At 37.6% G+C, this 1,153,433-nt stretch overlaps 3 protein-coding genes, 1 long non-coding RNA gene, 1 other non-coding gene and 4 pseudogenes across 21 annotated transcripts; 5 read left to right on the top strand and 4 right to left on the bottom strand.

Annotated features, from left to right (window-relative positions):
- The first annotated feature begins 126,469 nt into the window (after nt 1-126,469).
- LOC119510594 lies at nt 126,470-126,600 on the top strand. The gene has a single exon (XR_005211977.1). It is a non-coding gene; the product is annotated as a small nucleolar RNA SNORA72 (small nucleolar RNA).
- Nucleotides 126,601-195,143: 68,543 nt separating this feature from the next.
- Nucleotides 195,144-507,676, bottom strand: BBX (BBX high mobility group box domain containing). Of its 17 annotated transcripts, XM_037835086.1 has the most exons (20): nt 507,540-507,665; nt 507,005-507,136; nt 504,277-504,348; nt 492,056-492,139; nt 395,142-395,215; nt 319,594-319,764; nt 293,682-293,924; nt 281,189-281,384; nt 277,496-277,563; nt 265,021-265,101; nt 260,672-260,746; nt 243,827-243,907; nt 228,748-229,756; nt 227,651-227,789; nt 224,437-224,585; nt 210,264-210,353; nt 208,824-208,883; nt 203,893-204,090; nt 201,617-201,803; nt 195,144-197,419 (listed from the first exon to the last, which is right to left on the bottom strand). In XM_037835086.1, the coding sequence occupies exons 6-20, from the start codon at nt 319,753-319,755 to the stop codon at nt 197,332-197,334; spliced, it is 2,826 nt and encodes a 941-aa protein (XP_037691014.1). In that variant the 5' UTR covers nt 319,756-319,764; nt 395,142-395,215; nt 492,056-492,139; nt 504,277-504,348; nt 507,005-507,136; nt 507,540-507,665; the 3' UTR covers nt 195,144-197,331. The 17 variants fall into 17 exon arrangements, with proteins under 17 accessions (XP_037691014.1, XP_037691003.1, XP_037691009.1 ...); XM_037835075.1 differs by lacking the exon at nt 507,005-507,136 and having other exon boundaries at nt 507,540-507,676; XM_037835081.1 differs by lacking the exons at nt 492,056-492,139; nt 507,005-507,136 and adding an exon at nt 369,123-369,240 and having other exon boundaries at nt 507,540-507,676.
- On the bottom strand, nt 215,303-216,374 carry LOC119532850 (annotated as a pseudogene).
- LOC119515697 lies at nt 428,093-428,695 on the top strand (annotated as a pseudogene).
- Nucleotides 506,048-1,081,257, top strand: LOC119515629 (basic proline-rich protein-like). The gene is made up of 7 exons (XM_037811751.1): nt 506,048-506,123; nt 506,919-507,474; nt 527,810-527,852; nt 1,024,129-1,024,192; nt 1,060,351-1,060,489; nt 1,079,533-1,079,582; nt 1,081,218-1,081,257. The coding sequence occupies exons 1-5, from the start codon at nt 506,048-506,050 to the stop codon at nt 1,060,395-1,060,397; spliced, it is 786 nt and encodes a 261-aa protein (XP_037667679.1). The 3' UTR covers nt 1,060,398-1,060,489; nt 1,079,533-1,079,582; nt 1,081,218-1,081,257.
- On the top strand, nt 622,045-790,364 carry LOC119532828 (annotated as a pseudogene).
- Nucleotides 655,852-656,838, bottom strand: CCDC54 (coiled-coil domain containing 54). Its single transcript, XM_037835110.1, has one exon. It carries the CDS (start codon nt 656,836-656,838, stop codon nt 655,852-655,854), a length of 987 nt encoding a protein of 328 aa, XP_037691038.1.
- LOC119532872 lies at nt 800,479-827,559 on the top strand. Its single transcript, XR_005216573.1, has 3 exons — nt 800,479-800,521; nt 825,616-825,686; nt 827,523-827,559. It is a non-coding gene; the product is annotated as an uncharacterized LOC119532872 (long non-coding RNA).
- Nucleotides 936,143-936,590, bottom strand: LOC119532861 (annotated as a pseudogene).
- Nucleotides 1,081,258-1,153,433: the final 72,176 nt, after the last annotated feature.

The following is a 1,153,433-nucleotide window of genomic DNA, read 5'->3' as shown; positions in this document are numbered from 1 at the left end:
TGAGGAAGGGAGAAGAATGTCGTGTCTAACAACAGTGGAAACAGGCTTGAAGGGGTGGGGAGGGAACGATTAACTAAATCTGCAGGAGCCGTAGCAGCGGTATCGGGTCACCCCCTGGAGGGAGAGGCCTTTGTAGAGGAACACAGCAACTGCATAACTGCAGCCTGGCAGAAGGGAGATCGCTCTTTGTCTGCCCTCTAGCTTCTTGCCGGTGCCTTTCATTGGTCAAACCCAATGAGAAGCCAGAGGGCCAGTTCTAGGGGTCAAACTTCAGGACACACAGCATGGTGGAGAAGTGTGGAGAGTGGATCGGGGGGTCAAATTGAGAACATCCAGACACAAGGTACATAGAAAACAGCAGGGTTTGTTTTTGGATTCTATTAAGGGCTGACTTATGTGGTCACATAGGGCCCGCACTTGGTGGGGTCCTGGATTGGTTTAATGCTTAGCTATTGTCGTCTTGAAATTCTTAATAATTTTGAACAAGAGGCTCCACATTTTCATTTTGTATTAAGCCCTGCAAATTATGCAGACAGTCCTGACTCTATTCTTATGACTGTGACCTCAGCAGGTAATTTTATCTCCTCTGCCTTTCAGTTTTCTCATCTGTAAAATGAACTTAATAGTCTTTTCCTCTCAGGGTTGAAGAGTAAATGAGATATGTTTGTAGCTCAGTGACAGCAGTTCCCACAGTAATATCTGACCTACAGAAAAGGGTGACTACAGAGCTCTTCAGGGATGATGGAGCTAGTCTCACAAATTTATTCCTCAGTCCTGGTAAAAAGTGTGTCCTCTGGACATTCCAGGGGTGTGTGAGCAGGTCTTCCATGATAAATGCACTCGTTTCAATCTCTCTAAACCTTTAGATCCTCTCCTCTACATTATACCAGGGCAGTTCTGGCATTTCGACCTCAGGTAATGTCAGCCACCTTTTGCTTTGTGTTTCAGCAACCACCCAAAAAACTGTTAACGCCCTTTCTAGCCCCTCAAGCTACAACACTGAATGCAGAGTCTCTGCTTAGTGGGCCCAGATCAATAAATTCAGCCTGATCCAACTTTATATTCCTTCCACCATTATCCCACACCCTTAACATCAATTCCCACAAATATTCCCCTGATTTCTGTCTATATAAATTGGAAAACTCATGCAGTTCTTTTGGAGTATAACGTACTTCCTCATGGGTCACACTTTGTACCTCACCCTTCGAGGTCTGTTGGGACATCAGTCTAGTTATAGGTCTTGAAGCAAAGACTGGTGGGTCATGAAAAGAATTAGAAGTATTCCTCAAGCCGTTTACCTCAGGACCTTCTGTTGCAGTTTCATCTAGTAAAACAGGATTAATCTCTCCAGACAAAGAAGTGAGGGCTTCCTCCTCAGGGGAGGTGATTATAGGATTAGCAGGCACTAAAGGGTTAATCTCTTTAGGTGGAGGTTGGATGGCAGGCTCCTCAGGGCAGACCGGAGGGAAGTCTGGAGGAGGTCCGGAAGCTGCTTCCTCAAAGCAGGTTGGAGGTTCCCTAGTGTCTCCTCAGGGCAGACTCGAGGTGGGGGGTGGGAGGGGATGTTTCCTCAGGGCAAAACATTACAGGTATATGCAGCAAAGATTCAGCAGAATCCAAGGTTCCACTGTCCTCTTTGCCATTATTATGAATCCATATGTCCCCATCCCAAGTTTCAGGATCCCATTCCTTTCCAATCAATGCCTTTACTTTAACCGCAGACACCCTGTGAGGTTGAGATTTTAGGTTATGTTGTAAATCTGCTACTCACACAATGAGACTCTGGGTCTGGTTTTCAGAAATCTCAAGTGCATGGCCACAGGAAATAAGATTTTCATTCAAGACATACATAGAAACCTTTACATCTGTCATACAGTGCTTAAGTTTCAAATTTGAAGACTTTATCTCATCCCTTTCTCTTACGACTTTATCCAGCATATCTAAGAACAACCAGCCAACATCATTATATCTCTCAATTCCACAAAACTCTGTTAAGGTGTTAAAAACACTGTCATCCAGAGCCTTGCTTTGTACAAGAGTATGATTAGGAAAATCAAATGGTCATATTTTGCATATCTCCATTGCCAACTCATGCTGTGGACTGTCAGTGCCATCTTGATTATTGGAAATGGAGTCATTAGGGCCTTTGAGTATAATCAAAGTAGAAAATCAACTGTAAAAGCCCATTTTAAGATTCTGTTTCTCAAGAACCACTCCCAGTACCAAGCTGTATTAGTTAGGGTTCTCTAGGGAAACAGAACCAACAAGAGAAATCTGTAAATATAAGATTTTATAAAAGTGTCCTACAGAATTCTGGGGATGCATGAGTCCAAATTCCATAGGGCAAGATGCACAAGTCCAAATTCCATAGGGCAGGCAGTGAACTGGCAACTCCGAAGAAGGTATTTGATGAACTCCTCAGGAAATGCTTTGCTGGCTAGCCAAAGAAAAAGTGAAGATCCTCTCTCTTTTTCCCTTAAATGTCTTCAACTAATTGGATTAAATCCAGCTGATTGAATTCCCTCATTGTAGAAGACTCACCCTTTGTTGACATAATCAGTAACAGGTGCAGTCAATTGACTGACGATTTAATAAACCAGCCTTCTGGTTTATTAACCAGCAACAAATGTCTTTGCAGTAATGGTTAGGCCAGTGTTTGCTTGACCAGACAACTGGACACCATCACCTTGCCAAGTTGACACACGAACCTAATCATCACAGACCTGCTCCCCCAGGGTGGGCGCTCAACAAGGACAGTTTCCTTCCTCTTCCCCTGATCCAGATTGCTAATGCTGCCATTATGCAAAACTCCAGAAAAGGATTGGCTTTTATAAAGGGGGTTTATTTAGTTATGAAGTTACAGTCTGAAGGCCGTGAAAATGTCCAAATTAAGGCATCAACAGATGACATCTTCACCAAAGGATGGCCAATGGCATCTGAAAACTTTTGTTAGCTCAGAAGGCATGTGGCTGGTGTCTGCTTGCTCCCAGGTTGCATTTCAAAATGGCTTTCTCCCAGGATGTTTCTCTCTAGGTGTCTGGGAGTATTCTCTTATTTTCTCTGGAGCAAACTCGAGTAGCGAAAGTCTACTTTCAATGGCTATCTTCAAAATGTCTCTCTTGACTGCAGCTCTAAAATGTCACTGTTAGCAGGCTCAGAGGTCCTTCTGTTTGTGAACTTTTGATACGACTCCAGTGATTTAACTGACACCCACCCTGAATGGGCAGTGTAACACCTCCATGGAAATTATCCAATCAAACATTTCACTCACAGTTGATTGAGACACATCTCCATGGAATCACTCAAGCAAAGGGTTCCAACCTAATCAACACTAATATGCCTGCCCCCAGAAGACTGCATTCAAGAACATGGTGTTTGGGGGGACATAATACATCCAAACTGGCACATTCTACCCCCTGGACCCCAAAATGACATGATCTTTCCATATACCAAATACACTCATCCCATCACAATATCACAAAAATTAAAATCATTTCAGTAATGAAAGGTAAGTACAAGATCTTATCAAAATCAGTTACAGGTGTGGTCTTGTCCTAAAGCAGAATTCCCCTCTGGCTGTGGACCTGTGAAACCTAGAACAAGTTATCTGCTTCCAATATACAAAAGAGGGACAGTCATAGTATAAACATTCCCATTGCCATAAGGAGAAACTAAAAGGGAACAGGATTAACAGGACCACAGTTTCTAAAACCTGCAGGGCAAACTTCATTGCATTTCAAAGTCTGAGAGTCATTCAGACTTTGAAATGTATCCTTGGGGTTTAAGAGAGCAGGAGTCCAACCCTTCTTAAGGGCCTCTGTAGCAGCCCTTTTCTCTCCAAATGATGGGGTGAGTACTCCAACATACCCACACATTGGGGAGACCATCTTCTGCTCACCCCCACCCTCCTGAAACATTGGGGTGCCACCCGGACTCTGCCTCTCCAGGGCAAAGGCTCTCCCCTCTCCAAGCAGTGGGGTGGTGGCCAGGCTCTCCCCAATCCCTAGGGAATGTGCTCCACCCTCTCTGAGGCCTGGGGTGGCAACACTCTTCCTGAGCATTGAGGCAGAAGGCCTGCCCTCTGCCTCCAGGGCAAACTCACCCTTTCCATATGTGTGGGCCACTCCGCTCTCCCTGACCAAGACATCTTGACTCCAGACTTCAATCTCCATGGCTCTGACTTTGAAGAATTTTTTCCTTCAATTTGTTGCTTCTTCATCTTCTCCAGTCCAGACCAGCAGTGGTTCTGTTTATAGAGATCTTGCAAAAATTCTGTAGGTTTGACATGCAGTTCACAGGTGTCAAACCCATCAGACAATAGGACTTTCCACAAATCCTTTCTCAATAACTCCATCTCCAATCCTGGCTTGTATTGAAATGGCAGTCAGATTCCATGTTTGGTTAAATTCTCAAATGGGGCTGTAGCTTCTGGGGTCTCACTTTTTGGAAGCCCAGAATTTTCCAAACTATCAGTTTCTGGTTTCTTTGTACCCAAAAGTTCATTTCTTAGCTTATCTCTGTCCTGTCACATTTTACTACAAGCTGCAAGGAGAAGCCAGGGTACATCCTCTATACATAATCTGGAGATCTCCTCAGCTAAGTATCCCAGCTTGTTGCTTTCAAATTCTGCCTTCCATCTGACACCAGGACACAATTTTGCCAAATCCTCTGCCACTTTAAAACAAGGATCTCCTTCCTTCCAGTTGGCAATGACAAATTCATCATTTCAGCTCAAGGCCTAAGTGCTCTTTCTCCCTCTTCCCTAGGAGATGGACCTTAACAGCTTTAGGCAGCCAACTCAGGAAAGACGAGCATGCCCTACAAATGCCAAGAAATGAAATGGCTAAATAACCCAACTGCTATGGAGTGAATTGTGTCCCCCAAAAGACATGCTCAAGTCCTAACCCCAGGTCCTGTGGATGTGAGCTCATTTGTAAATAGGATCTTCAAAGATATTATTAGTTAAGATGAAGCCAAACTGGATTAGGGTGGGTCCTGATCTAATACGCCTGGTGTCCTTCTAAGGAGAGGACATACGGACACAGACAGAGAGTCGGAGACAGAGATGGCCACGTCACAGAGGCAGAGATTGAGCTATGAGGCCACAAGCCAAGGATATCATGGACTGTTGGCCATCTACAGACATCACAGGAAATTTGGCCCTGAGGACATCTGATTTGACTTCTAGCCTCCAGAACTAAGACAATAAATTTGTTGTTAAAGCCAGCTATTCTGTGGCACTTTGTTCCGGCAGCCTTGTTGAACCAAGACACCAACTGAAAAGAATCCTGGTCTTGTCAAACAGGCCACAGCTGATCAGAAGTGAACAGTGAAAGAGGAGTTTTAACTACTATCAGAGGCCATTAGAGTTCGAAAGAACTTTAAAAACCCCCTAGTTCTCTTGCTTTATTTATGTGGAAACTGAGGCCTATAAATATCAAAAACTCACCCAGGGTCACAGACATAGTGAGAACTTCAGCCTCAACCCAGAACCACTGGGGCCAAGTCCAGTGCTCTTTGCGCTAACTACATATTCACTCTCACAATAGAAACTGAAAGTGGTTTGAATTAAACATAAGACTTGGGAGTTATTATCAATATATTGTGGTACAAATTGTCCTTTGTCAACTTGCCTTTCTCTTCCCCTCTCCCCTCCAAAAAAGTCCCCTCACTCTTTCTTCCTCTGTTCTTCCAATTCAAAGAAACTCAGGTGTGTATTAGGGGGTGTGCTAGCATCCTGGGAGCTGTCTGCTTTGAACCAAAGGGCCCCAGCACTCTGTGACTGATGTCAATGGCCATCCCAAGGGCAGGGTGCCCAGAACACACAGCAGTGCATGATGGAACCTGGATAAAAATTTCATTTTCTCAGCATAATGACTGGGCTCTAAAATGTTCATTGTTTTGTGAGTCTCATAAAGGTAAAATAAGTCTATTCTTGTCAACTCATAGATTTTCTGCCTGCCTATTTACCTAAAGGCTTTTTGCAATTATCAGGAGGGTATTTTTTTAAGAGGCAAAAGGGTTTTATGTCCCACGGCAAATTTTAATCTGGTGAGGACAGTCTGTTTCTCCTGGCAACACTGAGGATACTAGACGAACAGGGGTCAGCTGGGTAGTTTGAAGAGAAGCCTTGGTAATCCATTAAACAAAGCTGGGAATTCTCCGAAGAATGTTTAGCAAAGATACATGGTTTGAAGTGAATAGGAAGGGTTTTGTTCAGCAGGCTCTCCCTTGCTGTTGAATTCAAAGAGTGTTCAGTCCCAGAAAAGAACATCAATGTCTTTCTTGAAAATTAAACACACACACAAAAGTCTTTCTCTTCTGCCCACATTGAGCATTGCTTAACTGTGGAAAAGTACATCGTGCCTGAAAATAGGCATCCTTGCCTTTGATCCAAATCAAATGCTATATAGGAATGAAGACATCATATCTTCTCTCGCTGGTAAAATCAGTTGTCAAGGATTTTGCTATAGAAAGATCAACAAAAGACCCAAAGTGTTCTGCAGGGTGAGATCTCAGAGTTCGAGCTGCGGATTTGGAGTCAAGGGTCCTATGCCCCACTGGAGCCATCAGCTCTGTCACTTGTCTATGTTTGAGACCTCAAGCAAGGCTCTTAAGCTCTTCATACCTTTTTTCCTGCATTTGAAAGTCAGGAATAAGTCTTGCCGCTTACTTAAACCTCAAAGGGATGTGTGAGGATTAGCCAATTAAAGTTTGCCAAATGAATGCCTGGAAATCAATGGAGGGAAAAATCTATATGAATATAAAGTATTATCATTCCCCTCTAACTTCCTTTTTTCTCTCTCTCCCCATGCTCTCCCCTCCCTCTCTTTCAGAGGATTGCTATCCTGGAAGCCTCACTGAGCATGACTTGTGGTTTTACTTTCAGTCGCTATTGTGCAGAACGGTCCTTTCCTATGATTAAATGATTTGTTTGAATTTAGTCCTTTCTATATCATCCAGAAAGGTTTCCAAACCTAGACCGATTGCCGATGAATCACATGTGGCAAAGTTTCCTTTGGGTTTTTCTTTAGCATTCTGTAGAGAGGAGAAAACAGCCAGTTTAAGGTAAAATAGTAAGTATAATTTGGGAAAATCTGTCTGTTAGTGATTCAAAGCTAATGAAGTATGAAAATAAAGCCAATTTAGAGCCCTTGTATGATCCTTAAAGAAATTCCCCTCTTAACCAAAACAGTAATAATACATTAAATTTTACAACATTGCCTCTCTGGTTGTTACAACCACATGCAAAGTGAGTATAACACAACCTGGACATAATATGCTCATTTTACAGTCAAGGAAATTGAGATGCAGGGAGATTGAGTGTTTTGCCCCAAGTAATTTAGCTAATTAGCAGCAAAGCCAGGGCTTGATTCCAAATTTCTGTATCTTCTTGTTCCAAGGGCAGTAGATTTTGCCACTACACCTTGCTGCTATTCTATGGCCATGGCCCAGGTGATGTTAAAAAAGTCAAAACATTTTTCCTTCCATACCTTTCCTTTGTTTCACAAACCATGTGGCTTGGTGCAACATACCTAATCTGATGTGAGAACTTCGTGGAAAGCCTGGAAAGGAAAGACCTTTCCAACGCCACTTTCCGTGTGCTATTGGGTCCTGCAATGGCCAAATGCATAGAAATGTCTAAAGGAAGTTGGGAAATCAGAGCCAGGAATTCTTATTTGAACAGCATTTGTCTCTTAGTATTGCCACTCTCTAATTCTACACATGCTGTTGTCCTGCTTTGTCTGGAGTGGGCTGAGCAGTTGATGTAGCAGGAATATTTGATGGGCCACAATGACAGATCGTTTTCATCTTGTGGGCTATAATGGATGTGTGGTGTGCCAACCACGTCCCTCTTTCAGGACCAAAGCTCTCATTCCTCCAGTTCCTGAGGTATCCTTGGGGACCGAGTTTCTCTCTAGGAATTGCCCACAGCCAAGGAGAGCTGCCTCCACCGAAGTCATACCTCATCCCTGGTGGCAGCCTGCATCCAATGACTGTTTGGTGAAAAAGGGGAGTATATAAAGACCTAAACCCCACCCCCCACATTCCACCCCCACCCCCACACCCCCTGCCCCCACTTCAGGGCAGAACAATTCTGAAGGATCTCCAGAACTCCTCATAAGATTGGTTGAGGCCTTTGTTCAGTTGCATTACAGTTGGATTTCCTCCTAGGACCAATATGTTTTCCCTCACCTCTTATGGTTATTGGTCCTGAGAGTACTCTCCTAATAAACCTCCTACATGCAAATATAAGAATCTCAAAGTCTTTTTCCTAGGGAACCGGACATGCCACAACTGGTAGCAGAAGTTGTTCTAGAAAGCAGACTTTGGCCAACTGGCAATGATGACACTGTCATTGGTGGTAGACAAAGCATTAATAACCCTTGGCATGTACTTGTAGTACAATTATTAAAACTTACCAGTGGTGAACTGGGATGGGATACTGGTAGACACAAATGCCCTAGTGAGTACAATATTTCTGGCATTTGAGATTTTGTGGTAAATAGTAACTATAAGGAATTTTGGAGTTGGATGAGTGTTGCTGGAGGCCATCCATGTATTAGAGAAAGTCAATGAAAGGCTGGGGGCAATTAACCACCAATAGAAGCCAAGTGTGAAAAACAGAGGGCCTCTTTAGCAGTATATAAAAAGATTCTCATCTGTAGCAAGAAGGTGGAAAAAGCTGAGGATCAGGCCATGTATGAGAGTAGCAGAGATCTGGAGGAGACTGATATCTCAATTTGAAAAGTCGGCTCCACCAAGGTCTGAACCATGTTTGGGAAGGAGTGGGACCCTGAGACTTAGGATGGGGCACCCTAAATCCCCAGATTCCACTGGACTCTCTGTGCCTAGCAGAGAAGATCATCCCTTCCTGTTAAGGGTTAATGCTTCCTCCTTACTTGAAGATAATGCAAATGCCGGCATCTTGCAAGACAACATGCACTTCTTGGAATCTACCCTCACCTTCCCTGCTAATTACCTAACCAAAAATTTAGGGTCAAATCACAACATAACCCAGTTGGGGAAGGGCTGGGATTACAACCCAAGGAAAGGTATCGTATGCCTGAGGATCTAAAGGACCTAGCCAACATTTACTGGCAAAAGCCAGGAGACTATAAATGGACTAAATTCTTGGAGATACTAGCTTAGAGAGAGTGACCATAAAGTTGGACAAAGGAAAGTTTATAGATTCTAGAGTACTATCTCTTGAGATCCTAACAAGAACCTCAGGAGACATAACATTGTTGGGGCAAATGAGGGAAGAAAGAATCAAAACACTCAGGAAAGTGGGCATATTGAAGTGGATATATTACACATTGCTAGAAAACCCATTAGCTGACTATGTTCTGTGAGAGAGTTTAGGGGACATTCCATTTAACAAAGCAATAGGGGATGTGTGGGGGACATCGGCATTATTAAGAAACACAGTGCTGGCTGTCCTCTGTAGACCAGAACTGATTTTGGAAGACGCTGTTGCAGAACTACTTCTCTGATAGAAAACATCATTGGGTTCTTGAAAAAATATATAGACCAGGTGGTAGACCTTAACTATCAAAAGCAAGGTGAGCTTCATTATTTTAAAGACTGGCAAGGTTGGGGGAGGGTAGCACTGACAAGTAATACAATTAATAGAATGAAGCATTTCCAGGATCAAGATTAAATGGGCAAGCAACTAGGGTAATTCTCAGCACATACAATCCAAAGAAACAAAGGCTGAGGGCAGCCACCCCAGTAAAATGTCACTGAATTTCTGGACCTGGTCCAGTGTTTGACCCAGAGCCCATTGACTGAAGGGAAGTCTGGGTATCATGAGGAAAAAACCCTGCAATATCATGGCAAGTATTTACTGTATTGATTCTCCTAGTCTTTCTCCAAAGAGGCCCATAATCATCTACCTAGATAACCATGTACTGGGGAAAAGGGAACACTAAAACATTTTGGGACTGTGTATTGACATTTGTGCCTGGGGACCGAAAGCAATGCCATGTTTTCCAACTCTATCGGGTAGTAGAAACAGAAGCAGTTCATACTCATAGACAATGAACAGCAGTATATATTTATGCTCTTGCCCCAGGACTACGTTAACTCTTCTCCCTCTATTATAATATAGTCCAAAGTGATCTGGACTGTTTGGGCATTCCAGAGAACCATAAATTGATCCACTTTATCAATAACATCAGGTTAAGCAAATCAGATAAGCAAGAAATGTCAAACATTTTGGAGACCTTAGTTAGATATGAACTACAGAAGGTGGAAGACATATCCAATGAAGATTCAGGAACCTATCGTATCATCAAAGGTCAAGTGGTCCAAGGCTTTCTGGGATATTACCTTCAAGGAAAAAAATGAAGTATTGTACATTTCCCCTTTCACCACTAAGAAGGAAGCACAGTAACTTATAGGTCTCTTTGGGTTCTAGATGCAGCATATGGAGTTATGCATCCTCAGAAAACATGTTCTCAGACTTAATCCATTCCTGTGGGTGTGAACCCATTGTAAATAAGACCTTTGGATGAGGTTACTTCAGTTAAGGTGTAGCCCAACTCAATCAGGATGAGTCTTAATCCTATTACTAGTGTCCTTTATCAATGGAATGATATTCAGAGAGAGAGAGAGAGGGAGAGAGAGACAGAGAGAGAGGGAAAGCCAGAATGAGCAGCCAGAAGCTGAAAATCACGGAACCTAGAAGAGAAGAGAGAGGCCAGGAGAAGCTGCTGTGTGCTCTGCCATGTGACAGAGCTGCCCAGGGCCAAGGATCACTGGCAGCCAGCCCCAGAACACCAGTCTTCAGCAAGAAAGCATCACCTTGATGATGCCTTAATTTGGACTTTTCCTGGCCTCAAAACTATGACCTAATAAATTCCCGTTGTTTAAGTCAACACATTACTTGTATATGCTTGAGCAGCCAAGGAAACTAAAACAGCATAGTACACATTTGGAATAGTGTCTGACTAATTTTCCTCATGACAAGGAAAGATGCCAGCTATAGTTGAATTCAGAGCCGAAAAGACCCACAGCAGGTCCAGGCTGCTGTGCAAGCAGTCCTTCAACTTGGGCTATACAAACTGGCATGCCTTATTGGTATTAAAGTTATCTATGTTAGAAAAAACTGTTGTATGTAATTATGGCATGTCCCAACAAGAGAATCACAATTCTCTAGGAGAGACCTCTAGAATTCTGGAACAAAGCCATACCATCTGCAGCAGAGATCTACTGTGTAAACATCATTGGGAAAACAATTCCTGGTGTGCATCTTGGTCCTAGTAGAGAGAGCACACTTGATCCTTGGCATCAAATGACCATGCAGCCAGAACTGCCCATCATAAGCTGGGTTCATAACCTACAAAGTCATGGTCCAGCAGATCCAGCATCAATTTGTTGTATGACTGAAGTAGTAATCCAGGATTGGGCATGAGCAAGATTCAAGAATACAGGCAAGCCACATAAGCAGGAGAGTTGGACCCCCAGTTCATCTGCCACTGTTGCACAAATTCCCCTCTCCTACAGATCAGACTTAAGGTCACATGGAATTCCATTAAGACAAGATGATGAAGGAGGAAAAATCCAGGCTGTTTCATGAATATGTCTATATCTGGCCTTATATAGACCCAAGGGTAGTGCTAATGGTTTGGGTAACTGGATAGGATTCTGGAAGCACAAATATTGAAAAGTTGAGAATAAGGAGGTTTGGGGTACAGGTATATGGATGGACGTACAGAAGTGGGCTCAAAGTGTGAAAATCTTTTTATCACAAGTTAATGCTCACTAGAGAGCATTCACCATGGAAGAAGCACTAAATGAGCATATAGACAAAATGATCTAGCCAGTTGCTACATATCAGCTTTGGTCATCACCCTCCCCTCATAGTACTGGCACAATGGGCTTATGAATAGAGTAGCCATGATGGCAGAGATGGAGGCTATACATGAGCCCAATAGCATGGGTGTCCATTTGCCAAGACTGATTTGCCACAACTGCTGCAGAAGGTCCAACTTGCCAGCAACAGATGCCAATACAGAGATCCTGATAAGACACTATTCTTCAAGGAAACCAACTAGCTATCTGGTGGTAAGTGGATTTCTCTGGAGCCCTATCATTCTCAATGAGATGGTATTTCATCTTCATTGGAACTGATAAACTTTCTCAATATGGGCTTGTCTTTCCTGCAAGTATTAACACCTCTGTCCAAAGGCTATCCATAGAGTGATCTACAACATGGAAACTCACATGACATCACATCAGAGCAAGAGATTTGCCTTATAGAAAATGTGACCATGGGCACATGACAGCAGAATCCACTTGTCCTGTCACATTTTACATCACCTAGAAGCTGCTAACCTGAGAGCAACAGAATGGCCTTTTAAAAGTGCAGTTGAGGTTCTAGTTTAGAGATGAAACCCTGCAAGGATGGGGTCCCATCCTTTAGGAGATAGCGTATGCCATAAATCAATGACCATGTACTTTATTCCCAACATGTATGTCTGGGAACAAATGGGCCCTCTTACCATCACTCCCAGTGACCTATGTGTGTCTTCTGTCTCTTACAACTCCAGGCTCTGCAGTTCTAGAGGTCCTCATTTTTTATGAAAGTACACTCCATCAGGAGACACAGCAAGAGTCCTATTAAACTTTAATCTATAGTTGTCTCTTTGTACCAAGAGATGAGCAGGTAAGTTACCATCCTGGCAGGAATACCTGACCCTGATCATCAAGAGTATAGGGCTACTGTTACACAATAGGGTCAGGAAAGTATATGTTTGGTACCTGGTACCCAGGTAATCCACTGAGGCATCTCTTGATTCTCCCCTGCTCAATATTAACAGTAAATGACAAGTGTAACAGCTGTGGCCTGAGAAGGGCCTTGTAGCCAGGGGCTCAGACTCCTTAGGGATCAATATCTGGGCCACCAGTTAATCCACCTAGATCAGTGGAGATGCTAGTTGAGAGGAATGTATAATGGGTAGCAGAGGAGGGAGACAAATACAGCTGTGGCTTAAGACCAGACCTAGTGGCAGAAGTTCTAGTTTACTCTACTAAGTTTCCACTTGTAAGTTTCCCTGGAGGAAAAAAATCTGATAACATAAAGGAAGCAAGAGAATCTGAAGGGTGCAAGAGGTGGGCAGCAGTGGTTGCTGCCCATGGTTGAGTCTCTTAATTCTGCAGCTGCTGGGGCTGACGGAAACTGCCAGTTCTCAGCTAAGTATCTCTCTAGGAATCAGCCTCTACCAAAGAAAGATGTCTTACCCTGAGGCAGCCCACACCCAATTGGGAATTATAAAGGCCTGGCCTCCTTACCTCAAGCTCTGAAAGGTCATTTGGTTTGTGGTGATACTTGTAGAAGGATCTGAGGCCTCTGTTGTAACTGCAAAACAGTTTAACTTCTCTTTTGGCCCTATCCTGCTTCCTTCACCCCTCATAGGTAGTTATTCCTAAGGATAGGCACCAATAAATGTCTTGTATGCCCATCTCAATGTCTGAGAGTTTCTTCCTGATATGGGACAACTTTGATTGATTGGTAGTGATTGCTGAAAAGTGTTGAGAATGATGGTGTGAGCACATCTGTGCTCAGCAGGAAAAGTCCATGATCATTTAGAAGGGTCTGCATGGACATAGTAGAGAGGAAGTTGTAGTGCATGTACCAGATAAATTCCTGGCCTTTTTTGTTCTATTGCATGCAGAACATTGTTCTGGATCGTGATGAAAAGGAAATGCATAAGCCAGAAAATGTTTCCAGTGGCCACAGGGGCTTAACAGGATACTAATAATATATTTTATTCAAATAGCAATCTTAAAGTAGTAAACAGTAGAGCTGTAATTCAATACAAGTCTTCTGACTCTTCCTTATGATATACATCATTCCTGGAGAGATATTGGAGAAACTGTTTTCACTCTCTTCTCCTCTTCTCTTCTAAAAGGAGTCGTAATTTTTGCCTTCCCATTTGCAGAGAGGATGCTGACTCTGCATATTATCTTTGGAGGAAAATCGTATTAGTTGAGTTGGTTAAAGACAGTGTGTGTTGCAACTGTTTTTCCTATGTTCAAAAATTAGTTTAAAACAACCATCATTTTTATTTGTCATTTCTGTGGGTCAGGAAATTGGGGCGTTCTCAGCTGGGTGGTTGTAGCTTGAGTTTTTCAGGTACAGGCAGGCAGGCAGTAGTTGGACTTGGAATAGATGGGGGTGGGGTGGGTGGAGAGAGGGAAGAGATGAGCAGAGCGGATTGGAGCAGCTGGGGCTGGCCAGACATCTCTCCATCTCTCCACATCTCTCTCTCTCTCTCTCTCTCTCTCACACACACACACACACACTCCCTCCCTCCCTCCCTCTCTCCTTGTAGTCTCAGAATCTTTCCAGTCTCTGTCACATGGATTTAGTTTGGGCTTGTTCACAGCATGGTGGCTGGGTTCCAAAATCAAACATTCAAACATTCCAAAAGGGCAGGTAGGGCTGAATGATCTTTACTAACGTAGGTTCAGAAATCAGGCAGTGTTACTTCTGCCACTGTCTATTGGTTGGAGCTACCACAAGCCCCCAACTGGAGTCAAGGAGAGGAGACATAGATGCTACCTCTTGATGGAAGGGGTGTCAAAGGATTTGGAGGCCATGGTTTTGGTTTTAAGTTGCCATGGTGAGGTAAAGTAGAATTAACTCCAGTTCTAGAAAACTCTGGGTATGCATCTTGGTCCCACCACCTTATACCTGTGTGACTATGAACTATAATCTCATTTTGCTGCCGTTTTCTCCATAGCAAAGTGGAGAATAGCAATGCTTTTTACTTAAACTGCTTTGAATGCAAGGAATAGAGACTCACTCATGTTACCAAGGGTTTCCAAGAAAAACAAAACCATCAGTCCGGAAGAACAGGAACTGCAGCTGCCCCAGAACGGGAGGTGGGTCCTGAGGACCTTATCAGTCTCACTCCAGCGTTCTCATATTCTCTGACTTGCTCATTCTCACCTTTCAGGTCCTCCTTCCTACGCTGCTCAACTGCTCATCCGCGCTCTCTACATCCTTTCATCTTCACTTCTGCTAGCTGGTGGTTTTTGCTCTCTTAAAACTTGAGTTAGCATCATGACCTCTGCAGGTTTTCTCCATATCAAGACATTTCAGTGTCGGAGCCCACCATTGTCTTATTCTTTAGGAACTTCCTGGTTCAAATTCCCAGGGATAATTTGCTGGGCTCAAAGTGGATCGTCTGTGCTTGGGTCACATCCTTTTCTTAAACACTTAGTGACCATTCTTGTGTAAAGGAAAGCTGAGCTGTTAGCAATTTATGCTGGAAGGAAAAGGCATCACGCTCAACATAGCTGTGTGTTCATCAGCATAGTCCGTACAGATGTGTGCTTCCAAAGGATTCTAATGCACATCAACTAAAATGAGAAAAATGACAAGTATCATAAAGTATAGTGTTTTAAGGTGTGATAGTATGTTTTAAACACATGCAATGTATCCACAGGTTCATTTTTCAGGAATCAATACAAAATCAAGTTAACACCCCAGTAATTAATCTAGCAATGTAATATTTAAAGATTAATGTTTTGTTCTCATAAACAATTATTGCAACTGATCTTCCTTAACATCCAACTACATGCTACCTATGTCAGGACCTCTAAGAATTGGGACTGAATCTTTCAAGTTTCAAGCAGTTGAGAATTCAAATGAACTGCTGTGCTAAAATATAGATTTCAGCATTATTTCTCTTGGATTCTTATTTAAAACGGGAAAATTCAGAAACTATTCTTTGTTCAATAATAAAGTCTTGAAAATGCATCTATTTCTAACAGCATGTGGTATCTACTCAAATCTGTATTGGAAAATTACACTGTAAATGCTTTGTAAGCTTTTTTTTTTTCACTCTCCGTCTCTCACAGTCTCTCACTTCTTAATCAATTCCTATTTTCTCAACATAGATTGTCTTGCCACCAAGCTATCAATAGTAAATTTTTTAGAACTCCAAATGAAAAGAAAACACCCAACCAACAACAACAAAAAATTAAAGTTCAGAAAATTTTGTACCTGTACCAGTAGACTGTGTACCTGTACTCTGCCACTGTGTATTGAATTTAGATAGGCACCTGATATGGTGATTGAAATTTTTTACTTCAAAAATAATTTTTTTAATCTAAAACAAATTTCTTTTCCTTTGTTGTCAGGAAATCCTCCAAATACCAAATCCAATTATGAGAGAGATTTAATTTCCCTTTTGGTCTAGGATACAACACAACAATTATCTGTGGATGTTTAAAGAAATTTCATCAAGTCGGATTCTCTTGGCTCACACCACATAAAGTCCCCATGAAATGGTACCATAGTCAGCGTCATCTGCTGACATTCATGCCTGTTTCAGTGCACAATGACTTGGGAGAATCTGCTTTTTTATTACAAAACAGACTCTTGACTTTTTGTTAGAAACTGAAAGGTTCAGAGTTCCCAGCTTTTAAGGCTGGCTGCCTCCTGTGACATCCAGCACCCAGAAGCAATTCAGAGATTCTTGCAGATATTTCTCAGCGTGCTGTACAGAGACATCATAGAGGTGAGGCATCCAGGTGACCGAGAGATTTCTCGCTTGTCTTCTGGCTGCTTTTGCATCTGTTGATACAGCCACTGTGTTTATGCATGTGATTAGGCTGAGAAACCCTGGGTCAACCACCCACAGATTGTATCAAAAATAATCAATCTTATTTGACTGTCTTAACATTGGGCTATTTTTGTTGTTAAGGTGACCAGATCAGATGAAGTATTCACTCATCAACTTGATATTCAGCAATTGTCTGTCATGGTTCTGAAGTTGGAGGGGGGGAGATTAAAATCACCTGTCAAAACAGTCAATCCCAAACAGTCAATCCGCTCATGAATTCCTTGACACCAGAGAACTATGCTTCTCTTTCCCCATTTTTTCCCTCCTCCTCCTCTTCTCTTGAGATCTGTTCCTCCCACAAACACTTTCTCCCAGTAATGTTGCTGAACAGAGGAGAAGGGAGATATTTTAGGCTTGCAAAGGCTTACATTTCCCTAAAAGGCTTCCTTTGTTTTGATATCAATTTTTTTTTCTGTTGATTAGTTATTAAAGGATGGGTACATTAATGACCTATCTTAACAGAGAATTTAGGCAGAAATGTCCTTACTTTGTCTTTCAAAATGAGTTTCACTTTTCCAGGCACACAGCTTCAAAGCAGCCCGAGAGGGGCGGCTGGCTCCCACAGCCCTTCCCTGCTGCTGAGCCTGCTCCAATCGCCTTGGAACGGAACAGCTCTGAGTCTGGCCCTGGTGTGGGATGTGGCTGGCTTTCCAAGCTGGGAAATGTGTTAGTAATTACTTTTTACTGCTATCTCCGTTTGAGTTTCCAGACTTTTTTCACCCCAGCCTGTGTTTCTCCACCCAGCTTCCTACCTCATTCTGCCTGCTAATCTAACTCCAGCTCCCTTCCTCCAGACACATTTGACCTTGTGCAAGAACTTGGCATCAATTTCTCTCCTCCTACTTCCCTAGTGCTGGGCTAGGATAATTAGCATCAGCAGGCAGCACTGCCAAGCTGCCTGCCTGTGTCCACTGGGCTCTGGCTTCTACAACAGTAACCTCCTGTTTCCAGGCAAAAGGGTGGTGGCCACCATATACCAGTTGCCAGGAGATCTTGCTCAACATTTTTGCTTCAAGATGGTGTTACTAGGGATGTGGACGAAGCCAATTAGCTCCTTTAATTGAAATAACCTATAGGAAAAAATAACATAGAAAGACTGAAAGCTCCTCAGTTCACATTTCCCTGCTTTTGTGATTTGAAATCATTTGGAATGGAACTTTGTTAACATTTCTTATGAAAAAAGGGAATACTGTGTTGATTGAGAACCTAGAAAGGGTTATAAGGAAAGTAGGAGCTGTTTCACCTGCTTAAGAGAATAAACTTTGCAATCACTTAAGAAATGCCCATTTTTTCCTTGTGTTGATAAGATGATTACATACCACATTTATCAGCCCGTTAATTAAATCCCCAAAGAGAAATACTGGGCATAGTTTCATAACTGAAGTACCAGCATATATGTACTTGAAAATAATGCTACTTCAGTTCTTTAAAAATAGTTCACAGTTCCATATTTTCATTAATTCAGTCCCACCTTCTCTTATTAGACTGGGTGAGTGGGGTTTTATGGTAGATGCTTTTGAGTGAATGTTCTTGGAGTTTATAGAACTATTTTTTAAAATACCTTGGGTTATAGGGTTTGGGGGTAGAGCTAGAAATTTGCCAGGTAGAGATGGTAATAAAGACTGTGTACAGGAGTGTTGACTCTACTCATTTACAGTACATATTTGATATAACCCAGACTATGAAGGTGGATATATAATATACAATTTTGCCTAATCTGTTCTATCCCTCTATTAAGCAGTGGTTGGGAAGACACATGGGAGGTAGAAACTGCATGGGTCCAAGAGTTGGAGCCTCTGGGTATGAGGAGAGAAACATCCAGAGGTGGGGCTTCTCCATATTAAGTTTCCACTTCTCGGAGAAATGAAAACTGAGACTGTGTTCCTAACCTGAGTTTTTCACTTCCCCCACTTGGAGGACTAGCTCCTTAATTAAGCACAGATTTTCAACAATGAAGTGCTCTGCAGATGGCCAAAATGACTGGGTGTCGGGGAAAGGCATGGGCTTTTGGAGTTAAAGGTTGGTCTTCAATACTGGCTCCACCATTTATTAGCGGAGGGAATGTCAAAGTATAATTTTTAATACGTTAAAAATGGACTCTCATACAACTATACAATGAACACATGTCAAAATAAATTTAACCCATTAATGAAGACACAATTAGGATGGTAAAACTGGTTCAAGAATGGGAGATATGGAACATGTATCTATCAATAGATAGATACATGAGCATTGCAATGTCCTTTGAAGCTGTATTTTCTACTGGACAGAAATCATTTGCCTTATTATCACTCAAAAATCTACAAGTTAACATAAATTCACAGATTCTGAAGTGCAGTGTCTTAATGTGAATGTGGCCCTAAACAATAGTAAATAGTAAGACAAACAAAGGTAATCCTCCTAGAGAATTAATAATTCTTGGGCTCTGTTGGGAATTGAATCATGTACCCAACAAAAGACATGTACAAGTCTTATGCTGTGTTCCTGTGGGTGTGAACTCATTTGTAAATGGAATTTTCGAGTGCTAACTCCCAGTTCTGTGGGTGCGGATTTATTTGGGAATAGAATCTCCAAAGATCCTAGTCAGATAAGGCCAAATTGTGTCAGGGTGGGCTTAATCCAATAGGGCTGAAGTCCTTATAAGCAAAGGAAATTGGACATAGTAGTAGAAGCCAGAAGTCAGCAGAAAACACAAGGAAAGAGAGATCGCCACATGAAAGAAGATTGCTGGAATGCTAAAGACTCAGGAAGAAAGTAAGCCCTGCCAAATACCTTGATGTTGAACTTCTAACCCCCAAAATCATGAGATAATAGATTCCTCTTGTTTAAACCAACCAGTTCATGGTATTTGTCATAGCAGTCCTGGCAAATTAAGGCAGTGTTCTAGTTTGCTAATGCTGAGGAATGCAAAACACCAGAGATGGATTGGCTTTTATAAAAAGGGGGGTTATTTGGCTATACAGTTACAGTCTTAAGGCCATAAAGTGTCCAAGGTAACACATCAGTAATCAGGTACCTTCACTGGAGGATGGCCAATGGCGTCCGGAAAACCTCTGTTAGCTGGGAAGGCAAGTGGCTGGCGTCTGCTCCAAAGTTCTGGTTTCAAAATGGCTTTCTCCCAGGACGTTCCTCTCTAGCAAGCTTGCTCCTCTTCAAAACGTCACTCACAGCTGCACTCTCTTTCCTCTCCTTGAGCCAGCTCATTTATATGGCTCCACTGATCAAGGCCCACCCCGAATGGGTGGGGCCACGCCTCCACAGAAATATCCCATCAGTTATCGTCCACAGTTGGGTGGGGCGCATCTCCATGCAAACAACCTAATTCAAACGTTCCAACTTAATCCCCACTATTATGTCTGCCCCACAAGATTGCATCAAAGATAATGGCATTTGGGGGACACAATACATTCAAACCGGCACAGGCAGGCTCCAGTTAGAAACATCTTCAGTATGATACAGAACAGACATATGGTCATTTTTTTGCCTTATTTTTAAGTTTTGGATAATTTTTCTTAACAGAACTTTGGTCAATTACCTTATGTCTTTGAACCTCAATCAATACCTTTAACTGAAAAATGGGAATAATAATATGTACCTTATAGAGTTGCTGCAAGAATTAATTGAACTTAAGTATCTAAAGCATCTGCCACAATACCACAATAAATGTTGTCACTTCTCTCCCTGTATTCCCTTCATTCTATATTATCCGACATTTTGTCAATCAGGTGTCTTTCAATTAGAGATTCTATATGTTGCCAAAATAATTGATGGTTATGATGATGACCCTGAGACTTTTCAGAGCCCTTTGTGTCATTGCAGATAAAACTATGTGTTCTGCTTGTTATTCATGTTAAGGGCAAATCATTATGTTCTATCTTTTTGGTAAATTCATTATATCCATATCCATGACTCAGTTAAAACAAAATGCACACTTAACCAAGACTGTATTTTCCAGATTATTAAGCATAAAAGAAAATTCTAGCAAGGGTTTGTACCTGGAACACCAATTTGAATTCAGAAGTGCCTGTAAATGGCAGATTTGAACAAACAGATTTGAACAAACAAATTTGCCTCCAATTCTAAGATTTTTGTAAGTAAAAAAGGACACCATGCAGAAAAGAGAAAGCCCATTAATTTTAGTCCTCAGTTAGAAAAAAGAATTATAGTTGTATGTTAAAAATAACAAGTGTGGAGTAGTAATTTTTATTTCTTTAAAAACATGTAACTATGGACAATTTCAACATATAGAAAATAATAAAACACTTAGGTACCTACCACCCAGATTTAACACAAATATTTTGTCATGTCTCCTTGAGTTGTGCTTTTATTTTTGAAAGAAAATTATGTAAATAAAGCTAAGTCCCTCTTCCCATCCTCTTCTCACCTGTTCACCCCATCAGGGTAACCATTATTCTGAAACTGAATATATATCCTGCTGGTAAAGTTATATACCCATCACAAAATATAGCATTATTTTGTCAGATTTTAGGCATTGATAAAGCAATATCATATGCTATATATCCTTTTTTTAACTTGTCATTTTTTTCATTCAACATTTAGTTTTTTAACTTTATCTGTTAGATACATCTAGATCTACTTTATCTCATATGGTAAATTCAGTTATGAACCCCAGAAAAAAATGTTCTTAATCTTACTGTTAGCCACCTTGTATTTGTAGCTGCTACTTTTATTTGGATTTTTTAAAATGATATTTCTAGTTATTTGTTGTTGGTGTATATGAATACAGTGATTTTTTTTTTTTTTTGCAAGTTGATCTGGATTCCAAAAATCTTATTTTTCTTATTGATTTTATTAGATTTTCCATGTAGGCAATCACAGCATAAGTAAATAACAATGTGTTTTAGTTTGCTAAAGCTGACAAAATGAAATATACCAGTAATGGGTTGCCTTTTTTGTTTTGTTTTTGCTTTGTTTTTTGTTGTTTTTTTTAATTAAATTCAGTTTTATTGAAATATATTCACATACCATATAATCATCCATGGTGTATAATCTAACTGTTCACAGTACCATCATATAGTTATGCATTCATCTCCCCGATCTATTTTTGAACATTTTTCTTATATCAGACAAAATCAGAATAAAAATAAATAAAAGTAAAAAAGAACATCCAAATCATCCCCCCACATCCCGACCCTATTTTTCATTTAATTTTTGTCCCCATTTTTCTATTCATCCATCCATATACTAGATAAAGGGAGTGTGATCCACAAGGTTTTCACAGTCACACTGTCACCCCTTGTAAGCTATTGTTATACAATCGTCTTCAAGGGTCCAGGCTACTGGGCTGGAGTTTGATAATTTCAGGCATTAAATTCTAGCTATTTCAATACATTAAAACCTAAAAAGTGTTATCTATATAGTGCATAAGAATGCCCACCAGAGTGACCTCTCGACTCCATTTGGAATCTCTCAGCCACTGAAACTTTATTTCATTTCATTTCGCATCCCACTTTTGGTCAAGAAGACGTTCTCAATCTCACAATGCCAGTTCCACATTCATCCCCGGGGAGTCATATCCTGCACTGCCAGGGAGATTTACACCCCTAGGAGTCAGGTCCCAGGTAGGGGGGAGGGCAGTGAGATCACTTGCCGAGGTGGCTTAGCTAGGGAGAGAGAGGGCCACATTCAGCAACAAAGAGGTACTCAGGGGGAGACTCTAAGGCACAATTATAAGCAGATTTAGCCTCTCCTTTGTAATAACGAGTTTCATAAGGGCAGGCCCCAAGATAGAGGGCTCGGCACATCAAACCGCCAGTCCTTGATGTTTGTGAGAACATCGGCAACAATACAGGTGAGGAAGTCCAAAACTTCCACGTTTCCCCCCAGCTCCTCAGGGGTCCTATATATATTTTTATTCTCTGCCCAAATTACTTTAGGATGTGTCACTATTTCACTCTAACCTATACAAACCTACCACATCTCACTTCCTATTCAAAATTCCTTGTAATTGTGGTGTTTGAACAAACTGACTGTAGAAGTTATACTGTTTAGAAAATATAGATCCTGCACCAAATAAACTTCTTTTCCCTTGGTCTCACATTGAAGTTGAAGTTTTAACACACAGTCAGTTTCAACCATCACCCTTTGGCCTGATTTGCCCTAGTCTTAGCCAGATCTGCTTCATTCATATCACTAATTAAAGTCTGGACTATTTTTCAGCTTTTTATTTTTATATATAACAATTGCTGTTTGTGCTAATACTGACATTCATATCTGCCGAGCTCTAGCTCTGAGTTTCAGGTGTCACACAGATACCCAACGTTCCAGAGACCAATCAGGTTATACACAAGGGATCAGCATCTCAGAGTTTGGAGATAGCCATTACAATTCAGGAATAGATGTGACAGCTGTAAGAGCTTACAATCTAGGGACCAATGGGTTGGCTTTTACATGATGATTTATTAACTTCTAAGCTCACAGTTCTGAGGCCCTGAAAATGTCCAAATCAAGGCATCAACAGGCAATACTTTCTCCCTGAAGAAAGTCTGCTGGCGATTTGGGACTCCTCTGTCACATGGAAACATACATGGCTGGCATCTGCAGTTCCTTCTCTCCCAGGGCTCATCACTTTCAGCTTCTGGCCACTCTCAGCTTCTCTGTGTCCTTTCTCTGTCTTCGGTCTCTAACAGCTTCTCTGGCTTTTCTCTTTGAGCGTCTATTGGTTTGTTTGTTTTTCCTGTGTGTTCTCTCTGTCTTTTATCCTCTTACAAAAGGCTCCAGTAAGAGGGTTAAGATCCACCTGGAGCATGCCTCAACTGAAACAACCTAATCAAAAGTCCCCCCCCCCCCACAATAGTTCTGCACCCACAGGAATGGATTAGCTTTAAGAACATGATCTTTCCTGGGGTACATACAGCTTGAAACTATCACATGATGTTTCTTCCATTCCAACTTATACTTCTTATTTTCTTCTCTTATCTTATTATATTGGACGGGACCTTTTGTATAACATTGAATAAAAGCAGGGAAAGTGGGCATCTTTGTCTCATTCTCACTTTGAGGAAAATAACAGTCCAAGCGCTGCATGGGAAGACACGAAGTGAAATGGTTACACTTTAAAGAGCTGGGGTTGGTTGTTTATTTGTTTTTAATGCATTCACATTGGTTTTGAAGATACTTCATTAAAAGCCTCGATTTCCTGCTAACAAAGTTATTTTGCACCACACGTGAGGCAGCATGTTATATGGAAAGAGCCTTGGATGAAAATTTGGGTTTTACTGTCTGACTATTTGAGCTCCCTAGGGCAATTCTATTCATGACTCAGGGCCTCAGTTTCCTCATTTTTAGAAAAGAGGCTGGACCATGTCAGAGAATAATAGACCTAGAACAAGCCTACTCAAAGAGACATCCATGGAAGGGCTGCATCACCTGGGAGGTCATTAGAGTTGCAAATTAGAGTCAGACTCTCCAAGCATGGAGCCCAGGAGAATGTTTAACAAACTCCCCAGGAATTTCTTATACATAGTAAAGTTTGAGAAGCTCCACCATAGTCAAACTTCATCCTTTTAGGTATGACTTGCCAAATTCACCCGTTAAGCTCTATGGCTTCATTCATTTGAGCCCAGAAACCACTTAGTGGTGGAAATTAACCACCCAGGTCCTGGTGATATGCGGGATAATGTGTATTTGCAGCTCTAGACTTCATTCACTTCCCAACAATATGCCTTGGATATGGGGAGAACGCTTATCACAAGAGAATCTAGAGTTAGACCATAAGAAAAAATTCCATAGTGTGAGCATTTTTGAGATAGAGGAATATACTTTGCATGACCTAGATCTAAATTTCTACCTTTCACTTGTGCATCCATCCAAGTTAAATGACCTGTTTAGTCCTTACTAGGGCTGATCCTTTATGTTTCTACATGTATGAACCTGTTACTATAAGAGCTATTTTACGGACTTGGGCTCAGTAATGGATCAGGCCTTAGTGAGTAACCAAAGGATTTAGAAAAAATAAAATTAAAAAGAGCATCTTTCCAAATGGCAGATCCATTTTCTCACTGTAAGAAGCATAAAAACACACAAAAACCAGGACTACTTATAACAACGGGAGCATGTGCAGAGAGTGAAAGCTAATCGTCTCATGTGGAATATAAACTTGGACACATAAACATTTATAACCCTTTATCGTGACTGAAGTCTTTGGTGTTTTCAAATGGCTCTGGGTTGTCTGAGGTTGAACTGGGGCCTTATTAGAAATTTAACATCTCCTCCGGCACTGACTTGCCAGGGTGGGGAGTCTGCACCGAGTCAGTGGGGGAGGCCCTGGGAACACAGCATGAATATTTATAAGTGAAAATGTATTAGAAGGGCTTAAAGAACCTCTATCCCCAACCCTCCAAGAGACAAAAGAAATGTCCAAGGGAGACTGCTGACTAGAATTTTTTAAGCTACTGATATTTTCAAATCTATTATTTTTAAATGGCACCTCTCCTCTCAGCATCTGAATGGGGAATTTCAAATATACACTGGTCCATTCCCTGCCTTTATCAGTTGTCCTCTTAGGGGATCCTATGGGGAAACTTTCCTTTGAATTTATCTGACCTGACTGGCAACAAAGCAGGGGTGTTTCAGAAATGCATATGCTGTCATTAAAATATCTGTCCATTCTCCCAGAGTGCCTCCCATAAAAGCATTTTAATTCTCTGACCAAAATGTAGTTCAGCCTTTAGTCCACAAAGCCAATTTGTTTATGTTTCCAAGTTCAATCACAATCTATTTGTAAATCCTATTTAGAAGCAGAGTCACATAGCCAGAAATGACCATGTTCTAATTTCCTTATTAGAGAGACTCTTGCAGCTGGCAGCTTGATTTGACTACTCACAGGGTTTGAAGCGACATGTTCTTAACCTTGTTTCTAGATTTCATTCTTCTTTCCTTTTGATTTTCCCCTCCAGCATATAAATATCAAGCCAGAGAGGAACAATTCCCCCATGTTGTTGCTTAGATGGAGGTGAAACAAGAGACTGTCACCTTTTTAATGAATAAAATTGGGTGACTCATAAAATCTGCAGGAGCAAAAGGAGAGAAATGTTCACAACACACACCATGACAAGAAAGATGCTTTGGGATTCAGATAAAAGGTCGATTATTTCAAAGGACTGGAGGGAATAATGTATCCTGGATAATTGAATCCGAATTAAAGCAGAAAGCCAATGCAACATCCAAGAAAACCCTATTTCATCCACTTTTTCTTACAAATTTTTCTTTATGAAACAGGTCAGTCAATCTTTCTGATCTAGCATGACATATATATTCAAGATAAATGTTCTCTAAGGATGCGGGGTCTTACAGTGCCCCTGTGTCTGCCTCACTTGGTGAAATCTTATACTGTAAGGTCTGGTTCCAAGGTTATTTTCTTTATGAAGCTTTCCCCAATGTCTCACTGCCTTCCTGATGTAACACAGTCATTTGTTTTATATAGTAGTATAGATTTCAATAGGCCAATCAGAGAATGCTATTAAAACTGCAAAGATGCTCCCAGTTTGTTTGGAATGGCTGTTAAAGGAATATCATATTGTAAGATTCACTCCTTTAATGGATTATCAATTGCCCAGAGACCTTGCTTACCAACTCTCTCAAACCAGATTGAGAATGGCACGGTCTCCTTATGAGTAAGTGTCAAATAAATACGTAACACATGTCACTCAGCACTAAACTTGTTTTCCAAGAGTCTGCGTACAGAGGAAATGGCATATTCCAGATCTCAAAAAATGGAACTTAAAATGTAATTCTACGCCTCCTTAAACTGATGCAATTGTTTCCCATTAACATCCAATCTAGTATCATCTTTTCACTTCTGCTTCCAAACCTCTCTGGGATTCCTCCATTATTCACTCATACTTTCTCTTTTTCTTTCATCCTCCTGTTGAAATGCCACCTAATCCTTGAATACCTTTATGACACGCAGTGCTAAATGCCCACCCAATAGTCACTCATTCTTCCCTTTTTTTTCTTAGCATCTGAGCCTTGAATTTATTCAGGGTACATGAATCCAGTTTAAAATAACTTTCTAGTCTCCCTGCAATCAGGAATAGCTATTTGACCCAGTTCTGGACAGTGAGATGAAAAACGAAGTTACTGGGTAGAACTTAAAGAACTTTCTTTAAAGAGATCATTTCAGCTGCTGGGTTCTTTGGCCCTTGATCCTTGGTGTTTGCCTTTCCTGTTTCCTGGTCTGGGTCCTAGACTTTGTGCCTGGCAGTACTGCAGCCATTTGCCAATGTTAAGACCACGTGGGATAAAGGATGAAATAGTAAGATTAAAGATTTCTGGACCCTTGATGACTTGGCTGAGTCACCTCACCACACTACTTCTGGACCTCCTCTCTGGCCTTCTTGTGGCTTGAGACCAGTGTTCTAGTTTGCTACTGCTGCCGGAATGCAAAGCACCAGAAATGGATTGGCTTTTATAAAAGGGGGTTTATTTGGTTACACAGTTACAGTCTTAAGGCCATAAAGTGTCCAAGGTAACACGTCAGCAATCGGGTACGTTCACTGGGGGATGGCCAATGGTGTCCGGAAAACCTCTGTTAGCTGGGAAGGCACATGGCTGGTGTCTGCTCCAAAGTTCTGGTTTCAAAATAGCTTTCTCCCAGGACGTTCCTCTCTAGGCCACAGTTCCTCAAAAATGTCACTCTTAATTGCACTTGGGATATTTGTCCTCTCTCAGCTTCTCCGGAGCAAGAGTCTGCTTCCAATGGCTGTCATCAAACCGCAGTTCCTCTCTCAGCTTCTGGGCATTCTTCAGCGTCCTTCTTGGCTGTAGCTCCTCTTCAAAATGTCACTCACAGCTGTACTGAGTTCCTTCTGTTATGTCAGCTCATTTATATGGCTCCACTGATCAACTTAGACCCACCCCGAATGGGCGGAGCAACACCTCCATGGAAATTATCCAATCAGAGTCAACACCCACAGCTGGGTGGGGCATATCTCCAAAGAAATACTCAAAGAAATCTAATCAACACTGATAACGTCTGCCCACACAAGACTAAATCAAAGATAATGGCATCTGGGGGACATGATACATTCAAACTGGCACAACCAGTAAGTAAACTCCTTTCCTGTTTAAGCCACGCCTTATTGCATTGTTTTTTGCAGCTAAAAACAATCCTCACCTATCCTCCTTTCTTAATTAATTGAGAGGCCCATAATAAATCTGCCTGGGATCTTCCCTGGCAGATATACAACTCCAACAACTCTTCCACTCACCACCCTACAACCTCCCCTTACATTAATGTTTCACCAGCATTGTCAGAGAAACTGGCAATCCTCATAGATGAAATTTCTAGAGATTATCAAAGCCCTCTATTTTTATGCATTTTTAGGATTGCCAGAAAAAAATATTTTTTATTTGCCAAGTCTGGCAGCTCTACCATTTTGTTTGGAAAACTCTCTACAATGTTTTAGTGCCTTTCTGGTATCTTGACTATTTTGTAATTTTAATATTTTCTGGTTGTTTCCATGATCACTACAATATGCTTTCTATACAATGCTCTTTTTTGATGCTTACTGATGTGTTACCCCTATATTAAGTGGTCATACTCTACTAAATTTTTGGAATATATATAATATATACATATATCACATATATAATATATATTTTCCCCTTTTGCCAGCTGGCATTATTCTTAACTGTCAGAATGCCCATCTGTAGTATCCTTCCTCCTCTATCCAATTTACTCTTTTAATGTGACTTAGAATTTTGCCTGAAATAAAATTAAATGGCCCTAAATAATGATTTGGAAGACTAAACTATCAGCAAAGATCTGATACTTATTTTGTGGTACTTATTTTGACTGCTCAGAGAACTGCTTTTGGTCTCCTGGCTCTTGGTTATGTTCAGCTTCAACACCTGTCTATACAAGGGATCTCTAATAATAGAGGTGTTGCTATGTAATGTCGCCTCTAAATATTTGCCCATTCTGTTTGTATGTGTGTGCACGTGCCTGCCTTCATGCACACACACATATTCGTAGTTACTTGATAGCATTTATGTCCTTAAAGTCTATCTGAGCACTCTCCATGTGAGTGTTTAAGCTCCTAGACAGTGGGGAACAGTTTTATTGAATTCACTGGAGACCACAGCGTTACTCATCAGCTGGGCTTAGCCAGGGCTCTCTGTTGTTGTTAATTCTCCACATAGTCTTACTACTCAGGCAAGGACCAGCAGCATGGGGCACAGCCAAGGAGCTTTTTCGAATCACAGAAGGAAAAGCCCCTCTCAGACCCAGGGAATCAAAGTCTGCATTTTAACAGGATCCTCAGGTGACTCCTATGCACACTGAAGTTTGAGAAGCACTGAACAAGAGAAGTGGATTTCAAACTTCACCTGAAAGGCTTGTTAAAACACAGATTGCTGGGCCCCACCTCTCGAGTTTCTGATCCAGCAGCTCTGGAGTGGGATATGAGAATTTGCTTTTCTAACCAGTTCCCAGGTGATGCTGATAATGCTGATCTTTGGGCCAACTTTTGAGAACCATTGTTCTAAAGGAAACAGAATGATGGAGTCAGCAAAACTCCAGTGGTTTAATAACCAGAAAGTCTGGATTTTAGGTTTCCTTCTTCAACTAACTAGCCATGTGACCTTGAGATGGTCTTTTTTGCTCTCTACCTCTCTTTTTTATCATCAGTAAATAAGAAAATTTGAGGATCAACTGGGGCCACAGCCCTTGTCTTGCTGGCATCTGTTTACATGTCTACTCTCCCTTCTGCATTGTCAGCTCATTCAAACAAGAAACCAAATTTAATTATCAGTGTATCCCCAATGAGACTGAAGAAATCTCTCAGCTGAGTGAGGGAATAAATGAGCAAATTAAAAAATGAATCTAAGACATGAGATAATAGTTATGGAAGCATTTTTAAAATGAAAGGTATTTTTATTATTTTTGGATATGGTGTCTAGTTCCTTAAGATTGCTGATAAACTACTATAGTTACAAGGACAGAGATATAATAATAATAATAATAATAATAATAATAATAATAATAATAATGTTAGTGCTGATACGGTGATTATATTGTGCTAGATGTAAAAAAGAGAGAGAGAGAGAGATCACCAAGATATTGAATCCAATATGCACTAACATTCCAAGGGACAAGTAGGCATGATTTGATGTGTCTAGAAAAATAAGGATTGGTGCAATAATAACAGACTCAAGGCCACGCACGAATTCTAGCAAACTGGTAGCCAAAAATTCTGCTTTAATTGTGACGATGATACATGGGGGACAGTCAGAGGACTTCTGGAGGAAGGACTCTGTAGTTTCAAGCTTAGCAATTTAGCTTTCTTTTGGGGTTGGGGTAGCAGGCAGGCACCTGCAGAGCATGTGTTTGCCTGCATCCCAGCCCCTATCTGTACCATGTCCTCTCTGTTCCTTGCTTGATTTCAAGGTGCAATTCAAGACTCCCAGTCATATGCAGGCTCTCAAATTCTCATTCCACAGGTCCTGCAACTCCAAGGATTCACTCCAAGGGCTTAGAATCATTCCCTTCCCAGTAGACCAGATATATGAGGGTACAATCCTGGGAAGGCTTCCAACTTCTTTGTCACCTTGGAAATTGTTAAAAATTTCCCTGTGGACTATAGCCTTAGCACCACTGATCGCAATAAAAGCAAGAAGCAACTGTTTCTGGCTGTTTCAAGAGAATAGGCTTTGTAGAAAGGAAGATTTGATCAACAGCTATGTAGGTAAGAATATGAGTAAGAGAATGTGATCAGAGACTAGCACTATCATTTTATTAAGAGGGAGTAGATGCCCTTGGTACTTGAGAACTCAAATCTGTTTCCTTAAGAAATTTTCATTTTCCACTGCCATGCACATCTATCACCTATTTGCTTGCACTGATTTTTTCTAAAAAAAGAAAAAAATGCAGTGTATGACTAGGCTACAATGTGGTCGGGCTTAATTAATGTTTATGAAGTATTTTGAGTTTCTTTGATGAAAGGGTGTTGGCTGCTTTTCAGGGTCTTACAGCACAATTTTCCTGGTGGCTGTTAAGGTTTTAAAGTGAAATAAAAATTCAACTGGATCTGAAACTGCTGATGGCTGAGTTTTTATTTAATGAGTTAAAGAAAAAAGCACATTAGAATCACCTAAGCACATGAGTGTATCTGCAACATTGCTAAGCTGTAACTCAACACATCTGCAGAAGAAAGAAAAGAAAGAAAGGTTACAAAGCCCAGGAAAGTGGGTATCAACTTCCTGCCAACAGATAATTGTGATACCAACTGTGGGTTCCTGAGAGATAAGCTAGTAAAATTACCCAGAGTCAGTATCTGGTGTTTTAGGCAATTTATGTGGGAAAGTTGAATGTACCTACTATTGACTTTGCATTTCAGATCAGCACATCTAAGAACACAGCATTTAAGCAGAGCCAAAAGTGGGTGTAACAGATATAAACATCTATGTGCTTATGTATGCAAATTAGTATAAACATTTGATAGGCTTCAAATTATTTTGAATGGTTTTTCCTTCTCTCTGATGACACTGAACTGTCACAATCTCCAAGCACTAACGCTTCTCTGAGAGCTACTCAAGCACTTCCTCAGCGCATATTTATTCTGTTTTGCGCCATTCTAACGTTTTACTCGGCTGGTTTCTAAGCCCATATTAGAGGCAAGAAATTAGTTAAGGGAGTAGGGCCACTATAGCAGATATCACCAAAGAGTGACAAAGACATGCTTGCCCGATATTTTGTTGGATAGTCAATTCAGTTAAGATATTCACCCATATCCAACGCTTGTTTGCCTAGGTTTCTCAGGGGTCAGAGATCAATCTAGCCATCAATCATCAAGTCAGTAAGTCCTTGGAGTCTACTGGTCTCCTGTATGGCACGTACAGGACACATTCCCTGTCACTGCAGGGAAATTCTTATCTTCCCTGCATATGCGTTCCTGTTAGGAAACCTGTTGTGCAAGGACAACCTGCCATCATCTCAGCCCAGGTGGTGCATATTATGAGTGCTCGAGAGCATTGAGGGCGATTGCTGAACAGCCAGGGTATGAAGGACTTGTTGGGCTGGCTCAGAGTCCTGCAGTTTAGCACACTGATGAGGTTGGCAGTTTCTGGAATCCAGTCGCCTGGGTTCCAAACCTTACTCCCCAGCCCACTGCTAGTTAGATGTCCCTGAGCCAGTTACTCATTAGTCTTCTGCCTCAGTTTTCTCATCTAGAAAGTATAGATAATGGTAGGATCTAACTCAAAGAGTTAAGAGGATCACATGAGATAGCACAAGGAAAATACTTAGGATTTTACTAAGATTGATATGGTGGCACTTGGGACTAGATGAGACCTTGGCAGCAGACTTATACTAAGCTTTCATTTTGAAAATGAGGAAGAGGTGTTCCAGAGAGATTAGGGGACAAAAACCGGCAGAACAGGAAATTTGATGAAAGAAAAGAAAAACAATTGCATAACTAGGCTATATCAGGAACTTTACATCCTCAAAAAGTTCTTTCAGATACCATTATCTCTATTTTATGGATGAAGAAAGCTCAGAGAGTTCCCATAAGTTGTCTAAGTCCACACAGTCAGTAAGTGGTAGAATTGGGATGTGCACTGGGTTTGTTTGAATCCAAAGTCCGTATCCGTTCCTCTTTACCACTCTTGACTCCAAATAGAAGTCAGAACTACTGTTTCTTATGGAACGGACTTGATATTAGGGATGAAATGGTTAAACCAGCATACAGTACTGCTAAGCTAATGGGAGGGGAGGGGAAGGTTTAATCGCATCATAGAGGTCCACGATGGGGCATTCCAGTTTTTAGTTGAAATTTCAATATTAAAATATTTCCTCCTAGCAAAGGCAGGGAAACATGGCTCTTTTCACTGCCTGCATGTGACAGGGAATGCTAATAGAGGAGAGGAGCACACACAGAGCAGAGAGGGCACAGTTCTGAGCAGACAGAGTCACTGGGTCATGTAAACAAACCCAGATAGAGGCAATTCTTGGCAATTACAAGCAGGTATTTTGCAGAAAGTATTGGGGAAGCCAAACTCCATAGAAAGCAACAGACAAATTTAAAGGGAAATCTGAGAAATTACATTAGCAGAGGTGGAGGATGAGCTCAGATAGTAGCAGGGCTCTACAAGGAGCCACCACCATTGTGAGCTGCCCATGGCGAAACATTGTAGGATCCACAACAAAGATGAGCAGAATCTGGGAGCAGAGGAGTCTTGATCAGAAGCCATCGAAAGAACTAGAATTTTTCACTTGTCCACATCCACCATGTATCCTTTATGGAGATGGTTGTAGTTTAATACTTGGAATTTGAAATCAGAGTGCTGGGTTTGAATCCCAGCTTCACTACGTACCAGCTGAATGACCTTGGCAAGTTACCTAACCTCTCTCTGTACCTCAGTTTCCTCATTTATAAAATTGGTAGAAAAATGGTACCCACACCATAGGGTTATTGGGAGGACTAAGTAAGTTAGTGTATGGATGGCAACTGGAATAGTTCCTGGCACATGGTAAGAGCTCAGTAAATCTTAGTTGTTATCATTACCTCATAGCTCATAGCTCAGAAGATAAGATAAGATAGGATTCATGCCTGGTATACACTAAGTGCTTGATAAATGTTTACTATTCTTTAGCCCTTTATGTATCCATCATTTATAGGCTTGGTGGACTTTTACTTTGAATTCATAAAGTCCTAAATTAACCCATCTGGTTATGGTTATAAATAGCTATCTGGTCTGGGTAGACCCTACCCGAACTTTGTCACCAAGATTCTAGCACACAGAGGGGGCAACTGGACAAGAGTCCATCCTCCACCCCCCAACCCCCACCCACCCACCCCCCATCTTGGAGAAGACGATTCTCAAAAGAAATTTCTGGCTGGGTCTCTACAATGTAATCCACTGATATGAGATGATGATGCAGTTTTTTCCTCTGATCACATCAGTTATTAAAGGACACCAAAGCACAAATCAGGATTCAGTGTTCTCTTTTGAGAAACCGTAAGGATTAAAAGTTACCACAGTATCCATAGGGCACCAGATCCTCTCACATAAACGTCTTACAAAATTCTTCTAGAGAGAAAAGGAACTGACCTGCTCCTTTATGGCAAAAAAACAAGCCCTCAATAATAGCAAAAGGTACTTTGTTTTAAAGAATCATAACTAATCCTAATGGGCAAAAGCAGGAAACAAGTGAGAGTCGTGAAAATAGAGAAAAAATAGAATGACTGTCTTTACACCAGTCGGTTGAGATTCAGAATGCAGTTCATCCAAAGGCCACCCTCCGACTGCTGATTTACATGGTCTGTTAAATAACACAAAAGCCATGGGAAAAAACCACACTAACAAAAAGAGTGCTTCCTCAGTTGCCAGCCTGGTGGTGGAGAGTGAAAGCAGTGTCATCCCTCGAGAAAAAGGGAGAATGTGAGATACATGTGGAGGGGTGTGGGGAGGAGAACTAGGTTAAGATAGATCTACCTTAATCCTAGAGGTATTGAAAAGATCAAGAAAACAAGGTAGATCTTGGCACTCTGAGGTCCAAAATAAATAAAGCAATACGTAACTGTGTAGCAGATAAGATGCCAGCAGAAAGTGTATGTTTCTGGCCATCTCTTCAAACCTGCTGAATCATCTGCCCAAAGGCAAAGCATACATGATACTAAATAACCCAGTATTAAAATGCCCAGTGTGAATTTTATTTCTCAAAAGAAAACTCCTTGTATTCTCAGGCTGTGTTTCTATGCCTATGTAGAGAAATTTTTTGGCCATTTTGAGTGATGTGACGGGTTGATGCAATTGAACCAAATCAAATAAGAAGTCTCCTTGGTCAAACAGCTTGTTGGACTTGAATTATGCACTTCTCTAAGAACCTTCACGGAGGTAGAGAAAGCATAGACAGCCAGCCAACCAGTCATCTCTGAATCTGGAAGAGTCTGGCTCCAGTGGAAAACCAATGATTACCAGATGAGCTGTCTGGAGCCACTCTGTCCCAGATAGAGAACCTGAGGGTTGTGCATCTTTAGTTTGACACAACTATCAGCCACTTTGATTGCTCCTGGCAAAAAAAGTAAAAGTGAAATTTGTGCATATCCTCTTTTTGACAGTGATACATTCTATAAACAGCAAAATCCCAAGACCTAATTATGAAGGCCGAATTGCTATTTTACTCACTAAGACAAATGGCTGTGGTCTCATCGATTTTGCTCTTTGTAATTTACCTTATCTCATGGATTCCTCACAATAGCACTATGAGGAAAGTATTTGTTCTAGTCAGGATCTGTTGGTTGCCGGAAATAGAAGCTCAATTCAGCCCAATAAAATGGGAGGAATGGAGGTTGGAGAAATTACTACAAAGTTGCAGCAACGTCCCTAGGAATCCAGGAAAAGCTGATCAAGCCTCAGTATAGACAAAAATGAGGTAGCTCTGGGACCTGTCAATCTCTCCCACCCTCCTCCCTCCCTCTCTCCCTTGAGTCAGGTGCCCACCCCTGATCTAAGCAGCCTCCACGTAAAGGCAGATCATGTGGTTAAGATAGAGATGCACAATTATCAGGAGCTAAGGAGAGCAGCAGATTGCAGAAAAAGAGGGTATAGGCAAAGCATTATCCCCAAATAATTCTAGTACAGCAATATTATCCCCATTCATCATATAAGGAAATTGGGGCACAAAAAAGTTAGGAGGGTTCAGTCACACAGCTAGCAAATGGCTCTAGGTTTCCTGAGAGCATGGGTGTTTTATTTAGACATATCTAAGTTTTACTCTAAAAATTCACTTGTTGTTGGATCCCGGACAGGTTATTTAATCTCTTTATGTTCCAATTTCCTCATCTTCAAAATGGGTCAGTAATGCTCATGTCAAAGGTTTGGTTTTAGGATTAAATTAAATGAGACAACCTATGTAACCTCTCTAGTACGTGGAATATAGCAGCACTCAAAAATGGTAATAGCCTTTTTTCACCTATGAAACCATGTTGTAAGCTGCACTGCAGTTTACCACGGAATGGTACATGGTCTTTTACTGTCCTTACTCCGTGTCTATCCACTGCCTCTCCCAAAGACAGCCAGCTCTTGGGAACCATGTCTCCTTTCTCTTGCATCCCACCCTGAGCTAGCTGAGCACAGTGGCAGTCTTCAAATTCTTGTGGAATTAAACTGGCTGAATCAGTTCACATGTCACTTCTATCCCCACCAAATCCCCTAAAAACCACATACCATCTTTGCATCTCTTGTCTTTCTCAGGCTATCTGCTTCTCTAGGGATGTTAACCTACTTTTTTTCCATTTCCCTTCTCTCTCTCTTTCATACAGCTCCACCTGGAGGCCACTAGCTTGGGTTTGTCATGATGACAAATTTATCATAGCAGAAAAGGGGCCCCCATTCAAAGAGAGCTGTTCAACTCCGGATGGCTCCATGTGAAGAAAAGAAATCTTGAATTCGACTTTTAGGGTATTATAGACAATGTTATTATGGGATTTCTGGGGACTTGGGGGGAGGGGAAGGCAGGTAATTCTTACGCCAAATGGGGAAATTGCAGCATTTAAAGTGGAGGACTACTTCAAAAGCAAGTGTTAGAATTATGAGGGCATGTAAAGTAGCTAGCTGGAAAACTGCCTGTCTAAAGATGCCCTAACATAAGTCATCTCCCAATCCTCCCTCAGTTAGATGTGAAATCTCGATATCAACAAGGTGCTCAAAAACTTCCCTAGGTTCTAAATTAGAAGAGAAATATCCCTTAAGAATGCATTAATGACAGAAACAGGAAGGGGAAGGGAACTCATATTGGACAAATACTGTATCATTTGCCTTCACTGAGCTAGAAGCTCTGCTTGCAGTATTTCATTTCCCCAGCAACCTTGCAAGGTTGGTAATATTATTCCAGTTTTACAGATGAGGTCTGCAGAGGTTAACAGCCTTAGGATACGCAATTAGTAAGAGGATGTGCCAGAACCCAGTAAGAGGACTACTGCAGACTACCAGGTCAGTCTTGCTTTCAAGAACTGCTCATTTCTTTGTCATCTTCAGGCAAAGCAGGCTGACCACCACTGACTGACAGAGAAGACTTGCAGCCAAGGTGATGACTGGCTGAGTAGAGAAAAGAAAAGGAAAGGTGTTGTTTTTAGGACCCAAGCCACCTGGCTGACCAAAGGAAAGATTTGCACTACAGGTTTGGAGTCACTGAAAGACTATTTTGATAAGTGCAGTCATTACTAGCACATGAGCTTTTGGATCAGACAGAACTGGACTCTACCTTTAATTATGTTTCCTTTGGCAAGTTACTTAACCTTGCCAAGTCTCATTTTCTTCCCATACTAAAAAGGAGGATAATATTAGTTCCTCTCTCATGGAATTATTGTAAAGATTAAATGTGATAGCTTTTGAAGTGTTCCTTGATTAGGAGAGCGCCTACACATAGTAAGTACTCAAAAAGTTAGCTATTGTCAGTAGTGAGTAATTTTAAAGAAATTATGTCCTTCCTTAATGAAGGGACGTGATTCATTTACAAATAGTAGCATACATTTGCATGTAGACAATAATGTGATAATACCCTTAAATACAGTTTGTTCTTCTAAGAAGGGTGAATATGCTGCTTCTAATACATCCTAAATACCCCCTTGCTTGTCTGCATGGTTAAATTGCTTAGCAACCTCTTTTGTGGTTTTGAGTGGAGATAGAAAATTTCAATGAGGAACAGGACAAAATACAACAAAACTTAAGTAAGTATACTACTACCATATTAAAGATAAAGCATTAAAAATAAAATTTAAGTATCTTCTCATGATTTTGACATTCTATCACTCTTCCTATGGACCCATTTTTGAGGTGAGGGCTGACCACAGGGGCTCCAATGTGTTGGTGGAAGGGTGAGGGGCATCTTGGGAGGAGATGGGCATCTCTGCTCTCTGTTCCTGATTCCCATCACATCATGTGTCCCAAATGGTGGGAACCTGTTGTTGTTTTTTTAACAGAACAGTAATCCATGCAGTAGCACTGGAAAAGGATTATCCTTCCTTTCATACCATGGACCAGCTCAACAATGATTAGAGGAAGAAAAAAATAACAATGATAAAGCCACCCTGTGGCAAAGGATAGAAACATTTATTTTTTATGTTATCAAAGGACATGGACCCATGGATTCAGCTGATCTGTTGGAGAGGCAGAGTAATTCACGGGCCTACCACACCCAGCCCCAAAATTCCGTCAGTTGCCAATTTCTCCTGCCAATGGAAACATTCCCAAATTTCTGATAGCAGCCTTTCATAACCTTCTCCAGAAGAGTTCCTTTCATTAGCAATGTATTTCAAATCCTTTTTTTTTTTCAAACAAGACATGGAAAAAAGAAATAATCAAGTGTTAGATTTAATGAATGACTCAAAAGTCACCTGCACCTGGGCCTTGGTTTCATAATATGAATTTCTGACAGCAGGGCTCTAGGGCTGCTATAGCAAGGACTCCTAAATTGCTTTATGTTTTAGGTGATGTTCTTTACACAAAATATTCTTTCTCTTTCTGTCTCTTTCTCACCTCCTTGTTCTCTTAGAATCAGAAGACCCATCTCAAGTCTTACTTGAGTTCTAGTTTCTAGCCTTAGTTTCTAGCCTTCAATAAGTAACTTCACCATTCTGAGCATCTAATTTTCTATGATACAGTGGTACTAGGTAAATGTCAAACTCCTTTCCACTCCAAAAATTTCTGACCCTGTATATATCTGAGAGGGACTTCCACTTCTGGATGGAATGTGGAAGGTCGCAGCAGGCTAACATCAACACTACAGCAATGAGAAAAAAGCAGGCAAATTGCAAACATCATATGTTTAAAGACTTCAATGAACTGTGGAAGCAAAGAGAATTAGATTAACTAAAATTCTTAAGTAAGCTTATAATCACTGGCTGTTTGTTTCCCTAGGAGCATTTGCCCATTGCAGTACAGGCTGAATATTGGATTTGGGCCATGCAGAAGTACTATACTGGTTGAAAGAGAAAGCAACAGAACTTTTGGTGAATGTAGGGGGCTGGCATAATGGCTCGGAAAATAGAGGAGTGCAAAATGCAAGACTAATTCCCATATGGGACAATTTCTGAGTTCTGAGGTAGTGAGGAAGGTTTAAGGGGACTGAACCAGAAAGGGAGAGTAAAATTTCCTATGGCCCCTCACAGTGCTTAGGAGACAAAGTTCCAAACTGGAAGTTTGTGTTTGCAATGAGTGTACAGCAGTTCTTCCCCTTAAACCATTTGTCAGATTTTAAACCTGTGTGGAGTGGAAGCCTAAGATGCAAATTCAAAATGTCTTAAAAGCAGAACTTTCAGAGTTGAGGAACTAGGGATCTGCTAGGCTCTCAATCAAAATCCCTAAAATGCCCTCTCTCAAGAACAGGGACAAACCAGATGTAAACTGAGACTTACTAAAAACTTCAGCCCAGCCTCATACCCAGCTCAATGTCTGCCTATCTGCTCATCAGAGGAAAAGAGGAACCCATGCTGATGGAAGATTTCATCTGAACAATTTTTTTTTTTTCTTTTCTTGTGTTTGGGTTGTTTTTAATAGCCAATGTTTATGCCACAATACAAAATTACTCTGAGAAGAGAATGAAAGATATGACTGATGATCAAGAGAAAGATCAAACAATAGCCAATTCACAAATAATTTAAAGGTGCTTTCCATAGTGTTGTAGTTATCATGCTCACCCCACTGATAATTCAAAAATGAGTTAGCAGAAAAGGACTTTGAAATAATTAAGATTATTAAGTTAAAGAAAATAGAGGAAATAGAGGAGAAATGGATTAAAAGACAAGGAATTTAAATCAAAGAGACATTCTAGGATTGAAAAATAAAATATCTAAATTTAAGAATTTATTGGGTGAGTTTAACACCAGCTGGATGGAGCAGATTTAGCTTAAAGATGAGTTCAATTTTAAAAATGCCCAAATTGAAGCACAAAGGGGAGAAAAGAGTGAAAAGAAACAGAATAAAACATAAGAGAGACATGGTACATAGTCAAAAGGTCTAATTTATGTATAATTGAAGTATCAGAAGGAGAGGAAAGAGGGATTGGAGAAGAAGCAAATGTAGAGGTAACAACTGAGAATTTTCCAAAATGGATAAAAGATATCAACCCATAGATTCAAGAAGCTCAGGGAACACCAAGAAGAGTAAAAATAAAAACAACCACATCTGAGCATATCTTAGTCTGCTAAACATTAAAGACAAAAGAAAAAAATTTGGAAAAAAAAAAAACAGGGCAAAAAAAGACACATTATCTCCAAAGTAATAATAAGACTGTTAACTAACTTCTCAATAGACACTGTGGAAGCTAGAAGACAATGCTAAAACTTCTCTAAAGAGCTGAAAAGTACTGCCAACCTAAAGAATATACTTCAAAAGTTAAGTAAAAAAAAGCGTTTTCAGACAAATAAATCTTCAGAGAGTTTGTTTAGGGTATAGCACTAGAAGATTTACTAAAGCAAAATTTTCAGCCTGAAGGAAACACTCCCTTGGGAAGGAATGAGGACCTTTCCGAAGGGTAAACATGTGTGTACATATTAAAGAATATTGACTTTTCCAAACAAAAATAAAAAAGACTTTTGGGAATAGAACAATGTAGAAGTAAGATTATAAATAATATTTAAAAAAACTGGAGGGTCTAAATGAGGTTGAACTGATGTAAGGTTCTTGCATTACTTGTGAAGTGGTAAAAATACTGGCAAGATATAGCTTGAGAAGCTAGGAAGACACATTGACTCTCTAGGGTAAAAGTTAGAAAACCAGGAAAGTATAACAAAAAGCTAATAGAATAGGAAAAAATAGAATAAAAATACTGAATCCAAAAGCAGGCAGGAGCGGATGAATAAAGGAATAAATAACAGTTGAGATAAATAGAAAACAAATAGCTAGTAGATAGAACCACCCAATTATTTCAATAATTACATAAATAAATGGACTATGCACACTAATCAAAAAAGAAAGATAGAATATATTATTCTAGTTTGCTAATGCTGCCAGAATGCAAAACACCAGAAATGGAGTGGCTTTTATAAAGGGGGTTTATTTGGTTACACAGTTACAGTCTTAAGGCCATCAGGTGTCCAAGATAACATATCAGCAGTCGGGTACCTTCACTGGAGGATGGCCAATGGTGTCCGAAAAACCTCTGTTAGCTGGGAAGGCACGTGGCTGGCATCTGCTCCAAAATTCTGGTTTCAAAATGGCTTTCTTCCAGGACGTTCCTCTCTAGGCTGCAGTTCCTCAAAGATGTCACTCTTAGTTGCACTTGGGGTATTTGTCCTCTCTTAGCTTCTCCAGAGCAATAGTCTGCTTTCAATGGCTATCTTCAAACTATCTCTCATCTGCAGCTCCTGTGCTTTCTTCAAAGTGTCCCTCTTGGCTGTAGCTCCTCTTCAAAATGTCACTCTCAGCTGCACCAAGTTCCTTCTGTTTGTCAGCTCATTTATATGGCTCCAGTGATTTAATTTAGACCCACCCTAAATGGATGGGGTAACACCTCCATGGAAATTATCCAATAAGAGTCATCACCCACAGTTGGGTGGGGTGCATCTCCAGGGAAATACTCAAAGAATTACAATCTAATCAACACTGATTCATCTGCCCACAGAACATTACATCAAAGATAATGGCATTTTGGGGGACATAATGCATTCAAACCTGCACATATATATTTTAAAAATCATGAGATTCAACTCTAAGTTCTCTATAATTTTATATTTTAAAGTTTAAAATAGTTATCTGGGAGGCAGTAAGGCATGGGCTTTGGAAATGAAGCTTCTGGGTTTGAATTCTTATTTGTAATTATTAACTGTTTGAACTCATCTACTTGTCTCCCTCCTCCTTACTCCACTTACTTTAGGCACACTGACTTCCTTGCACTTCCTTTGACAAGTTAGTTGGCTTCCCTACTCAGGGTCATTGCATTCAGAGAGTCCCCTTCCTGGAGAGTTCTTACCTCCCCACTAATCCACCACGACCCTCACATCAGCATGAGTTGCTCCTTTAGCACTGCTGGGTCTTGCTCAAAAGTATTATTAAGTGAGGGAGACAGGACCCCCCAAGGAAAATTGTCTCCCACCACCCCACCCAACCACCACTTCCCTATCTTCCTTCTTCAGTCAGTGTATTTTTTCTCCTTAGCAATAATCAACATTTAACATTCTTTTCTATTACACTGTAAGTGCACGAGGACAGGGATTTTGGGTTTTGATCACTGTTATATCCCCAGTACCTAGACAACCACCTGGCACATTGTAGGCACTCGATAAATATTTATTAAATGAAAGAATTTAAAAGTTAGTCCCCATTATTATTATTTACTTATTTGATCATTCCTTCTTCCTCTTCCTTCTTCAGTAGCCATTGGAGGTATTGATTCATACCTAAACTCAAGACCACAGCTCAGGTCAGTTGTCTCTACCTCAAGGAATTCTCTCCTGAATTCCCTATGTCAATTCCTCCTGTTTTACCATCTTATAACACTGATCTCTGTTGTGTGATCTTTGACTTAACTCTGCCTCCCTCTCTAGAACTTCATCTACTTTTGCATGCCTGTGTATTCCCAGCACTTAGTATTTGGGACATAAAATGCACTCAATAGAATGACTGAATGACTGAATGAATAATCAGAATGAAATATTGATTTATTTTACCTATTGTGAAACTAACTTTGCCCCTCTAGCTGTGCTTTGTTTAGCATTTGTTTATGATTGATAACTTTTGGCATTTTGGTTGCCATTTCCTTGTTGTCACTAAATGGTATGACTTAAGCTAAGATGTGTTCTGGTAGGTATTCACCAGTGTTTCTCATTATTGTGTATTCAGAGTAAAGGATGAAAGAGTGATAGGTTGCCAGCGAGAAAACATCCATTTAATATTGTTCAGATCGATGAAAGTATCCAATTAACACTATGCATTAAAATTTCACAATAAGGATCTCAGACATTTGCATAGTAAGAAAAAGAACAAAGTGAAGCAAAAAGCATTCTTTTTTATAGGAAAGGGGTGATCTTGGCAACTGTAGTGTAGGCAAGAGGAAGGAATGGTCATCTGTTCAGAGCCTGTCAAATGCGAGACTCCATTCAAGGTACTTTGCATTTATGATCCCATTTGGTCCAAACTACAGATGTGATTGAGGCGAATGTATATATGTGTACCTCTACGTGTGCATATCGTGGGTGTTTGAAATTAGCAGACTGGAAATCTCTCTGTTTCATTCTAACTATACAAGCTTGAGGAGGTCAATTAGCGTCCCTGAGCTTCAGTTCCTACATGTGTAAAGTGTGGATCATAAAGCCCATTTCACAGAGCTGGTATGAGGATCAAACAAAATAATGGAGGTGAATATTCTTTGAAAATATTGAGAACAAATATGTGTGTGTCAGTGCCAGAGGGCTAGTATAAAAGGATCAAAGCATAAATCTCTCCCTTTGGATATCATAAGGTTTTTGCATTTTCCCAGGTGAAAGCCAGACACAGGGTAAAATCATATGGCATCATCATATTAGCATTCACTTATTGCAAGCTGATCCAACAACTATGTTGAGCACCTTTAATATATCAGTCTTCACAAGACCATGGAGCATAAAATGGTGAACTAAACATGATCCTGCCTCACAGAGCTAACACTTGAGAGGAGGAAGCATATGGGTAAAAGCAGAACAATAAAAATCAAGGCAGACTGTGCAGAAAGCTATGATAATGGTGTTAAGAACACAACAAGATCTTAGGAACTCACACTCAATAATTCTTTTTTTTTTTTTTTTTTTTTTTAATTGAATGCTTCTTATGCACCAGGCACCGTTCTGGAATCCAAAGAGATGGTAATGAACAAGAAAGACAGAGAACCTGCTCTCGTGGATTCATATTCTCATATGTGAAGAGAGCCAGTAAGCTTGTAATCCAACAAACAAATGATTTCAGCAAACTGATGTAATGAAAATAGAGTAACATGAGAATGGTTTCTGGAGGGGTAGGGGAAGGCCAGCAAAGGCCTCTGATATCTGAGCTGAGACCTGAATGCTGAGAAGATCTTCTGAAGGTATTTCTGAACAGACTGAATAGCAAGTGCCAAGATTAGGAGACAGAAACAAGCTTGTGAGTTTGAGGATCAGAAAGAAGGCAATATGTGAAAGCATGCAATGACAAAAAGTAAGAGAATAAAAAAAGAGACGAGATGAGCAAGAAGTGGACAGGGGCCAGATGACACACCACGTTTTGGTTATGGTGAGGAATCTGGGGTCTAATTTGTGTGAAATAGGAAACCAGGAATATTTTTAAGAGAGAAGAGACATAATCTGATTTACATTTTAAAAGCTCAATCTGGTTGCTATGTGGAGAGTGGACTGTAATAGGAGAAAGTAGATCCAGGGAGACCAGACAAGATACTATTTTTGTAATCCAGGTGAAGGATAATGAATGGTGATTTGTAACTAAGTTAGTGGCATCTAGATAGTGAGAAAGGGACAGATGCAGGGCATGTTTTGGAGACAAGCCAAAAAGAATTGGAAGAGGAGGAGAAAGGTTATTTCCAAATGAAGAACTTCTATCTTTAGTTCAAAATCCTTTTATGTCAAACACTATAGCAGCCAGATATAAATATGTCTAACGTACATTTAAGCTAATATTAAAATCTTTGGGTCTTTAAACATTTTCTATTATAAAAATAGTACATGCTTATTGAAGAAAGTTGTAAAGTACAGAAAAGCAAAAACTAAAAAGAAAAATGAACTGAAGCAATATAAACTATCTATCGAGCCACACAACCCAAAACCAGAAAGGCATTTTTCCCCCAGAAATTTGACTTTATCTTGTGTTTTTAAGAGGGGTGTGCTGTCTCAGGCTTTGCTTCTTTTTCTATATTGTCTTTCAAAAAAACAGAAAACAATTTAACAATGTGAATGCAAAAGGTAGGTTTGGACATTTCTTCACTTATTAGAGTGGTGCGGTGACTTCCACCTGGTGCCAAGAGGCCTGGAAATGCCAGATGTCCCCCTATGCCAGAGCCGGGCTAGAGCACAGGTCAGTCTCAACCAGAGCTCCTCCCGTATATCTTTTCCCATCATTGGTTTAACAGGGGAGGGGGAGGATTGTGCTATTTACAGCAAGAATTGTCTGAGCAAGGACTGAGTAATGTAGTGCAATGGGGAAGCTAGGGTGGAAACCCTTTGTCAAAAAGCAGTTGAGCCCTCTATGATTAAAACCTGCCAGTGTATACCCTGGATTTCCCAGAAGGCCCTGTTCCATTTTGAATTCTGATGATCTTTTGCCTTTTTGACCCTTTCTGTTTAAAAACTAAGGATTTTATCATGATAAGGAATGGGCTGGAGTTAGCCCTTCGGGGCAAGCCTGAGGGCTGAGTCCTTTGGAGAACAGAGGGGCAGCAGACTGCTGGAGTACATCCTCCCACTCCACCCCCACCCCCACCCCGGCCCCCAGCGCCAGTAGGTGGCTAGATGGAGAGGTCCCAGGGCAAGCCAGCGAGGCTTTGTAATGTGGCACACATCTGCAGCATTCTCTCCCCTGCCGCGAGCAGTAATGGATCTTTGCGTCCTAAAAGAGGAAGATAATGCCGGGTTTAGCTTATAAATAGATGGTTGTAAGCTCTCCCTGCGAAGCATTGATTGAGAGAGCCAAGCTGAGTATTGATCTAATTTTAACTTACATTTTAGCACGCATACCCTCTCCGCCTCCCTGTCGCTGCTCGGCGGAGCACTGGGCACGCTGTCTCAAGCGCCGCCAGGGGGCGCGCCACCGGTGTTCCTGCCACCCTGCCCGCCTGGCCTCTGTTTACGCAGACGTACAATGCTGGTCTTTATTGGGTTTGAAAAATAGGAGTTTGATTTTCCTGCGCCGGGGTGACCTCATCAGTCATGAAAGTCAGAGGAGAGCGGGGAATTGGATGACAGGCAGTCGGGAAAATAAAGCTTGCATTTCACCTCCTCCCACTCCACCACCTACACAGAGCACTCAGGATGTGCTTCTCATTTAAAAATCATGTTCTTGAAGCCGGGAAGTGGGGGAGGGAGGTAGGAGTGGAATGTTAAATTCTTCTTGGGACCCTGGCACTTGGTGGGCTGCGGCTTCTGTTCAGAAGGCTAACATCACATACTCTGCTTGCAAGGCTGCATCACTGAGCTGACACCAACATCTTCTAGGAAACAGCGACTTTACTTGAAAATATTATTGGTTACTGTGTAATTCATCTCGGCAAAGTTTTAAAACGGGCATTGGCAATTTTATATTACTGGCTTGTAACTTGCAGATCTACTAATAGCTTAAAATGAATAGGGTTGGGGGCTTGAGCACCTGGCAAGGGCCAGAGATCACTCAAATCCCTTGGTGCAAGGAAAGAAAAAAAAAATGTCATTTAGAACAGCAGTGACTACAGAAGCTTCTACATTCTAGAGTGGCACAAATCATCTCAGGTCCTGCCTTCTTGATCTCTACTATCCTAAAACTTGTATCGCACATAATAAAATATCTGCCCCCCCCCAACAAGAAGGTGGAATGAAATGCTTCAGGGTACCCCCAAAGAAGCTTTGAACAACCAGCAAGAACTGATGGAAACATCTTTTTTAAAGCCCCAGAAAACAGTTAAAGGATTTCAGTAACACTGAGAGCACTGAATCAAGAAAAAGGCCACTTAAAATTTGTAGGATATCCTGGCAGTCTGACTGGTTCCTCCCTGTTTTAGTTTGCTAAAGCCGATGAAATGCAATATACCAGAATGTGCTGGCTTTTAACAAAAGGGATTTATTAGCTTACAAGTTTACAGTCTAAGGCCCTGAAAATGTCCAAATTAAGGCATCTATTGATACCTTCTCCTGGAAGAAAGGCTGCTGGCAATCCAGGACACCTCTGTCACATGGGAAGGCACGTGGTGACATCTGCTGGTCTCCCCTTCTCTACCAGATTTTTTTGCTTCCAGCTTCTGGCTTCAGTGGCCTTCTCTCTGAGCCTCTGCATCTATCCTTATCTCTCAGCTTCTCTGGGGCCTTTTCCTGGAAGCGTCTCTCTGTGTCTCTTAGCTTCTCTGTGTGGCTTTCTGTTTTCCAGGGGTCCTCTCTTAGCTTCTATGGGGCTTTTTCCTGTAAACTTCTCTGTGTGTTTTATCATCTTGTAAAGGACTCCAGTAAGAGGATTAAGACCCACTTTGAATGACACGGGTCACATCTCAATTGAAGTGACTTAATCAAAAGGTCAACCTATAATAGGTCTACATGCACAGGAATATATAACTTAAGAACACACTTTTCTGGGGTCCGTAAAGCCTCCAAACCATCACACTCATCCATCCCCTACTGGCTTTATTGGAGCTACCCCACATCCTGATCTTGGTTCCAGAGGGAGCAGAGCAACCCTTATGCACATACTGGGAGCATGTATGTCTGGCCCAATCGGTCTGATGGTGGCTTGGGGGACTCACTGTCCCAAAACTTGCCCTGCACATAGAAGGCGGCTCACAGACCTCTCCTGTAAAAAGCTGTGGGAGAAAAGTTAAGTCCTGCTGCTTGGGCCATGGGGCTTCTGGCTGTAGGATATACAGAGCAGTGTCTGGGACCATGAGGTAACAGTTTCCTAGGGAAGAAGGGATTGTGAATGTAAATGGGGGAATTCCCTGGACTACATGTTCATGCCCAAGACAAGAGGTATGAGCAGAAAGGAGGAAGAAGGCCCCTATGCTTTGGCCTGGAGCTGTTTTCCAAACCCATTATATGGCTAAGCCCTGAAGGAGAGCACTGGCATAGGTCAATCTGCAAGGACTGTGAAAGATGTTTTCTTCTTTTTTTTTTTTTTTTTTTTGTTAGCTCCTGGCCTTCAAAGCAAGTTCTGGCATAATATTAGCTGGATACGAGCTTAAGGAACAGACACCTCATAGTCTAAATTCCAGTGGTAGCACCTTAAAACATTGAAATGTCCAGGTTTCAACAAAAGATTACAAAACATATAAAGAAACAGGAAATGATGACCCAGGCAAAGGAGAAGATGAAAGCATTAGAAGCCACAGTAAGGAGGACAAGACCACAGACCTGACAGGCAGTCTTTAAAAAACTAGTCCTAAATATGCTCAAAGAACTAAAGGGAAACATGACAAAGAACTAAAAGAAATCAGGAAAATGATAGATGAACAGAAAGAGAATATCAATACAGAGATGGAAATTATGAAAAGGAACCAAACAGAGCTGAAGAACACAGTAACAGAAAATAAAAATTCCCTAGAGGGCTCGACAGCAGATTGGAGCTGGCAGAAGAATGAATCAGTAAACTGGAAAAGACTATTGAAATCATCCAATCTGAGTAGCAGAGAAAGGAAAGAAGGCAAAAAAGTGAACAGACTCTGAGAAACCTGTGGGTCAACATGGAGCGTACCAATATATGTATGATGGGAGTCCCAGAAAGCGAAGAAAGAAAGAAAGGTGCTAGAGAATAGCCAAAGAAATAATGGCTGAAAACTTCCCAAATTTAATGAAAGATATGAATATACACATCCAAGATGCCCAATGAGCTCCAAACAGGACAAATCCAGATAGACTCACCACACCATGTTAAAATCAAACTGTCAGATGCAAAAGATCAAGAGAGAATTCTGAAAGCTGCAAGAGAGAAGTGACATATCACATACAAGGTAGCCGCGGTAAGATTAAGCGCCAGTTTCGCAACAGAAACCAGAGGCAAGAAGGCAAAAGAAAGACTTATTAAAGTGCTGAAAGCAAAAATTTACCAACAATGAATTCTGTATCCAGTGAAATTGTCTTTCAAATGTAATGAAGGATTAAGACATTCCCAGATAAACAAAAGGGACTTCATCACCACTAGACCAGCCTTACAAGAAATGGTAGGAGTTCTGCAGGTAGAAAGGAAAGAACACTTGACAATTGACCAAACCACAAGAAGAAATAAAGATCTCTGGTAAAGATAATTACATGGATAGATATTAACACCAGTACTAGTATATTTTTGATTTGTGCTGTACTTTTTACTTCCAACAGAATCTAAAAGCCCATTGCGTAAGATGTAATGATAAATCAATGGTTTTGGACTCATAATGTATAAATGTGTAATTTGTGACAAGAACTACATAAAGGTAGGGGAACGGAAGAGTATAGGAACATGGTTTGGGTGTGTTTTTGAAGTTGTTAAATTGGTATGAAAGAAAATCATATTGTTATAGATTTAGGACATTAAATTTAAGCTCCATGGCAAACAGAAAGAAAATATCAGAGCATATGCAAATGTGTAGAGACAGAAAATTGAGTATAAGTCATGGTGGCAGGGAGGGGACAGGGAGAATGGGGAGTTAAAGCGAAATGAGTGTCAATTTCTGTCTGGGTTGAAGGGAAAGTTCTAGTAATGGATGTTATAGAGGATACTGCAACCTTGTGAATGATTAATTCCACTGAATGGTATGCTTGCAGTGGGCTGGAATGGGAAGATTTGTGTTGTATATATGTTTCCGCAGTTAAAAAAAGAAAGAAAGAGAAACTAAAGAGATAATTACATCTAAATACAATACATGATACTGGATGGGAACTAATAATGGAGAAGAAAAAGCTCAAAAGAACATTACTGGGACATAAGAAAAAATTGGAATACGAAACATAAGCTTTATATCAATGTTAAATTTTTCGAACTTGATAACTGCACTTAAGGTGATTACATAAGTGAATATCCTTGTTTGTAGGAAATGCACATGGAAGAATTATGTGTTCAAAGAGTATGACGTTTTCCACCTATTCTCAAATGTTCAGAAGATGAGAGAGAGCAAGAGGGAGAGAGAACACAAAGATGGCAAAATGTTAAAATTGGTGGATTCGGATAGCTGGGAAAGTGGGGGTAAATTGAAGTTCTCTGTAAAAGATTTGTGTTATCTTTGCAACTCTCCTGTAAGTTTGAAATTATTTCAAAATAAAAAGTTAAAAAATTAGTAGGATTGGGAACTGAAGTCTATTGCCTTTTTGCTTGCCACCTGTGGGGACCATGAGAGTATAGGGTAAACACATGTGATGGGAAGGGGCACCAAACACAATGAAAAATGCCTTCCCAGAAATTCCAAAATCCTAGTCCCGTTTGGACTTTCCTGCCAGGGTTCAGTGAGACATGTTCATAGAATCTAACATTTAATAGGCACTTGCTATATGTCAGATATTGAACTAACCATGTGACATTCATTATTTCATTAAGTCTTCAAAACAACCCATCAGTTAGGTTCTATTATTATCCCATGTTAGAGTTGAAGAACCTGAGACTAGGTTACTTACCAAAAGTCAGGTGGCAAGTAAGAGGCAGAGCCAAGATTCAAGCCTCAGCAGAGAGTGATCCCAGAGCTCTTGCTCTTGATCACCATGACATGTATCTTGAAAGCATGCCTACCCTTGGCAAAGTGTTAGAATCTCTGCATCTCTAGCAAAAGTAGGTGCCTGTGAAGAAAAGATGGAGAATTTTAAATAAGGCCTACCTAGATCAAAACAGAGAGGCTCTTCAAAGCAAAAACTATTGAAAAACGGAAAAACAGTACAAAGGAATTATCATCCATAAATGTTTCACCTGATATCAGCTTATAGGATAGAAATAAAGGGACCAGAAGAAGGGAGCTTCACTAAAGCCTTCTCACTTGTCCGTTCATTCAACAATATTTGCTTACAGTGTACATTGCAGCGGCCACTGGGATAGAGTGATGGGGAGAGACACGGTCCATCTGCTCATGGAAACTAATGAGGGAAAGGAGTATTAAGTAAGTGATCAATCAAACTCATAACTACAATTTGTGATGATTGTAAAAGGGACCTGATTTATTTGCAGGGAGGGAGACAAGAGAAGCCTGTCTGAGGAAATGACATTTAAGCAGAAAGCTAGAGTATGAGTAGGCTTTAGCCAGCCCAAGAATGGGAATGACTCTATTTAGTAAGATATAGGAAAGTCTTAAGGAGGTATATGTACCTGCTTTTGTTATAAAACTTGGAGCATGTGGGAGCCCAGTGTAACCTGAAGAAGCCAACAAGTGATTCTACTTGTATTGGATTTGCAGGGCTTAGTCACCAGCACTGTAGTTTATACTCCTACATATGAGGAGTGTTGGAGTTAGAAGGGATCTCGTTACAACTATTAGGAAACCACAGACTCCGAGAGGTGAAGTAATTTGTCCAAGGTCACACAGCAAGTTTGTAACTTAACAGGGAATAAAAACAGGTCTTCTTGTTCTTTCCCATGCAAGTCAGCGTCTCAAGGGCTAAGGCTTTCTCTCTTAGGCACCCAATCCTCCTTATGAAGATAAGGAGAGGTTGCTAGACTGCTGTTAATCCTGGGAATGCACTTTCATCCCAACTCCTTGAAAAATTGGAGAAATCAGTCTCCCCAGAATGCTGAAAATCTGCAGAACAAAAACCTCAACTTTCCTTAGCATGCCTTGGCATTGAGCCAGGCAGTGCTGCCTGAGGTCACGCAGTTCCTGGCGACAGAGAGTTGTTTCTGTCTTCAGAGTGTGTGGAAGGACAAAATGCTACCCCTCAGGGCCGGTAGGATGCCCTCTCGCCCTTGTAGGAGGCTCCCAGTTACAGAGGGAGAATTGATCACCTGCTAAGCAGCAGACCTTTTACCAACAGAGCTCTTTTATGTTAATGAAGTAAACACTATTTTCTTGTCTTCTTTTCTTTGAAAAATTTAGAATTGAACCAGAACTGAAAATGATTACTCCTTGCTAAAGAAGCACTCTACTTTAGAGTCATGAAAATGTCTGATCCTTCTTCCTAAATGTATGCAGGAACTTGAGATGCAATCAATTTTCCCACCACACTGACTTATTAAGATTGGAAGCATGATTATAGTTTGCCTCTACAGAGGCAAAGTTGAAAATGGTATAAGTCTATATCTCACACCATTTTGAATTAAGGTTTTCTACAACTATGCTTCATGGGAATATTTAATATTTATGTGTCTTAGGTTTTAAGTAGAAAGTCTTTTCTTCTGAAATTCATTAATTCCCTTTTTATCTCTTCAAGCAGTAAATACTGCTATCCTTATTCACATACAGTTCTTCTGAAATATTTAATTGCCACAATTATCACCATTTCTTTTTATGCTGCAGGGACAATAATATTTAATGGCAGTAGTTTTCTAAAGGATGCATTCTACACTATGACTTATAGAAAGCCTCTGATGGCATTTCTCAGCAGAAATTAGCATTTACCCACAGAAAACAGTTTTAATGATTTTTTTAAAATAAAAAACTAGGTAAAAACAATGACATAGGGAGATAGTTATAAATCATTCTTGTAGTGCTGAATTCAATCATTAAGTACTGTCCATAATTGAATGAAATCAAGTAAATGCTAAAGCTGACTTATCATTCAGCCATAGTTCCTTTAAAAAATTCTTCCCATGTTTACTAAGGGGGGTTTAATTTTTTTATTTATACTTCTATGCATTTTTGAAGGTTTCTACAATACACATGTATGACTTTTATAAAGGGAAAAAGGCAAAACATAAAAGAAAATTTTATCTCACTTGGAAAAAAACGCCTCAAAATTCAGAGGATTATTGAGTAGACATTGGGGCAAGATACAGATAAAAGCAGGGAGGGACAGCCATGTAAACAACAAGAAGAGCTTAAGAGTCAGGGATACTGTTGATCAGGCTGCCCTTAAATAGGAACATGTTTATCTTTGATACTGTAGAATAATAACAGTGGTTTGCCATTTGTGCACCAAGATATATACACTGAAATGATATTGCTTTGAGTTGTTTCTCCAATAGAGTCTGGGCTAAGGCTGGTCCCTAAACACAGGCATTAAGTTGAAGGATGTGTATCTGGACTAAGAGTCTAGTTTGTAACTGTGAAATACAATGAGTTAAGTCCTCCGCTTAGGTTTATAGTCCATGCCCTTGATCTCATTAGCAGACAGTGACCTAAAGGCTCACAAGCAAGTAAGAGCATTCATAACCAAAGCTGCAAAGGTTAACAAAGGAAAAAGACAACACTGTGAGAGATGGCAGACCTTTCCCAATGGATGAAGGATGGCAATTTCCTCCTGGAGATTGTAAGCAGATAAATTATTAAGAACCACTCACTGAATAAACAAATAGAAGCATTTTCCCTCTTTCTTTCATGCTGCTTATCTGGCCTTGGCAAGCTATTTGTTGATAAGAAAACATTTCTTTAACAACAAAGTTTTGAGTCGGTTCCATTCTTTTCATGGCCATCGTGATAGCCTTTGACATAAACATGGTGCTGTCACCATCGCTCTCTGCCCTGCACACATCTCTGTCTTTTCTTTCTTTCTTTCTTTTTTTTTTTTTTTTTCTTTAGGGAACTGAATTTGGCTTCTTGGTGCTAATTAAAGAAGACTGGGAATGAAATGTTAATTTTTTTTTTCTGTTGTGGTCAGGCAAAATCACTCTTCCCCATTATTCCGTCATTTTAATTGTCCCCTTCCCCATTTTATTCCATCAGTTTGGAGCCGTGCTTCCCAGTGCTTTCCTGCAGATACCCACGTGTATACATGTTCCACCCATTCCCCGACTTTAGAGAGAAGATGGGGTGCAGAGTTTTTGCTTTCCTCTGTAACCTTGCTGAGGCTTTACACATTTCTGTCCCACTCTGGATAGCATATTGGAAAGGGTGGGGGTGAGCTTGCCCTTAGCAGAGAGATAACCTCAAATCCTCTCCAATCAACATGAAAATTACCCCCCATTTGCCAACTTCAAAACGATTACTATAACAAATTGCTTGTGGCAAACTCCACAACCGGCTGGGACATAAGTCACAACGCTGGCCTTGAGAATGAGCACTCTAATATATATTTCCATGTTAAAGAGGATGTAGGCTTTTGCCATTGAGAGTCCTGAGACCCACCAAGCACAATATTAATATTCAGAGCAAAAGCTTCTCCATCAGTCAGTATATAATCTGGATGAGAGAAAATTAAGTTGTTAAGAGCCGATACAAATCAAAAGAAATACCATGGGCAGAAATACTGAAACAATCCAGGTTCTGATGATACATATTAATATGGAGAAACTACATGGATCAGGGCACTTAGCTACTTTGTGACTCTTTGTGACTCAGTTTCATCTTTAAAATGGAGAAGATAATAGTACTTACCTCAAAGTACTGATAATACACGTAACGCATGTGAATGCTGACTGCCACATAATAAGCACTCTGCAAACTATTATTACTATTATTATATGGACACAGACATTTATGTGGTTAAACTGAGGATTAAGGCCAACACGACCATGTTGCTGCTAGTGGTGTTGATTTTATTGGCACTAAATTCACCTGAACTATAACATAATAATGAAAGGGAGATGTTTTATGGCCATCCTTTCAGCAGTTCAGTTCATTGTTGAGCACGAATAGAGGCACAGATAAATGGTAAATTAACCTTTAAAAAATTGTTGACTTCTAGTGGCAGTATAAATCACTACAAACCTTCTAAAGGATGTTAAAAACCTTAAAGCATGAATACCCTATGCCCCAGTAATTCCTCAATTTTATCAAACTTCTTTATAAGAGTGAAAAATTGGTATAGACTTAATGTCTAACAATAAGCTAGTAGGTAAGTAAAATATGTACATTTACTTGGTGGAATTCTGCACTGACATAAAAAATTGTGTTGTAGAATACTTTATATTGATATAGACAGATGTTCATGATATACAGCTCAGGGGGAAAAATCAGGTCACAAGACAGTATTTTATAGAAATATTATTCATATCTAAGTGTAACAGTTGGATTGAGGTACACAATGCAAAAATACTTATTTGTTTTAAATGAAGCTTCCTATATTCTTTAAACTTCTTTGAATTTTTTAACTTACCCAGAACATACATCTTATTTTTGGTCCTATTCTTATTTAAATATTAGTCTAGTCCAGTGATTTTTGTAATCCATCCAATCTGATTATTAAAAGTCTTAGGCTCTCTCTGTTGAAAGCAAAAATTCAAATATTAGCTGTCACTGTTGGTAGTCCCAAGCTTTCTCTCTTGAAGGCACAGGGTCTACCCCACCCTCACCCACTCCAGTCACACTAGGGAGGGAAGAGAAAAGCCCTTTTTGTGCCTGGGGCATCAGCAATGAGGAGGTGAGCAGGCCCTGAGCTAGGCCCAGTTTATTCCCGAGGCGTCTGCACTGTGGTGACTAGTGTAAGCCGCAGGCCTGGTTATCTGAGGCCACGTTTAGCTTCACAGTAGCCCTGTCACAAAGAACTCCACCAGCAGAGGTCAGCTAAATGTCCCTTTGGCTTCCACCTCTGACATCTCTGCACAAACTTTCGGCTCTGGTCAGCCACTGGGATCCTCTTCTGAGTCCTCTGAGAGACCTGGAGAACTGGGAAAGTGTGTCCCCATCCTCTTCTCTTTTTGAGGCCCATGACACCCTGGTCCCTTTGACTTCACTGGCTTAGACTATTCCATCAAGGCTTCTGCTTTCAGAAATCTCCTGAAGAGCAGAAACCCTTAATCCTAAAGAAGTATATGTCAAAAAGCCTGCTCATTCCCTGGGGGGTGGTAGAGTTGCAAGTGGTGGTGATGGGATAGGATGATAGAAGGTCCTGGCCATGCGGGAAGACAATTTGCCACGCCTGAAAGTACTCAGAGAGCCTTCCTCAGAGCCTCTGCCAGGACTCCCTCTTTGTAAAAAATGAATTTTATTAAAGTGTATTTACATGAGACAAAATGTGCCATTTTAAATGTACAGTTTGACGAGTTTTAATAAAGTCATATACCCACATAATCACCATCATCAAGATATAGAACTTTTCATCCACCAAAAAGTTTCCTTCTTGCTCCTTTGAAGTCAATTCCTGCTCCCCTGCCCTAGGAAACTGCTGATCTGCTTTCTGTCCCTTTAGATTTAATGTACATTTGCTAGAATTTCAGGTAAGTGATATAATACTGCTTTCTTGTATCTGGCTGACCATAATGTGCTTTCTTGTATCTGGCTGACTGTAATGATTTTGAGAGTCATTCATGGTTGTTGTTGTAGTTTGTTTCCTTTCATTGTTAAGTAGTATTCCATTATATGGATATACCATAATTTATTTATCTGTTCACCTGTTGATGTGCATTTGGGTTCACAGTTTGGGGCTTGAAATGGTTTGAAGTTGTATGGACCCCAGAAAAGACCATGTTCTTAAAGCTAATCCATTCCTGTGGGTTTAGACCTATTGTGGGTGGGATCTTTTGATTAGGTTATTTCAGTTGAGGCATGCCCCAGGTGGGTCTTAGCCCTCTTCCTAGAGCCCTTAAGAGGATGAAATACAGAGAGACACATAGAGAGGACAGAGGAAAAAAGACATAGAAGCTGAGAGAGGACACATGCAGAACTGAATGAGAAAACCACAGAAACAGAGAGGTAGACACTGAAGCCAGAAGCTGGAAGCATTGAAAGCTGGAAGAGGAGGGAGAGACCAACAGAAGCCATGTGCCTTGCCATCTGACAGGAGTCCAGGTATCATCTGATGATGCCTCGATTTGGACATTTTCATGGTCTCAGAACTGTAAACTTGTAAGCTAATAAATCTCCGTCTTTAAAAGCTGGTACATTTCTGGTATACTGCATTTTGGCAACTTTAGCAAACTGAAACAGGGCTACTACAAATTAAGGTGCTATAAGTGCCTGTGTATGGGTCTTTGTGTGATATATGTTCTAATTTCTCTTGTGTAAATATGTAGGAGAAGAATGGCTGGGGCATATGATAGTATACATGTAACTTTAAAAGATACTGCTGCATTGTTTTCCAAAGTAATTGTACCAATTTTTATACCCCCTGGCAGTGTATAAAAATTCCAGCTCCTCCACATCCCTGCCTGCGGTCGGGGTTACTGCTTCTAGGGGGAGTGGCGGCCGGTAGCCGAGCCCTCAGCTCTCGGGGCTGCTTAAAGGGTACCGGCGGCGGGGGCTCTTTCCCGGAGGCGAGGGCGAGGCGGAGGACGTGGCCAGGGTCCTCGGCGAGAGGCGTGCAAGGTGTGGAGGGCGGCGATAAGGACAAAAACACTCTTCATCCAGTAGGAGTATGCGCCAAAGAGATTTATTCAGGGGTGATTACAGGTTATATAGGCTGGTAAGAGGGGCAGGGCTGGAAAGGAGGTGAAGTAGCCTAAAATGGCAATATTGAAGGGAGAGGGGCTAGGATTGGTTCTGAGAGGACGCAGGAGCCATTGCAGCGGGCGGGGGTTGTTCTGGCCACGGTGCATGCGCGCTGGCGGTGGCAGGAGTGGCCTTGGCACCAGGGAGTGTGTGGGCAAGATAGGGAAGTGAGGAAAGGGCGGTTGGGAGAAAGGCGGTTTCCTCCGGCAAGCCTCCCCTGCCAGTGGCATTTTGGGTGAGGAAAAGGGAGCTGCCCTGACCTCGCTCCTCAGGCTCGGGGGGGCTGCAGAGGGCACTCACGCCCGTACCTACTACCCTCCCCAGGGGGTGATCAGGTCCCCTGGCCCAGGCCTGGCAAGCCGAGGTACAAGCTCAGCTACCCGCAATTCCCCTTTCTTTTCTAATTAGAGGAAGAGGCTTTACCGGAGAGGCCCGCTAAGGGTGAGGGAAGGGGGAGGTCAGGGAAGGGAAAAAGGGGTTGACGGTGGCTCGGCGAGGCTGGAGCTCAGTGTTGGTGTGGTGCCCGGGCGCTTGACAATGGCTTCGCTGCAGCGGGCTGGGCGAAGGTGAGGGGTTTAAAGTTCAGGGGTTCAGAGAAGCTGGAACTCGAGGCGAGAGCGATGTTCAGGTGATTGGGAAGGGCCTCGCGGTCGGCGGGTTGACCGGTGGCGTTGAGGTCGCGGAGGGTTGGCTGTTATCTTGGAGTGGGGGGCGTCAGAGGTGGCGAGTTGCTGATACTGGATTTGCACGAACGAGGAAAAAATGGCATCCGTTTGTTTCCTTACAAGCTGGACAATTTTGCGGATGAGGCAGGGTCCTAAGATGAGAGCTAGAATAATTATTAATAGGGGGCCAAGAAAAGGAAGGATGTATGGGAGGATGGGAGTGAAAAAACTGGACCAATAACTGGTGGCTTCACGATCTCTTTTACGCTTTTCCAGTCCTTCTCGGACCCTTTTCAGACTGTCCTCGACGAGACCTGTGGAATTGGCATATACACAGCACTCTTCTCCTAGGGCGGCGCAGAGGCCTCCTTCTTTGAGGAGGAGAAGGTCAAGACCTCGGCGGTTTTGGAGCACGACCTCAGAGAGGGAATTGACAGAATTTTTTAGATGGTAAATAGCGTTTTGTAAGTGACGAATGTCCTCGTCAACAGCCGCCCTGAGGTGAGTTAGGGCGGAGCCTTGACTGGCTAGTGCAGCGATTCCGGTGCCAGCGCCGGCAAGACCTAGGAGGGAGGCAATTGTGAGGACGGTGATGGGCTCTCGCTTTTGCAGAAGGGCAGGAGCTGCAGTTTTTTCCAGACGGAGGAAGAAGTCTTCTTCGCTGTGGTATAAGACCCTAGGGATAAGGACAATTAGGAGGCAAGTTTCTTTATATTCGCTGATGATATTTGTGCTGAGACAGGGGGTAAGTCCTGTAGAGGAGCAGAGCCATTGGGAGGAGTTATGAGGAATGAGAAATTTTGCCGAGCTACTGGGAGATGAGTAGCTGGCACAGGCAGTGAGGTCGGGAGAGTTATTGGAGCGAGGGCGGACGCACTTTCCCGTATAGGAGACTGAATGAAAGGTCAGGGGGACGGCAGAGGTATTCCAATTGCATTCCGAGGGGCTGTCTTCTGTGCTTTCTGAAAAGGAGAGGTTGGAGGCAACGGGCTCGTACAGTGAGGAAGAGGTGGAGAGGCAGAGCCAGCAGGAGGAGGTAAAATTGGGGTTGGAGGAGTTCACTGAGGCAAAGGCGGCTTGGATGAGGCTGAGGAGGGGAGAGGAATAACGAGAAGGGGGCAGAGGAAGCTGGGGTGGTGGGGTTGGCGATGCGTTGTTTGTAGCTGAGGTACGGCTGGGGGGCTGTGGAAAAAGGGGGTTAATGACTTTATTGGGATCTATGCCAGAGGGTGTTTTTAAAGCAGTATTTTGGTATGGTTGGCTTACAGCCTTCTTTTTTATTAGAATAAGTGATCCTCGGTCGGCTCCTTTCTCATAGATTTTGAAGCCTCAAGTTTGACCGAGTAACCAGGAGGGATCAGTGGGGAGCTGCACTGTAAGATTAAGATGTGTGCAGGATCCCTTACTTTCTTGGCCGAGCCAGTTAACAGTAGGGAGTTTGCACCCTGTAGGGGCCCACTTTAAGGTAAGGTAATGATTAGGAACAGGAGGCTTCCAATTAGTGGCTAATGTTTCACACCCCCAGTATGCACAGTAGTACTTGTTGGGGGAATTACAGCACGATTTTTCAGGCTTTGAGGATGGGCACATGTAATATTGGGTCTGGGGATCACTTACCTTTCGAGCGCAGGTTTCTTCGACTCTGGAGACAAAGGTGGCGAAAGGCTTACTCGGCTCCTGGAAGAGCTTGGTGAATTTATTAGGCCGACAGGCAGAGCAATTGGCAAATGCTCGTAAGGCGATTCCCCAAAGGATAGGCTAAAAGGTGGCAGGTGCATTAATATAGGCAGATGCATTTATAAACGCTCCCGTGCCCAAATAGGCTTCGGGGGGATGATAGACTCCAATGGCTGCATCTTGCTCACTTTGCTTAGCTGCTTCTGCCTGGAAGTGAGCACGCCAGTCAACAAACTGACCGGGGTTAAAAATTGAACGGGCAAGCGAGGCCCAGTCTTGGGGGAGGCAATAGTTCATGGCGAGATCCTGTAGTATTTGGGAAGCATATGGACTACCTAACCCGTCCTCCCTGACGGCCTTGCGAAGCTGCTTGATAGTATCTAAGTCAATGGGATACCAGTCATGCGGCCTCTGTGGGGTGGGGGCAAGGTTAAGAGGAAAACAGCGAAAAGCACGAGAGAAAGGAGGACACGCTTGCAGAGGACTTGGCGCGGGAGTGGGGGTAGGGGGAGCGTTGCCCCAAGGGTTGCCTTGAGGTGTAGAAGGCAGCCAGGGGTTGTTAGTCGGCAGGGTGGGAGGAACGGCGGCAGCTGCCGGTAGCGGCTCCGAGGGGGAGCTCGCCGAAGGGAGAGGCGGGAGTGGGAGGCCCCAAGCGTCGCAAGATGGCGGCGCGGTAGGCGTGGCTAAGACACAAGATGGTGGATCAGCCCCGCCCTGTGAAAGGGCGGGGCCCAAGGCATAAGATGGCGGACTAGCTCCGCCCTGTGGAAGGGCGGGGTAAAGCGTATGCGGTTTCCGGCCCAGCTTAGGGCTGACGTCATCGCCGGAGCATTTCCTCCCCTCGATGGAAGAAGAAGGAGGAAGTTCGCCATCTTGGCGTGGCGCAGTGTTATTTTGCTTTTTGGGAGTCACCTCGAGCGCGTTGTTAATCTGCTCGACTAAGGACTCCGTGTCCGAGTCATGATTTGAATTAATATTGCTATCTGAATCTGTTGGCTGGGTTGATAGGGCCTCTTTGGATTTAACGGGGCCTCCATCAGGGGGGAGGGAGCCTTGAAGGCAGGAGCGGATGGTTATTAAGGTGGGGAGCAAGCCGGGAGGGAAACGCTTGCTCTCATGTTCCATGGCGTTGGTGACTCGATCAATAAGGCGATCATAAGTAACAGGGTCCCAAAGATGGCAAGTGGTGAGCCATGGGTTAAAGGGCAGCAGGAGATCCCAGTATATCTGCAGCTGCCGGACAGACACTTTACAGCGATGCGTGTCTAGGAGACCCGCTAGAGCACGAACTTGAGGTGCCTGACATGTAGATATACGATTACCCATAGCTGAGGGGAGAGGAGGGGGAGTTGTTCCCGAGCCGGGCCGGCCCGGCTGGCGGGGAGGAGCAGGAGGAGTTGTTTACCGAGCAGAGAGAATGAGATAAACTGTGGCCGCAAGGCCGAAGGAGACGGCGAGAGCAGAAAGCAGTGCCCTTTGGCAACGGGAGCAGTCAGGGGGGGCGGTTGCAAAGAGGCACACGGTGCCAAATGAGGAAAGAAAGATACAAAGAACTACAGCAAAGTAATGGAGGGGAAGAGGGAGAGTGTTAGGAAGAACGGGGGTCATAGAAGTGCGCATACAAGAGGACGAAGAGAGCGTGGGGGAAGGGAGGAGTTCCTACTGGATGAAGAGAGCGTGGGGGAAGGGAGGAGCGGCTTCGGAGCAAGGAACCTCCCACGGCTCCGGAAGCGGCGAAGGAGAGGCGGCCCTTTACCTTGCAGGCGAGGAAACGGGAAGCTGGAGAGGCGTCCGGGCGAGCGGGTGACCTGCCAAACTGTTGTGCGGAGACGTTCCTCACACGGGGCACCAGTTGCGGTCGGGGTTACTGCTTCTAGGGGGAGTGGCGGCCGGTAGCCGAGCCCTCAGCTCTCGGGGCTGCTTAAAGGGTACCGGCGGCGGGGGCTCTTTCCCGGAGGCGAGGGCGAGGCGGAGGACGTGGCCAGGGTCCTCGGCGAGAGGCGTGCAAGGTGTGGAGGGCGGCGATAAGGACAAAAACACTCTTCATCCAGTAGGAGTATGCGCCAAAGAGATTTATTCAGGGGTGATTACAGGTTATATAGGCTGGTAAGAGGGGCAGGGCTGGAAAGGAGGTGAAGTAGCCTAAAATGGCAATATTGAAGGGAGAGGGGCTAGGATTGGTTCTGAGAGGACGCAGGAGCCATTGCAGCGGGCGGGGGTTGTTCTGGCCACGGTGCATGCGCGCTGGCGGTGGCAGGAGTGGCCTTGGCACCAGGGAGTGTGTGGGCAAGATAGGGAAGTGAGGAAAGGGCGGTTGGGAGAAAGGCGGTTTCCTCCGGCAAGCCTCCCCTGCCAGTGGCATTTTGGGTGAGGAAAAGGGAGCTGCCCTGACCTCGCTCCTCAGGCTCGGGGGGGCTGCAGAGGGCACTCATGCCCGTACCTACTACCCTCCCCAGGGGGTGATCAGGTCCCCTGGCCCAGGCCTGGCAAGCCGAGGTACAAGCTCAGCTACCCGCACCTGCCAATTCTTGTTATAGTCAGTCTTTATCCTGTTAGCTTTTCTAGTGAGTGGGTAATGATATCCATTATGGTTTTAATTTGCATTTCCCTGATGACTAATGATGTTGAGCATCTTTTCATGTGCTTATTAGCCGTTAGTATGTTTTTTTTAGTGAAGTATCTGTTCATATCTGTTGTCCATTTTTCTAAATGAACTTTTAATTTTAGAATAGTTTTAAATTTACAGAAAAGTTGCAAAAATAGCACAGAGAGTTCCTATATACCCCTCTCAGTTTCCCAACTCTTTATATCTTACATTAGTATGGTACATTTGGTACAACTAAGAAGCTGATATTATTAACTACTTTATTAGATTTCCTTAGTTTTTACCTAAGGTCCTTTTATTGTTCCAGGATCCCATCCAGGATTCCATGTTACATATAGTAGTCAAGACCCCTTAGGTACCTCTAGACCTTGACGGTTTTGGAAGGAGACCACAGAGGTAAAGTACTATTGTCATCACATCCTATCAAGGGTACTTGCTAAGAACATGACATCACTATTGGTGTTAACCTTGATCACCTCGCTGAGGTAGTATTTGACAGATTTCTCCACTACAAAATACTCTTCTTTTTCTCTCTTTCTATACTGTACTTTTTGGAAGGAAGTCACTATTCATAGCCCACACTTAAAGCATGGGGAGTAATACTCTACTTCCTCAAGGTTGGAAAATCTGAAAAAATTATTTGGAATACTTCTGAATGGGAGATTTGTCTATTCTCCCCACTTATTTATTTATTCAACTATATATTTATATCAGTATGAACTCATGAATATTCTATGCTTTGGGTTATAATTCAATACTACATTATTTTATTGCTCAAATTGCTCCAGCTTTGGCCACTGGGAGCTCTCTCAGTTTGCTCCTGTGTTCTTTTGACATACCCCCATCATTGTGGGTTTGTTTTTGTTATGTTTGTTTTAGCATTCACTTACTTTCTGATACTCCAAGATGCCCCAGGCTCATCTGGTATGTTCCTTGCCCCAGCCCTAGAATTAGTCATTTCTCTAAGGAACCCAGTTCCTTTTATTGGAGAAGGTTATTAGAAACCAAGATCTAGGTGCCAAATGTGCTTGTTGCCACTGGGGTGCTGCTGTCCATTTTTAAATTGAGTTGTCTTCTAATGATTGAATCACAAGAGACTTTTTATTCTGGATAAAAGTCCTGTCTCTAATATGTGCATTTTCAAATATTTCTCCTTGTCTGTGGCTAGGAGAAAGAGAAAGAGATGAGAAAGAGAGAGGAGGGAGGGGCAGAAAGAAAAGTGCTGTAAGAATATTTAGAGAATCATTTTGGTTACTTGGGAGATGTCCATCAGAAAAAGCATGGAAATCTTTTTTTAAAAATGCTTTATATTGAATTCCTGGTGCTTAAACTGTTATTTGGTGTGTTGTTTTACCTTGATGTTCTCTAGTCTTAGAGGAGGAGCATACTCCCAAGTTTGCTGCTTCACCTCAAATGAGCAACATTGGGACAGAAATGGCTCTGAGACCTGGAGAAGGGTGGAATTCAAAAGTGATTCATATAAAAAAGTTTTGGTAATGGATGGTCATGATGGTGGCACAATATTACAAATTAATTCTTGTCACTGAATTGTACACATGAAAGTGTTGTTAAAATAGGAAATTTTACATTGTATATATTTTATTTTTACCACAACAAAAACTTAGAAAAAAAAGTGAGTTCATAAATGATTTAAGCATATAATGGCTTTAATAAAATGTGAAACAAAAAGAGCATTGTGGTGGTTTGCAGCTAGAAAAACATGTTCTTAAATTTAATCCATTCCTCTGGGTGTGAACCCACTGTAGGTAGTATCTTTTGATGAGGTTACTCCAGTTAAGAAGGTGTGACCCATCTCAGTGAGGATGGGTCTTAATCCTATTACCGAAGTACTTTATGAGGGGAGGGAAATTCAGACAGAGAGTGAGAAAGAGGCAAGAAGCTGAACCTGGAAGAGAAGGGAGAGACCAGGAGATGCCACCATGTGCTTTGCCATGTGACAAGCTAAGGACTCCAGGATCACTGACAGCCAGCCCCAGAATGTCCCAGTCTTCAGGGAGAAAGTGTCCCCTTGATGATGTCTTGATTTGGACTTTCTTTTAGCCTCAAAACCATAAGCAAATAAATTTTCATTGTTTAAGCTGAACCATTGCATTGCTATCTGCTTGAGCAGCCCAGGAAATTAAAACAAGCATGATTATGTTAAATATGTTAGAAACAAACATTATACCTTAAAAACACTCCCCCAGTTGTGGAGGAGAAAAGAATTTATTCATGATCTTGCAAGAATGGATGCATAGCCAGAAACATGGCAGGCACACCGAACAATAGAACACAGCAAAAATTTATATCCTAGGCCTAAACGCAAGTCCCTCCCCTGTTTCTCCATTGGCTGGATACTCCAGAGGGTACAGCCTATCCGAGAGAGCTCATCCAGTTTAAATTTCCCACCGAGAGTTCCCGCCTTTGACTATACCCCACATTCTTTTACATACCAGTAACCCTGGTTATCTTTCCCACATAAGGACCTGGCGCTGATTCTAGACTTAGGTCACAGCGCTTTCTCTCTTTTTCCTTATCCTCACTACGGGGCTACTTTAAGCCAGCTCTTCCACACAATCTCCATTTTCTCTATTCCATGTGGTCTTTATGTGAAAGCTAAACTTAACCCTTTCTTACATATAACATGAAAAAACTCGATGTTAAATATGCCCGCTGGTTTTAGCCTTAAAGCAGAAGAGAAATTGGTATTTGGAGATAGTATGTGGCTACCCACAATCCAAAGGAGGAAGAATGCTGATGCTAAAGTTTTGACAGTTTTATCTCTTCTAATGACTGAAATTTCAGTGACCTCGTCTCAAAATATAGTAGAAAGACAATAGATTCATTTCCACATCAACTGAATGCCTACTATGGGTAGGCAAGTCATTATGAAAAAGTAGTTCTCTTTCAGCTCATGGTTTGGTACAGTGATCTCTGGAATTTTTTTCATTGCACACCCATATTAGTGATTCTTTTTGTGACAACATGTCTAATATATGTATACTTAATCATTTATAAATTATGTATATGCACTTTATTTTATTATGTCATCAAATACACATGAAAAAAGAAATTTTAACAGGGAAAGAATGACAATAAATAGGAATTCTAATATTTTCTACCCTGCAGTCCAGTGGATCATCTTGCTTACTTCATGGGATGTTTGCATTCTTCTGAGGTCTATTGTTCTATGGGGGAAAACAAACAACCATTTATGTGCTGCGGAAGGGTTAAAAATGGTGAGTGATGTTACTTCAAAATAAAAAGGAAACCATTAAAAAGACAAAAAGCAGGCTATGATACTGATCAAAAGCAATGGGTTCTCTGCCCAATGCACTCAAAGGACTAATTCCCAAGAAACAGGGGATTCAAAGAGAAAGAGTTTATTGCTAAGTGCAAAGAAGGAGATCAGACAGCCTTTCAGCCTAAAAATCTGCTCCCCAACTACAGTAACTCTGTTAGTTTTATAGTATCAAAAAACGGGAAGGTTAAAGATGATCTAATTATTGAGCATGCGCAGATTGGTTACACACTAAGTCACAGAACATATGTAAGAAAATGGTGGCCTTAATACGATGATGGGTGTGATTTTTAGTATTATGATGAGGATAAGGTCACTTACAGGTTAAAGATTAAACTACCATGCATGTCACATGGGCAGATTCTGGTTAGATTCAGTTCTGTCTAGCAAGTTAGTTTTGGAATTAGTGTGGGTTATTTCTGGGCTGACTCAAGGCCCTTCATTAATAAACATTAGGGGCTGTCTTTACTGTCTTTAGTGATTATAAGACTCTAAAATTGAAAAACAGGATAAGGGATTATAAGGGGGGGTAGTCACAAGATTTTTACAATCACAAGATAAAGGCCATAATGATACAATCATTATCAGAGATCAAGGCAGCAGGATTACAGTTCAGAAATTTCAGGTATTTCCCTCTGGCTGTTCTAATATACTAGAAGGTAAAAAGTCATAGCTATATAATGATTCAGTAATCATAATCATTTGTTAAATCCTAACTTCTTGATTATAGCTGTTTTAGACCCTGCATCTTAGGAAAACCCTGAGGTCAGAATTCTTTCAATCATTTTCATCATTTCATGGGCTTGTATTTCTGCCATGATATTTCAGGGTGAGAAAAGAACCTCCAAATTTGCAGGTCATGCTCATGCTACTAGTTTAGGAAACATACTTTGAGAACCACTGATCTAGAGCAATGAGTAGAGGTCCTAACTTTCACATTAGAAACCCTGGGATACTCTTAAACTATCCTCTTAAGGAAGTCCCTCCTCTGAGATTCTGATGCAATTGGTCTGGGGTAGGGCATGAGCACTTGGGTTTATTGAAGTCTCCCCAGGAGACTCCAATATGCTGCCAGAGTTGAAAATTACCATTCTGTGGTAATGCTCCTAAAGTTGTAACTCCAAGCGTGGAGGTCATAGACTTCAGTCCTGGCTGGGTGGCAGTTGTGACTTCCTGCAAAATTGCCAAACCTTTATCAATTCAATTTAGACTCTACCCAGAGTTAGACCAGCCTCCACAGGTTAAGGGCAATCCTCTAAAGATTACCCTTCAGACACCAGTCTCAAGGAGGAGGGGGGAATGCCCAGGCCACCCACACTTCTGACTAACTGGTTCCAAATTTGGGGGTTCCCACTGCCCCCTTGGGTTTGATAACTCACTAGAATGACTCACAGAACTCACTGACAGTGCTATACTTATGATTACAGTTTTATTATAGTAAAAGTATGAAAACAAGAAGGCAAAAGAAGAGATGCATACGGCAAGGTCTGGTAGGATCTCAAATGCAAGCTTCTATGTCTTCTCTTCGGAGAGTGGAATGCATCACCCTCCTTAATCCTGGAGGCTCCCCAGGGTTTTGAGTGTCCCAACTTTATATGGGCTTTCATTTGTAGGCATGATCAGTGGATAAATGCCACAAGGTTGAGCTCAATCCCCAGCCCCCCTCACCTCCCAGAGGTTGGGGAGGTTGGGTTGACATGATGTGGCTCAAAAGCCTGAACCCCCTAATCCCATGGTTGGTCTCTCTGGTGTGGCCAGCCTTCATCCTAAAATCACAAGTGTGGCTGGCCCTATTGTGTCATTTTGTTAGCAAATGAAGTATCAGGTGTGATCCTGGACCTACCATGAATAACAAAGACACTCCTATCACAGACAATTCCAAAGAGTCAAAAGTTACCTCTCCAAGAATTGGGGACAAGGATGAGTTGAGTTTTTATGATGCTACACTTGCCAAATGATGGAGCCACTTACACAACTGGGTCCTTCTCTCCCCTTACTATAAATTCCACCTGGTTATTCACAAAGAAACTTTGAAAGCATCCTATGGCCCAAAAGTTTATACAATAATGCACTACAAAAGATGCTGTCATTGCCATCTTTCTACCTGTAAAGCAATCTATGAAACTAAGACATCGACAAGTCCCTGACTCAGGCCATTAGCCAAGAATAACAACAGAGTGAACAAGGATATGACCCAATCCTAGAAAATAAATTCAATATAATGAAAATCAGAGTGAATCAGAATCATCTAATTAAAAGTTTCAATTGACTATAACTGTTTGGTAAGCTCAGCTTCTACAAGAAAAGTCAAGTGAGACGAAAAATTGACTCAGGACTAATGTTTTTTAAAAAACATCCATTACCATGGTTGTCGGTACACCTTCAGTGAAAGTCCTCTGCCATCTATATCAACAGTTTGTTCAGTAAGAATACTGTTCCCAATGTGCCTCTGTTCTAAGGTAATCACTGAATCTTCAAAGAAATGCAATTTTTTTTTTCAATTTATTCTTTTTACTAAGGTAAGTTTCTTTGTTTGTCAGGGCTACTGTAACAAATACCACAGATTGGTTGGCTTAAACGACAGGAATTTATTGCTTCCTAATTTTGGAGGCTACAAGTCCATAATCAAGGTGTTGATGGGATCATGCTTTCTCTGAAGTCTGCAGCATTCTGGTGCTGGCATAAGTCAATCTCTAATTCTGTCACATGGCCATCTGTCTCCTCTGTTTCCTACTGCTGTGTCTAAATTTCCTCTGCTTAGGAGGACCCAGTCATACTGGATTAAAGCCCACCTGGATTCAGCATGGCCTCATCTAAACTAACAGGATCTTTGAAGAGCTCATTTACAAATGAGTTCACATCCATAGGACCAGGGGTTCAATCTTGAACATGTCTTTTGGGGAACATGATTCAATTTATACTAGCAGGGAAATCTTTGGACCAGATGGGTTTCAAATTCAGACTTTTTGGATTTTCAAATAATATAACATGCCTAAAGTACATCACATAACTTGCCAAGCAGGGACTGGGAGAGACCCCATAGTCCAATTCATAAATATTTCTAAGGAACATTTGAAGATAGATGGTACACATGAAGTCTATTAATAGCCTCATGTTAAACCTGTTAGGTTTTGCTACCAAATGAGTTTGGCACAATATGTATTAAAGATAATAATAATAAAGGAACTTTCGTTTCCAGAGATTTGGGGATTTTGACATTGTAGGTAAAAGATTGCAGACCCAAGTTATGCTACAAATAAGTTTTCAACAAGAGTCAAAACCAAAATAAATTTGAGTCATCCATCAATTAACCAAAAGAATTAGTCAATCAAATTGTCTTTATTTCCATGCATGCTAGTGATTTGAGGCAGGTCCTCCACTAACATTTGTAGGGACCATGGCAAAAGTACAGATGGAGATCACATACCATAGGCTAACAAACTGTTAAATAAATACGTACCCGCTATCCTCCTACCTTTTTAAGTGTACTTTCATTATGGGGAAAAAATGACTGCATTTATTTATTTTTATGTATGACTAGGTTCATGGATGGATGAGTAATAAAATAAATATATAATTCATAAATTACTGTTTACTTATTCCATGATATTTATTTCTCTCCTCTTTATTGGAGAAAAAAACAAACTATGTTGTTACAAGCAAGTTTGCATGTAATTGACAAAGAGCTACAGGATTAAAAAATTGAATATACATTAGTAAAAATATAAATAAAAGTTAATGTAAAATAGTAAAGACTTAAAATTATTTTTCATGTTTTCTAAAAAAGATATTTTTCCTCTAAAATGTCGAAAATCATCTATTAAAATTAAAAGAAAGAATATGAATTATATGGATGAACCTCAAGTTTAAAAAAATAATAGAAAACTAAAATTTTTATTTGATTTTTAAAAATTTAATTATTTTACTAAATGCATTTACAATTAAATATTCATGATTCTAATGTTCAAGGTCTATCTAGTTAACAATGAAAAGAGTCATGCATGTTATGTCTAGAACTATATGTATACAAATTTAAGAGTAATTAGAATTATTTAAATTGCCACCTCATGCAATTGCTGTGAGCATCACATTAATTTGTGAATCATTCTAGACTATGAATTAGATACAACACAAAGAGAAGCAGGAAAGTGGACCTTCAGCCCTAATGGCGGAGGATTCTTTGTGCAGGAATCTATGGCATTTTTGCTATCTGAGAGGGGAGATTTGATGAGTTAATTAATGTTCTTTTTCTCCTACTCAAGTGCTTCCATAGCTCCGATCCCCCAGTATTCAGATAGCCCAATGTCCTTAGCAGCATTCATATGCAGTCTTTTGTTTAGAGGATATAGGGCAAGAACTTAGCAAAATATTTCCCTGAGGCTTAAATGGTGTTACTCAGGAAAGAGGAGGTTGAGGGTGAGAGGGTGAGGATAAGATATAGAATTGCAGAGGCACCAGTGTGTCTTGAAATACACAAGTACTATTTGTGGAAGGCAGAGGTCTCTAAAGCAAAAACCTAATGGTGGTACCAAGTGGAGGAATTAGCATGTAAGTCAACCTAAGCAAGTGACTGCCCCTTCTGTTTTTGTTGTTGTTGTTGTTGTTAAGGAAATTTTATTGAGATACAATCACATAATATACAATCATTCAAAGTGTACAATCAGTTGTTCACAGTATCATCATATAGTTGTGCTTTCATCACCACAATCAAACTTTGAACATTTTCATTACTCCAAAAAATAAAATTAAAATTAAAATAAAAAAGAATATCCAAAACATCCCATTCCCCTCCTCCCCCATTATTCATTTACTTTTTTTAATACAGTTTAATTAAGATATATTCACACACCCTACAGTCATCCACAGTGTACAATCAGTTATTCACAGCACCATCATACAGTTTTGCGTTAATCACCGAATCAATTTTTGAACCATTTCCTTACTCCAAATTAAAAATAAAAGCAAAAAAGAACACCTAAATCTTTCCATCCCTTCCATTCCACTCTATTCTTCATCTAATTTCTGTCCCCATTTTTCCACTCATCTGTCTATAGATTGGATAAAGGGAGCACGAGCCACATGTGTTTTCACAGTCACACAGTCACACTGTGCAAGCTACATAGTTATACAATCATCTTCAAGAATCAAGGTCACTGGGTTGCAGTTTGACACCTTCAGGTACTTCCCTCTAGCCATTACAACACACTGAAAACTAAAAGATGATATCCATATAGTGAGTAAGAATACCCTCCAGAGTGACCTCTCAACTCCATTTGAAATCTCTCAGCCACTGGAACCTTATTTTGTTTCATCTCTCTTCCCCCTTTTGGTCCAGAAGATCCTCTCAATCCCACAGTGCTGGGTCCAGGCTCATCTCCAGGAGACTTTTCCTGCATTGCCAGGGGGATTCACACCCACTCGGAGTCATGTCCCACGTAGTGGGGAGGGTAGTGAGTTCACATGCTACCGAGTGCTGCCCCTTCCGTTTTGCAAAACCTCCAGCAATGGAGCATCTCAGCCAACTCTTTCAATGCTTAAATAACTTTCTACTCTGGATTCCCTATACCAGGGATCTGCAAACTATAGCCCAGGAGCCAAATCCAGTTCAGTGATGGTTTTGTAAATAAAGTTTTATTGGAACACGGCCACTGACTTGTTTACATATTGGGTATGGCTACTTGGATGCTGGGATGGCAGAGTAGAGAAGCTGCAAAAGCTAAAATATTTACTATCTGGCTTTTTACAGAAAAAGTTTGCTGATCTCTGCTTGAGTAGCCTTAATCTTACATAACAGTGGAGGGTGACATTTTTTAGTTACAGCCTCTGGGGAGACAGAGGACCATGGTCAGAGTCATCTCTGTAAGTAACCTTCTTATGAGCCTTAAAATTAAATAACCCTGGCTATTTATCTAATCCCCTTTGTTTAACCTCTTGTCTCTTATCTAGATCCAAAATGTACAATTCCCACACATGCTTAATTGCTAAACAGGCTCACAGGTTAGGAATACATACGCAAAAGCCTAAAATGCTGATCATCTATTATTCAGAACTTTAGGAGCAAGAAAAATTTTCTCCTTAACCCAAGACCCTTAAACATTTAAAGAAATGATGTGCATCTAGATACCTCGTGGGGTTCGAATCATTCCCACTTTTCTGCTCCCCTCACCTCAGGACACTGTGTTTATTTGTGGGAATCCTTTGGCCATGTATGGAGAGGACACCACACATCTGTAACGAGGGCCTGCAAAATAAAATGCAAAATGAGGTTTTAATGAAGTACAACTATCGCAAAACCATGGAGTGATTAGGGGACTTTTATATTCTTTCTGCTTGGCCTGGGCTAGCTTTAATGCAATTTTATTGAATGTACACATTTCTCAACAAAATAGCAGAGACAACTGAGAATGGAGGATATGAGCACTATGAAGAAATGGCTAAGTCTCCAGATAGCTATCCTAACTCAAACAAAATGTGACTACCGGAAACTTCTTAGGCCCAAGGACAGCAGAAGTGGTGTTTGTCTTGGGCGTGGGGTGGGGTGGGGAGAACTAGTGAAAAACTGTCCTGCCTGCCCTTGAATACTGTGTTCAGCCATTCACAGCTCTGTGAATCTGAGCAAATTCCATCCTGTCCCTGATCTTAACCTGTAAAATAAGGATTATGGGTGCCTTGCAGGGTTACTGTGAGGACTTGAATAATAGACCAAGGTGTATGGCACTTGGTAAATGATAGTGTTCATGCTTTATGATTATTTCCAGAACACCACGCAGGACGTTCTCTAAGAGTAACAGTGTCAGAGAGCACCGTGAGATGAGACAGACAACAGTTTGCTTGGCCCTGGAGAAGCCCTGACCCAGTCTCGATTCCACTCTCTTTCCTTTATTCCTTCCTTTATTTTCCTTTATTCCAAAGTCAAAGGACCTCTCTGACAGATTGCAGACACCACTGGAGGAAAGGCAGACCAGACGACAGGGAGTTCTCAAGAATGCAGCCCCCTGGCTAGGCCCTGCCTCGAGTCAGAAATTCAATTTTCTCTAGCTCCAGAGAAAACAGACAATTTAGGATTGAAGTCAAAGCTTTATTTAGTTTCTCTTCTGATTCCTCTCATGGCTGATGGGCCTCTGGTTTAATCCTGAAGATGCCCAGTAAGTCTACATTCTGTTTCTCTCCATCTTGCTGTGAAAGGTCAGGAAGCAGCCCAAGGCCTTAGACTCCAGTCACTGTGGGAAGCCAGACTAGGAAATGAGACAGCAACGAAGGAAAACTGCAGCAATGAATCACTGGCAAGGCTGGCATCAGGCAGGAGTGGACGAGGTGACTGCCTGTACCTTGTGATTCAGGGGCAGGAGTGGGGGCAGGGAGGAGGGAGGAGACAGCAGACCCTGAGGGGCCCAACTCCCTTAGGTCCTCCCAGTTGCTTATGCTTGCTTCTCCCTGCAGTAATACCTTTAGTGCTTTGTACCTTAAACCTTCAACAGTTTTTCGCAAGTATGGACCACCAGCATTAGAATCACCTGGGCTCCTGCTGACAATGCAGATTCTAGGGACTGAGGGAATCAGAAGATCTGCAACCTCAGAATCTGCATTTTTTTGCTCATCAGAGAGAACCACAGCCTTCAGTAAAAAAACCAGGAGGTTTGCTCTATTACCAGCTGTTTTCACCAGGTGGAATCTTTTTGGATTCAGACATGGTTAAGGTGAGGAAAAAGAGAAAACTTGGGGAACTTGGTGTGGGACAAAGAGAAAAGAGATTAAAAGAGGGATAGATGTTGGGGAATGTTAGTAGGAAAAAAAAACTTCCAATGGATAAACAAAATAGGGTTTTTCCATACAGCGGAATATCATGCAGCCGTAAAAAGGAATGATGTTCTGATATATGCTACAACATAGATGAACCTTGAAGACATCACGCTGAGTGAAATAAACCAGACATAAAAAGACAAATACTGTATGATCTCACTTATATGAAATACCTAAAATAAACAAGTTCATAGGACAGAAAATAGATTACAGGTTACCAGGGGTGGGCAGTGGGGTTGAGGGTGGGCAGGGGCAGGGTGGGGAGGGAATGGGGAGTTATTATCTAATGGGTACAGTGTTTTTTTTGGGGGGGTAATGACAAAGTTTGGGTAATGGATGTTGGTGATGGTGGCAAAACATTGTGAATGTAATTAATACCACTGAATTATGCACTTGACAGTGGTTAAAATGGGAAATTATATGCATATATATATTTATGTTATCCCAATTAAAAGTTTAAAAAAAACCCACCCACTATTCTATTTGCCAGTATTTTGTCCTGGATGCCAGACTTTGCATGTGGAAGCCAAGAGAAACATCCGATTGCATAATTTCAAGTCAGAACTGCAGTGTTGCCTTTACCCCTAAACCTATCAGCAAATTGGGGCAGTTGGTCCAGCAGGCAGGAACCCATTCTCAAATTGGTCCCCTAGATCATAGTGCCACTAGCTTAGGGGTCTTTGAACATTTCTTGCTGAAGTGGAAATGTGAAAGTGGCAAAGAATGAGAAACAGGACCTGTGTTACCCTACCTTGTATTGGACAGGGTAAGCAATATGATACATGGACATTAACTGGAAATAGCCTCCAAGGAAAGGGGTAGGGGGGCTGCTGATCTTCTCAGCACACTCTGTGCACCAGAATATTGGCTGCAAACAAGAGCTGGCAGGGGGTATGGTGGTGATGGTGGTGGAGGGGTCTATCTAGTTTAGATACTTCTCCTCTGTAATATCTGAAGACACTGTTTTCCCGATACAAACAATAAAAAGGGAAACTGATACTGATTGACCAAACCAAGGAAATGAATGATCCACAATTCACTAAATTCACAATAATCTATAAATAATATAAATGTATCATCTTGGTGTACTGGACTTTCAAATATTTGAAGGAAATCCAAGATCCCTCTTCTTCAGCCTCTTTTCAATATTACATTAGGAGTCAGCTTTCCGGAAGGCTAGAAGCTATTTTATGGAGGAGAAATATATAGGAATGTATTCATGAAAGCAGTCACTAGTCTTGAGCAAAGTAGAGAAAGGAGGATGTCCCAGGAAGGGGTGAAGAAAGGACAGAATAGACTCTGCATTCCCAGGAGGAATAAGTAATCTTACAGTTTCAAGTAAATGGACAAAGACACATCTCGAGGAAATAGGACAAGGAAGGGATACCACAAGCCCTCCCAGGAGGGCTTGGTCCAGGAGTTAAGATGCTTATGTCCATCAAAGAAGGAGACTTCTAGGAAGAAGGGGAAAGAATCTATAATTAGCATTTTACTTAAAAGTGTTGGGCCTAGCATGCTGGGTTGTGGTTTTGTTTCCCACTGTTAGTAAATTGATACAGAATAGACCATTGTACGTGATTTAGGAATTGAACATGAACAAGTGGAGTTATGAAGCGTTGGGCTGCCTTTTTGCCTCCGGGCTGGCCCATGATGGTGGGCCTTCTCCAGGGGGAAGTGTGCTAACATCACACATCAGTGTAGCATTGACTCTGCATCTAAGTCTCCGTGGGTTTGAATCCTGGCTGTGTCACTGACCAGCTCCATGACCATGATGGTTTGAAGCTGTTATGTACCCCAGAAAAGATCATGTTCTTTTAATCCATTCCTGTGGGTGTAGACCTATTGTGGGTGGGACCCTGTGATTAGGTTATTTCTGTTGAGGGGTGCTCCAGGGTGAGTCTTAATCCTTTTACTGGAGTTCTTCTTAAGAGGATAAAAGTCAGAGAGAAGACACAGAAAAAAAAAGCCCCAGAGAAGCTGAGAGAGGACACACGGAAAAGAGAGAGGAAGCCACTGAAGTCAGATGCTGGAAGCAATGAAACTTGGGAGAAAGAGATCAGCAGATGTCACCACGTGCCTGGCGATGTGACAGAGGATTCGGGGACAGCCGGTAGCCACTCTTCAGGGAGAAAGCATTGCCTACTGATGCCTTAATTTGGACATTTTTCACATCCTCAGAACTAAACTTGTAAGATAATAAGTCCTGATTATAAAACCAACCCATTTCTGCTATATAGCATTTTGTCAGCTTGGCAAACCAAAATAATGACTTTGGTCAAATTTAATGATCTTGTCTGTTTCTTAGTTCCATAAGTTAATAATAGTACCTACCTCACAGTGTTGTTGTAAATTTAACTGGATTAATCTATATAAACACGATTGTACTTGAGAATCTAGTAACGGCTCAATAAGTGTAAGTTACAAGAAAAATACCTAGCTAAAATTGCCTCAAGGGTGTGACTTGATACAGTTTTAGTTTGAGGCCTGATTTTACACTGTCTTCTGACCCTTTTATAAAATTTATAGTCATCCATATTTTCCAAAGTTCCCCCACAAGTCACGCTGAATAAATCAGGTCCTTATAACAGGGATGTGTCAAATTCCAGAGAATGTATCTGCATTTGTTCAAGTCTTTTTTTGTATTGTTTTGTTTTCAAATGTGTTCCCCTACCTCCAACTATTTCTGTTGCTATATGCTGCCATATATATTTGGGCAAATTTTATAGCTTCAGGAGGGGATATTTCTTCTCTAGTTCTTCAGAATGTCTGCTATTTGCCTGTAGTTTCCTGGGAAGCCTTTTCCCACTTACCCTGTTATGGTGTGATAAGTGTGTGGACTTTCCTAGTTTTTAGTGGGAAGAGAAAAACTTCTAGGATGAATTCTACCTAAAAGCCCCCCACTACTTACAAGTCATTTGCTCTATGTTTACTTTCCATATTGCACTGTTAAAGACCCCCCTTCTTTCCCACTTTACCCCACTGCCCTCTCTATTTCTCAGCTCTTTCAATTCAATGATGATGTCCACAGATAGTAGTGCCCCCAAACTATTACGTTTCATGAGTTCATGTCTACTTGCCTGTGCTTCATATCTGCAGTGAGATTTGATGAGTGCATACAGCTAAATCTACTCTCAAACACAAACTTTTCAAGCTTCTTCAAAAGTCTGAAATATCCACAGTTAACCCCTCTCCTCTGGTTTAAGGCGTATTTTTCCAAAGGCTGGTGTAACAATGCAATTATGTTCTCTAGGGAAGGTAATTCACTGCAGCAACACCCTCCAGGTTTTGTTAGAGTCCCACTTCGTGTACTGTAGCTAGCAGGACCCCATGGGCACTGAACTGGTCTGTAAAGCAGGAAAAGGATGACGCAGTTAGGAGAAAAGTCCTTCCACCCAACAGCCTCCATCCATCCAAGAAAAGGGGCTGCAGATGGGTTGACCAGTATGGTACTATAGTGCTGGGATTGTGGCACCATTCAGCCATCGACAGAGGGGGACTGTACTAAAGGGGAAAGGGAAAGCACCAAAGATAAACTTCTCAATTTGTTGGCAGAGGGCCCTCAATGAGAAATATTGCTTAGTTTTGGTTTTAATTTCTAATGTGTTTTATGTTTTAGGGATGTTCCATTCTTTAAAACTTGGAAGAGCATATTTTCATTAAAGACCATTATGCCAAAGATGATGTGACTTAGGATGTTAAAGTTGGTGTGCAGACACTCCCTTGAAAAGGATGTATTTAGTTCCTCTGTTGCATTCAGAACTCCTAAGATCTGCACAGCCCCCAGGCTCGAGGGTTTCCTTCCTTGCTGAGGTTTAACTCTCCTGTCTTCTTTCCTCCTTGTTGATGCTCCATCTGGCCCTGGGGCTGTTCTCCCTTCTGCACAGAGCAATCCTAGATGGTTGGTTCTTTGTATCCTTCCTAATGAGACTTTGTTTAATTCCAAATTTTATTACTCTGAATTTTGTATTCCACTTTTATAAGAATGAAGCCAATGTCACAAAAGCGAGTTTAGAAGATTAATGTGAAATATACACATCAGAGCAATGAAACAAATTCAATACAGTTCCTTTTTAAATGATAATTAAACAAACACATCACAGTCCCTTTTTAAATCATGTATAAGGCTTTGTATATCTCCAGTTTGGGGTATTTTGGGGCTTCTTATAAAAAAGGCAGCAGGGCACAGTGGGCAAACATGTGAGCTTTGGACCTAGATAGACATGAATTTGAACCAACTCTGCCTCTTATTTGATGTGCAGCTGGACAAGTTGCATAAGCTCTCTCTGAATTGCACTAGACAGTGTGGGTAGAAATCTCTGTGTTGCAGAAATTATTCTTAAATCTTAAGTCTGTTTTGAGGACAAAGTAAGTTAATGTATGGAAAGTCATTAGCAAAATGCCTGGCCCTTAGCAAAACTCTAAAACTAGAAATGGAAAAAAATTAAGCCAGACAAGGAGCAGAGAAGAAACATTCAAGTGGAGGAGTGAAGTTGTATTCTTTCCCACTTTGACTTAAAGACCTGACTTTAACACAACACTGGGCGTGTGGCAGTGGAAGACAGATGAGGGCTAGCCCTGGCAGGGAAGCTGCTGCGGGGAGGAAAAGGACCTATTGGGAGAGGTGAGCACACAGGCTTTCCGGCAGCCACCCTGCAGCAGTGTTTGGTAACAGTTTTTAAATGGGAGATGCCATTATCATAAAAGCACACAAACAAGGAAGAGACAAATTATTCATTGTTTTAAAGTCACTTATCCAATAATATTTATCTTTGAATTATGTAGTGTGAACAGTGTCCAATGTCATTAGATATTCTTCTAGAGCATTGCTTTAAGGTATCATTAAAAATTTCAAGCATATAAAAATGCAGAGAGACTAGAATAATGGACTCATGTTGCCCATTACCTGGATTCAACAGTTCCAAATTACGGCCAATTTCCTTTCATTTATACACTATGTACTTCTTCTACCCTGCCCCTTTGATTATCTCAAATCTAATCCCAGATACCACGGAATTTCATCCATAAATATTTCAGTATGCATGTATCTCTAAAAGACATGGTATTCTTCTAGGAATATAATTGCAATAAAATTATTACATCTAAAAATTAATAATTCCTTAATACCATGAAATGTCCTGGTGTCTTTTCCTTGGTTGTCATATTATTTTTTTTTTTAGCTGTTTGAACCAGGATTAGATTTTCAGTATATGAGAGATTAAGTAAGAACCCTGAGTTTAAATAGAAAGTATCAATAAAAACTTAAGATTTATTTTATCTAAAACAAAACCACATTTTTAAAAACTCTATACATTGAAAAGGACTAGAAATAATAAAGAACCTAGTAACAAGAACAACTTCGGTACCTACATTATAGATTCTAAATACCATTTTCCACTAAAGAAATCTAGGACTTCCTGAAGAAATATCAGATTACAGGACTGAGGCAAGAAATGAATAAGCCTAGGACATCACATACTAGAATGCACAGAAGGTATACGAGACCCTAGGTCATGTCCGAGGGACTCAGGAACTTGAATAGGCCAAAGATGGGATAAATTGTACATCAATAAAGGTAGTAACTTCAATGGATTAAAATATATCAAATATATGTATATCCATGGGTTCACAAGGATACTCTATTTGTCAGGATTCTCTAAGGAAAGAGAACTGACAGGAAATATATATTTGTGTGTGTGTGTGTGTGTATATACACACACATACATATATAAATATTATGAGATTTTTTGTAGGAATCGGCTCCCATGACTGTGGGCAAGTCCAAATTTCATAGGGCAGACCACAAGCTGGGAACTGCAATGAAAGTTTACAATGAATTCCCCAGGAGAAGCTGGCTGACTGAAGTAGAGATGGAAATTCCCCCTTCTGACTGCTGAAACCATCACTTCTCCTTTTAAGGCCGTAAAGTGATTGGATGTGACTTCTCTCTTTGTTGAAAGCAATGTTTCAGTTGATTGTAGATGTAATCAGCTATCAATCAACTTACTGATGATTTTAATCTACAAAATATCCTCATAGTAACAATCAGGCCAGTGTTTGCTTGACCAAACAACTGGACACCGTAACCTGCCCAAGTTGACACATAAACTAAACCATCACAGATACCCTTCCAAAGTACTTATCATCCAATTTGAAAGATATTGGAGAATAAATTTATTATTCTGATAGCAAGCAATTGAAGACAAAGTATCAAGTAGTCACTTTGCCTTTCCTTTACAAACTGTAGTTTAGGATAAACAAATAATTAATGAGGGAGGGGAAAGTTTTCTAGCTCCTAAAGGTAAAAAATTGGTACAATTAGAACACCACTAGTTTGTAGCCCTAATAATTTAATGACATCACCAAAGAATAAACAAGTAAACAAAACAAAACAAACAATATCTAATTGTTGTAACTATTCACACCTCTCCACTCTCACTGTGCTTTCCTGGCATGTCCCATTGACTTTTGGCTTGACCATGAGGCCACCTTTGAATAAGGGAATGTGAACAAACCTGACACAGGCCACCTCCAAACAGAGCTTCAATGCGTCTGTGCGGCTTGGCTCTGCCCTCCTTCAGCTTCCGTCCTCAACCATGGAAACCCCAAGCCTCGAGGAGTGGCCGCTTCCTCACCCTGAGTCCCAGAACAAGAACACATGTAGAGAAGTCCTGAGCACATCACACAATTTGGAGCAGAGCCAGAACTGACCTGCAAATCCTGGGAGCAAGAAATAATTGTAGTCGTAGTAAGCCACTGAAATTGAGGAGTTCGCTAATGAAATAGTCGTGCCAAAAATATCAAACCTGACATTGAGCAAGTCTCCATAACCAACAATTACAGGAAATACAAGGAACAGAGAAACATGCTAAGTGGCAGCATGGCGGTCCACTCAGCAAAACCAGATTGTGAAAAATCCTACAAAACAGACAACCCCGTTTCTTTAGGGAAAAAAAAAAAATAGCCAGGAATAAAAAAAGAGGTAGAGCAGGAAACTATAGTTGATAAGGAACTTAAGAGACATTCAACATTGCATTATATATCATTTTAATTTAATCACGCACCTTTGATGAACACTTAAGTGGGTTCCAGCTCTTCAGTTTAACAAGTAATATTGTGTGAACATCCTGATCCATACATCTTTGCACACATCTATGATTATTTCCCTAGGAGAAATTTCTAGAAATTGAATTATTTGGCCTAAAGTATACACCATTTTAAAGCTTTGGTACAATGCTGTTTTTATTGATTCTCGATTTAATAAGCATTTATTTGTTATTGAGCATCTAATGTGGCTTGCACTCTCTAGGCCCAGTGGAAAGACAAAAGGAGCTGGGTAATCTGATGAGAGGATTCCAAATGGTGCCAAATGAGGGGGAGGTCGCTAATAGGCCCCAGAACAGTTCAGAGAAAGCAAAAAGCTCTAGCGATTAAGGTGATCCAAAAAAGGTTTAATGGAGGAGGGGGAGTCAGAGCCAGTGCTAGAAGAAAGGAAAGATACACAGAGTTGGAGAGGAGGACATAGACCATTCCAGGTTGTAGAAAAAAACAGAGGCTACAAACTGGTTGCCCTTAGGCCAAATTGGAGCCACAAAGCAGTTTGATTTGGACAGCAGAGTACTTAAAAAAATTAATTGGTTGACAATGTTTAATTGTCAGGAATTTTCATATGAAAAAAATCTGTATTTCTGACTTATCTCAACAAGGGGAAAACCACAATACTGGGTGCATAGTCTTTCGTGCCAACAGTGGGTTAGAGTTGGAAATTATCTGCTCCCAGTTCGATGTGGCTTGCTCTCTCCAATATGTGCTTGACTCCCCACTGGCCCACCTCTTTCACTTACTTGCTTGGTCCTTGGGAAGTTGGGTCCTTGGTATTCAGCATAAGGAAAGTCACGCGAGTAGAAATGAGGAAGGTCACACCCCAAAGGCATGTAAGTGGACCACATGAGTCACTGTAGAGTGATCACACTTGGAAGTAATATAAGATGAGGTCAAAAATGTCAGCTGGGAATGGGTCATGGAAAGCTTTCCACATCAGACTCAGAATTGTCCTTGGATCCATGCAAGGGTGACTTTCCCTGGGCCCTCCACCATCATGCCCCTCTTCACAGGGTGGGCTGTGCGCAGGGCTAAGGGGCATGCCCACTGGGTCCCAGCACTCACCTTCCCTTCCAGACCGCCTCCTGATAGGACCCTGGAATTTGCTGACCCGGTGACCCAAAGCCCACTTCCAGGGCCTGAACAGGCCTCATCCCCCTTTCCATCCCCTTGAGGGTAGACCACGCTGATAGTGTGTGCACATCTTTCCCAGGGTGGCCAAGAGTTGACTGTATGCAGGTGTGGCTGCAGTGTTCTGGACAGGGTTTGCACACAGGCTGGAGTGGGCCCACACATGCTACTCAGCCCCAGGTGGTGCTGGGTGGAGTTGAGGGTGAGAAGAGGGGTGAGCCAGAGGCCTTCATCTGTACTCTTGCCCCAGAGTACAAATGTTAGGGGTTGGTCTGATCAGACTAAAGAGATCTTAAGACAGTGTTCCATATGCCTTGGGGAGCCAGGGAGGGCGTTTTTGAACATGGAAGATTACTTTGGTGGCCTGATAGGGGTGGGAAGGAAGGCAGGCAACACAGTTCGGAGGCTTTGGCAATAATATAAACAAAAAATGAGAAGAGTCGGCTAAGATGGAGATGGAAACAGAAATACGGGAAACTGAGAACACCATTAAATTGCATGGTGACATAATCTCCACTTCTGTACAGTTACAGTATTGCCCAAATATTTCCAAATTGGCCAAACTCAGAAATTCAGGGTCATAAAATGATCATTTTAACTATATTCAAAAAAAAAATCAATTTTAAAAATTAGGATTTTATACCTACTATAGACAGTTTCAAAGGAGAAGAGTTGAGACAGAAGCATTGCATCAGAAGAGAGGACACTGTGAGATGGCTATAACAGCGAGCACTTTAATAGCTCTATGTAACAGAAGTTGGTAGGAGAAAGTTAACCGTGAAATTATGGTGATGGAGAAAAGGAAATTCTCAGCAAGGGAGACGGAAGGCAGATGGGGGTACTGTGAAATTAAAGAAGGAGGCAGGGTAGTTATTCATAGCCATTCTTCTGTTACAACTCTGAAAATGTGTTTAAAGAATGAATAGAAAGTGATTGATTTGAAATAAAAAAGTCTTAAAGCTTAGATATATGGAAACATGAGAAAGGACCACAAATTAAATGTGTTTGAAATGCTTGTCAGGGCATTCTTTGGTCCACATAAGACACCTTAACAAAACATTTTAATAAAACATTATGAAAAAATAGTCGCTGGACTTCTTGGAAGAAAATATCCCTGCTGATTCAAGGACAACCGTATGATTAAACATTATAAAAATTGTTGTAGGATTCCAAAAGGCAGCCCACGCCTCAGGGTGTATGTGCTGGTTTTTGTTACCCAGAGGGTGCCCATACTGCCAGCCCAGAGCTCCCTACCTGTCCTATGTCAGGTTTCCTAGACACAGGCTCTGAGACAGGTGGGGCGGCTGGTTGGCCAAAGGCCATCCTCGGGAGAAGAGGACGGCTAGGTGTGATGTATTAGTTAGGGTTCTCTAGGGAAACAGAATCAACAAGATATATCTATAAATATAAGATTTATATAAGTGTCTCACCCAACTGTGTGTGTGCATGAGTCCAAATTCCGGAGGGCAGGCAGCAGACTAGCAACTCCAATGAAGGTATTCAATGAACTCCTCAGACAACGAACCAGCAACTTCGATGAACATGTTCGATGAACAGCTCAGGAAACGAACTGGCAACTTCAACAAGCTCCTCGGGAAACGCTTCTTTGGTCAGCCGAAGAAGAAGTAAAGGTCCTCTAGCTGTCTCGCTTAAAAGTCTTCAACTAATTGGATTAAATCCAGCTGATTGCATTCTCTCATTGTGGAAGACACGCCCTTTGTTGACATCATCAGTCACAGATGCAGCCAATTGACTGATGATTTAATAAAACAGCCTGTTGGTTTATTGACCAGCCCCAAATGTCCTCACAGCAATGGTTAGGCCAGTGCTTTGTTGACCAGACACCTGGGTACCATCACCTGGCCAAGTTGACACATGAGCCTTTCCATCACACGTGGTTTTTAGCCAGTGCTGCAGCAGCCAGGGGACAGGTGCACCAGCTGGTGAAGTGGATCTTGAAGGGGCACCAAGAGCATCGACCACACACCACCTACTCACCTTCAAACCTGAGACAGACCATACGACAACAAAATAATGTGGTTTCCTCCAAATCAAGATTGAGAGACAGCTGGGTGGCTTGGAAGCACAACAGAGGGGTAAAGAGCATAGGCTTTAGAGCCAGACTGTTTTTGGACTGTTCCGCCTCTCTGTGCCTCAGTTTCCTTATCTGCAAAACAAGAATATCGTATTACATACTCCATAAGGTTGCTCTGAGAATTAGACGAGTTAATATGGGAAATCACTTATGACAGGACCTGGCATGTACCGAGGGAAATATAAGTGGTAGCTGTTTGCATTGTTTTATTTTCCTTATTCCTGCTCTCGAATTTTTCTAGTTTTTACTCATCATTTGTATAATAAGAAAAATGTAGAAAACCTAAGAAAAAGCTCTTTGTAACATACAAAGTGTTTATCACTGGTAGGCATTTTAATTAATTTCAATTCTAAATGGAAATGAAATAATTAAAACTGTTAAAGCAATACAACAAACAGAGAACAATGGCCACAAGCTTTCTACTGCTCTACTCAGAAAAATCAAAGTTCTTAGAACTGTGGTACAGACATTTGCCTGGGTTTGTGCCGTGACTCCCTTTGTCTCTACATTTGCCCAGAAGTGGGAAACTGAAGTCGTGCCTCGTGCAGGGCTTTGTTCACAACCAACTTTCTGCGTAAATGCAACATTAGTTTTTTATCTATCGGATAGGGAGGTGGAAGGGGGTAAACTTGCATGGTTGTTCAAGCTGTGCAGAGTGGGTTTTTCTTTCCCCTTTTTAAATAAAGGATATAAAAAGGCAACAGTTACTACCCCACTCACCACAGATGAATGGATGCAAAATGGTTGAGTCACCAGCGGCTCCTGTCAGACTCGGAGCCTGTGGACGATAAGCCTCTCCTGAGACTGGACACCTCTGTCACAGCCTTAGGAGGCCGTGGTCACAAGCAGACTCAGCACATTCTCCACACGCTGGACCTTTCTAGCCTAAGGTGTGGGGTCCAGGACAGCCAATTGCGGGTTGATCAAGAATATTCAGCTGACCGAGCAAGGCCAATATGAAGAAATTTATTATTTGAATTGTTCAATTCCCTGGGACATTTCCTCTCACTGCTCAGGAAGAATGAGGAAATGGCAGTGCACCATACACACACACACAAACACACACACACACAACCACACACTCACTGCTTTAGGCCAAATTATCATCTAAGAGCCAGTAGGATACCTCTTATAATAGGCTGCTGCAATCACCCTTTCAATCCAGCCACTACACTTTGCAGGTAATTGCAAGCCAGGGGCAAGCCACAAATACCATTAAACACAGACATTATCGAGCCCAATGCCCACAAGCGCCATCATAATAATGAACTACCAATCTGCTCAGATTCACCAATCACATGGACTATACATTTCAAAAGAACTTTTAAAGTCCAGAAAAATGGAAGCATTCTCCAGGCTGTAAGATTCGTCTGGAGACTAGATGAATTCAGAGAGATAAATTTAATTAATGTAAAACAAAAACAGTGATGGATGTATTCTAAATTTAGAGAATAGAAAGCATTTTTCTTTTTTTGGTTCGGCTCTTTCTCTCGAAGATTTCTTTCTGCCTTTTTCCAGCGTAACTATTACCATGGCTTTCTAGAACCTAACTGGCAAACAGAAATAAATAAATCATGGGCACCCAGCCAAGCATTTTGAGGGAATTTATAGCTGGAATTGTATGCATATTGATCAAAATGGACATCCTGCAACTGTGAGTGAGGCCCCTGGCAGACAGACCTCAGAAAACTGAGCAAAATTATAGTGCCGTAAACTGTAGAACCACTAAACATTTCAGCACATATTGCAAATAAAGCAGTAGGATTTCAATAAGAGGAAATTATTCCTGATAAAGCCATAAGACTGCATTGAGGTGTTGACAATATGAGATGCCAGGGAACTTGCTTTATTTCCATTTTGAAAAACTTTCAACAAGATTTTATTTCAAGGGTCATTTAAAACATTGTCAGCCTAAGTTGGGGTGGGGATCCATTGAGGAAACATTTTGGTAAGAAATAGTGATTTTGAGACAGGAATCAAAGTGTAGGAGCAAACAAGTGCTTCTCTGGATAAGGAAATATAAGTAGCAGAAACTCCAGGAAAAAGTGCCATTTAACATGTTTTATACATGATTGGGAAGAGGAGGTACAAAAGAGGGAATACTTTTAGTGTTGCAAAGATAGTAAACATTTCCAGGTAGTTTAATGGTATTCTGATGGAAATGCTAGATTCTGTGGCAATTTGTGTTTCGGATAGAAAACTCAAAGAAAATACATTTAAGAAAAAAGAGGGAACACAAATTAATTATAAAATCATAGAATCTCACATGGTTGTCCAAAATATAAATATTCCATGTCTTTTATGCTCAAAGTACATGTATGCAAATTGTGGAGAGGGACAAAGTTACATTATGAAGATGGGGGCCAATGTGTTGCTAAAGTCAAAAAGGAAAATCAGTTCTGTTCATCATTGCAAAGAGAAATAGGAACAAACTGGAAGTATTCTTCAACCTTTGCACAAAATCATGTTGTGTGTACATCTGGAAAACTGCTTCAATTCTGGATATCAAGGAATGCAGTGAAGCAGCTGAGTAGGGAAAGTGTATTTGAGAGGACAGCAGACCTGATTCACACATAAGGAGAGACAGGAATCTGGAACACTAGACTAAAAGAAAATGGATCCTCATTCAACGACATTCTAAGGAGTATTGACGGGGTCCTTATGAACTTAATCTCTAGCCTTCCCTTCTTCGGCAAGCTTAATAATGTATGCATTTTACATTTCCAGTTTTGATTTTCGCACCTCTATCCTCACTCTTCAATCATTTAATCAAGTATCTGTGCTCACTATGCCACAGAAACAACCCTTTCCAAATTTCAAATCCAAAGGAGAATTTTCACTTCTACATCTACTTGAACTTTTTCCACACACCAATCCCTTCTTGAAATTCTCCTCATCTATATAGCTCCTATGCCACCTTCCCTGGCTTTCTTTCTGCCTGTCTGGTTATTCCTTGTCACTTAGCTGGCTCCTGCCCTTTCGACTGGGTTATCTGTGCCTCTTCTCACCTCTATGCCTACCCACGATCATACCCATGCCACCGACTTCAATTACTACCTAATCTCTGATTATTCCAAAAATCCTCCACTATTCCCACTACCCTGAGCTCCATATCTATATTTTCAATTGTCAGCTGGACGTGCCTGCTGAATGTCCCTTACAAATACACTCTCTGCACCCCATATGCACTTCTCCTCAATCTCTGTCCCAATGACTGGAGACACCGCCTGCCAGAGCCCTTACTGGTATACACCGCACCCTGGGTGAATTACAAATAAGGTACCACTTCCCTAGGCTGGTTCAAACCTGCAGTGGTGCTCAGGGAAGACTTCAACCTCCTACCCTTCTGCTGTGTATCTTTGTAGAGTGCACAAATTGCACAACTGTTTGTGATAGTCCTGCCATCTATTTATTTCTCAACAAAGTTGTACAACTTAGAGTTATCAGCTCCATAACCACTCAGGCATCAAGTCCATTTTATCTTATAAATATCTGTACTGATGAGAAATGTTTTGTCTAATATACTGACTCTCAATTCATATAGTTCATATTAGCAAAGCATAATTTCTTATTTGATGAAAAAAATAAGCAACAATAGAAATTCTTATTTTTTTTCTTCAGCCCTTTAGATCACTCTTTAGGGTAGACTTATCCCATTTTGGAGACTACTGATACTCAAGTCCAAACTCCACAGGATATTGTGCATGACCTTTTACAACTGGCCACAAAATACTTTTCCAGAGCCATATTACATTCTCCATGCTTGCTCCAAGCAGAGCATGGTGCTAGGTGTTTCTTGAATGGATCCACACAATTTCATGCCTCTGTACATTTGCACCTGCTATGGCCCTGTCTGGAATTGCCTTTATCTGATGCACTCTTCCTCATCTGTCAAGGCTTAGCTCAAAGGTTACATATGTTGTCAAGCTTCCTCCAACCCTTCTCCCACCCTCTCCTGTATCAGCCTCCACTCAGGGGGGATCGCTCTGCCATGACCCCATAGCTCCTTCTACACAAATTATGTACAACAACCCTCTCACACTAGGAAGGTTGGTTAATTATTTTTTACACAACATTCTTCCCATTAGATTTTACTTTCTCTAAAGTAGAAATCATGTTTTATTCATCTTTGTATACAAAGGCTTAGTATTAATCATTTGTTTCATTGTAGGTGCTTTGTGAAGGTTAATGGATGGATAAGGGAAAGAATGAATATGAATAGGCTCAATTAAAGTTATCTTCAAATGTACTGGGCTTTCCCAGGGAGCAGAAAGTTCCCTTTCACTGTGTCCAAAGCTTAGGCTGATAGAAGGAAAGTCTTAATTATGCCCTCGTATCCAACATTTTTGAGTCAACCATTCACTGACTTCTAAATGGTAAACCTATCAAGAATTTTTTTTATCTCTGCAGCATCAAGTGAAGCTCTTTTCATTTTCAGAGTATGTGTGACCTCCCCACAGTGTGCTGCAGACATGAAAAGGAAAGGTGCATGCCTCAGAGTGTCAGTACACGCCAAATCCTAGTCTCTTCATGCTCTTTCCATCAAGAAATTTTTAGACACTTTAACAGGAAACTGGTGGCACAGATGGAAAATGAATTTCAGCTAAGTTAAGCAGAGTAAATTAGGAAAAAAAAACTTCAAAGATCAAAAAGCTGTGTAAGAGATACTCTAAGGACCCAGATTATATAAAGCCATGAGTGTTTTCATACAGGGCTATTTAGCAACCTGCAATTAAGGTGTTGGAGGTTTTTCTTAAACACACACACACACATACACACACTCACAGAGAAATCAATCCTCTCATAAAAGAACAGTGGGAGGTGTTTTGAACGGTTTTTGTGCCCCAGGAAGGCATAGTACTTCTGGAAGGAATGCAATCCCCCACCTCAAGTCAAGTCAATCTAACCTGGGGAAAGATACAATTTGCTGCACCAATGAGAGCTCCCTGACAGCAACACCTCCCTGGGTGCCTGCCACTTCTCTTACAAACCCCAAACAAAGATGTATAAGAAATCCCTGCTACTGAGCAGGAGAAACATGTTTTCCCATCTAGAGCCAAGGAGGTATTTAGGTGATACTCCTGTTATCACTTAATTACATGCACACTGCACACCTGTAGCTTCTCCAGAATCAAGCCATCGTGTCCTCGCTTAGCAGGGTTTAGTACAGGATGCAAATGGAGCCCTCACATTTTATTACAGCCAAAGCCATTGTTGATGCTCTCTTCCCAATGCTGACTCACAGTTAAAGGGTTTGGGTAATCTAAACCCACTGTCACCTGAAAAAGTAGTCCACACAATGTTAAACTTTAGTAAATGGGACTCAACCAAAAATAGTGTGATATGGCTAGAGCCAGAGTTGCATATCATTTCCTTCGGGGAGAGGTTCTCTGATATGGTCTGTGGAGCAGTGGCGTCAGCATCACCTGGGAACCTGGTAGAACTGAAAACTCTAGGATCTCACTCCATACCTCCTGAATCAGAAACCCTGGGGGTGGAGCCCAGCAATCTGTTTTAACAAGCCCTTCAGGTGATTCTCAGGTACCGTAAAGTTTGAGAACCACTGCCTTAGAGATTTGAATCACTATCCTAGTTGTAGAATAGTATGAATAGTATGGGTGAACTTACTTGGTTGTTTCCAAAGGATATAAAGTAGTTATATTTCTGCACTTTCAGATGAGGGCTTCTGGCTTCTCTTCTCACCTACTTTTTTTTCAGACACCATAAATAAAATCCCGGTGAATATCGCCCCCTACTTTGTTAGGTGGTTTGCGGCTCTAGGATTTGTGAGGCCTATAGCTAATAACCTCAAACTTTCTAGAGATGAATTATAATTGGGTATCATTTGTAAAATTTCATATTGGATTCATGCTTTTTTCTAGGTGACTGGCAAACAGGCAGTGATGCTCACATGTTGATAATTGGTAACTGTGTCTGGCTGTGTGAGTACACAGAGGCCCACACAGAAGAAAACGGTGGTTGGTCGATGAACAGTCATATCCAGGCACCACAGGAGAGCACTAATTTCATGGCAGAGACAGGTAGAAGACCGCAATAGTATGGCACCATCCCTTCCTGTCACTCATACTTCTCAGAAAAGCTGAGCGCCCTTCAGAATTAAAAAGAGGAGACCTGGGGCTTCCACTCAAATAAAATAGCTTCTTAATTTAAGGTTCTCACGTCTATTACACTAATGTTAATGCAGAGCTTCGGGACTTACAAAAGCAAAGATTTAAATAACTGCCCATGTTGTATTATAAATAATAGGAAGCAAAAATGCCAGGGTGGAAGAAAATCAGAAATCAAAAATCTTCTTTTTCCTCCTTGACACACTTACTCTGTTGCATAGTGTCATTGATCCCAGGAAGCTGACCTGTAATTTCCTTAATCATAACCAAACAGCATTATAGTTCTGAAGATGAGATTTTTTTTTCTCCTAACATTTAGTCAAAGAGATTTCTACACCCTGGCCAAAAAACAAACCAAAAAAAAGTGATCCTGAGAACTTTTGTGATGCCATTTAATGTAACAGATAACTGTCATTAGGTTTTCACCAGGTTATACTTATAAGAGAAGATCCCAGAATTTCTTGTAGTGTAATTATTGTGACCATATAGTAATATCTATTGAGAAGCTCTGTAAGGGTGTGCAAATAAGAGAGGAAGCCAGACTAGAAAGGAAGCTCCCAGGGACAGTTTCCAGCCCTGGTTCCACAAAAGGTTCTTAACCTTATCAAAGATATCACTATTTTTCTATTCTTGGAAGAGACCTGGAAAGCAAAACAATACCTAAAACTCCTGGACTGCCTGCCCCATCAATATTATGATTTCTATAAATCTCCAAAACCTAAATCCTCTATTTTATGCCCCAGGTCTATAATGGTAGGCTAGAAATGATCTAGCCTAGCCCATCAATTCTAAAATATCTCAATTTTTGTCCTATTCTCATATAGTAGGTAACATTATTATTTGACTAATCCAAAGGTTATTCTTCCATCACTCACCTTTCACTACAGAGGCTGAAAAGGTGAGAATATTTGCTTTCCCAGATTCCCATTCAGCCAGGGAGTCATGTGATCACTTATAGCTAACAGCCTGTAACAGGGGTTTAGGGGAAAGTTTTATCCCCGGGGGTGTAAAGGATATAGCCCAGGATACAAAATCTTTATGCCCCTTCCCCTCCCTTCTTCCCTAAGGTGCCGGTGTGAGGACATCAGGCACAGATCATGGTGGCAATCCAGTGACCACAGGAGGACAAACTTGGGGATAAAAAGAGAATATGCTGAGGTTAGTGAAGTGAAAGGATGGAAAGAACCTGGGTCCCTGGGGGTGTCACTGAGTCACAAGATCAACCCTGGAACTGTGTAGCTTCAACTCCTTGATATGTAAAATAATCAAATGCCTTTATTGATTAAGATATCACTGAATGGGTTATCTATTATTGCACTCCAAATCATTCCTAACTGAAACATATACCATAGGTCAGAAATTGTGTTTCAATGTTTGTTTTAGAAGAAATTCTGCTTCACGGCTGACGCCTCAGCTCCTGCCTGAGAGCCTGTTGGCCTCCCTATGGATTGCAACCTTGCCAGCCCCCACAGTCACATAAGCAACTTCTTGAAATAAATCTCTTAAAATATATTATATATTAAATAATTATATAATATTAGAATGTAACAGAATATGTTACAGGCTATCGCTCTTCATGATAGCGGCATGGTCACAAGCAACAACTGTGGTTAATTGCTTCCTCATTTGCAACCAGCAGAAGAAGAGAGCATCTTTTTGGAGTGTTCTTGGAAGGCAGGGTTAATTTTCTTCTCCAGATGCTCCCCATCAAACATCAACTTTCCTTCCCTTTGGCACTCTTTGGGTCATATTCCTGCCTCAACCACAAGGGCCCATCGCTGGAGCTACTGTTGAGCTCAAGTCCAACCAATCTGCCCAGCTGGGAGGCTCTGGGTCCAGGAGGAAGGGGGCAGAGGGAATGAACGCTGAGAGGGCAACCAGTACATTTCCCCATGAGGCTTATTTTAATACAGCTTCTCTGAAGAGGATGAGACAATTCATATTACCTTACCCAGGACAGTGTATTTTTGAAGTAGAATCACTGTAGTCCACTGCTCCATGTAACTGACCTATATGAGACCACAGTCAAGGCTGGCCACACAAAATACTTATTTCTGTGGACATGACCCATACAGGACCCTTTACAATTGCAAGAGGAACAACCATGTTGCACTATTAACAAACTCTTTCTGTTTTCTTTTTCTGATTTTGAGCCCCAATCACTGCCTAGTTATCATGCTTCCCTCTGTAGTAACCAGTATGCCTCAAGTTAATTATTCCTCAAGAATATTTTATGTGTTTCGGGTATTTGCAGTTACTTTTTATTAAAATAGTCACATATCATTTAAGGTTCTTAGCTCCAGATTACAAGGCTGAGCATCCTTGAACATCTAAATCACACCACAGCATTAGTTGCACAAAGGCACCGCTGCCACCACGGTGGGCATAGACACTGCGGCATAGACTGCCAATAATGTGTGCAGCAGCAGTCAGAAGCTGCCACTGGAACTATGGCCACTGCCACTTCTGGAAGCTGGATGACCTGTTCCCTCTGCCCCAGACTTGCCACACTAGATTCTGTAGTCACAGGGGCATCTGATTGGCAGATCCTATGTCCTGAGCCAGTGTCCTTGCTGCAAGAGAAGAAGGGGAAGTGTCTGCTTGTCAGTTTCAGCTTCTAGAGTGGGAAGTGAGACTTCAAAAGGTGGAAAATTCCAGATGCTGATTTTTTTTACATTTGCTTTTTTTCTACCAGACTCTCCTAGGTATGATCCTTAGAGAACTTTATAGGGGTTTTCCTTAGCACTAAATTCTAGGGGAAAGAATATGCTAGTGCTCAAATGTCTTGGGCAAGGCTGAGTGTCAATCATAACTGTCAACAGTTCCTCTCAGTTGGGATTTCTCTGGGGAAGCTGGTTTACCACACTGATAATAACATTCATATTCCTTTTGTTTTCGTTAATAAGATAAAAATGGATTGCCTTTATTAACGCTAAATCCATAGACATATGTAGAATATTTGCCACAATCGTCTCACTATTGCTATAAACATTCAGCGTGGAAAGATTAAATTCAACTCAGCAAATGTTTATTCAGCTCATAATAAATGCAAGACCTTGTGCTAGGCACTGGGGGATGACATATTTGTCTTGAACTGTCACTGCGGTGACTCATTGCTTTTTTAATTCTTTCATCATGAAAGAATTGGATATTAAAAATTCATGCTCTACTTTTATAGTTCATTGTCAATTTGCTGTGATTTCCAATTCCACAGAAGAGCTCCAAAATCTCCACAATACATTTTTAGAGGTTAATCTTCACTCTTCACTACAATCTCTCACTCACATTATGAACAGCATTTTGGAATCCAAGGCATTATATATATGAATATAAAATGCAACTGTGAAAAATGTTAATTATTCACATATTAAAGCCACTACTAGTATTATTGTGACAAAGGAATCTTTGTATTCACAAATCTAAGTATGTTGTTGAGGGCACTGTTTATGCTTATTTTAGTGCTAACATATTTAGTAGGTGTGACAGCAGCATCGCCTTATGAGAAAACACTAATCGGGGCTCTATCTGAATTCTGGAGTTTGGCACAATCCTATACTATTTGAACTAGATAGAAAGATAAAGGTCATGACCCCTCTTTGAATTGAGTTTTGAATTGAATCTCATTGCCATCTTCATATATTTGCCACTTTGCGATCTACTCCAAATTCCACCAAATCCATTCTATAAAGGTTTTTCATGCTGTGCTCTCTAATCCTTTAATTTCTCCATCTGAAATCAACTCTTTGCCCCATTTGATCACAGAGTGATGAGGTCACACTTTAAAATTTTATTTCCAAGGTAGGCTAGACATTAGCTAGGAATAAGTTAGTAGTGGCTAGAGAAGATGTAATAGTGGAGAAGTCAGACTGCCTGAATTTAGCCCCACTGGCCATGTAATTTTAGTCGATTACATAACCTCTCTAAATCTTAGATTTTCATGTCTAAAGCAGGATTAACAATAATTCTTTCAGCAAACGGTTGCTGGTAAGGATTAAATGGCAAACTATATTTAAAACTCTTTGTCATATGATACAGCAATCCCACTCCTTCATTTCCAAAAGAAATGAAGACATATGCTACCCCAAAATCTAAACACAAATGTTTTTTTAGCAGCTTTATTCATTATTGTCAAAAAACTGAAAGCAACACAAATATCCATCAACAGCTAAAGGGGTTGTACTGGATTGAAGCTGTAATATAACCCAGAAAAGACCATGTTCTTTTAATCCATTCTTGTGGGTGTGGACCTGTTGTAGGTGGGAACTTTTGATTAGGTTGTTCCAATTGAGATGTGACCCACCCAACTCAAGGTGGCTTAATCCTTTACTGGAGTCCTTTATGAGGATAAAAGACAGAAAAGCCCAAAAAGTGCAGAGAGAAACACCTGGAGAGAGCTTAGAGAGTAAAGGTCCCACAGAAGCTCAGAGAGAAAGCCACTGAAGCCAGAAACTAAACCCAGGAGAGAAGGACAAGCAGACATTGCCGTGTGCCTTCTCATGTGACAGAGGAGTCCCAGATGCTGGCAGCTTTTCTTCAGAGAAAGTATCGGTCCTGTTGATGCCTTAATTTGGACATTTCCATGGCCTTAGGACTGTAAATTTGTAAGCTAATAAATTCCCACTGTAAAAGCCAACACATTTCTGGTTTATTGCATTCCAGTAGCTTTAGCAAACTGAAACAGAGGTAAACAAATTGTGGTGTATCTATACAATGGAATATTATTCAGCAATAAAAATAAATGAACAACTGGTTCATGCAACAACAGGAATGAACCTCAAAAGCATTATGCTGAGTGAAAGAAACCAGGCTCAAAGGCTACCTATTGTAGGATTCCACTTACATGCCATTCTGGAAAAAGCAAAACTATAGGGACCAAAATCAGTTCAGTGGTTGCCAGGAGCTAGGGGAAGGGGGAGGAAATTGACTATGAAGGAGAACAGGTTAAACTTTTACAGTTATGAAAATATTCTATATTTTGATTGGTTGGTGGTTACATGACTGTACATGTTTGTTAATTCTCATTAAAGTGTACACTTAAAGGGCGAATTTCGCTTTGTATATATCATACCTCAATAACCTGACTTTTAAAAAACCCCCAATGGTACCATAAAAACCTCTTTGAACAATGTGCCTAGCACTAAGCACAGACTATTACTTGTTATCGTTATAATTTAAGTTGAAAACTACATGGAAAAAACAAATAAATTAGAGACAGTTCCATTTATTCTGGGACATAGGTTAGGATTTAATCTATTCAAGAGTCTAGAATTTTTGTTGTTTCCAAAGACACAATATTTTAAAAGTGTTAGGTGGACAATTACATGGAACTTTGAATAGGAAGTGAGATACGGCAGGTCTGTATAGGTTAGAGTGAAATAACGACATATCCCAAAGTAATTTGGGTGGAGAATAGAAATATATATGCAGGGCCCCCCTGAGGAGCTGGGGGAGGATGCGGAGGTGTTGGACTTCCTCACCTGGATTGTTGCTGATGTTCTCACAAACCCTGGGGACTGATGGCTTGACATACTGAGTCCTCTGTCTTGGGGCTGGTCCCTATGAAGCGCCTTAACTGCAAAGGAGAGGCTAAACCTGCTTATAATTGTGCCCAAGTCTCCCCTGAGTGCCTCTTTGTTGCTCAAATGTGGCCCGCCCTCTCTCTCTAGCTAAGCCAGCTTGGCAGGTGATCTCACTGCCCTCCCCACTACATGGAATCTGACTCCCAGGGGTGTAAATCTCCCTGGCAACGCAGGATATGACTCCCAGGGATGAATCTGGACCTGGCATCATGGGATTGAGAACATCTTCTTGAGCCAAAGGGGGATGCGAAATAAAGCTTCAGTGGCTGAGAGACTTCAAATGGAGTCGAGATGTCATTCTGGTGGACATTCATATGCACTATATAGGTAACACCTTTTAGTTTCAATGGATTGGAATAGCTAGAAGTAAATACCTGAAACCACCAAATTCCAGCCCAGTAGTTTTGTTTTTTTTTAAATATTCATTTTATTGAGATATATTCACATACCACGCAGACATACAAAACAAATCATACATTCGATTGTTCACAGTACCATTACATAGTTGTACAATCATCACCAAAATCAATCCCTGACACCCTCATTACCACACACACAAAAATAACAAGAATAATAATTAAAGTGAAAAAGAGCAACTAAAGTAAAAAAGAACACTGGGCGCCCTTGTCTGTTTGTTTGTTTGTTTCCTTCCCCCACCTTTCCACTCATCCATCCACAAACTAGACAAAGGGGAGTGTGATCCCCATGGCCCCCCAATCCCACTGTCCCCCCTCATAAGCCACATTTTTATACAATTGTCTTCAAGATTCATGGGTTCTGGGTTGTAGCTTGATAGTTTCAGGTATCTACCACCAGCTACCCCAATTCATTAGAACCTAAAAAGGGTTGTCTATATTGTGCATAAGAGTGCCCACCAGAGTGACCTCTCGGGTCCTTCTGGAATCTCTCTGCCACTGAAGCTTATTTCATTTCCTTTCACATCCCCCTTTTGGTCAAGAAGATGTTCTCCATCCCATGATGCCAGGTCTACATTCCTCCCTGGGAGTCATATTCCACATTGCCAGGGAGATTCACTACCCTGGGTGTATGAGCCCACGAAGAGGGGAGGGCAGTGATTTCACCTTTCAAGTTGGCTTAGGTAGAGAGAGAGGGCCACATCTGAGCAACAAAGAGGCACTTGGGAGGAGGCTCTTAGGCACAATTATAGGGAGGCCTAGCCTCTCCTTTGCAGCAACAGTCTTCCCAAGGGCAAATCCCGTCCAACCCAGTAGTTTTGACTCTTGAAGACAATTGTATAACAATGTAAATGACAAGGGGTGACTGTGATTGTGAAAACCTTGTGGATCACACTCCCTTTATTCAGTGTATGGATGAATGAGTAGATAAATGGGGACAAAAACTAAATGAAAAATAGGGTGGGATGGGGGGGAATGATTTGGGTGTTCTTTTTTATTTTTATTTTTTTATTCTTATTCTGATTATTTCTTGTATAAGGAAAATGTTCAAAAATAGATTGGGGTGATGAATGCACAACTATATGATGGTACTGTGAACAGCTGATTGTACACCATGGATGATTGTATAGTATGTGAATATATCTCAATAAAACTGAATTTAAAAAAAGTGTTAGGTGGAAAGTCACTAAATAGTGGCGATTATTATGAATGGCAATTTTGTTTGCCAGATATGCTCTGGATACTTAAAGTGTTATTTGTAATGCCAACTCTGAGTGAGGCTGGAGTGGCAAAGCCTTGGAAAAATTATCAGAGTCTTTTCCTGATTGTCAAATTTGTACATTTGGGAGATCAATTTTTATCAGTATACTCTGAGGTAACAAGCTCATAGGAGTCTGATTTACATTAACTAAGCTCAGAAGGCGTTTACATATTGTATGCCAGTTCCCAGATTCATATTTTGGGGGTTTCTCATCTACTGTACAGACCCCAGTATATGTAGGATGACATTGCCTTTCATCATAACACCCCAAGGGAAAGATATGGGGCAAAGAGGAATTGATGCAGTTAGTGCTAGTAATTATTAAGTACTAATAATCTTTCTGTGCCCCAGAAATCATGTTTACTTTCAGAATAATATCAACATACAAATTAATAATCATCACTGTGAAAACAGTACAAAATACAATATACTGGGACCTACGTAATGACATGATTTCTTAATTCCCTTTTTCTTGTTAGGAAATTTAGCGTTACATTGGTCACAGAGAGAGTTAGAAGTAATCATTGTTGTTATTTTTAAAATGTACAAATCAATGGCTTTTAGGATATTCAGAGTTGTGCAGTCATTACCACAATCAATTTTAGAACATTTTCATTACCCCAGAAATAAATCTGTAACCATTAGCAGTCACTCCCCATTTCCCCCTCATCCTTCCTAGCCCTAGGCAATTACTAATCGACTTTGTCTCAATAAATTTGTCTATTCTAGACAATTTCATTTAAATGGAATCATACAATATGTGATCTTTTGTGAATGACTTCTTTCATTTAGCATAGTGTTTTCAAGAGTCATCCATGTTGTATCATGTACTTTTTATTTCCAAATAATATTCCATTGCTATTCCATCAATTGATAAACATTTGGGTTGTTTCCTTTCTGGCTATTATGAAAATGCTGCTATGAACATTTATATACAAGTTTTTGCATGGACATATGTTTTCATTTTTCTTAGGTTTATACCTAGGAGTGGAATTCCTGGATCATATGGCAATTTTATGTTTAACCCTTTGAGGAATTGCCAAACTGCTTTCCAAAGGAGTTGTAGCATTTACATTCCCATCAGCATTACATTCCAGTTTCTCCATATCCTTACTAATACTTGCTATCGTCTATGTTTTTATCATAGCCATCTTACGTTTTTTTTTTTAATTCAAATTGTTCATATAAGGATATCTTAGTTTTATTTGTATGCTTTTGCAACTTTTGCACAAAGCATGTTCCCATCAATTTTTTCAATAGCTTTATGGCATAATTGTTTTCTGTAAAGGTCAGATGGGTTGTAGGAGTAGTTCAGGCTTGTCATGCTAATACATGATACACTAGGACAGTCTTCGGTCCAGATTTTTTTATTCAAACTCCATTTGAATCAAATCTTATCCTACACAAACAGCCTCATCACTTTGATCAACTATTTGGATTTTAGAAATGTGAGAAGAGGTTAGGAAAAAAAAACATAAAAGCATATAAAGACTCCTCATGACCAATAATAACTATGACTATTCTCTAAATCTATCTTTACATATTACCTTCTGAGAATCAGCTCCACATTTTCACTATCTCCTTCCATTCTCTTCCACATCGGGAGGAACTTGCTTATCAAAGACCTTTCCTTCACATCTGCATTGTCTCAGTTAAAGGTACGATTTATTTCGCTTTCCAAATACCCAATGGAAGGAAGCTGAGATACTATGTCAGGTCATATCATTTTAATCTGTCCTACTTTCTAAGGAGCTACCTGCTAGTATAAATAGAAGATTGGATTCTGCTTCATACACTATTTGGTTTCCATCCTCACTCAGCCTTCCTAGGGTTTCAAATTTATCAGATGTTCCTTCTCCTCGTGCTGAAGCAATGTTTCCATGTGAGAAAACTTCCAACCTCCCACTCTCCCAGTGCTGGGAATTTTAAAGGGCTGGTCCAGCAGAATGTCTTTCAGTCACTGTCCAGCCCACCCTAGGGATCTATCTGGTGCTTCTGGTGACTCTGTCTCTGGCACTTTCCTTGAGCCAGTCCACAACTGTTCCTGCTCCTGCCTCCTGTTGCTGTAGCCACTCCTTCCTGCTGCTTCTACTGGGTGCTGAAGGACCTTCTCCCACGGCTCCCAGGAGGTTTGCCTGTGGTTGGAAGGTGTGTGCTTCCCAGTGTGTTCCGATTTGCTGATGCTGCCATTATGCAAAATACCAGAAATGGATTGGCTTTTATAAAGAGGATTTATTAAGTTACAAATTTATAGTTCTACAGCCATAGAAGTGTCCAAATCAAGGCATAAATATGAGTATACTTTTACTGGAGAAAGGCCATTGGCATCCGGAAAACCTCTGTTAGCTCAGAAGGCTCTTGGCTGGTGTCTGCTTGCTCCCAGGTTGCGTTTCAAAATGGCGTTCTCCAAAATGTCTCTAGGCTTAGCGTCTTGGGGCAAACTCTGGCCTATTATCTCCAAAGCATCAGCAAAAGTCTGCTTTCAACGGCTGTCTCCAAAATGTCTCTCTAAGCTGCAGAAGCAAGTTCCTTCTTTCTGAGCTCTTATAGGGCTCCAGTGATTTAATTAATATGCTGAATGGGCAGGGCCATACCTCTATGGAAATAATCTAATCAAAGATATTACCCACAGTTGGGTGGGTCACAACTCCATGGGAACAACCTAATCCAAAGATTCCAACTTAATTGACACTAATACATGTGCCCCGACAAGACTGCATTAAAGAACATGGTGTTTTGGGGGACATAATACATCGACACTGGCACACGGTGCTTTGAGTTGCTTATATTGCTGCCATCAGTTAAGATCTAAGGCAAGGTGTTCCAGAGATAGACGAGGAAGCTATTCAACATAGTTCCAAACATGGCAACCATCACTGTTGCCAACTTTGCGTGCTGAAAGGGAAAAATACCTTTTAAACTTCCCCACATCAGAGTTGAGTTCCTGGGATACTGAAAAAAGTCTTGGTTGCCTCCCATTATCAGAAGGTCTTAGTCCTGGGAGGCATGACTCTGACTGTGGGTCCCTCCCATGGAGTATAGAAGCCTTAGATCACAGAGAAGGCAGATACCAACTCAGTGGGCTCTATCGGTAAGTGAAAATAAACAAAGAGCATCCAAACAGGAACAAAGGCCATTTTTTCAGATGTTGCTATAGCAGGACTGTCAGCCACCATCACTTGTGTTTAGCTGAGACTCAAGGCAGGCAGAGGAGTGGGAAAGCTTTACAGTGAATAAAAAGGGAAGCCTCTGAGTATGCTTTGATTGGAGGCTGTTGGCAAGGGGATGTGGGAGGCAGGCTCATTGGAAAGGGAGCATTCTAGATGACATTTTAGGGGAGCATATTTGGATTTCTCAGGTTAGTCCTAAATTGGAAGTGCAAAAAATTAGGGAAGGTGTAAGTTATTGATCAAGCCCTGGCTACTGTTACAGGGATTGTGGTTTAGCTTCCCAGGCTGGTTTTTGTAGATTGTGGTCAGCCTCCTAGACAGATTGTCACAGGGAGTGGCCCAGAGTTTCCGGATCTAGTTACTGCTGATAGTGGGTCAGTTCCCTGGTCATTGTCTGGTCAGTCTCTTGGGTCACTACTTTAGGTCAATGTAGTTATTGAGATTAACTAGAGTTGAGATAGTCAATGAGATTAAAAGTTTGAGGAAGACAGAAATTTTGTACTTGTTTTTCTAAGTGTTTTAACAAGTGTCAGTTGAATTAAACTCTTTTAATCCCCAAAGATCCCATTTTAAAACAGTGCCCCTCTCTGGCCTGTTTAATTCAGTCAGCATTCCACCATTTACAGGGACTATTTGAACTGGGACCACATTTCAGAAATGGAGTTTACTATGCTGAGGTCAGTAGGCAGTAGCCGTCCATTTGGCCTCCATGACAGGCCTTCACTTTGGAGTGTGATTTGGAGTGCAGCAGAAAGCCCAAAGAGTCAAAATTAGTTTCAAAAATTAGAGGGTGAATCCAGCTTTTCCTTTTGTCCAAGATGTCTGTTAGTAAGGGACTAGCAACAACTGCTTGACAAGTCCCACCCAGGCCTGCACAAGAGGCTGCTCAATTCTTTCCCTAGAAAAACGTCACAGAGGAGATACCGAGTAACTTAAGGTGAATTAAATTGACAAGGTCTATCTGTTGAATTCCATGCTAAAATGCAAGCTGCCCTCTAGCAATTTCCATAGGAATTCAGGGGGCGGAAGCCAGTTAAGGAGCAATTCCCAGAGAACAGCGCTGATTCCTGAATAAATTATGTTACCTCTTAGCAACGCTTAGTTTTTTCCTCTTAACTCAATTCTTGTCACCTGCTGAGATTTAATGATGCTCATATCAGATAATGTAATATGGCCGCTAGATTAAAGGAGGGGGTCTCATCACAGAGGGGCTGATCGTCCTGGTAAACTCATACAGCGAATGGTAACTGCGCTTTAATTGGTCTCCCTTGTTTAAATTCACATTTACTTTTGATTAGGATACGTTGACAGCAAGAGGAGAGCCTAAAGTAACCCCACAAAGGAAGATATATATTATTCACACATGACTGAACAATTAAATATACTCTCAGAATTATTCACAACCCGATATTCCAGCAAAACTAGCTACTCCCAGAATGGTAATCAACAGTTACAGTATAAAGACAGGAAAGGAAACATCCAAATTATAGCTTTATTTCAATGACTTAGAAATTTTCTCACAGGTAACATTTATATACAATCCAATTTAGCCCCAGTTTAAGTCATTCAACAGATAGAAGGAAATTAAGAAGCAGGAAAGAAGGAAAATCTTTTTTCACCCCCAGGGGAGCTAGAGAGACTTTGTCCCACTTAGGAGCCAAAGCTTAAGGGGGAAACTCTTAATTCTTTTACTTTTATATTAATTCATTCAAAACACAGTAGCTGCTCTCTCATAGACTGCTGAGAGGAGTGCAAATTGGTACAGCCAATTCTGGAAAACTGCTTGCTAATCTCCACGAAAGGGGAATCAGCCAAACCTATGATCCGTCAATTTTCTTTTTTATAAATGCAAATATATGTGCACTAAAAAACATGTGTAAGAATGTTTTTATCAGCATTATTCATAATAGACCCAAAACAGAAACCCAAATGCCCGACAACAGTGGACTGGATAAATAAACTGTGATAGATTTACACAATAGAATACTTCCAAGCTAGAAGAACCAACTAACTTCAGTTACATACAAAAAAACAAACAACAACAAAAAAAAACTGGGATAAATCTTAAAAAAAATAATATTTTGTGAAAGAAACAAACACAAAAATATGCATGCTGATTATTCCATTTATATCAAAGTAAAAAAAAAAAAATAGGCATAGCCAATCTATTGTGTTAGAAGTCAAGATAGCTGTTAACTTTGAGGGAGTAGTAGCGATTGGGAGAGAGCACAAGGGGAGCTTGTGGGGTTCTGGAAATGATCCATTCTTTGATCTGGGTGCTGGTTAAAGAAAATTAATTGAAATGTACATTTAGGATTCATGTAATTTTCTGCATTGTGTTACACTTAATAAAGTGTCCATTTAAAAAAGTGGTTTTGTTCTGTGTGCCAGGTACTGGGCAACAGAAAAAATACTGTACTAAAACAGAGTTTTTGCCCTCTAGGCGATCACAGGCTTCCAGGGAGATAACCATTCCAGGAGATGATTTTAAGTAGTATTGAACAACTGTTCCGGTTTGCTACTGCTGCCATTATGCAAAATACCAGAAATGAGCTGGCTTTTATAAAGGAGGTTACAGTCTTAAGGCCATAAAGTGTCCAAGGTAAGGCAACAACAATCGGGTACCTTCACTGGAGAAAGGCCGTTGGCATCCAGAAAACCTGTGTTAGCTCGGAAGACACATGGCTGGCGTCTGCTGATCCTGGGTTGTGTTCCAGCTCTTCTCTCAGCTCCTGTGAGTTCTTCAAAATGTGGTTCTTGGGGCATTTTGTCCTCTCTTAGCTGCAGCTCCTCTTCAAAATGTCACTCTCAGTTGCTTTCTCTTGGCTGAAGCTCTGAGCTCCTGTCTGAGCTCTTATATAGGGCTCTAGTGAACCAGTTAAGGCCCATGCTGAAAGGGTGGGGCCACACCTCCATGGAAATTATCTAATCAGAGTTATCACCTACAGTTGGGTGGGTAACATTTCCATGGGAACAACCTAATCCAAAGGCTCCAACTTAACACTAATATGAGTGCCCCCACAAGATTGCATTAAAGAATATGGCTTTTTCTAGGGGACATAATATATACAAACCAGCACAATAACTAAGAGCTAATGTGCAAGCTCCAGATATTGAAATGAGCAATAGGAATGGGGAAAGGAGTCAGGATGAAAATACCATGCCAATGGTAAAATGGGAATTTTAGCTGGTCTCATAACAAGGGTGGGATGAGGGAAGCAGGCAACATGCTCAGGGCCCCACTGAAAGCAAGGCATACAAAGAAGACTAGTCCCAAAAAGTCCTTTGCAAGTTCTTTGATGGCTTCTGAGTTAAAAGTGGAAGAAACCTTAAAAGCTTCTGCTTGAGAATTGACACCACCTATGTCAAATGATTTAATTGTTTGTTTTAGGAAATTATTTTTCCCAGGATTATAAGACTGTAAGCCAATAAAACACTTTGCTTTTTTTTTTTTTTTTATGTGACCACAACTTTTAATTTTGCCCACAACAAAAACAGTTGTGGTTATTATGTTTTCCCCTAGGTTTTTTTTTTAATGCAATTTTATTGCGATATATTCATATACCATACAATCATCCAAGGTATACAATCATTTGTTCACAGTATCATCATAAAGTTGTGCATTCATCACCACATTCAATTTTTGAACATTTTCGTTACTATAAAAAAAAGATAAGAATAAAAATAAAAATAAAAGTAAAAAAGAACACCCAAAACATCCTATGCTCCTCCTTCCCTATTAGTCACTTACTTTTTGTCCCCATTTTTCTACTCATCTGTCCATGTACTGGATAAAGGCAGTGTGAGCCACAAGGTTTTCACAATCACAGTCACACTGTATAAGCTGTATAGTTATACAATCATCTTCAAGAATCAAGGCTACTGGATTTCAGGTATTTCCTTCTAGCTACTCTAATATACTAAAAACTAAGAAGGGATATCTATGTAATGCATAAGAAAAACCTCCAGAATGACCTCTCAACCTCATTTGTAATTTCTTAGCCACTGAATCTTTATTTTGTTTCATTTTTCTTCCCCTTCTTGGTCAAGAAGGCTTTCTCAATCTCTTGATGCTGGGTCCAGGTTCATCCCCAGGAGTCATGTCCCATGTTGCCAGGGAGATTTACACCCCTGGGAGTTGTGTCCCACATGGCGAGGAGGGCAGTGAGTTTACATGCCAAGTGGGCTTAGATAGAGAGACCACATCTCAGCAACAAAAGAGGTTCTCTGGAGGTGACTCTTAGGCTCAATTATAAGTAGGCTTAGCCTCTATTTTGCAGTAACAAGCTACATAAGAGCAAGTCTCAAGATCAAAGGCTCAGCCTTCTAAATTGGTAGTCCCCAGTGCTTGCAAGAATTCCCCAGGTGAGGAAGTTTAATATTTCCACATTTTCCCTCTGTTCCTCAGGGGGGCTTTGCCAATACACTTTTATTCTCTTCCCAAATTACTCTGGGATGTATCAGGGCTTCATGCTAACCAATACAAACCAACCACATCTCACTCCCTATTCAAAGTTCCATGTAAATATGGTGTTTGAATAAATGGCCATACAAGTTAGATTATATAATGTGCTACAGAAAAATATAGATTTTGCACCAAATAAACATCTCTTCCTTTGGTCTCACATAGAAGTTGAAGTTTTAAAACACCATCAATATTATCCTTTACCCTTTATTCTGATTTACCTTAGTCCTAACCAGATTGGCTTCATCCATATCTCTAATTGAAGTCTGATCTCTTTTTCAGTTTTTTTAGCAGTTGCAGTATGGGGTAAAACTGACATTCATAGCTTCCAAACTCTAGCTCTGAGTCTCAGGTGTCACACAGATACCTGAAGTTCCAGAGATTTCCAGGTTATATACAAAGAGTTCAGCATCTCAGAATTTAGATAAATTCAGGAATAGATGTGACTGCTGTAAGAGCTTACAATCTACAGACCTTTACAATAAGCCTTCCTCTTTAACCTGTGCTTTAAGATTCATTCTTAGAGTTTGCACATTATAGTTACCCCATATTAGTGAGGCATTATAATGTTTGTCTTTTCGTTTCTGGATTATTTCACTGAAAGTGTTGTCCTCAAGGTCCATTCACCTAGTTTCATGCTTCCCAACTTCATTCCTTCTTGCAGCCATCCTTCTTGCAAGCATACACCACAGTTCACCATTCTTTTCATCAATGTACCCTTAGGCCACCTCCATCCATTGCAAATCATACACCATGAACACCAGTGTACAAATGTCTAGTCATATCCCTGCTCTCAGTTCTTCCAAGAATATACACAATAATGGGGTTGCAGGCCCTTATGGACACCCCAAACTTAGCTTCTCGTGGAACCACCACACTGCCTTCCAGATGGGCTGCACCATTCTACTTCCCCACCAACAGTGATTAGGTACATCCCTCTCTCCACATTTTCTCTAGCATTTATATCCTTCTGTTTATTTTTCTCCTGTAATTTTATAGAGATATATTCACATAACATACAATCATCCATGGTATACAATCAATTGTTCACAGTATCATCTTATAGTTGTGCATCCTTCACCACAATCAGCCCTTGAACACATTCATTACTCCAAAAAACAATTAAAATAAGAATAATAAAAAACAGAAAAAAGATAAAATGAAATAAAATACAATAAAAAGGCCAGACAACAATGCCACCACCAAGATTGCCATACCCTTCCCTTAAATCCCCCTTTTACAGACATTTAGCTTGGGGTATATTGCCTTTGTTACAATTAATGGAAGCATATTGCAATGCTACTATTAAATATAGACACTAGTTTGCATTTATTATATTTTTCCCCAATACCATCCCATTTTCAACACCTTGCAAAGTTGACATTCATTTGTTCTCCCACATGTAAAAAATTTTTATAACTGTACGTTTAATCACCATTGTTGACCACTGTAAGTTTCACTAAGTTATACAGTCTCAGTCTCTATCTTCTATCTTTCCTTATGGTGTCATACAAGCCCCTAGCCTTTCACTTTCAATCGTACTCACACTTATCTTTTTTCAGTGTACTTAAAATACTATGCTACCATCACACAGTATCATGCTATATATTTCTGGATCTATACAATCAATCCTGTTGAACATTCTGTACTCCTTCAGCATCAAATGCCTTATCTCTATCCTCTTTCTACCTCCTGATAACCTGTGTTCTCAGCTTTAATTCTCAAAGTTTACTCATTAATATTAGCTCATTTTAGTGAGACCATACAGTATTTGTCCTTTTGTTTCTGGCTAATTTCGCTCAATATAATATCCTCAAGTTTCATCCATGTGAACAACTGGGTTTTTAAAAAATATTTTCAAAGTTTATGTCATATATATATATATATATATCAGATAAAAAGAATGAGACAACTGACCGTGTTAAAAACACAGACCAAAGACTTAAATACCTCACCAAAGAAGACACACAGAGATCAAACAAGCACATGAAAAGATGGTGACAAAATGCAAAGCAAAAACAAAATGACGAAGTATTACACACAGCTTCAATGGCAAAAATGAAAAGGAATGATTGCATCAAGAGCTGGAAAAGTTGTGCAGGAACCAAAGTTCTCATACATTGCTGGGGAGAATCCAAAATAGTACACCCACTTGGAAAAACACCTTGGCAGATTCTTTTTATTATTATTTTTTATTAGAGAAGTTGTGGGTTTACAGAACAATCAGTCATAAAATACAGGATTCCCATATACCATCCTATTATTAATACCTTGCATTGGTGTGGGATATTTGTTAAATTTGATTAACATTGAGCAGTTCCATGGATGTTTTCAAAATTTTTATTCTAGTCACATGCATACAACCTAAAATTTTCCCTTTTAACCACATTAAAATACATAATTCAGTGCTGTTAATCACATTTGCAATGTTGTGCTACCATCACCACCATTCATTGCCAAAACTTTTCCATTTTTCTTACTAGAATCTTTGGAGATGGGAAGTTCCAACAACATTCCTAACAGCACTCCTGAGTATAGCCTGCTAGGTTGCCTTCTACAAAAACAGGAAAGGCTTGATTATAAACTCATAAAGAAACATAATTTTTTTTGTGTGTAAACTGTTTAGCCTCAATATAATTTAAAATCAGGAGAAAATATCCTGAAAATGGATCTATAGATACAAATACCGTATTAACGATTAGATTTGTATTATAAAAGGGAAGAAAACTGGGATGAAATCCCATACACACAATCTTTTATGTCTTTGTATCAGAATAAGAATTTACAGAAAAGGGTGCAAAATTGTGGTTCAAACTAGTGAGTTTTGTATTTCTGTGTTTCTGTTTTTGTGTGTGCTTAACTTTCTACTTGTCTGTTTGTTTGATGTATATTTTCCTTCCTCTGGATGGTAACACCAAATTAACAAATAAAAATTCTTTGGAGAGCTCTATTCAAATTTCTTAGAGATAAATAAATACTTATATATAAATCAGTACTCCTGGAGTCCCAGAAATTGGGGAAGCTGAGCTTCTAGAGCTCTTTGACCTCCTTCTGTCTTCCCCTCTGTGTCCTGGCTTAGTCAGCTCCCCATCTATAATGATAGGATTTCCCAAATCCTACTGAAGACTCAGTGGGTTTAGCAAAGAATTCAGTCTTGTCATTCAGACTTATGAGCCTGGTTACTCAAACTTTTGCCAATTAATTTATAGGACTGCTGGTGAAAGTCATATAAAAATGTGGATAGACAAAACTATTTGAAAGAAGAAAAAAAAAAAAACTGAAGAAAAAACCCTCCTAAGCTAAAACAATAGCAAAATAAGACCCAAACAACCTTCTGGCACCAGGATTCAGGGCATCAGTACTTGTAATTACTGTAAACAACCAAAACCATCAATTAAAGAGTTTTTTAGCCTTGCAAAATATTATAAAAATTAGATTCCTAGTTTTTCCTTAATGGCTCAAACTTTATATGCCTTGTTTACAGGTGGGTGGATTGAGCCCCTGTCTGGAATGCAATTGGTCAAGCTCCCTTTAAGGAGATGGAGCATATTTTGCTCAACACTCCTGCTCTGGGACACCCAGTCAGGGCATCTATGGGGGCAGGAGAGGGTGCAGAAAACATGGGGGAGGTGGGGGTTTGGCTTAGAATTTTTTCTACTGGGCCTAGAGATTAGGAGTGACAGGGACAGGGAGAACATTATGGAATGGGCCTTGTTTAGTACAGTTAACCCTGTAATTCCCCAATTTGGAATTATTTTTCTCCTAATAATATCTTTTCAATGGCAGTTGCAGAAGACAAATCATTATTAAAACATATTTATAGACTTGGGGTGAGAGCAATTGAAAACCATCCCCTATGAACTATCAATGTTAAGTGCAATACAAGCATACAATTTTATTCTACTTGAGTATGTTCTCCCTAGGATTATACAGGTACTGATAAAATAAGCTAGCATTATATCTATTAGATCTTTAAGAGGATGGAAGACATAAATTTGTATTTAATGAAATTATTATTTTGATAAACTTGATTTTAAAAATAATCATGCTTTGTAGGATGTGTGAAGGCAGTTCAAAGATCTTTTTTGGTAACTTCAAATATGCAGTTATATAAAGTATGCAGGATATGTTTTGTTAAAGAAACAAGTATAGTTTTGTCCTAAAGTAAAACAGCTAGTTTTTACAGAATGAGAAGCAAGATATGTAAAAAAGACTTTAATAGATATAAAAAAGTTTTAGAGGGTTTATGGAAGTGAATTTTGTTTGTCATAGTCAATACTAAATAAAATTTAATAAGCTTATTAATAGGGAATGTAGTTTTATCCTATGGCAAAATGACTGGTTTTTGCGGAATATAAAGCAGAAATGTATATGACAAAGCCTAAATATATAAAAGGTTAGAGAAAGTTCGTGGAAATGAATTTTACCTATTGTGGTCAATGCTAAGATTCGATAAGCTTATTTATCAAACAGTATACTGATGCAAAACTAGAATTTGGTTTTCCCTCTGTAAAAGTGACAAAGTTTGCCTCAATTATTGATGCATTCTTAGTAAAAGTTTGTAAAGGTTTTTTTTTCCCCCTGAATAATTAATATAAAAGGCAAAGACTGTTTTATCAGAATGATTTCTTGTTACTTTATGTTAACTTACCATATCCTTGGTGGTTTAAGAAAAAACAAAGACTCTATATGTTATATCAAAATAATGTCCTTGCTGATGTTATCATCCTTTATTGTTTCAGAAGACAAGACTTCTCATTTTTAAAGGAATTAAGTCTTTTCCTTACTCCTATTTTACTTTTTTATTGTCACTTTGGTTAATAGGGAACCAAATATTGTTTCACAGTGACCCATTTTCCTGTTTAAACATAATGTTCAAACCTGACAACTTTTGACATTTTAAATCAAACCCTAAAGGATATCATTTTATTTCAAACTGTTGCAAAAGATTTGTTCTTTCATCTTGTAAAAAAAGAGGTGCTAGGAACAAATAAGCTCATTTAATATGTTATGAATTGCATGGGAAATGTCAAAGTAAAAGAGATTTTCTAGCCTTCTGCTAGCTGATTCCTACTGATGAAAAAATGTCCATATAAATATATATTGAAAAGATTATATAAAATACTTAAAACTTAACCTCATATTAGACAACAGTATAATGCTATGAGTCATAGTTTTAGTTATTTTTAAAATGTTATATTACAGAAATGACCAAATTTTCTTCTCAGTTACATTATTTTGCTCTGCTTCTCTAAAAGTGCATGCAGTCAGCTGCAGGTCAGAGCTTCATCTTCAACAAAAAGAGACTATAAAAGAGAAGCAAGGCTATTATATAAATCTTGTTCTTCCTGTTAATTAACATTACCCTGGTTAAACAAAAAATATAAAGGTGAGACAGGGAAAACTCTCTGCTATGGTTTGTAGTTGACAACCACAATATAAGTTAATTGTCAAATATTCTTTTATTTCTGAAAATAACTTAAGAAAATGCTCATAAGAGAATTAAAGCCTGAATTGTAAGCCCTTGCAGCAGGCACATTTGTTCCTGGGTTTAGTTGTTAGTTCTAAATTCTGAGATGCTTTGCTCTTTGTGTAACCTGGTAACTCCCTGGAACTTTGAGTCTCTGTGACATCTGAGACTCAGAGTTCTCCAGCTCTGAAGGTGCTGACGAAGCAGCATTAATTCTAAAAAGACAACTCCATATAGCAACTGTGGAAGAAACTGACGAAGGGATCAGACTTCAATTAAAGATGTGAATGGGGCTGATCTGGTTAGAATGAAGGTGAATCAGAATACAAGGTAAAGAGTAATATTGTCTGTATTTTAGAATTTTAATTTCTGTGTGAGACCAAAAAGGAGGAAAAATTAATTTTTTCCAAAAATTTAAACTTTCTGTGACACACTGTCTAATTTAACCTGTCTAGTCAGTTGATTTAAACAACCTCACTCAACCTTGTTTGACATGAAACCTAGGAGAAGGAATGAGATCTTAGTTCTGTACATGTTAATATAACACCGTGATACTTTTCAGATTGTTTTGTGCATGAAATGAAAAATATAAAGTTCCTCAAGGGACAGAGGAAGGAAAGCACAGAACTGTAAACTTCCCCACCTGGGGAAATTCCTACTATTTTCTCAAGCAATAGGGACTCCCAATTTACTGAAATTGTAATCAAAGAACTTTGCAAAGTCTAAATCTTAAATCCAGTCCTTTTAGAAAATAAATTATCCCCATTTAAACTTCAGGGCTCTGTCTGGGAATCCATGAAAAGTTATTTCCCCAATGTGACATAGTTATATTCACTTGTAAATATCCTTCTACTCCTTTTATTTAAACCAGATTTTCAATTTACATGTTAACTTTGTTTCTCAGAGACTTAAAGCCTCCAAATTATTCCTATGCCAGCTAAACCCTGAAACCCAGGGGTACCAGTCTCTCCAAGAACAACAATCAGGAACTCATGAATATCTTCAATTGCAAACAAAACAATTCTATTCCCCTGCCCCATAATGTCTATGCCGCCTTCAGCAGGAAGCAGAATGATGAGCACCAAAATCCCGTAAGATTGAGGAATAAACAAGAAAATGGGGGAGTGTAACCCTGTAGCCACTGTTGTCACCAATTAGCCCATTTCCCTTTACAAGAGTTTAATTGTAAACGTAATTTTTAGTTTACTTTCACTCCCTTGTTATCTTATGTTTTCACAACACTGCTGTAACCAGTTACAATCTATTTGACCCACCCAGTCTTTTTCTCAGTCACTTGTCAGCTTACTCTCTTTGCTTGTTATGTTAATTAAACTATTTACAACACTACTGTAAACTGTAACCTTATGCTTACCCTGGCTCTTCAAAGAACTTATTAGACATATGTTACTTCTGTAAACTGTTAACTAACACTTACCTCAGCTCTTATCAGTCTTCAGGCCCATGCTTACACACTTTCAATTAACTATAACCAATCAATTGATTTCTGTCAATGTCACTATCTTTGTCTAAATCCCACAAAAGCCCTAAACGTTTTCATGTCAGGGAGACAGATTTGAGGCCTTTTTGCCTGGTAACTTATATGCCAGATTTTAACTCGATGAGTTTGCTTATTATATTTAGTTCATATCAGTGAGATCATACAATGTTTGTCCTTTTGTGTCTGGTTATTTTCACTCAACATAATATCCTCAAGGTTTATCCATGTTGTCATATGCATCAGGACTTTATTCCTTCTTTCAGCTGAATAATATTCCGTCATATGTCTATACCATATTTTGTTTATTCATTCATTGGTTGATGGATACCTGGAGTTGCTTCTGTCTTTTGGCAATTATGAATAATGCTGCTATGAACATAGTAGTGGGATTGCTGAGTCATATGGCAATTCTATATTTAGCTCCCTGAGGAACTGCTAAACTGTCTTCCACAGTGGCTGCACCATTTTACATTCCTACCAGCAATGAATAAGTGTTCCTATTTCTCCACATCCTCTCCAACACATGTCATTTTCTGTTTTTTAAAAATAATAGCCATTCTGGTGGGTGCGAAATGGTATCTCACTATGGTTTTTAAAATTTCTTTTAAAAAATTACTTTATTCATCAAATGAAAAAGCATTTCCAAACAAAATAAAGCAAAGCAATGGGAAAAACAGATATCCTGAAACAACCTCATTCCTTCCAATACACTCCTATCACGCCAAAAGAAAATTAATGAACCATAGTCACACCTGAGCATTCCCATATCATTAAGGTCACCCTCAATATCTTGTCTGTTCTTACTAGATTATTGCTCCCCCTTCCCTAGCTGCTGTCTATCTCTAGGTCCCTTATATTCTACAATATACAACACTTATTTTACATTTTTCACAGAGTTCTCATGAGTGGTAACACAATATCTCTCCTTTTGTGTCTGACTTATTTCACTCGGCATTATGTCTTCAAGGTTCAACCATGTTGTCATATGTTTCACAACTTTGTCCTTCTTACTGCTGTGTAGTATTCCATCATGTGTATATACATTTTGTTTATCCACTTTTCTAATGAAGGACATTTAGGTTTTTCCATCTCTTGGCAATTGTGAACAATAACTTTATGAATGGTGTACAAAATATCTGTTCGTGTCACTGCTTTCAGATCCTCTGGGTAAATATCAAGAAGTGAAATTACTGGATCATAGGGTAACTCAATATTGAGTTTTCTGAGGAAATGCCAAACTGTCTTCCAGAGTGGCTGAACCATTATACAGTCCCACCAGCAATGAATGAGAGTTCCAATTTCTCCACATCCTCTCCAGCATTTGTAGTTTCCTGTTTGTTTAATGATAGCCATTCTTGTTGGTATGAAATGATATCTCATTATGGTCTTGATTTACAACTCCCTAATAGCTAGTGAAGATCAACATTTTTTCATGTGTTTTTCAGCCATTTGTATTTCTTTAGAGAAATGTCTTTTTACATTCTTTGCCCATTTTTATAATTGGGCTGTTTGTACTATTGTCATTGAGCTGAAAGATTTCTTTCTATATACAAGATACCAGTCTCTCATAGGATACATGGTTTCCAAATATTTTCTCCCATTGAGTTGGCTGCCTCTTCACCTTTTTGACAAATTCCTTTGAGGTACAGAAGCTTTTAATTCTGAGGAGTTGCCATTTATCTATTTTTTATTTCATTGCTTGTGCTTTAGGTGTAAGAGTGAAGAAGTGACCTCCTAATCCTAGGTCTTAAAGATGTTTCCCTGCATTATTTTCTAGGAGTTTTACGGTACTGTCTCTTATATTGAGGTTTTTAACCCATGTTGAGTTAATTTTTGTATGGGGTGTAAGGTGGGGGTCCTCTTTCATTATTTTGGATATAGATATCCAGTTCTCCCAGCCCCATTTGTTGAAGAGGCTGTTATGCCCCAGTTCAGTGGATTTGGGGGCCTTATCAAAAATCAGCTAACCATAGATCTGGGGGTCTGTTTCCAAATTCTCAATGCTATTCCATTGGTCAATATGTCTATCTTTGTGCCAATACCATGCTGCTTTGACTACTGTGGCGTTATAATAGACTTCAAAGTCAGGCAGTGTAAATCCTCCCACTTCGTTTTTCTTTTTTAGAATGGTTATAGCAATTCAAGGCATCTTTTCCTTCCAAATAAATTTGATGACTAGCTTTTCCAAGTCTGCAAAGTAGATTGTTGGAATTTTCATGGGAATTGCATTGAATCTGTATATCAGTTTGGGGAGAATTGACATCTGTGATGGTTTGAATGTATTATGTCCCCCAAAAAAGCCATATTCTTTGATGCAATCTTGTGGGGCAGACATTTTAGTGGGGATTAAGTTGGAACGTTTGGATTAGGTTGTTTGCATGGAAATGCACCCTACCCAACTGTAGGTGATAACTCTGATGAGATATTTCCATGGAGGCATGGCCCCACCCATTCAGAGTAGGCTTTGATCAGTGGAGCCATATAAGCCTCCCCACCCATTCAGAGTGGGCCTTGATCAGTGGAGCCATATAAACAGGCTGACAAACAAGGAACTCAGTGCAGCTGTGAGTGATATTTTGAAGAGGAGCTACAGCCAAGAGGGACACTTTGAAGAAAGCACAGGAGCTGCAGATGAGAGACAGTTTGAAAATGGCCGTTGAAAGCAGACTCTTGCTCCAGAGAAGCTAAGAGAGGACAAATACCCCAAGTGCAACTAAGAGTGACATTTTTGAGGAACTGCAGCCTAGAGAGAAACTTCCGGGAGAAAGCCATTTTGAAACCAGAATTTTGGAGCAGACGCCAGCCATGTGCCTTCCCAGCTAACAGAGGTTTTCCGGACACCATTGGCCATCCTCCAGTGAAGGTACCCGATTGCTGATGTGTTACCTTGGACACTTTATGGCCTTAAGACTGTAACTGTGTAACCAAACAAACCCCCTTTTATAAAAGCCAATCCATCTCTGGTGTTTTGCATTCTGGCAGCATTAGCAAACTAGAACAACATCTTTATGACATTTAGCCTTCCTATCCATGAACATGGAATAACTCTCCATGTCTTTAGGTCCCCTTTTATTTCTTTTAGTAGAGTTATGTAATTTTCTGTGTAGAGGTCTTTTATATCTTTTGCTAAGTTTATTCCTAGGTAATTAATTTTTTTAGTTGCTACTGAGAATGGAATCTTTTCCTTGAGTGTCTCTTCAGTTATGTCATTTCTACTGTATAGGAACATTACTGACTTATGTGCATTAATCTTATATCCTGCCACTTTGCTGAATTTATTAGCTCAAGTGGGTGTGTCATTGATTTCTCAGGGTTTTCCAAGTATACGATCATATACTTGAAGAAGCAAAACTCTAGTTATTTGCAGATGATATGATCTCATTATGGTTTTGATTTGCATTTCCCTAGTAGCTAATGATGTTGAGCATCTTTTCATGTGTTTTTCACCATTTGTATATCCTCTCTGGAGAAATGTCTATTCACTTCTTTTGCCCATTTCTTTTTTCTTGTGCCTTTGTCCATTTATTTATTTATTTTTTATTTTGAAATAAATTCAAAGTTACAGGAACAGTTGCAAAAACAATACAAACCCCATACACAGAATACCCCGACTCCCCTCCCCCAATACCCTGATCCGTCAACTTTAACATGCTGTGACACCAACATTTCTTTCTTTCCCTCCTTCCTTCCCTTCCTCCCTATCATCCATCATCTATTGTTCTGTCTTCTGAACATATGAGAGCAAGCTGCACACATCCTTGAACAAACACTATAATTCCCATATACAATTCCCATGAACAAGAACATTCTTTTATGCAATCCCATTAAACACAGCTAAGAAGTTCAAGAAATTCAACATTGATACAAAGCTTACATTCTGTATTTCCTTTTCTTTTTAGCTTATGTCCCAACTGTGTCCCTTTAAGCCTCCTGTCCTCCATCCTCAGATCCCATCCAGGATCATCCTTGGCATTTAATTGTCATCTATTTAGACTTTTTTTTTTTTTTTTCAATTGTGGAAACATATATATGGCCTAAATCTTCCCATTCCACCCCCTCCCTAGCATTCCATTAGTGGGATTAATAACATTTAGAATGTTGTAATGCTATCACCTTTCCACCATCCATTACTAGAAATTTCCCTTCACCCAAAACGCAACCCTACACTCATTTCCTAACTCCCCTTTGCCCCTTCCCCCACTTCTCATAACCCATACTCTACTTTTCATCTCTATGGTCATATTCTCTGACAATTTTTTTGTGTTTACTGTAGGGCTTAAATTTAACCTCTTAAATCCATAACAATCTTGTTTTTCTTTGATACCAACTGAACTTCAATAGGACCTGTAAACTATGTTCCTATACTCCTCCATTCCCCCACCTTTATATAGTTCTTGTCAAAAATTACATATTTTACATTGAGTCCAAAACCACTGATTTGTCATTAGAGTTTATGTATTTTATATCCTGTAGGAAGTAAATAGTGGAGTTACAAATCAAAAATTATTGACTTCTGTTTGTATTCCATTGTGGTCGGAGAATGTGCTTTGAATATATTCAATTGTTTTTTGGGTTTTGTTTTTTTTTTTTTTTTAATTTATTGAGGCTTGTTTTATGTACCAGCATATTGTCTATTCTGGAGAAAGATCCATGATCACTAGAGAAAAATGTGTGTCCTGATGATTTGGGATGTAAGGTTCTATATATGTCTGTTAAAATTCTCTATATCTCTCTCTCATTTCTTTGTTTCTCTGTTGGGAGGGCTCCCTTTAGTATCTCAAGTAGGGCAGGTCTTTTATTAGTAAAATCTCTCAGCATTTGTTTGTCTGTGAAGAATTTAAGCTCTCCCTCAAATATGAAGGAAAATTTTGCTGGATAAAGTATTCTTGGTTGGAAATTTTTCTCTCTCAGAATTTTAAATATGTCATGCCACTGCCTTCTTGCCTCCGTGGTGGCCGCTGAGTAGTCATTACTTAGTCTTATGTTGTTTCCTTTGTATGTGGTGAATTGCTTTTCTCTTGCTGCTTTCAGAACTTGCTCCTTCTCTTCAGCATTTGACAGTCTGATCAGAATATGTCTTGGAGTGGGTTTATTTGGATTTATTCTATTGGAGTTCACTGGGCATTTATGCTTTGTGTATTTATATTGTGTATAATGTTGGGGATGTTTTCCCCAACAATTTCTTTGAATACTCTTTCTAGACCTTAACCCTTCTCTTCCCCTTCTGGGACACTAATGAGTCTTAAATTTGGATGCTTTATTTTATCTATTGTATCCCTGAGATCCATTTCGATGTTTTCAATTTTTTTCTCCATTCTTTCTTTTGTTCTTTCATTTTCTGTTCTGTGGTCTTCTAGGACAATGAGCTGTTGTTCAACTTCCTCTAATCTTGTATTATGAGTATCCAGAGTCTTTTTAATTTGGTCAATGGTTTCTTTTATTTCCATAAGATCTTCTATTTTTTAATTCACTCTTGCAATTTCTTCTTTATGCTCTTCTAGGGTCTTCTTTATGTCCTTTATATCCTGTGCCATGTTCTTCTTTGTGGTCCTTTATATCCTGTGCCATGTTCTCATTCTTTGACTATAGTCCTTTGATTAATTGTGCCAAGTACTGTGTCTCCTCCGATCATTTGATTTGGGTGTTTGGGATTGGGTTCTCCATATCGTCTGGTTTTAGCAAATGCTTTAAGATTTTCTGTTGTTTTTGGCCTCTTGGCATTTGCTTTGCTTGATGGCTGTGATCTTCCAGGACCTCTGCTGAGGGAAGGCTGTGCTACGTCACAAGTGTGCACCTTCCCTCAAGGGAAGCCCTGGGCTGCCAGGCTGCGCAGGGGTGCTCCCAGCCTGATGCAAAAATGGCTGAATGGGGCATCTCACCCCCCATTTTCACACAGCTCCACCTTCCCAGCTCTGGGACAACTAGCTGTGGTTGCACCCAAGGCCACTGTCCACAACCAATATTGTGGCATGTGCGGGGTGCCGTGGGAAGCTGGCTGCAAGAGTTGTGGTTTCTTTCTCCTTTTGGCTCTCCCCTCTGTCCCCTGGCCTGGGACAATCAGCAGCAGGTGTGGGAGGGCTATCCTCCATGCCAGATACCAAGGCATTGGCTACAGCCCGCTCCTGTAGTGCTTCACTGCGTGGTTCTCACTGCCATATCTGCAGCCGCCCCTGGGTTTGTTTGGTTTTTTTAAAAAGAACTAGTCCATCTTCAAACACCAACCCATGGTTTCCCCACACTGCACCGTGGCCATGGGACTTTCAGCTGGCTTACTCACTCGTTTCAGAATGCAGACTCCCGGTTTCACCAAGTGCATGGTCCCTGTGGTTTTAGCAGACCTTGTCTAGCTGGTGCATTGCTGGAAGTGGCATTCTGGGTCACTTTCTGGTTTTTATCCAGTATTTTTCACGGAGGTGTTTTTTTGCCCTGTCTCACCTAGCCGCCATCTTAGGTTTTCTTTTGCCCATTTTTAAATGGGGTTATTTGTCTTTTTATTTTTGAGTTGTAGGATTTCTTGATATATTCTGGATATGAAACAACTATCAGATATGTGGTTTCCAAATATTTTCTCCCATTGAATAGGCTGCCTACTAAACATTGCTTAATTCCACATATTTGTGAATTTTTCATTTCTCTTTCTTATTGATTTATAGCTTCATTCCACTGCGGTCACAGAATATACATTGTGATTTCAATATGTTTTAACTTACTGAGACTCCAGATATGGTCAATACTGGAGAATGATCCATATGCACTAGAGGAGAATGTGTACTTTGTTTTCATTGGGTGAGGTGTTCTCTATATATCTGCTAGATCTAGTTGGTTCAGAGTATCATTCAAGTCTTGTATTTCCTTGATCTTCTGTTCAGATTTCTATACATTATTGAAAGTGGTGTATTAAAGTCTAACATTAATGTAGAACTATCTGTTTCTCCCATCAAGCCTGTAAATATTTTCTTCATATAGTTTGGGGCTCTTATATCTTCTTGTTGAATTGCCCCTTTATTAGGATATAATGACTATCTTTGTCCCTTGTAACTTTTTTGACTTAAAGTCTATTTTATCTGATACTAGTATAGCTACCCCAGCTCTCTTCTGGATACTACTTGCAGGGTATGTTTGGATTCTATCCTTTCACTTTCAACATACTTATGTCTTTTAATTTAAGATGAGTCTCTTTAAACAGCACATAGTTGGGTCATGCTTTTTTAACCATTCTGCCAATTTCTGACTTTTTTCTGGAGAGTTTAACCCATTTACATTTAAAGTCATCTGATAATGCAGGACTTTCTTCTGCCATTTTAGTAGTTAATAAATTGTAATTGGTATACCTTTTTGGTCTCTCAATTTTCCATTAGTGCCACTGTCATATTTATTTGATTTTTTGAATTGTACCATCTTGAATCCTTTCTCATTTCTATCTGGATATATTTTTCATATATCTTCATTGTGGTTACCATAGGGGTAAAATTTAACATCCTTCAATAGCATACACATACACTGCTCCTATACTGCTCTGTCTCCCACTTTTTGTAGTTATTACAAATTACATCTTTGTACATTATATGTCCAGAATCATAGATTTATCATTATTTGTTATGCATTTGCATTTTAGCACCTGTAAGAAGTAAAAAGTGTACTTAGATACTAGAAATACAATACAATAGGACCAGCATTTATAATTACCCAAACGGTTATCTTTACTGAAGGTCTTTATTTCTTTGAACCACTGTGTGGTATTTTTTCCTTTCAGTCTTGTAGGGTAGGTCTAGTGGTTATGAAGTCCCTCAGCATTTGTGTATCTGGGAATGTCTTAATCTTTCCCTCATTTTGGTGTGTGTGTGCCATTTTTGCAGTTCTGTCTCTAACCTGGCCACACAGAAGCCTCAACCAGTACTTGCCATCACGCTTTTTTCCCTTTTTCTAAAAATTGTGGAATATAACATATTTACACAGAACCCCTTTATTTTTTGAAAGAATATCTCACTGGACATAAAATTCTTTATTGGAAGTTGTTTTCTTTTAGCACTTTAAATATTTCAACCCATGGCCTTCTTGCTTGGTTTCTCATGAGAAATTGGAACTTAATCTATTTGGTACTGCTTGTACGTAACATGTTGTTTTCTTCTTGCAGCTTTCTGAACTCTCTCCTTGTCTTTTGTATTTGACAATTTGATCAGTATGTTTGGGGGCATATTTTTGTTCAAGTTTATCCTCTTTGATATTCTCTGGGCTTCTTGGATGTGTATATTCATGCCTTTCCTTAATTTGAGGAAGTTTTCTGCTTTTATTTCTTTGAATATTCCTTCTGCCCCTTTTTCTCTTTCTTCTCCTCTGGGACTCCTATAACGTATACATTGGCACACTTGATGGTGCCCAGAGGTCTCTTTGGCTATTTTTGTGTTTATAATTCTTTTTTCTTTCTGCTTCTTAGCCTGACTCATTGCAATCATCTTGTCTTCCAGTTGACTGATTATTTCTTCTGCCAGCTCCAATCTGTTGTTGAAACTCTACTGGGAATTTTTCTTTTCAGTTATTGTTGTCTTCAACTCCAGTAGTTATATTTAGTTCCTTTTTAAAATTTCTGTCTCTTCATTGAAATTCTCATATTGTTAACAGCTTAATTGATGAGGCTGGGCTCCTACCAGAGCAGTCTTACTTCAGATTTGTTGTCCCACTGAGAAGGAATTCACAGACGAGACAGGCCAGTGGCAAGGTGACAGTAAGGCTTTATTTGAGATGTATGGAGGACACCATCAGGCTGGAGCCTCTGAGGAAAAGAGACTGCTCCTGGTGGGCTACAGCTCAGGATAGTACATGCTGAAGAATGACAGCATGGGCAAACTCAAGAGAGAGTTGCCCCAAGTGAGTTTGGTCTTGGTCTTTTATTGGTTAGAGGGGGAGGGCTTAGATACTTGGTGTTTTAGGATTGGCTAATTTTTATGCAAATAAGAGACTGCACTGTGGTTGAATAGGGACTAGCTAAGGGCAACTTGTGATTGGTTCAATTGAAGTCCATTTTGATTGTTGCTTGCATTCCAGGCTATCTTGATTGGTCCATCAAGGATTCAGGATTGGTTATTTGCAATCCTAGTCCCATGCTCCCCTTTCTGCTGACCGAAGTTTCCTTATTCTAGCCTGCTTTGACTTTGTTCCTTCATTGTTTTCCTGATATATTTTAGTTCTTTCTATTTTCATTCATCTCCTTGAGCATATTAAAGATCTTTAAAAAAAGAAAAAAGAAAAAAAAAAAAAACCTCTGTGCAATATGTCCACAGTCTGGTCTTCTTTGTGATGTTTTTTTTGTATTTTTATCCTTTTTTTGTGGGGGGGGGGGGTGGAGGGGTATTATTTCTTGTTTCTTTGTCTTACAGTCTTTTCTTGTACATTGTACATTTTGATATTTTAAAATGTTAACTCTGGGATTTATTCCCTGGATATCTATTCCTTGAATTCTTGACTTTGTAACCAGCTGGTGATATGACACAGAGTTTCTTGATTGTCAGCCTTCCTATCAGGAAGGTCTTCCTTTTGAAGGCAAATGCTAAGTGCCGGGTCCTCCCTGTCTTTTTGGGGCCCATGTCTTGTCCTGGGATTGTGCTTTCTAGTGGCCTAAGAAGTTGCCGTGTTTACAGGAGTTTGAATGTCCCCCTCTATTTTCCAGGAGACTGAACTTCTCCCTCTGCTGGGTGTTCTACTGCTGGACTTAAGGCAGGTAAATCTTTGCCCTGGTTCATCTGCCTCAATTGTTTCTTATACTGCCTTTGTTGTTTCAAGCTGCTTTTCCTTGGAGGGGATATTCTGAGAGGAAGGGCATGCCAGAGAGCAGTTTCTCAAATTAGTCTTTCCCAGTCAGAACAAGGCCAGGGATTCACAATGGAAGTGCCAGGCAGCTCCAAATTTCCCTGAAGAGTAGATGAGGGAGGGACCAGGGACCACACCAGGAGCTTCTTCCAAAGTTTCCCAAAGCTGCACTTTTTTTGACCTCCCCAGGAAATGCAGGCTTTCAACTGGGTTTTGCAGCTCTGAGGAAGTCTCTTCTGCTGCCTTTGTCTAGGGTGGATTGGAACAATGGCCACCCTCAGGACCAAGCCCCCAGTGATCCAAAGTAGGTAATCAAAAGCCATGATCAGCAACTGGCCCTTGCCCACCCTGGATCTTGGGGAAATGGATTTTTTTTAATTAAATTCAGTTTTATTGAGATATATTCATATACCATACAGTCACCCATGGTGTACATTCAGCTGTTCATAGTACCATCATATAGTTATGCATTCATCACCCCAGTCTATTTTTGAACATTTTCCTTACACAAGGGGAAATGGATTTTTATGTCTCTTTCTGGCACCAGCACGCTAAGCCAGGGTTTGGATCTCACTGCTGCCTGCCAGGAGAGTGGGGGATGGGGGACAGTAGAGCAATTTACTGTTATTTACCATAATTTAACAAGTCTCTTCCTCCCAGTCTTCCCTGGATGCTGTACAGTGTTCTACTGTTCTCCAGAGTTTTGAAATAGTTGATTCAGACAGTTCCTGCCTGCTTAGTAGTTGTTCTGGTGGAGGGACTGATTCCTGGAGCTTCCTACTCTCCCATCTTCCCACAATCCCCTCAACAAATGTAACTTTAAAGTTTAAAAACATACCAATTACAATAGTTCCATAAAAGTGACACACAAGTATAAATCTAACAAAATACATATAGAATCCTCATTTGAGAAACTATACAATGCTGATGAAAGATATCAAAGGAGATCTAAATAAATGGAGAGATGTTCATGGATTGGAAGATGCACTGCTGTTAAGATGTCATTTTTCCCCACCTTTATTTATAGATATAATGCAATCCCAATAAAAGCTCAGCAAGCTATTTTGCAGATACAGGTATTGACAAATTGATTCTAAAGTTTATATGCAAAGACAAATTACCTAGAATAGATAATACAATACTGAACAAGAAGAAGGAGGAAGAGAGGGGAGGGGCGTGGAAATGCAGGAGGAGGAGGAGAAGAAGAAAAAGAAGGAGGAGGAAGAGGAAGTAAAGGAGACGGTCAGAGGACTAGCACTACTTTTTCTAAGACTTACTATAAAGCTACAGTAATCAAGACAGCATGATATTGGCAAAAGAGTAGACAAATAGATCAATGGAAAAGAATAGAGATACTGGAAAAGACATACAGAAATACAGTCAATTGAAATTTGAGAAAGGACCAGAGCCAATTCAACAGAGAAATGAAAGTCTTTAAAACAAATGGTGCTGGAATTATTGGAAGTCCATATACAAAAAATCAACCTAGTAACAGACCTTATACCTTTCACAAAATTTAACTCAAATTGGGTCATAGACTTAAATGTAAAATGCAAAACTGCACATCTTCTATGAGATAATGTTCCAGTTTACTAATGCTGCCATTAGGCAAAATACCAGAAATGGATTGGCTTTTTAAAGGGGTTTGTTTGGTTATAAGTTTACAATCTGAAGGCCATAAAAGTGTCCAAACTAAGGCTTCAACAACAGGGTACCTTCACTAAAGGATGACCAATGGTGCCCAGAAAACCTCTGTCATCTGTGAGAGCACAGGCACATGACTGGTGTCTGCTCCAGGCTTCTGGTCTCAAAATGGCTTTCTCCCAGGATGTTTCTCTTGAGGCATCTGGGGATGTTCTCTTAGTTTCTCCCAGGCAAACTCTGGACTAGCAAAAGTCTACTTTCAATGGCCATCTCCAAAATGTCTCTCTTGGCTGCAGTGCCTTCTGTTTGAGCTCTTACAGGATGCCAGTAAATTAATCAAGACCCATGCTGAATGGGTATTACCCACAGTTGGGTGGGATCACATCTCCATAGAAACAATTTAATCCAAAGATTCCAACCTAATCAACACTAATACATCTGCCCCCACAAGATTGCATTAAAGAACATGGTATTTTGGGGGATGTAATACATCCAAACTGGCACAGGTAACAAGATAAAATCTAGATGATCTTGGGTTTGGCATGACCCATTGAAAAAATGATAAGTTTGACTTCATTAAAATAAAAACCTCTGCTCTATGAAAGCCATAGTTAATAGAATTAAGCCAAGCCACAGACTGGAAGACTGATAAAGGACTTGTATCCAAAATCTACAATGAACTTGTAAAGCTCAACAAAGTAAGAACACAAACAATCCAATTTAAAAATAGGCAAAAGATCTGAATAGACACATCCCAAAAGAAGATACCCAGCTGGCAAATAAGCACAGAAAAGATGTTCAACATAATTTTTCATTAGAAGATTACAAATTAAAACAACAATGAGATACCACTACATATCTATCAGAAAGGCTAAATTACAAAAACTGACAATACCAATTGTTGGCAAGAATGTATTTGATAGTACAAAAATATTATCTTTCTCACTGTGGATACAAGTGGAAAAGTTCTCCCCTAATATTTTGTAACCACGAGTTTAAACCAGTGTACTTGGAGTTTAAATTTTATCTACAAGAATTGTCCAGAAATCCTCAGGATGATAAACTAAGATATAAAACAAATCTCAAGACAGTGATACAGTGATATGTGCCTGACAAAAGCAAATGACTAGCCACTCAGTATGTAAATGTCATCAGCTGAGGTCATACAGGATTCTCACAAATAAAGTCTTAATGCAGATGAGCTTACTATCCATAGTAGTAAAACACATAAGGGAACAACATTCTATGAGCAAGAAACATTAGACAAAATAGGATAATAACTTCCCCCCAACAGTTTCAGCTAAAGGGACTGTCAAATACAGACTGTAAGTTTAAAATAGCAAACAGAATGGATAAAATAGCAAACAGAATGGATAAAATCCTGAGAAAATGGTTGTTCTAGTTTGCTAATGCTGCTGGAATGCAAAACACAAGAGATGGATTGGCTTTTATAAAAAAGGGGTTTATTTGGTTACATAGTTACAGTCTTAAGGCCATAAAGTGTCCAAGGTAACACATCAGCAATTGGGTACCTTCACTGGAGGATGGCCAATGGTGTCCGGAAAACCTCTGTTAGCTGGGAAAGCATGTGGCTGGCATCTGCTCCAAAGTTCTGGTTTCAAAATGGCTTTCTCCCAGGACATTCCTCTCTAGGCTGCAGTTCCTCAAAAATGTCACTCTTAGTTGCACTTGGGGTATCTGTCCTCTCTTAGCTTCTTTGGAGCAAGAGTCTGCTTTCAATGGCTGTCTTCAAACTGTCTTTCATCTGCAGCTCCTGTGCTTTCTTCAAAGTGTCCCTCTTGGCTGTAGCTCCTCTTCAAAATGTCACTCTCAGCTGCACTGAGTTCCTTCTGTTTGTCAGCTCATTTATATGGCTCCACTGATCAAGGCCCACCCTGAATGGGTGGGGCCACACCTCCATGGAAATATCTCATCAGAGTTATCACCGACAGTTGAGTGGGGCACATTTCCATGCAAACAACCTAATCCAAATGTTCCAACTTAATCCCCACTAATATGTCTGCCCCACAAGACTGCATCAAAGAATATGGCTTTTTCTGGGGGACATAATACATTCAAACAGGCACAATGGTAAAAGATTATTTTTAAAAGGCATATTTGAAAGAAACAAAATAAACTTCTAAATATTCAAAAATATAGTCATTCAAATAAAAACACAATATATAAGACTAATGAGTAGAAACATAACAGTAGGGAGAATCAGGTCCTAGAAAATTACCCACAAGGCAGCACAGATATGGAAAATATGAAAGAGAGAATTAATTAAAAATAAAAAAAGAAGGGACAATACATGTATAATAGGAGTTCCAGAAACGAAAAAAAATAGAGAAAATGGGAAATTTAAAATATCTCCCCAGCTGATTCTAATGTGTAGCAAAGTTTGGGAATGCGTGTTGTAGGATATGGGTTAAGGGTGGAGTAATTATACAGATATCTTCAATAATATTTGTGTATTTCTATTCTTACAGTAAGTACTGCATTAAATATAAACAAAACAATGCTAGACAATAGGTATATTGGGTTTTTATTATATTATTTTTTTATATTTTTCTGATTTGTTGAAATATTTCAGAAAGAGGAGAAAATAAAAAAAAGAGTGAGCAAGAGAGTATGAAAGAGAGAAAAAAAATGGCAGGAAAGAGGGAAGGAGGGAAGGAAATGAATGAGCAGATTCTATTCTGACTCAGGCACCCATGCCAATGATACATCTAGCTGTTCAGAACAGAAGAGTGACCCGGTTTTCCTTATTCACTTGGAGGCTATTTCCCAAATTGGTAGCCACTTAACTGGAGTATGAAAGTGGTAAGAAAAGGCTGGGCAATGCTAGCCTTGTTAACCTACAAGGTCCTACAGTAATATAAACGCCCAGCTCAGAGTGCACGGGAGCAGTTGAATGTTTACACCTTTTTATCTGGATCCTACTATGACACTGATCATTCAGGGTGACCCTACTGTGTGTGAGGCACTATAATGGGCTCTGTTTTGACATACAAAGAGTAACACATGTAAGGCAAAACACACTCTAACTTTGTTGTAGCAATCTCAACACTAACATTTATATGTGGGCACTTACTAAATATAGATCCCCTTAATTAAATGAAGCACAACCTCCTTGATAACAGATACAAATCAGTAGACTTTAGAGATGATGTGAAATCGTTGGAGAGTCATAGCAGTTGTTACCTGGTGTCAAGGTGGGAATGTTGATTTATGTAGGAACATGGGAAGGGAGAAGAAAATAAACTCCATAATCATTAATTCTACAGGGCAAAACTCTATTTTCTAGCAGAAATGAAGAGACACTGCCTCTACTCATTTCTACTTAAAAAGAGATCAATGTGGTTGGACTAAACAGTGGATCTCAACCCTGGCAGCAAGTTAAAATCATCTGGGGAGATTTCTTAAAATTTCAGGGTCCCCCACAGTTTCACTAAATTAGAGTATGTGGGGGAGAAACCTGGCAGCTAGGGTTGAGAGCTGAGGAACTAAAGGGAACAGAGGATTTAGAATTTAGATCTAATTCAGTAATTTTCAAAATGATTATTTTTAAAATGTTGGAGCCTTTTGTTCAAACCAAATTAAAGCACACCAATGAAATTTATAACATTTGAGCTTTAGTGGCTAAATCAGGTTTGGGAAGGGAGTATTGGGGTCAGAAAGAGGGTGTTGCAGATGGCTGTCTGCACACATATCTATTCTTCTTGTTCTCCAACAAGACTGAGTGGTTCTGGAATCTGTGGAGACAAGTATAAAAACTTCTCGTCTGAAAGTCTCATTTGTCAGAGGAGGAAATGGAGACCCAGATGAACTCTTTACAACCATGCCGCTCAGTAGTGCCTAGGAGTAGCATAATAGTCTTTGTAGATGTCTATAAAGAAAAAAATCACAGTGAATGCGGGCCTCAGATAGATTGTAAAATGTCTTATAAACTGAAAATATCCTCGCTGTTCTGATTTTGTGATAATCAGGGCAGGCTAAACATTCACTTTATTAGGATCATGCATGTGTCCCCAGACCTAGGTTTTCCCTAGGTCTGGTTTTTAAAATGCTGGTGATAAACCAAGTCTGATTTATAATATGACCATCCTGTATGGGAAATGGCTGTAACTCTAGGTATCTTTAGTCAACCTTAAGTAATAGAGCAACTATAATAACTTTTTGAAAATAACCAGTGCTAATATTATAGTTATGTCTTAAGGCATAACTAAAGAAGGGAAATTTTGTGATTACCAATTGCCATTAAATGAAGTGTAAAATTGCTGTGTTTTATTTTATTTTCTAGAAAAAAAAAAGTCTTACAAAAAGCTTTACAATGAGGCAGGGAGAAGCTTTACACTGTGGTTTAAATATGAAGGCAGTGAAATGGACTGGAAGAACTCATGGGATTCTATTTTCAAATCCAGTATCCTACCAATTATCTCCTCTTTTAACCCAGTTTTCCCGGTAGAGGAGCACTAAGGCTACTGTTTAAAAAAAAAGGTATTAGTTTAAGTTGCTAATTACTGTTGCTATTTCATGATTTATTAATGATAATTAATGCATTCATTCTTTGTACTTGTGCCCTCAAGCAGTTCTGCAAAGGGCACAATTTTAAAAATTCAACAAATATAAACAACAAGCAGTAACTGTCCAAGCAGTACCATTTAAGTGCTCTTTCGTGAATTATAATATTTCAGTTCCATTAACTTAAAAGGATTAGCTTCCTAGGCATTGCTGTCTTTTGAGCCTATTTCATGTTAATTACTCTTCCAATACCAATAACATCAGAGTTTACATAGCATCTTTCATTCACAGGATCTTTATTCATAGTGAAAAAGAGAAGCAGGGAATATTCCAGTTTAATTTAATCCAACAACTATTTGTGGAACACCTACTATGTGTGGACACTGAGACAATATAAGGATGTTTGTGTGTCATTGTCAGTGCCCCAAGGCAGGTTAAAGGACTTTATGATATCTTAGTCCACATTTTTGAGCACCTATAATGTACCAGATATTCGTTAATCCTCGTGACAATGTGCAAGCTAGGAATTAAAATCAATGGTTTATAGGAGAGGAAATATTAAGGAGGGTTAAATGACTTGCCCACAGTCACACAGCTAGTGGTTGCCAGATCCAGAATTTGAACCCAGGGATAATTAGCTGGAAAATTATGCTTTTCCACAGCAGAATATGCAGGTAAGAGAATCCAAGCAAAATTGTGAAATAGGTGATGTTTGTCTTTATTCTCCCTGACACCCCTGCTTTATGCAATCCCATTTCTTTATTGGAGCCATTTCCCCTCCCCACACCTTCTTTCCAGTACTTTCTTTGTTGCTCTCTGGATTCCAAATACAACCCAGGAATATAATGTATACACTCTACATGAAGTGCCTTATGTTCTAGGTCAGCCCTGTCCAATAAAATTTTCAGTGACAATAGAAATGTTCTGTATCTGGCCTGTCCAATATGGTAGCCACTAACCACATGTGGCTACTGAGCACTTGAAAAGTGGCTAGCTTGACTGAAGAACCGAATTATCCATTTAATTTAACATTGAATTTAAGTTTAAATAGCCACACATGGTTATTTCTACCACATTGGACAGCACAACTCTAAAACATTCTCAACTCACTTTTATCTTTAAAATGTGCTTTTTCCATACATTATTTGTTCAGAGACTGCTCTGCTATACACAGAATCATTTACTGCATTTACTACGTGGATGGTGATTAATTTGTAGGTGTACTTCCCAGAAAAGATGGTTGCATTTGAACAGAGGCCTTCTGAAGACAAAAATGTGAATTTTTGGATGCAATGGCAGGCCCCGGGGGGAATGTTTTTTTTTTTTTTTTTCATTTTGTGATCAAAAGAGCCTTTAAATCTCATTAATTATATAACACAGGAACAGATAGGTATCAGTCCTTGTTTTACCAGCTAGGAAATGCTATACAGAGGATTGGCTTAACAACAGGAATTTATTGGCTCACAGTTTTGAGGCTAGAAGAAGTCCAAAATCCAGGCATCAGGGAAGGTGATACTTTCTCCCTGAATACTGTGGTGTTCTGGGGCTGGCTGCCAGAGATCCTTGGGTCCTTGGCCCTTCCATCACATGGCAATATACATAGCAGAATTTTCTTCTTTCTCTTCCGGGTTCTGTTGATTTCTAGCTTAATTCCCTGTGGTTTTCTCCCTGTAGATTTCTCTATAAGGCCTCCAGTAATAGGATAAGACCCATGCTAATTCAGCTGGCCACTCCTTACTTAAAAATAACATCTTCAAAAGGTTCTCTTACAATGGGTTCACACCCATAGGAATGGATTAAGATTAAGAACATGTCTTTTGGGGCCCATAACTCCAAGCTACCACAGTCCCACAGTATGCGTATGTATGTATATGTATATATGTGTGTGTATGTATATGTATATATATAGTCACATTCACCCTTTATGATATTCAAGCAATTTGTATCACCTACCTTGACACAGAACTCAGAACTCAGGGGATGTTTTCAAAGTATTTTTTCAAAATACTTTTCCGAGAGTACATTTTATTCTGCTTTCTCCTTTCTTTAGATACTGAAACCCAAAAAATTAACACCAAGTGGAGTGCCAGGTGGAAACTCCTGCTGCCACGAGCCCAAAGGCATCAATCCCAACTTGTTCAATACCTGTACGAGGTGTCTGGGAGGTGCTAAAGAGGCTAGAACAGGCTCTCCATCTTAGAATACTGTTTTTTTCCCAAAGTGACAAAATTAAGGGCTTTCAGAGTTAGAAAATCGAAGAAGAGCAAAGTGTGTTGCAAAGACACAAAAGCAGACAATAAGGGCTGACCTCATCCAATCATGAGACTTTGGGAAACAGAAGAGGAGAGAGAAAGATGGATAGGGCTTTGGAGAAGGTGAATCAGGGATCAAGAGGCAGCTGAAATCCAGGACCAAATAAGACCCCTCCAAACAGGCCCCAGATGGGAGGACACCAGCTCCAAGGGGACTGTAACATATTGCAAGATCTGGACAATCATTCTGAGAGTGTTTTGGTCTAAGAGCACCTTTGAATTCTGGAAAGTTTTCTTCCAGAATGACCTGTGGTCATTGCCTGGACTCACCTACTTTCTTTTTTTAATGAAATTTTATTGAGATATATTCACATACCATACAATCATACAAAGTGTACCATACAATCATACAAACTGATTCATATAAAGAATCAGTAGTTCATAGTATCATCATATAGTTTTATATTCATCACCACAATTTTTGAGCATTTTCATTACTCCAAAAAATAAAAATAAAATAAAAGAAAAAAGAACACCCAAAACATCTTTTAGTCCTCCTCCCCCCTATTATTCATTTACTTTTTGTCCCCATTTTTCTACTCATCTGTCCATACACTGGATAAAGGGAGTGGGAGCCACAAGGTTTTCACAATTACTGTTCATACCATATAAGCTGTATAGTTATACAGTCATCTTTAAGAATCAAGGCTACTGAGTTGCAGTTCAACAGTTTCAGGTATTTCCTTCTAGCTATTCTAATATACTAGAAATTAAAAAGGGATATCTATATAATGCATAAGAAAAACCTCCAGAATGACCTCTCAACTCTATTTGGAATCTCTCAGCCACTGAAACTTTATTTTGTTTCCTTTCTCTTTCCCTTTTTGGTCCAGAAGGCTTTCTCAATCCCCCAATGCTGGGTCCAGGCTCATGCCCAGGAGTCATGACCCATGTTGCCAGGGAGATTTACACTCCTGGGAGTCGTTGGACTTACCTATTTTTAAAGGAGCCTTTAAAGGGGACAGGAGATGAGTAAGGATTGTCTTATTCTAAGACCTTCCTTCTTTAGTGCATACAGATTTAGTGCAGAGACCTAACTCGCCTGTGCTGTTGACCTTTGACATCAGGAAGCTGTCATGGATAGATGAGAAAGGCAAACAGAACAACCGAGCAGAACACTCAAACGCTGTAGATATCTTCAATATTTATGCTCAGACACATTTTAATTCTTTCATTCACAATGAAGCCAAACCCTCACTCCAGGTTACTCACATAAAAGTACCATGTAACTCAATTCTTACCCTTAGCTAGAAGGAAATACCTGAAACTGTTGAACATTGCCCTCAGAGAAAACATTAAAGTTTCTGTTTCTATCCAACAAATACAACCATTTAGGTCCAGTGCCTGAAGCCTTTTCTTTTTGGGACACAAAGCATAAAATAAAACATCTTTTCAGAGCATGCACAACTATTAATTTGCATATTTTTAAGATTACATTCTTCAGTGTTTTGGATGAATGAAGCAGGCTTTGAATTTGAGATAGGAGAGTAGGAGAACTGCACAGTCTCCATCATGTGGCTCTTTCTTCTATGGGCCCTTATGAAGCCTTTGGAAAAGTGACTTGTGTTGTGCTCACCGCACTAAGTCTTCTGGTTTCTTTCCGCCTACATATTAAAAGGAGATTATTCTCCCTGACAGAGCCTTCTGATTAGACAGAATGGTGTCAGATATATTCACTCAAGTGAGAAAAAAGGAAATTGAGGTCTGTTTGTATCTCCTTTAGGCCATAAGCTCCTTAAGCAGAGACTGTCACATTTTTACTCCTTAGTGGACTGTAACGATAGCATAATATTCTCCATCTAATTAGTCATTTCATTAATTTTATTGGAGCTGCGATGGTGACCACTGGCTTAATTCGATGGAATTGCCCTTGGCTTCTTGGGGTAAAGATAAGCCCTGGTAGCATGGCCGGAGAGATACATTTTACAAAAGACATTGCTTCGCATTTCTCATTTCCTTCAGTGTCGGTCCTTCCGAGCCTCTCCATGGGGACTGTTAGCAAGATTCCAAAGGGTTGTTATTTGTGACTTCAGGATGCTGGTGATCAGTCTCATCAAAGGATTCCTGTTTTTAAAATTATGAAACAATGTGAATGCACATGTGTGTGGATAGCTAGTCAGCTAGCTAGCTAGATGACAGATAGATAGATAGCCAGGTAGATTTTTTAAATCAAAATATATTATTCTCAAGAAATGTCAGTCTATTTAAGAACCTTTACCAAATTTATAATCTATATAACTGTGAATATTCAAATTAACTTCCCCACTTTTTAAGTAATTTTAAGTTTTTTCAAGGGCGTTCATGACAAATTTCTGCCAAAACCCAGCGGGGAGTGCTCCCATTGTGCCTAGGTCTACCCAGTTCCAAGGCTAAGGTAGAAAGAGATTTAATTTTCACACCTCAGAGAGTTCATTTTGCTGTTTTCAGAAGCCCGTTCCTGCCCCCAGTTTTCTCATAACAATTCATTCAAATAGGAACAAACGGTAAAGATTTAGTTGTCCTCATGTTTGCATGAGGTTTTATAATCACTGTTTAATTTTTTCCAGTGCAAAGTACAATAAACATTCGAGTCTGTCTAGCCATGACGAAATAGAGATTACTGAAAATAATTTGGTTGTGTCTTCTCACATACCAGCAGCCTAATCCTTCCAAGTACATCCAAGGCTCCCCCCCTCCATGACAACCTCATCTAACATGGATTTCTTCCTGTCCTGGTGTTTTATTACATGTAAGTGAAGACTCACTTATGTCCTGCTTTGTGTATTTTTGCCTAAAGGGAAAAAAAAAAGAAAAGAAAAAACATGTTGAGGATAGGAACTGAATTATATGCAGTATTTCTTTGGAAGCCCATTCAGTTTCTAAAACAGTGTTGGATACATAGGGGACCCTCCATTAATATTTGCTAAGTTGAAGCTAGACGTGAACTTTAACTTAAGTCAAGCTCAAACCCACAAATCACTGTGGCTATTAATCATCTTTTCCCAAGAATTCGAATAATTTCACAAGTATCACCTTAAATCACTGAGACTTCATTTATCTGACTTTTGCACTTGCCATTCGACCACATATTGCTCAAATAGACTTTTACCCAAACCAAAATGTTCAAGCTTTGAAAGAAAATCACAAGGTATTTCTAGACTAGTTGAGTAGTAGATTTTTTTTCCTTGAAAATTTCTAAACCGTATCCATTTAGAAACAATGAGGTGCTTTGCCAGCTCTCAAATCTATTTATGGGGACAAAAACTAAAATGAATGGCTGCTGGCTGATCATTCTGGAAGAGCTGTCATTTTTCAGTGCTATTTTTAGTGACAGGTTCCTGGCCATCAAGGCAGTAACTTACACCTGGTACTATGTTGTGCCTTCTGTCCTGTGACTGAGAATAAGTACATTTCTCTTGGATGGAAAAGGAACATCTTCGTTTAAACCCCAAACACACTGAGCCATATGAGCCTCATTGAAGGCAAGCAATATATCTTTCTCATCCTTGCATTTAAAGTCCCTATTATATGTTTTATCTCAGTTCTCATAAAAACTTAACTCCTTTTTTATACCCTCTTCAGAGATGAGATATCTTTTGAATGGATAATTTAGCCTCTTTATTAAAAAATGTAAAAGTAGATATACATGAAGATGAAAAACTTTTCCCTTCCCAATCTCCCATCTCCCCAGTTCTCACTCCCCATCCCCCATACCATTGTTGAAGGTTTCTTGTATGTTCTTTATGGATTAAAAAGCAAAAAATAAATGTATCTTCTTATTCTTCCCTATTCAATTTTTTTTTTTTTAAGTTAGATAGGAGTAATTTGAATCCAGTTCTATCAGACTTCAAAGTTCAAGCTTTCTCCACCCTGCAAACCTGCTTTCTTAACTAGGGAGAATCCAGGAAAAAAAAGTCCTGCTCGACAGATCTCCCCATCCTTGCTACACTAAAGTATGTAAGGTTCTAGGATTGATGATGATCTTGGGAGTGCTGAGAGAATCTATGAAATTAAACCTTTCACTCTCTGGTATTATAGCTGAGCTTTGGGTGTGGTAAAGGAGAAGAGAAAGAAGAGATCTAAAATCCAGAATATTTTCTGACCATAATCTCTTCTAGCCAGGTTGCATTCCAATTCCTTGCTTCTCTTCATTACACAGGATCAAACTCTGTTTCTTTAAGTCAATAGTAACACGTTTGACTTGTGGCTGGATGTCTGTGGCGAGTATTCTGGACCCAGCCCAGGTTGTACCTGGGAGCCCGGGTTTAAGGAGGAAGAAAGAAAGGGACTCAACTCTAATCCACACCTACTGGACAGGAAGCCTAAAGGGAACTATTGAAAATGCAAATGGGATCAAATCACTCTCTTTCTTACAATCAATAAATGACTTCCCATTCCTTGAGAAGAAAAGCACAAACTCCTCCTCGAGTTGGCACCCAAGGCCCTTCTGGATCCAGCCCCTGATTTCTTTCAGGCCTCATGTCTCACGGTTCCTCCACACCACCACAGGCTGCAGACACGCAGTGAAAGTTGCCCTCTGTGGTGCCCTTCCATCCCCTGTACCTGGTTAACTTCCATTTATTCCCCGAGACCCAGATCAGGCCTCAACTCCTCCAGGACGCCTTTCCAGACGGCCCTACTCTGGATGAATTTCCTTTCCTGTGTGCACCAACTAAAGCTTTGCTTACCTAAATAAGCCACCTGTCATGTTATATCATCATGATCTTTGACACTGGCCTGGGAGATCAGTCCTGGCATTTAGTAGGCAGTCAAAGTTTTATAGCATAGTGGTTGAGAATATCACTTTGGAACAGACTTCCTGGGTTGGAGTTTCATCTCTGCCCCTCATGGACTTTTAGACCTTGGGTAGAGCTGTTTACCCCCCCTGTTTCTCATTTTACTCCTTTGTAAATTCATAGTAGTACCCACATGGATTATTCTGATAACAAAATGACATCACACATTAAAGTGCTTAGCACAAGTAGTCAGCTTCTTTACTTATTTACTTACTTTTAATTGTTTTTTTTCTCTCCCCTCTAGATTGTAACCCGAGGAAAGCAAAGAGCTTGTCTGGTTTGTTCACTGCCATATCTCCGGTACATAGGACAATGCCTGGCATACACTAGGGCCCAGTGCATAATTGCAGACTGAGTATTTGTTGGTGGATCTATCAATGAATGACATGTGAATTAGGGATAGTGTGTTCAAGCCACTGCAGTCCAGCAGTGGAAGCACCATCCTCCTGGCACGGTCCCCAAACATAGTAAATGCTTAACAAATATTGGTGCCTTTTGCCTCCCATTGTCAGCCACAATCTCTTACATGAGAAAGATACTCTTTGCAATATCCGCTTTGGAGTTTGGTGACATCGAAAAAATATGACTACAAATATCAGTGATTGCAATCTCTCTTTCAGACATGAACATATACAGCCTTGCTACAATGACAGTCATAACAATTTCAAAACAACTCAAAGTAAGTTCCCAGTTATCACTCAGATATCACTTGGATATTGGAATCCAAGTCTTTGTAGAGTTTATATCCTCAGACAGAAATTCATATTTTTTAGTCACTGACATCATCGTTTAACAAACAGGAAACTTGACATTTTCAATATGAGAAATTTATTGTGACTATATTTTTTCTGCAGAAGAAATGTTGAAAGCATCTCAAGTTAAAGAGATGTGCTAAAACGGATGTTGGTTGAGGGCTATTTTTTATAAATGTGATTTGGAGAACATTGTTAAGTTAATCAGTTTGAATTTATTTCTGCTCAAGCTAATTAGTAATGCAGTGCATAGGAAAAAGTATTGGACAGGGAATAAGGAGACCAGGTTTTATTAGCACTCCATTTTCACCTGTCTGGTTATGTGACCTTGAACAATCATTACATTTCTCTGGGTCGCAGAGGGGTTTGGACCAGGGGATCTCCAAACCCTTCCTATCCCTATCATTCTGGGTATGTTCATCTGATTTTGCCATAACCACTCTGACGCTAAGGGATGAACCAATTGGGTATGATGCCTTGATTTGACTCCATGGAAAGCATAGTAAAGGATGAAAAAGAGGTGGCCTTTACCCTCAGAAACTTACTAATGCAGTAATTTTTAAGAAAGATGAGGTTGGTGGGACAGACTTTGAGAACCAAGCAGTTCACTGTCCCATTGCTTTGATTTTCTTTTAAGAACATTATTTACTTTCTTTTAAAAGATTGTAAAAAAAATTATGCTAAAGAGGACATGAATTTTTAAAATATTTATCATAAGGAAGGGGCACAGAAGTGGTAGGATGGTGGTAAGAAGGGTTGAAAAGGGTTGATAATCACTGGTCTAGTGAAACTAGACATGGGTGATAGTTGCATGACATTAACCAAATCCTAAGTCTCTCTCACCCTGTTTCTAGGTATCCTCATCTATGATATGAGGATAATACCCTTCCTGCCTATCTCAAAATCTTTTGGGGAGAATCAAATGAAAAAACAGTTCATGGAAATGCTTTGAAAATAGTAAAATGTACATCCGTAGGTTTAATAATTGCTAACATCTATACAATAGGGGAAGGATAAATAACACTACAGGTGACATGAATTGATTCACGATTCAGATGTACAAAAGTGAAGCTAATTTTCTATCACTAAAATTAATGCCTGTTTCAAACCCAGAAGCTCAGTCTTAGTCACTATTGGGCTTCCTTTCTGCAGAGATGACTGTAGGTTCTAGAGGTTCATGTGGTGCCAAGGCTCGGATGCCATAGAGTTGGGGGTACCTGGGTAATAAAGTCATCTCTCCACTCAGATGTCAGCTGGGGTGTCTGCTTGCTCCCCAACCCTGAGTTGTCCCACACTGGCTGCCAGTGAGATACCCCTTCTTTCTGTACAAATGGCACCGTTAGGCCCCATGGCTTTCCTCGCTGTCTGTGCCTCGTTGGAGGTATTGGGATTTTTCTGTGGGGCTGGCTAAGGCCCCTCTTCCTACATTCACTATGAAATCCTTCTCTGGGGTCTTCACGTCCCTGGGCTCAATCAGCTCATCTCAGCTCATCTCTAGGGCTAGTAGGTACTAACAGGAAAGAAACATCTTCTTCTGCCTTCTGGTCTCTTCATCCAGTCAAGGGAAATCTCTTACAGTCCCCAGAGCAGCCTTACTTCACTGATGATGTTGTCCCCAAATAGTCTGTGTTTCCTCAAAGCCTTCGTCATTCCCCCTGAAGTCTTAGAATTAGGTCTCTCTCTCTCTCTCTCCCCCTTCCTCCCCTGCTCTCCACAGATTCACACCCTCCCTTGAAATAAGTTAATGAGCACAGAATGGCCTAGATAATAGAAGCAATGGAGATAGTAGTAGCATATACAAGGGAAAGTTGGAAAATCAGTTAATATTTTTTAAAAATGAATACTCTGAAATTCCACTACCACTACCAATGATAACAATGGATGTAGAAATAGATTTGGATGAGCTGACAGTGGGATAGTCCCCCTGCATAAAAAAAAACATGATTTCAGGTAGTGCAAAAAGGAAAAGAATAATACATAGATATTACAGGATCAAGGAGCAGAGTAAAAACTTCAGGGCTCTGTCCCCCAACGAAGTTTTGATCAATCAGCAAGAACTAGCAGAAGCACCTTTCTCAAAGCTCCAGAAAATAGTTAAATGACTGCAGTAACAGGGTGAGCACTGAATCAAGAAAAAGGCTACTTAAAAGCAGTAGGATCTTGCGTCACCTTAGCTGTATGGAGCATCTTGGATGTATATATTCGTTTTTTTTTTTAATATGGGAAATTTTTAGACATTGCTTCTTTGAATATTCTCTCTGCCCCTTTCTATCTTTCTTCCCCTCTGGGACTCCCATCATCCACATATTGGTATACTTGGTTTCCCATAGGTTCCTCAGGGTCTGTTCACTTGTCTTCCTTCTTTCCTCTTTCTGCTACTCAGACTGGATGGTTTAAATTGTCTTATCTACAAGTTCACTGATTCTACCCTCCACCAGCTTGGCGCAGAGCCAGCCTGTACCCTCAGTGCTGATCCTTGATCCCAGTTCCAGAGGAGCAGAGTAACCCTCATGTACATAGTGGGAGCCTGTATGCCTGGCACAATCTGTCTGGTGATGGCCTGAGGGACTTGCTGTTGCAGAACTTGCCCTGCACACAGAAGGCACAGAGCTCTCCTACAGAACTCTGTGGCAGAGCAGTCAAGTCCTGCTCCCTGGGGCAAGGGATTGCTGGTTGTAGGACAAACAGTGCAGGGCTTGGACCATGGGTAAGCTGTTTCCTAGGGAAAAGGGGACATTATATCCACATGAACAGGTGAATTACTAGGATCTCTGCATATGCCCAAGACGGAATAGGGAAGGGTCTATGCTTTGGCTTGGAGCTATTCTTTAAACTCTTTGTATGGATAAGCTCTGGAGGAGAGAACCTGCACAGGTCAATCAGCAAGGACTGGAAAATGTGTTTTCTCTTTTTTCCTACTTTTTTTCTTTTGTTAGCCCCCAGCATTCAAGGAAAGCTCTGTCATAACACTAGCTGGATATGAACTTACAGAAAAGTTGCCTCAGTCTAAATTCCAGTGATTACACATTAAAATATTAAAATGTCCAGGTTTCAACAAAAGATTACAAAAGCATACAAAGAAAGGAAGTAATGGCCCAGGCACAGGAGAAGATTCAAATGTTAGAAAACATTAATATGTAGGAGCAGATATGGGACATTCCAGACAAAAACTTCAAAAAACTCATCCTAAATATGCTCAAAGAGCTAAAGGAAAACATGGGCAAAGAACTAAAGGAAATCAGGAAAATGATAGACGAACACAAAGAGAATATCAATACAGAGATGGAAATTATGAAAAGAAACCAAACAGAGCTGAAGACCATGGTAATAGAAATTAAAAATTCCCTAGAGGGGCCAGCCAGTAGACTGGAGCTGGAAGAAGAAAGAATCAGTGAACTTGTAGATAAGACAATTTAAACCATCCAGTCTGAGTAGCAGAAAGAGGAAAGAAGGAAGACAAGTGAACAGACCCTGAGGAACCTATGGGAAACCAAGTGTACCAATATATGGATGATGGGAGTCCCAGAGGGGAAGAAAGATAGAAAGGGGCAGAGAGAATATTCAAAGAAACAATGTCTAAAAATTTCCCATATTAAAAAAAAACAAAAAACAAATATATACATCCAAAATGCTCAATGAGCTCCAAACAGTAAAACCTAAATAGACCCACACCATACCTTGTTATAATCAAACTACTGAATGCCACAGATAAAGAGAGAATTCTAAAAGCCACAAGATAGAAGCAATGTGTCACATACAGGGAAGCCTCAATAGGATTAAGTGCTGATTTCTCATCAGAAACCATGGAGGCATGAAGGCAGTGGGAAGACTTATTATGTGCTGAAAGCAAATAATTGCCAACCAAGAACTCTATATCTGGCAAAACTGTCTTTCAGAAATGAGGGAGGGATTAATACATTCCCAGATAAACTAAAGCTTAGAGACTTCATCACCACTAGACCGGCCCTACAAGAAATGCTAAAGGGAGTTCTGCAGGTTGAGAGGAAAGAACACTAGACAATTGACTGAAACCACATGAAGAAATAAAGTCCTCTGGTAAGGATATGACACGGGTAAAAATAAATACCAGTACTATTGTATGTTTGGTTTGTAACTCCACTTTTTACTTCCTATAGGATCTAAAAGGCAAATGCACAAAATATAATGGTAAATCAGTGTTTTGGACACATGATGTATGAATGTATAATTTGTGACAAGAACTACAAAAGGTGGGGTTCAAAGGGGAAGAGGAACATTATGTATGCTACTGAAGTTAAGTTGTTATCAAAGCAAAGAGATTGTTACGGATTTAGGATGTTAAATTCAAACCCCCATAATAACCACAAAGAAAATATCAGAGCATATGCAAATTCATAGAGACAGAAAATAGAATACAGTTTACCAGGGGTGGGAGCAGGGGGCAAAGGGGAGTTAATGTAAAATGAGTGTAGGATTTCTGTTTGGGATCAAGGCAAAGTTACGGGACTACTGCAACCTTGTGAACGTGATTAATCCCCCTGAACGGCATGCTTGCCAGGGATTTATGCTGTATACATGTTTCCACAGCTAAAAAAGAAAGAAAGAGAAACTAAAGAGATAATGACAATTAAATGCAATACATGGTACTGGATGGGCTCTAAGAATGGAGGAGAGAAGGCTCAAATGGATATTATTGGAACATAAGAAAAAATTAGAATATAGAATGTCAGCTTTATTTCAATATTAAATTTCTTTAACTTGATAACTGCATTACATAAGTGAACATTCTTGTTCATAGTAAATGTACATGGAACTATTACGTGTTCAAGGAATATAAAGTGTGCAACCTGCTGTCAAATGTTCAGAAACTAGCTAACTAGCTAGATAGATAGAATGATAAGGTGAAGGTGGCAAAATGTTAAAATTGGTGGATCTGGTTATCTGTGGGTGGGGGTAGATTTGCAGGAGTTTTGGGTAAAGGGTTTGTATTATTTTTCAACTGTCCAGTAAGTTTGAAATTATTTTTAAACAAAAACTTTTTAAAAAATTGCCAGATTTCTGTAACATGGTTGCTTTATAACCTTATTGGCTTTGTGGCAAACAGCATAGTTTTGTTATGTGACTGTCCTGCCTCTCACCTGGCTGCAAGCCCTTCTCTGAGGCTGGTCACTAACAGGAAGGAAGCACTTGCCTTCTGCACTGTGGTTTTCAGGTAGCCCCTGGCTCAGCCTCCTCTGTCCCCGGCATCCAGCGTGCCCTGCCAGAGTGGCTGATTAGCAGGCAGCCCCTCCTCTGCTCTACCACTGCCTCCCAGGCCCGACTCTCATCCGCCACCTCTGCTCCCATGTCAGGCTGCATTTTCAATTACTCCCTTTGAGAAATGTCCACGTGAACCTATTAAATCAACGAATGTGATGAGCTGAATACAAGGCAAAGGCAATTCTGTGGCCTCCCGTGGGGTAATTGGTGAGCCCACAAGGTGTTGAATATCCAAGCCTGAAAATCATTGCTTTGAAGGAAGGCAGGACAACAACTGAACCATTTCTTCCATTAAAATGCATGAAATTTAAGTAATGTCCCTGTTCTTCTCAGTGCCCATCAACCTTCATTTTTTTTTTTTAATGCACTGACAAGTCTGAATTTTATTGACTTCAACTTACAGAATTTATTATAGCTGCATTCAACAAGGGCACACTCACATTCTAAAAATAAAAGGCACTTCAAAAACAGCATTAATTTTAAAGTAATTAAGAAATAATTTTGTTTTGTTTTTTAAGATGCAAAGTCTACCTAACTTAAGTAATCATAAAAAGTGGTTCTTGCATGGGGATCTATACTCAAGGTTCACACTTGTCAAATCAACTAGATACAGGCGGCATTATTTCACATTGAAAAACAGAGTCATTCACATTTGGGGGAATAACCTGCCAGATCAATCCAAGGACCAGTGTTGTCAGGAGCAAAGAAAGGCCATTTGGAAAGTCTGCTTCCAACCATGTTCCATGCCGCCCACCCTTGCACTACTATGAGGTAGGAGAGTTGGTTTAATCCCCTATGTTATGGAAATGGGTGAGATCCCAGCCCAGAATCTTCCCTTTGGAGGATCTCCTGGGACCACCTCTCAAGGTGGCTAGAGGAGATGGCCAGGATTGGTGGAAGTGGGTTGCAGAAAATTGGGCCATAAAATCTATAAACTACTCTGCCTCATTTTCTATATATAACCAATTGGATTTGGTATTGTTTCTATCTCTTCTACAGCTCTTTGGGCTTCTTTTCAACAGATTCCTAGGTAGATGTTCTGGAACTGCTCCTTTATGTAGCTGTATTTGTGGCCATCACCCACAAAAACTATAAGATACTAAGATGCTCTGTCTTCCTTTCTGCCCCCTTCATCATTCTTTGTTATTCACCTAGCATAATTTTTGGAAAAATCAACAAAGAAATATAATTTGAAATTCTGCCATCCAGAGAAAACCACTTTTCCTAGGAAATAAAGGCCTCTTCCAATTTACACAGTCATCTAGTTTCACAGGTCTTGAGCAAACCCCATTTCATATGCATTGGGATGCTTTAGATTAGCTCCCACTGCTCTTGTATCAGCACTAGTCATGTTACTGCTCCCTTTTTAAATGATTAAAAAAATGAGATCTTTAAAAGCATTGAACCACTGGTGACTAACCCCAAAATTTTATGAGAGACACTGTATTTTTCCTTTTATGCCTTCAGATAGACTGCTAGCCTCTGTCCTTATCACTGCTTTCCAGTCGCGATTAGGAAGGGGAATGACACAAAAAACGAGTTAGCGTGGCTGACGCCCTGAGATCACACCAGGCAACGGAAACAGATGGAGACAGAGCAAGCCCATTGGGAAAGCAGCTGGGAGGCTCTGACTTTGCACTGTGCAGCACTTATCCTTGCACTGGGCCACTTTGTGCTCCATACCTGATGTAAAACTGTCCACATCCCTTAAAATTAAATAATGTACCTTATGGAGCAATTTGCATATAACTGCATAAATTGTGTGTTCCATTACCTGGGGAATATCTGTACTTTTTTTTTTAACCTTTTATTTTTAAATAATTTCAAACTTACAAAAGAGTTGCAAAACTAATACAAAACCCATACAGAGAACTCCAACATAACCCCACCCAGTTACCCAGATCCACCAGTTTTAGCATTTTGCTACATTCGCTGTATCATTCTTTTCTATCTGCTGGTCAGGAGAGACACCGAGAGAGATGTCAATCCACTTTAATACATTGTTAGGGTTGCCAGCAAAATCACAACCCATATAGACTCTGATGGAAAGATGTTTTATTCACATAGAGAAGAGACAGCACAAGGTCAGTTTCACTAGTGAGCATCGGTTCCCCACAGCCAGTGGGTCACAATTCATGGCCAACCCATGGAGACGTTCTAGGCACAGCAACCCTCTCTTGTGTTTGTGTGTTGTAATGGAGGAATCTCGTTCCCTCCCCACCAGGGCAGATATACCTGCTGGGTGTGAGCTGGATGTTGTAAGACATGACTACCAGAATCAGACCATCTCCAGTGAATACTTACATCTGCTCAGGACACTAGAGGAAGGAATGTATTGACAGTCCCTTTATCTACTAGGGTATTGTGTTTTATTCTGCCAGCTGGCCCTGAGCACAGGATATTTGTGGGTCCTAGGGAAAGGTGGGAGGCCACACGAGGACTGCCCTACTACCACTCTATTACCTCTCTCTCTCTCTCTCTGTCTTCATCATCATCATCTATCATTTATCTATATATTTTATAAACATCTGAGTGTAAGTTGTATACATCATGTTCCTTGGATATCTAATACTTCCATGTACATTTCCTAAGAACAAAGATATTCACTTATATAACCACCTTAAGTACAGTTATCAAGTTCAAGCAATTTAACATTGATATAAAGCTTACGGTCTATATTCCAGCTTTTTCACTTGTCTCTGTAATATCCTTTGGGAATTTTTCTCCTCCATGATAAGTTTCAGTCCAGGATCATGGATTGCATTTAATTGTCATTGTATCTTTAGTAGCTCTTTTTTTTTTTAATTGTGCAAACATATATAACATAAACTATCCCATCTCAGCCCCTCCCTAGCATACCATGCAGTAGGATCAGTCACATTCACAAGGCTGCACTACCCTCACCACCACCCATTTCCGGAACTTCCCCATCACCTCAGACAGTAACCATCATCAAAGTTCATCCATGTTGTAGCATGTAGCAGAACTTCATTCCTTTTTATAGCTGAATAATATTCCATTGTGTTGTTTGTCTTTTTGTTGGTGACTTGCAGGAGTTCTTTATATATTCTGGATATTAAACCCTTATCAGATATATGTTTTCCAAATATTTTTTCCCATTCTGTCTTTTGTCTTTTCATTTTGTTGATAATGTTCTTAGATAAATAAAAATTTCTAATCTTGATGAAGTCCAGCTTATCTATTTTTTTCTTTTGTTGGTCATACTTTTAGTGTAATGTTTAAGAATCCATTGGCCTAATACAAGTCCTAAAGAATTTCCCTGTTTTATTCTAAGCTTTTTATATTTTTAGCCTTTATATTTAGGTTGTTGATCCATTTTGAGTTAATTTTGTATATGGTGCGAGATAGGGGTCCAACTTCATTCTTTTTATTTATGTGAATATCCAGTTTTCCCAGCGCCATATTCTTTCCCCCATTGCATGATGCTCCCTTGTCAAAAATCAATTGGCCATTGTGATGGTTAAGTTCATCCATCAACTAGGCTAGGTTGTGGTGTCCAGTTGTTTAGTCAAGCAAGCACTGGCGTGATTGTTACTGTGAGGCTATTTCATGGATTTAAATCATTGGTTAGTTGATTACATCTATGGTTGATGACATACAATCAAGTGAGGGGATTGTCTTCAGCAATGAGAGAAGTCTCATCCAACCAGTTGAAGGCCTGAAAGGGAGAAGTGATGATTCTAGGAATTCCCAGCTTGTGGCCCATCCTATAGAATCTAGACTTGCCTATCCCCATAGTCATGTTCCTATAATAAATCCCATTATGTGTGTGTATATGTGTGTGTGTCTGTATATATATACACATTTCTGTCAGTTCTGTTTCCCTGGATAACCCTAATATGGAGTCCATAGATGAACTGGTTTATTTCTGTGCTCTCAATTCTATTTTATTAGCCTATATGTCTATCCTTGTGCCAGTACCATACTGTTTTTATTCCCATAGCTTTGTAATAAGTTTTGAAATCAAGAAGTCTGAGTTCTCCAACTTTATTCTTTTTCAAGATGGTTTTGGTTATTTGGGGTCTCTTGCCCTTTCATGTGAATTTGATGATTAGTTTTTCCATTCCTATAAAGAAGGCTGTTGGAATTTTGATTGGAATTGTGTTAAAGTTGTAAATTACTTTGGATAGTATTCACATCTTAATGCTATTGAGAGCATGGAATATCTCTCCATCTATTTAGGTCTTCTTTAATTTCTTTCAGTAATGCTTCTGTCTTTTATATGTATTTATTTAACAAAAATTAACTTGTAGTATCTATACTGATTTGTAACTTGCTTTTTCTTTTTGCAAACACCTTTTTATGTCAATAAATAATTACATATATCATCATTGTTGGTGACTGGATAATATTCCATTTTATAGACCTATAACAACTTATTTAAATAATCTCCAAATGCTAGATGGCTTATTATTATTTTTTTTAATTTGGGCTATAGTTTACGCCTTCATTCCCAGGGTCACATTCCATGGTCTACCTATGATTTCAGCAACAGTTGCAAAGGACAGTCCTGTGAGACCTCAGATTTCCCGAAGCTGACAGCTCCTAGCTCAAGCCAGCACTTTCTGCAACATGGTCATTTCAATGCTAAAGAAGCCTGGAAATTAAGGAGTGACAGTTATTGTCCTACCCTCAGGCAACCCTCAACCAATGAAGGATGGACTGCTGACAAAAAATGCCTCAGCTTCCTGCCCTTTCAGTATAAAACTGTGGGAGGTCTTTTGAGTGATACTCAAAAGCATGCAGTAGAATTGAACTCCTGTAGCCCAAAGCTGCAGCCTCATGAATGCACTTATATTTTCTTTCCCTTCTTCCCTATTCCCTCCTGTTTTTTCCAGGATCGTCTTGGAGACAAGGTACCTATATCCAGGCAAGTCCTGGTCTCTTAGGCTGTGAGAATAAATAGGTACTATGATAAACAATGATGCAACAAACATCCTTCAGTGCACATCTCTGCCATTTATGTGATTATTTCCTTAGGATAAATTCCTAGAAATGTTCACTGCTGAGGCAAAGAGGATGGGCTTTTAAAAACAAGCTCAATGTAGGATATTGATTTGATTTGATTTTCCTTTGCTTATCCAATCCCAGTGCTATCACAAAGCAAAGCATTTATACTAACTTCCCATAGTGTCTTAAGCCACTGTCTCCAGAGGCTCCGGAAATCCAAACCCTTCACCATCCCAGATCATCATGAAAGGAATAATTGGAATGCACACTCACTATCTCCCAAGTAGATAGTTCATTTTATTTCCCGGTAGTTATTAAGGACAAGTAGTCATTTTACTGCTGAAAACTCCACTATGGGGCAAGTAGGAAATAGAAAAACATTTACTCATAATTTAAGTCACAGGAAAATAAAACCAATGAGATAAAATGTCTGTTTCTCAGACAACTAAATTTTTATATCACTAGTATCATTGGTGCTCTTTAATTATTGGTAGTAAAGTTTCTGGATTGTATTTTTCATCTGGCATCAGTGGTAAGAAATATATAAGTAACTGCCTATAGTAGTATAAAGGAACTCTATATACAAGCGCATTGGGGAGCAGCAGTGTGACCTCACAATAGGGGTGACCATGGAAAGACAGTGTCACGCCAGCTTTGAATCAGCCGCAATCTTTCTACCAGGGAGAGTGATGAGCATAAGGGCACATGCATAATTTATATAAACAGAAATATTATTTTTTAAAAAGATAAGTGAACCATTCATAAATCTGAGTCATTTACAGAAACAAAGGACCTTTCTGACACCTCCTTTCAGGAAGTCTATTTTAAAATGGTGTATAGGAGGAACCTAAGATGGAGGCTAGGCAAGACAGGGCAAAAAAACACCTCCATGAAAAATACCAGATAAAAACCAGAAAGTGACGCAGAATACCACTTCCAGCAATGCACCAGCCGGACAAGGTCTGCTAAATCCAAAGGAAATGTGCATTTGGTGAAACCAGGAGCCTGCATTCTGAAACAAGTGAGTAAGCCAGTTGAAAGTCTGGCGGGAAATGGTGGGCTGGCATTTGGAGACAGACTAGTTCTTTAAAAAAAATAATCCCAGGAGTGGCTGCAGATACGACGGGGAGAGCCACACATTGAAGCACAACGGGAATGGGCTGGGCTAATGCCTCGGTGTCTGGCGTGGAGGATACCCCTTCCCACACCTGCTGCTGATTGTCTCTAGACCAGGGGAGCAGAGGGGAGCCAACAGGAGAAAAAAAACACATTCCATGCAGGCATCTCCCCAGCGGGCAAGGGACGCTCATGCCTGGGGCCGGACCCACAGCCCAGAGCCGCGCCAAGAAACCCAGTGTGACGAGGAATCTTTCCTGCAGCACTACACACAAGCCATAATATCTGCCATGAACAGTGGCCTTTAGTGCACCCACAGCTGATTGTCCCGGAGCTGGGAGGGTGGAGATGTGCAAAAAAGGGGGAAGTTAATGCATCCCATTCAATCATCTTTGAAGTGGGCTGGGAACGCCCCTGCACGGCCCGGTGACCCAGGGCTTCCCTGGCGGGCTGGTGTGTACTTGTGACATAGTGTGGCCCTCCCTCAGCAGAGGTCCTAGAAGAGCACAGCTGGGAAGGGGACCCACTCGGAAATCCCAGGGACCCTATGCGAATATCAAGGACTTGTGGGTCAGCAGCAGAGACAATCTGTGGAAAGACTGAAATGAAGGCTTAGGCTCCTGCAACAGCCTTAAATCTCCAGGAACACCAGGGAGGTTAGATTATTAAAGTTGCCCTGTCTCCTTAATCACCCAGCCACACACCCCCCATTCAGGGCAGACAGCACTGGCAACGCACCCAAACTTGGTGCACCAATTGGACCCCACAAGAATCAGACCCCCACACACCACAAAGACAAAGTTGGGGAGAACTGACCTGAGGGGAATAGTTGACTCATTGGTGCCATCTGCTGGTTAGTTAGAGAAAGTGTATGCCACCAAACTGCAGTTCTGACAAATTAGGGATCAAGTAAAGCAAATGCCAAGAGGCCAAAAACAACAGAAAATCTTAAAGCATATGATAAAACCAGACGATATGGAGAACCCAAACCCAAACACCCAAATCAAAAGATCAGAAGACACACAGTATTTTGCACAATTAATCAAACTACGGACAGGCAACAAGAGCATGGAACAGGATATAAAGGACATAAAGAAGACCCTAGAAGAGCATAAAGAAGAAATTGCAAGAGTAAATAAAAAATAGAAGATCTTATGGAAATAAAAGAAACTGTAGGCCAAATTAAAAAGACTCTGACTACTCATAATACAAGATTAGAGGAAGCTGAACAACAACTCAGCCTCCTCGAGGACCACAGAACAGAAAATGAAAGAACAAAAGAAAGAATGGGGAAAGAAATCGAAAAAATCAAAATGAATCTCAGAGATATGACAGATAAAATAAAATGTCCAAATTAAAGACTCATTGGTGTCCCAGAAGGGGAAGAGAAGGGTAAAGGTCTAGAAAGAGTATTCAAAGAAATTGGTGGGGAAAACTTCCCAAACCTTCTACATAATAAAAATACACAAAGCATAAATGCCTAGCCAACTCCAAATAGAATAAATCCAAATAAACCCACTCCAAGACATATTCTGATCAGACTGTCAAATACTGAAGAGAAGGAACAAGTTCTAAAGCAGCAAGAGAAAAGCAATTCACCACATACAAAGGAAACAACATAGGACTAAGTAGTGACTACTCAGTGGCCACCATGGAGGCGAGAAGGCAGTGGCATGACATATTTAAAATTCTGAGAGAGAAAAATTTCCAACCAAGAATACTTTATCCAGCAAAACTTTCCTTCATATTTGAGGGAGAGCTTAAATTCTCCACAGACAAACAAATGCTGAGAGATTTTGCCAATAAAAGACCTGCCCTACTTGAGATACTAAAGGGAGCCCTACCGACAGAGAAACAAAGAAAGGATAGAGAGATATAGAGAATTCTAACAGACATATATAGAACATTACATCCAAGGTCACTGGGACACATATTCTTCTCTAGTGATCACGGATCTTTCTCCAGAATGGACCATATGCTGGGACATAAAAGCAAGCCTCAATAAATTAAAAAAGAAAATGAATTTGTTCAAAGCACATTCTCTGACCACAGTGAAATACAAATAGAAGTCAATAACCATCAGAGACTTGGAGAAATCACAAACACCTGGAGGGTAAAAATGAGGAGGAGATGAAAACATTCACAGATAATCAAAAACTGAGGGACTTCACCACCAGTAGATCAGTCCTATAAGAGAAGCTAAAGGGAGTTGAGCAGGCTGAAAGGAAGGGACACTAAACAATTGACTGAAACTACATGAAGAAATAAAGATTACCAGTAAAGATCACATGGTAAATATAAATAGCAATACTACTGTATTTCTGATTTGTAACTCCACTATTTACTTCCTACAGGATATAAAATACATAAACTGTAATGATTAATCAGTGGTTTTGGACTCAATGTAAAATATGTAATTTTTGACAAGAACTATATAAAGGTGGGGAAATGAGGGAGCAAAGGAACATAGTTTATGTGTCACATTGAAGTTAAGTTGGTATCAAAGAAAAACAAGATTGTTACAGATTTAAGATGTTAAATTTAAGCCCCACGGTAAACACAAAGAAAGTATCAGAGCATATGACCATAGAGATGAAAAGTAGAATAGAGGTTCTGAGAAGTGGGGGAAGGGGCAATGGGGAGTTAAGAAATGAGTGTAGGGTTTCTGTTTGGGGTGAAGGGAAACTTCTAGAAATGGATGGTGGGAATGTGATAGCACTGCAACATTCTAAATGTGATTAATCCCACTAATGGAATGCTAGGGAGGGGGTGGAATGGGAAGATTTAGGCTGTGTATATGTTTCCATAATTGAAAAAAAAAAAAAGACAGTCTAAATAGATGACAATTAAATGCCAAGGATGATCCTGGATGGGATCTGAGGATGGAAGAGAGGAGGCTGAAAGGGACACAGACAGGACATAAGGAAAAAAAAAAGGAAATATAGAATGTAAGATTTGTATCAAGGTTGAATTTCTTGAACTTCTTAGCTGTGTTTAATGGGATTGCATTAAAGAATGTTCTTGTTCATGGGAAGTGTATATGTGAATTATAGTGTATGTTCAAGGATGTGTGCAGCTAGCTCTCATATGTTCAGAAGACAGAGCAATAGATGATGGATGATAGGGAGGGAGAGAGGGAGGGAGGGAGGGAGGGAACGAAAGAAAGAAATGGTGGTTTGACAGGATGTTAAAGGTGGTGGATCAGGGTATCAGGGGAGGGGGGTCAGGGTATGCTGGAGTTCTATGTATGGGGTTTGTACTGTTCTTGCAACTGTTCCTGTAAGTTTGTATTTATTTCAAAATAAAACTTCTTAGAAAAAAATGGTATATAAAATCATTCTCTTAGCATACACTTGCAGGTTCTGCCCTCTCCGATGACTTCCCTTAAAAGAAAAGAAAAACAAAACAAAACAAAACACAAAAACAACCTTCCTTGGCTGTGTTTGCCATCAACATTAATAACTGCAGCCAGGCATTCTGACTGCTATTTATTCTGTCATAATTACTAGCACCAAACTTCCATGATTACAGCGTTCGTAATTCTGTTGATTATAAATTGCACGAATGCTGTTAATACATTAACAAAGACTGGCAGCATTAGGGAGACAGGGTCCATATACACATGGATAGTCATACCTTGGAGGGTTAAAAGGAAACTTTTCCTGGAAAGTATTATGGCCCCATCACCTCTCTTTCCAATCCCTCCAATAAAGGCTTCCTTTAAACATTACTACCATTCTCCCTGTTCAGTGTTTCTGCGGCTTCTCAAATGTCCTTCATGCAGTCCAGACTGTGTTTTGTATTCAGAAGCTAACCCCTTGGTAGCTTCTGGTAATGTCCTGGTTTCTTGAATTTGCTACAAAGCAGGGGCACTGGATTGTGAAAGCCCACTAGTGCCACTTCTGTTTCTATTTTAACAGTGATATATCTTCCTTTTGGCAAGTGTCCTATTGAGTGAGTTCTTGTAGGGTTGGACTCCTCTCTAGATCTGGGGGTTTATTATTGTTTGTGTGGGGTGGGGTGGGGAATTAAGAAAGAGTACAATTAGGGTTTTATTCTAAACATTCACATATCATTGAGAAAGTCTGCGTTAACTGTGTAATTTTAGTTTTGAGAATTCATTGCAAAGGGTCACCTTGGGAAAGAGACTTCCCCTACAGAATGATGTATTTCTGTCTTCCCCAGAGTAAAATGGTGCATAAGAAATAAAATTGTTTTTCAACTGTCTGGCTGATTCCTGGGAGCACTTTTTTTTAAAGGCATAAACCTTTCTTTATTGATTCAGAACTAGAAAAATGTTTAATGCAGTGGCAACATTTAGTAATAAAAGGAAGTGTGTTTTTGACAATTCTGTGATTCATGGCATGAATGTGTATGCATCTCTGTGTGTGTATAAAATCCATGCGATTCTTCTTAAGCTAGGTTTTTTTTAAAAAATTGAATTATGTGAATTATTATGCTGATAATTGAGACTACAGTTTGATATTTTATGATGTCATTTTCTGTACACATTCAGTTATGGTTGCCCCACATTCTGACGTTTTTCAGGATAATCAAAATTTCAAATATTTTGTTCTGTTAGATCATTTGTCCTGATTTGAGGATACAGAAAAGATGCCATCTTTATGTAAGGGCTGAAGAGAGGATAATGGCAGAACATAATAATAAAATACACAGACTGTAAGGAAGCTTTATCCTAACCATTATTTCAATATATTTCTTTTTGTTTTATTAGGAAGAGTTTTGGAGCAAATAAATCTTTTGATTGCTCACTAAATTAACTTCAAGTTAAATTTGTGTTGTGCCTTATCTTCTAACCATTCTGTAGACACAAAATGGATGCAAATTATGAAACATATTCTGTAACTAGCTGCCTTGTTAGACACAATTTAAAAGAAATAAAAATGGTTTGCTTTAGGTATTATAATTTTATTTTAAAAAGATAAAGGAAATTCAGCCCAATTGTGGAGCTTATTTGTAGCATGAATTAATCTTCTTAAATAAAATAAATCCTCCTACTTTACTTAACCCTGCCCCCCAAAAATATAGAATCTCCAAGGTTGACTGAATAGCACTAACTGGTATAAATGTCAGGTAGACAGATTCTGGTTTTATCTTCTTATAACTGCTATAACTATAAGAATACTTCTTATGAGGCCCAGAAATTGGGATGTAAAATAAAACCTATGCAGTGTCTCACATGGCTTGGGTCCCCTGCAGAGGTAAATGGGGCCACTCCAGTGAGTTGGTTTCAATTTCAGATTTACTCTGACTGAAGACCTCATGTCTTGAAACAGGAATGAATTAAATTGATTCAAATACTTCCGGAATACTTATTTGTCCCCAAAGAGAAGAGACAGAACGTGGGCAAAACACCTTCAGCGAGAGTCACATATTGCTCATTTTCTTAAATTTATCTTTTATTTAATTTGAAGAGTGCTTGCTCTGAGTCGGGCTGTCTTCAAACTGAATGACTGTGAGATCTGATTACACATAAACCCCCAGGAGGCACAGCCTGCACAGAAAGCAGGCAGGTCAGGCTGCTTTCTCTTTACTGGTTTTATTCAATCCATTGATGGAACAGATACTTCAGCGTGATTAAACTTTAGAACAAGCTGCCAGGAGCACTGTGAAATCTTCATGCCTAAAGATCCCTAAAATTAGGAGTGACAACCACTTGGCTCAGAAGGTTTATGAAGGCACAGGGTTGGGCTGGATTAGTGATTTCTAAACGCCAGTACATGTATCCTTGCCAGACGCAGTGCGGTTTCCACAAGTCCTTAAACAAAACAAGAAAAATAGGAGCGATGCAGCATGTTTTTCCATAAGTTAAATTTATTCCATTTTAATTGCATATATTTTATCTGTAAAATAGCTCACTTTATTTGTAACATGATATTGTTCACAGAAGCTAGAAGTTATTTTTTAATGCCTTAGTTTAGAAAATGAAAAAGTAAGCAGCCCATATCATTCTCCAATTGCTTTTAAAAAAATTTTAGTGGGCCTTGGAATCCAAAAGTTGGGAGCCACTGGTCTAGATATCTTCATTCAACCAATGGTCATTCACCAGCCTGCTAACTTTTTTCACAGGATAGTGAAAATAATAAAATCAACTAACATTTGTTGTACTCGGCATTGTGCTTTGTGCTTTGCATACTTTATATTATTTGTTACAACAACCCTAAGAGTTGGGTATGATTATTATTAAATCCACTTTTCAGATGAGGGAACTAGCCTGCTTAAGGTCACACAACTAAAATTGGGTCAGCCCTGGGTCACTTGCATCCGTCGTAGGATTCCATAACTGGCTTGTTTTGTTTTGTTGTTGCTTTGTTTTGCTTTGTTTTTATCCTTTAAGACAACAAACCATTAATGGTATTTCTAGAGAGGTGGCATGAACCAGAGAGACACTTTAAACTTTTACTTATTGCTCTTTCATTAAACCAAAGCTTGAGTAGCAGGGTAGGTGACAGATGGCCATGAAAGCCAAAAAAAAAGGAGAAAAAAAATTTATATTTATATATGGTGAATGTTAGAAGCATCTGTGGAATTTTTTTGATGTCTGATCACCTGCAATCAGTAAGTCTTCAGAGGTTCATCAGAGACCACTTTCCAGATGACCTAATCTTCCTGGCTCAGCAATCCAATCACAATCCCCTTCTTTCATATGATATCTGTGGCAGGCACCCTGATTCCTGGGAGCAATTCTGCATATGCAGAAGAACTAAACAGGGTATGAACAGGAATTAACATCTAGCTAATAGTGTTGGCTAATTGTAGCATGGAAAAAAACAATACACATTTTGCTTTTGATTGAGCCACTTTAACCTTAATCCTGAATTCAAAATTGTGGGTAGGAATGTGGGTATATGCCAAGACCACTAGTAACTCCAGTCCTTAAATCACTAAGCCCTGAAATGGATGAGTTAGGTAATCCTTCTGATGCTCTTTTTCATACACAGGGTAAGATATACCCCTGGAGATCGAAAATGTTTTTCATTCTTTTTCTGCAGAAACAAGAGAGGGTCAGAAAGTCACCTTGGCTTGGGCACAGTAAGGGGAGTATGACACTTTTAAGTTATCATAGTTAGTTCTGCCCATCTGGGGGTGTGTAAGGTCTTCAGAAGACAAACAGTTACCTGTCTTTAGAACTGTGAGCAGACATCTCAACTGCAATGGAAAAGGACTATAACTAGTGCTTTTTGTTTGAGATTTGAAAAAGGAAAAGTGACCTGACCCCAAGATATATGACTCTTTACGGAGGAAAGGGACAAAGGTCAGGGTCTGCCAGGGTGTGGATGGTTTCCTGATACAATTCTAACCTGGTACTTAGCGAGCTGCAGCTCCAGGCAGTCAAGCAATGGGTATGATCCCTGGCTGTGCTTGTCCCTGAGACACTGCCTGGTCCATCTCAGGATGACTGAGGCCTGGCCATGATGGGTCAGCCTGGGGTGAGTGGGTCAGCCTGGGGTGGGGACAGCTTTCAGCAGTCAACAGGCAGTAGCAGAAAGCAGGGGCAGTAAAGGCAGTGGAGGACTTCCCCGGGCTTTCTCCAATTACCTGTGGAAGTTTGGCTGAGTCATCTAGCCATCTGTGTAGATGGGAAGCCTGGGAAAATTCAATGGGCGAGGAGAACCCAAAGTTTGCTGCCAACCTGGCATAGAGAGTCCTAAACTGGTTTGTATTTTTAACTGGAATAAAATACGTAAGTGTCTGTATTTGTACCCTAAGTTTGATTTGTCATACTAGTTACATGGAAATGAAGAGAAAACGGCTACTTCATACTAGACAAAAACCTTTGACTCTGACTGCTGGAAGGTCTCTTAGAGAGGTGGTATTGCAACGGGACAAGAGCACTGACCTAGTGCCAGGTTCCCTGGGTGGAACCCCAGTCCTGCCACTTACCAGCTGTGTAACCTTAAGCGAATTACTTTATCTGTATGTGTTCATCTGTTAAAAGGAGGTAATGATAATGTTTTCCTTTGGAAGTTATGATGAGCATTAAGCAAAAAGCATTTAGAACTATGCCTTGTGGTTTCTTATCATCATCATTTCAAACCACAATATTTTATAGGTTACCAAGACTCAGAAGTAAATGCTCCAAGGTCACAAAGCTATTTATGACATAACAATTAAGTAGCATGTTAGGGTAATCAACCCCTTTTTCTCAGGATAATTCTGGTTTTAGTTTTGAAAATCCTGCATCTCTGGGCAAACCCAGATGGTTGGGTACCCTACAATGAGGAGGATAAGGTTAAATGGCATGGAATCAGTTGAATGCTGACATAACCTTGGAAGAGATTTCTTTTGGATGGGAGCAATATTATCACTGAAAGATATGACTCCAAATACAAGTGTCTGGTGCAAGACTTTGATAACAGTTAAGAAAGCAGCTGTCAAGTTTTGTGTGACTATATGAAGCAAAATTTCTCCAGTAATGTGTTAGTTTGATGGTTAGGAGTTTTCCAGACATGCTTTCTGTCCTCTGGGGGATTTCCAGCAGTGCAGATGTGGTCTTTGTGAACCTTTCTCATAAGCTGAAGGTCTGTCCTGATATTTACAAAAGGAAGTTCTGAATAATAATCTCAGATTGCATTTTGTAGAGTGTTTGTCTCACAGGAGTTCAGTGTTCTTGGCAGTCATTATTTAATTAATCATTGCATTGTCTCTGTGAGACATGGAGCAGGCAGGTGTAATTATCTGTTTTGCAGATTACATGACTTGGAGTTATGCCTGGTTATAAGGGGCCTTGGAAAGGAGATGTTCCGCTCGGATAATGAGTTTGATTTGGTTCCCATTCTTCTTGGTGAATCTTAGACTTGATGTGACTCTAGGGAATCAAGAATTATGCATTCCATATTAATAGTCCATCTCTCTTTGCTGGTGATACGACATGTTTAGTCACCACATTGGACAGTCTGTACTCCACAGGCTGGACATCAGCCATGATACGCTCATCAGGGCAGGCCTCTGGAGGTCAGAGTCAACGTTCATTCCATTCTCTGCACTGCAAATGTTCATGCTATGCCTTTTTGTAAACCGCAGAGATCTTAAATGATTGACTAAATAGTGGATTAACCAATTAGGAAATGTCATAGAACTCAGCAGTGGTGAATGCAGACAGGGAGGGAGAAGAGGAAATGATTTCCCCATCAGAAGAGATGAGCTGACAAAGGTGGTAATAAGAATTACAAACGACAACAACAGCCAACATCATTGAATTCTTATGGCATACCAAGCCCCATTCTAAGCATTTTACACGCATCAGCTCATTTTAATGCTCACCAGTAAGTGGCAGATCTGAGATTTGAACCCAGGCACCCTAGCTTCACAGAATGTGGATTTAATCACCATGTAATAGAAAGACACAAATAAAACACTTAAAAAATTACTTCCTCCCCATTAAGTGAAACTCAAATCCTGCCAAAATGACAACCCAATGGCCTCTTGTCCTGTGGCCAGTCCTCACCTCCTCTGCTTGGTGGGGTGTGTCTGGTGATGCCAGAGGTGCAGCTGTCTAACCTGAGACCAGGAGTGACAATATTGGGACACCAGCAGACTTGCCAGTATTGAAGCCTTTCTTGGTTTACCTAGTTTCCCAAACACTAAGCAATTGGACACTAAGATTAATAGGAAATTGATATAATTATTCTATACCCATTAGCCTCCAAATTTACCATAGTTTGCTCACAGAGACACAAGCTAATCATTTATTGAGATCACAGCTATAGCACCTCAATTTATCCATCTTCCTAGGCAGGAAGAGCTGAGTGGGGGCCAGGAAAAATCCAAGGATGAGGAAAGACTTTGGAGGTACTCAGGTAGGAGGCAGAAAGACTTTCATTTTGGGACATTTTCACTGGTTCCAAAGGCTGGAGCTAGAAACTGTGGGTCCGAGGCACAGGTAGCTTTTAAAAGCACTTGTGACTAGTGGGTACAAGGCCTCCTCAGCATATCACATTTATAGATAATGAGAAATGCATCGTACAAAGCTAGGAATTTTATGACAATCCCTTACAGGGAGGCCTCAACCTTGGGATGTAAATCAAGCCCCATAGGCAGTTCCCATAGGGTGAAGGGCACACAACTGTTTTCCATTTCAGTTTTACCTTTTGAACACAGGCCAATGTAAACTGGCATATCATTGGCCAATTTGGACATTTCCTTTGGCAGTCAAAAAATATGAGTGCCAGCAAACCCAAATGTTAAACTGCCTGCCTGCCCCAGGTTCCCCAGTGCTTCTCCCACCGGCATGTTCAGTTCTCTCTCCGGGTTCCCAGGCAGCATGAGGCAGGAAGTACTTAAGCAGCCTTGATCTTGCCTTTACCACAGATCTATCTCTGGACCCAGGCTTTCCCCATCCCTGAGACAGGCTCCTGAATTCCTTCCAAGTTCTGCCCTGTCGGCTCCAGCAATCCCACTGGGGTCCTAGGGACCTTACCTTGTTCTTGATAGTGGGCTTCCCCAAGGACTGGAGTTCAACTATTCATTCAGCACATGTGCCAGGCACTGCTGTAAGAATTGGGATACTTCAGTGCACAAGATGTATTGTCCTTATCCTTATGAGCAAAAGGCAGATAGGTAATAAACGACAAACAATAAATCGTTTAATTCTAGGAATTGAAGATTGTTGTGAAGAAACATTGAGCAGGGTAAAGAGTCAATAGTGATGAAGGTTATGGAGTCGGGTGGAGTTATGACCAAAGCAGGGTGGGGCACTGCCACCTGAGAAGCAACTTCCCCCTCCCCTCTCTGCCCCCGGCCCCCACATCACCACGTGGGACCCACCCAGTGAAAAGTGAAAATGCCAGAACCCTTGTTAAAAAATTCTTAAGAATTTCAAGGAAGCAACAGCAGGACGTTAAACAAGCTCAAGGCCTTGTGCCACTGCACAGGTCGCACGCCCACGAAGCTGAGCCTGCCACACCTCCTTGCGTTTGAAGGAGACTGATTCAGTTCGGAGGGGTGGGCTCAGCTCATCCAGCTGAGCTTCATTTGCAAGTCAAGGTGCTGCCTGTTTGCCTCTGTTGTGACTGAGGCTTCTTAGCCTTTTGAGCCCTGAACCTTCTGCTCCCTACTCCCAGTGCCAGCCTCCCAGCACCTCAACTGGCAGCCAGGTCCACTCCACAGCACTTGTTCTACAGAAGGGGACAGGTCCATTCTCAGGTCCTGAATTACTCTTTCGTTGTAACACACACCTGCCTCTTCTCACTACTCACGCTTCTGCGCCCACTCCATTCCCACCTGCTACTTCTTAGTCTTGCTATCAGCAGCAGGATTATGTCAGTGGGCAAAACTGATGTTGATATCTGACGTTGCTTTCAGAACCCTTGGTCTTCTGAGAATGCCCAGAGGATTGCCCACCCAGAGGATTACCTGCCCAGAGAATATGGATGCAAGGAAACAGCAAGCCTGCCCATTCAACAAGTACCAACTGTTTACCAAAATGCAGCTGTTGAGAAGACGGTGGTTCTGGAATGCTCTGCAGGCTCTTTAAACTGCAGGCAAAGGCATTTCAGTGCCCAGATTTAATTGCCACGTTCGTACTGTCTCCCTCCTGCGCCTATGTGAGATGAAGGGGAGGGTAGAACTGGATATGTGTTTGTTGAATCAGCTTCTGTGACGAGAGATAACAACGGTGAGTCAGAAGGTGGAAGGAATAGGGCTTACACACAGGAAGCAGCATCATACTTTTTTTCCGTGGATGGAACACCGAGCTGATTCACGTGGAAAGGATCGAGCTTGGTAAGCTTCTTTAGTGTGTGCATAAAAACAAGGACGATAACGGACTCATGCCTGGGACTCATTATTGTATGAGTAGGAAGAAGAGCATTGATACCCTTTCTAGTTTAGTAATGAAGGGGATTCTAAGTGCGCTTTCCCAACTGTGTGGGCTCTTTATTACTTTCTCTTGAAGCAGAAAAAGCCTATAGATTAACTTGGTTCCATCTTCCCACACATAAAAACTAAGGGGGAAAAAAACCTGATGCCTTAATTTTATGAGTTGATATGACTTCAGAATGTTATGATGATCTCAGATGATGACCTATTGTTTTGATAAACAGCATTAAGTCACACAATATATTCCTACTTAAACTGTTATTCAAGGCTTGGCTTTAGTCTTAATATCAAGACAGAAGGCAGTGGGAAAGTTTAAGCCTGAAGCCGTGGGGTTGATTCCTCCAAACTGAGGATAACGTTAAGCTTGATGTCAGAAGTGCGGGAGGAAGCCCACCCTCTGCCCCCGCCCACTCCTCCCTTTTCCCTCTCCCTCCCCCGTCCCCCGCCTGGGCTCTCAATGCGCATGCCCACCGCGCCCTTCCTCTGCTATGTCCCTTCTCTCAGTGCTCCTGGTTTGTTTTGTTTTCTGGCTCTTGACCTGCTTCTGGCGATGGTATCTTTGATCTTGAAACTCTCTCTTTCATCTTTCTGGCTTTAAACTTCCTCCCTGTCCTGGTTCTGTATCCACTTGGGCCTGGTCTGCTGCAGCTTCTGGAGCCGGGCATCCTGGACTGCCGCGCCCGGGACGTGGGCTTCCACCCCTACCTTGCTCCAAGCGGCCGCATCTTACCCCCTCCTCTCCTCTGTTAGTCCTTAGATATGGGCCCTGCCCATGCTGGTGGCTTTTCCTCCACCTCAGGCTCAGCTGTATCAACCATACAGAGTTCATAGTCAAAGGTCATTCAAAAAGCAGACAAACCATTTTCTCCTTTCCTATCTCAGGATAATTTTTCTAAAAGGTAATATTTTTATTAAGCTCTGGGTTCTATGAAATATATGTAGAAATACATTGAACACTCCAAAGTAATGTGCAAATATTAGTTATGTTCCATCTGAAGGAGCCATTCTACTGGAATGGTGAGTAGAAATAAAGCCTTCACAAGGGGCATATCGACTCACTTTAGGTTTTTGTTTTTCTAAAACATCCTTAAAATTCAAAGACCACTTAATATTTGAAATTTCCCCTTGTCGGTATTTCTAATCATACCTCAATTAAAGAATTCAATTCGGAGTACATGCCTAGTGTATGAAATCATAAATTAGTCACCCTGGAGTCCTGCTTGTCCCTGACAGGCAATGCTATGTACTATGTAGAACTTTCCAGACCTCTGGGGTAAAAACTTGTATACATAGATATAATTATGCTAGAGTAATTTCTACAGGAGATCTTTGTTACACCCAAAGCAAGCTATGTTGTAGGGTTCCAAGGCATGTGCTTAGAGAGATACACCAATGGACCTTTAAAGATACCTACCCAACACTGTTTCAATGATTTATCAAGAAGAAATATTTTCCCCCAAATCTTTCTGCTTATTCTATATGTATTGATCCAGTGTGACACATGATAACAAGACTGAATTCTAAATCAAGGTTTTATAAGTTCTTTAGTGGTTAGCTTGAAATGAGCCTATTTCATCTAGAATGTCTCATCTAAAATGACTCGGATGTTACTGTCAATAATAGGTTTTCTCAGCTTGTCTAAATTTGTTCAGCACTCTGTTAGCTTCCCATAAGTACATTGGTGAGGTCTGAGTAGAACAAATTGAAAAATATTTAGTTCAATTTAGTGGACCTGTTTTCTTTTTAAGTATGCAGGAAGAATTATTTTAAGAAGATATTCATAGTCTTACAAGTACTATATGTGCTAATAGCTAGAGCTATTGTTGGTGTAATAGTTGAGTCAATAAGTGCATTTAAAATTAGTTCACACTCAACATTCATCAGTTGGTGTTATGCTACCTTTGTATTTGGCATAAGTTTTTCCATGTCATACTTAACCTTGATATATAAATAAAAAGGAACATGTTTCTAAGAAAAAAGTCACCAGATTTAATCGCAATTCTCAACCCTAATTGCACATTAGAATCACCTGGGGAGATTTTAAAACTATAAATGGCCAGACCCCTTCTAGAAGACTAATTAATTCCAAATCTCAAAAATGTGTTCCCTAGACCAGCAGCTGCACCTATTAGTAATGCAAATTCTTGGACCCACCCCTGACCTAACAAATCATAACTCTGGGTATGGGAGTAGGGTGGTGGTGGATGAGGCCCAGCCATTTGTGTTTGACAAACTCTCCAGTTGATTCTGATGCTTAATGTAGAGAACCACTGCCCTAAGTACCAGCATTTGTATTTTTTAAAAACTGCCAGGGATTAAAATATGCACTGAGGGTTGAGAATCACTGGGATAATTGGGCCAACTTCAGAGGCTTTATTCTTCTGAAAGGAAGAAAAACATGTAAACTTCCGTGTATACACAGCAGCTCCCCCTGCCCCAAATGCATCTCTGTGAAGCAAACCATCAGTGTTGCTTGCTGAGGTCGTGTGGCCCCTAGTTCACAAGAACAGATCCTCCCCAGGAGGCAGGTGATGGGGATAAGAAAGACTGGACCGGGGGCTCGGGACTTAACTGCAGGGTTAGATGTATCGAAACACTGCATGCGGATGTTAGAACAGATAGCTGAATTTGGGATTTTATGTACATAATATTTTATATGACCCTCTACCTAACAGGTTTCATTAAAATAAATATTCCAAGTAATTACTCTAAGCACATTCAGCTAAACACATAACTATGATAAAGCAATAAATGCTTCCACTCCATCAAGCATTCAGATTAAATACAAAAGTCACTGTCCAACAATTATTTCAAAACTCATCACCTCAGGAGTGGCCCTTTAAAAGGGTGATAATAGGCATGTGGAAAAATACTGATCTGAGTCAGTTTTATAACTTAAAATGTCTACATTTAATTCTTCTTACTAAATTCTTAATAATTAAATGTATTAAAAAATAAGACATTTAATTTTCCCTATTGTTCAGTCCTTTCTTTTTTTTAGTAAGTGATAGTTAAAAGTTTGAGCATCCTACAAATATATATACTATGTATACACACACACATACATATTTCTCAGGGTTCTCTAGAGTAACAGAACTGACAGGATATCAGGATATGTGTATATATATATATATATATATATATAATATATATATATGTATGTAATTACTCATGCAACCTTGGATTCTGGCAAATCTGAATTCCATAAGGCAGGTCACAAATTGGGAACTCAATTGTGACATTCCCCAGGAGAAATTGGTTGCCTGAAGTAGAGATAGAAATTCTTCTTTCTGACAGCTGAAGTAATCAGTTCTCCTTTTAAGGCCTTCAACTGACCAGAGATGGCTTCTCTCATTGCTAAAGGCAATCTCCATTGTTGATTGTAGATGCAGTCAGCCATAGATGCAATCAACTGACTAATGAGTTAAATCCACAAAATACCCTCACAGTTACAACTAGGTTAGTGTTTGCTTGACCAAACAACTGGACACCATAATCTAGCCAAGTGGACACATGAAATTAACCATTACACATATGCATATCATAGTATTTTTAACGGGAAGCATTAAAAATTATCTCAGAATGTACAAAACATGTTTTAAAAGAGTTACCTTTGGCACTTTAGAGTGCCTTTGCACTAAAATTACTTCCTTCAGAAAGAAAGGACGCCTTATGGTAACACCCAGTGAAATAAATATATTTTAAGAATTATTTAAATAACAATTCTTTCAGAAAAGAGTAAGGAAATAATGTAAGAGATGTGAAGTTACCTCACTGCAGTAAAAGCCTCCTTAATTAAAACCTTCATCTCCACCTATGTGCACTCACTGCATGTTGATGAGCTTCTATTTAGTACATTTATTGTACTTTGTGTCTGGAAAAGACATCACCTGATGCTTGAATCCTCTTTACTACGTCCCTCTCCAGTGATCTCCAACCTCTGACTTAACGCCTCTAGTGATATGATCCTCTCACCCCTGACAGGGATGACCCATCTTATTTTCTTTCTGAATATTAGAAAATTACTTTTTCATACTGACCCTTTATCTCTCTTTCTGTTGTCTATATCCATCTTGGTTCTAGGACCACAAAGACTGTGTCTAATCCCTCCACAAATACACTAACACTTTGCATACTTGAAAATGGCTATGAGATAAAATTTTACACCAATAAATGTAAAGTTATCTATTGGGGCCCAAGGACAAGTTGTATAAAGACAAAATAAGAACTATGATTAAACAGCTCACATATTTTAGCTCCAATTTACAGGTGAGGAAGTTGAGGCTTAGAAACACAAATTAGCTGGAGCTCAAATGGCTAGTGGTTAGTGGCACTAAGGCTTGAGCCCAGGTCAATCTATACCAAATTGTATTCTTTTTCCACCTCTCCATGCTGCCACAGTCTAGTCTGTTAAGATCTTTTAGAATTTCCAATTTACTGTCAGTTTATTGGCTTCCAATTGATTAACCACTATGTGTTGTTTCCTATTTGTCTTCCCTAGTAGAATGTGTCTTTTTTTAATGGCAGGGATCATATCTTTAATTTATTCTAATATTTCTCATAGTGGCATATATATTGCGATGTGCCAAAAAGTTTTTATTGAAATGAAATGAAAGGGCAGATGTCTTTCTTTTGAAATTTTCTGCCTACAACAGCAATATCCCTATTTTTTAAAATGTGGTCTCACGTTGCATATAGTTGCTGGTGCCAAGGGTATGTCTTAGTTATAAACTTCTATTATTTATAGTTTTTCCCTAAAGATATAAATACTTTAAGTTTAATACTAACAAGTACCTAAATAGTTTGCATTTTCCCATATCTCTGATTAAGCCTGTTTCCTGACCAGTTTCTCAGCTTCTGATCTTTCCTCAAAATCTGTCTATAAACTCTTTCCTCACTACACCTCTACATAACCACAAGTCTCACTGCCTCCAGAGTAAATTGCATGCTCCTCGGCATGGCTCAAGGCTGCACAACAGCTTTGGTGAACTCTGCTCTCCTCGCATGCGCCATGTACACTGTAGACAAATGAAAGTGTGCACTGTTACCCAAGTCTGAACCATGTTCCTGCCCTGTGCTTGCCATGCTTTTCCCACCATCCTGTCAAACTATGAAATATTAGCAGTTTAAAGACAAAGCATGGTTCAACTAGGACCAAGAAAAAGTGGAAAATGTGCACTGAGCTGAGAGGACCATTATGTAGATTTGCTTTTGGAATTCAACATTTTGAATAGATTTGCTTTGTTTGTTTTTGGTTCTCTTCTAAACTATTTAAAAATGTCCTAAACACAATCTTTAAACAATATAATAAAATGATTGTTAATAGGACCACAAACATCAAAAGGAACACACTTCAATTTCTAAATATTTCTACATAGGGAGAGGACTGGCAAAGGAATGCTTGACAGTCATTGATTTGTTTCAGGTGAAGCCAAGTTAGCTGTCACCGGGAAAAGTCTCCTGATTTGGCTTCTTATGACATTTGATTCTATCCTTGAGCCTAAAGGTAATGCTGAGGAAAATAAGGAGGAAAGTAATGATAGCTAACTTTTATTGAGAGCTTACTATATGCCAGGCATTGTTCCAAGCTCTTGTATAATCTTACTGACCTCCCTCTACAATCCTATGAAGTGGTTAGTCTTTATTAGAAGACTGAGACTCAGAGAGGTTAGGTAACTTACCCAAGGTCATAGAGTGAGTAAATGATGGAACAGCCTTTAAATCCACGTGGTTTGATCCAAAGCCCTGGTTTTTTGCCACCATGATACATTACCTCCCCATATTCAAGGGTTTGTAAACATCCACTCTGGGTAGATCTTTAGTCCCAGATCTGCCCATATCAGTGCCAAAGGACTCTGGGGCTGACCCCTCACATTTATGTGCACGAGAGAGAACCATCTTCTATTGCTCAGATTTTGCTGTGGTCATCAATCTGGTTGTATGTTAGAATCACCTGTGGACTCTTTCAGGTGCTTTTTAAATAGCGCTGCCCCATCCAGGAGATTCTGATTAAAGTGGTCAGGGGGTGGGGCTCCAGTATCAGTAGCAATTCTAATGAACGCAACTGTGGTGTCTAGGTTGTGGAAAATAAGTGGACTGAATAAGAATTTAATTTCATCAAGGATCCATATCCACTACTCAGAGTCCAGAGTAACACTAGAAGGGAGAAACAGGGCACCAGGACTCACTGCTCTCGAACTCCAGCCACATTTCACAACCATGTGTTAACCATTTTGGAGCTTGCTTTGCTGGTGCAGAGGAGTGAAGAGAGGCCGGGTAGGGCTGGTATTTGGGTTTCAGCCAGTGTCCGAGTCCCCGATGCACCCATGGCCCAGGCAAAGACCCGACAAACAGGTGTAATCAGAATTTCCCAGGGGATATTCAGAGCAGATTCCTCAGCAAGCACAGCTTCTAAATTTGTCCTCAAGAATGATTAATCTGTTTAAGCAAATTCCTGGAGCATAATTAAGATGCTTTAATCAAGGAAGAAGATTGTCATGCAGCCGCCCCAGGCACTGATTTGGTGAAAGGAGCTTGAGACCAAAAGGCCTCAGTAACCTCTTGGAAGTGCTGAAGGTGACAGAGTGGGATTGGCCAGGGAGGTAGAAGGTAGGCCCTGGAAGGTCACAAAAGTCAAAGGAGAGGAAGGCCAAGGGGTCAACCGATGGAATGCTGCTGAGGTTTGGGTACTGAGCTATGAGGTCACACCTCCAGATTTGGAGGTTCGGGTTTTTACGGGCCTTAGTAATGGCAGGAGTGTTTGAGGAAGTGGAATCTCTTAGACCAGAAGAAACCGTTCAGGGGAGATGGGAACTGGGTACTTTGGCCCCTGGGGGTTTCAGAGGCTAAGAAACAGAATGTCAGGGTCCCTCGGGGGTCTTAAAGGAAAGGGCGGCACTTCCAGAGAAGACTTTCTCCTGAGATTGACTGAGGAGAGTATGTGTCTCCCACTCTGGTCTGGCCTTGCAGTCCCCTTTTCTGGGCATATAGAGTTAGACAACGATGGCCTGGATCAGGTCTCTGAGCCCTCATAAATGACAGTAATTTATTCTCTCCCAAATAACTCCCAAGTCCTAGCACCAGAATAGCATTTGCCTCATCTCCGTTTGGCTGTGCACATGCCATTCTTGAAGGGGCATTCCGACCTCCCCACTGTTCCCAGACCTCAAATTGCTCTGACGTGGATTCTCCCCCGTCCTCTCTCCTCTCCTTCACAATATACTGGGGTCTGGAGAACAGGGCTGCTCCCCTTCCCCAAGGTGAGAGAGGATGTGGGATGGGCAGCAGGGGAAGGAGGAGAGAAGGAGAGAAAGCTCAGGGAGAGCAGAAAGTGGGTGTGTTTAATATTGCAAATCATGTCTCTGCCTCTGGTTCAGTCTGTCCTCTCCACACTAGATCCTCTCTTCCCTTCTTTCCATCTTGTCCTGACACTCTAAGCTTCTTGAGAACAAAGATCTGATATTGCTAGTCTCCTCTAGCCACTGATGAAAATGTACAGCTCTCAGTTGGTTTTCTAATTTCCTTCCTAACCCTCACAAGGCTGATTAAATTAAGCACTCTTGAAACCCAGGCTCTTAAAACAGAAACGAGCCATAGTGCTGCGTGGTCAGAATAGGAAAGATGGTGGAGTTCTTCCTTGGTCCTGGGGCCTGGGGGTCCTCTACTATGGGCACGGACCTTAGCTGGCATACAGAGCCCCTGTGGTGCCAAAAGGGAAAGTGAGATGGGGACGTTCCAGATCTAGAGGCATGTGTGAGGCATAGAGGCTTGTGTCAACACAGGTGCATTTGCCATGTCTTTCACCTGCTCAATGACCCAAATTCCAGCTGGTGACTGACCTTCCTCCCAAAGCTTTAGGATCTACAGCTTCTGAGTATAAGGGCCTGATTGAGCAGAGGAAAAGTGGAGTCAGTTATTTGAAACCAGTGTCAGCAAGCTAGAGATGAGTTTTCCAGGAAATCAAGGGAGGTATTCCTCTGGGAGGGAGAAGGAGCACTTCAGTCTGGAGAAGAGCCACGTCTCCATGCAGATATGGAGTCTCTCTCTGTACAGAGGACACATGCACACCTCTAAAGGGAAATTAGCATCAACAAGACAGCAGCCAGTATCTCGCTAAGAACCTTGCGTTTATCACCATCCCTGTTGGAGCTAATCTCCATTCTCCAGTTCAAGGGCCCCTCTGAGTAGCTTACACTGTCCTGATTCCTATTAAAATGTTTTCTAAGGTTTGTTGACTAGTACAGAAGACAGATTCCAACTCCCTAAAGAATAGAGCTATGGAACAATGTCAACAGCATTAATGCTCTACAAACACAAGATGTGTTTAACTCAAATATTTAAATACAAATGCTCTGTTTTGGTACTGAGCACAAGAGGAAAATGCTCTGCTGCTTTTAACTGCTGATAGCTACCAAGAGATATCAACGGTATTAAATAAGCACAAACATTTTCCTGGATAAATCCAGTGGGGTGCTGTGTACTGACCCGGACTGTTTCTGAATTGTCTGAGTATTGACTGTGTTTTCTTCCCTCCGGTGGTACAGCTTGCCTCCTGGAGTTAGGCACATCCCTAATCCTGACAGGCCTGGAGTTTCCCACGGTGACAGGACAGATAAGGGGGCTCGTGGCAGGGTCTGTATGGTCTGATGAGCCAGTGAAAGCTCTGCCCTATCCTTCTGGCTGACAGCAGATCTCCTTTCAATGCCACAGCCCGGTGTGCTCAGGCTGAGCAAAAGATATGGTCCTGCGTCTGGAGCCACTGATATTCTGGGTTGGAGATGACTGAAAGGCACTAAATTATAACATCCTTACTCCTCCAGTTCAGATACCTGAAATGAGGAGGGCCCAATTAAAACTTATAGAGGTCTGAGAAAAAAAAAAATTATTATGGTCTCTCCCCACTCTGCATATTTCAAAATAAAACACTAAAATGTAAAATAAGAAATTTTGGTGCCATAAATGAATCAGTAAATAAATAATCTGAACAGGTATCTTCCATTTGCCTTCCGAGTCTGTTTTCCACCCTTCTCCACCCTTCTGCATCCTGTTCTGTGTCCGGGAGGCTGATTGAACAGATGACTTCAACAAGCTCCCTTGCTCTCTGGCTTGTAGTTGGGTTGGCCAATAGGGAACAGAGCAGGAGATCAGAGGGAGGGAAGAGAAGTTGTCACCATGCTGTGGTTCTCTCTCACTCACTGTCTTGACCCCGTTTTCTCTGTCTCCAGGTTCAGGTCACCCTTTCAGGATGGAGACTCTTCAGGTCTGGGAGCAAGGGAGAGAGGACCCACTGTTATTTGCCCTAGGACCCTGCACTATCTTTTGTGGTTCCCCTTTGTAAATAGTTGCTTTATTAAACTCAAATCTGACCAATTTGATTGTGTCATCTATTATCTTCTGGGCCTTGACTAATACAATATTAAACATCAAATGATTTAAAAACTGTTTCTTTTGGTGCCCGTGCTTTGTTGATGCCTTTAGGACATGCTGAATTTTCCTCTTGGATAATCCAATGCTCAAATGAGGGCCATTTTTTAGTGCAAAGTAATAGGTCTTGCATCTACCAGGCAAAAGCATCTACTCCTAAATCATTAAACTACTGCCAGTGCACTTAGGTTTGGCCATTGGCATCCAATGTAGGAGAACAGGATGGGAATATTAAAAAGAAAAAAAAATCAGTATTTTTTTTTACAAAAACTCAGATTAATGGTTTATCTAGTGTTACATAAAATCATAATTTATTATGAAAATCTAATTAAATAAAAAATGTTGGATTTGGATTTCAGCATTGCCAGCTGAAATACTGTAAAGACCCTGAGACATTATAAAGCAAATATGATTAAATATGCACGTTCTAGAACTCTTGTGCCTGCTTGGAAATCCCCATGCTTTCTCTCTTTTTTAATACTATGGTCTTTCTGCTTCCTAGAGAAAAGAAACACAGACTACCCCCACCCCTATTAGTGAAAGATGTTCTGGTTTGCTAATGCTGCCATTTTGTAAAATACCAGAATGGACAGACTCAAAGCAGTAGTCAAAATAATCTGACTTGCAGAGACTTATTGCATTGGCTAGTAGATCATGGAGTACTTAGTAGTAAAATAGATGGGCAATCGACTAAATTCTTGTTGGAAATATATAAGCAGAAGAATTTTAGGTCAAGTGAACAAAAGTCTCCCTTGAATTACAAAAACAGAGAATCACGGCCTGTTAATCAATTCCATACTTGAGACAGTTTACAGATCCAGAGCCCCTTGAATGACAGGAAGGCCGGGTACCCTTGGGGAAGGACCCTGTTACACTGCCAAAAATTTATACTGTTAATCTTCCTCCCGGCCTTCCCCAGGGAGACTTACGGCCTTTTACCAGGGTAACTGTGCATTGGAGAAATGGAAATGATCAGATATTTCAGGGATTATTAGATACTGGTTCAAAAGTGACATAATTCCAGAGGATCCAAAACATCACTCTGGTCCACCAGTCAAAGTTGGGGCTTATGGAGGTCAGGTGATTGATGGAGTTTTAGCTCAGGTCCACCTCACAGTGGGTCCAGTGGGTCCCCAGACTCATTCTGTGGTTATTTCCCCAGTGCCAGAATGCATAATTGGAATAGACATACTCAGCAACTGGCAGAATCCTCACATTGGTTCCCTGACTCCTGGAGTGAGGGTTATTGCGGTGGGAAAGGCCAAGTGGAAGCCACTAGAACTGCCCCTGCCTAGCAAAATAGTGAACCAGAAGCAATACTGGATTCCTGGAGGGATTGCAGAGATTAATGCCACTCTTAAGGACTTGAAGGATGCAGGAGTGGTAATTCCCACCCCATCCCCATTCAACTCTCCTATTTGGCCTGTGCAGAAAACAGATGGGTCTTGGAGGATGACAGTGGGTTGTCATAAGCTTAACCAGGTGATGACTCCAATTGCACTTGCTGTTCCAGATGTGATATAATTGCTTGAGCAAATCAACACATCTCCTGGTACCTAGTATGCAGCTATTGATCTGGCAAATGCTTTTTTTCTCAATAGCTGTTAGTAAGGACCACAATAAACAGTTTGCATTCAGCTGGTAAGGCCAGCAGTTTACATTCACTGTGCTACCTCAGGGTTATATCAACTCTCCAGCCCTATGTCATAATATTGTCTGCAGGGATCTTGATCATTTCTCCCTTCCACAAGACATCACACTGGCCCATTATATTGATGATATCAAGTTGATTGGACCTAGTAAGTAAGAAGTAGCAACTACTTTAGATTTGTTGGTAAGGTATAAGATAAATCCAACAAAAATACAGGAGGCTTCCACCTCAACAAAATTTCTAGGTGTCCAGTGGTATGGGGCATGTCAAGATATCCCTTCTAAGGTGAAGGATAAGCTGTTGCATCTGGCCCCTCCTACAACCAAAAAAGAGGCACAATGCTTAGTTGGCCTCTTTGGATTTTGGAGACAACATGTTCTTCATTTGGGTGTGTCACTCTGGCCCATTTACTGAGTGACCAGAAAAGCTTCTAGTTTTGATTGGGGACCAGAAAAAGATGAGGCTCTGCAACAGGTCCAGGCTGCTGTGCAAGTTGCTCTGCCACTTGGACCATATGATCCAGCTGATCCAGTGGTGCTGGAAGTATCAGTGGCAAATAGAGATTCTGTTTGGAGCCTTTAGCAGGTTCCTATAGGAGAATCACAACACAGGCTCTTAGGATTTTGGAGTAAAGCTTTACCATCCTCTGCAGATAACTACTCTCCATTTGAGAAACAGCTGTTGGCCTGCTACTGGGCCTTAGTAGAGACAGAATGCTTAATCATGGGCCACCAAGTTACCATGAGACCTGAGTTACCTACCATGAGCTGGGTGTTGTCTGACCTGCCAAGCCATAAAGTTGGGCATGCACAGCAGCACTCCATCATAAAATGGAAATGGTATATATGAGATAGAGCTCAAGTGGGTCCTGAAGGCACAAGTTACACGAGGAAGTGGCCTAAATGCCCGTGGCCCCCATTCTTGCCACCTTACCTTCTATTTCCCAGCCCATAGCTATGGAATCTTGGGGAGTTCCTTACAATCAGTTGACTGAGGAAGAGAAGACTCGGGCCTGGTTTACAGATGGTTCTGTATGATATGCAGGCACCACCTAAAAGTGCACAGCTGCAGCACTGCAGCCCCTTTCTGGGATGTCCCTGAAGGACAGTGGTGAGGGGAAATCCTTCCAGTGGGCAGAACTTCAAGCAGTGCATCTGGTTGTTCACTTTGCTTGGAAGGAGAACTGGCCAGAAGTGCATTTGTATACTGATTCATGGGCTGTAACTAATGGTTTGGCTGGATGGTCAGGGACTTGAAAGGAACATGATTGGAAGATTGGTGACAAAGAAGTCTGGGGAAGGGGTATGTGGATAGACCTTTCTGAGTGGGCAAAAAATATGAAGATATTTGTGTCCCATGTGAATGCTCACCAGAGGGTGACTTCAGTAGAAGATTTTAATAACCAAGTGGATAAAATGACCTATTTGGTGGGTACCAATCAGCCTCTTTCCCCAGCCACTCCTGTCATTGCCCAGTGGGCTCATGAACAAAGTGGTCATGGTGATAGGGATGGAGGTTATGCATGGGCTCAGCAACATGGACTTCCACTCACCAAGGCTGACCTGGCCACAGCCACTGCTAAGTGCCCAATCTGCCAGCAGCAGAGACCCACACTCAGTCCCTGATATGGCACCGTTCCCCAAGGTGATCAGCCTGCTACCTGGTGGTAGGTTGATTACATTGAACCACTTCCATCATGGAAGGGGCAGCAATTTGTTCTCAATGGAATATACATGTACTCTGGATATGGGTTTGCCTTCTCTGCATGAAATGCTTCTGCCAAAACTACCATCTGTGGACTTACAGAATACCTTATCCACCATCATGCTATTCCACACAGCATTTGCTTCTGACCAAGGAACCCACTTCACAACAAATGAAGTGAGGGAATGGGCACATGCTCATGGAATTCTCTGGTCTTACCATGTTCCCCATCATCGAGAGGCAGCTATGTTGATAGAATGGTGGAATGGCCTGTTGAAGACTCAGTTACGGTGCCAACTAGGTGGCAATACCTTGCAAGGCTGGGGCAGTGTTCTCCAAGAGGCTGTGTATGCTCTGAACCAGCATCCACTCTATGGTGCAGTTTCTCCCATAGCCAGGATTCATGGGTCCAGGAATCAAGGGGTGGAAATAGGAGTGGCACTACTCATTATCACTCCTAGTGATCCACTAGATAAATTTTTGTTTCCTGTCCCTACAAGCTTAAGCTCTGCTGGACTACAAGTCTTTGTTCCAAAAGGAGGAGTGCTTCCACCAGGAAACACAACAATAATCCAATTGAACTGGAAGTTAAGATTGCCACCTGGCCACTTTGGGCTTCTTATGCCTCTGAATCAACAGGCAAGGAAGAGAATTACTGTACTGGCTGGGGTGATTGATCCTATCTTGGGGAAACAGGATTGCAACTACACAATGGAGGTAAAGAAGAGTTTTCCTTGAATCCAGAGATCCCCTAGGGTGTCTCTTTTTTCCTTAAATGCAATTTTATTGAGATACATTCACACACCATACAAACATCCAAAGTATAAAATCACCAGCTCACAATATCATTACATAGTTGTGCATACATCTCAGTGATCAAGTTAAAACATTTTCATTACTCCAGAAAAGAAATAAAAAAGAAAACCCCAAACCTCCTATACCCTTTATCCACCCCCCATTATTGATCCACAGTATTGGTGTAGTACATTTGCTACTGTTGAAAAAATATTAAGCTATTACTGTTAGTTATAGTCCATAGTTTGCAATAGGTACATTTTCCCCCATATACCTCACTATTATTTTTTAAATTCAATTTTATTGAGATATATTCACATACCATGCAGTCAAAGTGTGCATTCAATTGTTCACAGTACCATTATATAGTTGCACATTCATAACCAAAATTAATTTTTGAACATTTTCATTACCACACACACAAAAATAATAAGAATAAAAATTAAAGTGAAAAAGAACAATTAAAGAAAAAAGAACATTGGGTGCCTTTTTTTTTTGACCCCATTTTTCTACTCCTCCATCTATACACTGGACAAAGGGGAGTGTGGTCCATATGGCTTTCCCAGTCACATTATCACCCCTCATAAGCTACATTTTTATACAATTGTCTTCAAGAATCAAGGGTTCTGGGTTGCAGTTTGATAGTTTCAGGTATTTACTGCTAGCTATTCCAATTCATTAGAACCTAAAAAGGGTTGTCTATATTGTGCATAAGAGTGCCCACCAGAGTGACCTCTTGGTTCCTTTTGGAATCTCTCAGTCACTGAAGCTTATTTCATTTCCTTTCCTATTCCTCTTTTGGTCAAGAAGATATTCTCCATCTCACGATGCTGGGTCTAGATTCTTCCCTGGGAGTCATATTCCACATTGTCTAGGGCGTCTCTTAGTACTACCATGCCCTGTGATTAAAGTCAATGGAAAACTGCAACAACCCAATCCAGGCAGGACTACCAATGGCCAAGAAACTTCAAGAATGAAGGTTTGGTTCTCCCCACAAGGGGGGGAACCATGGCCAGCTGAAGTGCTTGCTGAGGGTAAAGGGAACATGGAATGGGTAGTGAAAGAAGGTAGTGATAAACATGAACTATGGCCACATGACCGTTATAGAAATGAGGACTATGATGGCATGAATATTTCCTCCTTGTTTTGTTATGAGTATGTTTGTATTTGTCTGTAAAGCAAATATTTTTGCTTTCTTCTCTGTCTTATCCCCTTATCATAAGACATAAGCTGTATTGTTCATTTTGCAGTATTTAAGTTAAAGGAAATCAATTTTAAGAGTTAATGTCAGCTAAGGACTTGCACCCTATTCTAGAGAGATTTAGTGCATCTCCGGTTGAATGCTGGACAACGGAGTATTGTTGTGTGAAATATATGTCTGTTATTGTTCTCTACTTAAAGTATGGTTTTAGGTGATGTGTATAACTGCCAAGTTGACAATGGGTGGACTGTGATGGTTAGGTTCATGTGTCAGCTTGGCTAGGTGATGGTACACAAGTGTCTGGTCAAGCAAGAACTGGACTAACCGTTGCTGCAAGGATGTTTGTGGCTGCTTGATAAACCAAAAGGCTGGTTTGTTAAATCACGTCAATTAGCTGCAGCTGTGACTGATGACATCAACAAAGAGCATGTCTTCCATAATGAGAGAATGCAGTCAGTTGGATTTAATCCAATCAGTTGAAGACTTTAAAGCAAGACAGATAGAGGACTTTCACTTCTTCAGTTGAGCAGCAAAGCATTTCCTGAGGAGTTTGTCAAAGTTGCCAGTTCATTTCCTGAGGAGTTCATCAAACGTGTTCATCGAAGTTGCCAGCTTGCTGCCTGAGGAGTTCATTGAACATCTTCATTGGAGTTGCGAGTTTGCTGCCTGTCCTACAGAATTTGGACTCGTGCAAACCCACAGTTGTGTGAGACACTTATATAAATCTTATATTTATAGACATCTCTTGTTGATTCTGTTTCCCTAGAAAGCTCTAACTAATATAGATGTATTGGTCTGTGATATACCCTTTGAGTCACTGGGCTAGTGATGGATTTCAGATGGCTCATCCTCATTAGAGGCTTAAATAGTCTCCTTCCTTCTCTGGGAAGTCTCCTGGCCTCCTCCACTGTGCCCCTAAAGCATTTAGCATTATTATTTTATACTGTAATTATCAGATATCCTGTCTTCTCCACATCACAAAAGATTGTGATTTCATTGACGGCAGAAATAAAGCCTTACCGTTCACATCTACCCAAATCTCATACCCGTTTCCAGTAGGCTGAGTAAATATTTGCTGAATAAGTGATAAACAAATCAGTGGGAGAATCTAGGTCTGTTACCTCTCATGACAGACTCATGCCTCTCAGATTTTTTTCCCAGGCCCTAATAAATATTATATTATTACCAAACTGGATATGAAACAGGTGTCACAATAGTAGTTAAGTTTGTAAGTCATTTTTCCCAAATCTAAAACAGTGAAGTGGTTTAGTCAAACATGACAAGGCACAACCATTTCTGCTTTGAGCTGCATCAGGATTTTCTGATGGCCCTGATTTTTAAATATTGTTTTAGTTCTGAAACAAAGCTAGAGCATCTGCCTAAAAGTTGGTAGCTGTTCTCCACAGAGGATGACTTCCTTTTTCTTTTCATTTAGATACAATGTTTGCCAATCCTTTTTTTTCTATGTGGACCTATTTAGGAAAAGTTTAAAGTTTACCAATGATTTATTTTTCCCTTCAAGATTAAAATAATCTTTATTGAGTCCCAAATAGGAAGACTGTTTTTTTTTTCCACTTAGTTTACATACTTTACTGAACATAAGAATGCTAATGAGATAGTTTTTTTTTTTTTTTTAAATCCACTTTGGTGATATTTGAGAAGTAGATACATGGATGTGGCTTTCCATTATATATTTAAAAAACTTTTATTTACAAACATTCTATACCTGCAAAGTGAAAACTCCCTCTCCCTCCTCCCACCATTCCCTCTTAACCTCTATTCTACTTTCTGTCCCTGATTATTTGCTATTTTTAGATATCGCATGTAAGTGACATCATGTAATATTTTATGCTTATGTATTTTGCTTATTTCACTGAGTATAATGTTTTCAAGTTTCATCCATGTTGCAGAGAATGTCATTCCTTCTTATTACCAAATAATATTTCATTGGGTGCATGTACCATATTTTGTTTAGCCATCCATTTGTTAATGGACACTTGGGTTGTTTCAGCCTTTGGCTATTGTGAGTAATGCTGCCATGAACACTGGTGTACAAATGTCTGTTTGAGACCCTGCTTTTACTTTCTTTCAGTGTACCAGGAGTGGAATTGCCAGCTGTTGGTTGTGGATTGGACCATGTTCCCCATCATGACATGCTCAAGTCCTAATCCCTGGTCTTGTGGGTACAAATTCATTTGTAAATGGCATCTTTGAAGATCCTATTAGGATGATGCTAAACAGAATCAGGGTAGGCCTTCATCCAATATGACTATAGTCCTTATAAGGAAATTTGGGTGTGGTAGGAGGAGTCAGCAGGAGACAGAAGGAGACAGATGGCCATGTGACAGAGGCAGGGATTCAGTATGGATCACTGGTAAGCTACCACCAGAATGCTACAGACTTTGGAAAAGCATGATCCTGCCAATACCTTAATTCTGGACTTCCAGCCTCCAAAATTGTGAGAAAATAAATTCCTGATGTTTAAGCAATCAACTTGTGGTGTATATATATATTATATATATATATATCTCAACACTGAGAAAATAATTCTGGGTCACATGGTCATTCTATATTTAAGTTTTTGAGGAATTGCCATACTGCTTTCCACAGTGGTTGCACCATTTTACATTCCCATGAATAATGCACTAGAGTTCCAATTTCTCCACATCCTACCAAATTTGTGTTATTTTCCATTTTAATAATAGCTATTTCTGTGAGTATGACATGGTATCTCATTGTAGTTTTGATTTTAATTTCCCTAATGGCTAATGATGGACATCTTTTTTATGCTTATTGGCAATTTGTATATCCTCTTTTTAAAATGTCTGAGTCCTTTGCCATTAAATTTTTTTTGTCTGTATTGTTGTGATATAAAAGTTCTTTATAAATTCTGGATTTTAAGCCCTTATCAGATAGATGGCTTGTAACTGTTTCCTCCCATTGTGTAGGTTATCTTTTTCACTTTCTTGATAATGTCCTTTGATGCATAAAATTTTTTAATTTTGATGAAGTCAAATTTATCTTTTATTTTGTTGCTTGTGCTTTTGGTGTCATATCTAAGAATCCACTGCTGAATACCAGGTTATGAAGATTTGTCCCTATGCTATCTTCTAAGATTGCTTTATGTCTTATATTTAGAACCTTGATCCATTTTGAGTTAATTTTTGTATATGGTTTAAGTTAGAGGTCCACCTTCATTCTTTTGCATGTGGCTACCCAGTTTTCCCAACGTAATTTGTTGAAAAGACTATTCTTTCCCCATAGCATGTACCTGGTACTCTTGTTTAAAATCAATTGGCCACGATGTTGTCACAAACATTAGGACTGATGATTTGATGTGCTGAGCCCTCTATCATGGGACTTGCCCTTATGAAGCTCATTACTGCAAAGGAGAGGCTAAACTTGCATATAACTGTGCCTAAGAGTCTCCTCCTGAGTGCCTCTTTGTTGCTCAGATGTGGCCCTCTCTCTCTAGGTAAGCCACCTTGGCAGGTGAACTCACTGCCCTCTCCCCTATGTGGGACCCAACTCTCAGGGGTGTAAATCTCCTTGGCAATACAGGATACATTCCTGGGGATGAGTCTGGACCTGGCATCATGGGATTGAGAATATCTTCTTGATGAAAAGGGGGATGCAAAATGAAACAAAATAAAGTTTCAGTGGCTGAGAGATTTCAAATGGAGTCAAGAGGTCACTCTGGTGGACATTCTTATGCATTATATAGATTACACGTCTTAGGTTTTAGTGCACTGGAATAGCTAGAAGTAAATACCTGAAACTAACACACTTCAACCCAGTTGCCTTGACTCTCAAAGATGATTGTCTAATAATGTAGCTTACAAGGGGTGACAGTGTGATTGTGAAAACCTTGTGGATTATACTCCCTTTATCTAGTGTATGGATCGATGAGTAGAAAATGGGACAAAAACTAAATGAAAAATATGGTGGGACGGGGGGATGATTTCGGTGTTCTTTTTTACTTTTATTTTTTATTCTTATTCTGATTCTTTCTGATGTAAGGAAAGTGTTAAAAAATAGATTGGGGTGATGAATGCACAGCTATAGGATGGTACTGTGAACAGTGATTGTACACCATGGATGATTGTATGGTATGTGAATATATTTCAATAAAACTGAATTTAATTAAAAAAATCAATTGGCCATAGATGTATGGTTATATTTCTGGACTTTCAATCCTATTCCATCGGTCTATTTGCCTATCCTTATACCAGTACTAAACTGTTTTGATTACTGTAGCTTCGTAGTACATTTTGAAATCAAGAAGTGTGAGGCCTCCAATTTTGTTCTTTTTCAAAATGGTTTTGGCTATTCAGGGCCCCTTGAAGTTACATATGAATTGGAAGATTGGCTTTTCCATGTCTGTGAAAAGGCTTCTGGAATTTTGATAGGCATTGTGTTGAATCTGTAGATTAGTTAGTATTGACATCTCAACAATACTAAGTCTACCAATCCATGAAAATGGGATGTCTTGCCACTTATTTTGTTGGTCTTTAATTTCTTTCAGCAGTATTTTGTAGTTTTCAGTGGACAAGACTTTCACATCCATAGTTAAATTTATTCCCAGATACTTTATTTTTAGATGCTTTGTAACTGGAATTGTTTTCTAAATTTCCTCTTTGGATTGTTCCTGATCCTAGAGGAAATGTTTTCATTCTTTCACCATTAAGTATGATGTTAACTGTGGGTCTTTCATAAATGACTTTTATCATGTTGACATTCAAGTTGCCTTCCAGTCCTAGTTTTCTAATAGTTTTATCAAGAAAGGGTGCAAGACAATCTAAGATGACAGCATAGAGAGGAGTGGAAGCTAGTTAGTCCCCCTGGAACAACTAACAAACAACCGGGAACAAGTAGTAAATAATCTGGAATAACTGTGGGGGGACAAACGTGACTGTCCACTCATCATACACCAGCCGGAATTGGGAGGAATGCCCAAGATTACAGCACAAAATCTGTAAGTAAAAACTGTGAATCCAAGCCGGGAGCCTCTCCCCCCATGGCCTGAGCTGCAAAGCCTCTTGAAACAACAGAGCAGCTCTCTTGGAGCAAGCAAATACAGCCTAGCTGAGCTCCAACTGGGGTTTTAATTAACAAGCATGGACTGCCTGATACAAATCCCCAACAAACAGACAGAGGCTTTGGGTGATGACTGACCTTGGAGAGCCAGAGGGTGGCTGCAGACTGGCCCTGTAGGGGGCTTTCTGTTCCTGTTTAAGCTCAGTGGAGAAAGCGTCAGCCATTATCAGTTCCCAGTGCTCTGACCAAGAAAAGGGTGGAGATAGCACAGGCAAGAGAGAGACCATTGAAATGCTAATGACCTCCCCCTAGGCAGTCTATCTTCTCTAAGAGGAAAGAGGTGGGGACAAGCTCTACTACCTGCCTTCCATTCAGAACCAGACCCCAGAGCCTGGGTGTGCCAGTTTGATGTATTATGTCCCCCAAAATGCCATTATCTTTGATCCAATCTTGTGTGAGCAGACATATTAGTGTTGATTAGATTTTGGAATCCTTTGGGTGTTTCCATGGAGATGTGATTCAATCAACTGTGGACAAGACTTTTAGTTGGATAATTTCCATGGAGGTGTTGCTCCACCCCTTCACGGGGGTCTGAATTAAATTACTGGAGCACTATATAAGCTCAGTCAGAAGGAGCAATGTTGCTACAGCCAAGAGGGACACTTTGAAGAATGCACAGGAGCAGAGAGAGGAGCTTCAGCTTACAGTGACATTTGAGATGGCCTTTGAAAGCAGACTTTTGCTTCAGAAAAGCTAAGAGAGGACAAACATCCCAAGAGCAACTGTGAGTGACATTTTGAAGAGAAGCTGAAGCTTAGGGAGGAAGGTCCTGGGAGAAAGCCATTTTGAAACCAGAACTTGGAGCAGACACCAGCAATGTGCCTCCCCAGCTGACAGAGGTTTTCCGGATGCCATTGGCCATCCTCCAGTGAAGGTACCTAATTGTTAATGCATTACCTTGGACACTTTATGGCCTTAAGACTGTAACTGTGTAACCAAATAAACCCCCTTTAAAAAAGCCAATGCATTTCTTGTGCTTTGCATCCCAGCAGCACTAGCAAACTAGAACACTGGGGGAAAACAGCCATGGGCCACACCTCCTTACACAAGTCTGGAGTTACAGGCTGACAGGCACCACCTGCTGGGCAGAAAAGCACAGTGACCTGAGGCCTCATAGTGTGTACCAATTTTCTAAGACACACCCTCAGGGAAACCGGATACTGAATAGATCTTCCTTCTGAGACCAGAGCCTGTTTTGGTCTGGGAAAACCTGATGGGGTAACCAAGAAAACTATGCCTAGACAACGGAAAACTACAACCTACACTAAGATAAACAAAGTTATGGTCCAGTCAAAGGAACAAATTTACACTTCAACTGAGATACAGGAATTTAAACAACTAATAATAAGTCAATTCAAAAAGTTTAGGGAAGATATGGCAAAATAGCTGAACCATATAATGAAAACACTGGGTGTACATAAGGTAGAAATTGAAAGTTTGAAAAACCAACTGGCAGAATCTATGGAAATGAAAGGCACAACACAAGAGATGAAAGACACAATGGAAACATACAATAGCAGATCTCAAGAGACAGAAGAAAACACTTAGGAACTGGAGAACAAGAAACCTGAAAGCCTACACACAAAAGAACAGATAGAGAAAAGAATGGAAAAATATGAGCAATGTCTCCAGGAACTTAAGGACAAAATGAAAATCAGGAAAGTATGTGTCATTGGTGTTCCAGAAGAAGAGAAGGAAAAAGGGGCAGAAGCAATAATAGAGGAAATAATCAATGAAAATTTCCCATCTCTTATGAAAGACATAAAATTATGGATCCAAGAAGCACAGCATACCCCAAACAGAATAAATCTGAATAGGCCTACACCAAGATACTTAATAATCAGATTATCAAATGTCAAAGATAAAGAGAGAATCCTAAAAGCAGCAAGAGAAAAGTGATCCATCACATACAAAGGAAGCTTTGATAAGACTATGTGCAGATTTCTCAATAGAAACCATGGAGACAAGAAGGAAGTGGGGTAATATATTTAAGATACTGAAAGAGAAAAACCACCAACCAAGAATCCTATATCCAGCAAAACTGTCCTTCAAATATGGGGGAGGGCTTAAAATATTCTCAAACAGACAATGACAGAGTTTGTGAACAAGATACCTGATCTACAAGAAACACTAAAGGAAGCACTGAAGACAGGAAAAGACAGGACTGAGAGGTATGGGAAACAATTTTGGGAGATAGTAGCACAGCTATGTATGTACACTGAACAAAGATGACTGTGAGTATGGTTGAAAGAGGAAGTTTGGGTCCATGTGGGACACGAGAACAAAAGACGAAGGATGAAGACTGGGACCGTGTAACTCAGGGAAACCTAGGTGCTCAATGATTGTAATAAAAGGTACAAATATGTTTTTACATGAGGTAGAACAAATGAATGTCAACATTTCAAGTTGTTAAAAATAGGGTGGGATTGGGGGGGAAATACAATCAATGCAAACTGAGACTATAATTAACAGAAACATTGTATTATGCTTCCTTTAATGCAACAAAGGCAATATACCAAAGCTAAATGCATGTGGTGGGGGAGGGGAGCACAGGGGAAGGATATGGGACTCCTGGAATTGGTGATGTTGTCTGACTCTTTATTCTACTTTAGGTTAATACTATCTTTCCTTTTGTTGCTTTGTAGCTGTCATTTTTTTGTTGTTGCTTTTTTTCTGTCTTTCTCTTTTCTTTTTCTCTTGTCTCTATGCCTTCTTTGACTCTTCCTCCTCCTTTTTGGAAGAAATGGAGATGTCCTTATATAGATAGTGGTGATGGTGCTGAACACATAAATATGTGACTATACAGGGAACCAAAGATTGTTTACTCAGGGTGGAATGTATGGTGTGTTAACAAAACCATTTTAAAACAAAGGGGTTGATGAAGAAAGCTTGAGGGCACTATATTGACTGAAATAAGACAGACACATAAAGGCATATATTGCAGGGCCTCACTGATATGAACTAATTATAATATGTAAACTCATAGACATGAAATATAAGTTACTGGGATATAGAATAAAGCTAAAGAATGGGGAGCTGTCACTTATTATGAGCATAATGTTCAACTAGGGTGAACTTAAACATCTGGAAATGGAGAAGGGTGATGGTAGCATGTTGTGAGAATAAGTAACAGTGCTGAAAGGTGTGTGAAGGTGGTGGAAAGGGTAAGCTCAGAGTCACGCATGTCACCAGAAGGAAAGTTGGAGGTTAAAAGACGGGAATGTATAAAACAGTGAATCTTGTGGTGGACAATGTCCACAATTAACTGCACAAATATTAGAAATGTCTCTCTTGAACCAGAACAAATGTACGACACTATAATAGAAGTTAATAATAGAGTGGCAAATAGGAAAAAATATATGCCTACTGCAAACTATATACTACAGTTAGTAGTATTTTAACATTCTTTCATCAACAGTAACAAATATACTATACCAAAACTATGAATAAGTAATGGAGGGGGGCATAGTTAGGGGTATGGGGGGATTTTCTTTTTTTGTCTTTCCTTTCTGGATTAATGAAAATGTTCTAAAAATAAAAAAATTGTTATGATGGATGCACAGCTGTATAATGGTATCATGGGCAACTGATTGTACACTTTGGATCTTTGGATAGTTGTATGGTATGTGAACTATCTCACTTTAAAAAAAATCTATATATAAATTAAATGCATAAGAAACCAAAAAAAAAATGTTATTAGTTAAGATGTGCCCCATGTGTATGAAGGTAGGAATTAATTAAAATTGCCTGAAGGCTCTAGATACAAAGGAAATTGGACATAGCGAGGGAGCCATGGGGAAAAGATAGAAGTGGAAGTCAACAGAACTTGGAGGAAGAAGGATGATTGTATGCATTGTCAGGTGACAGAAATGCCAGAAAACCCAAAGACCATCAGACAGTAAGAAGATAGTGATCCCAGGAGAAAGCAAATCTTCCAGCCTCTGAAAACATGAGCCAATAAACTCTCTGTTAAGGAAAAAAAAAAAAAAAAGAAAAAAAAGAAAGAAAGAAAAAAAGAAAGGGCACAGAATACTGTTGAATGCCTTTTCTGCATCTGTTGAGATAATCGTGATTTTTTTTTTTTTGTATAACCTTTTTAATATGTGACTGGACTCAGTGCTAGTATTTTGTTATAGATTTTTACATCTATATTCATAAGAAAAATTGGCGGTAATTTTCTTTTCTCATGATCTCTTTATCAGGCTTTGGTGTCAGGATAATCCTGGCCTCACAGAATGAATTAGGAAGTGTTCTCTCTTCTTGAAATTTTTGGAATTGTTTGAGAAGGAATGGTGTTGATTCTTTAAATATTTGGTAGAATTCAGCAGTGTTGCCATCTGGTCCTGGACTTTCATTTGGTGGAAGGCTTTTTTTTTAATTAAATTCAGTTTTATTGAGATATATTCACATACCACACAGTCATCCATGGTGTATAATCAACTGTTCACAGTACCATCATATAGTTGTGCATCCACCACTCCAATCTATTTTTGAACATTTTCCTTACACCAGAAAGAATTGGAATAAGAATAAAAGTAAAAAAGAACACCCAAATCACCCCCACCATCCCACACTATTTTTCATTTAGTTCTTGTCCCCTTTTTTCTATTCATCCATCCATACACTGGGTAAAGGGAGTGTGATCTACAAGGTTTTCACCATCACACTGTCACCCCTTGTAAGCTACATTGTTATACAGTAGTCTTCAAGAATCAGGGCTACTGGGTTGGAGTTTTGATAGTTTCAGGTATTTACTTCTAGCTATTCCAATGCATTAAAACCTAAAAGTTGTTGTCTATATAGTGTATAAGAATGTTCACTACAGTGACCTCTCAACTCCATTTGAAATCTCTCAGCCACTGAAACTTTGTTTTGTTTCATTTCGCATCCCCCTTTTGGTCAAGAAGATGTTCTCAATCCCACAATGTTGGATCCAGATTCATCCCCGCGAGTCATATCCCACATTGCCAGGGAGATTTACACCCCTGGGAGTCAGGTCCCATGTAGGCAGGAGGGCAGTGAGTTCACCTGCCAAGGTGGCTTATTTAGAGAGGGACACATCTGAGCAACAAAGAGGAACTGAGGGGGAGACTCTTAGGCACAGTTATAAGCAGGTTTAGCCTCTCCTTTGCAGTAATGAGATTTATAAGGGCAAGCCCGATAGAGGGCACACCAAGCTGTCAGTCCTCAATGTTTGTGAGAACATCAGCAACAATCCAGGTGAGGAAGTCCAACACTTCCACATTTCCCCCCAGCTCCTCAGAGGGGCCCTGGATATATATTTTTATTATTTGGTGAAATATTTTTGTTTATTGGTTCAATCTCTGTGTTGATACAGGTCTACGAGGTTTTCTATTTCTTCTTGAGTCAGTTTAGGTATTTTGTATGTTTCTAGGAATTTTTCCATTTCATACAGATTATGTAATTTATTGGCATAAAATACCCATAGTATTCTCTTCAAGTCCTTTCTGTTTCTGTAGGGTCAGTTGAGATAGCACCATTTTTATTTCTGATTTTAGTTGTGCCTTTTCTTTTGTCTGTGTAGTTAAAGGCTTGTCAACTTTGAGATATTTCTGAAGAAAAAACTTCTAGTTTTGTTGAGTCCTTCAATTGTTTTTCTACTTTCTGTTCCATTTATCTCCACTCTAATCTTATTTTCTCCCTTCTGCTAAATTTGGTTTATTTTGTTTTCTCTAGTTCCTCAAGATGTGAAACTAGATTACTGATTTGAGATCTTTCTTTTTAATGTAGGTATTCAAAGCTATACATTTCCTTTTGTGCACTGCCTTGGCTGCATCACAGAAGTTTTGGTATTTTGTGTTTTAATTTTCATTCATCTGTAAGTATTTTCTACTTTCCCTTGTAATTTCTTCTTTAACCATTGGTTATTTAAGAGTGTGCTGTTTAATTTCCACATATTTGTTAAATTTCCATTTTTCCTTCTGTTATTTCTATTTAAATTCATTTACATTTAAGGTAATTCCTGATAAGGCAAGATTTGTCTTTACCATTTTTGCTAATTGTTTTTTGTATTTCGTACACTGTGTCTCTCCTTTTCTCTATTACTGCCTTCCATTTTGCTTAGATGATCTTTTGTAATGAGCCATTTGAATCACTTCTCATTTCCTATTGTGTAGTTTTCAAAATACTTGCTTTGTGATTAGCATGGGGATTACATTTAATATCCTAAATCTATTACAATTTAGTTTGTATTGATAACAACTTAACTCAGTAGCATACACATGCTTCATTTCTATATCCCTCCATCTCTCTCTGTTTTAACAATTAATTACATTAGTATATAGCATTTTAGAGTTTACAAAATTTACTGAAATATAGTATCTCATTGCATCCCAAAATAACACCTCAAGGTAGATGTTATCATGCCAGTTTAGAAATCTGGAAATAAAGAAATGAAGTGATTTGCTTCTGGTCACACAGGGGTTCATGGTGGAGGTGTGGCAAAGATTTGTTTCCTTCAATGACTTTTCTTTTTGTGTGTTGCTTCTTGTGTCAGGCACCATGACAGGTGCTACAGAGCAGTAAAAAAAAGTGGCTCATTCTTCCCCCAACTTGGACCTCTGACTGCTGTGGGTGTCTGTTTTCTGTTTGCACTGGGATGAGGATCTGTCCTAAGACGGATCCTGGTTCTTACAGACCTCACATCTGGCAGGCCTCAACCTATGTCCTTCACATGGGGTGACCCTGCCCACAATTCTCAGCCTCCACCTGGGTGCCAGTGGTCCGGGTCTCAGTAGGGAGTAGATAATTGAGACAAGAAGTTTCAAAATACTTTTTTTCAGAGTCCAAAGTGATTGTCCCAGGGACTCCCTCTTCTCTGGAAAACACACACACACACACACACACACACACACACACACCACAAAACAACAAATATACTAAAATGAAATTAAGAGGAAAAGGAGTAAATAAACCTTCTTTATGAACTGACACACTGTATTTTCACCAAATTGTGAACACATTTACTAGGGGTTGCAGATCACCATCTTACCTCAGATTGTTGGAAGGGGATGTCACACCTTGAGACTCAGGCACATTTGAAAATCTGCACAAACTCTTGTATTGCTTGTGCAGGCAACTCTGCACCATGGATAATCCTAGATGTAATCTGTGCATGGATGTCCACATACACAACTTCTACCCACCTGTGATGTGCAGGTCCAGCCAAATGCAGTGTTGGGGTCTCTGAGTGTTGCATCTTCCCTTAGCCTTGAAATGTAAAGACCCCATTCTTCCAGTTCCTGCTGAATCAGATTAAATAGAGACACTAACAGTACAAAAAATTTAATGGAGTGGTTAATGATGTGGATGATGTCATTAGAATCTGGCAGCATCTGCTGAGGATAATCTGAGAGGAATAATCAAAAAGCAAAATTGCCTGGTTCTGGCTGTACCAGTTAACAGCTTTCCTGCTAGGAAAAATGTCACACTGATTCCAATGGAGTTGTTTACACAAGTGGAAAAAATCTGACTCCTTGATAACATTCCAGTTGCAAAGCCCTTTAATGGCATGCAAAGGCCTTCCAATAAGAGAAATTTCCTCCAAACTAAGGGAGAAGTTATCTGGGAACAGTGTCCTCCTTCAGTAAGGTTATTTATGTTCATTGGGCTAATGGTTTTTGTCCAGTAATACATTTAAATTGCTTTCCACTTTACAGTTATGCTTCACTATCACATTTCAGAATGTCATTCTCTTCCTCCATACAGCCAGCAATTTCCTCAAGTATGTCATCAGAGCATTGTCCTTTCGAAGTCATTTGAAGCCCTAATCTCAGCCATCTCAGAAGAATATTCTCTGGATGATAATCATAGCCAAGTGGAAAGTACAACTGAACATGGGCCATTTAATAGTTCCTCTCCCTCTCTCTTGTTCCCTGGAGGCCTTGCAGCAGGGCAATGGGGCACCTATTGATCTGGGACAGAGCCAGACATTCAACCTCTGATGGTATTTGGGAAATAGGACCCCTAACACTGGTATAAGAAGCACAAGGAGGTTGCAGGGAGCCAAGGAGACAGTTTCTTCAAATCATTTATAAACTGAGTCATACTCATCTGGTACAGATGTCAAAAAAAAGAAGGCACTGTAAAAGTGAACATAATTAGGCTGATATAACCTTGTAGTGGAGATTATTCAGTGACACCTGTAGCTCATGGGCCGACAAGGAAAAACGTATTATTTTAAAACTGGCAAAGATGAATTAGGCTGTTGATTCAATCTGAAGCACATATAATTCTTTTTAAACATCTTGTGTAATAAAGTGCAACACAAGTACTCTAAAACATTAGATTTCAAAAACAGAGGTAAAATGGGTGGGGGAGAAGCGCCCATTTCTTAGCTTTAATTTTGTATACTGGGGACCTGCAGGTGTCATTGTTTACATGAAAATGGATCACCCTTCTGCCTGATTTTCATACTCAGAACTGTGCGTGTATAAGTTTAGAAGGTAATTAACATCCACGTTAAAAAGTTTAAGTTGTGTTGCTCATCTGTAGCAGTTTAATCTTGGAAACCCTGCTCTGTTTCAGGACTTGGAAGATTGTGATGGCAGCCAGCCCTCCTCAGTAAGGAAAGGTGAACCTTTGGGGAAAAAACCTTCTCTGCTGGGGGACTGGTGCGTCTTTTGCAGCCCTGCTTGCTGGAGAACCTTGCCAAATGGTTGGTTCTGTCTTGCCTTTGAATGCAGGCAAACCCCTGCTATTCCCCAGGGAATATTATTCATCAGCTAATTTATGATTCAGTTCTTCCTGCCACCCCCAATTACTGATGCTGCTCTTTGCAGTAGGCTTAAAAGCTGGGACAAATTCTATCTAAAATAGATCTTTGGCTGAGGAGCAGGCGGTGGTGGCGGGAGGCTAGAACGTCACACAAAAGCAACTCGGAAAAGCAAGAGAAAAGTGCAGACCCGGACCAGAAAACCATTTGTTGTTTTAAAAAAAGGCATATGGAATATTGGATGTGTGGGTAGGAGTGAAAGAGGAACCCAAAAAAAGTAATTCAGATGGATAAATGCCCATATATAGAGTAAATCATCTTGGTCTGATTCCAATTTCAAGTGTCCTGAGGATGACTATAGCGTACTTAGTAGCCAACCTCCATGCATCCTGGTCAGAATTTCAGACCCCGTATCAGGGTGGCCTTGTGGAGGCATTTGAAGTCAGTCGTCTTACCTGCTACTTCTGCCACAGTACTATGCACATCCTAGGGTCTCAGTAAATGTGGCTCCATGTGACCCACTCATTTAAAACCACATTTTTAGGGAGTAGGGAGGAGAAGACAAAACGAAGCCTTTTCGCAAAACATAGAGATTTAAATAACTAAGTCTCTGGGGGCCTGAGTAACTTCAAATTAAATGCTTTACATTTCTAAAACTTTTCTGAATTCACACATAAGTTACAGTGCCGTTCACATAACTAGGAGGGATGGCCTTGGCTCTTAAAGCCTGTGCTTCTGGAACTAAGAGAAGTAACTCCTTAAACTATTAATCCCTCAAAGGGAGATATTGATTTGGCCACACTGAGGCGAAATGTTTAGTTTAAAAAATAGCTATAAAACCTTCAAGACTCCCACAGGGTAAGTAATCCCAGTACAGTCCTAGATAGGAGTAGGTACTTTCTGTGGTAAAGACTTCTAACAGTTGAGGATTGGCAAAGGCTGGAGCTCGATGAGTGAAGTGTCCAATTTAGACCCAAACAGAAATGGCGGCAGCATTACATCAAAAACAAGAAACCATTCACAGCAGTTCCTTTTTGTTCCAGGAATCTTCCTGGAGAGAAGGATTTCTTCAGTCATTCACCCAGTTGTAAAAACCTTTTTCCTCAGTGGAGAAAAATCATTTGGCAGAAAGAAAGGCACATCTAAACTAGCGTGTGTGTGGATGGGGAGGGTAGGGGAGGGGAATGTGCCATTATAAGAAAAATTCAAGGACAAACTGAAAAAATTAAATTTCATCAGTCTGTAAGCGTTAGGACTAAGGTGAGGAAAGAAGGGTACAGTGACGGGAAGAGGAAAAAAGCCAGGTAATCACATTCTCTGTTTATCAGAATTATCTCTAACTCCAGTGCCAAATGCTTAAGTTATACTCCGTAACCCTACATTTTCAAATATTCCGAGACCGTGCGAAGGCTGTAGCTGATGTGCTATCTAACCATACGATGGCATCAGTCCAGTAATCAACATAGCCAGAACGCTCCTTAACCCAGAGGGTACACATAAAGGAAAAGGATACATCAGGGACCTTTCCCGAAGACTATTACCTTTTTGTCGGACTAGGCTATCTGTGACCTTGTCTTAGCAGCTCCTTTTCTTGTGCTAAAATCTCTTCTGCAAGAAATAGATTTACAATAATAAAATTCTTTTAAAGTAGTACAGTAGCACATTCCTGTTTTTTTCTTAGAGCCTTCAAAATACATTTATCGTTTCACATTTCAGCTTGTATCCCTTCTTCCTGAAACCTCATCCCAAAGATCATCTGTATTGTATTTCAACAGCCTGACTAACCCCCACTAGACTCTACACCCCCAGAAGACTGCGTCTTGTTGGTCTTTACACATAGCAGGCACCCAGTGCAGATTTGCTGAATGAATGGATTATTGCTATGGGAGTATGATATAAGCTACTTAATTGACATGAGCTTTGGATAACAGAGGATTCTTCTGGGGCCAAAGCAAGTGAGTTTAAGTAATTTTCATGGTTTTCAAACAGCACTGAATGAAGCAGTGTTTGCAAGCAATTTTATTCTAACATTACAGTTTTCATTTAACGGCTTTTAACACAGATGAGGCTGATGTCAGTGAGTTAAAGACCTCATATTCTATTTATAAAAAGGTTTGGATATCCTAGAATTCATCTGTATAATCTTTTAAATATTTTTACAAATATGTGGTTATATACCTGAGCCAAGATACAGTATGGGAGAAGTGAAATTATTTTATGAAACATCTAAATTTTCCCAGAATTTATCTGAAGGACTATGTATTATTCAAATTGGAGGAAAATGCTTTTTAAATTTTATCAATACTGTTTTCCTAATAAATATTTCAATCATTGCTTTAAAATATATGGCAAATCATTACCTATTTTTTTATATCTACCCAGTATTATATATTCCTATTGTCTGTATGCATATTTTTAGTGCTTTTGTATGTTTATTTCTGGAAGATATGAATTGTACACGTTTAATTTGTCTTTTATAATCACCACAGATATTGATGCTCAAGAGTAGAAAAGAGCAGGAGAAAGCACTGTATTATGCTTTAGCATATGTTTTGGGAATATTTTCATGGTGGCTTTAAAACTAGTTTGACTTCTAAACATAATACATCTATCTTGAAAGACTTATTTGTATGAACTTTCCCTTTTTTCCTTTCATCATCTATCTTCTCCAAGTAACTTCCAATCCTCATTTTTTCTTTCTGACTCTCCAAAACACTGTGACAAAATGACCTTTTCTAAAATTCCCTAGGGTAAGGATCTCCAAATGTGGTGAATATTAAATTAAGAATCATTATTTCTCTCCTTCTAAAAGGGGTTTCATTTTATGCTTCAAGTCCTGGCCTGCTGACCAAGGATTTCGGATTATTTTACCTTGGGCAACCTGCCCCCAGAGCTCATCTAAAATTTTGTCCCTATCCCCCTTTTCTGCAATAGGTTTCACTTTCGCAGGTCTGGGAGAGGAAAGCAAGAGTGCAGTGGGATAAGGGTTGGAGGGAAAAAGATTAAGGACACAGTGATGCCATAATAAGAATAAAAATTGTAAAAGTAAGATTTAGCCTTTGGGTCTTTTTAGTTATTAAGTCTATACAACAAAATAGAAAAGATCAGTGAAAACAAGACCAAAAAAGAAGAAACAGTAATAAGGGTTCTTTGATTAAGTAGTTTAAAATCTCTCTAGAAAGCTGTGGATCAAAAAATGATAAATAGAGAGCTATCCAATCTGAACAGTGTTTTCTAATTCAAATGACCTTCACTCCAGGACTGCTGTTATTCTGGCTCATGGGTTCATTTTCGTTTGAATAGAAGACATTTTTGTAATCCTGAGGTGATACACAAAAAATGAAACCTGTACCTAAGAATTTACAGGTGACATCATGGGTCTGGAATATGCTTAAAGAAATCTGGTGGTGGAGGGGAAATAAAGTGGAGGAAAATGGGTGAGGTGCTGATCAGGAATTGGGAAAAAGTTGGTGACTGCTGAATGAAGCTGGGTGATAAGTACAAGGGTTCAATATACCAATCTTCACTTATGCATGTATTTAAAATTTTCCACAATTACAAAAGGAGGTTTCTGATAAATTATGATGAATAATTTTATCTTCTTTGGGATTCAGTCTACAGAAGCCTTTTACCATGCATGGAAAGGAGTCAACAGTTATTACTTTTAGCTTACTTCCTGTGGATAAGAGCCATTTTATTTTCCATTAGAGATTTTTTTATGTTTTGCCCGAAAAAACAGATTTAGTTGTACAAAACGTGTAGAACCATAAAACCAACATATATGCGTATTGTTACCTTTATACAGTATTGCTTTCTGTGGTTTCTAACAGAATTTATATTATTAGGCATGGTCCTCTTCTCTCCCTACATTATTCTCATTATTTGAAAAGAAGTGTGCTCGATTAAAGGAAAGCCTAATTCATTGGGCAGACCAATTCTATAGAAATATCTTATAGTGTTACACAAAGAAGGATGTGAATTTAACCTATTTTGAGTTTTCTATACCATCAAGTCTCCTGAAACAGTTTACCCTAAAAAAAGTATCAGGCCCTTACAGGTTCACTTTGAAGAGGAAAGAGAGTTATATTCACATCTCTTTTGAACAAACTTAAAGAAACATGCCAGCCAACTTTAGAGTTGGAATAAAAATAATAAAATCAATAATTACCATTTAATGAGCACTTATAACATTCAGGTCCCATGCCAACATTTTCATTTACATTCTCTTTTCATCCCCACAATAGTGTGGAGGAGGTATTATCACCACCATCTTTTAGTTAAGTGAAAGGAAGCTTAAAAACAAAACAAGACAAAACAAAAACTTCAATAGTAAATGGTGGCGCCAGAATTTGAAGCCAAGGCTGTCCGATTGCAAAGCCTTGTTTGAGAATAATTACATTTTATATTTGACTGTTTCCAAGGAGTAAAAAAAACAAAAAACAACAAAAAAAAAACACCACACAACATTATCTAAAATTCAGGAATATTGCATTCAGGAAATTTGAGATCTGAGTTTATACTTTATGTTGCAGTTTTAAAGCTTATCAATACCATTGATAAGTATGGTATGTCTTAAGTCACACATTTTCCAGGGAGGTACCTCAAGGATTTCCTCTTGAAGGACAGAGTGAAGCATATCTTCTCTGGACAGGCTGATGATCTCTGCTCCATACATTAGGGAAAAGAAGTTTATTAAATTATGAGGGAAAACCAACCAAGGCTCCTCAGACAATGGCAAATCTCAGGCAAACACAGTTTAGGGGAGACCACCATGTGATGTTCTGAAACGGATGACATAGCTTTATTAAAGTATTTTTTCTGCTGTTTTAGCAGATATGGTATGTTGAAGGCACATATTCTATGGCTGGTTTTGTCAACATAAAGAAATATATTTGAATAATATCTTTAAAATATTTCAAATTTTTATTAAATATTTTTATTCAGTTTTAAGATCACAGTTAAAGTACTTTAGCATGTTATACACATGACTTACATGTGCAATTTTTAGAAATATCAAATTAAGTATAAGATTTTGAAGAAAGAAATTATATAAATGTGTATATTGACTTTTACTATACATACATCTAAGAAAGCAATAATTCTGTTGTACCATTAAGTGGAAATCATTTATTACATGGCATGTTTACATCAACTCTAAAGAGAACCAAGCCAATTTCTGGAAAAAAAAAAAAAAAAAAGTGAGCGGTTCAATCATGCTGAAACTGTCAACAGACTTGAGATCTGGTGGTCAAATGCAGCTATGGTTAGTTTTTGACATGTAAAGTAAGCTAAAATTCAAACCTATGAGAAAAGTTCATAATCTGGCATGGGGAATCTCAGGTGGATTTTATTCTGTTTTTTGACAAATTCCTGAGACTTCTTTAGTGCTAATGAAATGAGAAAAACATTGCTTAGCATTTGCTGAGCTCCAGATTGCAAACATTTCCTACCCCTAGTTCTGCTGCTCTTAGAGCCCGAGGCACTAATGTGAGTGTCAGTGGACATGAGCCTGTCCCCTCTGGTGGGCTGCAAAGCGGTATCAGTTATGAAACAAGAGTGTTTAAATGATTTAGGTTAGAGCTTGTGAGGTAAGATTTGCATTGTGGGTGGGAGGGTTTTGGAGGCATTGAATTAAGTACTTGATACTCAGTAACCAGTGCTGACACAAGTTTATAAGAAGTCTTTGGAAGGAGTAATAATGCTTACAATAACTTGTTCTGTGCATAAAAATCAATTTGAGGGCAGGATCAGTTTTGACCACTGACACCAAAAAGAAAACAGTGGTCATAGAACTTTTAAATACAAGGTTCTTCTCTCATTTTACTACAAATCAGACCACCATGAACACAATTAGGCAAGAAAAGGAAAGTTTTTTTTTTTTTTTAAAGAAATGTTACGTTCATTTTACATTTTTGAAGGAAAGAGTAGCACAGACAGATGGGAGAGTAAGAGAGGAGTCAAATATATTTCTGTCTGGTTATTCACTCTTCTGTTGATTTAAATGTGAGGAAGATAAAAGACAAAGTCATTTAATATGGAGTATAATAACACAGCTATCACTTCCAAACTAAAGCAAAGCTGAACCCTGAATACTTCACCAGACACATCTGGTAAGATGAACTGAACAACTGTTCTTTTTAAATAATTATGATGTTAATCAATTAAGATAATCTAACAAAATGTTCTAAAATTCAGATAAAAACAAAATCCAAATCCAATTCTTTGAGAAAGCTTGTATAATGAAAGTGATGTTGAACTAATATTTAGTACACTTTTTATAAGGTGCAAAACAAGATTGTATGGGGGAGCAGCTAAATTTTAATTTCCACCTAGCAGTCACTCTGAATACTTTATAGGTCAAATGTAATAATAGCATTTGCTTCTACTGCCCATTTTCAGCAATACATTGTTCTCTCTGGAGAAGGCGATTTGTAAGTCAAAACACTGCAGCGGAAGATAGTGGCACTGAAGGTAGAAGCAAAAAAAGACAAACCTTTGAGCCAGGACTTAATGAAATGAACTTTTAAAGCCGAGGTAGCCCATTAGGATTGGCCTTATATGACGGCTCTGTGGAGCAGTGCAATGAAAGGTGAACCCTCCTCAACAGCATCACATACACCCCAACTTTCCCTAAAAATGACGACTCTGGGCCAACCATGTTTTCCTTCCTCTTTCCCCAATGAAGCAGCAGTGCTTCTCCTTTGCTGTACTGATGCTGGCCTCTAGCTGCTGGTCTTCAGAACACTTATGACTCATACAGTAGTTTAACAGGCAACATGGTCCCACTGCTTCACAAGAATGCCAAATCAGGAACAGAGCTATCTGGTATTCCCCATCCCCATCCCTACCTTATCAACAAAAAACATGTCATTCAATTTTCAGTGTATTCCTGTTCTGTGGCAATATGTAATTTGCTTGAGATTTTACATAGGTGCAAACATTTCCCTACGTTGAGCCGAAGACTGCAGAGTACAAACAAAATTTTATATTACATAGGCAGAGTAGCATCTGACTTAAGAAAATGGTGGGAATTAAACATGGTGTTGGATTCTAAACACCAAATCAGTCCAGAAGCTCTTTTTTGTTCATAGTGTTCCATTGCTGTTTTTTTTTCCTTTTCTCTTTTTGACCAATTTTAATGGCAGGAACTAGAATAACAGTGATAATTTGGGAATTATTTCAGCCTGGCTTTGGAACGTGACAGTGGTAGAAAGCTCATCTGAAAGAATTAAATCAAAATATTTCTCAAGTCAGAGCACATTTGTAGGAAAAAGAATGTCAGGATTACGACAGTAAGATTTATCATTTAAAAAGGGTTTTATGGGGTAACACTTCTGATATAAAACCTGGGAAATAACCTAATTTGGGGATAAGAACCTGTATCTTCATTGTGGCTGTGGGACATTTTTTCTTTTCCCAATCTCATATACAGTACCCAAATAAAAACGTAAAGGATGTCTTACAGTATTTTTTTCACTCAGCTTCTTAGAGCTGCAGCTTCAGTTACTATAATATACTCTACACATTTCAAAGTTACATAGGAAATACCCAGAATAACTAAATAAATAAAAAGCTAAAGAAAACTGGAATAGTACTGTGTCTCCATCTGAGACTAAATCATACACTTCCAGCATCACAAAGAAGGGCTAGGACAATTTTTTTCAAAAGATTTATATACAGGTTTGAATCCAGAAATTAAGGTTAAAAGCATAAATATTGATAATTTCAACTAAATTCAGAATGGTTTCAAAAAGATATGATACAACAATTTAGAATAAAACAAAGCAGAAGAGCATCTTATTTTGGTTTGCTTGAGATATACATAAGGTGCAACAATTTTTCTTCTCTTGAGGATGCTTGTGGGACAAATGTTAGTGTTTGCTGGCTGATTAAAAGTACACACCATAGCAATATGATTTTCCAAATTAAAAAAGAGAAATGACATGAAAATGATAACTTGGGGGGAAAAAGAGCATTATATATTGGTCTGGAATATTTGTGCTAACACATTTTGTTACCTGAAAATACCAACACCCCTCTCCAGCAGATTCAGGGCATGAGAAGCACTATTAAAATCAAGACTTCACTCAGAGAAACAAGGCGAGTGTCTAAAGAACTATAAAGCTTTGCAGGATTTCTGCTACTCTCAGTGCCTAACTGCTTAAAAATTAAGCATTTCTACAAAAAAGTTTTTTTTAAGTATCTGAAAACAGTCATATCCAGTAGGTTGCCCTCCTGCCCCCACCCCTGCCTAAGGGAAAAGCCACTGAGGTTTAGGAAAAGCAGATCAAGTAAGACATTAATCACATAGAAAAAAGTAATCTTTTGTTTTGTTTCTTTTTTAAAAAAGGTCCCACGAATATACAGCAGTCTCTTAAGGAACTCTTGTGAAATATAACTGGAGGACTGAAGGAGGGTGCTCTGGCAAAAATAGATCTATTCTAACATGTCCTATAGAATAACAAGTTAGTACCATTGTCAAAGTGCATGTTCTGCACCATACAATTTTTGTTGTTGGTTCTGTTTTGGGTTTTTTCTTTTTTTTTTTGGATTTTAGCTAATTATTATTTTTAAATCACTGTTAGCAAGTGGTCCAAAAACTCCAACAGCCAACACTGGGACCCAGCAATTTTCAAACATTCACTTTTTGTTCTGAAATTTAGAAAATATTAATAAAACAGCATCATAGTAAAAATATTATGCTAAAAATCTATGATGGGGCACTGCTCACCTGATTTATTTCTATGTGAGTGGGGTTAAGCTTTAATCTCTGATTACCCTTTTACTAATTCCTTCTTCCTCCATCCCCACAATGAATATGCAGTTTTGAGGACACCATTTTAACACTCTACTGCCCTCTTTACCTGCTTTGGAAAACAAAACAAAACAAAACAAAACAAAACCAAACCAAACCTCTATTTTTTTTCTTTCAGTCTTGTTAATATGTTGTACATATTTTTCCAGCACTGAAACTGAAGTAATATCTAGAACCTTGAAAAGCTTAACCTAATCAGTATTAATAGAGTCATTTTTTGTATGGCTATTAGGTCAAATTATGATTAGGAAAAAAAAAAGTCATTACAATTCAGTCAAGTATAAATAAAGCTAGATAAAACCATGTAAACTGTCACTGTTACCATTTAGAGATCTAATTCAAAAGCTTCCAACTTGAACTAATACTATCAAAATTCTGCCATTTTGAAAACCAGTAAAAATTATTGCTGGAATCCAATAATTAAAATTTGGTAGTTTGTGCTATGATGTAAGAGTGGGGAAATACTTTGTGCTATGGAACAAATACCCTGTAAAATCTGTAGCCTCAGACTAATTTTGATTTATCATTTTCTATCTGTTGCTAGGAAACAAGACTGTGAACATCAGGTGGTTAAGTCAATACGTTGAACGTTCTAAGCCAGTTAATCCACTTGGCACTGGCATATGTATGGTTGGTTTTATGTTCAAAAGCTTTTAAAACACAAAAAGGAAACAGAAACTTGCAGGTGGATCTTATGAGTGAGAGTCCCACTCTGGTCAAGCATTTCTCCCTAATCATTTACTCAATACCTCCAAAACAACACAAACTTGAAATGGCTCTAAAAACCTGCAGTGCCAATTAGGCCGTGCATAGCAATTACAACCCATCCAGTCTGTCTACGATGGATGTAAAAGGTCTGTATCTCCAAGTCCACATGAAGTGAATGTCTTCAATGTGTTTAGAATAGTGAAGTAATACTAAGGTCACTTCTGAATAATATTTTTGTCTTTTTTGTTTGTTTGTAGGAACGATCCATTGGTCACTTAGAACCCCGTGTAAAAATAAAAGAATCCTCAAGGCATGAAAACATCAGTAATCTGTAATCTGCAGGACTCTTCCCTGTCTGGGAAAATATTTGCCACAATTTGCCCCAAGCAAATTCTTCTTGGTCACTCGAGGCTAAGAAAAAAATTCAGCTTGTAAGAATTGTACTTTTTCTCTCTTTTTTTTTGTTTTTTTTTTGCCAGCAAACTACCACTCTAGTGGCAAATATAAAAGTGCAGAATATATGGACCACAAGGCCGAGCATACACCACTAACAATGGTACATCTATCTGCCTGCCCATGCTGCTTGGGAGTAGTCTCTGGACAAGGCTTTTTAATATTTATTCTACAATATAAATGTAGGTATAACCTATTATATAAACCATCTTAGAACTTAAATCTCCATGTACAAAAAAGACTAAGAATATCTAATAATAACTAGTGCAGTGCGTCAGGTTTTTTTTTTTTTTTTTTTTTTTTTTGTGTGTGTGTTTTGAAAGAATAACTAGGTAATATACGAAACTAGTTTCACACTCTCTGGTTGGTAAAAGAGATGCTGGATGAGCTACAGTAAAGGCAGCCTTTTACCAAGTTATCACCTATTACTGTTAAAAGCCTTCAATAGAAAGCAAAGCTCCAGGATCATTCTGTTTCTGCTCATTATCAGACAAATAACATCACCCTCAAAGATTCTGGGGTTCCCAAAGAACAAACTGGACCAGGATGCTAACTTCTGCTTCAGGTGAATCTGGGCTGTGTAGGGCAACAAACACTTGTTTGCAGTCTATATTTTCCACCACATGGACACACTAGCATCCCTCGGTAAAAACAAGGCTAGGGTAGTAGGTAAAGCACAATGTTTTACAATTAAAGGGCGCTTCACTGGTCAGCGCAGGAAATAAGTACAGGAGCCTGCGGCATTTCTTTTGGCTGTCCATCATGGGTGAGCGGAGTTGCCCTCTGACCTCTGTAAAACAGGAGGAAGACAAAAAAAGAAAAAAAAAAAAAGAAAGAAATCACTTATTCAGGATAGGTTATTGCAGATAGGAGAGGACGATGAATAGCAAATTTAAGCTTTTCAATATCTTGTTTAACAGCTACTATGGTTTTGTCATCACTAATGCTTTTAAAGTTAAAACTCTAGAGGTTTCCTCCCTACCTATTTCTCATCTTACTTAGATACATTCAACACAACAGGATATTCTCTGACCCCAACTGACCTGCCATTTTATAGAGATGAAACCTGAAGCAACTACAGATTCGGGGCAACTCCCTAAGAAGTGGGAAACTTCCAGTCAAGGGCTGTGACTCCTGGCCCACAATCTGCCTCTTGACCCACTGACGTTAAAAATGACCCTTTCCTTTCCTTGACTTGAGCAAGGGGAAAACTCTCCTACAACAATTGATTACTCTGACACTCTTATTCTTAAGATATATAATAATAAACTCAACTTAAAACTTTAAGGCCATCAAAGTCATGGCCCCTGAAGAGAAAAAGAGGACTGTAAGTCTAAAAAAAGAAGAAAATAATGGAGGAAGAAACAATGAAACCCTTCTAACTAAAGAAACTTCTTGGGCATATGGAGACAAGAGTAAATAGGGGAAGAAGGTGAGTACTGACTATGAATATTAGAAGGTAAGAAAATTAAGTCTACTAGGGCCAAAATTAACACATAGAGAGGGAGAATTCTGCCAAACTAGAAAATTCATGGAAATTTCCATCATTTGGATTGGAAATATGCTGAACATAGCTGATTTTTCAATTAGCTTTTATATAATTGGAAGGGAAACTATGAAGAAAACTGCTCAATATCATAAGTCTTGGTAATTTCTACAGAGCTTTTCATTCTCAAAAGTCAGGAATGGACATTTCCTTGACATTTGCCAGCAGGTCTACCAAGACTAAACAATTCTCACTCTCTGCTCTGTCCTAAAATTGTCTGAATGGTCCTATAATTATACTTAAAATATGTGTAATAGCAGCACTGTTTTCATTGGTTTGACCTTTCAATATATTATCTTTTTCAGATTAGGGAGAACAAAAGGAGGTATTTCAAAGTCCAAATCATATTGCTCTATAATTACATACAAGCTTCTCTTAGTGCCCCCAAAAGGAAAAAATAATGTAAATTAAAACATCTGGGGATTTCAGAATCTGATGATCATTTATTACCAACCTAAGATAGCAGGATTTTAGAAAAACAAAACGTGTTAGAATCAAACTTCTGGATTAATCTGTTTATTCACGTGTGGATGCTGCAAGTGCCAATTTTTCAACATGTTCAGCTCTTTAAGAAAGATGAAATTAATTTGCTATTTTCACCTTGAATATCTAATGATATTGCAAAAACCGAAAGAATTTTAGTAAATATTGGAAAAGGGAACATACAAAGGAAAAAAAAAAAGGTGGAAGATGGAAAGTACAAAGTAACACGCAAAGAGTGAGAAAGACAGAAAGAGAAATTGGGGTGAAAGCCCAGGTTAATCAATGGGAAAATGAAAAGGAGACAGGAGCCAAGGTAGGAGAGAACTATGTGGCTATGACTGATGGTTCCAGTACCCAGTGGAAGACAGGACATGCCAGGTACTTGTTTAGGCGGCATGCTTGAGCAAAGAGCAAAGACTGCAGAAACAGACCTGAGTTCAAACCTTGACTCTGTCATGAATTAGCTGTGTGTTCCTGGCAAGTTAATTAACCCTCCGAGCCTCAGTTTCTTCATCATTTAAATGGGACTAAAAAAATTCCATTTGGCAGGGCTAATTTTCAGATTAAATTTAATGAGCTTTCCCATTTAAAAACTCCTAGTAAATAAATTGCAGGCTCTCAACATGTCCCAGTTCCTTATTTCCAGTATTTTGTCAAACTGATTTTTTCATTGGGTTTCTGAACCTAATGTAAGATTTTTAGTGGCAAGAGGTAAGATGCTTACGTCCATCCCCAATCCTTTTGGCCACCCTCTAAATTATGAACCTAAGTGATGCCTATGTGATACTTACTAATTCACTGGTGTGCAACCTAGATACAATTAGATTAGAGGGGCTTGGCTGACAGGTCTGCTTTAACAAATAAGAAGTAAAGTTAAAACTAAGAATTCTCCAGGGAGATCTTTCTAGATTTTAAGAACACCTATCATTTGCTAAGTTGATAATAAATTCTAGCAATAATATTGTTTTTGTTAATGGGAAGTCAAAAAAGAACCTTAACTCATATCATTTTTCCTGTGTTTGCTACCTATCTTAGTTGTATTTCAAGCACTACCCTCATTTATTCCTTCACCTATTCACTCATTTACTCATCCAAGAACTGTCTAAGGGAGCTGAGGACACAAAGAATAAAATCAGCACTTTGCTTTCAAGGCATTCATAATATACAGGGAAGGAAATAGAAGCATCACAAAATAATTACAACCCAGTGTAGCAGCTGGTCTAATAGAGGTATGTACACAGAGTGCAGGAGCAGCATGGGAAAGGGAGCCTGGGGAATCAGAAGGAGGCATGGGGAAAAGGACATAGAACCAAGACTGGAAAGAGGACCAAGAGTTCACGAGGGAGGAGGCTGTACAAAGGCAAGAACTTGTTTTATCTAGAAGGGAGCAAGTGATTTTATGTGACTGCAGGATAGGGAGTGCTAGAGGGGTGGAGAGAGATGAAGTGTTATGCTGCTGGAAACAAAGTCACAGAATGCTGGTTAACAGAACAATGGCGTGACCACAGTTGTGTTTCGAAGGTAACTTCTGGCAGCAGAGAGAGGGGCCATATGAAAGACTTTTCTGAGCCCTTAATTATGATATTCCACCTGAACTCTTGTATTATCTGTTATTTCCACAATTCATGGAGTGGCACTAGTAACATTCAGGCACATATTTTAAGTCTCTTTGTATGTGTACATGTTTGCCCTCTGTACTAATCATAAAAACTCCATGAGTGCTGGAGAAGTGTCTTGTGCGTTATCTCCCTCAGAGCCGTTAGCAGATTTTAAGTTATCTGTCAGCATTCACTTGCTATTGGGAACTTGCAGTGTACACACGAACAGGAATGTGACTTCTAGGAAATATTTGTGAGGAAGTACTAGAACTATGAAAGGTGAAGAGCAAGAAGCACACAAAGCTTATGTCATGGCCTCCTAAACTTGGATGTCAAGGAAGGAGAATGGAGTCTGATGAGTGGGTCTACAAGTTGTGCTAAGTTTCAAGGTCTTTTGTACTAAAGATTGAAAGTCTAAGAAAGAAGCTCACCTGTGGGCAATCCACCTTGATTAAAAATATGAAATACATGAATTTACAAAAGGATTTTCTTCCTTTTCCAAAGACTCATTAAGTAGCAGAATGCCCAATAACACTTAGAAATTAATATACCTCCTGTGGGGCTTTACCAAAGAGCTTTCACGTCTATATCTCACCTCATCCTCACAACTTTGTCATTCTTTGGGGAAATCATTATGCTTAATATGAGATGAGAAAACTGAGGTCCAGAGAAATAGATTATTTTGTGTGGCAAATCAGAAAGATGAAGAAAATTCCAGGCCTTCTGCCTTCCATTTGTCAGATCTTTCTGCTGAACCACACTGTCTTCTCATGGCTACTATCACCACTGCCACCGACACCAACCTCAGTGCGGTTGTTTACCATGAGCTAGCACTGCGCAGAGCACTTCCTATTCATTGTGTATAGTAGCTCTATGTGATGAGTACCACTTATCTCCATTTTACACAGGACAGCACTGAGTTGAGAGAGGTTAATAATCTTGCTCAAGATCTCGTAGTTTGCAGGTGGCAGAGTTAGGACTCAAACCCAGGTCTGAGGTCTGACCCAGAGTCCATACCTAATGCTTAGATCATACCGCTTTCCTGTTTCTCAGGCTTTTCTATGGAAATGAAGCTTAGCCACAGCATGATACATTAAAAAACCCCACTCAGCTGGCTGTATTTTCTTATATTTTCCCATACTGTTAATTAGCAAATATACTTTTGTAACTCCTCACATGAAGAAAACTGCTCATGAACCAAATTCACAAGCTCCAATGCACTGTCAAAACCGTCACAAATTGTGTCAGATAGGATGATTTGGGCTTTTATGTTGCCTTCTCCATCCATGATCCTTGGAAGAGGGTGAAGTTAAGCAGGATCCCCTAAAACCCTAGTAAAACAAGGTGTTCCACCACCAACCTGTGCACATTTTCCATGGCTGCCACTTCAGCCAGTGCCGCAAGGCTAAAGAAGGCAGATACTGCAGGCATGTCTGGAGTACTGCTCCGCATCTCCTCAGCCTCGGTGCTGTGTGAGCATTCGTCGGCGCAGTCTGTCTCGGTTGTTTTAGGGAGACTCCTCTGCAGTTGTTCCCTTGGTTTGTCATCTGTAACAAAAGAGAAATCCATCACAAGAGGAAGAGGACCACTGTGTTCTCTCCAGAGAAGAGACACAGGGAAATCTCTGTGCCATTCAATGTGAAATGAGCTATCATTCTTTATGGTTCACTTTATCATCAGTTGAATATGAAGACTCTTCCTGAATTTCTTCTCTCAAGGACAAAGTTCTTTTATTACGTCCAATTCCAACTATGGGCAGTGCTGCGCCCTGAAGCTGAACCAAAGAGAAGCTGTGCTTTATCTAAGGTCAAATAATGTGGTCAGTCTTGGAGTAAGAGGGAAAATCGGGCCTTGGCCAAAATAAAGTCCAAGGGACTCTTCAGAGAGAACTGTAGACAATGTAAATGGGCCCTCAGAAACCCCACTAACTACACATTCCTGATGAAGCCTTACCCTATACCCTACTGTGGCAACTTGGACAACTGCTTGGCTGTGACACCAACATTTATTGCCTAAACATGGGATTAATCGGTCCTGACATCCCTTGTTTTTATTTTTGTTCTGAAGACTCAATGGAACAAAGGTAAAGGGCCCTTTGGTATTTATAAACAGACGGTTAAAAAGTTATGTTATGCAAATATACCCGTTAGAAATATGCACAATTTTTTTTGTTCTATTATGTGGCCATTGTAGAGGAGAAGAAATTTTTATTATGATGTTTAAAACATTTTAAATAGAGAAAGCAAGTGATAATGGCTGTAAATGTCTTTTATTAAGACATGAAAGTGCTATGATGTTTTCTTCCATAGAAGGGATTTTCTTTTCTTAAATGTCTTTTAAGCCTTCCGACAAATAAAAATGTGTCTATGACAGTCTACAAAATAAAAATCAAAGAACAGAACCCAGAGTGGAAAGGGAAGGAGAGACGGGCCTCCTGGACTAAAAGCCAGGAAAACTGAATTCTAAGCCTCATCCTACATTGACTCAGTTCAATGTAGTAACCAGACACAAAATTCCATCTCTTTGAACTTCATCTCTTATATGACAGGGTAAACTCAGGGGACTTTAAGATGCTTGATTCTAACAAGCTATATATGCAAAAAACAAGAAAAATTAAACAATTCACCAGCTGTCTTCTAATTTTAAACTCAGCAAAAAAAAATTCACCTCTATTAACACCTAGATTTACCCAAATCAGATATTTATAAATGATACCTTCAAAACACCCTCATTTAAACATTTTTTTCTTCCCTATTTACAAAAGGTAATTGTATACTTTGCTCTTCTTGAAACTGGTTGGGGTAGGAAGAAGGATGCTTACTTCAGGGCTGATAGAAATGCTAGAGTGCTGAAAAGGCAGAAAGGCTATGGCTGACACCACCACTGCCTGGCTGGTGCTAGGCCCCAGGACGGGGTTGCGGCTGCTACTCAGTCTCACTCAGTGACCCCACCTGTTATCTAGGCCCCTCAGTCAGTTTTACTGGTGCAGAGGCCACCAGCAGCAAAAAGGCCACAGGTCACAAATGAAAATGGGGAACAGCAAACAGACCACAGGTCACAGTTGAAAATGGGAAATTCACTAAAAGATACTTGTTTAAGGATTGGCCCCCAAAGTCAAGAAATCCAGGGGCATTTTCAGGCTCCCATATGGTATCAATAGCTTTTAAGAAGTGCTGGATGCTTTTTAATGTTCCTTAATCCACTGGTTAAAATACCTGATATTCTGGCTTGTAGTGGCTTGAATAGTGGACCATGGAAACACACTGAATCATCCAGTATTTTTAAAATTCTAGGCTTTTCAGGGATTTAATCAGGACTGTTTTTGTGCATGCTAGAAAAGGGAAGAAGGTAACAGGCCTAAATATTACCATTTTTCCTAGGAATTCCAGATATCCTCTTAGAAAAAGAGTTATAATTTTAAAACATGGGATAAAACATGCATTTAGGAGTCTGAAGAGAATTAGTTCTCAAGGAGATCCACAGGCAGAAAATTTCACTGTAACCAAACCAACAGAACAGACCCATTTTTCAGTGTGGACCCACAGTTGGCTGGCTTATAGTCATTTTCTGGCCCCTGTGGCCATGATGCTCATCTGCTTGTTCTTGTTAGCTCTGTCAAAGGCTTCCTCTTCTTACCCAAAGTACCTCCTGCTGGTGATACCCGGCCATCTGCTGTCCTGACAAGGTGTGTGATCTTGGTTTTCCTTGCTTTTCTCTTTTGGCTGCCCACCAAGGGTTCTTGAGTTGTTGTTGGCTCTGGAGTGTTAGGAATGGATGGGGTATTTTTAACCTTATGAGCAGGCTCTGTGGTGTTTTTGTCTTCTGAAAATATGGCTGAAATAGGACAAACCATATGTAGTTACACACAAAAACACAAGGCACCAACATTGCTTTTGGAAGAAAACATTTCTAAATATCTGACCCATCTGAATGAAGAATTTACAATCAGAATTTTCAAAGTATTGATGGAAAAAAGAAAAAAAAACAATTTTTTCACTACTTATTTACACTTGCATCCATAAGAAGATTAAGGTACCCCCCTCCCCCCCTTAACAGACTACTGAACCAAGAGGCCATTGGACTAATATTTTCTAAGTATTTAGATTTTGCAGATTGGTAGGGAGCACAGTATCTGCAAATCTGAGTAAATTATGTCCTTATCTGAAACACCTTTTGCCAGTTGGTCTTGAGAGAATGGTAAAAGAAGTTTCTTTTCTTCTGAAAACAATGAGATTATGTTTTCCTTAATTTTTACAGTTATGGATGGAACATTTATGTACCTTCAATCACCAGATTAGACTGATCAGAAAAGAAGCTGTGTTTGTGAGGCTTTTCTTTTATGCATAATGACCAATTCAATAAGGGTAGGGAAAACATTGGTGGAGTCATGATGTAAATGAAACTCCCATTCACTGAAATCTAGGAAAAGATGAATGTGCTTACTGAGCGAGTTTTTAAAGTACCACATTTCAGCAGGACACAGGGAAAGGCTAGTTTTAGGTACTCTAACTGTAATATTGATATATCATTTAATAACATACTCTTGTACCCTGACAGTCCTGGTGCCAAAGGTGAAGAAGGCACTTTTCACTAAAGACTTTACTCCCAGTTCAAAGAACAAATCGGGAATGCTCCTGTCTTCATATTTACGTATTTCCTTAGGAGCTTTCTTTTCCCTAACCTCCACTTTAATTTAAAAATAAGAAAATATGTAGTTATGAGTATATTAAGCATTTAGGAGTTATATGGTATATGTGTACAGTAAAGATTCATGACTGGGACCTTTTCTTATTCCAGTGGCCTAAGGGCTCTGGGGCAAGGACAAGAGACATCTTTCCATTTTAACTATCCAAATGCTTAAGAAAGGTATAAAAATCATTTTTAACAAAGAAGAGGGGAGGATAGGTCAGGAAATCAAGGTCCGACATGATAAAACTTTATGCATACGAAGATGCAAGGCTGATCTGAAGGTGGACATTAAAAATAAAACAATATATATAACAAAGGAAGACAAAAAAATTAAAATAATAAGAAAAAAAACAGAATAAGTCAGGATATGAAAGAATGTACTTGTTGGTATAAACACTTGCATAGGCCTCAGTTTTAGTTTCTAACCTAATTCTCTAATGGGTTTAAGTACATCCATGAGAAAGGAGCTCTATGAATTCATACGATCTTCGCCCTGGAAACCATAGCACATTGTCCTTGAACGACATCTGAAAAGAAGAGGTGGATTCCAGGTTTCCCATTCCAAAACAAGTGGGAATTAATATGCATCAAAAGAAAGGATGTGTAGCAGAATTTACACCATGATTTGTGGCTTGACTTTACCTCAGTACTGCATAATAGACAGCAATGTGGGGACAATCTTAATATAATAGCTCTGTTCTTAAAAAAGCTATTTGCTAATACTCCCAAACACGGTTTTTCAAGCAAGTAATAAAAAATCAGGTAAAAGACACCTTTAAAATTGCAGATACCCAAAGACATCAGTCCATTTCCCTTTTTTCCTCCTGCCAAACTAATAGAAAAGAAAGGCTTTATCCTCCAAAAACTTTCAGCTTTTAATTTAACACATGAAACTACCAGAGCACTGCAGAACAAGTCCACAGGGCTAGTTTTTACACTCAATCATGATCATTTGAGAGGCATAATGTGAGCTCACTCCTGGAGCCAAATTAGGATTATGGCAATTAAGAAACTGTCTTGTTTTCCAAACTCTACACCCAAAATGTGGAGTAACTTGCTAGGAGTAAGGTTTTTGGGAAAGCAACACTGGTACTTGTATTATACCCCAAGAGGCCACTACAGCGTCGCAGAATCACGAATTTACACTACAACTAGGGGATTCAAACATGCATGGAAATTATTATAGCCAAATCTTGAATCTCATTGCCTTTGGTTGGTCTCCCATGAGTTTAAACAGTAGTCAGATGCTGAATGGAATGCAGGAAAAAAATCAAATCAGTGAACCTTATCTAATATCCTGGGAGACTTTGTTGAAGTTATATAGCAACTATTTCAAAAGTGAGTAAAGAGATCAAGTGAGCCTGTGGATCACATTTGAGAATTTAGCTGTAACTCATATTTTTCACCTTCTAATTAAATTTATACATTGCAAAGAAAGTAATCTCACAGAGATTTCTAGTCAGAAGTTTTCTTCTTTTTTCCTTTCTTGTAATATACAATTTATATTTACAACATTTGAACCAAATGAAGATTAAAAGTTTACAGATAAGCTTGAGAAACAGAAAATGTAGTGGCCAGTGTGCTGTAGTGGCAAGGCTTCTTCCCCTCCTGTTTTTGTTGGTTGGGTTTCAATTCCTTACAGTGTACTTGGGGCTAATAAGTCCTCCTTAATTCACTGGGCTGCTGTCAAGATTAATTTTTTGAAATATACGTGAAATGTAAAAGCCCTCTGTAAACTGTACAGTGATGTTAAGTATTAATTATCATCATCACAATTAGTACAATTAGAAACCTCTAGCTTAAGCATAAATGTATTACACAATAACTTGGCAGAGTAGTTCTCAGGTTATATGAAACTTTTACCTTTAATTCTAGGTTGTGGGCAATCTTTTTACATGATTTGCAAAAGTTTCAGAAAATGGGTTAGCCACTTTGAATTTAAAATCATGGAGAAAAATGCTTAAAACAGATTTTAAGCTTATCAATTAAACCTCAGATGTATTCCTAAGCTCCTAAAGATTTCCAATATTTTGAAAACAACAACAACAACAACAAAACAAATTGTAAGCCAATTATACTTCAGCATCATTACCTCAGTCCAATCATCATTTCTTTTATAAACATCAGTTTCCAACAATTCTAACCTTTGCCCAGAATGGCTTACAAATTTTAAAATTATCCTGGCTATGGTTTCATTTCCTGTCTTTCTATATTTTGACCCTCCAGGTAAAAAGTTTTAATAAGCAGTGATATGGCCACAGGTGAGAGAGGATAAAGCAAAGGGCCTAGATAATTCACAAAGTGTACAGTCATCACCTGAACAAGTAAATGCTGAGGATGGTATGAAAATAAACAACCAAAAAAGGTCACTTAATTCACTGGTAATTGATGCTCAAATTACATCTGATTCCTTTCTTCCTGTTCACGTAAAATGAGCATATATTTCACGCTAAAGAACATGCATTTTTCTGTGCCTGTTTTCCCCAATTTTGTTCCATATACATTAATATCAACAATAACTCTACTTCCACCAAACTCTTAGGACTGCTTAAAAAACAAATCAAAACATTTAGAACAGTGCTATTTCAAGCAAAGAGTAATGCAGTATTAAACGCCTGTTTTACATTGCTCTGATGGTTCATCACTGCTTTATTTTATTGCATCTGTGTGGAATACATTTTAAAAATACACAAGTGCTAATATATCAAGCCTGGAGTACAATTCAGCATGACAATTCATATTTTGTTTTGCCAGCACTTAAGCAGAAATGATATTCCAGAGGTTATGAATGAGAAATGACAGATCAGGAAATAGACATACTGTTGACATTTTCTGTAAGAGAAGAACAACACAAAGGTAGGCATGTGGTTCGTATCAACAATGCCAACCAAACGAAAGTTCATGTTTAATATATCAAAGAGTAAACTTGAATATTTTCAATACACATTTTAAAAATCATGAGTACTTTGATAAATGACTTAGGCCAAATGTGAATTTTAATTTTTTCTCTTTTTCAGTATAGATATGACAGTATATAATAATAGAGCAATGGATGGGAAGTCCAGAGACGTGGACTGGGTCATTAAGTTCCCCTCTCTGGACATATGTAAATCAAAGGAGTTAGACTGGATGATTTCTAGGCTATCTTCTACTTCTTAAATGAAGTAACTCCTAATTAAGCACCACAAAAATGGTCAGCTCTTTTAAAATATCTATAACAGAAAAAAGGGAATCAGTTGGAAAATGGAATGGGTGGCCCTTTACCATAGAAATTAGCCTCCACCTAAGGGTTCAAAATCTGACAGAAATTAGATAAAGTCCCAAATAAATATGCTGTGGGAATTTTTTTTGAATGAAGTCTCTACCAAGGATCTACAACATTACTAATTAATATTGGATTTTTCTTTGAACACACATATGCCTCAGAGGTACTCTACTTTAAAAGAATTAGGTATACCAGGGGTTGGGCTATGGGAAAGATTCAGGTTGGGAATCACTTATGTAGGCCTGCTTGTGCCCAGCCAATGTGGAGCACCCAATAATGCCCTAATCTGACTGCCATAAGCATTTGTTTACAACGTGAATTGCAATACCATATATTTTTAGTTACAAAAAAACCTCTACTTTCTGGTTAATGTGGTTCCAAGGTTACAAAGCCCTCTTTAACAAATTAAATTCCACATGACACACTGCCTGACCCTCAGTGGACGTTAGATAAATATTAATTTTTATTTGAAGATTACAAATAACATAATTATGGACAAAACCGTCTAATGCTATGTCGATGTAAAGTATGCTTTTTAAAACCTGTAAAAATTATGTCATTTCCAGCACAGTTAGACTACCTGAAATTATACAATGAATATTGCTTCTTTTACCTTCTGTAGGGTGAATGGCATCCAAGAAGAGCTGCTTGTTTGACCATTTATCCCCACTTCCTAAAAGGAATGACAAAAAAAAGAGAAAGCAAAGTAAAACTCTACTTTTAGAATAGACACATACACTATAAAAACAAAATACAAAGCAACTTAAATATGAAACATTATCACACAAATAAAGCAGAACTTTGTTTCAATTATTTAATTCTAAAAACTGCACCTGCCACCTAAAATAACAAGGCTAGGCAGAAAATGGATTAGAAATAAACACATTTGTCTTTTATGATATATATTGTAGGATAATTTATGTGACTTTAATTTGAGGATCAGTTAAAAGGGAATGATGCCAGCTGACAGTCTATCTAAAGAGTGCTCTTTCTCCACTGGAAGCAGAAAAAGAATATCATAACTATATAAACAAAAATAGTAGGCTGAAGCGGAGGGGAAAAGAAAACCAAAATAAAGTAAAAGGTTACATATAGGAACACATGGGTACATATGTCTACACATGGAAGGGAGCTGCATTTAAAGTCTCATTCAAGAAACAGGAAATGCTTCACATCTGGCCATGCAAGTAGGATGGATGCAAATGGGCACTGGATGGATAGGTTTCATGGTACTCACAATACTAACACATGCAGGGAAACACAAAAGAAAGTCCAACTTCTGGGACATTGGCTGCCCTGAGCCAGATGGGTAGATTTATCTTTTACATGAAAGAAGAACAGGAGTCCTAAACTACGAGGAGAAAAAGATCTTAAGATGAGCCCTTGAAGAGGTTCAAGGGCCCATCAAAATCCTAATGATGAGGTAGATGTTCAGAGTAAAAGGGGGTTGAAGTGCAATAAGTCTCTAGGACTCTCTGGAAATAAAAGCTTTGAGACTGAAGGGGCGAGAATAAGAGTCTGGCAAATGTTGAGTATTTAGATGGAAAAAAAGAGGGAGGTTATGATTCAGGGGTGGAGAAAAAGGTCCACAAGAATCCTTACGTGTCAGAGATCATACAGAAACTGTGGGACTTTCAGGTGAATATGAAACAGGTGAGGTTTCAGAAGATGGGAAAATGTGGTCCTGATATGAAGACTGCCAAAACATGAGAAAATGAGAAGAGTCAAAGAAAATAGGTAGATAAGAGCTCAAGAAGACTAAATTACAAAATGAACCAAATATAGATGAGTTGACGCAATTTTAGATTTCATAAGGATCTCTGAAATGAGACAAATATAGGATTTGACTAGCATTCCAAGTGAAGGAGATCTCTCTTTGCGAATAGCTGTGGAGTCCAGAAATAATCAATATGCTCACGCCAGGAGCTGACGATGTTGTTGAAGCAAGCAAAGGGAGGAAAGGGCAAGGGCGGTGCACAGAAGCATTACTCAAAGATGAATTCACAATGGAGGTGGCCAAGAAACCTTAATGGAGGATGGAAGGCATGAATACCTTTTTCCGGAACATTAGGCTTCTCCTTTTTGTGCTTATATTTGCTGACAATTTTGTGGAATAAGTTCTTTTTCTGAGACTGGAATGGACCTACAGACAATATTAATATAAATATATTTTTAATTCACAATGTTTTATAAAACAATACTGTGTGTTTCTAAATAATTACACCCTTCTCCCACCCATGGAATAAGTAAATTGAGTCGCAAGAAATATCATCTTGCATTTTCATTTCTCTAATTAAATAGTGCCCAGTGTCCTCCTTTAGGCTTATTTAAAGCCCAGTGAAATTAGCTTTAGAAGTGCTGTGTGGAAGTCTCCGTTAGGGATAGGACTACCTAAGCAGAAACTGCAGATTTAGTGAGTAAAATGGTAGCTTGATGGCTTTTAAGAGATAGACTATATAGCTAACAACAGCAAAATAGCTGTAGCCTGTAATCAAGAAAAGATTTTACTTTAAAGACTTAAAGGTGCATTTCATCACCTCTAAGAAACTGATTTTCACAAGAAACACAGCACTTTCAGGACAAAAGCATTAGATAGCATTAGATAGCTTTCTGGCCTTTTCTGAGGATATTCTAGGAAGAAAAAAGTGATTTCAAAATAGAAAAATATTTGCCCCCATTTTTTTTTCTGGGGGAAGAAATCTCAGATTCAACCTTAGTTTTCTCAGTTAAAGAAAGCAGAGTTGAGATTGTTTTTTCAGTTACCAATCAGAAATATCAACAACAGTACTGAGCTCTTAAAAGCAAGTTGCTTCTTACATTTCGTTGATAATCCTAGGTGAAGCTGACTTAATCGTTTTACATAACTTCTCTGTTTCCTCATCTTCAAATGGGGATAATAATAGTGCTTAACACACAGCATTGACGAATTAAAAATCAAAGACCTTTTAAAAGCTGCCACTGCTGCCTCTTCCCACCCACCAGTATCTGTACCCACATGTTCTGCCTCCCTGCCAGGGGTGAGCCACCTATGCTCCCGGTAAAGTCAGGCTTCTGCCACGCACTAAGCTCCATCCCCCATCTCCTGCTCAGCACCATCATTTCTCCCTCTCTGGTGCATCATTCCATCCATATACAAACAGGTTATTTCTCCCAAGTTAAAGACATTTTCATCTGACCAGATTTCCCCCATATCAAAATGCCCCAATTCTTTGTTTTCCCAAGTAGCAAAGCTTCTTCTTAAAAGAGTTGGCTATACTCACTGTCTCCAATTTCTCTTCTTCCTTTCTGTCTTATACCCACTCCAACCAGACTTCTACCCAGCTACTCCAGAAAAACTGCTCTTTTCAGGGTCATCAACAATGCATACACCTGTGATGCCGATAGTCAGTTCTCAGTTTTCATGGTATTGGGCTGTGGTTGGTAGCATCTGACTCAGGCAACCAATCTGTCCATGCCATCCACCCTGAAACTTCCATTACTCGGCTTGTAGGGTTATAAGATACTACACCCCTTGTTTTTTCTCCTCCTTCACTGATCTTTCCCCCTCCATCTCCCTCGCTTCCTCTTCCTCTACCTGACCTCTTAATGTTGGAATGTCCAGGGCTCAGTTCTTGTCCATGTCTCTTACTTATTCTCAGTCTGGTGATTTCCTCTAGTCTCAGGGCTTTAATACCCAGCAATAGTTGATGACTTACAAATTTATCACTCTGGCCAAGCATCTTTCTATTCCACACATTCCAAAAGCCAGTGATCTTGCACTATCCTACAAGGAGCTATGTGATTCAGAGAAAACTTGAGGGCACTATGTTGAGTGAAATAAGACAGACATATAAAGGCAAATATTGCAGGGTCTCACTGATATGAACTAAGTATAATGTGTAAACTCATAGACATGAAATACAAGTTACCAGAATATAGAAATGAGGCTAAAGAACGGGGAGTGGATACTTATTATGAGCTGAATGTTCAACTAGGGTGAACTTAAATGTTTGGAAATGGACAGCGGTGATGGTAGTATGTTATGAGAATAACTAACAGTGCTGAAAGGTGTGTGAAGGTGGTGGAAAGGGTAAGCTCAGAGTCACACATGTCACCAGAAGGAAAGTTGGAGGTTAAAAGATGGGAATGTATAAAACAGTGAATCTTGTGGTGGACAATGTCCGTGATTAACTATACAAATATTAGAAATCTCTCTCATGAACTAGAACAAATGTATGTCACTATAACGAGAAGTTAGTAATAGAGAGGCATATAGGAAAAAAATATGTATCTATTGCAAACTATATACTACAGTTAGTATTTTAACAGTCTTTCATCAACAGTAACAAATGTACTATACCAAAACTATGAATTAATAATGGAGGGGGGCATGGTTAGGGGTATGGGAGGATCTGAGTTTCCTTTTTTTTGTCTTTATTTCTTTTCTGGAGTAATGAAAATGTTCTAAAAATTGAAAAAAAAATTGTGTTGATGGATGCACAGCTGTATGGTGGTGCCATGGGCAACTGATTGTACACTTTGGATCTTTGGATAGTTGTATGGTATCTGAACAATGTCAATAAAAAAATATTAAAAAAAAATCAGTTGACCATAGACAGATGGGTTTATTGCTAGACTCTCAATTCTATACCACTGATTACTTATCTATTCTTATGCCAGTACCATATTGTCTTGATTACTGCTGTTTTGTACTAAGTTTTGAAATCAGGCAATGTGAGTCCACCTACTTTTGTTTTTTTTCACAGTTGTTTTGATTATTCATGGTCTCTTGCAAAAGTGTATGAATTTTAGGACCACAATATCAATTTCTACAAAGAAGTCCGCTAGCACCCTGAAAGGGAATATACTGCATGTATAGATAGATTTGGAGACTGTTGCCATTTTAACAATATTACATTTTCTGATTATGCTGGTTTGATACTGTTATGTACCCCAGGAAAGACTATGTTCTTTAATGCAATCTTGTGGGGGCAGATTTATTATGGCTGGGATCTTTTGATTAGGTTGTTTCCATGGAGATGTGACCCACCCAACTGTGGGCGAGACATTTTGATTAGAAGACTTCCATGGAGGTGTGACCCCACCCATTCAGAGCAGGTCTTAAGTAGATCACTGGAGTCCTTAAGAGAGTTGAGAGCTGACACAGACACAGAGGCTAGGAGATGCAGACAGAAAGATGTTTGGAAATACTAAACTAAGAGAGTAAGTCCAGAGTTTGCCCCAGAGAGCTGAGAAGACCCTCAGATGCTTAGAGAGAAATACCCTGGGAGAACAAGCAAGGATGCACAGTAAGAAGCTGAGATAGAGAGTGAGAGAGACAGTGAGACGGAGAGCGAGAGAGAGTAGGAGCAAGAGAGTGAGCGAGAGAGACAGAGAAGCTGAGACAGAAGCCCAGAGACATTTTGGAGAAAACCATTTTGAAGCCAGAATCTGTGAGCAAAGGACCAGCAGACTCCAGCCATGTGCCTTCCCAGCTGACAGAGCTGTTCCAGATGCCACTGACCTTTCTTCAGTGAAGGTATCCTCTTTTTGATGCCTTAGTTTGGACATTTTAATGGACTTAGAACTGTAAATTTGTAACCTAATAAATCCTCTTTATAAAAGTCAATCCATTTCCGGTATTTTGTATAATGGCAGCTTTAGCAAACCGGAACACTGATCCATGAACATGGGATGTTTTTCCATTAATTTAGATCTTAGTAAAATTTACTCCTAAGTATTTTGTTCTTTTGGATGCTATTGTAAATGGAATTGTTTTCTTAATTTAATTTTCAGATTGTTCACTGCAAATGTATAGAAATACAATTGATTTTTGTATACTGATCCTTTATCTTGGAGTCTTGCTGAATTCATTCTAATATTTTTATATGTGTAGATTCCCTAGGATTTTATATATGCAAAATCATATAGAATTTGATTTCTTCCTTCCTTTCCAATCTGGATGCTTCATTTCTTTTACTTGCCTAATTGTGCCCTGGCTAGAACCTACAGTACAATGTGAATTGAAGTGGAGAAAGAAGACATCCTTGTGTTAGGGAAAAAGTATCCATCCAGTCTTTCACTATTAAGTAGTTGTAGAATTTTTGTAGATGCTTTTTATCAGGTTGAGGAAAGTTCCCTTCTAATCCTATTTATTGAGCATTTTTATCATGAAAGGATGCTGGATTGTATCCACTGCTTTTTCTGCATCTACGGAAATGACCATGTGGTTTTTGTTTTTTATTCTATTTATATGGTATATTACATTAATTGATTTTTAGGTGTTCAAACAATCTCACATTCCTGGGATAAATCCCACTTGATCATCATTGCATAATTCTTTTTATATGCTGTTGGTTTGCTACTATTTTTTTTTAAAGACACATTTATTCAGTGTCATGATCAGACTATTACATTTAGTGATTGACAGCATAGGTACAAAAAAACAGTGTACATTAAAACCCTTTGTTGGAATGGTTGACACTTTCCACAGAACAGAAGCTAAAATAACCCATTATACAGTTAGTCGCCAATACAGTCCTTGTGTTTCTTTGCCCATAAACATGAGTCATTGTCTAAAACATGTCTTCTTTGCAGCAGGTAGGCCCTGCCACCACTGTGCTTGGCCAAGTTCAAAATCTGTTGTAACTTACAGCTTCCCTGTCATTTTCTGGTTCTCCTCTCCTGCTAAGCTTTGTTTCATGATAGTAATTAAAACCTTCTGCCACTGCTACTGCTGCTGCTGCTGAAACTGCCATTGCCACCTTTGTTTGGCAAAGTATTGGCCACCACCATAATAGGGGCCAGAGGTTCTGCCTCCAAAGTTTCCTCCCTTCATGGGTCAAATATTTGAAGATTTTTGTAACTGCTCAAATCACTGTAGCTTCTGCCACCTCCCATTATTACCAAATCCATTACAGCCATCCCCACTTCCACCATATCCACCACCAACTTGGCTACCACCAAAGCCCACCATGACCACTAAAGTTCCCTCCAGAACCAGAGTTGTCATTCCCACCAAAATCATCTCCACGACCACTACTCAAGTTTCCAAAACCATTCTGACCTCTTTGGCTGGATAAAGCACTGACCATCTCTTACTTAGACAGGACTTTCCTTACTTCACATTGTGGCCACTCACAGTATGGTATTTCTGAATGACAATCTGATCTGCAGAGTTGTAGTCACCAAGGATTACAAAAGCAAAGCCTCTCTTCTTGCTACTACCTTGATCAGTCAAGATTTCAATCACTTCAATTTTCCTATACTGCTCAAAATAATCTTTTAGGTGATGCTCTTCTGTGTCTTCTTTAATGCCACTAACAAAGATCTTTTTCACAGTTAAGTGGGCACCTGGTCTTTCAGAGTCTTCTCCTGAGGCAGCCCTCGGGTTCTATAATTCTTTCATTCACCTTGTATGGCCTTGCATTCATGGCTGCATCCACCTCCTCCACTGTGGCATACATGACAAACCTGAAGCCTCTGGAGCACTTGGTGTTTGGATCTCTCATTACCACACAGTCTGTGAGTGTTCCCCATTCCTCAAAATGGCTCCTCAGACTCTCATCAGTTGTTTCAAAGCTTAACCCTCTGATGAAGAGTTTCTGCAGCTGTTCAGGCTCTTCAGAAGTCTCTGACTTAGACATGACCGCAGTGGGAGGAAAAATTTTATTGATGCTTCCTCAGTGGCAACCATGGGCAGAAAAGCTTGCTCCTATTTTGTTAGGGATTTGTGTGTCCATATTCATAAAAGATATTGTTCTTAAGTATTCCTTTCTTGTGATGTCTCTAGTTTTGACATTAGGGTAATAGAATGAGTTGAGAAGTGTTGTCTCCTCTTCTAGTTTTTGGAACAGTTTGTGAAGAGCTGATATTCTTCTTTAAATGTTTGGTAGAGTTCAGCAGTGAAGTCATCTGACCTTGGCTTTTTTTGTGTGTATGGGTAGTTTTTAATTACTAATCCAATCTCTTTACTTGTTATAAGCCTATTCAGATTGCCCATTTCACCTTGAGTCAGTTTCAGTAGAGCTTGTCTTTCTAGGAATTTTTCAATTTCATCTAGGTTATCTGATTTATTGGCATATGATTGTTCATGGTATTCCTTTATCATCCTTTTCATATCTGTAAGGTCAGTAAGTAATATCCCCTCTGACTCATTTCTGATTGTAGTAATTTGAACCTTCTTTCTTTTTCTTGGTCGAGCAGCTGAAAAGTCTTTCTTCTTTTTCTTGGTTAATATAGCTATTAGTTTGTCAATTTCATTGATCTTTGCAAAGAACTGGCTTTTCATCAATTTTCTCTATTTTTTTTATTCTCTATTTCATTATTTTCTGCCATAATCTTAATTAATAATTTCCTTCTTTCTGCTTGCTTTAGGTTTAGTTTGCTCTTCTTTTTCTAGTGTCTTAAGGTAGGAAGCTAGGTTATTAATCTCAGATTTTTCTTTCATAATATAGGCACTTAAAGCTGTAAGTTTCCCTCTAAGTACCACTTTAGCTGCATTTTGGTATGTTGTGTCTTCAGTTTCATTAATCTTACAGTATCTTCTAATTTCCCTCTTAATTTCTTCTTTGACCCATTAGTTATTTAGAAGTATGCTGTTTAATTTCTACATATTTGTGAGTTTTCACATTTCTTTCCGTTATTCATTTCTAATTTTTTTCCATTATGGTCAGGGAACATACTTTGTTGTATTTCAATCCTTTTAAATTTATCAAGGTTGGTTTTATGGTTTAGCACTTAGTCTATTCTGGAGGATGTTCCATGTGCATTTGAGAAGAATGTATATTCTCCTGCTGTTGGGTGGAGTGCCCTATAGATCTGTTAAGTATAACTGATTTATAGTATTGTTTGAATCTTGTATTGCTTTGTTGATTTCTGCTGAATTGTTCTATCAAACTTGTTTTTTTTTTTTCACAGCACTTCTTACCTCCTAAGACACTATGAACTTTGCTTATTGTTTAAGCTTGTCTAGTGTCTGGTTCCCCACCATAATGTAACCTCCATGGTGGCTGATTTATTTACAGATATAGTCTACATGCATAGAATGGTGCTTACACATGACAAGCTCTCATGAATAAATAAAGCAAGCTCTTAAAATGGTGCCTGGTACAAAAAATGAGTTTGTTGCTATTATTACTGATATATAGTTGTACAAGTGTTTTGTGATGACTGTACAAAGCTATCCTTCCAAACAACCAATAGCAAACACTTCTGAATTGGCTGGTGGTGGTTTGAAATGGAAAGAGAAAATGCCTTCTTATTTGCTACTTTGGGAAAAGGTTAGTAACAAGAGAAAATAAATTTTACAAGTACTAAGAAAATGTGTTCAAACTGCACTAATTACAGGCTTTCTATAATCTGTTTGCAATCACTGCCTTATACATATTTTATACAACCCAGAAAATTGTAGGCTGGTACACCTGCATGATACATGGGGAATCATGGAAAACGGAGGTAGAAGAAAGCAGAAAAAGAATTTTGAGACTTCTCAGGATCATAGGATTGTGGTGATTTAACTGTAGGAAAATAATTTAGTATTAGTAAAGTATTGGCTCATTGGGAAAATGATTTCTACATTCATCACTTTGTATGAGGAAAATGGGATAAAGAAGTAGCTGTAGTTCATAGAAGCAAACTGATTTGACATATGGAATGGATTAAAAGAAAAGGATATACCTTTTCAGACTTAACCACACTAAAAGAAATCTAAAAGGTGTAAGTTAACTAAGGATAAAGCTAAAAATAGAGCTTGTCAATTTTAACATGAAAAAAGAACATCCAGAGTGATTTTGTAAACTTACTCTCCATTAACCAACAACATTTTTAAACTTCCTTGCTCTTATGCCTGCAAACTTGTAACTATAAAATAAAACTAAATAAATGACAACTTCAGATAAAAAAGTGACAAACTTTAAAAGAAAGTGTAATTGGTAAGATCTAACTGCAGTCACTGAAAAGCAGCAATTTTAAAGTCAAGAAGTGAACAATTTGACTTGTGTCCAATGGGTATAGCATTATGTTTGATATTTTGTCTAAAGAAAATAAAATCAAAAGAATGGGCAACTGACCTTCCCTCTCCTATCACCTCATACTTCTCTCTCTCTCTTTTTTTTTTCCTGCCAAAGTTCTTCAAAGAGGCTTTGCATCTGCTTCTTCTTCCTTAGGACAAAATCACTGATTGCTGACCTATACAGGATGGCCTGTATTTCAAAGGTAGCTACTATCTTTGCACACCAATTTCATAGCTGGGTAAGAAGTAGGAGAGAAAAAAAACACAAGCTGAGAGGATAAGGGGGTGCCATATGAACAACAACAATAACCTTTACAAAACACTAATGTTCATGGTTTGCTGAAAAATGGCATCTTTTGTGCGAAAAGCTATAGTGACCCATGAATCACTGTCAGTGTTAACCTGACTTGATAATTTTCTAAGATCAGTAGGTAAGCTGACGTAAGTGAACCATGCTCTTTAGAAATGTTATAGAAAACAAATGGCAGGGATAGTACTAATGGTGGTGGCTAATGCCCAGGTTCTATAGTTTCATGTTTTGAAGCTAGAAAATGATCATGGGTTTTGTTCTATGACTAGGCTGTCATTTTTTTTTTAATTTAAAAATATATATCGTAAGTATTTGAATTGCAACAAAAAATTAATGGCAGCTTAGAAAGCATAAGGTGTTTCTCCCAACTTAAAGTTTTTTTTTTTTTCCAGAGAATTTGTGAGTTTACAGAACAATCGTGCACAAAATACAGGATTCCCATATACCACCCCATCACCAACACCTTGCGTTGGTGTAGCACATATGTTATAATTGATGATAGTACAGTTTTATAATTGTACTATTAATTAAAGTCCATGGTTTGACTTTGGGTTCACAGTTTGTGTAGTACAGTTCCACGGATTGTTTTTAAAAAAATTATTCTGTTACCATATACATAATCTAAGCTTTCCCCTTTACATATATTCAGATATATATATTTCAGTGCTGTTTAAATAGTGTTCACAATGTTGGGCTACCATCAGCACCATCCATTGTCAAAACATTTCCATCACTCCAAATAGGAACCCTGTATATTTTAAGTCTTAATTTCTCACTCCCTAGCCCTACGCTGTTCTCTGGTAACCAATATTCTGGTTTCTGACTCTATGAGTTTGCTTATTCTAATTGTTTCAAATTAGTGAGATCATATAATATTTGCCCTTTTGTGACTGGCTTATTTCACTCAACATGATGCCTTCAAGTTTCATCCATGTTGTCACATACATCAGAACTTCATTCCTTTTTATAGCTAAACAGTATGCCAAGGACAGAGATACAGACCAAAGGAATAGAATTGAGAGCTTAGAAATCAACCCTCACATTTATGACCAGCAGATTTCTGACAATGTGGCAAAGACTATTCAATTGGGAAAGAATAGTCTGGGAAAACTGGATCTCTGTTTGCAAAAAAAAAAAAAAAAAAAAAAAAAAAATGAAGGAGGACCCCTAGACCTCACACCATATAAAAAAATCAATTCAAAATGGATCAAAGACCTTAAAATAGGAGTTAGAACTATCTCACTCCTAGAAAAAAATGTAGGGAACCATCTTCAGGACTTTGTGTCAAGCAATGATTTCTTAGACTTTACACCCAAAGCACAAGCAACCGACAAATGGGACCTCATCAAAATGGAAAACTTTTGCATCTCAAAGGACTTTATCATGAAAGTACAATGACAAACTACACATTGAGAGAAAAGATTCAGAAACCACATACCTGATAAGGGTTTAATATCCAGAATATATAAAGAAATCCTTCAATTTAACAACAAAAAAAGATAAACAACCCAATTTAAAGATGGGCAAAAGACTTGAACAGACATCTCTCCAAAGAAGATACACAAATGGCCAGGAAGCATATGAAAATATGCCTACTATCATTAGCCATTAGGGAAATGCAAGTCAAAACCACAGTGAGATACCATTTCATATCCATTAGAATGGCTATTAAAAATAAAAATGGAAAATAAACAAGTGTTGGAGAGGATGTGGAGAAACAGAAATAATCATTCATTGCTAGTAGCAACCTAAAAATGGTGCAGCTGCTGTGCAAGACAGTTTAGCGGTTCCTCAGAAAGCTAAGTACAGAACTACTATATGACCCAGAAATCCCACTATTAGGTATATACCCAAAAGAACTGAAAGCAGGGACTTGGACAGATATTTGCACACCAATGTTCAAAGTGACGTTATTCACAATTACCAAAAGATGGTAGCAACCCAAGTGCCCATCAATGAATGAACAGATACATAAAATGTTGTATATACATAAAATAGGCTATCATTTTTATAATGGACACACAAGTAATGAGTAACCACTGAAACAATGATATCTACAGCAAAGTGCTGCTGGCTACCTGTGGACCAAGTCAGCAGGTGAATCTGCTGACCTGGATACGTTCTCCAAGTAACCCACTCACAATCAAGTTAAGGTTCATCGAGGGGAAAGAACTACCTCCTTATGCTGGAAACGCAGGCCTTGTTAAGAAACTCAGAATTGTATTACGTAAACCTTTTATATCTGCAAATGTGCTGTCACCACATTCCTAAAAAAAGTTTGGTGGCAATGAACACTCTCAATTAAACGGTCATAGGTCAGGTTCTGCCCAACCTGGGAGCCATAACTTCCTGAAAACAAAGGCTGCTTAAGTATGGTTAGAGCTCAGTTCTCTAGGACTAAAATCACCCCCAGGTTAGCTCAATATCAAACTGGGAATTTTGTTTTCAACTTTTAATTTTATAAACCTGCTTCTTTTATTATCATTGATTTTAAAAAAATTCTTAGTCCATTTGAAATTGCAACCTTAAAATAGGAATGTGGACTGGAAAAAAAAATGAGATACACCAAGAAGAGTTTGTTTGACAGATAATGGGCCAAGAACAATGTGAGAAGATAGAAGAGATAAAGGAAAAAGGAAGTTAAGGGTCAAGATGAGGTATAATTTAAATATTCTAAATCAAACCCAGTTTGTTTTCCTCCATAACCCTACTTCATTTGAAAATGACTATTTTTCAGAGAACTGATTCAGATTCTTTTGTAAACAGTGCTTCATACATTAACAGTTTATTTAAGATAATGTATCAAACAAATCTTTTAAATTGTTACAATTAAATTTAGAAATATGATTTAAAGCTTTCATTGTAAATATAAAGTAACTGTGAGAGATAACACCTACGAACACCTTATGAATGGGGTGTGGTAACTAAACTGCATTATGATTTAAACAGATTTACTAGCTAATACGCTTTAGATGCAAACGGAAATTCTATTCCTAAATTGTTATGCTGTGGCCCTACTATAACATAGTCCAAGTCCAGTTGGAAGAAGGTGGTATTTAAAGTAATTTTCATTCCTTTTCATTGTAGAGTTTCTGACAAGACCTATCACACTGACATAAACTACTGGGCAGAGACATTTGGGAGACAAGGGGAAGGGAAAAAAGATGACTTGGAAATACAGATACAAACCAAGGAGACCACTGAGAAAATAAGAGTAAACCAAAGCAGGTACTAAGGATTCTGAGATACATAACTGTGTAAATATATAGATATATATAATCCTTTCTTTTAAAAATGATGTTTCAGAAAAATTCAATATATTTTACATAACTTGAAGTATCTAAAAATCCATCAAGTATGAGACGGGAAAAAAAACAGAATGCTGAATGATAATTAAAAATAGAAGAAAACATATAGACAAATGGTAAACTGTTAGAGGAAAAATGTGGTTTCCTATGAACACAAGCTCTTTAACAAATGAGCTAATGATCTGGTATGCAGTATTTGCTTCAAATGATTCATTATGCCAAGGTGCAAAGGGTCTAGAGTCTAAGAAAACAATCTGCTCTATCCCCGAAAGATCAGGCAATTATAGCACAGTTGGTATGATAATTTCATTAATAACTTGTAGGCTAGTACACTGGTACAGCTAATGGCAAATTACAATCAGCCACAAATACTATTTCTTTAGTTTGCTAAATATGGAATATATTAATATTATTTAATTCCTGCTTATTTTAATTGCATCTTGCTCTATGAGTCAGAATGCAGAGCAAAATCTCGAGTCTGGGAATACTTCCCACATGCATAAATATTGATACATTGTATAAGAACCAAGGACTTTGTGGCTCCAGAGGCAAAATGGGGGAATTAAGATGATAACGTACAAAGTATAATCCAAAGCTCCCCAAAGCTATTTCACATCAAAAGAAATACTGTTAATCTCATCTGGGAGAGAAAAATGATATAAAAGACAACTAAAATCCAAGACGTGGTGTCATGAAAACAGATCCTAACTTTAGGGCTTTATAGCTTTACAAAAATAAATCTATTGCTACATTCTTTGAAAGATAATTTTGGCCAACGTTAGAGATCTAAATTAAATGTCTCAAACTACAAGGAGGAGAAGAGAATACATCCTGAACATAATCAATTATGCTCCTTTTATTGGCTTGTCAAGTATTTATCAGCAACTTTAAATCTAAGAATTACAGGAGCTCAAGATGCCTGGCATCTTTGGGTTCATGGACTATTTTGCCTATTCCTAAATATCTCTAGGGCATGAAGACTGTCATTTCATTTGGCAATCCATTACTGTGCTCAGTTACCTACTTGTCAACAAGTCTACTTTCTTTCCTACCTATCTTGACAGAATTTGATACAACCGTTATTTTCCCAGATGACCAAACTCAGTGATACAACACATTTCTTTTTCAGTTCTTTATTCACTAGACTTTGCTTTCACTAAACACAGAGGAAAACCTAGCTAATTCTAAAATGACTATGTATCTCTCTCTACGTTTAATTCATGAAAGGGTTTTTTTTTTCTCAGCTTTCCAATACTGACATGAGATACAGATCTCAAAATGACTTCCCCGTGTCAATTCCAGTGTGCAAAGGAGTTTTTAGGTCTCGAAAGAGAAAGATTTAGAAAGGTTATACCTTAAATATTCCCTCAAAATCCATGAAATTGTATCTCTTCATATTTACCTTTGATCAAAATTATCTATGGCTTGCTTTTTTTTAAATTAAGGAGTAAAGAAATATTATACATCTATATATCTTGATAGATATCTCTCTTTTCCATCATCCACCCATCCATCCACATCCATCCATCCATCCATCCATCCACCAACACACAAAAGGGAATTTGATTTGGTGTAAAGCAGGCAACAGAAAGACACTTTTGCAAGATCTTATAAGAATTCGTCTATCAAATCCTGCTCAGAATTTGATCCTGAAAACAACAAAAGCTCTGTAACACTAGTTCTTCATCTTCTCTTCTCCGTCCCTAAAGGAGAGCTGGATGAATGAGGCCTTTGACACCTGCATGGAAAACTAGAGGTACATTTCCCCCACCAACCTTTAGACCTAAAGTAAAATCAGAAGACAATTTTTCTCAATAGGAGCAATATTTTCAGTTTGAGTAGGAAAATCCATCATTGTACCTGACTGTCAGGGAGCAGGGGAGGGTGTTTAGCATCCCAGGCCCTGCTCCACAAATGTCACCAGTGGCCCCAGTCATCGAGAGTACTGAAAACATTCATGCTCTTTGAAATCCCAATTAGGATCGCAGTATTGTACCTGATGAATGCTGAGATACACCCAAGGAATGCTGATAATTTTAAAAGCTTCCCGAATATACACAGGAGAGAAACTGATATTCTTGAAGATGAATATAACGAATCATTACTCCAAGTTCAGCACGACCAATAAAAAATCATTGCTGGAGTAGTATGAAGAGTTTCATTTTCATTTGGTCTATACTGCTAGTAAAGAATAGAGCCTTTCATCAGACTGTTTCACACTCCCAGAATCCAATCTGTTGCTGACACTGAGAACAGAAGAACTGAACTCAGCAGTGAGTTTCTGCTCAAGAGAAGCACAGTGCTAGAAATTAGAATTCTGGAAGGCAAAAGGCTGAAGACCACATGTAACACTTTAGAAAAAGCTTGACCACACCTTGGCCAATTACATAGGCTGAGATGCTAAAAGACAGAGGCTTGGGAGAATTAGGAAGGAAAGAAGGGAGAGAGAAAAGGGAGGCAAGGACCAAGATAATCTTGGACAGCAATGCAGAATTTTAACTTACTACTACATCAATTCTAAATCCAATTACATATATTAAAGAGAGACACAGGAGATCAGCAGAGGGTGCAGTTGAGATTCTGACCACACTGCAGGAAGGTGTAGCACACATCTAACCTTTGCTGGTTTTAGTTGGTTCTGAAGACACATTTCCAGTCTTCTTCTTTTTTCTTGGGACAGGTATACATTTGCGGTCAAATGTAACAGGACTATACTGAGGGAGGCTGTTGAATTTTTTTTCAAATTCTTCATCCAGCTTTGCTGAGCTAATAAAAAGAGGATAAATCAATCAGCACATGATATAAATATTTGAACAGATATAACAGATACAAGATACATTTTAATGTATTCAATTTGAGAACAGTGTCCCTAAGAATTAGGACATAGTAAATTCCACGTTCTGAAAGAAGTGTCTTTACAGAAATGCTTGAGAGGGTTTATTAACACAGTATTTTTAGCAAGCCCACAAGATAAGCTATATTATTACCTTAAAAAAAGTTGAAACACCATTTAAAATATTAGAATATTTTCTAAGTGGGGAATTTTCCATTCTCTCCTTTGGTATGGGAATTTTTTATAAAGTTCAGTACAAAGCATACTCTATTTAGACATTTTCTCATTCTAGAGAGTCAAATATAGATGTATATATTGGCAAGCTTAAATCAATGCAATCTGGTAATTTTGTAAGGTTAGGTTTTTAAAAGATATTTATTGACTAGCGCTTGGTTAAAAAACACACACACAAATTTTGAATATTAGAAAATAATTCTGGAGTGCTGTCTACGATGAGGATAAAGCACTCAAATGAGCAAAGTAAAGCCAATTTCAACGAACACACTAGCAGAGAGGCAACACAGCTATAACTCAAACCAGAAATGACTTCAGAAATGCCACCATCAAAGCTGGGAAATCCCTGGGCTGGCTGCTGGCTTTCAGTTAGTGAGCTTATTAGCTAAGATGCAACCCACGCAGATGGAGTAGCTGTGGGAGTATCACTGTGCTTGGTAGATGGAAAATGGAGGGTATAATAGGGAGTGAGGAGCAGCTATTCCTACCAACTTACAAGAAATTAATGTGTTAGGTTGCCAGCAAAGGGATATGTACTTGTGATATTTCTTCCTAAAATTGGTCTCAATTTTGGAGGAAAGTGCAAGAATTGGGGAGCAGAGATAAGACCGTCAGGACCATCAGAATGGTCAACAGAAAAGGGCTATTACTAAGTTATATTAAAGCAGCAAGAGGTAGGGGGTGTTTCTCAGTTAAAAAAGCCATCTTTTGTATTCAGTTAAAGAAAATACTTACAGCACCAGAAAATCAAATACTATCTGATACTAATCAGATATCAGAAAGCTACCTATAAGTCTTGAACTTTTCAAATACTCTGAATGTACAAAAGAAAAACATGAAAATGTGAGATGTGATTGGTATGGTACGCTGGGATTTATTTTTTTTTGAAAGGGGAATAATGAGAAGAAGAATATTTATGTTTCTCTTGAAGAAGTCTGTAAAAATGTTTCTCTTAAAGAAGCCAATACCGAGTGAATTTTTCTTGGCTACAGTTAACTCAACAAGTAGCACATTTGAGAAAAGTGGTTAAAATGCTCACTTAGAAATCTCAGAGCAACTTGCATTTCTCACTGTTCAGGTACTATGTTGGCAATTCTAAACAAGGTAAAGCCAAAGTCTGATCCTGACAGGCCAATATTTAAAGAAGGAAAAAAACGAAAACCCCTAAGGTTTACTGTTGATTTAAGCCTGTAAAAAAACCACTCTCTCATTTACATGTATGCGGCTTCCTTAGAAATGACTAAAAACAAAAAAGCCAACCCAAACCAAACCAAAACAAAAGCCCACATATCAATCTCTTTTCAGGGACATCTTTTCAAAAGATTGTTTCACTTTTCTTGGTCCTCAAAGAAGGTTAGTGAAAAAGTCTCTCTTATAGCTTCAGTAGCTCTTAATGGAAGTGGCAGAGAACCTTCTATTGGGGAGCCTTAATGCCTGCTGTTTTCCCCCTAGGAACCCATATTGCCTCCAATGAGACCTGCCGTTCTCTTTACATGGACACCCACATGGCATTAGCAGTTCTTCTAAAAGACACATGGCATTTGCAGGGATGCTCAATAGTCACTTTTTTGGAAATTCTGCATTTGAGGGTATTGACAACGACAAATGTGAGGATTTTCATGACATTGAATATAATGTTAAATAAAACTAATTAGCAGTACTTAGGACTTCTTAAAATATTAGGAAAAAGGAAATATGTACAACTATAAAAAATAAATCTGGATATAAATAATCTCAAAGAAACATGATCATGGGAAATAATTTCTACCTTCCTGCTTTGTAAGGACTTAGATAGAGCTTTAGAATTAAACAGACTTTAAAGCACTATAACTTCAAGGAAAAAATATTCCGCAAACAGAAATGCAAATATTTATGAACAAATACTACACGCACTCAATGCATAAAATTTGCATACTTTTAAACACTTATGAAAAAATAAGGAGAATATAAAAATGTACTTATTTCTATTCAATGAATTCTTTTCAAATTGGGATAATAAGAACTCTCAGAGGCTTTTCTAAACAGTACAACTGAATTTGCAGATACTTGCCTCACCAACCTAAAGTATTGGATTTCTTAACTTACTAACAAAATGCTTATGTTAAGATTGTTATTCAGAGTCATTTGGCATAACATTAAAAATTAAATAATCTTTTAATGATTTTATCTCAATGTATGCTTAATGCTTAATACATTTCACTACATTAATTAATACATTAATTCAACTTGTTGTTAGAATATTCAACCTAATATTTTTATCTTAGAGCAATAGAACCAGATTTAAACACAAGAGGCTCAGAAGTATAGGTATAATTTCATTTACCCTCACACTTTTCAGTTGGCATTTTGTAAACACAAGTACATATATTTAGAAATACTGAACGAAGAATATATGGTATACAAATGGGGCAAAATGTAAACATACTTAATATAATATCCATTCTAAGCTTTAGAAGGGAAAACGAATCCTGAAGACATTAAATGATATACACAATGTCATACCACTAATACATGGTGGACCTTGATTCAACCTCAGTCCTAAGTCTGAAAGCCACTTATTTTCCACTCCAGATAAAATGTGAATGACACTATCCCATATACAACTATGTTAATGACAGGAATTAAGTGATACACTGGTTTTGTATTCCAGTACTTAGTAAGGATGTAGTAAATGCTGAACCAATACTCAGAAAACTTTTACCTTGAAAATCCTACCACATTTGGGGTCTGTGCAGTGCAGCTGACCAGGCACATAGGCACTTACCCAAGGAGAATGTCTTCCTTTGGCTTTGTCTTCTTGAACTTCTTGCTCCCACTGGTCCCACTCTGGTTAAATGCCCAGCTTTCTTCATTCCAACACCCTTCATGATCAGAAGAGTTTCCTTTACCTGAGCTTCGTTTCCCTAAGGAAATTCAAGAGAAAGGATGTGTTTAATATATTTGTGGGGTGGGGGAAATCATCTTAGTTGTTTCCCTAGTGACCTCTTGACCCATTAAGTTTCTTTTGCCAGATGCTAGTTGTAACTACTTCAGAATCCCCTAGGAGTGATTTATATTGGATCACCTTTAATAATGGAAATGCAAAAAATTCACCTACAATCTCTGAGATTAGGTATTGTGCGACTCCAGAAACAGGCTGGTTATTGCTATTGGAGAATCAGCCTAAGGTGTGGGAGCCCTTTGCTGGTGGGCACAATTCTGATTTCCCAGACTCACTAGAATGACATCCCTGGAGAACTATGTACTCCTAAGTATCTTCACTGAAGGACTGTTAAACCTATGACTCACTCATCTCGTTGTAATTTAGCTAGGCAAGTGGTAGTCCTGTAGTCAGAGAATATATTTTAAAATAGATGAGTTTATATGAAGCACTCTACGGAACAACTGGTTTTTGGATGCTGTCGTGTTTTAAAGATCCATTCACTTTCATTACAGCTTTGATTACCCAATAGAGAAGGCCAGATCACTTACTTCTAGGAACTAGAGGTCAACATTCTGCCAAGCATACCTCCTTCATGTAGGAAATTCTTTCTATCAGATTTAAAACCACACTAGAATCTCCAACCATTCAATATTGATCCTTCTAAAAAGCCCATGCCAGTAAAAAATCACTTGAATTATTTTGAATACCTGTTTCCCAAGAACTGCCTACAAGATGAATATTCTTAACGATGCTAGAAAACATGTAAGTAAAATGACAAATGTATATTTATATGATCCATAAATCATAAAGAACTATAGAAATGTAATAAATTATTTCGATATCATATTGTTCTTTATGACTTTTCTTTACAGTGGGTCTACAGGAGAAATTAGACTTGGTTTTTGTATTTCCTTTTTAGATTTGTAGAAATCACTTACCTCTGTCAACATTCGCTCGCAGAGAGGTGAGCATGCCCTCGGACACCAGGGTTTTATAAAGAGCACCTTTGCAAGACCTCTCAGATTTCCTGGAGCCACAAGTCTCTACTTTTCTGTGACAGTTACTGTCCTCGGGCTTGGCCTGTCCTGACAGGCTAGGTGGTAATGCATCCTCCGTGGGGGTCAATGGTTCTGCTTTTATACCCTCTGGCACCTCACCAGAAATGTTCTTGCTGGCAGAAACACTGATGAAATCTGGAGGTCTTAACTCTTTGGTGGTGTCTGAGGATTTCTCCTTTGACATTTTCTTCTCTCTTGATTTCACCTTTTTCTTTGGAGGCTTGGCATCCAAAATGCTTCCCTTGCTACTTGAGGACGTGCGGACCTTCTTGCGAGGAGTTTCTCCAAGTTTCTCAATGCCCCAGTCTCCCTTTGCAACAGCTTCAATGGTGTATATGACACTCTCAATGTCAGACTCTGAAGACTGCCTCTTTTTACAAGTCTTCTTCGGTGTGGATTTATCATTTCCATGTCGGTCCACTTTGCTTTTCTTCTTTTTCTTTTTTAGCTTTTCTGGTTTGTTTAATGATGTGGGATCATCAATGATCATAATTCCATGAGGATGGCACATGTGATCCTTTCTGCTAGGAACATCACTTATTATTATCTTACTACTGGCAGAGTAAGAAAAATCTGGGAAGTGACTACATTTTTGATCTTCCTCTAATTCTTCCTTTTTTATTTCTTTGGGATCTTCTACTTTTATAGCCATTATATCATCCACTTGCAGCTCTTCAAAATTTCTTAATTCCTTAGAATCTCTTACATTTTCTTTAGCTGCTGTTTCAAATTCTGCTTCCTTAGGTAATCTGGCTTCATTTGTTTTTTCCACTTCTATATCCCTTTCTTTCTTTCCCTTCTCTAATTCTTTAATTCTTCCACCATCTGATTCATTTGCCTTTATTAGCTTTGATTCTTCTATTTTCACCCCCTCGGATGCCAGGCACATCTAAATAGTTAAAACAAAAATGGGAGGACACCAAAAAATATCTCTATTAGTCCATACTCAAAATTAGTTTAAACTTTTAAATAATATTCCCTTTCAAAAATGATCAAAATAAACTTCAAACTTCAGAATAATCAGTATCCTTCTGCCAAAAGAACTTAAATGCTTCAAATTAACAAAAGGCTTTAGGCATTAAGATATATTCATTAACACTAGATAAGCATATACTTGAATTCTCATTTTCCAACTTAAGCAGAAGCTTTTCACACGAAAATACAATTTGATGGAATGAATATGGGATCCAGAGTTAAAAGATCTGAGTTGGCTGGAATCTTAGTTTTGCTACTTATTAGCTTTTGACCTAGAATGAGTCATTTTACTCCGCTGAGTCCTCTGTCTCCTTTGTAAAATGGAAATGATAACGTGAAAGCCTATCTCAGGATTTTGTGAGGTCTAAATGAGATGACACACATATGGTAGTGTTTAGTAAATCATCCGAAAACTGTTTTGATGACTCCTGGGAAAATGAGAAAAAGAATAATTTCTACCTATATACTTGAAATTAGAAACATCATCATAATTCATATCTATAGAATGTTTCAGTTCTTTTTTTAAAAAAAACAACATTGTATGTCCACATATGCTTATCTACAGCTAAAAAACCACAAAAGCCATGAAAATGGAAAGGTTTTTCACAACTCATTTGGGGGCACACTCAATCTTATCTGAATTCATTTGGCTACAAATCCTGACCTTAGCTGATGTTTAAACAGTCTTAATCTGTATCTCACTGAATGTGAACATTCATATGTTTTTGCTATTGGAATATTCATATATTTTAATAAGCATTGGGGGATTACATACTTTAAAGTACATATACAGTATCATTTTTCCAAAATCTGAAAAATCCTGAATACCAAAATACATCTAGTCCCCAGGGAGTTCGTTAAGTGACTAACGCAGTTTTTAATCTTCATTAAAACTCAGTAAACACTCATTACACGACTCGTAAGTGCCAGGTCCCACGGAGCTCACTAAAGATACAAAGATCAATAAGGCTGGGTTCTCTGCCTTTGAGGAATTTATCAAGAAGTCAAGCTAGTAATGTCTATTGGGCCAAGGGCAGCACAGGAATCCTTAGCAAAATTTATTTTATCTACATTGCATTAGCAACTTAGAGGAGAAAGATTATTGGAGCTTGCTGAACCAACACAAAATCAAGCACATGAACAGCACATGATCCATTTAAAAAAAATCACCATCTTGTCAAATGGCAAGTTGTCAGAGATCATTAACATCTGCAAAATTCATTTTTAAAATGGATAATATATTGAATAAAATATCAGATGCTCTGTTACATCATTTTTCTCCTATTCCTTTCAATGCATTACAAATCTTTCTGTAAGAATTATGTTATGATTAGTAAGTCTGGGAAGAAATTGGTGAATTATAGGAGACAGACAATCCAAGTTTTAAAGAAATGAATATGACAAGAGTACCCAGTTCTTCAGATCATTCACGGAAAAGATATAAAATATTAAGGATTCACGATGCAGCTGTCTTTTTCAAGAACTCATGGAAGTTAACATTTACTGGCTATAGGGAACTGAGAACTTTCCTCTATTAAACCTAGCCAGAAATAAGATCAAAGCAAAGTTTTATCTTCAGTTAACTCTGAAACATTGACACATTTAATCTTCCCTGCATATTTTATTTTCATGGCAGAATGTGAAGTTGTTGGATTGTTTTTTTTTAAACAATTTAAAAATAATTTCTCTTTTCCTTTCTCAATTATCCTTGTCCTTCATAAATAACTATCCCATGTGGGGAGAGGAACTATATTAGTTCTGGAAAGAGGGTGAGAAAGGCACCCTAAAAAAAACTTTGTGGTTTTTTCAATCACTATCACTCTTCCCATCTTTAATAACTCATTTCAAGGACCTTTTATCATATAGGTGTTGGTTTTAACAATGGTATGCTGACTGTGCATTTGCACAGGTTTATCTTAGCAAACATAATAATACTTTGCAAACTCTATTCTCTGTTCAAATATATTTCAAAATGATTTTCATCACCCCTGATACGATTCTAGACTAGGGCTGAAATGGAACAAATGCAGACATTCACTCTGGGGATGTATTCTGGGAAATAGTATAATATTTCTTATATAGGTAATTACATTGAGCACTAGTCACACTTTACTTCCTTGTTTCAGGCTCTTAAAAGCATTTCACAAATAGATTATTATAATTATAGTAGATTATAATCCTAAATTATTTAAAAGAAACAATTATATCATTCAAAGTGAAATTAAAAACAAATAATTTAATAAAAAATTATGTCACAAATATACTTCTTAATCAAATCTAAAACAAAAAACAAACAAATCAGACTCTTAGAGTGTGGTGTTACTTTAGAGGTCATCTACTCTAACCCTTCCAATGCAGGAATTTATTTTACTACAATATCCCTGAAAATCAATTACACAAAGGTAGCTGGCATATTATTCCATTGTAGAGGGCAGTACAGTTGGAAAAAAATTAAAATATTGAGCAAAAATCTATCACTTTATAAATTCTACCCACTGGTCCTAGTTTTTTTCTCTGAAGACACACAAATTAATCTATTTTTCTCTCATGTGAAAGAATTTCAAATACTTGAAGACAGAGTTTCTATTCCCATAAGTCTCTTTGCCTGATACAATGTTCCCAGTTCCCTGAATAGCTTGTCATAGCCTTTAATTACGCTTCCTAACGTTTCAAAAGTTGGGTCTCTCTTATCTAGATGCAGTATGGTGTCCTGAAGGGAGAATGGATTTTTTTGAAAAGAACTGGGTTCATGATCAAGCACCACAGCTTGCCTAAGGCTACACAGTAAACTGTGCAACTTGGACTTGAACCCATCTAAGGAAACAGAGAAGGTGAAATGGAGAAACAGTATCTCTTGCACTGCGTTGATCGAGAAGTAAAAATGAACAAATGTGTATGAACATGATTTGTCAATGACAAAGCTTTTCAAGGATTGGGAGAAATGGATACTTTAATTTGGAAATATCATTCTTAGATTATGTTCCTAGCCTTGCTGTAATATTCTAGATGAGAAGTGGAACTACTGTCAGTTTGATAGGGACACTACATACCTTTTAGCAGGGCCCAGGGATGAATTACTATTACCACTTTTTTTTTTAACAGGCAGGTCACAGTTTTGGCTTGTATTGGATTCACAGTCTATATTCGTAGAATATATATATATTTTGTACCTAGATGCAAGATATTCCACTTATCCTTACAAAAGTCTGTTCTTTTGAAATCTAAATGAAGCCATTCCAGCTTTGTGGAATGTACATTAGTAAGTCTGCTATTTGTGTCTTCATCCAATTCTTTGATAAAATGTTGAGTAGTACATAACTAAGGACAGAGCCTTCTGGCAAACTTCTAGACATCTTTAATCAGGTTGATTTGAATGTTAATAAACATCAACAACTGGAGAGTTTTTAAAATCGGTCTAAATTCCTATTTTGTTCACAAGGACATTGTAAGATTATCTTTCAAAAGTCTCTCTGAAAACTGGATACAGCATGCCAATAACATTCTCTTTGCCTATTTTGTAACCACACCAAAATAGAAAATGATGATTGTTTGTCTATCAGTCAGGGTTTCACTAAGCAGACGGAAACCACTTCCAGCATCTCTAGCAGAGAAATCTAATGCAAAGAATAGGTTGGTTACACAGCTGATGAAAAACAGAGACACCGAAACGGGAGGTGGTAAGGCAACCTGGGAATTAGCACCACAGGAAGCACAGTAGGCACAAATGAGGGAAAGAGTGTTACTGAAGCCCCGGGGCCAGGTGTCTAATGGGAATTGTAACCATTCTGGGTCTATCTGGAGGGAGGTGGATCCACAAGGAAATGCTGCCTCTGTTTTGCCCTCCACCCTACCCACATACTCCCTACTTCTTATCCCCTAGTATCATCCCATTGGCTGAACTCAGGCTGAAAACCAGGGGACATGTGGGCCAAGGAAATGCAGTCTGCAGTCCCCTGGGATGTAAGGCAGCGTGCAGGGTGAACAGACTCGGGTCCAGCACATTTAACAATGACTTATTCTGGGAAACCTCGAAATCCCCAAATTCCACTTTCTTTTCTATGAGTTCAAACATATTATTAGAAATAATTTTCTGAAGTTTCCAGGAATTAAGCACATTTTGAAAAAAGTTCATTTGTTCTTTTACTGAGATCGTGGTGTGTGTGTGTAAAGGAAGACGGAGACAGATCATCATCCCTTTGGGCCTTATTACATTTTAGTATCTATTTCCATGTATCATTCTGGAATTTTTTTGAAAGTCACTTCTCCTTAAGTCTGGGGCATATGTTTGGAACATTTGGAGCATTCTTAGCTGTAACTATGTTAAACATGTGGTGAGTAAAATGCCCAATGGTTTTTGTCTTTACATTTTTCTATGGCTATGTTGGCCACCTTCTTCTAAGCACTTTAGTTTCTTGTCTCAGAATACAAAATTCACTAAAGATAAATTCTAGGGTTCTTGTTTTTGTAGTTTATCCCCCTGTCATTTAGGCAATTCCACATGAAATGAACAGAACTTGGGAGCAGTTGTGGGTGTGATAACTCTTATAAGATGCCACCACTCTTAAATGTGAGCAAATTCTATACTGAGAGACAATTTCAAAAGGAAGGGGTTCTAGAATAAAATTGTCTAGCACTGCAAACTGGCTCTGCCAGTGATTAAGCTCGTTTTTACTAAACAACTCTGTGCCTTACATTCCCAATGTAGAAAATACAGATGTTAATATCATTTACCTTAGGAGTACTGTGAGGTTCAATGAGATGTACATGAACAGCACTTAGAATAGTGCCCCGTACAGCATAAGAAAAATATATTGTGATAGCCAATCCGTATGGGACCTTATTCCATATAGAATCATTATTAATAGTAATATTTATATTATGTCATAAATAGCATGCCGTGGCCTTGGCAGTCTAAGTGCTTTACTCTAATTTTTCATTCTAGGGTTGAATGATTCCACAATTGGAAATATAAATAGACACAACAATATTAGATTCAGGAAGACCTCAAGTCAGTTTTCTGTCAATAACAAACTCTGAACCATATAATTAACCTCAGTTCTACTTTTGGGTTCAAGTGTATTTAACTTACCTTTGGTACATATATCAACATTTTGGTGGGAATTATAAATGTGCACAGAAACTCTATTAAGCACATATGCAAGGACATACACAGATAAGCATACAAAAGACATGTAAGAACATAAATCACTGTGAACTCAAGTGAATACAACTTCATTGTGGCAAATAAACAATTCATGTCTGTTAATAATTTTGTCAAGTTACCCTCAAAAGAGGGTTGGTTGCTAGTTAAGCCTTGAAACAGTACATGCCTTGGTAAATGATAATTTATTCTTCTATTATATTTTAAGTTGAACAATAACCTTATTTGAAAAGGAGAACGCAAAATCGTATGCAGGACACCTTCTGGATAGAATGAATCCCCATGCCTATGTTCAAAGAAGTTAAAATGTTAATGTTTTAAATCAAATGCTGGGATAAATAACTTGATATTTATTGTCTATTCCCTCAGGTACAACTCCATTTTGTACATAACTGTTAAGTTTATCTTAATTTTAAAACCCATATGTTCAACTACAAACTCAAGGGGTGCAAAGAGTATCTTGTTCACCTTTGTATTCTCCTCCGTGAATCTCAGAGTACCTTTCAAAAAGAAGGTATTCAACAGATAGTCATGTTAAATTGAATGATTCATTAGTTCTGAGGTAATATGATGAGTGGAAAATGCATTCTGATTCATACAAGGAGAGAGTTACTTTAGGAGTCTATAAAATAATGCTAATTATGACCAGGCCACTTTTTGCAAGGTCAGTAGTCACACTGTCCTTAGCTAGGCTCCCAAGAACACCAGTGATAATTACTCACCAATATTTTAACTTAACTCTGTCAAATGAAATCATGCTGAGGTTCCTTGCTGTTTTGTGTAATCAGGAAGGTCTGACAGTGATGTGCTGAAAAGAATGTAACTAACTCCCAAAAGGAAACCGAAAGTCAGTATTTGATAACGAGAGCCAAAGGATGTATGTGTTGGACAGATGTATAACAAGTTATTCTCTTCAAAACGAATATAAAGAAAACACTTGGGAGCATGGTGGAAACATGGTGAAGAGGTGAAATGGGCTATTTTTTTTATGTTCCTGGATTCAGGAATGTTGCCATTTTCAGTTCAGGCAAGGCTGCAACTTAGTCTCAGGGTTTGTTATTGGGGACTCACTTTAAAAGTGCTACCAAGCTTTTATCTTTTTGAATCAAAGACATTTTTAAATATATTCCTTTTGACAAATGTTCAGATATTGATTCATTTCTTTAATATGTTTTGCTTTAAACGACTAATGAGCAAAAAATAATAAATCATGTGTACCAGGTAAGGACACTATAGAAGTAGAAACCATTCAAATGGTACTAAGAAATAGGTAAGTAGTTCCAAAATGTGCCGCATGTTATTTCACTCTTAACTATATGTTGTCTTTCATTGCCTATTATAAAGGAGGCAGCTAAATTAAAAACAAGCAGCTGTGAAAACAGACCCATTAACACTAATCAAGAAGTTTCAATTTTAAAATCTCTTCTTTTTAGAACAAAACAAATGTTTTGCAGCCAAGGTATATTTACAATAATTTTGTACTGGCTTATCATCTGCCAAAACAGTGCAGACATAACCTTAGGATGGCATTTAGCAGTATTTTCCAAGATGCACATTTTCCCCATAATTAAATAAAACCAGAATGTTTTTGCCATAAAAAAACACACTGGCTGACAGTTTCTGAGAATAAAGAGTGTTAAGAAAATTTGTTTCTCTTTATCGTAAAATATAACTGGTCACAGAACAGTGGTTTAAGCTTTTCTCCACACTAAAATCTTGCATATTAAAAAGTTTTCTATTTGGTTTGCTGAAACAATAGTGCCAGGTGAAATGGTGGTTTAAATGTTTCTCTTTACTCGCTATTGCTGTTATGGAAGACTTAGGATGAAGTGGGGGTGTCCTTTGCTCCATAAGGCCATCTGCTAATGTCTCCCCAAAAGATGTTAAAGGCAGTCTTATGTTACACTCTTACAGTTTAGTTCCTCCAAAACTAAGATGGTTCAACCGGGAATGAGATGAAAGTTTTAGAATTGGAGTTCTCTAAAAATGGTACACAACATGAAATAAGAAAGGTAGGGAAAGAAACATACCACTTTCAAAAAAAAGTCCTCTTAAATGTACTTTAAGTATCAAAAATTTGTTTATATAATACCTTAGGAGGAGGAACTGAGGTGAGATCTGCAGGTTGATGTTCTGGCTTGAGGGGGTTACACCAGGATGGAGGAGACAATGCACATGAGGACAGGAAACAAATGGAGTCAAAAAACAATCAAATACCATTGCTAACTGGGAGTGGTAGGGGAAGCTAACGTGACTGGAAGGATCACAACCAAGTAAAATTATTTATGGGATTCCTCTCTTCAATTTGGGTATATAATTTCTACAATTTTATCATAATTCAGCTTTTCTTAAAGCCAGCCATTACTTTCCATAAGATTAAATTTGTACAGATACCAGAATAAATTCATCCTTACCTATTATTTCATTTTAATTATAAGTGGCTTTCGCACATAAGAGTGTGAGAAAAACTATACAGTTGAGGCTCTGAAAATGTCTTCTTCCTTTTAGGGTAATAACTTTTCAGTTTCCTTAGACTCACCAGACCTATAATCCTGCTCTTTTATATATAAGTGTATCTGGAGAAATCCAGCATCCTCTTCCTTCAACTCCACCTTAACAAGTAACTAGTTCCACAATTTGAGATTAAGAAGAAAAGTATAACACAGACAAGGGATACCACAGTCCAAAGCCAGCAACTGTACAGTGACTGTCTTACTTTTATCTGTGCTCCGAGGAATGGGTCTCTGCCTTCCAAACTAAACTGTCTAATTAGCTAGCAATTTCTGCCCTTAGAATTAAGATTTCCTCAATTATTCCTTCTCCTTAAGTATCTTTTATCTCTTCTTTTCTACTGGCAAGGCCTCCCCTTTGTTCACAAACGTCCAGGCTCCCTGAAGCAGGGCTCCAAGGTCAGGGAGCCTTGGAGTCATCTCTGACTCTTCCTTTTCTTTGCCTCTCACATTGATTCAATCGCCAAATCCTACCGAATCCCCAATAACCTCCCGGCTATCTGTTTCTGCCTCCATTCCCATGGCCAGGCCCCAATTCTTGTTCTCATCTTTGTGTACCTGTCTGCCAAGTGAATCTCTCCAAGTGCTCCTTTCATCGCTGCATATACCTACCCCAATGGCTCCTCATTACTTCCAAGCACAAATTTCTTCGCTCTGCACTAATCATCTTCCAAATTTTGACCAGCAGCTACATTCCACCTTCATCTTCCATAAATTTCATAGCGCAGTCCTCTACACCTGCCAGTCTGATTTACTTGTTGCCATTTACATATCTCACATTTGGTTGCCTTCATCCTTCCATCTCTCTGTTTAATTATGCAGAAGTGATAACCTATACTGCATATGGGTGGTCAGGTGTATAAGAGAAGAAGAGGGCCAAGTGTAAGTGGATGACGTTAGTGACTGTTGGCTTCGGGGTTAGGGCTTATTAGGGAAAATAGAGGGCTGAGGCTTTTGGAGAACAAATGCCTCTTTAAGGAGGTAGCCACTAATCAGCTCTGGCCAATTATTCTCATGCAGAAAGGCTGATCTAACCCAGTATCTCCAAATCCTCTAAATTTTCATGAGAAGTCAGAAATCTGTGTTTTTTTTTTTAAGTGTGGTTTTAAAATATTAGTCACTAATTCAAATTTAAAATATGGTACAGATCAACAAAATGTGGGCCAAAGTAAGCATCTATGCAAGTTGAGTACAGCTAAAATGCTGCCAGTTTCAACCTCTGTTCCTAAACAACTCTTCAACAAGAACCATATCTGAGCTCTTTCTTAGTGCTTGGTCCCTAGAACACTCCTGTTAATATTATTTCTCTCTTCCCTGGCTTAATACACTCATTTTCTGTGTCACTCATCACTCAAGTAGAAATTCATTATCTCATCACATACTTTCCCATGAAATTGTTTGTATTACTTATTTCTTATTCATTAGCTTTTCATATCTTATCTCTCTACAGCTAGAGAATAAGCTCCTTGAGGGCAAATTATGGTTGTATATCATAATTTCCTGTAACTCTTAAAAATATCTTCCAAAGTACATTCACAAATAGGCATTTATTTAAGGATATAAGATGTATCTAAGCAATTTCAAAAGAACAGGCATCTTTAAAAAAGAAAATATCAGCCCCATTACTCTGACAGTAGCCTTAAATAATATGTAATCTTATTCAGCCATACAAATGTGTAAAGTATCTTCCATGGATACTTCTATAACAAGTAGAATAACTCCTATATATAATAACTCCTATAAGAAGCAATTTACACAGTATTTTATTAATCTAAAACAAGGCAAAAGAATAGTCCAGTGTTTAACAGCACAGGCTCTGGAGACAGACTGCCTGCATTCCCACCTTGGCTCACTTAGTGTCCACATGACTTTAGGCAAGTCAGGCAACCTCTATGTGCTTCAGTTTCCTAGCCTATAGAAGAGTGATGATAAAGTCTGCCTCTGAGGACAGCTGTGAGGATTAAATGGTTGCTTACATATAAAGTACTTGAAACAGTATACAACACATGGTAGGTACTCAATAAATGTTAGTCATTATTATCTTAAGTTAGATAATAAAACTTACTTGCAGGTAAAATCCGCTATTAAAGTTTTTAAAGAATAATAAGATTCTTTCAGAAAAATAAGCAGTAAAACAAAGAATATTTTGAGGATTATGTTCCAGCCTAGTAACACTCCAAAACACCAAAACTGTATTCAGAGGTGAAAAGTTTCTATATCAGGATCTTACAAGAAATCTTAAAGGTTATTTTTTCGTACTAAAAGTATGTGTACATACACAAAGAGGTAGCTTTGGCAGCATCATTGTTATTGACATGTAGCAGGCTCTCGATAATTATTGTTAGCATAAATGAATAAACTGCACTGCTCCAGAGATCCTAAAGGGAGTAATTTTCTTTGCAGAAACATGCAGATAAAGGTGTCTCTGATTTTCTTCAGAACGTCCTGCAACTGTAGCAACTATAGTACACAATATGATCTCTGGGGAAACGTTTTGCTGTTCTTTTTATGATGCGTCCTAATTTACTTCAAAACGAGAGGAACAATATAGTACCTGTGTGTAACTTAACCGATTAACTGAATAGTTCATACTTCATGAAGGTAACATAAAGCATAATTTTTTCAATTTCCTCACCCAGCAGTACTATGCCAAATCTCCCTTCCTGACTGAGTAGCAGTTTCCTTAACAATACCTGGAACAGATCCCTGAATTTTCAGGTCACTTTCAGCTATTAAAAGACCACCATTTAAAATGCCAATCAAATGCCTGAATCAGGACCTTCTCTTCTTTCCCCAGGGCAGATCCTGGCTCCAGGGACCGGGAAGCGGGGCAGGGTCCCTACATTGACAAAAATTAAGAGTACAGGATGATCTGAGTTTCTCACCCTCTGATGCCAACTTCTTCCAACTTGCTTTATATCTGCTTAAGTGGGTACACTGCACAGCAATAAATACATGCCTAAAATATTTCTTGCTTCTTGCCAAGCAGAAGACATTTCTTGCAACCAACTCCTCCTATTTTGGGGAGATCTGCTCATTAACTCTTCTTCCCACTCCAGTCTCCTGGTGATGTTGAGTTTAGGTCCTTCCGAAGACCTAAAGCCTCTGGTATTAGGAAGGGGGAATGGTGGAAATAAAACTAACTGTCCATGGATATGCCTTTATTTGTTCATTTGTTGCTGTTAACTCTGCATAAGATTGAATGACTTTCTCAGGGGATGCCAAGAGCAGAGGAAATATTCAAAATATTTAACAGGCAGGAGTGCCAACCAAACAGAAGAGACGTGGCCTGAGGGCTGGAACACAGTCCTGCAGGCCATGTACTGTGCCCTCCAGTTGCTGGAATGGTCAGGGAAGCCTAAGGATGCTGGCAGACGAGCTGCTTCTTGCACTTAGAGGTTTTGGGTCATACATAGGCTTTTTACTAATACTAGGAAGTATTTTTGTATTTTAGTACCAAGACAGTTGTATTGGTACAAACCAATTGAATATCACTCCTGCATATGGCAGGTCATCAAAGAGCCCTGAGTGAAGGCCTCTCTGTTGCCGACTTCCCTGACTGTGCCACACCTCTCTCTGCCAACCCCTCCCCATCCCAGCTCCCCTTACTGCCTTATTCCATGGTTTCTTGCTCTTGATTGCTTTTGGCTGATCAAGCTGAACTACTTTTTATTTGTCCACTTGACCCCTGGGAAACCTACATGTCCTTACTATGCCAAAACTGCAACTGCAGGGACACTGCAAGTTTCTCCCTGTTGTCAACTTCTTGCAGTTATCTTTTAGCTTGGTTAGATAGGTGTAGGGTACAACAATAAACCTATTTCTGGAAAAACATTTGCTTTTCACCAAAGAATGAGAAGACACTTCTTGCATGTACCACCCCAATCTTGAACAGCGGTTCCCTAGAGCCACCTTCACTTAGCTTGACAGGGCACAGGAATGAAAAATGGAAAGCATTTCCCTCCTTTCCTCCATAAGACAAAAGGAAAAGCCAAATTATTTTGGATAATTTGGGGGTGGTGGTGAGGGAAGGGACTTTATAAATCCCCAAAGAAGGGTCTGGTCCAAATTGAAGGTGGATTCTTGGTGGCTCTCCCTTTGAAATGTGTGAATGTAAAGCTGCTTCAGCTGTTTCTTCACATCTGATATAACAGCACTGATTCTGGGCAAAAGGAAAAATCCCCCTCAATATCCTGTTATATTTACTTAAAGAGGTATCAGAAATAATTGAATACTGTATTTTGTTAAAGAAAAATGAATATCAAATATACATGAAATAAATCGTGAAGCTCATTTCTAGTGGTGATTATTTGGACTTGTTGACTAAACCATTGTGCACATATTTACGTTTAATTAAAAACTAGGAAGGTTTCAAGATGCTACTTTAAACATACTATACTAGTATTATGGTATTATTTCATGTGGTAGAAATAAGAATGTAGGAATACATTTTTTGTAAATTATTTTTTAGCGACCCTGTTTCATCAAAAGCATGCATTTTTACTTGAATATTATAAGAAACTAAGTTTGAGAATAAGCTGATTTACTATAATTGGAATAGGTTTATTTCAGTCATTTTACCCCTTTAAATTATGATACCAGCACTCAAACATCTGTTAAACTATAGCATCTGTTTCATATTTGGGATGCATCCCTACAAATTAGAAGAAAGTTCTTTTTAATGAGCTCTGATTTAATAGGGAATAGTTTTCATGACTGTTACATCAAAGAAAGAAAATGAGAAGACAAATTCATCTCTTTAGCACCACCCACAGCACAAAGTACCTCAAAGGTTCATAAGTTTTTAACACAAAACTGTTTCATGAAGACATAGTATAATAATGAAAGCGTGTGTGTGTGTGTGTGTGTGTGTGTGTGTGTGTGTGTGTATAGAATTATATAACAAAGGAAAAGCAGAAGGCCCTATATTCCTATTATTCAAGAAAAATAACCACTTCTTTCAAATAAATAGTTCTGACAATCTATATAGTCTTTAAAATTCTAGACAAATTCATGACCTTAGTCTGGCTACTAGGACTTGTTTACAACTTTCACTCCAAAGGCATTCCTTTTGCCAGATCATTTTACTGTTGCAGTTATATCTCAACTAGTACTTTGCCACTGATTCACTCAGTTCCTTTCAGAACTGCTATCTTCATAGGTTTTTCTTAGAGTTTTCCACCATTTGTAGCCCTCTATTTGGGACTATATTAGTCTTATGCAAGAGCATGTCAGCTTAATCATAAGACAAAAATGGGCCAACTTGTTTCACTCATTATATACTTCTTTACTATATCAGAACTTTTTATTTTTAGATTTATGATTTGGATCTGGCTAGACTTTAAAAGCCTAATTTAAAGATATCAGTATTTAAAACTCCTGTATTTTATGATTTAAGGTATCATAAAATTTAGAAAATGATATGCCTACCTAATAAGTTTCAATAAACTACAACAATTTTAAAGGAACCTTATCACTCATAAAAGAAGTCAGAGGAATCTCACTGGAAGGAAGCCAGAAAAATGAGAGAAAAATTAAAAGTTTAATGTAAGAGATTTGATTATCCATTTGGTACTTCCTAATTTGTTGAACCAAAAGAGAAAAACTGCTACTAAAATGTCCTGGTGCTAAAGACATTTCTTCCACATGTTCCTGGAGGCAGGAGTGGTCACAGCTTAGATGTGAAAGCCGTAGACTGTGCCCACCCTAGGAACAGTATCTTCCAGCATCCTCCTCCTCCAACCCATCCTCCCACCAAAGGAGAGCTCAGTTCCTCACAAGCTTTATGAAAGCACATTTTCTGTGTTGCAAAAAGAATGGTAACATTTTATACTCATGTCATATCAAATGCATAACCCATAGGTATTATAAAAATAGATTTTAGAACATGTCATAAGGGCTGTTTACTAAAAAAACAAAAATTAAAACATCAACCACCTGATTTAAAAGTAGAGCCTTCTAGGGATTTACAGATGCTATAAAAGAATCAGAAGAGAAGAAAATGACCTACTTCATTCTTCTGTGTATGGGCTGGATTTAATTAACCAATATGAGGGACAAAAACTGATTTTAAATACTATCTATGAGACAGATACTGCAATCTTCATAGGTAACTTTTTTTCAATGCTCAATGACTTGAGGTAGCAAAAATCCATCTTCCTAAATTAAAGGTTAACTCTCTATAATGTTGAAAAATGGACAGAACATGCTTTATGGTCAAGGTGAGATGGTTCAAATTAAGGAACACTTATGGATTAACTTTTTGTGATTTCTTTTCCCCAAATCTTGTTTCAATATATTTGTAGAAACTTGCCTCTGCCAGTTGAAAGAGTGCAGACTTCCCACAGCGTTTTATGGGCTCAGCACCACCCAACTGCGAAGTGTTTGAAGAAATCTATATTGAAAACAATCCACAAAAAGAATATTAACTGTGATACCAGAATCTTTGCTTCCTATTAATACACATTCAAGAATGTTCCTTAGTTTACTGGAATATCATTGCTCCCAGGTACCAAATAACTTCGTATTTATGTCTCATGCTTGGGATGATCATTTTGAGAACCACTTTTAGTAACTAACAATAAAAAAAATAAAAAACCAAAAAACAAACCAGGTGACTGTTTAAAGAATGCTATCTTGCATACTCCAGGTTTCAAATTTAACTTTATAACTTTAAAATGAGATATGTGTTTCCATTTCTATTTATCAAGTAATCAATTGGCCAAATATAAAAGATATATTGAATAATTTTGCAGTAAACAAAACAATTATTTAATTGTTTTTAAAGAAATATATTCAGGATCTCTGTGGAAGAGATCAAGTCAGTCAACAAAATTTTTTTGAGAATCCAATATATATGTGGCTAGGCAACATGATAGGTATTTGGAAACCTGAGAGTTTTATATAAAACACTGACTCTGGCTTTAAGAGTATTGCTCTAAAGTACACAGAAAGATTAAAAACCACAACCATGAATTGAAGTAAGTGGCACAATTAAGGACCTATGTTGTAGTAGCACATTAACATGTACACAACACTACATTGAACAGATACCCTTCTTTTGACAAACTGGCCTAAACAGTGGGTGGGCACTGACAATGAGCAGCAGTGCCCTTTCTCATTTTTTTATATGAAAACATCATTTTCAATTTCTAGCCACAGAGCTGAGAAGAACATACACTCTTAAGGATCATTATAAAGTATTCCTTTCCAGAAGTTTTGTCATCATCACAGTAGCTAGCTATGGTCTAAGCATTTTACATTCTTTGTGATTCTTAATTCTTTCTTGTTTTAAGACAGAGCTGTTTTTCAGTTCAGTTTAGGAGGCTATCCTGCCTTGTGGCTACATTTTTACAGGTGTCCCAAGTCCCACAGGGGATTCTGTAGAATTGTCAGCTCCACCAGAGACTGCTGCTGGTCGCTAGAGGGACTTCTTGTTAAGCAGAGTACCTGAAGGCTAAGGTCCCTTGGTGGAGAGTGGGTCTCCCAAGGCATGTGATATTTAACAAGTTACCAAGACCTTTACGAAGGTTCCAGTTAAGAAAATTAGGGGGACTCCTTCCTTCTAGGTAGTGTCAGTTTTAATATAGTACTTTTCTTTTCATCCCATTCTTTTCTTTAGACAGTAAACTTATGGGGATCACTCTTCTGAAGCTTGGGACATTTTCCTCCAGCTGAATTTTCACTGATAAATGCCACTTCTACCTCTTCTAGGCAAGAAGAATACAATTGCTCACCTTATCTCTAGACTAAGAGAAAACAAACACATTAATATCACTGACTCTCAGCAACTAAAGGGAATGAAGTCCTGAACATAAATGCCAGCTCCTCTGAACCAAGATTTATAATAGAAAGGACGTGACCTTTGATGCCAGACCTGGCTTCATTATTTTTTTTGCTGTGTGAACTTAGACAAATAATTAAGACTTTTAGCCTCATTTATCAAGTTTTCCAAAGAGAAACAATACCTGCCTTGTATTAATATTATGAAGATTAGATTTGATGTTTGTGAAGGGTTTAGCACAGTGCTGATGCCACATTAAGATCTTAATAAATGGTGCAGTTAATGGTACAATTACTAGTAATAATTTATCATCAACACGAATAAACACAAAGCCTTTTAATACAATTCCAAAAATTACACACTAAAATAGAATGGAATTAAAACTGCAATGTCTGAGGATCAGAATTACTAAATTTAATAATGTATAGAATATTAAATTTGTCCGATGACAGTGTGATACCTTCAAAAATTAATTAAAGACAACAAGCTTGGTAGCCCTGCATTACATAAACCCACAAGACTGTATTTTTCTACTTCTTCCACTGGCTCCCTCTGCTGTCACATTTGTTGTTATAGGTTTGGGCTCCCTGATAGGGTATAGATGGTACAAGGCTGATTTCTTGTACTACTATTCATTTCCCCTCTTCTTTTTTCTCCCTGATAGTGTTTGCCTGTTCACTATCATACATCCTGAGCCTAATGCGGTGCATGGCACATTTGAGAGGCTCAGTGAACTACTGATCAATAAATGCATAATCTCTCATCTGAGTCAATGAACAAACAGCCAAAATCAAGCTTGAGAATTGTTCCTCGCCTCTCAAAAGGAACTGCCTATGTTTAGTAAGAACGATTTCTTCATCTCTGGGAGGACTTTCACCTATTAATAGGTATAGAGCAATATTCTACACGCTCAGGTTGTAGGAAGCCTGATTTCCAAAGGTGTGTGTTGGGGAGCGGGGTAGGGGTGGAGAGAAAGAGGCACAACATATTTTAATAGTCAAGTGCTTCCAGAATTAACTAACAATAAATTAACATGAAATGGCTGAGTGGTGAGACATGCTTTCTAAAAATGCCTCTTGGCTCCTTAAAAATTGGGGGGTAAGGGTGAGGAACTGAACACATGTTCACTTCTATGGCTTGATCATTAAATTTGACTTCTCTGCAGCATTTGACATGCTGATCTTCCTTTTGGAAAACTCTTCCTGGGCTTCCATTCCTACAGGGTCCTTGTTTTCCTCCTACTTCTCTGGCTATTCCTTGTCACATTCCTTTGCTGGCTCTTTCTCCAGTGATCCCTTAAATGTTGTTTTACCTCAGGGTTTTGTCTTAGGCTTCTTTCTCTTTTCATGTTACACATTTTCTCTCAGTAGTATCATCTACATGGATGGCTTCAATTACAAGTATAGATGGTACAAGGCTGATTTGTTGTATTACTATTCATTTCCCCCATTCTTTTTTCTGTTTAAGAAACATATACATACATTCAAGTAATGACAATATAGTCATGTTTTCCAAGCAGTGGTCAGTAGCGGAAGTGAGTGTTACATTACATTCGCAGGTAGGAGGCACTAGTGGGCCACACTGCAGAGTTTATCTGTGGCTATGCTTCCACTCACCCCCCACCCCCACCCCCCAAACTGGATGGTGCCTGTCAATCTGTTAACTCCACTGTAGAACTGTTTTGGCTATTATGCCTTGTTTTGATGAACACTATTCATCCATAAAGGTTAGCAAAAGGGTGGGTATAATAGTACTTGAGGTAGAGCAAAAATTTTCAATTTGGATATTAAACTGCTAAATTTATGGCTACCTGAGGTGGGAGAGAACACCAAGGAAACAGAAGTAAAGATCAGAAGCCAGTTAGGAATGGTGGATTCAATTATGAGGGGTATCTTAAACACTGTTGCCTGCGAAGAAATGACCAATATTTGATGAATGAATAAATGAATCAAAGAACAAATAAATAACAGGAGGATGATTGTGCTTCTTTACCTTAAAAGATATAGTAATGCTTCTAATAAAACACATATTACTTTCACTGATTAGCTGCAGTGTGAGGATACGATGTTTCTAGCGAGTGTCATATTCTGTAACATATTGAGCATTCCATCATAAAAATGAATGCTCTGAATCTGGACCTGTTGCTCATATCCAACTGGGACAATACCTCAACTTTGGTGAGATATGGTTGTATTCATTATTGACAAAGCAAATATTTTACTAAGCAGCTTTACATAGTATATATATATTTTTTTCAATGCAAAGATATACTCTAGGCCTGAGAGAATATATGAACTGGTCATGGCTTTTAGACCTGTTAATGCAAGGCAACAGCTCCTTTCTGACATTATATTTGGCCATTAGTCTTCAGTAAATGAGATCTAAAAAGTGACTGATGTGGAGACAGGCGGGGCAAGATGGCAGACTGGTGAGCTGTATGTTTTAGTTACTCCTCCAGGAAAGTAGGTAAAAAGCCAGGAACTGCGTGGACTGGACACCACAGAGCAATCTGTCTTTGGGCATACTTCATACAACACTCATGAAAACGTGGAACTGCTGAGATCAGCGAAATCTGTAAGTTTTTGCGGCCAGGGGACCCGCGCCCCTCCCTGCCAGGCTCAGTCCTGGGGGAGGAGGGGCTGTCAGCTCCGGGAAGGAGAAGGGAGAACTGCAGTGGCTGCTCTTATCGGAAACTCATTCTACTGATTCAAACTCCAACCATAGATAGACTGAGACCAGACACCAGAGACTCTGAGAGCAGCCAGCCCAGCAGAGAGGAGACAAGCATAGAAAAAAAACAACACGAAAAACTCCAAAATAAAAGCAGAGGATTTTTGGAGTTCTGGTGAACACAGAAAGGGGAAGGGCGGAGCTCAGGCCTTGAGGCGCATATGCAAATCCTGAAGCAAAGCTGATCTCTCTGCCCTGTGGACCTTTCCTTAATGGCCCTGGGTGCTTTGTCTATTAGCATTTCAATAACCCATTAGATCTCTGAGGAGGGCGGTTTTTTTTTTTTTTTTTTTTAAATCCTTTTTTCTTTTTCTAAAACAATTACTTTAAGAAGCCCAATACAGAAAGCTTCAAAGAATTGCAATTTGGGCACGTCAAGTCAAGAGCAGAACTAAGAGAGCTCTGAGACAAAAGGCAATAATCCAGTGGCTGAGAAAATTCACTAAACAACACAACTTCCCAAGAAAAGGGGGGTGTCCGCTCACAGCCACCATCCTGGTGGACAGGAAACACTCCTGCCCATCGCCAGCCCCATAGCCCAGAGCTGCCCCAGACAACCCAGTGTGACGGAAGTGCTTCAAATAACAGGCACACACCACAAAACTGGGCGTGGACATTAGCCTTCCCTGCAACCTCAGCTGAATGTCCCAGAGCTGGGAAGGTGGAGCAGTGTGAATTAACAAAGCCCCATTCAGCCATCATTTGAGCAGACTGGGAGCCTCCCTACACAGCCTAGCAGCCCAGAACTGCCCTGGGGGGACGGCACTCACCTGTGACATAGCACAGTCATCCCTCAACAGAGGACCCGGGGTGCACAGCCTGGAAGAGGGGCCCACTTGCAAGTCTCAGGAGCCATACGCCAATACCAAAGACTTGTGGGTCAGTGGCAGAGACAAACTGTGGCAGGACTGAACTGAAGGATTAGACTATTGCAGCAGCTTTAAAACTGTAGGATCATCAGGGAGATTTGATTGTTAGGGCCACCCCCCCTCCCCGACTGCCCAGAAACACGCCCCACATACAGGGCAGGCAACACCAACTACACATGCAAGCTTGGTACACCAATTGGGCCCCACAAGACTCACTCCCCCACTCACCAAAAAGGCTAAGCAGGGGAGAACTGGCTTGTGGAGAACAGGTGGCTCGTGGACGCCACCTGCTGGTTAGTTAGAGAAAGTGTACTCCACGAAGCTGTAGATCTGATAAATTAGAGATAAGGACTTCAATAGGTCTACAAACCCTAAAAGAACCCTATCAAGTTCAGCAAATGCCACGAGGCCAAAAACAACAGAAAATTATAAAGCATATGAAAAAACCAGACGATATGGATAATCCAAGCCCAAGCACCCAAATCAAAAGACCAGAAGAGACACAGCACCTAGAGCAGCTACTCAAAGAACTAAAGATGAACAATGAGACCATAGTACGGGATATGAAGGAAATCAAGAAGACCCTAGAAGAGCATAAAGAAGACATTGCAAGACTAAATAAAAAAATGGATGATCTTATGGAAATTAAAGAAACTGTTGACCAAATTAAAAAGATTCTGGACACTCATAGTACAAGACTAGAGGAAGTTGAACAACGAATCAGTGACCTGGAAGATGACAGAATGGAAAATGAAAGCATAAAAGAAAGAATGGGGAAAAAAATTGAAAAACTCGAAATGGACCTCAGGGATATGATAGATAATATGAAACGTCCGAATATAAGACTCATTGGTGTCCCAGAAGGGGAAGAAAAGGGTAAAGGTCTAGGAAGAGTATTCAAAGAAATTGTTGGGGAAAACTTCCCAAATCTTCTAAACAACATAAATACACAAATCATAAATGCTCAGCGAACTCCAAATAGAATAAATCCAAAAAAAAACCCACTCCGAGACATATACTGATCACACTGTCAAACACAGAAGAGAAGGAGCAAGTTCTGAAAGCAGCAAGAGAAAAGCAATTCACCACATACAAAGGAAACAGCATAAGACTAAGTAGTGACTACTCAGCAGCCACCATGGAGGCAAGAAGGCAGTGGCACGATATATTTAAAATTCTGAGAGAGAGGAATTTCCAGCCAAGAATACTTTATCCAGCAAAGCTCTCCTTCAAATTTGAGGGAGAGCTTAAATTTTTCACAGACAAAGAAATGCTGAGAGAATTTGCTAACAAGAGACCTGCCCTACTGGAGATACTAAAGGGAGCCCTACAGACAGAGAAACAAAGACAGGACAGAGAGACTTGGAGAAAGGTTCAGTACTAAAGAGATTCGGTATGGGTACAATAAACGATATTAATAGAGAGAGGGAAAAATATGGCAAACATAAACCAAAGGATAAGATGGCCGATTCAAGAAATGCCTTCACGGTTTTAACGTTGAATGTAAATGGATTAAACTCCCCAATTAAAAGATATAGATTCGCAGAATGGATCAAAAAAAATGAACCATCAATATGTTGCATACAAGAGACTCATCTTAGACACAGGGACACAAAGAAACTGAAAGTGAAAGGATGGAAAAAAATATTTCATGCAAGCTACAGCCAAAAGAAAGCAGGTGTAGCAATATTAATCTCAGATAAAATAGACTTCAAATGCAGGGATGTTTTGAGAGACAAAGAAGGCCACTACATACTAATAAAAGGGGCAATTCAGCAAGAAGAAATAACAATCGTAAATGTCTATGCACCCAATCAAGGTGCCACAAAATACATGAGAGAAACACTGGCAAAACTAAAGGAAGCAATTGATGTTTCCACAATAATTGTGGGAGACTTCAACACATCACTCTCTCCTATAGATAGATCAATCAGACAGAAGACCAATAAGGAAATTGAAAACCTAAACAATCTGATAAATGAATTAGATTTAACAGACATCTACAGGACATTACATCCCAAATCACCAGGATACACATACTTTTCTAGTGCTCACGGAACTTTCTCCAGAATAGATCATATGCTGGGACATAAAACAAGCCTCAATAAATTTAAAAAGATTGAAATTATTCAAAGCACATTCTCTGACCACAATGGAATACAATTAGAAGTCAATAACCATCAGAGACTTAGAAAATTCACAAATACCTGGAGGTTAAACAACACACTCCTAAACAATCAGTGGGTTAAAGAAGAAATAGCAAGAGAAATTGCTAAATATATAGAGACGAATGAAAATGAGAACACAACATACCAAAACCTATGGGATGCAGCAAAAGCAGTGCTAAGGGGGAAATTTATAGCACTAAACGCATATATTAAAAAGGAAGAAAGAGCCAAAATCAAAGAACTAATGGATCAACTGAAGAAGCTAGAAAATGAACAGCAAACCAATCCTAAACCAAGTACAAGAAAAGAAATAACAAGGATTAAAGCAGAAATAAATGACATAGAGAACAAAAAAACAATAGAGAGGATAAATATCACCAAAAGTTGGTTCTTTGAGAAGATCAACAAGATTGACAAGCCCCTAGCTAGACTGACAAAATCAAAAAGAGAGAAGACCCATATAAACAAAATAATGAATGAAAAAGGTGACATAACTGCAGATCCTGAAGAAATTAAAAAAATTATAAGAGGATATTATGAACAACCGTATGGCAACAAACTGGATAATGTAGAAGAAATGGACAATTTCCTGGAAACATATGAACAACCTAGACTGACCAGAGAAGAAATAGAAGACCTCAACCAACCCATCACAAGCAAAGATCCAATCAGTCATCAAAAATCTTCCCACAAATAAATGCCCAGGGCCAGATGGCTTCACAGGGGAATTCTACCAAACTTTCCAGAAAGAACTGACACCAATCTTACTCAAACTCTTTCAAAACATTGAAAAAAATGGAATACTACCTAACTCATTTTATGAAGCTAACATCAATCTAATACCAAAACCAGGCAAAGATGCTACAAAAAAGGAAAACTACCGGCCAATCTCCCTAATGAATATAGATGCAAAAATCCTCAACAAAATACTTGCAAATCGAATCCAAAGACACATTAAAAAAATCATACACCATGACCAAGTGGGGTTCATTCCAGGCATGCAAGGATGGTTCAACATAAGAAAAACAATCAATGTATTACAACACATTAAAAACTCGAAAGGGAAAAATCAATTGATCATCTCAATAGATGCTGAAAAAGCATTTGACAAAATCCAACATCCCTTTTTGATAAAAACACTTCAAAAGGTAGGAATTGAAGGAAACTTCCTCAACATGATAAAGAGCATATATGAAAAAGCCACAGCCAGCATAGTAGTCAATGGTGAGAGACTGAAAGCCTTCCCTCTAAGATCAGGAACAAGACAAGGATGCCCGCTGTCACCACTGTTATTCAACATTGTGCTGGAAGTGCTAGCCAGGGCAATCCGGCAAGACAAAGAAATAAAAGGCATCCAAATTGGAAAAGAAGAAGTAAAACTGTCATTGTTTGCAGATGATATGATCTTATATCTAGAAAACCCTGAGAAATCAACGATACACCTACTAGAGCTAATAAACAAACTTAGCAAAGTAGCGGGATACAAGGTTAATGCACATAAGTCAGTAATGTTTCTATATGCTAGAAATGAACAAACTGAAGAGACACTCAAGAAAAAGATACCATTTTCAATAGCAACTAAAAAAATCAAGTACCTAGGAATAAACTTAACCAAAGATGTAAAAGACCTATACAAAGAAAACTACATAACTCTACTAAAAGAAATAGAAGGGGACCTTAAAAGATGGAAAAATATTCCATGTTCATGGATAGGAAGGCTAAATGTCATTAAGATGTCAATTCTACCCAAACTCATCTACAGATTCAATGCAATCCCAATCAAAATTCCAACAACCTACTTTGCAGACTTGGAAAAGCTAGTTATCAAATTTATTTGGAAAGGGAAGATGCCTTGAATTGCTAAAGACACTCTAAAAAAGAAAAACGAAGTGGGAGGACTTACACTCCCTGACTTTGAAGCTTATTATAAAGCCACAGTTGCCAAAACAGCATGGTACTGGCACAAAGATAGACATATAGATCAATGGAATCGAATTGAGAATTCAGAGATAGACCCTCAGATCTATGGCCGACTGATCTTTGATAAGGCCCCCAAAGTCACCGAACTGAGCCATAACGGTCTTTTCAACAAATGGGGCTGGGAGAGTTGCATATCCATATCCAAAAGAATGAAAGAGGACCCCTACCTCACCCCCTACACAAAAATTAACTCAAAATGGACCAAAGATCTCAATATAAAAGAAAGTACCATAAAACTCCTAGAAGATAATGTAGGAAAACATCTTCAAGACCTTGTATTAGGAGGCCACTTCCTAGACTTTACACCCAAAGCACAAGCAACAAAAGAGAAAATAGATAAATGGGAACTCCTCAAGCTTAGAAGTTTCTGCACCTCAAAGGAATTTCTCAAAAAGGTAAAGAGGCAGCCAACTCAATGGGAAAAAATTTTTGGAAACCATGTATCTGACAAAAGACTGATATCTTGCATATACAAAGAAATCCTACAACTCAATGACAACAGTACAGACAGCCCAATTATGAAATGGGCAAAAGATATGAAAAGACAGTTCTCTGAAGAGGAAATACAAATGGCCAAGAAACACATGAAAAAATGTTCAGCTTCACTAGCTATTAGAGAGATGCAAATTAAGACCACAATGAGATACCATTTAACACCGGTTAGAATGGCTGCCATTAAACAAACAGGAAACTACAAATGCTGGAGGGGATGTGGAGAAATTGGAACTCTTATTCATTGTTGGTGGGACTGTATAATGGTTCAGCCACTCTGGAAGTCAGTCTGGCAGTTCCTTAGAAAACTAGATATAGAGCTACCATTCGATCCAGCGATTGCACTTCTCGGTATATACCCGGAAGATAGGAAAGCAGTGACACGAACAGATATCTGCACGCCAATGTTCATAGCAGCATTATTCACAATTGCCAAGAGATGGAAACAACCCAAATGTCCTTCAACAGATGAGTGGATAAATAAAATGTGGTATATACACACGATGGAATACTACGCGGCAGTAAGAAGGAACGATCTGGTGAAACATATGACAACATGGATGAACCTTGAAGACATAATGCTGAGCGAAATAAGCCAGGCACAAAAAGAGAAATATTATATGCTACCACTAATGTGAACTTTGAAAAATGTAAAACAAATGGTTTATAATGTAGAATGTAGGGGAACTAGCAGTAGAGAGCAATTAAGGAAGGGGGAACAATAATCCAAGAAGAACAGATAAGCTATTTAACGTTCTGGGGATGCCCAGAAATGACTATGGTCTGTTAATTTCTGATGGATGTAGTAGGAACAAGTTCACTGAAATGTTGCTATATTATGTAACTTTCTTGGGGTAAAGTAGGAACATGTTGGAAGTTAAGCAGTTATCTTAGGTTAGTTGTCTTTTTCTTACTCCCTTGCTATGGTCTCTTTGAAATGCTCTTTTATTGTATGTTTGTTTTCTTTTAACTTTTTTTTTCATACAGGTGATTTGAAAAAAGAAGGGAAAGTTAAAAAAAAAAAAAAAAAAAAAAAAAAAAAAAAGAAAAAAGACAAACAAGGGAAAAAAAAAAAAAAAAAAAAAAAAAGATGTAGTGCCCCCTTGAGGAGCCTGTGGAGAATGCAGGGGTATTCGCCTACCCCACCTCCATGGTTGCTAACATGACCACAGACATAGGGGACTGGTGGTTTGATGGGTTGAGCCCTCTACCATAAGTTTTACCCTTGGGAAGACGGTTGCTGCAAAGGAGAGGCTAGGCCTCCCTGTATTTGTGCCTAAGAGTCTCCTCCTGAATGCCTCTTTGTTGCTCAGATGTGGCCCTCTCTCTCTGGCTAAGCCAACTTGAAAGGTGAAATCACTGCCCTCCCCCCTACGTGGGATCAGACACCCAGGGAAGTGAATCTCCCTGGCAACGTGGAATATGACTCCCAGGGAGGAATGTAGACCTGGCACCGTGGGACGGAGAACATCTTCTTGACCAAAAGGGGGATGTGAAAGGAAATGAAATAAGCTTCAGTGGCAGAGAGATTCCAAAAGGAGCCGAGAGGTCACTCTGGTGGGCACTCTTATGCACACTTTAGACAACCCTTTTTAGGTTCTAAAGAATTGGGGTAGCTGGTGGTGGATACCTGAAACTATCAAACTACAACCCAGAACCCATGAATCTCGAAGACAGTTGTATAAAAATGTAGCTTATGAGGGGTGACAATGGGATTGGGAAAGCCATAAGGACCAAACACCACTTTGTCTAGTTTATGGATGGATGTGTAGAAAAGTAGGGGAAGGAAACAAACAGACAAAGGTACCCAGTGTTCTTTTTTACTTCAATTGCTCTTTTTCACTCTAATTATTATTCTTGTTATTTTTGTGTGTGTGCTAATGAAGGTGTCAGGGATTGATTTAGGTGATGAATGTACAACTATGTAATGGTACTGTAAACAATCGAAAGTACAATTTGTTTTGTATGACTGCGTGGTATGTGAATATATCTCAATAAAATGATGATTAAAAAAAAAAATAATAATTAAAAAAAAAAAAAAAAAAAAAAAAAAAAATGCAGACCTCAAAACCAATTTTTATAGCAGGTGTTAAAATCACTAATCTGTTGATCTTGACTTTTACATTTCTTCAAACTCAAGAAACACCTCTCATCTGGTGCCTGACTTCAGAGCTATTCACATGCATGTAAAATAAGGAAATTTGCATAACTGTAGACATAGAAAACAGCCTTTTATATTCCAAATAATTTCTAGAAATTTGGCTCTTGCCAAGATTATGCTTAGATCAAGTAGGAAACTTATGATTCACAATCAGCAGCCTCCTTCCCCAGGAACTGATAATGGCCCCTAAGTGCATTCAGTGCCACCCAGAAACTGTCAACTAAGGCCCCCTGAAAAGCTGCAACTGTATCTGAGTATGCATAGCAGAAGTCAGGCATTTTGCCTGCTCAGAATCATGGCACTACACTCTGTTAGGAGACCAAGTCTTCTATTCCCGCTCCATGCTATCCCCCCACACAAGGAAAAAAAAAAAAAAAAAAAAAAAAAAAAAAAAAGAAGGGAAAGTTAAAAAAAAAAAAAGAAAGAAAAAAGACAAACAAGGAAAAAAAAAAAAAAGATGTAGTGCCCCCTTGAGGAGCCTGTGGAGAAGGCAGGGGTATTCGCCTACCCCACCTCCATGGTTGCTAACATGACCACAGACATAGGGGACTGGTGGTTTGATGGGTTGAGCCCTCTACCATAAGTTTTACCCTTGGGAAGACGGTTGCTGCAAAGGAGAGGCTAGGCCTCCCTGTATTTGTGCCTAAGAGTCTCCTCCTGAATGCCTCTTTGTTGCTCAGATGTGGCCCTCTCTCTCTGGCTAAGCCAACTTGAAAGGTGAAATCACTGCCCTCCCCCCTACATGGGATCAGACACCCAGGGAAGTGAATCTCCCTGGCAACGTGGAATATGACTCCCGGGTAGGAATGTAGACCTGGCATCGTGGGACGGAGAACATCTTCTTGACCAAAAGGGGGATGTGAAAGGAAATGAAATAAGCTTTAGTAGCAGAGACATTCCAAAAGGAGCCGAGAGGTCACTCTGGTGGGCACTCTTATGCACACTTTAGACAACCCTTTTTAGGTTCTAAAGAATTGGGGTAGCTGTTGGTGGATACCTGAAAGTATCAAACTACAACCCAGAACCCATGAATCTCGAAGACAGTTGCATAAAAATGTAGCTTATGAGGGGTGACAATGGGATTGGGAAAGCCATAAGGACCACACTCCACTTTGTCTAGTTTATGGATGGATGAGTAGAAAAATAGGGGAAGGAAACAAACAGACAAAGGTACCCAGTGTTCTTTTTTACTTCAATTGCTCTTTTTCACTCTAATTATTATTCTTGTTATTTTTGTGTGTGTGCTAATGAAGGTGTCAGGGATGGATTTAGGTGATGAATGTACAACTATGTAATGGTACTGTAAACAATCGAAAGTACAATTTGTTTTGTATGACTGCGTGGTATGTGAATATATCTCAATAAAATGATGATTAAAAAAATAAAAAATAAACAAACAAACAAAAAAAAAGTGACTGATGTGTCACTCTACCTGTAACAAAAAAGCAGATAGGAAACTCATTTTTATAGCTTAATGGATCAGAGCTTGGAAGAGTGGAGCAAAGGCTCTTCAGACAGCAAGGCTGAATCTGGATGAATTGTGGATGACAAAATGGAATGAAAGACAGGCTGAAATGGGTGGAAAGAGTCACTGTACTCTATTTTTTTCTAGATCTCGTAAAACAGACATTTTTCTCCTTTAAATGTAAACATTCACGAGGAACCTATAAACAAAATGTGCCTTATTCAGTTTCATGGTTCCATAGGTTAACTTCAAAAGGCTTTAAAACAATCAAATTTGGTTAAGAAGAAAAATATTGTTTCCTGCTAGCAAAGCAGAGACCTAGGACTCGATGGGAAAGAAAAACCATTTCTGGCTTAAAGAATTGCCCAGGGCTTCGTGTTTTTAAAAAAGCATGTTTCTAGGATAATATTGCATGATAAATGACCCATTTCCAAGAGAAGATCTATGTAATTTCTTCCTAGAGTTACTTGAGTTTGTAAGTTAAATTAGTAGGAATGGTCTCTTAAGAATTTTGTATTCCTGATCTTAACAAGGTTAAACACTCTTAGAGTAAATTGTTTTTTAAATTACATAAACACCCAATTTTCTCTAAGTGTATACACAATATGAACCAAGGGATCCTTCTGAAAAGGGATGGGAGTATAAAGTAGTCCACTGGGTAATTTTCTATTAAATACCCATCCCATCTCCTACTTTCATCCTTCCCTTAAGAGGTTCTAGAAATATTAGCAATTGATTTAATGATACATTTTTTTCATAATTTGTGGTCAGATATATAAACTACATAGCAATGGTTCTCAAAGTGTAATTCTCTAACAGGAAACTTTTTGTAAATGCAAATTCTCAACCCTACCCCAGACTTAATGAATCAGAAGCTCTCAGGGATGGGGCCTAGCACTCTGTGTTTGAACAAGCCCTACAGGTGACTTACACGTATTTTAAAGTTTGAGAAGTTCTGCTATAGGCTAAGAAGAATAATTTCAAGAATTTTCGTGTTTTTTTTAAAAGGTGATGGATGTATGCTGAAATAAATAAAGAGGGCTTTAGGGATATGATAACAGCAACCATAGTCAATTCTAAGCCAATTCTATTTGTACTGCAATATATATGCTCACAGATTTTAGCAGATAATTTTACTAGTTCATTTAGTTAACTCTTGTTTAGCCTTGAATAAACTAGATCAGTATTGAGCAATTTAGTCAGATCATAAGATGTTAGAGATTGAACCTTACGGTTCTTTTCGGTCAGATGAAGAAAGTGAACAAAAGGCTATATATTTTTAGAGAACCATTTATAACACAAATAATCAAATATATAATAGTATGCTTAATTTCCTTGGGAATTAAAAGAGCTATATTATCAATCTATGCAAAATATAACTAGGAAAAATATACAGTTGGGAGGGGAACTGCATTGATTCCAGGGTAAAAGAGAAATTATATTTCTGACATTATTCATTTTATTGTGGTTTTTCCATCATGTATGCCTTCCTCTGTTACAATAAGTTACAATGCCTTTAAATATACTGGCAATGTCCTCAAATTAACACCCCTCTAGCCCCACTCCAGCTTCCTCAAATCTTACATATGCTCCAGGGTAAGACCAAAAGCCCCCAGGAGATGAGTGCCACTGAACAGAGGAGGTGACATCTGAAATGTTTCCCTGTGCAATTCTCTCCTAAGTAAGAAGAGTTCTTTTCTTCTTAGAAAAAAGCTCAGTAAAATTGAGAGGCAAAGATCAAGTCTTTTTGTGTTTTGAGGTGGCTGTGTAATGAGTGACACGGACAAATTAGTTTAAGAGAGGCATGGGAGCTCATTCTTCAGAATCACAGGACAGTGGCTATTTCAACACCAAACTGTCCTCTCAGAGCCGCCACAGGGCTTTGGGAGCAACTAATAAATCTAATGACGGAATCTCTTAAATAACATTTAATCACACTCTGAGTGGGGATACTGTTAGAAATGCACCAGCACCAGATGAGGTATCCAACACTGACATTTTAAATTAAGTTAAATATTCTTGGCAGTTGATGCATATGTAAATATCAGGTGTGTCAAAGACAAGCCACTACTTTTCTGACTTTCATGCTACAGAGAGCAGAATTTAATCAAACAGAATACATAGCAAATAAACTGTTTTGAAGGAGATGTTTCTGAACAGTTGGATGGGATTAGTTCAGTTTAATCACCATGCCAATTTTTTTTTAAATTCTTGAAAAAAAAGTATTAGTATCAAATGGGCATCAACAAATGGAGGAAAGCAAGGAAGCATAAAACAAAACTACTTCCCCCAGACAGTGAAAATAACAGACTGTTTATCATAATGGAAAATTATAATAACACCTTAATTATTCAGATTCATCAAGCAAATTGTTTTTTGAAATGATAACATGATATGATATTTTTGTTACCAGTTTTATAGAATAGCCTCAATGGCTAAAGCAAATACTGTGGCACAGAAGTCTAGACAAACAGGTCAACTAAGGGTATAAAGCCATCGTGGTTGATAACAAGTGTCCCAAGAGGAAGCAGCATTTCTTTTTTTAAATCTAAGAGTTGAAAATAATTTTTTTTTCTTATTTTCAAAATAAGATGCTGGGTTTTCTTCTGCCAAAAGGATATCATTTTACATTTAATTTTTGCAGCACTTTTTATTCAAATGAATCAAAGTGATTCAATATATCAATATTAAACAGAACAATCCTGCTTATCATTTTCTCTCACCCCGCAAAAATTGCTTAGTTTATCATGTATGTTTTTTAATTAATAAAGAAGAAAAGAAAGAGGAAAGGCACCTTATTTTTATCAACTATACACATTTTATTATTTGTCATATAGCGTTTATTAGAAATGAACATACGATTAAGGCCACGGTTTTTGTGGCAAAATCAAATATCCGATTTGCCTCCTCACCATACCAACCAAGAAAATGCTTTCTGGTGCATTTTTTCTATCTGGTTGACAAACCAAAGAAATCTAAGATTACAAGAGTTTACCTGATCTAAGTAAGCCTAGGATTAAAAACTAATACAAGTACTAGCCGAAGCCACATCACATCAAAAACTAGGCACTGATGATTTAACAGGACGCATTCATCAACGCATTTGCTGTTAAGAGAATTACATAGATTACAACATCTAATTTCACTATTGGAAAAATTTAATAAATCAGAATCCTTTGGCCTTCATGTTGACAGCATTTCAAGCTGTTAAAATAAATTAAAAACAAGGTAAAATGATACAAATGAATTACTGGTACTGGTCTATTCTGAATGAACTCTTTAATGAATGCTTATAAAATGGTTATAAAATCTGGACCTGATTTGACTATGATTATACCAAAGGCAGCAAACAACAATAAATATCCTGTTAACGTGTATCATGTTAAGAGACAGCAGGCAAGCCTAAAGTTCAACATACATTATTAAAACTCTATTTCAATATTTCCTGAGCCCAACAAGTTTTCTGAGCCCAATAAACATTAAAAAATAAAATAAAATAAAAGGTCATACCTCTGCAAACTGAAACAAGGCTGATGACTGACACTGTTTTGTAGGAGCATCGGGGTGGGACGTACTTGAAGATATCTGAAAGAGAACAAGTAATTCTTAACACACAAGGACATTTTCCCGTATCAGATTATTAGATCCTGACATATATTTCCACTGTAGACACTGACAAAGATTAAGACATGAGTCATCACCCTCAATTCCTTTTAGAAGAACAATATAAAGGGTAAAGGAAGACAAAGCCATGTTTCTAAAAACAGATGATTAGAAAGAACAAAAAGACTGAGTCTGGCTCTTTTGTCATGATCCTTGAAAGGGTTATCAGGTATGTATCAAACAATGGGTTGAGGAGAACTGTTGAGATGAAATTCCTTATTTCAATTAATTACAAAAAATGTATTATCAAAAGCTGGAAGCTGCAAGTAAAATCAGTCATTTTTCCTCTTTCTTAAATCATTCCCCATAAGCTGTTCTCTACATAGAGGCATCTGTGAAAAAGCATTGGAAAAGCATATCCAGATATGGGTCAGAGCATCTGGGATTGAATCTTAGCTCTGCAATGTACCAGCTAAATGACCTTGGGCAGCTCACTTAACCTTTCTGAGACTTATTTTTCACAAATGTAAATTGATGATAATGATGATAATCCCCATTTCACAGGATTGTGGTGAGAAGAAAATAAGCCATTATATACAAAGTTTGGCATGGAATCAGAACTTAATAATTGTTCTCTGAATGTGAATAGCATTTTTCTCTTTTATAACACCATGTCTCCCTTTATTGAACACACACGCACACACTTTAGTTGCCCTGACGGTGGATACAGGATTCTGTCACATCACACTTACTCAACTAGGAGATCTTGTGTTTCCACTTCATAATTATGGTGCCCTTATCAAAAGTTTGCACTGAGGGACATATGAAATGCTTTTCAAGAACTTTTTGAGAGCAAGGTCAATTATTTATTTTGGTTCCAAAATGAGCAAAGCTTCTATCCATCTAAAAAACTGGGTGAAAGTTGAGTCAAGAGAGCAGAAAGTCCAGGCAGTATCACTTCACCACATTCTTATTCCCAGTCTTTCTCTTTTAACTGCTCACCAGCTGAATCAAAAGGTCCTTACTAAGCAATGAATGCAACTTAATCCTAACTCTTTAATCACAGAAATCATTTTTTCATCTTAACTAAAGTTAGTCAGAAAAACTACTGGACCAGTGGTGATACAATATCAAAATGACATTTTGGGATGAGAAACAATTAGTAGAGATACTGACTGAATTACTGATTTTATTCATTGCTGAAGCTATTAGGAGAAGTTTTATTCCGCTATATATATGAATAAACAGATTACAACTTATACATAGTAGCAAAAAAATGAAAGGAAGAAAAAATCCCTTGAAGATCTTAGTGAACAAACTAAATATAAGCAAACTTTGAATGAATAAGATTTAATCAAGCGTTTTGAAGACACTCGAGTATGAAACTGTGTAACTCTTCTCAGTCAATCCATGAAATCTGCCATTTCAAATGACCACCATTTGCAAGCCTGACAGATGGCCAATGAGTCTACAAGGATTTCCTGAAGTCCTGGGAATTATAAACTGGGTAGGTCTTACTTCATATATTACTTTTCATTCCTATCAAGCCTCTATAAAAGTTAGAGAAAATAAACAGTTTATATGTAAGGGGAAATGCCTAGCCTAGAATATATTTCTTCAAGGATTGTATTAGAAAATGAATGAAATAGAACCAGTGGCATAATTATCTACATTTTTGAAAAGCATTTCACAAGTCCTAATGAAAAGATTTTTTAAATAAATTAAGAATAAATTCAAGTAAATGACAGGAATAGGGAGATGCTAGAAAAGTATTACATTTAGGGACCCCTTAAAAAAGTAGTAGTGTCAGGGATCTCTTTGGAATCTTAGATATATTGGAGAACCCACAAAAATGCACAAATGCCAAAACATCCAAAATTTCATCTGAAATTTTAGATATTTCATTAGATTTTTATGGGTTCAAGGATCACTGGGTAAGTATCTCTGCATTCAAAGCTGGAAGCAGAATAATTTATGTCTATAACTGCTGTCAAAAAGGGAGTGCAGAATAAATTGTCTATTACATTAAATTCTTGAGAAAGCAATATACAAAACAACTGGAATTCACGGCAGATCTTAAATGGAGGCAAAAGAGAAGTGGAAGTAAAGAGCATCATGGGAGCAAATATATATTACAATATTTTGGTGATATGAGCAAGCACTTAAGCATATTATAAGCAATGTCTAAAAGGAATAGCCAAATGTGCCAGCGGGCAAAGTAGCTTTGCAAAACATTCAGAACCACTGGGAAGGACACAAGAAGGGAAAAAAATCTGAAACTAAAAATAGACTTCTGTACCAAACCATAATATTATGGGCAAACATGAGGAAGGTCTGATGAAAGTCAATTCAAATGATTAAAAGAAGAGCAGGCAGTTTAAAGCTTAGAAAATATTAATCAATGATGGCTTCATATTTAGTTCTAGGGAAAAGGAAGATATTTTGGGAAGCAGTTCTAACCTTTAGACTTGATATCAAGGATAATATGCTTTTGTGCTGCATCATTTCTTTGAACCTATGTCAGAGATATAGTGAGCCGAACAAATCTGACATAAGACATTGAAATCAAAAGGAATACATAGCCAACAACTATGAGCTGATTCTGTCTTCCGACTTACCAAATCACACCTGATAAATGACTAAAGTTCTAACAATAATTCAGTTATATTCTTAACCTCACTATCCACAAATAAAAATTAGTGAAGCTTAAGTGTAATAATACTTAGTATGACTAAATAATTTCTATAAACATATAGTTCTTCGTTAATGAAGAGACTCTGAAGTTCCAAAGTATCTGTGCCAGTTTGAATGTATTATGTCCCCCAGAAAAAGCCATATTCTTTGATGCAATCTTGTGGGGCAGACATATAAATGGGGATTAAGTTGGAACCTTTGGATTAGGTTGTTTGCATGGAAATGTGCCCCACCCAACTGTAGGTGATAACTCTGATGAGATATTTCCATGCAGGCATGGCCCCACCCATTCAGGGTGGGCCTGGATCAGTGGAGCCATATTAATGAGCTGACAAACAGAAGGAACTCAGTGCACCTGAGGGTGACATTTTGAAGAGGAGCTACAGCCAAGGGGGACACTTTGAAGAAAGCACAGGAGCTGCAGATGAGAGACAGTCTGGAGACGGCCGTTGAGAGCAGACTCTTGCTCTGGAGAAGCTGAGAGAGGACGGATATCCCAAGTGCAACTAGGAGTGGCATTATTTGAGGAACTGCAGCCTAGAGAGGAACGTCCTGGGAAAAAGCCATTTTGGACACCAGCCACGTGCCTTCCCAGCTAACAGTGGTTTTCCGGACCCCATTGGCCATCCTCCAGTGAAGGTACCTGATTGCTGCTGTGTTACCTTGGACACTTTATGGCCTTGAGACTGTAACTCTTTAACCAAGTAAACCCCCTTTTATAAAAGTGAATCCATCTCTGGTGTTTTGCATTCTGGCAGCATTGGCAAACTAAAACAATATCTTTTCCAAATTTGGTTCTATTTTCTCATTTATGGTTAACTGAGCTAAGTAGAGCTTTTCATTGCTTTCAGTTACTGTCATTGACTCAAATTTTTTTTTTTTTTTTTTTTTTTTAAAATCATCATTTTATTGAGATATATTCACATACCACGCAGTCATACAAAACAAATTGTACTTTCGATTGTTTACAGTACCATTACATAGTTGTACATTCATCACCTAAATCAATCCCTGACACCTTCATTAGCACACACACAAAAATAACAAGAATAATAATTAGAGTGAAAAAGAGCAATTGAAGTAAAAAAGAACACTGGGTACCTTTGTCTGTCTGTTTCCCTCCCCTACTTTTCTACACATCCATCCATAAACTAGACAAAGTGGTGTTTGGTCCTTATGGCTTTCCCAATCCCATTGTCACCCCTCATAAGCTACATTTTTATACAACTGTCTTCGAGATTCATGGGTTCTGGGTTGTAGTTTGATAGTTTCAGGTATCCACCACCAGCTACCCCAATTCTTTAGAACCTAAACAGGGTTGTCTAAAGTGTGCATAAGAGTGCCCACCAGAGTGACCTCTCGGCTCCTTTTGGAATCTCTCTGCCACTGAAGCTTATTTCATTTCCTTTCACATCCCCCTTTTGGTCAAGAAGATGTTCTCCGTCCCACGGTGCCAGGTCTACATTCCTCCCTGGGAGTCATATTCCACGTTGCCAGGGAGATTCACTTCCCTGGGTGCATTGACTCAAATTTAAGCTCATTAAGTTATAATATATTATTACCTCAGCAAACTGAAACAATGGCGACTTTTGACGTGATTCAGGTGATTCTGAAACATCAGGCCTGCAAGTGCCCGAGGATACCTGAAAAAAGAAAGATTGCATAAGGCATCAAGGGAGTCGTTTTTGGAAGCCAACAGAAGACAAATGCCCCCTAAAACTTCCTATTTTGAGAAAAGAATGGCTGTAATTCTCCCAATTTGAGGTCAAATGGCTGTTCAACTGCTAAATAATGCCATAAAAAAGAAGAGGTGGACAGTATGATGCTGTCCTTAGAAAGGTTATTATTTATTTAATGATACTTGATCTCTTGTATACTTGTATACATACCAAAATGGGCTATCGGCCACTAAATCCAAAGAGTATCTACTTCTTTCAAGTTCTGTTTCCCCAATATTCCTTTTTACCTTGAGTACGTGAAAACACAAATGAGCCATTTGGGAAAACAAAACTAGTTTTTCAGGGTTTCCATATGTTTATATACACTCTCAGTCTTAGAAAGGTTAGTATTTACCGAAGAGAAATTTGTTTTGTAATATATATTTTCTTCTATACTATTCACTATGTTGAGTAAACATTTAATGCTTTGCTATCTTCATTACTAACAACAATAGTTACAAAAACACCATGGATTCTTTTTTAACCTAAGCTGCTACTAATCAAGTTCTTTCCCCAGGATATACATTTCCCTTATCTCAATGCTAGAAGTCACTCATATCTGCATTTGGGAGACATAATCACTTAAGAAGCCAGTTGTAATTCAAAAGTCATAGGAATCACAGAATGTTAGAAAGCGAAAGATTTCATTATTGCTCTGCTCTAACCCTCTAATAGACGAAGACACCTTCCCTTCCCTAAATCCATTAATCCCCTTATCCCTTTTCTTCATGACACCTGGCACTTATCACCACAAGACATATATTTTTGTTTACTGTCTGTCTTTTCCCAGCGACTTTGCTCAATGCGGTATCCTGCCAACAATGCCTAAGCACAATGCAGATGGATGCCTGAGAAGGATTTGTTGAATGAACTAATGAAAACTGACCAAAGGTCTTCTAAATCCCCAAAAGAGTGTGTCCCCTCTTTTTCCTAAATGAGGTTAGCGGGTCTTAGAAAAAAATGTTACCTTTCACTTCAGAAGAAATAGAAAAATAGAAAGAAGTTCAATATACTTTTTGATAACTTTTCTGACTACAAAATAAACCAAATTCACTGCTGAAAATGTGAAAAATAAGAAAAACAAAAAAAAAAGAAGAAATTATCACCTACAATATTACTTTGTAAAGGTAGCAAAGGTATTATCCTTGTTAACATTCTGTATCTATTCTTCCAGTTGTGCATGTAGATAATTTTTTAAACAAAAATGTTGATACCATATGTTATAATACAAAAATGTATTATACCATAGTTATAGAATGTTCTTTTTTTATACCTACGAATACACTAATTTTCCTGCTTTGTTAAAGAATCTTCTCCAATGTCAATTTTTTTTTTTTTTTAAATTAGAGAAGTGGGTTCACAAAACAATCATGCAGAACATAGGGGATTCCCAAACACCACCCAACCCCCAACACCTTGTATTGGTGTGGATCATTTGTTACAATTGATGATTTTTAAAATAATTGTACGTTTTTTTAACAGTAGTTATCTTTGTTACAATTGATGAAAGATTAAAATTGTACTATTACCTATCATCCATAATTTACATTAACTGTATTTTTCCCCATATACTATCCTATTATTAATACCTTGCAGCAGTATCATACATTTGTTATAATTCATGAAAGAACATTCTTATACTTGTACTAGTAACTACAGCTGCATGTGATTTTATTAGCTGTTGAATACTACAGAAAGAACGGATAGGTCACCCAGATTATACTCCCATAAACAGAGCTTCTCACTAAACTTCATTAGACACTGAGGACGTGTTTATTTTTTAGAAGAGTCACAAGCCACTGGGCAGGAGTAAGCACTTTAAATTTTAATTGTGACTTCTGGATTTGAAAGAATAATAGCCACCTTTTCCCAGTGATAAGCTCCACAGAGAAGATGCAGAAGCTTTAATTAATTTGCCACCTGTGGTTTGGCTGCCAAAGCTTGACTCCCTTATTGTCCCTTGAATATTTGACCATTTCTGCCAAATGTCCCCAACAGTGGTTTCATTTGCTTCCCAAGAATTTGAAACCAATGAGACACAAAAAAACAGTAAAAAGAAGGAAAGAAGGCCAACAAATGCTGAACTTAGTAGCCACAAGGGATTGGCTATTTCTTTATTTGAAATTATACTTGAACAAAATGTACTTTTGTATTTTCATTTAGGAATCACACTAAAAAACACACTTCTCTGGCTTATACATAAATCCTATGTGTTGGCTCTTAGATGTCTTGGCAAATAAAAATTTAATTTAATATCAAGCTTAGGACTAATTTAAAAATTTAAAGTGCCTTTACAGAACTCTAATAACATAAGTTGTGCACATGACAGAAATTCTAAATGATATTTGGAATTAAATATATTATCATTTAGGGTAACTACACTGTACAAAGCCTATAGAACACATTCTTATTTCAGACCCCATGACACATGAGAAATAGTTGCCATTTATAAGAAGTCTTCATTAAGGTCTGTATTAACTGTAGGAAGAAAAATTCAACTTTCTTTTAAAATGACATTTATATATTATCTGACCATAACTACACACCAAATCATAAAGTTTGAAAGTTAAATGAGACCTTCTGCAAATTTTAGAAAGCATGGTCTTAAAAACAATTTTCTTTCTGAATGGAGAATTCAAATGAAAATAAATATCAAGGCATTTGTAATCCTGCATGTTACGCTAACTGAAGTATGCAAATCAAAGGGGTCCATGTGTGCTTGTGTTCACCATACACCTAACACATAGTAAATGTATAACAAGTATCTACTGATTGACTTGATTGTCTCCATTTACGTGTGAATACAAAGAATCTCAATGACCTGGCCAGGGAGGTATACACCAAAGGCTAAATGAAATAACAGAATTGCCAAAGCAGGAGTAATAGCAAGAATATGGCCTGTGCATTTTACTCACAGGCTGGAGGACTATGTCCTCTCTCAAAATAGTTATTTGCATTTAAAATTTATCTTCAGTGTAAGTATAATGGAAACCACACAATATCAGGAGCAAGTTACTACTAAATGATATGATTACCTCCTTGGTTACCTGACTCTCCAGTCCACAGTAAACTAGAAGCATCAAATCAGAAGGGGCCAAGAGCAGGAATAAGAAAAAGGAAGAAAGGAACAATGCAAGCAGTAGGAAGAGACAGGCAGAGTAAGAAGACAGAACTGTAAAGAATACATGCAAATGTTACACAAAGCTTTGTAGTCTATCTGAAGCAAATTAAAGTAGGGTAAATAGCCCCCCAATTCCTCCTGAAGGCACCATTTCAATGCAGTAATTAATATTGTTAACTATGGTTCTAAATTGTCAAGATAAGGCTAATTATATAATATATCCTTTATTAGGAAGGCACAAATGTGTGAGATACACATCAGATGTTTCCATCTAAAATTTCAAAATGTAAAAAAAGGTTAAATGATGTGGAAAATGTATATATGTAAAACTCATTCCTGAGTGCTTGATCAATAAGGAATCTAATGCAGGTGTGTATTTGTGCATACACTGACACATACACACAAGTTTGGCAAAGAAATCTGGGTTTTCATCCACACGAAAGGAAAGGGGTATTTCCCATGAAAGCCTATTGTTTCAGTAATCCACCAGTACGAGAGTCCCAGACCTTGTGAAACATTTATTACTGCTCTGTTGTCTTATTTAAAATATTTTAGATTACCTATTTTTATTAGGCAGGACACATTTTTTATGGGTAAACATCAATTCTGTCAACATTCATTCCTATGCTAGAGTCCATTTACTTTCTAAACATAAAAAAGAATATAAAGAGTCAAAGGTATTTGTTCATTAATTAAGAGGAAGGACAAGAAAACACACAAGCAGAAGTTAATAAAAGGGTGAAAAAAAAAACCAAGATTATGTTTCTAGAAAGTCTCTGAAATAATCCATAAAGCCACTAGGTGTTGCTATATACCCAAGAAATAACTAAAGGGATTTTAAAAGCAAACTTTTATTAACCATATATTCAATTTCCCTTAAATCCAACCTTCCCTTTGATTTGGATGCTATTCTGAATAACCAAGGAAAGGGAATGATTGGCATAGTTAAGCGTTACTACAAAGTAATGTATTTTTTCACAGAAGAATTCAGATAGTGAAAATTGCAGACACAGAAATGTGATCCAACCTACTGCTATGAAACAAGATTAAGCCAGTTATGTACACTGTCAGTTGTTTGGAAAGCTAGGCATTGTAAGAGCCCATTCCTTCTTAGCAAGGCACAAAACCCACAGCCACACCCTGCTAGGATGAACATAAGGTCAAGACAAGAGATAGTAAACTGGTTGAATCTGAGCAAGAACACATTCCTGCCCTTGCTAATTCAAACATTTCCTGATTACTCACCTGTTCAACAAACATTCTATCATGTGCCAGGCACAATGACCGCTGCTTCCAAGAAGCTTACATTCCACTAGTATCCACCATGTGGAAGAAAATGAATGATGACTAGGGGAATGCGCCTGACTCTTCAGTTGCTAAAATTTCTAGTGCTGGGGTCAGTTACACATATGCGAATGTAACTGTGTAACAGCAGAATATTACAAGGCCTTTGGGAGGACATCCCATCTAGGGACAGGCGGAAAGAAGGAAAACAGGTTAACATCCAGGATATGCCTAGAAAGAACACTAGAATTTCTCTTCCAGAGAAGGGTGGAAATGAAGTGGTAATAGCAGGAGGGAAAGCATGGAGGCAAGTAAATTCCTTGTGTGTTTGAGAAAGTGATTTTCCCAGTGTGGCTGAAGAAAAAGATGCATAGGAGTGCGATGAGAGACAATCAGACAGAGAAATTTGGATTTTATGATAAGAAGTTTGAAATTTTGGCTGCAGGCAATGGGGAGCCAGCTAAGGTTTTTAGTCAGAGGAGTGGTTTGAGAAGACAGTGTGTAGTTAGGTAAATTTTGTTAGTGGAGTGCAGGGTGACCTTGGCTGAGGTGTGACTGGAGGTAAGAGACCAACTAGAAGATTAAGGAAATAAACCAGCTGAGATATGGGGCCCCTATTAAATCAGAGATGGCAATTCCTAGGTTTCAGTAATTGTCTGGAAGCATGTCAGGGGCCAAGGGAGACAAGCCAGACAAAACTGGTGTTTCTTTTTTCTTGTTTTTTGACTTAAATAGTGGGAATTTATTGCCTTATGGTTCTGAGGCTAGAAGAAGTCCAAAACTGACGCATCAGCAAGGTGATGCTTTCTTCCCAAAGAATATGGTGTTCTGGAGCCACTGGCACTGATGCTAGGTCCTTGACTTTTCCATGCACATGGAGGCCTCTCCTGAATGCCGTTTCCTAAGGTAGGTTAATGCCTTTAAATGATAGAAGGAATTCAAGAGAAGATCGCTTGGTTTGGGGAAGGGGGGAATCTCTAATGTGAGGGGGATATTTGGGAGTAGAAGATTCAGTTTCAGATGTTCCATATGTAAAGATCATATGTGAATCCAGGAGCAAATGATCTGATTCTCATCCTCATTCAGCTTTACCCAGTTTTTTCAAAAACTTTGCTTTTGCTAGGTATTATTCTATAATAGATTACCCAAGCCATCATTTTATTTGCATGTCATATGTGATGTTAAACGAAGTTCTGAAACGGACTTGAGCTTGAAACTAAGCATATTATATCTACGTTAATTCTCCAAAATGTTTTTAAAGGCTAAAATAAAGCCTCTCTTATTTAAACTTGAATTAGGTTAAAGGAGAATCTGAGTCCCAAAGCATTGCTCTCGGCCATGTGACCCAAGTACCATGTTATAGCTGAGAAAAGCACTGAGGGAAGAAAATCATGACCACGTAGACTTTAGTGCACCCAGGGATGAGTACATGTTAAGTCATCTGGCTGAAAGGAAGGAAAAGACGCTAGTTCTTTATTGGAAGCATCAAGCCTGCTTGAGTGTTGATTTTACTCTATGAATAAAGTTCTGCTATCATTATAAGATCATAAGCTGTGTGGTAGAGCATTAGCATAGCAGTTCAGAATTGGACTCCAAGTTCAGTTCTACAAGTAACTGCTGTAGGAGTCAAGACAAATCACATCATCTTTCTTCCCTCCATTTCCTCATTTGATAAAGTATGTAACAACGCTACACTGCTTTCTTCACATGACACTTCGGGAAAACTATCACCACCATCACCCTTCTCTTGGGGAGAAGCCTCTTTTTACCCTCCTGTACTCCGTCCTCCCCTCTGTATCCCAGCTACAAATGCCCACTGTTCAAGTTGCCCACTTTCCACACTACCCCTTCCCACCCATCTCTGAGAGATTCAGGAGTTCATGTAAGTCCATCACAGTCTTGAGCAATTTAGCTTGGGACCTATCAAGGATATAAGGTTGTCAGTCAAATTGGGTAAAGGGGCCCTCCTTCTCTAGGCTTTGAACCCTACTGCTGATAGATGGAAAAGGCTGGACAGATAGTGAGCAATGATGTAAAGGGAGAGGTCTCTACCCAGGAAGACAGGAAGAGTTCATTTGCTACTTGATGTAGAATTTAAACAGTATTTTTTTTTTTTTAAACAAAATGTGTTTAAATGATATAAAACTGTGAGAAGGGAATAAAAGCTTTGATGGGCTGAGGGTAGTTGTTCAGGAGAAGATGCGTGGTTGGAATTCAATGGATTTAAGCATCCTGGAATAGCCAAATACAGTAATCTAAGGGAGGCATCTATAAAACTAATTAAAATGTACCAATGGGAAGGAAAATAATTTTCCACATCTTACTGATGTCAGAAATTATAATAAAGAATGGAAAAATTTTTATTTTCAATTTTATGTGAATCCATATTTGTTTAAAATTTAAACAAATCTTTAAAACTGGGATATAATCATTTGTTCATTCAACAAATATTAGTAGAACCAGTGTTTCTCTATCTTGGATTATGTTTGTCTCATTTAATGGGAAATACGTGGGATTAAATCCTAGTATGATCACTTCCTTGTGTGACCTTGAGAAGTTCTTCAATCTCTCTAAATCTAGTTTCCTCATTTTTGAAATGTAGAGAATAATAAACTGACCTTACAGGGCCCTAAGAAGGATGAAATGAGATAATGAATGTAAAGTGTTTAGTATAGTACCTACCACCAGAAGGAATTCACAAAACGACCCTGCTCTGGATGCTTTTAGCATCAGGAAGGAAGCAGCACAGATGCCACAGAAGTGACCAGACTTGAGAACAGGTGGGTGGAGGCTGAATTATAAAGGCCCCTGTATGCTCAACGAAGACTGAAGCTCATCCTCCTGGGTCTAAACCCAGCTCTGCCACTTCCTAGCTGTGTAATCTTGGGCAAGTTATTTAACCCTTCTGTGTTCTCATTTAACTTTTCAATATTTACTTATGAGGTAAATAAGACTTATCTCATTAGGTTGTTAAGAGGATTAAGAGAGTTATTCTTACATAGTGCACTTAAGAACAGGGCCCAGAATGGAGGAAGGAGTCAATAAATGTTAGTTGCTGTAATAACTACTCCATGAGCAGTGGGGAACTAGCAACGTTCAGTTTTAATCTTAAGTCATTGTTCTTGATCCCAAGTTGGTTTAAGTCTTCTGGAGAGGATAAGACTTATACACAGTATACAATGAGAAACAAACTATACAAGACCTCTTATTAAAGGGCAAAACTAAATATAATCAAATGCTTTAATGTGGAGGAAACTAATTTGGTTGAAGACATCAGGTTGGGTTTTGTGGAGGATGTAAGATATTGATATAACAAACTTATGAAACAAAATAGATTTTTATTTTCAAATGGGCAGATGGTGATCAACAATGGAAAATCCACGTGATTCCCCTTGAAGCCAGAAGCAGCATGTGAAGCATACGATATTTCTAAAGACTTGCTCCATGAGGGCAAGACACTTTTGTCTGCTTTTGGTTTGTTCCCTAATGTGCCTGGTGCATAGAAGGCATTCAGTAAACACTTTTCAAATGACCGAATGCTTGAAAAGATGATACATAGTTCCTACACAGTTCAATTTTTATACAACATGACCTTTATAGTCCCTCAATGGAGATGTGTCAAAATCTACTAGCATCTTGCCCACTAACTTTGATGTTAACTCTGTTTAGGTTTTACTTTATATATTGGTTTCTCCCAAGTATTAAAAAGTTGTATCCTTCTTGATCACCTGGTAAACACATTAAATTATAACTAATTTCTTAAAAGTAGTCAAAGGACAAGGAACTTTTCTGTGTGTGATACACTGGTGAACATATTACAGCCTGTAGAGGTAATGGCTGTTATAATTTAAGTTTACAGGTTGAGTACTAAACGGCTAGAATAACTGATGGTAGTAATAAGACTATGTACCTACAAGAATGCTTTACAGGAGAGTTAAAAAGGTCTTACAGGTTTTATTTAATTAATCTTCATACTAGTCTTGGGAATGAGAAGTAAGCAGTAATTATTAGCACCATTTTACAAGATGGAAAGCAAAGAAAAAAAGTGGCTTAACCAAAACTTTACTGTCCTATCTATTGGTTCCAACAAAAGAACTAGGCAAATCACAGATCCATATTCTAAGGCATTTCCCATATATTTGAAAGTTTGTCTTCAAAGAGGTAACTCATCAACTAAAGAGATAATGAAGCCTTCAAAGCTTTTCTTCAGCCACAATTATTTCACCTAACTTCTCTCATTTTTCATTATACTTCAAACTACCCTTTCAGTTCTAGCCAAGACAATTTTTTCTGGTGCTCACTTAGGACCAATACTGAATGCTGACCTTTCCAAGACTAAATTCAAGCGGTTCCATATATTTTATGTTGAATAACTGTTTCTTCTACACCCACTAAACTGTATCACTCCCTGCCGTTATTTTTTTTTTAATTTAGTTTAGCTTTACATTTTTATATTAAAGTAGGTAACAAATATAACAGGATATAACAGTATAGAACATTTTTAATTCTGAAGATTACTTCTAGTAATTCTAGATCAAATATTTTTACTTAATTTATTATATTTTCATCTTTAGATAATACTTCACTCCCTGATATGAGAAAAAGCTTAACTCTCTTAATATAACGTCCTTCCCTCCACTTCCTTTGCAAAGTTTGATGTGAACATTATTAACTTTTATTTCTTCTTTTTTTTTGGGGGGGGGGGTGTTGCTGATTCCTTTAAAGCAAAAAAATGTATATGTTCACTCAAATCTCTTAGGAATTTGTTGAACAGACAGGCTCCCACTTCCTCTGTAACCCACTGCTAGCCTATTCTTGGCTGGCACTTACTAAATAATGTCTACTGATTTTTTTTTTTTTTTTTACTTAAAGAAGTTTGGTGAAATCTTATATTCATTGAAAATACTCTTTTCCATTTCCTTCACTATTATGAGTCTATTTCCCTAATGTGACTTCTATGCTTATATTTCACAGGGTCTCAGGAGAGAGAAACAGTTTGCCATTTTGAGCTAGGAGTTGCTCCTTTATATCTGTCTTGCTTAATACATCAATTTGCTTACTCAACTAGTAAATTGTTTAATGACAAACATTCTTTTTAAAATTTATCCACAAATTTTAATACATTTCAAAGTACTCTGTGTATAAAGAAAATATAGAGATGACATGTAAAAAAACAAAAGAACCAAAAACAAACTGTAAATGCAGACTTCATTGCTTTTATTTATCAGAGACAAAAGTTATCAAAATTGAACTTACAGAACAAAGGCTGGCTCAGAAGCAGTTGTATATAAAAATGTTCAACTAATAATGCCACAAATATATATATATTAGATATGGAATTAATATGAAGATGAAAGAAAAAGAGAAAACCTAAACATTTTGTTTGTTATTATATGACCACTGATGTCTCAAGAACCTGTAATTTTCTCTCAAGACTCTAAAGAGTACATACACTTCAGGGAGATCTGGGAAATAGTATAGGCCAAGTAAGATTTTAATCTGGGGCTTTATTATTTCAGTTACAGTAAACTGCTCTATATTTGAGATTTGTTTTTTTAAAACAACCTATTACTCATCTATAAATTTTCATATTAAAAAAGTCTTTTGAGGGCTTTTTCTATGCAGTTAGGTTTCAAGTCAAGAAACAAAGGAAAATCTCCTCCCTTAAGAATGATACTTCTGAATGAGAATTTTAAACAACGCCATTATGATTAAACATTTTCTGCGGAAGAATTTTTGTAAAATGTCACTTTATTTGACTGGTCCTACCTAAAAGTATCAACAGACTTCACAGTAATTGTACCAAATGACTGAAGTATGAAATTTCTGCCTCTCATTTCTTATGTCATCATCCTGCCAATTTTCTTAGGAATATATAAGATACATGTTTACTGTATCTGTCTTATGGTCATCTTCTGCCTATTTGTATAAGCCCCTAGAGTTCTATGGCTATCTTAACTTTGCATAAAATAGCACTTTGCATAAAAATGTACTAAAATGTATTATAATGCTGAATGAATCCACTGAAATCTTTGATATAAAAGCTCAAATTATAATTATATAATTATATTATATATAAGTATATATAGAGGAGGCATTATTTTACACAACTTTCACAGATTTACTGTTTCAGTATCTCCAGATTATTCTCAATAATGGCCTAAGTATCTTTGTTATAAGAGACAGGGAACATGAAGAAAAAGTATATGTACTTAGCAGTGGTTCTTAAAAGAACCACTGCTGCCAACTTCTTTCTTAGCATAATTCTCCTTTCCTATACGGCCGAGTCATTTACCTTATTTGTTTATTTGGTCTGAGAATTCTCAAAATGTTTCCCCCTCATTAGAGCAAAAACCTCCAACACTGCACTGTTTAAATGGCTTGTATCAAAACTCTGCTGTTCTTATAAGGAGGTAGCATTAATAATGCCCAAGAGACAAAACTGTAAGCAAAGGAGAAAAATGTATCTTTTTCTTTAGCTAGTAGTTTCATCTATCCATAAGTTCTATAAGTATTTATTTGTTTATGTTTATTTTTGAAAAGATAAAAATAATACTAAAAGACATTTGGCATAAAATGCCACATTAATTAACTTGTTAGGAAAGATGATGCCAACTTTCACAATGTAGTACCTTCTAGGAAATCAGATGAGTCAGATGGTGTTGATAGGTCAACACCTTTTGGAACATGTTCAACTATTTATACCCAAGTGAAAGTTAGTGATTTGCCATTAAGATAGCAGCCACGTGTTAAAAAGTGAAATATTCACTGACAATGCTTTAGTATCAGGGGATACAAATCCGTTGAATAATGAGTATGTGAAGACGCAAAGTGACACATATACTTTTCAGTTAAAGACTAGTACAATGCAACTAAAAAAAGAGTACAGACTACCACCACACCAATTTGCACAGTTTTTGCTCCACTGAATTGAATGGAACCAAAATAATTAAATTAAATTAAAAATATGACTAATAACTATGGATCCCAAATGTAAACTAAAATAAAAGCTTTATATAATACTAAAAGCTTATATGGTGTCTCCTAAAACTACTATTTGCATAGGCTTCATGCTTACAACCAAACAAAAAACAAAAGTAAAAAATACAGATCTGCAATAAAATTGAGCTGACTGATATTTTGCCTTAATGAGGGACTTTGGTTAGGGACTTAAAAATTTCTATCTCCAGTACTTGAATGTGGTAAAAGAACATGGCCTGAAGGTTAATTTGACTGATCTCTGTTAAACAGGTCTAGAAAATAAAGGCATTCCACAAATGCAAACTATGCATTGTTAACTGCTACAAACTGCCCATCAGTCATACCTAAAAATACTTAGCAAAAGCAGTCCAGTAATTGTGCAAGGGTATAAGAGATCACGAAACCAAGTTCATGAGGGCCCATATTCTTTCCTGTTCTATTTTAGAGAACAAAACAATCCTAGAATACTATGTTTTCTATTTTTCAAAACAGGATTCTGGAATTATTCAGGTAACATAGAGACCAACAGTCACATGTTTTTAACTCTCTTGTCTTTCCACTAGCCTATCTTAACGAGAACATGACAAAAACAGGGAATGTTTTAAACATACTGAATGAAATATAAAACCCAGCCAACAGACCTGTGACACAGTTGTGCAAATGTCAATGATCTGTACACTGTATTTCTTATTTCTAGATTCATGGAACCCCAAAAGCTACACCTTTCTTGGGTTTGTGTCCTCCTCAGCTTATTTAAGCCACTTCTGTTACCTCAGTGCACACAGAGATCTTCATGAGAACAGTTATAAGTAATGTTTGTTCTTTAGCTGTAAACATTGAAACTGCAGAACTAACAGTGTGCACAGAATACAAATGTCTGTGTTCTTAACCCTCAGTGTGAGCAGAGTAGAGAGGGGTGTGGGACCTGCTTACCTCTGGGGTGCTGAGAGCATGTTCTCCAGCTAAAAGCAGCATGCTCAGGCCTCCCATTTGAGTGGGATCTAAATAAATAAAAATAAATCATCAATTTACAAGCATGAAAGTATGTATAATACACACAGTCAAAAAGAATACAAAGACTAACAATCAGAAATTCAACAGAATTACAAATAACTTTTTATGGAAACCTTTCAAAACTCTTTATGTAGCAATAATCTAGCAAATGTGTGTTTAGTGCTCACACTTTTGTTAGACTTTTAAACAACCTGTAGTCCCACCATTCCAACATTTTCTTCTAAATCACAGCTTTTATGAGAGGAACCACCTCCTAATCTGATGCTTCTTTCCTTGCTGCATGGGGGAGAGTAGATGGAATTTTTTAAACAAATGAGTGCTTATGCTTGTGTTCTAAGAAGTTTGAGATTTGAGATGTTATTCTCCAGTTGTTACTTTGCCGTGTGAAAGTAGGGCTGATAAAAAGAACCTGGTTATTAGAGAACTATTGAACAAAGAGAAATTTTCTAAACGGGCCTCCAAAATCTAGAGGGCTTTGAGTTCAAACAATTTTTCTCTAAAACTTTCAAAAGTAAATTTAAATTAATCATGAAGTGTTTTTTTTTGACATTTTATATCTTAGGGATAAGTCAAGTTCCTTAAAGATTTGAAATGAATCCTTTTTCATGTTTCCCAAAATCTTTGTTTTCTTTCTCTCAATAATCAACAGAAAAGACAAAATAAAAAGAGCAAAGTGGTGGATCTATTACCCAGGGTTATATCTAAACAAAGAAAGTATTACAGATAATAAGACATCTATATTCTTTGGAATTGTCTTAAATGAATTAAATTTCAGAATTACAATGAAATAAAATTTGTGAAAATGCCTATAACTCAGTGTATATAGATCCTCAATAAATAAATATTTAATTTCAGAACCACTCTACAATTGAAAATGTGGATCAAGGTTGCCAGAAGGCATTTCATTGTTTCTCTCCTTTGTTCTTTTTTGATTAAAGGTATGACCCTAAATATGTTTTTACATGTATATGTCTTGTATGTGTTCTGTCTTGAAAACTCATGGAGCAACTCTAATCACATCTTATATATAGTGAAGTTAAAAATAAATTGGAAAAAAAATCCGTAGTATTAAAAAAAAAAAAAGGAGGAGGAGGAGGAGGAGGTTATTAGAAGGAAAAGTATGTTGCCAAATGATCAGGTGGTAAGGAGATAAATAGCTCAGTGCTGGAAGGTAACCACATAGGAAGACATACACAGAACACACAGGCAAATACTGGCATGGTTGATTTGATAAAACAAAGTTCTCAGATGTTGGTTTAAGATTCCATCCTTCATTAAATGTAAAGTCACTGCTCTAAGAACTATCTTGGCTGTTAAAATATATATTTAACCTATTTTAAAAACAAAAGTCAGGACTGGGAAATGAATTTAGTAGAAAGAAAACGTTTAATTTTGTTCTTTGGCAGTTAAAAACTTTCACAGCTGTCATCCTAAAGTTCAGGAGGATTGATGCTTGCTTTTTAATAAAGACAAAAATGTGTTCACTCAAGTGACACAGTAAAATAGGAACATGCTTATAGGATAATTTATTTTTTTATATACCAATGTGACTTTGCAAGAAGTTTGCTGTAAAGATACTAAAACCCAGACCAAGAAATGACCATCAACTTTACATTAATTTATACTTATATAATGTTATTTAGAAATATCAAAACTGTATTTATATAAATAACATGCTTTCCCTTAACAGAAAGGGCTTGTACTAAATTAAATTCTACGCAGCTTTACTACCTTGGAAGTCTTGTATTTCATTGCTTTGGATATTCAAAATAGCTTAATGTCATGTACAAGGACTACTGGGTAAAAAAAAATCAAAACAGAAGATCCCATGCTTAGGAGAAGCGTAAACTGGTCTTTACAGTCTCTCAGAATATACCCTAGATTTAAATAGCTAAACCCCATGTTCAAAGGCAAATTACTCAATTCACTTTCATCTTGCTGAAAACGGACATAACTGAAAATATCAGATCAATGTTATCCACTATTACTAGTTTAACAAAGACTCTGATTATAGCTTTCCAACATGACTCAGGTCACTATATAATGCTATAAATGCAAGGAAGGGTTTTCCTTTTTCCTGTATTTTGCTTTAAAGAAAAGAATACTGTTTTAAAAAGAGAACTTGTAAATATCTTGGTTGAAGTCAAGGTCCCACTTTCAACTTGTAGGTAAAAGGCAGATTGTTAAACTTTAAGAAACGGTGACTATAAACAGACATCTTTCAGAGCATTCTGTATTTTACTTACAGTTAATATTTGGTTCACAAAGAGCAGTAGTATTCAAAAAGGACTACATAGATTGGTCTAGATTTAGAATCGGGAGAAAAACCAATGAATGCCAAATGAGATCAAAGGAATTCAATTAGAGGCCAATCATCCATGTACCCTTTTTTGGTCCTGATAATAAACTGTTTTATAAAGTACTCCAATTGATACAAATGAGGGAAGTATGGAGAGCTGACCCAGACTGTTAGTAAGCAAGTGGGTGAAAGATAAAACTGTAAACAGTCACAGCTAAACTAAGGACAGATCTCTATGTTTTGATCTTTCTGGGTTTATGCAGGAGCATTGTTTTGGGAGCTCACCTAGAATTATAATACAGACACCTACATAACAATCATCTGAAGACTTTATTTCCCCAAAACACTGCCAGTATGCTAATTGCATTTCTTAGAGCTTAAATAGGATACCACCACATACTTTGTAAACTATGAATCCTGTACTGAACTATGATGTCTAGTCTATTGGCTATAACAAATTATTTGCTATCAAAATGATGCTCAACTTAGGTTTCTAAGCTTACCATATTGTGAATGGTCTGGTACTCTGATGTAGAAAATTCATTTGTAATAATAAAACAGAAACCCAGTATCTCAACACCAACTTCACTGTTTCCACCCTGCCCTATCTCTATTTAAGTTCATGCTCTTTTGAGTATTGCATTACAATAGCCAGGAATGACAGAACCATTTGTAGGGTGAATGCATACTTTTTCCATAGTAATAAATGCATAGGCATTCCTTACCACCCAAAGAGTATTAATGGTTCCATAACAGATGGGACCATCTGGAAGTTTAAATTTGCCTGGCCAGTACAGGAATGGGAGTGGGATGAGGGGGAAGGATGGGTTTGAGGGGAAGTGGAATTCCCTTAAAGCACAGCTGTTGAGTGCATCTCAGATTTGTGATGGTAGTTGTTCACACTCCTACCTCAATGTTTCTGATACTCAGATGATAAACAAAACTGTGGCTTTTCAAACATTCATGTTAACTTAGCCGCTTACTGAGATAGCTTAATATCTGTGCATGTGTAAACTATTTTGTTAGATTTTATAAAATTCCCTGAGGTCCTGGCAGTCTATCGAGTAACCCCACAGTACTGTCTACTTTTCCACATTGTCAATGGCAGGAATTCACATATATTTATAATGATCCTACCACTTGGTCTATAACTCTTTTCTTTAATTATACAGACATTCTATGTATGTGATACTCTAATGCTCTAAGATATGTTATAAATTTGTCATCCTCTCTCTCTGTATGATGTGTTTGAAAATATTGCCTAAATGTGTTATTTTGTACTTAAAAAGAGAAAAAATAGTGTACAAACTCACCAGCCATTCCAAAGTTAAGCTGAGGCATTTCTTCGGTCTTTGCTTTCTTGGGGCTTGGCAAGTCTCTTGAAGAGTCAGATGGGAAGGCCCATAGTTTCTTTCGTGGATTGACAGTGGGTGTTGGGGATTTCACAGGCTTGTTTGTTGCCGGACACCATTTGTAGCCAGGATTGGCTTTCATAAACGCATCTTTATACTACATATAAAAGAATAGATAACAGATTTTAATTAATATATAGATGAAAAAGCTCTGATAGCCTCCTCCCTCCCCTCCCCTATTTGGATTATGAATGAGAAAAACACTTTTAGTGACTTCTGAGGCTTTCCTCATAGAAGAATGGCAATCTCTGCACAGGACTCTGGAGTTAGGACGTGGAGTTATCTATTAGAGTCCATTTGTGGGATGAAGGTACAGAGGTGGCATATTTTGTTTCTTTTAACCCTCAATTCTTCTTAGTATCCAAAAAGCTGTCTGACTTTGATAGGGAGAGGGAGTTATTTTGTAATGTAAAGAGCAAGGGCTTTGGAGACATAAAAACCAGGGTTCAAAGCCTTGCACTTCACCTAGGACTCTAGTGACCAAGGATACAGATCATAACTGTTAGGTTCAGGCCCTTGGGCCCTCTCTCCTCACCCCCCCCACCTTAGGAATTTTGCCATAGAGTCACCGCCTCTCATCCCACCCTAGGAACCCTGAGGGTCTGTAATAAGCTACCACTCCCATCCTTAGGAATCCTGAATGTTAAAATTTTAAACTCTCCCGCTCCCAAGCCCCCAGGACAATAAAATTCCTTTTGATGGAGTTTTCATCTCTTCTCTTCTGGACTGAAAAACTTAACAATAACCTCTCTGGGTCTCAGCCTCCATAAACTGAGAATAATACCACCAATACCATAGGATTATAGTGAACACTGAACATGGCATCTTATTTCAAAGAAGGCTTTGGATAAACATTACTCTTCTTTCCTTACTTTGTGAAGGACAAAGTGAGCCAACACCAGGGTGAGTAATTGGATTCTGCCACTGCTTAATTTAATTTGGTTAAGTACGGTAAAAAAAAAATCATCTGTTTGATGTACTTGTAAGACAAATGCAGGTAAACTTAACAGAGCAACATGCTCAGTTTATGGAGCATATTGGGATAAAGGAGCAAAGATTAAGAGTGGTGGGAGAACAAGATAGGCCAATGTGTCACATAACTTCAGCTATTTAAAGACACAAGTGCATGTGGAGGAAAGAACACTGTGTAAGAAAGGGTTAAGTTTAGCTTTTTCACATAAAGGCAACATGGAATAGGGAAAATGCAGACTCGGCGGCAGAACTGGCTTAAACTGGCCCCTGGTAAAGGGAAGGAGAGAGAGCCATGACGTAAGCCTAGAACCAGTGCCAGCTCCTTATATGGGAAAAATAACCAGGGTTACTGGAATGTAAAGGGATGTGGGGGTATAATCAAAGATGGGAACTCTTGGCGAGAAATTTAAACTAGTTAGCTCTCTTGGATGGACTATACCCTCTGGAGTATCTAGCTAATGGAGAAACAGGGGAGGGACTTGCATGTTAGGCCTAGGATATAAAATTTTGCTGTGTTCTATTGTTCAGCGCGCCTGCCCGTTTCTGGCTGTGCATCCGTTCTTTCAAGATCATGAACAAATTCTTTCCTTCTCCACAATCGGGTGAGCGTTTGTTCCTTTTTGCTTGTTTCTAACACACTGGATGCAGAGTCAGTTGACTTGGGTTCGAAACACACTTTCTGAGGCCATTTAGAAAGTCATTAAACTTTTCTCGGCCTCAAATCCTGTCTGTGAAGTGTAACAGCATCTACCAACACCTAGAGTTCTATAATTAGCAGAGGTGTTTGATCACATATGTGAATGAGCACTGGGAGCTGTGAGGTATGATGACACAATTAATCCACCACATACTCCCTTCTTTACTTTCAGATTTCAATCTTCACTTGACAACGTAACTTCCTTTCTCCCTTATTTTTCTGTAGCTTTCTCCTTTTACACCTTTTATTCTCAATTCTGCTGCCTCTTTCCCCTTTGTAGCAATAACATTAAATTAAAAATATTTACTACTATTCACTATGTATTGTGAAAAGTTATCTGATAGAAATTTATTTACACGTATTCATCAACGATTATATGTTATTACTGCTGGTTAGTTATTAAATTAAAAGGATTCTTTCAATCTCATAGCTTGTTTTTAAAAATGGTTATTCCATGTGTGAAATTAATTTAGTGTAAGTTGCAAATCACTTTTTTTTTTTTAACTCAAAAGGAAAAAAAAGGTCCTGTGTCCTTGGTGTAAGTAAAGTACATGTAATCCAACTAACAGGTTTTTCACCATTTCACTTTAAATCATACAGATGAAAACAATGTAAATAATATAATGCAATGTTAATTGTCAATGATGTAGAATTATCCCAAAGTTATCTTAACTCAAATGTTACGAATTAAAAATCTTTTTTTAATCTATAAGCTATAAATATGGCTATCAATACATGTGTGTACATAGAAGGAAAGTAAGCACAAAAAACATGACACAGTCCCACTTTTCTTACAAAAATAATTAAAATGGGATGCAAGGCCAGAACCAAATCAGAATTTACCATCACACAGCAGAATGTATTTGGAGGTATCATATGTGATATGAGATACCATACCATAATGCATTCATGTGCACAGGGGATTTACATATTGAGCGGAGCCAGACAAATAGCCTTGCCTGCTGTCTAGAAGTGGAAAGTGACAAATGGTAGGGTAAGGTGAAAATGGAAGCAGCAGACACATGCATCATGATTGTGTCCCAGAAAAAGGCACACAGGCTGGGTTTGTCAGATGAACAGTCAGTAGGACAAAGGTCACCACTCCATAAAGTGACAAAAGTCATTTGAAGAAATTGATTAATGTATTTGTCATGACAAATAAAATTACTTCATATTTTGGGCAATTTAAATTTTTTAAGATGAAAGTCACAGTTGTGAAAGATGCTAGATAAAATGTCACTTGCACTCAGATTTCTTCTGTTTCTCAGGCGTCCTTACCACTCCCTGCCATGTTGAGCCACTAGATAAGCTCTTTCACAGTAAAATGTCACATCCTTTGCTAAGAGTTATTGAAGAATTTACTTTGGCGAAAATCAGTGTAGTGGAAATGATAATACTATCATCCTTATGAATAAATTATTGCCAACATCAACTATTTTTAAAAGATTGATGATACCAATACAGGCTAGCCATAAATAACTTCTGATAGGAAGCTGTGCTAAAGACAACATAAAGCAGAGACAATCACCGTATCATAATCATTTCTCTTGCACATATTCCATGCCTTCCCCGACCCTGCCTTCTCTTTCTCTCAAATACTTTGTGAGCATCTACTAGATGACAGACACTAGTAGGACACTAGAGACAGAAAAGAACACAATTTAGACAGAGTCCCTGCTTTCATAATGCTTACAATCCACAGTCACACAAACATATTATTTCCTTTCACGAATATAGTCCATAAGCCTCTCCTGGCTCAGGTATGAACAATGGTTTTGTAAATGGTCTGTAAGACAGGAAGCTACTAAGGGTTGAAGAACAGAGGGCAAAAGGAAGGCCTGGAGTACATGGGTTATTCAGAAAATCGTTAATTGAGAGTTCACTATGAGGGTCAATACTCAAGTGTATAATAGTGTCAGCCTTGCAGACTCTGGAACTTGATGTAAATGTTAATACCAAGACACCAGTCATTAGTTCAGTCAAGTACATATTAAACACCCTCTCTGTGTAAAAGGGTTAAGAATGTGGGAAACAGAGAAGAGTAACAACATTCAGTTCTTGTCCTTAGGAGTATAAAGCTTAGATGGAAATGCCAGAAATACATATTAAAAAACCACACAGATAGCCTGTGGGCACCAAGGAAGCAGCAGAGACAGGAAGAGCCTCAGGGTGTGAGGATGTCTACCTGTCCTTGGATCTTGGCACCTCATCAATCACTTACTCCGATTCAGCTACGAAAGCCAACAGAAAGGCATAATCAATTGTTGTGATGAAGTTAGTAGGGAAAGGTTTACGGACGAGGCTGGATAGGAAAGAAACATGGGAAAACATTTTATATATAGTCCAAAGCATATGGATACGTGAAACTATTAGCATTCACGTTAACTGTGTGGGCAAAATCCATCATCACAAACTGAAAGGGTCAAAGACACAGGCCCCGACCACCAGATCCCTAGGGTGGGGGTTCAGTCATTTTCCAAGAACATCAATCACCATCCACACATCCTAAGATTTCAATGAAAGAGTCTCTCTCTCATAGATAACTAAGTTCTTGCTAAAATACTAAATTTCAAAAATCTAGCATTAAAACAAAAATTCACCTTCTCATGACTTCCAATTTTTTTCTGCAAATTTCCAGCTGATTAGATAACACACGTGAGACCTACTTTACAGAAACAGTTCCTAAAATTACAAGGTGCTCAGTAAATGCTGGCTCCCTTCTGTTGACCCCTGACACCACATTTCATTAGCAACAATAATAAATCACGGTTATTCTGCAACAGCATTAAATATATTCCCTTAGTCACAGTATTTTGCCTACTACATATTTGACAATGGCATTACTATGTAAAAATAGACAATACTCTATTATAATGTTAACCTTATTTTTTAAAAGATGTCTTCGCATTAAATACTTTTCCAGATCATTTATGAAAACAAAAATTTGCTCTAAAAAAGTACCCTAATATTAAAAGCATGATATATATACTTGCCATCTGTTCAACTGTACTGGGAGGGAGGTGGAGAAGGGGGGAGAAAAATGCTATCTAAAAGTCCAGACTATTTCTAGCCATTATTACAGTCTAAATCTTTTCAGCAGATTGGAAAAGAATGGTAACCCTAGTGAGGTACTATAATAACAGACTTGGGAATATGTGATCTGTACAAATAAAGACAGCTGACTCTGGTGCAAATGTGTGAAATATCATGATGAAATGAATGGAGGGGGCATTACATTATTTTCACAGGAAATTACCTGATTTTTAAAAAGAGATATAAGACATATTTTACTTTATAACCAGTACGTTCTGTAGGGGGCTAGGTGAACTAGCAGAATAAATTCTGAGACAGCTGTACCTCTTGCCACCGACAGAAGTCACATTTTACAAGAGTGCAAGAGAACGATATTTGAGAAGTAGCACTAGTCTATACTTTTTTAGTTCTAGGAACTTCCTTGACAATAATTTAAATTACCTTATAGATAAAAAGGCTTAACAATATACTCTGCTTGGAATCATTTTTGCTAGATATTTTAACAAGAAGAGGACTAGACTGTTTTATGTGACAAAACATTAAATTCAGTTTATGGTTTTGACAGAACAAAAATACATCAAGTTATAGAGTAAGCTGCAAAACATTTTATACAAAACCACTCCAAAAGAAAAAAATCACATCTGAATAAGCAGCTTGAATAAGTGACCAGGGAACTGGTTAGCTATTCTATGTGAAAAAAAATCATAAGGAAAAATTTAACGCAAGGAAGTGGGTGAAAGATACAGTTACTTAGATGGTTGTAAAGGGTGAAGATTATTGAGGCAATAGCAGTTTGTCACTTTCATATACAAAATATAAAAATAAAAGTATATTAGCCAAATAGAGTAAGATTAGCTTTATAAATCCAATGTTAAAATGTATAATGAGTATTTGTGTATAATGAGAATTAGATTTGTGGTTTTAAGATAAAATTGTGCTAAATTCATAAACAGTATTAGAAAATTTAAGACAGCCTGGCTTTGTTATATTTACATGTTGTGTTATTTGATTTAAAAGGTTTATTTAGCGATTTGTTTATCAGCCACGGAATTGACGTACTTTAAAAGAAAATTTAAAATGTTAAATGTATAAATGCATTAACTGTCTTGCAGTGTTGTGGATAATTTCTAAAAATTGGAAGCAATATAGTCAGTCAATAAATAAAAGGTAGCACATGCATGAAATAAAAAATTGTGGTCTAAATATGATATAAAAGATATTTAATACCCTATTAGAAGGAAAAAATTATCACATGATCACTAAGGTCCATTTCCAAAGCCTATATATACATAAAGAAAAGCTTCCATGTATGGTCCAAAAATATTAATTATTTTATTTAAAATTTTTCTATTTAAAAATATTGTTTACTTTTTTACCATGATGTCTGAGTGGTAGAATTATGCTCACTATTATTTCCTCCTTTTTTGTTTTTCATGTTTTCTAACATCTTACAAGGAGCAAATATTGCTAATATATTAAGGAAAAACAATAAAATCTTGCATATGGGCTGTAAAAAAAAAAAAAAAAAAAAAGAAAAGTATAATTTCACTCCTTAATTTGAACAAGTAGGAGAAAAGTAAGTTTAATCAGTTTGAAGTAATAAAAATTTAAATTTTAGAATTTGTATAAAAATTTAAGTTAGTTACTTTTTAAAAAGTAGATAAGGATCTGGAAGAGAAAACATCATGTAGTAAAGGTCCTTTCTGAAAATGTATTAATAGATAAGAAAGATGAATAATTCACAAGTTAACTAATTTGAATTGCAGAATGCTGAAAATTTCTTAAGAAATATATTCACTTAGGTTTTATAATTTCCTTAAATACTTGAAACTTTCTACTTACCAAACAGTTTACAGCATGGACATGCAAATTTTACAACTGGTGCAAAGGTTAACTTTTACCCACATCCTTTTAAATGATGACAAATTGCAAAGTAATCAGGATTTACAGTAGTAACATCTTATCTGCTCTTTGAGTACTGGGTCTCTCAATCAACCTAAAAATTAACATCTGAAACCAAATATCAAAATTAGTTTTGAGAGACAATTAGAGACAGTTTCAATTCTTGATTTATCACTCATTAACTGTGGGATAAAGTCCTTACAATTTTATCTGATTTGAATACTTGAATGCTAGTGTTTTACTAACTAGCAAATAGACTGATATTTCTTTTATCAAGTAACATCTATTTTATTAGGGGATGGTGATCACAACGGACGGTATCTGCCAAATAGTATAAAGTGATAACATTTACTTTTGTTGACTCTTGTGTTTCAAAGACAAATTTTGCATTTTAGTTAGCCCTTCACTGTTTCTATTACAAATAGTAAATAATCATTAGATAGAGAAGTATCAAATAGAAACAACTTAAAGGTGGTTTTACAAATGTGGAAACTCATAAAGGTCTGAGAAGGGAAAAGTCTAAGTATAAACATTCCAGCTCTACTACTACTAACTTTGCCCGCTTGCATAAAGTCATTTACTTTTTCTGGACCACAGTGTATTCACCTATAGTGTTTGGAAAATGGTATCTACCTCATGGTATTACTCTGAGGAGTAAATGAATTTAATGTTTATGAAAGCAACCTGGATACCAAAAAAGCAATATACAATCATTTTAAGCAGTATAATCATTTCCAAAATAAATACGCGAATAAAATACAGTAAAGTCTTATCTGGAAGACAGGCATGGAGGTCTCAGAAACAAGAAATATTTGTGGAACATGGAGCCCAAATCTATGGCTTTACTACATAAATTCCCAAGAGCTGGTAGGGCCTCTAATTAAGCCACACTCAGAAAACCCCATATAGAATTAGTCATCTGATTAGAGATAGCCAATAGTGGCTGCCAAAGGAATGCCAACTGACACCTGAGAGTGAACCCAAAAGAAAAGACCCATGGAAAACCAAGGCAAAAGAACAAAAAAATGGAGACTCATTTTTATGTACAGACAAAAATTCAAACATAGCTCAATTGTTCGCAAAGGTTCACTAAATTACAGATTCTAAATTCTTTTTTGGAAATAATGGCTTAGAGTTTTCAAAAGAATTTTTAAAATGCATATTTTAAGAAAGTAAGGAAGTATACAAACAAAATTTTAAATAAAATTTGCAGCATAAATATATAAAACTAAAAGTGTTTAAAGTAACAGTAAAGTTTCATCTGAAAATCACTTATGTGTGATATGTTTCTCAAGAATATTGGATAAATGAAGTGCTGCTCCAGTTTAATTGTATACAAGGTGCTACCACATGCTTTCAAGAATACAAATTCTGTTAAGCACGGCATGCCAACAGTTCACAAGATTCTCCAGAGTCACAATATATGAGAAAATGAGAGTCTCTTCGGAGAAGAATCCATTTCTGATAAGACCAAAAGGGAACAAATGGACTTTACAAAAATTATCCCAGTTGCAAATAATCAAAATAGATAAATTTTATCTTGAATAAAATATAGGGGAAGCACTAATCACTCAAATCTCAACAGAGTTTTGATACCAACATTTATAAAGGGCTTTATGTTTTACAAAAACACCTCTGAATTACATTTCACTGCATTTGATGCCACAGCTGTTTTACTGGCATACAACGGAACCTCCAAACTCTTCAGTGTGGTCTCACATGATTCTGCCTTTAATTACCTTACAACATCATTTCCTGGTACTTTCCTAAACATACCCTAGGCTCTAGGTAAACAAACTTTCTGGTTTCTGAAATTTTTCTCATTTTCTTACATCTGATTATTCTTGCCTTTCTCACTGAATCCTTATCTACTTCAGCAAACCACTTGGGCATAATAAGTCCTCTCCTACCCCTTCAGGCCTTGAGCATCCTTCAACTTCTCCCATACTGGAGGGGAATGGGATGCTACTGAAGCTCACTGTTTCCCATTTTCATCCTTCTTGTATACTCAGAGCCCAGGGGAGAAGTAAAGCCAGATATCCTTGGTACCTGGCTGAATCCTAGTCCCAGACCCTTGCATCACACACTCCCCTAGGTGGAGCAGTAGGATATGTGTGCTGTGCTGTAGAGTAGAGCTGGGGATGCCCACCAATGTTGCAGGGAAACCACGGACACCAACATGGGGTATCAGGTGGCAATGGAGCACAAGAACTCTCCTTTCTCCCCAACATAGAAGGCACGGGAGAAGAACTTGGATCCTCGAGTCAGACAGACCTGAGTACAAACCCCAGATCTACTACATCCTAGCTCTGGGATCTCAGACAGGTCATTTTAGGCTTCTGAGCTGCAGTTTCTTCATCTGTAAATTGGGTTAATATTGTTACCTACCCTCCCAGGGCCTTTGTGAGTATTCTGTGAGAGAAGATAGGTAAAGTGTTTAACAAGCGGCATTCAATAAATGGAATCTAAAAATGTTAAAAAAAAAAAAAAAAATCTACCTACTTTAGAAAGCCTTTCCTGAGATATCTCCATACCAGCACAAGCAGAATTTACCTATAAGAGCCATGACATTTTAATGTTACCATTCCTTCCATACCTGACTTTACTTATCTCTCAGTCATGTCAAGTGGATATCATGATATATTAAACGAGCATTCTGAGTCTAATAGGCAAGAGTATCCCAGCTCCACAACTCACTAAATGCATAAATGATCAATATACTAACTTCTCAAAACCTCAGAGTCCTGTTATGGAAAAGGGATAAATGATTTTATTACATATTTGTGTTTACATAAGACACCAAGCACAGAATGAACCAATTAATCAATAAGCGAATACTTTCTGCCTCATGCCTCTGATCCTCAGAAAAACCTGTATTGTAAAGGTCATTCAAAACTGTGTTAGATCCTCCTTTCCTCTTTGCATTCACTCTGTTCTAGTTGGAGATCAAGATGTGTGATCCTCAAATTTGCTGTCAATTAATGATGATCATTAGTTTAACTGACACGTGGAAGGTTCCAGCAATATTCTAGGCAGAAATATATTTCTATATTCACAAAAGGACATAAAGATGTTGAAAGAAAAAGTACGACTGCTTTTGTGCCTAACAGGCAGCCACACATTCAGAATCAGAACCTGTGAACATCACCACAGTGCACCACTGCTGAATTTAAGAAAGTAAGCCAGGTTATAACCTTACATTAATATTTTAAAATCACTTATACCCAATCATTGCTTTAATGAGAGTCAAAGTTCATCAGAGAAAGACGGAACCCTCATTCAACATTCCCCCCCCCAAAAAAAATGCAAATCAGTACTGGGCAACAATTCAAGAAACTGAAAACAAACCCAGAATGGGTGTTTCATCTCTCTAGTTGCACTAATACAAAATAATCAGGAGCAGGGGAAAGGTCAGGAAATTTCATGACCTGTCAGGTAGAAAAGAAAAAAAAAAAAGTTGTAAAAATAATTACAATTGTCACATATATTCCTGTTTTTAAAAATATGCTTCATTAGTTATCCTTACATAAAAACAAGAAAAATATTTTTTTGCTTAACTGATAATGGAAGTATAGATATTGGTGAATATGTAAGCATTCATATTCACAAGCCTACTATGCTGAAAGACTATGTCTGGTGTCTAATTAAGTACATTTAAAACGTGAGGTTTAAAAATTAAAAAGTTGCACATGTAAAACAGTTTTAAAAATAACTGCCTAGGAATGGCTTGAGGAACAAAGACCATACCTATCACTGGCATTGTATCACTAGCATCCACCCCAAAACCTGGAACAATGAATCCACTTAATAAGTATTTGTTGACTGAAATGACATCCCATTAAGGCAGCAGTATCAATACAAAAAACACCACCTCAAATATCTACACATTAAAATATTCTAGAACCATCTACTAAATAAAGAGAAACAAGTATCACTTACTACTAACAACCAACTGTGTAATAATTTTCAAAGAAGCTAAACATTCCACAACCTGCACTAGAAATGAGGTGACATTTCATAAGAACAACTATAAACAAGGCCAGTTTTGAAGAGAAACATCCAGTTATGATCTGCATTTTTAGCAGCTTGCAGGGGGCCACCTTAACAGATTTCATTAAAGCATCACAATGGCAAATACTGTGAACCTAATTAAATAATTAATAAGGGTTTTCCTGTGTGAAAACAATATTTCCTCCTCTTAAAAGTGGCCACCTATTGGGTATGTTAATTAACAGTATTTACAAAAAGGCAGACAATATACTTGGGGCAGGCTGCATATTAACCAAAAATATCAGTTCAAAAACAAACTCAAGTGTTTAATTACAGAAAGCTAATGCAGTTTTCTATGAAGTTTCAGACAATTATTTATTACATAAGCATAACTATGAAAGGATGTAAGGCTATTTAATGGGAAAGGTCTGTTTATTATTATACTAGTGGAAATCTACTGAAATATTTAAAATTATGTAGTTTACAGGAGATAATTTTAAACTTTCCAGATGCCTTACATAGTTAAAATCCTGTCTTCAACAAGAATCAATTCCTGAAGCCTTATGTGAACATTAATTACATAACAATTAAGGTAATCATTTACTCTGGATTCAAATTTCCCTGAACATTTCATATTTTTTTATGTTCCATGTTAGCTTGTTATACAAGCAGTAAAACAACAGCAACTGAAAGTATTATTTTTCTGCATACTGACATATCTAATTAAAATGTGTCAAGTGAAACTCAATATTTTGTCCCCTGCAGGTTCATTTTTCTTCACAGAACTTATTTATTAGCCAAATGTTTGGGTGCCAGGAGTTTTCATGAATCACAAGAGACTCTTCATAAGTTTCAACACTGAAGATATAATATTAGAATTATTTTGTGCAAGTTTAAATAAAATAAAATTCCTTTGTCTTTTCCCTTACTCAGGGCTAAATCCATTATACAATACACTCACTTAAACGTACACTGATCTCACATTAATTACAAATTAACTTAGAAACAAAACCAGTATACTTTGTTGGAAGAAATTTAGTAACTTATATCATTTGAAATTTATTAATGTCCCATTTCGCTGACTCCTCTTCTTGTAGGGAATGTGTCTTACCAACTACTTCCTACACAGTGTTTGTATGCATATACACAATTGAGTACATCCTATTCTACTGCCATTCATTCATTGGTTTTAAATATTCATGCTGCAGTACCTGCAAAACAGAAACAAGCATAACTCTTGATGGAAGAGATACAAATCCTTGTCCAACTTCCTCATTCTACTAATGTAAAAAAATAAATAAAATAAGCTTAGAACCAGATTGACTTATACATGGTCACAACACTATTTAGTATCAAACCTCCTTCCCATGAGGCAACCAGAGTAACCTAAAATTAGGTCATCTTTTCCATGGGTATTTTCTGACAGCAGAAGTAGGATCCCCAGAGAAATTTTTAAAAAAGAAATTCACTAGTAATTTTCTGAGGGCAGTGGCAAAGGGGCACAAATGCTTATTATTATTCATAATAAACCAATCTATCCCTTACAACAATCAGAGGAATTCTGTACAATGAGAAAAAACTTCTTTGTAATAAATCATGCTTGGCACTTCCACTGGCATTTGCAAGGTGGACCTGAAAAAGAGACAGGGACAAAGAAGGTTCTTATGTTTTCACTTAACCCCTGACTTGGGATTCACCTTTGTGTTGCTAGACATTTGGCAGGTGCTCCATTATATTCTGACCAGGGGTTACAGAGTTGGTTGCTCATAGCCACTTTAACACCTCATCAATGGAACCTACCTCCTTGGCCATATCTGTGTATTTCTGCTTTTCCTTTGGATCGAGAACAGCCCACCAATCAGCTAGAATCTTGGTAGCACCTCGGTTATCAAGCCTGGGGTGTTCCTGACGTACAAGGGAGCGATGGCGTTTGCAAAACAAGAGAAATGCATTCATTGGTCTCCGAGCTCGCTGTTCTGGTGACTCATCATCTTCAGTCTCACCAACATCTTGCTCTAGGCCATCGGCCCCAAGAAGTTGAACCTATTGCCAACCAAAATAACAGCCAGATGTTTAACATATTTTGGACAATTTTGTTTCAATAATTAGTCTTGGTTTGCAAATTACATGTCTCTTAGCTCCACTGAACAACTTACAAATCAAAAAAAAAAAAAAAAGGTTTTTTTTTTTAAACCACTAACCACAGTTAGTGGTTGGTAATTAATTTATGATGTATCTTTCTGCATAGTTTCTACAGCAACCTCTGAATGTCTTTATTACAGCATACATGACATTGTCTTACAGTTTTTCAGATTTTTTTCCCTATCAGTAAACAGTGAGCTCTTTGAGGGCAAAAGCTGTCTTAGTTACCTTTATTATCAGTGACTACCTAGCTCAATGTCTGAAAAAACTTAACTGTTGAGTGAATGAATAGACCCATTTTGTGGTATATAGGTCTCAATATGAACAATATCCAAACAAAACACACAATATTAGTTGTCTTTCTCTTCTTCAGAAAGTGCTTTGCTACAACTCATAACATGAAAGTGTTTAACATGAAAATAGATGGTAAAAAGCCAATATAGACTGCTCAATGCTTCTGAACACATCAAGAAAGCCTTCTACTGTAAAAATAAAAATACCCATTTAACAGGATTATTTGAAAGAAGACTCTTCAAGCTTGTAAATATCATGCTTTCTTCTCTAGGGAAATGCTATGGTGATAGGAATAAACTCACCCAGGCTTAAACTTTCAAAATCAGTTTTGAATCCTCCCTTTTCCTCAACATTTCATTCATTCAGTCTTCAAGGTCTTCAAGGACTTCTGCATAGTCTTGCTTCTTTCCACCCCATCTGTTTAATCCTCAGTGTATCTGTCCACCCCATCTGTTTAATTCTCACTGCCACTGTTCCAGTACCACTCTGGCTTGTGGCTAGTCTTCCTGCTTTTTATCATCTCTATAATACTTCCTGCTAATGGCAGCCAGATTAAATTTCTTAAAGCACATCTCTGATCACAGAATTTCAGAACATTTAAGGATTGTTTAATATCTTACAAACGTAAAATGTGATTCTATGTTGTTTCCCAGGAACAAAGCAACATTAGTAGAAGTCTAGAATGCTTACTATAACCATTTCTTTTTTTCTTGTTTCATGGTTCAAATCAAGAAGGTTCAAGGTAGTTGTTAGTCTGTAATACACAGCAGGGGGGTGGTTCTCAACCTTTAGTGTCCATCAGAATCCCTGTCAAAACACAGATTGTTTGGTCCATTCCCCAGAGTTTCTGATTCTGTAGGTCTAGAGTGAGCACTGAAAATCTGTATTTCTAACAAGTTCCCAGGTGATGCTGAAGTTGCTGGTCCAACGACTGCACTGTGAGAACTACTGCTATAAGGCAATCGTGAACTTTCACACAATATTTATTGGGAAACTGTTAAAGAGAGAAACTCTGGTTCAAATCACCAACTTAATCCAATTTTTAAAGTCTTTTAAGTTTAAATAAGTATTTGCAAATGCATTTAATTAACCACCAATAATATCTTCAAACACAAATAGTACAGAAAAATCTTGAAGTGATAGCCATCTGCTTTGGAAATACATTAGGGATTATTATTGGGGGTGAAGGCTATAGATTTATCTTCATTACATATACAATCATTAACAGTGATTTGCATTTTCAAGGGATAATTATTTAGCGTTCTAAAACTGACTCAGAGCTAAAAAGGCAAAATCAGAAATAAAAAATCTATTATGTAGGTTGAGGAAGTAATTATATTTTCCCTTCTGAAAAGAATAACTTTTGATTTAGTTATTAAATTATAAAGCTCAAGTAAAGAGCTAAGATAAAGTAATAAAGAAGATAAGATCCTGGCCTAAGAAGCTCACTGTTTAGGGAAGGAAGAAATACAAGAGCAAATAAATTAAAAATAGTGTGATGGCTGCAGCAAGGAACCAGTGAGATAAACTAGTGGAAGAGTAGAAACACATGAAGTCTCCCTAGAGGAGGTATTGTCTGTGTTAAATTTTGAAAGATGAATGAATCAGAATGTGTCAGGTAGTCAATGGGGAGACATGGGGAACAAGCAGGAATTAGGGCTCAATGGTTTATTTGAACAACTATGGGCAGTTCTATAGCACTGGTATATAAATGGTGAGGAGTGGGATCCTGGAGATGAGGTTGTAAAAAAGTAAGGACTACCTCATGAAGAATGTGCTCTGCATGTTAAAAAATGTGCAGTTTATTCTGTAAACCAGGGATCTCAGACTTTATGGACCAATAAAAAAAGTTGGGGGGCCTAACAAAGATTGCCAACTTTTAATTTTGCCAAGTATGGACTCTTAAAAAAACTTTTAAACCACCATCTAATATTACAATTATCTCATTAAATTAATTAACCACAAAGCAAACACATAAATAAATACATTAACAAATAACAAATAAGGTGAAGATGAAAAGCCCTCTACCTGGACTTATTTTTCTCTTTCACGAGGGGCCCATCAATACTTGTAACAAATCAACACTAGTAAATACACCACGGTTTGAGAAGTTGATGCAATAGAGTACCAGGAATGCTTTTAAGCAGGGTAAGACATGCCTAGATTTGTATTTAAAAGAGGTAACTCTCGTCAGTAGTGTGAACATGAATTATACGAGCAAAAGTAGGAGTAACAGAAACTAGAGAAACCAGTTAAAAGTTTACCTCAACTGTCCAGGCAAGAAAGGGTCAAGGCTAATTATGGCAGTAGTAATGGGAATGAAGAAATGGGAACAGAGACAATATTTATAGACAAAATTTATTTATGAGGTAGAACCAAGAGTGGTAGGTATCTATTTGGACTTAATAAACCATTTGTTCTACATTTTTCAATGTTCACATTAGTGGTAGCACATAATATTTCTCTTTTTGTGCCTGGCTTATTTCGCTCAGCATTAGGTCTTCAAGGTTCATCCACGTTGTCATATGTTTCACAACATCATTCCTTCTTACAGCTGCATAGGAATCCATTGTGTGTACATACCACATTTTATTTAACCACTCATCTGTTGAAGGACATCTGGGTTGTTTCCATCTCTTGGCAATTGTGAATAATGTTGCTATGAACAGTGGCGTGCAGGTATCTGCTCGTGTCACTGCTTTCAGATCTTCTGGGTATATACCAAGAAGTGCAATTGCTGGATCAAAGGATAACTCCGTATCTAGTGTTCGAAGGAACTGCCAGACTGACTTCCAGAGTGGCTGAACCATTATACAGTCCCACCAATAATGAATAAGAGCTCCAATTTCTCTACATTCTCTCCAGCATTTGTAGTTTCCTGTTTGTTTAATGGCAGCCATTCTAATTGGTGTGAGATGGTATCTCATCGTGGTCTTAATTGGCATCTTTCTAATAGCTAGTGAAGCTGAACATTTTTTCATGCGTTTCCTGGCCATTTGTGTTTCCTCTTCATAAAACTGTCTTTTCATAGCTTTTGCCCATTTTACAATTGGGCTGTCTGTAGCACTGTCATTGACTTACAGGATTTCTTTATATATGCAAGGTATCAGTCTTCTGGAATGCCAATGAGTCTTATATTTAGACGTTTTATATTATCTATCATATCCCTGAGGTCCATTTTGATTTTTTTTTATTTTTAACCCATTCTTTCTTTTGTACTTTCATTTTCCGTTCTGCCATCCTCCAGATCACTGATTCGCTGTTCAGCTTCCTCTAGTCTTGTATTATAAGTATCCAGAATCTTTTTAATTTGGTCAAAAGTCTCTTTTATTTCCAAAATATCGTGACTATTTTTATTTACTCTTGCAACTTCTTCTTTATGCTCTTCTAGGCTCTTCTTCATGTCTTTTATATCCTGTGCCATGTTCTCATTGTTCATCTTTAGTTCTTTGATTAACTGCTCCAAGTACTGTGCCTCCTCTGATCTTCTGATTTGGGTGTTTGGGCTTGGGTTATCCATATCATGTGCTTTTTTCATACGCTTTAAAATTTTCTGTTGTTTCTGGCTTTGTATTAGTTAGGGTTCTCTAGGGAAACATAATCAATGAGAGGTGTCTATGACTATAAAATTTAGTAAAGTGACTCACACAACTGTGGGTATGTATGAGTCCAAATTCTGTAGAGCAGTCAGCAAACTATCAACTCCAAGGAAGATGTCCAATGAACTCCTCAGGAAACGAACCGGCAACTATGATGAACTCCTCAGGAAATGAACTGGGATCTTCAACGAACGTGTTCGATGAACTCCTCAGGAAATGAACCAGCAACTCTGACGAACTCCTCAGGAAACGCTTTGCTGGGCAGTCGAAGAAGAAGTGAAGGTCCTCTATCTGTCTCGCTTATAGGTCTTCAACTGATTAATTGGATTAAATCCAGCCAATTGCATTCTCTCATTGTGGGAGACACCCTTTAGTGAGTCATCAGTTACAGCTGCAGTCAATTGACTGATGATTTAATAAACCAACCTGTTGGTTTATTAACCAGCCACTAAATGTCCTCGCAGCAATTGTTAGGCCAGTGTTTGCCTGACCAGACAGCTGGGTACTATCACCTGGCCAAGTTGACACATGAACCTAATCATCACAATCCACCCCTTGTCAATTTGGCAGTTATACACATCACCTAAAACCATACTTTATCTCTAAGTAGATAACAATAACAGACAAATATTTTGCCTAACAATACTCTGCTGTGCAGCATACAACTGGAAACACGCCAAATCTCTCCAGAATAGGGTGCAATTAGTTCTTAAAATTGATTTCCTTTAGCTTAAATACAGCAAAATGAACAGTACGAGTTATGCCACATGATAAGGGGATAAGACAGAGAAGAAAGCAAAGATATTTGCTTTACAGACAAATACAAACATACTCATAACAAAACAAGGAGGAAATATTCATGCCATCATAGTCCTCGTTTGTGTAACTGGTCACCTGGCCATAGTTCGTATTTATCACTACCTTCTTCCACTACCCATTCCATGTTCCCTTTACCCTCAGCAAGCACTTCAGCTAGCCGTGGTTCTTTGCCTGGTGGGGTGACCCAAACCTTCATTCCTGAAGTTTCTTGGCCATCGGTAGTCCTGCCTGGATTGGGTTGTTGCACTTTTCCATTGACTTTAATCACAGGGCATGGTAGTACTAAGAGATGTCCTAGGGGATCTCCTGTATTCCAAGAAAACTCTTCTTTACTTCCATTGTGTAGTTGCAGTGCTATTTTCCCTTGATAGTCAGGATCAGTCACCCCAGTCAGTACAGTAATCCCCTTCCTTGCCTGCTGATTCAGAGGCATAAGAAGACCAAAGTGGCCAGGTGGCAGCCTTAAGTTCCAGTTCAATGGGATTATTGTTGTGTTTCCTGGTGGAAGCACTCCTCCTTTTGGAACCAAAACCTAAGCTTGCAGGGACAAGAAGCAAAAATTTACCTAGTGGATCAATAGGAGTGATAGTGAGTGGTGCTACTCCTGTTTCCACCCCTTGATTCCTGGACCCATAAATCCTGGCTATGGGAGAAACTGCACCATAGAATGGATGCTGATTCAGAGCATACACAGTCTCCTGGAGAACACTGCCCCAACCCTGCAAGGTATTGCCACCTAGTTGGCGCCGTAATTGAGTCTTCAACAGGCCATTCCACCATTCTATCAACCTAGCTGCCTCTGGATGATGGGGAACATGGTAAGACTAGAGAATTCCATAAGCATGTGTCCATTCCCTCACTTCATTTGCTGTGAATGGGTTCCTTGGTCTGAAGAAATGCTGTGTGGAGTACCGTGATGGTGGATAAGGCATTCTGTAAGTCCACAGATGGTAGTTTTGGCACAAGCATGTCATGCAGGGAAGGCAAACCCATCTCTGGAGTATGTGTCTATTCCAGTAAGAACAAATTGCTGCCCCTTCCATGATGGAAGTGGTCCAATGTTAACAACCTGCCACTAGGTAGCAGGCTGATCACCTCGGGGAATGGTGCCATATCGGGTACTGAGTGTGGGTCTCTGCTGCTGGCAGTTTGGACACTCAGCAGTGGCTGTGGCCAGGTCAGCCTTGGTGAGTGGAAGTCCATGTGGCTGAGCCCATGCATAACCTCCATCCCTATCACCATGACCACTTTGTTCACGAGCCCATTGGGCAATGACACGAGTTGCTGGGGAAACAGGCTGATTGGTATCCACCAAACGGGCAATTTTATCCACTTGGTTACTAAAATCTTCTGCTGAAGTCACCCTCTGGTGAGCATTCACATGGGACACAAATATCTTCATATTTTTTGCCCACTCAGAAAGGTCTATCCACATACCCCTTCCCCAGACTTCTCTGTCATCAATCTTCCAATCATGTTCCTTTCAAGTCCCTGACCATCCAGCCAAATCATTAACAACAGTCCAGGAATCAGTATACAAAAGTACCTCTGGCCAGTTCTCCTCCCAAGCAAAGTGAACAAGCAGGTGCACTGCTCAAAGTTCTGCCCACTGGGAAGATTTCCTCTCACCACTGTCCTTCAGGGACATCCCAGAAAGGGGCTACAGTGCTGCAGCTGTCCACTTTTGGGTGGTGCCTGCATATCGTGCAGAACCATCTGTAAACCAGGCCTGAGTTTTCTCTTCCTCAGTCAACTGATTGTAAGGAACTCCCCAAGATGCCATAGCTGTGGGCTGGGAAAGAGAAGGTAAGGTGGAAGGAGTGGGGGCCATGGGCATTTAGGCCACTTCCTCATGTAACCTACTTATACCTTCAAGACCTGCTTGAGCTCTATCTCATATATACCATTTCCATTTTGATGGAGTACTGCTGTGCATGCCCAACGTTATGGCTTGGTGGGTGTGCCGGTTTGAATGTATTGTGTCCCCCAAATGCCATTATCTTTGATGTAGTCTTGTGGGACAGACTTTTGGTGCTGATTAGATTTGCTTGGAATGTGCCCCACCCAGCTGTGGGTGGTGACTCTGGTGGGATAGTCCCATGGAGGCACGGCCCTGCCCATTCAGGGTGGGCCTTGATCAGGGGAGCCATATAAACATGCTGACTCAGAGAGACTGAACGCAGTGCAGCTGTGAGTGACGTTTTGAAGAGGAGCAAGCTTGCTAGAGAGGAACGTCCTGGGAGAAAGCCATTTTGAAACCTGAACTTTGGAGCAGATGCCAGCCACGTGCCTTCGTAGCTAGCAGAGGTTTTCCGGATGCCATTGGCCATCCTCCGGTGAAGGTACCCGATTACTGATGTGTTACCTTGGATGCTTTATGGCCTTAAGACTGTAACTGTATAGCCAAATAAACCCCCTTTTTATAAAAGCCAATCCATCTCTGGCGTTTTGCATTCCGGCAGCATTAGCAAACTAGAACAGATTTTAGTACCAGAGAAGTGGGGTGCTTTTGCTGCTGAGTTTGCAAATACCAAACATGTTGGAACAGCTTTTTAAATGGATAAGGGGAAGATTCTGGAAGAATTGGGACGAGCTTGATAGAAAAGGCCAAAACTGCTTTAAAGAGACTGTTTATGGAAATATGGACTCTAAAGATACTTCTGATGAGGACTTGAGCAGAAATGTTGAATGTGTTGTTGCAAACTGGAAGAAAGGCGATCCTTGTTTTAAAGTGGCAGAGAATTTGGCAAAATTGAGTCCTGGTGTTAGATGGAAGGAAGAATTTAAAAGTGACAACCTGGAATACTTAGCTGAGGAGATCTCCAGACTACATGTGGAGGATACACCCTGGCTTCTCCTTGCAGCTTATAGTAAAATGCGAGCAGAGAGAGATAAACTTACAACTGAACTCTTGGGTTCAAAGAAACCAGAAGCTGATGGTTTGGGAAACTATGAGCTTCCAGGGGTTGGATTCCCAGAAGCTACAGCCCAACGTGAGGATGTAACCAAACATGGAACCCAGCCACCATTTCAGTACAAGCCAAGATTGGAGATGGAATTATCCAGAAAGGATTTGTGGAAACTCCTATTGTCTGATGGCTTTGACCCCTGTGTGCTTCATGCAAAGCGAACAGACTTTTTGCAAGATCTTTACAGACAGAGCCGCTGCCAGTCAGGACTGGAGGAGAAAGACAAGGAACAAATTGAAGGAAAAATTTCTTCAAAGACAGAGCCATGGAGGTTGAGGTCTGGAGTCAAGAGGCCTTGGGTTGTGAGAGTGGAGCAGGCCACACGCATGGAAAGGGTGAGTTTGCCCCGGAGGTCGAGGGTGGGCATTCCACCTCGATGCTCTGGAAGAGTTTTGCCACCCAAGGTCCCAAAAAGGGTGGAACACATTCCCAGAGAATTGGGGAGAGCCTGGCTGCCACCACACTGTGCTGAAGGGGTTGAGCGTGTGCCCCGGAGATGGAAGGGAATCCGGGAGCTGCCCCGATGTTTTAGGAGGGTGGGGCCAAGAAGGTGGTCTCCCCAATGTGTGGGTATGTTGGAGTACTCACCTAAGCATTTGGAGAGGAAAGGGCTGCCGAAAAGGCCCTTAGGAAGGGTTAGACTCCCGCTCTCTCAAGCCCCAAGGATGCAACGTTGTTCTGTAAATGACTCTCAGAATTTGAAATCTAATGGAGTTTGTCCTGCAGGTTTTAGGAACTGTTTTGGTCCTGTTAACCCTGTTTTTCTTACTCTTTCTCCTTATGGCAATGGGAATGTTTATCCTATGAATGTCCCTCCTTTGTATATTGGAAGCATATAACTTGTTCTAAGTCCACAGATCCAAAGCTAAAGGAAAAGTATGCCTTAGGACTGACCACGCCTATATCTGATTTTGATGGGATTTTGTACTTAACTTTTGTTACTGAAATGATTCAAGTTTTTGTGATACTGTGATGAAATGAATGTATTTTGTATTTGGAAAGATAATGTCATTTTGGGGTCCAGGGGGTGGAATGTGCCAGTTTGAATGTATTGTGTCCCCCAAATGCCATTATCTTTGATGTAGTCTTGTGGGACAGACTTTTGGTGCTGATTAGATTTGCTTGGAATGTGCCCCACCCAGCTGTGGGTGATGACTCTGGTGGGATAGTCCCATGGAGGCGCGGCCCTGCCCATTCAGGGTGGGCCTTGATCAGGGGAGCCATATAAACGTGCTGACTCAGAGAGACTGAACGCAGTGCAGCTGTGAGTGACGTTTTGAAGAGGAGCAAGCTTGCTAGAGAGGAATGTCCTGGGAGAAAGCCATTTTGAAACCTGAACTTTGGAGCAGATGCCAGCCACATGCCTTCATAGCTAGCAGAGGTTTTCCGGACGCCATTGGCCATCCTCCGGTGAAGGTACCCGATTGCTGGTGTGTTACTTTGGATGCTTTGTGGCCTTAAGATTGTAACTGTGTAGCAAAATAAACCCCTGTTTTATAAAAGCCTATCCATCCCTTGTGTTTTGCATTCTGCAGCATTAGCAAACTAAAACAGTGGGTCAGACAATACCCAGCTCATGATAGGTAATTCAGGTCTCATGGTAACTTGGTGGCCCATGGTTAAGCATTCTGTCTTTACTAAGGCCCAGTAGCAGACCAACAGCTATTTCTCAAATGGAGAGTAGCTGTCTGCAGAGGATGGTAAAGCTTTACTCCAAAATCCTAAGGGCCTGTGTTGTGATTCTCCTATAGGAGCCTGCCAAAGGCTCCAAACAGCATCTCTATTTGCCACTGACACTTCCAGCACCATTGGAGAGCAGCTTGCACAGCAGCCTGGACCTGTCACAGAGCCTCACCTTCTTCCGGTCCCCACTCAAAACTAGAAGCTTTTCTGGTCCCTCGGTAAATGGGCCGGAGTAGCATACCTAAATGAGGAAAATGTTGTCTCCAAAATCCAAAGAGGCCAACTAAGCATTGTGCCTCTTTTTTGGTCATAGGAGGGGACAGATGCAACAGCTTATCCTTCACCTTAGAAGGAATATCTCAACAGGCCCCATACCACTGGACACCTAGAAATTTTACTGAGGTGGAAGGCCCTGTATTTTTGTTGGATTTATCTCCCATCCTCTGCCATGCAAATACCTCACCAACAAATCTATAGTAGTTGCTACTTCTTGCTCACTAGGTCCAATCAACATGATATCATCAATATAATGGACCAGTATGATGTCTTGTGGGAGGGAGAAACGATCAAGATCCCTGCGGACAATATTATGACATAGGGCTGGAGAGCTAATATAACCCTGAGGTAGCACAGTGAATGTAAACTGCTGGCCTTGCCAGCTGAATGCAAACTGTTTCTGGTGGTCCTTACTAACAGCTATTGAGAAAAAAGCATTTGCCACATCAATAGCTGCATACCAGGTACCAGGGGATGTGCTGATTTGCTCAAGCAATGATACCACATCTGGAACAGCAGCTGCAATTGGAGTCACCACCTGGTTAAGCTTACCATAATCCACTGTCATCCTCCAAGACCCATCTGTTTTCTGCACAGGCCAAACAGGAGAGTTGAATGGGGGATGTCGTGGGAATCACCACTCCTGCATCCTTCAAGTCCTTAAGGGTGGCATTATCAATGCAATCCCTCTAGGAATCCGGTATTGCTTCTGGTTCACTATTTTGCTAGGCAGGGGCAGTTCTAGTGGCTTCCACTTGGCCCTTCCCACCGTAACAGTCCTCACTCCAGGAGTCAGGGAACCAATGTGAGGATTCTGCCAGTTGCTGAGTATGTCTATTACAATTATGCATTCTGGCACTGGAGAAATAACCACAGAATGGGTCTGGAGACCCACTAGACCCACTGTGAGATGGACCTGATCTAAAACTCCATCAATCACCTGACCTCCATAAGCCCCAACTCTGACTGGTGGAGCAAAGTGACGTTTTGGGTCTCCGGGAATTAATGTCACTTCTGAACCAGTGTCTGATAATCCACAAAATATCTGATCATTTCCTTTTCCCCAATGCACATTTACCCTGGTAAAAGGCTGTAGGTCCCCCTGGGGAAGGCTGGGAGGAAGATTAACAGTACGAATTTTTGGCAGTGTAACAGGGTCCTTCCCCAAGTGTACCGGGCCTTCCCTTCATTCAAGGGGCTCTGGATCTGTAAACTGTCTCAAGTCTGGGAATTGATTAAGGGGCCGTGACTCTCTGTTTTTGTAATGCAAGGGAGACTTTTGTTCACGTGACCTAGAATTCTTCTGCCTATATAATTCAAACAAGAATTTAGTCAATTGCCCATCTATTTTACTACTTGGTACTCCATGATCCACTAGCCAACACTGTAAGTCTTTGCAAGTCATATTATTTTGATTGCTGCTTTGAGCCTGTTTTCCATTATGGTAGCCCTGTCCACCTTGTCTGTGGCGATTAACTGCAGCCACTTGGCTTCTGCCAACTTGCGACCCGATTATCCCCATTGTGTTTAAGGATTCCAGCTCAGTGACAGCAGTTCCTACAGTAATATCTGACCTACAGAGAAGGGCGACTACAGAGCTCTTCAGGGATGATGGAGCTAGTCTCACAAATTTTTATTTCTCACAGTCCTGGTAAAAGATGTGTCCTCTGGACATTCCAGGCGTGTGTGAGCAGGTCTTCCATGATAAATCCACTCTAACATTCCAATCTCTCTAAGCCTTTGAATCCCCTCCTCCACATTGTACCAGGGCAGTTCTGGCATTTCAACCTATGGTAATGCCGGCCACCTTTTGATCCATGTTTCAGCCAACCACCCAAACAAACTTAATACCCTTTCTAACCCCTCGAGCTACAACACTGAATGCAGAATCTCTGCTTAGTGGGCCCATATCAGTAAATTCAGCCTGATCCAACCTTATATTCCTTCCACCATTATCTCCCACCATTAATATCCATTCCCACACATTCCCCTGGTTCCTGTCTGTATAAGTTGGAAAACTCATACAGTTCTTTTGGAGTATAGCGTACTTCCTCATGGGACACACTTTGTACCTCACCCTTCGGGGCCTGTTGGGACTTTAGCCGAGTTATAGGTCTTGAAGCAAAGACTGGTGGTGGGGGTGGGTCATGAAAAGAGTTAGAGTTATCCCTCAAGCCATTTACCTCAGGATATTCTGTTGCATTTTCATCTCTTAAAACAGGATTAGTCTCTCCAGACAGAGGAGTGAGGGCTGCTTCCTCAGGGGAGGTGATTACAGGATTAGCAGGCACTGAAGGGTTAATCTCTTTAGGTGGGGGTTGGATGGGAGGCTCTTTAGGGCAGACTGGAGGTGGGGAAACTGTTTCCTCAGGACAGCCTTCCACAGGTAAATCTAATAATGACTCAGCAGAATTCAGGGTTCCAATGTCCTCACTGCCATTATCATCAATCCATATGTCCCCATCCCAAGTTTCCGGATCCCATTCTTTTCCAATCAATGCCTTTACTTTAACAGCAGATATCCTGAGAGGTTGAGATTTTAGTTTATGTTGTAAATCTGCTACTTACACAATGAGAGTCTGCATCTGGTTTTCAGAAACCTCAAGTCTGCAGGCACAGGAAATAAGATTTTCTTTCAGGGCACATATAGAAACCTTTACATCTGTCATATGGCGTTCAAGTTTTGAATTTAAGCTTTTAGCTCATCCCTTTCTCTTACAACTTTATTCAAAGTATAAGAGCAGCCAGCCAACATCATTATACCTCTTAATTCTGCAAAACTCTGTGAAGGTGTTGAAAACACTGTCACCCAGAGCCTTGCGTTGTACTAGAATATGATTAGGATAATCAAACGGTGCTGTTTTGCGTATCTCCTTTGCCAGCTCATGTCATGCACTGTCAGTGCCCCCTTGATCACTGGAAACAGAGTCATTAGTGCCTTTGAATCTAATCAGAGTAGAAAACAAATTGTAAAAGCCCATTTTAAGATTCTGTTTCTCAAGAACCACTCCCGGTACCAAGTTGTATTAGTTAGGGTTCTCTAGGGAAACAATCAATGAGAGGTGCCTATGACTATAAAATTTATGAAAGTGACTCACACAACTGTGGGTATGCATGAGTCCACATTCTGTAGAGCAGTCAGCAAACTGTCAACTCCAATGAAGATGTCCGATGAACTCCTCAGGAAACGAACTGGCAACTCTGACGAACTCCTCAGGAAACGCTTCGCTGGGCAGCCGAACAAGAAGTGAAGGTCCTCTATCTGTCTCGCTTATAAGTCTTCAACTGATTAATTGGATTAAAACCAGCCAATTGCATTCTCTCATTGTGGAAGACATGCCCTTTGGTGAGTTATCAGTCACAGCTACAGTCAATTGACTGATGATTTAATAAACTAGCCTGTTGGTTTATTAACCAGCCACTAAATGTCCTCGCAGCAATTGTTAGGCCAGTGTTTGCTTGACCAGACAGGTGGGTACTATCACCTGGGCAAGTTGACACATGAACCTAACCACAGGTCTCTTGACATTTGCTTAACTTGATAGGGTTCTTTTAGGATAAGTAGACCGATTCAAACCCTTATTTTTCATTTGTCAGATTTACAGCTTCATGGAGTACCCTTTTTCTAACTAACCAGCAGGTGGTGTCCACGAGCCACCTATTCACCTCAAGCCAGTTGTCCCCCACTTTGTCTTTGTGGTGAGTGGGGGTGTGAGTCTTGTGGGGTCCAATTGGTATACCAAGCTTGCATGTGTAGTTGATATTGCCTGCCCTGCATATGGGGCATGTGTCTGAGCGGTTAGGGAGGGTGGATGGCTTTAATCAAATCTCCCAGGTGTTCCTGAAGATTTAAAGGTGTTGCAATAGTCTAAGCCTTCAGTTCAGTCTTGCCACAGTTTGTCTCTGCTGCTGACCCACAAATGCTTGGTATTGGTGTATGGCCCCTGAGACTTGCGAGTGTGTCCCTCTTCCAAGCCGTGCACTCCTAGGTCCTCTGCTGAAGGACAACTGTGCTATGTCACAGGTGAGCGCTGTCCTCCAAGGAAGGTTCTGGGTTCCAGAGCTGTGTATGGGCGTTCCCAGTCTGCTGAAAGGATGGCTGAATGGGGCGTGTTAATTTCCCCCTTTTCACACAGCTCTGCCTTCCCAGCTCTGGGACAATTAGGTGAGGGTGCAGGAAAGGCTATTGTCCATGCCTGATATTGTGGTGTGTGCCTGTGTTGTTTGAAACACTTCCCCTCACACTGGGTTGTTTGGAGCAGCTCTGGGCTGTGGTGGTGGTGCCAGGCAGGAGCATTCCCTGCCCACTGGGAAGATGGCTGTAAGGGGACGCCCCCTTTCTTGGGAAGCTGAGGTGTTCACTGAATTTTCTCAGCCACTAAACTTATTGCCTTGTGTTTCAGAGCTCTCTTATCTCTGCTCTTGTCTGGGCTCAAATTGCAAGTCTTTGAGGCTTTCTGTAATGGGCTTCCTAGGGTAATTATTTTAGAAAAAGAGAAAAAGATAAAAAAAAAAAAAAGGGCCCTCCTTGCAGATCTAATGGGCTATTGAAATGATAAGAGACAAGGAGATTAGAGCTATTAAGGAGCAATCAAGAAAGCAGAGAAACCAACTCTTCAGACAAGGAAACTTGCCTTCTGGATTTGCATATGAGCCTGACTCTGCTTGAGCCCTGCCCTTCCCTTTTCTATGTTCACCAGAACTCCAGAAAGTCTCTCTGCTTTCATTTTTGAGTTTTCTTTGCTATTTTTGCTAGCCCTATCTCCTCTCCGCTGGGCTGACTGCTCCCGAATTCTCCAGTGTCTCATCTCAGTCTATCTATGTCTGGAGTTTGGATCAGCTATCTGAGGTTTCAATGAGAGCCACAACTGCAGTTCTCCCTCTTCATTCCTAGCACCGACGGCCCCTCCTCTCATGGGACTGAGCCTGGCAGGGAGGGGCACGGGTCCCCTGGCCGCAAGAACTTATAGGTTTCACTGATCTCAGCTTTTCCACACGTTCGTGAGTGTTGTACGAAGCGTGCCCAAAGTCAAATTGCTCTCCGGTGTCTGGTCCACGCAGTTCCTGGCTTTCTACCTACTGCCCTGGAGGAGTAACTAAAACCTACAGCTCACCACTCTGCCATCTTGCCCTGCCCTCCATGTATTTGGACTTGAAAGTTGAAAAGGAGTGTTTTTAGATTGGGAAACATGATTTCAAATTATGTCTGTGCAATAAGAAGAGCAAAAAAATAGAAATTAAAAACCTCACAGGTAATTTTTTTTTAACACTCCATTCCTCTGAGTAGCACATGGGGTTTCAATGGTGGTTCCCAATATCTACTCCTTGATATTTTACCTACAGATACAGAAAGAAAGAAGGTATACTATCAACATATGAGAATCAAAAGGTATGAGGGTATAATAATAAGCTCTTTTGTTATATACTTGTCACCTCTGTAGGTGAGACCTGAAACTGAATGCCTGATTTTTTTTCTCCCTGCAAACTTCAGTGTCTCTTTTTTTAGTAAGATGGCAGACTATGTGAAAATGCTTAAACCTTGTACTTATTTCTCTTATTTTGTTAAAGAGCATAGAAGCTTGTGGATTTTTAATTTCTCATGAGTCCAGACTGAAACATAACTACAATTAATGGGGTCTATTCAACATATTAATTCCAAGTTTGATGACCTTCAGCAAACTGTCACCCACAACTAAGCCTGTAGGAATAAATTTCCCAGAGTGGTAGAATATCATTCCCACAACGTCAGTGAAGGGCTCTGATGCAGCTAGGGAAACCCCAATTTTCCTTGGACCCTGAGTTAGCTGACAAGCACCCGGGCCTGTTAAACCACTGAAGAGGAATATAAAACAGAAAACTTTTTCTCAAATGAGAAAAATTGGATCTGGTGGGAGGCAGAGATCAGTATTGGGCAGGCTGAATTCGAAGTGACTATGGATACCCAGGTCTGGCTCTAGCAAATAGGTCTCAGTCAGGCTAACAGTATACAGAAGATACTAAAACTAAGGGTGTGGATGAGATCACAGAGTACGGAGTGAAAAAACCATGAAGAGTCAATGACTTCATTTATTCATGAATGTTTACTGGGCACCTACTATGGACCAGGCATTATTACAAACAGAACAATGAGCACACAAAGTCCTTGCTCTTACGAAGCAGCGGAAGGGCATAAAATGACATTAAGGGGTGAAATGATCCCTCTGGCTACTTTATTGAAAATAGACAATAGTGGAAAACAGTAGAGGCAGGGTGTCATGTAGTATACAATAATCCATGCTAGAAATGGTGGTAGCTAGGATCACAGTGGCAATGGTGGAGGGTCAAATTGAGAACATATTTTCAAGGTACAGCTGACAAGATTTGCTGATGGATGAATGAATGTGAGGCTTGGCTAAACCAAGGCAATTAAGTATGACTATACTGTTTCAGGTCTCACTGACCTGAATGTTGGAGTTTCTATTTACTGAGAAAGGGAAAATATAGGAGGATGATGTTTGGAGGAGAAAATCAAAAGCTAGATTTTGAACGCATTAAAAAAGATTCCTATCAGATATCTAAGTGGGTACGTCAAGTAGGTAATCAGAAATGCAAATTCAGAGTTCAGGAGAAAGGTTTAGGATGAAGACAGAAATTAAGATTAGAGGCCCAGAGAACATCAACATTTGAGGGCAGAATGGTGGAAGGGTGAAATTAGAAAGGGACACTTTGGAAGGTATGAATAGAAGCAGGAATGAGTGCTTTCATGCAAACAGAGGACACAGCTTTAGGGACCAAGGGATCAAAAGGTGTAAATGTGTCAGAAAGATCAAATTAGTATAAAACTGGCACTTTCCTTGAAAAGGAGGAGGAACACCTATTCCTCTGAGACAGGAAAAGAGGAGGAAAAGATGAGTAAGGAGTAAGGTAAGTGTATAGGTAAGTAAAGGAAACTGAAGGAGTTCAGTTCTGGGGGCTTCTATTTTTTTCTGTCAAAGAGGAGAAAAAGTTACCAGCAAGAGAGACAAGTATCCAGAGAGGATGTCTGAGTAACAGAAAAAATGTTTATAATTAATGATGAGACAAGGAGGAGAGAAAGTTGACCAAAATCAAAGAAAAAGACTGACATGGATATAGAAGGCTTGGAGAATGTTTAGAACATACAGTTTCAAAATTTGTAGTGATACAAAATATGTATCCACTTATTTCATTCAGAAATTGTCTAACTAATGCCTACTACATACCAGGCACCATTCTAGGTTCTGAAGAAAGAGAAGAGGATAAGAGAGGCAAGGCTCCTGCTCTTGTCAAATTTCTGTTCTAGTGTTGGAAAACAGATCTAAAAAGTATACAACTAAATATGTGGCAAGCAGTAAATGCTGTGAAGGAAATCTGCTGATATGGAATGGTTCAGGTATAGAGGACAGTTCAGAGATAATTAGGTCTATCTGCGCTCTTTGGGATGTAGCCCTTGTGCAGAGACCCAAATGATGATGGGAAGGAGGCAGTTACATCAAGACCTGGAAGAATGTGTGACTTTCTGGTCACCTGCATGGTTGTGAGACTTTCTAAACAGGCCAGCTACTCAGGTGTGAGGACAGAGAAGGAGACTTGGAGGCCAGACCAACCAGTGAGGCTTGGTGGGCAAGTGTAGCCAGATGCTATGAAGGCCACAAAGATGGAGACAGCAGTTCTGAGACTACTTTTGGTGGCAGACTAGACTGGAAGCAAAGAAAGAGGTCAGAGGAACAAAGGGGTGCATGTCAGGTGTGCACGTCAAATTTTACAAATACCTCATATCTCTACTGGATTGGAATATTACCTGCAAATCATTACTTAACTGACAGAATTCATATTTGAGAAGGATCTATTTCAATCTAAACTACTAGGAGGTACAGATAGTTAATAGTAATCAGGAGGATTGCAGGAAGATGGCAGAACAGGAAGTTCCAGGAATCAGTCCCTCTACCAAAACGACTATTGAACTGGAAGGAACTATCCGAATCAATTATTTTGAAACTCTGGAGTCTAATGAAATATTGTGCAGAATCCATGGAGAAGTGGGAGGAGGAGGCTGGTAAATTATGGTAAATATGTGAGTGGCACCCTCCTTGCAGCAGCTATGATCCCCCATATTCCAGCTTCAGAGAGGGCAGCACTGGGGACTACAGCTTGGGCACCTTGTGCAGCTTGCTAGTGACAGGGTGGCAAATAAAGACGTAGCCCTCCAAACTCCAGGGGTATGTGATCTGATTGCTGATCACTACTGTTGATAAGCTACTCATATATCTGGGGGCTGGCTATGAAAGGGGCCATTGTTTCAATGCCCCTTGGGCAAATGTGGCAGAAGAATCTTAAAGACAGTAACCTTCCTCAAAACTAGGGAAACCAGTTAAAGGGCTGCATCAACTGGACAAATGTAGAATCAAGAACACACAGCTTCAAAAGCCACAGAAGAAGCCTTCAGTGCCCATGCTGGCCCCTTCCACAAACCCTCCACAACACTGGATGGAGCCAGCTTGCACCCCCTATGAGAGTCCCTGGCCCCGTTCCAGAGGGAGGAGAGTGGTCACTGTATGCATATTGAGGTGTACATATGTCAGTGCCAATCTATCAGGTGGAAGTCTGAGGGACTGAGCCAGGGAATCTGTCTCATGTTCACCCTCCAATAGCCTGTCCTGAATGCAGAGAAGGGGCTTGCAAACACCTGGGACAATGTGAGAAACAATTAAGTCAAAGTGGCCTGGGGATAGGACTGCCTGCATTAAGTCACAGGAGAGGGTACCCAGGAGGGGATGAAAGTCTACTTCAGAGGAAATACAGGGGTATTCACTCAAAGTCCTGTAAACTGTAAATAGGGGAAATCCAGTTTGTTTGGGTGGCTGGCCGGAACATGGATCAAAAGGTGGCTGACATTACCTGAAATTGAAATGCCAGAACTGCCCTGGTATTATGTAGATGAGGGGATCTAAAGGCTTAGAGATTGGTATGTTAGAGGATTTATCATGGAAGACCTGCTCACTCACTCCAGGAATATCCAGAGGTCACACCTTTCACTAGGACTGTGAGGAATAAATTTTGGACATAGAATGTATAAAGAGAAAATCTGTAAGAAGTACAAAAAAATAGGTGGGGTGCTGAGGGATATAGGAGCAGTGTGTATGTATGCTACTGAAGTTAAGTTGATAATAAATCAAATATGATTTTATATATTTAGGATGTCAAATTTTAACCCCATTTCAGATTTAATATCATTTCAGATTTAATATCAGATATAATATCTGAGAAATATATTCAGAAAGAAACAAGAAGGGATTCAAAATAGTACAATATAAAAAATCAAAATATGAAAGTGATATTAATGGATTAAAGGATCAAAAGATATAACAATTACAATGTATTAAATAGCAAAATGGCAGAAGAAATGCTGCATTATCAATAGTTACCTTAAATGTAAATGGATTAAATTCTCCAGTCAAAAGGCAGAGATTCTCAAAATAGGTAAAAAGCATGATCCATCTATATGCTATTTATAAAAGACTCACCTTAAATTCAAAGAAACAAGCAGGTTAAAAGTGAAAGGATGGGAACCAATATACCATGTAAGTGGTAATCAAAAGAGAGCTGAGACAGGTTATACCAACATCAGATAAAAGAGACCTTAAGTCAAAAACTCTTATTTGGGACAAAGAAGGTCACTATATACTAATAGGGCACCACAATTCAACAAGAAATTTTAACAATTATAAAATATATATGCATCTAACAGTAGAGCCCCAAAATATACGAAGCAAATGTTGACAAATTTGAAGGGAGAAATAACTGTTACTACATTAATAACAGCAGATCTCAATATACCATTTTCAATAATGGACAGACATCTAGATGGAAGATCAATAAGGAAACAGAAGACTTAAATGATAGTGTAGACCAACTAGACCTAGCACACACATATAAAACCCTTTACCCAACAACAGAATCACATTTTTCTCAAGTGTACATGGATCATTCTCCAGGATAGACCATATATTAGGTTACAAAACAAGTCTCAATAAATAAATTAAAAATACTAAAATCATACAATGTATCCTCTCTGACCACAAAGGAATAAGACAGAAACCAGTAAGAGAGGGAAAAATAGAAAATTCACAAAAGTGGAAATTAAACATTGTACTCTTAAACAAACTATGGGTCAAAAAGAGATCACAAGGAAAATTATGAAATATCTTGAAGTGAATGAAAATGAATACACAATATACCAAAATATATGGATGCAGCAAAGGCAATGAACAGAGAGAAATTTATAGCTCTAAATGCCTAAATTAAAAGAAGAAATGCCTCAAATCAGAGACCTAACCTCAAAACTGGGACACCTAGAAAAAGAACAGCCAACTAAACCCACAGTGAGCAGAAGGAAGGAAACACCAAAGATTAGAGCAGAGATAAATGAAATAGAGAATAGAAAAACAACAGAGAGAATGAAGATGACCCCAAAGTTTGTTCTTTGAAATGATCAATAAAATCAAGAAATCTTTAACTTGACTAACAGAAAAAAAGAGGGGGGATGCAAATAACTAACATCAGAAATAAAACAGAAAGCATTACCACGGACCCTATAGATATCAAAAAGGATTTTAAGTGGATACTATGGGCAACCCTATGCCAACCAATTAGATAACGTAGATTAAATGGCAAATTCCTAGAAACACACGAACTACTTGTAGTGGCTCAAGAAGAAATAAGGAGAAACTAAGATGGCGGCTAGGTGAGACAGGGCAAAAAAAACACCTCCGTGAAAAACACTAGATAAAAACCAGAAAGTGACCCAGAATACAGGTTACAGCAATGCGCCAGCTGGACGAGGTCTCCTAGTATCACAGGGGCCATATACTTGGTGAAACTGGGAGTCTGCATTCTGAAACGAGTGATTAAGCTGGCTGGAAGACCTGCAGCTGTGCGGAGGGTCTGAGAAAGCCAGGGTTTGGCATTTGGAGACTGACGGGCTCTCTAAAAAAAGGGAAAAACCCAGGAGCAGCTGCAGCTAGAATAGTGGGAACCATGCAGTAAAACACAGCAAGAGGGGGCTGGGCCGGCCTCTCGGTGTCTGGCCTGGAAGATAGCCCGCTGCAGATACCCTCGGGGCTGGGGGAACGGAGGGGAGAGCCGGAAGCAGAAAGAAACCCTGCGGCTAGCAGCTGGCTCCCCGGAGGGCTGGATAAACTCCTGCCCGGGGCTGTGCCCACAGCCCAGAGCCCCGCCAGTTGTCCCGGAGCTGGGAAGGAGGAACTGTGCGAGGAGTGGGGTGTAGATACGCCCCGTTCGGCCATCTTTACATCAGGCTGAAAGCGCCCCGGCACGGCCCGGCGGCCCGGAGCTTCCTTTGAGGGATGGCACGCGCTGGTAACGTAGCATGGCATTCCCTTGGCAGAAGTCCTGGAGGATCGTGGCGGGGCAGGGGGACCCGCTCAGAGAACCCAAGGACAATACGCCAAGTCCAGTGGTTTATGGGACAGCAAGAGAGAGGGTCTGGGGCTGAAATGAAATGAAGGCTTAGACTCTTGAGGCAGCCTTGAATCTCCGGGAACCTGGGGTATTTGAATATTAAAGCTGTCCCTCCTCCTTGGCCACCCGTACACACGCCCCACATTCAGGGCAGACAGCTCCAGCAACACACCCAAACTGAGTTCTCCAACTGAACCCCACAAGAATCATTTCCCCACACTCCGCAGGAACAAGGTCGAGAACTGACTTGAGGGGTACAGGTGACTCACAGACGCCATTTGCTGGTTAGTTAGAGAAAGTGTACACCACCAAACTGTGTTTCCGAAAAATCAGATAGGTATTTTTTTTTTACAACTTGAAAGAACCCTATCAAGCAAAGCAAATACCAAGAAGCCAAAAACAACAGAAAATCTTAATGCATATGATAAAACCAGATGATATGGAGAATCCAACTCCAAACACACAAATCAAGATATCAGAAAAGACACAGTACCTCGCACAATTAATCAAAGACCTACAATCGAGGAATGAAAACATGGCAAAGGATTTAAAGGACATCAAGAAGACCATGGCCCAGGATATAAGCGACATAAAGAAGACCCTAGAAGAGCATAAAGAAGACATTGCAAGAGTAAATAAAAAAATAGAAGATCTTATGGAAATAAAAGAAACTGTTGGCCAAATTAAAAAGACTCTGGATATTCATAATACAAGACTAGAGGAAGCTGAACAGAGTCTCAGTGTCGTAGAAGTCCACAGAACAGAAAATGAAAGAAGGAAAGAAAGAATGGAGAAAAAAATCACAATGGATCTCAGGGATACGATAGATAAAATAAAACATCCAAACTTAAGACAAACTTAGATAAAATAAAACATCCAAACTTAAGACCCACAAGGGGAAGAGAAGCGTGAAGGTCTAGAAAGAGTATTCAAAGAAATTGTTGGGGAAAACTTCCCCAACATTATACACAATATAAATACACAAAGCATAAACACCCAGAGAACTCCAAATAGAATAAATCCAAATAAACCCAATCTGAGACATATTCTTATCAGACTCTCAAATACTGAAAAGAAGGAGCAAGTTCAGAAAGCAGCAAGAGAAAAGCAATTCACCACATACAAAGGAAACAACATAAGACTAAGTTGTGACTACTCAGCAGCCACCATGGAGGCGAGAAGGCAGTGGCACGACATATTTAAAATTCTGAGAAAGAAAAATTTCCAACCAAGAATACTTTATCCAGCAAAACTCTCCTTCAAATTTGAGGGAGAGATTAAATTTTTCACAGACAAACAAATGCTGAGAGGCTCTGCCAATAAAAGACATCCCCTACTTCAGATACTAAAGGGAGCCCTACCAACAGAGACACAAAGAAAGGTGAAAGAGATACAGAGAATTTTAACAGACATATATAGGACCTTACATCCCAAATCACCAGGACACTCATTTTTCTCCAGTGATCACAGACCTTTCTCCAGAAGGGACCATAAGCTGGGACATAAAACAAGCCTCAAGAAATTAAAAAAAAAAAAAAATTCAATGTACTCAAAGCACATTCTCCAACCACAATGGAATACAAATACAAGTCAATAATTTTTGAACTGTAACTCCACTATTTACTTCCTACATAATATAAAATACACAAACTCTAATGACAAATCAGTGGTTTTGAACTCAATGTAAAACATGTAATTTTAGACAACTATATAAAGGTGGAGGAATGGAGGAGTATAGGAACATTGTTTATGTGTCCTATTGAAGTGAAGGTGGTATCAAACAAAAATAAGATTGATATGGATTTAAGAGGTTAATTTTAAGCCCCACAGTAAACACAAAGAAATTATCAGAGAATATAATCATAGAGATGAAAAGTAGGATTTGGGTTAAGAGAAATGGGGGAAGGGGCAATGGGGAGTTAAGAAATGAGTGTAGGGTTGCTGTTTGAGGTGAAGGGAAATTTCTAGTAATGGATGGTGAGAAAGAGCATTACAACATTCTAAATGTGATTAATCCCACTAATGGAAGGCTAGGGAGGGGGTGGAATGGGAAGATTTAGGCTGTATATATGTTTCGACAATTGAAAAAAAAAAATAAAAATAAAAAAAAATAGAGATTGGCCTATAATTAAAAAAAAAAAAAAAGTCTAAATAGATGACAATTAAATACCAAGGATGAACTTGGATGGGATTGGAGGATAGAGGACAGGTGGCTCAAAGGGACACAGTTAAGACATAAGGAAAAGGAAATATAGAATGTAAGCTTTGTATCATTGTTGAACCTCTTGTACTTCTTAGCTGCGCTTAATGGGATTGCATAAAATAATGTTCTTGTTCATGGGAAGTGTATACGTGAATTACAGTGTATGCTCAAGGATGTGTGCATCTAGTCTCATATGTTCAGAAGACAGAGCAATAGATGATGGATGACAGATACGGAGGGAGGGAAAGAAATAGCGACGTGACAGCATGTTAAAGTTGGTGGATTGAGCTATTAGGGGAGGGGGGTCAGGGTATGATGGAATTCTGTGTATGGGGTTAGTATTGTTTTTGCAACTGTTCCTATAACTTTGAATTTATTTCAAAATAAAAAAAAATAAAGAGAGTGGCTTATAATTTAAAAAAAAAAAAAGATCAACAAACCAGTAACAAGTAGAGATTGAATCAGTAATCAAAAACCTTCCAACACAGAAAAGCCCACAAAGAGATGGTGAATTTTACCAAACATTCTAAGAAGAATTAACATCAATCCTCCTCAAACTCTTACAAACCTTGAAGAGGAGTCAACAGTCAATGCTCCCTAACTCATTCTTTAAGGCCAACATCACCCTCATACCAAAGCCAGATAAAGATACCACAAGAAAATTACAGAATAATATCCCTTATGAATATAGACAGAAAAAATCTTCAATAGAAATACTAGCAAGCTGAATCTGACAGCACATGAAAAGATTTATACACTGTGATAAAGTGGAATTTATCCCAGGTAGGTAAGTGTGGTTCAATATAAGAAAATCAATTGATTTAATACACTGTTTTAACAGAACGAAGGGATAAAACATGATCATCTCAATTAATGCAGAACTGGCATTTGACAGGAAAATAAAAAGATGACCTATACAATGGGAGAAATACTAGGAAACCACATATTCAATAATGGTTTAATATTTAGAATACTTCGAAATCCTACAACTCAACACCAAAAAGACACCTCAATTAAAAAATGGGCAAATGACTTGAATAGACATTTCTCTAGAGAAGATATACAAACAGCCAAAAAGCACATGAAAACACTGCCAACATTATTAATAGGGGAAATGCAAATGAAAACTACAATGAGAAACCACATTTCATAGCCATGAAAATGTCTATTTGTAATTTAAAAATTACAAGTTTTAGGAGCCATGTGGAGAAATTTTATGAACACTCATTCGTTGTTGGCGGGAATGTAAAATGGTGCAGCCACTCTGGAAGAGGTTGGTGGTTCCTCAGGAAGTTAAATATAGTTATCATATGACCTGGCAAACCCATTTCTAGGTATGTACCCAAAATAATTGAAAGCAGGGACTTGGACAGATATTTGCACAGGAATGTTAATGATGGCATCATTCACAATTGCCAAAAGATGGAAGCTACCCAAATGTCCATCAGTTGATGAATGGATAAACAGAATGTGGTGTTATGCATAGATTGAAATACATTTAGACATAAAAAAGAATGAAGTTCTAGTACATGCAATAACATGGAAGAATCTTTAAGATATCAGGTTGAGTGAAATAAGCCAGACACAAAAGGATAAATATTGTATGATCTCACTGTTAGGAAATAATTAGAATACACAAACTCTAAGCAACCTAGAATACAGGTTACCAGGGGCTAGGTTGGGAGTAGGAAATTGGGAGTTTCTGCTTAAATTTTATAGTGTTTCTATGTGGGTCGACAGAAAAGTTTTGGTAATGGATGCTGGTAATAGCAGCATAACATTGTGAATGTATGAACAACACTGAATTATGTATTTGAATGTAGCTAAAAGGGGAAATTTGGGGTTGTATATGTTACTAGAACAAAAATTAAAAAACAAAACAAAACAAAACACTACAACACTACAAACATTACAACCGTAATGTAAAATCATGGATTATACTTAATAGTACAATTATAAAAATATGCTTTCATTAATTGTAACAAATGTACCACATTAATACAAGGTGTTAATAATAGGGTGGTCTATGGGAACTCTGTATTTTATGTACGATTTTTCTATAAACCTACAACTTCTCTAATTAAAAAAACTAATCAATAATGGGAATTACAATGCAAGTTAAGTATAGGATACAAATTATACAGTCTTTTAGAAATGTATCCCTCCTACCATTTACATTCACTTCAGCTTTTCAGTATATGTGAGTGTTCAAATAAACATTAAAATTCTAAAATAAATGAAAGACTTACCTTATCAAGATCTTCCTCTTCGTCGTCCTCTTCTTCCTCTTCTGAAAAGTCAAGAAGTTTCTTTGCTAGCAATGGATGCCACTGAAGACACTTTCTTTTGGGTCGTTTTCCAGCCCCTTCTCCTTCTGCTGAATGATCTTTATTTCTATTACTGCCTTTCATTACTGTGACCTGTGGTGGAAAAAAAGAAACAGAAATCAAAGCAAATTTGATTAAAATTAGTTTATTTATCTCCCTTAGCTTTAACTGGATTATAGTTTTAATGACTCAACTGTCTACCAGCTCAGGCATTTACTGGATTCATTGAGACTCCTAAGTACATAATCAAACATTCATTTTAGTGGGCTAAACTGAGCTACTAAAATTTGCCTTTTTAAAAATCTACTTCTGTCCACTTGGTGACTTCAGAACTTAAAACCCAATAAAGCTTTAGGATGAGTACAAGTTACCTTCATCTGTTCATATTTACTCAGGGAACTGTTTCTCAAGGTTTTCTATTAGAGGAACATGAAAGAAATCTACAGAATTTTGCATTCTATAATAAATATTTGTGCTTCTAATATTAAAATGAATAATGAGCAAGAATCAATGTTTGGGATTTTAAATAAAACTATTTCCTAAGAAAATATATGGTTTTCAAAACTTAGCTGTGCACAGACACCAAGAATTCAATGTGAGAACACCCTGTTACTTATGGGGCTGAGCATCCTCTGTGCTCATCTTGTCTTCCCATTGCATATTTCACAGCAAGCTGATAGAAGTTTTACTCATTAGGCACCCCGCCCCTCACCTCAATGGGTGGTTGACTGAAATAGCCAAGCAACAGCCAGGGCATGCATGTGATAAAACCTTTTAGAGGTCCAAAATTCTAAATTACTTTTCAATAATTTAAAAATAAAAGAGTTCTTCTCCACGATAAAAGCAACACGTACTCTATTATAAAGGTGAGAAGAGTATAGCAGGTGATAAACTAAAAAAGAGGCCTGTCCTCTCTATCATGCCCAACTCCACAAACCAGAGATAACCACAAATGTTAGTTTCTTATATGCTTTCTCGCAACTTTCTTCTGATTTGTTATTTCTCGTTCATTCATTAGGCAAAACATTAATACTATATTGCTATTTATGCATACTCATGTAAAACTTCAAACAATACAGTTTAATGCCATCAATTTAAATGGTTTGTGAATGCTGATGCAATTACAAATACAAAAGCAGTTGATTAAACCACCGGGTACTGGCCTTTTGGTCAGTATATCCTTACATTGTTCCAAATGCTTGCAAGATGATACCATTAAATTTCTAACACTATGTTTTTGAAACTGAGGTCCATGAACATACATTTTCAATAATCACTCAGTTATCAAGCCTTTGAAATATGGCATGGTCAAATTAATCAATCTTCCTTAACTGCTTCTGGACTTTAGGTCATGCTTGTATCTTCTTCACTTCAAAATAAAATATATACATACATTTTATTTTTTCCTAGAACTAGTATGATTTCATGTTTTCAAAATTAAATATTTGATCTGGAATTTATTCTGATAAAAGGAGTGAGGTGGAGATCTAGCCTATCCTTGTTGTTCAAATAGCTAGTTGATTTGTCCCAAGACCATATATTAAATAACCCAGCTTTCTCTCATTGTTTTAAAATACCATTTTTATCCTATACTAAACAGCCATGTGTATATGAGTCTCTTGATTCTGTTCTGTTAATAATCTTCCCCCTTTAAAGGCCTGCCTATCTCTTGACCAATTTTCAATGTCCTTAGGGACTATATCATTCTATACGTTTTTTAAAATATACAGTCACCAGTAAACATACTTATTAAATATATCATGCTCTTCTCTCTAGGTCAATATACCTTTATGTTTCTCATCTCATAATAACTATGTAATATTCCAAAATATGAATGTATCAAAATTTACTCAATCATTTCACTATTGATGGACATCAGGATTATTTTTACACTGCAATAAAAATCCTCATTATAGTAAAATTATATTTTAATAAACCTTCATTTTGATAAAAATCATTGATTTATAAAAAGCCATGTCTATTTTCCTTAAAAAAAAAAAAAAAGGGAAAGAAAGGGGAACAAAAGGAGGAAAAGAAAAATACATTCCTGGAGTTTTCTGAGCAAGAAACTTCTGTTGATTCTCTGAAACAATTACATGATTTATGTAACTGCCTCAAAAGTACAAGAAGTTACTGAAAACTCTAAATGGAATTAGTTAGCTGGTGTGCCGTTAATAAAGGTAAAAAGATTTCTTGTGAACTGACAGGCCATTTAACAACTCCCGTTTTATCTACAAATAAAAGTTGGCACCAGCAAACCAATTTTCAAAATACCAATCCTATACACAGGAGAAGAGGAAACAGTTATTTTCATGGCTTATTAATCACTTCCGGATGAGTTGCTTGAGTGGTAATTAAATCCATATTTGGGGCCCAATATTTTGAGATAACACTTTTTTTTTTTTTTTTTCAAACAGTAAAATAAATCAGTAGGAAACTATAGGTCAGGCAGCTGCTATCAACTGGAGGAGGGCAAGTGATTGCCAGTGCCCAGAGCAAAATACATCATTTAGCCCTAAGGATTGCGTTATGCTGTTTAATTATGTACCAATATGTTTATGTGCCTTTGTGTATATATGTATAATTTCAATATTCAAACAGAACACAGAATATCAAGACTCAAATTAATGGGATGTTTGGCTTTTGGGTTCAAAATAATCACATTTACCTCTCACTGCCCTAATTCTTTCCATATAGCCCTCATGACACTTCAGATATTATGTCTTTTCTGATACTTTCAAAGTTAAGCTCTCTTTCCCCCGAAATACACTATAAACTTGAAATCCTACTGAAGCTTGCCACATTTTCCCTTGTACTTAAGTTATCTGTGTACGCCCCACCTCCCTCAACTAGGCCATTTCTTTAATGGTGTAAGACTTTATTTATCTTCATATGCTCAGAAGCATTCTGGAACATCAGAATAGCAAGGTCAGTTGTGAGGGAACCTTATGAACCCCCACATGACAATTCACTACTTGAATAAACTAAAATGGCTTCAAAATTAGCCATAATATCTTTCTTACTCTCATAAATTCACATATTCTTTCCTGAATGGGAAAGAAGGTGGGTGGGGTGCTAAAAACAGTGTATAGCTCTAATATGCAGGCCAAGGCCACCAGCCACCTGGACTAAGGGAGAAATAAGGTTGACAATTCCTAGCACGGTGCCTGGAACAAAGGAGGAGGAAAAAAAATATTTTTTTAGCATGAATGAAAGATAAATAAATAAGTGAATTGGAGGATAGTATACCACAGACAAAACAGTTAAGTAGAATTGATCATAACAACTATGAAATACCTCTGACTACAAAGAAGATACTTCAATAATTTATACTGATATAATAATCTAATCACTTTTTAATTCTCTATGGATATATTTCCAATCTGTTGAAAGAAGACAAAACGGCATGGAAAATGATGTTCCTGATTATCATTCAGAGGTAGTGAGAAAGCAAGAGAGAAGGAGGAAAGAAAAGATGAAGCAAAAGTAGCAAAGACAAGGGTAAAGAAAGTAGAATTTTGAGACTTTATCACCGATCTTATTTCAACAATGAAGAAGAGGGTAAATTGTTATTTTTTGACAGTAACAGAAGACTAAGCTTGTAATTATTTTGCTACTACTCTCCCCCCACCCCCTGCACACACATTTAAAGGTTGCCCTTCTAGATCCTGAACAAGAGCAAATTAGGCTAACAATCTACATGCAATAAATTAAGCAAATGGTGGACTTTATTTCAAAAGGGGTCATTCTTCCATTGTACACTGTAACTCTAGAACAGCTGAAACCAAGTTATTCAAATAAAAGTGGGCTCTGGAATTGAAAGCCTCAATATCATCAAATTATGCTGTTGAGATTGTGAAATAATGGAAGCTGAAGATCCTCTTGTAAAATGCTGAATATTCATTTATGTTGTAAAAACAAGCCAACCCATTTATACCCCTTTTTAAAGTGCCAGGATGAATGACCCAAATTGGATATTCATTATTCAAAATTTAATGTGAATCAATTTTGTGATAAATTAGGGAAACATCATTTAACTGTACTCTACAAATGTAGCAAGCCCATTCATGAATATGTTTATTGAGGTCAAACTCTGAGAAATTTACTAAAGATCACAGATAAAACAAGTAGAAATCAAACACAGTGTTTAATAATAATGATGATGATAATAATAATAATAATAATAATAATAATAATAATAATAATAATAATAAAAAGGCATTGGAGTCTGATAGACCTCATTTAAAATCGGTCTTACAACTAACTTCTTTTTGGAAAGTTACTTATTAATCTTGCTAAGCACCTCCAGAGCTTTCACACAAACTGGACTAAGACACTCCCTGCTTTCAATCTTTCAAAGAGTTCTACTTCCACAAAAGTCAGAAAATACCCCAACTTTGAAATTTTGCTCCTTCTCCCTGAACTCCACCAAAGGACCACTCAATTTTACTTTGCTTATATGGAGTCCTTTGCCTACAATTTATTCCTCCCCATTTCCTACATTCTTCTCATCCTCCAAGGTCCATGTCAAATATCTCCTCCTCTCTAAAGCTCTCTGTGGAAACCCTAAATCAAAATCCACCCCTCTTTGCTTTCAACTTTAACAGTACCTGATCTTATGTATTGTCAACCACTTATCACAATATTTTACAGTTAGTTTTATTTATGTCTTCTCATAATAGGTTATGAACCTCTAAAACGAGGTTCCATGGTTTCATCCTTTTCTGTCCCAATGCCTAGCACTGAGTCTGGCACACAGCAGTCTCTTCAAACTGTATTTGTGGTTGGTTTATAATTTCTTCGTCTAACACTCAATTACACATAACTTAGCAGAATGACATTTTTCTAATAATTTTAACAACAAAACTAATACAAGAGCCAACATTTATTAAATAATTAAATGCTATGTGCTCATCTATCATTCATCATCTAATTTAATTTAATCTCTACAAGAACACTCTGAGGCAGGTACTACAAGCTCTAGTTTAAGAAACTTAAGGTTGTGTAACTTGTCCACAATCACACAGCAAGCGGAGGAACTTTCTCTGGAATTGGGAAGCCTAAATCAAGAGTCCAAACTCTTACCTAGGAAAAGAGCTCTCAGATATTAATATCCCTACAATCTGTCAGCTCTCTATGCCTTTTTCATAGACAAATAGCTGATGGGTCATGGAAATACCAAAACACTGAGCACTTAGAGGCTAGAAAATGACACAGGAGAAGTACAAGTCTCCCATGACTCTAAGCTATCATTAAATTAGATTAGCTATAAAGTCCTTAAGATAAAAGACATACAAGTGCTAATCATTATTATTTATTGCAATTCTAATGACAATTTTAAACTGAAAACAGATTAAATGAAAAATGTCTCATTCAATGAAGTAATACTTTCATTTTAGAAGCATTCAGTCACTCTATTCATGCAAAGAAAGGTCTTTAAATGTTCTCTATATTGAAAAGCAGTTGCTCTTCAAGTTGAAACTAACTTTGTCAAGATGTTATCTATTTTTAAAAAAGATGTTATTGATATGCTCTTCATGAATACCTCACTAATAAGGCACCCACTATTCAAAGAAGGGCTTAGCTGTACTGAAAAGTTCTATCTCTCTGCCCTTACCTTATGGAAATACATGTATTTTTAAAAGACACTTAGCCTTGGGAGAATGTAACAGGGTTCTCAAAATAGAATGCTGCTTTAAGCTATATAGACAGACAACCCAATAGATACCTTGACAGAGATATGGCATCAAAAGGTGTGGCTATGGGAAGAAAAGTTACTTACATACAGAATTCACAGCAACAGTGTAGGACATGTTCTTCACCCCACCCCCCAAAGCCCAACTCTGTGTTTTCCTGTAATTTTATAGTGGTGTTTGCATTAATAGAAAGTCATCAAATTCTTATTCTTCAAAAACAGCAATGTTTTGCCTCTTTTAGTTTATAAATTAAAGATTTTTATTATACCTATTTAATACATGGCTAAACATAATTATCACATTGACAAGAAACTGAAGCACAGCACAAGAAGAGAACTCATGGGAGTCTCCTCATTATTGCCAATGCAGTTGAACACATATTCATTTACTGATCACCTGGTGTCAACCTTATCTCCCACATTCAACTTACCTCTCCTTCCATGCTTTCTCCACTCTTCTAACCAGGCGGGTGTGCACCCTGTTCGGGCTTCTACAATATCCTTTCTCTGCTCTCCCAGACCTATACTCTGTACCATGCACCCACATTCTCACTTTCTCTGCAAGGCCTCTCTGAACTCCCATGTGCTCCAGCTCTTGTTGGTCTCTTTCCTTCCTGATCATCTTTTTCTGAATACCTACAATACTTAATGGCTGTGCCCTATTTTTTGACACGTGGTTGTTTAAGTATTGTCATTTTCCTGCACAATGTATATATAATGATTTGATGTGAACATCAATGTGAAAAAGAGACCCTTGAAGGTAATGAACATGACAGATGCGTTTTTGATCTGTCAGAGCAAACATCTCTGTACTAGACAGGAAGTAGATGCTCAATGAATACATGAAGAATTAAACACAGAAACAATACTTCTCTGAATTATTATTATATTTTTCTTTTATGTTGCTTTGTGAAAAGGCAGATGAGACATAAGACTGGAAAAGAATACAAGGAGGAAGGAAAAATTATAAGAAAACAGAAAGGGCTGTTGTTGAGGGGGGGAGCGGCAAGGAAAAAGGAACAGGAAAATCGACAAGGTGATGTAATAAATGCAACAATAATATCTAAATCACTTCCAAACAGATGTCAGTACTAGTCTAAAAACATGCTCCAGTAGTTTTATGTCCTTCCCTGGCTATGTGTCAATTACTTTCATTATTTTCTCAAAGAAGAATATCATAGTACCTTCAGTTCACTGGCTCTCTTTTTCTTTCATAATTGATTCTGCTAATAAGCCATAACTCTGAACCCATCCATTTTTTTCCTCTAGTGTACCCCAGATGGTTGGCTGCTCCCATGGCCTGGCACTACTATACAAGAGTTTCTAATCTCAAATTGGTTTTCAGTGCTCAGCAACAATCCTTATTTGTCTTACTTAGTTTTACTCAATCCCCACAGTGTCCATTCCAAATTTTCAGTTTCTCCACAATCTCTACTGATGATGATGATAGTGATAATAATAACAATGACAGCTAGCACATACGTAATGTTTCCAACGTGTCAGAAGCAAAGTGCTTTATATTTATTAACTGTCAACTCACAACAAGCCTATCAGGTAGGTACTATTATTATCCCCTTTGGCCTAATGAGAAGAAGCACAGATTACACAATGTCCAAGGTCATACCTCTAGCATATAATAGGTGGAACCAGTATTTGAACTCAGGAGGTCTGGCTTCAGAGTCTGATTCTTAACCATTATACAATATTGCATCATAATAATAAACAATATTGAAGACTTGCTACATGCCAAACACTTTCATCAATTTCTTTAATCCTCAACACAATTCTCAGAGAAAGGTACTCTAACCACATTTTATACAAAAAACAAATTGAAGAATCAGAAACCTTAAGTAACAGGCAAAAAGGCCACTTTTTTCAGCAGGTGGTAGGACCAGAATATGAATCCAGGTTTTCTGTCCCCAGAACCTGGGCTTTTAATCACTTCTCCATCTTGTATCTCCCATTAGAACCCTAGGCATTCTAAGAAAATGCCTTTGCCTTGAGGTTAACAGGAAGGTCTTCATATGTGAACTCTCCCAACTTTCCAATCTGCAGTTTCAAAATTTGTTTCTTTTCTTCCCTTTTCTCCCAAAGGTAGAGATCCAAAGTCAACTCCCTCCCCTCCCTCTAATCTCTGCATTTATTTTCATTCCTTCCTGCTACCTTGGGCTTTTAGTCTATCAGTGTCTTTCTCTCTTGAATGAATTGTCAACAGTTCTTTCTACATACCAATACCTTCTCCTTTGGTCTCCTTTCTGAATCTTCCTCCTCCTTTAGCTAGTCCTCTTTCTTTATACAAACTGGCCTCTAACCATCAATTCAGGAGACGGCCTAACCCCAAGCCATGCAGCTAGCACCCAAGAACTAGTGGACAGCCTGGTACTATCCTTTGTTCAAAGCCCCCACCTTGCACTTTACTTACTGACTCATTCTAATATTTTTGGTTTTAAATTCCAGGATTAATTTCCTAGAAAGCACTCATAATTGTGATGCTGGCCGCAGGTTCTGGCATCTCTATCTTGCTATAATTCATACTTATATCTTTGATTTCTAGCCTCTTAGAGAAAATAACCTTGTCTGGACCAAGCCTCTGCATCCAACATATTCCTGGGGAACACGCGAGAGCCTGGTGAACAGGAACTGGACCGACATTCCTTCCCTTTATAAACACAGAGGAAACATATGCAACATATTCTTTCTACTTTCTCACCACAAACTCAACTGACTGTAATTGGCTTCTTGCCTCAACATCTAATCTCTCACCAAGTTTTGTCCCTTCTGCCTCTACATACGATCTACTTTTCTCTATCCCCACCACCCTGGTTCAGCATGCACTTCCCTTGTCGGAACCTCTTTAATAATTAGCTCCTCAATGTACTCAGGAAAAGTTCAACCTCCTCTTCACGTGATATACAAGATTCTTCCTGCTCACTTTTACAGCCAGTCTTTCCAATCTCATTCTCAAAACTCTACCCACACGGAGCCACATACCAGCACCTGGAACTTTCCACACAATACCACCTCCCTGCCTCTGCACATGCTGCCTCCTCTCAGTGAAACACCCGTCTCTGCTTCAGAGATAGTTCAGACCTTGCTTCAAGTCTCTGCTGACCCTTTCTGGTCTGAGATTACTACTTCCTATTTGCTTCCACAATACTACACATAATAGACCACACTGAAATGGCTTGTTCCCTTATTTATAGCCTCTTCATCTGCGATGTAGGGCACGGACTGTGTCGCATTTGCCATAGCTGGACACAGAACTTGATACATTGCAGGCAAACATCTGTTGAATGAATGAGCTCCAGGTCTCCAGGTCTCATTCCTATCTATTCCTACCTTCCTTATTCATCCTCCTCATTTGCTACTACTGCTTCTTTTCTACTACATCCTCACCATGTCCTCCCTCTTTCTTCCCGCACTTTAAATCCTTCATCTCAGATATTCCCAGCTCCTACTCAAACAGTATATTCAACCTTTCAAACTAAAACACATGGCAATTTTATTTGGAAATAGTTTTTTTATGTAGCAGATGTGTTAAAAGAAAGAACTACTAATAATGAATAATTTTGATCTCCCAGGAGAAATTATTATGCATTCTTTTTTTACTGTTCCCATCACCAAACACTGTGTAATCTTCCACATATCACTTTATTTACAAGCCTTTGAATTTTGGGAGTGATCACAAATATTAAAAAAAGAAAGCAGATATAATTGATTTCATCTAGCTGGTCAAAGTTTAAAGGAATAATTTTTATTTTATAGGACAATTATTTAAAGTTCAAAATAATAAAAATGTCTGGAAGTTTCTCATCAGCCTGATCTCTAGTTATAAATTAAAAAAACCCAAAAAACCCAGAAACAATGATTCAACAATCAATCAATAATCTTTGATACTTCTGCCAGTTGGACTTGCTTTTTCCTAAGCTACTGTTTTTCACTCTAAAAAGAAGGTAGGAATAAAATGTGTATTGCAGTTAAATTTAGTTCACTCTATAAAGCATATCCTCCCAGTCTCACTGATTGCAAAAAAAAAAAAAAATCTTTTTTTTTTCCTCAAAAGTAACAAAGGATCAATATTCCTTATTTTAGCAGTCTTAATATTTATTGAAGAGGCTTTTCCTAGCTTCTACAATGCCCACTTGCTTTATTTTGGTACAATGGAATTGAGCTGATTCACCATTTACTAGATTACAGATTATTTTAAGGTAGGGTGTTGCTTATCTTTACATTTGCAAATACTTAGAATACTGCCTTGTATATAATATATATTTAATAGTGCTTGAAAATACATGAATTTAATGATTTTATATCAGATTGCACATTTACAAAGGAAATTAAATAGAATGCATAGAGTGTATTGATTATGTTTCCAGTGTAACTAGAGTTAAGCAGAAAACCATTTGCTTTAAACTTGCTGTTGGTAAAATAAACTTCTAAAATACATTCTAGTTTCCTGACTTCAATCCATATGATACAAAAGGTAAGTGCTTATTTGATTCAGGGTCCTAACAGTGCTCCAGAAGTTGTGGTTAAGAACATTAACAAACATTTTGATATATTCCTTTTAGGTATTTGGGCTGAATGTGTTCTAACCCCAGGGCCAGGTACCAAAAGCTTGTTTTTATTTACTAGATTTATTAATTTATTTCATTATGATTTTCTTTTTACCTCGAAATTTAATGAGTACCAAAAAGTTTCTTCACTTCATAGAATTAACAAAAATACAAGTTCCTATTTCTATTAATATTTTCTTGCCCTTTTCCTTTTTAAAAACTACCAAAGTGAGACTATAAATAGGTAGAAGTTTTAGTATGACCCTAAAATCCTATATGCCTTCTTTCTGTTACTATCTAGAGAGAGTTTTAAAGCTATATAAGTTGTAAACTTGTAAAAATACAAGTTTACAGAGGCGTCTTGGAATATTTTTCTTACAACTCTATTTATATGAATCTACTCCCTCTGGTGGTTGAATTTTTATATTCTGCCACCTGATTTAAATACAAAGACAATCCTTTATAGTATAAGGAAAAGAAAAGTTCCTCTATTAAAGCTCCTCTGTTAAAAAATTATAAACCTTACCTGGGAAATCACTTAAGAAGTTCTTCTACATCTTTCAAACATGGGGTTAGCTGATTTCAAGGAAAGGCAATATCCAAGTATTGAGTTAAACTTGGGGATTTTTACATACGGTATCATTCTTCCCCAAAGCAAGAGCTTCAACTCTACTAAGACCATTTCTCATTAATTCCATTCCTTTTTACTTGGCATCTCCACAATACTTTGACCAGCATTTAACCAAATCTTCCATATTTCCACAGTGGCATTATGTAGAGGGAACCTGTGGGAGGGAGTCCACTCAGACAATTTGTTAAGGCCAGGAAAAGTTAGCAGCAGAATGTATAATAGTGCATCCACAAGCCAACACTGATTTTTCTTCCACAATCTTTTTTTTTTCAAAAACATATTACTTGGATTATAATATTCTAATATTGAAGTCATTCTGCTGTGATATATAAAAATTCCATGTTTTGATTTTTATAAGAAAGCATTTTATAATATAAAATTTGAGTATATTTCATTAATAAGTTCCACATATATTTTCTAATAAGAAAAAGTAAGTACTGCTATTAAAACCTCCTGGGCTACAAACTATGTATCACATTGCTGTAGCTTACAAAGCTTTTATTGCATACATCAATTTATTTAACATTCCACAATCCTGTGACATCATATAATTATGCCCATGTCACAGGTGAGTAAGTAGAGTCCCAGAAAGATTTATATAATTTTTTGAATGCCATTAAGTGGCAAATTGGGGGTGCAGTCTAAAGCCGTTGGGTTTAAAGCCCAAATCACTGATGCACTTAAACTGTATTGCTGATTAAGAAGCAATACATTTATTTTGAGAGGAAAAGTAATACCGTTTTACAAGCCTTTTTAGCATTCAATAAATACTTTTTCTCTCTCAGTATTTACTTTAGCTAGGGGCTTCCCAAATTTCCATTCATATTTCAAAACAGTCCTTCATATATATAGCTTTTGTCAAACTAAACTCCCTGGGAAGAGGGCATCAGGGAATAAGAAAGCACATGTTATCGGTGACTCAATGTACTTTTCTCCACTTCACATTTTGTAAATATTGATGTTACGGCTCTTAAAGTGCTCTCAGAAGTCATTATGACTGACAGCCCACGAGAGCTGTGTTTTTCAGAACAAATGTGCTTTATTGATGAAGAGCACATACATCTCCATCTAATTATTCTGACAGGCGGATCGACGTGGAACAAACACTGATTTCTCAACATTTTTACCAAATTCTGCACTCTGTATTAAATACAACAGGCAGATTATACTTTAACAGATACCATGAAAGCTTGTCATTTCTTAAGCAACACAATATGAAAGGGAAGGGCACTCTCTGATTCTGCCATATAATTCTAGAGCAGCATACCACCTCCTACACAACATTTGCTACAAACATTTTAAAGTACAAACAAAAACTCAGAACATACTCAGTAAAAAAAAAAAAAATGTCTTCAGTTGCTCATGTATTTGCTGGACTTGAGAATTTGAAATAATATACAGTTTAAGAATAAAATTAAGTTTAGATAGGAAGCTGAAACAGGCATAACTAGAGTAAATAAAGCATACTTGACCACCCCGATTTTAGGGAAAAAAAAGTAAAACATGTCATTGCTGTGTATCAAAAATCACAATTTAGCAGCCAATGTCAGACATTATTATATCATATTGCAGCATTTCTCAAATTGAGAGGTAAGGCTCTTCGAGGAGTCAAAGGAGAAATCTGCTTGCTGAGTCCAGCTGTTTGGCTTTGATGACTGCCAAATCTGTACTTGAGAGGTAGACACTTTCCTTCCACAGCTATTACAAAGGTCCTCTGTGGAGATCTCCTGATCCCATATTAGCCTTCTGAGGTCCTAGCATTAAAAGACGACACTGATTAAAAAGGATGATTTGGACCAATAAAGGGCTTACAATCTAGTTGGTGTGATAAGACCTATTACAATTTGGGAACTACAGCACGTAATAGGGTGCAACAAATATGGCCTGAATGATTAGGGAATATAGTATATGATAGTAAGGCAACTGGGTATGTGGCAATTATATAAGTTACTGGGGAATTCAGATAATTCTCTTTTTTTCCCTTGGTGCCCCAGTTCTTCCCATTGTTAACCCTTTAACCAATGGCTAATATTATCCACATCACTGAGGGCACACCTAGGGTGATCCCCAGGTTTCAAGAACTCCCTACCACTGAAAGCCTTGTCAATTCTGACCTGGCTTCCTTTACTCTGGGCATTAGTCAAAACGTCCCTTTGAAAAGAGTCTGAAAAGAACTGATCAGAAGCTTTGCTGCACTATTTATGACTGGGATGGGATCTGCAACTTTCCAAGGGATGGGATGGCTGGAAGGAAGTCCGATGGCTGGCCATTTCTGAACTTCAGTCTTAACCTAAAAAGAACTGGTTGGGCTTTTAGGGGGAAGAACAGAACAGAGATTTTGTTAGCATTCACAAAGAAATGGTCAAAGATGACCAAAGAACAAGTATAAAGTGTAATGACATTTTAGTGTTTCTAGTTTTCTCTTGCTTGTAGGAACAGGGAACTCTGGGACCAACAAAAGCATCAGACTGCGAACAAGGACTCACAGTGTCTAGTTCTGGCTTTCTTCTCACACAGAAAGATCTAACACCAGGCCTGTTCAAGGGCAAAGACAGCTACTGCTGTAGCAGAAAAACTGTGGACAGTCTTCAAGCATCAGACAGTTGGTCTACGTGACCTTGAAGAACCACTGTTACTACTCCATGTTGTGATTTTACCTCATCCCCGCTAGGACAGGCTGTTCTGCAGTCCCCTTCCCTGTATACAGGCCTTCATTCCTCTCTTTCTACCCTACACATGGGGAAGATAAAGAAATAATGAATCTGCTTCCTAGAATGATACAAGTTGCTTACATAACCTTTACACTGATGAAAACTTTTTACCTATAGAGATGGGTCTTTAAAAATTGCAACAACTGTTTTGTGTATAGACCCCAAAGGTATTTGTGTCTCTCTCACAGTTTATGCCAACATTCCCCTACCTCCACCAATTAACACTGGATTCTAGAATTTGGAAATTGGATACAGTATTGATTTTTGTATATCATTTACTAAGTTGTTTTGTTTGTTATTGACATTTTAAATACTTTTCATGTGCTTTCTTATATTTCTGTATTAATGGAAAAAAACCGAACAACTTTCCCAACATTTTAGTAAGACATCCCCAAATCTAGAAAGTATACTGGAAAGGACTGTTTTTTTTAACCCCCCCCCCCCCCCCCATAAAAGAAAACGTCAAACCATTTCTATAAGCTTAAAAGCAAAGTCAGGGAGGCCCTTATTAATATATCTGATTTATTTTTTTAACTTGTGGATAACCTAGCCTAAAATTATGGAGATACAAAACTTGCAGACAGTAGGAGATTCAGAAATCTAATAGGTTGGTTAGGATTAAATAACCTCAGCCATACTCCTGCATTTATTAAGAATCACAAGAGCCCCACATCTGAAGCAAAACTCTGCCTATCACACTGGAAAATCTGGACACCACAATATGCAGTTCAGATAATAAATGTGCTCGAATCTTTAAATTTGGACCTCTTCACGTAAATCCAAAACATCCAACTGCCAAGAGGAAACAAGCTGGAACACTGAAGAGCCCCTTCATGTTGAGAAGATTAATGGGAGATCACAAATATTCCCATACATGAATAGTAGACAAAGGAGTCTGTCTTTGACCACTGAAAAGTATTACATTATTAACACTACCAAGTCAAGACAACTACTGTCACTACTCTTTCAACACTTACCTTTCAGATAAGTTTTAAAAAAACTGTTCTACCTAAAAATTACCATGGATTTATAGTATTAGAAATTCAGTTAGATGATATTGATTTGAATGTTATACCAAATATTCAGGATTTACAAAATCAAAAAGAATGCTATGAAATAAAAATCAATAATAACAAGCAGTTCCTGTTCAAAAACACTACACTCTCAATCTAGTAAACTAAGTTTTTATAGTAAATAAGACTTCTACTTTAAAACTGAAATTAGTTTTCATGTATAACAAACCACAGAGTTTCTTTCTGGACTTACCATCATATATCAAGCACTGTCTATGTGCTTTGCAATCACTAATTCACTTATCCTCAAAACAACCCTATGAAGTAAGAACCATAAATTATTATCCACATTTACAGATAAGGCAACTGAGCCACAGAGAACTTGCCCAGAGTCATGCAGTTAGGAAAGCATTCGACAACCAGGGTTTGGATGTGGCAGGTGGTCCAGCTACCATGCTATGCCACTGTGTAATACCTTCTTGTCCACATATGGGGGGTTTTAAGAAACATTTGGCAGAATTTTCAACTCTGCAATCACAGTGGAATTTCTTTTAAAAATGTATTAAATAAAGTTGGTTTCCATTAAATCCTCCTAATAATCAGAGATCTCTAAGGTAAAACACATGGTAACAACTTTTCTCAGTTTTAATCTGTAACTTTTTCAAATGACACGTACTGCTAAAGTGACTCAGTATATTTTAACTTCACTTTAATTGCATTATGAGCCTGAGCTATAATTAAATCACTGCCTTAACCTATTAGTTTAGGGTTATATTACTAAATCCTTGAGTCCACAGTGATTTTTATATAACAAGTAGATATTAGCCAATGGAATCAAGATGAATATTCTGTTGGGTCTTCCCCCCACCACCACTACCCCCTTCCTCTTTTGCTTCTTAATTAAGTATTTCACTACTAAGACTTGTTTCATTTAAGGTGTCCTGGAATCCATGTTATACCAATTTTCAAAAATTCTGAGATTCATCTAAGTAGGTCTCAATGCTACCAAACAGCTTTTCCGGAACCCTAAATTCCAATTTCTCCTTTTACCACTGCAAATCTCACTGGGTGGAACACAAGTGAGTGTGGAGGGGGGACATGAAGGGAAAGATGGGCGGAAAGGTTGGACAGAGGGAGGTATAAGACTGTCACCACCATATTCATACACATAACTGGAACTGGGCCACTAGCTATTTGTAATTCTATAACTCTAGTATTCAAGGCCTGCTTAGAAAAAGAGAAAACCATGGATAGCTAATCTTATATTTAAATTGGAGTCTACTACTGCTGACACAGAGAGGAAAACCAGAAGATTTCTCCCAGGGTTATTTCTAGATTTAGGATTTTATGAACATACTATTATATTTGGGTTCACTGACAAAACTGCACAATGTTAGAAATGGAAGGGACTTTAGAAATAAGAGTCCAACTCTGTCAATTTAAAGATCTGTAAAACTAAGGCCATAAGAGGTTAAGTTTAAAATTAAATGCTTTTATTATCTCAACTGGCATAAAGTTTGGATCTCTATTGAGGTTGTTATTATATTTTCCTTTCTTTTTTAAAATAATTTACAAACCTGAGATTATTCTGAATTTGTACTATTAGTAAAATGCAAATGAGTAAACAGCTGTTTTAAAAGTCAAAATAGGCAGGTTTATTTACAATAAGATATTAGAAAGAACTCTTGGTTTCTTTCTTCTACTGTGCTTCAGCCTCCGAAATGAACTGGATCAATACAGGAAAAGCTTCTAAAGGTCAATTTTATCCTATTATCCTAATGAGAGAAGTCACTGCAGAATGGACTAGTCAGAAACTATTCTGAGGGCAATTTACAATTCTCAAGGTGTCCTATTTGAAAGAAAATATCTTAAAGAAAAAAAACATATAATCAAAAAACCTTGTGGTCACAAACCATAGAAGGAAAAAACTGCAATGTGAGTTTTAACTAGAAATCAATAAAGACAGAAATCAGAGAAGCTGAATGAAGATTCTGTGGTTATTGGGACTTTTGTCCAAACAGAACATTAGTCACCATGCTCTAGGGCATGGGAGAATTTCTGGTAGCCATTACTTAACAGCAGATAGTAAACAATAAGAAAAGTGGAAATCAGGTTTCATTACTCATGGAAGTAAAGCTTGCATTATCCTCATACAGATGCATCACTGGCAAGAGCTGAGGAAATTTAAGGCTGAGAAAGAAAGTGAACGGCCTTTTACATGTAATTTTCAGCAAACTTTGATAGAAGGTTATATCCTATTTCAATCCTGGATGAATTTCCCCCCCCCTTTAATTCCTTTGATTTCATTTGGAAAAATCATCTTGGTTGGATTGTTCAAATGTGACTTGCAACTAGCCTAATATGGCTCCTCCTCCACCAACATTCCTTACAGTAAGCACCTGATTAAATACCCTCTGATTAAGCTAATCAAGGTAGCTTTATGCTGATTCCAAGAACAAGAACCTGTCAAACTGACAAATCAGTGTCTCTACCCTGTTGGATATTATCTGTCAGATGGGTTTCCTATTTCCTTAAAAGTTGTCTCTTGACTCTGGCAGCCTCCTGTCAGTTCATATAACATCCCGGCTCCTAAACCTTATAAATTCTTATTTTCCATTCTCCAATTTCTCTGCAGATTACACTGATGACCTCTGCTACTGATTTGGCAGAAAGTCATTTGGAAGCCATCTGTAGTGACCAGGCCACAAAATCAGAACTGTCTTTCCACAAGAGCCAACTTTACTTTCTCCAATACCTAATTCAGCTGTCTTGTTTCAAAACAACGCATTAAAAAAAGATTGCCACTACTATGCTGCTGCTTTTTTTAACTGTTGACAACCAGAAGAAAAAGATGAAAGGCAGGAAGTGACCTATCAACAAGCAGTTTTCCTTTGAAGACAGATAACAAAATATTGCAGTTGAAAAGTATATTTGTAATTGCAAAGTTACTTTTCTTGAATTAATTTCAAATACAGTATCTGTCTTTGATCTCAGAAAAGCATTTTTCTCACTGTTCATAGCTGACATTGATGGTTCAGTTAGGCACTCCCCGACTCTGGGAAAAATATTCCCTGAAATTCAATCATGTGAGTTATTAGCTTTTAATTGTCAGGCTAGAAGTAGCTGCTTACGCCTGGGATATTCCTGCCTGTTATGGTGATAAACTTGCCCTAGTAGCATAATCCATTTGACCACCTGGGAGACCCTCTCAATTTCTTCTGTGTAGTGTCAGACCGTCCAGAAGAATCACTCAGCATCTCCATGGGCAGGGACTATTATCTCAGTAGAAAATGAACTGCAACTAGGAGAAAGATTTTGAAGACCTTAAGGCTAAAAAGGTTAAGTTCCATATTTAAAAATGGAATCTACTCTTACCTTTTCCACAATTTCTGTTACAGCAAAAGTCTAGTCTAATGATGTTATGTAGTCTGAATAATGAAACAAACCTTTGAAAACAATAAAAATATCCCTAGCAATTTAGAATGGCCAAATTTAACAACTGATACCCATATTATATCATTTATTCAAAAATTTTTCTTAAATCTAATAGCTATTCCTTGCAGAAATTTAGTAGGACAGTATCTGGGGTTTTTTACTACAAGGAAAACACAAGAGATAGTGACATAGGAAAATAATGGGGGAAGTTCTTATTTTTGATAACTAATAGTCCTTAAAGCTTAGTTACTGGAGAGAAACAGAATCTAATTGAAATAAAAGGAAGATTTTCAATCCTAAATTAAAAAGTCTCCATTATCACAAGATAATGTGATAAGAAGGAATGAGTAAGAAGGTAAGAAGGAAAAGAGTATTTTCCATGGAAAAGAACTATACTTTTAACGTTAAAACACATAAACCCACTCCTTGTGTGGTGCTGATAGTCTGGTCAATACTGGAGAACTGTTAACTGCATTTGAACAGTAAAGCATTCTTTGCTCTCATGAAATATGATTTTGTTTGAACATTACCCAAAGAGCCAAATCTTACTTTTGGGACTCATCCATAAAATCAGCACTCAGTATATTCTTGACTGATAGGCTGATAGCTAAGATTCCAAAAGGAGCATTAAACTCCTAAGCAGGTGAACAGACAGTGATCCAGAACATCTGTTTCAAAATCCAAAGAAGCAGAATTTAAGAATGATAATCAAAACAAACAATGGGATGTGTGATTCACTATCTGTTAGCATCAGTAAATGTTGTCATAAATAACTTCTTATATATCCCTATATATTCTTTTATGTATTTCTTCTCTGGTGTAATAGCTATTTTCTTTTCCTTGATAAAGAAAATTCTGCTTCCCATTCTTATCAAATGTCAGTGATTTTACAGATAAATAGGGAATACAAGCCTATTAAATGTATAAGCCCATATCACATCACACCCTGACCCTTACCATCTTTGTGAAATGCCAATAAAATACTAAAATAAGGAGAAAATCTAGCAAGAAAGGACATAGGAATCAGACAGTAAAATAAAAAATTGAAAAAATACATGTACTATTTCAGTAAATAAGTTGAAATTAACATTAATACACCATGATTTCAATTTTTTAAAAAAGCTGTAGAAGTGTATTTCTGCCTAGAAAAAATACCAGGATACAGACCAGTGTTAACAATGGATATGATAGTGTGGCACATGCAATAAGGGTGATTTCTATTTCTATCTACATGCTTCAGTGTTATCCTCAGTTGGCATGTATACTTTTAAAAGGAGAAAAGAAAGCCAACATGTTATTTTAAAATCAAATATTTTAAATGTAACTTAATGGAGGACAAAGTATCAGGCTTCTGAGATACCAAATCAATATACTGCTGTGAAAATTCACTTTTTTTCTTGATCCTTTCTGTGACTATATGATGTTCTTCCACATGTGCTCAGAATTAACTGCTTCATTACATAATTACTGTACTACAGCAAACAGGCCTTTTTGTCTGTAATCCAATTACTGTGGGACGTTTTATAGTTAGAGTATTATGAAGCATTTAACTTGACGGTATGCATAGAAATAAAGCAGACCCTCAAGATATCATATCCTAAATAATAAACTAAAAAATTATGTTGTCTATATCAGAGTCATCCTAGCTTATTAGCCAATGTTCTGGAGTCTAGTGGGAGAGTAGAGACATTGTTCTGTCTCATTTACAGGTAACTTAAATGATTTTCACAGTTCTCAGACAAGAGGCCGCCAGAGTTCATTTGCCAGAGTGAGTCATTTGGGCTCCACAGTATTTATTTGCACAGCTACTGTGATACTTATCACCTTGGATGAAAATTTTGTTTGCACATTTGTCTTCCAAACTTAGTTAAAGCATATGTACCACAAAAGCATGGATTTGTAATAAATGAACTGTCTTAGAAATTACTGAATAAACTTGGGACAAAGATCAGAAGTGGCTCAAGAACTCATAATGAATCCTCTATAATTCGCTAACGTAAAACACTGACAGGAAACTAGTAAACATTCCTTTGTTAAGAAAGTTTTCCAACAACTCAAGTCTTTTCTTCCTCCAACCCCATTGTACCACCAGTGTTCCTAACATCTTCATGAATTTATTCAATATTTGCTTAACAAAAAGGAACAAAATTAGTTTTACCTGTGGTACATTTACAACACTTCTTTCTTTCCTCATTAACTATGAATTTATCCTTTGGATTTCATTACATTGCACTGTTGGCTCATGAAGAATGTTTAATGTGTGTCATTTTATTTTGTGCTTGATTACAGTGCTAGAATTATCAGTAGCTGCTGAAAACATGTTTCAAGAACTGCAGCTGTAGATGCAACCTCCTCCATGATCTAGATTGACTTTTATGGCCAGCAGGTGTTACATTCCAGGAATTTATATCTACAGCCCCCCCCCCCCCCCCCCCCCCGCCATTACTAGGTTTATTCTGAGATTGGGAAATAAAATTTACTCTCAGTTAAGGAACTGAGTAAAACTATCCACAAGATAATTCACCTTAATAAAAGAGTAAATTTAGAAATCTCCAGAATTTCTAAAGGACAACAACACTATCTACATAATTTTTTTATGTATGTGGCATGCATCCTCAGAATCTAAAGGTGGACATTTCAATTACTTACCTGGTTCTGCCTAAGTTACAGGAATACCATCCTCTAAATCAGCATTTGGGTGATACTTTTGGCATTTTGGTGGGGTAATTCTTTATGGGGCAGGACTATTTCACTCACCGCAGAATTAACATATACCTCTGCTCGCCCCATGCCCTCCTAAGCCAGGCCATAGCATTACTTTAAACATTGTGTTAAAAAAAAAAAAAAAATTCACACATTTCCAAAGACTCCTTAGGGGGTGGTTTTAGGGGAATGATGCAACCCCTCATTGAGAATCACTGCTCTAAATAAACCCAATATATAGGATTTTTGATTTTAAAAATAGTTCAAACTCTTAAAAACAAACAAAAACAAAACCTCATAGGGCTTGTCCCTCAGTGACTGCATTAACTTGTTCTTCCTGTTTTCAGGAAATGCAGAGGCTCACCTACGCTATTTCCTAAGGTGTCACTGGTCAGCTTGAATATTTTCAACATGACTTCTGTTTGTAAATCCTGAAGTGATAAGCTTCTTATGGAAATTTATATATCCATACGTATTTGTGGTGATAATATATGAGCTATCAAAACTGCTTTAATCTTGTGAAACACGTTTCTAAAAGCATTATTTAACAGGAAGACCATCATGACTTCCACTCTTCAGGTATCATTTTATTATTACTATTATTATTATTTTAATTTTATTCTGAGATTGTTCACATACCATACAATTATCCAATGAACCAAAGTGTACAATTGCCCACAGGACCATCATACAGCTGTGCATCCATCACCACAATTTTTAGAACATTTTCATTACTTCAGAAAAGAAATAAAGACAAAATAAGAAAACTCAAATCTTTCCATACCCATAACCACCCCCCCATTATTGACTCAGTATTAGTATAGCACATTTGTTATTGTTGATGAAAAGAACATTAAAATACTACTAACTGTAGTATGCAGTTTGTAATAGATATATATTTTTCCTATATGTCCCTCTATTATGATTCTGGTTATAGTGTCATACATTTGTTTTAGTTCATGAAAGAGACTTCTAATATTTGCACAGTTAATGATGGACATTTCCCATCATAAGATTCACTGTTTTATATATTCCCATCTTTTAACTTCCAACTTTCATTCTGGTGACATATGTGACTCTGAGCTTACCCTTTCCACTACATTCACACCATTCAGTACTGTTATTTATTCTCATAATGTACTACCATCACCTCTGTCCATTTCCAAACACTTAAGTTCAACCTAGTTGAACATTCTGCTCATAATACGCAACTGTTCCCCATTCTTAAGACTCATTCTATATTCTGGTAATTTATATTTCATTTCTGTATGTTTACACATTATCATTAGTTTATATCAGTGAGACCCAGCAATATTTGTCCTTATGTGTCTGACTTATTTCACTCAATATAGTGCCCTCAAGGTTTCTTCATCAACCCTTTTTTTTTAAAGGCAGTTTTGTTCATACACCATACATCCTGTCCTAAGTAAACAATCAATGGTTCCCTGTAAAGTCACGTATTTATGTATTCATCATCATCACCACTCTCTATATAAGGACATCTCTATTTCTTCCACAAAAGACGAGGAAGAGTCAAAGAAGGTAGAGAGACAAAAGAAAAAGAAAAAGGAGAAAAAAAAAAACACACACACAAAAAAAACATCAGTGAGGAAGCAACAAAAGAAAAGATAGAATTAAGCTAAAGTAGAATAAAGAGTCAGACAACATCACCAATGCCAAGAGTCCCATACTCCTCCCTTATGTCCCCCTCTTATATGCATTTAGCTTTGGTATATTGTCTCTGTTACATTAAAGGAAGCATAATACAATGTATCTGTTAACTATAGTCTCTAGTTTGCAATGATTTTATTTTTTCCCCCAATACCACCCTATTTTTAACACCTTGCAGGGTTGACATTCATTTGTTCCCCTCATGTAAAACATATTTGTACATTTTATAACAATTGTTGAGCACTCTAGGTTTCACTGAGTTATACAATCCCAGTCTTTAGCTTCCCTCTTTCCTTCTGCTGTCCCACATGCTCCTAACCTTCCTCTTTTGACCATACTCGCAGTCATCTTTGTTCAGTGTACTTATATTGCTGTGCTACCATCACCCAAAATTGTGTTCTAAACCTTTCACTTCTGTCTTTTCCTATCTGTCTGTAGTGCTCCCTTTAGTATTTCCTGCAGAGCAAGTATCTTGTTCACAAATTCTGTCATTGTCTGTTTGTCAGAGAATATTTTAAACTCTCCCTCATATTTGAAGGACAGTTTTGCTGGATATAGGATTTTTGGTTGGCCATTTTTCTCTTTCAATATCTTAAATATATCACACCACTTCCTTTTTGTCTCCATGGTTTCTACTGAGGAATCCGCACAGTCTTATCGAACTTCCTTTGTATGTAATGGATAACTTTTCTCTTGCAGCTTTCAGGATTCTCTCTTTGTCTTTGACATTTGAAAATCTGATTAAGTGTCTTGGTATAGGCCTATTCAGATCTATTCTGTTTTGAGTATGCTGCGCTTTTTGGATCTGTAATTTTATGTCTTTCATAAGAAATGGGAAATTTTCATTGATTATTTCCTCTATTATTGCTTTTGCCCCTTTTCCCTTCTCTTCTTATTCAGGGACACCCATGACACGTACATTCATGTGTTTCATGTTGTCATTCAATTCCCTGAGATGTTGCTCATATTTTTCCACTCTTTTCTCTATTATTCTTTTGTGTGTAAGATTTCAGGTGTCTTGTTCTTCAGTTGCTGAGTGTTTTCTTCTGCCTCTTGAGATCTGCTGGTTTATGTCTCCATTGTGTTTTTCAGCTCTAGTGCCTTTCATTTCCATAGATTCTGCCAGATGTTTTTTTCAAACTTTCAATTTCTACCTTATGTTCACCAAGTGCTTTCATCATATCCTTCATCTCTTTTGCCGTATCTTCCCTAAACTTGTTTAATTCATTTAGCATTAGTTGTTTCAATTCCTGTATCTCAGTTGAACTGTAAGTTGGTTCCTTTGACTGGGCCATATCTCCGTTTTTCTTAGTGTAGGTTGTAGTTTTCTGTTTTCTAGGCATCTGGTTTCCTTTGTTACCCCAATAAGGTTTTCCCAGACCAGAAAGGCTCAGGTCTCAGAAAGTGGCAATATTCAGTATGAGGTCTCACTAAGAGTATGTCTTGGAAGACTGACACACCCTGTGAGGCCTCTTGTCACTGAGCTTTTCCTAACCTGCCCAGCATGTGGTGCCTGTCAGCCTGTTGCTCCTGACTGGTATAAGGAGGTGTGACCCCCTTCGTTTCTGTTTTGGCTGTTTTCCCCTAGACTCCGGGGTCTGATTCTGAGTGGAAGGCCAGTAGTAGAGCTGGGCACCACCTCCTTCCTTTTAGGGAAGATACAACCCCTAGGGAGTTATCATCAGCATTTAAATAGTTTCTTTATCTCTTTGACTCTGTTACCTCCACCCTTGTCTGGGTCAGAGTGCTGCAAACTGAAAATGGCTGAGGTTTTCTCCCCTGAGCCGCTCAGGTTGAGAGAGAGAAAAAGGGAAAAAAAGCCCCCTTTCAGAGCCAGTCCACAGGCCCCCAATTTCACTTTTCAGCCAGAGGTAACACCTGGTTGTCTGGGCTCCCTGTCCCGAGACAGCAGAATCTTCTGGTTCTTTAAGGTCAGTCATCACTAAAAGTCTCTGTCTGCTTGTTGGGGATTTATAGCTTGTATTCAGCAGTCCACATTTATTAATTAGAGCTGGACTGAGGTATATTTGCTTGTTCAGAGGGTGCTGCTTTCCACCATAGCAATGTTTTGCCGTTCGGCCTGCCATGAGGGGAGGGGGTCCCAGCATGTTTCTGCAGCTTTTACTTACAGGTTTCATGCTGCGATCTCAGGTATTCCTCCCAATCCAGGTTGATGTATGATGTGTGGACAGTCATGGTTGTCCCCCAGCAGTTATTCCAGATTATTTACTAGTTGTTCCTGGTTGTTTATTAGTTGTTCCAGGGGGACTAACTAACTTCCACTCCTCTCTATGCAACCATCTTGCTGCTTCCTTCAGGTATCATTTTAAAAGCTGTGCAACAAGGGAGAGAATTGCCATCCACCCTGTGCTAGTCCAACACGTACAACACACAGAAAGGCACACACCAAGACCCAATGGAAATGTCTTTTTGAGTGCAAGTTTCAGATCTTCTGGTCAATGCCAAGCAGATGAGTCATTTAAATGTGAAGAACAATTCTAAAACATTCAGAAAAGCAATTATGATCCAACTTGCTGAATTAATGAAAGGCTATGTGTAATTGTAGAACCGCATTTTTTAAAATTGTAAGAACTTAATAATCACTTAGTGTAGAAGCTGGAATTCAAGTGCTTCCCTTATCTAAAAGAGTGGCACATCCAAGGACCTGTCAACAACTGACGAGACCTTTTAAAAACTGGGACAGCAGGCCTAGTAATTCAACAAAATCACAAATGGTCTCCTATAAATACTATATAAATAACGACTTTAGTGGCTTCTAACTGAAAACATAGTCATTTTCTGCTCCTTCTTCCAACAGTACTATTACACTGTCAAGTATGGCAGGTCTAAGTTTCATAATTTGGTTTTGCTACCAGTTTCAAGCCAGTAAACATTCTCATTTTACTTGAGGAAACCACTTTACTCCTGTCTTTTTTGCATTTCTACTACCACATGCATGCCTTAACCTCTTTTTAGAAAACCTAGGCATGTAAAATCTTTAGATTTGTGGAAATTTTGCCTGGGAAGAAATGATCCACAGAGATGGTAAATGAGTCTGACTCAGTGGTAGCTACTAGTTAAAACAGGGAAGCCAGAATTGGTCATTTATGCCACCCTTCAATGCTGTTCTGCCAGTAAGCTTTTCTAAGCATTCCTAAGGACTGAATAGCTCCATGTAGCCAATGATCAGTCTTAATTTGGAGTAAGGAAGGTTTGGCCTTTTGTCATATCAACATCTAAAAATAGGACTCACTTGTCAGTGTCTGTTGGGGATTGAGTCATGTCCCCCACAAAATGCATGTTCAGGTTCCAACTCCTGGTCCTTTGGGTGTGAACCCATTTGTAAATAGGATCTTTGAAGATGTTATTAAAATGTGCCCAAACTGAATGAGGGTGGGCCTTAATCCAATATGGCTGAAGTCCTTATGAACAAGGGAAATCAAACATGAAAAAAGAAGCCACAAGGAGCAGCCAAAAGCTGGAAGTCAACAGAACCCGGAAGGGAAAGAAGATGCAACCATGTGCACTGCCCTGTGATGCAAAACCCAAGGAACTCAAAGGTTGCTAGCCAGCCAGAATATACTGACCCCAGGAGGAAGCAAGCCTTCTTAGCCTCTGAAATCATGAACCAATAAATTCCTGTTGTTAAGCCAACTCACTGTATGGTGTCTGTTTTTAAGAGCCAGGAAACTAAGACAGTGTCTGACTGCCTTCTGGCCACAGTAATACTTCTGGCCTCAGCAGGGAGCATCTGAGATCTTGAATTATGTTCTTTCTATATACTTGTTCTTTCAGTCTTCCTTGATCCCTGGGACTCAGCTGCTAATTGCTACCAGACCTTCTGTTCTACAGAGAATGATAGTCCTGATTCTTCCCAGGTTGTCATACACTGGGCTGCCCCAAAGAGACAAGGGGCATCAAGTAACATAATAAATTAAAGCTCATTTTAAAAATTTGCCTTGGGGAAGAGTAATTTTTAATGAACAACTCTTTGTGGAGGAATTTTATGCAATCTGGAACCAAGGTGAGAGAGGTTTTTATAGAGCCTCCCAGCACAAGTTCAGAAGAAAAGAGAAAGCCTGTACTAACATCTTCAGGTTTATTTATTAATTTATTTTATTTTTTCTATTTTAAAAAGAAACAATCAGATTGGATCTAAGATGGCAGCATAGAGAGGAGTAGAAGCCAAGTAGTCCCTGGAACAACTAAAAAAAACCAGCAACAACTAGTAAATAAGCCGGAATAACCGCGGGAGGACAAACATGACCGTCTACTCATCATATACCAATCTGAATTGGGAGGAATGCCTGAGATCACAGCATAAAATACGTAAGTAAAAACTGTGGATCCGGACCTCTGGAAGATGGAGGTTAGGAGAGACAGGGCAAAAAATACCTCCATGAAAAATACTAGATAAAAGCCAGAAAGTCACACAGAACACCAGTTCCAGCGATGCACCAGCTGGACAAGGTCTGCTAAATCCACAGGGACTGTGCACTTGGTGAAATGGGGAGTCTGCATTCTGAAGTGAGTGAGTAAGTCTGCTGAATATCCGGCAGCCACACTGTGGTGTGGGGAAACCGTGGGTTGGCGTTTGGTGTCGGACTAGTTCCTTCTAAAAACCCAAAAGTGGCTGCGAATATGGCAGCTAGAACCGCACAGGGAAGTGTGGCAGGAAGGGCATCTCCACAACCTGTGCGTACACCTCAGTATCTGGCGTGGACAATAGCTTTTCGTGCACCCGCTGCTAACTGTCTTGGAGCGAGGCAGGCAGAGGTTAGCCAAAAGGGGAAAAAAACCATGCCCTTTATAGCCACCTTCCTGGTGGGCTGGGAATGCTCCTGCCTGGTGCCGGTGTCAAAGTCCAGAGCTGTGCCAAAAGACCCAGTGTGAAGGGAAGTGTTTCCAGCAACGCATGCACATGCTACAACATCTGGTGTGGACAATAGCCTTTCGTGCACCTGCAGCTAACTGTCCTGGAGCTAGGAAGGCAGAGCGGTGTGGAAAGGGGGAAATTAACATGCCCCATTCAGCCGTCCTTTCAGCAGGCTGGGAACGCCCCTACACGGCCCGGCGGCCTAGAACTTCCCTTGAGGGTAGGCGTGCACTTGTGGCATAGCACAACCTTCCCTCAGCAGAGGGAGGGCACAGCTTGGAAGAGGGACCCACTCGGAAACCGCAAGGACCGTATGCCAATACCAAGGACTTGTGGGTCGGCGGCAGAGACAATCTGTGGTGAGACCGAACTGAAGGTTTAGACTCCTGGAACAGCCTTAAATCCCCAGGAAAACCTGGGAGGTTTGATTGTTAAAGCCACCCTTGCTCTGTAACTGCTCAGACACACACCCCACATTCAGGGCAGACAGCACCAACTACACATGCAAAAGTGGTGCACCAGTTGGATCCCACAAGAATCAGACCCCCAAACACCACAAAAACAAAGTTGGGGAGAACTGGCCTGAGGGGAATAGGTAGCTCGCAGACACCACCTGCTGGTTAGTTAGAGAAAGTGTACACCACCAAGCTGTAGATCTGACCAATTAGAGAGAAGTATTTGAATTAGCATACATTTCCTAAAAGAATCCTATCAAGTAAAGCAAATGCCAAGAGGCCAAAAACAACATAAAATTTTAAAGCATATGAAAAAAATCAGACAATATGGATAACCCAAACCCAAACACCCAAATCAAAAGATTGGAGGAGATGTAGTACTTGGAGCAATTAATCAAAGAACTAAAGACAAACAATGAGACCATGACACAGGATATAAAGGACATGAAGAAGAGCATGGCACAGGATATAAAAGACATGAAGAAGAGCCTAGAAGAGCATAAAGAAGAAACTGCAAGAGTAAATAAAAAAATAGAAGATCTTATGAAACTAAAAGAAACTGTCAACCAAATTAAAAAGATTCTGGATACTCATAGTACAAGACTAGAGGAAGCTGAACAACGAATCAGTGACCTGGAGGACAACACAACAAAAAAATGAAAGAACAAAAGAAAGAATGGGGAAAAAAATTGAAAAAATCGCAATGGACCTCAGGGATATGATAGATAAAATAAAACGTCCAAATTTAAGACTCATTGGTGTCCCAGAAGGGGAAGAGAAGGGTAAAGGTCTAGAAAGAGTATTCAAAGAAATTGTTGGGGAAAATTTCCCAAACCTTCTACACAACACAAATACACAAAGCATAAATGCCCAGTAAACTCCAAATAGAATAAATCCAAATAAACCCACTCAAATACATATTCTGATCAGACTGTCAAATACTGAAGAGAAGGGGCAAGTTTTGAAAGCAGCAAGAGAAAAGTGATTCACCACATACAAAGAAAACAACATAAGACTAAGTAGTGACTACTCAGTGGCCACCATGGAGGCGAGAAGGCAGTGGCATGACATATTTAAAATTCTGAGAGAGAAAAACTGCCAACCAAGAATTCTTTATCCAGCAAAGTTCTCCTTCAAATTTGAGGGACAGCTTAAATTTTTCACAAACAAATACTGAGAGATTTTGCTAATAAAATACCTGCCCTACTTCAGATACTAAAGGGAGCCCTACCGACAGAGAAACAAAGAAAGGAGAGAGAGAGATGGAGAAAGGTTCCATAATATTAGATGAAGATGAATTTTTTAAGCCATATAGTGACCACTGAATGTAAGTTTGGCTTTATTATTATCATAGTCATCATAAGACAGAACCCTGTATTAAATTATTTTTAATTCCGTGTTTCAGAGAGGAATAAACAGACATTGCAGAATGGTGACATTATAAAGGAGAAAACATACTTGGTATCACATCCTATTCCATGCTACCATTTCTTTCACTCTATTTCAAATGGATCATTAGGGTTTATGGTATGGCATTCTTTCTGAAACACTAGAAGTCAGAAGATGAAGATACTTGCCTCACTTTTCTGACTTGCTGATTGTAAATGTGGTCATCTCACTTAACTTGCAAGATGACTCATAGTTTCCTAATTGATAAAACAGGAATTAGAATAAGAATAATCAAAAACTATTAAATTTAAGTCTGAAAATATAGACTTCTTTTGAAAATCCAAAGGAATACTCTCATACTTTTTGAGACCATTGAAAAATGTGTATTCTCAGTTATGTTTTATTGGTTGGTGTAGATTAGATGCCATTGTCTAGAGACAGGCATGGGATATATAGAGCAAAGGCATATAGGGAGCAGTATTGGCGAAAATGTCTATTTATATATGGAGAGACATCTGTTATTATAGTCATTGAACCACTAAATTCAAGTGGCAATTATTAACTCCTATTTCATATACTGAAACAACAGAACATTAATTGTGCACCCAAGATTTGCTATTTATTGCATAGTTAATGGAAAATACTGAACCATTTTAGCTTCTGAGTTCAGATAGAGGGTTTGGCCAAAAAAAAAAAAAAAAAAAAAAAATCTATTTACTCTGTGATCCCTAAGCTTGTATAGTTTACAGTGAGAATTCCTATAAATAAAACAAAATTATATTAATGCATTTAGTTCCTTGGTTCAGATAAAAATAATCTGAATAGCAAGTGTTATGTGTAGGCATGTTTGTAAATATACAAAGGAGGAAGAAGGGGAAGTATTGATCTGTGTTCATATTTATTCTGCAACCTATGTATGGTGAGAATAGTGCAACAATATCCTCCTCTGTAAAATTTATAACATGGCCGCTATTTTGTGATATCTAGTAAGATGACTATAAGTATCTAAAAATTAAATGCTATTCTGAAACTAAAAAAAATCATATAGGGGCATACAGGGAAAAAAATATACCTATTGCATATTAATTACAGTTAGTAGTATTTTAACGTTCTTTCATCAACAGTAACAAATGCACTATACCAATACTATGAGTCAACAATGGAGGGGGGTTAGTCAGGGGTATGGGAGGATTTGAGTTTCCCTTTTTTGTCTGTATTTCTTTTCTGGAGTAATGAAAATGTTCTAAAAATTGAAAAAAAAAATTAATTGTGGTGATGGATGCACAGCTGTATGATGGTACCAGGGCAAATGATTGTTTGATTGTACACTTTGGATCTCTGGATCATTGTATGGTATGTGAACAATCTCAATTAAAAAAAAAAAGAATCATAATGCATGTAACTAAGCACCGTAACAGTAACCTGTTGCTTCTGAGATTTTTCAACTCTGCTGGCCACATACCATGTCCTCTTTAAGAGGATACATCATCTTATTTATTTTTGTATGTTCAGTGCCATTAATATGCCTGACACATATTAGGTGCTCAATAAATGCCTCGGCAGGTGCGGAACCATTTAGCTTCTACTTTCACAGCATATTTCCCTGGACAAGCAGAGAAAAGATGGAACCCAAGACCAGAAAACAATATGAATCTGAATTTTGGGTAACGTACATCAAATTATTAGCATGGTTTATAAATTCTACACAAGTTTAAATTACAAACTGTTTGTCATCTTCATATAGGCTATGTCAAGCATAAATGTAATCCATTATGAATTTTACAAATTGCAATGTTGTTTTCATTAATAAAATCCGATTGCAATAGGGTCATTTTCAAAGGACCCATATAAATCCGAAGTATTTTTTTTTAAATGAAGCTCTTAATTATGACTTTGAAAGAAATACCAGCCTATCCCACCTAACTACACTTTGCCTACACCTAGTGTTTCACGCAGTTTGATAAAAAGGTTAACAGCATTGACTATTATTTTTTTCTTGGATTCATAAATTGGATGTACAGATTTTTAGCAGTGTGACCTTGGGCAATCAGTCTCTCTGTGCTTTGGAATTTTCATCTATAAAAGGGGCTAATATCTTCCTCATTGTAAGGATTAAGCCAACTTTTATATATGTATGTATGTACATATACATGTATATATAATATACACACATGCATATATATACACACACACACAAATGTATACACACATATATACTCCTTAGAATAGTGTCTTGCATATAGTAAGCACATTTTAAGGGTTTGCTATTATTATCATTAGTATTACTCATGGAATACAAACATTCGAATCAACCTGAAATAAACCACAATTATCAACTACTAATCATTAACCTCACCTAATCAAATAGTAAATTCATTCAACGTTATTAATTGGGAACTTACCATACCTAGCGACTGTGCAAGGTTGACCTATGACGCTTTATCTAGTGCTCTCACCAGAAAATATTACAATTAAAATATTGTACAATTAAAGATAATCTTTGCATTTCAAAAATCTGGATAGAAAAAAATGGGGTGGGATGAGTAAATATAAAGAGCAGGAGTCTGGCTAAAATGAAGCAACTTACAGTTACTGCAAATTATATGAAAATACATTTACCAACATGAAAAGATGTGCAAGAGAAACTGTCAATAAAGAAAAAATGGACAGTTACAATAAGAATTTTTTTTTGTAAAAATACATAATAAATATGTGCCTATAATGCACAGACACAAACCTGGGAGAATGAACACTAAATTATTTACAAGGTTATCACTACATGGTAGGATCATGGGTAAGCGTTTCTTCTTTTTGGTAAATTTTACTAATTTTTCTTTAACTTAAAATACAAATAATTTAAAAAACAAAAAGAATAAAAAACCCCAGGTATGCAGTAACCAAAACAATAGTTTTTAAAAATACTAATAGGCTAGCCAGAGATAAACCAAATCATTCATAAACTTGTGTACACTATTAAGAATAAGATTAAAACGCTAATAATTAACTATTGGGAAACTCAAATACTAAGAAATCTTCCATAGGATGAGACCAATGGTTCTAAAAATTTTAATTTAAAAAGAACTTTGGAAGCACAATGAAAATATAATCTCTACCTCTGCTTCAAGCACCACACCCTCTACCTGGCAGAAACACAGATTATTTTGTAATTAATGACTATTCTAATACAGAACAATTCTTGCTGTACTTTTCATGTTTATAAAATTAATAATTTAAAATGGCTTGGAAAACAGACTCCCAGATTTACTAATACAGTTTGTCAATGTCATGCTACATTCAAGAACATGTCAGGGATGCTGCAGAAATGTTCCTTATGATGAACAATACAAGAAAAAGACACAAAAAATCCTTTTACCCTAAAAGATTTAAAAGTTCGTGTGTCCAGACATTCATAACAACATTCAGGGAAAGAAATTTTCTCTTTCAATTACACCCTTTTGTCAAGAATGTTGCAGGCTGATTCAAACACAATTATAAGGTGCCATCTAGTGGATATTTTTTTATAAACTTTCTTTGCTTTCACTTAAATCCTGATGAAATAAACTCTAAAAAGCTACTCTGTATGAGAAAAAAGCTATCCCTTCCAGAATTTCCTCAACAATCCTGACTTAAGTTGACAACAATATTTTGTTTAAAAAAACACAGCTCTAACTGGTAAAATTGATTTTAAATCTCAAATTAGACCTCTAACACCACCAAGGAGAATAAGGAACTGCCCAGTTAGTCTAAGTGGTCCAGGACCAATAAAGGCAGCATATACAAGTTGGAAAGGAGATCCAATTTAACAAACATACTTTTATCATTCATTTCAGATGATTATAATAAAAGATTAGCTACTGCCTCCCCCCCAACCATATGAAAACAAATTCACTTATTCTAAATAAGCCACATCTGCTATTTAGAAATTAGTACACTTTTAGGCAAAGCCTTTAAAGTGGCTCCATGACCCTGCATGGGCACAGCTGCAGAGGCCCTCTTCTGCAACAGGAGCAGTGATAACACATTATGATCAATTAAAATAAAATTAATGGAAAGAATAAATGTGGTATAAATACACAGCTAAGGCAAATGGAAGGTTGAGCTAAGCATCCAGATAATTATAGCATTATTAGTCCAGGATAATTAGAAAAACTTTAGGGCCAGACTGAATTAGATGAAATTCACATTCCCTAAATTATCCTAGTTATAGACTCAATCTTTTCTCTGCCTTTGGAAGCAGATTCTATAAATACCTTCAAAGCATCTAATTATTTAGATATCTGCATATTTCCACATTATAAAAGAGAAATTATCAATTTATTTGGAAAGCACCCTACTCACCAGATGAAATGCAAAGTCATTAATTTTTTTTTATTTTGAAATAAATTCAAAGTTACATGAATAGTTGCAAAAACAATACTAGCCCCATCCACAGAATTCCATCATACCTTAAACCCCCTCCCCCGATAGCTCAATCCACCAACTTTAACATGCTGTCACACTGCTATTTCTTTCCCTCCCTCCCTCCCTATCATCCACCATATATTTCTCTGTCTTCTGAACACATGAGAGTTAGCTGCACACATCCTTGAACATACACTATAATTCACATATGTACTTCCCATGAACAAGAACATTGTTTTATGTAATTCCATTAAGCACAGCTAAGAAGTATAAGAGATTCAACGATACAATGCTTACATTCTATATTTCCTTTTCCTTATGTCTCAACTGTGTCCCTTTGAGCCACCTGTCCTCCACCCTCCAATCCCATTCAAGTTCATCCTTAGCATTCAATTGTCATCTAGTTAGGTTTTTTTTTTTTTTTTTTTTTTTTCCTTTTTTCAATTGTGGAAACATATATACAGCCTAAATCTTCCCATTGCACCCCCTCCCTAGCCTTCCATTAGTGGGATTAATCACATTTAGAATGATTTTATGCTCTTTCCCACCATCCATTACTAGAAATTTCCCTTCACCTCAAACAGCAACCCTACACTCCTTTCTTAACTTCTTATTGCCCCCTCCCCCATTTCTCTTAACCCAAACTCTAATTTCATCTCTATGGTTATATTCTCTGATAATTTCTTTGTGTTTACTGTGGGGCTTAAAATTAACCTCTTAAATCCCTATCAATCTTGTTTTTCTTTGATACCACCTTCACTTCAATAGGGCACATAAACTATGTTCCTATACTCCTTCGTTCCCCCACCTTTATATAGTTGTCTAAAATTACATATTTTACACTGAGTTCAAAACCACTGATTTGTCCTTAGTTTGTGTATTTTTTATCATGTAGGAAGTAAACAGTGGAGTTATAGTTCAAAAATTATTGACTTCTATTTGTATTCCATTGTGTTTGGAGAATGTTCTTTGAGTATATTCAAATTTTTCTTTTTTTTTTTTTTTTTTTAATTTCTTGAGGCTTGATTTATGTCCCAGCTATGGTCCCTTCTGGAGAAAGATCTGTGATCACTAGAGAAAAATGAGTGTCCTGGTGATTTGGGATGTAAGGTACTATATATGTCTGTTAAAATTCTCTGTATCTCTTTCTCCTTTCTTTGTCTCTCTGTTGGTAGGGCTTCCTTTAGAATCTGAAGTAGGGCAGGTCTTTTATTGGCAAAGCCTCTCAGCATTTGTTTGTCTGTGAAAAATTTAATCTCTCCCTCAAATTTGAAGGAGAGTTTTGCTGGATAAAGTATTCTTGGCTGGAAATTTTTCTCTCTCAGAATTTTAAATATGTCATGCCACTGACTTCTCGCCTCCATGGTGGCCACTGAGTAGTCACTACTTAGTCTTACATTGTTTCCTTTCTATGTGGTGAATTGCTTTTCTCTTGCTGCTTTCAGAACTTGCTCCTTCTCTTCAGTATCTGACAGTCTGATCAGAATATGTCTTGGGGTGGATTTATTTGGATTTATTCTATTTGGAGTTCTCTGGGCATTTATGCTTTGTGTGTTTATATTGTGTAGAAGGTTGGGGAAGTCTTTGCCAACAATTTCTTTGAATACTCTTTCTAGACCTTTACCCTTCTCTTCCCCTTCTGGGACACCAATGAGTCTTAAGTTTGGATGTTTTATTTTATCTATCATATCCCTGAGATCCAATGCGATTTTTTCAATTTTTTTCTCCATTCTTTCTTTTGTTCTTTCATTTTCTGTTCTGTGGATTTCTAGAACACTGAGATGTTCAGCTTCCTCTAGTCTTGTATTGTGAATATCCAGAGTCTTTTTAATTTGGCCAACAGTTTCTTTTATTTCCATAAGATCTTCTATTTTTTTATTTACTCTTACAATGTCTTCTTTATGCTCTTCTAGGGTCTTTTTTATGGTGCTTATATCCTGGGCCATGGTTCTCTTGATGTCCTTTAAATCCTTTGCCATGTTTTCGTTCTTTGACTGTAGTTCTTTAATTAAATTTGCAAGGTATAACGTTTCTTCCGAAATCTTGATTTGTGTGTTTGGAGCTGGATTCTCCATATCATCTGGTTTTATCATATGCATTAAGATTTTCTGTTGTTTTTGGCCTCTTGGCATTTGTTTTGCTTGATAGGGTTCTTTCACGTTGTATCAAAAAAAAAAGGGATATCGATCTAATTTTTTAGAGACAGTCTGGTGACATACACTTTCTCTAAGTAACCAGCAGATGGCGTCTGTGAGCCACCTATATCCCTCCAGTCAGTTCTTGCGTAGTGAGGGGAAATGATTCTTGTGTGTTCAGTTGGAGAGCTCAGCCTGGGCGCACCGCTGGAGTCGCCCACCCTGAATCTGGGGCGCACGCACGGGTGGCCAGGGAGGAAAGGCAGCTCTCTCTTGGTGTCCCATAAACCACCAGACTTGGCGTAGTGCCCCTGGGTTCTCCGAGCGGATCCCCCCTCCCAGCCGTGATCCTCCCTCAGCCGAGGGGAATGCTTGGCTGTGCCGCGGGGCTCTCAGCTTGTTTCAGAATACAGAATGTGTGAGGCTGTCTTTACTGCAACGCCCTGTGGGCTGAGAGCAACTGAGGTTTTCTCCACAGAGAGCGAGAGCAAGAGATAGAATATTTCCGATTCTCCCAAGGTCAGTTGTCACCAAAAGACTCTGTCTGCTTGTTGAGGATTGGCTGTCTGTATTGAGCAGTTATTATTAAAACCTCACTTGGAGCTGGGCTGAGAAAGTGCACGGCGCAGCTTCCATGAGGGAGGGGCTCCTGGCTCTAGGTTCTCGGCTCTCAGCGCAGGTCTGCAATTTTACTTACAGATTTTATGCTGTGATCTCGGGCATTCCTCCCAATTCATGTCGGTGGATGTTGAGTGTACTGTCACGTTTGTCTCCCCGCTACCATTCCAGGTTATTTACTGTTTTTTTGTTCATTTATGAATTGTTCTGGGGGAGACTAAGTCTTCCACGTCTTTCTATGCTGCCATCTTCCCAGAATCCCGCCAGTCAATTTTTAAAGAGTTGTCTGCAACCTGTCGAAACATTCCTTAAAAAACTTTGCATGTTTTACCACTGTTCCTGATGTCATATTTAATTTATAGGATGATTTCTCTTTAAAGAGCTACTCTTCTAAAAACAAAACCTCTCATTTCATAGAAAAAACAGTACAGCCCTCAGAGATCACCCAATTCCTGGGTGAGAAAATCAAGGCCCAGAGGGGTCAAAGTACTTGAGTAGTAAAGTCATGATACAGGTCTTCACTCCAAAACTAGAACTCTTTCCACTATACCACACTGCTTTTTTATTCTCCAAATAGAAATGGAACATTTCTGTCACATTCTTCTTAGGGTACTGCAGCCTCATTTTTAATCTTAAAGATGTGTTAACAATTGCCCAACTTGCAGGAGGGGAAAGAGAGGTGTTAAAATGACAAGCTTCTCCATAATCATCAAAAGAAATACAGTGGCAAGGGGGCAAAGTAGCTTCTGTGGAGCAATCCAGATCAGTGGTTTTGATGAGGGGAATTAGGAGGTCAGGAAAGAGACCCATCAGTTACTAAAGTGGGAAGCAGGAGACAGAAGGGGCTGTTTATGTTTTCTACCAGTACTGTCCTTAAAGTTTAGCTGAGGGAACACCATGTCCTCAACAGATGCTAAAAAAGTGATGGCCGATAAACAGAAGTTCACATGATGAAAGAAAAAAAGGGATCCGATCTCCCTCAAAAGCACTTTCATAAATTTATCTTCTATCACCACACAGAGTAAGCATGCACACACCACACATTCTTTCAGCACTGAACCAATTCCAATTTCCAGGGTCTTCCTGCTAGATATGGGGCAGTTAATATTTCTATTAACTTTTAAGCTATGGCTTAAATTCCCTTTTTGTTTTTATTTTGCTGTTTATTATTTTACTGTTCATGAGACTGTATTCTGACATGGCAAAAGTCTGAAAACTTGATTTTAAATACTGACTTGGAGCAGGAGCATGTTTTGTATAAACTACCTATCCCCTGAATCTCAGATTCCCTCCATCTGCTCTTGAGAAGGCCCCTCCAGCTCTAAATTTTTCTAAGGCTGTATTTTTTTAAAGCACTCTACAATACATTTTAACACGGCACAACTTATGAGGTCTGCTCCAACACTACTTCTTCAGCAGAGGCTTTAACAGAAGTGTAATGATAGGATCAAATCCTTTTAAAAGGGGTTCTTTGTAAGTTATAAGTGAATTGCTTTTGAGAAAGTCTCTGTAGACATCTTACTTTGGCTCCTCCTCTATACAAACTGCTGTAAGAGAATAAGAAAAGCAGCTTTCAAATGTGCAAGTCCACAAATTTGGTACTGCTGCTGCCAGGCTTCAACTGCTGCCAGAGGAGGGGGGTGAGTCAAAGCAATTCTACACATCACAGTCTTCAATGTCCTCCCATTACTTGGCAGCTATACACTGGGATCAAAGTCATCCAGCTAAATGTCAAGAGTACCAAAGCCATTACCAGCACAAGTTTCCAGTCTATAACTTTCAAAATGACACGAAAGTTTAAAATCAATACAGAAGATTTTTTGTAACTTGTATAAACTTGGAATATCTGTGAAAAATTAAAAGGGTAGTGAAAGGCAGAAAGACAATGATTTAGAAGTTACATGAAGTGTGTTTCAGAAGGGGAACATTCACATACACCTTTCAGGATCAAAAGCATTATGGGTACTCATTAAAAGGATCAAATAAAATCAACAGACACAGTTTTTAATATTAGTTACATAGTCTGAGAATGTTCAAAGATATTTACATGTGAATGCCTCATTTTCTGGCCCCTTTAACACTTATTTCCAAATCTTAAGGCAAAACAGAGGATTTACTTACAGGCTTTTTCCCTTGAAAAATTTATCTTCATGAGTATTATTAATGGTTTGGGTTAAATTATATCCTATGTAAGTTAGAATGCATTTTTTTTTTCAAAAGGAGAGCAATTAACTTTATATGTTGTGGTCATACCACTCTGTAAAAAGCAGTTCATTTCTGTCCTACACAACATAAATGAAGTACTTGAAGACTGTCATTGAAGACAGCCATTTTTTTACACAAACTGATCTATGAGATTTTTGGATAAAAAGAATCTTTGCAATGTAGAAAGGTACATGTTTAAACATTAGGAAATTTATTTCTAACAAGTAGAGGTCTTAACTTTTAAAAATTATTCTGCATGTGGTTGATATGCTAATTTTCAGAGTTTGTAATAGACAAACATTATCCTTAATAAGATAAATTTCTAAGGAGAAATTTGAAATGGGTCAGATAATAATCTGTTGCCTTTTATCCAAGGTAATTTGTAAAAAAAAAAAAAAAAAAAAGAGGTCACCAATCAGTATTACTTTTATTCTCCAACAGCCTACAAAAATTTAACTTTTGGCTATGCTATGAATTAGGTGAGGAAACTATACAACTCAGTTAAACGGGAAATGAATAATATGATTGCTGTGGTTTCGAGGGGATGGGCTGCTGAAGTAAAAGTGCTGGAGTCTTAAAAAAAATAGAATAAACCTAATTAAAAACACATTTTAAAGGGTCATTTTTTTTTTTTCCCAGAAAATTGTTGAGCCTGTAGATACAATATATGAAAATTCATTGTCATACCTCAGGAAAAACTCTTTGCCCTAATCAAGCAAATCTCATTGTCATTACATGGACATATCCAATACAAGGTTTTGCTATTGTGCAACTCCTCAGACCATTTCTACTATAAGGAATACTCTCTACTACTTGTTCTGCTTCCTTTCTCTCTTGAAAACTCTGCCAAAAACTCAATGAATCTGGAACTCCTCTTCTAATTAACCTCATCTGACTTGATTTGGGGATTCTTACACTTATTTTGAACTCCCACTTCGTTCTTCATTGAATTACAAAATCACAGAATTTTAGATTTGGAACAAACTTTAGAGATTAACCAATTTAACTCCCTCATTGAGAAGAGGAAATTCAGGTCCAAATTAAGAGCTCTGCTCAAGGTCTCAGAGCTTGTTCAAGGAGAACAAGTTGGAACTACTACAAAAACATCCTTGGGGCTGATTTGTTTTCCATTTATCATGGAGAAAGTATAAAAGGTAACATTTCTGAAGGCAACTGAAGTTTATGAATTTCATATTCTTTTAGAAAACACAAAGTTTAAAAAATTCACTTCATTGAAAACCAATTTTCAACATTCAAAATAAAGTCACAAGTAGAGAATCACAGAGATATGGTTTTCAAGAAAAGGATCTCAAAAAAATAGAATAGTAAAATTAACCTGAGTTTCTAAGTGTGGTGAGATTTATTTTTTTAACATACTCTTCCATTGTAAATAGTTATGCCAGAATCTCAACATTCTTTTTTCCCTAAATATTGCTATTTGTCAAGGAGATAATCAATTTGCAGTCCTATGAGGATGTAATGAAATGTGTGAATAGTTTTATACTACTGCACTCTACTTTCTAACTCCTAAAAGTCTTCTGGGACATCATTCTCAATATGCTTCTGGCCTTGTCCAATTCATTCTTTGAACTGATTTTCTTGAGTAAACTAAAGCATTCATTTCTTTCATCAAACAACACATACACATGCACAAAACTACAATTTTTTTTTGGTCTTGTGAACAATACTGAGATGCATCCCTTGTCAGGTCAATCTTGAGATCAAGATTCTATCTCTTTGAGAATTAAAAAAAAAAAAAATCCAGAAGAAATATTGAGCTCTGCCAATATAAGCTTTCTTATTAACGTTTCAATGGTGATTAGACTCAAATCTCTCCAAATTTCAACATAAGAATACGCTATGTGTGGATTTCAAGACTTCACGTTACAGACAGAAGTTCTTATTACAGCAGCCAAAATCTAATTTGAATGCTTATTTTTATATCGTTATACTATCCAAATCAAATAACTTTTGTTGGGCAACTGCAGACACCAAGCTGAGTCAATGAACATATTTCAGACAGTTGCTTCTTGTTGTGAACCTAAAGCTGTTCTTTTGTTGAAGGAAATGCAAGATGTACAGACAAAAAATTAGCATCCAGAAAAAAAATTCAAAAAGTGTGTTCATATAAAAAGACCTCCATTTAGCAAAAGATGAAATGAATGATGAAATGATGATGAAACAGCAATCTGAACTTATAGATACAACCTTGAGCAGCATACAGTAACATATTTCTCAAGTAACCACTATTGGGGATTGACTCATGTACCCCACAAAAGACATATTCAAAGTCTTAATCCACATTCCTGTGACTGTGAATCCATTTATAAATAGGACCTTCGAAGATAGTATTACTTAAGGTGTGGGCTTATTTCTGAACAATGTCTTGAAAGATCCTATTTAGACGAATCAAATCAGGGTGGTCCTTAATCCATATGGCTGGAGTCCCTACCAGCAAAGGAAATTTGCACACAGAAGTCAGTGGAAGTCAGAAGTTAGAGAGGAGAGAGAGATCACCATGTGACGGAGACAGAGCTGCAAGCCAAGGAATCCCAGGGACTGAACAAGCCAGCAACAGAATGCTGTGGACTCTGAGAGAAAGCATTGCCTGTATGGACCTTGATTTTGGACTTCTAGTGTACAAAACTGAAAGCCAATAAATTCCTGTTGTTAAGCCAACCAGCGTGTGGTATTTGTCAGAGCAGCACTGGCAAACTAAGTCAACCACATTTTAGGGGACACTATGCTTTCAGAAAAAAGTGGCATATTACAAAAACAAGCTTAACATCAATTAAACAAAAATACCTCCGAGAATGTCTTGGGCAGGGTGTGCAGAGTGGTATTGTTGGTGTTGGTAGTGGGCAATTCATTGGATATCAGCACACACTTGGTCAAATCTCTGTCCCCTTCAATAAAGTATATGTTTTAAATATTGTGAAAGAGTTACTAATCATTAGAGCGATGACACCAAGATGATCCTCCCATTAAGAAATAAAGTTCCATCTACAATTTCCTAATTCAGACAAGTGCTCTAAGTATCTCTCTGCAGGTACAAACAAGTATTGAAATCAAAAGATTTCCAGCTAAGTTTCAACGAATAAGAAAATCAAATTAACTAAAACTCTTCTTTCCTAAACATTACAGTTTATCCCAATGTTTTTATTTTTGGAAACTGGGAAATTGTTTTCATTTTTTATATACTATTTCTACTACTCAGGAGAATATAAAATTTCATACTATCCTTTTTAAATTGATATAAAATATATTAATGACCCAAATTTTGTTAACTGACATTTTCTCTAAATTGTCAGAAAAGAATTATTTTCTCAAGTGCTGTGATTGAAAAATAGCTAAGTCTAATCCACAGTATCCGAAAACTCTTCCAAGTGTACTGTAATATACATAAATACATATAATTTGGATCCTTAAATTTAATAATCATTAAGAAAGCATATATGACAAATCAAATAAGGGATAAAAAAAATTCATGTCCTTCTCTATCTCCATGCTTCATGAGTCTGAGCAAGGGAATAAAAAGGTCTGATTGGACTTGGCAGTCAGACAAGCCTGGCTATGAATTTTGACTAATACTAGTTGTCCAATGTGAAGGTTTCAGTTTACTCATCTGTTAAAACAGATTAGTACCTACTTCATAAAATGGTGAGAATGGAAAAAGATAATGAATGTGAAAGTGCCTTTTAGAGAGCCTTATATATACAGCCTTAAATATTTACCGGAAAAAATGCATGAATTAATGTATTTATGGTCTTCTTCAAACCCTTCTGCCCACCTCAGTCCAAGAAATGAATACAATAGCTTCTAACTGAACAGGTCCATTTCCAAACTAATCTGTCAGTAGATTATTCACAATCAGGCTTTGATCTTTTCACTTTCCTGAATTCAGACTGTTCAATGGCTCTCCACAATCTACTTCAAGAATTTAATTCCTTAGATTGGTATTCCATATCTTGTTGAGTCCTCCTTGCCTCACACCCCACCAGTACATACAAAACCTGGTCCCAAACTCCCTTTGACCTTCAGTATATCTCAGAAGATGTAAGGCCCAGCTCTCTGCACTTGGGTGCTTTTCTTTCCAATTAGCTTTTGCCTATGGATACGCTACATAAAAATGTTTCTTCCTTCTTCCTAGGCAAAATAACATGTCCTTCCTCCAAATTTCTTAATTCCCTATAGCATGAGCCATAAACTGCCTTGTGAACCTCTGCTTATTATTGTCTCAAATGATTATTTTAAATTTGTGACTCAGCCTCCTTTTTGCACCTCCACAACACCATCATTAGTACCTTCTTACAGATAGTGAGTCTCAAATGTGAAGTCCCCATTGAGAATGATCGATTCAAATCCTGTAAATCAAACTTTTCTACCATTCATCCTTGCCACAAATGTGAACTCTGAAAAAGTGGGAAATTGGTGTATCTTACTGCCTTTGAAGTCTCCACAAAAATGTAAAGGAAGAAAAAGGAGAAAACAATGCCATCAATCATTTCACCAACCTTAGTAAGTATAAAGAACAAAAGAGCCAGAGCAGCTTGATGAAAACGAACAGGCTTTGAAGCCATTTAAATGCAAGTAATTTCAAACAAATCAACAAAAATCTCTGGCACATTTTTAAAAGTTTGAAAGAAAACATACTCATATCAATCCTTGAGTAAGCTCTAATAAAAGCAGTAAAGAGACTGTTTTGATGAGCTTTAATCCAGAAAGAACAGCTGACTGGAAAACTCTCTCTGTTCAGTGAAAATCAGATCCAGTCACGCCCTGGCCCTGGGATCTAGATGTTCTCCACCTCAGAATTCTGGAGCACTGACTTTTCTAGGTCCAGGGAGATTCTTAGTAGCTGGGAGGCTACTAAGTGATGAAAAGACAAACCCTATGGTAACTGGGCAGCTTGAGACTCTCAGAAATAACACTGCCATCTACCCAGTTATAACAAAAACACATCTGTAGATGTTATGTAACAGACTATGGTCTGTTAATTTCTGATGGATATAGTAGGAACAAGTTCACAGAAATGTTGCTATATTAGGTAACTTTCTTGGGGTAAAGTAGGAACATGTTGGAAGTAAAGCAGTTATCTTAGGTTAGTTGTCTTTTTCTTACTCCCTTGTTATGGTCTCTTTGAAATGTTCTTTTATTGTTTTTTTTTTTTTAATTTAAAAAAAAATTTTTTTTTTCATACAGTTGATTTAAAAAAAAAAAAGTTAAATAAATAATGACAATTAAATGCCATAGATGATCTTGGATGAGATCTAAGAATAGAGGAGAAAAGGCTCAAAAGGACACAATTGGGTCATAAGAAAAAAATGAAATATAGAATGTAAGATTTATATCAATGTTAAATTTCTTGAACTTCTTAACTACATTTAATGTGATTACATAAATGAATATTCTTGTTCATAAAAAAAAAAAAGAAACAGCACATAACTATAAATGGATGAAAACAGCAGCTAAAATTCCTCTAATTCATTCAAATGAGACACTGCAGCTGGCCACCACTGGGAAAAGGAGTGAAGAGTATTGGCAGAAGTAACATACAGACTCGGAGAAAGATGTGGTGAGAGAAAACAGTTTGAACTGTAGACAGAAGAAAACCGTATTTAGTGATTTTTAATATTATATTGTTGTAATGTTGTTAAAAATCCTTCCTAGAGGAATACCAATTAAAGTATAGCAGTGCTACTTTCTGTTCTATTGTTTTTATTAAACAGACTCAGTAATTTATTTTCCAGATTTAATAAAACCTAGTTAGTCTTACAGAAATGTAGATTTAAGCTATGATAATGAATGGTAATATACTAGGAAGTTAACGTCCAGAAAACAAATTCACTGCTCACTTCTTTTTCTCAAATATTAGAGATCCATTTGTATATTTTACTATTTTCCTATCCAATTATGAACTCCTAGACTAAATGAATACTGTTATTTGAGCAATACTTAAATTTGAATGAAACTATTCAAGAACTATTTCAATAAAACGCTTTTTAATTACAAAGATAAATTTTTGTATAATTACATGCTCAACTTCAAACATTTAATTCTACTACCAACTTTGCTGTGTAACAGATGCAAAGAGTAAAAATTAAATATGCAGTTAAAAATTTCTTAATTTAGCATTTTAAAAACCCTTTTTCAAGTTAAGCCCATTCAATGGAGAATCTTTAATAAATGCATTTCCTAGCTTCTTCAGAAGGAAAATTTTATCATGTTTATATATTTGTAAATTTTCCTGCTGTACTTAAGGATGGTCCAACTTATTTCATTAGTAGTCTAATTTCTGTGTTTTCAAATATTCGCTGGGCACCTTAATATACTCTGAAAAGAGTATATGGCTCTCTATTCAGAAGACATTAAATTAAAATAAGAATAATAAATGAGAGCTGTAGGTTTTCTGAAACACTTTCAAGCCAGTCTAAATTAATAAAATACTAAGTGAATTAATACTACAAAAGAAACATTAATCTGATAATTTAAAATATGAATGTGAATACTTAACAGGTCAAGCCTTTTACATTAATCAAAGACACAATATAAGAGTGGTTACAGCAAGTCTTCTCCTCTCAAAGTTTTCATGTCAGATAATTTTCCCTTCTAAGCATAAAAGGATGTTTTTTCCTTTGCATTCCTAAGGAACAAAAAGTAATCCGTTCTTCCGGGGATAAGATGGCATGAAGTGCCTCTCTCTAAAATAGATGTTTGGCATAATGTATTTTGTGTAAATATATTTATAATGGCATCTCTTGGAGTTATGTTGAGTAAGCAGTTAGTTACAAGGGGTTGAATCATCAGAGAGAGTCTGGTTTCTTATTCCAGGAGAATACAGGAAGACTGGCTGTATTGCCTAGCCTGGCGGATATCTTGGGTGTTTTATGTGTGTAGGTGGGGGAGGGGGAGAAGTTAAAAATAAGGCTTATGATAGTTTATAAATTAAGATTTCAAAAAAAATTACAAAGATACTAAAAATTCCAAATGTGATTCACAATTGTTAATGTTATTAAAAAATAAACCCTTCATTAAAGTTTCCCCCTTTTTTCATTTTCTTTTTAGTTATAAAATTCTTCTCTTGCTTTACTCTCTTTTCAGCCTAAAATTTCAAGACTTACAAGAGATATTCACAAAGCAGATCCATAACATCATGTTGAGATTAGATTATTTCATGTCCTTTAATAAAAGTCAGAAAGAACCTGATTAATTTTGGTTAATGGTCAAATAAAAAGATCTCTGGACAAGACCAGCAGGAGTGATTGGGCCATACTTAAAATCACCAGGGAGTAAAGAGGGAGCTTGTGTTCCTGGCTTTGCCTGCCTGTTCTCTGCTGCCTTTTGTCTTTGATGCACAGAGTTCAGAGGCACTAACAAAATGAATCCTAGAAAAATAACAGGTTTCAGGAAATATCAGCCATTGTGAGAGACTGTAAGATAGCTCCTTGAAGGTGGTAGTAGCTCTGATACATCTTAGAGTTGGAGTCCCTTGAATAGCAATAGGAAGACCGAATAAGGGTAGCAAGGGAAGGAGTGTAGCCCTTTCCTTACCATTTACCTGGAATTGAATTGCCTCTAGCAGAGGAACTACAGGAGAAAGAAGGAGGTAACTTACCTCCAGCACCAGATGAAGAAAGACCCACTGACTTCAAAGAAAGGCCCAATAGTAAAGAACAATACTGAATCATAGATGGTAACCAAAGTGAGAGAAAAGACATAGGGTTAAGTCGTATAGCAAATAATAAATGGTAGGACAAGCTGCCTTGGTCACAGTTGTGGGATTAGGGGAAGAGAAGGAGGAGCAAGAAGACAAGACTCAAGATTTTGCAATGAAGAATGCCTGGGCTGCCCGGTGGATGAAGTCAGAAAGCCAAAAGCATTCATTGCTTTCTCAAAGGAAGATAAATGTATTCTTTCTCTAGAACAAATCAACCCTAAATAACAAAGAGAGGAAAAGAAGTTCAATGTATGCCCCACTTGCTGGGTTTATGAAGGACAATAACTGGCAGGTCACTGTGACATAGTTGTAAGTCTAAAGCACACTAAAATAGGTTCCGACTTTGGTAGTGGTGCCCAGGCATTCAGTGTAAAAGTATTTTCATTTCACTAGAAGTCAGGATATAAAATGTTAGCGCCAAAAGGAATCTTATAAATCACTGGCCTACTACTCCCACTTTTCAAAAATATAGAGTGAAGCTCAGGAAGAATGACTTGCTTGTGGTTTACAAAGTTAACTTACTGGCAGTATGGATTATAGTTCTCTTGGTTTCTGCCCAGAGCTTTTAGGGAAATTATTGTTCTTGAGCAGGAAAAAGGTACTTCAGTGGTTATGCATTTACATCTTTCCTTTCCACATTCAGCAAACATCTACTGAATAATAAGTACCAGGCACTAGGCTAGATCCTGGTACCCTTGCCTGGAAAAACTTAGAAAATAAATGTGGCAATATGCTTGACAATATAACAAGCAAAATATTGAGATCAATCACTAAAATTATGGACCACCAACTACAGATTATGAGGTTAGAAGGAACCTCTATATGAAAATTGCAATGGGGTGTAAAAGTATAATCAGATACCAAAAGAAATCATTGGCTAAGAAATACAAAAGTGGGTGAGGACAGAAAAGGGGAAGGAGCAGCAAACACAACTTGAGTCATTTGACTTGTGTAATAGAGAACTAATCCTGGTCCATCAAGTCAGAACAGCTTGCAAACCGTCCTCTGTGGGTCACTATCTCAACCTGAACTAAGGGAAAAAGAAAAGAATCAGTAAAAGAGGTATATGTATATATATATTTTTTCTGCAACTGTCTTTAGAAGTTAGGTCAACATAATTAACATTACATTATTATGATGTGGTTTCTGGAAGAAACTTAGCTAGCAAACATACCGAGATATTTCAGGATGTCTAGACTTAACTGGGTTTGAGAAAAGGTGTGAATGACATTTAGAAAAATGATAGAAATATAGGCAGCTGCTGCAAAGGATAAAACCAACATGAGAGGATCATTAGGTTTACTGATATTATCAGCAACTTAAAAAATATTTTCCATTTTTGAAATTCTGCCTAGATATAGTAATAATCACAAAAGACCATTCATAAAGATGTGATTACTATGTCAATAGAAATCTAGTAATTTTTGAGGAGATAGGAAATACGGACTAAGGGAGGGAACACATTCTGCTAGCAGGAGTTTAAAATGGAACAAGTTCTGGGGTAGTTCAGCATTATCTTGTGGTGTTTCAAGCACATTTATGCCCTGATCCAGCAGTTCCACTCCTGAGCATATACCCTAGAGAAACAATAAGCACATAAAGAGGAATGTATAGTACTCTCACAAATTGTTCCTTTGCAGCTTTTTTTGTAATAACACAAAAACTGTAAACAATCTAAATATCCATGAAAAGAAAGCAGACACATAAATTGTTGAATTTTTATACAGTGAAATATCATGCAACTGTGATCACAAATGAATTACACGCATAAACAGGGATGACTCTCATGCACATATACTGAGGAGAAAAAAACAGGTGTTAAGAAGAAAACAGTATTAAATTATTTATATAAAATTCACAACAAGCAAAATAGCATATAACTGTTTGGGGATAAATAAATATGTAAAAAAAAAGAAACCTATAAAGATAATTAAGGAATAGTTAACTCAGCATTCAAGATTGTGGCAAGGTAAAAGAAGGTGATGGAATCTGAGCTGGGCACACGGTGGGTTACACAAATACTGCTAATGTTTTATTTCCTAAGCAAGGTGGTAAATACTCAGTTATTCATGTTAATGCTATTCTTTATACCTTATTCATGTTATAAAAATTCTTTTGTTCATTTGTAATTTTCTAAATACCATGGGGTTACTCTTATTTTTAAATAGCTCTCAGAAATAACACTATATATAACCAATTATTTTAAAGGTATACTTTAAGTATCTGCAAGTAACAAGGAACTAGAATACCTAGCATGTACTCAGGACCTTATAAACACTATGTCTTTTAATTCATATGACAACTCTTAAAGGTAAGTATTTTCAAATTTAGTTTACATATGAGAAAACTGAGATTCAGTGTTGTTAACTAGACTGCCTAACGTTACAGTTAGTGGAGATGGGACTCAAACCAACTCTGAAAATCATGGCATGTCCACTTAGGTAGGACTGCCTAAAATACAATACCAAAAATAAATATCCAATAGAAAAATAAAACTTGCTATATTTGTTACATAAACTTCTAAGGTGGTTTATATACTTGTGACACTGCAGTTTACTATTGTAATTCATCTAGCATTTAAAATGCAGCTCTGGGTCAAGTTCTAACAGTCTGTATTAATTTTATGTCATAGTACTTCTTTATTACTTTATAATCAAAATTTACCCTTAAACTCTAAAAATTATAAAACTGGCAACAGATACCAATAATGTTTACGGAATGTTTCAACTTGACTACAATTCTTTTTGTAACCTGAATTTCTCTAACACTGTAGAAGTTTAAGGAAAGTTAGTCGTGTTAGTAGGCAGAAACTTAGCACTCTCATTTCACTACCTCCATCCAATCAGGGATTCACTCATAGGCAAGTAAACAGGCTTGCCAAGACCCACAGAAATTACTCACTTCCACTCTCTCTTTCCTCATCTCTCTCCAGCCATACTTCAAAACCTAATTTTAAACTCTTGCAGGAAACCTGATTAATACCACCTGGCTTTCTCTACTCCATTAACTCTGTGCCTCTGCAACACATATAAAACACAAGTCATTTATATGATTATTGGTTAGCTTTTTAATTTGTTGCTTTTCTTATTTGCTTGTGCATCCAGCTGGCTAGAATCACTGACAAGAGGAGAGCTTACAAATTTCTTCTCTGCTATGCCCTAACTCATTCCTCTTCCACCAAAGCACCACTAACTGTGCTCTGTAAACAGCAGTCATTTAATAAATGCTGATTTGACTTACTACAGTGGAACAATTCGCCTCTGGTATTTCTCAATATCCCAGTGAATCCTCCACATCTATAAACATGCTGGAGATGATATCAGGTACTGTTAGAGGCTTGGGGTCTTCCCGAGGGTCCCTGGGACAAGAAAAACACAGAGAAAGACCAGAGACAGTCAGGAGAAACACAGAGAGGGGAAACATGGAAATAAACAGAAGACAGAAATAAAGAGGTGAGAGGAGCAAGACAGTCAGGAGTTATAGACAGATTAAGAAGCTGGAAAAACTCAAGAGACAGGGAGGAAGTCGGCAGTCTGAATTTGGGTTTTGGTTTTGAAACCACATTTTTGGTACCATTTACTCATTTAATAGTTGTTCTCAAGTTACTAAATTTATGATATAATCAACCATTTCAAAGTTATTTCTAATGTCTTTTATAAGTTTGTACTTTTATGAAAATTCATCTTCACAAAGTCTCAACTTTGGGAGTATATACATACACAGACATACACAATGCTCAAAACAATCTAGTATAGATAAGGAAGTATTTTTCCAATTTTTCAACTTTAGAAAATCGGAGGTTCGGGGAGGTAATATGACCTATCCATGTTCATAAGCCAGTAAACGATAATTGGGGCTCCAAACCTTCTGATAACAAAACCTAGGGCTTTTTCAGGTATCCTATGTTGTCTCTATTAAAAATGAATCATGTATGAATCCAAATTTTTTATAAAATAAAGTTCAAACTACACATAATTCAGGATACCACTATTCTGTCTTTTGGGATACTGAATGACTCAGGTTACTCACTAGAATACCTCAGTGACTTTATTTTAAAAATATATCACAAAAATCCAATGGTAATAAAATAATACAAAATTTAGAACAGAAATTCTGCGAAGAGCCACTTGCCAAAATTTTAATATCTTAAAAAGGAATTGGAGTAAAAAGTTCGGTTAATTTGCTTTTACAACTTCATAACTTCAAAGTCTTAATGATTCTACACATCTCAGCTAGCCAGAAAGATGCATGAATAAGTAATAGTAAATGACTGGTCTCTCAAATTTACTTGTTTTCTCACAACATCTCACCTAAAGTCTGTACTACAATCCAGTTTCAGGGATTGCAATAAATACTGCAGAAATGATTTAACGCACCACTCTTCATAAGCATTAGTATTTTCTCATGAGGAATATTTTTTATATTCTTCTAATGCTCTTTTGGAAGCAACAGATGTAATTACTGGAAAAGCTCCTTCAATAAAAGTGTAAGCATGTTACTGTATTTCACAGTAAGGATAGATAACAAGAATAAAAAGGAATTTCTTTTCAGTTGTGCATGAATACATTTTCCACTGTGCTGAGCAAATTTAAAACCACAAATTTCCTAAAAGGCCTAAAGTACAGTACTGCTCTGCCCTCTAGTGACTAGTAGGTTTTGCTAAGTACATGCATTTTTATTGCTTTATGGCGAATACTTTGGATGTTTTTAAAAGTAACATATGATGACTGCTTTTCCATCAACTGCTTAGTTCACAAAGTGCTGGTCAAATTTTAGGATATGGTTTGTGGTATGAACACAATGCAGGAAAGAGACTTTAGAGTTCATCAAGTTCTTTTCAGAGGGATAGTCTACCTAAATACTGCCAACCAAAAAATATTAATATAATCTGTTCCAATCCTTACTTATAATGTTATGCAATTTATTTGGAAGGGAAAATGATTTTTATTCATTTTTTTGTTGACAATTTTGCAAAATTCAGAACTTTTTAAATTCCAAATTGGTCAATTCTATTTATTTTGGAGACTGAGACAGGAAGGTAAGTGGTACTATATAAACCACTTAGAGTCTAATTCTACTAATTAGAGTACAGCAAAAATATGCTTAATACAGAATTATACTAACATAATTTACTTTTTTTTTTTTTAATTTTTATTGGGATTGTTCAGATACAATACAATTATCCAAAGATCCAAAGTGTACAATCAGTTGCCCCTGGTAACCTCATACAGCTGTGCATCCATCACCACACTTAATTTCTGTTCAATTTTTAGAACATTTTCATTACTCCAGACAACAAATAAAGTGAAAGAGGAAAAAAGGAAAAAAAAAAGAAAAAGAAAAGGAAACTCGAATCCTCCCATATCCCTAACCAACCCCCTCAATTGTTGACTCGTAGTGTTGATATAGTACATTTGTTACTGTTTATGAAAGAATGTTGAAATACTACTAACTGTAGTATATAGTTTGTAATAGGTAGATATTTCTTCCCTATATGCCCCTCTATTATTAACTTCTAGTTGTATTGTCATACATTTGTTCTGGTTCATGGAAGAGTTTTCTAATATTTGTACAGTTAATCATGAACATTGCCCACCATAGGATTCAGTTTCATACATTCCCATCTTTTGACCTCCAACTTTCCTTCTAGTGACATATATGACTCTGAGCTTCCCCTTTCCACCTCATTCACGTTCCATTCAGCACTGTTAGTTATTCTCACATCTTGCTACCGACACCTCTGTTCATTTCCAAACATTTAAGTTCATCCTAGTTGAACATTCTGCTCATACTAAGCAACCGCTCCCCATTCTGAAGCCTTGTCCTATAACTTGGTACCTTATATTTCATGTCTATGAGTTTACATATTATAATTAGTTCTTATCAGTGAGACCCTGCAATATTTGTCCTTATGTGTCTGGCTTATTTCACTCATTATATTGCCCTTGAGGTTTAGTCATCCACCCTTTTTTTTTTTTTTTTTTAAGATGGTTTTGTTCACACACCATACATTCCATCCTAAGTAAACAATTGATGGTTCTCTGTATGGTCATATATTTATGTGTTCACCACCTTCACCACTATCTATATAAGGGCATCTATATTTCTTCCACAAGGCAGGAGGGAGAGTCAAAGAAGGTAGAGAGGCAAAAGAAAGAGGAAAAAAAAATGACAGCTAGGAAGTGGCAAAAGAAAAAGTAACCTTAAATCAAAGCAGAGTCAGACACCACCACCAATGTCAAGCATCTGACATGCCTCCCCTATCCCCCACTCTTATCTGCATTTACCTTGGTATATCGCCTTTGTTACATTAAAGGAAGCATAATACAATGATTCTGTTAGTTACAGTTTCTAGTTTACATTGATTGCATCCCTTCCCCAATGCCTCCCCATTTTTAACACCTTGCAAGGTTGACATCTGCTTGTTCTCCCTTGTAAAAGAACATACTTGAACATTTTATCACAATTGTTGAACACTAGATTTCACCAAGTTACACAGTCCCATTCTTTATCTTTCCTCCTTTCTTCTGGTGTCTCACATGCTCCCAACCTTCCTCTCTCAACCATATTCATAGTTATCTTTGTTCAGTGTACTGACATTGCTGTGTGTCCATCTCCCAAAATTGTGTTCCAAACCACGCACTCCTGTCTTCTCCTATCACTCTGTAGTGCTCCCTTTAGTATTTCCTGTAGGGCAGGTGTCTTGTTCACAAAGTCTCTCATTGTCTGTCTGTCGGAAAATATTTTGAGCTCTCTCTCATATTTGAAGGACAGCTTTGCTGGATATAGGATTCTTGGTTGGCGATTTTTCTCTTTCAGTATCTTAAATATATCACACCACTTCCTTCTTGCCTCCATGGTTTCTGCTGAGAGATCCGCACATAGTCTTATTAAGCTTCCTTTTTATGTGATGGATTGTTTTTCTCCTACTGCTTTCAGGATTCTCTCTTTGTCTTTGACATTTGATAATCTGATTATTAAGTTTCTTGGCGTAGGCCTATTCATATCTATTCTGTTTGGAGTACGCTGCACTTCTTGGATCTGTAATTTTATGTCTTTCATAAGAGATGGGAAATTTTCATTGATTATTTCCTCTATTATTGCCTCTGCTTCTTTTCCCTTCTCTTCTCCTTCTGGGACACCAATGATTCTTGTATTTTGTTTCATCTTAAGTTCCCAGAGCTGTTGCTCATATTTTTTCATTCTTTTCTCCATCTGCTCCTTTGCGTGTAGGCTTTCAGGTGTTTCGTTCTCCAGTTCTTCAGTGTTTTTTTCTGCCTCTTGAGATCTGCTGTTGTATGTTTCCATTGTGTCTTTCGTCTCTTGTGCTGTGCCTTTCATTTCCATAGATTCTACTAGTTGTTTTTTTTGAACTTTCGATTTCTGCCTTATGTATGCCCTGTGTTTTCTTTACAGCCTCTATCTCTTCTGCGAAATATTCTCTAAACTTTTTGAACTGATTTAGCATTAGTTGTTTAAATTCCTGTATCTCAGTTGAAGTTTATGTTTGTTCCTTTGACTGGGCTATAGCTTCGTTTTTCTTAGTGTAGGTTGTAGTTTTCTGTTGTCTAGGCATCTGACCTCCTAGGCCACCCCAATCCGGTTTTCTCAGATAAGAACAGGCTCAGGTCACAGAAGGAGGAAATATTCAGTATCTGGTTTCCCTGATGGTTTTTATTAGAGGATTGATACACCTGTGCTTTTCTGACTGGCAGGTGCACCTGTCAGCATGTCACCTGTGGCCTGTGGCTCTCCTCCCCCAGGCTTTGGGGTCTGGTTCCAGAAAGGCAGGCAGTAGAGCTGGGCCCCTCCCTTCCCTCTTGGGAAGCTATGCCCCCTCCAGAGAGGTCATCTGTATATCAAGAAGTTCTTTGTTTCTCTGACTCTGCTGATCGAAGTGTTTTGATTTTAAAATGGCTGAGGCTGTCTTTACTGCAAAGTGCTGCGGGCTGAAAAACTGCTGAGGTTTTCTCCACAGATAAAGGGACAGAAAAGCTCCCAGGTTCACCCATCAGCCAGAGATAGCACCCGATCCTCTGGGCTCCCCATCCTGTGACAGATATGTCCCCTGACTCTCCCAAGGTCAGTCGTCACCAAAAGCCTCTGTCTGCTTGTTGAGGATTCACTGTCTGTATTGAGCAGTTAACATTAAAACCCCAGTTGGAGCTGGGCTGGGAGAGTGCTGCTCTCTAGCACTGCCAGGCTTCTGTGAGGTAGGGCTCTCGGCTCTCAGCTCCCAGTGCGGGTCCGCAGTTTTACTTACAGATTTCATGCTGCAATCTCAGGCATTCCTCCCAATTCAGGTTGGTGGATGATGAGGGGACAGTCACGTTTGTCTCCCCACAGTTATTCCAGGTTATTTACTAGTTTTTAGGTCATTTATGAATTGTTCCGGGTGGTACTAACATTCTTCCACTCCTCTCTATGCCACCATCTTAGCTCCTCACATAATTTACTCTTAATTGCTCAAATGGTATTTGAGGATTTTCCTGAACCTCAGTATCATCATTAGGAAATCCACTGTCATTTCACCATTTACATGTGGAAACAATCAAGGATGCCAGTCAAGATTCAGTTATTGCACAGAGATTCAGCCTAGTACTTCAATAAAGGGACTTATTTTATCATGCTACACACCCTTTTTATTTCCTCAGATGTGAACCATCATGGAACCGATGCATTTCCAGAAGAGCCTTTATACTCCCAACTAATCTTAACAGTACCACTTCTGTGTCGACACAATTATGTTAAAATAAACATTTCTTTTGCAAGCATGAATGCTTTTGTAAAGGATATCTGAACATGGGAAGATCATCCACAGATAGCAGTACGGTGTGGTGGTTAAAAGCACAAATCCTGCAGCCAGATTGCCTGCGTTGGAATTCCAGCTCTGCCACTTATTAGCAGATTACTTAACCTCTGTGCTTCAGTTTCCTCATCTACAGAATGGGAATAAAAATAGCACCTACCAATAGTAATGTGTTATATCTCAATAGGTATTTAGTTACGCAGGTGCATACATCTGTCAGAACTCAGAGAATGTACTTTTAAGATTTGTGAATTTTACTGAACGTAAATTTTACATCAAAAGAAAAAAACCATACACAAATATCACTATACCGCCCCTAAATACTTCAGCATGTATATCATTAACTAGAGTCCAATGTCTACAATTTACTTGGAAATGCATCAAAAAATAAGTTGGATTGACAGATGAATAAAAGACATTTTATGTGATAGAATCAATATAGAATTTTAACGGGAGACTCTAAGTGGTGGCTATATGAGTGTTTAATGCTATCTGTTTGGAAGTTTCATAACAAAACATTGGAGGAAAAGGAAAACAGCACTGACCTGATAGGACTCATGTGAAGATTAAGTATAACAGTGTTAAATAAATGGAACAGTGCCTGGTTTTGTTCAAGAAGGACCTATGACAATATGTTTATTTTGTTTTGTGCTATATTGGAAAACAAAATGTTATACTAGCAAACAAAAGATCTATTCTTCCCTGAGTTGGAGGAAAAGGGGAAGAAAGTAATGAGATACTGAGTCCCCCAGAGGTAAGTAGTTGCCATCAAAGGTGTTAAAGTTCAAACTTGAAATACATCATAAAACTGCATGGATCATTAGTTTTTGAAAGTCAGAAAGAGTTGGATTTGAACCCTGCCTATATTTTTAGACTAGAAGTTTAGACTATTTGATGTTCTGAGCCTCAATTCCCTCATGTACAAACTGAGAATAATGATACCTACATCTACGGGTTGTTGTAAAGATCAGAAGAAAAGAAAAAATACACACACACACATATATATATATGAACATATAAAGAGAGAAATTAGCACAGAATATGCAAATAACGAACAGCTGCAACTTTTTTCATGGTAATCATTATTAACTAGTGTGAATTTTGTATACCCTTATAACCATTTTCTGCAAATGGAAATACAATTAGCTATGTAGATTGTTCTTAGCCCAAGAACTGCATATTCAGGCAGCCTAGTTCTCTGAAGAGCTTTCTAAAGGATTTTTGTTAGAAGAGGAGGCCTTAATTGAAGTATCACTGTACTTATTGCAAAAGAAGAGCTTGCAATGATAGGAAATTCATTAATCATCCCTCTGTAATGTCAATTATAATAAATATATGTCCTATAGGTGAGCCATTTAAGAAGTATGTTTACTGATATTTTAAAGAAAGGAATGCATATGGGAAATGATAGAAGCACATAGGTAAGCTTTGATTTGAGACAGTGTACGGTAACATATTTAAAGAAAAGAATGTTAAAGCTACATTTAAAGAGTACGTCCATGCTCACAGTAATGGATTAATAAATCATTATAGACCACTCTATAACAACAATAGGTCAATATGTAATTTCAGCCAAAAAGGGAACCAAGAACATGGCACTGAAAGGGGGAATTTTGGAAACATTATAAAATGTGAGTTCTACCTTGATCCAACTACCAAAAACGCTTTCTCCAAAGGTGTAGTTATCCGTTAATTGCGAACCCCAAGGCCTTTTACAGAAAAAACTTTTGGATGTCTCTAAATTTTTTTTTTAACATTGTTGTCTTGATTGAAAATTCTTCCCCATCTTCCATGTCACTATACTCTGTTGCCTGACCCCTTCCACCAACAGATCTGGATTGTTCTTCCCTCTAAATTTCTGTTAATAAAAGAATAGGTAGATTCCAGGCGCTGAACAGGTGCCTTTACTAAAGTGTTCTTAGTCTCCTTCTTCCTCTCCCCTGGCCTTTACAGGATCAAGGTGGCCTAATCACAGCAAAGGAAAACATTCTGAACAAAAATAGTCCTAACTGCAACTCTTTGTCTCAGGATTTTCAGCTGCATAATGCTCACCCATTCCCGTGCTTCTACTCCTAGCCCACCCAAACCCTTAAAAACCCTGCTATTCTTTGTTTAACAGAGTTGAGGTCAGACTTGGATTCTGTTCTCTTTCCCCTACTATAGTAGCCCTTGAATAAAGTCATTCTTGTCATTTAAAAAAAAAAAGGTGTTTGCAAAAGATCTGTCCTTAGTTATATTCTCTAGTTTTACCGATTTTAAAAGCTCAGCTCTATGCCTCTCGCAAGGTATAGCTATCTTTGGCCTTAATCTCTTCTAAATGCATCTCAAATTTCTAACTATAATCTAAACAATTTGCATGCATGTCCTCTCTGCATTTCAAATGCAACCCATCACAAACGTAACCTCCCTAATTTTGGTAGTGCTATTAGTACTCTTTTGAAAAACCACATTTAACCTTATCTTTGATTTCCTTTTCAAATCCCCCCACTTTTGTCCCTCTTACTATCCTCTATTTCTCCCTCCAACAGAAGTTTAATCCATCACCAAGTTCTGTAGATAAAGTAATTTTTAAAACTGGTTCATGTAACAGATACTCGGAAGTCATATTCTTTAAGGAACACAGTGAAAGCTAAATTTACAATCACAAATATCCACACACACATACATACACATACACACACAATGCCTGCATATGGATGTTTATAAGCAGCTTATATTCATAACTGCCCAAAATTGGAAGCAGTCAAGATGCCCTTCAATAACTGAATGGATAAACTGTGGTACATCCACTCAATGGAATATATTCAGTGATCAAAAGAAATGAGCTATCAAGTCACCAAAAGACATGGAGAACCTTAAATCTATGTTAAAGAAGTCAGTCTGAAAAGGTTACATACTATATAATTCCCACATTATGACACTCTGAAAACGCAAAACTACAGAGACAGTAAAAAAAAATTCAGTGTTGCTTGGGATTTGGATGAAGAGAAGGAAAGAAGCATAGGTGGTGCACAGGGGACATTTAGGGCAGTGGAACTATTCTGTATGATATTTAACAGCAGATACATGACATTATACATGTCAAAACCCATATAATTCAAAAACAAAAAGTGAACACTAATGTAAACTATGGACTTTAGTCATAATGTATGTATCAACATTAGTTTATCAATTGTACTAAATGTACCACACTGACATAAGATGTTAATAATAGGGGAAATGGGATGGAGGGGAGGAAGAAAGTATATGTGTATTATATACTTTCTGCTCAATTTTTCCTGTAAACCTAAAAACTGCTCTAAAAAAAATAAGATCTATTTAAAAAAGACAAAAACCTTTCAGAGTTCATCTGTCTTTTGAAAAAATGCAAATTCAACCTGACATTCAAGGTCTCCTTATATTTGTCTTTCCACCAAAGTTCCCCATTTTATCCTTACATATGCTGTACCTACCTGGCAAAAAGGTTCTATCTATACACCTTCCCCAGATTTCTGTATTTTCCCTTGTGTGTAGTCTTCCTTGATATCCCTAACAGGGAATTAAGATCTTCTATGGTACTCTTAATAAATTTTATCTGTATCTCTCTCTAACTTCTTAGAATTTGCCTTAAATTATCATATTACGACCCTAAAAGTATCTAACACACTGCCTTGAACACAGTAGTCCCAGTAAATATTTATTAGGTAAACAAATAGAGAAAAACAGAAAACATTGCTTGATCTTTAAACAAAACATTTTTTCCAGCGAAATAATCACCCACAGTTCAGGTTCTAAAAAGACAAGTATTGGAATAGAGCTGGAGAAGGACCCCAGAGGGATAGTGATCCAGGGTGCACCCACTCTTATAAGCAGGCCAGAAAGATTTGGACTTTGCATATACCATAATTTAAAAAGTAAATAAAGTATATAAATTCATAGAGGTTATGGTCAGGATGTGTACACATTCAACTTGGAAAAGGCAAAATTGCGATAAACAGAAATACCCAACACAATACATGCTAATTTGTAGAGCAGGTTTTAGAAGGAACCAAGGTATTTATTTCATAGATGGTCCTTCATCGTCTTCAAAACAGGTATTCATATTTTAATTGTTATGAGATATTTAAAAGTACTAAACAAAATAGTTACTGATATTAGGGACAGGAGACCAAATTATATTGGTTTATGCTCATGTACATGAAAATTATTAGAAAGTAAATACTTTCATGGAGGCAGCATTTTTCATCAGCTGTAGAAAACCTTTCTTTTTCTGATTGTGAAACTGAATTGCTAAATCACTGATGTAAAATAGAAGGGAACATTTGCTTTCCTTTTCTATTTTATGAACGAACTAGAAGAGTAAGGTCATAACTGAATTAACTGTTTAATTCAAAATTTAAAAATTTCATAGGTATCAGGCTGAGATAATTTATCAAAATAGAGATCATACTTTAAGAAGTCATAAGAATTCACAGTAAATATTCTTGTTTTGTTATGTATAATTATAGTCTTTGAAGAAAATTATCCAAATTATAAAAATCTGTTGCTATGTTTAAATAACTTACATGTTGTTTGGGGTGATAATCTTATTAATACTGAGAGCAAGTAGCAATAACATAATTCTAAAATGACTATAATAAATCTACACAATGATAGATTATCTCCCAACATTGCTGTATGTTTAAGCTTTTATTAGGCTTTGATAAAATTGCAAAAATCAATTGGAGAGAAGTATATATCATATATAATTAAAATAAAACAAACCTTATCACTTAAGATTATATAGAAAATGTTAAGATATCTAACAATATAAGGAGTAACTACTATTTACTGTTTTCTAATGATTCAAGTAAAGTACATCCTGTATTTAATAAAGACTTTTCCAATATTATACAGATGTGCAATATGAAGCTGGACATTGCCCTTGCTGTGAAAAGAGAATAATATACTGAAATTCAGTTTCAAGAAACAAATGTCATTTTCCACACTCTGTCAATTTTGAGAAAAAACACATCTTCTTAGCAGGCCCTGCCCTGTCTGGGTTGGAACTGCACTCTCCAGCATTTTCAATCTTCATAACAACCTTACACAATCAATATTCACCCCATTTTACAGATGACACTAGGCAAATTTTCCATGGTTCCATAAATAGTAACCAGCTGAATCAGACTTAATCTGGGGTCCATCTAACTCCACAGGCCATGCTTCTCTAAGAGATCATGCTACAGCTCAAAAAAAAGTTCAGCCATCCAACTTTGTCTTCTATAAGGAAACCTTTTTTAAATTTAAAGATTCTGCTTATATTAATCTCTGGGAAGCAGTAGTGAGGCATTATACAGCTGAAAATTTGGAGGCAAGAGTAAAGATATTTATAGAAAGAAATAAAAGTGCTAAAATAATTTTTTAGAGGTACATTATAAATTACAAAGTATGAAATATTTTACAAAAATGCAAATAATCAGTGAAAAATTATGATTCTGATGATTAAGTATAACTCAAATATAACAGACATTTGTGGGACACCATTTACTATTAATAATTTATCATGGCCTTATCAGAAAGATTTATCTGAAATTCTATAAAAAGAGAAACTTCAAGTGAATAATAAAAGCAGCACTCATTACTTTAAGAGGAACAACTAAACTTTCAAATCTGAAAACTTTATCATTCAAGTGTTCACTTGACCAAATCAACTGAAAGGTAGGCTGTATGCGTCAGTCCTTCAAATAGTAGAACAAAGTGATTGCTATAGCAAGGGGTTTCATATTTAAGGGTATTGACATTGACAGGTGATTTCAAATTTTTCTCCACTGACTCTCTTTATAATACACTTATTTGATTACTCGGCTACTCTAACAATGCTGAAAACACAGTAGGTATGCAAATACTACACTGAAGACATGGAAGAGGATCACGTACGTGTCCATCCTGGGAGTGCCTGGATGAACAGATGGATCTGTATTACTCTGCACACGGATACACGTCACATTTTGTGGGTTTTACTGCCCTTTTTACATGGCAATTCTTCATTTTAATAGCGTGGTATAGCTGAAAATGCTTAGGACAGTAGTCTCACCACACAGAACTCCCCAATAAATTATAGCTATTTATTATTTAAACCCTGTTCAGAAACTAAGTTCCTCCACATCATTAACTGGCTCTCTCAAGAAACCTGTCCACTCTAAGTGCCTATGGTAAAGTTTAGTAACTTAAAATATTACCATAAGACAAATACTTCTAGTAAATATTAAGGCACACTGAAATAATTACATAATTCATCTTCTTTTTTTTTAGGAATAGCAATATAACCACCATAGAGATGGAAAAACTGCAAACTAAATTAACAAGTTATAAAAGTCAATATAAAACAAAAAATTTTCTTACCTTCATAGATCAATTTGAAGTTATACAGAAATATCTTAAAAATACCCCTATAATAAAACACCTAAAAATGGACTGTCTACCCTTAAAAATAGTTAAAATAGCAAATTTTATGTTAAATAGATATATATTAACCACAATTTTTTTTTTAATGGACTTGGTCAACCTTTCTAATATACATTAATTGAATCCAGGTGTCTTAGAGCATTTCTTGAAGCCCAGAAGGAACCAATGTGCCTACCTTACATCATACAAGTGCTCCACGCACAGAGTTGCTTACAGGTGTTAGAGAAGCAGTTGGTAGAAGACTAACATAACAAGTCTTAATATACCCTTAATATATCCTTGCTAATTCACTGTATACTACAAAATGAGCCATCAGGTACCCAAAAATTTTCTGCTGCTCATTTTAAGTTCTCAGGCTCACTAATATGTACTGATTATATACAAGACTAAATGCAAACTTTAAAAGCATAGAGACACTTTTGTTTTCAAAGACCACTTCTCTCCCTGACTTCAGTCTAGGAAAAATAATTATCATCAGGGGATGCTTATTAAACACCAAGTTCCATGGAATATTCAATTAAGGAAACATGAACTTCTGTAATACTAATTCACCAAATGTTTACTGAGGAACTTCCACATGCCAGATGCAGGTGTTGGGGATACAACACTGAACAAAACAGACAACCAAGCATAAATTTGCATCCTTTAGCTTCTTGAAGAGATAATATGGAAGAATTACATGTATACATTTATATAAACATAGATTTATATGTGTATACACAGAATATCCAGTAAACACAGTATACATTTTACACTGAAATATACAAAGTTCTATCAGAGAAATGTTTTGGGCAATCCATCTCCCATTAGGTCCACTTATTTCCCTGGGAAAACACACTTCTTTATAAAAGAGATTAACGGAAATATAGACTTCAGGATAAAAGTATTTTACATATCCACCACTTTTCAAGAGTAGCATATATAGAATGAAGTCAAGCTTGAATATATTTATACCATTCTTAACTAGCGAATTTCACAATCAGTAGACTGATCCTACTATTGAGAAGAAACACACTGCTAAAACTCATCATATATAACGTTATCGAGTTTGAGTCATTCCATCAGTAGCTGTTGGGGGAGACTGAAATCAAAAGTGGATAGTATCTTTCAATGAAGCTGATATCCACAAAATTGGTTCACTATTTCCAAGCTTATCCTTTAGTCTATGAACAAACAAGGTGAGCTAACAAATTTTAAAATTAATTTACAATTATTTTTACACCAAAATATTTTTGGCTTGAAGATGCTTTTCTTTTTTTTTTTTTTTAATCATCATTTTATTGAGATTTATTCACATACCACGCAGTCATACAAAACAAATTGTACTTTCGATTGTTTACAGTACCATTACATAGTTGTACATTCATCACCTAAATCAATCCCTGACACCTTCATTAGCACACACACAAAAATAACAAGAATAATAATTAGAGTGAAAAAGAGCAATTGAAGTAAAAAAGAACACTAGGTACCTTTGTCTGTTTGTTTGCTTCCCCTACTTTTCTACACATCCATCCATAAACTAGACAAAGTGGAGTTTGGTCCTTATGGCATTCCCAATCCCACTGTCACCCCTCATAAGCTACATTTTTATACAACTGTCTTCGAGATTCATGGGTTCTGGGTTGTAGTTTAATAGTTTCAGGTATCCACCACCAGCTACCCCAATTCTTTAGAACCTAAAAAAGGTTGTCTAAAGTGTGCGTAAGAGTGCCCACCAGAGTGATCTCTCGGCTCGTTTTGGAATCTCTCTGCCACTGAAGCTTATTTCATTTCCTTTCACATCCCCCTTTTGGTCAAGAAGATGTTCTCCATCCCACGATGCCGGGTCTACATTCCTCCCCGGGAGTCATATTCCACGTTGCCAGGGAGATTCACTTCCCTGGGTGTCTGATCCCACGTAGGGGGGAGGGCAGTGATTTCACCTTTCAAGTTGGCTTAGCCAGAGAGAGAGGGCCACATCTGAGCAACAAAGAGGCATTCAGGAGGAGACTCTTAGGCACAAATACAGGGAGGCCTAGCCTCTCCTTTGCAGCAACCGTCTTCCCAAGGGTAAAACTTATGGTAGAGGGCTCAACCCATCAAACCACCAGTCCCCTATGTCTGTGGGCATGTTAGCAACCATGGAGGTGGGGTAGGCGAATACCCCTGCATTCTCCACAGGCTCCTCAAGGGGGCACTACATCTTTTTTTTTTTTTTTTTCCTTGTTTTTCTTTTTTCTTTTTTTTAACTTTCCCTTCTTTTTTCAAATCAACTGTATGAAAAAAAAAGTTAAAAAGAAAACAAACATACAATAAAAGAACATTTCAAAGAGACCATAGCAAGGGAGTAAGAAAAAGACAACTAACCTAAGATAACTGCTTAACTTCCAACATGTTCCTACTTTACTCCAAGAAAGTTACATAATATAGCAACATTTCAGTGAACTTGTTCCTACTACATCCATCAGAAATTAACAGACCATAGTCATTTCTGGGCATCCCCAGAACGTTAAATAGCTTATCCGTTCTTCTTGGATTATTGTTCCCCCTTCCTTAATTGCTCTCTACTGCTAGTTCCCCTACATTCTACATTATAAACCATTTGTTTTACATTTTTCAAAGTTCACATTAGTGGTAGCATGTAATATTTCTCTTTTTGTGCCTGGCTTATTTCGCTCAGCATTATGTCTTCAAGGTTCATCCATGTTGTCATATGTTTCACCAGATCGTTCCTTCTTACTGACGCGTAGTATTCCATCGTGTGTATATACCACATTTTATTTATCCACTCATCTGTTGAAGGACATTTGGGTTGTTTCCATCTCTTGGCAATTGTGAATAATGCTGCTATGAACATTGGCGTGCAGATATCTGTTCGTGTCACTGCTTTCCGATCTTCCGGGTATATACCGAGAAGTGCAATCGCTGGATCGAATGGTAGCTCTATATCTAGTTTTCTAAGGAACTGCCAGACTGACTTCCAGAGTGGCTGAACCATTATACAGTCCCACCAACAATGAATAAGAGTTCCAATTTCTCCACATCCCCTCCAGCATTTGTAGTTTCCTGTTTGTTTAATGGCAGCCATTCTAACCGGTGTTAGATGGTATCTCATTGTGGTCTTAATTTGCATCTCTCTAATACCTAGTGAAGCTGAACATTTTTTCATGTGTTTCTTGGCCATTTGTATTTCCTCTTCAGAGAACTGTCTTTTCATATCTTTTGCCCATTTTATAATTGGGCTGTCTGTACTATTGTCATTGAGTTGTAGGATTTCTTTGTATATGCAAGATATCAGTCTTTTGTCAGATACATGGTTTCCAAAAATTTTTTCCCATTGAGTTGGCTGCCTCTTTACCTTTTTGAGAAATTCCTTTGAGGTGCAGAAACTTCTAAGCTTGAGGAGTTCCCATTTATCTATTTTCTCTTTTGTTGCTTGTGCTTTGGGTGTAAAGTCTAGGAAGTGGCCTCCTAATACAAGGTCTTGAAGATGTTTTCCTACATTATCTTCTAGGAGTTTTATGGTACTTTCTTTTATATTGAGATCTTTGGTCCATTTTGAGTTAATTTTTGTGTAGGGGGTGAGGTAGGGGTTCTCTTTCATTCTTTTGGATATGGATATTCAACTCTCCCAGCCCCATTTGTTGAAAAGACCATTATGGCTCAGTTCGGTGACTTTGGGGGCCTTATCAAAGATCAGTCGGCCATAGATCTGAGGGTCTATCTCTGAATTCTCAATTCGATTCCATTGATCTATATGTCTATCTTTGTGCCAGTACCATGCTGTTTTGGCAACTGTGGCTTTATAATAAGCTTCAAAGTCAGGGAGTGTAAGTCCTCCCACTTCGTTTTTCTTTTTTAGAGTGTCTTTAGCAATTCGAGGCATCTTCCCTTTCCAAATAAATTTGATAACTAGCTTTTCCAAGTCTGCAAAGTAGGTTGTTGGAATTTTGATTGGGATTGCATTGAATCTGTAGATGAGTTTGGGTAGAATTGACATCTTAATGACATTTAGCCTTCCTATCTATGAACATGGAATATTTTTCCATCTTTTAAGGTCCCCTTCTATTTCTTTTAGTAGAGTTATGTAGTTTTCTTTGTATAGGTCTTTTACATCTTTGGTTAAGTTTATTCCTAGGTACTTGATTTTTTTAGTTGCTATTGAAAATGGTATCTTTTTCTTGAGTGTCTCTTCAGTTTGTTCATTTCTAGCATATAGAAACATTACTGACTTATGTGCATTAATCTTGTATCCCGCTACTTTGCTAAATTTGTTTATTAGCTCTAGTAGGTGTATCGTTGATTTCTCAGGGTTTTCTAGATATAAGATCATATCATCTGCAAACAATGACAGTTTTACTTCTTCTTTTCCAATTTGGATGCCTTTTATTTCTTTGTCTTGCCGGATTGCCCTGGCTAGCACTTCCAGCACAATGTTGAATAACAGTGGTGACAGCGGGCATCCTTGTCTTGTTCCTGATCTTAGAGGGAAGGCTTTCAGTCTCTCACCATTGAGTACTATGCTGGCTGTGGGTTTTTCATATATGCTCTTTATCATGTTGAGGAAGTTTCCTTGAATTCCTACCTTTTGAAGTGTTTTTATCAAAAAGGGATGTTGGATTTTGTCAAATGCTTTTTCAGCATCTATTGAGATGATCAATTGATTTTTCCCTTTCGAGTTTTTAATGTGTTGTAATACATTGATTGTTTTTCTTATGTTGAACCATCCTTGCATGCCTGGAATGAACCCCACTTGGTCATGGTGTATGATTTTTTTAATGTGTCTTTGGATTCGATTTGCAAGTATTTTGTTGAGGATTTTTGCATCTATATTCATTAGGGAGATTGGCCGGTAGTTTTCCTTTTTTGTAGCATCTTTGCCTGGTTTTGGTATTAGATTGATGTTAGCTTCATAAAATGAGTTAGGTAGTGTTCCATTTTTTTCAATGTTTTGAAAGAGTTTGAGTAAGATTGGTGTCAGTTCTTTCTGGAAAGTTTGGTAGAATTCCCCTGTGAAGCCATCTGGCCCTGGGCATTTATTTGTGGGAAGATTTTTGATGACTGATTGGATCTCTTTGCTTGTGATGGGTTGGTTGAGGTCTTCTATTTCTTCTTTGGTCAGTCTAGGTTGTTCATATGTTTCCAGGAAATTGTCCATTTCTTCTACATTATCCAGTTTGTTGCCGTACAGTTGTTCATAATATCCTCTTATAATTTTTTTAATTTCTTCAGGATCTGCAGTTATGTCACCTTTTTCATTCATTATTTTGTTTATATGGGTCTTCTCTCTTTTTGATTTTGTCAGTCTAGCTAGGGGCTTGTCAATCTTGTTGATCTTCTCAAAGAACCAACTTTTGGTGATATTTATCCTTTCTATTGTTTTTTTGTTCTCTATGTCATTTATTTCTGCTTTAATCCTTGTTATTTCTTTTCTTGTACTTGGTTTAGGATTGGTTTGCTGTTCATTTTCTAGCTTCTTCAGTTGATCCATTAGTTCTTTGATTTTGGCTCTTTCTTCCTTTTTAATATATGCGTTTAGTGCTATAAATTTCCCCCTTAGTACTGCTTTTGCTGCATCCCATAGGTTTTGGTATGTTGTGTTCTCATTTTCATTCGTCTCTATATATTTAGCAATTTCTCTTGCTATTTCTTCTTTAACCCACTGATTGTTTAGGAGTGTGTTGTTTAACCTCCAGGTATTTGTGAATTTTCTAAGTCTCTGATGGTTATTGACTTCTAATTGTATTCCATTGTGGTCAGAGAATGTGCTTTGAATAATTTCAATCTTTTTAAATTTATTGAGGCTTGTTTTATGTCCCAGCATATGATCTATTCTGGAGAAAGTTCCGTGAGCACTAGAAAAGTATGTGTATCCTGGTGATTTGGGATGTAATGTCCTGTAGATGTCTGTTAAATCTAATTCATTTATCAGATTGTTTAGGTTTTCAATTTCCTTATTGGTCTTCTGTCTGGTTGATCTATCTATAGGAGAGAGTGATGTGTTGAAGTCTCCCACAATTATTGTGGAAACATCAATTGCTTCCTTTAGTTTTGCCAATGTTTCTCTCATGTATTTTGTGGCACCTTGATTGGGTGCATAGACATTTACGATTGTTATTTCTTCTTGCTGAATTGCCCCTTTTATTAGTATGTAGTGGCCTTCTTTGTCTCTCAAAACATCCCTGCATTTGAAGTCTATTTTATCTGAGATTAATATTGCTACACCTGCTTTCTTTTGGCTGTAGCTTGCATGAAATATTTTTTTCCATCCTTTCACTTTCAGTTTCTTTGTGTCCCTGTGTCTAAGATGAGTCTCTTGTATGCAACATATTGATGGTTCATTTTTTTTGATCCATTCTGCGAATCTGTATCTTTTAATTGGGGAGTTTAATCCATTTACATTCAACGTTAAAACCGTGAAGGCATTTCTTGAATCGGCCATCTTATCCTTTGGATTATGTTTGCCATATTTTTCCCTCTCTCTATTAATATCCTTTATTGTACCCATACCGAATCTCTTTAGTACTGAACCTTTCTCCAAGTCTCTCTGTCCTGTCTTTGTTTCTCTGTCTGTAGGGCTCCCTTTAGTATCTCCAGTAGGGCAGGTCTCTTGTTAGCAAATTCTCTCAGCATTTCTTTGTCTGTGAAAAATTTAAGCTCTCCCTCAAATTTGAAGGAGAGCTTTGCTGGATAAAGTATTCTTGGCTGGAAATTCCTCTCACTCAGAATTTTAAATATATCGTGCCACTGCCTTCTCGCCTCCATGGTGGCTGCTGAGTAGTCACTACTTAGTCTTATGCTGTTTCCTTTGTATGTGGTGAATTGCTTTTCTCTTGCTGCTTTCAGAACTTGCTCCTTCTCTTCTATGTTTGACAGTGTGATCAGTATATGTCTCGGAGTGGGTTTTTTTGGATTTATTCTATTTGGAGTTCGCTGAGCATTTATGATTTGTGTATTTATGTTGTTTAGAAGATTTGGGAAGTTTTCCCCAACAATTTCTTTGAATACTCTTCCTAGACCTTTACCCTTTTCTTCCCCTTCTGGGACACCAATGAGTCTTATATTCGGACGTTTCATATTATCTATCATATCCCTGAGGTCCATTTCGAGTTTTTCAATTTTTTTCCCCATTCTTTCTTTTATGCTTTCATTTTCCATTCTGTCATCTTCCAGGTCACTGATTCGTTGTTCAACTTCCTCTAGTCTTGTACTATGAGTGTCCAGAATATTTTTAATTTGGTCAACAGTTTCTTTAATTTCCATAAGATCATCCATTTTTTTATTTAGTCTTGCAATGTCTTCTTTATGGTCTTCTAGGGTCTTCTTGATTTCCTTCATATCCCGTACTATGGTCTCATTGTTCATCTTTAGTTCTTTGAGTAGCTGCTCTAGGTGTGTCTCTTTTGGTCTTTTGATTTGGGTGCTTGGGCTTGGGTTATCCATATCGTCTGGTTTTTTCATATGCTTTATAATTTTCTGTTGTTTTTGGCCTCGTGGCATTTGCTGAACTTGATAGGGTTCTTTTAGGGTTTGTAGACCAGTTGAAGTCCTTATCTCTAATTTATCAGATCTACAGCTTCGTGGAGTACACTTTCTCTAACTAACCAGCAGGTGGCGTCCACGAGCCACCTGTTCTCTACAAGCCAGATCTCCCCTGCTTAGCCTTTTTGGTGAGTGGGGGAGTGAGTCTTGTGGGGCCCAATTGGTGTACCAAGCTTGCGTGTGTAGTTGGTGTTGCCTGCCCTGTATGTGGGGCGTGTTTCTGGGCAGTCGGGGAGGGGGGGTGGCCCTAACAATCAAATCTCCCTGATGATCCTAGAGTTTTAAAGCTACTGCAATAGTCTAATCCTTCAGTTCAGTCCTGCCACAGTTTGTCTCTGCCACTGACCCACAAGTCTTTGGTATTGGCGTATGGCTCCTGAGACTTGCAAGTGGGCCCCTCTTCCAGGCTGTGCACCCCGGGTCCTCTGTTGAGGGATGACTGTGCTATGTCACAGGTGAGTGCCGTCTCCCCAGGGCAGTTCTGGGCTGCTGGGCTGTGTTGGGAGGCTCCCAGTCTGCTCAAATGATGGCTGAATGGGGCTCTGTTAATTCACACTGCTCCCCCTTCCCAGCTCTGGGACATTCAGCTGAGGTTGCAGGGAAGGCTAATGTCCACGCCCAGTTTTGTGGTGTGTGCCTGTTATTTGAAGCATTTCCGTCACACTGGGTTGTCTGGGGCAGCTCTGGGCTATGGGGCTGGTGATGGGCAGGAGTGTTTCCTGTCCACCAGGATGGTGGCTGTGAGCGGACACCCCCCTTTTCTTGGGAAGTTGTGTTGTTTAGTGAATTTTCTCAGCCACTGGATTATTGCCTTTTGTCTCAGAGCTCTCTTAGTTCTGCTCTTGACTTGACGTGCCCAAATTTCAATTCTTTGAAGCTTTCTGTATTGAGCTTCTTAGAGTAATTGTTTTAGAAAAAGCAAAAAGGATTTAAAAAAAAAAAAAAAACGGCCCTCCTCAGAGATCTAATGGGTTATTGAAATGCTAATAGACAAAGCAACCAGGGCCATTAAGGAAAGGTGCACAGGGCAGAGAGATCAGCCTTGCTTCGGGATTTGCATATGCGCCTCAAGGCCTGATCTCCGCCCTTCCCCTTTCTGTGTTCACCAGAACTCCAAAAATCCTCTGCTTTTATTTTGGAGTTTTTCGTGTTGTTTTTTTTCTATGCCTGTCTCCTCTCTGCTGGGCTGGCTGCTCTCAGAGTCTCTGGTGTCTGGTCTCAGTCTATCTATGGTTGGAGTTTGAATCAGTAGAATGAGTTTCCGATAAGAGCAGCCACTGCAATTCTCCCTTCTCCTTCCTGGAGCTGACAGCCCCTCCTCCCCCGGGACTGAGCCTGGCAGGGAGGGGCGCGGGTCCCCTGGCCGCAAAAACTTACAGATTTCGCTGATCTCAGCAGTTCCACGTTTTCATGAGTGTTGTATGAAGTATGCCCGAAGACAGATTGCTCTGTGGTGTCCAGTCCACGCAGTTCCTGGCTTTTTACCTACTTTCCTGGAGGAGTAACTAAAACATACAGCTCACCAGTCTGCCATCTTGCCCCGCCTCACCTGCTTTTCTTTTTGATTACCTTTTCTTTTTCAGATAAGATACCAAATCACAGGAAACTAAAATTTTCTGACATACAACACAGAAAACAAACACTGTCCTACATCAAAAACCAACAAGCAAATGCACTATGTACACACCACTAATCCCAAATACCCAAGTGATTCATGTAATTATTAGAAAAAGTATATTATTGTGCATCAGAAACTGCTACATAGACATTCAATGACTGCATTTAGACTATTACTCAAAAAATCCAGACAATCATAATCTAATTTAAGAGCTGATATCAGAGCCTACAAAATTAAATGTAACTTTTCATTTAAAGTTCATTAATGATGTCTTAAAAAAAAGAGCTGATATCAGAAAGAAAGGGAGGGAAGAACAACAATAAATAGGTTGATTTATCAGATCTAGGATTCCTTGACACCTGCTAGCATTATTTCAAGTACATAATCCTCTCTTTCTATTTACATAAATTTGAAGAATATGCTATTCCCTTCTGTCTCTGAATTCTCAACTGCCTTCATACAGTAAAAGAATACTATCTAAAAAAATGTAAACTGGCTTGGTAGATTACAGTAAACAAAAACATACAGACCAAAAGAGTAATTGTGTTGTTGCTCAACCTAATTTTCAAATATTCTATTCCTAGATAACAACAAATACATATAGAAATCAATTTTTACAATGATGCAATTCCTCAATTGTACAAATCACTCTGATTTTGAAGTTCTTAGACTTGATTCCTTCAACCCTTGTAAAAATCTCTTTTTAATGCACATTGACTTCAAGGTAGAAGAAAACAAATTCAGTAATTTCAAATGTCTCCCACCTCAAAGGCTAACAAATGTTTTTATAATCTTAGAAGACTTATAATAGACCAGGTTTTCTTGTTTAAAGATTAAATAAGCATTTTTAGAAAACATTTTCACTTCACTCTTTGGTACAGAACAATTTACCTCTAAACAGGTAGTTTATATTTCCGAGGTAGTTCTACTCTACCAATTACGTAGCTGAAAGAGTCACAAATGGTTACAATGGTTACAAAGATGTTCCATTTACAAAGAGAACATCTTGGCACAATATGAAGAACAATTTACCAAAAAATAATTTTTATATATGTGTATTATTTTAAACACATGAAACTTTGTAATTTTAGAAGTAACATAAGGCTTTGAGCCATAAAAGGTTCTACCATGCTGTGCCCAATTCTGAGAGTACAGGGAACAACATCAATAGAAAAAAATGCCCTAAGGAGTCTAAATTAATTAAACTTTCATTGAAGAAAAGTAACATAACTTTAAAATCTAGAAATAGAAATGCTAATTCTTCTGAAACCAAGAGCACTTGTTCTGCCTAGTGAAGAAAATCTCAGTGGCACCATCTCCTATTCTTGTAAGTTGCCTCAAGATTATATAAAATTCTATTTCTCTGAGCCTTGATGCTGACCTCATTATTATTCCTCAGAGGGAAGGTCATGTATTCATGCTTGGCAGTCACTCTGTCCTTAGGACTTCTACATTCTCAGTAGCAAGAAATAAGTTATTAAATCAGAGGGTGGCTAACATTTCTAAAGGATCTACCCTTTCTCTCAGTGATGAGGATAAAGTCACTCTCAATTTTCAAAAGAACCATAGAAGAATGAATAGGTTCTCACATATTCTTTAGAAAAATTTTAAAACCCTTGGTTTTGTGTGGTTTTATTTATTTTATGCGATTTTATTTATAAACACACGAAAACACATTTTAGACACACATATACCATTAGAGATCTATCAGTGGTATTTTGTAGGGCATTCAAGATTCTTGAACTTTAATACCATTTTTCTTGTTTTGACTACTTTCTCAAGTGTCTCCTTCATGCCAGGTGCTGTATCAGGCCCTTGACACAATCAGCTCATTTAATTCTCACAATACATGGTAAACATTATTATCCCTATATTAAGATGAGAAAAAGTTTCAGAGAGGTGAAATAGTCACCACACAAATTCTTTCAATTAAAAAGTACCACAGGATTTATACCTATTCTTCTGAATCCCAAACCCCTATTTTGCTATTGTCTTGCCTTCTAGCCTTATTTTTTTTATAAATAAAAGACACAGATGTCTAAGAATGCTGTTTTCCTCAATTTCTTAAGAAACTATAAGCTACAAAAGAAAACATCGTGCATGTACTCTTTGATCTGTAAATCATCTCAATACATACAGATCTAGTTGCAATGCTTTATAAAACCTGGGGATTAATAAAATCAGTATTTGTTGAGATATTCTATGTGCCTAGCATTTTTCTAGAAGGCTTAGTAGACAATAATGGAAAGTCACTGTACAGTGACTCAGGTAGAGGACCTTAGAAAAATTGCTGGGATACAACTGTCAAGTTCCCTACACAGTGTCTACATTCTTTATCCCTAAAATGATTCGTGAAACCGAACTTAAGTAGACAAAGGCATTTGGCTACCATTATCTGGTAAATTATTACAACTGGAAAAAGCAAAGAACCTATTTTCTCATTTCCTTCCTATATCTAATTAGATAATATTTGTCAAAGCTGTGTGACTACAATACATAGATAAGAAATTTTATTTATCATTATCTCCCTTCTCTAACTCGGTATACAAATTGTAGAAGGTCCAGGGTAATATTAATTCATTGCAAAACTACTTATAAAACAATCACATAAGTTCATTATATATACCAGAACCAATTACTGTATGGTGGGAAACGTTCTAACATTCAAATACATCAAGAAACTTTGGAATTGTATCAATTCCTCATTCCTTAAAACTTGTCAGAGATAGAGTTCTAGCTCATTGCAATGCATGTAACAACAACCAAAGGATAACAATTTTAGAAAATCTGGGTTAAATGAATAAACAAATTCATCTACTACAGGACTTCCTGGAATCTTTAATATACTAAGTGTACTGTCTCTAGGAGAGCAATAGATGAAATTATGGCAGATTATATTATAGCTACAACATACTGTCTCTATTTATCTGCCTTTCTATACCCCATCCCTCTTAAAAGGCCATTCCCAACTAGAAAGATGACATATCTCTATCCCAGAACATGAGGCTTTGCTATGTGACAAGCTTTTGGCTAAAGACGTTAAGTGGAAGCTACATGCGCTACTTCCAAGCGGCAGTTTTATAAAGACCTACGGTTCCTTCCACCACAAAACTTGGGCATACCAGAGAGGTCACTCCTTCGGCTTTAGTCTAGGAACAAAGACAACATGAAGCAGAGCGGCAGCAGATCCTCATGAACATACGGGAAAAACTTTTACTAATATAAACCACTAAGACTTGAAGAATCTTTTGATATTGAAATCTAACTTTGCCTAAGCCGACTGATACAGCATGTTTCCCGAGGCTTTCTTTAACCATGGCATTCTTTTGTCAAGTAACATCTTCAGAACTTGTTTCCTAAATTATTTCTGGTTTTGTATGGCATATTTTCTATTTCATGGTTAAGATGAACATATAAGTAATAATATTGTATATATGTAAAGCAGAAGCATAATGTCTTTGCAATAATTTGATTAATACTCAGATATCAGATGAGATGGCTACCATACATAGTATACTACCATGCTAATGCTGGTTAATTAACCATTTTAGTTTTCTGAATGGGTCAGATAGTGTGCTGCCTCACTTATTATATACATATATATTCAGTAATTCAGTAAATTCAGAGAACTGCCACAAATTTAATTTTCTTTAAATCTCACTATCCTCAAACTCCCTTTCTGGATTAGAATTGATAAATTATTTGAAATTTCAGAATATTCCACTCTTCTGCTAGTATATTATAATCATAGTTTACTGTATTCTAACTGGCATCCTTTAAGATTTTTACTTCTAACTTGGGTGTGCCTTAAAGGATAACAGTGTAAAGAGGAAAAACAGTAACTAAATTCTAACCTTCCCACTCAAAGGTCTTACATTTATGCTAAAATTATAAAAGCAACATTCAGTCATACACTTACTAAAAAAAGGAAGGCAGATATAGATATTCTAATAGATTTCACAGGCTAGCAGAATATTTAAAAGCAGAAACAACCTAGGATTAATTCTGAATTAATCATAAAGGTCAATATGTTAAATAAAATCATTTCCTAAAAATTGCAACTACCAATATTGACAATATTTTACAAAGTTTGTTCATATTTTCACATCAAAGTATATAAATCATGAGTCTACCATAAAAAGGTCCAGTCATCAGTAAAGCAATCATACAATTTATTCCCAGATTGGGAAAACTCATTCATTTAAGTAATCATTATTAAATTAATTTAAAAATATTATTGCCATATTTTAATGCAGTTTAAAATCCTTTAGCTTTTATTTTATCTAAGGTAGCACCTTTGAAAATAAAGCAATTTATGTATAGAAGGACAGAGGTAATAGTATCTGTGACTTTCAGAGTTTTATATAAATTATCACAGGTATATATTTTAAAATCTCAACTTTTTCTTCATTATGTGGTTTTCATATTTAAAACAGTTTCATGGAGGCAGGAAATCTTAGCTATTATTTTTAATATGTAAGAAAAACTCCATAATACTTTGATACTTTTTCAATTAAAGCCATAGGCAGAACAAAAAACTTTTGGAGAATTGGCTGATTTAATATTAATTTATTAGCTTCTAGATATCTAGAACTTGAATAAACTGACTCAACAATTCAACAAATCAGATTTTGAAACTGTTAATAAAAAAAATTATGATTTTAAAGGAAATTTTAACTTACTTGATGACGGAAAATGTCACTTTAAAAAATAATAAAAACTGACAAGAAAAAAATTAAATAAAATTGTCACCCTTCCCTAATCAATATGGAAGGTGAATCCATCAGAGAGGAAAAAGTTGAGACTGATTTTGATAGCACATAGTCCTTGACTGCTTCACTGCTTCCACATAAGTAAGATTTATCCTCAGTGCTGCTCTTACCAGTCAAGTGAAGACTTTCCATTGTGATTTCAGTGGAACATCAGCACTTCCAGCTTCTGTGATGCAGCAGGATTCTGTGGAAGACCCACAGCAAATGGTTAAAACAGTGTATCAGGAAAGCTCTTCAAACAAAGCTAACACATTCTCCTTTGGCAAAACAATCCCCAAACAAAATGAACTAACAGTCAAACTATCAAAGCAAGGCAAACTATTATACGTCTCTATGTTAATACTATCTAGAGAAAGTGGCCAAAAGTGTTTATTGTCAACTTTAATTTAACAACAAGACAGGCACTATCATTATTCAATGGGAATTCTGAGATTAAGGTTACTCAGACAAAGAACTATAGGACAAATCCTGTGATTAAATTGACATCCTAACAGTTCAAGTCAACCCAAATGGATAGGCTGTGATTCAGATGTTAATATCTTATAATTTATCCTTTAAATGTTTTAAAGATACTGAGTGAAGCAAAATAGTAAGAAGAAAGGTGGGAAAGGAACAAATAGAGAAAAGCTGCAACCAAAAAAATTAAATTTCTAGCTACAAAGAATGAAGTAAATATAGGAAACAGGATCACAATCAGCAAAAGGGTACAATCAAATAAAATGGAATATTTTACATTAATAACACCACAAATACAGATACATTCCTAAGTAATATTTTCAAGAATGAAAAAGTGATCATTTTCAGGGTTTCATGAGACCCATTCATTTAGTTTCTAGGCTGTTACATTCATACTGAACTAAGAGAGATAATTTCCTGCACCCTGCAGATCATGACAATATATTTCTACACAATCTGTAAGCTACAGCACTCTAAAAACAGGGCATCACTTACTGGTGTATGGCTCTGTTAATACCATTAGTCATTTTATGGTTTGGCTGAGGTATTTTGTTTTGTTTTTTTTCCCAGATCAGCTACTATGATATAGAAGAACTGGCTTGTACACATTAATATCAAAAATGTCTGATGATTCATCTGAGTAATGAGATCTAGAATTGGATGATTCAATCGTTACCCAGCGCTGTTAAAGAAAACAACAGCTAGAAAGAATGAATGAAAGTATTAAATGGTCTCATATGACATCACATAAGATACTACTCATTCACTCATTATTTTTGAAAATGAGGATATGGATGAAAGAATAAAGCCAGATATCTGAAGCCTTCTACAATACTTTCAAATTAAATGCCTATGTTTTAATTACATTTTATGAAAAAAGCATACAAATCCAAAACATGATGAAATAAATGGAACAAAAGTCTATTCTTAATTATGGTAAAAACAGGCAACTAACATCATTAAAAATACTGCTTTAAGAAAATCTTAAAGCATTTATGATATATTCTTATATATTTGCATGCTTTTTCTTCATATACGTCCATATATTTCTTCATATACATCCATATAAATATTATAAAACAAATGAGCAAAAACTATAAAGTAAATAACAATAAATAAATTTGAAGTAAATAAATTGATACAAGCACAAAAAATACATCTATTTTGTATGCCAAAGTTGGAAATAAGAGTCCACTAATTTTGACAGTGTAGGTTTAATTCTTATTTTAGTTTTAAGATCTGTTTACTATTTTTTTAAACGCAATTTTATTGAGATATATTCACATAACATACAATCCTTCAAAGAGTACAATCAGTTATTCATAGTATCATATAGTTGTGCATTGATCACTACAATCTTTGAACATTTTCATTACTCCAAAAAATAAAACAAAAATTAGAATAAAAAAGAACATCAAAAACATTCCATTCCTCTCCTCCCCCCATTGTTCATTTACTTTTTTTCCACATGCATTGTTTTTTTTAACTTCATTAAGAAATTAAAAAACAAAAAAAATTTCAAACAAAACCAAAACAAAGGAATAAGAAAAAACAACTTAAAATAACTGCATTGCTTCCAACATGATCCTATCCTACCCCACAACCCTAAGAAAATAAACAGACTATAACCCAACAAAGGAATAAGAAAAACAAATAACCTAAAATAATTACATTTCTGCCAACTTGTTCCGACCATACCCCCCCTAGAATTAACAAACCATAGTTGTTCCTGAATTCTCATAACATTAAGTTTACCCTCCATAACTTATCTGTTCTTATTAGATTATTGTTCCCCCTTCACTATTTGTTGTCTATCACTAGGTCCCCTACATTCTATATTATAAACTATTTATTTTATATTTTTCACAGAGTTCACATTAGTGGTAACATACAATATTTCTCTTTTCGTGCCTGGCTTATTTCGCTCAGCATTATGCCTTCAAGGTTCACTCAGGTTGTCATGTGTTTCATGACCTCGTTCCTTCTCACTGCTGTGTAGTATTCCACTGTGTGTATATACCACATTTTGTTTATCCACTCATCTGTTGAAGGGCATTTGGGATGTTTCCATTTCTTGGCAATTGTGAATAATGCTGCTATGAACATTGGCATGCAGATACCTGTTCGTATCACTGCTTTCAGATCTTCCGGGTATATACCGAGAAGCACAATTGCTGGATTGAAGGGTTAACTCTATACTTAGTTTTCTAAGGAACCACCAGACTGTCTTCCAGTGTGGCTGTAGCATTATACAGTCCTATCAACAATGAAAAAGAGTTCCAATTTCTCCACATCCTCTCCAGCATTTGTAGTTTCTTGTTTGTTTAATGGCAGCCATTCTAATCGGTGTGAGATGATATCTCATTGTGGTCTTAATTTGCATCTACCTAATAGCTAATGAAGATGAATGTTTCTTCATATGTTTTTTAGCCACTTGTATTTCCTCTTCAGTGAAATGTCTTTTCATACCTTTTGCCCATTTTATAATTGGGCTGTCTGTACTACTGTCGTTGAGTTGTAGATTTCTTTATATGTGCAAGATATCAGTCCTTTGTCAGATACATGGTTTCCAAATACTTTTTCCCATTGAATTGGCTGCCTCTTTGCCTTTTTGACAAATTCCTTTGAGGTACAGAAGCTTTTAATTTTGAGGAGTTCCCATTTATCTGTTTTTTCTTTCGTTGCTTGTGCTTTGTGTGTAAGGTCTAAGAAGTGACCTCCTAATACAAGGTCTTGAATATGTTTCCCTACATTATCTTCTAGGAGTTTTATGGTACTGTCTCTTATTGAGGTTTTTAATCCATTTTGAGTTAATTTTTGTATAAGGTGTGAGGTAGGGGTCCTTTTCATTCTTTTAGACATGGATATCCAGCTCCCAGCTCCATTTGTTGAAGAGACTGTTAGGTCCCAGTTCAGTGGTTTTGGGGGCCTTTTCAAAGATCAGTCGGCCATAGATCTAGGGGTCTATCTCCGAATACTCAATTTGATTCCATTGCTTGATAGGTCTATCTTTGTGCCAATACCATGCTGTTTTGACCATAACTACACCTATTTTAATTACTGTTCAATAACTTATCACCTGTGATGTAACTACTGATAGGTAAAGTGGGGCTGGGTAGGTGGGTGGAGGTGGCTATGCTGTATCCAACAGGGGTTTTTAATTTTAAATCAAGTCTAACAAAGAAATCAGCCAGCAGAGCAGGGACCAATTTAGATGCTGAAGATCCTAAGACAACCTCCCTTTGAGATCTCTAATAGCCAAACTTAGAGAATTTGGCTTTTATGTGGCTATTACAAATGCTTACATGAGTAACTTCAAAAAAGCAGTTTCAGCATAAGCTGTTCTGCATTTAAATTATAAGAGCTTCACAAAGTATTTTGATTTGATGGAAATGGATGGCTGTTGTTGTGTCAGAAAGGCAGTAGGACTGCAGGGGGAAATGCCTAAAAATGTGAACACAAAAGTCTGCTGAGTAGTGACTTGAATGTGCCCTTAGACCAAAGCCTGTGCAAATTTTTGTCTAAGCTGCCCCGTACTATCTGTGCTCTCTGGGTCCCACTTTAGCTTCATCCAAGTCCTCTCCACAACCCCACCCACAGTGAGCCTTGGATTTCTGAATTCCCATGAAAGCTGCCACTGCCTCACTAAGAAACTTCCTTTCCATTTCCAACGCCTCTGCTGCTAACCCATGACAGTGCCTCCCACAAGATGCACACCTAGCCAGTTCTGAACTGACAGAGTCCGGGATTCCCTCTGAAAAACCTCATCATAGTAGGTGGGAGAGCCATCTATTAAATATCTATTATTTGCCTCTTATCACAAATAGCATCTGACTTGGCATCTAAAATCCCTATCTCAAACATCCATTAACAACCACTGAAATATCCTGAAGCAATTGGCTTTCTGGCACAGCTCACACACTAATTCTTGGGGTGCTGTGTTTTCAAAAGCTTATTTTACTGAAAAAGGTAAGATGCCACTTCTAACAATGAGGAAAACTCCCAATTAGTGTTAATGTCCAGTATAACATTCAAAGGCACATCATGGCCAGGTCCCCTTCTATGTAAACACTGTGTTTCACACCCTGATTTCACTACTACATCGTCAGTGTGGAAAAGACTCCAAGGTAACCATGTTGCCCACTTACATGGAAGAATATTTAATTCCCATGAATGACTGCTTTTCTGATGTTTTCATCAATTCTTTGGGTAACAGATTAAGCTTTAACTAACTCATTTTCATACATACCCCTAATTCAATCAAGCTCAATGAAAGTCATTCTGAACTGCAATTATTTGCGAAGGAACAATTACATTTGAATGAAAAAAAGGTTTCTGGGCATGGTGCACATCCCTCTCCATTTATGGAGCAAGAATAACAACAAAAATGTCCAAATTCCTAGAAAAGGAAATAGATGTTTCCTTATCCTCTTGAAAATAGAATACTCCTGCTTTTACACCTAAGGAAAACAAAACGGGGAACCTAAGAAAACAAATATTTCAATTATTACTTTAAATTATGTTTATGCTTTGAGAGAGGCTACATTTGTAGTCTGGTCAGCACGACCTCTGCAAACCAAAACAGGACACATATAAAGAGTTCTAATATCCATTCTTCCATGAAATCTTCATCTGGCTTCCTCTGTTTTTATATCAATATAGATTTCAACCTCCAATTTACAATGCAGATTTTCCAAAAAGATTTTCCTTGCTTTAAAGCTCCCTCTTCTCCTTCATGTGAAAAAAATTCCTATCTTTCCTTAGCTCATGCATTTATATACTACATGGTTATAAACTTCCATATTTGTAAACTTAAATACAAACTCTAAGCTCTTACTTCAGCATACTAACTATATCATATTTATAGTAAAAGAAAAAAAAATTCTTGTGGATTTACCTAAAGCCTTCTCTGCCCTGTGTGTGCATAAGATCCCATACTACCCCCCTCCCCCATTACCCTATACTCCTTTAATCTCCTCAATGGAAGCATCAGACACATTATACAGTAATGCCATACTGAGAATGATGTGGTCATACCAGCTGTTATACAATTTGGCCAATGAATTCCATGCCTCAGGTCACTGTGGTCCACCAAAGAACAAAGGATGCTTATCCTAGAAATGATAAACTAGTATCCTGAGTTCCAATTAAATAATTTGCCAAGATAGAATAATCTTCATACAGACAGATAACTTTGAGGACAGATCGTTATACACGCACGCACACGAAAGAAATAAACTAAAGAAATGCACGCGCACGCACACGAAAGAAATAAAGAAATGCACGCGCACGCACACGAAAGAAATAAAGAAATGCACGCGCACGCACACGAAAGAAGTAAACTAAAGAAAGTAACAATATAAAGTATGAATAAACACATTTTTGTTCAATAACCTGCCTGTCTTTTATAATTGAAGCCTAAATCACAGATATTTCACAGGCATTTCTGGCCAGACACCAGTCTTAAACTGAAATTACAACTGTCAACTATATAAGAATGCAAATCTGAAATACCAATCTCTTTCTCACCTTCCCACCGCACTCTTGTACACTCTTCCTGCTGGACTCAGAACAGAAGCTCTGTTTTCTGGATGTTGATTATCTATCTACTTGGCTAATCACATACAAGAAATACTACAAAATAATATAGAGTAACAGATAATGAATGTGAAAACGGTAGGTAAGGAATTCAAAAAAGTCAGAATGATCAAGATCTTTATGCAGGAGATGAATAAAGCCAGAACTTGAAAGATGGGTGACCATTTGGGATACAGAGATTTAGGATAGAAGAGGGTGTTCCAGGCACAGGCACAGAATGTCTATTGCTTAGAAGGAATAAGAGGCAGATTTAGTTAAACTGCAGGGTTCGCATCAAAAAAGTTGGATACAAAATATGGGCAAATGAGGAAAATATGTGATTTGGTATTTTTTCTCTCCATAACCTCATAACTAACAGAGTAAGGTTAGCCACATGATGTTGTAGAAAGCAGACTGTGCTTAGGGGGGCTGAACCCTGCATCCACCACTTAATATCCTGCAATTGTGGGCCAATTCCTAAAAGCCCTTCATTCCTCATGAGAAAAACAGGGTAACAATCCTTACCTCTAGGGGGTTGCTATAAGAATTATTAGAAGATATTATAAATGCAAAGAACTTGGCATATAGTAAGTACTCAATAATGTCAGTAATATCTCACTAGAGTTAAAAACTAAGTGTTAGAACAACATTTAGTAAAGTTACGTTATGAACAAACGGAAGTTTGCCATGAATATTCTTATAGCATTCAAAGGCTAATTGCTACCTTCGCAAATGTGTTTCACTGTACATTTCATTTTAATTTAGATGGTTTAACATATGTTTAATTCTGACAGTCTGAGCAGCCACTTTTTACCTCTACCAATTTCTATGTACATTAGATAATTTGATAATGTGGATATTTTATTACAATTATCATGTCCATATGACTGTTGCTTTAAGGACCGTGGTGGAACCATGAATTTGTATAGTTTCCATAACTAGAGGTAGAACATAAGTAGGCATTAGTCTAGTCAGAAGGCTGAGCAGGGAGGCACTGAATGCCTCTTTTATAATTCCATGAACTATATAAATGTGCCTTTGACCTTCTCAGGCAGGGGAAATTACACATTTGAGGCAGAAAGAGTTTCACTTCCAGGAAGATTACAAAAACAGGCTTGCCAGCAGCTACCACACAGGAACAACAGAAGGGAACCCCCAGGTACTTTAGGAAGATTCATTAGCTCAGTCAGGCACATTGAGTGCTGAGTTGGAAAATAAAGGTTAAAGTAATCCCAAACCTGTAGTCTACCCTTTAGGATTGTTCAGCTCAAGTAAACCCTAATCTACATACTTGAGGAATTAGCCTATTACTTAAAGGAGGGGCTCTGTGAAACCCACTAGAGGAACCTCTGCTCAGAACTACCTTGTCCTTTGACATAGAGGGGTTCCTGTGGCTACTTTCACATCAGCAATAATATGCAATATAAAGAGAATCAAACTCTTAAAAAACAAATTTAGTCTAAAGTCACTTGATTAAAAACTCCATAATCAGCAATTTACATAATTCTAAATGGAAAACATTTTGTTACAACAACGATACTGGTCTTTCTCTTTTTGCCTTTATTAAGTTGGAAAAAAGGCAATTTAAAAATATAAATTCACAGATTTATTTTGTGATATTATTAAAAGTACAGTTCTATTAAAAACTATATTGTGATTTTAAAAAAATGTACGATCCAGAAAGAGTCCCTTTCAGGTGTGCTGATTATATTTGCAGGGACTAGCTTAGCAGCAGAAAAGACTCTCGTTCCAGACATGTTAATAGCTCAAGAATATTCCTAGTATGAAGACACAAGGGAATCTGCTCAAGTGACCAACAATAAATTTCAATAGGCTCCTTTAAAAATTATTTATCCACAAAGCAGTTATTCCTGGGACAAATAATACCATTCAGTAATCGGCTATTTAAAATCAGAAAGCTGTAAGAAACTTGCCTTGGGGAAAAAGTGAAGATAGTCCAATAGCAAATTGTCCACAGCTGAAATCAAGTTAGACCCAGAAAGCTTAGGTAACTGGACAAAAGACAGCCAGCTCATTTGTTACCAAGCTGGGACAACACCCCAGTTCTCCATATGCTTTTCCTATAACCCTACAATACTGCCCTTCTGGGAATTGCTGTGATATCCTACTAAATATCCGTGAGATCATGGGAAAACAGAATGTTGAAGGTAGATGAGAGTTAGAGGCTACTCAATTTCACAACAAGCTAGAGGCAGAGAAAGGCTACAATCCAGGTCTCCTGCCACAGATTAGAACATTTGCCCCTAAACCACACTGCTCTTCTGGAATATTATCAACCAGTTTGATCTGTGGTTTGCCACACATAAAACAGCAGTGAGGTCTAGACAAAATTACGTTAGATCTCTATTCTTGCTGTGGCCCTCTACAGCAGCTAAGTTTAGCTGGAAAAAGATCATTTTTAAAATGGCCATTTCACTCTCAGTGTTAAATCAGTGTTCTAGAACACTTCCCCTTTTTTTAGGCCAAGGGAGAGAAAGATGCCTTTTCAGTATGGAAGTGAGGATATAATATAGTTCTATATTTAAAGATTCTTATAAGTAACTCAGAATAAAAGAATAAATTAATTAACTTTGTTCTAATAGAAAAAAAATATTGACTAGACAATGACAAGCCAATGCTGGTTGAGAATGTATGAAGAGCAATTCTCCCTTAAATTCTCACTCCACCAGAAACATCTACTATCATTTAAACTTCTGTCTTCCAGTAAAATTAAACATATATGCTGGTTAACCAAGATGGCATGTAAGACGTTCCAGGGAGCGGTTCCCCCACAGAATGTTTGAACAACTAGCAAAAACTAGCAGAACCATCTTCCTGAAAACTCCAGAAAATGGTTAAAGGGTTGCAGTAATTGGCAATGCCGTATAAAGAAAACAAAGCTTTAAAAACAGTAGGAGAACCTCAGGATGCACTTCCTGGCCCGAGCATTGTTCCCCTTGTGTGGAAATAGCCTCCAATCCTATTTTGGGTCCCTAGTCTTGTTCCAGGAGAGAGCAGAGTAACTCCTCTGGGCATACGGGGATGCCTGTATGTCAGAGTCAGCCTGAAATGCTGAACCAGCAAACTCCTCTCTGGCTTGCTTTCCCAGAACTTGCCCTGCAGTTAGCTTGCAGATCATTCCTGTCTGGCTTGCCCTCCCAGAAGCTGCTCTGCAGTTAGCTTGGAGACAGCTAAAGCAATGTAAGAAACACTTAAGTTTAAAGAGTCCTGGGGCAATGGATTACCAGCTTTAAATCATACCATACAGCACCCAGGAGGTGGAGAAAGTCTATTTCACAGGGAGTAGAGGGGACGTTCAAATTCCTGTAAATGGAAGAATTCCTAAGGCCAACTGGAAGCACAAGTCCAAGACAAGGGCTCAACAGAACTCGACATTTCACACTGGCCTAGGCTGGCCTACTTGACAGAAGGGTAGAACTCTGAAGGGGAGCACTTGCCAACACAAAGCCAATTTGCAAAGATTGTGAAAGGTACTTTTTGTCTTGGTTTGTTTTTGTTAGCTCCTGGCACCAAGAAAATCTCTCATATAGCAATAGCTGGATATAAACTTAATGAACAGACAGCTCAGGAACTAAATCTCAGAGTCAACACTTTAAAATATGTATAGTGTGCAACAAAAGATTACGAGACAAACAAAAAACAGGAAATGATGGCCCATCCAAGAAAAAAGGTAAAAATCCAGAAAGCATCAATGATGAAGACCAGACGTTGGACATACAGGACAAAGATTTGGTTTGAAACACACAGCATACAAAGATATAATGTTAAACAAGTACAACAAAAAGGAAAAGGATGGAGAGGTATAAAAATAGTTAATGTGTATGTGTATGCTTTTCAAGTTAAGTTGGTATCAAATCACCAACTTATAGATTTAAGATGTTAAATATAAGTCCCATGATGACTGTGCTGGTTTGAATGTATTATATCCCCCAGAAAAAGCCATATTCTTTGATGCAAACTTGTGGGGCAGACATATTAGTGGGGATTAAGTTGGAACATTGAGACTAGGTTGTTTCCATGGAAATATGCCCCACCCAACTGTGGGTGATAACTCTGACTGGATAATTTCCATGGAGGTGTGGCCCTGCCCATTCAGCATGGGACTTAATTAGTTTACTAGAGCACTATATAAGCTCAGACAGAAGGAGCAAGCTTGCTACAGCCAAGAGGGACACTTTGAAGAATGCACAGAAGATGAGGGAGTAGCTGCAGGTGAGAGACAGTCTGAAGACGGCCGTTGAAAGCAGACTTTTGCTCCAGAGAAGCTAAGAGAGGACAAATGCCCCAAGAGCAACTGAGAGTGATGTTTTTGAGAAACTGCAGCCTAGAGAGAAATGTCCTGGGAGAAAGCCATTTTGAAACCAGAACTTTGGAGCAGATGCCAGCCACGTGCCTTCCCAGCTAACAGAGGTTTTCCGGACACCACTGGCCATCCTCCAGTGAAGGTACCTGACTGCTGATGTGTTACCTTGGACACTTTATGGCCTTAAGACTGTAACTGTGTAACCAAATAAACCCCCTTTTATAAAAGCCAATCCATCTCTTGTGTTTTGCATTCCGGCAGCATTAGCAAACTAGAACAATGACCATAAAGAAAATATACGAAAATATATACAAAAAGAAATGAGAAGGGACTCAAAATGGTACAATATAAAAAGTTAAATAAATATGAAAGTAGGTATTAATGAAAGACTTGAGGAACAAAAAAGGCATAAGACTTACAAAGACCAAACGGCAAAATGGCAGAGGAACATACTGCATTATCAGCAGTTAATTTGAATGTAAATAGATTGAACTCTGCAGTCAAAAGCAGAGGCTGGTAGAATGGATAAAAAAGCATGACCCAAATTACGCTGTTTACTAGAGACTCACTTTAAATTCAAAGACAAGTTAAGTTTGAAATGAAAGGATGGAAAAAAGACCATGCAAATAGTAACCTAAAGAGAACATACCAGATAAAATAGACTTGAGGTGAAAATCTGTTACTAGTGACCAAGAAGAAAATGTTATCTACTGAAAAAGAAGTCAATTCAATAAGAAGATAAAACAATTTAAAATATATATGCACCTAATAGTAGAGCCCAGATATATATATATGAAACAAATATTGACAGATTTTAATAAGGGAGAAATAGATGGTTCCATATTAATAGTAGGAGGCTTCAATATACAACCTTTGATAACAGATAGAACATCTCTACACAGAAGATCAGTAGGGGAAGAGAAGACTTAAATGATGCTATAAACCCATTACACCTTATAGTCCATATATAGAACATTTCACCCAACAGCAGCAGAATGCACATTCTTTATTCTCATTCTCTAGGACAGACCATATATTAGATCATAAAACAAGTCTCAATAAATTTTTAAAAATTGAAATTATACAATGCATCTTCTGCAATCACAATGGAATGAAGTTAGAAATCAGTAATAGAGGGAAAACTAGAAAATTCACAAATATGTGGAAACTGAATAATGAATTCTTAAACAACCAATGGGCCAAAGAATTCACAAGGGATATTAGGAAATATCTTAAGGCAAATGAAAACACACACAACATACAAAAACTTATTGGATGCAGCAAAGGTACTACTAAGAGGGAAATTTATAGCTCTAAGTGCTTGCATTAAAAAAGAAGAAAGATCACAAATCAGAGACCTAACATCACAACTAGAGGATCTAGAAAAAGAAACACAAACTGAATGCAAAATGAGCAGAAGGAAGGAAATAACAAACATTAGAGATAAGTTAAATAGAGAATTAAAAAACCCAATGAAAACAAAAGTTGGTTCTTTGAGAAGGTCAATGAAATGGACAAACCTTTACCTATACTGACAAAGGAAAAAAAGAGAGGATGTAAATAACTAACATCAGAAATGAAAGGGGAAACATAACTCCTGACTTCATTGAAATAAAAAGGATAAGATACTATGAATAATTCTAAGCCAAAAAATTAGATAACCTAGGTGAAATGAACAAATGAACAAATTCCTAGAAACAAAAAGCTATCTACATTGATTCAAGAAGACAGAAGGTCTCAACAGATGAGTAACAAGGAGAGACTGAATCAGTAATCAAAAACCTCCCAACAAAGAAAAGCCCAGGACCACGTGGCTTCACAGGTGATTTTTATCAAAACATTTCAAGAAGAATTATCACCAATCTTGCTTAAATTCTTCCACAAAATCGAAGAGGAGGGAATACTTACTAACTCATACTATGAGGCCAACATCACCCTACTGCGAAAGCCAGATATTGATACCTAAAGAAAAGAAAATTAGAGACCGAAAGCCATTGTGATTATAAATGCAAAAATCCTCATAAAATCTTTGCAAACCAAATCCAACAGCAAATTAAAGAATTTTACAGCATGATCAAGTGGGATTTATCCCAGGTAGGTAATGGTGGTTTAATACAAAAAAATCAATTAATGCAATAATTAACAGAAGAAAGGGAAAAAGCTGCATGATCATCTCAGTTGACACAGAAAAGGCATTTGAGAAAATCCAGCACACCTTCTTGATAAAAACACTTAGAAAACTAGGAATAGAAGATTACTTCCACATGATAAAGGGCATGTATGAAAAACCCACTGCTTACACCATCATCAATAATGAGAGACTTACAGCCTTCCCTCTAAGGTCAGGAACAAGACAAGAATGCTCACTGTCACCACTGTTATTCAACATTGTACTGGAAGTTTTAAGCAGAGCAATTTTGCAAGAAAAAGAAATAAAAGGCATCTAAATTGGGAAGGAAGAAGTAAAACTTCCCCTATTTGCAGATGACATGATTCCATATGTAATAAATCCTTAAAAATCTACAACCAAGCTACCAGAGGTAATAAATAAAGACAGCAAACTAGTGGGGTACAAGATCGATGCACAAAACAGCTAATATTTATATATAGTGATTAAAAAAAACCTACAGAGGAAATCCAAGAAAAATTTCCATTTCAATAGCAACTAAAAGAATTAAATATCTAGGAATAAATTTAACCAAGGATGTAAAGGCCTTGTACATAGGAAACTACAAAATATTGCTAAAAGAAATTTTAAAAAGCCCTAAATAAAAGGAAGGACACTCCATGTTCATGGATTGGAAGACTTCATTAAGATGTCAATTCTACTCAACATGATTTACAGATTCAACACAATCCCAACCAAAATCCCATTCTTCTTGGCAGAAATGGCAAAAAAAACACAAAAAAACAAAAAAACAAAACCCCAAAATAACCACATCAACTTTATATGGAAGAATAAGGGGCACTAAATAGTGAAAACTATCTTGAGAAAAGAAGAACAAAGTAGGAGGACTCACACTTCCCAATTTTAAAACTTATTACAAAATCAAAGTAATCAAAACAGCATGGTCCTGGCACAAGGAAAGATAAAAAGACCAGTGGAATCGAACTGAAAGTTCAGAAATAAACCCTCTTATCTATGGTCAGTTGAATTCTGTTAAGGGTGCTAACTAAGTCCACTCAATTGGGAAAGAAGAATGTCTTCAACAAATGGTACTGGAAGAACTGAATATCCATAAGCAAAAGAATGAAAGAAGACCCTATCTCACACCATGTACAAAAATTAACTCAAAATGGATCAAAGACCTAAATATAAGAACCAAAACTATAAACCTCTATAAGAAAACATAGAGAAGCATCTTCAAGACCCTGTATTAGGCAATGGTTTCTTAGACTTTACACCCAAAGTATGACTAAAGAAAGAAAAAAGCAGTAAATGGCACTTTATCATGAAAGTAAAAAGACAACCTACAGAATGAGAGAAAATATGTATAAACATAACTGATAAGGGTTTAATATCCAGAATAAATGAAGAAATCTTATAATTAACAAAAAGAGAAACAAGTCAATTAAAAAATCGGTAAAAGTCTTGTGTAGACATTTCTCCAAAGAAGATACACAAATGGCTAAAATGACATAAAATGATGCTCAATATCATTAACCATTAGGGAAATGCAAATTTAAAAATACCAATGAGATACAATTTCATACTCACTAGAAGGGTTACTATTTCAAAAATGGAAATAAGTGTGGAGAAGATGTGGAGAAAAAGGAATACTTGTTCATTGTTTGTGGGATGTAAAATGGTGTAGCTATTGTGGGAAACACCCTGGAAGACGGTTTGTCAGTTCCTCAGAAATTTAAGTAGAAAACTACCATAGGAACTGACAATTCCATTTTTTACTTTTATACCTAAAAGAATTGAAAGCAGGGACTCCAACAGCTATTCGTGCACTGATGTTCATGGTGGCATTATTCACAACTGCCAAAAGACAGAAGCAACCCAATGTCCATCAACTGATGAATGGATAAACAAAATGTGGCATATACACACAATGGCATATTATTAAGCATTAAAAAGGAATGATGTTCTAATATATGTGACACCATGGATCAACACTGAAGACAACATGAAATAAGCTAAATACAAAAGGACAAATATTATACAATCTCGCTGATATGAAATAATTAAAATAAGCAAATTCATAGAATGAGAAACTAGAATATAAGTTACCACAAGTCAGGGTGGGGGTAGGGAATGGGAAATTAATACTTAATTGTATAGAATTTCTCTTTGGGGTGATGGAAAAGTTTTGGTAATGAATGGTGGTGATGGTAGTACAAAACTGTGAATGCAATTAACAGCATGATTTATTTGAACGTGGTTAAGAGAGGAAATTTTTGGTTGTATATATGTATGTATGTATATATGTTACTAGAAAGAAAATTTTAAAAAAACCATGGGATTATCCAAAACAAATAGTGAACTCTAATATAAACAGTGGACTATAGTTAATAGCACAACTATAATAATATTCTTTCATCAATTGTAACAAAGGCAACACACTAATGCAAAGTGTTAACAGGAAATACTGTGTAGGTTGGAGAATATATGGGAACTCTGTATTTTCTGTATAATTTTTCTGTAAAGCTACAAGTTCTTAAATTTTCTTTTTTTTTAATTAAACACATGCCTTACAATAACAACCTCTACAGAATAAAGGCTTTACTGGTAATTAATCCTCAGTAAATGCCCTCTGTATTAGTAGCTACTGTCCCTACGGCAGTCAATATTTAAAGTAATACCAAATGTTTAGTCTGAATTAAGCTTCATTTTGTTTGTACAATATTCTACTTTAAAAAAAGTAAAATACTCCTAGAAAGAAAGAAAGAAAGAAAGAAAGAAAGAAAGAAAGAAAGAAAGAAAGAAAAAGACTGAAGGATGTATTCTCCAAGTACTATTGGCAGACAAAAGATTTATGCCTCTGTCCATAATTCCAGTATAGTGATATCCACAGCCCAATGTTATACCACTCCAGGAGGCACCAAATACATGGAACACAAGATTAATGGTAAAAGGTGTATCCTGCACCAACCCTAGAGCCACCTATAATAGCCATGGTTCTCAAAATTGCTAATAAGTATTTTGAAATTTTAACTTTTCATGGTTAACAAAATCTGATTTTGTCACCTTTCAAGTTAAAAAGTAAACTCAATGCAGAAGCCTCATTCAAATGGAGTAATAATAAGCCACAGAGCTGTATTTTTATATACTGGCTTTTCTGAAGCACAAAATAATAGATAAATATGTTTTGCCTACCCAGCATATCCTCCCCTATTTTCTGGGAAATACACTTTGATTTGGAGGAAAATTCTCCTCCTCACTCATAGTCTGTTTGTTTTGAATGGGACTGACCTGATTTCTACTCAAGTCATAGGCATAGAAACATCACCCAAATTTGGCCAATCAGCTAATTCCATCACCCTGGATACTGGGATTAATTGAGGAATGGGCATGAAACCTGAATTCAGACACAGCACTTTTAATAAATAACAGACATGTTACATTTTCTTACTACCCTAACATGAGAGCAAAAAAGTAGAAGGATTTGCAGTTTTGCTGTAATAAGAAAACAAGAAGATAAAAAGCACTGAACCATATACATACTGTTTCAAAAAAAAAAAAAAATGAAATGGAGTACTGATTTATTTTACTATATTTTGAGTGCTAACTTCAACAAACATTTCAAAATTTTTGGCACATCACAGCATTCAATAAGTCAAGATGTTTATCTACTGCTATACTACTAATTTCTTCAATTTTTTATATTTTCTATAAAGAAAAGTTTCAGATTTCAACACAAACACTGAAAACTGGTAAATATTAATCTGAATTCTCAAACTAGGTCTAAGAACATTTCCAACACTTGAAATTTGCTATGCACACTGGTATTCTTACCTATACTTAAGTGGTTAGTGATACACAATTCATAATCCATGCAAGGTTATGGCCTGGAATTAATTTTCCTTAGATTTAGTAGGAAAAATAAATAAATGGAGTTGTTGGTAACAGTGTTCTGCTTAGGTGAGAGGTACCATACCTCTGGTGATATGTAAACAATTTTTAAAGAATTAAATGTATCAACATAAAAAATAATATATATAATGTGTTTACATGTGAGCATGCACACCACAAAGTACCCAAACTTCAAAGTACTGAGGTCTATAGTTACTCAGATTCTAGACAGAATGCTTGCTGCAATTTAAAAGCAAACAAATAACTTGTTTCTTAGTTTGGAGATAAAATGGATACAAAGAATTGAATATCATTTAAATGTAAATTCAGACCTAGGATTTATTTCCAAACATCAGCCATATCAACACAGCTCTTACAGTTTTCTAGAACTGTCAAAGCTTGTTACGTCAACACTGCTAAAACTGAACTTCAATTATTCTATTTTGGGGGTGAACAGTAACAGGAAGAATAGCAATTCACCTTTACATTCTCATTCTAGCAAGTAGTCCACAGTCTTCAATGAATCTAGTCAGTAATAAGAGTTTCATTACGAATTTTTGGAAATCTTAAAGTACTCAAGAAAATTGACATATTTGTTGTCCCATGTAGAAGAAGGTTCTTAAGATACAGTCTGTACCAAAAATCAAGTATATGTGCTTACAGTAAAATCTGCAACACAATTCAATACTGTTTCTAATGAAATAACTTTTAACTTAATTTACTAACTAGGTCCCCTTTATCCCATACCTCACTCTCATTCCCCTTTCTCCCTCCAAAGAAACCACTAAAAAAGTGGTTTCTTTGGAGGGAGAAAGGGGCTGGGAGAGCTGAATATCCATATCCACCCTACACAAAAATTAACTCAAAGTGGATTAAAGACCTCAACATGAGGCAGTACCATAAAACTTCTAGTAGATAATCTGGGAAAACATCTTCAAGATCTTGTACTAGGAGTTCGCTTCTTAGACCTTACACCCAAAGCACAAGCAACGAAATAAAAAATAGATAAATGGGGGCTCCTCAAAATTAAAAGCTTCTGTACCTCAAAGGAATTTGTCAAAAGAAGAGGCAGCCAGCTCAATGGAAAAAAAATATTTGGCAACCATGTATCTGCTAAAAGACTGATATCTTGCATATATAAAAGAAATTCTACAACTCAATGACAATAGTACAAGCAGCCCAATTATAAAATGGGCAAAAGATATGAAAAGACAGTTCTCTGAAGAGGAAATACAAATGGCTTAAAAACACATGAAAAAATGTTCACCTTCACTAGCTATTAGGGAGATGCAAATTAAGACCACAATGAGATATCATCTCACACCGATTAGAATGGCTGCCATTAAACAAACAGGAAACTACAAATGTTGGATAGGATGTGGAGAAATTGGAACTCTTATTTATTGCTGGTGGGACTGTATAATGGTACTGTCACTCTGGAGGACAGTCTGGAGTTTCCTTAGAAAACTAGATTTGAGTTACCCTTCGATCCAGCAATTTCACTTCTCGGTATATACTCAGATGATCTGAAAGCAGTGACACGAACAGATATTTGCACACTGATGTTCATAGCGGCATTATTCACAATTGCCAAGAAATGGAAACAGTCCAAATGTCCTTCAACAGATGAGTGGATACATAAAATGTGGTATATTTTCATACGATGGAATACTACATGGCAGTAAGAAGGAAAGAGGTTGTGAAACATATGACAACATGGATGAACCCTGAAGACATAATGCTGAGTGAAATAAACCAGACACAAAAAGAGAGATATTGTATGTTACCCTAACGTGAACTGTGTGAAAAATGTAAAATAAATATTTTATATTGTAGAATGTGGGGGACCTGGAGAAAGACAGCAACTAGTGAAGGGGGAACAATAATCTAATAAGAACAGGTAAGCTATTGAGGGTAATCTCAATGTTATGGGAATGCTCAGGAATGACAACGGATTGTAAATTTTCTAGGGTATGGTAGGAACATGTTGGAAGCAATGTAGTTATTTTTTTTTCTTACTCCTCTGTTTTGCTTTGTTTGAAATTTTTGTTTTTCAATTTTTTGATAAATAAAGTTAAAAAACAACAATAACAAAAAACCTAGATATGAGGTTTGCTGTCCTCAAATTTTCTTCACAAATCTCCCCTCCCCAAAGGTCCCTCACCCCAACACAAGAGTGTTCACTTTCTCTCTACCATCTTCCACATCAAAACTTGCTCTTACATGAATGACTGGAATGTTTACAATATTAACAATCTAGGAAGTAAAATTTACATGCTAACAAGCATTATGTCAAGAAATAAATCTCTTAATGTGGAATAATCATGGTAGGTACATGAAAGCACATACAGATTTGTAAGTTAGCATGGTCACCATATTACCTTTTAGATCACTAAAAGGTCTATGGTCTAAACTTAGTAGTATTACTTGTAAAGAAGAGAAGTATGAAAGTAGAGGATAGGGGTGTCTACCTTAATTGAAATGTATATAAAATGCTTTCAATGCAATATGAGTTAGCACTGTGAAATACCTGAAATGATCAGCATTAGCGGAAATGCACTCACTGTCCAGAAAGAAGGGATGAGAGACCTGCTCTATCTGGAGCTATCTGTCTATATCAGGCAAGGACAGTAAGAACTCAAAATGCCTCTAGACTAGATCACTGAAAAGATTATGGAGAGGGGCTAAACAACTCTGTTGGGAACAGAATAGCTGAAGGAAATGAAAATGTTACTCTGGAAAAGAAGTGTCATTTTCCTGTCTTTTCAAGGGTCTAATAAGAAGCATCAGACAAAATGTTTATAGTGGTTTCAAAGTATAAAATTGGAATTAATAAGCAGATGTTTCTAGGAGGCAACCATCAGATCTGTCCAAAAAATGAAGTGAGTTCCTCTTTTGATATTTCTCCTTCAATAGAGATGCTCAAGCAGAATCTTGAGGATTTATTACATGGTAATTCAAGTAAAAAGTCTGATCTCTAAGCCTTATAGTCTAAGAGTCTAAAATTTTAAGAGTCTCAGTTTCCTGAAAACAAAGCAAATGGGAGCTAGAGGCTATAATGCCTGGAATTCATGGTGCCTGGCAACCATGATGCTCCAACCCTCAAATGGGCTAGTGTGATAATATATCAAGGAAAGTTTAGGTTAATTGCATCTTAAATCACCATTAATACTAGTATCAACTAATCAACTAGTTAAGGAATGTGGAACTGATTATATGCTACTTTCTAATCAAAAGATCTTACACATCTTTTTATATTATCAAAAGATTTAATATTAAGACAATCTAATTATCAAATATTAAGCTTATGCTCATACAAGTTCACTGAATGAAATTAATGTAAGAATCAAAAATAAAAACTCTCATTTTATATTTTCATAGAAATATTCTTTGGAATCCAAAGCACTTTATGGACATTCAAAGCTATTGAATATTATTACAGAAATTGGTTATTTCTCCCATTTTATACATTAAAAAACAAAGCTACCAATAGCTACAGTTATACACACAAACTGTACAAATAAGAATACGTCTCCAGAGTACCAATCATTCAACCAAAAGGCTTCTCTAGGGGAATGAACTTTGTGTTTTGTTTGTTTTTTAATTTAGCATTTTATCAACATCCCCAAAGAATAGGCTACTAATTGTGAAAAATCAAAGGACTTTTCTGTTACTCACATTTGACTAGGGATTTTTTTCTAATTTATAACTTACAGACTTAAGTCCACATTTTAATTTCAGTATCTTATGAAATTTGCCTTTAGCATATTTTTCACCAAACTTGCAGGGTAGAGAACGTGCCCTGGAATTGAAGATCATGAGGTTAATATCTTGGTAGAATTAACATACTGTATAACTGGCTTCCTATGGGATTCTTCAATTTTTCCTCTGCCAGAGGAATACTCCCTTTCAGTTAAAATTCCATCATACAGATAACTACTTTGATATTCAGTGAGAAATCTTTTACCAAAGGTGGCTCTTTTTTAGCTGTACATTTCTATTGTGTGAACACTCTTCTGGAGGTTATCCCAAACATCTGACACAAATGCAACAAAAAGCAAACAAAACTTTTATAAGCCTAAGTTTAAAAATCTTATTTCTTCAATAAAAGTGAATGTCAAATAAATTACAAGTAGACACACTTAGACATCCCCAAAACCTGGAAGACGCTAATGAACAAGTATTTAAGCCAGCATTTCTAAGATTCCACCAAAGGTTCCCATTAGGATCTGGAATTGGAAAACATTAACCAGGTTGTGACTGCCACTGCTAATAAGAAGACAACCAGATTAAGTATTCTCAAAACCATTTTCAAATCACTTTGGAATACTGTTGCCTACCATACATAACATATGCAAAAATAAATTTAAAAGTTTAAAAATAAATAAAATTTAAAATAACTTATTTATGTTTCTTGTGGTTAAAAGTAAAATAAGTTTACACCCTGTGCCAGTTTGGATGTATTATGTCCCCCCAAAGCCATTATCTTTGATGCAACATTATGGGGGCAGAGGTATTAGTGTTGACTGGGTTGGAACCTTTGGATTAGGTTGTTTCCATGGAGATGTGACCCACCCAACTGTAGGTGATAACTCTGATTAGATAATTTCCATGGAGGTGTGGCCCTGCCCATTCAGTGTGGGCCTTGATTACTTTACTAGAACCCTATATAAGAGCTCAGACAGAAAGAGCTTTTTGCTTCAACTTAGAGAGACATTTTGAAGATGGATGTTGAAAGCAGACTTTTGCTCCAGAGGAGCTAAGAAAGGACAAATGTCCCAAAAGCAGGAACCCACAGGAACTAAGAGAGGAGCCAGAACACAGCAGATGCCAGCCATGTGCCTTCCCTAGTTTACAGACGTTTTCCTGGACGCCACTGGGCTTCCTTCAATGAAGGTACCCTGTTGTTGACTGCCTAACCTTGGACACTTAATGACCTTAAGGCTGTAACTCTGTAACCAAATAAACCTGCTTTTATAAAAGTCCATCCATTTCTGGTGTTTCCCAAAACAGCAGCATTAGCAAACCAGAACACACCCTTAAGTACCTGCTGGAAAGGTGGCAATTGGAGAAAATTTAATGAGAAAGGTTAAAGAGTCTTTTTTAGCTAAGGAAAATTGACCTGGGACTGTAGGCCACTATGGATAATCCAAAAATAGCAAAAACAATAACAACAAATTCATGCACTGGTGATATTTGCATGTTAAGAGTCCTCACTGAAAATGTCTTTAAAACAGAACCCCCCAAACTTGTCTGAAGTTTTTATTATTATTATTTTTCTTCTTTTTTAGCCAATTCTATGCAAGGAGAATGGTTTTAGCCTAAACATGAAAAAGGAAAACTACACTATGTATCAAATGCAATGCTTGATTAAAATCTTCCAAATGCAAATCGGGCCAAAGGGTAAAGGATGATACTGACTACGTTTTAAAACCTCAAATTTCATGTGAGACCAAGGGAAGAGATGGTTAGTTGGTGCACGACTATATTTTCTTAAATTTAACTCGTAGTTTGTTCAAATACCATAATTACATGGAACTATTAATAGGAAGTGAGACCTGGTACGTTTGCATAGGCTAGTGTGAAATAGTGACACATCCCAAAGCAACTTGGGCAGAGAATAAAATATATAAGCAGGGCCTCCCTGAGGAGCTGGGGGAAAATGCGGAGGTGTTGGGCTTCCTCACCTGGATTGTTGCTGATGTTCTCACAAACACTGAGGACTGACGGTTTGATGTGCTGCGCCCTCTATCATGGAACTTGCCTTTATGAGGCTTGTTACTGCAAAGGAAAGGCTAAACCCGCTTATAATTGTGCCTAACAGTCTCCCTCTGAGTGCCTCTTCGTTGCTCAGATGTGACCTTCTCTCTCTAGCTAAGCCAACTTAGTGGGTGAACTCACTGCCCTCCCCTCTACATGGGGTCTGACTCCCAGGGTTGTAAATCTCCCTGGCAACGTGGGATATGACTCTCGGGGATGAATCTGGACCCGACACTGTGCGATTGAGAACATCTTCTTGACCAAAAGGGGGATGTGAAATGAAATGAAACAAAGTTTCAGTGGCTGAGAGATTCCAAATGGAGTTGAGAGGTCACTCTGGTGGGCACTCTTATGTACTATATAGATAACCCTTTTTAGGTTTTAATGCATTGGAATACATAGAAGTAAATATCTGAAACTATCAAACTGCAACCCAGTAACCTTGGCTCTTGAAGATGATTGTATAGCAATGCACTTACAAGGGGTGACAGTGTGATTGTGAAAGCCCTATGGATCGCAGTCCTTTTATCCAGTGCATGTATGTATGAGTAGCAAAATGGTGACAAAAACTAAATGAAAAATAGGGGGGTGGGGATGATTTGGATGTTCTTTTTTACTTTTATTTATCATTTTTTTCACTTTTTCTGTTACAAGGAAAATGTTCAAAAAATAGATTGGGGTGATGCATGCACAACTATATGATGGTACTGTGAACAATTGTACACTTTGGATGATTGTATGGTATGTGAATATATCTCAATAAAAATGAATCTTAAAAAAAATCTTCCAAATGCCCTAAACCAAGAGACTTATTTGAAACTTTGATTTCTTTTTTTTTTTCTTAACATTTTACTTTCCCCCATCCCACAGACCTAGGATGATCTTCTTCTCCCTTGTAATCTAAACATCACCATTTTTATCCAAGTAGTTTACCATCACTCTCTGCCTGGGGCACTTTGTGATAGATATAATTAGGCAATAGTCTGATGAGCTGAGTAAAAGGAGTGCTTAACTCAAAAGAAGCCCAAGGGCTCAGAGTCCTGGGCAGAGTGACAAGGTGGTATTACCCTACAGTGATGGAAAAGCTGAGTGTCCTGGTGGGTAGGGGTGAGGAGGAAGCTAAACAGAGTGTTCAGTTTATTTGGCAAAGATGCCGCTGGAGGTGTCTTTTACATGGAGAGTTACCTGGAATGAACCAGAAAAACGCTACACGGAATGAACCACCAAGATTTGTAAGTCGTCCAAATCCATACAGGTTGCACGTATGGCTGAGAGATGTCACCCAGTATCCTCCCCTAAGGAGAATGCGGAGAGTGGGGGCTCAAGGTCTGAAATCTCAGGAAGCCCTCACAGACTGCCTTTTGACAGTTCCTCATCTTTGTGAAAAGAATTAGGGAAAAAAGCATGACAGATCAGCACCTCTGCACTTGTCTGACACTGTTAAAAATTTTCAGAAGTTGGTGTGACCTGTTGTCAGGGCATGCTAATCCTGAAGTTCCCTCTCCCTGTAGCATATATAATCCCTCTCCCAATTTTCTCCCTGACTTTCTCTTCCATTTAGAATCCTACACATTTCAAAAGATCTCTACACCCCAAAGCATATTTTACTTACTGAATTTTGTTCCCTTGGTCAGATCATATCCTTTCCTATTTAGAATGGTTTAAAAGTGAAAGATAACCTGACAGGTTTGGCAGGCAGCACACAACGCAAACTCATTAGAACAGAGCAAACCCTGACATCACCTTTCCTATTCCTCACTCCACATATTTAAGTAGTTCATTTCAAAATAACTTAAGCAACCAAAACAATAGCTGCTCCCACCCCTGGCAGGGAGATAAAGGGGAACGGGCACATATTCAAAGGTAAAGAGTAGATGCATTTACTCTGAGACATTTGTTCAATAAATTCATACTTGCATAGACTTCAAAAGGTTTCCAGAGTGCCATTTCCTTTTGCATCAGCCCCTCTGGACTCTAACTACAAAACACAATCACTAAAAAATGCAGATGCCCAGGTCCTTCCTTAAACCAATTATATCAGAATCTCTGGCATCCATAGTTCTGAAAGCTCCCCTGTGATTCTAATGTACAGCAAGGGTTGAAAACCACTATGGATATGCAAGAACTGAAGTGATACAAATTAAGCTTTAAAAAATCGACAATGCTTACAGATGATAAGCTCAGATGAGTGAAGCATAAGGTTAAAATGGTCACAGGTAATATCTAATCAGACTAGTTAGGCTCTTTTAAGTAAGCCTGTACCTCTATCCTCCCAGACATCTCACCTGTTTATCCTACAGGTACAAACATCTCATCAGTTTATACCACAGGCATGAATAGATTTATGTCTCAGGACATGCAATGCATAGTTGTCTTCACATGCACAAAGCAGCAACGATGAAATGCTGTGATGTGTAGGTCAGTCATGCTCTGTCCTATGTCCTCTCCCAAATTTTACAACTGAAAACATGTTTTGTAACACAGCTAACTATTATTAAAGACGCTTTCTATGACTGCAGGAGCAGGGGCGGAAAGAATTTCTTCATGTGCCCACTAGGCTGCAACCAGACATATGCCATGATCATTATTAAGTAGATGGAACATATCAGACACCAATGGTAATGTTTCTAGAAAGAAAAAAATAAACAAACAAAAAACAAAAGTCCCATGCCCAAAAGTTAATGTTATTGTCTTTAACAGTTAAAGTTTAAAAATTAAACAGTTTAAAAGTTTATTGTCTTTAACACTAATAATCAAACGGCAGTGGAGGGGATGGGAGGAAGGGGAATACCCTCTGTGAGACTGCCCAATTTATTTGAACAGTGTCATTTTTTAAAAACATGATCCTACAATGCTGCTGCACATCACGTGCATAACTAGCATTAAGTTAGGAACTACTCTATCTTTGTCCCTATATTAATAGCTGATCCTTCAATGTAGAAACAAGCAGGGATTTATATATTCATAACCAATAGATAATTTTAAAATAGAAGTTTTTTTTTTGTATTTATTTTGGTTTGTTTCCTCCTCATTAGCAATTAATTTGCATTTCAGCTTTCAGCTTCCTTTTGTGAAGAGTTTTTCCCTTACTGAGGAAAACTAGGGAACTTAACTACTCAAATCACCCAAAACAAGATCAGCTCTGCAAATTCCATGCAAAGAGACAGGATAAAATCTTATCGGGGTTAAAAAAAAAAAAAAAAAAAAAAAGCTAAACTACAGTAGAAGCTGCAAGCTTCCCAGAGCTCTGACCAAACATTTAAAAAGTAAACACTTCACAATTATAAAGACATCAAACCACTTCTTTCAAGTAGTAAGGATTAAAGAGGCAAAAATGCTGTTTTTGAGGAACATGCATTTTGAGGAACATGATAGTTTCCTCAAAATTCTATAAAGTTTTAGAAGAATTTAGATAGTCGAAAAAGATGTTTCCCTCAGGTACTAATACATATTATAGACGTTTCTAGTCTCTTACTCTTGTAGGTTCACGTTTTACTTTTATGTTGGAAAATGAGCTCTGAAGGCCAGCTTTCAGAGACAATGGTACAGATAGACTACATATCTAGGCCAAATAAATGGTAAAATTAAATACAAAAAGACCTTAAAAATCAATGATTGCCAACTATCTTACAGCTGTGACATCTACTTTTGGTTTTGGTTCAATTTCAAAATGCCTCCTGATGTCTTGTCAATTTTATTAATTATGTCACAGCACTCACTGCGATGACTGGAGAGTTTATCAAACTAAATTTGGAAATAACCTCAACAAACTCTAAAAACTGTTATTTCCTCACATAAAAATAGTATATACAGGAAATAGATGAGAAAAAAATAATTATTTAATCAGTCTCAACCTCTTTCTTTACTAAGAGGCTTGAAATGGCTACTTTTACATTTTGACACCTAAGTTGGGAGATATTTTACTTATGAAGAAACTGGGCAATACATTTTATTTCCATTCCATTATAAAAAAAAGGAGGAAGCAAATATCTGTTAAATACACTTTATTTGCACATGCACACAATTTTCACTTGTCATCAACTACTTGATGCAGTATCTTTACTCATTAGCAATTTTATTCAAAAATATGGAGTCCTTTATATATCTTTCTGTACTGCTTAAAATTTTTACATTGAGCATTTATATCTTTAATATAATTTTTTTTTAAAAAATATGGGGTACCCAATGGACAAATATTTATATACTACCATGATGGGTCATGACACCCCACTGACAGCATTAGGTACCATTTCCTTTTAAACTATATTTGTCCTATAATTATACAAGAAAATTGTTTCAATTAATTTTGTTTGTAAATAACAGGATGTAATCAGATTCTACATGTTATAAAGATGAAGGACATTTCACAGTATTATAGTGCTCTTATTACTTATTACTATAACAAGAAAAAAAAGCTTTCAAAACGTACTCAATATCAAAATAGGCATCAGAAGAAAAAACGAAGCAACCTTTTCAGATACCAAAAAACAATCCTTTTAAAGAAAAATTCAGGTTAAATAAGATAGTTCTCTTCGTGCTCTTTTTATCCCACAAGAACTAGAAGTAACTATATTTTACATCCTTATGCATTATTTTCTAAATTATTTAAGAAGTATTCTCTCCAAAACAGCAACAGGTATTAATAGTAAGATATAATCTATTTACAGAAGGAAAAAAAAGTTTAATCTGTTTAACCTTAGAAAAAGTAGAAGAGGTTAAATGATAGTCAATCACAAAAAATGCAGATATATTGAAATACATTATTCTTCCTCAATGATAATGTGATAGGTGGTAATCAAATTAAATTAGTTCACTGTGTGTCAAAATTGTTGCTTATAGCATTTATCACATTGCTACCACCACTTGATACTTACATAAAAACCAATCAAGATACCTACATAAAAACCAATCAAGCTTCTAAACAAACTAATAATTACAAGAACAATTTCAGGACTTCCTCTTCAATGTTTCTCTCTTTTCCATAGACAGATAAACCTTCCTTTGTATTTGGGAAACAACCAGAAACTGAATTCTACTGTTCAGGACTATTAGAAGGAAAGACACTAATCAACAGGTATTGCCTCAGACATCTACTAGGTTCCAGAAGCTTTCACTTGAAAAGTCTCATTTAACTGTTAAAGTGATCCTATGAGATAGGGTGACAGCCAGCCTCCCAGACGACCCCCAGTGATTTAACTCCGGATAGTGCTCTTCCACACTGAACAGAGTTGATCTATGTCTTCAATAGGATGTTGCAGAAATGACAAGACTGAGAATTCTTAGGCTACGTCATAAAAGACATTGTGGCTTCTGCCTTCATCTCTCTTGGGCTGCCTACTGTAGGGGATGCCAGCTGCAGCATCATGAAGGCACTCAAGCAGCCCTATGGAAAGGTTCCTATAGCAAGGAATCTCATGAGGCCTCCTGCCAGTCAGGTACAAATTTTCCATGTGAGTAAGTCTTGAAAGTGATATTCTAGACCCAATTAAGCTCAAGACCAACATCTTGACTGCAACCTCGTGAGACACCCCGGCCAGAATTGCCTAGCAAAGCCACTCCTGAATTCATGCCCAGAGAAACTGTGAAAAAATAAATGTTTACTGTTTTAAGCCACTAAGTTTCAGGTTAATTTGGTACCCTTCAATAGATAAAAAAGTACATATTGATATTACCACTGTCTCCATTTTACACAAGGGCCTGAAACTGTTTTAAGACTTTAAATATCTAGGAAGAGGAACAGTTTCTTTTTGTTGCAATATTATAGCTCTCCTTATTATGAATTATTTGTCCATTTCCCAAAAAATATTAAATTGTAATATTCCAGATTTTCCGATAACCCATATGGAATGTTTCTTCTAGCTTTGCATGTTAACTAGTTTAACTTAATGAAGTTATTAATTGCTAAAAAAATTAAAGAATTATTGATTGCATAATACATAGCCTATTTTACCAATCATCATGTCTTGGATAATAAAAGCATTCCAAATTTGTAACATGACCAGAACTTATTTGTAAGTGAAAATCCCTTTATCTCACAACCTGTCTCTGTACTTAAGAAATGAGTATGGCAGTATAGCAAATAGTTTAATTTATCTAAATGCACAGCTGTACTCGGTGAACATTTACTATGTGTTAGAAACTACTTTAAATTTTGATATTAATTCATTTAACATTCACAACAATACTACGGAGTAGTTTCTATTATTATCCTCATTTTACAGACATGGGGGTATGGAAAGGTTAAAGAACGTTTTAGAGGTTACACTGATTTTCAATGTCAAAACCACGATTGAAACCTGGAAGCTTGGCTTCTGAGTTCATAGTTTAAACAATAAGCTTATAAAGGATATTTCATAAAGTAGTATATGCAGTACTACGTGAAAGACCATGTGCTTTGAAATGAGCATGTTTTAAGTTTAAAGCTCAATTTACCACTTCTATCTGTATCACTTAACTATTCAAAATCTCAGTTTTTCTCATCTGAAAATGGGGATAAAAATAGGCTGAATTCTTATTTTTATGACTATTAAATGAAAACATGAATATAAAACACCCTGTACAGTGCCTGATCCATAATCAATATCTATTTGTCTTATCTTTTCCCGTAGGCAGACTGATGATAAAGCCAAGGAAGCTTAAGCTTCAGGGCATTCATTTGCACAAGCCCCATCTAAGACTATTGTTCCTAATTTCAAATTCATAATTTTTTATTCATTTTCTCTAAGAGGGCTTCCAAATTGTATAACCTTCAGAACCCACAAAACCTGTATCTACCCCTGCTCTTCCTGTTAACTATTTCAACATAGAAAGAAACAAGCCCGGTTCCAGTTTGGGCAAGATGGAATAACCACACTCCATCTTCTCTGTCCCATTAAATGTGGCTATAAAACCTATTAAGAATGCATGGAGCACCTATTTAAAAAAACAGGGAAACGGGAAGAAGAACAAAATTCAAAGTATCACTTTCTCCATTCTTTCAGGTGCCAGGCCTCAAGTACTTCTGTGGTGGCAGGTGGCATCAGCTACAACCAGAAACTGCAAGACTAAAAACTCTGAGCCAAGGAAACCTTCATCTCCAACCAGAGGAACTCTGATTCCAAGAAGGTGGGACTGAACCCTTCTTGCTTTTCTTTCCTCTTTTTCCTCCCATCATTTGTCCTGGACATGGGCACAGTCATGGGACTTGCATGGGATAGTGTAGTAACTAAAGCCCCAGTTTTCTTACTAGAGAACCAAAAAGAGGAATCAGAAATTATTTTGGTAGATCATACAGAGAAAGGAGCTTGGAAAAGTGACCACTTAATAACTTAATTACGATGAGAACTACTGGTCTCATCGTAAGCTACCCATGCATGGGTCTGATCCCATACAGCATACAGAGACACTGAGAATTGAATTAAAGGATAGAACACTGCCCAATTCCCAGACAGGCCACTGGGTGGCACATAAGTGAGACAAATACAAATAGCACTGAAAATGCTTTGAAAACTGAACACAAGAACCACAACTCAGAGAGAGCTAGTTGAAACTTGTAGACAGAACTTAACTGGGCCTATTGCCTATTGAAACAAAAATACCAACACTTTCCATAGGATTTAAACAAGACTTAGAACAAAATCCAAAATTACCCAATGTACAAAGAAATAGGAAAATCTCAACTTGTATGGAAAAAGACAGTCAACTAATATCAAGGCTGAGAAGACATAGATGTTGGAATTATCTGACAAAGACTTTAAAGCAGCTATCATAAAAATGCTCTGACAAGGGAAAATACTCTTGCAAAGGATGGGAAAAAAAAGAGTTAGAGATGGGACACAAAATTGTGCAACCATTCTGGAAAGGAGTTTGGCAATTTCTTATATAAACATGCATACTATATGACACAGCAATCTCAGACCTAGGAATTAACCCTAGAGAAAGGACAGCTTATGCTCACACAAAAACCTGTAGGTGAATGTTTAAAATGACTTTATCCACAATTGCCTCTAATTGGAAACAATCAAATGTGTGAACAGATAAATGAACTGTGGTACATATATATAATGAAATATTGCTTAGTAGTACAAAAGAGTAACAACTTCGATCAATCTCAGGCATTATGTGAAGTAAAGAAGCTAGTCTCAAAGGGCTATGCTACATCCTATATAATTCCATTTATATGACATTTTCTAAACACAAACTAATGATGAAGAACAGAACAGTGGTTGCCAGGGGTTAGGGCTGGGAGGAGGGAATGAATGAAAATGGATAGCATGAGGCAGTTTTTTGGGGTGATGGAACTTTTCTTAATCTTAACATGGAACTATACTAAACTATACACGTGTTTTAAAATTCATAGAGCTATACACATAAAAAAGGTCAATCCTACTGTAGGTAAATTTTTAAAATAAAATTTAAAAGATCCAAGGTTTTTTTTACAAAATGGGGAAAAAAATAAAATGCAGTAGTATATATGAATAAAAGCATTTTTAAAGAATGACTTACATCAATCAATGCTGAAACATTATCCCCTAACTGGGCATTTGGCCCATCGTACTGAAGGCCAGTAAAATCAAGTGAACTGTATCAGGGCTGAAAATGACTTACAATAGTGTAATCCTACCCAATATGTTTCTTGCTCTATTGTATATACAAGACCAAGACCAAAATAGCACATGAAAATAAAATCAAAGAACACCGTGGTGCTGTCAGTTACCAGGCAGTAATTCAGATCTTCAAGCTGAACCATATCCCAATTACTCAAGATAGGATAATATTCTGCCTGGAAATTCTAAGCCATAGCTTCTGTAACACTGCCTATGCCACATTAAGAAGGAGGTGAGGAACTTCCACTTCCTGAAAGATGGAATAGATGTACTTGTCCCTCTTCCTCCCACTAATTACAACTAAAAACCCTAGATATTATATATAAAACGAAGTGCAGGACTCTGAATTCAGAGTGGAAAGAGGTGGAAGGAAAACTAGTGACCTTGGGACCCGGGGAACAACATGGTGGTGAACTCTCTAGGTTTTCTTTTTGGCTCATATATACAAACTTAGAGCTAAAGAAGCTAGCAACCAGGAATGCCAGTGGGCACAAAAACAAAAAAGCCCCAATAATGGTCTGCTCTCTCCAGCCAAAGGACCAGGAAAGGGGCAGTCTAGCAAAACAGAAGAATTTTAAGCAATTGTTGCTCCATACAAGCCAAACACCACAGGAAAATACAGAGACCCCACTCCTAACAATGCCAAGGTTGAATATGAACCTAGTCTTCACTCTTGCCAGGATATAAAGTTGAGCTCCCACCCCTGTGCTGGGTGGTATGAAAAAAGAACAAGTAAGGAGCTGCAGCTTTCACACCCATCAGGTGGAAAGAAGCCCTCCATACAAACCACAAAGTAGAGACCAAGTGGGGACCCAGAACTTCCAGCCCCAAACTGGCAGTACTGAGGTATCAAGGCCACACAGGCAACTCTGAGTATGCCTGAAAGAAATGAAAACATACAATGTGTCAGCAAAGAAAAAGAAAATCTCACCAAGAAACAGTATATTCTGTTTTACATACTCTTTTTTTTATTAAAAAGAATCAAACAAAAATTTTGTAACTGCAAAGCACAATTATGGAAGTAAAAACATGATGGGATAGGCTCAAAAGTGGAATGGAGGGGAGAGAGGAGAGTCAGTAAACTGGAAGATAAAACAACAGAAATTACCAAACCCGAACAAATGAGAGAAAATAAGCTGAAAACAATTGAGCAGATCCTCACTGGTCCTGTGAGACTATAACAAAGGATTTAAAATTCATGCAATTGAAATCCTGGAAAAGGGGGAGAAAGCAGGCAGGGCTGAAAAAAAAAATGGCTGAAAATTCCCCAAACTGGCAACAATTTTAATCTACAGATACAAGAAATTGAGCAAGCCCTTAACAGAATAAACCCAAAGAAATTCCTACCAAGACACATCATAGTCAATCTTCTGAAAATTAAACCCTCCCCCAAAAGCTTAAAATAGCAAGAGACAAATGGCACCTTATCTAACAGGAGGAAAACAATTCTAATGACAATGCCAGAAACTCTGGAGGCCAGAAGGCATGGGCATAACGTTTTTCAAGTGCTAAAAGAAAAGAACTGTCAACCTAGAAGCCTATATCCAGTGAAAATATACTTTAGGAATGAAGAGGAAATCAAGACATTCTCAGATGAAGGAAAACCAAGAGAATTTCTGCCAGTAGACATACCCTAAAGAAAGGCTCAAGAAGTTCAGAAAAACAGAAAGGAAACAATAGAAGGAGAAATCTTAGAAGGACATCAGGAAAAGAGAAAGAATATGATAAACAAAAATATGGGTAAATGTAATAAGTTTTACTTCTCCTCGAGTTTTCTGAGTTATGTTTGATAGTAGATGCAAAAATCATAGCACTGTCTGATGTGATTCTAAATATATGGGGAGGGAATATTTACGACAATTATATTATAAATGGAGGAGGTAAAAGGACATAAAGAAAGAGGAGGTAAATGTACTACTTAAAAGACACAGATTTGCAAAGTGGATTACAAAATACGACTTATCTATATACTTTCTACAAGAAATAATAAAAGAGCAGAAACCAATAAAATTTAAAACAAAAATAAAGAAAATTAACAGGACAAAAAAGGTTCTATAAAAAGATCATTAAATTGACAAACCTCTACCAAGACTGACAAAGAAAAAGAGAGAAGACAAATTATCAATATCAGGAAAGAAAAAGGGATATCACTACAGACCCTGTGAACAGCAAAAGAATAATAAGAGAATACTACAAACAACTCTACACACACAGATTTAATGACTAAGATGAAATGGACAAATTCCTCAGAAAGCAGAAACTACAAAACTCAACCAGTATGAAAGAGGTAATTTTAATAACCCTGTAACTACTAAGGAAATTGAGTATTCTCATCATTAATGGGATGTTAATTTGATGGAGAATGATCTGGTATATACTCAGAACATCATGGGCAGTGCAAAAAAGGATTACACTGGCAAAGACATGCTAATTCTGGGACACGGAGATGGGGCATATTATGTGAAACAGTCAAACTGAAACCAAAGATAGTCACTATGGGAGAGACTGACCTAATGGTGATTGATGGGTGTAAGAAACAATGTGAAACACTTGTTTTGACATCTTAGACAATCTTAAAGGAGGATACTATCAGGTTCTAATAGGAGACTGTACTCCTGTCTGAAGCAGTATGCCGAAGAAGAGAGAAAGTCTGAGAATGTGATTAATGATTTGACAGCTGTTTCAATCTCCATGTCTCTGGAAGAAGATTCCACATGGGTGTTTCTCAGATTGATTCTTTACCTTTCAATGTAAGTACTGAAACTGGATGGGAAATATTTTATAAAGGGGACTTATGTCAATTTGACAGAAACCCTGTTGTTCTAAGAAGAACATTTCGGACGCCTGTACTGTTCTGCGGAATTCTTGAAGGAGATCATCTGTGTCTCTTCATACTTAGAACTGTGGATGTTTTACACTATTTGGAAGAAAACTAAACCTTGAGGATCAATATCACATAATCACATGTTCTGCCAATAGTCATCCTTACCTTCATGTTCTGTAGATGACATCAAAATGTGTCAGATGATTGAGAATTCCTTAATGTTTTTTAACTATTAGTTTTAATTTTTTAAAAAAGCAAACAGAAAAGTGTATTTTGATGACGTAGGATGTTTGTTGTTGTTGTTGTCATTTTAAAGCCAGCTTTAGGATAATTAGGTAGCCCAGTGAAAGCTGCTTAATGCACTGAACCCCCAGAATGTGATTTTTAATTCTTTTTATTTAAGAGTGGGCTTTTTCAACTTGAAAGGTGAAATCACTGTCCTCCCCCCTACGTGGGATCAGACACCCAGGGGAGTGAATCTCCCTGGCAACGTGGAATATGACTCCCAGGGAGGAATGCAGACCCGGCATCGTGGGATAAAGAACATCTTCTTGACCAAAAGGAGGAAATGAAGGGAAATGAAATAAACTTCAGTGGCAGAGAGATTCCAAAACGAGCCAAGAGGTCACTCTGGTGGGCACTCTTACACACAACATAGACAACCGTTTTTAGGTTCTAATGAATTGGGGTAGCTGGCGGTGGATATCTGAAACTATCAAACTACAACCCAGAACCCATGAATCCTGAAGACGATTGTATAAAAATGTAGCTTATGAGGGGTGACAATGGGATTGGGAAAGCCATAAGGACCACACTCCCCTTTGTCTAGTTTATGGATGGATGAGTAGAAAAATGGGGGAAGGGAACAAACAAACAAACAAACAAACAGACAAAGGCACCCAGTGTTCTTTTTTACTTTAATTGCTCTTTTTCACTTTAATTATTACTATTGTTATTTTTGTGTGTGTGGTAATGAAGGTGTCAGGGATTGATTTTGGTGATGAATGTACAACTATGTAATGGTACTGTAAACAATCAAATGTACGATTTGTTCTGTATGACTGCGTGGTATGTGAATATATCTCAATAAAATGAATATTTAAAAAAAAAAAAGAGTGGGTTTTTTGTTTTTGTAGATCTTCAATCTGGATATTAGGAAGAATGAACATCAATGTTTTGGTCCTGAGGGAAGGTCTTGATAGTGTTTCTTTTCAAAAATTTTACTTAAGATATTAAAATTTGGTGCTTATAAGAGAGCTAAAAAATTAAAAGCATTGCTTCTGTTAAAATTACAAAGGAGAAAAAAAAAGGTCTCAAATGAGAAATCTCCAGGACTAAATGATTTTACTGGATAATTCTATCAAATGTTAAAAATTCACAACAATTTTACAAAATTTCTTCCAGAAAACAGAAAAGAAGGGAACATTTCCCAATTCATTTAATGAAGCTAGTATTATATTGATACCCAAAGAAGGCAAAGACAGTGCCGCAAAAGAAAACCACACACCTATATTCCTCATGGATATTGTTCTGGCTTGCTAAGATGCCAGAATGCAAAAATACCAGAATTGGATTGGCTTTTACAATGGGAGTTTATTAGTTCACAAATTTACAGTTCTAAGATCATGAAATGTCCCAATTAAGGCATCAATAGGACAATACCTCCTCTAAAGAAAGGCCGATGGCATCAAGGTTCCTCTGTCACATGGGAAAGCACATTGCCGGAGTCTGCTGGGCCTCTCCTGAGGTTAGCTTCCGGTTGCTGTTACTTTCTCCAAAATGTTTCTGGGCTTCTGTCTCTCTTCGCTTCTCTTTCTCTCAGCTCCTGTGCATCCTTGCTTGTTCTCCTAGGGCTTATCTCGCTAAGCATCTGGGGGTTCCTCTCTCAGCTTCTCTGGGGCAAATTCTGGATTTCACATCTTAGCTTCTCTCCATACGTCTTTCTGTCTAGATCTCCCAGTGTCTGGGCCTGTGTCGGCTCTGAGCTCTCTTAAGGATACCAGCAAACTAACCAAGACCCACCATGAATGGGCAGGGTCACATCTCCATGGAAATAATCTAATCAAAAGGTCCCACTAACAATTGGGTACATCACATCTCCACAGAAACAACCTAATCAATAAGTCTTAACCACAAGACTGGATTAAAAGAACATGGCTTTTCTGGGGTACATAATGGAGTCAAACCAGCACAAATATGGACATGCAAATGCTCATAAAACTATTATTATCAATCAGAACTCAACAATATATAAAAATAATTCTAGACCATAACAGGGGATATATATCAGAGATGCAAGAATGGTTCAATATTCAAAAATAATCAATGTAATCCACCATATTAACAGTCTAAAGAAAGATCATATGATCATATCAATTTATGCAGAAACAGTATTTGTCAAAATTCAACATTCATTCATGATAAAAAGTCTCAGCAACTTAAGAAAGAGCATCTACCAAAAATCTATACCTAACATTATCTTTAATGGTGAAAGACTAAATGCAAGGCACAAGGCAAGGATGTCCACTCCCATTACTTTTCTTTATATAGTACTGGAAGTTCTAGCCAGTGCAATAAGACAAGGAAAGGAAATAAAAGATGGAAAGGAAGAAATAAAACTGTCCATATTTTCTGATGACATGGTTGTCCAGATAAAGAATCCCAAGAAATTTACCAAAAAAAAAATTATAGAATGAATAAGCAACATATTCTTATATAATTGCAATGAACTGTGGACATCGAAATTAAAATATTTTTATATTCTAACCAAGAGTATGTGGACACTGAAAAAAATACAATAACATTTAAAATCACTAAAACAAAATACTAAACTGTAAAATGAAAATACACATCCAGACTTGTATGCTGAAAACAACAAAACACTGATGAAAAAAACAAAGATAATCTAAATAAATGAAAAGATATACTGTATTCATGAATTGGAAGACTAAACACAGTAAAAATGCCAATTCTTCCAAAAGTGACATACAGATTTAATACAATTCCTATAAAAATCCCAGCAAAATTTTTGGATAGACAGTATAGACAAGATTACTCTAAAATATATATGGAAAGGCAAAAGAACTTAAATAGTTTAAAAGTTTTGCAAAAACGGAGAAATTGTGAAGAATCAGTCTACTCAATTTCAAGACTTATTATATAGCTACAATAAGGAGTAGACACGTATATCAATTGAACAGAACAGAGAACCCAGAAATAGACCTACAAAAATATGCCTAGCTTATTTGTGACTAAGATGCAAAAGCAATTCAATGGATGAAGCACAGCCTTTTCAAAGAAATGGTCCTGAAGCAATTGGATATCCACAGATAAAAAATGAACTTCAACCTAAGATTAAACACCTTGTATCAAAATTTACTCAAAATGAAGCATGGACTTAAATATAAAACATAAAACTCTAAAGCTTTTAGGAAATAAAATAAGAGAAAATCTCAATCTAGGTCTAGGCAAAGAGTTCTTACACTTGACACCAAAAGCATGATCCATAATAGGAAAAATTAATAAACTGGATTTCCTTATAATTTAAAACTCTGTTCTGCTAAAGACTCTGTGAAAAGGATAAAAAGACAAGCAGCAGACTGGGAGAAAATACTCGCAAACAACATATTCAGTGAAGGACTATTATCTAGAATATGTAAAGGACTCTCAAAATCCAACAGTAAAACAGTCCTAAACAATCCAATTAGAAAATGGGCAAAGACATGACAGACATTTCACTGAAAAGGATATATAGATGGCAAATAAGCACATGAAAAGATGTTCAACATCGTAAGTATATGAAAATATATTCAATATCATTAGCTATCACAGAAATGCAAATCCAAACCACAGTGAGATATCACTACTGCAATGGCCGTTAAAAAAAAACAAAAACGAGTGACAACATCAAATGCTGGTAAGGATGCAGCAAAACTGGATCAATCACACATTGCTAATGAGACTGTAAAACGGTACAGCCATTCTGGAAAATTGTTTGGCAGTTTCTTAAGAAACTGAGCATGCAACTACTATAAAATCCAGCAATTGTACTCCTGGGTATTTATCCTAGAGAAAAGAAAACTTATGTTCACACAAAAACAGTTTTATTTATTGTGAATAGCAGCTTTATTCACAGTAGCTCCAAACTGGAAAAAACAGACAGTATGTATGTACTGCAGTACACACATACTATGGAGTACTACTCAGTAATAAAAAGGAATGAACTATTGATACATGCAAAAAGTTGTATGATGCTCAGAGAATTATACTGAATGAAAAAAAGCCAAGCCCAAAAGGTACATACTGTATGTTTTTATTTCTATAACATCTTTGAAATGACAAAATTATAGAAACAGAGAACATATCAGTGGTCGACAGAAGAAGAGGGTTAAGAGAAAGAGGGATGTGGGTGTGGCTATAAAAGGGTAACAGAAGGGATTACTGAGGTGATGAAAATGCTGTGTATCTTGACTACAATATTTTGGTTGTGATACTGAAGAGTAATTCTGTTAAGAAGTTATCAACTTGGGACCTGAGTATAAGTGAATTCTTGGTATTATTTCTTATAACTGCATGTGAATCTACAGTTATCTCAAAATAAAAAGTTGAGCAAAAAAAAATTTTTTTTTTAAGCAATACTAATAAAGAACAACAACACAAGCAAGTGAGTAGTGTGTGCTTCTCCTTCAAGTCTTCATCCAGTGGATGGGGGCTGTCTTGCGAGCCTCAGGCTAGGTTTACTAAGCCAGCCTTTATTCTTACTCTATACTCCTTTCATTCATTCTGGAGCCTTCAATTACTAAATGCCAGTGATTGCCAAATTTATATTTCAAGCTTATTCCTTTCTTCTGAAGTCCAGATATATTTTACTTTAAAATGAATATTCAATCTAGGTATCTCACAGGCACTTCATGCTCAACATGTGTACATCTAAACTCATCATCTTTTCCCAGATCTGCTTCTCTTGGAGCTTTCCTAGTTCAGTAGTTGTCATTAAACCTATCCAATGAACTCAGATGCTCAAGGTAGTGTATGATTGTACCTCACTCCGCCACATCTATTAAATCACAAAACAGTTAATTCATGTTCCTAAATACAGTGAATTCTCATTCTTAGCCAATTTCCCAAAATCAATACTCGTGGAATTTTTGTAGTTATTTGCAGACATGTGCCAAATAGTGAAAAATCTGAGTTTGCAAAGGTTGAAAAGGGTGACGCTCTACCTTATCAGCTCTCAGACTCTATAAACAAGTATCGTTTTCACAGTGCACATAGTGCCATGTTTTTTACATTTTTATGCTTTCTCTTGGTGACTATGCTGTTTAAAATGGGCACAAGCATAGTGCTGAAGTGCTGTCTGGCGTTCCTAAGTGCAAGAAGGCTATGATGTGTCTTACAGAGAAAATCTGTGTGTTATAGATAAGATTGGTTCAGGCATGAATTATAGTGCTGTTGGCTATGAGTTCAATGTTAATGAATCAACCATACATATTTAAAAAGGCATCTATAAATAAAAGTACACCTAAAACAAGGCTATGTGTTGGTTGGTTGAGAATAATGTGACCAGAGGTTCACAGGAACTGAAACCCTGTATTTCCCCTAGAAGCAACAGTTTAGTATTCACTACTTCAGTGTTTGTGGCAACTTTATAGAACATAGCTACCATGAATAACAAGAATTGACTGTATGTGGTAAATCAGTTCATTTCTTCCCATCACCACTGCTACCACCATCTAAGATACAACTACAAGAGCCTCCTGCCTGATTTCTATATCCCTACTCAGGCCTTCCTCAAAACCAGACCGACTGTTACAAAATGTAAATGCAAATGCATCACTCCCTAGCTTAAAACCTTTCAATGCTACCCACTGTACTTTTAACATAATCCTCATTAAAGCACATAAAATCCCTTATATTCTGGTTTGTTCCTGTATTATATCACTTTTCCTGCTCTCTAAACTGTAACCATAAGAGATCCTTCTAGCTCCTCCAAGACATCCTGCTCTTTCTCACCTCAGGCCCTTTGTACTTCTTCTAACCACTCCTAGACTACTCTACCTAATTTCTTCTCATTGGATCTCAGCTCATCCATCAATTCCTCCAAGAAGGTTTTCCTGAACCCTCAGACCAGGGTAGGCCTAGGTCCCTTGTTAAATTATGAAGGGGATGAGTATACAACACAACTTCAAATACTACCTAATTTAAGTGTTCTAATAAAAAATCAAGCATACAAAGCTAATGGCTAAAGTATAAATAAATATACTGTAGTTCAATATATGTCACATATATTTGGTTTGATACTTAATTTAGTTTACCGTAAGCCTACTTGATTGACACTCTAATTCCATTTTCTTTGGAGCTTTCTAAATATGAAGCACAATAATAATCATCCTTACAAAGACTTTATCATTCAGAGTGAGTTACTATTAGTTATTATGAATACCTTACCAACAGTATACTACTTTCTAAAAAATTCTCTGCCATTCTATAGGCCTTAAGGGTACCCTCATATACATATACATTTTAAGACTTAAGGTACTTTGTGAAAAATAACAAATGCTTTTATAAGACCAAAAATCTACCATAAGGTTTAGGAATCCAAAAATCTTTCTGAAGTTTTATAAGCTCCACCTAGTCCCTTAAAAAATAATAATAATAAACAGTAACAAAAGACACATGGAAAATGGCTGTTGAGATGTACCAAATAAAAAGTAATATGGATGAGGCTTTAGAAGATACATCTTTTAAAAGGCTATAAAAGAAATATACATTCTCTGAATAGTAATTTACAGAGATTAGGGTTTTAGAGTTTTACATTTTAAAATTCTAGAACAAAAAAACTTGCAATGAATCTATATTTCCCAATCCAAGTATTCTTTGATATCCCATCTCTGATTTCAAATTAAATATGGATATTAGGTACGAGTACTACTGAATAATTAACTATAATTCTCCTAATAATCATACCTTCATCTAGTTGGCATATGACAGCTTTCACTGTGCTGTATACATAACTTCACTCAGTCCTTACTTCCTGTTAAAAATATGTGGATAAAAGAACCATTATGAAATAAACAAACAAAAAGAATTAAGGGCTCATAGGAATGGATTTCAGGGCAGGAGATGAGGAACAGCCATGAAAAAAATACAATCAAAATTACTCCAAGTAAAAGTAAAATATGCTCACAAAATACAAAACAGACATTTTGGGACTACCAGGTCAGGGCAAGTAAGGGACCCTAGAAGTCTGGCTTCACAGAGTACTACTGTTGATACTATGTCAGCCTTGGGTTAATTAACCAGGTGTTCCCAAACTGTGAGGGAGGGCATACAATCGAACCTGTATTAGCCAAAAGGATAGAGAGTAGTCTAGTCGATTGACTAAATTTACTTATAAAGCCTTTTTGTGTCAACCACTGCTTTTGAAAACCCATTTTAAATGTATTAAAGTATACTTTCTGGCTTTAGTATGTATAGTGAACAAAATTAAATCTCTCACTGTTGACCCGGGTCTTATCATATGTCACAGTCTGCCTTGCTGTGAGCATGAGTTCTCACTGGACCTTAATGAAGATGTAGACATTTGGCCTGGATTAACTCAGAGTGACCCTAAGACTATTCATACTCTGAAGCTCTTTTTTTCTCTTTTCTTTCTTTCTTTTTTTTTTTTTTTTTTTTTACTAATTGTTTCAAATCAATTTTTAAATGGGAGAAAATAAGCTTATTTTCTTTTAAGTCAAGAGCAGGAAAATAAACCTGGTTATCTGGGCTTTTACTTTTCTAAAGTAATAGGCATTCTTATAGAATCTGTTCCATTTTCAGCATTGCTAAGGCAGTAAAATGAGTGCCCAAAGGCAAATCTTGGGGGAACAGAAAGGTAAAATCCAATTCCTATATGAAGAAAAAAAAAAGTATTTAAGCAAGAAGTGAAAATATCTATGTATTTACTAAATATGACTTAGGTTCTAGGGAGGTTTTATGGACTAAATACCCTGCTAAATACTATGGCTATAGCAAGTCTTCCCTGCCCATGCCTCAGATTCTTCAGCTGCATAATGGGTGGCGGGGAAAAGTTAACTCTCCTAGAGGAGCTATGGTACTCAAACTCCTAAGAAAACTATTTTCTGCAGCTAACTTAGGAATGCTGGTTAGTTTTACTGCTATGGGAAGAAAATTAAATATATACCAAATTAAGAGCTGATTGAGCTTCTATGTTAAAATGCTGGTGGGTTACATATCAAAGATCCCAAAAAAAGACAGTGAAGAAACCATGTAGGCTTTTGTTTCCTTTCAGTTTTCTTTGCCATCTTACCCTAAAAGACAAATGGCAAATGCAATCGTGGGTTGAGCCAAAGATCCCTGGGAGCCAGCAGAGCTGGATTTGGGTTCTAACATTGACAGTAGTGAACTGTGTGATCTTAGACAAGTCACTTGCTCATCTGCACTTTATTTTCTATTTCTGTCACCAAACATGTCATGATAAATTCAATATATTTCCTTTTAAAATAAAGATATTACACCAGTTGTTCAGAATCAGTATTTTGATTCTTGACAGGCATTTGACAAAGTACTGACTACAAACATTAGGATGGGTTGTACAGTCAAATGGACTCTTAACTCTGAAAAGCAAGTGCTGTGTAATGAATCAGACTGAACCCTGGAAGGATGTACTGAATTAACCAGATTGAAAATAACTGTGAATCCAAGTAAATCATATAGATCACTTTTTAAATTGCTCTTACATGAATATAATAAACTTCTGGCATTCAGTTTGGGTACATCACTTTCCCTGCATGGAATAACTGATTCACTGAGTTTTCCTTTATGTTTCACAAGGATAAATGTCAATCCTGGAACTACAGTGAAAAAAATTCGTATTCTATGAACACAGGGAAGAAGAGGCCTGACTTAAGTGCAGTTCATGTGAAAAAGAAGTCAGAGCTTGAGTTGACTTCAACCTCAATATGAGTGGACAGTATGATATGACTGCCAAAAAAGCTAATGTAATCTTAGACACCACTAACAGAAGTATAGTTTCCAGGGCAGCCTTACTGTTGTCTTTGTATCCTCTGCATCCTGTGCAGGGCACCACAAATCTAGAATGATAGGCTCAGTCCCAAGGGCACCATATTAAGGAGTGATACTGACAAGCCAATGTAATTCCAAGGAGAATGTCCTGAATGGAGAAGACCTTAGAAAACAAGTCCTGAAGATTGAAGGAACTAAGATTATTTAGCCTGGAAATGCTAAATCCTGGGGGAGAGATGATATTAAATATATGATGAGCTGCTATGTGACAGAAGAGTTCAGACTTCTTCTGTAGAGACCCAGAGGGCTAAAAGAAACAGAGCAAACATACCGTTTTGATATAGACAGTACCCAAAACAGAACAGGCTGCTTCAACATTGGGGATGTTCAGATAACACAACTGTTGTCAATTCTGGCTACACATTACAAACACCTGGGAATATTGTTTTAAACTATCAATGCCCAGGCCCCACCCCCAACCAATTAAATTAGAATCTCTGGAGGAGGGCCTGGGCAATGGTAGGTATTAAAAGCTCCCCAGGGGTTTCTACTGTGCAGTTGCACTTGACAATGACCAAGGTAAATATAATCAGGGTAGCCACTGTCCGTGTGATGTGTAGAGTGGATTCCTTCTAGGTAGAAGCCTGATTAGGTTTACTTCTGGGATCTTTTCCGCTTTAGAACCTTTCACAATTTTTGACTTGTTAAAGTCATCTTCTGTGATCATAAAAATTAGCTACTCTTTGCAAATATTTGAGAAGAAACGAAGTTTAAATGGTGCAATCTCCTTAAAGAGAAGAATTTAGATTGGGCTATAATAGCCTATTCATTACATGAATAAGGGGTTCTTAATCATTTAAGCACTACTGTTTTTGTGGGCAAGGGCATAACAGGCATCTTTATATGTAAATAAAATAAAACAGACAACTTAATTACAAAGTTTTGTAAAATAAATTTGAAACATGCTAACATTCAAGATTTCTGAAGTTTCTTCTGTGATAAAATAATCATTAAATTTAAGCAGAAACTAATTTGTAACTTGAATGGTCTCTACCACTAGTGGTTTAGCCAATAGTAGCTCAGCCAATGTACATGATAAATGGACTCAGTTATATTTTCCTACTTCAAAAAAATTTTTAATGCTTTCTATAACAAAATAGCCTGGATTTTTACCAACCAACATACAGTTCTCTGCATTTCCTTTGGAACTGGTTAATATCCTTGTTCTTAGTCCTATTTTTTCTGAGCACTGAATAAAAATGATTATAACATTATTTCTTAATCTCCTTTGAAAAGATACATTTACATTATGTTCAAAAGCTTTCTGGCCTTGAAACAGGTCAGGCACCAACTGTAATGGGTTATGCTTCTAAATTTTAGCGCCCCCTCCAGATTTTCCCACTGAAATGTAACACTCTCTCTAAACTTTAAAACTTTCACTTTAGATTACAGTAAATCATCAACCATTTCCTTTTGCCATCTGTCAGTGCAAAAAACTCCTAATGAATCTGAAGCTTCTTTTGGCTACTTGAGTCTCTCCCTCATTAATCTTTGTCATGTGCTTCATAAATAATGAGAGACGTATTAAAGATCGTCATCTTGTTTACAGACAACCACCACCCAAAGAGCCTGGAATAACACTGTGGATTTGACTAGAATTCTGCCCAAATGAGCATTTCAGGAATCCTATGTGGGGACGAAGCACACATTTAACCTTTTTACCATAAGCTGGTTCACGGTACTACATTTCAAGTAAAGACTGTCCTTTCCACATCAAAACACTGGAAAGAATCAAGACCTTACGGCCACCTGAGCATTTGCTGGACAGAAAGACTGCTCCACAGCCAAGACACCTTTCCATTTTTCAAGCACATACCTCTCAAAGAAATGTTTTCAGTGCAGCAGTCTACAGAGCTGGTTATAACACCGGCACGATGTGACAACAAAATTCATGATGATTTTGCCTTTTCAGCCTGCCCCTTTCTTTTTTTAAAATTCTTTCCTTTACCCCTGTCCACCCCACCTCCCCCCACAAAGAAAACCAAACCAACAATACTTCCACAAAACCTGCCTCAGACTTATGAATATAATGCTTCCAGTGAAAGCAGACCAGCTTTATAGGAGAACAGCTTTCAAGAGAAGCAGGAAGCTGATCTGAGCAGCAGAGAGCAGGGATGGGGCGGAGCAGAAAGGAACTCAGCTGGGGGAGAGTGAAGCACAGACAGTCCTGGCTGCTTCTAGTTACTTATTGACAGTTTCATTTAATAACACATTTATGAACATAGTGAGCATCCATCCTGCCATACCTTTTCTTTCTTTTACAGATCTTTGTGAATCTGGTAAACTATTACACAGGGGAAAGTGAGGCCTTACAGCCTCGCCAGAGCCCAGTTGCAGGGAAATGATGTAAGCTTCCCACCTCCCACCAGCCCCTGCTCTGCCAATCCACCTCTACTCTGACCTGGTAATATCCCCTCCCTCCCCCAGTGCCACTGCCCTGGGGCGGGTGGGCTCCAGGCTTGCTTAGCTGAGCCCTTCTGTGCAGCAGAAAGTGTTTGCCAAGGGATAAGGAATATTTTTGTTTTGAAAAAGTCTTCAATGAAAAAGTAAATGGCTTTTTATTTAATAAATAATGCTGAGTCGACAAAAGCTAGTCAATCCCCAGAAGAAATAATATTAAATAGGACTGAGGTAAGGAATGCAATTTAACAACAGGCAACAGAAAGTGGGATGTAGCAAAGAGTCTCATACTGGGAATTGGGAGACAGGTTCTACTATTCCAACACTAACTTTGTGACCTTGGATAACTGGCTTAACCTCTTTAGTTTCTCATTTTATGTAAGAGTAGTTATCAATTATATCTATGTTCTCTTGTACAACTATTGTAATTTCACAAATTGATGCCCAAAATAAATAAACTAGGCACAAAAAAGTAATCTGTGATCAGTTTTTTTGTTGTTTACTCCAAATTACAAGTAATTCTTTATATTAAGCTATTTAAGATATGTTTTGTCAAAGTACTAGTAAATATGAGTAGAGTCAACAAAAAACAGGGAAAAATTATAGGCAGTTCAAGTGTTAATCCTCATCTGGAAAATGTATAGAGGGTTAGGACTGTGAAGATACATGCTCAGGAAAGGACAATTTAAAAACAGCTGCATGGAAGCAATTAAGACCTATGACATAAACTACCTTAACATAAACTACCTTGGTCAGCAGCGTTCTAAGTTTAAAGGAAACACATGCAATTTTTTTTCTAATTAAGAGCCAGAATATACTGGTTACTAGCACAACATTCTTCAAAATGGGATAGGCAAACTCCGGTAACTACAGAAGACTGTCCAAATGGTATGCAGCCACACAAATCAATTTCCAGTCAGTCAATTTTCCTAAACACTCTTTCCAAAAACCAACCTGCCCAAGAATGCCCCTGGAAAGTAGGTTCTCCTTTGTACCTTCCCTTTTTCAATCCCCCTTCTCCCACTTTACAAAATCAAGGTATATGTTTCACCCATGAAACCTCCTCCCCACCCCCACCCTGCCCCAGCAACTCCGGTGCACTGCTTGGGGTAGGGAAAAAAACTTCTGGGCAAGACACAAAGGGACAATTTGAAATACTAACGAGGAAAAACTGAATGGCCCTAATCACTCTTCTTTTGCAATTCAGGTGGCTTTGCCAATTCTTTGTTTCCAATAAAATGGAAAGAGAACCTGAGTTGTCAGCTGAAAAATCATTAAAAACAATTTCAGATGATAGATCACTGTGATTCTGAATGTGACCCAGAAGTTAAAAGAATTGAGTGACACTGCTCTATTAATACTCTCATTCTCTTCAACTTATTATGTAAACAAAATTTCACAGTATTTATATTAAAAAAAAAATAAAAGGTATGCAGAACTCTGTCATGAATAATACCCATCCACTGATATATGAACTAATTAGAAGAAAAGCATCAATGCACTGAAGTTTCTAATAAAACTTTATTTTTTATCTCTAATATTATCAAAATTTGTAATTTAGATATGCTGTTTTGATCAACTGTGTACTAATAATCCCTGTAATGATAACATTTTAAAAATCACTTAGAGTCTCATGCTCACACTGAAATAAATTTTTGTCAGAGAAGTATGACAGAATGAGCAATACAGATTTTTAAATATAATACACAAGGACAAAATTCAGTGGGAAAGTGTATAAAGGAAGACTTCAAGGAAAAAAATGAAGACTAAAATTTCAGATTGTTAAAGAGTACTCTGTAAATGGATAATGGTAGGCACTGTAAAGCTATGGTATTTGATTCAAAGGGATATATTTAAGAAGAATGTAACAATTTCATTAAGAAACACCAATATTTACAATACAATGGCAATTATACCATTAGCAAATGACTTCAACTTATGATGAAAAGTTTTAGATGTCAATGAAAAAAGGTATGTTAGAAATCCATAGTTTTCAAAACAAGTTTAAAGACCATACATTGGTACACCCTTTCTTCTGATACATCTTTCAACTATCACTACCGAGTAAAAAATGAACAATCTAGACCCCCACGAAGAGAAGCAACTATATTTTCTGGATATCTGGGGTTATATACTTTGACTAACAAAAGGGTTTTGTTTCCTAATTTTAAATTACAGATAAAATTATCTTTCCAACATGGGTTACTCTCTCCTATCTTCTTAAAGAGACTGCATCAACATGATTTAACCTTTTATTAGTATTCCCCTGGCAATTATTACTAACACCGATCTTGCTGAACATTTGTACATAATACCCCCAGGACTTGTTGAGGCTCTTCCAGTATGGATCTTTGCATTTGCCCCACCAAATGGTGAGATGTGGAATCTGAGGAGCTGGGTTGAATTCCAGGCGTGGCCAATGATAAACTATGTCCCTACCCACAGCAGAGAGAGGTACTCAACTTTTTTCCCTATTAAAAAAAAGTTAAAATTCCCACCTTCTTAAAATAACTTGTATCTCACAAAAACAAGATGAGTTTACAGAGGTTAACGTGGTTTAAAAGTTCCATACCAAGAAAACCTTTGTTGTTTTTCCTCCCTTTTCGTCAGGCTCCCATTATTTCTCACTACTGAACGCCTGCATGAAACCCCTCCATCCACTCTAATTGCTATAGACTTGGAAATCAGCCAATAGGCTAATTAGACCTATCTGTTTAATACTGATAAAAAATGTTTTAAATAGGGATGGGTGGGTCTTTTGTAAAGTACAAGTTTGTGACTTTTTTTTTCCAAAGGTCATACCAGTTCTAGATCACTGATATTACTGGAATGCTGAGTAATGTATAGTAACGTATAGATGTAACTGTGTATGTTCTATCCAAAACCTCAGTCTCCTCTGACAGAACAAAGACTCACAGAAAGGGGATCTAATATATTTTTAAGTTTATTTATTTTGCTATCAAAACCAACCCCTCTCAACCACAAACAGATTCACGTTACTTGTTATAATCAAGTCCTCAGCTAATGTTTTTGCCCTAAAGTGTTTGATAATCCAAATAAGCTTCAATTCCCAAGCTACTGATCCTTTGTCGACTCAAGTGCCTTGGACCCTCAGAGGTTCATTCCCAGAGCAACAAACGAACCTTTCCTTTCAAATAGTAGCAAAAAAAATCAAAGAATATCAGAGGTAAGGCCAGGCTTTAAAAAGTTAACTGATATTACTTAGTCTGTCTACTTAAAATGTCCATATGTTAAAGCACTGAAATAGCTAGGCACCTTATTCTCTTGCATTAATTAATTCCATGTAATTACTATTATGTTCTCATTTGATCCTCTAAACAACTCTGTCATTTCCAAGTTAATGATTATAAAACTAAACCTCAAAAATATTTAAGTGACTCGCTCAAGATCACAAAGGCAGCTGATGTAAATTAGAACTCAATCATTGAGATGGAGAGTCTAGCAAAGTTTCCCTAATACTTGTACCTGCCGTCCAACTGAAGCAAGCAACTAGTATGATCAACAAAGGAAGACTCTGCAGCAAGAATCTGTGGCAGCATTATTGTGCTGATCTGTGATTCCTGTGGGGCATCATGTTTCAGTTTAAAGGGCAGTCGTTCTGGAGTCACACAGCTTTGGATTTGAATCCAGGCTATGTGACCTTGGGCAAGTTATCTCACTTTTTTAAACCTCAATTTCCTCAGTTGTAAAAGGAAATAACCCCACCTATAGGCTGCTGTAGGGATTAAAAGAATGTGTTCTTAGCACTGTGCCAGTTACAGATTTGAGTCTGTCTGAGAGAGGTAAGACAATTTGCCTGAGGTCACAAAGTGAAAGAGACTAAGCAGTCTGATTTCAGGGCTCATACTCTACTACAGTATACTGCTCTCTGGAAATGATCATACTTATAGCACTACCTTTATTCTCACCATCATCATCATCACTGCCATCTCCACCAGTAACATTCTCTATAATTAGCCTGGAGGGTCTTAGGTCTATGATGCATTCCAGTGATGAGACATAAAGAGCTAGGAATTTAAGCAAGATTGACAGGAGCAAGGGCTTAAAGGAAGAAATCAAGAAGGAAGCCTTTCCCTGGAAGGGAATATTATGTGCACAGACTGGAGAAACTAAATGGAAGACTGAAATTGGGTATGTGAAAAAATAGCTACTGGATAAGGAAAAAAAAAAGGGGGGGCCCTTGGCCCAAGAAATACAAAACCTATATTCACAGAAATAATTTTATCAGGTACCTAAAGGAATACTAAAAATCAAAACAGCAAAAACCCAGCTCATAATATAATTTAGGGGTCTACACTCTGTCTACTTAATAATTGTCATCTGATCACTGGGGGAAAATGTGATCATTTTAATCAACCCTCACTGATGACCTGATATAGGCACAATGAAAAGCATTTGCTGCTGGAGGTATCAGAACCCAGCAAAATATCCCTCTCAACCACTGAACTGCAATTCTATCCCTTTGGCAAATCTTAAATCACATGCTAGTGCAATGATTTTTCCGGGTTTCTCTGGATAACTGTGTTTTGGGCTTTTAATCCACATTATATTCCTTTATATCTTCTGTCCAAATCTGAAGCCTAATATTTTCACTTAAAAGGAAGTGGGAAAATCACAGTTTGCCCATTTCCCCCAGGCAGTTAGGCTGCAACCTATGTGCTTCCAACACTCTATATACACCACTACTAGAGAACTGAAGATTCTTATTTGTGATTGTAAATCTGGTTTCCCCATTACCCTGTGACATCCTGCAGAAGACTCATGTTTTGTTCACCTTTACAACCCTTGCACATGGCACACTTTGTTGCACTCAGAAAATGTGAAAAGAGTGTTTTCAAGCCTGTTTTCTGATTCTTTCAAAGTTATTTTGAGTTACAGAAGACTCTCTCTTTGGATATTGATAATACTAGATCACTGAAAGTGATTTGGATGGTGTTAATACTAGATCATTAAAAGTGATTAGGATTTAATGAACTTCACTGGCAAATGACAGGGAAAATAAAAAGGAAACCCCTTTGGGTTGATACTTCAGCATCCTCTTTGTTTAACATACACCCAAGTATTCAGTTTTCAGAAAAAATATATGACTTAGGGTCAGGGTTACTTAAAATTTATTAATCAGCCCTAGGGGCTTTGTTTATCCCACAATATCCAGCAAAGTTCCTAGCACAAGGTCATGCCAGATAAACACTTTTAAATTGGTGATTGATTGTTGTTACTAGAACTGCCTTAGGTCAAATGCAGACTACCCTTGAACTGCCAACAAGAGTGTTAAAAGATTTAGGAAAACACCAGTAAGTCTCTAAGATCAGATAATTAACTCTTTAGAAATGCAAAATTATGATTAAAAAAGTCAAGAGACAAAAAAAATCCTAAAAATATTACTTCTATTTTTCCCATGGGGGGAGGGGTAGCTTTGAGAAATGTAAAGCTAAAGAGAACTTTTTTACCTCTCTCTCTCCCCCATGAGTTGGGCAGTACAACTTCACAGAAATTGTTAGCCCTTAAGGTGTGTGTATGGGGGAGACGGGCTAGGGATCAATGACTATACAATATTCCAGAAACTGCCTCAAACCAATTACTATGTTTGATAAATCTAAACATATGTGTTTGAAAAAGTTACCTTGGGAGGTACAGACCCAAAATAATTGAAATCAGGGACTTGAACAGATAATTGCTCTGCCAGTTTGAATATACTGTGTCCCCTAAACGCCATTATCTTTGATGTAATCTTGTGTGGGCAGATGTTATCAGCGTTGATTAGACTGTAATTCTTTGAGTGTCTCTGTGGAGCTACGCCCACCCAGCTGTGGGTGATGACTCTGATTGGATAATTTCCATGGAGGTGTTGCTCCGCCCATTCAGGGTGGGTCTAAATTGAGTCACTGGAGCTATACAAATGAGCTGATGGACAGGGGGAACTCAGTGCAGCTGAGAGTGAACTTTTGAAGAAGAGCTACAGCCAAGAGGGACAAGAAAGCACAGGAGCTGCAGATGAGAGACAGTTTGAAGACGGCTGTTGAAAGCAGACTCTTGCTCCGGAGAAGCTGAGAGAGGACAAATATCCCAAGTGCAACTAAGAGTGACACTTTTGAGGAACTGCAGCCTAGAGAGGAACGTCCTGGGAGAAAGCCATTTTGAAACCAGAACTTCGGAGCAGACGCCAGCCATGTGCCTTCCCAGCTAACAGAGGTTTTCCAGACACCATTGGCCATCCTCCAGTGAAGTTACCCAATTGCTAATGTGTTACCTTGGACACTTTGTGGCCTTAAGACTGTATCTGTGTAACCAAATAAACCCCCTTTTATAAAAGCCAATCCAACTCTGGTGGTTTGCATTCTGGCAGCATTAGCAAACTAGAACAATTGCACACTGATGTTCACAGTGGCATTATTCACAATTGCCAAGATGGAAGCAACCCAGGTGTCCATCAATCGATGAATGGACAAACAAAATGAGGTATATACATACCATGGAATATTGTTTAACCATAAAAGGAATGATATTCTGATACATGTGACAACATGGATGAACCTCGAAGATATCATGTTGAGTGAAATAAGCCAGTCACAAAAGGAAAAATACTATATGATCCCACTGATATGAAATAACTGAATAATTAAATTCATAGAATCAGAAACTAGAATATAGGTTATCAGGGGTCAGGGTGGGAATAGGGAATAGGAAGTTAAGTATCAAAATGTACCGAGTTCCTATCTGGAATGATGGAAAAGTTTTGGTAATGGATGGTGGTGATGACAGCACAACATTGTGAATGTAATTAACAGCACTGAAACATATATACCAATGTGGTTAAAAGGGGAAATGTTACGTTGTATATATGGCATTGGAATACAAATTAAAAAAAAAAATTCATGGAATTGTATCACACAGTGAACCCTATGTTAAATCATGGACTATATCTGATAGTACAATTATAAAAATGTGCTTTTATCAATTGTAACAAATGTTCTACACCAATGCAAGGTGTTAATAATAGGGTGGCATATGGGAATCCTGTATTTTATGCATGATTTTTCTGTAAATCCACAACTTTTTTAATAAAAAAAAAGTTACCCCAAGGCTACTGAAAATCTTATGTGCCCATTTTTTCAATAAAACCTGAGCTTGTGTACGTTGGTAAAGACAGCAAAAACAATAAAGTAAAATAAATAAATTCTTTAAATTAAAACTTTAGGTTGCATGAAAAAATCTCTTTTTAAACATTTCAAATTTCTCTAAGATTTCCTTGCATTATTGGACTCCAAGGGACACTGACATTGAGCATTCTGTTCAAGGCTAAGGGTATTATACTAAAAATCAGTCTGACACTTAAAAAATCAGCAATCTCACAAAGAACACAGTGATTCTAATACACCTCTGTTTACCTGAAACATTAGAAAGAACAGAGAAACAGTAAGTAGATTATATTTTCCACCCTGATATGCTTACGAATTTTCCCAAATATCACAGTCATACCAAGCTGGGGGATTATTAACTTCTTAGAGGGGTTAATCTCTTTAATATAAAGCTATAGTCATAGATACCTCACAAACTAAGTTACAGATACAATGCTAAAAAAAAATTCTAAATCAACTGCAAAATTTGGTAACATTAATAATTTTATTAGCTGAATACCACAAATTCACTGGCAAGTTACAGATTCTCGCCACCACATTCATTCAAACATTTTTCATTTACTTCTTACTTACTAAGAACATTTCAATCACTTACAGTACTCTGCCTCAAGGAAACACTTCATCAGTATTAAGAATTCTTTAAAATAAATAGAATGTCATTAAGCATGGGATTTGGGTCTTCCTTTTACATGTGCACCATTAATAACACGTGTGTAACATTCACTGATTTCTATAATTTTACATAAACAAAATAAATGTACCACATTGTACTTCATAAAAATATATTCTCCAAAACCAGATTACATGCATGATTTATTTAATCGTCCTTCTCTCCATTCAAGGCTGATTCTAGTTTATTTTGCACTCAGTGCAAGGTAAAGGTTACCAGAGTCAGAAAAGCTTGCGTGTGGCTTGGAGAGTAACAAGTGGGGTTCTCTCAACTTCCTTTTCGGTGTTTTGCTTTTTTAGATATAAAAAGAACCCAACCATGTCTGCTTCCTGCGGTCTGCCTTGTCCATGGGGCAGTTGGCTGCGCTTGGCCTATTCCCTCTGCAAGCCTGGCAGCCATGGATCTGTGATGGCAGTGAAGGGGTCCTGTTAGAAGGAGGGGGCGGCCAGGCTGCTTCCTCACCAGGTCACAGGTGATCATGCCACGGGACTAAAACACCGTGGCTGTGAATGGGAGAGTGGACTTCCCTGCTTGCCTACCAAGTGACCCTGGTCAGCCTTGGGGAAACTGAGCGGGGTGGGATGGGCTGCCTCAGGGTACTCGGCACTGCGGCAGCAACTGTTACTGGAAGTGGAACCCAGGTAGCGCTGGTAGCAGTCGTGTGTGGTCACGAGTGAGCGGCTGAAGGAGATGGCTGTCATATTATTGTCTGTGTGTTCCTGGAAATCTGGGCGGCAACCCTCACCCTTAGTGCACTATCAACTGTGAGTGAAGGGGGCGGAAGTGCTAGGACATGGAGCCCATCTGTACAAGAAACCAAGGGAGACCAACCTCCAGGGAGGACCCATGCCCAGGGTCTGGGTGTCCTTTTTATCTGGTATCTTTTCCCAAAGAAAAGTTACTTCTACGATACTCTAAAATCCCTATAACTCTAGGGGGTCTCATGTTTAAAAATCTTAAGTTGTAAATGTTTAAAAAGTCCCTTCTATTACAAAGACATCCAGGATGAGTCTAAAATACACTAAAATTCTTAAAGAATAAAATATAGCAAAACTATATACATATTACCTTCATTTTTTCTACTAATATTTATATGGCATTGACATTTTATAACATTTCACTTCAGAGAAAATCACTGAGGTAAAGATTATTTCTGTTTTAAAGAAAAAGACATCAAGGTTAAAAGGTCAAGCTCTTGCCTACTTAATAAGCTGAAAAGTCAAGATGTGAACTAGGGTTTGTTATCCCTAATCAGGTGCTTTTAGCATATACTGTAAGTTTAAATATATATTTACTTATCAATGCAGCACAGTCATGTAAAATTTGGGGGGAAATTCTACATCCATCTAAAATGCCTTCTCCTTTCCTTCCTACTCCCTTTTATAAGAGCTTACTGATTGGTCATGGTCTGAAACCAAGACTTTTTAAGTCTTATTTAATGGACTTGAACTACTCTCCTTAATTTTCTAACCATGGTTTTGATTCATTTTACTCTCTCGTTATCTTGCATAACTTTCTTCACTGTCGTATGAAAAATGAAGAATGTTAAGGGGCTCATTTGGAAAGTGATCCAAGTTCATTCTTTTTCTTTAGATGGGTCTTATAGTTTAAAAAATTAAAAAAAACAAAAACAAAAAAAAAAAAAAAACAAGCACCAATGAAAAGGTAAAGCTAATTATGAGATTCTATACTTAATCTATGATTCTATACCTAAAGCTAATTGTGAGATTTTTGTACTTAGGCTATGATTCTATACCTAAGACTATGGAAAAAATCTATCCAGAATAGCATTAATCTTTAGGAAACTGGCTAATTTCCAGGAGTGAATAATGCTTGGAAGCTGGTGGTATTATCGGTTGTGTTGGGAGGGAGGTCATGAAAGGTCAGTAACTAAGTTTTCAGTAATACTGGAAAAGGCAAAACTGTGCCTTCTATTTGCACCACACACAACCTTTGATCCTGCTTCCAAGGCAGTTTAATTTCTACTGTCTGTCTCCAACCCAAGTGTTAGTCACAGGCCCATTAGTGTAGCTTTGGATGATAGCGTAAATAACAAATAAGTAAGCTCCAAGATGTGAAACAGAAAATCAAGCAGCTTGGTATGGTCACTAAGAAAGAGGGGATTTATTCATGTAGGGAGTAGTAACTCCGGCATAGTGCTCAAACTTCAAAGTGATTTAAAGAAGAGAGAGATTGGTAAAATAAGAGGCAAATATTGAGAAAATTATAGTAGAATAAATACACAGAATCAATTTTCTGTTTAGGCATAAGCATATGATATGACTAATTATTTGATTTATAAAATTTTCATGCTAAAAGCTGATTCAACCCTACTGACATGGGTCCCATGAAATGGTTATTTATGAAAATATTTTCAGAGATGTTTACAAAGGTTCACTTTAAGGAAATACTTTATATTTGAAACTGTAAAACTCTTTATTATATATGTGAAGCCTATATACCTGGAAAAATGAAAGGACTAAGACCAGTAAAAGAAAGGATACAGGGTTCATATTAGATCCCCCAATGACAAAAGCAGTAAAACAAAGGTATAAAGGAACTAATCAAAATTCATATAGTCTGAAGCAAAATCCCTAGGCAACTTGGAAAATCACACTTTAAAACAAACCTTGTTTTGCTAGATCTTGCTCTTTCTCTAAATACATCTCTGTGGCTTTTCTGTAAGGCCAAAATTCTCAAAACAAGCATAAAGAATTCAGAGATATTTCTGTACTTGAACAACAGTCAGGCTTAACTGCCTTCTCTGATATTTTTCCAGCCAAAAAGAAGAGCATAATTCTACTTCCGAAACTTTGAAAAGGAACTGCTATGTGGCACTGCTCAAAAACCAAGTCCAGACTTAAGCTTTCATGCTCCCTCTAGTGGAACTTCTTGAAACAGTGCCAACTAGAATCATTTGATCATGTCAACGAGTGCTGATGAGTTGGAAGCAACTGGAATATATGAATTAGTGGCCATCACTCTCTTATATTTTTGTTTCCGAATAAGCATACAGAAAACCAAATAACTTGATAAAGAAGGCAATTTGGAAACAATGGAAAGGACACTTGAGTTAGGAGACAGAAAACCTGAAGGATAATAGTTCAGAATTGATACTGAAGTGCTTTGACTTCAATTGTTCTCTATTTCTTCTACCTAATAGCTTTATTTTCCCAGTTCTTTTATAAGTTTTTGGAGGGCAAGAACCAAGCACACTTCTTTTTCTATCTTCTTAAGAACTCAAGAAGATAGTGGTCAAGTAGTAGATGTTCAAAAGATATAATAATAAAATGAAATGGTACACTATTTTTTGCCACTAAAGTAAAATTTGCATCAAAAATAGGAGAAATGGTACAAAATGATATCTAAAGGTTCTAATGTGTTATGCCAAAAAGTCCACATGGAATTTTCATGGGGCAGGGTAAATGACAGAAATGGAAACAAGTGGGTCTAACACACTACCCTCTAATTCTGAAAACACAGATGTTCTTTGAAAATATCATTTTTGTTTCTTCCCTAACTTAGCAGACTTAATTTCTTATATTCATGATTTTGCATTAGTAAACTGATGTATCTGATTTTTACATTAAAATAAATATTACCTACAATCACATTTGACTCCCAGTCTCTTTCTCTGGAATTCTAAAACCTGACACATAATAGGCATTCTGCCTTCAGATAATGTTATATGTCCAACTTTTACCCCATTCTCTTTGTTTGTTCATTTATGCTAGCCTATGCAAAAATAGAAGCATTTCCCCAGTTTATTAAAATTTTAATCAATATAATCTTAATGGCTGAACTATTTTTTTTTTTTTTTTTTTGCTAGAATTAAGAAATTCAGGCACAGAGAGGTTAAAAAGCTTGAACAAAGTTACCCAGTTTATTAGCTGGGTAACTTTATTAGCGGCTTACTGCGATTTGAACTTTGGATGTGTGGTAACAGAGCTTTCTCAAAGTGCAGTGTACACCACATTCCTCCCCTTCCTCCACCTACATCTCATTCAACCACATTAGCTCCTGGCTTGTCCTCCAACATAAAATGGCCATGCTCTCAATGCAATCTGGTTTCCTTACTGATGCTCTTACATCCCTTCCCGTCTCATCCTCCATCTCCTTATAGGATGTTCTTACAGCTCCCTCTGTCTGCGTGTCACTTACCTCGACCTCCTCGATGCTTAACCATCTTTTAAGATCTGGCTCATGTCTCCTCCCTTGCATGAGGCCTTATCTGACAACTAAGAACCTTCATTCATTCATTTAAATCATTCAATAATTACTTATTTAACACCAACCACATACCAGGCACTGCTCTAGGCGCTGGGATATAAAGGGAAACAAAACAAAAAACCCTTCTAACATCATGGGAAGAACAGAAGATAAACAAGTTAAGTAAATGCAAAGATAAATCTTATCAGCGATATATTCTAGGAAAACAAGGTGATTTTTGTACTGCTTTTACTTCTGCCAAACTGCTGTAAAACCGTGAATTATTGAAGGTAGGTGTGATGGGTAGGTTCATGTGTCAACTTGGCCGGGTAATGGTACCCAGTCATTTGGTCAAGAAAGCAAGGCCTAATTGTTATTGTGTGGACATTTCATGGACTTAAATCATCAGTAAGTTGACTGTATCAATGGCTGATTACATCTACAATCAGCTGAGGAGGCTGTCTTCAACAATGAGAGACGTTTCACCCAATCAGTTGAAGGCTTTAAAAGAAGTGATGATTTCACAGCAGTCAGAAGAGAAAATTTTTCTCTCTGCTTCAGCCAGTTTCTCCCAGGTAATTCCTTGAAAACCTTCATCGAAGTTCCCAGATTGCAGCCTGCCCTGCATGCATCTCCGCAGCTGCATGAGACAATTTTATAAAATCTCATAATATTTTCAGATATCTCCTGTTGGTTCTGTTTCTCTAAAGAACTCTGACTAATACAGTAGGGACTTCATTTTATGTCTAGAGCCTGGCACATAATAGGAACTTCAAAGATGAGTCAATTAATGCATTTATAAATGAAGACTTTGAATGAATGAACAACTACCTCAAACTCTGGCTAAACCATTTCATCTATTTTGCCTCCCCCAATGAGGCTGTTAATTCCTAAACGCAGGAGTCTCAAACCTGCAGATCTGTGTGATCAAGCATACCTATTAAAGGTGAAAGGGAACTTATGTGATTTTAGGTGGGTCACATACCTCCAGTCAAGCCATGGTCCCCATTATTTTCTTTCCTCTTACTAAAGGCCCGTTTACATATTCTTGCTCCCTGCCTTGCTCCGGCAAGCATCTGCCCGTAGACAGGATCTACCTATTTAGGACAGGGGCCCACAATTTAAGACTGACAGTAGAAAGCAAATTGAAAAACTTTATAACATATTCTTAACTACTTCTTTAGGAATTGCAAGAATACTAATTTCTAGCCCAGGTTTTTAAAATTATAAGAAGATCCAAATTATTCCAAGATGTGAATAAATTCTCAAAAGCATACTCAAACTAATTTCATTAATTTTTTTTTTTGAAACACTCAGCAGAAAAAGGTAGAATATATTTTTTCAATAAAGCCAGATCAAATGGCAAAAGCCTCAAAAGTGTGGACTCATATCACTGGACACAATAATGACAGACCATAATCAAGGATACTGTTTCCCAAACTTATTTAGCCTTGACAGGAAAAATATATCTACGTACAACTATGTGAACCCCATTTTTAAGAACAATGTCTTAACTGTTAACATTCACTTTAGGTGCAAATTCAGCTGTCAAAATTATCATAAATACAAATGCAAATTTGGCTCAGTTATAAGCTAACCAGAAAATATATCATTTCTTATATATTATCATTAAAAATTTTTTTTAATTTAAAATTCTCATCAAAAACTAGCTGACATCTGAGGATATATCCACTGCTGACTCAAGTTTAAGAAACACAGATCTAAAAAAACACAATTAAGTTTATATCTCAACAAGTGAATTCATGCATATTTGTGGTATGTACAATAAAACTGAAGTAAAAGTTCATTCCTAATAACATAATGTTAGTGATTCTTAAACTTTAAAATTCCTCTGCCTATCAGCTACAGTTCTCTGATGTTAGTTGATAAGGCAAACTCTTTAAAATACTAGATAACTGCCATTTAAGAAAACCACATGGATAAATTATCTTAGGCAAATAATCACCATCCTATTTATTTGTTCAGTGAGTTCAGATTTTTGTACTGGGTTTTCTTAAAACAAGAATATTGGTTTAACATTAAAGTTGTAAGAAATAGCATTAAAAAATGCTGCTGAAACTTGATCTTTTACTGTTCTTTCACAAAAATTTCCAAAAACTGTACATAAAATGTGACCCTAATCAACAAGATTAACAGAGTGAGTTTTTGGAACATCTTAGTGTAGGAATCACTAACCTCCTTTGTGAAATAAAAAAAATATAACCAAATATCTTATTTCTTGCATCCTCCCACTGAGTTTTAATAACATAATTAAAATAAGTTCATTTTTTAGTTCACCAGAGAGTCATATGTTTAAAACACAGGTTTGATATTTAGAAATATTTCTCTTATTATTTCAAGTGGCTCATGACAATTTAGCATCATTAAAATGATAAATATGGGTAAAACATTTTCCAAAGAAAAGAACCACAGAAAAAGAAACAGGGTAATATTTTTGCTATACTGAAGTTAACTAAAAAATCCACAATTGGAAAGAAAGGGTTCTTAAAATATAATAATTTAATAACTTTTTAATTATATTTGTTTTCATACCCAGTACTTACCATTTGAGAAGTAATCCTTCATTAGCTTCCAAAGTTATTTTTTCCACTTGGATATAAAGATATATCTTCTTAATCTTAGCATAAATAACCAATCTGCTTCCAAGTCCATCTCTATATTCTATCCTCTCTCTCTCTTCCCCTTCTAAGTAAAACTTTTCAGAACATCTATCAACACCACTATCACCTTTTCATCCCTTCTTAACCACTCCAATGTGGCTCTCAACACCTCCACTGACCAAATGACTTTCCTTAAGGTCAGACATTGCTAAACACAGTGGTAGGTTTATATCTTCACCTTATTGGACATCCCAGAAGCATATAGGCACAAGCTTCTATGCCCTTCTTCTTGAAATGTTCCCCTCCCTTGGGTGGACAATATTCCCCTGATCTCCCCCTCCTGCTTCCCTGGTCAATCATCAGCCCCCTGAACTTATTCACTCCAGTCCACCCGACCTCCTGGCAAGCCTTGTTCCTGTACTCTGCCCTACATCTTTGTTTCCTCAAGACCTACTAATCTTAAGACTTCAACTGAAAATCACTTCCTCCAAGAAGCCCTCCCTGCCCCTACAGCTTTGGTTAGACTCCTCAATTCTCTTTAATACCCCATTCTTCTGCTTTTAAGCATTTATCACAGTATGAATTAAAATAACTGCATAATTAATAGTCTGATGTTGGTTTCCCTCACTAAAATACAAGGTTGGAGCTTATCCTTGGTGTTTGAATGAGGAATCAATTAGGGAGTGAGCCTAACAAACTAAATGATAACGATTAACTGATTCTAAAATGTATATAAAACTAAGGACAGAAATAGTATCATTTCAATAATTTTACTTAAATGTCAAAAATGAACCTACTGAGAAACTGAGTAAATGAAGGACAAAATAATAACATTAGATATTGTACTATATTTTAAAGTACACTTTATCCCAAAGATTGAATGACTGACTTTAAGAAAACAAAAGAGCCATATTAAAAAGTAGTTACAGAAAGCAAAACAGAAGACTTTTGCAGAATCATTAATATATTCATGCTCTGCAAGACAGGATATATGAAGTAAGTGACGAACATATTGGAAAATATATTTCTTAAACCTAAATTAATATTTAAAAACTACTCTCAATGACTCAATTTGTTCTTAAAATGATTAATAAAGCATAAATTACTCCAAAATCTATTAGCCCATGCTATTGGTAACAAGGAGGTAAATCATTCAGGGAATAAGGAAATTGAGTAGCTGATCTGTCCTGTCCCAGCCTGTTTAAAAGTTTTTAAGGGTTATACCAAGAAACCTAATATAATACATCATCCCACTTATCAGAAACCCTCCTTCTGAAACTCTTAAGTATTCAAGATATGAATGATCGTAAGCCTAGAAAAACATTAAAAGTCTTCTGAATAGCCCCAAATTATTTTTCTCAATACCTGAAAAATCCCATATATTTATGGCAGGCCTTTAAAATTCAAAGCATGTTGATTTTTTATTTTAAATATAGTTAAATACACTTGATTATATAACTTGGTAGTTAAAAGCCTTGAAAGGATTAAAAAAAAAAGGGGGGGATAGGAAAAATATTTAAATACATATCATTCAATAAAGAACAGCAACACAGTGTTTACAGTGAAGCAAAGAGCGTGACGATCCACCAGAACATATACCTACATCATTTTATTAACCCTAACAGCAATACCAGTGCTCTTGAAATTAGATAAACCCCCTCCCCACAAGTAAATTATGTCTGTTAAATTCTATTTAGCAAAGCAGGGAAGAATATCATCACTGAAAAGTTTATGTTAAAACAAAAGGTTCTAGAACTTAAACTCCTAAGCATTATAATTTAACTGGGACATCATATTCCCAGCAACAAAACATTAGCACAGGAAGCACTACCTTCTTTATATGCCAACAGCTTTAATGTAGGAAAATACTAGAAAGGGAGCAAGAAAAGAACTGTTCTCCACTCACGATTAAAAACAAACAAGCAAACAAATAAAAAACAGGGAGAAGGGACTCTTCCTTTGTTGACAGCCTAGAAGCTGTCCTAAAATTAGTATTAGATTGTCTGGCATTTGGGTAGCTATGGCTTTTGAAAGATGGCTACTTAACTAGCAGAACAGAATACTCTTTCAGTAACAGGACACAGCTTAATACTTAAAAAAAAAAATCAATACTTGAAAAAAATCTTAGTTTTATAAACGTTCTCTGGATACCAGAATAAAACTAAATACAATGTTATTGCAAAATAAGACAGACAAATGTTGTGGAAAACAACGTTTCTGCATATGCTATATGTAGAAGTATGCAGAAGATTCTTAAGATAAAACTGCCCAAATTTTCAAAAGTATACTAATAATTTTGCTAAACGTTTGCTAATAATAGAAAGAGCTTTAAAAATATTTCTACCAGGTAAATCTGAGTATTGTATTAAACAGAGTGTTTCCCAAATTATCAGCTGCCCTAATGAGCTAAGAAGAAATGACTGATTCTGCCTAAATCTTTGAAATAATTTTTTAAGTTAGAGAATCATTTTTAAAAAGAAACATTTTGATTCATATATATACATATTGTACTGTAACATAATTTCTAAAATATGCCACAGTATTTGTAGTAATACTGTGTACAAACTGCTAAGAGGTAATCGAAATACTACACAAAGTATTTTAACAGTAAAAATAATAAAGCATAATTCTTTTTTTTTAGTTATCAGACAACTATTTCATAGTACATGACTAAGAATTAGATTTAATAAAGCCTATAAATTCTGCCCTGCTGCTGATAAATTATATTTTTATGTAACTCAAATAAAGTTTTATCTTAAATTCCTGTTTGCAAAGTAAAAGAAACAGTTACTCTCAAGGATACTTACTAAAGACCAAGTATGTATGCAATATATTAAAAACTGAACATCAACTCAAGCCCACAGCAGAGGAGACCAATTAGCAAACCACTAATTATACTTTGGTATATAATTCTATTCTCAAAGCTACTTTTTAAAAATCTCTGCTTAATTCCAGAATTATTTGCTGTCTAGTATATGTAAGGCACTGTTAGATCCTGGAAGAGAGAAGCATGAAGAAATGGATGTAGTTGTCCCTTCACCTCAGACTTAGCAGGTGGCACGGCAAAAAGGTTCAAGGATCGCAGAAGGAAAATTCATGAGTTTAAGTTAGCTTCATGAAAGAGACCAGCATGTAAGCATAACCACAAAGGAAAGAAAGGATTCAAACGAGATGAGGAAAGGCCATTCCTTTCCTGGGACACAGGGGAAGGTCTTAAATTTTTTTTATGTCCACTTCCCCTTACGAATTTAAGTGTGATTATTCTATAAAAGCTTTATAAGTGAATGTATGTTGGAAGATGTTTTTAAGGCAAAACACGCAGTTTTGAAAAAGATTAGAAACTTTGGTTTATAGATTATCCTTAAGTAAAACTCATTCAAAAATTCATTTGCAAAAAAACGATTCAAAAAGGTTAGCCTCAGAACAGGTAGCATGTAGATTATAGCCCTTCCATACTAAAACATTTATTTACATAGTAAGAGAAGATTAAAATCATGAAATTGAGTATCTCATTTAAAATACTGACCATTTAAGACTTTAAAATACAGGATATCTTTTCTCCTGATAACATGCATACATATCAGACATATTTTTTGTAAATTATTTAACTATTAAGAATTTAATGTTTAGTGTGCTTAACATTAAAAGACAATGTTCCTTTACCAAATAAATCCTACATGGAAATCTTACTTTTACAACTTTGGTAAAATAAAACAAACTCAGCATTGTCATTCTTGCTACTTACCTGAATGTTCAGACATTATTCTTATACCAGTACATTCATATGAAAATATATATTTTTAAATGTTGAATGAGGATGGTGAGAATAATAAGAAAAACTTCAGTTAACAAAAGGAAAAAATAAAACACCTTTGGATTTAAGATTTACCTTCTGTTCAAGTGTCCAAAATGCTAGCACAACAGAAGCAGTATTTTTAAAAAAATCAGATAAAAACCAAAATAAACTCCTGGTAAGCAATTTTTTTTTTTATTAAAAAAAATCATGATGCATAGAGTCTCTTTTATTATACTAAGCTTTCATAACTTCCTATATCTGAAATTAGACTCTATAACTAGTGTCAAATGATTAAAATGAACTAAACCCAATTAACTACCTATATAATGCCATAAGTAAATCAAATTTTACATAAAAGATTATTGGCTTTTTAAAATCTGCTGACCTAATGCTTTAAAATGAGCTTTTCAAGTACAATCCAAAGTTACATGCGGGTGGAGGGGGGAATCAACTACTGTCATAAATATATAATTAACAAAAATACCCCAGAACTTGTCGACTCATGTTCTTAAACTAGATACAAAAATTAATTCTATAGAAAATAAGAGTAAAACTAAAGATACTCGATTCACCACGGTTACCTTTCTCAACGTCCCCATAGGACACCAAGAACACAAATAACAAAATGCAGACAGAGACCAAGATAGGGAAACAGCTCAAACATCTGACTAAAAGCAAAAATGCAAATGGCTCGGGCTGGCTGCACAAACTGGGGAAGAACACACCATACAAACAGGGAGGATTAAACTCCCTTAATTTCTTCTCTCCAGTAATAAAAGAGGTTAAGTGTCGACGTAAAAAGCAGCACAAAGAAATCTGTTGGGATGGGAGGGACTGCAGTGAATCCAACAACATGTTTGAAAAGACCTGCCAGGCTCTCAGGAGTTACACTTAAATAATGTGACCCTTCCAGACAGGACAATAAGGAGACAGATTAGAACCTTCAAGGAGTGATTCATCCTTGGACACATGGGGAGAGGGGTATCCAGTTATAAAGGTGGGACCCTGTGTGTTTGCTTAAGCATCTGGGCAGCTCATTCCATGGTCCTGTAACTAACTTGTGGGTGGGTGTAAGGCACCTACTGTCCCAGGAAGGGTTACTAAAGGAGGCTCCAGCAGGAGGATGAAATGTGCAAACTATTTCAGGCAGACATGCAAACAACAGCACCTGCTTTTCTCCTCCTGTCTGATCAGAGGACAAATCCAACCAGGTACTTACTCACCCCTTACAAGACCTATCATCTGACTCAGATTTTGAAGAAAACTCTTAAACACAAGAAGTATAATGAAACAATGCAAAGGAGATCTTAAAAGAAAAGTAGCTTACCTCCAATAACGCTAAAGGAAACATGTTATGAAAATGAGAAAAGAGAACACGTGCATTCTATACATACAACTCCTCTCAGCATTTTAATCCCTCTTGGGTTCCTCACCAGTCCATAAACTTAACCACTACCCATGCAACGGCTGGAGTATAAAACCAGAGGGTCCTTCAGGAGCCACGGAATGACTATCATTTACAAAATCTTTGGGGGACCAATATTTAAACAACCACCTTTTTAAAAACATCAATGCCCGCATGATTAATCCACCCTGATCAGGAAGCTGCTGGGTACAAATGCCTTCCACTCTCTTGGATTTCACAGGATGAGGAAAATGTGACATATGGGTGACAGCCCACTTTCTCTCTGACCCAGGGAGCAGGAGGGTTTATTCTTTTCCTCTGCTCCCTGTGAACCTCTGGGCTGACTTCAACACAGGAGGAAGCAGCTCCCTGTGAGTAGAGTGTGCTGTGCTTCTCCCTCCTTCCTGCAGATGGAGTCAGGCGGGGAAAGAACCTGCTCCAAGGCCAAGAGCCCTTCTGCTCTCTAAGTAGACAGACGGGGAAAAGGAAGCCACAAAAAGCCCCGTTGTTCTGGAAAATGGGAAAGGAGGCAAATGCAGGTGCTATTGTTTTCAAAATATTGTAAAATTCTAAGCTGGTCACTAGTACATATTATATGTACACACAAAACCTGAGAAGAAAGATGTTTCCAATAACTTTATCTATTGAAAAATGAAGTTTAAACCCCACTGTCTCTTCCAGGATCAAGTCTGTGTCCCCATTGACTAGAATGCAGGATGGTAAAATGTCCTCTACTGAATGAATTTATATTCAAGTTGCTTTCCTGTCTGTAGCTCCTCGCTGTTGCCTGGAAACGGGAAACCCTTCCCACCTACATGCTTCCTGAGTACCCCCCCCCCCCATGTCTCCCTCTTACAGTGCAGTGAATGTACCTGGCCATGCTTCCAGATACTGCTTTTCTTAAAGAGCTAATTCTTTTAAGTACAGCAATGGTAGGGATTTTTCCATCCAACTGTTTAGGGGAGAATATTCAGTAGCCAAATAAATTAGAACTGAAAACTTAAATTGCTTAAGCAGAACCAGAAAAAATGCACTTTACTTGAAAGCATTTAAAAATGGTGAATGTTAAAACCTAATGCACTAAAAACAAGTGCATTAAATAAAAACAAAAGTCATCCTGAGGTGTTTTTTTTTTTTTTAACCTACTACTTTGTCTTACTGATTTTTTTTTTTTTTTTTTGAAAACTGCAATCTCTTGGGGAAAGGGAAAATGCTGTCTCTTTGATCAGTCCCCTGTTCCTGAACTATCACAGTCATCTTGGTGCTCCCTTAACTTCAACACCAGCATCACATCAGTTGCTAAGCCATAAGGTGTCTAGTTACCTACTCTTCACTCATTCCTGTCCACTCCCTTTTCTACCACTGCACTTTATACATTAATTCTCATTTAAAATCATTACAGCACAAAGAGCTACTGCTATTATTATTATCAATTACTGAGGGAATATAGTATGTCAAGAAATATAGAGGCTATTTACATATTTTATCTCACTATCCTTAAACAGTTCAATGAGGCAAGCTCTATGATTACCGTACTTTACAGATGATGATACTGAGGGTTTAGAAAGTTTAAGTAACTTACCCAAAGTCATCCAAACTTAAGTCTCAAATCCCTGTCCTAAGAAGACAGTAACAGAACATCTTAACCTTCCAATCCTTCCTTCTACTCCTCCCAAATTTTCCATTGGAAACGTTGTTTTGAGAAGTTTAAAACCAAAATATGAGTTTACTTCTTTGCCAGGTGAATCACAATTGTGCTTCACAGCCATACCAACCAGACTGGAGTCCACCTTCCCCGTCAGAGAACAACAGGTTTGTTAGGTATCTTTAGTGTTTTTTCATTCATTCTTTCTTTTTTTATTATTATTAGAGAAGCTGTAGGTTTATAGCTGCCATCTTTCCACAATCCTCTCCCTTTCTAGTGTTTTAATAAACGAGATTTATGGCAAGAAATTTTATCTTCCTTTCAGAAATGCAATAAAAAGTAAATTTTTTTCATGTGATTTAATGTTTATAAAGAGTTGTGGGAGGAAAAAAAAACATAAAAGAAGTTTTGATCAGTGCCTTGTAGTCAAAGACACAAGACCCTAATATCAAAACAAAAATCACAAGGTTAAAATAACTAACTACTGGCCAGCTACATAGTAGACAGATACATACATACACCCATACATAATACATACATGGATATTAAAACTGAAGATAAAGGTTTAAAAAGTAATAATTTTAAAATCTCATTCCATATGCAAAAGTTCATTATTTTCATAGATTTTTCCTTCTCAATTAAAGATGCTTAGAATTGTTGGCTTGCACCTAAGGAATACTGAATGTCAGAAAATAAATTTGTACCACAAATGTATTCACCTTACAACTTTGCCCCATTACTGTCCCTTGTTCATTATTTCATAAATCCTCTCTTAAATTTTGGCCTTCATATGCATTAAATACACAAACAAGTTTACACCTCTAAAGCACAAGTGAAAATTAGAAACTGCCCCAAAGCTAATGAACCACCAACAGGGTGATATGGTAAAATTATCTATTATTCTTGAGAATTTCCAGACGATATATCCTCCAGTTTAAAAAAAAAAGTCAGTTACCCATTCAACAAATACAGGTAGTAGTTTCATTCTTTTGAAGAAAGTACTCACATTTGTGTTAATAAAGCATAAAATAGTCATTTAATTCTAAACAAACACTATAGGGAGGGCTGGGTTCCCAGCAGCACTGTAATTTACAGCCACCTCAATCTCAGCATACCACTTGTCTTTCCTGAGCCTCAGTTTCCCCACACTGCAAAGGTAACAATGCCATCCCTAATTATACCAACAAGTTGTTATGAAAATTAAATGAGAAAATACAGATGGCAAAGCACTATGAATGGCATTTGGTGCCTTTTATGTTCTTATTCTTTTTCTGAACCTAAATCTTATTCCTTGATTCTCACCACATTTTAAGTTATCAAACATAAGAGAAAGACCTGAAGTCAGCATGCCTATCATTTCTGGTAGTATCACTCCATTTCTCTACATTTTGAAAACTTGCTATTTAATTTTTATTAAAACTTTGTGATACTTTGTTACTCAAGGACCATATGCCTGTTAAAATTACTTAATTTAGGTATAATTACCCAGTGAAATTAGTACAATGACCAGCATTGTGGCATCAGATATTGTTACAATCCTCACTTAAGAAATTTTTCAGCCTTGGAAATTGAATTTTCTATAAGCTAAAGCCTTAAAAAAACAAAAAAGGTGGATGACGTGTTGCCTTAATAAAAATTAATATTACAGCTCACATTATACTACTTCTTTAACCACACATATATCCATTCCCATCAGATGGTAAATGGGGACAACACTGGTGACAATTTTGCCCGAAACTGAAATATTTCTGAGTAGACAGATGTTTTTTTCTAAGTGAAAACTCATACTACTTGGTGCAAAATATAGTTCAAAAACAATTCATTCACCAGAAAAGTGATACAATCAAGTGGACCCTGGATAACCAAACTGCCCATGAACACTGTCAATGGGATGACAGAATGTCAAGTAAACCTGAACTGATGTTAGTAAATACTTTGTAAACTTAATAACTAATGATTTGGTACACAAGTAAATAAAGCAGTGGGCAGGGGAGAGGGGAAGGGAGGGCAAAGAACAGTTTTACTGTTTTTAACTTGAAATTATATAACATTAGAAAACAAAAAGAGAAAATTCTTTACAATACAACAAACTTTATCAACAATTTCATAGACCCAAAAATGTTTTTAAGTATAGTTTATCCTGGTAATTGCCTTGATTTTGCCACTTCAGTTCACTGAGGTAAAAACAGCTTTTGTGTAACTGCCAGCTTCTTTATGGGTTTATGTGATTCTCTGGTTCTAATTCACCTTTCATTTTACCCTTTTCTATTTTTATGTCTGAGACAATTCTAATAGTCAGTGGTCAGATACTTGGGGTGTCAAGACCTAACTGGACACATGGACAACAGCAGCTATTCTAGTACCTCGCTAAACCAGAAAAGCCCACTTGAATTGGCTTACACTGCCCTCTACAGCCTTGAGAGGTTCCTTCTGAAAGATAAATCTGTATTTTTCTAATGTGGATAGACAACACAGAAAAAGGGGTCAGGAAATATTTTTTGGTATTTGGTTTCATCCCTAAATAGCATTAAAAATGGTGACTTGAAAGCTAGATTTGGGATGTTGCTTCTTACCTTTTTACCTATTTTATTCATTAAGCTCCTAATAGGGATTTCCTTTATTTCACTTCAAATAACAATTATTGAGTGCTTATTATTATTCTGGAAAATGTGTTAGGCTTTGGGAGTCCCAAAATATATACAACATGATCCTTACCCTTGTATCATTTCCAAAGAGCATCGTAAACCTTAGTAGATAATCATGAAAGATATATGTTCTTGAAATTACATTTCTCAAAAGAGCAACCTAAAGCTGCTATATTGCAAAGAAGAGTGAAATAACTTGTACCCAAATATAATTTAACACATTATCTTGGAGTAAGAGAATGCAGAGTTTGAGTCTGGAGTCCTCTATTTATTAGCCCTGTGGTCTGACATAACCTTTTTGGGTCTCATTTTTCTCATTATAAATGGGGATGTTTGTAATTCTTACTAGTCAGTTTTTGTGTAGAATAAGCGATACAGTGCTTGGAAGGTTCTTAACTATATTGCCTGCCTCATCCTGAGTGTTCAGCAAGTGAAAGCTATGAAATTTATTATCTATTTATATTATCCAACCCCAAAATGGCAACACATGGTCCAAAAAATATAAGTGTACTTATAAAGACAAGGAGTTTCTGAGACTGTCCCAGAAAATCAAAACTATATTTCCTTTTACATCTATATAAAATAATTAACTAAACTGCAGCTATGTTCAGTCAATATTTAGTTTCTCTTTTAAAGCCTACATAGTATTTCTATAAACATTTTCCTCATTATTTGTACCTCAAGAAATTTTGAGTTTATACAAGGATATCACAAATGATTTCACTGAATCTTCTAGGAGGAAGAATACTTCTTAATCTCTATTAAACATTTTATTTGATTTTTGTTGTTGAGATTTAATCTTTAAACATATTAAAGGATCATAATTATGAAACTCTGAGAAAAAGTTGCATTAATGTAGGTTAGTAATTAATGAATATGATCTTATTACACAGGGATGTAAGATTGAATAAAATCTTTTCATTGTGTTCAACTGGTTAATCTATTTATTCCTAAATTGGGATAACATTAAAAACTAGAATGTGATTTGCAAACTTACTTTAAATTTTTAAATAAACTACAAAGTACACTTATAGGAACAACGATAGTAAAATTAAAGGCACTCACCCAATTCTTTTGAAGACAAAATTAACAAACAGGGTGGCTCATTTAACATTGCTTAAAAATTAACTTTTATTTTGTTTGTTTTGTTTTACATCTTTTTAATATAACAACAGAGGTAAATCAATATATTTCCAGAAAAAGATTAGCTTTCTTAGTCTTTCTTCAATAGGTAATTTTTTTATTTCAATGGTTGATAATTCAAACCTACTTTAAAAATCAGCCTATTTATACATTTGTGTATTACACAGTTGAAATGATTATACCATATTGATGTTAATTTCAACCTTTTTCTAAAAGGTAAACACACTAATGATCAGAAGGTTATGAAGAAAGGAGGTAATACATTGAGTTTACTTGTAATTATAAAACATTTAGATATAAAGACCAACTCACATGCAATTACTTTCAATGCATGACAATCTCCAATCCATTTCAGACATTTATTTCTCTGAAGAATAACAATCCTGACTGAATAGCCCTTTAGTAGGCGCTATATGTCTCAAGACATGTATTAACATGAAAAAAAAATGTTTTAATTTATTTGCTCTTATTTTAAAAAAAAAAAAAAAAAGTGTCACACATCCCTTTACTAGGAATTTCTGAAAACTGAATGAAGGACTATCTGAATATGGTAGTTCCAAATAGTTTAGGAGACAATTAGTTTCAAAAATGGTCACCAGCACATAGTGGTTCTGATTCAGGAATAATTATACAGTTTTAAGTATCTTAAAGAAGGTAGTGTACTTTCTGGGTAACTTTTCCAGTCTTTTAGTCTAACATGATATAATTTCTCTTAACCTTTATTTACCCTTTCATATTATGTTGCTAAATGATTCCTTCACAGAATAAGTATATTATCTATTTGGACTCCATAGGGATAGAAAAATACAGGGACAGAACACAATAGACCCAAGAACATTAGTACATGATAAAGGCATTTCACATTAGTTAGGGAAAGCACATACTAGTCTCTGGGGCTGAAACAAGTGGCTGCTCCTTTCAGGAGAGTAGGAAGGGTAAAACAATTTATCCTTACCTCACAACATTAACAACAAATTGCAGAGAGATTAAAAAAAAGGCTTAAACATGAGAAACAAACTCATAAATTTATAAAAGAAAAGGAGAGAATATCAATGACATTAATGACACTGGGATAGGAAGTCTTCTCAAACACAGAAAAGAAAGACAAAAAGGAAAAGACGGATAAAAGCAACTACAAAAAACTGTCATGTCCATGAAACATGACACTATAAGCAAAGTTAAATGAAAAATAATCCAGTGAGAATTTTGTGCCTTATTTATTTATATTATAATTTATTTCAAAGACAATAGGCTGATATACAGACTATATATATAAAGCTCATTGAAAAACAATTCCAAAAAAAAATGAAAGAAAGAAGAAAGAAATGGAAAGAAAGCCCAACAGTGAAATGGGCAAAGGATATAAGCAGGTAGTATCAGGAAAAAAAACCAATTGGCCAATAAACGTAGGGAAAGTATGCTCAATCTCATTAGTAATGATAGAAAATTCTAATTAAAACAAGATAATATTCTTTACTTATCAGGCTGGAAAAAGTCTGTTAACAACAAGTTATGCAAAGTTTAGGAACATGGTGACTGTGCTCTGCATTTTTCTATGGAAAACATATGTAAGTAAATGCATTGCAAAGGGTTCTAAAGGACACTCCTAAGTGATAAAGTGCCTAACTTTGGTGAGGTGGTGACAGGAATGAAAGTCAAAAGGAAATTTAATCCTATATTTTATTCATTCTTCATTCACTCACAGGCATTAATTGTTTAATATGTGCCAGGCCCTGTTATAAACACTGGCTATATGGAGGAAACAAAACAAAGGTCCCTGTTTTCATGAAGCTTACTTTCTAGAGAAAAAGAGAGGCTATAATATTACATGCCAATCAGCAAATAATTAACATACCTTTAATTTTTAAGTTAAATTTCAGAAAATAATAAATACTAGGAAAAAACAGGACTTTTTTCTGAGAAGTATTTTTTCTGATAATTTACTACTTGTTAAATAGAAACATTAATTTTTGAAGCTTCATAAAATTTTATTTTCTCAATAATAGTTTACATTTGGGGAATTTACACATATAACAATATTTAACCTTTTGAAATGCATGGATAAAAATTCCTAAGAGGCCAATCCCAGCAATGACTGACCAGAAAACAAGGATGTAATTAAAAAATATATATATACAGACTCTGTGGCTGGGTATTTGTGCATCCATTGTGGCACCTAGTGGAGGGCAACACTTCAATCTAGTTCTGTGAGACGAACTAAAAGCCACATTGGGCTTTACAGAGGTGGTGAACAAGTTACATGTGTTCTTGAGAAGAAGGCAGAGCAGGGAAAAGCCTGAGGCCACGAACATTCAGGCTCTAACTGGGCCAAAGAGACAGTCCAGTCTCCACCACCCCCATCCCAGGCCCCCTGCAACTCCCCACACAAAAACAACCTTACCCTGAGCTCCCACCATAGGACAGGGAGGAAAAGTTACACAGCCCAAGGGCATAGCGCTGACAAGACTTCTAGATGAAAAGCAAAATAAGTGATAGGTCAAAAACAGATGTCAGTTTGCCTACATCCTAAATATTTGTACAGTACCACATATATAAATTTCCCTCATATTTTGTAGGGGAAAAAAAAGACTCCTGGCTGCTATAGTCTGCGGTTAATGTGGTAAAGGAAAGATAACATCAAATATCAGTATTTTTAATGATATAGTCTATTAGATTGAAATATTTTATAAAAGGCTGAATGAAACAAGTTAGCCCATTTCTTTTCAGGTTATATATAGTCATTTTAGGGGAAATATAAATGTGAACTTTTCTCTTATTTTCATTTTAAAATTTGAAATGTAAAAACTCAGATTTACAAGTCTGGTTTAGCAAGAAGAAGTCTCCCAAATTAAAAAAGCTCCTTTACTTTTTAATTAATCATGAATATTTTTAAAAATATGGTCACAAATATATTTTATATATTAATTAATTTGCTAAAAATTCTATCCCATTAGTTAACCTTTCAAGAATAAATGAGTTATACATTTGATAATCAAAGTCTATTTTTAATTTGTAACTTACATAAGACAACTACCAACACGTTGAAGATTAGCCCAATAAATAAACCTTGTATTGATCTAAAACAATGACACGGAATCTAAAGAACTATTATTTTAAGACACTCATCTCCACATCTGCCCACTATAAAACACAAGCTCAAGGCATGAACATTTAGGGAAAGCAAACTTTCACTTAAAACGAGTGTGTTTATTTGAACACACAGTGTCAGAACCAAATCAACAAGTGTTTTACAGGTTCACACTCATAAGGGATCACACGTGTGTTTATTTGAATGTAATCTCATGAAATAAACACAGCTGCGTTTATTCCAATGTGTGAGAATCCAGATCTACACGTTTGTGCAAGAACAAATCACGAAGCCATGGCTTAGTGCATGGAAATGTGAATAGGATGCAGCACACAGCACAATCACTTTCTTCTAACATGTCACTGAAAATTAAATCAATGGCTAAAAAATATTTCAGGAAAAGGTATAATTCAATATATCCCATAACGCACTCAAGAACATCAATACACTGTCAAGTCTTTAAACATTTCTTTCATATTTTAATTTGAAAAATATTAATAAAGAAAAATACAAAGTGATAAATAACAAAAAGCATGAACACCCAAATTTAACAAATGAACATTTCATAATATATACCTCAGGCCTTTTTTAAAAAATAAAAATTAAGATAATATAAATAAAATCCACATCCTCCATTTTTCTCTCCCTTGTCACATTTCCTTTCATCCCTTCTTCCTTAGAAACCATACTGTCATTAATTTGAGGTAAAAATTTTATAGAATTGTTTGGGGTGTTTTCTAAAACAAATATAGAAGGCAGAAGTAAGAAGTATTCTGTGATTTGTTTTTACCATCAACCTATTGAGACTGAGCCAGGCTAACACACTTTTCATTCATTTTAATTGCTGCGTATTTATTCCATCATGTGAACACACCATAATATATCTGCTCCCTGTTGGTAGCAATTGATGCTGTTTCCAGTTTTCCCTATTACAAAACAATTCTGCAGTGAATATCCTTGTACATGGATTCTTGGACAGATGTTTGAAATTTTCTTTAGGGTGTATAACTAGATGTAAAATTGCTATTTTTTCAACTTTTGTTAAATATTGGCAAATTACTCCCCTAAGTGTTTCTATCAATTTGTACTGTGACTTGGAATGGGTTCTACAAAACCAGGACAATCTGTCCCAAGTACAGTGTTCGAGGAATCAGTTTCTTAACTGACTGAATTTTATTTACTCCACACCTTACAATACTTAAGATACAAACTATGCCGACTTTCTGTTGTCATTTTTCAGGATGTTGCACTTGGGTTAGTAAGCACAGTGGTTCTCACTGATTTTGCCCCCTATAGGAAACATGTCAATGTCTGAAGACATTTTTGATTGTCAAGACCAGAGTAGTCGTACCATTATCTAATGGGTAGACACCAGGGATGCTGCTAAACATAAAACAATGCACAGGACAGCCCCCCACAGCAAAGAATTTTCTGGTCTAAAATGTCAATAGTATGTTAGCAGTACGATCCAGTCTCTCCCAGCCTTTGATTTTGTCTTCCCTATCAAGTAAGGCTGCTATTTTTGTTTGTTTGTTTCTCCCTCAGTGCTCAGGATAACCTATCTCCCAGCTACACCCAACACCCAGTATTCACTTTCCCCAAGGTTACCTTTTGAAGAATTTTGTTTTGGTACAACCTAGAGACACAAATTCACTTTCACTCCTTGGCTAAGTAAAATGACAGAAACTTTTGGTCCACAAAACTATTCTTGTAAATAATAATAAGCAATGACCTCAAATGGAAGTATTTTCTAACATCACTTAAAACACCTGGACTTAGAACAAGGAACTTAAGAGCTAGAGCATATGATGCCATTCTATAGCCGTTAATCAGAATATGTACATCTCTTTCTGAAGTAACACAGTAAACTGAAGCAACTGGAAATACTAAGTCTCATGGCTTATCAGAAAGAAATCTTACTCCCTCTTCCTAGATGACAACTTGTATCTCATGTTGACACTTTTGCCATGTCTTTTATTTAGAAATCTAAGCCACCGTGTACCAAGACAGAAAGATTCTAAAACCAAACCACTTAATTACCTAATTTGGAAAAAAAGAAGACAGGAGATAAAAGGTCAAGATACCACCCAGGAAAAGCTGAAAAGACACATTTGTTTTCAGATGTCTAAGAAGATTTTTTTTTCATTTTTCTCCATTATTTTCCCTACCCTGAACCAGAAAGCAGAAAGGCATTTAACTTTTCCCCGATTCAATATGCAAAATGTAACTTCATTATTCATTTGGAAGTCATGTGAGTTAATATATAAAAAATTGAAAATGAAATTAAGAGACCAAGAATTTTAATCCTAACTGACCCTCTCATTATTTCTGTCCTTGGCTATTTTATTATCAGCTTGCAATGATTGACTCTACATTGAAGTCTTCTAAATATACATATCCATCCCTGAGTTCAGCATTTTCAGCGACTTGCTTGACTTCTCCACATAGGATGCCCTTGCCAAATTCCATACTCCTAAACCTGAACTTCAATTTCCCTGAACACTCTTCAAAACACCCTCTAGCTCAGAAGTTCTGTCCATGTATTAAAGGAACAGCATCTTCTTAGCCAGTCAGCATTTTCAAGGGCTTCCTCTCCTTAATCTCCCCCAAACTCCCTCTTTTGAGATTGATCAAAGCAAATGCACTGTTCAGTCAATCTAACTGCACACATTTATTCCATCATGTGAATACACCATAATGTATCTGTTTCCCTTCTGGTGGCCGTAGATGCTATTTCCAGTTTTCCCTATTACAAAACAATTCTGCAATTAATATCACTGTACATGCGTCCTTGTGCTGCTTGTACATGTCCCTGTACATGTGTCCTTAATGCTTCGTGTGTAGTATCTTTTCTTTCTTCTTTTCCAGTTTAAGTGCCACAGCTAAGAACATGTCCTTGTTTATCTCATACATTGATTGCTTCCAGACTTGTCTTCCTCCTGGTAATCCCCAGTCTCTCTTCTTAAAATGCATTCGACACATCTGTTGTCATGTTAATCTTTCTGTAGTATAGTTCTGACTATTTCACTTCCCAGATTAAAAATCTTCACTTTACTGGCATCTGAGAATATCCATGACCTGGCATCAAACTAACAAGACTTTTCTCCCAGAACCCTCTTAAATAAGCTGATTCTCAGCCAAACAGAATAACTTGTATGCCACCGTGCCTTTTCTCAGCCTATACCTCACCTGGAAAGCCTTACACATACATATTACATGACCAGACCTTTTACTACTTCAAGGCAAAATTTAATGACACCCCTTCCATGACAGCTTCTCTGTTTCCCTCCTGTCAGAAGGAACTCCCTCTTTGGTACAGTCTTGTTCATTTATGACAAATATTACTGTGGTCTCGTTCATTTATGTCCTATATTACTATTATTGTTCAAACCAAGGGAAACAGTATAGCTAATGGTTATCAGAAGGATGAACTCTGGAGCCAGACTGCCTAAGTTCAAATCTCAATACTAACTGTGGGACTTTCAGCAAGTTACATAATTTCCCTGTTATTCTGCATAGTGGACACTGTGATGTCTGTCCGGCTCCCCTTTACCTGACTGGCAGACCCACTGCCAGCTACTGTGAGTGGTGGCTGCTAATGGCTCACAGCTGCACAGGAACCACCTTGCCCAGAGATTCTGAGGGATTACACTCCTCCCTCACTATCTGTCCCCAGGGCAGTCCCCCATGTCCTAGGCTTGACTGATATGGCTACTCTATAGTGCCATTAATGCTCCAAAGGTCTCTAAAGAATCCTGTTGAGGCTAGGTTTTAGCAGAATCCACATTTGCCTAGCTTCTTCCCCTACCCCAGCATTCTCAAACTTTACCAGACATAAGAATCACCCAGAAGATTTGTTAAAACACAGATTGTCACAAGTTTCTGACTCAGAGCTCTAGAATACAGCCTGAGACTATGCCTCTCTAACCAGTGCTGGTCCAGGGACCACTGCCTCCCCATCCTGTTTTCCTCCTCTCCTCACAGGCTCCTCTTGAGGGCACACCCTCAAGAAATCACTTAAAGAATCTGCATCATCGTGGGATGGAGAAAATCTTCTTGACCAAAAGGGGGATGTGAAAGGAAATGAAATAAGCTTCAGTGGCAGAGAGATTCCAAAAGGAGCTGAGAGGTCACTCTGGTGGGCACTCTTACGCACAATATAGGTAACCCTTTTTTAGGTTCTGGTGAATTGGAGTAGCTAGCAGTAAATACCTGAAACTATCAAACTACAACCCAGAACCCATGAATCTTGAAGACGATTGTATAAAAATGTAGCTTATGAGGGGAGACAATGTGACTGGGAAAGCCATATGGACCACACTCCCCTTTGTCTAGTTTATGGATAGATGAGTAGAAAAATGGGGGAAGGAAACAAACAAACAAACAGAAAAAGGCACTGAATGTTTTTACTTTAATTGCTTTTTTTCACTTCAATTTTATTCTTGTTATTTTTGTGGGAGTGGTAATGAAGGTGTCAGGGATTGATTTTGGTGATGAATGCACAACTATGTGGTGGTACTGTGAACAATAGAATGTATGCTTTGTTTTTGTATGACTGCATGGTATGTGAATATATCTCAACAAAATGAATAATAAAAAAAAAAGAATCTGCATCTCAGACTCTGCTTCTAGGAGTTCCAACCTAAGCCACTCAGTTTCTTAATGTGTAAGACAGGTATGTTACTACTTAATTCAAATGATTATAATGGAGATAAAATCCAATAATAAAATCCTATGCAACAGAATTAGAATACTGCCCAGCACAAAAAAACTCTGAATAAATATTAGTTATCATCATAATTTCCCCCAATATTACTAAGCATTCCTGGAGCATAGGGTCTATCTCTTATCCAACTTTGTATTTCCTATAATACCTAACAGTAATGCCTACAATCAATTGTAGTGGGCTTAAGGTGTTGTGCATGGCACTAGACACAGTAACTAAAACTTGGTTTCTACCTAATAGGAGCTTTAATATTGATCCCTGGAAGATTATGGAGGAAAAGAGAGGTGCAAACACTTAGTCACAGTTGTAGGCAATGTTCAGAAGAGTTCAAAAACCAGGAATGGAAACCTGAGGTGGGTAATCAGTGGGGCTCCTGGAAAAGATAGTGTCAAATGTCATCCAGGAAAAGATGTTAAAGGGAGTAAATGACAAATCACATATATCTGAATAAGGCCTTACTCTAAAGTAGATTACCAGCAAAAACGAAAAGTATGAATGAATCTTTAACTTCCTAATTACAGATCTATTGCTTGACTTGATAAAATGTTTGCAATTAGAGCAACAGGAATTTTTTGGGAACAATGGCCATTAACTGACTTCTCTAGCTAATGTTAGACTTCAGCTAAAAAAAAGTCCATCAAGATGTCCAGTCATTTTATGCAATTACCTTGCTGATGAAGTCCATGCTTCTCAAAAATGGAATAATCATGCCATTACCCACTGCCACCATCCCTGAGGAATAAAGAATAGTAAAACAAGGAATAGAAGCCACAAGATGAAGAAAGTATATATTCCTAGGGCATCACTTTTCTTGATAGAAAATAATTTCAGACACTATTTCTATGTTGAAACATGAAGGTATATCCTTGATAGGTATGTGGATTACATTAGTGTATGCTTTTATCAAAACTCACCAAACTGTATACTTTAGATCTATGCATTTCTCCATGTCAGTTTTACCCAATTAAAAAACAAAACAAAATAATCCACAAAAAAGGTACATAATACAAAAAATAAAAGGTACATATTATGGGATCAAATATAATATTCAAATGCATTTTCTAGGTACTTCAACAAATTTGAGCTTCTCACAGCAAAATTTGAGCTACGACTCCTGACTTCACAAAACTATGAGTTTATTTTTCCCTCCACTGGAGTGCTTTAGTAGAAAAAATTGAGAAGCAGAAGACTAAGAAAACCAAAATTTCCTCTAATTTTGATTACCAAATTTAGTTAAGAGATATCTCTAGAATCTAGCCAAAGATGGAAGGTTCCTAAAAGTTTTCCAATATCTTAGTTATTTTATGTAAATTGAACCTTTTCTGGAAATTCAAATGGGTGATCTGGTAGGATTGTCACTTCAGACTGGTTTGTGCCTTAATATATATTCCTAAAGCAACCCCTTCAAGAGAAATACTATAAAATCACCACAACTATGGTAACCCCAGTGGGACAGCCCCACTGGTTCTGTTAATTAAAGAAGTAACTGCAGAAAGTTACCAGGTACCTATAAAGCTTTGTAACACCCAGCATTTACATGTAATACTCCCCTGCAGGGAGAAGGTCTCTGAAAGTTTACTCAGCAAAACTGTCCTGGCTCAAGGCCAGCATCTAAACAGCACCTAATTGAAAAAACCAAAATAAATAAAATATACATACACACATATACAATACACACACCAAAATCATAAGTTTCTAATATGACTCACTTTTATATACGGTAATAAGATACACCTGTTTGATAAACATCTATACACTGAATCACTAAGTTGAATAGGCAGAGGGGTCTATTAACCAATAATTTTCTCAAATAGAAGGCAAAGTACTAGTATCTTGGAAGAACTTGGCAGAATGGTGGCAAAGAGTGAGTATAACATGAAAGCACGTGAACCAACAGAGCTGAGCTGGCCCCTGAGCTACCCAGACCAGCAGTCTATCTGACAGGGAAGACAAGGGCTTGTTGTTAGAAAGACATGGCTTTCTGCCCTGACATCAACCTCACAAGATTACGGATAAACACCAAAGCCTCCCACTTGCTTTCATGCCCCATTATTTTTCTATCATAAACAAATTTATTTAAATTATGCTTCTGCAGAAATTTGTATTTTCTAGTTTTATCTTATCTGTGATCAGCTTATAAAAGTTATGCCCTAACGTTTAAGATAGCCATGCATTTTCGGTGTGGAGAAGTATTGTCCAGAATTTTTTAAAAACCTAAGAAACGACCACTGATTCAAATTCACCAAAATTTGGTGAATAATCTTTTGCTGGCTTTATCCATGATTTCACAGGCTTATTAAATTATGGATGTATTGGCATTCAAGAAGAGAGCCTCCTTCAATGACAACTCCTTCATCCCAGCTGTTCTCAGATGCCTTTCTCTGGGGTTTCTTCAACTTGTATCTTTTCAAACAAGATATGCATACTGTATGTCCAGAAGATGAGTATCATGTCCTGAAACACGGGTATGATAGTTTTGTCTCAGTTTCTGATTTTTGATGAAAAATTTTTTACCGTACTTTTATGATCATAACAGTGATGGGATCGGAACAGTAGATGTCTTCTTCAAAAAGTTAATGAGCACCACCCAATCTTTTCCAGGGTCTTTAATGAAGAAGCAAATGTGTTTGGATTATTTTTCCCCTTTTATACTACTTTTCCCTTTGCTAAAGTACCGTCAGGAATCTACAAATTCCTTCGTTAACTGGGCAATTCTAAAACCTCAAAGTAAGGAGAAGATACACACAAAAATATTTCAATTATACTATATTGTTTAGCCAAATCATCTTGTTCTTACCCCTCCTACTCATGTTAGTCTACATGTAATTAGATAGGTTAATAAAGAAGGTGGGAAATTGAGCAACTAACACTCAGACAAGGAGGCTTTGGTCTAGGAAAAACAAATATTCTAAAAACAAAGTAGAAACAAACATGGATTTTTAAAAAAGGACGGAGTTTCATATTAAAATAATGCCATCCTCAGCCATTTGCATGGATCTATTTCTTAGCCAAAAAAAAAACCAACAACAAAAAAAACTACTTTACATGGTGTAAGGAACAGGCAAAAAAGAATGTTATAATAATTGCTGGGGATAAAAAGACTTCAGAATAGCTGGTCACCAAACTCAATGTTCTTTCTAGATTGTCCTCCTATAGATTCTATTCCATACCATCTTCTTTTCTTCTTACTCAAGGTTTTAGAAAAAAAATTACTGTAAGCAACTTTAAAGTATTTACAAACCATACGATATAACCTCATTTCCAATCATTCATTTATTCACGGTAACTGCTTATCTTAAGAGTTCAAAAAAATCACAGAACAAATCTAAAACACTATCATCTTCCTGAAATAAGTCCACCATGGTTAGAAATCTAAAGAAGAAGCATTCAGGAATTAAAGTATAGATTTAATAACACTAGATGGAAACATTTAAAGAATTAATTAGTAAAATATGTATAAATTAAACCAGGTAAGTAACCAGGTCTTTTACTTAAAATTTAGATTTTGCTCAGAAAATAAGTTAAATGATATCAGTGAAATTTTTCAACAAATACCTCTCTGGATAATAAGTCAGTTAAGATATACCCATTTTGAGGCGGGGCAAGATGGCAGAGTGGTGAGGAGCAGAATTTTGTTTCTCCCCTAGAGCAGCTGGCAATTACCCAAGAACTATATGAAACAGTGTTTTCGGGGTCTCCAGTAACCAGTCACACATTGGGCACAAGTTTGGAATTGGAGGAAAAGCTGAGATCGCAGTGAACATTTAATCAGTATGTTCAAGTGCTGATTGTGGTGATAAATGTACAACTTTATGATGATACCATGAACAACTGACTGTACACTGTGGATAAATATATGGTATGTGAATATAACTCTATAAAATTGTAGGAAAATATATATATAGGAGTAAAAGTGTTGGAGAAAACACATGGTGAGAGGGATGATGCCTCACCAATATGGACTAACTACAATGTGTAAACTCAGAATTGAATCTTAGAACATAGCCTAATGTGGACACAATACTTGTAATAGTCCCTAGATTGTAAGCTCTTACAGCAGTTAACTCTATCCCTGAATTGTAAGGCATGTCTCTAAACTTTGAGATGCTGATCCCCTAGCGTATAACCTGATTGGTCTCTGGAACAATGCATATCTCTGAGACACCTGAAACTCAGAGCTAGAGCTTGGCAGATATGAATGTCAGTATTAGTGCATACAGCCACTGTCAAAGAAAAAAAAAAAAAGGCTGAAAAAGAGCCCAGACTTCAATTAGTGATATGAATGAAGCAGGTCTGGTTAAGACGAGGGCAAGCCAGGCCAAAGGGTAAAGGCTGAAACTGATTGTGTTTTAAAACTTCAACTTTCATATCAGACCAAGGGAATAGATATCTATTTGGTACAGGATCTAAATTTGCTAAACGGTACAACTCTACAGTCGATTTGTTCAAACACCACAATTGCATGGAACTTTGAATAGGAAGTGAGATATGGTAGTTTGGTATAGGCTGGAGTGAAATAGTGACACATCCTAGAGTAACTTGGGCAGATAATAAAAAATATATTTACAGCCTCCCCCTCCCCAGCCCCGAGGATCTGGGGGAAGGTGCGGATGTGTTGGACATCCTCACATGGACTGGTGTTGATGTTGTCACAAACATTGGGACTGGCGGTTTGATGTGCTGAGCCCTCGATCATGGGACTTGCCCTTATGAAGCTCATTACCACAAAGGAGAGTATAAACTTGTATGTAATGGTGCCTAAGAGTCTCCCCCTGAGTACCTCTTTGTTGCTCAGATATGGCCCTCTCTCTCTCTAACTGAGCCATCTCGACAGGTGAACTCACTGCCCTGCCCCCTACGTGGGACCCGACTCCCAGGGGTGTAAATCTCCCTGGCAACGCAGAGTATGACTCCCGGGGATGAATGTGGACCCAGCATCATGGGACTGAGAGTATCTTCTTGACCAAAAAGGGGATGCAAAATGAGACGAAATAGTTTCAGTGGCTGAGAGATTCCAAACGGAGTCAAGAGGTCACTATGGTGGACATTCTTATGCATTATATAGATAACACCTCTTAGGCTTTAATGTATTGGAATAGATAGAAGTAAATACCTGAAACTACAAAACTCCAATCCAGCAGTCTGGACTCCTGAAGACAATTATATAATAATGTAGATGACAAGGGGTGACAGTGTGATTGTGAAGACCTTGTGGATCACACCTTTATCTAGTGTATGGATGAGTGGAGGAATGGGGATAAAAACTAAAGGACAAACGGGGTGGGATGGGGGGATGATTTGGGTGTTCTTTATTCACTTTTATTTTTTATTCTTGTTCTGGTTCTTTCTGATGTAAGGAAAATGTTCAGAGATAGACTGTGGTGATGAATGCATAACTACGTTATCATACTGTGGACAGTGGATTGTATATCATGGATGATTGTATGGTGTGTGAATGTATTTCAATAAAACTGAATTTAATTAAAAAAAAAAAGATATACCCATTTTATACATAGAAAATGTGAGAGAAAAACATCAAATTATTTTCCATAGATAACAGTAAGAAAAAGGCTTAAAAATTAACAACAAATAACACCAAAAATCTGTAATCAAGTTCCACCCCACTGCTTTTTATTTTTCTTTATGTTCTTCAGAAAAAGAACAGCCCTCACTCCCAGAATGAGATCCTAAATCCCCAATTTCATTGACTTTTCCCTTCCCCATGTCTATTTTGTTTCCTACTAGCAGTGGCTGTACATAAGAAACATCTGCAGGACTTCAGAAAAATACAAATTCTTAGACTTCACTCTGAAAATTCTGATTTTTTCAGGAATAGACATAGGAAGTAGTAGTTGGGAATAACAGCTAGATCTCAAGGCCACATTTATCTACTCTTTGGTGTATGATACAGTATGTTTCAGTTGATGACATGGGTTCTCCTGCTGCCTACAGTTTTCTTCTCCTCACCCCAGCTTCTAAAATGCACCTATCTGGTCTCTCCTCCCTCATGCTACCCTCATAAGTACAACCCTCAGCCACCCAATCTGTTCCTTAGCCCATGCACTAAAAAGCACAGGGCTAGACTGTAGCCATAATTAATTGGAGTGGCAAATTTCTCACTTAGGATCTACAGTCAGACTGACGAGAATTAAAATCTTCAAGCATAGCATGGAAATAGCTATGTGGATAAGATATTTAACCACCTGGAGTCTTAGGGTCTTCATAGGTAAAACGGAATAATAGTATCTATTTCACAGAATTTATTGTAAAGATTAAATAAGATGATGTAAAATACCTATCACATAGTCTGGTACATAAAGGCCTAGTAAAACAATAGCAATTATTAGTATAAATATAGGAGAATTTATAAAATGATTAAATCCATCAGTCTAATGAAATGAGAATGTAAATCATTCATTTTAATGGTATGTCTAAATACCAAATAAACCAAAGGTTTCACTACTGACCAGTCCATTCAAACTGAGTAGATTTAGCAGATTCTTACCAACTTGAGGTTACACTGCTGCTCCAAATTGAATTTTTGTAATAGAGAGCTGACTTCCTTAGAAGTCAAACGAAGTACAGTATTTAAAGGGTGTGTAAAATGAGGGCTTTGCTAACTACTTCAGCAAAAATGGCTTAAAATTGGCTTCACTTTATAATTCCTTATATAATTGGAGCTGCAATGTCCTTAGAGATTGCCTGTCACCCTGACTTTAGTCGTGGTTTTGGAGACTAACCGAAATGTTCCTATTGTCCAGACATGGACAAGGGAAACAATAAAGAAACCTAAATGAGAATTCACTAGTCATCTTACTTTAACTGAAATGACTTTGAATGGGGGGTGGGGGGGTGGGGATTGGGATAAGTCCTATTATCTTTTAAACTTTTCAAGTACTTTTACCAATTTGGACATTCCTTAAAACACAATTTGATTTTTGACAATGAGTTAGAGGACAGTCACTTCATCTCACACTTTCCATCTGCAATATGGGAGAATTACCTATACTTACAAAGACCCTGATGCCTCTTTTCTCTATACTATGATGGAAACTTGTGTTGGGGGTACCTATTTTATTTATGATATATTCCCAGAGCTTAATGCCATGCCTGCAAAGAAAATGGCAGGACCTCAATCAGTGTTTGCTAAGAGAATGTAATGGTTTCCACGATCATCCATTCAAGAGTTCACTTCTGAATGTAACAAGAGAAACTTCAACTGCTTCTCGAACGCTGGTGAGGGAACAGACCAAACCCAAGCATCATCCCTTAATGCTTGGGTTTGTTTCTCACAGATGAAACAAATCTAGAATTATCTTTGGGGGCATCTTCCATGCAATTATTTGCAGTCTCTTATTTCACAGACAAAAAAAACTGAAGTCTTCTGAAATAAAGTGTCTGCGCACTTCAGTAGTACAAAAGTCAGGGTTGGAATCTGGGTTTATCAATTTTCAGGACTTACATCCTACCAAGTATGTTAATGAGGTCTGTGGTAAAGGAAGGAAAAGGACCATGCATATCACATTTTCATATCATCTCTTCTTATAGTATCATACATTTATGTGAGATGTGAAGGTAAAAGTTGACAGAATTTTCTCAAGAATGTTTTTCCTAACAAAAATGTATTGTACTAAATAAAACTTAAAACAGCATTAAAATTCTAAATGTTTCTTTAAAAAACAAACAAAAAAAACCTCCCTGAAATGTTTTCTTGGAAATCATCACTTTATAAATCTGATGATTATGAAATTTTCAAATAAAAATCAACAGTGTGATTATTGGGTTACTGTGGTGGTTTGAAGCTGTATGAACCCCAGAAAAACATGTTCTTAAATTTAATCCATTCCTCTGGGTGTGGACCCATTGTAAGTAAGATCTTTTGGTGAGGAGGATCAAGTTGAGATATGACCCATCTCATTCACAGTGGGTCTTAATCCTTTTACTGGAGTCCTTTAAAGAGAATAAAAAGCAGAAAAGAAGCAACAGAAAACAGCCTCAGAGAAGCTGAGAGGACACAGAAGCTCAGAAAGAAAGCCACAGAAACAGAGAGGAAACCATTGAAGCCAAAAGCTGGAAGCATTGAAATCCGGGAGAGAAGGGAGAAACCAGCAGACATTGCCATGTGCCTGAGGAGCCGTGGATAGCCGGTAGCCTGTTGATGCCTTAATTTGGACATTTTCATGGCCTTAGAACTGTAAACTTGTAACTTAATAAATCCCCATTGTTAAAAGACAATCCTTTTCTGGTATATTGCATTTTGTCAGCTTCAGCAAATCAAAACAGCTACATTTACCTAAAGGTTGATATAACAACTTTTTTTTTCTTTCAGTGTCTAAAAGGGCTCTTGAAAGCATGACTTAGATAATGTTAAATCTTAGTAAAGTTGTTCCAATAAATTTGATTTGATGTTCTCATTTTCACAGTTCTTATAGCAAAAGGAGGCATTCAAAATCATTCCCCTGAGCTAAAGTTGAAGCACTTTAATGGGCTGTCAATTCAGCCTCTAAAATATCACTTGGCTCCATTCATGACTCTTCAGTCCCTGTGGCCACCCTAAATGAGTTCCTAATTATTTCCAGCCTCTGATGTTGTAAAAAGTCTTCTAACCTGGCACTCCTGACACCCTTGGTTTTAGTTTCCTAGCTGCTAAAACAAATACCATACAATGGGTTGGCTTAACAACAGGAATTTATTGACTCACAGGTTTCAGAAGCTAGAAGATTTACTCCTCCAGAGGTTGGTATCTTTTGTCCAGCAATCTTTGGGGTTCCTTGGCTTTTCCATCACATGGCATTGCACATGGTGGCATCTTCTCCTTTCTCTTCCAGGTTCTGTTGACTTCCAGCTTCTGGCTGCTCCCTGTGGTTTTTCTTTCTTTGCCCAATTTCTTTTGCTTATAAAAGATTCCACTAATTCGGATTAAAACCCAACCTGATTCATTGTGCCACACCTTAACTGAAGTCACATCTTCTTACAATATGTCCACATACACCAAAATGCCTAGCAAGGCCAAGACCAAATCCAAACTGGGGTACACAATTCAATCCACCACACTCCCTGCCTACTCCACTGTTACCAGCAGAGCAGGCTAGGAAACCTGCTTCAATGGTTCTTCACTGCTTGGCCTGGCAATTACAAATGTCTAGGACCTGAACCTCTCTTACTTTCAAGCCATATTATTTCCCTTGCACTCACTCTTTCTTTTGCTGAACTGATTCACTGCTAAAGCCCCTAAACTTCCCTGACCTTTCCAGTCTCTGACATGTCCTTGCTCACAAGTTTATCCCTCACCAGGACTGTCCTTTCCCCTTATCTATATTGTACCACCTGCTAAACATACAAAACCAAATACAGTACTCTCCCCACAATCAAGAGGTATGCCCAAATCTCATTCAATCTTCAAAAGCTACATTTCAAGTTTCCACGAAGACTTACCTAATAATGGAATTAAACATTTCTGTTCCCTCATCTGACCTCCTATTGCAAACTGTCTGTACCCCTTGGTTACTAATCCCTTTTTCCAAGAGTCAACACACAGGTGCTGAGTATCTACTATAACCAGGCATGTGCTAGATTCTTCCCTTTGTGCTATCTCATTAAAGTCTCAAAAGGAGGTTAATTCTGTACTTCCTATCTCCCTTTCAGTTCTATGCACTTCTTGCAAGCAGAGACAACTTTAGCCACCTTTGTAACATTCATAGTGCGTAGAATATAGTAGATAATAAATATAACCTGAAAAAAATTAATAAATCAATCTATAGATGAATGTGGAAGGGGGAAGGGATTTTTATTCTCATAAGAATTTTTTAGAATAGTAGCTCAACTCTGCTCCTTTCCCATCTTGGCTCCTTGTAGATTATTTTAAAATTTGAATACACCCTCTATTTAGTATGATTTTAAAAGAAGGCAATTTAAAGAACTTGCTTAAGATACTTATCTTCTTGGTCCAAAAGGCCTACTTACTAGCTTACCAGACAGCTATCAGGGAATTTAAAAAGAAACTCTTAAGAGCAGTATGAGTGCTTATAAAAGATTCCACTAATTCGGATTAAAACCCAACCTGATTCATTGTGCCACACCTTAACTGAAGTCACATCTTCTTACAATAGTCACATACACCAAAAATGCCTAGCAAGGCCAAGACCAAATCCAAACTGGGGTACACAATTCAATCCACCACACTCCCTGCCTACTCCACTGTTACCAGCAGAGCAGGCTAGGAAACCTGGTTTGCCCCTAATACTGCCAACTACAGAGAAAGCTATCCAAAGTACCAGGCAACCTCTTTCCAAGGATAACAGCAGGTTCCCCAAAGGCTGCCATCAGGTACAGACTTCTATACCATCTTTCATGCTGAAAAGGAATGTTGCCACAAGTGTCAAAGGCACTCTAAAACCAGTATAGACAAGGACATGAATGTCTTGGAACAGGAGAGGGCATCAATGGGGTCAGCAACACATTACCTCTTTGTATACATCCCTTCTAGATCTGCATTCAAGTCCTGACACAAGCTATGAGCCCCTATTTAACTGCAAACCACCCCCGTTTAAAACTGCAACCCCAAACTCCTCTCTCCTTCCCTCCTTCATTTTCTGTAATATATACCTAATCTAACAGATCATATCGCTTCCTTATTTGATTTGTTGTCTGTTTTCTCCTATTATAAAATATACTCTATAAAAGCAATGTTTTTTTTTAACTGTTTTATTATTACTGTAATCTCAGAGATGACACAGCTTAGCACATAGTAGGAGCTCAAGAATGTTTGAAAGTAATTCTAAAATTATTTTATTATTTAAATAATGTTGTGCTTTATCTTTAAATGAATACTACTACCTTATCAGGATTACTCCTACTTTGGAAAACCACTTATGTTTTCTGAACATGTTTCTTTCATCCATAAATGATTGTAAGATTACATGTTATGCTTATGAACAATAAATGAACATAAACATATACATAAGATACACTGAACACATCTAACAGCAGAGGACAGAGTACCTTAAAAAATAAAAGAGTATAAATATGTATCTGCTAAGTACTTATATGCAAAGTATTTGATGGCTTTAAATAGGTCACATCTTTTAATTTTCAAAATGACCCTAAAAAGACACTATTATTTTCCTTGTTTATAGAAGAGGAAACTGGAATACCAAGAGGTTAAGTGCCTTGGCCAAACTCAGACAGCTAATAGGTGACAGAGAAGACATTCAAACAGGAGTTGTCTGACACATAATCTTACTCCTAAACCATACTGCCTCCCAGGTAGATATTTTAAAAGCCAACTTTCTCAGGTTTCTGAGAGTGTGGCTTGGTCCAGAACTCAGTTTTAAATCATGAGAACAAAGCCAAGAAAATAAAGGAAAAAAAGCAATTGTTCCAGGCATCAAAAACTAAGAGTCCAGGCTTAGGATTTAAGATTCCCTCGGTAAGTGAGGACAGTGGAAAGAAAACTGGCTTTGGATTTAGATGCTGGCCCCTCCTGTGTAATCCCAGTTAAATCACTCATCCTCTAGGAGCCTCAGTTCCAAAATCTGTGAAAAAAAAAAAAAGGGGGAGGGAGGTTAGGGGATAACCTGTATCTAATTATACCTGCCACCAAAATTTGTTATGCTCTTTAACCTTCAGTGAGATATCTGGAAGTACAAAGAATAGTGTCTGATATACAATAAGTAGTAAATAAATGTTATATTTAATATTATATTTTATTAATTTTTTGAAACAAAAAGAAAACCAATCGGGATAGGTTTTATGGGAATCTGGGAAAGATCTGATCAGAACTTTAAAATATCCTATGCTGAAAGAGCCTCCAAAACACTGAATTCAGCCTCATGTTTAATTCATCCATCAGGTAATTTCTTAATGTCCCTTTCCGTGTCAAGTCATGGAAGACATACTTATCACCCATGCAAATAAGACAAAGTTCAACAATTCCATTCAGTGGACAGGAATTTAGTGAATGATCACCAACATCACTAATTTAATAAAGATACTATTTTAGAGCACCGTAAATTCTTTCCAATTTTTCTTAAAGTTCAACTATGTATAACTACAATTTATGCCATCTCTCTGATTGTAGCTAAGAATTAAGGTTTCAGACAACAAAAATATTTGAGAATGTTTCAGTTTTAGTTGTCAGAGAAAATACCTTTCTAGTCCGATCTCATTATGATATAAAACAGCTTGTTTAGATAATTGTACTTGAATAGCTCTTATACATTTTTAGCACAAGGAAATAAAGCACTGATTAATCTTTCAAACTATCTTGAATATTATGAAGTTTACCTAACTACTCATTACTCACAAGTCAGAATAAATAAACTAGCAGAGCAATTATGTTAATAGACCATAACAGAAGCTGCTTGGGTGAGAAGTAACTCAACAAATCAGTATGATTACTTTTCCTTCTGAAAATATAGCAGGAGTTGGGGGAAGATGAGGAACCATATATTAGTTTCAGGTACAGTAACTCCATCACATAGGTAATGAAGTAAGACAGTTTTGCAGGTGCCAATATCATGCCCAAATAAATGTCACATTTTAAATTAATAAGATATATTTAAATAATCTTTTCTTGGATTAATATTACGGTTTATGTGGGTTTTTATAAAGGTAAATATGTTTTTTGTTATTTAATTCAGAAGCCCTAACCCTGCTCAAAATTTTGAAAAAATAAAAGGGTAACAAAATTCAAAGGAAAGATACAACTTCTTACAGAAATTATCTTTGTCTCATGTGAGATAAGATGGTGCTTCTCCATAAGGATATGTCACTAGAACATCGTGATCATGATTTATTTAATCATGCTGGCCCCGGGTATCATGAAATCTAAAAAAATCTGGATTAGTTAGCCAATAATGGAAACAAATAACCAGCATTCTGACAAACGGCTTATATAAGGTCCTTACGTTACCAATACTAAAATTACGTAAAATTTACGGACAATAGTAAAAATAAACAACTAGCAATTTATGGGCACAAGTAGCCTAGAGAACAAGTGTCATCTCAGCAAAGTTTAAAAAGTTAAGGAATCAGAATATGGGTGGTCAGTTCCTCTTAGATCTCAGACAGAGCTGATCTTCAGGGGGGGGACAGAAAAGTGTGTGATAATTCAAATAAACTAATTATCTAATCAATCTGCTGTGAGCTAGGAAGCCAGGAGAGAATCTCAGGACAGGTCAGGTATACAGCATGGGAAAACTGGTCAATGGCTAGTGGGACATAAATAAAAGTAGAGGGTTAAGGATTACCTTGAGGTTTCACATATAATATTCCTACTAGAAACAATTAGCACCTCTGAGCAGCTTCTACCAAACTGTGAGGGGGGTCAGCGAGAGGACTATTTCAAACTCTGTTTGGAGCCCTGTATTTTACAATCATGTCACTGAGTTGAAAGAAAGGTCCAGCAAAACTGTGGCTTTAACTACTGAATGCATCTTCACTACCTACAGGGCAAGACCCAAATTCAACCAGGGGAACACACAGACTATGCAAATAATAAACTAGGAAATGAATTTCTGCTGAATATCCCACCAATTGCCACTCCTTAAAGAAGAGTGGAAAAAGGTAATTATTACTCATGTTAAGGAAATAATTCCAAGCAGCCCAAAGATAATGAAGGCATTATGGTCTTTCCAAATGTGGAGGGAACTAAACTTCCATAGTTGTCGGTCGCCCAAAACCACCCTTGAGTCAGACATGCAGCATTCTAAAACCGATTGCATCCAACTAAACTAAGGTACTGATCGACTGGCTATCACACCATTCTCTGACAAAAATTAAAAGCTTTTATTTCCATTGCCACTGAAAATTTATAAAAGGTTCATTTTTCCTTTTATTCTCTTAACTCAGGAACTCACAGAGCATACTTTCCTCATCACAGGTTACCAATTTTTGGTACATTAAAAAATCCCATCAAGTTGCACTTACATGAGTGTGACAATTAACTTTTAATGATGGATAAAAGAGATAGATGCTATAAGTCATTTCATATTCTATTACTGCACCCATATATAATAAGGAAAGCTCCTTTATAAAGGTCAGGAAATTTTCTTGTTAATCAGAACTTTTAAAAGACAGGCTAACTTTGAAAATATAATAAATTGGATGGACCAACAGGTGTGTAATAGAATATAGAGCCTTTTGTCCATACACTGCAGAAGCAAAGAAGGGTCTCCATTATCTATTCTTTTAATTTAATTTCTATTATGTTCATAATTTTTAAAGTAATGATTTCACAATCAACTTTTCTTTTCAAGAAGTATATTTATAGATTGTATGTAATGTTTTATTGATCTGATGTCTAAATACATGATCTTCCTATATAACTTCTTATAGGGTCTTCAATACTCTGCACAAGTTGTGCTGTACACAACTCTAGGAGGCACTATTCACTTCAAGGACAGCATAGATCTATGTATTTATTATAACAAGGTCCTGCAGTTGGTAGTAAAGCATCTTGTTCTAACAAAATGTGACAATTTCCTCACATTTGAGAATACAGTGTCTCAAGAAAGGCATACCTTTTTTTTTCTAATTTACAAAATAGACTAGCAACAGCAAGGACTATTTGGCTCTTATTCTATGGAAGTTCAGGATCATTCCTCATGAGAACTACCAGCAGCAGAGCTCTGATCAGGTACTAAGTTTCCTCCCTGAACTCCAGAGCAGGTTATTTCTCCCAAATGAAACTTAAAAAAACCAACCATGTAAATATTATCTGGAGTCTTTAACCCACTACTGTTTAGTCCATATTTGAGTGGATTTAGTCAGAATGACCAAGGAATGTGATTACCACATTCACTAGAACAGTTTTAACAGGGCCACCATGAGGTGTCGCAGTATGCAAATCAGTAAAATTATTCTCATGACCAAATTCGTTACGGTTTTAACAAACTTCTTTTTCCTGATCAACAGCTATGGGCAGTTCATACTTTCATGGATAGAACAAAATCTACCAGCCCTAGAATAACCTGGAAGGATCTTCTGTTTAAAGGATAGCTGCTTTAACACTGGGATGTTTTTTCCTAAGATCTAACTGTTATAACCCTCTGGCATTTGATAAACTGGCAAGCCATTTAACAATGTGTTATTGTTTTGCAAATTCTTGCTGTTTTCACAGGACTCAGGGAGCTAGCTACACCAGAGCCATGTTTCAGTTTATTATCTGCTACCAAAATTATGTTATACTACAAAATAAATTAGAAGTTAACCAGTAAGATAAAATGATTTCAAAGTTAATATGTTTCATTCTAATACATAATATTTTACGGTTCCTTAATCTTTTAACAATTTATAAGCAGCAACAAAAAAACTGTCATATATCCCTGCAGTGAATATGGTCCCATTAAATGGCTTAAAATGTTTTCTACATGATTTTAGAGCTAGAACACCAAACTAGAAGTCTTACATCTTATTTTCAGCTCTGATATGTACATAGCCTGGGTCCTAGTTCCTTAATTTGGGCCCTGGTTTCTTCACATTTACAATGATGGATTGTATTACTCTAAGATCATCTGCAATATCCCTTTTATTGCTAAAATTCTGTCATTCTCTTTTGATTCACATTGTCTGAATTCCAAAACTATTTTCCTTTTTATATTGTGGCACAACACTTATTAAAAACAAACACACAGATATTTCATTTCTTAGTGTCCTATATAATGTGATCTTTTTATATTTCAGAATATAATATATATAAGGATATATAAGGATGCCTAAACATTGACATTACCACAAGCTTAGAATGATTCAAAAAAAACAAAGTTACTGTATGTGGCAATCTGCATAACAATGTAGGAATGCAAAATAAAGAAAAGGTAATTTTATTCTAGGCTGGAAGGCCTACAATCCAGTAGGAGGAGTCAAGACAGGTACATTACACAAATGTCATTTGGGAAGCACAAGAGTAAAAGCATGGACTTAACTGGAAGAATGAATGATCTTGGGCAAGGTGTCTGGTTTCTGAGACTCAGTTCTCTCATCTGAAATGGAGACAATACCTACCTTATGGGGTTCTTGTGAGGTGTTTAAAAATTGAGGGTGAGGAGGCACTCCACATTAATTGTCTTCATGACTATAATTTCCATACTCCATTTAAATGAAAAGCCAAACTGAAGAAAAGAAAGTTTATAGTTTCTAACCAGTGTTATCCTAACACGTTGCTTCAATAAGCACATGCTTCTGGCTTTTATTGAAATTCCAATTTTTAAAACTCTTTTTCAGCCATTAATACTATACCATGTTCCAAAGTTGGTATGAATACTCACATACAAATTATAAAAATTAAGTTGAAAGGAGCCTATTGAAATATTCTAAATATTAAAATTGCTTTTTTTGTGAATCCTTAATATTTTAAATAAAGAAGTTCTAAAGCTCTAATGCAATCAATCTTTTATCATTCTGCCATAGTAAAATAATTACTAGACCACTTCACTCTTGGGGAATTTTGAGATAAGATCCTAACGAATAAAACCTTTCTACTAAGCAAATATTAATTGAATAAATGATCCTGAAATAATTTTTGGATAAAGATATCTCCTCTTCTATAACTGACAAAGGTGCTATATTGGATTCTCTAACTGGTCTATGAAGCCTCCAATTTTTATGGCGTACCAAATAAAAATATCCTTTAAATTTAAACGCAAAACTTTGGCATGTACTTCCATTTCTTTGAAAAAAACACAGTTGATATAAAATTACAGTCTGAGTTAGCTCATATACCTAAATATCTAATTAATTTTCATTATAATTTCAGAAATATATTTCACAAAGAAACATCCTCAATACATAATCCAAATATCACTTAAGAATCCTAAAATACACCTCAATACACATTCGTTGTCAATGTATAAACAATATATTTCATTTTCCATTGCAAGCTGTAAAAAGTCAAATGGACAGTCATTCTACATGATCTTAGAACACTGATTTAAAAACACAAAGCAACTTAAGTACACCAGAAATTGAAGAAATCCGAGGCCCATTTTAGTGATAACACGGAAGTCACAGGGCATGAACAATTAAACAACCACACTGTCTATGCCATTGCTGCTCCAGGCATTTACAATGATGTAGGTTAAAAATATAGTTCAAAGAAGATAAATTCTGCTTTATACAGTAGGCACCTCTCTAAAGAAGTAGCCAGAATACCTGGGTTCTGGTCTCAGAGAAGTCACTACAAGCTCAGTGAGCTCGGCCAATTCACTTGACAACTTTGGGGCTGCTTCCCTCATCTGTATCATGGGGATAATAGATACCCTACTATCTACCTCACAGCACTATTATAAAGAGCAAAGAAGATAATGGCAGTGGAATCACACTGTAAACTCTAAAATGCAATAACAAGTGAGCCACTGTCCCTTTAAGGGTGACAGTCTTGCAAACATTAAAGATTTGATGACAATGACTAACAGGCTCAGAACAAAGAAGTCTTAACTGTTCAAAGTCTTTATTTGGAGACCATGCCAAAGATGGAGGAGGGCTCTTTGAAATAATTTTTATTCAACTCTGGGAAGCTGGACAAACTAGACTTTTGCAAGGGGAAAGAGGAACTTCCTATGTTTACTGCAAGACATCAGAAATGCAAATTAAAGCATAGTAATTTACTAATTGTGCAGATGTGAAACTTCTTTAAATAAGCATGTCCTAAATGAAAGTGAACTGTAGAAGGGGGTGGAGGAGTTACCTGTTTTGACCAGTGTGTCAGAGCCAAAGAAGGATGCCTATGTCTGGCCAGCCTTTAAAGGAGAGAGATGATGGCACAGTTTTCTCAGGGAGGAAATGTTTGTTCTCCCCAACACTGACTATGCACAATAAAATGCATGATAGTTTTATTTTATGGCCACAAACTAGAATTTTTACCACTTTTTAAAGAGGAAGTCTGAATTAGAAAATTCCAAAAAGAGGAGAGAAAATGCAAAGCATGTTGTTTTATTTATTTTCAATCCTAATTGTAATAGTATAGGTTGGGATGATCCATGACATATCCCAGCTTTGTAATGGGGAAAGAAGTAACAGGATAACAGCATAAATGAAATAATTTAATTATATACTCCATTTTCTTGATTGATAATATGTTAATAAAAGTGCATTAATAATATTTAAATAAACAGATAAATGTGCTTTTGGCAGCTCTGGTCACTAGAACACCGCTGGGGATGCAACCATGCCAGAGCTTAAAAACATTTCTACATAACACATAATCCCAGAATCACTGGCTTTGCTTCCACTGGGAACAGGTTCATTTACAGACCTCTACTCCTGATGTTGACAGAGTCCTATAGGCTCAGGGCCTCCTATACCCAGTACACATAGTATAAAACAGCAATTGAATTCAACAAATAGTAATCAGATACCAACTATATTATATCCTAGGCACTGGGGTTACAAAGATGAGTGAGATCCAAATGTTATGCTTAAGACATTCATAGTTTTTGCTTTAAGATCTGAGGTTACTAAAGCCATTCTTCAGAGATGTTCTTGGTACCATTCTGATGGTCTGTATCTTTCTGCCTATCTGCAGCTAGTTCATCTCCGTACACTGTCACAATTTAGGGGACCCCCGTTTCATACCCATGAATCTATGGCCTCTGCCAGATCCCTCATGATGAGCTAGACATTGTCCATACCCCTCCTCAGCCAACTAATACCTGACTACCCATTAGGCAGCAGGGATTTTTATAAGTATGGGAGATACAATAATGAACAAAAATTATCTCTCCTCTTACCAGACCCTCATGATGAGCTAGATCCTGTCCTCATCCTTATCAACTAGCCCAATTCTATGTGTTCATTCAATAGTATGCATTGAGCTGCTACCCTGTTCTAGGTAGCTGGGCAGATAACAATGAGCAAAACGAAGTCCCCCATCTCATGGAACATACCTAAACTTGATGTGATACTGCCCCATTTTGACCACTGGTTTCCAAAGTCGGGTTCTCACAGCCCAGGAAGTGCACAAGATAATACTGGAGTGAGCAAGAAGAAAATATTACAATTTTTCTTTACATTCAATTTATCTACTCTTTTTTCATTTCTAAACCATTTATATTTTATAACATACATAATAAATTAATAGCCCAGTACATATAATTTACAAATAAAGATACATATATCAGAGATACATGCTCAAATTCTTTTACTGAGGTATGGCATTTAAAAAGTCTGGAGGCCATTGGCTTGTATGATACCACACATTTGAGATGAGGTATTTGGTGGGATTAGCCTGGGCCCTCTGCTAAACCTGTTCTGTTTTTTTTTTTCCTGTAATAGATTAAGCTTTTTATAGGGATGCCTAAACATTAAACTATAGTTCAAAGTTCAAGTCCACTCCAATATCCCCTCCTTAATCATCTCCCTATACTCCCCCATCCCCTTCATCTCATAGATATCCTAGCATCTTTACTTTCTACTTCATGTAGAAATATATGTATATCATTACTATACTAGAAACATTCTGAGACCAAAGACTTGTTATTATTCTGCAGCCCCCTGTAATTCCTAACCCAGCTTTGCACACTCTGAACATCCAACAAATGTTTCGCATAAAATAAAGACAATTCAATATATGGTACGCAGAATTACCACACAGATACAACAGAGGCCAATTACTTGTTTTACCAAAGATTGCTCTACTTCATAAATGACTAGTATTGGGTAATACTGAGTTCCTTTAAGCAGTTTCCTTATGTCTACTTTACAGATCATTGATTACTTAATACAGAGACCCGGGAATAGTAAATCTGCAATCTGTAAAATTAGGAACCACTGCTAATTGAAGATCAATCTGAAATAAATGTAAAGCATTCTGAAATTATAACATGTAAATATATATAGCTACATTTTGAAAAACTAAGTCAAAACTTATCAGTACACGTCTAATGAAGAAAAGTACACATCACCCTCATTCTTAACACATATATGTTAGACTAGAAAGCCATCTAGCGATATTTGAAATATATGTCAGAGATGACATATATGGCCACATTAAAAAATATATAGAAAAGATAATCCACTTCCTAACTGATTCATGCTCACAGTTTCTTATGCTGTAAACTCATCACTGGATATGTGAGAAAACAGGCCCTCACATTTGTACTCTGCACCCACATGTGATCACATTCCTAAAGATATTTCCAGCTATAGAAAACTCTGTATGGGTTTACATTATTCATGCAGAATCTAAAGGTAGATTATTAAAAAACAACAACAACAAAAAAACCACCTCTAGCCTTATGATCAATCTGAACGTGTTCCCTGGAACTATTAAGAATATATTGTACCAAGCAACATGAGAATGTACATCTACATGCAAAACTTACAAAGAAGTTCGTTATTTCCATGAGGACTGGTAAATAACAAAATCCACGAGATCCAAATGGATGCATTTCTATGATGTCAAACAGCCCCAAATCAGAGAATGGAAGAAAGTGTCACAAGTTATTATTCCTTGTGCCTCTGTTCCTCTTGCTGCTTTAATGTAAACATTAGGGTCATTACTGATGTTGTGAGCATATGCAGAAATAATTTCCCAGATCAGCTTCTTCTTTAGGATTTCACTTATGAATTATTTGTTTGTTATTAAAGCACCCAGGGTACGCATCTGGAACATGGAGCACAATATTTTAGAAACAAAGTTTTAATCTAAACGGAACTGATGTCCTGAAATGACCAGCCAAAAAAGGGCAGGAAATAAAACTAGCAGAAAACACATAAAAGCTGAGGTGTAATAAACCCAAAAGTCATGATTAAAAGAAGCCATAATGATGGTTTGAATAAAGGCAAAGGGAATCCAAAGATCAGACTCAGACCCCTTTGCATAAAAAGAAGGAAGACAAATCTCATCCGTGCCCTTTGTCCCATGGCTTACTAAACTACAGAAGTCCCAACTCTAAGTACAGGTTAAAAACATCCTGAAAAATCTGAAAACTGCTTGAAAGAAGTACTGCTGCATATAATTTGTAATACATAATCCTTCATGGAAAAAAACCAACAACCACATTTTCCCCTCTATATAGAATCCCATGTTGTGTTTACTATTTGGGCTTTAGAAAGCTTATTACTATACTCCTAATTAGTATAATTTACTTTGCTATACTGGTTTATAACATTTTATTGGCATGTGCTTGGACCTCTGGGCATCTAGCTCAAACTTATTATTCTACTAACACGCTTTTAACATCACTTGGTATTTCTGGAACTCTCTTTGGAGATGTTATACAAAACACTTCCCCTCAGTTCAATCATGTTATCATTACACATTGTGACATTAAAAATAATAAATGAAAAGAAGTCCAAAATAATTAACTGTAAAATGACTTTTTAATATAAATGGAAAGATCTGCAAAAAAAATTGTCAGCAGTCTTTTAAATATACCAGAAGTCAAAAGGATGCAGTCACATTTAAATAAGAGCCAAAAAAGGTTTAGAAGCCTGCTTTTTACAATCCACTCCACAGTTTGGGTCAAATTAGTTTTATAACCTTAATGGTAATTAGGGCAAATAGTGCCATAGCAAGAAACTTCCTACCCATTTCAACATCCCGTTCCTACGTTGAATTAGCCAGGTTTTCACTGGTATTTATGCAGCACTATTTTTACGCCACATCTATTAGAACAATTAGCATGAAATGACCTACATAATAGTTTTATCTACAGTCCTTTTCCCGCCAGTAGAGCATGCTTGATTTGAGGACAAGTACTGTTCCACACTTGTCTTTACATCCCCAAAGTCTAACTTAGCACCAACACGCTGTAGCACTCAATCTATGAATGTTGAATTAAATGATAATTTTTGCTACTGAGTCTCACCAACACTTGACAAAATTACTTAATTAGAAAAATGTGACCCAAGAAAACAAGTCAAAAGAAAGATGTCAAATGCCCTAGCACTGAAATTAATTGTTTAGCAACCTACTTAAATGAGAATAGTTTGGAAGTGGAATATGGTAGCAGGATGAAACACAACAAACACCTTTGGTAAATTATCATTTAGCTAAAATAATACAAGAAGAGCATATTCTTAACAAGACCATCATCTGCAAAATACAATTTGCAAAATTAGGTAAACACTTATTTACATGTTTCATGGATTAGAGAAAGAGAAAAGTCATTTAAAAAAATCAAAGAATTACAAAACTTTCATCTTCTATATCTGAATTAGGCCCTCACTTGCTGAATTTGCAAAGATAAAAAGAATTTAATTTCAGTTGAATAGGGCTGTTAGTGCAAAAAAAGTTACTTTTTATTTTCTAAATGGTTTGCTACTTGTATATAAACGTGTAATTGATAAAATATCTTCTACTTATCAGAGTAGAAAAAGGTTTTTTAGGAAAAATAAAAAATACCCATAGGCCACTTTCCAAAACTGATGAATTAGTACTTTTTATTGACCCTATATCTAATTCATGTTTGTTCATCAGAACTCTCAAGAGAAGGCCATGAACCTGCTTATTTTTCCACAAATACTGAATTTCTTTTCAAAGTAAATATTTCAAAAAACTATTTTATAACACTATCCATGTTATATTTTTAAATTCATCTAGTAAAATACATTCACCAATTAAGTATTACAATTGCCAGAGTACAAAAGTCATATAATGGTCGGCTAAGAAAAGTCAATTCCCCAAGAAAGAAGGAATGATTTCTACTGACATATCAGAGGAATTAATAAATATTAAAAACAATGAAAGTTGATTTAGACATTTCTATATTAGATATACCAACCAGAAAGAAAGGTGGCGAAACATCAATTCGTAAACTAAGTTTGGGGCTAGTTCCATCTTTAAAAGACAGAGATGAAAATTTACACAGTCCCAGCTTAGAGACTCTCTCCCAGCACCTTAAAGTGATAGAGCAACAGAACTCCAACAGTTATCACTTCCAAAGGGAGAAGATTTCTCTTTTGGGAGAAAGAAAAATTGGAAATTCTTGGCTGAAAGTGACCCCATTGTTTCATTTCTAATATCTTGGAATGTGGCCCTAAAAGCAGGTAAGTATAGAGAAGTCCCAGGAGAGAGTGACACTACAGAAAGGCATTCTAAGCATGACACTGTGACTTGCTAGCTGTGTCACCTTGGACAACTTAATCTGAGACTTGCTTTTCTCATCATTAAAATAGGGTTACCTTCTCATTAGAAAGTTGTCATGAGAAATGAACGAAGTTGTATATATAAAACTTGTGCCTCACAAGGAGACCCTCAGTCAAAATCATCTTTCTCCCTTCTTCCTAATGTAAAATATTATTTGGATAATTCTTCTAAAAATCGGCATTCAACATTCCCTTAAATATAAATGAAATTGTATAGTCAGTCTATACCCTAAAAAACAAAAATGTTTGGCACTGTGAGTTTACTTCAATTTATTTCATAAAAACAACAGATGTTTTGATTTCCCATAGTCCTGCTAAAGGAGCCTCATAATCCCTACCTCCTTGACACTTCTATGTAGGGAACTGTATAAGTCTCAAACTCATTTATCAACAATTTTATTGTATGTGTAGGGGTAAATACTGAAAGTGCTTAACTAATTATTAAATTCAAATAAACGTCAAAATTTCAACTCCTTACTTCCATTCACAAACATTTGTAGCTAGCATCACAGATGTACCTTAATGAATACAGTAACGGACTATGAAAGAGATAGATAAATAGTAGATACAGCTATAGATGAAAGGGGGGGAGGTGGAGGGTTATTGTAACTTCAGTAACTCAAAAGATATTCGAAGTTTGACAGCTGGATGTAGAGATTTTCTCATTTTATTCCAAGTTCTACCATGTCTCCTTTGCAATCAATGAAAACTACTTACACTTGGATGTGTTTTGAGAGGTATACCAAATTGAAAAACAACTCAGCATTTTTTAATATTAAAAAAAATCAGCACTGTTAACAAGACTTCCTCTGAATTAATCTGTGTCTTTCCTACACGAAGGGATATAGCCATGTCAATAAGTAATGAAAGAAGGAAAATTTTCTTTAGTCATTAGTTTCAGTCTATACCGAATGAAGACCAATTTAGGCCTTACCATAATAATGGACCAGATATAGCTAGTATTCTATTCCTAGAGTGTCATACAGACTCTTCCTCATATCATACTTTTCATTTTTCTGTGGTGTTTTTATAGGAAATTAAATGTAAGCAAGGTCCTAACATTTCATCAATTATTGAATAAAAGTACCTCAAACCTTTATAGAACAACTGCAACCCCAAAACATTCTCACTTGAGAACAGACTAAATTTGCAGAAGACACTTGCTATTTTTGCTTTCCTGATAAATCAAAAAGCAAGGTGCAAGTGGCAATACAATAAAAGGAATTACAATCCATTCATGAAAGCTTTATAACAATAAACTATAATGAGTTTTGGTCACCATTTTATTATATGAGCCATTCAACATGGTAGAAGTTTCAAATGTTAGAAAAACTTCAGGTGTTATTTAATAAAACTAAAAACCATAACAACAAAAAAGAATCACAATGTCAAAATGGATAGGCAAGGTTGACTTAACTGTGTCCTGTGTTTTTTCTTCACTAGGAGCCTTTCTGGCTATCCAACTTAGAAGGTGCAACTGATGTTAACTACTACCACTTTGCTTATCTGATTTTATAACATTTTGCCTTACTCCTTTATATTTGGAGCCACTGGGTTTCAACGAACAGTTTGACTGAGTTACCATATAATGTTAAGCAACCTTCCATAATTCTTGCAATCAACTCAAAGTGTGCAGATGATCAGTGATCAAAATTAGCAAAATGATTCTCATTGTGCTAAATGGAGCAATACCAGATCATTTCACTCTGTGGACTAAGGAAGTTAACATAACAAGATGATAGTCCTTTATTTGAAAGCTTTAAGGTCTAGGTATGCTTCAGGATTCAGATTTTTGTAGGTTTTAAAAAGGTAAAATGGTGCATATAATAGCACAAATTGCATAACATTCATAGCTAGATCCAGAGCAGTACTCCATAATCACATTAACATTTCTACAGCAAAATATATGAATATTCTTTCTAAATGGGCTTTAAAACTACTTTAAACAGTACCATAACAATGCAGGTCAGGTTTTGCCACCAAGTGAGTTTTGATAACAAACTTATGGGGAAAAAAAATTTAGTTTTTCAGAGTTTTTCAGAGCTACAGATCAAACTACACAAGCATTTTCAAAATATGAAGAACTTATTAATTTTTCACAAATCAGAAAGCACAGCAAATTAGAAGTATAGCAAAGTGAGAAGATGTTCATGGCAAATATAACCTCAAAAAATGGGAAATGCAAGTTACTTAACTTATTCACATGTATTTTATTTAAAAATAAAGTTCTACGTTAGAGGCACTGTGCATTTGAGTAAGCTAATATTATTTAAGAACCCTGATACTTGCAGTCTTCCGCACTTCCTTTGCATTTGACCACGTGTTGCATTTGCACTAGCTTTTGGTTTTTGGTTTTTAGATTGTTTGAGATTTCAGGAATTTAGTGTATTTTTCATTCATCTTATTCTCAGTTTGCCCCTCTTTTTTAGTTAAGTGCCTACTTTGTGCAATGCAATTTAAGTGTTCCAAACATAATGCTTCTCAGTTTTCAAGCCTACATACAAAGGTAAGTTTTAACTGGCTGTGAGAGGAGTGCTGCAAGTCATTAATTACTAACGAAGTACCAAAAATTGCAAATGACTATATATACATATACATAAAAGTGAGATATTCATATACAAATATACATACATGATGAACATACATATATGCATGTCTTGTGTGTGTGTGTATACATACACACATATATGTGTGTGTGTATATATGTATTTTTCAAGGTTTTATGATAACATCATCTCACCTGTATTCTAATAGCTCTTGCACTGGGGAAAGGAGTGGTTTTGAGAACACTGAACTACCTGTAAAACCCACAGCACATTTCTTTTATGTCTAAAATCAGGGAAATCATAATGCCCCATGTGTAAACATCAATCACCTGTGTCTTGGTGGAAAAAAGCTGAGAACTAATGCTCTACAAAGCCATCAGAGAAAGGGTCCAGTAGTGTCAACTAACTACATTGAAATATGAAAGAGCTATTCTCTTATCCTATGCTATGTCACTCTGATTTTTAAAGAGTCGGGAAAAACTATTTCCCAAATCTGAAGGTGCATTGTATTTAACTGCGGTATGCCTCAGCTTTTCTTTCCTTTTTTTCTTTCAGGTTTTTCTTATTATTTCCTTCAGTAACATATTACTTGTCAGACACCTCACATCTAGTAAAAAAATGCACCAGTGTATCATGATAGGGCTAAGAATCATTTTAAAGAAAACAAAAATTAAAAGGAATAGTTTCAATGAATTTCAAACTTAGTGGGGCTGGGGTAAGGTGAGTTACAACCATAAAAATAGATATATCTTGAGTGCTGTAAATGAGTCATTACATACATTATTGTCTTGTGTAATTACACTTCTTACAACTTTGCATGCTCAGTATTAATATTGCCTTTTTACACATAAAATAAGGGAAGTTTAAGAGACTAGGTGATGTGTAGATTCAAAGTCCCTCAGGTAGTAAGCAACAGAGGCAGCAGAGCTCTTTGCCTGGCAAAGCCTCTGCTCTTTGTACAATATCTGCTACTACAGACTATCTAGAGGATGACGAGGGCACTCTCATTTGTGTAAATATGCAGACTGAAATACATCCACAGAATCTAGAAGCTAGAAGGGACCTCAACAGCCAATGAACTCTAACACCACATACAATGCATGACTCCCATTCAATATTTAGCCTTCTGTCCCTTATACCACTCATCTGCTTCAAATCACCTGCAGTACTTATTAAAATGCAGATTTCTGGGCCCCAGATGCAATGAATCAGAATATCTGGGATTGGGACCCCGGGACCTCCATTTTTAGCAAACACTCTAGGTTGGTGTTTTTTAAACTGTAAGTCTTAACATCAACTTAGTGGATGATGACTTTTTTTTTTTCAAATAAAATAGTACAGAAAAGACTGGATTTGTAAAGATTAGATAGGAATAGAAAATATCAGAGGGCATTGCTGTTAGTACTGTTTCTGTTTTTATATGTGGATTGGGAAGTAAGTTATTTCTTACCAGAGATCTCAGTCATCTGAATGTAGTTAGAGGAGAAAATCTGAGGTTACATATATGTTATTAAAATGAAATTTTAAAAAACTAAAAAAAAACTTTAAACAGTTTCTATTCTACTTATTTCATCTTTAAAATAAGTTATCATTGTTTAATTTTTTCTTTTACAACAAAAACAAAATTGTATGTCCTTTTTAGCATCTCAGTTCTCCCATTTCAGGAGTTTCTGTTTTACTCCTTAACGTTTTCATCCAAGGGGCTGTCTGACAATCGGTTGAAATACTTAACCAACATTTTACAACACTTTCAATGTTTTCTAAGACTTCATAAAATCCAACTCATTCTGATTAAGTTTTACTTTGTATTCTTTTACACCCTCTTCACTGTCTTAAGTTATTTCACTATCTAGATACTTGAACTGACTCGCATATTTGAAATTATTAAGTTTAAATTTTGGTAGGTGTGTCGATGCTTCATGGTCTATACTTAAATCTTCAAGTTTTTTTTAATTCCTTCATTCTCTCATCTCCTCTCTATTTACATGTGCTTTTATAAAGAATCCTTTACAGGCATGACCTCTGGGGTTTCTCTCATGTAACTAGTGCTTCCTTCATCACCTTATCTTTTCCTTTAATAGGAAAAAAAAAACAAAACCCCATTAATACATGCGACTTTTCTGGATATATCTTTGCAGTTTTAAAACGATGTACTGACATTTCAAGGAACTAAAAATTGCCTTCTAAGGGGCAAGATGAACAGATATGAATGTTGAGTGAAGTTGTATTCAAAAAGTGCTTTCTTCTGGTACGACAAAAAATACAGAAATATCTACAATTTGACACAGTATATGTAACTGCCCTTGAGGAAGTACAAACCTACTGACTGAATTATAGTCACAGAATCTTCAAGCTGCAAGAACTTGCATTCAGTGTTTAGCCTCTGTCCTTACTACCTTCAGAGCAGTGTTTCTCCAAGTGTAGTCTGAGGATAGCCTGCATATGATTTACCTGGGGCATATGAAAAAATTAAGCAGTTAAGTTAGAATGGTTTTGCTGGAGTTGGGTTTGTTTTCATTTCATACTAAGGGGAAGGAATCCGATTAAAAATATAGGAGAAATACCCTTTGCCTTGAAGACCTATTTTAAAAAGTGCCCTGAATGGGAAACGTTAACAAAAATGTGGTGGGCTTCAAACTACAAGTTCAAGAGATGTGTCTCCTTCTTAAGTTAAATGCCTATTTAATTTTAAGTCTTAAAATATAGGTATGCAAAGTTGTGATAATGTAATATGCCAAAATTCATTGGCTAAATTTAGTAATTTAGAGTATTTAAATATCCCAATTTTAAACTGTCTGCACATTTATGAGGCACTAATAATAATTTCAGGGATTTCCTTTAGTATAGCAAAAACAGGCATGCCTATAATGAGACTTTTTAAAATGGGCTTGAGATGTGGGGCCTTTACTAATTCTATTAAAGATTTCTAATAGAAAAGTAATGGACATTCCTAGTAAGATCCACCTACAAACATGACCCTTGCTTTTTAACCCATGCTCTTCAGAGAAATGTAGGAAAAGGAATACTTCAAGTAAGTTGGTTGATAATATTTAGTAATCGTGTTTGGTATTTAACTGGAAAATGTGGCTTTATTAATACTTGAGCCAACTAATTGAGTTAGATATTTATGAGTTTCATTACATTATTTTAAGACCTGTTGTTCCTTTTTACTATAGAAAAATTTACCAATTACATAGTTACAGCACAGGCAAACCACAATTAAATGTACATCATCTCTTTTAGTCAAAGCTATGTTCTAAATTCAATGTATAAACAAATTTCCTCTATTTCAAAAGATTAAGGATAAAGATCCAGTCTATAAGATAAAAGGTATTAAATGTTTTTCAAATTATATTAAAATAAAGGCTACCTCACAAACTCTTAAACCTGGAACATCTTTTTCTTTTAATTTGAATACAAAGATCAAGCTGAATTTTAAATAAGATCTCAAAATTTTTCTTTACTATCTAAGTCTCTAGTGGAAGATTCTTCCTAAAAGTGCCACAGTACATCCAAAGATGTAACACTCAGAAACAATCTAGATGAACCTCCTTTTCAATAGCCAGCATAACATGTGAAATACATATCAAGATTTCAGTTTCAAAACTTTTTAGTAAGAGATTTGCAGAATAATAAAATGGGAAGTTTGGAAATTTCATTTAATAGAAGCAAGAACTTCTTTAACGAAATTCTTATTTTGATAATTAAGCCTCAAATCTAATAAAGACATTTTAGATGCCATTAACTGATAATTCATTGTCACTATGACTTTTTAGATCACTATTACAAGTTTTACACTTTAAAATCTACTTCTCTGACCTCAAAGACCAAGACTGTCCTTGAAAATATTGTTCGTAATGGAACAGTTATTTTATATCTCAAAAAAAATAGAAAAGTTCATCAGATAACTTTTATTCTAGAAATGACTAATTTCCACATTAATTTTAGAATTGGCACAATACATTTCCACAGGTAAAGAATTAACATTAAAAGTTTGCTCCAGTGAACAAAATAATGTGGCTCACATGTATAAATGCGGTGTTCTTTAGTAATCAGGAATGCATTTTGAATACTTTTGCCATATGTTTAAAATTGAAAAACTACTCTCTAAACAAGCTTTAAAAAAATCAGATGCTGAAATTCACATATTTTAGCGTGTACTAACTTCATCTTACAGAACGATCTCATTCTGACCATTTCAATTGGCCTAGTATACATGTGGCATATTATGAAATCTCCAATTGAATGAAGCACGTAATTATCTGAAATAATATAATAGTTGGAGTCCATAAAAAACATTGGACACAGAGCTTTTATTACATGAATCATCTAAAATACTCATTAATGTCCAAGTTTATTTTGTTACAGTGTAGAGACTACCAGAAAGGCCTGGTCTTCATACTTAATTCCTCTTACTACTCAAACACAACGTTTTGGTAATGTAAACAATGTCCCAGTGAGCTAGGAAACAAAACAGGTCATTAAATTTTCTTCCATGGAAAACTAAGTTCAAGTTCAATTTCATTAACAAAGTATAATCTCCATCCTCACTATAGTAATATTACAGAGCACCAGAGCTGATTTACACAATTTAGTGCAACTAACATGTTAGCAACCCAGAGTACCTCGGGTGTTCCTTACCATGGAGGGGAAAACTTGCAAGGTGGTTCTCGACAATTTGAGCTCACCATGTTGCTTTAAAATACACTTTAAAACCTCAGTTTTCACCTGGACCATTTTATTTCACAAACTTTTTAGATGCATGTAGTCGCACATATATCATTTCATCAATTTTTTCCACGTGGGGGCATATATTTCAAAGTTGCTATATATTGAATACACAGGCTGTTAAAATATTCCCAATTTCAAATAAAATTAAGAACAATTTGGACACAGGTATTTACCTTTGGAATATAGTTCATTTACTACAGCTAAGTGCTAGATATACTACATTAGCCAATCCACCCTTCCCCACTCCAAAAGTAACTGTCACACAAACAATACAGTTTACCCAAGAAAGAGTGCCTGGGAGAGAGTAAGCAAATGTCAGTCACTATAATTAGAGGGGCATTCTGCACAATGTTTCCTTGGGTTTTTAATAATTCTCTCCATTCATACCCTGCAATCTTTCTACAGTATTGTCTAGCATTAAATTTCATAGACCTTCAACTGTGTAAAATGTCATTATCAATTAAATGCCTATTTGACAATAAGTTTTCAAATGACAAACACTTGCAGATAATCACGAAGGAAAGCTTAAAGTCACCATCTTAAAATAATAATAATGACCCCCAGATGAATTCTCAATACTAAGAATCATAAATTGACTTCTCCTGTGCGAAATTCAGCGAGGCAAGCTTTCTGGAGGTGTTGCGACCCCAATAAAGCATCTCTCTGAGTGAACAACAGGGATCCTTATATTATTACTAATACCCATCCAGCTTCCCTGTATGAAGAGTTTGCATACTTACCCAGGAAGGCAAATGGAAAGTACACGAAGAGGAAGGTGAACTGCAGCAAAGCCTTTGTCATATGATAGTGACCTATAAAGTATCAAATAAAGGTACATCATCAGTATGGTAGGGTTTTACAATAGAGTCCCAAGTGCCCTTAACGTCTATGCAGGAAGAACCCAAAAACGTGAGTTCACCTCCCCAACAACCCTTCACCTCTCTCCAAGCCCCACGCAGGAATCGTGGGTCAGGAAAGCCTCCCAGAATCCAAAGGCAGAGAATGGGGAGCAGCCCAGCTGGCATTCCAGGGTGCCAGCACCTTTACTCCCTACTCCCCGTATATACAAAGCAGAAAGTTGATCCATTCTGCAAACGCAAAATCCACACCGCGATCAACTTGCACAAGTGATTGCCGCCCCCAGGAACAAATACACCAGTAACCAAATCATAGCGATCAATAAGCAGCCCGAGTCTCTGCCTTGCCCAGGAGCCGGCAGGAGCACGGCGGAGGCGGCAGCAGGTCCAGGTAACGAAGCCCTCAGCCCTGCGGACCTGGGCGGCCACAGACGTCGCCCAAACGCCTGGGCCCGGTCGCAATCTTGAGATGAGAAATCGGGAACCGACCAGGGAAAACACATTCGCTAGAGCCTCTCGCGGCAAGTGCAGGGCCACTAGGTCTGCTAGGTCGGGGTGGGGGGTGGGGGAGCTAAGAAATGGAGAGGGAGGGAGGGAGAGCGAGGGATCCCACCCTGGCTTTGTTGCTGGTCACCATCAACTTTGCATCTTAGTACAAAATGTCTATCTTAAAGGCTGACAAGACAGAGCAGAGGGAGAAAGACACAGGGAATAGAGTCCATCTTGCTTTGGGGAAGAAGGGGGAGAAAAAAAAAATGAAGTGCAAATACCACACTCTGGACGTAAAAGTCTGCTAAACACCTTTCCATAGCGGAGGAGCAACGAGTGGGGTGTCTTGGTCCCCATGTCCGCTCGAACTGGCGGCGGTCTGGACAGAAAACACCTCCCTCTTCTCCTCTTCCTCCTTCTTCCCCTCCTCCTCCTCCCTCTCCTCCTCCTCCCGCGGGCCCGGCGAAGATCCCGCCGCCACCGCCGCTGCACCCCGGGGAGGCACCGCCGCCGCCGCCGCCGCCACCGGGCCCGGCGCTGCCATTCCGGGCTTGGACCGCGCGGCGCGGGGCGCATGGGGCCGGGCGCTGGGTGGCCGCACCGGGACGTCCTCACCGGGGACCCCCGGCGTCCCCTCGCCTCGGACTGGCCACAAAAGTAGCGCGAGCAGCGGTAGCGGTGGCGCGCGGAGGGAGGGGGCGCGCGTGGGGGCCCTGACGCCGCGAGTGGACAACCCCAAGGGATGGCGAAGAACGCCGTTCCTCACGCCGGGAAAGTACCCCAGTCCCCTCCAGCCAGCCCCGGGAACCGCAGCTCGGCGTCCGCGGCCGGGAGACGAGAACTGGACGTGTCATTAACAGGACAGGCAATGGTTTCAAAGCCCCAGGCCAATGACCATTAGCCGAGGCAGAGCTCGCTCCGTCCCCATCCCCCACCACCTCCACCCACCTTCCCCTCCGTCCCCCCCCCCACCACCTCCACCCCTCCTCGCGAAACTTTTCAACAAGATCCACCTGGACTAATTTGTCCTCAGTTAAAATATTGACTAGACCCTACACACCAGGAGGGAAGAGGAATGCACGCTTTATTTTCCTTTCTACAGAAAAGAAAGCAAAAAATAGCTTCTCTCCGTTTCTCCCTCTCCACCCCCCCTACTCTGTCGTACATGTTGTGTCTTAGCTTTTTGCATCGTTTCGTTTTACCTTCCTCATTTAGCAGAAATTATCGCAGATATTTCACACGTAAACGTGTTCCAGATTCTTGGATTCAGGGTCCTTGTACATTATAGGGCTTGGGTCTGGTCTCAGTTACGTTAAGTTTCAGACAATACCAAAAAATTAAATATATATATATGTATATATATTGAATTTCTGAGGGTAGGCGAGCGAGACAAGGTGGAGGAGGAAAAGAAACCTCGAGTCTGATTTCAGTAATTTACTAGCGACCCGGATCGCAGCAAATAACAGTGTAACGAGTGTGGCTTAAGAGGACTGAGGAGCTCTTTCTAGAGGCATCGACCCCATCCCCGGATAAAGGATCTGCAAGTTTTCTGTCATCGCGACCATGCAATGCCATAACTTACCTTCAGAAATAAGACTTTAAACAGCCAAGGCCTTCTTCCTCCCCTCCGCCACCACCCCCAGCCTCGCTCTCTCCACCTTAAACTTATTGACACAACATAATCCCACATTCAAGCAAAATCCTGACATAGCCTCCCTCCTCTTCTCCCTCCTCTCTACCCTCCCGTTCTCGTTCTCTCGCCCCCCCCCACTCCCTCCCTTGCTCTTTCCCTCCCTCTTCTCTCTCTCCCCTTCTCCCTCGCCCTCTTCCCCCTCTCCCCCTATTCTTCCTCCTGGCTACTCTGGCACTAAAACAGCACTTTCTCTACTCGCCGCGCATTTGGTTAGGGGTGGGGGGTGAGAGGGCACCGAACCACGGGGCCGGAACACCCAAATCCCAACTCTCCAGATGAACGAGCAACTGTGCTGCTGTTTCTGGTCACCAACGTAAACGAAACGTTTAATAAATCCGCTGAGGACTGGATCCTACTACCTTCCTCCCCTGCCCCTGCTCCCCAGGCCCCACCTCCCCGGCAGTCGAGCCGGAGCTGGGATTCCCGTACTTTCGCCGAGATGAAGTTTGGGGCTCCCCGGGCGGCCAGGAGCCGCCCGCCGGCGTGAGGGCTCTGTTGTTGTTTTCCTCCCGCTGCTCTTGCTCGCTCGCCGGCCCCCGTGCCCCTCTCGAGCGGCGCTGCCTGTGTGCCGAGAGGTGCTGGTTGCAAACGCAGCCTGGCACTGGCTGGCCTACTACTCCCCAGCCCGGCCCCCAGCCTCCCACTCGCAGGGCACTGCCTCCTCGTCCCCCGCCGCCCGCCCGCCAGCGCGGGCGCCGCGACCCTCGCCCCCGACCTTTCCCGACCCAAAGTTTTGGCGGAGGGGGAAAGTGCCCACGGATTCGGCCGGCTGGCGGCGGCTCCGGACGCGCGGGGTTCCCTCCGTCTTCCTCAAGTCCACCCTACCGGCTGCCGCCACCGCTGCCGCCGCCGCTGCTCCTGCCGCGGAGTCCTTGGGGCTGCAGCCCGGCGGCTCGCAAGTGAGTATGAAAACAGAAAGTGCGGGGAGAGCGCCCGGGAAGGGCTGGGGATGGGGGGCGCTTACCTCCCGGGCTCGCCGGGCGTGAGGGTGTGTGTGTGTGTGGCTCGCCCTCAGCGGCCAGTCAGGGTTGCTCTATGGGAAAGTGGAGAGGAGCTCACGGAGCCGCTCTGCCTCCGCTTCACTGTACACTGCTCCACATACAGTACATGCAACCCAGAGAGACTGAAAACACTCATTTTGTATAAGGCAGCCTGCCATTGGCCAGCGCCTTGACGGACAGGCCGGGCAGCCAAACAGGAAGCCTGTTACACCCAAACACACTCACACATATACACATTTTACAGAGACACACAAAGATCATCACATTTTCTATTTTGTAATGTTCGGAACCTGTAGACAGTAGGAGAAGACAGGTAGAGAGGCCCAGCAGAGTGGGGTAAAGGGTAAAAATCCTTCCTGCACCAAGTTGCAAGGCTTGAAACTGGTGTCCTTTTGACTTGGGAGGGTTATGGTAATAAACTACAACTCCACTGGATATGGAAGTGAGGGTTTTGTTTTTTTTTTTTTTTTTAATCGCTGCCGTGTGGTGCCCCATGGAAAGACGTGCATTGTGTTATGATTTTACTGCCTGACCTGGCTAACAACAAGTGGCCGAGATAGGCTTTTATTAGCTTGAATTTTTTTTCTTTTTCCTTTTTTTTTCCCCCTCTTTTGGTCAATGGGTTAGCTATCACATAGGCCAAAATAGTGCAAGATGAGTTTATTAAGACTATCATGCTTTGAGGTTGCTAGTGCCTCGTTCGTAGGTAAATTCATAAAAATCAACCAAACAATACACGGAAACAAAGATAAACATTTTGCTGAAATAACCAGTCTACTTTTAGATTGGTCAGAGAACTGCCATCACCTGTGTGGGCATGCAAACTACTATAAAGTAGAATAAGTCATGGAAGATTCGCTATTGACCTTGTTCCTTAAAAATAGATCTTTTGGTTCAGTGTATGCAAGATTTATATTCTATATTTTATATATATATGTATATATATTGATCTTTTCTTTACATATTTCACATCATGTGTTGGATGACTTTTGAAGGTGGTGAACCTAAGGGCTGTTCTTCCTGATTTTTTTTTTCTGTGATGTATCTTTGGCAGATTATGTTTGATAGTCTGATATAAACAAGCCAACAGATATACATTCTAGAACCATCTCTTTAGCTGAGTAACCCTGGGCAAGTTATTTAGCATCTTTAATGCTCAAGGTTGGCTTTGCTTTGTTATGTTGTTTTAAGATTTAAATAAGTTTCTTCCAGACATCCTTCGTTAAATATTTGTTCAGCACCTACTAAGTGCCAAGCGTTACCCTAGGACCTAGACAGTTTGTTAAGGTTCCTTCTGATTTAAGAATCTGTGAACTATTCTGAAATTCAAACATTTTGAAGATTAAAGAAACACTATGGTTTTATAGCCTAGATGCATAGGTTTAAAACATAAATGAAATTTGAAATAAATAATTTGAATAAATAAATTTGAAATAAATCCCCTTTTATTTCTTAGTTGGTGGTTTAAGGATTTTCTTTCACATCGCTAAAGTTACCAAGTGAGTGTGTGTGTGTGAAATAGAGGGAAAGAATAACAGATGGGGAGAAAATTAAGTTTATGAAGTTTAGAAAACAAACAATGGTATTTAGGAATGGGATGTTTCATTTGTTATGTCTTAAAAAGGAAAATAGTTTTTAAAGGGAAAAGGATATAAAAATCAACATATTTTTAACTGATTTCAAAGTTATATTAATGACTCTCTACATTTAGTCAACAAAAGGAACAAAGTGTGATTTATCCACATTACACTGCTCTGAGGTCAGTGCTAGTATTATAATCTCTATTTTACCCAAAAGGAAAATGAGACAGGGAGAAATTATATAACCTCCTCGATATTACACAGAAGGGAACTTAAACCCAGCCCAGTTTTGAGTTACTTGACAGTCCTTCCTTCCAAATAGTAAAATCCAGAGATGAGAGGCACATGGGAGAAAAACCAGAAAAACTTTCTTAGAACTTCACTGTGCTCCCTTTTGAAGAGGGAAAAAACAACATACATAGCTAGCTGTATTTGATAAGCTGGGCAAAATGTGCATTATTTACCACTGTATTTACTTTATGAAAAATATAAAAGACCAGTCCACTCCCCACCTCTATGCCTAACCCCAACCATGGGAAAACATTCTGTTTCTTTATGGTCACTAAGATTTTTTGTTGAATTTGGGTTAGCTTAGCAGAATTATTTAGAGCCATAGTCTTCAAGCTTTTAGATCATGTACTGCTCTTAGTAAAAAATATTTGAGCATGTACCCCCAACGAATGTATGTTTATATATACATTAAATACATGTGCCACTATGTGGATATATACCATTTGTTATTATAAAGCATAAATCCACAAAAACTAAATGAGAAATCATGAAATTAAAAGTTTGACTAGAATTCTTGTATCTTCTTCCCACACATCTATGAAATAGTCATAAATCTCTGTATGTCCTGGGTTTTGCACACCTGTTTGGAGACCACTGACCTAATGCATGCAAGGTACTAACAGACCAGGGATGAGCCAGAAAGAAAGGAAGGATAGGGTGAAAGTGCAAGAGAGCATAAGGAAGTGCATAAAGACTACTCCTTTCAAGTCATTAGTACTGGAATTGGAATGGGAGAATGGCACTTTTTTTCCAGCACATACTAAATATTGGTGGTATATTGGGCATCATGTTGCAGTATAAGCTTTATTATACTTTTATTTTTGCATAACATTTGTTGACAGATTTCTCTGTGCTAGGCACTTAGTGCACACTCCTTGAAAAAGTAATGAAATAAAATTCTAATCTCTTGTATGATAGATAGGGCCTTCCCACTAAGTAAGGAAAGGAGGCTTACACCTAATTTAATGTAGTATTTTATAGTTTAAGAAGTACTTTTTAGATTTGTTATTATCTCATTTAAGAGTCAGTATCAAGAAATTTTAAATGTGAGTGATGCTCAAAAGTTAACAAATGTGATCAAGACAAATCATAGCTTTCAAAGAGTTGATTTAATTTTTATAATATGGGGTTATAAAAATAATAAATAATTGTTGGTTTCATGGATAAAATGGCATTAAAAAGGTCTGCCCTTTTCCTTTCTCATTTTCACAGATGATGTTCAACCATATGTTGAGCTTACATGGTTAGCATAGTCTTCCACCTTTCATGAACTTGATTGTCCATTTTATTAATTTTTATTTTAAATGACTCTTGTTGTAAGCCACATAAAATAATTTGGAGAAAGTAGATTTAAGTGTGTGTGTAAATGTACATATACAGGTGTGTAGGTTTAACTAAATGTCTATAAATATTTTATTTCCTCTTTTATATATTACTTTATACAATTTTGTTCAAATTCTGATTTTACCACTTCCTAGCTATATAACCTTGGAAAAATAACGGAATCACTTTAAGACTCAGTTTCTTCATTTGCAAAATGGGGCCTTATAATGAGAGTAATCCGAAATAAAATAATCCATTTTAAATGCTTAGATCTGGAACATACTAAGCACTTGATAGATATTATTTTCTTTTATTTTTCACACATACAAGCCAATGGCAGCTGCTTTGCAGAAAGTTTTCTGCAACTCCCTATTAAATGGAGTTTATGGAACCTGTGGCAACTTCGTAGTGTATACAATTTTCTTTTATTCTATGCTCTACCAACACCAGCATCTCTGCACATAAAAGGGAAATCAGCCTGATCCCAGAATAAAACAAGCATCCTATTGGGTGGGCATCATTAAGCAGCTAAAAAAGCAAGCTTGTAATAAATCACTCTTTTAAACAAACCTTGCTTTGTGGATTAAAACTCTAGATAGTTGCAGGGATGAGGGTCTGCCTTACGTAACAATTTATGACTTGTACTTGACCTTACTGACCTTTATTTTTTGTTTGTTTTCTATAAAAGAAAAATAGAGAAACCATATGCCTCTCCTCAGGCCCAATACAAAGGGGGACTAAAAACGAAGTCAGACACTTGGACCATTTCTCAGCATTTATGCAAAACTTCACTAAGAGAACCAGATTCTATTGGGTCCCAACAGAGCTGGGGATAAGAGAGAAAGGAGAATTCCGTTTTCCTAAGTAGATGTTAGGTGAAGTATCTTTGGAATTCCCACTCTTCTGTGACCTTCTGTGGCATTTTTGTCTACATTGCTCTTAAGGCATTAAAATACTTTCCTTTGTATTACGTTATTTGTGTTTTGATAGAGATCTCTATTTGATGGCAAACACCTTGAGGAAAATGATGTCTCCTTCATCTTTTTGTTTTTCAACAGTGCCTAGTAACTTGCACGTTGTCTAACATGTAACAGTAACTCAACATGGATTTGTAAAAAAAAATGAACAAAAAAAAGAAAAAAAGAAAGAAAAAATCAGCATTACTAAGAAAGATCAGAAAGAATCTAGGAATGAGAAAGATGAGAATCCTGGTGTATGGTGAACAGGACTTACATTATAGTCATCTTATACTTGCATACTGATTTTAAGTTTCTAAAGAACTTTTACATCTGAGATATAAACAGGGAAAGGTTAAATGATTCCCTAAAGATTATCCATCCAATAGCAGAGCTGGATTAATAACGAGGTTTTAGACTCCCAGTTCTGAAGGCTTTGTTTGTTTGTTTGTTTGTTTGTTTTCAGGGGGCGATGGGGACAAGAATTACCAGGGAGTCACTTGAAGATCTTGCCATCAAAATTGGTCTCTAAGTGGATGAGGATTTTACCCTAATGGATTTTATCATCAAATCAGTAGGCTTTATCATTAGGAGGGGCATCCTTCTAGCTACCATCCCATTAGAAGCTTCAACAATATCCCCAGCAAGGGACTTCTGCTATGATACATCCAGCTCCTGGAAACTGCCTTCTTCGCAAGACAGTCTATTTCATCTTCTGACAGTTTTGACCACTACAAAATTCTTTCCAATTTTTGACATAATTTCTCTCCTAAGTTTTCCCCATTGCTCCTTATTTTATTCCCTTAAAACCTCACCAAACCATCTAATCCCTCTTCCATGTGGCACTTGAAATATCTGAAGACATCTGTCATGACTGCCCTGGGCCTTCAGTTGTGACTTTTCCAGGCTGAACAGTCTAGTTCCTTAAAGTATTCTTTCCAGAACACAGTTTTTGGTCTCCTCTCAAACCCTGCTCTTTGCCTTCTGAATTAGCTGCACCTTGTTGGTGTGCTCATTCCAGGGTGATATCCAGAGCAGGGGGTGGGGGCTGCAGTAGTGTGTAGTACAGCGTGACCCATAGCTCTCTCATCCTTGATACAATATTTCTACTAGTGCAGCCTAAGAAAGAATTTGCTTTTTTGGCAGTCACATCACTCTGCTGACTGCTATTGTGCTTACTCTCAAAAACAAACAAACAAAAATACATTCTAAGCCATGTATCCTCATTCTATATTGTCTAGTTTATTTGGGGGAATAAATGAAGGCATATGCTTTTATAACTCTGGTATTGTGTGGTAGTTAAGCACCCAGGCTTTGGGGTTATACCAACATATGTTAATATCTTGGTTCTAGCACTTCCTAACTTTGCAGCTTGAGCAAATTACATAGCCTTTCTTTGCTTTAGTTCCTCATGTGTAAAGGAGATGGTAATATGTACTTCATAAAGCTATTGTAAGGATTAAATAAAATAATATATGTAAAATATGTGAAACAATGCTTTTCATATAATAAGCACACAATAAATGGTAAATTTTATTTTCTTCAGCTGATAAGGTTCAGCCCAGCATTCCATTTTGCCAATCTTTTTGAATGCCGATTATTTCATTTAACATATTTGCTCTTGAGGTCACCATCTTTGGTTTATTCACAAATTCGATGCCTTCTTTATGTTTTTCCCAAGTCATTTTTTAAAGCATTGTCAAAAGAAGAACCCAGAGCACACAGCTCTCAAAGATTAACATTGATCTATTAATCAGCACTCCACCACGGCCACAATAGTTGAGCTTGTCAGAGGTACACCTAATTCCACCTACGTTTTTATTATTTAAACCTGAAGAAACTTAGAGAGAATAATATACTGATCACCTGGGAGCTTTTTTCTTTTCTTTCTTTCTTTCTTTTTTTTTTTTTTCGTGTGTGTGTAACTTGTTATTTGCCTCAGATTTCTTTGTGAAAAATAAAACATTGCAGACACAGTTGAAGACCCCTTGTCTCGTTCAATCCCTGTCCACTTCTCTTCAAAGGTAACCTTTATTTTGTAATTTCACTCTCATCCTAGCCATTTTTTGCAGCTCACTCATGAAAATACGTGAGGAGACTTTATCAGAAGACTTGTGAAATTCACATTCATTAATGTTACCAGAGAAGGTTCTTTGGTTATCAGGTTAAACCAACTCTGGTTGGTTAAAAAGACAACAGGAAATTATGGAAGGATATGGAATAGCTCTTAGAAATAAAGGAAAGGCTGGAGAACCAGATCTCAGAAAGCCCAGGAACACTGTCAACTTCAGGAATCGACATCACTCTAGGTTAGCATATCATAAGAATTTGCTTAAACTCCTTTCCATTTTTCACCCCACTCAGAGAACAGATTGGAGAGTCCAACTGGCTTTATCCATGCTTTGTGCCCACCCGTTGGCTAAGGGGAAAAGGACACTTTGCTTGAACCTTCCACCAAGATTGCATGGCAACCTGGTATGGGGCAATGGTGGAGAAGACAACGGGTTAGGTTAGGACAGGCATATTTAGGTGAATGTAATATATTGGTAACATTCTAATTCTTGGTGGATTCACAGGTGTTCATTTTATTATTATGCTCTATAATTTACATAAATGTTACATTATTTTGTGTGTATCAAATATGTTTTAAAAATCAAAATAAAGCTTTAAGAAAATAATACATCAAAAGATTACATGTAAAGAAGGCTTTTAATTTCCCCAAACAAAATTGGAGGGCCACTAAAAAAGGCAGAGAGAAACCAGGCAAGTGGAAAAAAGAGATCTATAACATCTACATTAGCCACAGTGCTCCTGAGCTATCTGTTTGTTAACCCAGTTACAAAAGAAAAATAATATTGGGCTAGTCTTACTGACACCATACTGGCTTTTAGCAATTACTTCATCCTTTTTTTAAGTACACACAGATCTTTCCTTCACTTGCCTATCTTAGATTTCATTTAGTTCCAAGGACCATAAAGCCACTGATAAGCTTAAGAAAAAAGGGAAATTAATTGTACGAATATGGGGTTCTCTCCCAGAACTCAAGGGTATAAAGGATAACCAGTCCTCCCAAGGATGTGGAAACAAAAACACATCTCCTCCCTTCCTGTCAGTGTCATCAGGTGAGGGGGCAAGTATTCACCTGTTATGGGGGGCTGCTCTTTGCGTATTTATAGGCAGAGAAAGTCCTCTAAAAGTGAGCCCAGAAAGGGAATAGAATGGGTATTCTACTACATAGCACTTTCTAGAATCTTATCTAGGCCCCATGTCTAACTTACCACTCTGTGATTGGCAGAATCTACCTTCTTTTCTTCAATCCCAAGAAATTCAACTAGAATTACTCAAAATGTTTATGGCGTGCCCTCACACCTGCGTATGATCAGAAGTAAATTATTTCTTTATATGTTTATTTGTTATATTCCTTGACTCATTCCAAAAAGGATTTCAGTTGCTTCTTAACAGTTCAATCTTCATGTTTTCTCAAGACTTTCAGATATTCTATTCAATAAGTCTGGGAAATATTAACTCATTTAGAGTGGCTAGGTGGTCTCTTAACATTTTTTTAACTTAGTTTTTACTTACTACATTCTGCAGAAATCTGCTCAAACTAGCTTAAGAAAAAGGATTTATTGGAATCACTATACCATTATGGTTACAGCAAGGAACATCCAATAGAAAGTTATAATGTAAACCCCCAAAATAAAGTGGGATATTCAGGGTTCAGGGACCAGGTGTAGGCCAGGGACACTGTCTGAAGGTGCAATTGCATTTCAGGAAATACAGTTAATTCTAACAAGGTTGCTTTTTTCTGCAGCAGAATGGAACAGACAGGAGAGGCATACAATTGAGAAGTTAACTAAGTGTTGATGTTTTGATGTAGAGGAGATAAAACTGAGGGAAGGAGGAGGATGTGCTAAATAATGGCTTTTGTATCAACTCATTTCTCTGCTCATGTAATATGAGTTACTTAAAATAAGGAAACACACACACACACACACACACACACACACACACACACACACACACACACACACACACACACACACACACACACACACACACACACACACACACACACACTGAGGCTGGTCTGCCAGAAAGGGCAGCATTAAAAAGCTGTGATAGTGCTCAAAAACGAAGCATTAAAAATTTTTCCTAAAATTAGGCTGAACTTTCTTTTATAATATAATGGAAAAATTGATTCTAGGTTTTAGGATTACTTAGCTGTTTGGGAAGGGATGTTTTCCTTTTCCATCTTTTGACTTTTTTTCTTAAGTACTATCTTCTTCCTCATTCAAAACCCAAACTTTCTAAACTGTTGGCTTACTAAGGTTCTCTCACCAAATATCAGATTGACTGTTACTAATTTATTAAAATGCTGAACTTTGGCCCTTGAAAAGAAGGAAATGAAACACAAAACTATGCCTGTCACAATATAAAAGGAGAGAAGGAAGGAAGAAATGAAAAAAGAAAGGAAAGAAAGGGATGAGAAGGAGAGAGGGAAGGCAGGCAGGCTCTCAGGGAAGAATTATGCCATTATACCTTCAAAAGTCACCTTTGGCTGACTCTGCTCTGACTCGGCTTTTAAATGTGATCTGAGTAGGGGTGGGAGACAGAGAGGAAATAAAAATAAAAGAAACCTTTCCCTAAATGTAGATAACTCTAGTTTGTTTGGTCCCAACACCTAAAAGGAGAGATGAGGGTCTTTTAGCCCTCCAAGTCCCCACCCACTTGAGACAAACCAAGTCGGTGGCTACAGCTAGGATGAGGTCTCCTTTGGCCATCCTGACTAAAAGGATGTGTATCCTTCCTTCTAAACCTTCATTGCTGGGTAGGATCCCATTCCCTCTTCTCTCTGGTCATACTTGTTCTGTTCAGAGCAAGTTCTATTCTTGTTTCTGCAAACAGCAGTAAGCACCCTGCTTTTCCCTCCCCTGCCATCCCATCCAGGCTCCCCTTCCAAATCTGGAGGCTGTATCTACTTTCCCAGCCTTCACACACTGGAGTTGCCTCTAGCACTCCAAAGGGAGGAAAGCTACTGATTTGGAAGGTGTCTCAAAGTGGTGAATAGCAAAGAGCTGGGTCCATGGTCTTGGTGATCATCTGAGAAACCAGTGACACAGTCCTGAGTAAGTAAAGAAGAAAAAGATACCCAATAGAGCTCAAACCATTATCCTGATGAGAATGAAAGAAACAACCAAGCTCTAGAAGCCACTAAATTTTGTGGGTCACTCATTCATTAACTCATTCCACAACATTTATTGAGTGCCTTTCTCAGTGCCAGGTACTATGCTAAGTGCAAGCGATACCCAACAGATGTCATCCTTGTGCTGACAGAACTTACGGTCGTCTAGCAGCAGACAAATGTCATCTACGGCATAATGCAAGATGTCCTTCAGAATCACGGATAAAGAGAGAACCAGCCAGTACACAATGCTGGAGGAATCTAAAAGTGGGGGAGCAAAAGAACACCTCAGGAACTAAGAGTGCTAAAGGTTTAGCTGTTTTAAAGAGAAGAGAGGTTTTCCTTAGTCAGCTAAGGAAAAAAAAAACTAGATTATGGAATCTTTAGAATTTTAAGTTGGCTTTATATTTTAAGTAAAAGAAAATGCTATTTTAGAATATGTCCATTTTATGATTTTTGTAGTCAGTTTTATTCTTTTAAAATTCTTGGGTTTGTGTGTAGTCGTGAGGGATTGGGAGAGATTAATTTGCTTGCCTCAGAAATTTCAGTAGGAAGCTAATTATATTAGGAGTACCCAGCAAAAAAAAAAAAAAAAATGTTTAAATATTAGCAGTTATAAGAAGATGATGCATCTGGGAATACTACCCAGTGGAGAGTTCAGGTGGCAGCTACACTAAATAAAAAGGCATTTGTGTCGGCAACAAGAATGACTATTTCCATAGGTAAAGTGTGTCTGGTAAGAATGACAAACACTGGATATTGATGTAGATTTTATTTTTTATTTATATTTTGAGAGGCATAATTACATTTTGATTTTATGTCACTTCTTATGGAATAAACATGTTTTTCTATTGGGATTGTGTATCTTTGGTAAGCTATGCAATTTATTGATCTTTGCTTCATCAGTACATGTTCATAGGGTCTCTATGAACCAAGGTCCCCAGTAGAGGAAGAATTGCTTATAGCCAAAGAGCTGGAGCTTCTGGAGTCAGAGAGACCTGGATTCAAATCCTGGCTTAGCTGTTTGCTAGCTGTGTGACCTTGGACAAGTGTCTTTACCCTGCCAAATCTCAAGCCTCAGTTTCCTAAACTGTAAAATGGGATTGTAATGGTTCTTACCTCTAAAGGTTGTTGTGAGAATTGAACAAGATGGTGCATATACAAATAGTCCCTGACACTCAATAAATAATAGCTCTTGTTTTAAATGTGGTTTGTGATATAGAGTGATGTTTACTGCCTAGGGATATGGAACCCTGAAAGATAAATAGAAAGTTTTATCTTCTGAGGATAGAGCATTAAAATGCTTGAGAGATGTGGATAGAGTGCAATTACAATGGATGGGATGAATTAAATTTTTCCTTCTGTTTTCTTTCCAAAAGGTTATTCACAATTGTTTGGGTAACATTGGAGAATTAAAGACTATTTATGCACTGCTGACTTGATTCGTTTTAATTTCTTGAAATTCATTTGTACTAGGAGCAAGAACTTACTTTCAACTCCATCACCACTGCATCCCTAACACTCTGCTGTCTTATAGTAGTATTGTTCAAAATGTGGTTCATCAAAATCACCCAGGTAGTTTGTTAAAAATTCAGATTCTTGTTTGTGATGTGCAAAGAAGTCTCTGAAATATAAATAAATATCTCAACTCAGTTGATTTTTATGAACATTTAAGCTTAAGAATGACTAGACCACACAAATAAAGGCATTCCATATATAAACTATACTCTTGAAGATCTGTCAGGTTGTGCTTATTTAAATAGTAACTTTGTGAAATATTTGTGTGACACACCCTAATATCATCACAGGACATAAAACTTAGTCTACTCTTTATGCCTAAACAACTGTTGCCAAATCACTTGATTAATAATGATTTACTTTCTCTTTTAGTTTTCAGACACAATTATCTTTTCCTGTTTGTTGGGGTAACAGCTAAACCGTTACCTTCTCCCTTTGCTGAAGAATCAGGCTTTAGAATCAAGTTAGGGTAAAAATGAATGAATTTGATTGGAATCCATAGAGAACCCTTGCTTTATACAAACTTCTCCATGGTTGAACTTGTTAAAGCTGGCATTTTCTTTTCCCCAGTCCTTCCGTCCCTAAAGTCTCTAAACACAATAATATCCCTGACCCTTTTTGTCCTGATTACTACTCCAGATCCACTTTGATCATGGATCCACTTTGATCCATATATTTGTGATTACTATGGGTTGCTGATTCTAGAAATTTGTTAGACATGAAGGTGGGAAAACATATATCCATGTTGCAGTTTGTAAACTGAGATGAAACTGATGTGGAGGAATGTCAACATGGTATGGGGTGAAAGTTGCTTATGAAGCTAGGGTAGACATCTTTACCTTTACATTGATTGCTTGACCTGAGTGGTTCTAGGCAGAGACAGGTGAGCGACAGAGACAAATCTGATGCTTGTTCCCCCCAATATCTTGAGTGTGTGAATACTTCAGCACTTTTTAACTGCCCAGACAATGTGATACATTTTGAAATTTAAAGTTCCATGGTTTGAGGGATTGATTGATGGGTGAGCCAGTGCTAACATCCTTCTGATTAAAAATGTTTTAGGGGAGCCTTCTTGCTTTGATGCAAGTAGATATTCTTTATATGGGAAATCTGGATATTGCACCTCCAGAAAGCAAAATCTCTTGAGCATGAATCTCTTAGTGTCCTGCAAAAGACACCTGTCCATTTAGCAACTTCAATATAATCAGGGCCATGTGGTAAGATGGCTCCCTCCAGTGCTTTCTGGTTCAAGAGGGTGGTATTAGTTAACCTGTTACAGAGCAGTGCTCACACATGGACTTTGGAGTCAGACAGATGTGGATTTGAGTCCTGGCTCCACCCCGCATTAGCAATATGAATCTAGACAAGTTATCTATCCTCAGTTTCATCAACTGTAACATGGGATAATAACATCCCTTATGAAAAAATGTAAGGCAGTGGGTTTAAAGTCTCAGTGCTGTCCCTGGCTATTCTCCTTCATCCTCTTCTTATGATTCTATTGCCCCATTAATTTTTCTTTGCATCTTGTCCACATCTTTTTCAATTTTAAGCATATAATGTTTCCAGATGTGCCTAGTTCTCTATTCTTCATTTTCTCAAATTAATTTATTAGTTCAACAAATATTTCCTGATTCCCTACTCTGTGCAAGGCACTATTCTAGTTACTTACATCAGAGGATGAAAAAGACAAAAATCCTTGCCATCGTGGAGCTTATGTTCTAGTTAGGGAGAAAAATAGAATATACGATAAAGACAACAATGAGTAAATTATATAGTACACTAAATGGAATCAGTGCTATGGAAAAAAAATGGAAGAGGGTAATAGAGACTGAACCTGCCAGGAGAGGTGTTCAATCTCAAAAAGGATGGTAAAGACAGGCCTTACTGGGTTGTTTGAGCGTACAGGGGGTTGTGGAACGCCTTTTTTCTTGGAGTTATGCAAATCTCACTTGGGCAATTTTAGGCAATAAAGGGATTTTAGGTAATAAAAAATGGGAAACCATTCCTTAATTTCTTAATTGCAACAGGAAAACAGCAGAAGGAAGCTTGGTGTCCCTTGCCCATAAAGCAGCAAGAACTGTTTTCTGTTTGTTTTCTCTTTCTGACCTCACTTTCCTCTAATCTGTAAGGTCAGAAGAATCTTCATCCCTCACTCATCTTGGTTTCATGTCTCAGGACCTTGGGTTATGGGTACTGTTATCAGTCAACTTGAGAAATTAGAGCTTCTCATACTATATTTGCAACTCATGAAGATGTATGTTGTTTAACTATAAACTTATGATTAGATTTAATCTTAGGTAATTTTTATTTAAACAAAGCAGCATTTTTTTTTTAAAGCCAGATGAATGGGATTCACAAACCAGGGTCTGCCCCCACCCTGCCACAAATGTCCTGGGGTAGATAATTTAACAACTCCATGCTCAAGACTTTGTCATCTGTAAATTGGAAGGCGGGAAGGATCACTTCCACCTCCCTAATTCCATGAGAATCTATATGAAAAGCTCCAAGAATACTTTTCTTCCAGTAACTAAAACAGGTATAATATGTAAGCCTATAATATCTTGACATTTACTTTATTGAAAACTGTGATTAAGGTTACTTGTCCATTTTTGGATGGGAACAAAAATGGAGTATTAATCTTCCACATGTTATTTATGCCTCTTTACCTTTTATACTAAAAATGAAGGGGAGAAGACATTCTTACCGCATAATACTCCCCAACAGTTTTCTGAAATATACTTAGAACTTTGAGTCCTTACCATCAGACAATATTTATCAAACACTTAAAATATTCAAGTATTTCTGAAATTAAAGATCCAAGTGACACAGGCCTATCCTCAAGGTCACAAAGCCTTTTAAGCATTATTATTTTATATCAGTTAGATATATTAAGTAATAGCTTATAATCCTTGGTTTACATGGGAAGACATTGGAATGCACACAAGAGTCCACTCAAACAATCTAAGTTACTCCACGCTCTAAACCCAGACTTTTCCTTAATCTTGTAAATGAGTAGTTGGCAAACTATTGGCCTCCAGACCAAATCTGTTTTCTCTTCTCTTCCTTCTCTCCTCTCCTCCCCATTTTTTAATACTCTATTTTTTAATGGTTCAAGAAAATCAAAAGAAGAATACTATTTTGTGATGTGAAAATCATATGATACTCAAATTTCAATGTTTTTAAAAATATCTTATTGGAACACAACCACTCCCATTCATTTATATATTATCTGCTTCTGTGCATGGCTTTCTTGCTAAAATGGCCAAGATGAGCAGTTGTAGTCAAGATTACATGGCCCACAAAGCCTAAAATATTTACTCTATGTCCCTTTACAGAATAAGTTTTCCGACCTCTTATCTAGACCATATGGGATCTCGTTGTTAGGGGGTCTAAGGAGCACAAGTCATTTCAGTCCTGCCTTATTTTACGTATTCTTGTACATCATACCATTTTAAAGATAAACCACATACGTCTTTTCCCATGCTGCTAATTTTCCTCCTTTTTGGGTTACCCATTGTTAACTGATATTTATGGAAATCCTCATTTGTTCATTCATTCACTCTACAAGATTTTATGGTTCACCTTCCATATGGCAAGAACTGTATCAAATACCTGGAAATGAGTGACTGAAAAAACTAGATCTCTCAGTTAGCTTGTACCCTACTGGGGAAGACAGAAAAATAATTGAGCATTACTATACATAGCGAGAAGTGCCATTATAGGGTTATGATCGAGGCAGAACATCCCCTTACTCAGTTGAAGGAATGGGGGAAGGCTTCCCAGAAAAGAAGACACTTGAACTGATTATTTAAGGTCAGGAAGAGGAGAGGGTACACGTGTTCTCTGTTATATGGAGCAATATTTTCTAAGGCCTTTCTAAGAAGGGGTTCAGTGCAGGAAACAGAACCAATGTAGTCATTTTAAGCAGGATAGGATTTAGGACAAGTAATTAGGACAAAATCAATAGAAGAGTCAGAAGAGTGGGGTTTCTTTGGGACACTGTGAATTATTCCTACAAGAATATGGTATTGGTGTACTGAGGCCACCACTAGAATTATTTAGTCCAAGAACATGTTAGACTTGTTCAACATATATATTTAAGCTGTACCATATGTTTAGTCAACTAATAATGCATGAAACACTTATGGATTCCAGAAATCTTTATAGTAATTCCAGGGCATCCAGGTGTTTTAGACTCACACTTGAGGACCATTGGGCTATAATAGCTTAGAGTGTGTAATGAGGGAGAGGCAAGCAAGGAGGCCTAAAATAAGGCTAATTTATTTAGATATTAACCAGTATATGATGAGAGTCATCATAGTTTGAGTAATGGAAGGATAAAATCAAGTTTTCATGTCAGAAAGATCACTCTGGTAGTAGTTGGCAGAAGAATTGAAGGAATGAAAGACTGGGATCAAGAAGAAAACATAGGAGATTATTTCAGGGATTCAGCTGAGAAAATCGGGTCTAATAAAATATAGGAGTAATGGAGTTGGAAAGAAATGGATATTACGGGCAGAATATTCATATTCTGATATCAATGATATCAGGCAAAATCTTCCTATTCTGATATTATTGATATCAGGCTTGGTATATCACTTACACACGCACATTCCATTGGTTAGGACTTAGTCATATGGCCACACCTAACTGAGTTTTGACCAGCTGAGTTGGTCAAAAGAAACATAATCTAGCTGAGTCCAAGGGGAAAAGAAGACATGAGTTTCAGGATCATTCAGCCAATCTCTGGATAAGCATATGCTCGGTGATAAGGCAGAACTCACAGATTTTGAAAATATGATTGCAGGAAATGATACAATGATTTGAGCTTAATTAGACAATGTCTAAACATGATTGATGCAACAGAGAAAGCTGTGAACCACTTGATTATATTATTGAAAAAATTCTGTGATCACATAGCTTGGGAGTGGGGGAGAAATAGGAAGCAATATCTTTACTGAGTCTTGGGATAAGTGAAACAAAGATAAAGGATGTATTTATCTCCAGCACTGAGTATGGGATAGGCTATGCTACCTATTCATTCATTAACTGTACACTAAGGACATGCCATTTGCCAGGTACTGTTAAGGTGCTGGAACAAAACCAAATTATCCTGAGTGACAGACAGATATATACCTAGAGAGAGATATGTCTTCGAGACCCTCATGGCTTGAATGTCCCAGCCTTTATAATATGCCACCTAATTTGTTTTACTCTGATTCTCTGCCTGCCAAGTGCTTTCTGATTCCCTCTTGACTATCTTTGAACTCAGAAATAAAATAGGCTAATCAGCCAATACAAGTCTTCTAATCCCTGTGGCCTCTGCCACCTTCTGCTCTTCCTTTTCCTCCTCCTCCTTCTTCCTCCTTATCTTCCATTGTCATCATAGTCGTCATCATGCTCATCATTATGGTCACCATTTCCTGAGCGCTGAGCAGTGTGCTAGTGTTAAGTACTTTATGTATTTCTCGTAATCTTCATGACAGTTGCATTTGACAGATGTAAATACTGAGTCCCAGAAAAATCAGTGTCTTGTCCTCACAGTTAATAGTGGTGGACATTACAACCCAGAACCCATGAATCTCGAAGACAATTGTATAAAAATGTAGCTTATGAGGGGTGACAATGGGATTGGGAAAACCATAAGGACCACACTCCACTTTGTCTAGTTTATGGATGGATGAGTAGAAAAATAGGGGAAGGAAACAAACAAAGGTACCCAGTGTTCTTTTTTATTTCAATTGCTCTTTTTCACTTTAATTATTATTCTTGTTATTTTTGTGTGTGTGCTAATGAAGGTGTCAGGGATTGATTTAGGTGATGAATGTACAACTATGTAATGGTACTGTGAACAATCAAATGTACGATTTGTTTTGTATGACTGCATGGTATGTGAATATATCTCAATAAAATGAAGATTAAAAAAAAAAATAGTGGTGGACATGGATCAGGACCAGATTCTGCTGACTTCACAGCCCAAGCCCCCCTTACCACTAATTGAGTAAAACTGCATCTGGGTTTTTAGCTCAGTCCCTTGAGAATTTAATAAGTGTGCACTATTTACCTTGAATTGATCAACCCTGAGTACATTGACAAAATCATGTTTCTTGTTCTATAATACTCAGGACCCAATACTGAACCGAAGAAATCCCTCAAAGCTCATTTGATCCTATGAAATCTCACCAGGGCAGGTGTTTGGCCACCTACCTCCAAAAACCCTATTTCTATGAACTTTATGTTACCAGAGACAACTGCTAACAAATTTACATTTTTATAATGAGAAAAACCATTTGCCTAAATAAATCCCCAACCTGAAAAACAAAATTTAGTGAGGTTACCAAATAAAAATTATATTTGGTTCCTTCAACAAAACCATACTGTGTAGTTGCATCTATTGGACAAAGGTATTATCAGAAAAGATATTTTTGAATTAAAATGTATTGATAGAAATAAATCTAAGTAAATATGTTTTCTTCTAATGGCAGTTTTATTTTCCCAGAGTGGAATTTTAAAATTGGTTAAATTGCTTCTAAGTTACTGAGTATGGAAAGTGCTTAAATGGGGATAAAATGTCTGACAAATATTTAAACAGCATGCAAGGGATGAAAATGAAGAGAACAGTTCTGCATGTGTCACAATAAGCTATGCACACTTTTGCCAATCCATACTGACAATTTTTTATCCAGTGTACAACAAGAGAAAGCATTAGTTTATTTTAATCTCATGTGTTATTGCATATCCTTATGAAAAATGAACCATTCCTTTTGTTTCACAATACTTCTGACCCTTTGCATCTTTTGTTGTCAGTTTTGGTGGTTCTTCACTTCTGAATTACATCGTCATGTTATAGAAAGAATAAAAAATGTAGGTCAAAGTGTGTCACTGTAGGAACACTAAACGAAACAAAGGAAGGAATAATGTGCTTTTCTTATGCAGTATATAATAACGATTACAGTTGTTCACTGCCATTCTTGGGAGAAGTGCCATGGTAAATGTGCAGCTTGGGTTGCAATGATGTTATTCTGGTATGCTATACAAACTTGAAAGTCCATCGTTCTTGAATGAATTGGAAAAAGCCAAGCTTTATCACAACTAAATGTGTGATACTAATCCAACTCCAACTTAATGCCTGTATCTGTAGAGAGTAAGGCAACTACATTCTGCCCAAAAGGGCCTGATAACTCATCAATCTATTGGTGCTTTAAAGTGGCAACTGAAAATCCTGCTCTGAGCAGGTGGAGGAGCACTTCCTGGGAGTGAAGTTCCCTGAATCTAGCCCAGGTTCAGCTCTGTGTATCTGGGGAATTCACCCAACCTTCTGAGAGTTCAGTTTTTTCATCTGTAAAATGAAGGGGAATGTACTAGATCTGCTAGATCCTTCCATATTTAAAATTCTGTTTTAAAATGTTGCAGTATGTTCTTAATAAAAATGATTGTGTTTCTTTATGCGCTGTAAATTTGTTCAACCCTGAGCCTGCATTGACGTGCCTCCTGACTGGTGACATTTAGTCTTCTCATCCCTTCAAGTTTCATGTAAAATTTCCAGGGTCTTCTGAAACAACAAAGTTCCTGGAAAGTCTTTGTAAGGAAGGGAGTAAACCCTGGTTTCCACTGGGACCTGTGCCAGCTCATGTGGACCCTTCATTTTATGGGTCCTGATGCTTCTGTGACACTCTTGGGGCAAGGCAGATTTGGGTGACGCTGGTTATGCCTGTGCCTGGGACCTGGCCCTGCTAGGTACACCATCCCAGTGTCACCTGCTTCAGAGTTCTGTCCCCCCTTTCCCCTGACTTCTCTCCAGCCTAGACAAAAACCCTCCTTTTTCCCTCTTGCAGACTTCAAAGCTTCTTCACTCTTTCATGTCCTTCTCTGAGATACCTTGCACTATAACCCTTCAGTGAGTTTAGATTTTAATCCAAGTTGGGAAGAGAATTTGCTGCAGGTAGTTTCTGCTTGGCCATGTAAATACCTCTGAGGAAAAGAAATACAAAGTCCATTTGAGATTGAGATGGGAGAAAAATACAAAGGGCAAAACAAAAACAAAAATTTCAATAAATCACCTGGCCACACAATCAATTATTTAAAATGTAATCACATTTAGGGAAGAATGAATTTATATTGATTGTTAATTGTAAATTTTCAAATAATTTTATTGAGATATAATTTACTTTACCTTTTTAAAGCACATGTATTGATTTTTAGTAGTGAGTGTGAGGAAAAGCAAGCTTAATTAGAGGGGATAGCCAGAAAGTTCTGTGGATATTTTGAAGGGGACTTCTGAATACCTTCAAAAGTTTGAGAGGTTAATGGTCTGGTGTTTTTGTTATATAAAATTTCAATAAACTATCTTCATTTTATAGGATGTTATGGGTATACAATAGCATAAAAAAGTTTTTAGACTATGATGTTCACTGAAAAGGACAGGCTACAAAATGGTAGAATATGACCACACCTACAAGAAAATATGCATAAATAAAAAGGCAGGAAGAAAAAGATACGACTAAATTAGGATGGTTGCTTTTGGGGTACATATTTTATTTTGCTTTTTTTTAAATAGATTGTTACATTGCCCAATTAGTATGTATACTTTTAGAATGAGAAAGACAGCTTTATTTATTAAACTTGGCCTTTTCTCTTTTTTTGAATACATGTATCACAAGTACCACTCATCAAGCCTGTTGTGGGTTATTTGGGGGATCATAAATAAACTGCATTTGTACATTGCTTTGTACTTTACAAATTGCATTCAAGAACAAGATCTCATTATATCGAACAAAAAGATGAGGATTTTACTGAGGAAATGGTTAAAAGGGATTAGGGGTGGAAACAGCACAGAACAGTAAGAGGGCCATCACTGACCTGAGAAAGAAAAGGTTAATAAATGGGGTTTCCGGGCATGGGATTTTTATGCATGATATCTCTATGCATGTCTATTGTTTCATCAACTTAGGCCAGGCTAGCAGTTGTCCATAGAGAGATTGTTCATAGGCAGAGAAAGCGAATGAAGAGGAAGGAATCCCACTTCAGAGTGAGTGAGTGTGGGTGAGGGAAGGAAGGAGGCAACCAAATAGCTTATGCAAGGAGCATTCGTCAATCAGGTATTTTTAAGTCTGAAAACACTATACATTGAAGTAATTGAATAATATGCAAGACTGTGTGAGGTAAATTCTATATCATATAAATTTTAAGAGAAATAGAATTTTATTTGTCCTGTCAGGATGAATAGATTATATTGACAACAATAAGTACAATGAAGTGATTCAAAAAGTATAACTATTGATAGACTCACATTTTACATTATACTTATAAACACTTATACATCCTTTGATGTAATTATTGGTTCCTAAATAGGAAGGAATTTCTTTATTTTCATTTTACAGATGCCTTATAAGCAATGAAAATTCGGAGGAAAATAGATCACTGGTAAGTAACAATAGCTTATTTTATCAGGACTATCATTAAATTAAATTATCAGAGGTTGTATTTTTTTAACATAAGGACTTTAAAATAATCACTATTTGTTAGAATTGCTAGTTTTCTGAAGTCATTTGAATTGAGGGAATGTTTTTCAGCATCATTTGAGTTGAGGGCAAGCATTTGAAAGATGCTTAGATAACGTAACCTCAATATAGTGTTATTGCAAGAAGAATCAGAACCAAGTTGCTGCAATGCACTGGAATCTATGAATGCTGCATTCAGCATAGCTAGACTTTGGAAAGCTCCAATGCTGGTGTGTTGCAAAATTTCTGGCATGAGAAATTCAGTCCTTTCTTTCCAGGCTCAGATGAAATCTGGTCTCCTTAAGGAAACCTCCCCAAACACTGCAGCCTGCAGTGTCTTTGTGCTCATTTGAATGCATCAACCCTATTAAGTGTATCTGAAGGTTGACAGTTGTAACAGTACCTCTGGTGCCCTTGCATATGGCTTTGATCCACCTCTGATTTCATGAGGGGTCCCTGCAAGCTCAGATTCACCTCTCACTGTGGGCGTTCCCGCCTCACCCATCTCAAGTGCACTCGCTCACAGGGCTTGCTGTGAAAGAACTTGCTTAGCCTGTGGACAAATCCAGCCTAGAAGTGTGGATGAGTTATCATCTCTGGGGAAATTCCTTCTTCCATGGGATGTGGGAACCAGTGGATAAATACTCTCTCCTCCTGTTTTTCGGGTGGGGCACTTCTATTCTGTGCCCACCGGAAATCCAAGATCCGGGTAGTAATGAGCTGTCATTGTCTAAGATGTGACCTCTCAACGGCTCTGTTATATTGGCTTTCCCTCTTTTCCTCATGCATTCTCCCCACTCCCCTACTCCTGCTTCCAAGGACCATCTCCAAAATAGACTGCTTACCTCAAGTTCTTGTCTCAGGTTCTTCTTTGGGAGAAACCCAACCGAAGGCAAAGGTTATTCACTGCTTTGCATTGCCATTTTATTTTAGTTGATCCAGTCTTTTAATGTCTTATTTGTGTACATCTTGCTTCCCCAACTAAATTGTAGTCTTCATGAGGATACCAAGAGTTTCTTACACATTGTATCATCCCCTGTAGTATCTAGAGTACCACCTTGAATATGATTTTTATTAGTAAAGGTGTTTTCATTAAGAAGCTCAAGATGGTATATGGAGATACTGTTAATCCTTCTGTGACCCTCTGAACTCCTAATGTTCATGTTCTTCTAGAGCACTGGATACTCATCTGCATCAGTCTAGGAAATAGACATTCACCATTCTTTATAACCAGCTTTCAAACTCATTTCTTCATAGGAGGAGTTACCCTCATCTTATAGACACTAAAAATACCAGCAACTCACTTTCCAAGCCACCAGTACAGGTATGTCCTAAATCCCAACATCAGATGTAGCCACTCTGGACTCTGAGTCAGAGCCAGGATGTGAAGAAGCAGGGACCACTCAGAAGCCATCCTGGTAACAGGTGGGTGGTGGCTGCAGTGAGAGTCATGTCACAAGGCCAGTTTTGGGGCATATTTGGGGGCACTATGCCTGGCAACACAGCCTCTAAGCCTGGTTCTCCAGGTCTCGTAAAGATGCTATGAGCTACTAAATATTTTAAGTTATTTTTATGAGTAAACTAATCAGAGGACAGTTTATTTCTTTCAGTAAAGACTTTGATACATTCTGTATTTCCAAGGAAACTTGAGGCTAATTACTTTGCATGGCTGGTGGGAAATGTGTAGCAAACTCCAAGGGGCAAAAGACAGATCCAGAATCTCCTGGGGAATTCTGATAGATTCCATGAAAGTGTATGTCATACCCAGGTAGAAACCCCTAGAAATTTCCTTAGCCATCATATAACCAGTCCTAGAATCTGGATGTCGAAGGTGCTAGATGAAAGGGCAGAAGTGCAAGAGAGTCTTCTGTTGTGTCAAGCAAGAAAAGTAAAATATACTGGAGACCAGAATGGAGTACAGCTATCTTTTCCTAACTCTATCCCACACCTCCACTAGAATTGCTGCCAGGTATTTCATAAACATAAAGCACATATATATGCAAACAAACACACCCCATCAGCAAAGTCAGTATTTTGAATTCAAAAGACAATTGATGCTAGATATTTAGATGAATAAATGGATAGATAAATGATAGAATTATATGGAAAAGGTGGCAAAATACTAAAATTAGGAGATCTGAGAATCTGGGGGCAGGGGTGGTACCTTAGAGTTCTCTGTATTATTTTTGTAACTGTCCTGTAAGTTTGAAAATATTTCAAAAGAAAAAGTTAAAAGAAATCTGATAAACCTGAAAAAAACACACAATTGACTATTAATACCAAGGAAAATTCATTTTAGCAGACAGGGTTCACTCACAAATTAAAAAGGATGACACCTTTAATAAAAATCATAAATAATAAAACACATGTAAAGGCTAGGCCATTATGGACACTATATCAGATAATCAGAAAGCAAATAAAGCAAAACTATATTTATTATTAGCTTTGTTTGTTAAGTGCATTGCTCAGTTCTTCCAAGTCCCCGCCCCCTAAAAATGCCTGGTGGTTTCTCCATTTTGCAAATTATTAATTAGTGTATTATTATATTTTTAGAAAAAAATGTCATACCTTACCTCATGCAATGCACCAAAACTGAAATAATAAAACAACCAGGACTGAATAGAAAAGGCTACAATTGAGGTGACTTTCTTTCTATAATGGGAAGGAACCTTCTTAATATAGAAACATTGCAAGAAACACAAGGAAAAAGATTGATAACTTGGCTACATAAAAATTTTAAAGTCCACAAAACTATTGTTAACAAAACTGAAATGAAAATAAGCAAAACATTTTCAAAATATATGAAAAATTGGTTCATAGTCATAATATATAAAGAACTACCAAAAATTAAAATAAAAATTATATTCACCCCATTTTTTAGAACATGAAAAGCATATAAATAAAATACTTAAAATCAAAAGGAATTCATAGGCCAATAAACATGAAAATATGCACAGCAATCACTAACAGCAAATAGTATTTTTAATAACTAAATTGACAATTTTTTTCAAACCATTTGTTGGTGAGTATGCGGTGAAATGCTATTCTCATGTTGGAGTGAAAATTAGTGCCTAGTTTCTGGAAGGTAATTAGATGATAGTTCAAAAACCAGAAAAACTTGTATGCTTTGATCTAGTATTTCTTTCCACTAATTTCTTTTAAGAAAACAATGAAAGATGTACATAACTATAAGAATGTTTATCTTAATATTATTTTAATAGCAAAAATTTTAAAACATCATGAATATCCAAATAATTTGATAAATTGCTGACAGTTTATTCGTATCATAGAATATTCTCAGCCAATAAAAACATACTTTTCAAAGACCATTTAGTGATCTAGGAAGATGCTCACATTACATTGAATGGAAAAGCAGATATAAAATATACATATAGTTTTTTCCCAATTTGAATTTTTATAATGTTCATAGAAAATGTGCTAGAAATAACTACATGAATTATCTCTGGTCAGTAGGATTTTGAATGATTTTTATTTTATTTTTTATACTTTTTGTGTTCATCAAATAATTCTATAATTAATTAGAATATTTTAAAAATAAAATCATTATTAAAAGAGTGATTCTCCAATTATTTTTCCCACATGAAATAACACATTTAGTAGCATGGTCTGCCTTTAACTGCAGTAAGGAAAGAGGAAAAATATTCATTTATTCCTTTTTAAGAACATTTGAAGTAGATAGTACAGGTTTTAATGTTCCCAGTTAGAAGACAAAGAGATTGTAGATTAGAGAGAATAAATGATTTACCAGTATTCACTTAGTTAAACAGGCATTTTTTTTAGCATATTGTAATTATTGTGAATAGGATCAGACATTTAGGCATTAGGAATAAAAGATTAAAAATTGTTACCAAGAGTTTGCAATCTTATAGTAGGAGACAGTATATAAAAAATTGATATTTTCAGTTAGTAGGATAAGTGCTGGTAGAGGTATGCAGTAGAAACTACAGTAGTTTGAACTACATGAAATTACCAATATTCAATTATTTTTGACCTACAAAAATGACAGTTTCATATGGTTCATTCTAACACACATAAATCAGAATGGGGGTAATGTGTGATATGAATCTTGATGAGGAAGTAGGAGGTTACCAGATGAAGGTATTTGATCGTTAGGGTCAAATCGGGAGACAAAAACATACCATAAATCGAATAGGGAAAGTTTGATATAAAGAATCATTAACTACAACAGAGAAATTGGTTAATGAGGGATTGGTTAGTAAGAAGTGAAGAGAACTCTGAAGAATACAGAAAGAGTAGATATAAAGAACAGCCACTAGCCTTAGGGCTGAGAAAGAACTTGCAAGGCAGAGTCTTCCTCCCTCACCCCCATCCACACCCCCACCTCCACCCCCTACCCTCCCACCCCCACGTCTGAAAAAGCATAGCTATGACTCACTGAATGGCAAAGAAGTTACTGTGGCAGAACTTTCTGGAAATCCCCTACACACACACACACACACACACACACACACACACACACACACACACACAGGGTGCCAGGGAAAGCTGTTTACTTGGATGTATTGCACTGAAGGCACTCTGCTGGATAACAGTCCAAAGCGATGCTGGGGGAAGCTGCTGGTTGCTTGTTGCTGCTGACAGCCCTGCACAGGAGAAGCTGCCTGAGCTACAGGAGGTTGGTGCTGGAGAAGCCATCCACACTGTAGGAGGTGGGTGCTGGGAAGCTGTGTACACTGCAGGAGCCAGACATTGGAGAAGTTGCAAATGTTACAGGAGCCTGGTGCTAGAGAAAACTGCACACACAGCAGAAGCCTGCTGCAGGAGCACATCCCGACCAAGAAAAAAACCCCTTCCTCCTGCACTCTTCATTGACCTCTACTGGCAAAGCTTACCATTATGCCATCTAGCAAATAAAGACTATTTAAAAGTCCAACTACATTTTTTGCACAGCAGGCAATGAAGGGTGATTGGAAATGAGAGGCAATACATTGATAACTGGTACAGTGTGGAAAGTGAGTCTTACAGTCAAAGGGAATAGCATGAAATAAACCATGTGATGATGACTTCCATATCTGGCAGTATGATGGGTTAGATAACCCAGACTGGCATTCTCACTACAGAGCAAGCAAGCAAAAACTAAATATGCTGGATAAAAAGAAAAGAAGCCTGTGTTTAAATGCATCAATGAGATGGCAAGAAAATAAAGGATACATGGATGCCAAAACTCAGTGAGAGCATGATCTCGAACATTGATGATGGCTCTCACTTTGGAAGGGCTCACCAAATCCTTTGAACTTGAACTTAATTTTCACAGTTTTCAGGACTGCATGGACAAAAGATTAATTCCAAGATCCTCTCAAATTTGAGAGTCTAGTAGTGAGACCCTTCACTGGGATGCAAAACATTTCAGTGGGATGCAAAACACTCAATGTGATGGTAAATAGGCACCCAGGTTGAATCAGTACATTTATTTAGTGTGAAAGTGCAATAAACCTACCCTGTTCCCCATTTGCTAAGGGGACTGGAAGAAAAATTGCAGTGTTAAACTTTAGCACTTATTGAAGTGTGAAATTTCTCACCTCAGAATCCATAATCACAAACTGACCCCTAGGAGATTGCACCCTGAGTTTACACCACCCACCTGGTCTGAAAAACTTCAAGGTGAAAATTTAGTTTAAAGTAATGCCAGGTTGGTAGTGTTCCCCTAGAGTTTGGAAGAAGTACACACAAATCCTCTCAGAATGAAAGCTGCCCTCAATCCAGGCTTCAAAAAGTCCCAAAGATAAATTCTAACAATTTGTAGGTCACCATCAAAACTCACAGAGTGCACAAGGAAATACAGCCACAATGAGCAAGAACCAAAAGAAACAATAAACCCACAAAAGTGTCACCTATTTGAATTATCAGTACAATTGGTAAGGTTAATATGTTTCAAGAAATAAAAGACTGTAAATGTCCATGATGACTTTAAAACAACATAGAGCCTTAAAATGTAAAGTTATAATAATTTTTAAAATGGAATAGTTTAGTTTAAAAGCAGATTAGACACTGCTGAAGTCAGAATTAGTGAACTGGGAGATAGAACGGAACATTATGTAGAATGTAGGGCAAAGAGATAATAAGGAAAAAACTATGAGACACGAATGACAGAGTAGAAGGTTTTGGATACATTGAATTGGAATTCCAGAAATAGATGAGTAGTAAAATGGTAAAAGGGAAATATTTAAGAGGTAATGTTGGAAAATTTTCCAGAACTAATGAAAAACATGTATGCAAAGATTCAAGGGGCACAACAAATCCCAAACAGGATAAATAAAAAGAAATCCACACCCACCTTGTAGATTGATGTTGAATACCAGAGGCAAGGAAAATGTAAAAGGAAAAGAAAAAAAGATAACCAAGAAGAGACAAATTGAGAACAGCCATGGAAGACAAAGGAAAGTAGAATAATATTTTCAATGTGCTAAAAGAAAATAACACTTACCCTGGAATTGTATGCCCATCAAAAATATATTTCAAAACAAGGGAAAAGTGAAAACATGTCAGACAAACAAAAATAGAGATTACAATCAATCAACAATCTCTAAAGAAATTCTGAAGAATGTATTTCAGGTGGAAGAAAATGATGCCAGATCGATTGAGATTCAAGAAGAGCTGATTAAAGAAAGTGTAACATATGAGTAAACCTAAGCAAACATTGACTCTAAAAGATAACAGTTTTTTTGAGGGCTTAAAAAATAAATAGCTAAAATACACAGAAGAAATAGCCTATAAATTGTGAGGGATTATCAGAGTTAAAAGTGTTCCTTGTATTATTCAAGAGAATGATCCAGATATTAATTAATTTTGGAATATGATAAGTTAAATATTATCATAAAATTCCTGTGGTAAATACTAACATAATGGAAATAGAGTGGGCCCATCCATATTTTAAGATTTTTTTCCTATGGTCATTTATTATTTAGGTAATAGAAAATACTTATTTTTTTATCCAACAAAGATGGGAATTGATTGGCTTTTATGAAAAGTTCAGATGCGTAAAGGGCTTTGTGAATGATTCAATCTGTACTTTATATTTTCTTTTAATGGTTTTCTCAGACTGGTCTTCTTAATTTGTCAACTTCACTCATATAACAAAATGGCTGCAGCAGTTTTAGAGATCACATCTGTAAGACTCAGATTCCAGAGGAAGAGAGAACTTTTCTTTGCTCAACTCACAAACAAAGGTCTTAGACTTCATTCAGATTGACCCACACCTAAGCCAATCACTGTGACTGAGGGAATGTCAAACACTGGCTCTCTTAGGCCTGGGTTGCACAGACCCCTCTATGTGACTGAATCCATTAAACTAAAAGAAAATAAAACATTTGTTATTAGGATTAGCAGCCATCCATCAATCATTTACTGTATATAAGCTTATAGAAGCTTTATATCAGTTCTAAAATTCAGTTTTTAAACTTTTAAAATAATTTGAATAAATCAAACATGCATTCCTGGGATAAGCTCTACTTTGTCATGATGTAATATCTTTTTTATATATGACTGGATTCAACTTGTTAATGTTTTGTTGAAAATTTTTTGAGTCTGTAGGTATATTGATTTTCAGTTTTCTTTTCTTGTAATGTTTCTGACTGTTTGGTATCAGATTAATGCTGTCCTCATAAAATGAGTTGGGATGTGTCCCCTCCTCTTCCTGTGTTTTCTGAAAGAGTTTGTGTTTGTTTGTTATTATTTCTTCCTTAAATACTCAGTAGAATTCACTAGTGAAGCCTGAAATTTTCTTTGTGGGAGGTTTAATAGATAAAGGGTGATTGAGGTTTTCAATTTCTTCTTTTGTCTGTTTTGGTAATTTGTGTCTTTTAGGGAATTTGTTTATTTCATCTAAATTGTTGAAATTAGAGGCATAAATTTGTTGATAATTTTTCCTTATAAACTTCTTAATATTTGTAATATTTGTAGTGATCTTTCCTCCTTCATTCTTGATATTGATAATTTGTGATTTTTCTCTTTTTAAAACTTTTTAAGTAATTTGAATAATAATATACAACTTCAGATTGCATAATTATAAAGGGTAAAAGGCAAACTTGATGTGAATGATACATAATTGCTACTGAAAGGCACATTTGTAGATTGAGTACAAAGGGCATCTAAGAATGTTGGGGTTTCTTGAAGTTGAAAGGAATTAACCATTAGTTGATTGATGGTAATAATATAGATTTGGGTCATGATAATTCACAATAGGATGGTTGGGAGGAGATAGTTGTTAAGTGAGTAAATGGACTAATAAATTCATAAATGCAGAGTAAGTGGAAACTAGGTGGATATTGGATGAATATTCAAGGAAATTGCTGCAATTTGATCAATTCTCCATATTGCCACATGCATTATCTTTCTAAAACACAAATATGATTTTGTAAATCCCCAAATTAAAGATTATCATTGTTTTCCCATTGTTTTTATGATCCATTTCAATGCCTTTTGGTGGCATAGAGGGCTTTTTGTAGCATGATCCCATCTAATTTATCCAGCTTCATCTCTTACCTCTTTCGCCAATATGCTGCAGCCATCCTAGATACAATCTTTTTGGTAGATAGTTAGATGAATAGATGATAAATAGTTTTTTGGCTTCATCTTACTGTACTTTCTGAAAGAAATTTTTTTTTTCAAGGCCCAACTCAAAGGTCATGTCATATGGGCTTTTCTTTTCTCACTCCCAGTATAATTAATAGATCTTTTTGTTCTCCAATGTCATTTGTTTATCCCTCTAGTCTTTTATAACACATGTAACGTTTAACCAGATATAGATGCTTATGTGGCTGCTCCCTGATAAGTAGAAGCTCTTTTAAGACCATAACTGTCTTATTCATTTTTGTGCCCCAAACTTCTAGCACAACACTTTACATATTGTAGGCATTCATCAAATGTTTACTTGATGCAAAGACACATGATAACTCTCAGTCCAAAACCGCACTCAGTGTCACAAACTAGAACTATGTAGAGGAAGACACTGTTCTTTGACTGGGAAGACACCATCGATCTGGATCAATTAATTTACAAATGTGAGTCTGTTTATCAAAACGGAGAATAATCCAAGTGTAAGTTCAACTGGGAAAGGATTATCATTTTCACATACAAAAGAAACTACACTCATCAAAACAATTATAAAATAATTGGAGCTTATATTTAGCTGCTGAATGAACAGCACACATATACTGTTAATTTTGCGTGTTAACATTTTGACCTCAGATATGAGTTTTCAAATGGATTAAAGCTATCTTAAAAATATAATCCTAAAAATGTATTGAAAAATTGCTTCAAAGTGTACTAAGGCAGAGACATGATAATGTCATTAAAGTCTACCAAAAGGCTAGACATTCTGCTGTTTGATAGGCCAGATAAAGTTGTAATGCTTACTGATAGTCCTGTTTTACTAAGCATAAATATTACAAGAAATACATAGAAGATAAACAGATATGCCATTCAGATTAAGAAGCCAAAAGAAAAATGACATTTGTGGCACACCCAATAATGCAAATTATCATCTCAATGACTCAATTTAATTATCAGTTCGTGTTTAAGAATATATACCAGGTAAAATATTTTAAGAAACAACATTTATCATGTCTTTGCATTAGTTCCAAATATAATATTTCTGCAAAGAACAAAGCTTTTTCCCCTTACTATAATAAATTTTTGTATGTCACACTAGAACAATGATTTTCCACCTTTTATCCACACAAGCAAACCTGAAGGATATGATATACTCACATCAATAATTGTGGTTTTTTTATAGTAGGATAATACAATCTGAAGGAGAGACACTCCCATCACATTGAGAATTATTGTAATAGGGTATGATAATGATGAAAGTAATTTATTCTCTCTCATACAGCCTTCTTGGAGAATTTCACAATTCTTCCTCAGTGCTGGAAGAGACAGCAATAGTGCATTAGATGTTCAAACCAGAAATTTTTCCAGAGACTGTGTTAGTGGCCACAAAAGCTGGAGGTCACCTAGCAAATGAGGTCATATAGCAACTGATGTCATATAGCAACTGAGGCCACCACTTAGGGGCATTCATTGTGGGCTGTGTGTTGTCTGATAAGCAGACAGAGAACATCAAGATGCAAGATCATGTAGTTTTAGAAAGAGGGAGAAATGGGGAAAGAAGTAGTTGTGGGCTCTGATAGGTTTCTAGTTCTGGGTGCTTTCCAGCTGTGAATCTAGTCTCAGCAATTCTTCTTGCCCTTAGATTCATCCTGCCCTTAGAATCCAATTTCCTTGGATTCAGTCTTCACTTAAGCTTTCTCCAGTGTGTTTCTGTTTCTTACAATCAAATGGTCCTTGTGCATGAGGACAGTTAAAAAATAAATCAGTAAATGTCCATATGGTTTAATTTTTTAAGACCTGATTAATTTGAGAAATATAAACACAATTTATCTATTAAAATACTGCCAACATACTGAGATTGCCAAATATTTTCAACATGTTTATTCTTTGTTGAGATCTAGAAAATAAGGAATTGGTGTTTGTAATATTCTTTATTCCAGATCATCTTTCAACCTGGACTCTTCTAAAAGTTGACAAACTTTTTGTGTAAAGGGCCAGATAGTATTTTAGGTTTTGCAGGCCATCTGATCTCTATCACAACTCTGCCACTCTGCCATTGTAGCACGTTTTCAGAAAGCACTACAAAAAGCATCCGCAGACCATGCATAAATGAATGAGCTGTGTTCCAATAGATGGACAGTGGGCCAGATTTGGTCCTCCGCCATAATTTACTGGCCCCTGGACTAAATGGTTGTAACCCTCTGGGCCTAACCAACTTCAAGTTTTAATGTTAGTTCTTCCAATGATTCTCTAAGACCTTGGAAATTCTTTCAGTGTTTTTCAGACTCAAGCTTTTTACTTTATAAAATAAGAGCATCATAATAATTCTACTTGGCCTCAAAGAATTTGATGAAGAATATTTAATAAATCAACTGAGGTAAACTATAGTAAAGTAGTAAATACAATGCCTGGCACAGAATTTATTCAACAAATATTGTTTGTGTCAGACTTTTTTCTAAACATTAGAGAAATATCAGGGAACAAAACAAAATTAGTGGTAAGTGTTGTTGTTATTGTGAGGGACAGATTGAACACTGGAGAGAAGTCCATAAATTCTCTATATTTCACTGACCAATCAACTATTAAATATGAAACTTTTAAAAATTTAAAATGCTGATAAATAAAATTAAATCAACAGCCAGGAGCTATAAATAGCCCTATAATAAGAGAAGAAAAAAATAAATCACACTATGTGATAGCTAATACATGTAATTTAGCATAGTGTTACATATAAAAGATGTGTTTCATGTCAATGAGATGATACAATATTTGTCCTTTTGTGTTTAGCTTATTTCATTCAACATAGTATGAAATAATTAGCATAAGCAAACTCATAGAGTCAGAATCCAGAATATAGGCTAACGGGTCAGGATGAGGTAGGGAAAAGGGAGTTAAGGCTCAAAATATACAAAGTTTCTATTTGAGATGATGGAAAAGTTTTGGTAATGAATGGTAGTGACAGTAGCACAACGTGAACATAATTAACAACACTGAATTATGTATTTTAATGTGGTTAAAGGGGAAATTTTAGGTTGTATATATAGTACGAGAATAAAAAGTTTTTAGAGAGCCACGGAACTGCACAACACAAACACTGAACCCTAAATTAAACCATGGATTATACTTAGTACAATTATAAAAGTGTGCTATCATCAATTGTAACAAATGTTCCACACCAAGCAAGGTGTTAATAATAGGGTGGTATATGGGAATCCTGTATTTTATGCATGATTGATCTGTAACCCACAACTTCTCTAATAAAAAAAATTGTTTAACATGTTAGGAAAATATTGTTATTTTGGTTATTAGGTTAATATAAAAAAACTACATTTTCATACTGTATGTAAGTTTGACTTCATGTAGGACTGAGTGAAGACTCTTATCACCTGTCTGCTAGATAGAGTCTGGGGGTTTTAGTTAAGTGTCTAATAAAGTCTTGACTGGTGAGACTAAAGATATAAAAGGATCAGGAAGCCACAGCCTCCCTCCTGTGTTCCTTCCAGGAAAAGGTCAAGGGTCGAATGACTGAAAGAGAGGTTTATATTATTGTTCTCTTAACCAGTTTTACGTTATCTTCCAGATTGCAGATAAGTAGATGATAAAGGAGTTATCCCATATGCTGTGCAAGTCTCCTGAGTCCAAGAACGTTATGTTATGTGCTTCAGAATTGTGGGGTTCTTGAAACATCAGTTTATTTATCTCGCATCTTTGTGGAGTTCAAGTTCTTTGTGAATAGTGGGATTCCTTTTGGTCTTGTAACATCCACAGGGGAGAACAGAGGAAGTAGGGGGAAAAAGGAAGGAAAATATTCTCTTTTGTGAAAGAAAAAATTTTAGTCAAAATATTTTAGTTCTTATAGGAACCCAAAACTTCTCTGCCCCGATGGAGAAGCCTTACTGTTAGGCTGCGGTTAGCCCTAGACCTTCTGCTTGATTTGCTGACCTGGCTGTGGTCGGGAAATCTTTGAAAGACTTTTCTCCTTGCTTCTTTCTTTTTGGCTTGGAAACACAAATTGCTCCTAAAAGCGGTAAACTAGACTGTAGACTAAGTACCTGATCATCAGCTTTAATCCCTTGTCCTGATCATATAAAATGCTGATTCCTGAGCCACATCCCAAACCCTCTGAGTTGGAAAGCTCTGAGGTGTGTGTGAGAAGAGAGAAGTGTGTGTGTGGGAGTGGGGGAGGGGGTTGGCCGGGGGTTGGGAGTGGGTTGGGGGGTAGGGGTGGTCATCCAAGAATCTGCATTGTTAATAGACTCCCCAGTTGATTGTTAAACAAAGATAAAGTCTGCTTTCCAGAACCGCTTTTTTAACTAATCCTTTCCCACAAAGCATTAATTCTTGTCATTATAAGGGTCACTGTGTCCAAAGCTGCTGCTGTGTCAAGAGACTGTATCCTGAACTTCCAGAGAAAGTTTCTCAGCCAAAAGATATCGACAGTGATAAAGTTGATCTACCAAGTGTCCTTAAATCAAAGGGAGTCAAACTGGTCAGGATTAAGCAAGTAGGACTACGCTGGTGGAGTTCAAGAGCAAGTGTTTAACCTGGGGTCAGTGGATGAGGAAGAACTTATATCTTTATTTCCACTCATTTCTAACTGAAAATTAACATTTCTCTCTATTATGAATGTGGCAACAAACCACATTGGTGTTAGCAGTACCTGTGACTCTGTCACCAATAGAAATCACAGATATTTCCATATCACATTTTAGTTGTTACGGACAGCTTGAAATATCATTTACACTTATAACAACTTAAAATTACAGCTGTTTTTAGACTCCGTCACTAGATCTTATTTAAAATGTTAATAAGGAAGCACAGATATTGCCATATGACACCTTTAAAAGTATTTTGATAACTATAACTCAATATAGTTGGTTGACTTTCTAATCTTATAATTTTATCTCATAATTTTATGATATGATCATATCATATCATAATGTTAAAATTTTCAGAAACATCATTCTGAAACATGATCTATAGTCTTCACCTTTTCTGAGAATAATCTATATATATATATATATATATATATATATATATAGTATGTCATCACGTGATTGACAAAGACATCCATGGAACAAAAAAGTTAAGAACTTCTGTTGTAATGGAATCCCAAACCATCAAGTGGCTTTGGAACTATGAGCAATGAACATTTAAAAATTGCTCTACCTACTTATATCTGTGCCTAACAGTCTCCACCAGAGAACCTCTTTATTGCTCAGATGGGACCTTTCTCTCTCTAAGCCCACGCGGCAGGTGAAGTCACTGCCCTTCCCCCTACTTGGGACATGACTCCCAGTTATATAAATCTCCCTGGCAACATGTGATATGTCTCCTGGGGATAAGTCTGGACGCAGCATCATGGAATTGAGAAAATCTTCTTGACCAAAAGGGGAAGTGAAATAAAACAAAATAAAGTTTCAGTGGCTGAGAGATATCAAATTGAGTCAAGAGGTCACTCTGGACGGCATTTTTATGCGGTATGTAGGTATCTCTTTTTAGTTTTTAGTGTATAGGAGTAGCTAGAAGGACATATCTGAAACTGTCGAACTGCAACCAGTAGCCTTGATTCTTGAAAACGATTGCATAACTTCGTAGCTTACATAGTGTGACTGTGTGATTGTGAAAACCTCGTGGCTCACACTCCCTTTGTCCAGTGTATGAACAGATAAGTTGAAAAACGGGGACAAAAACTAAATGAAAAATAGGGTGGGATGGGGGGATGGAATGTTTTCAGTGTTCTTTTTTTCTTTTACTTTTACTTATTTATTTATTTTTGGAGTAAGAAAAATGTTCAAAAGTTGATTCTGGTAATGAATGCACAACTATGTAATGGTACTGTGAATAGTTCATTGTACACTGTGGATGATGGTAGGGTATGTGAATATATCTCAATAAAACTGCATAAAAAATGCTCTAACCAGAGGTTTTTGCAGGTTTAACTCTGCATTAATGGTCACTAATAATATACTGAAGGCTCCCAGGTAGTAACTAAATGTTTCAGACTATGAACAAAGGCTTCTTCATTCTTGCTCATCTAACCAGCTTCATGTATCCAATCTTGTCAGTCCATGGAATTTAACCACCTTGACCCTGACAGATGATCTTGATATTGTGTGCCTTGTAGCCCTACAGTTGTCTGCCTAGCAATTCTTTGGTTCTTCATTTGTGTTTTTGGTCATTAAGTTAAGTGCACTTTGGACTTATGGACGGGAATAGAAAAGAACTATAAAGTATGGTTCCGACACTAGGACAATGATTCTCAAACTCTGGTACTTTAGGCAGTTAAGATTTTGGGTTAAGTACATGAACATGAATGCCTGGGTTCAAATGTTTCCCCTTTGGGCAGATTGCGCTCTGTGCCTCTGTTTCTTCATCTGTAAATTGAAGACGGTACATGGGTGCACTCAGGACAGTACTTGGTATATAGTAAGCACTCAATAAATGTTAGTTGTTATTAAATACACAGAATCCTGGGCTATAGCCCAAACCTCTAAATCAGAATCTCTGAAGGCTAGGCTATTTTCACACCACAGGTGATTTTAATATACTGTACCACTGTTTTACAACCTATTTTTCATGATTGCCTTCCTAAGAAGCCACTTTAGACATTTTTTCCCCATAATACCCCCCACCATGAAATTTTAATAACACAGATATATATCTCCTTTGGAGGACCATAAACCATTGTAATGTCTAGGATTTTTTGTGCCTCCCTCACCAAAACCAGTGTTAGTCCTCACAGGAGCATTGTCACTACTATTGAGAATACATGCCTTAAAATAGTAGATTCTCAATCTTAGCTACACATTAGAAAGAAATGGAGAAGCTTTTAAAGATTACCCATGCCTGGGATACACCCCACACCATTTAAATTAGAATCTCAGGGGGACAAAAGTAATAAGAGTGTCTTTTTAAAAATCCCAGATAATTTGAACATACAGCCAAAGTTGAGAACCACTGCTTTAGAGTTTGAGATCCTCTTATAGGAGATTAAAATCTGGTTGGCAAACAGGACTCAGAAGCATGAACATAAACAATGCAGACGTGAACAGGAACAGTGAGTACTATAGGAATTCAGAAAAAAGGAAAGAGTAACAGGCTGTTACAATTGGGAGACGTTTTGTCAAAATAAGTTTCAAGCTGGACTAGAAAATTGAACAAGATTTGGAAAGAAAGAATGGAAGAGAAATTTCAAATGTAGAAATAACATGGCCAAGAGTATAAAAAGAACATGGTGTGTTTTGGGGACGTGGTAGGTTGAATGGTGGCTCCCAAGAAGATATGTCTGCCTGGAATCTATGAATGTGACATTCTTTGGAAAAAGTCTTTGTGGATGTAATTGAGTTAAGAATCTCAAGGTGGGATCATCCTGGATTAGGGTGGGCCCTAAATGCAATGACAAGGGTATTTATGAGAGAATAGAAGGAGAAAAAGAGAAGAAGATGATGTGAGGATGGAGGCATAGATTGGAGTAAGGATTGCAACAAGCCAGGATTGCAACAGCCACCAGAAGCTGAAGTAGGCAAGGAAGTATTCTCCTTGAGAGCCTTAGGAGGGAACACAGCCCTGCAGGGCTTGTTTTCAAACTTCCGGCGTCCAGGACTATGAGAGAATAAATTTCTGTTGTTCAAAGCCACTCCATTTGTGGGAATTTGATATGGAAGCTGTAGGAACCAAATACAGGGGACAATGAGAACCAATCTGATAGAGTAAAGGGATTGTATTAATAGGGGTGAAAAACCCAACTGGAAATAAAGGTTGGATCCAAAAAGAAAAGCCATTGTTTGGCCAAGATACTACCCACAAATGAGAAAAATTTGAATCTGGAGATAGGGAGTACAACCTGGTGAAACCAATGTTGCTAGATGATCAATCTAGTAATTAATGCTGTTTAACCCACAGGGAGAAAGTAGAGTTGGGGTAAACCACCTACAATTACGATAACATAAAGTAAGGAAGAAGGGAAAACCTGGATTCGTGGGATGGTCTCAGAAAGGTAAATAAAGAAATGGGTTCATGCAAGAAAGTTCATTGGAAGAACTGACAGGCTTTGGTGCTGGACCTGTGGGGTCATGAAAAAGAGATATTCTTCAGTAATGACTGTAAGGCTTGAGTTTGAGCATATGATGTGTATTCCGTCTAGACTATTAAGCAATACATTAGCTTTTACTAATTTATTTTTTATTTAATTTAATTTTTATTTAACAACTTTACCAAGGTATACTTATACATGATAAAATTACACAATTCAATGATTTTTAGTAACTTTACCAAGCAGTGCAGCAGTCATTATAATCAGTTTTAGAATAGTTTTCCCCCCAGTAAGAGCCCTCATGCCCATTTACAGTTAATCCCAGCTCCCAGCCCTCGCCCCAGGCAACCAGAGATCTACTTTCTTTCTCTTTAAATTTGCCTTCTTTGGATATGTTGTATAGATGGAATATTAAATATGAGGTCTCCTATGTCTGACTTATTCACTTCACATAAAATTTTTGAGCTTTGTCCATCATATAGCATGTGTCAGTAGTTTAATTCTTTTTAATGCTGAATGGTGTTCCATGGCGTGGATATACCACATTTTGTCTATCTGTTCACCAGTTGATGGACGTTTGGTTTGATTCTAGGTTTTGCTGGTACAAATATTCCCAGGTAAGTCCTTGTGTAGACATTTCTCTTGTTAGATACCTAGGGGTGGAGTTACTGGGTTTTGTGGTAGTTTTATGTATAACTTTTTGAGAAACTGCCAATTTGTTTTCCAAAGTGGAATCACCATTTACATTATCACCAACAATGGATGAAGTTCTTGTTTCTCCAGTCTCACAAATATTTGCTATTGTCTGTCTTATAGTCATTTTTGGTAACTTGAAGTTATGTACTCCAGAAAAACAAGTTCTTAATCTATCCCTGTGGTTGTGAACTCATTGTAAATAGGAGCTTTCGCTGAGGTCACCTCAGTTAAGTGTGGTCCAACTGAATCTGGATAGGTTTTAATCCTCTTACTGGAGGCCTTTTAGAGAAGGCCACAGAGAGAGAAGCCACCCGGAGCAGCCAGAAACTGGAAGACATAAATATCAAGGCTTTCCTAAATAATTTTTCTTTACTTGGGTCTCTCTCTTGCTGTTTCTTTACTCTCAATTTTTCTTTCCTTTCTCTCCAGTTAATCAATTTGAATGAAATTGTTAATTATTGGGTTCATTTCAGACAAAAATGTTTAGAAAATATTTTTGGTGGGGTTTAGTAAATTAATGCATTTCTTAGTATATAGTAAGCACTCAATAAATGTTAGTTGTTATTAAATACACAGAATCCTGGGCTATAGCCCAAACTTCTAAATCAGAATCTCTGAAGGCTAGGCCATTTGCATACCATAGGTGATGTTAATATACTGTACCACTGTTTTACAACCTATTTTTCATGATTGCCTTCCTAAGGAGCCATTTTAGACATTTTTTTCCCCATAATACCCCCCACCATGAAATTTTAATACCACAGATATATATCCCCTTTGGAGGACCACAAACCATTTTAATATCTAGGATTTTTTGTGCCTGCCTCACCAAAACCAGTGTTAGTCTTCACAGGAGCATTTTCACTCCTATTGAGAATACATGCCTTAAAACAGTGGATTCTTCTTAATTTTTTTTATTACCTTAATTGGAGCAGGATTGATTTATTTTATCCTGTGCTCCTTTTAATAAGAAGGAAACTTTGTTCATTCATTCATTCATTCATTCATTCATCATTTATTGAGTGCCTGCTATGTGTCAGGCTCTCTGCTGAGAGATGATTCCACAGAAGCAAATGGAAAGAAAAATCTACCACCATTTTCTGGATAGATTTACCTGAGCTTTCTGGGGTATGTGAAGGAACACAACCAGGGGCCTCAGAAGGCATTGCTCAGATCAGGATAAAGAAGGGCCATGTGAAAGTCTGCTGCTTCATTGAGTTCCCTCTCTGGGTTAGAACTTCTTTGAAAAATTATCACCATCTGGCTGATGTTTCTTCTCAAAGGCACCTTCGAGTGGTGAACAAAATTATGGGATAAAGTAATAGTATGTTTTTCCAGATCTCTTCTTTTGAACTTAAGGTATACTAACCTAAGATCTTCCACTAATTAACTGTGTGACCTTGGGCAATTCACTTCACCTCCCTGCACTGAAGAGTCAGTCTCAGTAATCTCTGAGGACTTTTCTAACTCTTCTTAATTCCTAGGACCCTGATTTGTGGGTGGCAGAGAAAGGAGGGAGGTGACAAAGAAAGAGGGAATCTCTTTCTGCTGGCTTCATGTGTTCAGAATATGATACGTCCGAATATATAAGTGATCTTAAGAATAAGATATAAGTGATCTTAAGAATAAGTTTGGGATAAGGAATCAAGCTTGCACAGCTCTACCCCTTTCTTCTGTTTTATTCTAGATAATAAACTACTGGGGACATGAATTCTGATCTACTTTTCTATACCTGAAATTTGTTTATAGTGCACGTTCCCATGTAGAAGTCTGTGGTTGTCCACTTTTTCTTACGATTTGGTGGACAGATCTGTCTAATTCACGGGTTCAGCATTAGGATGCCCTTTTTTGCTTCTCACCCAAGTCGCATCCTTTAACCCAGCCTTTAGCAGTGATAGTGGTGGTGGTGGCAGTGGTGATGATGATGGTGATTTTTTTTTTCTCCATTGGCCTGCCTTTGATTCAGAACTCAAGTGGATTTTGTATGACTGCATCATATGTGAATATATCTCAATAAAATGAATTAAAAAAAAAAAAACTCAAGTGGAGAAAACGGTAATAGTATTTATCGGGCCTCCTCAAACTTCAACACATGCCTTTTACAATAATAGTCTGCCTAGGCTTTATAAGGGAAACACCAGAGAGATAGCCTGAAGATGTCCAAGAAATATCGTGCAGAGCATCTGGAGGTCCAGATCATCAAGTACACAGCCTTAGGAAAAAGGGAATCAAGTGGCCAATTTAGAATATTATAAGAGCTTGGCAAACGCGAATGTGACTGCTTTATCTTGTACTTTAAAATTAGTAGCTCCACTCCTGGAATACAATTGGAGTATTTTTGGAATCAGTCAATCACTACTGTCAGGATATAGTGGATAGGTTACTTTCAGCCATTACCTAAAGATCTGAACAAAGCATTTGTATTTTATCCTCAATTTATACTTGTAATTCTTATATTCTAATTCACAGAAGCAAATCACATTCAAGAAGAGATAGAAACTTTGCATTTTATAACTCCATAAGCCTTTTATTTTCCATATTTAAACAAAAAAATGGAAAAGGAAATTTTATATCCTAATTAGTGAGTCTTCTGTAATGATTGTTCTGAATTATATTTACATGAAAACATCACTAATTCTGAATAATTAGAAGGAGGAGGAAGAGGCCAAACTAAAGTTGTCTCAATTTATCCTCTTCCTTTGTAAGTTTATTTAGATGAATCTCAAATTATACCTCTGGCTCTAGTTCTCTCTTGAGGTTCTGGACATACTTTTCTAACTATTTGCTGGACCTCTCCAGATTAATATCCCATCTTGAATTCCATAAATCCAAATTCAAACCACGAGAACATCAATCCAAAGAATCACTAGGCTCCATTTCTGGAACCCTTGCCTGCTCCTTCCCCCTCTGGTACCCAGCTGTGGGAATGTCAAAGTGCCTTCTGCCTATACCTTTTCTCTGTTATCACTGTCAATACCCTTGCACCATCGTTGATTATATCATTCCTTGCTTACAGAGATAGCTTCCTGTCCATCTCCTCCAGGCCATTCTGAATATCAGGACAAGATTTCCAAGAGTAATCTTGCTAAAATAAATATTTAGTCATGTTACTCCTGTAATCAAACATATTCGGTTCTCCTCATTACATGTAGGATATAAAGTTGCTAGACAGGGCATTTGAAGAAACCCTTCTCATTTCGATTATTACCTGTCTTTTTAGCCATATTTCCCTGCCTCCCCTTTCCATATGAATCCTCAACTATATTTTTGCAGAGCTGTTTGCCTTTAGTGACTACAATTACCCGTCTCTATCCCTGTGCCTTGAGCCTTGTAGTTCCTGCTGTCAGGGTTGTCGTTCTCCATCACTGCCTCCATTTTATATGGCCTTACTAAAATGCCACTTCTTCTAGCAGCCTTCTTTGAAAATCGTTGTCTTGAATCAATATTTTCCCCTCTATAGCAGATACTATTAACACCCTGCCCTTTCCCTCTAGGCACACCATCTCCATGCCCACTGTCCAGACAGATTTCCAGGGGTGAGTGGCAGGCCACAGGTGCCAAGGAGTTTTCATTCCTCAGGAGTGGCCCTCAACCGATGAATGAAAGGGATTGGAGGATAAAAACCCAGGCTTCCTGCCCCTCATTTGGGATAACTGTGGCATCTTCTGCACTGGCCTCCAGAATTCTTTCCCCAATGGGATTGAGCCCCAGTTGCCCAAAGTAGAAATCTGCTAAAGAATGTGCCTGTTATGATCAGCGACTTTGCTTCCTTGTCTAATTTCCCTGCTCCCCTACTGGTGCTTTCTGAAATCACTCCACAAATAAACCACTTGCACAGACTCTCTTGTCTGAGGATCTGCTTCTGGTGGAACCCAGTGTAATAAACTGTGTCTGTGATCAAATAGGCTGCTTAGACTTCTCATATATATAATTCATTTATCTTGGGAAATACTCATTTGGGAACCTATCTGAATCCTTGAGGTCAGGAACAGAATCTTCTTTGGTATGTTCCTTTCAACACCTAGCAAAATCTTTTTTTATTTTTTTAACTTTATTTATCAAAAAAATACAAAAAAAAAACAAAAACAAAAACATTTCAAACAAAACAAACAAATAAGAAAAACAAATAACCTAAAATAACTACATTGCTTCCAATATGTACCTACCATAACCAAGAAAATTTTCAAACCACAATCATTCCTGAGCATTCCCATAATATTAAGATTACTCTCAATAGCTTATCTGTTCTTAAAGGTTATCATTCCCCCTTCACTACTTGCTGTCTTCTCTAGGTCCCCTATATTCTACAATATAAAACACTTATTTTACATTTTTCACAGAGTTCACATTATTGGTAGCATACAATATCTCTCTTTTAGTGTCTGACTTATTTCACTCAGCATTACATCTTCAGAGTTCATCAATGATGTCATATGTTTCACGACTCATTCCTTCTTACTGCTGTGTAGTATTCCATCGTGTGTGTATACCGCATTTTGTTTATCCATTCATCTGTTTAAGGACATTTCCATCTCTTGGCAATTGTGAATAATGCCACTATGAACATCGGTGATAGCACAATCTTTTACTTGAAGTAGGTGTTCAACAACTAAAATTTGAGTGAAAATATTCCAATAAAGTGGGAAATCTGCATTGTGGACCTTAAAAAGAAAGAAAATGTTAAATTTTCAAATTTTTACAACTCTGTAATAGAACCATAACCTTTATATATCTTTTAAGAATTCTGCCCTCAAATGCACAGAACAAATTATTTGTAGCCTTCAGTCAATATTTTCCATGTTACCTAGTTTTGAGAGTCATATTTCCATGTACTTGTCCTGTTTCACCCCCTGGCCTCTAGCTTCACTGAAGACAAAGGCTTTTTAATTTTTGCTTCTTTATAATACCGACCCCTCGTCTGATGTGCTCAACTTAAGATGTGCTCAACTTCAAAAATATTTTTTAGTAAAGCCAAGAATTATAAAACACTTAAGAGTGTTTAAAATGATTTATTTTTTACATAGTTTATTTTTCAATAATCATCTTTACATTAGTCATTTTTATGATCTACTATAGATTAGAAAGGGTTCTATCATACTGCTTATACAAATTTTATGTTGAGAGCATCCAAATTAATGAGGTTTTACTGTACTTTTAAAAATACTTGAACAAGTATTGAAATCAGAATCTTGTAGAGAGAATTGTGATACAAATTAACAGTCTCTGAATATCCTAATTTTGTAGCCTCTACCCTTCAGCTTCTCTTTTTGCCTTCCTCTCAACTACGGCACTATATACATTCACACCAAAGAGGCAGTGTACGGATATGGTAACTTTTCCTGCAGCCAGAAAATCGAAGTTACTATTTAACAGCTACTGTGGTATCTTCCCTAGGCTACCATAGACATAACCCTTTAAAAATTAGCTTAAAGAAAGCAAAATAACATAAAACATTAGGGAAAAATCAGTGTCATGTGGCCTGGACCCAGTCATATAATTGTTATAAAGCAGCTCTTTCTGTGTTTGGGATTTCAGCTTTCCTTTAATCATCAGTGAGCCTTAATAAGTCAGAATTCCACTTGTGCCTTGTCTTGTAGGAAATAGTGTGAGAAGTTCCACCAAGAGGGGCAAGTTAAGAATCAGCAGATAAAGCAAGATCTATATATACGTGAATAATCTGAATGTCTGAACATTTTTATATATGTAGATAAAAGTCAAACAAACACTTTTGAGTAGATTGTGGATGTGGACATGACTGGAAGGCTTGTGATGTAGTTTTGGCCCAGGTGTAATTGCTCTTCTAAAAGGAATGTAGATACAGTGCAGATGTTTGTAAAGAAAAAAATATTCTGCATGAAACTATACTCTTAGGATAACAGTACTGGCATTCTATTTTTAGTGTAAAATAAATTTTGAATTAAATAAGTTTGAACTCTGCAAGATTTAAAAATGATTAAAGCATAATAGAACACATAGTTGGTTAGGGAGTAGTGGTTGCTTTGAATTACATTCTTTTTTGAAAAAGAAATGTTGCAACCAGGAATAGGGTGCCCAGGAAGAAGAGATTTGCCAACAGGGATGGATCTTTAATCCAAATGTTGCATTTTTGCCCTCGGCACCAGCTACCAATTTGCGGTACCCAATGCAAAATGAAAATGCAGAGCCCCTTGCCAAAATTTATTAAGTATTTCAAGATTAAGCCAAGGGTGAGGGCCCCTGTGCAGCTGGTCCTGGTACCATTTATTGAGGTCCTTCTCGACAAGGCTTCTTTTTCAGTGGTTCTTGACTAAATGAAGTGTCATGGAGCCTGTACAAGGTCTATGTATATATGATTCTATAACTTCTTAATATATATCAAAGATTTGTAAGGTAGGGCTGGCTCAGAACTTCAACAATCTTAGGATATTCACACATTCTTTCCCACTTGATTGTCAGCTGTTAAAAGTCAAGACCCCAATCTTGGAGAATGAGGGAGAAGTGACAGACACCCAGGTTATTATTTCATGATGGCCTTTCCCACAAATTCCTCCAGGGTCTCCCTTGTTGAAACTGAATCCATGTACCACTTTTGTTTCAGGTCCACCCTCAAGGCAAGTCTCAGCAGTCTCCTCCAGGCCTTCTCTCCCTCATCCTTGAATAGTTACAGAACTTGGTCTTCTTCACAACTCTTGCCCCAAACTGCAGCTTATCTTGGAGGCCCAGTTATATTCTTGAGTTTATCCTTGACTGGTATTACTTCAGTCTTCTTAAGAATAGAGTGAGGAGATAAAACAACCTAGGTTTTCCCTTTAAATTGAAATAAGGATGAAGTGAGTTGTGTGACCCACCTCTGCCATCGATTCAGCTTTGTATTCCTGAGCCAGGTGGTCCTCAAGTATCTACTAGGACACAAATAGTTTGAGAACAGTGTGCATTAGTAATCCTGAAAAATTCCAGTAGTAGTTCTGTAGGAGTGTCTCCATATTTTATTAGAATTTTTTGGCTACTTATGTCATATTTCTTCCAAGACTCAAGAGCACGTGCAGTGTTAATTAATTTTATTGTGACTTTTCTAATTAATGTCTTTAAAAAGCATTAGCAATTATGCTTACTGTCCTATGACAAACCAGGGCATTTAACTGAATTTTAAACTGAGTTATGACACTGAGCTAAGCAGTAAACTTCCAAACATTGTGAACCTTATTATCAAAAGCAGTTATGAAACAGTTGTGAAAAAGGCCTTCTTTGGGCAACTTAAACTTTTGCATCTATTATATGTGAATAATCCCATCTATCCTTTTAGTTATTTCAGAAGGAAAATGCCAGTTTTTTGGGAATTTTATTAAAAGGGGAATTTGATAAGAAAATAATGTTACTTCTGCTACTATTGATAATATCATAAATATATTTAAGTATTATTTTAGTTTTTGAAATCTATAACCCCTTAGCTCCCAATTTCTTTTTATTGTTATTGTTGTTGTTTTTAGTATACCATTTTTTTCTTTATTAGAGAAATTTTGGGTTTACAGAACAATCATGTTTAAAATACAGGATATGTCTCATATACCACCCTGTTATTAATGCTTTGCAGTGGTGTGGAACATTTGTTACAATTGATACAGCACATTTTTATAATTGTATTATTAACTATAGTACTTGGTTTAACTTAGGGTTCACTGTTTCTGTGTAGTGTACTTCAATGGATTTTTAAAAACTTTTTATTCTATTCCCATATATACAATCCAACATTTCCCCTTTTGATCACATTCAGTGCTTTTAATTATAGTCACAATTTTGCACTAACATCCCTGCCATCATTACCAAAACATTTCCATCATTCAAATTAGGAACCCTGTTTTTTTAATTAGTTGGAATTTTGGAATAGATTTTTCCCTTGAGGCAGATTTTCATAGAAACTAAGTTAATACATAATTGACATATCTCCATTGAAACTGGTAAGACATGTTGGATATATATTAGATATGCTGAAGGAGTCATCAGAATTACCTGTTCAATAGGTATGAACCTATTAAATGCAATTTTCAACTAGTTACTGGTAGAATATTATACTGACCTACTTCACAGAATTTGTGGATTTTACTTAATATAGTTAAACCCAAATGTGTTTTCTTTACAGCTTCATTGAAGTATAATTGATGTATAATAAAATGTACATATTTAAAGTTTGCAATTTGATAAGTTTGGGGCATCTTTATACACCCTGAAAGCATCACCACATCACAGTGGCAAACATATCCATCACCTCCCAAAGTTTCCCTTTGTCTTTCTGTAATCCCTCCCTCCTGCCCTTTTTCAGGGTCTCACTTCTCCCCATCTCTAAGGCAATCACTGATCAGCTTTCTGTCACTGAAGATTAGTTAGCATTTTCCAGTCTTTTTTGTCTGGCTTTCTCCCAGTCACTATTATTTTGAGATTCATTCATGTTGTTGAATATTGTGTTTCAGTGGTTCAGCCCTTTTTTATTGCTGAGCAGTATTCCATTTTATTGATATTCTGTTTATCCTTACCTTCAAATGTTTTTCTTTATTCTTGTCCTCTTTAGGCTGAACACAATGTTTACTTCAGTTATGCCTCCAGGGAGGCCTCGTGATATTGCTGGAATTTTGTTGTCAGCACACATAGAGCCAAATCCCAGCTTTGTGAGCTGTGTGAATGTGACCTTGTGGGTTTCTTCTCAGAACTGCAGGCTCCTCATCTGAAAAATGAGCATAGTAAGATGTATCTCTGAGGATTGTGTAATTAACTATGTAAAGCATGTAGAACAAAGCGAAGCTTAGCACGAGGTAATGCTATATGGCTTAGCTACTATTACTATTATTAATTTCTTATGATATGCTTTGTAGAACTCCTAGCCCTCAATGAGCCCTCAATAAGTGTTGGCTACTATTATTAATTTTATTAATTTTACAACAGTACCTGACAACTATTCTTTCCCTTGCTTTCCTTGTCTCTGTGTGGTTTTTGGTCTTGTCACCATCCTTGTCACTAGTCGTACCCAGTGTTACCTGACCAGGCAGAATAGAGGAGAGAAGTCATTCCCAAAGTATGATCCGGGACCAGCAATGTCTGCACTGATCTGGGAACTTGGTAGAAATGTAATTCTCAATGAGACTGTTGTCTGAAGCCTTCCAGGTGATTCTGATGCAGGTAAAGCTTGAGAATGATGCAGTAGGATAGTCAGCAGGCTTGGGCAGGAGTTAATGCAGGCTCAGCTCACATCAACTTACTTGTTAGTGAAATCATGCTGTTGACTAATTGAGCTTGGTATCAACTAAAACCCCTAAGTCCTTTTTACACATTTTGCTGCTAATCCCCATATTCCCCATCTAGCACTTGTACAGGATTCTTTTTGAACCGAAGTATGAGTCTTTACATTTATCCCCATTAAACTTAATCTTGTTAGATTCAGCCCATCGCTTCAGTCATGTTTGGGGAAATTTTAGTTCAGCTGGAATGAACCATGACAAAAAGGCAGGGCTTAGAGACCAGGAAGGGATGCTGCAAGGACAACATTATTTTATGTATTGGCTGAATCCTACCAGATGAGATTCTGGCTATGATGGGTTCCTAATTAAACACATGAGACTGGGGAGAGGGGGTGATTTGATTTCACTTTATTTCCAACTAATATTTCTTGGGCACCTACCAAGTTCCTGGTGCTGTCAGCAGGTACAGGAAAGGTGCTGAATAGTCTACTCTTTAATGTCAGATGTAAGTGGAGATGATTGTCCGCCCCCATCTCCAGCTAAAAGGCACCTGAAAGCCAGATGTACTAACACTTGCAAGTTCCTGAAGAAAGAGAACTAATATTTTTTGTGTGCCAGATCTTTCCCAATGATGTAGGAGCTATTACCACATTGACAGTTAAGGAAACAGCATCAGAGAAGTGAATGCATTTTCTCAAGGTCACATAGGTAGTTAGCAGCACAGCTAGTGGAAATCCCCAGATCTGTGTGGTATTAAAGAATATTCTGTATATAGGTGTGCCAGTTTGAAGTTGTTATGGACCCCAGAAGAGCCATGATCTTTTAATCCAATCTTGTTGGGTGGAACCTTTGGATTAGGTTGTTTCCATGGAGATGTGACCCACCCAACTGTAGGTGAGAATTTTAGATTAATCATTTCCATGGAGGTGTGACCCTGCCCATTCCAGGTAGGTCTTAGTTGGAGCACTGGATCCGTTTAAGAGAGTTCACAGAGAAAAGGAACTCAGAGAAGCTGAAAGAGACATTTTGAAGAGAAGGTAAAATATGTAATCCAGAGTTTGCCCCAGAGAAGCTAAGAGAGGAACCCCCAGACGCTTAGAGATAAACACCCCAGGAGAACCAAGCAGAGATCTGAGAGAAACTAAGAGAGACAGAAACCCAGAGACATTTTGGAGAAACCCATTTTTGAAATGCCACCCGGGAGCAAAGGACCAGCAGACACCAGCCATGTGCCTTCCCTTACAATAGAGGTGTTCTGGACACTATCAGCCTTTCTTCAATGAAGGTAGCCTCTTGTTGATGCCTTAGTTTGGATACTTTTATGGCCTTACAACTGTAAATTTGCAGCCTAATAAATCCCCTTTATAAAAGCCAGTCCTTTTCTGGTATTTTGTATAACGGCAGCTTTAACAAACCAGAACAGTGGGTTTTCTACCTGAGACCAAGAAAATTAAGCTTTTTATATATTAAAATTAACATGGCTTAAAGTCTAACCATAAACAATTGATGCTCGTAGGCTGATTTATAATGCGTAAGTTTGCAACCATAAAGATGTTAAAAATAGCAATGGATAGCCCAATGCCATACTTAGCAATTCACCTAACTTTTTAGATGCTCGTGGTTCTCATTTTTTAAAAACTTGCTTTTGGGTATATTTTTATTTGCCACTTTTAAACCATTTGCTGCATATTTTGAAACATTAGCCATATATTTTAATTAATAATCTTTTAGCAAATATATTAATACTGTGACTGTAAGTTTTTAATTCTGGCAACCACATCTTTGGAAAGAATATCATTTCCTCATCTAGGGAGTGAAACTAGTCAATTCTGCCCCATTTAGCAGGTAATATCTCCTATATTTTACTGTCATATTAAATATGACTTTTAATAAAGTAGCTTGTAATGTCATGGAAAGCGCACTGGATTTGGAGTTTGAAGATTAAAATGTGGTTCCACTTACTAGTTATATTAACCTGGGGAATGAATTTCACCTTTATAAACCTCAATTTTACATCTCTAAAATGGAGAGAATAATGTTCATGGAGTTGTGAGAATTTACTGAGATAATGTCTGTGAAGGTACTCTGTAGTATGCTGTGTTTTACAAATACAAAATGCTATTATTATTATCTTTTTGACACTTACCTGTTTTACAAGTTGCTATCCAGGAGAGAAAACTTGAAATATTTGGGGCACGTCTGCCACCTATACATCTAGTTAATTCATAGAGCAGAACTGACAGTTTTGGAACTTCACTGAACATGCTTCCATTCTTTCATAGTTTCTTTTTAGCAATAGAGCTTCCTGTAGAATTACATAAGAACGATGTGGTAGGACTGATAAGTAATAATTGAGAATGCTGGATTTGGGTTATTAACTTGCATTTCCGAATAAATTCTCTTTAACCAGCACCAGCACTGTCAGTTCTACTAACATCACCATTATAAAAAGACACTCACTGGATGCCACGTGCTGTGGTTACGCAAAGAGTTACACAGATACAATTCCAGTTCTTGAGGGCTTTATATTGTAATACAGACAGGCATTATGTGGATGGATTGGGGGGGTGCCTATCCACTTAAATGCCGTGATTTGAAGCCTTGTTCTATTCCTTACTAGTTGTGTGAACCTAGGCAGATGGCAACCCCTTAAGCTTCAATTTCCTCAAATTTAAAATTAGAAGTCATTTAGACCAGTGATCCTACTTTAAAAATGAGGGAGTGGAGGCCCAAAGACATTTAGTGTCCGACCCAAGGCTATAGAGCCAGTTAGTGGCAAAGCTGGACTACCATCCTGGCTGTACACCAAAGTACATCACTTTCCCTCCTCCACGGTCTCCTCAGTCTCTCTGGTCACCTTAATCTCCTCTTATACCAGACCTGTCAATAGGACCATGCTGATCTGGTTTCTTGCCAATTTAGGCTGTCCGGCTTCAGCTAAATCTTCGTGGTTAATCTTGTTATTCATCTCCTCTTATTTTCTTGGAATATAAATTTCGCAATCTATTTAATGGTTAAAAAAGAAGATCTTGCCTTTATTTGTTTTTTTTTTTTTTAAATAAAATCTTACTTGTGTCAACTAAATGAAGCCAATAAAAGCTTTTGTCAATAGAGCAAGGATGGGGTTATGGGCCCAGTGGCCCATAGGCTCAGCCCAAACCCTCCACTCCCATTCCCTTTAAAGTGGCCCCTGCGGGAGCGCCGCTGAACTCAGAGAATCTCTTAGCAACACCACTTAAAAATTACTACCTAGCACATAACACTGAACAATGGCTATTCCCGGGGACTCTGAGAGGTCAGGAGAGGCTCAGATTACTTCCACTTAAAAAATGCAGAAACTCCAAACAGTATTGTGCAAATTATGAAATATTTGAAATATTTACACCTAATAGATTACCACTTTTAACTCAAATACAAAATTGATGGCAGCATGTATGGCCTCATTTTGACATTTCTTCAGAAGGCCCTTCAAGGAACCAGGCCTCCTGGTAGTCACACCGTTTAGTAGCCCCTATAGCCTGTTAACTGTGTTAACAGCAGTGGAAGGATGTTGTGGCAGTTCTGAGCTATTCTTTAAGAGAACTGGCTTCTGCCTCCTACCTTTTGGAATGCTCTTCTTTGGGACCCCTGAGCTGCTGTGTATGATGTTGAGTTACTTCAGTGGAGGGACCATGTGGTCCCAGCCATTTTCCCAGCCTCCCAGCTTGAGCCCGGTCTTCTAGGTATCTCAGCCAAGGTATCAGACATATGAGAGACCCATCTTAGACGTTCCAGCCCAGTCCAGTCCCCAGGTGACATTACATGGAGCAGAAGAACAGTTCAGCTGATCCCACTCAACCCCCAGAATTTAGAGATAAAACCTGGTTATTGTTTAAGCAGCTACATTTGGGGATGGGGTTGTTACATTACAAAAGGTTACTGAAACAGATGGGCGAGAAAAAAAATAATCACAATGCCATGTAGTAAATGCTGTAATTGAGGTAAGTACAAACTGAGGTGGTAGCACTGAAGGAGCATTGACTAGACAGTATTTTCCTAGAGACCACAGGTATAAAAGGATTCGCAGAGGAGCTGGGTTATCAGCTAGATCTTGAGGATTGAGTAGGATTTTGTCAGGCAGAGAGTAGCATATGTATAAACATAAAGAAGTCTAAAAGCACATAGTAACATGGAGAATAGTATGCAGTTCAGTGTGGGTTAGGAGATGTGGCACCGGCACTGCCATGACATGAGCATTTGCCATATCTGTTATCTCAGGCCTCCTTTCTCCTGCACAACCTACCCGATTTCTCTTCCTGCCTCTCTAGTAGATGCTTTCTTTTTGGCTTTATTGATTCTGCTTACTTTTCCCATGGCTTTCCCCAGGTTTCTGTCTTTGGTTCTCTTTTCATCTTTCCCAATATTGTCTTTTGGCTGCAACTAAGACCTCTGGGCATAAGATCTCTGTCTCTAGACTGGCCTTACTCTCTAAATGCCATGCTGTCTCCGATAAGTCTTCAGCCCAATTCATCCTCTCCAATTCTCCACTCCCCACCCCCAGGAAAAATCAGCCCCTTATCATTTCCCCATTTCTATTATTTCTATTACCCAGGCTTACAACCTCAGAATCACATCTTCAATTCCCAACTTTCTTACATACTAATATATCAAATTCAATTGTTCCTCCTTTCCATCTTTCACATTTTTCTGTTTCATTGCTCTCTCCTTTATAATTTTATTAAAATCTAACATTGGTCTTGTCAGTCTCCTGCTGAATTATTTTTTTCAAGGCCATTGGCTCCATTGCTGAAAAACTGGTCCTCTCACAATTTGGTGCATACCTATTTTATTTTTCATCACTCTGCTTCCTAAACTCATAGCATAGCTAGTAAAGGACCCTGATGCCAAGTTGAATGTGGAACACTATGCCAATGTTGTATGTTCTGTGTATAACACTCCCTCTTTATCCTACCCAATTGGGAAGGAAGTTTAGCTAAATGAAGATGAAGTTCTTGGGAGCAAAGAGAGAAGAAACAAGGGAGGACATGTTTGCTTTTTCTTAGGGTATTAGAGAAAGATAACAAAGGAATAAAAGATAGATGCCTCATTGCTGAGGATCAAATGTATTTCATGGTTTGGCTAGGAAGAATCACTTGGGAAGCCTACTAAAAGCACCATTACCCAGGCCATACTATAGCAGTGGTTCTCAAACTTGGCTACACATCGGAATCACCTGGGAAGCTTTAGAAAACTCCTGATACCTGGGTACCACTACCAATAGGTCTAGTTTAATTTATCTTATCTGTATCTTATCTGTAGTTTCTCCAGTGATTAAAATGTGCAGCCAAGATTGAGAACAGTGTCCTAGAGTTTCAGTATGTTTAGAATGGAGACAATGAATAAAACTTCCAAGTGATACTGGGAGCCACTACCAATGGTAGAAGTGTGTATGCCCTGGATGTTTCTGGAAAAAGCTTCAATAAATGCCTAAGGCGGTCATGGGTTGGATCCTTAGGTCACCAGCAATTTGTTCTTGTAGTAATAGACTGGCTTCTGAGTTGAGACTGATTGGATAGGCTGAGCTCATTTTCATACCCTCTTCTCATCCTGAGATTGTTCCTCACTCTTTTTCAGTTCTCTCCTCCCAGACAGCAGTTGACTTAGTTTCTTTTCTTTTTCCACTCCAACCAAACTGGCCCTTTTTGATGTCCCCTATACTATTTCCATTCACATCCTCTTCCTTGTCCTGCTCTTCAGCTCCTTACGTTAAAATCCTATCGATTCTCAATGCTCAGCACAAATCCTACCACTTTAGTGAAAGCTTCTCTTACATCAAAGCTAGAAATGATCTCCTGAAAACCCAAAGGCCCTTGCAGTTTATAACATTAATATTATGCATTTAACATTTATGCAATTATTTATGCATGGATTATGATTGCCTGGTAAATAATGCCTCTGTTTAAAATACAATAAACATATAACTGTGATTAGTATTTATAAAAATATGTATTTTTTAAATTGAGGGTAATGATTTAATACCTATATATTATATTAAAAGCCAATTATATTGCTAACCTGTATAAGAAACTAAGTTTTAGCTATCTTGCTACATTTTTGACATGCCTTATAGGTCAGTACTGTATATAAAGCTTAGCATACTGAAAACAAACAAATATCAACTTGAGCAACAAGTGTATTTTATCATGCTAATAATTGTGCTTTGAATGGCAATATTACGCATAAGACTGCAGGCAAGAAAGTATACAGAATTATGAACTTACTTAATTTTAATTAATTTTATTGGTATTACATATACTTTTTTTTTTTTTTTAAACTCGTAATTGCCCTCAATAGGAGTTGTTTTTCAAGCAATAGACATGCTTGACGCTAAATTGCAGGAACATAAAAGGCTTCAGGATATAGTTGATAGAGGTTGGGATTTGGAGCATAACCTTGTTGGGTAAATCACTACTTTTCTGAGCCTTTGTCCTACCATCTATAAAAGTGAATGTGGAATGCAAGAACAAATGTTGAAATGCTTTGAAAATTTTTAAGTCTAGTCCAATATTATTTGTTATCTTGTGATGGGCCAGGTAGAATTTTGAAGAACTGTACCATTCCCCCCAAAACACGGAGTAAAATGCTCCAGATAAATATCTAGTTCCATCTTCTGTTGATTGACTTTACTAAAATTTCCTTATCATCTATGGAGTGCAGACTTTGCATAGTATGTAGGACCTGTCCTTTAACATTTATTAAGTGCCCATGTATGCATGGCATTTAGGGTCTGTCCTCAAGGCAGTCACAGTTCCAGGGTAAAAAGTCAGAACCATAAACTAGAATGGAATAACCAGGCCTTTTCTCAAAGCACTGACATTGAAAGAGCACATACATTTTGCATAATGTTTTTAAAATTTGTGCAGGCTTTTAAGCCAGCTCCCTACCTAGCCTCAGCTGAGTCTGGGCCAGCAGTCCCTTGGCAGCCAGGTGCGGTGACTGGAGTAGAAGGCCAAAGGTCAAGATCAGGGAGCCTGTTAGTGCCTTCAGGATGCTTCCTTAGACATCTCCCCACACTCCTGATTTGACGGTACTGTTGTGCTGTTTGCACTTGGCTCTGAGTTACTACTTAGGGCTCTGAAAGGTGTATGCACATGGAAAGGGCCAATAACTATGAAATCAGTGTGGGCCTCATCCCAGCTCCTCAGTTGTCCAATGAGTGTTCAAATTGATGTTAAAGATAATAAATGTAGGAAGAAGTTTGAATACTCCCTGGTTCTATGGCATAGTAAATAAACACCTTTATATTATTTGCAGTCATTTCTTTAGGTCCTGCCAACCAACCAACTCCCTATCTTGTTTACCTCTCCCTCCCTCTCTCTTTCTCTTGTTCACACTTATATACTGAGCACTTAGTATAACCCTTGGTACAGTGAGTAGAGATCTTAATGGAAAGGATAGTAAGCAGGGTTGCTAGGGTCCATATGGCTTAAGAGAATGTGGTGGTTTGGAGCTAAGTACCCCAGAACACGTTTGATATTTTCATCAGCTGTGTCTGCCCAGCTACACAGATGGGCACTTAAATTATATAATAAATCACAGGCATTCCAATGTTCCATCAAACCCCATCAGTCCTATTGCTTAAAATCTTTAGAATCACAAGATTCTTGAATATTTTAGGCACAATTGGACCAGTTTGCTTTTTAATATAATTGTTTACCTAATGTGAAGAAAAGAGTCTGTTGGACAAGGAGGACTGACACCTGTACTAAACTACATGCTAAACCTCCAATTCTTTCTTTTCACTGAAGGTTCCACTTTCCTTCTTAGGGAATAAGCATCTTCAGCTGTGAATAAGAATCATAATTATCCAACTCCACTATACCTTCTAGAGTAACACGGAAATTGAGCTTTGTAAAAAAAAGAAAAAAAAAGAAAAAAGGAAAAAAAAAGGTAGTAGTATTTTTATTTCCCACAGATTGTAAAGGGTTTAACTTCATCAGCATTCAAGTGGTCTTGTATCATTCATGATGATGACTCAATAGCAACCTGACTGCAAATTATTCAAGCCTTTCCATGACTCATGCCATGTATTATGGCAAAGTAAATTTCAACCTCTCTCCTGAAAAAAAGAGGCCTTTTTTTTTTATGAAAAAGGTTAGACTTTTGGAAACTTTTAAGAAAGAGATTTTGCTAATAATATAAATGGTTATTAACATTTTTAAGGTGAATAAAAGCTTGTCACTGAGATACAACTAAGATCCTAGAAACCAAAGAGCTCTGTTTGGTGGAACATGAGCACTGATATTATGAGGATTTTACAATGAAATGCTGGCACGGAGGTGTGTGTACCAGGGTGAAGAGAGCTTCCACTTACTGCTTTTCCAAGGTGGGTCTATGTAGGTTTGGAACATACACAAGCGTATCTTGAGGGTCTATTGTCAGGAAGAGTGTATTGGCTCTGAAACAAGCATACTGTGAATTTAATACCATTTAAATGACTAAGACTCAAATTCTTGAGTAATTGGAATTACTGCACCATTTCTAACTCCCTCTTTTTGTTCTTTCCGGTTCTCACAAGAATTGATGGTAACTACTGCAGGCAAGAAAGTATACACAATCATGAACTTAACCTAATTTTAATTAATCTTATTGGTATTACTTATACTTTTTTTTTTTTTAACTCATAATTGCCCTTTAAGATCAATGGTCCAACTTCACTGGAAATTTTAATTAGTCCCTGCCTACACCAAACTGGAGGAGTCTTTGGGCCCAAGGAGTGGGGAACCCAGGACTGGGAAACTCCTCAGAATTGGTACCTTCAGGTTCTGTAGGTACTGGCTTTGGGCATTCAGTGAAAAAGAGAGTTTTTCAACTAACTGTATTAAACTTTCTGTGGCCCTCCAATCCTTTCAAAGGAACTGACATTAATTTTCTTCTGATATAACATGTTAACATTTGGAAAATTTTGAAAATAAAAAATCATTTGTTATTCAACTTAACTCACTATTCAGAGAAAAGATCACTTTTTATATTTTGGGAAATTACAAACACACACACACACACACACATATCACTCATATGTGTGTAACTACATGATTTGTCCCACAAAATTGGGCACAAATGTGGGCATGTATCTTTTATTATTTATTTGTGAAACAAACACATGCTCAAGCAGAAAGACCTAAATATCCCTCTTGAGACCGTCTCTGTCCACTTGGCCAATCTCCTTCTCCTTTCCCCTAGCCAAATTCCCCAAGAATATCAGGGATATACTTAGTGCAGAGGATGGATTGATGGGCAGGGCCATTCCTGCTCCCAGCATAAAGAAAGGAATAAAGAAAAGGAATGTTGGATCAGTTCAGGATTGCCATTGGTTCTTGCTAGTGCCCAGTGTCGCTGTTAAAGACTATGCCCAAAGACTAACAGATGCTTTGTCCACTCTGCACTGATGCCCTTGTTGGTCTGGATGCCTGTCGGCCCCACGGGGCTCTGAACTTGGGCTTTGAAACGATAACTTTCTTAGTTTGTACTGAGTTCTGCCATTGTTCACTACAGCAAAACCTGTGTCACTAGTCATCACGGCTAGCCTTAGTTACACACTGTTAAAATGACTCCACAAATACAGCTTGGGATTCCATCCTAGACATGCCCTTTCCTTGAGGTTATTTCAGAGGCCTCCTTACTGGTTCCAGCTCCTGAGTCTTGGACAGATTCACTCTGTCCCCTTTCCAAGTCCATTTAACTTTGACTCTCAAGTAGCAGAGTTTAGTGAATTGGTTCCTTTGCCCAGAAGGCCTGGGCTCTATTTGCAAATTGATGACTCTCCTTCCAAGAACAGTTCTCTTTATGAAATAACAAGACAGATTTTGTTAAAACACTTTTTAAAAGTTAGTAGTGCACCCTCCTCTTAAAACCGTGGGTAGTTATTGCTTATATTAAAACAACTAAGAATTTCTTTTCAAATAACTCTTCCTTGAACCGGAAAATTTTCCCCAGGTAATATGTAGTCCATACATCTGTAGTCTTTTATGCTCAATCATAACAGATAATCTGAATATTTAATTATCCCAGTAAATGATGCAGCCTTCTACCACATTGCTTAATCTGAACCTTGCTTGATTTCTTCTTTTCTTCTAATTCCAACATCCCAATCCAAGTCTTATGGACTGGAAACCACCAAAATATATCTGAACTTCCTCCATCTTAATTGCCATCTTCTCTCACTTGGACAATAGATGACTTCTTCACTGGTTTCCTGCTGCCTTTCTTGCCTAGTTCCAGTCAGTTTCCTTGTGATAAAACATGAATCAGATCATGTGACTCCACAACCTAAAACCTACCAAAGGCTTTTCCTGTTTTTTATTCCTAAATAATGAAAAAGCTATTCCCAACTCTGGAACTTTACACTTTTCACAGGACTTGCCGTGCTTCTCTGCAACCCCTTACTTAGAAGGCTCATTCTCCATCTTTAGATAATGGAACTCATATTGCTGTCCCAGAGGGGTCTCCCCTGAATTCGTTTCTAAGGTTGCCTCTTGCAGTTACTCTCATATCATCTTCTTTATTTCCTTCCTGGAATTTATCACAGCTTGTAATTATCTTGTTAATGTAAGTGTTTACTTGTTTATTATCAGCGCTCTGCTCTCCCCTTTAGAATATAAGCTCCAAGAATAGGAGCTTTATCTGGTGGTTAAATGCTGCCTCCTAGGCACTAAGAAAAATGCTTGGCACAAATCAAAGTCCAATAACTATTTGTTAAATAATTGAATATTTATGCTAATTTTTACAGAGGTTGAGGGAGCATGCTACACACTCTGTTCTGTACCTCTCTCTCTCTCTCTCTCTCTCTCTCTCAACAGTACATATAATGCTAGGCCATACTTCTTGGTTTTTCTCATATTACTGTTTCACTTGCAACTTGTTTAAAGGATCAAATAATCCTATAGATGTGTTACCAAAGAAACAGTAGTCTCACATCCCAACCACTTACACACTTTCAAGTCTTCTAGCTGATTCTTTGGCATTATCTCTCTATTTTGAAATCATGTTTATATTGTTACATCTTTTTTCTCTTTTTGTTATTTTTTTAAGGCATTATATATTGACTTCTTACAGTGGAAGATGAAGATTTGGCTCCTTAATACCTTATCACCCTCTTTCCTAAATGCCTATCTATACCTTCATTTCCCATCACCATCCTCTCAATTTAATTATATCATAATTTATCTTATATAACAATTTTAATGGTTACATTAATGCTTATAATATTGTTTTAATTATTTTAATTGGATAAATATTCATGGTTATGATTATATGACTTTGAATCACTATTTACAACTGTTCAACTTTCTTGCATAATTTTATGTTTTCTTTAGAGTTAATAGTCGTCTTGTTTTTGTTTGTTACCTTGGTTTACAGGTACTTGTCACAAACTCAAATACAAGTTGTACCAATTTCTAAATTTCCTCTCCCAATTGTTCAGGTGCATCAGGTATTTATTAATTTCTTCTTCTTGGAGTCTTTTGACCTGCTCTAATATGGATTTGTGGTGCTCTAAATCTAGTGCACACCTGGCATCCTGGGTCTCTATTTACCACCATCCTTGAGATTCCTTCTCTGCAGTAGGGTATTGCCTGCTCCTGTATTCCATCTCTCTCTCTCTTTTTTTGGTGAACTCCCTGGTTTTAGTAGAGCATCTCTTAACTTCCTAAGAAAAGTTTCATGGGCAGTACCTTTGTAAGACTGTATGTAGCTGAAAATGTTTTGTTTTACTCTCCCAGTTCATTTGATAGTTTGGCTAGGTATAGAATTCCAGGAACAGAAATATTCCTTCAGAATTTTGAAAGCATTGCTTCATTATCTTCTGACTACTTCTGCTGCAGATACAAAATCCCAAGTCTGGATGATTCCTAAGTGTTTCTATGAAAATATTTTTTTTTCCCTATGTAAACCTTTTGAATCTTATGCATGTCCTGGGTGTTTTGAAGTTCTATGATGATATGTCTCGGCATGGATTCTCTTGGTCTCAAAACTCGTGGCCTTCAATTTGGGGAAGTTTTCTTGAATTTGTTTATTTGATTAATTCCTCCTATGTATTTTAAGTTCTTTTTTGTAAATCCTACTATAGGTATATGGAACTCTGAACTAGTCCTCAAATTTTCTTACATTTTCTTTCTTATTGTACAGCATTTTGTCTTCTTACTTAATTTTTTGAAAGAATTCCTCATATTAATCTTTCCACTCTTTTCTTGAATTTTTATTATTTGCTTTTACATTTTTAATTTCCAAGGACTGTTTATTGTTGTTCACATGCCCATTTTTATAGCATCTTATTCTTGCTTCTAGGATAAAATAGCTTCTCTTAACTCAATAGAGGGTGTTTTTTTTTTTTTAATTTAAGTTCTCTTCTTGCTGCACAATCTCTGTAAACTCCAAATTGCTTTTTTTTGGTTTGTTGGTTATCGTTCATATTAGATACTTTTCTCAGATGTCTGGTAATTCCTGGCTTTCTCTTCATATTTAAGAATGGGTCACTAAAATGTTAATTAAAATCTCTAAGCCTTTGGACGGGGATTGTTAGGATGCTGGCTTTGCTGTAGCATGATCTGGCTGGTCATATGTCAGGGAATCCCCAGTGTTAGTATCTGTGGGTCATTCCACTAGTGCTGGCCAAGTTCCCCAGAGAAGGATCTTCCAGTTTCCTTCCAGGGTATTAGTTCCAGATAATATACAGGGTGCCTAGGTAAATTTGAATTTCAGATAAAGAACAAATACATTTTTAGTACAAGTATGTCCCAAATATTACATGGGACATATTTATGCTAAAAATATTATTCATTGTTTATCTGAAATTCAAGTTTTACTGTAGGTGCTATATTTTTTCTTAACTAAATCTGGCAACCCTACACTGGGTTGCTAACATCCTGAGAGGCTAGTTGAGGCAGAAGGTGGGAAAGAAGGATTTTCTTATTATTCATGTACAGAGTTCACTTAATCCATTTTCAGTGTGATAACTCCTACCCTTTATCATGTCTGTCATTCTCCTAACCAGAAACACTTTGTTTTATCCTCTCTAGAGAAAAATGTCAATCTTCTGCCACAATGAAGTAAGAGATATAGGGCTCCACCTGCTTCTCAAATAGGACTTCCATCCAGTCCTACTGTTTTGGACCCAACTTTACACTTACCTCAAGAGATTCCCAGGTAGCAAATTCCTGGAACTTGGAGAGTCTGGGGATAAATCACATTGCTTCTAGCTTTTCTTCACTGCCAGCTACGATTCCACTAATACATCCTAAATCAGTTTATCACACATCCATTTACTTTCTAGCTTCCAAATTTGTTTATTTCTTATATTTTCTCCTGTTCTTTGTTTTAGTAAATTAATACTCTTTTAAAAATTCCTTTGCTGACATTTTAGTGGGGTTTCAAGAAGAGTAAAAGTAAATATTGTTCAATCTGCTATATTAACCTGGCTGTTGTGATTATGTTTTTTTGGTGGAACAAAATTTGTAAATGGACAATAATTTTTTATTCTGTTTTTTATAATATTAAATCATTAGCATTTTCTTAGATTATTAAATACTCATCTGGAACATAATTCTTAATACTTCATCATATTGCTGTGTCATAATTTAGGTAACCAGTACTCTATTAGAAATTTAGGTTGTGTTTAGTCTTACACTGAGTTGGAGAAGACCGAGGTAATTATTAAAACACTCAAAAAATGGAGGTGGGCTTTGGAAATTATAATTTTTCATCTGAAATGAGAAATGGTAGATCAAGGAGAGGGTAAACAAAGGTATATTTACAAAATCAGGGAGGATTAGAATTTGGGTTGCCCTTGAAGCTGGAAAGAACTAAATTTAGGACAAATAAAGGAAAAACAATGTGAAACATTATTGAATGCATTTCATTGAAGTTTCTCACTTATAAACAACCTGGTGGACGGTCAAAGATAAGCAGATTTAGTGAAGAAAGCAATGGATTTGGCTTTGGAGATGTTGAACTTATGAAACTTGTGTAACATCCAGGAAGGGCTAGCTGGTTGATAGTTGAATTTAAAGGTGTGTGGCTCAAAAGGAAGTTCTGGTTTAGAGCAAAAGACTGGGGAGACATCACATATATTGCAAGGTAATAGAGACCATTGGAACTAGACAAAGAAATCCAGGGAGAGGATATAGAGTTGTTAGAGTAGAGCACCGAGGACAAATGGTGAAGAACATACCCATTTGTAGGATGGACAGAGGAAGGTGGGCATTTGAAGTAGGTGGAAAATAAGAGGCCAGCGAGATAGAAGCCAAGAGAGAGTGTGTTGTGGAATTCTCTGGTGTTGATTTGTCTAACCCTGCTTGACTGTTTATCTGAGTGGTGCCTTTTTCCTCTTCTCTCCTTGTTTATATCCCCCCAAATGTACTCACATAGAGAATCACTTTTCCAGTCAGAGCACCCTCTTCTTCAACAGAAGATATACAAGTTGTTTTATTCCCCAGGTAGAATATCCAACAACTTCTCCAAGCTCATTGGATGAGTAGGTGGAAGTCTCTAGGATATGATTTGAAGCATGCAGGGAAAGCTGCTTCTGTGTCCTAAAATAGTTCTCTGTCTGACCTGTGGCAATGCCTGACATAATGGGCACTCAGCAAACCCCTTGTGAGTGAATAGATCCGTGAATGTTGAAGGAATAAGTATCCTATTAAAATGCAAATATTCTGAGAAGGATGACAAATAAATTGTTAGTTCCTATTTTACAACTTAGTAGGCTGGGTATTTGTTATCAAAACTCCAATGAGGTCAGTTTCTCTGCAACTGACTCACAGGGCCAGTTATTGTGATAGGTGTACAGGCCTAGCATAGGGGCTTATCTGAGAAGGCTTTATTTGAGCACAATGGTTCAATTTTACACTTATCTGTACAAACCATTTATTAAATCTAGACACTTGGTTAACCTCTGGAGAAAGATAAATCTGGTACTGGAGACAGGTAATCATCATATGGTATTGGGCACTGACACTGGTGTGTGTGTGTCTGTCCGTACATGCATGTGTGTGTACATGTATGTATGTGTCTCCACTGGGCAACATAAGGGAACTTGGTGTACCTATTGAATGTAAAAGGCAACCTGGAGGACCTCACAGTAGGAAAGAAAGTACAAGAAGGACAGATTAATTACTCTAAAAAAATATTGTGAGTACCTATTATGAGCCAGGCGTTGGGTGAGGCATTGGGAAAAGAGTGGTAAATAAAAGTGGCATTATACATACCCTCTGGGAACATACAGTGCAGTGGGTCAAGCATAAGCTATAAAGAGGTATAAATGAAATAACTTTGAAATTTAAAATAGAACTCAGAAAGTATTATGACATTTACAGAATTCTTTGTGATAAGAGAATAACCAAGGAGAACCTACTCAAATAGGGTGTCAGGAAGCAATGTGTACACTCTAACTTGAAAGATGGGAAGGATCCAGTTATGGGGATGTATTTTAGTTTCCCAGATAGTAAAACAAATACTATATAATAGGTTGGCTTAAACAATGAGAATTCATTGGCTCACGGTTTTGAGGCTAGGAGAAGTCCAAAGTTGAGGTGTCACCAATGCAATGTAATGGTGTTCTGGGGCTGGCTACCTGTGATTCTTGGTCTTTGGTTTAAACATGGCAATGCATATGGCAGCGTCTTTTCTCTTCTGGCTTCTGTTGACTTTCAGCTTCTCGCTGTTCCTTTGTCTTTCTCTCTCTCTGTTTGACTTTTATTCTGCTTATGAAGAACTCCAGTAATCTGGATTAAAACCCAGTCTGGGATTGTCCCAGAGTTGGGAAGGTGGAGCAGTGTGAATTAACAAAGCCCCATTCAGCCATTATTTCAGCAGACTGGGAGCCTCCCTACACAGCCCAGCAGCCCAGAACCACCCTGGGGGGACGGCACTCACCTGTGACATAGCACAGTCATCCCTCAACAGAGGACCCGGGGTGCACAGCCTGGAAGAGGGGCCCACTTGCAAGTCTCAGGAGCCATACGCCAATACCAAGGACTTGTGGGTCAGTGGCAGAGACAAACTGTGGCAGGACTGAACTGAAGGATTAGACTAATGCAGCAGCTTTAAAACTCTAGGATCATCAGGGAGATTTGATTGTTAGGGCCACCCCCCCTCCCCGACTGCCCAGAAACACGCCCCACATACAGGGCAGGCAACACCAACTACACACGCAAGCTTGGTACACCAATTGGGCCCCACAAGACTCACTCCCCCACTCACCAAAAAGGCTAAGCAGGGGAGAACTGGCTTGTGGAGAACAGGTGGCTCGTGGACGCCACCTGCTGGTTAGTTAGAGAAAGTGTACTCCATGAAGCTGTAGATCTGATAAATTAGAGATAAGGACTTCAATAGGTCTACAAACCCTAAAAGAACCCTATCAAGTTCAGCAAATGCCACGAGGCCAAAAACAACAGAAAATTATAAAGCATATGAAAAAACCAGACGATATGGATAACCCAAGCCCAAGCACCCAAATCAAAAGACCAGAAGAGACACAGCACCTAGAGCAGCTACTCAAAGAACTAAAGATGAACAATGAGACCATAGTACGGGATATAAAGGAAATCAAGAAGACTCTAGAAGAGCATAAAGAAGACATTGCAAGACTAAATAAAAAAATGGATGATCTTATGGAAATTAAAGAAACTGTTGACCAAATTAAAAAGATTCTGGACACTCATAATACAAGACTAGAGGAAGTTGAACAACGAATCAGTGACCTGGAAGATGACAGAATGGAAAATGAAAGCATAAAAGAAAGAATGGGGAAAAAAATTGAAAAAATCGAAATGGACCTCAGGGATATGATAGATAATATGAAACATCCAAATATAAGACTCATTGGTGTCCCAGAAGGGGAAGAAAAGGGTAAAGGTCTAGGAAGAGTATTCAAAGAAATTGTTGGGGAAAACTTCCCAAATCTTCTAAACAATATAAATACACAAATCATAAATGCTCAGCGAACCCCAAATAGAATAAATCCAAATAAACCCACTCCGAGACATATACTGATCACACTGTCAAACACAGAAGAGAAGGAGCAAGTTCTGAAAGCAGCAAGAGAAAAGCAATTCACCACATACAAAGGAAACAGCATAAGACTAAGTAGTGACTACTCAGCAGCCACCATGGAGGCGAGAAGGCAGTGGCACGATATATTTAAATTCTGAGTGAGAAAAATTTCCAGCCAAGAATACTTTATCCAGCAAAGCTCTCCTTCAAATTTGAGGGAGAGCTTAAATTTTTCACAGACAAACAAATGCTGAGAGAATTTGCTAACAAGAGACCTGCCCTACTGGAGATACTAAAGGGAGCCCTACAGACAGAGAAACAAAGACAGGACAGAGAGACTTGGAGAAAGGTTCAGTACTAAAGAGATTCGGTATGGGTACAATAAAGGATATTAATAGAGAGAGGGGAAAAATATGACAAACATAAACCAAAGGATAAGATGGCTGATTCAAGAAATGTCTTCATGGTTATAACGTTGAATGTAAATGGCTTAAACTCCCCAATTAAAAGATACAGATTCGCAGAATGGATCAAAAAAAATGAACCATCAATATGTTGCATACAAGAGACTCATCTTAGACACAGGGACACAAAGAAACTGAAAGTGAAAGGATGGAAAAAAATATTTCATGCAAGCTACAGCCAAAAGAAAGCAGGTGTAGCAATATTAATCTCAGATAAAATAGACTTCAAATGCAGGGATGTTTTGAGACACAAAGAAGGCCACTACGTACTAATAAAAGGGGCAATTCAGCAAGAAGAATTAACAATCGTAAATGTCTATGCACCCAATCAAGGTGCCACAAAATACATGAGAGAAACACTGGCAAAACTAAAGGAAGCAATTGATGTTTCCACAATAATTGTGGGAGACTTCAACACATCACTCTCTCCTATAGATAGATCAACCAGACAGAAGACCAATAAGGAAACTGAAAACCTAAACAATCTGATAAATGAATTAGATTTAACAGACATATACAGGACATTACATCCCAAATCACCAGGATACACATACTTTTCTAGTGCTCATGGAACTTTCTCCAGAATAGATCATATGCTGGGACATAAAACAAGCCTCAATAAATTTAAAAAGATTGAAATTATTCAAAGCACATTCTCTGACCACAATGGAATACAATTAGAAGTCAATAACCATCAGAGACTTAGAAAATTCACAAATACCTGGAGGTTAAACAACACACTCCTAAACAATCAGTGGGTTAAAGAAGAAATAGCAAGAGAAATTGCTAAATATATAGAGACGAATGAAAATGAGAACACAACATACCAAAACCTATGGGATGCAGCAAAAGCAGTGCTAAGGGGGAAATTTATAGCACTAAACGCATATATTAAAAAGGAAGAAAGAGCCAAAATCAAAGAACTAATGGGTCAACTGAAGAAGCTAGAAAATGAACAGCAAACCAATCCTAAACCAAGTAGAAGAAAAGAAATAACAAGGATTAAAGCAGAAATAAATGACATAGAGAACAAAAAAACAATAGAGAGGATAAATATCACCAAAAGTTGGTTCTTTGAGAAGATCAACAAGATTGACAAGCCCCTAGCTAGACTGACAAAATCAAAAAGAGAGAAGACCCATATCAACAAAATAATGAATGAAAAAGGTGACATAACTGCAGATCCTGAAGAAATTAAAAAATTATAAGAGGATACTATGAACAACTGTATGGCAACAAACTGGATAATGTAGAGGAAATGGACAATTTCCTGGAAACATATGAACAACCTAGACTGACCAGAGAAGAAATAGAAGACCTCAACCAACCCATCACAAGCAAAGAGATCCAATCAGTCATCAAAAATCTTCCCACAAATAAATGCCCAGGGCCAGATGGCTTCACAGGGGAATTCTACCAAACTTTCCAGAAAGAACTGACACCAATCTTACTCAAACTCTTTCAAAACATTGAAGAAAATGGAACACTACCTAACTCATTCTATGAAGCTAACATCAATCTAATACCAAAACCAGGCAAAGATGCTACAAAAAAGGAAAACTACCGGCCAATCTCCCTAATGAATATAGATGCAAAAATCCTCAACAAAATACTTGCAAATCGAATCCAAAGACACATTAAAAAAATCATACACCATGACCAAGTGGGGTTCATTCCAGGCATGCAAGGATGGTTCAACATAAGAAAATCAATCAATGTATTACAACACATTAAAAATCAGAAAGGGAAAAATCAAATGATCATCTCAATAGATGCTGAAAAAGCACTTGACAAAATCCAACATCCATTTTTGATAAATACACTTCGAAAGGTAGGAATTGAAGGAAACTTCCTCAATATGAAAAAGAGCATATATGAAAAACCCACAGCCAGCATAGTACTCAATGGTGAGAGACTGAAAGCCTTCCCTCTAAGATCAGGAACAAGACAAGGATGCCCGCTGTCACCACTGTTATTCAACATTGTGCTGGAAGTGCTAGCCAGGGCAATCCGGCAAGACAAAGAAATAAAAGGCATCCAAATTGGAAAAGAAGAAGTAAAACTGTCATTGTTTGCAGATGATATGATCTTATATCTAGAAAACCCTGAGAAATCGACGATACAGCTACTAGAGCTAATAAACAAATTTAGCAAAGTACTGGGATACAAGATTAATGCACATAAGTCAGTAATGTTTCTATATGCTAGAAATGAACAAACTGAAGAGACACTCAAGAAAAAGGTACCTTTTTCAATATCAACTAAAAAAATCAAGTACCTAGGAATAAACTTAACCAAAGATGTAAAAGACCTATACAAAGAAAACTACATAACTCTACTAAAAGAAATAGAAGGGGACCTTAAAAGATGGAAAAATATTCCATGTTCATGGACAGGAAGGCTAAATGTCATTAAGATGTCAATTCTACCCAAACTCATCTACAGATTCAATGCAATCCCAATCAAAATTCCAACAACCTACTTTGCAGACTTGGAAAAGCTTGTTATCAAATTTATTTGGAAAGGGAAGATGCCTCGAATTGCTAAAGACACTCTAAAAAAGAAAAACGAAGTGGGAGGACTTACACTCCCTGACTTTGAAGCTTATTATAAAGCCACAGTTGCCAAAACAGCATGGTACTGGCACAAAGATAGACATATAGATCAATGGACTCAAACTGAGAATTCAGAGATAGACCCTCAGATCTATGGCCGACTGATCTTTGATAAGGCCCCCAAAGTTACTGAACTGAGTTATAATGGTCTTTTCAACAAATGGGGCTGGGAGAGTTGGATATCCATATCCAAAAGAATGGAAGAGGACCCCTACCTCACCCCCTACACAAAAATTAACTCAAAATGGACCAAAGATCTCAATATAAAAGAAAGTACCATAAAACTCCTAGAAGATAATGTAGGAAAACATCTTCAAGACCTTGTATTAGGCGGCCACTTCCTAGACTTTACACCAAAAGCACAAGCAACAAAAGAGAAAATAGATAAATGGGAACTCCTCAAGCTTAGAAGTTTCTGCACCTCAAAGGAATTTCTCAAAAAGGTAAAGAGGCAGCCAACTCAATGGGAAAAAATTTTTGGAAACCATGTATCTGACAGAAGACTGATATCTTGCATATACAAAGAAATCCTACAACTCAATGACAATAGTACAGACAGCCCAATTATAAAATGAGCAAAAGATATGAAAAGACAGTTCTCTGAAGAGGAAATACAAATGGCCAAGAAACACATGAAAAAATGTTCAGCTTCACTAGCTATTAGAGAGATGCAAATTAAAACCACAATGAGATACCATCTAACACCGGTTAGAATGGCTGCCATTAAACAAACAGGAAACTACAAATGCTGGAGGGGATGTGGAGAAATTGGAACTCTTATTCATTGTTGGTGGGACTGTATAATGGTTCAGCCACTCTGGAAGTCAGTCTGGCAGTTCCTTAGAAAACTAGATATAGAGCTACCATTCAATCCAGCGATTGCACTTCTCGGTATATACCCGGAAGATCGGAAAGCAGTGACACGAACAGATATCTGCACGCCAATGTTCATAGCAGCATTATTCACAATTGCCAAGAGATGGAAACAACCCAAATGTCCTTCAACAGATGAGTGGATAAATAAAATGTGGTATATACACACGATGGAATACTACGCGGCAGTAAAAAGGAACGATCTCGTGAAACATATGACAACATGGATGAACCTTGAAGACATAATGCTGAGCGAAATAAGCCAGGCACAAAAAGAGAAATATTATATGCTACCACTAATGTGAACTTTGAAAAATGTAAAACAAATGATTTATAATGTAGAATGTAGGGGAACTAGCAGTAGAGAGCAATTAAGGAAGGGGGAACAATAATCCAAGAAGAACAGATAAGCTGTTTAACGTTCTGGGGATGCCCAGAAATGACTATGGTCTGTTAATTTCTGATGCATATAGTAGGAACAAGTTCACAGAAATGTTGCTATATTATGTAACTTTCTTGGGGTAAAGTAGGAACATGTTGGAAGTTAAGCAGTTATCTTAGGTTAGTTGTCTTTTTCTTACTCCCTTGTTATGGTCTCTTTGAAATGTTCTTTTATTGTATGTTTGTTTTCTTTTTAACTTTTTTTTTCATACAGTTGATTTAAAAAAGAAGGGAAAGTTAAAAAAAAAAAAAAAAGAGAAAGAAAAACAAGGAAAAAAAAAAGATGTAGTGCCCCCTTGAGGAGCCTGTGGTGAGTGCAGGGGTATTCGCCTAACCCACCTCCATGGTTGCTAACATGACCACAGACATAGGGGACTGGTGGTTTGATGGGTTGAGCCCTCTACCATAAGTTTTACCCTTGGGAAGACGGTTGCTGCAAAGGAGAGGCTAGGCCTCCCTATATTTGTGCCTAAGAGTCTCCTCCTGAATGCCTCTTTGTTGCTCAGATGTGGCCCTCTCTCTCTGGCTAAGCCAACTTGAAAGGTGAAATCACTGCCCTCCCCCCTACGTGGGATCAGACACCCAGGGGAGTGAATCTCCCTGGCAACGTGGAATATGACTCCCGGGGAGGAACGTAGACCCGGCATCGTGGGACGGAGAACATCTTCTTGACCAAAAGGGGGATGTGAAAGGAAATGAAATAAGCTTTAGTGGCAGAGAGATTCCAAAACGAGCCGAGAGGTCACTCTGTTGGGCACTCTTACGCACACTTTAGACAACCCTTTTTAGGTTCTAAAGAATTGGGGTAGCTGGTGGTGGATACCTGAAACTATCAAACTACAACCCAGTACCCATGAATCTCGAAGACAGTTGTATAAAAATGTAGCTTATGAGGGGTGACAATGGGATTGGGAAAGCCATAAGGACCACACTCCACTTTGTCTAGTTTATGGATGGATGAGCAGAAAAATAGGGGAAGGAAACAAACAGACAAAGGTACCCAGTGTTCTTTTTTACTTCAATTGCTCTTTTTCACTCTAATTATTATTCTTGTTATTTTTGTGTGTGTGCTAATGAAGGTGTCAGGGATTGATTTAGGTGATGAATGTACAACTATGTAATGGTACTGTAAACAATCGAAAGTACGATTTGCTTTGTATGACTGCGTGGTATGTGAATATATCTCAATAAAATGATGATTAAAAAAACAAAAAAAAAAACAAATAACAAACAAACAAACAAACAAAAAAAACCCAGTCTGTTTCCCAGGGATGTAAATCTCCCTGGCAACATGGGACGTGACTCCTGGGGGTGAACCTGGACCCGTCATCGAGGGATTAAGAAAGACTTCTGTACCAAAAGGGGGAAGAGAAATGAAACAAAATAAAGTTTCAGTGGCTGAAATATTTTAAATGGTGTTGAGAGGTCATTCTGGAGGTTATTCTTATGCATTATATAGATATCCATTTTTAGTTTTTAGTGTATTGGAATAGCTAGAAGGAAATACCTGAAACTGTTGAACTGCAATCCATAGCCTTGATTCTTGAAGACGATTGTATAACTATGTAGCTTACATGGTGTGACTGGGTCATTGTGAAAACCTTGTGGCTCACACTCCCTTTATCCAGTGTATGGACAGATGAATAGAAAAATGGGGACACAAAAGTAAATGAATAATGAGGGATGGGGGCAATGGGATGTTTTGGGTCTTCTTTTTTTACTTTAATTTTTATTTTTATTCCTATATATTTTTTGCAGTAATGAAAATGTTCAAAAATTAATTGTGATGAATGCACAACTATATAATGATAATATGAACAGTTGATTGTGCACTTTGGATGATTGTATGGTATGTGAATGTATCTCAATAAAATTGAATTTAAACACAACAATCTGTTTCAGTTGCACCACAGCTTAACTGAAGTAAATCTTGAAGAGATCTTATTTACAATAGTTCTGTACCCACCAGGATGCCGACCAAGACCAAGATCATGTCCTAACTGGGGTACACAGTTCAGTCCACCACAAAGCCTTTCACTTCATTAGTCTGTCACAGCTGCCTCTGAGCAGAGGTCCTGAAAGTCAGCTAGCAGGCTGAGAGTCTTTATATACCACACCTTAATGTTTAGTTGTACTTCTAGATAGAGACCCTGATATTTTCCCCCTCACATTTTCCCTATACCTCTTCCTATCCTCCCTCCTGTACACACATACACTTTTTTTTGCTGAATCAATTGAAGTTATATTTTGATTCTTTAGCCCTAAAATTTTCAGCATATATAACCTAAGAACAGGGGCATTTTCCTACATAATCACAGTATAATAATCACACTCAGAACATTTGACATTACTATACTATTATCTAATTCAGATTCCCCACATTGTCTCAGTAATGTCCGTTATAACTATTTTTCTTTTTGGGAGAAGGGAGGGATCCGGAATCTAATCAAAATCAATAGATTTCCTGTCTTTTTAGTCTCCTTTAATTTAAAACAGTTCCCCAGACTTTTTTGTCTTATATGATGTTGGTGTTCTAAAAGAATCCAGGCCATTGCTTTTTAGAATATCCATTGGAAGTTCAAACATACACTGGATTTGTAGCAGAGTTTTTATAATTCTGTCTAAAACTACTCACTTGGAAATTGGCAATCAGCTGAAATTGCTGGCAACTTATATTGTTGCTGTTAAAAGTATCCCAAACCAGTTCCATGGGCATGAAAGATATTTTGTTAAAAGGGATTTGGGAAATAGCACATTATAAAAAAGTGAAAACAAGTCTCTTTGCTCAGGACTTCTCAGGAGCCTTTCCACACTAACAGTCATTTTGAAGCTGTAAGAGAGGGCTATGGAATATAGGTTTTCCCAAATTTATTTGATAACAGAAAACTTTGGTTGAGGACCTGCATTGCTTAATAACAAAGTACCTGAAACATGGGCTTAAAACAACAACCATTTATAGTCTCTATACAGTTTCTGAGAATCAGGAATCCAGGAGTGCCTTAGCAATGCATTTCTGGGTCAAGGACTCTCTTAAAGTTACAGTCAAAATGTCAGCTGGGGCTGCAGTCATCTGAAGGCTTGACCAGGGCAGGAGGATCTGCTTTCAAGATGGCTTCCTCATACATCTGTTGGCAGGAAGCCTCAGTTCTTTACCACATAGACCGCTCCATAGGGCTACTTGAATAACTTCATGACATGGTAGCTGGCTTCACCCAAAATGAATAATTCAAAGCTGTAATCCTTTTATGACCTAGTCTCAGAAGTCACAAACCATTAGAACTGCCATATTTTATTCCTTAGAAGTCATTAAATCCAGCCCATACCCAAGAGGAGGGGGATTAGGCTCCACCTTTTTTTAGGGTGGGAGGAATGTCAAAGAATTTATGGGCATATTTTCAAATTGCCATAAAAGGAAGATGTTGGGGGTCTAGAATTCCTCATAAGAAACATTAGAAAACATTAGTTAAAATGTTGAAAGAGCTCAAGGTGAGAAATTAGAAGAGGAGGTCTGAGATCCAACTCATGTATTAATTATGTCAACTGAGATTTGACTCTCTTTTTAATCACTTAGAATTTTTATTTTATTCTTACTGAAAGAGCTTTTAGACTTAAACATAGATTTTTATCATACCACTCTTATACGTACTTGAAAAGGAAAACAGAAGTGAAATAGATTGGTTAAAAACTTCACATGCAGTGGCTGTCACTTCTGAATCTCTGTTCGGCTCAGTGTTGCTTTCCATGTTATTCCACATACTATCTTCCTCCATGCCACTAAGAACTTTGCTGATTTGCATTTCTTTTAAAAATCCACGAAACAATGAAAGGTCTTAGGTCTGAACTTTAAACTGGTGTGTAATTATGTAGAAATAGCCTCCTTTGGACTCCCAGATGGGAATGTTGCTAAACATGTCTGCTTCACCCTTCCCCTAAGTATTTGGTTCTCAGGGGTTCTACCATGGTCTACCAGCCCCAGAATGTCAGTCTTGGGATGAAATCATTGCCTTGATGTATCTTGATTTGGATTTTCTCTTGGCACCCAAACCATGAGCTAATAAGTTGCCATTGATTAAGCCAACTCATTGTATGTTATTTGCTTGAGCAGCCAAGGAAGCTAAAACATGCATCAAATGGGAGATCTTGTGGTTCTTTTCCTTTCACTTTGTTTATGTGGTATATTATATTAATTGATTTTCCTATGTTGAACCATCTCTGCATACCTGGGATAAATCCCACTTGATCATAGTAAATAATTTTTTTAATGTGCTGTTGGATTTAGTTTGCTAGTATTTTGCTGAGAGTTTTTGCTTCTTTATTCACAAGGGATTTTGGTTCTACAATTTTCTTTTCTTTTGGCTTCTTTACCTACCTTAGGCACATGATATAGGGATTTTTCCTTCCTCTTCAATTTTTTGGAAGAATTTGAGCAGGATTTGTGGTAATTCCTCTTGGAATTAGCCCATCTGGTTCTGGGCTTTTCTTTGTTGGGAAGCTTTTGATTATTGACTCAAACTCTACTGGTTATTGGTGTGTTGAGCTTTTCTATTTCTTCTTGAGTCAGTGTAGATAGATTGTGTGATTCTAAAAACTTGTCCATTTCAACTAGTTTATCTAATTTTTTGGCATACATTGTTCATAGTATCCTCTTATCCTTTTTATTTCTGTGGGGTTGGTAGTAATGTCCCCCCTTTCATTTCTGATTTTACTTGTGTCTTCTCACTTTTCTTTTCTTTTTTTTTTTTCTTTGTCAGTCTATCTAAAGGTTTGCTGATTTTATTGATCCTTTCAAAGAAGCAAATTTTGGTTGTGTACCTTCTCCTTATTGTTTTTATTTTCTATTTCATTTATCTCCACTCTAATCTTTGTTAATTCCTTCTTTCTGTTCACATTGTGTTTAGTTTGCTCTTCTTTTTCTAGATCCTCCAGTTGTGAGGCTAGGCCTCTGATTTGAGATCTTTCTTCCTTTTTAATATAAGGACCTAGAGCCATAAATTTCCCTTTCAGCTTGGCTGCATCCCATAAGTTTTGGTATGTTGTGTTTTTGTTTTCATTTGCCTCAAGATATTTTTTAATTCCCTTGATGATTTTATTCTTTGATCCATTGATTATTTAAATGTGCCTTGTGTAATTTTCAAAAAATTGTAAAGATTTCCTTCCTCTCTCAGTTATTGAATTCTAGATTCATTCTTTTATAGTTGGAGAAGATACGTTGTATGATTTCAGTATTTTTTATTTATTGAGACTTGTTTTGTGACTTAACATAGCATATCCTGGAGAATGATCTTTGTGTACTGGAGAAGAATGTGTATTATGCTGCTGTTGGGTGATGAGTTCTAAATATGCCTGTTAGGTCTAGTTGATTTATAGTATTGTACAAGTCATCTTTTTGCTTATTGATAATCTATATAGATATTCTATCCATTATTGGGAGTGTTGTATTGAAGTCTTGTACTGTAAATGTAGAACCATCTATTTCTCCCTTCAAATCTGTCAGTATTTGCCTCATATATTTTGAGGCTCTGCTGTTAGATGCATAAGCATTTAAAATTCTTTCTGTTGAATTGACCCCCTTTTCAGTATACAGTATATAGTGACCTTCTTTGTCCCTCATAATAGTTTTTGGCCTAAAGTCTATTTTATCTGATAGTATAGCTACCCCAGCTCTCTTTTGATTACTATTGGCATGGTATATTTTTTCCATCCTTTCACTTTCAACTTGATTATGTCTTTGAATTTAAGGTGAGTCTCTTGAAACATATAATTTTCATTATATAATTGGGTCATGCTTTTTTTTTTTTTTTTTAATCTTCATTTTATTGATATATATTCACATACCACGCAGTCATACAAAACAAATCGTACATTCGATTGTTCACAGTACCATTACATAGTTGTACATTCATCACCTAAATCAATCCCTGACACGTTCATTAGCACACACACAAAAATAACAAGAATAATAATTAAAGTGAAAAAGAGCATTCTGCCAATTTCTGCATTTTGACTGGAGAGTTTAATACATTTATATTTACAATAGATGGTAATACAGGACATTCTTCTGCCATTTTGCTCTTTGCTCTTTGTCTTATACCTTTTTTGATCCCTCAATTTTTCTGTTAATGCCTATTTTCATTTTTAGTTGATTTTTTTTTGTAGTACATCATTGTCAGTCCCTTCTCATATTTTTCGGTATATATTTTTAGATACTTTCTTCCTGGTTACCATGAGACTAAAATTTAACATCCTAAATCTGTAACAATCGTGTTTGATAAGATACCAACTTAACTTTAATAGTGTACACATATACTGTTTCTATACCCCCCACCTTTTCTACTTGATATAAACTATATCTTTATACCCTGTACCCCCCCAAACCATAAATTTATCAGGACCTTTTATGCATTTGAAAGTGAGTTACATACAAATAATACAATACAAAAGTATTGTCATTTATAATATCTTATATGGTTTCCTTTACTGAAAGTCAGTCTCTTTGTGTCACGTTGATTCACTGTCTAATATCCTTTACTTTCAGTCATAAGAACTTCCTTTAGCATTGCTTGTAGGACAGGTCTAGTGGTGATAACTCCCTCAGCTTTTGTTTATATCAGAATGTCTTAATAATGTCCTTCTTTTTCTTTTTTTTTAAATAGCCTTGCTGTATATAAAATTCTTGGTATGCATTTGTTTTCTTTCAGCACTGTAAATATTTTGTCCCACTGCCCTCTTACCTCCATAGTTTCTGATGAGAAATCAGCACTTAATCTCATTGGAACTCCCTTATATATAACATGTTGCTTTTCTTTTGCAGCTTTCAGAATTCTCTTCTTGTCCTTGGAATTTGACAGTTTGACTTCTGTGTGTTGGGGCATGGTTCTCTTTGAGTTTATCCTGTTTCAGCTTCATTGGGTTCTTTGAATGTACATATTCGTGTACTTTGTTAACTCTGGGAAGTTTTCTGCCATTATTTCCTTGAACATTCTTTCTACCTCTTTCTCTCTCTGCTTTCTGGGGCTCCCATAATGTGTATATTGGTATGCTTGACGGTGTCTCACAGGTCTCTTAGGCTCTGCTCAGTTTTTTAACTCTGTTTTTTCTCCCCCCACTCCTCAGCTTGAATCATTTTTATTATTTTGTATTCTAGTTCACTGATTCTTTCTTCTTCCATCTCCAATATGCTGTTGAAACACTCTAGGGAATTTTTCATTTAGTTATTATGTTCTTCAATTCCAGTAATTCTGTTTGCTTCCTTTTTAAAAGTTTCTGTCTCTTTATTGTGATTCTCTTATTGTTCATACATTGATTTCCTGATATCCTTTAGTTCTTTCTTTGTTTTAGTTTATCTCATTGAGCATATTGTGAGTCACTTTTAAAAATTCTTTGGTCAGTGTTTCCTGTTTCTTTGTCTTGTAATCTTTTCTTGCATACTGAACATTTTAATATTTTAAAGTGTTAAATTGGTTATTTAATCCTTGTACTGTCTGTTTCTTCTGTTTGTATCCAGCTAGTATTATGACAGAGATTTCTTTGGGTGTCAAGTGCTAACAAAAACAAAGCAAAAAGCACCTTTCACATTCTTTGCAAATTGTCTCAGCTTTGTCTGGTAGTCTCTTTCAGAGTTTAGCCCTCCTATCAAGAAGATCAGCCTGAGGTGAATGTGAAGTGCATAGCCCTCTCTGTCTTATCCATGCCTGCATGGCACCTCCCTCTTGTCTTGGGCTTGTGATTGCTTGTGGCCTCAGGCATTCCCCATATAGGAATTTGAATGTCCTTCTACTCCCCAGGAAGCAGACTTTCTTCCCCTTCTGGTGCTCTATTTTATGACTTCATGCAGGTAAACATTTGCCCCAGGCTTCTTTGACTTGTTTCTTACATTGTTTCAGCTGTTTGCAAGCTGCCTGTGCTTGCAGGAGATGTTCTGGGAGGGCAAACCCAAGACAAGTTTCTTGCTTCAGTCTTTCAGGCTGCCACCTGAGTGGTTACTGAACATGACCAGGGATGTCCAGTGGGAACACAGGCTGGTTCCATGCTATGCTAGTAAGGGGTTGAGGGAGGAGCCAACAAGGGTACCATGAGCTTCACCTACCATTTTTAAAACTGTGTTTTCTTGATTCAGCACTCATCCAGTTATTGCAACCCTTTAACTATTTTTCAGAATTTTGAGGAATGTGGCTCAGCCAGTTTTTGCTAGTTTTCACAGATTCTGTTGAGGTATTGCACCCTGGATTGCCTTATGCTGCCATCTTGGTTGCCTGGCTCCCATCCATTCTTGTCTCTTAACTTTTAGAGCCTCAATTTTTACATCTATAAAATGAAAATGATAATCCTATCTGTCTTTGCAATATCAGAGGGTTATTGTGAAGATAAAATAAATCAATGTACACAAAAGTACTTTAACAATTATGATGTACTACATAGATATTTACTCTTATTAAAATCAATGGCCTGTTAAGTCAGTGAACCTGGAGATCTGTTTTTTTGTATTAAAAAAGAAACTCTTCCTGTCTTTCAGGGGAATGTCACATCTATAGATGTGCTTTAAAAAATGCTTTTGATGAACCTTATAACAACTTCATAGGAGTTTTAACCTTATATTTGTTTCCTTACACAATTGCTTCTTTGCTGGTTACATGAAATTTTTTCTCTGCAGAGCACTGAGTTACCTATTAAATGAGATTTTTCTTTTCTTTTTTTAAAAGACCTGTATGTATTTCCACAATTTTCCTAACCCATAAGGAGGCTGCTTTTCCCCTCTGTCTCATAAGCTTGCTCCAAGCATGTCCTAAATTGCAGTTCAGAAAATGTTTTAAACAATGGCAGCCTCATCAGAATAAGTACAGTCTCCTGCGGTGACCAAATGGAAAGACAAAGCTGGTTTGGATGCATGAATCTTGATGGGCTATGCTTGTCCATTATTATTCTCCTTACTTTATAGGCATATTCTCATTACAGAATATACCACATAGACCAGACATAAAGAAAATTTTGCTGCCAGTCAATTATAGTATGAAATTGAAAGAGCTTAGAATACTTATAGGTATAATCTTGTTAATCTTCATAATACTGTGAGTAACTCAAAGTATCATTACTCCAAAAGGAAAGTGTGGCAAAATTCAGGTTTACTCAAGTCTGTTTTTCTAATACCTTATCCTGTTCAACTCTTATTTGAATAGTGCCGCATTCCTAGTACACTAAACAAACAAACAAAAAGTATATTATGGCTGAATTAGGACCAGGGTTCTTAACTGAGAGAGCTATTAGTCAATACATTAATTAGGGCATCAAGTTTACACCCTGTTGTCAACTGTAATTGTTTATTGCCTAACTAAGTCCTCCTTAATTTATTATAGTCATTAGTGTCTGTTGGCAAAGGAGAATGTGCTTGAGTTTTACAAGGGCATGCGGTTAACAGTTTTCTGTCTCTGAGCTGCAATCTGTCTCACTTGATCTTCTCACCTCACACTTAATACAGGACTGGGCCTCAGTTAAGACATGATTATTCTTCACCATAGAATTATAAGCAGTCATAGGTTCTTCTATTCTGTGTCTTAGTTCTCAGAGCTATAAAATGAGGGGATGGGATTTGATGATCTCTCAGTTGTCTTGTACAACTAAAATTCTGAGTTAATGAGTATCTGTTTTAAAACAAAGATTAAGGTAACAATGACAAAAATAAATATCCCAAATTACGGACTTTGGGACTATCAGTTAATTGTCTGTTTTCAAAACTACCTAAAGTCAGTTTGAGGGTCAATAATTTTTTATAAATTAGTGTACAGTATTGCTGCCACAAAAATTTGGTTCAGGTGTACAGAGACCTGATAATCCCCTGGACACATCAGTATTGGCTTTCAGAAGCAAAAGAGAGAAAGAGAAAGTGAGAGAGAACTTTTGCTACATGATTCAACAGCACATATCTGGGGAGGCAGGAAGCAGCCAGGAATTCAGATATCATTGAAGAGAGAGTTTGTTAAAGAAGAATTGCTATATGTGTAGAGGTGGATCCAGTTTTTGTGGGGCTTGTAGCTTATTAAATTGGACAGGCCCTTTTTAAGAAAAAAATTACAAAATTAAGTAGGGAAATACATATTTATTCAGAAGAAAATATAGTTAGACATGAGTTTTTAATTAGAATGCCAATAACTTCCCCCAACACCATCCAACAGAAGGAAAGTACAGTGGAGAAAATTTGGAAAGAACTGTGTCCTTACCTTATCGCTAAAATATTATACTCTTGAAAATTTTATCAAAATCTATGGCCAGTGGTTATATAAGTGAATATCTTTGTTCTTTGGAAATGTACATGGAAGTATTGTGTGTTCAGGGTGCATGATGTGTATAACCTAATCTCAAATGTTTAGAAGATAGATAGATAGATAATAGAATGATAAAAAAATGTAGCAAAATGTTAAAATTGGTGGATTTGGATATCTGTGGTATGGGGTGGTTATGTTGGAGTTCTCTGTATGGGTTTTGTATTATTTTTGCAACTGTCATGTAACTTTGAAATTATTCCAAAGTAAAAAGTTTAAGGGAAAAAAAAAAAAAACCCAAAAACTATGAACACGTGAACTTACTGCTAAAACTCATCCAGAGCCCTGAAAGTGGTCTGTGAAAGTGAGGAGCCCAAACTCTGAAGCCTTTTAGTTTATATCTGCTATTGTAAACATGTCTAGAATATTCCAATACATAGTTCAGTTGGAAGTTCATTTAACTTAAAAAAAAAAAAGCCTGTGCAACCACTAAAAGAATGAAGTAGATCTATATAAATAATCATTAGAATTGCAGAATATATTAAGTGAATAAAAACAGGGCATGCGGATAATATACATAGCATGATTTCATATATGTAAATATCAAATAACCAAAATTGAAGCAGTATGTGTACGTTGTATGTTTTATATGTGACACACATTTGATATATATCAAATTCTTAACAGTAGTTACATTTGAGGGGTGTAGTGAATTGTATGGAATTATGAGGTATTACCAGAATTTGCATAACAAATAGTCATGTATTACATGTTAGATCTCATCCTTAACAAAAACTGCACATCCCTCCATAATCTCAATTTCAGGCATTACGCTTACACCATCATTGGCCTTCTTTCCAATTTGCTTCTTCTAGAGCTTAATTCCAGCCATTTTTGACCCACCAGGATCACATCCCGTCATTTCAAGGCCCTCGTTCCCTTCATATCCCCACTTATATTTGTACCCAGTTTAAATTCCAAGGTCCAATATTATAATCACTCTTATGCATACACCTTAACTGCCCTGCCACCTCTTACTTTGTCATACTTACTTGGCAGAATTTCATCCCTGCTTGAATCCAACTTTCCTCCTACACAGCCCTGCAGTGATGCAGCTGAATGTGGCTGGAGAGGAACCACAAAACTCATGCTGACTGGTCTCATTTTAAATTCCTCACTTAACCTTAGGGGGGCTTTTAGAGGAATCCTGCTCCATTTTCCTAGTCCATGCACTCTCCCACATGCCTAGGTGACTGTTAGATACTTTTCCCTCTGTCCTAAAACCTCCATACCTCCTCCACCTCCCTCACCCTCAACTTAATGACCATGCTTACTATTTCATTGAGAAAGTAGGAACATTCAGGGAATATAAAAACCTTCCGCCGGCTCCCATCGCCGCATCTACCCACCCACCAGCATCTGCATCCCTCCTGTTCCTGTGGATGAACCACCAAGGCTTCCACCTCAGGCCTCCCACCACCTGCACCCCACACCCCAGCCCCTTCTCACCTGCTTCGCCACATTCAGGGCCTTACAGTAGGCACAGGACCTAAGGCCCACAAGACCCATGAAAATGTTTTAATTTCCATTAAAATCACAAGGAAACGATGACCCTCTAGATAAAAGGAAATGTTTTACTATATAATGTGAATATATCTAGAACAGTCTCTCTCTCTCTTTTTATTTTTTTTTTAAATTTTTTGATGGAGGAAGGGAACCATGGAGGCAAAAGTGCTTTCGGACCCACCTAACTCATAATGTGGCCCTTTTTGCTTCTAAGCATCAGTGCCCCCCTCTGATGCTAGGTCATCCCCCAACAACAAAAACCCTCTCTTGACTCCCCTTCCCTTTCCAATCACCCACTTCCTATAATTTTTCTGCTCTTTTTCTGTTTTTTTTTAATAGCAAAACTCCTTAAGCAAATAGTCAATATTTACTGTCATAAGTTCCTCTCCTCCCATTCTCCTTTCAGCCGAGGCTTTCATGCCTCCACTCCACTGGCCAGGTCCGTGACCTCCGAGACACTAGATCCAGTGGTCACTTCTCAGTCCTCCTTTTACTTCACTTGGCAGTAACATTTTAAATATTCGATCTTTCCTTGCACTTAAGCTACTTTCTTCACTTGGCTTTGAGGTAGAGAGTTCATAATTTATCATTAAAATAAGGATATTTTGAGAGGGAAAGATGGGCACTACTAATGATTACACCAAGACACAGGTATCAACTTGGACCATCTCAAGCAAACTGGAGCATATGCTCACTGTTCTAGGGCACCACATTTTCCTAGTTTTTCTTTTAAGTTGCAGGCTGTTCCTTCTCAATCTCCTTTTCTGTCCTCCTCTTCTACCCAACCTCTAATTATTGGACTGCCCTGGGGCTCAGTCTGTGGCCTCCTCCCCCTCCCTACCTTTTCCTTTTCTACACTCTTTCAGGGCAGTTTCCAACAGAGGTATGGCTATACTGCTTGATGAACTGTTGAAACACTTCCATTTGAGTTAGCTACTGTCTGAATCTCTAGTGTCCTCTCCCACGCCACCACTCTGGCCTTGCACAGGGATCCTCCAGCCTAACCATGATTTGGTTACTAATATGTTAACTCCTAGCAGAACAGGAGCCCCTTAGAATTGTGCCCTAGCCCCTTCTGATTTGTTTGTTCCACCACATACATATTTTGTGTATGAACCCTTGAATATATAACCCTTGCATTCACTTACAGGGCTTTAAGTGAACTCCAATTTTTATCTCCAGCCCAGACCTTTTCCCTGAACCCCAGAACTGTATATCCAGTTGCCTATCCATCATGACTGCTTTAATGCATAAAGGATATTTTGAACTTAAAATGCCAATTTCCCCTCCAAATCTTCTCTTTATATAGTGTTTCCAATTCAGGACGTGGCAACTCTAATCCATTCAATCCCTCAGGCTCCAAAGCTTGGCGTTTTGTTTTGTTTTGTTTTAACTCCTTTCTCTCACACCTCATGTGCAAATTGTGTTAGTGGTACCTTCAAAATACACATGCCACTTCTCATTCCCTCTGCCGCTGCCAGTATCCACCATCGTATCTCACCCTGACCACTGCCGTACTCCTGTCTCCCTGCTTTCACCCTTACCCTTTTCTAGGTATTTTCAGCACAACAGACAGAATGATCCTTATCAAACATAAGATAACTCATGACACTTCTCTTCTCAGAACCATCCCATTTCACTCAGAATAAAGGTCAGGTCCTTCATTCTGAGTGGTCCTCCAACACCCACCCATTACCTCTGACCTCATCTCCTACTCCTCTGAACTCTTTCCACGCCACCTTGGCTGTTTCTTAAATGCACTAGGCACTCACCTGCTGCAAAGCCTTGACACTTGCTACCTGTATTAGCCAGGTTTCTCCAGGGAAACAGAACTGACAGTATATGGGTATGTGTGTAAATATTATAGGAATTGGCTCATACGACCGTGGGTACAGGCAAGTCTGAATTCCACAGGGCAGGCCATAAGTTGGAAACACCAGTGAAGGTGATGATGAATTCCCCAGGAGAAACTGGCTGGCTGAAGTAGGATAGAAATTCTTCTTTCTGACTGCTGAATTCCTTAGTTCTCCTTTTAAGGCCTTCAACTGATTCAGTGAGGAGACTTTGCTCAATCCTGAAGGCAGCCTTCTTTGTTGATTGTAGACGTAATCAGCCCTAGATGCAATCAACTGACATTTAATGATTTAATTCTACAGAACATCCTCACAGTGACAGGCCAGTGCTTGCTTGATCAAACAGCTGGACACCATAAACTAGCCAAGTTGACATATGTACTTAACCATCACATTTCCCCATGTTGCTACATGGCTGGCTCTTTACCGACATCAAATTGTCAATTAAATGTCACCCTCTCAGTGAGGCCTTCCTTTAATGCCATTTAAGTTTAATGCCCTTCCCTATTCTCCTTCCTTGCTTTATTTTCTTCATAGCACTTATAACCATCAGAAACACTATAGAGTTTACTTATATGTTTGTCAGTTTGGGTCCCTACTGTAATTCCAGGACTTAGCACAGTGCCTGGTATGTAGTGGGTGCTCAGGAATCATTTGTTCAGTGAAATCATAATTAGAAAAAAATGATGTCAAATATTATTTCCTAATTTTTAATTGTGAAAAAAATTTACTATTTTTGAATTTTATTTAATTATTAATTAATATGCTGTAGGGAAATTCTCCAAAAGCAGAGCAGCTGATTATCTACAGCTTTAATACAGAGGTAAAAAATATATAAATTTTTAATAAAAAAATATATATTTATAAATTTGTGTATCTGTTGGAAGCTTATATACTCAAAGAGACAGCAAATTTTCATGCCTAGTCTTCTGATAGAAGTCTGAAGCAGTGAGGCCAAGGATGCCGTGTTCCAGCCAGCCACACGTTCACGTCCATCTATGCCAGTCTCGGCTCACACTGCCGAAGTCAACAGAACACGGCAGCTACAGAACTCTTGCTGGCAAACCCACTTCTCTCAAATAGCATTAACAAAAAGCAAGAAATCAGGCCCCTCTATTGTTCAAGGGAGATTGGAAATAGAAGAAAGTTAAAAAAGAACTGGAGCCATGGGGACACTGTGAAGGTTTTCTACTCATCGTTTTCTTTTCTTGTGATTCTTAGACTGATTCTTCTCCTGAAATTCACTAATTGGGAAATGCATCATGAAACCCCTTCTTTTTGTCAGCTTTAATACTCTTGTGTAGACGGATACCTATCTTTTCCTCTATCCACTTAAGAACAGTTTAATTTACCAAGTTAATCAGAAAATACATTCATGAAACTAAAGAGGCATTAATAATTCTGGTGGGTGTTTTCTAGTGATTTTGTACAGTAGCCTCTGAGGAATCTCTCTAACATGCCCACACATACAGATACTCGTATTATAAACCCCTGGAAACCTTTGCAACTCTGCAACTGAACATTACTCACTTCTCAGCCTTTCCAGGGAAATCTCCAGAGAACATCACTTATTTGCAAAGAGATGGGAATTACTACCCTCCCTATTGCAGAAACATCAAGAATCATCTCAAACCTGGTTTCTTTACCTGTTAGAAAGGAGCTCACTTCAGTAACTTACTTGGGATGAATGTAATATCAGAAAATTTAAAAGAAAGAAAAAACTTAATTTTCCTTACAATTCGTATGTGATTTGTTTACAGCAGTGATTCTCAGATTTTCCCTTTCCTTCCTTAAAATAAACAATCAAAAAATTAGTGTTAGGCTTTTAGTATTTTCATTTTGCAATAATTTTTCCTATGTTTTCTCTAGGAATTAGGAAGTAGGGGAGCATTAATTCAGTTATTGTGAAAAAGATACATATTAGTCATTTATTCAGCAAACATATAGTGGAAGGTAGAGTTGGAGATGAAGCAAGGATGTCTTAACTGGAAGAAATGTTGTTATCTTGAGCTATGATGCCCATTGTTGCTTAATTCTTATATGGCTGTTTTTTTATTAATACATTTTCCTTTTGCTTCCAGTACGAACAGCACTAGATTAGAATTTTGGGCTTAGAAAAAAAAAAATGGTTTCATAATCATATGTGGGATCTGGCAAAAGAAAATAATATTCTTATCCGTCAATTTTCTCATCTGCCTTTCATATAAACTCACAAATGTTTGGATAAATGGGTACAGAATTTAAAAATGTTTTGTTCAAGGTTATCAACATGCTAATAATGAATAATGAATAATGAGGGGGCTCATGGTAAAATAAATTATGTAAAATGAAAGAAAAGTCAATGATACTTTTTTTTTTTGGTCACTGCATTAGTGCTTTCTTCACTAGTTTAGGAATCAGAGAAGAAATTGTTTGGTAGCCACACCAGTATCAGAACTTATTTAGTAATCAATGCAAAACAAAACAAAATGGACAACTATTTGAGAAAGTAGTTTCTTGGTATCTAATTTGGAGAATTCTATCCTGTGAGGGATTCCAAGACCCAATTGGATATCTCTTTTACAAGTGTTTCAAAAAATATTTCTGTTAATTGAGAAATTCATGACCTATAACAGAACATATATTTAAAGTGCTCTATAGTTTACAGTGCAGTTTCATATCCATTACCTCATTGGATTCTAACGTTACCTGCCTAATGGTAGACAGGGCAGTTGAGATACACCTTTTTCATAAGGGAGTTAACTAAAAGAGGACGGGAGCTAAGCAGGGCCATTGTCACATCTTATAATGATGGAGTCAAGATGTGAATACAAATCGTTTGTCTCCAAATATCTCCAGTGTGTTGTGTTGTCTCTTTTCATTTAAGCTAATATGATTGTAATGGTGATAACTCTGAATAATTCAGGCAAAGATGGTTTATTTTGAGGCCTAAATTACTCAGATAATTGACTGGGTATTTTTGGTTGCTTTGCAAATTAAGACATGACCTGAGCGTCACTGAAGAGAAAACTAAAATGCCACTTCTAAAAACATGATATTTTTCTTCCCCTTATTTCTCAAATCTGTAATCTAAGAAATGTTTCTTGAGGCAATAGCTCCTGAAATATTTTTTCTCAGAGGATATAATCTCTCCTCTGACATACAGACTTCATTAATTCTTCACATCTTACTATTTTCCTTGGGACTAAAGAATCTAAAGTTCTAGCTTGTCCTCCATAATGATGTACAAGGTCCTCTTTAATAATGTTAAGAAGTATATGAAATTACTCCTACTATTTCTCAGACTTTCTTCCTAATTATCTGAGGTAAGTATGTGAATATTACTAACATATCTAAATAAACAAATAAAATGGTCACAATATTAATTATTATATTAAATACTAAGCCAACTCTTCTAGAGGTGCAGACCTCTTCTTATAAGAGATCACTTTGTTCATGTGAGACTGTTTTTCAATTAAAGGGTTTATGGGTGTATTTATTTGTGCTCTGGAGATGCCGTTAAATATCTACCAATTATTCCTTGAACTTTGCATAAGTAAACACAAAGTTCCTTATCCACCAAAGAGTTAACCTGACATGGAAAATTTAGCCATGCAAAACACTGACTCTAAGTGGCCAGTCTTAGCATGTCCCAGATGGTATAGAAAGCACTCGCCCACATACTCGTAAGCTTCCGGCAGTAGGAAATTTTGCAGCAAGTTCAGTTGAGGGTGCTGGATAGAACAGGGCTCCTCTACAGGTCTGGAGGCCATGGCCTGGAGAGAGCCTGACATATAGTGGGTGCTCAAAAAATATTTGCTGAATAAATGAACGGAGGATCCACTAGCTGATTTGAAGGCCCTGCATTAGTTGTCTTTATCCCTAAATAACTTATATTGTCAACAGTGGGGAAAAGTGTGGGGATTCCCCCCCACACCACTTTCCTTATAAACATCTAAAAGATGAAAGTAATTGTAATTTAGCCAAGAGCATTGATACAAACTCCATTGATAGAGTGGTGTGACTGACAAAGTGATGGAAGCTGATAGGAGAGAAAAAAGCTGCAACTGTGATAAGCTAGAACTAGATGCCCCCCAAACCAATGGATATTCAGGCTGGTTACTCAGGCCAGTTTAGAATAATTCAACAGAAACTATGTGTAAAGCACTGGTACACAGTGTGAGGTACTGGGACTACAAGTATCTAAAAGTCAGGAAACGGTATACTTACATTTACACAGTATTTTAGTTGCATTTTCAAATAATATACTCAGTATGTTTTCTGCAGCCTCCAGAAATTTTTTCAGGTTAAATTCCTCGAAATTTAAAGTAATGTGTTAATCTGAAAAAAGTATCATAAATACATTATACTTTCCTCTGTTTCCATATTTTCTGGATATTCTCTAGTATGTAACAAATGGACCTATTGATTAAAACATATTGCACATATTATTTCAAAATGTAACTAGCTTACTATTTAAAAATAAATTTATCCTGTGCCTTTTCAGATACATTAAAAAAGTTATGTAAACAGATTCCCAAGGAGCTCCAGTCTAACAGAAGAGAAGGATATGGGAAAAAAGTCATTCCAAAAAACAGCCATAATAGAGGAATGTATAGGAGCAGAAATGGCCTCTTAGAGAAGCGAGAGATTTTCCCCTTTGGGGTGTGTGGCAACGGGTCAAGAAAGAATTCACAGGCGTGGTGCTGTCTGAGCAGGGTTTTGGGCAATGAGCAGGAATTTACCCAGAGGACAAGGTAGAGAAGGAATTCCAGGCAGAGAATGGGCATAATGCAAGAACATAGGGGCAGGAGAAACCATTATGCGTTCAGAGGACTACAGCTAGTTTATTATTGCTCAAAGTTTTCATGAGAGAAAATGAGTTGTTGGCAAAGAGGATAGAGATCTAGTCAGGAGCCATAACAGGTAATATTTTGTATGCCTTGTTAAGGAGTCTAACTTTATTCTGTAGAGTTGATAGGGGACTCAGCAAATGATTTAAGTAAGGAAATAATTTGGTCAGAGATGTTGAGAAGAGGCAGCAGTCTCCATGTTCCTTGCACAGCCTCTCAACAGCCCTATCATTCAAAGGTAGAGTAAAAACAGAGAGAGCAAAAAAAAATTTTTTTTAAGTGGAAGTGGGGATGTTATATGCAGGTTAAATTTATTTGTTTAATGACAATGTATGATTATCCATGCTCAGTGCTTGCGGTCAAGGATGGAGGAAAAGTGCCCTGTAACTTTTCTACTCTCAAGAATATTAGAAGTTGCTCTAGAATAATCCACAATACTCCCCTCATTTCTTTCGTTTTCTTTTTTCTCAAACATCAACAATGGACAGACGCATGGGAGGAAAAGGAAGGGGAAACTATGGAAAAATGGTAACCTTAGGTGTGAACATCCATTTTGTCTCTTTCCCCACTGCAAGCCTTCACTAACACAATGGAAGTTACTGACAGCATGGAAAACCAAAAATCAAATATCATCTACAGGTCTTATTTTAGGAACTTGTTCCAGATCTTTCTGAGTTTTTCTTTTCTTTCTTTTTTTTTTAATATTAGAGTTCTTGTCAGTTAACATTAGGACAAATGAAATAATAGCGTTTCACCCGATTTCTTTCTCCCTCTGGGAGAGCAACTGGATAACAGTCATATGTCCAGAAGGCGAGCAATTAGAAGAGGATGCTAAGGTTAATCACGATTTCACTGTTCACTTATTGTGATTGTTGAATTATTTACATTCCTTGACTCCTCCTGGGCTGGGCCCATGTGGTTTGGATGGTGAAAAGGATGTGGAGGAGAAACCAGAAGGCGGCTCTCTGAAGCTAATTCTGCAATTGTGTTTTTGGACAAATCACTTCTTTGGATCTGTTTTCTAATCAGGAAAATGAGGAATTATGGGTGTATCAGTGCTTCTCAGAGTTCTACTTTGCATCAGAGTCACCTGAGGTTTCCAAAATTTACAGATTCCCAGAGCCAATGGGAGGAGAGTGTGTAGGGGTTGATCCTGTGGACTCTGCTTCAGACATAGGTTAAAGCCTTGCCCCACCACTGACTTGTTGGGTGACATTGAGCAAATTATTTCAAATCTCCAATAGCTCATTTTCCCATCTGTAAAGCAGGAATGATAATAACATTACCTACTTCATATTGTCACTGGAAGAGTAAAATGATATAATGCTATTAAAACAGCAGGCACATTGCCTGGCACGTCCTAAGCATTCAACAGATATGTGTTATCATTTGTGTAACCCACAGTATGTATATATAATGTGTGTGTGTGTGTGTGTGTGTGTGTGTGTGTGTGACCTATTTGGGTAAGTGTTCCATAAATATTTGTTGAATAAATAACTGTAGATTGGAGTTCTTTTTCCTGGAAATTTTGTTTTCTTTTGGTCTCAAATCTGAAATCCTTTATTGGCCCAGGAATTGCTTCCCCAAGAAAGGTGAAGATAGTTTGAGAAAAGAATTAAATGTTGTGCTTAATTTCTGCACTATGCTTACTCATAGACTGACAGCCTTATAATGATAATTTAAAAAATAAAATAAATGACTACAAGATAAAAGTCGCACTGGAGTGGGTGCGCTAACAGAGGAAGGTAATCAGCGAGTCCTCTAGCCTGGCGGGATCCAGCCTCCACTCTGCAATCCGACTCTCACCTAAGGGCGCATCTCCATTTTATCTCTTAAGATGTTGTGAAATTCTTAGTAACTGCCATTACAATAGACTTTAAATCACCAAAAAACCCCACCATATTCCACTTTGCATTTTATTGCTTAAAAAATAGGATCATGTAACTTTTAAAAAGCTCGAAAATCAAGGCTATCGAAAATAGCGAACATCTATCCCCCCTTTCGCCCGCGATCAAAACATTCCACGCTCTTTGACCTCTCTGTGTTTTTTTCGGTTGTGGCGGACAATATTCAGCATGTGGTCCTCCCCGAGAGGAGTTAGCGAGAGGTGTTACCAGTTTAGTACCGGCGGAGAGGAGATCGCCTCGGAATATCTGGAGGTGGCCTCCTAGAAAGATCTCTGGGAGGGAAGGAGCCCTGATTGTCCTGGAAGAAAAGCATAGCCCCATCCGGGAAGTCCCGGCTTGCCGGGAGGCTGGGGCTGGAGGCTCTGGGTCCTGGAGGTGGCAGACGCCGGAGCAGCGGGCCCGGGGGCTGGGGCCTGCGAGACTGGGAGGGGGCAGTGTGTGCAAGGGAAAGGCGGACAGCCCGGCGGACACGCGTGCGCTCCGGCCTCGCCCCACAGTACGCAGCGCTAGGGCCGAAGGTGGCCAGGAGTCACCCTTGCCCGGCGGACGCAACGGCCGCCTGCGCTCTGCTCCTGCCTAGGCGGGTACCGCGGGGAACCCGGAGCGCTCGGCCTCCGCCGGGCGCGGCCGCCCCTCCCCCCGGGAGCTCGCGCTTCCGCCCGAGACCCGGCGGCTGCCGTGACCGTGGCCGAGTCGCGCCGCGCCTTCCGCCCGGGAGCTGCCGCGCCCACAGACCGCGGGAACAGGGAGCTCAAAAACCTTCCTAAAAGCGAGGCTCAGGGAGGGGTCAGCCGGTCAGTTAGCTCCGGCCGGGGCTGGGCCACTCGACACCTGCGGACCCTCGAGAGTGGGGACTCGGCCGGGCCATGGCCGGCGGCCGCTGCCACGGCGAGCTAGGAAGGACCCGGAGCCAGCTGAGCCCCCTCCCTCTTTCAGACACGTCGCGACGCTGGAGGACCCGATTCCCAGCGCTGACGGTGGGAGTCTCGGAGGGGACCTACTGGATTCCGTATTTCCTGCTGCCACCGGCATATACGGAGCGCCCTGTGAGCTGTGTATATGTTCACATATACTTGGCGCTGTGAGCATGTTCCATTGCCCCCCCCCCCCCCCCTCGAAGAACCGCCGCCACTATTCCTGCTTAAACAATGTCTGGTGGAAGATGCTACCTCTTCCACTTCTTCCCTTCCCCCATTTAACATCGTTTCATCTATATATCCCATGGATTCCTCTAACAAGGGCTATGGCAAATACGGACACGAGTGAACAAGCTAGGAAACTGCAAGTGTGATTGTGTTGGGGGGGATGGGAGAAAGTAATGAAAATAAGAAAATACCTATGTATGTAACAATCACACATACACACAATGTTCCCAGCCTGCTAGCAGTTCTGGCTATGTCTAAATGGAGGCAAATTTTTTAAAGTTCTGTCTTAAAGAGAAAATTTCACATGTACAGGCTTCATTGGTAGCCTGGGTTAGCCGAGAACCTCCTTCTTAGTCTTTCTTTTACTTTTCTGAAGCACATTACCAAAGTAACACGCTGTTAGGAGGCCATTCCTGGAGACAGCTGAGATTACACAGGGCTGCCTTGGTCACCTCTGCCACAGAGGTCCCTGGACTTATTACCTCAAGGTGTAATAGGAGGGGACAGGGGCGTCAGGGGCTTGGGAAAATACCACGTTGTGCTTTAATGAACGTCCCCATCCCGCCTAAGGGCAAGTGTTCTTCATACGGATGAGCTGGTTTGCAGGATATGAGGATGGAAAACAAACCGAAACTTGGGTGTAACCTGACACTGCTCCCCTCCCTCATTCCTTCACCAAATTGGTGTCAGACTCTTCTTAACAATCCGACATCCTCTCCTTCACCTGCGAACAACTGCATTTTAAAAGCCAGCTGTCAAAGCTCAGTGTCCGCGGAAAACAGCCTTTCTGAGAGTACTCTCGCTACTTTGTAGAAGATTTTTTTTTTTACATTCAAAAGGCCTCTTCCAGTTGATTTTAACCGGGTTTGGGTTGTTGATCCCCTCGCCACCGATAGGGGGCGGTAGATGCCCTTCAAGGCCCTGGCGACGTGCAGGCAGAGCGCCCTGCGGTCCATGAGAATCCTGCTTAATTGACGTTTGGAGTTAAAAGGAAGGATTTAATACCTCTTTTCACAGCATCAGCTCTCAGGCCTTGGGCGTCGGGCCCTGGGCGTTTGGGGGCTTCGCGCAAGGGGTGGTAGAAGGCCTCTGTGCACCAAGCAATGCCTGTAAATTTAGTGAGCTGCAGCATGAATGAATGAATGAATGAATGAAGATGTATGCAATTGTTATGAGTAATAAAATGTAAAGTCATTTAAACGTGTTACAGAACCTATTGGCGCTTTTGATCATCTTTTAAGTTTTCTCAATCAGAGAATTTAAAAGTACAGCTACCACAGTCTTTTTGGATGGGGTGGTCTATGAATTTATTTTGAATTTTTAAAGAGCTTCTCGTTAGAATTAAAGAACTGATCCATAGGATTGTCTGAATTACTATGTAAAGATTGCGAGGCGTCTTGGAAAGGAAACTGGGAGGACTCAAACAGTTCTACCAGGATGTGTGTTTGTGAACACAGTGAGTCGTCTGCCGCACAGCCGAGTTTAGAGAGCGCCGAGCTTTGCAGCTCGGATTGGTCCGGACCGAGAGAGATTCATGACGGCTGGGTTTTCCTGTAAACCTACCTCATTTGGTAGCCAAAGCACTTGGATTTTCAGAATTGTTAGAGACATTAGATATCTTTCCTAAAGCCACTTATAAACATATGGAACAATTATTTCTTTTGAAGAAAAGAAAAACCCAATGTAAAAATTTAGACTGGCTCTACTGATCTCTAAATAGCCTTTTTAAAAAGTGGTAACTGTTAAGTTATCCAAAAGAAAAAGTATGTAGTAGTATCAAGGTTATGTCTGTCTTTACATAGCTCATGCACAATTAGAAACCCTGATTACCCTTGAAATGCGCTGAGAATAAAGAGAAGAGTTATACTTCCCAATTAAAGAATTTACCAGATAGTTTTATTTTATTACAGCTATGAACAAAACATATTCTATTTTAAATGCAATTTTTCAAACTTCATAACAAATTCTAGAAATGCAGCCATAACTTCTATAGAAGGTATGAATTTCTGTAGTACACTTAATCATCAGGAACTTTATTTACATGAAAATAAGTAAGACTATAGAATCTCCCCAAAAGAATAATGAATACTAATTAAGTTAGTATAATGTTTGTTAGAAAATATTAAATTTGCATTTGAGATGGGTGAGAAGAATTAAGTAGAAGAGGGGAAAGAAAGGACTGACCTGTGGTCCAGGTGGGAGAAAAATAATAACATATCTGGTTGGGGAGTTTCTGAATTGGTTTAAAAATCTTAAAAGAAGTGAGAGGCACAGCCACTGCGGAGACTAGCTCTACAGCTGCTGAACCAAGGAAGGGGTCTCACCATGGAGTTTGAGAACAGATTGTTCTTTGTGTCTAAGTATAAACCTAAACAACTTTTAAGATTGCCAAGGACCACACTGTTTCCTTCAAATGTGCATAACCACTTACACACTGAGCATGGTTTTTTTTCAATGTTTTAAAAGTGACCAAAAATTGTACCAAGGACTAAGCACAAAAGGTTTTATTTTTAATTTTGCCACAGATTGGCAAAAATATGAAATACCAATAATTCTAACTTTAAAAAATATATTGATGTATAAGACAACTTGGTTTATTCACTTAATAATAATGGCTATCACTTTGTATGCCACATAACAACTATACAAGGCAGATACCATTAGCTCCATTTCATATACAAGGAAACTGAGGTTCAAAGAGTTAAGCTACTTGACTAAGGTTACACAGCTATTAAGTGGAAAGCCACTTGCTGATTCTAGGACCCATGCTTTTTTTCACCATCTTGATGCAAACCCTAAAACTGTAGTGTATCTTCATAAGGGACACAACCCTGAACCTTCAGATATCTGGTGACTGAGCAAAAATGGGCAAACTTATTTCTATCACAATCTGAGTGAACAAAAAAAATCTAGAGAGGCCGCAGAGGATCTCAACTTTAAATTCCCATAAATCAAATGATTTATGGTGGTAACAATGGGAGTAGTACACAAGCTGTTTTTAATATTTATAAAATCTAAACAGAAATTGCATGATTACCACAGTAGATTAACTGAAAGTCCGTTGGTTTTGCTTTGCTTGGCATTACATCAATCTAAAACAGGAAAACGAATTGACCGCTACTTAATAAATGTAGTTTGTTAAACAATAACTTTACATCAGGTCCTTGGTGGGGGAGTGAGTTTGTAAAAATGGTAATAAAAATTAGAAAATGGACTTTAGACATTAAATGGAACCACTGATACATGGTAAAATCTCACATAGTATAGTTAATTATTCTATGTGTCAGGTATTAGTCCTGCCACCTAATTGAATGTGTACTGTAAAGAAGTTCCATTACATTTAGGGATTTTATATTTCATTTCCACAAATATTATGCATTGTTGTGTGAAGAACACTGGTGTAGATTTCATATTTAAAGAATTAACACCATTTGGAGCCTTAAAGAAATGGAGGGGGGTAGGTTTGAAGACTTTGCAATAGTGGGTACCAGAAAACAGTTTCCCTAGCTCCTCCTGATGGCTTCCTTTTCTCTAATCCAGTGGTTCTCAAATATTTTCATCTCAGAATGGGACCTGAGCTTCTGCTTGTGTGGGTTTATGTAGATTGTATTTATTGATACTGTACTAAAATAAATTGGAGAAAGATTTAAAATATTTCCTTATTAATTAACAAGAATAAGCCCATTACAAATTAACATATGGCCTATTTTTAATGGAAAATAATTATTTTTTCCAAAGCAAAACAAAACAAAACAAAACCCCCACAAAACTGAGTGAGAAGAGTGGCATTATTTTACTTTTTATAATTCTTTTTAATGCCTGGTTTATTAGAAGCAATTGGATTCTCACATTTGCTTCTAGGTTCCATCTATTGTGATATATTTGGCAGATTGAAACATAAGAAGAAAATCTGGCTCTGCACAGATATATAGTTGGAAAAGGGAGGTGTATTTTAATAGCTTTTTCAGATAGCTGTAGATATTCTTTGGTTCTACTCCAAACCCTTGAAGTGGTAATTTTTAAAAGTTGCAATATGGAGTCTAAAATGTTATCAATGAACTTTTTTTACTCTGTTACGATAAAATCCATTGTTCCATTGAATGGACATTTACCCCTGCATAATTTTGTAGTGTTCTGTACCAGTCATTGGGAAAATACTGAGTCAATGAGTTATACACATCTTCCAAATTTTGACTCATTTTGTCATACAATTTAAAAACATTCACACTTGTTAATTTCATCATTGATCCATAAAAATTAAGTATTATGATACAAGTTTTTAAGAATTCTAATTTTTGCTTAAAATCTGAAATTTTATCATTGATAAGAAAAACTTCCAGTTGTTTTCCTCGAAGTGACATGCTCACTTCATTCATTTCTGAGAAAATGTCTGCCAAATATTCAAGTCTGAATAACCATAGTTTGTTGGTCATTCTTTCAAATAAAAAGGCTGCTCCATGGTAAAAAGTGACTAGTTCAACTTGCAGCTCAATTGCTCCAGTAGTTTTCTTCAAGAATACCATTCCACTTCTATATGTACCAGGCACATTTTATGTATACCTCCATTATTTTGTCACACAAATTTTAAAAAGACATGTTTTAAAGGGTTAGGATTTAATTAATTAAATTTTTTTACTGTTTCATCAAAGAGATTCTTAAGTGAAATGTTTTTTCACTGCAAATGTAATGGTGAAGGATACGACTACCACCCCAGTTTGATGTCACTGCCTTGGCAACCACTGTTTCACCCACCATCAGTGAAATATCAACACAGTGGAAAAGGCAAATAACATGTTACTGTTTTCATGAAAACGGATTTAACCTCAGAGAACCCTTGAAAAGGTCTTGGGACCTCCAGTGGTCTGCGAACTTCACTTTGAGAGCCACTGCTCTGCTCCTAGAGCAGTTGTTATTGGGATCACCCACTTGCAGCTTAAGTATGTGCTGCCTTGTGTTGTTAGTTATCTTCTGCTGCCTACAAATCTAATCTCCCTAATTAGGAGCTGTTTCACTGATGTTGACTACTGGAGTGTCTGGCACTCTGTACAAAGTTTGTTGATAACTTACCAACTGACACATTGGAATTAATGGTTCATGGATACTCATGTTTTCTCATACCACATCCTAGTTGGTTTTGCCTTTTTCTTATGTTACTGAGGACAGTTGTCTTTGTGGGAATACATTTATTTAGAGGAAGGAAAGGAGCATTCATCATAATACATTATGACTTTTCCAGTTAACTTCACTGACAGCTAGGTTCATGTGTGTATTCCATTTAGCTATTCCATTGCTGCTACTCAGGACATGATTTCACCTAACCACAGTGTAAGATGAATTTGAGTCTCAGTTGGGTTGAATTTAAAATACTGTAATTACTAGCACCATCAGAGGAATGGCTTTGAACAGCAAAGGACTTATCCAATTTGTATGGACAAGCTGAAAATCGCATACAAGGCTCCTTAAGTATGTGAGAATGTTCTGTGGCCCATGAGGTCACAAATCCATCTGCTATAAACAGCAACATGCCTGAATTTTGCACTCTTCACACCCTTGGTCTTTACTATTAGACATAGTCTGTTGATGTAAAATCCCTTACTCGAGCAAAGAGAAAAGAAATTTTGGAAGCAATTTATTGCTGGAAGCAATACCTCATTTTCACTGTGGGATAATACAAAATATAAATTTTGATAGACAAAATTTGCTATGAATAACTCGCCAACATAAATTCATACATGGGATTCAGTGATATTAAGAAAAAGTTCAGAAAATAGGTAAGGATCCTCAATTTAAATTCTTTTAACATGATTAAAATTTGGATTTGAACTTATGTAGTGGTAGGTGCATTCTTCTATATAAAGTAGCAGATCTGATATCAATATTTCATTATTAATACTTACCAGAGAGAGAGATGGTATAGAACTGCACTGTCCAGTAAGGAACCCGCTTAAAATTGTTAATTTTTAACTTAATTTTTAATTTTAATTCATTTAAATATAAATTTAAAAACATGCTCAATTCAATTATTGGAAAATGTTTTATGAAATCTAAATATAGATCAAGTATTTCCATTGAACACATAGCATCAAAATTGAGTTATGCTGGAAATGCAAAATTCACATCATATTTTGGTGACTTAATACAAAAAAGAAAATAAAACATCTCAATAATTTTAAATACTGATTACATATTGAAATGATAATATTTGGATATATTGGGTTAAACAAAATATATTATTAAAATTAACTTTACCCATTTCCTTTCACTTTTGTTTCCTCTGGGGCTACCAAATAATTTAAAATTAGATATATGCCTCTTATATTCCTATTGGATAGTGCTGTGATAGATCATCTTCATTCCATCCACGGGGATAAGATCAGTGAGAAAATACTATGAATTAATTCCATACTAATTAGATGAGATATAGATTTGTTTAAAGTAGTTGTTATTCCAAAATTAGTGTGTACCTGTTTGGCATTTTTCAAAAGCTTCTATACCAAATTTGTTTTCTTTTAAAATTTCCATATTGTGCAATGCCAAATTACCATTGTATATAATTTACATTCTGAGAATCATTTTTAAAAATGTATGTTACATATTAATATTCTCATCTTCATTAGTATACTTTATTTTAAAAATGGGATTGAAACAAAAATTAAAAAAAAACTTTTCTGCTTACAATGTCATTCTTGTAGAAAATTAGAAAACACAAAAGTATTAAAAGAAAAGAAGTTAACCATTGTCTTACCACTTGGAAAAAAAAATTGACTAACAATTTGCTGTTAGTCTCTTCTCTGTGTATTAAATCTACATCTATTGTTTTCTAATATAGTTTAATAACTCTCTTTAATCACTTAATAAATCCATGAGCAGTTTTCCACGTAATGATTTTTAATTGAATAAATGATTGGATAGTATTTCATCATATGTATGTACCATTATTTATTTTACCAATCCCCATTGTGATTATCCTTGTACATAAATTTCTTTTACATCCCAATTATTTCTCCCAGACACACAGAACTGTGTCCTAAGTAATTTCTGGGTCAAGGGTAAGGGTAAGACTTTGGCTATCCATTGCCAAATTGTCCTCCAAAAAGTTTGTATGAGAGTGTCATTTTTGCAACACTGTTGCTGAAACTGGGTATTATAATTTAAAAGCTATTCATCAATTTTGGAAGCAAAAACTTGCTGTTTTACATTTTTTTAAATTACTTATGAGGTTGCATGTTTAAAAATATGTATTTGACAAGAGTTTTTCTTTTGAATTGTCTGTTCATGACCTTTTTCATTTTTTTCTGTAGAGGCATTTATCTTTTCTGATTATTTGTAAGATATCTTCAGATATAAGCATATTAAACCTTTACCTGCCATTAATGTTGAAAATGTTCTTCCAAGTTTACCATTTGCTTTTTAAGTATATTTATAATGTTTTTAAAATGCTTTTAAGTTTTTTGTGAACCATTTTCCTTATAGTTTATTCTTACCTACATGGTAATCCAATAAATATTCACTTATATTTTTAAATAGACTTTTACTTTATAAAAATTAGCTTACTCTGAGATTTTTATTCATGTACTTATGAGTTATAAGATCTAATTTTGTTGTTTTTTTCAAGTAGCTAACCAAAAGAATGTTCTATTATCATTTATTAAATAGGCAATCTTCCACTATTTAAAAATAACAATTTCTATACATGCAAAATTCTTTTCTATACTAGGATCCATTTCTGTCCCATTCATCTGTTCTTCTTTTCAGACATCAATTCCACATAGTTTTAATTGTTATTTTTATTATAACTTTAATATCTGATAGTGGACATTCTCCCTTATTAATCTTCCTTTTCAAAAAATTTGTGGTGGTTACTGTCCCCAATTGAATCCTTTAGGTGAATGTTAGAGTTATTTTGTAAAGTCTTCCCCTCATACTAAAATTATCACATTGATATTTTAAACTATACAATTTTTAAATTGACGGGAGAATTGACATCTTTGTAAGTGCTAAATTACTTCAGACAATAAAAATAAGAGGTTTTATGTATGTGTCCTTTCCAATTAGATTATGTAATTAGTGTTTTAGAGAATATTTGTGACATTTCACCATAATTGTAGTTTTTTATTAAAAACCTATTTTTGAAAAGTGCTTGTCAGTATTATCTGAAAATAGGGAATGGATTTTGAATAAGGGAAAAACACTCTACACATTGCCTAAAGAGCATAAAAGAGTTTGGCAAATTACAGTGGACTTTCTAAGTGAAGGAAAAAATAAACCAAGCAGAGAGTGCGATGATGGGAAAGAATATAAAGGAAAAAATAAGCCAAAGGAAAAATAACAAAATTAGACCAACAAGATGAAAAAGAGAGCTAAACCTGTAAAAGAAATAAACATGACAGAGAGGGCGAGAGAATGAGAGAGAAAGAGACACTAAGTTTTTGACGTAAACTGGAAAACTCAGTTTAAGGACGGGAAAATTGACACAGATCTGCTTTTAATTTTTGTGGTAACCCATAAATGAAGGAGGAACAAGAATGTGAAGGGGAAAAACTACCTATTTTGGAACACTCAAATAAGTTTAAAGAAATTTTTGTTCATAAAATTTGTAATTGTTTTTGGAATTATTTTTTAAACCAATGCATCTAAATTTTCTAAATGTATTTAATTATTTGAACGTAGGAAATATTTTGGAGCTTGTTCTTCGTGCTTTATAATTTAATACTGGAAAATCCCTGGTCTTTAAATAAAGTAGTTTTCATTTAATCGATAATAGTGAATTCTCTTCCATTTATTATTTCTGAGCAGTTTTTCACTGTAATGTCTAGTTGTTCAGGAAAAAAAAAACATTATTAAGGTAAAAAAAAAAGTACACAGAAATAGATTACTACTATTTAGATAGGAAAAATAACTTAGTATACTTCACAGCTATGTCCAGGAAAAGTGAAGTATGAGCTTGGATTTAAGGTTCCCAATTGAGAATGCAATTGTAGATTCCCACATTTCTCCCTGAAGGTGGCAGTATTTCAGTGACTAAAACTGACATCAAGCAGAAAAACTACAAAAGCTCTCCGAGATCTGGGAAGGTGTCATTTATGATGTGCAAGTCCCTTCAGCAAGAATTTTCTCTTTCTTCATTTGAATCACATTGCCTGTAGGAATGCATGTCGCCTGTCTGCTGACCAATGATTACTTAGGCTGTGGACTCAGGAAAATAAGGTAGCATTTTAGTCTTTTAGATAATGGAGGAAAAAATTGGAGTCCTTGGAGAGGAAAAGAGAGGGAGGAAAAGAGGAATATTATTAAATTTAGAATGCAAAGGAACAAGAAGCAGAATGGTACATTTCACGATTGTCAGTTACTATCTTTAATGAGTGAGCTCTTTTTAAATTCGTTTTACTTTCTTTGAGAGACAAACAGAACTTTCTAAATGCTAGGTATATATAATGACTATATAAACACAACTTTATTTTTGTCAGTAATTAACATATTGCCCAACGAAGTAAGAGGATAAGTGTATTTTGTAACAAACATATTAACAATAAAAAGAAAATGAATTTGTATAAAGTTTAAGCAGGAAATTCTAAAAGGAAAATGTGTACCCAATTATGTGTATATATATTAATTTACTAATATATGGGGAAAGTTACTGCACTTAACTGAAAATTTAAATAAAGATGAACAAAAAATGATCTAAAAAAATGAGGTTAGAACTGTTAGTACTACTTAGTTTATTATGAAATCTTATATAACCAATGAACATTAACAGAATTGATGTTCATGGGCTAATTCCTTCTTTATCTTGATTGGTCAAGGCCAAAGTAAACTGTACATAGTAAGGCTGATTTGTAATACTGTCTGATTGCTTAAAATATCTGGATTATAGTTCTTCCAAAGGAATGTGAAACTACAAAGCTCCAAGGGATTCTGGGAGTTGCAGTTCTCAGAAAGTTGTCACCAAAACTGAAGAAAAACTAATTTCTAAGAGTAGCATCATCATATTTCATTGAGTTTTAAGATATTTTAAAAAATTCCCTCAAAAAGAAAATATTTCTCCTTCTGCCTTTTCATCAATTTGGTGTCAAAACACACCTCAGAGTTATAAACGTTTTTCTCTGTAATTAAACCAATTTGAACTTCCTTCTCCATTGTGTCTCAACTATGTAACCCCTCTATGTTGGCATTTTATTTATGAGTACAGTACCACAAAATATTTCCTAGTTTTTCAAGATCATGATCTCTACATTTATAGACACGTTAGACATATTTTCTCAGATTCCCACTCTGTTGTGACTTAATGCTCTTTTCTTGTATAGTGGATATTCACTAGACTCTACATTTTCTCTTCTTTTTTTACTTTATGCTGTTGATATCTATCATACTGATACACAGTTGTTGTTTTTTCAGTAGAAACCACCTTATTTAATTCTTTGCTTTTAAATCACAGATGGGAATCCAGTATGTAGGGAAATTGAAGTAATATCTATAGTAATTTATTTTTTGTACCTAATGTTTTGGAACACTTTTGGAGAAAAACGTTGATGTGGTATTATCTGAACCTTCTCCTGAGATAAAGAAAAAAGGTGAAAGAAGCACAAGGTAATTCCTCATTCATATTGTTAGGTAAAACTTGAGGCACACAAATTTCCAAACTTTTTCTACCACTCACTATTTGGGTATTTTTTTTTTTTTAAACTTTAATTAGAGAAGTTGTGGGTTTACAGAACAATCATGCATAAAGTAGAGGATTCCCATATACCACCCTATTATTATCACCTTGCATTGGTGTGGTACATGTGTCACATTTGATGAAAGCACACATTTTAACTGTACTATTAACTAGAGACCTTGGTTTAACTTAGTATTCATTTAATTTGTGTAGTGCAGTTTCAGGGATTTAAAAAAATTTTTTTTTCTATTACCATATATACAACTTAACATTGCCCCTTTTAACCACATTCAGATATATATTTCAGTGCTATTAATTATGTTCACAGTATGGTCTTACCATCACCACTATCCATTAACAAAACATTTCCATTGTTCCAGATAGGAACTCTGTACATTCTAAGCCTTAACTTACAGTTTCTATCTCCACCCCATCCCCTGGTAACTTATATTCCAGATTCATACAACATGAGTTTGCTTATTCTAATTGTTTCAAGTCAGTGAGATCATACAATATTTGTCCTTTTGTGCCTGGCTTATTTCACTCAACATGATGTCTTCAAGATTTCTGCATAGAACATCATTCCTTTTTTATGGCTGAATGACATTCCATTGTATATATATATATACCACATTTGTTTATCCATTCATTGATAGATGAACACTTTGGTTACTTCCATCTTTTGGCAATTGTGAATAATGCCTCTTTGAATATCGGTGTGAAAATACCTGTTCAAGTCCTTTCTTTCATTTCTTTGGGGTGTATACCTAGTGGTGGGATTTCCAGGTCACATGGTAATTCTATACTTAACTTTCCAAGGAACACCCAAACTGTCTTCCACAGTGGTTGCACCATTTCCATTTTACGCTGCCACCAGCAATGAATGTTTCTATTTGTATGCATCCCCTCCGAAACTTGTAATTTTCCTTTTATTTAAAAGCAGCCTTTTAAATGAGAATAAAGGGTATCAGGGGATACCTGATGGCTAATGATATTGAACGTCTTTTCAAGTGCCTTGTAGCCATTTGTGTATCTTCTTTGGAGAAATGTATATTCAAGTCTTTTGCCCCTTTTTAAAATTGGGTTGTTTGTCCTTTTGTTGTTAAGTTGTAGGATTTCTTTATACATTCTGGATATTAAACTTTTATTGACACATGGTTTCCAAATATTTTCTCCCATTGTGTACGTTGTCATTTTACTTTCATGATGCAAGTCCTTTGAGGTGCAAAAGTTTTTAATTTTGATGAGGTCCCATTTATCTGTTTTTTCTTCTGTGGCTTGTGTTTTGGGTGTAAAGTCTAAGGAACCATTGCTTAACACAATGTCCTGAGGATGCTTCCCTACATTTTCTTCTAGGAGTTTGATATTTCTGGCTCTTATATGTACGTCTCTGATTCATTTTGAGTTAATTTTTTATATGGTGTGAGGCTGGGATCCTCCTTTCTTTTGCAAATGAAGATCCAGTTTTCCCAAAACATTTGTTGAAAAAACTATTCTTTCCTAATTAGTGGTGTGATGGTTAGGTTCATGTGTCAACTTGACCAGGTGATAGTACCCAGGTGTCTGGTCAAGCAAGCACTGGCCTAACTGTTACTGCAAGGACATTTGTGGCTGGTTAATAAACCAGAAGGCTGGTTTATTAAATCATCAGTTAATTGGCTGCAGCTGTGACTGATTACATTAATGAAGGGTGTGTCTTCCACAGTGAGAGAATGCAGTCAGCTGGATTTAATCCAATCAGTTGAAGACTTGTAAGCAAGACAGAGAACCTTCACTTCTTCGGCTAACCAGCAAAGCATTTCCTGAGGAATTCATTGAAGTTGCCAGTTCATTTCCTGAGGAGTTCATTGAACACATTCATTGAAGTTGCCAGTTCTCTGCCTGAGGAGTTCATTGAACATCTTCATTGGAGTTGCCAGTTTGCTGCCTGCCCTATGGAATTTGGACTCATGCAAACCCACAGTTACGTGAGGACACAGGGGAGATGAGGAGCCCCCAGAAACTATTCTCCCTCCCCCATTAATAAAATGCAAAAAAAAATAGTTTCATTTACTGACATGAGTGATCGCTGTGCCCAGTTGAGGAGTGAGCTCCTGAGGGGCCATGTCTTCTTTTAACCAAAATAGCATTTCATGGAAAAAAGCACTCCATGTAAACAAAAGAAAGCAAAACAAAACTGTTCCTATAGCTGATAAAGGTGATTTTTAAATCTATTCTGGTTTGCTAATGCTGCCTGTTAAGCAAAATACCAGAAATGGATTGGCTTTTATAAAGGGGGTTTATTTGGATACAAAGTTATAGTCTTAAGGCCATAAAAGTGTCCAAGCTACAGCATCAACAAGTAACCTTCACCAAAGGCAGGCCAATGGCGTCTGGAAAATGTCTGTTAGCTGGTATGGCATGTGGCTGGCATCTGCTGATCCCAGGTTGTGTTCCAGCTCCCCTCTCAGTTCCTGCGCATTCTTCAAAGTGTTCTTCTTAGCTGTAGCTGCATCTGGGCCTGTGTGGCTCTTTTTAAAGTACTCCAGTGATCCAATTAAGAACCACCCTGAATGGGTGAGGTAACACCTCCATGGAAATTATCCAGTGAAAGATCTCACCCACAGTTGATTGAATCACATCTCCATGGAAACACTGAATCAGTATGTTCCAACCTAATCAATACTAATATGTCTGCCTCCACAAGGTTGCATTAAAAAACATGGAGTTTTGGGGGGGACATAATACATCCAAACTGGCACAAGTGGTCTTTGCCCCTTTGTCAAAAATCAGATGGCCATAAATGTGAAGTTGATTTCTGAGCTCTCAATTTCATTCCATTGGTCTATATGTCTGTGTAGACCAGTATCATGCCAGTATCATTCTGTTTTGTTTACTGTGCCTTTGTAATAAGTTATAAGATCAGGAAATGTGAGTACTCCAAGCTCATTTTTCTTTTTCAAGATGGCCTTGACTATTCAGGGACACTTACCCTTCCACGTAAATGTGATGATTGCCTCTCCATTTCTACAAACAATTTTGTTGGAATTTTGATTGGGATTCCTTTGAATCTATGAATCGCTTTGGGTAGGATTGACAGCTTAACAATTTTTAGCTCCCAATCTGAGAACATGGAGTGTCCTTCCATTTATTTAGATCTTGTTTGATTTATTTCCCTGGTAATTTTTATCCTAGATTTTGATTCTTTTAGTTGCTATTGTAAATGGATTTTTTTCTTGATTCTTTCTTTCTATTACTCATTGCTCGTACATATAAATACTACAGATTTCTGAGTGTGGCTCTTGTACCCTGCCACTATGTTGAATTCAGTTATTAGCTCTAGGAGCTTTGCCGTGGATTATTCAGGATTTTCTGTGTATAGAATCATGCCACCTGCAAATAGGGATAGTTTTACTTCTTCCTTTCCATTTTGAATGCCTTTTTATTTCTTTTTTTTGCCTAATTTCTCTGACAAGAACTTCCAATATAATGTTGAATGACAGTGATGACAGTGGGCATCCTTGTCTTGCCGTGTATCTTAGAGGGAATACTTGAATTCTGTCACCGTTAACTAGGATGTTAGCGGTGTTTTTTTTAATATATACCCTTTATCATCTTGAGGAAGTTTCCTTCTGTTCCTAGTGTTCTAAGTGTTTTTATCAAGAAGCAGTGCTAGATTTTGTCAAATGCCTTTTCTGCATCAATTATGATGATCATGCACTTTTTTTTCTTTCATTCCGTTAATGTGGTATGTTATATTGATTTTCTTACGTTGAACCATCCATGCAAAACAGGGATATATCCCACTGGATCATGGTTTATAATTCTTTTAATATGCTGTTGGATTTGGCTTGCTGTTATTTTATTGAGTATTTTTGCATCCATATCCATAAGAGATATTGGTGTGTAATTTCTTTTCTTGTGGTATCTTTATCTGGCTTTGATAAGAAGTTGATGTTGGCCCTGTGGAATGAATTAGCAATTTTTTGGAAGAGTTTGAGCAGAAAGGGAGTTAAGTCTTCTTGGAATGGTTGGTTAAATTCTCCTCTGAAGCCATCTGGTCCTGGGCTTTTCTTTGTTGCAGTGTTTTTGATTACTGATTCAATCTTTTACTAGTAATTGGTTTGTTGGGATCTTCTATTTTTCATGAAACAGTGCAGATAGTTTCTGGGTATCTAACAATTTGTCCATTTCACCTGGTTTATCTAATTTATTGGCAAACAGTTGTTTACAGTATAGTCTTATAGTCCTTTTTATTTCAGTGGGGTCATGAGTAATGTTTACCTTTTCAGTTCTGATTTTCATTATGTATCCTCTCTCCTTTTTTCTTTGTCAGCCTAGCTAAAGATTTGTCAATTTTATTGATAGTTTCAAATAACCAACATTTTTTTTAAATTTTCTCTATTGTTTTTTGTTCTCTACTGTATTTATCCCCACTCTATTTTTTTGTTATTTCCTTCTTTTCTTCCTTTGCTCACTTTGGGTTTGGATTGCTCTTTTTTTTTTTTTTTTTTTTAATTCTTCTAGTTTTGAGGTTAGGTCTCTGACTTTAAGTCTTTCTTCTTTTTCAATGTAAGCATATACAGCTATAAATTTGTTTCTCAGACCGCCTTTTCTGTATCCCATAAATTTGTTATGTTGTATTTTCATTTGCCTCAATATATTTCCCAATATCCCTTGTGATTCTCTCTTTAATCTATTGGTTGTTTAAGAGTAAAATGTTTAATTTCCAAAAATTTGTGTATTTTCAATTTCTCCCTTTGTTGTTGATTTCTAGCCTCATGCTGTTGTGGTTGGAAAAGATATTTTGTATGATTTCAATATTTTTGAATTTATTGAGGCTTATTTTGTGACCTGACATATGGTCTTTCCTGGAGAATGTTCCATTTGGACTCAGGAAGAATGTGTATTCTGTTGTTGTTGGGTGAAGTGTTCTATGCATGTCTGTTAGGTCTAGTTGGTTTAGAGTATTGTTCAAGTCTTGTATTTCCTCACTGGTCTTCTAACTAGATGTTCTATCCATTATCAAGAGTGGTGTATTAAACTCTCCTACTATTAATGTAAAACTACAGATTTCTCCCTTCAAATGTGTTAGTATTTGCTTCATATTTTTTGGGACTCTTGCTGTTAGGTGCTTATATATTTATAAAAGTTAATCTTCTTGTTGAATTGACACCTTATCAGTGTACAATGACCATCTTTGTCCTTCAGAACTATTTTTACTTAAATTCTATTTTATCTGATATTAGTATAGATACCCCAGCTCTCTTTTTGTTACTACTTGCATGCTATATTTTTTCCCATCCTTTCATTTTGTCTTTGAAGAGAAGTTGATCTCTTGTACACAGCATATAGTTGGGTCCTACTTTTTTTATCCATTCTGCCAATCTCTGCCCAGTCTCTACCTTATGGCTGAAGAGTTTAATCCATTTACATGTAAGTCATTACTGATAATTCAAGACTTTGTTCTGCCATTTTGATATTTAGCCTTTGTGCATCTTATAGCTTCTTTGTCCCTCAACTATTGTGTTAATGCCTACTTTTATTTTTATTTCTTTCTTTATGTTGTACCATATTGAGTGCCTACTCCTTTCTATCTGTATACATTTTTCATTTATTTTCCTTGAGGTCACCATGGAGTTCAAAGTTCATATCCTAAATATATAAAAATCATATTTGGTTTGATACCAACCTGACTTCAATAGCATACACAATTTTCCTATTTCTCCCCATCCCCCTACCTTTTTTTGTAATTGTTACCTCTTTTACCTTTGTGCTTTCTATGCCCAAAATCTTAGATAGATTTATCATTACTTTTTATGCATTTCCATTTTAGCACCCATACCATATAAGAAGTGGAGTTACATACCAAACACTACAATACAATAACACCAACATTTATGATTACCCAAATGGTTATCTTTACTGGAGGCCTTTATTTGTTTTTGCAGCTCTGAACCACTGTCTAGTATCTTTCCTTTCAATCAGAAGAACTCCCTTTAGCATAGCTTGTAGGGCAGGTCTAATGGTGATGAACTTCCTCACCTTTTGTTTATCTGGGAATGTCTTAATCTCTCCATCCTTTTTGAAAGAAAATCTCACAGGAAATAAAATTCTTGGTTGGCAGTTGTTTTCTTTCAGCACTTTAAGTATTTCTACCCACTGCTTTCTTGCTTCCGTGGCTTCTGCAAGAGAAATCAGCCCTCAATCTTATTGGGACTCCTTTGTACAAAGCACACTGCTTTTCTCTTGCATTCAATAGTATGGTTGATATTTCAGTGTACTTTTCTTCATTTTCATTGTATTTGCTGTTCTCTGGGCTTCTTGGATATGAATACTCATGTCTTTTGCTAAGTTTTGGAAGTTCTCTGTTGTTATTTCTTTCAATATTCTTTCTGCTCCTATTTTTCTTCTCCTTCTGGGACTTCCATAATGAAGATATTGGTGCATTTGACAGTGTCCCAGAGGTGTCTTAGGCTATTTTTGCTTTTTATAATTTTCTCTTTTTCTTTTTCCCCTTAGCCTGACTCATTTCAATTGTCTTGCCTTCGAGTTTGCTGATTCTTTCTTCTGCCTGCTCCAATCTGCTGTTGAAACCCTCCTGGGAATTTTTCATTTCAGTTATTGTGGTGTTCAATTCCAGTAGTTCTGTTTTGTTCCTTTTCAAAAATTTCTATCTCTTTACTAAGATTCTCATATTCCTCATTCATTGTTTTCCTGATATCAGTTAGTTCTTTCCCTGTGTTTCTTTCATCTCTTTGATCATTTTTATGATCATTTTTTAAAATGTCTTTATTAGGTATGTCCACATTCTCATCTTCTTTGTTGATGCTTTTTGGTTTTTATTCTCTTCCTTTGGATGGAACATCATTTCCTGTTTCTGTTTGTTTTGTACTCTTTTGTAACACACTGTACGTTTTAATATTTTAAAGTGTTAACCCTGAGATTTATTCCCTGTGAAGTCTGTTATTTGATTTTGTAACCAGTTAGTGATAAGACAGAGATTTTCTTGAGCTTCAACCCTCCTATCAGGAAGGTCTGCTCAAGTCAGATGCAGAGTGAAGGGTCCTCCCTGTCTTTTCGGAGACTGTGTCTTGTCCTGGGCTTGTGCTTGACAGTTGTTTTGGATTTCCCCGGTTTACAGGAGTTTGAATGCCCCCTCTCCTTCCCAGGACACTGATCTCCCTTTCCTGAGTGGTTAAAGCAGGCAAGCCTTCTCCCCAGGCTGTCTACTTCTCTGGTTTCTTGTACTCCTTTCATTGTCTCAAGCTGATTTTGCCTGGAGGGTATAATTCTGGGGAGGTGGGCCTTCTGGGGAGGAGTTTCTCAAGTCAGACTTTCCCAGAAGAAACAGTGCCAGCAACTCACAAAGGGGGTGCAGACCAGCTCCATACTGCCCTCGGGAGGGTCAGGAAGGGCACCGGGAGCTTCTTCCATGGCTTCCCAAAGCTGAACTTTCTTGACCTGCCCAGCAAAAGAATCTCTTGAACTTGTCCCCTGGAGCCATGAGGAAGAATAGGTCTCCAAATCTCTGCAGCCACCTTTGTCTGGGCTGTGGTAGAACAATGGCCACCCTCAGAGCTGGGCACCCAGTGACTGGAAGTCTCTAATCGAAAGCCGAAATCACCCATTGGCTGTGGCCACAGCTGGTCTTGGGGAAGAGGATTTTTATATCCCTTTCTGTTACTAGTGAGCTATACAGGGGCTGGACTTCCAGGCAGCTTGCAGGAAGAGTGGGGGATAACCTCCAGTAACCAGTGCTCGGAAAAGAGCAATTTACTGATCTTTACCATAATTTACGAGCCTCTTCCTTCTGTTCTTCCTTGCATGCTATACAGTGGTCTACTGGCCTCTGGAGCTTCAAAATAGTTGTTTCAGACAGATCCTGCCTTTTTAAGAGTTGTTCTAGTGGAAAGGCTGAATCTGGGAGCTTCCTACTTCACCATCTTCCCACAATTCCCTTAGGTAAGGTTTTGAGGCCATTATGCAATATTAATTTATACACAACTCCACACATAAACAACATGCATCCTTACCTCATCTGTATCCTGACTCCTCCCCAACAACACTCCTGATCGCAGCATGGAGACCAGCTTGGGGGCAGAAGGGAGATGATAAACACAAGTTGACTTCATTTTTTTTTTTTAATCTTCTTTGCTCGAAGTGTCACAAAGAGGTTTATTATTGTTTTTGTTTTTTAAGCTCTCAAAATCCAAAATTTTCCTGAGATATTAAATATTTCAACAGTGCAGGTAATTTTTCCACATGGAGTATCATTCCAGAAAGCTCAGAAAATAATTTTTTTGGAGACTGTTGTTCTTTGTGACAATTCTTATTCTTGGCATTCTATAACCAGTACATGCTATTTTCCCAACATTGGCTCCCCAGAAAACTTGGTCCCTAATACCCTAATACTTGATAACTATTGTTTCTTTGCTTGTAAGTTGTTTCAAATTTTCCTTCTCCTTTTTTTTCTTTGTTTCTCCCTTTTTTCAACTTTTCCTTCTCTTTCTGCAATCTTTTCCATTTTCCCAGATTATTCATCAGTAAGAGAATGGCCAAACAGTAGTTGATTCATACAATAGTATATCAAACATCCATTTGTTAAATTGAAAGAGCTATATATAATCAACATGGATAAATTGCAAAAGCAAAATGTTGAGTTAAAAAAAAAAGTTGACAAAAGGTATACCATTGTAATACTGTGTTAGGGTTCTCTAGGGAAACAGAACCAATAGGAGATATCTGTAAATATGAGATTTATAAAAGTGTCTTATGCAACTGTAGAAATGCACAAGTCCAAATTCTGTAGGGCAGGATGCACAAGTCCAAATTCCATAGGGCGGGTCACAAGCTGGCAACTCCAATGAAGGTCTTTGATGAGCTCTCCAGGAGAGGCTGGCTAGCTGAAGATGTGAAAGTTCTCTCTTCTCCCTTAAAAGTCTTCAACTGATAGGATTAAATCCAACTAATTGGATTCTCTCATTGTGGAAGATACTCCCTTAGTCGATTGTAGATGTAATCAGGCATAGATGCAATCAATTGACTGATGATTTTATAAACCAGCCTCTTGGTTTATTAACCAGCCACGAAATGTCCTTGCAGTAACAAGCCAGTGTTTGCCTGACCAGACAACTGGGCACCACCACCTGGCCAAGTTGGCACATGAACCCAACCATCACAAATACTTTTAGAAATTTTTCAACTTTTTTTGAATACTTTCAAACTTACAACACAATTACAAAAATAACACAGACATTATCAGAGAGCTCCAGTGTACCCCTCTTAAATTGTTGCCTTTTCCTCAAGAGGAAAGATAAAGTTTATGTATTTAAAAAAATCTGTTAGCACACTATTCACAAAGACTTTTCATTAAAGAAGAGGTCAATGAATAAGGAACACTTGTGAATTGTGAAAGAACAATATCTAACATGTCTTTAAATTTATCAATCCTTTTAAGTTCTTGTTCATGAGAACTCTTTTCAATGGCTCTCAGCCCTTGGAGATTCAATTTTAATTGATACAGGGAGACTCAGACATTGGTATTTCTCAAAAACATCTGGATCATTTTCACCACTTACTAGCAGTGTGACCATGGGCAAAGGACTTACCCTCTAACACTTTAATTTCTTGTCTGGTACCAACCTCAAAGGAACATGGAGAGCATTAACTGAGATAGAGCACCTGGAGTGCTGAGCAGATTGATATTCATAGAGTGAGAACTTATGTTAGCAATTCTAACCTTTTTTTTTTTTTAGCCCTCTCTTCTCATGGGGGATTCTTTTATTCATTTAAGAAACACAGATTGAGTGGCAGCCATGTGCCAGACACTGTGCTAGGGTGGCAATGCAGAAAAACACCTACCTGGCCTCTGCTGTCATAGAACCTGCAGTGTAGCATGGGTGTTGGACAGTTACATAGACATTTTAATAGAGGGGGAATGGTTCTATGATGGGGAGTGGGGATGCCACAGGAGTCTCTAAAATACCTTAGTAGGGCTGAGGAACTGCCTCTAGGAGAAAGTGATGCCTAAGCTGAGATCTAACATATGGACAGGAGTTGTCTGGGGAAGCAATATTCCCAGTAAAAGGAATAGTATAAACTAAGACATAAAACTGAGAGAGAACATGATACAGCCCATTCAATCAAAACAGAACAAATAAGAAGCAGAAAGAAAAAAAAAGATCTCACTTTTTACGTACACTCTGGATGAAATACTTTCTTTCTATTCAAATCTTGCATGTAATTTTATATGAAACTGCAATAGTGATTACAGTTCATTAATTAATTGATGATACAATGCTTTGAAAATACAAAGTACTGCACATTTGCTAACAAAATGATGATTAGTGTGATTACAGTTTCAATATAGCCTCTGTTTACTATCTGCACTTAGACTCCCAACTGTCTGCTTGCCTTCATGCATGAAAGACAGCTGTTTCACAATGGGGTTGGTTCGGTAGCTATTTTTGGTTTTTCTTTCCCTGGATTGTGAATGTACCCAGGAATGACTAATCACAGAAAGAAGAAAAGTGGTCTGAATGACTTCCAAGGCCCTTTCCTAATAAATCATTCTGGAATGTCTGTTACTCAACCAGTTTTTACTACACTGAGATCCAGCTAAAAAGCATTGGGAGTTTGTGCTGTAGGGCCATCTGGTGAGGCAAATGTACAAAGGGCTATTTTTGGTTATTGCTGTATGTAAACTTCCTTAGTTGGGACATAGCTTCTTAAAGATTCCACTTTATTACCTCTACTATTCTACAAAATTTTCAGTGAAATAACTAACTAAATGGAATTCTAACAGCTTGATTCTTTTCCTTTGCTAAAAAATACTTCAATATTCTGCTATTTAAAAAACAGAAACAAAAAACAACCATCTTGAGCTTTAAATGTTGATGAACATCAGAAAGCACTTAATTTAGAATTAAAAACTATCAAAAATAGCTTTTTTTTTTAATGTTTATTTCCTCAATGAATAACCAGGATAAGAAAATATGGGTGGCAGTAGCTTACTGATAAAAATTGCATTGACTCATAGACACAGTTCCATCAAATTTTGGCTTTAACCCAGTCCAAAGGATGATTCTGATTGAATGTTCTTTTCTTTGAGAATGTGGAAAGCACTGCTGAGTTGTCCAGCATGTCAGGTGATTCCTACACTTGGCTGGCTGCCTAGATCAGCGGATGGAAGTTGGAGAGCCTGCACTAGTAGATATAGGCCAGGAAATGCTCTGGAACATATTTCCTTTGCATGTGTTGATGCTTGCAACTGTCCGAAAAGCTTATTTCTGGTAGGGGAGAAAAGACAAATTCCCAAATATATTTATATTAAATTGAGCAGGTTGTGACAAGTGCAGTAGTAGGAGATGACTTGAATCCATGCTGAAAATGGAGCAGGGAAGGAGGAGATTACTCTGAACTAGGAAATTCTCATGGTAGTGGTGGCCTTTGGAATGGTCCTTGAACAATAGAAAGTAATTCAAACAACAGGTTGTGGGTGGCAAGAGGGAGAACATTCCGGGACATGGCAATTGCATGAGCAAGAACACAGAGGGAAGATGGCAATAGGAGTTCAGTTTTATCTATTTTATCTCTGACCTCTCATTAGGAAGGGTTAACCTAGTTTTATTGGGACAATCCCAGTTTAAACATTTTGACCTAGAATAACTGTTGTAGACTTAATTAATGGCCCCAGAAATATGTTCATGTCCTAATCCCCAGAGCCTGTGAATATGTTTCTTTCCATAGTCAAGGGGACTTTACAAATGTCATTAAGTTAAGGAACTTGAGATGGGAAGATTATCTTGGATTATCCAGGTTGTATTTAATATCATCACAGGGATCCTTGTAACAGGAAGGCAAGAAGGTTAGAGCTAGTAGTAGGAGAGGTGACGATGGAAGCAAGGTTGGAGGATGTGAGGATGGGGTCGCAAGCCAAGGAATGCAGGGAGCTTCTAGAAGCTAAAAAAGGAAAGGAAATGGATTCTTCCCTCCTAGCCTCTGAAGGGACCCAGGCCTGCTCCTTGCTTTAGTTAGCCCAGTGAGACTGCTTTTAGACTGCTGACTACCGGAACTATAAGATAGTAAATTTGTGTTGTTTTATGTCATTAAGTTTGTGGTATTTGTTCAGCAGTAATAGGAAACTAATACAATAACTATTAATACTGAGTCCCTGTACAGTCTCAAAAGTAGCTTGGTTTGGTGATAAATTAAGTCAATTATTCTATTCATAGGCCACAGCAACTTACAAATTCATGGTTCTGCTTCTCTAAGTGTCAAGAGTCACTCTAGGAAGTAAAATTTAGGTCCATCCATTATGATTATCAGGATTTGACCTTGGAGGGCAGAAAGAAGATCATCTTCTAAAGAGTGAATAGGAGGAGGTAGATTGCATATGTATATACACATGGGTAATTACCAACTAACCAGATTAAATGGAGTGAGGGTCGAGAGGGAGCAAATGAGGAAAGGGAATGTTATGCTACATCCTTTACTTCAAGATCCTCCTGTGTTTAGATAGCCAAGAGATTTTAATCTAAGGCCTAATTTGACTTAAATCACATCTTGTTCTTTGTGGCAGACTCTGACCTAGACAAAAAGTAGAAATTATGGTGAAACATTTTCAGAACCATATTTCCAGAACAGTTGGAAGTATTTGCCTTTTACATTCATGTAAACTCTTCATTTGCCTAATAGCACATGGAAAAAGATATTTTCTTCTAAATAAATATCCCAATTATATCTACTATCTATTTTTAAATAAAAGCAGTACCATGATTTCTCAAATCAAAGTCTCTTGAAATATTTTAGACAGAAAAATGAAAACTGCAGCTAATTTTTTGTCATTTCTATATTGGTTGGGGGACTAAATCTCTAGTCAATTGATTTTTATTTAGAAAATGTTTTGATTCTTCAAGGATTTCCCACAAATTTCTAAGGCATTCTTGGTGGGAGAATTAATTTAAAATGACATTTCATTCATATATATACCATAATGCTATTCTGCCCCAGTTTATGATATAATAGAGAAATTCATTTCAGTAGTGACTAAAACAGTAAAATAGTTCTGTCTTTTGTGACAGTATAAAAATCTATTTCTCTCTCCTTATCTCTTGTGCTTTTAGATTTGTCCAAATGCCTATTTAAATGAGTGATTAAATGATATACTAATTTTAGTTTTTCTGGAAAGCATTACTAGATTTATTTTTATATTTTATGACCTTATAAAATGTGTCTTAGGAAAATGATAACTTTGCCTTATCAGTGGACTCTTTAAATCTTTTGTGTTGACAGACTACTACCTTATACTGTAATTATTCTACTAAAGAAGGCTATGTGGTTATTTGACTCTTCATAGCAGAGTATATGTGGTCCTGACCTTGCTTTGATTTAGTTTTATTCTGTTCTAAATTTTAGCCATCGTATATTAATTAGAGATACTGTAGGGAAAATTCTCATAGAAGAAACAAAGATAGCTAAAAAGAAGCAAAATAAAAATCAGATTAGGAAATAACAATTAACAAAATTAAAGTAGAACTCTAGTAATCCGTGAGCAAGCTCTAAGAACGTAAATCAATTAAAGAAATAAAACCTGTAAAGGAAAAGTCTCAAACATGGATTAATATATTACTCCTAGTGAAAGCTTTTAAAAACTATGTAAGATTTCAGAAATAAAAATGTTATATGTAAGCATCAGTGAAATTAACAAGATAAAATAATAGTAGCTGGTGGCTGGAAAAGAACAGGTCAAAGAAGAATTTAAAAAATTGACAACTGAAAGCAAATGTATGGGAGGGGCGAGTCTCGGCGAGTCACGATGATGGCGGCGACCATCCAGTGAGCGCGCGAGGAGCGCGTCGACCCCGGGCTCGGCCAGGCCACAGGCCCCGCCCAGCGGCCCCCACCCGGAGCAGGCCCAGCCGCCGAGCAGCGGGGCGGCTCCGTGCAGCTCACCCTGAAGACCCGGCAGCAGCAGACCTTAGATCGACATCGGCCCGGAGGAGACGAGGCTGATTGCACTTTGCGGCCTCTTTGGTGGTGAAGATTTCTGCATTAGAGCCTTTCAAATCCGGGCTCAAACTCAACTTCAGATTTAATGCGTCCTCTGTGATAGAAGGCTAGGGAATGTAGGAGTTGTATTGGGACCTTGCACACCCTCCCCTCCCCCAGTGAAAGCACTGAAAGAGAAAATTGAATCTGAAAAGGGGAAAGATGTCTTTCCAGTAGAGGGCCAAAATTAATTTATGCAGGCAAAATCCTTAATGATGATACTGCTGTCAAAGAATATAAAATGGATGAGAAAAACTTTGTGGTGATTATGGTGACTAAGCCAAAAGCAATGACAAACACCAGCACCAGCCACAACTCAGCAATCAAGTCCTGCCACCACTGCTGCAGTTCCTTCCTCCATAGCAGCAGCTGTGGCTCAGGCCCCAGCGCCTGCCCCAGCTTTGGCTCCCACTTCCACACCTACACCCGTCACTCCAGCGTCAACGACAGCATCTTCTGAACCTGCACCTGCTAGTGCAACTTAAACAGGAGAAACCTGCAGAAAAAGTCAGCAGAGACACCGGTAGTTCTCGCCCCACATCAACCGACAGCACATCAGGCGATCTTCTCAATCAAACCATTTTGAAGATGCAACAAGTGCACTTGTGACAGGTCAGTCTTAGGAGAATACCATAAGTGAGATCATGTCAATGGGCTATGAATGAGAGCAAGTAATTGCAGCACTGAGCACCAGTGTCAACAACCCTGACAGAGCAGTGGAGTGTCTTTTGATGGGAATTCCTGGAGACAGAGGAAGTCAGGCTGTGGTGGACCCCTCAAGGAGCTAGTACTGGGGCTCCTCAGTCTTCAGCAGTGGCTGCAGCTGCAGCAACCACAACCACAACTACAAGAAGTTCTGGAGGACATCCACTTGAATTTTTATGAAATTGGCCTCAGTTCCAACAGATGAGACAAATCATTTAACAGAATCCTTCCCTGCTTCCAGCACTGCTATAGCAGAGAGGTCGAGAGAATCCTCAGTTACTTCAGCAAATTAGCCAACACCAGGAGGATTTTATTCAGATGTTAAATGAACCAGTTCAAGAAGCTGGTGGTCAAGGAGGAGGGGGTGGAGGCGGCAGGAATTGCGGAAGCTGGAAGTGGTTATATGAACTATTTAAGTGATGCCTCAGGAAAAAGAAGCAATAGAAAAGTTAAAGGCATTAGGATTTCCTGAAGGACTTGTGGTACAAGCATATTTTGCTTGTGAGAAGAATAATTTGATGCCAATTTTCTTCTACAGCGGAACTTTGATGAAGGTTGAAAGGGACTTTTATTATCTCACACTTCATACTGGGCTCATATCCACAATACTTGGTATAAGGTAGTTTTACTTGGTATAATATATGTTGGGGGTGGGGAGGGAGGGATCTAGGATATAGGGCAGGGATAAATAAAGTGCATGCCTGCTTTTTAGCAGATGCTGTAGACTCATACAGTGTATAAAATATTATACAACCAAAAGTCAGCCTTTGCAGGTCTTTATTTCTTCTATAAAATAGTAAGTAACTTTTCCTAAGTTTCACTCATTTTAGTGTACTAGATCCAGAAATTTAGTGTAATACCCCGCTTATATTTCTTTGACTTAATCTTGGTTTCAGAAAGAATCTTTGCCACCTAGAATCTACAGTCTCTATTGCATGGCAACACTGGATAATAGCTTGTGAAATTGGGAAAATTTTTGGTGCAACTGTAAATAGAAATGCCAAATTATTGATAGTTATTGTTGTGGCTTCAAATAAGCATAAAATTAATGTGTAAGGAAGCCCATTCTTTCATGTTAAATACTTGGGGTATGAGGGTGGGGAAGAAGGGGTACATTTTCTTAAAATGAAAATAATTACTGCTATTTTTAAATTCTTGATCATTGAATGTAATGATACTCTTCCAACATGATTTGAGAAGCTGTTCAAGTATAGACAGAGTTATTTTCCTGTTTACATTTTTTGTTTGTTTGGGAGAAAAATTGCTAGGTGTATAATTACCGTTTATGTCATTGTTAAATTGCAGTGAAATTTTTTTTTAAAAAGCAAATGTATGTATGTCAAGACTAACAAATAATACAGCATGGGAAAATATAATGATATTGAAAAGTCAGTTTGAGCAGTCCAACCTCACATACCCCATAATGAGTAGACTGAAAGTCCATCCTAATCCCTGCATTAACAGGAGCTCAGTCCCATAAACATTTGAGCCCATCACTTGTGTTAAGGGATCATCCTTAACGGTATTAAATGATTTGTGAGGATGCACACTTTCATCAAAAGAAACACACAACAAAGATTAAACAAAACAGCAACATAGTTTGTCCGAATTCCTATTTTCAGCCATATTCAGAAATCTCTTCCAAAGCAAAGGTTTCATGATTGCAAAACAGGATACTCTATTACAGGTAAAAAAAAAAAATCCAATCAAATGATCCCCAGTGTACATCAGCTTCTTAATGAAGACAAATGGTCTAGTTTGCAGATAGCATTGAATTACTTTGGAATTTTAGATACTTTACATAACTGAGAACATTTATTAGTCCCCATTTTTTTTTTTGCATTTTGTAAAACATCTAGCTGGATCTTTTCTGTAGTAGGCAGATTTCTAAAGTTTGTGGGCTGTATTTGTAACATACCAGAGGAAAGAATTTAGGACACTCAGAACCACTCAATAGCCTAAGCAAAGAAATAAGTGGGGATGACTCAAAGGTCACACAAATATTGCACAAAAAGCTCTGTGGGTGTATGAAAAAGAAAGCTGTAAACTGTAAAGCCACATGAACCAAGTATTGTTATATTTCATGTATTTATATGTATATATAATGTTAATTATTAAGCATAGTTATGACAAAATTGGACTTGTAAGTGCAAATCTAGACATATTTTAATGTTTCCTTAATCTCTGTCTTACAGTTTGCATCAGTGGGTGACTGATTATTAATAGTTATGTAAGTTAAACTTCAATAGACTAGAACTAGAAAAACATCAATTAAATAGGTACATCCATAAATATGCATGAGAAGATTCATAAGGAGGAAAAAAAATCTATGAATTTAAGACATGTAGGCAAGCTTTGAATCACAGAATGTCCCTTAATAAGTATCAGAGAATTCCTATTGAATTAACTCAATATAAATATAATAAGCTCCCAAAGCTCACACCTTGCCCAAAATATGAAAACTCTATCTGAAGAGAAACTCTTTGGATGTAACCAATATGGAAACTCATTTGTCCCAACACACACACACACACACACACACACACACACACACACACACCTCTACAGGCTACCATATGGTGAAGGCTTGTACAGAATATCATTTAATGGAGAAGAAACCTGTTAGATATTAGTCTGGGGAGGAATCTTAGAAAATGTCTACTCCAAATTCTGTTTCACAAATCAGAACCTGAGCTGGAAAAGGTAGCCTCTCATGGTCAGGTCTAGCAAACCACTAGATGGCAGAAAATATCATGCCACATGAAAAGGATATTATTCACAGACTATTTCTTTAATTAACATGTGTTAAATATTCCAGTGTATCTGACTCTCTAGCTGATGTAGGTTTAGAGAAGTTCTATGGAATGGTGTGATGAGTGCTAATCTAAGAGTTTGGAGATCTCAGTTTCTGCTCTGGCTCTGAAACCTCCTGGCAAGATGGCTGTTTTATTTATCTATTACATCTTTAATTATGCATCTATTTATAAAATAGTGATAATAGTACATGACATTCTTCAAGAGAGATATGTATGTGATCAAGTTTTATCGAGTATAAAATACGTTTAAGGTAGTATCATCATCTTCCAAGTAACTCTCTTTAGATATATTTAGACCGACGTAGACTGTTCTGTAGAATTTTGGTTGTGTCAGAATCACTGGGCAAAAAAAAGAATGAGTTTAATTATCTTCAGGCTGGAGAGTATATATAGAGAATATACACTACACCTCTAGGGAACACTTTCAGAGGTTTCCGCAAGAGGTAATATATCTACTCTGTATGCTTGTGGGCAAAGTTATTTTATATGTACAAGAGTAGAGTGTATACATGATCATTTCCCCTGTACCTAGTTTCTTTCTTCTCAGACGGATTGTCAAAGTTCTGCAATGGTGGTTTTCTCCCTTTTCTTCAAATAGCCGTTTTCCCCTTAATACTTGACACTTGCCTGACTATCCCAGATCTGGCTCCTATCCTATTGCAATAATTTTCAAAAACTGCATTGCTTCTAGATTTCTTTGATGTCAAGATTGCCTGTCTGCTTTGATCTCTAAATTGTGTCTGCTCTCAACTGAGATTCAGTGGTTGAAACGGCCTGATTGCATCTTACTGGACTTCCTGTCACTCACTGCTTTTCTTAAGTACCACATATCATTTATGACTATATTGAAAAGATACAATGTTTTGTCAGCTTAACTGTACTTCCTTGCAATGTTTTTGCCTGGTCTTCTGCTTTCAAATGATCACCCAACCCCAGAACTACCATACTTGAAAGACAGTGGTAGTAGTAGTGGAGTTGGAGGGATAATGGCTGGAAGTAATTGGATTGAAAAATTAAATATTTTTAATGATTTAGATAATTGTCTTGACAGGTAACAAAATAATAAACCACAATCTTATTTCTTTACTGGTTCTTTTTCAACAGGTAGTTTAACTAAATTCAGGAATTTACCCACTGACCTTCATCTCCCTCCAACATTTATAAATCAGTAAAATAATTTTTTGCTGAAAGTAATAAACTAAATAATATATGTTTATGTCTTAGTTTGGGTTCCTTGGGAAACACACTTAGAGGTGGAGATTTGTGTGCAGGAAGTTACTGGAACGTGTTCTCCAGAACAACCTCCATGAGGGAATGAAGGAAACGATGAAGATGCAACAGAGGCCTCAGCTGATATCACAGGGATCTCTGGAGCTGGGAGAGCTCTTCTGAATTGAATAAAGTGGTGCAGCCTTTGTACCTCCACATTGATTAGTCATTGGATGTGGGCTGCCCCAAGGAAGGGGTGTAAACGTGACCGAGTCAGCTCCCTTTCCTGGAGGGCAATTCCCAGGGAGGGACAGAGCTGTGAGCACATTCCTGGCAGCTGGTGGGATGTGTGCCCTGCTCTCGAAGGGTAGGTCTGGGCTGCTCACCACAGCGTGTACATACTGTGACATGCACAGACATATCACAGTTTGTCGCAGTTCCTTGACCTCACCCAACAACTACCTTGATCTTTCATTTAAATATAGAACTCCTCAAGAAAGAAATGAGACCTCTTTTCTATAGGAAATTCTTCTGGAAATTCAAAGTTCAAATCAGGTTATTTAATACTCAGTATCAAAAAGTCAATTTAGAGTCTTAAAAATAGCGTTTTCTCTACCTCCACCACTACCCCACAGCTTTGCCAGAAAGCTTTTATAATAAATTATTTGAAATATTTCTAAACGCATTCCTTTCAAGGAGAGAAAAATACCCTCATGTACAAAAATCTATATCTTGGTTAATGGCTAAGATTACACTGACTAAGGCATAGTGAAGTCACTGTGTTAGGCTAATATTAAGGATATTTCTCTTTAGCCTTTTGGTCCCAAGTATCAAAGTGGCTATTCCTCTGTGTTAAAAATCCTATATCCTTTTTCATTTATAATAAAAAAATTCCATTAAAGTAGCACCCTGACCATAACCTCTAACATTGAACTCAATTTTCTAGTCCATTTTCATTCCTGGCTAACTGTCACAAAAACTGGAAAAAAAAAAAAAAAAGATTTTTGATGATGCCAGACTAAAACTAATTCCTTTTTTTTTTTTTTTTTTTAATGTAGGACTTTGTTACTGAATTAGTTGGATTAATTGATTAAATTATCTATCTTGGTGTGAAAATACACTAAAATAATGTATTTTTTAATTATGAGAATTCTATCTTCCTGCAGCCACATGAACTTTTTGGGGGGAAACTATATTATATAAGGTTGTTTGAACTGATTACAATGTGAGTCAAATTGGTTATTGGGAGCTGATGTTTTCCCTTATGAACATTGAGTTTTTCTCTCTGGTAACTTGTTAGAGTAAGGGTCAGATTCTCCAGTAATATCTCTTCAAGGCATCTAGGTAACTATGTACCAAAAACCTGAGTTTTTCTTTTACACCTATTGTGACTTTAATATCATCATTTGCAATGTCATTATCAATGATTAATTATTATCTTTGTCATAGTGGTGGGCATTAAAGAAAATTATAGAAAGTTAAGGTAGCATGAGCTGGAAATGGGTCTGTAATTGAAGAGTATAAGACAGTCGTCAATAGCTAACATTTACTGAGTTGTTAATATGTGGCAGGCAGTGTTCTAAGGGCTTTAGTGTTCCAGTATGAGAAATAGATTAATATTTCCTAATTTTTTCAGATAAGGACACTGAGACAAAGAGAATCTATGTAACATGCCCAAAGTCACTTAACTATTGACCTTGGTGTTTTAGCCCAGGTAACCTGGCTCCAAAGTTAATGTTCTTTTTAACCATTGCACCAATTAACACAAATTAGAAAGTAGTTGTTTCTAATTAAGATAATTAGAAAGATTATATTTGTCCCCCATTTCTGTATTTTTGAGTATTTCCCCTATTTTTCTAAATTTTTGGATATAGATTATTATTTCTGATTTTTTTTTTTGAAATATAAAGGAATCCTATGGAAAAAGGAAAATTGAGCCAAAACCTATAATTAAAGTAGGAAGGTAAAGTTCTAAAGATATGTAGATAGTGATATATAATGATGACTTTGGTATCCCAATCTCTTCCTATAAGAAGGAGTCAAGCACTTTGACATGTCATGAGGGTCAGAGCTAGAGAAACTGGTGCCACTTTCATTGTGTAATAGTGGGCCTAAAGCCTGGTTTAGGGTTCTACTTGAATCTGAAGACAGGCAAAAGGTGCAACAGACTAAACAACAGGTAAATTTGTTGGAAATAATTATGCAAAACTAGTCAACACTGCCTAATAAAATATTTACATCTTTGACCTGACCCTCGATTGTCATAGAAATCTGCATTCTAAATGATACCACGAAGCTTAGAAAGAGTCAGTGTCCAAATCCAAAGTAACTAATTCAGGTTTTAGACCCTGGAAAGTCTACCTCAGTAAGGATTTAATAATTATTATCCCCATCTGTTTCTATTGGCTTCTCCTTCAGAGGAAAAAGAAGGACCTATTTTATACCTTTATCTATTGGCCTTTGGTATTTTATCTTTTTATACAAGTAGTTGTTCTTAGAGTGCTATTTCCAGAATCATCTTTTAAACTGTATTCAGCTATTTTTTTTTCTTTTGATGTCAGGCTAATATTTTAGAAGGTAAATGATATTTTCCCACTGATCATTTTCTTTCCCTTCCTTCTCCTTTGACACCTCCCCCTTCGCACCCCTCAATTCAAGCAGCTAGGCTTTTTGAGCTCATTGCCTCAGGGGAAGGATGTGACAAGGTGGGAAGGAGAAATCAACATGTCTTCCAGTTTTTGGTCTAAAATAACCCTATGATTCCTTGGGGAAACGTCACAGGTGAAAGCAAGGCTGCCCTCCCACAACTCCCCATTAGGAACACCCTAATGGTGTTTTTTTGAAGGTGAAAATTTTTGAAGGTGAAAAGAGAGTAAAAGGAAGTGAGCAGAGAGTTTATGGGGATGACAAGAAGATGGCTGGACCTGAGAAGGCCGTGGAACCAGGAATAAGGGCTGCCTCAGAGAAGGACCACCATAAGAAGCATTGCCAAGCATCCGAAGGTTTCCTGAAAGTGAAGTCTGTGTCTTCATTCTGCACATACTCTGCCAGTTGCCTTTCCCACTGGAGCCTAGTGAGGACTTCCCTTGGTCCAGGCCAGGACTTGGTCTGGTGATTGTCCAGCAGGAGCGTTACCACCTGTCCTTGCACTAATCTTTTCTCAAACCCAACCTCTGTGCAACTACATTATGTGAATAAGCCCCTTCCCCCCATCTCCCAGTATTCAGAATCCAAAGAAGAAGAGGGGGTTCTGAAGACTTCCATGGGGTTGAGAGAAAGGAACACCTGAGTGAAACTGTCTCAAGGTCCCCAACAATCCTTAAATGGGGACAATATTAAGCCTGTGCCCCCGTTTGCTTTTTATTTATCAAGGGAGATGTCTTACCTGATAATTCTATGGCATTGACTCTTTTTAATTTTTCTTTGTTTTTTTTGTGACTCTGGATGTTTCTTCTCAGCTTTGTTTGCTTCTTTTCTCTGCATATCCTTTAAATGTTGGTGTTCCTTAAATCCCCTATTATCATTCCTCTTTTTCCATTTTGCACAATTTTTGAGAAGTGAGCTCATCCACTACCATTAATATTGCAAAGATTCTCAAGTCCATTCCACTAGCCTAGATACCTTTGTAAGGTCTAGATTCACTTACCAAATTACCCAAATGGATATCTCTCAAAACTCAGAATATCTGCAATTTAACTCATTATTTTCCCACACTCCAAACTTACTCCACTTGTGTCTTAAAGATTTTCCCAGCCTTTCAAGTTTGAAATATAGGAATCATCCTTGAGATCTTTTCTCTTTGCTCCCCCTCTCCCTTTCTTCACAAAACCAATAGATTTTCTAATTCAAATCCTTTTGATTTAATAGAATTCAGACTCTCATATTTTCTCACATGGATCATTGCCATAAACTCTGTACAAGACTCCTTGTCTCCATTCTCCTAAATTCTTAAAAATGCAGATCTATTTGTGGTATTCTCCACATAGTCTTTGGAATAAAATATGAAATCTTATTAAGTCCTACAAAGCCCACTCCCAGATCAAAGATTAGGATTATCTGATGCCAAGGGCTGGTAGACAAGCAGGATAGATTTGATTAGCACTGATCTGGCCTCAAAGCTGAGGACTTCAGCCTCTGTTTGAACCCAATCTATTATATAGTATATGAAAGAGATTGCTGGCCTCCTTCATGAATAAGCACAATTCTGCAGCTTCCTTGGGCATCTTTGAAAGTCCCAGAAGCAACATTCAGTGATACAATAATTTTATATGAAAGGGGATATTTAAAAACTATTACTATGCTTTAATCTTTTGCAATTCAGTGTACTTGGAAATATCCATTTACTTCAAGGGGCTCTTTTTGTCAGGGATTACATTTATTACATTTATTACATTAGAACTGCAAAGAGAAAGGGTTACTATTAGCTTCTAAAATTTAAAATAGGACTTTAAGCAAGATAATTTTGCTAGAAGGTCTGACTTTGTAGAAAAGGATGGTAAAAATTCCTTTAGAATGTAAAAAACTGAGCCTGGAGAACTCAGAACTTAATGTTTCTTCCATAGTGTAAAGAAGATTCATCTTTTGCCTATGACCTATACCATGAAGCTTTCTCCCCTAGGGTTTGCTTTCTTTCCCAGACACATAGTTAGACTATAGTTCTCAGCCTCCTTGGCATTAGGCAGAGCCTCTTACTGAGTTCCACCCAATGGGACATGAGTGTGTCATTGATTGTGTCATTAAGTGTGACGATGATTGTGTCATTGCCAAACCTGATCCATAACAACCTCATATGTAGATCTTTCAAGGACCAAGAGAAGGTCAAAAGTACATGCTGGAAAGAACCTTGTCTCTGTAGAAAGGCATATGTGACCTGGAACATATGTGTTGAACTGTGACAATGGGAACAAGCTATAAACTTTTTTTTAATGTTAAGCCATAGATTTTACAGGGTATGTTTGTTACAGCAGCTAGTATTATCCCAACTAATTCAAAGATATGATTCAGAGGAAGAAGTAAAATGCTTCTACTGGGTCCAAATGATTGTGAGGAGGAAGGGAGAAATGATAGAATGGCAGAGGATAAGACTGGCAGGGGGCAAATTCTGGTCATCCCTCTCAAGGATTTGGCCTGTACAATAGAGGTGTCATGTGTTAGAGAAGTTGAGAAATTACCAAATACCTTGGAGATTCTGCCTCTCTTCACACATGGAACTCAGGAAGGAGATGCCTAACTGGCTACCCACACTAAGCTGGGAGTGACTGCATCAGACTACATCAGAAGTTCAGTGAGGTTGGGCTGAAGAAATTTCAGTCCTAAGTTTAAGGATTTTTCTCATATGCTTAAAGTGGGACCCAGAATTCCGTGAGGCTGGCTGGAGACATTTCCATGTGTATGAGGGGTGTTGCTGTGGAGGAGGGTGTGAAGTTGTCTGAGCCAAAAGCCTATAAGGTGGAGAGCCTGAGCTGGGGCCCTATGAGTCAGACCCAGACATCTGTGTTTATGTGTGTGTGTGTGCACGTGCACGTGTGCAGTCTGTTACATTAGACAGGGCAGAGGTGGGGCAAAATCATCCAGAGAAGGCTGACCGTCTGGAGAGATCAGCCCTTGAGTTACATCAGTGTCCCTAAAGCAGCCACATATGCCAGAAGGGCACATAGTAAAGAGGTAGATAAGGGACCTTGCTTTGGGAGAGGCAAAGGGTACAGAAAGGATCAGAGGAGTTTTCTGCCCTGGCTGCTTAAAATTACGTTAGTCAGAAAGCTCCCTGTATTCTAGACACCATTTTAGGGAAGAAAGGGGGAGGAACAAAAATCTGAAAGACATAAAACTGTCATCCAAAGGAGATATTTTAAACCAGTGGAAGAGGGAATTGAAATTCTAGTAGACTGAATATTAACAATGAATGGAGACAGTTTAAACCAGAAAAAAAAAATCAAAATATAAAAAAAATATAAAAAATATAAAAAAATATAAAAAATATAAAAAAATATAAAAAAATATAAAAAAATATAAAAAATATAAAAAAAATTTAAAAAATATAAAAAAAAAATCAAAACATAAAACAAGTTTATGTTGCTGCCACTACTTAGCAGGATGGTGGTTTGAAAAGAAAATCAGAAATGTTTTACAGATTAAAGGAACCACGTATTCTTTGCATATCTGAGTGTTCCTTGGGTATGACAGTGAGTCATCTGCCTTCTGTTTTTTTGATAAAATCACTTCTTCTACCAAAAGCAGAAGACTTCCTTCTACTTTCTTTCTCTCTTTTTTCAACTCCTTCTCATTCAAATTCATCTTCCTTGCTCAGCCACACCAAATATCCTACCTCCCAGTCCAGAGGAGAAGGGAAGAGACATTTTTCTGTTGTATGCAGGCAGCCCACACTGCACTTTCTTCCAGGCCCCCTTTTGTTTAAATTCTAAGATATAAGTTTATTTTCTCTTATATTTTACCATGTCTGGGGACAGGAAAACTCTTAATAATGTGGCCAGTTTCTAGCAGAGGAGAGCGTTGTGGAGTTGTGATAGTTGTCATTTCTTGAGTGTACATGAACTCACATGTTGCGGCATCTTTTCATTCTGTTGTCACTCCCAGTTGAGCTTTCTGAATTGATAACAAGTGGTTGGATTTAAACTTAAATTTGGATCCTTGATTCTTTGATTAGAATATGCAAAAATATATCTTTATAATACAGCACTGAGATGAAAATAAATTATGTACATAGAAGATGGCTTGTCATGCACCAGGCAGTGTAGTTAAAGGGTGTCAGAATTGCCGAATCTCTTGCGAAAGATCATAGGCTTTTCAAAGCAGGGAGAAGTTAGTGGTTAGTTTGTTCTTATACCGGATGATTACTCAGTCATGGAATATCGACCTGTCAAGTTTCCAGCTAACTTTTAAGGGAGGCTTTTGGCCTATAGTAATATGTAATTCAATATCAGAAAGAAAAAAAAAAAAACAGCTCTGAGTTTAAAGAAATAGGAAATGCAGAGGAGGACATCCTAATATAATTTGATATGGCTTGAAATTAACTGTCAATTCTAAAAAAAAAAAAAAAGAAAAAAGAAAAATCAAGATCACAGCTGCCAGTGAAGAACTAAATATAAGTGCCAAATGACCAAAAGTGAAAGTAATTCAGAAAGACCCTATATTTGTCAAGAAGGTTTAGATGCAAATTATGATTTAGGAATTGAAAAAGTGTAGGATGAATAAATGAATGATATTTTTAGTTGATTTTAAATGATGTTGAGTACATTTAGGATAGTGTTTCTATTTTTCCCTCGAAAGCACTTATAAAATTGATACTGTCTCTTATAATCTATGGCTTCTTAGACCCAAGAAAATATGGAAGTTACATTGTTCCCTTTGCTCCTTCATGATCTTGTCTCGGCTTTTCAATTGATCTCTCTACATTCACTACCTCTAATGGAATAATTCAGCCGCACACTGAACAGTGTACACTTCTGTGAATATAACATGTTTTCTCAACTTTTTGTACCTATTGCACATTGTCTGCTTGGCCTGCACTTTCCTTTTCCCCACGTCTATGCAATTTTCCTGACTCACTCCTGCTCAGTCTTAAAGACTCAGCTCAGATATCACTTCTCTAGAAAATCTCTCCTGACTATGTACCAACTCCATATTGCACCCCATGCTTAACTCTGGCACTGCATTTACTTGCAATCTTACATTTTTACTTGTATCAATTCAACAACACACAAACAAAAACAAACATATTTTTCATGCAGTATGGCCCTAAAATGGAAGCCAAATTCTTCATCTGGTGCTTAGCTGAAGAAACCATCATCTGTTTCTCTTCTGGGGGGTGTGATCACACTGTGTGATAGATTTACTGAGATATGGCAGTTTGTTGTACAGAACTGTTCAATTTGCATAGAACAAAATCATGCTAGCTATTTTAAATCAGGACAAACTGTAATTCAGGGAATCAGGCCCGTATGCATTCATAAGAATGCTAGAGGAGGAGCTTAATGCCGAATCTTTTGGAATGAGTTCCAAAATAAGCCTGCTGAGCAGGCCTGCCAGGGGTGCTGCTGCTTCTCCCACAAGCGGAGGGGTGCAATTAAGAATCCGCTAGTGAACTGCTGAGTTCAAGAGCACACTGCTATAGCTGCAGTTCAGGGATCAGGAAGCCACCACTCTGCCCCCTGCAACAAACTCTGTACCCTACAGAACTTGAGACTGGACACTGGAACACTACTGGGGAAAACACAGAATCTCCAGGACTGTGCCTAAGTGAGTGAAACAGTGTGCACCCAGAATCCTGACAGCAAGGGATTCATTTTAGTTCAGAAAGGTCCTCTAGGAATAAGCTGAATGCTAATTCTCTACCATATCCACCATAACCAGGTGTACTGTGTATTTTAAGCAAGGTTGGAACCTTTGTTGGGTAATTTTGATTACACTTTAAGCCCATATCCCATACAAGCTACAAATCCATGAGGTATTCTAAGGCAGTGACATCTTTGTCTCTTGGTAGACTTTTAGCTCCTAACAGAAACTGCACTACTTGTCTTTGAAACGTGGTGCCTAGTACTATATCTGGTGAAATGAATGAATGAATGTATGAATCAATAAATCAGTGAATGATTAAAAACTCAAATCCTTCTGCACTTTTTTGAATTGATAAATTCTTTGACTTCCTCTAAACCAGTGGTTCTCAACCAGGGACAACTATGTCCCCCAGGGGACATTTGGCAATATCTGGAGACATTTTTGAGCGTCATGACTCAAGTGTGAGGGTATGCTCCTGGCATTCATTGGGTACAGGCCAGAGATGCTGCTAAACATCCTACAATGCACAAGAAAACTCCCATAACAAAGAATTATCTGGCCTCAAATGTCCATTGTGCTGCTATTGAGAAGTCCTGTTCTAATCGCTTCTTCCTCTCACTTCTGTCTGCCACAATTGTCTTACATCAATAATCAGAACCCTTTAGAAGCTGAACTTCCACAGAATTCAAGCCCTCATCTGTCTCTTTCCTCTTAGGTAGCATTTTCCTCCCCTGTGATCTCTTATTACATGTTAATCACTCTATTCCCCCATGCATTAATAACGGACTTCGGGGACATATTCTGGCCTGTAAGGCCTTGTATTAGAATGTTACCAGAGGAAATTTTTGGGGTGCTACTCTTCAACTTTTTTTCTTACTTAACCTTACAGCTCTAGATTTGTAATTAAAGTTTCATTTAATTGAGAAAGTATGTGTTTTTGAACTTTTGATGGGCAATACACCAATATTGCTTTTTGACTTTTTTTTTTCCAACACACAACAACTGACTGGACAGTAGTGTACAGGAATAATGAAATTCTTTCTCCAGAGTGAACTTTCCTAGAAAAATCCAGAACTTCTTACGGTTTATAGAAATTTATCCTTATTCATAATTAGGTACTTCTGGAACTATATATATCTATATATGTGTGTGTGTGTCATAATTAAATAATTGTCATGCTTAAATGCTTATCATAATTAAAAATATATGTATTTAGTCATAATTAAAATAAAAAATGTCAGTGAGCATAAAAGGAAGTAAATATGGGTCTTAAAGCCAGAACTATATAAAACTCAGCTTATGCATTCTTTTGAAACTCCAGAGGCCAGAGAACACTGTACAGCAGCCAGGAAAGAGTGGGAGGAAGAGACTGAGACATTATGGTAAAGACCAGTAAATTATCTCTGTGCAGAAGCTGCCAGCACCCATCCCTCACTCTCACAGCAGGCTGCCGTGAGGCTCAGACCCTCGCTAGCTCGCTGGTGGCATAAAAGGACACCCCAAGACCAGGGGTGGGCACAGCTGATCACTGATCACAACTTTTGATTAGCAAATTCGTATGGTTGAGAGCCCAGCTGTGGGGGCAGCCATTATTTCAAGCCACCCTGGACAGCAGCGGCAGCCGTTGTTTCAACCTGCCCAGACAAAGGTGGCAGTAGCTATTGTTTAAAGCTGCCTCTGATAGGGGCAGTGGCAGTGGAGACTTAAAGATGCAGCATTTCCTCAGGCTGAGGGGGACAGTTAGCTGAAGGGCTGCATTTGCCAGGCCGGCCAGGAAAGCTCAGCTGTGAGGAGCCATAGGAGAAGCTTTTGGTACCCTTCCTGATCCCTTCCCCAGAGCCAGTCTGCACCTCCTTCGTGGATCCCTGGTCCTGTTTTGGCTGGGAAAGACTGACTTGGGAAGTCCTCTCCAAGGTGACCCACATCCCAGAATTTGCCCTCCAGGCAAAAGCAGTGTGAGTCAATGAAAGGAGTGAAAAAAACATAGAGACAGACAGTCTGGATTAAGGGCCTGTCAGCTTCAAACAACCTGGAGAGGGAAGTCTGTTCTTGGGGAACAAAAGGAGTAACCAAACTCCTGTAAGCAGAGTAACTTCAAAATAGCTAACAGGCAAAAGCCTAAGACCACAGAGAGGCCCAGAAAGACAGGGAAACCCCTGAAAACTGCATTCGCCTTGGGCAGACCTTCCTGATAGAAGGGCTAAAGCTCAAGAAAATCTCTGTCATAGCACAAACTGATTACAAGGTCAAAAAACAGGCATCCAAGGGAATAAATCCCAGAGCTAACATTTTAAAATATTAAGATGTACAGTGTGCAACAAAAGTACAAGGTAAACATGGAAACAGGAAATAATTACCCATCTAATGGAAGAGGATAAAAACACCAGTGAAAAAGATGAGCACGTGAACATACCAAAAACAAAGCCTTTAAAAATCTGACAAATGCTTAAGGAGATGAAGGAAAGTGCAGAGAAAGAACTAGAAGATACCAAGAAAACAATGAATGAGCAATGTGTGAGTGTAAATAAAGTGATAGAAATTTTCAAAAGGAACTATTGGAGTTTAAGACCACAATAACTGAAATGAAATGAAAAATACGCAGGAGAGTTTGAAGAGCAGATTGGAGCTGACTGAAGAATCAGTGAACTTGAAGTCAAGATACTTGAAATGAGACAAGTTGAGGAACAGAAAGAAAAAAGAAATATAAAAAAGCGAAAATAGCCTAAGATAGCTATGAGACACCAAGCACACCAGTATACACATTATGGGAGTCCCAGAAGGAGAAGAAAGAGAAAAGGGGGCAGAATGAATATTGAAAGAAATAATAACAGAGAACTTAAACAACCAATGGGATAAAGAGGACATCAGAGTGAAAATAGGAAATATCTTGAGTAGAATGAAAATGAAACTACAACATTTCAACACTTACAGTATGCAGCAAAGGCAGAGCTGAGAGGGAAATTTTTAAGCAGTTTTATATTCACACACCATACAATTTATCCAAAATATACAATCAATGGCTCTCAATATAATCACAGAGTTGTGCTTTCATCAGTACAATCAATTTTACATCATTTTCATTGCTCCAAAAAGAGAAACCCATACTCCTATACCCCCTATTATTGACACGTAGAATTGCTGGGTACCTTTGTTAAAATTAACAGAATATTACAATATTACTGTTAACTACATTTCATAGTTTACATTAGGTGTATTTTTTCCTAAAAAACCACACTATTTTTAACACTTTGTAATAGTGATGTACATTTGTTTTAGTTCATGAAAGAACATTCTTATATTTGAACTATTAACCACAGTCATCATCCACAACAGGGTCCACTGTGTTATAGTCCCATGTTTTATCCTCTAGCTTTCCTTCTAGTGACATATGCAACCCTAAACTCCCCCTTTCAACCACATTCACACACATTATTCATTGCTGTTAATTACCCTCACAGTAATGTGCTACCATCACCTCTATCCACTTCCAAACATTTACAATCAACCTAATTAAAAATTCTGCACAAATTAAGCATCAGCTCCCCGTTCTTGACCTCCATCCTATCTCCTGGCCTTTCAGTTTGCTAAAGCTGCCAAAATGCAATATACCAGAAATGGATTGACTTTTACAATGGGGGGTTATTAGTTCACAAATTTAAAGTGGTAAAGCTATGAAAAATGTCCCAATTAAGGCATCAAGAGGACAATACCTTCTCTGAAGAAAGGCCAGTGGCATCTGAGGTTCCTCTGTCACATAGGGAAAGCACATGGCCAAAGTCTGCTGGTCCTCTCCTGAGTTTGGCTTCTGGCTTCCATGGCTTTCTCCAAAATGTCTCTGCACTTCTGCCTTAGCTTTTCTTGTGGATCCTTCTTGCTTCCCCTGGGACAAGCTCTAGAATTCTTCTCTTAGGTTCTCTGAGCACTCTCCAAAATGTTTCTGCCTTTTATCCTCTCATAGAGGACCCCAGCAAGGGGATTAGGACCTGTCTTGAATGGGTGGGGTCACATCTCCATGGAAACAACTTAACCAAAAGATCCCACTCACAATAGGTCTGCTCCCAAAAGATTGGATTAAAAGAAAATAGTCTTTTCTGGGGCACGTAACAGATCCAAACCAGCACACCTGGTAACCTATATTGTAAATTCTAACTCCATGAGTTTGCTTATTATAATTAGTTCATATTAGTGAGATCACACAAAATTTGTCCTCTTGTGTCTGGCTTATTTCACTCAACATGATGTTCTCAAGGTTCATCCATGTTGTTCCATGCTTCAGGACTTCATTCCTTCTTACTGCTGAATATTATTCCATTGTATGTATATATCACATTTTGTTTATCCATTCTTTAGTTGATGGACACTTAGGTTGCCTCTAACTTTTGGTCCTTGCTTTCAGTTTTGCTGGCTGTATATACCTAGTAGCAGATTGCCAAATCATTTGGCAATTCTGTACTTAGCTTCCTGAGGAGCTGCCAAATTGTCTTTCCCAATGGCTGCACCATTCTATACTCCCACCAGCAGTGAATGAGTGTTCCTATTTCCCTACATTTCCTCCAACACTTGTAGTTTTCTGCTTTTTGTTTTTTTTTTTTTAATAGTGGCCATTCTAGTAGATGTGAAATCATACCTCATTGTGGTTTTGATTTGCGTTTCACTAATAGCTGGTGATGTTGAGCATCTTTTCATGTGATTTTTTAGCCCTTTGTATTTCCTATTTGGAAAAATGGAAAGTCTTTTTCCCATTTGAGTTGTTTGTCCTTTTATTGTTGAGTTGTAGGCTTTCTTTATATATATATATAAAGAATATATATATATATATATTGAACCTTTATTGGATATGTGCTTTCCAAATATTTTCTCCCATTGAGTAGGCTGCTTTGTCACATTCTTGACAAAGTCCTTTGAAGCACAGAAGTGTTTTTGTTTTTTTTTTTTTTAGGAGAAGGAGGTCTTATTTATCTATTTTCTCTTCCATTGCTTGTGCTTTGGGTGTAAAGTCTTAGAAACCATTGCCTATCATAAGATCTTGAAGATGCTTCCCTACATTTTCTTCTAGGAGTTTTATGGTCCTGGACCTTATATTTATGTCTTTGATCTATCTTGACTTTATTTTTGTATAATATGTGAGGTAGGGGTTCTCTTTCTTTCTTTTGGATATGGATATACCGTTCTCCCAGCACCATTTGTTGAAGAGACTGTTCTGCCCAGTTGAGTAGACTTGGCAGCCTTGTTAAAAATCAGTCGAAAAAATACAACCAAAGCAAACTATGGACGATAGTTAACAGTAACATATTCATTCACCAACTGTAACAAAGGTGCCATGCCAATGCTAATTGTCAATGATAAGTGGGTAGAAAGGGTATGGGATTTTCTTTTTGGGACAATGGAAATGTTCTCAAATTGATTGTGGCAATGAATACACAACTCTGTGGTTATACTGAGAGCCATTGATTGCATACTCGGGATAGATTGTAGGGTGCATGAATGAAAGTGCTTTAAAAAAAAGAACATGAGTAAATCATAGTAATAACTCTATGACAAAAAACACAATTGACTGTAGATGTGAAGATCTATTTCTTAACTCTCAATTCAATTCTGTTGGTTAATATAGCTCTCTTTATGCAAGACCCATGCTGTTTTGACTATTATAGCTTTCTAATAAGCTTTAAAGTCAGGAAGTGTGAGTCCTCCTACTCTGTTCTTCTTTTCAAGAAGTTTTTGCCTATTAAAGGTCCCTTACCATTCCAAATATGATAATTGGATTTTCCATTTCTGCAAACTAGGCTGTTGGAATTTTGATTGGGATTGCTTTGAATCTGTTTATCAATTTTGGTGGAATTGACATCTTAATATTTTGTCTTGCAATCCATGAACATGGAATGTCCCTCCATTTATTTAGGTCTTCTTTGATTTCTTTTGGCGATCTTTTTAGTTTTCTTTGTGCAGGTCCTTTACATCCTTGGTTAAATTTATTCCTATATATTTGATTCTTTTAGTTGCTATTATAAATGGAATTTTTTTTTTCTTGATTTCCTCCTCAGAGTGCTCATTACTCTATATAGAAACAGTACTGATTTTTGCATGTTGATCTTGGATCCTGCCGCTTTTGCTGAATTCATTTATTAGCTCTAAGAGCTTTGTTGTAGATTTTTTGGGACTTTCTGTATATAGGAACATGTCATCTGCAAATAGTGAAAATTTTACTTCTTCCTTTCCAATTTTGATGCCTTTTATTTCTTTTTCTTGCCTAACTGCCCAAGTTAGAACTTCTAGCACAATGCTGAATAACAGTAGTGACAGAAGATTTGTTACAAATCTCAGAGGGAAAGCTTTAATTCTTTCATCATTAAATAGAATGTTAGTTGTGTGTTTTTCATATAGGCCTTTTATCATGTGGAAGAAATTACCTTCTATTCCTAGTGTTCTAGTGTTTTTATCAAGAAAGGATGCTGGATTTTGTCAAATACCTTTTCCAAATCAATAAAGATGATCGTGTGTTTTTTCCCCTTTGATTTGTTAATGTGGTGTATTACATTAATTGATTTTCTTGTGTTGAACCACCCTTGCATACCTGGATTAAAACCCACTGGATCATGGTGTATAATTATTTTAATGTACTGTTGGATTCAATTTGCAGGTATTTTGTTGGGGATTTTTGCGTCCGTATTCATTAGAGAAATTGGTCTGTAATTTTCTTTTCTTGTGGTATCTTTATCTGACTTTGGTATTAGGGTGATGGCTTCATAGAATGAGTTAGGTACTGTTCCCTTCTTTTCAATTTTTTTGGAAGAGTTTGAGCAGGGTTGGTATGAATTCTTGGAATGACTGGCAGAGTTCACAATGAAGCCATCTGATTCTAGGCTTTTCATTGTTGAGAGGTTTTTGATGACCGATTCAATCTCTTTACTTGTCTGTTGAGTTCTTCTGTTTCTTTTAGAGTCAGTGCAGGTTGTTTGCTTGTTTCTAGGAATTTGTCCTCTCCATCTAATTAGTCTAATTTGTTGGCATATACTTGTTCATAGCATCCTCTTATTTGCTCTTTTATTACTTTGGGGTAAGTATTAATGCCCCCCCCCATTTCTGATTTTATTTATTTGCATCTTCTCTCTTTTTTTCTTTGTCAATCTAGCAAAGATTTTTTCATTTTCATTGATCCTCTCAAAGAACCAACTTTTGGTTTTATTGATTCTATTTTTTTTTTTTTTTTTGCCTTCAATTCATTTATTTCTACTCTAATCTTTGTTATTTATTTCCTTCTGCTTGCTTTGGGATTAGTGTGCTGTTCTTTTTCTAGTTCTTCCAGGTGTGTAGTTAGATCTTTCATTGTAGCTTTTCCTTCTTTTTTAATGTAGGTATTTATGGCTATAAATTTCCCTCTCAGCACTCCCTTCGTTGCGTCCCATAACTTTTGATATATTGTGCTCTCATTTTCATTCATCTTGAGATAATTACTGATTTTGCAATTTCTTCTTTTACTCTCTGATTGTTTAAAAGTGTATTGTTTAGCCTCCATATATTTATGAATTTTCTACTTCTTCACATGCTATTGTTTTACAGCTGCATTCCATTATGGTCAAAGTGCTTTGTATAATTTTAATCTTTTCAAAATTTATTGTGACTTATTTTGTGACCAAAGATGTGGTTTGTTCTGGGGAATGATACATGAGAACTTGATAGAATGTATATCCTGCTTTTTTTTGGAGTGCAATACCCTGTACATATCTATTAGGTCAGTTCACTTATCCTATTATTCAGGTTCTCTTTTTCCTTATTGATCCTCTGTCTAGATGTTCTGACTATTGATGAGAGTAGTGTATTGAAGTATCCAGCTATTATTGTAGAGATGTCTATTTCTCTCTTCAGTTTTGCCACTGTTTGCTTCATGTATTTTGGTGCACCCTGATTAAGTGCATAAATATTTATGATTATTTCTTTTTGGTGGGTTGCCCCTTTTATTAATATATAATGTATTTCTTTGTCTCTTATAGCAGTTTTGCATTTAAAGTCTATTTGTTCCATACTAGTATAGCTATCCCAGCACTTTTTTTTTGTTGCTTTTTGCATGGAATATCTTTTTCCCACCTTTCACTTTCGACCTATTTGTGTCCTTGGGTTTAAGATGAGTCTCTTACATATAGATGGATTATACTTTTTTATCCATTCTGCCAATCTGTGTCTTTTGGTTGGGGAGTTGTATCCATTAACACTCAATGATACAGTGTTCAGTTATCGTAAAGGCAGTACTTCAACCATTTTATCCTTTGGTTTTTATATGTCATATCTTATTTTTGTCTCTCTTTTTACCTTTTATTTATCCTTACTGATAATCTTAATTTCTATACTCTACTCCAAAACTCTCTCTCCTGTCTTTTCCTTTCAGCCTGTAGAACTCCCTTTAGTATTTCTTGTAGGGCAGGTCTGTTGTTGACAAATTCTCTCAGTTGCTGTCTATCTGTGAATATTTTTAACTCTCCCTCATTTTTTGAAGGACAGTTTTGCCAGATAAATTATTCTAGGCTGGCAGTTTTTCTCTTTCAGTACTTGTTCTGGTTTGCTAAAGCTGCCATTATGCAAAATACAAGAAATGGATTGGCTTTTATAAAGGGGATTTATTAGGTTACGAATTTATAGTTCTAAGTCCATAGAAGTGTCCAACTAAGGTATCAGCAAGAGGATACCTTCACTGAAGAAAGGCAAATGGCATCAGGAACACCTCTGTTAGCTGGGAAGGCACTTGGCTGGCATCTGCTGGTCCTTTACTCCCAGGTTCTGGTTTCAAAATGGCATTCTCCAGAGTGTCTCTGGGCCTCTGTCTCTCTTAGCTTCTTCAACTCCTGTGCCTCTAAGCATATGGGGGCACTTTCTTAGCTTCTCTGGGGCAAACTCTGGGCTTCATCTCTTAGCTTAGCATCTCCAGACGTCTTTCTGTCTGCATCTCCAAGCTGCTGTGTCTATGTTGGCTCTTAGCTTCTCCCAGGAGCAAACTCTAGATTACATATCTTAGTTTCTCTCCAAAATCTCTCTCTCAGCTTCTCTGGGGCAAACCCTGGGCTTCCTCTCTTAGCTTAGCATCTCCAAATGTCCTCTGTCTGCATCTCCCAGCATCTACAAGCATCTGGATCTGTGTGGGCTCTCACCTCTCTTAAGGATCACTTCTCCAGTGATCTAATTAAGACCCACCCAGAATGAGAAGGGTTGCACTTCCATGTAAATGATCTAATCAAAAGGTCTCACCCATAGTTGGGTGGGTCACATCTCAATGGATAAGTTCAATCAAAAGGTTCCACCCAACAAGATTGGATTAAAAGATCATGGCTCTTCTGGGACCATAACAGCTTCAAACTGGTGCAGTACCTTAAATATATCATACCACTGTCTTCTCATCTCCATGATTTCTGAGGAAAATTGGAACTGAATCTTATTGCTGTTCCCATGTATGTGGGACTTGCTTTTTTCTTCCTGCTTTCAGAATCCTCTCTTTATTTTTGGCATGTGACTTTGTCATTAGTATGTGTTTCAGAATAGGTCTATTAGTATTTATTCAATTTGGAGTACATCACACTTCTTGGACATGTATATTTATGTCCATCATATTCTGTTCATACTGCTGTTCTCATTCTCCCACACGGTCCCACAGATGAGCTGTTAAGTACCGCAGGGAAACAGATGGCAGATGAATGCCAAAAATCCATGAAAATAATTCTGATGCACTGGAAGACTTCACCTGGCTTGAATAACACTTAAGGATCATTTTCCATTCCTTCTACACACAACAGAGTAATAGAGTCACTGAACCCCTAAAATGCAGAGGTGGTTTTAACTGTGATAGTGTCAATGGTAATGTGTAATTAAGAATTGCATTTGGCTGCAAGTAACCAAAAAGCATCCAATTGTCTTGGCTTAAAAAAGAGGGGTTCGTTTCTCACATAATAAAAAGTTCTGAGGTAAAAGTGGCTAGTGTTGGTTCAGTGACTCAGAAACATCAAAGCAGGCATGTCTGTTATTCTCTTTCAAGGCAAGAGGAATCAGCTTCTTCAGAATTCCTTCCAACAGATCTCTGCTCACATCTGAGGCTGGGGGCTCAAAGGAGGCTGAGAAAGTTAAGACTTTGTAGCCTGTAGGAGGCATTTGCTGTATGGCTTTTGGGTAAGTCAATCAACAGTGTATGTCATGCAATAATAGTCAAGGAGTTATCCCGTGGAAAATGGTATTTCTCAAGGAGAGGAAGTCACTGAACCATATGGTCGTAACAGTTGGAAGCTGTGGCCAGGGCCCAGCCAGAGGAGGCAAGCGTGACCACACAGCAATGGCTTTAAGAAATTGAAAATACCAGGCCAGGGTGACATTTACAAAAATGAGAAGAGGAATCAGTGGGGAGACAAAAACTCTGTGAGCTTCTAAGCCATTCCCTACAAGTGTCAAGATAATATCATATCTGTTTTACTCACCAACATATTACCAAGTACTTAGTATGGTGCCTGGCATAGGGTAGTCTCTGAATGATTAATTGTTAAATTAATTAATAAATAAATGTATCATCTGAGACCATTGTGAGATAAACCCAAAAATGACAGTGGTAGGAACCTGGTATTGTGTGACTCAATTTGGACTTTATTTCACCAGAGTTTGGGTGAATTTTGCAGATTAAAATAGGGGATTTTCACGGCCCTGGGGAACGACACAGCCTCTTCATTTTTCTCTCTGATGTATGTCCTGGAGAAGGCTTGTTTAAAACAAACATACAGAATTGAGGAGTTTGGAATGGAGATAAGTTTCAGGGCTTCACCCAATTGGGATCCTCATGCACTATGGGGACTGCAAACAAACACACTGTGGAGAGGGATCCAGCATAGCCCAGCCCTATCACGTCCATGAGTGACTTTCTTGTCCTAAGATATTCTGCACATTCAGTTAACGAGGGACCAGAAGACTTGGCTGGGGGAAAAAAATCACACCTAACTAAAGTTTACCTGTGGACTGAGCTTTTTTTAATGAAGTGAAAGAGAAATACATCTAAAGCAGCCCAGCTATTTGACCCATTTAGATGAGTCATGATGATCTGAATCTTTCCAATGTTTTCAGTCTTCTTAGGGCTTCTTAGTCATGTAATATTCCCAAAGTGTTAAATCTATTGAAATTGATTTTAAATTGTGGAAGTTCAAAACCTAAGAATATTTTTAAAAACATGAATGTAATGGAGATATATGAAAACTATCTTCTTGCAGATTCAGTGATTTCCAAAAATCTGAAATTGTATTATAATTATTTTGCCCATGTTATTTTTGGCTTTCTTACTTTCCATTGTTGCAAATGACAGGGTTATGATCATTGTTTCTGCATACATGCTCATTCTAAAAATCATTTTCAGTGAACTGGAAAAGCAACAACAAAAATCCCTCCACCCTCTCCTTAGAAATAAAAAAAAAAATAATTTGTTTGAAACCACAAAGGGACCAGAATATTAGAGCAAATAAAGAGAAGAAAATTAAGACCCTTTTTCATATATTTTTCTCAGGGTAGAGGGTTCTTTTCTCAATTGAGAGACTATAATAAATGAATACAATACAAATAGTAAGGAAGTAAAAACAAGTGCAACTAAAGTTATTTCCCCACCTAAAGTACTTGTTCCATTCACGTGCTTTTGAAATTCATACTAAAGAATATTCAGTTGTCATCACTATATGACTTAAATTCTACAGTAAAATTTCATTCTGTATTCAATGGGAAAAAATGAGGATGGGAGAAAAAAGAAAGGCACGTGAGGAAAGTAGCAAAGGGAAATTGACCCAAAATGGAGGAAGTCGTATTTAGGAAAATAGTCTTGTGGGCTACTCTAAAGAATTATTTAGTGTGGAGAGACGGCTCAGGTTCAGATATGCAAATTTAAGCTGCCAAACAAAGGGGACAAACCAAAGGTAAATTGTGGTTGCAAGCCTGATTTGGACGCAGAAATCAGGACCTGGGGAATAGGGATTGGGCCATGGGGGATGGGCTGGTGGGGGGAGGTGGAGGTGGGTGGATGCATAAGTAAACCTATGAGAGGAAGGCGGAGCAGGAGGGCAGGGATACCTGACAGCAGAATCAGGAAGAATAGGGCAAGGCCAACGCTGAGGTTCCTGGGCTGTAACTGAGGAGGAGTCACAGCTGCATGTGTTTTTGGGGGGCAAGTGAATATATGTGTGAGCACAGAGGCTGCTTCCGCCATCCTGAGCAAGACTGAAAAAAAAGGAAAGAGGGAGAGACGGAGAGAAACAGAGGCAAAAGGGCAAGGAAAAACCCACAGGTGGAAACAGAAATGCTGTCAAAACACAGGAAAAGAGATAGGAGAAGAGAAATACTTCTAAGTTTTCAAGAAGCTGACAAGAAGAAAGACACTGTGCTTTACATTAAGTGTGTTAAGACATTTTTCTGTCAGACTGTTTTCTTGAATGACAGGCTTTGCAGTAGGTTATCACTGTCCTTTAAAACTTGTATAGGATAGTTAGTGCTCACAGCTCTTCAACTTTTAAGAAATACTTAAATATTTAGAGGTATCATCTGAGGCTTTTACCAGAAGTGGAGATGGTGGTGCTTATTATTATTACTATTGTTTGAGTGGTAACTTTAGTAACCAGGGCAATATCACTGACATTACAAAAGGAAATTAATCAAAGGATTAATTGCTATCAAATATATATGGATATATATACATTACCATCCAATATTAGCATCTGAGCCCCAATCAAATGCTCAGATAATAGTAGCTCAACATGGCACATTCAGGCATGAGAAAGTCAAGGTTTTGAAGATAATGGAACAAGGACTGTGTGAACTGGGGGAGGCTTTGGTTGGGTAATAGGAATGGCAGATTTCTTATCGTTGATCAAACTGATTGCCCCACTTTATAGAACATTAGGATACCAGGCAGAGGGTGAGAGGCATGATCTTTGACTACTTGGCCAATGCACTTTCCCCTACATCTTGCTATTTCTTTAGAAGTCAAATCCAAGAATTAACTGTGGCCTAAAAAGCACGAGACCTACCATCTGGAGGCCTGGATTCTGGTCCAAACTCTTATGAGCTGGGTAACTTTAGGCAATCACTTCCCCCTCTGGATCTCAGTTTCCTCCTCTGTGAGTTGGACTGAAACTTCTCAATTTTTTTTTCTGTCTCAACACACTGGACTGTTGCTGCCCACTCCATTCAGTAGTAATAATAGTAGAGTTATATGGAACATTTATTGAGTACTTAGGTGTCTATGTTTCAGGTGCTGAGCTAATCACTTTTCCTCATTCCATCTTCAGCACATAATTTTGTATTATATTCTATTATTATCACAAGTGGAGAGATAAGAAAATAATCTCAGAGAATTGAAGAAATTCATCAAGATCATGCCTCTACTGAGTAGCATAGCCTTGGCTAATTCAGGCTCATCCAACATCTAGATGCTTGTGCTTAGTTCCTACATAATGCTGCTCCTTATAGTTGTGATTCTCAGATGGGGTGGGGACAGGGTCATATCCCCAAATCCATGGGCATGTCATGATACCAGCAAAGGATTAATTTGGAAACGTCTGCCAGAAGATTTTAAACAGCCCTTTAAATATGTACCCCTACTTGAATATCACTGAACTAAGCCATCTTTGGGCTTCTTTTCATAGCCAATCTTTCATGCCTCTGGGATTTTCCTTCTGAGAAGAAAGGGGGCTCCTATTGCTACCACCCACAACAATGGTAAATATAGGAAGATCCATTGCATTTTGCTGCATGAATTTGCCAGTTAATTTTCATCTACTTTGTCTCCTTCAATAACTCATTGTCTTCAGAGCAGCCTCTGATCAGAAACTTCATTGTCAGCTCTGATCTGTCATCTGACCATATCTCTAAGATAGCATATTGAAAATGCCAGCTGGGTCACCTAAGGTGTGCTGCTAATTAGGCAGCCAAGGCATAATTTTGTTAATATTGCTGTAACAACAAATAACCACATCACTGATGGCTGTGAACCAATTATAGCCTGTACATCAAGCAGTTATTATCTTTGTATTTGGCAAATATGAGTCGACTGGGGGTCACTAGAAATGAGACCGGCACCCACAGTTTGATTTTCTGATATCTGAAATGTGTCACACCTTCCACCATGATGTGGCCTGTGAGAACACCCCTGGTGAAATGACTGGTGGAAAGAATACATCATCAGAATAATACATCATCAGAATCAGACTATCACCTGAGCACATTTTCATGTATTTTGTTTCCTATCCTAGATAACAGTGGGGGAGAGGAAAAGCATCTAAAATACATGAGATACTTGACTAAAGGAAAAGATTAGAAGAGTCTGGTTGAGACCCATTCCTGGAAGCTTGGGCAAATTCCTTAGAGCTAAATTGTAACTGAGGATAGGAAAAGGGTGACCACTGCATTTGATTAAATTGCCTGAGGAGGCACTGCCTATTTTAATATTGTTAAACACCTGGCACAGTGCCTTTCCTCTACCTAGTAGAACATCCTTACTGTATGAAGGGCTGCACCTCAGCTGTTTCTCCCTCCTACTCAGTATTTGCTTCCTTCTCTCTGGTCCTTCCCCACCACAATGCCTCTGACTGGGTTACTTCTCCCCACACCCCACACCCTTGCATCTCAGGCCTTAGGCAAAAAGAATGGGGTGTAGAAGAGGAAAGAGGAGAGGATGTTCAACGCTATCCTGTTTTTGGTCACAAGAGACTCTCTAGAGCAACACTCTTCTACCTGTTCCATCTGTCCAACCATTGCCCTGCTCCACCAACTGCCTCTGCCCCTAATATTTCATGCCCCATAAAGGCTTGGAGTTTCATGTGCCTCCCAAATACAGGTATTTTCCAAACAGGTTATGTTCCAAAAGGCAAATGAGGAAATAAAGCCTATGCTTTTTTGCCTCTATCTCCCTCCTCCTTTTTGCCTTCACCATTTACTGAGCACTACTGTGTGCCAGGAATTGTGCTATTTGCTTTATATGTATGAAGTCTCTCCCTTTTCTTTTGGTTTTCAATCTTTCATCATTGTAAAAGTCACTCTCAGCCCACTTCAGCCTTAGTCCCTGGTCTAGATTTTCACCAGTCACAGGAACTCTTGTCAACTTCCTCCCCCAAGAACTCCCCACCGCAGATTCTCATCCCTGGAATTCCTACCTCTGCCCCTGCTTAGGCCTTGTCCGTTGCTCCCGTTTCCCAAGATGTCCCATGTTTCCAGAGCTTTCAGTCAGTGAAAGTTTTACTCTACTATCAGACAGAAGAGAAAGCAGAGTTGGGACCCTAATCCAGCTGTCAAGACTACTGCTCTGGTAGTTATTTTCCTGAATACACTTTGACATGGGAATATACAAGTGCTTGACACTATAGTTTCATGAATTCCAACATCTCAGATAACATTCTTATTCAATCAGATTTTTCAGGTTGACCAAAAACTCCAATTCGATTATGCCTTTCTGAGTTGTAAACAACAGATTTTCAAAGGAAGTTTTGAGACATAATCAGTCAATATGTTGGAAATCATCTACATTTTAAAGGAGTATAGGATTTACAAAAAGTTGCATTTTTGTGGCTTGAATAATTAACCTTAAAACATAGCTTTTAGGAATAGCGATGTTCCTATTAGTTCCTATAGTCTTTTTCTAAATGTGACTTGAGTTGTGACCCATGAAGAAGTTAAATTAAGTTTTAAATGAAGCATGCAGACTCCCAATCCAAATCTAAGCAATAAACCAGAATAACTGGCAACTAGAAAGAAAATCATTTGGAAGTATGTTCCTTCAAGACAGGATCAGTATCTTTTCGTATTTATTTCCTCATGCCTACCTCAGCTAGTTTTTGGCTTAGTCAAATTTGAATAAATGTTTGGTGGATGATGTTTTTGAATGAATAGAATGCTCTTAGTGTCTGTGTATATGCAAGCAAGTATTTCACACTGAACTAAATTATTTATCTTAAACTCAGCTTCCCTCTTTCCTCTCAAATCCTTCTCTCTGTTGCTTATTTATACAGCATGCAATTAAAGGTTGGAAAACGACTGTTGCAGATGATGGAATATTGGTTGAATGCCCAGACCAGGAGGAGAGCTTCACACCCTGTCTTATTCTTATCACGCTATCACTGGGTGAGGGAGTCAAGAGTTGGTTTAGAGCTTTTGTATTTAGCTTGCCACTTCGTTCATTATTTGTCTGGAGCCCTTTATTGTTAATAAAAGGAGGCAGAATTCTGGATGTGAGCTGTCTTGAGGCAGGGCTCGTGTCCTGTTCATCTTCATGTCCCCTATTAACATCTAGCCTAGAGAGGGAAGGAAACCACCACCACTTGTGAAGTGTCTGCTAAGTCAGGCAGTGCTCTGGGCCGATTATGCACATGACCTCATTTATGCAGCACAACAGCCGTATGACATAAACTGTTCTCAATTTAGAGTTGAGAAAACTGAAGAACATGAGGTTTGAGGAATATGCTAAAATCACATAGTTATGAGGTTCAACATTGTGCACCCAACTCGTAGTACATTACCTGATACATAGTAGGTGTTTAGTAAACAGCTGAACTGAGGTCTATTCTGCCTTGAAAGCCCTTGCTCTTTTCACTACTGAGTGCTGCCTCTCCATTAAATGTGTTTAATTTAATAGCAACAACAATGGTTTAAAACATTTGGTGAATGAATGATATTATCTTGCTTGTAAACTGGTTTTCCAGTTTGACTTATACATATTATACTCATCTAACTATATTTAAACCCACCCTTTTTATTTTGGTAGAGCAGAATGGTGCTTCCTTTTCTTTCTTTCTTTTTTTTTTTCCTTCATTCTAAACCATCTACTGAGGACCTGCCAATAAAACTAATTTTGGTGCTCAAGGTACACTGGTAAGATCCCATCTCTATCCTCAAAACCTCACAGTTTTGTGAGGGAGACAGAGATGTGAACACAAAATGACAATGTAGTGAAACATACTCTGTGTGTGTGTGTGTGTGTGTACAGCATAGGAAACACTGATGGGTTTGAGGGAGTCCCCAGTCCTGCCTTGGAGAGACTGGGAAAGGTGTCTTAGAAACAAACAAAAAACATTTGGGTTAAGACTCAAATGACAAATTACTGTTTTTTAGCCAGATAAAAGAAGGGCCTCCAAGGCAGTAGGAGCAGCAAGCATAGAAATACAAAATTCAAAAAAATTTGCAAGGTATTTAGTATGGCTGGATGGCAGATTGTATGCAAAGTTATAATGTGAAGATGAGTATGAAAAGGTAATACTCATGAACACCATTTATTTCACACTTACTGTAAATCAGTTAGATTAAGATCTTTACATAATGGTCTTCATTGTTCCAGACAACAACCTGTGATTGCTATTATTTTAAGAATTTAAGCTTTGGCTTTAGTCCACGGTCACACAATAAGTGACAGAGCAAGCTCTTCGATCAGGTCAGTCTCACACCAAAGCCTTTGTGCTTTACCACTTTACCACTATGGATCACTACCTTCCAAAAGCAAAAGGGAAAGTATGGAAGGAGCTATGTAGGCTCTGCTAAGAAACTGGAATTTTATTCTCTGGGATATAAACCATGTTTTAGAAAAATCACCCTTTTAGACTTGGAGTATGTGCATCCTGGAAACTGGGATATCAAGCAGGAAGCCTTTATTCATAAAGATGAGATATTATTAAGGCCTGAACCCAAACTGTTGAATTGGGTCAGAAATGGAAGGAATTGCATGAATTGTTAGAAGACAAACTTGGCAAGACTTGGTGAAAGGGAAAATATGAGAGTTTAGCAATATGGATAACTGTTTATGCACTACTAACAATATGGGATACTGGAGGAGAAACAAGTTTGGAGCAGAGGAGAGAGGATTATTAAGGTTAATTTTGAGATTCCTATGGATTTCCAGGTAGAGAAGTATCAGTTGGAACTAGAGCTCAGGAGGTCATAGGAAAGGCTGGATTAGGAGTTATTTGATTTGGGCATCATCAAAGGGAAGCATCAATATTTTAAAGGGATGATTATTGGCAGAAGAATCATCTAAGGAAACTGAGAAGGAACTACAGAGTGATGGGAAGAGAACAGGAGAAGAGAGCATGTTATAGAAGTCACGGTCCTATGGGCAGAGGAAAAATGGGAAAGGAAGATGTGGGGACAGAGGATGGACCCCCCATTCAGAGAGGATGATGAGAAATCAGCAAGAGAAGAAGGGAACACAGGAAAAGGCAAACAAGGGAGCACTGTGTATGCTGAGAACAAAGAGCTAGTAGATAGGTGGCGATTAAGAGACAGGAAAGATGGGGAATAACTGATGAAGACCTGTAAGCCCCAGGAGGACGAATGTGGACAAGACACCACTTCCTCAAAGCCAAGTGGGAAGGCAGTAAGCTGGGTGGAGAGGTAGGTGAATTTGTAAGTGATAGCTGAGGAAAAAACTATTTGCTCCCACGTAGTTGCAAGTCAAGTTAATCATTTAAACAAGTCATGTGAGATCTTGACTAGGTGATAAAGATAAATAATTGACTCAAAAACAAAATCTTCCCTTTCCTCACAGGGAACTTACATGAATTAACAGGGCAAGCAGACTCATCTCTAGGGGAAATTTGAGACCTTGAAAAACTCATATGAAGTTCCTTTAACCTTCTCTCCCTCTGACATTCTTATGTAGGTAAAAACAGGCTAAAATGAACATTATGGGCATCCCAGAAGAGAAAAATGAGATCAGTAAAGGCATTGACATAGTAGCCTGTCAGTACTTTACGTTTATATAGTGCTTGATACCTTTTATTTCCCTTGTTCCCAACCAACCCCAACTCCTATGCTCTTGTTTATGTTTTCTTTCTACCTGGTACACTGCCCTCACCAAATTGTCCTTACCCATACTATAAGGCTCATCAACTCTCTCTTTTCTCTGGAGCATTTTTTATATTACTCTTTGCTGCCCATCCCCATCTATCATGCAGTAGAATTATTTGTGTACACATTTTATCTGTCTCACTCAATGCTAAGTGTCTACAGCACAGGACTGTCTTCTCTTTTTCGTTTATCCTCCATGATCCCTTGCAGTTAGTGAACACTGAAAAAATATTTACTAAATATCTAAATGTATTGAATCCCTTTTTAAGGATGACAAAATAAGCCTTGTTGAGGTTAAATAGCAGGGTTTGTGAGTGTAGGATTCAGACAGTTTGAAAGCTAGGTCTTCTGATTCCCAGACTGTGCTCTTATCCGTAAACACTGTGCTTCTCCAGAAGCATTAAGTGCTGTCAAGTGGGGTGTGTGAGGGAGAAAAAATGAAAGTATGCACTAATATATGGGGGCTCAGATGACCCAGGTGTACACCAGCTGAGTCATTTCTCTTTCTCCCAGAAGCCACTGTGATGTCATTTGCCTGTGTCATGTCTCACCTTCCTTGGTTACTCTCCTCCTGTGAGGGTCACACTCAGGGCGCCAAACTGGAATTCTGGCTGTTTACTAGGGATATCTCTGTTTATGAATAAACAGAGATTGCTAGGGCCTTTATCAGAACACCGCTTTGTAAGCATAGTCATCCCATCCCTTTCACACTGCCATATTTTAAAAGTTGTGTGCACATCTTTAAATTTATCAAGATGGATGAAAAAATGTATTTGTAAATGAAAAAAAATTATAGTGTATGTTTGCATCCAGATTTGCATCAGACAAAATTGTGTCTTTCTTATCTTCATACTTTAGTTTTCTTTATACCCATGTTAGCTCCTTTTTTCTTCATTGGATCTGGGTTGTTCTCAACTATCTGCCAAAGCTCCCCTTTCACATTAACTGAGAATCATTAAAAGTAATATGTTTACCAAGAATGTTTGTATTTTAACAGCATATGACCCCAAAGGAATGCTCATTGGATTCATTTACTAAGTGGTGAAGGAAGCATTTTTTTTGCAATTATCTTGTGCATTTATTAGAAAAATTACATTAAGGTGGCCATGACCTATTATGTCTAAAAATGAAGGCCACCCTGGATACACAGCATATGATTTTTAAAAAGAAAAGAAAACAAAAACAAAAACCTGTTATCTAAGTGTCTATGGTATTATAATGTTGAGACTTAACTTGGTTCTCAAATCCCTCTTCAGATTTTACCTTTTCCTCTGAATCAAACTTACATGGCATCATGTTTGTCTCATTTCATGAAAATGGAAAAGCTATCCAGTACTGTATTTGGCCTTTCCTCCCTTATCTATTTTACAGAGCTGAGGCTGAAGTTGCGGGAAAAAAACAAAGCTCATCTTTGGAATTAATATTTTCCTCTCAATAACTTGTCTTTTCCATGATCTTCATTTTTATAATGCTAACTTTAGCAGCCTTGAAAATGGGTATCTTTTTCACTGTATACCATTTAAAAATTTTGTCAGTAGATTATGTGTCTAATATCATAAATCATCTTCAAAGGCCACTAGGGCAAGAATGTATAGAAAACTGACCAGGGGCCTACCAAGTATGTTTTGTCTTTCCCCCGTCCCCATTCATTCCCTGTGTCAATTATCTATGAAAATGGACAGTGTACACGTCCTCATGGATTGCCTTTGAGAAGACAGAAATTTTGACAAGAAATGGATCATATAGAAATACAGAAACCTCACAGAAGTGGGCCACTGTGAGCAAACTATGAAGGAATTCACAACCACACAAAGACATTTGAATGCTTGGATCGACTAGGTTGCATTTATTTTGGGTCAAGCAAAGCACAGAATAACTCTATAGTCGAGTTACTTCCTCTTTTGAGGAACCAAAAAGGCAGCAAATGTAGTTGAAAACAGAGAGACAGATTGTGGTCAAGCTCTCAATAGGCCTGGCAAATGGATAATAACTCTGGGTTATGATCTGTGGTTCCTCAGGAAGGATGACTGGTCTAGAAAGAAGCCACTGGATGAATTCCTCCAATTTGGTCGCACTCAGGAAAAATCTCCACTTTCCTCCATGAACAAAAGTTATCTTGACCCATGTACTAAAGTCTGGGTAAATATAAATATTTGACTTTGCTTTTTTAATGCTTCTTGATGTGTTTTGATGGTTACTTTTCTTCAGAGTTTTAATTTTGGGACAAATTGCTTTTTCTTTAAGATGGCCAGTGGGGCCTGGATAACTGGGCACTTTCTCTGGTTCTACTGAATTGCTTCTAAATTCTGTAGAGACTGATGTGTCCTTCAGAGATTCTGCTTGTACAAATTTGTGAAGCAGTTCTATGATTTCTTTACCCTTTTCTCCCTCTAGAACCTCTAAACAGTGTATGCTGGAGCAAGAATTCTGCTTTTCCAGTTCTGCCATCTGCTTCTTCAAAGCATTGATGTCTTCTTTTAGGGAGAAGATCTCATTAGTTATGGTACATTGCTTGTCTTCATTAACATTCACCCTGGTTTCCAGTGACTCCATCTGCTTCTGATAAAGGTCAGTCTTTTCTTGAATTTTTGATACTGCAGTGACAATGTCAGTGATTTGGCTGAGGAGTTTAATTTGGGCAGTTTTAATATCTTGGAGCATTACTCTAAGATTCATTTCTTCATTGGTACTAATGTCATCCTGGTCACAATCATAGGAAGCCATAGTTGGATAGCTAATCAAATTTGGATGCTGGATTTTGCATTTATGGTAAACATTTTTGAGAGATGGTCTGATCTTAGAGAGATTTGAAGTCCACATGTGCCCAGCAGCAGCTTTTACCCTTTTGGTTTGAAGCTTGTACATGTTTCATAATGCAACAAGAGACAAGATTTCAAGAAACCTGACCAAAATCACAGGAAGAAGCAATATCAGAATGAAATAGTCTTTCTCTTACGATTTGCTGGATGTCTTTCCTGGAAACATCTTAGAATGGAAACCGGTAGCTTTCAGTTTGGAGAACATCAAAGGCAACAGTGGGCACTCTTAGGTTGTTATCTTATAGGACAGCCCAACTAGAGAGCTCTGTGAAATAATGGTCAACTGCATGGAATCCTTCACATGGCGATCACTGACCTGATGCTAATGTCACAAAGGGAGCTGGCTTAAAATGCATGTAAGCTTAGGGCAGCAGTTCTCAAACTTCTAGCCTCAGGACTCCTTTATACTCTTAAATATTATTGCACACCATGAAGATCGTTTGTTTTGTGGGTTATATTTATCAGTATTCCATATTAGAAATTAAATGGCAAAAGTCCTAAAATATTTGCTTATTAGTTTACTTAACTAAAAAAATAATAAACTCATTACGTGTTGTGTTAGTTTGAAGTTGTGTGTACCCCACAAAAAGTCATGTTCTTTTAAGCCATTCCTGTGGGTGTAGACCTATTGTGGGTGGGACCTTTTAACGAGGTTGTTTCAATTGAGGTATAACTCACCTCCTTACTGAAGTCCTTTATAAGATGATAAAACACATACAGAAGCTAAGAGATGAAATACAGAGAAGCTCATGGAAAAAGTCCCAGAGAAGCTGAGAAACAAGGACACACACACAAAAGCTGAGAAAGAAAGCCACTGAAGCCAGAGGCTGGAAGCAACGAAACCCAGGAGAGAAGGACCAACAGTCTCCATGTGCCTTGCTATCTGACAGTAGAGCCCAAACTCACCGGTGACTAGTTTTCAGAGAAGCTATCCTCCTGTTGATGCCTTAATTTGGACATTTCACAGGCTTAGAATTGTTCGTTTGTAAGCTAATAAATCCCCATTGTTAAAAACCAGTTCATTTCTGGTATATTGCATTTTGTCAGCTTTAGCAAACCAAAACACGTGTTAACATAAATGACGTGTTTTATGAAGAATAATTATATTTTCCAAAACAAAAAAATAGTAGGGAGATTAGTATTGTTTTATGTATTTGCAAATGTTTTTAAAACCTGGATTATGTGACACCTGGATTCTCACATCTGCTTCTGTATTGTAGCTGTTGAATATGTTGTTTTGCTTGAAGCATATGAAGAAAATATGGCCGCAGAGAGATGTGTAATTGGGAAGAGAAGGAGTATTTGAATAGCCTTTTAGATAGTTGAGGATATTCTTTGATATCCCACCAAAATTTGACAAATGATAATTTTTTAATGGCTAGTTGCAATGTCTGATCTTAGACCATATCAATGAACTTTCAGACTCTGCTACATTAAAATGCACTGGTCTGTCTTCAATGTTGAAGGGATGTTTTAAATATACATCATGTGTAGTATCATGCATCAGTCCTTTAGGAAATATTGGTTCCCTAAATTATGCAAAAAAGTTCAACTGTTATCCAAATGTTAGTTCACTTTATTATGTAAAATAAAAATATAATATTCATTAATATTACCACTAATCTTATCAGAAATGTTTTTGAGTATTATGAAGCTATTCCTTACGTGGCAGATACAAATTTTCCAAAATTCTAAATTTAGTTTGAAGAGCTTGAAACTTATCAAGATTGTTTTCCTTGTGACAAGCTCCCTAAATCACTTGCAAAAATATTTGCCCTATGAACAAAGATTGCTACCATAGTTTGCTGCTAGTTATTCTTTCAAGTAAAAATAGTGTTCCATGAAAATGTGGCTAGTTCAGCTTGTAATTCAAATATGTACTTTTCCTCTAGGTAATCACCATAGTTTGGTAAACAGCAGAAGTGTTTTATGCATATGTTCTATTATGTCACATATAATATTAAAAAGATAAACTGAAAGGTTGAGATTTAATAATTTAGAAGTTTTTTCTTCGTCATCAAGGACATTCTTAAGTGAAACTGCTGTTTTCTTTTTTCTTTCTGTGACTGAGTGGTGACAAAGAACACAGTCAGTATTGGTACAGTTTGGTGACACTGCCTTGATTTGTGCTAAAGTGCCAGCAGTTTTCCCCACCATCACTTTCATACTATCAGGGGAAATGTCAACACTGTGAAAAAGGCTAACAATATCCTAGTATTAGTTTGAAAATATTTTGGTCCTCACAGTACCCTGTATGTCACAATTTAAGAAACACTGCCTTAAAGTTTAAAAATAGCGTTATAGATTCCTAATATTTCTACTTTACGTTTTTCTAAAACCTAAACAGTTTTTGACATTCCAATTCTTTGAAATATTAACTAATATTTTATCCATTTTATATTGAGGCAAAAACTTAATTTTATTCTTTGAACACATAACCCATAGGTAGTAAGACTCAGTGTTTTGGAAGTAAAATGACAAACTCATATCTCAAGATGCAGTTCCATTCTATATAAGAGATGATTCTTTCTTTGCTTAGTTCCAGTTCTTTCTTTACTAAATGATTCTTTTTCCTATTTGGTGCCTAATTGCAGGGCCAGCCTTGGCCCATGATTTAGTACAAACTTTGGACTTAGGCAAAAGTAATTTAAGAGTTTTTGTTCCATCAATGATATCTGGTATATTGCCACCTTCTATCTTTGAATGGTCATTTAATAATCTTTCCAAAACTTTTAGAAGCTTGGCCAGGGCTATATTGTCCATCAGGTACTACAGGCATAATATCTGAGGTCTATAAAATTTCCAGGGGTCATTAAAAATAATTGTTATCCAAAAGAAAAAAAGAATTGGCTCATAATACTAAAAAATTGAAACAATAATTGTTTAATTAAATGTTTACAAAATGTATCATTAGATCATCTATTAATTAAGTTTATTATTAAAATTTAATTACATTTGAAGGCAATTTGTAGATTAGATATTCACACTTTGCAAGAATTCTCAGTTAAAGGGATTCCTTGTAGCAATCATTTCCTTCCAGGTTAATAGAAGCTAAGACTTACTTGGTGTATACCAGACACTGTTTTAAATATTAGCTTATTTAACTGAAGTTCAGAGAAGTCAAATAACTTTTCTATGGTAGTAGAGCTGAAAAATGGGTAGGGTCAGATTTCAAATCCTTACAGTCTGGCTCCAGAATCCATGTGTTTAAACTCTATTGCCGCAGGATCATGATAAAAACATGTAATATTTATTTACGACAACTCAGAAAGAGATGAACGCTTTTCATTGTTTTAGAAAAAGATCACACTATATATTTATGGAAGAGACATATTCTGATTAAAATTTCATTTGTTAAGCACATGGGAAGGCAAAGGGTTAAGTATTTACCAGAGCTATTTGAAGCAGAAATTCTTGAAGACTACAGAAATTGAACTATCACTAATTCAAGAACATAAAAATTAACATTTAGAGGCTATTCTTACCTTATTGTAGTAATAGTATAACTGTTATGACGAGTATAAGATAGCATAAACAACTGTTTAAAACAGACTTTAAAACATTCAACAAAAAGTATTCACATATATATTGAGTAATTTTATAAAATGAATCTACCAGGTATCTTCTTGATAAAATCATAAACCTGTCTGGGTTTTTGATTACTTACTTATCAATGTTAATGAAAGGAACACTGGCCTATTTTAGGCTTGTTGGGCAGTGAAATGCTGTAGTGGGAGGACATAAGTCTATTGATGTGGATGAAGTTAGGAAAGCACTCAAAAAATGAATGAATAATGGGAAATGAATGACTCTCTCTCAGGGTTTTTCCTGCCAGAGATAAGAAGAGAGAAGAGAACTTTTGAATAAAATAACATGGGACACTGGAGCCTAATAGGGGCCTCTTCCTGAGGAAAAATGTTTTCCAGGAGACCAGCTATCACAAGAATGGTGTTTGGAGTCAGAAAGGTTAAATTCAAGGCTGTACCATTTACTAACTCTGTAGTCTTAGGCAAGTTATTTAACCTCTCGCAAGCCTGTAAAAAATGGGATAATAATAGCATCTATTCCATAGGATGGTTTTGAGGATTCAAGTGCTCAATATTTACAAACCCTTTCCTCAGACCCTCTAACTTCCTCCTTCCTCTCCATCTCTTTCTTCTAAATGAATAAAAAGGAGAAAAAAGGGGTAAGAGTTCAAGGTTAAGCTCTGCCACTCTGTCAATCGGTTACTATCTCTCTCTCTCTCTCCCTCACACCCCCTCAATAAAGAGGCCACTCCACCATCTGTATGACCGGGGTATAAGGCTATGGTGTGTATCATCCAAAATGCCATATAGATAAAGGATTTTGCTTGTAAGGACACCAGAATGCAGTAAACAAGGCCAGACAAACCAGCACTCTGTCTCCTGGAGCAGTGCTGCCCAAACAGTCTGATGTCACATAGATTGGCATGTAATAACAATGGAAGAGGTGGCTTTAAAATAGATAATCTCATTAATCTCATTAATATTCAAAATACCGGCATGTTTGAGTAGGTTAACTATACATTAGTTATGGCCAACTCAAGATTGTCTATATAAAAGTCACATAACTTACATTCGTTCTAATATGCTTTCTGGAGTGGGAGAGAATTGGGAAGGGTTATATAGCTAGTTTGCCAGCAATTGGGCATTATTTGAAACCTTTATGTTATACCTATTGGGATCTGTTATTACTCATATGCCATTATGATTGCAACCATGAGCAATTATTGAAAGTCTTTTACTTCCCCACAAAATTAAGGGACCAGGTGTACAAGAACTTGGGCTCTCCCACCTGAATATCACCTGTCACGTGCTTTGTGGAATAAACAGTGGAACAGGAGCCAGGAAGGTCTTTCAAATTTGATTAGGGTGGTTGGCTCAAGGGAGAAGAATGTGTTAATCAGAAAAGTTTAAGCCTGCTGTTACACAAACCAAGTAGTTAGAAAGGGGGATCAAAAGTAATCTGTTGCTTTTTTCTACTTTTCTTTCTAACTACGAGGAATAGAAGAGAGTGGGATTGAAATCAGAGCTATTGTACTGGAGTAAGGTAGAGATGGATGGGAAAGCAAACATAGTGCTTATAAGGCAGGCAGTGTGTGAGGCAGTGATGAGCTGAAGGTAGTGATGAATCCAGGGTTATTGATAAGAATAAAGTTTTCCTGGAGGAAGTGAGAGGGCCATACCCACTCTGTAGAGTCAATGAATGTTCACAATGATACTTTCAAATCACATGAAACCAGAAGCCAAAAGAATAAATGAAGAAATGATGTAATGTAGCTTTTTTATCATAAATATTTAATAATGATAATTTACTTTTTCATTTTAACTAAAATTGTGTTGTCTGTTTCTGGAATGCCCTCTGTGATGGTTTATTCCATGTGCCAACTAGGCTAGGTTATGATGTCCAGTTGTTTGGTCAAGAAAGCACTGGCCTGATTGTTACTGTGAGGGCATTTTGTGGTTTTAAGACCATTGATTGCACCTATGACCAATTACCTCTTCATTCAAAAGAGATTGCCTTCAGCAATGAGAGGAATTTCCTCATCTAATCAGTTGGGGACCTTAAAGGGAGAACTGGTGATTTCAGCAGTAAGAAGGAAGAATTTCTTTCTCTACTTCAGCCAGCCAGCTTGTCCTGGGGAATTCATCGAGACCTTCATCGGAGCTCCCAACCTGTACTAGAAAACTCAGTGTCATCATCAAGTTCCCAACTTGCAGCATGCCCTATAGAATTTGGACTTGCCAATCTTCATGGTAGCTTGAGCCAATTCCTGTAACAAATCTATCTCTATCTTTGTCTCTATCTCTTTCTCTATCTCTATCTGTATCTCTATCTCTATATATCTGTATCACCTATATCTATATATCCTGTTGGTTCTGTTTTTCTGGAGAACCCTGACTAATAAACTTTCCATTTATTTATCTACCTGGCAAGCTTCTACCCATTCTTTAGGAGTTGTCAAGGCAATACTTTCCTTGTTCTGCCTGTTTTGATTTTCCATATAGTCTTACCAATGCCCCCGACAGGTTCTGAGTCTCCTTTCCAGCAGTGATGAATCTTACTGTATTGTCCTTGTTGGTATGCTTGTCTCAACTTTAGACTGTGAGCTCCTTGACAGTTGAGACTTTCTTTTCAACTCTGTATCCCCAGAGTCACAAAGCTTAACTTACAGTTGGTGCTCAATAAATCTTTTTCAATGAGTGAATGAATAACTGCACTGTGGATGATTGTCAAAGGTATACATTGGGTCTCTCCTGAGCTTTGTTTCTATGGATGGCTAGGGAATACATTGCTTGTCTCATAAAGAGAATCCATGAAAACTTTTCTCAAGTCCTGAGGGATCATTTAGCAATTTTGTGATAGGGATTTAATAATTGCTGCCCCTAGAGACCTGAAGCAGTTAAGTCGCAGGAGAGGTAAATTAAGATAAGGTAGAAGGAGGTAATTATGAGCCTGTAAACAACTCTGGCATGGATAAGAGACAGCCCAATAGTGATGGTGCTGGTGCTGGTGTTAACTGCATTGACCATAGAGTGACTAAGGTATGTAGCTTACTGACCCCCTGCACAAAATATCAGGACTTTCAGGCCTCCAGGGAACTGCAGGTAATCAGTGTATTCTCTAAGCACCTGCAGAATTGCCTGTGTATGCTTTTGTCATCAACTTGAGTATTCAGGCACTTATCTCTTTATTCATGTCATCTTACACTCTGAACTCCAAATTTACAATGAACTCTCTCTAGCTTATCTAGACATAGCCTTTGCCATTTAGTTCCAGAACTCTGGGGGCACATTAGTATTTTATATAATTTCTCCTCTGTCATCTTCCTCCTTTCTGTTGTGCTTGGCTGTCCCTGGTAATAAGCTATATGAGGTTGCCCAGATTCTGTAATTCTCAACTTCACCTCATTTTCCCTTCTCAAATATTATCTTTAAACCTCTGCTCCCTTTAGCTTATGATTGATACACTTTTTACAGTGCTTTATAAGTCTTGATGCACACAATTGATGTAGCCATAAAAATAAATGACCGGAGAAAAGGAAGAGAAAGTGAAAGAGAAGCGTTTTTGCTTAACCATTCACCTCGTTCCTTTAATGGAACTGGTGAATAAATTCAGTGAGCTAGTCTATTTGAACACCTCTGTTTCACTGAATTTATATCATTTAGCAGATCTTTTTTGGAAAACTTTATGTGATGGGTATAGCAGAGTCTTAACATTTTGTCTTGTTCCTGAGTTGCATTGAACTTCATTTAGGGAATAAGAAAAATTAAAAGATGTGGAAGAAATTCTGATCCCATAGGAAATGTAGACTTAAATTTTAAACAAATCTAGAAATCAAAAAGTGTAAAAATTGAAGAATGTTATTTTTTCCATATCTAACTATGACTACTGTGTAGTTTGCAGCAATACTAACATGTTAGTATTGTTAGCATTGCCTTCATTTTAAGAAAAATTCCACTTTAGTGTATTATATGTGTTTTCAGTTGTCCTGATGCTTTATAGTACTTTGGACTTATAAAATCCATGGAGCTCTTTTCTTTCTTAGTTTAAGATTTTAAAGATTATGATGTAAAATATTGCACTGGCTTCCCTGAGTAGTCCTCCACTTGAAAGACATCTATTATTATGGCATTTTCCATTTCCTAGGAAATTTGCCCCAGTATCTCTGTGAGGTAAATGTGTATTTATCCCTTGACTCTAATTTTCCTTCAGCTCAGAGTCTGCTCTGTCTATCTTGGATGAATCACTTCCCATTTCATTTCTTCCTAAAATGAGGACCACAGTATTGCTATGTGCTGATGTTGAAAGAATACCATAAGGATCAACATGATATGTTTATTATATTCTAGTTAATATAACACATCTCATTTAAGAACCATGAACACTTATTATGTGTTGTTTCTATGGTGTTTTTTCTCAAACAGCTTGTTTTTAGAGTCAGTTCCTTTTTCTCTTTCAAGCTACCTGCATCCTTTCTCCTGATATGGGTTTGGATTACAAACATCTTACTTAACATTTCAAATATATTCTTTCTCCCTAAACACTCTGATTTTGTACAAAATAGAAAATGTCCAAAACGTAATCTTAAAACTGTTTTTTTTTTTTCTTTTCCTTTTCTATGTAGGCTTTTAGAAATATGATCTAAGGGGAAAAGTATTTGTCCATTGTTTCAAATATTTATTGATGGTTCTTCCCACCCTACCCCTCTGAAGTGTGCATTGTTGCTGCAGTTGTTTCTGGTATACCAAAAGAGCCAACTAGAGTATAAAAGGCATTTAGAGATGTGTCATGGTAACATTGAGAATTTGCTTTGTTTTTTTTTTTTTTGGTTCATCTCTCTCTCTGGAAACATGAAGTCCTTCTGGTGGTCTTAATGTAATGTAAGTATCAAACAACGAATGTACATCAACAAGGGAATTCTATTAAACACATTTCAATAATTTTCAGCTTTACTTTTAGGTACTGATGGCTAAGATTCTCACTGCAGCTTGTGAGAATTAATTACCACTCATTCTATTTAGGTGCCCAAGTTTCTTCTCTGTGATAGGGTGTAAAATGATTATCACGCTCTTGGGCAATTTACATGTAAAATAGGTAAGAATCTCTATCATAACCTCCATTGGACTTTACATTAATTTTTTTTTAAGTTAAAAAAAGCATATTGCTGGAAATCACATACTTTGTTGTCACATGGGAAGGCCCATGGTAACGTCTGCTGGTCCTTCTCTCTTGGTTCTGGTTTCAGTGGTTTCCTCCAAATGTCTCTGGGCGTTCCTCTTTGCTATCTGGGCTTTAACTAAAGTCTTTTATCCTCTTCACAAAGGACTCTGGTAAAGGATTAAAACTCACTTTCGATGGGCTGGGTCACATCTCCATTGAAATAGCCTAATCCAAAGGTCCCACCCACAACAGGTCTGCCCCAACAAGAATGGATTAAAAGAACATGGTCTTTTCTGGGGTGCATATCAGATTCAAACCAGCACAGAGGTGAAGTAAAATGGATGCCTAGGCTCATTGAGAAAGTAACATGATTGCTTAAAACCTTGTAAAACAAAGGTTCTTAATGTTTTTGGTTCTAGTATTCCTTTGAGCAGCTGATGAAAGCTTTGCATGCTTTCCCAGGAAACAGTATATACATACAGCTTTGCATATGATTATGTATTTTTTACAATTATACATACAACCCCATATAATTTCAGGGGGTTAACAGATTTCTACCTCTCCACTCCCCACCCAGCCATTTATGGACTTTATAAATTAGACCCCAGGTTATAATTCTGTGACAGTAAGAGAAGGAGTATGTGGTGGTTGGAAGCTGCATGTACCCCCAGAATAAACATGTTCTTAAATCTAATCCATTCCTGTGACTGTAAACCAATTGTAAGTAGGACCTTTTGATAAGACTGCTTCAGTAAAGGTGTGGCCCACCTCATTCAGGATGGGACTTAATCCTATAACTGGAGTCCTTTATAAAGGGAATGAATACACACAGAAGGATCAACCAGACTCTGAAGTACCTGGAACCAGAAGAGAAGGGAGAGACTAGCAGATGCCACCATGTGCCCTTCCATGTGACAGAGGAGTCAAGGATTACCGGCAGCTGGCCTTTAGGAAGAAAGCTTTGCCTTGATGATGCCTTGATTTGGACATTTTCTGACCTCAAAGCATGAGCAAATAAATTCCCATTGTTTAAGCCAACCCATTTCATGGTATTAGCTGGAACAGCCTAGGAAACAGAGTACTTCATGATTGTTCAGGTATTGGTATTCATTTCTGGGTACCAAAAGGGGCCTAGAGCCATAGGTGGTTTGGTTCAAGAACTTAGAATATATGATGTGCTGAGAGTGAAGGTGGAATAGTGTGGCTTGTGAATGCTTCCAGTGATAATCTTATGAATGAGTGGGATTGGGTAGATGGGGTCAGGGTCCTTCCTTGGTTTGTTCTTCACTATGCCTAGCAAAATGCCTGCTATGTGCCACTAGGCTTTCAATAAATATTTATTTAGTGTTTTATGCCTCATTTCTAAGGAGGGACTTGAGTCAAGAGATATGGCATGTATAAACCCAGGGCCTCAGTCAGTGGCAAGGTGACTGAGATGAAACTTGATGGCCTCAGTGTCTCTGGTGATCAGCTGGGGCCATGGCAAGTGTTGCTTTTCTTTTTGACTGTTTTTTTAATTTAAGGGCTTGAAGCTACAAAATTAAATGTCTTGATTTTATTGTTAAGGAACTAAGAAACAATGGAAACGAAAGAGCCAATATTTTATTATGAAATTATGATAGCCCTTAGGAATAGAACTTGATAGTGGTGATTCCAAATCTGAGAAAACCCCTAGCCCCAAATCCCCCATAGCACTAGAGCTGCACACATGTGGCTCCCCTAGCCAGTAGCTATCACTCTCTCACTGAGCCTAAGTTCCCAGATGGGGAAGAAAAGAAAGAGAGCTTTGTAGGCAACTAAGTCATTTTAGCTTTGACTTTTTCATTTTCCTTTTCTTCTTTCAGTAACATTTTAAAAGGAGGTGTGATCATCAAACATAAAACCTTCTTCCCCCCATCCCCTCTCTGCCCTACTCCCTCCTCTTCTTCCCTGTACCCAGGTGAGCTTTCTATTCACTGAGTCATCACTGCAGTGAAGTGAGTCAGTTTGTGGCTTTCTTTTATTCTTAGATGTAAGTAGAATAGTTGGCTATAATTGATTGAATCTTGAGTCACTGTTGGGCATATTCTTTACCATTCTATTAATTTGCATATCTGTGTGTGTGTGTGTGTGTGTGTGTGTGTGTGTGTGTATTTTTTTTTTGCCTATTTAATACAAGTGACAATGACATTTTTCTTTTTTAAAGCCTCTACTTTACCCACATCAGGGCTATATCATTTCACTTCTTATTCCCTGCTGATTGTTAGGAATGAAATGATCATGTAGTAAAATGTCTGAGGTACAACATGTCCAAAAGGAAGAGATTGGGCTAGATCGGCACATAGCATGTATATGTGTGTGGAAGGGGGTGGTGATACCTCCTTTCAGAGACTTGGCATTTCCACCGGGAGAGGGCATGAATTTGTGTATTACTGCTTCCTCTCTCCATCCCTCAGGGGAGGAGGAGTGCCTTTGCTTATTGCTGAGTTTGGGATAAGGAACTGGGCATGTGTATCTCATCTCCTTTCTCTTTTCCTTTGTCTTTGGGATTTGCTGCAGAGAGCACTCTTCACTCTATACCTTCAGCTCAACAAGGGCAGACTCTGCCTCTGCAAGGCAGAGGTGAGGGGCGGGGCTGAAGCATTCAGAGTTAATTCAATTCTCAGGTTGGGTATTTGGAAAACTATGTATTGCCACATATCACCTGCTTTACTCTGCCTTCTTTCTTCTTCTTTTTTTTTTTCTTTCTATTTCAATTGTAAAAATTGGAGGGGAAAAGCAGTATGATTTATTTCTTTTCTCATACATCCAACAAAATAGGCTCATTTTTAATCATTTGACTATTAATTTGGATGACATTATGCATTCTGTCATTTTGAAGAAGCCCAGAGTAAAACCTATTTTGAGTGCACTGCATTTGGTGAGAAGTATATGGATTTGATATTCTGATTTTGGTGCATGGTTTATAATTTAGTTATAACTGTGTGTCCTTTTTGTTTCCCCCTTTTCACTGCAAACATTAGAAAAACCACACTGAGCTGTTTTTAAGAAGGCATTGTGAGTAGTAACCTGCAATTACCAGGTGTGGGTGCTACAATCAGTTTCTTAAATTTTTCTATGCCCCCATTTTTTTATCTGTGATAATAGTAATGTTAGCATGTCATGAAGTTGTTGAGCACATTAAATTAAATGTGAAAATATATAGGAAAAAGTTAGTTTAGTACCTGGCACATTGTAGGCATTCAATAAATGTTTAAAAAAATCCATTTTGCTGTCCAAGATAGAGCAATTTAAAAGGAAAGAAAAACAAATCAGTCTGTTTCTGGTGACCTCATCTTTCCCCCTTATATCTATTCTCTATATGTCTATTTTAATTTTTAATTGAACCAATGTCATTTTGGTCATGTAAGACCTAGTTCTTGATGTGTCTATGAGGTGGAATTTCCTTTACAAACTGATAATATTGCTTTAAGAAATAGGGAGAGCCTAAAGTTTCCTGCCATCTGGGTCTCTAGTAGCATCCCAACCATCCCGTGAAATCAACTGGCCCCTGTACAGAGAGGAGAGGGTGGGAAGGTGGAAGGTGGCCTATACTGCCAGACAAGGCTAATCTGAGTTTGAGGTTCAAAAGAAGATAGGAAGAGATGTCCAAAAACAACCTTGAATTTCTCTCTCCTGTCCATCCTGAAGATAAAATAAGCTTTCAGCAAACTTCTTTAGTTTCTTTGATATTCCTGTGGAGTAGCCAAATTTTCTATTTGCAAGAGCTCATGGGTTTCAGGAGTTGGAGGGTGGTGGTGGTGGAGGGGGTTGGCATTGGTTCTCTGACTCTTTATTGTATCTCCAACTTCACAATGGCTCCATCATAGTTGATTCTTCATGGGGATATGCTGGGGAAGAAGGACGGCTGCCTCAAACTCAGTCCATAAATTCCCAAACTCTAATAGTCCCTTCTTTCTCCCAGAACTGGTAGATCCAAATAATCTTCTACCAGCATCATGGTTGAAGAAGAAAAAAGAAGTAAAGGAGGAAGGAAGTGCTTTCTCACTTTTTTAGATCTGGGCCTATTGTACTTGTTTGCTTCTCTGTTATTTATGGCAATGAAGAGACCATTTCATCTTTGTGCTAAGGGAGGGACATCCTTTCCCTCCCAGTGGCCTTCAGAGGGCTTGTTCAATGCAAATGTGACCGTCTAGAGTCTGGCATGGTGAAGTGTAGAGGGAACCCTGAACTACATCAGCAGAAGGCTCTGGTTCTGCTTTGTCATTAACCCTCTGTACCGAAATGCATTCTACCACTGGGTGTCCTGGTGATCTTCAGAAAAATGAATCCACTCCAATCCAGTATTAGAAAATGTATACCTTATGAATCAGAAGGCAGAATTAATTTCTAGATTTCTAAATTTTAAAAAATATTCTCAGTTGTGTTAAATGTTACTCTATTATAGACAATTTTTATAATATAAATTCAGTTTTAGATGCTTATTAAGCTGGTTTTTTAAAAAATCATGTGATTATTAACATTTGGTTATTCAAAACTTCAATTAAATATTCACCTATTTAGTTGAGAATTATCACATCAATCAGTTGTAGACTCTTCCTGTTCAATGTCTGCTTCAGTTCTTAGAAACATACAAATAATCAGAGTGCAGGAAAATTCCAAGATTATATAATGCTACATGAACCTGTGTGTGTTTTTTTCACATTTTAATATCTCTGAAGTCAAAATTTGTCGTACAATACAGGATATTTTAGCATTGTGTCATAGATTAATTGGTGGTGATTTTGTCCTCTTAATGATACTTAAAATTGCATGTTGCAATTAATAGCATCTTAGATTTGCTGATGCACACTACATATTAATTGATTACAAATACCTAAATTTTATTTCAGTTTTTATAGTCTTATATATATGCATTATACACATTCTTCCTTTATTTTAAATAAGAGTTTCATGAATCTAATATATCCTAACCTAATCATTTTAAGTACATGAAACTATATTGAATATTTTTCATTCAATGTAAGTTCCACCTTGGGCCTAAGTTGGGATTTAAACATGGCTGGGCTTGTTGGCAGTTGAGTCCTCTGGGAAGCAGGCATTGAGACAAAGTTGGGTACACCAGAAGTTTATTGGATATAACATCTGTGAATGATAAAAGGGAGAGGAATTATATTGGTCAGGGAAAGCCTACAGATTTGACAAAATTCTGACCAATCCAAAAGGGAACTCTGGAGCAAAGGTTGTCCATGAGATTGTGTCTGCGACTGGGCAGAAATGGCCAGGCTCTTGTACCCCACCATGCTCAGATTTTGTTTGGGTGTTACCCAGAAAGAGCATGGCCTCAGCTTGGTAGGAGTCCATCAACTAACTGAACTCCTAGCTGATGAAGGGAAGGTTCTTTCTTGAATGGACACCTGAGAACTGCCCAGGGCAGCACACTGTCTTAGACAGTGGTCCTTGTCTAAAGACTCAGGTCTTAATCCTGTAGTGAGAGGTGTGTCAACAACTGTGAAGGTTCTGAGATTTTATTCTATTTGCAAACTAACATATCAACAGCTGTGAAGGTTCTGAGATTTTACCCTATTTGCAAACTAACAAATTAATATGGCACAGTTTTATGGATAATGATGGAAGACATGAGACTTCTGGGTCAGAGACAAAGGACTTTATTACTCACGTAGCTAGCATGTGTGCATTGATTCCCCTTGCTCCAGTTCCCACAGGGTAATGAGAAGAGGACTAGGTGATGCTTGCTCATGCAGTGGGGTAAGTTATAGGCGAGGAGCCCAAACTGGGGAACCTAAATCTTTTATAGTGGGGAAAAAGACTGCCTGATTTTTGCCCCAGGGAACAGTAAACAAACCTGCCCCTTCTGTTCTAGAGAGAGATGCCATGTCTTCCAAGTCTATACAAACATCTTTAAAAAGATAATTTGGAATAAAGGCAGCCATTGCCTCGGCTAACAAGACTTGCAGAAATGTGTGAGACATTGGGTGTCTCCCAATAAAGTGCTCCAAATAGAAGATAAAGTAAGTATTACCGTAAAAAAAAGTCTAGAAGACAAGGGGCACAAAGCAGAGAGACAACTCTGCCTTGATTCTAAAGTGATAAATGTTGACCCATAGTAGGGAGTGGGACATTCTTCCTACTTGCAATGCAGAAGGGCTTCAGATCAATGAGAATTATTGGGAAGGCATTGCCGCATAGGCATCTTCAGTGTTTGTAGTCTGGGGAGCACCAAGAAACAGCATTATTGGCATGGCCATCAGTGCTCTCACTGACTTTCCTGGTGGCCAGGCACTGCTCTCAGGTGGCATTACAGAGCTTAGCTGTAGTGAGTGGGTCCAGAGAGAGCCCAAAAACAATGAAAAGATGGTTGGCAAAAACTTTGAGGATACCCTTTCAGCACTTCCATAGACAGTTGGGTAGGGTGCTGGGACTGATTTTTGCCTGAGACTGATTTCTGTCTCTTATGCAGGTGATAATAAGCAGCAGAGAAATTTGAGATGTGATCATAATATGATCCTCCCAGTACCCAAGTTCTGGGAAGACCTGCCTAAAGAAACTGAGGTCATACCAACAGTGCTTATTCAATAGCTCTCAAAGTTCTTTGATGTATCAATCACTATTTTTAGTAATTCTCTCCAGCCAATTATAGTTGGCATTGTGTCTGTTTCCATTTTTGTCCCTTAATCTTTTCTCAACAACACATAACTTAAGGAAAGACTAAGTGGGCAAATAATTTCAGCTAGGTTAAAAAAAATCAAAGTTTTAGAATTAATGAAGGAATTTCCTGTTCACATTTTAAAACTTAATGCAACACATTTGCCTCCTCCTTGAAACTGGTCCATTCCAGATCACAGTGGTTTCTTCCTCCTTCAAGTCCATATGACTAAATTTCTAGATCTAGGGATGACAAAAATGTTTCTCCACATATACTTAGCCAGTCAACTCGAAGTGACTACCTGGGGGCTTGCTGGGAATCATGAGGCTACATCCCATGTCTTGGAAAGGCCATCATGAACAGTGTGGTCCTTGAGGTTGGGATACAGAGGTTGCAGGCTGTGGGTCATATAAATGGCACTCAAAATCTTCCCACCAAAGACAGTTTTCCCCCCACAGAAGAAAGAAAATCTCATGAAACAAGTGTTCCTTTTTCAAATAAGTTTGGAAAACACTGCAAAGTATGAAACATTCTTGGAGATTCACAGTGCACATTACCATAACAAAGGCTATGAGAAATCCTGCATTAGATAATGAGGTCTGCTTGATTTTGTATAATCTAGAATCTTCAAAGTTTTTTGACTACAGAACCCGTTTTCTCTGTAACATCCCAGCAAACTGGTCATCACGTAACACCTTGTGATAAGTTTTGTTTTATTGTTTGTGTAGAAATATCACTCTTGAATTACTTATTTTTCCATGTGTTTGTTTGACCTCTTTCTGCATCTGAACTATAAACTTGCTGAGAACAGGAGCTGTGTCCTAAACTTCTTATATCCATCACATAATCTAAATCAATACTATATTAATAGATGGCATTCAATATGTATTTTCTTAATGTCTTAACTAAGTTAGCCATAGTAATAATAGTGGCTATAGATTTTTTAAAATTTATTTTCTTTTTGGAAAATGCTCAGGGGGACGTCCTGGGCTTCCACCCAGCAGTACTTTTTTTTTTAGTTGTAGAATATAAAATTTATATATAGAAGTGATAACTTTCCAAGTGCAGTTTAACAAGTAGTTAGAGAGCAAACTTCAAAGAATGTTATGGGTTACAGTTCCACAGTTTCAGTTATTTTCTTATTGTGAAATATATATACAAAAAATATCTTTCAAAGTATGATTTGACAAGCAGTTATATAGGAAATTTCCAAAGTTGTTGTTCTAGTTTGCTAATGCTGCTGGAATGCAAAACACCAGAGATGGATTGGCTTTTATAAAAAGGGGTTTATTTGGTTACACAGTTACAGTCTTAAGGCCATAAAGTGTCCAAGGTAACACATCAGCAGTCGAGTACCTTCACTGGAGGATGGCCAATGGTGTCCGGAAAACCTCTGTTAGCTGGGAAGGCACGTGGCTGGCGTCTGCTCCAAAGTTCTGATTTCAAAATGGCTTTCTCCCAGGACATTCCTCTCTAGGCTGCAGTTTCTCAAAAACATCACTCTCAGTTGCTCTTGGGGCATTTGTCCTCTCTTAGCTTCTCCGGAGCAAAAGTCTGCTTTCAACGGCCATCTTCAGACTGTCTCTCATCTGCAGCTACTCCCTCATCTTCTGTGCATTCTTCAAAGTGTCCCTCTTGGCTGTAGCAAGCTTGCTCCTTCTGTCTGAGCTTATATAGTGCTCTAGTAAACTAATTAAGTCCCATGCTGAATGGGCAGGGCCACACCTCCATGGAAATTATCCAGTCAGAGTCATCATCCACAGCTGGGTGGGGCACATTCCAAAGAAACAGTCAAAGAATTACAGTCTAATCAACACTGATAACATCTGCCCACACAAGATTACATCAAAGATAATGGCATTTGGGGGACACAATATATTCAAACTGGCACAGTTGTTATGAGTTACAGTACCATAGTTTCAGTTATTTCCTTATTGTGAAATATAACATACATATAAAATGTGATAGCTTTCAAATTACAATTCAAAAGCTAGCTTTAGAACAAATTTCAAAGGATGCTATGAATTACATTTCTACCATTTTTTCTTTCCTTCCAGGTATTCCAGTAGCCCAACAAATAAAAGAAAGAAAATTAAATTATATAGAGATTCAGTATTCATAATCCTTTGTTAAATTTCATCTTGTCTGTTGCTTCCCCTTCCTCTAATTTAATAATTCTCCTGATCTTCAAGGATGTCTAGGCAGTGACCATCCTAACTTGTTCATGTAGAAAAGGGATATCGACATTATGGGAAAAAGGAACACATCTGGTTGATGTTCTTGAAAAGGCTGTTGCCTCTGGGTGTGGGGACTTGGCTGGCATAGGAGTTCTCTGAAGGATTTAAGTTTCTGAAGAATAAACTTGGTGAGTGAAACTTTTATAGAGTCTCAAATAGGGATCCGGGTATTCTTTAGAGTTTTCACGACTACTGTTGACTTGGGCTTACCAGACTGTAATCATTTGGCATATCTAGGTGAAGTTTGCATAGGAGTAACCACCGGGTTAGCTTCTTGACTCTATTTGAATTCTCTTAGCTACTGAAACCTTATTTTGTTGCCTTTCTTTTCCCCCTTTCGGTCAAAAAGGACTTCTCAATCCCTCAATGCCAGGGTCAGGCTCACTCCCTAGAATCTGTGCCCCACGTCACCAGGAAAATTTATTCATCAACGGGGGGGTGGGGGGGCTGTCCCTGTCCCACACTGGGGGGACAGTGATGAATTTATTTGCAGAGTTAGGCTTATAGAGAGAAAGCCAACATTAGAGCAACAAAAGTTCTCTGGAGGTGACTCCTCAGCATAATTATAAGTGGGCTTAGCCTCCCTTTTACAACTGTAAGTTTCACCTGAGCAAGTCTCAAGATTGAGGGCATGACTTAAAAAATTGGGAGTTCCTAAGTTCACATGGCATAAGTTATGTCCACGATAATCCATCCATATTCACATTATTATCACTTAGTTGTAAAATCCTCGTCATGCTCAATTTTAAACAATTCTCATGACCCAAAACACCTCCTAGCTCTTGTCAACCCTTAATTGTTTGTCCCTAGTATTTGTGTGGCAACAGTAAGGTATTCCTGTGAATTATAGTCTCTAGACTATAGGTAGATTTTTCCCATATACCCTTCTGTTTTCAACTCTCTGTGCTAGTGTCATACCTTAGAAGTATATCATGCAAGCACCTATATATATTTGTGGTGCTAAACTGTGGGAAACATGCCTTTAAACAAACCCTTTCAATCCTATTCACCTTCAGTACAGCTCTGATACTTATAATCCCATTAACTATCATCATCCCTATCCATTCCCATACCTTTGAATTCACCATCAATATGTGTTTTCTTAATGTCTTCACTATGTTAGCCATAGTAAGAATAATGGCTATAGGTATTTTACAGAATCAACAGTGCATTCCCAGTGCATAGCACATAGTAAGCACTGAATTAAAATGTACTGAATATTAGAATGATGTGTTAGAACAGCTGAGGATACCAAGATGAATAAGACATGGTCCCTGCAATTAAGGAGCCTAGAGGCTTTTGAGGCAACTTTTTAATAAAGATAATTGGACTTATGCTGCGGCAGAAGAGAATGAAGTAGGAAAATAAAGAAGAGCCTGTCAGTGAGTGTTGGCTTCCCTGGAACAGGCTATGTGAAATGGATTTCCATCTGGACCAAACGTGCAGTCTACTTGGTTACTTATGAAGCAGTAGAGTGCATGGTGAAGTGTTTTTCCCTGGGTTAGGCAGCCTCAGTTCAAGACTTAACTTGAACTTTGCCACTTGCTAGCTGTAAGACATCAAGTCAATCTCTTACCTGTTTATCTAGAAAATAGTATAAAAGTAGTGCCTACCCTATATGGTTATTTTGAACATTAAGATTTTTAAAGAATTTGCCATAGTTCCTATCAGACTAGTCAAAAATCAATATATGTAATGTGTTACATTTGCTATGGTGGATTAGAAAAATCACAGAAAGGTCTAAAAATTCTTTAAAACTTTGAATAGCAATGTAGTTTAATTCTTTTTACCTTGATGTTTCCAGATGTCTCTTCTTTCTCAATTTTAAACACTGAATGTATTGCACAGTGATATAATCACTCAGCTTTGAACAGTCATATTTTAATGTATGACTTCACTCAAGGGTAAAAATATACCATGCACTTTTTTTTCATCACTTGCAGAGCCAGCACAGTGTTTCCTAGTAATTAAATTCTCAGTAACTACTTATTAAACATAAAAAATGACTTGGAAAGTGACTATGGAATAAAAGGTAACTGGTCCTTTTAGGTACAGCAGTATACGTTAGCCGGCTAGATATCTGAATTGTTGTCTTGTCTATTTTCTCATAACATCTGTGTACTTTCTTAAAACATCCATTATTTTAGATATATTAACTTTTCTGTGTCAATTTCTTGGAGCCTACTTGTATAGTTGCCTCTGTTTCCCAACCTTTAAACATTTAGTCGCTTTTTGAAAATAGCAATTTTTCTCTTTTTTTTCTTTGTCAGAGTCAGTATTTATTTCCTCCAACAGTACCAATGTTTTTTTTCAAGTTTAATGCTTTCAGGTTTAGAATTATGTATTTTAAAATAACTCAACTGTGTGACTAAAAGTATCATAAAGGATTGTTACAAGGATCATTAAACATACTGTTCATTTCTCATTATTTCCGTTGGCTACTTAGGCTTTACTCAATTTAGACAAAGCATGGATTGAGCACCAGCTTATGTTTCTTCATTTTCCCTCATAACTCCCTAGGTCTGTTTTGAGGCTTGGCTCTATCACTGACCCTCAGAACACTATTTTTCTCCCTGGACATGAAAAACGTAATAAGGAAGAAATAATCTTATTAACATTAAAACATTCTGATGACTCACTTGATGAATCCTTACAATGTTTGGGACACTCACTATTATATCGTAAATCCTCATAACAATCACATGAAGCAAGAACTAACAATATTTTACTGAGAGAATAGAAGCCCAAGGAAATTTAAAATGTACCCTCAGTTAAATTGTAAGTAACTAATTATTCCAGTTTGCTAATGTGCCAGAATGCAAAATACCAGAAATGGATTGGCTTTTATAAAGGGGGTTTATTTGGTTACAAAGTTACAGTCTTAAGGCCTTAAAAGTGTCCAAGCTAAGAAATCAACAATAGGGTACCTTCACAGAAGAATGGCCAATGGCCACTGGAATGCCTCGGTTGTGTGGGAAGGCACGTGGCTGGTATCTTCTTCCTTTGATCCCAGGTTGTGTTTCAAAATGGCTTTCTCCCAGAACATTTCTCTCTAGGCATCTGGGGGTATTCCCTTAGTTTCTCCCAGGCAAACTCTGGAGTAGCAAAAGTCTACTTTCACTGGCCATCTTCAAAATGTCTCTTCTGGCTGCAACTCTAAGCTCCTTCTGTCTGAGCCCTTTATAGGACTCTAGTGATTAAATCAAGACCCACCCTGAATGGGCAGGGTCCATATCTCCAGGGAAATTATCCAATCAAACATTTCACTCAAGTTGATTGAGTCACAGCTCCATGAAAACAATCAACTAAAAGATTCCAACCTAATCAACACTAATACTTCTGCCCACACAAGATTGCATCAAAGAACATGGCATTTTGGGGGACATAATACATCCAAACGGGCACACTAATCTTACTGAGATTTAAGCCTAAAGGTAAATCTGATCAGAGTCTGTAGTTTTAACCACTAAGCCACCTTTTACCCATAATTTTTGACCCAGTAGTACTACTTTTATAGTTAAAATCTGAATGAGTAGTCAGAAGTAAACCATTTGTTTCTGTTCATTCCAGAACATTGGAATACCTCCTCCTTTTTTCACACATACTCCAACTCTCAGGATATGTTTTACTCTTAAGAAGTAATAAAATGTTTCATTGTAACTAAAAAGGGTCATAATTTACACTGTAGACTCGAGACTAGTTCTCTTGTTTTCACATTCACTTAACGCCTACTGAAAAAAAAATCCCTTTCATGTTGAGTCAGCTAGTAAGGTGTAGAGGCAGTTCATGAATTTAGTAATGTGAGACTTGGGATGACTATCACTGTAAGCCAGAATTTTAGTTTAAATGGCTGTCCTGATTACCGTTGATCCCCCTGTGGGACCATAACTTTTTATATCACTGACACATCTGAGTTTAATCATCAATGAAGCAATCAGAACATTATGAAGCAGAAGAAAGATTAACAGTTTTATTTATCTTATAAAGCATTTCAAAAACATGTATTTGTCATTGGTGAAAGTGCATATTTTTGTTCATTGTTAGTTTTTCCATCCAAAGTCTAAACTTAAACTTGACTTCAATCTGGTAGGCATTCTGAGAATGCTCTCTTTCCCCTGGAAAGCTCATAAAATGAACTTAGAAAAGAGCAGTTGGGGGCTCTCATTTCTGGATCTTCCACCACTTCACAAAACTATTCTGAATAAATCCTGCATTAAGAAATTTGAAACCAGAATTTCAGGAAGAAAGTAAAATCTCCAAGAGCCCCAAACACAAACACATGAAGAAAAAAAATACAAAAATAATCTGCAAGGTAAAAGCAGAAAAATGAGAAGTAAGCACATGTGAAAAGGCAGGATTACTCTGGTTGTAATGCCTATGCTAGGTCTGAGATAAGGAGATTAAGCCTTCACCATGTAACAAGGTTGAAGAGCTGAAATCACGTCTCCCTAATTAAGCTAGGGTCTTGAAATAGGCTACAGTGCCCTCAAGTCAGCAGTACTAGCTGGATCTCAGAAGAAACAAATTTAATTCTTCTCTGGATGTCAGCATTTTCATTTTAGCCCCTGTTCCCCTCCAAAATATTGGAGACCAAAGACTATCAAGAAAGGTGAAAAGTGGCAGAATCCTCACCTTTTGGGTTGGGGCTCTGAACAGCTATATTCTAGGAGTAATGATGAACCAGAAGTGAAACAAACCCTTGCAAGGACTGAGACAATGCTTGAAATAATATCAACTCTGAAAATTGGATTAAGTTGATCCCAGATTTTTGGAGCCTTTAGCTACTTGCCAAAAGCAAAATAAATTCTCTCCTAGGGAAAAATAATGTAGACCTAAATTTAATTCTAAAGTTTCTCATATACAATGTTTGTTACTCAATAAAAAGGACACAAAAGTAAGTAAGAAACTCTGATCAAAATCCAAGACAAACAACAGACAATGAAATCGGCACATAGGGGATCCAGAAAATGGAGATACTGGACACAAATTTTAAAGTAACTCTGTTGATTGAGTTCAAGATAATTTCAGTAGAGAACCAAATGGAAATTCTAGAACTATGTAAACAACATGAAATTGAGAATTCAATGATGAATATGTCATCAAAATAGAAGATATGATAAATGAACCTAAGTTTAGTTCAAAGAAAATAATTTTTTAGATGGAAAATAGATAAAATAGTCTGAGAGACAAAGGTGATAGAGTGAGAAAGATCTAACACTTAGATAATTGGTGTTGCTGGAGAAGAGGAGAAATAGAATGAGGCTGAGGTGCAACTGAAATGTTAATGGTCATGAAATTTTGCAAAAATTATTAAAGACATCAGGCAATATATGCCGGGTGCCTTGTGAAACCTAATTAGGGTAGATAAAAGTAAAATCACACATAGGCATATCCCTGTAAAATTGCAGAACAACTGAGAAAGAGAAATGTTTAAAAGAAATCAGAGAAAAACAATCTTTGTAATGCCAAAGGACTAGAAATAGGTTTTACCATTGATTTCTAAATACAAGGAATGGAAGCTAGATGACAATAGGAAAAGTGCTGAAAGAAAATAACTGCCAATCTAGAATTCCATTTCCAATGAAAATATTTTTATGAACATAAATGAAATAAAATAATTTTTCACACAACCAGAAACTGAGGGAGTTCATCACCAGCCCATTACACCAAAAGAAATATCAAAATGTGTCCTTCAGAAAAAAAGAATAAATGATCCCAGACAAAAGATCAGAGATGCAAGAAAAGTAAAGAGCCACAAAAGGGTAAATACGTGGATAAATTTAAAGGAATATTGACTGTTAAAATAATATTTGGGAAATTTTTAAAATACAGATTTAAAACATGAAAAGAATGTCATAAATTAGAACAATGGTAAACGGAGTTTGTTAGAATTAAAGTTCTTGCATGGTCTTGGATGAAATAACAGTACTAATTTATTTTAGACTTTGATAAATCAAGAATTCATGTTTTAATATCTCAGAGTAACAACAAAAAATAACAGTAAAACAGTGTATAACTAATAGTTAATTATTGAAAGATGTTAAGAAAGGAGAGAAAAACTAATGCTGAATAGTGATATTTTTGGCTTAATTATCTGTGATCAGAGAAAATTTATTAAAATTCAATAGGTGCTAGTACAGAAAGCATGTCTCAATACATTTATAATGATTAAAATAAAACAGTATGCTGTCTGACAATAACAAGAAAACTAGAAAATCCCCAAAATATTATCCATGAGTCAAAGAAGAATTACAGTGGAAATTACAAAATGTCTTAAATGTCAGTACAAATATTACTTGTCAGAATCATGGTATGTAGTTAAAGCTATGCTTAGAAAGAAATTTTTAGTCTTAAATGCATGTATTACAAAAGAAGAAAGAAGATAGAGCTCTAAGCATCCTCTCAAGCAGTTAGAAAAAAATAGAAAATGAATCCTAGAGAGAGTAGAGGAAGGGTCAACGTTATACAGGAACAGAAATCAATGCTACACTTAAAATATATATATAAGAGAGAATCAACAAAACTGGAAGGTGGTTCTTTGGAAAAATAATAAAATTAACAAACCCTTTATGAGACTCATCAGGAAAAAAGAAAAGAAGGCAGAAATACCTAATAATAGAAATGAAAAAGTGACATTTCTACATATCCTGTGGGCACAACTTCATGCCAATAAATTTGAAAATTTAGATGAAATGGACAAATTCCTAGAAAAATGTAACAAAAAATCTCGTGCAAGAAGAAATATATATTTGAATATTTTTGAAAAAGATATTCACCAGTGAAAGCTACAAAATATTTTTTTAGAAATGCTAATTTTACCAACTTTCCTTGAGAATAAAATTTTTCCATCTCATTTTATGAGACCAGTATAACCTCCATAATAAAATTTATAAAAGGATATTTTAAAAACATAAATTAAAGGTCAAACTCATTCATGATCGCAGATGCAAAACATTAGGAAATTAAATCCAGTGATATATTAAAAAGTATAAAACATTATGAACTAGTTTGGTTTATTGCCGAAAGGCAGGGTAGTTTTGGTATTAGAAAATCAATAAATGTAGTCCACATTAATAGCATAAAAGAGAAAAGGATGTGATCATCCCAATAGATTCAGAAAAGTTATTTGACGATATTTAATATTACTGATGGTAAAAATTCTTATCTAGCCAGGAATAGAAGAAAACTTCCTTAATCTGATAAAGGATATTCTAAAACAGGCTAACAAACAAATCAAACAAAAATCATAGTTAACATCATATTGTATGGTAAAATGTTAAAAACTTTCTCTCTGAGATAGAGAACCCGAGATTGAGATGTAAGGGTGTGAGCTATATCAATTTGAGTCAACATTTTATTATAGATCCCACCTAGCACAATAAATCAAGAAAAAGAAATAAAGGTCTTATTATTGGAAAGGAAAGAAAACATTGGTTTTACTCACACACACTATAATTGTGTACTTAGACAAATCCCTCCATAATCACTGATATGTTATAATTCTAATAACATATAACTCTGAATAAATGATTTTAGCAAGTTTGCTGCGTACAAGGTCAATATAAAAACATCAATTTTATTTTTATATCTCAACAATGAGGAGTTATAAAATGAAATAAAATAAGATTCCAATTACAATAGCATTTTAAAAATCAATGAATAGTTAGATAAATACTTAGGAATAACTCTGACAAAAGTTGAGCAAGACACTATTCAAAAAACAATAAAAAAAAAGGAAAATTTTAAAAGGCCTAATAAATGAAGGGATATTCTATATGTATGATTCGACAGTCAATATTTCGCAGATGTAATTCTCCCCAATATGATCTGTATTTGGTGCAAAACCAATGAAAATTCAAATTTTTATGTAGAAATTGGTAAGTTGATTGCAAAATTTATATAGCAATGCAAAGAACCAAGAGCCTAGAATAATTGAGACTTCCTTAATGAAGACGACCAAGATGAGAAGACTTTCTCTACCTGATATTAAACTTATTATTGAATTACAATAATTACAATAAAGTAGTACAGACACAACAATGGATAAATAGACCAATGTAAAAGTATAGTGTCCAGAAACAGATCCACACATATATGTCTACTTGGTTTATGGTAAAGAAGGAACTATAGAGCATATTATTATCATGACCTTAGTTATGAGGTACATTTCTTAAATAGCACACACAAAAACTAATCATAAAGAAAAAAATGACATACCAGATAATGTAGAATATCTTCATGACTTTGGAGTAGAGAAGGGTTTCTTAAATCGCACACATAAAAACAAAAATCACAAAAGCAAAGATTTATATACTAGAGTACCTTGAAAGTAAGCACACTTGTTCATCAAAAAATATGTTGAAAGAGTGAAAGTTAAGCCGTAGAGTGGGAGAACATATTTATAACGGTTATAATCAACACAAGACTTGTAATCAGTATATATAAAGAAATCTTATAAGTGAATAAGCTATGAAGCAGACTGACAGATCAGTATGAAATGAATAAGAAAAAGACATATAACTTCAAAACACTCAAAGAATTACAATCTAATCAACTCTAATATATCTGCCCACACAAGATTGCTTCAAAGATAATGGCATTTTGGGGGACACAATACATTCAAACTAGCACATAACTCAGTAGAAAAATTAGCAAGGCACTTAACAGGCACATCATAAAAGAAGATAGCCCAACAGATAGAAACTATATGAAAAAATGCCCAACGTCATTAGTAGAAATGTATGCATATTAATACCTAACCCGAATGGCTAAAATTGGAATGAAGTGGAGGGCAAGGTTATGGAGCAATGTGAACTTTCATATACTGCTAATGGGATTATCAATTTATATAACACTCTTAACAGGTTTACAATATCTCCTAAAATTTAACACATGTTTTAAGTCTTATTTCTTACTACCAAACTTCATATTGACCAGTTTATGGCTACCCTATTTCATATTCTCTCACTGCCCTTGCACATGTTCCTTATTGTTTTAACTTGCCTGAGCCATTGTCACAAATACACATAATAGGTTGTTTTATACAACAAGAATTTATTTGTTTCGAGGCTAGAGGTCCAAAATCAAGATATCTGCAAGACTTGCTTTCTCCCTGAAGACTGTAGTGTTCTGGTGCTAGCTGTCGGCAATCCTTGGGGTTCCTTGACTTGTTTCTCTTCTCATCACATGGTGATGTCTTTCCTTTCTGGCTTGTGTGACTTCTGGGTTCCTTGTAAGGTCTCCAGTAATCCAGAATAAAGGTTATCCTGGTTCAGTTTGCCACACCTTAACTAAAAGGCCCAATTTACAATGAGTTCACACCCACAAGGATGCAGATTAAGATTGAAAACATATGTTTGCTGTACATAATTCCCTAGAACAGCCCCCTCTGCCTTGCCTAAATGATTAATTCTCTGCTCCTTGGTCAAGATTTTGTGCAAGTATCACTTTCTAAATCCTCCCCAGATTCTTCTAGGCTGAGTAGATGCCTTCTTCATAGGCTCCTATGGCATACTGTGTGAATAACAAGTTATTTGCTTGTCTGACTCCTCCACTTGACTGTGAGCTTCTTAAGGTCAACTTTTTTTTTTTTTAATAGTTCTTAGTAATAGGGATAATAGTAGAGGAAAGAAACACTGTTCATATCTGATGCATTTTGACCTACAAATAAATGCATGTAAGAGCTTTATTATTTCTGACAATGATTTACAAATTTAAAAATTTCTGGAAGGATATACATCCACCATCCCTGGGTTTTGGGTTATTGATGGGGGTTTTGTTTATTTGTATGTTTTTATCTTTTTTTTTGTTTCTTATGTCAGCAAATTTTAAATATAATATACAAAATGATCCCAATAGTAAAAAACAAAGCATTGTATTCCCTCATAAGTAAACACAGCATTACATAATATTTATATAGAGGAAAAATGTGAAGTGTTTTGGACAGATTAACATTTAAGCAAAGGAATGTTCAACATAGAAAATGTCGTCTAGTTTTTCTACAGTGAATACGTTGCTTTTTTACTAGGAAATATGCATTTCAGGTTTTAAAATGATTTAGAAAGATTTTTTTAAACATTCTTAAAAGAAAATATGTGTCCAGTAAATCCATTTCAATTTTTACAGTAATTTTGAATAGCCCAGCTATAGGATACATGGCCCCAAGCAGACACAAGTTTATTTGACTGACTCACTATTCCAGAAGGGTAACCATATTCTTTGTTGTTACTTCATGTAATCAGTATCTATAGGAGACTTTATTGTTAGAGTTTGCAATGGTTTTCCTATATTCCTAACATTTTAAGGACAAGATCCTTTGCCCTGGATCCGTCTTATAATATTTCTAAGTTAAAAAAAAAGCACATAACTAGAGGGTAAAAAGAAGGGATTTATAAAATCATTCCTCTGTTCCATGTAGCTGGTATCTCAGAAGAAAACCCCCAACCTAAACTAAATGCTATAGAAATATTATAGAAAGTTATTCTCAAATTCTTAGCACAAATAAACATTTTAATGCAATTTTATTGAGATAAAGTCACATACCATACAGTCATCTGAAGTGAAGTGTATAATCAGTTGTTCACGGTATCATCATATATTTGTGCTTTCATCACTACAGTTCATTTTTGAACATTTTCATTACTCCAAAAAATAAAAATAAAACAAAAAAGAACACCCAAAACATCTCCTACTCACCCCTCATGATTCATTTACTTTTTGTCCACATTTTTATACTCATCTATTCATGCACTGGATAAAGGCAGTATGAGCCACAAGGTTTTCACAATCATGTAAAGCTATATAGTTATATGATCCTCTTTAAGAATCAAAGAGACTGGGCACTAGGTTGCAGTTTAACAGTTTCAGGTATTTCCTTCTAGCTATTCTAATACACTAAAAACTAGAAAGGGATATCTATATAATGCATAAGAATAACCTCCAGAATGACCTCTCTATTCCATTTGAAGTACAAATAAACTTTGTATTCTTTTTTTATTTGAGGAGAAAATAACAAAAATAATACCAATATTTAAGCTGAGGCATCATTTTAGATTTTTGAATTCTACTTGAACCATTTTGTTTTAAATATTAATTTGTCCAAACATGGTTCCTCAGAAAGCTAAGTATAGAACTACCATATGACCAGGTAATCCCACTTCCAGGTATGTACTCCAAAGAACTGTAAGCAGGGACTTGAACAGATATTTGCAGACCAATGTTCATAGCGACATTATTCACAACTGCCAGGAGACAGAAGCAACCCAAGTGTCCACCAACCAATTAATGGATAAATAGAATGTGGTACATACCTGCAATGGAATATTATGCAGCCATAAAAAGGAATGAAGTCCTGATACATGCGACAACATGGATGAACCTTGAAGATATTATGTAGAGTAAAACAAGCCAGACACAAAAGAACAAATATTGTATGATCTCACTGATTTGAAACAGAATAAGCAAACTCATAGAGCAGAATCTAGAATATAGGTTATCAGGGGATGCAGTGGGGATACAGAATGGGAGTTTAAGGCTTAAAATAGGTTTCCTATTTGGAATGATAGAAATATTTTGGTAATGCATAGTGGTGATGGTCGCACAACATTGTGAATGCAATTAATAGCACTGAAATGTATATCTTAACAAGATTAAAAGGGGAAATGGGAGAACCTAAGATGGTGGCTAGGTGAGACAGGGCAAAAAAACACCTCCATGAAAAATACTAGATAAAGGCCAGAAGGTGACCCAGAATACCAGTTTCAGCGATGCACCAGCCGAACAAGGTCTGCTAAATCCACAGAGACTGTGCATTTGGTGAAACCAGGAGTCTGCATTCTGAAATGAGTGAGTGAGCTGAAAGTCTAGTGGCCATGCTGCAGTGTGAGGAAACCATGGGTTGGCGTTTGGAGATGGACTAGTTCTTTAAAAAAAAAAAAACAAAAAAAAAACCCGGGAGTGGCTGCAGTTACGGCAGCGAGAACCACGCAGTGAAGCACAGCAGGAATGGGCTGTGCCAACACCTCAATAACTGGCATGCAAGATAGCCCTTCCCACACCCGCTGCTAATTATCTCAGAGCCAAGAGGGCAGAGGGGAGCCAAAAGGAGAAAGAAACTGCGCCCCTTGCAGCCATCTTCCTGGTGGGCTAGGGACGCTCCTGCCTGGGGCTGGACCCACAGCCCAGAGCTGCGCCAAGGATCTCAGTGTCATGGGAAATGTTTCCTGCAGCACCACACACATGCCACAATATCGGCTGTGGACAGTGGCCTTTAATGCACCCACAGCTAATTGTCCTGGAGCTGGGAAGGTGGAGCTGTGAGAAAAGGGGGAACTTAACACGCCCCATTCAGCCATCCTTACAGCAGGCTGGGAACACCCCTGCATGGCCTGGCGGCCCAGGGCTTCCATGGAGGGCCGGCACGCACTTGTGACGTGGCACAGCCTTCCCTCAGCAGAGGTCCTGGAAGAGCATGGCTGAGAAGGGGGACCTGCTCAGAAATCCCAGGGACCCTATGTCAGTACCAAGGACTTGTGGGTCTGCGGCAGAGACAATCTGTGGCAAGAATGAAATGAAGGCTTAGATTCTTGCAACAGCCTTAAATCTCCAGAACACCTGGGATTATTAAAGCTGTCCTGCCTCCCTAACCACTCAGACATACGCCCCTCATTTAGGGTGGACAGCACCAACAACACACCCAAACTTGGTGCACCAATTGAACTCCACAAGAATCAAACCCCCACACACCGCAAAAAAAAAGTTGGGGAGAACTGACTTGAGGGGTATAGGTGACTTGCAGATGTCATCTGCTGGTTAGTTAGAGAAAGTGTACACCACCAAGCTATAGATCTGACAAACTAGAGACTGGTGTTTTTCATATTCTGAAAGAACCCTATCAAGTAAAGCAAATGCCAAGAGGCCAAACACAACAGAAAATTTTAAAGCATATGATAAAACCAGACAACATGGAAAGCCCAAACCCAAACACCCAAATCAAAAGATCAGAGGAAACACAGTACTTGGAGCAATTAATCAAAGAACTAAAGGCAAACAACAAGAGCATGGTGCAGGATATAAAGGACATGAAGAAGAGCATGGCACAGGATATAAAGGAAGAAGGATATAAATGAAGAAGGCTCTAGAAGAGCATAAAGAAGAACTTGAAAGAGTAAATTAAAAAATAGATGATCTTATGGAAATAAAAGAAACTGTTGACCAAATTAAAAAGATTCTGGATACTCATAGTACAAGACTAGAGGAAGCTGAACAATGACTCAGTGTCCTTGAGGACCACAGAATGGTAAATGAGAGAACAAAAGAAAGAATGGGGGAAAAAATCGAAAATATCAAAATGGATCTCAGGGATATGACAGATAAAATAAAATGTCCAAATTTAAGACTCATTGGTATTCCAGAAGGGGAAGAGAAGGGTAAAGGTCTAGAAAGAGTATTCAAAGAAATTGGTGGGGAAAACGTCCCAAACTTTCTGCACAATATAAATACACAAAGCATAAATGCCGGGCGAACTCCAAATAGAATAAATCCAAATAAACCCACTCCAAGACATATTCTGATCAGACTGTCAAATACTGAAGAGAAGGAGCAAGTTCTGAAAGCAGCAAGAGAAAAGCAATTCACCACATACAAAGGAAACAACATAAGACTAGGTAGTGTCTACTCAGTGGCCACCATGGAGGTGAGAAGGCAGTGGCATAACATATTTAAAATTCTGAGAGAGAAAAATTTCCAACCAAGAATACTTTATCCAGCAAAACTCTCCTTCAAATTTGAGGGAGAGCTTAAATTTTTCACAGACAAACAAATGCTGAGAGATTTTGCTAATAAAAGACCTGCCCTACTTCAGATACTAAAGAGAGCCCTACCAACAGAGAAACAAAGAAAAGAGAGAGAGATATAGAGAAATTTAATAGATATATATAGAACATTACATCCCAAATCACCAGGACACACATTCTTCTCTAGTGATCACGGATCTTTCTCCAGAATAGACCATATGCTGGGACGTAAAACAAGCCTCAATAAATTTAAAAAAATTGAATTTATTCAAAGCACATTCTCTGACCACAATGGAATTCAAATAGAAGTCAATAACCATCAGGGACTTAGAAAATTCACAGACACCTGGAGGTTAAAAATGAGGGGAGGAGGCGGGGCAAGATGGCAGACTGGTGAGCTGTATGTTTTAGTTACTCCTCCAGGAAAGTAGGTAAAAAGCCAGGAACTGCGTGGACTGGACACCACAGAGCAATCTGTCTTTGGGCATACTTCATACAACACTCATGAAAACGTGGAACTGCTGAGATCAGCGAAATCTGTAAGTTTTTGCGGCCAGGGGACCCGCGCCCCTCCCTGCCAGGCTCAGTCCCGGGGGAGGAGGGGCTGTCAGCTCCAGGAAGGAGAAGGGAGAATTGCAGTGGCTGCTCTTACCGGAAACTCATTCTACTGATTCAAACTCCAACCATAGATAGACTGAGGCCAGACACCAGAGACTCTGAGAGCAGCCAGCCCAGCAGAGAGGAGACAGGCATAGAAAAAAAACAACACGAAAAACTCCAAAATAAAAGCAGAGGATTTTTGGAGTTCTGGTGAACACAGAAAGGGGAAGGGCGGAGATCAGGCCTTGAGGCGCATATGCAAATCCCGAAGCAAGGCTGATCTCTCTGCCCTGGGCACTTTTCCTTAATGGCCCTGGTTGCTTTGTCTATTAGCATTTCAATAACCCATTAGATCTCTGAGGAGGGCCTTTTTTTTTTTTTTTTTTTTTTTTAAATCCTTTTTGCTTTTTCTAAAACAATTACTCTAAGAAGCTCAATACAGAAAGCTTCAAAGAATTGAAATTTGGGCACGTCAAGTCAAGAGCAGAACTAAGAGAGCTCTGAGACAAAAGGCAATAATCCAGTGGCTGAGAAAATTCACTAAACAACACAACTTCCCAAGAAAAGGGGGGTGTCCGCTCACAGCCACCATCCTGGTGGACAGGAAACACTCCTGCCCATCGCCAGCCCCATAGCCCAGAGCTGCCCCAGACAACCCAGTGTGACGGAGGTGCTTCAAATAACAGGCACACACCACAAAACTGGGCGTGGACATTAGCCTTCCCTGCAACCTCAGCTGAATGTCCCAGAGCTGGGAAGGGGGAGCAGTGTGAATTAACAGAGCCCCATTCAGCCATCATTTGAGCAGACTGGGAGCCTCCCAACACAGCCCAGCAGCCCAGAACTGCCCTGGGGGGACGGCACTCACCTGCGACATAGCACAGTCATCCCTCAACAGAGGACCCGGGGTGCACAGCCTGGAAGAGGGGCCCACTTGCAAGTCTCAGGAGCCATACGCCAATACCAAAGACTTGTGGGTCAGTGGCAGAGACAAACTGTGGCAGGACTGAACTGAAGGATTAGACTATTGCAGTAGCTTTAAAACTCTAGGATCATCAGGGAGATTTGATTGTTAGGGCCACCTCCCCTCCCCGACTGCCCAGAAACACGCCCCACATACAGGGCAGGCAACACCAACTACACACGCAAGCTTGGGACACCAATTGGGCCCCACAAGACTCACTCCCCCACTCACCAAAAAGGCTAAGCAGGGGAGATCTGGCTTGTGGAGAACAGGTGGCTCGTGGACGCCACCTGCTGGTTAGTTAGAGAAAGTGTACTCCACGAAGCTGTAGATCTGATAAATTAGAGATAAGGACTTCAACTGGTCTACAAACCCTAAAAGAACCCTATCAAGGTCAGCAAATGCCACGAGGCCAAAAACAACAGAAAATTATAAAGCATATGAAAAAACCAGACGATATGGATAACCCAAGCCCAAGCACCCAAATCAAAAGACCAGAAGAGACACACCTAGAGCAGCTACTCAAAGAACTAAAGATGAACAATGAGACCCTAGTACGGGATATGAAGGAAATCAAGAAGACCCTAGAAGAGCATAAAGAAGACATTGCAAGACTAAATAAAAAAATGGATGATCTTATGGAAATTAAAGAAACTGTTGACCAAATTAAAAAGATTCTGGACACTCATAGTACAAGACTAGAGGAAGTTGAACAACGAATCAGTGACCTGGAAGATGACAGAATGGAAAATGAAAACATAAAAGAAAGAATGGGGAAAAAAATTGAAAAACTCGAAATGGACCTCAGGGATATGATAGATAATATGAAACGTCCGAATATAAGACTCATTGGTGTCCCAGAAGGGGAAGAAAAGGGTAAAGGTCTAGGAAGAGTATTCAAAGAAATTGTTGGGGAAAACTTCCCAAATCTTCTAAACAACATAAATACACAAATCATAAATGCTCAGCGAACTCCAAATAGAATAAATCCAAAAAAACCCACTCCGAGACATATACTGATCACACTGTCAAACATAGAAGAGAAGGAGCAAGTTCTGAAAGCAGCAAGAGAAAAGCAATTCACCACATACAAAGGAAACAGCATAAGACTAAGTAGTGACTACTCAGCAGCCACCATGGAGGCGAGAAGGCAGTGGCACGATATATTTAAAATTCTGAGTGAGAGGAATTTCCAGCCAAGAATACTTTATCCAGCAAAGCTCTCCTTCAAATTTGAGGGAGAGCTTAAATTTTTCACAGACAAAGAAATGCTGAGAGAATTTGCTAACAAGAGACCTGCCCTACTGGAGATACTCAAGGGAGCCCTACAGACAGAGAAACAAAGACAGGACAGAGAGACTTGGAGAAAGGTTCAGTACTAAAGAGATTCGGTATAGGTACAATAAAGGATATTAATAGAGAGAGGGAAAAATATGGCAAACATAATCCAAAGGATAAGATGGCCGATTCAAGAAATGCCTTCACGGTTTTAACGTTGAATGTAAATGGATTAAACTCCCCAATTAAAAGATATAGATTCGCAGAATGGATCAAAAAAATGAACCATCAATATGTTGCATACAAGAGACTCATCTTAGACACAGGGACACAAAGAAACTGAAAGTGAAAGGATGGAAAAAAATATTTCATGCAAGCTACAGCCAAAAGAAAGCAGGTGTAGCAATATTAATCTCAGATAAAATAGACTTCAAATGCAGGGATGTTTTGAGAGACAAAGAAGGCCACTACATACTAATAAAAGGGGCAATTCAGCAAGAAGAAATAACAATCGTAAATGTCTATGCACCCAATCAAGGTGCCACAAAATACATGAGAGAAACATTGGCAAAACTAAAGGAAGCAATTGATGTTTCCACAATAATTGTGGGAGACTTCAACACATCACTCTCTCCTATAGATAGATCAACCAGACAGAAGACCAATAAGGAAATTGAAAACCTAAACAATCTGATAAATGAATTAGATTTAACAGACATCTACAGGACATTACATCCCAAATCAACAGGATACACATACTTTTCTAGTGCTCACGGAACTTTCTCCAGAATAGATCATATGCTGGGACATAAAACAAGCCTCAATAAATTTAAAAAGATTGAAATTATTCAAAGCACATTCTCTGACCACAATGGAATACAATTAGAAGTCAATAACCATCAGAGACTTAGAAAATTCACAAATACCTGGAGGTTAAACAACACACTCCTAAACAATCAGTGGGTTAAAGAAGAAATAGCAAGAGAAATTGCTAAATATATAGAGACGAATGAAAATGAGAACACAACATACCAAAACCTATGGGATGCAGCAAAAGCAGTGCTAAGGGGGAAATTTATAGCACTAAACGCATATATTAAAAAGGAAGAAAGAGCCAAAATCAAAGAACTAATGGATCAACTGAAGAAGCTAGAAAATGAACAGCAAACCAATCCTAAACCAAGTACAAGAAAAGAAATAACAAGGATTAAAGCAGAAATAAATGACATAGAGAACAAAAAAACAATAGAAAGGATAAATATCACCAAAAGTTGGTTCTTTGAGAAGATCAACAAGATTGACAAGCCCCTAGCTAGACTGACAAAATCAAAAAGAGAGAAGACCCATATAAACAAAATAATGAATGAAAAAGGTGACATAACTGCAGATCCTGAAGAAATTAAAAAAATTATAAGAGGATATTATGAACAACTGTATGGCAACAAACTGGATAATGTAGAAGAAATGGACAATTTCCTGGAAACATATGAACAACCTAGACTGACCAGAGAAGAAATAGAAGACCTCAACCAACCCATCACAAGCAAAGAGATCCAATCAGTCATCAAAAATCTTCCCACAAATAAATGCCCAGGGCCAGATGGCTTCACAGGGGAATTCTACCAAACTTTCCAGAAAGAACTGACACCAATCTTACTCAAACTCTTTCAAAACATTGAAAAAAATGGAACACTACCTAATTCATTTTATGAAGCTAACATCAATCTAATACCAAAACCAGGCAAAGATGCTACAAAAAAGGAAAACTACCGGCCAATCTCCCTAATGAATATAGATGCAAAAATCCTCAACAAAATACTTGCAAATCGAATCCAAAGACACATTAAAAAAATCATACACCATGACCAAGTGGGGTTCATTCCAGGCATGCAAGGATGGTTCAACATAAGAAAAACAATCAATGTATTACAACACATTAAAAACTCGAAAGGGAAAAATCAATTGATCATCTCAATAGATGCTGAAAAAGCATTTGACAAAATCCAACATCCGTTTTTGATAAAAACACTTCAAAAGGTAGGAATTGAAGGAAACTTCCTCAACATGATAAAGAGCATATATGAAAAACCCACAGCCAGCATAGTACTCAATGGTGAGAGACTGAAAGCCTTCCCTCTAAGATCAGGAACAAGACAAGGATGCCCGCTGTCACCACTGTTATTCAACATTGTGCTGGAAGTGCTAGCCAGGGCAATCCGGCAAGACAAAGAAATAAAAGGCATCCAAATTGGGAAAGAAGAAGTAAAACTGTCATTGTTTGCAGATGATATGATCTTATATCTAGAAAACCCTGAGAAATCAACGATACACCTGCTAGAGCTAATAAACAAATTTAGCAAAGTAGCGGGATACAAGATTAATGCACATAAGTCAGTAATGTTTCTATATGCTAGAAATGAACAAACTGAAGAGACACTCAAGAAAAAGATACCATTTTCAATAGCAACCAAAAAAATCAAGTACCTAGGAATAAACTTAACCAAAGATGTAAAAGACCTATACAAAGAAAACTACATAACTCTACTAAAAGAAATAGAAGGGGACCTTAAAAGATGGAAAAATATTCCATGTTCATGGATAGGAAGGCTAAATGTCATTAAGATGTCAATTCTACCCAAACTCATCTACAGATTCAATGCAATCCCAATCAAAATTCCAACAACCTACTTTGCAGACTTGGAAAAGCTAGTTATCAAATTTATTTGGAAAGGGAAGATGCCTCGAATTGCTAAAGACACTTTAAAAAAGAAAAACGAAGTGGGAGGACTTACACTCCCTGACTTTGAAGCTTATTATAAAGCCACAGTTGCCAAAACAGCATGGTACTGGCACAAAGATAGACATATAGATCAATGGAATCGAATTGAGAATTCAGAGATAGACCCTCAGATCTATGGCCGACTGATCTTTGATAAGGCCCCCAAAGTCACCGAACTGAGCCATAATGGTCTTTTCAACAAATGGGGCTGGGAGAGTTGGATATCCATATCCAAAAGAATGAAAGAGGACCCCTACCTCACCCCCTACACAAAAATTAACTCAAAATGGACCAAAGATCTCAATATAAAAGAAAGTACCATTAAACTCCTAGAAGATAATGTAGGAAAACATCTTCAAGACCTTGTATTAGGAGGCCACTTCCTAGACTTTACACCCAAAGCACAAGCAACAAAAGAGAAAATAGATAAATGGGAACTCCTCAAGCTTAGAAGTTTCTGCACCTCAAAGGAATTTCTCAAAAAGGTAAAGAGGCAGCCAACTCAATGGGAAAAAATTTTTGGAAACCATGTATCTGACAAAAGACTGATATCTTGCATATACAAAGAAATCCTACAACTCAATGACAATAGTACAGACAGCCCAATTATAAAATGGGCAAAAGATATGAAAAGACAGTTCTCTGAAGAGGAAATACAAATGGCCAAGAAACACATGAAAAAATGTTCAGCTTCACTAGCTATTAGAGAGATGCAAATTAAGACCACAATGAGATACCATCTAACACCGGTTAGAATGGCTGCCATTAAACAAACAGGAAACTACAAATGCTGGAGGGGATGTGGAGAAATTGGAACTCTTATTCATTGTTGGTGGGACTGTATAATGGTTCAGCCACTCTGGAAGTCAGTCTGGCAGTTCCTTAGAAAACTAGAGATAGAGCTACCATTCGATCCAGCGATTGCACTTCTCGGGATATACCCGGAAGATCGGAAAGCAGTGACACGAACAGATATCTGCACGCCAATGTTCATAGCAGCATTATTCACAATTGCCAAGAGATGGAAACAACCCAAATGTCCTTCAACAGATGAGTGGATAAATAAAATGTGGTATATACACACGATGGAATACTACGCGGCAGTAAGAAGGAACGATCTGGTGAAACATATGACAACATGGATGAACCTTGAAGACATAATGCTGAGCGAAATAAGCCAGGCACAAAAAGAGAAATATTATATGCTACCACTAATGTGAACTTTGAAAAATGTAAAACAAATGGTTTATAATGTAGAATGTAGGGGAACTAGCAGTAGAGAGCAATTAAGGAAGGGGGAACAATAATCCAAGAAGAACAGATAAGCTATTTAACGTTCTGGGGATGCCCAGAAATGACTATGGTCTGTTAATTTCTGATGGATGTAGTAGGAACAAGTTCACTGAAATGTTGCTATAGTATGTAACTTTCTTGGGGTAAAGTAGGAACATGTTGGAAGTTAAGCAGTTATCTTAGGTTAGTTGTCTTTTTCTTACTCCCTTGCTATGGTCTCTTTGAAATGTTCTTTTATTGTATGTTTGTTTTCCTTTTAACTTTTTTTTTCATACAGTTGATTTGAAAAAAGAAGGGAAAGTTAAAAAAAAAAAAAAAGAAAAAAGACAAACAAGGAAAAAAAAAAAAAAAAAAAAAAAAAAAGATGTGGTGCCCCCTTGAGGAGCCTGTGGAGAATGCAGGAGTGTTCGCCTGCCCCACCTCCATGGTTGCTGACATGACCACAGACATAGGGGACTGGTGGTTTGATGGGTTGAGCCCTCTACCATAAGTTTTACCCTTGGGAAGACGGTTGCTGCAAAGGAGAGGCTAGGCCTCCCTGTATTTGTGCCTAAGAGTCTCCTCCTGAATGCCTCTTTGTTGCTCAGATGTGGCCCTCTCTCTCTGGCTAAGCCAACTTGAAAGGTGAAATCACTGCCCTCCCCCCTACGTGGGATCAGACACCCAGGGAAGTGAATCTCCCTGGCAACGTGGAATATGACTCCCGGGGAGGAATGTAGACCCGGCATCGTGGGATGGAGAACATCTTCTTGACCAAAAGGGGGATGTGAAAGGAAATGAAATAAGCTTCAGTGGCAGAGAGATTCCAAAACGAGCCGAGAGATCACTCTGGTGGGCACTCTTACGCACACTTTAGACAACCTTTTTAGGTTCTAAAGAATTGGGGTAGCTGGTGGTGGATACCTGAAACTATTAAACTACAACCCAGAACCCATGAATCTCGAAGACAGTTGTATAAAAATGTAGCTTATGAGGGGTGACAGTGGGATTGGGAATGCCATAAGGACCAAACTCCACTTTGTCTAGTTTATGGATCGATGTGTAGAAAAGTAGGGGAAGCAAACAAACAGACAAAGGTACCTAGTGTTCTTTTTTACTTCAATTGCTCTTTTTCACTCTAATTATTATTCTTGTTATTTTTGTGTGTGTGCTAATGAAGGTGTCAGGGATTGATTTAGTTGATGAATGTACAACTATGTAATGGTACTGTAAACAATCGAAAGTACAATTTGTTTTGTATGACTGCGTGGTATGTGAATATATCTCAATAAAATGATGATTAAAAAAAAAAAAAAAAAAAAAAATGAGGGGAGATGAAAACATCCCCAGATAATCAAAAGCTGAGGGACTTCATCACCAGTAGATCAGTCCTATAAGAAATGCTGAAGGGAATTGTGCAGGCTGAAAGGAAGGGACACTAAACAATTGACTGAAACCACATGAAGAAATAAAGATTTCCAGTAAAGATCACATGGTAAATATAAATACCAATACTACTGTAGTTTTGATTTATAACGCCACTATTTACTTCCTACAGGATCTAAAATACATAAACTGTAATGATAAATCAGTGGTTTTGGACTCAGTGTAAAATGTGTAATTTTTGACAAGAACTACATAAAGGTGGGGGAATGGAGGAGTATAGGAACATAGTTTATGTGTCCTATTGAAGTTAAGTTGGTATCAAAGAAAAACAAGATTGTTATAGATTTAAGATGTTAAATTTAAGCCCCACAGTAAACACAAAGAAAATGTCAGAGAATATGACCATAAGATGAAAAGTAGAGTATGGGTTATCAGAAGTGGGGGAAGGGGCAATGGGGAATTAAGAAATGAGTGTAGGGTTTCTGTCTGAGGTGAAGGGAAATTTCCAGTAACGGATGGTGGGAAGGTGATGGCATTGCAACATTCTAAATGTGATTAATCCCACTAACAGAATGCTAGGGAGGGGTTGGAATGGGAGGATTTAGGCTGTATATATGTTTCCACAATTGAAAAAAAAAAAAAAAAGACATTCTAAATAGATAATGACAATTAAATGCCAAGGATGATCCTGGATGGGATCTGAGGATGGGGGGGGGGGGAGCTCAAAGAGACACAGTTGGGACATAAGAAATAAAAAGGAAATATAGAATGTAAGCTTTGTATCAATGTTGAATTTCTTGAACTTCTTAGCTGCGCTTAATGGGATTGATTGCATAAAAGAATGTTCTTGTTCATGGGAAATGTATATGTGAACTATATTGTTTGTTCAAGGATGTGTGCAGCTTGCTCTCATTTGTTTAGAAGACAGAGCAATAGATGATGGATGATAGGAAGGGAGGTATGGAGGGAAAGAAAGAAATGGTGGTGTGACAGGATGTTAATGTTGGTGGATTGGGGTATTGGGGGAGGGTGGTCAGGGTATGCTGGAGTTCTGTGTATGGGGTTTGTATTGTTTTTGCAACTGTTCCTCTAAGTGTGAATTTATTTCAAAATAAAATAAAAAAATATGTATACTCAAGACCTAAAAAAAATAAAAATAAATTTTAAAAAAAGGGTGGAAATGTTTGATTGTATATATAGTAACAGAATAAATTTTTTTTAAGTCCATAGAACTACACTACACAAACAGTGATCCCTAAGTTAAACTGTGGAATTTAATTAATAGTATAATTACAAAAATGATCTATCATCAATTGTAACAAATGTCCACACCAGTGCAAGGTGGTGTTATATGGGAATCTTGTATTTTATGCATGATTGTTCTGTAAACTTACAACTTCTCTAATAAAGAAAAATAAAAATAAAAATATATATATGTATTAATTTGTCCAGACTTTGATCTTTTCGTGTTCATAAGTATTATTTAATTCTAGGTTCACCCATTAGGGAATATAATACTGTATTTTCATTATTTGCATCAACATTTTGTATATTGTATTTGTACACGTTTTGTATATTGTATTGTAATATAACATATATAATTAATACAATGTATAATATATATAATTAAATTATATATAATTAATATATATAATTATCTATAATTAATATACATAATTAATATATAATATATAATTAATACAATGTAATATAATATATTGTATTAATCACATTTTGTATATTGTGATTTGTTTGCTGATAATTTAGAGATTTTGTGCATGTTCTAAGGGTCAATGTGATAGGAAGGCTGGGCTAGGTGTCTGAATTCTATGATTTTAAAAAATTTATTTGGCAAGGCTTAGTAATGACACCTTATTTCCATGGTGCCTTTCATCTGAACATCTCAAAACATCCAACATTTAGAGCACATTATTAGGACATGCTGACTCGGTGACAAAAGTACTATATTTTAGAAATGTTCAAATTTTCCCGTCCTTTTTTATCTTTCTTAGATTTGTTCGTACCTTTGGAATTTTCAAAGAAAGTTTTATTTGCGCTTGATAGAGAGGCAACTTAGAGAATATTTTACAAACAATATAATTTAGTTTTGTAGTAACACAAAATGTGTTGCGGGTTATTCTTAACCCAGCCAGAATTAAAAAAAACATTAAAAGCAGTTTGAATATTTTAATCAGCTACTGTGCACCAAACCCTGTGCCAGGCATGCTACATTCAGTATCTTACTAAAAATTCACAAGAATCCTACAAGATATAATTATTTCAAATGTACACAGAATGAAACCATATGCATAAGAGTTTAAATAACCTAGTGATCTAAGCTACTAAATTAGAGAACTGGAACTGCAACCCAGATATCTCCAACTACATTTTTTAAACACCCTGATTCCTCCTCATTTAAAGCATGTGGAGGAGAAAGTGGAGGAGTTTTTTATTATCCAAATTTTTCTTTGTCTCCTTCATCTGCTTATAATTCCTTCTAATACCAACTGTTGTTTGTAAAAAAAAAAAAGTTAGATTCAGAAATAGGAATCAGAAATACTGACAAATTTTCTTCATTACAATTTATCCATTTTAATGGCACAGTGTAGATGGTCAGATGGGTTGAAGGTAGTGGGTTGCTTTAGGTGACTCAAAGTCCTTACATTATAGGATAGAATTATATTTCCCAAAGTATGCCACATATACCACTGCTCGTCCAAAAGATGACATTAGGTTAACAATTAAACATTTTAATAGCTCTGTATTTTTAACATTTATCCGGAAACCAACTAACTCAAAAACTTTTACTTTTGTGGGACATTTCCACAAAGTAATCTACTTTGCACAGGCCCTATAAACTATACTCTGGCTACTCAGGCATATTCACGAGCAGGTAAAGCCTTCAATAATTAAATCTTCTGCTTTGGATATAAGGATTGTATGGATGTATAGATGGCTGATATAGATTTTCATAAATCAATTTTTTTAATCATCATCATGTGGTTCTTAGTGACTTATCAATTCATTACTTTTGGAAGTCAACCGTAGTTTACTGTATAAGAGCATCTATTATTGTGAATTATAACCTGGGTTCTGCTCTGTGATTTTTTCTTAAGTGAACCTTTCCTTGGTCAAGAGGTTTGAAGTGGTTTTAGGCAGAATAGAAGAGATGTATAACAAAACATGAGCACTAGTGGTGATAATGATAAAACCAAGTTAATGACTGAATAACCTGTTAGTGTTATCAAAATACTAACTTCAACAGAAACAAAATATTGCACAAATATGAAAAGTGTTTGAAATTTCATTGCCAGCCAAGAATGAACTGATTTTCAGTAGAAGTGCTGGTGTCATTTTGACACATACTATACCAAGAACACTATGGAAAATGTATCAAAATTTCTGAAGCAAATAGAAGACATTCAAACACCCTAGAAATGAATGTGATGTGTAATAAGGATACGAATACAAAAGCCGTAGAAACCTTTTGGTGTAAAATAAGTGGTGAAACACGTGTAATCCTACTGGCAAATAAATGTAAAAGAAATGATTGGGGACAAAACAAGCAAAATGATTGCTAAGGTGCCTCTCTCAAATAACACATCTAGAATTGTAGCTATGAACAAAAAGTAAAGCAGCAATTATTATTCAGATAATGACAAATTCAGTAATAAGTTCTGCAGACTAATAAACCCACCAGTATTATACAGTCAGAAAATCTTTGTCTGACATAATCTGAATAAAGTAGAGTATAAAAACTTTCTCAGCCAAATTGTACAACTGAAAAAGTGTTTGTTTCTTTTTTACATTTATTCATGAACTCAGGTGATCAATAACAATGACAAGAAGTGATTTGGGCTAAATACAGAAGGTGTCAAACACATGACTTTCAACAAAGAGACTTGATTAAAACAGTCAAGCTATTGCTTATACAGCACTTATATCTACAGAGAAACCTTGCTCACTAGAAGTATGCATAGAGATTTAAGAAAAGTATTTATTAAAGTTGTCAATCATATTAAATCAGGCCACTGAATTCTCAAAATTTCTCAGGCTTTGTGAAAAAATAGCACAAATTAAGAATCATAAATTACTGTCATTTCTTGGATTCCCTGCTGCCCTTATATATCTCTTCAAGTTGATAATATCTACAAAATATTACATATCCAGTCCTAATATGCTTGCCTCACATATTTAATCTTTCTTCCAGAATGATTTGAAGTTCACTAGCAATTGTTTACAAAAACAATTTTATAAAAGAACAAAGTTGGTGGACTTATTCTACCTGACTTCAAAACATACTATAAAGCTACAGTTAGCAAGACGGTGTGGTATTGGCATAAGTAGAGGCATAGAAATCAGTGGAACAGAACCAAGAAATAAGACAAAACTCTTACCTTTATGGTCAGTTAGTTTTGACGAAGGCCAAGACAATTCAAAGGGGAAAGAACATCTCTTCAGCAAAGGGTGCTGGAACAATTAGATATCTACATGCACAAATATGAACACTTTTCTCATAAACATTAATTAACCCAATTAACTTGCTTACACATAGCTAATTTAAAATGGAGCATAGATATAAATGGAAGAGCTAAAACAATCACTTTTCTAGAAGAAAACATAGGAAGAATTTTTCATGACATTGATTAGGCAGAAAGTTCTTAGATATGATACCAAAATCATAAGTTACAAAAGAAAAAACAGATAAATTGGAATTCATTAAAATAAAACTTTTGTGCCTCCAAATACACCATTAAGAAAATGAAAAGACATTCTCTAGACCCAGAGAAAATATTTGCAAATCATAGCTCTGATTAAGGGACTTGTACCTAGAATATATAAAGAATTCTTATAATTCAACAATAAAAAGACACACAACCAAGTTAAAAAGGTGGCAAAAGACTTGAATAGACGTTTCACTAAAGAAGGTGTACAAATGGGTATAAGTACGTGAAAAAGTGCTTAAGAACATTAGTCATTAGGTGAGAATTAAACCACAATTAGATATTACTGCACACCCAGTAGAGTAGCTGCAGTTACAAAGACAGACAAGTGCTGGGAAGAAGGAAGGCTGTCTCATAAACTCAGTCCATAATTTCCTCACCTTTAATAGTCCCATCTCTAATAGTTCACGTTTTGTGGAAAAATTCATACAGGAGTTTTGGAAAGCAGCTTGACAGTTTCTTGAAAAGTTAAATAGAAGCTTACTGTAGCAGTTCCACTTTAGGAATCTACCCCCCCCCCAAAAAAAAGAAAAAAAGGAAGGAAGGAAAGAAAGAAAGAAGAGGGAGGGAATGAAGGAAGAAACATTATGTTTATACAAAAATCTGTGCATGAATATTTATAGCTGAATAATTCATAATGCCCAGAAACTGGAAATAATCCAAATGTCCATCAGCTAGTTAATGGATAACAAAATATGGTATCCATACAATTGAGTATTATTCAGCAAAAAAAAGGGGGGGGGGACAAAATGCTGCTATATGCTACAAAACGGATGACCTCAAAAATATGCTAAGTGAAAGAAGCTGGATATAAAAGAGTACATGTTGTATGATTCCATTTATGTAAAATGTCCAAAACTGATACATTTAGGATCAGAAGTTGTCTGGGACTAGAAGTGGGAGTGAAGACTCACTACAAGTGCAATCAATGGAGTTTTGGAGAGTGATGGAAATGTTCTAAAACTAGGTCATGGTGATGGCTGCACAAATCTATAAATTTACAAAAAAAGAAAAAAGAAAAAAAAATGACCAGCAGAAAATGGAGGTCAGTTGCCCCAATGGAGTGTCACAGTCCCTGGCCAGTTTCTAGACTTCAGCCAGTTCTTAGACCCAGAACTTATCAAACTGAAGAAATGAATGGACCAGGCCTCCATGAAAAAGTACTCTAAACACAAAAGAAATAATAATCTCAGTTTGTCTGCAAAGGAAACTCTAAATATTTGCTCAGGTAACTATCCATGGGGGAAAGGAAATACCCAGAGCTCATAGTGGCTGCTGAATGCAGGGTCTGAGTTGGTGATGATATCTAAAGAACTGAAATGCCACCCTGGTTCCCCTGTTAGAGTAGGGGTATTAGGGGGTTGGATAATATATGGAGTTCTGGCTCACATCTCTCTGACAGTGAGTCCACTGGGCCCACAGACCTATTCAGTGGTTACTGCCCAAGTTCCCAAATGTATGATTGAGGGCCAGAGGAGGGAATGCTTCCTGCAGGGAACATATTAGGCATCCCACTCTACTTAAAGCTATAGCTGTCCCTGTTCACTTTGTGCTCCTAGTGCCCACAGATAAGCAGGCACAGAAAGGCTTCATTCACCATATTGGCAGGGGAAGTTGACTCTGATCATCAGAAGGGGATGGAGCTGCTGCTACATAACAGGGGAAGGGAAGAATATATTTGGTCCTCTGGTGATTGATTGGTCATCTCTTCAACTCCCATTCCCAGATTTAACTGTAAATGCCAACCACAACCTAAAAGGAATATGGTAACCAGGGACTCACACTCCTCAGTGATAAGGGCCTGGGTGAACGAGGCCACCAGAAAAGCTGCCTCATTTAGCTGAAGTACTAATCTAAACAGGGGAGGAATTGAGAATGTATGGTAGAGGAGGGAGATGATGGGTATCAGCAACAGTCTCAGGACCCCCTGTAACAGCAGGAGCTCTAGTTAGACTTTTATATTTTCCCAGAAAATATGGCCGACCAGAATACTGGAGAAGCTATGCCCCAATGGGATAAACTTAATATGAGAAGCAAGAGCACTGAATGGACTGTGCTGTACTGGATACTGTTGTTGCTCAGCCCAGATCCTCTTCATGGAGCTACTGCATGTAGGGGTATAAGGGGGTTGGATAATAAATGGAGTTCTGGCTCACATCTCTCTCACAGTGAGTCCACTGGGCCCACAGACCTATTCAGTGGTTACTGCCCAAGTTCCCAAATGTATGACTGAGGGCCAGAGGAGGGAATGCTTCCTGCAGGGAACATATTAGGAATCCCACTCTACTTAAAGATATAGCTTTAAGCCCTGTGAGTATTGGTTGCTGACATCTGATAATCACCCCCTTGTCTGGAGAACTTCCCTGGCCAAACAGGAACTGATCCTCCAAGAGGTTATACATCCCCCTCTTTCAAAGACAGCCAGTGGTCAATATCAAACTGTCAGGTGGGAGCAGAAGATCCAGTTGCACCAATTCTGGGATACAGTTAATGCTCCAAGTTCCCCCATGGGACCAGACTAAAGTAAGCCTCCAGGAGAAATCATATACTTGCTTAGTTTTCTTCTCCTGCCCTTTCCTGCTTCCCTTACTCTCCTTCTCCTGTGAGGATATCCCCAATAAATTTGGTTCTGCTTGAGGGAACCCAACCTATACCATTGTGGTGCGTGTGGGTATACATGTACGCATGCTTGTGTATTCTTGATTTAAATTGGAATTTTCAACTTTTTGTCTTAGAATAATGTTTAAAAATAAACTGTACAATGATGTGGACAGGAACCAAATGTTTATATAATCATTTCTGAGAAGAGTTGAATGAATGGTGCGTGGCCTGGTCTCACTAGTCTGTAGTTTGTTTTCTTTTCAGTATTGTCAGTAAAGAGAAGCAGGAATAAAGGGTGGAAATATATTAGGATAAATTTTAAAGGAAAGACACCAGTCATCAACTGATAATAAATCAGTTTAGTTGAAGTCATTCAGTATTCTGAAGCAGTAATCTAGTTTTTCCAAGTAATAGTTGCTTTTGTGTAGTATTAAATTGTTTTCCGTAATTTATCTTAGGTTTAGAAATCATTTGGAAATTGTAGAAAACAGAAAAACAAAGTTATTTTTAGTCAATAAAGATGAAGACCATGAGTTCAATGCAAGACATATTAACGAACAGTTTATCTGATATGTTAAAATTTCCTTTCAATTTCTGAGATTATTTTTAAATAGTTTTGCATATTTATAATAAACAAGTAAAATTTTTAGCTTCTGAAGGAAAATTTTTTGTTAAGAAATGTAAGTAGACTTTTGATAATATGATTAACTATTGAATGGATTTGTTATGCTTCTAAATGATTTCTCAAATATCAGTACTACTTAATGTGGATTAAATGGATTTACCAATAATAATTTGGTGTTCTTAAATTTGGCAAATTTAATCTGAAAAAAAAATCTAAATAAACCCTTTCTAAAAAGTTAATAATTTGTCTTTTTCAAAAAATAAAACCTCTGTATTTGAGACTGGAGTATTTGTTAAGTTCTATCAAACACTAAAATGCTTGTGATACAAAATGCAATATTTTACTCATACTAAACTCAGAACAAAAATATTTGTTCCATGTCTTCTATAGCAGTTGTTCTTAGATGTATTTCAGACCTCAGCTAACTGTTCAAGTGAAAGAAACTAAATTTCCCATTCCATCCCCTATCACACAGTAAACTTGTCCACTCCTCGGCACCATCTTTATCCCACCCAGCTCAACCCCCCATCATGGCTATCTGGGGAGATGTTTTAGTTTGCTAGAGCTGACAAAATGCCATATTCCAGAAATGGGTTGGATTTTACAATGGGGTATGTTAAGTTACAAGTTAACAGTTCTGAGGCTGTGAAAAGGTCGAAATCAAGACATCAACAGGACAATACCTGGACTCTGAAGACAGGCTGTGGCATCCTCAGCTCCTCTGTCACATGGGAAGGCACATGATATATCTGCTGGTCTCTTCCTTCTCTCCTGGGTTTCGGGTCTCGTTGCTTCTAACTTCTGGCTTCCATAGCTTCTTCTCCGAGCTTCTTTGTGTTTCTGTCTTTCAGCTTCTCTCTCTCTCTTAGCTTCTGTGTTCTCTCTAAGTTTCTCTGGCTTTTCTTTCTTATAAAGGGCTCCAGTAAGAGAATTAACACCCATCTGGGGCATGTCTCAACTGAAATAACCTATTCAAGAGGTCCTGCCCACAATAGGTTTACACCCACAGAAATGGATTTGCTTTAAAAACATGATCTTCTCTGGGGGTGCATACAGCTTCAAACCATCATAGGAGATAAAGGTTCTTTTTAATGAAACCAAATTCAGAGAAATTTTCTGATTTATGTTAAATAGTGTAAGTTAATTAGCTCACTCCAGAAACCATAACCCTATAATTATTATATTATAAATATACTGTAATAACCTCCTAAAACACGACTCCAAGGAATGGCTCCCAGTGAGACACTGAATGAATGTATGTGAGAGGCAAGGTTTTCAGAACATGTTAAACATTTAAAGAATACCTGAAAATATATCAGTGTTATAAGAAAAGATGAATTTTTGGTTTCTTTCTTGGAAGGACCCAGGATCCCTGATAGAATTATTGATGGGATGTCAAGTATGCAAAATTAAGAATTTCTGTGCTTTCTACAATATTAAGGAGTCAAGAAGGGACAAATCATACTTATTGAGAGCTCACCGTGTGCTAGGCACCATGCTGAATGTGTTATATGCAGTATTTCAATAAACAAAAACCACACTCAGAAGAATGTTGTTCTGTGGGAGCTAAAGTTAATTATATAGAAAAAGACTGAGGCTCAGGAAAGTTAAATTCTCAAGCTAGTAAGTGGTTTGAAAACAAGAGTTTGAACCCAAATCTCCTGTCATGGTTTTAGTTGCTATTATGGACTCTCATTCTCCCCATCTTTAGTGTTGTGAAGAAAAGCAGGGAAAAGGCTTAGGTATGTTTAGTTTTGACCATGCTTGGCTTTCACTTGATTCCAGCCAATGAAAATGTCAAACTTCTAGTGATCATCCTTGTTATTTTAGAAAAGGTGATGCTGAAAGTTTATAGCTAAGGGGTTATCTTCAATAGACATGTATGCCTTTATGAGTGCATTTCAACAGAAATTGAAACATTTAAGAATTGCCACAGTGGCTGAACCCTATGTAAGAGTCATGATTCACAGTATAAGAAATGTTAATGAAATGTTAGAAAGAGCAAATTGACTAAAAGACAAGTATAAATGCATTATGAAACTGGTACAACCTTTTTGGAAAACTGCTTGGCAGTATCTAATGAAGCTGAACATACACCTATCCCAGGAGTTAGTAATTCTGCTTGTATGTATATTTCCAAGAAAAATAAGTGCATGTATTTATCAAAAGACTAGTGCAAGAATAATAGCACTATTCATCATATCCCCACACTAGAAACTATCCAAATACCCAACAACACTAGAATAAATGTATAAATTATGGTGTATTCATCCAACGGAATACTATGCAGAAATTAGAATGCATAACCTACAACTTCAAACAACAAACAAAAAGAATCTGACCAACATAATGTGGAATGAAAAAAGCCAGACACAAAATAGTACATAATGTGTGGTGATGTTTGATTTCTTTGTAAGTGTACTGGTTACACGGGTATGTTAACTTTAGGAAAATCCATCAAGCTGTATCATTATGAATCATGCATTTTTCTCTGTGAGTTCTGCTTTAATGAAAAGTTCACATAAAATTTAAAAAAAAGAAAAATTTTCATTATGTGGAAGAAGCCTGCAAACCATTACAAATGAGAATAGAAATGGAAATGAAAAGAAAGAAGTTTATTAAGATTAGTGAAGTAGAATTGCCAGATATAAGAAAGCTACAGGTTGCAATAAATGAGGAAGAGAATAATAATGGAACTATATATTATAGCTATGAACACTACAGAGCAAGAGGCTGGAGTAAGGGTTAGACATGTCTAGATCAGTGGTCCTCAAACCTTCGCATTCATTTAATCACCAGGAAACCTTGTTAGATCATAGACTCCTGAGCTCTCCAAAACAGAGATTCTGATTCAGTGAGATTCTGAATTTCTAACCAGCTCCCAGGAGATGAAGATGATGCAGGTCCCTGGACCACACTTTGGATATCACTGATCTACATGACATCATGAAGGGAATCTTTCATTTAATCCATTCACAGTCTGAGACAATTACTTTTTTAGGAAAGTTGTTTACAGGCCTACACATCAGGCATAAAAAATGCATAAACATAAAAATAAAATTCAGTAATGGTGTTCACATCAGTACACAAGGAATGACAACACTGTAAGGAATGATAGTTATTTGTTTCACTCCTTAAATTAGTTTCAGTCCTTCAGTTCAATCATTGGAATGTATTTCGTCTTGTAACTAAGAAAGATTTTCTGTTTTTTTTAATGAATAATAATATACAAATAAATATATTTATATTTTATTAATGACTATTATGATCCATTGAAATAGATCCATTAAATAAATAGATCCAATAAATATGTTATATGGAAGACAGCTTGTTTCAATGAAAGTGAGCCCCACAAAAGGAAATAAACTACCATATATAAAATCAATTAGTCACTGGCCTATTATGATCATGGTTAAGAACAAAAGTACTCAGAAATGTTCTTCAAATATTCAAACTCTGATATAAATAAACAACACACAGTCAAACTGTACCCAAAACATGCAAGAGAATATCTCCACATCTAGTCATCACTATCAAATGTTGTCACTTAAAACATCGGTTTCTTGCCTTCACTTTTATTGTGTGATATCATCAATTAAAATGCAACATTTCTTCCAGAGCATTGCTGTTCTGTAGAGCCAGGAATGTGATGCATGAGGTTGGATCACATCACGGGTAATTGCTGGATTGTTGCTTTTAAAATAACATCTGTGTATGTGTATTTGGAGCTGAAATATGTCAGCTCCATTGCCAGAAGCTGATCTTATTACAGAACATTTCAGAGGTGTAACAGCTTTCAATAGAAATTCTTAAACTATTTTACTTTTATCACAGGAAAAACTTCAGCACATGCGCGAATTCAAGCTGTGCCTCCCAGTGCCGTCTAATTTCTCAACATACTGTTCTTCTTACATCACTCAGATGACAAGTGGCAAATGTTCTTCCGCTGCTCTTCTGTAACCCTCTCTAATATACAGGATAATACCTGCCTCCTTACTGAAATATTGTGAGTCTACAGGAGCTAACCCTGTGGTGAAATTTCTTTAAATTTCTGTTCAAGAACCTTGTCAAATTTTCTCTTTAAAATTTTGTTTGTAAATGTGCTACTAAGGTTAGAAGCGTTTAAAAAAAAAAATCTGTGCTGCAGATTTCTGTGAAAGCGCATTTTGGCACGACCCTAAGTTGGCTTAGGGGATAAGTGAGTCACTCCCCTTCGGCGTATCCTGGGTGGCCTCAGGTGGACCCTGGTCTAGACCAGGAAGTGTTGCTACCTGGAGAGTGTAGCCGACTCCAGAGTCCCCCTGAGGACCTGGCCGGACTCATAAGAAGCAAGGACCCCTAGGGAGAGGCCATATAAATATATTATCTCTGATCTGAAAATTTGCTGGCATCTCAATAAGATAACATTGCAAGGGAGAAACTCTCCTGAATGTTGCTGTAGTATCAACCTTAAAACATAAAAATATGAGTTATTTTTTAAAGTGCCTTAATTTAGCAACCTTCTTTTCCTGTGTGTATGTTTTTTAAGGGATAGTTAATTAGCTAATTGTATTGTCAGAAAAATACAATGCAAATCAGTTAGAGTGCAAAGGGTGTTTCTTGGAAAATCCTGGATTATGCTCCAGAATTGAAGAAAGAACAGTAGGAACTAGGGCTCCTCTAGGGACAGGATCAGGAACAGGGACTCAAGCATTGTCAGCCCTGGTTTTTCTTTCCTCTCTCTCTCCCAGTTGCACACTCAGTCTGTGGTCTCTGCTTTCTCTCTCTGTCTGCCCTATTTTATTCATTACTGCATTGATGGCGCTACTTTCTCAGTTTTTCCATATGGCAGGGCCAAGGTCACATTTTCACAGTTCCTGAACACAGAAGAAAGACAACTTTTCTCTCCCAATTTCTGTCTAGAATATTACTGGAAACACACAGACTAACTTGGTCTAGACCCCTGGCCCAGGAACTACAACCACTGTTGTTGGTCCATTTGGGCTGGTTGTCTACCCTGGGGCCAGGACACTGGGTCTGTGACTGAGTGATTGGTGTAACCTCCCAAAGGAGGAGGGTGCCAGGGTGGAGCAGCAAACCCATAATTACTCATTCTTCAAAGTGGCTCCCTCAGCTATGCGCTACAGGACAGTTATTTTCCCTATTTATAAATGATAAAAAAGAATAATATACAGATTTAGATACACACGTACACATAGTGGAACTGGAGTGGAATCAAACCATCTTCATGACATTGAAACAGCATTATTTTTGAGGATTTTAATAAACATAAGTCAACAATCTACTATCGATATAGTTAAGTTTTCAGAAATGTGGTTTTAGGAAAAGCTGAGAATTTCAGATAGTGATGTTGATTAATCGAATATCTGGTTTTGGAAGGTCAGGGAATATAGGAGAAAACTTCCAAGACGTTCTTCAACAGTCTAAAGACATGTTAGTCAGAATCTCTCTAATACAGAAAACAGATGTTAGATAGTATACCAGTTTGTATATATTATGTCCCCCAGAAAAAGCCATGTTCTTTGATGCAATCTTGTGGGGGCAGACATATTAGTGGGGATTAAGTTGGAACGTTTGGATTAGGTTGTTTCCATTGAAATGCGCCCCACCCAACTGTGGGTGATAACTCTGATTGGATAATTTCCATGGAGGTGTGGCCCCACCCATTCAGCATAGGCCTTGATTAGTTTACTAGAGCACTATATAAGCTCAGACAGAAGGAGCGAGCTTGCTACAGCCAAGAGGGACACTTTCAAGGATGCACAGGAGCTGAGAGAGGAGCTACAGATGAGGGACAGTTTGAAGATGGCCATTGAAAGCAGACTCTTGCTCTGGAGGAGCTAAGAAAGGACAAACGCCCCAAGAGCAACTAAGAGTGACATTTTTGAAGAACTGCAGCCTGGAGAGCAACGTCCTGGGAGAAAGCCATTTTGAAACCAGAGCTTTGGAGCGGATGCCAACCACATGCCTTCCCAGCTAACAGAGGTTTTCCGGACACCATTGGCCATCCTCCAGCGAAAGTACCCAATTGCTGATGTGTTACCTTGGACACTTTATGGCCTTAAGACTGTAACTGTGTAACCAAATAAACCCCCTTTTATAAAAGCCAATCCATCTCTGGTGTTTTGCATTCCAGCAGCATTAGCAAACTAGAACAGATAGTGTCTTAAGTATCTTTTACCCCTATTTACAAGGGCCTCCCTTCCTTCAGCTTCTGTCTCTAGAGAAAAGGAAAAGTTCTGTGCTTTCTAGCTTAACTCATACTTCCGGGTGGGACTCTGTATCAGAATTTGAGCAGTTTACAAACATCTCTGATGTTGTCCTTATTGAGTTCACTAAAAGAAACTTAATTAGTTGAGTTCAGATCTCTGATAAATGATTGATGGTTAATTGAGAGTACCTAATTATCTAACATCTTTGGGATTGTACATGTTATTCAACTGAAATTTTAGTTAACTACATGGCACAGTGGTACCTATACAAATTGAGACTTCATCATAAGTGAGGGAAATTGTTTTATTTTGTTGCCGTGTAGTTCTTGCAGTCCAAGTGGGACCAACTTGTACTTAAGAGAGAACAAGTCCTAGTAGGAACTGAAGGCAAAGCTTATTGAGAAACACTTCAGGCTTTAGAAAATTAAATGATTATCAAACTTCACATATGAAAAACTATAAAAGCAAATGGTATATAAAAATGTCGTACCTAATTGGATATAACCCAGGTTGAAACCAAATTTTAGGGAGAAGTCTTGACCTGGTGTAATTATGGGCCATCACATAATCTATTAAAAATGTTTAATCCTGTAAATTTACGTATACTTGAGGCTTTTTAATAAGAATAATGCTGCTTGTCTAGCTCAAGTTTCATACAGATATTTTACTCTCTAACAAAAATTAGAAAAAAAGTTTTTTTTATGAACAATATAGAGACTGATTCCTGGTAAATAATTTAGTATTAAAGCCATAAGCATAAGGACTTGATTTCTCATAGGAAGGCAATGATACAAAACAATCCCTTAAGCAAACTTAAAACTGTTATTTTGGAAGTATTAAGGCCTACTGGTGGTGTGCCATGATCAGATAATACACATGGGTTTTGAGATACTAAATTCAGTCCTTTTATTTTAGAAAGGTCAGAATAAGAAGCAATGTGATACAGGGTAAAGTACATTGGACTAGGAGTCAGGAAGTCTGGACTTCAGTGCTTTGTTCTGCAACCAAATTGCCAGGTGACCTTGAATGAGCCACTTAGTCTCTTTGGGGCTTAGTTATTTCTGTAAAATAAGAAAGTTGGATAGATCATTTCAAAGTGCATTCCAGCTCTAAATTCCATGACTTCCGTGTATATAAATTGGATTAGCACAGTGCTTAGAGCATAGTAAATAATTCAAAATATATTACTACCTGTCCCATCTTTCTTTTTTTCCTTTTGTTGCCTTTTATTTCCCCCAACCCTTCCCATGAACTCAAGCACATTCTCACTAAACATTAATTTTTGTATCAAATTGCTGCCTGTTAAAAACTGCAGTACTACCTTCAAGGAAATCAATCTCATTAGGAAAATATGTACATAAATGGCATTATATTGTGATTATACCCAAAAATACAATAGAAATTTATATACCTCATAAAGATATTACCACAAAGAGACTGAACTGTTCTTTGAGCTAGGACAGTGTCTCAAATTCCTAGCTGCTGAGCAAGACACCATGCAATGGGTTGGTTTAACAACAGAAATTTATTGGTTTACGTTTTCAGAGGTTTATGCTTCCTCTTTGGGTCAGTATCTTCTGGCTGGCTAGCAATCTTTGGGTTCCTTCCTTTTCTGTCACATGGCAGTGCACATGGTGGTGTCTTCTTTCTCTTCCGCATTCTGTTTTCTTCCAGCTTCTGGCCACTCCTGTGGTTTTCTCTGACATGTCTAAATTTCATTTTGCTTATAAAGGACTCCAATAATCCAGATTAAATCCCAAACTGATTCAGTTGGCCATACCTTAACTAAAAATAACTTCTTGGGACAGTCCTATTTACCATGGGTTTACACCCACAGGAATGGATTAAGGTTAAAAACTTGTTTTCCTGTGGTGCATAGTGCAATCCCCAACAGCATGTTTCAGGAGCACCAGGGAGGCCATCATGAGTAAACGAAAGGCAGAATGATGGAAGATGAGCTCAGTGGGGTAGGGTAGGAGGGAATCACGTGGGTCTCTAGAGCTTTTTGGTTTTACTCTGAGTGAAATAGGAAGCTATGGTCCTGACTTGAGCAAAGTGATAGGATCTGGTTTATTATTTAAAAGGCCCAGTGGGGTGTATTCAGGACTGGCTACATAATTTTCCAGGCCCAATGCAAAATGAAAATGTGAGGCCACATGTTCAAAAAGTATTAAGAATTTCAAGATGGTGACAGCAGAACATGAAACAAGCACGGGGCCTTTCTGAGTGTAGAGCCCTGTGTGACTGCCCAGGTCATAAGCCTGTGACACCAGTCTTGGGTGTACTGAGTGCAGATGGCTGGGAGTGAAGGGCAGAGGCAGTGAGACCCATAAGGAGGCAACGCAGTAATCTAGGGGAGAGAGGGACTGGAGGGTTAGACTCCAGAGATAGCAGCATAAATAGTGAGGAGTAGGCACACTTTTTTTAGCTGATGAGATTTGCTAATGGATTGGTTGAAATTTATTCAGAAAGGAAGGAGGAGCAATAAGTTTGTGGGGTAAAGTGGGAGTTCATACTTGGATTTTGAGATCCTATTTGTGAAGTGAAGATCACATGTAGGCTATTAAATATATGTCTGGAATGTGAGGGGAGAGAATCAGGCTGTAGGTCCAAATTTGTAGCTACAAATTTCTTTATGGTCTCATCACAATAAAGAAGATATTTAAGACTGTGAGAACAGAGAAGATATGGACTGAGTATACAGAGAAGAAAAGGATCGAGATATAAGATACTCTACTGTTTAGAGACGACTGACACATGGAGGAACAACCAAAGGAGGACTAAAAAGAACAATGAATGAGGAGAGTGATGATCCAGGGGCCAAAAGAGGAAAATGTGTCCAGAAGAAAGTGTTGTTCATGTCCAATGACCCAAGTAAATTGAGGACTGAGGATTAATCACTGAATTTAGCTACACTGAGTTGTTGGTGTTCTTGGTAAGGGCTGCTTTGATTGAGTGGTGAAGATGAAGGCTACTTTAGAGTGGCAGCAATTTGGCGTGAAAGGAGAGGAGTTGAAGGTAGTCGACAGGAACAACTCTTTCAAAGAACTGTAGTTACAGATGACCTAAATAAAGATCTGAGGTTTCAGGAGAGAGGTAAAGGAATGGAACTGTTGTCTAGGAGAGTGCAACAGAAATGGGTTAGAGAAATTAGAATTGCTGGACAACATTAAGGACTTATTGGAGATTAAAGGTTATGCATTTAGAGTGAGACTTGTCAGCCTGAGTATTTTTTGCCAGTTTCCTTTCTCTGTGCAAGTGCAGTTTATTGTCTTTTACTGCACATGTAATAAGAGTTGATGAAAGCAGGATAACCAGGCAGTTGTTACCTATTCAACCACAGTAGAGTAATCATAGGACGATAGAATAAACAAAATAAGAAGCAGTGAACTGCAGCCCCAAACTCAATAGCAGAGCAGCATCTGTGGTTAAACAAAAACCACAAATAGACTAGATCAGCAGACTTTAGGCCAGGGTGTTTCAATGTCAAGCTGATCTGAATCTAGAAAAGAATGTATCGTAGTTTGCCAGTTTGCTATAACAAATACAACAAAGCTTAAACAACAGGAATTGATTGTTTCATGGGTTTGGAAGCTAGACATCCAAAATCAAAATGTAAGAAGGATTGTGCTTTCTCTGAAGTTTGTAGTGTTCTGGTGCCAGTATAACTCAATCTCTTCTTCTATCACATGACCATCTGTCTCCTTTTGACTTGTATACCTCCTGCTACTTGTTGTCCAAGTTTTCTCTGTTTTAAAGGACTCCAGTGATAATGGATTAAGGGCCACCCTGATTCAGTTTGGCTTCATCTTAATAGGATCTGCAAAGATCCTATTTACAAATGGATTCAGATCCACAAGACTAAGGGTTAAGACTTGAACGTGTCTTTTGCGGGGACATGATTCAATCCATAGTAGCACAGAGAGTGGATTGCTTACTCAATTTTCATCCTACTGTTTGGCACAGTATGGACTTAGTTACAAATAGGTCTAGGATGGAGTCATAAATAGTGTCAAGTACTGGAACTTTCTAACCATTAACATCAATCTAAGGGTGGTTATTTTTCTATATCTCCTAGATCATTTAGTTAATTAATATGAAATGTTTCAGGGACACTGAGCTCTTAGTCTGTCTTAATCCAGCCCATGGGGCTCACTCCATCACCTTCTCCCTGTCTTTTGGCCTTGTCACCTTTCTATATCCCAGTTCTATAGGTACCTTCTCTAACTCCTCCCATAAACATTAAGCATTTGCCAATGACATCTTGCACAGTAGTTCCCATGGGGGGTTTATGATTGCACTCTCCTTCAATCACCTTTTTAAAGGAATCCATAAGTGTTTAGTCTCGTTCATGTTCCTGCCATGAGATGGCTTTTGCTGTGCCCCCACCTAGCCCCTGACTCCATGATTTTTATAATCCCTTTGCCTCCCTGTGATGGCTTTTTAATATGTCAAGTAAGCTAGACTGAGCTAAATCCTCCAGAATTCCATTTCTATGTTTCTGGTTAGTGAGGGCCACAAGAGATATTCTCTTTGTAGAGTTAAGACAGCTATTTTGTAACTTATGCACACCTTCTACCATTCATTCAAATATTAATCTAGGTGTGACTATGAAGGGATTGTGCAAATGTGATTAAAGTTGACTTTCAGTTGAATTTAAGTTAATCAAAAGGGAGATCATTCTAGGTGGGTGTGACTTAATTAAAGGTCTTTAACAAGGGGTTTAGGCAATCCCTGAGGGAGAAATTTGAAACAGCTCCTGGGTCTGCAATTGCTATCGCTTCCCCTGGATTGTCCTTCCTGATCGTCACCCGTGGGCAAGAAGCTTCAGCTTGTACCCATAGAGGCTTGTGATCTTCGCAGCCTCCTCAGGATCTTCCCTGACTGACTGCAGGCCCCTATAATTGCATAAGCCAATTCCTTATAAAAAAAAAATCCCTTAAAATTCACATACATATCTTCTACTGGTTCTGCTCCTCTGGTCGAACCCTGATTGACATACTCTCTATGTTGTCAACTGCCCTTCCCTATCATCCTTTCTTCCTCTGTAAAAATTTCACATTTTTCAGGCAGTATAGATGAATATTCATATCCTGGCTTTACCTCTTTCTAGCAGTATGAGTTTAGAATCATTACTTGGACTCACTGAGTCTCAATTCCCTCATCTGTAAAATGGGATATTAATAGTGTATGCCTTATGTGTGTAAAGCACTTAAAACAGTGCCTAGCATATTGAGAGCCATCAAAATATAACTGCTATAATTATTATCCAAAAACTTTTACTTATTCTTTTGTATTCCTTTCACATCCCCACAGTGGGGGATACAAAGGTAACAGAAGATAGTTCTTTCCTTCTTGGGAATTTTTAACGTGCTTGTGGAGAGAAGACAAACATATGGAGATTTATATTCCAAGTCAAAAATGAAGCTAATAGATGTGGTAGGTTGGATTGCATTTATAGGAACAGTGGATACAATATGTAAGATTTATAGTCCTCTAAGAGAGGGAAGATACTCAAGCTTCTCTCCACTTCTCTTTCCTAATTTCTCCAAAATGAGGGATTGTTAATCTGGATAGTTAGATTCAAGGACTCTGATTTGGTCATGATAATGGCTAAACTGTGGTCAGCGTGTATCACAAGCTCCCATATATGGTGAGTTCTTTCTGGTGCTCTCTCAATTCTGCCCCTGCTTGAGAAGTAATTAGCAGATTACTAGAGTGAGCCCCTCCAGCACCCAATTATCAGCTTCCTTTTTCCTAGGGCCCACCTCACATGACAAGATCTGTTCTCCCTAGTTCTTTCTTTCTTCTTCTTCTATGTGCACTTAATAGCATTCACTTTTTCTGTCTCCTATTCCAGGTGTCTGGAAAGAAAATGGTTACATCATGATATTTGAGTTTGGAGGTTAAGGCCACAGAGAAGGAAGCCCAGATGGTCAGAGCTCCCTGTACTGGGGTTTTAGGAACAAGTCTTGCTAAAACTAAATTGGTGCTTTTCTTTGCTTGGCTCTGTTTCCTGGGTATCTCCATCCTTTAGAGATTCACAGACGGGAGAGGGGCCTTGACCAGATCTTGCTCCCCTGAAAGTCTTGGAGATACATGCATAGGACAAAAGCTGGCAAAACTATGTAGTGAGTCATCATTATTTGTAGTATTTGGCCTCAGAGAAAAATTCACATAAGCTGAGGTGTATAATCTTTTGCATAAATTATAGGCTTAACTGGTCTCCTCCCCCCACATTCAAACCCAAACCTACAAATTCATCACTTAAATGAAATAAAAAGCCATGTGTTCCAGTGCCCGAGGATGTAAATGTAGACAGAGGATGTGTTTGCTTTGAGGCCTATGGGTATTCACCAGAAGACTTCTCGGCCCAGGGTAGGAGTCCTCATCCCAGGATGATATAATCATGTGGAAAATCAATGCCAAGAAGCTAAGATCATTTCTAGAGGAAAATAGAAGAGAGGAGAAAATCCCTTTGGGTGATTTGATCAGAGAAAGCTTTTAAAAGAGTTTGAAAGAGAAGACATCTGAACTGGATTTTAAAGAATATGAAGAACTTTAATTGAGGGAGAGAAGAGGGAGGGAATTTTAGGCAAAGATGATTTGTGTACACACAGTCTGATGTTATCATAATTATTATTTGTCTAAGTTTGCATATCTTCTAAAACCAGAGCCTGGGGCAAGAACTTGAGTAAAGTTTATTTGGAAGGTGATTTCAGGAAGCACAGTGAGGAAGCTGGTGAAAGTGAGATAGGGTAAAGAGGAAAACCACTAAAGAACATGTTAATGAGCCACTTACCACCGTGGTCAAGTGGGCCTCAGTCCCATTGGGGATCTTCTGAGAAAAAAGGTGGAATGTATCTTAGAATTGTTCCATCAGGGGTCAGGAAGTCTGAGGCATTTATCCACCAGCTCCCACCCTCTCGTTGGTAAAGTATTCCCAACTTTTTAGGTTGCATTTGCAAATGCCTGCAGAAAGAGGATTCAACATGCAGAAAACTATCTTGATTCTTCTTTAACCGCACCAAAGCACTTTCTCCCTCAACCTCCCCTAGCTCAACAAGGGATACAACAGTCTACCCAACAGCAAGGGCCAAAATTTAGAAACCATTTTTTCTTTGTCATTTGAGTACTCACATTGTGCCCAGTACTCACTGAGGTGCTGGGTGCCAGCAAGTCCTATATGCTTTACTCCAAAAACATTCCAAATCATGTCTCTTCTTTCCAAATCCATTGCCATACCTGCAATCTGGATCTGGTTTGGCCATTTAAAATTGTACCCAAATTGAGGTAAAGAATCTGGGTCTTTGTAATCCTCATTGTGCCATGATCACAGGTCTATTCACATGCCTCCTCCCACACTTGCTTGTCCTTGCTCTTGCAATCTTGCTCTTTCCAGACCTGCAACCAAGCAGTCAAATCATTCACCACTAACATGACTTTATATATATTGCTAGCTTGGGCTACTTATCTTCCCATATCCCAAGTGGATGGTCAAGTGCATTGCCAGAGTATGTGCCCAATGGGAAGATTTTTTCCTCACCTACTGTCTTTCTGGGTCATCCCTGAGTGGGATTGTGGTGCAGCAGCAATCCATTTCAGCTTGCATGCACAAAACAAGCCAACGCATCCATCAATCAGGCTCAGCAGTTTTTCAGCTTTATTGTTGGTCTTAAGCGACCTCTCCCCATCCTGCCCCCCACCCCCCATGATGTAGCCTAGGAATCAGCTGAGGAAGGGTTGCAGTGCAATAGACATAAATGACATGGGGGTCTGGACCACCTACTGGTAGATTCTTAATGCCCTCTGGCCCTACTCATAACTGATCTTGTAGTATTACTTTCATCTTACAGTGGATTGCTGCTGGGCTGTCCAATCTCATGACTTGATAGGTCTGAAGAATGGCACTCACAATGAGCAGCTCTGACCACCTGGCCATTTGATTTCCTATGGTCAGATGCCTTTTCACTACCAGCCCCAGTAGCACACCAGGAGCTGTTTCTCAATAGCTCTTTGCTGCAGATGGTTTGGCCTTGCTCCAGGCTCTATAGAGTCTATCTTGTGATTTTTCTGCCATGGCTTTCCTAAACTCCATGCTTTGTCATTTCACATAACAGATAGCTTTAGTCGTCTAGTATCAGCTGGGTCATATTGCGCAAGCAGCAGGGCTGATTGCACTGCAGTCTGGACCTGCTGCAGGCAGTTCCCTGCTGGAGGCCCCCATTCAAAGCTGGCAGCCTATTCTATGTGGAATATACTGCCTCCAGAACCCAAAGAGGTCTGGCAATCCTTATGCTTCCTTCTTAGTCCTGGGAGGAGTGAGATATAGTCATTTGTCCTTTGCTTTGAAATGGATGTCCTGTTATGCCTCAGATCTCTTGATCTCTAAATCCTTCATGGAAGTGGTAGGCTCATGATTGTATATGTTTTCTGTGTTTGCAGAGTTCTTCATGGAGACCCATCCTATCTTTCAATCAATGGATTTTAGGTCTAAGAATTGGCTCAGGTCTGGAAGCTGTGTAAAGGAATGTGACTTTCCATTGAGGTGACTGACCCTATCCTTCTGCTCACTTGATCACTTTTGATTTATTTTATACTTATAATTTATCTTGCACCTGTGAATGCCATGTGTTATAGGGTATATCCCTAAGCTCTGGAAGTTGGGCCTTCCCAGCTGCCCTTGCAGCCTTGCTGCTCATGTGGCAGTTATTACCATCTTGTGTCTGTCAGTTAAGTGCAACCACCTGGACTCTGCTTGTCCATGTTCTCCACTAACACAATGGGGCTTGTGTAATAGCATCTCCTTCTGTTAATTCTGGTCCAAAGAGAACAGACACTTTTCTTTCTACCAGCACATTTATTCCTTTGGTAAATGGACTACTCTTTCGATTTCCCACAGAATAGAATTGACCAGTGAGTTGTTGGGCCTTGAGCAGTATATCCATTCTTGCATGCTCTCTTCTCTGATTCTTTTGATTCTTTCCTCCATTGTATGCCATGGCAGATCTGGAATTTCTACTTCATCTGGTGTGGGCTATTGCCTTATCCAAACTTCCAACAGCCATTCTAACAGATATTAGCACCATTTCCTGTGGTCTTTGCTAGGGTATTAAATTCTTTGTCATGGGAGAATGCTCTCATGTCAATAAACTGTCCCTTTTCTATTTCTATGTTTTGTTTCTCTTAATCCATCACCCTCGGTTTCCTGTTCTTTATATACACTCCTGGCTCCTACCAGTACATTTTGGGTAGTCCTTTATACTTTTAGTATATAGTCCTTTTCTCCCCTTAGCAAGCCCAGAAATTCCTCAGCAATATACTGGGATTTGACCCTAACTAAGGGTCTGGTGACTAGGAGGCATGTGGGGGTAGGCCCTGAGAGGGGGCATTGTGTTGTTTTTCTAGAAAAGATTTATACATCATCTGCAAGCAAGCAGAGCATATTTGCCATTAACAGGGAGGAGTGAGACACTCCTGAAGGCCCGCAGGGTACAGCAAGACTTGGGGTTCAGAGTTCTCAAGTGCATTGACCAGATGTCCCCAACTCTAGTCCTAGCATCCCACATCTTCCTAATTAGAGGCTTTTCTTTGGTGCAGCAAACTTGCTAGGTTAGAGTTCCACCTTCTCTGAACCTCCTCTACCTTTATAATCAAGTTCTTCTACTGACCTTAGCTTTTACCTACTTTCAGCAAGTGATCCAGCCCCAAAATCCCATTGTAGAATCTATTTTCTAGAACCGTTTCTGGTACACATTGCTTTAAGTTGAGTTTCCTAACAGATCTGAGATGGAGATTTCTGTGTAGGATGTTTATTGTTTAGTGCCCTCAAGAATGACACATTTATGGAAGTATAAGGAAGCAAAACTGGGCAGAAGCAGAAATTCCATTGTGATAAAATTATAGCAAAAGACTCAGATAATCCTTCAGGGATCTCTGGAACCGAGATGACCTTTCAGAGTTATCCATGAGTTGATGTAAGAGGACCAGGTCTTCATACTTTACATTCACCCGTAGTGGATATAGACTGCCCTAGGGAAAGGGTTGGTTCTAACCTGGGATGAAGCAGGTTCCTTTGACATAAGGCAATTCTAAGAGAGAGATATAGCTATGAGATATGAGCAGCTAAACTCTCAGCAGTTGGGAAATGAGTGCCTTGGTCTTGATGGGGGCATATGGCAGCACGCTTTTGCATCCAGGACAATACGTAACTCATATCTACATTTACCTGTTTATTTTCAGACAATTACTAGAATATATGTTCCAAGAAACAGAACTCTTGTCTATCTCAATGATTATTATATCCCTAGATTTAACAGGCTCGCTCAGTATTTACTCAATAAGTGTTTGTTGACTAAATGATTGAAGTGAATGAGTAATTAAAGCATATTTATGGATGTCACATTTTGTAAACTGACAATCACTTGGCACATCACAGGGAATGCTAACAAATGAAAACACAAATAGGAAAGCATCCCAAAGTACTTGTCTACTCTTACATTAAAGTACAAATCTCTAACATGAGGATATTTAGTTTTCTAAAATTGAAATCACTTTTAATGTATTAAATGATATGACAAATGACGTGGGCAATATACTCATTTTAGCCAAGAACTCTTACTCTGATGTGGATTCTTAATATACTGATTTGGCCGTAACTGGTAGTTAAGAATACTGAGAAAGATATTACAATTTGATCAGCTCTTGTAGTTGGACTGACTCACTAAGGTAAATCTGGTTTTGCATCTAGATCTCAGTAATATTCACTTTCAGCTGCCTCCCAATAGATGTTTGGGATTTTAACATTTATTTTAAACTTAGGTTTTCAAAGATTTTTATGATATTATTAACAAATAGAATCATCGCAAACATTTTTCTCCAACCATTTTCTATTCAATATTGGCACTCACATATGGAATGAGAAAAAAAGTATGTCTGAAATGCCGTCTTGTCCACTCTTTAAATACTCCCAAATTGTGAAATGTCACAAAAACACATATTCTTTTCCAATTTTAACAACCACTATGTGTGAGTGCAGGTTTATAGTTGTAAACAAATGACCAAACTTATTATGAAGAGCAAATATCAGGAATGGCAGAGTGAAGAGAGAGAGAGACTAGTTCCCCAGGGGGAAAAAGTCTGGTGAAAATTATTTGTAAAAAAACAACCATTTCAAGTCTCTAAAGGGGATATAGAAAGTGAACAGTTATCAATTCAGAAAAATCTACTAAAACTTGTTAAGGACAATAAGAGTCTGTGGCACTTGAGCCACAATCCTCTCGCTCACCCCTGCCTCCAGCTCAGCTTGACTACAACTCCACTACAGGTGGTTGTGGGCAAGAAGATGGGACTCCCTCTTCCCTAAAATCCCAACAAAGGGATAGACTATCTCACAGGGAGAGCCAGACTGACACCATTTTCATCCCTGTTGTCTCTGAGCTGCAGAGGCTAAATTCCAACCCCCACTCTTAGGGAGAAGGCTCTACTGCAGGTTTGGAAGACTGAGACTACTGGGGACCCAATCACTCTCACCCCAACTTGCTCATCAGGTGGAAGGTCCATGCAAGAAGAGGCAAACTGAGAAGACCAGTGCCCAGAGCGGTGCTCAGAGATTTTGATAAGAGGGAGAGGAGACCATTAAAACAGAGAGCTCTGAAGCTCTCCCTGAAGGAACTGACTTTTTTGAAACAGAATGTGGGGGAAGTTCAAACCTCAGGTGCTCTCAAAAACAGTGGAGATTTTGGTGGTAAGCAAGTAAGAGGAGGCTGGTAGCTTTGTGAGAGCAACAAACTAAATTGGTTAGTTTACCAGAGGAAACCAGGGAAATGGACAGCTAAGAAGAGCTTTTTCTTTTGTCAGCATCTTTAATAGACATAAAATTATATAAAGTAATAATTATAACAATATTGCTGGATTTGTAACATAGATGTAATACATATAACAATAATAGCGCAAAATGTGGAAGAGAGATAGAGCTATATAAAAATAACATTTCTATATGTCACTGGAATTAAAATAATATAAATCTGAAGAAGATTCTGTTAAATTAAAATGTATATGTTAAGCCCTAGAGCAAAAGAAAATAACTAAAAAAATGGGGAAAAAATTAAAAGAATTAAAATGGTACATTAAAAAATATTCAATTAAAGACAAAGAAAGTAATAAAGGAGAAATAAAGAAACAAAAAGACATGAGATGTTGGGAAACAAAATGTGTAATGGTAGACACAAATCCATTAATATCAACAACATTAAATGTGAATGGATTAAACAATCCAATCAAAAGGCAGAGATAGTCAGACTGGATAAAAAAAAAAAGATCCAACTATATGTAGACTACAAGAGACACACTTTAGATTCAAAGACAAAGATAGATTGAAAGTAAAAGATGGTGTTCCAACCCAGCTCAGCCCTAAGACCAAAGAACACACTAGGCACAGAAGAGGACATGGGTTTAATTGGGACTTATGGACAGGAGATGAGGGTCTCATAGTTGTGGCTGGCCGTGGAAACTGAACTGCATGAAAAAGAGAGAGAGGAGTGCCAAGGGGGTGGCTTATAAAGACTTAGGTCTATATGGTGTGACAAAAGAGTTTTAGCAGGGTCTGGCAAGATTTGGGTATTAATAGTGATAAGAGAAGGGGAGTTTCAATTTCTTGTTTACAATACCATTCTTTCCCCCAACTCCAGGAGATCTGATCACTTTTTAATGTCTGTCCTGGTCATGTAGGTGGCTGTGTGACTTGCTCTCAAAATAGAGGAGAGGGGCAGAGCCCTGGGTCCTCACAGAAGATAATTGATATATCAATATTATATTTGGAGTAGCTATACTAATATCAGAAATATAGACTTTAAAGCAAAAATAATGTAACTAGAGATAAAGAGGGACATTTTATAATGATGAAAGGATCAATATATCAGGAAGACATAATAATTACAAACTATATGTACAACAGAGCCCCAAAATACATGAGGCAAAAACTAACAGGACTTTTTCAACAATAATAATTGGAGGCTTCAATACCCCACTTTAGATAATGAATAGAACAACTAGGCAGAAGATAAACAAGGAAACAGAAGACAATACTGTAAACCAACTAGACCTAACAGACATTATAGATCATTCTACCCAACAACAGCATGATACACATTCTTCTCAAATGCATATGGAGCATTCTCCTGGATAGACTATACACTAGGCCATAAAACAAGTATCAATAAAATTATAATGGCTAAAACCATACAGCCTGTGATCTCTGATCACAACAGAATGAATTTAAATTGACAACAGAAAGAAATTTTGAAAATTCACAAATAAATAGAAATTGAACAACACACTCGCAAATAACAAATGGGTCAAAGAAGAAATCACAATGTAAATTAGAAATACTTTTGAGATGAATGAAAGTGAAGACACAAAATATCAAAATTTATAAGATGCAGCTAAAGCAGTGTTTTCAGGGAAGTGTGTAGCTATAAATACCTTCATAAAAAAGAAGACATATCTCAAGTCAATAACCTAAACTCTTACCTCAAGACACCAGAAAAAGAAGATCAAACTGAACTCAAAGTAAGCAGAAGGAAGGAAATAATAAATTTAGAGCAGATATTACCACAATTACTGAAATAAAAAGGCTGTAAGGTATAGTATAACTATCAATATGTTAACAAAGTAGGTAACTTAGATGAAATGGACACATTCCTAGAAAGAAATGAACTACAGAAAGCGATTCAAGAAGCAGAAAATATGAATAGATCTATAACAAGTAAAGAGATTGGATTAGTAATAAAATAAACTTCCCACAAATCCTAAGATTACATAACTTCATTGGTAAATTCTATTTAACATTTATAGAAGAATGAATACTGGTTCTTCACAAAGCCTTTCAAAAAAGAAATGAGGAGGGAACACTTCCTAACTCTTTTATGAGGCCAAAACCAAAGACATCACCAGAAAAGAAAACTACAGACCAATATATCTTATAAATATACAGCCAAAAACCCTCAACAAAATACTAGCAAAATGAATCCAGCAATATAGAAAAAAAAAAATGATTATTTATCATGACCAAATGGGATTTATCCCAGGAATGTAAGTTTAGTTTAATATCTTTAAATCAATTAATGTAATGCATAACACCAATAGAGTAAAATAAACATAGGATCATCTCAATCGAAAAATGCATTTGACAAGTTTCAATATGAAAACCCTCATGATAAAAACACTCACAAACTAAAAATAGAAATGAACTTCCTCAAACTGATTAAGGGTTTCTCTGAAAAACCCACAGCTTACATCATACTTAGTGGTGGAAGACTGAATGCTTTTCTCCTAAGATGAGGAACAAGATAAAGATGTGCACTGTCACTACTTCTACTAAAAAAATTGTTGTAGCCAAGGCAATTCAGTAACAAAATGAAATAAAAGACATCCATATTGGAAAAGAATAAATAAAACTATCTTTACTCACATATGATATGATCTTATATACAGAAAATCCCAAAGAATCCACTATAAAACTATTAAAACTAATAAGTGATCAAGGTTATAGGATACAAGATCAAGATACAAAAATCTATTGAATTTCCCTACACTTGCAATTAACAAGTCAAAAATGAATTTAAGAAAAAAATTCTATTTATAATAGCATCAAATAAAATATAATACTTAGGAATAAACTTAAGAAAAGAAGTTCAAAACTCATACACTGACATCTACAATACATTGTGGAAATAAATATCAGACCCAATAAATGGAAATACAGCCCATGTTCAGAAATCGGAAGACTTAATATCATTAAGATGGCAACACTCTCCAAATTGATGCAGTACCTACCAGATTCAATGCAATACTTACCAAAATCCCAGCTGACTTTGCAAAAATTGACAACCTGATCCTAAAATTCATAATGAAATTCAAGGGACCCAGACTAGCCAAAACAATCTAAAAAAATGAAGAACAATGTTGGAGGACTCCCATTTCCCAATTTCAAAACGTAATACAAAGCTATAGTAATCAAGGCAGTGTGGTAATGGTATGATAATTGACATAATGGATCAACTGAATAGAATTGAGAGTCCAGAAATAAATCCTTACATTTTTGTTCAATTTTTTTTGACAAGGGGCCAAAACAATTCAATATGAGTAAGAATAATCTTTTCAACAAATATTGCTGAGACAACTGGATAACCACATGGAAAAGAATCACATCATATACAAAAATTAAGTCAAAATTGATCAAATAGCTAAATTTAAGACTCCTAGAAGAAAACACAGGTGTAAATCTTTGTGACCTTAGATTAGGCAATAGTTTCTTAGATATGACATCAGTAGCACAGGCAACAACAAAAAATATAAATAAATTGGACTTTATAAAAACTAATTTTTTTGTTTCAAAAGACACCATCAAGAAAGTGAAAAAAAATCCCACAGAATGGGAGAAATTTTTTTGCAAATCGTATTTGATAAGGGACTTGTATCTAAAACATATAAGGAACTTTTGCAATTCAATAATAAAAAGACAAATAGCCCAATTAAAAAACAGGAAAAGGATCTGAATAGATATTTATCCATAGATGACCAATAAGCATATGAAAAGATGCTAAACTTCATTAGCCATTGTAAAATTCAAATCAAAACCATAATGAGATACCCCTTCACACCCACTGGGAATGCTATAATCAAAAAGATAATAACAAATATTGGAAAAATATGAAAGAATTGGAACTTTATACATGGCTGGTGGGAATGTCAAATGGTGTAGCCACTTTGGAAGAGAGTCTGGCAGTTCCCCAGAGATTCCACATTGAGTTACTATGTGATCTAGCAAATTTTCTCCTAGGTATATATATCCAAGAAAAATGAAAATGGATGTCCACCCAAAAATGTGCACATGGATGTTCATAGCAGCATTCATTATTCATGAATATGGAAACAAAAAAATGGAAACAATCTAATTGTCCATTGTCAACTGAGAAATGGATAAACAAAATGCAGGGTAAACAAAATGGAGTATTTTCAGCAATAAAAAGGAAGTGCTGATATATGCTACAACATGAATGAACCTTGAAAACATTACGTCATGTGATAAAAGTCAGTCACAAAAGACCACATATTGTATGATTCCATTTATATGAAATGCCCAGCAGAGGCAAATCCATAGAGATTGAAAATAGATTCATGGTTGCTTCGGACTAGGGGTTTTGTGGAGAAATGAGGTGTGGCTGCTAATGGGTATGGGATTTCTTTTTGTTGTGATGAAAATATTCTAAAATAGATAGTGGTTCTGGTTGCACACTCTGTAAATATACTAAAAATCATTAAACATATACATTAAATGCGTGAATTGTAAGGTATTAGAACTATGTCTCAATAAAGCTATTAGGTAAGAAAAAAGAACAGCAATTTAGAAGAGTTGGATTCTGTAGGTAAAGGAGTTTTAGAAACCCCTTACCAATTTCTTCTGCTTATATTTACCTTTTTATATGTGCTCACACATAATAAACAATAAAATTTTTGAACAAAAAGTCTAGAGTGTTTTCAATAAGTATAAAATAAAAATTATAAGTGATAGGAAAGTTTTGTGCCATAGTTTACTTTGTAGCTTTCTTTCTTTCTTGGGGCTACATAAAATAATGGGGAGTCAGGGTTGAATATTACAAACATAATGTTGAATGATAGAAGTCATGAATAAAATAATATATAATGCATGATTCTATGTGTATAAAAGTCAAAATAAAAAAAGGCATAATCACTCCTCCCGAATGCCTCTTTGTTGCTCAGATGTGGCCCTGTCTCTCTAGCTAAGCCAACTTGAAAGGTGAAATCACTGCCCTCCCCCCTACGTGGGATCAGACACCCAGGGGAGTGAATCTCCCTGGCAACGTGGAATATGACTCCCGGGGAGGAATGTAGACCTGGCATCGTGGGACGGAGAACATCTTCTTGACCAAAAGGGGGATGTGAAAGGAAATGAAATAAGCTTCAGTGGCAGAGAGATTCCAAAAGGAGCCAAGAGGTCACTCTGGTGGGCACTCTTACGCACACTTTAGACAACCCTTTTTAGGTTCTAAAGGATTGGGGTAGCTGGTGGTGGATACCTGAAACTATCAAACTACAACCCAGAACCCATGAATCTCGAAGACAGTTGTATAAAAATGTAGCTTATGAGGGGTGACAAGGGGATTGGGAAAGCCATAAGGACCACACTCCACTTTGTCTAGTTTATGGATGGATGAGTAGAAAAATAGGGGAAGGAAACAAACAGACAAAGGTACCCAGTGTTCTTTTTTACTTCAATTGCTCTTTTTCACTCTAATTATTATTCTTGTTATTTTTGTGTGTGTGCTAATGAAGGTGTCAGGGATTGATTTGGGTGATGAATGTACCACTATGTAATGGTACTGTAAACAATCGAAAGTATGATTTGTTTTGTATGACTGCGTGGTATGTGAATATATCTCAATAAAATGAAGATTGAAAAAAAAAAAACAAAACTAAAGGACAAATGGGGAGGGATGGGGGGATGATTTGGGTGTTTTTTTTCACTTTTATTTTTTATTCTTGTTCTGGTTCTTTCTGATGTAAGGAAAATGTTCAGAGATAGATTGTGGTGACGAACGCATAACTATGTTATCATACTGTGGACAGTGGATTGTGTATCATGGATGATTGTATGGTGTGTGAATGTATTTCAATAAAACTGAATTTAATAAAAAAAAAAAGGCATAATCAAAAGATAGTGTTAGAAGTAAAGGCAGATGTTATCTTCCAAGAGAATACATGGAGCATGAGAAAGGGAACGTTCTGTATCTCAACTAGGGTGGCAGTAGCACAGATGTTTGCTTTGTATTTTTCATTGAGGTCCATTTATGTTTTGTACATTTTTCTGCATGTGTGTTATGCTTCAATAAAATTTTTTTAATGCAAAAAAAGGGTAAATATCATGCCAAAGGAAGAAAATTATATCTCCAAATTTATGGAGCAAATTACCAGTCAACTGGAAAAAGTGTCTAAAGTTAAATTATATTTTCTTGCTGATTACTACCTCTCAGTCTTTTTTACTAGCATCCAAATTAGGTAAGAACTACCATTTGTGGAAATAAAACTCAAATGTTTTGGAACAGTACTAACAGTCAGTTTAGGCACTGCAATATCAAGAATCAAGATAAAAAGGCAAAATAATCCAGACATACATTATTTTCAGATATCCAGAACTGTTGTTGAATGTTTCTGGAAATGGGTGTTGGCTTTTATTTTTGCTGGAAATTTAGAAAGTGAAGAGAAGTCTTAAAAAATTACCCAAAATACTATTTCCAAATGATAACCACTGTTAATCTCCCCGCCCCCCCCCCGAAAAATATTTTAAAAATTAACAGTGGTGGAATAGTGAGGTGGAATTTCAACTCTACAGCCAAGTTCATTATGCCCAAGATCTTGGTAATGTCATCAGGGAGGAAGAATATGAAGAAAAGAACTGTGGAAGTTCCAGATCACTGAGTAGTAAACCAAATCAGGAGAACCTAATTGTCCTTTCAGATAGTGAAGTCATCACTTTGTCTGATGAAGATAGTATATATAGATGTAAAAGAAAGAAGTCCAAGCACGGAAAAGACACGAGGCTCTCCTGCTTCTCTTCAATCTGAGTTGTCTGATAAGAAATGTAAGAGGGGCATCAAGAAACCCAAACCTGAAGAGAAATAGCTGTGCTCCGAGAGGTCATGATTATAGAGGTCAGCTCAAGTGAAGAAGAGAGCACCGTATCAGAAAGTGATAATAGGGAAAGCTGGATGCTTCTGGGATGTGAAGTAGATGATAAAGATGATGATATCCTTCTCAACCTTGTGGAATCTGAAAACTCTGCTAATGAAGGAGAAGATTGTGTAAACTGGTTTATCAGTGACAAAGATATTGAGGCCCAGATAGGTAATAATGAATCATTTGGAAGATGGACTCACTGATAGATACTATTCAGCCAACAAAAAGGCTACCTGTAGAAATTGTGACAAATGTGGCCATTTGTCAGAAAACTGTCTTTTTCCACAAGTCTTCCCCTGCTGCCTCTGCTCTGAGAGAGGACGCCTCCAGTGTACTTCCAGCCTGCTTTTGCCGAGACTGTTCTTAGCCTATGTCTTCTACTCACAGATGTCTTCAGAGACCTTCCTGGAGAAAACAAGGTGACCAGTGTAATATGTTAGGCCACTATGCTGACGCTAGCCCAGAAATCTGGAGGCAGTATCACCTAACAACCAAACTTGGACCACTCAAAAAGCTGAAGACCCCTTCCTTACATTCAGCCTTAACGAATTGCTACAATTGTGAAAAAAAGGCCATTATGGACACGGGTGTACAGAAAGATTCATGTTTAACCAGACATTTCCAACATCTCCATTCATCTATTACTATGGTGATAAATATGAAATTTGGGAGAGAGAACAAAGAATAAAACAAAAGATAAAAGAACTCCAGAAAAAATGGGGATATTCTGAGGTAGTTCAAGAAACCTCATATGGAGGCAGCACATAAGAGACCCCAACATGATATGAAAAAGAGTCATGACTTATTGGGAAACATCAGGCAGCCTCCAGAAAAGAAAGAAACACAAATAGAAACAACGAACAGGAACAGCAGAGCCCATGAGAAGCACAGGAAGGCTGATGAGTATCCTGAGATGGTTGAGGACTTCCCATGAGGCCCCAAAGTCCACTCTTCTCCTGGCAGTAAAACCCAGAAGGCTCACAAGTCCTCCCATCACTCCTCACACCACCACCAGCCAAGAGAAGAAACATTTCCCCAAGAGAGCAAGAAAAAGGAGAGGTACTTGGAAGATGATGAAAGTGATAATTTATTTTTTATTAAGCAGAGGAAAAAAAAAAAATCTAAGCCATGAAATAGCTTCTGATTTGGCTTTCCAGTGTTCATTTGGTCTTCATATCTATAACATTCTGGCAATATTTTTAAATCATCTATAACTAAATAGAGTTTTTTATTTTGTTTTTAAAAAATAATTAACAGTGGTTATCATACACACACACACACACACACACACACACACACACACACACACACACACATATATCCTCTACCTGAATATTAGAGGCAGGCTACTCTTGAGAAAATTTTCCAAAACTTGGAAGTAAGTCCAAAAGATTACATCATGACCTTCCAAACTCATATTAGAGACTGTCTAAAGGGCTGGACTGAGCCATCTGCCACTCTAAGGGAAAATAATTTTATTTGACTTACTATTTACTATTGATTAAGACCCAGATTCTATGAAGTTATACTTACTAACTTGAAAAAGATTGATAAGTTGCAATTTACTATTTTTCCTGGAGATAGTCAAATGATTTTTGTTCTATAGAAAAGATAACCACCAAAGGTTACAGTTTCAATGTCCTGTATCTAAATTGGCACTCGTGTTTCAGCAGTCTTTCTTTCAGTAACTCTCTTTCAATCTCGCCTATCCTCCTTTAAGCCAGGTTTACCATTCTTTTTATTCTCTCATTAATGAGTTCGAAAAATCTTTGACATCTGTGCATTACATAATTGTATGAGTCGTGTTTTAAATTTTTTGACAATTATTCTTTGACATGCCTAGATCAGTGGTTCCTACATTTTCAGATTTCATGAAGAAGATAAGTTATTAAAATAAAATTAAGTTGGATGACTTAGATAGAGTTGGCAATTTTAATTTTTCCAACTAATGTCAATTAAAAAAATCACACACATAGAAAATTATCATCTATTAACATCACCATTTCATAAAAGACAGTGCAGGGATTTTTAATACCAAAAAAGTAGGCAAAAGGTAGTGTAAACTATGTAACATTATGAAAACCCACCTCAATATATTTATTTTTCTCATTGCCCTGCACATTGGTGAAAACCTCAATAATAGGCATGATTGAAGAAGCATTGGCTACAGAACCCATGCAGGTTCTTTACTCTTTCATTTAAGATCTCCATGGAGTGCTTTCTCTGTCTTAGCAAGTGCCTACTATGTGACAAAAGAGCATCAATTATATGCCAAGGAGGCATTTTCTGAAATGGTTTCTTAATGCTGGGGAAAATGTATTCTAGTGGAGGAAGACTGACCTTGAATAATCCCTCAAGTAAGCGTATAATTAAGATTGTGCTAAATGTTATAGGAAATAGCACAAGTTTAATAATGTGTATTCAACTGCTTATCCTCAATTCACTTCTCAGTGAAACCTGCAAACCTGTTAGAAAGTCCTAGCAAATTATTCTCAAAGTTGCTTCTCTCTACAGAAGGAAGCCACCTTCTTCTCCTTGAGATTCAAATATGTGACTGCTCTTGAAGCTAGCAGATCCTCAATAGTAGTAGACCTTGACTTGCATAGTACCCAGAGCTAACCAGGGAAATCTTCCTTTAAGGAAGAAGCTAGGCACTACAGAGTTTCTTCTAGATAAAAGAAGTTAAAGTGAGGCCAGTTCATAGTTAACAGTCTTTCTAAGAGACACAAAAGTTCAGAGATCAGTCTACTCACATTATAAATTCCTGTCTGATTTGTAGGTAGCAGCAAATAGTCTTTTGTGCTTTAAATCCAGCACTAATTATTAGGGACCACCCAATTATCTGCTTTCAGGGGAAATACTAATAAGTGATGTTAAATACAATTGGCCTATCACCAATCAATGGAATTTGTAGTAGAGAGATAATCAGGTAGATCTAAAGCAAAAGAGATGAGGGTTTAGCTTAAGTAATGCACCTCTTTACAAGGCCTGTAAAAGTGAGACAGCCTCTAAATATACCCCATCTATTCCCTAATTTTTTTATGCTCTATTCCTGTGAAAACTTGATTACAAAAGCTGTCTCTTCTGTGTATTTTTTTTTTCCTACAAAGGAAGAAACACTGCTATCTAGGTTTGACATAGTAGCGACTTTCCATTTCTGGCTATCTGGGCTATTGTTTTTGCCATCAAAATAAACTGCTCGGTGATTGAGTCCAATTAAGTAGGGACCAACTAATTTATAACAAGAAAATGGTTATCAGATGAAACTGGGTAGCACCCAAAGTAAAGTGAGTATAACCCAAAAGTAGGTTGATGGCATGTTTAGCCAAATCACAAATTATAGGCAGGTATTGAAATCAGGTATTGAAGTATCTAAGTATGCAAAAAAAGATTATCGTGGATAGATGCTTTATACATATCATGGTTAAGAAGTAACAAGTGTCTGTTAGCAATCAGGAGCGTTAAACCAGAAAAGAGGAAAAAATAGTTAGGAAAATGGAGAACAGATCTTGCAGATGAAAGCATGAGAGTCAGTGGTTCTGTTCACATGGAACTTGTTCATAGATCTTGAATAGAAACTGTCTATTTTTCATGGTTTTCTCCTTGACGTGAACGTCTTTGTTAGAGGCTGTTTCTATCCAAAAATCATGTTCTCCTAGAGGATTCTTAAGGATACTCAGTTTGAAGTCCCTTGCTGGGACAATTCTCCAGTGATTCAGGGAAGAAATTGTATCTTTTTAATGGACAGATTTAAGGACCTAAGAATCCATGCCCTATAGCCTTTTCATTGTGTTAATTATTAAAAGGATCTAATAAAATTCTTTTCATCGAACCTCAAGGACAGTTATTCTGTGATATCTCTTCTAAAGACCAAATCTCCAGGAGCATTAGCACAATGGAAGAAAATGAAATTCTCTGAGGGATAAAATACCATAAATTTGTAAGTACCTAGTCAATAATCATTCTGGAAGTAAGAATATATAATGAATAGTGTGGACTCTGATAAATCTCCAGAGTCAACTGTTTCATTGCAAAAAGTTTATTATGATTATACCTAATTAACATAGGTATTGGAATCTAATAACCTAGAAATTAATTTTTTTTAGAAAATCATTGTACAGTTTGTGTCCATGAACATGAGGATGTTTCTTTTATTATAAGTACACATCACTGAAATATTTTTATATATTATACTTTTATATATAATAAACCTAGGAAGCCTAAACTTTTTTAGATACATGGATATATACATTTTTTGTTAAGTTTTAGAAATGACAAATCTCTCACATTAGTTTTTAGTAAGCAACATTTGGAGAATGCTAAATAAGCTTAGTTATTTCTATTATTTTTATTTTATGAAGTAAAAGGGCTATTCCAGGAAATCCAAAGATAGTTTTGGTGTAAAAGACATCTTAACAATTTGACTGTTTTGAATTTAGGGCCTGAATTCTGGAAAGACAAAATTAAGAATGTTTTTTAGAGGAGAGAAGATATGAACATAAGTTATAGATACAGACAATATTTTGAAAATGCACAATACTAAGTAAAATTGAATATTGGTAACATTTGTTTTCCTCAAAAATAAGAAACCTTTTGTTAAACCAAATGAAGCCTATGACAATTGTTCAGAGAAGTAACAGAAACATTGGTGATAAAAAGGAAGCTTTGTTACTGAGCAAAGAATAACTTTTTCACATTACAGAAAAAAAAAAACCCTAAATTCTAATTTCTCTTTTTGTATATCATCCATATAATAATATGCAGTAAAGGATTCATAAGCACTTTAAAAACAGTATCCTTTAACATTGAGCTAACTTTATGAATGGCCATAATTCATTGGGCTTTTTTTTTTCATTCATTATTTTTATGTTTTATAAACTCAAGCAAATTAAGTTCAGATTTTCAGCTGGCCCTCAGATTTATCTTAACATTTGAATTAATCTAATAATACTATTTTTGTATGTGCTTAGACAAAAACTAATGTGTAAATATGCAAATAGATGATAAAATTAAAGCTTTAACTCTATCAACTATTATTGCATTTACCATCTTATAAATTACACTAACTTCCCTAAGGAGAAAAAAAGAGTTTTCTGGTTCTGGTCGAGAACACTTTACCCTATATCTCCTACTGGATACAACTAAAAACCCTGAACAGAATACATTAATGACTATCAGAAGTCTCTGAAAATTTGATGAAAACATGTGAACTGAGTAGGGAAGTCAATATTCAAAGAATGACTCATATGGCAGTGAGTTTTCTGGTTTTGTTTTTCTTCCATATGTTTCTGCTTAGACTGTAGGGTAACCCTAATGGCTAAAATGCAAAAGGGAATGACCAAAAAAATGTTCAAGAAAAAGCCTCTTTAGTCACAGGATTGGGAAAGGAGACTCCTGTGGGACAGCTAACTTTTGACTCTCCTTGTCCTACCCCAGAAAATTCTCAGTATTAAAGTTTCAGTCATGTGGAGGGGATGATGGGCACAGGGCTGGCAGTGGCAGTGGTGGTTGCAGTGGTCTACAGGCTCTTCATTCTTGCTGCTTTGCTCTAAGCCAGACCCAGATATGGGAAGTGCACAAGAGTATGGGAGGCCATAGTTCCAGCTTTCAAGTTACATCATCAGGAAAAGGGGTCCCTTGGAGCTACAATGCGTGGGAAAGACTGTGGAGGGATGGATCTATTGAAAGATATTCTTTGACTTTCAAAGACATCCTGGATTCACCCTGGAACTATGCACATGTGGGAGTAACTGGAATCAACATAACAAAGGCTTTGAGACCTGAACTGCAATGAAGACCACTTCCCATGTCTTATACTGACCTCTGAGTGGCACACATGGAGAGCATGCTAGATGGAAACTGCAAATGACTTAAAAAATAACTGTCATTGGAACCACAACCCACAGAAGTCAGGACTGGACTTGTAGTTTGAACCCAACTAGGCTGACTGCCTGTTAAACAAACACATCAAACACATCCTTAGAAGATTTTAACAGGAATCCATAGTCTTATAATATTCAAAATGTCTAGGATATAATAAAAAATTATTGACATGAAAAGAACCAGGAAAACCTAAACAATGCTTAAGAGAAAAGGCAAACTACACTATCAACTCAGAAATGATCCAGATGTTGGAATTACCAGACAAAAATGTTAAGGCAGCTATTAAAAACATTTTCATGAAATAAGAAAGAACACTGTTGAAACAGATGGAAAGAAATCAATTCTCATGAAATACATAGATTTTTTTTAAAATCAAGCAAATTTTAGAAAGGAAAAATACCATAATGGAGATAAAGAATTGACTGGAAGGGCTCAATAACAGAATAGGGATGACAGAGGAAAGAGTAAGTGAATATGAAGATAGAGACAAGGAAATTATCCAATCTTAAAAAGGAGAGAATAAAGAGTGAAAAAAAAATCAATAAAGCCTCAGGGAACTTTGGGACAATATTAAAAGTACCAGTATTTGTGTTTTGGAATCCCAGAAGGAGAGAAGAAAAGATTGGTGTAGGTACAATTTTTAAAGAAATAATGGCTGGAAATGCACGTATCCAAATATGTAAGGGAAGTAAATTGACAAATCCACATAGTTTGGCAAATCCAAAACAGGATAAACTTAGAAAATTCACCCAGGCACATTATAATCAAATTGCTGAAAACCAAAATATGAAAAAGAAAATCCTTGAAAGCATCCAGTGAAAAGTAACAATGATTTGAATGACTAAACATTTCTTCATCAGAAACCATGGAGGTAAGAAGACAGTGGAACAACATTTTTTCAAGAGCTGAAAGGTATCGTCCCAAAACTCAATAGCCAGTGTAACTAGCCTTCAGGAACAAAGGGAAATAGACTCCATTTTCAGATGAAGAAACACTAAGATAATTTGCTACTAAAAGGAACTGCTTTAAAAGAAATGCTAAAAGAATTTCTTCAGGTGGAAGGGAAATCATAGCAGAGGGAAACCTGGAACTTCAAGAATTGCAGGTCAACTGAAATGATAAATATCTGGGTAAATGTAACAGGCTACGTTTGACATCTTAAGAATTTAAAACTGTGTATGACATTTGAAATAAAATATATCTAACATTTTCACATAGGGTTTTCTATGTATTAGAAGTAATATATATAATGACTACGACATGGTTGTGTCAAGTTACTTGTATGGTAAGGTTTCTATATTTTGTCTAAAGTGGTAAAATATTAGGTCTAAGTCTTATTTTTTTAAATTAATATTTTGCGAAAAGTTAGGTATGTATATTTTAATAATTAGTGCAATCACTAAAAGAGATTTTGTAAAAAGGAAAACAATCAACTGATAAAATGGTTTAATAAAATATTCAGGTAACCCAAATGAAGAAGAAAAGGGGTGAACAGAGAACAAAACATGGAGGAAAGGGAAAACTAATAAAAATATGATAGACCTAAATTCAGCCATGTTCATATTTAAATTAAATGTAAAGTTTTTTAAAGTAGGGGTTGTCAAATTGGTTAAAATATTGCAAGCCAACCATATACTGTCTACAAGATACCCACTTGAAATGTAATGATATAGATAAGTTAAAAGCAAAAGCCTGAAAAATTATATCCCCTGAAAATACTAGTGAAGAAAAAGCTGAGTGGCTATATTAGTATCAGAAAAAAAAAAAGACTTCAGAGCATGGAATATTACCAGGAAAAAACCAGAGACCTTACATAATGACAAAAGGCTTAATTTATCATTAGGGTGGTTTGGAGCTATCTACCTCAAAAAACATGCTCTTAAACTTAATCCATTCCTATGGGTGTGAATACATTGTAAATAGCACCTTTTGAGGAAGTTACTTCAGTTAAGGAGAGACCTAACTTAATCATGATGGGTTTCAGTCCTGTTACTGGAGTTCTTTATAAGCAGAATAAAATTCAGGCAGAGAGAGAGAAAGCCATAGGAAGCAAGAAGCTGGGGGACAATGGAACCTAGAAGAGAAAGTAGAGGCCAGGAGAGGCCTCTACATGCATTGCCATGTAACAGAGGAGCCCAGAACCAAGGATCACTGCAGCCAGTACCAGAATGCCAGTCTTTGGGGAAGAAACCATCACTTTGATGAGGCCTTGATTTGGACATTCCTGGACTTCAAAACCAAGAGCCAATAAATTCCCATTTTGTTTAAACCAACCCATTGCATGGTGTTTGCTTGGCAGCCAAGGAAACTAAAACAATCAATAATATATTATAATCCTAAATGTGTATGTACTTAAAAACAGAGCTTCAAAACTTTGTTTTAAATGATGCAAATTCTGATAGAATTGAAAGACATAGATAAATGCACAAAGCACATATTCTTTTGAAGCGTATATGGAAAATTCACCAAAATAATCGGTATCCTGAATCAGAAAAAGAAAAGTTTTTAAATTTAGAAGAAATGAAATCATGCAAATGACATTCTCATAAAGGAATTAATTAAAAGAGAAATCAATAACAGAAAGTTATCTGGAAAGTCCTGAAATATTTGTTAATTAAGCAACACAGTTTTGTAGAATAGTTGGGTAAAGAGGAAGTATCAAGAAAAATCAGAAAACATTTAAAACAAAATGAGAATAAAACATTAAAATTCATGGGATGCAGCTAAAGCAGTACATAGAGGGAAATTTATGGAACGAAATGCTTATATTAGAAAACCAAAAAGGTCTCATATCAATAATGTAAGCTTCCACATTAATTAACCAGAAAATAAGTGCAAATGACAGCCCCCCCCCTCCAGAAAGCAGAAGTAAGGAAATAATGAAGATAGGAATAGAAATCAATGAAATTGAAAACAATAGAGAAAATCCACTATAAACAAAAAGCTGTTTTTTTTTTGAAAAGATTAATAAATTGGTATACCTCTAGGAAGACCAAAGAACAAAATGGAGAAGACACAAATTACCAATATCAGTAACAAGGGAAGAGATATCATTACAGACCCCACATACATTAAAAAGACAATCAAGGATTAGTATGAATAATTTTCTGCATATAAATTTGACATCTGAGGTAAAATGGACAGATTTCTTGGAAAACACAAACAAAAAGAAACAAAGATCCTGAAGAGTCCTTTATCTACTCAAGAAATTTAATTCATAGTTTAAAATAGTCCAAAAAAGAATACTCTAGTCCCAGATGGTGAATTAAACCAAACTTTATGGAATTAAAAAACATGAATTATGCACAATATCCTCCACAATATAGAAGAAGAGGGACCACTTCCCAACTCATTTTATGTGGCCATCATTATCCTGATATCAAAACAAGAAGAAGACAGTCAAAGAAAAAAAAAAACTGTAGACAAATATCCTTCATAAACATAGACTCAAAAATCCTCAACAAAATAGTAGAAGATGGAATCCAGCATAATATAAAAAGAACACAATATCATAACCAAGTGGGTGTTATCTGGAGAATGCAAAGATGTTTCACCATTGAAAAATCCATCACTGATGTGCAAAAGGGTGAAACTAGACCCTTAACTTCACACCATATTAAAAAAATCAATGCAAAATGGTTCAATCAATTAACTATAAAGAGCTAAAACTCTTAAAAGAAAACATAGGGAAAAACTTTCAGGACCTTGTAGTAGGTGAGAGATTTTGGATAAGACACTAAAATACAAGCAACAATAGAAAAATTAGACAAATTGTATTTCATCAAAATGAAAAACTTGTATGCATTCAAGGACGTCAAGAAAATGAAAAGACAATCTACAAAATGGGAAAAATGTTTGGAAGTAATATATCTGATAAGGATTTAAAATCCAGAATATATAAAGAATTCCTACCACACAACAACAAAAAGACAAACAACCCAATTAAAAAATGAGCAAAGGACTTGAATAGACATTTCTCTAAAGAAGACATGCAAATGACCAATAAGCACATGAAAAGATACTCATCATCATTAGAGATTAGGGTAATGCAAATCAAAACCACAATGAGATGACACTTCACACTCACTATGATGGCTATTCTTGAAAAAAAAAAAAAAACAGAAAATAACAAGTGTTGGCAAGGATGCAGAGAAATGGGAACCCTCTTACACTGCAGGTGGGAAGGTAAAATGTTGTAGCCAATGTGGAAAACAGTTCTTCAGTTCCTCAAAAAGGTAAACATAGAATTACTAAATGACCCAACAATCCCACTTCTAGGTATGTACCCTAAAGAATTGAAAATAGGGACTTGAACAGATATTTGTACACCAATGTTCATAGCAGTATTGTTCACAATAGCCAAAAGATGGAAACTCAAGTGCCATCAGTAGATGAATGGAGAAGTAAAATGTGGTATATATATACAATGTAATATTATTCAGTCATAAAAAGGAATGAAGTTCTGTTACATGCTACAACATGATGAACTTTGAAGACATCATATGAAATACATGAGGTACAAAAGAAAAAAATATTGTTTACTTCATTTATATGAAATACTTGATATAAACAAAATCATAGAGACAAAATAGATTCCAAGTTACCAGCGGTAGGTGAGTGGTGGGAAATGGGGAGTTAGTGCTTAAGGGGTATGGAATTTCTGTTTGGGGTGATGAAAAAGTTTTGTAATTGATGGTGATGATGGTGGCACAATATTGTGAATGTAATTGGTATCACTGAATTGTACATATATAAGTGGTTTAAATGGGAAATTTTATGTTGTATATATTGTAAAACAATAAAAATTTTTCAAAAGCAAAGATCAATGTAATTTGCCATATTAACAGACTTAACTTATTTTATATCAATCAAATATTACTATATTTATTATATCAATAAATGCAGAAAATACATTTGATGAATTCAGTATCCATTTATGACAAAAACTCTTAGCAAACCAGGAGTAGAATGTAACTGTCACATCATAGTAAAGGCATCTGCAGAAAACCTACAATTAATATTGTATCCAAACTTTAGACTGGATGGTTTTCCTCTCAAATCAGGAACAAGACTAGGATACCAACTATCACTGCTCCTATTCAACATTTTACTGGATTTTCTAGCCAGTGAAATAAATCAAGAAACATAAAAGAAAAAGGAATAAAATAGAAAGGAAGAAAAAAACTGTATCTATTCATAGACAACATGATTATTTACATAGAAAATACTAAAGAATGTATACAAAAAATCCAGGAATTGATACCCTAGCAATGGACAAATGGAAACTAAAATTTTAAAACAGTACCACTTAACATTTTTAATTTTTAGTATTATTTTTTTAAATACTGGATCTAGCAAAATACTTTCAGAACTTGTATGAGGAAATCCTCAAAATACTGATGAAAGAAATCAAAAGATCTAAATAAACTCAGAAGCATAGTGTTTTTATGACTGCAAGACTTGCTATAACCACGAAGTCAATTCTTCCCAAATTTATCTATAGATTTAATATGTCTCCAATCAAAATCCATACAGAATTTGTTGTAGCTATAGACAAGCTGATTCTAAAATTTATATGAGAATGCAAACAAACTAGAATAGCCAAAATATTTTTATAAAAGAAGAAAAAGAGGACTCACAAAACCTAGTTGTCAAGACAATGTGGACATACTTAAAATTATGCCTAAGAGTCACTCCCAGAGAACCTCTTTTGTTGCTCAGATGTGGGCTCTCTCTCTCTCTTAGCCAACTCTGCAAATAAACTCACTACCCTCCCCTCTACATGGGACATGACTCCCAGGGGTGTAAGTCTCCCTGCCAATATGAGACAGGATTCCCAGGGGTGAGCCTGGCCCTGGCATCATGGTATTGAGAATGCCTTCTTGAAAAAAAGGGGGGAAAGAAATGAAACAAAATAAAGTTTAAGTGGCTAAGAGATTTCAAATAGAGTTGAGAGGTCATTCTGGAGGTTATTGTTGTGCATTATACAGGTATTCCTTTTTTGTTTCTAGTATATTAGAATAGGTAGAAGGAAATACCTGAAACTGTTGAGCTGTAATCCGTAGACTTGATTCTTGATTCTGATTGAATAATAATATAGCTGTTTGTATGATCATGTGATTGTGAAAGCCTTGTGACTGACACTCCTTTTATACAGGGTATGGGCAGATGAGTAATAAAATAAAGACAAAAATAAATAATAGGGGAGATAATGGGTATGGGATATTTTGGGTGTTCTGTTTTGTTTTTCTTTTTTTCTTTTTTTGGAGTAATGAAAATGTTTCAAAATTGATTGTGTTGATGAATGCACAACTATATGATGATACTGTGAGCCACTGATTGTATGAACCTTGAGGACATAATGCTGAGTGAAATGAGTCAGATATAAAAGGAGAGACATTGTATGTTACCACTAATGTGAGCTCTGAAAAATGGACAAGTCTCTTATATTGTAGAGTATAGGGGACCTAGAGATAGACAGCAGCTAGTGAAAGGGAAATGATAATCTAATAAGAACAGATAAGCTATTGAGGGTAATCTTAATGATATAGGAATTCTCAGGAATGACTATGGTTCGTTAATTTTCTTGTGGTATGGTAGGCGCATATTGGAAGCAATGAAGTTATTTCAGGATATTTGTTTTTCCTATTCCTTTGCTTTGTTTGGAATTTTTTTTTTTTTATTTCTTGATGAATAAAGTTGATGGGGAAAAAAAAGCTATAGTCTTTCTAAGTATAAAGGTAAAGGGAAATTTAAAACTATATTTAAAGACCAAAGTTTTGTATTTTCCTTGCAGAGAAATTGTCCAGGTATCCAAAGATAATTTATTAAATTATACAATTTAATATTAGTCTAACGTCTTAGAGTGACTAAAAGTCTGGAAGTTACAATTTAAGTCAGAACATTAAGTCCTTTGACTTGTAGCACTACAATAGTTTGCAAAATAAGCAATTTGTGTAAACATTTATATCTTGCAAAACCCATAGCACTAATGAAGGAAATTTAAATACTGGAAACAATGAGAAATTAAACCCACGTATTTTACTACTTAAAATATTGCACAAACAGGAAAAAGACATAAAGTTGTTTTTAAGCTAAAATTAAATCACTCTAATTTGTCCACAGACTCATCTATTTATCAGGCATATTTTAAGACTCTTGAATTCATTCCAAAAGCTATGAGTGTCTAGTTTTTCTTATCCGGAATCCAAGGCCGTTAACCAAATCTGCAGTTAAGCTTTTTCATCTGAGTTACTGTTTTGGCTGGGAAGAAACATACAAAAGAAACACAGTTGAATTTTTCTCTTTCTTTTGGAAATACTTAACTCTTCATCTGAAATAGATACTCCCACAATGTGTGCCTTAATACAGAACAATGTTTTATGATCAGTTAATCTCCAGAATTGCCCAGGTGTAGGGAAAAGGAGAGGGAAAGGAAGAACAAAAGAAAAAGGATGTAGCTGGACAAACATGAAATTATAACTGTAAAAGGATAGTTATCTCTTTTCTGCAAAGAGGGGAGTAGGCTTAGATTCAGGGAAAACCCATTTTCACACAAACACACATTCCCATACATGGGGGTGCGGGAAGAGAAACACACAAAAAAATACAGCCTGTTGAGACAACTCAGGCCCTTGACAAGTCCATCAAGATGTACAATTTAAAAGCTGATACTTCTTAATCCCTAAAGTACAAAAAAAAAGGGGGGGGGGGTGTTCTCCTTTGTTATCAAAGTAATCTCTCATTTAAATTGACAAGACAGAATCTTCTCATGAGGGTTTCTTCTCATTTCCTTTGAATGCATCTCTCAAATGAATAATGTTGTCCATGTCAATATTTCCATAAAGTAGCCACTGCAATGTCAGATTGCCCTTCATGGAATTATGCGAGCTAGAGAGTTATGCATATGAAATGAAACAGGAAGGGAGGAGGCATGCAGGCAGGCAGGCAAATTAGGATCTCATTAGAATTGCAGTGATTACTAAGGATGATACTTGTGCAAACCTCTGATTTCTAGAAACTGGCCAAAGATTATTTGTCATCAGCTGGGGTCCAATGAATCCTCCCTCTCTGGGCGGACAAAATCAAATAAAGAGATTCTCAAGGATACAAAGATGAGACAGGAAAATCCTAATAAGATGTTGAAAAGGTGATGCAGGGCATATTGCCCAAAGGAATTTGATCCAACACCAGTTCTTAGTGCTGACCTAAGGATACAATTATCAGGCCTATGTCTGTCCACTCCCTATGGCCCTGCTTTTCCAGAATCAAAACAGAAAGTGAAAAGGAAAGACAGTGAAACAAAAAGGAGCAGGTTTCCACCAAGGATAAGATTTTTTAATCAGGGAGAGCCAATCAGTGATTGTATCTGGAGGATGCTCAGACCCTCTGATAAATGACCAAATGGGATCTTTATAGAAGGTGGAATGCATGGCAAACTAAAGACTTCTCCTGATTATAGAAATTATGGAATGCATAGCTCTCAATTTTATCTGGGATTGGGTTTGCTGAGGACTGAAGCTATAATTTTTACTAATTAATTTCAGTTAATTAACCTACTGAATAATTTGAGATTTTCTATCACTAACAGATTCTGAGGCATAAGTATACCATTTAGGAAATAATTTGAATTAAAAGTGATGGTAAACTTGTGGGGATACAAATACAAATAATATCTTGTTCCAACTTTGCAAGGGTTTTTAGTCTCGGCAAAAAGATAGATACACCATTATTTAAAATAAAAATAAGTCACCCTTGTCTTTTTACTCTCTTTAAGAGAATGTGTGTTTCAATGTACAAAATTATATTTACTATTAGTTTATGATGAATACTTCTTAAAAATCAAATTATGGAAATATTTTTCAATTCTCACTTCTAAGAGATTTTATCAAGATCATGGTTGAATTTTTATCAAGTGTTTTTTCTGCATCTCTTGATATGATCTTGTAATTTTCTGCTTTAATAAAGATACTAATATTGAACTGCTTTTTTATTCCTGATATAAAACACACTTGCTTTATACTTCTTTATTACACTTCTGAAATGCTTTTATAACATTTATGTAGGATTTTGGCATCTGTATTCATAGGTGCTATTTCAAGTTACTAATGTAACCAAAACTACGAATTAGTTTAAAAAGCGACTAGGAATTCCTTGTTTCAGAAATATTTGGTGGAGACTTTCCCTAAAATGGTCTAGTCCTGTTGCATTTCTTGGTGAAAATCTTTGTGGTTTCTCTTACCAGTTGGATCCATTCAATGACTCTAGAGACTCTAGTAACTGTGTGGTTGTCTGGTGGGGACAATTTCTATGGTTGACCAGTGCAAATACAGCTCCTACTTTTTGCCTATGTGGGTCTAAGGATCTATCCAAATTTCCTGTCTCCTCTTGAATTAGTTTGGTAATTTTTGTTTTCCAAGTATATGCTGTGTTTAATCTAGATTTTCAAATTTGTCATAGAGTATACATTGTAGTCTCTTAAAATTTAAACTCTATATTTCACATTAATATTTTTTTCCTTTTTATGTCTTGGTCAGGAGGTGGTACACAAAACAAGATCAAAACCATGGATTATATAGTAAGAGCCAATGTTTACAAAGCGTTTCCAATCTGTTCTATGTTTCCTGATATTATTATTATTATTATTATTATTATTTTATTAAATTCAGTTTTATTGAAATACATTCACACACCATACAGTCATCCATGGTATACCTTCACAAAACCCCATGAGGTAGATCTAAACTGAAAGTCTATGTCTTTTTTATGATACAATGCCAATTTTCTGTAGCTGGCCTGTTGAAATCTACATCTCTGTATCTTAGCATTACTTCTTTTCATTGAACCCCATAATTTCCTTTTCTTTTTTTTTTTTCTTGTTTTTACATTTTTAGTTTAGTTATTTGCATTAGTCAGGGTTCTCCAGAAAAACAGAGCCAACAGGATATATAAACATGTAAATATTAAGAGATTTATTATAGGAATTGGCTTGTGCAACCATGAATTCAAGTCTGAATTGCATAGGACAGGCCTAAAATTGGTAACTCATTGCTGACTTTGAATTGCCCAGGAGAAGCCACAAGTTGGGAACTTGGATGAAGGTGACAATGAATTCCCTAGAAGAAGCTGCCTAGCTGCAGAAGAGATAGAAATTCTTCCTTCTGATTGATAAAACCATCACTTTAAGACCTCCAACTGACTGGACAAGACTTCTTTCATTGATAAAGGCAATCTCCTTTGTTGATTGTAGATGTTATCAGCCATAGATACAATCAATTGACCAATTGTTAGCACCTGTTTTAGTTTCCTAGACTCCCTCACAGTAACAGTCAGGCCAGTGCTTCTGACCAAACTTTAACACATGTTTAAATCTGATAGATGCCCAAACCATCCCAGACTCAAAGCAAACAACTGGACACTGTAACCTAGCCAAGTTGACACATGTAATTAATCATCACAGTATTTCACTGTCTCTGCAAGAAATAATTACGAGGGAGAAGAAGTAAGGACAACAACATCAAAAAAGGAAAACAGGTAATTTTCGTAGAGAAATACCTCTTGTTATATCCGGTTTGAGTAGAAGCAATTGTTTATTAGATGACTAGATCAATATTCCAAAAACTCTTACCAAAATAGGCAGAAAAAAAGTAGGCAGAAAAAAATTATAAACATTACAAAATTCCTCTTGGGTGGACAGGAACCAGAAGGTAATTTTCTCACTTATTTCTCATAGGGAAGAGGTCTTGGAATTTAATTTGTGTGGGTATGAAGGCAGAATCAAACTAAGGAAAATTTATCTGGAACACGATTTTGAATAAGCAGAAGGGAAAACTTTCTAGTAATCCATGCATGGGTCAGGCTGCCTCACAGTTTATTGAATTCCCTTCAGGTAGGGTGACCATTTCATGTTGAAAGTGAAATGCAGTGCTGTGGTGGATTGAAACTGTATGTCCCCCAGGAAAACATACTCTTAAACCTAATGCATTTCTGTATGTGTAAACCCATTGTAAGTAGGTCCTTTTGATGACGTTACTTCAGTTAAGGTGTGTCCACTCTCAATAAGAATGGGTCATAATCCAATTTCTGGAGTCCTTTATAAAAGAATGAAATTCAGACAAAGAGAAACCCGCAGAAGCAAGAAGCTGAAATCAACAAAACCCAGAAGAGAACAGAGAGACCAGAAGATGTTGCCATAAACCTTGCCATGTGGCAGAGGAGCCAATGATCACTGGCAGCTAGTCTTCAGGAAGAAAGCATTGCCTAGATTTGGATATTTTTCTGGCCTCAAAGCCATAAGTGAAAAAATTCCCAATGTTTAACCTGACCCATTTCATGGTATTTGCTTTGAGCAGCTTAGGAAACTAAAACAGGTGCAAACAGTTATAATTGCATAACTCTTAAAATAATCATTGATTGAAGAAATAGTTTTATTTTATTTATGACTTTATAAAATACTTCTCAAAGCTATTTAAAAATAAAATTCTCAATATGTAAAATAAGATACTAGCATGCATATTAAAACAAAAATTTTCAAATATTTATGTGTATTTTTGTATATTAAAATTTTATAAACTGAGAATTTTTTTCTTGGTACTTATTTGAGTACTTTAATCAGTTACTTATAAGACAGGACATCTCTGCTTCTATTTATTCTGTATATTTCACATACATCGACCCTATAATTTGCCTGTTTCCTGAAAACCCCACTGACTGGTGGGCTGATAGCTTCCTGCCAGCTGTGGCAAGACCTATATCAAGAATTGTCATATTAGTGGTGCCCCCTGACTGGTAAGGCAGCAGGGCAGAAAAACCTCTCCTACCACTTCAAAATGGTGTTCACTTCCATACTTTTGTCACCGAGTGTCCTGCATGACGTCCTTGGTAGGTTGGTGTTAGCTGCTGTGAGTCTGGGATGGCTTGGGTGTCTATCAGATTGAAATGTGTTCAAGTGGGAACTCTGCCCACTCCACAAAATCTTCCTGAAGCTGCAGAAGTGAAAGTCTATTAGATAAATCAGTATCACAGTGTTCTTCAGAGAAACAGAATCAATAGGATATATGCATATATTTGATTTAAGGAATTGACTCACCCAATTGTAGGGGCTAGCAAGTGTGATATCCATAGGGCAAGCCAGCAGGCTGGAAACTCAGACAGGAGTTGATGTTGTAGTGTTGAAGCCGAATTTCCTCTTCTCCAGGAAGCCTCAGTTTTTTATCGTAAGGCCTTCACCTGATTGGAGGAGGCCCACCTACATTACTGAGAGTACTCTTCTTTACTTAAAATCAAATGATTGTGGATGTTAATCACACTCAACAAAGTATCTTTACAGCAACATCTGGATTAGTGTTTTATTAAATAACTGGGTACTATTGCCTAGCTAAGTTGACACAAGGGGAACCATCACATCATATTACCTTCATTAATGCAACTATTACCATTAATTTTAGGTTAAAATTGCAAATATAGGGTAAATGCTAAACTAAACAGATCAGCAATACAATGGAGTATGAATGGGGACAGTGCCTGGCAAACCAGCCTGTCAAGGTATCAGTCATACAAAGTTGTAGTCTCTTTCAGTTAAAATATAAATACCACACAGACAGAAGGAATTCAAAGTAAAAATTCCATGGAATGTTTTAAGTATGTCTAAAATGTGGCAACGCTAATGCATTTTCTTTTGCTTTTTTTTTTTTTTTTTTTGCTTTTTTTCCCTTTATTAGAGAAGTTGTGGGTTTATGGAATAATCATGCATAAAATACTGGATTCCCATATATCACCTCACCACCACCTTGCATTGCTGTGGAACATTTGTTACAACTAATAGCACGTTTTAATAATTGCACTATTACTTAAAGCCCATGGTTTAACTGAGGGTTCACTGTGATTTTAAAAAAAAAATTTTTTACCATATATTCAATCTAGCATTTCCCCTTTTAATCACATTCAATATATATTTCAGTGCTGCTAATTGCGTTCACAATGTTCTACACCATCACCACTATCTATTACCAAAATATTTCCATCATTCCAAATAGGATACCTATTTTAAGCCTTAAATGCCCATTCTCTGTCCCCACTGCATCCCCTATATTCTAGATTCTGCTCTATGAGTTTGCTTATTCTAATTGTTTCAAATCAGTGAGATCGTACAATATTTGTTCTTTTGTGTCTGGCTTATTTCACTCAACATGACATCTTCAAGGTTCGCCATGTTGCTGCATGTATAAGGACCTCATTCTTTTTACAGCTGAATAACATTCTAATGTGTGTGTATGTGTATTTATATATATATATATACCACAATTTGTTAATCCATTCATCAATTGATGAACACTTGGACTGCTTCCATCTTTTAAGAATTGTGAATAATGCCACTATGAACATTGGTGTGTAAATATCTCTTTGAGTCCCTGCTTTCAATTCTTTTGGGTTTATACTTAGAAATGGGATTGCTGGGTCATATGGTAGCTCTATACTTAGCTTTCTGAGGAACCACCAAACTGTCTTCCACAGCAGTTACAACATTTTACATTGCCACCAGCAATGAATGAGTGTTCCTATTTCTCCACATCCTCTCCAACACTTGTTATTTTCTTTTTTTTTTTTTTTTTTAATAGCAACCATTCTAAAGGGTGTAAAATGGTAACTTATCATGGTTTTAGATTTGCATTTCCCTGATGGCTAATGGTGTTGAGCAACTTTTCATGTGCTTTCTGCCTGTATCTTCTTTGGAGAGAGGTCTAGTCAAGTCTTTTGCACAGTTCTTAATTTTTTTTTTTATTAAAGTTGAAGAATTTCTTTATGTATTCTGGATATTAATTCTTTATCAGATGTTTGGTTTCCAAATATATTTTCCCATTGTGTAGGTTGTCATTTTACTTTCATGATAGACTCTGTTGAGGACCAAAGGTTTTTAATTTTGATAAGGTCTAATCATCTATTTTTTCTTAAGTGGTTTGTGCTTTGGGTTTAAAGTCTAAGAAGCTATTGCCTAATACAAGATCCTGAACATATTTCCCTACATTTTCTTCTAGGAGTTTGGTAATTCTAGCTCTTATATTAAAGTCCTTGATCCATTTTGAGTTAATTATTGTATATGGTGTGAGGTAGAGGTCCTTTTTTTTTTTCTTTTTTTTTTGTTAGCAAATGGAGATCCAGTTTTCCAGCACCATTTGTTGATGAGACTGTTCTTTCCCACTGAATAGTTTTTGTTACCTTGTTAAAAATCAGTTGGCTGTATATATGAAAGTTGATTTCTGAACCCTCAATTTCATTCCATTTGTCTCTATGTCTGTCCTTGTGCTAGCATAATGCTGTTTTGATTACTGTGGCTTTATAATAAATTTTGAAATCAGGAAGTGTGAGTCCCCCAAATTCATTCTTTTTCAAGATGGCTTTAACTATTCAGGGCCTCTAACCCTTCCATATAAATTTGATGATTGGCTCTTCCATTTCTGCAAAGAAAATTGTTGGAATTTTGATTAAGATTACATTGACTCTGTTAACTGCTTTGGGTAATATTAGCATCTTAATGATATTTGGTCTTCCAATCCATGAACACAGAATGTCCTTCCATTTATCTAGGTCATTTTTGATTTCTTTTAGCAATGTTTTGTAGTTTTCTGTGTACAAGTCTTTCATCCCTGGTTATATAATTCCTAGATATTTGATTCTTTAGTTGCTATTGTGAATGGAATTTTGTTCTGGATTACTTCTTCCTATTGTTCTTGTTTGTGCATAGAAATACTGCTGATTTTGGGGTGTTGATCTTGTATCCTGTCACCATGATGAATTTATTTATTGGATCTAGGAGATTTGTTGTGTATTTTTCTGAATTTTCTGTATATAGGATCATATCACCTACAAATAGGAAAAGTTTTACTTCTTACCTTTCAATTTGGATGACTTTTCTTTTCTTTTCTTTCCTAACTGCTCTGTCAAGAACTTCCTGTATGGTTAGCATGAAGCCCCAATACAACCCAGAGTAATTTGGTCAGAGAATAAAAAGTATTTGCAAAGCCCCCTTGAGGGACTAGGGGAAAATGTGGAAATATTAAACTTCCCCAGGTGGGGAATTACTGATATTCTCACAAGCATTGGGGACTACCAGCTTAGTAGGTCAAGACCTCGATCTTGGGGCTTGCCCTTATAAAGCTTGTTACTGAAAAGGAGAGACTAAGCGTACTCATAATTGTGCCTGAAAGTTACCCTCAGAGTACCTCTTTCGTTGTTCAGATGTAGCCTTTCTCTCTAAGCCAAGTTGGCAGGTAAACTCACTTCCCTCCCCCACTACATGGGATGTGACTCCCAGGAGTGGGGTGTAAATCTCCCTGGAAAAGTGGGATGTGACTCCTGGGGATGAGCCTGAATCCTGCATTGTGTGGCTGAGAAAGCCTTCTGGACCAAAACTGGGGAGAGAAATGAATCAAAATGGAGTTTCAGTGACTGAGAGATTTCAAATGAAGTCGAGGGGTCATTCTGGAGGTAACTCTTATGCATTATATAGATACCCCTTTTTAGTTTTTAGTTTATTAGAATAGTTAGAAGTAAATATCTGAAACAGTTGAAGTGCAATCCAGTATCCTTGATTCTTGAAGCTGAGCATATAACTATATAGCTTATATGGTGTGACCATGTGATTGTGAAAACCTTATGGCTCACACTCCCTTTACCCTGTGTATGGACAAATGAGTAGAAAAATTGGGCAAAAAGTAAATGATTAATATGGGGGAGGCAAGGTATGGGAGGTTTTGGGTGTTCTTTTACTTTAACTTTTATTGTTATTTTTATCTTTTGGAGTAATGAAAATGTTCAAAAATTGATTCTGGTAATGAATGCACAACTACATGATGATACTGTGAATAACTGTTTTACACTTCGGATGATTGTATGGTATGTGAATATATTTCAATTAAAAAAAAAGAACCTCCTGTGCAATGATGAATAACAGTGATGACAACAGGTGTCCTTGTCTTGTTCCTGAACTTACAGGGAAAGCTTTCAGTCTTTCACCAGTAAGTAGTATGTTAGCTGTGGGCTTTTCATATATGTCCTGTATCATGTTGAGGAACACTATTCCTAGTGTTCTAATTGTTTGTATCAAGAAAGGATGCTTTATTTTATCAAATGCCTTTTCTGCATCAATTGAAATGATCATGTTTTTTTCCTTCATTTTGTTAATGTGGTGTATTACATTAATTGATTTTCTTATGTTGAACCAACCTTGCATATCAGAGAGAACTTCTACTTGATCATGGTGTGTAATGATTTTAATAAGGTGTTTGATTCAGTTTGCTAGTATTCTGCTGAGCATTTTTGCATCTATATTCATAAGAGATATTGGTCTGTATTTTTTTCTTGTGGTATCTGGCTTTGGTATGAGGGTGATGTTGGCTTTGTACAATGAGTTAGGGAGTGTTCTCTCTTCTTCAATTTTCTGGAAAAGTTTCAGCAGAATTAGAGTTAAGTCTTCTTGGAATACATGGTAAAATCCCCCTGTGAAGCCATCTGGTTCTGGGCTTTATTTTGTTGGGAGATTTTTAATGACCAATTCAGTGTCTTTACAAGTAGTTGTTGTTTAAGATCTTCTATTTCTTCTTGAGCCAATGTAGGTAGTTTGCTTGTTTATAAGAATTTGTCCATTTCATCTAGGTTATATAACTTATTTGCATACAGTTGTTCATAGTATCTTATTATACTCCTTTTTCTTTCAAGGGTCTGTAATAATGTCCCTTTTCATTTCTGATTTTCATTATTTGAATCCTCTCTCTTTTTTTCTTTGTCAGTCTATCTAAAATTTTGCCATTTTTATTGAATTTTTCAAGAAACCAACTTTTGGTTTCATTGATTCTCTGTATTGTTTTTGTTTTCTATTTCATGTAACTCTGCTCTACTCTTGTTATTTCCTTCCTTCTGGTCACTTGGGGGTCAGTTTTCTCTTCTTTTTCTAGTTTTTCCTTTTTTGAGGTTTGGTCTCTGATTTGAGATCTTTCTTTTTTAATGTAAGCATTTAGAGCTACAAATTTCCCTCTCAGCACTGCATTTGCTGTGTCCCATAAAATTTGGTATATTATACTTTAATTTTCCTTCACCCCAAGATATTTCCTAATTTCACTTTGCATTTCCTTTTTAACCTATTGACTGTTTAATTTCCACATATTTATGAATTTTCCATTTCTCCCTCTATTATTGATTTCTGGCTTCATTCCATTGCAGTCAGAGAATATACATTGTATGATATGAAAATTTTTTAGTTCTTTCTGAACCATTACATGGTTGATCCAGAAAAATGTTCCTTGTGCACTTGAGGAGAATGTGTATTCTGTTTTCCTTGAGTGCAGTGCTCTTTTTATGTCTGTTAGATCTAGTTGTCTTAGTGTATTATTCAAGTCCTGTACTTACTTACTGATCTTCTTACTAGCTGTTTTATCCATTATTGAAAGTGCAGTATAAAAATTCCTGCTATTAATATAGATCCATCAATTTTACTAGTCTAATATGTCAATATTTGCTTCATATACTTAGGGGCTTTGCTGTTAGGTGCATCTATATTTATAATTGTTACATATTTCTGTTGAATTTATCAGTATAGAATGTCCATCTTTGTCTATTGTAACTGTTTTTTACTTAAAGTCTATTTTGTCTGATACTGATATAGCCACTCTAGCTGTCTTTTAGTTACTATTTGCATGATATATTTTTTCCATCCTTTCATCTACAACCTACTAGTGTCTCTGTCTTTAAAGTTAGTCTCTTGCAGACAGTATAGGGTTGGGTCTTGCTTTTGTGTCCATTCTGCCAGTTTCTGCCTTTTATCTGGAGAGTTTTATCCATTTACATTTATAGTCACTACATATAATACAGGACTTTCTTCTGCCATTTTGCATTTTAGCTTTCTAAATCTTATACCTTTCTTGTCCCTCACTTCCATTAATGCCTACTTTTATATTTACTTGCTTTTTTTGTACCATATTGAGTGCTTTTCATTTCTTTCTGGATATATTTATCATGTACTTTACTTGTGTCTACCATGGGGTTAAAGTTTAACATACTAAATATATAACAGTCATATTTTATTTGATACCAACTTAACTTCAATACCATGTACATATACTTTTCCTATACTCTTCTGCCCCCTCCCACCATTTTTGTACTTTTTATCATATATCCTTGTACATTATTGTCCAAAAACATAGATTTATCATTATTTTTGTGTATTTTCATTTTAGCACCTGTAGGAAATAAGAAGTGGGGTTACCTACCAAATAATATACTACAATAATACTGGCATTTATAATTTTAAAAAAGGGTTACCTTTACCACCAGTCTTTATTTCTTTATGCTGCTTGACACTATCTGGTGTCCTTTCCTTTCAGTCTGATGAACTCCCTTTAGTAATGCTTGTAGGGAAGGTCTAGTGGTGAAGAACTCCCTCAGCTCTTGTTTATCTGAGAATATCTTTATATCTACTCATTTTCAAAAGAGAGTATCAATGGATATAAAATTACTGGCTGGCAGATGTTTTGTTTCAGCACTTTAAGTATTTCCACCCACTGCCTTCTTGCCTCCATGGGTTCTGAAGAGAAATTGGAACTCAATCTAATTGGAACTCCCTTGTATATAACACATTGCTTTTTTCTTGCAGGTTTCGGAACACTTTCCTTGTCATTTGCATTAGATAGTATAATCAATATATGAAATAGTGTATTTTTCTTCATGTTTAACCTGTTTGGTGTTGTCTGAGCTTCTTGGAAGTACCTATTTCCATCTTTTGCTAAGTTTGGGAAGTTCTCTGTCATGATTTCTTTGAATATTCCTTCTGCCCCTTTCTGACTTTCTTCTTCTGGAACTCCCACAATGTGTATATGTTTGCACTTGACTATGTCCAAGGGCTGTCTTAAGCTATTTTCACTTTTAATATTTCTTTTTTCTTTCTACTCCTCAGTCTGATTCATTTCAAGGATCTTACCTTCAGGTTCACTGCTTCTTTCTTCTACCAGCTCCAATCTGCTCTTGAAACCCTCCTAGGTATTTTTCATTTCAGTTATTAATTCTGTTTGGTTCCTTTCTAAATTTTCTTTTTCTGTTAACTCTGGGATTTATCCCCTGAAATGTCTTTTTCTTGATTTTGTAATCAGATGAGACATTTTCTTGAGCTTGAGCCCTCCTATCTGGAATGATTGCCTAAGGTGAATGCAGTGCGCAGGGTTTTCCCTGTCTTTCTGGACCTCTGTGTTGTCCTGGGATTTGCTTGTTAGTTGTTTTGGAGTTCCCCTGTTTACAGGAGTTTGGGTGTTTCCTCTGTTTCCCAGGAGATAGACCTCCCTCTCCTGGGAGTTTGAAGCTGGCAGGCCTTTCTCCCAGACTGTCTGCCTTTGTAGTTTTTTTACATTCCTTTTATTGCCTCAAGCTGCTTTTGACTGGAGGCAAATTCTGGAAGGGTCACTGGGAGAGGACTTTCTCAAGTCAGTCTTTCCCAGGCAAAACAGGGCCAGGGGCCTAAAAATGGGGCATAGACAAGCTTCAAAGTGTCTTGGGGAGGGGGTCAACAAGGATACTAAGAGTTTCTCTAACAACTCCCCAAAGTTGAGCTTACCTGGCCTGCCCAGAAAATGTAGCCTTTCAGCTAATTCCCCTGCAGCCCTGAGAAGATGTTGTGTCTTTCGATCTCCACTACCTCACCCCTGTCTGTAGAGGTTTAGCACAAAGAATATTGCTGCCTTTGTTGGGGCAGGTTTGAAACAATAGCTGCTGCTATCTTTGTCCAGGGAAGGTTGAAAAAAATAGCTGCCCTCAGAGCCAGGACCCAACAATCTGATTTCACTAATCAAAAGCCATGGTCATGGATCAGACTTGCCCACCCAGGTCTTGGGGAAGAGGATTTTTGAGTCTCTTTCTGTCACCTAGCCAGGAGCTAGACAACAAGGGGGGCTGCCATGAGAGTGGGAGATGGGCACTGGTAGCTACTGCATGAAGAGACCAACTTATGGGTGTTTACCATAGTTTACCAGCCTTTTCTGCTCTTCCTTGGATGCTGTACAGTGTTCTTCTGGCCTCTAAATATTTGTTTCAAAATATTTGTTTCAGACAGTTGCTGCTTGTTTATTCATTGTTTGGTTGGAAGGACTGAGTCCTAGAGCTTCTTACTCCACCATCTTCCCTGGAAGTTCTGTATTGCTTTTTGTTTGGTGTATTACTCATCAGAAGGTCCCTCCAGCTCCAAAGGAGACATCCAAGAAGGGAACCAAGCAGCCATCCTCTCCCTCACTGTGCCTGTCTGAGGTGTGGACAAGGAGAAGCAGCTTCATGTCAAGAGTGTGGATTGTGGAGCCAGGTGACCTGAATTAGAGTCTGGGCTCTGCCACCTGCTGGCTGTATGATTTTGAGCAAGTCACTGTGTCCTACTCAGTGTCTCGTTTTCTCCTCTACAAGTTGAAGATGACAATAGTAATTATGTTTTAAGGTTATTATGAGGATTAAATGCTCTAACATTTGTAAAATAGTATGCACTATGTAATCGTTTTTCTACTAGAGCTATGTGGGAGAGAGCATGAAATGGAAGCTACTGTGTGCTACTCTTCAGCTGAACAATTTAGGGTTTCTCTTTCCATTACAAAGAAAGAACTGCCTTTGTGCTAAAATAAGAATATTATTGGGAAGAAGACACAATGACATGATTGCTACTCTCAGAGGGCCATGAATATAAGACCATTTTGCTTGCATTGGAAATTTGATTAAGGGCTTTTAGATTCTTACTTTCTGGTTAGGCAATATCCTTAAGATTCTGAAACCCCAGGGCTACCCATGATACTTTATGCAAAGAATATCAGCTATAGACAGTAACAGCTTCAGGGAGAAAAACCAGAATGAGCTGAATATCTTCAGTCTCCATTACAAGAGAGAATAAATTGTTAGTACCTTAAACAGGACCATGACTCATCATTGTGATCCCTGAAATTATTATAGTCATGAAAACCAAAATACTGTACATGAAAAATCATGTAGCAGTTTCAGTATATTGCAAGATTATGACATCATTCTAGGTTTAAATTAAACTGTCTCTCATTCCATGTTTATGCTAACCTCACACTGCTGTGGGACATTCAGCATTTTTTTTTCATTCTAGAATAAAATGTTCTTTAAAGATGAAACTGTTAAAATGAATCACAACCTAGGAAGTGCATATGGGTAGCGGATAATAAAATAAAAGCATTACCTTTGCTAAAGCATCAGAATAATTTTTTTTTTGGCAGGATCACCTTGTATTAAAAGGTAATGGCCATGTTTTTTAAAACAACAATTTAAAAAGGCTTCAAGTGCTGATTCCTGACTTGCTGACTCACCTGAATTCTAGTGCCTCTAGATGATGTCATATTGACTTTTTTAGAAAGTAATTTGCCAGATTTAGCCACAAGTAGGTTAATCTGGTTGTAACAGTCACAGTTCTTTCATACCACCCCAGTATCATCTAGTTAGGATAGTCTCAATTTTAATTCTTTATTATTCTGCAAAGACTGTGATTGAAGAAGTTTGAGATAATGGGTCAACAGGTAGCTAGCTCTCTTGTCTCACTCAGAATCAAGGGTCAGGCCCAAAGCATTTACCCATGGAGTAGACTTGGCTTAATTAAGATGCAGAAAAACTCTCTGCAGAACTATGTTATAAAGGAGTTAGTTGCTAAGGGATAAAGATGAGAGCTGATTAGCTGCAATGGAAGATAAAAACCCTTCCACACACAGTTCACAAACATTTCCATCTTCAAATTCTTGGACCCTTCAAAGCAGAAATCTGAGAAAGCAGAGAGGAGCACCATTAATGAAGCCCTTCTTCAATTTCAGGTGTTCCTAATATCCCCCAAGACTTAAGGTAGAAAAGATAAAAATTTGTAAGGTTAGGAAAAAAGTTATTAGGAATTGAGGTTTTGTTTATGTAAGGAGAAATTTCATGCTTTTTAAGTATCTGCAACAAAAAATTGGGGGTGTTCAATTTTATTGGTAAGAAGTCAGATTTTTCACAGGCATAAATCCTTTACTCTTTAAGTAATTTATAGCTGAAGTTCAGACACATAGTTGCATTGATTTGAATAATGCAGGAGTCAACAAACTATGGCCCACAGGTCCAACATAGCCTCCACCTGTTTTCATAAATATACACAGCTATGCCCATTCATTTAAATATTGTCTCTGGTTGCTGTCACTCAGAAACTATGTGGAATGAAAAGCCTGAATTAATCACTATCTGTTCCTGTCTTAGTTTGCTTTACTGCTGGAAGCAAATATGATAAAATGGGTTGGCTTTTAACAATGGGAATTTATTATCTTACAAGCTTACAGTTTTGAAGCCATAAAAATGTCCAAATTAAGGCACCATCAAGATGATGCTTTCTTCCTGAAGACCAGCTGCCAGCAATTCTAACTCCCTTGTCACATGGCAAGGCACATAGTCAGAGATCTAAAAAGGTAACTGTTTTCCTCCTTAGAATTCAGATTATTAAAAATTATTATTTAACATATAGTAAAATTATTTTTATCGTGCAGTTCTATGAGTGTAATATATGTATAGATTTGTATTAACACCAACACAATCAGGATGCAGAACAGATCCATCACCCCCCAAAATCCCTTATGTGTTGCTTTGTAGTCATACCTTCTTTTCAGCCTGAACCCATGGCAACCACTAATCTATTTCCTGTTGCTATAATTTTGCCTTTTCAGAATGTCATATAAATTGAATCATACATGTACTCTTTTAAGACTGGCTTCTTTCATTCAGCCTAATGTTTTGAGAGTCTTACAAGTTTCATATCGGTAGTTTGTTCCTTTTATTTCTGTGGTGGTTTGAAGCTGTATGTATCCCAGAAGAGATATGTTCTTAAATCTAATCCATTCCTGTGGGTGTAAACTTTATTGGAAGTAGGTCCTTTTGATGAGGCTATCTCATTCAGGTTGGGTCTCAATCCTATTAGTGGAGTTTTTTATAAATGGGATGAATACAGAGAGAGAGAGAGAGAGAGAGAACCACAGAAGCAAAAAATTGAAGTCAGTGAAACCTGGAAGAGAAAAGAGACCAAGAAATGTCATGTATCTTGCCATGTGTCGGAGGAGCCAAGGATTGCTGGCAGCAGTCTTCAGGAAGAAAGCATTGCCTTTATGATGCCGTGATTTGGACATTTTCCTGGCCTCAGAACCATGAGCAAATAAATTTCTATTGTTTAACCAATCCATTTCAGGGTATGTGTTTTGAGCAGGCTAGAAAACTAAAAGAATTGCTGAGTAATATTCCATTATATGGATATACCTGAGTTTGTTTATCCAGTCACCCACTGAACAATATTTGGGTAGGTTCCAGTTTTTGGTGATGAATAGAACTCTGTGAATATATGTTGTGTGAACATGTTTTCATTTCTCTAAGGTAAATATCTAGGAATGTGATTGTTGGGTCATATTGCAAGTGTATATTTAACTTTATAAGAAACGTCCAAACTGTTTTCCACAGTGGCTATACCATTTTACATTCTAGGAATGTATGAGAGTTCCAATTGCTCTTCATCCTCACCAACATCTGATGTCAGTTTTGTTTTTTTTTTTTAATTTTATCCTTTCTCATAGGTGTGTAGTGGTATCTCATTGTAGTTTTAACATTAAATGTCTTTTGATTGCTTATTGGATCATGCATTTACTTTGGTGACATGTCTGTACAAGTCTTTTGTCTATTTTTAAATTAGGTTTTCTGTTTTCTCATTATTGAGCTTTGAGAATTCCTTGTATATTCTTTGTATATTCTGGATACAGTCCTTTAACAGATATCTGATTTGCAAATATTTTCTCCCAGTTTGTGGCTGGTCTTTTCATTCTTTCAGTGGATTTTTTTCATAGAACAAAAGTTTTAAAGTTTTATGAGGTCCAATTTACCTATTTTTTTCTTTTATGAATTGTGCCTTTGGTGTCATGTCAAAGACTGTCTAACCCCAGATCAGGAAGATTTTGTCCCATGCATTCTTTTAAATGTTTATTGTTTTATATTTTAAGTTTAAATCTAGGAGTCATTTTGATTTATTTTTTGATAACATGTGAGATTTAAGGTGATGTTCAGTTTTTGTATATAGATATTCAGTTGTTCCAACAGTGAAAAAACTACTCTTTCTCCATTGAAATACCATTTCACCATTGTCAAAAATTAATTGTCATATTAATATGGGTCTATTTCTGGATTTTCTCTTTTATTCCATTGATCCCTGTTTCTATCTTTCCATGAATAGTCCACTGCCTTGATTACTACAGCTTTATAGTAATTCTTAAAATCAGTAGTGCGATACGTCCAACTGCAATCTGCTGTTTCAAAATTGTTTTGACTCTCCCAGATCCTGTGCCTTTCCACATAAATTTTAGAATCATCTTGTATATATCTGCAAAATATTTTTGAGATTTTTTTATTGGAATTATGTTGAATCTATGGATCAATTTAGGGATAATTGGCACCCTTATTATGTTGACTTTTCTAATCCATGAAGATGGTATGTCTCTGTTTATTTTGGACTTCATTGGCAATTTCATCAACATTGTGTACTATTTTGTATGCAGGTTCTGCAGATATTTTGATAGATTTTTACTAAAGCATTTCATTTTTTTGGAACTATTGTAAATTATTTTTAAAAAATAATTTCATTTTCCAGTTGTTCATTGTTAGTATATAAGAACACAATTGAGTTTTGTGTGTTGACCTTGTATCCTAAGATACACTTATTAGTTCTTGATGGGTTTTTGTTTTTGTTTTTTGTTTTTTGTTTTTTTTGGGGGGGATATTTTTTGGAATTTTATGCATAGAGAATTATGTCTCTTGCAAGTGGAATGGTTTTATTCTCATTTTCCAATCTTTATAAAGATGGTGAGAGAGGACATTTTGCATTAGTCCTATTCGAAGGGATAAAGTCTTTATTCTTTCATTGATAAGTATAATGTTAGCTAGAGGGTCTTATTATTTTTATGTGATAACCTTTATCAAGTTTAGGAAGTTATTATCATCCAAACCTAGTTTGCTGAGACTTTTATTTTTTAATTATGTAGCAATGTTGAAATTTGTCAAGTGATTTTTCTCCATATATTCATGTGACCGTGAGGTTTCTCTTTTTTAGATTATTAATATGGTAGATATATTGACTGCTCATAGTATCTAATGATGATTGTCCTTTTTAATATATTACTGGGAGGTATATACTGATATTTTGTATATGATTTTTGGGTTAAGGTTTAAGGGTGTGTTTTGATTTGCTAAAGCTGATGAAATGCAATATACTAGAAATGGGTTGGATTTTACAATGGGGATTTATTAACTTACAATTTACAGTTTTTAGGCCATTAAAATATCCAAATCAAGGCATCAACAGGATGATACCTAGACTCAAAGACAGGCTGCTGGCATCTGGGGCTCCTCTATCACATGCGAGGCCATAGCAACATTTGCTGGTCCTTCTCTTCTGGGTTTCATTCTTTCCAGCTCTGGCTTCAGTGGCTTCCTCTCTCAGCTTCTGTGGGTATGTCCTTATCTCTCAACTTCCCTGAGCTCTCTGGGCTTTTTTTCTGTATGTCCTTTATCATCCTATTAGGACCCCAGTCAGGGTATTAAGACCTACCTTGAATGCAGTGGGTCACATCTCAATTGAAATAACCTAATCAAAGGGTCCCACCTACAATAGGTCAGCACCCACCGGAATGATTAAAAGAACATGGCATTTTCTGGGTACATAACAGCTTCAAACTGCCACAGCATGTTACTGCTCTGTGGGTTTCTTTTATTTTCTTGTCCTGTTTGGCTTTGGTATCAGATCCTGACTTCATAAACAGATTTGGAAAATGTTCCCTCCTTTTTGTTTTCAAGAAGAGACTTTAGAAAAGATTATTTCTTCTTTAAATAAGCCAGTGAAAACATCTAAGCCTGGAGATTTCTTTTCTTTTTAAAGTTTTCCTTTAATTTAAAATTTTCAATTTCTTTAATAGCTAAAAACTATTATTTTTTTCTTGGGTGAATATTTATTTTATATTGGTGAGTATTGGTGGCTTATGGACTTTGAGATATTTATTAATTTCATATGTTTTTAAATTTATGTGTAATGTATTGTACATAGCATTCCTTTATTTTCCATTTAATGTCTGCAGGTTCTATAATGACATCCCCTATTTTGCTGCTGAGATTGATCATTTGTGTCTTATCTATTTTTTTATTTTTCAGTATTACTAGAGATTTATCAATTTTATTAATCTTTTCAAAGAGCCATACTTTCCCCCTCTTTATTGTTTTTCATTTTATTTTTCAATGTCATTAATTTTTGCTCTTATCTTTGTTATTCTCTCCTGTCTACTTTGTGTTTTCATTTTTTTTTTTGGTTTTTTTTTTTTAGTTTCTGAGTGAAAGTTTAGACTATTGATTTGAGACCTTTTTGTTTTCTAATGAAAGTATTTTAATGTTATAAACTTCCCTCAAAAGACTGCTTTAGAGGCTGCCCTCAAATTTTGGTATGTTGGGTTTGTAGTTTGACAATTTATATAATATATTTTTTAAATTTCTTTGAGAATTCCTCTTTGACTAGTGGATTATTTATTAGTATTTTGTTTAATTTCAAGGCATTTGGAAATGTTTGTGTTTTTTCATTTTATTTCTAGTTTAATTTTGTTATGGTCAAAGAACATACTTTGTATGATTTTATTTCTTTTAAATTTGTTAAATTTTATTTTATAATTGAATATAGTCTATATTGATGATTGCACCTTATACACTTGAAAATGGTGTGTATTCTGCTATTATTGGTAAAGTATTCTGTAAATGCCAATTAAATCCAGTTAGCTGATAGTGTTTTTCTGTTCTTCTGAATCATTCCTGACTTTTTTCTACTTGTTCTATTGAATACTGAGAGGGTAATTTTGAGGTTGCCAAAAATAATGATGGATTTCTGTTTGTCCTTTGCATTCTGTCTGTCAGTTTTTGCCTCATATATTTTGAAGCTCTTATGTCATGTCCACACTAATTTTGGATTGTTTTGTCTTCTTGGTTAATTGACCCTTTTATTATAAGGTAATATTCCCCTTTATCACCCTACCTTTTTTTGGATTAGTGTCAGTGTGGTGTAGGTTTTTCCATCTTCTTCCATTTAATCTTCCTATATATTAGGTTTTGAAATGAGTGTCTTCTAGACAGCATATAGTTTTTAAAAATCCATTCTATCTCTGTATTTTAATTGATGTTTTAGACCATTTACATATAATGTATTTATAGATATATTTGGATTTAGGCGTTCCATTTTTAAAATTTATTTTCTGTTTTTTCTCCTACTTTTTTTTTTTCTTTTTATTTGCCTTTTAATGCCTTCCTCTGGAATTTATGAACATTTTTTGGTGTTCCATTTTAATTTATCTGTTGTTTGTGTGTTTTTAAAACTTTTTGTTTTGAAATATTTTCAAACTTACAGGACAGTTGCAAAAATAATACAAATCCCATACAGAGAACTCCAATGTACCCTCCCTTCAGATACCCAGATCCACACATTTTAATTTTTGCCACCTTGGCTGTATCTATCTGTCTGTCTATCTATCTATTTACCTACCTACCTATCTTGTGAACATTTGAGAGCAGGTTTCCACATCACACTCCTTGTAACACATAATGCTTCCATGTACACTTCCAACAATATTCATTTACGTAACCACTTTAAGTGCTGTTATAAGTTCAAGAAATTTAACATTGGTATAAAGCTTACATTCTATCCAGTTTTTCCTTATGTACCAACACTGTCCTTTTGAGCTTTTTATCTTCCATTCTTAGATCCCATCCAGTATCATGTATTGCATTTAATTGTCATTATCTCTTTAGTTTCTTGTTCTTTATCTACTTATTTTAATTGTGGAAACATATATACAACATAAAGCTTCCCATCTCAACCCATCCCAAGCATAGCATTCAGGAGGGTTAATGACATTCCCAATGTTGCAGTACCCTCACCACCATTAATTGCTAGAACTTTCCCTTTACCCCAAACTGAAACCCTACACTCATTTTGCATTTGTCATTACCCCCACCCCCACCCTGGTAACCTGTATTCTACTTTTTGTCTCTATGATTTACATATTTTCTGATACTTTCTTTGTGGTTAGCATGGGGATTAAATTTAACATCCTAAAACTATAACAATCTCATTTGGTTTGTTATAAAGTCAACTTCAATAATATACATATACTGCATTTACCTCCATCCCCCCACCTTTATGTAGTCCTTGTCACAAATTGCATATTTTTACATAATGAATCCCAAACCACTGATTTTTCATTACATTTTATGCATTTGCCTTTTATTTCCTATAGGAAGTTAAAAGTGGAGTTACAAACCAAAAATACAGTAGTACTGGTATTTATTATTTTTTACCAACATCATTGTCTTTAACAGAGATCTTTATTTCTTCATTATGGCTTCAGTCTATTGTCTAGTGTCCTTTCTGCCTGCAGAACTCCCTTTAGCATTTCTTATAGGGCTGGTCTAGTGGTGATGAAAGTCCCTCAGCTTTTGTTTATCTAGGAATGTCTAGATCCCTCCCTCATTTTTGAAAGACTGTTTTGCAGATATAGAATTCTTGAATGGTAATGTCTTGCTTTTGGCACAATAAATATGTCATCCTACTGCCTTCTTACCTTTATGGTTTATGATATGAAATTGGCACTTAATCTTGTATGTGACACTTTGCTTTTCTTTTGTAGCCTTCAGAACTCTCTTTTTCTTTGGTATTCCACAGTTTGATTATAACATGGAGAAGGGTGGGTCTATTTGGGTTTACCTTATTTGGAGTTTATTGAGCATCTTGGATGTGTATATTCCTGTCTTTTGCTAAATTTGGGAAGCTCCCAGCTATTATTTCTCTGATTATTTTCTCTGCTCCTTTCTTTCCTCTCCCTCTGGGATTCCCACTTGATGGTGTCCCACAGGTTTCTCCGGCTCTGTTCACTTTTCTTCATTCTTTCTTCTTTCTGCTCCTTGGACTGGATTATTTCATTGTTTTATCTTCAGATTCACTGATTCTTATGCCAACTCCAGTCTGCTGTTGATCCCTCTAAGGAATTTTTAATTCATGTTACTGTGGTTTTCAGCTGTTTGCTTCCTTTTCATAATCTCCATCTCTCTACTGATATTCTCTTTGTGTTCATGCATTGTTTTCCTGACTTCCTTTATTTCTTTGTTCATGTTTTCCTTTAGCTCTTTGAACATATTCAGCACCATTTTTTTTTTTTTAATCTTGTCTGGAATGACCCAGGTGTGTTCCTCCTCATTGTGGGTTTCTAATGCTTTGTTCCTTTATATTTTACTGGGCTATTGCTTTCTGTTTCTTTGAAGTCTTTTTTTTTTTAAACCTTGACATTTTGATATTGTAATGATGTTTTCTCACTGAAATTTAGACTTTGAAGCCTCTTTTCCTTAAGGCCTGTATCTACTAAGTAGTGTTCTAATTTATCTATTGCATTTTTACTACTTTTTTTCTAGTTTATTTACTAGTTGCTCAAAAGTTATATCATTCTAAACTTTTCACAGTCTATTCAGAATCAATATTTTATCACTTTAGTTAAAATGTAAACCTAAAGGTTTACTACCATATAGGTACTTTTGTTCTCCATTTATGATTTAGTTGTCCCATGTATTACATCTATGTACTTTGAAAAAATCATCAGATAATGTAAAAGAAAAATTTGCTTTCACACATCAAATGTATTTTAAAGAGCTCAAGAGGTAGTATATATTTTCCCATCTACCATTTCTTTTGCTTTTCCTTCATTCTTGACATTTCAAAATTTCTTCTGATATCATTTCCCTTTTTTCTGAAAACTTTTCTTTAATAATTCTTTTAGAGAAATTTTTTTGGTGTTCTTTCATCTGAGAAAATCTTTATTTCCTCTTTATTCCTAAGGAAATTTTTATAATTGAAAATTTTTGGCCAAGTCTTTCTGATCTCCATGTATTCAGTTGAGAAATTCACTATCACTTGAATTGTTATTCCTCTAGAGCAAATGTGTCACTCTCTGTAGCCACTTTTAATATTTTTACTTGTATTTAGTTTTCAGAAGTTTGATTATAATACAATTTGGCTTGGACTTTTTTTTGTTTATCTTATTTGGGACTTGCTGAACTTCTTTAATCTATAGATCTATGATTTTCACCAAGACTAGGATGTTTTCAGCCATTATTTCTTCAGCTATTTTATTTGCATCACATTTTTGTTTCCTTCAGTAATTATGATTACACAAATATTAGATCTTTTGGTATTGCCCCACAGGTCCATGAGACTGTTTATTTTTTTCTAGCCTATTTTCTCCGTGTTGGTTAAGTTGGACAATCTCTAGTGATCTGTCTTCAAGTTCATAGACTTTTTCCTGTCGTCTTCATTCTGCTATTGAGGTTCTCCAGAGAGTATTTTATTAGACACGTAAAGTTTTAAAAGCATCTTGCTATTGAAAAGTTTCATGGAGAGCCACTTGCATATTGCCTAGACTTATAATTGCCTTAGGTTTTATATTTTCAGCAAAGTGTTATTATTAATAGTTGGATTAATATAAACTGATAGCTGGATCAATGGAAAGTAGAGGAATTTATAGTTAGTTTCATGTAAAGTATGCATGGGTTTTGTGTTTTTTAAACATGTCCACAAACTTTTTAGCACTTCCATCAACATATTCAGTTTAATTCCCCTTCCCTTGAATGTGGGTCAGTGCTAATAGCTTGTATCTAACAAATGGTTGCACTGGAAAGTGATGCTACATCCCTACCAAAGTCATGTTAAAAAAGGCAATACAGTTTCTTCATGGTTCTCTTTCTTGAGACATTCACCCCTGGAAATCAACCAACATATTGTGAGACTCACCGACTATTTATAGAAGCACATGTAGGTGTGCTCATCTCTAGCATCAACTTTCAGACATATGAGTGAGCAACACTTTCAGTGATTCCATCTTCCAGCATTGAAGTTGCTCCAGCCAAAGTTGAGTGGAGCATAGATAAGCTGTCCCAACTATTTGCCAAAATCATTGTGGGTGTGGCTTTTGTCAAATGTAGTGAATTCCAGTAAGATTCAAAGGAAAACTAAAAAATTTTAAGATAAATATATTGGCAGAAACACTGCCAGCTTGGACTAAATGAGTCAGATATCATATAAAATGAAAAGAGGTTTTTTGACACTCAAACAACTATTGGCAGCAAGCTGAGAAAACTACTCAGATGCAAATATTGGCCTCTTACACTGGAAGAGGAATGGTGAGAAAATAATCAAAATCAAGAGCCCAGAGGGTGGAGCCAAGGGCCATGGAGAATAATACTCAGGCTATAGATTTGAACCTTAATCAAGAAACTGGCAACAGGTGCTTAGATAGATGTCAGAATTGCTATGGACTTATGTGTGCCTCCACTTTCCCACCTTTTGAATAAGAGTATTTATTGCAGTTATCTCATGTCTGTACCACCAATGCATACTGGGTATATGTGGGTCCATATAACTTGTCTCTTCAGTTCAAGGAGCTGTACTTAAAGAACTACACATGAGGAACCTTATCCACAGTTGGACATAACTTAGTCAACAAGATTCTGGATGTTGAGTGTGAGCGTGATTTCATAATAGAGAGACTTTTGAAGGTTTGGAAGGCAGTGAATATATTTTGCATATAGGAGGAATACAAATAATTTGTGGTCAGACGGAAGATTTTGAGTTTTAAAACCTAAATGAAAATTCTTTGATACTCCTCCCATTATAAGGTGGAGTATATTTCCACTTCCCTTGAATATAGACCAGCTTTAATGACTCACTTCTAATGAATAGGATGCACTGGGAATGATGTGCATGACTTATGAGACTAGGTAAGAAACGGCAATACTGCTTCTGTGTGACTCTCTCTCTTGCCCTTGGACCAAAATCACCATAATGTAAGGAAGCTTAGGCAACATGGAGAGGCTGTGTGTAGTTATTCCAGCCAACAGCCCCAGCTAAAGTCCCAGCCAACAGCCAGCATTAACTGCCTAACATTTGAGCTCTCAAATTATTCCTGCTCCTAGCCTTTGAGCTCCCTCAGCTAATGCTGAGTGGAGCAAAGGCAAGCTGTCTCTGTTGAACCCAGCCCAATTTCAGATTTGTGAGAAAAATTAATGTTGCTATTGTTTTAAGCCACTAAGTTTTGCAGAGGTTTGTTATATACCAAGTGCTATCTATAACATTAGGAAATAGAAGCTGAGACTTTCTGTCAAAGCTGAGTAGTGCTGTCTTTTCTCTTGCTACAGTTCTGTCACTTATCATATGATCTAAATATACATTTATTTATTTTATCGTTTGGTAATTTTTAAAAAAACTTTGCCGTGAACTTGATGTATTGAGCTGATGATACTTTGAATTGTCCCCTTTGAAGTATGAGTGCATTCTATAAATAGCAGGAAGAGTAAAATGGATATTTGATGAACAAGTAGGCAAGCTGCACTAGGGATATTCTTGATCAGGTTTTTTTTGACCTTTTTTGATGCTTTGAGCACTTTGGTGTACTGATAAATTCTATGTCATCCTTTTCAGAATATTGTTTCTAAATGCATAAAATAAAATAAATAGGATTACAAAAGAAACAAATTATATTGAAATATAATTATCAAAATGTTAAAAAACTTGTAATATAGTAATGCATACACTTCTTTACTAATTCATTAAATAAAAATCTAATAGCAAGTCTAATAATCACCATAATTCAATGTCATGAGGAGCATAAATAATATATAAAATATTTTCAACAACTGTAAATTGACATAAAAATATTTGTGATTTCTGTTGGTAAAAATAAGTGATAGGTATGGTTAAATACCACTGTAGTTTGTTGCCTAATGTCTTAGTTTGGTATCCTCCAAGAGCAGAATCTGAAACAGGTTATTGGAAGCAGGTAGTTTATTTGAGAGACCAGAGGGAACAGGAGTGCAAGTATTTGGAATATGTGAAAGAGAAGTGAGAAAAAACAATAAAGTTGCATTTTTTATGTGGCTATAGCTATGAGAGACTGAGTTTCAATCCTACTGGTTACTCTCTAATGACCATAATAGAATGCACCTCAGAATTTTCCCGCAAAAGGACAGGAAGTTGAACCTTTTATCTTCTAGCTGGCATCCCACATTCAGAGTTACCCTTAAGGCATTAACTTCATCATATTTCTGGGCTGGACCTCTGCATGGATGGAATGCACAATCTTCTAAGACTTTTAAGCAAGTTGTGAAGCAGATTGCTGAGAGGTATCATGCTAAACTTGAAAAGGGACACAGGTGAAAAGTGAATGGAACTGTTCACCTGTGCTTCACTAGTTCTTATCAGGAGCCAAAGGGATAGTGCTCACTTGTTACAGTAAGTCCCTTGAGGCACTTAAATTTTCTCTCACCTCATATCAAGAAGACTCTAACCGACTCTGTGAAGTGGTGGTTGACTTCAATTTCTAAAATAAAAACTTATTTTACAGGATTGTATGGTATGTGAATAATACTGCTTTAAAAAAAACTTAGTATAGATTGAAAATAAAATCAAAGAGAAAAAGACAGTCTCTGATGCTACAGCTGGTCCAAAGTCATAACTGATATTCATCTTTTCCTTCCTCTATACCTATTCTCTTTCCCTTGACCAGCACTTCCAAGTTGATTCCTGAGGGGAACACAGACCTTAATCTTTGGGGATGTGAGTCTTTGGTTGCCTTGCCATTTTCAGGGTGTTGCTGTACTTGCCCATTCACTATTACTACTGGGCATAGAAGCACTAAGTGGCATCCCCTTGACTCCCCTGAGTTTCAGATGTACTCCTTCCTGTCTCCATTATGTAGCAGCACCCCTAGTTCCTCATGGAAAAACAAGGTTGACTACCTTTCCAATATAGTAAAACATTTTTACTGCTGATTGACCTGCTTGAGGCAGGATTTATAGTTTTAGGTTCTGTGGAAACCTTAAAACATATCCTAGAAGCATTCTCTTCTCGCAACCAGGACCTCTAATCCACTAGAATCTGGTGAAAATCACTTATTTTGCAAATTGGTCATTGGGAGAGATAGTGAGCAGTCCCAATCCTCCTTCTGCCCCTGGACTCAGCTACTAGGGACACAGCATCATATATTGACTGTTGGTTCAAATTATATGTTATAATTCTGCAGAATTCAGTCCTGACTCATAAAGTGTCATCTCTAATATGGAACTTTAACTAGGACGTTAACAGTTCTTTCTGCTTCCAAGTGATGCAGTCATGTGGTAAAATTAGTGGATCCTATGGTTGTCAGTCCATTGTTGTTCCTCTTTGGTCTGAAATGATGTAATGTGGGATCCCATGTTGGTAAATGAGACACTGTAATCCCTTGGATAGTGCTACTGGCAGGCTTACTGAGGGCAGAGAGGCAAACTCTTATCTGGAATAGGTGTCAATTCCAAGAAAGACAAATTGATGCTTTCTCCAGAATGAGAAGTTTCAGACATAATTAACTTGCCACAAAATGGCTTGCTGATCTTCTTGAGGGATGGTACGATATCAAACATTCAGTGTTGATTTCTCCTGTGACAAGATGAGTAATCAGTAGTGTCAATAGCTAGGTCAGTCTTGGTCAGCCCATGCCATTCAACCATCTATGCATGGCTTCCATCTCTGTCATTATGGCTATTCCTATTTCAGGGACTGATTGCACAAACACTGATGTGGCCAAGTACAGAGACTTGTTGATATCCCCCAAGCCTGCCATTATGTTCACTTAATTGTTGAGTGGCTTACCTGTGGTGAATGCTTTCTGGTGGATGATAATTGATATGGGATACAAAAGTCTACACATTGTGTATCCAGTCCCTTAGTTCTGTCCACTTGCCTCTTCTCCAGACTTCCTTATCTCCCATTTTCCAGTCTTCTTCATTCTAGAGTCCTGTCCAAGCTTCCAATCCATTTACCTCAAATAACTTCTACCTACACATACAAAGAAAACAACCAAATGTAGTAACTCTGCCTATTAGGAAGTTTCCTTCAATCATTGTCCTTTAGGGTCATTTCTGGGTGAGGCCATAATGTAGCAGCTGTCCCCCTTTTCACATTTAACAGATGCTGACTTATTTATCCTCCATTAGCTGTTTATGGGAAATCCTGTGAGACTACAAGTTTGAGTGGAGAGATGTCAATAGGGATAACTGACATGGGAGTCTGGGCTATAGGTTCATGTTGCTTACATGTGCTTTCTGGACTTTCCCAAGCATGATCCCACATTTCAGTTTTACAGTGGATTGCTGATGCTTTTACTGACATTATTACTTGGATAATATAACAATATTCACTCCATGATGGGTAGGTCTGATTCTCTGGTCACCTGAAATCCCATGATCCAGGTGCTCTTTCTCTATTAGGCCTAGTCATATGCCAAGAGCTGCTTTTCAAATAGCAAGTAGTTCTTTCCTGCACAAGAAAAGCCTTGTTCCAGCACCTTAGGGGTCTTCAAGGCAATACTCCCATCTGGGCTTGCAAGCATCTCCATCTACCTTATAGAATACCATGGCATCCTTATCTGCCATCAATACATCTAGTACCATGGAATCTGCCGTATAAAGGGTTTAAATGCAGGTCAGCTTACACTACAGCCTAAACCTGCTATAGAACCATTTCTTGCTTATCACCACTAAAATCTGGCAACTTTCTGAGTCATCCAATAAAAAGGTAAATAGTTTGAAGTAGTATTCTGAAGTTTAGACTATACTTCCTTCAAAATCTAGAGATTCATCAATAATGTGCCTCTTTCTTAGTAGAGATAGGTATAATAAATTGTAATTTACCTTAGTGAGAAAGTCTCAGCATACTTCAGACACTTATTTGGCAGATCTCTGAAACTTTCTAGAGTTTTCTATTACTGTATGACACTAACATGCCTTACTTGCCACTTTCTGCCCCTAAGTCTGGTGTGTCATCAATATATTGGAAAAGCACAATGTTTCCTTGAATGTTCTTTCAGACTATAATGTGGGAGAGAGGATGGGGAGGGAGAGGGAGAGGGAAAGTGAGAAAGAGAGAGGGAGGGGGGAAAAGAGGGATGGAGGGGGTGAGGGAGGGAGGGAGGGAGAGAGAGAATTTATGAATATTTCCTTGGAGCAAGACTGAGAATGTATACTTCTCTCCATGCAGGGGAATGTTAATTGCTTCTGATCCTCCTTCATATCAGAAATTGGAAAGAATATATTCTCCAGATAAATAGTTGCCAGAGGCTGTGTCCATCTGTTTCAGGAAAGATATCACATCTGGCATAACTATTAATATTGAGATTACTACTTGGTTAAACTTGAAGTAGACCACCACTCTCATCTGCCACAATGCATCTAGCTTTTGCAGCGGTCATAGAAATGAATTGAATAGGGATGAGATAAGAACCACCATGCCAGAAACTTTAAAATCTTTGAAGATGACACTAATCTCTGCAATCCACCTGGGATACAAGATATGTGTGGAGTGTGGGGAAGGGGACAGTTTCAGAGGCCCTTTGTACCATGATTACTTGTACTTAACAGGTCAGGAAAATAATAAGTTCTACCAACTGCAAGTATAACCCAGTTTTGCACAGAGGAAAAAGGGAAATAATCAAAAGATGAGTCCATAGATCCACTGGACCCACTGTAATGCAAATGTGGTTCAGAACTCCATTTGTAAGCTGGCTTCAGAAGTCCCCACTCTAACTGGGGCTCTGTCAGCTCAGATTCTTATTCAACAACTCTCAAAATGTTGAAGCAATCCCTTTTCCCCTGTGTAGTATTTTTTCAATGTTCATGGACCATGGATAAGGACTAAGAGAATATTTATTACAATTTTTGTGGAGCATTAATAGGTTCTTCCTTTCCTGGGCTATGAGTCTGTAAATTGTTTCAGATCTGCAAACTGAGAGTGGGCTTGTGATTTATTTTCACTATGGTGATTGACGTCATCCTTCCATTTTGTCTCGTTTTACTTCATTTCTGGTCATACAAGTCAAGCAATATTCAAATTCACTGACCCTCTATTTTGCTCCTAGGATACTATAATCTATTAACCATTACCAAAGATTTCTATGAATCAAGGTAAACTAGTTGTCACTGTGGCCTTGTTTTCTGTTATGGTAATTATGTTAACATTGCCTCTGATAGTTGAGTACTAGCAACTGGCCTCCACTATTCTGCAATCCTAGCAACCCCACTGATAGCTGGGATTCTCTTCCCAGTGTGGTGTCTCCTACTGTCAGCCCTGGACTATATAGAAGAGCCATCTTTGAACTTCTCATTGATGCGGTTGTCACCCTTTCTTTATTTCCCTAGTGAAGGGCATGTCCTCCTTTTCCATGGAACAGAGACAGGTGGAAGATTCTCCTATCTCACATAATTAATCCATTTAAAAATGCCCTTTTCAATGATCCTTTTGATTCCCTCAATTCATTGCCAAGGCAATGTCATCTCAACCTCGTGTGCTATAGGACAGTATCATGTGAAAACTTAAAGGAGCCATTCTTACAACATCTAATAACTGGCTTCACGTCTCCTTGCCAGGACATTAATGAAGTACCCCCTACCCAGGCTCATATAAATCCCTACCCTCAAGTCTATTTTTCTCAAGATCCATTCCCAGCTCTCACATTAACATATGAGCCAAGACCTGCAACTCTTTTGGTGAGTAGGCTCTTTATTCCTGTAGCAAGAGCCGTTCTTCTCTACTTGAACTATGCTGAAGTCTGAATTTAGTTACTGGCTTGGAGTCAATGAAGACAGGTGGAACTAGATCTTAAAGAGGACAAGCATTATCTTTCAAAGCATCCACCCTCGATGAGACCATTGCATAGTCTTCAGGCTGCCTCATCTAGCAAGGGGGAAGAGACTGGTTCTGATGACCCAGAGGGTTCAGAGGAAGCTGGGTATTCAAGTATCTCAGGCAGACCCACATGCCTCCATTTCAGGTCCCTGTGTCCAATGTCTTCTCTAAAAGGGGTCTACATTTAGTATAGGAAACCTTTTGAATCTGAGCATTCATTATACATTGCAGTTGTACTACCCATATGATTAAATCCTGGGCCTGATTTTCAGCATAGCATGCACTGCAGCTCTAGGAGATGAAGGTCTCTTTAAATGCAGCCATGGGTGCTTTCTGATCACAGTGCAACCTGAGTTGATGATTGGCATAATTGAGCCAGTCATTCTCTTTCTTCAAGGCTTCTAAGGCAGTTTACACAATCCAGCCAGCTTCTCATTCTTGTAATTATATTTGCCTCTATACTATTGAATTACTAGAGTTACTGCATGCGCTAACATTTCACCTTGTACTTGTACCTCATCCCATTTTAGCATACGTGAGTATCTTAGTCATTGTGAAGCCTCACCATGCTAGAAGTTAGCCCCCTTCCCACATTTACTTCCTACAATTTTTGCCATCTGACTGCTGAGTAATTCCATTCCAAAATCCCCTCCTGTTTCCTATAGCCAGTTCCCATATTGACTCTCAAATTGGGTTTTCTTGAAAGTAAAGCCTGAGACCAGAACTTGGTATTCAGGTATTTTCTTTGGGAGGTAATCCCAGGAAACAGAAGTGACAGAATGGAGACAATAAGACATGAAAGGGGAGAAATGCAAATATGGACTATTACTGGGCTTGTCATTGCTGCGAACAACTGGAATTCAATCCCACTTGTGAAGTTGGGAGAACCTTGCAGAATGTGCTTCAGAATTATCTCACTAAGAAACTGGAGACTGGTCCATTCATATATAAACTCCCATTCAACATTGTTTTAGTCTTGCCCCCACTGTTATTAACTCTTCTGCACTTTTGAGCCTCAACTCTGCATTTACTGAATGACCTTCCAAGACTTTGGAGAAATCCCTGAAGCAGAAAACAGAGAGAAGTCATAGTACACTTGTGGAGAGATGCTGACAATATGTGTGGAATTATTTACCTGAGCTGCACTGAATTCAGGTGGACTGTTGGGGATGTGGCATGGGGCACACACATTTGCTACATCTACATTTATAGTTGAAGGATATACTAAATTTCTGTTAGAAGTTAGGATGGAATTCACCTTCTATCCAACAGACCTTTGGTGACCCATGGACCCTATGTTAAAATCCCCTAGTCTTGAAGTTCAGTTATTCCATATACTCTTTCCAGGCACACAGGAAGCCTCGCTGTCCAGCCTCCTTTTACTTAGGTTGATCATGTGACTGAGCTCTAGACAATGGCTAGGGAACAGAAGTCAAGTTTACCACTTCCATCCCTACTCCCTATAATCCTCCCTCTTTGCATGTCACCCAAGAGGGAATTCAGTGGGAATATGGTGTAGTCATACAATGGAAGAAGACTGGGTCCTCAGGTCTTCACTTGGAAGAGAGCAGCCAGGTTGTTTGTTCAGCAGTTGGTGTTAATTATTTTGGCTAATATAGTCAGTGTTGTATTTTACTTAAGAATAATAGTTTGCCTTATTCTTGTTCTTCTATACTTTTCTCATTAAAGAAAGTGCTAGTCATCACCTCATTATTTTATGACCATGTGATGAGAATTGACAGAATCATGTTTGTGGCTTTCTTTTAGCCTTTTAGGGATTAGGCAAGAGGTCAGCTCAAAGCAGCAGAATCATTGTTTATAGATATCTGATTGCTGTCCTCCTAGTAAGGGAGAGTTGCCCATTGCTACCCAGCACTTGCTGAATGCAACTTGAGACAGAAATCTTTTTTCACAACCCAAAGATAATAAACATGTGAGAAAGAACCATTCTGCTTTCTCTGTTATCACAACTGGCCAAGAAAATATCCTGGATAAAATAAATGTGGATCAATGAAAGGCAAGCAGATAGTCACTCAGATTTTAGATGAATAAAAAAATAAGCTTGCTTAGTATAATAGTAAGTCATCTTTTTTGGATAAGCATAAGGATAATATCTATCTGGTGTCAGAGATGGACAGTGACAAAGAAGTAAGAATACTCCCTCTTGTGGTTCTTGAGAAAAATAATCCCTGCTACGACAGCATATTGAGGAAATTACAGCATTCAAAGAAAATTTCAGTGGATAATTAGAGAGTATCCTTTTCCCCCTGACCTGCTTCTAAGAATCTAAACTAACCATTTTCGGTTGCAATTGATGTGATGGATCTTCTTGAGAGTGTTTGTGAGCTTGCACTGCTAACCTCAGGGAGGAACCGAGAGTGTGATAAAGAGAAAAAGACTCTTCAAACTGAACTGGCAAAAGGCTACTTTCCACTTGGAATTTTCTCTGAAGAGAAAAAAAAATTGTCACTTAACCTCCTCATTCTTACGTGGTTACCCAATATGGTCTTGTACTTGTTCTTAGGAAATCTTGATTTAAGAGGAGTAAATTTGGCATTAGGACAATATCTCTTCTAAAACTCATCTCTCATTATTATTTTGTGTGGGGATGTAAATATTTCTCTAATATATGTTATTTTTCCCCTCTCTGTTTGAAATCTTATTTAGCAGATTTTTTTCTTAAGGAATAGCTGGGTGTAAAAATCTAGAAATAGGAGTTCATTCATTTCTTTAAAAAATAAAAATAGCGATGGTATCTCAATTGCAAGACAATACATATCCAAAGTCAGCTGTGGTTTGATGTGAAATTATGATTTATTTTCTCATAATTGAGTCCCCTGCTTTTTTGCCTCTAGTGTTCCACCATTAGAAATGTGATATCTTCCAGTTCTGAGAAGGGTTGACATTTGTGTAGGAAATCAATGTCTGTCTGTCCCTAGCTCTATCTCTCTTTCTTACTCTCACTCACTAGTTAGGGTGTACCTATTATTCTGGCTTGTTCAGAAAAGTCCTGGTTTATGCTATTGTCCCAGATTCCCATTTGGTTTAGGATTTGTTCCTTTTTATTTTATTTAAATGAAGGTCTTAACAATTTCAATTTCATTAGTCGTAAAATGCAACTTTAAAAACATTGTGGGCAATTTTATTAGAAATTTTAAATACATTCTTTAGAAAAATGTATGGCATATTAGAAACAGAGAAACTGATTAAAGTACATGAGTATGTACCAAGAATAATTATTCTGCTTATGATACCTTTAATGTTCAGCTAATCAATATAAATAAGTTTCTTTAAATTGTGCTTTAATTACATATATATGTTATTTTAAGAAAGAATTTTACTTTTGAAAATAGTTTTGGTTGGGTTGTTTTATTTATACATCAATATAATTAAAACAATTTTATATTCTGGTTAATAAATACATAGTTTAAATATATATGTTTATCATTATTTTAAGCATTCCTTTCACTTTCTACAGTATCCAGTTCTAGTTCTCCCTCTGATTTGATTTAATCCATTGCCATCACTGGCCCACTGGAGGCCCACAGAAAAATTTGTGTTCCAGTGTATTTGGCCTGCTGGTGTACCTGGCTCCCTGGTGATACAAAGATAGTAGACTCCTCATAGATTTAGGAGGAAAGTGGTGGTAGCTCATACTGCCTATTAAACAGTTCTTTGGAGGAAAGGGTGGAGGGTTGCTCCCTGCCTTCATCACTGTGCCTTCAGTCAGTACTTTTTTCCCCAACTGTGGAAGGAATATATGGGATGCTGAAGAAGTTCCTGTGGTCTCTCGAAAATCTGGTAATTGAGAGGGATGATCTCACCAGGGGGAATGAACCAAAGCAAAGCCATCTCTGACTTGTAGCTCCTCAGCCAGATAGAAAGGTGAGAGATGGAACAGGGGTGCTGGGGATTGACCAGGTGAACCTCAGTGGTACTCCAGGGTGCCAGCTAATCATCTGCCTAGAATGACTGACTTAGAAGTGTCCAGTCAGGATCCCCCACATGGCAGCTTTGCTCCACTGGCTCCTCAGTCAGGCACAAACTCAAAATGCCCGAATCTGTGGGACTTCTCAACTGGGCAGGATTATCAGCTTCTGATTCCAGTGGCTTTTTCCATAAGCATCTGTGTGTTCTCACGTACTAATGAAATGATCAGCAGATAACATTGATGTGTGAGTTGTCTGAAGTCAGCTCCATTTTTCATATTAGTTATAGGTATTTCTTGATAAAAATATCCAACATAGATCAAAAAGCAAATGTTTATAGGAATGCTTGGTGGCCACAGGTCATTTATCCCTGTGGTAACTTCTCTGACAGCTCTTGTGTAAAATTCCAAATGTGGGAAAGAATCATGAAGCTCCCGATTTCCATGTCTGCTCACGTTGAAAAGCAAGTCAACTCTTCTGTTCCATCAGCAGTTTCTCTTCTCTCTGATCTCACCTGATCTCACCTGAAATCCTGACATTTTCTTCATAGTGGCTTCCAAATTGTGCAGGGCTGAGCAGGTGCCATAAGTGAGCGCCCATTGAGACTCCCTACATCCTCCTAACTGGGTCAGTGAAAAAATGAAACAATAAAAGCAGTGGAATTTCAACTTTGACCCATAAAACCAGCTCACACACACCCACCTCTTCTTATTGGGCCAAGGGAGGGAATTGCCATGGTCGTGGAATTAACACCTCTTTGCTGTACTTTCCTTTATACTGGCATCAGAAATCTGCAGAGGGAATCATGTGCATTACCAATAATGAGACTATCGGTCATTCTAAAAGACTCACAGTTGCTCCAATCTTTTACTGGAGTTTCGTAAAGTTTCTTTCCTTTGGCTTTCAAAGCATTGGGTGTCAACACCTTCAAACACTTTCGGATGTTTTACTTGATCAAACAGTCACATTCCTCTGGTTCTCACTCCTCCGAAGTCAGCTTCTGCGCAAGGGCAGACCCTAGAGGGCTTGAAAAACTGCAGCCAAAAGGGTTGACTAATAAGGAGATCATTTTTCTCAAATATACATGGGTTGACTCCAAAATTACAAGTTGTGAAGTAGTATTTGAAATATGCTTATGTTTTAGTACAGGAAATATTAGCAGGGTATAAAGACAGTGTCAAGTACTGTCCACAGAGTTCCAAGAAATGGAACTCTATTGTGGTCAGTAGCATCTAATATCACCCTCAATGACTTCCACCTCCTAGTATTCATGACCTTGTGTAATCTTCTCTTCTTGAATACTGTTTCAGTTTGCTAAAGCTGCAAAAAAGCAAAATGCTAGAACTGGATTGACTTTTAAAATGGAATTTTATTAATTCACAAATTTACAGTTCTAGGGCCATGAAAATGTCCAAATTAAGGCCTCAGACGTAGATACCTTCCCTGAGGAAAAGGCCGATGGCATCAGGGACACTTCTGTCAGCTAGGAATGCACATGGCTGGTGTCTGCTGGTCCTTTGCTCCCAGTTTGCATTGCTTTCAGCTTCTGATTCCAGTGGCTTTCTCCATAAGCATCTGTGTGTTCTGAGGTAGCTTCTCCGGGGCAAACTCTGGGCTTTATCTCTTAGCTTAGCATCTCCAAATGTCTGGGTCTGTGTCACCTCTCAACTCTATCTCTCAGCTTCTTAAGGACTCCAGTAAACTAAGACCCACCTTGAATGGTGGGTTCACATCTCCATGGAAACAACGTAATCAAAAGATCCCACAAGATTGGATTAAAAGAACATGGCTTTTTTGAGATACATAATAGATTCAAACCAGCACAAGGACCTTGCATTTAAGCAGTGGAATATGGCAATGTTGTGGGAATATCACTTCTGTGATTAAGTTCCACAAGATTATGATTTCTGTCTTGCTAGTTGACTCTCTGCTGTGTTCTTGGCTTGCATGCTTTAATGAAGCAAGGTGCCATGTTGGAGAAGCCCACGTGGCAAAGAACTGAGGGCAGCCTCTGGCCAATAGCTGCTGAGGAAATGAGACCCTCAATCCAACAGGCAATTAGCAACTGAATGCTGCCAACAACTATGTGAGCTTGGAAGCAGATCTTCCCCAGAAGAGTCTCCTGAGACTCCAGCCTTCCTGAACACCTTGATTACAACCTTGGAGAGACTCTGAGACAGAGGACCCCCCTCCCAACCCCCCCCCCCCCCCCAGCTTGCCAAGCTGATCTACAGAAATTATGAGATACTTTGCTGTACAGCAATAGATAACTAATATAAATTCTATCTACTCTCCCAGCCTAAATACATTTCTGACCCTAACTCCATCAGCGGGAGAGCTGAACCTAAGATGAGGCTTAGGCAGTGCTGAATTACCAACAGAATAGCAAGCATGTGTTTGGAGCACAGGTAAAGTGGAGGCACATTTTTAAAAATAACAGCAAAAATCACTGGAGCAGTCATCATGGAAAAAATCAGAATTTTATTGGAATCCTTTACATGTATCTTGTAATTAAGTATTGTTTATATTTACAATTACAATTAGAGGCATCATAATCTTTTTAATATCTATGTCCCGTAAAGGTCTTAATCTGGCCTTGGGTTCAGGGATACTGGAAGCCAACACTGAAATGGACTTAGAGGTGCTAGAGGTTTCTTAGGGGGGAAAGTGTATGAAAGATAAAATGGAAAGAAAGCAGGAATGGACAGGGGAGGCCTTCAGATGATGATGCAGATCTGATACCTATGAAAGGAAAGTGTGAAGAAATAAGATAGGACAGGGGGAAACTCTAACTGTGATGCAGATCTGACAAAGTATCAGTCAACGCAACAGGGGGCCCCAGAGCAAGGACTGCACATTTGATGAGTCTTGCATTAGGCATAAATGGCCAGGCCCTGCTATGCAGCATGTGCTTAGTTATTGGCTGGGGCCACCTGAGAAGAGCATGGCTTCAGGTCAAAGGTTGAGGCATTGTCTTGGAGGTGCTAACAGTTGGCAAGTTCTTTTTTGTTGGCAGAACCAAGCAGTGCATCTCCATGGTTGCTACATAGAACTAAATATTTTTTTTCTCCTTTCTACAAGTCTGATCTGTTCTCCTGCTTACCCCTGCAATTTGACTTTCCTTTTTTTGGCTTTGTTTTGTTTTGTTATTATTGCTTGCTTGCTTTTAATGGCTTTCTGTTTCTCTAACTTAATCTAATCTAAAGCTTGTGGCACTGATATGTCATTTGGGATCCCCTGTATCACATAAACTTACAGCTTAGGTCTCCATAGTAAGCTGACTTCTTACATGTTCCACCTATAAATTTTTGGTCAAATACCAAGTACTGGTACCACCAACTGTAATGGAAAAAGAGGGCTGTAATACTTTGTACCTAGAGCTGACTTTTGGTGGCTACTAACAGAGTGATGGACAAATTGCAATCTCAGTGGTTTAATAGAATAAAATCATTTCATGTTCACACAAGTCTTATGTAGATGTTAGGTGGCTCCCCTGGATGGAATCGCCTCCAAGTGCCCCTTCAGAGACTCTGGCTGTCTCCATCTTGTACCTCTGACATTCTCCCCACAGGCCTCCAATGTCATTTTAACAGGATAGACAGTGTGAAGAAGACATACCTGCTCTCAACAGCCTCAGGCTGGAAGTGACACATCACTTCTGTTCATATTACATGGGTGAGAACTAATCACATGTTCCTATCTTACATGGAAGAAGGCTGGGAAATGTAGTTCAGCTGTGTGCCCAGGAAGATAAAAAGGTTTTCTTAAGTATCTAGCCAGTTTCTGACACAGTCCGCTCTTTTGGTCACTAAAATCAGTTTTCTGCTTATTCCCACACATAGAACACATTCACCCTCCCCCTGGTAGACAACTAAAGACCCCATTCTGTCAGTTGATGCTTCTAGCTCAAAGGCCAGAACGCCCAACTGATATGAAATTCTCTCCTTTAGTCCTACATGTGGTTCCTTGTGGTCCTGTAACCCATGAACTAAAAAGACAGGTTATCACTACTAACCCTACCCCCTCCAACATCTGGTAGTGGAACAAGGACAGGACCAGCCCATAAATATTCTCATTCATAAATTGATAGAATGGGAGACACAAGCAAAGCGTTAGGCTTTAGCAATTCTAAAATTCCACTGAGCCAACACTGTAAGGATTTGCTTCTTTGGGGGTGGGAGAAATTCCTTCATTGGGGCCTGCTTCTACTGTTCTTGAGGCTCTTCCTTTTTCATTGTTTCTGTGGCCCCTGGCTTTGCCACGTGGGAAGTTTCTTCCAAGTTCATTATTTTCCATGGTTTTCTCTGAATTGGATATTGGAGAAGGTCCGCCTTGGAGTTAGATAGCTTTCAGAACTTTATTTGCTCATGGAAGTTGGGAACTGTGCTGGTTTGAAGCTGTTCTGTACCCCAGAAAAGGCCATGTTCTTTTCTTGTGGGTGCAGACCTATTGTGGGTGGGGTCTTTTGATTAGGTTGTTTCAATTGAAATGTGACCCACCCAATTCAACGTGGGTCTTGATCCTTTACTGGAGTCCTTTATGAGGACAAAAGACAGGAAAAGTCCAGAGGGCTTAAAGAGAAACACCCAGAGAAGTTTGGAGAGAGCTGAGAGCTGAGAGAAAAAGCCCCTGGAGAGAACTGAGAGAGAAAAGCCCTGTAGGAGCTAAGAGAGGACCCACAGAGGCTCAGAGAGGAGGCCACTGGAATGAGGAGTTGAAAGAAATGAAACCTGGGAGCAAAGGACCAGCTGATGCGGGCCACATGCCTTGCTACCTGACAGAGGAACCCAGATGCCAGTGGCCTTTCTTCAGAGAAGGTATTGACCTGTTGATACCTTAAATGGGATATTTTCATGGCCTTACAACTGTAAATTTGTAAACAAATAACTCCCCATTGTAAAAGCCAAACTTGTATCTGGTATATTGCATTCTGACAGCTTTCATAAACTGAAACAGGAACTTAAGGCTTTTTGTAAATCTCAAAAGTAAAATGTTTTTATTTCAGACTCCTGGTACTTGGCAATATATTTTTCTCAAAAATTTGGTAGATTTCTGACATATTTGTTCCAAATAGGTATAGTTCTCAAGTGTCTCCTTCAACTCCATGTCATACTCACCCAGCTTAATGGCAGTGATCTTGAAGTTATCAGGCTTAAGTGAAGAAACCACTTCATAGGATTTTTGCTGCAAGACTGAGTCATTCTGTTTAACAGGGACATCCCATGATACCTGGTCTCTCTTTTTAAATCTAATCTTCTATGATTTTGAGTGCAAAATTAGTTGACTCTTCTACCCAGCAAGCCCTTGAAATTCTGTACTCTCATTATTCCCTTTCATTTCTTTTTGCAAAATGACCAATTCTTTCCCAAACTCATTTCTTTTTTGTAATACTTTGTCATCAGCAGTTAGTAAAAAGCAACTCATTATTAGTTCGCTCTTCTCCAGCCTCCTCACCTGGAGCTAGATGCTCAGCAGACATTTGCTCTGCCTTCCGTGTTTTCACAGATGACAACTTTTCCAGATATTATGTCACTGTGTAACATCGTTCTCTAGGTACCCAGGCTGTTAAGTTAGTATCCAAGCTAGTGGTACATATTTCAAGTTTTTATTAGAGCAATATCTCACTTTAAGATTCCAATTTCTATGATAGAGTAAATGGTACTGCTGTATCTCAGTGGCTTATTACAGTATAAACTTATTTTTCATTTGGGCAGAGTCAACGGCAGATGTTCCTAGTCAGGCAACACTTTGCCAAATAGTGACTCAGGGATCCAGGCTCTGCCGTCTTCGATATGTGGCCAGCAAGATGACCTTGAGAGCGGAAAAGAAGGGATGGGGATGGAATACTCTCTCTTAGCTGCTTTGGATTGTTAGGGACGCATCACTACTGCTCATGTTCTATTGCAGAGAAGAGACTAGGCACATTGGCCACCTAGATGTACACAGTTTAGCTGTTGGCCCAGAAATAGGAAATGGATTTGGGGAACATCTTGTAAGTCTCTGCTACATTATATTAGAACCGGATGAATGAAGGGGAGCCATGAAAGACATTTGCTGTACAAAATCAAGAGAGACATTATGTCTACTTTACTGATAAAGATGCTGAGGCTCAGAGAAGCTAAGAAAATTCACTGTAGCCACACAACCAATTAAGAACAAAACTAAGCTTCAGACATATAGTCTACATGATTTTATGTCCCAGCATTACATCCCATCACATCCCATTCTGTCTGTAGTTTACAGAGATCACACCTTATAGCACTATTTATATTTTTATCTAACGATAATAGAAGCTAAGATTTAAGTGATTTGGATTGATGTTTCCTGTATTTCTTGATTTATGGCACTTGTACACATTTTTGGAAGGATATAAATACATACAAATACAGAAAGGATTTATGTATGCTTGTCTGCTAATAATTTAGACTTCATTTGAAATTTGTGCTTGTGAAAGTTCACTTCATTATCTGAATTATTCACAGACAGAAAATAGCCTCTTCCTTTTCCCATGTATCTATTTTATTTTTCTGACAGAGTTAGAAACAAAATCTCATAGGAGATTCTGTCATTTTTTTGGGCTGAGCAGAAACACATACACGGGTTCTTACTCAGAGCCCTTCATTAGATTTGGGGATGAGTGTAATATAAACCTGGAAGATGTCTCTCCTTATATGCACCTTTCCCTCCCATATAAATAACCTTGGCACTCAAAAAAGGGAAATAAAATTCTGAAATTAAATTCCCCATTGTTGGTTCATTTTGTCAACTGTCTGTTGACTGGTTGGTTTAATAGAACAACTCTCTAGAAACATATGCTAAATTAACCAATCAGCTTTGCTAGTTTCCACATTTTTTCAGATGTCAAGGCACAAGATGTAACAATTTTTTTGTTCAAACTGTCAAGAACAGGATTCATTGTCACAGATCTTGAACTTTGAAGAAAAGATGACACATACCGTGTAGCCTGAGTGCTAGTGCTCTCCCCTGCTTTTTGGAGTATCTGCCAATGGTGCTCTTAAGTGATTCCCATTACCAGGACCTAATCAAGGTTGAAAAAAAATTAAGGATTGGTTAGTAACCCTTAACTTTTCCCTTCTTACCTTCCGACCTGCCTCCTTCACACTTCAGAGTTTACAATTGAACTGTATCTGTTTTTAGAAAGAACTAGATGAAAAAAGGAGAGGATACAATCATTCCTATTTTAATTCTGCTATTTTCTATTGTATACTTAGAAAACAAGGCCTAATTTTTTACTTGAATCTGGGCCTGCAGACCTTCTCAAAGAAGCAATGCTGAATATTTCTTTGCCTGTCCTTTCTGGAAATGTCCTTGGTTGATTGGTTCTTTGCTCTTACTCTTGCAAGCACAAAACACTCTTGATGCTTGTCCCCTGAGATGGCACATAAACTAGGGGAGCATAAGTCCCCATTTGTCTCAAACTACAAATCATACATTTAGCTGCTTAGCAAGAAACATACTTTCTCTGTTCCACAGAGGGCAGCAGCTCAGTGTGCTCAATGTTCTGAGTGACACAAAGCTGAGAGATTCCGTATAAAAATTATGTAAATGTAGCAGGAGAACAGGCTGTAGACTAAACTGGAATTAAGACATGTCTGGGCATGCTTGGTATACTTGTAAGGGATCTCCTCAAAAGACTGCTTTTCTTGGGCACTGAGGAGACTTCTGAGAAAGAATTCATCCTAAGGGAGGAAGTGTTTGACCCAATAACAAAGCCTTAGTTGTTGGGGTGGTTGGATGATTCTGAATACAGCATCAAAAATTTCACTCTCATTTGACCTGAAGTCAAGGCCCCACTGGATCTATGCTTGAATCTTGTGGAGATTAATGGGTCTGTACATAAATCCCAAAAGACCCATTTCCCTAAATCTCTAAAATATAGGTTTCTTTGGAGCTCCCTAAGACACTGTGATGCTGACACTATCATATAGTAACTATGATAGGTAGTATTTTAAAGATACCTTCCCCCCTGCTTTTCCCTACCCGGTCCCCCAAATTCCTGTCCCTTGATTATTTATTCAAACATGAATCTAGGTATGTAGTGAAGGGATTTTGCAGATGTAATTAAGATCCCAGATAAGCTGATCTTAGGAAATGGAGATTATCCTGGTGGACCTACCCCAAACATATGAGCCTTTTAAAGAAGAGAGTTTTTTTCTAGTTAGAAGCAGAAGTCAGAGATTCAAAGCAGAAGTGGGATTTAATGCACCACTGCTGGCTTGAAGATGGAGGGGACTATGTGCCAAGGAATGTAGGGTGACTTTAATGAGCTCAGAGTAGCCCGTGGCTAACCACCAGCAAAGAAACATGGACCTCAGCCCATACTCAGCCAACTACCTAAAGGAGTTTGGAAGCAGATTCTTTCCTAGAGTCTGCAGATAAAAGCCCAGCCCAAATGACAGCTTCATTTCAACTTTGTGAGACCCAAAGCAGAGAACCCAGTTGAGCCATGTAAGACTTCTGACCTACAGAAATGTGAGATAATTAATTTGTTTTGCTTTTAGTAATTTTACTTTAAATTACACATTTGTAGTAACTGCCATGCAGCAATAGCAAACTAATGCAGTAAGAGAAACTGAGGAGACCTTGAGTCTGGCCTCCGCTGTGGTTCGAGGCCTCCGCATTCCATAGACCTGATGGGACACAGCGCATGCCCAGTGGTAGATGCTGGAGCATAATAAGAGCAGGCTTGTTGGTGAGTACTTGTGAAACAATCCTTACAAACCCCAGAAATTCTCCTCAGTTGGGGAAAAGACCCATGAAATTTGGATTGTTATATCTAGTGTGAGCCACTAGAACCCACAGCTGATGACACCTGGGGAAACTGATTCTGCACATTTCCATAAGTCCAACTTAGATGGCCTCCTAGTATACAGTTCATTCACCAAATGATGCACAACTTTGTTCTGGTTTATTCCTAAATTCTCTCTTTTTGTTCTTAAGCCTTACCTCTTCTGGAAGATGCTAAGAGAAAGATTTAGTAAGCATCACCTTGAATGATTAAGACAGTAGAAATGAATCTTTTTTTCTTTATTTTTAAAACTTTGCTTATGAGATAAAATTTCAAATATTCTTGAAAGATATGTTATCCTTTTCATTATACTCAGGTGACTCTATCACAATATTCCTATTAAAATATAGTCAGAAGCATTTTTTGAGGGATTATTAACAAAGGAAACTTGGTCAAATGATGGAAGAGTAGGGACTTTTTCATCTTCAAATTCAGGATGCAGAACAGTAAAATCATTCTATAATTTTCTAAGAATATGGTAGGGAGAGAATTCCCCATGATTGTCTCATTTTTCTGCATGTCTTCTGATCAGGCACACTGATACTTTTTGTTCTGTAATATCTTGTCAACTATGTTTGTAGAGCAAACACTTTTATGACAGATATAGTACCTCCCTCTGGGGCAGAATGCAGATTTCTTTGCTATTCAGGATAATAAAGATATTGTCTCCTCCAGAGTTTCTTAAGCTCAGCTGTGATGCAAACCAGTGTGTGTGCAGAGTAGCCAACTTGTCCCAGTTTGCTGGAGACTTTATCACATCCCAGGAAACTCCTCCATGTTAGGGAGTTTGTCACCCTAGTGCTTACATCCACTTGTGCCATTATGCATCACCCCCTGGAGAATGATATAAATGTGAAACTCATGGTATCTGCCATGCCATGAGTAAGAAAGTCCTTTGGCTGTGACTTAGGAATCTTGGATCTTTGGCTACGATATTTAAAGCTGTGGCTGACTAGTTATGTTGCAAGTCGGTAAAACCTTAGACCTTCACAATTCTTGAAAAATATAAATCTAGTAATTGCTGGAATTGTAACTGGAAAAAAAAAGTCTATGTTGGATTAGAAAAATGGAGTAAGCATATTACTTTTTGAAGTTTTCCAAAAGCTTTTTTTTAAAACTGAATAATTTAAAAGTGAATAAACTTGTAAAAGTTGCTTTGTAAGAAACTCCTAAAAGATGAACCTCTTTAAAAGAGAGAGAGATCTTATTATGTGGAAGGGGATTTTAATGTTAATAAGTTTAGTAAGTTTTTTTTTTTCTATCCACTATGGTGATGTTCATAAAAAATAACTTTGTAATTCATATTCATTTTAAACATTTAATATGGAGAATTTTGAACATATACAAAAATAAACAATAATATGCTAAACTTCTATGTTATTTTACACCCCCCCCCGCAAATAACTTTCAATCCATGATAAATCCTGGATTCTCAAAATTCCTCTCAGATTATTTTGAAAGAAACCCCAGATATTATGTAATTTCATCTGTAAATATTTCAGACATATCTTTAAAAGATAAGAACTCTTTAACAGTACCATAACATAAATAATAATAATGATCATAATAATACCTTAACTTCATCAAATATCTAGTATCATAGTTCAAATCTCCATTTTCTTTCATATTTATACTTTTTTTTTTTTTAATAGATTGTTTATTTCAATCAGGTTTCAAGTAAGGTCCACACAGTGTATTGGCTGATATTTTTGAAGTCTTTTTAAAAATACGGGTCCCTTCCATTTCTCTCTTTTTTCTTTTCAATTTATTTATAGCAGGAACCAGGCCATTTGTTCTTAAGACATTCCCCTTGTCTGGATTTGGCTGATCCCAACCCCTTATTGTTGTTTAATATGAACATGGTCCTCTGTCTTCTTTGTTACTTGGAAATTGTTGGTGGTTGGATATAGAGGACTGATCAGATTTAGTTTACTTTTTTAGTTGGGGGTAAATTTATTTTATTAAATTCCACAGCTTCTTCCATTAGCAGGCACATAATGGTTGAAGATTTTTCTTTTTATATTGTTGCCAGCCACTTGATGAGCAATGTCTAGATCCATTTGTTCACTAGCAGTGATATTCTAATTCATTGAGCCTTCAGTTTTTATTTGAATATTTCTGCTTTTCATTGTGATTTTTCTTCTCTGGCCCATCGCTGATTGTATTGCTTAATTTCCTAACATTTAGTAATGTTTCTAATAAACTTTATGTATTCCACTCTGGTGAGAGAGTATACTCGTATGATTTAAATTCTTTGAACTTTGTTAAAATTTTCTTTGGTCTATTTTGGTAAATGTTCTAGATGCATTAAAAAAAATGTGCCCTTTGTAATTGTTGACTGCAGTATTGTCCATATATCGTATATATTGTCAATATTCAATTGTTCAAGTTTCCTACATTCTCATTAATTATTTGTCTGTTCTGTCAGTTATTGTAATATCTCCAAGTATGATTGTAGATTTGTCTATTTTACCTTCATATATTAGGTGATTCAATTTTAGAGATATATCTTCTTATTAAATTAAATCTTTTATTATTTTGAAATATCCCTCTTTCTAGTAATACTTCTTATCTAAAAGTCTACTTTGCTTGATATTAATAAAGCTATTCTATTTGTTTAGTTTTGGCATGATATATTTTTTCTGTTCTTTTTACTTTTTAACTTTTCTATGTTATTATATATAATGTATATCTCTCATAAAGAGCATTAAGCTGGATCATGTATTTTTTTTTTTTTTTTTTTTTTTTTAAATCATCATTTTATTGAGATATATTCACATACCACGCAGTCATACAAAACAAATTGTACTTTCGATTGTTTACAGTACCATTACATAGTTGTACATTCATCACCTAAATCAATCCCTGACACCTTCATTAGCACACACACAAAAATAACAAGAATAATAATTAGAGTGAAAAAGAGCAATTGAAGTAAAAAAGAACACTGGGTACCTTTGTCTGTCTGTTTCCCTCCCCTACTTTTCTACACATCCATCCATAAACTAGACAAAGTGGTGTTTGGTCCTTATGGCTTTCCCAATCCCATTGTCACCCCTCATAAGCTACATTTTTATACAACTGTCTTCAAGATTCATGGGTTCTGGGTTGTAGTTTGATAGTTTCAGGTATCCACCACCAGCTACCCCAATTCTTTAGAACCTAAAAAGGGTTGTCTAAAGTGTGCATAAGAGTGCCCACCAGAGTGACCTCTCGGCTCCTTTTGGAATCTCTCTGCCACTGAAGCTTATTTCATTTCCTTTCACATCCCCCTTTTGGTCAAGAAGATGTTCTCCGTCCCACGGTGCCAGGTCTACATTCCTCCCTGGGAGTCATATTCCACGTTGCCAGGGAGATTCACTTCCCTGGGTGTCTGAAGCTGGATCATGTATTTTTTAAGTCCAGTCTGACAATCTTTATTTTTTAATTGGAGTCTTTAGTCATTTACATTTCGCTTAGGTACTTATACAGTGAAGTTTAAGTCTACCAACTTACTTTTTGTTTTCCATTTGTCCCATTGATCTTCATTTTTCCTCTCTTCACTTATTTTTTATTAATTAGGTACTGTTTATTATTCCATTTTCCCTCTGCAGGTTTTAGTTATACATCTTAAATTATTCTTTTAGTGTTTTCCATATAGATTACAAATGTATCCATATCTTATTGCAGTCTACTTTAAATTAGTAACTTTACTACCTACTCAGTAATGCCAAAACCTTTCTGTATGTTTTAACTCCTTTTACCTACCTCCCACCATTTGTGCTATGGTTGTCATATATTTGAACACTATGAGACATTAATATGACTTGAGGGAAACTTAAATGCAGATTTTTGGCTCCTCCTTTGTTATTCCTTCCTCTAAGGTATTTTGATGCTCAAACCCAAGCAAATTTGGCAGCCCTGAACTCAGAGCTGTCTTGTCAGCCCAGTAAGACTGTTACTTTCTGCTTGAGGTTTATTTCCCTACATCACAACTTGAAAAAATGCCCTCAAAGAAAAATCATAGCCAATGTAAAGCTTACCATATGTACTTCCCTTCTCTTAGAGACAGAGTCCTGACTGATTTCTTGCTCATGGCTGCAAACACTTGATTTATCTATGTCATCCAGCTTTTACAGTTGTTTTTGGCAGAAGGGTTAGTTCAATATGAGCCAGTTTATCATGACTGAGACTGGAAATCCCTTAGAATACTTTTAGAACAGAAATTTCCCCTCATTTACTATTTGGTACAACAATGATACAGCTTATATAAATGCATGACTATTTCCCTTTAATTACCATTTTCAAAATAATGAGATGATTCCTTGGCATCTTGCACTGATGACCAAATATTGTTATTTTTAATACAAATATAAATGTATGAATTTAGACATATTTTTTGTACTTCTATCAATTGTAGGACTTATTCTTATAGATACCAAAATTTTCCAACTTTGGCCATTGCAAGTCTCTTTAAGTTTGGGTCTTTTGATACCTTCCTTGTATGTATGACAAAATTCCAGGTTTGTCCTGTGTATTTTTCTTCCAGACCTGGAATCAGCCATTTATCCAACGCACTCAAGGCAGAGTGTAAAAGAAGAAACCATCACCATTTGAGGAGGATAAAAGATAAGCTGTGTTCTCAGGGCACTGCTAGGTTTCACTTAAAGCAAGAAAATGGGAGGCTATCCAGAGGAGAAGTTGAAGATATAGGTGATTTTGCATATGACAGATCTGAGCTCTAGAAGGCAGAGTGAAAGATTCTTTGGGGGTAGGAAATGAGTGAGAGAGTGGGCAAAAGAATGAGTAAAAAGACAGAAGGAGGTGGGAATGGAAACGTGATGCATACTGACATTTACTTACTTGTCAAATAAAAAACAAATCTGGACTTGGTAAGCAGAGACTTCACTCTAAAGGATTATTGTAAGGGGGAAGGGGACTATTGTTAGGCTTTTCAGTCGAGAAGAGAAGAGATGAAAACTCGATCAAAAGGTGTTTTATTGTCCACCCAAGCACAGGCAGGCTGAAGCCTAAGAAAATGGCGACAGCCCCGAGCCAAGGGAATAGTAGGGTTTATAAAGGATGGTTGGCGGGAAGTTCTTCGTCCAGGGAAGGGGAGGCTGGCTTGTCTAGGTATGGCAGTTTCTCAGTGGCTACTTTTGGGAAAGCGGGTAGCTAGCAAGTTTCCATTTGGCTGTTTGAAAGCGGGGGCTTGTGAGCGGGAAAGTTAAAATTTTAACTTTTCAGGATTCCTAAGGGTGGGGCGGTGGCTTATTGCAGATCTGCAGAGTTCCTAGGGTGGGTTGAGGGGCCAGGGTCTAAACCTCACAGCTATTGCAATAGCGAGAGGCAACTGTTGCAGTAGAGAGAATGCTGCAACCGTAAGGTCTGCAAGCGTCTCCAGGGATAAGCTAAAAGCTTCTTTTATAGAGAGGAGTGACGAAGCAGGTATGGGGAAGTGGGATGAAAGGGTGATCAGATAATAGATCAGAAAATGCTTTATCCTGAAACGGCCTATTTCCCTTTTAAGGGGAGGCACCCTTAAAGTTCAGGGGTCTGGAGGAAGGAGAGAAGCTTGACCAGTGCTTGGTTAGCAAGCATTTTGTTCTTTTAGAGGAATAGGGACAAGTTGTTTAACTAATCATTTATGAGACAAAGAATGAGAATGTGGAGGGTCTGTGCTTGGCTCTTTAACAGGTAAACAAGGGGGCATCCATCATGATTATAAATTGATATTTTGTCATAAATATTTTCAGTATATTAGAAAACACCATCAAACAATTTTTATGTCACTAGTATTTGCATAGACTCAAGTACAGGATTTGACTATTTGAGGATATTTGTTAACCATGCCTTTATTTTGATCAAAGATTTATCTGAAAAATATTTGTATATAAAGCTCAGAAAATGTTGAGTTCCTCTTTTGATTTATCCCAGTAAAGTACTACCTTACGATTACTTTGAGTAGTGGGAACAATCATGAGACATAAAACACACATAGTAGAGAAAGAATGAGAATGGACTCTAATTAATTTGTACATTTTATTTAGTAATAACTCTCTGCCAGTCACTATTATATTATTATTTTTATAATACCAGTACACTTAAAGATGGCTATTTCTTGGACATTTATGATTTATAGAGTCTTGGGATGTAAACTGATGGTAGATAGTTTCTATTCAAGAATTGGTGGATCTTTAGGGAAGTCCTTGGGGTGAAGGATAAAGTCATTTGCAACTTTCATCTTCCTGGACAAAAGTCTCCAGGAATAGCAAAGTTTTGCTAATGAAGACAGTTCACTAGTAAAGTCTTGTTTGTGTAGACTATAGACTGCAAACTGGGGGCGGGGGAGTGGGGGACAAAAGTCTGTTTTGGTTCTCACTGTAATAAATGAGACAAAATCCCTGACTTAAAAATGATATCATTAAGTCTAGCGGGAGAGACAGGTAAGTTAAAAAAAGATTTAAGATAAAATTAAAGTGCTTCAGGAAAATATGCTAGGGCAGCAGAGGCACCATAGTCTTCCTGGAGGAAATGATTCTTGAGCTGTCCTGTTGGAGTTCACCCACAGTGGAAAGGCCCGTCCCAAGCGTGTGCAGTACGCAAGCGTTCATAAGGAGAGTGGATAGGCAGTCATGGGTAAGGTTGTAATGCTGTTATGCAGCTATATCTAATAGTTCTTTGTGCCATAAGGAGTTTGCACTTTATCCCACAGTAGAAAGGAGAAAAAAATTGGGTGAAGTAGGTAGAGGCATGAGATATTTAATTAGTAGAATCTAACCAGAAAATATTTACTAATTAAATGTAGGAGAATAGGGAGAGGGGCAAACTAAAAATGCTTCCCAGGTTTTTTATTTTAACAACTGAATGAATGATAAGTAGAGTGGGCATGGGGTGGAGATGAGCTGGTGCTGGAGGAATGTGGATTTGATGCATTTGCTATTTATGCATCTCTATTAATATCTGTGGTTGTGTATGAGTGTATTGCTCATAGTTGTTTTTTTTTTGTTTTTGTTTTGTTTTTTGTTGTTTGTTTTCAATGTTTGTTTTTCTAACCATCACCTTTTATTTGACGTTAGTTCTCAATTTGTATATGAAAGGATTCCGCAACAATCATGTTTCTCGGTGAGGGGCCAGGGCAATGGCAGCCCCAGTCAGGAATGCAGAGTGCGGCCTTCACACTGGCTACCGTTGTTTGAGTTTCTTGTAAGAAAGGCAGTAACTGCAAACCAGCACCATAGAAACCCTAGCGAAGCTACCGTTCTTCACATTGACATACTTGTTTTAATACGGAGAGTAACCTCTTTCAAACACTCCAGCAATGCCTTCAGGGGTGAAATTCCGCTTCGGTGTCCAGTTCGGTTGTCCCCTAATTTGACTTCCATCAGTTTCTTCTCCTTCACTGATAGGACTGACGCCATCTTAGAGTCCTGGGTGGCCACTGAGACTTCTCATAGTATTTTTTAACTGGAAAAGACCTTAGATATGTCTTACGCTATCCTCTATTTTCACAGATAAGAAAATGTTTTTGCATGTTTTTATTAGGAAACATTTGTCTTGTCTAGCTGACCTTTCAGCAGTTTACTTGTTCTGCAAGCTTTCATGTTTTCTTGAATAATGTTACTTACCCAGTGGATATTTTTTATAATGAAAAGTCACACAAAGGGGCTTTTTCTCATAGAGATAACATTAGTCACTTCAGAAAAGCTTCATTGTTACAAAAATAGGCCAGACAGGAAGTTAGCAGGATATATCTTGCTGGTTGCAGCTATGAATGCAGTTCGGTCCTTGTCAACTAAGTTAGACTTTAAGCGAGTTCACAGAAAATCCCTAAGGAAGACACAGGCAACACAGAGGCAGATAGAACAGGATAATGTCAGAATGGGAAAAGAATGCATGGTTTAGGAGACTGCTCTCACATATTTTCAGCTTGCACTGGGGTCTGCCAGATTAACTGAGTTTCCAATCACCTTGCTATTTATTTTATATATAATTTAAAAACTGAAATGTGTACACCTCTGTAACTACAATTGTTGAGAGGGATATGGATTTAGCATTTTAATTTGTAGAAGGTAGAACATGGTTGGGAAGAAACCATCACAGCATCTCAATACAGAACCATGTACTCTGAATTCCCATAACATTTTATCTATACCTCTTTTGTCTTATTATTTTCTTCTTGAAATTATTTTTTACATTCCCTATTAGACTGTAAGGTCTAAGATAGTCTATATTATATTTATTTTTGTATTTTCCCTAGACCCTAGACTCATGGTACTTAGCAAATAGTAGGCACTTAGTATTTCTTGACTCCATTATTTAACAATTAATGTTAAAAGAGTACTTGGGGGTGATTGTTGTAAGAATTCTTTAATCTCTAGAATTGCTTTTATAAGCTGACATATGGATCTCTCTTTTTAGAAAATGAAAACAAAAACAAAACAAAACTAGTGAAGAAAACAATATCGCTAATTTTGATTTTACCATTCCAATGATTAACAACTTTGATAATAAGAACAGCCATGCTTTTGAAAGCTGATTCTGTGCCAGGCAATGTAATCACTTTAAGTAAATTACCGTGGATCTTCAAAACTACCCTGCAAGAGGGTATATCCATTTAATTAACAAGCATATTGAAGCTGAGGCTATCTTAAATTTGCTGAGTACCTGAACTGAGATTTAAATATTGATCTGACTCCAGTGCTCTACACCTTAGGCGATTCCTCTGCACTCTCTATTGGGAAGTACTTTTGGTTAACTGTGCTAAATTTCTTGGGTAATGGTTATGATGTTTTTCTTCTTTGTCCACAGTGGACATAAACAAGCTCAAGAGACATAGGTATCTGCAGTGACAGGCAGATTCTCCTCAGTGGAGATGTGATGACCATATTGTTAACAACAGAAGGTAACCTCAGTCAAATGTTTAAGTGAAATCCCAGTATTTAAATAATCCTGGCCACTGTTTTCTATAATATTATTATGCCTGGAATCCAGTGATGAAAGTGAATTTTGGGAGTATTCGTAACTGTGCTTCCTGATGACAGTTTAAAGATCTGCATATTCTGAGGACCAGGAGGTCATGGGATTGACTTCCTCTGTGCTTCCTCATCAACCTAATTTCCCCTGCCTTCTCTGTTTCCAGTCATCCCTGGGGTAGAATAATTGTAATGTCTCCGAGTTCAATGGAAGATAAAACCACACAGGTACAAACCGTATAAACCACAGATTTGTCAGTATTATTTTACAGTATCAGCAGACTTTTGTCCTCATGATTTTTTTTTTTTTTTAATAAAATATAGTAAGGCTAAGTCAATGAACTTACTGTCATTGAACAAACTGTCGTTGTGCAGTGGATGTTCATTATCTCTTACAAGGACACTGGAGAACATTGCCTCTCTTCCTTCCATTTCCTTAACTGATAGAGTTAGGTAAGTAAGGGATGTTCCAGCTCTTTCTTGACTGTCTTCTCCTTGCTCCGTTATTCTGTCACTCTTAGTGAGGGAAATTCTCTACCTCTCCACTTCAGCTCTTCTTTTAGTACCTCCCAGGTACGATAATTAATGGATGGAAATCACCCATGATTTTTGTACTTGATTTATATTTTTCATATCTATTATCTTATTTTAACCTAAAAATAATAATATAAGGAGAGTAGACATAGTATTTTCAGTTCCATTTTACAGATAAGGAGACAGGTCCTTTTCCTTTTCAATGCAGAAAAATAGCATTTGTAGTTCTGCTATCATCATACATCAACATCAAGACTATATTGTTGTTGCAGAAGACTAGGGAATATGCAAGCTGAGCAAGTACTCTTATCAATGAGTATACCATTGATTTAAGAGCATGACCTTTGGACTCAGACAGCAGGAGTACAAGTCCTGCCCATGACACTTAGCAGCTGTTTGTCCTTGGACAAGTTACTTACTTAAACTTCAATTTCCCATCCTAAAAAGACATAGATTACTTGTAACTGCATCAATAAAATAATATTAAGAATTATTTGATCTCCAGCTTCTCAACACTGTACTTACACTCATCTGTTCAAGCTAGTTGCCTTGTTCCAAGATTCATTCATTCCTTCAACAAATGTTTGAGTGTCCATTGTGTGCTAGGCATTGTGCAGTGTACTAGACACACACAGCCCCTGCCCTCATTCGTGTGTACATAGCAGAATGTCTAAATTCTTTCACATATCTGCGACTACACAGCAGAATAACTAAGAACATTCAAATGTCAAAAGGTTAAGATTCTGATGAGGAACCAAACAGGAGACTGAGACTGAGCTGCCAGTAAGGCAAGGGGAAAACCAGGCAATTGTACTGTTATGGGTTGACTTGTGTCCCCAAAAAGATATGTAGAAGACATAATGCCAGTACCTCAAAATATAACCCCATTTGGAAATAGGGGCATTGCAGATATAAGTGGTTAAGATGAGGTCACACTGGAGCAGGGTGGGGCCTTAATCCAGTATGGCTGCTGTCCTTGTAAGAAGAGAAGAGACAGACTCAGGGGGGAAAGCCATGTGAAAACAGAGGCGGAGACTTGCAATGCATCTGCCAGCCTAGGAATGCCAAGACTGTTGACAAACTTGAGACACTAGAAGAGGCAAGGAAGGCTTCTCTCTTGTGGGTTTCCGAGGGAGCGTGGCCCTACCAGCACCTTGATTTCAGACTTCAAGCATCCAGAACTGTGAGACAATAAACTTCTGTTGCTTAAGCCAGCTAGTCTGCAGTACTTTGTGATAGCAGGAAACCAATATATGTGCTGTCTTGGAAACCAAACCAAGAAAGTGTTTAAAATGGTGGTAGTGATCGACTGCATTAAATGCTTCTGAGAGAATAACTGAAAATGAAATTTTGATGTTGGCAGGGTGGAGGTCATGAGTGTCCATGATAAGGGCAGTTTTCAGTAAAAATGACATTTAGTTAAGGGTGGGAGAACAGAAAACAACTGCTTTGGTACATGCACATTTCAGGAATGAATTTCCAGTTTCCCTAGCTCACGGTAGCTAGAATTCTCCCTTTCACAGAAAGAGTATTAATTTTTTGGTAATATGGCTGAGTTACTCAAGTGGAACATCTGTAGTACTGCTAATGAAATACTCATTCACTTTCAAGTATTTATCATGGTATCAGAATGCTTGGGAATTTGCCTAGAAAAATGCTTGAATTGTTCTCCCATTGCGGGCTTTCCAGTCCTGCCACCTTTCCCTTGGGACCCACAACTCCATCCTGTGCCCAGGACCAGGTGTGGCAGCCTGGTGGGATAAAATACAATCCCCTAGTAGATATGGGGACTTCTGGCCCAATCCTTCCCCTACTGTTCTGAGCATATGTAAATGTTTCCTGGAGTCAGTTTGATTCCAAAGGGCTTGTTTTATGACATCCAGCTCACATACACACACACACACACACATACATCTGTCCTAGGTGGGGATGGAGCAGGGTTCCTCCATTATGGTGCACAAACACAAGAGAGGGGCGCTGGTTATAGACTATCTCCCTGAGCCAGCCACAGGATTGAGATCTGCTACCTAAGGGGAACCAACGCCAACTAGTGAAGCTGACCTTACTCTGTGTCTTCTCTATGTGAGTAAAATGTCTTTCCATTAAGGCCTGTATGAGTCCCGCATTTGCTGGTAACTCCAACACCTGTATTGGAGAGGTTTGGCAATTCTTTGGGTGCCTCTCCTCCTGACCAATACTTACCATTGAATGCAGCCTAATATCTAGGACAAACATTCATCATCGTTTCTTATTTTCCTGATATCTAGCATTTCACAAAATTTCATAAAAAGATAACTCTTGGAGGTCTGATAATTTTTCAATATTTTGAGAGATTACAGCCATTTTAAGGAAATCATGCCACCACCATTTCCAGGCTCCTTTAGCACATGACACTTACTTTTCCATGCAGAACAAAATATGAGAATCTCAAATGCTAACATCAGTTTAACTTATTTCTGGTAAAGTAGCCAGGAGAGAAGCAAATCTGAGTTAGTCTCTCATCAATTTTTATTTTGGTCTCAAATATTAAAGTGTATGATGAGTCCTGGTATTTGATTTCTTATTTGGGGATAAGAGTGAAAGATCTGAGAGATGGCATGAGCTTGCTTTTTGGCTTTACTGTCAGTGCTGGAGTATCTAATTTTGGAAGAGAATCTCCCTCATGTTTTTTTAAATTCAGTTTTATTGAGATATATTCACACACCATACAATCATCCATGGTGTACAGTCAGCTGTTCACAGTACCATCATATAGTTATGCATCATCACCCCAATCTATTTTTGAACATTTCCTTATACCAGAAAGAATTCTCTCATTTTTGACACAAGGGAATACACACTCTTTCTGTTAGGTTTAGGTCCTGGGCCCTTACCCCACCCCGCCCTTAGGAATTTTGCCATAGAGCCACTGCCCCTCACCCCATCCTAGGAACCCTGCAGATCTGCAATAAGCCACTGCCCCATCCTTGGGAATCCTGAAAGTTAAAATTTTAAACTTTCCCGCTCTCAAGCCCCCGCTTTCAAACTGGCCAATGGAAACTTGCCAGCTACCCACTTTTCCTGAAGTAGCCAGTGGGAAACTGCCATACCTAGACATGCCAGCCTTCCCTCCCCTGGACAAAGAACTTCCCACCAACCATCCTTTATAAACCTACTGTTCCCTTGGCCCGGGGCTGTCGCCATTTTCTTAGCCTTCAGCCTGCCTGTCCACGGCCGGACAATAAAACTTTGGATCGAGTTTTCATCTCTTCTTTTCTCAACTGAAAAGCCTAACACTTTCTAGATGGTCATAAATGACATTTCAACCTGTATTGGTTTATCAAATTGCTAGAGCAAAAGAAAATCCATTCAAAAAGATTTTAACACTTTAAAAAAATTTTTAATTTTGCTTCCATTAAAAAAAATTACCATGAAAAGAATATATAATAAATTCTGTGATTGTGACAAGTAGAATAAATACCTGACATTTGACTGTAGTGTTTAGTCCTTTTAATTATAAGCACACATAAATATCTTAATTTTGTAAGAGAATGAAGCAAGGATTTTATTTTCAATAAAAGCCTTGCCTTAAATTTTCTTTACTAGCATATAGAGACGTATCTAAAGACATTGACTCTACTGGTGACAAACAACAGATCCTTTTCAACATTTGAGAAGAAAAAATGCTATTTGCTTAACATTTTGATTTATAAGGAAGGAAATTTTTAAATGAATACTTTCAAGATTTTTTTCGCTTGTGGAGAGATCCTTACATGAAAACAATTTCCTACAGGTAGTGGCTGTCTTTACCTCCATTCCTAACCAAGTGTGATTATAGGCAAGCTTTTCACCCAGGGATGAGTAACCTGCCTCAGGTAGATGGACTGGGAACAATTTAGGCTATTGCTTCATTATGTGAGACAGAATATGTTCAGTTACTAGACCCAGAATAACATGTACTCAGAACCTTTATTTATAAAATATGTAAGTGCTTGCCTATCATTGAATATTTATCACAAGTCCATAGGGTGAATGCTACGAAGCCATTTCCTTTGAGTGAAAGCTATTCACCAAATAGATAAATCTTAGCTATCATGCTTAAAGGTAACTGAGTATATAGGAAAAGAATGGGACCTGCAGCTCACATATCATACTGTTTCTTTGTGCTGATGACCTTGGGGAATAATATTTTTTAAAATGTTGGTAGTATCCACAGAAGATAAGAATAGCAGATCATTTGCTTCTCACTGCTCACATTTGCTAAGACTTTTATGAAGACTTGTCCCTGGGCACATGAATCAATTTAATAATGATTGCTGCCAGTTGGTGGCTAGACATCAGACTGCCAGCCTACTCAACAGTGTTGCCATCTGCTATTTGGATTCACAGTGTGTTGCTGCTACGCACTGCCTCATTAGGAACGGGACCCTTGTGAGCCATAGACAGTAGCTTATTCAAGTGAGCTGAAGCAAACTCCTCCCAAGCCAAATTTGTAGAAGCTGCATGCATCTCATCTTATTTGGAAATTGCTCTGTGTTGATCATGCAGCCTGGTAGCTCATTGTCTCTGTTTATTTAGGTGTAAGTCTTTCAAGGTAGCTCCTTGTTTCAAAGTAGTTTCAAAATGCAAATATGATAATTTCAAAGATTTGTAAAATTATTCACACACACCCCTCCCCCCCTTTTTGGTAATACAGTTACATCTTGAACTGGTACTAGACAGTAGCTTGCCAGAAATAGCTATTTTAATAAGTAAATGTATTATAATCCACTGGAGTTTTTTTCGATAGATTTTTAAGTTCTGAGGATTTTAGGGTTTTGTGGAATTTTTACTGCAGTTTTTTTTTCCCCCTTGGGAACTAATTTTCAAGGGCTTTCACCGTGCTTTTCCCTTTTCTTCTCCCACTAAATATCCAAATGTAGCTATGAAAGCAAAACAATAGTATTTATCAGACAGAAATTAGTGCATTTTATCCAACACCACTGCTTATCTTAGAGATTTAAATTTTTACAGGAGAAAGAAAACTTATTTGCATACTTCATATAATATTTAGGTACTCTGCCTCCACTTCAATAGATAATGGGTTCTGCAGTACTTTAAGCATGAGAAGATTGCTTCTTAAAATTGAGTTTTTAAACATCTTAAAATTGAGTTAAAATAATTTCAGGATTCTTACAGATATTTGCACACAGATGTTCCCAAGCATTATTCACAATTGCAAAAAGAGGGAGGCAATCCAAGTGTTCATCAACAGATGCATGGATAAACGAAATGTGGTATGTACATATTATGGAATATTATTCAGGCATAAAAAGAAATGGAGTTCTAATATGTGTGACAACATGGAGGAAATTTGAAAACATCATGTTGAGTGAAATAAGCCAGATACAAAATGACAAATATTGAATAATCTCACTGATGTAAAATAATTAGAACAAGCAAATTCGTAGAGTTATAAATTAGAATACAGGTTACCAGGGACTGGGGAGACTGTAGGGAATTGGGACCTAATTCTTAATTGGAATAAAGTTTCTGTTTGGGGTGATGGAAAAGTTTTGGTAATGGATGGTGGTGATAGTAGCATAATATTATAAATGTAATTAACACCACTGAATTATGTACTTGAATGTAGTAAAAGAAAGAAATTTTAGGTATTATATGTTACTAGAATAATTATTTTTAAAAAAAACCATAGGACTGTACAGCACAGTGAACCCTAATGTGAACTATGTACTTTAGTTAATGGTATAGTTATAATAATATTGTTTCATCAATTGTAGCAAATTAATGAAAAGTGTTAGTCATAGTGAAAACTGTGTGTGTGAGAATGGTAGAGGGAGAACTCTGTATTTTCTGTGTGATTTTTCTGTGAACGTATGTGCCAGTTTGAATATATTGTGTCCCCCAAATGCCATTATCTTTGATGTAATCTTGTGTGGGCATACCTGTCAGTGTTGATTAGATTTCTTTGAGTGTTTCTTTGGAATGCACCCCACCCAGCTGTGGGTGATAACTCTGATTGGATAATTTCCATGGAGTGTAGGCCCACCCATTGGGTGGGCCTTGATCAGTGGAGCCATATAAATGAGCTGCTGGGCAGAGGGAACTCAGTGCAGCTGTGAGTGATGTTTTGAAGAGCTTGCTACAGCCAAGAGGGACACTTTGAAGAATGCACTGGAACTGAGAGAGGAGCTTCAGCTTAGAGAGACATTTTGGAGATGGGCCTTTGAAAGCAGACTTCTGCTCTGGAGAAGCTAAGAGAGCAACTAAGAGTGATATTTTTGAGGAACTGCAGCCTAGTGAGGAGTGTCCTGGGAGAAGGCCATTTTGAAACCAGAACTTTGGAGCAGATGCCAGCCATGTGCCTTCCCAGCTAACAGAGGTTTTCTGGACAACACTGACCATCTTCCAGTGAAGGTACCTGATTGCTGATGTGTTACCTTGGACACTATGCCCTTAAGACTGTAACTGTGTAACCAAATAAACCCCCTTTTTTAAAAGCCAATCCACCTCCGGTGTTTTGCATTCCAGCAGCATTGGCAAACTAGAACAACCTATAACATCTCTAATAAGAAATTTTTAAAAATCTAATCAACAACAACAACAAATTGGGCTGCTTTCAAGTGTCAGTGGATTCCAAGGGCCTAAGTCCTAGGGTCTCTTCCCCTCTTCCCCACTTCCCACACAACTATTCAGTTCTCACACCTGTCTGTTCCAGCATCTAAAATATATTACAGAAACCCTATACCTATAAAAGACTTATGAGAAAAGGTTTAGTGGGCAAAAAGAATTGGAAAGTGTGGTGTCTCAGACTGGGTTCTCCAGAATGTAGACTCTAAAATGTAGCTTAAACCGCAGATTATTTAGAAGTGTTCTTGGAACCAACACTCGTAGAAAGTGGGGAAGAAGGAGGATTGGGTAGAGTGAGAAGCTGACTTGCAACATATTCCTAACAACAGCCTTCACCAACATCCCAGGGAGCTCTGGAGTTGGAATGGCCATTCAGAGTTATCCTGAGATGGGCCAAGGGAACTTCGTATCCCTGCACTGGTCAGTCACTGGACATGTGCTACTCCAGGGAGAGGCATTACATTAGGTGAGGTGGTTCTTTGCAGCTGAGACAATTCCCAAAAAGGGCAGCCAGCAAATAGGCAGCAAGTTCTCCCTCGAAGGGGGATCTGGGCAGTACATCAAAATGCTGCCACATGGGCCCTACTGAAGCACCACTTTTGGAGAGCTGCACTAAACATTCACATATGGATGGCTTTGAGAATCTGGCACTGAAGAAACCATCCAAATGTGTTTCTCTCCTAATATCAATTAATATCCTATGGAACTAGTGTTCCACAGAACTTGATTTAAGAAATGTCTCCTTAATCTTACAGGGCTTTGCAGGTTGTGTTAAAAGAAATGTAAATAGATGGTTTGCTCCAGGTTCTCCTGCCCATCAGCAGCAGTCTATCAGTCCTGGATGAAAACTTTGATGTTGCTAAGTTAGTGTGCCGGTTTGAATATATTATGTCCCCCAGAAAAAGCCATATTCTTTGATGCAGTCTTGTGGGGCAGACATTTTGGTGCTGATAAGATTTGCATGGAAATGCGCCCCACGCAACTGTAGGTGATAACTCTGATGAGATATTTCCATGGAGGCTCCCATTCAGGGTGAGCCTTGATCAGTGGTGCTATATAAATGAGCTGACAGGCAGAGGGAACTCAGTGCAGCTGTGAGTGATGTTTTGAAGAGAAGCTGCAGCCAAGAAAGACACTTTGAAGAAAGCACAGGAGCTGCAGATGAGAGACAGTTTGAAGATGGCCATTGAAAGCAGACTCTCACTCCAGAGAAGGTAAGAGAGGACAAAACCCCGAGTGCAACTAAGAGTGACATTTTGAGGAACTGCAGCCTAGAGAGGAACATCCTGGGAGAAAGCCATTTTGAAACCGAACTTTGGAGCAGATGCCAGCCACGTGCCTTCCCAGCTAACAGAGGTTTTCCAGACACCATTGGCCATCCTCCAGTGAAGGTACCCAATTGCTGATATGTTACCTTGGACACTTTATGGCCTTAAGACTGTAACTGTGTAACCAAATAAACCCCCTTTTATAAAAGCCAATCCGTCTCTGGTGTTTCGCATTCTGTCAGCAGAACAGATTTTGGTACCAGAGAAGTGGGGTGCTGGTGCTGCTGTGTTTGCAAATACCAAACATGTTGGAACGGCTTTTTAAATGGATAAGGGGAAGATTCTGGAAGAATTGTGAGCAGCTTGATAGAAAAGGCTTAAACTGCTTTGAAGAGACTGTGGAAATATGGACTCTAAAAATACTTCTGATGAGGCCTTGAGCAGAAATGATGAATGTGTTGTTGCAAACTAGAAGAAAAGCAATCCTTGTTTTAAAGTGGCAGAGAATTTGGCAAAATTGAGTCCTGAGCTTTTTCAGTCATATTCTCAGGTGAATGGGAATGTGGCTTTATTTTTCCATTACTGAACTTAATTTACTTCCTAAGCTTTCATTCTGCCTACTGACAAATACATAATACACATCCATAACTTTAATCATTTTCCAGGTAAAATGGACTTACATTTTTTTTTGGACATTTTAAAGTAAGTTAATACAACATATTTTCTCTCTTACACCCAGGGTTGCATTTAAGCTCCAGTTGACTTGGGTCATGTCATGGCATTGGGAGGAACACATGTAACTCTTGATTAGCATCTGTCCAAAACTGGTGTGCTGGTTTGGATATATTATGTCCCCCACAAAAAGCCATGTTCTTTAATGCAATCTTGTGGGGGCAGTTTTATTAGTCTTTTGATTAGTTAGGGTGGAAACTTTTTATTGTTTCCATGGAGATGTGACTCACCCAACTCAGTGATACTTTTGATTAGATTATTTCTATGGAGGTATAGACCCCATCCATTCAGGGTGGGTCTTGATTAGTTCACTGGAGTATTTAAGAGAGAAGCTAAGAGCTGACACAGGTGCCAGATGCTTACTGATGCTTGGAGACATTTGGATATGCTAAGCTAAGAGATGATGCACAGAGTTTGCCCCAGGAGAACCAAGCAGAGAGCTGAGAGAAGCTAAGAGACCCAGAGACATTTTGAAGAAAGTCATTTTGAAAAGCAACCTGGGATTAAAGGACCAGCAGACACCAGCCATGTGCTTCTGAGGTGACAGAGGTGTTCTGGATGCCATCAGCCTTTCTTCAGTGAAGGTGTCCTCTTGTTGATGCCTTAGTTTGGACACTTTATAGCCTTAGGACTGTGAATTTGTAACCAAATAAAACCCCCTTTATAAAAGCCAATCCAATTCTGGTATTTTTCATAACAGCAGCTCTGACAAACCGGAGCAACTGGCACCAACTGAGATGAGGAATGTCCTTTCTGGTCTTCACTGACGTCACCTGCTATGCTGATATCTGATGAGATGCCTGCATTTCCATCCTGTATCTGTTCAAAGAGTTTGCACTTTGAACTTCACATCTCTGGCTAAGAGGTCCTTCAGGTCTCTCAGCTGTCAGGATCATTCTTCTAATGTTCTCAGCCACACCAAGAAAAAGTTGATCCACCCTCTAGCCTCAGGCAGTTTAGGATCCATCTGCCTAGACATTAAATGTAGGTGTTTTTACACCAGTATCTAATGCCACAATGTCAAAGACAACTCCATAGAACTTTCTCTCTCAGGGTATCCAGAAAGGAAGTAGGGAACTGGTCTCTCTTTCCGAGATTAAGTATATTTTTTTTCTGGGGGTTCTTTCATGCTTTAATTCGAATATTGAAACTACTCTTCAGAAACCCTCACAAACAGCTCACTCTCTTGCTTTCTGTCCAACTATAATTTATTTCCTTCTCACCTAGCCCTGAGATTACTTTCCTCCTTGAAGTGAGTATGGAAGAGGATAAGTATGGAGGGGACAGTTAGACAAAATCTCCCAATCTAATTTTTTAAAACTTTTTATTTTGAAATACTTGCAAACTTATCGGACAGTTACAAAAGTAATACAAATTACATACAGAGAATTCCAACATACACCTATCCCTCCAGATACCCAGATCCACCAGTTTTAACATTTTGCCATATTTGCTGTATCAGTCTATCCATATATCTATTAACCATCTATCCATCTACCTATTTGTCAATCAGTTTTCTGAATATGTCCCAATAATGTCATTTTGAGTCTTTTCTCCTCCCTTGTTAGATCCTATCCAGGATCATGTATTGCATTTAATTGTCATTGTCTCTTTAGTTCCTCTTTCTTTTTTTTTAAATTGTGGGAACATATATATATAACATATACTTTCGCATCTCATCCACTCTCAAGCGTACCATCGAGTGGGATTAATCACAATCACAATACTGTGGTACCCTTCACTACCTTCCATTACTAAAACTTCGTAACTCCCTACATTGATGTCTCTATGACCTTCATATTCTCTGATATTTTCTTTGCAGTTACCATGGGGCTTAAATTTAATATCCTAAATCTATAATAATCTTGTTTGCTTTGAACCAACTTCAATAGCATATAGAAACTATGGTTCTATACCCCAACATCCCCCCCCACCTTTATGTATGTAGTTCATGTCACAAAAATTACAGGTTTATATGAGTCCAAAACCACTGACTTATCATTATATATACATTTTTGCATTTGTCTTCTAGATCATGGATTACAAATCAAAATACAAAAATACAATAGTACTGGCATTTAATTTACCCATGTTGTTACTCTTACTGGAGATCTTTATTTCTTCATGAGTGTTCTGGTCTGCTAATGCTGCAGAATGCAAAACACCAGAGATGGATAGGCTTTTATAAAACGGGGGTTTATTTCACTACACAATTACAGTCTTAAGGCCACAAAGCATCCAAGGTAACACATCAGCAATTGGGTACCCTCACCGGAGGATGGCCAATGGCCTCCGGAAAACCTCTGTTAGCTAGGAAGGCAGCTGGCATCTGCTCCAAAGCTCCGGCCTCAAAACGGCTTTCTCCCAGGACGTTCCTTTCTAGCAAGCTTGCTTCTCTTCAAAACATCACTCCCAGCTGCACTCTCTCTCCTCTTTGAGTCAGCTCATTTATATAGCTCCACCGATCAAGGCCCACCCCAAATGGGCGGGGCCACGCCTCCATGGGAACATCTCATCAGAATCATCTCCCACAGCTGGGTGGGGCACATTCCAAGCAAATCCAACCAGCACCAAAACTTCTGCCCCACAGAAGACCACAAAGATAATGGCATTTGGGGGACACAATACACTCAAACCGGCACAATGAGGCTTTTATCTATTGTCTATTGCCTTTTCCTTTCAACCTACAGAACTGTTTTTACATCTTTTGTAGGGCCAGTCTAGTGGTGATGAACTCCCTCAGCTTTTGTTTATCTGGGAATGTCTTAATCTCTCCCTCATTTTTGAAAGACAGTTGCCATATATATAATTCTTGGTTGGCAATTACTTTCTTACAGCACTTTAAGTATTTCATCCATTACCTTCTTGCCTCTGTGGTTTCCTTTGTATTGGGGTTCCCTAGAACATGATATATTGCTTCTCTCTTGTGGCTTTCAGAATACTGTCTTTATCTTTGGCATTCTACAGTTTGATTATAAAATGCCGTGATGGGTCTATTTAGGTTTAATCCGTTTGAATTTCATTAAGCATCTTGGATGATTATATTCATGTCTTCTGTTCAATTTGGGAAGTTTTCAGCCATTATTTCTTTGAATATTCTCTCTGCCCTTTTATCTCTTTCTTCTCCTTTTGGGACTCCCACAATGTGTAAATTGGTACACTTGATTGTGTCTCACAGGTTCCTCAGGCTCTATTTACTTTTCTTTATTCTTTCTCCTTTCTGTTCTTCAGACTGGATGATTTCAATTATCATATCTTCAATTTCACTGACTCTTCCTTCTGCTAGGTCCAATCCACCATTTAATGCCTCTAGGAAATTTTTAATTTCCTTTACTGTGGTCTCCAACTCTGTTTGGTTCCTTTTCATAATTTCCACCTCTCTATTGATATTCTCTTTGTGTTTATCTTTTGTTTTCATGATTTTCTTTAGTTCTTTGTCCATGCTTTCCTTTAGCCCTTTGAGAATTTTTAGGACCATTTTAAAAAAGTCTTTGTCTAGTATGTCGCAGGTCTGGTCTTCCTCATCGATGCTTTCTAACACTTTCATCTTCTTCTTTGCTTAGGCCTCATATCCTGTTGCTTTGCATGTTTTGTAATCTTTTTTTGAAACCTGGATATGTTCATGTGCTGGAACTTAGACTCTGTGGCATCTATTCCTTAAGCTTGTATCCAGCCAGTGCAACCCTAAATTTTATGCCATAATTTTAGGTGTTGGAAACTCAAAAGCTAACAATTTACTTTGTGTGTTCCTTTTGGTGGATCTTCAAAAGCCTCCCTTTCCCCAAGACATTAAGCTTACACTTTAGTTTTGGAGGAGGCAAATTTGGAAGATGAGGGAGGGAAGGCATTGGGTTAAGGAACAAAGGGCTTGCTCCAGAGAAAAATACTCTTTTACTCTTCTATCCTATTCCATTAGTCTGTACTTTACTCCCTTAATTTCTGTAGTTTTATAGTGAATTTTGATATCTTCTTTAAGATTGTCTCAGCTATTCTAGGTCCTTTCTATTTCTGTAAAATTTTTAGATTCAGATTATTAATTTAAAAATAGCATCTTTTGGGATTTTGATAAGAGAAAATTAGAAATATTATCTTTAAAATATTGAGTATTTCATCCATTAATTTTGTTTATAACTTGATTTAAATATTCTTTAATTTCTTTTAGCAATATTTTTCAGTTTAAGTGTAAGAAAATTATAAATCTTGCACTTGATTTATTTCTAGGTATTTAATGTTTTTAATTCTGTTGTAAATTTTTAAAGCTTTAATTTGTCCACATGATCAAAATGACATATGATACAACTGATCTTGATACAGTGATCATGAATCATCTGATATTTTGATCTTGCTAAATTCTAATAGTTTGTTTTTAGATTATTTCAGATTATTTCATAGTCATGAGATTGTAACAATTTTATTTCTTCCTTTCTATGCCAGTTTGTATATATTATGTCCCCCAGAAAAAGCCATATTCTTTAATGCAATCTTGTAGGGGCAGATGGATTAGTGTTGATTAGGTTGGAACCTTCTGATTGAGTGTTTCCATGGATATGTGACCCACTCAACTGTGAGTGACATCTTTGGTTAGGATGTGACCTCTGATTGAATGTTTCCATGGAGGTATGGCCCCGCCCATTCAGCTTGGGCCTTGATTAGTTCACTGGATTCTTATAAAGGGTCTCACAAACAGAAGAACCTCAGAGCTGCATCCTAGAGAGGAACATCCTGGGTGAAAGCCCTTTTGAAACCAGAACTCTGGAGCAGATGCCAGCCATGTGCCTTCCCAGCTAAGAGGTTTTCCAGACACCATTGGCCATCCTCCAGTGAAGGTACTGGATTGTTGGTGCTTTACCTTGAACACTTTATGGCCTTAAGACTGTTACTGTGTAACCAAATAAACCCCCTTTATAAAAGCCAATCCATTTCTGGTTGTTTTGCATAAGAGCAGCATTAGCAAACCAGAACACTTTCTAATATTTATTTTTGCACTCCCCACACACTCTCCTTCATTACCCTGGCTAGGATATCAAGTGCAATGTTAAGTAAAAGTGGTAACCATGAGCATCTGATAAATTGTGCTTATCAGATTATGAATGTTTTCTTCTGTTCCAATTTTCTGATAATTTGTATTGTGTGTTGATATCCTCAATTGCTTATTCTGCATCTATTGAGATTATCATATGGTTTTTCTAATTTATTCTGTTATTGTGGTAAATTACATTAATTGATTTTCAAAAGCTTAACTTATTTCATGATGTATTAACCTATCTATTCCAAATTCTACTTGATAATCTTTTGTTTAGTATTTTAGCATCTAAGTTTATGATATTTAATAGCTTCTGAATAGGAAAGAGTTAAGCAGCTAGTCTGCAATCCATTTCTCTCTTGTTATTCAGGAGATGTCTCCAGGAAAGAAAGAAGGCATGTAACCCAGATTAATCTTCTTGCAAATATATTGATAACAGACTTTATCTAAATAAAATAATATTAATTGCTAGGAGGAAAGTCTTCACCTATGGAGTGATTTTAGCAGGATATCCCTATTTAGGATTGATTATGGTAAACAAAACCAGAATCTATTAATTTATGGGGTATGGTTTCCAGAAAAATATCAAGTAAGTTATATAATTATCTGGGTACAAAATGGAGAAATGCCATAAATGAAAATGCTCCATGTTGTGTGAGACAACCTCACTTAGATAACATATCTTTCCATCTTGGCCAGGGAGCTCATCCAATGCAAGAAGCCCAAGCACTGTTCAGGACCTCTCTCTGCTTTGCCTGTGCCTTTTGATTGCTTATATTCTTGACATTATTAGTAAAACCTTTATAAGGTAAAATCACTTATTTCTATGAGTCTGTGAGTCTGATTTGCTAATCTTATCTTTTATTTTAGATCAGACTATAATTTTCCTTTGTTATAACACCCTTGTCGGGTTTTGGTATCAAAATTACGCTTTCCTCATAAGACGAGTTGAGAAGTATTTCTACTCTCCTATTCAGTGGAGGAATTTGAGTAAGCTTGGTATTTTTTCCTTAAATGTTTGGAGGAATTTAATAATGAAGTCCTTTTGGCCTGAGGAATACCTTGTGGAAAGCTCTGTACTTCCCTATCATTGCTGCTGGGCAGATAAATAGAGTTAAATGCAGCATAACCTTGATGGGGAAGTGCTGGACCTGATAAGGGAAGAAAAACATTTCACAGTGAGGGAGCTGCAAGAATTAGTTAGCATGTACTAGCAAGAGCCATGGGAGCATTCCTGGGATTGGATTTTGAGGGTACTTTATCTGTAAGCCAGAATACAAGACAAGAAAAGCAAGAATTTACTTACTTAGGGACACTTTATTGGGACATAAGATTTATCACCTGGCAAGAACCTGAGAGGATGAGTCAAATTCATTGACAGGGTAGCCCTTAGAAGCCTGGAGATAGTGATGACCAACACTGAGCAAAGTGGAAATGCCCAAGTTGACCTAAATGATAGTAGATGGAAGAAACAGGTGGAGGGAAGTTGAAATGTTGGAATTAATATATCATGAGACTAGAGAGCCCTCCAGATAATTTTGTTTCAAGGAAGGGCCCAGGAGACACACGATTCACCAAGGCCATCAGGAATGTACCAGTGAGAGGCCACCAGCATCACTAGTGCAGTGGTGACTCTCCCTGGCCACAATCAGACTAGGATGAACAGTAGGTGAGGCAGTCACAGAACTCTTGTTAATGTCATTTTGGGCTTGATGGGCCCTTGAGTAAGAGAGGTCTGATAGCTGCACTTAACTACCAGAAGCCTGGAGACTGTAACTACTTTAACAACTAGAAAAGTTGGAGGGCAGTCAAGAGGGCTTGATCCAGAGGATGTTGGAGAGATGGTTAATTGAGCATAGCACCCCAGAGGCAAAATGTAAGGGCAACTAACAAGAGTGCTGCTTAGCATCTGCAACTAAATAAAGGCAAGAATAGAAAGAGGCTGAGGGCATTGGCCTCAATGAAGCACCATGATCCCTTGCTCATTTCTCAGACCTGACGCAATTTTCTGATACAGAATACACAGACAGAAGAGATGGCTGGGTCCCCTGGAAGAAGTACTCTGCCATACAGTGGCAAGTATATACTGTGATGATTTCCCAAGTTCTTCCCCAAATGGATTCATAGCCATTACTAGGGTGACTGGATACTGAGAAAGGGGAATACTTAGACATTTCAAGGTATGTTCATTTTAGTTTCCTAGGCTGCTTAAAGCACATACCATGAAATGTGTTGGCTTCAAACAACAGGAATTTATTAACTTACAGTTTGAGGCCATGAGAATGTCCACATCAAGGCATCATGAACGCAATGTTTTCTTCCCAAAGGTGGGCTGCCAGCGATCCTTGGCTCCTTGGCCACATGGCAAGGCACATGGCAGTGTCTGCTGATCTCTCCCTTCCCTTACAGGTTCTGTTGATTGCAGCTTCTTGGCTCCTGTAGTTTTCTCTCTATGCATTCATCCCATTTATAAAGGACTCCAGTAAGGGGATTAAGACCCACCCTGGGCTACACCTTAACTGAAGTAACCTCATCTTACTTATAATAGGTTTACACCATAGGAATGGATTAGCTTTAAAAAATATGATTTTCTGGGGTACCTACAGTTCCAAACCACCAAATATTGGACATTGATACCTGGAGACCCAAAGCATCATCATGGACCCCCTGTTAGAAGAGAGGCCCATGGGGCCAGTCCTGGTATTGGCTAAAGTCTGGCTTACGAGGGATATATTGGCTCTGCACACCCACCAGTGGTCAGTTCCACAGAGCCTCATTGTATAATTAGAAATGATATATTTGGCAGTTAGTGTAACACACAATAAAATCTTTGGCCTGTTTGTCAAAAGCTTTCATAGTGGGGAAATCCAAATGTAAACCTCTGAAACACCTCTGTATCCTGACTGAGATAGCAAAAAACAAAACAAAACAAAAAACATTTGGGGCAGGCAACAGGCAGAAATTATTGCCACCAGTAAAGATTTAAAGGATGTAGGTGTGGTAGTCCAATCATTTCTCCATTTACTTTGTCTTTCTGGCCTTTGCAGAAACCAAATAGGTACTGGGGAATTACTGTAGACTACTAACTTAGTATTAGCCTTGATTGCAGCAGCTGTGCCAGATGTGCTATCTTTACTCAAGCTTAAGAAGAGCTCAAGTACATAGTACCATTGATCTGGTGAAAGTGTTCTTTTCAATCTCAATCAGAAAAATGAATCAGAAACATTTGGCATTCTTGTGAGATAAACAGCTCTATCCATTTAAATTTTTGCCTCAAGGTTATGTTAACTGTCCTGCCCTGTGTCATAATATAGTCCAAAGAGACCTGGACAACCTGGACATCCTATCAAACATCATATTCCTTCATTACATCAATGACATCAGGCTGATCAGGCAGGATGAAGAAGAGGTAGTAGAATGCTGGGCAACTTATTCAGGGACATGTGCTACAGAGGTGGGAGATAAACCCTATGAGAACTGAGACTTGCAATTTCAGTGAAGTTTTAACAGGTCCAATGGATTATCTCCTCCAAAGTGAAAAACAACGTCCACCCACTACAAAAAAGAAGGAAGCATAGTTCCTGGAAGCCTCTTAGGGTTTGGAGGCAACACATTTCATATCTAAAAATAATGATCTAGCCCACGTACTAGGTGATGTGGAAAACTGCCAGTGGAGGAAAGGACTCTGCAGCAGGTCCAAGGTGCAACACAAGAAGCCCTGCCACTTGGCCATACAATCTGGCAGACCTTATCATGCCGATGGTGTTGGTGGTAGAAACAAATGCAGTATGAAATTTATGGGAAACCCTAGTGGGAGAATCACTTTGCAGGCCTCTGGGATTCTAATTATGCATGTTTTGCAAAACAGCTCCTTAGGTATTACTTGGTCTGGTGTAGATGGAATTCTTAGCTATGGAGCTCCAAATGACTTTACATCATGCATAGGACTCTGTTGAACCCATCAAATCATATAGTTGTATGGGACCAGAAGCAGACCATTCTTACAGATGCTACCTCTTGGATTAAGCCCACATAAGACCAGAGGGCACAAGTAAGCTACATGACAGGGTAGTCAATCTCCCCGTGCCACTCATCACAGCTGTATCAGCACCCCACCCCAGCTCACACTTATGGTCATATATGGGCAAATACTAGTTAACAATGTATTGCTCCAAGTTCATCCTTTTGGACAGCTCTGTGAAAATGGTCTGGGCCCTTTAAATATCTTTTCCTGTGCCACATGGCACTGAAGTTTTGTCAGTAGAGGATACAGGGGAGATATTGTAGGGAGAATTTTGCTTCCAGGTACTAACATTCTCCCTTGGAAGGTTCCTGCAGCTTGTGAGGCTTTTCTAGCATCGGGCTCCTGCAGCATGTATGGCTTCTCCAGTGTTCAGCTCCTGCAGTACATGGCAGCCACCAGCTCTCAGAGGTCAGATGCTTCCCCTGGGATCATCTCTCCTAACACTTGGACAGTTTTGTAGCAGAGGGCCTTTGATTCCTGCAGTGCTCATAGCTTCTCCAGTGCTATGCTCCTGCAGTGCACAGAAGCTGGCAGCTTTCAGCAGCTTCCCCTGTCACCTAGATGCTGGCAGTTCTGTAGCCGAGTACCTCAGTGACTGAGAAAATTCCCCACGGACAACTTCCCTTGGCACCCTAGAGAGTTGATTTCCAGCAAGTTCCAGAAGAAAGATGTCCAGAAAAATTCCACTGTCAGCACTATGACAGTGAGCCAGAGCTGTGCATTCCCAACAAGGTCTGAATCTCAGCTCTGGGTGTAAGGGCTCTTCCATGGGTATTTGATCTCATCCCTTGGGGGTAGTGACTGCTCCTTATATCTGGTGTTCCTATATACTTTGGAGTTTATTTTACTTTTTACTAGCTAATCCTTTGTCACTCTAATCCCTCTTTATAGTTAATAACTCATTGTATTAAACTTTCCCTGTTCAAATTACTGTGTGGTTTCTCTCTCCTGATTGGACTTCGAATGACAAGGGGTGGGGATGGGAGGCAATGCCCCAAAGGAGGGAAAGCCCAAGCTTGGTTTGCAGACAGTTGGGTCAGCTCAATACATAACAGCATGCCAAAAATGGGTGGTGGCTACGTTACAGTCACATCCAGGAGCGACCTTGAAGAGCAGTGGAAAAAGAAAAAAACTTTTCAATGGGTAGAATTGCAAGTGGTGCTCCTGGTCGTCATCTTTGTGTGGAGAATTGGCTCCAGGTGAGACTATGTACTATTCCTCAGGCAGTGGCTAATAGTCTATCTGTTCAGGAACTGAATGGAAAGGGATAGGAAGAGTGGAGACAAGGAAGTCTGGTGTAGAGGAATGTGGATGGACATATGGGAGTAGACAGAGGACATGAGGATTTTTGTTTCACACATTAACATCCACCAGAAATCATCCATCCTGGAAGAGGCACTTAGCAACCAAAGAAATAAAATGACTTGGCCAGATGAAGTTAGCCAGGTTTTATCACCAGCTATTCCCAGATGGCACAATGGGCACATGAATAGAGTGGCTAAGGTGGCAGAGTTGGAAGTTATGTATGGGGCCAACACATTGACTTCCCCTTACCAGGGGTGGTCTAACTACTGTAGCCTCTTATGTCTAACCTGTCAGCACGTAGACAGACGTTGAACCCCCAATGTGGCTCTACTCATTAAGGAGAATAACTGGTCACTTGGCAGCAAGTTGACTATAATGGGTCTCTTCTATCTTGAAAGGGTTAGTAGTTTGTCTTCATAGCCAGCCTCATAGAATGCTGGAAGTGTCTTCTAAAGGGATGACTAAAGTATCAATTTTGTGACAACAGTCTGAAAAATAGTCTGTCAGCCTTCAGGATGCAGTGTGTTCATTAAATCAGAGACATCTATATGGTGTTGTGCCCTCAATAGGATGATTACATGAGCCTAGAAATCAAGATGTGGCAAAAGGAGTGGCCCATTTACCATCACTCCCAATGGCCTACTGGAAGCCTGCAACTGTGCCCTCTCTAAGCTGAGAGGTACCGATTTACAAAGGGAGTACACTCTCGCTTGGGGCTGCAGTTCCCAGTGAACTACAAGAAGTGGTTGTCACCAGGGCCCTTGGACTCCTTGTGCCCAGGGACCAGCAGGCAAGGAGCCTCCATGTTGGCAGGATAATTGATCAAGATGAGCAGGAGGAAGGGCTCCTTTTACCCAATAGGGACAGAGAAGAGTATCTGTTATGGATCCCAGGTGATCCACTTGGGTGTTTACTGGTACTCCCTTGCCCCACTGTAACTGGGAACAGACACACACAGGAACTCTGCTCTAAGAAGGGGATGATTACTAAGCAATTGAGTTTGGATCACAAAATTAGGTTAAGTCACCAAGGACATTAAAGTGATTAATAAGTGTGAGGGGAATTTAAAATGGTACAGAGGTCAGCTCTCTTGTTTAGGGGAGCATAATTGACTGAGGGCCCCCATTGCTGCTTTCTGAATACACTGATATTTTCCAGCGAACGCTACATTTCCCATGCGTTGTTCCCATGGGAACAAATGACCGAGCAGAGCAGGTATGCTAATGCAAGCCCATCCCTGTGAGGCTGGGGGCTCCTCTGATGGGCAATCTTGGCCTGAGCATTCTGTCAGCCTGACCTTAGACCCCCCGCCTGGAACTGTGTTACAGTCTGATACGCTTGCCACTCAACCTTCTTTTCTTCACAGGGGTCAGAACTGCAATGCGGTCTAAAGATTCTCTCTGCCTCCTCTGGCTTCCTCTTCCTTTCAACCCTCACAAGCATTTCCCTAAATACATTTCTTGTACATCTAATCCTATCTTTACATCTGTTTCTTGGGGGTTCTGAACGAACTTGGACTTTTTGTCCTGGCAGGTGGTTAAGTAACTTGTGGATCAGCTTTCTCGTATTGATCCTTATTTTTAAGCTTTTCAAAGGGCAAGTCTAGTTTTCACTGTCAACTTAGTTTAGCCCTGTTTATGGAAGGTGTAACCTTTCTGGGTTCTCTAGTGAATGTCTGGAGTTCTCAGTAAGGACTGTCCACTGTGGCTGGATGGAAACGGAATGTCTCCCAATCCTGTGTTTTGGGTACTGCTCAGCTTACTATTCAGCAATCGACACAAAGGGATCATTGCAGAGTGCCTACATGCAGAAAAGTTGGCAATTGCAGAGCTCACTTTTTCTCCACTCTCAGGATCACAGTCCATTGCTGCCAGTTGTCGAATATCTGAAAAATTGCTTCATATAATTTTTTCTGGTTTATGGAGATAGTCAACTTTTTAAAACAGTTTCTAACATATGTATTAACAGCTATAAACTTCCCTTAAGCATTTGTTTTCACAGCATCCCACAAGTTTTGAATGTGTTTTCATTATCATTCATTTCAAAATGTTTTCTGAATTCCACTCTGAATTTATTTTTTGACGTGTTAATCATTAGGTATGTTTCTTAAATTACAAGAATTTATGATTAACTTTATATAACTGATTTATGGTTTAATTCAGTCTATATGACTTCAATCTTTTGAAATTTGTTGATACTCGATTTGTGATCCAGCATATTTTCTGCTTTGTGAATGCTCTGTATGCACCTTTAAAAATTTTGCATTCTACAGGTTTTGGATATAGTGTTAATATGTGAATTAGCTCAAGGGCTTAGTTCTGTCTTTCAAATCTTATATCCTTAATAATTTTGTCTGCTTTTCTGTTAACTGAGAGAAGTGTATTAAACTCTCCAACTCTGATTGTTCCTTTCCTTTTTTAATTTTTTTAATTTTTATTTTATATTATTTTTTTACTTTTTGCTCTGTAAATTTCTGAGGCTATTTTATTAAGGCAATTCAAGTGTAACATTAAAAATTTCAAGCAAATAATAATAATAATAAATTATCCAGCTTTTCTATGTATTCTCACCAAGAAGTTTGTTCTAAATACCTAGACCACCATCCAGTTCGTTCCTTAAGACTCAATCCATATGTCACTCTCCTATGAAGCTTTCTATGACACTCTTCCCTGAGCTCCCGATTCATTTGTTCTTCCATACTACTTAGCTTACACCTCTATATAGCATCTATTATCCCACCATGCACAGAGCTGTACTCTTTCAGATTATGTCTTTTTCATATGGATGGTGCCAATAAATAGCTCATAGTAGGAGCTCAGCACATTGTAATGATTAACTTGTGACAATTCCAGACCAAATAAGAGGACAACATTATGGGGGGTGGGGGGGGGAGGGTACAGGCAGAGAGAAAACTAGTTCTGATAAGATGGAGTCTCACAGAGGGACATCAAGTCAAATCATGCTGTTACCCACCTATTCCAACTAATATTAATGCCAATGCTTTATGGGATAGAAATCACCCAACTTTTCCTTCCTGTGTTTCTACCACCATCCCCCCCACTGGTTGTAATCTCTGTACCACTAGTGCTATTTGATGACAGAAAACAGTATCTTAGGAAAAGTTAACAAAGTTGATTTATGAAGCCCATAAAGACAGAAGAAATGGTTAATTTTATTTCTCCATTTTTCTCCAAACCATTCACAATATTTTCTGTGATTACATGAGTTTAGAAGATATCCATTACCTCCAGCCAGTGGTCAAAGTTCTCAAGCAGAATCGCTTTTTAATTGTCCAAATTTCAGTGTTACTTTCTATTTCTCATAACCATCATCCAAGGTGAAAACTGTTATTAACATACCTTCTGATACATTATTTTGATTATACAAAGAAGGGAGGAAATATTTCGACAAGGCTAACAATGCATTATGTAGGCTTCTAAGATGCTCCTTTGCACTGTCTTACATCTTTTGGACTTCCAATTCTACTCACAACTCAGTTGAAGAGTTCTGGGCAGGTTTAGACCTGTTTTGTGCTGACAGTGCCACACCATAAGCACGCACCAAGACTCTAGGCTCGGGTCTCAAGGATTCTCTGATGTGGCAATGTGCAGTGCCTGGGGTACCAGCTGGGCTCTCATGTCTTTACAACCCAGAAGCATTGGGAGCAACCCTCAACTTATAGGTAATGGCTGTTGCTAGAAAAAAGGCTTCTTTGTCCCTTGGGCAGACAGTTCTGAGACGACATTTAATAAAAATCCTGAGGAGGTTCTGCATTAAGTAACCAATAGCAGTGGTGGACCACTTGATAACAGCACCTTGTTTTGCTTGGATTTCCTTTCCCTCTTTCGCTGTTTACTCCCCCACCCCTCATTCCTGCTCCCTAGGATCATATTCCCAAATAAAATGTGTTTACCTTTTGTCTCAGGCTCTGCTATCAGGAATAACCTATACTAAGACAGTAGGTAAATAGGTTGTTGGCAGATTATATAATACAGGAATGTAATATTCCTTGACTCTGTACATGCTACAAAGAAACACATATTCAGCTGGCAATGTACTTGTTGGTAATTTTGATTATTTTGCATCTTTTTTTCCTTTTGGAAAGATCATCATCTATCCTGAAACCTGGCCACCTAAGGACAAAAGTTGGTACAAATTAATTTATCATTGAATAGGTATATTTTCTGTGATGATGGCTCTTAGCAATTTGGTTGGATACTCCAGTGCAATCAATACACAGGAGCTTTCAGTCTACTTAATCAGCCAAAGCTCCTTGTTGCTTTGGAAACAGCCATATCAAATTTCTTATTCTCCTTGGTAAAAGGTGGATCTTTTACTGCTCTAATCCTTTTTTTGCTAAGAAACTCAAACACACATTAAAAGTGAAAATATTACTGGAATACTATCAGGGCTTTCTTTATTTTTAAAGATATTATTGACTACCCTTGTGCCAGTTTGAATGTATTGTGTTCCCCAAACGCCATTATCTTTGATGTAGTTTTGTGAGACATTTTGGTGCTGATTAGATTTGCTTGGAATGTGCCCCACCCAGCTGTGGGTGATGACTCTGATGAGATATTCCCATGGAGGCACGGCCCCACCCATTTAGGGTGGGACTTGATCAGTGGAGCCATATAAATGAGCTGACTCAAAGAGAAGGAACTCAGTGCAGCTGTGAGTGATGTTTTGAAGAGGTACAAGCTTGCTAGAGAGGAACGTCCTGGGAGAAAGCCATTTTGAAACCAGAACTTTGGAGCAGACGCCAGCCATGTGCCTTCGCAGCTAACAGAGGTTTTCTGGATGCCACTGGCCATCCTCCAGTGAAGGTACCCGATTACTGATGTGTTACCTTGGACACTTTATGGCCTTAAGACTGTAACTGTGTAGCCAAATAAACCCCCTTTTTATAAAAGCCAATCCACCTCTGGTGTTTTGCGTTCCGCAGCATTAGCAAACTAGAACAACCCTGAAAGATATGGGGGTTCTTAGGAATAAACTAATATTGCCCACATACCAACCCAAGTAAGAATGTTAATTTTTTACTCATTCAAGGTACTGAAGACACAACTGAGAAACAGATAAAATACAGACAAAATAGAACCTCTACCTCTTGGAATTTATAGTCTAGTGGTGGGGAAAGTGAGACAATAAGCAAATTAAAGAAATATACAGTATTTCAAATAAGTGTTACAGATAAAAAATAAACTAGGGATGAGGGAGAGAGTATGTTTTGTTTACTCTAAAAAAAAAGGTCTCACTGAGAAAATGGCATTTGAACAAAGAATGAAGAGGCAAGAGCCAGCCACATAGATAATTGGGGGAGGAGCATTAGGCAAGAGGGAAAAGCACATGCAAAAGCCCTGACAGAAAGAGGCCAGTGTGGTTGAGAGATGTGAGCCTTAGAAGAGGTCAGAAAGGGCATAACAAAAGGAGGTATAGTACCAGGTCACGTGGGAGAGGGGTTCTCAATGGATTCATGGCCATACTGTGCACCTACAGGATATTTTGAAAAACTGTGAGGACATTTTGGTACTACTGGTTTGGGTGGTGCTACTGGCATTTAGTGGGCAGGCACCATTTATGTTCAAAGTACTGGAATGCTCAGAACAGTTCCACCTAACAAGCTGCATGGCTTTCAAACGCCCTACTGCCACTCATGCAGATGTAAAACTGTTTACAATTATTCATGTTAACTTCTAAATTGCATTAATGGCAAGCTAGGTGATTTGGATCACCTCTATTGGAAAAAAGTGAACATCTGGAAAAATATATTTGATCTTTGGAAAGCTATTGGCTAGTGTTTTTCAAAAATTTTTCCTGCCCCCTACTCTCTCTCTTTTCCTTCTGGGACTCCAATTACATGTATGTTAGATCATTTGATACTATTTTGAGTCATTGGTACTGTGTTTAATCATTTTTTTCTCGGTATACTTAAATTTGGATGATTTCTACTGACCTGTCTTCAAGCTTACTGATCCTTCATGCTGATGTGTCCAAACTACTGATAGGTCCATCAAATAATTTCAGATATTGTATTTTTCCAGTTCTAGGACTTCCATTTCATGGAAAGAAATGTATCTGTAGCTCTCCTTAAATTTCCTAACTCTTTACTTATTATACCCATCTTTACTACTGAGGTCCTTTAATAAATTTGTCATGGTCATTTTAAGGTTTTTGACTACTAATTTCAACATCAGTAGGTCTATTTCTATTGATTTTTGATAGATGACAATGCAGAGCAGTGAGAAAAGGATGGTTTTTTCAAGTTAAGAACAAAGGTTTACTGGGTAGTTATACAAGAAAAAAAATTAAACCCTACTTCACACCACACATCCAAATCAATTTTAGGTGGTTAGTAGATTTAAAGTTTCAAAGAAAAATAATATGTTTTTACACAGTAAAATAGGAGAATGCCCTTGTGACCTTGGGGTAGGTAATCATTTCCTAAACAGGATAGCAAAGGCCCAAACCATAATGAAAGACTGATAAATTAAACTTCAAAACAAATAAAAAATTTACATTCATCATAATCTAACAATCTAAAATGCAAGGCATAGATTAAGAAAAGGTGTTTGCTTGCAGCATTCATAACTGAAAACGGATTCACATGTAGACTATATAACGATCTCTTGCAAATCAAGTAGAAAAAGACAAACAACCCAACAGAAAAATAAAATCACTTTATTAAAGAGGATATCCAAATGGCCAATAATTGATGAAAAGATGACCTTTTTCATTAGTCATTAGAGAACTGCAAATTAATTTCATACAACCACCAAATGTTGGTGAGGATGTGGAGCAACCAGAATTTTCATCATACATTGTTGGTGGGAGTGTAGGTTTGAAAAACTGTTGGCAGTATCAAATATAGATGATCAAAAGTATACCTTATAACCAAGCTATTCTACTTTTAGCTATATATCCCAATAGAAATATTTATCTATCTGAACAGATTTGTATAATAATGTTCAGGGCAGTATTATTTTTGATAGCACCAAAACTGGAATCAATGTGAATATTCAATATCAGTATAAGGAACCAGTCACAAAAGACCATTATGTTATATTATTCCATTTTTATAAAATGTCCAGAATAAGCTTATTTATAAAGACAGAAAGATTAGTGGTTGCTTAGGGCTGGGACAGGTGGAGAGTTAGGGGGAAATGATAGCTAAAGGGTACAAAGTAGTTTTGTAAGGCAATGAAAATGTTCTAAAATTGATTGTGGTATATATTCATATCTGAATATACTAAAAACCATTATTGTACAGTTTAATTGGGCAAATCATATGGTACGTTAATTATATCTCAATAAAGTATTAAAAAAGAATAACAATATAATAAAGAATAAGTTGCAGTATATTCATCTGTACAACTGAATGCCATACAGCATTAAATAAAGTAAAACGAAAAACAAATACCCACTATATGCAACAACATGGATGAATCCCTCAAACATAATATGGAGTGAAAGAAACCAAATACTTTAAGGTATTTAGTGAATAATTCATTTCATGTGAAATTCAAGAATTGACAAAACTAATTTGTGTATTTGAGCACAGAGTAGTGGTTATATTTGGGGAGAAGTTGCCTCTAACTAGGGCAGGAGGATGAAGAATGCTGGTAATATTTCATTTCTTGATCCGGGGGTAGCTGCAAAGGTATATCTGCGTCACTCTTTGGAAGTTCATTGAATTTGTACATTTAAGGTTTGTGCACTTTTCTCTATGTATGTTGTAGTTAGTTCAACAAAAGTTTATTAAGACGTAGTTTAAAAATTTCAATAGTCTCGTAAACTGCCCTACTAGTATGCTTTGAAAAAAACGACTAATAGAACATAAACATTTTAAGTTATTTTTTGTGGTTTGGGATTATGGGGAATTTTTCAATTTTCTTCTATTTACCGTTCAATACTTTCCAAACTACCAAGGTGGGCATGTTACTTTCATCACTAGGGAAAAAAAAAAAATTGTTAAAATGCAATTGTCTTGAGATACTCATGCATTCTTTCTATACTCAACTGATTTATTCAAAATGTAAGGACTATGGCTTCTGCTCTGAAAAGGGAAGTGTTTGCTTGGTTTAGAGCGAAAGAGATTGTCACTGCTAGTATGGGGATTTCCTGGTGGCTTTGACGATCGCCAGGAGAGCATCACCGGCCACCTCCAGACCTTACCAGAGAGGAGGAGACGTGCAGGTGTGGCGATCCAAAAGATTGTGATCCGGGCCGGGGCAGATGAAGTCCGAGTAAACCCGGAGGCTGGCAGACCCTACCGGTCCTGGGTCCTTATCACAAAACTGGTCGGATGTGGGAAGGGGTGAAGGACTAACCTAAGCTCTAGCGCCCTCTGCTGGGTAAAGCGAATAGTAATCCGTATGTTTTTGTACGGCCAGCAGCTAAGAACATTTTTGCATTTTTAAAAGATGGTTAAAGCAAAGAAACAATGCCGAATATGCGACAGACACCGGCAAAGGCCCGCAAAGCCTAAAATAAAAAGGCTGCCGACCCTGTGACGACAGACTCCAGGTCTTAACGTATTTTCAAATTTTACCTGCGCACGCGCTTGCTGACAAGGAGCCCTCGGTGGAATGAGAGTGCCCTTTCGGGCAGTGGTACCATGCTGGTAATGTCGTTAGCCAGACACAGGAAGTCAGAATCCACTAAAGGAAGTATGAGAATTCACCTCTGAGAAATCCAGCCTGAAAAAGGATGGCCTGACGCGACCGGCCCACAGTGGCTCTTCTTGGCAGAAGGCTGCAAAGGGATGAGTGATCACTGCAGTCCTCAGCGGATGGCTAGGAGTAGAGTGCACGTCTTCCAACTGGGAAAGCATCGTTGTCTCTCTTGGAGAAGCCAACGGAGCCTTTACGGGAGTTTTCTTTCCTCTGTTGCATTAAGCTGCTCCCGATTGCTTGGTCCGTTAGGCTGGTGGGTAACTTTGCAAGAAGCGCGGCGTGGGTGCGGCCTCCCACCCGGCGCATGCGCAGTGGCCGCTTTGGGGGTCCTCCCACCGCGCAGGCCTTGGCGGCGCCAACCTCAGCAATCCCGCGGAGTGGGCGCTTTGGGAGCCCCGGGAGAGAAGACTGAAGAGGGACGACGCGGCGAAAGGACACGTACAATATTTTTTGCTGAATAATTTGAGAGTTTGTGGATATCTTAACCCTTTCCCATAAGTGTTGCCAAAAGAGAATTTCATGTAATTCAGCTTAATACTTAAACGTTATGCCCCAAGAAAAAGAGATTCTTCTGTATCAAGAAGTCTCAACTGAGGCGCTATGACATTTTGGACAGCATGAGCCTATATTGTGGCGGTGGGACTGTCCTAAGGACTGTACAATGTTTAGCAGCATCCCTGGCCTCTACCCGCTAGATGCCAGTAGCACCCCCTCCTCCACAGTTGTGACCATCAAAAATATTTCCGGACACTGCCAGATGCCCCGGGGGTGAAGTGGGAGTGGTGACATCACCCTTATTGAGGACTGTTGTCCCCACATTGTCACAATACAATGACCACACTTAGGAAATTTAATATTGTTGCTCAGTGTAACCTACACTGCATATTCAAATTTTCTTAATCGTCTCCAAAATGTTCTCCATGCTCTGTTGTTAGTTTGTAAAATACAAAAGGATCAAATTTTGCATTTAGTTGTCAGGTCTCTTTAGTCTCCTTCAATTTAGAAATGTCCCCCGCCTTTTTATTTATTTTTCTGGCATTGACATTTCTGAAAATTCCAGGTCAGTGTCTTTTCAAAATGTCCTTCAATTTGGAGAGGTTGGATTGGTTTCCTCGTTATTAGATTCACACTGAATATTTTTGTTTTTGTCAGTTTTTGGTTGGATTCCTACCTAGGTGATGTTATAGCTAATTTTCTCTATTTTCAAATGACTGTCAGCTTTCTTAATAACATTATTTTAAAAGTAGTTTTTCCCGTGATTTGAGATATTACCTTTATCACATGTATAAATTTCCATATTGAACTTGGGTCTCTCTATTTTTTATTTTTTCCTATGATCTGATCATCTATTCATGTACTAATATTACACTGTTTTAATTACAGGGACCACATAACATATTTCAGTATCTGGCAGGGGTAGGCCTGACTCATTGCTGTCTTTTTTTGTTTTTAGTGTTTTTCTGGATATTCTTGCCTATTTATTTTTTTCCATATGAACTACAGACTCTATCTCCAGAAAAAAAAATGTCTCTAAAAAAGATTGGGTTTGATATTTTATGTTGCATTTTCCTATTGAAGAACAAACTGTATCTTTCCTTTTATTCAAGTCCCAATTTTGAATCTTTCAGGAAAGTTTTAAAGTTTTTTGCATATAGGATTTGCGCATTTTGTATGGTTTATTTCAAGGGTATTTTTTTTGTTGGTAATGAAAATGGGGATGTTTTGTTCTATTTCTCCTTATGGCTACATATTGCTGAAATATGTAAGGGGATTGATTTCTATATGCCATTTTATATCTTGCTACTATATTGAATCTCCTATTGCTTTTAAGAGTTTTCATTGATTCTATGGTTGTCTCTATTTGCACTTTCATGTAGTTGCAGTGATTATTCTTTTTGAAGCTCAAATTAATGGCCAGTTTTTGACTAGTAGAAGACACTTCATATTGGCTCCTATGTTCATTTGACACGACCTCAAATATCTTGATAATTTTCTTGTTTTCTGACTTTGCAAGGGGCAGAAATACAATATTTTGTACACTTACTGCCCAAGAATCAGCTATTTCTCAAATAAGTCCTCCTTACTTTCAGTGAAAATGGTATTTGGAGACCACAATCTGGGTACACTTAAAGATGTTCAGGGTTAAATGGCTTGTCATTTCTTCTCAGACTTTTCAATGGTATATGTAATTTTTTAAAGCAATATGGAAATGTGTAGTTTTTAAAAGAAAGATAAAAATAAATCATAAATTTGTACTGATATTTCAACTCTATGGAAAGATTATAGGATTTTCACTTAACATATTGATTTTATACTGTATTTCTCTTCTCGTAACCTGAAAACTTGATTCTTAATGATATTAACATTATTACTTATTTACTTTCCCCATAATATATATCTAATAGTTCTAAAATACCAATACCAATATTGCAACTAACAGTAAGAATGCTAAATGCAGTTTAATACAACTAAGTTAATTTGTTTCAGGTTGTTTTAAAATCTACTTAATTAAAAAGAAAATTAAATACAGATTGGATTAAAAAAAAAAGTAATCCCTAAATGTTTCTAACTTTTTGAGTGGAATGTCTAATTCATTTATTCAGTTTTTATATTTTTATTGATATAAAGATTTAAGGCTATGAATTTTGTTCTAAACATTCTTTAGCTGTGTCTTGTAGATTCTGATACCGTGTTTTTGTTATTTTTTTTCTAGGCTTTCTCAGTATCATTTGGTATTTCCCTTTGAAACAAGCTTTGTTTAATAGGAAATATTAAGATTTCAAGGTGGGGAGCCTTTCTTATATTTTGATTGTTATTAATTTCTAGTTCTATCATACTGTTGATAGGGAATATTATTTGTGATATTTTTAATGTATTTTTTGAGTTGTGTCTTTAATACCTAATAAAGAGTTAATCTTCTTAAATGTATTTTGTGTAAGTTTTTTTCTTTCTTGGTCTAAAAGGAGTATACTAATGTCTGCCATTATTTATGTATTTCTATTTACTCTTTGAATCGCTTGCAGTTTCTATTTTATGAAAGTAGCTGCTATGTTATTGCTGCATACATTTTCATAAATATTTTATTTTCACTGTGAATTGTAGCCTTTTGCATTATAACGTGTTCTTTTTTGTCTTGGTAAAGGTTTTGGCCTGAATTCTACTTTATTGGATTTCAAAATCTCAATTCTTGCTTTCTTTTTATTTGCATTTTCTTGGAATACCTTGCCCACACTTTCATTGTCGGAATTTCTGAATTGTTTGCCTTAGGTGTTTCTTTTATACACAGCTTTAGAGTTGGATTTTTCTTTGGCATCAATACAGTATTTTTTTTTCTTTTAATAGTGACATTAAGTCTATTTACATTTCATGCTGTGGCTGATATCTTTCATCTCAGTTGTCCCATGTCATATTATATTTACAAATGTAATAGAAGTCATATTTGGTGGTGGTAAGTGCTATTGAGGAAAATCAACAAAGGAGAAAGGGGGGATGGGTAATGCTGAGGGGAATATTCCTTCTAAATAGGTGGTCAGGGAAGGCCTCACTGGAAGGTAACTTTTGCAGAAACACTTGAAGGAGGTGAAGGAATGAATCATTTGGATATTTGTTTCAAGACTTCCGGGCAAGAAGTACAGCAAGGGCAAAGGCCCTGTGGGCACAAGAATACTTGGTGTGTTTCCAGAAGGCTGTTTTGACTACAGTAGAGTAAGCAAGAGAATAGGAAGGGATCAGGCCTGAGGGATAAAGCCATGAGGATATCCCTGTAAGTCTTGGTCTGGAAAGACGACCATTCCCCTTCAAGGGGAATTTTAGTGCTAAATGTTGAAATAATATTACTGCTACCATATAACAGTTATAAATTAATGATTCTATGGAAATACATTAATAACTTTGGGAATTTAATCCTATGTAGGAAGGGAAGCCAGGCTTGTGGATATTATATTTTGGGGTGTAATTTATATTATGTATATAAACAGTTTCATCTCTGCTGGCTTTGAGAACTAGATTACAAAACACCTTTCCAAACCTGTAGCATTGTAGTAATCTTTGAATATATTTTTCAAATTTCTGATGTTTCGGGTTCAACCCTATATTCTACTCCAGACACTTTAGATACATATATTAAACAACTATACCTTTTGGCTATTTGCAGGTGTGAGTTTTCATGGGAAGGATTTTATTGAAACATACATATCAGTGGACTGTATTTTGGCCAATAAAATGTTCCAAAAGCATAAAAATATTAAAATTCTGTACTCAGAATCTTGACTAAAGGACAGAAAATGAAATAGAAGTTTTAAATTCTTTTAAAAAGTCAAATATTTGGCTTAAAATATTTTTTTTTCTTCTTATAAAGAAATCTGTTGTTTTAACAGAAAACTGTGGCAGAGAAAGTAGAATGAAATGGGTGTGTATGGGGGAGGAGTGGGAGTGAATTAGGATGGTAATCCAGAAAAGCAGAGCCCAGGTTTCAAGTGGATGGAAACACAGAAGGGACAAACTTTAAATATATGCAGTGTTATTTCCTCCTTGTCTTTATAAGCTTCATTTGGTAGCGTTTTAATTTTCTTTTCCTTTTCCCTCCTTTGTTTTTTCTCTTCTTAAACTAAACTGTCACAGTAAAATGCTGTCTGAATAAATCACAACTGAAATAGACAACTGAAGGATGCATTGTAAAATAGGACACAAAACAAAAGACTTCATCTGAGAGCTGAGATCATCGCGGCTCACACAGACTCGGTGCAGCCATTCTAGAGTGTTTCTCCGAGAATGGGACGGTGTCTGCAATTCTTGGTATGCTATTGCCCCCTGCTGTTCGTGAGGAAACACTGACTACACAAACTGCACTTTTTACTGCAATGTTGAGGGCTAGCTATTAGAGAAAGTTAGACGACGTAGTTCATAGATTTTAAAACTAAGTAATTAAGGAGGTGCTTTCTAAAAGGCTGAATATCAAAGGAATTGCACATCAGCTTTCCCTTCTCCCTGTGTCAAAAAAGAAAGATGTTATGATGGAGTTATTTGGCTAACAAATCCAATTTTTCTTTTACGTTTCTGAGGGGAGCAGAGCAGAACTGAACTTAGAGACAAATTTCTAAGGAGATCGGAGAGTAGGCAGAGAACATTGGGGGGTGTGCAAAAAGAGGGAGACAATGGATAATTTACATAAAACTAGGGTAAATCATTTTTCTATTCTGAACAGATAGACTGTGCATTCTCCGGGGGCTTTGGCAGAAACTTGCTTGTCTCAGCGAAGAACCTGAATGGGCCTTTTATGATCTCGCTGGTCTTTTGCCTCTACTTCTTGGCTTTGTCACGGAAACTTCTCAGAACCATTTAGAGGTGGGATGGGTTCCCTGGAGTAGAACAGAGGCACATAATCAGAGCTATTTTCCTGGACTAATCTGCAATTTCTAAAGAGGTCAGGGGCAATCTCCTGGATGGAAGTCAGTCTATGTGCAAATGCGTGTTTGAGCGTGGGGTTGCATGGTATGTGGTCTAGGTTTCAGATCTCTAGGTCCCAAGGCTGCTAGCCCCCCGAATGCCAGAACTTCCCGTGGGATTAGATAATAAGGTGCCTAGTCCCCTTCTTTCTCACTAAAAGCAGTTAAAAGTTTGGGGACTTGTTCCATCATTTGTTTTTGTTCAGACTCTTTCTCACTGGGGAATGCAATTGGAGAAGAAACTTTTGATGTTTGGAAAATTACATGCAACCATGTTATAATAAACCCTAGAAATCCAGCCTCAACTGTTCTTGAAAGATTTAGTTTTTGCCAAAGGTCCACTACGGGTCCTCTTCTGAAAATTCATTCCAAAGGCAGAAATGATGGATTTTAACAAATCAAAATTTGAGAAAACATTTAAGTGATTTATTTCAAATAACAACAAACTGATTCCTTAATGCTTGATGTACCTATATTCAAAGAGATTAGTTTCAGTGCTCACTAGCATTTTCTGTCTTTCTAGGGTGACATCTTACAATTTCAAACATTTTTTTACTCACTTAAATTTATATTATCCATCTTGTGTATTGAAATGATATGAATGATCTTGGATTCCAAAAAAACATTATAAACAAACTGATAGAAACCCAAAATATTGTAAACATGTTGACCATGAATAGAATGCAAACAAACTGAGAAAAACATGTTTTTGTAATAAGTGATAACCAAACATTTGTACAAAGAAATGATATGGACTGGCTTGATGCCAGTCAGATGGGCACTTCTTATAAAAACCCAGAGCTGTCACCTCTTTGGCCAGCATCAGGTTGAGGCAGATTGACAGCCAGTCACTCTGACGCTTGGCTTTGATGCCTGTGCTGTACTGCGAAGAAGCTGCTGTTGCTCTCACTGCAGCACTGCAACCGGTACCTCCTGCCGTTGGCTTTGCTGCATCAGACCTGCCTGCCTAGATCCCTCATTAAAGGTGTCCACCTGCAGTCCACTGGCTCTCAGGCCGATGGACTTTAGAGAGTTTGGTGTCCTCCACCTTTACACGTATTGTATGTGTTTGCCCTGGCTGTTGTGCATTGGTTGTATTGGCAGCTTGCAGTTAGGCAGGCAAGTAAATCACATTGAGCATTAAAGCTAGAGTCCTGTAGGATCTGCTTTCAAGTGCTGTATTTACTTTCGATTTCAATCTGCTTTTGGCCTATAAGGACAACTACATTTACGCAACAAATGGCATAGTTGGCAGGATACCAGTGCCAATGCAAATGCCTTATCAGGCTACTACAACTGACTTAAAATCTAAATTCTAAAAATAAGAAAACCTTATAGGAGGTGAGAATTGCTGTCTGCTGGACATATTTTCATTGTGTATTTGGAATTTTGTCCTTATTTTAATAGGCACTGATGGGGAAAAAAAAAAAAACCTGAGAAAAAGGACAATACTCAAGATGTAGAAAAATATTTTTTAAACAACTACAAAAGGAAAACTATGAGTTAAAAAATGAGGATCCTTGGAGGCCAATAGAGGACCTCATAAGACCAAAATTTAGGATTAGAGACACTCCAGATGTCATCGGAAGAGTTATATACTATAATTAAAAGAGCTAAGGAGAACAAAAACTTTATTACTGGGAGCAATAAGCAACATAGAAAAAAATAGAAATAAAGAAAAGAAGTGTATTTTAAAGACCAACCCCAAATCCTGACCCAGTTGCTCCAGATAATGACCCAGATCCCTTGCCAGGCAATGGTGACTGTATGGAATATCTGTACAACTCACGTACATGGGTGGCAAGACCCAGGACTAAGTTAAAACTACTAACAGCACTAATGATGATGACTCCATTGCAGTAACATAGCAAATGGCATTTGTCAGACAGGAAATCTTAAAATTAAGTCAAAAGTGCTTGCAAAATGGAGAAAGTACTGAAACACAGTGGCTATTAGATCTGTTGTCCAAAGGAGCACATACCTTGCCACTAACAGGCAGTGAATTAATACAATCAGGAAACAGATCTAATAATGCTATGCTAAATCGAATACCTAGAAAGCTTTGAGAAAATCATTCAGAAATCACTGATTGGATGTCGAGGGCCTGGAAATTAAGGTGGCTCTTACAAAATTTAACAGTGGTAAAAATGGAGACTTGGTCCTCTGCTGGGGATGCCACCAATATTTTGATGAAGCTGGGGCTATTCATATGATTTATGATGGTCATTCTAATAGTTTGTTAGAAGCAAAAAGCAAGAGGCCAAATTAAGAAAACTGTATTGAGATCAGAACTACATCATGAGAGAACAGCTGTATTCACAGTTTTCACGGTACTGATACAATTGGCAAATTGATGCAATTACAACTGCTGCAGAATTAAGTCAGGATAAAAATTGTGCATTCAGAGCACTGTTCAGTTTTGAGAAATAATACAATGGAACAATTAGGAAAAATTAAAAAATGATAACCAGTAATACATGGTGGTGTTTTGGTTTGCTAAAGTTGCCAGAATGCAATATTCAAGAAATGGATTGACTTTTACAATGGGGGTTTATTCGTTCACAAATTGATAGTTCTTAGGCCATGAGACTGTCCCAATTAAGGCATCAACAGGATGATACCATTTCTGAAGAAAGGCCGATGGCATCCAGGGTTCCTCTGTCACATGGAAAGGCACATGGCTGGCTCTGCTGATCTTTCTCTCCCAGGTTTAGCTTCTGGTTTCAGTGGCTTTCTCCAAAATGCCTCTCTCTGAGCTTCTCTGAGCTCTCTTAAAGGAACTCCAGTAAAGGATTGAGATCCCGCTTGAATTGGGTGGGTCACATCTCCATGGAAACAACCTAAGCAAAAGATTCCACCCAACAATAGGTGTGCACCCACAGGAATGGAATAAGAGCACATGGCCTTTTGTGGAGTACATAACACACATTGCCAATGTGTGGTATTGCTAATGTATCATGCAGTAAGTGGTATCATCAAACTAATTTAAAAGAACCAGAAAATTGGGAAAGTGTTACCTTATATTATTCAGCACCTCATAGTGATTGTTTAGAACTTTGGAAATCAAAACAAATACCTAATATAGATAAAATAGCAATCTCAGGATTGGTGACTTCCTCAGAAAGTCTCTTGTCTTTTTGGGATGAATTTACATTCTGAACTGTTAAGGAAAAGATATTGAAAAATGATGAAAATTCCATAACCTCATTTGACTTGATAACCTTATACCTTCACCCTAAAAATACACAAACACGGGCACAGTTCACGATAAAGATACGTAGACCAAAATTAGCATATTGGAAGATATAATGTCATACTATAAGCCTTATAGTTCTGTACAAATTCTGCAAAAGAACCCATGAACTTTATTTCCTAATTTTGTTGTAACAGGTGAACCATGTAAAGTATATAGAGGAACAACACAGAATGAGGATTATAATACAGAATATCATCCCTTGGTGATATATTACAGGTTGTCAGATGATACCAATTATTTCAAGTTCTGGAATTTGGGAAACTTACAAAAGATAACTGTCATACTTGGCCCTACTACAGTAGTATAAATCTTGCAATTTTATAAAATAGAATTTTTTGCGGGTAATAACTCCATCTCTGTACCAGTTTGGATGTATTATGTTTCCCAAAATGACACGTTCTTTGATGCAATCTTGTGGGGGCGGAAATATTGGTGTTGCTTAGGTTGGAATCCTTTGATTGAGTTTTCCATGGAGATGTGACTCAATCAACTGTGGGCGAGAACTTTGATTGGATTATTTCCATGGAGGTATTACTCACCCATTCAGGGTGAGTCTTGATTGAAACACTGGAGTCCTATAAAAGTGGTCACAGACAGAAGGAGTTGCTGCAGCCAAGAGAGACACTTTGAAGAACCTATAGGAGCTGAAGGTGGAGCTGGAAAACAACCTTGGATCAGCAGATGCCAGCCACATGCCTTCCCAGCTAACCAAGGTTTTCCAGATGGCATTGACCTTCCTTCGGTGGAGGTATACTTGTGTTGATGCCTTCATTTGGACATTTTCATGGCCTTCAGACTGTAAATTTGTAACCAAATAGACCCCCTTTATAAAAGCCAATCCATTTCTGGTATTTTGCATAACAGCAGCATTAGCAAACCAGAACAATCTCCCTACTTATTATTTTATTTGTATTAATTTTTTTTTAATTAGAGAAGTTGTGGGTTTATAGAACAATCATGCATAAAATAAAGTATTCCCATATACAACCCTATTATTAACACCTTGCATTGGTGTGGAACATTTATTGCAATTGATGACAGAACATTTTTATAATTTGTGTAGTGCAGTTCCATGGATTTTTTTTTTTAATTTTATTCTTTTACCATATTTAAAGCCTAACATTTCCCTTTTGACCACATTCAGATATATATTTCAGTGCTGTTAATTTCATTCACAGTGTTGTACTACCATCACCACCATCCATCACCAAAACATCGCTATCATTCCAAATAAGAACCCTGCACATTTTAATCCTATCATCCTATTCCCTATTCCCACCCCATCCTGTGGTAACCTATATTCTAGATTCTGATTCTCTGAATTTGCTTACTTAATTATTTCATATCAGTGAGATCATACAATATTTGTCCTTTTGTGTTTGGCTTCTTTCACTCAACTTGATGTATTCAAGGTTCATCCATGTTGTCACAACTATCAGAATTTCACTCCTTTTTACAACTGAATAATATTCCACTGTAGGCATATACCACATTATGTTTATCCATTCATCAGTTGATGGCCACTTGGGTTGCTTTCATCTTTTGGCAATTGTGCATCTCGCTGCTGTGAACATCAGTGTGCAAATACCTGTTTGAGTCCCTGCTTTCAATTGTTTTGGGTATATACCTAGTAGTGGGATTACCAGGTCATTTGATAATTCAATACTTAATTTTCTGAGGAACTGTCAAACTGTCTTCTACAGCAGCTGCACCATTTTACTTTCTCTCTAGCAATGAATGAGGGTTCCTATCTCTCTGCATCTTCTCCAACACTTCTTATTTTCTATTTTTTAAATAGCAGCCCTTCTACTGGGAGTGAAATGGTATCTCATTGGTTTTGATTTGCATTTCCCTGATGGTTTTAATAATGTTTAACATCTTTACTTATGCTTTGTGGTTATTTGTATATCTTCTTTGGAGAGATGTCTAGTCAAGTCTCTTTCCCATTTTTAAATGGGGTTGTTTGTCTTTTTGTTGTTATGTTGAAGGATTTCTTTAAATATTCTGGATATTAAACTTTTATTGGATATGTGATTTACAGACATTTTCTCCCATTGTGTAGGTTGTTTTACTTTTATGATAAAATACTTTGAGGCACCAAAGTTTTTAATTTTGATGAAGTCCCATTTATCTATTTTTAATTTTGTTGCTTGTGCTTTGGGTGTAAAGTCTAAGAAACCATTGCCTAACACAAGGTCTTAAAGATGCTTCCCTATGTTTTCTTCTAGGAATTTGATAGTTTTGACTGTTATATTTAGGTCTTTGATGCATTTTGAATTGAGTTTTGTATAATATGTGAAATAGGGGTCCTCCTTCCTTAGCGAATGGAGATCCAGTTTTCCCAGCATCATTTGTTAAAGAGAATGTTCTTCCTCAATTGAGTGGTCTTTGCTTCTTGCCAAAAATCAGTTGGCCATAAATGTGATCATTGATTTCTGAGCTCTCAATTCTATTCCATTGGTCTTTATGTGTGTGCTTATGCCAGTTCCATGCTATTTTGATTTACTGTGGCTTTGTAGTATGTTTTCAGATCAGAAAGTCTAAGTCTTCCAACTTCATTCTTCTTTTTCAAGATGGCTTTGGCTATTTGGGGCCCCTTAAATTTACATATAGATTTGATAACTGGCTTTTCCATTTCTGCAAAGCAGGTTGTTGAAATTTTGATTGGGATTGTATTGAATCTGTAAAGCACTTTGGGTAGGATTGACATCTGAACAATATGTAGTCTTCCAATCCATGAAAATGGAATGTTCTTTCTTTTATCAGGTCTTCTTTGATTTCTTTTAGCAATGTTTTGTAGTTGTCTGTGTACAAGTCCTTGCCATCCCTGGTTAGATTTATTCCTAGATATTTGATTTTTTTAGTTGCTGTTTGAATGGAATTTTTAAAAATTTCTCCTTATGATTGCTCATTGTGTCTGCATAAAACATTACTGATTTTGGGGTGTTGATCTTGTACCCTGCTGCTTTACTGAATTCATGTATTAGTTCTAGGAGCTTTGTCATGGATTATTCAGGGTTTTCTGCATATAGGTTTGTACCATCTTTAACTAGGGATTGTTTTACTTCTTCCTTTCTACTTTGGATGCCTTTTCTTTCTTTTTCTTGCTTAATTGCTCTGGCAATTAAAATTAAATTATGACAGTAGGCATCCTTGTCTTGTTTCTGATCTTAGAAGGAAGTTTTGTCTTTAACCATTAAGTATGATGTTATCTGTGGCTTTTTCATATATGTCCTTTATCGTGTTGAGGAAGTTTCCTTCTATTCCTAGTTGTCTAAGTGTTTTAATCAAGAAGGGGTGCTGGATTTTGTCAATTGCTTTATTCATCATTTGAGACGATCATGTGGTTTTTTCTCTTCATTCTGTTAATGTGGTGTATTATGTTAATTGATTTTCTTATGTTGAATCACCCTTGCATATCAGGGATAAATCCCACTTAATCATGGTGTATAATTCTTTTAATGTGCTGTTGGATTTGGTTATGCATATTTTGTCGAGGATTTTTGTATCTATGTTTGTAAGAGATATTGGTCTGTAATTTACTTTTCTTGTAGTATATTTGTATGGCTTTGGTATGTCCATGATGTTGGCCTTGTAGAATGAATTAGTGTGTGTTCCTTCCTTTTCAAATTTTTGGAAGCATTTGAGCAGAATTGAGGTTGTTTTCTTGAAATATTTGGTAAAATACCCCTGTGAAGCCATCTGGTTCTGGGATTTTCTTTGTTGGGAGGTTTTTGATGACAGATTCAATCTCTTTACCAGTAATTGGTATGTTAAGATCTTCTGTTTCTTCTTGAGTCCGTGTTGATAGTTTTTAAGTTTCTTAGAATTTGTCCATTTCATCTAGGTTATCTAGTTTATTGGCATACAGTTGTTCACAGTATCTTCTTGTAGTCCTTTTTATTTAAGCAGGATCAGTAGTAATGTACTCTTTTCATTTCTGATTTTCCCTATTTGTATCCTTTCCCTTATTTTGTTTTTCAGCGTAGCTAATGTTTACCAATTTTATTGATCTTTGCAAAGAACCAATTTTAGATTTTGTTGAATCACTCTATGTTTTTTGTCCTTTATTTAATTTATTTCTGTTCTAATCTCTGTTGTTTCCTTCCTTCTGCTTGGTTTGGGTTTATTTGCTCTAATTTTTCTAGTTCTTCCAGGTTTGAGGTTAGGTCTCTGATTTGAAGTCTTTCTTCTTTTTTAATGTAAGAATATAGAGCACTGCCTTTGCTGCATCTGATAAATTTTGGTATGTTGTATTTTCATTTAAATTTGCATCAAGATATTTCCTAATTTCCCTTTTGATTTCCTCATTAGTTGTTTTAGAGTATGTTTTTTAATTACCACATCTTTGTGGATTTTCCATTTTCCCCTCTGTTGTTTTCTAGCTTCATTTTGTTGTTGTCAGAGAAGATACATTGTATGATTTCAACATTTTAAAAAAATTTATTGAGACTTGTTTTTTGACCTAAGATGTGGTCTATCTTGAAGAATGATCCATATGGACTAAAGAAGAATGTGTATTCTGTTTTTGTGGGTAAAGTGTTCTATGTATGTCTTTTAGTTCTAGTTGGTTTAGAGTATTGCTCAAGTCTTCTATTTTCTTATTGATCTTCTCATTAGATGTTCTATCCATTATTGAGAGTGGTGTATTGAAATCTACTATTAATGTAGAACCCTCAATTTCTCCTTTCAAATCGGTCAATATTTGCTTCATATATTTTGGAGCTCTTTTTTAAGGTACATATATATTTATAATGTTTACATCTTGACAAATTGACACCTGTATCAGTATATAATGACTGTCTTTGTCACTCGTAACTCTTTTTTACTTAAAGTCTCTTTTATCTGATACGAATATAGCTACCCCAGCTATCCTTTGGTTACTACTTGCATGGGATATATTTTTTCCAGCCTTTCACTTTCAACCCACTTGTATCCTTTAATTTAAGGTTTGTCTCTTGAAGACAACATATAGTTGGGTCATGCTTTTTTAATCCATTCTGCCATTCTTTGCCTTTTGACTAGAGAGTTTAATCTATTTGCATTTAAAGTCACTACTGATAATTTAAAACTTTCTTATTCCATTTTGCTATTTAGCCTTCTTAAGTTTTATACCTTTTTTGTCCCTCAATTCTTCTGTTAATGTCTACTTTTATTTTAGTTTTTTTGGGTGTATGTGTTTTATCATATTGAATGACTTCTTTTTTCTATCGATATGTTTTCCTTATATTTTCCTTTTGGCTACCATAGGGTTAAAATTTAACATACTAAATATATAACAATCATATTTGGTCTGATTCTCACAATTTCAATAGCACACACATATACTTCCCCTATATCCCTCTGTTCCCCCACCTTTTTTTTGTACTTGTTACCACTTATGTCTTTGTACATTGTATCTACAAACCACAGAGTTATCATTACTTTTTATGCATTTGAATTTTAGCACCTGTAGGAAGAAGTGGACTTATATACCAAACAATACACTACAGTAATACTGGCATTTATAATTACTCAAATAGTTACTTGTACCGGGGATCTCTTTTTCCTTTATGCCACCTTGAACCACCCTCTAGTGTCCTTTCCTTTCAATCTGAAGAATTCCCATTGGCATTGCTTTTAGGGACGATTTAGTGGTGATGAACACCCTCAGCTTTTGTTTACCTGGGAATTTTGTAATCTCTCATTTTTTAAAGAAAGTCTCACCAAATATAAAATTCTTGGTTGGCATTTGTTTTCTTTCGGCACTGTAAGTGTTTCAACCCACTGCTTTCTTGCCTCCATGGTTTCTGATGTGAAATTGGCATTCAATCTAAAAAAGCTTCTGGTATCCTCCACCTTTAAATGTATTTTGTGCCTTTGACCTGGCTATTGTGCATTGGTTGTATTGGCAGCTTGTGGTTAAGCATGCAAATAAGTTGCATTGAGCATTCAATCTGTGCTATCTGCTTTCAAGTGCTAATTTACTTTTCATTTCGATCTGCTATTGGTTTTATGACAACTACATTTACAGGACAATCCACCATTGAAGGTGTAGAGAAAAATAGGATAGACTATGTCCTTAAGTCTTTCATAGTAATTTAGAAAACTGTGAAACAGCAGCATGATAATCATGTAAGAATGGGGCTAAAAGGAGGACAGCAATTTCTCCATTCCATTCCATTCCATTCCTTCTCCTCTTTACTGCTTCATTTATTTGCATTTATGTTTAAATTACAAAGCAGGAATACTGAATATCCCTTTTATGTATTTTTTGCATCATCCCTAGCACACCCAGCATTTAGTACAAAGTATATTTATTTGCAACAAATATCTATAGAATGCACACTGAGCACTTGCTTACTAATTGCCTAGCACATTCGGTGTCAATAAAGAAGAAGAGTGAAATTGGACAGAATTTGTATAGATGTGGAAGGAAGTATTAGGACTATTTGTTTGTACTCAAACTCTTAGGGGTAGGTAGAAACATTGTTAATGAAAAAAGCTAGAAGAACACAAAAATTCCATGGGGCAAGTACCTGTGGAAATGTCTCATTGTAACAATTTGTTTTATGTTGGATTGATTGCATTTCTGCCTGCGCAATTCCCACTCAGATCTGCCCACATCTACTGAAGATAGGGCAAAAACGTCTATTTTTCATCAGTCCCAGAGATGAATGTGAGGCCTGTTATTCAAAAAGAAGGGCAAGCTTATTTATCTTTCTTTTGGAATTGAGAACAGACTAACCAGTGTTTCACTGTACACCTTTCATAGTTTATTGGAACCTGCTGTTTATCTTAACTGTCTGCAACCCAAATTGTCTGTTCCCATTTAATTGTTCTACTTAAATTATATTGAATGTATTGAATGCTAAGGGTGGTAACTTTTCTCTAACAAAAGTGTAGATATAAATAGTTCCAAAATTTCTTCAATTTCCTGATAAGTGGATCTCCTCTGCAAGTGTACTACAGGGTCGTTATTCTGTAGAGTTATATTTATTTGCATAAATGTCCTTTCTTCCCCTTCTAAAGTTCCAGACACTTCACATAGCAAAGAAAGCTTGGAACTATTTTCTCTTAAGTGGTGGTGGTGGCAATGAGGATGGAAGAAGCTCACAGGTTTTTAAAAATACTGACAACAGTGGTATTAAATTAGTTTCCAGACCTCTTCTAATTCTAGGATATTGTGATTCTCTTTCCATTAGACACTGCCTAGGTATGTTTTAGAAAGGTGCCTGCTTTTGAGTTTCATATGCAAGGTGGTTTACCGTCTTAATAGTCACCGCAAAGCAGTTTGTGAGCATCTTATCACATATGGAGTTGGACTAGGTGCTGATTATCGAGAACTACACAGACTGTGTCCCCATCCTCAAATTATTTACAATTGACTGTGAGATTAAAAAAAAAAGTCCAAAATACAGAATTGGAAGAAAAAGTGAGTAAGGTCGGAGGCGGGGCAAGATGGCAGACTGGTGAGCTGTATGTTTTAGTTACTCCTCCAGGAAAGTAGGTAAAAAGCCAGGAACTGCGTGGACTGGACACCACAGAGCAATCTGTCTTTGGGCATACTTCATACAACACTCATGAAAACGTGGAACTGCTGAGATCAGCGAAATCTGTAAGTTTTTGCGGCCAGGGGACCCGCGCCCCTCCCTGCCAGGCTCAGTCCCGGGGGAGGAGGGGCTGTCAGCTCCAGGAAGGAGAAGGGAGAATTGCAGTGGCTGCTCTCATCGGAAACTCATTCTACTGATTCAAACTCCAACCATAGATAGACTGAGGCCAGACACCAGAGACTCTGAGAGCAGCCAGCCCAGCAGAGAGGAGACGGGCATAGAAGGAAAACAACACGAGAAGCTCCAAAGTAAAAGCAGAGGATTTTTGGAGTTCTGGTGAACACAGAAAGGGGAAGGGCGGAGATCAGGCCTTGAGGCGCATATGCAAATCCCGAAGCAAGGCTGATCTCTCTGCCCAGGGCACCTTTCCTTAATGGCCCTGGTTGCTTTGTCTATTAGCATTTCAATAACCCATTAGATCTCTGAGGAGGGCCGTTTTTTTTTTTTTTTTTAAATCCTTTTTGCTTTTTCTAAAACAATTACTCTAAGAAGCTCAATACAGAAAGCTTCAAAGAATTGAAATTTGGGCACGTCAAGTCAAGAGCAGAACTAAGAGAGCTCTGAGACAAAAGGCAATAATCCAGTGGCTGAGAAAATTCACTAAACAACACAACTTCCCAAGAAAAGGGGGGTGTCCGCTCACAGCCACCATCCTGGTGGACAGGAAACACTCCTGCCCATCGCCAGCCCCATAGCCCAGAGCTGCCCCAGACAACCCAGTGTGACGGAAGTGCTTCAAATAACAGGCACACACCACAAAACTGGGCGTGGACATTAGCCTTCCCTGCAACCTCAGCTGAATGTCCCAGAGCTGGGAAGGGGGAGCAGTGTGAATTAACAGAGCCCCATTCAGCCATCATTTGAGCAGACTGGGAGCCTCCCAACACAGCCCAGCAGCCCAGAACTGCCCTGGGGGGACGGCACTCACCTGTGACATAGCACAGTCATCCCTCAACAGAGGACCCGGGGTGCACAGCCCGGAAGAGGGGCCCACTTGCAAGTCTCAGGAGCCATACGCCAATACCAAAGACTTGTGGGTCAGTGGCAGAGACAAACTGTGGCAGGACTGAACTGAAGGATTAGACTATTGCAGTAGCTTTAAAACTCTAGGATCATCAGGGAGATTTGATTATTAGGGCCACCCCCCCCTCCCCGACTGCCCAGAAACACGCCCCACATACAGGGCAGGCAACACCAACTACACACGCAAGCTTGGGACACCAATTGGGCCCCACAAGACTCACTCCCCCACTCACCAAAAAGGCTAAGCAGGGGAGATCTGGCTGGTGGAGAACAGGTGGCTCGTGGACGCCACCTGCTGGTTAGTTAGAGAAAGTGTACTCCACGAAGCTGTAGATCTGATAAATTAGAGATAAGGACTTCAACTGGTCTACAAACCCTAAAAGAACCCTATCAAGGACAGCAAATGCCACGAGGCCAAAAACAACAGAAAATTATAAAGCATATGAAAAAACCAGACGATATGGATAACCCAAGCCCAAGCACCCAAATCAAAAGACCAGAAGAGACACACCTAGAGCAGCTACTCAGAGATCTAAAGATGAACAATGAGACCCTAGTACGGGATATGAAGGAAATCAAGAAGACCCTAGAAGAGCATAAAGAAGACATTGCAAGACTAAATAAAAAAATGGATGATCTTATGGAAATTAAAGAAACTGTTGACCAAATTAAAAAGATTCTGGACACTCATAGTACAAGACTAGAGGAAGTTGAACAACGAATCAGTGACCTGGAAGATGACAGAATGGAAAATGAAAGCATAAAAGAAAGAATGGGGAAAAAAATTGAAAAACTCGAAATGGACCTCAGGGATATGATAGATAATATGAAGCGTCCGAATATAAGACTCATTGGTGTCCCAGAAGGGGAAGAAAAGGGTAAAGGTCTAGGAAGAGTATTCAAAGAAATTGTTGGGGAAAACTTCCCAAATCTTCTAAACAACATAAATACACAAATCATAAATGCTCAGCGAACTCCAAATAGAATAAATCCAAAAAAACCCACTCCGAGACATATACTGATCACACTGTCAAACATAGAAGAGAAGGAGCAAGTTCTGAAAGCAGCAAGAGAAAAGCAATTCACCACATACAAAGGAAACAGCATAAGACTAAGTAGTGACTACTCAGCAGCCACCATGGAGGCGAGAAGGCAATGGCACGATATATTTAAAATTCTGAGAGAGAGGAATTTCCAGCCAAGAATACTTTATCCAGCAAAGCTCTCCTTCAAATTTGAGGGAGAGCTTAAATTTTTCACAGACAAAGAAATGCTGAGAGAATTTGCTAACAAGAGACCTGCCCTACTGGAGATACTAAAGGGAGCCCTACAGACAGAGAAACAAAGACAGGACAGAGAGACTTGGAGAAAGGTTCAGTACTAAAGAGATTCGGTATGGGTACAATAAAGGATATTAATAGAGAGAGGGAAAAATATGGCAAACATAATCCAAAGGATAAGATGGCCGATTCAAGAAATGCCTTCACGGTTTTAACGTTGAATGTAAATGGATTAAACTCCCCAATTAAAAGATATAGATTCGCAGAATGGATCAAAAAAAATGAACCATCAATATGTTGCATACAAGAGACTCATCTTAGACACAGGGACACAAAGAAATTGAAAGTGAAAGGATGGAAAAAAATATTTCATGCAAGCTACAGCCAAAAGAAAGCAGGTGTAGCAATATTAATCTCAGATAAAATAGACTTCAAATGCAGGGATGTTTTGAGAGACAAAGAAGGCCACTACATACTAATAAAAGGGGCAATTCAGCAAGAAGAAATAACAATTGTAAATGTCTATGCACCCAATCAAGGTGCCACAAAATACATGAGAGAAACATTGGCAAAACTAAAGGAAGCAATTGATGTTTCCACAATAATTGTGGGAGACTTCAACACATCACTCTCTCCTATAGATAGATCAACCAGACAGAAGACCAATAAGGAAATTGAAAACCTAAACAATCTGATAAATGAATTAGATTTAACAGACATCTACAGGACATTACATCCCAAATCACCAGGATACACATACTTTTCTAGTGCTCACGGAACTTTCTCCAGAATAGATCATATGCTGGGACATAAAACAAGCCTCAATAAATTTAAAAAGATTGAAATTATTCAAAGCACATTCTCTGACCACAATGGAATACAATTAGAAGTCAATAACCATCAGAGACTTAGAAAATTCACAAATACCTGGAGGTTAAACAACACACTCCTAAACAATCAGTGGGTTAAAGAAGAAATAGCAAGAGAAATTGCTAAATATATAGAGACGAATGAAAATGAGAACACAACATACCAAAACCTATGGGATGCAGCAAAAGCAGTGCTAAGGGGGAAATTTATAGCACTAAACGCATATATTAAAAAGGAAGAAAGAGCCAAAATCAAAGAACTAATGGATCAACTGAAGAAGCTAGAAAATGAACAGCAAACCAATCCTAAACCAAGTAGAAGAAAAGAAATAACAAGGATTAAAGCAGAAATAAATGACATAGAGAACAAAAAAACAATAGAAAGGATAAATATCACCAAAAGTTGGTTCTTTGAGAAGATCAACAAGATTGACAAGCCCCTAGCTAGACTGACAAAATCAAAAAGAGAGAAGACCCATATAAACAAAATAATGAATGAAAAAGGTGACATAACTGCAGATCCTGAAGAAATTAAAAAAATTATAAGAGGATATTATGAACAACTGTATGGCAACAAACTGGATAATGTAGAAGAAATGGACAATTTCCTGGAAACATATGAACAACCTAGACTGACCAGAGAAGAAATAGAAGACCTCAACCAACCCATCACAAGCAAAGAGATCCAATCAGTCATCAAAAATCTTCCCACAAATAAATGCCCAGGGCCAGATGGCTTCACAGGGGAATTCTACCAAACTTTCCAGAAAGAACTGACACCAATCTTACTCAAACTCTTTCAAAACATTGAAAAAAATGGAACACTACCTAACTCATTTTATGAAGCTAACATCAATCTAATACCAAAACCAGGCAAAGATGCTACAAAAAAGGAAAACTACCGGCCAATCTCCCTAATGAATATAGATGCAAAAATCCTCAACAAAATACTTGCAAATCGAATCCAAAGACACATTAAAAAAATCATACACCATGACCAAGTGGGGTTCATTCCAGGCATGCAAGGATGGTTCAACATCAGAAAAACAATCAATGTATTACAACACATTAAAAACTCGAAAGGGAAAAATCAATTGATCATCTCAATAGATGCTGAAAAAGCATTTGACAAAATCCAACATCCCTTTTTGATAAAAACACTTCAAAAGGTAGGAATTGAAGGAAACTTCCTCAACATGATAAAGAGCATATATGAAAAACCCACAGCCAGCATAGTACTCAATGGTGAGAGACTGAAAGCCTTCCCTCTAAGATCAGGAACAAGACAAGGATGCCCGCTGTCACCACTGTTATTCAACATTGTGCTGGAAGTGCTAGCCAGGGCAATCCGGCAAGACAAAGAAATAAAAGGCATCCAAATTGGAAAAGAAGAAGTAAAACTGTCATTGTTTGCAGATGATATGATCTTATATCTAGAAAACCCTGAGAAATCAACGATACACCTACTAGAGCTAATAAACAAATTTAGCAAAGTAGCGGGATACAAGATTAATGCACATAAGTCAGTAATGTTTCTATATGCTAGAAATGAACAAACTGAAGAGACACTCAAGAAAAAGATACCATTTTCAATAGCAACTAAAAAAATCAAGTACCTAGGAATCAACTTAACCAAAGATGTAAAAGACCTATACAAAGAAAACTACATAACTCTACTAAAAGAAATAGAAGGGGACCTTAAAAGATGGAAAAATATTCCATGTTCATGGATAGGAAGGCTAAATGTCATTAAGATGTCAATTCTACCCAAACTCATCTACAGATTCAATGCAATCCCAATCAAAATTCCAACAACCTACTTTGCAGACTTGGAAAAGCTAGTTATCAAATTTATTTGGAAAGGGAAGATGCCTCGAATTGCTAAAGACACTCTAAAAAAGAAAAACGAAGTGGGAGGACTTACACTCCCTGACTTTGAAGCTTATTATAAAGCCACAGTTGCCAAGACAGCATGGTACTGGCACAAAGATAGACATATAGATCAATGGAATCGAATTGAGAATTCAGAGATAGACCCTCAGATCTATGGCCGACTGATCTTTGATAAGGCCCCCAAAGTCACCGAACTGAGCCATAATGGTCTTTTCAACAAATGGGGCTGGGAGAGTTGGATATCCATATCCAAAAGAATGAAAGAGGACCCCTACCTCACCCCCTACACAAAAATTAACTCAAAATGGACCAAAGATCTCAATATAAAAGAAAGTACCATAAAACTCCTAGAAGATAATGTAGGAAAACATCTTCAAGACCTTGTATTAGGAGGCCACTTCCTAGACTTTACACCCAAAGCACAAGCAACAAAAGAGAAAATAGATAAATGGGAACTCCTCAAGCTTAGAAGTTTCTGCACCTCAAAGGAATTTCTCAAAAAGGTAAAGAGGCAGCCAACTCAATGGGAAAAAATTTTTGGAAACCATGTATCTGACAAAAGACTGATATCTTGCATATACAAAGAAATCCTACAACTCAATGACAATAGTACAGACAGCCCAATTATAAAATGGGCAAAAGATATGAAAAGACAGTTCTCTGAAGAGGAAATACAAATGGCCAAGAAACACATGAAAAAATGTTCAGCTTCACTAGCTATTAGAGAGATGCAAATTAAGACCACAATGAGATACCATCTAACACCGGTTAGAATGGCTGCCATTAAACAAACAGGAAACTACAAATGCTGGAGGGGATGTGGAGAAATTGGAACTCTTATTCATTGTTGGTGGGACTGTATAATGGTTCAGCCACTCTGGAAGTCAGTCTGGCAGTTCCTTAGAAAACTAGATATAGAGCTACCATTCGATCCAGCGATTGCACTCCTCGGTATATACCCGGAAGATCGGAAAGCAGTGACACGAACAGATATCTGCACGCCAATGTTCATAGCAGCATTATTCACAATTGCCAAGAGATGGAAACAACCCAAATGTCCTTCAACAGATGAGTGGATAAATAAAATGTGGTATATACACACGATGGAATACTACGCGGCAGTAAGAAGGAACGATCTGGTGAAACATATGACAACATGGATGAACCTTGAGGACATAATGCTGAGCGAAATAAGCCAGGCACAAAAAGAGAAATATTATATGCTACCACTAATGTGAACTTTGAAAAATGTAAAACAAATGGTTTATAATGTAGAATGTAGGGGAACTAGCAGTAGAGAGCAATTAAGGAAGGGGGAACAATAATCCAGGAAGAACAGATAAGCTATTTAACGTTCTGGGGATGCCCAGAAATGACTATGGTCTGTTAATTTCTGATGGTTGTAGTAGGAACAAGTTCACTGAAATGTTGCTATATTATGTAACTTTCTTGGGGTAAAGTAGGAACATGTTGGAAGTTAAGCAGTTATCTTAGGTTAGTTGTCTTTTTCTTACTCCCTTGCTATGGTCTCTTTGAAATGCTCTTTTATTGTATGTTTGTTTTCTTTTTAACTTTTTTTTTTATACAGGTGATTTGAAAAAAGAAGGGAAAGTTAAAAAAAAAAAAAAAAAAAAAAAAGAAAAGAAAAAAGACAAACAAGGGAAAAAAAAAAAAAAAAAAAAAAAGATGTAGTGCCCCCTTGAGGAGCCTGTGGAGAATGCAGGGGTATTCGCCTACCCCACCTCCATGGTTGCTAACATGACCACAGACATAGGGGACTGGTGGTTTGATGGGTTGAGCCCTCTACCATAAGTTTTACCCTTGGGAAGACCGTTGCTGCAAAGGAGAGGCTAGGCCTCCCTGTATTTGTGCCTAAGAGTCTCCTCCTGAATGCCTCTTTGTTGCTCAGATGTGGCCCTCTCTCTCTGGCTAAGCCAACTTGAAAGGTGAAATCACTGCCCTCCCCCCTACGTGGGATCAGACACCCAGGGAAGTGAATCTCCCTGGCAACGTGGAATATGACTCCCAGGGAGGAATGTAGACCTGGCACCGTGGGACGGAGAACATCTTCTTGACCAAAAGGGGGATGTGAAAGGAAATGAAATAAGCTTCAGTGGCAGAGAGATTCCAAAAGGAGCCGAGAGGTCACTCTGGTGGGCACTCTTATGCACACTTTAGACAACCCTTTTTAGGTTCTAAAGAATTGGGGTAGCTGGTGGTGGATACCTGAAACTATCAAACTACAACCCAGAACCCATGAATCTCGAAGACAGTTGTATAAAAATGTAGCTTATGAGGGGTGACAATGGGATTGGGAAAGCCATAAGGACCAAACACCACTTTGTCTAGTTTATGGATGGATGTGTAGAAAAGTAGGGGAAGGAAACAGACAGACAAAGGTACCCAGTGTTCTTTTTTACTTCAATTGCTCTTTTTCACTCTAATTATTATTCTTGTTATTTTTGTGTGTGTGCTAATGAAGGTGTCAGGGATTGATTTAGGTGATGAATGTACAACTATGTAATGGTACTGTAAACAATCGAAAGTACAATTTGTTTTGTATGACTGCGTGGTATGTGAATATATCTCAATAAAATGATGATAAAAAAAAAAAAAAAAAAAAAAAAAAAAAGACAGTATAGTACTGGCACAGTGAAGGACAATTTGGCCAATGGAACAGAGTAAAGAGTTTGAAAACCAACCCATGCATATAGGGAACTTCAGTAAATGACATAGTAGCATGGCAGATCTATTTGGCAAAGGAAACAATGCCAAACAACACCAAAACAAAACAAACAAACAAAAAAAAAACAAAAAGAAGGGAAAATTTGGTTATTAATACTGATCCTTACCTCACACTATATGGAAAAAATTAATAATTAAATGTCAAGTGCAAAGCTTTAAATCTATGGAAAAAATATACAGATGACCATCTTTCTGTCCTCCAAGCAGGAAAGTATTTCTTTAATTAAAAAAAAAAAAGAAGTGCTATGAAATAAAAAACTGAAATATTTGACTACATTAAAACTACAAACCTCTGTTCATCAGAAAGTGAAAAGACAAGCAATAATCTAGGAGAAGTTATCTGCGATACAAATAACCAAGAAGTGATTGGTGTCAAGAATATGTAAAGAACCAGAATCAATTAGAAAAAGAAAATAGCCCAATAGAAAAAATGGGCAAACTATATGAACAAACATTTCACAGACACATGGCTAATAAACATATGAAGAGAGGCTCAACCCTACTACTACTCAGAGAAGTTAAAAAGAAATGCAATGTGTTCTCTTATACAGTATTGGTGTTATTGTAAATTGGTAAAGCAATTTGACCCTCTCTTGTTAAGTTGTACATTCATTTATCCTACCCACTCATAGATATATATTTAAGAAACTTCAGCACATGTGTACCTGGAGACATGCAAAAAATACTTATAGCAAAATTGTTCATAATAGCAAAGATTTGGAAATAATTAATGAGAAAATAGATGAGTGAATTATATCAAATATCTACACATAATGGAATATCATACCACGGTGAAAATGAATGAACTACCATAGCCACTTTCCACAAATGAATGAAACTTAGAAAAAGAGTTAAAAAAATCAGGCCCCAGAAGACAATATGTATGTATGTGTTATGTGTACATACATATAGTCTTTTTAATAAAGTTCAAAACAAGTAAAACTAAATAATATAATAGCTAAACATATATTGTTAGTACTTAATTTTAAAAATCAAGAAAAGGATAAGCACAAATTTTGGAATATTGGTTATCTATGGGAAAAGGCAGGAGATGGAATAAGAAAATATATAGTTAGTTATACTATTAATGTTTTAGTTTTTGAGTTGTGTGATAGGTTAATAAGTGTTCATTATTTTTATAAGTAAATAAATAGAAAATATTTTAAGTAAAAAAAAAAAAAAAAAAAAAAAGTGAGTAAGGTAGGAATAAGGTATATAGCTTTTTACTTCTAATTCAGGTAAAATGTCTCTTAGAAGGCTTGGTCAGTACACAATGGAGTGATTAAAACTGTTGAAGGAAAAGCCCTTCATCTCAGATTACCTACTTGAAAAGTTGGAATTTATGAATACAGATATCTCTGTACAGCAAAGTATGTCTCTTTCTCCTCCTCCTCCTCCTGCTCCTCATCCTCCTCCAACATTAACTTCTTCTTCTTCCTCTTCCCCTCCTCCTCCTCTTCCTCCTGCTCTTCCTGCTCCTCCTCTTCCTCCTCCTTCTCCTCTTCCTCCTTCTTCCTCTTCTTCTCTCTCTTCCTCCCTCCCTCCCCACACCCCACCCATCTTGTTCAAGCCAGATTTCTGTCTGGATGGCTGGCTGAAAAACAATGGAAATTGTTAGAGCTCCACATAATTGATCATCCTCACCAAAGCCAGATAGAAAGATAGATACAGTTGGAATTTAGAAACAAGTAGTCCACATGGCTTTGAAAATAAAAATAAATGTGCCACCAAGATGCTGAACACATAACATTAAATAACCCCAACAGACATCACAAATAATTTATGTGTTTTAAGCTACTCAGTATGAGGTTTGTATTTAAATGGCCTCTTAACTCAATTTAAATTGCCTTAGGCTTCTGGGAATTTAAAAATATTTTATATTCATGAACCCTTCCTTTATAATTGATGTGGATGTATGCTAGTAACCCAACTTTAATTTGTAAGATGCAAAGTTCATTTATTTATTTATTTCACGTGTATTATATATTTACTCTATGACAGGTATGATGCTAGGGGTTGATTTTTAAGTTAGTTTTAAAACTTATTTTTCATTTTCATGAGCTATATTTACATAAATTCCAAGAAATCCTGTATGCAGAACAGGTCATGGCATGATGAAGTGGGGTATTACACTTTGTCTAGATCTCCATTATAGCAACTGTCACACATTTATTTTTTACATCAATTTTGCCTGCAAGAAAGAGAGCAGAGCATGATCTGAATTTTATCACACTGTCCTCAGCATCAAGTGCAAAACCTGGAGCAATACAAGTACCCAAAAAGGGAGGATTGGATGAGTAAGGTGCTATGTGCACATGCATTGCTCTTTCTAAGGACATTTTTATCTTCACTGGGTCTTAAGGCCATTTCACAAATCTGGCATATCTTCCTCCAGAAAAAGACAAAAATCTTTTCTTGAAAACCCCTGTTATCTAAATATTTTTCTCAGTGTTTGGCTAAATATTGATCTGAAGCACTTTGGCATCATAGTGGAGCCTGATTCAAGTCATTTTGGAAATAACTGAGATCTGTAGGTTCAGATTGAGTATTTGATTGCTATTTATGAGAATAATAATTTTATATTAGTCTTAAAAATACTTACTCAATTTGCCACATATGTAAAAGCAGGCTTTAGAGAAGCAGTTTTTGTTTGGGAGACGCTGCTGATGGGCTCTCCGAGAAACCCTACTCAGCCATCCAGCATTAATTGTTTTCTATGTATTCAGTGGGTTTATGTCCACCTGAATGTATTTCATGAGTGCTTTGAGTACAAAACAGTGCGGAAAGGAGGGCATAGTCACATGCAGCCAGAAGATGGTATAATTCACCTGAAATGCTTGACCATTACCATTTGTGGTAGGAATAAATGGTGGTACTTTGGCATAAAATTTCTGGCTCTGCCACTTATATCTCATACAGATTTGTCATTTACTGTTGAGTAGATCATTCATTGCCCAAAGAAACACATTTAAGGGAAACACTATATCATTGATGCCATAGATCTATATATTTATTGAGACGATTTTCTGGCAGAGGGCAGTAAAGATTCTTGCTCTAATAAAATCAGCATCTTATGACAAAAAATGGATGGTGCAAAATGTCTTGAAGAGGTTACCATGTTAATACCTGAAGTTGTTGCACTGTAATTCAGTAGCCTTGATTTTTGATAATGATTGTCTAACTGTATAGCAAAAAAAAAAAAATAAAAAAATTAAAATTAAAATTAAAGTTAAAAAAAGAGGTTACCATGTGTTTTTTTTGTTGTTGTTTTTTGTTTTCTTCTTTTTTTTTTTTTTTTTTTTAATTTGTACAAAGGCTCTGTGTGGGCTAGTGGTGATCTGAACTTGAACAAATTATGTAAATCCTTCAGCTTTCAAGCAAAGATGTTAATACTTACCTTGCTAAATTGGTTGTAAGTATGAGATGTGCCTGGCACACAAACAGAATTCAATAAAAACTTTTGAATGAATAGGAAAGCACTGAGTAATGCCTGGTAAAGGTCTGATAAATTGCAGTTCACTTTTGCCTCGAATAAGGGGAATTTTAAAGGGATTTACAGTGCATTTGTAAATATGTGACTTTGAGGATTAAGTATTTCACATTTTGCACTTAATTACTTCATGGTACTGCCTAAATGTTCCTAGTTAGATGTTTGAGATCCCTCTTTACTCTCCTGAGGGGTATGCATCCAGTATAAAGAAAATTATGATGATATGTCATGTTCATAGGAAAAATAATGACTCATATTTGAGCTTCTTTTGGAATCCTGAAACATTGGAATCTCATGTTTGGAAGGGACATTTAATCCATGCCATCATCAGATACTTGAATTTCTCTTTATTTATCCACTACATCTCATTCAGCTATTTTATGAAAAGAACTCTGCCAGGCACTAGGCCTACAAAGATAAATAAGATACTCCTGTAGAGAAGTTAGAAACCTTTACATGAACATTTCCAGGAACAATTCACAGTTACTAACTTGATTTTTAGTTATCTCTTACGACAGTTCAAATTTGTTTTTCTATAACTTTTACTTGTTGGTTATAGCTTTACATTTGGGAGCACAAAGAATTAAGTCTGATTCTTTAATAGGAATCGTCTTCCTTGAAAATTATTAAGTTTCTTTGGAAACTACTATATTCTTCAAGTAACCCTGTGTTCCTCTGCTGTTTCTCTAGCCTCTTCACCATCTTGCATGCCACCCCGGATGCCTTCTAGGTTGTCCCCCACCTCTCCAGGTGAAGTAGCAACCACAGTACCCAGGGATCCAGGTGGAAACAGGTCATCACAGGATGCAGCAGGGCAGCCACTTCCTTCATTCTAGATACTGCTTCTCAAATTTCTAGCATGATTTAATTCATAACTTCCCAATCAATGGGTATTATATGATTTTTCATCCTTGCCATTATCAAAAAGGATTGAATTTACTTTTTTGGAAAAGGATAGATGACCTGGCTAATTCCTTGAGGCAGTTAAGGGCAACCTTGCTTGGCTGTAAGTTATTGAATTACCGTCTATAAGTTATTTGATCCAGTTAATTGAAGCCATTGTAATTCATACATTTTCTCACAGCCAGAAGGTACATACTCAGAGAAGGTCTACTGTACTCAAAGATCCATTTCTATAAGTTATTGTCTCACTAAAAGAAAAAAAAACCAAAAAAACGTTTTTTACCGTTTTTGATGAACAAAGAACATGACAGGGAAGGAATTGTTCTTCTTAAAACTCTAAGCGCTCTGGCGTCTTTAGGGGTTCGAGGCGCTTCAGAGGAGCAGCTGATTTGCTCAGCCAAAAGCAGTTCTTGATATGCCTGCCCAAAACACAGTAATGCAGCAAACTTGATGGTGTCACCACCTCCAGAAGCCACCACAGACTGTCTGATAGTGGAGAATTTGGACCAACCTAGAGAAGGGCAAGGTCAGCTGTGGAGGCCCAGAGGCAGGATGCCCAGGAAAGGCCACTTCACTGGACAGCCTGTATGGATGTGGTCTGAAGGCATCAGTGTCATTCAAGGACGTGACTGTGGAGTTCACCCAGGAGGAGTGGAAGCTACTGGGCCCTGCTCAGAGGACCCTGTACAGAGATGTGATGCTGGAAAACTACAGCCACCTCATCTCAGTGGAACACTACCAGCATGAGGAACTCACAGACAAGAGCTCAGAAAACCGAGGCAAACATTGGTGCCAGGTTTTATTCACCAACAAAATGTTGACTCCAGAGCAAGAGAACATCTTGGGAACACCATGTAATCTGGGCATAAACACTTTTCCTTCAAGAATAATACGTTTTAAATGTGACATTCCAGGATCTACTTACCTTGATCTAAGTGCATTGGCCTCACACTGTCAGTATTCAAAAGAGGGTGCTGACAAGTTTAATGTATGTGAGAAGTGGATCCACAGTATTGATGGCAGAACACAAACTGGAGAGGAATATTTTCATTGTAATAAAAATGTGAAAGCCTTCAGTCAAAAGGAGGAAGTTATTCAGAATCAGCCAGTTCAGAGTTTGGGGCACCCTTTTGAAGATGCTGAATGTGGAAAATATTTCCTACAGAAAGCTGCCTTTTTGCATCTGTGAATGCCCACACTAATATGAAATCACATAAATACAATGAATGTGGAGAAAAGATGCCTGAATAATCTGCTCTTCTCTCTCAGAGCATTCCTAAGGAACATAAGATTCACGATAAACTTAATGAATATAAATGTAGTGACAATGGGATAAATTTCAGTAGGATCATTCAACTTCAAAAAATTGATACAGGAGAGAAGACTTTCAACCAAAATTCACACTTTAGAGAACATCACAGAATTCATATAGTAGACGTGAAACCATTTGAATATGGAAAATTTTTCTGCCAGGATTCGGCCCTTCCGGAACTTTTTCAGCGAACTGAAAAAGGGGAAAAACCATATAAATGTGATGAATGTGGAAAACATTTCAAACTAAAGTCATACCTAGGAAAACATCTCAAAAATCACACAATGGAGAAACCGTATGAATGTAATCAATGTGGAAAAGCTTTCAGAGAGAATTCAGTTCTTAGATCACATCAGAGAACTCACACAGGAGAGAAACCCTATAATTGTAATCATTGTGGACAATCTTTTGGCCAGTATTCAAGTGTGAAAAGGCATAAGAGAATTCACACTGGTGAGAAACCCTATAAATGTGATGAATGTGGGAAATCTTTTAGGCGGAAATCACATGTCACAGCACATCAGAGAACTCACACAGGTGAGAGACCCTATGAATGTAATGAATGTGGAAAATGTTTCAGTCAAAATTCAGGCCTAATAAATCATAAGAGAACTCACACAGGAGAGAAACCCTATAATTGTAATCACTGTGGACAATGTTACAGACAGAGTTCAAGTCTCAAAACACACCAGAAAACTCACACTGGGGAGAAACCCCTTAAATTTGGGAAATATTTGGGCAGAAATTGAAAGGTACCCCCAATTGCCAGAGACGAGAGACAACTGAGCGGTTCAGGCAAAAGCATTTATTCTGAGAGTGGAAAGGAGCCTGCCTGGGAAGTGCACAAAATGGCAACTGCCCTGACCGAGTGGATGAAACACATATTTATGCAGACCTGAGAGCAAGTTAGCTTTCCCTGGCAAGGAAGTTAGTTTTTGTGGGCTTTTTGTGGGCAGGGTTTCTGATGTTTAAGTTTCAGGCTCTTCATTTCCGTCTTTTTGGTTAGGGTAGGGAGGCGGTGGTGGTGGGACCAGGGGTGTTCCTTTTTTCTGTAGCTTCTTCCTGCTGGCAGGGGGCATAGGCATCTTCCGTTGCAAGGGGTTGATAGGGTAATAGTTGTGGCATGAGGATGAGCTGGATGGTGATGGAGGTGGATATTCTTTTAGCACCATTTTCAGCTAGGTTGGTGTATTAGGGTTCTCTAGGTAAACAGAATCAGTGAGAAGTATCTATGAATATAAGATGGAAGTGACTCATGCAACTGTGGGTATGCATGAGTCCAGATTCTGTAGGGCAGTCAGCAAACTGTCAACTCCAATGAAGATGTCCGACGAGCTTCTCAGGAAACGAACTAGCAACTTCGACAAACTCCTCAGGAAATGAAGTGGGATCTTCAACAAACGTGTTCAGTGAACTCCTCAGGAAACGAACTGGCAGCTTCGATGAACTCCTCAGGAAACACTTCGCTGGTCAGCCAAAGAAGAAGTGAAGGTCCTCTATCTGTCTCGCTCATACGTCTTCAGCTGATTAATTGGATTAAATCCAGCCAACTGCATTCTCTCACTGTGGAAGACGCCCTTTGGTGAGTCATCAGTCACAGCTGCAGCCAATTGACTGATAATTTAATAAAACAGCCTGTTGGTTTATTAACCAGCCACGAACGTCTTCACTGCAATTGTTAGGCCAGGGCTTGCTTGACCAAACACCTGGGTACCATCACCTGGCCAAGTTGGCACATGAACCTAACCATCACGGTCCACCCCTTATCCATTTAAAAAGCCGTTCCAGAGAAACTAAGATGGCGGCTAGGTTAGACAGGGCAAAGGGACACCTCCGTGAGAAACACTAGATAAGGACCAGAGAGTGACCCAGAATACCAGTTACAGCGATGCGCCAGCTGGACGAGATCTGCTAGTTCCCAGGGGCTGTATACTTGGTGAAACTGGGAGTCTGCATTCTGAAACAAGTGAGTAAGCTGTCTGGAAGTCCCGCAGCCACGCGGCGATCTGGGTAAGCCAGGGTTTGGCATCTGGAGACCGACGGGCTCTTTTAATAAAAGAAATAATAATAATTAAAGGGAAAAACCCAGGAGCGGCTGCAGCTGCAATTCTGGGAACCATGCAGTAAAACACAGCAAGAGGGGGCTGGGCCAGCCTCTCGGTGTCCGGCCTGCCTGGCAGATAGCCCACTGCAGATATCTCTGGGGTTGGGGGAACGGAAGGGAGAGCCAGAAGCCGAAAGAAACACCGCGGCTAGCAGCTCGCTCCCAGGAGGGCTGACATAGCACAGCATTCCCTTGACAGAGGTTCTGAGGATCGTGTGTGGGCGGGGGGACCTGCTCGAGAACCCAGGGACACTACGCCAAGTCTCGTGGTTTGTGGGACAGCGAGAGAGAGGGTCTGGGGCTGAAATTAAATGAAGGCTTGAACTCTTGCGACGGCCTTGAATCTCCGGGAACCAGGGGGATTTGAATATTGAGGCTGTCCTTCTCCCTGGCCACCCGTACAAGCACCCTGCATTCAGGGTGGAGGGCTCCAGCAACACACCCAGGGTGAGTTCTCCGGCTGGACCCCACAAGATTCATATCCCCACACCCCACGGGGACAAGGTGGAGAACTGACTTGAGAGGTATATGTGACTCACAGACACCATCTGCTGGTTAGTTAGAGAAAGTGTACATCACCAAACTGTGTTTTTGAAAAATTAGATAGGTTTTTATTCTACAAATTGAAGGAACCCTGTCGAGCAGAGCAAATGCCAAGAGGCCAAAAACAACAGAAAATCTCAGTGCATATGATAAAACCAGACGATATGGAGAATCCAACTCCAAACACACAAATTAACTTATCAGAAGAAACAAAGTTCCTCACAGAATTAATCAAAGAAACACAATCGAGGAATGAAAACATGGCAAAGGATTTAAAGGACATTAAGAAGACCATGGCCCAAGATATAAACTACATAAAGAAGACCCTAGAAGAGCATAAAGCAGACATTGCAAGAGTAAATAAAATAGGAGATCTTATGGAAATAAACTGTTGGCCAAATTAAAGAGACTCTGGATATTCACAATACAAGACTAGAGGAAGCTGAACAATGTCTCAGTGTCCTAGAAGTCCACAGAACAGAAAATGAAAGAAAGAAAGAAAGAAAGAATGGAGAAAAAAATCGAAAAAATCGAAATGGATCTCAGGGAAAAAATAGATAAAGTGTCCAGACTTAAGACTCATTGGTGTCCCAGAAGGGGAAGAGAAGGGTAAAGGTCTAGAAAGAGTATTCAAAGAAATTGTTGGGGAAAACTTCCCCAACCTTCTACACAATATAAACACACAAAGTATAAATGCCCAGCGAACTCCAAATAGAATAAATCCAAATAAACCCACTCCAAGACATATTCTGATCAGAGTCTCAAATACCGAAGAGAAGGAGCAAGTTCTGAAAGCAGCAAGAGAAAAGCAATTCACCACATACAAAGGAAACAACATAAGACTAAGTAGTGACTACTCAGCAGCCACCATGGAGGCAAGAAGGCAGTGGCATGACATATTTAAAATTCTGAGTGAGAAAAATTTCCAACCAAGAATACTTTATCCAGCAAAACTCTCCTTCAAATTTGAGGGAGAGCTTAAATTTTTCACAGACAGACAAATGCTGAGAGACTTTGCCAATAAAAGACCTGCCCTACTTCAGATACTAAAGGGAGCCTTATCACAGAGAAACAACAGAAAGGAGAAAGAGATATAGACAGTTTTAACAGAAATATATAGTAGCTTACATCCCAAAGCACCAGGACACTCATTTTTCTCTAGTGATCACAGACCTTTCTCCAGAAGGGACCATAAGCTGGGACATAAAACAAGCCTTAAGAAATTAAAAAAAAAAAAAAAAAATTGAATATACTCAAAGCACATTCTCCAACCACAATGAAATACAAATAGAAGTCAATAATTTTTGTACTGTAACTCCACTATTTACTTCCTACATGATATAAAGTACACAAACTCTAATGACAAATCAGTGGTTTTGAACTTAATGTAAAATATTTTAGACAACTATATAAAGGTAGGGGAGTGGAGGAGTATAGGAACATAGATTATGTGTCCTATTGAAGTGAAGTTGGTATCAAAGAAAAACAAGATTGATACAGATTTAAGAGGTTAATTTTAACCCCCACACCAAACACAAAGAAATTATCAGAGAATATAACCATAGAGAAGAAATGTAGAGTTTGGGCTAAGAGAAATGGGGGAAGGGGCAATGGGGAGTTAAGAAATGAGGGTGGAATTGCTGTTTGAGGTGAAGGGAAATTTCTAGTAATGGATGGTGGGAAAAAGCATTACAACATTCTAAATGTGATTAATCCCACTAATGGAAGGCTAGGGAGGGGGTGGAATGGGAAGATTTAGGCTGTATATATGTTCCCACAACTGAAAAATAAAAATAAAAATAAAAAAAAGACAGTCTAAATAGATGATGATTGAATGCCAAGGATGAACTTGGCGGGGATTGGAGGATAGAGGACAGGTGGCTCAGAGGAACACAGTTGAGACATAAGGTAAAAGAAATATAGAATGTAAGCTTTGTATCATTGTTGAATCTCTTGTACTTTTTAGCTGTGCTTAATGGGATTGTGTAAAAGAATGTTGTTCACAGGAAGTGTATACGTGAATTATAGTGTTATGTTTAAGGATGTGTGCAGCTAGCTCTCCTGTTCAGAAGACAGAGCAATAGATGATGGATGTTAGGGAGGGAGGGAAAGAAATAGCGATGTGACAGCATGTTAAGGTTGGTGGATTGAGCTATCGGGGGAAGGGGGTCAGGGTATGATGGAATTCTTTGTATGGGGTTAGTATTGTTTTTGCAACTGTTCCTATAACTTTGAATTTATTTCAAAATAAAAAAATAAAAAATAAAAAAAAATAAAAAAAAAAACTCTAAGCACTTACTAAAAAAAATTAGTCATTTCAACAAATTTTTTTTAGTTAACAAATGCATGAAAATGTTTTATACCACATGTGTACTCTGACTCAGCATTTGGGACAAGCAGCCTGCCTAGCAGCAAAAATGTCAATTATTACTTAGCCACAATGTATAGGTGTGCGCACTGCTTTGCTTTGCTTTTTTAATGGAAGAAAAGGACAAGGATAGGGTTAGTATGCCAGTTTGAATGTATTATGTCCCCCAAAATGCCATTATCTTTGATGCAATCTTGTGTGGGCAGACATATTAGTGTTGATTAAGTTGGAACAATGGGATTAGGTTGTTTCCATGGAGATGTGATTGCTCAGCTGTGGGCAAGATCTTTTATTGGATAATTTCCATGGAGGTGTGGCCCCACCCATTCAACATGAGCCTTGATTAGTTCACTGGAGCCCGATAAAAGCTCAGAGAGAAGGAGCAAGCTTGCTACAGCCGAGAGGGACACTTTGAAGAATGCACAGGAGCTGAGAGAGGAACTGCAGTTTACAGAGACATTTTGGAGACAGCTTTTGAAAGCAGACTTTTGCTCCAGAGAAGCTAAGAGAGGACAAATGCGCCAAGAGCAACTGAGAGTGACATTTTGGAGAGAAGCTGAAGCCTAGAGAGGAACATCAAGGGAGAAAGCCGTTTTGAAATCAGAACTCTGGAGCAGACACCAGCCACTTGCCTTCCCAGCTAACAGAGGTTTTCTGGACACCATTGGCCATCTTCCAGTGAAGGTACCTGATTGTTGATGCATTACCTTGGACACTTTATGGCCTTAAGACTGTAACTGTGTAACCAATCCATTTCTGGTATTTTGCAAAAAGACAGCATTAGCAAACTAGAACAGTTAGTAATTAATCAGAAGGTGGGTACAGGGAAGAGACCTCTACCTCAATAAAACGTTAAGTATTTGGGAGCAGTGGCATATAGAATTGGATGGTGTATTAGTCCTCAGGTTTCTCCAGGGAAACAGAACCAATATATATATAATGTAAATATTGAGATTTATTAAAGGAATTGGATTATGTGACTGTGGGGATAGGCATGTCCAGATTCCATAGGCAAGTCACAAGCTGGAAACTCCAATAAGGGTGTTTGATGAATTCTCCAGGAGAAGCTGGCTAGCTGAACCAGAGATGGAAATTCTTCCTCTAACTGCTGAAATTATCAGTCCTTCCTCTAAAGACTTCAGATGATTGAATGAGACTTCTCTCATTGCTGAATGCAATCTCTTTAGTTGATTGGTAGATATAATCAGCCATAGATGCAATTAAGTTACTGATTATTTAAATCCATGAAATATTCTCACAGTAAAAATAGGTCAGTGCTTGTTTGAGCAAACAACTGGAACCCTAACCTAGCCAAGTTGACACATGAACTTAACTGTCACAGTCTCTGCTTGTCAGCTTGGCACCCATACACATCTGCTTATAACATACTTAATTTCTAAATTTAGTCATATTTTCACTAACCTAATTCAACTGTCCTGTGTACAATCAGAAATACACTAACTCTTTCCCCAGAAGAGGATGCAAATCCTTGGGTAATAGTCACTCTTAAACTTAATATCCTGTGACTTTAATACTATGACATAAAGTTAATATAGCTTATGTTGTATAATAAGAGGATAAGCCAGGGAAGAAAACAGATGTATTTGCTTTCTGCACACATATATAAACATATTCATAACAAAACAAGGAAGAAACATGACCATTAAAGTCCTCATTTCTGTATGTGGTCATGTGGTCATGTGGTCATAGCTCATATTCATAACTTCCTTCTTCTACTACCTGTTCCTTATTCCCTTTACCCTCAGTTAGCACCTCAGCTTGTTGTGGTTCTTTGCCTGGTGGAGTGACCTGAAGTTTCTGGGTCATTAGCAGTCCTTCCTGGATTGTATTGCTGCAGTTTACATTGACTTTAATTATAGGGCATGGTTGTACTATGAGATGCCCTAAGGGATCTACTGTATCCCAGGCAAACTTTTCTTTACCTGTTTTGTATATAGCAGTCCTCATTCTCCTTGATAATCAGGATCAATCATCCCAGCCAGTATAGTAATTCCCTTCTGTGCCTGTTGATTCAGAGGCATGACTTGCAGTGGCCAGGTGGCAGTGTTAACTTCCAGTTCAATGGAATCATTGTCATGTCGGTTGGGGGAAGTCATCCTCCTTTTGAAACAAAGACCTATAGACCAAAAGAGTTTAAGGCTGTAGGGACAGGAAGCAAAAAGTTTTCTAGTGGATCACTGATTTCTGGATCCATGGATCCTGGCTATAGCAGAAAGAGCCCCATAGAGTGTCTACTGATTTAAAGCATGTATAGCCTCCTGGAGAACATTGCCTCAGCCATGCAGGATATTGCCATCTAGTTGGCATTATAATTGAGTCTTCAAAAGGCCATTTCACTGTTCTGTTAATCCAGGTGCTTCAGGAGGATGGGGAACATGGTAAGATAAGTGAATTCCATGAGCATGTGTCCATCCCCACACTTCATTTGCCATGAAGTGGGTTCCTTGATCAGAAGTAATTCTCTGTGACATACCATGACAGTGGATGAGGCATTCTGTAAGTCCATGGATGGTAGTTTTGGCAGAAGCATTGTGTTCAAGGAAGGCAAAACTGTATCCAGAGTATGTATCTATTCCAGTTAGAGTAAAATGCTGCCCCTTTCATGATGGAAGTGGTCCAGTGTAATCAAACTGCCACGAAGTAGCAGGCTAATCACTTTGGGGAATGGTGCCGTACTGGGGACTGAGTGTTGGTCTCTGCTGCTGGCAGATTGGGCACTCAGCAGTGGCTGTAACCAGGTCTGTCTTGGTAAGTGGAAGTCCGTGTTGCTGAGCCCATGCATAATCTCCATTGCCATCACCATGGCCACCTTGTTCATGAGTCCATTAGGCAATGTCAGGAATGGCTAGGGAGAGAAGCACTGGTATCTACGGAATGAATCATCCTATCCACTTGGTTATTAAAATCCTCTTCTGTTTAAGTCACCCTCTGGTGCGTATTCACTTTGGAGACAAATATCTTCATGTTTTTTTCACACTCAGAAAAGTCTATTCACATATCTCTTCCCCAGACCTCTTTGTCATCAATTTTCTAATCATTGTTCTTTCCAAGTCCCTGAACCATCCAGCCAAACCATTTGGTACAGCCCATTAATCAGTATGCAAACACACCGCTGACCATTTTTCCTTCAAGCAAAATGAACAATCAGGTGCACCACTCAATGTTCTGCCCATTGAGAGGATTTCCTCTCATCATTGTCCTTCAGGGATGTCCTAGAAAGGGGCTGTGGTGTTACAGTTGTCTACTTTCCATGGGTAACTGTATATTGTGCAGACTCTTCTGTAAACCAGACCTCAGTTTTCTCTTCCTCAGCCAGCTGATCATAGGGAACTCCCCAAGAGGCCATAGATCCATAGCTATGGGCAGGGAAAAAGAAGGTAAATGTGGCAGGAGTTGGTATCATGAGCATTTGGGCCACTTCCTCATGTAATTGTGCTTTTAAGACCTGCTCAAGCCCTATCTCATATATACCATCTCCATTTTATGATGGAATGCTGCTGTGTATTCTCAACTTTTTGGCTTGTCAGGTCAGACAACACCCAGCTCATGATAAGCAACTCAGGTCTCATGGTAATTTGGGAGTCCATGGTTAAGCATTTGGCCTCTACCAAGGCCCAGTAGCAGGCCAAAAACTGTTTCTCAAAAGGAGAGTAGTTATCTGCAGAGGTTGGTAAGGCTTTGCTCCAAAATCCTAAAGATCTGCATTGTGATTATCCGATATGGGTCTGCCAGAAGCTTCAAACAGCATCTCTATTTGCCACAGAAACTTCCAGCACCATTGAATTTGCTGAGTCACATTACCCACATGGCAAAGCAGTTTGCTCAGCTGCCTGGACCTGTTGCAAAGCCACCTCTAATCTGGTTCCCACTCAAAACTAGTAGCTTTTTGGATCACTTGGTAAATGGGTTGGAGTAGCATATCCAAAGGAGGACTATTTTTCCTTCCCAACCCAAAGAGGCCAACTAGGCATTGTGCCTCTTTTTTGGTTTTAGGAGGGGCCAGATGCAACAGCTTGTCCTTCACCTTAGAAGGGATATCTCAACATGTCCCATACCACTGCATGCCTGGACTGAAAGGGACAGTGAAGGGATGAATTGAAGGAAGAATAACTGCAAGGACAGAACCATGGAAGCCAAAATGTGGACCAAAGAGATCTCCTTGGGCTAAGAGAGCAGGTCCATTCTTGTGTGAAAAGGGCAGGTCTGTCTCTATGTTTGTAGGGGATGGTCCTTGTGCCCTGTTGTCCTGGGAGAGCACTGCTACCCTAAAACTCAGAGATGGTGGGACCTGTGTCCTGGCACTCAAGGAGAGACTGGCTGTCGTCCTGATGCTTGGAGAGGATGGGAGCTTCTCTTCAGTGTTTGGGAATAGCATAGCCACTGCATAAGTGCTTGGAAGGGAAGGGGCTGCCTCTCCTTCTGGCCTGGAAGAGAAAATATCAATCTATAGAAATATCAATCTATAGATGACTTCCAGATCTGGAATTCTAATGGAGTTTTCCCTGCCAATTTCAGACTTGTTTGGACCTGTGACCCCTATTTTCCTTCTAATTTCTCCTTTCTGGCATGTGAATGTCCATCCTATGCCTATTGGAAGCCTATAACTTGTTTTCTAGGTTTCACAGGTCCACAAATAAAGGATAATAATTGTGCCCTAGGACAGACCATACTCATAACTAATTTTGGTAAGACACTGTACTTAACAGTGTTACTGAGATGAACGTATTTTGCATGTGGAAAGAACAGCCTTTTTTGGGTCCAAAGGGCAGACTCATGGCTTGGAGCTTTAAGAGTGCTCACAGAGAGAGGGAGCTCAGAGAAGCTGAGAGAGACATTTTGGAGAAAAGCTAAAATATGTAATCCAGAGTTACCCCCAGGAGAAGCTAAGAGCTGACACTGACTCAGATGCTTGGAGATGTAGACAGAAAGACGTTTGGAGATGCTAAGCTGAGAGATGAAGCCCAAAGTTTGCCTCAGAGAAGCTAAGAGAGGACCCCCAGATACTTAGTGATATACTAACTGGGAGAATAAGCAAGGATGCACAGGAGCTGAGAGAGAAAAACTAAGAGAGACAGAAGCCCAGAGACATTTTGGAGAAAGCCATTTTGAAACCAGAACCTGGGATCAAAGGACCAGCAGATGCGAGCCACATGCCTTCCCAGCTGGCAGAGGTGTTCTAGATGCCATTGGCTTTTCTTCAGTGAAGGTATCCTCTTGTTGATGCCTTAGTTTGGACACTTTTATGACCTTAGAGCTGTAACTTTGCAATGTAATAAATGCCCTTTATAAAAGCCCATCCATTTCTGGTATTTTGCATAATGGCAGCTTTAGCAAACAGGAACAGTACCCAAGAAAAATATATATTTAATCTTAATTCATTCCCATGAGTGTGAACCCATTGTAATCAGACCCTTTGATGAGGTTACTTCTGTTAAGGTTACTTCTGGCCCAATTAAATCAGGAAGAGCCTTAATGCTATTACTGGAGCCCTTTACAAGCAGAATGAAAGACACACAGAGAGAAAGTCATGGGAAGAAGGTGGAAGTTAATGGACCCCAGAGAAACCAGGAGAGGCCACCATGTGCATTGCCATGTGACAGACAAGCCAAGGACCAAGGATCATCAGTAGTCAGCACCAGAAAGCCAGTCATCTGAGAGAAAGCATTGCCTTGATGATGCCTTGATTTTGGACTTACACTAGCCTCAAAACTGTAAGCCAATAAATCCCCATTGTTTTCAGCAATCCCACAGCATGGTGTCTGCTTTAGCAGCCAGAAAACTAAATCAGATGGGTAGGATGGAACTCAAACATGGAATGCTTTAAATTTTTGTTAGGCAGAAAAGTATGGGTTTTATTTATAACTCAGGGGGATCTCTTGAACCTTCAATCAAGAGCACTAATAAAGTGACTATTACAGGAAGTTTGTTGTTCTTGCCACAGTATGTTGAACTGGAGTCTAGAGGTTAGGATGCTAGTTAGGAGGATTGTACAGAGTTCTAGGCATAAAGTGAAGGAAATCTTCTAAAGGAATATGTAGAAATACATTTTCCAAAGATTTTTGCAACAGTGTCTCTCATGTCACAAGCAATTTGCAATGAGGCCTTGTCCTCCTCATCAATAGTGGTGTCTATTTCTCCACCCAGCCATCTGGGTAGACCCAGTGTCTTCTTTGACCAATAGAATGCAGTGAAAGTAAAACCCTGCCATTTACAAGAGGAGACCTTTTCTGGCCAGACAGTTTTAACTTCTTACCTCTTGGAAGATAGCTGCCAGGTAGGAAGTGTGACTACCTTGACAGACCTTGCTGGGAGAAGCTCTGCCATGTCAAAAGTGGGGGCAGGGCCCAGGCTAGGGTAAGGCAACCAAAATGCCTAGGGTACAAAGTGTAAGGAGGTTCTCTCGGGTGTTTTTGCTGGTATTCTTAAACTTTCAACTCTGGGATCCTCACCCTTAAGAAGGCACTCTATCTCAAGGTTGAGCAAGTGCAGGGCAGTATGTGAAAATGACTGCCTCCTTAAATTTGCACCCAAAGCAACTCTCTTGCTCCATCCCAGTCCTGGCCCTGCCTGGAGGATGAGATGTCATGTGGAGAGAGAGAAAAAGACTGTGAAGCACAGAAGTGCATGATATTTAAATGAAGATACCATTTTTTTTTTTAGTAGAGAAGCTATATAGGCTTACAGAAAAATCTTGCAGAAAATACAGAGTTCCCATATACTCCCTTCCCCTATTATTAATAATGTACATTGATATGGTAACTCTGTTACAACTGATGAAACAACATTATTATAATTATACTATTAACTATAGTTCATAGGTTACCTTAGGGTTCACTGTTTGTGTTGTACTCGTCATATGTTTTTAAAAAATGTTTATTCTAACAACATACATATAAATGAAAATTTCCCCCTTTCAAACATAGAATTCAAATATAGAATTCAATGGTGTTAATTATATTCCCAATGTTGTGCTACCATTCCCACAAAACATTGGCATAACTTTTCCATTATCCCAAACAGAAACTCTGCACCAATTGAACATTAACTCCTCATTCCCTGCTCCCAACCCAGCCCCTGGTATCCTGTATTCTAGTTTTGACTCTATGAATTTTTGTTTATTCTAATTATTTCATATCAGTAAGATCACGCAACACTTGTCCTTTTGTATCTGGCTTAGTTCATTCAACATGATGCTTTAAGGTTCATCCACATTGTCTCATGTGTTAGAACATTGTGCTGGTTTGGAAATATTATGTAACCCAAAAAGCTATATTCTTTAATCCAGTCTCATGGGGTATTTGGATTAGGTTGTTTCCATGAGATGTGAGTCACCCAACTGTAGGTGAAATATTTTGATTAGATATTTCCAGGGAGATTTGACTCCACCCATTCAGGGTAGGTCTTGATTAATTTACTGGAGTCCTTTAAAAAGAGCCACAGGGGCCCACATGCTTGCTGACGCCAATGCTTAGAGATGCTAAGAGATGCTAGCCAGAGTTTGTTCTGGAGAACCTAAGAGAGACAAACCAGAGACATTTTGTAGGACATCATTTTGAAATGCAGGAGCTGAAACACAACTCGGGACAAGCAGACACCAGCTATGTGCCTTCCCAGCTGACAGAGGTTTTCCAGATGCCATTAGCTGTACTTCAGTGAAGGTTATCTTCTTGATGATGCCTTTGTTTGGACACTTTTATGGCCTTAGAACTATAAATTTGTAACTTAACAAATCCCCTTTATAAAAGCCAATTCATTTCTGGTATTTTGCATAATGGCAGCTCTAGCAAACTGGAACAACTGTCATTCCTTTTTACAGATGAATAATATTCCATTATATCTTTATACCACATTTTCAAAATTCATTCATCTGTTGGTGAACCCTTGGACTGCTGAGGAAGCCATCTTGGACACTGATCCTCCAATCTCAGCTGCCAGCTGCCACCGAATGGATCAGAGATGAACCACCAAAGGGAGCCCTCCTGAATTTCTGATCCACAAAATCATGAGTGAAACAAAATGGCTGTTTCAAGTCCCTAAATATTGGGGTAGTTTTTTATGAAGCAATAGATTACCGAGGAACAAAACAAAACAAAACAGTGTTATGTAGGACTAATAGTTGATTAAGAAATATAAGGTTGCGTTGTATTTACTGAATGTTGATTGAAGCTGAATCTGTCTGATAGCTACTTAGAGAGAAGGAATAAAGAAAGTGATGGATAGATACTACAGTCAGTGGCAGCATAAGAAATAGAATGTAATGCCTTGCTTCTTCAGTTCACTGCTTAAACTACATAGCCATAAAACTTTTATTGTTTAAGGTTGGCCAGAACAAAAAGATAGCCATGATCACAGTTTGAATCTTTACACAAACAAAATCCATGTCTTTTTTGATCTATGCCATGCAAAAGGATGTGAAATTTCCATTTTAAAGCAGAGGGTTTGAATTCTGATGTTGAATAAAACAAAATTTTCCTTAGATCTCAGTCCCTCGTGTGGGAAGGAAGGGGGAGTCAATATAGCTATTTCTTCTTGCCTTTGTCTGAACAAATCCAGCTTTGAATAAAAGGTTTCTTTTTTGTGAAGGCTGAATTTACTAATTTTTCATTAAGTACCTCTGTTTCACAGTAATTTACACATTCTTTCAAATGGTTGTTGGCACATTTATTTATTTTCCTTTGATGCAATTTCTTATTACTTATAGGCAAGATTGAGAGAAAAGTGAATTTGGAAAAAAAATTAAGAAAGGGACCATTTGGTATAGGAGGTATATTATACATAATATCAGAATATAATGTATATTTTGAAAATCATTGTGTCCATTTATAGGTTTCTCTGATTGCCCCTAGAAGTACGCAGTAGATTTCCCAACCCATTATTAATTTCTACAGAATTTTAATCATTTTTATGATCTTTTTGAGTACTTATAATCTGTACTACACAATTTAGCACCTAATGATATTGTCTCAGTTTTGTTCATTATTATATCATTGTCTTGTCTCCTCAAGTAGATTATATGATCCTTAAAGGCAAGGGCCATGTCTTATATTTCTTCTGTATTCATATTCCATCTAGATAGTGCTGAACATAGTGTCCACCTGGGAAAATTTTAATTGCTAAGCATATATTAATTAACTCTAGTCCCTCAAATCCTAGTGAATGTATCTGTGGAGCATCTGATATGGCTCCAGACTTAAGGGAATAGAGACAGGTAAGTTTTTTTTTCCTCTTCCCCAAGGAGTTTGTCATCATGTGGTGGTACAAGGTGGAGCATCGCTTTACTGGTAAAGTTACTTCCTCTGTTTTTCCTTTAGTGACAAATGAGGGCAGATGAAAAGCACAGAGTCATAAGCCATTGTGCTACTATTATCATTTTGATGTAGATGGTAGTTGGCATTTTTTCCTCTCTGTTCTTCCAGCTGGACAAGACAGCTAATGATGTCTGACCCAGAGGGGTTTCACTTGGCTGAGCAGCTAGGCCAAATGGCTTGGCAAGCCTTACCTTTCTCTTATTTTGAGTGAACATGCTGCTTCTAGGGCATTAAATCCGCATTACCAGGAGCACCAACATTGATTCAATGCTCATGGTGACACAAGGATCCTTCTTAGCCATTAAAATACCTGGAAGAAGCAATGTATCCTGGGAATTTCATAATTTAGATTCAGAGATTAAAGTACTCATCAAGAAAATGTGGCCTGACAACATTTCCTAGATTAAGAACAGTCCAATACTTGCCGTGAATAAATATGGCTCATTTATTTATCCTTCAAAATGCTTCTTCTCTCCATCTTTATACTGTGTCTCTACTCCAAGGTATATCTTCATTGTCATACAACAAAACTATGACAAGCATATTCTAAAGGGTTCATCTACTTCTAGTCTCCCTCTTTTCAATTTTTCTTTTAAAGAACTTTGTTCATTTTACTTTATTAGACAAAAACTGTCAGTTGCTTTTCCTCATGTACAAGACAAAGCCCAAACTCCTTTGCCTGTCATAGGAGGCCTTTTGTGATCTGACACTAGCTTCCATTTCATGTCCTCCTTCTCTCACTCCCTTGTGCAAACTCTGCCTTGAGTCAAAATTGCCTTCTTATTAACTTCTGAACAAATCAGTATTATCTGGACTTTTCTTATTGTTGTTTGCTTCAGCATGTATAATTTTTTGTGTGTTGCCTTCAAGTTTTAGCTCAAATCTCAACCTCTTTTTTAAACAGTCACATTTGGAAATTCTTGTTTGTACTTTTGCAAGTGCTCTGTGCACTTACTGTAAGATTAATCATGTTATTGATGTTTTTGTAATAGCTAATGTTTTTGAGTTCTCTTCAAATGCCTGGCTTAGGCTAAGTGCTTTATTGCCTTATTTAATTTCATCTTTATAGTAAATTTATTGTTATGGATTGAACCACGTTCCCTGACAAAAGCATGTTCAAGTCCTAAATACTGAACCTGTGAATGAACTCATTTGTAGGTAGGGTCTTCAAAGATCTTATCAGTTAAAGTGAGACCAAAGTGAATCAGAGTGGGCCTTAATCCAATATGACTGGATTCCTTATAAGCAAAGAAAATTGGGACACAGGAGGAGACAGATAAGGAGGAGAGATGACCATAATAATGTGATGGAGGCAGAGGTTGAGTTTGGGATTGTTGCAAGCCCCCACCAGAATACTTCAGACTTCAGAGAAAGAATGATACTACTGACACCTCAATTTTGGGCTTCTAGCTTAAAAAACTGCAAGAAAATAAATTCCAGTTGTTTAATCCAACCAGTCTGTGGTATTTGTTACAGTAGCCCTGGCAAACTAAGACACCTATGAAGTATACACTATTATTATCCACTATACAGATGATGAACTTGAGGCTTTGAGATGCTAACTTGTCCAAACTTGCACATCTAGGAAGTAGCAGATGTAGGGCTCTACCTCAAGTTTTCTTGGCCAAAATGTCAGTTAAGTATTAAATAAATATATTATTGTCTTAATTAGATTAGGTTTGTGGGTGAGTAGAGTCTTTACTGCTCCTGTTATCTCTTCTAAGAACTGTCCATTGGGTCAAAGTCAGTAAAAGATTCCCCATTGAATGGGAACTTCTTTTTTTCTTTCAAATCAGCCCACAGTGGATGAGCTTAGCATGATTTGTTTATCTGTTTTTTTCAGGACTAGGAAAGCTTCATGACTGTCCAGTCTAACAAAGTGTCCTTCTAAGGCACTTCTTTCTATCACAGCAATTACTACACTGACTGCATTTGTCTGTAATCTGTCTGTTTTCCCAGTGACACTGTGTCATCTTTGCTTGAGTTCCTAGTAGTTCAAAAAATACCCAGTACCTCTGATAAGTAAATGCTTATTAAATGAGTTGACTGCATCTGTGACCATGATCCATGTTAAAAGTTAGTTTCTAAATATGTCACTATTACAGAGTTCAGCAATAACCAAGTCCAATAAAGTAGAACACTACACCTCTATGAGGCATAATGGAAATACAGTGAAAACTAATTTATTTAATTGTACTGTAACTTATCTTGCATGGTGTAAGGGTATTTGTGGTCACTTTTTTTTTTAGCTTTTAGAAAATTTATTTTCCATTTCGAAGATAATACATTCTTTTAAAATTTCACTGTTATTGAGATATATTCACATACCATACAGTCATCCCTGGTGTACAATCAGTTATTCACTGTACCATTATATAGTTGTGCATTCATCACCAAAATCTAATTTTGAACATTTTCATTACCACACACAAAAAAGAATAAGAATAAAAGTTAAAAGTAAAAAAGAACTCCCAAAACATCCTATACCCCCATGTCTCCCTATTATTCATTTACTTTTTGTCCTCATTTTTCTATTCATCTGTGCATACACTGAATAAAGGGATTGGGAGCCACAAAGTTTTCACAATCACATGGTCACACCATGTAAGCTTTATAGTTATACAATCATCTTTAAGAATAAAGGCTACTGGGTTGCAGGTCAACAGTTTCAGGTATTTCCTTCTAGCTATTCCAGTACACAAAGAACTAAAAAGGGATATCTATATAATGCATAAGAATAGCCTCCAGAATGACCTCTCGACTCTATTTGAGATCTCTCAGCCACTGAAACTTTATTTTGCTTCATTTCTCTTCCCTCTTTTGGTCTGTGAAGCCTCTCTCAATCCCATGATGCCAGGGCCAAGCTCATCCCTGCAAGTCATGTCCAACGTTGTCAGGGAGATTTACACCCTTAGGACTCATGTCCCACGTAGGAGAGAGGGCAGTGAGTTCACCTGCAGAGTTGGCTTAGAGAGAGAGAGGCCATATCTGAGCAAAAAAAAGAGGTTCTCTGGGGGTGACTCTTAGGCACAATTTTAAGTAGGCTTAGCCTCTCCTTTGCAGTAACGAAATTTGTAAGGACAAGCACCAAGATCGAGGTCTCAGCCTTCTAAACTGGTAGTCCCCAGTGGTTGAGAGAATATCATTAATTACACAGGTGGGGAAATTTAATATTTTTACATTTTCCCCCAGTCCTTCAAGGGGGCTTTGCAAATACATCTTTATTCTCTGCCCAAATTACTCTGGTACATATTGGGGCTTCACACTAACCTGTACAAACCAACCAGATTTCACTCCCTATTCAACGTTCCATGTAATTATATTGTTTGAATAAACTGGCCATACAAGTTAGGTTATATAGTGTGTTACAAAAAATATAGATTTTGCACCAAATAAACATCTCTTCCTTTTGTCTCACACAGAAGTTGAAGTTTCAAGAACATCGTTAATATCACCCTTTACCCTTTAGTCTAAGTTACCTTAGTCTTAATCAAATCCATTTCATATATATCCCTAATTGAAGTCTGTTCTCTTTTTTCAGACTTCATATTTGCTGTGTGGGGTAAAGTTGACGTTCATAGCTTCCAGACTCTGGCTCTGAATCTCAGGTGTCACACAGATTCCCAAAGTTCCAGAGACCAACCAGATTATACACAAATTGCTGAGCATCTCAGAATTTAGAAATAACCTTACATCTCAAAAATATGTGTAACTTCTGTAAGAGCTTACAATCTAGCAACCCTTATAATAAGCCTTCCCCTGATAACCTATGCTCACAGACTCAATTTTCAGAGTTTATACATAATAGTTAGTCCATATTAGTGAGGCATTATAATGTTTTTCTTTTCATTTCTGGTTTATTTCACTCATATACTGTCTTTAATGTCCATTCACCTCACAATTTCACTCCTTGTAGTAGCTCCGTATTCCTTTGTATGTATACACCATAGTTCTCCATTCTGTTCATCAGTTTATGTACCCTTAGGCAACCTCCATCCACTGAAAATTGTGAATACTGCCACCATAAACCCTCCTGTGCAAATGTCCATTCATGTCCCCCTTTTCAGTTCTTCCAAGTAACCAACTTGCAAGACAATATGGCAACCCCATGCTTAGCTTCCTGTGGAACCACCACACTGCCCTCCAGATGGGTTGCACCATTCTACTTCCCCACCAATGATGATTAGGTACATCCCTTTCTCCACATTTTCTCCAGCACTTGTATCCCTATATTTATTTTTTAGATGGTTTTATTCACACACCAATACATTCCAGCCTAAGTATATAATTGATGGTTCCCTGTATAATCACATAGTTATATATTCACCACCACTATCTATATAAGGACATTTCCATTTCTTCCACAAAAAAAGGGAAGAGGCAAAAAAAAGTAAAAAGAAAAAAGAAAAAGCAAAAAAGACAACTGAAAAGAGCAAAAGAAAAAATTAAAATAAAATACAATAAAAATGCCAGACAACAACATCAATGCCAGGAATCCCATACCCTTCCCATATATCACCCTCTTATAGACATTTAGTATTGGTATATTGCCTTTGTTAAAATTAATGGAAGCATTTATAATGTTACTGTTGACTATAGGTTCTAGTTTGCATTGATTGTATTTTTCCCCAGTACCACCCCATTTTTAACACCTTGCAAAGTTGACATTTATTTGTTCTCTTGTAAAAACATATTTGTACACTTAATCACAGCTATTGACCACTCTAGGTTTCAGTCCCAGTCTTTATCTTCTATCTTTCCTTCTGGTGTCCTACATGCCCCTAACCTTCCTCTTTCAGTCATACAGTCATCCTTGTTCAGTGTATTAATATTATTGTGCTACCATCCAATATTGTGCTGCAGACCTCTCTCTCCTGTCTTTTCCTATCTGCCTGTAGTGCTCCCTTTAGTATTTCCTATAAAGCAGTTATCTCGTTCACAAACTCTCTCAGTGTCTGTCTGAGAATATTTTAAACTCTCCCTCATTTTTAAATTCAATTTTATTGAGATATATTCACATATCATACAATCATCCAAAGTGTACAATCAGTTGTTCACCATACCATCATAAAGTTGTGCATTCATCACCCCAATCTATTTTTTGAACATTTTCCTTGTACCAGAAAAAGTGAAAATAAGAATAAAAAATAAAAGTAAGGAAGAAAACCCAAAACACCCCACCCTATTTTTCATTTAGTTTTTTGTCCCCATTATTTTACTCATCCATCCATACACTGGATAAAGGGAGTGTTATCCACAAGGTTTTCACAATCACACCATCACCTCTTGTAAGCTACATTGCTATACAATCATCTTCAAGAGTCAAGGCTATTGGGTTGCAGTTTGATAGTTTCGGGTATTTACTTCTAGGTATTCCAATGCATTAAAACCTAAAATGGGTTATCTGTATAGTGCATAAGACTGCCCACCAGAGTGATCTCTTGACTCCTTTTGGAATCTCTCAGCCACTGAAACTTTATTTCATTTCATTTCACATCCCCTTTTTGGTCAAGAAGATGTTCTCAATCACTCTGACTCATTTGCCAGATATGGAATTCTTGGTTTTTCTCCTTCAGTATCTTAAATGTATCATACCACTGCCTTCTCACCTCCATGGTTTATCCTGAGAAATCCACACATATTCTTATTGAGCTTCCTTTGTATTGATGGATCGCCTTTCTCTTGCTGCTTTCAGAATTCTCTCTTTGTCTTTGACATTTAAAATCTGATTATTAAGTGTCTTGGCATAGATCTATTCAGATCTATCCTGTTTGGGGTAAGCTGCACTTCTTGGATCTGTAATTTTATGTCTTTTATAAGAGATGGGAAATTTTCAGTGAGCATTTCCTCCATTATTGTTTCTGCCCATTTTCCCTTTTCTTCTCCATTTGGGACACCTACGACATGTACATTCATGCACTTCTTATTGTCATTTAGTTCCCTGAGATGCTGCTCATATTTTTCCATTCTTTTCCCTGGCTGTTCTTTTGTGTGTAGGATTTCAGATGTCCTGTTCTCCAGTTCACAAATCTGTTCTTCTGCCTCTTGAAATCTGCTGTTGTTTGTCTCCATTGTGTTTTTCATCTCTTGTATTGTGCCTTTCATTCCCATAAATTCTGCCAATTGTTTTTTCACACTTTGATTTCTTCCTTATGTTTGCCCAATGTCTTCTTTATATCCTTCATCTCTTTTGCCATATCTTCCCTCTACCCATTGATTTGATTTTTGAATTGATTCAGCATATTTGTTTGAAGATCTTTAATTAGTTGTTTCAACTCCTGTAGCTCAGTTGAAGTGTAGTTTTGTTCCTTTGACTGGGCCATATCTTCATTTTTCCTAATGTGACTCATAATTTTTTGTTGTCTAGGCATCTTGTTTCCTGGATTTCCCCAATCAGATTTTCCCAGACCGGAGGGGCCCAGGTATCAAGTTTCCCTGAGGAGCAGGTTGTCAGACTTTCCTGTGAGGCCTCTAGCCACTGTGCTTTTCCTAACCTGTCCAGCAGGTGGTGCTTGTCAGCCTGCAGCTCCCCACTGGTATAAAAAGGTGTGATCTCTTTGATTCTCAGTGGACCCTATCTTGGCCAGGGACTGAGGGTGTCAGAAGCCAAGCCTAAGTTGTTTCTGGTTCCCCCCTTCCCAAGCACTGGGGTCTGAATTCTCTGAAGGAGGGCAGCCTCTTGAGCTAGGCTCCATCCCCCTTTTCTTAGGGAAGATAACCCTTTAGGAAGTTATCTTCCACACTTGAATTCCTCCTTTGTCTCTCTGACTCTGTTAACCCCACTCTTGCCTGTGTCAGCACTAACAGTTGAAAATGCCTGAGGCTTTCTGTAATGAGCTGCTTAGAATGAGAGAAAAAAAGGGAAGAAGAGCAAAAGCCCCTTTTCAGAGCCAGTTCCCAGCCCCCTGGTTTCACTGGTGAACTGGGGCTGGTACCCAGTTCTCTGTGCCCCTTTTCTTGGGACACAGCTGTTTTCTAGTATTCTGAGCTCACCTTTCTCCAAAAGCCTCTTTTTTATTTATGTATTTTTTTTCTGTCAGCCCTGCTTCCTCTCTGCTGGGAGGAACCTCAGGTTCCTTTCCTGTTTGCTCCAGTTTTATCTGTGCTTGTAGTTTGTATTCAGTAATCCAAATTTGTTAATTAAAACCACAATTGGAGCATGGTTGAGTTACTTTCCCTTGCTCCAGGCAACCAGCTTCTTTTTCCCAGAGGGAAGTATTTCAACTCAGCCTGCCATGCCAGTGGGGGAGGGGCACCAGCTCCGCAGTTTTGGGAGCTTTTCTTACTGTTCTATGCTGCAATCTCAGCCATTCCATCGATTCCAGGCTGGTGTACAATGTGCATCCAGTCATGGATTTCCCCCAACATTTGTTCTAGACTATTTGCTAGTTGTTCCTGGCTATTTACTAGTTGCTTGAGAGGACTAACTAAATTCCACACCTCTCTATGCCGCCATCCTGCCCCGCCTCTTGTGATCATTTTTAACAAAGAATATGTGGGTTTATAGAGTTGGCATTTATATTCAAGGAAAAGAGATCCTGTGTCTTAAAGGCATGATTGAATTTTGTCTGTAGACAGTTTGGGAGCAGCCATGGTTCAAACTTTCATGCAATACTCTCTAAAATTAACCAATTCTATTTTTTTCTAGATATATACTTTCCAAATAATCTTCTGATTAATAACTGGATTTCTCAAATACCTTGATACTTGAAAGCCAATGTATAGACATTAGATATGAATATTTTGGTCACTGCAAAAAGTATATTCTCCTCTAAAAAATCACAGATGATTATTTATATTCTAATTATTTATGTCTTCTAACTGTGCATTAAAGAATTGAAGAAGAAAAGCTGAGTTCCTAACCTAAATGATGGTGATGCCCCTAAAGAATTTTTCTCAATGTCCTTGCCTGAGAAGCCAACCAAACTTACTTCTTTTGAGATCTCTGTAGATAGATACAGCAACATCTGGTACAATGCTTTACATAAAGAAGAATACAATAAGTATTTTTTAATTGTGTCAATTTGAGTACAATAGTCTAAAGCAACAGTTGTCAATCATGTTCCCTTGATGACACACATACTAGATGTTGTTTCGAACTTCTAATATATCTCTGCAAGACTATTGAAGTTTATGTTCAGTTTCATGTATAACAGCTGTCACTGCGCTTTCTCTCTCCCATTCAGGAAGCATATGGAATTGTGAGTGAGAAGATGTTATTGTAAAAGTAATAATATTAATAATAATAATGATAATGATAATAATAATAGTGACACAGCTAGACTATTTTCTTAACTACCAATTTGATCCTATTTTATTTATTCAGTATGGTTGAATAAATAGCCCTTTATGCAATAGCACTGTCTTTCCTTGGAAGCCCATTGCCACTTATTTGTTTTGAAAATAAGGCTCAGCCTGGTGGTAGCTCTGGGTGCCTGTGCCACTGCAGGATTGAGATTGACTCTGGCAGAGGCCTCCAGGTCCCCTGGCATTCCACATCACAGAACTGTTGAAGGAAAGCTCAAGAGAAGTATGCCTTATAACTTGGCGTTCATTGTGAGTTCAGCCTGTTTTCTAGTCAGATGAGTAAATATACAGATTCCTGGAGGCTCAGGAATTGTGAATTACTCTACAAACCTTTCTGAGGGTTTGGTAAAAGTATAATGATAAATATTTCCATTGATTAGAAGGACACCACGACAAGCATAAACCTATTTGAGCTTGGTCATTTTATTTTGGAATACGTAACTGCCATTTCTATGTTCTCTAGCAGTTCAATTCTGAGAAAAATTTAGTTTCTCTACATATCAGAATACTTATTTTCCTTGAATTTGAGACATTTTTTAATGTTTCCTTTTGTCTCTTATAAGCGAGTTTATGGTACTTCCTGAAGGAATCCCCAAGGAAATGTGGAGCAATTGAGTCATTGATGGACTATCTTTTAATATTCCCAAGCTAAAGTAGTAAATAATTAATTGTTTTTTGGACTCACATCATGGTGTAATGGAAAGAGCACAGATTTTGAGATCAAACGGAGCTAGGTATAAGTCCTAGCTCTACAACTTGCATGCTGTAAGTTGCATGCATGTAGGCAGCTTGTTCATGCATTCATTCATCCCATAGATGTTACTGAATGCCTACTTTGTGCCAGAGATAATATTATGCTTTAAGGAGAAAAGACAGATAGAAATGGTCACTGAACTCTCAAAGATATTTTACTCTACTGAAGGAGATTGATGAGTAAACCAGCAATTACAATAGTATACCATAGCACTATGTAGAACAGTAGTGTCCTATGGAACTAAAACAAGGCAGGTTTGAGTTGGAAATGGGGAGGGTATTAGGGAAGGCTTCTCAGAGTAAATAATGCTTAAGCTGAGTCTTTAAAGCCAAGTAGAATTTAATTAAACAAAAAAATGTAGAACAAACATCACAGAGCATGAGCGAAGAAAACATGAAATAATAAAATATGTTCACAGTTCTCTAAATAGTTCAATAAGACTGTTACGAAGATTTCATCTTGACGTGACACAGGAGATAAATCTAGACTAATGTTTGTATTTATTTTTGTCTAAAATGAAGATCATTATATCTACTCATGGATTTGTTGTAAGCACTAAATGAAAAAGCATATGCACCTCCATCTCCTTTATTTCCCCACCATCTACCCTCTCTTGCCCTTTTTCGCTTCTAATTTTCCCAAGTAGAAAACACCCTATGATTTTTAAGTTATCAGTTTAGAAACTATGGCTGTGTTTAGGAATGTGGAGGAAGAGTTAAAAGGTTTAAAATTGTTCTTTTTGTAGTCTGGTTGCAGCATCTCAAATTGAATGGAGCAGTACTAAGCAGCAACATTACTGTTTCGACACTGCACAGTTTACTTTGTCATCACAATTGATGTGCAAGGAGAGTACAGGTTCTTCGTCTGTCTACTTGACTTGCTGAGTTCAGCACTGAACACAGGTCATGTGCACTGAAGTGGATGAAAATCCTTTGAATGATGATGCGTATTCTCTCTTTTCTTTCACCACTTCAAGGTCAAATTTTGTTCTACTTCAGGGAGCACAATATTTTAAATAGGTATTTTTTTTTCCTAGGGAGCAAGTCCATAGCTCACATGATCGAGGAAGTATTAAGCCTTTTAGGTGTACATTTCTTTGCCTTCAGTACTGAGTTGGGTTCTGGCAAAAGTTACCTAATCTGGGAGATTTTCTTCAACTCATTGTTTGTTGTTAATTAAAAACTGTTATTTTTGCTCAGATGTACTTTTCCAAAATATTTGTCATTTATAAAAATCTTTCATGATTTGTGTCCTTATTGCTTACCTTCTGTTCTGATATTTACTTAATATTTTTCTTTAAATCTACAAACTTTTTCAAAGTTCCATAAAGTTAGCCTCATCCTAAGCAATAATACTTATGAACTCATAGACTTGATGTGCTAGTTATCCACTTAATAGTATTCAAACAAATCTTAAAATAAAAAATGAACACCAAATACAGGGATCAGGAAATACAACCACACTCATTCATTTAGCTATTGCCTATGGCTGCTTTGGAGCTATAACAGCAGACTAGTTGAGACAGAGAACACATGGCCCACAAAGACTAAAATATTTATTGTTTGGTCCTTTAGAAAAAGTTTGCCAACTCCTGGCCTAAAATTATCTTCATGCCATCAACAGAACACAGCACACTCTATAAAACTTTGCCCTAGTGTACTTATCAATAAACGGTATGCATTAAATTCCTAATAATGTTTTTCCAGAACCAGTAAATACTTGGCCACTGTATTCTGGATTTTAAATATTTAATTATAAATCATTTACATTCTGAGAATTTTGGTGACAAGCCTATTTGAGATCCAAAGCAAAAAAAATAGAAATTAAGCATAATGAATATATATTTTTAAATAATGGTAATATTTGCCAAAAAATTCTAATGGTACAAAAGTGCCTTAAGTAAGAAGTGAACATTTCCCTGCAAAGGAAATTCCAGTCTCACCCACTAAAAACATTTCTTGTTTATCCTCCTAGTCATTGTAAGCACATCGCATTTTTTTGTTTTTTAAAAATACATTTTTTGTTTTAAAAAATATTTAAAAATATAGCCTCCTTTTAAAATAGAAAATATTTATATAAATATATAATATAAATATAAATACTTAAATAAAAAGTTTTGAATATAAAATATTTATATAAATATAAAATATAAAATATTTTTAAATGTAAAAAATAAGATATCAATATATACAATTTGTGTTTTATATCTTAGCTACTTTTCTGTTGTACAGAAATCTAAATAATGTGGCTAAAGTTATAAATTTTTTTAATATTACTTCAAAATGTGTTTTAAGGGGTTTACTGAAATATAATTTATGTACCATAAAATTCACTCATTTTAAGTGTATAATTCAATGAGTTTTAGTAAATTTACAGAGTCCAATTTACACAATCCAAATTTAGAACATTTCTTCATCCCTCAAAGATTCCTCATGGTCATTTGCCGTCAAGCTCTGTTCCTACCCCAAGCGCTAGGCAACCACTAGTCTACTTTCTGGTTCTCTAGATCTGCTTTTTCTGTACAATTCACATAAATGGAATCTATATGATATGATCTTTGTATCTGGCTACTTTCACTTAGGATTTCAATGTGACTTTAAGGTAAAAGATGGGGGAAGAGTTTGAAACAGTCCCAGGTATCTCTATTCTTTTGCAGAGTATGCTCTAGTTAGAGTCGATTTTTTTTCCCCTTTCTTGCAAATTAGCTTGTGAGGCAAGCAAAGTTACCAGAACCAGGTCACCTTTGCAGTTCCTGAAATTCACTGCTTCCCACACCTGTTCCTGTATGGTACACATGGAAATGGAATTTGTGTAGCACTCTGGGGTTAACAGAAGAGGCTGTTCACTGCTGGAACAACATGTCCAGTGGCTCTGTGCCCTGCCTGGCCACTTTGAGAACAGTATCTTGAAACACCTGTAGCCAGTGTGCTTCACCCAGTGTGCTGTGCAGTACATGCTAAGAAGCTCCACTGCATAGCTTCTGGTTTTGATGTAACACAACCTTTTGTTCTTATGAATGTATTACATGGGCCCAGTCTCTGGACCCTGTGTCTCAGTCTTGCTCCTACAATAATGATGGCTAAAAGCCTGCTCATAGACATTCAAAATCAGGGTGAAACTGGGTTATTTTTCTCTTTATTGTGTTGGCAGGTATGGATTTACCTAGTCCATTTCAACAGTTGAATAGAATTCCAATGTTTTGGTCCCATAATTTATTCAACCAGTTCAGAATTTGCTCTGTTTCCCCCTTTTATGATTACAAGCAATGATAAAATTCACATTTTCATGAGCATTCTCGGCCTAACTGTGCACATCCATCAGCAGGATAAATTCCTACAAGTGGAGCTGCTTTATCACAGGCTGTGCACATTTCATATTTTGATAACAATTACTGAGAGTCACAGGTTAATTAGCAGGATCCTGACCAAGGCTGATCACAGTGCCAGGGAAAGGCTGTAGCATGAGTAATTTGGCCTATCTCTCCAAAGTGATTCTGATATGGAAACCACTGTGTTTATTTCTGTGTTTTCTACCCAAAAGATTGAATGATGTGAGAGTTGTGTTTGGTATTTAGCACATCAGAGCTATCAGGCTTGTCTGCTTTTAAGAAAAGTAGCCAGTAGACCAGAAGAAAGTGGCCCCATAAGTGATGCTAAAAGACCCCTGCTCTTTGTAGGAACTTACACATAAAACTTTCCCATGCCTTCTTGAAGAGAGTAACCTTCCTTCCTACCAGACATTCGTTCCAGACAGTCCTTTGGTGATGGACTTTTTTCCTTCTCCAATGCCATACTCACTGTTATTTTAACCCATGGACATGAGGAAGGGATAGGAGAGAGAAAGCTGGCATACACAGCATCATTTGTGTGTTGTTGTGCACCATCATGTAACAAGTGTCAGCCTACTGATCCCTGGAAATCTACTTTTGCACAAGAATAAAATAATTCCAGAGTCTAGTTTCAAGCTACAGGTCAATAGTACTCTTTGAGTTTCAAGGAGGGGTAAAAATGAAAGAGGATGTTTTTAAGTGGTTGGGAAACACTTGCAAAATTAAATAGTAATGAATTAAACTCTTTGAATTATAGCATACTGTGGAATAAAAAAGCAGTTGTGGGTCAACTTTTAAATTTGGGTATTTTCATCTCTGCTGGAATTTCTTGGCCGTGACTCTCACTTAAAGGTTTATAGTGAATCTAATACACTGTTTCTACTGATCAAAGAAGGTCACTTGGTGTCAGAAGTCTACTTGGGATCTAGAAGTGTTTACTTGGGTAATTTTTTAGTGAGTCCTGGCACATGATTCTCATCGTTTTTAGAGGGAAGAATGTAACTAGGCAGCATAAAGTCATACCATGGACATTTTGACAGATGTTGGAAATGCAGCACAGCTGGAGAAAAACTCTCTTCTTAAAAATCTCTTATCTCAAACCCTACACCAATTTTAAAGCACACTCTACTGCCAGTTCAAATTTTAACATGAGCAGGAATTGGGGACATTTATTTTATAATAAGGAAGCAGAGATTGTAATCTATTCATCTGATTACTCTCTTTTGTCTTCACAAATATTTTGTGAGGGCAACACATGAGGGACAACGAGGGAGGAGAATAAGGTGCTTGGGTATTGCAGGAATCCTGGCAACCAGGAAAAGTTAGATAGTAATCTATCCTATGGCATGAGCTTCACTTTCTGGTTCAGTAGTCCCTTGGCCAATTAGGGAAATACAAAACACTGACCATTTCTCTTTTTAAAAATGTCTTTTATTTTGCATTATAAAGAAATATATGTGTATTATAGAAAATCTAGGAAATAAAGGAAAAATTGGGAAAGATGCTGCCTTCTGCAGCTCCTAGCTTTCTGTCTTTAATATACCATTATCTTCCAGGCCCAATGCAACCTGGAAAATGGCATCAGTTCCCCAAGTGACACAATCTGATCCTTCAATAGCAATCAACAACGGGTCGAGAAACTGGACTAGGTGCTGAGCTCACCAAGGGGACAGAGAGTTGGTCCCTGACACACAGATCTTAATGGAAAGTAGAAATGATGACCAATTCAACTAGTGGTTAAAATCTGAGAAATTACACTATACCTTGAGGTTGAATGAGACAGTGTAAATCAGAGAAAGAGGGTACAAGTGTCATGTGTCACTAACTGTTTGACCTACGTGTGTCCTTCAGTGAGCCTTGGTTTCTTTATCTGTGAAATGAAGGAACTGGACCAGGTGATTTGTAGGATGAGCAACTTGTTCCAGTTTGCCTGGGACTTTCTCAGTTTCAGTACTGAAAGTCTCATGCCCCAGGAACCCCTCAGTCCCAATTTTTAAACTGAAATCCCTTGTCCTAGGTACTCTCATAGTCCTGGGCAGACTGAGAGAGTTGGTCCTCCTAATTATATAGTTCTTTCTAAATTCTTCTATTCTATTGATAAAGAACACTTGGGAGAGGTTTATGATATGACCACATAATAAAAACTTAGACTGAAACACTATATGTGCATTTACAATATTACTGGTTTCTTCTTTAAAAAAAATTCCAAATGATATGTTATTTAACAACATTTTAGGTAAAACAAGCTTTGTGTACTGCCTTGTGACAAAAACATTAATACTGCATTTATGGGAAAATGGATTTATTCTTCCAAGAAAATGTCTTATAAATATTTGCAAACACTTTGTAGCATCAGAGAATTGTAAGCAAACAGCTGTCTCGGTTGTGATCCTCACTTGTATCCTCTAGAAGTACAAGGTGGTGGAAAGAGCATTGGCTTTACAGTCAAGCAATTTTTGCTCTTTTTGCTAGCCATGACAGTTGGAGAAAATCACTTAACTTCTTTGAGATAGTTTCTTCATTTATAAAATATGAATAATAATAACTACCTAGCAAGGTTGTTAGGAGAATCACAGAGTACACTGGTGCATAGTGAATGTTCAACAGATATTTGTTTTGTGTCCTTAAACAGTTTGCTCTCTTTTGTTTTTAAATCAAAGGGAACTGGATCTGATTTGGACACACATGAGAAAGGCACTCTTTTGAGAGCTTATTAAAAAATCTTAAATATTAATATATATATTCCTCATTAATATTGCCCAAGAGGAACAAAGCATGCCCTAATGTTACTACTCATAATAGAACCCAGAAGAACTTAGGTCATAGAGTCTTACAAATCCCATTTAACTGTTGAAAATATAACTATTATAATAGGGGAAAATGGATTTAATTTGTTCAGTATCCATTAATCTAAAAATTTATTGATATTTTAATAGAAAGAGAGAGGCTACAATTTTGCAAACAATAACTTATTGAATATTGAACCATAGGTTACTTGAACAAGGACAATTTATAATTTAAGGGCAATATTTAAAAATAAAATGCATATACATATTAAAAATGATGGCTAATGAGCAATAACTGCTTTTAACTTGTTCTAACAGGCATATATTACAAACACTGTTGTGAAAAGTAATGGCCTAAAGTAAAAAAAGAAGGCATGCATAAAGAAAAAAAAAAAATCTGACACCAGAATGCATCATGCAAAATGCAAAGGTTAGTTATACTTGTTCATTGGTGATTTAAAGGGCAATGGGGTCTAGCTCTTTCATATGTGTAACTATTCAGTGACAAGTCAGAGTGTTATTCGCCTGTGTTCTAGCAAGCAAATAATATAATTCTACATCAGCTGTACATTTATACATTTCTGAGCTAAGAGACAAGTGTCAGTTTATATTTCATAGTCCAAGCAATTTAACATCTCCATTTTCATTCGTCTGAATAGACAAAAATGTTGGTCACAAAAATACAGCCTTAAATATGGAGTTACCTGTTCAATCCCTGTTACCAAAATGCTCTTGCACACCCACTGTGTGTATAGAGCTACCTTGGGCATTAGGACGAATGAAGATAATAATGAAATAAACAAACAAGCCAAAAATGGAAGACATATTTCTTGCCTTCTGAGAGCCTACAATTTGGTTGGGGAGTCAAGATTTTTGCAAAATAAAAGAAGTAAATTAGCTGATGCTATTGAAACACAAGTTTTTGGAATACTTTCCCCAATAATAAAAAAAAGATAGTTTCAGTGCCAAAGCGTCCCGTTTCAAAATGATGTTCTAAAACTTTGGAAGTTTCCTTGAAGTAGCAAAAACTTTCCAGGAAGTGAAGCAGTTTTTAAATAGTTCAGGTCTTTGTGGAAATATACTGAGAAACTGGCAGAAAATAAACCTATGTAGCTTTTGACAAGACCCACCTAAACAAGATCTAAACAATTGAAAACAAAATCAAAGGGAGTTGTCTGTGGATTATGCTCCTATTATCAGAGACATTCATGCAAAATAATAGATTAGGTGGTGACCAGATTACAACCACAACAAAAAACTAAGATGTAGTTACTGGAATTCTATGGTGCTCTCTTTGGATGAATCAACCTTAAGAAAGCACACCCTGGTTTTTGATAATGGATGAAGAAAGGCTGTGACGAAGGAAGAGGCATAGATTCTGGTAAGGCCAAGCATTCTTCATAAACACTAAACATGACATTTCTAACCTATGCGTGTGGACTTTATTTTGAAGTATCACAACTGTTTTTGGGTCAAATGGTTTATTCAGGATTTGTGATATGCCAGCCATCAGTGGGAGACTTTGGGATTTTCGAGGACTTTATTTTCAGTATATTTCAACAGTGAAATTAAGGGATTTGGGGCACTCCAATTAACTCTCAAACTTATGAATAAAGTCCCTTTATTAGCAATTTCTGTATGGTAAACATCACCCTTTCCCTTCATCTCTTTTTGAATGGAAGAATTGCAAAGAATGGCAGCACTCCCTGTCCTTTGCACCTTAAATCAAATGTTTATTAGATCACTTTCCTATTTGATGAGACAGACTGGAAAACTTGAGAACGCTGGGGAATGAGTATGGAAGTGGGTGGAGAGAAGAGAGGCTGCAGAATTGGAGTCACAGTCTCAGAGGACGATGATGTGGGCTTACTAATTTTGTCCAGGCTCTGCTGAATGAAACATAGGATTTGTGTACAAAGACCTGAGAGCCAAGAGATCTTTACTTCATGTAGGAAATTATTTCTGTTCTATCTCACTGGGATGTTGTTAGGATAGAATAATTATGAAATAATAATAATAATGATCAAACTTTTAAAGCTCTCTGAGCAATGCTGAAGAAGATGATTATGATATTGTGACAATGGATATATTTTTATCAATATCAACTTCCATGTAATTCTAGGTCAAAGAAAAATTTAACCAGAGGAAAAAAATAAATCCATGAGACTGCCTTTAGCAAGGTCACAGAGCAAAATAGTTTCTAGCCCTGGGAACCCGTGTTTCTTTGTGTTTCTTTTCATCTTTATCCATCCTCTATTCCCCAGCCCACCCCCCCTTTTTTTTTTCACTGCCCCTCTTCTTTCCTGCTTTTCTCAGTAAGGATATTTCCTATTTGGAACCTGAGGATATTGCCACTATTTTGGTTATTGTTTTTGCACTTGCATAGCAGCTTTTAAATTCCCATCTCTTTTAGCAGCTGCAGCCAGACAAACATATGAGTCAGTGGGAGGGGTTTAGAGGAACTGGCTCAGTTCTCAAGGGAGCAGTAACCTTTTGGCAGTCCAACAAAAAGAACATTTAAAGTCCGATGACTGCAAAAGCTCTCTCTGTACATGTGATAGCAACTGCAATTTTCCCAAGGTCTACTAAGAGTTTTTTTTCAGAGGGTCAGGTTTCTGCCTATAGAGAAACACATTCCTGAAGGCTTAACTCTGACTTTATAGCTAAAGTGGATACAAAATAAAATCTGAAGGCAGCTGGGAAGTGATAAGCTGGGGAGGAAGAAATTTGGGGATATGAAAATGAAAAGGTCTTATTAAATGTTCTCCCTGGGTTTTGTTGCATGAAAACCCCACGACTAAATAGTGAAACAAAACTAATCTTTCTTTTCTCAGTGGTTTAGGGCACCAGGATCTTTCTCTTTATAATTTTCGCATAAGTGATTCTCAAAGTAGACATTCCTTGTCATCCTTGAGGACCTCCTCGAAGGGTGAACATTTTTGACTCACTCTTATTCACCTGTTCATCTTCCCAAAATACATTAGTCCATAGGGTAGGGTGTGCCCATGTCAGAAGATTTTATGTCAAGCACTTACTTGCTGATATTTGACTTTCTGACTTATAAAAATGCCAATTTGCTCAACCTAATATTAAGAAGAAAGCAAAGGTAGGAGTGGATTGTTTAGTCCCACAGAGAATCAATAAATAATTTCTTATTTCTCCATTAACTTGCATCATTTCTCCTTGTGCCTCTTTTCTTTCCTCTTCATTTCTTATCATAAATGAAAAGAGTAAGAGAGTCATGTAGAAGGGATGAACCATGGAAGATTTATCCATGGCAAGTAGGAACAATTGATTCTGTCTGCTAAATGAAAATCCAACACTACTTTCCTTGATGTACACTTTGCTAAGATGAAGTGTCACAATCAAAAAGTCTGTGTACACTGAAAAAGGCAACAAAATACTATCTTGTTAATTAGTGTGATTAGAGGTCAGTTGGAAACCCAGAGCCACAGTCACAATGAGTCTGGAAAGTTTTACCGTGACTCAACTTACCAGTCAGGATTCTTGGTTGCAAGTAAGAGAACACCTTTGTCCAACATAGGTAGACAATTTGTTGGAAGTAATTTGAGTTTCTCACATATCAGCTAGAGAGCTAGAGATCAGATTCAAAGAGTGCTGGGGAACCAAGAGAAGGTAAGGAGCTGAGGACACAAATAAGACCAGTCCATTGGAGCAGTCTGCAAAGAATTAGTCACTATTCCTGCTGCCACTAACATTGATGCCCCTGGACGCCACTTCCACACCACTGACCCCTGGACCCTGGCCTCTGCTAGGATGGCCAGGAATCTTCCAGCACCTTGGCATCATTCTCTCAAGAATCAAAGTTCCTTTCAAGAGCATCTAATTGGCTGAACTCAGACATGGGCCTTTATCCAAATAGCTAGGGATGGTGCCCAATGCGGGGAGGGATTGGGAAGTGGGCGTTTTGATTTTCAACTCAATTTTATCCATCTGTTTATCCTCCAACAATGAAAAGAAGGGCCCTCATGCTCTTACACTGTGGGAGGTAAGGGCATTGCTCTCTGGTATTCTTAAAGTAATTTTTACATTGGTCTCATTGTATCACTCTATTTATGATTTAATTTTCTGTTTTCTCCTACTAGACTGGAAACCTGTAGAGAAGAGGGACTGTGTTCTGTTTTTAGCTTCATCACCTAGCACATGGCCTTATATATTAGTTGAATAAATTAAGTTATCCTCTAGTAATATCACTGGGAAGGTTAGTATTATAATAATAAATAAAATATTAATAGCAACAAGTATTGATGGAGCACTTCTTATATGCCAGGCATTTTCAAATTTCATCCCTATAACAATCCTATGAAGTAGGTATTATTATTTTATTTTATTTATTTCATGAATGAGATACTAAGGGTCAGGCTAAATAACTTGCCCTAGTTTAAACAAGTGAAACTGATAATGCAGGGATTCCAGCTAGGGCTAGCTGACGGCAGAGCCCCATGTCATAGCTGTACTGCCCCCTGGAGGTAAATCAGAGAGAAGTGGAAAATGTACCCAATCTTAGAGGACACAAATCACTCGTTTGCTGTTCTCTATTCCTAGGTATTTGTCTAGAGTAGATGATATTTATTTGATGGTTGACAAGCCAGGCAAGAATTTTACCTTTACTGACATAAATGAGATCTTCTTTTAGATTTGATATTATTTTAAAAGAACTGGGGTATTTCATAGTAACCTGCTAATAAAGCATTCCTTATTCATAGCATTATTGCCTCATAACATAAGTAAATAAAATAAGTATGAATAAATCCACACAAATATAGGATATTCAGATGAAAATTTTCTATTTAGTATTTCACATCAAAATCCTTGGTTTTCTTATTTAATTGTCAAAAGTCATAGACTGAAACCACATTTTACCTTAAAACTTAAGAGTTTTGGATTTTTTTCTCCTTGTAGAAAAGGTACTAAAATCACAATAGGTTGGGTGCTTTTTGCCTAAATACGGGTAAGCTTGTAGTATAGAATAGCAGCTACCACATATTTTTATTGGCAGAAATGTATATGTTCTTATTTTTTGAAGCGAGCTATTCTGAGAGTGATCACATACCTTCTTGAGAATCAGAAATAATAAAAACATGGACTGCAGAAAAGTTACTACAAAATGGCAATATACCTAACTTTCATGTCCTCCAGGTTTGAAGATTCTGCCTCATGCTGTGTAAGCACAGAAGAGAGATTGCTCTGGGGAAATACAGAAAGCAACCCTTCTCCATGACACTTATGAAAACAGAATAGAGTGAATCTAGTAAGAGTTATCAACCTGAATTTAAAGATTTCTTTGCATCTGGTAACCAATGCTAAAGTGATGTTGTGTCATCTTTATGTTATGTCATCGTTTTACTCATGAGATTGATTTATTATCACAGAAACATGCAGAAGTCATACCTGTCATTACATTCTTATAAATACATCTTTTTGTGTAACTGTTATTCCTGATGGTTACATTCCTAGATGTGGACTTACTTTATAAGTTTCAAGTAAGTGGACAGGTAGTAAATAGGAGACATAGAGGAATAATTTGAATTGATGTAGGCTCATGGGAAAGATTTTGTAGATCATGAAAGATTGAGCACATTGTAGTACAGGAAGAGAGAAAATAGAGAAGGAAAGTGCAAATATAAGAGAGGCAAGTGATTGTCAATGAAGCGACTGGTTGTTGAAGAGGGAGTGGAAGGAAAAAGATCAGGCCCAATAGGGGAGGGGCTGGTGGTGGATGTGAGGATATGGAAACCAGAGAAGGAAGTGTAAAGATCAAAACCTTGAAGGTGGGGCAGTTCTGAGAGATGATAGGATGCAAGGCAGCTGAAGTGGATGGCAGTTATGGTTGTCTGGCTTTGAGAAGGCCACAGGAAATGTGATGGCAGATTGTTGGGCTGTAGAAGATAAATTGTCTTAGATGCTGAACTTGGCAATGTGTCTTGGAGGTCACCAGATGATGGTGATAAACGGGAAGTGAGAACTCATGATGGGACAAATAATAAGCAGCAGCAGGGCCATAGTACTGACTCTTCCAGTTCACTGAATTAAGAGAAATGGAAGAGAGTGACTTCTATTGGAGAGAAATCTGGGAGTGAGCATCAAATAGGAAAATAGAGATTTCCAATAAGAACAGGAGAAAGTGTATTTTTTTCTTTAATTATTAACACACTCTTAATAACAACTGTGTGGTATGCATTGTGCTAGGTGTTGGGAATTAAGAGATTTAAAACAATATGTCATAGTGAAAAGTGAAAAGTCACTTTGAAGCTGGCTGAACTGGCTTCATCGCCACTAGCTCTGTGGCCCTAGGCAATTTTTTAGCCTTCCTGGGACTCTTTTTCCTCATCTGTGAAATAAAAAGCACTGATAACTTACCTTGCAGACTTGCTGTGAGGATAAAATGTAATGTAAGTAATCTAACATTGGTGCTGCTTGATAGTTGCTATCATTATTGTTGTTACTGTTATTTTGATTTCTAATCTCATCATCCAGTAGGGGAAATGACATGTTAGTACATAACTAATAAGGTGGTAGAAAAGGCTGAGGTTAACTAGCCCCTGGCAATTTTATTTGGAAACTGTGTGTCTAGGTTGGAATATAGTGAACTGGTCAGAAAATTTTGCCAAGATGATACAGGGAGACAACACAGATGGGCGACATTAGCAGCATGTGTGGTGGACTCAGTGTGTGGGTGCAGCCTGTGAGCAAGGCCCAGGGTCTATGTTTGGTCCACACTGAGGTAGAAGAAACAATTGCATCAGGAATCAGAGAAACCTCCTCTCTGAGCTTCAATTTCTTCAGTTATTGGAAAAATAGGAGAACCCCCTTCTTGTTGGGTTGTTGTGAAGTTTGCCTGAGATAATATAAGTGGAAGTGCTCTGATAACCGTGAAGGGTATATGTGTCTAGGGTGTAATATTTAGGAATATTGATGGGTAGAATTTCCAATGGCTGCTGTTCATACCATCCTGACGAGACATGGAGAAATGTTGGACTATTCTCTTGAGGAGATTAAACCCAAAGTTAAAAAAAAAGCACAACCCTCCACCATAATTGAACCATTTGCAAGTCATAAGATGAGTGAAAAGACGGAAATGTCTTGTAACTCTGAGGGGAGAGTTTGCCTGGCACCTTCTAGTGTTATCTCATCAGTCAAGACAAAGTATTTTTTGAGTAACCAATGCCATATATGATGAAATATGACATGTTTCTAGGCCATTCTTGGATCCTTAAAAGAAAAAAAATTCATTGTTTATTTGGAAGAACAGCAGAAAATGAGGATTTCTTTCCCCATTAATATTTCTATTCAGACTTGTATGGCTTTTCTCTTTAATCATTCTGCTGACTGGAGTACACTCTTCCTGCCCTTTGCTTCTCTGTTAGCTGGTTGGAGCATCTTCCACTCATTCAACTCAGCTTTCTGTTTCACTCACCTCCAGTTGATTGGCTGGATCTAAAATCCTTTGAGATCATGCCAGTTGGAACCATGGGAATTATAGGTAATAGAGAATAAGTAGAAGGGATTGGTCCCCCAGAAAATGACAACCTTGTAAGATGAGATGTAAGAGATTAATATTCATAGCAATAATGGCTAATGTGTAGTGAGTGTAACTGTGAGCCAAATGCTGCTCTTGCAACTTTGCATATTTTAACCTGTTTGAATCCTCACAATAACACTAGGAGTTCCTATTATTACTGCTCTATTTTAAAGGTGAGGGACTGAAGTATGGACAGGAAAAGTCACGTGTTTGTGGCTTCCATTTAGTCAGTGGCAGAGTTGGGACTGGAACCCAGATAGTTTAGGTTTCGGTACTGGGATACACCATCTTTTCAGTTGTGAAAGCGAAAGACTGAGAGAAGAAATTTTAAGAAAAAAAAAAATTAATCATTCAATCAATCTATTAAAGGCCTGGAAAGAATGATAGTTGATTATCAAATTTAGAATGTGAGATATAGGAGTGACTTTTGAAATTTGCAAGAGGTAAACTTGGCATAATGATGGGAAGCGTGTTTGACAAATTTATGCAATTTAGTGACCCAAGAAGTGATTCACATTGAAAACCTCTATCCTTTAAAAAAAAAATCCAGTGAAATAAATGTGATTTGTGTATCCTTGCTTTTGGGGGATACATTTTCGACTTTTTTGGCTCATTTCACTAAAACATTCACTTTTATTCTTGTGGTACTGTTGATAAAACTATAGTACTGAGCTGGCAGGAAGCAATTTTTATGCTCTGAGTTGTGAAAATTTGTTAATCTCCTTTTGTGGGACTGACTTTATTCTCATGTCTATGAGAAACTTTTAAATAAAGTTTTTCAAAATTACCCCCATATTTTGCCAGTTTTTAAAAATAAATTGCCCTCCCTTTATGCATTAGCAACCATACAACAATGAAATAGAACAATGACATTGTGGCTGGCAAGGAGAAAGAGGCTGGGTTTCTACTACTTTGTATAATAACTGGGAATTTAGTGCTACTTATAAAATAATTCTAAGAGAAATTTTTCATTACTAAAATAGCATGATAGATTTTTAGACCCTTAAATCTATCTTTGCAAAAATTATTCTGTTCTAGTTTGTTGCAATGTGACACTTGATCTTTCATTCAGAAATATGGATACTGACTTGGTGTCATTTGTAGATGTAAATTTTTATGAGACACTCATTTCATTTCAAATAGTATAAAATGAATGAATACTTCTATTTTTTAATAATTTTTTTTTATTAGAGAAGTTGTAGGTTAACTGAAAAATCATGCAGTTTCCATATCTTCCTCTCCCTTATTAACACTTTGCAGTGATGCATCTTTGCTACAAACTATAGACCCTAGTTTACATTAGTATTCACTAGTTGTGTTGTACAGTCCTCTGTTTTTTTTTAAATTTTATTCTAATAACATATATACAACCTAACATTTCCCTTTTAACCCCATTCAAATACAGGCATACTTCATTTTTTTGTGCTTTGCTTTATTGCCCTTCACAGATACTACTAATTTTTTTAACAAATTGAAGGTTTGTGGCAGCCCTGCCTCAAGCATGTTTATCAGCTCCATTTCTCCAACATAATATGCTCACTTTGTGTCTCTATGTCACATTTTGGTGATTCTCACAATATTTCAATCTTTTTCATTATTATTGTATCTGTTATGGTGATCTGTGATCAGTGATCTTTGATGTTACTATTGTAATCATTTTGGAGTGCCAGGAACCATGCCCATATGTGACAGCAGGCCTAATCAATAAGTGTGGGTGTTCTGACTGCTCCATTGACTGGCTGCTCCCCATCTCTCTCCCTTCTTCAGGCCTCCCTATTCCCTGAGACACAACAATATTGAAATTAGGCCACTCAATAACCCTCCAATGGCCTCTAAGTGTTCACATGAAAGGAAGAGTCACATGTGTCTCACTTTAAATCAAAAACTAGAAATGATTAAACTTAGTGAGGAAGGCATATTGAAAGTTGAGATCGGCTGAAAGTGGGGCCTCTTGCACCAAGGTTAGCCAAGTTGTGATTGCAAAGAAAAGTTCTTGAAGGAAATTAAAAAATGTTATTCCAGTGAACACATGAATAATAAGAAAACAAAACAGGCTTATTGCTGATATGGAGAAAGTTTTAGTGGTCTGGATAGAAAATTAAATCAGCCACAACATTCTCTTAAGTCAAAGCCTAACTGAGGGCAAGACCTTAACTGTTTTCAATTCTTTGAAGGTTGAGAGGGATGAGGAAGCTGAAGAAGAAAAGCTTGAAACTAGCATGGGTTGGGTCACGAGATTTAAGGAAAGAAGCCATCTCCATAACATGAAAGTGGAAGGTGAAGCAAGTTATCCAGAAGATCTAGTTAAGATTATTGATGAAGGTGGCTATGATAAACAACAAATTTTCAATGTAGACAGAACAGCCTTCTATTGGAAGAAGATGTTATTTAGGACTTTCATACCTAGAGAGAGGTCAGTGACTAGCTTCAAAGCATCACAGAACAGGCTGACTGTCTTGTTAGGGACTAATGCAGTTGGTGACTTAACTTGAAGCCAATGCTCATTTACCATTCTGGAAATCCTAGAGCCCTGAAGAAATTTGCTAAATCTACTCTACTTGTACTTTATAAATGGAAAAACAAAGCCTGGATGACAGTGCATCTGTTTATAACATGGTTTACTGAATAATATTTTAAGCCCACTTTTGAGACCTACTGTTCAGAAGAAAAGATCCCTTTCAAAATATTACTGCTAATTGACAATGCACCTAGTCACCCAAGAGCTCTGACAGAGATGTACAATGAGATTAATGTGTTTTCATGCCTGCCAGTATACCATTCATCCTGTAGCCTATGGATCAAGGAGTCATTTTAACTTTTAAGTCTTATTATTTAAGAACTACACTTCATATGGCTATAACTGCCATAGATAGTGATTCCCCTTATGGAACTGGGCAAAGTAAATTGAAAACTTTCTGGAAAGGATTCACCATTCTAGATACCATTAAGAACAGTCATGATTCATGGGAGGAGGTCAGAATATCAACATTAACCAGAGCTTGAAAGAAGTTGATTCCAACCCTCATGGATGACTTTGAGGGGTTCAAGACTTCAGAGGAGGAAATAACTGCAGATGTGGTGGAAATAGCAAGGGAACCAGAATTAGAATTGGAGCTGGAAGATATGACTGAATTGCTACAATCTCATGATAAAACTTGAATGGATAAGAAGTCGCTTCTTATGGATGAGCAAAGAAATTGTTTTCTCAAGATGGAATCTACTTCTGCTAAAGATGCTGTGAACATTTTTAAAGTTACAACCAAGGATTTAGACTATTTCATGAACTTAGTTGATAAATGCAGTGGCAGGGTTTGAAAGGATTGTATCCAATTTTGAAAGTTCTACTGTGGGTAAAATGCTATCAAACAGCATCGCATGCTTCAAGGAAATCTTTCATGAAAGGAAGAGTCAATCAATGTGGCAAACTTCAATGTTGTCTTATTTTAAGAAACTGCCACAGCCATTCCAATCTTTAGCAACTACCACCCTCATCAGTCAGCAGCCATCAACATTGAGGCAAAACCCTCCACCAGCTAAAAGATTATGACTAGCTAAAGGCTAAGATGGTGGTTAGTGTATTTTTATATGTATTTTAAAATTAAATTCTGTGAATTGTTTTTTTAAGACAATGCTATTACACACTCAATAGGCTACAGTGTAATATAAATGTAACTTTTACATGCACTGGGAAACCAAAAAATTCATGTGACTTGCATTTGAGATAGTCTGAAACTGAACCCACAGTGTCTCCAAGGTATGCCTGTATATAATTCAGTGATGTTAATTGCATTCACAATGTTGTGTACCATCACCACTATCCATCATCAAAATTTTTCATCACTGTAAACAGAAATTCTGTACCAATTAAGAATTATCTCCCATTTCCTACCCCTATCCTGGCCATGGTAACCTGTATTCTTGTTTCTCACTCTATGAATTTGTGTATTTCATATCAGTGAGATCATCCATTATTTCTCCTATTGTGTCTGGCTTATCTCATTCAACATGAGGTCTTCATTTCAACTATGTTGTCACAAGTATCATGAATTCAATCTTTTTTATGGCTGAATAATACATTGTATGTATATGCCATATTTTTTTATCCATTCATCTGTTGATGGAGACTTGAGCTGCTTCCACCTTTTGGCTATTTTGAATAATGCCACTATGAACCTCATTGTGCAAATAGCTATTTGAGATCCTGTTTTCAGTTCTTCTGGGTATGCACCTAGAAGTGGGATGGCTGATTTATATGGTAATTCCATTCTTAAGTTTCTGAGGAATCATAAAATTGTTTTCCTCAGGAGCTGCACCATTTTATACTCCCACCAACAATGAACAGGTGTTCCTATTTCTCCACATCCTTTTCCAATATTTATTGCTTTCTGTTTTTTTTTTTTTTTTAATAGTAGCAATTCAAGTGGGTGTGAAATGGTAACTTGTGATTTTGATTTGCATTTCCCTAATGGCTAATGATGTTGAATGTCTTTTCTTGTGCTTTTTGGCCTTTGGATATGTCATTCAAGACTTCTACCCATTTTCTAATTGAGCTGTTTTGTTGTTGTTGCTGAGTCCTGGGATTTCTTTATATATTCTGAATAGTAAACCTTTATTGGATATGTGGTTTCCAAATATTTTCTCCCATTATTTAGATTGTCTTTTATCATGATGAAGTCCTTTTATGCACAAAAGTTTTAAATTTTGATGAAGTCCCACTTATCTATTTTTTATTTTATCATTCATGCTTTTGGTGTGAAATCTAAGAAACCATTCCATAACACAAGGCCTTGAAGATGCTTCCCTATGTTTTCTTCTAGGAATTTCTGGTTCCTTATGTTTAGGTCTTTGAATCATTTTGAATTAATTTCTGTATATGGTGTTAGGTAGGGGTTCATCTTCATTCTTTTACATGGGGTTATCCAATTTTGCCAGCACCTTTTGTTGAAGAGACTATTGTTTCACAATTGAATGGACTTGGCACACTTGTCAAACATGAATTGGCCATAGATGCAAGGATTTATTTCTAAACTTTCAATTAAATTACGTCATTCTAGGTGTCTGTCTTTGTGCCAGTACTATGCTGTTTTGATTACTGTAGCTTTATAATAAATTTTTAAAATTTGGTTGTGTGAGTCAAGCCACTATGTTCTTCTATTTCAAGTTTGGCTATTTTGAGACACTTATCCTTCATATAAATTTAATGATTGGTTTTTCCATTCCTACAACAAAGGGCCTTTAGAATTTTGATTGGAATTGCATTGAATTTGAGTAGAATTGACATCTTAACAATATGCAGTCCAATCCATGGACACAAAATGTCCTTCCACTTACTTAGATCTTCTTTGATTTCTTTTAGCAATGTTCTTTAGTTATCTGTGTATAAGCCTTTGTTAAATTTATTACTAGATATTTGATTCTTTTGGGTGCTCTTGTAAAGGGGTTTTTTGGTTTGATTTCCTCTTCATTAGTAGTCTATAGAAACACTATATGTTTTTTGCATATTGATCTGTACCTTGCCACTTTGCTGAATTCATTTATTTGCCCTAGTAGCTTTTTTTTGTGGATTTTTCAGGATTTTCTGTATATAGGATCATGTCATCTGTAAATAGGGAAAATTTTACTTCTTTCTTTGCAATTTGGATACCTTTTGTTTTTCCTGCCTTGTTGCTCTGGCTACTTCCTCTAGTACAATGCTGAATAACACTGGTGTCAGTGAGAATCCTTGTCTTGCTTCTGATCTTAGAGGGAAAGCTTTCAGTCTTTCACTTTTAAGTATGATGTTAGATGTGGGTTTTTCATACATGCCCTTTATCATGTTGAGGAAGTTTCCTTCTATTCATAGTTTTAAGTATTTTTGTCAAGAAGGGGTGCTGGATTTTGTCAAATGCCTTTTCTGTGTCAATTAAGATGATCATGTGGTTTTCCACCTTTGTTCTGTTAGTGTGATATATTACATTAATTGTTTTCTTGTGTTGAACAAACCCTGCCTTCCTTCCACTTGATCTCAGTTTATAATTCTTTCAATGTGCTGTTGGTTTCAGTTTGCTAGTATTTTGTTGAGGATTTTTGTATCTATATTCATAAGGGATATTGGTCTTTCCTGTTTGTATGTGTGTGTGTGTGTGTGTGTGTGTGTGATATCTTTATCTGACTTTGTTAATGGGATGGTGTTAGTCTCATAGAATGAGTTATGGACTATTCCCTCCTCTTTAATTTTTGGAAGAGTTTAACTAGGTTTGGTGTTAATTCTTCTTGTAATGTTTTGTAAAATTCACCTGTGAAGCCTTCTTGTCCTGGACTTTTCTTTACTTAAAGGTTTTGGTCACTGATGCAATCTCTTGTTAATGATCTGTTGAGATATATTTTTTCTTAAGTCAGTGCAGGTAGTTTGTGTGTTTATAGGAATTTGTCCATTTCATCAAGGTTTTCTAATTTGTTGGTACACAGTTGTTGATGGTATTCTCTTATAATTATTTTATTTCTGTAGGATCATTAGTAATGTCCCCCATTTCATTTCTGATTTTATTTATTTGCTCCTCTCTCTCTTTTTTTTTGTTAGAGGAGCTAAAAATTTGTCAATTTTAATGATCTAATCACAGAACCAACTTTTGGTTTTGTTAATTCCCTCTATTGATTTTTTTTTGTTGTTGTTCTCCATTTCATTTATGTCCACTCTAATCTTTGTTATTTCCTTCCTTTTGCTCACTTTGGGTTTAGTTTGCTTACTTTGGGTTTAGTTTCTAGATCCTATAATCAGATCCTCTAGTCATCCTCTTGATCCTCTGGTCAGAAGTTAGGTCTCTCATTTAAGATCTTTCTCTTTTTTTAATGTAAGCATTTACAACATTCCCTCTCAGCACTGCCTCTGCTGTATCCCATACATTTTGGTTTGTTCTGTTTTTGTTTTCACTTGCCTCATGATATTTTCTAATTTTCCTTGTGAACTCTTCTTTGACCCATTGGTTGTTCGAGAGTGCATTTTTGTGAATTGTGTGAATTCACATATTAGGAATTTCCAGTACCCCCTCTGTTACTAGTTTATAGCTTCATTCCATTGTGGTCAGAGAACATTTATTGCATGATTTCAAAATTTTTGAATTTATTGAGACTTGTTTTGACTCTCCTGGAGAATGATCCATGTGCACAAGAGACGAATGTGTATTCTGCTGCTCTTGGGTGAAGTGTCCTATATATATATCTGTTAGGTCTATTTACTTTATACTATCATTCAAGTCTTATATTTCTCTCTTTATCTTCTGTCTAAATGTTCTCTAAATTATTAAAAATGTTTTATCAAAGTCTCCTACTATTAATGTAGAATGATCTATTTCTCCTTTGTTCAAATCTGTCACTTTTTTCTTCAGATATTTTGGGACTTTGTCATTAGGTGCATATATAGTTATAATTTTTATTTCTCCTGGTTGTATTGATAACTTTTTCAGTACAAAGTGACCTTCTTTGACCTTAGTACAGTTTCTGATTTGTCTGTTTTATTTGATGTTACTATAGCTATCCCAGCTCTCTTTTGTTAGTGATTTCCTAGCATACATAATTTCCATCCTTTCACTTTCAACTTACTTGTGTCTTTGAATATAAGGTGGGTCTCTTGTAAAAAGCACATAGTTGCATCAGTTTTAAAAATTCAGTTTTGGGGAGGTGGGGCAAGATGGCAGGTTGGCAAGGGCCACCTTCTGGACAGCATAGGAAAAGCCCTGAGTCTAAATGCCTCATAGGAGTGTCTCATTCTCAAGGAAAATCCATATCATCCTCCTGAGACCTGGGCCTCTCTGGACTGGGAAAACCTGACTGGGGTTGACCATATCTGAGGAGACCCTCACACAAAAAGACTACATAGAGGCAGGGCAAGAAACAGAAAAACAAGAGGTGAAAAAAGTCCAATCAACTAAATAGTACCTAAGTTAGAGGCCTAGAATAAGCTGACCTAAACACAAAGGTTAGAGAACAAAGCCAACCAACAAGAAAACCCTAGGTAAAAGAGTGAAAATGAGCTCCAGAATAAACTAATCTAGAAAGTCAGATGCCTAGATAGCTCAAGATAATGTGCCATACTAGGAAATATGAAAAGGAACAAACTAATAGTTCAACAGAGATACAGGAGTTGAGGCAACTAATGCTAATTCAATGAACTGAAGGAAGAACTAACTAAAGATGTTCAAACAAATCTCCTAAATCAATTAAAAAATCAAGTCAATGACCTGAGGGAAGATATAGCAAAAGAGATGAAAGATATAAGGAAGACACTGGATGACCATAAAAATGGTCATAAACTTGTAAAAATAAATAGTAGAACTTCTAGGAATGAAGGGCATAATGGAGGAGATGAAAAAGTCAATGGAGGGATACAGCAGTAGATTTGAACAGGCAGAAGAAAGGATCAGTGAATTGGAGACCAGACATTTGAACTCATACACACAAAAGAACAGATGATGAAAAGAGTGGAAAATATCAGCAGGGTCTTAGAGAGCTGAATGACAACATGAAGTTTAAAAATATATGTGCTATGTGAGTCCCAGAGGGAGAAGAGAGGGGAAAGGGGGCAGAAAGTATAATAGAAGAAATAATCACTGAAAAATTTTCCAACTCTTATGAAAGACAGAAAATTACAGATTCAAGAAGTACAACCCACCCCAAACAGAATAGAATCCAATAGACCTACTCCAAGACACTTACTGATCAGATTGTCCAATGTCAAATACAGAGAGAATCATGAAAACAGCAAGAGAAAAGCAATCCATCACATACAAGGGAAGTCTGATAAGATGATATACAGATTTCTCTGCAGAAACCATGGAGGTGAGAACACAGTGGTATGATATATTTAAGATACTGAAAGAGAAGAACTGCCAACCAAGAATTCTCTGTCCAGCAAAACTGTCCTTCAAAAATGAGGGAGAGATTAAAATATTTTCAGATAAACAGACACTGAGAGAGTTTGTGAATAAGAGACCAGAACTACAAGAAATAATAAAGGAAAAGACAGGAGAGAGAGATTTGGAGAAGAGTGTAGAAATGAAGATTATCAGGAAGGGCAAAAGGAGAGAGAAGAAAAATAAGACATGATATATAAAATCCAAAAGACAAAATAGTAGAAGAAAGTACTGGCCTTACAGTAATAACACTAAATGTTAATGGATTAAACTCCCCAATAAAAAGACACATGCTGTCAGAATTGATTAAAAAACAAGACCCATCTATATGCTGTCTACAAGAAACTCACTTAAGACACAAGGACAAAAATAGGCTGAATGTGAAAGGTTGGAAAAAGTTATTTCATGCACATAGCAACCAGAGAAGTGGGAGTAGCTATATTAATATCAGACAAAGTCAACTTCAAAAGTAAAACAATTAAAAGAGACAAAGAAGGATACTATATATTAATAAAGAGTCAATTCATCAAGAAAATATAACAATCATAAATATTTATGCAACAAGTCAGAGTGCCCCCAAATTCATGAGGCAAACACTGAAAACACTGAAAGGAGAAGTAGATAAGTCTACAATAATAGTTGGAGACTTGAATACACTGCTCTCATCAATGGATAGACCATCTAGACAGAGGATCAAAAAGGAAACAGAGATGTTGAATTGTATGATAAATAAACTAGACTTGACAGACATTTATAGAACACTACACCCAACAACAGCAGGATACATGTTTTTCTCAAGTGCTCATGGAACATTCTCTAGGATAGACCACATGTTGGGTCACAAAGCAAGTCTCAACAAATTTAAAAATATTGATATTATAAAAACCACTAACTCAGATCATAACAGAATGAAGTTGGAAATAAATAACAGGCAGAAGATTGTAAAATTCACAATAAATGGAAACTAAACAACACAATCTTGGAAAACCAGTGAGTAAAGGGAGAAATTACAAGAGAAATTAGTAAATACCTCGAGGCAAATGACAATGAAAACACAGCATATCAGAATCTATGGGATGCAGAAAGAGTGGTGCTGAGAGGGAAATTTATTGCCCTAAATGCCTATCTTAAAAGAGAAGTGAGAGCAAAAATTGAGGAATTAACCATCCACCTGGAGGAACTAGAGAAAGAACAGAAAACTAACCCCAAAGCAAACAGAAGGAAAGAAATAACAAAATTAGAACAGAAATAAATGAAACTGAGAACAGGAAAACAATAGAGAGAATCAACAAAACCAGAATTTGGTTCTTTAAGAAAATCAACAAAATTGATAGACCCCTAGCTAGGCTAACAAAAACAACAGCAACAACAACAACAAAAAAAGATAGAGAGTGAGCTGATGCAAATAAATGCAATCAACCAGAAACAGGAAAGGAAACACAACTACTGACTCTGCAGAAATAAAGGAGATAATGAGCAGATGCTATGAGCAACTATATGCTAATAAACTAGACAACTTACATGAAATGGACAACTTTCTAGAAAAGCATAAACAACCAACATTGACCCAAGAAAAAATAGATGATCTCAACAAACCAATCACAAGTAAAGAGATTGAGTCTGTCATCAAAAAGCTCCCAGAAAAGAAATGCCCAGGACCAGATGGCTTCACATATGAATTCTACCAAGCATTCAAGAAAGAATTAATACCAATTCTGCTCAAACTCTTCAAAAAAATTGAAAAGGAGGGAAAGCTACCAAACTGAGTCTATAAGGCCAACATCACTCTAATACCAAAATCAGGCAAAGGTACTACAGAAAAAGAAAATTATAGACCAATCTCTTCAGTGAATATAGATGCAAAAATCCTCAACAAAGGACTGGCAAATTGAATCCTGCAGCACATTAAAAGAATTATACACAACAAACCAGTGGGGTTTATTCCAGGTATTCAATGCTAGTTCAACACAAGAAAATTAATTAATGTAATAACACCATATCAATAAATCAAAGCAGAAGAACCACATAATCATCTTGATCACTACAGAAAAGGTATTTGACAAAATTCAACATCCTTTCTTGATGAAAACACTTCAAAAGATAAGAACACTACAGATTTTCACATGTCAATCTTGTAGCCTGCCACTTTGCTGTATTCATTGATTAATTCTAATAGCTTTGCTGTAGATTTTTCTGGATTTTCTACATATAGAATCATGTCATCTGCAAACAGTGAAAGTTTTACTTTTTACTCTCCAATTTGGATGCCTTTTATTTCTTTTTCTTGCCTAATTGCTCTAGCTAGAACTTCCAGCACAATGTTGAATAATGGTGACAGTGGGCATCCCTGTCTTGTTCCTGATTTAAGAGGGAAAGTTTTCAGTCTCTCCCCCACTGAGTACCATGCTAGCTGTGTGTTTTTCATATATTGCCTTTATCAAACTGAGAAAATTCCCTTCTATTCCTATCTTTGAAGTGTTTTCAAATGGTGGGGGTATGTCTTACTGCTGTGAGAGGTTTTAAAATCTGTGTCCTGGTGGGAAGGGTCCTGTCTGCTGATTCTGTGCATTTCCCACACTGAAATTGAGTGAGAGGGAGGGGAGAGGACCAACTGGTCTGGGATAGAAGATTCCTACCTGATATTTCTTCTCTTTCTTCAATTCAGTATTGCATGGTTGTCCTCCAGTCTATATCCTCCTCCAGAGTTTCAAAAAATTCAGAATTGTCCTTTTTTCTTTGAGTCTCTGGAGAGAAGTTTTCAGTAGCTGTTTACATCGCCATGTTGATGAAGTTACATGGATTATGTTTTTTTTTTTTTTTTTTAATCATCATTTTATTGAGATACATTCACATACCACGCAGTCATACAAAACAAATTGTACTTTCGATTGTTTACAGTACCATTACATAGTTGTACATTCATCACCTAAATCAATCCCTGACACCTTCATTAGCACACACACAAAAATAACAAGAATAATAATTAGAGTGAAAAAGAGCAATTGAAGTAAAAAAGAACACTAGGTACCTTTGTCTGTTTGTTTGCTTCCCCTACTTTTCTACACATCGATCCATAAACTAGACAAAGTGGAGTTTGGTCCTTATGGCATTCCCAATCCCACTGTCACCCCTCATAAGCTACATTTTTATACAACTGTCTTCGAGATTCATGGGTTCTGGGTTGTAGTTTAATAGTTTCAGGTATCCACCACCAGCTACCCCAATTCTTTAGAACCTAAAAAAGGTTGTCTAAAGTGTGCGTAAGAGTGCCCACCAGAGTGATCTCTCGGCTCATTTTGGAATCTCTCTGCCACTGAAGCTTATTTCATTTCCTTTCACATCCCCCTTTTGGTCAAGAAGATGTTCTCCATCCCACGATGCCGGGTCTACATTCCTCCCCGGGAGTCATATTCCACGTTGCCAGGGAGATTCACTTCCCTGGGTGTCTGATCCCACGTAGGGGGGAGGGCAGTGATTTCACCTTTCAAGTTGGCTTAGCCAGAGAGAGAGGGCCACATCTGAGCAACAAAGAGGCATTCAGGAGGAGACTCTTAGGCACAAATACAGGGAGGCCTAGCCTCTCCTTTGCAGCAACCGTCTTCCCAAGGGTAAAACTTATGGTAGAGGGCTCAACCCATCAAACCACCAGTCCCCTATGTCTGTGGTCATGTTAGCAACCATGGAGGTGGGGTAGGCGAATACCCCTGCATTCTCCACAGGCTCCTCAAGGGGGCACAACATCGTTTTTTTTTTTTTTTTTTTCCTTGTTTTTATTTTTTCTTTTTTTTTTTTTTAACTTTCCCTTCTTTTTTCAAATCAACTGTATGAAAAAAAAAGTTAAAAAGAAAACAAACATACAATAAAAGAACATTTCAAAGAGACCATAGCAAGGGAGTAAGAAAAAGACAACTAACCTAAGATAACTGCTTAACTTCCAACATGTTCCTACTTTACCCCAAGAAAGTTACATAATATAGCAACATTTCAGTGAACTTGTTCCTACTACATCCATCAGAAATTAACAGACCATAGTCATTTCTGGGCATCCCCAGAACGTTAAATAGCTTATCTGTTCTTCTTGGATTATTGTTCCCCCTTCCTTAATTGCTCTCTACTGCTAGTTCCCCTACATTCTACATTATAAACCATTTGTTTTACATTTTTCAAAGTTCACATTAGTGGTAGCATATAATATTTCTCTTTTTGTGCCTGGCTTATTTCGCTCAGCATTATGTCTTCAAGGTTCATCCATGTTGTCATATGTTTCACCAGATCGTTCCTTCTTACTGCCCGCGTAGTATTCCATCGTGTGTATATACCACATTTTATTTGTCCACTCATCTGTTGATGGACATTTGGGTTGTTTCCATCTCTTGGCAATTGTGAATAATGCTGCTATGAACATTGGCGTGCAGATATCTGTTCGTGTCACTGCTTTCCGATCTTCCGGGTATATCCCGAGAAGTGCAATCGCTGGATCGAATGGTAGCTCTATATCTAGTTTTCTAAGGAACTGCCAGACTGACTTCCAGAGTGGCTGAACCATTATACAGTCCCACCAACAATGAATAAGAGTTCCAATTTCTCCACATCCCCTCCAGCATTTGTAGTTTCCTGTTTGTTTAATGGCAGCCATTCTAACCGGTGTTAGATGGTATCTCATTGTGGTCTTAATTTGCATCTCTCTAATAGCTAGTGAAGCTGAACATTTTTTCATGTGTTTCTTGCCATTTGTATTTCCTCTTCAGAGAACTGTCTTTTCATATCTTTTGCCCATTTTATAATTGGGCTGTCTGTACTATTGTCATTGAGTTGTAGGATTTCTTTGTATATGCAAGATATCAGTCTTTTGTCAGATACATGGTTTCCAAAAATTTTTTCCCATTGAGTTGGCTGCCTCTTTACCTTTTTGAGAAATTCCTTTGAGGTGCAGAAACTTCTAAGCTTGAGGAGTTCCCATTTATCTATTTTCTCTTTTGTTGCTTGTGCTTTGGGTGTAAAGTCTAGGAAGTGGCCTCCTAATACAAGGTCTTGAAGATGTTTTCCTACATTATCTTCTAGGAGTTTTATGGTACTTTCTTTTATATTGAGATCTTTGGTCCATTTTGAGTTAATTTTTGTGTAGGGGGTGAGGTAGGGGTCCTCTTTCATTCTTTTGGATATGGATATCCAACTCTCCCAGCCCCATTTGTTGAAAAGACCATTATGGCTCAGTTCGGTGACTTTGGGGGCCTTATCAAAGATCAGTCGGCCATAGATCTGAGGGTCTATCTCTGAATTCTCAATTCGATTCCATTGATCTATATGTCTATCTTTGTGCCAGTACCATGCTGTTTTGGCAACTGTGGCTTTATAATAAGCTTCAAAGTCAGGGAGTGTAAGTCCTCCCACTTCGTTTTTCTTTTTTAAAGTGTCTTTAGCAATTCGAGGCATCTTCCCTTTCCAAATAAATTTGATAACTAGCTTTTCCAAGTCTGCAAAGTAGGTTGTTGGAATTTTGATTGGGATTGCATTGAATCTGTAGATGAGTTTGGGTAGAATTGACATCTTAATGACATTTAGCCTTCCTATCCATGAACATGGAATATTTTTCCATCTTTTAAGGTCCCCTTCTATTTCTTTTAGTAGAGTTATGTAGTTTTCTTTGTATAGGTCTTTTACATCTTTGGTTAAGTTTATTCCTAGGTACTTGATTTTTTTAGTTGCTATTGAAAATGGTATCTTTTTCTTGAGTGTCTCTTCAGTTTGTTCATTTCTAGCATATAGAAACATTACTGACTTATGTGCATTAATCTTGTATCCCGCTACTTTGCTAAATTTGTTTATTAGCTCTAGTAGGTGTATCGTTGATTTCTCAGGGTTTTCTAGATATAAGATCATATCATCTGCAAACAATGACAGTTTTACTTCTTCTTTTCCAATTTGGATGCCTTTTATTTCTTTGTCTTGCCGGATTGCCCTGGCTAGCACTTCCAGCACAATGTTGAATAACAGTGGTGACAGCGGGCATCCTTGTCTTGTTCCTGATCTTAGAGGGAAGGCTTTCAGTCTCTCACCATTGAGTACTATGCTGGCTGTGGGTTTTTCATATATGCTCTTTATCATGTTGAGGAAGTTTCCTTCAATTCCTACCTTTTGAAGTGTTTTTATCAAAAACGGATGTTGGATTTTGTCAAATGCTTTTTCAGCATCTATTGAGATGATCAATTGATTTTTCCCTTTCGAGTTTTTAATGTGTTGTAATACATTGATTGTTTTTCTTATGTTGAACCATCCTTGCATGCCTGAAATGAACCCCACTTGGTCATGGTGTATGATTTTTTTAATGTGTCTTTGGATTCGATTTGCAAGTATTTTGTTGAGGATTTTTGCATCTATATTCATTAGGGAGATTGGCCGGTAGTTTTCCTTTTTTGTAGCATCTTTGCCTGGTTTTGGTATTAGATTGATGTTAGCTTCATAAAATGAGTTAGGTAGTGTTCCATTTTTTTCAATGTTTTGAAAGAGTTTGAGTAAGATTGGTGTCAGTTCTTTCTGGAAAGTTTGGTAGAATTCCCCTGTGAAGCCATCTGGCCCTGGGCATTTATTTGTGGGAAGATTTTTGATGACTGATTGGATCTCTTTGCTTGTGATGGGTTGGTTGAGGTCTTCTATTTCTTCTCTGGTCAGTCTAGGTTGTTCATATGTTTCCAGGAAATTGTCCATTTCTTCTACATTATCCAGTTTGTTGCCATACAGTTGTTCATAATATCCTCTTATAATTTTTTTAATTTCTTCAGGATCTGCAGTTATGTCACCTTTTTCATTCATTATTTTGTTTATATGGGTCTTCTCTCTTTTTGATTTTGTCAGTCTAGCTAGGGGCTTGTCAATCTTGTTGATCTTCTCAAAGAACCAACTTTTGGTGATATTTATCCTTTCTATTGTTTTTTTGTTCTCTATGTCATTTATTTCTGCTTTAATCCTTGTTATTTCTTTTCTTGTACTTGGTTTAGGATTGGTTTGCTGTTCATTTTCTAGCTTCTTCAGTTGATCCATTAGTTCTTTGATTTTGGCTCTTTCTTCCTTTTTAATATATGCGTTTAGTGCTATAAATTTCCCCCTTAGCACTGCTTTTGCTGCATCCCATAGGTTTTGGTATGTTGTGTTCTCATTTTCATTCGTCTCTATATATTTAGCAATTTCTCTTGCTATTTCTTCTTTAACCCACTGATTGTTTAGGAGTGTGTTGTTTAACCTCCAGGTATTTGTGAATTTTCTAAGTCTCTGATGGTTATTGACTTCTAATTGTATTCCATTGTGGTCAGAGAATGTGCTTTGAATAATTTCAATCTTTTTAAATTTATTGAGGCTTGTTTTATGTCCCAGCATATGATCTATTCTGGAGAAAGTTCCGTGAGCACTAGAAAAGTATGTGTATCCTGTTGATTTGGGATGTAATGTCCTGTAGATGTCTGTTAAATCTAATTCATTTATCAGATTGTTTAGGTTTTCAATTTCCTTATTGGTCTTCTGTCTGGTTGATCTATCTATAGGAGAGAGTGATGTGTTGAAGTCTCCCACAATTATTGTGGAAACATCAATTGCTTCCTTTAGTTTTGCCAATGTTTCTCTCATGTATTTTGTGGCACCTTGATTGGGTGCATAGACATTTACGATTGTTATTTCTTCTTGCTGAATTGCCCCTTTTATTAGTATGTAGTGGCCTTCTTTGTCTCTCAAAACATCCCTGCATTTGAAGTCTATTTTATCTGAGATTGATATTGCTACACCTGCTTTCTTTTGGCTGTAGCTTGCATGAAATATTTTTTTCCATCCTTTCACTTTCAGTTTCTTTGTGTCCCTGTGTCTAAGATGAGTCTCTTGTATGCAACATATTGATGGTTCATTTTTTTTGATCCATTCTGCGAATCTATATCTTTTAATTGGGGAGTTTAATCCATTTACATTCAACGTTAAAACCGTGAAGGCATTTCTTGAATCGGCCATCTTATCCTTTGGATTATGTTTGCCATATTTTTCCCTCTCTCTATTAATATCCTTTATTGTACCCATACCGAATCTCTTAGTACTGAACCTTTCTCCAAGTCTCTCTGTCCTGTCTTTGTTTCTCTGTCTGTAGGGCTCCCTTTAGTATCTCCAGTAGGGCAGGTCTCTTGTTAGCAAATTCTCTCAGCATTTCTTTGTCTGTGAAAAATTTAAGCTCTCCCTCAAATTTGAAGGAGAGCTTTGCTGGATAAAGTATTCTTGGCTGGAAATTCCTCTCACTCAGAATTTTAAATATATCGTGCCACTGCCTTCTCGCCTCCATGGTGGCTGCTGAGTAGTCACTACTTAGTCTTATGCTGTTTCCTTTGTATGTGGTGAATTGCTTTTCTCTTGCTGCTTTCAGAACTTGCTCCTTCTCTTCTATGTTTGACAGTGTGATCAGTATATGTCTCGGAGTGGGTTTTTTTGGATTTATTCTATTTGGAGTTCGCTGAGCATTTATGATTTGTGTATTTATGTTGTTTAGAAGATTTGGGAAGTTTTCCCCAACAATTTCTTTGAATACTCTTCCTAGACCTTTACCCTTTTCTTCCCCTTCTGGGACACCAATGAGTCTTATATTCGGACGTTTCATATTATCTATCATATCCCTGAGGTCCATTTCGAGTTTTTCAATTTTTTTTCCCCATTCTTTCTTTTATGTTTTCATTTTCCATTCTGTCATCTTCCAGGTCACTGATTCGTTGTTCAACTTCCTCTAGTCTTGTACTATGAGTGTCCAGAATCTTTTTAATTTGGTCAACAGTTTCTTTAATTTCCATAAGATCATCCATTTTTTTATTTAGTCTTGCAATGTCTTCTTTATGCTCTTCTAGGGTCTTCTTGATTTCCTTCATATCCCGTACTAGGGTCTCATTGTTCATCTTTAGTTCTTTGAGTAGCTGCTCTAGGTGTGTCTCTTCTGGTCTTTTGATTTGGGTGCTTGGGCTTGGGTTATCCATATCGTCTGGTTTTTTCATATGCTTTATAATTTTCTGTTGTTTTTGGCCTCGTGGCATTTGCTGACCTTGATAGGGTTCTTTTAGGGTTTGTAGACCAGTTGAAGTCCTTATCTCTAATTTATCAGATCTACAGCTTCGTGGAGTACACTTTCTCTAACTAACCAGCAGGTGGCGTCCACGAGCCACCTGTTCTCCACAAGCCAGATCTCCCCTGCTTAGCCTTTTTGGTGAGTGGGGGAGTGAGTCTTGTGGGGCCCAATTGGTGTCCCAAGCTTGCGTGTGTAGTTGGTGTTGCCTGCCCTGTATGTGGGGCGTGTTTCTGGGCAGTCGGGGAGGGGGGGTGGCCCTAACAATCAAATCTCCCTGATGATCCTAGAGTTTTAAAGCTACTGCAATAGTCTAATCCTTCAGTTCAGTCCTGCCACAGTTTGTCTCTGCCACTGACCCACAAGTCTTTGGTATTGGCGTATGGCTCCTGAGACTTGCAAGTGGGCCCCTCTTCCAGGCTGTGCACCCCGGGTCCTCTGTTGAGGGATGACTGTGCTATGTCGCAGGTGAGTGCCGTCCCCCCAGGGCAGTTCTGGGCTGCTGGGCTGTGTTGGGAGGCTCCCAGTCTGCTCAAATGATGGCTGAATGGGGCTCTGTTAATTCACACTGCTCCCCCTTCCCAGCTCTGGGACATTCAGCTGAGGTTGCAGGGAAGGCTAATGTCCACGCCCAGTTTTGTGGTGTGTGCCTGTTATTTGAAGCACTTCCGTCACACTGGGTTGTCTGGGGCAGCTCTGGGCTATGGGGCTGGCGATGGGCAGGAGTGTTTCCTGTCCACCAGGATGGTGGCTGTGAGCGGACACCCCCCTTTTCTTGGGAAGTTGTGTTGTTTAGTGAATTTTCTCAGCCACTGGATTATTGCCTTTTGTCTCAGAGCTCTCTTAGTTCTGCTCTTGACTTGACGTGCCCAAATTTCAATTCTTTGAAGCTTTCTGTATTGAGCTTCTTAGAGTAATTGTTTTAGAAAAACAAAAATGGATTTAAAAAAAAAAAAAAAAAAAAACGGCCCTCCTCAGAGATCTAATGGATTATTGAAATGCTAATAGACAAAGCAACCAGGGCCATTAAGGAAAAGTGCCCAGGGCAGAGAGATCAGCCTTGCTTCGGGATTTGCATATGCGCCTCAAGGCCTGATCTCCGCCCTTCCCCTTTCTGTGTTCACCAGAACTCCAAAAATCCTCTGCTTTTATTTTGGAGTTTTTCGTGTTGTTTTTTTTCTATGCCTGTCTCCTCTCTGCTGGGCTGGCTGCTCTCAGAGTCTCTGGTGTCTGGCCTCAGTCTATCTATGGTTGGAGTTTGAATCAGTAGAATGAGTTTCCGGTAAGAGCAGCCACTGCAATTCTCCCTTCTCCTTCCTGGAGCTGACAGCCCCTCCTCCCCCGGGACTGAGCCTGGCAGGGAGGGGCGCGGGTCCCCTGGCCGCAAAAACTTACAGATTTCGCTGATCTCAGCAGTTCCACGTTTTCATGAGTGTTGTATGAAGTATGCCCAAAGACAGATTGCTCTGTGGTGTCCAGTCCACGCAGTTCCTGGCTTTTTACCTACTTTCCTGGAGGAGTAACTAAAACATACAGCTCACCAGTCTGCCATCTTGCCCCGCCTCCTCGGATTATGTTTTTTTAATTCCTCTGCCAATCTCGACTGGAGAATTTAATCCATTTACATTTAAATTTACTACTGATAATGTAGGACTTTCTTCTGCCATTTTGCTCTTTGGTCTTTGTAAGTCTTAGATCTGTTTTGTTTTTCAGTTCTTCCATTAATGCCTACTGTCATATTTATTTTATTTTTTTATATTGTATCATTTTGAGTCCCTTCTCATTTCATTCTGTACATATTTTCATATGTTGTGAAAGAAGGGAGCTGACTCTGTCTCTGTTCCTGCAAGAACTTCTTTATTGGCTTTTTAGCACAGGATTATATAGCATAAGCATTCTTTGGGCTACGTAATTGTTTTTCCCATTTCCCCAAGGTCCCGTATTTGTTCTAAAATCACAAGAGTAGCATGTTTACAATCTTTGGGTACAAGCTTGAGGACAATAGTAATCTCAGGGAACGATCTCTTCTGGACCAGGTGGGAAAGCAGGGGCATGGAACGAGTCTGAGCCTGGCATCATTCTCTAACTTAATTGCCTGCCATCAGGTGCACAACGCCTCGGTGCCTGCCTTCAGGCACACAATGCCTTGGCCTTCTCCCAGCCTGGTGCCTGCCTTCAGGCACACAATGCTTAGGAGGCAGTCTCCCTGACTAATTTGCCAAACCAGGGAAACTTCTGTGCCTCCACAATATGTTTCTTCCTGGTTACCACAGGGCTAATAGTTAACATTTTAAACCTAGAAAAACACATTTGATTTGATATCAACTTAACTTCAAGAGCATTCACATATATGTTTCCTGGACCTCTATATCCCATACTTTCTGCTGTACTTTGTATCATTTATATCTTTATAAATTGTATGTCCAAAGATTTATCATTATGTTTTATACATTTTCATTTTGGAAACTGTAGGAAGTAAAAAGTGGTGTTACATACAAAAAAAATGCAATGCAATATTGCTGACTTTAATAATTACACATATGGTTACCTTTACTGAATCTCTTTATTTCTTTATGCCACTCCAATCCACTCTCTGATGTCCTTTCCTTTCTGTCTGAAGAACAACTTTTAGCATTGCTTGTATGTCATATCCATTGGTGATGAACCTCTCAGCTTTTGTTTATCTGGGAATGCCTTAATCTCTCCCTCATTTTTGAAAAATTGTCTTACTCAATACAAAATTGTTAGTTGAGAATTGTTTTCCTTCAGCACTGCCTTCATGCCTCCATGTTTTCTGATGAGAAATTGGAGCTTAATTTTATTGGGATTCCCTTGCACATAATGTGTTGCTTTTCACTTGCAGCTTTTCAACTCTCTCCTTTTCTTGGCATTCAATAGTTTGACTTCTATATTTTTAGGCATGGTTCTCTTCTAGTTTATCCTGTTTGGGATTCATTGGGCTTCTTGAAAGAGCATATTCTTATCTTTTGTTAAATTTGGGAAGCTTTTTGCCACTATTTCTTTCAATATTACTTCTGCCATTGTGTCTTTCTTCTTCTGGGATTCGCATAATGCATATATTGGTATGATTGATGCTTGTCTCTTGGGCTCTGTTAATTTTTAAAAAAAAATTCTTTTTACCTTCTAATCCTCAGCCTGAATTATTTCATTTTTCTTGTAACTGAGTTCACTGATTCTTTTTTCTGCCAGCTCGAATCTGCTTTTGAAACCCTCTAGGGAATTTTTCATTTAGTTATTGTGGCCTTTGACTCCAGTATCTCTGATTCCTTTGTAAAATTTCTATCTCTGTATTGAGATTTTCATATTGTTAATCCATTGTTTTCCTGATTCCTTTAGTTCTTTCTCTGTATTTTTCTTTATCTCATTAAGCATATTGAGGATCACTTTTTAAAAGTCTTTGTCCAGTATGTACAAAGTCTGGTCTTTGTTAATGGCTTCTAGATTTCTGTCTTGTTTCTTTGAATGGACCATCATTTACTGTTTTTTGTTTGCCTTGTAGTCTCTTGTTGCACACTGTAAATTTTAATATTTGAAAGTGTTAACTCTGAGATTTAGTCTCTGAGCTGTCTGTTCCTTTGGTTTGTATACAGCTAGTGATATGACAGAGATTTCCTTGAGTGGTAGGAGCTAACCAAAATTAAAGATGTCTAAATAAAAGCACCTTTCACCATTTTTGTAAATTGCCTCTGTGTTGGCTGGTACTATCCTTCAGAATTTAGCCCTTCTATCAAGAAAATCTTACCAAGGTGAATGTGAACTTCAGGGTCTTCCCTGTCTTTAATCAGCCTACATTTTTCCCTTTCCTTGTGCTTGGTCACGGCTTAGAAATTCTTTTATTTATAGGAATTCTAATATCCTCCCTACTCTCTATGAAATAGACATTTCCTGCTTCTGAGTACTTTATTGAATGACTTGTAAGCAGGTAATCCTTTATCCCATGCTGCTTTAACTTAATTGTTTCTTACATTCCTTTAGCTGCCTTCAAGCTGCTAAACTGCTTCTGTCTGCAAGGTATATTTTGGGATGGTGAGTCTGAGGCAAGAGTTTTGGTTCAGTCTTTATGGCTGTCACCTGATAGACTGGAACTGACATACAGGCACCCCAGTAAGTGCATAGTGGTTATCCTGCTCCCTTTGGAGCAGGACTAGGAACCCACAATGGGAGCACAGGGAGGCTTTACACCATGTGGGGGAGGGGGGATGGGCTTCTCCTGTGATTTTTAAAGCTGAGTTTTCTTGGTGCGGCCCTTGCCCAGTTACTGCAACCCTTAACTGTTTTGAGGATTTTTAGGAAAATGGTTCTGACAGTTTTTGCTAGTTGTTCTAAGATTCTGTGGGGTAGTGGTACCCTGGAGTGTCTTAAGCCACTATCTTTGTTGACTGAGAGCTTTTTTTATTTTTAAAAAAATTTTTATGTTCTAAAAAATTATCTCAATTTATTTCCTTGGCTAAGTTTTTAAAAAACCTAAAGCTTTAAAAAAAACATTATATTTGTAAATTTGGAAGCTATAGTGTATCATTATTTTTCAAAACATGTTAGCAAAATATGGGGTCAGAGAAGAATGTGATCACTCAAAAACTTGTAGAGATGGGCTGTTTTAGTTTCCTAGGCTGCTCATGCAAATACCATGCAATGGATCAGCTTAAACAATGGGAATTTATTAGCTTATGGTTTTGAGGCTAAACGAAAGTCCAAATCAAGGCATCATCAAGGTGATGCTTTCTCTCCAAAGACTGTGGCATTCTGGGGTTGGCTGATAGTGATCCTCTTGTCTTTAGCTTGTTATATCACAAGGCACTTGGCAGTCTCTCTCAGCCACTCCCTTCTCTTCCAGTTCCAGTTTTTTGCCACCTGTGGCTTTCTCTCTCTCTCTCTCTCTCTGAGTTTCATTCCACTTATCAAGGCCTCCCATAGTAGGATTGAGACCCATGCTGATTGTGGTGGGTTACACCTTAACTGAAGTAATTTCATCAAAATTTCCTACTCACAATGGGTTCATACCCACAGGAATGGATTCAATTTAGGAACATGGTTTTTCCAGGGTACATGCAGCTTCAAACCAACACACCAACACAGTAAACTCAGTGTAGTTACTCCTGCAGTTTTCCTGCTTTATTTGCCAATAACAGGAATTGATTTCTCAATCATACAGTTTAGAAATACCAAATTGTCCATTCTAAAAATTCTTTATTGAGATATACTATGTGAGACAAATGGTGTGGTGTTTTGCTTAGAGACCTGTAAAGCCAGTGTTCCCAGTGACCACTGGACATTTGTTAGGTGACTTGTGAGGAAGTGGCACAGCAGAGTTTTCACTTTCTGTGCAGTAAGACAGTGATTTCCAGCTGCTAAAAGAAAGGGACAGGTGGCTTGGCCTCATGGGAAATATCCTGGGCTCTTGGTCACAGCTCTCTCACCCTCTTGGCCTATATGCTGCATTGTCCCAGGCACATTTCATGCTAATATGAGAGGAAAACTCCCTTAATGACACGTTAATGTACCAAGAGGCTTTCACAAATGCCATCTTTTACAGCTTCAGAAGTGGCTTTTCAGCTGTTATCATGTGCCCTGCTGTGCTAAACATATGTTTGAAACATGTGGAGGAATGGTCAGCTTTAGAGTCCCTGCAGCTACTTGGTATTGTTTCTGGCTCAGTTTTCTGCTCGCCTTGCCAACATTCTAATTGTGTGGGGCTTGCAGCTGCCGCACAGTCCTACTGGTCTCAATATGGTGTATTTGAGCTCCTGAAGAATCTACCACTTCTGCCAAAAGTCCTACCAGTTGTTACTGCCCAGATTGCTTTCAAGTTCAGATTGCTTTAAAACTCAGGGAAAGTGCTTCTCCCTCTGTCTCTCTCTCTCTCATGCTCTTCCTCTCCCTCTTGCTTTTGCATAATCACATACCATGAAGTTCATGGAGGACAGCTCTGTTAATTTTTCTTTAGTGCCCACCACAGGGCTCCGTGCCAAGGGGAACTGAATGAATGGCTTAGATGTCACACACTAATGTTTTTCTAGGCCCCTCTGTTGCTTCTTGCTAAAAGGATCTCTGAGTTAAATTAAGTGATTCTATTAAGCAGAGATTTTATTTCTTTCCTCTGTAGTAATGCAGATGTCAATTGATCATGAATAAGAGAGCAGTATTGATATTTAACTTTAGTGGCTTTTCATAAAAGAACCCCATGTTTATTTGAATGGCGCTTTCAATTTCTTGTAGTCCACAGTCTTTCAATGTGGCAATACAGTTTTGTCAGGGTAAAATGAAATAGTGGAGTCAATAAATATTCAAGTTTTTCCAATGAGATCTCATTAACGAGTCTGTTGTGTGGTTAATTCTGATGTTATTGAGCAGCAGCTATGAGGAAAAGTGAGAAATGGAGGTGGAAGGTAACTAATATTACTCTCTTCCATGAGTTAGCCTTGGATCTTTATACACATTTTTCTCATTTAATCCTATGATTAGTTATTAATTAGTTATTAGTTAATTATTTCTCATTTAATCCTATGATTAGTTGTTTAATCCCATGATCTAGTTATTTTAACCCTATTTTTAAAATCCAGAAACTGCAGCTTAGAAGGCTAAGTAATGTATCCTAGGATAGATTTTTGGTAAGTGGTAGAAATGAATTCAGATGCAGGTGGGTCTGGCTCCAAAGCGAATGCTCTTTCACTTGAATATGCTGCCTTAAGATCAGTTCATGCTTACTTTTGCAAGTGTATAAATAAGTATGTGTTGATTTTTGAAGGCTACTTACCTCTCATATTACGATCTACTAAGGCTGTTGGCCAAAACTATTACCTGCTTTTTGAGATGTAAACATAAATTAATGAGACTTTTTTAAAATGCAATTTTATTGAGATATATTCACATACCAAACAATCCATCCAAAGTATACCATCAATGGCTCCCAATATCATCACGTAGTTGTGCCATCATCGCCAATTTTAGAACATTTCCATTACTCCAGTGATTATAATAATAATAAGAGAAACTAAAAATATAACGGAAAATCCAAAATAGCTCATACCCCTTAATCCCCTCCCCCACTGTTGACTCCTAGTATTAGTGTGGTACGTTTGTTACTGTTAATGAAAGAATATTAAGATATTACTGCTAATTATAGTCCATAGTTTGCAATAGGTACATTTTCTCCCAAATGCCCCTTTATTATTAAGTTCTTGTAATAGTATCATACATTTGTTCTGGTTCATAAGAGAACTTTTTAGTATTTGTACATATATACTTTAAACTACCCCTTTCAACCACATTAACTCATAATTCAGCACTATTTATTATACACACAATAATTGGTACCATCACCTCTATCCATCTCCAAATGTTTAAGTTCAACCTAGGTAAACATCCGGTATGTATTAAGCAGCTGCTCCCCATTCTCTAGCCTCATTCTATCCCCTGGTAACCTATAGTCTAGATTTTATGTCTATGAGTTTACACATTATAATTAGTAATGAGGCTCATTTTTAAAATATCCTGTTGTTGTTTGTGTCAAATGAGAGCTGTCCACTAAAGTAACTCACCCCATGAGGCTATGAAATTGTACCAAAGCCTTGCCACTACTTGATTCTTCTACTTAAATATTTGTGTGGCTGCAGGGCAGGAAGCAGAGAACAACCCGTGCATAGAGAATTGAAGAGATAGGAAGGGGTCAGCTCAAGAGCATGCACAGTGGAATTAACCTTGAACAGTAAGAAGGCCAACTTTCTCCTGAGATTGGCAGAAAAGAGGTGAGGAAGGCCAGAAAGTGGAGATAGCCCATGTTTGTTAGCCACCTTGTCTCTTTGCAATAGGCGAGGAGCCAAGATTTTATATTGAGTGCAAGGTGGGTTACAGTGAGACTTAAAGGGACATTGGCAAAAATTGCTGTAAGGAAACCAGAGTTTCATCTCAGTGGTGCTGAGATCTACCTGAATTTCTAGACAGAGTGTTTGATTTATCATAGGAGTGCTAGATAGTTGGATTAATCAATATGTAGGGTAGGTATGGGAAGAAGAACCATGCCAGAGGATACTGGTAGGAAAGAAATTGAGATGAAGCACTCTGGGTTCTGGTTCTAGGGAAGAAACTAAAGCCATGGAGTGGGGAGGGATGTTAAACAAAGGATGGGATAAGTGCCATATGATATGCCTGGCCCTGTCCTCTCTTCTGCTGCCATGAATATTTATGGTTGGGAAGGGACAGGGCAGGGATCACCTGACCAAGTTGTGAGACGTCAAAATAGTATCTTAAAAGATGTAGCTTTTTTTTAAAAAATAATGTCAGCCCAATATAGAATGCCATTTTTACTGCTAATCATAGAATTCAGTTAATTCTAGCAGTGTCTGTTGGGTGACAAAAATAAATAAAATCAACTTGTATCTAAGTACCAAATTTATATCCAATATCAAAAGTAAAATGGTAAATTGAAGTTGATAAGGAAAATATGATCTGGTCTTCTGAAAAATTTTTATTCCTTAGGTTCCAGGATGAGGGCTCCCAGGTTTTAAGTTGAGGCCAAAAGTTGGTTTCCATATTGTGAGGCAGAACACATGATCTTTTGCTCCAAAAAGTTCAACTTACAATATTCAAGTTTATAATGACTACATACAGTATAGATAGATGAAATGAATGATATATTTGTCTTTTAAAGATCAATTGACTTCATTGACATTAGAGACAATTTCAAAGCAAAACTAACATTACATTTCATGAATAATATGTATCTTTATATAAATTGAAACTAAATACAACAGTGAAATATTTTAGTATAAATTTACAACCTATATATGCTGATAAGTTCAGGAATTTTTAAATTCCATAAAATTATCATAACTGTGATGTCTTCATTGAAATTCCTTTTCCACAAAATGTGTGCTTTCCTTTATTACATCTACTGAATACTTTATATGTTTTGGAAATACTGTGTTATTTTTTGTGAAATGTAATAGTGCTATTTATTTGAAAGGTCCATTTTTTCTGAGAAAAAAATCAATGTGTCTTAATCACTTGTCTAATCGGTAAGCATGGTGGTTATAAATCAAGTTACAAATTGAGTTAGATACAGATCGATGTTGACAATTGCCTTCAAGTGAAATAGCTTGGACCCAATAAAATTTTCTCAATTGATTTCTAGAAATGGCATTTGGGATAGCCTTATGGTATTAATGTGTTGGTCATGGCCTAGTATTTGTACTCAGCTATGCTAGTAGGGTAAGCTTAAATTGATAAGACTGGATAAATAGCATTCTTATGATGTTCTGGATGACAGCATATCTAATGTAATTGCATTTGTCTGCCAGTTTCTGTGTGTTAGATTACAAAAGATTCTGAACCATGCATAATTTTGAAAGAGAAATTCAATTCACTTCCTTCTGTAATATAACTACAAAGTATCAATTTTCATTACAACTATTCAATCACTTTAGAAAAGGATGCATTTTAAATCAGGTTCCATGCCAAATAGCTCATTTATAGAGCAATGCTGCTTAAAATTGGACAAATTGCTTACCTTACTGAATAGTGAAAATATTAGTTGGAAGCATTAAAACCATCTTTATTAGTTCTAGAATCTGGTATACATAAATATTAAGAGCTACTAACATACCACCTTTTAAAACAGGCAAATTCCCATTTGCTTAATTGTGGTGAATTGTTGAGATATGATTATGCAGGCCTGGGTGCTGAAACATGACTAAAACATTCAAAAATCCTATCAGCTCCTTTAGGCAGATAATAAATATGTCCATTAGATAGACTGATAGAATTGTGAGCTTAAAATCCTGATTATAATAGCAATTTATTCTTGTATAGCCCCTTTTATTATAAAATTATGCAAGGCTATATGATCACTCACTAATTGATCACCACAATCATCTTCAGAGCTAAATAACTGCTACTTACTGTTCCTTCTGTATCTGGTAACTTTTCAAGGGGGTCATATTTTAATCAATCTCTTCTGGTCCCAATAACCATGTAACACAAATATGTGATATTGGAGTAAATTATAATATTTGGAAATTTATCGATAATTTCATTTTGAGAGGTAGATCATGTTATGAAAATTTTATTCCTAACTCCCATGCACTCTTCCCTTACTTTTCAATTTTAGGTTTAACTCTGCCAGGGTTTTCATATTTCAATCATGTAGAATCCCTGAATCATGATTGGAAGCAAGCTTTACAGTTTCAGCTTCTGATTCCTAGCTCGAATCCCCTCCTTGCATCTCTGAAAGATGGGAGTTGGGCCAGGACCAAAAATGTACTTCTAAGAATTTTCAGTGACAGAGACTAGATTTGAGTCTCTGCCTAATGCACCCAGTAGGGGTTTTTGCAAACTTTTCAAGATGACCTTTTAAGTCAAGAGGCAGCTCAAATGGTTACAATTGTTGCTTTACACAGAGGTAAAACTTCTCTTCCACTGGTTTTAACATGCCCCTGGGAAATAATAGACTATACAGCTTCTTCTAGCTCAGCAATTTCAATGACTGAGAAATTTCCCTTAGTCTTCCATACTCCAAGGGAAATATTTTCAATTGTTCAGTCCAAAAATATTCACATGGTTTCCAGATGCCATGCTGATCATCCTCATCGGTATTTTCTCCTGACTTCCACAGTTGTTTTAAATTATTGTTCCCAGAATTGGACATGCTGGTCAAAAACAATAACAGCTAATGTTGTATCAAGGCTAGGCAATGTGCTAAATGCTTAATATGCACTATGTATTTTTGAAAATAAAACTTTGAATTTTGAGATAATTGTAGATTCACATGCAGTTGTAAGAAATAATACAGAGTGATCCCCTGTATACCTTTTATGTAGTTCCCAAAATGGTAGCATTTTGGAAAACTATGGTAGAATATCATAATCAGGATGTTGACATTGATTTAATTCACTTGTCTTACTGATATTTCCTTTTTACTTGTACTCATTTTTTGTGTGTGTATTTAATTATATGCAATTTTATCACACATGCATGTTCATGTACCCACCACCATAGTCAAGATACAGAACATTTACATCACTACAAGGATCCCTTTTGTTGCCCTTAGATAGCCACATTCACTTCCTTCCTGCCCTCCTCCTTCCACGTTCTCATCCTTAACTCCTGGAAATCATTAACCTGCTCTATTTCTTAATTTTGAAATTTCAAGAATTTTATATAAATGGAATCAAACAGTATGTAACCTTTTGGGGACTAGATTTTTTTCAGGAATTAGAATTCTCTGGAGAGAAATCCCAATTGTGTGTATCAATAGTTTGTTCCTTTGTATTGTAGAGTAGTATATCATGTCCTGGATGTACCACAGTTTGTTTAACCATTGATCTGTTGAAGGTTTTCTGCATTGATTCCAGCTTAGGATACTATGAAGATGAATAATTATGTGCAGGTTTTTGTGTGAACATACATTTTTATTTCTCTGAAATAAAAGACCAAGAATGCACCTACTGAGTCATTTGTTAATTCCATATTTAGTTATTTAAGAAACTGCCAAATATTTTTCAGAGGGGTGGTATAATTTCATATTTCCACCAGAAATGTATGAGTGATTCATTTTCTCCATATCCTAGTGAGTATGAGTATTGTCACTATTTTTAATTTTAGCCATTCATATGGTGTGCAGTGCTATTTCATAGTTTTGATTTGCATTTCTTTAATGGCTAATGATGTTGATCACCTTTGCATGTGTTATTTGCCATCTGTATATCTTCTTTTGTACAATGAGTATGCAGGTGTTTTGTCCATCTTTTAATTAGAAGGTTTTTAAAAAATGTTTTGTTTTAAGAGTTCTTCTTATATTCTAGATACTAGTCCATTTTTGAGTATGTAATTTGGAAAAATATTTCCCAGTCTATAGCTTGTCTTTGCATAATTTTAATGGAGACTTCTTCAGAGCAAAAGTTCTTGATTTCACAAGGTTGAATTTATTGATTTTTTATTTTATGGATTGTGCTTTGTTTGTCAAGTCTAAGAACTATTTGCCTAGTCCAAGATCTGGGTGATTATCATCTGTATTTTTCTAAGAGTTTTATAGTTTGTAAAAAGTTTGATCTTTTATGCACAAGTCCTTGATCCATTTTGAGTTAAATTTTAGATAAAATGCGTGATTAAGATTGAGGTTCAAGTTTTTTGCCTATGGATGTCCCATTGCTCCAGGACTATTTTTCCATTTTTTTAAAAAAATTAGAGATGTTGTAGTTTTACATAAAAACCATGCATACAATACAGAGTTCCATAAAGTTCCCTATTATTAACACCTTGCATTAGTGTGGTACATTTGCTGCAACTGATGAAAGAACATTTTTATACTTACGCTATTAACTCTAGTTCATGGTTTACTCTAGGGTTCACTGTATTCATAAGATATATACATCTTATGGCAGAAGAGCGGGGAGAAAGATGTTTCCAGGTAATGTGAGGCAGAGATTTGAGCCAAGGAACTCCAGGACTGCAGCAAACCAGCACGAGAGCACTAGTATCCGGACAGGAAGTTTGGTCTTGACAATGCCTTGATTTTGGACTTGTAGCCTCAGAAACTATATTCTGGAAGGGACATAAGACTGGCCATTTCCAAGGAAAATGCCTTCTCTGAACATAGAGGAGAAATGTGCCTCTCGCTACCAAAGCCCACAGAAAAAAAGGGAGAGAAGAGAGAGAAAATACAACTAACATTTTTTGAATGATATACAAAATGCATAGTAAATTCACCTAATTATCTTATTTCATATTTATTTTAACTGAATGTGGCATTTATCTGCACCATTTTCAGATATCAAAGTAAGTTTAAGGGATGTTGAATGATTTACCCACTTATACAAACACTAATGCATACCATACTAATTAATGTGAATCCAAGATGTGCTCAGGAAAGGATCCTAGCTATAATGATGTGGAATTATTAGACAATATTACTCATCTCTCAGAAGAGTACTTGGATTATCTATAGATAATGGCATGCCAGAAACTATGAAGAATTAGAGTTTTAGGCAACCACTGGTGGCTCAAAAATTTTTCATAATGATTTTGTTTGCAGCTCCGAGTTCCATTTGAATGTAAAGAGAAGGGTCACAGATTAAATAAAATCAATAAGCTACAGTTTAAAAGAGAATTATTGGTCATATCTAAGATGGCGGCATAGAGAGGAGTGGAAGCCAAGTAGTCCCCCTGGAACAACTAAAAAAACCAGAAACTACTAGTAAATAAGCCGGAATAACTGCGGGGGGACAAACGTGACTCTCTACTCGTCATACACCAACCTGAATTGGGAGGAATGCCTGAGATCACAGCATAAAATTTGTAAGTAAAAACTGTGGACATGGACCTCTGGAAGATGGTGGTTAGGAAAGACAGGGCAAAACAACACCTCTGTGAAAAATACTAGGTAAAACCCAGAAAGTGACCCAGAACACCAGTTCCAGTGATGGAAAAGTTCTGCTAAATCCAGAGGGACCATGCACTTGGTGAAACCGGGAGTCAGCATTCTGAAGTGAGTAAGTCTGCTGAATATCTGGCAGCCACACTGTGGTGTGGGGAAACTGTGGGTTGGCGTTTGGTGTTGGACTAGTTCTTTCTAAAAACCCAAAAGTGGCTGTGGAAACGGCAGCAAGAACTACACAGGGAAGCATGGCCAGAAGGGCGTCTCCACAACCTGTGACTACGTTTCAGTATCTGATGTGGACGATAGCCTTTCACGCACCCGCTACTAATTGTCTCGGAGAGACACAGGAAGAGGTGAGCCAAAAGGGGAAAAAAAAACCATGCCTCTTGCAGCCATATTCCCAGCGAGCTGGGAATGCTCCTGCCTGGCCCTGGTGCCACAGCCCAGAGCTGTGCCAAAAAACCCAGTGAGACAGGAAGGGTTTCCAGCAAAGCACGCAAATACTACAATAACTGGCATGGACAATAGCCTTTCATGCACCTGCAGCTAATTGTCCCAGAGCTAGGAAGGCAGAGTGGTGTGAAAAAGGGGAAATTAACATGCCATCCTTTCTAAAGGCTGGGAATGCCCCTACATGGCCCGGCAGCCCAAAACTTCCCTTGAGAGTCAGCATGCACTTGTGATGTAGCACAGCCTTCCCTCAGCAGTGGTCATAGAAGGGCACAGCTTGGAAGAGGGACCCACTTGGAAATCCCAGGGACCATACACCAGTACCAAGGACTTGTGGGTCAGCGGCAGAGACAATCTGTGGTGAGACTGAACTGAAGGTTTAGACTCTTGGAACAGCCTTAAATCTTCAGGAACACCTGGGAGGTCTGATTGTTAAAGCTGCCCTCACTCCCTAACTGCTCAGACACACACCCCACATTCAGGGCGGACAGCACCAACTACACACGCAAAACTGGTACACCAATTGGACCGCACAAGAATCAGACCCCCACACACCACAAAGACAAAGTTGGGGAGAACTGGCTTGAGGGGAATAGGTGGCTCGCAGACACCACCTGCTAGTTAGTTAGAGAAAGTGTCTGCCACCAAGCTGTAGATCTAACAAATTAAGAGAGTAGTATTTGAATTAGCATGCATCTCCTAAAAGAACCTATCAAGTTAAGCAAATGCCAAGAGGCCAAAAACAACAGAAAATTTTAAAGCATACGAAAAAAACAGATGTTATGGAGAACCCAAACCCAAACACTGAAATTAAAAGATCAAAGGAGACACAGTACTTGGAGCAATTAATCAAAGAACTAAAGACAAACAATGAGAGCATGGCACAGGATATAAAAGACATGAAGAAGAGCCTAGAAGAGCAAAAAGAAGAAATTGCAAGAGTAAATAATAGATGATCTTATGGAAATTAAAGAAACTGTTGACCAAGTTAAAAAGATTCTGGATACTCCTAGTACAATACTAAAGGAAGCTGAAGAATGAATCGGTGACCTGAAGTATGACAAAATGGAAAATGAAAGAACAAAAGAAAGAATGGGGACAAAAATCTAAAAAATTGAAATGGCCCTCAGGGATATGATAGATAAAATAAAATGTCCAAATTTAAGACTCATTGGTGTCCCAGAAGGGGAAGAGAAGGATAAAAGTCTATAAAGAGTTTTCAAAGAAATTGTTGGGGAAAATTTCCCAAACCTTCTACACAACATAAATACACAAAGTATAAATGCCCAGCAAACTCCAAATAGAATAAATCTAAATAAACCCACCCCAAGACATATTCTGATCAGACTGTCAAATACTGAAGAGAAGGAGAAAGTTCTGAAAGCAGCAAGAGAAAAGCAATTCACCACATACAAAGGAAACAACATAAGACTAAGTAGTGACTACTCAGCGGCCACCATGGAGGCGAGAAGGCAGTGGCATGACATATTTAAAATTCTGAGAGAGAAAAAGTTCCAACCAAGAATACTTTATCCAGCAAAACTCTCCTTCAAATTTGAGGCAGAGCTTAAAATTTTCACAAACAAATGCTGAGAGACTTTGCTAATAAAAGACTTGCCCTACTTCAGATACTAAAGGGTGCCCTACTGACAGACAGAGAAACAAAGAAAGGAGAGAGAGATATGGAGAAAGGTTCTGTAATATTAGATGAAGATAAATTTTTTAAGCCATATAATTTGAGCCATTTAATATAAGCCACTGAATGTAAGTTTGGCTTTATTATCATCATAGTCATCATAAGACACAACCCTATATTAAATTATTTTTTCAATTTCGTATTTCAGAGAGGAATAAACAGACTTTGCAGAATGGTGACATTATGAAGGAGAAAACATACTTGGTATCACATCCTATTCCATGCTACCATTTCTTTCACTCTATTTCAAATGGATAACTCAGGTTTATGGTATGGCATTCTTTCTGAAACACTAGAAGTCAGAAGATGAAGATACTTGCCTCGCTTTTCTGACTTGCTGATTGTAAATGTGGTCATCTCACTTAACTCATAAGATGACTTATACTTTTTGAGACCATTGAAAAATGTATATTCTCAATTATGTTTTATTGGTTGGTATAGATTAGATGCCATTGTCTGGGGCATGGGATACATAGAGCGAACGCATATAGGGAGCAGTGTTGGTGAAAAGGTCTATTTATATATGGAGAGACATCTGTTATTGTAGTCATTGAACCACTAAATTTAAATGGAAATTTCATACACTGAAACAAAAGAACATTAATTGTGGACCCAAGATTTGCTATTTATTGCATAGTTAATGGAAAATACCAAACCCTAGCTTCTGAGTTCAGATAGAGGGTTTGGCAAAAAAAAAAAAAAAAAAAAAAAAAAAAAAAAAAAAAAAAAATCTATTTACTCTCTGATCTCTAAGCTTGTATAGCTTACAGTGAGAATTCCTATAAAAAAATTATCTCAATGCATTTAGTTCCTTGGTTCAGATAAAAATAATTTGAATAGCAAGGGTTATGTGTAAGCATGTTTGTACATATACAAAGGAGGAAGAAGAAGAAATATTGATCTGTATTCAGATTTATTCTGCAACCTAGGTATGGTGAGAATAGTGCAACAACATCCTCATCTGTAAAATTTATAACACGGCCACTATTTTGTGATATCAAATGAGATGAGTATAAATATCTCAAAATTAAATACTGTTCTGAAACTTGAAAAAAATAATAGAGGGGCATATAGGGAAAAACATGCAAACTAATTGCAATTAGTAGTATTTTAACGTTCTTTCATCAACAGTAACAATAATCATATCCCAATATTATGAGTCAGCAATGGAATGGGGGGTAGATAGGAGTATGGGAGGATTTGCGTTTCCTTTCTTTGCCTGTATTTCTTTTCTGGCATAATGAAAATGTTCTAAAAATTGAAAAAAAAAATTGGGGTGATGGATGCACAGCTATATGATGGTATGATTGACTGTACACTTTGTATCTTGGGATAATTGTATGGTATGTGAACAATCTCAATAAATAAAATTAAAAAAAGAAAAAAAAAGATATATACATCTTATGGATATATATATTTATAATTTTATTCTAGTAACATATGTATTTATAATTTTATTCTAGTAACATATATGTATACATATAAAAATTAAAATATCCCTTTATGACCATACTCAAATATATATATTTCAGTGAAGTTCATTACATTCACAATGTTGTGCTGCCATCACCACCATCCATTTACAATCAACCCAGATAGAAACTATTTTAGCATTAACTTCCCATTCCCTAACCACATCTGGCCCCTGGTAACCTATAATATAGTTTCTGGCTCTATGAATTTGCTGCTTATTCTAATTATTTCATATCAGTGGGATCATACAATATTTGTCCTTTTGTATGGCTTATTTATTAAGCTTCATCCATATTTGTCACATGTATCAGAACTTCATTCCTTTTTACAGCTGAAGAATATTCCATTGTATGTATATGTCACATTTAGTTTATACATTCATCTGCTGATGGACACTTGGGTTGCTTCTAGCTTTTACTATTGTGTATAATGCCACTATGAACATCAGTGTGCAAAAATCTCTTTGAGTCCCTACTTTCTATTCTTTTCTGTATACACCAAGAAGTGGGATTACTGGGTCATATGATGATGATCCTACATTTAACTTTCTGAAGAACCACAAAACTGTCTTCCATAGTGGTTGCACCATTTTACATTCCCAACAATGAATTCTTGACATCTTCTCCAGCAATTGTAATTTTCCATTTAAAAAAATAACCATTCTAGTGGATGTGAAATGGTATCTCATTATGACTGATTTGCATTTTCCTGATGGCTAATGAGGTTGAGCTTCTTTTCAAGTGCTTTTTGGTCATTTGTATGTCTTCTTTGGAGAAATGTCTGTTCAAGTCTTTTGTCCATTTTTAAATTGGGTTGATTGTCTTTTTGTTGTTCAGTTGAAGGATTTCTTTAAATATTCTGGATATTAAACCTTTATCAGATACATGGTTTCCAAACATTTTCTCTCACTGTGTAGATTATTGTTTTATTTTCATGATAAAATACTTTGAGACACAAAAGTTTTTAATTTTGATAAGGTCCCATATATCTATTTTTTCTTTTGTTGCTTTTGCTTTGGATGTAAAGTCTAGGAAACACTTGCCTAACACAAGGTCCTGAAGATGCTTCCCAATGTTTTCTTCTGATGCATTTCTGTATAAGGTGTGAGGGAAGGTCTTTTTTTTTTTTTTTTTTTTTTTTTTTTGGCAAACAGATATCTAGTTTTCCCAGCAACATTTGTTGAAGAGACTATTCTTTCCCAATTGTTCTGGTTTGCTAATGCTGCTGTTATGCAAAATACCAGAAATGATTGTTTTTTATAAAGGGGATTTATTAGGTTACAAATTTATAGTTCTAGGTCATAAAAGTGTCCAAACTAAGGCATCAACAAGAGGATACCATCACTGAAGAATGGCTGATGGCGTCTGGAACACCTCTGTCAGCTGAGAAGGCATATGGCTGGCATCTGCTGGTCCTTTGCTCTCAGGTTGCATTTCAAAATGGCTTTCTCCAAAATGTCTCAGGGCTTCTGTCTTTCTTAGCTTCTCTCATCTCTCTGCTTGGTTCTGCTGAGGCATTTCTCTCTAAGCATCTGGGAGTCCTCTCTTAGCTTCTCTAGGGGAAACTGTGGGCTTCATCTCTTAGCTTAGAATCTCCAAATGTCTTTCTGTCTGCATCTCCAAGCATCTCCAAGTGTCTCCAAGCTTCTGGGTCTGTGTAAACTCTTAGTTTCTTCTGAGGCAAACTCTGGATTACATATCTCAGCTCTTCCAAAATGTATTTTTCAGCGTCTCTGAGATTCCTCTCTCATGAGCTCTCTTAAAGTACTCCAGCAAACTAATCACTGAATGGGTGGGGTCACACCTCCATGGAAATGATCTAATTAAAATGTCTCATCCACAGTTGGGTGGGTCATATCTCCATGGAAACAACCTAATCAAAAGGACCCATCCTAATCAAAAGACTAATAAGTCTGCCTCCAGAAGATGGCATTAAAGAACATAGCTTTTGTGGGGGACATGATAGATTCAAACCAGCACACCAATTGACTGCTCTTTGTCCCCTTGTCAAAAATCAGTGGCCATAAATGTGAGCATTGATATCTGAGCTCTCATTCAATACTATTAGTTTATATGTGTAATGTCTTTATGCCAGTATCATGCTGTTTTTCTTACTGTGACTTTTAATAAGTATTCAGAGTGGGAAGTGTGAGTCCTCCAACTTCATTCTTCTTTTTCAAAATGGCTTTAGCTATTTGGGACTGCTTACCCTTCCATATAAATTTGATGGCTGGCTTTTCTTTCTCTGAAGATTGTTGGAAATTTGATTGGGAGTACATTGAATCTATAAATTGCTTTGGGTAGGATTGACATTTTAATAATTGTTAGTCTTTCAATCCATGAACACGGAATGCCCGTCCATTGCTTTCTTTCAGCAATGTTTTGTAGTTTTCTGTGATTAAGTCCTTCACAGCCCTGGCTAGATTTATTCATAGAAATTTAATTCTTTTAGTTGGTATTGTGAATGAATTTTTTTCTTGATTTCTTCTTTTTGTTCATTGTTTGTATATAAATACATTACTGATTTTGGGTATTGATCTTGTACCCCACCACTTTGCTGAATTCATTTGTTAGCTTTAGGAGCTTTGCTGTGGATTTTTCAGGATTTATGGTTTATAAAATCATATCTACAAATAGGGAAAGTTTTACGTCTTCCTTTCCACTTTGGGTGCCTTTTATTTTGGTTTCTTAGCTAATTGTTCTGGCAAGAACTTGCTGTACAATGTTGAGTAAGAGTGGTGATGTGGGCATCCTTTTTGTGTTCCTGATTTTAGAGAGAAAGCTTTCAATCTTTCACCATTAAGTAGGATGTCAGCTGTGGCTTTTTATATATGCCCTTTATGATGTTGAGGATTTTCCTTCTATTCCTAGCATTCTAAGTGTTCTTATCAAGAAGTGGTGCTGGAATTTGTCAAATGCTTTTACTGTATCAGTTGAGATGATCATGTGGATTTTTCCTTTATTCTATTAATGTGGTTTATTACATTAATTGATATTTGTATGTTAAACAAACTTTGCATATTAGGGATAAATCCCACTTGATCATGGTTTATAATTATTTTAATATGCTGTTGGATTTAGTTTTCTAGTATTTTGTTGGGAATTTTTGTCTATGTTCATAAATGATACTGGTCTGTAATTTTCTTGTGGTATATTTATCTGGCTTTGGTATGAGGGTGATGTTGGCCTCATAGAATGAATTAGGGAGAGTTCCTTCATTTCCAATTTTCATTAATTGTATCTTCTGTTTTTCTCTTTGCCATTCTAGCAAACAGTTTGTTAATTTTATTGATCTTTTCAAAGAACCAACTTTTGGTTTTGTTGATTCTCTTTAGTGTTTTTTCTATTTCATTTTCTTTGCTCTAATCTTTGTTATTTCTTTCCTTCTGCTCACTTTGGCTTTAGTTTACTCTTCTTTTTTCTATTTATTCCAATGTTGATGTTAGATCTCTGATTTGAAGTCTTTCTTCTTTTTTAATGTAATAATTTAGAGCTATAAATTTCCCTCTCAGCATTACCTTTACTACATCTCATACATTTTGATATGTTGTATTTTCATTTTCATTTACCTCAAGACACTTCCTAATTTTGCTCTTAATTGCCCATTTAACCCATTGTTTGTTTAAGAATATGTTTAAATTCCACATATTTGTGAGTTTTTCATTTCTCCCTCTGTTACTGATTTCTAGCTTCTTTCCCTTGTGGTTAGAAAATATACATTGTATGATTTAAATATTTCTGAATTTGTTGAAACTTGTTTTGTGACCTAACATATGGTCTATCCTAGAGAATTATCCATGTGCTCTCGAGAAGAATATATATTCTGTTCTTGTTGGGTAAAGTGTTCTCTATCTGTAAGTTCTAGTTGGTTTGAGTATTGTTCAAGTCTTCTATTTTCTTATTAATCTTCTGACTAGATGTTCTAACCATAATTGAAAGTGGTGTATTGAAGTCTCCTACTATTAATGTAGAACTGTCAATTTCTCCCTTCAAATCTGTCAGTATTTGCTTTATATATTTTGGGGTTCTGCTCTTAGATGCATATATATTTATAATTGTTACCTCTTGTTGAATTGTCCCCTTTATCGGTACACAATGATCATCTTTGTTCTTTGTAACTTTTTTTTCCTTAAATTCATTTTTAGTTGATGTTGGTATAGGTATCCCTGCTCTCTTTTGGTTACTACTGGCATGGTATATATTTTTTCCATCCTTTCATTTTCAACCTTTTTGTGTTTTTGAATTTAAAGGAGTTTCTTACAGACAGCATATAGCTTGGGCATCCTTTTTTTATACAACCTACAAATCCCTGCCTTTTGACTGCATAGTTTAATTCTCTTATATTTAAAGTCACTACTGATAATGTAGAATTATCTTCTGCCATTTTGCTCTTCGCTGTTTGTAAGTCTTATACCTTTTTTGTCCCTCAATTCTTCCATTAGCTTTCATACTTATTTGATTTTTTTTTGTTTTGTACCATATTGAGTTCCTTCTCTTTTCTATCTGGATATATTTTCTGTCTATTATCCTTGTGATTACCATGGGTTAAAATTTAACATACTAAAGACATAACAATCATATTTGATTTGATAACAACTTAACTTCAATAACATACATTGTATATATACTTTTACTATATACCTCTATCACTCTCCTTTTAAAAAAAAAACTTGTTACCACATATCTTTTTATATTGTATCACTAAAACCACAGATTTATTACTTTTTACACATTTACATTTTAGCACCTGTAGGAAGTAAGAAGTGGACTTATGTAACAAACAGTACACTTCCATAATACTGGAATTTATAGTTACCCAAATCATTACCTTTACTGCAGGTCTTTATTTCTTTATGCCCCTTTGAACCACAGTCTAGTGTCCTTTCTTTTCAGTCTGAAGAACTCTCTTTAGCATCACTTACAGGGTAGAACTAGTGACGATGACCACCTTCAGCATTTTTCCTGGGACTATCCTAATCTCCCCCTCATTTTAAAAAGAAAGTCACACCAGATATAAATTCTTGGTAGGCAGTTGCTGTCTTTCAGAATTTAGTTTTACTTTCTTGCCTCCACGGCTTCTGATGAGTAAATGGCACTAAATTTAATTGTGACTCTCTTGTACATGGCATATTGCTTTTTTCTTGAAGCTTTCAGAACTCTCTTGTTGTCTTTTGCATTCAATAATGTAATCAGTATATGAAGTAGTGTATTTTTCTTCATTTTTATCCTATTTGGTGTTCTCTGGGCTTCTTGGATTTGTGATTCATGACTTTTGCAAAGTTTGGGAAGTTTTCTGTCATAATTTTTTTTTTTTTTTTTGAATATTCCTTCTGCTCTTTTCTCTCCTTCTTCTTCTGGTATTTCCATAATGTGTAAATTGTTATACCTGATGTGTCCAAGAGGTGTCTTAGGCTATTTTTGCTTTTTATAATTATTTTTTCTTTTTCTCCTCAGCCTGACTCATTTCAAGTGTCTTGCCTTTGAGGGCACTGATTCTTTCTCTTGCCAGCTCCAATCTGTCCTTGAAACTCTTCTGGGCATTTTTCGTTTCAATTATTGTGGTCTTCAACTCCAGTATTTATGGTGTATTTTTTAAATTTCTATCTCCTTATTAAGATTCTCACATTGCTCATTCATTGTTTTCCTGATATCCTTTGGTTCTTTCTCTGTGTTTTATTTCTTCTCCTTGGGCATTTTAAGATTATTATTTTTTTAAAGACTTCGTTTAGCATGTCCACATTGTGGTCTTTTTTTTTTTTTTATCCTCTTCCTGTGGATAAGCCATCATTTCCTGTTTCTTCATTTGTCTTTTACTTTTTCTTCCACACTGTACTTTTTTTTTTTAATCCAATAGCATTGACTTTTATTCATTCATGTTAAGTCACCTGAAATGATATCTGGTGCATTTAAATGCACATTCATGTTGTGCCGGTTTGAGTGTATTGTGTCCCCCAAATGCCATTATCTTTGTGGTCTTGTGTGGGGCAGACGTTTTTGGTGCTGGTTAGATTTGCTTGGAATGTGCCCCACTCAGCTGTGGGTAATGATCATTTTGATGAGATGTTCCCATGGAGGCATGGCCCCACCCATTCGGGGTGGGCCTTGATCAGTGGAGCTATATAAATGAGCTGACTCAGAGAGAGGAAACTAACTGAGTGCAGCTGGGAGTGATGTTTTGAAGAGGAGCAAGCTTGCTAGAGAGGAGCGTCCTGGGAGAAAGCTGTTTTGAGGCCGGAGCTTTGGAGCAGACGCCAGCTGCCTTCCCAGCTAGCAGAGGTTTTCCGGACGCCATTGGCCATCCTCCGGTGAAGGTGCCTGGTTGCTGATGTGTTGCCTTGGACGCTTTGTGGCCTTAAGACTGTAACTGTGTAGCGAAATAAACCCCCGTTTTATAAAAGCCAATCCATCTCTGGTGTTTTGCATTCTGCAGCATTAGCAAACTAAGACAAATGTAAATGGCTGTACAAATCTATTCCAATGGATACTCAATATCCCATATAGTAAGTCACTTCAACACAGCCTCATGACAACTTCCACTCCAAAACAGTACTTTATTTTGTAAATTTTGACCCATTATTACTCCCATGTTATGGTTGTATCATCTATCAAGTGTACAAGGTGAAGAAAAATTTTAATCAGGGGTTGCACCTGGAAAATAAATTTCTTAAACTCCATATACAGGTTTCAAAACTGTTGGGTCCCAAGTCCTTCTTTGAACTCTAGGGCTGCCAGTATCATGTGCAGCATACTACAGCTACACTATCTGGTTTGCTTATTAATTCTGCATAAATCTGGTCAATCAATGTGTCAACCTGTATCAGACTGTGCACTTTAATTCAATAATGTAAAACATTCACTCTTTTGAACTTTACATCATCATTTGATGTCAAACAATGAAGCAAATCCCAACAGCATATTAAAAAAAAAAACAACTTTGCATTTACAAAAGATTGTTTCCTGTACTGATTAATCCAGGCAGCTAACTCATTGGTTTATGCAACTTTATTGAAGAAGAATAAATCAATTGCTAGCAGAGCTATTAGCTATTAGTTTATTCAGTGCTATATTAAACAGTGTATTGGAAGATAGATTAATAGCTCCAAGCTTCGTAATGAGGTAAATGAAAATTACAAAATATTTGAGACCCTATTTTGGAATGCAAAGGGTGTTTGACTTCCAATTTCCATTCTCTGTGGAACAAGAACGGGTCATTTCTTTATTGACATGCAGAAAATACATTACATTTTCTGTTCTGCCAATGCTATAAATTCAACACCAGTTCTCCAGCCACATCAGTTATGAGCATAAAGTATATCATAGTAGCCTCAAATCTCCAACAGTGGAAGGCTTGAACAAGAATGGATGCTGCTATAGAGTAATGCTGCTTCCTTTGATGACAACTGAACATCCATCTCCCTCCCCCTCGGATGACTTCTTCAGCATGTTAGAGCAGTGAGGAATGGTTTTAGTCTCATAACCAAGTTAGAGTGAAGACATTGGCCACGTAATACTCATGCTCCATTTTTTAAAAATTCTGAATCTTGGGCAACTGTTCTCTTGTAACTTACTTTACAGTTTCTAAAAGCAGTTATTGTCCAAAGCTGGAAGAACTTATGTCTTCTCAGATGAGCATGTGAATGAATGGAGGGAGGTAAACAAAAAATAAAATTAAAAAAGGATGAAGTCTGATAGGGGAGCAGCTGGATAAGAAAATCAAAAAAGGAACAGTAATTTAAAGGTTTTTTTTTCATGTTAGTATATTCTTTATTAATTCTACTTAATGCCTTTGAAAGTTTAGGTAGATAAACATTAGTTCCATTTATTGAGGTATTTTTGGCTAGTTGCCATAATGAATACTTGTCCTTCACTGTGGTGTGTGTGTTGGGAAAGCTGACCGGATTTTAAATTGTATATTAACCACATGGATTTACAGGATTTTTTGTGTAAAATTAACCAAAAAAAAAAAAAAAAAAAAAACCCACAAAAAATTTAACAATTAAAAAAAAAAAGTAAAATGTTTTTTCTCCAAGTGGTCAGGACTTGGGCCCTCTAATGGTTTCACCCACATAGGTTTTTTTTGGTTTTGTTTTTGTTTTTAATACGAAATTTTGTTTTGAGATAAATTCAGACTTACAGGAACAGTTGCAAAAACAGTACAAACCCCATACACAGAACTCCAGCATACCCTGACCCCCCTCCCCTGATACCCGATCCACCACCTTTAACATCCTGTCACACCACCATTTCTTTCTTTCTTTCCCTCCCTCCCTATCCTCCATCCTCTAATGCTCTGTCTTCTGAACATATGAGCGCAAGCTGCACACATACTTGAAAAAACAATATAATTCACATACACATTTCTCATGAACAAGAACATTTTTTTATGCAATCCCATTAAACACAGCTAAGAAGTTCAAGAAATTCAACCTTGATACAAAGCTTACATTCTCTATTTCCTTTTTTTTCCCTTATGTCCCATCTCTGTCCCTTTGAGCCTCCTCTCCTCCATCCTCAGATCCCATCCAGGATCATCCTTTGCATTTAATTTTCATCTATTTAGACTGTCTTTTTTTTTTTTTTCAATTGTGGAAACATATATACAGCCTAAATCTTCCCATTCCACCCCTCCCTAGCATTCCATTAGTGGGATTAATCACATTTAGAATGTTGCAATGCTATCACCTTCCCACCATCCCTTTCTAGAAGTTTCCCTTCACCCCAAACAGAAACTTTACACTCATTTCTTAACTCCCCATTGCCCCTTCCCCCACTTCTCAGAACTCCTACTCTACTTTTCATCTCTGTGGTTATATTCTCTGATACTTTCTTTGTGTTTACTGTGGGGCTTAAATTTAACATCTTAAATCTATAACAATCTTGTTTTTCTTTGATACCAACTTCAACATGACACATAAACTGTTCCTATACTCCCTCATTCCCCCACTTTTATGTAGTTCTTGTCAAAAATTACATATTTTACATTGAGTCCAAAACCTCTGATTTCTCATTACAGTTTATGTATTTTAGATCCTGTAGGAAGTAAATAGTGGAGTTACAAATCAAAAATATAGTAGTTTTGGTATTTATATTTGCCATGTGATCTTTAGTGGTACCCTTTATTTCTTCATGTAGTTTCAGTCAATTGTTTAGTGTCCCTTCCTTTCAACCTGCTGAACTCCCTTTAGCATTTCTTATGGGACTGATCTACTGGTGGTGAAGTCCCTCAGCTTTTTTGTCTGTCGATAGAGCTCCCTTTAGTATCTGAAGTAGGGCAGGTCTTTTATTAGCAAAATCTCTCAGCATTTGTTTGTCTGTGAAAAATTTAAGCTCTCCCTCAAATTTGAAGAAGAGTTGTGCTGGATAAAGTATTCTTGGTTGGAAATTTTTCTCTCTCAGAGTTTTAAATATGTCATGCCACTGCCTTCTTGCCTCCGTGGTGGCCGCTGAGTAGTCACTGCTTAGTCTTATGTTGTTTCCTTTGTATGTGGTGAATTGCTTTTCTCTTGCTGCTTTCAGAACTTGCTCCTTTTCTTCAGTATTTGACAGTCTGATCAGAATATGTCTTACAGTGGGTTTATTTGGATTTATTCTATTTGGAGTTCACTGGGCATTTATGCTTTGTGTATTTATATTGTGTAGAAGGTTTGGGAAGTTTTCCCCAACAATTTCTTTGAATACTCTTTCTGGACCTTTACCCTTCTCTTCCCCTTCTGGGACACCAATGAGTCTTAAATTTGGACATTTTATTTTATCTATCATATCCCTGAGATCCATTTCGATTTTTTCATTTTTTTTGATTGTTTCCCCATTCTTTCTTTTGTTCTTTCATTTTCTGTTCTGTGGTCCTTGAGGAGGCTGAGCTGTTGTTCACTTTCCTCTAATCTTGCATTATGAGTATCCAGAGTCTTTTAAATTTGGCCAACAGTTTCTTTTATTTCCATAAGATCTTCTATTTTTTATTTACTCTTGCAATTTCTTCTTTATGCTGTTCTAGGGTCTTCTTTATGTCCTTTATATCCTGAGCCATGCTCTTGTTGCCTGTCTGTAATTCTTTGATTAATTGTGCCAAGTACTACGTGTCTTCTGATCTTTTGATGTGGGTGTTTTGGTTTGGGTTCTCCATATCTTCTGGTTTTATCATATGCTTTAAGATTTTCTGTTGTTTTTGGCCTCTTGGCATTTGCTTTACTTGATCCCTAATTTGACAGAACTGCAGCTTGGTGGCATACACTTTCTCTAACTAATCAGCAGATGGCGTCCATGAGTCACCTATTCCTCTCAAGTCAGTTCTCCCCCACTTTGTCTTTGTGGTGTGTAGGGGTCTGATTCTTGTGGGGTCCAATTGGTGCACCAAGTTTGGGTGTGTTGCTGGTGCTGTCTGCCCTGAATGTGGGGCGTGTGGCTGGGTGATTAGGCAGGCAGGGCAGCTTTAATACTCAAACCTCCCAGGTGTTCCTGGATATTTAAGGCTGTTGCTGGAGCCTAAGCCTTCATTTCAGTCTTTCCACCAATTGTCTCTGCCACTGACCCACAAGTCCTTGGTATTCACGTAGGGTCCCTGGGATTTCTGAGCGGTTCCCCCTTCCCAGCTGTGCTCTTCCAAGACCTCTGCTGAGGGAGGGCCACGCCATGTCACTAGTGCATGCCAGCCTGCCAGGGAAGCCCTGGGTCTCTGGGCCGTGCAGGGGTGTTACCAGCCCACTTCAAAGATGGTTGAATGGGGTGTATTAACTTCCCGCTTTTCGCACAGCTCCACCCTCCCAGCTCTGGGACAGTCAGCCATGGGTGTATTAAAGGCCACTGTCCACGGCTGATATTGTGGCTTGTGTGTAGTGCTGCAGGAAAGATTTCCCATCACACTGGGTTTCTTGGCATGGCTCTGGACTATGGGACTGGCCCCAGGCAGGAGCGTCCCCTGCCCGCTGGAGAGATGGCTGCAAGGAATGTGGTTCTTTTTCTCCTTTTGGCTCCCCTCTGCTTTTCTCTGGTCTCGAGACAATCAGCAGCAATCAGACAGCATGCTTCACTGCGCGCTGTCCCCATTGTATCTGCAGCCACTCCCGGGCTTTTTTTTTAAAGAACTAGTCCGTCTCCAAACGCCAGCCCACCGTTTCCCCACACCACAGCGTGGCCACAGGACTTTCAGCCAACTCACTCACTCATTTCAGAATGCAGGCTCCTGGTTTCACCAAATGCATGTTCCCTGTGGATTTAGCAGACCTTGTCCAGCTGGCGCATCTCTGGCAGTGGTGTTCTGGGTCACTTTCTGGTTTTTATCTAGTATTTTTCACAGAGGTGTCTTTTTGCCCTGTCTCACCTAGCCACCATCTTAGGTTCTCCAGAAATTTAAAGTTGATTCCAGCTATAACGCAGGTTATTCTGACTTTAAGGTAGCATCACATGGCATACTTCTGAGTCCATTCCCGAGATATTCTGTAGTTCTTATCTCTGTTTTATAGATCTGTACAATCTCTGGCACTAGGGGGTCATCTGGGTTCAGATCACATAGCAGTGAACAAATGGATAAAAGAACTTTAGAAATAGTTAAAACAGGAGACCACTGTGATCTTAGAATATTGAGACAAATGCTGCCATTACTGTTAAAATTTGGATGATAAATTCTCATTGTAAATGCAACCTTAGGTGGTTTGAAGGGGTAGTCTGTAGGAAAATGAATTGTCAAAAAGAATACACCGTCTTGATATGGGCTGTCATTAGGTCCCATAATTGTGGCTTGCCAGTGAAACATATCATCCCCAACTGGACCTGCAGAACATTGTGCTGGGGAGGGGGGTGGTCATGGGCCAAATCACTAAGTTCCTTAGTAATCCATTTCAGCTCCATAGTCTGTGCTTTTCATCTGGCTCTGTACTATCTCGGTCTGTGCTCAAAGGTCCTGCCCAAACTTTATTATCAGGGTGGTGGGGAAGGATTGTATCTTCATCTTATACTGGTTCTGCCAGACACAGGTGCAGAAGGACCAGGGTCTCCCTCAAGCTGTGGGCTCAGCCTCCTCCCTGCACAGCAGCTGGTGCCTCCCCAGCCCTCCACACTGTACATTTTAATATTTAAAAATGTTAATATTAGAGGAATGTCCTGGGAGAAAGCCATTTTGAAACCAGAACTTTGGAGCAGATGCCAGCCACGTGCCTTCCCAGCTAACAGAGGTTTTCCAGACGCCATTTGCCATCCTCCAGTGAAGGTACCTGATAACTGATGTGTTACCTTGGACACTTTATGGCCTTAAGACTGTAACTGTATAGCCAAATAAACCCCTGTTTTATAAAAAAAAAAAAAAAATGTTAATATTTAAAAATGTTTTTCCCTGAGACGTCTGTTTCTTGATTTTGTAATCAGTTGGTGCTAAGAGAGAGATTTTGTTGAGCTTTAGCCCTCGTATCAGGCAGGTCTGCCCAAGGTGAATGCAATGTACAGAATTTTCCTTTCTCTGGGCCTATGCTTTGTCCTGGGCTTTTGTATTTTAGTTGTTTTGTTTATACTCTCTTTATAAGTGTTTGGTTGTCCCTTCTATTTCCCAGGAGATGGAACCCTCTCTCTCCTGGGTGTTTGAAGCTGGCAAGCCTTTGCCCCAGACTTTCTGCCTCTATGTTTCTTACACTCCGTACATTGCCTCAACTGTCTTTGACTGGAGGGAAAGTTCTGAGAGGAAGTTCATGCTAGAGAGAAACTTCCTAAGCCAGTTTTTCCAAGCAATATTTTGGCTGCACAGACTGTGACACTGAACAGACTGGCTCCACAGTGACCTGAGGAGGGAATCAGGAAGGGTGCCAAGAGCTTTTTGCACAGCTCCTCAAAGCTTAGCTTTCTTGGCCTGCCAGGCAAATGCAGCCCTTCAACTAACTGTTCCTTTCAGCTCTGAGGAAGCACAGTTTCCTTAAGTCAGCACTGCCTCAGTACCTGTCAGGGGCACTGTGAAACAAAGGCAGCCACTGTCATTGTCTGGAGTGGCTTGAAACAATTGCTGCCCTCAGAGCCTATGATCCAAAGTTGCTAATCAAAAGCTGTGATCAGAGATCAGCTGTTCCCAGCCCTGGTCTTGGAGAAGAGGATTTTTATGTCCTTTCTGTCCCCAGTGAACTAGCCAGGGACTGGAACCTATGACAGCCTACTGAAAGAGTGGGGAATGGGCTCTGGTAGTCACTGCATGGAGAGAACAATTTATTCTTCTTTACCATAATTTATCAGCCTCTTCCTCCTGCTCTTCCCTTGATGTTCTATAGTGTTCTTCTGACCTCTGGAGTTGCATAATAGTTGTTTCAGACAATTCTTGTTTTGGTAGAAGGACTGTCTTGGAGCTCCTTACTCTACCATCTTTGTATTATTCTTTCTTTTGGGCTGTTTTTAAAGTTTTTCTCTTTGTCTTTAGTTTCAAAAGTGCATCTTAAAATGAATTTTTTTTTGTTTTATTGTATTTCCATTGTTTAAATGTGTAAATTTTGTTGATCACCAATTCTATCTTAAGTTCTCGCCACTATACTGTTGAATCCATCTAGTGAATTTTCTTTTTCAGTTACTGTATTTTTCAGTTCTATAATTTCCATTTGGTCCTTTTTTTATAACTTCTTTTATTTTCTGAGACTTTCTATTTTTTCATTTGTTTCAAGAGAATTTACAATTGGTTGTGCATTGTGGTTCCAGTGGCAGTTTAATTTCTCCTTGGTGTCTGGTGCTGCCTGAGATTTCATGGTTTCTGCTGGTCCTGCTTGGTGGGGGGGGTGGGGAGGAGTGGAAGGAAATTTCCCAGTTCAGGCTTCCTGGTGCCTCTATGTGTGGAAAGGGAATCTCTGGCCCACAGAGAAGACAAGTATTTGTTGTGGTAGGATTTCCCCTGCTGTTGCCTCCTGGCTACCCTGTGTCTCTTGGTGGGGGAATTCTCTGGCCAATGGGAACAAAGAAGTTTCCCAAATTGAGCCACTTGATGTAGTGGTATCTCCCTTGCTGGTGTTGACTGGTGTCAATCAGTAGGGGACAGTGGTCAGGCTTGGCAGAGAAGGAGAGTGATTTCCCTGGCCACTTATTGTAGCTGGGACTTCTGATAATCCCCACTGCCAGTACTGCTGGGTATGCCTGGTATTGTTGTTGGGATTCCAGACTGATATGGGGAGAGAATAGGCCTACAAAGGTCTAGGTTGAGCTCTCAAATGAGCCCAGGTTGAGTGCCAGGAAATGCCTGGTCTTAGTTGCCTTCTCCTGTTGATTTAGAGGTCATGAGAAATGCTACTGCTTTATTGTTCTTCTGGTCCTGGGATCCCTAATCAGTCTGTCTTTGTCCACATTTCAGAGTTCTCTTTTGGTTGTATCTTGCTTTATTTCCAGGGTTTACATTTGGGCTTAGTGGGAAGGAGCAGGAACAAATTAGTCTGCACCTTCTTATCCACTATACCCTAGGTATTTCATTCTGGGAACTATCCTGTGACATAGCAATAATTGCCTCCCTGTGTGGCCTGCCTTATAAGATGGTTTTCATCAGCAAATGGTTTTATGGCTAAATGTTTTGAATATTCCAAAGGAGGATTTTATTATTGTCTTAATTCATAGCCTAGTAAAAACTAAAATCATTCATTTAGGCAGACTGAATTTCATGCTATTTTCAATAATGATCTTTTCCTTGTTGTTTTCCCTAACATTCTAATAAGTCACTCTGTGGTTTTTCTCCAATCCAAGTTAACTTCAAACCTCATAGATTCTGGGACCTTTATACCCATTTAAGAAATTTGCTTATATTTTATCTATTCCATTATTTGTGCTATTTAAAAACTGCTTGAATTCTATCTCATGCCTTGGGATATAATATATGAATATGGAGATGTGCATCATTTAAAGCATTTATATATACTCATTTCATAATTAATCATTATTCATTTTATTCTCCCTTTCTGTAGCTATTACAGATTATTCTTCTTTCTGGTATTGTTTTAAAAGAGCTTCATTAATAGCATTCATTTCATTGATAAAAAGGGAAGAAAAATAGGAGTTTGATAATTCTTAGGTCTTTTTCATTTGTTAAGATTGCACCATTTTCTCCCAAAAGGTGACTAGTCCATCCTTAGACTTCTATTTGTTCTGAGTATAAATTGTGTTCTTTATCTTCTTCATTATTTTCCTTTGATGTTTACTCCACAATTTATTCTTTCTGAGTCATATAATTCTAGCAAGTTCTCCTAAATAGAGAAAATGGGGCATTGCCATTATATAAGCAATATGGTTGTATTTTTTCTCAAATGTGAATGTAATAATATTGCATGCAGATAATACATTTTATTGTGTGCTGTTCATCATATAAAACGGTGAAAAATAACCTGTTCTCCCATCTGAATATAATCAACTTGGATGGCTTTTTTTTTTTCTTTTTTTTTTTTTTTGGTGTTTTCATCCATCTCTATTATTTTATCCTTTTTCCTCCTTATAATCAAGGACATTTTTAAAGGTGACTGTCAGGTATACAGGTGCAATTAGAATAAGGGCAACCAATCATATGAAATTTGAAGCTTGACATTAACATTAAAGCAATGGCTTGATTGAGCTAGCTAGCCACTGAAAGTATCATAAATCATAGTTTGCAGAAATTTTGTTAACTGAGTGGGCTTTACAGCCAGGTAAGAATTTCCTTTCAGCTGTGCATAGAAGATTGTTTTAGTTTATGTGTACTATGCTCGTATTTTGTTCTATCTATTCACTCTTAGCAATATATAGTCACGAGAATGATATTCACTAACTAACGATGACTAATGTACTCATATGATACTTATTCTGTTGGCCACTTTTATTTTTAGACAAACCCTATGGCCTCAGTGTATTTCTCACACTTATTTTTCTTGTCTAATGTGAGGAATTATCTTACCCTTGGACAGAAGAGGCAGCAGATGCCATTGTTAAGCACATAGATACATGATTAGAATACATCTAAACTCTACAACTGTGTAGCTTAACGCTCTAACCATGGGCAAGTTAATTAGGGTCCTCAAATTTCAGTACATATTGAAAAGCTGATAGTTTATTCCTTGGATTGCCAACAGTTAAATTAATCTAATTCTGTTTGAGTTTTTAAAATATATGAGGATTAAAATAGTATAGGTAGATGGAAATTACCCAGAGGAAAAGTATGATTGAGCTTCCTTCTTGAAACAATCTGGACAATTTCTTATGGTCTTTAGCATCTGAATGATTAGAGGAAGTTTCCTATTACTCACTAAGTCTCACCCTTTCTGAAAAGTTTAAAAGTTTATGTTACAACATCTACACTAGAATAATGTCTTATTGCTGGCTGGTGCAATTTGACTATGGAATTAAATTTGTCATCACCAAGAAATTAAGGTAATGGTTTTAAAGCACAGTATATGGGATAACATTATTCAGGAGAGGCATTCAACTATTCTTCTCACTGATTGGAAATAGGTAATAGTTTCTAGTTTCTGTAAATTGATGCTTTAACATCTATAGATATCTCCAGGTGACCAAGACCCACCTGTACATCTGCTACTCCTAGATAATTCTGATCCTAACTTGCTTACAAGTAAACAATCTCCAACATGCAGAGGTGCCATTTTCAGAGACAACCACCCAATCCCACACTAGCATGCCTCCACCCCAAAGTTGTCCCTTCCCACAGAAACCACAATAGAGACACTTTTTCATTTCCACTTGCTCCCACTCTGTCTTGTGTCTGACTGTTGTGTTTTCCCCATGTGGCTCTGCATGTTGTGCTGCCCTCTCCTCAAGGAGCTGTGAGTATAATAAATCTTTCAAACTCTTCTAGTCTTTCACTCTTTGAGGTATAGCCTTACTGTACTTCATACAAAATAATATCAACAATGTTATGATCATCAGCTTGGGACAACAACACATTCTGATTAATGGTGTGCCTAAGACAGCATTAATTCAAATCTTTGCTCTGGGCTTTAGGCCTATCTACCATCAGAAAAGTGATTTATCTTTTATGTAGCCTCAGTTTATCCATATATCAAATGAGGTTAACATAATATTTCCTACTCATGGAATTGTTGTGAGGATTAATTCGCATAAAAGTCTTACTACAGGATATACTTAATAAATCAACTATTATCATAAATTCTTTATTCAAAATTGAACTACTTAAAATTGAAATTAGTCCAAGTAAATGAATCTTTATTTGTAGAACATTTGAAAATTAAGCATAAGCAAGATAAATAAAGATGATTTCTCTGTTTCCAGAATATACTTTTGATATTTTGTTGCAAATACTTCCAAATGCTTATCCATAGCTATACATCTAATAAGGCCCCTCTTCTTTTTTTTAAACAAAAACAGGATGATTTTATATATATATACACACACAAACACATATATACACATGAACACGTACACATCTATACATGCATAATCATATTTTCTCACTTTGTGTATCTTGAGCATCTTTCCCTATTAACAGGTAATATCATCAACTCTATCTGAAAACATATATCATTGTTGAAGTTCCTTAATATCATTGAATATATATGTGTATCACAATTAAATCAATCCTGTGTTTATTCTTTTTTTTTTTTTTTTTTTTTAGTGATGCTGTTATTATTTTTATTGTTATCATTGTGTCCCAGTTGGAAAGACCTTAATGCTTATGATTACCTGGTCCAGGCTTACTGACTAGGTTACAGGTAAGAAAACTGAACCCTGGGGGGATAAAATGGAAGTGCAGAAAACCCAGTTCCTTGGCACTTAGCACCTGGCCTTTCCACTTGACCATAGGTTATGATCTGGGGGATTGGTGCCACCATGATGTTGCTCATGTCCAAAGAATACAGGTAAACTAGTGGGAATGACATGGCCTTCCCCACAGTGAGTCTGTCCTTAGACAGCAGTCCAAGCCCCTTCATGAGGGCCTGTATGATCTGGCCTGTGGTCCATACCATGGGCCTCATCCGGGGGTGTTCTTCTCACCCTCCTCCCTCTTTCCTTCTGTTCTTTCTTTATTCTTTTATTAATTGAGATGTAATTCACATACCATAAAATGCACCCTTTTAAAGTGTGCAATTCAGTGGTTTTTAGTACTCATAAGGCCAGACAACCATCGTCTTATCTAATTCCAGAACATTTTCATCACCCTCATAAGAAACCCCATACTATTAGCAGTCCTTCCCCATTTGCTCCCTCCTTCCAGCCCCTGGCCACCATTAATCTACTTTCTGTCTCCGTGGATTTCTCTGTTCTGGACAATTCATATGAATCAAATCATAGAATATTTAGCCTTTGTGTCTGGTTTCCCTCACTTAATATAATGTTTTTGAAATTTATTTGTGCTGTAGCATGTCAATACCTCATTCCTTTTTATGGCTGAATAATATTCCATTGTATGGATATACCAAATTTTGTTCATCCATTCATAAGTTGATGAACATTTGAGTGGTTTCTACTTTTTGGCTTTTAGCTGCTATGAACATTTGTGTATAAGTTTTGCATAAACACATTTTTAGCTCTCTCAGAAATATACCTAGAAGTGGAATTACTAGATCATATGGCACTTCTATGTTTAACTTTTTGAGGAAGTGGTCAATAGGCTACACCACTTTATATTGTAACCAGCAGTGTACGAGGGTTCTGATTTTTCCCACATCTTCTCCAATACTTGTTTCTGTTTTTCCAATTATAACTGTCTTTGTGAGTGTTATCTCATTGTGGTTTTGATTTACATTTCCCTAGTGACTAGTGGTATCAAGCATTTTTTCATGTGCTTTTTAGCCACTTGTTTATCTCCCCAAGAGAAATGCCTATTCAAATCCTTTGCCCATTTTTAAATTGCCTTATTTATCTTTTTATTGTCAAGAATTTTAAAAAACATATTATGAATATTACATCCTGATCAGATATGAGAGTTGAAAATGTAATCTTGCGCTCTGTGGGCTGTCTTTTCACCTTCTTGATGGTGTCCTTTGACGCACAAAAGGTTTTAATTTTTCTGAAATCCATTTTACCTAGTTTTAATTTGGTTGTTTGTACTTTAGGAGTCATATCTTAGAAATCATTGCTTAATCCAATGTCACAAGGTTTACATCTATATTTTCTACTAAGAATTTTTAAGTTTAGCTCCTATGCTTAGGTCTATGATTCATTTTGAGTTGATTTTTGTACATGCTGGGGGAGCTAGGAATCTAACTTCTTTCTCTTGCTCATGGACAGCTAGTTTTCCCAGCACCACTTGTTGAAAAGACTGTTCTTTCTTAATTAAACTGCATGGCTCCCTTGTCAAAAATCAATTGTCCATAAAGACATTGTTTTCTGAACACTCAATTCTTTTTCATTGATCTAAATGCCTATCCTTATACAGTACTGTAGCTTTATAATACATTTTGAAATTAGGATGTATGAGTCTCCAACTTTGTTCTTTTTCATGATTGTTTGGCTATTCTAGTTTTTTTGCATTTCCAAATAATTTTTATGATATACTCATCAATTTCTGTAAAAAGAGCAGCAAAAATTTTGAGAGGGATTGTGTTGAAGCTGTAGATCAATTTGGGGAATACTCCATCTTAACACTGTTAAGTTTTCCAATCCATGAACACAGGATGTTTATCCATTTATTTATATCTTTAATTTATTTCAATGATGTTTTGTGATTTTGATTGTACAAACCTTGAGCTTCTTTGGTTCAATTTATTTTTAAGTGTCTTATTCAGTGTAGTAAGTAGAATTGTCTTAATTTAATTTCCAGATTTTCATTGCTGGTGTGTTGAAATACAATGTATTTTTGTACATTGATCTTGTGTCCTGCAGCCTTGCTGAACTCATCTTTTAGCTCTTAGGGTTTTAGAATGGAGTTCCATAGGATTTTCTATATACCGTCTTATGTCATCTGCTGATGGTTTTACTTTTTCCTTTTCAGTCTGATGCATTTTATTTATTTTTTAAATCTAATTTTTTCAGGTTAGAACCATGTGCCTGTTTGAATGTATTATGTCCCTCAGAAAAAGTCATATTCTTTGTTGCAATCTTGTGGGGCAGATATTTTAGTGCTTATTAGATTGGAATTCTTTGAGTGTTTCCATGGAGATGTGCCCCACCCACCTGTGGGTAATGACACTGATTGGATAATTTCCGTGGAGGTGTTGGCCTGCCCATTCAGGGTGGCTCTGAATTAAGTTACTGGAGCACTATATAAGTTCAGACAGAAGTAGCAAGCTTGCTACAGCCAAGAGGGACACTTTGAAGAAAGCACAGGAGCTGCAGATGAGAGACAGTTTGAAGACGGCCATTGAAAGCAGACTCTTGCTCCGGAGAAGCTAAGAGAGGACAAATACCCCAAGTGCAACTAAGAGTGACATTTTTGAGGAACTGAAGCCTAGAGAGGAACATCCTGGGAGAAAGCCATTTTGAAACCAGAACTTTGGAGCAGATGCCAGCCACGTGCCTTCCCAGCTAACAGAGGTTTTCCAGACACCACTGGGCATCCCCCAGTGAAGGTACCCGATTGTTGATGCCTTACCTTGGACACTTTATGGCCTTAAGACTGTAACTGTGTAACCAAATAAACCCCCTTTTATAAAAGCCAATCCATCTCTGGTGTTTTGCATTCTGGCAGCATTAGCAAACTAGAAAAAACCACCAGTTCTAAAGGTTGAATAGAAGTGGTGTGAAAGGACATCTTTGTCTTTTTAGAGGGAAAATTTTCAATGTTCCACTATTAAGTATAATGTTAGCTGTGGATTTTTATAATGCTGTTCATCAGGCTGAGGAGATTCCTTCCTATTTGTTGAATGTTTTTGTTAAGAAAGGCTGTTGGATATTTTCATGTGCTTTTTCTGCAGGTGTTGAGATGATCATGTATTTTTTGTCCTTTATTTTATTAACATGGTGTATTATATTGGTGATTTTTAAAAGTTGAACCAGTATTGCATTCCTTGGAGAAATCCAACTTGGTAACGGTGTAAAATCCTTTTTATATATTGCTGGATATGGTTTGCTAGTATTTGAATCTGTATTCATAAGGGATACTGGTCTGTATTTTTTTTGTTGTTGTTGTTATGTTTTTGGGATATAGGCGTTAGGGTTATACTGACTTCACAGAATGAATTGTGAAGTGTTCTCTCCTCTTCTATTCTTTGGAAGAATTTGTGAAGGATTTCTATTAATTTCTTTTGACACCATTATAGAATTCACTAGTGAAGACATTTCATTATGGATTTTCTTTGTGGAAAGTTTTTTTTCTATTATTACCAATTCAATCTATTTACATGTTATAGGTCTTTTCAGATTTTCTGTTTCTTCTTGAGCCAGTTTCAGTGTGTTTTTCTAGGTATTTTACCATTTCATCTAGGTTATCTAATTTGTTGGCATGCAATTGTTCATAGTAATCTCTTATAATCCTTTCATTTTTGTAAAGTAAATAGTAATGTCCCCTCTTTCATTCCTGGTGTTAGCAATTTGAGTCCCCTTTCTTTTTATTTTGGTCAGCCTGGCTAAAGGTTTGTCAATTTTGTTGATCTTTTGAGAGAACCAACTCTTACTTTCATTGATTTTCCCTTTTGTCTTTCTATTCTTGATTTCATTAATTTATACTCTACTCTTTTTCTTTGCTTAGGTTTAGTTTACTCTTCTTTTCTAGTTCTTTAAAGTGGAAGATTGGATATTTTTCTTCTTCTTAAATATATATATTTATAGCTGTAAATTTCCCTCTAAGAACTGTTTTCTTTGCATCCTATAGGTTTTGGTATGTTGTGCCTTCATTTTCATTCATCTCAAAGTATTTTCTAATTTCCCTTGTGACTTCTTCTTTGACCTTTTCGTTATTTAGGATTGTGTTTCATTTACACATTTGTGTATTTCCCACATATTTTTCTGTTATTAATGTCTAATTTCATTCCATTTTAGTCAGAGTACATACTTTTATGATTCAGTCCTTTTAAATTTATTGAGACTTGTTTTATGATCTATTCTGGAGAATGTTCCATGTGGGTTGAGTGTTCTATAGATATGTTAGGTCTATTTGGTGTTTAGTATTGTTCAAGTTTTCTATATTCTTGTTGATCTTCTGTCTAGTTGTTCTATCCATTATTGAATGTGGGGTATTGTAGTCTCCAATGATTATTGAATTATCTATTTCTTCTTTTATTTTTGTCATTGTTTTGCCATGTGTATTTTGAGGCTCTGTCTTTAGGTACATATGTGTTTATAAATGTAATGTCTTCTTGATTTTATCAATAAAAGATGTCCTTCTTTTTCTCTGGTGACAATTCTTGTCTTAAAATATATATTTTTTGATATTAGCTGAGGCACTCCAGCTCTCTTTTGGTTACTGTTTGCATGTTATATCTTTTACCATCCTGTCATTTTTAACCTCTTTTTGTCTTAGAGACAATTTATAGTTGGATCATGTTTTTGTATTCATTATTCCAATCTCTGCTTTTTAATTGAGGTGGTTAATGCATTTACATAACCCTCTGTCATACACATGTCTCTGTGCACTTATTTCATTAGGATACATTCTACATGTGCAATTATTGGGTTAAAATAAATGACTCTTTCAAGTTGTATTTCTCCCAAGCAAGTTTGTACAGTTTGTAGTCCCACCAGAAAAAAGTGGGAAATTGGGGATCTTAAAGTATTAGAACTGCAGATAATTTCTCATGGCCTCCAAGCCCAAACTATTTGATGTTCCTACTATACTCTTTGAAAGTCACTCATTTACTTTCTTAAATACTCTCCTGCCCCTGACATTTAAGCTTTTTCCAATGTGTCCATAAGCTATATCTGTAGCCTAATATCCCACTATTACTCAATATATTGCTCATCTTCTATTTATACTGCACCAGTATTTCAGCACAGTCTAACCCAACTTTGTCCTTTCTTTCTAATCTATTTTGTTTCCTATAATTAGATTGTCCTTATCTACTCCTGTCTTGCCAACACTTTTCATACTTGAGGGCTCATGGCTACACCAATAATTTATCCATGAAATAATTCCTCACACCTCCATCTAAAATTGACATTGTAACCATTTAAACTTCTATAACACTTTATGCTTGTTTTATTACAATTACTTTACTATTAATTATGATTTTATAGTAATCTTATACCTCTGCATAGCATATTTTAATTTGTTTAAAATAAAGGGCAGCACTTACAAATCTATTTTCCCCAAAAGTGAGAATAAGTATCTTGTATACCATAGGCAATCAGACATTAGTGAATTGATCTGTCTTCCAACTTTCTCTTTCTTTTCCTGTTCCACAGTAGTTTGGGCTCCTAATATTTCCTATCTGTCCTAATTTGATAACATCATAACTTATTTGCCTGATTCCATCTTTTTTTCACTCTGAACCACTTTTCAAATTATGTCACAATACTTTTACAACCCTAGGCAAACCATGCTCTCTTTTTTTTGCCCCACATATAAAATTGCTTTCTAAATATATCCACTCTGCACAGTATGGCACCTAGGACCCTCACATCTCTTTAACCTTATCAATACGGTGGCTACCCTAAACTCTATGAATTAATAATCTTGTTTCCTTGAACAAGCTCTGTGTTGTCGTGATGCACATAGGGATAACATTAGTAAGTCACACTGGGGTAACTGCACAACTGCTTATGGCAGGGATAATTGGCCTGGGGTTTCTGGCTGCTCTAGGCTTCACCCAGTTGGGCCAAGGGTTGGGGAGAATCTGTAACTTATATATGGTGCAACTGGGGGAGAAGCTTCCGACTGTGCTTTCTTGATCTTTGGCTTTTACTCATGTTGTCCGTTTGCTTGGCAAACTGGCCTACCACCAATTCCATGTGGCTTTCCCCCTCATCACTTCTATTGACAAAATGTATACCTGTCTGTGCAAAATTGAATTATGTGCCTTGATTTAGACCTGTTCTTACTTTTAATCTGCATCCCTGTGGGTGTGAACCTATTGTAAATAGGCCCTCTTGAGGATGTTAGTTTTAGACAAGATGTAGCACAACTGAATGAGGGTAGGTCTTAATCCAGATTACTGGAATCCTTATAAGCAGAAGAAATTCACACATAGTAAGAGAAAGCCATGGGCGTAGCTGGAAGCCAAAGTCAACAGGGACCTGAACGAGAAAGGAGCGGATGTGGCCATGTGATGCGAGGCAGCTATGCAAGCCAAGAAACCCAGAGGATTGTTGGCAAGCCAGCACCGCAACGTTACATACTTTCGGGAGAAAAGCTTACCTTGCTGATGCCTCAACTTTGGGCTTCTCCTAGTCTCGAAACCATAAGCCAAGAAATTCTCATTGTTCAAGCCAACCCTTTGTGGTATTTATCTTAGCAGCCTAGTAGACAAAGACATTGTCTTTCAAGGTCTGATTTCCATGTTACCTGGACATTTTTCATGATTTCTTCCTCAAAAATTATCTTCTCTGTTTTCCCCATATAATTTTATTTATATGTTTTCTATGAAACTAAAAATAATCTCTCTGGTATTAGTTAGGCTTATGTTACCTTTCATCCCCATGAGACTGCAAATTCTTTGAGTTTTTAGACAGTGTTTCAGTAGTTACTTAATCTTCCTTAGCAGACAAGACATTGCTCTGTGCATGTTAGACATGGTCTAAACACTGGCTGAGTTGAATTGTTGGGGATCTCATAAGAGTAATATCTTATGTTATATGTAAGGAGAGAACAATTAGATTGACAGTGTTTCTAAGTCACTTCTTTTACAGAGGAAATTAATCTTGGTTTACTTACATTATTTTCTCAAAATCATTGGGAAGAAGTGCATAAGAAACATCTGGAAGGCTTGTTAAAACACAGATTGACAGGCCCTAATCCCAGAGTTTCTGATTTAGTAAATTTGGGGTGGGGCCCAAATTTAGCATTTCTAACAAGTTTGCTTGGGACACAGCTGCCGCTGGCCAGGGGACTATAATTTGAAAGACACTGCCTTAGGCCATAGATAGACTTATTATGCTTCTGCTTTAGGTGTCTTGTAAAAATATAATTTTAGAAGGATTGTTCTGTGCATATGTGTTTAAGAGACAGAGAGAGAGGAAAACAAGGAGAATTGTTGGGTAATATATTTTAACCAGAGGTTAGGCTTCCGATCCTTGTTAGGCTTATGCATAGGAAATAATAAATAATGATGCTCCTCTAGGATTTATTTACTCTTTGCATATATGCTGTTACTCTCAAACCACAAACATACAGTGCTGTGCCAGAGAAGATTCTGCTTGTGGCCCTGGGATCAAAAAGTATTCTTGGAGCCACTGTATTTTGTTATCCTTCCGTTAGAAGCCAGAAAGCACCAAGTCTACAGTTTATTTGTGTTCAATTTCTGAAAGAGATGGAGAAGGGCTGTCAGGAAGACCAGAGAAACTTTGCTTCTATATTAAAAATGAGTGATTACAACAAGTGTGTGGCAGGCAGGTGAGTGCAACTAGGTGAGAGACCTGAGTTTCTGATGTCATGTGTTCACCCTCTTATGCCTCATGAAGGGCATTTTCCCCTTAAAGTACAGTCCACTCTTAGAGACAGTGCTATTTTATTTATGTTGTGAATTTATTACGCTTTTGTGGATGAGACTTTGAAGTTGGTCATCACTTATAACACCTCTTCTTGGAATAATGCATTCTGCATTCCAAATAGCCAATTTACAAATCAACTCAGGGGACACAACCTGTCTACAAATTGGGCACTGCTTGCTTGTACTGCAGTTCCTAGAGTAAACAGACTTGACTCATTTCCTAAAGTAGTCCATTTGTATATGGCAGAACAATAATATAAGGAGGTGCTCACTCTGTATAGAGAAATTGACAATTTTCTACAGAAACACATTTTTTATTCACATAGTGTGGAGACAATTATGTAAAACCCTTCTTGTGTAGTTGCACATTTGTGTTCTTGATCAAAGGAAGGCTAAGGGCTATGTCTGTGTTAGCCAGCCTTCCAGTGTGGCAAATATCCTTTAGCTTCCTAGTAAGTAGTGGCTTCTCCTGGGTATGTTTGGTTGGTGGGCTGAGGAAGGCTAAGGAAGATTCTTAAGAAGGAAGAACTAGCGCTAAGGGGACTACACTGGCTGTGACATGTAGCAGTATTTCAGAAACAGTGGCCAAAAGGGTTATGAATATGCATTTTACCAAATTTCACATTAAGATGACTGCACAGTGTCAACAATGAGTGGTTGTGAGCTGGGAATGTAGTAACTTGTCATTGCATCAGCTCCCCAGGAAAAGTATTCTGAGTCATAAATCAACGTGCAGGATGTGTATGAGGGAGGGTTCTTAGGATGGGCACCTGTAGGGATAAGATGAGAAAGCAGGAAGCAGGGAAAAATTGGAGTGTGATGCTTCTATCACAAAGCCTCCTTCAGCTAATCCTGAGGGGAGCTCTGAGGCAGGGATGGTGCTTCAGAGTTTCTCTGGCTTGAGTCAAGGGGTTGGCCATTATACCCCTTCATCCCCCAGTTTTTGAATAGATGCTTCCACTGGGAAGGGGTGAGACTCTGGCTAAGGAAATTCCCAGAGAGGGCTGAAAGTATCTGCCAATGTCCCAGAGAGGGCTGAAAGTATCTGCCAATGTCCCAGAGAGGGCTGACAGTATCTGCCAATGTCGGGAGAAATACATCCTTCAGTTCTGAAGGGGGAACTGAGTGGGAAAGGAAAGTATCCATGACACTTATTCAGTAGGAAGGAAAATCTGTGGGCAACTAGGAGTACATGGGATAGGCTTTCTCTGTGGGGAAAGGAGCAGGCTTCTAGGCACTAAGCAGAAGTCCATGGTCCCAGTTTAATATTGGCTACTACAGGGCTCCGAGCACAGTATAAAGAACTGGAATAATATAAGGAAGATTCTTAAGAATGAAGAAGCAGCGCTAAGGGGACTACACTGGCTATGACATGTAGCAGTAGTTCAGAAACAGTGGCCAAAAGGGTTTTGAATATGCATAACCCTGATTTACTGAGTTTATCTACAAGTCATGTATAGTATTGTTATTCCCTACAATCACCCTGAAAGTGGGCATGGTTAACTCCACTTTACAGAAGGAGGCTCAAGAGGAAGGGTGGCTTGCCCACCACAGTCGGATAGGTATGAAATGCCTGAAGCAGAATGCAACACTGAGTTTTTCTCCAAAGCCCCTTCTCTTTGAACTCTGTTCTCTGAACATATGCAGGAAATTATGTCACATAAATTTTCAAAGGAAGACCACATCCTGTAGTGACCTCAGACTGATGAGCATAGGCTTCTGGGCCACCCCAAAGAGCCAGGCTTACCAGGAGTAAGGGCTCCCAACAATTAGTGGCAGGGGTACTGATGGGGGACTGGCCCACAGACAAGCAGAGGTCGGGAGGAGGGATGACAGATGCAAAACTTGGTGTTTTTACCTCAGAGGGATGACAGATACAAAACCTGGTGTTTTTACCTCAGAATAAGAGAGCCCTCTGACTGAACTGCGATCATTTATTATTAGTGAAGCAGGGTTGCTAATTCAGCTCACACTACACTGAGCTATGCAAGAGAAAGGTATTTTTATTTTGCACAAAACATATGATCTTCTTGAAGAACCTCATCTATCTAGCTAGTTAGGGAGAGAAATAAAACACCTGAATTCTAGTTTAGGTCATTCTAACCCAAAAATGTAAACAGACCTTTAAGGTAATTTAGTTTCTCTTATGTAAATCCCTATTCTTTCAGAGTTTTACTCCCTACTCACCTTTTCTTTCCATAATTGTGTTTGGGTGTAAGTGACTTGCCCTTGGTGGCACTGGGGAAGAAGGTGGGGGCCCCAGGAGCCACATGCAGCTCCTACTGCTGCCCCCTGTCCTCCTGTCAGCAGTGCTCCTCAGCTGCTGCTAAGGTCTGGTCAGGTCCTGGTGAAGTCTTTTTTCTCTTAGCTCAGTCACACCCCAGAGAACCTCCATGAAGACTCAGTCCCACCTTGCTCGTGATGCCCCTATAGGCCACCCTGAAATCTGCTTGCACTTCTGATTTTATTCCCAAATCTGGTCTTTCCTGTTGCTTTCCGGTCTCTGAGCCACTTGACCTCTACAGCAAACACTTCCCTTGCCAGCCAGCCCTGTCACCTACCTCGGCCCCCTCCACAGTACATATGGGAACATCTGGTTTTCATCCATGTTTCATGGGAGCTGAGGAAGATTCCAGACAGTTTGGACTCAGGCCTTTTATTTCTGACCCACAACCACAGATTGCCTCTCCCACTCTGGAGTGGCCATCCCTATACTGATGTGAGGAGAGCTTGTTAAATAAGTCGTCGCTTCACTATCTTAGACAGAAATGAGGCCAAAGCACGCTGACTTTTGGCTTGGCCTCCAATCTTTCTACCATGTCTCCAAACCCCAGAGATGCAAGTGCCAATCTCTCTGTTCCCCCTTCTGCCACATGGGGAACCCCCTTTTCTCATGGACTTTCACTTTCTCCTCCCTTCCAGAGCAATGATGGAGGAATTGCTATTGAGGGACAGGGAGAAGACTGAAAACACATCAGTTTAATATTTCCAAATATTCCTTTTCTATCAGCACAGGCAATGAATCATTTTTGCAGTTTTTCTTGGCAGCCAATTTTCTCTATGCAATGCTTTCCCATTGCTATTTGCCTTAATTTCTACTGATTTACAATGCCTCAAAATTAAACACTTTGCCGACGTGGAGGAAAACACCTTATAAAACTTTGCAAATGTTTAAATTGCTGAATTCAAGAAGTTGAAGAATCTCTTGGTTGCTTGATTGCATGGTCAAAGCAATAAAAAAAGCTGTAGCTAAATTTATCGGAAACTGAAATATTCATTCACTAAGCCATTTCTGATATAATTGTAATAGGTACTTTTAAGCCCATGACATGATCAAGAGTCCAAAGGGTCAAAAGAACAATTTTAAATCATTAATATTAATGACTTTTTTAGTCATCCAATTTCTTTTAAAATCTCATCAGTATGAAGTTTACTTTCATTCCCTACTAATAGATCATTTATAACATTCAACAGGTTAACAGTGTTTTTATAAATCCCATACTCTGAAGTGCTTTATTATTAACAATCCTGTTACTCAGAGTGTTTTCTGCGGGCCAGTGGTACAGACATCACCTGGTGCTTGTTACAAATGCAGACTCTAGGGTCCACCCCAGACCACCAGAATCAGAATTGGAAGTTTACAGGATCCTCAGGTGTTTTAAGCATATTAAAATCTGAAAACCATTGATCAGCAACATTGGAGAAAACCCTCCAAAGAGACATTATTTCATTTAATGTGTTTTTGTAAACTGTTTATAACAAATAAAAAAAAAAAAATAGAGTGGAAGTAAGCCATCCCTTTGCACTCTGGTTTTTGTGAGATTGTTTTCAAATCTGTGTTCTCTTCATTTCCCAAAAGTAATAGAGACAGCTGTTCATCAGGTATACCTCGGTTAAGCCTAGTCAGGTTCAGTTTGGGTTCTGCATCAATCAAGCCAGCTGAGAGCAGCTGTGGCATAGCTTCAAGTCAGCAATTCTTCAGGCCACCTGTTACAACAAATTACATTAGAACACGCCCAAGCAATCTTGTCTCTAATTCTTTCCTTTCCCCCATTGTCCCCTTGCCTCCCCCAGTAATAGCCCACAGTAATTAAAAGCAATATAAATTACATGCCCAAAGTAAACCTCTGTGAAGAGAAGTAACTGTGTTGCAGGAAAGGAGACCTAATTTTACTGACTAATCCCTACCCCCAGGCCAGTCGAAACAACAGGAGAGGGAGAGAAATGGGATGATGGGTTATAAATTCCCTGCCACCCCACCAGGAAAGGCCTCTACAGTCAAAGCAAAATGAAGATCTAAACAAAGATACTGCTAATGTAGGCCAACTCCAGAACTGCTCGGGATAATTGAGGATGAGAGTTGCTTTGTTCTCCCTTCCCACTCTGCTATTTTCTTCTCTCAGTCCCCCACTTAACTTTATACTCAGCTATTGCTCTATCTTCTTAGCATTCCAAGAATACCTCTAAGCATATACCTCTTCCTGAATCCTCCCACCCTTTCCTACTTAACAGACTTTCGTTACTTGGTTAACACAGTAACTAGACCGATTTAGAGTTCTGGCTGAAAGCTCAGTTCTTGGATGACAGAGCACACCCAGTAGCATGGAGCAGACCCTTAAGGAGAAAAAGGGCAGACAGGTCATAGAATCCAATGTGCCTGGTGATAGGTGTAAGCTTTTAGTCTTTATTAGGAAGGTCCAGCAAGTCTTATAAATCAAGATGATAACCATAGCTATATTTGAGAGCTATACATTTTGTTCATTTACTTATTAGAGAGCTTCCAGGCAAGTGTCATTATCATCACCATCATCACTATTTTTGGAAAGTAAGTCTCTAAGAGATTAAGAAACTTTCCATTTCTTAATGAAACTATTGTACAAGAATTCAAACCCAGGATTGACTTCCAAATTGCTGCTCTGGCTACATTAGCCTGCTTCCCTTAGGAGTGTCTCGGCAGCTGGCACACTATGATTAGAGACCTGCATGGCAACAAGATTATGTGTGGATGTGCAGCCTGGTAGCCATATGGTAGGCATTAGAAAAGTCTGGCGGGAGGTAACAGAACATTTGCTGTGAGCCTAGGGTTCATGAGTAGGACATGAGTGCTGGAAGTATGGGCAAAAACCAAGTAGGGTTACAGCCTTAGGATAATTTGGGGTCAGTTATCAATTGCAGGCCCTCATTTCTGGTAGAAGTCGTGTGGGATTCAATGCTAGGAGTTCAATCAATGCAGAGTAGGGCAGTGGCCAGTTACTAAGAAGAACTAGGACAAATTGGGAACAGCAAGGAAGTGGGAACAACATATCCAATGTTCACTTGAGACACGAACCTGTCAATCGTCGAGTTCCCTCTAATGAGTAGATAACTGCTCCCAGAGACCAGATTGTAATGGAATCTGGAGGTGGAAATTAAAACAAACAGGGAACAGATATTTTCTGGGACTTTCTTTTGCAGTACTGGGTTTTAAGTGGAAGTCACAACAGTAAGACTTAAGATAAGTATAAAGAGTCCTCTAAGAATCACAACTCCAAAACAAAATACCATATGAAGGCATTATGCTTCCCATCCCTGGAGACTTCAAAAACATTCCCCTGCTTACAAAGCATTTAATGACTTCTGTTGCACTTCTAATAAAAACTCTAAACTTAATGTGAGTTCAGAGCCCTCTATCAATTTCTCCTTCACTGACTATTCTCAGTTAGGATTGCTCAGTGGAGATGCTGGTATTTTGGATGGAAAAGTTCTTCCTGGAGGAGGACTACTTCAAATAGTGCTACATATTTAGCATCCTTGACCCTTGTTCAGGAAATTCCAGCAACAACCCCCATGCTATCATTTGACCCCCCCACAGTGTGTCTCCACACATTTCTAACACTCCAGTGGAGATTAACTTTGTGGCTTTCCGGCTTTCCTTCACTTTAACATGCCAAGCTCCTTCCCTCTCAGTGCTAGCTGTTTGCCTGTAACCCTCTTCTCATGATGTTTTGTATTCTCATTTTCATATTTTTGTTTTTCTCAATTTCATATTACTTCTCTATTCCATGTCACCTCCTCCAAGACCATCTCCCAACCCTCATGCAGAGTATTTGTTGTGATCTGAAGTTGCAGTCTTTTCTTTTTTCTATTTTCCCTCCCCTTGTTAGAATGAAATCTTCATGAGAAGGGGATCTTGAGTGAAACGGACCTGGGTTCAACCATATACTAGCTCACGGACCTAAAACCCATTATCCTACTGTGCCAGTCCTGCCTGACACTTTCAGCTTCACTTCTGTGCTTCCCTACTCTGTTCTCTTCCGTGGCGGGTGACTCTTGAAAATGACATTTCCCAGATCTCTTGCTAGCTGGCTTCAGGAGCAGATAAGATAGAAGGAAGAGGGCATCTGGAGTATTTTCCCTTCCTTGCTGCATGAGTTGGTGTATCCAGCAATGGCTGTGTCTCCTCTGTGGGAGGCACTCTTGCTGGGTGACCCCTACTCTGAGCTCTGGTAACACCACCTCCTCCTGCTCTCTTTCTAGCCCAAAGTTTGCTGGTGGCTTCCTATAGTTACTTCTGTGTCCACTGAGTGCTCTTGACAGTGCTTCTTTCTCCTTTGTAAACAAGTTCCCTGGTTTCAGTTCCCTCTATTGAACTATGAATATGGGTGCTATCATCCTAATGGAATTAAATTTTAACCCAAGGCAGCTTTTTAAGTCATTCAAAACCTAATGTGATATTCTCTCAGGACAGATAGGCCCGTTCCTGCAGAACTTAAATAAAAAGGGATACCACTCATATAAACCTTTGAAAAGGGAGGCAACTATATTACTATGCCATTTTATGTTCCTGTTTAGTCAAGAAATAACTATTGTGGAATTAAAAAAAAAAAATCCTTGGCTGGAGCAACCCTTTGGTAGATCCCCACTGGATAAGTGAGTGACTTTGGATGTGGATGTTAAAGAGGATGGGGAGATAAGGGAGTTAGGCAATTAGAACTGTGATTGCAGATGAGCCAGGAAAAGGGTAGAAATGTGTAGGTGTGATTCTGTGAGGGGAATGAGCCTGGGTGTTTGCAGGAGTGTGAGCGAGTGGGACCTGTGTATGTTCCTGTGAGCCTGTGTGTAAGTAGGACTTGAAAGTGCATGCTTGTGTGTGTGTGTAGAACTGGGTGTGAGTGCCAATGTGTATGGGACTGGGAGTGAGCGTGGGTGAGTATGTAAATGAAACTGGATGTTACTGTATACGAGAGCATGGGCCTGGTGGTCTGAGTATAGGTGTATGTGGGACTAGGAAAGTGTGAGAGTGCTGTGACTGAGTCAGTGTGAGCAAATGCAGAGGAGAATGACTCTGCTAATGAGGTTGGGTGAGTGTGAGAGCAAGTGACTGAGTGGGTGTGAGATGGAGTAAAACTCTTTGAGAGTTAGTAGGATGGAATGTGATTAGGTGTGAGGGGGGCTGAGTGGGATTATGTGGGAATGCTGGTTCCTGGAAGTCTGTGTGGATGGGTGTGATTGGGTGTATGGATATGAAAGTGTGAGTGGCACTGAGTAGGAACGTGACTCTGTGTCTGAGTGTGACTTTATGAGTGCATCGGAGTGAGTGACTATGTGGCTGAGAGTGAGCTGTCTACAGTGCGTGTGTATGACTGAGCAGAACTGAACAGAACTCAGTGCAGTGACTGGTCTTGAATGTGAAGGAGTGTGAGAAAGACACTGTGGGGGTGAGTTTGAGTGAATGAGACAGTTGTGAGTAATTGTGTGGGTGTGACTGCAACTGAGTGACTCTGAGTGGAGGGGATGGAATAAGTGTGATTGAGTATATGCAGGGGTGAGAGGCTGACTGGAGATGACGGTGAGTGTAAATGAGTGTGTGTGCCCAGGGCATATACGAAGGCAACTGAGTGTGTCTATCTACATGATGGTACCACGGGGAATCAGAAAAAGACATGGGCTGAAATTAAATAGGCATTTAAGAATTCGAAGATACAACGAAGTTAGAATCCAGAGAAAGGAAGTAGCTAACCTGGCAGAAACCAAGAGACATAATTGTTGAAGATCAAGGAAAGAAATTTTTAAAAAATCGTAAGAACAGGAGGACTAGATGAGCACCTAAGTTCAGAGGCATAAGCACTTAGGCTGTGTCAGGATAGAGGCCAGGCAAACACCTGCACAGCAGACCTGATGTGTCAGCTGCAGGTAGAAACCTTCTTAGATGCTCCTTGATAGGGCTTTAACTAATTCCAGGGCACAGATCTCTCTGAGCTCACCGATGAAGCAGGGTAGATGACTGAAGGCCCAGGGAGGAGGAGATGAAACCTGGACAAAAGAATTAGAGTTTGTTAGTTAATTGAACTTATTTTTCTTCTCACCTCCAGGATCCAGAAAAACTTCAAAAATTTCTTCCAATACAGAGATCACCAAATACATCAGAGAGGTTTAATTAGGCAGGCTGCTCTTTGCAGTCTTGCCTGCCTTCCATCTCTGAGCAGTGTATATCCTGTCATATTCCCCTGCTTTGTGTCCTTTCTTGCAGGTTCACTTATGTTACAGAACTAATTTCTAATAGTTGAGAATAGAAGGGAGATATGGCTCTAAGATAAGTAAGCAAGGAAATTAAATTTCAAGCCTGCATCATACCTATGAGTCAGAATTTTTTGTAGTAAATCATATGAAGGTTATTTAGAGGGAAGGTGTGTCTTTCATGTGCAATGAATAACCCAAATATTAACATGGTCACTAGAAAACATTTCCATTGGAACCAAGGAATAGACATAGTATATAACAATTTGTAGATGATAAAACAGGGGTTTGTTAGTCCATGGATGGACTTCCAGACAGGTCCAAGAACCCCCTGAAATCATATGCATAAATTTGAATATGCATTTTTTTTTGAGCGAACATACATAGGTTCATTCGTGTCTTAAAGGAAGACTCTGAGCACCCCCATGAACTGCTATTTTAGAGACTTACTCCTCCAGTTTAAACATGGGGTTCTTTGTGGGAATTCTGTCTTCATGATTTCAGTACATCTGCTCCTGCTGTCTTTGCTGTGCTGATTCTGTAAGAAGCATCTGAGCCTTAACCTTCAATGGATTTCTATTATAAAAACTTTTGCAATCCCTAAAGCAAAATATTAAAAAAGAAAAGGAAAATAAAGAGAAGGAAATTTGCTGTATATTCACATTAAATGCAATAAAAATAAATTCAGTTGATCTGTATATATAATAATTTATGTTGTAACCCATTTCCATGGCAACTAGTTCTTTAAAATATTCTATACTTTTAGCACTTATGTTTTGTTCATTTGATCACCTCACTTTCAGGCACTGGTATACCCATAATTTTGCTCCTTTAGATAATATTTTTTCCAATTGAGAAAATCCTCCACCCCCACGCTCGCTCTCTCTTTCCCTCTCTCTCTCTCCACCATTTCTTTTCTTTCTCTGTTGCATTTAACCAAGGATGAGTTGTGTTTAACAGTATATACAGAGGAAGATCCAGATTTTGTAGGGCCTGAAGTTTAGGCAATTTGGGGCCCCTCTCTAAGAAAAAGAATACAAAATTATGAATATATAGAAATGCTGGGGTCTCTCTCTTGGCCTTGGAAGGAGCCTGGGGTAAGGGAGGGCCCCTGAAGCTTAAGCTTCACTGTTATCACCACCTGGGGAAGTATTCACAAGGGAACGAAGCTGTTTACCTTCTAAATGTTGGGGTCAGGGGCTAATTTTGACCATTTTGCTTTAACTTAAAAAAATAAGTCTGACCTTTAGAAAAGCTACCTAGGCAAATAATTTGCTGAAGTTTAGCTTGAGAGGTTTAAATGAATTTAGACTATGCATGAACCCACAAGAATTCAAATACCCCAGTATCAGGGGAGATCTATTCACAAGTTCAGTTAAGTTCAAAAGGAGAGGGAAAACTAACTCTAGAGACTTGTTCCCTTGAGATGTTCAGAGCCGTGTCCTGGTTTAGAAAGAAAAAAGAGAATGGAAGCTTTGTTTCAAAAGGTGGGTTTTTGCTTCAACAAGAGGGTTGCTTCATATTCACTGGTTCTGAATAAGTTAGTAAGGGGAAAACAGTGTTATCATGGGATTATTAATGGGATTTAGCTGTTTAAAAATTAGCTGTAAAAGGGATGAAGGAGTAAGAATGGGTGAAGAAGAGAGATTGTAAGAAGTTAATTAGAAAGAAATGTTACATACAAATAAATATTGATATGAGTGTATTTTTCAGGGTTTTCCAGAAAAACAGAACCCACAGGATATACGTATATCTATCTATAGATATAGATATATAGACTAGATATATAAATAGACAGACATAAAAATATTAAGAGATTTATCATAGGAATTGTTTCACATGACTACGAGGATTGGCAAATCTGAATTCTGTAGAGCAGGCTGCAAGCTGCAAACTCTGATGAAGGTGAATTTAATTTCCCAGGAGAAGTTAGCTGGCTGAAGTTGAGGTAGAAATTCTACTTCCTAACTTCTGAAATCCTCAGTTCTGGTTCTACGACCTCCAACTGATTGCATGAAGAGAACTCCCAACATTCCAAAGGGCAATCTCCTTTGTTGATTGTAGATGCAATCAGCCATAGATGCAATCAACTGATCATTGATGCAAATTCATCTACAAAATAATCTCACAGTAACAATTAGGCCATCACAATGAAGACACAAACAAAATTTACAAATGCTTTTAATAATTTCATTTTATAATTAACCTGCAGACTGCTTAGGATTCTGAATTTATTGCAGGAATATCTTATTGCAGAGAAAAGAAGCTTGCCTAGCTTTGGAAATCTATATGCATAGGAGAGGAAATGTAAAGTCATCCTTACTCTAAGGTCAAGGTCAAAACACTGCATTTCTCCTACTGCTTCATTACATAGTAATCTAAAGATGTTTGGAAAGGAGCCAGTCAATTAACAAGATAGCTAGAAGGAACTGTTCAGGGAGAAGCCTTCTGGAGGTAGCACTCTGTGGAAGCATTCCCTTGATCTATCTTTCTTCCCAAGTGAAAAATAAACCTTGATTATCCCTTTGTCAAATAGGAATACTCATTTGCTAGTGAAATGTGGGGATTACATCTTCTGAATAGCATAGCACCCAATTATCTTTATAGAAAATCATTTTTTTCCTGTTACATACTCAAAAATATATGATGTGTCCTTGGGTGTGATTATTCTTTTTATGTTTGCAAATAACCCTATTTAAAGTAATATTTAAAACCTGGCCTTTGATTTCTTGAGGCTTTCTGGTTTAGTTAGGACTTCTGAGCAGATAAATACAATTATAATGATGTTAATGTGATGAAACAAGAAACAAAACTCAAAGGTGATCCTCACCCTGAGGTCTTATGACAACTTGATTGTTATAGATATGTTTTAGTTTTCTAGGGCTGCCATAACAAATTGCCACAAAACTCGGTGGCTTAAAACAACAGAAATTTATACTCTCACAGTTCTGGAGGACAGAAGTCCAAAAGCAAGGTGTAGTCAGGTCTGTTCCTTCCCAAAGGACTTAGAGAGAATCCTTCCTTGCCTCTTCTAGCTTCTGGTGGTTGGGCGCAGTCCTTGGTGTTCCTTGACTTGTCGAAGCATCACTCCAGTCTCCACTTCTATCTTCAGCTGGCATTCTCCTCTCTGTGTGTCTCTGTGTCCAAATTTCCCTCTTCTTATAAGGACTCCAGTCATTGGATTAAGGTCCACCCTAATCCCAGTATGACCCCATATCGACTAATCACATCGGCAGAGGCCCCTTTCCCAAATAAGGTTGCATTCATAGCTACCAGAGGTTAGGACTTGAACATGACTCTTTGAGGGGACACAATTCAACCTACAACCTACATCCATACATTCATATATACATACATGCATACACATATGTATGTGTGTGTGTATTTACATATACATCTCATGGGAAGATGTGAATGATCTGTGAGGTAGTCATTAACAAAATTCTCCCAATATTGCTGTCCTTTTGCCTTCTCTGCTTATAGTAGGATTGACTTCCATTGTCCTTTTTTTTAATCTGGGTGGGGCCAGATGACTACTTGAAGCTAAATACTTACAGCAAATTTGACATTTGTTATTCTCTGGCTGAATCTGAAACTCATGGAGCTCTCTTTTACTCTTTGATGTTTGAGAAACTGGCTACTTTTATAAACTGGTTTCTGAATGACTAAAATGAGCAGAACCTTCTGTTGAACTAATATGGACATGTAACCTGAGTAAGACATAAAACTTTCTCTTTAAGTCATCCAAACTGTAAAGCTCTGTGTAGTTGCAGCCTACCCCGACGTCTACAATCTGGCAAAGTAGGGCAGATTTTGGGGGGACAATTTATTGAAAGCATGATTTCAGTGAATAAGACTGGGAAAAGCTAATCCCATTTGACACCCATGTCTAGAAATCAGTGGCAATTGCTTCAGTTTATAGAGATTCCAGTTTGTTTTTTGACCAGGACACCAAAGAGTTTGCCACATTGTTCAATTTTTAGGAAACTTAAGCTTAATAAATCGCTGGAGAATTTATTTTTGCCTCTTGAGCTATTTAAGTACTGTTTTGAATACTGGAAACCAGTTCTCCCTGCCTTGGATATACCATAGATAATGCTAACTTTTCTTAGCATAGTTGAAGCTTCCACAAGCCATAATCTTGATTTATGATATTTATGAATAGGATGCAAAAATTGATAGGTTTTTTTGTCTTCCGCTGAATATAGTTCATTGATTGCGACGTTGTGTAGCCAGAGATATTATAGAGTGGAGGGGAAGATGCCTAAAAAGGCTGTTTGCTGGCAGAATCTAGATGGCTCTTTATTTCCAAGTATCACTTTTTTTGAGACAAGAGCCAAATGTTTCATTGTTTTAGCCAAGCTTCTTGAAAGATTAGCCTATGATTGCTTTCGCTGTTTTCTGACATTCTTACTCATTGTCATCAAGTTTTGGTCACTACCTTCACACCGAACTTGCTCTTGGAAAGGTCTCTAATTTATTCCAAATTGCCAACATCTTTGGATTCATTTCAGATTTATTATTTTTGATCTCTCTGAAGTTAAAAAAGTAACCACTTTCTCTTTGAAAATCTTACCTCTTTTTATTACTTGACACAACTCTAGCTCGGAGGTTCTTTTTCTTCACTGGCGCCTTCTTCTCTATATTCTTTGGACTTCTCTTACTCTTCTTACTCTTTAATTATTGGTTAGTAGCATTATCTGCTCACTGTACTCCCTTGTATGCTGATGCTTTACATATCTTCATCTTCATGTTAAAGCTTGGTTGTTGGAACAAGAAGTACATTAAAAATAGTCCCATGCTGCTACTTTGATTAAGATATTCTATGGGACTCCTTTATTCCTCATGTCCAAAACAGAATTCATGAACTTCTCTTCCCCAAGCATCTCCATTGCAAAGTCTGTTCCATTCTTGATGAATGAAATAATCATCTGCTGAGCTATTAAACCAAAAACATGGGAATAATTATAGTTTCATCATATATAAGGGTTCCAATCCTGTTATTTTAACTGCTTAAGTATCTCTTAAGTAGCTCCCTGACCAGTTTGGTTGCATCCTATCTTAACTTCCTACAATTTATTTTCCACAGGGTAGTCAGAACGATCTTTATAAAGACAAATCAGAATAATTTACTCCTTTGAGCAAAACCATTAATGTTTCTCTATTGATTTAAAATTATACCCTAAACTTTCTTTATATACATATGTGGCACATAAGGCTCCTTATAATCATTAGTTCCCCACATTTTCATTTACGGTCCTTCTCCTTTATGTAAACTTCGTAACCCCAGAATTGTTTAGCTCTCCAAATATGTATGTTTTCTTTTATCTTCAACCAGATTATTTCCTTTTCTCAGAATAGGGAGACCAACTATCCCACTGAATCCAGAACTTCCCTAGTTTTAACACTGAACATCTCTCATCCCAGGCAAATTGGGATGGTTGATTACCCTAGTTCAGGATACCTTTTTCCCTCTAGTTTTCCTGACTAATTTTTACTTGTTCTTCAGGGGCTTACTTAAGTTCACTTTTTCTAGAAATCCTATATCAACCCAATTTTTTCTCCAGGCAGGGATGTGTCTACCTATATATTCCTCAATGGAAAGGATTCCTGTATTCTATTTAATCTAATTCTGCCACACTTTGTGCTTTTTTTCTGAAGGGAGATAATTTATTTTGCTCATCTCCACAGGTCCAGGACCTAGCGCCGTGTCTAGCACATTGTGGGCTATAGATAAATATTTGTTATTTGATGTTGGCACATCCATCCTAATGTTCTATTCAGTAAGTATCATGAATATTTCACTAACTGAACTAGTCTAGTATTTCTGAGTATTTCCATTGTTTTCACTTTGAAATAAAGAGTTTTATTATTCCTCATCAATATACTACTATTATTTAACCATAAAATAGTGGTTAGTTTTCTTATTCTTTTAATAGATCCCCCCACAATATGCCTAATATTTATATGAGCATCTTCTCCTTGTTTATCCTGTCTCAAAAATAGGCTCACATTTTAGAGATATTCAGAATACTTAAGAATATTTTCAAAACTGATTTCTTAAGACACCTAATGAGGCCTGGAAATGTGCTAGGTACTGTGAAATGCTAGGTCCAAAGAAGAGAAATTTGACTTCTACTCCCCAGGGAGGCAAGAATTAACTACAGAATATTTTCTGAAGCACATGGGTCTGAGAACTAAGATCAAGATAATGGATATACAATCCAGCTACTGAGAATTGCTTCCTGCAATGTACATAATGCACATTTGGCAGGGATAGGAGGTGATGGAGTATCCAACTTTTTAGTTAAATGCAGCTAAAAAAGACAAAAGATTTAAAATGCAAAACAAAATCTTCCCCTTTAGTATAAAAATCTATTTTTTCTAATTTATTATAGATAGTTTAATGTAGTAGAATACTACTGGAGAAAAAAAAAATCACTTACTGTTATTAATTAGAATTTCTACTCTCTAAGATAAATCAAACAGAGTATAGAAAATAGTATTTTATTGAAAACCTAAAGAAAAATGATCAGAATCTGAACCCTCTGGATGGTTTTATAATTTCTCCTTTTCCTGTCTAATTTATCTTCTGTTTTCCTTATGTCATCCATTCCTTGATTTTATCTGCTAATCCTTCTAATGACTTATATTAAATTTTAGTTACCTTACTTTTAATTTTAAAAGAGCTTCTTGCCTCTGTTCTTTGTTGATAGTATTTTGTTCTGTGTTATAGATGTAAATGATTTCACTCTCAAGAATGTTAATGATAGGTTTTTATGCTTTATTATGCTCTGCATTGCCTCTATTTCCTCTGTATTGCTATTTTTTTCTGTTTATTGTTCATGTTGGAGGATTCTCTAAAAGCTTGTGATAGTTAGCTGTCCATTTATATTTAAGAGTGAGGCAACAGAAACTTGAATGAAAACCATGGTTCAGAGGGGCTTATCTACTGACAACTTACAGAAGGTAATCTGAGGTGAATCAGCTTTTCTATTGGGGCCCATCAAATCTTGGGGGTCCTTTCTCTTGGGCTTTTTTTTTTCCCCAGGGAGCAATCCTCTATTCTTCTGCCCCACAGTAGGGGGCTTTAAGTCCAGCTTCTGGCATTCTATAAGGAGGGAGGAAGGGGTGGGCTATGTTCCCACTATTTGCTGTGAAGCTTTTCAGTTATTCCATCCTATTGTCAGCTCCATGTTCCCACCCCCCCACCCCACTCCCCAGTTATGCCTGGTGTCCTAAGTTAGAAGTCTTCAGACTCAATTTCTCAAGAGAATAAACCTCCCAACTTTTAGGGAGGTGGTGATGGGTGGGAACAAGGTGAAGGAGGAATAATCCCCAAGCTGTGTAAGTCTATGGATGTAATCTCTTCATATAAAGACTTTCCGTTAATTGCTTGTTTTCAAACAAACACTTTATTCTTTTTGCAGTATTTTGGTGCTCCAAGTCCTGATTCTTTCTAGGGTTTGTGAAGCAAATTGGTTTCTATAGGGTTTCCTCCTCTGCAGAACACTCAGCCTGTGTTTTCTTCCATATATTGATCTATTATTAATCTTACGTCTGTTTTCTGTCTTTTAAAAATATGTTGAAATATCTTGACTGATGTGGTCTCCTCTCTTTTCTTTTTGCTTCTGGGTTTGTGACTTTTAGTTTTTAAATTCCTTTATGGGTATTTAGGAGGAATTTCAGGAAGGAGAAGTAGATGTATATGTTCAGTCTACCATGGTTTCAGATAAATTTGTTTTAGATTCATGGATTTATTATGCTTTTATTTGCCAATTTTCCTTGTCCCATTCATTGGCTGTGCTACATTTCATAGGTGCTCTGCTTCGTATCCCTTCTGAAGCAAAGACACTTTTAATGTATCCTTTCCAATTACTATAAGTGAAATAAAGTTTGGTGTTGGCCACATAAGATACTGCCTCTATAGGACACAGCCTGTGAATGAACTGGACCATGAGAACAGACTACTTTACTGAAAATCAGTGATCTTTAAGATATCTAGGAAACATAAAATTGAAAAAATAATCACTAAGAACAATCCTGTTTATAAGATAATCTCTGTTTATAAAATAATCTCTGTTTATAAGTTTGCAAAGGGCAATTTTATGTAAAATAAAGCTATAAAAATAAAGGTCTCAAAATTTTTAGAAGAGCCAGTTTTCCACTTGATGATCTTTTCTTCATGTCAGACATTACTAAGGGGTAAGACTTTCTTTTCTTTCTGTATTAAAAAACAAAACAAAACACAGCCTCTTCAGTCTCCAAATTTTGTTGATTTTACTTCCTGCTTTTCTCATCTGGTATTGCCTGGTCAGACCACCCTCCCTACTTACTGGCTTTAATGAAAATGGCAGATGCATTCTGCTCTTTCATTGTAGACTTTCTGGGCTTACCCCAGCCTATTTCCACTCTGCTACCATAATGACGGCTTAAAATTACATATAATCACAATCCTAGAGCAGAATCTGTGGCTGGTGGACTTTAGAAGTTGTGAATCCCTTGAATTACAGACAGAATACTGTGTTTGTGATTATTTTATTTCAGGGGAGAGGCCTAGGTATTTGACCATATCCTTGAAAGAGTCTGTGACACCCCCATATATTAAAAACCACTCCACAGAGAATTAAAGTGATAAATAATGATGAGAATTGCTGATGATCTCCATGCACACACCCACAAAAAATCTCTTATTGTTTATCTGGAAACGTGTTTACTAGAAATACAAACAGCATCTGTGACTGATTGCAATTCTTTTCTCCCCCATATAATGGTGACAAACGAAAAACTATTAGTGAAGCGTCTGTTAAAGTGAACCACAAATATGTTCATTAGAAAACAGGCTGTTAAAATGGATCTGGTATAAATGTTTTGCATATCACAAAAGACACCTAAATTAAGGAAAGCTGTGGAAGAACAGATAGCTGTTTTCAATTACATATGACCAATGTGGCATTTTTGATATCTTTGTCAGTAATTCAAAGGTCTGGAAATGCCATTCCTGCCTATGTAATTTGGGGTCACTGCTTTTTAACGCAGGCAGTGAATTCTAGAAATTCTTACCCCATTCAGAATGATTGTGCTTTGCCTTTTTCCTGTATGTGCAATTACCAAGATTTCACCTCATTTAACACTTTTATGTTTATGCTCATGAATATTTACTAGGAAATAGAATTGGGCATTGAAAAAAAAAGAAGTCATCCAGATTCCTTGACTTCATCAGGTTGTTTGTGGAAAGGCTATTTCACAAACATATGAGCTACAAATCAAATAGATGTGACACCTTTTTATATTTTCAGGCAACATGGTGTAGAAAAAACGAAATGGAGTTTGTGAACTTTATTACTCAGGGTGACAAGTTAATATGTGGTTGACGTGAAGTTCCCAGATGAGATTTGTTGCATCCTCAGAACTATGTAAAATGTCTAAAGAGAGAGGGAAGCTTCCACATAGCCAAACTCATTGGAACTCCTGCGAAAGTTAGATTGGAAACTTATAAGTCCACAGTCGTTCGCAGACGATAAAGTCTGCAAAGTGGAGAGCAGGGAGAGACTGTGCCTGCATGAAGAATTTTAATGACTTAAAATTTCTTTTCTTATTATTAATTTCAGCATAGGGAAGGCAACGAGATAAGGAAGTCATCAGTCTTTCAGATGTCTTTTCCCTCCTCTAAAGGCAATGGTTGATTTGGTACAAGCATCACAAAGCAGGAAGCCAAAAAATAGAATCAAATCAAACATGATTTTATGGTTGCTATTATTCCTAAGAATATCTGCACTCCCATAGGCATGTCTTAGATAGGAGAATGTTATGTTATTGGAATCCCTGGACTCTGCAATGAGGGGCTGTTGGTCATTTAGAAAAGATGTGCCCATTGGATATGACAGGCCTGCTCCAAGAGGCACTGCTGGGCTGACTTCCACACCTACTCGTGATTCAAGGCTCTGTGTTTCTTCTTAGCACAGAGGACAGTTGAATTATGTTACTTGCTGGATAAGAAGGAAGGGGATGGAAGACAGTCACCTGAAACCATCTGATTCATTATTATCCCCTTCAGTATTGACATAATGTCAAGAGAGGATCACTGAATCAGCTAGGACTAAAGCATTCTTTTCAACCTGCTTGTCTGTCCCACTGTACTGTGCTAAGACTGTAATGGTAGAAACCAGATAAACTCAAACCAATTGTCTGATTAAATGGGCCAACTGTTTCATTCAAGGCCCAAATAAATGATGTTTCTGTCAGTTTCCACAGCTATACTTTGGAGGAAATTATCTCATAGTCGCACCTCATATTTTTGATAGTCATCTTAGAAGTATTGGAAAACTGTGGTAAAGCCTAAGATTGAGGCTCAGAATATTTTTTTCCTTTATACAGGAACTCCAAGTTTAGATTAAGAAGCTTAGTATTTTTACTTTCCTGTTTAACAAATATAAATAATTTATGGTGTGCCTATTTGGGGATGCTAAATTAATGCCCCTGACTGGACATTTATAGCTATTCATTTGGCCCGGAATTCCTACTTTTTTTCTAAGACAGTACTGAAAAGTTTGATCTAAAATAACACAATATTTCCCAGGGCAGATCCTCATTCTTTTTTAAAAAAATTTATCTAGTTTTGAAAGATCAGAACTTATACTGACTGTCTACTGTACCATTATTAAATTAGTAAGCAAAATGACTTTTAAAAGGTGTTCAATTGAATTCAAAAAATATTATTTGAATGCCTTTTGTATGTCAAACTCCATGACAGACATTGGGGAGAAAAAGGTAAATAATACACCATCTAGAAAAGTAAGCAAAGATATTAACAAGGAACTATAATTTAATGTGATAAGTGCTATGATAGGAAATTTGGTCCTGTGATTACAGTGTCAGGAGATTTCTGATTCAGTTAATCTCAGCTGTCAAAGAAAATATTTTTGTAGTGAAGAAATGGCACCTTTGTTTGCTCTTGGAAATGACTATTTATCAAGTTGTCATTTACTAGGATAACTTTACCAGGTATGGCCTAACAGATGTTATTGAGAGAAAATAAAACTGTTTTTAGTAGAGCCACCCTTGACTTTTAAACTATGATACTCATAACATTTAGTACATGGTGTATACTTAGCCTCTTGCCCATGAGGTCTTGTGTTGAAGGACTAGATAATTGGTTTTCATAGGATTTAGTACTAAAGCAAGTACTTACTGTGATTAATGTTATTTTTCTCTTCCCTGAGTCATTTTTTTTTTTCCAAAGTGAATATTTACTGGGCACAAACTTAATTGCTTCAGAGGTTTTCAGAAAAGACATTGTGGTCATGCCTTTGATTTGGCTGAATTTTATGATTTTTTTTTTGTTCTCTGAGGCCTTTTCAGTTTTATTTTATTTTATTTTTTTTACCACTTAGAAATAAGAATCCATTGCATGTTCCAATTCAGAAAGTCCCGAATTTCAGAAATCTGGAGTAATAGTCAAGAAAAGAAAGATTAGAGATGTCAATAATCTTCCTTATATATCTTACATCTATCTTATTTATACTGAATATATTTTGCTCCTAACCTGCCCTTGCAAGAGGCCACTGCCACTGGTAAAGAGCTGGAACAAATACTCTATACAGAAACTTCCTCTATTGTCACCTTCCTGCAACCCAAAGAAACCTCTTGGCTTTGCAGCTTGACATACCCTTGTCATCCTGCTAGGACCTGGCACCCTTGGCACTGCTCTGGAAACTCCATGGGACGTCATCTCTGGGACTTTCACGGGCTCCATTCTCAGTAGCTGTGGGCACGAGGGACCCTGCCCCTTGCCCAGAAACTTAATGACGTAAGCTGAAAACCATTGGAAGTGCTGTCTCCAAAAGAGATCAGAAAATGTTCACCCAACAGAGGAGGGAGTGTGGTCACCCCAGAGGGTGGGGCAACAGGTAAGGTTGCCCTGGATACAGAGAAGGAACTCATTTTGGGATACTGGAAGTTTTCTGAGACTGGATACAACGTGTCTCTTTAGTTAACAATCCCAGGAGACTTTGCTGAGGGCTTGAAATGATAGGAATTGTGTAACTTTAGTAAGTAATGTTGCTTAACCTGAGATTTTTATCCATATCTCTACTGCACAATGTTCTACGGCTGCCTGAGTTTCACAGAATGATTTATCCTGAGTAGTTGCCTTACTCTCCTAAGCAGAGCCCAGGTAGCCTAGTTATCGTAACTGTGAACTGATTGAGATCTCTATCTCCTTGTAAAAAATACATAAAGCAAAATTACATCACCTTAAGGACATTATGAGTTTGAAAGCATGCAGTCAGCTCTGCCAAATTTTCATTTTCCTTGGCAAATTGCAGTAATTACTATAAGTGCAGCCCAAACTAGTTTTCTGTCACAGGCAGGTTTTTGTGATTCCACCCTGCCCTGGACTCCTGTTTAGGAATTCTTTTTCAGTTCCTTAGGGGAAGTAAATTAAATTGCTGCAGTGAGGCCAGAGGGGGGCACCAAACAATCATGAGTGATAAGAGTGTTTGGCTGAGTGTTTGTGGGAGGCTCAGGCAGCAGGCCTGTGAAGCCTGAGTCTGCTGTGAGAATTTGGGGTGGAAAGCCTATTAGAAGTCCCCCTGTTTACTGAATTTTCATCAAACCAGGAGCTGACACCTAGCTTCAGTGGCCCCAAACATGTTCGCCTCAGGGAGAAAGCAGCAGTTGGTAGGATCTGTGACTGTCAACAACCTAGAAAGCCTCTGTGCTCTTACCCTCCTTTCTTATTTCACTAGCCAGAGCTGCACTGTCAGAAGGATATAGAAGCCAACTCAGCAGTGTCTTTGGAAGGTGGAGGTGCGGGGGTGGCTCCCTTTTGATCTCTCTCTTGGAGAAATTATTTGTACTTTTCCAGCTTTAAGTTTTCTTCATAAGTTGCTGACATGTATCTTTGGTCTTCAGAAAAGTGTGAAACATCTAACACAATTTTAAACTCTTCTTCATCCTTGAATATTTCAGGAAAGTCTGCTGCCTTTACAGTTTTTCCTTAAACAGGATGTCTAAATTTAAGACAACTTTCCAAACTGTCCCGTCAAAATTGCTGCAATTTATCTAGCATAGAAAAGTAGCATTTCACGTTTGTTGGGCTTTCTCACTCCTTGCGATCTGTAGTTTCCTTAAATGCCCTTATGTATAGTGGATTGATTTAGGGTAGGGGCTTAGGACCAGGGCAAAGAAATTAGAATAGTCTTGTTCCACTGAGGAAAGTACAACTTATCTTGCAAAATATGTGTAAATACCAAAAGGTAATAGTTATGGCTGTGTGAAATTAAGACTCATTTAAACCCTGAACTCTCGTGTGTTACCCCAATTCTCCCTTTCGATTTTCTTTATGGGTTAAGGGTATTTCCAAGTGTCCTTTTGTTACTTCTTCTTGTAAGGTCGATTCTGTGTTTATTTTCTTTCCTTAGCCTATTTATTTTCCCATTATGGGGTACATGACAAGCAAACTGACATCCTCAGAGAAGTTCTGACTCTGAGAGAGAGAAGCTGTGAGGATGCTTATAAATGCTGACCCCTTGGTATGCTGATGTTTTAACTCAGTGTTTCGAGAATGTAGACTCTGGAGCCAAACTGCCTGGGTATGAATCTAGGCTTTGCCATTTACTAGCTGTGTTTCCTTGGCAAGTGACTCAACCTCTCTGTGCCTCAGCTTTCTCATCTATAAAATGGTGTCTCACTTGCAAAGGGTATTTTGGGAATCAAATGAGTCATAATATGTAAAGTAGTCAGAATAGAACCTGGCATATGGTGCTTCATAAGGACATCTTTAGTAAAGGTTTAAGGCAATGTAAACCTATTATGCCAATTCTATGAGATTTTTTGTATTTCCATCGAAAGTTAGCACCAGGTGGTTTTTACACTGGCACATACATGACATAGTTGTTTCCTATGTACCTGTGTTGCTGTCAGTAATTCAGAACTCTAATGCCATCTCTTTTGCTGATAGAAACCTTTGAGGGGGAAGAAATAGAACAATCAAAATCATGTATAAGGATCATCAGACAACTAACAACATAATTTATTTAACAAACATTAATATAGTATTTACTGTGTGCTACACTATGATTTGAACGCTATGCAAATATTAAGTTATTTAATCCGCATTGTAACATAAGACTACTTCTTGAATTTAAATTAAGTCATATGGGGAGACCCTCTAGCCCAGTGTCTGACATGATAATCCTTCAGTGAATATTTGTTGAACAAATGAGTACATGTGAGTGACTCAATCGATCAATCTATCTTATTTGGCTATCAAAAAGCAAACAGTACACCAGGATATTATATTAAGCAGCCTCATGTGCACTCAAAAACTGGAAATAGTTGAGATGCTTTGTCCACAGCTGTAATGAATTTGTCTGAAGGAGCTAAAGTAGCCTAATATTCCTATCCCTTTTTTAATAGTCAATCATTTATTATTTTATATTAAGCTTAAATGTTTAGATGTCATAGAATTGGTTAAGTCTTTGGTGACCTGTAGACTGTTTTTATGTGCAATCTATACTGAAAAGAATGAATATAATAACAGCGTAAGACCTTAAGTGTCTCTGTGTTTCTCTCTCTTTTCTCTCTCTCTCTCTAGTATCTAGGTACCAATCTAAATATTTATTTCTTCTTAACTGTGTCAAGTGCCTGGAGAAGTGGAATTCATTTATATTTATGAAACTATTGAGGTGTGGAGAATGAAGGACACTTGGAAACATATAAGTAAATTTACATGGGGAGCCCAGGTCCCTTTGGTGGTATGATGAAGGGGAGAGAATTCTGCAATCTCTTATCTCTGAGATTATAAGTTATTGATACTGTTGGGGCAGACATGAGCGATTGTGAGCATGTCCTGGATTCAGGGAAGTCAAAAGTCTTCTAAAGCCACAATTTTCTTAGAAATAACCAAGTCAAGGAGTGAGCCTGTCCTTGTGCCTGGCCTAGTGGTCAAAGTGTAAGGTAGGTTGATGTTTATGAATTGACAATCAATAAAATATGTCCCAACTCAGCCAGTTACTGGCAGGCTTGTACCTGGGGAAGAGGCTATTTGAGTGACCTGAAAAATCCCAGCCCAATTCTGACTGGAGTACCCTTGTTTGTGTAGCCCTGGGTGTGAACTGAAGCCTCCGGTTTTGGCCATAGCAGTGGTTGGCAGCCCCTTAGACCGGAGCAACTGGTTTCCAATAGGAGTTGTGTCATCATCCCCCCTTAAGGGACACATCTGTCTTCAGAGATGAGGTACAAATTCTTTGTCTTAGATATCAGTAAGTGTTTTTAGAGGATTCTTGGGCATGTTGGGATAGTGATAAGCAACAGTTATCTTAGAGGAGATATTGGATTTCTCATTTATTCGGTCATAAACCTGTCCATTTGGGCACTTAATAAATATTTAGGTGACTCAGCAAATGTTTATATAAAAATTACCGAATGAAAAGTAGGAGCTGGAGCATTTTTTAAAAACACCGTTGGGGGCAGGGGGTGATCCTCATTTTTCACATCCCAATCAGTGAAGTAAGACTCTCAAGTTTCAGTTTACTCACAGAGCCACTCCCACATACCACACATCCTGTAAATCCTCGTCTACCCTCTTCTGCCCTGTCTTCCTTCTCCCTTGATGATGCTCGACCCTTCCAACCTTCCAACCACAGAGTTTAGCATGTTGGCCTCTGTCCCTCACACTTGAGGGGACTGGCTCAATTCTGATTGATTTTATCTGCCTGTCTGAACTGGTCTTATCAGCACCCCTAGTACTTCTCATGTCCTTTCTCTTATTTGGATTTCCTCACCTTTTCCTTTTCATCTCCACAGATAATGCTCTTCCTTTAAGGTTAAACTGAAACTTCTTTGGGCACTTTCTCCAAACTCTGCTTTCTCTAAACTTCTGCAACTTTTTTGCTTTACTAGATCGAGAACTTCTTAAGAGTAAGGGCCATGTCTTTGTTATCTTCTCTTTACTCCACCACACTCTGGTGCTGTTTAACCACCAACCAAATACTCAGAAATCTTCATTTGCTTAATCTTCCTTGTATTCCCTTAACAAATTCAACCTCTGCCTTCTCAAATTACAGATTACTTCAGCTAAATTAGCTTTCTCTTAAGGGAGCCAAGACCTCCCCTCTTCACCTGCCTCATTTCATTTTGTTTTATATTATTTATAAATACTCTCCTGCACCCTAATCCTGTCAGAAAGCTTGAAACAGTTGGAAATTCTGAAACAGTTGGAAATTTTCCCTCTGGTGGACAAAGGTGTTGAGATTAGCTCCTAAAACAAAACATCAAGGCTATTATCGACATCAAAGCCATTATCCTAATTTATGTTTTTTTTTAGTCAGTCATGGAAGAAGTGAAAGACTTTAATCTAAAACTGATCTGATTAAACAGATATATCTTAAAAAACCACAATGTCCAAGTTTATGATCATATTACTAGAGAAATAACTTTCACAGTGTTTTAAACTTCCCAAGACCTTAATGCCTAGTGTGTTGTGAAGCACACATAGACATCCTCAATAAATATGATGGATAATTAAAGTAGTTTGATAGAGTAGTTCTTCAAATGTACTATTTCCATTTCTTTGGTATCCTGATTTATAATCGCACCCCTCAATCTGGATTATTTTGACACATTGCCAAGCATAATGTAATTGGGTAGAAAATTCTGAAAAGTGCTTATGACCTAATCTAAAACTCCTTTGAGGTTGGTAGAGGTTCCTTTGTCTTCACACAGCTTGGAAGACAATAAGGTGTTTTTGCATAGTGATTATATTTAGTTGTTTTCTTAGATTCACAAAAGTCCATTATTATAATTGTATCTTAATGCAGACTGACAAATCAGTACATCAGCATTATTATCCTTTCTTTTTCCTGTTTGAATTTTCCGTTCTTCTTCTTAACAGACTTCTTAAAACTATTAACACACCTTTACCTTAAATTAGTATTCCTTAGATTACATATGGTAAAAATTATGTTCTCTTTGAATAAGTGATTGATGATTATTTTCATGGTTGCCTTATGGGCTTTGGTATTATTTAAAGATTATATAACTCAAGTTCTGACAAGCTTTTAAAAAATTTCTTCTAAACAATATCTACAAAATTGTCCTATTCCTTCCATTCTTACTAGGGCTACAGCTGAGATATTGTATGGGGATAGGACCATAATTTTTTGTTATACTTGCATCCAGATCTAGTTGGCAATTTACTGAATTAATAGAACACAAGCTACACAGCCTTGCAAAGAAATATAGTACGTGCTCTTTCATTTCATTTTTCTTTGGCATTGCATAGTTTTAAAAAATCTTGCAAGCTAAATATATTAAAGTAGAAATTGAAAGAGAGTAACTGGAGATATAGACAAAGAATTTGCAGATAAATATTTCTCTAAGTGTTCACTGCAGTATTATTTATATAAAAATATTTTATATTATTTATATAAAGTTTCTAACAATAAAGATATTTTTAGAAAAACTGTGACCTTTACATTATTGGACTATTAGGTAGACTTTTAAGATATTTTTGAAGAAGTTTTAAGAGCACAGGAAAATTTCTTAGTTTAAAAAACACAAAATAAAAACAACAACAATGGGAAGCCAGCTATATATGCCATTGGATTGTGGTTCATGGAAAAACAAATGAGTGGGCATAAGGCAATATGTCAAAGTGCTAATGCTTCCTAGCATGTATTGATTGAGTTTTTATGATGTATTAAGCTCTTGCTATACTCCAGGGTCTAGACTGTGCTTTTTGAGGTCTTTGTCATGTTTAATCCTCATCGGAGCACAATGACATTGTTCTGGGCAACCCAGAAAATCCCAATCTCAAGGACTGATTCTCTGAGTGAATAGTTTAAGGAGATCATTTTGAAGCTGAAAATCATAGGTAAGCAATTTGAAGGCAAGTAAATTGTGTATTGGCTGGAGTTAAGTATATAAATGTAATGGATTTAATCAATCTTAAGAGTGTATTTCATTTGAGATGATGCAATAATTGCTGTTGTTGAGACTGGTTAAGTCTTCAAGTGGGAACTGACCAACTTGGTTTAGGCATTACTATACCTAACACAGTGATTGGCTCCCTCTGTACCATTGGGTAGAGCAACTGTCCCTTAACACCTGAAGTCTCTCTTAAAATAAACTGCTTTGCCTGACTAAATGGAGCAGTCATTGTCAGAGCCTTGAGTTCCAATCATTTTTGCCCTAAGAAACCCTAAAGAGAGGCCATTCTCTCCCAAAGCAGAAATGAAGGTACAATGTATTTGGAGCCCAAGGCCTCTAGGATCTGCCTTTGCCATTCTTCTCCACTTTTTGGGCCCCCTTCCAGTCAGGTGCACTGACATCTGGAGGGTTGAAGTGTGGCATTGCTTGTTGTACTAACAGCCTTCACTTATGATTTAAAGATTATAGTTTGAGACAGTAAGCACCAGTGACAAAGTGTTTGAGCTAGAATGTCCATTTTCTCCCAGGAATCATGTTATGGTGCCATGGAATACAAATGCAGGATACCTGGTTTTATTATAAAGGATAATAAGGCTTTGAGTCTTCATTTTAAGAATGATACCTAAAATTGGTTGATATCCTCATTTTGCATATGAGTAAAATAAAACATAGAGATTGTAATTTCCCTAAAGTTATACATCTACTAGGTGACAGGTAGAATCAGGATTTCTAACCCAGCTGTGTCTGGCTTCAAAGTCTTTGGTTATTTCATAAGGAGTTCAGAAATAATTTCTTTTCCTTTAAAATTTTTTTTCCGTTATTTTCCTAAGTTTATATGATGACGTTACTTTTTATAAATTAGCAATACATGCAAAAAAAGAAATGAAACCTGTTGATGTAATTGGAAGAAGTGAGAAAGATGTTTTTCCTATTAATAAGGATAAACATGTTTCTGCTTCTCTTTTCCATCCTGGACTATTTACTGGGTTTGCACATGCACCTGCCACATGATGTTGAAATGACCAAAAGAGAAACTGAAACAATGTGTTCTACAAGCCTGAAAATATCTACCTTGATTTATAGTTTAATTACTGCCTGTGTGATCAGACTGTGATAAATGAGCATATATTATTAAGTAAACAAATTCAAATATTGATTCTTATTTAAAACATAGAAAAATAAATCAAATTTTTGTATATGTACTATTTGATTTCTTCAAACTCCAATGGGATTTTATTTATTTCTAGATACTTGAGTATACACAAATCTGCAGGGATATAATCCTTCTCTTTGGACTAGGTGTTCTAGCCTCTTTGGAAAGTAAACAAAAGTTTTTGAGTAAATTTTTATTCATGAAGGTGCTGCCTTTTGATTTATGAGAAGAGCTTCTGGGCAGATGAGAAATTTATGTCACTCCTGTTCTGAATGTCTTCCCATTGAATACACTTTAATGACCTTTTATAGTCGTAATTGACATTGACGTTAACAAAAAGGATTTAGGACAAAGAACTGCTGTGTTTATGCTGCAAATCAGCCTCAAGCTTTACCACAAGCTGTACTTTTTATGCTATTGCATTTTGTTTAAGTACATTTGTATTTATGTAAATTGAATGATCGTTTAATATTTGAAAGACTTTATCTTGGGCAGGGGAGGGAAGAATTGGGATCACACTGTTTTGGCAGGAGAGTTCTTTGATAGGGAAAATTATGTGCCTTGATAATTTAAGGGCCTAAAGCTATTGAATCAGGAACCACTGAAATTTTTCTACGTCTGTTGAAACCCAGCCTGTTTGAGCCAAGTTTGTAAATGAAGCAACCCAAAAGTGTTTTAAAAACACACATTTAGAAAATTCATTTCAGTTACTTTTCCTACACAACTTGAAGTACTTGAAGTATTCTAGATATTGAATGATTGATGATTATAACATTGCTGACTGATGACTTGGCAGTGAAAAAATTCGTGGTAGGAGAAATGTAGGGATATTCAGTGACACAACTAACTTGAGTTGGCTCCAAGGCAAGACTTAAATGGATCTCAAGGGCCTGGTCTTGTTTGGGGCCTATAGCATCAGGGCGTTCACTTAAAAGAGTGTCTAAGTGTACATTTCCAGGAGTTTGAGGGTTCACAGATGGTGTGAATCCTGGCGTAACTCACTGCCAAATTTCCAAAATTGTAAGAATTCTTCTTAAAGTGTTAGATCTTCTGGAGAAATGGCAAAGCACTCAGATTAGAGACTGTCTCACCAATACTCATTAGTTTTAGAGCAGTAACTAAAATTAGCCTTGCACCAATAGCTATGCTTTTACATTTAGGGTAAGAAAAATCCATATTTATCAGCATGGTTTAAATTCCTTTGTGTGTATCTTCACTTTGCACCGAACAGATGCAGTCCTGGATATTTGGGATGACAGACTTGAACTGCTGGGAGGAGGCTCCCCTCTAACCCATGGAAGAATACTTCCATGGCCTCGGTATCCCAGGAATAAGAATGAAGTAGTTACAGAGAAACACCCTAAGTGTTTACTTACAGGGATTATTTATTGCTGGTAAGTAGAATATTTCATAGAGATCTTGACTGATCAAGGAGAGGAACTTTTACTGTGTGAATGCAACCTGAGCATTCTACCAAAGCAACAGAAAAATAAAAGTCCTTCTACTGAAACAGCTTATGGCAGTAAAGGGATGTAACACCGTGAAAAGAAAAACAGAGGCTCACCATGGGGATTATGCAGAGCTTAAAGAATTTTTCTCAGGCAATAAACACTTGCAGCCAGAACTTTGCAGGGCACATTGAAAGAAAACAACTGCCACAGAAATGTAGTTGTGTAAAAAGACCTTGTTGAAATTATGGATTTAAGCGTTTATAACAAAGACCAAAAATTATTTGTGAGTTGTATTGAAAATGCTGACATAAAGAAGTGTGCCAGTTTGAATATATTGTGTCCCCCCAAAGCCATTATCTTTGATGTAATCTTGTGTGGGCAGACATTATCAGCGTTGATTAGACTGTAATTCTTTGAGTGTCTCTGTGGAGCTCCGCCCACCCAGCTGTGGGTGATGACTCTGATTGGATAATTTCCATGGAGGTGTTGGTCCACCCATTGGGTGGGCCTTGATCATTGGAGCCATATAAATGAGCTGATGGGCAGAGGGAACTCAGTGCAGCTGTGAGTGTTGTTTGGCAGAGGAGCTACAGCCAAGAGGGACAGTTTGAAGAAAGCACAGGAGCTGCAGATGAGAGACAGTTTGAAGATGGCCGTTGAAAGCAGACTCTTGCTCCAGAGAAGCTAAGAGAGGACAAATACCCCAAGTGCAACTAAGAGTGACATTTTTGAGGAACTGCAGCCTAGAGAGGAACATCCTGGGAGAAAGCCATTTTGAAACCAGAGCTTTGGAGCAGATGCCAGCCACATGCCTTCCCAGCTAACAGAGGTTTTCTGGGCATCATTGGCCATCCTCCGGTGAAGGTACCCGATTGCTGATGTGTTACCTTGGACACTTTATGGCCTTAAGACTGTAACTGTGTAACCAAATAAACCCCCTTTTATAAGAGCCAATCCATCTCTGGTGTTTTGCAGTCCAGCAACATTAGCAAACTAGAACAAGAAGTGATCATTCCATTAGGTATTTGTGGAAGATATAAACAGTGTTGGATGCAGCCAAGGTCTGCAGATGAAACAGAATTAGACAATAGAAGGGGAAGATAATCCAAACTTGAATAGTACTGAGTCATTTCCTTTGGCTTTCCTGAATCCCTAGTAAGGAGGTTTGGGATGCTGGTACTGGGACCAAACTATAATGTTCTATAGGTGAGTGAAGTTCTGGTTTGCTAAAGCTGCTGGAAATGCAATATACCAGAAATGGACTGGTTTTTAACAATGGGGATTTATTAGGTTGCAAATTTACAGTTCTAAGGCCATGAAAATGTCTAAATTAAGGCATCAAGAGGAAAGGCCAATGGCATCCAGGGTTCCTCTATTAGATGGGAAGGTGCATGATGACATCTGCTAGTCCTTCTTCTCCTGGGTTCTGGTTTCAAAATGGCATTCTCTAAAATGTCTCTGGGCTTTGGTCTCTCTTTGCTTCTTCTCTGTTTCTGTCTCTGTGAGCTCTCTTGAGGACTCCAGTAAACTAATTAAGACCTACTTTGAATGGGTGGGGTCACATGTCCATGGAAACAACCTAATCAAAAGATCCCACCCACAATAAGTCTGTCCCCACAAGAAAGGATTAAAAGAACATGGCTTTTGTTGGGTACATAACACATTCGAACCAGCACAAGTGAGAAAGAGAGTGAGTGTATTTGAAGGCAAGTGAGTCTATGCTTCTGTATCAGTGAAAAAGCATGTTATTCAAATTCTCCCTCATTCTAACAAGGGCTGTTTTGCTTTGCCAGCCTACTATGACAAATACTACACCTGGTCGGCTTAAACAACAAGCATTTAATCTCTCAATGTTTCAAAAGCTAGAACTCCACAGTCAAGGCATTAGGAAGGCTATGTTCCCAGGAATCTGTAGCATTCTTGTGCTGGCTTACTGCAATGCTGGGGTTCCTTTGCTTGCATCTCTGCCTCCATCATGTGGCCATCTCTCTGACTCTCCTGTGTCTGCTCTTCTGATTTCTACTGACTACTGGCTCCTTTGTGCCTTCTCTGACTGGCTTTCAGATTTTTCTTTTTATAAGGCCTACCCTGATTCAGTTGGGCATGCCATAACACATAATAACACCTTCAAAAGTTTTGTTTACAAATGGATTCAAACCCATAGGAACACAGATTAAGATTAAGAACATGCTTTTTGTTGGCCTACATAATTCAGTCTACCACAAGGGTGGACCTTGAGGGGAGATAAGTGTTTTGCTGAGGTAGGTGGTGAGTGAGGATACAAACTGGGAAGCTGAGAAAGAACCAAATCACTCAATTTAAAGAATGCACTGAGAGGAAGGTCTTGGGGTAGATAAGAAGCAAGAAATGGGGAGAAGAGTTTGAGACAGCTGAATTGTGAGAGAAATTTGGGGATAAAAGAAGAGCATTTCTGAAGGGCAGGATACATTGGAACCATCCCCCCCTTTTCATTTCCACATGGACACTGAAGTAAAATAAACATTATTTATACATTTGGAGGTGTGTGAGTATGTGTTTGTGTGTTGAGAGATGGCACATCAAGTCTGACTCAAGGTACTTGCTGGAGGTGAGCAGGGAGGTCTAGTGAGGTCCCACTCATCTTGATTACAAATGAATTTGTTGAATTTTAAACTGTACACCATTATTATTCTAAAAATACATAGTGTATATACACCACCAGGTGTATATTATTCTAAAATACATAGTGTGTTCAATCATTATACATCTTTGTTCATTTTTATAAAATACTTATTTATACCCCCCCAGATGTTATCAAACATAATTAACTAAATTGAAGGGATTTCTCTGACAACTGCAGACAGGATTCTGTGCTTGAGGGCGAATAGACCTCCTTAAAGAATGAAATCAGAAAACCTTTCATTTCTGTTGACAGGTGGCTGACATAATATCTGCCTACAAGTTATCATTATTTGCATATTAATAAGATAGTTTGTAAGCTTCTTATCAATCTTGGTTAAGATCTAATTCTTTATCCAACTAATGAGGGATTGTTAGAACATAAAAACATTCCAAGAGTGTGCCTTGCCCATTTTAGTAAGTCGAATAGTTATTCAATTGGTGATAAAAAGGAGATCTAAATACAAGAGCATTTTATGTCTTACTCAGTTGAAGGTGTAACACAAATTAAGTTAAGGTTCTATATAATTTATTGGATTTTTAAAAGCTTTGTGCAGTTTTCCCAAAAATGCCTTGAGGCATTAACAATAAAATTGTTAATTTAAGCATCTGCATCTACTTACAGCCATAGATATATTCACAAGAAAGTTAGGAGCATATAAATCAAGCAATACACACAGTTACCCTGGGGAATCTTGAAGGTATATTAAAATATATATTTATTTTAATAAGGAGGGATAAAATCTTATGTGTTCTCTTTTTACATTTTCTGTACTTGTCTGGATAAAACAGCCAAGAAAACAGATTAATATTTAATAAGTATGATATAGAAGCCAAAATTCAGGGGCTCATCTTGGAATGTATATGGTGAACACTTTCCTTCTTGTATCTTCCCTGCCCAAGCCCCTCCAACCTCAGACTGTGTAGGGGATGTCTCTACAGGCTTGCATTTCAGGCACACACTGGGACCTCCCCTTCATATGGCTATGCTGGTCACACACACCTCACCCAGGTACCTGCTTCCAGGGAGCTGGATGCACCTCTCATGCTATAAAATGTTTTTTTCAGTAGGTCACGAGAGAGTCCTTCACATTTATTAACAACAACAAAAAAGAGAGTCTAAAGTGTAAAAAGAGAGGAGTAGAAACTTATACAGTACAACTCAGATGTGGAGGATAAAAGGAGCTTTAAAGATTTTCTGTAACTCATTTTATCTTGTACTGTCACCCCCTTTGTGCTAATAGGGTAAAAACTTCAACTTGATAATTAAGGATAATTAAATCTCTCTTGGTTAAACAGCCCCTTTTTAGATAAATAGTCAACCTGTTCCAAGTTCAACTCCCTATCAGGGCTGATTCTTTTCTCTCAAGTGGCAACAGCTCCCTATTGTCCTCCCCAGGAAGGTAAGGGAGGGGACTCACAGTGGTTAGGGTGGGAATTAGTGGGGTCAGGGAGGGAGGAAGCTCTGGTCCACCAAGCCAGTTCTGGGGCCTTGTTCTGCCTGCACTGACTGTTGCTGACATGTCTGCTGCTGGTACAACTCGTGGTCTGTTGTCTCAGCATCAGCAGTGCTGTGGGAAGAGCTCCAAATAGTTGGGCTGCTCCTGATGACTTCTTAATTCTCCACCTCTGCTTTTGCTTTGGCTGTGGCTCCCATTTGATCCCCAGCTTGACAGCCTGCTGTGCAGCTTTCATCTTCAGGATCACTTCTCTCACTCTGCTACACCACCAGGCAGACTCATCATCCTTAGCAACATTAGTAAATTTTTGCAATTCCCTCTGGGATGGAGGAAACTTTTGAATTCTTTATGTGTCACACAGACATGCAAGGCATTGTCTCAGGCCTTCCCTCTCTCTGTCTACATGTGCCGTCAGCCACTTTATTTCATCATAGTCAACCCAGATTGACCTAGGCTGATTGTGAGGTTGCCTCCCAGAGTTCCAAATGGTATTTGGCTTCCCCTGTAAGCAATCTGGGGAATTTCTATCTCCCCTGTTGACGCTGATGGCAGATTCAGATCTGTAGGTCTTTGTAATCCTCCTTTACACTTCTCTGAACAAGGAGGACTTTCATTTCCCCCTTTTGACCAAGAGGAACTTCCTGAAAGTTACCCCTGATCGCCAGAGAGGAGAGACAGCTGAGGAGTTTGGGCAAAGGCGTCTATTCTGAGAGTGGAAAGGAGCCCTCTTGGGCAGCGCACAAAGTGGCGTCTGCACCGGCTGTGGCAGGGAGAATGCTTTATACAGGCAGGTTCGCATGTGTGGGAACCTGTGGAGGGAGGAGAAGGAAGAAAAGTTTGTAGCAAAAAGTTTTTTAGTTGATGTCAGTCCTGGATACCGGGTGGAGGGGGGGGGTGTATGTTAATCTCTTATTGCCGCCAGCTGGTTTCCGTCAAGGCCTCGGAGGCTGCTGTTATCTTTCTGCTGCGGGCTGGTTTTCTTTAAGGCCTCGGAGGCTGCTGTTATTTCTCTGCGTTTCTTGAGGAGACCGGACTATCACTTCCTGTTCCACTCTGCAGCCTCCCAATACTATAGTTAGATTTTTCAATCTCAGTGATCTGAGTTTGCCAACCTTGGCATTTGGAATGTAAAGGGAAGGTTTAGTAGTTTAGAAAATAATTTTCAAAATCAACAAACCCTAGCTTTCAAGGCTAATTTTTGCTATGATCTCAAAACTCTAGTTGTTACTCAAGGTTGAACAGTGGTGTCTAGGTGAAATACCACTGATTCAGTGAATGAGAAGGAACAGGAAAAACATGGATGGGGAATGAAAAGAACTTAGATTTATCATTTAAAACATATTATCTTTGTTAATTAAAGTATAGCAAGTTATAAATCTTTTTGGTATAAATGGCAAAAGTGATATTATAAACCTCTGCCATTAATTAACTTCTTATGTTCCAGACATTTATAAGCACTCACTTCTGTAATTCTTAGAAGAGCCATATGACATGGGCATTATTATCCCTATTTTATGTAGTGGTTTGGAGCTATGTACTCCAGAAAATTATGTTCTTAAGCTTAATCCATTCCTGTGGGTGTGAGCCCTTGTAAATAGGACCCTTTGATGAAGTTACTTCAGATAAAGTGTGGCCCAGGATGGGTCTTAGTTCTATTACTGAAGGTCTTATAGGGAAGGTCACTGTTCTAGTTTGCTAATACTGCAGAATGCAAAACACCAGAGATGGATTGGCTTTTATAAAAAGGGGGTTTATTTGGCTACACAGTTACAGTCTTAAGGCCATAAAGTGTCCAAGGTATCACATCAGTAATCGGGTACCTTCACTGGAGGATGGCCAGTGGCATCTGGAAAATCTCTGTTAGTTGGGAAGGCATGTGGCTGGTATCTGCTCCAAAGTTCTGGTTTCAAAATGGCTTTCTCCTAGGACGTTCCTCTCTAGCAAGGTTGCTCCTCTTCAAAATGTCACTCACAGCTGCACTGAGTTTCTTCTCTTTGAGTCAGCACGTTTATATGGCTCCACTGATCAAGGCCCACCCTGAATGGGTGGGACCACGCCTCCATGGAAATATCCCATCAGTTATCATCTACAGTTGGGTGGGGCGCATCTCCATGCAAACAACCTAATCCAAAAGTTCCAACTTAATCCCCACTATTATGTCTGCCCCACAAGATTGCATCAAAGAATATGGCTTTTTCTGGGGGACATAATACATTCAAACCAGCACAGTCACCGAGAGGAAAAAAGTGATAGAGGGAATAGCCAGAATCTTAAAGTCATGGAACTTGGAAAAGAAAGTTGAGGCCACCATGTGCCCAAGACCAACTATTGCAGGCAGCCAGAAACAGAATGTCACTGTCTTCTGGAAGAAAGCATCCTCTTGATGAATGCTTTGAATTTGGATTTCTCCTAGCCTTAAAACCACGAGCCAATAAATTCCCACTGTTTAACTCAACCCACTGCATGGTATTTGCTTTAGCAATGAGGAAACTAGAACCAGGTGATTGAAGTTTAGAAAAGTTAATTAACATGCTCTGGGTCATCAAGCTGGTAATTCCTTAAATTAGAATTAGAAATCTGGTTCATCTCCAGTCCATACTCTTACATTGCATTCTATAGAGCCTCAGTTTATATGGTATCATTTGGACCCATTGACTGACTATTCAGAAATTGTCCAAATGTCATTTTAGGGGCACATGTTTGAAACTTCTGACCTGATTGCAAGCTTCTTGAGGTGAGGGTTTCTTTCTCTCTTTCAGTGCTGCAGGGTGACCCTGAGCTGCTGGAAGTTGCTTGTCTCAAGTAGCTTGGTAAGAATATCAGCTCCAGGAGGGAAGGAAAATTCTCCTTCAGTTATCTCACCTCTGCAGCATCTCAAGTTCTCTAACTGCAGGCTTACACAGAACTGTTCCTAAAGAAAGAAAAGTTTGTGCTCAGAATAGCAACACAGCAGACTTTGAATTAAGGGTATATTTAATTTATTATTTTTAAAATGGAAAATATTAAGCAACTATCCACTATCTTTGAGGCACTGTGCTTGCTAGTCACAGGGATTTGAGTAGTAAAAAACAACAAAAAAGAAAAACAAAACAAAACAAAACAAAAATGCCTTGCCTTCAGAGAGCTTCAATTCCAGTGGGAGAAGGAAGGCTATAAACCAAGTAAGTAAAATATATAGGATGTTAGATGGGGGAAAGGGCTAAGCATAAAAACCAAAGCAGGGAAGTGGGATAGGAAATATAAGGAGGACTTAGAATTATTTTTGTCACATTCAAGAAGTAACAGCAAATTTGTAAATAGATTGGGAATGGCACACCTGCGGGGAAACATTTATGATGAAGCAGAGAGGAAATCATTGCTAGAGCCAGGTCCATGAGTAAGAGAATGCAGAGGGATACGCAAGCACAAGTGGAGGGGTTGGGCTTAGCCAGGAGTGGAGAAATGGTTCATCCATGGTGAAGGAGTCAAAATAAAATATAATGCTGGATGCAGGAAGATGGAAAGATGGGCTTGTGGAAGTTCTATTCTGATTGCTTCACTTTTCTCAGTGAAATAAGGAGGAAGGACATTAGGAGAGAGAGAAGGTGAGAGAGAGAGGGAGAGGGAGAGAGAAGAATGGGACAGAAAGAGAGAAAGTTTGATGAATGGGGAAGGATTGACATAGTCATCTAGAAGAGTGGGGAGAGTGAATGGACATGATACATGGTACAATTTTTGACAGCACTAAAGGCCCAATTCGAGTTGATGAACATGAATTTAAAGTTAGCGTGCTTGTGTATTTTTCTCTAACCATGTTCAGACACAGAGTAGATGAAGAGAGAAATATAACCTGGGTTGTGGGAAAATCTAGAAATTTGGAGCTAGAGTTTCCTTGGCAATTACTGAGTATAATTCCTCATCTTAGAATAACCATTAGGTCACAGAGTATTTAAATAATTTATCTTACAGTCCCTAACTAGTTAGGGCTTGAATGCTTGAATGTTGATCTCTTAAGGATATTTTTTACTATATATTCCTTTAATTCATTGCATGGGAGTAGCATTTGGAGATCCTTAGAAGCTACTTGAATAAATGTTCCAATAATGCATATACATATAAATTGTATTACTTTTTAAAATCATGCCAAGGTCAAGCACACTTAATTTTTTTAAAAGGAAGAATGAAATAATTGGGCAAGGCAAGGATAAGATGGAGTCCAATAGAACTTCTAAGGAGGTGCCCATTTTATATCTGTTTTCCTCTTATTTCTCCTGCCAAGAAAAAGTCAGTTATATATGGGAAATTTAAAGAGAAGAGGGAGATAGATAATCAATTCTCTGTAATCTTTGGTCATATATGGCTCAATCCCAGTGTTCCAGTGCTTTTTGTAGGCTGTAACGTTAAATCCTTTGAAGCCTGCAAGTGCAAATCCTTGCCCAGTGCCTGTGTTAGAAGGTAATTGGTAGGGAGAGGAGAAGCAGCAGAGGGCGTAGAAGGAGAGTCTGTCATAAAAATTTCTGTCAATAACTTCATAGTGCCAGCAATCAGGAATTCAGGGCAGTTGTTGTCTGGAATTATAGATTTTTTTTTTCACTCGCTCTGTTCGTCTCCTCAGTTGAGAAGTGAAACTAGTTCAATGAGTTCTGCTTGCTGCTTGCATTTAACTTTTCTTAGTGAGAATGGAAGAGATACCAACAGATAATTCTATTTTTACTGTATTCTTATGTGGCAATTGCATTTTAGGGAATTCAAAATACTTTAAAATTATAATCATTACTGAATAAATGGTTAAGAAAATGTTAATATCAGCACTACTTTTCAGATTGCAAAACACAAAATAGGGAATGCTTTATCAGAAGTTCCAAAGTTCAGGAGAGAAAGTAGAACTTAATTACATACTCTTAGAATGAATGGGATACATGCTCCTGTATTTTAATTTTATTCTTTAAATTGCACAAATAATACCTTAAAAAGTGATTGGTCTGAGCTAAAACAAAACAAAAATCCTTTTACATCTGAAAAAATAAAGTGATTGGTTAGGAAAAGTTTCGAACTGTACAGAAAAATATAGAAAATAGAGTCTTTGTCACTCTTCCTTTATTTTCAGTCTCCCTTTTCATCATAAGTAATACATTAACCTTCCAGAAAATGAACAATTATTTATATGCAAATATAATTTGTGAATTTAAAAATTTTGATTTTGTTTTTCCAAAGTGGTTAATACTGCATGTATTGTGGTCTGGCTTGATTTTTTTTACTTAACATGATGTCTTGGAGTTCTTACTATGCTAGCATGAGGCAGGATTTCTCAACCTTGGCACTATTGACATTTGAGGCTGAATAACTCTTTATTGCAAGGAGCTGTCCTGTGCATTGTAGGATGTTTAGAACATCCTGCGCTCCTACCTTCCAGATGTCAATAACTCTCCCCCACCCACCTCCCATCAGCAGTGAAAACCAAAATGCCTCCAGACATTGACAGTAGAAAATCCTCTGGTAGAAAGAGATTTCTCTAATTCTTTTTAACTGCCTCACAGTATACAGAGTATGGATGCACTGTAGTTTACTTACCCATCTTACTGTAATGGACATTTAGATTATTTCCATTTTATTACCATTATGAGCAACACTGCATTGACATCCTTACAAATGTCTCTTTGTTAATGTGCTTGCATCACTTTAGGTTAAGATACCTGGATATTTAATTGGTGAGTCAAGGAAGATGCTCATCCTGTATTTTGGTAGATACTATCAAATGATCATTCAAAAGCTCTGTACAATTTACATTTCCACAAAGGCATTCCCATTTCTCCCTAACCTTGCCGACACTCAATAGTATCAAGCCTTCTAATTTTTCCTGTCAGTGTGACTGCAAATTTCTGTCTTATATTTCCCTAACTACTAGATGTTGAGCATCTTTGGACTTGTATTTCTGTTTCTGTGCTCTGTTCATTTGTTTTGCCCCCTACCATTTTTATGGGTTGTTTAATTTGTAAGAGTTCTTCCTAGGCATTTTGACTCCTTATCTTGCTATTGCTACATGTGTTGTGAATATTTTCTTCCACTTTCTTGCTTGTCCTTTAACTTTGTCAACACAGTCTTTTATGATCAGAAATTTGAATTTTTACATCGTTAAGAGTTTGAATCTTATTTAGGAAAGCCTTCCAAACCGCTGTTTTATCATACTATATATTTTAATACCTCTTTATGTATTTGTATCATGCTTCATTTTTGACTATTTGGATCTTTGATCCATTTGTAATTCATTTTATGTAAATGTTTTTATACAGGAGTATTTTGCTATTCTTGATTCGACTATCTGTATAAAAAAGTTTGAAGCTGTATAACCAATCTGCACATGAGTTTCTCTCTTAAATACAAATGTGATGATAGAAAAGAAATAAAATCTGCATTTCTACCTGTATTAAAAGTTATTTATGGAGTCTCTTGTCTCTCTTTTATAGAGAGAAATACTGGCACTTAGGGCAGATGAATTTCTGATGTCTCTCTTGTTTTCCTCTTTCCTCTCCACAGCCTAGCTACAAGGAGAACGAATAGAATTGTCCCTGAGAGGGCAGCAGAGGGGCAGGATTCTGACTATTTGTAGCTAGTGGCTTTTCAGCAGCTGGATTGCCAGCCACTGCTGCTTCCTGAAAATGCCACGAGGCTGCTGCTATGTACCTTGCCACCTTGCCTGGCACAGAGGGAACCTGTCACAGAGACCTTCCCAAAGCATAAAATAACAGCTTCTCTCCTCCTGAAGCTCCTAGCCACCTGGCTCTGGTTTATCTTTCTCTGTAGCACTTAATACCCTTAGCGATACTATATAGTTTCACTTATGTGCATTGACTACTACCAGATCCGTCCCCCACCCCCCCAAATTGTAAACTTCAAGAGGGAGTTTTCTGTTTGTTTGACTCCTGTGTTGTCTTCCATTTCTAGGACACTACTTAGTGCTTAATAAACATTTGTGCTAAATGAGTAGTAGGTTGGGCTTATTCCTCTAAGGTGGGGAGAAGATAAGGAGAGACGTGCCATTGGTTGATTCCTGGTTCTGTGTTCTTAGGGACCCTCAAGGCATTGTGTTTAAAAGGAATATGATATTCCAAGTTAAAGTAATAGTACTTTCAGTGGATATTTTGTTTGTGTTTTGTACTGTACATCTAGCTAATGGTAGCATAAAGGGCATGTTAAATTTTTTGAAATAAATGCTATTGTCAGGAACTTTGGAGTTTTTGTGAGATCAGAAAGCAGAAACGAAGGGAGGCACTGTTACTATGATAGATTTCTACTCTACCGGTGGCTAGACTATACTCTCTGAGGTCATCCATGCAAATCTTCCTATTACAAGCTCGTTTCAGTAAGTTGCACTTTTAGGCAGAGATTTCTCTTTATATGAGTAATGGAATCAATAAAAGATTAGTGGGATGTTCCTAGAAAACCAACAAGTCAGCTGACAGATTGCATGAATATATTTCTTCTTTTGTACCTGTTTCTGAATAATTAGGAACATTATCTCTTTACCTTAGGATGTTGTTACTTGGAAAACAGAATCAACTGTACATGATTTTAGTAAGACAGCTATATATCTGCAGAGGGTCAAATAAAATCTAGAAGAACTGGTTTTCCAGTCTTATGTATTTTAATAAGATGTTTGAATCTTTTTTCAAAAGACAAATGGGAAATGAGTGTGCAGACTACAGCACTTCATTCGGGACACCCGAGTTTTGCTGTAGCAAAGAAAGCCAGATCACTGGCAAAAATGGAAGTAGCTTCAGGGATCTAGGGATGGCAAACGATTTTTATAGACATAAAAAAAAAGTTTGCTTGACTCTTACTGATTGGACAAGGGTTTGTCTGTCGTATAGGAGTGGTTTTAGGGCAAGTGGGCTTTGTTTCATATAGGGTCAAACATAATGACTATCTGGCTATTTGGGTCAACTTTCTTGGTGGGGATTTCAAATTTCAAAAGATATCAAGAGGAAAAAAAGGGAATTCAGAGAGGAAGTAAGGCATGGTTTTTTTTGTTTGTTTGTTTGCTTTGTTTTGTTTTGTTTGTTTTTTGTTTTGGCTCTGAGGGGTCCCCAGGGCTTTCTTTATAAATTTTGTCACTTTTACTATCTAAAATATAAAATGAATAAAAAGAGACCATGGCATGACATCCTATCTGTTTTCAAATCCTGTCTCAAATTTGATGTTCTCCATAAGATCATCCTAATTCCCTTGGTTAGTTTGGAGCTTTCCTCCCTTAGAGCAAGAAACTCTTTGTGCTTTCCTCAAAAACACTTGCTAGCTTTGTGTTCTAATACACTATATATGTGTTCTCTTTGCTCTATGGGGATTGTGATTTATAGTTGAAATTGGGATAGGCCTTAATAAATATTGAAAATGTCAGCTACATAATAGGATAAAATGTGATTTTTTTTTCAATTAATTATATTTAAGGTGCTACAAATATTTACTTAGTATAAGAAATATAATCGAACATCTAACACACTATATTATTATATTTTTGGAAATAAGATGCTACCTTTTTGCCCTCAAAGGAATCTGGTAAAAAAGCCTTCAAATAAATATTTGGAACCCATGGGGAAGTAGCAAAAAGTGAAATAATGCGCAAGTTCAAATACTTTAATCTGGTCCCTACTTGTGCAGTACTGTGCTATTTCTAAGAGTTCCCACCATAGAACTATGGCATGAGAGGAGGGAAAACATACACAGAAAGTGAAGAATGTAATCACTAAAATTAGAAAACTGAATATTTAAGCAAAATGAAAAAGCTAGTGTATATTTCCTATATATGCACCAACAACATGACGACTAGGGCTGAAATAAGGGTTCAGTTGGATTATTTAACAAATACTCTCTGATATTGACTTGTTAGCATTTTTTCTTGAAATCTTTTGCCTATTGTTGAACACTTAAATGTTTGCCTTCACCATAGTTATGATATAGAATCATCAGTGACAGGCCTTCTGCAGGGTTAATACCTAGGAATAGGTTAACTGATGCTTCTTTGGAAATTTTATTCCAAGTAGGATTTGTCATACCATAAATCTCAGATGTTTAGTAGCTTCATTGACGTAATGAGATTCTGCCAGAGGCTCACTGAGAGTCAATGAGAATTCTTAGAAATTACAGCATCGCTACACAGGGGATTCAAAAGGCACTACCCATTTGCTGATGACTGTAAAATGAAATAAAAATGGCTTCCAGTGAACATAAGTCAGACTGGAGATGATCTTTGCAGAAAACAGTGCCCATAAAACTGTCAGAAAAATAAAATATCCCTTGGTTTAAAACAGAGAAAAACTTAAAAAAAAAACTCCCTGGCCAAGCCCAACTTATCTGATGTATGTGGTGGTCATTTTCAAGGCCATGATTTTTTTTTTTCTCTATAAGCAGCAACTAAGTATTTGCACAATCAGTAGAGCCTGAGAATTTATTTCTGAAAAGAGTTACAGGAAAGAACAGCTTCGAAAATGGAATTATTTTTTTCTCTGTGTCCTATCTAAATATTTATGCAGCTGCTCTTCCTTCTGCCAGGCAAACGGTGTTGGATAGCAGCCTATTACCAAGGATAATATCAGGATTGCACACTTCTTTCTGCATGCCATGTTTTTATAGGACATTGACTCTGGAAATAATCACCGACAATTACTACAGTTAGTTACATAGTCTGACAAAGACCCTTGGACTATTATCCTTCCATGGCATTTTCATTACAAATCCCATTAAAGTGTGATTTATTGTCTCGGGTACCCACACATTATACAGAATCACTGTTCCAGGCTGATATTATAACCCCCCTCATACCTTTCTTTTTTGATCTATCAAATAAAACTAAGGCTTTATTATCCAAAAGCTGTGTATTTGTCATAGTAAAAGAATGCCTATTGAGTCTTTAAAAGAAACTAAATTCTTATGTAAGGCTTCTTTTAATGGGGGCACATGCCATTCATTTATTTTACTGTTGTTGGCATTAAGCGTCACAGCTGCATTCTCTAAGCCTCTTTCCGCAAGTCTAAGCATGTCTGTAGATTGTAAGCTGTTTCAGGACAAGAGCTGTGTCTTTTGAAAGTGATGTTTGAGTTTATAATGTTAAATTCTGTGGATACAAAGTACTAAGTGATAGTAAACATAATGGAAGATAATTCCAAATTTGATTTGCTCTGATTTATTTTGAAAATCATAACAATACAAGTGCTTCCAATAATCAAGCTCCCACTGACCTGAAGATAATTTTATAAGCTGTCTCTGAACCTTCCCCATTGGCCATCTCACCTTATCCTAATTTTACATTGGAATTCTTAAAAAAAAAAAAAATCAGAGTTCAATTCAGAAGTCTAACCATGGAACCATAACTTGGAGCTGTATACAAAGAGGGAGAATTCACTCTTTTGACCATTACTGGAACAACTCATTTTGTAGGAGGAGCTGGTCCTAACTATGGTGGACAGATCCCTGAGATATCTTCCTTCATCAGTCTGCCCTGGCTGACCTTACCTTCTATCTAGATAGAAAATTTAACCACTGATATCTCTAATTAAATATTAATTAACATTTATTGAATAACTACTTTGTGCCATGCACTATACTGGGGATATAGTGATAAAAAATCTTACAAGATCTTCATAAAATATGGGAGCAAAATGTGGGTAACACATAAAAGCAGGTGTGGATAACACATAAAAGCAGATGTGGATAGCATTATGTTTGCAGATCAATTCTTTATAATAGCAGGATACTGACTAGTGATTGGGGGATAAGGTGGACAGTAGGTGGAAGATTACAGCTGGCTGGAAAAATGTAGGTGGTGTTAGGGTCCTGGCCAAGTAGGGTGGAGCTCAGGGCATGGCACTAATTCCACCATGTGCCTGAAATGTTGTCTGGGAAACAAATCAGAAAATTAGTCATATACATAGAAATAATATGGCATGGATCAGGGAAAAGAGGGAGGACCCTTGTGATAGGAGAACTGTTGGCATATTAACGTATGGGTCAGCTAGTCATAAACAGACTTTAGCCCTAAAACCGCCATGCCAACCCCGTGCATATAACCAGAAGCTGACAGGAAAAGCAGTGAGCTTCCTGACTTATCTGCTTCCCTGGTGTGGATTGGCTTATAAACTAGACCAGATGAAGGACATTAATCACTGTAGCTGTACAGACTAGTGGGTGGGCCTGAGAGAACATTTCTGACAGGATAATCTGTTGAGTAGATAGGGTATAGACCTCAAGTATATTAAAATAAAAGGACTTCTGCTTCCTGTGTGAGGTAGAAAGATGCAAAAGACCATCGTTTCTACCATAAAATAAAGCAAACTTTTGAGCTCCAGTATCAAAGAGTTAAAGACATGCAAGTGAATTAAATTCTAGAAAGCGATAACCTTTCCTAGCAGAGAAGGGCCTATGGCTGCACCCACCTCAGGGGAAACAGCAGAGGAGGAACCAACCCACCACAGAGTAAGAAGAACCCAGATGAACTTTTTTTTAAAATTCAAATTGATTGATATATATTCACAAACCATGCAGTCGTCCACAGTGTACAATCAATTGCTGACAGTACCATTATATAGTTGTGCATTCATCACAATCAATTTTTGAACATTTTAATTGCCACACAAAACACCCAAAACATCCCTTAGCCCCCATCCCTCCCTATTTTTCACTACTTTTTGTCCTCATTTTTCTACTCATCTGTCCATACACTGGATAAAGGGAGTTGAGCCACAAGGTTTTCTCAATTGCTTGGTCAACTCAGTGTAAGCTACATAGTTATGCAGTCATCTTCAAGAATCAAGGCTACTGGGGTGCAGTTCAACAATTTCAGGTATTTCCTTCTAGCTATTCCAATACACTAAAAACTAAAAAGGGATATCTATATAATGCATAAGAATAACCTCCAGAATGACCCCTCAACTCTGTTTGAGATCTCTCAGCCACTGAAACTTTATTTTGTTTCCTTTCACTTCCCCTTTTGGTCAAGAAGGCTGCCTCGATCCCATGATGCCAAGGCCAGGCTCATCCCCAGGAGTCATGTTCCATGTTGCCAGGGAGATTTATATCCAGGGGAGTCAGGTCCCACATAGTGGGGAGGGCAGTGAGTTTACCTGTAGAGTTGGCTTAGAGAGGCCACATCTGAGGAACAAAAGAGATTCTCTGGGGGAGATTCTTAGGCACAATTTTAAGTAGGCTTAGTTTCTCCTTTGCAGTAACAAACTTCATATGGGCAAGCACTAAGATTGAGGGCTCGGCCTTCTAAATTGGTAGTCCCCAATATTTGTGAGGATATCATTAATTCCCCAGCTGGGGAAGTTTAATATTTCCACATTTTCCCCCAGTCCCTCAAGGGGGCTTTGCAAATACATTTTTAATCTCTGCCCAAATTACTCTGGGGTGTATCAGGGCTTCATGCTAACCTGTACAAAACAACCAGATTTCATTCCTTATTCAAAGTTCCATGTAATTATGGTATTTGAATAAACTGACCATACGAGTTAAATTATATAGTGTACTACAAAAAATAGAGACTTTGCACCTAATAAAAATTTCTTCCTTTGGTCTCACACAGAAGTTGAAGTTTTAAAACACCATCAATATTATCCTTTACCCTTTAGTCTGATTTACCTTAGTTCTAATCAAGTCCATTTCATTCGTATCCCTAACTGAGTCTTTTTCAGACTCTTCAACATTTGCTGTATGGGGTAATGCTTACATTCATGGCTGCCGCACTCTGGCTCTGAGTCTCAGGTGTCACACAGATACCCAGAGTTCCAGGGACTGACTAGATATACACAAAGAGCTCAGCATCTCAGAATTTTGAAATAGGCATTACAACTCAGGAATAGATGTAACTGCTGTAAGAGCTTACAATCTAGGAAACTTTACAATAAGTCTTCCCCTTATAACCTATGCTCTCAGTCTCAATTCTCAGAGTTTGCACATTATAGTTAGTCCATATTAGTGAGGCATTATAATGTTTTTCCTTTCACTTCTGGTTTATTTCACTGTATTCAATGTCCATTTACCTCACAACTCCACTCCTTTTGTAGCAGCTCAATATTCCATTGTATGTATACACCACAGTTTGCCATTCCGTTCTTCAGTCAATGTACCCTTAGGACACCTCCATCCATTGAGAATCGTAAATACTGACACCATCAACCCCACTGTGGAAATGTCCTTTCATGTCCCTCTTTTCAGTTCTTCCAATTATATACCAAATAACCAAGTTGCAGGACCTTATGGCAACTCCATGCTTAGCTTCCTGTGGAACCACCACACTGCCCCCCAGATGGGCTGCACCATTCTACTTCCCCACCAACAGTGATTAGGTACATCCCTTTCTCCACATTTTCTCCAGCATTTGTATCCCTCTGTTTATTTTTTAGAAAGCTTTATTCACACACCATATATTCCATCCTAAGTAAACAATCAGTGGTTCCTTGTATTATCACATAGTTATGCATTTATGTGTATGCATTTATAGATACCACCACTATCTATATGAGGACATTTCCATTTCTTCCACAAAGAAAGACGAAGAGGCAAAAAAAAAAAAAGAAAGAATATTAAAATAATGACTAAAAAGCAACAAGAGAAAAAATAAAATACAATAAAAAAGCCATACAACAGCATCAATGCCAAGAATCCCATACCCCTCCCTTATACCCCCCTCTTATACATTTTGGTACAATTAATGGAAACATATTATAATGTCACTGTTAATTATAGACTCTAGTTTGCATCAATGATACTTTTTCCCCAAACCATCCCATTTTTAACACCTTGCAAAGTTGACATTCATTTGTTCTCCCTCATGTAAAAACATTCTTATATTAGTATATTTAGTCACAAACATTGACCACTCAAGGTTTCACTAAGTTATACTTTCCCAGTCTTTATCTTCTATCTTTCCTTCTGGTGTCCTACATGCCCCTAACCTTCCTCTTTCAACTGTTCTCACAGTCATCTTTGTTCAGTGTACTTAGAATATTGTTCTACCATCACCCAATATTGTGCTATCCATTTCTAGATCTATACAATCAATCCAGTTGAACATTCTGCACTCCTTCAGCATCAAATGACTGATCTTTACCCTCTTTCTATCTCCTGATGTCTTCATCTACACTATTCTCCAAATCTCTCTCTCCTGTCTTTTCCTAGCTGTCTGTAGCACTCCCTTTAGTATTTCTTGTAGAGGAGGTCTCCTGTTCACAAACTCTCAGTGTGTTTATCTGTAAATATTTTAAATTCTCCTTTTTTTTTTTTTTTTTAAGGACAGTTTTTCCAGATATAGGATTCTTGCTTGGCAGTTTTTCTCTTTCAGTATCTTGAATATATCATACCACTGCCTTCTTGTCTCCATGGTTTCTACTGAGAAATCCACACTAAGTCTTATAGAGCTTCCTTTGTATGTGATGAATTGCATTTCTCTTGCTGCATTCAGAATTCTCTTTGTCTTTGACATTTGACAATCTGATTATTAAGTGTCTTGGAGTAGGTCTATTTGAATCAATTCTGTTGGGGTACGCTGCACATCTTGGAACTGTAATTTTATGCCTTTTATAAGAGTTGGAAATTTTCATTGAATATTTCCTCTATTATTCTTTCTGTCCTTTTTCTGTTCTCTTTTCCTTCTGGGACACCTATAAGACATATATTCATGCACTTCGTATTGTCATTCAGTTTCCTGAGCCCCTGTTCATATTTTTCCATTCTTTTCCCTTTTGTGTGAAAGATTTCAGGTGTCCTATGTATGCTAGTTTGGTAATCCTTTCTTCTGCTTCTCCAAGTCTGCTGTTGTATGTCTCTGTTGTGGTTTTCATCTCTTCTATTGTGCCTTTCCTTCCCATAAGTTCTGCCATTTGTTTTTCAAGCTTACAAATTCTTCTTCATGGTCACTGAATGTCTTCTTTATATCCTTTATCTCTTTTGTCACATTTTCTTTCAGCTCACTGATTTGATTTAGAAGATTTGTTTGAACATCTTTAGTCAGCTGTTTCAACTCTTGAATCCCAGTTGAGATATTAGTTTGTTCCTTTGACTGGACCATATCTTCATATTTCCTGGTGTGGCTCATGATTTTTTGCTGTTTAGCCATCTGATTTTCTTGATTAGTTTATTCTGGAGGTTGTTTTCTCTCTTTTGCTTTGGGTTTTCTTGTTGGTTTTCTTTGATCTCTACATTTTCTTTGTTTCTCTTGCTGGCCACTTGTCAGATTGGCTCTGCTCCGTGGTCTTCCCCAAACTCAGGCAACCACCATGGCCTGTGACAGGGATGGCAGGTAGGCACTGGGCACCACAGCAGGTTCGCTGTCTGTGGTAATGTAGATCTGTTGGCTTCTAGTGGTGCTCTGCTTTCTGCTGATCAGAACCTAATCATCCTCAGAGGCTGCTTTGCATTTACACAGGTAAGCTATGCCCTCACTTTGCTAGTCAAAATGTGGCTTGATGTGGGGATATACTTATGGCAGAGTACTCCCTCAGCTGACCCAGTATTCCAGTCATCCCCAAGGCAGGGAAACAGCCACTGGCTGCTGCTTCCTTCAAGGGTGGTGGAAAGGTTTTCAGGCCCAGGGCTGGAAACAGTCTCTGTAACATTTTCTCAGTCTCTTTGTCCCTCATTGACCTGGGCCTTGAAATGTCCTTCCCTGTCCCCTGAGTCTTCAAACAGTGGGTGTATATCTCATTTCTGTGAGAGATTTTAAAATCTGTGTCCCTGGTGGGAGAGATCCATCTGTGTCTTTCCCACATGGAGACCAAGTGAGGGGAGAGGACCAGCTGGTCTGGGGTGGAAGATTCCTACCTGATATTTCTTTTCTTTCTTCAATTCAGCATCTGATGGGTCCTTCTCCAGTCTATATCCTCCTCAAGAGTTTCAAGCAGAGAGTTTTCAGTAACTGTTTGTGTTGCCATGTTGATGACATCACCCCCAGATGAACTTTTGATGAACAGTCAATAATGCATATGGGTTGGGTTGTCATATTAGAACCCCAAGGAACCTCAGTCAGAGAGCAAAATCACACAAACTCTCCAATTCCTGCCCACTGAGAGTACAGAGGCAGCATACTGAAGGCTGGGGATAGGGGAGGAGAGCCAAGAAAAATTCCTTGACTCTAGACACGTCTCAGAGTCTAGGGCCAATGATGCTACCTGTAGTGCAGTCAGAGTGTAAGGCTGGAGGCAGTGCAGGTGAGCTGCAAGAAATCCCTTTGGCACACCCAGAATTTACTGATTGCAAGGCAGTGGCCCACTGAACATTAGGGGAAGTAGGCTGGAGAGAGACCTTGGGACAGGAAAGCAAAGGGAACTCCACAGAATTAGATGGGCTATAAAGCATAGAAAAATCTGTGGGGCTTCACCGGTGTTCAAGTCACAACACTTGATCCTGCCACTGAAGTATGTGAAATGGGTAAAATTTAAATAAAGCTGCAACAAATCCAGACCCAGCTCAATAGGAAAATATGTTGACTCGTCCTGGAAATGCACAGCATCACTTCCCTTGCATTCTGTTAGTCAAAGCCAGGAAACAAGGCCAGGCCAGATACAGGCAAAAGATCAATAATCTCCATCTCAGCATGTACAGAGAGGGGAGGAATTGTTGGGACCCAGCTTTGGAGACCAGTTACCACTTAAGCAATGCATTATAAATAATGCATTCAAAAATAAATAACAAAGAAATTAGAAAATATTTCAAACTGAATGATAAGAAAATGCAACATATTAAAATTTGTGGGATACAGCTAAATCAGTGCTTAAAGGAAAATTTATATTGTTCAATGCACATATTAGAAAGGGCAAAAGTTTTAAAATTAATGATCTAAGTTTCCAACTTAAGAAAGCTGAAAAACAAGAGCAAGTTAAATTCAGAGTAAGAAGACAATAAATTAAAATAAGAGTAGAAATCAATGAATTATAAAATGGTCAAACAATAAAGAAAATCATCAAATTAACAATGCCAAAAGCTAGTCTTTGAAAAGATTAAGAAAATCAACAAAATCTTAGCAACACAGCTCAAGAGAAAAAGAGAAAGAAAAAAACACAATTTCTCAATATCAGGAATGAAAAACAGGATATCACTGAAAGATTAATGCGGGCACTATAAACATCTTTATGCCAATGAATTTGACAACTTAGACAAAATGTATAAATTCTTTGATAGATACACCTGGTAAAATATGATATAATAAAAAAATATCTGAAAACCCCTATATCAGTGAAAGAAATGGAAATTTGTAATCAATCGCAAGAAAACTCTAGGACCACATGTTTTCACTGGTGAGTTCTAGCAAACATTTAAGGATGAAGATTCCTACTGATGTAACACAAAGCTTTTCAGAATATAGAGAAGCATAACTTTCTAATTTTCAGAATATAACACTTCCTAACATGTACTTCGAGCATATCCTTAATATCAAAATCTGAAAAGGATGTTTTAGGATAAGAAAATGATGGTTGACTATCCTTCATGAGCATAATCAGAAATCTTTAATAAAATATTAGCAAATAAAATCCAACAATATATAAAATGTATAATATTTTTCATTAAAACATACTATGGCTATTCATTTTACCAAAGTTAATATTAATGTGTTATTGCAAACTAGTGTCAGAATGATGATAGTAACAGAGATCGCCATGATGATTAAATGACCTTTCAGTTATCAGAATTATAAAATCAGGTGCTGAGTAGGACTTTAACATATTTTTAAAGTTAAGCCTTTTAAGCCTTTGCCTTCTGGCTGGTGAATGGTTAAACAGTTTGAAGTAGAGCTACTGAGAGAAAAAATATATACGAATATGATTAACTTTACTCCATCTCCTTTAATCATAATCTTCTTGTCATTTATTGATGTCTGTGATAGTTAGGTTCATGTGTCAATTTGGCCAGGTGATGGTACCCAGCTGTCTCGTCAAGCAAGCACTGGCCTAACCATTGCTGCGAGGATGTTTGTGGCTGGTTAATAAATCAACAGGCTGGTTTATGAAATCATCAGTCAATTGGCTGCAGCTATGACTGATGACATCCATGAAAGGCATCTTCCACAATGAGGGAATGCAGTCAGCTGGATTTAATCCAATGAGTTGAAGACTTTCAAGCGAGACAGGTAGAGGACCTACATTTCTTCTTTGGCTGACCAGTGAAGCATTTCCTGAGGAATTTGTTAAGTTGCCAGTTTGTTGCCTGAGGAGTTCATTGAATATCTTCATTGGAGTTGCTAGTTTGCTGCCTGCCCTATGGAATTTGGACTTGTGCATACCCACAGTTGCGTGAGACACTTTTATAAATCTTATATTTATAGATATCTCTTATTGATTCTGTTTCCCTGGAGAACCCTAACTAATACAATGTCTTAGCAGCCTTTGTCTTTCTACACCTCCTAAAAATGTTGGTCATTAACACAGTCAGGCTTTACTGAGTCTAAATGGTCCTACTAAAATAGGTGGATCACTACAGAACCTGCCTCTGACTTTTGGTACTCCCTGAACTCAGGGTGATTCAGACACCTTGAAGAATAGATATTTTTGAAGAGAGAAACATAGTTGATCTACAGTTTGTATAGTGTATTACAAGGCAAAGCATCTTAAAATTACTCTTCATTAAAGCAGCTGCTCAAAAAATATATTCTGTGTGCCCCATAGTTTTCCTTTCTCCATCCTCCTTTGTCTCACTTATGTCTAGCTGTCTATCCATATTTCTATCTGTCTCTACCCATCTGTCTCTCCACCCTTTAATTAATCTATCCATTCCAACTTTTTCCATCCCTTCATATTTCTTTTTGACACAATTTTTCTTCTTTTCTTTCTATTTTTCTTTCTTTGCTTTATATGATGAAATTTTTTCTGTCTTCTACAGCAACTTTGGAAGTTTAATACACAGTCTCTGTGCTAGCTTTTTCTTTCTTTCTCTCTCTCTTTCTCTCCTCCATTCTTTTCTTCTCCCATCTCTTTGTCCCTTATTTCTGTGGGGAAAAGCACCCTAAAATTCTGCTGAACAAAAATTTCTATCTAATTACATTTCAGTTCTTTAAGAGAGGTAAATATTTTACCTAAATCTGCTGTTTCCTAAACTTATTTAATCACAGGTTTTTTTTTTGAGAGAGCATTTTGTGAAACTAATAGCATATAGAAAAAAAATTGGACAGCTTGCTCTATTCTAATAATTACCAGCTTCTTTTTGTTTTGCTTTTAAAGGTTTTTCAATGATGAAAGGAAAGTAAATACTCATTGTAAATGAAAATATGTATAGAAGCATATAAAATAAAAATGTTACCATTTTCCATACATTTCAACTAAAGGTTCATTTCACGAGGGGACCTCTGTGTGCTTCACCATTATATCCCCCATGTCCAGCACAATGTCAGATACTGAGTAGGCCTTGAATAAAAACATGTTGAATTTTTTAATTTTCTGAAGAGATATATACGTAGATGGTGGATCCTTACTTATCACAAGCTGAAATGTATGAAACTATTCTGCATTTACCTGTCATATAGTTCTTAATCAGTGACTCACAATGAACTTACAGTTAATCCAGTTATTCTATGTAATGTGAAAGTCCTTGTTCAAAAGAGCAGATACAGGCCAAGGCTTTGAATTGAATTATTGCACAAATTTAGGAATATATTTTCAGAAGTAAAGGGCTACTGGGGATCCCCCTATTCAACCTTCGTATAGGAGCCTAGGGTTCTATTTTATGCAGCAGTCTTAGGAGTCCCCTGCCATTGGCTTCATGCAAGTCACATTTTCTCTAGATTGTTCATATTACAAGCAATGGTAACTATACCTCCATTCAGGAAAAATATTAGAGACGTTCAAGGCACAGTCACAAATAACTATTTTTCTGTCTATTGAGGGCTGCCTTCTAATTTAAAACCACAATTCCCTATATACTTTCTGCTGCAGATCATAGTTTAAATTTGTTTGCATAATTAATTCCTTAAATTGAAAACATAGTCATGCAGACTATAAAAAGTTCAAACAGTGTGGAGGAAAATATAGTAAAAATAAGTCTACCAACCCCACCCACTTTCCAGAGGCAAATGCTCTAACGGTTTCCTGTGTTTCCTTCCAGAAACATTTTGATCATGAATTTTAGCTTCAAAATTGTTTTGGGGAAGAAAGCAATAAAGAGATATGGAGAGGAAGCACATAGAGGAGACCATTAAAAAAAAGGGGAAAACAAATTCCTCTAGATTTGTTATATCAAAGCAGGAGATTGACATTAAAAGACACACACACACGCACTCTTTTGTCTAGCATCAGAAAGGCCCAGTGGGTTGAGTCTTTTGAACCCCAGACTTCCCTGGGGTACTGAGAATTCCTTCAAATTTTTTTGTGAATGAGAGCCCTTGGTATGGGTAGTTTCTTGGCTATTTCCCCAGTGGGTCTGTCATTTGATCAATTCTCCTGAGAAGAAGACATGAGAAAAAGTGAAAAAAAAAAAGAAAGAAAAAAGATTCCCCTCACTCACTGATAACTGCCTTTCTTCCTGTTACATGGATAAATAACGCTTTCAATTTGCCAGTGATAGGCTGGCTGATAGTGGTTTGGGGCTGGGCAAGTATTTATCCACTTTCTGTAAATCAATGCCCTGAATTCATAGTTGGGAGCAATTTTGTCTCCCCAGGGGACATTTGGCAATGTCTGAAAACATTGTTGATTGATAGAACTAGGGGGGTGGTGGGTGGAGTGAAAAGCTGGTACTACTGTCTCTAGTGGGGAGGGGTCTGGGTGCTGCTAAACCTCCTGCAGTATACAGGACAGCCCCCACAACAAAGAAGTATCTGCTCCAAAATGTTCATTTTGTTGAGAGTAACAAACTCTACTTGAAACAAACTGTTCTCCTACTCATTCTTTTGGGGACAATGATTAATACTTCAAGTAAAATAATTTTCTTCCAGAGAAACAAATCAGAATAACCAACAATGTCAATAGCGATAAAATCCTATGCAATTTTTCCACTGGATTTTCAGTTCAGGCCCTTGAACCTGCAGACAGTAGGAGAGGTTGATGTCCTACTGATTCATCCAGAAAAATAATTTTCTCATAATATTGTCTACTATGGGCTTCTTCCTTTCTGATTATATTGCCTATGGGAAGAAAAAACACAATATATTGCAGTAAGATGAAACTTGTATAATATGGAATAACAGCAAATAACTATTATATTGGTTTGAAAACTAATAAAAATGGATAGTAAATCCTATGTTCATTTTCCTTTGCTGGGTTTTATTGCCAGCTGCATTTCCTCTGATTCTGAACAAAATCTTTCCACAAGTACCTTCTCTTGGTCAAAAGGTACTCCATAAATTCCTTTCAGGATGAAGCCTGATAACCATGTTCTGGTGGACTAATTGTATTTAATCTGCTCATTTCTGAATGTCATCACAGATTAAAGCATGTGAAAAGTTAAATAATGTGAAATTGCATTGACTCTGGGTTAGAAAGATTCTTGACCAGTAATAAATCCTGTCTTAGCTTCATTTCAGTGGAGTTTATTGGCCTCAAGAAAAAGGTGGTATATTGCACATTCAAAGTTGTCATGAAGAAGGGAATCAGGCTGTTGGAGCTGCAATAAGGTGGTTTACTTCCGTTACATTCTTACTTTGTTGACAATGAAGTGGAGGCTCTGTTCCGGTTTGCTAATGTTGCCATTATGCAAAATACCTGAAAAGGATTGGCTTTTATAAAGGGGATTTATTAAATTACAAATTTACAGTTCTAAGGCCATAAAAGTGTCCAAACTAAGGCACCAACAGATGATACCTTCACTGAAGGATGGCCGATGGTGTCCGGAAAACCTCTGTTAGCTGGGAAGGCAAGCAGCTGGTGTCTGTTGATTCCGGGTTGTGTTCCAGCTCCTCTCTCAGCTACTGTGCAATCTTGGTTCTTTCTCACAGGATGTTCTTCCTAAGTGCCTGGGGGTCCTGTCTTAGCATATCCTGGGGCAAACTCCCGGCTTTATCTCATAGCTAAATGTCCTTCTGTCTGCATCTCAAACCGTATCTCTAAGTGTCAGTGTCAGTGTCAGCCAGCATCTGGGCCTCTTTTTAAAGGACTCCAGTAAACCAATCAAGAGCCACCCTGAATGGGGGTGGTCAAATCTCCATGGAAACATTCAATCAAGAGGTCACATCCTAATCAAAAAGATTAATCAATCTGCCACCACAAGATTTCATTGAAGAATGTGGCTTTTTCTGGGGGACATAACATATCCAAACTGGCACAGCTCTATGGTTAGCAGCCATCCTGGGACTAGAGTCCAGCTTCCTGACTCTGAATCCAGTGCTCTTCTGTCACTATTTATTTATTGCAGCTCATAATCATCTCTATGAGGCCAGAGCTGCTTAAAGTTAAAAATACCAAGGTCAGATCATAATACTTCATATGTATTTATCATATCACAGTAGGATTTTCAAACTTTCACATATCTTATCTCATATGGAAACAACCTCATAACATAAATAAGACAAGAATTTTTGTTCAATAGATCAGAGGAAATCAAAAATCAAAGATAAAAAATAATGAATATTAAGTTAAATAACTAATAAAAAAATAAATCCCATATTCCAGTTCAGATTCTTTCCTCTTCAGTTCATATCAGGATTCTTGCAGAGGCAAATGATTTTACTCTGATGTAAAAATAGCCACTGTTTATGGATTGCTTCCTATGTGCTTAATACTGTGCAAAGAGTATGCACTGTCTAATTTAATCTTCACAACAACTCTAAGAGGTTGATATGATTATTAATCTCATTTGTTAAGATGAAGAAACTGAGGTTTAGTAAGGTTCAGTAACTTTCTTCAATCTATACCTTTAATAAGTTTAGGCCTTTGAGCTATGGTGCCACCATTGGTCAGTATAGTTTTTCTATGGCTATTTTGGTAACTAATATAGACAATTTCCTGATTGGTATGGCCATTTCACATCTAATTTTATGCACTGATGTTTGAATTTTTAAAAAATCTCTTATCTTTTTCGTTCCTACTTACAACTGACATTGGGAATATTGGAGATTATTTTAGGTTAAGATAATTTTTTTCTTTTTCCCCTCCATGTTTACCTAATAGTTCCTATCTGATTGCCCTCCCTCATTATTCCTGCAATTATCCATTCCATCTCATCTACTAAATGCAGCAAGAAATCTGATTGGGTCACTACTTACAAGCCTTTGATGCATCACTCATGACTTAAAACATAAGATACTTCATGATCCATTTGCTTTATTTTATAATTTTATCTCCTGCAAATCTACCACAGACTCTGCTCTATTGATTCTCCAATTTGATTAACATGATGCGCTTCACGTGTGTGCATTTTCATATACTTGGGATACCCTCCCCCATGTCCCCAGCCTCCTTCCTCTGCCACAGCCTGGCCCTTATATTTAATTCTTTTATTCCTTAAAACTCTTAAAACTCAATTCAAGAATATTGCTTCTGAGCTCGTAGTTCTATCATGGCCCCATCACTGTGGTTGATAATTTACTTTCCTCACCAACTACACTGTGAGCTATTTTATAGAATGGACTACTACTTATGTGTCTTTATTTCCCCAATGCTTAGTCCAGTGCCTGGCGTATGACAACAACCCTATGAAATTAAATGAATGTGGTAGTATCAAAAAGGATTTGGAGATTGAGTAGATATTAGAAGTGAAGGAGAGAGAAGAGTGAAAAATGGTTCCAGGATATCTCCTTTGGGTAACTGTGAAAATCTTTATGCTATTTACCAAAATAGGAGATTTTGGTGGTAATAAAGAGGAGTTGGTAAATTTAGGTTTGTTCATGTGACATGTTGAATATATGATTCCCAAGGAATAGTAATCTCTGGCCAGCTACATATATTATATATCTCATACAGTAGTTAGAAATTTAGATTTCATGAGCTAAATAATTCAAAAAGTCTCCTTTATCCTTTTTAACTGTAATTATAATTGCATGTTCCTCTTTATGTATTTATAATAATGAAAAGAAAGAATGGGGCTAACTGCCTTTGTTAGATTCTAGGTTTACCACCTTTTCAACATTGCTCATATAGAACTAGAAATTGATGGTAAACTTTATGAACAACTGATCTGTAGCAAGTGAGTAAACTTTATGAATTTGACTGAAATGAAATGTTATCTATGAATGGTATGGTCTATTTTTGGTATTTTATTGGTTCTTAATAAGACTGTGTAAATAACATTCATTTAATTGGCATAATAAGAACAGTTTGCTTTAAGATGTTGATGACTTTGGTTTATCGGCTTTACTAACTAAGCAGAAAATGTGCTTATGCATGTGGACTTTCTCTTCTCAAAGACTGGGCTGTGGGGCCCCAGTCTAGGTTGCAAACAAAGAACAGAGAGCAGAGTCCTATGAGAAATCAATTCTTTCTGTGAGAATTATACAGCTAAAAATGAGATGTAGATAGTACAGTTAATCATTTGGCTCTTTCTGGAATGGACACATCTGGTTATATCACTACTATTTTACCTCTTACATATGTGTGTATCTTTTAGCAAAATTTAGCCCCAGTGATTTTTAATCCCATAAATGTTTTGATCACATAGAGCTTCTTTAGTTCTCTGGCTAAGGGGCTAATTAGCAGAACTTAGAATTCTCTTAATAGAGAACTTACTGTGGATGCAGTTTAAAAAGGTGAGCTCATTGAGCAGAAGTAAGACTTTGGCAAGGCAACTTCTGGGTAGCAATAAGATTTTTGCCTTCCCAGTCAAATATGAGTTTTCTGAAACAGGGGATGTGTCTTCTCACCCTTGCCTTCTCAGGACTTAGCCCATAAGTGTTCTCAATAAGTGTTTTTAACCAAAGGAATAGAAGGGGGTAGTGTTGGACTTTGTAAAAGGATTAGCACAACTTGTAGGAAGGTATACACACCACAAACTATTATCCATTTTAAAAAATTCACCAGACAACCAACAGTTCCCACAGCCTTAGGTGTTAGGTATTATGATGGGTGCTGTATGTTGGGTATAGTTGGAAGACTGGGCATAGACCTCACCTTAAAAGACCTCACCAGCTGGGTTTGTTCATCTTAGAAAAGCAAAGCCTTAATGAAAGGGTTCATGGTAGCCTTATGTATACAGGTGGTTTTCCTTCTTTACACTAGTCTTGTTGTAGCATTAATAGCACTTTTTTGTGGAAGGAAGGCATCAATCACTTAAAGAGCCTCCGAAACACACATATGTGTAAGCATTCCTGTTCATAGATAGGGGGGTAGGTAGGCAGAATCAGTGATTGTTTTCCCTGCCTTGACTCCAGGCTAATGATTAGATGATCATTAGGGTCTCCTGAGATTTAGACATACTTCATTCATCAGTATCTTTTTAGTTTTCTTTTCTTCGACTTATAGCAGAAGGGGATATTTACCTTGTGGATGAACTTTTAACTGGATTTACCATGAAGTTGAATGACATAGAAAATGCACAAAGCTGAGTTTAAGTTAGACCAGTGATCTTTTCTCATATAGAGAGTTAGTAAATTTTCCATGCCATCTGAGTCTACTTCAACATTTCAGTCTTGCTTTCTGGAAATGAGAATTATTCTTCAGTGGAACAATCTTGATGTATCACACACTATGCTTATTCTTTAGAGCTGCTATGTAATTTAATGCTTAAAATAGCCCTAAGCAGTGAATAAAATTGGTATAGACATTTTATAGATGAGAAGATTGAGGAACAGAATGGTTAAGAGTATTTGACTAGTTAGTGGCAAAGCCAAGGTTTAGAGAAGGTTTGGCCTGACTCCAAAGCTTATGGTCCATCTGCTGTATCATATAACCTCCTTATTTCCAATGATGTTTCTCTTTTCATCCACTATCTCTTATTCTGTACTGATGAATAGGAAGATAGAAGTTAGGAGGGCTTTAACTTTCTGCTTGCTTTAAATTTTTTTTTTTTTTTTCTCTATTCTTTGTATCTCCGTGATTCCTTTCCCAAGGATATCAGTGAAGGAAATTCATCTTCCGTGCTCTGCTTTGGTACATCCTGGTGCTGCCACTTTTCTCTTCTCTCCTTCCACCCCAACCCTCCATTCCGGGAGTTTAGCTTAATGTGCTTCATCTTCATCCATTTCCTTTACTTACATGCTCTGCACTTCCCTTCTTTGTGTGACCTGGCACCTCTCTTGTTTATATTCTCTTAAGTTACCTGTCCTCGATATAGCTCACCCAAGAGGCCTGGGCCTTAAACAATTGGTTCCATGCGCTCTGCTGGTCCTAGTTATTTCCCTTAAACTTTTTTTTTTTTTTCATTTTATTGAGATATATTCACATACCACGCAGTCATACAAAACAAATCGTACATTCGATTGTTCACAGTACCATTACATAGTTGTACATTCATCACCCAAATCAATCCCTGACACCTTCATTAGCACACACACAAAAACAACAAGAACAATAATTAAAGTGAAAAAGAGCAACCGAAGCAAAAAAGAACACTGGGTACCTTTGTCTGTCTGTTTGTTTGTTTCCTCGCCCCATTTTTCTACTCATCCATCCATAAACTAGACAAAGTGGAGTGTGGTCCCCATGGCTCTCCCAACCCCACCGTCACCCCCCACAAGCTACACCTTCATACAACTGTCCTCGAGATTCATGGGTTCTGGGCTGCAGTCCGACAGCCCCAGGCATCCACCACCAGCTACCCCAATTCTCCAGAACCTAAAAAGGGTTGTCTAAACTGTGCGCAAGAGTGCCCACCAGAGTGACCTCTCGGCTCCCTTTGGAATCTCTCTGCCACTGAAGCTTATTTCATTTCCTTTCACATCCCCCTTTTTGTCAAGAAGATGTTCTCTGTCCCACGATGCCAGGTCTACATTCCTCCCCGGGAGTCATATTCCACGTTGCCAGGGAGATTCACTCCCCTGGGTGTCCGATCCCACGTAGTGGGGAGGGCAGTGATTTCACCTTTCAAGTTGGCTTAGCTAGAGAGAGAGGGCCACATCTGAGCAACAAAGAGGCATTCGGGAGGAGGCTCCTAGGCCCAACTACAGGGAGGCCCAGCCTCTCCCCTACAGCAACCGTCCTCCCAAGGGTAAAACCTATGGTAGAGGGCCCAATCCATCAAACCACCAGTCCCCCATGTCTGTGGTCATGTTAGCAACCATCGTGGTGGGGTAGGCCACCACCCCCGCATTCTCCACAGGCTCCTCAAGGGGGCACTACATATTCTTTTCCTTGTTTTTTTTTTTTTTTTTTTTTTTTAAATTTTTTTTCTTTTTTAAATCAACTGTATGAGAAAAAAAAATTAAAAAAAAAAAACAAACACAATAAAAGAACATTTCAAAGAGACCATAACAAGGGAGTAAGAAAAAGACAACTAACCTAGGATAACTGCTTTACTTCCAACCTGTTCCTACTTTACCCCAAGAAAGTTACCTAATATAGCAACATTTCTGTGAACTTGTTCCTACTATATCCATCAGAAATTAACAGACCATAGTCATTCCTGGGCATCCCCAGAATGTTAAATAGCTTATCTGTTCTTCCTGGATCACCGTTCCCCCTTCCTTAATTGCTCTCCATTGCTAGTTCCCCTACATTCTACATTATAAACCATTTGTTTTACATTTTTCAAAGTTCACATTAGTGGTAGCATATAATATTTCTCTTTTTGTGCCTGGCTTATTTCGCTCGGCATTATGTCTTCAAGGTTCATCCATGTTGTCATATGTTTCACGAGATCGTTCCTTCTTACTGCTGTGTAGTATTCCATCGTGTGTATATACCACATTTTATTTATCCACTCATCTGTTGAAGGACATTTGGGTTGTTTCCATCTCTTGGCAATTGTGAATAATGCTGCTATGAACATTGGCGTGCAGATATCTGTTCGTGTCACTGCTTTCCGATCTTCCGGGTATATACCGAGAAGTGCAATCGCTGGATCGAATGGTAACTCTATATCTAGTTTTCTAAGGAACTGCCAGACTGACTTCCAGAGTGGCTGAACCATTATACAGTCCCACCAACAATGAATAAGAGTTCCAATTTCTCCACATCCCCTCCAGCATTTGTAGTTTCCTGTTTGTTTAATGGCAGCCATTCTAACCGGTGTTAGATGGTATCTCATTGTGGTCTTAATTTGCATCTCTCTAATAGCTAGTGAAGCTGAACATTTTTTCATGTGTTTCTTGGCCATTTGTATTTCCTCTTCAGAGAACTGTCTTTTCATATCTTTTGCCCATTTTATAATTGGGCTGTCTGTACTATTGTCATTGAGTTGTAGGATTTCTTTATACATGGAAGATATCAGTCTTTTGTCAGATACATGGTTTCCAAAAATTTTTTCCCATTGAGTTGGCTGCCTCTTTACCTTTTTGAGAAATTCCTTTGAGGTGCAGAAACTTCTAAGCTTGAGGAGTTCCCATTTATCTATTTTTTCTTTTGTTGCTTGTGCTTTGGGTGTAAAGTCTAGGAAATGGCTGCCAAATACAAGGTCTTGAAGATGTTTTCCTACATTATCTTCTAGGAGTTTTATGGTACTTTCTTTTATATTAAGATCTTTGGTCCATTTTGAGTTAATTTTTCTGTAGGGTGTGAGGTAGGGGTCCTCTTTCATTCTTTTGGATATGGGTATCCAACTCTCCCAGCCCCATTTGTTGAAAAGACCATTATAACTCAGTTCAGTAACTTTGGGGGCCTTATCAAAGATCAGTCGGCCATAGATCTGAGAGTCTATCTCTGAATTCTCAATTTGAGTCCATTGATCTATATGTCTATCTTTGTGCCAGTACCATGCTGTTTTGGCAACTGTGGCTTTATAATAAGCTTCAAAGTCAGGGAGTGTAAGTCCTCCCACTTCGTTTTTCTTTTTTAGAGTGTCTTTAGCAATTCGAGGCATCTTCCCTTTCCAAATAAATTTGATAACAAGCTTTTCCAAGTCTGCAAAGTAGGTTGTTGGAATTTTGATTGGGATTGCATTGAATCTGTAGATGAGTTTGGGTAGAATTGACATCTTAATGACATTTAGCCTTCCTGTCCATGAACATGGAATATTTTTCCATCTTTTAAGGTCCCCTTCTATTTCTTTTAGTAGAGTTATGTAGTTTTCTTTGTATAGGTCTTTTACATCTTTGGTTATGTTTATTCCTAGGTACTTGATTTTTTTAGTTGATATTGAAAAAGGTACCTTTTTCTTGAGTGTCTCTTCAGTTTGTTCATTTCTAGCATATAGAAACATTACTGACTTATGTGCATTAATCTTGTATCCCAGTACTTTGCTAAATTTGTTTATTAGCTCTAGTAGCTGTATCGTCGATTTCTCAGGGTTTTCTAGATATAAGATCATATCATCTGCAAACAATGACAGTTTTACTTCTTCTTTTCCAATTTGGATGCCTTTTATTTCTTTGTCTTGCCGGATTGCCCTGGCTAGCACTTCCAGCACAATGTTGAATAACAGTGGTGACAGCGGGCATCCTTGTCTTGTTCCTGATCTTAGAGGGAAGGCTTTCAGTCTCTCACCATTGAGTACTATGCTGGCTGTGGGTTTTTCATATATGCTCTTTTTCATATTGAGGAAGTTTCCTTCAATTCCTACCTTTCGAAGTGTATTTATCAAAAATGGATGTTGGATTTTGTCAAGTGCTTTTTCAGCATCTATTGAGATGATCATTTGATTTTTCCCTTTCTGATTTTTAATGTGTTGTAATACATTGATTGATTTTCTTATGTTGAACCATCCTTGCATGCCTGGAATGAACCCCACTTGGTCATGGTGTATGATTTTTTTAATGTGTCTTTGGATTCGATTTGCAAGTATTTTGTTGAGGATCTTTGCATCTATATTCATTAGGGAGATTGGCCGGTAGTTTTTCTTTTTTGTAACATCTTTGCCTGGTTTTGGTATTAGATTGATGTTAGCTTCATAAAATGAGTTAGGTAGTGTTCCATTTTCTTCAATGTTTTGAAAGAGTTTGAGTAAGATTGGTGTCAGTTCTTTCTGGAAAGTTTGGTAGAATTCCCCTGTGAAGCCATCTGGCCCTGGGCATTTATTTGTGGGAAGATTTTCGGTGACTGATTGGATCTCTTTGCTTGTGATGGGTTGATTGAGGTCTTCTATTTCTTCTCTGGTCAGTCTAGGGTGTTCATATGTTTCCAGGAAATTGTCCATTTCCTCTACATTATCTAGTTTGTTGCCATGCAGTTGTTCATAATATCCTCTTATAATTTTTTTAATTTCTTCAGGATCTGCAGTTATGTCACCTTTTTCATTCATTATTTTGTTTATATGGGTCTTCTCTCTTTTTGATTTTGTCAGTCTAGCTAGGGGCTTGTCAATCTTGTTGATCTTCTCAAAGAACCAACTTCTGGTGATATTTATCCTCTCTATTGTTTTTTTGTTCTCTATGTCATTTATTTCTGCTTTAATCCTTGTTATTTCTTTTTTTCTACTTGATTTAGGATTGGTTTGCTGTTCATTTTCTAGCTTCTTCAGTTGATCCATTAGTTCTTTGATTTTGGCTCTTTCTTCCTTTTTAATATATGCGTTTAGTGCTATAAATTTCCCCCTCAGCACTGCTTTTGCTGCATCCCATAGGTTTTGGTATGTTGTGTTCTCATTTTCATTTGTCTCTATATATTTAGCAATTTATCTTGCTATTTCTTCTTTAACCCACTGATTGTTTAGGAGTGTGTTGTTTAACCTCCAGGTATTTGTGAATTTTCTAAGTTTCTGATGGTTATTGACGTCTAATTGTATTCCATTGTGGTCAGAGAATGTGCTTTGAATAATCTCAATCTTTTTAAATTTATTGAGGCTTGTTTTATGTCCCAGCATATGATCTATTCTGGAGAAAGTTCCGTGAGCACTAGAAAAGTATGTGTATCCTGGTGATTTGGGATGTAATGTTCTGTGTATGTCTGTTAAATCTAATTCATTTACCAGATTGTTTAGGTTTTCAATTTCCTTATTGGTCTTCTGTCTGGTTGATCTATCTATAGGAGAGAGTGATGTGTTGAAGTCTCCCACAATTATTGTGGAAACATCAATTGCTTCCTTTAGTTTTGCCAGTGTTTCTCTCATGTATTTTGTGGCACCTTGACTGGGTGCATAGACATTTATGATTGTTATTTCTTCTTGTTGAATTGCCCCTTTTATTAGTATGTGGTGGCCTTCTTTGTCTCTCAAAACATACCTGCATTTAAAGTCTATTTTATCTGAGATTAATATTGCTACACCTGCTTTCTTTTGGCTGTAGCTTGCATGAAATATTTTTTTCCATCCTTTCACTTTCAATTTCTTTGTGTCCCTGTGTCTAAGATGAGTCTCTTGTATGCACCATATTGATGGTTCATTTTTTTTGATCCATTCTGCGAATCTATATCTTTTAATTGGGGAGTTTAATCCACTTACATTCAACGTTATAACCGTGAAGGCATTTCTTGAATCAGCCATCTTATCCTTTGGATTATGTTTGTCATATATATTTTTCCCCTCTATTAATATCCTTTATTGTACCCATACCGAATCTCTTTAGTACTGAACCTTTCTCCAAGTCTCTCTGTCCTTTCTTTGTTTCTCTGTCTGTAGGGCTCCCTTTAGTATCTCCAGTAGGGCAGGTCTCTTGTTAGCAAATTCTCTCAGCATTTGTTTGTCTGTGAAAAATTTAAGCTCTCCTTCAAATTTGAAGGAAAGCTTTGCTGGATAAAATATTCTTGGTTGGAAATTTTTCTCACTCAGAATTTTAAATATATCATGCCACTGCCTTCTCGCCTCCATGGTGGCTGCTGAGTAGTCACTACTTAGTCTTATGCTGTTTCTTTTGTATGTGGTGAATTGCTTTTCTCTTGCTGCTTTCAGAACTTGCTCCTTCTCTTCCGTGTTTGACAGTGTGTCAGAATATGTCTCAGAGTGGGTTTATTTGTATTTATTCTATTTTGAGTTTGCTGAGCATTTATGATTTGTTTATTTATGTTGTTTAGAAGATTTGGGAAGTTTTCCCCAACAATTTCTTTGAATTCTCTTCCTAGACCTTTACCCTTTTCTTCCCCTTCTGGAATACCAGTGAGTCTTATATTCGGATGTTTTCTATTATCTATCATATCCCTGAGGTCTGTTTCGATTTTTTCAATTTTTTTCCCCATTCTTTCTTTTATGCTTTCATTTTCCATTCTGTCATCTTCCAGGTCACTGATTTGTTGTTCAACTTCCTCTAGTCTTGTACTATGAGTGTCCAGAATCTTTTTAATTTGGTCAACAGTTTCTTTAATTTCCATAAGATCATCTATTTTTTTATTTAGTCTTGCAATGTCTTCTTTATGCTCTTCTAGGGTCTTCCTGATATCCTTTGTATCCCGTACTATGGTCTCATTGTTCATCTTTAGTTCTTTGAGTAGCTGCTCTAGATGCTGTGTCTCTTCTGGTCTTTTGATTTGGGTGCTTGGGCTTGGGTTATCCATATCGTCTGGTTTTTTCATATGCTTTATAATTTTCTGTTGTTTTTGGCCTCTTGGCATTTGGTGAACTTGATAGGGTTCTTTTAGGATTTGTAGACCAATTGAAGTCCTTATCTCTAATTTATCAGATCTACAGCTTCGTGGAGTACACTTTCTCTAACTAACCAGCAGGTGGCGTCCACGAGCTACCTGTTCTCCACAAGCCAGTTCTCTGCTTTGCCTTTGTGGTGAGTGGGGGAGTGAGTCTTGTGGGGTCCAATTGGTGTACCAAGCTTGCGTGTGTAGTTGGTGTTGCCTGCCCTGTATATGGGGCATGTTTCTGGGCAGTCGGGGCGGGGGGTGGCTCTAACAATCAAATTTCCCTGGTGATCCTGGAGTTGTAAAGCTGCTGCACTAGTCTAATCCTTCAGTTCAGTCCTGCCACAGTTTGTCTCTGCCACTGACCCACAAGTCCTTGGTATTGGCATATGGCTCCTGAGATGTGCAATTGGGTCCCTCTTCCAGGCCGTGCACCCCCTGGTCCTCTGTTGAGGGATGACTGTGCTATGTCACAGGTGAGTGCCGTCCCCCCAGGGCGGTTCTGGGCTGCTGGGCTGTGTAGGGAGGCTCCCAGTCTGCTGAAATGATGGCTGAATGGGGCTTTGTTAATTCACACTGCTCCACCTTCCCAACTCTTGGACAATCAGCTGAGGTTGCAGGGAAGGCTAATGTCCACACCCAGTTTTGTGGTGTGTGCCTGTTATTTGAAGCACTTCCGTCACACTGGGTTGTCTGGGGCAGCTCTGTGCTGTGGGGCTGGCAATGGGCAGGAGTGTTTCCTGTCCGCCAGTATGATGGCTGTGAGCGGACACCCCCCTTTTCTTGGGAAGTTGTAGTGTTTAGTGAATTTTCTCAGCCACTGGATTATTGCCTTTTGTCTCAGAGCTCTCTTAGTTCTGCTCTTGTCTTGACCTGCCCAAATTGCAAGTCTTTGAGGCTTTCTGTATTGGGCTTCTTAGAATAATTGTTTTACAAAAAGAAAAAAGGATTAAAAAAAAGAAAAGGGCCCTCCTCACAGATCTAATGGGTTATTGAAATGCTAAGAGACAAAGCAATTAGGGCCATTAAGGAAAGGTCTACAGGGCAGAGAGATCAGCTTTTCTTCGGAATTTGCATATGAGCCTCAGAGCCTGAGCTCTGCCCTTCCCCTGTCTATGTTCACCAGAACTCCCAAAATCCTCCGCTTTTATTTTGGAGTTTTCTGTACTGTTTTTTTCTATGCCTGTCTCCTCTCTGCTGGGCTGGCTGCTCTCAGATTCTCTGGTGTCTGGTCTCAGTCTATCTATGGTTGGAGTTTGGATCAGTAGAATGAGTTTCTGATAAGGGCTGCCACTGCAGTTCTCCATTCTCCTTCCCGGATCTGACGGCCCCTCCTCCCGCGGGACTGAGACTGGCAGGGAGGGGCGCAGGTCCCCTGGCTGCAAAAACTTACAGATTTCGCTGATCTCAGCAGTTCCACGTTTTCATGAGTGTTGTATGAAGTATGCCCAAAGTCAGATTGCTCTGTGGTGTCCAGTCCACGCAGTTCCTGGCTTTCTACCTACTTTCCTGGAGGAGTAACTAAAACATACAGCTCACCAGTCCGCCATCTTGCCCCGCCTCTTCTCCCTTAAAGTTTTATATGTAAAATGGAAGTTTGTCTTTTGCTTATAGAACTTCACTCTTTGAATGGAAAAAATCAAGCTTTTTGCAGCACCTACAAGGAAAATTATCTTCTCAACACATAAAGCAAATCTTTTGTGGGTTTCCAATGTGTTCTCACTTTTAAGAATCTCTAAGGTTTACAGATCTCAAATCACACAGAAGCTTAATCCAACATGTTTTCTAAACCTGAATTTTCCAGCATGTGTTGTAAGGAACATTAGTCCTATAAGATGTCCTTAAAAATAATAATAATTTTGGTAAGATCTCTACTTTGCCAGCCTTGTCTCCACCCTTGGCAGAGTGTCGGGGGTAGCAAGTCACAGAGCTTACACACACACACACACACACACACACACACACACACACAGACACATATGCGCGTGCACACACACACATACAAACTACGCAAAAACCTGGGGCTTACCAAACAAAGGTTCATTATTTATTCCTACTTATATTGAATACTGATTGGTGGGGATTCTGCTGTCACCCATAGATGAAGCTGACAAAGGAGCCACAATTTTCTGTCCAAAACATCTGGAAGTGATTTTTCATTTGACCTTTTTTTGGTGGCCTCAGCAGGGTAAGAATGAAATGGGAGTATTGCACATGGGTTTTTCACTATTTCAGTCTGTGACAAATGACGTTTTGCCAAAAACATTCACATGAACTTGCCTACCTCTTTTGAGGTTGAGAAGTCCTGTCTTCTCTTAGGGTGACTTTCAACTTCTTATGCTAAATGAAATCTGGCTTTTCCTAAGGACACAACTTCCCCTCAAATAGTGACTCTTTTTCTCCTATATGCTATGTACTTTTCGACTTGTAGGCAAGAGAATGTACCCCTTGCTTCCTGTTTCTTCTTCCAGAATATTGCTTTTACTTGTTTCCTTCACTTTGCCCACAAATCTCCTCATTTCCTTTAAGGTACATGCCACATGATAGACCACCTGAGACCCTTCTGTGTTGTAGCTATCTATCATCCTTTCACTCAACCCCCTTCCACGTGAATGGAAGATTTCAGCACTTACTGTATTTTGTATTTTTCTCCTCCAGGGTTTCTGTCATCATTCTTGGTGACATAAGGACAGTTCGTTTCACACTGTGGTCTCCACATCTTCAAAATGTTTTATGTTTTATCTCACTTTTGACACTTTTATCTCACGTTTGGAGTACACAGTGAGATAAAACATAAGGGAGCTCTTGATTTTACTTGAACTTCTCCTCCAAAACCTCAATTTCTGGCATGTCACTTACTCACTTACTGACCATCCCTTTCCATATTTCCATCTCAACCTCTTCCTTCTAGCATCCTTGTGTTCTAACTTCCATCCCCAGCTCATATTTCCCTGTCTAATACCAAAATGACTCCCTTCTATACACCTTTGCTTTTCTGGCCCTTTATCTCTCTGTTTTACTTGCCTGGCAAAACTTCAGTCTTGGTTAAATCCAGCTCCCCACTTGCATCGTGCCTGCAGCCAAGCAGCTAAGCATGGTTAAAGGAAAACATCACCCATGCAGATGATGCTGGCTTATCTCATTTTTAACATTTCTTTAGTCATTTACTCTCCCCTTCTCTAAGAGGCCTGTTTTATATCATCTTCTTGGCCCTCAGATTTCCACTCCCCATTTACACCCTCAGTCAATGAACTGCTTCTTTTTTTTTTTCTTTAGGGGCAAAATAGTAGCAATCCAAAAAAGAACTCTCTGATTCCTCTCCCACCAAATCCACCAACTTCCCTGCCTGTCTAATCCATCTTCTTCTCTGTGAAAATGAATGAATCATTCACATGGCTATCTAAGGTAATCCCTTTGCTTGTGCTCTGTATCTCTGACTCAAGGAATTTGGTCCTTCAATTATCCACCCCCCGCATCCTGCATCAACATCCTCCCTCTTTCTGCGAGTTTGTTTCCGTCAGCATACGATTATACTCTAACACCTCATTAGAATAGGCTTTGCTGTGTGTGGTTACACATCTTAAAATTTTAATGTACACAACAAAGATTTAGTTATTGCTCATACATCATCAAACATGTGTGGGATGACTTTGGGGCAGCTTTCCTCCATGAGTGTGACTCGGGGATTCTGGTTCTTCCAGTCTGTGAGGTTTCCATCTCAACTCATGGCTCCCAATGTCCTACAGCAGAGGCAAAGGGAGGTGTGGATGGCACATACATATTTGAGAAAAATTTAAACTTTTGTGTTCCTGGGAAAACTGCTTTAGAGATAAATATTTTAAAATCCAACTAATTTTAATTTTAATCCTTTACTATCCACTACACTGGGGTTCACCTACCAGTAATAAATAAAATGAGGATGGTGATCTCATTTTCATGCTGTGAACATACTAGTGGAATTTTCTTCTTCATCCCTGTGTGTCTATAAGTGTGCATACCTTCTCCACAGAATTTACTGCAGTATACTCATATGCCTTTGGGAGAACAAAGATGATTTTATTCTCCTCAAAGTAGGAAGAGCGTGCAATTAGGAGGGAGCAATTGCTTATCTGGGTTAAATTTTCTCTTTTTAGCTCTTCAGAGTCTGACGTTAAAATCATCTGAATTCCTATAAGAAAGAAAACTATTTGTTGGCCATTCTTGTCAGCATGAGGGCAAGGGAATTTGTTTATGCCTGTACTTAGCTGCTTGGGTTTCAGTAGGTGTTGATGCCACTCCAACCTAACTTTTGGTTTTGAGAATCCAGCTGCATATTTACCAATATGTCTTCTAAAACTTACAGAAATAACTAATAAGAGTATGTTATGCAGTAGCAGTTTGCTACACTCCAAACTTCAGTGGTTTAAAACACAAGTGTATTTAGCTCATAATTATGAGGGTCAGAAATTTTTCTGGTCTCACCAGGCTTATTCATGTGTCTAGAATCAGCAGCCAGTGGGCTAGGCATCTCTTCTTCCAAGGATTGGCTGACTGTTAGTCTGGGTGGCTATGAAATTACTAGGCCACATGCCTCTCATCTTCCTGCACACCAGCTGAGGCTCATTCACCAGGCAGCTGGGTAAGTACCCCAGAAAGAGAGGGGAACAATGCACTGCTCTTGATCTCTAGACCTGGATCTAGCACACTCTTACTTCTACCACATTGTCTTGGCCATAGCAAGGCACAATGTCAGCTCATATTCAAGGAATGAGGAAATAGACTCCAACTTCTGATGGGAAGAGTTTCAAAGTTAAGTGCAAAGGGTAAAGAAAAATAATTGATAGCCATTTTTCAGTCTACCACACAGGATACACACTTGAAAAAATGCAGCATGTACTACTCAAAATTTGTTCTTTCACCTAGTACGAGGCAGTGAAACAAACAAAAGTCAGGAGTGTGTCAAGCTTTCCTAAACATTTCTCCATTGCTTGCCCTCCTCTACTGTCACTATTAAATACAAAGTGTTAAGAAAATAGCTGTTCTTTTAAAACTAAAAGCTTCAATTTTTAACCTCATTTACTTTCCACTGGAAGTAGTTTTCCTGAAAGAGGACGCATGTTGATTGCATTGAGAAGGACCAGCATCTTGTCCCCATGGCAACAGCATCTTGACTTCTCCAAGTGCTCATCTCCCGGTGTTTTGAGGCCCAATAGCCTCAATGTATAATGTGAGAGAAAGAATCTACATGCACAGCACATGCAAGGACAATGGGCCCACAGGTGTGGTTTGATATAAAATTGGAATAATGGCCTATGAAATATTAAGAATATAGTTAAATTACCAAAAGTAATAGTAAAAATAATTTTTCTGGTAGGAGATACTTGAATAATTTTGCTACCCTGAATCCACCTTCAAACAACATAGGCACAGACTATGCTTTAATGCTTTTAAATTCATCTGAGGTAAGAGGTTTGTACACATATGTGCAAACACACAGGAACACACATACACATACACACACACACACGATAGCTGAGTTCTGAGTTTAAACAAAAGCATTAGCTGCTGTAACAGGCCTGTTATTAGTTACTAGAATATTTGAAATTATTACTTCTTGCCTAACATATTGTCTTTTAAAGAAGATGTTTAGAAATATAATGTCTAAGACATAAGGTATTTGTGTGGGTAGTTGCCTTTCTTGGGAAATTATTCCCCCCTTCTCCCTTTCTCATGTGTGTCATATGGTTTTTAAAAATAAGAATTTAGATTCAAATCAAGCTATATCTTGAGGCAGTCCTTTTGGGTATATAAATGACAGATTTAATATCTGTCTGTATCTATGACTACTGTTAAGCTGCACAGGAATCATATGAGAACAAATCCTTGCCCTCTGTGGTAGCTTAATGGCTGCTGTTGCTGCTGAAACTGTAAAGCAATTTTCTATTGTAAAACCCATTGTAATAGAATTCTAGAGAGGTGTATCCCTAGGGGGATTGAGGCGAGGATGTGTGGGAGGTTTTGGATGAGTCACTGGGCAGGATTGGAGGCGTACTTCAGTAGAAACAGGAAACTAGTGGGTTGCTTGGAAAAAGGGACATGAGCTTTGAGAGAAGAAGGTTGTCCTTGAACCCTGGGCGGAACCTGACAAGACGCATAGAAGCTCCAGGATGGTGTCATCCACCTTGAGGGGACACAGACAGCATGGGGCCTAAATCCTGATACTAACTGCAACAGTAGGTTAAGACTTGCGCCCTCATTGGTTTGTGCAATGATTAAATAAGTCAGTGCAGTCAAACATGCTTTAAAAACTGTAAAGCAATGAATAAAGCACTTTTCACTTCACTGGGGACCTAGAGTGGGAAGAATGGGGTAAAGTAAGGTATATGGAGTTAAAAAAAAAAAAGGAATTGTTGCGCACTTCTCCCTTCCCTAAGCTGCTAAAAGGCCAGCTCTGGTTCTCATAAGGCTCTGTGATCTTGGATCTGATGAGAATATTGAGTGGAGGAAGGAAACAGGGGATCTTTGCACCTTCACACTTGTGCCAGTCAGGTCACTTGGCAACTAGACCTTGGTCATCTTAGGAAAGGGAGTTCATGATCGGGAAAGGCAATCCCTGTTTGCACTTGGATTCCATAAAGAGCCATTTATAAACAATCCATCACAGAGAGTGTTATGTGAAATCTATCCTCCAATGCCATTTATTCATCACAATCACTCTATGATGAATATAATTATAGGCCCTCAGTCCCATATTGACAATTCCAACATCCAGAAAGCTCCAAATTGGAAAGTTCTTTTTGCAATTTTGGTGCCAAAATTAAGTTGGTGACAACACCTGACCTGAACTGTAACTAGAAATAAATTTGGTTTATCTCTTTTAGTATATTATTTATACAAGAAATTATCAATATGCTTGTTTACTAACTCATTCCCCACACATAGGGCTGTTATACAATATTCAGTATATGTCTACATGACTTTATAAAATAAAATAATTCTGAATTTGAGTCATAAGGATTTCAGGTAAGAAAGGGATGTGATTATCCCCAATTTAAAGAAGGAAACTGAGGTTCACAAAGTTAAGTGCTGGCTTAAGGCGACATAGCTAGGGAATGATGGGTTGGGATTTCAACTCAGGTACACTGGACTTGTCCTTTCTTCTTCTACCAAACTGTGGCCAATTTGCTAGAAGAACAGAGAGTTTTTTGTTTTTTGGTCAGGAAATTATTTAGATGCATCACTTTTAACAGAATAAGGAAGGTTGCCTTTGAGAGCCTTAGCTATAAGGCAAGCCCTGTGTTCATCTCACCATTGATCCATCACACACTCTGTGGAAGATGGAGAAAACTTCCATTGTTCTTTCAGTTTGCAGAAGCCTGTTCATGCCTTACTCTTTCTTCTTTAGCATTAGGCCCTGGATGACATACTAGCTTCCTATCATCTCAAATTGAACGTCTTCTTAGCAACACAAATAAAACATGGTGAGAGCAAAGCAAGTTCCCTTTGCCCAACTCTTCAGCCCTCAGAATGTTAAGTGTGAGCCTTCTAGACACCTTCACTCTATCCAGGCCTTGGTTCTTCATTTCAGTGTGTTTTGATATTCTTTTGTTTTTCTTTTTATAATGCTCTGGGAAAGAATGCTGCCTGATATGATGCCATCTCCACTTTTTAAGGGCTGGCTGATTTTTCCTTCTCTCCCACTTCTATGTCTAATTTTGGTAGATCATGTGACTTCCTTGATTTAGTGGAGCATAATTAGATTCCAAGATTACAGTTAAATTTATTTTAGAAATGGACACGTGTGTAAGGCATAATTCATTTATTTAATGCAAATGCACTCTTTTAATATTTAAAAATGCTCCATAGGTAGATATATGTAACACCAGAATATGAATCAAACAGTTAGGTTCTGGTTCCTGCTTTGCTGTTGAAAAGAAATGCTTAATCTTTGGACTTCTGTTTTTATGTTAAAGAATGGAATGGGAGGAAATGATCTCCAAGTAACACTCCAGTTCAAAAAATTTTGTAAATATGTCTTGATACTATGTTAAATATATAAGAGAACAATATATATGTAATAATATCTCCAAAGTGCACTTTCAAGAATTTTCTGTAACTTCATTTTTTTCTTACCAGTTCATGATTTATTCATCTTATTTTCCAGATTGCTAAAAGAGGAAATTTTTCTAGTTTTACAGGTTTAGGAGTCATTTTTTCAGGTTCTGCTCAGTGGATATTTGTATTATAGATGATAATTGTCTTTTTATCTCCCTTCAGTTTTTCTAATGTTTTCTTTTTCTTATTGCTTCTGTTTTAGGTAGTTCTGAATTGGCTGTTTGGTGGAAGAAGAAGTGATAGATACAGCACAGTGCTTATAAGAGGTTAGAAACACTGTTTTTATAGAATATAATTTTTAGACTGCTTGCAGTTTCAAATTTAAACACTGGCATGGTCCCCTTTTAAAACTGAAAAAAGTGCATAATCTCTGGTGCTTGTATTTAAAAATTTTTTCTCACCGTGGACAAAACTCATGCAAGATAATAAAGAAAAATTTTCCTAAAATACTGTTGTAAAGTAGCCCTGAATCTGTCATTTCAAAATGTTTAAAGAAATAAAACTGTCTGTGTGGAGGTTGGGTGTGAATTTGTCCTTTGTCTTTTCTTTCACGCTAGTCTGCTGTCCTTTGTTTTAACTTGGCCCACTTTTCAAGAGATGCCATTGTATGGTTTTCAGGGACCCTCAGCACTCCTTTCCCCAGATGCTCTGGGCAACCACTAGGCTTCAGAAACCTTTGATGGAGGCAAGTCTCAGAGTTGAAAAACTGAAGAGGCTGCCCATCTGGGGACAGATGACAGGATGTGCTGAGCCTTTGGGACAGAGGTGGCAGGATGTTAATAATAATAGACAGCACTGCTGCTGAGGCAGGGGAAGGAAGCAGATGTGAGGACAAAATTCAGGTGACAACCTCTGCATTGCCGAGATGCCGAAAAGAGGGAGAATAGCAGGTTGGCATTTGGCAGCACAAGCAGAGGCGAGACTTGAGAGTGGGTGGTAGAAGTGAGCCTTTCAAAGATTTCTGACCTTCTGCCTGCCAACATGGAATTAGATTTCTTGCTTGAGGGGGAGGAGGAAGGAAGAGGTGGGAAAGACAGGTGCCAAGAGAAATTACTGACCTGGCAACCAGACAAAAGGATACTGTGCCTGGCACCTGAGTCAGAGAAGGGCAGAGAGGTGGCCGGTAAGTCTAAAACAAAGGGCTGAGTGCCAGAGTTTGAGAGCTAGAGAGTGGCCTGAGATGGCCTCTCCTGGAGGCAGGAGAAAACAGTCTGCTGAGAAATAGAAGACAAAAAATGGAATTTAATATCTTTGGAAAGATGTTTAGGTTTGGCATTTAGAGGGGTAAATGCCAGCTGTCTTTCTCCTGTCTGAGAGATCTAATCTCTTGTAGCCAGACTGATGATGCTGTTTTGTTGTTCTTGTTTTTAATCCCAACAATATTGCCTCATTTCCAATTTCAAAATGGAGATGTTGGGATTTGACAACAGATTTCCCCATTCCCCAGCAGAGAATACTAAGGAACTGCTGCTTGCTGACCCAGAATAATATCATTAACTGGGAGACGGGATTTAGGATTTCCTTAGACTACAGTTGTGTTACCACACAAATCAGGGAACTTTAAACTCAGCAGCTTCCATCCTTCCAGGGTTTTGTTCTCTGGCTCGCTGAGCATTTGAGTTCCGTCGTCCTATATGCCCATAGGCCACTAGATGTCACTGTTACTCATTCCTTTGCGTGACAGAACCAGAGTGAGGTAAAAACAATCAGAATTGTTGCTCATGTTGCCCATGAGGATTTAAATAAAACCTCTTTATCTGGCATTCTTACACACACACACACACACACACCAAAAACAGACACTCTGTGGTGTTATTTGGTTGCTATTTCCCTTTCTGTTTTGGAAAAGGAGAGTCTAAATTAAACATATTTCTTCCTTCCAGTGCACCTACTCTCTATCCTACTACTCTTGAATTCTCCCTTAAAATGTAGTTTTTAGCTTTATACTCTGAGAATTTGAAAAATTATTGTCCTTTGGGTACTCAGAATCTATACTACAGTATGGACTGTAAGTGTTTCTAATATCCTCCAAACCTTGGAGAACTTCACAATGCAGTATCTAATTTCCTAAGAAATTCACTTTAACTAGTAAAAGAATCCTGTGAGACCATAGCAAGTCAGATTTGGGATCCCACCATCTTTATGTCTACTCTCAGATATACCCTTGAACCCAAGATACAGACATTGCCAAGATTTTCAGGTTGGTAAAATGAAGCTAGACACACAAATCATTCATTTCCTTGTTAAATTTCTTTTTCTTTTCTTAAACACTGGATATAGGCATATATTTTAAGATATGATCATTGATTAATATGCACCAGAGCATTATTGAACCATGAAAATAAATGACAACAAATAATAATGCAATTATAAAATTGCTTGCTGAAAATAGATGAATTAATTACAGCTGTTAAGTGAAAATGTCTCAACATAATTTCAATAATAGTGATAGCTAGTAATAAGTAAAAGAAGACAGTAAAGTTAAAATAGAAAAAGAAAAAATATTACAAAATAGATATAGTTTTGCAAAGCAGATGAAGGCCACTCTTGAGCTGGTGATACAAAAGCGAAAGTGTTCATTTTTGAACTTAACTCTAAGGATTTAATATTTGTATCTTCAACTGTTGGTTGCCCCCAACAATTACTGAACCAGTCAACCTCCAAATTCAGGCTACACTAATCTGTTTTCTCTCTAGCTGTAATGCTACAGGATTTACAGATTACTCTGCTCTGTAATTTTACCCTCTAGAGCTCAGTTATAGCCAAACACCAACTCCCTCTGGCTCAAGTTCAGATGATAGTCCCTGAGCTGACGTTGCCATGAAGAGTTTCGATGTCACCTTAAGAATGGTTTGGTGAATGCTTATTCTCTCTTCCCATTCCACTCCTCTCTTTTCCTTTCCTCCCTCCACTTTTTCTCTTTCCCTCTTTTTCCCTCCCCTCTCCTCTCCTCCCTTCAATTCTGTCTTCTTTTCTTTTCTTTCCCCTCTTGGCCTCTCTTTGTTTTCCATATTTGTATCGTAGAATTGCAAAGAGATAGAATAATGACCCCTTCTGTAGTAGTTTCCTATGGCTTCTGTAACAGATTACTGAAACTTGGTGACTTATTACAACACACATTTATTCTCTTACCGTTCTGGAGATTAGAAGTGAAAAATCACTTTCACGGGGCCAAAATCAAGTTGTTGCCATTTCCCTGCCTTTTTCAGCTTCTGGAGTGGTATTGCTTGCATTCCTTGACTCATGGTCTCTTCCTCCATCATGAAAGCCAGCAGCAGATTATCTTCAAATATCTCTGCTTCTGTTGTCACATCATCTTCTTCTGTATCAAATCTCCCTTGCCTCCTCTTATAGATACTTGGATCACATGTAGGGCCTATCTGGATAGACATGTCATCTCCCCATCTCAGGATCCTTAACTGAATCACATCTGCAAAGCTCCTTACACAGATTAGGTAACATTACAGGTTCAAGGAGATGAGAACTTGGAAATCTTTGGGGGCTATTATTCAGTTTACCACATCTTCCTTGTTGAATTTTTGGGAAATTTATTAGCTCCTCTAAATTTCAATTTCTTTATCTAATAATGCTACTGTGAGAATTTAATGAGAAAATTCTGAATTTAGAAAGCTTACAAATTTCTAAGCATATAAAGTGCTTAGTATAGTACAAAGAATAAGTCCACTTTAAGTAAAATAATTGTAGTGCTAATAAATACCACTCCTACTATTAATCATAAGTATCTTAAAAATATTCTAATTCTTTAACTCTCATTCACCCTCATCTTACTGCAATCAAGCTTCTGTCCTCACTATTCCCCCAAAACATTTATTTCAAGGTCACCAGTCTCCTCCAGGTGGCCAAGTTCAAGGACCAATTCTTGAGCCTCATTTTAGTAGTAGTCAATACAGTTGACCATTTACTTTATTTCGAAACACTCTCCTGCTTTACTTCTGCCATACCATATTGGATTTCTTCCTACATCACTGGATATTTCTCCTGTTTCCTTTACTGTATTATTTTTTAACTCACCACAAAATATTGGTGTTACTCAAAGTTCTTTCTTAAATACTCTTCATCTATCTTTACACTGAGATTACATCTGTCTTCACACTTCACATCAAAAAATGGTATGTTTGGTGATCTTAAAGAAGATGGTAGAGCAGGAATACAAATAGTAAGGAGTAGGAGTAGCATGGAATGTGGCTGCAGTGGTGGTCTGGGTCAGAGTTTGCAAAGCTTGGAAGAGCCTTGTAATAAGGATTTCAGCATTTATCCTAGTGCAATGGAATGCCATGGAAGGCTGTGACGTTTGTGTGTTGGGTGGGCCTTAGTATTGAAGGCCTGAGTCGTTCAGTCTCCATGAAGTCTACAAGTGATGGCCTTCTCATCTCTGAAAGCTGTTCAATCATTGAACCAGCATACTACATGCTAGTTCTGGGCTTGGAGAAAGATGTAGGAAAGCTATGACAAAGTTGCGAGTGGAGTGACAGGGGCTCAATCTCATTCTCAACATTTAGTAAGGATATGTAAGTTTCCTATCAGTTGAGAAAACACCACTAATTGTGTCTGTGACCTCGGCAGTGTTGCAAGTTCCCTTCTGATTGTGGAGACCCTACCTGTGGCTGGTGCTGAGGTGGGAAGAAATAGACTTAACTTCAGCCTACTTCCAGCCCAGAGAACATTCAGGGGGAGGACCAAAGTGCCCTCCAAGAATCAACAGAGTACCAGCACTTTGATATTTCTTTTAAAGATGGAATTGACAAGCAATCAGTGTTCAATCGAGAAACAGCAACAACTAAAAGGAAGAGAATGATGGACTTGCCACCAGGCATTTGTGGTTGCCCAAGTGACCACAGGTCTTTTTGCTTCCTCTCACTGCTAAAACAAATACCATACAATGTGTTGGCTTCCCAACAGGAATTTGGCTCACAGTTTCAAAGGCTGGAAGTCTTGCTTCCTCCCAGGGTTGGTATCTATTGACTGGCTAGCCATCCATGGGGTTCCTTGGCTTTTCCATTACATGGCAGTGCAGATGGCGATGTCGTCTCCTTTCTCTTCTGTGTTCAGTTGACTTTCTACTTCTGGCTGCTCCCCATGGCTTCTTTCTCCATCTTTCACTCTGCTTGTAAAGGATCCCAGTAATTAGGACTAAAATCCAGTCTGTTTCAGTTGGGCCACACCTTAATTGAAGTAACATCTTGAGGACATCTTATTTATAGTGACTTCACACCCACCAGAATGCTGACCAAGACCAAGAACATATCCAAACTGGGGTATACAGTTCAGTCCACATCACAGTGCCACTTAAGCTCAAATGGAGACCTCACCTCTTCCTCTTTACCTCCAACACTTCCGCTGTATTCCGTTTTTGTGGAAGAAAGAGAAATTTGAATAGATATGCAATCTTAATAATCAAAAGTGGTGAACTGTAAGCATGGGCTGAGAGATCTTTAAGAAGCTTATATCTAGGTAGAAAGAAGGTTGAAAGGAAACTTTTGATAGGTATTATTTGGGAAAACTGTAAAACCATTCTAGTTTTATATAGTTCAATGAGTAGAGACTCCTTAATCAAACCAAATAAACATATACTATTTAACTTTAGTATTATTTTGATCTTCATAAGAAAGTTTTAAGTGTTGCTGTGGCTATTTTGCTGATGAGTAAGAGGAAGTTTAATGAGGTTAAGTAACTTGCCCAAAGGCACACAGTTAGCAAGATGCAGATAGGGGTTAGAGCCCTGTCTCCCTGACTGTGAGGTCTGTGCCCTTTCTAACCCGCTGTATGTCCTCCTGTTCCACACTGGTAAGCTGGTTTCATGGCAGTGCTGAGCTTAAATAGTTATGATAAAATGGCTGTTAGTGATAGGATAGTCCTTATAGATCAAACCACCTAAGGCTGCAAAAGGTAGAATGATGCAAATAATTGACTAAATCTGGAAGCTTAATGACAATTTTAATTTTGAAATTTGATCCTGCTAAGACTATAGAAATAACTATAGTAGTTCCCTGTTTGTTCTCTATTGATCACTTTGAATTATTTTAACTATAACACACGATTATTTTTGTGTTGTCTGTATATCCTTCTTCAGAATGTCAGGTAGATGACCTTATCTGTCTTTTCTGATGTTTAGCCAGCAACATAGCACTTGGCACCAATAAATATTTGTTGAATGAATGAATGAATGATGAAATGATGTTTAAGCTACCACCTAAATTCCTCCATAAAGAGTTAGAAGTCAAAAAGGAGAAAGAAGTGGAGGAAGAAGAGGAGAAACTAAGAACTGATCACATTTGGCTACTCAGGTGTCAGTAGACAAAGTTGCATAGCATGTCATGACTGGCAAAGCTGGCTTCATAATGACATTAGCAACACTGGAGTAAAATTCTGTGATGTGAGGGGTCACCATAAAAACCCAGCTGCATAAAAATTCTTTCCAAATGGCCTAACCAAGTGCTGATCTGCTTCTACCTGGCCTAAATTTCCAAGGCTCGTGTCACTTATTTGGTCCTCACTTGTGTCAAAGTGAGATTTTGACTAATGAGTTTAGCTGAGGAGTTGGTGGGCCTGCCAGAAGCTTCTTTGCAGGGGGTTCAAGGATCTTCTTTGCGAGAGAATTTATTCTCAAAAGAATTTGAATTTGAGCCAATAATGAAGACATATCGTGTGAGTGGAGCACATTATCTTCTTCTCACATTTGTCTCCTGGCATAACTCCTGTCGGACACATTTCTGAGTCCTATTGTGGGTGTGTATGTGTTTGATGGAGTGGAGATCCTGAGACAGTATGTGAAATGCTGCTTGACTCAAGTCACTGTAAGACATTGAGATTTAAACAGCCGTATGTTGAGATCCTTCTTAGAAGGCCCAATCCTGTTAATGCTGCCAGGTGACTCTAAGTATCATGGTTTGTGCTTGAAAAACCTGAACAGCAATGGTAGAATCATTCAAGAGCCCAGATAATTGTGTAAAGGACTGAGGGATAAAGACAATGAAAATTGACACATTACCATTGTAGCTGTTGCATATTTCTAAGTAAATTTACTAGGTGTTTGAAGAAACATGACTATTTTTCAAAATTCATCACTCCACATTCTACCTAAAGGTAAAACACACAATCTTAAGAGTTTCCAGATACGCTCGGTCACCTTCATGTTTTTTTTCTGTTACTTCAGTTGTAAATTCATTTAATTTAGAATTTTTCCCTCTCCCTACCTTCTCTTCAAAATGCCATCAACGTTCTGGCATTGGAGGTAGGCATCTGTTCCACATCTATCGTTTCTCCCATATTGACACCCACTGTTTTGGTTTGGTAAAGCTGCCAGAATGCAATAGACCAGAAACGGGTTGGCTTTTACAATGGGGATTTATTAACTTACAAGCTTACAATTCTAAGGTCATGAAAATGCCCAAATTAAGAAATAAGCAGTGTGATACCTTCAGCCTGCTGGTGACCTGGGACTCCTCTATCACACGGCCAGGCACATGGCAGTGTCTGCTGGTCCTTCTCTCCCAGGTTTCATTGCTTTTAGCTTCTGGCTTCAGTGGCTTCTTAGCTCAGCTTCTCTAGGTGTTTCTCTCTGTTTTCTATGTGTCCTTTATTCTCTTATAAAGGATTCTAGTTCAATGACAGCAGTTCCCACAGTAATATCTTATCCACAAAGAAGAGCAACCACAGAGCTCTTCAGAGATGATGGAGTTAGCCTCACGAATTTATTCCCCACAGTCCTGCTGAAAGGTGTGTCCTCTGGACATTCCTGGGGTGGGAGAGCAGGTCTTATATGGTAAATCCATTCTAACATACCAGTCTCTCTAAACCTTTTGATCCCGTCATCTACATTATACCATGGCAGTTCTGGCATTTCAGCCTCAGGTAATGTCAGTCACCTTTTGGTCCATGTTTCAGTCAGCCACCTGAACAAATTCTTAAACCCCTGTCTAACCTCTCAACTACAACACTGAATCCAGAATCTCTGCTTAGCAGGCCTGTATCAATAAATTCAGCCTGATCCAACTTTATATTCATTCCATCGTAATCCCACACTCTTAACATCAGCTTGCACACATATACCCCCAATTTCTGTCTATATAAATTGGTAAACTCCTGCAGCTCTTTTGGATTATAGCATAACTCCTCTTAGGTCACACTTTATATCTCACCTTTTGGGGCCTGTTGGGACTCCAGTCTAGTTATAGGTCTGGAAGAAAACGGTGGTGGTGGTGGTGGGTCATGAGAAAAATTAGAAATATCTTGTGAGCCAGTTACCTCAGGGCATTCCCTTGTAGTTTCATCTGGTGAAACAGGATTAATCTCTCCAGACAGAGGAGTGAGGGCTGTTTCCTCAGGGGATGTGGTTATAGGTTTATCAGGCATCATAGGGTTAATCTCTTCAGGTAGAAGTAGGATGGCAGTTTCCTTGGGGCAGACTGGAGGTTAGGAAGCTGTTTTCTCAGGGCAGACTATTACAGATTTATCTAGCAAAGACTCAGCAGAATCTAGGGTTTCAGTGTCCCCTGTTGCCATCATATCAACTCATATGTCTCCATTCCAGTTATCAGAATCCCACTCCTTTCCAATCATTGCCCTCACTCTAACAGCAGACACCCTACACCCTGCAAGGTTGGGATTTTAGGTTACATGGTAATTCTGCCACTTCCACAATGAGACTCTGGGTCTGTTTTTCAGAAATCTCAAGTCTCTGATATAGGAAATATGATTTTCTTTCAGGGCACACAGCAATTTTTGCAACATTCACGTGGTGCTTAAGTTGCAAATTTGAAGCTTTCTGCTCACTCCTTTCTTTTTTTAATTTAAAATTACTTTATTTATCAAATACAAAAAAAATTTCTGAACAAAACAAAGCAAAGCAATGGGAGAAACAAATATCTAGAAATAACTTCATTCCTTCCAATATACTTCTACCATACCAAAAGAAATTCCTTTCTTTTATAAAATGTATCCAACATATTTAGGAATAAACAGCCTACATCATTATTAGTTTCAACTCCACAAAACTCTGTTAAAGTGTCAAAAACACTCTCACCCAGAGCCTTGCCATTTATAAGCATTTGAGTAGCCATATCCAGTGGTGATATTTTGCCAACTCATGCCATGGACTCTCAGTGCCACCTTGATTATTGAAAATAGAATCATTAATGACTTTGAATCTAATCAGAGTGGAGAACCAAATGCAAAAACCCCAGCTCCAATTCAGAAATCCCGTTTTTAAGATTCTATTTCTCAAGAACCATTCCACTATTAGTACCAAAGCTGTATTAATCAGATTTCTCAGGGAAACAGAACTGATAGGAGATATCCACAAATATGAGATTTTATAAAATTGTCTTATACAACTGTAGAGATGCACAAATCCAAATTCCATAGGGCAGGCTGCAAGCTTGGAACTCTGATGAAAGTTTTCAACAAATTCTCCCAGGAGAAGCTGGCTGTTTGAAGTAGTGATGGAAATTCTCTCTTCTAATGACTGAAATCGTCACTTCACCTTTTAAAGCTGTTCCGGTTTGCTAATGCTGCCATTTTGCAAAATAGCAGAAATGGATTGGTTGTTATAAAGGGGGTTTATTTGGTTACAAAGTTACAGTCTTAAGGCCATAAAGAGTCCAAGGTAAGACATCAGCAGTAGGGTACCTTCACTGGAGAAAGGCCATTAGCATCTGGAAAACCTCCTTTAGCTGGGAAGGCACGTGGCTGGCATCTGCTTGCTCCCAGGTTGCGTTTCAAAATGGCATTCTCCAAAATGTCTCTCTAAGCTGCTCTGAGTTCCTTCTGTTTGTCAGCTCTTTTATATGGCTTCAGTGATTTAATTCAGACCCACCCTGAATGGGTGTGGTAACACCTCCATGGAAATTATCCAATCAAATATTTCATTCACAGTTGATTGAGTCACATCTCCATGGAAACAATCAAAGGATTCCAACCTAATTAACGCTAACATGTCTGCCCCCACAGGATTGCATCATAGAACATGTCATTTTGGGGGACATAATACAGCCAAACAGACACAAAAGCCTTCAACTGATTGGATGAAATGCCTCTCATTGCTGAAGGCAATCTCCTCAGTTGATTGTCGATGTAATTATCCATAGATGCAATCAACTTATAGATGACTTAGGTCCACAAAATTTCCTCACAGTAATAGTTACGCCATTGCTTGCTTGACCAAACAACTGGGCCAAGTTGACACATGAACCTAACCATCACACCCATAAGCTGAGATGTAAATCATCTTGTCTGGTCTTTGGTCTTTGGCATTGCTTCCTTTACGCAACATTGGAGGTGTTGGTGTTACTGTCTGGTGGCTGGCTGCAAAGCTCTCTGCTGTGGTGGGTTCCCTTGTCATGACCCAAGAAACCTCAGGGCTCCCCTCTAGCTAACTTATGCAGCCTTCTAGGGGTCAGCGATATTATGGTGCTCTCCTATGCTATTTTTGGGCAAAGGGCATCTTGGTTTGGCTTTCTCAGGCTCACCCTGCCACAGAAACAAACTTTCTTCTATTATTGCTACACCAGGGGCACAAGCATAGTTCTGGGAAGCTTAGGACTTATTCTTGTTTCAGAGCCCAACCCAGGAGAGTATTCATTTCCTTTTATCTGAGATTCACAAATATTTGTGATCGTTTTCTTGCCTCCCACTCTGCAGCTAGTGAAGTCACATTTTTATTATACACAGGGGGTGGAGGTGGAGGCCCAAGATCAAGAATATCTAACACATTCAAAACTGGACTCTTGATTTCAGCTGTTTCTGTTCCAGTCTTTCTCATCTCAGAAAATTGTACCCCCTCCACCATGGAAGTCATCCTAAGCCCTGCTTTTCATTCATTCCCTGCATCTACTCTAAGACCAAATCCTGTCAGCTAAGCTTGTAAACATTTTCTGAATGTGACCACTGATCACCATCTCCCTCATGTTCCTTTGTCACCATTTCTCAATTGATTGGTAACAATAGACTTCTTAGTCTCTCCATATCTTTTCTTGCTCCTTCAATCCATTCTCCACATAGCAGCCAGAAAAAAATTTTCAAAATGTTAATTTGCTCATGTAAATCTGCAGCCTAATAACCTGTTAATGGCTTTCCACTCCTTTTTTGCTCAAAATGCAACTTCTTCCACACTCTACAGCATTTTGCATGATCTGACTTTCTCCTCTTTTTCCAATCTAATCTTATTTTTTTCCTCATCACCTACCTTGTTCTGGTCTCGGAGGCTTCCTTTGTGTTCCCAGAAATGGGCTGCTTATTTCTAACTTAATGCTTTTGCCCCTGCTCTTCCTTCTTCTCCAAATGCTCATCCCTGTTGCCCATTGCATGGCTGACTCCTTCTCACCCCTCAGGTCTTGGCCATATATGACCACTGTTTCTATTATATTGATTATTCACTCTCACTTCATCTGCTTTGTTTCCTTCATAGCCCTTTCCATGAGTAGTGACAAAATGCTAGTTCACTTATTATTGTCTATCACTGTTAGTTGATGGACTGTAAATTGACTGTTAGTTTCCCGAGAAAAATAAGATTAGATTAGAAAAAGAGGAGAAATTCAGATCATGCAAAATGCTGTAGTCTGTGGAAGAAGTTGCATTTTGAGCAAAGTGGAGTGGAAAGCCATCTTTTTATTCATCAGTACACTCCTAGCACCTAGCACAGTAATAATGCTAGATCAATGTACGTTGAGTGAATGAACCCTTGAAAAGTAAAAGGTGCTACAGGATGTGGTTTTTGAGAGAGGACTCTGGGGCCAGACTTTCCTGAGTTCAAATCTTGACTCGACCACTTTCTTAGCTGTGTGACTTGGCCAAGTCATTTACTATTTACTGTCTGTGTGCTCAGGTTCCTCATCTGTAAAGCGAGAGGAATAATAGCACCAACTTCATAGGGTGATTTCAAGATGAAATGTTTAAAAATATATTAATATGTATAAACATGCCTGGCACACAGCCAGGATGATGTGTTAGCTATGATTAGAGGAAAGGAGATAAATAAGGACCATTGTCTCCATGGAGTTGCGGAGGGTGTGGCATGGGGAGGATGCTGCGCTGTTGATAAGCCTGACTGAGTGGGCAGCCTGGGAAGCACAGGCTTAGAGGCAGAGAGACAGCAAGGAAAAGAGAGAAACTGTATGTGGTGTAGAAGAGGGGCTCCAGGAAGAGTGTTATCAAACAAAGGTGTCATCAAAGACAAAGAAGCCATTGTCTAATTTTGCCTGTGGCTCCCAGGGGACGTCTGCCATTTGGCAGGGACCAAACTGCCCCTGATTTTGGCAGGTATTCATGAAACTGATATTTTGAAATTTGTTTTTCTCCATGAAGAAACCTAATTAACAATCATAAGAGAGGAGAAATATGCATGTTTGCAAACTCGTGGTTGGTGAATTGCTTTATAATTTTCATTTTACTGTCTGCTACCAAAATATCTCAGCCTGACAAGATCAGAGCGACTGTCATCCTTTTACATTTAATTTTAATTTACATGAAATAATGTTCTTCCTGCTCCATTTCTTCCGATTCTTTTCTTCTCCTCCCCTGTTCATTTGTCCTTATCATTTCAAAGGTACTCCTTTCAGCAACGCCATTCTCTTCTGCTATAATGAGCTTCACCTTTGTATGTCTAATAGATGCATTATTTTTCATTTCAAGTTTATGTCCTCTGTGGGTACACTTCATAGCTGCAGAATTAAACTTGGAAAAAAATTATCAGCTGACTATTTAATAGGGACTATTTCACTTTTCTTAACAATCATTTTGGTTGGCATTTCTTTATTTTGAATTTAATTTAAAAATTCAAGGAGCACTGGAGAACTCATGAATGACTTTTTTCCTCTTTTTTCTCCCTTTCCTTTTTCCTCCTTTCTTTCCTTCTTCCCTCTTCCATGCCTTTATGGCACGCTCACAACATGAAAAAATATGATATTTTAGTTTTTTGGATTGACTACCCACAGTTATAAAAAGTTTTCTTTACAAAAATATTTGCCGTGACACAATGCCTTCCACTGTGGATTAACTTTACTAGAAGACCATTTCCCCTTAAATGAGACAGGGTGTATTTTCTTTTTCAGTTTCACAGGTATGTATTTACTATCTTCCACTTTTAGAGAATGAATATTGTCCTGATAAATTATAACCTTGCTCTGATTTGGCAATTCTTTATGTTCTTACGTGCTTGCACCAGAGCTACACTCTTTATCATAATTGTTGTACCTTGGAACATGGAAATAATCAGTGCTCTGATTTCTTCTTTTTGGTAAATTCAGGTTAGATTCATCTTCCATTTCAACTCTAACCTCTTACCACAGGTCACCACATTCATAATATCACATGTTGAAAATTATAACTGAGAGACTTTATTTTGCGAATTCATTTTTTCCCAAGAAATGACAGCTACTATTGCATACATTTTAGAAAAGGAATGTCCGGCGCTCTCTCCGCCCCGCCTCGAGTCCCCGGTCGGCCGGCGATGGGGACCAGAGAGATAAGGGGAGAGAGGGTGCGGACAATGTCTTACCCGACGCACTCGTGATCACTCTGGACTCGCAGCAGTGAAGCATGTAGGCTTTTAATGGAACTAGGCAATCATCCTCTTTACAGGTTCCGCCCGGGGCAAGACGCCTCGGGGGAGAACAACCTCGATGCGGCCGTCAGGCGCGGCTCCTTGTGGGCTGTCTCCCCGAGCTCTGCCCGGGAACTTTCTTATAAACCTTACGTATATCCAATGGGCAAACGCCACGCATACAAGCATGATTGGTGAATACAGAGGGTTGTCACATACATCACAAAGCGGAAGCAGGATGTGGGCGCCATCTTTGCACCACTCGATGGGCGGGGGGAACTCAAGGGCAGGCTGCAGCTTGTCTACTAGGCCTAATCCGGAATGTGGCTGCTCACATCTCCCCCTTTTTGTTTTTATTTTGATGCCCCAGTGTCTCCAGTGATGAATGTGCTCCCGTGGACCTAGATGGCCCACAACGTATGTTTTGGTGCTTTGGGGAGTCTGGACTAGGTCCCGGCCATACTGCGGCGGGGCCTCTGGCACCGACCAGAATGCTCACTTCATATAGAGACCGGAGAGCCCATGAGCTGGAAACCATGTGGCTCTCCTTGCAGTACTCAGTCTCGCAACTGGGGGACAAGAGGGTTAGGAGAACGGTAGCCAGTGTCGAGGGCGTCACTAGGTGTCTCTGTGCAATGGCAGGGGTCCCGTCTGGCCACAACTAGGACTCTGCCCAAGAGATCTACCTGAGACAAAAATAGGACCACTGGTGCCGATTATTTATATCCGGGATTTTGCCAAATACTTAGCTGCGAACCTTGCCCCCAAATGCCCCGCTTCGAGTGGTTGGGATGGGTGCTGGGCAGAGGGACTATAGTCATCAGGAGGGTTACAGGCAGAGGACATGGCCATCATGGCGGTAACACGTAATTGCTGTTGTCTTTGAAACAAACGCTCCAGCAAACTCTTAACAATGATCAAACCTACTAATAACCCCACAGCAAGAAGAACCCAGTTGGTCAGATTAGGCCAAGAGAACCAGGAGGGAAAAAAGGTCAATATTCCTGGCCCTCTTCCCGGTCTGCTGGGGAGTGGTCGACACCGTCGACATCATTTGACCGCTCATCACGCGAGTTGAGGACTGGATCCAACAGGTCACGTTGGGGGTTTAACGACCCGTCAGGCTGCAGTTCTTTGGTGTTCTCAGGCGACTGCACGGTTCTCACCAGTCTTTCCGGAACCCACACTGGTTGACGTCCTGGTTCCTGGGGAAAAACACAAACAGAGCCTCTGGCCCAGCTGAGCACCGGGTCAGGGCCTTTGTACTCGGGCGGGGGGTACGGCAAAGGTTGCCCCTCCCCTGACCGGCCCATCGGGGTTTCCGGGTCTGGCAGCAAAGGATAATTACATTTACTGGGCATGGCCACTAGAGGGAGCTCTCGGCGAGGTCCTTTGGTGGGACCGCCCAAGGCGTCAGTTAGGAGCTGGGGTGTCCCTGGGGGTGCAGCGGTAGACATTGGCGGGGCGGAAGGCCGCACGGGTGTGGCGGGAGGCTCCTCCCACTCAATTAGCGGGGATGCTTCCGGTCCCTCGTCTGCCTCGCTTTCAGAATCTGAGTCAGAACTATCAGAACTAGTACTCGACTCTGGCGGCTTGCCCTTATGGGTGCCCTCCGCGGATGAAACGGACTGAGTTTCTTGGAGCGCATGTCGCACCTGCAACAAGGCAGCAGGCGTGGTCAGGCCCATGGCCGATTCCAGCTCAAGTACAGCACGAACAGTCTCCCATATAAGGACCAGGACTGGGTCCAGACAAATGCCCGTTTGGCGCGCTCGGTCTATATCACGGCCAAGTTTCATCCAAGAGGGCAGGTTGAGGCTGCCAGAGCAGGGAAACCAGGGGGCAAAAGTGGCCACATCATCAAGGGATCGTTGGAGAGAACTTTTCTTAACTGAGATACCCCGCTGCTTCAAAAGGGTCTTTAAGGGGGTTAATAGGGGTGAGCTTTCAGACTGCCCCATGCTTGCAGTCGGCACTATCTCTTAATCACTCGGAGAGCTCTTCCGAGTCCCCGGGGCTACCTGAACGCCCACGGGCCCTAGTCCTCGCACGAAAAAAGGGGTGCTTACCTTCTCGCGGTGATCAGTCGCGGAAGTCAAGCCACGGATCCCGGGAGCACGTCTCCGTCGGGTCGAGGGGAACGCGAATGAGGTTCCCCGTACGGGCCACCACTTGTCCGGCGCTCTCTCCGCCCCGCCTCGAGTCCCCGGTCGGCCGGCGATGGGGACCAGAGAGATAAGGGGAGAGAGGGTGCGGACAATGTCTTACCCGACGCACTCGTGATCACTCTGGACTCGCAGCAGTGAAGCATGTAGGCTTTTAATGGAACTAGGCAATCATCCTCTTTACAGGTTCCGCCCGGGGCAAGACGCCTCGGGGGAGAACAACCTCGATGCGGCCGTCAGGCGCGGCTCCTTGTGGGCTGTCTCCCCGAGCTCTGCCCGGGAACTTTCTTATAAACCTTACGTATATCCAATGGGCAAACGCCACGCATACAAGCATGATTGGTGAATACAGAGGGTTGTCACATACATCACAAAGCGGAAGCAGGATGTGGGCGCCATCTTTGCACCACTCGATGGGCGGGGGGAACTCAAGGGCAGGCTGCAGCTTGTCTACTAGGCCTAATCCGGAATGTGGCTGCTCACAAAGGAACTAATTATTCTTTATTTAACAAGGAATATCCTGAGACTTAAATAGCTGAATTCATGTGAAAATGCATGATTGCTAGTCAGGTGATCATTTTCTCCAACAAAAATTTAATTTCAAAAGCGATTTAGATGGAACATAAAAAAGTACTTAGGAATATGGCATCTTTTATAGCTAAGGTAGATATCTTAATTCTAGCACTGATACTCATGAATGCTTTATACATAGAATGTTTTCAATAAATGTTTCTTGATGTTAACCATTTTCTAATCCTGACATTTATACAGGCTCTTGAAAGATCTATATAGTGTTTGGAAGTGTATGTATACATATAAATATGGATTTCATATTTTCAGAGATTATATCATGAATGGTGACCTTGATAACTGAGTGTGGATGTGGCCCCAGAGACTACAGTTCCCCTCCCACTTCCTCTCCCTGCTGCATAAAGACCTATTTATGTGTTCTGGCTTGCCATCCTTCCTTCAATTACAGACAAATTTCATTTTTTTTTCCAGGGCATAAGCTTTGCCACATTGTCAGAAGTTTTGTAAGAATTGTAAATTTACTTCCCAATTTTCTGCATTACACATTCCACTTTAGTTCACTAAAAATTGCTGCAATTAAAAAACACTGTCCCTTCTGTATATGCCACCCATTTCAGCAGAAATGCTTGAAGGATAATGACTTTTCCATCTTTATGGCTTTGGAGAACCTCATTGCTGCTGTGAAAGGGAATCATAGCAAAGCAAAATGCCCTCAACATTTGATCAGAGAAGAAGACTCACGATAGAACATGGTTTGAGAGTTCCAATGTTCTGTCTCCATTGGTTTATTGATTCCTTCATTCGAAATCTTTCAATAAGCATTTATTAATTGCCTACATATCAATACCCCAATATGCCATTTTTATCCCTTTCATTTTGCTTAATTTTTTAAGTGCTTTTATCTTATAATTTAAGGAGGATTTTGTGTTTTTCTTGATTTGAGCTATGCTGTTTATATGGTAACCCTTCATTGTCAGAATGGATTCCAGTTGTTGCTAATGAAAAGGGTTAAGATGCCAGATGGGACATCAATGGGGTGTCCAGTTGTCACAGCCCATAAGAGGTTAACTGTAATACCATTCCTTTTTGACGTTCAAGTTGGGTGGTGGTCAATCTCGTGTTGAAACCAGATTTTGTCATTTTCCAAAAGCATGCTACCTGGATTTGATCCTTTATCTGGTTATTCACAGCTTCATTTCAATGTGAGATATCTACTCTACTACCAACTCTACAATTCTATGATTCTGAGAACGAATCTCCAAAAACCATGGCCAACTTCTAGCTATATGATATTTCTAGAAACTTTTGATAACTTGATGTAGGCTGATAATTTGTTTGTCTTCAGGCAAATTATGCATCATCAAGTGTATCATAATCAGATTTATAGTATCTTTAAAGTATGTTCCAGTAGCAGAGTTATCAGTAATATATATATTAGCTTCCAGGTGACTTGTGTAGTATGTTTTGCTGATGCTTACATATTAGCCCATGCTAATCTTCAGGACTAAATAAGATTGGGACCAACATATAGTACTTCAGTCCTTTGGCAATTGGGGAATTAATCAATGGAACCATAATTTCTGAGCAAAAATACTTTTTATATGGTAGAACACTTTGGCAATTCTTTGATACTTTCTCCTCAATATTCGATTGTTATGTTTGCAGAAAATAACAACTCTTCTAGTTTCATCTCTGCTTATCTTTTATGTGCTCTGGCTGACCACTATGCCCCACTGATTCCTTTAAGAGGGAAACATCCTGACATATATGTGAGTGTAAAATGAGTAAGCTAGATCTAGAGGTGTCTCTAATGATCTTAGTGTTTGTAGGGGATATTTGGCACATAGTTCCAGACTTCACAGGGTGGCAGTCCTGAATTCATTAGAACACAAAGTCCAGTGAGATGTAGGCCATACTGCTGCTTCTCAAACTTTAATATGCATATGAATCACCTTGAGATCTTGTGAAAATGTAAGTTTTAATGTAATAAGTCTGGGGTATGGCAGAAGATTCTTTATTTCTACAAGCTCTCAGGGGATGCCAATGCTTCTCAGCATATGAACCAAGCCTAGAAGAGCAGACCACTTTTGATTTCAAAATACAGGCCCTATGTGTTATATGACTTTTAGATAAAATTGATATTCTTAAATTTCCATGTGGAAGAATTGAACACAAAAGGAAGGCCTGATTGCTGATGTTCTCATGCTGAATGGACCCCCTTGAAATTCTTATCCCAGAACCACTGTGAAGAAAAATGAACTTACATAGGACCTGAAAATATTTTGTGGTTTTTAAAGTCCTCTGGAAATGTTGTACAGAGGCAACTTGAATGGATGGGGAAAGCAGGGTATTTGGAATCAGAAGGAATGGGTTTGAGCTTAGCTTTGCCTGTCTTTGGTTCCATGACCATGAAAAGTTGCATTTAATTTTTCAAATTCCATTTCCTCATGTGTAAACTGACAATAATAGTATAATACAACTTCAGAGGTTTGGTTTGATCTTAAATATCAGAGTGTACATAAAAGTGTCTTGTATATGTCAAATGATACGTAAATATTAATTGAGGAGCCCATAACCTAGAAATAATTGTTTACACCCATGCCAGAACACTTGTGTTTCCTAAGATTCTCAATGTTTGTTGTTTATTTATTAGCAGCCAACATTCCAACCTAGGAAGTACGTATTTCATTGTTTCCCCTGTACGTTACTTGTGTGCACTCAATGGTTATAATTCTATAGTAAAAAGAAACACACCATTATCTTTCCTCTTAAAATGCCAGCATTTTCATTAACACTCAATATGTTTTGGAGAAGAGGGAATGTTGGGTAGCATGTGTACAGGTTGGTATAGGACTTGGCTTGAAAGATTTAATTAATGTTCAGTGTTATGGCACACTAAGTTACCCACAGCTTCTGAGAATTGCTTAATCAACATAGAGGTAGGCTTGGTCTGAAGAGAACATGCCGTCCTCAGCACCAAGGGAAGAAGTCGGCCTACAGGCAGCTTGTATTTTAATTGATTTTTTGATGAGCATTGGCTTTATTAAATCTTTGATAAAATACCCTGTGGCATCTGCCAGCAATAAATGACAGGAAAGACATAAAAAGTTTAGTGAACTCTTAGGATTTCTTTATCAGCAGGCATTTATTGAATGCCCTCTGGATGAGAATAATAAAGCTTGCATTAATAATCTGCAAGTCATTTCTACAAATTATATTATGATGCACAATTTTCTTGAGCCTATTCCCCTTTTCTGATATAAAAATCTATCTTTGTGGAGCTTTGGTCCATCATTATAGACCAAAGCACAATTTTCTTTTAAGGGGAGACATAATATATCTTTGAGGGGGGAAGTAAAGATGGATTGAGGAAAGAAGGAAGGAAAGAGGAAGAAAGGAAAGAAGGAAGGAAGGAATGAAGGAAGGAAGGAAGGAGGGAAGGAGGGAAGGAGGGAAGGAAGGAAGGGAGGGAGGGTGGAAGGAAGGGAGACAGAAAAGAGAATGATAAACACATAAGTGTTTCTTTTCAGAAAACTCACTCTTAGCTAATGCCCGGGAAGTAAAGAAATGGTTTTTGAACAACTAAATATCTCAGACATGGTATCAGGCTCTGAGTTGATATCTCACTTAACTTGTCAAAATGTACCTCTCTGGAGAAACTTAAAAGGTTGATAGCTGCTTTGGTGTGTGTTTAGTTTGATTTAGGCCCACTTTCTGATCTTAATTCTAGACCTTGTCTGATTTTTGTTGCAACCTAAACCATGTTTTTTCATGCCTAGCTTTTCTCTTCTATCATTGGAATAGTATGAGAATTTGTCATTAAAGTTTAAGACATACAAAGCATCCAAGGTCTTTCTTTCAAAAAAATGTTTTGAACAAGGTAGATGACGTTTTTCATAGGCGTCTTATTTATGGGGTCTTCCTACTGCTGATGAGGTTCCATCTGGGACTGTTAGGCTCATCAGCTCTTTGACAAAAACTTCTTGGTTGAACAGGTGGTAGCTAGTTGAGGATCCATTATGTTGCAGGATGCTTCTGCACTGCCTGCTTTGTCTCGGATCCTGTGGAGATTGTATTCATTGGAAGACTAATTCAGAATAAGTAGGCAAAGGCCAGTAAGAATTCTGAAAATTCTGAAGTAGGGATATTTAGAGAAAAATGAACTTTTATTTTTTAAAAATATATGGGACATATTGTATCTGATAATGTCTGGCAAATCTGCATCTACATATGAAGACCCTGGAAAGAAATAATGCAATGAAACAATCTGCTATTAACTGGTTAATAAACAGAACTTTTCAGTGTTTGCTGCTGATATTCAACCATTTAGATGTGATATAATTTATGTTTAATCACACCCAAAGACTTGCCAAGTAGTAGTTCCACAGGAATTGCTCTAATGAATACATAAGCATCACTTGTATTGAGCATATTAATTACTTATATGCAAATGATTCAAAGTACTTGAACAATTTGACTTAAGAAGGATAAACATTACCTCTGTAATCTTGTATATGATATTCATTTGCTTAGCAAGCTCTTTTCTGGTGGATTATATAAAAGCAAACTTTATAATCAATTGAATACAAATTATCCTGAGTTTGGAAAAACAAATTAATGAGGTTTTATGATCTTGAGTTTTAAACTTCTCCACCACTTGATTCAATATGGATGGAAAGGTGATACAGCAAAAGTTTGTTTGAGTGGCTCATACTTTTACACTGATTTTAGTCTTTTTAGTCAACTATTAAAAAATTCCTAAGAAATTTTGAAAAATAGAATTTGTGCTAGTATTCTGGAATTTAAATGATCAGGCAAGTCAATTTACTTAAATGAATGACAGCACCTTCATCCTCTTGGCATTTGAGTGAATAGATCTTCTACTGTGTCTATCATCTTAAGGCATCCTTGATGATAACTCTCTAGGAGGTCAGCTATCACCAACATATTTTGTGTTAATTTTTGAGTGAAAAAATGCTAGCATAATATTTTGTAGTTGGTAAAACCTTTGAGGTTAACTTTTACAACCAACTATTTCATTGCAAATCATCATTTCCAGAAAACTCTTTCATTTGTAAAGTTCCCCTACTGCAAAGAGAGGAGTTTTCGATATGTGGAGCCAGACAAATACCCATATGCACCTTCATACACCATAAGCACACACATATACACTCAGAACAGCCTGATGAGGAACAATTTATTTTTAGAACCAGGTAAACACATCAGACCTAGCTTAAACCACACAATATGGATCCCTGTGTCTCAGAAATATGACATGGATTCTAACTTACAGGATGACCAACTAATGCAAGAGAAAGACAAAAAGAGGTCCCTTCAGAATCCATCTGAAATTTTGTAGCAGTCTGTCTAAAAATCTCCCAATCAGAATTCTGCCTTCTGTGTGTTTGACTCTGCAGACATGTGACCTCTGAATCATAGAGACAAGCAAAATTTCCTCTGGATTTATTTACCAGCATATACCTGTACTGCAGGGAAGTTTAGAACGTAGTAATTTTTCCCAAAAGGTGTCTTGCATAATAATGGCTAAAAAAACATTTATTTTCATTTTTTCATCCATTGAACAAATATTTATTAACTATTATATGTATGGTGGACACAGTGCAAGATGCTGTAGAGATATTGATGGGCAAAACGGACCTGGTTGCTGCCTTCATATTCCTTAAGTTCTAGCAAGGGAAATAGACATTAATTAACTAAATGGACAAATATACATATCAAACTGAGATAACTGTAATTAATAAAAAGCATAGAACACTATGGTAGCCTCTTCTAGGAGGATCTTAGATGGTTTTTGAGTACTTGGGGGTTAGAGAAGTCTTCCCAGGAGAAGAGGAAAGGAAGAATAATGCAGGAACAGGGAACCCTGGACAAAGGCCTTAAGATAAACAGAAACATATTTGTTATGGATTGAATCATGTGCCTACAAAGACATGTTCGAGTATTAACCTCTGGTCCTGTGGTTGTGGACTCATTTGTAAATAGGACCTTTGAAGATCCCATCTCATGAGGCCAAACTGATTTAGGGTGGACCTTAATTCACATGATCGGATTATAAGAAAAGGAAATTGGATCCAATAATAGTAGGAGACAGAAGGAGACAGATTGCCATGTGACAGAGGTAGATATTGAGTTATGGATTGCTGGCAAACAACCACATGGATGCTACAGAGTTAAGAGAAATCATGGCCTGCTGATACCTTGATTTTGGATTTCCAGCCTCCACAACTGAGATAAATTCCTGTTGTTTAAACCAACCAGTCTGTGGTATTTGTTATAGCAGTCATGGAAAATTAAGACAATTCTTGAAGAATTTAAGAAAGGTAAGTGTAGCTGAAGCATATATAAGGAAGTTGGTGAGGTAAGTGGAGGCCAGGCCAAGAAAAGCATCAATGATTTCATTGAAAGATCACTTAGAAGGAGAGTGGCATGATCAGAGTTTCATTTTTAAAGTAACATTTTATTTCAGCACAGAGATGACAGTAGAAGTGGGAGAGGATCCCAATATGGCTAAAGTTCTTATAAACAGAGGAAATTCAGATGCAGTTAGTTAGTAGAAGCCACAGAAGGAGAGAGAGAGAGATCACTATATGATGAAGACAGAGATTGAGCCATCATCAGAATGCTAAGGACTCTGGGAGAAAGTAAGCTCTGCCAATGCCTTGACGTTGGATTTCTAGCCTCCAAAACAGTGAGACAATAAATTCCTGTTGTCTAAGCCAAACCACTGTGTGGTATTTCTCACAGCAGCCTGGCAAGCTAAGACTGAGGGCATCACAGGACCAGTAATCTGAAGAATATATTTGGTAAATTCTAGTCTATAAGTATATTTTTAATAATCTTCCTTGCTTACTGTTTGATGTCAGTAACTATTGACTTTATATAATAAAACATATTTTGGACATATTTGGGCCAGTGTACTTGAAAGTCATGGGGGTGAAATGAGGAAAAATTCAAGGCAGGAAATTCACAGTCTCTCTGAGTCCTCAGTGGGCATTGCCAAATTCCTTTAGAGAGACTAGCAGGAGCTGAGGCTGAGTGGCACTTAAGTAACCAAGTGCCCCTTGCCTACCAGGTCACTCCTGGTTAAAAATTTTCAAAGAGTGATTGACAATATCCCTGTCCTGATGTCCTTATCTCTCTACACAAGTTGTTGACTGCCTTTCAGACATAAAATGCCTGGGCTTGCATCCTACCTTGACAATTTACAAATTATCTCTCTAAGGTTGTCCAAAAGCAAGTTTTCAAAGTTATTGGCTGGAGGCTCAAGTCAATTGAGTATTAGGAGCTTAGAATTTAGATAGACATATAAATTATAATTAATTCTCCTTAGTGTTTTTTGACATGTGTAGTATATTATATGAAACATTTTGTAACTTGCTTTTTCATTCACTATATATTCGGGAACTCTATTCATCTAAGTACATGCAAATCAATCTACTTTTTAGCTACTGCACAGTATTCAATATTATGAATATATCACTGTTATTCAACTATATCTAGCTGGATTTAAAAATAAAATCACTATATGCCAGTTAGTATTTGTAGGAGGGATAGGAAGAGGGAGATCAAATACAAGAATAGAATGGTTATGGTTGCTTGAACAACAAAAAGTTTATTTTATTCATAGTAATTACCTTCTCTTTAATTTGTTTTTGAGAACTCATGTCTAGAAAATCTCTTTCTTATATTACCCTTCCTTCTCTTCTGTTGTTGTGCCTTTTATCACTCTGGTATCTCAGCCTGGGTTGTGCTTCCAAACTTATTTGTTCATTTCTCACTGCCAAAATTTACATATTTTTTCTAGTTTCGTTCCTAATGTTAAGTCCTCCATGACACTTCTCTTGTTCGAAAAAATAGAATCTCTTGCTGTTTAAATGCCCAGTCTCCACTCAATTAAATCACTTGGAAATTTGTATTCTAGTTATTTGTGATTTCTTATTAAAGCACACAGCCTTCTTTGTGTCCCTTAGAGTGCCTAGCTCAGAGGGTGTCTGTAGATGTGTTTGGATGGAATTTGTTGAATAAAGCTATATTACCTATTCAGCTCTGGTTATTTGGTGACAAATGTGTTCTTGAGCTTCCATTTGTACTATAATACTTCAAAGGGACAAATTTCTTTTTGAGTGATGAGTTGTGAGTTTAATAATGATTTAAACACTTCCAAAAGTAGGTCTATTTGTTATTCTGCTTTCAAATGTTCCTTTCCATTTTATTCCACCATTGTCTGCATGAAGTACAGCAGCAGAATAATTACTAAATTCTTGAAGACCTTGAACTCAATTTACCAATTGCAACAAACTAGAAAAAACGAAATTACATAAGCCATAGTTTCCATTATGAAATATTCATAAAAATGGGTTCAACATGTATTGCAAAAAAATGTTAATAAGACTTTTAAGAAGACAATTAAAGAAACATGTTTACTACCAGAATAGTAGCAATAGTTCAGTTGAATGCAAATCTTTTATTCCTAAATTTGTAAAGAAAGGATAATTTAAGTGCAATGTAGTCAGCCAGATACTTGCTTTTCTCCAGGAAAACTTCCCATTGCTATAAACTGTCCATATGGATAAATTTTAATTTTCAATATCTCCCTATGACAAAAATAAAACAATTAGAGCTGTATTTATATATGAATTCCCATCTTTCTACCATAATATGTTTAATAGCACTTGAAATCACCTTCACTTTGTGGGGGGGTAGGGGGTTGGTCAAATCCACCATCTAAGATTCTTGGCTGTCCAAGTGAAGAGCACAGTCAAGGAGTAATTATATTGCCTGGAGTTTAGGAATTCCCAGGAGGAGACAGAGTAGCAGCCAGGAATTAATAAGATTATAATAGGATGAGAGGAATCTTTTCTTTCATTATTTTCATACTACTTCCTTTACTGATGCAAAGCAGCTGTGCAAAATGTCAATCCCCTGCCACTTTGCATGGGAAACAGAGCACCAGCTGATTTCATTGGCCTGTGAACTCTTTGCCTCTGTCAATTTCACTGACCATCCTGGATGGGTATGCCGCCCAACTACTCTTCTGAAATGTCAAAACGTATTATTGATTGAAGCTCTTGTATTTTATGACAATAATGAGCTTCTTGACAGGACATCTAGGCTCTAGCTTGGCTGGGTACACTAAAGGGAGAAGGGAATTACCTACTGTGTTTGTATTTTCAGCTTCCTAATGTAGAATTCTGGAATCAACAGTCACTTTTTGTAGGAATTGCTAAAGCCATAGCCTCAAATTATACAATATGCACTGATCATAAAATGCTTGCCATTAATTGGGACATAAATCATTTGTAGGAAACAATGTTAGCATTATATTGAACCTAGAGGAAAGAAGAGAAGGCTGTACCATGCCCAGGGTAGGCTTGAGGTTGTAAGAATTCAGATTCTTCTTCAGAGTTTAATGTAATACCTTCTGTGTTTCTTCAGTTCAAATATGCTGTGGTTGCCTCAGTCTTCCAGAGATCACAGGCAAATGGAAGGCACACTTTGGCATACAACTACTAATAGTAAATTCTAGGTATTTTGGTCACATTCTGTATATTTATGAATATTGCTCTTACTGGTCATTTATGTTCCCAATAATTGCACAGTTATCATCTCTGTATGATTCCTTCTATGATATATTTTATTTTAAACATGTGAATGTAATTCTGGAGAAAATTGTCTTTAGATTTGCTGTTATCAATTTTCAACACACAGTTATGCAAATCTGGGACTTCGTAAATGTCATTTAATATTAATGATTAATACTCAGTGAGAAGTTTGCACTTCATAGATGAGCTGAAAAATATACAGAGTTTTACATTAGTGGGAAATAATATTGGTGAAATACCTAAATGGGAAGCTGATGTTTTCTGAGAGGGAAAAAAGTGTGAACAATTTGTTTCTTTCTGGTCAAGAAGGACAACCTCTTATTCCTTCCTCAAGCCTTCCTCAGGATGGAAATACCATTTGTGTCACATGCTGCAGGGTGAGAAAGCAGCGTAGAATAGTTGCAGCTTTTGTTATCCCAGTGATATGAAACACCAATTTTCTGGGATAAACTGTAAGTTCAGAGAAAATAGATTTTCCTAGCATGTCAATTTTGGATGTTCTGTGAGTGCCCAGCAAAGAAAGCTGTGAATTGCTTCTGCCAGTATGACTGGTATCAGCTCTTAAAAATGTTGAGAATTCACAAGTCTTTTACCTATTTTCAAAGAAATTATTTACATTATTATGCACTTACTTTCATGTTAATGCAAAGTTAAACTGTGCCCTGCCAGTTTGTTTCCTTGTCTTAGCTATTTGTATTCCCATATACTTAAAAAATATTTGCATTCTACTAAAGTTAACCTGATTTATCATACTTTTACAAGCCAGGATCTCAGATGGTAATACATATTTATTATAATATTTAATGCTGAATTCCATCTTTTGATTAAAGGCTTATTTAGTCTACTAAAATGGAATTTGGTTGAAATTCTAATTAACCTCTTGCTTCTTCTGTGCTATTTAAGTGCATAGTATTATTGTACCTTGATAATAGGGCACAGTTTTATCACTTAATTCCTCACTGCAACCAACTATATTTATTAAGCTAGTTTGAGACTCCTAACTCCAGCTATAGAACTGGAATGTAGAACAGGAATAACTAAACTAATCATTGTAAAATAAAATAAATGGTTCCGGTTAGAAATTTTTAAGCCTATCTCCTTATAATATTCTTAGATATGTGAATAAGCTGTTAGTGAATAAAAGTGTTTGTGAGTCACATTTTCACAAAAAGTGATGAGTTTTTTATAAATCTAACTTTGGGCACCACCATCTCTTCAGAAATATTTAACGAGTATCTTATATTCAATTTAATTAAACAAGCCCTGGACATTCGAGGCAATTTAGGTGTAAAGTTAACAAAAACTCCCCAACTTTGAGGAACTTACTTTCTCGCAGGGAAGACAAGTACATAAAAATCAGCACATATGTAATATTCTGATGGAGTAGTATGAAGTAGGGTGTGACACCTAGAATGGAGCATCTGATTTGGGACCAGAGGGGAAGACTTTCCAGGATAGGTTAAGTATTTGAATTAGTTCTATGTAAATATCTATCAGACAAATAATAGGCTAAGGGATGAAATTTCAGGCAGCAAAGCAGCATAAACATAGGCACAGACCCATGGATGCGTATGGTAGATTTGGCAAGTTTGAGGAGTTGGTAGTAAATGGTTTATGATATGTGTGTTGGAGGGGGTGGGGTAGGATAGATGGGGATAAGAGGATGGGAGATGAGCGTGTAAAAGGTTAGACAAGCAAAGGATGCTTTGAAGCAGCTTAAAATAAATGCCAAGACATTATACTTTAGCTTATTAGAATCGTCAAATAAAGTGCACAAAGACATGTTCATTCCATCCCTGACATTCAACCTATCTGTCATCCTTTCCCTAAACTACCTTGGGTGAAGGTCAGGGTTGTAGGGTACTGTGAGAGATGGGGCAGAAATCGAGATTGGCTACAGTTTAAGCGTGACTACTTTTATGTTTTTTGGCATTCCTAGAGATCTTGAACTACATAAATAGCCGAGATTGAGCAAGCACAATTGTGCTAAGTTCACCCCTCCTCTATAGGGCTCAAGGGAGAATCCATATATTGTTACTAAGTCCACGTTTCCTGAGAACCTTTCCCCACTCTGCTCCAGAACTAAAGTCTCACATTTAGAGACTTCCTTGATTCTGTGCAGAGGGTCATGGGAATGTTCCGGACAGCCACCCCTCCCTGCCTCTAAACTCAGGTCATCACCAACATTATCTACCTTGAATCCATCAGGGCAAATCATTTGCCTTTTATCCTTGATTTATATCACTCACAAGGGAAGCCTCAGACTCCCTGTCATCATTTATTTTCAACACGTCCTATAAGGCTTTATTTAACTTTACGTGCCCAGCTCTTTCCACCTCTTGAAATATTTTCACCATGCTTTCTAGAAATCAAGGTCCAGCATCAACAAATTTATACTTGGTCGATCTCTTATCAAAACACTTAAATCACCGTTTTTCCTTATTGAAGCTGAACCGCGCTCCCCACCTCCTTAAGATACTACTTCCCCTTTAGCTCAGCCAGTGACAGTTTACGATTTGTATTCCTGCAACTGGGGTGGTCATCTGATTATATCACTTACTTTCTGTCATTTTGCCATCACCCCAACCTCTGGGGAATTTCCCTTCATTTTTCGAAGATTTTAACAACTACTTGTTACTTTTGCCAAAACTATTCCTGCCTTAATTCTACTTGAGTTCAACTTTCAATTTGACGATTCTTCCAAAATTCTATCCTCCATTGATCTTGTGCTTTATCCTATTTCAGTTCTCATTCATGATATCACTCTTGACCATGCCATTACCAATACTTACAATGCCTCCAATAACTTAATTTCATTCATCCTACTCTCTGACCCATAGCTCTCAAATTTTCAGTTTATGTCCTCTAGAATCTAAACACCAAAAAACAATGCACCTCCTGAGATCTCTAAGCCTTTGATTCTCATTGTCTTTGACCCCTCTGATGTCATCTCTTTACCTCCATCCCAGGCTTGAAATCTGTGGAATAATTATAGATGCTTCTTGCGTATCTGCTCAATTCTTTTGTTCCTCTCCACACTGCCTTGAACTTACTCAGCAAAACCACAACCTTGGTGAAAAGGGTTTCTTTGCCTACTCATGGTTTGCACCTGTTCACTGATGAGAACATACCCAAACACGCTGAATGGTCCCACTTTAAATTCATGGCAATAAACATCAAATGAATTTTTAATACTACTTGGCAACCATGAACTTTTCTGGACTACTGTGGCCTCTCCTACTATTTCACACCTTCTTCCTCCTCACACTTTCCAAACCTTGTCCTCCATTTGCAATCTCAGCTTCCTATTTCACCGAGAAAATTGGAACACCCAAAAATGAACTTCTAAGTACTCCCACAAGTTCATCTACTCACCTTCCAGCTTTGCACTCACATTCTTTGCCTTTCTGTTTGTATCTGAGTTCCTACCTAAAGCCAAGTTCCCATTTTTGTTCTCCTACTTGATTCATTCCCCCACTCAGCTTCTCAAAGATAGCACTTCAGCAATTCTCCACACTCTTTTTTTTTTACTGCTATATTTAGGTATAATTGATATTCAATAAACTGCACATGCATAAAATGCAGTTTGACAAGTTCTGACATATGTGCACAACTGTGAAACCATCCCTACATTTACATTAATAGGCATGTCTATCAGTCCCAAAAGTTGCTTCATTTTCCTCTGTAATCCCTTCCTCCACCCACCCATTCCCCTATCTCCAGTAAACCATTGTTTTGCTTTCTGTCACTATGGAGTAGAGTCCATTTTCTAGAAATTTATATGAATGGAATAATCCAGTACTAATTTGTCTGGCTTTTAAAAAATTCAACATGGTTTAAGACTCATCCATGTTATTGTGTATGTCAATAGTTCATTCCTTTTTATTGGTAAGTAGTATTACATCATGTGGCTATACTAAAAGTTGTTTATCTATTCACCTTTGATGGACATTTGGATTATTTAAGGTTTTTGGCTATTGTGAATAAATTTGCTATAAATGCTCAAATACATATATTCATATGGTCAAGTGCTTTTACTTTTCTTGGGTAATATCTATGAAAGGCATAGTAATATCCTATGGTAGGTGTATGCTTATCTTTGTAAGAAACTGACAATATGTCTTCCAAAATGGTGATACCTTTTACATTCTGCAATAAATAAAGGCTCTAGTTCCGCTCATATCCTTTTCAAAACTTGGTATGGTCATTCTTTTTAAATTTTAGGTATTCTAATAAGTGCATAGTAGTATTTCCTTGTGATTTTAATTGCCTATCTTTAATTACTAATAATGTTAATTGGCTTTTGTATACTTTCTTTTGTGAAGTATCTGTTCAGATTTTTGCACATTTTAAATTGGGTTGAGTGTTTTCTTATTAAGTTTGGAGGGTTCTTTATATATTCTTAATACAAGTACTTTCTCAGATATGTGATTTACAAATATTTTCTCCCAATCTGCAGCTTGACTTTTAATTTCCTTAATATTGTCTTTCAAGGAGCAGTAGATTTTAATTTTGATCAAGTCCAATTTTTCATTTTTTTCTTCTGTGGACTTTTCTTTGCTGTCATACCTAATAAATATCTGTCTTACCCAAGGTCATAAAGGTTTTCTCCTATGTTTCCTTCTTAAAATTTTATAGTTTGGGGTTTTACATTTGGGCCTTTGATTCATTTGGAGTTAATTTTTATATATAGTTTGAGGTACAAATTGACATTAACTTAATAGAATTCCCATACACCACCTTATTATTAACACTTTGCATTAATGTAGTACATGTGTTACAACTAATAAAATAATATTTTTATAATTGTACTATTAACTATAGTCCACGGTTTAATTAGAATTCAGGTTTGTTACACAATCCTACGGTTTTTTAGAAATTTTTATTTTAGTAACACATATACAAACTAAAATTATCCCCTTTAACCACATTCAAATATAGAATGCAGTGGCGTTAATTACACTCACAATGCTGTGCTACCATCACCATACTCCATTTCCAAAACTATTCCATCATCCCCACCAGAAATTCTGCACCAATTAAGCATTAACTCCCCTTTCCCTATTCCCTCCCTAGCCCCTGGTCAATTGTATTCTAGTTACTGACTCTGTGCATTTGCTTATTTTGTTTATTTCATATGTGTCAGATCACACAATATTTGTTGTTTTGCATCTGGCTTATTTCACTTGACATAATGCCTTCACAGTTCATCATGCTGTTGCTTGAACCAGGACTTCGTTCCTTTTTATGGCTGAAAAATTTTCCATTGTATGTACATACCGCATTTCATTTATCTACTAATTCGTTGATGGACACGGGTTACTTCATTTTTTTTGCAATAGTGAATAATGCTGCTCTGAACATTGGTGCGCACATATCTGTTCAAGTCCATGATTTTAATTCTTTTGGGTGTATACCTAGCAGTGGGATTGCCAGGTCATATAGCAGCACCATACTAAGCTTTCTGAGGAACCACCAAACTGTCTTCCATAGTGGCTGCACCATTTTACATTAACACCAGCAACTAATGAGTGTTTTGGTGCCTCCACATCCTGTCCAACACTGTTATTTATTTTTAGTCTTTTTAACAATGGCCATTCTAGGGGATGTGAAGTTGTATGTTATAGAGGTTTTGATTTGCATTTCCTTGATGCCTAATGATGTTTGAGCATCTTTTCATGTGCACTTTGGCCATGTGTATATTTTCTGTGGAGAAATGTTTATTCAAGACTTTTGCCCATTTTTTGATTAGGTTATTTGTCTTTTTGTTGAATTGTAGGATTTCTTTATAAATTCTGGATATTAAATCCTTATCAGATATGTGGTTTCTAAACATTTTCTCCAGTCCTGTAGGTTGTCATGTTACTTTCATGAAGATGTCCTTTGATGCACAGAAGTTTTTAATTTTGATGAGGTCTCATTTATCTATTTTTTCTTTCGTTGCTTGTGCTTTTGGTGTAAAATCTAAGAAACCATTTTACTAACACAAGGTCCTGAAGTTGCTTCCCTAGGTTTTCTTCTAAGAATTTTGTATTCCTGGTTCTTATATTTAGTCCTTTGATCCATTTTGAGTTAACTTTGTATATGGCGCAAAATAGGGGTTCCCCTTCTTTCTTTTGCATAGGGATATCCGTTTTTCCCAGAACCATTTCTTGAAGAGACTATTCTTTCCCGACTGGGTGGATTTGGCACCCTTGTCAAAACTTGATCAGCCACAGATTTGGGGGTCTACTTCTGAACTCTCAATTCAATTCTGTTCATCTGTATATCTGTCCTGGTGTAGTACCATCCTGCTTTGACCACTGTAGCTTTGTAATAAGTTTTAAAATAGGGCTGTGCTCTTTGTTCTTTTTTTAGGATGTTTTTGGCTATTTGGAGCCCCTTACCCTTCCAAAGAAATTTGATGATTGGCTTTTTCATTACTGCACATAAGGCTGTTGGAATTTTGATTGGGATTGTTGAATCTGTACATTGCTTTGGGAAGAACTGACATCTCAACAATATTTAGTCTTCAAATCAATGAACACAGAATATCCTTCCATTTATTTAGGTCTTTGATTCCTTTTAGCAATGTTTTGTCCAGGAATAAGTACTTTACATCCTTCATAACATTTATTCCTAGCTATTTCACTCTTTTAGTTGGTACTGAGATTTTTCATTGCTAATGTATGGAAACACTATCAACTTTTACATTTTGATCTTGTACCCCACCGCTTATCTGAATTCATTTATCAGCTCTAGTAGCTCTTTGTAGATTTTTTTTGGACTTTCTATGTATAGAATCATGTAATCTGTAAATACTGAAACTTTTACTTCTTTCTTTCCAATTTGAATGCCTTTTATATCTTTATCTTGCTTAATTGCTAGATATGCTTAATAGCTAGAACTTCCAATTCAGTGTTGAATAACGGTGGTGGCATTGGGCATCCTGTCTTTTTCCAGATCTTAGAGGGAAAGCTTTCTGTCTTTTCCCTTGATTATGATGTTAGCATTGGGTTTTTCATATATGCCCTTTATCATGTTGAGGAATTTTCCTTCCGTTCCTAATTTTCTAAGTGTTTTTATCAAGAAGAGGTGCTGGATTATGTCAAATATGTTTTTGTCATTAATTGAGATGATCATGGTTTTTTTCCCCTTCATTCTGTTAATGCAGTGTATTTCATTAATTGATTTTCTTATGTTGAACCTCCCTTGCATAACTGGGATAAATCCCACATGATTATTGTGTATAATTCTTTTAATGTGCTGTTGGATTCAGTTTGCTGGTATATTCATAAGGATATTGGCCTGTGATTTTCTTTTCCTGTGCTATCTTTATCTGGCCTTGGTATGAGGGTGATGAGTTAGGAAGTGTTCCTTGCTCTTCAATTTTTTGGAAGAGTTTGAGCAGGATTGGTGTTAATTCTTGGAATGTTTGGTAGAATTCTCCTGTGAAGCCATCTGGTCCTGGACTTTTCTTTATTGGGAGGTTTTTTTTACTGATTCAATCTCTTTACTTTTAATTAGTCTGTTGAGATCTTGTATTTTTTCTAGAGGTAGTGTAGATTGTTTATGTATTTCTAGGATTTTGTTCATTTCATCTAGACTGTCTAATTTGTTAGCATATAATTGTTAACAGTATTGTCTTCTGATCCTTATTTATGATTTTAATTATTTGTATCTTCTCTTTTTTTCTTGTCAATCTAGCTAAAGAGTTGTTGACTTTATTGATATTTTCAAAGAACCAACATTTGGTTGTGTTAATTCTCTTTATTGATATTTTTATTCTCTCATTTATCTCTGTTCTAATCTTTATTTCCTTCCTTTTGCTTGTCTTGGATTTATTTTGCTGTTCTTTCTCTAGTTTTTCAGATGTGCAGTCTCTAATTTGAGCTCTTTTATTCTTTTAATGTTAGCATTTAGGGCTGTAAGTTTCCCCCTGAGCACTGCTTTTGCCATGTCCCATGAATATTGATAGGTTGTGTTCTCATTTTCATTCTTCTCAAGGTATTTCATGTTTTCGCTTGTGATTTTTTCCTAGACCCATTTATTGTTTAAGAGTAGGTTGTTAAACTTCCATATAGTGGTGGATTTTCCAGTTCTCCATCTGTTATTGATTTCTAGCTTCATCCTATCATGATCAGATAAGTTTCTTTTTATAATTTCAATCTTTTTAAATATATTGACACTTGTTTTATGACCTAACATATGGTTTATTCTATGGAATGATCCCTAGGCACTTGAGAAGAATGTCTATACTGTTGTTTTGGGTTTCAGTGTTCTGTACATGTCTGTTAGGTATAGTTCATTTATCATATTGTTCAAGTTCTCTGTTTCTTTATTGATCTTCTGTCTAGATGTTCCATCCCTTGGTGAAAGTGGTGTATTGAAGTCTCCAACTATTATTGTAGAGATGTCTTTGTCTCCCTTCAGTTTTGCCAGTGTTTGCCTCTTGTATTTTGAAGCACTGTGGTTGGGTGCATAAATATTGATGATTGTTATTTCTTCTTAATTGATTGACTCTTTTATTAATACATACTGTCCTTCTTTGTCCTTTGTAACAGATTTTGAAATAAAGTCTATTTTGTATGTAATAGTATTGCATGGGATATCTTTTTCCATCCTTTCACTTTCAAACTACTTTTGTCTTTAGGTCTAAGGTGAATTTCTTATAAACAATGTATCATTGGATTTTCCTTTTTTGCCTATTCTGCTGATCTGTGTCTTTTGATTGGGGAATTCAGTCTGTTCATATTCAGGGTTATTACTGAAGAAGCAGGACTTAATTCAGCCATGTTGTCCTTTGTTTTTATATGTCATATCTTTTTGTCTCTCTTTTCCTCTATTGCAGACTCCTTCTGTGCATAGTTGATACTTTTTTATGTAACTGATTTTTTTTTCTCATTTCCTTTTCTGTATATTTTAAAAATACTTTCTTTGTGGTTAACCACGGATATGCATTAAACAACCTAAGTCATTGCATTAAACAACCCACTAGTTTGAAAAGACACCAACTTAACTTCAATAGCATACACATTCTCTGTTCCCATATCTGTTCATTTCCCCTCTTTACGTTGTTTTTCTCATACATTGCCTCTTTATATTTTGTGTGTCCATTATATAAGGAAATATGGTTATTTCTTATTCAATTGTATTCTAATTCTTATAGGAAACAAAGAGTAGAATTCTATACTGAGGATACAGTTCTATTGGATTTTGCACTTAACACATTTAGTTACCTTTACCGAATATCGTCACTTCTTCATACTGCTCCAAGTGACTCCCTGCTGTCGTTTCCCTTCATCCCTCTAGCATTTTTTTAGGGCAAGTCTCTTGGTGATGAACACTCATTTTTTGTTTATCTGCAAATGTCTTAAACTCTTCCTCATTTTTGAAGGACAGTTTTGATGGTTGTGCTGGTTTGGAGTTACATGTACCCCAGAAATTGCCATGTTCTTTTAATCCATTCTTGTTGGTGCAGACCTTTTGTGGGTGGGAACTTTTGATTAGGTTGTTTCAATTGAGATATGATCCAGCCCATTCAAGGTGGGTCTTAATCCTTTATAGGAGTTCCTTATGAGAGGATAAAAGGCAGGGACATCTGAAGAGAGCTTAGAGTGAAAAGCCCTGGAGAAACAAACAAGGACCCATAGAAATTGGAGGAGCAAAGAGCCAATGAAGCCAGAAGTTGAAGGCAGTGGAACTGGAGAAAAGGACCAGCAGATGCCAGCCATGTGCTGTCCCGTGTGACAGAGGGTCTCAGATGTCTGCAGCTTTTCTTCAAACATCCTATTCTTGATGCCTTAATTTGGACATTTTCACAGCCTAAGAACTGCAAATTGGCAACTAATAAATCCTCATTGTAAAATCCAACCCATTTCTGGTATATTGCATTTTGGCAGCTTTAGGTAACCAAAATAGATTTTGGTACCAGAAGAGTGGGGTGCTGCAATTTGCAAATACCAAAAATGCTGGAATGGCTTAATAAATGGATAAATGGAAGACTGAAAGAATTGTGAGATGCTTGATAGGAAAGGCATAGATTTCTTTGAAGAGACTGTTGGTAGAAATATGGATGTTAAAGGTACTTCTGATGAGGCTTCAGACAGAAATGATACATGTGTCATTGCAAACTTGAGGAAAGGTGATCCTTGTTTTAAAGTGGCAGAGAATTTGGCACTCATGTCAGATGGAAGGCAGAGTTTGAAAGAGATGAGCTGAAATATTTGGCCAAAGAGATTTCCATGTTAAATGTGGAAAGTGTGGCCTGCCTTTTCCTCTCAAGCTATGATAAAATGCAAGAGGAAACAGATAAGCTGAGAACTGAACTCTTGGGTACAGAGAAACCAGAAACTGATGGTTTGGAAAATTCTGAGTTTCTGCAAAGTGAGTTCCCAGAGAATAGAGCCCTGTGTGTGGATTTATTCAGTTAGCCATCTCAGTGCCAATTAAGATTGGAGGTGAAGTTATCCAGAAAGGATTTGTGGAAAGTCCTATTGTCTGAGAGTTGGGACCCCTGTGTGCTGCATGCGAAGCTGACAAGTTTGTTGTGGTAACTGTATAAACAGAACTATTGCTGGCCTGGACTAAAAGGGACCAAAAAAGGACAGACTGAACAATAAATGACTTCAAAGGCAGAACCATGGAAGCTCTGGAATGAAGAAACTTTGAGCCAGGAGAGCAGATCCACCCACGCATGTGGAGAAGGTGAGTTTGTCCACGAGTTTGAGGAGGGCAGACCTTCTTCCCCATTGCTCAGGAAGAGTGTTACCACTCCAGGGCTCTCAGTTGCCTGGGGAATTCAGGAGAGTTTGGCTTCTCTGTTGTTCAGGAAGAGTGCTGACACCTCAGGCCTCAGGGAGGGTGGAGCACATTCCCTGGGGATTGGGAGAACCTGGTCACCACCCCACTGTTCTGAGGGGATTGAGAGCATACTCCAGAGATGGTAGAGAGTCTGAGTGCCACCCTGATGCTTGAAAAGGGTAGTGCTGAGAACATAGTTGTCTCCCCAAAGCTTGGAGCTGTTGGAACCTTCACCTCAGTGTTTGGAGAGAGCAGGGCTGCTGCATAAGCCCTCAGAGAGGTGGGACTGCCACTCTCTCAAGCCCAGAGGACAAAACATCATTCTATGGATGACTTTCAGACCTTGAATTCTAATGAAGACTGCTCTGCAGGTTTTTGGAACAGTTTGTGGGCTATGACTCCTATTTTCCTTTCAATTTCTTCCTAATGGAAATGACAATGTTTATCCTATGACTGTCCCTCCTTTGTATATTGGAAGCAGGTAACTTGGTATAGTTTCACAGGTCCACAGCCAGAGGAGAATTTTGCCTTAGGACAGACTACACCTGTAACTGATTTTGATAAGAGTTTGTACTTATTTATTGTTACTGAAATGATTGAAAGCTTTTGTGATATTGTGATGGAATGAGTATATTTTGAATATGGAAAGAACGTGCATGTTTGGGGTCCAGAGGGTGGAGTGTGCAGGTTTGGAGCTGTTATGTAACCCAGAAAATGTTTTTTTAATCCATCCCTGTGTGTACATGTGGTACAACTTTTCAGATTGATCTATCGTGGTGGAACCTTTTGATTAGGTTGTTTCAATTGAGTTGTGCCCCAGCCCATTCAAGGGGGAGGGTGGTCTTAATACTTTACTGGAGTCCTTTATGAGAGGGTAAAAGGCAGAGTCCTTTGGAGAGTGTTTAAAGAGAGAAATGCCCTGGAGATGCTAAGAGAGAACCTACAGACACTCAGAGAAAAAGGCAGTGAAATCAGAAGCTGAAAGCAATGAAACTCAGGAGTGAAGGACCAGCAGACACTGGCCATGTGCCTTGTTATCTGACAGGAACCCTGGGTGCCAGCAGCCTTTCTTCAGAGAAGGTATCCTCTTGCTGATGCCTTAATTTGGGCATTTTCACAGCCTTAGAATTGTAACTTGTAACTTAATAATTACCCATTGTTAAAAGCCAACCCATTTCTGTTATATTGCATTCTGGCAGCTTTGGCAAACCCAAACAACTGATACAGAATTATTGGCTGACACTTTTTCTCTTTCAGTACCTTAAGTATATTATACAACTGCTTTTGTGCCTCTGTGGCTTCTGATGAGAAATCAACACCCTGTCCATCGTGGATCCTTCGTATGTGATGAATCACTTTTCTCTTTCTGCTTTCAGATTTCTCTCTTTATCATTTGCATTTGACATTTTGATTAGTATGTGTCTTGGAGTTGATCTATTAGGGCTCATCCTGTTTGCAGTATGTTGTGCTTTTTGGACATGTAAATTTTGTCTTTTGTAAGAGTTGGGAAATCTTCAGCTTTTATTTTCTCAAATATTCTTTCTGCTCCTTTTCCTTTATCTTCTCCTCTGGGACTCCCATGGTGTTTGTGTTGATAGGCTTCATGTTTTCACACAGGTCTCTTTGACTCTGCTCAATTTTTTCTATTCTTTTCTCTGTCTGTTATTCTGACTGTAATTTTAATTGTCCTGTCTTCTAGTTCACTGATTCTTTTTTCTGCCTATTCAAATCTGCTGTCATATGCCTCTAGTGTATTTTTAATCTTTATTATTGCATTTTTCATCTGAATCAGCCCTTTTATGTTTCTTTTCAAATGTTGTAATTCTTTTTGTTCACACATTGCATTCTTAATATTCTTTAGCTCTGTGTTCATATTTAGTTTATTTCAATCCATATTTTCCTTTAATTCCTTGAATTGATTCAGGAAATTTGTTTGAACTTCTTTGAGCAGTTGTTCCAAAGTCTGTATTTCCTCTGAAGTTTAAATTTGTTCCCTTGGAAGAACCATATATCTTTGTTTCTTAATATTATTTGTGATTTTATGCTGATACCTAGGCATCTGGTTATTTTGGTGAATCTCTGAAAATCAGTTTATTCCTCATGCCTAGGTTTTTATTGTAAATTGACTGTGTGTTAAATCTCCTGTTAAGTGCTTGGTCCAGTGCACTGCACAATTAGAGCAGCCCTGTTTAACTCTTCAGATTTTCATGTCTTCTCACCTGTTTCTGGCTTTGGACATGTGGTACAACTTTTCAGATTGTCCTATCATGTGCAACTGTTTCATCTCCAGGAGAAGATTTCCTTTCCTCTGCTCCTACTCTGGGAGTCCTGTGCCATTCTGTTGTTTTTGTGAAGATTTTCCTCCGTGACTATGATTTGCCCAACTGCTCTCCCACAGTCAGTGCCCCCTTTCTACTATAATTTTCAGCCCTGGGGCCTGTCCTGTCATGTAGCAGTTCAATGTCCCCCACCCCTTTCTTTTTTCATGAGGCTTTTCTGCCTCTGGTAACTTCCACACTAGCGTATCTGACTCCAAGGAGCCAGAAGTGGTCAGTGTTCAAAAATGAACATTTTTTGAGTAGTCACTTCAACATTTAGAGACCAGCTTGGGTATGTGCACTGCTTGCCCACAATTCTGCCACAAGTCTCTTTTGTTTCCTTGGGGCCCCTGGGTATGCACACACTCACCAACTGCTTAGGTTCTTCCCTTGGACTTTGCGGCCTTGGTTCCCCACCCTGAATGTGTGTGGGGTACTAACTGACTGCTGTGAATAACTCTGTGGTCTGTGACCATGGCAAGAGGTACCTGGGCTACAGTGCTATTGCTGTATGACTCTTAAGCTGCATGAGACCAGGTGATGGGGAGGGGTCCAGACTGACAGGTCCAAGTTGCAGGTCTCCTACCTTCTTTTTGGTATAGTTAATTCCAAGAGGAAACTTTTCTGGGGATGTTTTATGTCACCATCTTGATCTTCATTTTTTTTTTGTTATAGGCCTCCAATTGTTTCAGCACCATCTGTTGAAAAAAAACTATCCATTCTCCACTGATTTGCTTTTGCACCTTTGTGGAGAATCAGTTTTCTCTGGATGTATGGGTCTATTTCTGTTACTATCTATTACATCCCATTGATCTATTTGTCTATCTTTATGCCAATACCATATGGTCTTGATTACTGTAGATTTATAATAAGTGAAAATAAGCACTTGTAAACTTCCCACTTTGTTCTTCTTTTTTGGCTATGCTAAACCTTTTGTAATTCCATATGATTGTTAGAGTCACTTTGTCAATTTCTAAAAAAAATCCATGTGGGATTTTAATTGAAATTGCATTAAATCTATGGATCAGTTCTAAGGAAATTTGCATCTAAGAGTATTGAGTTTTCTGACCTCTAAATAAATGTGGTGTATCTCTTCATTTACTTAGGTTTTCTTTAATTTGTCTTAGCAATGTTTTGTCATTTTTTTTCATTTTACAGGAATTGCACATCTTTTATTGTATTCCTAAGTGTTTCAGGCTTTGTTGCTATTATAAATGGTATTTTTTCAGCTACCAATTTATTATTGTTAGTATACAGAAATAAAATTGATTTGTAAATATTGGTCTAGAATCCTGCAACTCTGCTAAATTTATTTATTTATAGATTTTTTTTTGGATTATCTAAGAAGATGGATTATGTTATATCTTTCTGATATGGATGCCTTTTATTTCTTTTTCTTACCTTATAGCACTGGATACAATTTCCAGTATAATGTTTAATAAAAGATGTAAGATCAGATATCCCTGCCTTATTCCTATCTTAGAAGGAAAGCTAGTAGTCTTTTACAATTTCATATGATGTTTAGCTCTGAGTGTTCCACAGATAACCTTTATCAAATTGAGAAAATTTCCTTTTGTTCTACTTTGGTGAGAATTTTTATCAAGAATGGTGTTGTATTTTGTTAAATGCCTTTTCTGTTTCTATTGAGATGATTATATGGTTTTCTGCAATTGTGAAGTGCTCTGATTAACTTATGAATTATAAATCAACCTTGCATTCCTGTGATAAAAACCCCTTGGTTGTTATCCTTTTAAATATATATCTGGGTTCACTTTGCTAAAACTTTGTTAAGAATTATTATATCTGTGATTACAAGAAACACTGTCCTGTAGTTTTCTTTTCCTGTAATATCTTTGTCAGGTTTTGTTATCATTGTAAAGTTGGCCTCATAAAATGAATTGGGAAGTACTGTCTCTTCTTCAATTTTATGGAAAAATTCATGCAAAAGTTGTATTATTTCTTTCCTAAATATTTAGTAGTATTCACCAATGAAGCCATCTGGTCTTGGAGTATTCTTTGTGGGAAGGTTTTCAATAGCAAATTCAGTTTCTTTGATAAATACAGGACTATTCAGATGATTTACTTTTTCTTGAGTGAGATTTTGTAGTCTGTCTTTCAAGAAACTTTCATTTAATCTAAATTGTTGAGTTTGGTGGCTATAATGTTTTTCATTATATTCCCATATGCTTTTTAAGAACAGTGAAATATATAGCTATGTTATGTCTCTCATTCCTGATATTGGTAATTTGTGTTTTTTTTTTCCTGAACATTGTGGCTAGAATTTATTTTAATGCTCTTCTCAAAGAATAGGTTTAAACAATTGATATCCTCTATTGTTTTCCCAGGTTTTTTGCCCTGCTCTTTATTTCCTTTTTTTTTTTTTTTTTTCCAATTGCTTTGGATTCATTTTGATTTTCCATTTCTAGAATCAAATGGTGGAAGCTGAGATCACTGATTTGAAATCTTTCTTCTTTTTTAATTTAGGCATTTAGGGCTATACATTTCCCTTTAGGTACTGCTTTAGTGACATCCCACAAATTTTGAAATGTGTTTTCATTCAGTTCAAAATACTTTCTAATTTCTCTTTGGATTGTTTTCTTTGATCCTGGGTATTTAGAAATGTGTTACTCAATTTCTAAGTATTTGGAAATTTTCCAGGTACATTTTTTATTGGTTTCTAATTTAATTCCATTGTGATAAGAGAATTCTCTTTGTATGAACTTAATGCTCTTAAATTTATTGAAACTTTACTTGTGGCTCAGAATATGACCCATCCTGGTAAATAGATCATATGTACTTGAGAAGAATGTGTATTATGCTTTGTTAAATGAGATGTTCCTTAAATGTAAATTAGGTCAATTTACTGATAATGTTATTCCAATCTACTAAATCCTTATTGATTTTGAGTCTGCTTGTTCTGTCAATTGTTAGAGAAGTATTGAATTCTCTGGCTATAACTGTGGATTTGTTTATTTCTCTTGGTAGTTCTAACAGTGCTTGCTGCATGCATTTTGAATCTTTCTAATTATTGGCACAACAATTAATGAATTTTTTGTCCTCTTTTTTGAGATGACTCACTTATCATTAAGAAATTACCTTCTTTATCTCAGGTAATATTTTTTGCTTCAAACTCTACTTTGTCTGATATGAATATAGCCACTCCTGCTTTTGATTGGCATTAATGTGGAATCTCTTCTTTCACTCTCTTCTTTTAATTAATTAATTGTTATATTTTAAGATGGGTTTCTTATAGGGAGTACATAGTTAGATCCTGCTTTTTTCATCCGATCTTAAAATATCTGCTTTTCCTTTGGGGTATTTAGAGCATGTACATTTAATGTGAAACCTACCACCCACAGTTCGCTACACCTACAATCTTCCATCACATTTGATACTAACTCCATTTTTCTTTTTCTAAGATAAAAACAAAAATAAGAAAATGAAAACTTACAAAATCTTGGAGTTATACTTGATTCTTCTCTTTCTCTCTCAACCTCTATCTAATCTGTTAGGAAATCCTGTTAGTTCTTCCTTAAAGCTTTGTTCAGAATATAACAAAGAAGTGATCATTGCCTTAAACCGATGTCATTGTTCTGAGCCAGCATCATCTTTTGCCTAGATTAATGCAATAGCTGTGTAACTTTGCTCTCTGCTTCTTCTCTTTTCTCCTTCAGTGTATTCCCAACACAGCAGCTGGAGTCCTGCCTTTGCAACATATACCAGATTGTGTCACTCTTCTCAAAACCCTGCAATAGTTCCCTATTACTCAAATTAAAAGCTAACAGCCTTTCACTATCCTCAAAGGCCCCAAATAATCTGTCTACTCTATCCTGACCATACTGCTATCCTTGTTACTCTTTGAACATGCCAGCTCCACTCTTTCCTTGTGGCCTTTGGACTGACAGTGCCTTCTCCTGGGAAAATCCTTCTTCTGATGTCCACATGGCTAACTTCCTCAGCTTCTTTAATCATTTGCTCATATGTTACTGTTTCAAAGAAGACACTCCTGATAACTATATTAAAAACTTCAAGTTCCCAACCCAGAATACTTGATTCTCTTTACTCTACAAGTTATTCTTCATTGTGGTTATCATATTGCAGCATATTACTTTTCTTTGTAATTAATTTATTTATATTGTCTCCCTCACTTCACTAGAATTTAAGCTCCACAAAGACAGGAAACTGGTGTTTTGTTCATGGATATATTCAAAACACCTAAAAGAGTGCCTAGTCCATACTAAGCACCTGAAAATGATTTGTTGGAGTAAATAAGTAAAAATGTTTTCATATTTTGATGTAACCATTTTTATGTGGGAAAATTAGAATAATCAAATCAAAGGAGCTGACACAAAACTCACTCACTGTCACCATTACCTCCTTAAATTAACTGTGCCTGAATGCTAGTTGTGTCATCTGTGGAGTTTAGCACAATGCCTTGCCTGTGGTCAGAGCACAATAAATACCTGTGGAATGAATGAGTGAGTGAATCCGAGGACACTCTGTTTATGGAGAAGCAGACTCTGACACAAGTGAGAGATTAGCCCCAGGCCATACAGCAAGGTTCCAACAGACCAAGATTAGAAGCTACCTGTTCTGATGAAGTCTTGGTAGATTGCTTTTAAAAGTTTCCACTGCTACTTGAATTATTTCTGCATTACCTTAAAATTGCAGCTCTTTTCAAGGGGGCAGAAAAAAATCACTCATCTACTTCAAAGCGACTGTAGCTGAGAAATCAAAGGATAGTGTTGAGATACTGAAAACTGTGTATGATTGCATTTGATATTGGCTTCGGGAAATCAGAAGCAAGAGGCAGCTCTTCTGAGTTAAAGTATCCATTTAAACTACAGTACCAACTCTTGGTAGTTGTATGTATGTGTGTCAGTTTTTGCTGATTTAATCTTGATTTTTTTAATGTTTGAAGGGTTGGAAGAAGGCGAGAGAATGGCTGGCCTAAACACAGAGGGAGCTCATTCTGATTGCAGCACTTGTTACCTGAATCCTTCAGGAGGATTTTCTCAGAAAGATACCATTGAAAATTGACCTAATTTATAAGAGAAAAATTTCTAAAATATCATTAGAAGAGTGCAGTAGGTTTACTGGTTTGCTGATAAACATGTGTGTATCTAATTATAATAATATATACATAAATTCAAAGAAGCTTTAGCAATTTAGCCTAATTCTTAATTTTAAAACACATACTTTCCAAATTTATAGGACCCAAACTGTCAACAGAAATATGTTTCCCTTCTCTTAAGATTCACAGTAAAACTAGATGAATTAAAAATCTTGAATGTGAATTTTTTTACCATCAAACAATGGAAATTTCAGCAAGGTTTCAGAAAACCCTTAGTTGTAACACATGAAATATCGGTAAGTCAAATTACATTTTTTTGGTTGTTGTTTTTCTTTTATGTCATTAAATTACATTTTAATAGTATTCAATTTGAAACGGAAGCCTCTAACTTATTATCATGCTTAATACAATGATATAAACTCCTTGAATGTATAGGTCATTGTTTATTCACTCAACAAACACTTTGTGGGTGCTTGATATTGCCATGTCAGTGTATGGAGATACAAAAAGAAATAAATCTCAAATTCTGCTCTCAAGGCACAATAGCTGGTGAGATAAGCAAGCAGGTAGATAAATAAGTCCAAGACAGTATGATGGCATGATAGTAGAGGTAAATTAAGGTATGGTGACAGCATAAAGAAGATTCCAAAGAGTAAATAATTCTTGGGCCACATAGCATCAACTAGACCACTGTGTACATGTTTGCTGAATTGGATATACTCAATTTTCTTCTGGATGATTATCTTAAGTACTTTGATGTTAACATTGTGTCTAAATGTTTGCAGTCAAATCGTGCCCAGTGCATGTATGATGCATATCTGTGGTCCTTAAAGAACACCCAGGAAGAGATTTTAGAAGAGTAAGAAGGAGTTGGGGGAGGAGCCCCACCTGCCATGCAGTTCCCCATGTGGAATTGTTTAGCTCAGGGGGCAGAGAACAGGATTTAAGGCATGGACTTTGAAGCCTAACTCCCTGTGATCAAGTTTCAGCGCTAATATTTACAGACTTTGAGCCTTAGACAAATGTATCAATACAGTTTTGCATCCTTTCCTTTATTTGAAAATTCTGGAGAAAAATAGCTCCTATCTTTATAGGGTTGTGATGAGAATGAAATGAATTTGTTTGTATAAAACATTAGAGTGGTTTCTGACATTTTAGTGCTCAATAAGTAATAACTGAAATTATCATTAAAACAAAAACAAGTAACAAGGTTTTCAACTCATTTTTCATGGAAATTTTATATTAAAAAGCAAATGAACAACTAAATGTCATACATCCTGCCTACAGCTCTTCTTCACTTTCTAGACTCATCATTGTTAGAATGGCATTGGGCTCACTGGAAGGGGTGGGGATCTTTGGAGCACGTAGGGTGTAGGGGATGATTGGGTTGCACTATTACCATACATTTCTCATGACAGCAAACCATTGGATAAAGATTCCAGAAATAGCAGGCCAAAGTCGTGCTGGAATACACAGGTCACTGGACATATTTCTAACTATTCCTGGATTAGAGTGACTGTGCAAGGCTCTGTCTCATCCCCTGAACTGAATTTGGATTAGTACTTTAATGAAAAGTCCAAGGCATAAGGGATAGACTTCTTATGACTTGGAAGAAGAGAAAAAATAATTATAAACTGGAGTTTTACATCTTTATAGAGCAAGTATGAGTAATCTTTATTTAGTGGATTTTAGCTGTGCATCTCTTTTTGATTCTAAGTCTGTGAGAAAAAAACAAAACAAAACAAAAGGGGTGGAGGGCTGAAATTGGAGAAACTCAAGTGAGGTGACCCAGTACAAGGAAAATATTATATGCTTTAGAGTCCTATAGGGATTGAATCTATCACTTACTAGCAACACATTTCACTTCCATCATATTCTGTATCCTCATCTGTAAAATAAGCAAAGTATTTCCTACTTTCAAGGTCATTATGAGAAATAAATGTGCCAAATTATGTAATGAAGGATAAGATTATCTTCTGTTGAATATCAGATCTTTTTCTGGATCTGGGAATCAAGTAACTGTCCCCTAATTTGCTACGCTGGCATCTGGGGGTATGGAAGAGAGTTTGATTACTGCTGCCTCTCTCTATCCTTGGGCATGCTTTCTGTAGATCCATGTCTGTCAGGCTAGTTGTCTCTCTAGTTTCTGCTGAACAGATAATAAAATTCTCCTTTTCTTGCCTAATGGTTCATTCCATAAAATATTAGGTAGAAGAGAGAAGAGTGGTTTCAGCATTACATTCTCTAATATGAAATCCCCCAACACAGTTTAACTTCTCTCTTTCTACATGTAGTTTTTTTCCAAGGTAAACATCAAATCATTGAATTAGATTTTCAATTGAGAAGAGGTAAAAATAAAAAAGAAACAAACTGGTGCAAATAGACAAGGGGAGAGGAACTTGATTATCTCTGAATTGCAGCCTCTGCTTACGCTGACAAATGGTAGCTGCTGAGGCACTGTGTGTTTTCCAGAGCCTTGGAGGCCTGCCAGCCATTATCCACCTTAATATTTAATAGGCATTTGTACAGAAACACCACTTAAGTATGAGGGATGTTGATTGCTCATAACATTTTAATTTTTCCTTTTTAATTTAGCAGGCTGCTAGTTGTAAAATAAAGAATGTTGTTTTGCTATTTGAAATTTTAATGCTCAGCTCTTCAATTTCTTTACAAGGTAATTTTTCTGTGAAAAGTTAGTAATAAATACTTTGTATTTGCATCATGCCTCACTCCAAAGAAATCAAAGTCCTGGTCAGAAGCTGACTGACACTGGAAAGAATTCCAGGCTCTTCTATACTTTATTCAGTTCTCCTGGAAATGCTGCTCCAGCAGTGCATCTGTGCTAGAGAGTCTTTCTCTTTTTTTTATTACAGAAGTTGTGGGTTTGTAGAACAATCATGCATAAAATACAAATTTCTTATACACCACCCTATTATTAACACTTGGTATTAGCATGGGACATTTGTTACAATTGATGAAAGCACATTTTTATAATTGTATGATTAACTATAGCCGTATTTTAACTTAGGGTTCAAAGTTTGTATACTGTAGTTCCATGGATTTTTTTAAAAAAATTTATTGTTACCATATATACAATCTAACATTTCCCCTTTTAATCACATTCAGACATAGATTTCAGTGCTGATGATTATGTTCAGTGTTGTGCTACCATCACAACCATCCATTAACAAAACATTTCAATCATTCCAGACAGGAACTCTGTACATTTTAAGCCTAACGTCCCATTACCTATCCCCAGCCCATCCGCTGGGGCAACCTATATTCTAGATTCTGACTCTGTTTGCTTATTCTATTTATTTCAAATCAGTGAGGTCATTGTTTTGGTTTGCTAAGCTGCTGGAATGCAATATACCATAAATGGGTTGGCTTTTTCAATGTTTTTTTTTTTTTTAGATTACAGTTTTACAGTTCTAAGGCCATGAAAATATCCAAATTAAGGCATCGAGAGAAAGATACCTTCTGTGAGGCAAGGCCGCTGGCATCCGGGGTTCCTCTGTCACGTGCAGAGGCACATGGTGACATCTGCTGGTCCTTCTCTCTTGGGCCCTGGTTTCAAAATGGCTTTCTCAGTTTCTGTGGGTCCTTCTTGCTTTTCCCAGGGTGCTTTCTTTCTAAGCTCTCTCTTTCTGTGAGCTCTCTTAAAGGGTTCCACTAAAGGATTAAGACCCACCCTGAATGGGCTGGGTTACATCTCCATGGAAACAACCTAATCCAAAGGTCCCACCCATCAATAGGTCTGCACCCACAAGAATGGAACAAAAGAACATGGCATTTTCTGGGGTACATAACAGTTCCAAACCAGCACAATCATACAATATTTACCCTTTTGTATCTGGCTTATTTCACTCAACATGATGTCAAGGTTCATCTATGTTTTCTCATATATTAGGACATCATTATTTTGATTGCTGAATAATATTCCATTATATGTAAATAACACATTTTGTTTAGCCATTCATTTTTTTTTTTTTTTTTTTGATGGAAACTTGGGTTACTTCCATCTTTTGGCAATTATGAATGCTGCTATGAATATCAGGGTGCAAATATCTTTCAAGTCCTTAATTTGAATTCTTTTGGTTGTATAGCTGGTGGTGGAATTACTGAGTATTATGGTAGTTCTATACTTAGCCTTCTGAGGAACCACCAAACTGTCTTCCACAATGGCTGCACTGTTTCATATTGTCATCAGTAATAAATAAGAGTTAGTATTTATCTACATTTTCTCCAGCATTTGTTATTTTCAGTTTTTTTTTTTAATAGCAGCCATTCTAATGGGTATGAAATGATTTCTCATTGTCATTTTAATTTGCATTTCCCTGATGGCTAATGATGTTGAACATCTTTTCATGTGTTTTCTGGCCATTTGATTTTCTTCTTTGAAGGCATGTCTGTTCAAGACTTTTGCCCATTTTTTTAAATTAAGTTTGTCTTTTTGTCATTGAATTATAGGATTTCTTTATAAATTCTGGATATTAAACATTTATTGGATAAGTGGTTTCCAAATATTTTTTTCCCATTGTGCAGGTTGTCATTTTACTTCCATGATAAATTTCTCTGAAGCATAAAAGTTTTAAATTTTGATGAGGTCCCATTTATCTATTTTTCCTTTTGTGGCTTGTGCTTTGGGTATAAAGTCTAAGAAACCATTGCCTAACATAAGTCCTGAAGATGCTTCCCAATGTTTTCTTCTAGAAATTTGATATTTCTGGCTCTTCTATTTAGGTCTTTGATGGATTTTGAGTTGATTTTTGTTGTGAGGTAGAGATCATCCTTCTTTTATTTTTGCAAATGAAAATCCCACTTTCTCAACACCATTTGTTGAAGAGACTATTCTTCCTCAATTGAGTGGTCTTTGCTACCTTGTCAAAGTTCAGTTGGCCATAAATGTCAATTTATGGGTTAATTTCTGAGTTCTCAAATTGATTCCATTGGTCTGTATTTCTGCTGTCCTTGTGCCAATGCCATGCTGTTTTGATTACTGTGGCTTTGTAATAAGTTTTAAGATCAGGATGTGTGAGTCCTCCCACTTCATTCTTCTTTTTTAATATGGCTTTAGCAATTCAGGTTCCGTTACTTTTCCATATAAATTTGATGATTGGCTTTTCTATTTCTGAAAAGAAGTCTGTTGGAGTTTTAACTGGGATTGCGATGATTCTATTAACCACTTTGTTTAGGAATGACATCTTAATGATATTTAATCTTCCATTCCATGAACACAGAATGCCTTTCCACTTATTTAGGTTTTCTTTGATTTCTTTCTTTTATCAATGTTTTGCATTTGTCTGTGTACAAGTCCTTGTCATCCTTGGTTAGATTTATTCCTAGATATTTGATTCTTTTAGTTGCTATTATGAATGGAATTTTTAAAAATTTCCCCTTCTGAATGCTTATTGTGTATTTATATAAACACTACTGATTTTTGGGTGTTGATCTTGTACCCTGCCACTTTGCTGAATTCATTTATTAGCTCTAGAAGCTTTGTTGTGGATTTCTCAGGATTTTCTGTATATAGGGTCATGTCATCTGCAAATAGGGAAAATTTTACTTCTTCCTTTCCAATCTGGATGCTTTTTATTTCTTTTTCTTACCTAATTTCTTTGGCAAGATCTTCCAGTACAATGTGGACATCCTTCCCTTGTTTCTGAACTTAGAGGGAAAGTTTTCAGTCTTTCACTATTAAGTAGGATGTTAGCTGTGGGCTTTCCATGTATGCCACTTTTCATGTTTAGGAAGTTTCCTTCTATTCCTAGAGTTCTAAGTATTTTTATCAAGAAGGATTCTGGATTTTGTCAAATGCCTTTTCTGAGTCAATTGAAATGCTCATGTGTTGTTTTTTTTTTTCCCCTTCATTGCTTTACTATGGTATATTACATTAGTTGATTTTTTATGTTGAACCAACCTTGCCCACCAAGGATAAATTCAACTTAATCCTGGTGTATAATTCTTCTATTATTTTGGTGGATTCAGTTTGCTGGTATTTTTGGTGAGAATTTTTATGTTTATATTCATAAGAGATACTGGTTTGTAGTTTTCTTTTCTTGTGGTATCTTTATCTGGCTTTTGCATGAGGGTGATGATGACCTCTTAGAAAGAATTATGGTGTGTTCCCTACTCTTCAATATTTTGAGCAGAATTGGAGTATGTCTTCTTAAAATGCTTGGTAAAATATCCCTGTAAAGCCATCTGGTCCTGGGTTTTTCTTTATTGGGACACTTTTGATTACTGATTCATTCACTTTACTAGTACTTGGTTTGTTGGGTCTTCTATTTCTTCACGGTCTCTCTTTTATGTATCGTCAGCTTCTTGCAGTTCTGCTAAGGTATTTATATTTTGTGGCAAACACCTCAAATCCTGAAGGTGTACTGCCTTTCTGGTTCCAGAACAGTTATTGAATGATTTTTTTTTCATATTTTCATTAAAATTTCATTTAAAAAGCATTTTTAGTTTGGGGATAGTTATACAAAATACTGGTACAAAAACATTAAATTAAACAACGTTTAACCATAACTTCTTAGGATTGCAGCAGAATGAGAATAACTGATGGTAAACAGTTGATATAATGCATTTTAGCAGTGAATTCTTATATAATGTGGGGCATTTTCTGATTACTTATAGCACTGTCTATATTATATTATTCTGTGTTGCTATGCAACATGCTGCATCCCTTATGCTTTAATGTCTTTCCTCTTTCACTGCTGTGTTTCTTGTAGTTTTTCTAATGTTTATTCAAAAGTTATATCCTCTGTGAAGCTTCTCCACACTGCCCTGTTCCCTACAAGACTTAGTCTAATGTTTTCTCAAGTCTACTAGTGCTTATCCATGGTACTATAATTATTTCCATGCATGTTTCACTCTCTCACCATGTTATAAACTCTTTGAGGAGAGATTATATGTCTTACTGTTTTCTGAATCTTCATTATCTGAACAGTAAGAGTCCTGAACTCAGAAATATTTGTAAAATTGATGCTTCCTATAAATTACCAAATAATACTACAAAATTTAAAATTGCAACAGAAGTTTTGCTTTCTTCAAATCAGTATCATTTCAGGAGGCATTCTAGTGTTGTTGTATTTCTTTTAAAGTTAAATTATTTTCTGTTTTTAGTTTTAATGAGATTTGAGAATGGAATGGGATGAAGGGAATAATCAGTACTCTTGACATTGAAAAATTAGATAAACAATTGTGGAATAATACTAACTTTCTAAAGTGAATGTGCTTTGTTAAAGTGAAAATTTTTAGGAGTTTAAACAGAAAGGAAAATGATCATTTATGAAAGGCAGCAAGGTATTTCAATATCTGGAAACATCATGAGATATGTTAAATTAATACTTTGCAATATCACCTCTGATGGACAGTAATCACTTCTTTGCTCTTGTGTGTTAAATTCAATTCTTAATTCAACTCTCGTTTTGTTTGCTTGAGTTTTTATAGCACACAGTCCTATCTTAAAGAGAATGTGGGTGTAACTTTCCTGTTCCTACTCATTCTATAGAACCTTGAGGCAATTTCAACAAAATAGTTCTCAGATTGCTATAGGCCACAGAGCAAATAAGTTGTAATGAAGGGAAAAGAGTTCAGGACTCTTACTTCATTGGGATTCCAGTCTACTCTGTTGGAGATTAAAACGGTCTATCCTTAGACCACATTTTTCATATTGGATAATACGAGATTATAGAGCTTCTAAGGCAGTGTGACCTTTCATAAAGAAATAAGCATTTTTATAAATAACAGCTCTTAATACACATATCTAGAATCAAGAGCCTTAAAAATGTTCTTCCCCCAATGATTCCACTCCTGAGACTATCTCCTTGGGAAATAAAGATGTGAAAGATTTATGTTAAAAACTACAGTTCATTATTAATCTTACTAATAAATTGAAAAATATTAAATGGCCAACAATGTAGACTCTGCAAATTCATCAATCTAGTCTATATGATGAAATATAAAATAAAAATTCAGGGGTTGCAAGATTTTTATGAAGACATTGGAGAATGACCATAATATAAACATTATGTGAACAAAGACAGGAACAAACTGGTTTGTAAAGCATGATACTGATTTTCTAGCCAAAAGTATATACACACACACATGCAATCACACACACACATACCTATGCAGATTTAAAATAAAATGTGGAAAAAGTGAAGAATTAAGAACAATTGTATGTTTTCTATTTTCTCAATTTCCTTTAATGAGCATATATGACTGCTAAAAGACAACAATGAAATTTTAAAAGGTACCACTTTATAGGCTAAGCATGTCCTCCTGAGATTTTACTGTAGGAAGTTACTTTTCAGGGTAGATTCAGTACAGCCTTGTTGCAGATGAATACCTTTCTTCTTGATATCCTAGAAAATGCAAAAGATCTCATTCGATCGTCAGAGCAACTTGGGTGGAAAGAGGTTTTTAAATAACATTCATGCCTGGGACTCTTTTCAGTTCTATTTAATGCATGAATACATCTAGGAAGGTGGGTGTAGAATCCAGTGTATATTTTTACAAAGCTTTCTCCATGAAATCAGATACATATCCCTGATTATACTCTGTTACTTTGGTTTGAAATAAAGAGACCAAATCTTGAATCTAGCTTAAAAAGAAGTGAGGATGGGTAAGTAGGAAACATTTAACTTCTGGTGAAAAAGATAAACAAGGTGTTCAGAGCTCTCTGAAGAGGGAAATAATCCTTGAAAGTGTTTTAATGGTAGTAATTCTGCTAGTTGAAATATAGAGTAGTATTTAGTGTTTTATAACTTTGTTAAAGTCCTGAACTGAAAATAAGGAGAAGGGGATGAACAGATATGGTTTTCACTATGAGATGAGAAAGATATTTGAATCATTTTTTTTACAAGAACATGCATACCTAAATTGACAATGTCTAAGTTAATTACCATTTCTATTCGTCTCCAGAACAACAAGCACAGCTTTGAAAGCTTTAATTCTTATTGCCCTATCTCATTTTACATAGCATTACTTCCATTATTTTATTTTTATGTAGTTTTATGCCCCACATTTTTTTACAGTCAATGTTTGCTTATGTTGACCCAAAAGTCTAGCAATTTATTTCCTTGCCATTGTGAAAAAATAATACAAACCCCATACAGAGAACTCCAATATATGCCTGCTACCCAACATACCAAGATTCACCAACTTTGCCACTTATGCAATATTATTCTATCTATTATGTATATCTGTCGTATCGTCTATTATCTACCTATCTATCTTGTCTATTTCTCGCTTTCTATTTTCTGAGCATTTGAGAGCAGTTTGTATATATCGTAATCCTTGAACTCATAGTACTTCTGTGTACATTTCCTTCAAACACGAATTTGTGGAATTACCTTGAGTACAGTTAACAAGTTCAAGAAATTTAACATGCTAAAAATCTTACATTCTACATTCCAAATTTTAATGATGTTCCAGTAATGTCCTTTTGAGTATTCTCTCCTCCATTCTTAGAGCTTATCCAGTATCATGTTTTGCATTTAATTATCTTCTTTCTTTCTTTTTTCCTCCCTTCCTTCCTCCCTTCCTTCCTTCCTCCCTCCCTCCCTCCCTTCCTTCCTTCCTTCCCTTCTTTCCTTCTTCCTTATTGTGGAAACATACATACAACATAAATTTTCCCATTCCAACTCCTCCTGAGCATTCCATTCAATGGGATTATTCACATTCACAATGTTGCAGTACCCTCACCACCATGCATTACTAGAACTTTCCCTTCACCACAAACAGAAACCCTACACTTATTTTACATTAACTCCCCATTGCCCCTAACCTCTTACCCCTTGTAAACTGTGCTCTACTTTCTGTATTTTTGAGTTTGCATATTCCCTGGTATTTTCTTTGTAGTTATAATGGGGCTTAAATTAACATCCTAAATCTACAACAATCTCATTTGCTTTGATACCAACTTAATCCCAATAAAAGAATGGAAAAAAAAAAAAAACAAACGCCTTTTCCAGTCTTTGCAGATTGACCTGTACCAATGCTCTCCTTCGGAGGTTATCCATATGATGAGTTTACAGAATAGCTTCAGACCAAAGTATAGGGGCTTCCTTGGTCCATTCTGTGCATGTGTATTTTTTTGGGCATGCATGTCTTGGTGTTCATATAGTTCTGAATGCCCCCTTTTCCATAGAAAATAGTTTCTTTAAGGTCCCAGGTACTGCATTATATATCCTATAGCTTCAGGAAGTCACCTGACCACTCTCCCGAAGCATTCTGTAGGAGAGCACCGTGAATTGCCTTTTGCACACAGGTCAAGTTTTGGGATAGCAAGTCCCTCAGCTACCACCGGACAAGATTGGGCCAGGCATATAGGCTCCCAGTATGTGCACAAAGGTTACTCTGCTCCCTCTGGAACTGGGACCAGGGATCCATACTGGGAGCATGGGCTAGGCCTGTGAGAGGTGGGAGAGAGGCCAGCTAAGGGCACCATGAGTTATTACTTCTTTTAAGTTGCCTTTTCGTTTATTTGGTGTTTGCCTGGTTACCACAGTCCTTTAGTTTCTGTAGCTTTGAAACAGATGTTTCTGCCAGTTCTTGTTGGTTGCTCAAAACTTCTGGGGGGGATGGGGCCTTGAAGCTTCTCACTCCACCATCTTTATTGGGGTGAGCCTCACCATTGTTTTTTTCAACTCATTCCTTCTTTCTTCGTGCAATTTCAGTGAGAATCTGAGTGGTAAATGCTATCAGGCTTTGAATGCTTTAAAATGTCCTTACTTTGCCCTTATTATTGAATACATAAAATAATATATGAACAAACTTCATTCAGTAATCTATACAAATGATAATTTACCATGACAAATGTGGTTTATTTCAAGGATCAGTAAGAATCAAAGGCCTTTTAAATGTCTCATTTCAGTTTACAAAAGCAAAGCTATTATATTGAGAATTAGTTGTATCATAAGAAGAATGTGAAAACTTTTTTCTTAAACCCATTAAAAAAAACATTTAAAGTAGCATCAACAATGTTCCAAACACATAACAAATTTAAGTTTCCCATTTAAATTTATTCAGGTCTATTAAATCAATTTTTGTTATACTGCATCTTGGGTCAGCAGTTTGTTTTTGGACTGGATAAAAGTTCTCATGACTCTGACTCCATCCACCATTACAGTTGGAAAGTACTCAAAGTGTTGTCAGCTTGTAAATCAGCACTCAAGAGTCTACTTTTGAAGTATTGATAGTTGAAAGTACCTAGTACAGACTTTTTCATGAGGCTCCAAAATGTCCTTCCACAAATTCTGGCCTTTAGCTTACAGCAGTGCCATCAGGCAATCATTAAAGTTGAAATGGCCTGAAGATAAAAAGTGACTAAATAGTTATAGCACAAATAGTATCATAATGGTGACATGTAAAATTCTGTATTAATGTTTTATACATCAATTTGAGAAAATTGCACTTAATCATATTCTACTTCTGTTCCATGAACATGGTGTATTTCCCTATGTGTTTAGTTCTTTAAAATATCTTCAGCAGCATTTTGTAGTTTTAATGGAAAGTCCTGATATGTGTGTTACTATATTTATTTTTAGGTATTAAATGTTTTTGTTGCTGACTCCTATTTCTCAGAGAAAAATGGAAGGTATGTAATTGAGAACTTTATGTAAGTATTTTAGCAGCAATAAAGTGTATGAATAATAATAAAACAGCTTCCTATAGTCACTCATATACATTTATACCTTATTTAAGTGCCAACAAGGAACACATTTATTAAGTGTTAATATAATATAATATAATATATATAATAATAAGAAGCAAAAGTATATAAACTTAAAATTGTGCTCAGTAATCATTCTTCCAGTATTCAGTCTTCTAAGAAATCATCTAGGTAGCTAATAAATTTTCCATTGATTAACTCATTGTAATACTAGTGTAAATTGTTATGCTACCAAGTAATCCTGAAAATTTTGGTTAAGCTGACACACTAGAAAATATAGTTACTGCTGGTAACAAAAAATTGTAAAAATTATGATTTTTCTTAATCTTTAAAAATTTTATTTAAGAAGTAGTTTCAAGAAAAAACATGTTTTTTCATAATCTTAAGTATGAATTTGTCTGAGTCCTCTGAGAAATAAATGCTAAAATGGGATTGGGCATAGAAGAGATTTTTTTCTGTAAGGGAAAATAAAAAGGAAGCTAGAGGAGGCTAGAAAAGCCACCTGATGGTGATACTGGTATGACCACTGTAAAAGAGAAAGAGAAGGATAAGGGAAGAAGAAGGAAGAAAGAAAGGTTTTAAACTGTAATGCAGTTCTCTGTTTTGGCAAGGCCAACAGAAAGTCTTCAAGCCAAAGTAGCTTGCCACAGGAGTCCCAGTTCTCCCAGGAATGGGCCTGCCTTAGTGTCCTTACTGCTTTGAGTCATTGGTTGGTAGCACTTTGGAGGAAGCATGCCCTTTGTCAGGATGAATGATGTATTCAGAGCATATTACAATGCTGGATCTCTCAGCCAATTACAGCCACTATAGTAGGAGATTTGAGGGGTGCCTTTTCATGACTGCCACAATCTGTCCCTCATATCACACAATTTACTTCTCCATCTAAGTTTGGAGAGCAGATTCTTCATGATTCCTATGGGTCTATCTTCCTGAGGGGAAATTTAGAAGAAGGAGATTAGTGAAATAAACTATGGTCCCAGTTGCTGCAGTTGATATTGGGCTAAAACTAGTATGCAAACTTTTCTTTTTCTACTCTCCATTCCAAATTCCCCTGTCTCAGCTATCACCTTGTTAGATCTTTGTAACTTACTTGGTGATGTGATTCAAGAGGAGTCTGAAGCTTTAATAATCACATCCTTTTCAGGCCAGGGTTGCTGCACGTGCCCATTTACAGCTAAAATAGAGCTACAGTACCAGGCTGCATCCAAGTGGATTACTTGGGTTCCACACATACTCCTGCCTGTCTACATTCTGTAAAAGCATCTTTACTCTTCTTGTTGATTATGGCCAACTACCAAAGACAGAATCGTGACTCATCATCTTGCCTATGAGTTTCTGACACAAGGACGCCAAGGTGCCTGGGGGCAGCTGTAACTTAGAGTGCAGTGGGACTCTTGCTTGGTCCTCTGCTAAAAGTGTGCGCCCTTTTACTTTGTCAATTGATTCATCAGTTTAATTAAATAGATGTCATGGATAGATGGGATATTAAAAAGAGGAATGGAAAATCTAAAAAATGATAAAAGTAGAAATTCTAGAATTAAAAATGCAATATTGTTTCAGTTTGCTAAAGCTGTTGAAATGCAATATATAAGAAATGGACTGGCTTTTACAATGGAGATTTATTAACTTGCAAGTTTACAATTCTGAGGCTGTGAAAATGTCCAAATCAAGTCATCATCAGATGATATCTGCACTCCTCCATCATATGGTGAGACACGTGGCTGGGGTCTGCTGGTCCTTCTTTCCTGGGTTCCCTTGCTTTCAGCTTCTGACTGCTCTGTCTGTGGCATTCTTTCTGAGCTTCTGTGTGAGTCCTTTTCTCCCAGTTTCTGTGCCTTTTTATTCTCTGAGCTTCCTTTAGTACTTTATCTGTGTTTCATCTCTTATAACAGTCTCCAGTAAGAGGATTAAGACCCACCTGGAGCATGCATCAACTGATATAACCTAATCAAAAGATCCCACCTACAATAGTTCTGCACCCACAGGAATAGATTAGCTTTAAGTACATACTCTTTTCTGGGGCACACATAGCTTCAAACCATCACAAATATCAAATTAAAAAAAAATCTGCTTAAGCACAGATTATAGACACTTGAACCAAAGGACTGGTGAACCTGAAGACAGGTCAGTAGAAATTAGTGTTTCCAAAGCAGAGCAATTTTTTAAAAAAGGAATTGTGTGAGTAATTTCTAGGATTATACCAACTAGCATTCATATTATTGGAGTCTAAGATAAAGAGAAGACGGAGAATGGGGCTGAAAAAATATTTGAAGAAATAATCTCCGAAATTTTTCCAAATTTGATCAAAAACGTACATCCACAGATTGATAAGTGCTAGAAAGTATGAGTGAAAGTATAACTAATAAAAGAATAGAATAGAATAGTATAATAATATAATATATAAGTTCATAAAAATACTTTTTTCTTAAGTCCTTATAAGACAAATTGTTGCTTAAATTTAAAATTAAAACAATGTATTATGAGATTATTAAGACTTGTAGAAATAGAATAATGACTTTACTTTTGTCTAGGTTTTTCTTGTTGTTACAAGAACGAAGGTCTTTTTCATCCTTCTACACATATCCAAAAGCAGAAGTCTCCCTTCCTTTCTTACAAGCTCCACTATGCATTGAATTCTACCCAGCACTGATTGGAATTTTTAGGTTATCTTAGTTTTTCATCTTTTTGAAATAAGAATAGAAATCACAGATTTGTCTTTACATTATGGCAATTGGAGGATTGATGAATTAATGGTTTAAAACTTGTATGTGCCTTTTATTACCTTCAGAACTTATAAAAATGTAGACATTGGGTTCTATGTTGGATGATTCAAGTCCTCTCGGTCTTGGGGAAAACCCTAGAGAATATCTGTTTTCCAAAAGCTCCTCAAGCTCCTCAAGGTGATTTTAATCCAAATCTAAGTTTGACAAGAATGGCAAATTAGAACAGTGCCCTGAGAATCTGTAATTGTTTCCCTGCTCTTTATCCCCAGTGTCCAGCACAGTGCTTGTGAGTGCTCAGTTTGTATGTATTTGCATTCTTTATGGTCACTTGGTTTTCCATGTAAATCAGACATGAGATGATTTAGATATTTCAGATTTTTTTTCCCCAGTAAATTAAACTATTGTCAATTTAGAAGATGGAAGCAATTTACTACGTTTGATAAGGTTACCAATGTCCTCCTTGTTGCTTTGGACACTTTTCCTTATATTTCTTATTTGCCCTCAATGTAGAATTTGACACTATTCATTCTCTTCCAAAAAATAAGAAGAAAATTGCTTTGCTTTGTTGACACCATCATTTTCTGGTTTCTCTCTTTCTGGCTTCTTAATTAGAATGTGCAAGTGTTCTGGTTTCTTCTTTCTAACTCTAAAACTCCTAATCTGTTTTATGAAACTCATCATATATATCACATCTCAAGAGGGGTACAACAAAATTCATATAGCAAAGGAATTTACTGTCAATTTAATCATCCTGTGTGTGTGTGTTCCTATCAGTAGTAAACATTTATTAGGTTTTCTATACTGTGCTAGTTTTGGGGACTACAAAAGCCTTGAGATACCAACTTTGCCCTGAAGGCACTTATAAATCAAATAAATAATGATATCATTGTAATTCTGAAAGAATTCTGAGAACGCTGCCCTAAGATCTGAAACACAGTTTTATTCCTCCCTGAAGACGGTCTGCTCTTGCCTTCTCTTTTTATTTCCTTGGAAATTTGTTTTAACAGCTTTCACTCTCTGCAAGTATATGTATATAGGAATTTGTGATCGAAGGAGTAATGAAGACCAGTGCGGTGGAAAGAGAAGTGGGAAGAAAGGAGGATCTCTGGGCATCTGGCTCTTTGTTTCTTTACTTCAGTACTATTAATAAGTGTAAGTGGAATTAGCAATACATTATAGCATTTTAACTCTCTAAAGGATTCTTAGAATTTCACTCAATTTTATTGTCACAGTATTCCATTTTATTGATCAAGGAACTGATCAAGGTGCATTCATAATGCCTGCTGGATGCCTCTATCCTTTAGTTTTCAAAGTGCATTTCATTTGCATGATTAATTTGATCTTAGAAATGGTTCTCTGAGTTATAAAATAGGGAGGAGCAGTAGAAAGAACTGTGGATGAAAGAAAAAAACACCTGGGTTTGAATCCCTGTTTATTTACTTGCTAGCTATGTGACCTCCACTTAACCCCCATGAGCCTATTTCATTATCTGTTAAATGTGACTAACAGATACTGCTGGTAGGATAGTGTGCCTGGCCTTTTACTTTCTAAATGTTGGTTCACTTTTTCTTTTTCTGATTTACTTTTTCCCCTAAAGATCAGTTTTTCCAAAGGCAGGGTTTTTTTTCATGGTAAGAGATACTTTTCCCAAACAAAGACTGTTTTCAGGTCTGTAATTTATCTGTTTATTGGCTTGGCTCTGTATTTGGGAAGGCAAACACTAACTGGAATGGCTGCTTCCCTTTCTCTCACACAAAACAAAGACCCAGCGGACATCCTATCCTGTGCAAAATTTATTTTTTAATAGCACTGAAAACACGCTAGACTAATCTCCTGAAAATAGAACAAAAGAGAACCTGAAAGCTATTATACAGCTTGTGCATAGCCGCCCAATTTCTAATCTGGTAAGAGTTCAAATGTAACAATGTCGTGCGTCACTTCATTCAGAATAGTCTAAGGCTTATCTGCCTCAGGCAATAATAATCGGTACTCAAGAAAAGATGTTGGAGCAGATAGAATACTACAGTTCCCAGTTAAGCTCTTCTTTATTAAACTTTGTATTCTTTCACAAATTATTGAACGATATTCAGTTCTCCATCACCTATATAACTGGTGCTTGTGTTTAGCACAACCGTGTAACTTTGGTTACTTCTTAAGGTAGAGAAAGGCTTTAGAATCTCATTTTACCCTAATGAGGTAGTTGTAAAATAGACGACATTTCTTTTTGTAGCTGGAGCAAAAGAGAAGGAGAAAAAGGCAACTGATGTTTACTGAGCACTAGGAATGCCTGGTAGGCATTTTTGAATAAATCTTCTCTGGGCAGCACTTGGTATATATTCCTGCTTTTAATCCTCACAACCATACCATGCGAAAGATGTTGTTTCTTATTTGCTCACCATTTCGTTGATGAGAAAACTGAAACTGTGAGTGTTTGAATCGGTAAGCAGATGTGAAAAAGCAGAAAGACTTTCCTTGCTGCTCATAAAATCATATCGCCAAGGGAGAGGAGGCAGGAGCGATTTTACAAATGGGAATGTTGAGAACGTTACAAATAAGAACATTTTGTTTTATTAAAAAGAAGGATAGAACATAATACGGATATTCGAATCACTATGTGAAGCATTTAACAGACGTGTGGGGATGTCATTCAGCTAGACATTGTGCTAGGCATTGACAGCTCAGCAGTGGGAAAAAACAGTCTCTGTTTCTGCTTTTGCAGAAAAAATGAATGTGGATGTTCATGTAATTTCAGTTAATGCTTATCCATGTTCACTAGGAAAAAGAGAGCTTTGTCTGCTTGACTAGTCTGAGGTGTTTAACATGGTGTGCAGGATCCATTACTACGGAAAGTGCCAAGAACTCTAAGAAAGAACATGGGGAAAAGGTAGGTCCTGACTCACTTTTATGGATTTAATTATATCCTCCCAAAAGTTATGTTGAGGTTCTAATCCTCACTACCTCAGAATATGAATTTATTTAGAAATATGTTGTTACAGATGGAATTAGGTCATAGTAGGGTAGAGTGAGCCCTAATCCAATATGACTAGTGGCCTTACAAAAGGAGGAAATTTGTACGCAGAGAGACATTGAAAGAGAGAGACAGAGGGAAGAATGCTGTGGATTGCTAGAAAACCATCAGAAGCTGGAAGATGAATGGAACAGATGATTCCCTCCAGGTTTAGGAGAAAGCATGGCCCTGCCTACAACTTGATTTTGGACTTCTAGTCTCCAGACATCTGAGATAATAAATTTCTGTTTGTTTGAGTCATGCATTCTGTGGTGCTTTGTCATGGCAGCCCTAGAAAACGATGACACTCACCTAACAGTCCTGGACTTTGAAAAGGAATGCAGATTGGAGTGATGGAATGACCAAGTGTTTTCAGTATCTCATTATGAAGAGTAGAGTCTGAAAGTGTTTAGGATTCCTCAGAAAGTAGAATTTCTTTCTATGTAACCGCATGATTCCAGAAATTAATGCTCTTCTTGGACTTTCAATGATGCAGTTCAGCTCCTCAATAAGAAACTCTTGCTAACAAAATATATCTGTCTTCATCATAACCAGGGGATACTTAACTGTCTCAAAATAGTTTATTTTATGTATCACTCGACGTACAAATTTTAAACAAATGTGAATCCTCTACATATTATAATTTGAATTAAACCAGTGACAACTTTATAGTTGATAGCTTAAATGTAGTATGAATGATTTATCTTTTGTTTCTGGAATTTAAAAATGGTAATATTTTCAAAGAGTACACATTATTTAAGACAAGAGTTTAAAATAAAATTTAGTATAGAAATCAGTGGATAGCCTAACAAAAGTGTATCAAAAGCAAGTGGCAAAGCAATAATAAAGGAAAAATAAAGTCAGGAATTAGTCAGCATATTTTAGCAAAATATGATGAAATTTTAAAACCGTATTAGTTTCCCAGCTACTAAAACAAATGCTCATACTGTGGATTGACTTAAACAATGGGAATTTTATTGGTTCACGGTTTTCAGCCAGGAGAAATCCAAAATTAAGGCGTCAGCAGGGTGATGCTTTCCCTCTGAAGACTATAGCATTTTGGGGCTGGCTGCTGGTGGTCCTTGGTTCTTGGCTTTTGCATCATGTGGCAATGCACATGAATGTGTATTCCCCTTTCTCTTCTGGGTTCCACTGATTTCTAGCTTCCAGCTGTTTCCCATGGCTTCTCCTTCCATGTCTAATTTATTTTGCTTATAAGGATTTCAGCTATATTGGATTAAGTCCCACCTTCATTTAGTTTGGGCACACCTTAACTAATAGCATCTTCACAGATCTTTTTTACAAATGAGTTCATACCTACAGGACCAGGTGGGACCTAAACATGCCTTTTGTGGGGGACTTGATTTAATCACTGATAAAAACATTATAAGACTGCTGTGTTCATCTGATAAATAGAAATGGTGAAAAGGCCCAAAGATCACAAAAATGATCAGTGTCAGAAATAATAAGCAATGACAAAGACTTGTTTGTACATACAACTAGGCAAACCTTTCAATACCACATTATGCATAACACAGATTTAATATAACATGTCATATGATTCCTCAAGTAGAATTTCACAAAGTATAAAATGTTTAGCCTATGAGGCTGCAGTTCTACCCCCACATGAGCATTTGAAATTGGACTTGGAAAGAGAAAGCTCAGTGCAGGCTAAACTCCTTATAATAATTCTTTGCATTTAAAAAAGATTCCAGAATATTTATTTTATATGGTGTACCAAAATACTGTGGAAGAGAGGTAAGAAGATGAATGAGTTGGAGATAAAAGCAGTATGGTAATCCAAAAATTAGGAAGCTGGATTTTATTCCAGTTCTTTGTGGTACACTGAATACATCATAAAATGCACATGTGCAATTGTGTGTGTGCATGACTATCCATCTATATATGGGGATTATAATACTTGATCTATCCATTTCGTAAAGTATTAGGAGGATAAAATGATATGCTTTCAGCAAAGGGCTTTGAAAAATTCAAATTATGAATTTGCATAAAATAGTCAGGTGATGGAATGGATCGGAGAAGGTGGTTATTATGATGTCATGAGTAGGATAAAATTATTTCAGTTTTGAATCTAGAAAGTTAAGGAGATAAGATGACCTCTTGTCCCTCAGACACCTGCAATTTTGGTTTTTAGGTTTTAAAGAAAGTAACATGTCAATTCCGAGGCCTGAATTCTTGGGAAACTTGGGATTCTGAATGTTCTTCTTATTAGGCTACCTTGGCTATTATATGTAACAGTTTCTAGACACCCCCCCCCTTATTTATGTGCAAAATATAATATAAAAGTCAGTGGAGTGAGGACCAGGACCCAGATGCATAATGCCCTTCTAAAGTATATTGGAGAAATGAAAATATGCTAAAAGAATCCATGAATTGTGAAAGGTTTTAGCTCTCTGTAGTTCATCTCTCCATTTCAAAATGACTTATTTCTTTGGGTCATCAGGAAGCACACAAATGCAAGTTTAAACACTGAAAAATGTTTTAGGAGTACAAGAATTTTAATATTATGAAAATATGTGAGTATAGTGGGAGATACTGTAATGGTAAATGTATAATAAGCTTTATATTTAAAAAAAATGCATTAGTGTGGTATGTACGTGTGTGAGTATGTGTGTCCCCCATTTAATTTACCAGCCAGCTTCAGGTATGTATTTACCTCAGGGAGGGATTAGGAATGTCAGAAGGGGAAATCAAAGGGAAAGTGAATTAATATTCAGTTTCTGATACTACAAACAGAAATTCACAGAAGACAATAGTCTTGAAAACCAGGCTTTAAAAGAGAGGCTTTTCTGGATTCCTTTATCTTCTCATGAGGCATATCAAGCTTGATCGGAGTTCCATTTTCGTGTGGGATAGAGAGAGAGACAAATTTCTGCTTCTTTGCTGGTAATTTGTGGTGAGAGGGTGACAGAGGAAAGGGCAGAGAGGAGAGAGAGTAGATCAGGAACAAGGGCTTTCATTCTCTGCTTAAACTTGAAAAGGCAAATTGACTTTGGGTATGAAGGGGCCTGGTCCACACAGGCTGGTCATGTTTCCCTGGATATCCCAAATGGAAGTTTTCAAGCCTCAACGGGAAATCTCCAACACAGCTTGGGGTGGTTATGCATGTCCTGCTTGTAAGGCAGTGAGATGGATGGGCCTGAGTAGTCTGCAGGGTGTTCAGGGATCACAGAACTTCCTGAGATGCCCCAGTGAAGTGATGAAGAGACGTTGAAATTGCTGGTGGATAGCAGAGGCCTGCGGTCAAGACAAAGTGGTCGCTGTTGGTAAAGACGAAGATGGTGGTGCTATGGGTTCTAGCAGAGGGGCCGGTGTGTCACCTAAAACACCTGGTGGAGCCAGGTGCCCATCAGTAGTTACCAGTGTGAGGAGCAGACCGGTCCACATATTCTACACCAGAGACCAAGGGATCTGGGGGAATCCTCACAGATCTGAAGAACTAATCTTCCCCCCTTCCCCACCTGTCTCCCTTCTAGGAGTTCAAGGTCAGCTCCTCTCATAAGCTCATATCACCTTGAGAATGGGGGAGGCGGAGGGATCTGAAAATTTCAGCATTTACCTAAATAGACAAAGTTACTTGAGAGAAGCAAAATTAAATCAGTCCTAATAGGGAGTTTAATTTTGAATAGACTGAAAGGGGATTGTTGAAACCAGAAAGGATGAAATATTTATCTGGCAAGTAAAAAACAAACAAACAAACAAAGAAACCACGCAAATACAAAAAACCTCCTACATCAGCATGGTGTAGCTTTTGAGAAAGATAGATGCAATTTTAGAGAGGTAAGAAGTTTGCAATTTTGTGAATCATAAAAACTCTGCTCTTGTCATTAATTCATGAAATTTGGGGAAATAATAGAAAATAATAATAATTGAAGAATAATAGAGAATCAGAAATAAGAAAATAATAAAGAATAAGAATAATTGGAGAATATGACTTTTGGTGTTTTCTCTTATACATTTAGAGAAAGTGCTACTGCTTTTGATTGACACAAATACCCCAGAGATTAGCAAATACTTTATTTTGAATTTAAAAAGAATGATGAGACTTTACCATTGCCTGGATGACTTCCGAACTTTTAGGCCACTCAAGTTTGAGGAAAGAGAAGGAAACTTGAAATAGGAAATTCTGGTTTGATGACTGCTTTGCCATTATTAACTTGCATCGCTTCCAGAAAGTCACTTAATTTCTCTGAGCCTCAGTTTCCTCACCTTTGAACTGGGTAGCACTTTTCTCAGGGAGTTGTGATGATTTTCATATGTAATCTTGTGTATGAATGTCATGTAGACTGGGGCCAAATCCTGCTTGGTGGCTGTTTTTGTATAGAAAGTTTTATGGGAATCCAGCCTTGCCCATTTGTGAATATGCCTTTTATAAGACTGCTTCATGCTGCAATGGCAGAGTTTTATAATTGTGACAGAGACTGTATGGACCACATTGCTGGAAATATTTGTTAAATATGTACTAAATATTGCAGACCACTGGTGCAGGGTATAATAAGCAATACAATTGGCATGTGCTATTGTTTTTATCATGTTACTACCATTTGCTTTGAGCCCATTCTCACATAGTTGTATTTTGGTGAACAATTCTTTCTTTTTTTCCTCCTTGCAATTTTATTGAGATATAGTCATATACCATACAGTGGTCCAAAGTGTACAATCAGTTGTTCACAGTATCATCATACAGTTGTGCATTTATCACCACAATCAATTTTTGAGCTTTTCCATTACTCCAAAAAAAGTAATAAAAATAAAAGTGAAAAAGTACACCGAAAACATCCCCTCCCCTCCCCCCACACCTATTGTTCATTTACTTTCTTGTCCCCATTTTTCTACTCATCTGTCCATACACTGGATAAAGGAGTGTGAGCCACAAGGTTTTCACAATCATATAGTCACACCTTATAAGCTATATAGTTATACATTTGTCTTCAAGAATCAAGTCTGCTAGGTTGCAGTTGAACATTTTCAGGTATTTCCTTCTAGCTAGGTGAACAATTCTTTTTTTTTTTTAATTCATTTTTATTGAGATATATTCATAGACCATGCAGTCATACAAAGCATGCATTCAGTTGTTCACAGTACCATTATATAGTTGTGTGTTCATCACCAACATTAATTTTTGAACATTTTCATTGCCATACACACAAAAATAAGAATGAAAATTAAAGTGAAAAAGAGTAATTAAAGTAAAAAAGAACACTGGGTGCCTTTTTTTTTTTTTGCCTCCATTTTTCTACTCATTCATCCACACACTGGACAAAGGGGAGTGTGGTCCATATGGCTTTCCCAATCAAATTGTCACCCCTCATAAGTAACATTTTTATACAATCATCTTCAAGATTCATGGGTTCTGGGTTGTAGTTTGATAGTTTCAGGTATTTACTGCTAGATATTCCAATTCATTAGAACCTAAAAAGGGTTGTCTATATTGTGCATTAAGAATGCCCACCAGAGTGACCTCCCGGCTCCTTTTGGAATCTCTCAGCCACTGAAACTTATTTCATTTCACATCCCCCTTTTGGTCAAGAAGATGTTCTCCATCCCACAATGCCAGGTCTAGATTCCTCCAGGGAGTCATATTCCACATTGGCAGGGAGATTCACTCCCCTGGGTGTCAGATCCCATGTAGTGGGGAGGGCAGTGATTTCACCTGCCAAGTTGGCTTAGCCAGAAAGAGAGGGCCGCATCTCAGCAACAAAGAGGCATTCAGGAGGAGGCTCTTAGGCACAAATGTAGGGATGCCTGGCCTCTCTTTTGCAGCAACAGTCTTCTCTAGGACAAGTCCTGTGGTAGAGGGCTCAACCCATCAAACCCCCAGTCCCCTATGTCTGTGAGCACATCAGCAACCATCGAGGTGGGGAAGCCCAATACCCCTGCATTCTCCAGTAGCTCCTCAGGGGGGCTCTGCATATTTTTTTCATTTTTTTTTTTTTAAATTAATTCTTTTTTTTTTTAAATTAACTATATAAAAAAATAAAAAAAAAAACATACAGTAAAAAAACATTTCAAACAAACCATAATATAACAAGGGAGTAAGAAAAAGACAGCTAACCTAAAATAACTACTTTACTTCCAACATGTCCTACTCTACCCCAAGAAAATAACCTAATATAGCAACATTTCTATGAACTTGTTTCTACCATACCCATCAGAAATTAACAAACCATACTCATTTCTGGGCATTCCCAGAACATTAAATTTACCCATGATAGCTTATCTGTTCTTATTGGGTTATCATTCCCCCTTCCTTAATTGCTCTCTATTGCTAGTTCCCCTACATTCTACATTATAAGCCATTTATTTTACATTTTTCAATGTTCACATTAGTGGTAGCATATAATATTTCTCTTTTTGGTCCTGGCTTATTTCACTCAGCATATCTTCAGGGTTCATCCATGTTGTCATATGTTTCATGACATCGTTCCTTTTTACTGCCACATAGTATTCCATTGTTTGTATATACCACATTTTATTTATCCACTCATCTGTTGCAGGACATTTGGGTTGTTTCCATCTCTTAGCAATTGTGAATAATGCTGCTATGAACATTGGTGTGCAGATATTTGTTCATGTCACTGCTTTCAGATCTTCCAGGTATATACTGAAAAGTGCAATTGCTGGATCGAAGGGTAACTCTATATCTAGTTTTCTAAGGAACTGCCAGACTGACTTCCATAGTGGCTGAACCATAATACAGTCCCACCAACAATGAATAAGAGTTCCAATTTCTCCACGTCCTCCCCAGCATTTCTAGTTTCCTGTTTGTTTAATGGCAGCCATTCTAATTGGTGTGATGGTATCTCGTTGTGGTCTTAATTTGCATCTCTCTAATAGCTAGTGAAGCCGAACATTTTTTCATGTGTTTCTTGGCCATTTGTGTTTCCTCTTCAGAGAACTGTCTTTTCATATCTGTACTATTGTCATTGAGTTGTAGGATTTCTTTATATATGTAAGATACCAGTCTTTTGTCACATACATTGTTTCCAAAAATTTTTTCCCATTGAGTTGGCTGCCTCTTCACCTTTTTTGACAAATTCCTTTGAGGTATAGAAACTTCTAAGCTTGAGGAGTTCCTATTTATCTATTTTTTCTTTTGTTGCTTGTGCTTTGGGTGTAAGGTCTACGAAGTGGCTGCCTAATACAAGGTCTTGAAGATGTTTCCCTACATTAACAATTCTTTTTAAAAACTACCTTCATTCCTGGTAAGAGTTATCCTGACTAATGGAGAAGATTATCCTTTCATTGAAAAGGATGTTTTCATTGTAAGTTAACCAACTGGCATCGGGTTTATAAAGCAGTCTGTTCAAAATGTGGTTAATTTTTATCCATTTGCCAAGTCCTGATCTCCCTGACTGTGCTGATACAATTAAACTTCTGAATCTAAATATCTAAGGACCATCTGTTCCTCAGAATTCACATGAGCCTTCCTTCTCCACCCACCATTGTAACTGAGATCAAAGAACCTGCTACTTTTTCTCAACTTTACTACACTTCCCAAAGGATGACCCAAACTTCTAATTTCTTACATAAACAAGTTACTTTTAAGAAAGACACAGTACACTTAGTTATATATTTCTTTTTCCTTTTTTTCCCTAAGGTCTAGCCTTGTGGACAGATACAAAGCTGTTGCCTACTGCAGTGTGAAATCGAATGACAACAACAGACGGCTATTATGTGAAAGTGAACTTTGAGTGAATTTGGCAAGATGATAGGATTATGAATAAGTAATAATTGCAAATGCTAGTTTATTATTAAATGAAACCTGGTTTATAATTATATCAGTAATAGTGCATCTGGCAAAGGGAATGCAACATTCTTGGCTTAATTATGTCACCCTTTAGGAAAAAAAGTTAATTGTTAACAGCCAACCACCTGCCATGTGTTAAAAAATAAGAAGCTTTGGATTCCTTTCTGGAAATAGAACATTTTTGAAACGGAGATACTGTAATTTTGCCAAATGCTGATGAAACTCCATAAGGTAATTATGTCAGCCTGAGAAGGCTATGATAGTGAAAATAAGGTTAAAAAGAAAAAAAAAGGAGTTGTGGGTTTTCAGCCACCATCAGCACAGAATTTTAATTTTGGAAGTGAATGTCATTGTGCTTGGGCATAGTTTAAATCTCTTCCTCCCTACCAACTGTTCCTCTTATTTGCCTGAAAAACTTCCAGTTCCCTCTCTCCTTTTTCTTCTCTGCTTTCCTTACCTCTCACACAGCCACACATGCTCTTAAGATAACTTAGAATAGTATAGAAACTTGTGCTCTTTCAACAGGGCATGGAAAACAAATTGTTTTCTTAGTGTGTCACCATTTCTTCTTTTTTACTCATTAAAACTTTTTGAATAGCACCTCAAGTCCAAGGAATTTGTCTGACCAACATACTCCCACGAATGTGCAAAATTGCATTTTGAAAATGTTTCTGGCAGCATGAGGGTGGAAAGAAAAAAGGAAAGCTGAGTGAAGCAGAGAGCTAAAACAGGAGGCGCAGTGTGGGGCAAGAGGAAGACAAGGAGTGGAGTGGTGCTAATGCAGCAAGTTCCAGAAACGTGGAGAAGAGTCAGCAGCGGTGGCCTCGCCCAGGATCTCTGTGTTCGGCAGACTTCTCAGGAGCCTGCCCAGAAGTAGTGGCAGAAGCAGCCGAGCAGAACCAGTGGCAACACAGCAGCCTCTCTATTATGTGGCTTCTAAACTTGTTCCACTTACAAGAGTAACCAGTGCCCTATCTAATTGAAAAGGTTGAATCCAGGGATGGGGTCTTTGGCATTTAAAAATGGCATGGCCAGCAGGGAGAAAAATCAATCCTTAAAAACCAGAGAATAAAAGTGGATCTTTTCATAGAATTCACTCTTGAATGCTGCCCATTTCCTCAGCATTTTATCATTGTTATAATACTATAAAAATGAATCATGTCTTTCAGACCTTGTTGAATTCTATACTAGTTAATTGTGATGAACAAACTACTCCCAGGAGTAGTCTTGTGTTTGTCCAGACTACAGGCTAGGAAAACATAAAAACCTTACAATTTGAAATGTTCATTAAAAATATAAAGGAACATCACTGAAAGCAATATAAACAAAACATACTAGTACATACATGGAACAGGGTATTCCTTTCTGAAATACCAAAGATAATTTAAAAACTATCACTTTGTCAGGGTAAAGTAAATAATTTTACTAATCTCCAACCCCTTTTTGGAAATCAGATTTAATATGATATAAATTTTTACCATTTCACCTGCCAATGTTATCTCGCAGATTATATGTATCAATGAGGTTGTCATTCTAAGTATGAAATATTAGTTTTTAATAACTTAATAAACTCCAAACAGAGCATCTAGTATGGGTGACTCAGTCTGGTAGGCAGTATATTAAAGAAACCCCATGAAGAAGGTAATTTACCATGTCACTAAGTAGGATTAACAGACTTTATACAGCATAAACGATACAAATTTTATTGTTTTAACTCTGTATCATTACTCTAGAGAATCCCATATTATTTTGATGGTGACACATTAGAAGTTTTGGAATTCCCCAATTTATCCTAGAATGATTTTTGGTACATCTGTGAGCACTTTTTATCGACTCTATATTAATGGAAAGTGCTGGAGAGACAGAAGAGCATATTAAGCTACCAGAGGTATTTGTTATAATAAACTTAGTAGGTCAGGTCATGTGGCATGATGAGTACTTAACTATGTGGGCTGTGAGAAGAGAAAAATTAGTTAGAAACAGGCAGTATCAGGACTAGGGAAACTGACTGAGCTGGAGGGTTGGCCTCCAAGGATGGTGACAGGAGTCTGATTCAGGGTCCAAGTTGATGTAGCAAATTCATTCTCCATCTGGGCTTGAATTGATATCCTGAGATTCCACTCAGGTGGTTGGGACCCAGCAGCTGGAGTTTACCAGCAGAAGGTCAACTCAGAGACAGGTGGACGGGATTGTGTGGCTTCTGGGATGTAGGAGTCCATCTGGGTTCAAACAGGATTCCAGCCAGTTATTGGCAGAGGGTCCAACTCCTGGGGAAATTGTGATTGTTTTAGAGCCCTGCGGTGATGGCAGGAGCTCAGGGCCAAGATCCAATGCTGTTCAGGAAACTAGAGTATAAATCAGGGCTTGAGACAGTTCACCAATCTCATGAAGGGAGACCAGGAGGAGAAGGTGGGGAAAGCAATAGGTCAGTAGGCACATAAGCATCTTGGAGCTCACCCCTGTTATAGGGCTGAGAGTTATTCCAGACCCTAATTCACAATTATACAGTCAAGTTGTTTCATTTGGTTCAGGCATGGAGAGGGCAGTGTGAGAATTGATAGGGACAATAGGAAATGACATCCATGACTAAATCATAAGAAAGGTTTTGAATGGAGCTGACAATTCAAAAAACCTGGAAGAAAAAGGAAAGAAGATAATTTTCTGAAGGGCAAGTAGAGAAGTTCAGAGATGGTAATTTCAGTCTTTAATTTATTAATTTATTCTTCAAAAAGTTACCAGTGTTCTATTGCCCTGAAGGATAGATAGCTGAACATTACTCACTTCAATTTCATAAGAAAAATGCAAATGAGCAAAAAGCAAGCTTATTGTTTACTCTATATAGAAAGCAAGCATCTAACTCTGTCTTTGAATCCATGTTCTTTACTCTCTATATTTCACATCAGTAACAACTATGGTATGTACAATTGATGTCATAACGTTAATTGTAAGTTACTGATAAAATCGGAAATTTGGTTATACTGTAATTAAAAAGGCAGGGAAATGAATATTTATTATTTAAAGAGTTTCTTTAAGAGTCTATACTAATATTTTAAATAGTTTTGAATATTTACTTCATACAAATTTTAATCTTGAAATCTATATTTTATACTGTCAGATCTCATTCACATTTCCCAATTCCATGTGGTAAGTAAATTACAAAAACTTTTCCACAGAGTTGCCAAAATAAATTATTTACCAGCTGCAACCTGTTTTCATTCATAATACATATGTGGGTATGAATATTTACACCCACGTATATTCACTGTATGGTTATGCTGACAAGGATGGATTTTCTGTGTATTGTGAGAATTATCATTAGTGGGTGCTTACCATTCATCAGACACTGTGCTAAATGACTTTACATACATTAGCTCATTTAACACACAGAAAAATGCTATCAAATAAGTGCTATTATCCTGATTTCAGAGTAGAAGACTGCAAGTTAGAGCCCTAAAGCTAAAAAGTGGTGAAATTGCCTATGGTCCTGGAATTAGAAGGTAGAGAAACTGGAATTCAGACCAAGGTTTATCTTGGTGGGTATGATATTCTTAACTTCTATGTTAAATTACTTGCACAAATTCAATTACTTGGGTAGAGTATTAACTAATGAAGCCACAGATGTAGAGTCAATTTATACACAAGCCAGTTGGCTATGCCTAGAGAAAGAAAAATTGAAACTGCTTCATTTTGAACCAGTCCTGACCACTGCCTAGGACATCTGCACCTCTCATTTTGTGTCGTTAGAACAGCAGAGCTTTCTTCTTGATATGTAAATTCTACATGGCTTTACTGTGTCACTCGTTTACCATTTCACCTGCCGAGCTATCACATAGTATGGACATACATATGTGTTGCATGAATGTTTGAATGTGTCTGTAGTGATGGTGGATGATTTGTGGGTGAAGGTGATAATATTTTAAAACCCACTTGAAGAGCCTCTATATGAAGGTAAATGGTTTAGAAAGACACTATTGAAATTCTGAAACATGACAAGGCAAGGTTTGTGGTCGACTGCTTTCTCTCAATCTTAATTTATTTATATTATAAAAGAAGCCCGGTTTTGTCCACAGCAGTTTAAGCTCTGACTAAAGGCCTGACCTTTGGCTGAAACAGAATTCATAAATGTGGACAAAGTCAGGGGATGATGCCTAGAGCCCTTTAGAAGAGAAGACTTAACAGGAATACTTCTAGTCTTTGTATATCCCTGACTCAAGTGCCCTTTGCTGCTATCTCTGGGAGGCAAAGATGACATTTTAGTGATGTAGCATGACCTACCCTTGTGGTTCTCAACCTTTCCATGTGTAAGAATCCCTTTTAAATGTCACATTTCTCAGAATCCCAGGAGACACTTGTTGCATTTGTTGAAATCAGTTGCTTGAGAAACTACAAAAGACTAAAGGCTCCATTGAACTCGGTAGTAGTTTTAAATGCATTTGGCTTTTTAAATTGAACATGCATATATTTTAAAAAATAGTCAAATAAATGCAAAGCAGATTTCTACTGCCAATCACTAGTACTTAGCATACTACGAATATGAAGATTTTTTAAGGTAACCCTGAGAACCACTGGTTGAGAACCACTGAATTGGCTAAAGCATGGGCCCCCAGAGCACCAAATGCAATCTGGCCTTAAAGGTAGTACTTACAATTACACACAAACAGAATACATATATAGAAACTTTGGCAGTTTTAATTACTTAAAATGGAACACCTGTTTATGGATATTCTACACTTCATTAAGAAGTAGGATGTGCAGGTTGTATATGTGTATATATGTATGTGTGAATATTCATTTATTCATTCAATGGTTTAGGCAATTGAAGAAAGTGGTGAACAATAATATTAAAAGTGAATGCTCATATGGTGATTAATATCTACCAGATGTATCTTTGTTAATATATATATTAAGATGCATTAATTGTTATTAACTCTATTTTGCAGGTCAGGAAACTGAGACAGAGAGAGGGTAAGCAACATGCTCAAGGCTATACTACCTAGCACATGGCAGAGCCAGTATTCCCACTAGGTTTAGCCCTCAAATCTGTACTTTTAATCATTATGTTGTGCTGCCTCTCAAAACAGTGAATATACCCCGTCTCAAGGACTTTGCAATCTATTGGGTAAAAAAGACAACAAACAAGTGAAAAATAAATAAGCCTTATAAATTCATGCACAGACGAGTTCTGTGATAGAGTGAGTGCTCCTATATTGTATAGGAGTGTCTGGGAAAATCTACTTGAGGAAATGACATTGGAGGGTTTCAATAAGAATATGTTCAAACTTCTCCCTACTCAATCAGCTCCTCACCACCAGGGCCTCTCTTTCGTCTTCAGGGGACCAACCACAGTGTCTGTGAAGTTATAATCTGTATCATCTATAGAATGGTTAGATTGCTGGTTCACCCATATCTTTTCATTACATATTTACCACTTACTGAAGTCTGTATACACAGGTAATCTCTGAGCTGAGCAACACTATTGCAAAAGTCCTATATTAAAAATTCTTAGGAATTGTTTTTAGTTAGTGATTTTTGTTGCAAAGTTCTATTAAACTGAATCATTTACCCTTCTTTTATTTCCATGTACCATGTTTCGTGAGAACTCTCAACATAAGTTATACTAACAAATTGAAATCAAAACTAAATATCTACTAAATTTAAGCCAGGAATTAGAAGGTAGAGAAACTGGAATTCAGACCACGGTTTATCTTGGAGGGCTGACATGCCTTCTCATCCCCGCTGCCAAGTTCCTGTATTCTGAATTGCTTTTATTTTGTTCCCACAACTGAACAGTAACATCATAAGTGTAAGGAACATTTTAGAGGAAGTTTTCATCTCATCTGAGTTGCCTATCATGAACTGAGAGTTTTCTGCCCCCCAAAAACCATAAAGTTGGGTGTGCACAGCAGCACTCCATCATAAAATGGAAGTGATATATACGAGATAGAACTCGAGCAGACCCTGAAGGTATGAGTAAGTTACATGAGGAAGTGGCCTAAATGTCCATGGTCCTCACTCCTGCCACATTACCTTCATTTTCCCAGCCAACACTTACAGCCTCTTAGGGAGTTCTTTACCATCAAGTGACTAAGGAAGAGAAAATTTGAGCCTGGTTTACAGATGGTTCTGCACAATATATAGGTACCACCCAAAAATGGACAGCTGTGGCACTACAGCCACTTTCTGGGCATCCTGAAGGACATTGGTGAAGGGAAATCCTCCAAGTAGGCAGAACTTCAAGCAGTGCACCTGTTTGTTCATTTTGCTTGGAAAGAGAAATGGCCAGAGGTACATTTGTATCCTGATTCATGGGCTATGGCCAATGGTTTGGTTGGATGGTCGGGAACTTGGAAGGAACACGATTAGAAAATTGGTGACAAAGAGGTCTGGGGGAAGGTTTGTGAATTGTCCTTTCTGAATGGGAAAAAAATACAAAGATAGATGTGTCTCATGTTAATACTCACCAGAGGGTGACTTCAGCTGCAGCAGATTTTAATATCCAAGTGGACAGGTTGACCTGTCCTGTGGATTCCAGCCAGCTTCTTTCCTTAGCTACTCCTGTCATTACCCAATGGGTCCTGAACAAAGTGGCCATGGTGGTAGGGATGGAGGTTATGCATAGACTCAGCAACATGCACTTCCACCCTAGTCATAACACAGATAGCAAAGGACAAAGTGAAAACAAAGAAAACTAATTGATAGCTATATACAGTTGGACACAGTTTTATCTTGTAGAAAGTCTTTTACAAAATAATCATCTTAAAACAGGAGACAAATCTTTAATGTACTCCTGCAAGATGGGTTTCTTTAGCATCTCCTTCTATTTTCTCCAATGCCCTCTTTTAGTATGGGTGGTAATTGTTTGGGTGATTGGACCTCCTAGCAGTGTCTTGCCATATGTGCTCTTTTGGCCTTGTTCACAACCCTTGGTACCAGCTTGTCCATCAACTGCAGCCCTTCTTCTTTGATGCTGTTAGTGCTGCCTGTGTACCTTTTTGGAATGTGCAACTTTGATTTTACACTTCTCAGAACCAAATTGATGATATCTACTCTCTTATAATTCTTTATTGGCTCTTCATCTGTTTATGCGATAAAACAAATTCTTCTTCTTTAGTTTGTTTTGTATCCATAGGAAGTTCAATGTTTTCAATCCCTCCAAATGCTGCAAAATATTCTTTAGTTTGTTCTGGACTCAACCCATCCACAAATACCTTTTGGGGGGTTCTTTCCATTTTAAAACCTTCATCTTTTTGTTATCTCTCAATTTGTCATCCAGCTTATGTTCTTTCAGTTTCAAAACCTTACCAACAGTACCTACGTCTGTGAAAAGCACAAATTCAAATCCTCTTGATCTTCCAGTGACTGGGTATGTTTTAATTGTACAATCTGCAACCTCTCCAAATTGAGACAGATATTTAGTCAGCACTTTCTTGTTTATATCCCAGCTCAAGCTTCCAATAAACATTTTACTGTCATCCAGCTGATTCTTGCTTGTGCTGATCTTGGATTCCTCGTGTTGCTGAACTTGTTCATGTCCTCCATGGTGGCAGAGTTTTCGGTAGGGGGCTGCTGGTGTGCTGACTGAGTTCTGGCAGCATGGGGCCTATGCCTCAGCACTTTTGGAGCACTAGTGCTCAGAGAGGGTGGGGCCTGTGTCCCGGTGTTTGCAGAGAGCCTGGTCACTATCCCAAAGCTCAGAAAGTGGGGCCTGCACTCCAGTGTTCAGGGAGAGCATGGCCGCTGCACAAGTACTTGGAAGGGCCTCCCTGTATGGCCCAGCACTTGGAAGGGCAACTTCATCTGGTCCAGAGGACAAAGCATTGATCCACAGATGTCTCTCAGACCTTGAAATCGAATAGAATTTTCCTTGAATTGTTCAGGACCTGTGACCCCTGTTTTCCTTTCAATTTCTCCCTGTTGGAATGGGGATTTTTATCCTATGCCTGTCCCTCCACTGTGTATTGGAAGCAGATAACTTGATTTGTAGGTTTCATAGGTCCGTCTGACAGAGAAATTGTCTCTAGGAGAGACCAGGCCCATAACCAATTTTGATAAGATTTTGCACTTAGCCTTGCTTCAGAAATGATGTAAGGCTTTTGGGCTGTTGTGATGCAATGAATGTATTTTGCGTGAGTAAAGAATATATCCTTTTTGGGTCCAGAGGGCAGCCTGTGGTGGTTTGGAGCTATGTACCCTGGAAAAACATGTTCTCAAACTTAATCCATTCCTGTGGGTGTGAACCATTGTAAATAGGAACTTTTGATGAGATCACTTCAGTTAAGGTGTGGCCCACCTCAATCAGGATGGATTTACTATTACTGGAATATTTTATAAGCAGAATGAAATTTAGACAGATAGAGAGAAAGCCAGAGGAAACAAGAGGCTGATGGTCAATGGAACCCAGAAGAGACGTGAGAGGCCAGGACAGGCTGCCATGTACTTTCCTATGTGAGAGAGGAACCAGGGACCAAGGATCACTGGCAGCTAGCTCCAGTCTTTGGGAAGAAAGCATTGCCTTGATGAGGTCTTGATCTGGACTTCTCTTAACCTCAAAACTGTGAGCCAATGAATTCCCATTGTTTAAGCCAGCACTTGCATGATATTTGCTTTGGCAGCCAGAAAACTAAAACACCTGTTCTATGACTAGCACCTGTTAGAGTGCTGTGGATATAGTTTTGAAAAATTTATAATCTTTGTCTTCAAGAAGTTTATGGTTTGGGTAAATAATTTTCACTAGATAGGAGAATTAATGGGAAAAATTGTGTGTGTGCAAATATGCAACAAGTACATATAATCCCTTATAATAATAACAATAAAAATGATAATAGTGATCTTTTATCAAGTGTTTATAATGTCCCAGCTCTACTCCAAGCCCTTTATCTTTATTAATCCCTTTATGTTTGCAATAACCAATGTGCTTGGCACTTTATTGTATCAACATTTTAGGAGAGAAAGCTTCAGAATTTGTCCAGGGTCACATAGCTAGTAAGTGGAGGAGCCAAGAGTCTGATCCAGATAGACTCATTTTTATCCACTATGCTGTATATATTTAAAATGCCCAACACAATCATTAGTTTCTTCATACACTTCTTTATTCCTACATTCAGATCAATCTTCTAAAGCAAACTTACAGCTGGTCATTTTCCTACTTCAATCCTTTTGGTGGTTTGTTTGTTCCTACAGATTCCCAAGACTTTAACAATCTTAAAAATGAGATAGTATGTAAATGGCTTCAATCACATTGGTTAACTTCTGTCTTCTGCATGTTCATTTCCATTCTGTGCCATTTTCCAAAAGATCTCCCTTCCACATGGAACATCTTTTTGCCTCTCCACCAATTCAACACCTATACTTCCTTCAAGGCCAAGTTTGCACCCAAGTTCTTCCATTTCCTGTTAAATTTTCATGAGAAGTATACTTTGAAAATCATATTCTAGTGTGTCCTAATATACTGACATGAATTATTTTCTATTACTTCTGTATTTTTTTTAAACTAATCACGTGATTCTTCAGTGGTAGAGACCACACATTTTATTTATTTATTTAATTTAAATTTCCACAGTGGGTAGAATATATTTCATGCCTATTAAATCCTTCTGGATTCACATGCTGATCCACTTTTGGACCAGAAAAAAATGATAATATGATTTTAAGCATTTCTTCCTTTTGGAAAGCATGTTTCCAAAGAAGAGTTAAACAGGCAGGTTAATGCTGTTTCTTTACATAAGTGATAGTTTGCAGCACATGTCAATTCTATACTACATATATTAATCCCTCGAGTTTGAAGGCTTGATATACTTTGATTACAAGACAGCATAACTGAATAATCTCTCCAGACTTACTGGCTGTATTTGGATGCTTCTTTGTATTGACATAGATGGTTTGTTCTTGTCACCCTTGGAACAGACAAAAAGACACATCAGGAGAAGAGGCCAGTTTAAATTGCACAGGATGTTTTCCCAGCAATGTTCCTGTCTTGTTTCCTCTTGATTCTGTGGAAGGGACTGCTGAGGCAGGTGGCAGAATTCACTCTCATCACTGGTCGGGATTTGAATGCGTGAATTGGTCTAATAGTAGTCCTGGCATTTCTGCTTTTCTTCACTGGGCAAACTATCTCTGTTGCAAATTCCACTTCCTCATGTGGGGAGGGGGTGGTGCGGGGGGGGTGTATATGGGAACACTGTATTTTTTGCCTAATTTTTTGTAAACCTACAACTTCTCTAATAAAAAAGTAACGTTGAATATTAACCCACAGTTTGTAACAGTTAATTTTATGGTGCTGTAACTCATAACATTTTTGGAAATTTCTTGTACAACTACTTGTTAAATCATATTTTGAAAGTTATTACCTTTTTGCATATATGTTCTATTTCACAATAAGGAAATAACTGAAAACTGTGGAACTGTAACCCATAACATTCTTTGAAATTTGTTCTTTAACTACTTGTTTAATTGCACTTGGAAAGTTATCACGTCTATGCATATATGTTATATTCCAAAATTTTAAAAACCAAATATGTAAACAATACAATATCTGTGACAGATGCTATACTGAATATGAAAAGAAAAATAAAACAAGCAATAATAATCCCCCAATTGGGACCTGTTATTATTGTGTAGGATTTCAGTTTCTCTCCCAGCATGTGAAAGATTAGCCATTCAAGATCCAAATCTAGCTTTCCAATAAAAAAATGACATTTTGGAACTGAAAAAAAATTATATGAATGGTTCTGTGTGTAAGTGATGAGACAAATCTATTAATATATTGTACTTGAGGAGAAAAAAAGGAAGGGATTGAAGATGAATCATAATATTGAGCTGCATTGCCCAAAATGGTATCTCCTGGTCACATGCAGCTTTTGAGGACCTGAAATGTTGCTCATCTGAAATGAGATGTACTACAAATGTTAACTACACACCAGAATTCAAAGACATGGTATGAAAAAGGAAGTAAAGTAGTTCGTTAATATATAATTTTTGTATTTGTTACAGTTTGAAAATGATAGTATTTTGGCTCTGTTGGGTTAAATAAAACATATTAATTTTTTTAAATTGTGATTAAAACATGTCCACTAAAGAATACATAAGCCTCTGATAAATAATTATAGGCTATGGTCCATCACTAAGTCAGGAAAAACTTGTTCTTACTTTCTGATGTAACTGAAAATGAACTGGTCCCCAAATGAAACAATGTAATAAAAGATAGGATTATAAGGAATTCAGCAGTAGTTTTAGTTATAGTCCCTAAGCATTTATACAATTCTTATTGTTCATATATTTTTTGAAAATATATTGGCAAATAGCAATCACTGTATTTCATAGGAGAAGCTGCACATCAACTGGATACTTTAATTTGCAATATTTCATTCACGTGGGCTACAGTGAAGTTGGCATTTCCATTATAGACAGTGTTTTAGAGCATTAATGGGACCATAATAATTGGCCATTAGACAAAGTCTGAAATGCCAGGCCTAAACTTAGGGCAGTTTTTAAGCAATTACTATTATGAAATCAAACCACTTTGGAGTATTTATTTTACAAAGCAATATATACCAAAATGGACCAGGGAAATAGGACATCACTTTCAATATGTTTTGAAAAGATTTCTAGCTTTAGGTCTGGAAAACACATTTCATGTTAAATGTAGATTCATAACTCATCATCAAAATAAAGGCAATCAGAACCTACCAGCTTTAATACATAAATATCTTATACCTATTTTAAGCATATGCACTTAAGGATAATTACTCTGTTTGAATAGAACTTTCATGAATTCGTATAAAAGCCTTGGGATTTATGTTGTTATGTAAGAGATAACATAGACTTTTTATGGAAGTTTTAATAAATGGCTTGTTGGGAAATATGGGTACTCAAAATTGTGCCAGATATGTAACAAAATGTATCTGAAATATCTTATTGTGTACAATAGGGAATTATTCTGCAAAAAAATAAATCTCATTGCATATTTTATAGCACTATATATTTTTGTGAATTATTTTACAGTCATTGCATTAGTTTTTCTTCAAGCACACTGGCTGGAAATGGTGCTATTTTAAATAGGAAAGCTAAGGAATAGAAATGTATATGCACAGATGGAGTCACAGGAGCTCAGATGTAGCTAGCTCCACACAACAAAACTTACTCCTTTGCTCATTTTCTGTTTTACTTAGGGGAGCTTAAGTGTGCATCTTCTCATGATTCAGATCTTTGACAGTATTTAATCTCCCTGGACCTCCAAGGACCTGAAACTATAGAGAGTGATGGGCCATTAGAGAGCTGAATGGACGCCAGGAAAAAGAGAGAGTAAAGAATTGAGGGAAATGGAGGAGTTGAGAGTTCCCCAAAGAGGTAGCTGAGGCTGAGATGAATTTCACATTAGTGCATGACAAGAATAAGATTAACAAATTAAACCTGAGCCAAGGTTATTTAAGTGTTGGCTTTCCAACCAGCACTGCCACTTGTTCGGCATTCTTATCACACAGCAACCCATTTCATTAACGTGGTACGTGAGATCTTGACTGGCTATATGGTGTTATGCCCCACCAACAGAGATCATTACCTGTGATGGAGAATCATCAGGTGGTCAAGTTGGAGTGGTGTGCACGTGATTCCTGAGTAGGTAGACGTAAACCTAGATATTAAAATTATTATTAGTGTTTGTTACAGTTAAGTATGCCTAATCTAGAACACTTTTTTATGGCTTCTTGATTACAAAGAAGGTATTTTTAGTTATTATAACATATGAAGATCTAAAAATAAAGGGATTGCATTGCAAGCTTAATACGCTCTCTAAATGCGGTGCAAAGGCTATTAGCGAGGTTTTACAATTAGAATGCTTCTTAAAGACTGGCATCAACTCACTGATGTCCACTTTCTGTTTCAATTAGCCATTACATGACATTCTGAAAAATACTAATACTAATATAATATTTCTGTTTCAAACATGTGCTGCTATGGTTGATGTAAGTTACAGGTGAGCACAGACCTTTGTGAACTATTCCTTTTGTAATGTGCTGGACAGGGGTTTACAAATATGGATTTTGGAGAGATATTGTCAAGATTCAATTTCCAGGTTTCACACTTACAAACTATGTGATGTTAGGTAATTTACTTAACCTAAATATGCTGGTTTCCTCATCTAGTATTAGGTATACTAATATAACAATATTGTTTATTTTGTAGGGTTGCTGTGAAGATTGCTTTAGGTATGTTTGTATTTCTTAGAAGAGTAGAGAAATGACTCCCACAGAGTAAGTCCTGCATAAGCATTAGCTCTTAATATTATAGGGTGACTTGAATATACAATGAAACATTTCTCTCAGGGCTTCCACGTGTTCAAATTTTGATAGTGTTGGGAATTCTGCTCAACTTTGAACATTTATTTTGTGTTGGGTTTCATGACTGGTGCATATACTTGAATGACCTAATAATGAAGGTGGCAGTGGTTTGAGATTGACTTCCATTTTGGAAGTTAGAAATGTAGTCTTTATGTAGAAAGTAAAAAACCAACCAACCAACCGAACAAACAAACAAACAAAAGATCTCTAAAACATGCAAATGTGAAGTCCTTGGCTTCTGTTGAAAAGATGCATGGTCTGATAATGAAATACAGAAAGTGAATACCAATAAGCAATATTGGAGTAATAACTAATTTTGGAGTGTTTAAACAGACAGCATATTAAATTAAGTTAAAATAAGATGTGTCTATTACTGAGTAGGTTAAACAGCCTAAGAATGTTGTAAGGATTGGGAGGGAAGAGATGTAGCATTTATTGGAAAATTTTGAGTAGGTAGGTTACAAATTTAAGGGTAATGATTCACACACACAGAAGAATGGAATGTAGAGGTTTCAGATCAGTAGAAGAAAGGAAAACGTACACAGAAAGCTTTATTAATCCAACCAAAGACATAAAAAATGAAAAGAGAAGAGCAAATAAAACAACAATCAGAAAAATATGGAAGAATGTGGGAGAAATAAAATTGAAAGAAATATGTTCAAATTGAGAGGAAATTTTTTAGCTTGCTGGATTAAATATAGGGAGGTTAAATAGCATCCCAACATGAATCAGTTTCTGGTATGCCTAGCTCAAAAGTGGGAACAATCCAAATGTCCATCAACTGATGAATTTGAATATACAAAATGTGGTATAGCCATACAATGGAATATTATGTGGAGATAAAAAGGGAATAATGTATTGATGCATGCTACAACATGGAAGAACCTCACAGCATTAAACTAAGTTAAAGAAGCCAATTTAGAATATACCATATACTGCAAGAGTAGGAAAATATATAGGATCTGAAAGTAGAATGATTGTTTTCAAAGCTGTGGTAGACTTTAGGAGTGACTGCTAATGGGTATGAGGTTTCTTTGTGGGGGAGATGAAAATGTTCTAAAATTAAATTATGGCATTACTTAGAGAGTTATGTAAAGATGCTAAAAATTTAATTGTACACTAAATGGTTAATTTTATGTTATGTATGATATGTCAAAAACTCTTAAAAACTACATTAGTGAGAAAAACCAATTTACTATATTAATTAGATACAGAAAACATCATGATCATCCCAATGCTGAAAAGAAATTTGATGAAAGATATTTATTTGTAAAGTGTATCTTTTGAAAAAAACCCTGCAGCAAACTGCATACTTAATGATGAAATTTTGAAGGCTTTTCTTTTCATGTTGGTAAGGACACAAAGATGTCTGGAGGTCCTTGTCAGTGAAATTAGGATATGTATACCTATCTATCTATCTATCTATCTATCTATCTATCTATCTATCTATACACACACATACACATATACACACACACATATATATACAACATAAATATTGGAAAATAAGAAATGAAACTGTTATTATTTGCAGATATTATTGCTCATGAAAAAAATCTATAGGAAGCTACAGATAAATTATTAGAATTCATAAATGAGTGTTGAAAGTTGCTAGATATATGCTTAATAGAAAACAGCACTTCATTTGTATACATGTAGAAAATGAGAGTAAAGTACTTATCATTTAAATCAGCTTCTAGAAATATCAAATACTAGGAGTAACTTAAAAAATGACCAAGACTATTACATAGAAAATTAAAGAGTTCTACAATAAAAAAAAAAAAAAAAAGAATTGGGAGAAGTTAAAGAAGAGATAAGTATGTACAGAGATATATAATGCTTATGTATCTTTAGTCTCAATATTTTAAGTTGTTTCTTAATGCTAATGGTTTGTAGATTTTGTGAAATCCCTATTAAAATCTCAACATACTTATTTGGGAAATTGACAAGCTGATTAGATAAGTTATAAGGAAATGTTAAAGGCTGGTATAACCAAGGAACTCTTGAAGAAGGAAGCAAGTCCCAAGTCTTGTTCTAGAACATATCAAGACACCTTATAAAGCTATAATAATAGCAAAGTGAGGAATTGGCACAAAGATAGACAAATAGAAATATATAAGATAATTGAGAGAACAAAACTAGAACTACATATAGAAAGACATTTGATTTAAGATAAAGGGACTTGCACAGAGCAATAAGGAAAGAACCATCTTTCAATAGATAATGCTGGTTAAATGGGACTACACTGCTGGTAGGAGTATAGAGTGGTACAACCACTTTGGAAACATTCTTGATAGTGTCTATTAAAGCCAGCCTTAGGTATACCCTATGATACAGCAATTTCACTCCTAGGAAAATACAACAAAAACATGAATGTGCATATGTGCCCTACAAGATATATAAATGAGTATTCACAGTAATATTATTCTTAATAATCCTGAATTGGGAAAATCATAAACATTTAGTAAGCAGTAGAATTGATAAATAAATGTGTTTTAGTCATGCAATGAAATTCTATACAGGAATAGAATTGAAGGAATTACCATTACACTGAATAACATGAATGAATCACAAAATCACAATTTTGGGTAAAAAAAATCAGATACATCAGATTAAAAAAACATACATACTGCATCATTTCATTGATACAGTTTTAAAAAGCACTGAAGACTAAGCTATGGTGTTAGACGGTAGGATAGTGGCTTCCTTTGTGGAGAAGGGAAGTGGCAATGATCGCGTGTGGACATGATGAGGGCTTTTGAGGGTTAGTTATATTGCCTTTGTTTAACTGGTGACAGCTACACAGGAGCTTGCTTTGTGATAATTCATTGAGCTGTAGGCTGATATTTTTTCACTTTTAATTATGTGTATTATATTTCACAACTCAAAACAAAGGTAAAAAACTGAGTAAGTTATACTGGCCACAATCATAGATCTTTCTGTGTGGGTATGGTGAATTTACATAGCTAACTAGGTAAAAGGCCAACAACTAACATACAGACTATAGGTGCATTAACGAAAACGAGCAATGAAATTGCATGTGTGCATATCTATGCATGTTTAATTTTAATGTTGCTCTTCATTCCACAAATCTTAATGAAAATTCTACTCACTTCTTTTCAGCAGTCTAAGATTTAAAAAGAAATTCTCAGAATACTTGCTTTCTGCCAAGCAGTTGAAGAGATGGCTATTGAAAAAGGATCTGAATGCAACTGCCTAGGTTTTCCAGCAGACAATAACACAATCAGGGCAGTTTTTCCCCTCTGCCAGCAAGACTGGCACCATATCAGTGGCTCCAGCCCTCTAAATAGGACCTTAAGAGCACATTCAGTTAAAGTTGTTTGCCACTAGCGTATCTGACTATTGAACCTTAAAAAATGTAATGCATATTCATTAGTGATCACTGCTACAGAAGGGAATTTTGGCAATCATGCAGATAAATGTGTATCTTATACTGACATTTTCTGGCACAGTACACTGTCTACAAAATTGTAAATAAAAAAATTCTGGAAACAGCTGCACAATTTTTCTAGACCCTCCTGGCTTTTCTGTTTTGCTAAAGGTCTGAACATGATGCATTCATGTTAATCATGTGTCTCTCAAAAAAACATATTTTGCTTGCCTCCATGCACATGTTACTGACAGCATGTTTTTCAGAGAGGTTCAGGTGGATGTTGAGTTATAGATTTTTTTTTTCTTTTTGTTATTTTTTGGCCCCACTTAGTAAGAAGTGAGCCTTTGGATTGTGAAAGACATATATAATTTCAGGGACATTGTGGGAGTTTAGTTAAGAGTTAAGATAAAGTTCTTTGCATTCCAGTGGGAACGCTAACCTATTAATAATGGGGCTTTATTATAGCATTAAATATTTCAGCCAGAAATATAAAAGAGCTTCTGGACAGTTGAAAACAATTATTGGTATGGGTTGTTGCAAAGAGGAAAACGTTTCTTACTTTTGAAGTCTTGGGAAACAGGATTCGATCTGCAGTGTAAATGCAGCATATATTAGACCTCAAAAAGATTTCTTCTGAGCACTTCAACTTATCCTTTATTGGGATGAGATCATGAAAACAGAGGACTTTGGGTATATTTTAGGCAGTTTATTACTGCCTTTGTCTTAGCATTATATAAATTAATGACTCAGAGTATCATTACAGCTCATTACATTTAGCCAGTGTTTCCCAAATATTCCTGATCATAAAAATGAATTTGGTTGCTTCATAAAAAGACTTTGTCTGAATCTGAATTTCCAGAAGCCCTAGAAATCATGCATCATGTAGATATCCCTTTTTAGTTTTTAGTGTATTGAAAGAGCTAGAAGGAAATACCTGAAACTGTGGAAATGCAACCCAGTAGCCTTGATTCGTGAAGATGATTGTGTAATTATGTAGCTTACATGGTATGACTGTGTGATTGTGAAAATCTTGTGGCTCACACTCCTTTCATCCAGTGTATGGACAGATGAGTAGAAAAATGGGACAAAAACTAAATGAAAATAGGGTGGAATGGGGGGATGGAATGCTTTGTTTGTTCTTTTTTACTTTTATTTTTATTTTTTTGGAGTAAGGAAAATGTTCAAAAATTGACTGTGGTGATGAATGCACAACTATATGATGGTACTGTGAACAGTTGATTGTACACTCTGGATGATAGCATGGTATGTGAATATATCTCAATAAAACTGAATTAAAAAAAGGAATACACACCAAATATATGTAGAAATTCAACACCATTAAAGAGAAACAACAAAGACAACAAACAGAACCTAAACCAAAAGAAACAGAGTTATTTGAGCAAGTAGAAAAAAATTTAGTATATTTTAGAACAGAGATTTGCAAGAGGATATTGTTACCTGAAAACTAATCAAGGACATTTCATGAATAATAATTATTAATTAGTCATGTAACAGAAAAATAGGTGAAATAAACAGAGCCCTCAGCTGAAGAGTGAATTCATGCAATAGAAAAATTGAACTGAGGTATTCTTAAAGAATTTAGAATGAAAGAAAGTTATGAAAGCTAGGAAAGGTAATGCAAGAGATATAGAAGAGAGATTCAATGTTCCAAATTTCATTTACTAGAAGATTCAGAATAAAAGCATAGAGGGGAGGTAATAGTAATATTAAATGAAAAAAAATAGTCAAAATTTATTAGAACTGAAACAAAAATGTGTCTTCATATTAGAAGAACCCTCTTTCTCCTGAAAGTACTGAGCGAGATTTAGAGAAACCCGTCAGAGTACCACATGTCCTAAAGGAATTCAAAACATCAAGGACAAAAAAGGAACCATAAAAGCTTCCAGAGAAAGAGAATAGAAGACATTATTTACTAGGAAATAATGAGAAGATTGAAATCAAATTTACATTAAAAAAACACTGGGTTTAAGAAGAAAATGGAAAATACATTTCTAAGGTAAGTAATTTTGAACTTATAATTCTATATCTGGTCAAAATACCATTTAATTGTGTGAAAGAAATAAAGTTTTAGTATATGGCCAGATTAAGAAAATTTGTCACCTACAGACATAGGTTAAGTTACTCTTGGTTGTACTCCAGCAGGAGGACAAAATGAATCCAAGAGGAAGAGTATGATACCAAAAGTAATAAAAAAGCAAATAAATTAGTCAAAACTATTGCAAATTCAAAGTAAGTGTTGATTGCAATTATTTTTTCCTAAAATTAATTATTTAGAGTTAAAAATTTCCAAATGGTTGCATCCCAGTGGATGGAATGGTGAATAAAAGTATAACTGTGCTACAATTCAGTTATTGACTTTTGGTGGGGGTATATTATGAACCAGTTGTTTTAATTTCCTAGGCTGCTCCAGCAAATACCATGAAATGGTATTGGCTTAAACAATGGGAATTTATTAGCTTACAGTTTTGAGGCCAGGAAAATGTCCAAATCAAGACATTATCAGGGAATGCTTTCTTCCTAAAGATCAGCTGCTGGCAATCCTTGGCTCCTCTGTGCAAGGCACATGGCGGCACCTGCTGGTCGCTTTCTTCTCTTCCAGGTTTCATTGCTTTCAGCTTCATGTTTCTATGTCTTTCTCTTTCTTTGTTTGAATTTCATTTTCTTATAAAGGACTTCATTAATATGATTAAGACCCATCCTGAAGGAGGTGGGTCGCACTGTAACTGAAATAACCTCAATCAAAAGGTCCCACCTACAATGGATTTACATCCACAGGAATGGATTAATTTTAAGAATATGTTTTTTCTGGGGGACATATAGCCTCAAACCACCACACCAGTTTTATGCTAGCTTTTGTTAGAAGCAATATAATTACAAGTAATTGTAAAGAGATAACTAAAAAAATTAAAATTAATTACCAGGAGAAGAGAAAAAGAATGTGTGACTTTCAAACCATTAGTAAAAATAGAATAAACAAAGAAACATTGTTTGATTCAGTGAAAGGCAAGAAACGGGCTAGAAATATCAGAAGCACACAAAAATAAAACACTTAAGTTCATGGAAAGAAAATATATACATAGATGTGAAATTTTAAATAAAATATTGAAAATAATATCCAGCAATGCATTAAAAATAAAATTAAAATATACAATCAATGATCAGTGTTTACTCCAGAAATTTAACAATAGTTCAACAGTAACAAAAATCTCTCAATCCAGTTACCTAGATAGATAGATACATTAAGGAAGAAAAAAACCTTTTCAATAGAATTTAAATAGCTTTTACAAAATCCATTACTCAATCCTTAGCAAATAAGGACTAAAGAAGCTGTTACCATTATCCTGATAAAGGTTCTTTACCAATATCTATAAGAATAAGTATCATTTAAAATGATGCAACACTTGATATTTTCCCATTGAAATGAGGGACAAGAAAGAAGAACCGTTATCACTGTTACTATTTAACAGAGCACTTGAGACCCAGCCAATGGGACAACAGTAGCCGCAACAACTCTCTTAGTTTTCCAAATGCTGTGACAAATACCACACAATGGGTTGGTTTAACAATAGGAATTTATTGGCTCACAGTTGCAGAGGCTAGAAGGCTTGCTTTCTCCCGGCGTTGGAAGCCTCTGGCTAACGAGCGATCCTTGGGTTCCCCAGCTTTTCTGTCAACGTGGCAATGTCCTCTCTTTCCTCTTCTGGATTACATTGACTTTGGGTTTGTGGCTCCTCCCCCATGGCTTTCTCTATTTCTGAATGTCTTCTGCTTGTAAAGGACTCCAGTAATCAGGATTAAGACCCAATGTCATCCAGTTGGGCCACACTTTAACTAAAAATAGCATCTTTAAGAGATCATATTTACAATAAGTTCACACCTAGAGGATGTGGATTAAGACCAAGAACATGTCTAAATTTGGGGTACATACCTCAAGCCACCGCAATGACATAACTGGATAACCTGCAGAAGATGATTATTGATACAGAAAATCCAAGAGAAACAGCTGAGAAGCTATCAGAACTCATAAATCAATTCAACAAAGTAGATAGATAAAATAGCAACATAAAAAGTAACCACTTTCCTATGACTTTTCAAATTAGAAATTATAATATTAATGTTTCAAATAAAAATAGCTAATAGCAACAATGAAAACACAAAACCATAAACAAGTAAGGTTCAAAGAACTTAGGTTTAAAATTCTAAAACATCAAAATATTATTAAAGGAATTTTAGAAGAGCTGCATACATGGAGAGAGAGAAAATTTTTTGGGTGAAAAACTTATTGTTAAATATTTCAGTTCTCATCTAGCAAATCAATAAATTAATTTCAAGTCATTCAAACTTCAGAAGCTGACAGGAACTTATAAGCAAAAATAAATGTGAAAAAATAGCCAAAACAATGTTGAAAGAAAAGCATTATTGGGGGATTGCCTTATTAACATCAAAACACTAAAAAGAACTATATAAATTAAAAAGGAACTAAACAATGATTAATTATAAATATATAAGCAAATAGATAAATGGAATAAATAGCTCAGAAATGTTAACATCTCCCCCTCCCACCACCACCCCCCTCCCTCTTTTTCTCTCTCTCTCTCTCTGAATTTAACATATTATAAAAGGGACGTTTTGAGTTAGTGGGGAGAATGGAATATTCAGTAAATTATAAGAGAATAAGTTGGTATGCTTTAAAAATTTTAAGATATGGTCTTTTACTCATGCCACTCACAAAGTAAGAAAAAGAATAGATCAAAGATATTCATGTAAAGTAAATGTGAAACTATCAGAAGATAACATAGGAGAATACATATTTGGTCTTTAGGTGGAGAAGTTCTAAAATGAGCCACATAGCCAAAACTTCAGGAAAGAAAAAATTGAAACAAAGAAAAAACTGACATAATTAAAATTTAAGTACAGCAAGAAAAAATAATATGATTTCATCAGTATAACAGGAAATATTAATATTCAGAATATTCATAAAAACTTCACAAATCAATAAATAAATGAACAAAGATATGGTGGAAAGGGGGAGGAAATATTTTATAGGTGATTCCTGGAAGACAAAAGAAAAACGGCCTAAAAATGTGGGGAAAAAAGCACATTCTCAGTGGGACGTTATATAATTACATCACTATTGGAAAAGTAAATTGAAACCTATTTGGAAGGCATTTTGCCAGAACATTGTAAGATTAATAATTCTGCTTCTAGATATACATCCCAGAGAAACACTTTGCCCAGAGCACACAGGGACATATTGTTCATAGTAGTATCAACAGATGACTGGCTAAATAAGCTATGGTATAGCAATACCATGGAATACAAAGCCACCTGAAAAATAATTTAAAAGATTTAAGTAGACTAACAAAAAAAATCTCTGAGACATATTGCTGAATGAAAAAATGAGTTATAATACTTACAGTGTTATATATAAAAATATATAACAGTTTATAACATTTTTCACATATTTTATATATGTAAACACAAATCCATAAAAAGGAGAAAGAAAGGTGTAAACTCAAGTGTTGATAGTGGTTACCTTTAACCTTACTTCTCATGTTTTAATTTTGCACAAAGAGAATATAGTCATGTATTACATGTATTGAAAATTATTTTGATCAACTTACATACAAAGTATTAAAAAGATGAAATGAGCAGTTTAGTTTAGCAAATTTTCTTAGGTAAATTACAACCTGTTGATATCAGTAACCTAAGCCAGCTCATAAAATAGAGCAGTCTGACCAATATTCATTTTGGAAGAACAATTACAAAATCTAACTAATTATTACCAGTAAAGCACCAAAATTTTTATTTTTCACATGGTTAGGTGACATGTCTCATCCATTAGCTAACTCTCTCCATTTTGTCTTTTGCAGGATATAAGTTCAATAAGATTTATGTTAATATTTTCCAGCTCAATTGGCATTTTCCAGATTTTGGATTTCAGTTAAAGCACTGTGTATTTATAGGGATCAATGCATGACTTCCTAAGACATTATTGTCATCCTCTGAGAGCAATATATGAGCACATCTTTAATTCCACTTTGGGAAGATTTTTAAAAGTGAATTTGTAGATGTATTCTGAAAGAAAGGGGGATGATTATTATTATATTTGTGGGACAGAGATTCAAGAATATTCAAAATGCACTGTAATTTAGAAATGATCAAACTATGTTATGTAAAAGGCCAGCACATTTTGATAAGAGACAATAATAATAACATTAGTCTGAAGAGTTCTCAAAGGGTAGTTCCCTAAAGAGAACTGATGGAAATGGAACTCCGTGACACCATAGTAAGTGCTCATCTTATATAGAAAACATGAGACATACAGTGTTACCAGAAGAGGTGGTAAGATGTGTACACCCTGTTCTCCTGTACTTCAATGTCTCACTCATTTATTTGATAGAGAGCTTTACACATCAGAGAGAGAGTCCTTTTTCAAGAATTAGTACAAAAGAATAGAATTTCTTTACTCACAAAAGAAATTGCCACATAGTTAACCCCAGCCCATGACCCCTAACAGGAGCCCTGTTCGCCTTACTGATAACCTCGGGCCTAGTAATATGATACCATTTCAACTCTACAGCACTACTGATCACTGGCCTGACCACCAATTTCTTAACAATATATCAATGATGACGGGACGTAGTACGAGAAAGCACATTTCCAACAGACTAAGTAATCAGAAGCTCTTCAACTGATAATTGTATTGACAAGCCTACCATGTAACCAATTAGCTAAATTTTTCCTGAGGAGAAAATGATTTTCCTGACCTACCTTTTTAGTCATTCATATAACCTTTACGCTTAAAAACCCAGGATTTATCTTGGGTCCAAAATTTAAGATAAAAACATTGATTAAATTTATGTTTGTGTTTAAACCTTTAGCAATTTGAAAACTTTTTCCTCAAATTAAAGTAACTATTCAACTTTTCTCATCATGCCAACTCTTACAAATTGTTTTAATGTATTCTATTTTATACACATTTCTATAAAGGATAGTATTGTCTGGTTTAAACACCTAGCACAAAATAAATGATAAGAGGATGAGAATAAAAATTTAAAAAACAATGGCCAAAGTTGGCGAACACAGTGTTAGGAAAATAGAGCAACATGCTTATTTTTCTCAGAATGACACTTGACCCTGAATTTCCTGGTAGGCAACAATGAAATGGAAATAAATAAATATGTAATCATCATAGTGTGCTGAAATAATAATAACTGTCTTAGTTTGCCAGGGCTTCTATAACAAAATGCCATACTCTATTTGTCTTAAGTAACAGGAATTTATTGGCTTCATAGTTTTGGAGGCCAGAAGTCCAAAATCAAGGTGTTAGCAAGCCGTGCTGTCTGTGAAGTCTGCAGCATTTTGTTGGTGGCTTGCTGCCAATCAATCTGCCTCCATCACATGGTGAATTGTCTGTTTTTTTCTCCTCCTGTTCCTTCTACTTCTCTGTTCAAATTTCTTTTGTTTATAAGAACTCCAGACATACTGAATTAAGGCCATTCTGAATCAACTTGGCCTCATGTAAATAGCATCTTCGAATATCCTATTTACAAGTGAGTTCACAGCCACAGGATCAGGGGTTAGGACTTGAGCATGTCTTTGTGGGGGACATGATTCAATCTACCACAGTATCTGAACTTTAGAATAAAAAAAATCCTGTACTTAATTTTAGGAGAAAATGATTTAGTGAATCCTGACATGAAAGAAAATGAGTTGACTTTTTCAACAAAGTTCTTGAAATTATTTTTACTGATTTTTATTCTAACTCTTGCTAAAAACTAATTAAAAAAATTTCCTCTTGAAGTTTCAAATATTTTCTCTTCTTTGTTCACTTTTCTAATAATGATAGAGATTCATTTTGGAAACTGTAGAAAGCATAGAAAAACAAAATTATATTAAATATCCCATAACACTTCTACAAAGCCAGAAATACTGTCAGTTTTTTTTTGGTGTACTGGGTTCAGGCATTCTTTGATGTATATTTTATGTAGTTTAGAATATACTGAGTAATTAATTGTATGCCCCTTTTTTGCATATTATTTCATATTGGGTTGTTCACGGTATTTAAAAAATCTTTGTAAAATCTTTAGTTTATATAAAGTTATCAGTATTATATTTAATCATTGCCCAAAGTCAGATATTTATGTTGTGTCCAATGTTTTACTAGTTCCAAACAATGCTATAATAAATGAATTTGGCAGAAATTTTTGTCTCCTTCTCAATTAATTTTACTAGAATAGGTCCTCAAAAGTAGAATTACCTGTTCAAAAGTTATGGAAACTTTTCAAGCAACTAATAATTCACCAGATTATTCTTGATAAGAATTATATCAATTTAGACCTGTTGAGTTGTCAGGTGCTGAGGTAGTCAACTAGTACAATAAGCCAAACTAGAAGTAACCACTTAACCTTTATTCACTGTGATAGAATAAGCAAGTGGCAAAAACAGGTGATGGCTCCCCAGTGTTTCATTATTTTTTTCCCCCATGGAATGGACTTAGGTGAGTGTCAGGTGTATTAGCACAGATCAGGGGGAATTCTCTCACTGTGTGTGTGTGTGGGAGAGGGTGGGGGGCCTCTAAACAAAAGTCCTCTGCTATTTTATGAATCTTGGGAGCTGTAGGGAGGGAGAGGAGAAAATCTAGGAGTGGAAGAATAGTGAGTCAGAGTGGAGAAAACTGCCTCAGCTGAGAACCCCTACTGCCACCCGACAGGGAGGCCTCTGAATGGAGGTGCCTGGGCTAGGAATGTAGATTTGCATATGAGCATGGCTGGCTTGATGAGGAAGGGTGCTGGTTGAGTCTTGACTACAACTCCCTCCAGAAAACTATGATGTACTGGCTGTCCAACAAGTCTGGTGTGAGGAGGGCAGCTTGCCTCTGATAACACCAGGCAAATCCTTATAATTGCCTATGGTTGGGCCTGAAGGAGCGCACGTAGGATTCTGGCCTGGAGCCAAATTCCTCACTGTCTGTTGTTTTCCGGGGTGTCTGGCTTCACTGCCCCATTGCCAGAATTCTCATTGTTGTACATCATTGCTAATTTTAGGCGTTAAAAATTGGATTGCATTTATTTAATGTGCATATAAATGATTATTAGTAATGTTGATCATTTGTTCAAATTGTTCATAAAACATTTGTTTTTGCTATTTCTTTAACCACTTCTTCAGCTGTGTTATTTTTTATTTTTTCCAAGATGGGGGATCTTAGTTTGCATTTATTAATTTGCATCAGTTCTTTACATTAGAATAATTATTCTTGGCCATATTACTTATACTTTTTTATGTTTTGATGTTAATCTCTGTATTACATTGTTTAAACTTCTGTAATTGTTTTTTACTTTCAGAGTAATCAACTCACTGACCATATAGTTTCTTCATTTTGAAACATGCTAAGCCTTTCTTTGTGGCTTATATCCATCTTGCAAATATTTCACAGATAATGTATTTTTTTCTTAATTTGGTTTAGGGTAAAAAGTTACAATCATTTGGACCAATGAAACTCTACTGACTGGATATGGATATTAGAGTTTTAGGGATCCATGATGGCTAATTTAATTATATTGTGTTATGAAATGATGTGGACTGGTTTTCTTTTTGCATATATTTTATTTTTTAAAGTAAATGCTGAAAGTAAAATATTTTTGGCAATGTTTTCTAAAGATAGATTAATAGTCCAATGTTTACAAGATAAACAGCACTATATATGCATCATTATTGTAGTCAGCTACTTTATTTTTACATATTTTTTCCATTTTTAAATTAATTATTTGTAGATTATAGTATAGCCTCTGATCCACTAAATAGACAGTTCTGAGTGAGAATAACATATTGCTTTCCAAGACTCAAGGCAGAATTACAAGTCAATAGGCCTTGCCTGCATTCAATATTCATATATCATTATTTTCAAAAATTAGACTTTTAAAGTATTATGTTGTCAAATGAACACCTTCAAAATTAGACTCCAACACTGCTCTCCAAGATATATGAAACATTCCAGAAGAAAGTGCCTTAAGTATAATTATTCAACCTTTGACAAGAACTGAGTGGAAATTTGTCAACATTCACCTTATGAAGTGTCAATGATTAGTTTTGGAAGAGAGGAGAATTATAGTCCCTGAACTCTTAAGGCCAATAAATGTCTGAAAACAAATTTGGAGTGATTACATTTTTGCCTTGAATGCCCCTGTTTCTATAAGTGGAGATGTCAGCTTAACACATCTGAAGGTCTTGCTTGAGCTGCACGCTTATTGTAATATTTAAAGGGTCCCCAAGGTTTCACATGGGCCTACATGGATTTAATTATAAAAAAGAAGGAAACTGTCACTTGTATTTCTAAAGCTTCTCAGAAAGATTGAAACACTAGTGATAACTTATTAACATAACATGATAAATGAGAGATGATAGAATTTTAAGCATTTTAATGTATAGAGTGTGTAATGGGAAAAGAACTGTACTGGAAGTTGAGATTATGAATTAGTTCAGTGATAGACAAATTATTTAAACTCTCTCTGCTCTGTTATATATTTTTTATAAACTAGGGGCAATTGGTAGAGGAGTACTAAACTCTCTTTTTAGCATTAAAATCAGAAAAAGTTAATGTTTCATATTAAGATACAAGAACTGAGATTTTATTACACCTTATATAGAAGCATATAAGCATGAGCATCTTAGTTCTCTTTTTTCTTTTTTTAAGGCAATTTTATTGAGATATATTTGCATACCAGATAATCATCCAAAGTATAAAATCAATGGTTCACAGTATCATCATATAGTTTTTCATTCATCACCATAATCAATTTTTGAACATTTTCATTACTCAAAAAAAAAAAAAAATAAGAATAAGAATAAGAATAAAAGAACACCCAAAACATCCCATACCCTTTTCCCCCTGTTATTTATTTATTTATTTACTCATTTATTTATTTATTTATTTTCTTTGTGTTCTTGCTCATCTGCCTATACTCTGGATAAAGGGAGCGTCAGTCACAAGGTTTTTGCAATTACACAGTCACACCTTAAGAGCTATATAGTTATATAATCATCTTCAAGAATCAAGGTTACTGGATTATAGTTCAACAGTTTCAGGTATTTCTTTCTAGCTCTTCCAACATACTAAAAAATACAAAGGGATATCTATATAGTGCATAAGAATAACTTCCAGAATGAACTCTTGACTCTTGTTGAAATCTTTCAGCCACTGAAATTCTATTTTGTTTCATTGCTCTTCCCTCTTTTGGTCAAGAAGGATTTCTCAGTCCTACAATAGCAGGGCCAGGGTCATCACCAAGAATTATGTACCATGTTGACAGGAGCTTTATACCCCTGGGAGTCAGGTCCCACGAAGTGGGGAGGGCAGTGAGCTTCCCTGAAGAATTGGCTTAGAGGGAGAATGGCCACATCTGAGCAACAGAAATGGTTCTCTGGGGGTGACTCCTAGGCACAATTATAAGTAGGCTTAGCCTCTTCTTTGCAGTAACAGTCTTCATAAGGGCAAACCCCAAGACTGAGGGCTCAGCCTTTCTAACTCGGTATTCCCCAGTGCTTGCAAGAATATCAGGAATTCTCCAGGTGGGTAAGTTTAACATTTTCACATTTTCCCCTAGACCCTTAAGGGGGTTGTACAAATACCTTTTTATTCTCTGTCCAAATTACTCTGGGGTGTATCAGGGCATCACACTAAGCTGTACAAACTAACAAACTCTCACTCCCTATTCTTAGTTTTCTTTTAATAGTATATGTGGCAGATTACATTTTCCAAAATGGCTACAATGAGTTCACCTTTTCCACCTAAATTTTTTGCAATGTGTTATAGACATTCTTCCCATGGAAAGGTTAGAGAGGGGGATGTCTATGTTATTGTCCCTTGAATTTGTGCATGCCTGTTACTAAGGTAGAAGTGGTATTATAAGACCTTTAACCTTAGGTCATAAAGGGGATCGTGTCCTTGGAACCCAGTCATCAGGTTGTGAGGAGATGGAGAGGCCACATGAGGATGCCGTGTTTAGGTATTCTGACTCACAATTCCAGCCAAGGCCCCATCTGACAGCCAACATCTACCTGAAGACATCTGAGGGTGTGTCTTGGTTTGATACTGTTATGTACCTCAGAAAAGCCCATTTTCTTCTAATCCATTCCTGTGAGTGGAGACCTGTTGTAGGTGGGACCTTGTGGTTAGGTGCCTTCAATTGACATGTGGCTCACCCCATTCAAGGTGGGTCTTAATCATTTTACAGGAGTCCTTTATGAGAGGAAAAAAGATAGAAAAATCTCAGAGAGCTTGGAGAAGCCCCAGAGAAACCAAGAGACAAGAACACACCCACAGAAGCTGAGAGAGGAAGCCACTGAAGCCAGAAGCTGAAAGCGATGAAACCCAAGAGAGAAGGACCAGCAGATGCCACCATGCGCCTTCCCATGTGACAGAGGTGCCCCAGATACCAGCAGTCTGTCTTCTGAATCTACGTATCATCCTGCTAATGCCTTGAGTTGCACATTTTCATGGTCTGAAAACTGTAAATTATAAACAAATAAATCCCTGTTGTAAAAGCTAACCCATTTCTGGTATATTGCATTCTGGCAGCTTTAGCAAACCAAAACACTGAGCGAAGCTTCTGATGGTTTTAACCCCCAGCCTTCAAGTCTCCTCCAACCATTAAGTCTTCCCAGCTGAGATCCCAGATATTGTGGCACATAGGCATCCCCTCTGTGTCCTGTCCAAATTTCTGATGCACAGAAATATAATAAAACAGCCACAAGGTACTGGGGTTATTTGTTTCCCAGCAATAGAAAACCAGATATTGGTATTGGGAATAGAATACTAACCATTAAAATACATGGCTTTTGATGATAACATAGAAGTTGGGAGGATGTTAAGGAGACTATTAGTGAAAGAAGTTGTTGAGGGACAATTAAGGAAAACCTAAAAGATCTTAAAGAAAGATAGTGGATATCTCAAAGGCCATAAGGAAGCTATTGGTGAGAGCTAAAAGGAAAGTAAGAAAAATATAGTTAGAAACTGGAGGTAAAGATATGATTGTTACATAGTGGCAGAAAGTTTGGTGACACTGTCACCTGCAGTAATATGGAAAATAGTAAATGCATCCAATGAACTCAATGATCCAGCTAAGGATATTTCCAGGAAGAATATTGAAAGTGTTACTATGAACTTCTTCTTGCTGTCTATGACAAAATATGAGAGGAGAGATTCTTCTTAAAGAAGAATCTTAAAGGAGCCAGGGCTTGGTTTAAAAATAAAACTGTTGCTGGAGAGGATGTGGAGAAAGAGGCACACTTATTCATTGTTGGTGGGAATGTAGAATGGTGCAACCACTCTGGAAGGCAGTGTGGAGGTTCCTCAGGAAGCTAAATACAGATTTGTCATATGACCCAGCTATTCCATTGCTAGGTATATACTCAGAGGAACTGAAACTTAAGACACAAACAGACAATTGTAAACTGATGTTTATTGCAGCATTATTCACAATTGCCAAGAGATGGAAACAGCCCAAATGTCCATCAAAGGATGAGTGGATAAACAAACTGTGGTATATACACATGATGGAATATTATGCAGCTGTAAGACAGAACAAAGACATGGATCATGTAATAATGTGGATGAACCTTGAGGATATTATGTTGAGTGAAGTTAGCCAGAAACAAAAGGACAGATGCTGTATGGTCTCACTAATATGAACAGACATTAATGAACAGACTTTGGGAGTTAAAAGCTGACAACACAGGTGACCAGGAGATAGAAAGAGGGCAGAGTCCAGCCATTTGATGCTGAAGAACTACAGAATGTTTAGGATTGATTGCATAGATCCAGAAATAGATAGCATAATACTGTGTGATGGTAGTACAGTATTGTAAGTACACTGAACAAAGATGTCTGTGAGTAAAGCTGAAAGGGGTGGGATAGGAGAATGTGTGACACCAGAGGTAAAGATAGATGATAAAGACTGGGAATGTATAACTTGGCAAAAACTGGAGTGGCCAATGACTGTTACTAAATATACAAATATAAAAATGTTTTTGCATGTGGGAAAGCAAATGAATGTCAACTATGTAGAGAGTTGAAAAAGGGATGATATTCAGGAAAAAACATAATCAAAGCAAACTGGAGTCTATGGTCAACAGTAACATTGTAATATACCTCCATTAAATGTAACAAAGGCAATATGCCAATGCTAAATGTATATGAGAGGGGGATATAGGGGAGGAATATGGGATTCTTGGTAGTGGTGTTATTTGCTGTCCTTACTAGTATATTGTATTGTATGACATGTTAATTTTCTTTTTATCATTTTTTTTTCTTATTGCTAAAAAAAAAAACAAAAACAATTTTTCTTGTAGTAATCAATATGTTCAAGTGCTGATTGTGGTGATAAATGTACAACTTATGATGATACCATGAACAACTGATTGTAGACTGTGGATAAATGTATGGTATGTGAATATAACTCTATACAATTGTAGGAAAATATATATATAGGAGTAAAAGTGTTGGAGAAAACATGGGGAGAGGGATGTACCTTTCTACTGTTGATGAGCAGGTAGAATGGTGTAGCCTTTCTGAAGGTCCGTGTGGTTGTTCCACAAAAAGTTAAGTATGTGGGGACCAAAAGGTCCTGCAACCTCATTATGGGGTATGTCATTTGAAGATCTGAGAGCAGAGACATGAATGAACATTTGCAAACTGGTGTTCATGGAGGCAGTACTCATGATTTGCAAAGGGTGCAGATGACCTAAAGGTACATTGACTGAAGAATGGAGTGGTGTACTGTGGTGTACACATACAGTGGAACATTGAGCAACTACAAGAAGGAGTGAAGCTGTGAGACACACAATGAGGTGAATGGATCCTGTACACAGTATTTGAGTGAAGTACACCAGAAATAAAGGCAAACACTTTAATGCCTCACCAATATGGACTAACTACAATGTGTAAACTCAGAATTGAATCATAGAACATAGCCTAACATGGACATAATTATTGTAATAGTCCCTAGGTTGTAAGCTCTTACAGCAGTTAACTCTATCCCTGAATTGTAATGCCTATCTCTAAACTTTGAGATGCTGATCCCTTAGTGTATAACCTGATTGGTCTCTGGAACAATGCATATCTCTGAGACACCTGAAACTCAGAGCTAGAGCTTGGCAGATATGATTGTCAGTATTAGTGCATAGAGCCACTGTTATAAAAAAAAAAAAAAAACTGAAAAAGAGCCCAGACTTCAATTAGTGATATGAATGAAGCAGGTCTGGTTAAGACCAGGCAAGCCAGGCCAAAGGGTAAAGGTTGAAACTGACTGTGTTTTAAAACTTCAACTTCCATATGAGACCAAGGGAAGAGATATCTATTTGGTACAGGATCTAAATTTTCTAAATGGTACAACTCTACAGTCGATTTGTTAAACACCGCAATTGCACGGAACTTTGAATAGGCAGTGAGATACAGTAGGTTAGTATAGGCTGGAGTGAAATAGTGACTCATCCCAGAGTAACTTGGGCAGATAATAAAAAATATATTTACAGCCTCCCCCTCCCCAGCCCCGAGGATCTGGGGGAAGGTGTGGATGTGTTGAACATCTTCACTCGGACTGGTGTTGATGTTGTCACAAACATTGGGACTGGCAGTTTGATGTGCTGAGCCCTCGATCATGGGACATGACCTTATGAAGCTTGTTACTGCAAAGGAGAGGCTAAACTTGCATATAATTGTGCCTAAGAGTCTCCCCCTGAGTACCTCTTTGTTGCTCAGATGTGGCCCTTTCTCTCTCTCTAACTGAGCCATCTCGACAGGTGGACTCTCTGCCCTCCCCTCTATGTGGGACCCAACTCCCAGGGTTGTAATTCTCCCTGGCAATGCAGAATGTGACTCCTGGGGATGAATGTGGACCTGGCATCATGAGACTGAGAGTATCTTCTTGACCGAAAGGGGGATGCAAAATGACATGAAATAGTTTCAGTGGCTGAGAGACTTCAAATGGAGTTGAGAGGTCACTCTGGTGGACATCCTTATGCACTATATAGATAACACATCTTAGGTTTTAATGTATTGGAATAGCTAGAAATAAATACCTGAAACTACCAAACTCCAACCCAGCAGTCTGGACTCCTGAAGAAAATTATATAATAATGTAGATTACAAGGGGTGACAGTGTGATTGTGAAGACCTTGTGGATCACACTCCCTTTATCTAGTGTATGGATGAGCAGAAAAATGGGGATAAAAACTAAAGGACAAATGGGGTGGGATTGGGGGAATGATCTGGGTATTCTTTTTTCACTTTTATTTTTTTATTCTTGTTCTGGTTCTTTCTGATGTAAGGAAAATGTTCAGAGATAGATTGTGGTGATGAACGCATAACTATGTTATCATACTGTGGACAGTGGATTGTATACCATGGATGATTGTATGGTGTGTGAATGTATTTCAGTAAAACTGAATTTAATAAAAAAATATATATATATACATATAGCAAAAAAAAAAAAAAGAAAAAGAAAAAGAAACTTTACAAATAGACAAAAAACAAAACAAAACAAAACAAAACTGTCTCTCATTCCTACTTCCCCAAATGGCAAATGATTCTAAAATTAAGAAAAAAATTTCCTATCAGAGATCAAACCAAGGTCACTGTTAGAAAAACATGATCTAAAGAAAAAGCCAAGACTATACTGTAAAACCTTTCGGCAAGACCTCAGAAAGATCATAATCTTTTAGGCAGACTAAAGCTCTCTAGAGATCTTAAGGGCACACCTTCCTCACAGCTTACTCTATGAGTCTTACATGTGTTGAACCATGAGAGGCCAAAGTAGATAGAAGTTCATCTAGAAGATATTTGTGGCTGTGGCTTTTGTCTAATGAACCAAATACCAAAAAAATTTTATGAGAAATCCCACAGAATTTTAAAAGAATTGTTTTTAAGGAAGCACTGCCAACTTGACTGAAAGGGACAGAGTGAGTATAAAAGAGAGGCCTTTTGTACTTCGCCAACTTATACTCACAGGAAACAGCCTGAGAAACTAGTCTGCTGCAAACTTGGGCTGACTTATACAGAAAAGAAAAGAAAATTCAGGGGACAGAATCAAAAGCCAGGGAGAATCATTCCTAGGAGTCAGACTTGGTTTTACTGAAGGAACTAACAATATGTGCCAGGCTGGATTTCAGAATTGCCATTAAACATGACAGCTGTTTGCCTCCTGTTTCCCCCGTTTTTAAATGGGAGTTCTAGTGTGTTTGTCCCATGCTTGTCCCACAATTGCTGCCCGAAGTCATTTATATAAGAGACACGTGGTTCAAGTCATCTGTTCATGCATGACTTGTCTTATTTCACAGGTTTCCAGCTTGAGAGGAAGAACACTCAAGGAACTGTATGTGCTTAAGGGATCTCAGCTGAAGAGCCCAGTCACCAAATCTGGATAAGGAATTCCTGGACTTTGAGCTGTTGCCATAGTAGAATGACACTTGGTAGTCTTAATGTTGGAGATGAATGTATTTTGCATGTTTTAGGGATATGATTTATTGTGGCCAGAGGGGGAACTATGGCAGATGGTATTTTCCAGGTTTCTGCAACATGCTCTCCCATCCTATTTACTCTTCTTACAATGTGATGTTCTTCCTTAGAATCTGGGTGAGCATGTGCCTGGTGGAACGAAGGTACGTGACTTCCTTTTTTTGTTGTTCTTAGAGAAGTTGTGGGTTTACAGAACAATCATGCATAAAATACAAGATTCCCCTATATCATCTCATTATTTTTTTATTTTTTATGCATTTTTATTGAGATGTATTCACATACCAGATAATCATCCCAAGCGTACCATCTATGGTTAACAGTGTCATCATATACTTGTGCATTCATCACCACAATCAATTTTTGAACATTTTCATTACTCAAAAAAATAAAAATAAGAATAAAAATAAAACTAAAACATCCCCTACCCCTTATCTCCCCTATTATTTATTCATTTTTTGTCTTTATTTTCTTATTAATTTCTCCAGACACTGGATAAAGGAAGTGTCAGTCTCAAGGTTTTCTCAGTCACACCATAAAAGCTATATAGTTATACAATCATCTTCAAGAATCAAGGCAACTGTATTACAGTGCAAGGGTTTCAGGTATTTCCTTCTAGCTATTTTAAGACACTAAAAACTACAAAGGGATATGTATATAATGCATAAGAATAACCTCTAGAATGAACTCTCAACCTTATTTCAAATCTCTCAGCCACTGAAACTTTATTTTGTTTCATTTCTCTTCCCCATTTTGGTCCAAGAAGACATTCTCAATCACATGATGCCAGGGCCAGGCTCATCCCTGGGAGTTATGTCCCATGTTGCCAGGGAGATTTACACCCCTGGGAGTCAGGTCCCACATAGTGGGGAGGGCAGTGGCCATCCTATTATTAACAGCTTCCATTGGTATGGAACATGTGTTTCAATAGATGATAGCACATTTTTATAATTGTACTATTAACTATAGGCCATGGTTTTACTTAGGGTTCACTGTGTAGTGTAGTTCCATGGATTTTTTAAAAAAATTTTATGGTTACCATATATATAATCTAACTTTTCTCCTTTTAATCACATTCACATTATCTATCTATCTATCTATCTATCTATCTATCTATCTATCTATCTGTCTACCTATCTCAGTGCTGTTAATTCACAGTGCTAACAGCACCACCATCCATTATGAAAACATTTCCATCATTCTAAATAGGAACCCTGAACAACTTCTGAAGTTACATCTCAAAAGGTGACAGAGCCTCTTTCTGCTCCTCTTGGTTTGAGTGATCTTAGAACCAATGCACTGTGCTCAAAATAATGACAAGTGATGGGTAAGTATTCTGGCAGGTAGCTCCTGATGAATTCATAGCCTAGGCTCCAGCCAGCAGCCAGCAATAACCTCCAACCCTGTGAATGCATGAGTCTTTAGATGATTTTAGTTTCTAGATATCCAGTTACTTCTAGTCTTCAAATCTTCATAGCTGAGATCACAAATATCATAGAGCAGAGACAAGTTATCCACCTATGGCCTGGTCAAATATCTGACGCACAGAAACCATGAGGGATAATTAAGTGATTGCTGTCATATAAAGCTCCTAAATATTGGGTGATTTGTTGTGTAGCCAATAGGTAGCTGGCATAGTATTTTAATAAAAAGGATGTAGACTACAAATACTACCTTTGTGTCCATGTGTTATTTCTACATGAGCTACAGTTGTGGGGTTTACAAACCAATACAAAAAGAACAATTATAAAACCAAATATACCTTCTGAATGAATTTCAATATTTATTAGAGGGTTCATTCCAGACCATGGACATATACCATTTAAATAGAATTTAGCTACATTTTTCTTGGAAAATGTCTTAGTCCAGTCATTCAACAAACTCTTGGTGATCACCTACTACATCCCAGGTAGTGAATTAAGTTCTGGGACTACAGAAATAAATAAGATTCCAGCCCTGTCATTGAGGAATTCACAAAGTCTACTCAAACTTTGAATTTCTGTTTAGTTATCAGAATACTGTCTTTTAAATTCAGAGCTTTATTTCTTTGGTGAACTTAGTTTATATTTTCCTGTTAGTTATAACTTTCTTCTGTCTATGTTTAGAGAATTGCTTTCCTCAATTTGCCTAGAATGTGAGTATTCAGAAACGTTCATTCCCCACTTTCTGTTATATCTCAGTTAGGATAACATAATTTGTTCATTTCTGATTTGGTCATTCAAGATATGTTAATTGAACATCCACTCTGCATATTGCTGGGGAAGTCATAGACACAAGCTCAGTGGGCATCTCCCAGCCCTCACCCATCCCCTGCCTCCTCTTCTATTGTGCAAAGATGTTTCAGTCTGTTTCCCTTCCACAAACCAGGGAAGATGTTAGTTCTAACGAAAAAGTCTGATCAGAATTTAAGCTTGGAAACTGGGAACAAGTAGGCCCAACTGCTTATCAGGGTGGGAAATCTCAGTGGCAGGGCCCCTCCCTCCAAGTTGTATAGATATGCCTCCCTTGGTAGCACAGATTTGTCTCTCCCCTCCATTGTGAACTGGGATGTGTGGAGCTGCCATTCACAGACCCTGACCTGAGGAGATTGGCCTCCCCAGTAGACCCGCCATGATGGGATCTTTCCCCTGCTCTTTCAGACCGTTCGCGCTACCTTAAGTACAAAAGCGGTCATTTGCTGAAAGTCTGAGCCTCCGTCCATATTATGTATGCTCCATACATATTATGCTATATTCCTGGGGATAAACTGGTAAAAAAGGCATACACACTCTCTCCCCTAGAACTTGGTGTAGTGGGAATATGGAGAAGCACATAGGTAATGACAGTATGGTACTCTGATATTTAGATGGGGTACAATGGGGTAATGCATGGGGCTACCTGATTCATGGGGGAGGTAAAGGAAACCTCCCTGGAGGAAGTTGTTCCCACAAGCTTGATGTATTTTCTGATCTCCAGAGTTTATAAAGTTCCCTCCTTCTCTTCCTTTCTTAATTTTCCTGTGTTTCCTAGGCCCTCAAAAAGGCATGGTTAGGATTTTAGATCCTGGTACTCTCTTTGGAATCAGATCCTCTGATTCATAATTAACACATAAGTGCAGACATTTACTCTTAATACACAGAAGCTCAGAGTAGGCTTTAACTCTAATATTTATGAGACCCCAGGGAAGAGTAGTTATGGATGCCCATTTGCCATATGTGAAAGTATTTAAAAGTTATAAATCAAGCCAACAAACTGCTAAATCAAATACATTCTATCTTCCTATCTTGACAAACATATTTTTATAATAACCTGGAAGGCAAAATTCAAATTTGAATTTTTAGTCTTCTCCATCCACATCTTCTGCAAAGAACTTCCCTTGACTGTGACTCAGGCTTAGGGATGCTCACATTAAGAGATACATCCTCAGGAATGCAGACCCTGGGAAGTGCTTGTGAGGCCCTGGAAGCAGCTTGGGCCATTCAAGGAGGACACAGTGAGGTCTTGAATACACAGTGCATGGTTTAAAAGTGGGGGCATGGAATCTTATGGGGCCTAGCCCCATGACCCCATAGAACCTTAACCTTGTGTGAGTGAAGGAGGGCAGGAGCAAGGTCCTCCTATTTGGTATATATAAAGGTCATATCTAAATTATATTTCAAAAGGTGATTAGGAAAGACTCTATCTTCATTTGCTTTTGTTAAGTAAAATGTAGCTTACTGAATCTTAAAGAAGTCTAGGAGGCAAGTGGATGACCAGAAAAAGAGGAGTTGATGGGATTAATGTTCCCAGTAATTACTACTTTGTGATATTTAAGGATAGCTTAATAGTATACTGGATGCCTTAAGCTAAAGATACTTAATATTTCCTGGGACTCTGTGAGCACTGAGAAGTGAGGAGATGTCCTGAGATGTGCTGGTTTTCTTAGCTTATCAGCCATACTTGTTGGATCTTTAAAAAGTTAAGTCTGCAATTGAGGACTTAGAAGTAAAAGTATCATCTCCTCCCTAATTCTCTATTGTTCAGGGAACAAAGGGCTCAGGAAACCATCTCCAGTGATGAACGAAGACACAGTAGAGAGTACTTACAGATATGAAAGATAGTTCTAGATGTCTGCATTAAACTGCATAAAATTACATCCACCAGTAAAAAATTTTGCAAATTTTTATTTGGTTTCCTTTAGTTTCATTAAATAAAGCATTAAGATAGGGATCCACATTTGCAGATGAGTATTCCAGTATCAGTCTTGTAGGTGTAAAATAAATTTATTATTTTTACATTCTTATTAGCATATTTTAAGTCCTGCCTCAGGAAATTGCTTGCCTGGCAGAGAGCTGAGACCTCTGTGAATCCTAATTTTCAGATCATTTGGAGGGGCATGGCAGAATCAAGTACAGAACTTTTCGAAAGCCCATGGGTAAACAGAGAGACTTCTTCCTTGAACTCTGAAGGTTTCCTGGTGATTCAGAATTTTCCAACATGATCTTTAAGGATATTCTGAGATATATTAAACCTGTGGCTTCTTTCATGGTTAGTGACTCTAATTTTCAGCTTCAGTCCCTTGCCTTTCTTTCTGTTGTTTTTCTTCCACAACTACCTTAAAAGAATATTGTTCTCATGCTGGTAGATACTCTTACTCTTTTATATCTATACACACATGGTTTTGTGGCCATAAATACCATAAATAAATATAGGCAGATGAATCTCAGATTTATATCTGTAGCCCCAACCTCTTGGTTGAGCTCCAGTTGCTTATTCAACAAGAATGTTTACATTGACATCCACAATTCAGCAAGTCTAAAATAGAATTCTTCATTCTCTCTGATTCTCCCTGCTCTTACCTCTGTCTTCTTCATGTCAGTCAATGGCATCACCATTCAGTCCCAAATCCAGGAGTTATCTTTAAGTTCTTTCTTTTCTTCATACTCCACAACAAATACGTCACAAAGTCCTGTTGACTTCACTTTCAAAATATATCAAGTAATATATTCACATAATATATCAAGGGATCAAGTGACTAGCACAAGGTTATACAGATAATAACCACAAGTAGATATGGTTATTGTGGATAACAGATGCTTGTGGATAGCAAGTGCTCTGGCTGAGAGTATGAACTCTCACGCTGTATTCCCTTTCTAGTATATTCCCCACATAGCAGCCAAAGTAACCTTTTAAATGTAAAGCATAGGCTTCCACTTCTTGGAAGATGGTATAAATATATTTTCCCCTATTCCTCCCACTAAGTACAACTAAAATCACTGGACATTATATATAAACAAGGAACTTCATAACTCAAGGAATGACATAGTGGTGAGTTCCCTGGGTTTTCTGTTTTGCCTCATATCCTAGGCTTGGAGCTGAGGAAGCTGGCAACCTAGAAATGTCAATAGGAGGAGATAAAAACAACAGCAGCAACAACAACAACAATAAAAGCCTGCTCTTTTTTGTCAAAAGATGAGGAAAGGGGCAGCCTAGAAAGAAAACTCTTAGCCAAACACCATATAGGTCAATTTAGGAGCATAGACTTCTACTCCTTCCCAAACTCTCTGCAGGAGTGTATGAGAAGGCTGAGTTGGAAGCTGGAACTTTCATCTCTGCAGGGAAGTAACAACCCCCTCACAAGCTCCAATTGCAGCTTTAATTAACAAATTTGGACTATTGAATACAAGCTACAAACACAGATAAACCAGAGCAAATAGGAAAGGAAACTGAGATTCCTCCCAGCAGAGAGGAGGCAGGGCTGACAGAAAAAATACATAAATAAATAAAAACAGAGGTGTTTGGAGATGGCTGAGCTCAGAATACTGGAAAACAGTTGTGTCCCAAGAAAAGGGGCACAGAGAACCAGGTAACAACATGGTCAACTGGTGAAACTGGGGGGCTGGGGACTAGCTCTGAAAAGGTGATTATGCTCTTTTTCCTTTTTTTCCTCTCATTCTAAGCAGCTCATTAGAGAAATACTCAGGTATTTTCAATTGTTAGCACCAACCCAGGCAAGTGTGGAGTTAACAGAGTCAGAGAGACAAAGAAGGAATTCAAGTGTAGACGATAACTCCATAAAGGATGTGTCTTCCATAAGAAAAGGGGGTGGGCAGCTCAAGTGGCAGCCCTCCCTTGGACAATCCAGATCCCAGGGCCTAAGGGAAATAAAAAACAGAAACAATTTAAGCTTGGCTTCTGACACCCTTGGCCCCTGGCCAAGACACAGTCCACTGAGAATTAAAGAGACTGCACCACTTTACACCAGTGGGCAGCTGAAGGCTGACAGGTGCCACCTGCTGGACAGGACAGGAAAAGCACTGAGTCTAGAAGCCTCACAGGACAGTCTGACAACCTCCTCTTCAGGGAAACTTCATACTGATTACACATTCCTCCTGGTACCTGGTCTTGTCTGATCTGTGAAAATCTGATTGGGGGAATTAATGAAAGCAGATGCCTAGACAAAAAAAATTACAAGCCACATTAGGAAAAATGAAGATATGGCCCAGTCAAAGGAACAAACTTACACTTCATCTGAGATACAGGAATTGAAACAACCAATTATTAAACAAATCTCCTAAATCAATCCAAAAATCAAATCAATGAGTTGAGAGAAGATAAGGCAAAAGAGATGAAAGATATAAAGAAAATATTGGGTGAACATAAGGAAGAACTTAAAAGGTTGAAAAAACAATTGGCAGAACTTACAGGAATGAAAGGCACAATACAAGAGATGAAAAACACCATGGAAACATAAAACAGCAGATTCGAAGAGGCAGAGGAGTAGATTCATGATCTGGAGGACAGGACATCTGAAATCCTACACACCAAAGAACAGATAGGGGAAATAATAGAAAAATGTGAGCAGCATCTCAGGGGACTGCATGACAACATAAAGCACATGAATGCATGTATCATAGGTGTCCAAGAAGGAAAAGACAATGGAAAAAGGGCAGAAACAATAATGGAGGACATAGTCACTGAAGATTTCCCATTTCTTATGAAAGACATAAAATTACAGATCCAAGAAGCACAGCATACCCCAAACAGAATGGATCCAAATAGACGTATGCCAAGACGCTTAATAATCAGATTATCAAATGTCAAAGACAATGAGAGAATTTTGAAAGCAGCAAGAGATAAGTGATTCATCACTTAAAGGGAAGCTCAGTAAGACTATGTGGGGATTTCTCAGTAGAAACCATGGAGGCAAGAAGACAGTTGCATGATACATTTAAGATACTGAAGGAAAAAATGTGACAACCAAGAATTATATATCCAGCCAAACTGTCTTTCAAAAATGAGGGAGAGTTTAAAATATTCTCAGACAAACAGACACTGAGAGAGTTTGTGAAAAACATACCTGCTCTACAGGAAATACTAAAGGGAGCACTATAGGCAAATAGGAAAAGACAGGAGTGAGAGGTTTGAAGCACAATATTAGGAGATGGCATCATGATAATGTAAATACACTGAACAAAGATGACTGTAAGTATGGTTGAAAGAGGAAGGTTAGGGCATGTAGGATACTAGAAGGAAAGATAGAAGTTAAATATGGATCTATATAACTCAGTGAAACCTAGAGTGGTCAATGATTGTGATTAAATGTACAAATATGTGTTTACATGATGGAGAACAAATGAATATCAACTTTTCAAGGTGTTAGAAATGGGGTGGTATTAGGGAAAAATTAGAATCAATGCAAACTAGAGTCTATAGTTAACAGTAACATTGTAATATGCTTCCGTTAATTGTAATAAAGGTAAAATGCCAAAGCTAAATGTCTATAAGAAGGGGATGCAAAGGAGGGATATGAGATTCTTGGCATTGGTGTTGTTGCCTGGATTTTTTTTATTATATTTTACTTTAATTTTACTTTTTCTTCTGTTGCTTTTCAGTTGTCATTTTTTCTTTCTTTTTCTTTTTTCTTTTTACTTTTTTCACCTCTCCATCTTTCTTTGTGGAAGAAATGGAAATATCCTTATATAGATAGTGGTGGTGAATCCATAACTGTGTGATTATACAGGGGACCATTGTTTGTTTACTTAGGATGAAATGTATGGTGTGTGAATAAAACCATCTAAAAAATAAACATAGGGATACAAATGCTGGAGAAAATTGGAGAAAAGGATGTACTAATCACCATTGGTGGTGAAGTAGAATGGTGCAGCCCATCTGGAGGGCACTGTGGTGGTTCCACAGGAAGCTAAGCATGGGGTTACCATATGGTCCTGCAACTCAGTAATTGGATATATACTTGGAAAAACTAAAAAGAGGGACATGAATGGACATTTGCACAGTGGAGTTTATGATGTCAGTATTCACGATTTGCAGTGCATCTAGGTGGCTTAAGGGTATACTGACTGATGAGTGGAATGGTGAACTGTGGTGTATACATAAAATGGAATATTGAGCTGCTACAAGGAGTGAAGTTGTGAGGTGAATGGACTTTGAGGGGAGTATATTGAGTGAAATAAACCAGAAATGAAAAGAAAAACATTATAATACCTCACTGATATGGACTAACTATAATGTGCAAACTCTGCAAATTGAGTCTGAAAGCATAGGTTATCAGGGGAAGGCTTATTGTAAAGGTTCCTAGATTGTAAGTTCTCACAGCAGTTACATCTATTTCTGAGTTGTAATGGTTCTTTCAAAATTCTGAGATGCTGAGCTCTTTTTGAATATCTAGTCAGTCCCTGGAACTTTGGGTATTTGTGTAACACCTGAGATTCAGAGCCAGAGTCCAGCAGCTATGAATGTCAGCATTACCCCATACAGCAAATGGTAAGGAGTCTGAAAAAAGAGATCAGACTTCAATTAGAGATATGAATAAAATGCACTTGTTTAAGACTAAGGTAAATTGGACTAAAGGATAAAGGAAAATACTGACAATGTTTTTAGAACTTCAACTTCTGTGTGAGATGAGAGAAACAGATGCTTATTAGGTGCAAAATCTATATTGTTTGTAACACACTATATAATTTAACTTGTATGGTCAATTTAGTCAAACAACATAATTACGTGGAACATTGAATAAGGATTGAAATCTGGTTTGTTTGTACAAGTTAGTGTGACGCCCCAATACATCCCAGAGTAATTTGGGCAGAGAGTAAAGATGTATTTGCAAAGCCCTCTTAAGGGACTGGGGGGAAATGTGGGAATATTAAATTTCCCCACCTGGGGAATTAATGATACTCTCACAAGCATTGGGGATTGCCAGTTTAGAAAGCTGAGCCCTCAGTCTTGGTGCTTGCCCTTGTGAAGCTTGTTACTGCGAAGGAGAGGCTAAGCTTATTTAAAATTGTGCCTAACCAGTCATCCCCAGAGAACCTCTTTTGTTGCTCAGATGTGGCCTCTCTCTCTCCAAGCCAACTCTGCAGGTAAACTCACTGCCTTCCCCCTACATGGGACATGGCTCCCAGGGATATAAATCTCCCTGGCAACATGGGATATGACTCCCAAGGGTGAGATAGGCCCTGGGATCGTGGGATTGAGAAAACCTTTTTGACCAAAAGGGGGAAGAGAAAGGAAACAAAGTTTCTGTGGCTGAGAGACCTCAAATACAGTCAAGAGGTCATTCTGGAGGTTATTCTTATGCCTTATATAGGTATCCCTTTTTAGTTTTTAGTGTATTGGAATAGCTAGAAGGAAATACCTGAAACTGGTTGAATTGTTACCCAGTAACATCGATCCTTGAAGATGATTATATAACTATATAGCTTACACTGTGTGACCATGTGATTGTGAACATTTTGTGGCTCCCAATCCCTTTATACAGATGAATAGAAAAATGAATACAGAAAGCAAATGAATAATAGAGAGAGATGGGGATTATGGGAAGTTTTGGGTTTTCTTTTTTTACTGTAACTTTTCTTTTTTTGTGTGTGGTAACGAAAATGTTAAAAAATTGATTGTGGTGATGAATGCACAACTATATAATGGTACTGTGAACAACTGATTGTACACCATGGATAATTGTATGGTATGTGAATATATCTCAATAAAATTGAATTTTTAAAAAGTGTATGTTATTTAACTTCTATTTATTTGTTGATTTTCCGATTCTCTGCCTGTTTTTGACTTCCAGTTTCATTCCATTATGATCTGAGAAAGTATTTGTATAATTTTGACCCTTTTAAAGTTTATTGAGACTTGCTTTGTTTCCCAACATGTGGTCCATTATGGAGAATGATCCATGTGCACTTGAGAAGAATGTATATCCTGCTGTATTGGGGTGCAATGTTCTGTATATATCTATTAGGTCTAGTTCATTTATCATGTTATTCATGTTCTCTGTTTCCCTATTGATCTGTCTAGATGTTATATGTATTGATGAGAGTGGTATATTGAAGACCCCAAAATTATTGTAGCAGTGTTTATTTTTAATGTTGCCCTTTTTTCATGCAAATGTTTCACCTCCAGGAAAAGCTTCCTTTCATCTGTTTTTCTCTCTGAAATTCTTGATCTGTTCTGTTTGTTTTGTGCATGATTTTCTCCCCAGCTCCTATAATTTGTTTAAAATCTCTTCCTCACTTAGTGTCTCCTTTTCATTACAACTTTCCTTTTTGTTCTCGTCCTTTGTTACAGCATTTCAGTACCCCACCCCACCCCCACTTTTTTCTGAGCTTTCTGCCTCTGTTTTTGTTTGTTTGTTTGTTTCATTTTGTTTTGTTTTGTTTTCTCTGTTAGGGTATACTGCCCCAGGGACCCAGATGGGGTCAATCCAGCAAGTTTTATTTTGCACGTAAGTGGTCCAGCAAACAGCAACTTAACTAAGGGTGTGCACTTCTTGCCGGCAGTTCTGCCGTGGTCTCCTTTTTCCCTTGGGATGCTTTTATGCGTGTCAATCTTCAGCCACTTGTGTTCTACCCTGGGTCTCTGCAGACTTGTGTACCTGGGCCTGGAAATGCATGGGGTTCTAAATTGCTTTCATGTGTGCCTCTATGGGGTGCATCTGCAGCAGGAGAGACCCAGGATATGCTGCCTCTGTGAACCCCAAGCTGTATGGGACCGAGTGAGGGGGAGAAGGTCCAGTACACAAATTTCCTACCTGATTTTGGTGTCTTTTTCTTCATTCCAGCTTTTGTAGGTTCCTTCTCCAGTCTCTGTCATAATCCAGAAATCCAAGCAAGTGGGATTTGTCCTTTATTAGTTGATTGGAGTGGAGACTTTTCTGGGGGATATCTTATGTTGTCGTGTTGATGATGTCTTGCATCCCTGGAGATTTTTGACAAAAGTAACTATCAATCAGTGGAGGGAAACAGTCTTTCTGTCAATTTGTGCTGGAGCAATTTAACATCCATAGACAGAAAAATGAACTTGGATTAGTCTCATATTTTATATAAAGATTTGCCAAAAATGGATTATAGACTTAGACGTAAAATGTAAATCTATCAACCTTGTAGAAAAAAAACTTAGGAGAAAATCCTCGGGATTTAGGGGTAAGAAAAAGGGGCTTAGAATGACACCAAAAACATGATTCCTAAAAGGAAAGTTGAAAAATTAGACTTCATAATAATTAAAAGTTTTTGCTCTGCAAAAACCCTGTTAAGGGAATGAAAATACAAGCTATAAACTGGAACAAAATATTTGTGAACCACACATTAGAAAATAGATTAGTGTCTAGACTATGTAAAGACCTCCCAAAATTCAGCAGTAAAACAAATAATACAATTAGATAATAGGCAAAAAATATGAATAGACCTTTCACCAAAGAGGACATACAGGTGGCAGTTAAGGACATGAAAAGATGCTCAACATCATTATCCACTAAGGAAATGTAAATTAAAATCACAGAGATGTTACTACACACGTATCAGAATCACTGAAATTAAAAAAAAAGAAAAAAAATTCTGAGAACACCAAATGCTGGAAAGAATTTGGAGAAACTGGATCACTTATACATTGCCAGTGGGAAGATTAAATGGCACAGCCACTCTGCAAATAGTTTGTCAGTTTCTCAAAAAACTAAATATATGACTGCTATACAACCCAGTAATTACACTTCTGGGCATTAAATCCAGAGAAATGAAAATGTTCACACAAAAACTTGTACATGAATATTTACAGGAGCTTTATTCATCATAGTCCCATCCTGGAAACAACCCAGGTATCCTTCAACAAGTGAATGGTTAAACAAATTCCAGTACCATGGAATTCTACTTGACAATGAAAAGCAATGAACTATTGACACATGCAACAACCTGTATGTGGTTGCCAGGTTATAACAGGGAAAGAGGGTGAAAGGGACATGGGGGTGATTATAAAATGGCAACATGGTAGATCCTTGTCGTGATGAAAATGCTTTGTATCTTGACTGGATCAGTGTAAATATCCTGATTATGTTATTGAACTTATATAGTTTTGTGAGATATTATCTTTGGGGTAAATTGGGTAAAGGGAACACAGGATTTCTCTGTGTTATTTCTTATAATTGCATGCGAACCCACAAATATCTCAAAATAAAAATTTTAAGTAAAAAAATACAAAACGTAAATAATGTTCCTCACTTCTCAGCATCTTCCAATTGTTTCCCATAACTCCTCATGGCTACAAAGCCCTGTGAGCTGTAGTTCCTGCTTACTGCTCTGTTTCCGCTCTTCTTGGTCTTCCTCAGACATACTAAGGTGATCTCCTTCAGGGCCCCTGTGCTTGTCATTCTCTCTGCCCACCACAGGGACTCCTCTGTTTTCTCTATGGCCAACGTCCTCACTTAATTCGGGCCTCTGAATTAAATTTTTCTTTGTGTGTGTTATTGCCAATCCAGTTTTTATTTTGCTAGCATTTGCCTTTGTCCTCAACTTTCTTATGAATGGTTGATAAAAGGTATGTCACCTCTATATAAAATATGGTTAGAAAATCAGTTTGCTTTAACAAATTTGAAATTTCTCCTGAAAGGTGACAAACATCTTTGTATTTTCTATGTCCACTGACATCTGGCTGTCTTGATTTGTGTTTTCTATTCACTGTGTTATCTTTCCTACCTTTTGTTAGATGCATTGAGTGGTTTTTTCCTGTCTCTTTTTTATTTGTTTGTGTGTTTTCTAAGAATTCTATTTTGATTTTTATAATGTTTCCTTTATTATTTTAGCAGAATTCAGACTTATACTTTTTTAAAGCAAAGATTAAAATCGTTCAGCCTCTATATACTCTAAAGGTCATAAACTAAGGATATGTTTGCATCTGTGCCTCACCCCCACCTCAGGCACCACTCTCTTCCCCCATGTAAACACAAATATACAAATACATACAAATAACACACATTGACAAATTATCCATGTTGATAATCAAATTTGCATCCCGTTTCTTGTATTAAATGTTTTAATAGTCAATACTTATTTAGACTTTACATAACATCAAGTAATTAACTTTCCATTGCTTCCTGCATTCTACTACATCCTCCAGGCTTCATTTTTCTACTCCCTGAGGTATTTCCTCCATAATTCTTTTACAAAGTATCTATCAGTGGTAAACTCTAGGAGCTATTGCTGATCTAAAATGTCTTTACATCAGTCTCACTTTTGAACAGTTGTGTTTTTTTAAAATAGAATCTTAGAGTATGAGACGACTTTGAGGCTGGTCTCTTGGCACTGGCGCCCCTCTGCGTTCTAGAGAACATCAGCCCTTGGATCCCACCTGACCTCTCTGCCATGGTCTCACACAGACTGTTTCTATCCAAGCCAGATTGGCATATTGTCTGGTTTTCTGTGTTTGAGGCTGTGTATGTGTATTGAACAGGTGTGTGTGGTAAAGGTGGGGTGGGTGCACGAGGATCTATCTCCCCTGGCCAGTTGAATGTTGGAAGTGTTTTTACAGGGAAAAGTGGGAAGCATTAACCCTATGATGTTGTATACTTTACACTCCTATTTGCTCTCCTTTATCTCCTACGTCTCATACGGGGATTGTGATACTGACTCAGCATCACTAAGATGCATTTGTTATTTTGCTGTAATGAATATGTAATAGAGTTCCATATTTTCTCAGCTTATCATTTATGATACAGGCTTTTCAATATGAAAACTTGAAGATAAGGAGATCATCAGTCGTTACAAGCCACCAGGCTGTACTGGGGCTTGAAACTCTTTAGATGCATGATTTCATGTCCAAAGCCAACTTGTTCTCTTTGTATCCTAAGCTCCCATTTTATCTGTTTTTCTGACTATTGCTTCATTATTATTTGGTATCACTTAGCACCATACTAATCTTGTCATTAACTCTGCTACTTTCTTTTTCCTTACATTTGGAGGATTGGTTGAAGAGGAAGAATCTATAGAAAGATATATACGGAAAGTATCGGGAGTGTGGTGTAAAGTGGTTGGGAAAAATTAAATTTGTTTATTCTTTCATTTAGTAAGCACGTGTTCAGGGTCTGCTATTATCTACTACAGTCTCATTGTAGAGGATAAATTAGTCGACAGAACAGTGAGGATGAATACACTTTTGGAATTTGTATTCTACTGCTAAGGACGGAGAGAATAACCAGTCATTCTTTATTTGTGTTGTTCTATCAAATCACACAGTGGTACCTTCTGAATTCAGATTTATTGGATGTATTTGCCTCTTGTGGCTGCTGTAACAACTCATCACAAGCTTGTTATTTTCTAACAGTTCTGGAGGCTAGAAGTCTGAAATCAAGGTATTGGCAGGACCACACTCACTCTGCAGGCTCAGGGAGAATCTGTTCCGTGCTTCTTCCAGCTTCCTTTGACTTCGAGAATTTCTTGGCTTGTGGCTGCATCGCTCCAATCTCTGCCTCCATGTTCACATTGCCTCCTCAGTATCTGTCTTTGTCAAATTTCCTTCTGCTCCCCCATAAAGAAATGTGACACTGGGTTTAGGGCCCAATGACTAATCCAGGATATCTCCTCATCTCAAGATCCTTAACTTAATTACATCAGCAAAGAAATTTTCCAAGTAAGGCAACATTCACAGAGTCTGAGGATTAGGACATGGACATGTCTTTTGAGGGGCCACCATTGAACCCACTACCTTGATTTATATTTTTTCCCCATGAACTTTTTGCATTCATTTTCCTTTTGATTGAGTGACTTGCTATTGCTATAGAGTGTGGGGAATCTCCATGAGTCTTTGAGAAATAAATGCTTCATTAATATTAATCTATTCAATGCATTCCGGTCACAGTGATCATTAAAAACATAAGTCTGATTGTATCAGTCTGTTTTTCAACACCTTTCAATGACTCCTTATTTTGCTTAGGGTAAAACTAAAATCCTTACTATTTCCTCCAAGCCTGGCATGATGTGGCCTCTGCCTACGTTCCCACATCATACCACACCACTCTCCCCTCCCTCTGGGCTCAAGCTATTCTGGCTTTCACTTCTCAAACTGGCAGCACTTTGCTCCATTGCAGGGCCTGTTTTCCTAGCCTGAATCGTCGTTCTTCTCCCCTTCTTAGCTTTCACTCTTTTTCCTTATTAATTCTGTTTATCCTTTTGAAATCAACTCATATATCCATTCCCTAGGAGTCATTCTCTAAGGCCCTACTTGTTCACATGTGTTAGAAGCTCTCATAGTGTAATGTTCTGCTGCAGAATGTATCTGTCTTAACCACTGTTTTATTCTCATAACTTAGCATAAGTCATAGTATAGATGCTCAGAAAATATGTTTTGACAAACTAATTAATTCAATTTTTCAGCCAACTGGTATATGACAGATACTGTATTTGTATAGTAAAGTAGTGTATTGAAACTTCTATAGACCAGGAATGACTCGATAATGTTTCCTTTTGAATGGGAAAACAAGAGAAGTCTAACTTCAGAAAAATGATGAAATATACATTAGGGTATGCTCTTGGATGAGGGATGAAATGCCTTTTGAGGAGAATCAGTTCCTTGGTATTTCTTGAGTTCTCTGATATTGACTTGCCTAAATTGAACTACAATATAATCCAAGCATTGTCTGATGAAATGATCATTCAGCTTTTGTTCCTTTCATTTTGTTTTACTTTCAAAAAGTCCTCTATACAACTATCAAAACTACAAAGTGGAAATTGGTTGCCTTCATTTAACACATATCCTGCTACAAAGGCTTCACATCAAGGCACTTGTCATTTTACATTCTTCTTATTATAATAGTTTTCCCAACTTCAAAAACTTAAAGTTGTAGATAGCTAAAACCTCCCTTCTTAAATCCCTCAAGACCTAATTCTTTGACAACATTATAACCCTGATGTTCTAGGAGCCATAGGAATACAAACTTTCTCTGATTCTTCATCCCAAAATTCTGATGAAATCACAAAGATAAAACCAGGAAGGCCTTTGGAACATACACCGACACGTCCTTCAACAAGGGTAGAATTCCTTTGGTTGGTTGGTACTATCGTATGTGCTAGTTGTAATTTTTAATTTAAGAGACAATAAAAGTTTTCTGATTTTTACCCATATGTCATGAGAATAAGTCAGAAAATCATGAAGCAATTGTCCTTTTATAACAATTCTATAAAATATAAAATGACAAATTATAGTTGCTTTGCTATAATTTGTATATAAATATAGAAGCCTGTGGATAGGGTTTGTAGTCTTCCTATCTAGTTAAAGAAACTATAAACTTTCCAGGTGGAATTTATTATAGATTTTGGGACAAAATATGCACATTTTGATGTATGCCACAGGTACACAAAGAAGCTGTTACTCTTGTTTTATTGATGCAATCCCCTTCTTTGATGTTTGATAGATTTTTCTCTTAGAAGCATGTTTGTTTTGTTGAATTGATAGCCTAGAAATGTGATATTTGATATTTTGATTACCAAAAATAAGAATATTTCCTCTTGACAACTATAAATATTTTTGTTTTAATCTATAGAAGGAATGTTTTATTTTTCCATGTGCAACCTTGTTTTAGATTTATGTAGGGAATGTATATTCTACTCAATATTTAGCATTAGATTCATTAAAAATATACTCCAGGTAATACTAGCTTAATTGAGGTATGGAATAATTTGTATGTGCTCACGTAGGTCAGAAACCTTTCATTTTAAATGCTGATCTGGGGAGTGGTTTCAGGGATTACTTGATGGCCTACAAGGAATTAGAAAAAGAGGTTAGTAATTATATTTACATTGAAAGATATATATAGCTCTCTATTTATTAAACTGACCTCTAACTCAAATCAGAATATTATTTAAGTCCTCTGTGATAGACTACAGACAGTAAATATTGGTATCAGAGTTCCTTCAGCTGAATTAGCATTCCAATGTCATCTCTTTTCAGTTTTGTGATTATGGCATTTGGAGCTTTCTGTAATTTAATTATCAAAACTTGACCATTTCTTTAATTTGTTATTGGGCAGTTCATCAGGCAATTTTATAAAGTATTATCATGAAAGGAGTTATAGCCCTGCAGGAGTTCTCCTGAAGCCAAAATGCCTTCAGGAATATAAATGTTGTGCATTTTAACCATGTGATGGAAAACATCCTTGCACGGGGAGTTCCAGGTTTAATAATAACAGAACTAAAAGAAGTGGAAATAGAGTGGTTACTATTTACCATGCCACTGCCATGGACTGAGCACTTTGAAGGGTATTTAAGGGCCTTGGTCATTAATCTTCGTAACAATCATGAAAAGTAGCTATGATATTGAAACAGCCCCATTTTACATATGAGAAACTGAAGCACAGATTTGGTAAGCAACTTACATACAGCCACCCAGCTAGTATGTAGAAGAGCCTAAATTCAAACCAGTGGTTCATTCTATGGAAACACAGACCCTCTCTCATATCTGCTGGCCTTAAATTTTGTGTCTAGTTTTACTATGGCAGAGTTTGCTTTTCTCCTCAAAAAGTTTTGGTTTATTGTATTATAGAGCTGAAATGTGAACCATTTCTAGATATCAAGTGAAAGAATTTTGCTCGGAACAATGTTAAGAATTTTTTTAATTAATAATAAAAGTCATCATCTTCAGTTTCATACAATAAGACAATCATATCTTTTACTATAAATCACTTTGCATCCAGATCAGTGAATACAGATGGATGCTTTGGTAGGCATAATAATGGTCCCTCAAAGATGTCCATGTCCTAATCTCCAGAACCTGTGAATATGTTAGGTTACATGGCAAAAGGGACCTTGCAAATGTGATTAAATTAAGGACTTTCAGATGAGGAGATTATTGTGTTTTATCTGGATTGGACTAATATCATTTCAAAGGTTATTAAAAGAGGAAAAGGTGTGAAGAAGTGGTGGTCACAGTTAGAGAGAAAGATTTGAAGATGCTATACTGTTGGCTTTGAAGATCAAGGAAAGGGCTATGAGGGAAGGAAAGCAGGAGGACTCTAGAAACAGTAAAAGGCAAGGAAACAGATTCTCCCCTAAAGCCTCCAGAAGAAATGCAGCTTGATTTTAGGCCCATGAGATCCATTTCAGACTTCAGAACTCCAGAACTGATGTTTTACATCATTAGGTTTGTGGTAATCAGGTACAGCAACAGTAACAAACTATTAGAGATACTTTAATTCTGGATTTGGAAACAGAAGACCTAGCATTAAGCCTTTTCTTCTCACTGTAGCCCAGCAATGCTACTGAAATGGGGAGCTGAGAGACTTGTATTGATACTACCTTCATGTATCAAGTCATTTTTAAAATATAAGACCACTGTTTCTTTGTGCTTTTTTTTTTTTTTCCTGATAATTTGTGAGTGTGTGTTTATGTTTTGCTTTGCTTTTTACTTGTCCAGCTTTTTGACCTTGGGGAACATAAAATCATCCTTGCATTCCTCTTGTTTAAAGGATGTTGAGAGGATACAAACTGTAGCTATGGCTCCTCCCCAGTTGAGGAGTTAGTACACAGCAGGCTCTCAAAAAACTGACAGTGACACTGAAAAGTATGTCACATTCCCTACATGCTCCCAGGATCGTTGCGTATATGGTTTGGTAGTCAATGATAAAACACTACATTAACTCTGAAGTGCTATGCACGTTATTCTCTTTATTACATTGTCAATATATTGGATGCAAAATATTGAAACACATCCATGGGGAAAATAATGCCTATTTTAATGATCAGAAGGTCATTTCTCATTATTTTCTTCTTCCTCAGCAATCCTGCCACTCAACAATTATGCCCAGGGAAGTTTCCTTTGACCTTCTTGCCAACTTCAATGTGTGGTTTGCCTGGGCGTTAGGTAATCCTTCCCTAAGAAAGGGAAAAGCAAGTGAAAGTGTTCTTTCTGTTGTCATCCTCTCACATGAGTCCCAACTCCTGATAGTAGAAAGTTACCCACTCACTGAATCTCAGTGGTGATCCATTTTTAAGCAGAGCAATAGAAAGAACTTCAACTGTCTGATATTCCAAAGCTTAGAAATCTGAGATTTCTCACTGACTGGTTCTATGGGCTTGGTGTAGTATAATTCTGACACGAATGACTCAGAGTTAGTGCAGATTTCAAAGGTGTAGGGCACAATCTTCCTGCTCTCACTTCAGATTCCTGCCACAAGTTTGGGGGTTCCCAGGGTTACCTTCATTTCTGACCAACTGGCTACAAATTTTGGGGTTCTCACTACCCCTTAAGTTTTGACAATTTGCTAGAATGGCACATAGAACATAGGGACACAGTATACAAAGAGTTACAGTTTTATTATAGCAAAAAGGATACAAAAAAGGAGCCAAAAGAGGAGATGCATAGGGTGAGGTTTGGGAAAGTCTCCTTGCAGTCTCTTCTCACAGAGTCAGGATGTATCACCTGCCCTGCATTTCAATGTGTATTCCCCACCAGGGAGGTTCACCTAAACATCAAAGCCCAGAGTTTTTTTGGGGTTTCATTATGTAGGCATGATTAAATGCCTATATGGTTGAACTCAATCTCCAGCCCTTTCCCCTTCCTGGAAGCTGGGTGGTTATTATGGCTCAAAGCCCCAGTCCTCTAATGACAGGGTTTGTCCTTGGGGGTTGACCTCCACCTTGAGACTATCAGTGTGGCTGGCTCCACCCACTAGAGTCTTCTTCTCAGCATGAACTCTCCCCAGGGAGGAGCAGCCCACCATGAATGATGGAGATACTCCTTACTCTGGAAATTCCAAGGATTTAGAGGGCATTTCCCTGGAACTAGGGACAAAGACCAGTCAAACTTTATTATTACAACACTTGGGTATGTGTCTTAATCTAAATCTTTCTATTTTTATCCATAATATGTGAAAAATAATATCTACCTTGCAATGTTTCTGTGATGTTTGATTGAGATGATAAATATAACAGATGTAGAAAGGGGCCTTGAACTAAGTAGGCATCCAATAATTACCTATATCCAAAAATGTTGGGGTGATTTGAGGCACTAGAGACACTTAGATGAGTTAGTTTTTGGCACTGAAAAATATTTCTCTAGAACTTCAATTTGACTAATTCTGCATGAGTTTGGAGAGTGAAAGTAAGAATCATCTAGATGATTTTTTAAAAGTCACATTTTTGTTTGTTTATTTTTAGTGGAGTAATGGACATGAGGTGTAAGGAGAGAATTTGTAGGACTGGTATAAATAGTCTGAAAGAAAGGCTAAGACTTCCTTTGTCAAACACATCTGCATTGTTAATGCCTATTTCAATTTGCCTTGTTCACATAATGGTTTTCTCTAATGTGAGATTAACTTCAATTAAAGTCTTTTGTGGCTATGCTCATTCTTAGATTTTCCCTCTAATTGGTCTCTATGCGTTTCATCTGCGTTAGCACTTATTTACTTGTGCCTGGAACTACTACAGTTCAAACTAAACTGAACTTTTCAATTTTATCTTTGAGTCCTTTATTCTGGATAGTTGAGAGATTTAATCTGTTATTAAACTAGTGAAAGCAAAGCCCTGTAAAAATATCATATGATGGCTATAACTGATATGGTTCTTTTCCTAGAGCTGAAAGATTTAGAGAAACTCAACATCTGCAATATTGATTGTCGAAGATTCTTCATTCTCTTCCTCTCATAGGAAATGAAAGGTCCCTGTAGAAGAGAAAATGCACTGCAGTGTAGTACAAGCCTTGGATATTGATTGTGGTTAAGAGACGTAAAATATTGACTACGCGGATTTAAAAAAGTCTTATGGATGATGAATACTCAATTCCATGTCTGAATGAGCAAGAGATGGGGAGAAAGAGAAAGTGGACTGCTGAAGATTGCTAACACTGTCATAGTGAGTCCTGTAATTTCCTTCTATAAAAAAGGCAGTTAAGACCTGAGGTGCCTTGATGACGGAATTCCCAAGACTTTGGGGTGGCTCCAGTCTGAAGAGCAAGGTGATTACTTGTTTGCAACTACTGTTCCATTCTGTAAAGACAACAGGTACTCAGGGAGCATGAGGAGGGGAAACCAAAATATGAAACAAGATTGCACAGAAGCCAAGGAGAGCAGAATATTCTCAAGTATGGAAGACGTGATGTCAAAAGCCTGCAGTGTCTTCTGAAATATGTTAGTAGGCTGTCTGAATGTGTAGGCAACTAAGAGTAATATCTGGACTTGTGTGTATTAACATCAGAATGAAGGTGTCTAACATCTGAGAAGATATTCTTAATTTGTTGGCATAAATAAATCCCTATGTCTTGTCTGTTTTAATTTATGTAATTTATACCTCTTCAATTAAGGAATAATTCCCTTATGCTTTATAATAGGAAATTTATAGATTTTTCCACCTTGTTGATCTGTAATATTACTTGAGGTCCTATTTAAATAAAATAGAAAACAAAGGAAAGGAACAGGATGGGATTTTTCAATGGGAGGGAACCTTGTTTAAGCCTCTTGATTTACTGAAGACTAGAGTCGTCAAGTGACTTACCAAAGAGGAAATAAGGTGAAAGACAGAGACACCATTAGAATTCAAGTATATAAATCTGCAATCCCAGGTCCTTTCACTATGCTTATTGAAAAAACTTCAATGTAATCACTAGGAATCCATATATGTTTAAAAATGTGAATTAATTCAACAAATTGAGTATTTACTGAGGATTTACTATACTTTAGACACTGTTCTCAGTGAATTTAACAGATTTCCTTCTTCCTGGAGTTTATAGCTTAGTGGAAAGAGGCAGACAATGAATAAATACACATGTAAATACATAGTATGCCAGATAATGATGAGTGTTATGGAAAATAATGAAGCAGGAAAGGGAGGAAAAGAGGTGACAATTGGGCAAAATCTGAGTGAAGTGAAGAGGAATCTTTCAAATATTTGGGGAAAGAATATTTCAGAAGGAACAACAAAAGTACCTAAAGAAAGAATGTACTCAGTCAATTTCGGAAATTGCAAGGATGCCTGTGTGGTTGGAGCCGAGGGTGTAAGATGGAGAATGGAAAGAGATGAGGTCAGAGAGCTCTTGCATGCTTGGACAGTGTGGGACCTTTTAAGTGATTTTAAGGATTTTTGGCTTTGACTTGGATGGGAAACTTTTAGGGTTTTGACCAAAGGAGAAATATGATCCTACTTAGGTTGAAAATGAGCTGTAGAGGTTCAAGGGTGGAAGTGGGTTGAATAATTAAGTGACCCTTTCAATATCTCAAGGAAAAGATGATGGTAGCTTTGCATTAAGGTGGTAGCAGCAGAGGTGGTAAATGGTGGCAGATTCTCAATACAATTTTGAAGATAGAGCCAATAGGATTAGGATTTGCTGCTGGCTTGATGGGGGGTATGAGAAATAAAAAAAAGAGAAATAAAAAATACTCCAAGTTTTTGGGCTGCAACCATGAAAATGAGGTAGCCATGAAAAAGGTGTGATGGTTTGAAGCTGTATGTACCCCAGAAAAGATCTTTATTTTTAAAATCCATTCCCGTGAGTGCAGACTTACCGTAGGTGGGACCTTGTGATTAAATTATTTCAATTGAGATGTGACCCACCTCATTCTAGGTGGGTCTTCATCTTCTTACTGGAGTCCTTTATGTGAGGATAAAAGCAGAAAAAAGTCCCCAAAAGAAGCTGAGAGAAAAGGACACACATAGAAGCTCAGAGAGGAAGCCACTGAAGCCAGAAGATGAAAGCAATGAAACCTGGGAGAGGAGGACCAGCAGACACTGCCATGTGCCTTCCCATGTGACAAAGGAGTTAAGGATCATCATTAGCTTTTCTTCTGGAAGAAGGTATCGTCCTGTTGATGTCTTGATGTGGACATTTTTCATACCCTCAGAACTGTAAACTTGTAAATTAATAAATTCCCATTGTAAAAACCAACCCATTTCTGGTATATTCCATTTTGTCAGCTTTAGTAAACAGAAACAAATGGAAATGGGAGAGATTTGGGGAAGATCAATTTTCACCAAGGGAGAATAGCAGGATCTAGTTTATACATGCTGAATTTGAGATTACCATTAGACATCCAAGTGTAGGAGTGGAGTAAGCAGTTGGATATGATAGTCTGGGGTTTTGTAAATGATATCTGGACAGGTGGTATAATTTGAGGAGAAGGGTGTCTTCAGAATATAGATAGTATTTGTAGCCTCAAGAGTAGATGAGATAGTTTAAGAAGTGTGTATAGATAGAATGGTATAAAGAATATCCAGGTATAAAGAATATCTGGTGACTAGAGGCCTGGGGTCCTCCAACTTTAGCAATATGGGAGATGGGGAGGGAGCAACAAAGAAACTGAGATCTGGCAGCCAATGGGATTGTAGGAGAACCAAGGCAGAGGGGTGCCCTTCAAGCCAAGTAAAGAAAGTATTCAGGAAAATATCAACTATGACAAATTCTGTTTTTATGTTAGGATGAGGACTAAAGATTATTACTGGATTTAACCTTGGTGACCTTCACATGAGCTGTTTTGGTGGAGGGGTGTTCTAATTTGCTAATGTTGCTATTATGCAAAATACCAGAAATAAATCAGCTTTTATAAAGGAGGTTTATTCAGTTACAAATTTACAGTCCTGAGGCCATAAAAGTGTCCAAACTAAGGCATCAACAAGATGATACCTTCACTGAAGAATAGCCAATGGGCATCTGGAACACCTCTGTCAGCTGGGAAGGCGCGTGGCTGGCGTCTGCTGGTCCTTTGCTCCCATGTTGCATTTCAAAATGGCTTTCTCCAAAATGTCTCTGTGTCTCTCTTAGCTTCTTCAGCTCCTGTGCATCTAAGTGTCAGGGTGCTCTCTTAGTTTCTCTGGAGCAAACTCTGGGCTGGCATCTTCAAACGTCTCCAAGAATCTCCAAGTGTCAGCGTCAGTGTCAGCGTTTAGCTTCTCTCCAAAATGTCCCTCTCAGCTGCTTTGAGCTCCTCCTGTTTGTGAGCTCTTTTATAGGGCTAAAGTCATTAAATCAAGACCCATCCTGAATGGGCAGGATCTATATCTCCATGGAAATAATTTAATCAAATGTTTCACCCACATTTGTTTGAGTCACATCTCCATGGAAACAGTCAATCAAAAAATTCCAACCTAATCAATACTAATACATTTGCCCTGACAAGATTTACATTAAAGAATATGGCTTTTTGGGGGACATAATATATCCAAACTGGCACAAATGGATACAAAAGACTGATTGGAGAGGAAGAGAGGGAAGAAGTAGATGGGCAGGACAGATAGATGCTTTCAGGAATTTTCCTTTTGAAGGGCTGTTTGCTTCAGGGGTTTGTGAAGCCAAGAAGACTTTTTTTTTTTTTGAAAGAAGGAGGGGAAAACATCCAATTTCTATGCTGATGTGAATGATATAGTACTGAAGGAAACTGATGAGGGGAAAGTTTCTGGAGCTATATCCTTGAGGGAACAAGAAAGGAAGAGAGCTGAGTACAGTGGAAGGTTTGGCTTTAGAGGAAGCAAGGCAGTTCCTCTATAACAGTGGAAGAGAAGGCAGAATCAGGGGTTCAAATTTAGGGAGGGTAGTAGATGCAGAAAGGGGAGAACATGTAACACCTCTTGTGATGGCCTCGCTCTTCTAAATGAAAAGGAAATGAGGCCATCAGCTGAGGGTGAGTACAGCTGAAGTCATTTTAAGTTTTGATGAGAGAGAAGACTGAAATAGTCATCTAGGGTGAGAGGTAAAAGAATTAGAAAATTGTGTTACAGGGAAGGAGCAGTGTAAGGTTTTTGCTAAGTGTACTCAGAGCTCTGGGCGTCTATGTTTACTATTGATAATGGATAGAGGGTAGTGTTGGTTTTTGTTTAAACAGGGTTTTTTTTTTTTTTTTAACTGATCAGTAAGAAAGTAGCAAATTAAAACCAAAATTAGAATGAATTCTGGCAAATAGGACTAAAAGTGCAGTTTTCTTAGATTTGTCGTACCTTTAAAATTTGTTTTATTTTTAAAAATGCTACTAAAACCATATGTAATATATTTTAAATCTAATACAACATAAAGAACTTCAGAATGGCAATTAAGACATATTCTGACCCCTAAATCAGAAGCTGGAGTGGTGATGGCAGGAAACTAATATTGCCAAGACCAGCAGTCCTTAAATCTCATCCAGGTTCATTTTTGTGAAAACATCATTTGATATAATTTAAATCTAACATTATATTTCTGAGATCAATTTGTATTGGAAATTTTTACTCACATACATAAACAAGAGTGTACAAAGTTTGGAGAAAACAATGTATCCTCATTAATCATATTCTCCACTAATGTGATGTTGATACTCTCAAATATGAGAATCACTGAAGAATATGATTCAGCAGCTACCTTTGAAGATGATGCTTCCTGTAGTGTACTGCAAAACTTTCTTTCCTCTAAAATGCTTTATCGTTTAAAAAAATAATAACTTCTAATTCTTTTTGACACTTGTAAAATGATAATGGAAGCTTTGAATAGTTTTGCTCAGAATTCACACTATCCAATTCCACATAGAGTTGTTAAATGAGAAAGAAAGCTTTAAGAACAAGGATATTTGAATTCAGATAGTGTAATCTAAGAAAATAAAGAGTTTTATTTGTAAAATTTCATTGAAATGATGCTAGGAAAACCAAACTCCCTAAAATTTATCATTGAAGATAAATCTTTCACTGTGTTGAACATAATGCCCTTGAGCTAAAAATGTTTCTTTGCCAAAATCTTGAGGGAGTTATAATTGACTAATAATTCTCTGCTTTGAAAAATTATATATAACCATCAATATTAAAAGCAAGTATAATTGTTATACCTTTTGTTG

Source organism: Choloepus didactylus, chromosome 1 (assembly GCF_015220235.1).
Source record: "Choloepus didactylus isolate mChoDid1 chromosome 1, mChoDid1.pri, whole genome shotgun sequence".
Taxonomy (NCBI): Eukaryota; Metazoa; Chordata; class Mammalia; order Pilosa; family Megalonychidae; genus Choloepus; species Choloepus didactylus.
The sequence above is the reverse complement of the archived record's forward strand: the minus strand, read 5'-3'. Positions and strand labels throughout refer to the sequence as shown.

Bases quoted from the DNA above. Each gene is read 5' to 3' on its own strand.
- BBX (XM_037835075.1), bottom strand. From the start codon at position 319,755: ATGAAAGGCAGTAATAGAAATAAAGATCATTCAGCAGAAGGAGAAGGG. The intron at 293,925-319,593 runs GTAAGTCTTTCA...GGTTGGCAATAG, and splicing joins AAGAGGAAGATCTTGATAAG to GTTCAACTTCTTGGGGCCGA. The intron at 227,790-228,747 runs GTAAGTGATTTC...GAATTTCCTTAG, and splicing joins GCGAGCGAATGTTGACAGAG to GGAAACGAAGCTCAGGTAAA.
- LOC119515629 (XM_037811751.1), top strand. From the start codon at position 506,048: ATGTTGTGTCTTAGCTTTTTGCATCGTTTCGTTTTACCTTCCTCATTT. The intron at 506,124-506,918 runs GTAAACGTGTTC...AAATCCGCTGAG, and splicing joins TTATCGCAGATATTTCACAC to GACTGGATCCTACTACCTTC. The intron at 507,475-527,809 runs GTGAGTATGAAA...TTCATTTTACAG, and splicing joins TGCAGCCCGGCGGCTCGCAA to ATGCCTTATAAGCAATGAAA.
- CCDC54 (XM_037835110.1), bottom strand. From the start codon at position 656,838: ATGTACAAGCTTCAAACCAAAAGGGTAAAAGCTGCTGCTGGGCACATG.